The following is a 1,153,433-nucleotide window of genomic DNA, read 5'->3' on the forward strand; positions in this document are numbered from 1 at the left end:
GATTTTAAAAATTATATCACATCTTAATCATTTTAATCTCATCTACTTTTTTAGATGGGGAAACTGAGAGCCAAAGATTTTTCAGAAATATGGCAGAATTATTTTTGAAGAAATTCTTATTCATATTTAATCCAAATGATCCATTCCCCTTTCACTGAGAAGTCATTAGGCGTTGTCTTCTCTGAGATAGTTTTGAAGGAAAAAGTAGGACCATTAGGTTAGGCATCTCTAAATTCATATAAAATTACATAATACAACTAGGGGCATGTTTATTTCCACATTTGTCCAAACTTTTGCATGAATGATAAAATGCTTAGGGCAGGTTTTTAATATGTAAGTCACTTGCAAGAAACATGTGATCTTTTATTTGTTTCTCTTCAATTTAAAGTAGATATAAATAAGTTGACTAACTAGTAAAAGCAATGCTGACTCAGAGACTGTCTACTCTGTAGACTAAGTAATCATAATTTAGAGTTTTAATGGATCTTGCCTTTGTTTGTTTCCTTTCAATTTGATATGTTTTCCCTTTAATTTAAAATAGATTTAAATAAGATGACTAACTGGTAAAAGCTATGCTGACTGAGAAGGAGACTGCCTACTCTGTAGATTGAGTAATCATAATTTAGAGTTTTAATGGATAATGAAAATTAAGAGAAATCTGGGCTGGTTTCAGGACAAACCAATTAAAATATGGCTACTGACAAGTTTTTAATTTGCAAACTGAATGTTTCTTCATGATTTATGGCTTCCCAAATATAAATATCTTTATCTATTTTTACATATAAAATGACTATTATTATTTACATAATGAAGAATTTTTTTTGTGTGTGACAGTTAACCATTTGCATACACTATTGCAAAAATGAGAACTGGTATTTTATTATTCCGCAGACCTGTGTGAATTCTTGAGGTTGAGAAATTCTGGACTAGGTACTTAGACCAACCTTTAGGCCGAAGTAGAATATATATGTGTACACATACACATACACACACACACGTATATGTACACACATACATGCACATACACATATATGTATACATACATATATATGAAATTATGTGTTTCATTACTTATTAACTTGCCAAGGCACAGAAGTACTTTGTATTTGTAAAGTAATGCATATTTATAGGAGATTGGTGGATTACTTTGTTTAAAATGAATTCCTACTCACTTTCCATAAGAAATCAGAAAGGCAAATGATAATGTTTCTCAGATTCCTTGCTGCTCATGTTCTTGATGACGGGTACACCAATCAAATGCACCCTTGTAAGGCTTGGATTGGAACTGAGCTGGGCAAGGAGAGAGGCAAGAGGCAGAGTATCTATTTTGCTGGAGCAGATAATGGAGCTGTCAGCTATTGTAAGAGCATCCAGATTTACCAGGTTACTCCCTGATTGTCGATGTTCTTTCTGGAAGCTCGGCCTAGAGGTTGTTTCTTCATTTTTCCTACGATTTGGCAAAACACTTAATCTTTAGTAAATTCTTATATATACTGGTTAGAGATGTTTCTCTTTTTGGAAACTATTGTCCAATGATTTTTACAGGTAATTCTGAAAAAAAAAAAAAAGCAATATATAGGTAGATGACTTTCAAATGGAACCCAAATAAAGTAATTAAATATTAAGTATCAATTATGTGAATATGAAGTCAGCGCAGCCTGTGTCTCATTTACAGCTTTAGAGAAGAGAATAATTTAATTCTGGAGGCACAGAACTCTGTTCAGACATTAAACTGAAATTCTACAACAGTTACAGTGTTTTTCTTTATTAGTTTTAGGTTTTTTGCTTGTTGATTTTGTGGTTATGGTACCGTTTTGTCCACTGCTGAGTCACACAATGCAGCTCAAATACTTGGCTTAGTCTGTGTAATGTTATTTCCTCATCAAAATGCATTATAACTTTAGGTCTCTGGACCTGAAGGCAAATAACACATGCCATTAATTCTTACCTGGGCTTTCTTTTCTTCAATGAAATTACTCAGTTAGTGGTGCTTTTTAGTATGATCTTGTCTAGACCTTAGCAGCCTGCTGATATGATCAGCTTCCCAGATTATCTTGTGGTTTATAGCGAAGATCCAAGGGACTGGTCTGTCATTGCTCTGCTTCCACTCGTTGTAGGAATGAGGGTTCGGTGAGGAGTCAGGTTACGCTCATCCTCTCTCACTGGGGCTGGTGTCTATAGGTCCCTGATGCCGCTCAGAGCTGACGTCCATCCTCGTTATTGTGGGCTCTTAATACTGTTTCCTTCAGAGCGCCCATATTTCTGAAAAGCCAGTCTTGGGTTTATTGCAATCCCTTTTCGTTCCCCTACACTCTTGTCACATTAGAACTCTTTCTTAGGGAGACTAACTTCTTTAATTTGGTTCCGAGATGGATGGCACGGTCACGTTTGTCATTTTTGGTTTGTTTGTTTCCTGGCAGGCACCACATAGTGTCAGTGAGTGAATTCAAACGATTCTTTTCCTCTCAACAAGCCAAAGCCTCATCCTCGCTAGTCTCCCTCCTGCTGGGAACTTGTGGCCCCGTTCTCTGCTTTGCCATTCGCTTACAGCCGAATTAGGTCAGAGTCACCAAAAATGTTGTGATTCCCTTTCCCCTGGGCTTGCTCCATGTCTACTGATGTCTTCCCATTGTAGAAAGGGCCATAACGTGCTTATGAGACTTTACATTTCAAAAAATTAACAATATAGATTTAGCGAAGCTGTCCTGACATCTTAATGATATCATAAAATAATTTATATTTTAGGTAGCGTGCTACCTTTGGAATATTTTCTTATTCTGCCTGTCATTTATAGATGTAGCAATAATCAATCAACTGTTTATGATGCTTAGAAGCGTGGATGAAAACTGCTTTCAATTATCAATGACTTGGCATCATGTGGCTTATTGGACCATTAATGGGTTTATCATTGGACTAAACTGATTACATTTAGTAATACACATATACTTATTTCCCAACCTGCAGGCACATTGAAAATTGGTGAGCACCAGTGTGTGCTGTATCTTTATTGATTCAGATTTTGAATCTATGGTCTTTCAACAGATGCTTTGCCAGATGACTGAAGCTAGTTTAAGCTCTGCCGACGAGTAGCTGATTTTCTTTTGAAGCGAGGGATCTAAAGAAACGACAACAACCAAGGGAAAGAAGGCTGCTGTACTTTCATGAGGCAAGTTGGCAGAATGGCTGTCGAGCTATATATTTTCTTTATACACATAGTAAAAATCGCTGCCTTATCTTTTCATTTATTTTTCATGTAAATAAATACATACGAGGTTGGCTGTCCATACAATAAATTCAATGCAAAGAGGAAGGCTGAAGAGTAGTTATCTGATTCGATTTAAGCATCACTGGAAAGAATTCAGTATAGTGTCACAGAGAGTATGAGTTTTCGTGTTATAGCATTCTTTGTTTAAATGCCGGATATATCGCTTAGTAGCGTTGTGTTCTAGAAGCAAATTACTTAAATCTCGAGGCAGAGTTTTCTCACCTGTAAAATGAGAGATAAGCCCCTGATATTATGTTATTAGGTTATATGGGGTTTAATTGGTTAATACCCTATAAATGTAGCGCTTTGTACAGTTTGTGATAAGTACTCAATTCGGATGAGCTGGTGGTGTTTATTTTTATAATCCAGACTGAAGGTTTTAATATAACAGGACATTTTACTTTTTGAATAAATACACATCATAAAATTGAGACTAATAGTACTTCTAAGGACTTAAGTGACAGCTGAGAACTGAGATTCAGAATGATTCAATGACATGCTCAAAAATATATAGCTAATTAGAGACCATACTGAGACTCAGTCAAGTTTCTCAGCTGCTTGGAGAATATATCCTCCTAAAAACCTTGCTGGTTTATCCTAAATGTTCTCTTTTCATCTTATATTGGCTAGATTTAGCAAATAAATACACAGTGAGCTCAGTTAAATTTGAATTTAATATTGACATCAAGTATTTTTTTTTTTTTTTGGTTTAAGTATGCTCCATGCAGTATACAGAACGTACTTAAATACTAAAATATGCAATACTAGTACTATGCAATACAATACAATAATAAAATGTGATACTAAACAAACTAAAAATTGCAATATTTGCAAACTACTTGTACTAAAAATTATTTATTTAAATTGAATCGCGTATCCTGTATTTTATCTGGCAATCTAATTTCATCATTAGTGTTTTGTAAACAGTTTTAACTTTTATATTAATTTCTTCTATTCCTGGCAATCCTAGTTTACTTTTCAACCATCTGAATTGTCTACAAAACAGGTTTATAGAAGGCATAATCAATTGATATGATAGGTCCTCATATACTCCTCGTGAAAACCAATATTATTAATTAATTTTCAGTGGCTCTCAATTTCAATGCAGAAAAAGTTGTTACTTCTTAACATGGTTTTCTTGGTCATTTATTTGTAATATTAGGCTGAACAAGGTTATCTTGTAATTATAGGTATATTTGATTCTCATGGTCTAAGTGGCTATAAATGAAAAACCCAGGTTAGGAAAACACTATTGGTTAACTTATAAGACATAAGTCCAAATGATCCCTTTTATTTTGGACATGACTGTTTTCCTGAAACTTGCTTCAATTTACCATTTTTACTGCCAAACTCAAGTATAAAAAGCCTGAAATGGATTCCGCCAATTCATCAGTAACCGGACAATGGGGGTACAGTTTGCTGCCAAATCGCTTGCCCCCATATTTCTCTAGGATGCTTATAACTCTAGTGTGTCATCAGTCCTTTAACTCTGGATTCTGCTTGCCATCAGAGGTCACCAGAGAAGAGAGCCCTTGGGAATTTATTGCCACATCAATTGATGTAGACCTGAGAGTTTGGCTTGCATTGCTTCTACGACTCATCTAATAGTGTCTGAACTTCCTTTTATTCTCATGGTTTAATTCAAGGACTCTTAGGACAAATTGCTTTCTTGTATTAAATGAGAATTTTTACCCTCTCAGGGAAAAGAGCTGGGTAGGGAGCCATTAGTACGGAAATTCACATAGCTGTGTTAATAGAGTTGTTTGTCTCAGTTTTTCCACAGCATTTTTCATTTGTTTCACATGGTCATGGAGCTTATATAAAAAGTGAGGGGGAAAACTGAATGCATTTTCACTCATGATTGTTCTTTTTATTCGAGAAAGGATTAGTTCATTCACACTTTATCATAGCTCATCCCTCGGCCTTAGCATTTGAGCAAATGCATTATGAGTTGTGAAATTGCATCCTATCAGAACTGTGAACGCTTTGATAACTCACACTATCTCATGCAAAAACAGTAAACTATAGAAGGCAGCTGTTACTCAGTTGAATTCCAGAAATTCTAAGAGGTAATGCAGCTATAAAGAAAAGAAACAGACTGGGAGCCATTCCCACCACTCCTTCCAGAAAGAATGCCAACCTGATGACCCCCTCATTTAGAAACCGGAAATTCCCCAGGGTTGAGAGATATCCCAGGTAGTTTATTACCAAGGGTCAGAGAGGAAAAAGGATAAAGATGAAAGGTAGGTACCAAGATGGTGATCTGTTTTGGTATTGGATTTATCTTTTAACTCCTTAATATACTTTACTACTATGTAAACTCAGTTCTTATTATAACGTAAGAAAATTAAGAAGAAATGCTTATTCTTACTGGATAATATTGTTACCTATACTTTTAAACAATCGAGCAGCCCTATAATAGGTATTAATGGAGGATTAAAATTTAAATATGAAAGCAAAGTTACTTAAATAAAAAATAAAATGTACTGAAATGAGAAGTTAAAAAAATGAGCCTATAGTCTTGGCCTTGACATTAATTAGATGTGGCTTTAGACCTGTAGTCTATGGCGTTAATATCATTTTCTGTTTGATTATGGTATCAGGAAGCTGGTCTAGATCAGTGGATTTCAGAGTTTTATTAAATCTGTTCTGGAGAAGATTTCAATTGAGCACAAATTTCAGCAACTAAGAAAGCAACAGACTAGTCGATCTCAAGTATCACTTTCTAAAATTCTAAAAGAAACATTTTCAACTTTTAAAGTGGAAGAGATCACTGAATCCCAAGGGATATTCTTTTTATTCAGGATGGAATTCAGGTAACTATTAGTTTAAAATGTCTAAGTGTGCTTTTATTTTCTGTGTGGTCTGTTTAACCTCTATCATGTGTGTATATATTTCTATGACTTCTTCTATACTTGCAATAAAATGCAAGAAGTAATTTTTCAATATCAGCTCTATGTAGAAACCTTTATAGACCTTCCTTAAATATTGTTTCGGAATCCCGAGAAACATTCTGACAGTTTGCTCTACGAAAATATGAAGTAAACCTCTTTTTAGTGTAACAATGACATCTAAATAAATTATTTGACAAATTATACTTCATAGTTTACTTAATAATGTCACTTTATAGTAGGAAATTTATGTCTTATGTTTTTTCTTATTTGATTTCCCAATTTTATAGCAGTAGTTACATTTACACTTAAAAGTAAGAATGTACCTAATTATGTGAGAAAAATATAGAACTGCAGGAGGTATCTTCTAACTTGGAAGGAATGAAATGAGAGCCAGGAAGTAGTAGAAAATGAAGTTGACACTAACAACAAAATAAAAGTGGAGGATTGCGTTTGATAGGGCTTATACATCTTCATTGAAAACGAACGAAACTTGCATATAAACCAGAGCTTCTGAAAACATATTAAAATGTATTTATCTTTTTCAAATTATCTAAAAGTGGGTCAGTCTATTTATCATTTATCTATCTATCTATCTGTCTGTCTATCTATCTATCTGTCTATCATCTATCTATCATCTATCATCAATCTGTATCTATCTGTCTATCTACCTACCTACCTGTCTAATCTATCATCTATCTCACATACAAAGACATCTATACACATATGCACTTCAGCAGGCACTCCTATACAAAGGCACTTAGCTATCTACTGAAGGATGAAAAGAAAGAGAAGAAACACATTGTGCTCTAGCAAGAAAGCAGTGATTATGACTGTATGTTAGAGAGCGGATTCAGAGGCACAGTCTGCAGGTATTTGTATACGGAAGGAACAGCGCAACCTTTAGTCCTATCAGGAGTATCAAAAGCTAGAAAAGAGAGACTCGAGTTGTCCTTTTAAAAAATGAATGCTTTTTGCTCCCTGTCACATTGACCTAATAGCATCTTAGTGTCGCCAAGCTCCACTGTGAAGTTTAGCTGCTTGAAGTCAGAATAATGTGTGCTGGGCAGGGTAAGTTGGGCTTCAAAACAGACCTGGGTATGACTTACTCCAAGTTCTCCTAGAACATAGATGCTTTATAGTTCTTTAATGACACCCAAAGTGACCTTTTTATATTTCTTATATTTACCATGCCTTTTGAACATTTTCTTATTGAAAATGTTTTCATTATTATTATTGTGGAACATTTTGGTACAGGCTTCCCATCAGACATGGGAGAAAAATTCAGAAAAAATCTAATTAAGTTCTCCTTAAATTTCTATTTCCTCCCAAATGTCTATTAAAAAGTGTTTATTGAAATCAAATATCTCGAAGTCACTCTTCTTTGTAAAGAACTGACTCTCTAACCCAGAGCTGCTATTCAAATCATTGTAGCCAGGTGAGTTTTTCATTAGTATTTGTATGTATTTAAATGTATATATATATTTAGGTAATTGGCACTACCCCAAAATAAGAGGAAGTTGTTTTTTCTTCCAAATATGTTAGGAAACAATATTTTAATGTGATATATGCAAAGGAACAAAATGAAACATAATAAAATGGTCGACTTATCAACTAAATTTGTAAATTAAATCATTTTAAGTAAAACTAAACACGGAAGTTAGAAAAAAGCACGATCATCAATAATACATTGACAGATACATGGAATATGATTGAGGAAATTAGAAGAAACCAATTTTAATTGTACACACTCCATAAGCTGTGTCTGGTGCCCATCAGTCTGTCGGTGAAGTCTGTCTGGGTGCTAAGGACATAATGCTGCCGCCCCACAGTAGGTTCTTCATTATCTCTTGTTGATTCCCCTGACCAAAGTTCTCAAACAGTTAATGAGACCAAATTTGATTTCATTTTCCTGAAATTAACCTTGATTTTTTTTTTTTTAAGATTGTCCAAGACTTTCTCGGCAGGTTCTAATAAAAGCAAATTTGAAATCATCCTCAAAAATATCTTTTTGGACATTTTAGTACTCATTCTTACTTGAGATTTTTAACACCTGTCTTTTTTTACTACGATTTTTTTTGTAAAGTGATGAGCAGTTAAAGGTAATTATCAGAAAACGTTTTTGTTTTTAATCTCAGTTAATTAACTGAGAAATCTTTACAGAATAGTTCCTTGAAAATCTGCTTCACCCAGATGGAGAAATACTTGCTCTATGGAGAAACACAAAGCGATGATTAAATGATATCTGGGCTAGACTTTATTTAATGTATTTTCAAAAACCATATTTATTTATTCATGATTTCTTCAGTATAAATTGTGTAGCTACTTCATGACTGTAGAAACTTCATAAGAATCCTTCATTGTTCTTCGACTTCTAAATATCGAGAAGTTTGCAAAAGCAATAGAGCAATGCTTTAGAAAAATACTTTAAATCATAAGCATGCTTGCTATTATGGTTTATGCACTAGTGAAACCTATCAACTGTATTATATAGAACACTATTTGAGAGGCAGCCTGGCATGATAAAAAACAGTGTAGACTTTGGAAATGAGTCATTCATAGTTACATCCTGGATCTTCCCCTGAGGGGTTGAAGGATCTCTGGCAAGTCACTTAATCTCTCTGAGCTTGGCATCTTCACTGAAAGATTGGGATTTGAAATAATGCATCATTAGTACTCAGAGATACTGGGAAGATACCAGAAGGAAACAGATGATACACTCAAGAAGTTAACTAAAGATGGTTTGATAAAGGGACTATTTGCAGAACTTTAGTTAGGGGAATCAGGTAAAGATAATGAAGCACCCAGAGTGTAGCAACGGCATTTACGTCATTAACACCCTTTGCCTAAAGGGTCACTGTCTGTGGCAGGGCCACTCAGCGGACCTGTGGGCTTTGGTAGAGGAATGTAGCTTCTGCCAGACTATGGCGAGGTAGAGAGGGAGCCGGGGGGTAAATAACCTGCCCCGTTACTACTGGGCTCTGATCTCTGGCTCGTGTCTTCTGTTGGCTGAAGAACACAGAGAGCAAGTGGACCAAAGAACCCGTGTGAGGCAGTTCGTAGTGCCCCGGGGCTCAGAACACACCAGAGAGAAGCAGAGAGTGGACCTCAGGATGATACCCAATGAAAACTGGGACCGCACTCGCTGGCGTGTATTAAATATCCGCTCTGTAACAGGAATTAAAACAACAATCTCATAAACTGTATGTCTTCACAATGGCATAGACTGTCTTTAAATCTTTGATACATCTCATATATGTGCATTGGTCTCATGGTATTTTTTCCCCTCTCAGTAAAAATCAAGATAAGGGTTGAGTTTCATCTTTGAGTTAATGCCAGGACAGAGATAAACAAACAACTGCAAGGCTCGGAGCAGAAAACATGACTTCAGTGGAGTTAGGAAGTCAGAGCAGAGAAAGCCTTCAGTTCACAAGACCCTTGGGGATGTAGAGAAAAGTTTTAGAACATAATTTGGATTTTGATTATAAATAAATGATAGCTATCATAAGTGTCTATTTTTGGGCACTGAATTATTCTAAAGGTTGGTGAAAGCATGAAAAAGTGTTTGCTATTTCAGCTCCTGTGCTGAGACACAAGTCTCTGCCATCTGTCATTGCCATGAAGAGTCAGCGAAAAGAACACAATTGATTAAAGACCTATAGTATGGCTGATGGATAGAGAGCATCACAGCTGAGCTTACAAAGCCAGTAGCAGAATCCCGAGTCAGACAAATGCAGAGGGGAAACCGAACCAACAGCAAAGCAGAGTAACTCGAGAAGATTAACCAAGTCAGATCAGAACTCGCAGGGTGGTTGAAACATGGCAGAGAGGTGTGCAAGCACATGTCCCAGGGCAGGTGCATGCAACTGGCCAGCATCCTGCTGCAGGCATAGGCCTGTCAAGAACTGTGAAGTGTCTGATGTTTTACCTTACCGGAAAGCTAAAAAGTAGACGGCCACAGTTCATGGATGCTGACAGAAGACACATGACTTTTGGGTCAGGCACAAAGGACCTTATTACTCATGTCACAGCCAGCAGCAGCATGAGCGGCAGCATATTTGTGACAGTTTTCTTTGGCCAGAGTCTCAGAGGGGCGATGTGATTGGATCCAGTGGCCGTCTGCATTATACTGTGTCGAACTCAGGAAACACAAATCTCTCATAAGGGGCAAAAGCATGCTTGGCTTTTCTTTCAGAGGGAGCTACCGTCTCTACCTTCCAAGATATTTCACTAGATCAATATCCATGGAACAATCAAAGCCACGCTAATAAGACATGCAGAGATCCATGGAGAAATGTGTCCCAACAGGTTACATGGTCTGTGATCGAGCATAGATCTGTGAGACCGGCAGTGACATGGCATTTGACATAAGTGTGTGTCACAAATCATAATTTCCATCATGATTCTGGTATATGTTGACATTATTATCAACACAAGATATGGGAAAGACAGTTGGTTGTAATAATTGTCCATTGGTCTTATAAGATTTGGTTATTATATATTATAGATGCAAAATGAAAGACTGAAACTGGCAATCAGGAAGGAATCATTGATTCATTACCAGCTGACTACTTTTTCTTCAGTGAAGGGAGGAAGAAATGCCCAGGAGGCATTCTGGGAAGAATGATGGTGTTTCTAACTGTAAAGCTTTCAGCCTGAGTGCCAATACAGTTTTCCGAAGCGCTGTGTTGGATTCAGTTGAAGACCCTTACTTTAACCATGCTTGCTGTTCCTAAGGCCAGTGGTCTCTAAACTGGTGGCAGCCCAAGTCCTGCTTTATCACACCGGGTTGTGAGAGCCAGGTGCTCAGAAATTAAAGGAATCCAAGAGAAATCACAGAATAAACTCTAAATGAATAGGACCCCGAGGAGATCATGACTTGGGAGCGCAACTACCTTTCTTCCAAGAATTACTAATTGTGAGCTTGCTCATTGGGATTTGACATCTTCTTTGGTTCTCACATTGATTTTAAAAATCATGTTAGTTGCCAACTCTTAAACTTTTAATGATCTAACCAAGTAAAATCATATCTCTTTGAAGAGAAAAATGAGTTAATAAGGTTGATATGCTCATATCTTCACTTTAAAAATAAATCACCTTGATAGTTTATATCTTAAAAAATCAGAATTTACTCGAAGAATCAAATTATTGACTTTGTTGAAAAAAAAAAAACCTTTAGTATACTTGGCCTACATTTTTAGATGGCAAAATTTAGTTTTGCCGACTTAGGTAAATTTAGTGATTTTTTTTCACCTGGTAACAGTTACCACCACTATATTGTCCCTTAAACACTGAGGCATAAGATCAGTTACCACTTTTTTGTACACTTAGGCTTTTTCCTTATAGCTAAACTGTGCAGTAGAAATTGCTTTTCTGATTTAGCTGACCAGCCAAGTCCTTCCATGCATCTGAGTTTATAAATCCAACTTTAACCTGTTTGCTCTTGACTCTGAAAGGCAGTCACTGGTGCGACAAGCTGTGGTGACCTTTACTCTGATATAGGTAGTTAGGATTGGCCTCCTGCAAGAGGAAATGAATCCCTACTGACTTCCACCTTCTAGAACGTAGGCCCTGCAGGACTTATTGAGAAGGCCCAATTGGATCTGCAGTTCTGTCGAAGAAACTAAGATTCATAATAACAGTATTCTTGGAGTTTTTGCAAGAGATATGTATTTTTCACACAAAGAAGAAATAGTCTCTCTGGCTCAGATTCACTGTTTAAATATTGAATGAAATCTTAAAAATTCTTCTGACATTATTGATGTTTTTTTCATCCTATTTTTTCATGTTTTTCCACACTTTTGAGTTAATAACAGCCATGGTTCTATTAGTAATGTTCTACTGTGTCCATAAACTAAGTGGGAAGCTTGGGATGGAGCCTAGACTAGCTTTGCTAGCCATCCACCCACGTCACATCTGTCCTTGGCCTTGAGCCTGTGAGCCAATTTGAGGCACATTAAACCAATGCTGTTACCCTTAGCTCACGAAGTGCTTGTACACATCAAAGTGTCTTGTTATAACTCCCCACTGGCACGTCAGTGCTATTCAGCTGATTATAAGTTTTTGATACAGAATTTAAATTTAAACTAGAAAGTAGGTACAGTAATTTAGAAATGAACTCAGCAGTTCGCTTCTATCAGAAGATGTCTCATCTATCCAGATGAGACAAGGAAGAACGCTGTGTTGTAGTGAACACATTATGCCAGTATAGTGAAGCTTAAAATTATCCTATAATAATATATCAAGATAATAGGGGTGTGTGACCCTGTAAAAGATTCAAGTTCTAATTTCAAGGTCAAATGAATATCTATCAAATGAATAGCCCATGTGGACGGGGAGTGGGCGTCCGAACTAACGCTCAGACCAGAAGGTGGCAGCAGTGAGCTGAGATCCGGGAGCTGATTGGCACCTCTGGTTCAGAAAGGGCAGTTATTTATCAGGAAGGGAGTGATTTGGCCAGAATAAAGTCTAGGTCTCCAATATGATCTGGAAATCATCAAAGCCTTGATAATCAGGGAGCATTGTACAATAGATTAAAATTATGAGGACTTACGCAGAGGTCATGATAGTAAATTTTAAATGGTGGGTCCCAGGGCTAGAGGTCAGATAAAGTAGAACACAGTAAATAATCCTGTGAATGTGGCAAATGATTGCAGCCAAATTTTTAAGCTCCAAATCTGGGCTGTTGGCTTTTAAATGCTTGGAGGTCTTTCTATCTTGGATCTTTGGAAGACAGGGCTATGACTGATAGTTAATAAACAATTTTAAATTATCTTTTCTTAAAATTCATGGCCCCTAGGTAACAGTTGAAAAGTCTAAATATGTAAAAATGTCCGAGGGAAAAATTTGTTAACATCTTACTGATTTGTTCAGAAAAAACGCTATCAATAATGATGTGTTACATTTAAGGGAAGAAAAATAAATAACTATCAGTGATATTTTTCTAAAGAGTACACTCATAGGAAAACTAAGCTTATGTAATATTGCGGAACAAAAAAAATTCAGTTTACTGTGTTCTAACATCACAAGCATTATTTGTCTTAAAAAGTAAATATATCTCTTGTTACTTGAAAAGTGTTTTTGAAGTCAAAATTAAAATAGAAGTAATTCGTGTATCATTGAGCTTGCAGAAAACATAAGAGCTTAATTGTACACCAAGAAATAAGTCAAGAGCTTCCTCAAAATACAAGTTTTCTGAAGAAAAATAATCGAACAGGAAGGAGTTCAACTATTCAGAAATCTTGGTTTACTAGCAAAGATTTACCTTAGAAAATAAATCATTTAAATTATTCGATTACCGATTTCTCTGTGTTTACCTATATTATTTAGTGCAAGTCTTTACCTATAGCAGGTGGCAAATATATGATTGATAGTACAGTTTCAGTTGTTGAAATTGTGACTATTTAATTATTAGACCTATCCCAGCATTCCCTGGGTTGCCTTCCTCTTATGAGAAAGTCAAGATACTGGATTCAGTTAACTTTAATTGGGTTCAGTTATATAGTAAAAATTCTACCAGGCACTTTTACAGACATAATGTCATTGAAGCTTACTTCTGAAATAGTTATTTTTGTTTTGGTTTTACAGATGATGATAGTGAGGTTAAGCAATTGATCCTGATCACATAATACATGGGAGAGACATAATTAATTAATAGTATTTTTTTTAATAATGAATAAACTTTTAATCAATTAAGAATATTTTTCAGTTTCAAAGCACATCCTCCTTCGAGCTCATTTTGATTAGGAAGGGCAAAATCGCTGACTTATGGGAATTTTCATTTCTGCAAACCTGATAGACACCACTAATAGATCTTGACACGTTTTGCCACTAATCCACACGTGTTCTAAGAATACTACTCGACACACTGATTTAGGCCAGACTCCCAATTAATTAGCTCTATCATTCCTGTTGAAAACACCTGGTCAATTCTGCATGACTATATTGTCTCTCTTTTTAAAACACATTGTATAAAAAATAGCTCTTATCACTAACAATCACACGAAGGTAAAGAATTTAAAAAATATAATATTTATCTCCTAGAATTTTCATAGAAAAGGAAAGAAATAAATATATGCCTGAAAAATGGAAACACATTCTACCTTAAGAGTCTTATATCTGAACATATTTAAATAAATTATCTCAACAAGTGCCACCAATTGTTTTTCTTTACAAAAACACATTTTTTTAACAGTAAGGCATATATATATGTGTGTGTGTATATATATATATATACACACACACACACACACACATGTATGTATATTTACACTGTGTGTTCACCTCCCATAGTTAGATTCTTTCTGTCACCACGTATTTGACCCCCTTTACCCTGTCCACCTCCCCATTTGCCCATTCTCCCCACCCTCTGGTAACCACTAGTCTGTTGTCCATGTCCATGAGTCTCTGTTTGTTTGTCTTATTCATTTGTCACTTTTAGGTTTATATCCCACATATAAGTGATATCATGTGGTTTAAAACTATTTCTGTCCGGCTTATTTAGCTTAATAATTATCTCGAGGTCCATCCGTGTTGTCGCAAATGGCAGTATGTCATCTCTTCTTATGGCTGAGTAATTTTCCATTGTATATATGTACCACTGCTTTGTCTATTGTAGGACACTTCGGTGACTTTCATGGCCACCGTGGATAATGCTGCTATGAACGTTGGTGTGCAAATATTTTTTCAGATATATGTTTTCAAGTCTTTGGGGGCAATTATGTAGTAGAGGGATTGCTGGATCTCCTGGTAGATTAATTCCTAGTATTTTGAGGAACCTCCATACTGTTTTCCATAGTGGCTGTACCAATTGGCAGTCCCACCGGCAATGTATGAGGGTTAGGAAAACCCATTTATAAGCTGCCTGAGCTAGGTGAGAATGGGTGTAGAATTTACAGAAGATAAAAAAATCAAAAAGAATTAAATCGCTCAGGTTATGAGAATTGGCTTTATTTTGTTTGTTCATTTGTTTTAGATTCCATATATTGATGCAATCATCTGGTATTTGTCTTTCTCCTTCCGACTCATTTCACCTAGCATTATGGCCCATCCTTGTTGCTGCAAATGGTAAGGTTTTCTTTCTTTTTCTTTTTTTCTTTTTTTGTTTTACGGCTGAATAATATTCTGCCATGTGTATATTGTGTGAGTGTATCACAATTTATTTATCCATTCATCCATTGATGGGCACTTAAGTTGTTTCCATATCTTAGCTATTGTAAATGTTGTAATGAATACAGCAATGTAGAATAACAACAGTAATAATATAGACAGTTGTCAAATTCTTAGTAAAAATATAAATAGCAGCAGCAGTATTTATATCATTGGGAAATAATGCTTAGTTTTGGACAAAGAAATGATTGTAAGGTTAATGGGGAACGAATGATTCTGGAGATATGAAGAAACGATAAAAAGAATTGGACAGAAAAGTAGCTTATATAATGTAGAATCTTCGGATGACAGCATCAATTTTGAAAGCTAATAAAAAAGTAATAATTCAGCCACAAATATTTATCAACTTACTTTGATGTGCCAGGCACTCAGATGAATTCTGAGGCTGCACAAGTCAGGAAACAGGAGGGCCTGCCTCATTTTTTAAAACTACTTTCATTCACGATACTGTGAATACCTTGTGAATAGGAATATTATGATTATTATTTCATCTATTCCTGGTTATTTGATAAAATCAGTTTAAATGCCAGTGCTGCCAGTCAGATAAGCCCCCTTTTCCAGTCTCTATTAAGTCATGTAGGAAGCATTTTGCATTGCTCTGGGCATATCTATTAAAGACAGATGAAGAAAGGAAAAAAAGATGTTGCTACTTATCAAGGTAAGAAAGGAAAGTATGGAAAGATCAAAACTAGGGTGCAAGAAAAAATAACATGTTTTCGTTTCCTAAAGCTCATATTCTCCCACAGTTCTGAACTTACTGTATAATTATAAACCAGGCTCATAGTAGTTGGAATTAAAGTGTCCATTACTTTGGAATTGATCAAGTTTATTCCATTTATTCTCCTTGTGGAAACACCCAAATTCTTTTTCTTTTGTTGCCTTAAATATTAGCCCCTCAAATAATTGTTATTTATAGATTGGAAAGATAATGTTTAATAAATGCAATTAATTAGTTTTTAATTTGTAAGATTTTCTGTTTTTTTATTCTGATGATGAAAGTACAGCATCAGTTTCATCAATTTGAACAGGTTTTCATATTTCTTATAAAATAGTATTATGGGAGGAAATGAGTTAAAAATAGAGCTTGACCACAAGAGACTTTCTTTTTCATTCCCTCTGCTAACTAAAGGAATAAGATAATTGTAAATTTACAACAAAAGGAATAAAGAGGAAGCTATTAGAAAATGTGTCCCATCAAAATTAAGAAGTAAATTCAGGATGGAAAAACACAAATAATTAGGAAATAGTTTATCCAACACCAGAGAGAAATGGAGAGAATTCACGGAATGACAGCTGTATGGCAGGCAAGAGAGAAACAGTCTAGATTAGCAGAAGAGAATTGAGACCTTATGAAGGAAGATCTCTAGGAAGGAAAAAGTACAGCTATTGCGTATGTAAGGCAGTTTTCACATTGGATTTTTGTTTCTGGAGTAATCACATTTCTATAGGAATAGTGATGAAATTAGCCAATGAACTCACCGAAATGTAGATTTTATTTGTAATATGTGTTAATAAGTTAGGTAAGAGTTTATTTTTCGGGGTGGGAAAGGGTGCAAATTTTAAAACAATTTTTGAAAAATAGAAAAAAGCGTTATAATTGTTTATATGGCAGAAACAGAACATTGATGGTGAAAAGACCTAAAGCCAAACAAATGTTTAATTTAAAAAAATGCATAAATAAACCTCATTATTTCTCTACATCTTTTTATTATGTATGTATGTATGTATGTATGTACGTATGTATTTATTTTAGGTGAGGCAACCCTTAGGATGACCTCACAGATTGCAAGGACCTTGTCAGCTTACAATCCCTTCTGTTGTATTTTTTTATGCCTACAGCACCTGGTCTTCCTAGGTGGTCTCCCATCCAAGTACTAACCAGGCCTGACCCTGCTTAGCCCTGCTTAGCTTCCGAGATCAGATGGGATTGAGCTTGTTTAGGGTAGCATGGCTGTAGACTATTCATCTATATCTTAACTAAAGATCTGCATGAAGACACACTTTCCTCAAGGAAAAGTCTGTTCTCATAATGGTCTATTCCAAATGACAAAGTAGAACATATCTAGAGACAGTTTTTTCCCCCCCAATTTTCTTGGGGCTGGTGACAATTCTAGTAATCAGAATATTACAGAAAAAGAATGCAAAAAAAAAAAAAAAAGATTTAAAAAAGAAACAACAGGAACAGGAACAACAGTAGAACCCCAAGGCAGATAATTGAGGGTTCCCCCAACAAGTCCTACTATTTAGAAGATAAAAACTTCTATAGTAATAATTATAGAAGTTGTGCGAAAGTCATGCCTTATTTTTATCACAGTGACCATGGAAAACCAGATCCCTACCCTGCCTGAGTCAGCCACTAACTGTGGCATGAAAGAGGTTGTACTGAAGCTCCAAAGTCCAGAAAAGATGACAACATTGACCTTTGCCTAAGCCCCCTACTTCTGCAAAGCAGCAGTGGTATGGAAACCCGCCCCACCTCTGTTACTGGAAAGGGCTTCCTGCAGAGAACCACGCTGCTCCCACATGACCCGGATGAGACCTGGGGATGGCCCACACACGCTTGCTCCAAATTTCTTTTGTTTCAGCAATGACTAGCTGAACTGTTTGGGTCTACTGGTAGAAAATTCTGCTTAACTAGGTCCTGAACTTTGACCCACCCTAGCATTTAAGCAAGCAGTGGGAGCTTGACCATGTCATAGAATGTGAAACCACCCTCCCTGCTCTCCAAGTTTCCTCCTGAGCATTTGCTGACAGCCAAGAAAGACATTTCCTGCTCAACTATCCAGTCACAGTACCTGCTCACCTCACTCCTCCACACCTGGTCTTCTCTATCCTTGTTTGTTTTTCCTTATAAAAGAAAACCATTTTCTGTCTGATTTTGAGACAGTTCTTTTGGTTGGAATATTTTTCCTATTGGAGCAGTCACTCTTTCACTATTTCAATAGTCTTTCCCAGTAAAGTCTGTCCTTTAGGTCAGAATTTGTTTTTTGTTTGACAGAAACCTCCAAGTCTAGAGCCAATGAAACAGAGCCTTTCCTGTAACCTCTTTTTCATTTTCAACATGTCATCAAAATTCAATTTTGTTAATTTCAGGGCATAGCTAATACAAAAAATTATTCCAAGTGCTTCATAAAATTGTGGATTAAAATGTTTAGCAGCTTGTCTTTTAAATTTTTTTTTTGAAAATGTATTAAATACCAGAGTGTTAAGTACTTATGCTATGTGATTCCCACCATAACACAGTAGGATGGGTACTATTACTTAGATCCAGTTTACAAATGAGGGGATTTAAAATGAACGGGGGTTGACTACCTTGTCCCAGCTATTCAACTGCTAATGGCAGACCTATAATTTCAACTCAAGTTTGTCTAATACCAGATTGCTCTTAAATTTATGTATTTTGCGTGCATGTGCACACACATACACATATATATCACACTCACTTTTTACTAGTCCTAGAAGTTAGGAGTGACAGAATAATCAGAAGCATTCTGTACATTAATTGGTGATACTTTAGTATTTTAGCAATCTCTAAATATTGAGCACTGGTTAGCATAGCATTCACCCTTATCGTTTCTTAAGTAATGGGTTACACCTTAGATAAAATGATGGATGTGAATATAGTCGCCTATGGAGAAGATACATGAACACATACACGTTTGAGAGTGTTTAAGAGGCAGTCAGGGAAAGAGGAGGTTAAGAAAGTGTTTTTGAAAGAGTAGCTGGAAAACCCAAAAGAAAACGCAATTACTGAAGCTACAGAAAAGTGGAATTTTAAGGAAAAAATGATGGGTAAAAATTTAAACACAGAAAAGTACCATAGAAAAAGGACTATACAGTTTTCTCATTTGGCAATTAAACCTCATTAATAACACTGACAAGGGAAGTTTAAATAAAAGACTAAAAGCAAACCTTTGTGGTGTAAAAGGGTGAGGCAAAGAAGTGCGAATATAGAACATAAACTATATAAACTATTCCATGAAGAAACATGACTATAAAGGAAGAGTATATGGATATATAGAACTGGATATAAAGAGATACAGGTATAAGAAGTTTATTTTTTGATACCCATATTAAAATGTGAGGGCATTTATATGCTGAGCTTAAGAAACAAATCTAGAGGAAGATGGTGAAGATGATGATACAGGAAAGAGAAGTAATTTATGGAGTAAGTTCACTGCACAGGTAGGAGATTATGAAATCAAGTGAACACATAGAATGACTGCCCATTGAGATGAAAAATCAGAGGAAAAGAGAAAATGATGAAGTCAAATGAGAGTGGTGTTAAGAGAAGGATGTGTGATTTCATACCTGATGAGCTATACTTTCTCACAGATATCAGAAAAATGGTCGTGTGCTAAGAGACAGGGATTATCCATTGTTGTATTGGTGAGATTTGCAAATGTCATTGGGGAGAATTGGAGAGAATCTGCTAAGGTCTTATGGATCTCGGTTGGGCATCAAATTTTAGCTCAGACTGAGAATCAGGAATTGTCAGTTACACTTTTCCATTGCTGCATGAAGTTTCTGTAAGTATATTTCTTACTTCATGTGGAACTATTTTTTCCATCCGTTTCAATAGCAGTGACTATTTAATTTCAATATAAATTCTCAGCTCATCTCACTTTATTTTAAAAACTAGAACTCAAGTCTATTTGAAGTGTTAAAGTTATTTAAATGCATAAAATTTTGCACCCACATTTATGTAATAATAAAACTTCGTGTCCCTAGATTTGATAGAAATGTTAGCTGAATGAAACTGTTTTCATTTTGATGTTTGTTGTGAGCCAGAAATCTAGCTGTGCATTTTGACATGATGATTGAAAATCCAATTTGACATGTACTAAAAAAATTCTGGTCAATAAATCTCCTTGGGCTTATTTTATTTTATTTTTCCTGAGCCAAAAGTATATGAATGTTGCTCTTGTCTATAAGGCTGTCATCATAAAAGGCTTCGAAGTCCTTTTTATTCCTCTGCCCTATGAATAAAAATCAAGTGGAACAAGCTGATGCAATTGCTTGTACTACACTGTCGAGATGTTATCTGGTGGTTTTTCTCTACAGGGATCAAGTAATTATTTACACTGCTCCATTTTATATAGTTCATCTTACTCTAATCAAGTTTACTTCAAATGGGCTGTCACTGCCCTAAAGGTATACAAGTTCCTTTTGAAATTCAAATGCTTAATTTTCATAAAGATTGTTTAATTCAGATTGCTTTAGCAAATTATTTGATTTTACATGCAATCTTTAGGGATATTAAAATGTAACATTATTAGTTAATTGTTGAGTTCATGTAGTTTACACTACCTAATGTAATTTCAGAGTGTGCTGTGCCATTTCTAAGATTAAATTTTTAAGATACATGTAATCTAAAGTAATTGACTTTAGGAATTACACAGCTGAAAAATATGGATATGTTGCTGGCATGTTTAAGAGATTTGTATTGAAATTTCTAAAATATGAGGTTTTGATTTAATTAGTTTGATATGTTTAAAACTAAAATATCTTCTGTTCAATCCTATGTGCATGCTAAATCTCAAGATAAAGTTAAACTCTTACTCGTTTTGTCTTTAGTTTCATTTAGCGTTAGGTAAGATAGGAATAATATAATAAGCAGATAAATGATAGAGAGGTAGTCATAATATAAACTGTTGGGGGGGGTTATCTTCTCAATAATGGCTTTGCTGGTATTGAAATTTGATAACTGGACTATATAAGGATATAAGGTGTTTTGCACACTGGTCAGTATTGGCAAAATAATAATTATGCAAGTGTTTTGCTTGTGCTTTAGAGCGTCTTGTGCCAGCTGATGGTGTACAGGAAGGAAAAGCATGCCAAACGTCTGTGTCAAGCAGCACAAATTGAATATATCCACATAGTTCTTTGTGGGAAAACATGAAGGACAAAGAAGTATCCAAGTCGGTGCTTCCTCACAATGACTGGCAGAAGTGTAAGACTTCGGCCATTTGAAGCGCTGAGCTAGCCATTTGCTGGTGTTGCGGGGCGGGGTGGGGAGTGGGGCTTAGTGAATAGGGAAGTTCAGAACCCATAACCTTATGATGTTATTTTGTCTAGTCACTGTAATCTTGATAAATACCTTACCTTTAAGACCCTGTTGGTCAAATTTGAGCAATTTGAATATCTCATCAGTTGGTTAACAGGGATGAGATGAGCTCTTTGTACTTTTGTCTGTTTTATTTCCTCCGGAGTTTGATAAGGACTTCTGATAAGATATTCCAGAGAGACTAAAACATTGAAACCTAAAGCCAGCTCAAAATTAAGGGCCACGAAAGAAGCCCAAAGTCTCCAGAATCAGTAGTCTTAGTACATAGGAATTTTCACATAACATGCTGCTTGATCTTAGACATTTAGTACCCAGAAAGACTTCTAGTTACATGTGGATTGCCCACATTATTCCAGAGATTCAGCTTTACAAGGAACCAAAATATGTACCTTCCAATTAAAGGGTTCCTTAACTTCCAGTTTTACCCACCTTAATGGGGGAATGATTTCAAAATAGAGATTTTTAAGTCAAGTAATTTATTTATGACAAGTAAGACTATGACTCTTTAATATGATAAAATTTTGAAAGGTACAGATCAATATATATAAAGTAGGCTTTTGTCAATTTCCATATCACTAAGCGTGTGCAACTTCATTGATAATTTTATATTAACATAACCTCTAAAAAAATATATGTTCTCTTTCTGAGAAAAATCAGTCTTTGGCTTTAAACTTCAGAGAGTTTCATTACCCACTGTGACTGCTGACATCCCCAGGAGTTTCCAGAGGTGGCACTATGGCCACATCAGAAATAGTAAAAACAAACACAAACCTCTGACGCCTCTACTTTGAATCAATGATGCAGATGATGTATCCACTCTATAAATGTATGATTCATTCAGATTATTAATTTATTAATACTTTTAAAAAATGATAGCCTTAGATGCTCAGTGGAAAGGATTATTCTTGACCTTTGGGAACAATTTCAAATAATACAGTTGATTTCATCTCTTTCATCACAGCTCTTTCAGATAAGCACAGGTGACCCGCTAAATAACCATGACCATCGAATTTCACACAGGAGAACCTGCAAACAGATTACTTTTTTTCTTTTTGGATTTATAACTGGATCATTGACGTGCCTGAAGAACAAAGCAAACTAAACTAAACTAAATTAGATTGTATAGTTACATTCATGGAGAAATAAATACTAAAACATAGATTTTCATTCCTAATTGAGAATTTTGTTTTGTCCCCCAAAAGCTTTAATCTACAGAATAGAAAAATCAAATCATATAGCTCAGCATGCCTTTTGGAATAATAGCAAAGTGTGATGATGTGGCTTCCATTGTGGGAACAAATCAATGGTCCACAATCACTTTTACATGTCTTATAAATTCAAATCTGCTTTTGACGTTACATCCGGTTCCAGTTTCTTGAGTAGTTTCATTACCAGCAAATCTAAACCATAATTTGTATTCGGCTCTAAGTGGTATGCCTGTTTTTGTAACCACGAAGTCATGGCGAATGTGATTATATTTCAGATGCAGTAAACCTTGAAATTGTCCACAGGACATACGTAGAAAACAAAAGAAAGCAAATTTTAGGAGCTGGGTATTATAGGGTGAATTGACTTACGTGAAAAAAGGGTGTGCACTAAGATTTACAGTTGATAGTTGCAGAGAGCAACGCCACAGTAGATAGTATGTCCACAGAGCCAAGGATAGATTCAGTATTTATAAAGGAGTATGCCATAAAGCAGTCTACAGAGCTTTCAGAGTAAATATTAAAAGGAAGAAAATGCTTTTATTTTGAATATGTGATTGCAACCACATGTAAGTGTGTTTACATAAATATATACAGTAGTGTGAGTATTTATATATAAAACATTTATGTGTGTATATACAAATGCATATATAGAGAGCATAACTATATTAAATAAGATGAAATAATCCTTTCTACTGACATAATTCTTCGGAGATTTTATCCTAAATAATTGTACTTTATAAAATGTACCTTATAAGTTTATACTAACTCTAACTAGCTTTCAGCATGTTTCTATTTTCATTAAAAAAACAAGTCAGCTGTTGAATCATTTAGTTAGTAAAAATGAGAGGAAAGATTTCGACAGGAAATATTATATGACTCATTGGACAGTCAGAGAAAATGAGTAAGACAGCCAGTTCACCATAGTGTCGTTTTAGATAATACGAGGAGCAGTGCATTTTTAAACAATGGTGACAATGCTGACAGATCTTAAATTAAAAGTCTGCAAGCTTAATAAATATAATAATAGATGACGTTTATATGATATATACAGCTAGCTCAAAAAGTAGCGTTAGAGGATGTTGTCTAGTCATACTACAGATACATAAAGAGATGTATCACTAAATCTGATTAATACATTTATTGATAGTTAACTCACTTTTTTTTCTCTGATGAGGATAACATACCATATCAAGGGACATCTAGATAATGGAAAGCCATAGTATCATAGTTATTCTTTAAAGAAAATTTTGTGTCTACTGTTTTATGAGTTAGACTAACATACATAAATACAAATAAATGTCACTAAAAAAATGAGACTCGAATGTTAGTTCTTGGTAAGATGCTGTCTTATTAACTTATAGCCATACCAGCTCATCATCTATATAACATCAATAATGAGATTGTTTTCTATTCTTCTTTAGATTTCACATACATTTTATATTGTCTCTTTTATTTTCTCAGTGTGTTTCATAAACTATAAAAAGTCGTTTCTATTGTGGTGCCATTCTCATTATATATACAACATTCTATTAACTAGTTTTAGTGAGGTCTGCTTCCATGGGCTACCACATTTTTATTTTTAAGTTCAAATTTCTATGAAAATATGTTTCTGCAAAATGTTAGATAAACATTTTTTTTTCCTCCATGTATGTGTGAGCTAAAGGCTAGATATGGGCAAATATTGGGAAGATGTTGAAGGCCTGTCAATGAATCTGTTAAGCTGATCTATGTGTATAATTTTTTTCTTATTCAGAATATCTATTAGTTTAAACTGGCATTTCCCTAATTCTGCCTGCCTCAAATTAATAAAGATGATTGTATTTCAAGACTTCTTACATTTAATATGGTGGCAAACTTTGGATGTCTTTTTGGAGAACAATAAGGAGCCAGTGAATGCATTTTCTTTTTTATAATTGAAATATTAAACATGAATTGAATTAAATATCTAACAACATTCCTCTTAAGTTTATTAGCTTATTTACAGAGTGACTTCCAGTTCTACTGGTCATCGGAAGCATTTATAAGGGTTTTATCATGTTCAAATTTTCTGAGTCTAATGCTGGAGTTCTGATTCAGCCTGAATAGAACGAACCCCAAGATTCTGCATTTTAAAACATTTTGGAAGTGATTCTGATTGTTAGCCAGAGTTCTGGCTCTTGGACTAATATTGGACATAAAGTTTGACCATATAATGCTAGTGATATTTTTCACAAGAATACAAAAGAGAAAGGAAGAAAGAAATGCTAGAATAGTTACTATGAATAATTACCACATAAGTCTTTCCGTAGTTTTGGTGAAGGAGTTAAGACTTTCTATATCTAATTATCCCTGTGAACAAAAGTACTGGAAATTTAGTTTCTAGTTACACAATATTAACTTTTTTCGCATTTACATAATAATAACTTTTCCAATGCCTTCACTTCTAGTTGAGAAACAGTGAAAGATTATATAAGCTCAAGTGTCAAACTTTTAAATATAGCTTACATCCTTTATACTGAGTTAAATTACTTTAATACTGTTTTTTTCCCTAAGAATTCCACAATATTGGCATATTCTAGGAGCTACTCACTCAATAAGTACATGATTTATTTTAGAAATGTGAAAATTTCAGAAAACATATCTGTTAGTAATGGTAAGAGTAGCATAGCACGTTCGGCAGCATATTCCTTCTGGGGGCTTTTTAACTGTGGAGTTTTTGAGGACTCTTACATTCTGTACCAAGTTCAGCTACAGTGGTGAGAGAATATTCTCTGAGAGAGTAGTAATCCCCAGGAGGGGATTACTGCCATCGAGTACTAAAATAATAACTTTCAATCTGTAAACGCCTTTCATAATTCATGATTATATCTAATTGTCCTCCAGTTAAGTGTAGTGCGTGTTGATATGGCAGGAGAAATTTTATTCCGGGACTATGGAGAGAAGCCTTGGTGCTTGTCAGTTCTATCGGGTGATTGTCAATATCAACAAGGGATATGAGGACAGACTTACTGCATTTCCTAATATGAACACAGAAACGCAAACCCATACGAGGCTGCTGCGGCATTAGAAGTAGACCCAAAACGTGGTGTTTATGCGATATGATTTCTGGAGAAGCCAGAAAACTTTGTTTTCTTTTTTTCTTCCTCTTGCCTTTCCAGAGTCAGTGTATGATAGCATTGAGCATACGGATGCTGAAGAAAGTGGGTTCACATTCTAGCTCAGCTGTGAAAAGAATCTTCAACAAATTAACCTCACTCTAGCTTTGTTTCCTCTTATGTTAATGACATCTTCTTGAAAATGTGAATATCAATAATACAGGCCTCATGAGCGTTGCGAGGATGCCAGGAGTTAACACAGATCGTATAAGTAAAGCATTTAGAGGTCCTTTGAAAAGCCCAGTAAGAAAGAGTCAGTTGATATTTTTCTCCCCTAAACCTTTGCGATGTTTGTACAGGACCAGTGGGCACACTTTATTAACAGAAGTAACATAGATCCCTGGCCGCTTCGCCTGTGTGTTGGCAAGGGGCAGTGCGGGCTTCTGCAGTCTCCTGAGCACTGGGTAGCTTTTTCCAAAGTGGTAAGTTCTAGGCCTGGTTCTTACAAGTTCATGTAAGAACTTAGAGAAAACTTAGTTACAGCCGCACTGGAAAGAGAGACCCACACACCCACTATTGCATTCTCTCTTGATGAACTAGACGCTTACAGGCAAAAATATGCGGTTTTAGGGATCTCATGTTTTCCTGTTGACTCTCACTGAAAAAAAAGGGGTCTCAGAATAAAAGAGAATTGGTAGATTCACCCGATTTAATTAATAGGTTTTTTTTTTAATAGAATTTTCCCTGGCACAAATGTTCTTATATTTTCACAAATTAAGTGGTAATCCGTAAAGGTTTAGTCAAAATCTAAGACTTTGCAACTGATTTATAGGAGTATTTTATTTCTTGATAAAGTTGTCATTTATTTACTTATTTGAGGAAGTCCACATTTTTAGAAAGCTGATGTTTAGGATTTGGTTGTTTTCTTACGCAAGCTATATTTTTAATAACCATAGAAGATTCAGCAGTTGGCTTATTTGAAAATCTACAACACTTACTAGTTACTTGAATATGCAGACTTACCCATTTTTTTTTTCATCTGATTTGAACAGTAATATTATTTTGTAGAGTTTGGAAGCAAGATAATAACCCCTTTTCCTTTTTTTAATTTTCCATACAGTTGAGGGATAAATAGGTATCATGCAGATGAATGTTAAATATTATCATTATAATTTAAAAAAGAAAAAAAACTAATCGAGAGAACATGACTTTTATTCGTGGTCCAGTTTTTCCAAAACAAACTTCCTGTCCTTTGTTGAGAGACAGTTCTATCTTTGCACTGTTATTGCTAATTAAAAACTATACATAGCATTAGAGAAAATAAGAACAGCTTAAACGAAGGATGATATAATAGGATTGCTAGACCCTGCACACTCTTAGAAAATGACATTGTCATCAAAGTCACACTTAGCTTCAGAACTGTACTGAATTAATGGAGACTAAAGAGACTAACTTCAGGCAATGCGTGCTTATTGTTGGATCCTAGATTTTAGAAAATGAAGCTATAAAGAATATTATGGGAGCAATTAGAGACATCTTATTTTAGACCGTGTGTTAGATATTAGTATTTTATTAGTGTGAAATTTCCTGATGTGAATACATGTAATTTGGTTACGCAGGAGAACACCTCTATTCTTAGGTGATGCATCCTGAAATATTTAGCGTTAAAGTGTTATGAGGGCCGCAAGTACAAACGTTCACAATGGCTTGATAAGGATTTTATTGTTTAACTCTGAAGTATAAGAATCATGGAGTTCAGAGGGAAAAAAAAACAAACAATAACACTCACTTCTATTCAAATTCTGCATCTAGCATTTTGGTCTCTCAAAGGTATCACAAACTTTCTGAAATAATATTCTCTTAATCGGGAAGTAAAAATAATGCTCACCTCTCAAGTTGTTTTGAGGTTAAGTGAACACTATGTGAAATTACTTTGTAAAAAGCAAAGTATTACGTGATGTAGGTTCTTCATTCTCCTTTTCTTCCTTTGCATTCATATCTTCATCATTGTCATTATTCACAATTCTCTCCCAGAAAGCTTAGGTAAGACAAAGTCAGCCAAAGATCTAGGGTACAAGGAAAGGTATGAGTAAATATGAGAAGTGTTTGTGTGCCCTTCTGACTGTGTTAGAATGTGTAGATAATATTTAAATTAATCATACTGCATTATGTGAATCACACCAGTCACTTGTTATATCTCAGTTTTTGGTCTAATACTGATTAATAACTCCGTATGTGTGTAGTGAATGATCATTAAGACCATAACTAAAGCATGATGTTTTTTTCCTAAAATTTAATGGGATTGTGAAACTTTGGCAATTGTTTCCAGCCACAAAACGAGATTATTTTATGATACATAAACCAATTCATACTTTACAGATAAAAGGCAAAGAATTGAAAAGAAATAACTTTCTAAGATTACTTCCAAAATCTTTTCACAACTTTATAAAAGATCAACATAGTATTTATTTAAAAAAAAAAAAAGCAAAAATCAAGCACTGGCTGCATAAATTTAGACTGCAATCCGATGAGGGTCCACACTACATTTTCAAAGGAAACCAGAGAATAATATTTCATCATTGGTTAGGATGGACCGTGAACTGAGTAATGGTAACTGCAAGTCCAATGTGGCCCTAAATGTGTCTGTAGATTTGCCATTTTTATAACTTTCACAAATGACCCGATTGACAAAGTGAGGGATACTTCAAACTCTCAGAGAATGAAACCTTATGAGGGATCATGCAGCCCAGAGAGAAAATTATTAAAATTATCTGTGAATAAATGGAAAACTAGGGGGCAAGGCCCTCTGCCATCTGATTCCCTCTCCCTTCCTGAGGCTTCGAGGGGGTAGAAGGAGCGGGAAACAATCAGGCAAAAGCACATGCTTTAAGAGAGCTATTACGGCATTACCTACCTCTCATTAATTTGAAAAGGATTATTTTCTATCCATTGTTAAAGAAATAAATATTTTCTTCTGACATACTTTGTTTTAGTTCACCTACATTTATGCCAGACAATAAACAGGGCAATATATATAAAATTAAATAAAACACAATTAATATTATATTAAGGTAAGAAGGATTAATGTGTAACAAATAAATGCAAGACAAAACATACATACGATATGGTTACGGAAAGCATTTAGATATTAGAGGGTAAGAAATTAATTGTTTTATCAGGTAGAGCCAGAAGTAAGAGAAGGAATCATGGATTAGGAGGTATTTGAATATTTTTGGAAGAATAAAATAAGTTTATCTACTTGACTATGTGAAGGTGATGGTACTTTCTAGGCAAGAAACTACATGCACGCAAATGAAGACTTGCCTACAGTGTGTGCAAATCAAGCACACAGAGTGTCTCCTATTTACTGTTTATAAAGGAAAGAGGCAAGAAATGAAACTGCATAAGAATTCTATAGGAAGAATACAGGAATAAATCATGAAGGCGGGAAAAAACATAATTAACGTATAAGTAAATAATACCATACTTGATATTGAAAACAAAAACGCACAAAGTTGTGAAAGTTGATTACTGTCATATAAAATGAGATTATCTAAACACCAGACAAGATTTTTCTCACATTTTTTCATAGACTAATCTAATGCTGCCTCCCCCCGCCTCACTCCTCTTTATCTTTCCACAGTATATTTGGTCCTTCTATTCTTTTTGATAATCTCCAAAACAGTTACTACATTACGAATACTCCAGAAATAAAACGAAGGGGAGAATCGGTAACTATTGACGTATTTGGCCAAATGATTTTTGTATGTAATTTACACCCAGATAATATGTTGGACTTTCAAAAGAGAAGTGTAAAGTGCTGAATTTATCACACAATGATATTTATTGAATAGCATTATAATCTCTTAAGGGTGATTTAGAAGTCTGTATAATTATAGTTTTCTGAAGAACTTATTTTTATGTTCACGCAGGGGCTAATATACCAGCAAATTCTAATTTAATAAGGACTCACAGTAATTAAGCACTTTTTATCTCAAACTAGACTGACTCTGTAGGGAATTAGAAGCTTTTTTTTTTTCTGGGAGAAGTCATAGCATAGAATTAATAAGTCTCTGTTATCTGCTTCTCATGGAAAAAAATAAGACAAAGTTTTATTATGTGTACTGATTAAATGCTTGACAGTAGCCTGAGAGATGTTTTCTTATGGCAAAGAATTTTGAGATTAAACATAGTCCAAAAATATTTGTTTCGAAAATATGATACTTCCATTGAAGTTGCTTTTGTAAAATTCCTATTTTTTTGCAATAGACTGGTAATCTTAAGAGAACTGTGCATGCAAAGGAAAATGATCATGAAGAATACTTTCTAAAAGCAAATTTTTCAAGTGGCAATAGATGAAAACTTCATACATTTAGATTATATTAATACTGAGATTATATTTTATACCAAAAAAATTTAATTTAAATTCGTGTATATAAATATGCATCATCAAATATAATCTGTACCTTTATATAATTCTTGTATACATCCCTTCGATGTTGATTGGTGGCTGAAGTTATGTATAAACACATAAAACCAAAAATAGATAATAAAATTAAATTATAAAAAATCTCAGATTGATTGTAGCTCTGATTACTCAAGGTTAACTTCAAAAAAAATTCCTGCTTTAGACTCCATCCAAATAATTTAACAAAAATATTATAAACATAAACATGATAGCAGAGGGTATGGTATTTCCATGTAATACCATCTCTTTAACTCTGTTTGCCTTCAGTTCTACTAAGATTATGTTTTTTAAACAGACTTTGTATAGTTAGGGAGAAGTAATCTTCTCTGAGTTATAACTGCAGGAAAAATGTGAAGTACTGTGAAATCATTAAGAACTTTTAATACTATGAACTATTTAAAAAACAGCATTAATGCAAAATTTCAATTTATTTTGCTTCCAATTACAAAATTGAAATCAAATAATTTGCCTGGCTTCCTTCTTAGTACTTATAGTCAAGTGGCATTGATTGCCCAATACAGCAATTAATCCTCTTGACCTTGACACCTTTGTACCTTACTTCAAACTTGCCTAATTCATAGTGCTCATAAATGGCAATTGAGGAAATATATATTATTTATAATAATAGACTATAAAAGGGCTTTTTTTTTTTTTGCTGTATTTCTCCAAATTAAGAAAAGCTCATTTGAATAATATATTTTTAATGCTTACTAAGAATTTATAACAGGAATAATTAACTAAATTTACATTGACTTCTCTTAATCTTCTAAAGAAGGATCAACAATGAGCTCTGAGTTTCAATAGAAAAAATATAAATTTGATAGGATTGACTAGAATTTATGAATTATTTAAGATAAATAAATTGAATCATAAAAGTCACCATTAGTCACATTAAGCCGTCAGTCTTCATGAAAATACATTTAGTGTATCTGATATCTAGATGATAGTCTTCTCACCTACTATGATAAATCATTTGGGATCAAGTGCACAGACAGCAGTGAAATGTGAAAGTAAATGCAGATTTTAACAGTTTTCTAGCTTATTTCAAAGTTCCTGATCATTTTAGTAAAGGGATTTTTATTATAAGACATTCACTGTCCTCTTCTGACTCCTGAAAAGTTAAAGTTCATAAAAATGTAAGTCGTACTAGGAAAACGGGAAATAAATCAATAAATATAAAATGCTTTTTAAAATAGTGGACAACTTGATTTTTAAAATTTAAAATCTGATTATTTGAAGAAAATTGATAATATAAACCTCGATATCGCTATTTGAGGAAGGAAATAGAAAACCAGAGAGATGCATTCATATTTGTAATTTTTTAAAAAGTTTATATTGATTTTAAAAAGGCACGGGGGTCGACTATTTCATATACACTAGAGGAATAAAGCATATTAACGAGTTACTGATGACCATGCGTTTGCCAGTCTGGAGCTGACTTGCTGTTGCCTTTGAAAGAACGGTGTGAGTGGAGCCGGGCGGTAGATTGCAGTTGGAGGAGATGAACGAGACGGCAGTAGCTTCCTCCACATTAATGGAATAGCAGGACAGAAAGGTGAACTTTTCTCAGATTGACTTCCTGTTGGCTGGCTTCCCATCAACTAGCTGACCCTCTGATAAACCTTTAAAGCAACTAGCACAGGCCAGAGGTTGAGAAAACCGGTTTTAGTTAACAGCATTGTTTGGATCTGAGCTCTGTCTGGTGCTCCCCCAAACGTAACCACTGATGTGGAAAGTGTTCTCGCTGCTCCACCGTGTCACTAAGCTGCGACTAAGCCTCGGACACCGGCTTGTGACAAGTTTATAAAGTGCGGCTGTTGTCCCCACCAAGCAAGGAACCTGAGAACGATAGTGCTCGATCAGAACTTCTTTCTTTGTCATAGTGCTGTTGCGCACTGTCCTCGGTTTCACTAGGGAAAGAGCTGGTGTTTCCATAGGACTGAGCTTTAAAAGTCCAAACGCCCATATGACCCAGCAACCTCACTCCTGGGTATATTTCCTAAGGCAATGAAAATAGAATCTCGAAGAGGTATCTGTACTCACGTTCATCGCATCATTACTCACAACGGCCAGGAAATGACAACCACCTGAGTAAACTAAGTTTACGAGTAAACGGAGTAAACTGTCAGCAGATGGATGGAGAAAGATATGGGAGACGTAGGTGGTTACCGGTGGGTGAGGGAAATGAGGAGATGTTGGTTAAACAGTACAAACTCCCAGCTCTAAGGTGAGTGAATTCCGGGGACCTCAGTATAGTTTAGTGATTCTAGTTAATAATACTATATCATACACTTGAAAGTTTCTAAGAAAGTAGATCTTAAATATTCTCACCACAAAAAAGAAATGATAACTCTATAATGAGACAGAGATGTTAGCTAACATCATGGTGGTGATCGTTTTGCAATATACATGTATCAAATCAACACATTATGAACCTTAAATTTACACAGTGTTCTATGTCAAATATATCTCAATAAAACTGGGGAGGGGAGAAAATGCAACTGGTAAACAGATTATGGTGCATCTGTTTATATAGCATATATAGTATATAGCAAAATCCTAATGCAGGCCTCAAGAATAACAATGACATGTTTCTTGAAAAAGAAGTGTTAGCAAAATGTTATTGAATTAAAAAGCAAGTTAAAATCAGGGTAGAATAGCATACCTACTACAATATTATCTTGTGTGTGTTTATCTGGATGGCATGTAATAAATAAAAGAGTAAAGGTTAAAAACACAAAACAAAACAAAAACCCAGTAGCCAGGGTCAGGGTTTCTTCCCAGAGACAGATATCTACTCCTACTTGCTGTATCTCTGTGCCCTTACTATTGAATGCTCTATCCATCCTATTGTTTGTCTGATTTTTTTTTCCAGTTAATGCTGGACATGTACTCTTAACTTTTTAGTTAATATTCAATGATATATACTATAACCTCATTTTGTTTAATAATTCCTTAATCTCAAAAAAAATATTTTAAATATCTGGCAAAGAAATGTAACTAGATTTTACGTCTTCCTTATAAAGGGTAAAACTAGTAATAGCGGTATTTATTTGAAGACCAGAAGCAAGAGCTTATAGTACTTTATTATAATTAAAGATGAAAAAGGAATCAGTACTTAAAATTACATTTAATCATTTGCAATTTAGTCATCTAATTTTCTCTTTTGCTTCTTAAATCGATATAAAAGATCTTCAGTTTCATATTTTAAAAAATCATTTAACTTCGTAACTAGACAAAGTCTCAAGTACCATACCATTCCTTTTGGGATGGGGTCGGCAACATTTTTATAGGCAAGAAAAGGAGATTAAGGAAAAGAGGTAAAGGAATGAGTAGTAGGATAACATAGAGCATATTAAACTGGCATAAAACAAGTTCAGGACTGGGATAAAAGAGGTAGTTGGGGAAAAAATAAGGCACTGATGAGAAAAGCTGTGATTCCACGTGTAAAGTGATACCGCTTATGGAGCAAGCAGAAAGAGGCTGATAGGAAATGATCAAATTTAACCTAGCTTCATGTAAGTAATTTAGCATTTAAGAAAGGTTTATAAAGGCTTGAGTAAAGGCAATGAATTTAAGGGAGCTGTTAACTTCGAGTGTGGACAGGTCAGAAACAAATGTTAAATATCAAAAAGCTGATTTTTAAAAGGTGATAGGACCAGAATAAATTGGTAAAAACACATTGTGGAGTTTTTAACATATCGTAGACATGGAGGCTCAGAGCTGGAGGAAACATTGGGAGGAAAGTAAACGATCATGCATTTCTTTAATTAGATGTCTGTGTATGATTGCCTACGAACCAGATTAATTTCATTTTTTAAAATTATTTCCTTAAGATTGGTTCTCAAGAAATCGATGATTGTCATTTGGGAGGCAATTTATAAATAACTAGTTTCCGGCAGTGTGTGATCTAATCAAAGGGTATATAAGAAACACAGAGGGTCTAGCTTAGAAAGGGGGGTGAACACATAGTAGGAGGTTACTAAAGTAAATATCTTAACATTATTTATTAGTTGTTAAAAGCCAGTAGAATGTGAGAAGACAGGGGTTAAATGTGCTTACTCTGAAGATAAATTGCCCACATCTGAATCCTGCTAATTTCCATTTATTAGCTCCCTGACTTTGGGCAAATGTCAACTCTGTGCCTCAGTTTCCTCAAATAGCATATTCTTTTGAGGAATAAATAGGGTTCCTAAAGGTATAGTAATATAATTTTACTGAACATAGTATTAGATAATAGTTAATGCTTAGTAGTAGTAGTAGTAGAAGTAGTAGTAGTAGTAGTAGTAGTAGTATTTTAGCTACAAAAACACACATGCACACTATTATAATCTATAGTTGCTAGATCTGTCTAAATTAAAACTAGCTTTAGCTTCTTTGGAGGTTTGAAAGAATTAGTCATAATAATTTTATTGACATGAAACTTTCAAAGATTAAGAGGTTTGTTTTGGCTTCTAAGCTTACTGCATTATCATCTCAATCAAATACAGGCAGACCTAAGACATGCATTAATTACCTTTCTGTAATAATATGTTATTCTCATACTCTTGTAGTTAATTATACGAATTATATACCAAGCCATGAACTCTTCAACCTCGTATTCCAACAAACCAATGCAAATTTAAAGTTTCAGAAATTTTATAATCCATTTATTCCACTCTTTCATTCAATTCTCTGAAATTCAGTTCAAGGTTTTCTCTTAATATGTCATTTCAACACTATATGAGTCAAAAATAGGCTTGGTGGTATGACTGAAAACTTGAATAACACTATTTTAAATAATAAAGGTTCATTTTGTTTCCTCTTTTAATGGAAGTCCAGAAATAGGTCGCCAAGGAATAGCACGGCAGTTCCGGGCTATCAAGACCCCAGGCTCTTTCTCTTTTTCATACCAGTCCCGCTCGGCATATTTTTCCCATTCCCAGCTTGAACCTCATTAGGACAAACCATTATCCGAGCACTCATCATGCCCAAGTTCAGAAGGAGGCAAGAAAAAGGGCAAAAGGGTGTACTTATCAGCTGAGTTAGCTCCCTTAAAGAGTTTCTCTGGAAACCTCATCAAACTATCTCTGTTCATATTTCATCAGCCATCTCTTTCTTGTAAGGCATGCTAGGAAATGCAGTTTTTGCTGGGATCTTTAACAGCTTTAATGTCGAAGTCGTGTGTCTAAGGGAGAGGGGTAAATGATTATTTTTATGCAACCGGGCAGCATCAACAAAGGTTTGCTATAGTGATTGACTTTTCAAATAGCGATATGGATTTGATTTAAAGAATATTATTTAAATTAAGAAGTGACAGATAAAATATTGATTTAACTAGAGATAAAAGGGAGAATAGTTATGTAAATCAACATAGTTAATGGCAAGTCAATAAGCAAACTATTGATAATAGTCAATTTTGAAAATTGATAGTTTTAAATGTTTAAAACTTCATGTGATATGAAGGAAGCCAAAAGAAGAATTAAAAGCGTATACAATTAAATGAGGACAGCATGGTTGACTCGGGAGTAAGTCTAGATTTGGGGAAACATTGTAGGAAACTGTTGCTTTTCTTTCTAACCCCAGTTTTATAGGTACTATGTTTAGTGTTTTATAGCGTATTATTTCTATTTGTTGTTGTTTTCAGATATTACTTTGCTGAAATTCATTTTGTAAATCTACACAATCTTGTCTCGAAGCTGATGTACTTCATACTTCTCAGACATTCATTTAATGTACTATTTTAGAACATGCAAGGTAAGATAAAAATCATTAAGTATTTGCTTCTGTCCTTAAAAAGATTGGAATTTAGTGTAGAAACTAAGACATGCATACGAATAAATATACTACAGTGTAGAAGTGGAAAAGTACTATAAAAATTGCAATAGGAATTTAGGAGAGGAAGAATTTATTACTGACTATATCCTAGACAGCAGATGGTTTTATTTGCTGTAATTAAAAATTATGCAACATCTGTTTTTTGTTGTTGTTGTTTTTACATGTTTCCTTAGATTATAATAAAAAATTTTTACAAACTGAAGATCCAAGTTAGAGTAAAAGTTTGGGAAGCAATAGAAAAAAGCCTACCCAGAGACAAGATCTTTGGCCATCAAGAACCCAGCTACAAAGAAAGAGCCAGCTGAAGCACTAACTAGAACATCAAAGGAGGCACTCTGGAGAAACAGCAGAAGCCCCATCGGACCATCAGAGCAAGCTGTGTGAATTACGAGGATGCCAGGTTTGCCAACATCAAAGTCCCACAGAAGTATCGATATATTCTCATATAATAAAATAACTGATGTTCATGGTAAAAGTTTTAACATACACATACAAGAAAAACAAAAAAAAAGCACAAAAACAGAAAAAGACTTTTTTAGTCAGCTTTGTTTACTAAACCCAGAAATATATATTTCTTTTCTTTAAAACTCTTGTTTACTGTTGATAAAAGAGAAACTGAGGCAAATTAATTTTAAGAGTTTATTCAAGCAAAAATTGATTCTTTGGGGCAATGTCAACTGGAAAGTAGTTAGGAATGAATGCTCCACCAACAGCATCTCTGGGAGAGACTTTTCTGGAGAAAAGATGGAAGCAAAGCAAGGAAATGATTGATTAACTACGGCCTTAAAGCCTATTTGGCTGGTTGTGATTGGCTGCCCTTGGGTATCGACTTTATAAGCTTCAGGTGCCTTGGTTTGCTTCCACAGGCTGCCAGGGCATCGAGCCTCCTCATCCTCACGGCTTCCTGTTTAACTAATTTAATACTTTTCAGTGTGTTCAAATGACATGTATATAATTTCTTTTATTTAGAAATAAGACTGAATGAAAAATATGCCAATGAAATGGTGCGTTATGTCGAAAGACACCACCTGGCAGATGAGAGTGGCTAGAAACAATTTCTTCTCACCACATCATGTTATTTATGGCTTTATTGTTTTATTTCATAATCAGAAGAAAACTAGAGATAATGGATCTTCTCAAGTGTCATCATGAAGTACCAAGCTATTTGGAATACCTTCGTCTAGATCCACCAGCAAAAGTGAGTGGAATGTTTCCTTACCTTTTCTTTTTCCTTCTATTGTTTGTCTTTTTAAGTAGGCTGGGATAAACTTGTATCATAAACACATATCACTTTCATGTGTAATTGAAGTAAAGGATATGGCGTTTTAAAAAGCTAGCCGTTGGCTGCAATGATGTTTCTTTGAAAGTTTCTTTAAAAATGCCTGTGGTGATTAATTCAGCAGTTACTTGGTGTGCTGTGAAATGCCAGGAAGTGAGGCTTTAAATTGGAAGAGATTTGATTGTGTTCTTTGAGGAAACTAGAGTAAGTATGCTCTATAAAGCAACATATATTCTCTGTGAGCCTGAGTGTGAAAATAGAAACTAGTTTTTCATTTCATTCATTATTTCCATGCTTGGCTTCGATTTCAACAACCCCAATTAATGTACTTATCATTTCTTGTGTGACTGATGGTTTTAACTCCAAGATTACTCTATAAAAGAAGAGAAATGCATGTTCTTAAAGTAATGCTTACACTACTTCTTCCAACCATACGTACCTCTATGTATGGTATAGTGTAAATTAAAATGGATATAGGGTAAAGAGATGAGGTTATTATCTTCATTCAGATTTTTGGCCCTAAGGACAAGAGCTCTTTGCTTTTGATAGGGCAAGTCTGAAAATGTACCTCTCCTGAAGTTGGTCAGAAAGAGATCCCCCCTTTAGGAATCTAGGTAGAAGTTGGATGTGAAACTATTCTCTTTTATTTTGATTTTCTCAAGATATTTTTCTCAAATTGAAATAAGCCTGATGTATGATCTGATAAATAGGTACCTACTTTATTAACTCCAGCTGTTGGGTCCTCTCCCAATGAGTCTCACTTTCCTCAGTAATTTTTGGGTTATTCCCAGTTAACTTTTATGTTCTCTGGGTTCCTGATAAGACAGATAAAGTATTCTCTGGCCACTGTCTTAGCTTCTAAGCTATACACAATATTTAGCTAATACTATTCCTTATTATTACTTTACACAGCGTACAGAACATACGTTAGAAATATGTAAATAATGTTTATATGTAACATTATTTCCTTATATCTTTCGATACAGATATGGTATAAAAACAGAGTTTTGAATTGAATGGGGAAAGGGGGAAGGAAGAGGGAATTTTCCTATGTGCCAAATAGCTTATTCCTTGGAATTAGCCTGGACAGGTTTGTTTGTTTGTGTGTATAAATAGAATTCCTAGTAGTTTACTTCATTAAAGGCTATAGAATCTAGGAATATTTTTCAGATTGACATTGCCTTTTAGATATATATATTTTTTTCCTCTGGGTTTCAGATATATCCTACTGACTCTTCTCATAAAAAAAGTATTTAGATGGATATTAAAAACACAGTAACTTCTTCCAGAGCTTTTGGGTCCGGTGGAATTAAATATTACAAGAGTAATCAAAGCTATTTGATAAATCTAAGGTGGTCTTTTAAACTAATCTTTCTTTGGCATATAACATCTTACGTTGAGATAACAAAACTCAACAACGAGTAGCCTATATTGGCCACGTAAAAGTGATGTAAAACTGAGAGATGATAAAATACATAAAGTCTAAGTCATCTTGGGAAAATGCAATTAAAGTTTTAAAACAATTTTCTCTGAATCATGTTGTATTTATGATAAAGAGATATATGCGTCACTTTTCCTCTCCTGAAAACATATTGTATTAAGTAATATTAAAACCTCTGTAAGGATAGAGTATCACAGACAATTTATTCATTGGCTGATGATTGTTTTTAAAGGTGTTATGAAAAATTCTTAGTCAGATTTGCAAATGGCTACCCTTAAATAACCCTATTGAGGAGTGAGAATGAAAAAGCAAATTCAGAGGCCTTTCTCACAGGTGTCTGAAGGGTTAGTGAAAGGTCTTTGTAGGGCACTTACCGATCAGCTGAAAACCTAACAGCAGCTAAAAATTAGCATATTCACGGGAGGATGTGGTAGATCCATAATTTACAGATGTTCTTGCCTAGATAGTTTATGGTTGAAATTACGTATATAATATATATTATATATAGGTAAAATATCATGATTATATAAGCTTTTATATAATGATAATAAAGACACATAACAAAAAGATGTATGCATTCAGAAGAAAGAAGTCACATGTAGTGAACATCATCATGAAAGGCGTACAGAGCATTTTGATTTGGGCCTTGGAGAATTTGCTTGGAAACAGAGGGCAGAATGAGGAAGATAAAGAAATGCAAGGATTTTTATGAAGTAAAGCAGTAAAATGTTTTCCAGAATAATATATTCATCTAAGGTGTGAAGAAGCCTATAAAGCTTGAAAAGAAATTAAGTCTACATGCTACAAGTCCATATGTTCCAAATTTCATAATTTTTACATATATATTTATTAAAATAGAGCTGCATAGGTTAATTACTTTGTATTAGAAATGGCAAAATGGTTTCATTAACTTGGAAACAGGTAAAATATTATTCTTTTTACTCCAGTCATTCAATAATTCTATGTTCTTACACGGCAACACTGTTTATACATACTATTTGATATTTAATTATATCTTTTTAATTAATGCTTCTATATTCTTATACGATAACATAGTCTATACATAATATTTAATATTTAGCTTTCTTTTTTTAGTCAAACGTGACTGCTTCTGATGAGAAATGTTGAGGTATTCATTGCTGTCTGTCTTGAAAATTTAGGTCTGTCAGTCTTTTGAGAGCGTTTTTTACCTGTAGGTAACAGAATTCTCTATGTCTCTTTACACGGCTTTCTTATGAAGATACCAGTCGTTGGAGTTAGGGCCCACCTTAACTTTTACAGACTTCTAGAGAAATCTTGGTATTTTGTTAACTTCTTTTAGTTTAAAAGCTGAATTTTAAGTTTCTATTTCTTTTCTTTCCAGTTTATATTAGCAAACTAAAGTTCCACATTGTTAAAAGAAACACCAAAGTACATTAAAATTTTGACTAGTTTATTTGAACAAACATTGATTTCAGTTGGGCCGCACCAAACTAAAAAATGGTTAGGAGCTCTCTCCAACAGCAAGAGATTAGGGAAAGGCTTTTGTAGAGAAGAGGAACATATTATATTAGTTTAGCAAAGAAATTATTTGGTTGGCTGTAGCGTAAGCGGTTGCCTCATTTGGGAAGCCTAGCCAACTATGACTGGTTGTTCTCAAGTTTTGATTTTATAATCGGCATTTACAGGAATTGACTATGGCTTAGGTGTCAGTTTACTTATTCAAGCTGATAAAGCATTACAGCCACCTCAGGCTAATAGCTTCCTGTTTAATTAATTTATCAACACCTACCCGCAACCCTGGGAAAAGCAAATAACCCTCCTTTCTTAATAATAAATTTCCATTTTCTTATGTTTACAGTAAATACTTCACTTCTTAGAGCCAGCTGCAGCTGAAAGTAGCCATGCGACTAATATCTTACCACATGTTTAATATATCAATTATGAGATTAAAAAAAAGCCAACTAGTTGAGTGGGAAAGGCAAAAATTCCTCCCTTACCGAGGATTTCACCCTGATATAAAGCAGAGATCTGCTATAGCTGGGAGAGGAAAAATAATTATGAGAAAACCCCAAAACCCCCCAAAAAACAACAACAAAAAAAAATCTGTTGTCAAGAGAAGAAACAATCAACAGAACCAGACTCAGATTTGATTCAGATGTTGGAACTACCTGGCTTTAACATAACATGGTTTAATTTTATAAAAAGGAACTATTTCTTTTTTAAATTAATTAATTTTTTATGGTGGCATTGGTTAACGAAATCTAATAAGTTTCAGCTGCACACCTTAACAGTAAGGTGTATATCTATTTACACTGTGTGTTCACCTCCCTTAGTTAGATTTCTTTCTGTCACCACATATTTGACCCCCTTTACCCCATCTACTTCCCCCTTCCTCCCCGTCCCTCTATCTTCTGGTACCCACTAGTCTATAGTCCATGTCCACGAGTCTGTTTGTCCTGTTCATTTGTTGCTTTTAGGCTTATATCCCCCATATAAGTGATATCATGCCTTTAAAACACAACAGTATATTCAATACACACAGTAGAATAAACCTTAATGTTAAAAAATGCATGTGTACCTTAAGCTGTTTTCAATAATGTTAGTAGTAATATATGAGTTGTTTTCAGATTTAACATTATTTATAATATATACATACATAGAAAATGTAGTCTTTAAGAATAATATGATGTGCTGCATTAAAATACACATATAAAATTGTGTGTGAATAAAACAAGTGAGACTTTATGTTAGTTATTGGGACTCACAAATATAGGTGTAAGAGAAACATAACCAAAGAACTTAGTAAAAACACTGTTATCTTCATTTTGAATTGTCAATACTAATAAGCTCACAAGTATTTTCTCTAAATAAGCTAGGGAAAGTGACCATTCAATAATAATGAGCACCTTAAGTGCTCAGATTGTGTACTATAAAATGAAATTTTTCACGAAAGAGAAACAGACAGCAGAAATATAACATTTAGGTCTGGGGTAGGAAATATTCAAGATGAGCTCGGAATATTTTGTTGAATTTGTAGGGGTGAAAAGCAAAGACTGTGGTCATTAAAGGGATACTTGAGCTATATTGATACTCTATCAAAATATGGGAAAATTTAAACATTAAAAAGAATAAAAACTACAATAGAACCAAGGTAACAGATATGTTAAAATCTACGAATTCTTAATAATAGTAAATGTAAAACTTATATGAAATGCTATACACATTTGGGTTTGCCTGCAAACCAGTTTATCATAGGAAAGGTTAAATAAATGGTTGATGCTTTCTTTCCCTTTGTTTAGTAGTTTTCAGATTAATGTTATTCTTTAGAGATGAATTTCAGAAAATAGAGGCAGAGGAACTAATAAAATTAGATTACCATCAATTTGGAACCTCTATCAAAATAATTAATTGAGGCAATGATCTCCAGTGGCTGCCAATACCTTTACGTGAAAGACTGCTGGGAAAAGTTAGATTGAAAGAAAAAGGCTGACAACCGCCAGATCAATAATGAATCTTAACATCAATGAGTGAGAGAGATAATACGAATCACATGTGATAGTCTAAGATCTATATGGTACCACCTTTGACCATGTAGTATTCTTTAAAAAAAAAATGAACCTGAATTTGACCTATCCAAAAGTTTACATGAAAACTGACATCTCAAAAGTACAATTTGCAAAATTCATAATATGGAAATTTTATAAAACAAAATAACCCATTTCTTCAACAAACAGTATTTTTTTTAAGAAAGACCTATAGATTAAATAGATTTAATAAGCATGTTAATCATATGGAAAGTGTGAACCTTGTTTTTATCCTAAAATAACAAATCAATTCTAAAAATATAATACAATCAGGGAAATTTGAACAGTGACTCACTATTTGATAATGTTAGGTGAGTATTGCTAACTTCGATTTTACTTGTGATACTGCATTTTATGTCTAAAGGAAAATATCCTTGTCTTTTAGAGATATGTACTGAAGCATTTACATATTAGAAAGAATGATGCATGCTTTTGCTTTAAAATAACATGTGGGTTATGGGGGGGAAGTGGTTGTCATATGAAGAATAAAATATTGGGCATGAATTATTAGTTGTTTAAGCTCAGTAATGGGGTTCTTATTTCTCTTTGTACTATATATTTAAATGTTTTCTTAGTAAAAATTAAAACAAAATAAAAAAGAAGTTAAAGTCCATCTGTTTAAATTTTTTTGGAACCTATTTTAAAATAATTCATGAGTCAAATAGATGTAACTACATAAAAAGGAAAATATGGAAAAAATAAGACACGTGGGCTGTTATTACATTATGGAAATTTAATAGCCATTAGTGTTTACAATACATATATAGAAATGCCAAAATTTAATGAACTAAAATTATAACTGAATTATTTAGAAAAAAAGAATAAACTCAAGCAATATGGAGATAACGAAGCTAAATACAAAACCATAAATCAAGGAAACAGAAAACAATGAATCAATGGATATGAACAGCATGTAAATATAAGCTTCTCAGTCGGTGATTATAATTTCTTGACAAATTAGGAGCAGGACATCATTTCTTTAATTTGATAAAGTGAATGTGCCTTAAACCTACAGCAAGCATTAATCTTAATAAGAAACATCATAAGTGGTCCCTTTAAAATCAAGAACTAGGTGGGCTTAGTTAAAATCACTATCTCCAGACATTACAGAGCTGGATCTTCATAACTATGCCCGTAATAAAGACAAATATGTAAATGGAAATATTAACTATTTGAAAGAAAGAAATGATACTCATTATTTGCAGATAACATGCCTATGTACAAATAACCCCCAAATTATATATAGAAAATTATTTGAATTAATAATAAAATTTAGCAATATATCTAGATATGAGATCCATCCAGGGGAATTGTGTTTACTGAAATTCATTTACTGCTAACTGTAGCATTTACATGTTTGTGCAATGATCCAGAAATGAAAGTGAAGTTGGCTAGCTTTTCTTGATCTGCGTGAGGTCAGAAATTGAAGCCGAACTTCATTCACACTGAATGCAACTCTCATCTATTAGTCTATAAGACAAGAATTGTAGACCTGGCTGCACATTACATTGTGTGGGAGCCTTCAAAATGTCAGATACCTGGATACCACCTCCACAATTTCTGATTTCCTTGGTCTGTTTAACAGGATTTTGAAAGTTCTCAGTTAATTCTATCGAACAGTTAAATTGAGAAATACTTAAAGAAAAGAGTTGAAATTGGTACAAACTTCCAGTTATAAAGTAAATAAAATAAGTCGTAGGGATGTGATTTACAGCACAGGGAATATGTTCAGTAATATCATAGTAACTGTGTCCGGTGACATATTGCTACTAGACTTATGGTGATTGCATCATAAGGTTTATAAATGTCGAATCACTATGTTGTTCACCTGAAACTAATATAATATTTTGTGTCAACTATACTTTAATTAAAAAAAAAATCATGCTATTTTCCTCAGGGGGGAAAAAAAGTGGGAAAGTAAATAATTTCAGTACCTCTCATCCCAGGACGTCTGCCTATAGTACATGGCTTGTAAGACTTACCTTTACACTATGCTCCATGGACTTCATGTATAATGACTCAGTTTACCCACATCATATCAGGGCTTCTGCTTAGTTTTTGATATCTTTTAACTAAGATGTTGAAACTTATGTGCCCCTTAAGGAAGCGTTTTCTTCTCAAACCTCTGATGATTAAGACTACCTTGGGGTACTTATTAAAAATACAAATTTCTAGACCCTTTCCCAGACTCTGAAGGATGGAGGAGTTTGGGAAGATGCATGTTAAACAGAGCCCAAGATTATTCTCATAATCAAGTAAATTAAAGACATGCTGCATAAATGAAGCAAGCAATTAACTATTAAATTTTATTTTATATTTTATCATCTAATCTATTTTGTTGATGAAAGACCAAAATAAAGCTTTCATTTTCTATGATCAGGAAACATATATTTATTTACTTCAGAAGGTACATAAAATCATAGAGGAATTTTGTCCTATGACATCCTGCAAGGAGAGGACAGGCTTGAATTCATTCCAAACTGCTTCACCCTGACAAAAAAAAAAAGATGACATCACCATTATGGCCTTAGATAAACAATGTCTTTAAATCATGAGTTTTATAAAGATTCTTATATTCAAATAAAATGCCAGGAAATAGTTTATTTAAGTGGCTTCTTCTATGAACAATATTCCAGTATGAATTTTAATTTTAGCAACATGAATTATCAGACAACTGTGACCTACTTTAAACATTTTACTTTAAAAGAAACTGAAGTTGGCAGTCTGTAACTACAGAAGAAAACAGCCAACTGATGTTAGAGCAATTATTTCGACACTCCTGATAGAGATTTAAATTACACTGAACTATTTTCAGTTTGCACAATTGATAGGGAGTCATTAGAACAATATTATGAATCTCATTAATAGCAGGTGTATTTGAGTTCTCATTTCAAAGTATTGGATTTGAAAATGCTTTATTTTAATTGGATTTTGTGATACCTTGTATATTAAAGATATCACGATGAATGTTCTAGCTAACATCTAAATCTCATATTGTGTAGAAACACCTGATGACATTTTTCAGAGCTCCGAATATACTTGAACTCAAAAGCCTTAGTAAGTTTCTGTTATACGAAATTAGTATTTGACAGTAGTTTGGGTATAATAGGACTTGAACAATGCAATATCTCTGGTATCTTTGAAATAGCTTATATATCACAAAAAAGAGGCTTTATTTATTTATTTATTTATTTATTTATATTACTTATTAGTGTTTATGTTTTAATTTTAAAATTAAATTTACTGGGTGACATTGGTTAATAAAACCATATAGGTTTCAGGTGTACAATTCAGAAATATGTCATATATATATTGTATTGTGTGTTCACCACAAAGTCAAATTTCCTTCTATTACCATATATTTGACCCCCCCACCCCCTTTACCCTTATCTGCTTCCCCCCTGCCCCACAGGGCGAAAATATCATCTAGGCTGTTCAAGATTCATATCGTTTTTTCAGAACTAAATACCTATTTATTAGGTAATATGAGGACCATTCATTTTGGTAAAATGGTTCCTTAGGGTACGATTTGAGAGAAGTCTAATTCTTTAAATTTTGAAACTCTTAAATGCATTGGGAAAGAGGGAATTAATCAGAGCCAAAGATCTTTTGCCAAACTTTTAAGCAGATGGTTTTAATATTGCAAAAGAAGTTGATACACTAAAACAAACAAGCAAAAAGTCAGGAGAAACAGAGAGCCCGGTTTAATTTTCGCATTTGATAGCAATGCTTTTAAATTTGAGTTTTAATTTTTCAGTAAAATTGACCTTAATGATTTTTCTGAGTCGAATGAAGTATAAATATTTACAACTTGATGAGTTAGGAAATTTTCCAATTATCTTTTGTATGAAATTTACAATTTTGTGTATGTGTGTGTGTGCGTGTGCATGTATAATATGTATGGGAATATATATATATGGAAATATATATATATATATATATATAAATGTGTGTGTATGTCAGGGGGAAGGTTGCACCTAAAGTTTACAAAATATATATAATTTGAAAAACAAGAGCAAGAAGCTTCTCAATGTCTATTTGCTCCTAAATTTATGTTGGTTCGCTTTATGTAGAATGTTCCATTTATTCACATTATAAACTTGCTGTACTAATTTAAAAGAACAATATATATTAATTTATTTGAATACACATATGTCAGTACAACTTTTAGGGAAACTGGCAGTATTTTTACAACAATAATAACATGTTTCAAAGTCTCTTTTATTAGCAAAATTTATCTTTAAATTACGCTGTTTGAAGGTACATTTATTTACTTTTTAGAGTAAGTAGGGATAATTTATTATAATGTCAGAGTAATGCCTTACTGGCTGATATTTCACTTTTTATCTCGCATTACAGTTCCAAATGCACAAGAGGCAATTTAATTTCTGAAATAGGAATGTAGGAGGAGAGAATGACTGCAAAATATTCAGCTTCATGTAGTAGTTCTTGGTTGTTTGTCATGAGAACGAAATAACAATTTGGCAAAACACAAAATAAGTAGCCCAATAAAGTCTAATTGCATTGGTCTAATTCACAATCCCTGACTTTTTACTTAGCCAAATATGTTTGTCACAAGAGAAACTCTGTGCAACTCTGCAGTTAGATCCATTTAAACCCCTTGGTACAAGTAAAAAGATACAAACAAACAAACATTGTGCTACTGGTATCTTAGCATTCATTGTTTCTGGACTAAGAATGGCATTTGTTCCTGGAAAAAGGAGATGAATTGATGGGGAAAACAACAGATACTAAGAATACTATTGAGTTAACAAGAACAGAAAAACTGTCAGAGTAAACATGGGGAGTGCTCAAATGGAGAAAAAAAAGTGATGAAGAAATTGCAAAAAAAAAAAAAAATGAAGTAATGACAGTATATTTGATATAATAGATACCCAATAGAGATTAGTTAAGACAAAACGCGCTCATTTATTTACAAAGAAGATAAAACACAAACAGCTTACACATTTTTTTTTTCAAAGAATAGAAACTTATTTTGACCTTAAAGGAACAAATTCAGAAAATCTCTGGATGTATCCACTTGAAACTATTTTAATGAGATCAGTATGAATTACTAAAAGAATTTTGATACCGTAGGCTGATTACTTTAGTTGGATGACAAATATTACAGTTGAGAATGAATTTGCTCTACTCATTAGGTGTTTTGCTATTCATATGGTAGTCAGTGATAATTAATCCTTCTAAAATTCAGGCAAGGGACAAGATAACAGAAGAGCTCCAAGTGTTTGTCACAAGAAGGGTAGGGCCTCAGTGCCTTGATATTACAATATGATCAGTGATCGTTAGAGAAATTGCTTCTGTAATCTTTGTATCAGGAGTAGTTTGACAGTAAGAATTTAAGACAGTTTTCTCTGTATTTATCTAGCAAAATAAATATTCACATGTGTCCTGAACTAGTGCATAGAATCCTTTTATTGATTGTCAAGTTATCTGATTTCAATCATCAAATTCTATTGCCCAGCAGAGACTGTTCCTTCCTTCAGATGCATTCATTGATGTGTTTTTGGCAATCGTTTTTATTCCTAAATTTCAGAAACTTTTTATTCTAACAATCATACTAAAATTTTTCTCATTATTCTTTTAAATAAAAATTTAAATTGTTTCATTTAAGAAATTATGATACAATATTCAGACCATTAAAAGAACAGTAATGAATGAAAGAGCAGTATAAACCTACAAATTATTTCACAATAATCTCCTTAAATGAGAAAATGAATCGAAGCTCAAGGGAAAGTACTTTTTTCAATTAAAAACATATCTTTAATGTAATAACCGCTGTTAAAATAAACAACTAGGAACGTGCTGACCCACTGATTTGAAACAAGGTTGAACGTGAAAAGGGTGATTTCTAGTTAGTTTCTGTCTTCTAAATACAAGAGAATTGGCTTTCCGACCTGGAAATAGACTACAAAGAATTCAAAGAGAGAACTGTTCTCTGGAAGGTAGTCATTATGAAAGAGCAGAGTTGCTTTTAATAATTAATTCACCTTCTAAGCTTGTTCAATTTATATTACAGGATACTAGAAAAATGTACAGATACAACTCAGTCACTGTTGAACACCCTGGAGAAATCATGAAAGGGAAAAGAAGTTCTAAAACATGGAGGATTCCATTATCTTTAGTTTTAGATTGTATAATGGATTGGATTTTTGAAAGTATAGACAAGCGAATTTGATGTAAACTTTAATTTGTTATTGTAAGAGTCTTCTAGTTTGGATTGTGTAGTATGTTCTGTTTATGCATTCTCTTTGGAATATTTTTTCTATATTCCAGGTATACCACAAAACTTTCATTTCATAAAACCAAACAGATATATGTTCACTTACATTTCCATGCTTGTTTTGTGAAGGAAGAACTTCTATATAAAAACATAAAAATAAATTGTATAGCTTGATCAATTCTTAAAACTCAGCCATACAATCACAACTAGAATAATAAACAGCGTTCTCTTCTCTCTGGAAGCACCTCATCCCAGTTTCTTTTTTCCCCAAAGAGCCACCACTGTGACAACTTCTAAAACCAGAGTAGGTTTAGCTATTTTGGAACTTTATATAAATGCAATATGTTCTCTTTTATGCCTGGCATTTATTATTCAACATCTCAAGAGGTTCATCCATATTGATGTAGGAAGTTGTAGTTTTAAATTCTTTCTTACTGAATCACATTCCAATATGTAAATATATCACCATTTATATATCCATTCACTGTTGGACATTTGGCAAGTTTAAAATTTGGCACTGTTATGCGTAGTTCTGCTAAATGTTCTAATCTAGCACTGTGTATCTACTGAATGTGTATAGGTATTTCAGTTGGCTCTACACCTCGCTTTAGAATTCCTGGGCAATAAAGTAAACATGTTAGACTTTATTAGACATTGCCAAACAAATGACCAAAGCAGTTGTCCTCTCAGTAGTGGTATAAGAACATTTAAATAGGTCCAGTCCTTGCTGAACTCATTTATCAGCTCTAGCAATTTTTTTTGTGCATATGATTTTCTATGTATATCATGACCTCTGCAAACAGAGATCATTTTACTTCTTCCTATCTAATATGCATGTCCTTTATTTTTCTTGCCTAATTGCCCAACCTCTATACAATGTCAACTAAAAGTGGCAGAGTAGACATTCTTGACTCATTTCTAATCTTAGAGGAAAAACTTTTATTCTTTCACCATTAAGATATTAGCCGTGGGTTTTCTATAGCTGCCCTTTTTCAGGATGAGGATGTTCTTTTCTTTTCGTAGTTTATTTTCTTATTTTGTTCATATTATTACTGATGGTTGTAGGATTTTGTCAAATGCTTTTTCTACATCTTTCGAAATGATCATGTGTATCTTTAATCTAATAATATGGTGTATTATACTAATTGATTTTTTGTATATTGAACTAGCACTGCATTCTTGGGGGTAAATTCCACTTGATGATGTGTAATCCTTATGTGCTTCTCGGTTCAATTCACTAGTATTTTTTCAGGGTTAGTGCATCTATACTTATAAGAGATATTGATCTCTTGTTTTCTTGTGATGTTTCTGTCTCACTTTGATATTAGGGTAAAATTGACCTTGTAGAATGAATGGGGAAATATTTCTTCCTCTTACATTTATTGGGAGTGGTTGAGAAGAATTGGTGTTAAATCTTCACTTATTATGATATATTTAGGATTCCCCCCCAAAGGATAATTTAGGATTTACTTTTACTCTCAAATCCCTTAAACTTAATCAAACTTTTCGGTATATAAAGTAATACTCTTTTGCTATAGTTACCATTTAAAAATATTTGTCAGTTATTAATTCTTCTTCCTTCTACCTTTAAAATGTATATTAGCTGTCCCATTCAAAGCCCAACCATCAGGCAGCTTTTGAAAAGTGAAAATAGACTCCCTGCAGGAAAAGGCTGGGAGACCAGCCTTTCTGCCTGCTCTATCCGTGATGAATCCCGTGAGGCTATCCACACTGAGTGCTGCTTTGCTTGCTGTAGAATTGTGGGTCTTGTGGGTAAACAGAAGACATGCTGGCCCATTCCTCAGGTGGGAGTCTTAAAAGTTGAGGTGCTAGATGTAGAGTCCAAGCCTTTCACTTCTCAAAGAGACTCTGGGAGTTGGAGGTTTCCTCCCAATTGTGTGGCACTGTGTCGGGCGTGGGGTTCATGGCAGAGTGTGTCTCAGCCTCTCTTACCTGTTTCTCTATGGTTATTTTCTCATTTGCCCAATGTGTGGAAGTGGCTTAGCTAGTTTCTGGATTTCTTTCAGTGAAGTGTTCCGTGTGTAACTGTATCTTTAGTGTATCTTTAAGAGGAGGGGAGTTCGGGAGTCTTCTACGTCACCATCTTTGCAGCCACTCCTGGTTCGATGTTTTGATGTTGATACTGTAATTTTTATGATTTTGGGGTTTGGATTTTGTTTTGTTCCTTTAATTTTGGATGTTGTTTCCGAAGGCATTTTGTTTAATCAATATTTTTAAAGCCTTTTAAAAGAAGCATTTAGGGTTGGTTTAGATTTTATATTGATTCTGAATCTAATTTAGCCCTACTAATAAGGGATAACCCTTTTATGACCTCTGCTGGATGCCTGCAGGTGTTTATCGAAGACTCTCATGCAGTTCTTAGAACCTAAAAGAGCCCAGCCTGTGTTACTTCTAAGGATTATTCACTTTACATCTTCTCCAATGTCCTTTCTCAGGCTCATGGGTTTTCACGATATGTATATGCAGCAAAATACTCATGGACCTTCTATGAACTTCTATAGTTCTTTCTCTCTGAGTTTCTTTCTTTTCAGATTTGTGCCATGAACATTTCATCCTTCCGAGTCTTCCTAAACTCTAATCTCTGTCTTCTCATCTCAGCTCGAACCCCCATGTTGTACTTGGAATCCCTTCCTTGTTTCTTTAGCCAGTTTTGTTAGAGGAGACTTCTCTGAGGAGTTGACATTTGAACTGGGGTTGAAGAAAATAGCCCAGTGAAGATAAGAGAAAGAACATTCGAATAAAGAAGGCAACTGTAAATGCCCGGAGACAGAACCAGATTGATATATTTCTGAGTTCAAAGATTAGAAATAAGACCATCCAAGCTGATGTAGACTGTTGGAAGGGAAAGCGATTAAAGGTGAAGGTAAAGCACCCAGCAGAAACAGGTAGATGTCTGCAACTATTATAAACAAATAATGAATAACCTGAAAGTAAATACTATAAAAAATTTGTTTCTCTTATAATAGCGCTCAAATCACTGTATTGAGAATTTTTAAGTTGATTCAAGGCTTTCCAGAGAAGAATGCAATGGTCACTTAGAAATATTTGCACATGCTTATATAATTGATTATGTATAAAGATTTATATATAGATTTATATGTAGAATCAATCATATATATAAATATAATATTTTACATATCCTGTTTATCTACATATATACCTCAGGCATATAATAAATTTCACTGAGCTATTTTGTAGTTGTGTTGGCCGCAGTGAAGTATAAATTTACATGTCTAGTCAATTGTATCATATGCTATTCTGGGTGGCTTTATTATGGTGAGTCTAGAATTCAGACTTTGGAATCAGACATACCCGAGTTTGAAACTGGGCTCTATTAATTAAAAGTTGAATGTTGGAACTAGTATATTCTGTGCTTTGAGTCTTTGAATCTTTATCTATAAAAGAGAGGTAATAATAGCTTATTTGCAGATTTATTTTGAAAATGTTAAGTAACACTTTTAGACACACTCAGTGCTGAGGTTCAAAAATGGTCACTACTGTTATTTTAAAGCTGTTCTGGATAACTCAAAATGTCCTTTTTCATCATTGATGTGATATGAGTTTGTGCTGTGTAATGAAAATTTGAGAACAGAGTACATAAACAACCTTTATTCTTCTAAATCATCTACTCACTGTGAATGTCTTAAAATGCAACACAGATAATGACTCTGATGACATATATTAGGTAGCAGAAGAGCAAAGTCATACAATTTATGTTATACTCAAGGGGCAAAGTTTTTTAAAGCTAGTCTTTAAATAATTGATTATGTTTTTGTTTTTTCAACTTTCCACCTTGGGAAGACATTAAATAACATTAAATTTGAAAAAAGACTTTTAAACTTTGTAAGAAATATATAAAATTTTTTTTGCAATCTATTTAGTGATTTTAATGAAATGCCAGACATCTTTTTAGAAGAGCTATATGGCATTTATAGACTTAATTTTTTTTTTTTTTAACTCTGGAGAAGTACTATAATTGACATAAAGGGTTCATAGATCTCATTTAAAAATAAATGAATAAGAAAGCATAACAATTATCCAAATTGATTGTTTTAAGTAAATCATTTGTTTGTTAATTTTTATATTTGAGGTATTTGATATTTTGTAGATGGAAATTGCAGGTTTCTTTTTCTCCCTAGTTGCTCTAATAAGCAAGTTGTCTCTATCTTTTTTCTTCTAGAGTCAGATTGGCAAGGTTCATTAAGTGTAGGAGTTTTCAGAGATTGCTGTGTGGGTGTGTTAAGACTGGATGCAATTTCAAACTTTAGAAAGTTTTTCTCTATCTGCTAAATGATGTACTTTTTCATAACATAAATTTCATTCAAGAGCAGTTAAAGGCAAATAACTGCTCTTGAAGTAAGCCTGTAAAGATGCATAAACCTAAGAATTATCAATTTCTAAGAACTCAAAAGAAGCATTGAAGTATGCTTAACTTAGTTATATCTCTAGAGAACAAGGAATCCAAGGCAAGAAATAGAGGTTGATATATGTTGATTTTTAATTGTCCAGGACACAGGGTGCCCTATTGTACTGCTTCATCCTCTTAGATCTTTCCAAGACATCTTTACATCTTTATGTATTTGCATGGCATCGTAGATTCCCAAGGATATGTTGAAGCTTTTTAACGTCCTTGTGGGCATCTTATTCCTCAGCTTTTGCTATTAAGCGGTTCCGTTTAGATTACTGTTGGTCCCAACTAATATCCATCGCTTCAAGCAGCCATGCCATTAACACAATTGTCAGTAAATATATTCAACAAATGCCAGTTTAGGAGGAGCTTTAAGCACTGGACAGGCTCTGAGTCAGACCTGGTAAAGGGAAACCTTTTGAGCATCTCTGCCACGGAGCCATGAGACTTGTTACATAATAATTTGTTGGGAATTAGATCCCTTTTCTCTCCAATACTGGGAATCCATACTGTTATTTTCAATACTACCCCTGAGTTAGGAAGGAGAGAATGGGCCTATAGTGAATTCTCATGCCACAAAAGTCACTGTTCTGATAGTCAGCCATTGTTCTCGCATAAATTCTCTGTAGTTTGCTAGGGGCTTTTGGTTAATTTCTTGGGTTTTGAAAAAATTTCCTCTGATGATTTTTGTAAGCTTTTTTTCACTGCTTTCAGGGAGACACACATTTTAAGAGGTTCTTACTACCTTATTGGTGCTGATGTCCCATAGTCATGACATCTTAATGCAGCCATGATAAAGGGAGAAAAGACAAAGAAAGGCCATGAGAGACTCTGAGATATTTCCAGTATATTGGACATCATGTTTTTCCTTCTATGTTATTGGTCAAAATTGGCCACATGCCACATCCAGCTGCAATGCAGACTGGCAAACACACATATATTTTTTTGTTGGCCATAAATTCTTCTAAAAGTCAGGGTCCTATTGTTAATCAATCAGAAGAGAATGGTTATTAGGTCAGAAAAAGGCAACTGCCACATTGTCTGACATACAACACACTCCTTAGTCCACCAAGAGAACCTCATAATCCTATTCTCATACCAACCTTGTAATTCTATTCAGCTGCTTCATCTAGCCCAATGTTGAAGATCTGTGGATGCTGAATTGTCTTGTCCATTCCGCTCAAATGTGACTTCCTACAGTATAGAAATGTAGTAAATACATACATACATATGTAAATAAATACATAAAATAAAGCAGAAAATGAGGCTAAAAAGAGGAATTCATCAATGATTTTTTTTTTTTTTTTTTTTTTTTTGGTGGCTAGAATCAAACACTACTTGGCAGGAATTGCACAGAGCCCCTTACTCCCCAGGGAGTAAGTTCCTCATTTAGGCTAACTAGAAGTCCCTGGATGCAGTAAAGATTGTTATGAGGATTAAAATGTCATTAAGTGATTGAATTTTTAATATATGCCCCAAATCCTAAAGCAGTGACCTCAAGACACACACAAAAAAGATTATTAATATTGTGTTTACTGACAGTAATAGCTGTAGTAGAAATTGTGTCGGCAGGGTAAGGCAGAGAAGTACCTTGCTTTGGGACAGAATTAGAGGAGTGAAAATATAGAGTATTATTCTATGTAATTAGTCCAAATTATCGATGCTAATAAGAAAAAGTCATTTTATTCTTTCTTTTCTCTCTTTTTCTCTCTCTCTCCCTTCTCCTTCCTTTTCTATATATTTATTTATTTTTCTCATTTTATTCTCTCTTTTCTTTATTCCAATTGGTTATTCTTTTTCTTAAAAAATAATACTAGTACTAGACCCTCTATACTTACCACATAAATTTCACATTTTTGTATAAAGCTTCAAATTGCCTCATTTAAGAAATCACATGCAAGCAAGATAAATCATTTTCAGGTATTCAGTGAGTGATAATAAACCAATTGTGGGCCTCCATCTTATAACTTAATCAATTTATTTGCTTGTTTATTTCCTTTTGATGTTTTACATGACACTGAGCTGTTTATGGCCTCTGTAGATAACGGTTACCCATTGGCAGGCACCTCATGAAACACTGGTTTACTAGCTCTCTCTTGAAAGTTTTTAACATCCACTTCTATATATCTCTGTCTGTCTCTCTGTCTCTTTTTTCCCCTTCATTTTGCAGAAATTCTGAAAATTAGAAAAGTGAAAACAATTTTTTTTTTTTAATATTCTAAAACACACCTGAGAAAGTCATCCAACTACTGAAAGAAATTATCATAGTATTTATTTTAGTAAATGTCCTCTGGTACTAAGTCAATTTGGCTTCTTCTGAACAATCAAATATATGTCAAGCATTTCTTAGCTACCAGAACACTTAAGAAAATTAAACTTCATGAAATGAAAACTAATTACATACTTTGATTTTAATAAGTATTTTTAACAGATACAGCCTAGCATTCATTATTAACTTTCATTTAAAGCATATTTTTGACCTTTTGTCCTAAATGTATTATCTTCTCAGGCAAATGTCTTAGAGACGTGTCACTTGGCAAACATAAAGTTAACACTGAAAAAGTTCCTTATTTTATGAATTTGTTTTCCTTTCAAGTTCTGTTCTTACTTTTTGTTTTCTGACACAAAAGACTGAGCAATGACCTAAAATAATATATTACTCCCGGGAGAATTACTCATTATTTGTTAGACATTCATCAAGTGCTATTAAGCATTTAAAAATGCAAAAAGCATAGTAAGTTAGTGATAAAAGCCTTCATATAATTAGTAGAATAAATATAATGACTTGAAAAAAACTGTCTCCACGAAGTGGAAAAGGAAAGTCTTTGGGAAAATATAAAAGACTGAAAGAAGAGTACGTAATTTATTTTCCCAACTATTTTGTTCCGAGCAGAGGATCAGTTAAAATAAATTCCACTTGGGTCATACAGGGATATTGATATATTGAAGGGTCATCTTCTAGACACTGACAGCTTTACTAGTAGAGAAAGCTTGAGCTGAGAAAATATTGGTATTTAAAGTGAATATTCTTTAGCTGCAATCTCAAATTATAATAAGAATAATACCAGTAAGTTTGTGTTTTAGGCCAGAATGAGAAAACAGACAATAAAAGATAAATAAAAGTTGAAGGTGTTTTTAAAAAATAGGATTAGATATTTATTTTTCTTTTTTTTTTTCAGGGTAGTCTTTGAACTATTTTATGTCTGTTCTTCTATTGGTATTGTGACATTTTGCAATAATGTGCCTCGGTTAGGTTTATCTATGGATATATTTTCCTTCAGGTGCTCAAAATTGCATGAAGATATTCTATTTTCTTTTGATTTCTTCTTTATAAATGATAATTCCAATCAAAGAGAGAAACAAATGATTTATATAGTTTTAAATAGGAACAATGCTGCATTTATTCTATATAAACACAATCTAGGGGAGTCCGGATAGAGGTAAAATATTAGGTTTAAGATCTTAAATGTTAAGAGCAAAGAAAGAAAGTTTTACCATGTTAACATTGTTCAAGGAAAAAAAAAGCTGGAATAGCTATATTAATTTCAGATAAAGCAGACTTTAGAAGAATAAAAAGTTATCAGATAGAGAGAAACACTGTATAATAATAAAGAAGTCAGTACTCCAAACAGACATGATAAATTGAAATGTATATGTACCTAACGACAGAGTATCAAATACTTTAGGCAAAAACTGATAAAACTGAAAGAAGAAATAAATGAATCCACTATTACGGTTCTCCTATCAGCAAATGATAGGTCAACAGGCAGAAAATCGATACCTCTCTAGTTAAATGAAATTGCACTATTAACCAACTTGATCTAACTGAAATTTATTGTCTTCTCCATCCAATAGTAGCAGAATATACATTTTTTTTTAAACTTGCATGGGATGTTCACCAAGATAGAATATAGTCTACACTATAGAATAACACTAACAAAACAATATAAACCATTGAAATATGTTCTTAGACTATGACGAAATAAAATTAGAGATTAATAACATAAATATAGATAAAAACTATTAAATATTTGGAAATCTAAAAACAGACTTCTAAATAATTCAAAGGTCAATAAAGTCTAAAGATTAAAAAAAAATAAATTGGACTAAAAGAAAATGAAAATACAACATCGGAATTTGTGGAATACAGTGAGAGCAGTGCTTTGAGAGGAATTGGAACATTAAATTCATATATGAGAAAAAAGAAGTGTGTTAGATCAATAACCTAAATTTCTACCTTAGTGAACCGGAGAAAGGTTAAATTAATCAGAAAACAGGCACAAGAAAGAAATAATTAAACTTAGAACAGAAATTTATAAACTGAAAACAGGAAAACAGCAGGCTTCCAGTGCATCAGGCTCACCTTTTGTCCTCTCGCATTGTGTTCAGTCACACAGACATCTAAGAAAATAGATGTAAATATGTGAATACATCTGGTCTACATGAGTAAATATGTGTAGTTATTTGGAGTCAATCCATTCTGCGTTAATTGTAAACTTTCCTTTCGATAATGGAACTTCAGGTTACTCTAATCTAACCCTTCGGATTAACTTGCTATATGTTCTCCAGTGGGGAGGAAAATGTGAGGGAAGAGACTGTTAGAGGTGGCAATCTAATGGGTGCCTCATTATAGAGACCTCTGCTTGAGGTCCCAATCTGGCGAGTATGCCCCGTGAAGATGAAAAAGCATTACCATCTCATTCCAGCAGAGGGCGGTATCAGTGACCGAGAGGATCAGGTCAGTGTCAGGGCCGGGAAGAGGAATGAGTGTGAGAGCCAGAATGAAAGAGTGTCACACAGAATTGAATTAATTTACGATAATGCTCTGAAAGCATGTTAGTATTTTACTTCTGAGTGATCAGGAAAATTAATTGAGCTTTTGACTTTACTTTTATTTTTTAATTATAAATCTCAGTTTGTTGTAAAATATTGTAAAATCTTGTAAAATATTGCCATTTCCAGACACTCACACATATTTACACATACACGCTCACCAACAAGACTGTATGCGTCCTGGTGTGTGATGCATACATGCTAAAAACACAATATTTTTAATAAATAAATTTAAAATCTGCTTGGGAACTACAAAACTGTTTCTTAAAGAATTCTCACAATTGTTATGGATGAAGTAGTCTAATTTTTAAAGAGTATCTGTCAGGAGACAATCAAGTGCCTTCAAACTTAGAGATTAGTCTTTTCTCTACTCCTGGAGAATTATAGAAAATACACCTCTAATGATGTAGGAAATAGTTTGGTGAGATTCACTGCTAATCCAGTTTTAAGAAGATTCATTGAATAAATGTAATTTATTGCTACATACATTATTGAGAAATTCAGCAGTAGTGCTATTATGTAAATTCTGAGTGAAAATGTGTAGATCATACATTTATCCTTTATGACCTGATTCTGCTAATAATAACCATAACTAGTATTTGAGTGGTTTTAATAGGTTATAAAACACGGCTACTTTATGTTTTAATCTATTTCGTTCTCATTTTGCCAGAAATTTTTCATCCTTAGATGTTGCTAAGACTAAAATACTATCTACTGATAGTCATCTCTGGAAACAGTTTTTAAAAATATCAATAGCTAATGGTAGATATACGCTCCATTATATTGTTTTCTTACAATGGCAAGATAAGTACAGTATATTGGACAAGTAAAATCATTATTATACTTCCACTATACTAAAATGGAATAACACAGAAAGGCAATATTTGTGAAAGTAATAAAATAATATTTCCAGGTAATATAACTATGATCATCATTCATAATCATAATAAGCATAAACATCTACAAAAAAAAAAGAATATTGTCGTAAAATGGCCATTTTACAAAATTGGTCATTGGAATTGATTAATTCCGATAATATATCCATTTAACTATTTTCTATCCAGGATTTTATTGTTAATTAAAATAAATGTTTCTCCTACTAAATTAAGTCATATTCTTATTGTTACTATAATAAATTGTATACAAAGTACTGCAAAGAACAGAAGGATAATTATATATGTATATGTCAGAGAAAGAATGAACATAAACAGTAAGAATCACTTGAAGACACTTACACTATATATCACCTTTTTTGTTGTTCAAGTGTACTGTGCAATTATATTAACCTAGAATTATGTACATTTTAAGGATCTGTAAGTTATTGTAATTAAATGAGGACGTATTTAACATATAAAGACTATGTTTTACCTAACAAGGACCAATACAAAATCATGATTTTGATTTGTATTGTAAAGTCATGATTTCCATTTCTGTTTAAATAGTATTCTCGGAACTAAGACCTTTAGCTGTAATTACTGCAATTAATGTATGGATGGATCCATTACATCTGAAAGAATAAGAGAAAATCTCACAGGAATCAGTTGTTAACGTGTATTGATAACATAGTACAAGCTAGCACCATGCTCAATTTGTGTACATTACCACTTTAATTCACTCCAATACTCCAATAAGGCATGAATGATTAGCCACATAATACAGTTAAGAAAATTAAGACTCCGTCAATGTCACACAAGTAGTAAAAGAGAGTCATATTTATCTTCTCCAGGAACAGTGTTCAATAAATCAAAATAGGATGAGGGCCACAATTACAAAAATCCTACATAGAAAATAAGACAAAGCAAAAGCATACATACCTTTCTAATTACATAACTGTATGCTAATCATACACAGTCAAAAATACAAGGCAAAAAAGGTTTTGATAGTTGCTTTAATTTGAAATAAGAAAATAATGTTAGAGAAAAATGTTACCCATCACGAAAGTTCAATCACAGGAGATGAACTTTGGCATGTCAGGTCAAGTTTCTTGCCTTCTTCCACTTAGTTTTCTAGCATAGGTAACCCTAGTATTATTTAAAGATATTTCCTTTAAATAATTAAATAACACATCACTTAATTCAGCCATTACTTTTTTGAATAGATTACGTACACAACATGCACCTTTTAAAATTATAAAAAATCTATATAGGGAAAATAAGTTATTTATAAACCCTTCCCCTAGCTACCCAGTTTCCCTCCACATAGGCTCCCATTTTTGGTTAGTATTTCTTCAAAATATTTTATACATATGTAGACATTTAAATCTACTGGATATATGTATTTGTCCTTCATTTTATTCAACCACTGTAGGCCTAACTGCATAGCACACATCAGCAAAAATGTAACATTTTTTTTCTGGAATCTTTTGATCCATGTTTGGTTGACTTCGTGGATATGAAGGCAGGATGACTGTACATGTGCAGTCATTAGAAAAATGAAATGAAAATGATCTGTATTTATTTGTATAGGGGAGAAAAAATATATGATTTTCTGTCTACCCACCTAGGATCTCCAAATAGCGCCCTATGAATGAGACAGACAAAGATGAAAACATACGAATTGTATTAGCATGTTCCTTGTGTGTACACATATGAGAAATTCAGTGAATAGTAACTCAAAGAGATGGTTAGAATTTAGGGTCTTTGTATCTAAAAGTAGTTGAAAAGGAAGTGGAAAAAGGGCACTTTTGAAAAAGCAAATGACTTTGTAAAGAAATTGACCCTTAGAAGAATAGATGGGGATATGATTCTTTGTGACAATGTCTCTCTGGATGTGGCACTGATTTATCTTTGAGAGGAGAAGATTAGAATTGCTTCAGGGAAAAAATTTATGAAAATTTAGGATTTTTTTTTTTTGAGAGGCTCTACTTTTAGGCAGATAAGGAACTTTAGGAACTCAAATGACTTCAGCTTAAAATAACCCTTACACCGAAGTATATTTGGCATATTTCGGGGTGGCATATCCTAATCTTTCTCAGTATGTTATTATTTTCACCCTAAATATCCAAAAAATTTTAAAATATTAGAAATATTAGATATAATAATAGAATCCAGAAAGGTAGTACAGTTAAATGTTATATGTGAAGTTACCGGCTTCCATAGCAACAATAAAACAACTAGTTTCATGATGATTTGGATGAATAGACCCTGTTTACGTTAGTAATACAAAGTAAAAGGTAAGCAAAATGTATAAAATAAAAAAAGTATATTGAATTTCTAACAGGTATTTAAGTGACTTAAATGTGAAGGTATATTAGATTTTTGGATAGAAAAAAAATGTCATTAATTTGTTAGTCTCCCCATTTGTGATCTATACATTTAACATTTTTACCAATTGTGGTTTTGTTTCCATTCTTGCTCTCTAATATTTATTCTCCGAACAGTAATCAAATAATTTTCAAAGATAGGAAATATCACTATGCTTTAAAAAATAGTTTCAAAGACTTTCTAGCTTCTTTATTTCCAAAATCCTGATCCATATCAACAATCAGGTGATTTAGCCTCTCTGCTCCCTGTGATAGATTACTCCACTGAAACTTCTCATCAACAGAACCTTCGTTTGCCAGGTCTCTTCTATCACACGTTCTTATTTTATTTTCATCATAATACTATCACTAATTAACTTTATCTTGTTTATATTTGGTCACTTGTTTATTTTTGAATAAGATAAAATGGAAGATCCGAAAGATCTGGGACATAGTTCTATTTCTTCTTCTTTTTCTTTTTCTTTTAATTTGAAACTATTTTAAATACCTACTAGGACTTAATACCTGTTGAATAGGTAGATACATTTGCGGTTTGATAATATATAGAAAAAATTTCAAGCGAGTTATTAAAACGCGTTGGTTTAGAATTTTTATTTTAATGGAACTCAGTGTGCTGAAAATGAGTGTGAAACTTTGCAGAACACATTACTGTATCCTGAAAGCCTTTTCTATAGAAGCTGGAAGATGCGCTATTAATAAATGACTGATTTTGTTAAGCGTGTTGCTTCACAATGCAAATGTAAAACCACTTGTGTCATTGGTAAGCAGAGTGAAGGAAATAGTGAAATTAGCATTACTTCAAGCATTTATCTTTAGTTGTTTATAGGTATAATAAGAACCACTTTCTACAAATGTATGCTTTATTTGCTTTTTGAAAGTATAACCTCAAAATCTTCTATAAATTACTTAAAAAATAACATACATAATCAGAAATTATCAGTAATTGATTAAATTATTTAGTTTTATATAGAGATATATAATTGATTAAATAGAAACATCCTTTTATCCTCTATTTGTTGTTTTTCCTATTGAAAGATACTTTAATTGGTTGGTGGATGTACTTTTAAATTTTTTTTGTGTGTGCATATGCAAATCATATATCTTTACATTTTTTACTATCACTATATATTTCTTAACATGTATCAGGTTATATTTTCCGTAATGTATTGCAACTTGTTTTATAAATCTAGTGTGTCGTGGGCACTTTCTCTATCATACAAGACTTTCTTTTTAATGACTGTATACCATTTAATGACTGTATATCATACAAGACTTTCTTTTTAATGACTGTATACCATTCCTGGAGTAGTTTTGCCTAAATTGACATCTCAGTTAGATGGGCACATTTCATGTGTTCTAAACTTAATGACAGGCTGAGACAGAATAGGACATTCCAAAATTAAGTGAAGTCGGATGTGGTCATAACAATGCAGAGACAAAAGGATGTAGGAAAGGAAGGCAGGAGTGGATAAGAAGAATAAGAAGCCATGTACTTGTGACAAATGATGAAGGCAAAATTAAAGAGTTCCTAAGTGGATGAGAGGGAAAATAATAGTAAAAAAAATGAGGAAATTATGGTAATTAGAGTCTTTAAAGGACCATAAATGTCTAATGTATTTATGAAAACACATTTTAAAAGGGGAAGATAAGACAAATATGTGGGCTTTAAATATTTATAGAAGTTATAAATGATCTATATTCAGAAAGCAGAAGAATGTTAAGGAAAACAAATTTTGAGAGGTTGATAAGTTTATATATGCATTTATTTTACCTGAATAAAGATAAAATGTAATTTTATAGTTAGTGTTTAAAAATATGAAATGATGTATTACTCAGGAAGATATTGGTCAGGAACACAACGTAACGTTTGAATTAATTTATTAGTACCAGTATTTATTCTACCCATTTTCAACATTCATACCCTGCCAATGTAATCAGTATTTTTTCCTATCTTTTCTCAGCTCAAATAGGGAACAAAGATAAATTTTCTTTTAGGACCTAATGTTGTCCAAAAAAGATTAATTTCTTATGAAATCATCTTCTTAAGATGGAACAAAAAGATTGATTGTTTTTTCCTTCTCCTCCTATCTCTTGAACTTAAGTTTGATCTAAGAAATAGTTAGGTGAATAGGAGAGTATGATTCACTATTCTTGTAGATACATGAAGACAAGGGCATGTGGAATTTAATAGCGATTCTAATCTTATTTTGCCAGAGAAAATAATTATTTTCTGGGATAGAAAATAATAAAACCTAATTCAGAGAAGGTTGGTGTTGGTTGGCCCTGACAGCTGAAAAATCACCTGTGGAGGAGAATTATTTCTGGGGTCACAATTACTTTCACTGATATTCAGGAAAAGTTGGCTGAGGTTTGGCAGGATTTGTTCTTTGTGGTTAATGTAGTATATTAATTATTATTATTATTATTATTTTGTATTTTATGATGCTTTGACTTCTTGCGGCCTTGCTGGCCAGCCTGTGAAAGACTGGCCAGATCCTCCCATGCTTAGCTAATATCCAGAGATAGTAAACAACTTGCCTGGTAGCATTCCTTTCAGATATAAACCAAACAGTTCAAAGCTGTGTACCCAACAGCCTCTTTTTCAAACTCTCACACACCAAGCCAATATTTCCTCTGCCCTAATTCACACCAGGGCCAGATACTGGACAACTAGACACTACCCTAGAGCCCAGAGCAAAGCAAAAGTTTTTAAACTACCCAGTTCTACATTGCTCAAACTTGCCTACTCGGCCTCACTGTATTCTTTGTGCAAAAACCATAATCAATACTCTGAGCTGTGTTTTCTCATTCATTCCTCTGCCACCCGAAGAACCCTGGTACTTGCCCATGTGCCCTGGGCTTTGCGGCATACCTCTTTCTCCGGGAATTTTAAGTAATAAGCTCTCCTTTCAAAGGCAATTGTATTCATGATTAAAACAAATCTGAAGTACATCTCAATACGTGTATCAACTTATTGTTTTCTAGAAATGACATCTGTTTTGTATAAGAAGATATGAATGAAAACATATACTTGGACTCTTTTGACTACTATTCTTGACAGTTGCACTGGGACCGGAGTGTCTTAGCTATTCATTGACAATAAAAGTAGCAAGAAATTGATTTAAAAAATGAGAGCTTCTTTAATCTTCGCACGTAGAAATATGTCTTGAAAAAGGCTGCATCTTGGTAATATAATTTCTCTACATTTTGGAGTCATATATTTATTTCATATTATTTTTTGATAGTTAAAATTTGGAGGACTATCTGGCAAACATTAAAGCAATAAAATTCAGGGCAATTTCGTTTTGCCAGGAACATAGATTCTGCCAATTAGAGACTGTATTATTATTGAAATTTCACAAACACAGTTGATTGCTAGGAAATAATCCTTGCCAATTCATATAACATCCCTGAAATTTACCCTTTTCTATTTTTCTAATCTGTGAGTCAATGCAAGTTGATTTTACCAAGCAATCAACATTCTTCAAGATGTTGTGGAAATAAAAATCATAGGAATTACATATTGTTAAGTGAAAAAAGCCAGGTTTGCAGGGCTACACGCTATATGATTCCAACTATATGAATTCTGAAAAAAAGTCAAAACTATGAAATCAGTAAAAAAGATTAGTGATCGCTAGGGGTTGGGTGGGAGAGAAGGATAAATAGATAGAGCACAGAAGATTTTAGCGCAGTGAAAATATTCTGTATGATGCTATAATGGTGGCTAAACATCATTATCCATTCATTTGAACCCATAGAATGTACAGCGCCAAGAGGGAACACTAATGTAAACTGCAGACTTGGGTGATTATGACGTGTCATTGTAGGTTGTAACAAATGTACCACTCTGGTGGAGGATGTTGATAATGGGGAGGCTGAGTGTAGAAGGCAGGGAGTAGCATATGGAAAATCTCTGTACCCTTCTCTCGATTTTGCTGTGAATCTAAAATCATTCTTAGAAAAAAAGTCTAAAAAAAAAAAATCTCCAGTAACTATTTAGCCTAAGACACTAAGGTAATTAAGGGTGTGTGTGTGTGTGTTTGTGTGTGTGTGTTTCTTTGTGCTTAGCATTTCTTACAACAAAGGAATAATCGGATAATCCAAGTAGTTGTGGCTAATGTAGGAAACCAAACTACTCTAAAGATCTCAACAACAGTTGATGGATATCACTTCTAGATCCTTGATGTTCCTAGTGTGGCCTGAGGACTAGTAGCAGCCAAAACACTTGAATGCTAGTTAAGTACGCAGAATCTCAAGTCCCATCTCAGATTCACTGAATCTAAATCTGTATTTTAACAAGATCCTTTGGTGGTTTGCATGGACATTACCGTTTGAGGAGTGCTGCCCTAGATCACAGCCTTTAATGTGATTCAATTAACACATTTTTTCAGCTTTTTATTTTTTAATTGAATTCTGTGGAGAATAAATATAACATACCCAACATGAGTTCTGTCTCTTTCCCCTTTTCTGTACTTTCCCACAAGATATATACACGAATTTGCTTTAGATGATAAATAAATAAAATGTTAAGATTCATTTCTTTAGGGTAGGGCCTGGCAAAATAACAAGCTATATCTACCAAAGATGTTTGGATTAATAGCTCATTAACGTGGTTGTTTTTTTGGTAAAATGGTTTGCTTTTGTTCATCACTATTATGTTGCTGTATAGAGATAATATACAGGCTGAAGTCCCTAGGAAAGAGATAGAGACACAAAAATAAAATTTATTGCAACTGTGAATATGGATATTGCTATGCATAGTCTTGCCTGTGTCTTAATAGTTTGGGGACAATCATATAAATTAATTAATTAAATTTATTTTTCATCGAGTTATAAATAAAACTCGATGCTTCTGGTGCTCAGCATTGTAGGTGTGATAATGTTTTCATGTTCCGATTCTTTTGGGATGATTGTGAATGAAGCTTAGGTTCTTAAAAATCAAAGACTTATATTGGTAGTAAATAAGGTAGATGGGCAGGACACAGATATGGACAGTATTTCTTCAGAAGATTCAGGGGATGGTAGGAATAAAACTCTAACCAAAAGAGAACTTCAGAGCAGTATAACATTTTCTTAATGTCTCAGTAGAGGAAAAAGATATTAAATGCTGGTGAACATGTTCTAGTATTTGTATACCTTTAGGTTATTAAATTTCAAGGTGGCATTCTAACTTACAGCATCTTATCCACCCTGCCCCTACCTAATTATAGGTGCTTTGCTAGAGAGGCGATTCTGAGAGGCTTTGAGATACAATTATTCTTTTTTGGCAGTTTCAGGATGGGTAGTTTTTTATTTTCAGAAAGATAGTTGCTTTGTATTATCCAACAATCTATAAGCCGTAGTGATATTATTTTAGAATATTTGAATGTTAAGAAAACACTTTTTTCATAGTTAGCTATGTCATTACATTCCCTATGCTTTTCATTCTTTTGTGCAGATCTTTACATTCATCTGGTATCATTTTTCTTCTGCCTGAAAGATTTCTCTTGATGTATCTTGTAGCGTAGGTATGCTGTTGATGAATTCCTTCAGCTTTTGCATGTCTGAAAAAGTCTTTCACCTTTATTTTTGAAAGGATTTTTCTGGGTAATAAATTCTAAGTGAACAGTTAATTTTTTTTTCTTTCAGTACTTTAAAGATATCACTTCATTCAGATTTGCTCTCATCTTTAGCTTTATTCCTTTTACATATTTTTTTTTAAAAAAAGATATTTATTTTATCACTGTTTCAATTTGATTAAATTATGCCTTTGTGTAACTTTCTTCAAATTTCTTGTGCTTGGGAGTATTGACCATCTCAGATTTGTGTGTTTATAGTTTCCAGATGTTTAAGACAAATTTTGGGCATTATTTGTCCAAATAATTTGTCTTCGCTTGCCTCCTCCTAGGCTTTAAATTAATATATATTCGGCTACTGAAATTCATCTCACAGCTCACAGATACTCTTCTTGGATTTATTTCTGCATATTTTTTTCTCCGTGTGTTTCATTTTGGATAGTATCGATTACCTTCAAGATCACTAAACTTTTTCTTCGACAGGCTCTAGTCTACTTATTATTCTATTCAGTGTATTTTCATCTCAGACATTGTGATTTTTTATAGCTAAAAGATTTATTTAGATGTTTTGGTATCTTCTGTGTCTCTTTCATATGTTAAATCTATCTTCTTGAAAATATAGGTATTTCAATCTTTCATTTACTGATTTTATCATTTATGTCATTTCTGGGTAAACTTTTGTTTGACTAAATTTTTCATTATGAGTGATATTTCCTTGCTTCTTCAAATACTTAGTAATTTTTGATTGGATGCCCAACATAGTAAATGTTACCTTGTCGGGTGCTGGGTATTTTTATAATTTTAAAAACATACTAAGACTTTGTTCTGGGAGATGCTTAAGTTACTTTAAAACAGTTGGATCTTTCTGTGTCTCATTTTTATTCCGTTAAGCAGGACCTGAGCAGCATTTAGTCTACGATTAATTTTCTTCACGTTTGAAGCAAAAGCCTTCTAATAGTTTAACTGATGTCCCTCAATTATGTGGTTTCTCAATCTGGCCTATAGTGAACTTTGGCCACTATGAGCTTAATTCTGTGATGTGGTTCTTTCTCTGGCTTCAGGTCGTTTTCTCACACGCATAGGCTGATAAGTTCTCAACTGCATGCCCAGGGGAGACCTTCTGCATATTTCTGGAGTTGACTAAAATATGTTGCAATCTGTTCTTCAGTATGGTGCCCTGCAAATTCTAGCCTGTTTTGCATCTCTGGATCTCCAAATCGATCCTCTTTGACACCAGGAGACCATCTGGCTCTGGGTTGGTTCCCTTTTCTTGTACTGCAGATTGGAAGCCTTCTCCAGGCAGAAACCTGTGCTCGTTATAGTGATCATCTTGTTTGTGGCACAATTCTCAGAGATTGCTGTCTTCACTTGCCTAATATCCAGTATCTTGAGAACTGTTATTTTATATATTAGGTCTTTTTTGTTTGTTTCAAATAAAAGGGTAAATCTAGTCCCTGTTAATTTATTTTAGACCAAAGAAGAAATTCTTGGGCCACTTTAAACCAGTATTCTTTATTCTTAGTGACTGTTACAGAAACATACGACCTGCATTTCATGATGTTTCTGGTTCTGAGAAGCCACTGAGCTTATATTTCATTAAAGGGCTATTTTTATGAAAGATGTCTATGGACCCATCTATCGATCATAGCTTTTTGTCACTTTTTTCTCAAACTCAAATATATTTATGTTCCTCTCCTTAGATCCTCTGTCCTGAACATGTTAAGATCACTTTCATGTCTTTTTCATTGAATTTCCTTATCTGTCATTCTCCCTTTGTGTGTACTTCACTTACATATGCATATACCTACTTTTAACTTAAGATTCCAGTATCCTAATTCACAATAAGAAAAATAATAGGGCAAAGGATTGCATTAGAGCTAGCTACACATTACTAATTTTCCTTCTTCTGAAAAATAAAGAGATTTTGTAAGTAAATAGACAAATAGTTGGCTAGCTCATTAGCTAATAGATATAGCACAGCCGTCGAAATTTCTCAACACATCGAACACAAAGTCAAGCTATAAAACTAAATGATTCATAGGATCTGACATTCTTTACACTCTTTCATTATTTTATTTAAATCTTTGGTTAAATCCTGCTGCTTACTCATTCTTTCTCTCTGGTATCAAACCAGCTTTTAGGGTCTTTATTATTTACCGATGCTGTTTTGGGAAAGAATTTTACATATTCTATCAAAAAACATAAATCCCTCTACTTTAAACCCACATCACCTAATTAACTAGAAGATAATAATAATGGAAACTGGTAATTAATTATACCATAAAAGGGTCCTACAATTCATCATGGAAAAAGAAAAAGATAAATATAAAATAAATCACTTTGGCGAAAGTTCTTTTTCATCTACGTCCTGGAGTATGGCCCTCAGACCTCACATAGTCCTAAAGTGGGAGTTAAGGTGCTCGATAGGTACAATTGTTTTTTAAAACTGGCAAAATTAAGCAACTGGATTCTTTTCTAATATTTTCTGGGGACCGTCTTCCCCAAATCCAGTTAAGATGCCTTAAAATGTTCTGAGAAGTAGTCTCACATGGAATATTACTCTAAAACAATATTTTAATAAAAAATTGGTATATAAAATAAAAATACCAATATCGTACATATTTTGTTAACCATTTGAAACAGTTTAGAGAAGTAACTTTAAAGATACTTTTATTCTTGCTAGATGGGAACAATTAAGGGTTTATGTGATCTTTAATGAAATAAATATGTTTTACTGTGGCAAGTAATACTACCTAAGGTATTTTTTTTTTTAAGGAATATTGTATGTGTGCATGTTAAAGAACTAAATATTTTTGATAATGAATTTAGATCATGGAACTATTTGGAATATGTAATACTGTAAAGAATTTTTAAAATAATATTATTGAATATATTCTGGAAAACATGAACTAATTAAAATGCATTTTATTCAGATTTTCAAAAATTATTTTTATAGGTTTCCAGTTTGTGTATCAATATATCAGAAATTATATAAATTACTAGATGAGAGACATCAGTTACCTTCAAGTTAAAATGCAAACATATGTTTCTTTTCCAAATAGCATTTTCCCCGAAAATCGAAACCATTTGTTTTGTTAGCTAACTTACTCTCGTTGAACACATTAAATTATTTATTAGATATAGATAAATAAAAAGTAATTTGGAACTGTTCAAATATCAGACTGTCTCAGAGTAACATATTATTAGAGAGCACAGCTGTTCACAAAATTGTACCAGATTGTTAGCTACTGCATCAGTCCAGACGAAGGTGCCAAGTTATAAAATTGGACCTGTTAGTTAATAATGTGAAAGATCTCAGATGAAGTCTGTGGAAAGTTTTATTTAAAAGTGATCACTTGGGAAAGAGATATAGTTTATAGAAAGTTCTTAACATTAACTTAAATTTCTGGCAAATTAACTGCAGGGATACATTTCATAATAGCATTCTCTGTTTTCCGTTTGATTGCATACAAGGCCCCTCTTGATTGTGCACCTGGCCATTGGTAAAATCTCATTCCCTGCCTCTCAATACACTTCCCACTCTGATCCAGTCATATGGGCCTCCTTACTGACATCAAACATTCCAAGGACACTCTCAATGTCTTTATAATTGGGGTTCCCTCAACTTGGAGCCCTCTTCTCCCAAATATTCCCATGACTCCTTGCTTTGGCTTTTTTTTTGGGGTCTCTGCTCAAATGTCATCATTTTAACTGTGCCTTTCCTGCCTACTCAAGTTATTCTTGAGCCCTTACATTATTTTTCTTCGTAGCATTTAACATACAACCCGTTTCACGTTCATTTGTTTATTCATTTATTAACTATTTTCTCTCACTGGAATGTGAGCTCAGTAGATTTATTCGTTGCTGACACCTCAGCTTCTACTATGGTCCCTAACTCTTCTCGGACAATTATTCCATATTTGTTAAATGCATACATAAATGAATGAATGATGAAAGAAATAACTGTTATCCAGTAAATGCCAAGTCCTCAACTAAGAAGAAGGTGTACAAAAGTTGATTAATATTCATAAGTGTGGAACTAAACACATTCATAATTTATGATACAATTTACCTAGAAGATTTGAAATATTAACCATATAACAGTATCCTTTTTTTTGTGGAAGGAAACACTAGATTTTACAGTACTTCCTCTATCCTTCACCTGTTACTTGGTTCTTACCAGGCTAGCGGTGTCTCTCTCTTTGAACCTTGCTTCTAGGTTCCAATCTTTCTCTTTCCCAGAAAAACAAACAAACAAGAGCAACAATAACATATAATAACAACATTTAAAAAGAAAAAAACTTCTTATAGCATTTGCCTTTTAATAACCGACTCCCACAAATCAAAAAAACCTTAACTCAGGTTAATATTTGTGGAATTGTAGATATAAGTGATTGAGGAGAAAAGCCTAAGTAAAGGCCAGTCCTGCTATTCATGTTGGTTGTACCTAGCCTAAAGATACTCTTATCAGCATCATTTCATAAACGTAGGCGCATCCGCCTTCAGAAGCCCACTTCTACCCACCTTTCTTCAGTCGAATTCTGGGTTAGTCCAATCTCTGAGAGCAGATACCAAGATGCCATTAATATGAAGATTGTGTTAAAATGTCCACATGAGAGCAACTTGGGTGGGAGTGGATCAAGGCCGAGAAAGCATTCAGAATGCGATGCAAAACTTAAACTCAAGTCAAAGAGAAGAAGTTGGGTAGAAGTGTTCTGGCTGCCTTTGGAAAGAAAGATTCTCAGAGTCTTTGAGGAGTCTGCAAGCCAAAACCAACAGAAGTTTTAGTGTTTTGAATGTGCTTACCTGATAACTAGACACAGGCTGTGGATAGCATGGCCTCGGGAAACACACTGATGGATTTCAAAGCCTAGCATCTGGGGTTTCTATGGTTATGTTCCGTGTAATTAGAGGTCTACATAATGTGCGTGCATGGTCACAAGTGCTCTTCTGCAAAATTATCCATTTGTTTCTGTCTTTTCTTTTGGACTCTACACTTCTATAGCCCTGAGTCAAGTCTTGCTCATCTTTGTATCCAGAGAAACTAGCCCATGGTAGATCAGATGTTTTCTAAGTGAATAACTGATAGCCATAATCACCAAGACTCTCTCATCCTCTGTTTTTCATTGTGTCCTAAGGAACATTGACATGAATATGAGAATTAGTATGAATGGAATTCACACAAGGGCAGCGTAGTGTGGCCGTTGAGAACAAAACTGCCAAAGTCAGAGGTGTGGGTTCCTCTTGCTCTTGATAAGTGACCTTGAGCGAATCTCATAACCCAAATAATCTTTCATTTCTTATCTTCAAAACTGGGTGAAGGGTGCTTTCTTAATTAAATGCTGTCTGTGGCAACTAAAAAAGTTAGTTTATTATCACATCAACAACAAAATACATCTCTCATCATCTAGTTTAATATCTTAGAGAAGCACAAAAGGAGGAAAATGAACATACAACTATAATGACGACTGTGCATCTCAATGAGAAACCATCAAGAAAATTATGGTGGCTGAATTGACGTGGCTATGTACTTTTCATATGTCTGGTTTTAGTTGGAGACATTATTTAAGCATCATGAACCTATCATACACATTAGTAAACTAATATTTGTAAGAACTAATCCCCCATCTTGCTTTAAAATACGAGGCCACCAGATCTATGTCATTTTTTTTTTTTTTCTATCAAGTCTTGTAGGAAGTTGATTCTCTCTTTGCTGGGTCACTTTTTGAACCTTCTACCCATCTCCACTGCTTTCTAGAACTGGCTTAAAGTTAGTATTGACTCATGTTTTAAGTTCATGTGGCCTTGCAACCTAAATAATCCCAAAACACAGACACAAACCAGCTGACATCTCTTCTTTCATGATGCTGACTTACAAATTTCAATTTTACTGCTCACCTACCAAGTACCATTTTATAGTCACATTTTACTGCTCCGCATTTCATATTAACTATAACTTTGTGGAGCCAATTTTACTATCCTATTTTTATTCACTGATGGCCATTAATATTCTTGTGGTTTTATGAGCTTACATGGTTTTTAAATAAAACAAATAAGCTAGTATAAAGAATTATAAACAAAAACACTAAGAAAATTTTCTATAGGTCCTTGTAACCAAATTTCTTGTCTAATATATAGAGCATCAAAGTAATTCCTTTCCCCAAGTGAATACGTTTAGTCTATATGCTTTATTAAAGCAATGTGCTACATCATGTTAATTAAGCAAACATTCTTTTAATTTTTATCATGATAGAAAATGTAACAAGGATGGTAGGACAGTGGTACCATGACATTTAAAGATGAAATACAGTATAAATACAACTAACTGGGTAGCCTGAAGATTCTTAGGATGTTTTGACTTCCCGTTTTAACTTTGCAAAGAAAAATTAATGAAATATGCTCCATTTTCTCTTCTTGTGAAATGTAAAGTCAGTGTTCTTTCTTCTTCACAAATTATTAATATGTTTTCAGGGCCTTATTATGTCTAAGCCCAAGAAACAAATGGAGCCAAGTAGATTTTTACTTTTCGGTGCCACAGATGGCTTTATTCTTACTTGTATTTAAAGTATCATATTATATCATATCACTGTGTTAGACAAAATGACCTGGACAACATCCAACCTCATAAATCTTCATATCTAATATCCATGTATCCTATAAAAACTCAGTTTAGTCTGTTTTAATTACATTTAATTAGACATTTAATATTTTTCAGTAGACAGAAATCTAGATTAAAAGGCACTAATAGTATTTTTACCTATAAAGTAATAGAAACAATAAATATGTATTCAGTGTGATTTATTTTCAAGCAAGAAAGAGTCGAATCAGCTATACTAGTTTTGAAATAGCCCAGCAAAAGACTGGTAAAGAAAATCGAGAGTTTCAGATACAGGAAATATATATAAGCTGAAGATCAAAAATGAGCATCAAAGAACAAGGGGGGGCGGTTATGTACAAGAAGCTGAGGGACATTTCAGAACAAAAAAGTAAAAATCAGTTAATCAGTAAGAAGAAAAGAAAACAAATAGTGCTTTTAAGGACGGAAATTTAAGTTGAAAGCAAGACAAAATTGGAGGGCCTTTTTTGAACTCTCTATTAGCTGATTGCCTTTTCTCAAAATATTTTGATCAAAGCAACTTATTCCAGTTTAAACAAAAACTCTTAGTTTATTACAGATCATACAGGAAGTTATTTTGATGTTGATGATTTATATTCTTAGATAAATACGAAAGTTTAAAATGACTCTGATATTTTATTGTAGATAAGTTTGCTGATGTTCAAGGAAAGACTCACATTAAATTATTAGTCACGGGCAAAGGAACAAAGCAAAATCTCAGGACTGAGATACAGTCGATGAAGATAGGTATTTTTCTTCTAAGAAGCTCAGGACATAAAATATCCTCAATAATATTTAAAAGGTGCTATTTACTTTGAGAGGATGTATTTTATTTTCTTTAGTTTTGATAGGTAATATAATCTTAAATTACAAAATAATAAATGAATCGAAACATAAACATTTTGAAAAAGTCTCTACAACACTTGCACTCCAATTTCCCAGTTCTAGCCTTCAAAAGCAATTAACATCAGCTTGCTGTATACCATGTCTATATACTGTGCATATGTGAAGATAAATACTGTCCTTTGTACAAATTTATATCTTTCTCTCCTTTGAAAGCTTCTTGCATCAAAAGGATCTGGACAAGATATTGCTTCAAAAACAGGCCTCAGCCTTCAGTGTAACCGTATTTATTTTCTCCTCATTCAGACTCAGTTAGACATCATGATAATGTGGCTCTCATCAATAAAAGCAGTGATAAAAGTTGGAGCCTTATATAGAACAAGATGTTCGGCTGAAAATACAGAGCCTCGTCTTGTTCTGCATTACAAATGTTTAATTTTTCTCTATCATGTGTAGAGATCACAATTGACATAAAACAGTTATTAGTTTCAGGTGTACAACAGAGTAATCAGACATTTATGTAACTTATGAAGTGATTATTCTGATAAATGTAGTACCCATCTGAAACCATACATAGTTATTATAATATTGTTGTATATATGTCCTATGCTATACTTTACATCCTCATGACTCTTCTCGTTCTGATACCCCTGTGATGGGAATGTTGGTATGCTTGATGTTTTCCCAGAGGCACCTTAAACTCTTCTCATTTTTTGAATTATATTTTTCTCGTTGCTATTCTGATTGGCTGTTTTCTGCTACCTTATCTTTCAAATCGCTGAAATTGCAGTCCTCTGCTTCATTCAATCTACTATTGATTCCCTCTACTATATTCTTCATTTTTGATTTTTTGTTTTGTTTTGTTTTCTGTCTCCATTTTTATGTTTTCCATCTCTTTGTCAAAGTGCTCACTGAGATCACTGAGCATCCTTATAACTAGCGTTTTGAACTCTGCATCTGATGGTCTTCATTTTTTTTTTAGTTCTTTTTAAAAAGTTCTGTTCCATTCTTTCATTTGGGAGATATTTCTTTGTCTCCTCATTTTGGCTGCCTCCACGTGTTTGTTTCTGTGTATTAGGTAGAGCGCTGTGTCTCTCTGTATTGGTAGACTGGCCTTATGTAGTAGGCGTCCCATGAGGCCCTGTGGCACAGTCCCCCTGGTCATCTGAGCTGGATGCTTCAGGCATGTCCCTGGGGTGGTTTGCATGTGCCCTCCTGTTGTGGCTGAGCCTTCACTGCTGTCGGCACATCAATGGGCAATATTGACCCTTGGGCTGATGGGTTGTGAGGACCGGCTATGACGACAGTGGAGGAGCTGTTGTATGGGGACAGACCCTACGGATCAAGATTCTCTTTAGCAGGGGCCTGGTGCCTGCCATGTCTGCCTTCCGGGTGTGCCATTTGTATATCTTTACTTAGGGAACTTTTGTTCATCTAGACTTCAGGTGAGTCTCAGTGATGGTTGCTCTGTAGTTTAGTCGTAATTCTGATGTGGTCATGGGAGGAGGTGAGCACAGTGTTTACCTCCTTTCCCATCTTGACTGGAAGCCTTGGGGAGTAAATAACTTGCTAGTGTTCTTTCACTCTAGTTTCAGAAGGATTAGCAGTTCACTATATATATAAAGAGTTTAAACGTGCTAGAGTGTTAACTCATAACAAAAGATAAATAATAGAGGACACATTGAAAAGAGCATGTTGGGAGAGGTGGGGGCAAAGGATTGTTAGAAGAAAAAGCTAAGATCTACAGAAGATGACAGATTATTGATACCTTGTTGTCATTCCCATTTCAGAGGAGGATAAGTGCCTGTTTCTTCAATGATTATATGCAGAAAATATGATTTATTCTTTCTTATAAGAAACCTCAATAAATCTAGTGCAATTAAGATGTAAAGAAATACTACAAATCTACTCTTCTACAGCACATTTGTCATTGTGGATAGATATCCATGAACACTTAATTGGCTATTAATTAATACGCCTTTATTATCAGCTGGCTCTTTCTGTACTCATTGTACATCTTCTGCAGTTGAACTTGGAGGGCAGTCCAGAAAGAATTCCTTTCTGCTTGAACTATATTTCAAGTAATAATAACAATTACATTTCATGAATTGTGCTACATGGCTTGGTTAATTATTTCATTTAAAACTCACCACAGCTATTTGAAATAGGTACTCCAAAAATCTCCACTTTAGGAGGTTGTATAAGTTGTTCAAATTCACACACTTAGTAAACGGCAGAGCTCGGGTTTGAATCCAGACAGTCTGATTCCTTCCTTAACACATACTTGCCACTGAGGTGGAACTTGATTTTAAACTCATTTCTTATGCTAAAACCAAAGAAGGAGGAAAATTTATTATTGAATGTTAATTTCTGTTTTGGAAAACAATCAGCTTGGAATCAATTATTTTAATCTATAAATAGTTATTGAGTACGGCAGGTAGCAGATACTATTGGTCCAGCATGTAAGCTATTCAATTGGACTGCTTTCTCACTTAATAGATGAATGGTGTTGGATTACTTTTTCCAGTCTTTTTATGTGGGGATTAAATTGTTTAATATGTATAAAATACTTAGGACCGTATGTGGTGCATAATTAATGGTAATGTGTCTGTTATTATTATGGAATGTTGCTTAGAATATTACTTTTAAGAATGTGAGAACAGCCACAAAACTTCCCAAGCAAACAAATACACTAGACTTCACAGTTGAAAGAGATTCTCAGGTTGTGAAAGACTCACATTTCTCATTTAAGCTTGGCACAATTTGAAACCTATAAAGAGGAAATACTTAAAAATGCAGCGCCTTTATTAGAAAAAAAAAAAAAATAGACACTGGCCATCTGTCGTACGTGCAAGAGGAAGTACTTCAAGGTGGTAAAACTGTCATCTAGTGAGAGCTGTAGGTGGGAAAATTTCCTAAACTAAATCAGCATGCCTAAATAGTTCTATTTATAGGATTCGAATTTTTCAAATTTAAAAAAGCTATTATCGCTTAAGTGATATATAAATGAGAATGGATGTTTTAAACCAGTTTAGCATAATGAACAAAAATCACACTTAGAAAGTCAAGATAGACCTTACTTGATACCATACATGGAATATTGGGTAGTCCTCATCACAATTTTGAAAATTCTATATTTAAAGGTTTATTCCTTTATATTTTGGAAGTGTGGAAGTGGTGGGTTTATTATTATTATGTTTTAGTCCTTTGTTTTATCTTTGATTTCCCCCTGAGGATACAGACAATTCCTGAGAAAGCTAAATAACGAATCTGCTGTAGTTTCGGTTCACTTGGTCAAGTGTTGATTGGCAGCCATTTGACAAAATGCTGTTGGAAAGTTATAAAATACAGGGATCTGATTGAGGGCAGAAACAGCATCATCTGGAAGTGTTGGCAGGTTTGACTGTGGGATGCTGAGAGTATAAAAGGGACGATCAGAGCTTGACTTTCCCTGTTCATATATATCCTTAGTAACTGAGGTTGCTTCTGTCTTCAGGTTAAGCATTTCTGCCTTTTAGAAACAACTTGATTTTTGACAGTATTCCCAGAGATTTCCCTCATCTTTATGATTGTCAATACTTCCACAGAATACTTTGAAACAAAATAATGAAACAAAATTCCTTGGAATTTTGGAAACTATTTCTAAACACAGTGTGAAAATTCTATCCTAAATAGTTTCCAAAATTCCAAGGAATTTTGGAAACTATTTAGGATAGAATTTTCACACTGTGTTTAGAAATCTGCTAGTAGTGAACTAGTAATAGGCGAGCAGGCAAAGAACAGGCAAAGGGCTCGTCGCTGGCACTCAGTATAGTGGTGACATTGAAGAAACAAGTAGCTTCTTTTTTGTCAGAATTGCATTTCTATCATATGCTAACAATTAGATGAAATTCCAGAAAGAATTCCACATGGAACACAGTCTTTGAGATATGAGCATTTTCAGTTATTATTGCTAAGTTGTCTTTTTTATGAGGTGACTCAGTTCACATTACGAACCCTCTTCTTAGTCTAGACTAGAATCTCAAACATTCATTAAATATCAGGGCATTATTATAACTGAATAAAATAAGCCCAAACATTTAAAAATCTTTGATTCTAAAAATAAATAAAAATTATCACTGAAGCTTGAAATACCACATAAGTTAATGAATAATTCAATTGAATTTATTAATGAAGTCGCCGAATAGCATGTTACTTAGACTTGATACAATTAGATTTTTAATGAGTTTAAGAATTGCATATTAAAGATTTATTAAGGTTATTGGCCTTCTAATCTGGAACTTTAGATAAAATTGAATGTGGTAAATTTCAATTTTTAGAAATCTTAACGTGGTTGTGATTTTTCAATTTAGAGTTAATTAACAGCATTTAGTTATTCATGAACATTTGTATATAGTTTATAATTTTAATGCAATTAAAATTTCCCCCAACACTGACAAATTTTCTCATTCTACATAATAACAATTTAATTTTTACGTGATTACAGCATCAATTTGAAAAATAAACCCCATAGGGGAGCATTAACAACATAATCTGCTTAAGGGATTCCCACGATGCCTTTTACCCCTATTTATCGAGGTCACCACAATAAGCCCGAGACTCCCAGGCCCTCAGGACGCTAATCATCTTCCAGTTCTGTGTCCCAACCCAGTCCCCTATTATACATCTGACTGATGCTTTCGCTATAGACTCTGTCTCTGAAGCCCTTCATTAACACACTGCTTTTATCACTCACATCTTCCCTGAAAGTTCTGCTCACTCTCTTGTTAGAAGTAGTCTGTCTGGAGTGTAGTGCTTTCTTTGAAGCTCACTCACATGGCTCTGTCACCCCACACCCCATCAGGGCTGGAAGTGTGGTAGGTCTCTGCTGGCTTCGCTTGGTAATTCCAGGCTTTTTAAATTCTCTTCTCGAAAATATCTCAGGCTTTGAAGCTTTGGCCTCAGATCTTTGCTGTCATAATTCTTGAGGGATTTAATGTCCACAAAATGATCTAATATATTGGTTGTTCAGTTCTCTTACTTTAATGGTATCTTCCCACTACCTCGGCCGTGGTCATACCTGAATATCATCATTACCAATAACGACACGTCCTCCGTAATGCAGTTAAGTTAATTACTCTCTGTCTACTAACCTCTTCCTGTTTCTCCAGATCATAACTTCTATTAACCAAACTCCAACAATGATTAACTCAATGAGAAGCTATAATTTATTGATCCTACCACTATCCCGCCACATTTCCACTGCCTTATTTCCTCGGCGTCCTTTATTATTGAGATTAGATACTATTGGCCATACACCATTCCATGAACCCTTCCGTAAACCCACAGTACTTGCTGACTTTTTCTCTCTTCGTCATGGTAACCTGGCAGAATCCCAAACATGTTTTCATCCAGATCCACCCAGGTTATGCCTGCCAAACAATCTTACCAATTTTGTAGTTAATCTTCTCATATATGACTATCATCATCTTTCTATTTTTTCAGCATTCACTATTTGATCCTACTTCAACGGTTAATATTGCTGCTTTTTTTCACTCATAAAATAAAATAAATCAAAATAAAAAAAATTCAAGCAGAGAAAAGATTGGTGGTTGTCAGAGGTTGAGGGTGGGAGATGGGAAAATTGGATGAAATTGCTCAAAAAGTACAATCTTCCAGTTATTAGATAAGTTCTGGGATGTAATGTACAGCATGGTGACTGTAGTTAACAATATTGTATTGCATATTTGAAAGTTGCTAAGAGAGTAAATTTTAAAAATTCTCATCACAAGGAAAAAATTGTAATTGTATGAAGTGATGAATGTTAATTAAACTTATTGTAGTGAGATATACATATATATCACCATGATATATACATATATCAAATCATTATGTTGTATATCTTAAACTAATGCAATGTTATATGCCAATTATATCTCAATAAAGCTGGAAAAATTTAAATAAATCAGTAGAGGACATCTACAGGCTCTTAGCACCATATTTGAGCCCATTTCCTTCCTTCCTGCTGCGTAAGCCAGACTTCTCAATATTCTAACGAAGTCCTGTTCCTTCTCGCCAAGCTTATCACTCCAACGATTTTCTACTAGATCATTCTCTTCAGCATGACATTATGTAGTAGATCTCAAAAAAAGAAAGAAACTCTGCCTTTCTGTTCAGCTATCTTGTTTCTTTGGTCTTCCAGAAAATTTTTACAAAAAACTGTCTATCTTCACTATCAATTTCTATGATCCAATTTTCTCTTATTTCAGTCTCTTTAGATTTATATCCCCATCACTTTGCTTAAATCACTCCAGTGCAAGTATCCATTAATGTTTTCATCCTTCCCGATCGATCAGCCTCAGGATACACTTGATCACTTCCTTCATTTTCTTTGCTCGACTTTCAGAATCCAACAGTGTTTTTCTCCTGGTAAAAGGGATTATCTTTCTCTACTTCAGTGGTTCCTTTTCATATTCGTGACCTTTAAACTATATAGTTTCCAGTCCATGGTCCATTTTATTGTTTTTATTCACTCTGTAGATCATCTGATTTGTTCTTAGAGTCTTTAGGTACTGGTGATCTCCAAAACTATATCATGATTCCAGCTCTCTTCCCTGACTCCATCTGCCAATCTGACTTTTCCATTTGGACATCTCACAGCCACTTCGACTTTAAAGTGACTAAAACCTGTCTCCTAGTCCCTAATCTATCTTTCCAGATCAATTATACATCAGTTATATATCGATTATGCATCTATTATACATTATTTTTCCTGTTGCTTAGGCCCTAAACCTTAGATTTGTCTTTGAGCCTTGTAATTCACATGAATCATTTAACAAATATTTGATTCTCACTCGTTCTATAATGAATTCACCCAATTCTTACCCCTCGCTCTGCTGATTTACTAATCCACCTTGCCATCCACTTCGAATTGGTTTTCTATCACTGCTTTAATAAATACTATAAACCTAATCAACTTGAAACAACAAAATTTGCTGTCTTACAGTTCAAAAGACCTAAAATCAGAGTTCCAGGAAGGCTCCAAGGGAGAATCCCCATCGTTGCCCTTTCCAGCTTCTAGAAGCTCCCTATGTTCCTTGGCTTACGGACCCACCTTCCGTCTTCAAAGTCAGCATCACGGCAACTTCACTCTTTCTCTCTGACCTCTGCTTTCATTGTTACTTCCTCGTGTCTCATTCTGATACTCCTGCCTTCCTCTTATAAAGACATTTGTAATTACATTGAGCCTACCTGGATATACCATGTCAGAATATACCCAGGGCAGGGTTCTTAGGTTAACCTCTTTTGCAAAGTCCCTTTGCCTTGTAAGGTAACACACACAGGTGTTAGGGATTAGGACATTGATATCTTGGGAGAGGGACATTATTCTATCATCAAACACTTTAATCTGTAATACTCTAAGAGTTCTAAATTGGTCTCCTTAACTCCATTCTTTTCTCTGTTCACTACACCAGAAACTTGATTGATTCCTTTAGAACTTGTCAAAACTTCAAATTTTCATGGATAGCAGGACAACATCAAAATATATGAGCTCTCTTCAAATTAATCCATAGACTCAGTACAATTCCATTTGAATCCCAGATTTTTTTTCTCATAAAATTTGAAGAGCTGATTATACATTCATATAGAAGTGTAAGGATCAATGAATAAATAATGTTTTTCATGAAAAAGAACAGGAATGAGTAATACTACCTTAATGGACTTCAAGTTGTATTATAAAAGAGTAGTAATTAAGATATTATGGTCCAGTCTGTAAAATAGATAAGTAAATTAATTGAGGACATAGAAAGTTAATAGGGAGACCCACAAATATATAGAAATCTAATGTGCTATTGTACATCAAAAGAAAAATGGTGAACTTATTATGTGTTCCTTGGATACTGGTTATGCGTAATAAATGATGAAACTCTTCTAAATCATACATAGAAATTTCCATCAATTTAGAAGAAAATATGAAAGAAATGTCTAATGAGCTTGAATAGAGAAGTTCTCATAAACATGGCACACACACAAACCTGCAAATTATAATGGAAAAGAGTGATAAATTAAGCCACATTAATATTAAATAATTGTGTTTATTAAGGAGTCCATAAAGAATGGAAATAAGCCAGAAACATGAAGGCAAAATTAGCAACAGATTTAATCAATACGGAACTAGTATCTTAACTATATAAACCTATGCATCAATAAGAAAAAGATAAGGACTCCTAAGAAAAATATTCAAATGACTAGTCGATGAATAGACTTTCTATAGAAGAGGAATTATAAATAGCAAATCAACCTAGAAAAACATGCCTAACCTAACTAATAATCAGAAATACACATATAAAGCCCCAATGCATACCAATTTAAACCTACTTGATTGAAAAATTCAATTTTATCTTCTATAAAATAAAATTTAATAAATAAAAAACAATTTTTTATTTATTAAAAAATAAAGTATTGCTGACAATATGAAACAATGAAATCTTATACTGCTGTTGGGATTATAAATTGGTGAAATAATTTGGAAAAAAGGCTGTCATTAAACAGTAAAGTGCCGATACTCATAAACTCTGAATCACCAATTCCAATCCATCTCTTTAAAATGTCCCCTTTGGAAGGCATGCAGCCTATCTCCCCCTGAAAAGGACTTTCTTTTCTTGGTACACTTTCTTTCTTATTCATTTCCTAGTATGTAACACGATGTTCTTGAATTTCTCAATAATTTCCTTGAAAAATTCTTCCTTCGATATCCAACAGGAAGTGACTGTCAGTATTTCTGTTCCTGTCCTCTGTTTTTACCTGGATCTCTGGAGACTAACTTTGGGGCAATGGGTGATCAGATGGTCCTAAATCTTCTGGGATTAAAATCCCTCTGCATATTTTCATTTTTATTCCATCCACCAATAACTTTCTTCAAAGGATGAACCTGAGAGTTTCTTTCCTTCTGCAACAAGAAGAGAAAGAGATGGAGAAGACAACTAATGATCAGTTTAATTCTTAAATAAAACCAGAAAGAAACTAGAGGAGAGATTTGCATTTTTCAACATAGTATGCCTTGGAGTCATTACATTCAACTGTCTCATTTTATAACATAGCTGCTTAGAATTTTAATTTTTCTTCTCTTAACTAGATGGAAAATTTGCATTTTGAGGGTTTCGGTTTCCCAAAGTTACTCTGCCTAATTTTGCAGGTCAGTAATTCATCTCTCTTGATTTCATTCTAGAACTCAGTTCATCTCTAGATTTTTTTTAAATCTCAACTATTACTTTTCATGAATAACACCCTTTGTTTGTTTGTTTTTATCACTTCATGTGCTTTCTTCCTGCTCTGATATCTTCCCTTACCTCTTCGTAGATATTGAATACGCTTATTTTACATTATTATCTACCGTTTATGTTAATTCTGTCTCATCTGCACTACCTTCTCTTTCTCTTTCATCTACAGCGCACCAGATATTTGTTTTATTTTCCTGTGAGTTCTCATTCTCTTGGAGCTCTATTCATGGCAGTTAATGATGTATACCACAGAGGAGCAGCTAAAGCCAGATGCTAGCTGTGCCTTGCATAATAATTTTGAGGTAGGGATAAATTGTGTACTAGAAGAAAGCCTATAGGGTTACATTCTGTACCTCTGCTATTATCCTTATTTAAAATTACCTAGATCCAGGGGTCCTGATGCTGCTGGGTTGGCCACTAATTTTCTATCTTTCTGTGGCTACTGGGTATCCAGGGGAATATGAAAGAGAGAAAATGACACATTTAAAAAAGTACTCTTGTTTTCATGCTGAGACTGTTTAACTTTAGGCTAATGTTTTCCTTTCCATCTGTACCCCAAAACCAACTTACAGAGTTTTCTCATAGTTTTTATGCCGATGGGATCGGTTCTTGAACCTATTTTTAGTTACTTCAGTATCTCCAAGGCTGAGTTGAGAAGAGGGAGCCAGCACCCCAGGGCGACTGTCATCTTTATGGGATCATGAAGTACTCCAGAGCAGTAATCTCACACAGATACCTAAGAATGGAAATGCCCATTATTAACTAATATCTTTTTGTAATTCTTATTTTCATTTTGTAAGTCTAAACGATTACATTCTGTAATTTTGCATTTCATCTTATTTATAAGATCCTATCTTTTTCATTTTTATTTCCTTTCTTCTTTAATTTTTTTAATGGTTAGGACTTGTGATGGTTACTTTTATTCAAACACTAGTCTAAATGTTGCTGTAAATGTATTTTGTAGATGCGGTTGACATCTATAATCAGTTGATTTTAAGTACAGGAGTTTATCCTTGAGGGTATGGATGAACCTTATCCAACTAGTTGATAGGCTTAGGAGCAAAAATAGGCTCTCTGGAGAAGGAATTCTGCCTCAAATCTGTGTCCTAGAAGTCTCGACTGGATTTCCAGGCTGCCAGCCTTCCCTACAGATTTAAAACTTAACAGCTTGCACATATGTGTGAGCTAATTCCTTAAAATACATCTCTTCATACACATGCATTTGCACATGCACATCCATTATAAATTTATATACATATATATATATGCGCGCGCATGTGTGTATACATATATATTTTATATATAAATCAATACGTTTACATAAATATATAAATTGGTTCCATTTCTCTGGAGAAGCCTGACTAATACAGGGATCTATACTATGGTAAAGGACTGGATTGTTTATTTAATGACTTAAATCTATAGTCGTAAAAATTTCTCCTTTTTATTTCTCGACTTTCCATTTAATATTTGTTGTGACTGGCTGAGAATTGCATGATACAGAAATTAGAGTGGAATTCATTAGAGGATCACAAAGCTTTTCCTTTTAGTTATTTATAAAACAGAAAAATAAACATTAAAATATTCATTTATTTTACATAAGAATAGACTTAATTGGGAAGAGACTAACTTTGAGATAATAGGTTAAACATTTGTCCAGTGTCTATACAATTTGACTTCCTTGTCTACCATTTTGCAGAAAATACGTTTTTTTTCTTTTTAGATGCAATGGAAGGGGCTTTTTTATTCTGTCAGTGTTACGCCTTCTTTTCTGCGTTTCTCAACCCTTCCCCTCCCTTGGCTTTAATCACCCAACATAAGGTTATCATTATATTCTCTTCCATCTACCGCCTCATTCTTTCCATTCCTCTCCTTTCTCTTTCTATCACTTAAGTGTGAGTCCTTTCTCACCTCTGGATCCTTGGTCTCTTATCTTCCTGCTCAATGTTTCTTTCAGAGGTTTAATGTTTCTAAGAATTCAGATAATTTTTCTGTGTCGTGGTGATTTCGGAATCATCTATTTTTACTTCTGGAAATATGAAAAGCCATCGTATTTTATGAGAGGGAACATATTGTTATACTTTTTAAAAAGTAACAGAATACTAATTAGGAAGGGGGCTAGCAGCTACCACAAAAGGGTAGTTTATGGGAGACTAAAAGTAGGTCCACTATGCAAAAGGATAATAGCAGAATTACAAATTTAAAGAAGAACGGGATTTTTTTTTTACGAAAAACTATTCATTATTTGTACAAATGACATTAAAACATCATGCCTCTCTATCCAGGAAGGAAGGGCAATTGATGTTTAAACAAACATGAAACTATTGTATTTTAGAATTGGCAAATATGGAACTGCCTTTAGAGATTGAACAATCATTCGTATGTATCTAAAATACAAATGTTGTTATATTTTGCATCCAGCATACTTTTATTTTAAAATGCTTATGAGACTTAAAGCTCATAGTAGGTGGAAAAGTAAGTTTTATGAATATTTTAAAGTAGAAATTATACGTATTTTAGATCAAAGTGATAAATTAAAATGAAATTCAGCAAAGTGCGTGCACAGAAAAGAGATTCAATTAAAAATAATCTAAACTGAGGTGTTTTATGTAGAGGAGAAAAAATATATACAGTTTTCTAAGGTTTCAAGAAATCCAGAGATATTAATGATAAAATATATGATAATTAAATTTTGGGGATAAATTCAGATGAATTTGGAAAATTGGGGTATCAGACCATGTTAAAGTACATGTGTGTGTATTTGGGGGGGGGTACTAGTGATTTCAGAAAATATTGCAGACTTTAGTTGAATAATTTATATTTAAGAAGACATTTCTTTCTGGTAATACTTCATATACATCAAAATCAGCATGTTACCACTGAATTGTCCTTAGTACAAAATGTGCCATTTTAATAACATGATACAATAAGATAGCTATTTAATATCAGGGATTTATGCATCTTATTTGATAGTACATTCTAAATTAAATAGATAACAAAGTATTTCTTCCATGCTTCCAATATAAAAAGAAGCCAAAACATTTGCATATGAAATATATTAACTGTCATGAAATGCTTATCTTCACAGCCAGTTTCAGCAGACAATATTTATTCAGTCATGCAGCCAGAATTCAAAAAGAAATTTAGTGACAATTTTATTTAAGGACATTGTTATCTTAGTTCTGGAAAAAAAAAAAAAAACAATTGGGACATTATTTCTGCCAAGGAGATTTAGGAAGCTCAAAGCTGCCCGTTATGCAAATTCATTCAACCCAACAACTCAGACGTCATTCAAGGACGGTATGTTCGTCATGGTTTTTTTCTACTGTGACCGTCTTTGTAATTATGCAGTTAAAAAGAAAAGTTATATTTTCAACCCATTTCAAATCTGGATGAAAATAATGAAACTCAGGGGTATTTTGATGATAACATTAAAATTGTTATAGATTTCGATGGAGAAATGTCATTTTCCCCATGATGCATTTTATTTTTCTGGTTGCTTCATTTTTCGTCCTATCGTTTTGGCCAGCAATAACGATGTATACTATTGGTGATACATTATTATAGTATGACAAGTGAAAGTACTGTAGATTTTTGGGCTTGTAAACATCTAATAAAGAATGTGTATTTCTTTTCACCAAATTAATTTAGAACCGTATGAGAGAGCTATTCAGGATTTAATTAAGATACAAACTTTATTATTAATCAAACTGACTGAGGAGCATGATTTTATGTATTGTGAGAAGAGAATTTGCTACTACTTATCTCTGATTGCAGCTTAGTAAACGACCTACTTAGGGGCACAACCGGAAAAGTCACAGGATTTCCATTCAAGGATAGTCCCGTGCACCTTGTGGTCAGGCAGCTAGCTCCCAGAGACTAAATGACTGAATAATGCTTTCTCACTGTCTTCCAAATTTAGATTTGGAAGATTTGTATTGCTATGTAAAATCACCACATATTTAGCAGTTTAAAACAATACTTATGTATTATCGCAAATGTAGGTCTGAAGTCTAGGCTAATACGGGTCTTATCCTCAGGGTTTCACGTCTATAATGGAGATGTTGGCCAGGTCTGAGGCTCAGGTTTCCCATCCCAGCTCATATAACCGTTGGCAGAGTTCATTTTCTTGCCACTGTGGAATGCATGGCAGCTTTCCTATTCAAGACCAGGTGGATAATCTCTGTGATAGCAACAAAAGCCTAAACAGTCTTTTAAGGACTCTCCTGATAAAGTCACGCCCACCCAGAATAATCTTCCTTTTGATTGACTCGAAGTCAAACTGATTAGAACTTTACATACATTCACAAAATGCTTTCACCTTTACCATGTAAAGTGATGTCATCATGAGTGAATTCCATCATATTCATATTCATAGATTCTTCCTACAAACAAGGGGAAGAGATTATAAAGTGTGTTAATACTAAGGGGTGGAAATCTTTGGGGTCATCTAAGAATTCTTCCTACCACTTTACCAAACATAAAATTCACTCTTTCCTTTAAACAGTTAATATGGGACAGAGAGAAAGGTTGAGTTTACCCTAATTTTTTTTTTCCATAAAAAACTATAGACTAAGAGAAAGATAGTATCCAGTGAGGATCTTTGTTTGATTTTAAACATTTATCAAGTCAAATTTCCCTAGTAAAAACATATTGCAACAGTATTCAATACATATTCCAAATTTCTCTAATTAGTACTTGAATTCAAGAAAGAGATGACTCATTATGTTTTAAAACTATCATACGCCTATATTGTAGGTTGAATATGGTTTGAGCTAATGATACATAAGAGTTTAAAATTTTGGAAGAAACTACACTAAAGCATCGCGCTTCACCTTTGGTGTTTCAGATTCCAGTTCTCTGGTGTTATTCTCTATCTCTTCATTTGTTTTGTGGTGTTTTTTTGTTTGGTTTGGTTTTTGTTTGGTTTTTGTTTGTTTGTGTTTTTTTTTGTTGTTTTTTGTTTTTTACATCTCTCTCTCTACTTCATTAAAAATATTAAACATAAATATTGTAAAATTCTTGTCTGAAAATTCCAATATTTAGATTACCTAAGGTTTTACTTCTAATGCCTATGTTTTCTCTTGTATTGTGTTTATTTGGTCCTGTCGGTTGGCAAATCTCGTAATTTTATTGAGTGTCAGATATTGTTTGAAAAATAGAGGTTTTAAATTGCCATGTTCCATCAAAGAGGATTTGCCCTTTCCTCTGTCAGAACGACAGAACAGGTGACTGATGAGCTTAATCTAATCATAAACTTGCTGAGGTTCAGACGGGCTAGCGCCGCAGTGATAATGCGTCTATAACTGGTGTACACCCACTTCTCAGCACGTTTCTCCGTGATCCCACTGAAAATGATGGATATTCATTGCGGTTGGTCCGCCAGTGGATTCTGAACTTTATAATCTTTGTCTACTCGGTGCAGTGAGACTACAGAAAGTATTGGCTTATCTTCATCTCTTCTTCATCTCTTATCACATAGTTTGTAATTTTGAAAATATCCTGAGAGGAAAAAAAATCTATATTTATAACATGATTTCTATGACCTTTATTTTTATTAAAACCTTGGTTGCTCTCATCTATGAATTTCATTTCTTCTGTCAAACGATACCAAAATATTTGCTCCTTTCTCTGACTGTCAACTGCAACACTCTCCTCTAACCCTTTTTTTCTGCAAACTCACCCTCTTTCCCTATCCTTAGAAATATCCTAAAAGAAAAAAAAAATGGCTGCAAAATATCAGCTCACCCTCAACAGTCACCCACCATCTGTGGATGTAGGCCTTTCATCATCAAATAAGAAACAAACAAAAAAGCCCACACGACTAAATGAGTAAATAAATTTGCAGTAGAATTGTTTGGCCACACACTTCCAGAAGCAGTTTTCTACTGACCTAATTTGAAAAGGATCTGATTCCTTGCCTTAAATTAACAAACGAGATAATGGAAATATTGAGTTTAAAGGTATAAGTTTAATTCTAGAAGTAAAATAAAGTGAATGAATTGGATAAACTTGCTGCTGCCTGGATGTCTTGCTTCCTATCATCAAAGTCAAAGGTCATGTAATAAATCATTTGTATAACTAAATCTCTAAATCCTATTTTAAAAATCACATCAAGTCTGATCATCATGCCGCCAAAAAATTCCTTCTTCAGTGGTATGTGAGGAATTTAGAAAAGATGCGCAAATTTGTTGGATTATCACTATCATAATAAGCATTGTTTCTGTAGTTCTAAAAGTTATATTTTACTAATTACATATTCTAGAGTATAAGGAAAAACTAAAATGAAGATCAGCAGTTTTTCTATACTACTTGAGTATCATAAGTACAATTTATATATGAATTTTGGGGAGAGCTCAACCACGGAGCCTTATTTTATATGAAAAAAGCGTACAGAAGAAAGTTTCATTTACATGGAAATTTCTTTCAGAGATCACCAAGAGTTATAGGCAATCTCTTTCATTAGAAGGACAATTAGCATCTATCTAGTTGGCGGTAAAATTTACCCTTCTCAGAGCTTTTTCTGGCCCTGTTATTTTCTGTTAAATCTAAGAGTGACCACATTTTAAACAGAATATCTATTTGCCCATATATATATATAGAAATAAAACATTGAAATATGAGGTGATGAAAATTACATCACATTTTAACCATCCCACATAAAATTGTATGTGTATGTATTTGTCTTACTATACATATACTACTTTTTTTATATGCTGACATTATGATTTCATTTTCTTGAGGCATATAAAATCAGTTGTGGCTGGGCGTAAAAGTGTCCTAATGCCACTTTAGGATTAAGAGCTGTAACAGCTTCCATTTTTTCATTGATTATTCTTAAACGAGTATGTTTTAATGACTAAATGATAATAATGCTCCTTTTAGTTTCTTCATGGAAACAAAGAGCAATGAGAAATTTTGTCATGAATAAATTTATGTCATGACTGCTAGTCCCCAGACAAATTAATTTGTAGAGGTTATGGAAGAAAAGGGAGTAGAAAAATAAAGTATGAAGTATAAAGCTTGTCAGATGGGCTTTGTTCTATCTTGCATACTACAGGCCTTAATTAAGTCTCAGTTGAGATCTCATGCTAATATAGCCATCAAGAATCACATTACATTTTAAGAATATTACTCATTTAAAAAATTGTGAATAGATATGAAGACGCTGGAATATAGTATTACATTTTTTTTTACTGATATGCAGTGAATGTAGTGACCATGCTAAATGAACACGTTATTTTAAAGTAACCTATTTTTGGCCAATGCTTAATAAATGTTGAATCTAACTTATATAACATAATAATTATATGCTTACCCTACATGTTTCATCGAATCACACATTTGGTTAGTGAATTTTTAAAATGATTATGAAAAATATTTTTGCTATTCACAATTAAACAATTTCTTTTCTCAATGGGTTTCTGAAAATACAGAAGATTAATGGATAGTAGCTCATGGACCATCATTACTACACAGGAGACACCAATTCCATATGCTATTGCATAGATATTTGTGTATTTTATAACCTATGAATAAGTCAGCCACTTAAAAACATGTTAACTTCTCCTTGCCTTTCTAACAAATATCATGTGTTCTCAGAAATGTACCTTTCTTCCATCATCAAGAAGTTTGGGATACCTTGTCACATCTTCTCAATGATATTGACCATGATATTGTCTTAAAAGTTTACTGATATAACTTATAACTAAATACCAAATGAAATCTAAATATATCACTATAGGAAATTACATAAAGCTTAACTTAAAGCAAAGGGATTTGATTTATATATTTAGATAAGTAGTTTAAGAGCAAAACAGATCCCCTTAAAGACAGAAGATTTCATCTAACACACGTGCAGATCATGAAAACCAGATGCAACAGACATGAACATAAAATATTGTTGCTCTAAGAAGCCAAGAGTCTTAGGTTTGGGTGGGAATTATGTAGAAAACTTATATACTTATAAAAACTAGCTTTGATGCAAAATGGAAGGTCCCAACCAGTCCTGAGGGTTTATAGGGTGAAGTGTATTTCTGCTGTGTTAGAGAGTGTTCTTAGGGAAACCTTTTCAGTAGACCTAGTATTTCATGTAGTCCTGGAAGAAAGGGTGAGCTTTCATTTTTGTAGGGAAGCAAGAGCACTTCAGACATAGAAAATGGATGGGCAGAAGCAGAGATGTGAGAGCGAATCCTAAGTGCGTGACAGAAAGCACGATGGGAAGACGAGTTGTGGTCAGGTTACGAAGGACCTTGAATACGGAAAAAAGGTTTTAACATCCTGCAAGCCAAGAGGAATCATTGAAAAGATTATTTGGAGTCATGTTTTAAGAATAATATTCCATTATAGCAGTCCTTGAGAGGTCAAAGATGGAGAAAACATAATATTGAGGCACCATTGTGAACACTGCAGTTGGAAGGTTATTTTAACAGTCCAGGCGGAAAAAGAACGATGCTTGAACTAAAGTAATAGCACTAGAAATGAAAAGGCTAAAGGTCATAATCGATTAGTTAATAACTTACTTTTGCACGGTCCCTATGTTTCCCCAGGTTTTCTTAGAAATTTAAATTTACTCATGCTAGAAAAACAAGAACAAAAAATACTAAGTATCTACTATGTGACAGTTAACCTCAACTATGTTTATAATCCTAAAATAATTTTATTTAATGAGACACATTTTGCTAATGAGCAAATCAAGACTCAGAGATGGTAAATAATTTTCACAAGGTCAGGAACAGAGCTACTTGGCAGTATTTACAGTTCTATCTCCCTTCAAACTTTTTACATAACATTTTTGAATAATGTCCTCAATAATTACTTGTATATTTTCTTAAAAACAAAACCAAACCAATGATTTTTAAAATGTGTTAAAAAACCTGGTCTTAAAAACAAGCAGATTATTATTTTTTTCCCCATCATCTATTTAGCAACCTAAAGGCTCACTGCTAAGATCAGTTAGATGACATAAACGAGTGCAAATTGCTAGCAGGTGGCACTTCTTAGGGAGGTCTGGCTGAGAATGTCACGACATCTGCCACAGCACTTCTGAAATAATAACACCTCGATTCCAAACATTTCAAATGGGTTAGTACAAATGGGCAATAAAAATTAAAAACGTGAAATCAAAAATCTGACTGCAGCGGAAAAAAATGAGCACAAGTAAAGTTAAAAGGAAAAGTATGGTACCAAGGAAGCGCAGCCCTCTGCAGAGCTATGCTGCTGCCCTGAAGGTGAATAATTGTCCAGCTCCACAATCTTTTCTCTCACTAATAGGCACACATATCAGTGTGCTCTAGTTTTCAAAACATTTTAAAGAAAAGGATGCTTAAATAACATGATGTTTTTCCTAGCTGTAGTAATTTTTCTATCAAAAAAAAAAAAAAAAAGAAAGAAAGAAAGAAAAAGAAAATGAAATATGGGTAGATGACCAGAGTACGGTCCTACAGAGATTTTCCTGGAGTGGGCTCTCTTCTACCTGCTTACGTTGTATCAGACAGGAAGACAAACAAACAAACCTTTTTGTTCAAAATTTAATTTTTCTCTCAATGTTTGGAATTGTTGGTCTAACATGATAATATATGTGAGGAAAAAAAAGATGACTATTAGTGGCACATGTACTTAACCTGTTCGGCGAACGATAGGTTAAGTTAGGAAAGATGAAATATTTCCTGTAAGGAATGTAACTTGATGATTGATAATAAAGGCAAGTACAGAAAGCTCATGATGTGCTAGCTAGCCACTATTCTAAGAAGTACTTTCTGTATGTTAACTCACTGCACACTAATAATAACTCCATGAGGTGTGACCACTATTAATTTTAAGGAAACCGAGAAATAGAAAAGTTAAGTAGCTTGCCTTAATTTACATTGTGTGTAAATGACAGAATTGGGATTCAAATCTAGGATTTATAAAAAGTACACACTAAGTGTGTGCTAGAGAATAAATAAGACACACTGGGACTTGAATTAGTAATTCTAGTGCTACTCCTTGACATGCCAAGATATAGAGACATTGTGAAATTCACTGACCAGTTAGTTTCATCGTTTATAAAATGAAACAGACACACTAAATGATGACCTTTAAAGTCACCAGAAGCTATAATCTCACTTTCAATGATTTTGTAGAAAATTACTGACATTTAAGAGTAAAGGTATTCCGTACAACCTTCCTATTCAAAGAATGGAATAAAAACAATTCTCCATAACCCGATAGTTTCAGTAATACCATTCTTATAATTTTAAGGTAATTACTAAGATGGTCTATCCCAGTAATATATTCAGAATTTTGAATAGCACAAACCTGTCATTTTAGAACTAACATGAACGCTTTTTAATACTAGGGAAAAGATGATGAACTTTAAAAATAAAAATATACAGACACATGGTACTAACGCCATAGTCCCTGAGAGCTTGGATACCTAGGACTTGATAGTTTTCTTCACTTGGAAAAAGAAGTCATACTGGGCTTATTTAACAATTGCATTGAGAATTTAAATAAATAAATGAAGTCAAAGGATAGATTAGAAATTGTGAATTTTTAGTTCCAAACTGATGGTTTCATATACAATAATGATATTTTATATATTACTCTATCAGTTTTTGTAAATCTTTCTGTTATTTGTTGCTATACATATTCCGTCAGCCGTGAATGTTATTCTTTATGTATTACATATATTAATAATTATTATGGAAATATATTAACACAGTAAACTTGTCACTGATGTTATATCTAGTAGAGATTTGTTTTTATAATATAAACTTGTGATTAAAGAGGGATATGAAAGTTTGCTAGGTGTATTTTTCTATATACTTAAATCATATATTTTATTCTCTTTTGTTTAGTATTTAATTTGCTAATGGGATTAATTATATTGATAAATATTTGTGAAGATGAGTATCCTTGCAGTTTGGAGACTAAACTATAAGAGGTCCAACTGATTTTTTCTCAATGTACTTCTGGACTAGGATGGTGATGATTTTAGTATTATTCAGAAACCATATCGATATATAGTTTCCTAACTGATTGAACCTGTTTAATTTTGCAGACAAGAGTTTGCATAATATGGTTTAGCCTTCTTTTCCTCGATTACTAATACAACTGGTCCTTGAACAATATATGAACTAGGGCCTCTGACCTTGCACATTTGAAAATCATATAATTTTTGACTCTGTAGTAGAACCTTCACATCTGAGGATTCAACCAACTGTGGATTGAACACAGTATCTTTTCCCCCCCAGGGCTAATGCCTTTTATTTATTTATTTTTATTAAATGTATTGGGGTGACTTTGGTTAATAAAATTACATTGGTTTCAAATGTACAATTGAATAATACATCATATGTATTTCGCATTGTGTGATCACCCAAAGTTAAATCTCCTTCCTTCACCATGCATTTGAACCCCTTTACCCTTATCTGCCTCCCCTCTCTCTTTTTCCCTCTGGTAAACCACTGAACTCTTATCTGGCTCCATGAGTCTCTGTTTGTCTTGCTTGTTTGTTACGCTCAGTTTTATATCCCACATACGAGCGAGATCACGTGGTTCTTGACTTTTTATGTCTGACTTATTTCGCTTAGCAAGATAATCTCAAGATCCATCCATGTTTTTGCAAGTGATAATATTTCATCTTTTCTTATGATGGAGTAGTAATAGTACCAACCTATAGTTGCTGTTGCAGAGTAAAAATATGGAAAAAATGGGTTTCTTTTACATTTTAAATTCCAAGAATTTTTTCATAAAAAATAATTAATATTTATCTTTCTATTAAAATTAAATCACTAGCTCAATCAATATAATTTAATAGTTGTTTTTTGGTTTTATATTTTTATCAAACTTTTACCTAAAAAGTTAGTTTACTATAGACAAATAATAGTAAATTTCTATTAATATTTGATTTAAATTCCAAAATTCATAAGGATTTGTTTAGAATATTTGTGGATCATAACAGTTTAAGACAATCTTCAAAATAAGATAAAGCACTGGAAGTTAATTTTTGAGGTCTTTACATAGATGTCCTCTAATGTCATTTTCTGTTCTTTGAGCACATTTGCAATATATTAGGTTTATAACATTTCAATAGACAAAAATATATTGTTGAAATATCTTCACATTTAAAATTCTGGGTCTGTTTTGTTTTACTTTAAAATTCTCAGAAGATATTTACTGAACTGGCATATCAACTACTCTAGTTTTCCATCTTGCAGTTTTATTACTTTGCTGTAGTTTGGTTTATTATTTTTATTATGTGGCATAAATTCAATGTTATACCAATAATTATGTCATTTTCAAGCACTTGTATGACATACACATTCTTTAGGAGAAAGTAAAGTATGGATTTATAATTCATGCCATGAAAATTACATACAGCTATTGTGAATTCATACGTCTGTGTTGAAATGGAAATTATCTCAAAGTATTTTCAGGACTGTACAAAGATTTCTACATATAACACGTAGAAGTGGTGTTGACAGCTTTTGTACTTTGTTATATTTTTCTCCAACACAAAAATAAGATCAGGAGACATATCACCAATCACAAAGTGTTAAAGCGAACAGCACACTGACATTCATGTTGTCCAAATACCTCTCTCCCATGTACGTTGCAACCTGCGCACCAGTATTCATTCCAACATTGCTTTTCCAGTCTCTCTCGCAGAATGCAGAATAATCAACAGTCAAAAGTCTATTCCTTTGGCTGGACTTTCTGTGAGAAGCAGTGCAATCAGTTGCACAAGGGTCCCCTTTTATGTATATATTGCACATATACCGAGAGTCATGCTAAGGACAGTCTCAGTTCTGATCTCTCCTTCCCACTTTATCAGCTTTTCCTTCCATACTATATAAGAAATGATGCACAATATGAAAGTAGCCTCTATTTCTCCCACGTAAAAAAAAAAATAAGTAATGCAAAATTTTCCTTTTGATTTGACATTCATTTCCATTCCCATCCCGTTTCTCTGCTATCCTTTGTCATAAAATGCTGAAAAAGAATTCTTTGTTTGCCCTGTTTCACATTGTTTTCCTTTCATTCTCTCTTCAACATAGTCCAACAGGCGTTTACCCTCACAATTCCAGCCAACCCGCACTTATCAATGTGATTCAGGATTTCTGTATCACTGAATACAATAGTCTGTCTTCTGGCTGCACCTCATTTTACTTCTTAACGACTTCTGCATCTTCTTACTCATGACATACCCTCTTAACGTAGCTTTGAGAACATCGCACTATGGTTTTCTTTATGTGAGTTCAGGGGGACGCTTGTCCAGTCTTCCCCGCCACTTCCAGTTACCTCCCCGTTTCACCTCTTCCTGCCTTTATAATCTTATCCAGGTAAATACCATCTATAAGGCCATGATAGCATCTTTGGTCAGGATTCTCTGTTGACCTGAAGACTTATATACAATATTCAGGTGCTGGAAGTTTAAAGAGAGAGAAATAGATGACCTTATTCTTTAAAATACCAGGCCTAGTAAGAGAAAAAAGTACTTTTGTCAGATGGCAATTTTTTAAAAAAGTTTGAGTTATATAAAAATCTTAAAATAGTACCATATCATATATGTAATATGAAAAGATAGGTCAGGATATTTCCAGAAAGAGAGATGACTTTAGCATATAAGAACTGCCGAACATTTCTGTTAAAGTTCTCCATTGAATATTATTTTAAATAATTACTAGATTGATGGTACGATTGTTGATTTGAAATGTAGATAGTATAAGTTATCATTGTAGAGAGATATACTTTCTGATTGTCATAGAGGGCTGGTAAAATATCCATGTAGTGATGTATTCTATAATTCCTATTTTTTTCCTATGGCCTCTTTCTCTCTTTTTGATCTTTTTATTATGTCATAGAAGAAAAGAAAACATGTATACATTCACATATATGTATTATATAAGGCGTTTTACAAACATAAGCATGCGTGCATCCTATGCACACAGTTATTAAGGAAAACTATAAATGATGGGAAAACAGCAATGAAATTCATCATTTTGTATCATTATTGTTTTCTGTTTCCCCTATTTCAATAAATTTATCATCTGCATGTTAAAAACAGTCTTTGATCATAGGAATTACTTTATGAAACAAACATCTCAATTTTATAGACAAACCAGGGAAACAGCTGTCACATAATCTTACTCCAGAATTTTTAGTACAGCCTAGCAATTATAAAGCAGGACACTCTGTCTAATGTAGCTGACATGTAATGAACTTCCACTGTTGCTTTGGCCAAAATGATGTGCATAAAATTTTGTAAGGAAAAAACACATCTCTATTGAGCAGGAAATTATTTCTAAATGGTTTTGCATTAGGCGAAACAATATTCTTTTATAATTATAATGCTATTTTTGAAAAAGTACTACAAATAAATTTACTTGGTGAAAATTATCTATCTACGATCTATCAAAATTATTTCAGAAGTCAATATAAGCCAAAGGTCTCTACTTACAAAAACAAATTACTGGCTATTTCAAAATTCAATCTTCTATAAATCTTTGGGAATCCATTAATAGGACAAAAAAAAATCAAATGAGGTCTGCATAAATACTGAAAAGTTACAGTCTAAAGATCAGCAGATTGCCATTTTTGCATATTTGTGTTAAACATCTATTAAAATGATGTCTTAATTGCTAATGGAACCAGCTATCTGCAGCTAATGAGGTTGGAAGTAGACTATGTTTGTCACTATTAGCATTGTTCATATTTTGATTAAAACAAATTAGATAATCTAGAAGAAGAACCCTTAAGATTGTTTTACTTGTCTCCCTTAGGTCTAGAACAATTTCCTAAGCATTTAGCCTCTGTTTTTTTGTACCATTTTCCACCATCTTGTCTATCTGTTCAGAATGAAAAGGACAGATAGACAAGGTGTGACCATCTTAGACAGCTAGACAAGCTAGCTAGATAGTCTTGTTGTTGATCCAAAACAGCAAGTTAGAAAGTATGATAGGTTTAAATATGAAGTAAAAAAAAAAAAAAGTTCACACACATAGCACACACACATAGCACACACACCAAACAGAAAAAACAATGTGAGTAAAGGAAACGGATCAAAATCTTATAAATAACCACCAAATGCAGTCCCATCACTAAGACAACCCTTCCAAAACCATGCGTTCTTTTGCATGGGTTTTATGTAAATAGATGTTTATGTCTTTTATTCAATATTTTGTTTGTTGCTATTATTTAAAAATCTCATTCTGCTAAGTGGAAATTTTTGTGTATTGTTGATTAAAATAATACTTGTTCCTGATGCTAAAGGAAACGCCGTTTCTCCATTAGTAATGGCAGTCACTAAATACAAGTTCTGCTTCTGATAGATTGAGTATGATCAAGACCGTAAGCTGATCATTACATTTAATAAACGTCGGTGGCGTTTTTGACAAAAACCTCTTGATGGGAGTACTTGGGACAAAAGCCCCATGGTAATGGCTTTAAGAGGAAGTTGGAATGGGAGAATTAAGGAAGGCTGGTGAATCCATTTTCTGTTGCTACTATCGGTCATAAATTTAATGTCTTAAAATGACACTACGGTTTAATTCTCTTGCAATTTTGAAGATCTTTGTAGTTCCTCTCTTATTATAGCTTAATAATCCTTTATAGTAAGCATCCCTGTTTAAATTAAGTTGTGGTTTCTGTTGCCTCAGTTGACATAAACTGATATATACTATATACTCTATCTGAAAATGGAGGCTTATATGACTCAAACCTGGATACATTAAATTGGAAGTCAGCCTATTCCATTACTAATATTCCATTTTTATATTCCTTAATATAAAAAATAGCACTAGTGTCCAGAAACCTAAGAGCCATTCTAAAAGTTTATAGCTACCTCAGACTTTGTATCAAATTGTCATTAATATCTGTTTTGAATACTAAGAAACTTCAGTGCTCCTATATACTCTGTCACAACTGTCAGAAAATATAATTCTCATAATTCTCATCGTTTCCGTGCCTGTAAATAAAATAATAAATAATTCTAAGATTGTATGGTTTTATAGAACTTATATGTCAGTTATTTAGTAGATTATTCTGTAATACTAGGATTCAAGGAATCTCACACTGATTCTGTTCTCGAAACGATTTCCCGAGCACCTGCCATTTCATCTTGGTAATATATTTAATCTCATCATTACGGGGCCCCTCGAACCGGCATCCTCGTCGTTTGTTCTTTAAATGGCTTTAGACATTTGAAGTCATCAGTGTGTTTAAGAAAAGGCTCTGTCATCCTCAGCTTACATCGGACACTATAGATATGTTCGTTTTGTCGGCCAACAAGATCCCTTAAAGTCTGACGGCTGTTTGATTTCAATGTCAAATACAGGAATGATCTCTTTTCCTGCACCTTCTGAGATCAGTGTTCAGTGTAAGATGCCCACCTGCATCCGACAACCATCTTTTATTATTGATGCTATATGCAAATCTTGTTGTAGTCTCTGATCCGTAGAGAATTATTTCCTTTTTCCTTTGTAATCTATTCTGAGGATTTCGTTCCTTCTTATTTTGGTAATCTTTCTTTGGTCATAAACGAAAGAAATCAATTTTATCTTAATTCAGAAAAATATTCTTTTATGTAATCCAGTACTGACAGAAGTAAGCATCCTATTTCACAGTGTCTATGTTCTTCATAATATTCAAATTATTTTACAGTAGCAGATAGAATTCCTCTCAGTTATCTCAGGTTCCGTAGCTCGTAGATTAATTAACAACTTTACAACTGCATATCATGGGGAGTTACCGTCTCTTCTCAGTCTTTAAATAGCAAGCTCACTGCCGTTTCCCCATCTTAGTGTGGGTAAAATTTCCAAATACTACACATTTTTCAGAGGATCTATTGTTTGATCGCACTCCTGGAAACTGTTTTGTGATCACTTGGTATTCTTCGATTGAAAACTAGACACACAAACTCTGACCACATGAAGAAAAAAAATGAGTTTTAATAGGGATCTACGTATTTTATAATAGTAACTGGAACAAAAAAGGCTCATAAAATAGAGAAGTTATAGCAGCTCTAACGATCTAGGTAAGGGGTCAACCAGCTTTTTCTTACAGAGTCAGAAGTAAATATTTTAGATGTGTAGGCTGTTTGATATCTGTCATAATTTCTCACCTCTGCCAGCCACATAGTGTGAAATAAGCCTCACACATCATGTAAACAATAACTATCTTACAGAAAAATTATACAAATTGGAGGCTGATCCCTGTGTCATGCTTTTCTGACCTTTGACCTGCATGGTAGCAAGGAACAAATGAACTGTTTTGATTTTCTTCTGCCATTTGTCCAAGATTTTAAAATGCAGGAGACTATTTTTATTTTTTTGTAGCACTGATTTATTGAAGGAAAACGTCTGGGTTGTATGGAGGAGAGGCACTCTTATTGCACTTAGTAGCTTGCCATTTTTCTGGGGCTAAATAGATACTTTAATTGACTGTTCCATTAGTAGTTCAAAGGTTGAGGCTGGAGTGGTAGAAAGATTTGGCTGATGCTTCCAGTAGAAGAAAGGAATACCGAGCAGATTATATTTTATTATATAGTCAGCTATAGAAAAATGCATGTCGTTTGCAATTCTTAATAAAATAGGTAATATAAAACCTGAACACTATGTTGGTAGACATTACGAATTTCTATCTTCGACCATTCATGAATGAATTTGAGGAGCTGTGACATGTTGTCATTTATTATGTGCCTGGAAATGAAATAGATGAGAGCTTGGAGTCATTTAGATGATAAAGAAATTTTACCAAAGACCCAACAATTAACTTCAATAAAAGTTTATCATTTTCTATCCATAACTAACACAGCAAGTTCTATTATCAATTTTAAAAAAGGTCACTTAAATATTTTATCTATACTTAATTGCATTTAGTTAGAGACTTTATGTGCCAGCGATATTTATACATTCATTAGAGGTTTTCAAGTCTTATGACACTGTTATGCCAGTGGATATGTATAAAACACCTTATATTACTTTTAAGCAAGCAAGAATAAAAAACTTTAAAAATGTAATGTCTTGTATCAGAAAAGGTTCCGTGGTATCACATTTCTCATTTGAAATCAATCAGGGTCTTGCATTATCCAAAAAATCTGTATCCTATTTAAAGAGTTTTTAATTACAAGGTTTGAACTGGTTTGAAAATAGATGCATGAACATTAAGGGACATGACTATCTATAGCTGACAATTGGTGCAGATGTCAGATGCACCAATAGTTTTATATACAAAAATGATTTTAGTTTAAGAGATTGATTTAACTATTTCAAGTGATAGAGACACAAATAGTATTTTCAGATGGCGTAGAGATGGATCATGTCAAATTGCTTAAATTTTGAATGATATGAAATGTGTCTTTACAGAGATACAAGTACAATGCCAGATTTCTCTACATTAATTATCACTGGCGAAAAAGCTAATATATAGATATTTTGCATTTCATGCTTGAAGTCTACATGTAGAGAACTAGAGTTCTCATTTTACACGTTGGAAAATGATTTAAAAAAAACCATGTAATGTTACTAACTTTAAGAAACATAATGACTAATTATTTATAATATTATTAAATCATTATCTTCCTGCCATTCATTATGACTAAACAAAACTATTGAACTAGAAATAAATGTCTTTATTCTCATATACCTTGCTTAGTGTCTTTAGGATCTTATTAATTCTATATAAGTATATGGGTGTATGTGTGTGTGTGTGTGTGTGTGTGTGTGTTTATGTGTTAACAATTAACAGTTAACAATTCCTACAATCACTTTCTGACTTTCAGGAGTCTAAATGCCCAATCTTAATTCTAGAGATTATGGAGGAAATGCCATTATATCATTCAATCATTGTTTTAATGATTAATGATTAATTCACTTATTTAGTCATTTATTATTAACATCAAGAAGCTATACAAAAATTTAAATAATCGTAATTCTCAAGGAAATTTTAGTCTCATGGGAGTCCAAAATTCAGCTCTTTGTTTCTTATAGCTATAAGTCCATATATATTAGTCTTTTAATTCCTTATTATTTTAAAGAAGTAAAACATTGATCATCTTTAAAAAATTATGTGGTTAAACTAATATTGAACTATTTCATCTCAATATTATTGCTATCAATTAATTTTATATATTTCATCTACTCTTCACGATTCTTACTTTTTTGGTTGTTTACTGCTGTGTAAAAATTACAATTGTATGAGATTTGACTTCATTGCCTTTCTGTTGCTCGTTTGTATGCAAGATTATTTTTCCTAAACTTTTTTAGAGAGGAGACATAAGGTTTTTTTTTTCTCATTTCATCTCTAGAGTTTCCTCTTCTGTAAAGATCTTAATATATGTGACTTAGTTTTTCAGACTTCCTGGCTCTGTTCCCCCACCCATTTGATCTGGATCTTCTTTTTTCTTTGTCTTTGTCGTCTTTTTTGCATTACATTGGGATCTCTTTTTAACAATTTTTCCTCAGAGTGGATCTTTGTCCTGAAAGTAAGCTGTGGCTAGTTTGTTTTGAGCATTTAGGAGGCACAAACTACTTTATCTCCTTCAGACCTCATCATAGCCCTTTGCACTCACCTGCTCTTGGAGTTTGTTAATCCCTTACAGTGTTCAGCTCACAGATTTTGAGTAAATAACTAGTGGTTATCCCCAAAATTGTAAGCCTCTCAAATATTCCCTTATTTTCTGCTATTTTCTCATTTCCAAACACTGACTCCACGTAGATTTGGTAGTTGACAGTGCTTTATCTCCTTCCACTCATACTTCAGGATATGTGAGAATATTTTTCTACCTAATATGATTATACGTATTTTCTGTGACTTTTGGTTTTGTTTTCCTCCTGGTTTGGTCATCCTGGTTGTTCTGTTTGATTTTCTTGAAGAACTTAAACTATTTTAAAAATGTTGTCGCCACTTCTACTTTCTCGCCAGAATCTCATTGCCAAGAAGTTTTGGATAAAAGTGCCCTCATCTTTATCTCTCGATGTTTTCGTAATCCAGCTCTTGGCTCAGAGCAACTCTTTTGTCTTCTTCATGTTTACACAGTACTTAGCAATAATTTGTTGAGTGACATCTAAAATCTAGGTACTTTTCGAAGAGCTAGCAGAAAAAAAAGCAAATAAGTTATTATAACTATACTTGTCCTCAGATTAAGGACTTTTTGGGTAGATAGCTTAAAAATATTTTAATACAATATAATGAATGTACATAGGTTCTATCCACTTTGCCTCCTTAGTAACTTCTTTTTTCGGGGCTTGTTTAAGACACTATCTCTTCTCTGAAAATCTCTTTGCAACCCTTTCTTCCCACACCTCATCACACCATTCCCAAAGTCACACAATTAGACTTCTATTCACTCCTTTTTTTTTTTTTTTTTTTTTTTTTTTTAGAGAGAGAAAGAGAGAGAGAATCATTTCCGAATGCTATATATCTATCTTTTCTCATCCTTAGAATTTGGGTTTCTTGAAGGCAGTTTGTTTTATTTTTTATTTTAAATCTCTAACACAATAAAATGTATACCACATAGCTGTTGATAAATATCTGTTGAACGACTTTAATATAAAAGTAAGTTAAAAATCAGAAGAAGGATAAATAATTCCACCCTGAAAATAAAAGAAGGTTTTATAGAGAAGGTGCATTTGGTCTGGATCTTGAAATCTTGAGTAATCAATAGGCATTGGCAAAGAGGGATATATTCTTTATAATCATTATCTTTCTTCAAAAGTAGGTATTTTAGGTTTTAATTAGAATTTAAATTTCTTATAAACAAATCTTCTCTCTTGACTAGCTCCCAGTAAATTAAATAAATATCCTAAAGCAATTTTTTAAAGTAATATGTCCATGCTACTTTTAAAGTTCAATAATCAGTGAAGCTATGATATAGAATTAAGATAAACTGATTCTTGCTAAGAATCATTTTTGGGAATCTGCAGTTGATTCAGTTATCGGAATAATGTCACTATGAGCAGCCATAGTCATTTCATAAAAAAAAAAAATCCTTTTAAGTTCTCAATTTCCTGAGTTCTTTTTGGTTTTCAAAGGCTAAGTTCATTTTCTCCCCAAATGACTCAAAGCCATTATACTTTTCCTTCACAATGTCTCTAAATGACTGTTCTTCCCTTTAGACTTTTCTCTCCATTGACCAGTGCCTCCTTATTCTTCCTCTCAAAATTAAACAAGAAAAATCATTTGACAGTCTTGTGCTTTGCACTTTCATACGCTGAATCATTTTCTGAATCATCTATATGAACCTTATTTTTTCTCAAAACCCTGCCTGAAAAGCTGTTTTCCCTTATAATATATTATAGATTTCATATAAATTTAATTGTGATTTATAGAAAGATGAGTCATAACTTTTGAGAATTTAAAAGCCTGTAATGATTAATTTAGGAGAAATTTATAAACTCTTAGTTCTATAAAACTATAACCTTTCAATATAATTGGACAGCTTATCAGAATCAAATATTGTCTTTTTAAACTATATTCATATCATCACCACTTAATTTTCCTCTCCTAACCCATGTACATATTGATTCAAATATGTACTCTTCTATGTAGAATCAGAAACCAGAAATATTGGTGAGAATTTGTATATCCTTCATCAAACTTGGGCATAAACAGACTGAGAATCATGGTTTAGGGTTCTGGAGTTTTCCACTCTGATTTATACATAATTGCTAAAAAACAGAATAATTTTTTATGTGTAGTATATGCACATTCTGCCGCTTGCACAATAATTCCTGGATTCCTTTTGTCCCGTGAAAGTTAGACTTATCACAAAGTATAACAAGAGAGAAAAGGTCATATTTGTTCCAGAAATATATTTTTATATGTTTATCTGAATATGTTTAAATCTTGTTAATCTAAACAGTCACGAACTTCAAAGTAAAGTAAATAATAGCTATGATGATAATTTTTTAATTTATAGTTTATCAAAAAGTTCTTCTTGGTCATTGCATGCATTGCCTCGTTTAAAAATTATATAAACTACATCAGGTAGATATCAGTTGTTGTTGTTGTTTGTTGTTATTATCATTATTATTTTAATCAATGAGATACTAAAATTCATAAATTCATAAAGTTTAGCTACATAGTTCAAGGTGATATATCTAGTGAGTGGCAATAAAAGATATAAATTCATGTCTAGTTCATTACACAGTTCTTTTTATGATAACATGCTATTTGTGTGTATAATACTCTGTGCCTTCCAATCATGAAGCTACCTAAAACCAAAAATCCAGGCCCCAGATTCCTAAAATGAAGTAAGACTTGCTTAATTTTGGCTGAATCATTCGAAATTAGTCACATGAAATGCTATATAAAAACAAGCAAAGGAAACTATTATTTATATTAAGAAAATATTTTATAGCTTATCACTTGGCACTTCCCAAAGTGATGTGATCAGAAAGCATGTATGAGGGTGTATATATCACTTACTAGTATCTTGAATAGCTGGGGATCCTCGGAAAATGCTGTGTAAGGCCAGTCACCTACACCCTCTACTGCATGACCCTCATCTTAAGTTCCTGTCCATCAATGCTGCTTCTGGAATGTTCACCAACACATTCCTCTCTTAAGAGCTGTAAGTGAGAACAATACTTTAATGATTTCCTTGAAAACTTGGTATGTTTTTAATTTAGATAATATGTTTTGCTTTCCGTAATGACTATACTGCTAGGCGCCCTCAAGCCCTTAATATAATTTGCCACTTCATATTTTTTAAGCATTAGAACTTCTTTTGTAAGTCAGTTAAGTCACATTGTCACATTTGGGGCTGGTCATTAGTAAAGAGAAACCAAGCTACTTAGAGAGAGAGGGAGGGAGGAAGGGAGGGAGAAAGAGCGAGAGAGAGCGAGAGAGAGCAAGAATGAATGCTTCAGGAGGCATTGACAGATGAAAATTGCTTCTGAAAGTAAAACTGGAGATCACTTTTAAGCTGCTTTTGACTGCCAACCTGAATTTGAAATAGCTTTAGAAGGTGGAATATATTACCTAAAGAAAGAAAACACACCGACTTCAGAAATAATAACGTATGTCTTTATCCTAATGTTGCAGCCTGGAATGCTTAAAATAAAACAAAACAAAACAAAAAACCATGAACATTAGCTGTTTGTGAGGCACTATGCTATTTTCAATAGAATAAGAAGCCTTACAAGATTAATAAGGCAATTACATGATCAGATTGTTTAACTGCTTTCTTTGAATTCCCCAAATCATTTACATTATAAACATGGAACTAATGTCTTTTTGGAATTATCTGGCTTCCTAGAGATTTAATTGAGCATCAGCTTGAGGCCAGACGAGTTACTCAGCATCACATATTCATTAAGCAGGTAATATATGCAACACCTGCATCAAATCTCATGGTGGTAGGTAAAAGACATCCTAACTACTGAGGAGGCTGAAATATAATACGGAATTAAATATGAACTTTTTAATACTGTCAAATCTATCGAGGTACTCATCAAATGCGCTAGAGAAGATAACATTTAAAACAGAGCATTTAGAATTTATTCCCTAAACAAGCTTACAGTTTATAGAATAACTACTGTAAGATTTTGATCATAGGATCTGTGTATGGTTTATGCAGGACGTTCGATTTCAGGTGTTTTATTTCCTATACACAAGTTTTCTTCACCACATTCTTCAGCTGTCATCTGGTTTGTACCCAAATATCAACAATAAGACGTGAAAAAAGTAGCCACTTCCACATGTGGGCAACTCTGACTGCCTGAAAGTTCCTTCTCTTTCTTCCTTTTATAGAACTTTCCCAAATTATACATTTACTTTTCTTTTTCTTTTTTTTCGGTAAAATTACATTATTAAAATATCAACCCTTAAACAAACAGAAAATTTTAGGGAAAAAGGACCATTTTATTTTAACTCACACTGTAACCTTGATACCTAGCACTGTGGCTGATACACAGTAGAAATGTAGTTAAACACTCTATGAAATTATATTTGTTTACTTGTTAATTCACCAGTTGGAAACTTTCAAAACAGGTCTATCTATGGTAGTAGCGATTTGAATGAAGTTACTATGTAAGAGACAGGTGATTTTTTCTTTGTATTATTTAGGATTAAGTTTTTTTTTTTTTCTCCCTTTGGAAAAGAACTTAAAATACCGGTAGCATTAAAGAGACTGAAGTTAATTTCTCTCTCATGAAGAAATCTGGATGTAGACTGTCGTGGACGGACTCTGGTGTCTCATAGTTCTATCCTCGTGTCTTACAGAAGCTTCCATTCTTAAATTCTTCTTGTGGAAAAATGTATTTGTTATAAACTTCAGCCATCCTTATGATGCTCTAGCCACCAGAAAAGAGAAAAAAGAAAATATATATACCATTTCCCCACCAGAAGTCCCATATATCACATTTTCATACATTTCATTGTCCAGAACTTAGTCATAGGGGCAGAACTAGCTCAGAAATATCACACCATCAATGGTCATTCTGCACAACTTCAGTATTATTATACTCCCCAAACTTTAGGTGACATCATGTGGATGACAAGAATAAAGATTATATTTCCTAATGTTCTTTGGAGTTAGCTGTGTCCACACAACTAGGTTTTCGCCAATGAGATGGCCATGGAGGTGGGTGGTATAGTCAAATTCTGGGGATTTTCCTAAACAGAAAATCACATTCTTCTTATTTCCTTTCCTTCTCCTTGCTGGCTGCAGTGATGAGTTGAAGGCTGGAGTTGAATCAGCTTTTTACAGCTTTTGTGGTCATTGACTAAAGATACCAGAGGGACTAATCAGCAAGAAACTAATGGGCTGGTTCCAAAGAACGTGCTTGTACTGGAACCACCATCTTCAGAATTTCCCATGAGAGAAAAATTTCTATATTGTTTACAGCACAATTTGAGGTTTCTTTCTCTTGCAGCCAAATCTAAATCAAACTAATAATTTACCGTGTTCCTAGATCTCTCATTTCTCCCAGTTAAACACTCACTATTTGTTTAAAGGCCTTTTTCCTTTGAAAACATGTTTATACAAAAACCTGCAGACAAATGTTATTGCAAGCTTTATTCATAGTCAGTAAAAACTACAAGTAACTTTGGAAAATGGTGGTTTGGCTGGAAATGTTAAAGCTAACGACAGAAGGAATTGTACGTAAACACTGGACTCAAGTTGGAAATTTGTTTCTCGCGGTGGAAACGGGTTAATAATTCAGACATTGCTTTATGTGTACTTGGGAGTTGAACAAGTAAGTAGGTTGATAGTGGGTGGTAGGAACCACGTTTCTCATGGTTAGAGAGAAAAGTTACAGATGGGTAAGCAGCGGAGATTAGAATAAACCCTGTTTTTCCCTTTACATGGCACGTGATACATCCCCATATGGCTGGTAAAATGATGTGTTTGAATCTGATATTGTTATCCTTGAGAGTTTAATCCATTTTCCATGACTCACAAAAGATAATTTTTTATTGTTAGCCTTGATTAAATGAGAGAAGGGATTAGTTCTAATTGCATTTTAAGAAACTTTAATTTTTGATGGATTTCCTGAGCATATTACTGCAAGCCAAGGATATTTACCAGAAGTGTTAGTCTAGACATCTTATAGTTAATTTCTAATTTTCTTTCTGCCTTAGAAAATTATCCAAAGAAAAACTCTCATCACAAAATCTCTGATCAGATTCCTCCTTTGTTCAAACGATCTCACCGCTTTCAAGATCTTTACCCTCTTATTCAGAACTGTTCAGAACTGTAGCCGTTTCAGATCTAACTTTTATGGCTTGTCGTATTTCTGTATGAACTCTACACGCTATTCCGATTTCCCAAATATACCTCCTCCCTTCTCTGTTTTTCTTCTCCTTACAGCCTCTGCTTTAATAATACTTTTCAGAGACCGCTCATTTATTTTCCTATCATCACTCACTTTCATTGTCTAAGGTTAAAGGCCACGAATTTCATGAAGATGCATCTATTCTGATCTTTTCCGCAAGAACTTATCATTTCAGTCTCTAAACTTATAAAGCAATATAACTACTTAGAAAACGTATCTCATTTTTATACTTGTCAACATACATGGGTGGCTATGTATGTGTGTGTATATATGTATTTTTCTTCCATTTTAATTTTAGAAGTTGTTCTTCACAACTCTAGCAGAGTGTTTTGTACAAAGTATGCACTCAAATATTTTTGGACAAAACAGGTCTAATCTTACATTAGTCTGACTGATACCCTATCCTGTGGTGCGTTCCCTTAAAACATGAATTCTGTGCTCTATGGGTGTGTTCAGCTGCCTTTTATCTTGGTAAGGAACCTTACTGTGCCTTCTCCTGTGAACTCATAAAAGGTATTTGTAGAAAGACTACATGGTCAGAGTAAATATCATGCTTTTATGATGACATTATTGTACTGGAAATACCAATTTTAGTGGTGTTCTACGACCTCCTAGGGGAGACTTCCTTGAGCCTGGTGAGAAGGCAAACTGAGGTAGCAAATTGTTTTTTTTATTACATCACTAAAAACACTTTAAAATTTGTACACAAATGTGTGCATATTAGAATTACTTATTCTATAAGCATATCTGTCTAATTCCCTTGCTTACCAAAGTTTATTATTTTATTTCTTGAGCCATATACTGGTGATCGAAGTGTGAGCAACAGAGTTGTGGTCCTTGGCCTCATATAGTTTGTTGTCTTTGTGGGTAGAAACACTCTACTGAGTGAACAATTAAAATATGATAGGTGCTTAGTTGAGGAAGTCTTAAATGCTGATTCTATGAGAGCAGCGAGGGAAGACATACAATCCAATCTGTTAAGGTTCAAGAAAGTCTTCCTGAAGAATCCATTTAGGGTAAGATCCCAGAACATTTCCATTTAATGATGGAAGTAAGAATGTGTAAATAGAACTTAATTTATAATGAAGATGATAGAAATAAATAAGATGGGAAAAGCGACCAGGAATCAGTGAATGGGCTCCGGAAGATTAATACAAAGTTTAAGAGAATCAATAAATTATTGTGTGCATTTCGTTGTTTGCTTTTACAGAGGTAATGTTGGTGAATATATTGTTTCAACATTTACTTAGACAAGATTATTTTCATAAATGTATTACTAAACATTTGAGGGGATAATATTTGCTCCTTTGAAAATTTTACAGATACTTCAAGGGAGTAATAATTATCTCAGTGATATAAATAAAAAATTATATCAGCTCTACTTTACTGAGTAGAGATTGATTCATAATAATATTTTTTATTAAATTCGTTTGGTGATGTTGATTAATAAAATCATTATAGGTTTCAAGTGTACAATTCTATAACATTCTGCAGTGTGTGTTCACCACCCAAAGTCATGTCTCCTTCTGTCCCCATGTAATTGAGTCCCTTGACCCTTATCTACTTTCTCGCTTCCGTACTTTTCATCCTGTAATCACCATATTGTTTGTTGTCTGTGTCTATGAATTTTTGTTTGTTCGTCCTGTTTGTTTGTTGCTTTCAGTTTTATATCCCACATATGAGTGAAATAATATGGTTCTCAATTTTGATAATCTCAAGATCCATCCATGTTGTCGCAAATGGCACTATTTCATCTTTTTTCTGGTTGAATGATATTCCATTGTAGATATGTGTTATAAAGTAGCAATATTATAAAAATAATTATGATAATGTTTAAATAGTCTATAATAATTTTGATTCATAATCATTTGCACGATGATTCCCAGAACTGGTTTTTAAAATTTAATATGTCTAAGAACAGTATCCCCATATGCTTTAATATCAAAAGGCAACTGTCAACACATAGAATGATTGAATTCTTGAGTCATAGAATATAAATATTTTAATATACTTTAGAATACAGATAACTCAGTGACATTCTGATCCCATTCTTCCGTTCATGGTTTTAATTCATATATGTAAATTTACCTTCTTCCTTTCCTTTTATTTTTCATCATCCTTTAAAAAAAAAATTATGTATTAGCAGTTTCAAGTATATAGTACATTGGTTAGACATTTATATAGTTTATGAAATGATCCCCCCTAATTGGGTTTCCACCTAGCCATTACATTACTGCTGACTTGCATTCCCTATGCTGTACTCCCCATCCACGTGACCATCTATTAACTACTAATTTGTGCTTCTTTAACCCTTCACCTGTTTCTCCCAGTCCCCCAAACTCTCTCCCCTCTGGTCATCACCAGATTGTTCTCTATATTTGTGAGTCTGTTTTTGATTCATTTATTTTTTTTTGTTCCTTAGATTCTACATATAAGTGAAACCACATGGTATTTATCTTTCTCCGTCTGACTTTTTTCATTCAGCATAATAACCTCTAGGTCCATCCATGTCGTTGCAAGTGGTAGGATTTCATTTTTTTTAATGACTGAGTAATGTTCCATTGTATATATGAACGATAACTTTTTTATCCAGTTGTCCGTTGATGGGCATTTAGGTTGCTTTCATATCTTGGCTATTGTGAATAGTGCTGCCGTGAACATAGGGGTGCATAGATCTTTACATATTATTGTTTTGGTATTCTTTGGATAAATACCTAGAAGTGCAATTGCTGTGTCAAAGGTATATCCATTTTTAATTTTTTGAGAAAACTACAGATTGGTTTCCATAGTGACTGAACCAATTTGCAATCCCACCAACAGTGTATGAAGATGCCCTATTCTCCACATCCTTGCCAACACTTGTTATTCTTTGATTTATTGAAGATAGCCATTCTGACAGATATGAGGTGATATCTCATTGTGATTTTAATTTCCATTTCTCTGATAATTAGTGACCTTGAACATCTTTTCATATGTCTATTAGCCAACTGTATTTCCTCTTTTGAGATATATCTTTTAGGTCTTCTGCCCATTTTTTAATTCGATTTTTTGTTGTTATTGATTTCTATGATTTCTTTATATATTTTTACTATTAACCCCTCATCCGATGTATCATAAACAAATATTTTCTCCTATTCAGCTGGTTGTCTTTTTTGTTTGGTCGATGGCTTCCTTTGCTGTGCAAAAACTTTTTAGTTCGATGTGTTCCCATTTATTTATTATTTTTGTTTGTGTCCCTTGCCTGAGGAGATTTGTCTGAAAAGAAATATCTAGTAGCAATATAAAGAGATTACTGCCTATGTTTTCTTGTAGAAGTTTTATGGTTTCAGGTCTACATTTAAGTCTTTAAACCATTTTGAGCCTATTCTTATATACGATGTAAAAAGGTGGCCCAGTTTCTTGTTTTTTTTGCATGTATCTGTCCAATTTTCCCAACACCATTTATTGAAGGGACGGCCTTTACCTCATTGTATATTCTTACTTCTTTTGTCATATATTAAATGAATGTATAGGCGTGGATTTATTTTCGGGCTCTCTACTCTGTTCAATTGATCAACATATCATCATCCATTTTTTTCCTTTACCATCATCCTTGCTTTTGAGCTGCTTCTTCCTGTTCCTCCTCATGTTTATCACCCTTAGTAACTTTACTCATTAAACTAATATGCTGTTACTTAAGAGGTAACAGTCTTTGAGAAACAACAGTGTTCTAACACTTTAACACATTATTTCACATAATTAGCACAATATTCCTATGAAATGTTATAACTAGGACTTAGCAGAGAAGAAAAACAAACCGTGGTTTGCTTAAAATCCTCTCAGCTAGTAAGTAGAGGAATCAGGTACTACATTCATGTCTGAATTATTCAAAAATGTCTTCTCTTCACCCTTTGATACACAAATCCCTAAAGGACTTCACTATCAATATTGAGTGTTAATCTAATATCTCAGCTGTCAAGGAAAAATAAAAATAAAAGCTCAGAGAATCTGGGATGCCATGCTAGAGAAAGTGTAATGGAGTGCCAAAATTTATTCTAAGCAGAACCATTACATTTTCATCTTTTTTCTCTGTCCCAAACTACCTACCATTCCGGTGAAAGCCATTGTCAAATATATGGACAACACGACAGAACATATAATATTGAGAAGAAACCTTACAATTGATAGTTATTGTCTACAGGCAAGGGAATTATCTACCAGTGGAGGCTGATGGAGAGACATGGTTTTGAAAACAAAACAAAACAAAACAAAAACAGAATGACATAAATTTAGAAAAGAACTAAATCACATTATAACCCTTTTATTGCAGCCTAAAAATCTTCATTTGCTTAAGTAGTCTTCAGCAAGTTTTAGAGGGCTGTATGTTGAAACTGAATTTTTCATTGCAGTGAACTGGAATGCCAAAACTTAGGAGAGAGTATGGCCGAAGGAGACATTGAAATCGGAGTGACATACTTAAAACAGAAATATTTTAATTGGAAAGCTATTGAAGAACCAGCTAGCACCCTGTCTATTAAGACTGAAGAAGTGGCTTTATCTCATAAGCGCAACATACTTAGAGTAGGCTGACATTAAATAAATACGATCATTTATTTATCCAAGTAGCATTTCATGAGAAGTCACTACGTACATGCCAGGCACACTATTCTAGGTGTTGTAGGTATGTGGTGGAGAAAACAGAATGTAACTCTCATGAAGCTTATATTCTAGAGACACAAACATGCAAGAGGAAATTAATACATAATATACTGTATTGACAAGGGCTTTGAAGAAGAGGAAGTCAAACCAGGAGATCTGAAATGAGAGATAATGCTACTTGATGTGGCAGTATTTGAGGATAGACTAAGGTCACATGGGGGAAATGACGATGAAGATAGACGCCATTCTAGGCAGAGAGAGCTGAGTGAACACATCAGAAGGCAAAAGTGTGCTTGGCGCATTCAAGAGCTGCAAGAAAGCCAGTGTTGTTCAAGGGAGAGGCGAGTGGCAAAGGAAGTCAGAGGAATAAGCGGGGACTGAGTAAGGAGAGAATTGGCCACAGTAATGTAATAGCGCTTTAACGAAAGAGAAAATTCCCTCAAAAGAATTTAGACACCTACATATCTGTTACTACCTGGTCTCAATTTTCCGCTCCTTGAACCCCTAAAATACCCCCAGGAGGATGCATCGCCATCCTCTGCATCAGCACTTTTCAAATGTAAAGCTTAGGACAGGTGTATTATATACATTTGTGAGTGTGCTGCTGTTTTTTATTTTAAAGCGTCAAACATGGGTCTTTGTTTTAAGATTTTATTTTATTTTAGGATGAAGATTTTTGGTTAGCACTTCTGCTTCTAAAAGAGCAGGTAACTTAAATCTACATCCTCTGGAATTAATAATCTTTTGAACCATATTTTGACCCTGGTTGATGTCCCCTGGAATGATGGGAAAATGCAGCTGATAATAGCTCCCTTTTATGTTTATTCTACTGAATTTCAACTGAGTGTAGCATTATTTCACTATAAGATGTTCATTTTAATCAGTGCTCAATTTGAAACAAAAATAATAAATCCCCCCAATCGGTACTTTTACTTTTCTGTCCTTATCACCCCATGAAAGTGTCTGGGCTGTGTTGTATCTCAGTGAGATATCCTCAGTATACTTACTCCTCCCCAGATCAGTTATCAGCATCCTGAACAGCAATGCTGTCCTTGCTCTGACGATGCTGGCAAGCTGGATGTAGCTCCTTATACTCTCTCATTCATGTCCATATATTTGTGCCACGTCCTTGATACTTAGTGTGTGTACACTTAGTGCCTGAGGAAGGCACAATTAATGCACTTAATATTTGTGCGTTTTAACATTTGTTATGAGGTTAAATTTCCCTCTCAGTGACTCTAACTTGAACAGTAATCAGAAAAAAAAAAACAACACATATTTATTCTTAAAACATATATTTTATGTTCCATGGGAAGATTGATTTTCTGCTTAGTAATAAAAATTGGTTGTTGGGTTTTAAGTTTGGAAATTACCTTCCCTAACTGCAGCAATTTTTTCCAAAAGGGCAATAATAAAAACTGAACAATTTCTATTAAATTCAATTCAATCACGTATTTCTTGAATGTCTCCTCTGTGCTATGCAATGTCCTATGCCCTTGGGATTGTGCAGTGTACAAAAGAGACAGAAATACCTGCCCTTTGGGGGTTCATTTCCCAGCAGTGTAATTTCACTTGATAAGACGACGGCATGAGCTTTTTAGAACGATACACTGAAAAGCGGCTTCCCAAAATGATCGAGGTGTTTGCTTTATAAAAATTGGTGAAGCAGATTTTTCTCAGTTTTTCCCTAGTCTGACAAACACTGTCACACAAACGCTCATCAACAGAGATGTCGCACCAGGTCACCCTGACCATGTGCTATAAATCGATATAGCGAGTACAATCTAATCAGCCAGAAGTAGTTTAGAAAATCGCTGATAGAAGGTAGCAGTTGTCATTAGCAAGTGTTAAAGAGCTTCCTAACTTGGTGAATAATATGTATTAAATACCTGACATAAAGCCTTTGCACTGTATTGTGAGGGTGAGGGAGTACCCATAATCACCTAAATTAAGGGTGTATAGTACATTTTATATGTGAATTTATTGCTTAAGTGTCTGTAGCCCAGGTTACAATTCTAGAAAACAACTCTCAGACAGAAGATTAATTAGAATTCAGGAGGACGGTAGACCTTTGCAAGTTATTGTTATTGTTATTATTATTATTATTAATTATTATTATTATTATTATTATTATTATTATTTTTGGTTTGCATTGGCTGGGATTTGTATTTGACTGCCTATAATAGAGAACTCAAACAGTAGTGGCTTAATCAGGTGAGGGACTGTTATTCACACAACAAGGGAGCCTGGAAAAAGGAAATCCAGTGCCAACGCCATCAGCGACTTAAGCCCGATCCATCTTTCTGTTTAACCATTCTTAGAATGTGGCTTTGTCCTCATACTTATTACTCATGTCTACAAGTCATTTTTTTTCCATTTCTGGCATTGAATATTCATTCCAGGCAAGACGAAGTAAAAAAATAAAAGGCAAAATTGATCTTGCTTTGTTTTAAAGAGAGTTTATGAGAGTTCTATCTGACTGTTATATCTGTTGGTCAGGTCTTGATCTCATGAGCATCCCTATCCACAGGCTATTTGATTGAAGTGCATGATAATATCTGCAATAATATTCTGCTATTAAGGAGAACAATTTGTATTTTTATACCCTATGGAATGTTTTTAGGTGGCCTGTGTTTTTAAGGGAAGAATAGAAAATTGGTTATTTCCAATGGAGCAAAATATAGTTTACTACAATTTGATAGTTTTGTTTCTTATGAATCATCTATCATTATAAATTATAATTATATACATTTTAACATATGCATGTTATAAAATACATTTTTTAGAGAGAAAACAGGAATAATGGACAAAATTATAACGTATAACAACATGTTATTTCCTTTGTAGGAATTTGAGTTATAAATTTGTGGCATAAATATTTTTGAGAGTACAATTGGTTTACAGAATCCTAAAAGGTATAATAGATACAAAATAGAGAAATTAGCATTATCATAGTAAAACACTTTCTAAGTAAAACAGTAGTCTTTAAAATGATTTTTTAAATTTTTATTAAGTTTATTTGGATAACATTGCTTAATACAATTATATAATTTCAGGTGTACATTATTATTTGACATCTGTATATTCTATTGTGTGTTTACCACTAAACATCCAGTTTCCTTCAGCTACCATATATTTGATCCCCTTTACCCACTTTACCCTCCTCCATCCCCCTATATTTGACCCCCTTTACCATGTCTACTTTCCCCTACCTCCCCAACTTTACTAGTAACCACTACTCTATAGTCCTCTGGTAACCACTAGTCTATAGTCCATGTCCATGAGTCTCTGTCTGTTTGTCCTGCTCATTTGTTGCCTTTAGGTTTATATTCCACATATAAGTGATATCATGTGATTTTCAACTTTTTATGTCTGACGTCTTTCGCTTAGCATGATCATCTTGAGGTCCATCCTTGTTGTTGCAAATGGCAGTATTTCATCTCTTCTTATGGCTGAGTAATATTCCATTGTATATATGTACCACAGCTTCTTTAGCCAAACATCTATCACAGGACATTTTGGTTGCTTCCATGTCCTGGCCACTGTGAATAATGCTGCTATGAACATTGGTGTGCAAATATCTTTTCAGATATGGGTTTTCAAGTCTTTGAGCTAAATACCCAGTAGAGATTGCTGGATCTTATGGTAGATCAATTCTTAGATTTTGAGAAACCTCCATACTGTCTTCCATAGTGGCTGTACCAATTTGCAGCCCCACTAGCAGTGTATGAGGGTTCCTTTTTCTCTACATCCTCTCCAGCATTTGTTATCACTTGTCCTGTTGATTATAACTATTCTAACAGGTGTGAGATGCTATCTCATTGCGGTTTTGATGTGCATTTCCCTAAAAGCTAGTGATGTTGAGCATCGTTTCATATAGTTGTTGGCCATTTGTATGTCCTGTAGGGAGAAGTGTCTGTTCAGGTCCTCTGTCCATTTTTTGATTAGCTTGTTTTTTTGTTGTTGTTGTTATTGAGTTTTATGAGTTCTTTGTATATTTTGGATATTAGGACCTTATCAGATACGTTGCTTGCAAATATATTTTCCCATTTGAATGGTTCTCTCTTCACCTTTTTGACAATTTCTTTTGCTGAGCAGAAGCTTTTTACTTTGATGTAGTCCCATTCATTTATTTTAGCTTTTACTTCCCTTGCTTTTGAGGTCAAATTCATAAAATCCTCTTTAAGTCCAAGGTCCTTGGAGACAGGGTCTTAAGTGCCTTTCAACGTCCATCAGTGAGTCTTTATTCATCTACATTATCACTCATGCCACAGGCCTAAAAAGGCCTAAAATCAGGTGATTTTATGCACACGTTGGTAGAGTTCACATTTACCTGAAACATAGCCAACTACTGGAATTTCAGCTTTAGTAAGAAAAATAGAACTTATTTTCCAGGTTTAAATTCTTCAAAAAGTTGAGATAATTGGAAGACTCCCAAGACAATTTAGAAATTAAAGGCTACAACTTAATCTGTCTATTAAAATGGAAATGACTGTCTAAAAGTTGACTTAAAAGAATTCTGTTTCAAAGAAGTCATTTGTAGTTATGAGTAAGACTGATGCCCAGGGAGAAAAAATTGTACCAAAAAGGAAAAAGTAAACTGGCATGGAATATTTTTTCTTACTATTTATACTTAAGAATAGATTCTATTCAGGGATTTGCAGCCAGACACACAGGAAATAACACTAATTCTTCTGTCAGTTAAAAGCCTTGAGCATAATTAACAAACTCATTGAAGATATACAGAAATGCTGACATTATGAATAAGGGCATGAGAGACAAAATTTATATAATTTTATCAAAAATGTGTGCAAGTATTTTAAACTTGCCTCTTTATGAAGAAATCCATAAATTCTAATAGTTATGTACATCACTCTTGAGCAGAACTGAATAATATCATTAACTTCTAAATACTCTCTCACACACACACACACACACACACACACACACACACACACACACACACATGAAAGTATGGCCATGAATGGTTAGATATGATCTATGCCTTTCATACTGCTATAATTCTAATAAAACTATATTCTGTATTATACATAAACACATGCAGAAACTAGAGTGTAAATGCTATTTATCAGACTATCATTTTCTAACATTATAGGAGTATAAAAGTAATAAAAGAGTGAAAAAATTTCTTTCCAATTCTTATCCAAGGGCTTTTGAAACTTGCACCAAAGTCTTCAATTCAAAGATATGGAGCCTTTGATATGTTCCATTTCCCACTGCATTCCTGCATGGCCTCTGGGCTACAAGTGATGGCCGTGATGGTACCCCTTTTTCTCCTTGCAGGTCCGCATGCCCTTCAGAGGGATCAAAGTACAGCTATTGTTGTCAGTTCTGTTCACCACAGGGGAAAAAAACTGCCCTTTCTTCTTCGGTGTGTTCCTTGCTGAGATCCGTAATGAAAACTCACTCCTGCATTTGCTTTATTAACTGTGCCTCACACAGAAATTCCAGCTTTGATTTCATTTTTGTTTTTGTTTTGTTTTGTCTTTAATCATGATTTTTCTCAGTAAGATTTTAGCACATTCCTAGAAGGAATGAATTCAGACACTTATCTGGGTTTTTCTAAATAGTCCTCGGTATTCTCATTTCCATTCTATGTACCCTCACCTGATGCATCTCTTTCCCTATACATCTGTGTAGCCTGTCTTCTTTCCTTTAGGGTTAAGAACTATCTCAATCTCCAAAGAAATTAAAATATCACTCCGTTATCAAAAAGTACAGACTTCGCGGTTATAAGGTATATAAGTACTGAGGATGCGACGTACAGTGTGGTGACTGTATTAAACGTTGCTATAGGTCGTATTTGAAAATTGCTAAGAGTAAATTCTATAAGTTCTCATCAGAAGAAAAAAAAACTTAAAACTTTTTTTTCTCTCTATGTCAGATGATGGATATTAACTACTACAATTGTGTTAACCATTTTGCAATATATGTAAGTCAAGTCATTATGCTGTGTGTCTAAAACTGACACAGTGCTGTATGTCAATTAAATCTCGATAAACTGAAAGAAAAAATCAGTAAGTCCTCCTTTATCTCAGCAGCTGAGGGCTTTACTCTGGGAGCTGGCCTTTACAAATCTGAAATTGCTTAAAATAACAACATGAGTTTTGCAAATTATAATGACCAAAAGGAGCCAAGCGAGGGCTTCTGAAATTCAATCTTGGCCAACTAGTCTGTTCTGGGCCTCCTAGCCTACATCTACTTTTAGAAGAAACCTTTTTAGTATTTTTCTCAAAGTCACTATATGGATGACTTTGGGTTATGTTGGGCTCTGGTTGACCTCAAGACATCATAAATTTTAATTTTTCAGGAATCACTGCCCCCATTTTACATTTAAAAATGACTCTAGGTAGACCAGACAAACCCTCAAACAGATTTTATATACCTGGGCTTTCAAACATGAGTCAGAGTATAGGGATTAGAGTACATCAGAGAAATTAAAAATTGCCTCCAAGAAGGGGAAGCCAACTTCATGCCATTTTGAAGAAGTACACCTGTGACAGAGCCTCTATTCTATGGAATTGGGCACTTACTTAAATATAAGAACTTTATGCTCAAATATTACTGATGCATTCTTAGCTAGTCTATATTTTAACCAATCAGAGACTCTTAATTTTAGAGCCAATAGTAAAGGTTTGGGAAAATTATGGAATGGTGATTGTCTTACCAGCACCCAAAATTCCCACCTAAACTGAAATTTAAACTTTTTCATATAGCTTCTCTTTCTTTTCAGTTTGAATCTTAGACAAGTGTTATTTATCTAGATTACTTTTGCTTGAGCTGAAGTCATCTAAACCAACTTGCGGCAATTTGACCATCGACATCAAATAGCCTATTTCTTGGAATAACCTGGATTTCTAAGGGAAAACTCTGTTGTTGCTCTTATTCAAATTTTGTAGTTACAATAGCCTAACTGACAAAAAAACTTTATTATGTATGCAGTGCATGGCAAGATAACCACCAGAAATGTCAAAATACTGACAAAAATAGAAGACTTGTAATTATACTTGTAGTACAAATTTGCAAAGTGTCTCAAATTTGCAGTGTCCTGTTCTCAGAAAATTGCAGGACTTTTGCACTTGAATAGATAATAGATGTACCACTAAAACAGGTTCTAAGAATCTGTATTTGATGCAAAGGAATATGTAGTATAGGTCAGTTAGATTTTTTTAATTAATTAATTTTTTTTTTATGATGATATTGGTTAACGGAATCCAACAAGTTTCAGCTGTACATTTTAACTGTAAGGCATATCTATATTTACACTGTGTGTTCACCTCGTATAGTTAGATTTCTTTCTGTCAGCATACATTTGACCCCCTTTACCCTGTCTACCTTCTCCCTGCCCCCACTCCTACCTTTTGGTAACTACTAGTCTATAGTCCATATTCATGAGTCTCTGTCCGTTTGTCCAGTTAGATTTTTTAAGACCAAATTAAATATGTGAAAGAGTCAACACATTTTATATAGAGAGTGAATGATATTTTGGTGCTAAAGCACCAACCAATTTCCATGGAAAATTAGTGTTCTAGGTATTTTCTTGAGAGTTTTCTTGAAAATGTATAATCATGTAAAAAGTTTTAGGGAATGATAGTACATCTAGATATCACTATAACATAAAAATAGGTCACATATTATACAAAGCAATACAAATGCTTCTACAAGCCTATAAGATAATTATATAATGAGACTTTGAAAATAATGTGAAAGTAGCATAGGCCAAGTTATGTAAAATATGCATGTTGTAGTTTTTTGATGTTTTATTTATAAAGTATTGCTCTGAAGGTTTAAATGTAGACTTTGAAATTTTGAGAAACCTTGAAAGAAATCGATATGTTTGATAGCTGCTTTCCACTGTTCTTAAATCATGGGATTGATTAATCAAGTGAAGTAAACTCCATTGAAATCAAATAAAAAGAATCAGCTTTCCTCAGATAGACTGGTTGTTCTATGCAAGGCTGTTTTCCTAAACTCAGAAAGTAGTTGATTAACAACACTGTTTGGGTTTGTTTCTTTAATTACTATCAGGAAATTCTGGACAATGTATGTGAAATAAAGAAGGAGACATTTCAGAATTACTTCTTCCTTTGCTCTTGAATAGCCCTCTAGTACAGGCCTGAAGGACTCTGGAGGATATAATTGGCCTGGCAAAGGACAGTTTACTCATCCATTCCTTTGTTCACTGAACAAATGCTCATGCTGTTCTTTGGAAAGCTCTTTGGTCACATTCCTCACATATCCTTTTTTTAAATGCTTCCTCTCTTACTAAAAAATGCTATTAATATGCATAAAGAATAAAATAAAACATCACTTCAAATATTAGTCCACAAAGTGCACTCATCCATCATTTTAGCGATATCTTAGAGCTGTCAAGAGAAGTTCAAGGCCGCTTCTTGCCACTTCGCTCTTCCGAAAAGAAGAGCCTTGATATAACATACAAAGACATAACAGACATCGACTCATCAGTGGTCATTGTGGTTCGAATTCTGAAAGAAAGGATTAAAATTAAATGTGCTTAGGAAAACTTTCTCTCCTCTCTGATCGTGCTCTTTCTATTTTATTAATGGGATGAGATTCAACCTAAGAGTGTGTCTCTGCCTTGGGAGGGCAAATGGGAACGAGAAAGGAGATCAGGTGTAACAGAACGTGTATTTCTGCTTGTGTCTGACTTGACTCAAATATTATCTGTTTTCTAAAAAGTCATGTGGCCTTATACGTGAGTCTAGCTCCATAGGGTCAGAAGACCTTGACAGATTTGAAGCCAAAGTATAGAATAGATACACAGATAGAATATATACGTATTTGTGAAAATGTCCTTTGTGTAAATGCACAAAGCGTGTGCATATAGTGTGTTTCATAGTGGACACAGGGAACTGAGCAACAATGTCAGTGGTGACTTAAAATTCTCATCTTGAAACTGTTGTGAATTCAAACACTTCTTTTATTTTTAATACACTAATGTTTTCTCTTGTGTAGGTATAATATCATTGCATATATTCTAGGAACTAGAAACATATAGAAAGCTTTTGATAGTTACTTAAGAATCATCATGAATAAATACATCTGAAAGTAAATAAATCATTGACAATGTTGAACACAAAACTGAAACGTATTATGTTATAATTTGGACAAAGACTTTCCATTATTGTTAAAGCATTTCTTTAAATTAGATTTAGGTGGACATTGACTAATCCATTTCCTTTCTGGAGTCAGTTTGAAAATTTTTTTAGATTCTGCTATTTAAATTAAGGCTGTCAGGAAATGTTGCCATAGTTACCTGCATCACGTTAGCATGAAATAAAAGAATTTTTGAAAATGTTTCTTTCTTTGCTATTATCACTGCATTTTGTACAAGGCAATTATATCTCTTGGGGGTAATATGCATTTTACTACATCTATATGGAGCTCGTTTATAGCCCACTGGGCTCCGTCAAGTGTAATCTCTCACTTAATAGTGGCATTCCCTGTTCATTTCATCACCATGGGGGCAGGGCAGGAAATCCAGAGGATGATTTGATTTAGCCTTTCTTACAAGACAGATATGCAGAGCTCATTATTCCTCTCCTCTGTTGTTTTTAACTACCTTTGTTTTACTTATATTTTCTGTTATTCTATCTCTATTAAGCAAAGACAGCCATCACAGACTGTTAAACTTAAATGTATTTATTGATCGGAAAATTTAATACAGAGAATTTGTTCCTTGAGCTATCCCTAAGTCTTTCTTCAGTATCCTGCTAAGCTCAACCTCAAGGATACATAATACTCATAAGTATTTTAAGATTCCTGGATATGGTGAATGGGTATGGCTATTTTATGGCTAAATTCACAGTTAAAGATGACTAGTCGATTATGTTTTGACAATCTTCAGTCTAAATTCTGATCATTTGTGTATTTTGAATACCTTTTTAAACTTCTCTGAAATAATTGAATTTCTACTTTATCACATGTCTCCATACTCCCATATGGAGAGTTATAATGAATACATTGTGCTTGATACAAACCGAAAACATGGTACTTTCCGCAGGAGACTAATATTAAAGATTTTGCATGTCTTCTCTTTTGCAAACTTACTTTTAATCTCACATTTTCTGTCTTGCCCTCATCAGATGGAATATCCTCGAAGGCTTGGACTACGAGTTCGGGCTTCCTTTTCTCACTTATAGCACAGCGAATTGCCTCTTATAATCAGAATTGCCATCAGGGACAATTCAAATGCAATGTCAACCGGTAAAGGGTGCTTTGTATTCTCTTCACTTCCTCTTTCACAGACTGATAATATGGTTTAATAATATTATTCAGAAATTTTTGTGGTATCAGTATTTGTGGAGAATGAGAGAATATCATCTAATTCCAGAACTAATGCAATGATAGCATGATGATTATTTGTATGGCAATGTCTAAAAAATTCTCACATGCATTAACGAATTTTACCACATTTATAGAGTATACCCACTTTTTACACATTTTACCATGGGATTCATTTAGAACAGGTATTTTAATTATCTCCATCTTATGTGTATGAGAAACAAAGAATTAGAGGCAGGAAGTCATCTACCTGAGAATATACAGTTGATAAGTATCTGACCCCAAGTTAATTAGCAATAAAGCCCTAGCTCTTTCTCTTATACATTATGATTCCTCCTCTTTAATATCCACACCCAAATCTATAAAAATACATATTCGTGTGTAGGATCCAAACTGCAACACAATGAAAAAAGTCAGGTCTGTTTTTTTTTTTTTTTCCAATTTTGTTTTAGTTTTTTTTTTTTCCATTTAAAAAGCATTATACTTTTATCAATTATTTTTCTGGGTGAATATTAAGATGCAAAATGTGCATTTCTTCCAGTTTTCTAGTTTTTATGTTTTTATACACAGTGTCTATAATCAGAGATTAATCTGACTCATCTCCTTTATTTTAGAAAAAAAAAAGGTTGATATTTTATTTAAAATATCATTGTCTTTTTCTTTAAGGCAGAATCTTTTTGCTGAATTCACTCAATATAGAAAAAAGACAGATTGCCCCCAGAATAGTAGATGTTCAGAAATCCGACAGGCAATTTCCTGGAACAGTCTAACTCTGAGAGGGTAAGCAAGCACACACGACATGCCAGATAAAAACAACCGAATGGTGGCAGAAAACAACTCGACATAGCATTAGAGTAAGTGGCTGGCTGGATTAGTTATAGTCAACGGAAATGTCCAGAAAATAGGTCTAGGCTTTTAGTGAGTGTCTGTGATCTAATTCTACTCAATACAAATAATTCATTTTTCCAGAAACTAATTTGAAGTTTCTCTACCCAAAACTCATCAACAGAAATAGTTACTGTAGGCATTTTAGTGACTTTTGAAATCAGTCTATGAACTGAATTGCCTCATCAGACATTATACTGAAAGTACATATTTTCTGAGCATGCATTGTGCATTATCACTAAAGTATGCCATTAAAACAGTGCTTCTTTTCCTTTTATATATATGTTCACATATATTATAATGTTTACACACGTAAACTCTCTCTACATAAATTTATTTATTCCCCTGTAATATATAACAGAATTACACTTTTATTAACGTTCATATTAGTACCAGATTTGCTTAATGATGTACATGTGTTTATATGCTTTTTTTGCTTAATGATATATCAAAGCCACACTTGGACTCATACATGCTTTAGTTAACAATGTATAAGAACTCAAAATTCTCCCATTTCCTTGCTAAAATAGGACATCGTGACACTTTAAATTGTTTGCGATGTGGAACATGGACTTTATTATTTAATTTGCATTTCTTGACTGTAGAGATGGGGAGATTGGGATTGTAATAGTTCAGAAGATCAAGGAAGGCTTTTCCAAGCAAATGCTGACTGATCTGACATCTGAAGGCGTCAAGGAAGCTGATTCTTAAGCGGTAAAGATACTAGGCCAGTGGGCATGAAGCAAAGCCAGGAAGGGGCACTCGGTTAAGGAAAGACTGGGTAATACAGGAATTTGTAAGCCATATTTGGAATTGTGCTCTTTATCTGAGATCGATGAGAGGCATTGAAGAGTTGTGAGCCGAGGGTGTGGGCATGTTCTGGTTTACGTGCTAAAGACTGCATTCTCCATGCAATAATTAATTAGAATTAATCTTGGAGGAAAAGCACACCTCTCTCCTTGCTCCACTCACTAGGTCCACAGAGAGAAGCCACTATAGCTGTGTACTCCATGTTCATATCCCAGAACTTGACATGACCTTATATCTTGATCCCAAATCTTACAATTGGGCATCATTTCTTTTTTCTACTTTACTGATGCTTTGATCCCAATCCAGAATTCTTTGATCTCATTAAGACCCCCAATTCATTGAACTCACCATTTTTCTACTATTTTTTCATAATCTGTTATTTCCCTATGACTTCATATCCCTCACCTAACTGAGATTCCATGGTCCATCACTCTAACAATTCCACAGCAAATTCCCTTAATTCTCTTCTTTCTCTTTCCCTCCATCATTCACACCTGGCAAAACTAAACTTTGTTAAACCTAGCTGTCTATCTACATTATAACTGAGCCGAAGCAGCCGAGCATTGACACAAACATGTCACAAAACTTGCAAGACTCACTTAAACTTTATAAACATAAGTTAAAAAAGGATGTTTAACAAATATTCTGTTTTATTCTCCTGATGAATTCATTTTTCTATTCCCTAAATTCTTTCTCACCATGTCTTAGTCTGTTTGGGCTACTATCATAAAACATAGATTGGGTAGCTTATAAACAACAGCAATGTGTTTCTCACAATTTGCAGGCCCAAAGTATGATATTGGAATGTCGGTGTGGTCAGGTGAGAGCTATCTTCCTGGTTGTAGACTTCTTGTATCCTTGCATGGTGGAATGGGCTACATAGCTCTGTGTGCAGTCTCATTTTCTATAAGAGCTCTTGTCCCATTTATGAGAGTTCCACTGTCATAACCTAATCACCTCCAAAAGGCCCCACTTTCTAAGACCATCAAATTGGTATTAAGATGTCAACATATGAATTTAGGGGGATACAAACATTCAGACTATAACATTCCATAACTTCTTTCTTCCAGTTCCCTAAAAATCTCTACATTCCTCAATTTGAACTGTTGAATTTTTCTTATTTCACTAAAAAAAAAATAACTAAAATCAGTAAAAAACAAAACCAATCTCATCTTTCTCACCAACTACAGCTACCTACCTGCACCTGTAGAAAATATTCTTTGTTTGAGATTGACATAACAATAAAAGATTACTTCCTTCTCCCCAAAGTCAATGGAGTTGAGAATTAGATCCTACTTATTTTCAAATTCTCTAAAATTTCAATCTTATGTTTTCTCTTTCATATCAAAAATTTTCCATCTCTATTGTATTATTCTAATTGACACGCAGACATGCTTTAATACAAATATATTTAACACAGTCTCCTCTGAGCTCTCATTTTCTTCAGCTATTACCCCAATATTTTTCTCCTTTTTATAAGACTAAAGATCCTAGAAAAAGTTGTCTATTTCTGCCTCTCAATCTTCACTTCCAGATTTTTCTTCAAACAATTCCGATTTGGCTTTCATCCCTACTGGGAGTTCAAATTGGGGTTAGCATTGATGTATATTATGTCAAAGCCAATGGTAATAATTCGTCTTAATTTAATAAACTTCAATTGCATTACACATAGGCTACCATAACTTGCTTGAATGCAATTTTCTTCTCTGTGCCTCCATGACTTCTAATGTACTTGGTTTTATTTGCAAATCACTGGCCTTTCTTTCTTGTCTCCTTTGCTGACCTATAAGAACTCTAAATATTGGAGAGACTTAGGGTTCTAGCCTCAACCTCTTCTACTTAACGTTCAACCTCAGGTCTCCTAAAATGACCACATCTTTGCTATTGGAGTAAAATATTACCACCACATCGGTTATGATCTAATACTAATATGTTACGTTATCTCAATCTAAACATCTTTCTTAAACTTCAGGTGCACATATCACATTGCCTACATTAAATATCCATGTAGATGTATTATATCCCTCATGATACAACATGGAAAAAATAATCGTGGGTCCCCCACCTCTCATTACACTTCCTCCAAACTGTTTCATCTTACTAAGTAGCAAAAAAAGTCCTCTTATTTTTTGAAGGAAAGAATATAGAAGACATTTTTGATTTCCTTCTTTTTCTGAGAACTCATATGCAATATCGAATACAACAACAACAAAACCCCTCTAAACTCTTTGGATATTATATATTATGTAATCACATATGTAATGGAAAAATGGCTGTTTCTCATCATAATCTCTTTACATCTTTTGCTTATTCCACCATCACTGCTTTACCTGGATTCTGCATCACCTTGTCAACTGTCCTTACTGCATTTCCTCCTGAGCCCATTAACCTGTTCCACATAGCAGCAAGGTTGATTCTTTAAAGCCTGAGGCAGTCCTTACCTCTCTCTCGTTTAAAGTTCTCCTTAATGTCCTCGTATCGCACTTCAAAACCCTTTGTGTATCTTTCAAAACCCATCATGCTGTAGTCTCTGCTAATCCTTCTCATCCCAGAACCCTTCACGATAACTTCGCCATCACTACTCTTTCTGCTTAGAGCACTCTTCTCACAGACTTCACTTAACCACGGCCTTTTTCATGACTTTGATTTCAACTAAAACGACAGCCTCTTAGAGAGTCCTTCTCCACAGTTCTGTCCCTACTTCTCATTCTTTAACTTATTACCCAATTTATCTTCCTTAGATTCGTTTCGATTGTGGACTAGACATATATATTTGAGATTCTTTTTAGAGAATTATAGTCAATCCTATCGGAAGAGTACATAGAGGATTAAAAAAGAAATCTTTGCCTCGAGTCATCAATAAAACCAACATGTAATAGTCAATGTGGAGAACTTCGCTATTGAGCAGACAAAGGAGATAAAAGATGTAGTAGAAAAATCAGAAGACTAGAGACATGGGAAGAAATTTAAAAAGGTGAATGTAGCTAATTGGTGTTGAGTGCTTCTGAGTAGTAAAGTAAGCAATTTAAAATGCCAGTTGGATTTGAAGATATATAAACTTTTTGGAACTTTATCAATAAATGTTTTAGTGGAGTTATATTGGTGGTAATTATGTTGGAATGTGTTGAATAGAGGGAAGGAAGCAGAAAAAAGGCAACAGTATATATGAACAGCACTTTTGAGGAATTTGTATATAAAGAGAGAGGCACATTGGACTAAGAGCTGGGAAGATTATGGTACCGGAGATGAGATATTTTAAAAAATGAGAACAGAAATTTTTGCAAGAAGGTGGAGAAATACCAGTCTTGAAGTGACAAGGGTTATGTTGATATACTTTCCAATACATCAGAAAAAAGAAGGAGGAGAAACAGTTGAGATGATGGAAAACTGGCGCCTTCACCGAGTAAGCAGTCTGACTTACTTAAAGTAAGAAGCGGGAGGGACTCCTTCAGAGCAGATGAGGATATAAGGGGTTTATCAAGAGAATGGGAAATAAAGAGAGATACAGGTACGTTCAAGAAAGTTCCTATGTTATGGGGATGGTGGTATGACGGAAGATCAGCAGGGATGAGAGCTTATGGGAGAAGAGACCTACATTATTTTGAAAGTCTTTTACAGAAATGTGGGCATATTGCCTAATATCCAAAGAAAAATTTGGCTGGAAGGGAGGTTGACTCAGAAGCTGCAGAATCTACAGCCTACAGGAGCCTCCTACTCTGGCCATGTAGAAATATCCAGATCTATAATCTTGTACTATTTTTAGTGCACCAGCTTTAAATTAAGTGAACAATGAGAAGATCACATTTAATTTGGTGCTATCGTATACTTTTAAAAAATCTTCATTTTAAGTAAAACAATCTGCAAAACAAAACTTCTCAAAATAATTTTCCAATAGTAGTTATATCTAGCTAGCCACTTGTTCCGATACACTTAATGATTTTTTTTTATTGAAATAAAATGTTTTTGAAGGCATGCAATTTGATGAGAAGGGGAGGGAAAATAAGAGACTGAGTCCCAGGAAAAAAAGGCACAAGAGAAGTTCTTTGAAATCAGACAAATATATTAAAATAGACTCGAAATGATCTAGTAAGCCAGTTATTATGATCTCTATTATATGGTTGCAGCAATTGAGGCTTACAGCAGTTCAGGATGAATCAAACTCATAATTACTAAGTGATGGAGACTAATTTTGAGCTTTTTTTTTTTTTTTAATAAGTTTTTGCCCAATATATTTTTCTTCCGTACTATGCTGCTTCTTCATTGAGGCTTATGTTATGAACCTGATTATAACCTTTGCTGAGGACAAAATTGCAGCCATCTGAACATCTGGTGCTTTTCTCTTGCACTAAGGTCTGTTTAAAGAGTTGGAAGCTGGAATACTAATGCCAACTCTGACAGTAATTAACCATCAGCAGAGAGTTTCATAGTTCCATCGTATAAGATGTTACTACAGAACTAGAGACATTTTTTTTTAATTTAATTGTAATCAGAGCAGCCATTCCACTGTGATTTTCAAAAAAATAAAATATGTTTTGATGGGAATGAGAATGTTATATTCTATTTGTCTTTTTTCATATGCCCGAGATCACGTTGACATGGATTTGATTTTTTTTTTGAGGTACTTTATATCAGGATAAGAAATGTTATATATTGCATATTTATTATAGAAACTTTAGATAGCATAAAAATGTAAAAGAAACATTTTAAAGATATTATCTATCACCTATAATTTCACTACCCAAACTCAACCTTAGCGTACATGGCATTTTCATATATTTCCTTGAGTCTTAATGTATTAATCTTTGCATTTATACATTCTTGACACAAATAGTTATTGGGCATCTACTTTGTACCAGATGTTGATTGAGGCCTAGGCAGTGAGCCTGCAGAATGTAGGATAGGCAAGACCCCTGTCTTCAAAAAAACCACTCTTTCTCGCATTCTCTCTCTCTTCAGCACAAATAAACACGAATGAGAATATAGTAATATACAGAAGAGGGTCTTTTTATTTCTTATAAATTATACTTTGAGCATTTTTCTATCTTTAAATAATTCTTATGCTATGGTCTTGAACTTGGAATATTCAAACCATAATATTAAACCATTTCCCTTTCATTCAAGATTCGGATGCCAGTTTGTAGTATTTTATTACCAATGTAATGACTAAAATTTTTGCATCTTTTATTAATCCCTTTTCACATCATTATAATATGCCACATTATAAAATCTGAAAATTTTAGAAAATAGTCACTCGTCCTATCATCTGTTAATGATCATTGTTCGTGACTTGATGAAATTACATGTTAGTTGTTAGCTTGTCATAATGCCTTGTTCTGTTGGAGTCTCACTGCTTTAATTAAAATTATATCTAACACTTTTGATATTTATTTTTAAACTAAATTCTTAAAAAAGAAAAAAGCCAATGCTTTTGAATACCCATCTACATAATACCTGAACTTGTGAGTTAAATTTTACTATTCATTCAACTTTTTTTTTTTTTTTTTTTGCATTTAAAACATTTTTCAGTTCTTTGACTATTGTGAGGGTGAAAAATAATTTTATTAGTCAAGGTCAGTTCATTTTCACTGTATGTGTATATATATATACAAATGCATACATATATTCTTTTAGAGTTTTTTAAAATCAATTTGTAATGACTCTGTATATGTCAGACTGTAACCTGATAGTAAATATCTTTCCTTATTGGTGGCTTATTTCTAAGTGTTTAAATAATATATTGTGGTTGTGAACTCAAACATCCAAATGAGCATAGTTACTGTTGTGTAATTCTATTGTCAACATAAAATATAATTAAGATTTCCTTTTAAATATTTTTGGGATATAACATTACAACTATGTGTGCAAAATTATGTGAATTTGTGTTTAACTTATTCACATAGACCATGAACAATATCTATCTACTATACCACAACTCTTAACTATATACTCTGCCTGCCCTGCTGTTCTGTGAATTTCTGTTTGTGTTCCCTTCGTTGCAAGTTACCTGTAATCATGCAGCTGCTTCGAGTCTCAATTTTTCAAAGATGTTCCTTTATAAATGTTTCTTTTCTCTTGCATCATCAAATCACTAGATTGCTTCTGTCAATATACACAAGGTTAAGTATCTTCCTTCTTTAGAAATAATCCATTTACCTCATATTTTTCTACTCTTTACAGAAAAATTTTCTTAAAGAGTTGTTAGTGAAAATTGTATTCGCTTTGTTTCATTTAATTTATTTCTTGGACCTTCTTCAACCAGGCGTATTTTTGCCCCCCGTTGCTCCAGTAAAATAGCTCTTGTTAAGGCCACTGATGACATCCACATTGCCAATCCGATGGCCATTTCTTAGAGACTAAAAGACTTGCATTATCAGTTGTACCACTTTTTATTGAAACACTATCTTCACTTGTTTTTAAGGGTCATATTCTTTTGGTTCTGCATTTACATATTTGGAAACCCATTCTCAGTCGCCCCGCTGATTTCTTCTCACCTTCCTGACCTGTAAATTTTGACATGTTCTGGGCCTCAGACCATGGGCATGTTATTTTCTTTATAACTACCTTCATTATCAAAGTTTTTAATTTGAATCTTATAGTCTAAAATATATGCACATGATAATTAATACCAAGTCTTAGGTCCCCAAACCAGATTTCTTCTGTGAACTCAAAATTCGTGTAGTCAGCTGGCTACTTGACACTTCCACTTGCATGAATAACTGATTTCTTAAGACTGGATTTCCAAAATCAGACTCCCTACCTCTCCCCTTCTGACTCTCTTTTCCAGCATGATAATCACCAATCACATTTACCCAAGTCAAATTCTTTGACGCTTCTTTGTCTTAAAATAACTAATCCATTGACAAATCATGTAATCTCTATCTTCAACCTATGCACAGAGAACTAATAAGAAACTATATTAAGCTTACAAGACACAGGATTACTAGACAAAAATTAATTACTTTCCTATATACTCATAGTAAATAGTTAATATTTGAAATTAAAAAAATATGACAATAGCACAAAAATATGAAATACTTAAACATACATCCAACAAAATACAAGCAGGATCTCTAAGTGCAAAACTATAAAAATGCAATGAAATAAAGATCTAAATAAATAGAGAGATACTGTGTGGTCATAAATTGAAAGAATCAATGTTGTTAAGGTGTCAGTTTGTCCAAATTAATTCATAGATTAAACATAATCCCAATCAAAATCCCGGGAACCTATTTTGTAGATATTGACAAACTGTTTCTAAAGTTTACATAGAAAGACAAAAGACTTAAAACAACAAACACAATTGTGAAGAAGAACAAAGTTGGAGGACTTACAACACCTGACATCAAGATTTACTATAGAGCTACAGTAATTAAGACAATGTGGTATTAGTGAAAGAACAGACAGATCAGTGGAACATAATAGACCATAAAGAGACCCACACACTTACAGTCCAGTGATCTTTGATGAAGGAGTAAAAAAAGGAAATCGATGGAGGAAGAATGGAATTTGCAACAAGCAATACGCAGAACAAGAAATCTTACAGCTTTCACAAAATTTAACTCAAAACGGATCATCGAACTAAATGTAAATACAAAATGATAAAGCTTACAGAAGAAAATATAGGAAAAAAATCTACATAACTTTAGGTTTGCCAGTGAGATTTTCAAACTGCGTCAAAAACAAGATCCATGAAAGAAAAAAAATGATAAATTAGAATTTATTTAAAATGCATGCACGTGCGCGCGCGCGCGCGCACACACACACACACACACACACACACACACAACTTTTGCTCTGTGAAAGAAACTGTTAAGAGAATGAAAAGAGAAGCCGTGATCTGGGAAAAAAAGTTTTTATAAAACATCTGATACTAGACTTGCATCCAAAATATACAAAGAATTCAAAACTCAGCAATAAGAAGGAAAACAATACAATTTAAAGAAAAATGGGCAAAGCTCTGAATAGATACTTTGCCAAAAAATATGTACAGATGACAAATAAGTACATGAAAATATGATCAACATCATTTGCTACCAGAGGGCTGAAAATTAAAACAGCGGTGAGATATCACTACGTACCTATTAGAATGATCAAAACCAAAAAGCTCACAATACCCTACTCTAAAAGCTAACATTACCAAATGCTGACGAAAATGCAGAATAACAGAAATAGAGCTGATGGAAATGCAAAGTCAAATAGACTCAATGGAAAACAATTTGGCAATTCTTCTAATGTTAATGATAGCCTTACCCTAGGATCCAGCAATAGTGCCCCTTATATATTTACCTAGCTCATTTTAACACTTATGTCCTCCCAAATCACACATGGATGATTATAGTGGCTTTATTTTTAATCATCAAAAACTGAATATGACCATGATGGTGTACTAGATTTATGCACTGTATGAAATTTGCATTCACAAAAGACTTCAGCCTGAGAGGTTAAGCTTAGTAAGGATATTAACTTACAAGTCAGGATTTTGGTTGACTCTTACTAGTTTAGAGTTGTCCTTTCAGAGTTTTGTCTGTAATCACTTACCCCTGTAGCTAAGACGTTGGTACTGGTTGCCAAGCTAATTCATAGCCGAGCACTGCCCAAGTGCTGGTTTGTATGCTAGCTTTCTATTTAGACTTTTGAGTATTATATTATTCACTTCCTGAGCCAAGTGCTTTAGCTCATGTTTGGATTCTAAGTCATCTGTCTGATGTTAGCGTGTCTATATAAATTTAATCTCAACATGTTCCCAGACATGTTTATGATATTGCTTGTCGAGCTTCAGTTCTGTGAGCGATGGCATTTTCTCCAACAGTTCTCATAGAAATGTGCACTCTAGACTTGACATTGTTAGTGTAATGGTTCAAGGAGTTTCATGAACTATCCAGTGAAATTTATGATTACTTATGGTAGTGTTCCAATGGAAAAAAAATTCTAATTTTCCAAGAATTGATATGCAAACAATTTTGTAAAATAACAGTATAATTTGGAAAGTGCTTATTTGGATTATAGTTCTCTTTATATAATTTTAAAAAACACTTTTCTGGGCTATATTTATAAGAATACATAGCATTATTTTTTATTAATTTCTTTATTTCTGATCATTATGGTTTTTTAAATACAATTTAATCTTTCATTATGGGATATATGTTATAGTGTATAATAAATTACTTTTTCCCAAAATAAAAAGCATAGTTTAATCATCTACAGTGTAGTTCTTATTTCTTTAGGAAATAATGAAATTAATAATGAAAGTAATGTATTTATAAAATTCTGGTAATTTAGTGATTAATGTTAGTTTACATGATAATACAGAATTTGTTTTGTGATCTAAACTATATTATTATTGCTAGAACTGTTAGGAATAGTTCTTAAAGCATCGTTTTTCATTTAACAAATGAAGAGTACAATAAAACCCCAAACTGTATTCTTCAAAAGATTTGTTGAGAAGCACAAAGTAGGAAACAAAAATGCAACCAAATGATTTGTTCCATTTAATTTTTAATATTTGTTCATTCCTCGCTCCAAGTAAATATTTTTAGAGTTGATGAGTGAATTAATAACTTCAGGTAAGGCATTAATGGCTGTTGCATTAAACTGAAAGAGGAGACTTCATTATAATTGTCATCGTCATCACCATCATCTTTATCTTAATATTCCTAAACGTTGCTGAAATAGTAGGTCTTACACACTCATTTTTGAGAGTTGATTTTGCAAGTAAATCACACGGTTTTCGAAAGCATCACCACGTCAATGTAGGTCACTGCAAAAGAGTACATGGTGAAGAACAAGAATGCAGTGAGACTGGTCTGGGTAATTCAGTGAAAGCACTTTTGTGAGTGGATCTCTCGGCCCAATGAAAAATTCCCAGAGATTTCAGATGACTCTGTCTCTGATAATTCTGTCTGTACAACCCTATTCCATGGAACGAGACTCAGAAGCCATCCTAGATGTGTCTCGATGAGTCTAGCATAATGAGTTAAATATAGGATTATAAAAATAATATTTTCATAACACATTGAAAATAGTTTTAATATTTTAGTATGGAAAAACAGACATGCATGACATACTTTCCATCATCAAAAAAATAATTGTGTTGATTTGATTATCCTAGTATTTCTAATATATGCTATTCATAATGTCTCTGAGCCTGAAATTGTTCATAACAAAGCATTATAATATTAATTTAGATCAGATCTTTACAGTAGATTTTTCAATAGATTTGGAATACGTTTCACTGTATTTCTCTTTTATTTTTGTTTCCCTTTATATATCTAAGTTATCTTAAACATTATAGGAGTTCAAATATTATTATGAAAATATTTTTAAAAGTTGAACATATCCATTGCAACAAAAACAAATAATTGAATGTATTTATTGCAGAATGAGTTAGTAATTGTCTTGATTCATAAGAATCTGTAGAATTTGTAACAATTTAGTTTTAAGTAGCTTTCCAGACTGAGAAGAAATCTTATCTTTGAACTGCCTGAGGCAGGCCATCTCAGTGCACATAGAACAATTTTGAATCACAACAGAGTTAAAACAAACATGCTTTGGCAATTGTTAAGCAATTTCTGCCATTTGTTTATGATTGCTCTACAGCAAGTCTTGGAAATTATGACCAACTTTAATAACATGTGCACCTAGAGGGCACAGGGATTTCTATTCACGTCTTTTACACAGTGCCCGGCTTCTAGTAGTAAAGTGTTTCAGCTGACCAGTATGTATACTCCATGCTCTCTCTCTCAACACTCAACGTTTGTTTAGATCCCAGCCCCCGCGGTGGGTCTGAAAATCAAGGATCGGAATTAGAAATGCCTTTTCTCACTATAACACCTGATGATCTACTCACAAAATAATTGCTTATCACTCCCACTACTGTGGACACAGTGCAGGTTTAGAGGTTTTGATTCCAACGGAAAAAACATATATACCAGGGTATACAGCAACGATGTCTCAAAAATGCGCATTGAGACCATTGCATGCAGGTACAGAAGGGACTGCAGTATTTGCTAAGATAACTCATTATCAGGAGAAATCAGTGCTCTACTGCACAAAACAAGACAAAGTATGTGTGGTGCCCAGGGGATCATCTGGACTGCTTCCGAGTACTTCCGTGCGAGTGATCAAATTTAATGAATATTTATGATACACAGACAGAGCTACTCTTGCCTTCAAAATTGAAAGTTTAGGTCACTCCCCAGAGAACCTCAGCTGGCCAGGAATCAGGCTGAGGACAAAGGGACTGTATAATGGGTTATGGAAAAGAATGTTCTAATTATATATACATATCTATATATCTATAAACATATAGATATATAGATATGTATATATAATTGACTATTATCCTTTATTTTTCCCTTGATCTTTTCCATATCATTTTTCTATATTGTTTTTATAAGGTGTGTTGCTGGTTGGTATCAAGAAATTTTCTACATGGAATAGATATCCACAAGAGGTTGATACAATGACTAACGGAGTTGGGTCTTAAGTTTTTAAGGAGAAAGTGAGAACAGTGGCTTCTGAGGAAAGATAGCAGCATGATTTGAAATGAGAACACGTTTTTCTTGCTGATGTTGCTGACAACGAGGGAATCATAGATTTCAGTATTAGTGAAAAAGTGTGTAAGATATTAAGAAGCCAGAAGGGAATGGTAGACTCTTGTAATCACAAGGGCACCAATTACTGTGGAATTCTGTGTTTTGTAGAAACTTGGAATGCTAAAATTACATACCCATGCCTCCCTTACCTTTATGGTCTGGATGAACTTAAATTCTACTGTGGAAATAAGTGAGAACCAGCCAAATGGGAAAAGCGAAGGCTATTTACTCTGAGCTGTCTACACCAACGGAGTCAGTCACTGTCACTTACTTGTTGGAGAGTCTCGAAAGAGAAGTGGGAATGCTTTATAGTAAAGAAAAGGGAACACTTCAGGTGTGCTTTAATTGGAGGCTGTTGGCACAGGAAGCCAAGGTGAGGTAACTAGAAACAGGGCACCCTATGTGATTGGTTAGAGGTACATATTTGGCTTTCTCTGGGTGGTCTTAAGTTGGGAATGGAGACAAAAACTAGGGAGCTGTCAGTTATTAATCAAGTACAGGACATTTGATCCAATTGTTACAGAAGTTATGGTTTAGCTTCCTGGATTGTTACTAGAGATAGCAGTCTGACTTCTTACGAATTCGATTTATAGGAGAATGGCTTCCAGGGCTGTTACGGTAGTAACATGTTGAATACCTGGGCAGGTCACTGCAGGTTATGGATCATAGTTCTATTATTATATATGATCTGGCCTTTTTATATTTAGTCTTGCACTACCAATTAAGTACATTCCTACAAGATTTTATGGGCAGAAAGCAGTTAGAAGCCATTTTCCCCAGTCGTCGAAGGGTGGACTTCCTCAGATATAAATTTTTGCAGTGGTCAGGGACCAGCCTCACTACCCTGTTACCAACTTCACGGCATATGGCAGTTGCAATACCCAGCAGGGACCACAACCTCCTGACCTCTGTATGACACCCACAGAGTCTAGCATCTAAATCACAAACGTGAGCATAAGCGGTACGGAAAGAAATAAGATGTATTTTAAAAGCAATAATTGAAGGCAGTACTAAAAGAAAGATAAACTTTATAAGATGTATATACTCTACATGTATGTATATAGTATAGAGATGTATATAGTGTATAAATATCTCCAGATATATATAATATATGGAGTGAGAGAGACAGTCTATGTTCATTTATGACTACAATAATAATAAAGGGAGGGCAAAACATTTATTGGTAGAGAAAAGTTGAAAATGATGAGATGAGCGGCTAAGAATGTGGAAACTTCTTTTAAATTACAAGTCCACATGTATGGCTAAGGTGAGTTATAGGGTCAGCACGCTAGCTAACCACCGATGGCTACATTATTGACTCATTAGAATGACAAATAGGAAGATGTTTGAATTTTGATAGCGTTAGCATTTTGAAAAACCTATAGAATATATGTGCGTTTAATGCTATATGATCGTTCTGTCGTTGTGTATTTGTTCTGTAGCAGTGTTTAGAGGTTTCTGTATTTTCCTCTATTGTGCATTGGTTCTGTGCACCTGTTTTTATCCTTTGCTGCCACTGTGTGGTTATAGAAAGGAATAATATAAACAGTTTTTCTTCCCTTGTTTTTTATTTAGGGTACCCATCAAAAAGAATTTAGAGAAATTGAATATTAGGCCACAATCTTAAGAAATAATTTTTAGTGCAAATAAAATAACGAGTCACAGATAAGTTTTCTCATGTTAAAATATACATATACACACAAATATATATATATATACTTGTATTATACATAATGTGTATATATACAGATAATATACCTCTGTATATGTAATATATATTATTTATATAAATATAAATATACACAATGTATGTCTATAACACGTGTATATTATATAAAATAGACATATAGATATTGATATATGTATCACACATATATCTGTGTGTATCTATACAGATATTGGTGTATGTATTATCTGTGTGTACAGAGAGCTATGTTATTTGTTATTCCTCATTTGCCAACCATTTCGCCTTCTCTTGGTCTATGAGAAAACACTGACAGCAGGAAAATGAAGGGAGCATAATGTTCTTTACAGTGGAATCACTGATACTCTTTTTCCCATCCACTCGAGCGAGCTATGGCTGTAACCAAAGAGATGGCCTTCTCCCTTTCGACCCCATCCCCTCCTTTCCAGCTATCTGTCCTATAGATCAGATTCATTAAGAGAAACGTCGCGTTTTCTTATTCTATGTAAGGAGCCTAATGCTACGAGTTATCAATGTCAGTATGAGTCATAGAAAAACTTATAAACCATTTATTTTTTCAAGGGTGTTCCAGCCTTAATGTTCTTACTTATAATCAGAGTGACTGTGGGATTCGAGTCTAAGTGAGACAATTTTAAGAGGGGAGATGTATTACTAACAATCACACCAAGACGATCAGTTTAAAATGGACTGCTCAGGCAATTGAAAACATACAGGTATGCTACCTAACAGTATGCTAACTTAAGCTGTTACAGGCAAGGCTGGCTTCATGGACTTGTAACCTCGGCAGTCTCATGGGTAACCACAATCAGAGGATGCTTTTTAAATACTCTGTTGTTGCTATCATGCAATCCTTAATAATTTTTGAACATGGGGCCTCACGTTTTATTTTGTACTGTATCTTGACAACTATATAGACAATTCTAGGTACAGAACTTTTGAGTTCTCATTCTGTATTTCATAAGCAAACTCAGCTATCTACTTCCTATTTTCTCTATCAGCAAAAAGTCACACCTCTCCAAAACAAAACGTTCATAGACACTGTGTCTTACTCATGCATTCACCCTAAAAACAGGCTGTAGATTCCTGAGTAAGTTAGTTATATAAAATACTTATTTTTTCTTCTATGTACTAATCACTTATTTTCTTATAATTCTCCAATTTATTTTTAATTACTCCATATTATTTAAAAATATTCTTTTTAAACAAAAATCATATACTAGTTTGATTGCATTGTACCTTTCCAGTATGCAAAGATTTTGGTTCCCATAGTTTAGTTAAATAATACCAGTTCTCCAATAGTCTTGCTCAAATTTTAGCTATCATGATCTGTTCAATGTGAAAAGTTGCATAATGCGCAGACCTCACTGTTAGCATTGCAGTCTACAAATCCTTACACAAATAGCTGATACGCTAATTGCATCACTCCTCTTGAAGTCTGTCAGCGATCGGATGCTGCGCATTGTAATTCGGTTCACACTCTGAGAGCAACACATATATTGTGTTTTCTCCTTGTCTTTGAGTGAGAAACCCATGGACTGTTTTACTAAAATGGATAACTAAAAGATAGACTTGGCCAACAAAGATAAAAGTGCAGAAAAAAAAAAAAAGAAAGAAAGAAAAGCAACTAATTCAAATAAACATAATGAAGTTATAGAAGAAATAACTGACCTTGGGAATGTTAGCATTGCCACCATTGGAGAAATTTTAAACATACAACCAAAGAATGTAGTGAAGATGAACTTATTGACGTAAGTTTTCCCATTGATTATTAAGATCACCTCGTGTGGTTTCAACTTGCTTAATTATTTCTATGATTCTTCAGTGCCATGCAGTGTGAGAACTGCCTATATATATATGTATATATATATATACACGCAGTATATTTGCATTACATCTTTCAAACTAATTTTTAATGAGTAGTACTGATTATAAATACACTACATGGACCATCAATGCTACTAAGCCAAATGTACATTGCAGTACTTGAGAACATTTACAATAGTATGAGCGCTAAGCACTCCCATTTACTTCTCTCTAATATCTTATCAAACTGCCAGTACGAAAACAGCCAAAAGTCACAAAGGTCAGTGAGATGATCAAGACAGTTGCTCATCAATGTGAGGACATTCCAAATGAATTTTGGTAACGGACAGTAGTTAGGAGTTTGTGGACAAAGGAATCAACGCCGACTATGCCGGAGTCCTTACAGGAGGAGAAGAGCTTTGAGGGCAGATGTCCCAGGAGACACTCCAACCATAGAGCCAAGGAGGACAGATAAGAGTGGAGAATGGGACTGGGAAGAGGGTGAGTAGTGAAGGAGACATTCATAGGAAAATGCGTCTAACTTCTTTCCTCCTCTAAAGTTGCAGTGCAACATGCAGGCGAGGATTTTCTTCATATGTTCTGTCTTAAAAAATGGAGCCACTTGCTTGGAAGGAAATTGCAGATTTTAATGCAGGTTCTGGTGAGTCAGAGTAAAGCCCTCCATATTTGGTGTTACAGAAGATGTGAGCCTACTCTCTAATTTCCTGTGCACGTTAAATTTAAGCCCATCAGGTACCATGTGCTGTTCGCGTGCATGGAGATCTTATTCTATATTCCCTTTTAACAGTGAGACATCCTGGGGGAAAGGAATGTGCTTAACACCTAGGCAATTAATTACTTTTTCATCTAAAATATGAACAAAAGCCCAATGTTTATTTGAAATTTGAATTACAAACAGTATACAAGAGTAGAACAAAGATGAACAAATCAAAAAATCGAACCCAGAGGTAGCGCATATCATTTAGAGATTTAGATTGTAACTTTCATGAAGAGAAAGACCATGTCAAATTTTATTAACCTACTCTGAAGTTCTAGAACAGTTTCTGACAAATTATGGTCACTAAATAAATATTTACTTAATGAATAAAGGAAGACTGTAGAGTAGGAAATAAATTATGCATTTTATCAGAGAGATTTAAATAACTTAGCACAAAAATAAAATAAAACAGTTGGGGAATAAAAAAGAAATTGTGACTATTTTTAGAAAGTATAGATGATGAGAACATCAATAGAAAAATATGTATGAGACATTGCAGGAAATCTACAAAATGTAAAGAGAATAAGGAAGAGAATATGTGGTAAAATGGAAGGTTTTTCCAAAAAGGTTAATGATTTCCTACTAAAAGTCCCCATAAATGGCAATAGAAAAAATGAAAAATTATCGAAGAAACAATCATGTAAAATTTCTTGGTGCTAAGGAAAAATATAAACTGTCATTGAAGGGCTCAACCAGTGACAAATTAGACTGATACTTTCCTCCCCTTCAAAACCCTTTCACAAGTACAGATACATTCGTGAGGATTCAAGTCACCATTCTAAGCCTTGGAAAGCTTCTAGAAGGGAAAGGAAAACAAACAGGCCAACAGACAGCAACTGTCACTTAAGAGGTATCAGACTTTTTATCACCAGCACAACATAGTGGAAGACAACAAACCTCTGTTTTCACGCCTCTAAAGAAGTTTCTTTGAAATTAGATTTGTTTATCTGGTTAAATTATTAATCAATTGAAAAAACAAAATGATTTTTTTTTTTGCTCAGAAGAGCAAAAAGTCAGAAAAATCGATACATATATCTTCTTTTGAATAAGAAAACCTTTGAAGAGGAACTCCAGCAAAAACTGAAAAATTAGAGAGGGACATCGGAGCATATGCAAAACGTTAGACTTTACCCCAAAGTGCAAAGAAAAATCAATCTTAGTATAGTAGCTACTCGATGGATCAGAGAAAACAGTGAAGAGGGAATGTTGAAAACAGAATGTTTAGGAGGGATATAGAGTTAAAAAGGCGATTTACGCAATGAGTGGTAAGATTAAAAGTGTGTTTCTGCAGTGAAATATATATATACACACTCACATAAAAAAACATATGACATTTAAAACCTGAAAATTGTATTGAGGATTCACTCTAATTCTGCTAAACAGTGATTAACATTTGTGATTAGTTATTCCAGTTTTATTAATGAAGGTTTTAGATTTCAGTTGAATTCAACTATTGTATCATGTTTTGAAATAATATGACTAATATTTGATTTTTAACTTTAAAATTTTTGAGGTCCTCTGTTGACATTCAATCGATGTCCATCTGGTTTCATTTTGGGGGAGCATGTCCTTCATTTTCTTCCTGAGAAAGGCAGTGGATTCAATCTTTTTGAAACGTTATAAACGAAACTTGAATTTGATAATAATGCACTAGAGTTTTAGTTTAGAAGTTTTTCCCTCACAGTTTAGAACATTGTTTCATTTTCTGCTAGATTCTAATGTGACTTTTAAGAAATTCAGTTTAATTTTAACTGGCTAATCCTCGATATGAGGACTTGTCCCCCTCTTCCCATGTGAAAGCTTGAGTGAGCTCATTGTCCTTTATTTTTCCAAAATTCATGAATACATATCTTAACATCTTTTTGCATATCTTTGTGTATATGAATGTTTATTTTTTTATTTTTAAACATCATACAAGAATGTGTATTCTTCAACTTGCTGTTTTTACTCGAGTATGTGAATGTAGCAGTAGTTTTTTTAAAGATATTTTTAGTTAAGTAATTTTTTCTGTAAAACAACTCTAAGAATTGCATTAAATGAATATACTCAATGTTTTTAATCCATTCTCATACCAAAAGATACTTAGGGTATTTATTTTTTATGTATTTGAAATTCTTTAACCTTTTTTTTAGCTAATTAATTATTACCTTTTCAATAATAAAATGGGTTCTAATATAATTTGCTTTATATTAACTTAAAACCTCTTTAACTCTAATTTTCCTTAATACATCTTATCTGTTCCTCCCTGAGCGAGTTAGCGATTTATTATCTCAGCTCCAAATTTTCTCTTGACTCTAAGCATTTCCTCTACACGTTATCAGTAGAGGGCAGTAAAGGGCCGTTGCTGGTGACACAGGCCTTCTGGCTTCAATTCCTGTCGTCGTTTTTTCTTGGTTCTGTGGCACAGTCTCTGTGGGACATCCAGTGCTGTTCTCTGTGCAGTCTCTTGGTGACCTTTAGATCTGCCAACTTACAATGACCATCTGGCCAATCCCACAGCCAGTTAAAGTCGCTTGCCAATTACAGTGCCAACTTCCAACACAGACATCTTGCACTCCAGACGCTTGGTACTCAACGTGTGCCTACTACCGATCTCGGCTCACCCATACCCCGGGCCGTGGTTTTCTTCTGGTGTGGTGACTTTGGATCAGCTCTGACCCCAGGACTCCAGAAATCTTATCAGCCACCTCGTGGGCTGCATCTATATTTTCTCCATCAAGCTCTGAACTCCATCCTGGTGCGGATCAAGCTTTCTATATTTGTGCTTTCTGGGGTGCACTGATTCAGCCTTAAGGTCTTTAAGAGGCATCTGTCTATCTTTATACTTACTCCCCTATTCTACAGATTAGTCATTATTTATATGAAGCTTCTGTTTAAATTATTATGTAGCTCTATATCCTCACTGAATCCAGACTGATAAATCTCATTTTACTTTGGAGAATGGGGTTTGCATAATTTTGTGCAATAATGTAAAACCTACCAACTTTAAATAATTAATCTGTCAACAAGTAGTAAGCAGATGCTTTTAGCGGCTGTTCGTGGTATTTCTGTTGTAGTAGGTAATCTCTCAAAGATCAAGCCTTTTAACATCTTACGCTGTTTCTATAAATTAACAGAAAGTTACACGAACATTACGAATAATGACGTTCAGACATAAATAAAGAAAGATGCAATGATTTTTTTCATGCCAACACCCAAATATTATGTACCTAGAGCTGCACTAAAGATGGTTATATCTCCTTTACATTTCCTGTGATTTCTTTTTGATACAGAAACCAGGGTTTACAATTACAACCCAGACCATGGCTAATTATTTTGTGTGGCTAATAGACTGTTCCAAGTAAATGACTTTCTAATACCCTAAGTACATGATGTCTCACTTACAAGGATCTGAATGACTATTGCCTTCTCAGGGGTAAAAATAACAATGAGTGGAACAAACCTCTAAGGATATTAATTCAATTAATAAGAGTTGAAGGATTCAAACGCTTTTGTTACTTTGGCTGACATAATGAATAATACGGCCCAAATTCTAGGGCAGCATAAACCAATTTTAATTTGTTAAGATAACTAATTTTGAACAATAGATTAGTTTTGGATTTTCTTTTTATTATCCAAAGAGAGTTTGTATCATTGATATAAGCTTGGAGAAATGAAAATTTGGCTGTGTAAGACAGGAGATCTTTGGGACTTGCTTTCTCTGTCAGGCATGGACTATATAAAGTCATTGTTCCAGGATGTTTTTTATTCTTACAGTTGTAGGTATGTTTGTTTTTGCCTTGGAGTTCTTTGATATTTATTGTCTAAAATCTTAGATGTTTCTGAAATAGCCATTTTCTCAACAGGTGACTCACAAAGTGATTCAAAGGCAAAACCATGTTGAAATCATGCTGATTGGTGCTAAAACAATCCTTGCTGGTCTTTTCTGCAGCATTGGCTGTTTGAAAGCCAAAGTAGAAAACAATAAAAAATTTCCACAGTCCTAAAAAAAAAAAAAAGAGAGAGACTAATTATTCTATAACTATTTATCAAATAGTAACACGAATTAAATTTTAATCTACTTAATTGATTGTTCACAGTTTTTTTTTTTTTTTTTACAAGCAAACCAATCAGTAACAGCTTTTTACTTTGAAAGGTCAAACAATTAGAAATGGACTCACTTTCCTAAGTAAACCTCTGAGTGCCAACCGATTGACGATTTTAGCAGAGTTAACTGTAGTTTGAACAACGTCAGCCTCCTTAAGCCTGTGCTATTCCATCAATTCCTAAGCGCCGTGATTCCAAAACTTCCTTCATAGATTGGCAGCTTGCTCTTCTTAGAGAGGCTATGCCTGACCGCTTAGTCCTCTTGGTGGTGGCTTTATCATCCGTTGGTGACAATATCATTGAATGAGTGAGTAGTTATATACCTCATGGGGTTCTTTTTTCAATGTTAGGGCAATCTTGCACCCAAACCGAAAAGACTTTTAAAAATCCCAATCTCAGAGTAGGTGGAAATCAAACTCAGAAACGTTTCAGTCGAGTTCATTTTGCTGTTGTTCCTTTCCTAAACTTATCATTGTTGCTTGAATATAATTGAGATATTTTATTTTATACACAATACCATATAACAACTTCCCATAACATTAATCAGCTCAGGGCTTTTTTCACGCAGAAAAAGTATTTAGAGAGCAGAATTAAAAAGTGACTTGACATTACCTGTTATTTTTCTTCTCAACATTTAAAAGTGTGTAAATTTTCTTATTTTTTTTTAAACACAAAATACATATGATTCTGTTTGTCTTCATCCATGCATAAATATAGTGACTGTATATTGTGCATTACAGAAAATGTGCTCATGGAAAATCAGGCTTCGAGGAAGACTGGCTAGGTCTTGCTTTTCAAGGAATAGTTGAACCTTAAAAATGTTTTTCTGTGATAGAAAAATATTATTCAATTAAAATGAAAGGAAACTTCGATATCAGTGATGACTATAAAAGAAATATTATACAATAAGGAATACATTGCCAGTTCAGATTATTTGTGGCCCTATTCCATTCTTGCTGCATTAGTTTTTATAGCATGCATTATAAAGTTCACGGCCATTTTCTGCCTATAAATGAGAATATATGTGAAAACACAGCGTGTAAGATATCAGGCATACGTATATTAAAATCTGTCAGTTGCTGAAAAATAATAATTTTCTTACTGCGGAAAATTGCCTTTAGATTTGACTGTGTTCAGCTCTGGGACAAAAATGTTATGCTCTAACTTAATAAATAAGTAAATATGGTTATTTTGAAAACTACTAAAATTAGATTAAAGTCAATGTTTATCAAACATTATATAAGACCTCATGGCATTATCTTTTTATTAAATTGGTGGCCGTGTATTCAAAATCTTGGTTTAAAAAATATACTTATACCTATATAAGCACACTCAGATTTATTCAGTATCTCCTCTGCGTTTGGAATATATTTAGAGTTTAAGGTACACATAAGAGAGACCTGCAATTCAACCTTGAGATTCAGAGAAGATTTTTTTCTTATACAGTGGATTACTGATATGTTGTCTCTAAAGCTATTTTAAATTGTAGAGAAAAAACAAATGTTGTCAGATGTGGCAACAGCTTAGTTAAATTAGAGATTCAGATAAATAAAATTTTTTTTTTTTTTTAAAGAATATATCCAAAATGTTGCATGGGCATCATTATGCCAAATTATATTTATTTGAAATTAAAATTTAACCGAGTGTCCTATATTTTATCTGGAAACTTTAGAAAAGAGGAGATTAGGACAGGTTGCTTCAGACAGAGGGAACAGTATAAATTAAGGCAAGAAGATAAGAGAGATTGGGGCACATTTGCAGAACAAAAAGTAATTTACTGGTTCTTGAAGACTGGGCGCATGGATGGGGTGAAAATTGGGATTAGCACTAGAGAATACCTCCATTTTCCTATAGAATATAGGAGTATGTACACGTATTGTATTCTTACAGTTCCAGGATTACACCAGTGATAAACATTGACTTTTAATATAGTTAAATTATGAATATTGGCTTTATAACATCCTCAGTGTATTTTAATATATGAATTTAATACACATTTAATATGTATTTTAATACATCTGTTTAATACATATTTAATAATCTCAGAGCTTTAAAAATAAGATAAGGGGAATTCAGGAAAAATTTTCTGTGTTCTTAAATTTTTCCAAACTCTTCACAAAAGCTGACAGAGTTACTAGGGTAGTAAAACTAAAACTCCATGGATATCTATAATGAAGATTAGTGATGAGGTTTTTCCAGAACTTCCCAAAGTGAAAATAAGATCAACATAATATGAGACTTCATTTGGAAGTAAGCTGAGGTAAAGAACAGGAATTTCTAAAAACTGAAGAAAACTGAAAAATAATCAATAAGCACTCACTGAAATTTGTGGCAAGGCAATTTATCAAAAGCAGCTGAACGTGTGAAGAGTTCTCACACATAAATTCACAGGAAAGTCTGAGATTTTAATTATGTTCTGAAGAGTCTTGAGAAGAGATCCTCATATGACCTTTTGTAACAAACCAACAACACTCCTTTTCTGGACAAAGCTGCTACTGAGTAGAAACAGTGAAGAATAGAATTCACATTTACCAGTACAGAGATAAGAGGAGTTCAGAAAAGAGAAGATTCATACAGAATTTGATCAGGGAGACAGAGCCAGGAGATGGCAGATAATGGCGGCCATGATTTCTTGCAGTTCTTATAAATAACAAAAGAGGAATCTCTATAGCTATGAATTTCAAAAAGTTGTTCCAGCAAGTCTGCCTTTTAAAATAAGATAAGCTTATTTTGTGTAAAAGTGTATAATAGAAATAATTGCTCTTAAGTCCCAAATGAGGTCATCAAGTACTCTACTTCTAGTTATTGAGTTACCTATTTTTCTTTCTGTTTCCTGGTCAGTGATGGAAAACTTTTGTGAAGTAATATATTTCAAGTTCTTTTTCTATATTATATAAAGATAACATTTTTGTAACTTATTTTTTATCCTACAGGTTTTATTCAAAACTATTTATCCTGACTTTAATTTTTCATACTTTCTTTATTCATTCTGATTGATATTTTTGTTTCATAAACTACTCAGAAACACAATCACAAGCATTCTTTGGAAACTTTCCAAAATAACAAATTTTATTTATTATGTACTGTTTCTTTTTTTTTTTCTTCCAAGGATTGCCATTATTTCCAAACTCTGTAGATACATTTATTAAATTTTATAATAAATGTATCTACAGAGTTTGGAAATAACGGAAAATTTGAATAGCAACATCAGTTATACCATACTTAATCATGGACCAAAAAAGATACATATGCAGAAAATGACTATTGTTTACTAGTTAGCATTTAATTTAATTTTTTGAAGTCTTGTCACTAATCATGCATTAAAAGTATACACAAATATGTCCATTAATGTAATTTATGGAGCTCTCTAAAACCTGTCAGTCAAATTCTACTATTGTGACCTGAGCTACTAGGAGAAATTCACCAGATTTTATAGTTCAGGACAATACTGAAGCTTTCAATTCTTTTATCTGTTTTTTTTTTGTTTTGTTTTGTTTTTTTGTAGTCTTGTGAAGAATATTACAAAGAGTGAGGGATTTGCAATTTACTGGGAAGGCTCTCAGCCAAGTGACACAAGGCAAAATCATTCTCTTGTGATTAGAAAGAACAAAGCCTATTTTATTCACTCGTCCTTTTCCCCCATGTATTGACATTACGGGATTATAGTATTCAAAATCGAGTTGGTAGAATTGTAAAGTATTTTGATAAACCATTTCTTGCAATTTTAGTCCCTGAGAAAGAATTTATATTTTGCCATGTTTTCTAAGTATGTTCTTTAAAATATAAGGCAAATATAAGTCTGAATTCAAAAGCCGTTGTAACCAAAATATCAATCCGTTATTGCACTGAGAAATATCTTGCTGGAGATCTCAGGGCTAAGATCTGTGCTTTAATGGGGATTAGCAAAAATAGGCCTACTGAGCATTGCATGATTTATCTTATTATTATTCTTTAAGACTTGCTTTATTGGTAACACCGTTATTTTCCTCTTTAATTCTCAACCAGATTTTTAATGATCTCAGTTCCTCATTTTTGCTAATGAAGGGCAACAAGCAAGGAAAATAAATTTCCCCATAATCCTTCACTCTAGCCTCTGGTGAATTGACTTTCTCTGTACTCATCGAAATGTGTTATCTCATTTATCTAGAAATGTCAATGGCTCGTAGAAGAGACTGCATCTGAATGTGACTTGGATAAACATGAGAGCCAATAACTCAAAGTAAATGTCTTTCCCTTTGCCCTATGGATATAATTTATTAATATTAAATGACCTTTTATATTTTGAGAACATTAAAGTCAAAGAGAACAGACAGATGCTGCATGGGACATTTGAAAACATAGATAAAGCGAGTAAAACTAATGACAGCAAAGATATTATTTTGCTATCAAAAGTAAAGTCAGGGATAGGAATGAATGAGAGAGAGAGGGAGAGAGAGAGGAACTATGTCCTAGACACTATTCTAGTATAGAATGGACTAGCATTTTATCTTTTAACCCTCACTACCACCCCTTGAAGAAGTGTGGTTATAAAAAGCAGATCCTTAAAGGAGATGTAGACTTAGAACGTGTGGGATGGGAAACAATTAGTTCTTTGAAGGCAAGAAACACCTAAAACCTTTCCTGTTATCTCTCAGATACTGGGACAGGTTAACACAAAGTAAAGGAGGGTGATTTGTGGAAACTTGATGACAATCGAATATAAAAATATTACAGTGTGGCGTTCACTTCTTTTTGCCTCGATGATAATACAACCAAGGCAGAGCGATTCTGGTTTCAGGTCACTAAGCTCGGTACTATTAGGAAAAATTATGTGATTTTATATTTCTGTTGCTAGAATTATTTTCTGCACTGAGTCTTAGGTTGCTGAAGGCTAGATAAATAATTCATGAAATTTGCAGAAATGAAGAGACAGTTCTCTGTGGTCAGTTTTCCCTCTAGATAGCGCCACCAAATGGGATTCAGTTCTACATTGACAAACACCAGTGGTAGCTGTGCGTTGAAGTAGAATTCAGGCACAGATAAGGGTTCTTTAAACAAAGTTTATTTGAAGGATGTAGAAGGAAATTAGTACCATCAGAATACTCAACAGAGAGATTAATAACATGCTAAAGGGAACATAGTTATGGGTGATAAAATTTAAGTAGAAGAGGTATATTTGTCCTTCTCCAATCATTAGGTGTAGCCATAGACGTATAGTATTGCCTACATGCAAACTCCTGATCACCTCATTGGATCAGGTATACCTCATCACTCCTGGAATTTCACAAAGAAAATATGATTATTGGTGTACAGTGCCTTTAGCACTAAACAATTATCTTAACTAACATCCAGAGATTGTAGAGGTTAATAGAGTTTGATCCAAGGGTATCTTCAAAGATAAAAATCAAACAAGGGTGGTTTTGCCTTAGGCTTTAGAGGGAGGGGCAGAGAGGTCCAGGCAGTGTGCTGTAGAGTCGTCCTTGCTTCACAGCCAGAGGAAGTCCCAGTCAGCTATACAGGGAATGCTGATCTCTGTGTCCAGTTAGTTTCAGGGGACAAACAGTTTTAACCACCCTAAGTCCATTTCTCCAACAAAGAATGAGGAATTTGGAGATCTATGTCTGACCTTGTCAGCAGGTTCATGCAAAAGGAAAAAAAAAATGTCTGTGTTTGGCTTTGTTGCTGGCCAACAAGGGACTCATTGTGGGTCTTATGGAAGTTAAAAGAAAGAGTGACAAGTGAGTCTGATGTAAGCCGTATGGTGAAAGGTGGTATGGCTCTTTGCAGTAAGCCATTTCCCAGAACACAGAATGGCGGTGGTGGAAAGGGTCAGAAAACAAGAAGTTGGATATATTTATTAACTATCACTGTTTTTTTACGGGGGGGGGGGGGGTAGCATAGAGCTCTGGTAAAGTTGAATAGGATCAATATTCCTAAATTTAGGGCTAAGAAACAAGGGCAAGTTTGGAGGCCAACCTCCAAGTGCCCGTCGGAAGTGGGTTGTGATAATGATGCTGTGGTATCTCCCCTCACGCCCCTTTTAGGGTAAACGTCACACTTGACAAGTGGAGCTCTTGTAGCAGGAAGCAAAACCAGACCGAAATTTCAACTCAGCACAGGCAGATGTTATCTGTTTTGTTCACAGTGGAGCAGTCAATCCCTAGAGCAGCGTCTAGAATGTGCGAAGTGCTGAACACACAATTAGTGGATAAAGAAATGAAAAATTGAAGAGTTAGTAGGTTCCAAGAAGTCAGTCCCTCTTCAAAGAACGTGGTCCATATTCTGATTCCAGTGATATTGTTCAGTCCTTTCACTCACCTAAGAAATCTTTATCCTATCAGATTTACGAAGTGTGATAGGGATGCATCAGTGTAGTTTGGGAGCATCCTTCTTTCGTTTTCAGTTCCTCAAGGCGAACGTTTTGTAGTTACCATAACTTTTTCTTCCATCTCACATAGCTGTTTGCTGTCATTTTATGATCAAAGGCAGGCTTCCATGCCTCTGCGTTTGCTAATGTAGCCCCAAAGACTCTCTTGACTCCACTTTGCTAATTTAGTCTATTTCTATAGAATGCCAGTTTCCATTTTCTGGAGGAATATATTAATTCAGTAGGTTCACCACGTACTAAGCAACTATTGGGCTATGTGTTCAATATACTAATGCGTTCACTATGTAGATGTGAGTCTCTGGCAACATCTGACCTATTAGCCATAAATGCCACTTAAATTAGAGCTGTGGCTTCCATAATCTACAACAATTGTTACTATTTTTTTTTTAAATACACACTGGTTAATAGAATATAATAAAATTAACAATTGGAATCAACTAAAAGACTATATGTCAACATTAAGCAATATGTATTGCAGGTATCAAGGTAGTTGGTGGATTTGAGTCACTAAATATGATGACTGATGGGCATATAGACATAATTACTTTTGATTTCTGTTTCTATAAATTTGCACTCATTTGTATAATTTGTAGTCAAATGCGTACTATAGCAAACTATCTTTACATCTAATATTCACATAAGAAATTCTAGAAAAACATTATGATGTCAATTATGAGTATATATTTGTGTCATTTGGCTCCTGATGAGTATAAAATAAACCCTTGTTAAAATATTTCCTTCATGGTTTTCAAGCACAAATATGTAAGGTCAGAGCTGCAAGAAAATATTTCACCCAACTCTTGTAAAAGGGCCATGGAAGAAAACTGCTCGTTAATTGTACATTAAGAAATTATCCCTGAATCTTTGCTAATTTCTTTTTGACAGATTCTGACACGATTCCCATAGATGTCAGAAAATGAGAGTCAAAAAGGAGATAATGTCACTTGGGTTCTCATAAATTTCTTCTCAATCAACATTTCCTTACATACTTCACTAGCTCTGTTTCATCTTCAGCATTAAAGAGGAACAGTAGGAAAATAAATGCATTGTGTTGCACTCTATGTTTGGCTTATAAAAATAAATTCTCACTTATGAGAGAGTGTTTTTCTGTCATCTACACAGAAGGGGGTAAGTGATCAAAATATTGAGCAGGAAATACGTGGAAAAAAGTACTAATGAATACCAGGTGTTTTATGAGTCATTTTTCTTAAATTATGCATGTCAATATAGTATCTATAAAAAGTGCTTTTAGTAACATAACTATTCTACTCAGCACAGAAATAACACACTAACCAATTATCTATAATGACTAGACTACCAGGACAGAAAGATTTATAACCAGATAAACACATTAATAAAAGCAAAGTTATTTTTAACATAGTTGAAAGAACAAATTAAGACACTTGCACAACAGAAAGATAATAAGTAGACAGATGATAGATGGGTTAGTGGGTGGGTGTATGGATGGATGGAAGGATGGACGGATGGATAGACATGCTAGTGAGAGAGAGAGAGAGAGAGAGAGAGAGAGAGAGAGACTACTTGCAAGATTAGAATAAAGACACTTAAATGCAGTACTAAGTCCAACTCGGGCAGATCAAATTCATTCTTTTTTTAGACTTGCTTCTCCTTGAACTTGAAATAGAAATTGTATAGCAAAATATGACACTTTTAAACTTTTGACATTATAATAATGTGTACTTTCCTTAAGTTATATAAATAGCTATTGTGAATAAACATTATGCTCACATTAAACAGATGATATTCAAGAACTTATAATATATTCGTGTATATTTCAAATATAGCTCATTCTAAAAAGAATAAAGCAGCACTAAAAAAAACAAAAGGAAGTTATTCAAATCACCAGTAGATGGCAGTAGAAGTTTATATTTTAACCTACTTTTGAGGACTTGGCCTTCTATTCCAATACTGCACTGAAATAAATGTTATATTTATCTTTAATCAGCAACATTCATCAAAGTTTAAAGTGAATATATATGTGTATATATCTGAATACATATATTTACATATACATACACATATACATATATATGTATTAGTGTATCTATACATTTATTTATTGTGTTAGAGATCATTTGCCGTGTAACAAATTATCTTAAAATTTAGGGGAAATATTTATTATTTCACACAGTTTCTTAGGGTCAGAACCCGAAGCATGGCTCAGTGGGGTGGTTCTGACCCAGTGTCTGTCATGAGTTGCACTTAAGTTGTCAATCAGGGGCCGAGCAGTCTGTCTCCACACCCTTTCAGAGGTCTGATTGCAAGAGGCTTCAGGTCCTTGCTATGTGGGCCTCTCCATAGGACTGCTCATGTGACATGGGTGCTGGCCACCCATGACTGAGTGAAGAACAGAAGAGAGAAAATGGGAGAGCAAGCAAGCAAGGATTCCGCCCCCCCCCCCACCCCCCGCCCAGATACCTCCGATCTTTAAAACTTGACCTCAGAGTGACATGCTATCACTTCTACTTACCTATTGGTCGATGGACCTATCCTGGTAGAAGTTGGGAGATGATTATATCAGGATAATGTGAATACTAGGTAGGAATGGAGAGCGATGTCTTGGGGGATTGGTTATACATTTATATTATAGCCTCTTCATACTCAGTGCTTTTTATTGTGTTGAGTTTAATATTTCTATTTCTGTAATTGAAAATATTCTTTTCCTATATCAATATATTTTCTATAATGTCCTCCCTCTCTCCCTCCCTTTTTCCTTCCTTCTTTCCTTCCTTCCTTCCTTCCTTCCTTCCTTCCTTCCTTCCTTCCTTCCTTCCTTCCTCCTTTTCTTCCTTCCTTCTACTCTGCCAACATCTATTATGACCTAAAAAGTAAAAGGTGTATATAAGCATAGTTATGTTTGAAAAATCTGATTTTTGATTGGTATATTATTAATACATTTGGAAACAGACTGTCAAAGAAAAAAGTGTTTATTAATTATTGATACAATAATATTTTGTCTTTGCAGAGGGTGGTATCTAGAATAAAAGCCCTCTTAAATTTCTAGTTCACTTTAGTTTACCCATCACAACTTTCATTTGCTGGGGAATGTATACCAAAGTCTCTTTAGAGTCTAAATAAGCTTGTTTATTAAGGAAAAAAAGCAGCTTTTATGGATAAAGTGAGCATGTTAAGGTTAGGAGTGTCAGAATGGAGATATAAAATTTTCAGTGTCAGTTCTATAAAAAACAGCTTAAATTCTTTTTTTAAACAATACCGCGATAATGGCATAGTGATCGGATAAAGTCATAAACAGAAAGAGCGTAGAAAAGAGAGAAAGAAAGTCCTTAATCATTAAGAAAAAAAAATCAAATTTTAAAAGTGCTTTCTGGTTTACGAGTTGTCTGCATCAGGGTTCCGTGCAGGAAACCAAACCCTTCTAGATATTTTAACCAGAAAAATATTTAACCCCTGAAAGTTGGTGCTTATAAATTGATCGTGACTTGTCAAGGAGTGTTCTGTCTGGATCTGCCTGGAAGGACTCTCAGAACCTTTAAAACTCACCAGCAGAGGAGCCTCTACCTGAGACACATCTAAAAAAAGGGGATCAGAAAACTACCACAGAAAATTCGGGGTTTAAAAGTTCACCACAGAATTTGTAATTTATTAATACGAAAGATGGAATTACTGCACCTGTCGATTCAATTGCTTCTAAACGCCTGTGAAGCTATGGATTAGACCCTTCAGGGATACCACAGAACGTTCCCACACCTGCACAAACTTACAAAAAGGAAGTATTCAAAAATAAATACAAGAAACCTGTTCTGTTTTATTTGCGCATTTTACATCTCGTGTGAATCCATTGCAAACACCAGTTTCTGATACACACTGAAAACACCCTCCCCTAAGAGCATCTGGGAAATACAGGGTTCATTTTCCAGATTCTGGAGACTCTAGGAGGTGTCGAGCAAGGATGCTAAATGGCAGGTGACCGTGTGCAGCATGCGCAGTGCGTCTGCTTCCAGTGCAGAAGTGATGTTTTCCCTGCAGACTCTATTCCATCATCTCACTTCCCTGCATTGCTCCAGAGGTAGGTGTAGCATACTCCAGGTGTTAGTTACCACGCTTTCGTAGTGAGCACACTCAATAAAAGTACTTTTTTTTTTCCTGTTGAAAAAATTATAATTTCTCTCCTTGAAGAATTATCAGCTTACTAAAAGGGATAAACCAAGCCTGTGAGCCTGGAGGTTTTCTAGAAAATAGTCTCTTTTTAACAATATCTATCCCTGAAAAACACAAAAAATTAACATATACAGGTTACGTAGCATTCATTATGAAATTATGATCATTAGTCATTATAATAACCCCATAAAATAAATATTGTTGTTACCATTATACAGAGGAGGGCATAGAAACTTAGAAACTTTGAACAATTTGCCTAAGATTATACTATAACCAAACTAAACATCCACTATTACAATCCAGTTTTCCTTCTATTGTGTAGGGATCATTAGCATATGCCCTATCTAAAGACTTTGTGTCATACTGACAAATTTAAATTATTTAATATGTATTAAGTATAGTTTGAATTTCTTAGGGATCTAAAACTTTTTCTAAACGGAAACTACCTATTATTGTGATTTAACTTTCCTTGACTGAAAGAGATGAGAATGAAAAGGAGAATGCGGATATAGAGGGGTAAAAAGCACAGGATTATGTTTACTTTTAATCCAAAGAATTTACTTTTAAGATATATTACTGTTTCAGTAGATGGGTTATTTTATCCCCAACTACACAGAATAGTAAGACGGTCCATGCTTTTGACCTCATGTAACAGATATGCAGCATCTTAATTAATTTAATGAGATCTGTTTTTCCTACTATAATATAGCAAGTGCCAGGAAAACTAGTTCAGGGATGGCGTCTCCATCCTTTTCCACCATTTTCGCATGCAATTATTTCCCCTCACAGTTGTCATCATCGGGCTGCTCCCCTCTGGTCATCCCATCTGTCCTCCAGGCAGGTGACCAGGAAAAGGGCAAAGGATGGAGGGCAGAGTATAGGAGGTAAAGACAGGAGTCAGACGAATCCGTCCTTTTAAAATAATGTGTCCAAAAGTCCTACTCAGCCACTTCGGCTCTTATTTCATTCACCAGAGCTATATGTTGTGGCTACGTGTTACATGTAAAAAATATCATCCCCGAGGAAACACTTAAGGAATTTAGAAATGACTGTTATTTGATTTGGAACGGAGGGGAGAATTTTAGTAAATTAATAACAGAAATAATTATCCTAAGTGTTAAGTAGCTAGCTTTCTAGAATCTTGAAAAACCAAATTTTAATTGAGTATGTTTCTGTAATAGTCAAGATTCTTATAATACGGGAAAAAGAGAATAGATTTTTTTGGAAGGCTAATAACACTGTCTGTAAAACTCTGCAAGTATTATGATGACCCCAAGAGATGCTTGTTAATCCACTATTATTGATTAGTAATTGTTAGAGCAAAAAAAGAAAAAAAAGAAAAAATCAACCACTTAAAAGCCCCCAAAGCTATTTCCTAATTTTCATTCTGATAAAAATTTTTAATAAAAAATGTCCATATTATACTATGCTAAATTTCCCTCTATAGTTTTCAGATAAAGAGGAATATATCTATTTTTTAACATAAAGGAAATAACTCTTTCCAAAGAAAAACAGTTCCCTCTTAGTGCTCGTTCAGGGCTCCATCTCTGTCCCCATTTCTGTGTGCCCTGTTATTGGAGGACAGGATCACGCGGCCGAATGTACTGGCCATTCGAGCTTTTACCCAGAAATCAGACCCTCCACTGCTACCACACATTCTGTTGTCCAAAGCAAGTCACATAGTCACGCTGAACATCAAAGAGGATACAAATGTAGACATGGAACCACCATAATAACTAAGTTACGTGCCTGACTTTTTAAAGCCGCTATGCTAGAACTTCCGTGAGTATATATAAACTACCTTTATTACAAGGTTGAAAAATGACGAGTGCTCTGAAGGAGGTACAGAAGGAGAGCTTATTGAGCAATTAGAAATTGCCTACTTAATTATCACGTAATACACGCTTGATGTATAAAATAATATTTATAAATTCAGCAATGCAGTCTGAGTACGTTTGTGCCAATAGAAGTAAAATTCTTAGTACAAGAATGAAATAAGAGGCTCCATGAACAGTATTTTATTCATTTATTTACCAATATTATTGAAAATGTTTATTTTTAAAGAACCGCACATTTGACATTGGATTGACATTGGGGGCATAGTTGAACATGGGTTCGTGGGAATAATTGTTGTGGGGAGAGCGTAGAATGTGGTAATATAATGCCATAGGAGATGAAAATAGTGATCGTTTAGAAATTTACAGCAGAAACGAAAGAAAAATCTAAATTACATCTGAACAGGAATAGCATTCCCTAGTGAAAAGAATCTAAAAGTTTACATTATGACTGTCTATGTATCATTTATATTTTAATATACTAAGATATAGACTATTATCTATATAATTCTTATTTCTTAGGGCTCTGAAGAGAAGCCTCACTTTGTTTTTACATGAAGATTGGAATTAAAAGACCCTTCTAAGTGTTATTTATAATGTCCTAATATATCTTTCATGGTTATTATAACCAAATTAGCAGAATTATGGAAGAAAAAACACCAAATGCTGATTTTACATTTTTATATGGGGATGTGTGTTATACATTTCATGTACACATGTCTGCAGGATTGCAAGGAAATTGGGGCTAGTGAGTGAGGAAATATTTAAGCAATTTATAAAGGCATTTTAATTTGGAAAAAGAAGTGGTTTTGAATCATTCAATAGCAAATTATCATCTTAAAGTTTTAAGGAACTACCTTTCCTTCATTTATATTTAAGAAAGCAAAATGAAATGGCCTTAACATGTAACGATAGAGATTTAAGTACACATTGTAATTAGCAATGATAAGACTATGCCAAAAAAAAAATCTAATAAACAGGTATTATTATGGTATACTATGTCCAGAATATGCATATATAAAAGTAATACACTTAACAAAGGAAAGCCAGTGGAAAACATTTGGGTTAAGATTGAAATAAGAAAAAAAGAAAACAAGAGAGAAACAAACAGAAAGATGTTGCTGTTTAAATGTAATAGGCACTAACAAGAAACACAGTCCTCTTATAATTATACTATCACTCAAATTGTTTCACAGGATATTAGTGGTGAAACAATTTTAGACCTGTAGATACGGTCTAAAATGTTAAGTATATAAGAAGTAGATGAATCAAATAGGTATTGGTTGTATAACATTTTATCAATAGAAGGATTAAAGTGAAGCAAAAAATAAGTGGGAAGAGGAGAAGTGACAGAATAGTTAGAAATTTAGAATATCATTTTAGCTTATATTAACAAAAGAAAAGAAAACAGAACATTGCTCAACTATATGCTCAAGGTTTAAGAAATTTTATTAACATGAACAGAATATTACTCATCTGTAATTTCTTAAGGCAGATTTCATTTTATTAGAAATCTGATTTTTTTCAGGCTGCTGCTATTTCTGAGATTTAAAGTTTCCTGAAAAGAGATGGGCTAGATGTGTTTTTAACAAAGTCGAATGCAAATTAGAGTTATGCAGACAGAAATTATCATTAGAAATGGGAATTGAACTAGATGATCCTAAGAATAATTTTATATCCGTAAATCGTTAAGAAACTATGTCATGTGTTTTTTAACAATTAAATATATGTTTATGGAGGACAGTAAAATGAAATAATCGCTGGAAAAGTTTTTTCAAGTATGTTATGAGCTACTATTGATTTTAGATAAAAAATAGCATGTTAATATTTAAACAGAGTGGTTTCAGATTTTTTCCAAACATACATTTTAAGTTCGATAATTTCTTTTCTACTATTACTACCAGGTCTCCCTAATCTTTCATTATCAATTGCACTTGTCATAATCCATTCATCTTCTATATGTTAGCCAGAGGATATGACTTTATATGCAGTAAATTGCACATCGCTACCTAGATTAAAAACTCATTAGCATCTCATTGTATTTGGCATACAAGTATATATTCACAAGCAGTCGTCTGAAACCCTTAGAGGTGTGTCTCTGCCTAACTTCTGTCATTTCTCTCTTTTGGTCACTGTAGTCAAGTCACACTGGCAAGCTTTTTACTTTCTATGTGAAATAAGCTCTTTCCTAGTGCATACGCCCTCCCTTCTACCTTTAAACATTATTCTCCAGGAGCTCGGCATAGGGAACCCAGTCAGCATTAAGGTAATGGCTAGGTGGAGAGCCAGAGGAGAGAAGGAGCAATTAGGGGGATCTTTTTATAAACTATATAAATGTCTAACCAATGTACTATATATACACTTGAAACTAATAATATAAAATTAAAAAAAACAGGAATAAAAAAAATACTATTCTTCATCCCTTATTATTTGACAAATCTTTATCCTGCGAATGTCCCAAGTAGGTCCTTCATGAAATTTAATCTAAATTATCTGCTTCTTGTATTATCTTATAAGTTTGTGTTTCTTTTGGAAACATTTTACATTTTCAAGTAAATACATTTATATATTATTATTTATTTCCTCACAGAATCGATATGATAGGGACTTTGGTACAAGAAGTATGAGTACAGTACTTCTATTTAATAAATCTTTCAAATAATGACAAAACAGGAGTCTGAGCTCTGATGTGCAGAAGAGTTTTTATAGAAATAATTATGAGCTATGGATACGAAGTTTAAAAGAACTATTTGAAGATACGACAGGGTGAACAAAAGCCTCCATGAACTGGAGTGGACTTACCCTCTAACAAAGGGCTTCATATTGTGGAGATCATGCAGGTGTGTAGAACTCCCCCTCAAGGGCGCCCTGCCCAAAGGTGGGTGAAAAAAACTTAAGCAGAAAGGGTCAGGCACACTGGTAACAGGGTCAGAAAAATTGGGAGTGCCAATGTATATGGAAAATGAGAGAGATCTGAAAAAGAGGAAGAAACAATGCGGGAACCCCAAATATGAGTATAAACTCACCTCAGGTCTTAGTCGTGCATTGAACTATGCATGCGAAGATGAGATTTCGAGGGGTCTAGGGCCAGACATCAGACAGAATGCTGAAACCCAAAAGTCAGTAACTCAGCTAGGAGACGCTTTAGAATGTGGATCTCACTGAGTTGGTGAGGAGGAGGATGCTTGAAAAGTCAAAGACTAAGGATCCCCCTTAGGAAATGGACTCATCAAAACAAAGTCCACGAGTTCGAGGTTATCCATTAATAATTTATTTACTAGAATAAAACTCAATACTAATATGAAGCAGATAACAGAAATCCTTATAATGCATCTTCCACAATGTCCAGAATTTATAAGTTCTGGAATTGGTTAAATGAAGCTACAGTGATAGAGATTAGAATGTGGTTTCTAGCATTAGGGGAATTATTAACTAGAAAAGGATGTAAGGGAACTTCTGGTAATGGCCATAATGCTCTTTACATTAATTTGGGTATTGATTACATGGGTGTATTTGTCAAAATTCGTTGAACATTGCAGTTGAAATCTATGAATTCAATTTATGTAAATTATACCTAAAATTAATAAATTAATGAAAGTATCATTTCCCGTGGTATATAAATAATATTTGGAAATAACTTTCCACATGTGTTGTACATAAATTATAGAAATAGTTAAAATCATAATTTATGTAACAGTTACCAAGATTTCTCTGGTTTTTGCTTTTTCTCCCCTAATGTTTTATGTACATGGTTCTCCAAAGAATTACTAATTTAGTAATTCTTTGCTTTAATATTACTGTATTCTAGTTTAGAGCAATACCACCATCTTCTCCCTTCGAGATTTGGGTATGAATAGCATGAAGATATGTCAATAAATACATTACGGATCAGCAATTCAGTGATTCTTACTCATGCTACAGTTCTGGATCACTGAACTACTAAACATCAATTTTATAATAAACCGCCTTCTGCTCTCTGCTCATTTTTCATTCTTCAGAGAACGCCTCATATAACACAATAATGGAAATTAAACCTATTTCAGCCTGGCACATACATTAAATATACACAGTCTATAAAACACACCATTATCAAAGGGGACCCATCCAGAGTTAAAATCCTCCAGTTTAAAAAGGAGAGACAAGAACTTCACAATTCTTTCCTCATAAAAGGAGCAGCAGCATTGTCGTTCAGATCCAGTCTTCAAAATAAATCGTGCACTTTTGATTTACATATTTGCTTTGACTGAGAGAATTTAAGGCTTGTCTTCTATAAACAGAAATGCTGGGTGTGTTGTCTAAAGAAAAATTCGAGAAGTATGTCACATAATAGAATCTGTCTTTTTAATAGTATTTGAGAATTTCATATACATAGTCTATTTGTGATCATTTTAGTTTTAATACAAAAAGCTATAAAGAATAACAAATTGGTTCATCATTCCATCTGTTTCACAAATAAATAACATTATGATACTTCTGGTAAAAGTACACTGGTGAGCGTGTATTTATTAATCTTTTTATTTTGACTCAAATCTACTGGGGGATAAAACTCCAGGATAAACATGAATGATTTTAATTTCTTGACATCCTTCTCCCTTAGAATCGAAATGCATTTAGAAGTTCTTGGGTGTCACAGTTTTGTCTTTTTATAGAATAATGAACTTTAGAGATTAAAGACGATTTATACCAAAGCCTTATTTTTTATAAGAAAGTGAAAACAGTATCCCAGCTCACAGCTAGTTAAGCAGAGTAAAATTGAGCTCCAACCACACATTCCAATAACATACGTCTTGGGCTCTGGACATTTAAGCATTTTCTTCTGTAATTTTCTATGCTTGAGGTTTTGCCTTTCTTGTGATATGCTCTGAGCGGATTCAGGCCTTAGCATAAATCTAGAACTAATTTACTTATGTGAGTTAACATTCTGACCTGAAACACATCTTCCCAGATGAAAGAGGGGAACAATTAGACATGGTTTATGCTGCATGAAATTTAAATAGAGATGCATCTAGAAATGTTTCCTTAGAGTTAGAAATCTGTATAATTTGTTCAAAGATTCATTTCTGCTAAGAAAACATTTTTATTTTAATTTTCTGTCTGCCGACCTGACTCTATTGCCAGCAACACAGAGCTTTCAAATGATAGACTAGTATTTTTAAGTAGGTACATTGAGCATGAGCTTTCTAAAGTGTTATTCAAATCACCTTCAGTTCACCCACTCTAATACTTTCTCTGAATTTTTATTTTTTGTGTGTGATCAGGTGATTCTCCTATATGAAGAATATATTTAAATAACATACGTACAATGATTTGTATTTGAAGCAAAATTGTAACTCATCCTTTTCCATATCTTTACCAGTAGAATGGAGTTGTTTGGAGACAATATTCCTGTGTCCCTTTTAAGATTATGTTTCTTGAGATACTCTGAATGCATTTAGCCATTGTGAGTTAGGAATCAGGTCTTAGTCTACACCCCCGGTGGTTCTTCATGATTCGGTCATAATCATTGATGTTTTTCCTAAGCTATCTAGCATGACAAATATTTCTTATCATTAGATATGACACTATTTTATTCAATAGTCATCAATCGGAGACTCAGTTTACTCTGTATTTCGTTTTTGCAACCCTAGTTCTTAGAATATTCTTTGTTGTTATTTTCCTGAGACTGTGCCCTACATGACACATCATTTTCTTTTTTCTGCTGTCTCTAGATATTTAATTGTTGTTTCTTCCTTTCTACATTCTCTTTCCTTGGCTATGATGAAATTATTACAAAAATAAGGGAGGTGTCTGCAAGTGCAAAGATGCAGTATCTGAACCATCTCAGATTTTCCTTCAGAGAAAATAAAAGGAAAAGGATTGAAAAAGCTGGTTCTCTTTTTTTAATGTGAATTTTTTTTTTTGAGTTAGGAGATTCCTGAGTTTTGTCTCCATCTTGTTCTCTAAAGTGGTAGATCAATTACTCACAAATGTAGCTACTGCCATACATATATTTTATTCATATTTGTGGCTCATTTCTTATTTTATGAAAAAAAAAAAACATTTGCTAATAGCCATAAACACTTTAAAGAAACACGATGGTTAATTGTTTTATGTATCAACTTCTCTGGACAACGGTATTGAGATATTTGGTCAAACATTATTCTGCGAAGGTAGTTTTTGGATACGATTAACATTTTAACTGCTGGACTTTGGGTAAAAGCAACCCTCCACACGCGCTGGTCCCACCGTGTCATTTTAAAAGCTTTGCTAGAACAAAGACTGACCTTCCCAGAGTAAGAAGGAATTCTGCCAATAGACTGCTCGGTCTCTGCAATTCTTTCCTAGGCCTCTAGCCTGCCGGCCTAACATGCAGATTTCGGATTTATAAAGCCTCCACAATGATATGACCCAGTTCCTTAAAATCTCTCTGTCTCTTTCTCTCTATGTGCGTGTGTATGTAAGTACTCACACACAAAACCCGGGAATGATAATGTCGAATGAGACCTTATGGAGATATGTGCCTTAGTAGCTAGAAATGTAAAAAAATTCAAATATAAACAATTTTTAAAAATTATATATTTTATGTATTCTATACTATATACTATATGTGTTATATGACATTTGTTTGATGTACACTCTATGTAGTATATATAGTACTATAAATTTATGTTATATATTTATATTATATATTATATATGCTATATATTTATATTATATATACTATGTATACTGTATATATTTGATATATAGTAACTATCAAAATTTGTTGGTTTTCCTTCTCTGGATAACCCTCACTAACACAAAATATTGTCAATTTCACAGTCATTGAAGAAAAGGATTTACTCTAATAATACTTTCCTTAAAGCCAACTTTCCCAATCTTTATATTTTTATAAAACGAGTATTATCTCACACACAAATAAGTATTAAATTATTTTTATTTGTGTTGCAAAAGTGACCTACAACTTTTTTTAAACCGAAAGCTTAAGTTTGAAACTGAGGTGTTTTTGTAGAATCCTCTTTTTTCTTAAATGGCTTTGCTCCCTTCTTTTGATTTATTTTTCTCAGCCTCTGATGATAAAGGAGCTTTGCATTTCACCCAGGGACTCAAGAGAAAGTGTTATTAGCAGGAGTTTTCTATGAGAAAATTGCATCGAGTCCTATGAGTTTTCCAGATTTTGCTGGATTACAAATGGGGATTTCAGAAGAGTCGAGGGAAATAAACTACTCACACCCACAGTGGAGAATATTTGAGACATCTAAGAAGGAGGATCAAGACAATATTAATGTCACTGCTTTCCCTTTCAGAGATGCCTTTAGATTTTGCACTGAAGATAAGTGAGGAAAACGTGAAAATTGTTACATATTGGACTGTTTTGAAGAAATCTCATTATACACGAATGCAATTTTTGAAATATTTGATGTAGCGGTAGGATGAAAAATTACCCAATTTTGATAAGATAAAAAATACAATATCAACTACAATTAAGAGGACATGTACACAGCTAATAGACTATTTAGCCTCTGGCATTTGCTCAAGTAATTGCTTGCTTTGCCCACGCCATCATGTCCTGCGTTACCATTACTATTAGAATCATTAATTGCCTTTTTACCTGTTTTAATTTGTATAGATGTCATAGCAGTAATTAGATATCCTGCCCATTTTCCTACATAGCTGTCTCATTTTATTTCTTTAATTCTAATTTGAGAATTTACTATTATCCCATTTCGCCCAAGTCATATTCCTCTGTTTAGTTAATCATAATTCATTGCAAACACACAGATTAATTTTTTCCATATTTCTTACTACCAAATCCCATATCCCCGTAAGATCTCATTCAACCTTATTTTTCAAAGATTGGTTCTTACTTCCAATTCTCAGAGTAAGCAAGCACATAGAATCAAAGGAATTCAGTATCAGAAAAGTCTTTGAGTCTACTATCCATTTTATTCATCTGATACTCAGCCTGGACTATATAATTTGTGGAGTTCAGCACTAAGTTCAGCTTCTTATCCAAGAAATTAAGAATTTCAAGACAGTGACTGCAGAACATTAAACTAATCATAGAGTGCTTCCGAGCATAGACCCTCTACAACTGGTGAGTTCACATAGGAAGCCATCTTGAACTCCTTCCATACCCTTACCAAGTGATTATTTGGCCTCAGTTTACATACTTCAGAAACAGAAAGTTCACCAGTTCTCAAAGCCATTCATTCCTGAGTTTACCAGTTATGTTTGTTAGAGAGTTTGTCCTTATCCTTTTAAAATAAGGATGGGGGTGGATGATGGTCCATGAGGTATTTCTGATATTTATTATTATTATTGTTTAATACTTGCTTTCTCACATTTTTTCATGCTTCTAGTGTTTCTAAAGCAAACATGACAAAGAAACTAAAATTATCTGACCATCTCTTCGCCTTTCCTCCCTTTATTCTTTCCATCTTCTTTACCAAGTAGTTCTCTCTTCTAAAATGAGAGGCAACAACATCCCAGCAAATACCTCCAGTATGAGTTTTTAAAAGACAATGAATAGAGTAAGAGATGAGAGAGAAAGTGATAAGATACTTCGACTTAATTGTTGCTGGGTACAAATTACTTCGAGAATACATAGTGACCAAAATCTAGGCATTCATAGAAATTTCAAATGAAAGGACTTCATTGCCAAAATACAGTAGTATGAATGGATTTCTTATTCGCTGCTGTGTGAGCAATAAAATAAAACTAAGATATTCTTTTTGATGTATCCTTGATGAAATAACTAAGTGAATTATGTATTTTATGTATTTTGCTTTGCTAATATTTTCACATTCATCTCGTAGGCCACTATGTGGATGAACTGCATTTTAGCCAATTAGAAAAGGCGCAGACTCACAGATACAGAGGACAATGTGACAGTTGCCAGAGGGGAGGGGCTTGGGAGTTGGATAAAAAAGGCAAAGGGATGAAGTACCAAAGAGTAGTTACAAAGTAGTCCTGGAGACAGAGGACAGCATAGCGAATATAGTTAATAGTATTGTAATGGCTGTGTGGAGAGCCAAATGGGGGACAGTAATCAGGAGGATCACCTCAAATACCACATAAATGACTAACTAATCTACTGTATACCTGAAACGAACATAAAAATAAAATTAAAATAAAAAGAAATTTTTATTCCATGTTTTTGTTAATCCTGTTATATATACTTATCCATTAAAAAAAACTGATTTAAACATAAACAGATAAATAAGAATTTTTGCTAGTGCTATTGAAGACAGCTTACTGAAATGATATGTTCTGTCTGAGAAAGTGGAAGGAGAATGCAGAAGTGATATTTAAACCGAGCTTTTAAAATGACTTGGGTTCGAAAAAGACATGAAAGGGTGTATATACCAAGCGAGAGCAACAGTATGTCAATTTATTCATTCATTCAATCAAGGAATAGCCACTGAGTACCTACCTTATGCCAGGTGCCTAGGAGGCAAGTGTTGCAACACGACCTAGAGATATGCTGAAAATTCAAAGAAGATGACTGTGGTAGGAGCAATCAGGTTGGCGCTTGGGTCTGAAAGGTGTTGGTGTGAAATGAAAATGAGCAAATAGGTTGAGAACCGATTGTGCCAAGGTACGGAAATTGGATTTTACATTATATATAATAAAGTTCTTCAGCTGCTAGGTGGCAGGAACCGTTTTACTTTTAGAAAGATAACCCTGACAGTTCTATGGAGAGCGAGCTAGAGGGAGGGAGAAATGGGGTGTCAGTTAAGTGAGTTATGAGGCTGTTATTATAATCGTCCAGGTGAGAGATGATGAAGACCCAGGCCTAAGTGGTGATAGTTCGATGAAGAAGATAGATTGAATGTGAGAGACATGTATGGGGGAAAATTGACAGTATTTGGTGACAGAGCATTTTACTGTCAATCATAGCAAAACTGCTTTATTATAAGAAATACATAATATAAAAACATATGTATTATAACCAGATATTGGTATTCTTGATATAATAATTATTTTGATGAATTTGATCACTTTTGTATACCTCAAGTTTAAGGAAAATTTAGATTGACAATATTGATAATAAGACTAGAAAGCATTAATTCTTGCACAACGTAGGAATTTTGGAATTTGTGCTAGAGTCAAAGTTTCTATTTTTAGGGAGGATTCTGAGGTCCACATAATAAATCTAGTTAATGGTAGAACCCAGGTCTCCTGGCTCTGTTGATACGAGGCATCAAAATGCCTTAAGTCATTTCATTCTGTGAATGAATATGTTCATGTATGTTTGGAATAATCTTTGTTCCTAATTTGTTAATACCTAGACTCCCTCCCCCTCCACTTTCAACTTTGCACATAATCGTCCTGTAGTGTATGAGTGAACGCATGCTTCAGGGAGAACAAAATCATTTCACTGTATTTTAATTTATTATTTTTGAGAGACTGTAGTCATTTGATTAGCAGCTATCTTAGTACATTATGAAGGAAATAGAATTTGGCCATTCTTAGATATTTTGAACAAAAATTTAAGAAGATGGTACACACACACACACACACACACACACACACTGAAATATTACTCAGCCATAGGCGAGAATGAGATCTTGCCATCTGCAACAACATGGATGGACTTAGAAGGTATATGCCAAGTGAGATACCTCAGAGAAAGACAAATGTCACATGATTTCACTTATATGTGCCATCTAAAAAAACAATAAATGAACAAATAAAACAGAAACAAACTCATAAATATAGCAAACAAATTAATGGTTACCAGATGGATAAGGGGTTGGGAGGATGGATGAAAGGGATTAAGAAGTACAAATTGCCAGTTATAAAAAAAAGTCACAGTGATATAAAGTATGGCATAGGGAATTATAGTCAATAATACTGTGATAATTATGTATAGTGTCAGATGAGTAATAGACTTTTTGGGGTGATCACTTTGTAAGGTATAGAAATGTCTAATCACTATATTGTACACCTGAAACTAATATTGCATTAACTGTAATTGAAAAATAAATTTAAAAAAACTAGAAAATGATGTAACAAATTAAGCCAGCATCTAATATAGAAATATATAGTAAACAAAATGGATTTTGAATGTTTTATGAAAAAAAGAAAAGTACAAAAAATTTGGAACATACCCACGCACACAAAAAGAGATCAAAACAGTTTGTTTGCAGTGATATATAATGAAATAAAATTGGAATATATCCATCTATTTTGATTTTGTTTTTAAGTAATACTAGAAATAATTACAATTCTATCAAGATTATTAGTTTTGATTGTAAAAGGAGGATGAAGAAAACAATCAATAGATGAATAAATATAGAGCATTTCAAATGGAGATAACCTCAGGTGAAGAAAATAATTTTCCAAGTTTCCAGATAGACGTTTCCAGAGTTCTGACAGAGGCAAAACAAAGTAAAATAGGTATCTAGATGGGAGAAAATACATTCAGACAAAATGTGTCAACATTAGAGAAGAAGCAGAGAAAGTCTATTGCCGTCCATATGCTAACAGTATTTTGGTAGCTACAGTATATGCAATATAGCAGTTAATACGAGTTCATTCAGAAGCAGGACTTTCTGGCTCTGAGCCTATTTCAGTGGACAGCGCAGATCTGGGCTTCACACCTTTGTGCTCAGGACAGAGTGAGGAATGATTCAGTGTGACCAGACTTCAGAGATGGCCCTCCCACAACCTGGAGTTTCAGGAAATAGATATTTCTGCTCAGTGACTGGGCTGCGTTGATACGAGAATTAATTTGGCCTCTAGAGGAGGTATGTTCTCTCTGGAAAAGTGTTTCATAGATGTGATTATCCCTCCAGTCCTTCATTAATCAACAAAATATCAATAAAGAGGGAAAATAAAAGTTGCTAAATTACTTACAATTCCTGAGTGAGGTATTTGAGACACTTGGAGGATTAATTTTTTTTAAAACTAATGAATTTCATGAAAGGAGTCTGTTCATTAACAAAGAATTATAAAATTACCTCAGATTTAGAAGTTTGCTAATAATAGGAAAGCAAATGAAATTAAGAGGGTCTAGATAAAGTCATGTTTGTTTAATGTATATTTTATTTTATTCTTTTTTAAAACAATTTTTGACAGCACAGTTACATTTATTTATCGAGTACTCTTTTTGAGTTCACAAAAAAAAAAAAAGAAAATGTCTCTGGGAGGGAACAAACACCCTGATATTGCACATTATATTATTTGCTACACAGATTCATGAAAGATGGAGAAAGAATTTTAAAGTTAAAAAAAATACATAGCGTACATGTTTAAAGAATCGACAAAACTCACTGAAGGCAAAGTGAGTCATGTGTGACTTTCCATTATGTGCACATTTATCTCTTTGTTCATGTGGATAGACTTTGGAAGTCTACTTTTGATGTCATACTTGGTGGCAGTTTCAGGCTTTATAGACTTTTAACAGATGGAATCATGAATTTATTGATTCAGTATTCTCAAACCTAACATACTCCAGATGCAGAAGTAACATAATAAGGGTTTATGACATGCTTAGAATTAGTTATGATATATTTGAGTATTTTAATCCTAAGTACATTTTGGATCTCAAAATATCGTCATGGTCTGTTATAAAAGGATCTAAATTAATTAGATGAAAGCATCATCTGCCTATATGCAAATTTGGGGAGGGTGTTTCTAATTGACATGCCAAATTCCACACAGTGTAACTAAATTGCCACAGGAGATTTAAAGCAATTATCTGAGCAATCTGGTCAAGATGAATTTATAATTATCAACAAATATTTATAGAGTGTCCACTGAGTAGCTAGTTTAATATTAGTTGCTGTAAATCTGTTAAAATTTCTGGAAGAAAATCTGATGATAAGGATTGAGATGGGAGAGAGGTAAAGGCAGCGGGTAAAATTTTCATCAAAGAACGATATTCTAAGTCTACAAGAAAAGATAAAGTAGGATTTCAAAAAGAAAAAATCTTATTTATGTTTTTATTCATCATATCTTATGGCAATTCTAAAATAGAACATATACTTATATTAGGTTTTTAATGAGTCAATTAAGATATTTAAAAATTATTCTTTATTTTAAAAAAGATTGCAGTATTATGCAGGCTCTTAGTCATATTTTGAGTTAACAAGTTAATTTTGGGGTGAGATACTCTCACGAAAGAAAAAAAAAAGGTGATGTTTTGATTTAGAAGGCTGAATGTCATTTTCACTTATGATGAAGTGGGGAGTGGGTGGAGAGAGAAAGCCTCTGACAGCAAAAATTATTTTCTTTTTAAATTATTTGCCTTCTACACATGGATTTATAAAATAAAATCTTACATTTCCACCATTTTTTTCTTTGTAAACTGTTTTAATGATCCATTTATTGCAATGAGTCTTGAATGAAGTTCTTGCTAAGAAACCATGTGATGTGATTATTTCTATTCTATTTCATTCTATTTATATAATTTAAAGATGCAACATACTACACTTATTTCATTACACACAAATCTCCAATGGCTAGTAACATGCAGTTTGTAAATGATTTTTCTAAAATTTGGAAGAAAGAAGCACAAGAGATAAAAAGAAAAATCCGTACTTAATAGAAATTAAGTAGTAGACACATAGGTCTACATGCTAAATACACAGGTATTTTGTTCTTGTAATTTTTAGTATTGAGTTTAATTTCAGATTATTTTTTAAAGGTCTGGATGTTAACTAACCAATCATCGCATGTACTTTAATTAACGAGTAAACACAGCGACTCTGTTGTGGTAATCTGCATTTTTAGTTATCTCCCTGAAGCTGAGGCTCATGAGTTGATAGGGTAACAATCTTCTCTATATGTTAATATTGGCTATACTGTGAGAGAAAGAGTATGCACGTGAACTCTTCTATGTTGATCAGCAAAAGAACAGCTTAATGGATCAAGTTGGCATTTCACCAGCGATCATCCACTATTTAATAGCAGCTCAATCCTTAGTCCAGAAAGATGGATACGAGATTGTATTATCAAAATATTGCCAACAAAATCATTTGGATGTATTTAGCACTACCAATTCACATGTATGTACAGCACATACATTATATAATTTTGTTTTATATAGGTTACATATTATATTTTTATATAAATTAAAATGACTAAGAACCAATGATAAAGTGTAATTAACTGCAACTCTTTGGAAGTTGAGTCCAAAAATCGATGTGGTGGGAGCTATAACAACCAACCTAGACTAACTAAACCTATTGAACTCAAATTTATTGTGATTAATATTGAAGGGGGAGAGTAAGTCCAGAATTTTCAGAGCTCCTTATTTTCCAAGAGAACTCATAAATTTTGATGTGACATGTCCCTGCTGAAAAACAGAAAGAAAATGGTGCAGTCCAAATCCACACTTCTGTGGAAAAGATGAAAATAATTTTCAAGCCTCCAGGTTGTACTTTAGAATGATGTGAAACACAGTGCCACTTGAATTAGTTATAACCTGTGGTAGAAGTTATAACTTGACACACACACACACACACACACACACACACACACACATTAATTTTAATTTAACCAAAATGAAAATTGGTTTTTATTCTAAAACATTTTTTGTTCTTTTTTATGCTTATTTCTGAACAGTATCTTAAATTGATGTTGGACCACATAGATCCATATTAAATAATTGTAAAACACATAGTAATAGACATATAATTATAATAAGTATTCCTATCTTTTAAGTCATCTAAAATGGCAACATTTTTAAAGCATGATAGAGAGGAAGGATGCAAAGTATGATGTACGTGGCTAAAGAAATGTTTAAAGAGTTATGGCTCTTCAAAAAGCAGATTAATAAAAAAAATTTGTAATTTTTTTCTAGAGAAATCACTAAAATTATGATACGTGTAAAAGTTATTTTTGGTTTATTTTTGTTTGTATTGTTTTTATTTCTTGCTTTGTTATGCCATTTTAATAAACACAATGAGAGAATGAGAGAATGTATCAGGAGAATAAAGATTTCCGGAAAGAGAAGAGAAGGTAGTGTATGTGTAGGGAAGGTAAAGAATTTACAAAAGTAAACTGGATGGAGCGGGTAAAAGGAAGACATGACCTAGAGTATATGGAAAAGGCCACCTGTGAAAAGGCATCTAGTCCCTACTGAGCCATGGAGAGGCTCAGGAATTAAATGCTGGATACATGGAAGAAGGAAATGAGAAATAGGGTAGGATTAGACTTTTCTTGAGGGTATTATTTGACACTGACCAAGTCCCTTGTCCTCTTCCTCCTGGGTAACATATGTGGCAGACAGACTCTGTACTCAGTAGTAGCACAAGCTCTGTCCATTGAGGTAGCTAATAATAAAATTGATATAAATATATAGAATGGAAGAGAGAAGACGAAGAAAAGAATAGTGTGAAATGCTCAATCCACAAAAGAGCTGCATAAACATTTTAGCGATATCAGAATGAACAGGGAGGTTAAGAAAGATTGTACCAGGAGCATGAGATTAAGGGGCAGTGTGAAAAAAAAAAAAAAAGGGTCTGTTGCTTTTCACTATACATACCGCGCTGGTCTTTATTTGACCTTTTAAATATAACCATGCATAATTTTGTTTAAAATATTTAGAGACCAGTTCAGTAGGTAAAAGTTAAAAAAATGTGGGAACCACTGATGAGAGTCAATTTGGTTAAAGTGGGAAGCTGAATAAGAATATTCAGAAAAAAAGCAATGGAGTCGGCAAGATATGCTGGAGATTGCATTTTGTTATCTACCTATTTTTAAGTATTTTCAAGCATTTTAGTTTATAGTGTATGATATTGTGAGCTATATATATATGTATGTATGTATATACATTTAAATATATGTGTCTATTAACATATGTGGCTGGATATTATTATTATTTTCTTTATCTCTCTTTTTTTAACCACTGTTCAGTAGAACATGTAGGGATGCCAACCGTACATGTTAGCTTCTGGTGAGATTGTGATACACTGGGCAGAGACAGCAGAAGTAATGTACATATTTTTTCTGGATTTTGATCTCACAGGCGATTGGGCATCCTCAGGAATAAGTACAGTGGTTTTGGAAAAAAACAACTTCCCCATAATATCAATAGATTCTCTTAGGTTAGAGAATGAGAACCATGGGATGGATGGAGAAAATGAAAACAAGATAGGCAAATAGGCAAGCACTGTTTCCTTCACAGCACCACTCCTGAGAGACAGAAAGACTCTTGTGACAAATAATTGTGTTGTATCCAAGCATATAAGGCCATATGCGCAATTACAAAAATGAAGATTCTGTGACTGAAGTATGAGACAGAGGTATCAGAGCACAATTGGATCAGAAAAAAATACATATACAATTAAAAATGAAGGCCATCAAAGCTGCTACCATTAAGACTACCTAAGAGTTAAAATTGCAGAGGACTCGCAATGGTGGCAAAATCCAGGAGCAAATATGTTGAAGTCTAGTAAAAGTTGCCTTTTAATTCTTTTTGTCAGCTTTGACAAATGTAGACTCTTAGTCAGAAATCGAGTTGAGTTAATATGTAAATATATTAACATTGCATATCTTATCTAAGTGAGATTTCTGACCTGGATTCATGTTCGATACACTTGCCTAAATCTAAATAGAAAGTTGAGCACGATGGATGTAGAAAGGGCAAGAAGGGTTACAGCATGTTCTAAGACTTAGTCTAATTCTTCCTGTCTTCTGGGCTTTGTTTCTTTTTTGAAAGAAAAATGTTTTTACAACTCTTTTCTGAATTTGTTTTAGAGCCCATTTAGGTAACCCCTGAAAGTTCTTTTATGCAGTTTTCTCATATGAGAAACTGATTTGTATTCAAGGACCCTGGGAATATTGTAGTTAGCGTATGCATAAATTCTAGACCTTGAGAATGTGACACTTTCAAGTTTCTCTATTTAAATATTTACATCACTGCTGAATTTTTGGAAAGTGTCAGAGAGATATGTATAGAAGTAAGCTAAGTGAATTAAGCTAAGTATATTGATTATAATTTACTTATACTTAAGTAAATTATTAGGTTTTATTTTATTGCATCCACACCTAACCTTTAAACAACTTGTAGAATAATGTTACCTTTATAAAATTTATATTTCAAATATATTAATATATATTCAGATATACTTATGTTTCAGCTATTTTGAGATATTTAATAAGCAGTAGCATGGTCATAGACAGGTTTTAGTTAGTATTGTTTTTAGCTATCTAGTTAAACGTTTTCCTTTCTTCCTTTAAAAGTATTTAAGATTGTGTTAGCAATGAGGAAATTTACTCTTCTTCATAAATGAAACACTGAATGACCAAAGGGAGAAGCGTAGATACAAGAGACTCAAGATGAACAGAAAAAAAGTTTGAAGCAATACAGTGGGTCATTTTCTGATACCTAAAGTAAATTGACTGCCATACTAGATTATTTATTGGTTGTTTTCAGACAATAATAAAACCTGAAGACTTAATGTTAGGCACAAGGTTACATTTAGAATATAAAAATGGCATTAATTAATATACAATTTTACTCTCAAAGTAGCATTGCCTACTATACAAAATATATATTATTTCTAGCAAGTTTGGAAAATATAGACAATACATTAGAATTAGTATTTATATTTATTTCAACCCAAGAGAATGAAGTGATTACCTCCGGAGATAGTAAACAATTCTGAACAGAAGATTTTCCAAATGAAACTAAGAATTGACCATCAAATATATTAGGAAAGTAATGAGTGGTTTTTTTTTCTTTCTATTTTTGTTGTCGTTTTCCACAAAAGCCACGATAAAAGAGAGTTACATTTAAGAAGTGGGAGAGATTTTTAAGTCTAAATATTTATTTGACAAAATGTAGGTCACTAATGGTTACAAAAAGTACCAAAATGTCACTTTTCCAGTGATTGAGATGAATCTAGATTAAAACAGGTTACGAAGGATATGGAGACTTTAATTTGGGTAATATAGAAGATTACATATAAAAACTCTATGGCTACAAAATGCTTCGAAAAGCTCAAAAATTAACATTTTAAAATAAATATCCAAATGTGCAGAAAAAGTAGAGACATCATTAGAATTCAAAAATAAGAGCAAAGTTGAAATACAGACTTATTTTCTCTTGTGAGAATCTAGAGGCTAGACTGTATAACCAGACAATTTGGATTTAAGAACAGTAATACATCATTACCTTGATGTATTGAGAAGGCTTGGACCAAAAATCCCTGCAGAACTAGAATACTGAATATAAAGAAAGAATAGAAACAATTCATTATTAAAAAACAAAAACAAAAACTCACATAGAAAATTGTCAGCTTTGGCTTATTTTCTAGGTGGATAAACAGTTTCTCCAAAGATGTGTAAGATCTGATATGTCCTCACACACGATTGTGTTCAAATTTATACTAATGAATTAACAGTGGAAATATAGTGGTCAATTAGTTCTAAGTTACCTTTCTCTACCTGGAAACAATTCAATACTATAAAGAAAATATATGTTGTTTTTTTTAGAAAAATTGGGAATTTGAGGAAACTTCGTATTATAATTTATATGTATGAAATCTCAAAAGAAATTCAGATAATCAGAGTATTCAGCATGTCCCACAAGAAGTTGCAATAATATAGCAAAAAAGCATGGCCTGTACGAAGGGATCTAATGATACTAGAGGTTTGAAATGGTTTTCTACAACAAGAAACAATTCTGAATGGAAATTACTACTATTAAGGCTAATAGTGCATAAAAACTGTGGAATCTGAAGAGAGCAAGTACAAAAGTGCTTGGGGGAGCTCAAAGGAGAACAGAGAAAGCATGAATGCATGAATGAATGAATGAAATAAACTCCTTAAAGAAGCTGTATTACTCAGAAGGCAAAGGCTTTGTCACCCGGGGGCCCCACCTTTGAGCGACCTGAAGGAGGTCATAGCTGGCAATACAACACTCCCTAAAACTGGTAAATTCTTAGAGGCATGGCCTCTCATGTATGTCAAATATTAATGGAAGGGTATGTCATTGTGACTACAGAAGAGACAGTTCTCGATGTGGAAAAGATAGAGCTTGGCATGAAGACTTAACTGGCCCAATCCCATCTCAACAGGAAACTTTCGTGAATAGCTTGTGTAGAAAAATCCAGTTCTTTCAAATATGTGTAGCAGAAAGAATTGGCATAACGTTTATACAAAGACATTGAGAGAGCGAAAAGGGAGCTTGTGGGAGAGAATGAGAAAGCTAGAGAGAGAGCTACATTCTTTCCCAGCTGTTCTTTAGAGAGAGCTAAAATTTCCCCATGAAGAAAAATTCATGTCACATGGGAAGGGCACAATTTCTATCTAGGAAAGGTAATTCTAGAGTGAAAATCAAGGCATGTTCTAGTAATAACATTAGGTATAGGAGGAGACATCTCTTTTTTGTATTTAGAGGTGCACAATAATAAAGCATTTTTCTATGCTAAAATTGTCTTTAAGAGCATGAGATTTTTGATAAAAGGTCAAGAAAGGATAACGGAAGTGTAAATTCTTGATAATGTGAGAGAGAATGCCACTCACATGTGGAAAGAGACTGATCATTGAAAAGATAAGGGATGGCTCTTATGCAGAAATAGTAAAGAAGAAAGAAAACAAGTAGATATTGATATGTTCATAGACTCAGTCTTGAGAAGATTGAAATGTTCCTGACAGTTTCTATTTTCACAGTGAAATATAAGGTAATTATCAGCTCAAATTGTGTATTTGATCACGATAAGAGATGACGGATGTTTGAAGAATGAGGAAAAGGTAAAAATATTGTACAGAAAAGAGATGTGAACTTAATAATGCATCATTTTTTTTTAAAAAATGATGTCTAATAGCATGAGAAAGGGTATGAAAAAAGCTCAAGAATACAATGTTTCTTATAGATGTTATAATACTCATAAAAATCATAAGTAGTACATAAATTAAAATTGGTACTATCTTATACTCCCAAGGACACTTCCTCTTGTATTCAGATAATTTCCTATTGTATCTAGGTGGCAAATGTTAACAGTTGGAAGGTGTAGTCTTGGAAACATTTTTCTATAAATGCATTGAGATACATGTATATATATATGTGTGTGTGTGTGTGTGCATATATATATATATATACATATTACTTGTCTATCTCCCTATCTATCATCTCTCTCTCTCTCTTCAATCTATCTATCATCTATCAGCTAATTTATGTTCTTTTACAAAAATGGTGTCTACTTTCCTTTGTATCCTCTTTTTTTTCAGTATATAAGATCTATTTTATTCTTATAATGGCTCTATGGTACTTATAAAACAAATATATTATGCTTCATTTGTGTACTTTCCTGGTTTTTTAAATTCAAATGATTGCCAGAGTTACTACTTTAAAAAAATTATAATATATAATATGAGCAGTGTGCATGTACATTTATACGCACTGGTAGAAATAGGATCAGACTAATGTCACCTTCTAAAATCCATTACATTTGTTTTTATGTAGTGTTTGTTTATTAATGTTTGCTTGTATATATTCCTTTATTATACTTTTCTAGTATTTCCTGTGAAAATAATAGATATTTTCCTTAATTAAGTTGGTTTGTGCATGATGTCTTATTTTTGTCTTAGCACATTTGTTATTTACTGACTAATATTTGCTAATACTGCTTAAAATTAGTTTATCAAAGTCTTCTCGAAAATGTTCATATGTAAGCCTTAATAGAATCTAAGACTATATCCTGACCCCTGAGCCACCTTCTGGTAGTATGTTAGAAAGGTATGACTATAGGACTATTCAGAAATATTTGTACCTATATTTCAAAAAGCAGAGCGGTAAAATATATTAATGTACATGACACATGCTATCAAATATATCAAGATATATAACACACTTATGTATTATGTATGTAATTGTGTACATGAGACCTAAAAGTGAATATAAATATGCGTGCACACACGGAATACCTCTGGTGGAATGCGGAAGAAACTGCCAAGGGTTATTGCCCTCATGAAGGATACTGAGATAGAAATACAGCTTATTTTATCTTTTCATCAACTGCTCTTTTGAACATTTGAATTTTTAAGTATTACATGTTTGTATTTTTTCAATAGTAATTAAATAATTGTAAATCATTTAAAACATAAAAGCAAAATTACGTGGGTAATTTTATACCCAATTCTGCCTTTCGAGAATGTTAAGTTCTTTAGTCTCCTTTGCTAAGACTTTATTTAAGCATAAAACGACTGTTAAAATATTACCAGTGAAAGAGAACTAATATTTTTAAAGTTTTGAATAATGCTACATGATGTGCTGAGCATTTATAGATGTTAAAATATTTAATCATCACATCCTGTCATCGATTTGTGAAAGTGATGTTATTATCTTATGTTTTAAGAGAGCACAGTTAAGAAGACAAATAATTTATTAAAGACTGAGTAGTTTCATTTATAGAGGCAGGATTTCAATTCCGTTCTCACTGATAGTAAAATAATACAGGTAGTATGATTAGATAACACTGAAAATATAGAAATAACATTAGATAGATGTGTAAAGAAAAAGAGAACATATTTCAGAATAATCCTTTGTAAACAATAAATGAAGCTTATTCAGCAGGAGAGAAATCAGGGGGAGGAGAAAAATAACAAAGAACAAAAATAGAAGTTGATTGCTGGAACTACTGAGTTTAAAAAGGCAAAAGAAACAGAAAATCATCTGGAAGCTGTCGTAGCTCTGTCTGTAATTCAAAAAAGAAAAAAGTGACAGCAAAGAAGACTACGGCAGGGAGACTTCTAGGTAGGGAGGATGCGAAATGACAGATGAAAATACATGAGGCAGAAGTAAAAGACAAAGTCACTAGAGATGCCTTTATTAAAATATAAACTTGCCGAGAACAACAAACATTATCAGTCAATGTCGGAATCGAATGGCCCACATGACAAATAGGTCAGAGGTGAATTATTATTTGAATAATGATACCAATTCAAAAATATAGGTGATAATTTACAGTATAAAAATAATGACTAAGCTATGGGTATAAAAATACAACAATTTGAACATGAGAGGCAATATTGAAAAAATACACAAATCCTATTGGTTTGTGTGTGTGTGTGTGCGCGCGTGTGTGTGTATATTTGTGTGACGGCTGACATTGAGTAAATAATGAAGGATTTCTATGAAGACATGAAAGTAAACACAATAAACTTTATCAAGAAGTATGTCCGTATAAGTAAAACAAAAGGCAAGTTCACATATTGCTAAACCTATAAAAATAACCTAAGATGGCTAGGATGATTTCATATTTTGCAGTGCGAAAATTTAATATTTTAGAATTCACGAGAAAGAAAATAATAACCAGTAGGCTTGTAGGCTCTACTAACTCAAAATGGAATATTGTGATAATTTCTAGAAGTGAAATGAAAATGGCCATATTACCAGCACAGCTTGATGAGAGTGTTGTGTGTGACAGGAGACTTTCACGCATAATTGGAAGTCCTAGGAAAACAGCCTCTTTTAGATGTACCAGACCTTACCATGCATAAGGAAGTTAGAACTGTTAGAAATAAAATTATGCATAATGGAAGATTAGTTGGCAGATAAATCAGAACCCAATAAAGAGAAAGTGAATTTTGAGACTGTAAATGGAGGATGAGAGAGGTAGAGGAACTAAATTAGAAATGTTAATGTTGGTACTAAAGTAAGAATAATAGATTTAAGAAGACAGAGACCTTCGTATATGAAAGGAAAAAAGTATAGTACAGTACTTTCAAAGAAAGATAGTCCCGAAGGAAGGGAAAGTGGAAAGCAGAGAGAGAAATAAATTTGAGACAGAAAATTTTATGCATAGGAAGAGGAAAAAAATAAACACGTGGATGAAATATACATGAGTTTTTCAAAAGGAGCATAAAGAAGAGAGAGAAACCAGGAAAGATCTAAAAGCTCAAATGAACCCTTCTTTGTGAACAATCTATATAGCTTATATCATCTTCTAAGAATTCTTCACATAGGCAATATCCAGTCATATTTCTGGAAAGGAAAGAAATCCCAACTATTAAAAACCTGTGCACAATGATTTTCTGAGGTTTAAGGATTTTAATTGTGAAGGAAAATGAAGCCCTGTGTGAGCCCACACATGAGTTTAGGGGAGGTGAGTAGAGACAGATCTGACCGGCAGCCAGTAATGCTGTTCTCTCAGATGGCTGTACCAGTGTCCATGATGGGCTGAGTTTTTTGTCAATACTTATCATTTTCTTTTTTAAAACAAATATTCATATTGGGGTAGAACACAAGTAAAGGTCTACAGGTAGCAATGGTCTTCAAATGATAGTATTATTTCAAATCGTCTGAATGTTAATATTATGTTTTAAGAACTGTGTTAAGAACCGTAAATAGATGAACTCATTTAGGTTCCCAAGGTGAACCAATTATTAAGTGTAAGTATTTGGATTTTAACCTCAGGAGACAAAAGGAGAAGCTATGCATGCAGTCACTACATCACACTATTTGGATAACCTTTAGTGGGAAGCCCGAAGTATATTCGAGAAACCTGGGGAAAAAAAAAAAAAGACCATATTTGCAGAGTAGAGGCGGTCTTCAGTTAACGAATGAAAGTAGAGGGAGTATTTCCTGACATAATAAGTTGGCAAATGATGGAGACACATAGCTGTGGAGAGCAGAGTTGGTAGAAAGGGTGATAGACTGAGCTTAAGAACATGCGAAGCCACTTGGGACGTGCAGAATGGGATACCAGGGGGCCTAGGCTTTGAGAGCTGACTATTGAAAACAGAGATAAATGATATATTGGCTTAGACATGAGCAGTTTCTTTAAGGAGAGTGAGCTTTGGATTTAATGGCCAGAAGTGTCTCACTCAGGTTGAGTCATAATTAGGTACAAGCCAAAGGCTGAATTCCTTGTTCACCTTGACCATGATGGGTCCAATCCTAGGATCTCCAGTCTCCAAGCCCAGGCCACCCTGGCTGGTAAAGTTATCTATGAGAGATACTGAAACGAATATTTCATACATTTCTTAGACTATAACAACAATAAAGTAGTGAATGTAAAGACTGTTTTACCTGAATGTAAACCATGTTATTTGAATGTAAGAGAACATTTCCCCTAAATATAAACCCAAGTTAAAAAATAAAGACTTCAATTAGTTCCTATATATTTATCATTTTTTGTTAAAGCTTTCTGTCTTTTGTCAAACATCTACTGAATGCCCAGTATGTGTCCAGTACTATGATCAAAGAAGATGATAAAATGGTGAACGAAAATAGACCATCACAGATCTTAGGACCTTAGGGGACTTCTAATTTAGTATGCAGACAGGAGAGAGATATTAATCAAATACTCATACGGATAGATGTATAATTACAAACAGATATATGCACACTCAGTGAAGAGGAACATGAATCTGCAAGCACACGTCAACAATAGCAAAAACAAGAAGAAATGGATTAGCTTGGGAAAATAACAAAAACATCCTTGAGAAAATGATGTTTCTAGTGAGATACGAAGAATTGAGAATTGAGAATTGTTAATTATGTATAAGTGGCTGGGAGGAAGTCATGGCAGACTCTCGAATTGGACGGGACATGACTTTCCAGACATTTGAAGAAGGCAATTTTAGCTTGGGTCTGGATAGGGTAGGTGTGTTTGGGATGAGAGTGGGGAGATAGAAATAGGCAGGCTTACGAGCCTGATGAGCTAGGTTGAGAATTTTGATCTCTGTTCCCCAAAGCAGTTGGAAACTAACACAGGGTTTTAGGAAAAAAACGAAACAAAACAAAGCTGATGTGATTACATTTTTCTAAAAGGATAACTCTGATTTCAGTACAGATTGAAGGAGGGCAGAGCAAGATGCCAGGAGACTAATTAGAAGGCTATTATGCCAGCCCGGGCTGAAGATAGAAACTTGGACCTCTGAGTTGGCAGAGTGATGGGGATAATTGGACAATTTGAGATATGTCAATAAGAACTGGCATTCTGAATTCCCCTAAAACTCTTCCAAATAGTTTTGATAACACATTGGTATTTTAAAATATTAATAATTTGAACTTTTTACAAAAGTACATTTTTCCTCGCTTATTTGGATAAAAGCTCTAACAACCACAATGCTAAGATTAATTGTAGTTGTCTTTTCATTGAATCAAAATAAAAGTTGTAGTACTTATATATGTTTCACAAATATTTCTTGATCATTAATTTCTCTTATCCTATCTTGATGAACATCCAGTTTTCCCATTATTCATCATATGACATCCTCTGGATTATGATTGACACAACAGCTACTTCATATTTGAAATTAAATTTTTCATTTACATAACATTTATTCAACTTAATGAAACATTCCTATACCCCCGAAACTGGCCTTCTACAAATAATAAATGTGCTGCTGAAAAATTTTGTCACCCTATTCTTGTCATCACTTTCTTTTTCGTTTTACTGCAACATTTACCACTTCATAGCCCGTGCAATTTCGCTCTTCTGCGAAGGAGACAGAGTGTACGTTGCTCTGCACTCGATGGCTACTGCCTCATTTAGCTAGCTGCAGACAATTGGCTCATTTAGAAAACATTTTTACCACCCAGGCAGAAATAGGTAACAAAGGCACTAAAGGCCTTTGGAGATTTTTTTATTTAAAAACTCCTAAGATATTTCTAGGAAACTTTGTAAAATTAGATCCAGATAATTTTCTTACAGAAAGAAATGGTTATTAATAAAATAATCTTGTCCACGTCAGACAGAGGGTATTCATGAAAGAGCAAAAGATGCATAGTTGTAGTATTTGTGTTCAGGTTCTGACCCAACCACTTTCTAGCATGTGAAATTTAGAAAATCACAATATTTTGCCTCCATGTCTTCATTGGTTGATGAGTACAAGACCGTGCTCCTCCCCCTCAGGGTTAATGAGATGGATAAAGAAAATCATAGCCTTGTAAAATACTCCTTAAAAATTGGATTCCTTACATCATGTGCATTTGAAGGTGTCAAGTTGTTCGTGATATTTCGTGCAAAATTGTAAATTTTGTGCATTTCCCTGTACGGAGGATTTATTAAATTCTCAAATTAATCTCTGGACATCCCCCATCAAATATCAACTACTCGAGGTCATGTTAGATGTTATCATCACTCATCATTACTTTCATCATTGAGAGGGGTCAGCCCAGCAGAAGGAGCACAAACTTTGGAGCTGTGCCCACCTGGAGCTGACCCTGGCAGGTTACAGATGTACTCGCCAGAAATAGTTTTGCCCCTCTGAGGTCCAGCTCCTTCATTCTTAAAATGAAACTTGTAATTTTTAAATAAATGAGGATTTACAGAGTAGGATTCAATTAGCATAGTTCTTTTATTTCTCTCCTAGTTATTATTTAGATAAGTGTTGAGCGGCTTGTAATAGTAACAATTTAGAAGTAAGATTTTTCTATATTAGGTGTTTTTCTTAATTAAGAACTCTGTCTTGTATAATTTAGTGATTAACAAGAGAACTTTATGGGACTTTTGATAAAATTATTTTAAAACTTGAATTGTCATTAGATTTCAAAATCAATCCCTTACGTTAATATAAATTTACTTGGGAGTGTGTGTGTGTGTGTCCTATATTTTGAGAACTCTGTCTCTAAACTGATTTTTTTGTGTGTGAAATACCAACATATTCTTCTCTTTTTATATAATGTAGTCAGTTTTTTCCCTAATGTCTAAAGAATGTTGGCCATATTCATATACAGAATCCTTTTCTAGAATAAAAACTCTTGTATTTTTCTCTGTAAATTTGTCAGTATAGTTAATTTACAAATTCAATGTGACCCTTTGACTGCCGTGTTATCCAGTAAATAATTTTCCGTCTTGAATAATCAAAGAACACCTTTTGAAAAAAAAATTCATAGTAAACATAACAGTACATTGGACTTGTGGAATTTTGTGTCTAGGAGGAAGATAATAGTCACAGAAAAATTGAGTAGATGTTTATTTACCTCGTATGTGTTAACATTAGTAGGACCATGTACTTGTAGAGTTGGAACGACACTTAAAACTTGTACTCTAGCTTTTTCATTAATCACGGAGAAGGCAATAATGGATTGCTAAGTATTCACAGGAGGCTGAGCCACATCTATCACATGCATAGCATTTATGCATTGCTTAGTGTATGCTAAGCCCTGCACTGAGCCATCGAATCATCTTATTTCATTTTTGCCGCCACACTATGATAGTTTTATCCCCATTTTATAAGGAAATATGAGTTTCTAAAATCTTGTTAAGGAAAGTGGTATAAGATTACAAAATTACTATTGGGTAGAATCTGGATTCGAAGCCAGGTCTTTTTATTTTAAACTTGTGCTATTAAGTACTATACAGTATTCTGAAATCATGGTTATATTATTTCCCTTCACTCCAGCTTCTATCTACGGGATTTGTATTATAAACCAACTATATTTAGTTACATATTTCATTCTGCTTTATAGGCATGGATGGCGGCTTAAAGCTAAATAAAGCATTAATGACGGTGACGTGGGTAACTGAAGGGCTCTTTAGTGTTGCATTTTACTGTCTTCTGGTATTAAAAGGCATGTGGCCAAAGTAATGGCTATATTTTCTTTCAAGTAGATCAAAGGGCCAAATAGAAAATAGCTTGAGTTCAGTAGTATTTATATGTATTACTTTTTAACCTAATATACAAAATCTTTTATTTTATTTACAAAGATTCTCTCACATGAAGAAAATTACTTTATTTTCATTTTTTTTGGTTAAACATATAATAGCCTAACTGTTCAAATCCTGCCAGATTTGTTTTTATTGATTAATCTTTTTATGTTTTATCTTCCAATATCAAATGTGTCTCTATCACTCATATATTTAAATTTATCCCTTCGAAATATTTTTATCAAATAAATTAAATTATGAAATTTATTTATGCCGTATCTATTAAATTATGATTTGTAAGCTCTTGTAAAGGAAGTCTTTATATTCTAACATTTAATGTAAATGGTTACATATTCCTTAAATTAAAAGCATACTGATGAATAAATCCGACCATCTCTGAGCCAAGTGCATTTCCTTTCCTGGCTCTCTGCAACACATCTCCTCCTGTCTTTCAAGTATACAAGGACTCTTACCCTCTCCCAATCTCTCCCTGTTTTTTTCTCTTTCTCTTCTTCACGTATTCTCATTTTTCTATTCTATCAGTGTACAAACATCCTGTTATATGTCATTTGAAAATACTCAATACTCTCTATTGGCCTTAAATCCACTTTCGTTTATTTTTAAATGCAAAAATGTATTTTCAGTACTTGCTACTTCCACTTTTCTTCTTGATTCTCTCTTGAAACCCATCCCAACCATGTTTACAGCACAGCCACTCCACTGAAACACCTGTCAAGTCGCTAATGGACTCCACCTGACACATTCGCCGAACAAATCCTCACTTTCCTCCCGGTTGACACATAAGCAGTAGTTAGAAAGGATGAACGGATGATCTTTTCTTTTCCAAACATTTTTTTGACATTGTTGTTTCGATTCTTTCCTTTTTTACTTCTCTTCTGCCAATTTTTTTTACCTCCCTGAGCTGAACATATTGAAGAGTCCCTGGTCACTTTTTTTCTATAGTCACATCCCTGGTACTAGCATTTAGTCTAAGCATTATATATTAACCACATATCTATGTCTTTAAAATCTCTCTCTCTCTCTGATTATTTGTGTGAACCACAAATTTGTTTACAAGCTACCTACTTCTCCATAGAAATGTTTAATAGTCATCATAAACGTAACATATTCCCCAAATGACTTTGATCTCTTAGCTGTTCAGGCCGCACTTGGAGTTATTTTTGATTCCTCTTTTTCTCTTATAACCCACATCTAAATCTAAGAGCAAATTCTGTTTCTTCTATCATCAATCTGCATAACGCATCACTTTATTTAAAGCTCTCACGGTTCACATCTTGTCCAAACTATCTTTATCTTTCACCTGCATTACTTACATAGTTTTCTTTATCCTTGCTCTCTCTCTCTCTCTCTTTTTTTCTTCCTTGCCTGATAGTATATCATTTTCAACCCATCTGGAAAAGTAATTCTTTTAAACATAGATCACATTGCTTCTCTGTTCAAATTATTCGACTGTTCTGCATCCCACCCAAAAGAGTCTTTATCGTGGCCTGGCTGCCTTACCTGTTTGACATTGTCTTCTGTTCCTCTCTCAGTATACCGTCTCCTCCTACACAGCATGGCCTTGCTGATGCATGAACGTGTTTGGCGAACTCCCTCTGCAGTGCTTTTATATGTGACGTCCTCTCTGCCTTGGGTGCTTTCTTTATATTTTTGGTCAAATATCTTTTTCTTAGTAAGGCCATCCTCAATCATCCCATGTAAAATGTGACAAGCCATGCTTTCTGACAGGCACTTCTTATTTTCCTGACTTATTTTGTGCTTTATTTCCACTCGAATGTATGTGCCAAAGGCAGGGAGATTTTATTTTTCTTCTTCACAGTACTATCACTAGAGTCTGGCACATAGTGGAACTCAAAAAATATTGGCTGCATGAATGAGTGAAGAATGAAGCCATTTGCTCCCACGCATACTGTTTTCCTGACCTGTTATGTCAAATGGTGTGTCCTCAGTGAAATTTTGAGTAATCGGGGTTTATACCCTTTGACTCACTCCTATATTGTTTCCTATTAAATCGATTATGATGCAATATCTTATTCTTGGCTGCATCTCTTAATTGTGATCCTCTTTTCATTTTTAGACTAATTTTTTCATCATTTCTTTGGCCTCAGACTTTATACTACTCCACAAATACTGCGACATGAATCATACCTATTATCTGTGATGGCCTTTATGGTTGTTTACTGACAAGATGTCACTACTGTCCCATTGTTTAGCAGTCACTTACTTTACGCCCAACCACAGGAGTAGGTCTGAACTGATCTAAAATAAACATGGTCAGTTTATTTATATTTTCATAGTGATTGCTTCAGTTAATGCAGGGCTAAGCCAATCAGCCCATGGCATTTACTTGGCAACTGTGATTATTTTAGAATGAAGTTCAGAACACTGGCTGGAAACTCTGGCACACAGACAATCTCCTTCTGGGTAATGGGTTGGTGCTTATGAAGTCTGGTATTCCTGCTGCCTTTTAGTATAAGCCCAGGAATTACAACCAAATGATGTAATTAAGAAATGGAGAAAAACTGAAGAAATGAGCCATGCCCTGATTAAACTGAACTTGAACTTTTAGTTCCTCGAGGAAATGAGTTTCCTGAATGCCTAAGCCAATATCAGATGGTCGTTTTTTTATTTGGTACTAAAAATTCCTACTGAAATATACCGTCTTGTTTCACTCTATTTCAAAGCCAAGACCTAAATAACATCTATATTTACTTTACAAATATAAGTTTTGTTGATGTTTGTTTTCAGAAAGGGAAATAGGAATTTTAATTCACAAACAAATTTGGTCTGTTTTTCCAACAATAATCATGTTTAGTAACTTAATTGTTTTCCCTCTCTGAAAGAAAAAATAATGTTTGAAATTTTTAATATATTGGAGCTATCGAGAGGCACGTACCTGAGATTCTTTTGAAGCATAGTACGGTCTCTTTTTAGTTAAAGCCAGGTACTATAGTGCTGTGTGAGCAAGCCCAGGCTATTGGCTACTTCTGAGTTGAAATGTCTAGACTCATTCTCTTTTTTGTTTGTTTTTAATCATGGTAAAATATACACAACATTAACCTTGTCATCTTAACCATTTGTAAGTGTATAGTTCAGCGGCGTTAAATACAGTCGCATTGTTTTGCAACTATTACCAACATCCTTCTGCAGACCCCTTTTCATCTTGCAAAACTAAAACCGTACCTATTGAACAGCAACTCTCCATTTCCTCCTTCTTCCAGGTCCTGACTAGAGAAAATATGTACATATATATCTATATTCACCAATGCTAGAATAATTAAGTAAATATGACCAATTCATTTAATAAGCGTTATTGGATAAACATTATTTCATACTGTTTATGTAAAAATCTAAACATAAAGAGATAGAAAGAGGAAAGAGAGACAAAGTGAGAGAGAGGGAGAGACCACTGGGACTAGAAAGTGTTTACTGAAATGTTCACATTGGTTTTGAAAGTGGGTTTCAAGTGATTTTTCCTTTCTTTTTTTGTAAGCATCTCCACTGAGATTTTTTTCAAAATAAGGTATAATTTTTACAGCTGGAATAAAGTTATTTCTAAAAGAAAAACAAATTTGTTGTGCATTTCCCATTGTTTAGATATTGAGACAGTATTAAATAAAAGAAAAAAATATTGAAATAGCTAAATGTCTCCAGCAGAGTGGAGAGTTAAGTATTGTTGGAGAGTGAAAGTTACATCCATGTAAGTGAAATTAATTTGTGCTCAGTTATATGATTAATGATTAGAAATTTAAACGGAATTTAGATAAGAGAAAAATCAGTGTGGAGCAGAGTGTTGGAACAAAATTTCATGCAGAAAGTGAAGTTTTATCTTGTGACTTTCGATCTTGTGACCAGCATTAGCAAATACAGGTGAAAAGACTAAGAATTAGAGTGTCTCAGAGGGACTAAGATTTGTGAAAGATTTAATTTTAGGTCAAGTTTTAAGGACATGATAAATTGTAATTGACACAACAAATGACAATGTTTTTTGAGTCTATAAATTCCAAGAGCGAATATGTAGACAGAAACTTGAATAATTGCATGTCTGAAGAAGTTATCAAAACACGTATCATTTCTTTCCTACGCTTGTTACATGTTGATATTTAGGGAAAAAAAATGCCAAACATTTAATTATTGTCATCTGATTAAATTAAATTAAATAACAACCTTTATTTTTCCAGACGTCAATCCCGCGACATGTATGTGATCTCAATCAGGGTATTAAATTTCCTTGAGACACCTATCATTGATGTTTGCTCTCTATTAGTTTTCCTTTTATTTGTTTTCCTTCTGTCTTCTCTGTATTGTAAAGGAGATAAAGTAAAAAAGATTTATGTCTGACTAAATTTTAGCATCTGCTCTATCCTCTCATTATATTCCTCTTCTAAATGTAGTGCTGTTGTTGAAAAATTGCCCTTGTCAGCAAGAAAAATTGCTTAGCAATATGATCTAATATACTTCTCTTGTTCTTAAGGCAGAGATCTTTCTAGTAACCATATTACATGGATGTGTTTCTTGTAATCTAATGAACATCTTATGAAACTACCAGTAATTAGCAGAATATTTAATACTGGCCCAGTAATGGAGAATCTGCTTTTCTATTCTACAGATTCTAAGGAATATTGTCTCCTACATCACATGTAACTGACAGTCAATGAGTGCATAGAAAGGAAAGTTTGCATTAAACTCTGTGTTATTCATGTTCTAACTGGTAAAATCAGGTCCTAATGCAAAGGCTGATGAACCACATCCCTTACAAACAGACCGTCTACAGAAAACAAGAGTCCCAGCCATTCTTCTTTGGGCACGAACAGTGAGTTTATTAAGAAGACCTGAAGTCCTTGGGTGTAGGCAGAGAAGGAAAGCGATAGTTTGTTTTTCTTTGATGGCACAAGTAATACCATTGAATCATTGAAGGTGGGTACCTACATAGAATATGGGGTCTCCATAGCCCTGAGAGCTGATACTGATGATGCTCCCCCCAGAGGGCCAAGTGGCTCTGGGGTTCAGGTGTATTGTTTTCCTGACTGTGGATAGTATATGATGTGCCCAGACACTGTTGTGTCGTTCTACAGATTCCTCTATGACATCTGTACCTTTGTGTGTGTGTGTGTGTGTGTGTGTGTGTGTGTGTGTGTGTGTGTGAAGGGGGTGGGGAGTTGTCGGCCAGCCCCTTTGCCTTTGTAATACTGCTCCGCTCACAGTCTGAAAGAGCTGAATTAAGTACCACACACCCATCAGTGTGATCTCAGCATTAAGCATTCCTTTTTCTTTGTTTAAACCTGCTAGTAAATTAGATAAGTCAGCAACATTTGAACAGGAGGTATGCAAATGTTGGAGGGCTGTCAAGTGAACCCAACAAAAGTAACCTAACTAAAGAAGTGGGCAAATAATGAGCTTTTTCCCTTCTAGGTAAGTGTAATCTAAGACAGTACGTAGGAAGCCAGGGGAATCTCAAGTCCACGATATAGTAAATGAAATGACAAATGAATGGATACTATTAGTTTTACGCCTTAGAGCATAAAGAGCAAATAATTTTCTATCTTTCCAGTCCAAAATGTTTTCTTTCTTTGTTTCAAGCGTAAGGTAATGGTGCTCAGCCAGGGGCCATACTTATTAAGAGCACATAGAATGATTTTGGCAAATTGCACATCTCTGCCGTGAGTGAGGGTGGAAAGAATTAGAACCTGTGAAGCAGTCAGTTGTTTGTAGAATGGCAAATTTACTAGATTTTGTGTCACCCGCCTTCTGCTCATGTGTCCTCCCCCGTGAGAATCCTGGTTCGAGATGGCCAGCTTAAGACACAATTATATCTATAGCGCTAGTTTAGACTTGTAAAACAAACGAACAAGTAACAGCAACTTTTCTATTGACTGGCTTTGGCGTACCTGATTGTTCCTTTATAGCGCCAGATTTATTATAGCACTAAAAACCGATTTTATACTTTTGATTATAAATCTGTGTCTTAGATGGCCAGACCAGCCCACGTATAGAAAGTAGGGCGCATTAACTTCTGATGGTGAAAAGTTGACAGACATTGTAGCCTAATGTGAAACTGCCTACCTATTACGAGTTAAGAGATGAGGAGAAAAGCTTATACGTGAGAATTTTTATTAGTGAATTTATCCTTCTCGATATGCTCTTTGGTTATTATAGTAAATTGTTTTTTAAAACTTAGTTGTTATGTATGCATTAAACTTCTTGGGGCTGACATTGGTTTATGAAATTACATAGGTTTCAAGTGTATAATTCAGTAATACATTGTCTGTGTACAGCTTCACGCGCTCACCACCCAAAGTCAAATCTCCTTTGATGACCATGTGCTTGACTCCTGGTACCCTTTTCTACCTACCTCTCCCCTCCAGCCTTTTCATTTTGTAACCAATAAACTGTTGTCTGAGTCTATAAGTTTTGGTCTGTTTGTCTTGTTCACTTTCAGTTTTCTATCTCACACATGAGTGAGATCATATGGTTCTCAAATTTTGCAGCTGACTTGTTTTGCTTAGCATGATAATGTCGAGTTTCATCTCTGTTGTTGCTAATGACAGTATTTCGTCTTTTCTTATGGCTGAGTAATATTTCATTTTATATATGTACCATATCTTTATCCGTTCATCTTTCATGTCTTGGCCACTGCAAATAATGCTGCAATGAACACTGGGGTGCATATATCTTTAGAGATGAATGTTTTCAATTTTGGGGGAGGTCAGTACCCAGAAGAGGGGTTTCTGGTAGTGCATATGGTAATTCTAGTCTTAATTTTTTGAAAATCCTTTATACTGTTTTCCATAGTGGCTGTGCTAATTTACATTCCCACCAGCAATTTATAAGAGTTCCTTTTTCACCCACAACCTCTCCAACACTTATTACTTGTTTTGTTAATAATAGTTAATAATAGTCATTCTTATAGATGTAAGGTGGTATCTCATTGTGGTTTTGATTTGCATTTCCCTGATAGCTAGTGCTGTTGAGTATCATATGTCGATTGGCCATTTGTGTGTCTTCTTGGGAGAAATGAATGGGACTATATCAAACTAAAATAATATATGCTAATGTTCGACAATGGTTAATTTCTAACTTCCCATACATTTTCTACTCAAGTTACATACACATAAATGTGACTTTAAGAATGGTGGCTCCCCTCTCAAGGAGGACTAATTACATCAATTTTGATGGTTATCCCAAAAACTATCTCAAAAAGACATAATCTATTATTTTTTCAGCCTCACTGGACTCAAACTAGACATCAAATCAAGTTGTATATACAACTTATCAGCTATATATAATACATAATAATATCATGTATCTGTAAATTTAACTGTTCTTTCAAATTTCTCACTCAATTTTTTTTCTCAAATACATGATCTAATGCTACGAAGCATTATAACTTGACTTGGTCTAGATTGCAGTTTGGTAGATTTTATATCAGTAAATTTAATAAATGTGTTATTTTATTGTAATTTTTTAAATAAATGGGCAACTTTGTTTCTCCTAAGTATTCTTACTTGTGCCCCAAAGTAATAATTGATGGGATTACAAATACATAATTTTTTCCTCAATATCCTGGGAAAGCATTTGGCTAAAATAGAAGATGTTTCATCTAGTCTTTTGCAAGTTGAGGAGAGTCATTTGTCTGATTTGATGTCTAGTTTGCTATATACATGCACACATGTATCACAGTCTAATTGCTATTTTCACACATATATCTATAACTGTTTTCTTTACCATGCAAAAACAATCTTTAACATTAGCATTTAAAAACTCACAAAATCATAGTATGAAGAACTTGGCCCGCCATATAGACAGTTAATTAAATGCCAGCCTCTTATAGATGTTGAAAGGTGTGCAGAGATTTTTAAAAAGTTGGCCAAATGTGAAAATAAGTTATAACAGACACTAAATCATATTTCTTGAAACTCGAACAACGTGTAATATAAGTTGGAGCATATAGAAAAATCAGGGAGGGAATTGCAACTTAAACAAAGTCTGCTGTTTCCAATAACTTAGCATTCTTGTTCGTTTGCAATTATATATATTACCTGATGCATTTGTCACAGGCTTTACCTCCTCTCAGGCTTTCTGGTGGCTGTGTAATCATGTTTTCCTTTCTCTCACTTGTCCTTGAATATACAATGATGCCCTTGCTGGCAGTGGCTGTGACCTTTAATTTGAATATCTTCAGGCTGAGCAAAGCATATTCCAATCCGCTGCTCGAGATCACGTCCCAGGGTCTCTGGATATTTGCTGCTGACTGTGGTAGCTGCCAGTCACTGCCTTGAACCTTTCTGTCAGTAATTCTTCCAGTGCTTGGTGTACTTTACGTATCAGGAGTGTGTTTCCATTAGTTTCTGCCTGTTTAGAAACCAAAAATAAATAAAGGCTTTGGAATAAGGAAAGGTCAGTTGTGATTTGTGAACACATCTGTTAACATGATATGCGATATTTGGCAAATGGCAATTTTTCTGATCAACAGTATTTTTTTCACCTAAGTATTCGTCATGTAGCTTCTTTATGAGGAATGGAGAAAATGACTAGTCTACCATAAGGGCTCAAGAAATAACAGATTTCTATCTCCATTCCCTTTTCTTTCTCCTATATCTACCCTTTCTCCTTCTGTTCTGTCTTATGCTTTTTGAGTGAAGTGGATTATATACCAATTAGCAAAAGAATATCAGAGATCAGAAGTATGGAAGGCGGCTTGGAGATGAAAGGAAGTGAACGCAGTGGCATTTAGTGAGTATGTTAAGGGCGTGATGTAATATGGGCCTGGATAAAGCGAGAGCAATGAAAATTCAAAGTTGAAAGGAAAACTCTGAGACAAAATGCAGGGATAGAGAAATAACAAGACCCGTGCAAGACTGAAATTTTAACACGAGATATTTTATATTAGATCATAGTATAAATGATTTATACTATACGATTGAGAAATTAGAAGACGGGTTTGTTGGACCTGTTTTTTTTTTTTTTTTGAACAAGTGTTTTTAAAAGACAGACAAGCACAACGTCTCTGTTCAGTGTATTTTGTTGAGCTCTGCCCATGGCACTGATACAATGGTGCAGTATACAATGGTGAATAAGACAAAGAAATTATCACCCTTATCTTCAACTTCAGAGATTGCCGAACGTCTTCTACACGAGAACAGACAGCAATATTTAGGCTTTGCTGGACATGAGGTATTTTATAGCACTAAATCATACAAAGTCAACATCTAATCCTATCAACAATGTACATTTTCTAATAAGGCTATTATTTATGGTCACTAACATTTGGATTTTTATAATTTTCTTGGATGTGCCATATAAAATACTATTCTTCATTAAAAATGAAAAGAAACACGATTAGCTCACAGACCATACAAAGTAGGCAGTGAAATGGATTGAGCAGGCGGCCCTAGTTACCTAACCAGGTTCCGCATTTCACATGAGAAGTCTAATTTAGCTTTTGATGAGTTTGAGTGTTTGAAACACATTTGTGTAGTTATCTAAAAAAATATTTGGAAGAGCTGAAGATGAAAGGCACAGGGTTCAGAGTCAAATGTATAGATTTAGATGTCAAACACAAAAGGATTCAAACTGAGGAAGAGGAAATAAATGAATTTTCATTAGAATTTTGGAAACCGACTGATGTGCATTCAAATTAAATTCAAAATAGATTCCAGGAAATGGAGAAAATCAGGCTAATATTTTACAGAAGAAGAAAAAAAATACTTTGTAAATAAGACATATAATTTGACATAAAGCAATTCAGAGATCAATAATGTTTAAAACAATTTTAAATTTATATCATCTTTTGCCTTCACTGTCTTAGAGTACCACATGAAAAGATACCAAAAACATCAAAAGAGAAAAAAAATAGCATCACCATGGGCTTCTATACACTCTGATCTATATTTTAGTCCTCAGAATAGAATTGAGAAAATCTAAGATATCATAAAATATTCTTGAAAAAGAATCAATTAACTTTTTACTATGTTTTCGAGAGTGAAATTACATCTTAATCTTTCTAATCAGTTCATTATAGATTCCTGAGTGATTTTTAATGATTCTATTGCTTATTGAAACAGTTTCATATTTTTTTCATCATCATATAATTATTTTTATTCTATTTTCCCTCAAAGTAATATTATCCTTTCATAATGTTTATATATTTTTGTAACTATGTTAGATACTTTCTTCTCCCTCTTTCTTCACATACTAATGGTTTATAAATCTGTAAACTCTGTTCATAACTGACCATGTGGAGGGTGTAGCTTTTGTCTTTTGTTAAATACACTGAGTACTTTTGGATTATCAGTGGCATCTGTCATGTTGAGTTTAACTGAAGGTCAAAAAAAGGGATTTAAAAATCTTATTTTCCACCTATCTTTTCTTGACTGAGAGCTATCAGTGTCAGAGGTAAAAACAAAATATTCTATTCTCATTACATCATTTCTAATTTCAGTTGTCCCACCTGAGATGGTTTTGGGAAGCAATGAGGAGAATGAATAAAGACAGGAATATAATAGAAATCGGAATAAAACTAATGTAAACAGTTAACCTGAACAGTATTTTATAGAAGCCATTAATAACTGTGAGTTATTTAAGATGGACTTAGATTATAAAAAGGAGAAAATCATCTTCCGTTTGAAAAGTCAGAGACACCAAGTTTTAAAGCTACGTTTTACTTGAATCTACATAATAGGCTCTGCAGTTATCATGATAACTGAAGCCATGAGTGTGATTTGAGGCTTGAACCTCTTTGAGCCTAGCCTGGATGCACCTTTCTGTAAAGGGCACACCATCTGTAAAAAGCCCTGAGGCCATATTTCTAATCTTCCCTGACTTTTGCACTATTAGGACATTATATGTTCTAGAAAATTTAGTAGTTCTCTTGAAGACCTCAGTATAAATCCACACTGACACCAACACCTTTAGCTGAGAATCATGATTCTAGGTTTGCAGTCTGTGGACTTGAGCCAATGAAGTCTGATTTATGTCTAATTAGAGGTTTGTATTTCAGTTGCCAAAAAAAGCACAAATAACAATGAATATACATCTGAAGACTACTTGGGGAAAATAAAATTCCAAAAGATATTTTAAAAAGCATATTTAGTAGAAAAATAAATTTTTTTACGATTCAGTACATTTCTTTCTTTAAATATAAATTAATCATCATTTCACCTCACTTTTTGTATAAATCTTTAGATTACTGCTTAAAGTCTCTCGTATTTTTAAGCATAGAAAGAAAGGCTTAGATAATACTTTAAAATTTACTACAATAAATCTATTTTCAATACATTTTGATTAATTGATTGGCAATATGGATAAAGGATTTATTTGTGAAATAAAACACCTATATTTGCTTCCAAGAAAATAATCTATAGGTATTTACAGAAGGATTTATTATATTTCCTGATGACAATAACTAATATTTGTTATTGAAATGTACCTTCCTATTGTATTTTAAATTCCCTGAGAAATTAGGATCAGCAGTATTAAGCTTCAGTATACTGAGGGCACATTATTAGTTGTACAATGTTGAAACAAAAAAATAAGTACAGGAAGATTTCATTTGATCTATTAAAGTACTAATCATTTAGGAGGCAGACAAAATGATAATAGAACATTCACACTACCCTTGAGAGAGAAATATTTCATATCTTACAAGAAGCACAGTGCTTTTGCAGCTAGGCCAGATGATTTTATACTAGCAATTTTTTAATGTTAAATTTAAACTTACTTAATCTCTTGGTCTAAAAAATTCCCCAAGAAAAAAACGAATGTACTTAAGGGTAAAAGGGGTCAAATATATGGTGACAGAAGGAAATTTAACTTAGGGTGGTGAACACACACGGTAATATGCATATGATGTATTATCGAATTGTACTCTTGGAACTTATCTAATTTTATTAACCAATGTCACCCCAATAAATTTAATTAAAACACCAAAATATTATGTTTAATTTTTTTGTAAAGGATGTTGAACTTTATTTAGTTTAAAATATATGTGTCATATATGTGTTTTAGGTTGTATATTATGCGTGAAAACAAGAAATCTGAGTGAAAAGAGTTTTAGAGAAAGTAACAACATACCTTCAGTGATGGTTAATTTTCTCTGTTATCTTGGCTGAGCCTTCACAGACACAACCAGAAGGGAGGAAGGAAGGGAAAAAGGAGGAGAGAAGGAAGGAATTACCATGTAATATTTAAAACTCAGGAGACTGCATACCACAAATTAGGACTTCCAGACTTATCTTCATGAATCAAAACATCTGTCTAAATTGAACTCTTATTACTGCATGGTTACATTCGTCTAGAGGTAACTGATGGGTGTTCTTTTAAGAAGAAGTGAAGGAAATTAAAATAGAGGGAACAGTGGACATGAGGTAGCATGGTTCATTCAGCTCGGTCACATGTGTTAGGGTCAGAGGACAATGAGAGAGAGGAGATGACCATGGAGATATAGGTACGTAAGAAGGTTATGGTTAGCCATATAACTCATACCCAAGCCATTAAATTTTATTCTTCAGAAAATGATGAACCAGTAACAGAATTTTTAATGATTATTGCTAATATTTTATTTACTGTGCCAAATAAGCAAAAACAATGACTGCAACTGTGTTCTTCAAAATGAATGGAAATAAGTAAGAATCATTTAAAATTTGTTTACTTCTCCTCATTTATTATGAAAATGTCTATATTTCTGATACTTCTGTGATGGAAATAATGAGTTAAATTTAAGATCAAATTTATTAGCTTAAAAATAAATGCTATAGTGCACTTGGCATTACAGAGTTTTTTATTATTCTAAAATTTGAGTAAAATAGACATGTAAGTTTTAATCCTGTGCAACAATAAGACATATATCCTCTATCGAAGATAGTTTTTATTCCCATGGTCTTTGGGCCAATCTCTAAATTACACACTTGTGGTTTCTCTGTCATACAGAAATATTCAAAATATTTCTGAGATACTCTCTCTGGAGAGCACTAGATTCTTTATTAAATGATGATGGGTATTCCGGAAGTCTTAAAGTAAGTGTATAAGTCTAGAGTCTCCAGAAAAACAACCAATATGATTTCTCTATCTATCTATATAAATTTATTGTATATATGAAGAGATTTATTATAAGAAATTGGCTCACATGTTTATGAGGCTAAAAAAAATCTCAAGATCTGTAGTTGGCAAGCTAGGTACCCAGAAGCATCAATGGTCATATTTCAGTCTGAGTCTGAAAGCCTGAGAACCAGGGGAGTGAACAGTATAACCTAGTCCAAACTAGAATGTGAAGGCAGGAGGAACTTGACATTCCAGCCTGAAAACAACTAAAAAAAGTGAATTTTTTCTTACCCCATTTTTAATTCTATTCAGGCCTTCAACGAATTAAGTGAGGCCCACCCATTTTGGGGAGTGCAATCTGCTTTACTCAGGCTCCATTCAAATGTTAGTCTCATCAAAAATAGTTTCAAAACTACACTTGCCTAGAACTTTGTACTGTAGCTTTGGATAAAGAGCTTTACAAGGGCATAGTGTTTCATATGTTAGTTAATTGAGCCAAGCAATACATAAAAAAATTATTTCTATTCTGTATTGTAATTTTTCTTTCCCAGTTAAATATATTACGGCTTTATATAGGCCCTATTTCTGCAAATATCAGGACATGTACAAATGATATTAACACTTGAAATTAACTATCACAGAAGGTATATTATGATTTCCTCTAAAATTCCTCTCAATCGAACTTCTTGTTTACATACATAATATACAATCTAAAATATGTGTGGCACATTGTAGCAAACAGGTTAAGATTAGCAAAGGTCAACATCCTATTTAGATATATTAAAAGTAGTAAAAATATACAGGTATAACTAATGCCATATAAAAATTTATTTATAATCCCATCTGCAGAATCGCATAATTACTTCTCATAGTAGAACAGCACTTGGTAATGAATATTACTTGAAAGTAAGGATTGTGAGCTTTGAAAACAAAGCTAACCAAGGTTTCAAGGTTATGGAATTTCTGTTATTATGTGTGTAAACAGGGCTTAGTGGATGCAATCAGTATTAGAGGCAAGGATCTCTAGTTCCTCACCTTAGACCAATTCTCTAGTCAATATAAAACCTAAGCTAACTGAGAAGGTAATTTCATATTATGTGTTTCCATTGATTTGAAGTTTAAAACCATAAACAAATAATCCGTGGTGACAGAAGTCAAGATAATGGTTTCCTTTGTGGGATATTGACTGCGAAGGATATAAAGCATCTTTTGTGGCGCTGATAATACTATTTTTTGCCCTGTATGCTAGTTATTTGGTCACATAGATTTTGTTAGAATTTGTTGAACTATGCATTTAGCGTTTCTATAGTTGTCTTTATGTGTAGCGGCCATCAGTACAAGTAGAGGCAAATTGCTTTGATTGATAACTACGAACATATTATCTGGCTGGCTGCTTTCAGTTATTCACTCACGATTATTCTTATTTTAACATGGTCGTTTCCTTGTTGTGTAAGTATTTTAGAATAGAAAATTAAATTTAAATATCAAAATGATAGGCAAATCCATAGTAGTAATAACTGTGCTCAGAATAGAGTTCTTTTTATAAAAAGTATTTGCAATATTTAAAATAATTTACTTAAAATAGATTAATATTGGTATTCTAATTTAAAGTGCTTAAGAAAGTTATTTAGAATGTGATTTTAAACAGTAAATTTAAAAATTATATAATAATTGTATAAGCTGCATTTATAAACATTTAAGAAGCCTGAATAGTCACTATAGTTATAAATTGAATTTTTTAGTTTAACAAAAATATTTGTCTTTAAAAATACGTGCTAGTTAACACGAAATACTTATAAAGCTAGAATCCAGTAAATTAATAAATATGGTATTTAAGCATTTATGTCAAAGAGTTAAAGACAACCAAGGACTAAACCGGTAGTCCAACAAAGTGAGGTTTATTTGTTTTCTACAATAAGAAGGGAATTCCAAATTAACTGTGGAATTCTTCTCACTAAGGTGAAATAAAAAGGGATTTTTTTGTTTTTTGTTTTTTTGATAACCCAGACTTTCACTGAGTGATTCTGAGGAGGCCATGGGTAGTGGAGGTCAACACTGGATTGGTTGGTCTTTCTGAGGTGAGAGAAGGGAGCAGTTCTGCATTGATTGTTCCCACTAGATGGGAGATGCTAAGCAGTAGGATAATTGTGAGACGTGTTCAAGAGTCATAATTGGTGAATGAGGGCTGGAGGTATCATTGGGGAGGAAGCAGTAGTGCCTCAGAGGCGGGCTTATCATGACACTTTAGAACTGCAGCATGACTTTGGGAGAAATATAGTGTCCTGCTCGCTGTATCAAGCAGATTTTTTTTTTTTTTTTTTTTTTACTATTTAGTTTCAGATGACTTTTTACTCTCACAATACTCACCAATCTTTCCTAACTTTCTTTCCTCTCTTCCCTTCTTTCTTCCTTCCTCTTCTCTTCCCTCCTCCTTTCCTTCTGAAATTTATTTCTTTGGCAGTGAGAATGGTTGGAGATCCAGTAACTCTTCCTTCCTTCCTTCCTTCCTTCCTTCCTTCCTTCCTTCCTTCCTTCCTTCCTTCCTTCCTTCCTTCCTTCCTTCCTTCCTTCCTTCCTTCCTTCCCCCTTCCTTTCCTCCTTTCTTTTTGGGGATGGATGATGGAAATTACATGCACAAGCTTTCTTTCACCAACTTTACTGTCTTCTATAAAAGCAAAGCAGATGACACACCATGCTACTATTTGTCATCTTCCCCAAATTTTGATGGGGTTCTGGGGAATCCAGGACAATGGTACATGATGAGAGTGGAGCCAGAAGGTTAATTTTAATTCTGATAAGAAAAAATTTATTTTTGGACCCTGAAGAGCAAAAACAATTGTGGCTGAATGACTGGCATTCATAGCTAAGGTTTTCCCAAGCAGCAAAGAAGCCCTCCCTGCACTGAATTCTAATCGATTTGAAAGCAAATCATAGTAACATTCCAGGAGACTGATTCCTCAGGCTACCTTTGACCTGTGTCACTCAGAATTTTAATTTTTAAACTAAGATATAAGCAAAAGCGTGGACACACAGGGCTGTGAGTACAGAAACGGGGAGAGCACACTTCACTGGAAAGGCTTGACGCTTCTTGGAGTGCAAGCTGTGCGAGAGAGGGAATGAAACCCAGCGCCTGCTGTGCGTCTCTCACTGGGTCCTCAGCCTCCGTAAGTCAGAGGACAGCCCACTGCGAACAAGAGCTCAGAAGTCGTGTCATACTGCTCACATTACAAAATTTGCCATTCACTAAAAATTGACCAAATATAGCTACGAAACAGCATAAAGTTTCAACTCCTCTTATCAAGTTTAGATTCTATTTTTTTTAAATTTCCTGTGAATGATTTTTTTCAAATATTCCTAATACAAGATGCTCTAACTCTTGAGATTTTTAAGACTTTTCTAGTCTTCGATGCAGCTTCTTAGCTATATAGATGGCAATAGCTCTATTTAGCTATAACATATTGATTAATTTGTCCACCCATGACCAGTGAGTAATCTGTACAGAGATGGGTAACCCAAGTTGATACAGTTGGAACTAAACATTAGTCATAGTAACACAATTTGCTTGGTCTCTTTCTCCCTTTCTTTTTTCCTATCTTCTTAATCTCATCTCAATCTCCCTCATTTCCCACTACTGATAATTCTTAAGAAGTAAGAGCGTAAGGCTGGATCGGCTGGTGGCCATGTCCCCGATATGCGGGAGAATATGCCAAGGATCAGAAGAAAAATCAGAATCAATAAGAAAGTAAATTTATGAATGAAAAGTATGTGAATAGATCCTGGTGAGTTTATTTGAACTTCAGGATCTGACTGTACTTGATGACGACCATCTCTGGAATTTTCAGAACTATGGGCTAATCTATTTATGCTACACATTTTCGAGAACCATATAAAATTGGGTTTTCTTTATCTTACACCAGAAAGAATACTATTCACTGAAATGACTAAACAACACTAGATGACTCATGCTCTATGGTGACTATCTTTTTACGCACCCACAAAACAAACACTTTTAAGAGAAGACAAAAAGTACTTTGGTTTGCATCCACTTAAATACATTTAAATTTCCTATAGTCAATTTTTATGGGAAGCCAAACTGAAGGTATTTGTGAAGTGCTTGTTTTATGGAAACTACCATATTTGGCTCAAGAGAATTTAAATTTAAATAAGAAACGGACATTTTCCTCAGGAAGGTAGTGTGTTATTTGACTCTCCCAAGAAACAGATGGATCCTATTAGACCTGAAAGAGATTATTTGGAAGAAATGCCTCTGAAAGAAAGGGGAGAGGAGGAAAGAGTGGGTCTGACCCCTGTGAAGTTTTGGGATGGACAGGAAAGGGACTGAGTAGGAAAAGTTATGGCAACCCCAAGTGGCCCATTAAAATAGTCCCATGTCTTAGAGGAATGAGCCAGAGCCCTCAGTCATTGGTTGTGAGTGGCCTGGGAGAAGCATGGCTTTGGCTGGACCTCAGGTGGCTCTGGAGGGTCCCCAGCAACAGCTGCTAGTCAACTATGCTCCCTGTGTGGATTTGTTGGGCATGTTTTCATAGCTGCACATAAAACTAAAGGTAAGAATGAGCTAAAGGAAAGCATATGAATAAAGTTACAAAACCATGGTATGGACACATAACACATACACAGAGAAAACCGAAATTTAATTTAAAACAGTAATTTATTAAGGGTTTACAAAAAGCTTCAAAGGAAGGAAAAGCGATATTAAACTGAGGCTTGAAGGATGGACAGGATTTTCACAGCACGAGAAGTGGGAAAATGGTTTTCCAAGTAAGGGAGGAGATCAATTGAAACACAAGGCTGTGGGTGGACATTGGGAATTAGGTAAAGACAGTGGGTGTGAGGTCCAGGTGAAGATCCTCAGCGTCGGGAGAAACAAGAAGGAAAGAGAGCAATGAGTCAGATTATTCAGGCCCCTTGTCTTGATGGATTATATAGATGGAGAGTGCAGAAGAGATAGTTCACAGAGAAAAGAAGTTTAGATTTTTACTCATCGAGGTTAAGACATGGCATGCAGCATCTTGGATGGTCATTTTTTCATCCTAACCACCAGGATTTGAATCTAGGTTCCACCACTTATTGTCTATGAGATCATGGGCAGATGGCTCTCGTAAAGTCTGTGCCTCGGCTTCCTCATCTATGAGAAGAAAATTAGAATAGTATCTACCTTTTGGAATTGTTTTGAGTATTAAATCATTGAAATGGCTATAGTTATTATTACTGCTGTTATTATTTGATAAGAATGCTCCACAATCACTTATGTCATTGACAGTTTTTCCCAACACAACTCAAGGCAAAAGTAACGTTAGGCATTTGTCTTAATTTGTACAACTCTTTACATGGTTATAAATCAATCAAATGCTATAATTCTGTAGTATAATATATACATTTTTAATTTGAATGGAGTTACATTTTTCTGTGTGAATGATTCTGCTTTCTCAGTTCCTAAGCAGTTTCTTGATATGATATATTTCTGCCTTGCTCCGTAGCTGATACCCTCTGGAAACTCAGTTGGAATTGTTTAAAAATAAAGACAAATTCCTCAAATTAGAATATATAGCTGATTTCTTGAGAGAGAGAAAAAATACAGGCTGAACTCTTCTCTCCGTGTTCCTCCCATGCTAACATGGAATATTTATAGCTCATTCTCACACATTCACACATTTCATATTAAGGCGACACATTTTATCTCTTAGCTGGTTTTTTTCTTTTCTTTTTTTGGGGGGAGAGGGGGAAGATTTGTTTTTACTTCCCAATGAGAAATATAATTCTCATTTCTTGATTTTTAAATTTTAGAGCTTATTTGCTTTTATTTGAGACTAAGATATATTAGGGATACACACACACAAATATATATATATATATCTCACATATGCAGGAAATTAAAGAAAAGAGAAACTTATCTTTTTTCCGAGTGCCTCCTCATTGAGCATATTTTAAATTTACCTTTTACCTTGATTGACATGTTGGTTGAGCAGAACATGATGATTGTCCTCCATCATCTATCGATGCTTCTAAAATCTCTTATATCATTTTCATTTTCATCTTAAAGATGTGATCTCTTATATTGGTATAGATTGGTGTTGGCACTTTTCATTTGTAGTGTTGGGATAGTTTTTGGCTACTTTAAACTTGGAGAAGGATGCTCTTCAGTTCTGGATAATTTTGTATGAAAGTCTCTGTTGTCAAAGCAATGTCACAACCACTTTCTACTGCATGATAAAAGTGAGTGATCAAAATCTCCTTCTCCAGACAGGTGCTGGTTAAAGTCTGTCAGTGAGAGATACTCCAGGGTCAATTATACCCATTGGGCCAATTGTAAATTCTTGCTTCAGGATTGCAAACATTAAAAACAGTAGCAGTGATCTACCTGCCCCAAGAGTCCTGAGTTACAGTAGCTTCCAGGCAAAGCTAGACATCATCTACTTCGCCTGTTGAAACTGAGCAGTGGCTTCTCTTGAGGCTTTTAGATGCCAGATACTTTCTGAAAATCTACAGCTTCATTACTTGCGACCATGGATGATGAAAGTGATTGGTGCGTATGAGAATTCTGAGACTCATAGTGAGTACGTGGAGATTCTTGGAGATTTCATCTCTTTTTATCCAGTTTCCTTGGAGATTTCATCTCTTTTTATCCAGTTTCCTGTACCTTTGTGCTTCTAGCCTTTTTAAGAGCTTTTCTACTCGGAATACTATGAGCAGCTTCTCTTTTCTTGTGTATAGTTAGTGGAAGTAACTTCTTTTGCTATTTCCTGAATAATGTCCTCCTTTTGAAATTCTCTGCCTATACTCTTCTATTCCATTAATGGAATTCTTTTTTACTAATTTTATTTTACTATTAGTTTCAAGCATATTGTACATTAGTTAGACATTTACATAGTTTATAAAACAATCCCTCTGATGGCTCTTTCTCTCCTCTGGCTCTCCACCTAGCCATTACCTTAATGTTAACTATATTTCTGATACCGCGGAATTCTTGTATTCATGTTCTTTGTTATTTTATCTCCTATGTTATGTTCTTGTTTATTTATCTTTTTCTTGTATGCTTCGGAAGGTTTCTTGATTGTGTTCTTTTATCATTTCACTAGTTGCTTATTTTAGCTGTAATATATTTTTATTTCAAATAGATCTTGATCTCAGATTGGTTTCCTTTGTAGCTTCTCATTCTTTTGTAGGTACCAGGTCTTCTTCAGGAAATTAAATTGTTACAGATTTTACTTCTGTTTGTCTTTTGTTTCCTGCGTCGCATTGTGTCATTTCATCCTTACATCTTTTAATTTTTATTTTTATTAGTGTCTGTAGTATGGGAGGCGTTTCATACATGTTTGATGATCCTTAGATTCCCATCTGATAGTAAAAAAGCTCAGTGGAAAGTGCATTACTGGGGCAGGTGAATGGATAGATTTTGACAAAAGCTGCTTAGTTACCAAGCTATTTTTTAAAGGACCCTTAATTGTCAATACCCAGAGAGCTTTTTTGGCACTTCTCAGTTTTGCCGAAGAATAATTTTCCACTCTCCCCGAGGTGTCAGTACCAGGCTAGAAACATTCTGTGAGCAGGAAGGGAAAAGCCTCGGGTTCCATTGTTACATGTGCAAAACGTAATTAATCTCCTGTTTTCAATTCCATAACTCACTCCTTCCATCTGCGATACCTAATGTGCCTGAAAGAGAAACAGAGATTGTTCAATTTCTATAGAGAATAAACTACTAGCCTCATGTGTATGTGGGGGGAGGCACTTTAGCTCAAACTCCTACAATGCCTGGCATTTGCAGTTCATGAGTCCTATTTAGTATTTTCTTAAAAACTATAGTTTACCTCTTTTCTGTGATGCCTATCTTTTTACCAACCTCTGTCTCTTTCCATCTTCCAAAAGGGTAGTAATTATCTCCTAGTCACTGAAGTCACCTTTCGCGTTTTATTTAAACTTATAGGTTTATATTATTTAAATTCCGTTTTGTTATTTTACGAAATTCTGTTATGTTATTGTCCGTGTTTAGTTGGAAATCCCAGGGCCCATTATTTATTCACGATGATACACTGCCTTGCAGGGTTACTTCTGGGGATCGGTGAGAGTAGAGCAGAGCGAGGACTAAATACAACAGAAGTTAAGCTTAACAGGTAAATTCCTCTCCCATTTTTCCATTTCAGACGTACTTGGTATAAATACTCAGTTTTGCAGAATTTTTCTTTTTATCCTTAGTCCAGAGGACGACTGGGGGCAAGGCGTATGGGATTAGTGTCTATTCTGTGGTGCTGTATTGTCTGGGCCTAGTTCACTCTGTGGGGCTATCGCCCATTCTCACCGTGTATCCAAATGATGCCGAGATGGAAGCAGGTCCAATCACGTCTGTTCTCCATTCCCCTTCTGCATCAGCACCACTAGACCCACGGAGGCCTTACCTAACCCGCATCACCCTGCCATTTCTGGGTGGCTATCGATGCCCCTTGTTGGGAGGTGTGGACTCTGGGCAGCTACTGTTGTCTAGATTCACAAACAGGAAGTGAGAAGAGCTCTGCCTTTTTCAGGATTTCCCCTGGCGTGTTAGGATTTTGAACCTTCCCCTGGAATAAGGAACCTAAATCTCACCACCTTACAATACTCTTCCCTGATTGATTCATCGATAGTGGAAGAATAGAATTTTTACTTCTCCTTTCTTTTTCTTTTTTTACAACAGGATTATATCTTGTATTTTATATAGTTATGACTGAGAATAGTACCCTTTATTCTAAGCTGGCTAAGACTAGATTAACTAGGTAAAAGAGGCTGAGAAATGTGAAAGAATATAATAAAATAACATACAGTAATGTAAAATAAATTATTATACCCTTCTCATCATGTTATTAGACTTTCTCTAGCATATTTCTATGTCTGACATGAGAGTCAGGGCAATCCGTGAGCATGTATCACCTCCCCTAACAGCCCAATAATGTGTGGATGCTTGCTTCCAGATTTTTCTTCACATTTCAGTGTTCCATCAGGTCTTGTGGTTTATGAAAATTTGCCAATGATTTTGTGTTTTTGTTCTATTTAGATGGGGCATGGAAAGAGGTTAGAAGGCTAGGAGTCTGTGACAAAGCTTATTCTGTGGTTTTGCATTACATTTTAGTTATATATACAATATTGTTTTATTTTTAAGTTCGAAGCAAATTATTTGGCATTTTAGTTGTATGATTAATTTTGACAACTCCCCAAAGAATGCACCTAGACAGAAGAGACTCGAGGGAGAAGAGCAGAATTATCAATGTTCTCAAATCATTTCTCTACCACAATGAAAGTCTATAAATTTTCTATAGTCTGTAGTGCAACTCCATTACATTTCATTCCATTATACTCAGTTTTGGAACCTATTTTTATTCCACGTTGCTAATGTGCTACAGCTGAGTCACATGGAAGGTAAATATAAGAAAGTCAGAAGTTCTTATACCTTAACTTCCTACAATTAACTGATGTAAATAAATAAATAAAAATAGTTTCCCAGCTTGAAAACTTTTTATAAATCACTGTGGTATGCATTCGAAATATATATAATAGATTACACAGTGGTTAGTGTACAATTTTATACTGTTAGTATTTTAAATGTATAAACACCAGAACATGTTTTCATTTTCTACCTCTATCCAATTTTAGTCTCAGTAAATTACATTTCTTTCTGTATTTTTTCCTTAGCTATCTAGTGGGCAGAATGCCAATATCACAATTTACCTAAAAAAAAAAAAAAAAAAAAAAACTTCCCTCTTCTTTGCTTCTTTTTTATACTCGGAATGAAGAAAACTCAGCCAGTTATAGTAATAAAATATTAGGAAATGAGTTTGACTATCTTAAAAGTTCCTAAAGGTTGTATTCAAATTAAAAATATGTTGGCATATATTATAGTGGAAAATACTTTTTATTTTATAGTGGAAAAAAAGATGAACCTCAGAGCCTGTCAAATGAGTTGATATCTGGCATTCCTACTTTCCTAATTACTATATTTACGTGTGCACAATTATTAAGTCACAACCGAATATATATGAATATTTTACTTATATCACACACTGTCTGCAGCGAGCTTAAATAGTTATTCTTAAGATAGTATGCAAAGAGGACCTACATTATTTATTAAAACTTTGAAGTGTTATGTCTTTGACTATAACAAGGTACTATCATTTATTCACGGCTGTCAACTTTGGATTATTCCAAGGGTTAATTATCCGTTTTATGATTTGTCCACGTCTTTCTCCATTTTCCCCCTTCTTTTTGTCTGTCTATTGGCCATCTTCCTATTTAATGGCACCCGATGCATGTCATGGGAAAGGTAGTAGTGTCAGACAAAATGCACCATGCCCCTATTAAATACCTCTATAGAAAGGTTGAATAGTACTAGAATTATTTTTGTAAATTGCAGTTGACTTAACCTGTAGTAATTTATTCTACGTCATCCTAATAATGACAGTAAGTAAATTGAATTTGTTTTCAAAAATAGGGATACATCTTGATATACTAAAGCACTATGACTAAAGCAAACTGTTTGTCACTTAAGATTATACATCACAATTCAAAACGTGAGAAATTGGCTACAGTACCCATATCACCTTATCCACATGTAAGAGTCTTTTAACAATTTCAGAAATTATTTTATATATTACAAAAAATAGAAATATTCTTGCTATAGCACAGAGAAGGAAAATATAATTATTCTTTGCTGAATACAGATGCAGGAAATGAAGACAGATCATCTGGTCCTATAGCATTAAAAAGATGAAATGAGAGAAAATATTCTACTAATAAAACAAAGGAAGATATATTTTCTTTGTATAGTTAAAAACATCTTCCCATAAATACATGAAATGAACAAGGAACTCACTTACAAATTATTCTGAAACCCATTTAGGTATAGTTGCCTACAATAAACTGATAAAAAATGTGGGAGTATTAAGAAGTTCAATGTTATTTAAAATGTAGGAAGCACAGCCGTCTGTGGTGGTTATTTGTCATTCTTTTGGTGGCACAGCATCTAAGCCTGACATTTTGGGCATTCTCTGCTGTGTGAATTGTGCTGGAATGCAGAATGGCCCAGCTACTAGAGACCTGAAAAATGATAGAAACTCATTTCCCATCATCCCTTGCAGCAGAGACATACGCATTTGACCTGAACTGCACCAACAAAATGCATTCACCCCAGAATTAAAGTGGGAGTCTAGTGCACAAGTATGTGTGACCTAGGCACTCTCTCCAGGAAGTAGTTTCCTAGGTATAGTGACAGCCCTGGTGTCCAGAATGTAGAATTGGCCATGCCCGTTACAGCATTTACCATCTTATCTGTCGTGGCAATTATGTCCTCTGATGACTAATCACAGTGCAAATTTGGTATGTTTTTCCATTCTGTGCATCTTCAAACTTCATTTTCTAGTTATCCTTGCAGTTACATAAACTAACCAAATCCATTTTTAGAAACATTTATTCTAGAGTCAGAGAGAGATGGTTTTAGGTTGCTTATAATTTCGATTCTTGATTCAAAATGGAATTAATAGCTATATGATAATATTAACAACATTAAAATCAATTTAGCAAAATACTGATAAAATATTGTTTTTATACTCAGAATGAAGAATAATTAGCCAGTTATAGTAATAAAATATTAGGAACTAAGTTTGACTATCTTAGTAAGTTCTTAAAGAAAGATTGTATTCAAATAAAAAATATTTTAGTATATATTATAGTGGAAAATATTTTATATTTTACAGTGGAAAAAAGATGAACCTCCAAGCCAGTCAAATGAGTTGATGATATCAGGCATTTCTACTTTCCAAAATGTGGCTTTGGGTAAGTTTTTAAACTCTTTGACTCTTGATTTTCTCTCTCATATGGAGGCTATTTATATGATTGTTGGATTAGGGGTGAGATATTTCAAATGCTTATCACAGTGTCTAGAGTAGCAGTCTCCCTCCCACGTTTTTAGCACCAGGGACCGGTGCTCCTATGAGAATCTAGTGCCTGATGATCTGAGGTGGAGCTGAGGCAGTGATGCTAGTGCTGGGGAGCGGCTGCAAATACAGATGAAACTTCGCTCCCATGCCAGCCATTCACCTCCTGCTGCGCGGCCCATTTCCTAACAGGCCACAGACTGGTACCAGTCCACGGCCCAGGGGTTGGAGATTCCTGGTCTAGAGCATGACTGGTGTCCATGCAATTATATTATGTAATATATTACTGGATATTAATAAGTTATTTTCTCAAATTGTTCTGTTTTGATGTGAATTTCAGCTCAAAATAGTTCTTAAATATATGAGGTAGATCTCCTGCATGTGGTACCTCTCGGTAATTACAGTTGGTGTCCTTGCTGATGGTTTGGTATCTCTACTATATTGATAATTGTATATTTTAAATATCACTTTTGCTCATATAAAAAGAGGATATTGATTATAAATCTGTTTGGTTGTTTAAATTGTATAAAGCAAGAGAAATGCTTTTGTCAAGTATGACTCTTCATTCATGTTTGTATTTGTATCTTTCCTGACCTACTGTGACAGACACTACAGGCTGGCTAGCCTACCTTAATTCTTCATTTTACTTGATTGCTTAAGCTTAAGTTAAAAAATCTGATATAAAGATTTACGTTATCTATTCCTAACCCTCAGCATTGTCTCTCCACATTGATTTTACATACTTTTTGATACAACACTAGTCTTTGATAATATCCTTGTTAGGTGGGCTGACAAGATATTCTAGACTTAGCTTATATATTTTCTGCCCCATATACATCCATATCTCTTTATTCACACTAGAGAGTCTAGCTTTTAAGGACAGAGAGGATAACAGAATTAGAATTTCACATAATTATTCACTATACTCATTTAATAACACCAATACTACTATAATCATTGATTAAAAAAAGAACATATGTATTTGTTCATATATACTCATTTCACCCCATTTTCAAAGTCATATAACAATATCATCAGAACATATAGACTGTACATAATAGTTTTTGTCTTAAAACCCTCATTAATTTTGTTCCTAAAGGCAAATTTTTATTTACTGTTCACAATCAGCCTTTATGTCGCTGTCTGCCTAGTCACTTCATTTCTCTGAAATCCAAGCTCTACTAGATTTCTCTTCTCAATGTCTGTACCTTATATACTTGAAAACCAGTTTGGCTTAATAAAATCTTTGGTTTACATTTTCATCAATCCTAAATATATTTGTTGTAGCACAACACGCTGCTATTGAAAACACTGATAACAATTCCAATGATGTTTGTTCTGCGTTTTCATCTTACAAGGGTGATCTGATCTTTTTACGTGAATGTTTAAATGATGTCTCTCTTGCTCTCTCTCTTCCTCTCCCTTCCTCCCCTGCCTTCCATTATTTTTTCTCCTCCCTCCTGTCCTCCTCTTCCTCCTCCTCCCCTAGACTTTTTTTTTTTTCCTGAAGGTTTGTGTGTGTTGAGAAAGGAGGCATGGGTAGGAGTTGTCATTTTGGAAATTATGTAGTTTGATGGTTTTTAGTGAGTCTGTGAGCCACTTCTACAGCCGTCTTCTGAGGCCAGAACTCATGAGAAGAGTCGCTGCTCTAGAACTGGGCTTGGTAGTGTGAGTGGGGAAGATACCGTCCCGGAAGATCCGAGAACAATTGGTGGCATTAAATGCTCAAAAGCAAGATGGATTTAGCAACCTGCAGGGATCTGAGATGATGATCTATAGAACGACGGCCTTCCTAGGACATAGTAATTGGCAGCCCCTGGCAATATTACTTATTTATAAAACAAAAACAAGCAAGAGTCAGTGAGCAAAATACTGATGCCAAATTCTGGAATGGAAACACAGACGTTTTCAGATAGATTCCACATCTAACTGATTCTCAGACCTAGAACTCACTGATCGAAAGGGAGGTCGAACTCTGGAGGAAGAGCCCTTCAATGTCGTCACAAGTGTTTAAAATAAATATCAGCCCGAGTCTTCTCCAAAGGGACCTAAATTCTTTTTTTATTATCAAAGTTCCTACACTTGAGGAAAAGGGAAACAGGACTCTTCTGAAATCTGTGAGGTTCAGCTACCACAAAATACCATCATGGCCCCTCTCTATTTATTGTGGAGATGAAAAAAAAAAAAAGCCACAGGATAAATGGCATGTAGTTATAAGTCCATCTCCTGGGTGTCTTGTGGGTCTGCAGACCAAACTTGTGGTTATTTCTCTAGTCTATAAGTGTGCAGTTGAGATGAATATGGTAGCTTGCAGAACTATCACAACGGTTTTCTGATCCAGGAAATGAAAGCCACCATGGTAAGAAAAGCCAGATGGAAGTCTCTGAAACAGCCCCCTCTAGCTAGAGAAGACAGTGTATCGGAATCAGTGCCATGTCCCATGTGGAATGTCCGAGATTAGTTTCTTAAAGGATGCAGTGTGACTAGACTTCATCATGTTTTACTTAATTCACCAGTGTAATCACTGCAAAAAACAAATGGGTTTTAACAGAAGACAATGAACGACCTATATATAATGAAGTCGTAAAGTCGTAATTCCAAAAGTGGCTGCTGTGGTGGGTGTGATATCTTTATTAGAAAAGATTTAATCAGCTCTGGAAATTGCTATACAGCTAATGATCTGGGACACGCTATTTTCAATCTCCATTAAGAAAGCAGATCGGAACCAGTATGAATTTAGTGTCTTGCCCTGGAGGTATGATACCTTTTCTTTACATTTTAAAATAAATCTAAAGGAAATTTGGCCACCTCGATATTCCTTAGATCAGAATAGTTCACTCTGTAGATGACTCACATTAAGGGCACCTGACAGATAGGAAGTAGCAAGTGCTTTCACTTCCCTGGGAAGATTCATATGCAACAAACTGTAGAAAGTAAATTTTGTGGTGACTCAGAAACCCGCCACATTGTGGAATCCTTAAAGGCCTGAATTATCTGAATGTGCCAGAACATTCCTTCAATGGAAGCATATGTTGTTACATTTAATCTTTCCCACCACTAATGGAAAGAAGAGCTCTCTTAGGCATTTTGGAGTAGAATATAGCTCTTTTTGGAATACAACTTGAACATATTTATTAGATGATTCAAGGCTGACAATTTTTAGCGGACCCAGAGTAAGCCAGTGCTCTGTAGGACATCCAGGCTCTAGGACAAGCAAATTCTTTGGCTCACTCATTTTATGTGATAAAACCAAAAGTGCTAGAGGTAAATCAGGATGTTGGATGGAGTTTCTGGAAAAAATAATAGGGGAAGAGCAGTGAAGACTCCTCCATTTCTGGAGAAAGTTTGTGATTTATGTAGCAGAAAACCAGCAGAAAGCAGCAGTTTTTGACATGATCTAAGGCCCAGGAGAGATTACGCACCTGACCACAGGACGGTGGGTGACTATGGGATCATAGTGGACCCTGGTGAACCTGGTGTGTCAGACATGACAGATCCCATCTTGGGCAGTGTAGTAGCAATCTATTTTATTATGGAAATGGGAGTCTAACCGAATGCAGAGCGTACAAGTGATAGATATAATCATGCGCTTTTGTAGAATAAATAAGTTGCCTGCTAAGGTTCTCATCAGAATGTCAGATATTCACACTCCCAAGTCCACAATTTATTCCAGCTCTGAGAGCAAGTCTGAGGGATTTCTTTTCATTTCTTTGTTCTACTCTTAGGAGAAATTAAGAAAGTAGGTTTCTAGAATAACTTTCCTTAGAACCTGAAAGCCTGGGGTTGGGAAGGTGTGAGGTTGGAATAGCAATGTTAAAACTGGTGAATAAAGGAATATGATTGAGCTATAAGGGGTAATCAGTACGGTGTTCCATGGAGTTCATGAAGGAAAGTAGGGTGGTTGTCATTATTCCTATTTTTTTTTCCCCTTAATCTTGCCACTGTTCTGTTACCACCAATTAGTCATTGACTCCTCTCAGGGGTTGTGAATATTGGGTCGAAGGGTTTTTTTGCATTGAGGGCATAAGTACTTTTTAAAGCACTGATTATATGGGAACATTCATTTCTGTGCTCAAATTGAATCAATCGAGTGAATAAGAACTCTTGGTATACAACTTATTCACAACCTGTGGACTGCATATATCAAAGGTAAGTTCTTCGAGAATATTTTTCAGTATTATGTCTCAAAAACAACTGCGTTTCATGAAAAAGCAAAGAAATATATTCTCTTTGAAGAAGATACTTTCATAAAATAGTGCTTTATCTACATCACAGAAAACTGTTGGATTTACTCCAGACAAATCATTCATCCTTTTTCTTGGGCAATGCTAAGATTTTAAAGAATGGCTAAATTTTGTTTCACCTGTGTAATGTAACTTTTAAAATATTTCAAGTTATTAAGTGTACTTTAAAATTTCCGAGTATTTTAAAATTTAAAAATGTATTTCAGCATTTATGAATCAACAATAATAGCACCTCAAGAAAGTTATTGAACTATTTAAATATATTTTGTTTCACAAAATGTCCATTCTTTTGCAAATACGAGTTTACTATCTAGTAGCAAAATGTAATTTAAAAGGTGTTACCTACACATAACTGGAACTCAAGCATCTGTGGATTGCATTAGTAATATCAACATGATGAAACCCATGGGCATTTGCCTACACCTGTCATGGAGGTTGTTTGTAGCCTTTACGTCTCCCCACAAATGTCTTTATTCTTCTTGCTCAAGGAATTTTTGGAGCCTCAAGAGGTGTCTTACGAATACACTTATTTTGCTAGGTGTTATGCTACTGCTCCCTACTAGTTTTGCATTCTTCAGCAGTATTCCACCTGGCAGAAATGGGGCCACGCTGAGGACCTCTGTCCTTATCGACATCGGCGCTCAGACACTATCGATGCTACATTAGAAAGCGCAGACTTTGACAAGTGCTGCCACTGCTCTGAGTACTGGGGTGTCTCTGCTGCTGCTGCTGCAGCTGTTCTCCCTAGTAAACCCCAAAAATGAGTTGAGGTAGTAGGGGTTCCCATGCTGGTTCACTCTACCACTGGTTCAGTACAGGCGAATGCCTCTCTCTCTTTGGTGAAACATTCTCGTAGACTTTGAGAATTTCATAAGAAGTACTTATTGTATCTTGCCTTAGATAGGTTTAAGCAATCTCTCCTATACTTATTTTGTTTTATTTTACTTTATCATTGACCTATTTTCTATAATTCCCAAGCATAAATCCATTAGGAGTTAGCCGTGATACAAATCTCAGCTTTTCTGACAAGTAATCCTTCCTCTGATCATTCTCTTAATGGAAAAAGCTTTGGGTTCAAGCAGATCATAACATATTTTTAAATTTGACTTTCAATCATTCAGTGAATGCTTAAAACCCCCATCGCAATTGTAATCAGTTTGCAGAAAGCATAACATTTTAGGAAGTTCTCTTTAAGTTCTTGTGATAACAGTACTGAATTGAAATGCCCTATTCCAAAAATGACAATATTGATTAAGAAAAAAAATGGCATTAGATAATAAAAATGGAAGACACCATACAAAAATAAATCAAAGGCTTTTATATCTTATACTGCAATTTATTTCACACAAACAGATTTTGAAAATCAAACGAAGACTGCTTTGTCTATTAGCCATTTACCACCACTGAAAACCTTAACTTAATTGAAATAGCAGCTTACATAAATTATGAAATATATTGTAACGATTATAACAATTTATGCATTGATTGTTGTACTCACAATTACCATTTATAAAGCATATGAATTCCCTTGAAACAGAAAATAAAAAGTACCATGCTATAAGGCAAAATGAACAAAAAAAAAATAATTGCTAAGAAATCTTTCTTGATCTGTAGATGGAATATGAAAAAAACCTAACGTTAACATTTCTCTGAATGGCATTGACAAAAATAGAATCAACCAAAGCACTTTTAAATACTCAATTACTTAGGTCACTACCTGGAGTCAGGCCAAACTTTACAAGTTAAGGAGACATTCCTCCTTAAGATTTCCCTCACATAAGACAGCAGATGGAAGTTTGGAGATTCCCAGGCACCCGTCTTCTAACCAGTTGGCTACATATTTGAGAGTTCCTTCTACACTCTCAGATTCAACAATTCACTAGAATGATTCACAGAATTTACTGAGAGCACTATACTTACAAATGCAGTTTTATTAGAGCAAAAAGAACACAAATTATAGCCAAAAGGAGAGGTGGATAGGGCAAGGTCCCATACATGTTCCATGTTCTCAAACACCTGTCCCTCTCCTCTCATTTAAATATGTACCAATACAGAGTATTGTTTATCAATGAAGCTCATCTGAGCTTTGGTATCTAGATATTTTTATTGGGGTTTGACTATGTAGACGTGATTGATTCCATCATTGGCCCCATGATTAAACTCAGTCTGTATCCCTCTTTACTCCCTTGAGGTAGGACTGATGTCAAATGGCTCAAAGCCCATTCTAATCACATGATCGTTCTTTCTGGCCTGACCCTATCTTGAGTCATTTCATTAACATAAATCATCGAGGATCCACCATGAGTCACCTGATTAATAGAAACAATTAGAGGACACTGTGAATAACAGTTGCTTTTAACATTTGAGAAATCCCAAAGGTTTAGAGGCTTTCTTTCCAGAACCAGAAACAAAAGCCAGAGAAATTATTTATTATGCAATAAAAAATCCATGCCATCTGTTTAACACAGAATTTAATATTGGAGAGAGTAAAAGGACCTAAATGAAACCTAGCTTTCCATACTTCACTCAGAGCAGTGAGATGGTGGTACTGTAGACTGTTATAAGACACATATGTATAGTATAATACAATAAGTGAGATGGAAAAAATACTTTGTGAGTTTTATTGGAGAAGTGATGTATTATGGCTTACATGAAAACAAAACAAGCATTCAGGATGCTGGCTGAAGATTAATTCCATGGCAACAAGGGAGACTAGCTAGGAGGTTATTAATTTATGTGAAAGATAGCTTGGCATAGAGCAGGGGTGTTGAAGGTGATGAGACATGGTAGATTCTGGGTATACCTTGAAGGTAGAACTATCAGTATTTGGTGATGTAATAAATGTGAGTTTGAGGTTATTAAAAGCGTAAAGGATGATCCAAAGATTTGTAATTGGAGCCAAAATATGTAATTGCTATTTATTTGAATAGAAGATTTGTGATAAAAATCAAGACTTGGGTTTTGGACATTTTACTAATTACTGTTAGATGATAATTAGATGTAGAGTTGTGTAGAATTTTTTAAAATATATGAGTACAGACTATAAAATAAATTCAATTCTATACAATAAACAGGAATAAGGAAAAGGCTTTACATTCGAGTCTCCATGTTCCCTCCATCTAAGTAAAATGCTATAAGCAAGCTACAAACAGAAAATGTATCGGAAGCCATAAAATTCTGTTTCTCTCTCTCTCTCTCTCTCTCTCTCTCTCACACACACACACACACACACACACACACACACACACACACATCTATCTTTTCTCCCTGACAGAGATCCAGATACTGTGACGATACAAAGATTCCATTTCCATTGCAGTAAACTTGGCAGTCCTTGATAAATGACGATTGGTTAATGAGAATTGTATACACCAAACTGTAGATTTAAGAAGTGAATTAAAAAAAACATCACTCAAGAAGACGGTTAATGAGATCAAGGATATGTGAGTTCCCACTGTCGAAAAACTAATTCTGGGTAGATTGCTTTCAAGTGTGGGGTTTGTGGGAAAAATGTTGCAAAAGCCGGATCAGCATGTCATCCTGAAAACACAATGGTATGTGTTGATTGAAAAACATAACTGTGGAAGTGACCTACAAAAGAAACCTAAATAAATAAATAAATAAATAAATAGCCGAATAATTAAATAAGTGACTGTGAATAAACACTTTTAATTTAAAAAAGGCAAGTAGTAATAATAAAATGAAAGCTCAAGTTGATATGTTGAGCTAAAAAAGGTGATAGGCTTATAACAGGATGAATTGTATGAACAATAAAACTGTAAAAAAATATATATACTGATAGTGCTAAAAAACAGGATCTTGTTACAGAAGCCCAAGCTAAGACAGATTTTGGTACTCAAAGAGGGGTGCTGTTTTAACAAATACCTAAAAAATGTGAAAGCAGCTTTCAAACTGAGTAACAAGTGGAGGTGAAAAAGTTTTGAGGCGCACGCTAGAAATATGGATGTTAAGAGCAATTCTTAACATCCATAACAAAATTAAGAAACATGTTATCGGAAACTGAAGGAAAGGTATATAGTAATAATGGGACAAAGAGCCTACCTGAACTGTGTTCTAGTGTTTTATAGAAGGTACGTGAGAGTAATAATGTTGTATATTTAGCTGAGGATATTTTTAAGAAAAGTGTCGGAGTGCCTTGGTTCCTCCTGACTGCTTATAAATGAAATTTGAAGATAAAATTGTTAAAGAAAAAGGAACCGGAATGAAAAGACTGGCAAATTTTGTAGTTTATTTATATTGCAGAAAAATGAGAAAGCATATTCTGAAAGGAACATCAAGGGTGTAGCTGCATTATCTATCATCATTCGGTAAAGAATTTATGGGATTATATGAGCAGAAGCGCTGCCCGTTTGGACTGAAGGGAGCAAGGATAGGACAAAGTGAAGAAAGGCTGTTGACTTCTTGGGTTTGACAGGATGAGGTAGAACTATTTAACTGTGGACATACGCTAGTCTTCAGCAAGAGGGAAAACTTATCCTGAAGGCGATTTAGAGATCATCAGGGTCACTGCCTCAGTTTAAATAGAGATGGGCATATGAGAATCGCATCAAGTATATCCTGAAGAAACAAATAAGTTGCATATCTAAGGGACACAGAGAGGATTCAACAGGTAGGAAATATATCCCAGATAATCGAATCTACGATACCTGCTAATGCATTTGACCACATGACGGTATCTCCACATGTGATGTATATATTGGACTCTACTAGCAATCATCTGGAAAAAAATTATATATATGTAATTATATAATTACTTTTATATTATTTACAAGAATGTGCAAATATCATCTATGACAATAGAAATAAGAGCAGTGGTTTTGTTAGATTATTGACTGAAATGTGACACCCCCAAACTATTTATGAATCTATAGTTCAGAGTGAGATCAATGGAATTACTCCCTATAGAGAATGAAGAAAAATGCTTGGGAAATTGCCTATTATTACATACAAATATATAGAATTGAATAATTTCTTCACCTATAAATAAAATTCATTCCAGGTATATTTAACACTTAGATATAAAACATAAGATAAGACAAATTTTTTACCATTTAGAATAACATAGCCTGGTAAGTAGATCAACCTCAGTAAGAGCCTAATGAATTTGATTAGATTAAAAGTAAAAACTTTGTCCCAAGTAATGCATTATTTCCACAGAAAACTAAAATCATGGTCTCTGGAAATATACTTGTAACATACATAACTAACAATGGATGAATGTGCAAATTGTATTTTTAAAAAGCTCAGCAAATGAATAACTAAATGGAAAATGGTTTGTAAAGGTTATTAACAATTCACAAAATGACTAAATAACATAAGAAAAGATGTCCAGCCTATGAATAATCACTAAAGTGAACATTAAACAAGAATAAGACATAATTAAACATATAACAGATGGGAGAATATGTAAAATATGCCAGCATTAAGTGTTGGTGAGAAAGTAACTAAAGAAATTATTCACTCTTGGTCACAGTAAAAATTGGTGCAACTACCTTTGAGAGCATTTTAAAAATATGTAATAAAAATAAAATAATCATATGTTCAACTACACTTGCTCAACAAGTATACATTTACATGGAAGATTTTTCTGATGTTTATTGCAAAATTGTTTATGACTGTGAAAATTGGAAGCAACTATAAAAATGATACAACCTAATCGGCATCCAGTGATTTTTTTCAACCCTCAGTTTTCAATCACAGATAGTGAGAAATTCAGGAATGACATGTGCACTCAGATCGAGGACACCCTAACATGAAATAGATGAACAGGTACTACGAATAGTAAAAAACACGCAGTCAGTCTACACAGGCTCACATGCATTTTTGGATAGGTAATTTTAGAGGCTGGGCAAAATAAAACTTCTTAGTAAAACAGAGAATGCTTTTTCATTGTTAGAAACAGATTTTGGTTCTTTAAATTTATCACTCAAGAATTAAGAAATTAAGGCATTATAAATTTCAGAATAACAGTTTTAAAATTATGGCAGAAATTTTTACAGGTATATATAATAATACTTTTTATAAATAATATCACATCCTACCTCATTAGGTTCTTGAACTTAACTTTGTGCTTTAGATCAACTGCTTCCTTTACTTTTGACATTTTAAACAAATGGAAATTAATAAAACAGTAGCCAATTGACACACACAATATTTCTTTTCTACTCCATACAAATGTGGTTTGATATGACTTTCAATATAGAAGTCATTACGCTAAGTTTAAATCACATGCTCTTTATTTGAAAATACAACTTTCAATCTATTTAAATAAAGGCCACAAATGTCAATAATTCAGAAAGAAAGAGTAATAGATTAAATGGTGGTGAAGCAAGAAGTCTAGCGACCACAAGTTAGAAATGATAATTAGATGTCACTTTCCCTAGCAGTTTTACTTTTAATACCACTATAAAATGAACAAAATACTGTTTCCGTATTTAACATCGTAAGTATAAAGTATTTACACTAATAGGACAGTATACCAGCAGTGCCCATAGATGCCCGTGTGACCTATAGAAGAAATTTTTCTCATAGAAATTTAAATGTTTTACCAAATTTTTATGTGGTAATGAGTCTGAAATGACCAACGACAAAGGGATCTTTGAGTATTTTTATTCTTTATCCCATATTTAAGAAGTGTTCTCTTATTAAAAGTGAAATTAAAAGACAACAATTTAAGAAGACAGTGTTAAATAGCACTGGACCTCCGTCACCTCTTTTTGAGCATCTTTTGGCATCTGGAACTTGCATCAGGAGGGGACAGAGTGAAGTGAGATTAGTGACAGGGCAATGTGGTGAGATGAAAAAAGAAACGGGACTTACGCACAGAAAACGTGATCCCAGTTGCTGTTTGATACTTCCTTGCTATGTGATTTTGCGTATCGTTCATCTTCTCTAAACTTATTTAATTGATAAATGCAGTGAAGTATTTTTTTTTGTCTTATCTCACAGGTTTTTCCAGATGATTGCCATTAGGGTTCAATGAAAATTTATATGAAAATGTCAGCATATTTTGTACAAATAGAAATTAATATTATAATTTCAATCTCGCCTATTTCTGGTGACATGACAAGTACACAAAAGTAAATTATACGCTCAGGAACAAAGCTATTGAAGTTACCGGATTCATTTTGCAATCCAATTAGATACGGGAGGAATTTATTTTAAATCATGTCAAGATGATTTTATTAAAGGGCAAACATATCATTAGAGTGATGCATATATTTCTATCAGGACACTAAAGACCTGAGAAACAAGAATGTTTTAGGATGCTATTCTTTTGGACTTGACAGTCAATAGTTGGCAGATTCGGTTTGGTAGATTCTATTCAATAGAGCAAGAAACAATTTGTTTTGAAATTCTTACTTAGCCATTTGTTATCTGTATCTTTGGGGGAAATCAGTAGATTTTTGAGTTCGACGTTTTGAAATCTCTAAAATGGAGATGAAACGAGAACAATAGCGCTCACAGTATGAGATGCTAACGATGAGTACTAATTACAGCAGGTAATGTATCCAGTGCATCCTGTAGGGAATAATCATCAACAAAGTTGTTGTGAAGAGTGAAGGATGTTTTACATGTAACAGATTTACTATAGTCTGATACTTGTATGTGGATTAAAGACAGTCACATTTACTTTTGTCAATTTGAAAAAAGAGAAGTATAGAGTAGGAGCTATTCCATTCTATTTGACTTTGGAGTAAGTTGATAGGACTTGAATCTTACTCTGAAACAAACGAGGCTGCTTTAAGATAACCTCTGTAAGCCTCATTTTCCCCACTTCCAAACGATAAATAATAACAGCAGCTAGTTAATGTTGCATGATCTTTATAATATTGGTTTTTGTTAATATTGTCGAAATGACTCAAAATAAATATTTTGGTTTTATGTAAATTCGTGTCTTTTCTCAGGTTCTAGATTGCAAAACACTGGAAAGGTCAAAGATTGATCAGTATTGTACTAAGTTTTGAGTTTGTATCTAGCTTTATTTCGGAAAGTTCTAAAATATAATGTTTTTAATGTGATAAATTCCTTAAAATGGGCAAAACACTATTTAAAATCGATAGTACTTTGTTTTCGGTTTATTTTTGTACATTTGACTTTAAAAATAGACTTTTTACTTGTCAATTCATTCTTTAGTGATTTATTAAACTCATGTGAACAGCCAGTTTAAAAAATTTTATAAATAATTAGAGAAACTGGAGGTAGAAATTAAGGTAATTTTCAGCTTAGTATTGGTTCTTCCCTGTTTCAACTAAGATATTATTTTCAACAATTTATATCAAATTATTAAAAACAGAACACATGATACGTATCAAGGTGTATTTAGGCAACACTCAGTCATTTGAATATCTCAGCAGCCCAGGATTAAGTGTCGTCAAGAGATAAACCCAACCAGACTTCTGGTTGCAGGTTTCACAATCGGGGAGCCATCTGGAGATTGAGCAATGACTCTTGGTCCGTGTGCATTAGGTGCACAGCACAGAGAGAGGCAGATTGACTCATTTGGCTAGTAAGGAAAAACTGACTGAGAAGTAGAATCATGTTTATTTAACTTTCTAAATTAAAAAAAAAAAATTAGATCCGAATGCATACGAGGTGCAGAATACTCTGCTGCGTGCTATAAAAAACCTATTGAGAAGTAAATCAAATACGGACCTGGTGTTTACCCTTGAGAATTTTACTTTAGCATTTGTGCGGATATGGAAAAAAAATATATATTTAAAGGATGAGGACATGTAGGCAGTCAGGCAATCCTGGAAATAATTTCAGAGATGTTTCCTCTGGTCTGAAATGTGCACCAGAGTTTAGTGATTTGTCACTATTGATGCAGTAGGCTATTAGTCAAAGTGAATTGACTGAAGCATGGATCAACAGAAAGATAGTTTCCAGGTTGGGAAACGCACTTCCAAGCATCGTCCTTTCTTACATTTTTTTTTTTTTTTTTTTAGTGTTGAAATAGGAAATGTTCCAAAGCCTCATTTCTATGTTTTTCTCAGTCTCTGTGTATCCTGAAATGTATTTCCTATTTTGTATAATTGACTCCCTAGATTTAAAATGTCAGGAGATTTTTTTTTTTTTTTGCCAATGTGTCATTCATTCATAAAACAAGGATTTATTACTTCTTCTTATTTGTGAGATTCTGAGCCAGAAATGTAACATTAAATAAGATACAGCCTTTATCCTATCAAACTCAGAGTCTTATTATTTTTTACTGGAGAGTAGAGAAAACAGGAAGTAAATTTGCTTTGGTTTGATTTCTGGCCCCACTACCTGGTTTCATGCAATTGATGCTCATTAAATCTTTCTGAGGCTTATTTTCTTCATCTGGAAATGAAGGATAATGATATTAATAGCTGAGACAAGTAAGTAAAATAATGTTTGTAAAATTGCCTAGCAGTACAGCACTTTTAGAATAGACTACGACATTCTCGCTAGGACAAATATCTACTAGACACCTTTCAGAAAACTTATATTTACTGGTAAAATACTGAAATTTTTCTCATTAAAGACAAAAGTGAGAAAACAGTGTCTACCATGCAGTGTATTTCACATATCAAAATGCTACTCTAAGCCAGTGAAATAGGCAAAGTAGAAAATGTCAAGTAATTAAACTGCGATTCCAAACTAATTCTTATATCAAGGGACTAATAAAAGCTAATCTTCTCATAGATCCCAGTGGAAGTTTACAGAGAACAGAAGGCATCCTAACCTAGTCACAATTCACAGTTAGCCCAGTTATTTCTCAAACTCATCTTCCAATTATTTCCCCACTTGCCGAGTAAGTTAATTTGTGTCTCAAAAACAATGCATCCCTGCAAGCATTTTCTCTACATAATTCCTACAACAACACACAGCCTACTTTGATCACTTTTCTTAAGAGCTGGGCATTACAGAATAACAGCTGTTTCCTCCAAGTCCTGCAAAGCGTTGTGTATGCTCTGCTAGACTATCACACAGATGGTGGCTGAGAAGAGAAGAATATCCTTGAGGTTATCTGCTCTGGGATATTGTTTATCAACGGTTATTGGTGAACATGATTCTCTAACTCCCCCACCTTCCCTCCTACTGAAACTACACAGCCATCTTCCTACCCTCAAAAACAGACTTGGCAAAGAGATATCTATTAGATGAAAACCACTTTTGTGTGTATATATATAATGGGTACAATCAGAGATCTACAAAACAGTAAAGATCTCAGTGAAGAGGATGTTCAGTGGATGAAGGTGAGCCTTTGTGAAAAATCATGCTCCACATGATGATATTTTAGTAATTGGGACACAGTCTTGAGGATCGTGAAATGTGTAGTAAGTCTATTATCTAATTTTCCTTGTTTTGATTCATTTGCCCGATCAGGCCAAACTTTGTCATTTTACAAAATTTGATTAGTAAATAACAAAAGTCTACTTACTACCTTAGAACTATTATATATACAAAATTTAACAAAACATCAATGATTTTAATTATCATGAATAACAGCATATTTTTAACTAAGCATGCTCATAAGTGGTAAAAGGGCTTTCAATGTTAGCTTTTGTAGCATATTTCATAATTGAAGAGAGTTCTTCTCTACTCCCCCTTAGACAAGGCAAATGGAATTCTAGCCTAGTCACGATTCACAGTGAGCCCAGTTCGTCCTCAAACCCATTCTCCAATTATTTATATCTGTTTCAGGATTCTCAGGTAGCATGCTGATTTAACTTACTAAATTTTTAAAAGATAATGTAGCTTTTTTTTTAATCCCATTCTATGAAATATAAGGGAAAACCAACCAGAGTTCTAATACTTATTGACTTCTGCCTGAAGTTATTAATATCCATTCTCTTATTTAATCCCCACAGTAACCCCTTGAGGTATGGGCTATAATTTTTCCTACAATACAGAAGAGGAGATTAAGGCTGATTGGATAAATGACTTGCCTGGGCTAGTGAAGCTAGTTAGTAGCGAAGGTGAGCATTCCTATTCTATCTCCAATGCTTGCTCACCTAACGACCATATTCTACTGTCTTCTCTCAGAGATTTCCTTTGTGCTTTGTTTAAATTGAGGTTATGCCTTGGCCAACTGTAGAACTTGACTATGAGGCTATTGATATTCCTGTCAGTGACTGAAACCTATGTTTAGTTCTGTAGCTTATTGCATATCATGAGTGTAAGAGTAGAGTTATGTGAACGGAATAAAACAATTGTTCACTTAGAGCACGAATAGATTGCCTTCCTTCCGGGCCCTATGTAAACATATGAAAGGATTTCCCTTCATAAGTTTAAAAGTATCTGGCCTCTTACATGTGATTTATGAAAATAGGCCGAATGAATTCTGAAAAACAAGTGATTTAAAAGCTTTTTATTTGCTTCTATGGGAACATAACAGAGAAGCCAGAAGCAAACAAAATAAGTTTATCCTGTTGCTTGTATATCACAGATGCTCCCCAAGGTGCCTTATAATAATGTTCTATGAATAATTCCGTCTTAACAACAGAAGCTTAATAAGAACAAATATTTCTCTTTTTAACATTGAGAATTGAAAGAATGTTCCTTGGTATAATATTCTAAAAAAATTCAATATTGAACAAGAGTGAATGATATTAAAGCTGAGTAAGAAATGAATGTATTTTTCTATGTTGGATTACCGGCTTCAGAATAATTGTCCTCTGCTAATCTTTTAACTTGCAGTATTTTTTAATTAGGTGAAATTATGTATTTGTAAGTCTCATTACTGGCTTTATTTATTCTGTACTTCACACTGTAAGTAATATTAAATATTAAAAAACAGTCGAGATATAAATAATATTTAATATGTTCCAATGTTCCTTTAATAGTATAGGTAAAGGCAACTTTTTAAATGGAATTCTACTCAAACATATCCTAAATAAAATTGTTAAAATTAAACATAGTTTGATGTTTTCAGTAAATACCAAGATTAAAATAGCCACAAAAATAATAAAAAAGTATGTACAGCCAAATCTTCATTATCAGTGTAGCATTGTCTCTAATCTACTTTATAGCATTAATTTAATACATAAATTAAACATATTTACTATTTCTTCAGTCTTTACTTTTTGAAAATGAGATGACCACATTAATATATTTAGGAAAATCCCCAGTAGGAGTGGAGCTTAGTATCTAAAATACTTCAGGTGCTCAACTTTCCAGTAAAGGTAGACGATGACATGCATCTAAATTCCCTGCCGTAATTTACCTTCTCCACTTTCCTTCAAGACGCACTGATGAGGGCTGGGATACTCCAGCAGTTCTTTCTGGCTGCTGCCAACAAACTTTCCACTTGTGACTATTGTTTTTATTCATCCTTAGTCAACAGCTCATAAGTAACTTTTTCACACGACTCTAGAAATGAAATGAAGGAAGTATATTGGTAAAGTGAGAAGAGGCATACAGGATGGAGGTGATCCTTTAGGGCCTGTGTGAAGATCATCCATATCTCTACCACTTCTATCTTAGGATTGTGAATGACACTGTGCATCTCGAGCCACATTACGGTGTGTCCCCTATGTAGTGAAACACTGAAGTCTTGTGGATAGATGAGAATAAGAAACTGCTCATACTGAATTATGGTACACATACAGAGAACTGATATATCTTTGAGGCAAGATAGAGAATATGCATCACTATTCTCTCTAGGAGAAAGCAAAGGTGTTTCTATTATTTGCTGCTTATTGATTTCTGACAGTTTTATATCAGGTGCTAAGGAATATACACTCTGCTCTAGTAAAAAGAGCGCATCTGACAAACAAGACTTGAAACCCTCCTTATTAAGTTTATAATAATCCGCTTTTATTTTATTTTTAAATATTTAAAAAAATTTTTCAATTATAGAGGCATACAATATTATATTAGTTTCAGGTGTACAACATGGTGATTAGCCATGTATATAGCTTACAAAGTGATCATCCCAATAAATCTAGTTCCCGTCTGGCATTATACAAAGCTATTATAATATTCTTGACTGTATTTCCTATGTGATAATTTACATGCTGATGACTGTTGACTGTTTTGTAACTACCAATTTGTACTTCTTAATCCCTTCCCATTTTTTACTTACCCCCTGAAGTTGATCCAGTTTTATTTTTAAGAGCTATCTACATTTTTCAGTATTCAAATAGGCAGATTAAATGGTGTTATTACAAGTATAATTACCTCTAAAAATTTTTAAATTTTAATGTGGTTCTAACACTATGATTACCCTGGAATATGCAACTGTTTTTTTTTTTTTCTTAATCCTTTGAAATGGAAGATAATTTCTGAGCATATCTTCTTGGCCCTTTAAATTAGAAAAAAATCTTTATGCCGATGACCATGGAAACAACGAACAAATTCTACATTTTCTCCAAATATTTATTCCAATCGCATGCCCAGAAGTTGAAGGGTAACCATTCTACAGACTTAGGGTCCCGCCGTACTGACCTGAAATCCATTTATTAACATGCCACAATGTCTGCCTGAGATTTGATAGCAGGGTCTCTTCCTCAAGAGTGTGCAGACTCCGCCTCCCTTATAGAGCACACTGTTTTTAGTTCGCATGTAGAAAAAGAGAAGGGTTCTAACTGTCTATCATAGCAGCCTAGTCAGCCCTGTAATTCCTGGACCTATAGTTTCCTTGGTTAACTGTCCTACAGGTGCCATTAACACTCTCTATGATTAGATCATTTTTGCCATATTCTGTTCTTTGTTGCCTCAGCCATCTGAGAATCTTATTATTTCCATTGAAAGTAAGAAACACTTTTTCAATGGCATAATCTCCCATCTATATCCTCTGACTACAAAGAGCAATTACTGAAAGTATGTTTTCTTATATTGCTATTTACCTCACCAATTCAATTTTCAAAAAAGTATCCTAAGCAGATTCTCAGGGGACATGGTAGGCTGTGACTGAATGCGATTCAATGATACACCTCCTCTAACATTTCTAGCTCCTTTGATGATCCCATTACATTATACAAATTAATTTTTAGCATCCAAATTCAATTTTACCACAGGTCAACATGAAGTCTAAGTGCTACTGAATCAAACAGGTGAGTATCAGACTGCTTAAGAATCTAAGGTTCCTTTTATTAGACACTTTATCTACAAACGTGGCCTCATCCAATATACTCAGAATAGTTACCCAATATGGTCTTCACGTAGACTTGTGACTCTTTCTGTGTTTGGAGTATTTTGAGAAGTGCCAAGTAAATAGTATGAAACTGTTGGCTCCCATCATTAGTCAAACACGCAACCCGTTTCCCCCACATTTAAGAGCCTTGCCTTGAGAAGCTAATGAAGTCTTTCTTTGTGAAAGTACCACTCCCAAAAAAAAGTTTATGAGAAGCTGATCTGAGCACATAATCTTTATTTTTCCCTAATGTATTAATCAGCAAATTTACTTTATTACTCTTGAGACAGAGTTTTTAATTTTAGGAAACTTATAGGAATGGACTATTTAAAATTTGGCTATATCAGCTATATTGGTTTAGCTTGTTCAGGCTAATATAACAAAATACCATAGACTAGGTGGCTTAAACGACAGACATTTATTTTTCACCATTCTGGAGGTTACTAAGTCCAAAAGCAAGGTGTCTGGTGAGACACAATTTTAATGGAAGAAATGGTTTTGTCTCCTTTTTGATTAAAGATTTGTCTCCCTGCTGATTAAAACTTTTCTTGTTGACTATGGCAAAAAACTCAAACTGAAAATCTTCGTTACTCAGCTCTCCACATTTCCAGCCTACCACTCGGTCCTCACCACCCACACGATTTTAGAGAAATTTGATTTTTCCTTTAAGGTAGGCTGTGTGGTCATCTTGCCAATATTGTAGAACCTAATTTTACATGAGGTTTACACAAGGCACGCTAATGTTAACTGCTTCATTAGCCATAATGTGCTTTATTCAGATATGATGGTACTCTGAATGTTGATCTAACATAATTTCATAACTGGTGCCTTATTTCTATTTCATTTCCCCCTGGTCATTTAAGTCCCACTTATGTTTGCTAAAGAAACCTACAATAAACAGTCGATTTGAGCAGAAACTACAAACGTTTGCTTCAGTCCAGGAAACTCGTTGTTGATATTTAAACTTTGCTATAGTAAGTACATTACTTCCTGCCTGTTATATCATCACAGCGTGGATCCCAAAGATGTCAATGCTACCATGAAGACTAAGAATATCATCCAGGTTTTGAATGGTTGCCTTACTGCTTTCAAAGCTGGCGTTCATGACAAGTCTCCATCTGTGGTTCTTAGTAGAGAACTGGTCATATAACAGTAACCTTCATACAGACTGAGCAGCACAAAGACTATAGTTATGCCCAGTTCCACCAGTACCGCACGATTGACTTGATGAATGTCAAGCATGCCTGTGCTTCCTGGTACATAGGTGAACAAATGGAGACGGAGATGAGAGTTTTCAGGGGCATTCCAGGATATCATTATCCTGGATAAGGATTATAAAAAGGTATTGCAGAGGGAAAGAATCAAAGAGAAGACTATTACGGTGTGTGCTGCATTGTTTACAGCATAATGAAGGTTCCTCTTCCTCCTGTTCCCATTAAGATTTTCTTTTATACAGCCTCTACTTGCTGCCTTCTCAAAGTTTATAAAAGTTTAGTTCCTTCAAGGCTCTCAGTGCTTTCCTCAAGCATCTTTTAGCTTTCCAATCCATTCCAACATCTTAGGTTTTGTTATGGTGCTATAACACCCACTCCCAGCATCAAAATAGGTCTTAGTTATTGTAGCTGTGAAAACAAAGATCTCAAAACATAGTGACTTAAAACAGAAAACATTGATTAAGATTTCTATAGGTCAGAAATTCAGAAGCAGCTTAACCGAGTGATTTTGTGAGAAGGTCTCACATCTGGTTGTAATTAGAATGTTGATCAGGGCTGTAGTCATCGGAAAGATTGACTGGGACTTGAGTAGATGCTCTTACAAGATCACTCACATGGCCCTTGGCAGGAAACACCAGTTCTCTGCTAGCCTTCTTCAGTCGGGCCCCTTGGTATGGCTTATTGATTGACCTCATGCCGTGATGATTGGCTTTCTACAGAGTGAGTTATCTGAGAGAGAGAAAGGAGAATGCTGCAATGACTTTCATGACTTAGTCTTCAAAATGCGCATAATTATTTACACCATATTTTATTCATTAGAAGCTAATCACTGAGTCAGTATCTACATGAAAAGGAGGGAAATTAAGCTCTAGCTATTGATAGAAAGTGTCAAAGAATTTATGGACATATTTTAAAACAACCAGAAGGCAGAAGGTAGAGTTTTTCATATATTCTGGAAAAACCGAGTGTTATGGCAGGAAGGTCAGAGGTGCCCCTGGATATAATAATGTGACCAAACTGACAAAGTGTTACTTTGGTTGGGAGGCGCCATATTGAAATGTGAGGCCTTGGAAACTAGAGAGGAGAGTTTCATGCCAGGCAATTATAATGGGCATTGAAAGATAAACACTATTTCTCTAAATTCAAGTCCTTACAAAGATTGCAAGTCCCTGAGATTGTTTCAACTTGCTTATTTTAGGGAATATTCAGCTCATGGTAAAGAACATATATAAGCTTTCTCTTTTTCATCTTAGATTTCTCTTAAGCTCAGATGCATCACTGAATAAAAGATAAACACACAGAAAAAAAGAATAAAAATAAGGCACACAAAAAATGATATTAAGAATCAAAATCTGTTGGAATAAATAATGTATATATTGATACAATCTATCTTACATGGTTCATTTCTCCCACAAGTTTCATATGAACAGTGAAATAGCCAAGATTATATGGTTTAAGCAAAAATAGTACAGTGACTACCAATACACATGGATAATAATCTGATGATAATACAAAAGCTAATCTAATGTACTGAGCTGAATATTTATGTGCTAGGTACTGTGATAAGCAATTTATATGCATTGCCTCATCTAATTATCCCCCAAATCACATGAGATTGAGCAACAAGGAAGTAATTATTTTCCTCAGGAGAATTACTTTCTAGACTAAGTTAATATACACTGATACGAATCCAACTCCTTTGAAGTTTGTGTGAGCGCTGGGTTTTCTGATTTATTTTCTATTTACTCATTAATGTTTTAATTGATTTAAGGTCTTCTAATTATGTTGAGTATTATTAAGCATTATCTGCTTTTATGTTTACCAATCTACTTAAAAAATCTGATTTTCACCATTTCAGGCAATTAAAAATAAAACAATAATGTAAAACTTTTACACAGTGAGAATAGGAATATTTTACTTTTCTGGTGTTTAAACTGTGTACTATCATAGTACTGTCTCTTAATTCAGATCCAGTTTTCCTTATGTAGACTAAATTAATTTTTCTTACTATTTTCAATTCATTAACTAAGGCTTACGAGTTTACCTAAAGCAATGTCAGTGCCGTTTGTAAAAAGATTAATCTTTCTCTAACTCTAGAATATATAACACATATAAAAGCCTTTATAAACTTTAAAATATTATTCAAATGTAAATCACTGTCAAGTTATTAATCCAGCCATGCCATGATGCAACTGAGAAATTATTGTTTTAATATCATTTTTTCTTATGATTGAAAACATATGCTAATTATAGACCTCAGAAAACATAAAAAAGAGACTCAGTGAAAAAAATCTAGAAATTACCAAGGTTAATGATCTCCTTTGTGTTATTGGTTTTATTCATAAGCGAGTACAAATATATATACATATATAGAGGTATAGGTTTTTATCAAAAATATTTTCCTGTACCATTAGACAGTTCTTTAAAACATAGTTAAAAAAACTGTACAGTATTCTCAAAAACATATATGTTATGTTTAATTTAATTATTTTTCTGTCCTCAAAATTATAATTGAAAACATTTTGAATATAGTGAAGAATTAAAGGTGTTGATATATGAGTGCAGTGGGATGTCTTCTTAACATATTCCTCCAGAGAATCCATCAGCCTTCGTTAAGATTGGTCCTCTAGTTCCCCAAAGTTCTGTTTTTCACTGGGAAATGTTTTAATGTCTAGCAATTATAATAGTGCTATAATTGTACCTGAGGCATTTAATCATACACGAGTCTACCCTCTTTGCCCAACTATATCTGAATTATCTTGTTTAGAAAAAATATATATTTGTTCTCAGCATGGCTGAAGTAAAACTAGTGAAAAAAGGTAAAATAAAAGAACAAGTGTAAAGGTCCTGGGAAGGGAAACAGAAATTGCACCTGGATTTAGGGTTCTGGTTACTGCTACTCCATGTCGAGCACTTAAATTAGTATTGTGCCCTAGGGAAAGTTACTTAAATTTCCTAGAGCTTTGGCTCCTCATCTAATAATTTACCTCAAAGAGTAATTTTCACTCTGAAAATTTTAATTAATCCGTAGAGGGAATAAATGACTTAGTATTAATATAATCTTGTTTCCAAGTGATATATCTGAAGTCAGGTAAAAATTATACAGATGATTTTCACACTTGGCTAGCTTTACCACTGAGGTTTTTATAATTAGAGTCTGAGTTACTTGAGATGATTTACTGTCATATGTGGTTAGAGTTTATAGAATTTTTCTAAATGTAGTTTTTCTACAATTAAGTTTTTCTGCCTGTGCACTAAACTCAACACATTTTTTTAAATGTGTACAATAAATACTTATAACTTGTTTTTCATGTGAACATTAGAATTATGTTTTTATCTCTAAAATAGTCCATTTACATTTATTAGAAGTGTGTTAGAAATTGTTTAGAAATTAATTTGGGAAGAATTTATGTTTTTATAATGTCAAGTCCCACATGGGTAGAATTTTTAAATTGCTCTGGTAAACAGAATCTCTTAGAATCTTATATTTTCACTTCTTAGATATGCTAAGCAAGAGGAGGCTCTTTCTGCCCGTGTGCTTTGGAAAAATAAATGGATAGGACTAGTCCAGTTTATGGTTTTATAGGTAGTGAAATGATACAGAACTTGTCCTAGCAGATATTAAAATATATTCCTACAACATTAAACCAATTGATAAAGGCCCTTGAATAAAAACTGAGATCAAATAAACAGAAATAAGAATTTATAAACCACAAGAAAAAGAATTAGATATCTAGAAATGAAACTGGGGCAATTTTTAAATACTTGGATCTAAAGCAAAGTTATATACTTTTACCCCAACTTTACACAGAATGAATTCAATATGAGTCAAAAATAAAATAAGAATATTTATAAAATGTAAATTAAAATACTCGAATCACCAGGAAAGTTGTTTTTGATGTATTTTTGTAGTTATTACTATGCTATAAGATTATTTTCTTAGCAAAAAAAAATAAAAACACATAAATAATAAAAGTGGTTTTGACAACAAAAAGCTACTATAATTAAAATGCAAGTGGGAAATCAAAGATAGAATAATAAAAACTAAAGAAAAGTGTATCACAGCTAGTACCACAGGTGAAAGATCAATTTAATATTTTTAACAAATAAGGAGATTTTATGTATCAATATGAAAAGTTTGTGATAAGAGAAAAATAACAGAAATTAAATAGATTAGAAAAGAAAACATAGAAAGCAAATACACATATAATGTATTTGACCACACTTGTAAACAAAAGATGAATAAAAAAATGAGATACAATTTTTACCTGCTAAATTTCCATTATAAATGATGTGTAACGCTATCACAGACTATAGTGAGAAACAAACTGTCTTTTATTGTCAAAAGCCTTCAAAGTTCACAGCCTTTGTTTTAGCAATCCACTTCCTGAAATTTATCTTCATCTAGTAATGGACAATTGTGTAAAGCTGCGGTCATAAGCATGTATTGGAGAAGCTTATACCAGTGAAAAGTTGGAAGCAGCTTAAATGTTTTTCAGTGGGAGACTGGTTAAATTAATCATTTAAATTAGTGTGCTGACAGAAAGACATCTAACTATGGAAGGTGAACATATAATCCAACACACAATGAAGTGACCATTGATATAACCATAAAATGTAAATTAATTATTCAAAAGTGAGGCTATATTGGTCAAAACGATGACAATGAACTTATATATTCATTAACAAGCAGAAATGTATATAATATATACTTGTCTTATTTCAATTTTTAAACTTAATTTATTAATTGTCCTTATAAAGAGCCCACAACCCGATCCACTTGTTTTCCCCTAAACGACATTGCTGTGAATGCCACTTTGGGAAATGCTCAATCAGTGACTTTACACACACACACACACACACACGCACACACACACACAAATACACTTATGAAAATATACAGATTTTCTGTCATTTTTTACAGTATAAATAGCTGACAAAATTTTTCTATAAACATGTTTAAATTAATGTGATCAGATAAAATGGTTATAACAGGTTATTTTTGAAAAGAACTATTGTTATAAAGTCATTTATGTAAATTAATAAAATATATTTATAATTTAGATCTATTGTAATAAAATTAGACTAAATACTTTATTAAATGTTGATTGATAGATGTATATATATATATAAATATAAACTTTCAAACACTACAGCCTGTTAATAAGTTGTCCTGGAACTTGAATAAAGATAAGCTTTTTACTAATGCTTCTAGAACTAAGTATCTCTTAGATGTTCAAAGTGAGAGTTAGCCTTATAGGAAATTTCACAGTGAATTGAGCATTGTAAATGAGTTAAGTAATTGTATATCCATTTGTATGCCTTCTGACATTTTTTAAAACCTGCGTGGTAGTGTACAGTTTATATCTTTAAAAAAAAAAAAGTGTTTCTGGAGTGTACTTGAAATTCATTGCTTGTGGTCATATCGGATAACTGAGCAGACTTAATAAGAGCACTTGCAAGTCCAAAAAGGATGAGTATAAAATCAGGGCCATCCAAGGTCTATTTTTTTTCAAGACGGAAGAAGAAGCAAGATGAAGAAAAAGCCCAGAAAAAACGATAGGCTTTATTTTATTATTATAATTGTTTAAAAAGATGTCAACTATTTGTTATCTAAATCTGCTTTAATTTATACCGTAAAGAGACCACAACTACCATGTCTCTGATCTTTCGGTATAGTCCTTGTAGGTAAAATAGGCCTAAACTTCAGTGGCGCTACCTCCAAAGCCATGTTGCTGACTGTTTATATAAAACATCATATAAGCTTTCTACTCCAAAGTGAGGCAGGGTGGTTACCTTAGGGATGACCCCCCTTCCCCATCCAGGATGCGGCTCTGGAATTTCTGCTTTGTGTCTCACTCAGCCTGTTTCCTTGTTTTGATTTCAAGTGTGAGACCCCAGCATGAGAAACAAGCCCAGGCCAGGAGACAAAATAGATGGCCTGGGGCTGTCTCCTTCCCTCCAGGTGGTGTAGGAAACAAGCCAAAGCCCAGGAGACAGGCTGGATCGCAGTGGGGCACCCCCACCAGCAAGAAAACAGAAGCCCCCTCTTGGGGCAGACTCTCTCACTGAGCTGCCTGCGCCTTTTTCTTAAGTGTGTATTTGCGCCTTCCTGCTTGCTGTTTGTCTGTGCTTGAATTCCCTCTTGTGGCATAAGACAAAAACCTGGTCACTAGAGCTCTGGGGTGGGGGTCTGTTTCTGGACTCCTTCTCTGTTGAGCTCTCCGGCATCAAAAGGAGGTATTCTGCACTTTAAGTCTTTCTTTGTCCCCTGGATAAATAGGTTTTCTCAGTTAGATGCTCAGGAAGTTTCAGGCAAACTCACATATTTTCAGTTCATCCATGTATCCAGGTAAACCTAACTTTTGTCTCTGGCTGCCAGATGCAGCTTATTGGTCAGGTGACCTGTGCCGTCCTTTAGAAAGGCTCCACATCTGGTTGGAAGCCTGGCTGTTGCTGTCTTGAAATTCTTAATGGTTTGGAACAAGAGGCCCCACATTTTCACTTTACACTGGGCCCTTCAAATTACATAGTCTGTCCTACTCGGTCCTTTAAGGTGCCGCCTCTGATGATGAAGACAATTGAAACTGAGTTTGTGGAATTGGAAACTTCCTTGGAGTCTAAATATTTTTAAGTTTTTTATTCTGAAATCATTATAGGCTCATAAAAGATTTCAAAATTGGTACAGAGAAGTCATGTGGAGCCTTTACCCAGCATGCTCCAATGGTGACATCCCACATAACTATGGAATAGTATCAAAACCCAGAAGCTGACATAGGTACAATCTACAGACCTCATTCAGATTTCACCAGTTTTTGCATGCACTCAATTGTGTGCATGTGTGTGTGTGTGCGTGCGTGCGTGCGTGTGTGTGTGTGTGTGTGTGTGGTGGTCTATGCAATTTTATCACTCAAGATTCATGGAAGCACCACCACACGCAAAATACAGATGGTTCCAGTGTCAAAAGAAACTCCTTTTGTGTTCTTCTTTTTCAAAAGACGGCCTTATTTTAAAGACAAAACAATTTACCTAAACAGAACACCCAGTGCATCATATCTGGCCTGAACTTAAGTATTTGCTATTTGCTAGAGAACATTTAGTGCTTTTTCAGTTATTAAATCTTTTAATCCATTTAAGAACCCCATGAAACAATCAGACTATTATCCACATTTCATATATGAGGTACTGATAGATGAATTGTCAGAATATGATAGGACCTGAATTCCTTATCCTATGGAGGCTATGCTGACTTTCCAAATAATGAACACACATTTTCAAAGAAAAAAGTCTATTTATTTGCTATTTATGCATCTATAAATTTGTCCAGATGTTTTATTAATTCAAAATTTAAAAAAATTATTTGTAAGATATTTCCTTAATTTGGACCTTTGCTCCCCATCTCAAATCACATACTATTTTTAAAAAATATTGTCTTTTATATAAGCAGTTATTTATAAAAATGTTAATATAAATGATTATTGATTTTATCAATCATAAAGTCTTTAGTTATTCTATTTTAAACTTGTAAATCAACTTGTGAAATACAAATTTTGAATTCTGCAGTAAAAGTTCAACCATCTTCCAAGAAGTCAAGATTCATGGAAATAATTATAAATTGGGCAATTAAAATAAAATTTTCAAGTCAAGTAAGTTAATTATAGAAATTATTACCTTTCCTTATAAATACATTGTTTTCTTTTTTATCTAATGTAAGATGATTAAAATATGTAATTTTAAATTTATCAGTGTCATATATTGGAAAAAGCCTACCTAAGCCAATTTCCATTCTAAAGGAAATATGAAATGAGTTGTTTTTTAAAGACTAGGTTCTAAATTTGAGCCTTAGATATTGTGTATGCTATATCTGAATATGTTCAACTGATATGCTGTGTTACATATTTAGATTTAAGTATTTCATAGGAATTTTGAAATTAGATTTGTTGTGTGTGCCCAGGAGTGATTTTTGGTTTTCCTGTTTTTCTTAGGGACTTCTATATGACAGAATGATCTAAGTGAGTCATAATAGATAATATTCTTTGCAGTAAAAGAAGCCTGTATTATTTGAAGTCTTATTATTACATATCTTATTTCTAACAAATACTAAGTCTTGTGATAAATCTGATGTGCTACAAAAAATACCTTCAGTGTTAGTTTGCACATATCCAGGTAGTAGAAAACTTTAATTTAATAGCACATTCCATATGCTCTCTTTTTCTATGTACATGAAAATCAGAGATAGTAAAAGTATCATCTTAAAACATAACATGAAGGCATAAGGCTAAAGACAGATAAATGGCCAGAGGAAATATAAAATTGATTCTGAATTTGGTTATGTACTCTGGGGATCTATGAAACATCGCATTTTTAGTACACAAACATTTGGAAGAAAAAAATAATTAACTCTCTTGAAGACCAAGAGCTCCTCATCCTTTAATAATGAACGGGAAAATGAACTTATGACTCTTCAGTATAGATATGAGACATCTTGCTCAAATCTTACTACTGACAATCAATATATCTCAAAATAGAGCTTCCACTTTTTGCTCAGTTCACTCATTTACATTTCGACAACTCACAATAATTTTTAATAATTTGATATAAATTGTTGAAAATAATATCTTACTTGAAACAGGGAAGAACCAATACTAAGCTGAAAATCACCTTAATTTCTACCTCCAGTTTCTCTAATCGTTTATAAAATTTTTTTTTAAATGGCTGTTCACATGAGTTTAATAAATCACTAAAAAATGAATTGACAAATAAAAAGTCTATTTTGTTGTTTTAATCTGCAAATATCCTGTGACATCCAGTATGAAGAATATATTTTGGCAATCTAGATGAAAGCAGATAATTTGGGAATTAATTGGTATAATACCACATTTTGATGCTAGTTTTCTAGCTTTTTATTTGAGTGATCACACAGATGGTATAATTTGAAACCCTAAACCCATGTGGATAGGCCTGTAAATTTGAATTTTTAGGGGAAACGTTTTTTTTTCTTCTCATCTATCTCAGGCAAGATAGACCTGTTTTAATCTCACTTCTCTTTTCCTTTAAGCAAGTTAATTTTTAATCCATCTTAAGTGATCACAAAGCATGGTTGTTCATACCTCCATGGCCATTAAATTATCAGCAAAATTTTTTACTTTCATTTCACCTCAACTACATATTCCAAAGATTCCACTCTGGACCTTATTGTTGTCGTTGTTGTTATTTTATTGTTATTGTACCTTCCTCTGGAATCTTAACCTCTAAACATACTCTGCTGTTGTTTCGGCTTTTTCAATATATTATTTATGACAAACCAGTCTTTTGAAAGATATTTCTACATGGAGAGGTCTAATAACCTCTCTGTGTCTCGCTTTCCTCATCTGTAAAGTAACACTCTTTCTTCAAATATTTTATAACCTAACAAAGATAGTGTGTGTAAAGCTGTAAGTCCTAGAGAATGGTTCTGATTAAAAGTCTAAAATGTCCACCTTATTAAATGGTAATATGTCTCTGAGCAGATTTCAGCTGTGTCTTAATCTTTTCTTCACTCACTAACCAATTCTGTTTTCTTCTAGGACTTACTATTCTTTGTTATTACATAGTTTGTATAATTTACTTGCTTATTGTCTAACACTGCTGGTAGAAAATCATCAACGTTACTGCATAAAAAGCAATTGTTTGTTAATTGTATCCAAATGCTTAATGAGCAGAAAATGCTTATTTTTTTTAAGTGTTTTGCATCCTAACATGACAGATGTTTTGTATGGATGTTTGCTGTGCTTTACTCAGGTTTTAGTAAATTGAGGGTTTGGGTTTGACATGTAACATAATCCCTTCCACTGAAATAATAGCAAATAGCTATGGTTAGTATAGTAGTCTAGTTTTCAGGAGCATATTATTGACATTAATGCATCCATTTATACTTGAAAAAATGCCAAAGTAATAAAGCAAATTCTAGGTTAATGAAGGAAATTTCTGTGCCTAATTTTTTTTTTTTTGTATATCAGAGGACAATTTTTTTTTTATAATATCAAAGGACAATTTCTTTTTATAATAAAAACATTTGACAATTTGACAAGTGTAAATTATTTGCCTGTCGTGGAAATTATTTTTTCTTGTAATCAAGTCAAATATTTATAGCAAATATATCTTAATATTTTAAGCACAGTTTTAAATTCTTTACATTTGTAACCTAGATATAACTTAATTTCTGAAGTTTATACAATTGAGAGAAATATTTAAATTGCAATTTTAACTTTATTTTTTATGATATATCACGGACCTATTTAAAAATTTTGACATAGATAATCTGCTAATTTATTTTGAATTTTAAAATTACCGATTAAATTTGATACCTATTAATTTACTTATGGTGGAAATAATGGGAGTCTTTTGGTAAAGACAATGAATATCAAGAGAATTTAGTGCCCAATTATTGATTTACTCATATACCATAGAATTTTAGTCATCTTTTATGAAGGATATTATCCGTTTTTAAACAAAAAAAGGAAAATAAAGTAATGAACTGACAGAAAGTTTAAACAAAATGGAAATACCATTTTCACCAATTACCGGCATAAGCGTTTGAATCTGTAAGCACTCATACTGTAGTTTAACCACCTATTGAATATAAAAAATCATAACAGGAACTCAGTCCTGCAATTTCAGTGTTTCTGAAGCTACTCTGGAAATGCTAGGAACATCAGCATTTTATCTCTCTATCCATTATGTATATACTTGTGCCTATGGGGAGATTTGATCCCTTACTTTCAAGGTGGGTTTGTTTTGTGGTGTGAAATATAAAACGACTGTCTGAGCTGCATATTTTATTCCTCCCGGAGGACAAAGCTAAACTGATAAAAATCATATATCCCGTATTTTCAAGAATGTCATTTTTTGTTTGTTCTTCGTACAGAGTTGTGCATATATCTAAAAAAAAACCTTGGCTATTGATTTTATTTTTATAAAGTGTGGCTTTTTAAAAATGATTTATAGTCTACAATTCAATTTCCAGTTTGTTTTTGTTGTGACTTAAAAAATCAGTCAGCTAATGATATCCCATTACTGCTCATGTTGGTAGCAACAATGAAGATAGACCCTAAATATTTTTTCCTTTTCATTGTTAATTTATAAATTAAATAAAAATTCCAGAGAAGTGTAGAAAAAACTGCATTCAAATAAGAGATATATAATATTATTAAGATCGAGTCTACATATACCTTTAGACTTTATCTAGTTCCCTCATGTTAGAATAATTTTAGACTTAAATTGATTTTCTGATGTTCTGATAAAGCACTAATCAGTTTAATCAGGTCTGTGGTCAGGCAGAAACCCATGTCTATAATTAGACTTTCCTGTTTTTGCCTTACATTTTGTGACACATCTAGTTTGAAGCTGAATGCAATCGCATTCACTTAAAACATGAATTTTGGATTGTTTTAGAAACCCACATAGTGGTCTGGCAATATAGTTATTTCTGGCAGCAGATAAACTAACCTACAATTCCTGTCATAATGCTGGTCAGGGGAAAAATAACAAATGCCATGCGTAACCCAACGTGTTTATATCTGCCTTGACATCTCTTCCTGTGAACCTGAGCCTTCATAGAAATGACACTGCTCCCTCCACTCTTAGCTGTTTCTTGGATTATTTTGGACAATATTGTCGCTATAGTTCCTTTGGAAATTTGTCATTGCTTGCAAAATTTGGTTAAACCATACAATTTATACCTAAATCTCCATTAAGAATATTTGTAAGCAATCTTTTAAATTTGTTATAAACAACTCTAAGAATATCCAGTTGTATATACCTGTTCTTTGTAAAATAGCTCAGAATTAAATGTTTAAAACTCAAAAGTTTTTAAACATGGTCAAAATTTTGGAAGCAAATATCTAATAAAACTTTAAAAAATACTTTATGGAAAAGTGTATATGTGTGTGTGTGTGTGTGTGTGTGTGTGTGTATAAACATATAAAACACTAGACTATAATGTTTTGAGGGAAATAATTTTTATTGATTTTTTTATATCTCTAGTTTCAGGTTCTTCAGGTTCCTAGACAAAGTTGCAAGAAAATAAAAGTATTTATTATATATTACAGGATTTGTTTCTCTTTACTGGTTTCTTTGAATTCCTTTTAAGGTCTGGTTTATTTTCGTGTTTGAGATAGGATGTTGAAGATTTCATTTATATTCATGAATTCATTTACCACCTACACATAAAGGTCTCTCAAACTTTTATCTGTACTTCAGATTTATTTTTGAGTTCCACACCTATATAGCAAATGGATCCCTCCATCTTATCTCTAGATTATTTCTTCCACTCTAGCCAAAACTCTACCCATTAATAAGGGAAACTAAGACAGCGTTTCTCCTCTGAGTGAAAATATCTCTAACCAACTGTTGTTCACATCAGAAACCTTATAATCTTCATTACAATCTTCCTACAGAATGAGTAGTCTATCATCAAGTTCACTGTTTAATTTACTAAATATCTCTCAAATAATAACTTCTTTCTATTTATAGGTACCTCTACACTAATTCAATGTTTCATCAAGGCAGATCTCCTAAAGCAAATGGTCTTCTAATTAGTTCCTCCATACCTATATGTCTCATTCGACAGGGTCACTAAACTCATACCACAGAGATCACATCACAAACGCAAAAGCGAGCATGTCAAAGCTCTTCTTTTACCTTTTCTCATTGCCCATAAAATAAAATACAAACCAAAATATGGTTTCCAAGTCTGTATCATTTGGCCAATTTGAGTTTGTTTTCCATGCGCTGTCTTTGTTTTAGTTACATCGTGCAGTTTCTCAAAAGTGCCGTGACTGATGCCTCTTAAAGGCTGTTTTCTCTAGCTAGATGGCAACTTCTGCCCTTTTCTCTTGATTAATTCCTACTTGACTCAACATTACTTCCTCAAAGAAGCCCTCGTTAAGCCTAGATCCCCAGCTTATGTGGCCACGTTATTTCCCTGTGCTTTTCTTTCATAGTTCTTAGCATGGTTTACAATTTATAATTTGGCATTATTTAATTACTCTCTGCTCACCACACATGCCCGTAAGCTTCGTATGGCCTGGAATCATATCTGTTTTTTTCCACCATTGAATTTTTAGCCATAATTAATTGTCTGTAAATCAATAGATATATTTTGACTGATAAAGATTTTTCCTCAAAAATAATCTTGAGATTTTACTGATATGAATAACACTTACATGTCATGGTATTCATAACATTTATGACAATGGTTCTGGCACTGAGTGTGTAGACATCCACATAACCTACAGAATTACCAATATTAAGTTGCTTACCTCTGGTTGCACCAGGCCTGAATATAATCAAATGGCTTTCTCTTTTTCTTTTACATCATCTCTTCCTAAAATCCCTGCTTTACGCCTTTTATGTCAGCATAGAACCATGCGTCCCTGTAAAAGTTATTCTGCACTTGATTCGTACCATCCATTTAATTTCAAATTGAAATTTTTTTTCTAAAGAAGAAAAAAAGCTGAGTAAAAAAGGCAAGTTGCAAATCGTGCATGCTATTTCTTGATTAATATTCTTGTGAGATATCCTCCTAAATAATCAGATGTCGAACCAATTTTCTACATGAACTACACAGTCAGGTCGCAGGAAGTGTCTTTAAAAGTCTACTTCTGTCTCACAGTAGTGGGAAGAGGGCAGTGCATAGTGATACAGATTTGCTGCACTGTTCAGCCGAGCTCTCTGGCAGGCAGTTTCCCATGAATATTATTAGCCTGCCTGTAAAAAGATGCATACCAAGTAATGAGCAAAACACTACCCACGGTAAGATGAAAAGCCCTCATAGCTAGTGAACCTGACCATCTGACATTTGAATGTCTGGGAATTACCAACGGACCGCAGGAAAGCAGGACAATAAGGATGTTATGCTACAGCTAAAGGAATTAGAGAGTTTAGTATTACCGTCGAGAGATGTTGAACTGAGCTTGGTGTTTGGCGAAAGTTATATATTTGAGAGTTACAATGAAATATGAAGTCTATGGAAATTAGTGTACTATTTAGAAGCAGTATCAAGAACAAGTCTTAAAAGCCTTTCTCTGGAAAAAAAAAAAGGTACCATATACTAAATGAGGCAGATTTATATAATTATGATCTTTCAAAATAGTCTTAAAGTGAAAATGTATGTTCTTTATAGCATTCAATATATATTGTATAAAAACGTTATTTTAATGATAAGTTAGGATTCTCAAAACAAAGGTAGTTGCACATTTAATTTACAACTGAATTGCTTTCAAAACAATTTATTTGTACAATCTAATGTGAACTATATCTTAAAATATAAGGACTATTAAATAACTTTTGTCATGACAAGAAAAATAAGATTTAGACTTAAAAATTTAGGAATTCTGGATGAATAATAAACATGCGAGATCAGACTTAGATTAAGTTTATGTGTGATTTTAATACAAATATGCTAAGATGGGCTTTCTATATCTAGTATTTTGTCACTGTGAACAGTTCCTAGGTCACTAATATTAAGCAGGATATTAATTTTGAAGTAAATTTTTTTTATTGGTTGTGAAGAAATCACTCATCATTTGTTGCTTATTTTAAACTTAAACTGTATTGCTGTCTAAAATGATTGTGTATAATTCTAACATTTAAAATGTCATGATTATTTTAGACAACTAAAGAAAAATTATAAACTCTGGGCAAAATATAAAACTACCTGAGGGTTCTGATGAGTGGATAAAAATGCAGGGAAAATTCAGAAAGAAGTTCAGCCTTCAAGGAAGTGACCACAGGATTACATTTCCTGTTTTAGGGCATGGGTCACTAATATAAGAACAGAATGTACAGCTGTATTCCTAGATGGAAGAACCAAGGAAAGGTGCCTGGGGGAATCAAGGTCAATAGCAAGTGACCTGGAAGCCCTGGGAAGGAGAGACCCAGAGAAACAAACTCCAAATTCTGTGTGTGAGCTTGTCAATTTTGTGGCCACGTGCAGGAGAAAAAGTAAAATCTGATTCGATATCTGAGCCCCTTTTAGTCCTATCTAGATTTTAGTAGGCAAAAACATCAATTCCCTTCAGAACAATACAAAGTAATGGAAAATATCCACAACACAATGTTCACAATATCCAGGATACCATCCCAAATTACTTAACATGTAAAAAGCCAGGTAAATGACCGTGTTTTCTTGATGAAACAAAAAGCAAGCAGACACTAGTGTGACTCAGATGTTGGTATTATCAGACAAAAAGTTTAAGCAGTTCTTAATATTTGTCATTGATATAAATGAATTAAATACAGACAACTGCATCAAAGAAATAGAACATATTTTTAGAATGGAAACATGCCATCTCTGAAATAAAATATTTGTAGGCAGTGCTTAATGGCAGAAAAAAGCTATCAGAGGAAGGGTTCTGTAAGTTTGAAGACAGATTAACCGTGCAGTAGCGTCCCTTTGGAAAAAGAGAAAAAGAATTAATGAATAAAATTGTCGGAGCCTCTGGGATGTGTGGATATTTTTTTCCCTATAGGTTTTGACCATTTTACTCTTTCATTTATTTGCATGTGGGTAATTTAAATGCCAAAAGAAGAAAAGTGAGACTTGAACAACAACAACAAAAAGATTCGTACAAATAATTGCTGAATATCCCCAAATTTGGAGAACACCACAGATTTACAAATTCAAGAAGCTCGGTAAATCTTCTTAGGATAAAGTAGAACTACACACACACACACACACACACACGTCCCAAGTACATCAAAGTTAAACAACTAAAAACCAACATTAAGAGAAATTTTTGAAATCAATTCGAAAAAAATTACAGCTTAAATGTAGAGGCACAGTAATTCTAATATGCTGTAACTTCTATGCAGAAATCATGGAGGCCAAAAGACAGTGCAAAACATTTGTAACGTTAAAAGAACAACAGTGAAATGAATTTAGATAAAGTAAATCTGAGAGAAAGTGTTGCTGCCACATCCATTCTATGACAGAGAAATGTTAAATAAGACTGAATTAATTATTCAAGAGCAAAATTCTAATATTCAAGAATGAGTAATGAGCAATAAATGGCAAATATCTATGTAAATATAAATATAAACACATATATAAAACATACATACAAAGCCATACATGAGAAATAAACAAACAAAAATATATGCGAAACTACCCCAGTCAAAATAAATACTGACTTTTTAAAAATGTAATAGGTCAATTCTAAAGGTGATATGGAAGCAAACATAAACAACTTAACCAAGTAAATATAAAGTAGAACAAAGCCGGAGGTAAAACATTACCTGACTTCAAGATATAAAGTTACAGAATAAAGATTCTGGATTCACAGAGTTTCTCTGAACGGGAACAGAGAGTAAATATCTTAGAATTTGTAGGTCATGTATATGGTCTCTTCACAATTACTCAACTCTGCCACTGTATCATGAAAGCCGTATAGACAGTACATAAACAAATGAGCTCGTTATGTTCTAATAAGCTTTTATTAAAAAAAAAAAGCCAATTTAATCACCCCACATTTAAAAAGGAGGATATTGATGTAAAACTGAAAGCAAGAAAGGAACAAGATAAACAGAGACTCATGGGCATGGAGAATAGTTTAGTGGTTACCGGAGGTAAAGAGGGGTAAAGGGAGGAATGTCAGAGTAAAGGGGGTCAAATATATGGTGAGAGAAGGAAATTTAACTTTGAGCGTTAAACACACAATGCAATATGCATATGAGATACTAGTGAATTGTACACTTGAAACCTATGCAGTTTTATTAACCAGTGTCGCTCCAATAAATTTAATTAAGTAAATAAATAAAAATTAATTATTATAGTTTACTTCTTCATTGAAGAGCAAGAACATTTGATCTAGTTTTAATTATCACTATAGAAAGTAATATAATATGACGACTTTATTTTTTCTGTTGAGTTATCAATGATGGGGTACTACTATTTATCTCCGCCTTGTGACAGAGAAGGTTAAAATTACTGTGAAAGCCGATTTATAGTTATAAAGGACTATAGTTAACATGAAGCTCAGCCTTGGAGATTCTAGGGTAAGGCAAGATTCACTTTGTCCTTCAGATCGTTGCTTTTATACAAACATGACATTTTGGTTGGAATTTGTGTTTGACAGCTCTATAATGTAATTTTCCAGAATGTGTTGAAGTGGAACCAAATGTCATTGACTTCATTCAGTAGATTTTCTGCCTGATAGAACATGGCATTACTATTCTATTTTTATAACCAGTGGGGGGAAAATGATTATTTTGATTTGTGACGTTCTTTTACACATAATTTTCCAGAAGATAAACATCACATATTAGCCCCTCCATATGTCCATGATTGAGCTTTGATCCATAAGAAATTGCTACGTTTATTTCCATTGTGGCATTTGTACTAAGAGTTAACAGGTAGTATTAGCTTAAGGAATGTATGTGTGTGGTGGGAGAATTCTGTGGAATAATTTAAAGGATGTTCATGTAAAAGTCATCCATAAGTATAGGGAATGAGAAAGGGATTTTATAATATGAACCCAATTCATAATTTGAGAGGAGAAATAAAATTGAGTTAAATATAAGTGCCAAGTTATAAAAACACACACACGCTTGGGTCTTGGGACCCAGTTCTGTCGAGGGAAGGCAAACAGCGAGCCGTAAGGCTGAGGGTGTCAGAGCTCAGAAGTCTGACATAGCTCAAGGCGTATATCCAAATGGCACATGGGTGTTTCTGAAGCTAACCTGGAAAAGAAAAAGTTTGTAGGTTTTGGGTCTTGTAATAAAGCAGCTTGCCCAACATAATTTGTTTAAATACTAGTTAACTAGAAATTAGGATTTTAATGTAAAATGGTACTTAACTTTCAATCAGATCAACCAAAATTGTCCTTGTAATTCGAGGGAAGCTGTGACTACTTGGAAAAGAGACTATTACTGGAATTATTATAATTGTTAAACCTTTTTCTAAGTACATTTTCCATCTTATCTCTATTCCATCAATAAAAGGAGGAAATTCTATCTCAACATACAAATTGCAGTTTTAATCAATCTATTTGGCACACTGAACATGGGAATAAAATAAATGAAATACATTATTAGGATAATAGAAACCTAAACCACAGTGAGTTTGTGGTTTCAAATGCATAAACTCAATTTTGTATGTGCTAGTCTTCTACCAATACTTTTCTGCACTATGATATCCTATATAGTTAAAAAAAAAAATCAGGATGCCAAAATGGTAGTTGGGTTATGTAAGAAAATGGAAACTTTAGAACTTTAGCAGAAAAAGCCATGTTATGATATGATTGATTATTTTACTTACTAAGAACACAGATAGGGTGTTAGAACAAAGAGTGTTGTGAATAAGGTACCAGACTATAACCTTTGGCCCCAGACTGTACACAGTCAAGTTACCATTTTTAAGAAAAAAAAAAAAATCGTTAATTTTCCTGTTGGTCTCCAGGAAGCTTAGACAAATGTGGTAAGAACCCCTTGGTACTTTTAAAGCCTCTCTTAATCAGCAGCTAGCTAGTCATTGGAGGTTATTTGAGATGGAGTAAACATAAACTTCTGGCCTCTGGGTCTTTTAAAGAGAATATAAAACATTCACTTTGCTTGAGTCAGAGCTCACTTTGCCGCCTTCTTCTCACTAATGTATTATATAAAAATCTCTACTCCAAATGCCCAGACCTCTGAAAATTGCCTGAATTGCCTTCTCATGGTACATCCTCTCCCTTATTTTCAGCATGTGTACTATTTCTCCATCCTAAAACTGAGTCTCTCTGATTGCCATCTGTAGACTATATTTTTAAATTTGATTTTTCATTACATTTATTGGAGCAATATTGGTTAATATAGGTATATAAGGTTCAAGTGTGCATTTCAATAATATGCTCTATGTGTATTGCATTGTATGTTCACCATACAAAGTAAAATTTCCTCCATCACCATATATTTGACCTCCTTTACCCTTATCTATCTCACACCTTTCCCTCTGGTAACCACTCACCTGTTGTCCATGGCCATGAGTCTCTGTTTGTTTGTCTTGCATGTTTCTTGCTTTCAATTTTTGACAAAGGAAACAAAATTAATTCAAAACAGATCAAGTTTATTTTTAACTTGCTATAGTACACTCAAATGTGTTCAGTTTCTCCTTTTTAGTTCTCTTGGTGTGATCCTAGGACTCAAGTCTTTCTCGATTGGTTACATCCCCTTCTTTTGCTGGGATAGTACTAAAGAACTCGGCTGATGACTTTTATTAACCAACAGTCTACTGCATGAGGTTTGCGTGGGAGTTAAATGAGGTAATGCACATAAGAACTTAACATATTACCTGGTACGAAGATTCCCACAATGGTTTTATGCTCTTTTTATACCATAATGTTTAGAAGACATCAGTTTTTCATACCAACCAACAATCTCACGTTTAGATATCTGCTTAAAGGAAATGAAAATGTATGTCTGCATAACCACATGCATGCAAATCTTCAGAGCAGCATTATACATAATAACCACATGCTAAAAATACCCTCATGTCCATCAACTGGTGAATGCATAAACAAAATGTGTATATCGGTTGCATAATGTCTCCCCCCAAAATCTATGTCCATTTGAAACCTTAGAATGTGATCTTATTTGGAAATAAGGTCTTTGCTGATGTAATTAGTTCAATGAGGTTATAAATGAGGCTAGATTAAGGTGGGCCCTCATCCAATGACTGGTATCTTTCTTTATACTAAGAGAAAACAGGAGACACAGAGACAAACAAGAAGAATGTCATGTGGTGACAGAGACAGAGATTGGAGTGGTGCTTTTCTAAGCCAATGAGCACCAGGGATTGCTGGCAACCATCAGAAGTTAGGAAGAGGCAGGAAAGGATCTTCCCCTAGAACCTTCAGAGAGAGCATGGCTTTGGCTTTACCTTGATTTTAAGCTTCTAGCCTCAAGAACTGTTAAGAGTATAAATATTTGTTGTTTTAAGCCACCTAGTGGGTGGTACTTTGTTATTGCAGCCCTGGGAAACCAATACAATTTGGTATAGTGGAACATCATTCAGGCATAAAATACATATACTACTGACATATAGTAAAATATAAACAAAAGCTTTTCTATAAGAGAAGTTTTATTGATGCAAATGACAGCCAGGAGAGGACCTAGTCCTGGACCATGAACTCTAAACCAGGGCTAGAGAAGGCAGCATGTCCACCATCTGGAGTTGATGGGCTTTTTCTACATGTCGACAAGGGAGAAGAAAGATGTAAGTTCTGTTGAAAGAATTTATATTGGCTGTAGATAAAAGGGATTGCAGAACGTGAAACTGGGTTAGTTCTGGGACAGGTGCAAGGCTATAAGGAAGAACCACTCTCTTAAATTGGTCATGGTCAACAACCAGAAAGTTTATACATAAGCAAGAAGCGGAGGTGGCCAGCGGCCGGTGGCATGTGGCTATTTAGATAATTGTGGAAACAGCCATCTAGAAGTCTATTCAAAGTTTCAATATACATTCAGAAACATAAGCAGTTATTTGTTGGTTTTGCCCTGTAGTGCTTAGCTGATTCTCTATTGTCTCTTTCTTTCTTTCCCTCTGGCCTTTCATAATCTAATTTAGGACATCTCAGAATTTTCTCCTTGCAAAGTGTGGATGAATTGCAAAATATATGTTTATAGAAAGCAGACTCTAATGATCACATAATGCATGTTTCCACTTGTATGAAAAGTCTGCCTACAGAGGCAGAAAGCAGATTATTGGTTTCTTGGGTAGGTGGTCTGTGAGAAGCAGGGTTGTGTGCAAATGAACAGAAAAGATCTCTTTGAAGAGAGAGGAATATTTTCAAATGTAATTGTTTTGATGATTGCACAGTTCTATGAAATTACTAATAATCATTGAATCATATACTTGCATAGGTAAATTTTATAGTATGTATATTATACCTCAATAATGTTCTATTTAATTAAAAAAAAAGATGCAGTGAAAGAAAATGATGGAAGAGATTAAAATGAAACAGTGGTGGCCCTTGAGAGTATAAACAAGAATGATTGATGGGTAGGGAAAACAAAGAATCCGTATGTGTAGAATCTCTCTTTTTATCCTGGACATGCCTCTGGTTTTCTTTTTTAATTCTTAAAAACACATGTTTTGTTTCTATGTGCATGTTGTAATTGGTGCTATGGGGTGGAGAATTTTTAAAGCAGCAGGGAATTAATAACAGAGTTTAAACGTTTGAATCTGATGATACAAGCAGATGACTCTTATCTCAGTGGTTTCCAGCCTGGAGCCTTCAGGTTTTTATAGTTTGTTTAAAGGAGTAATAAGTACTATATTCTTAGACAAATTTTGATATGTAATAAGCATAATATAAATCACAATATTGTTTTAAAGGCTAACTTTTACAGTTTTATTTACTTATAAATGCAACATTAACTTTATGTTATGACAGAATTTCTCTAGTGATCAGAATTTCTAAATGATATGTTTTGATTAACAGAAAAGTTATAATAAATTTATTATTTGACACATGCTGTTGTTTAATCAGGAACTAGTGTTTTATATGAAAATAATGAAATGAGATTATGGCCCTAAATAATTTAGGGACTATTGATTTAATTTGTATGCATGTATCTTTTTTTCCAAATTTTTTCTTTCTTAAAAGAGTAATTTGTTATGGCTCTTAAGAAATCTGAGGAGTTACGTGTCTTCTTAGACCGATCGAATACACATTGTATGATTTTTTCTTTAGTAGAGTTAAGATCTTTGTTTACTGCTTTTTGTTTCTTGCATTTGATTTATTTTTAATTTAACCAGTCTTCTCTATTCTTCAGTGTATTGGTTAATAATTCCAAGAGGAATAATGGTTTTCTGTACAAAGCTTGCTTATTCATGCCAATACTCAAACTGACCAACAGTGCCGAGTTGATGATGCTTATCCGCACAGCACTCATTGGTGGATGTGTCAGGTGAGCCAAACATATACGGAAGGAAAAGAGAACTGATGATTAACGAGTACAGTGTTGGCAGCATACTTGTACCAAAAAGATTACAGAAACCATTTATTAATATAATTTTACAACATTAAATATGAGCATAACTAACAACATATAAATTTACTATATATTTTCAAGTATGTGAATGCAAGTATAGACCCGATTCATCTGCCTAAATAAAATGATTTATGAACAATCTAAGCAATGTTTATATAACACAATTTGTGTGAAAACTTTCAGAATGCAAAATAAAGATAATGCATTTTCCACGGTTGGTGTTTTTCCCTTTAAAATGGGAAAATGTCATTTTTAGATACTGCAATATTGCTGTTATGTACAGTTTTGTATTATAGTAGGATTTACATAAAATATGCAAATAAATAAAAATATACAAATCAAAGGCAGTAATTTAAACAATATTAAATATTTTTATGAAGAAAATTTGAAATGAGTGTTAGAGCACTCAATACAAAGAGAAATCAAGAGAGTAATTTACCAATTTATCATATATCTTTTATTATTTTGGACATAGGCCTTCCATTTTTTATCTGCCAATTTTCTGTAAAATCTGGAGCTTAGTAAAATCTCTTATATGCGAGGAGATTGTCCCTAGCGATACTTAAAAGTGAAAAGTGATCATACAGTAAGTCAAGTAGATAAACAGATGGGCATTCTTCCTGGGTTATCAATGTTAACTGTAAAGCTTGATTTACATAAATCCACAATATTCTTTACTTTTCAGGCTTGTTTATACCGTACATTTATGTCCTTAAAAATAGCTCCTTGATTCTTGTTTATTTATTACTGCCATCTTCCTCCAAATACAGTCTGTATGTTGGACCCAAATACACACTATGTTCTATCATGTCCTTTTCAACTCTCTATTTTACATATATGAATATACAATAAATATGTTTATGTTAGGCCAGTTCAACAAAAAATTTAGTTTTATAAATATATATATATTGGCCAAATAATATTAAATGTGTATTAACACAATATATTATTATTTTAAGAAATTCGATTATCAGACATTATCTAAAAATTTTAATGAAAATTTATAGTTTAATAAAATAGAAAAGCTGATATCATTAAAAATGTGTTTCCTCAAAACAGTAATCACAGAATTACTATATGATCTAGCAATTTCACTTCTGGACATTTACACACAAAAATGGAAAACATGAATTGAAACAAATATCTGTGTACCAATGTTCATAGCAGCATATTCATAATAGCTAAAAAGTGGAAACAAATAAAAAATCAAGTGTCTATTTGTGAATGAATGAATAAACAAAAGGTGCTATGTATAAAATATGTATATGTTATTCAGCCTTAAAGGGAAATGAAAAAGGAAATAGTGAAATATTACAACATGTTTGAAACATGAATGAAACTTGCGGATATTAAGCTGAATGAAACGAGCCAGACACAAAAGGACAGATACTGCGTGATTCCACTTATGTAAGATACCTGGAATAGTCCAGTTCACAGGGGTAGAAAGTGGAAGAGTGGGTACCAGAGGCTGGTGAGCAGAGAGAGTGAAGGGGAGTTATTGTTTTCTGGGTAGAGAGTTTCAGAGTGGGATGATGAAAGAGTTCTAGAGAGGGATGGTGGTGATGTTTGCACCATGTGAATATATTATCCCTGAACTGAACACTTAAAATAGTTAAATGGTAAATTTTGTTATGTATATTTTACCAGAATGAAAAGTTAAGTTTATTCATCATCATGGGTTTTTCTTTCTTTTCACCTCCTGCTTCTTAAATCTTCCTCAGACTAAGATAAATATAATAAGTACAGTAAGTATAGTATAGTGAGTATAGTGGATAAAATGGAGTTAGATGTAGGGAAGCTTTAACTGGAGATCAGAAAGTTTTTAGATACTCTTCGCCGAAGCTAGGGCTTTCTTGCTTCACTTCCTCCATATTTCTTGTACGAACTAGTCTAAGTAGAACAGAAAATGACAGATATGATGTTAGAGGCATTAGAAAAATCAGAGTCTTAAAATAGAACCTATTTTTGCCAAGAAATTTTCATGAGAAAGGCCAGCCACTCGGCACTAGATTACCATGTAATTTCTTTAATAACATTAACAACGTAATCATTTTAAAGATTTGCAAATTACATGCTATAATATTTAATGCTAAGTAAAGCTTAAAAAAATACATGTTGCTGGGTGCCTTTTGGAAAAATTTAATTGATTTTTTTTATTTTAGGAATAATTGATTACAATACAATTCATCTCTGATTACTAGACTGGCAGGGCAGTCTGTACATATGAACAATATATTTAGAATAAATTAGATACAACAGTTGCTATAAATATAGGAAGGCAATCCCATAGAATCATCGTGTGAATAAAGTAGAAATCACAGGTCATTATAGGTCATATCTTACATAGCATTGAGAAATCTAAGGATATTAGTATTCATAGTGAAAGAAAAGTTAATAAAACCATATGGCAATGTGATTATAGTCTATACATTGCTCATCTGATGGACAGAGAGCAGCTGCATTACCATTGGGGTGGTCCAGGACCTACACCAGCTTTGTTCTCTGTGGAAAAGAGGACAAATGGCCAGTTAATCAACTGGCACTGGACAATTTTATAAACAATCTGCCTCTGTGTGTGCATGAATGAACAAGTCTGTAATTTTGGCTAGTTCCATTAAAATACAGCATTTTGCAAAACAATATGACTTAGAAAGTATTTCCAGAAAAGGACATAATAAGATTTAAAAATTATTACATGATCTCTAAGAAGTTCGCTTCTGGTGCAAAAATTCCATAACTTTCTATCTTTTAGCTCAACAAGCTTTCGTGTTCTGTACTTATTCATATACATACAAATATGCTTCATATATATAAAAATACAAATTATAATAAACCGCCTAGTTTGAGAATGTTTATATATGATATTCTAGTTCACTGTCAATATTTATGTAAAATTATACTCCTTCCTCAAACATACCCATTGTAATTGAGAAATTTCTCTACAATAATAAAACAGACAAAATAAAAACATAATATAATATAGTTTAAAATAGGACATTTCATTGGAAACTATCAGGCAGACAATGAACCGAGAAAACTATAAAAGAAATTAGATAAATGTAAATTATAGTTCATTCAGAGTAGTAATTTGCTTACTACTTTAAGTTGATTTCAATAAGAAATACTTCAGTTCTTCACAGTATCAATGAGAACACTCTTTGTCACTAACTTTACTAATATATGCCTTTATATGTTTATTTCAAATTTTGGAGGTTGTGTCTTAGAAAACTGTTAAGAAGCAGTAAATCAAGATCTAAGTAAATTAATTCTAAAGACTGAATTAGTTCTGTTTGAAGGTTCTTATCATTCATTATTCACTGTGTTCTATACCTTATATTTGCTGTATTTAATTTTCTTTTTTTTTTCTTTCACATTTATTTTTGTCTTTGCTGGAATAGATAAGTAGAGATTTTAAAAATAAAACCAATACTACTATCGCTCCATCTTGATCATTATTCTCCTCTTCCCAATCTTTAGCAATTACAATACAGCAGGCTGTTTACATTTTGAAATAAACCAGTAATAATCATCATATATGTTAGTTTCATTGTTAAGAACGTGAACGTCAAATGGCAAGAGTAGCCACAGCATCTATTCATTCTGCAAGTGTAGTGTGCAAACTCTTTTTCATATACTTTCCTTTTACACTTTCAAGTTGGATAAAGGCAACCATAGGTGTTTTGACAACTAATTAAATGTGAATATGTGCAATTATATGCCAATGTATTACTATTTGTGGAAAATAAGTTAGGATTCGTGTAATTTGTACTGAAATCATTTAAATGCTGTCACTTATATGCACCTGATTTTATGACATATACTGAAACATTTAAATCGAAATTTCCATTATGTGTGTGTTTGTGCATGCATGTATGTTTCTATGAATTTATCACATATTTGAAAGCATATTTTTATATATTTCATATAATGTGAAATTGTCAGAAGCAAATTGTGGTAGTTTGGAATTAAATTTGGAAGCCCTTGCTTTTTAAAAATTATTTTAGTCTCTGTCTTTTATAAAATTGTTCCAGAAAGAACATACTATAGGGCTATTAGAATACTTACATCCATGAGAAAACATATTATTCTTACTAAATTGGTTTTGCATTATCTTGAGTTAGTCACAGAGACCATAATAATCTAGCTTTTTGAGTTATAATGGAAGATGTGACCCAGGGTGATATATACATATCAAAATATACCTTAAAATGAGCCCGAATTCAATATAATATCTTAGATTTCAAACAGCCTCTACTTTAACTGTATTCTTACATCCTGCATTTCCATATACAGTTGATCATAAAATATATGGAACCTGTAGGTATCATAAGGTAATCATAAAAAGAAAAACAGGATTTAAAATGGAGTAGAATTAGGACAACAAAAATGGTGTAATAAAACTAAGTACAAACAAAGGATGGACCATAGATCTGGTGCTAAGTTTTGGAAATTACAGTGAATGAGAAATCGAGCAGATTGAGAATGTATGTTAACAATAAAATATATATATAAAAAATCGCTTACCTTAAGGAGGGAAATTTTTTTCTAGAAGTTACCAGTAATAAGGATACTAGTGTAATTAACAATGCCTTTAACTATAGGATTATAATTAACATTAATGTTTTTCTTCTAACTTCCCTCAATAAAATGTTAATGAGACACATGATATTCAACAAAAACACTTCTAAAATATTATGGCCAAATCTAAGCTCTCTGCCAGCTCAGTTAAATTATGATGTAAATGTTTACTGAATGTTTTTCAAACATTTCTTCATAAATACCATAGTTTTTAGCCTATATAAATTTATTATCAGTAATTGTTATTTTCTGACCTAATTTTGGTTAAATAGTTTCCCGAATTGCTTTTGGAAAACCACCCATTTGATTCGGATGGTGTTTGCCATCCTTCCATTCCCTGGGGAGACAGTGATTGGTTCTAACCAATCAGCACATCACATTTCTTATGCTAAAAGTAGAGATTTACTAAAGGCAAACTTCCAAAGCAAAACTGTGAGATATTAGAGGATGTCTGCTGAGCATTTTAAGACAGAGTTATATTCTTCCCTTTTCAAGATAAATTTAGATATATATCTTTTTGATATATTGCCACCAATTTTTATTACCACCATATGGCACCTGAAAATACATTGATCAATCTATATATCATCACCATGATCATCTGTCTTATTTTTGTTCTTTGGAAAATCCCTCGAATAGGCCATTTTCCATTTTTATTGCCTGAAAATGTAGGCTAATGTGGTATCCCTCTGTTTACATTTATAATTTTAGTTGTTCCTGTAATAAGTAATGATTAGGTCAATAAGAAAAAGGTTTGAGCAGTTGGAGAATGGGACAAGAAAAATTATTTTCCCTTAAACCACAAGTACTTTGTAGTATTTGACAACTTTGAGAATAATATATCAACTCTAGAATGAGATGCCAGAGAAGAACTAGAGATTTTCGTAGATATCACCTTGATGCATTTTGTATTTTAGAAAAATTGTACTGTAGGGGGAACTTGTTCTACATTATTTTTCTATTCCAACAGATTGCAGGAGTTTTCACTTTAGGCAATAATGATTGAAATTAAATATTTCTACATGTCTTATGAGCATGTTTTGCTTTACAGTTCTTCTGATAATGACTAAAATTTTTCTTGTAGAAAATTGGAAAACTACAACATAGCCCTTTAAATAATATTGATTTAAAACCCTGGAAGATATAGGCAGCATTGTATAACATTTACCATTGTTTAGAATATATTTCTATAAATTACATATTAATTATATATATATATAATATTTTCCATTGAATCGAATACTCCAGATAACATTTGAAAAGTGGGGTTTCATAAATGATCCCTTTGTTTATTAAGAATCTAATTGTTACATTTTGCTAAGTTTTAAAAATGTTTAAAGGAAAAATGTTTCGTGTAGCTTGACAATTATCTTCTTAGCTAAAATATATATCTAATGTAAGAATAGAACATTAAATCACATCTGTACCTCAATTTTCATTGTCGTTGATAACTCAACTTTCTAAACATTTCTTGTTCATAGGCTGTTAGAGTAATCTCCATTTTTGTAACAGGAAAGCTATAGCTTCCATAAAAAAATACTGCTTTGACGTAATTTGTTGTTGGTAGTTAGATAATTATTACTCTGTGTAATGGACATTGGCTGTTTTCTAATTAAAATATGATTATTAATTATCATCTCACTCTGAAACTGCTGGATTCTTTAAAAATCTGTTCGGATGACTATGAAGTAACTGTGGGACATGAAATTCCTACAGAAATGACCCCTAAAGCAAAAGAGATGATCGCTCTCTTAGCTAGTTTTATAGGATGATTATAGACATGGGCAATTGGGGAACGAACTACTTACATTTTCTATGTTTTAGTTGACTCGGAAAAAAGAAAAATAAGTAAAACCCCAATTTGTGGAGTTATTATATTAAATTAATGATACATTTAAACCTCTGATGTATTTAAATGCCTGGTGTGGAATGAGCAGAAATTCTATGTGTAGATTTTTTTATTGTGTATATAATTTTATATTATATATATAATTTCATATTTTAGATATATATAAACACAATAGAAATATGTGTTTAACAATTTCTTTCTCTCCAATTTAAATGATAGCATCTTTGATCCCCAAACCAGTGTTATTTATTTTTAACTGTCTTCTTTTTAAATGTATTAAAAGTCATGTGAAAAGCCTAACATAGACCCTGGCACATAATAATAGCTCGATAAATGTTAGATTTAATGACATTGCCTTCACTTGCTTTGTTTCTTGTGACTCCGATTGTCAAGTCAACATAAAATGCATTTTACACTTAGTCCTGCCTAAATACACAAGCTCCACATGTTTCTCCAAGGTTTGCAAGAGGAAGGGTAATTCTCATTCATTTTCTCTGGGGTCAGGATCATCTTTCTTCCTCCTTCTCACTCACCATAATGCTTCTTTCTGCCATGTGGTATTATTTCCAACATCTTCTAAATTTATTATTTCCTTTAACCAATATGCTGACTGACCTCTTTCCCCAGGAAATCTTTCATAATTCATGGGGTGTTTATGCTTAACCACAGCATTACAAATTGGGTAATAAAACAATTATGAATGTTAATAATTGGAGCAATTTTTTGTGTGTATTTCTAAAAGAGTGGCAAGATCATTCAGTAATTCTGTTTTATACACTTATAGAAAGCATTCAAAGTCATTTGTTCAGATTTTTTTCTGAATGCTTTCTAGTCATTCTTAATTAATTTTAACTGTGACCAGAACGAGACATCTTTTCCGTTTAAAGAATGTTATTTACCACAAAAGTAGAGCACAAAACAACTGGTTGAAAAAAAATGTAAAAATAAAGAATTATAGCATCATGCACAGAGAAATTAATTTTTTTGTTATTGTTTGGGTTTTGAGGACTAGCCTGCATGTCTTCTAAAAGTTGCTAGGCTTGAGAGAAGGATATAAGCTATGTTAAGGGTGTCTGTATACTGGAATCAGTTAGATCTATTTGGGATTCTGCCTCTGTCTTTCCTAACTGGCTGACCTTGTTCAAACTATTCAATTTTCCTGGACTTCAGTTTCTCATATGTAGAATAAATATAATATAGCTGCACCCACTTTGGGGGATTTTATGTTTTTTAAATTAAATTATGTTTATAAAAGACAACACAATGCCCTGGCATATGGTAAGCACTTGTAACTCTGGAGCGATTACATCAGCCAGGGGAAAACGTTGCTTGTTTCTCAATCTATCAATAACTTTCCGGAGACTCTTTGGCCTGACATTCTCCATAACTTTGAATTCACTGGAGCCAAAAATACCTGTTATGTGAAGTAAATATTTGTATCATGTGTTACATGATATTATATGATTAAATCAGATACAAATCTGATTGTATTAAATATGATTTGAGGAAATGAATGGTTTGAATGCAATAATATTTCCGATTTAATAATCGCTCAACCTATACATGAACTTAAGTTTTCTATCTAGTTTTATAGACCCTTATCCTGAAAACTATTTACCTAACTTCAGATTGCTTGTTAAAGAAAAAAAATCACCGCACTTTTTAAAGCACTCTACAAACCAAAAGCTGATATTGATTTCAAGTACGAAGTAAAATAAATGGAAGAGAAAATATTTTCTTTGTGTTTCACAAAAGTAGACATCAAAAATCTTGAAACGTCCCTGAGTGTCAAAAAATGTGTGTGGTGTGTGTGTGTGTGCGCGCGCACACGCTCGCATGTGAGTGCACACATGCATATATGTCTTTTTAAGTCTAGGAAATCTTTGTTTAAATTAAATATTACAGAAAAGTGAAACATAAAATTAGATAAAATTGGGACTGCAGAGCTTTAAGGTAGGGGTGGTGTGGTGAGCAGACAAGTCTCCCTCTCTCTCCATTCGCCCCCCAGCCAGACGCATCTGCAAACTCAGAGCATGGAGCTTAGCTGGCATGGAGCTGAGTTAAGGAAGCAGAATGATTCCAAATTCCTGTGAAAGTCAGAGTGAAAACAGAGCATTATACTTATTTACTTTGTTCTCAAGTTCTCTTTGACATATTTTTTATTGTGTCCACAGGGTTTCCTAGTTTATTATTGTATGTCTTAGATGGCTATTTAAGTCTTTTCAGTTTTTTAGAAACACACACACACACACACACACACGCACGCACGCACGCACGCACACGCAGACACAGTAACACAACCAGGAACACATCATTTTGGGCTTAATTGCTCTCCAATTTCTGTCTTGGATTTCTGAGGTTGTGCTGGGTTAACTGAGTTGAGAATATTGGCTAATTGGGAAATTTTCCAGGCCATTATTCTGTCTTAAAGGATAAGGCAATAGATCTTATCTTGAATTCCTGAAAATCCTACTTACTCTTTCTCCATACATTGTAAATCTCTGAGCAAGGGTGTATTTTTCTTATTTCATTTGGATGTCTCTGTAGTTCCTTGTTTAGTTTTTAATTACTTGACCAAATTCCTTCTGAGTCTTTGGAGTCAGGTTTACTTTGTGCAGTTTAAAGGACTAAACTTGTCTTAGAATGAATGACACAATTGGACTAGATGGTCTCTAAAGTCTATTTTAATACTAACATTTTATGCTTCTAAGTTTTTTATACTAAATTCTTATTTATTGAGAAACAAAACAATATGGTAAATGATACCATATATTCTTAACAAATAAATCAATATTTTTCTATAAACCAATGTTGGTCATAAACTTTTTTCTGTGTGTGTGGAGAGATGATCCCTTTATCCAAGTTCTTAAAGAACAAACATATTTTGCTTTATAAGAATGTTGTGAACTATGCATAAATACCTTCCTGTGTAATCTGATGTCCCTAATATGAGACTGCCATCCAACACAGGGTGAAAGAAGAGAAATCTTTCTGCTCACCTATATTTACATCTTCATTACCTCAGCTACAGTCATAGTCTAATGAAGAAAATATTTTGGAAATCTATATTCTATGGTCTACTTTTCAGAGTTTAATGTACATTTTCATTTGTTCATAAGGGAGTTAAACCCAACCCATGAAAACCAGACCTCCATAAACTAAGAGCAAACAAAAAGGTAAACACTCAATTCCAGCTGTTAATATTCAAAATCTAGCTTTGCTGTTTAATAGCCGTTTCTTACCAAGCTACTTATTTTCTTCTCGCTTCAGTTGTTCTATCCATAAACAGTTGTAATGACAAGATATATTTTAAAGGCCCCCCTCCCTCCAGAGGGAGAAAATAAGTTAATTAATATAATGTACTTAGGCTGTTTCCAGAACATAGTAAGCATTAAGTAAATACATAGCATTATTATCAACCCTTTGCCCATAGTGGATTAAAGATGTATGTTCTATGTGATAGACATGGAAAGAAATTATAGCTTGTTTTCTGCAACTAATCTTTCTCATGTTACCCTTCCAATCCTTCATCCAAGTAATTATAGAAAAAATAAATAAATATGTAAATGTTTGTTGCTTTTTATTTAACTTTAAATGTTATTTAATACTTTCTTTTTTTTTTTTTTTTTTTTTTTTTGGTTTTAAATAGACTTGTGGAAGTAGCTCACTGTCTTTTAGATGTCAGAGTTTGCTTTTCCCTTTCTGCCCTCTCTCCTATTCCCAGAATGGCAGGTGTTCCTAGTATGTGATGTATTTATCCTGATGACAAAGAAGAGGAGGAAAGATCCATGTTGATCATACAGGATATTGTGCTATCGGCTTTAAGAAATGTGTTGTCTGGGATCATCTTTGAACTGCTAGCTTCTAAGGTCCAACGGGTCCCATCTGTTTTTTGGGGTGCTATGCTGCATGCATGGGAGAGGATGTAATCTTTCCCTTAGTCATAGCGCCCCACTCATTGAAGCTTCTTCCTCCATCTCAGCCATTTAGCAGTCTATAGACTTTCACACTATCTTTACAACACAGAAAGTCAGTTCGAATCTTCTAAATGTCCTGCACGTACTACATGGAAAACCTTAACTGCTATTATGCTTAGGTTTTTCTGACATAGGATTTTTAGCACAGACAACATCAGTACTCCCCTAGAGGCTTTGTGGTCCCTTCTAGCTATGGGTGGAGAAGCAGACCTGTAGTCCTAGTATATTTTTTCTCCATTTCTATAATCACCATTTCCAAGTTTGGACCCTAGAGGAGAAACCAAGAGAGGTAGGTTGTTGGTGGGGGAGAAACTGTTATCTTTCATTTTTTGTAAGACTTTTATTTCTTTTTCAGTCTCTGGCACCATATTTACTTTCCCTTTTTGGAAGGTATTTCCCTATTTTATTTTCCAGGGTCATTAAGACTTATAGCATATATTTAATGGTGGAATGTCTAATTTACGTGTAAGAACATGTGTAAAAGTAGCATTAACCTAACCACAGTTATAATTAATGCTGTAAATACCCATGAAACAGCCTTCACTAAGCAATCTTTCTTTTCCCGTCAGACATGGCATTTTATTTATTCTATTTTACATATATTTCTGGGATCCATTTGTTCTATTCTCACTCCTTGCCTTCTCACCTGAAATAGGTCTTGCCTAAATTATTGCACTAACAATATTGTCATGACACAAATGGCAATAAATGCTCAGCTAGTAACATAAATGAGTAATAAGATCCATGTAATGGAGGGAGAGGAATGCACACTTTACCTTAAAGAGTGAGTATTATTCATATCCTAATACAAAACAGGGGGAAAATAGTTTTAGATCTTCTGAAGTTTCCACATGAGACTAGTGTTTTGATTTTTATGAGATAGTTCCCAACGTCCAAATATTTGCAACTAATCCCAGAAATTGTTAAATACATTTTATAAGACAATAAAATATCTGTAGTTAAAATTCAGTCCAAGGATAACCACTTGTCAAAATCTAATTTTCAGGAAAAAAGAGTCATTACTCCCCCAACTTAGCTTCAATCTACATTTACAAAGCCCCTTGTACCATATCCTAATATATATGTTTAACACTATAATTAAACTGAATTATCCTCTGTTCTCATACATTTGTGTATGTATATTTTTACGCATGACGATCTCTTTGTCTGTAATGTATTCTCACCTCCAGAATTCGCTCTATGTGTTAAGATTGAAGTCATTGATTGTCTCCAACCAGCTGTGTTAACCAGCTCTTTATCTGTCCTCTGAAGATAATTTTATATAAAGCTTTATGACATACAACATTTATTTGAAGTGTAATCTAATGCTAACTTCACTGACTATTAATATTTCAAGACAGGGACAAGTTATAGTCACCTTCATTTCCCAACTTTTAAACAACATCCAATAGAGAAAAGATAGGCATCATGAGAAGCAACAGATTCCCTTGATGCTTGAACATGCCGTAAAGCTTTAGAAGTGGTACAGTCCTTGACAGTCTTAGAGTAAGCCATAACTTGTACCAGTTACTCATGCTGACCCAAAGTATTTACAGCTTATTATAAATTTTAGGTGTTTTTATTTTGTTATAAGTTTTAGAATCATCTCGTTAACTTTTACCAAAAGAAGAGAAAAGAAAGAAACAACCTGTCGGGATACAGTTGGGATTGTGTTGAATCTATAGATCAATTTGGGAGAGCTAACACTTTAACTAGACTTCATAGTTCTACTCATAAACATGGTTTGTTTGTTTGTTTTTTTTTTTGATCTTTTTTGATTTCCTCAGTCATGTCAGTAATCTGTAGTTTTTGATGTAGAGGCCTGTAACATATTTTGATACATTTGTTCATAGTTATGTTATGGTTTTGAAAGCTATAGTAAGTAGTATTTTAAATAAAATTTTTAATTATTTATAGGTGTAGTATATAGTTATTGTTATCATTGTCGTATTTCATCTTTGTTGATATCTGTGTCTTGATCTTTTGTGGTTCACCTAGGTAAATTAATTTTTTAGTTTTGAGAAATTTTTGTTAATATTTGAGAATTTTCTATATAATTTTATTAACTGAATAAACACAGCTAAAATTTTCTTTTCTGTGCATTTTAAATATGTTTATTTTTGCCATTCGTGTTGACTGGATTTCAGTACAATGAGGAATAGAAGTTATGATAACAAGTACTTTTGCCTTTTTTCTCTTAAAAGGGAGAAAAAAATTCTGCATTGTACCATTAAGTACAATGTTAACCTTAGCTTTTTTAAAAACAGATGTCAGTATATCAGATTGAGGATATACTCTGTTTCTAGTTTGCTGACGGTTTCATATTGATCGGGTGGTAAATTTTTGCATTTTTTGCAGCTATTGGAGGAAAAATAATTTTTCTGTTTTAGTTATTAATCTGGTAAATTATATTGTTTTTAAATGCTAAAATGCATTTTCATTCTCGAAATAAATCCCACTTGTAACTCTTTATTTATTGCTGGATTTTGTTTGCTAAAACGTTATTAGGATTTTGACCTCTTTGTTTGTAAGGGATATTGATGTGTAAACATTTTTCTTCTGGTGTCCTGGTCAAGTTCATGTTGGTGTTATATCAGCCTCTTGAGATAAGCTGGTAATTGTTCTCTTCTCTATTATTCAAAGATTTTACATAAACTTAGTATTAGTTTTTCATAAATACTTAAAAGACAACCAGTGAAGCCATCTAGGCTTGAAATTTTCTTAAAGAGAAGTCTTTCCTTCTCTTTGGTTTGATTTTAATTGTTTGTTTGCTTTTAATTTACAAATTAATTTTTTTTTTGCTAGAAGTCTTGCTGTTTCAATTTTTTCATTTGTTAATTTTGATTTTTTTTAACAAAATGCCTATTTCATCTAGTTTGTTAACTATATTGACATAAAATTGTTAAGATTCTTTTTTATCTTGTCTCCTTGAATACAATATCTTTTGTAAAAGTTTTTTCAATCCTGATAATAGAAGATAATTTGCTCTTTTTTTATATAGTGGCTTAAGATGATGGATTATATCATTCATATTAGTCTTTTTTAAATATAAAAATTACATTTACAACTAAAATTTTTTCTTTAAACACTGCACCCTATAAATTTTAATTTTTTGTATTTAATTTCTGTTTAGTTTGAAATAACTTGTTTTTTCCTATGATTTTCTTTTTTGACTTTGATTTATATAGAATTATATATTTAATTTTTTTGGATTTTTCTAGATACCCTACTGTTATTGAGTTCTAATTTAATTCTCTTGTGCTCAGAGAATATGCTCTGTAAGATTTCCGTCTTCTAAAATTTATTCAGGCTTATTTAATAGCCTAGCATCTGGTCTATCTTAGAAAATGATCAATATGCACTTGTAAAAATGTTATTCTGTAATTACCGCATGTTGTAGTCTATAAATATAAACTAGATATTTGCTATTGTTGTGCAAAATGTCTATATTGCTACTGAAATTTTTCCTACTTGTTCTGTCAGTTAACAGGAGAACAGCGTTTAAAATCTCAAATTGTAATTGTATTTTAATTCTTTCAGATTTTTTCCTCATTAATTAGATTTTCTATTATAGACCTTTCACACTGAGGATTAGCTCTCCCTGATGACTTTACATTTTAGCATTATGAGGCATTCCTCTTTCGCCTTGATATTTTTTTTATTTTAAATTGCACTTTGTGCGATATTAATATAATCATGCCAGCTTTCTTGTGCTTATTGTTAAAGGACATATTAGTTTATAATTGCATAGTACTTACAGAAGTGACTGGCATGTCGTCGGGAATGCATAAGTAGGAAAATAAACAAATCCACACTAACCTGCATATTACCCACTTCGCGTGCTGTTTTGTTTCACAAAAGCCATTCCCCTTGTACGAAGTGCCCTCTCTTACTTCTATTTTTTACCCTGTCTTATTCATTTTTGCTATAGTTTTTTTCCTCTGCAGGACATTTCCTCAAATAAGGACTTTTTTTCTTCTCTAAGCTGTTACACCCCCTGACAGCCTTCCTTCACTCATGCTTGATGTAATTTAGGTTTTATTTTTCTTTTTGGTCATCATTAGGCTGCATGCTCTTTTCGTGTTAGGATACACACTTATTTTGCTAGTGTCCTTCTTTCCCCATAAAAGCTTAGGTAAAATACGTTTTTGGTTTTTGGCTCACTTACACTTAGAGCTTCTCCTCAGAATTGTCTTTCAGATATGGAGAGGAACAGAGATCAGCAATAGGGCAATAAAATGGCAGCGGGTAACCAGAATCAAAGAGGCAGCGTGGAAGAAAATTGCTCTGATGAGCCGAGTTGAGTGGTAAAGAAGTTATCTTAATCGGCTTCATAGCGGAACAGTGCTAAAGGAATAAGATGTAAACAGAATTAGGACAATGAAAAGTATGGGGCAGCTAGTGTCACATCCATTGTTACAGTCGCTGGTAATAATAATAGTAACAATAATGCCCTATACATCACATAGCATGTGCCAAGCACTCTCTAAATGTTTCACATACAAACTAATTATTTAGTTATTCTCGTTAACATTTTACACAGGAGGAAATTGAGAGTTGGTAGTAGGAAGTCACATGAATCAGAACTCTTAGCTATTACTAGTTTTGGAACAAACATGCATGTGTAGGACTCACCTTTCTTTGATTTGTTACAAATACGGCAGCAAGATCTCTAAACCTCTAAATCTTCAAAAGTGAGACAGAGAGGCTGGCCTGAGAGTTCTGATCTGTCCCGTTAACCTGCCTATATCTTCACTGTGTCTGTGTAAGGTGATGAAAGCGTTCGTTCTTGCTTAGTAATACAGGCATACTTTCCTGAAATAAAAGAGGAGATAAATAACCGACGTAAATGCCATTTATTCATTAAAATTCTACCCAGCAAAATATCTAGTCATTATCTCAATGACGAATATACTCCAATGTCTTCATGTATACCATAAAACATAATAAAGCAGATAATGGATATATTCTCCTTAATAATATTGCTGCAATTTAAATTCCCATTTAATGACATGAATAGGAGCATATTTCTGTGCATAAAATAGGAAAATGTCAGATTGTAGTTCAACAAAGATCCGCATTATTATTTAAACGAAAATTAATGAATCATCCAAAATAGCATATGATTTTTTTCACGTTTATTTTCTATTTGAATCATTTCTTTCTACTCCAAGAATGAAACCAGTGCATTTTATATCTCTCAGCATAGTTTTCCACCAGAATGGTTATAAAATGTATTTTAACAAATTGCTATTTAGAGATAATTTTCACGATTCCGATGTGATAAAACTCTTCCATTGCATTTTAAAATTAGCTATTAATAAGCCGAAAGTATAACATAAAAGCAGAAGTTTCCCATTCTTTAACAACAAAAATCTGACAGGTATATAATATCGAAATCTTCCACAAAAAAAGGGCCCTAAAATGACAACCTAGTATAATACAATTTAGAGTGACTGCATTTCAAAAAATAACATCAAATGTAATGCTCACAAATTCCAAGTATTCTATCCCAAGGCATACTTCCTTCTGTTTACGTCTTAAATGGAACATTAAATACATATCTGTAAAAAATATCCATAGTATTTAGTCTAAATAAAGATATTTTTTGAGAAGCATTATAAAATTGAGTGAAATCTATTGCTGTTAAGACACCTAGAGTGAAATAGAGATTGAAAAATTTTTATGAAGTTTTCTTCATGTGAAGTTTATTCATGTAAAGCTTGACTAAAGTTCTGTGGGAACATTTCATTAGTAGCTTCCTTTCTTTTTTTATGTTCTTCCTTTCTTTAGAAGACCTCATGAATTCAGGAATAATATAGTTCACTAAATCAGTGACATATTTCATTTCTAAATTTAAGAATTGCTATATATTTGTAAGTGCATTGGTATCTATGGAAATATAGGTTGTCTAAGTGTATATTTCTGTTTTTAATTTAATTCTGATCATGAATATTTTCTTAGCAATATTTGTTAAACAAGATATGTGGATATCAGCAATAGAATATATGTACTTCTAATTATGTTGAGCATAATCGCTTGTGATTTGGAGGAAAAAAAAGATTTAATAATTCCTCAGTTATGTTTGAAACCTGATGCATATGTGCATTAATAGAAAAGTACTTAAGATTTAATTAACTGTCAACTATGTTTTCTTTATCTCATATTAATACATATTTGTCAGCCTCAAGCATTCAGAAGTAATTTTTAAAGACTTTGTGAAAGTAACCTTTACTTTTTATTTTAACAGAGTCATATAATGCATACCATTTAATGAGTCTTTCTCTGGGCTGTTTTATTTTGTGAATCTGGATTGCATTTTCTATATCAAAGATCAAATGAATAAAGATAAAAATGGAGAGGGGATATTTTCTTCCCCAAACTAAAAAGAATCAAACTGTTAGAACAGCAAATATAGTTTTCAAACTTCAAGCTTAGTCAATATGTCTGATAGCTAGGGAAGTGGGTTCTGTAATATTTCTGAAATAGTAGTTAAGGAGACACAGTAGTGCATGCAATAAAAACTGTAATACTTAATTCAAAAGATATTGTTTTTTTTTTTTTCATGTTCAACAATATCATATGTAATTGCTTTCGCCTTCTTTACCAAAGTGGTAAACGTGTTTGGAAGCTATTAGGAAAGACACAGCTTTATTTGTGAGTTGAGGCTGACAAACATGGTATGATACTAAGTACCTAACATTAAATTGAGGTGATTACTTTACTGTTAGGCCCCTTGAATCATATACCTCTTAAATAAGTAGTTGTCAATATAAGAATGATTAACCATCATATATTATTGTGAATCCAATAACTCGTGAACTGAGATAATAACCAAAATCAAAATCAATGACAATCCTTACTAATGCAATAACGTAAGAAAGGGGGGGGGGGGAAGATATATCAGTTGGAAAGGGAGACATAAAACTATTTTTGTTTGCAGATGACATGTCATATATTTCATCTGCAAATCTGAAAAAAAATTGCAGTTATACCAAGGTTTCAAGATACAATATTAATATACAAAAGTTAATTGTTTTCCTATAGACTAACAATGAACAAGTGGAATTTGAAATTTAAAGCATAGTACCATTCACATTAGCACTCAGAAATAGTAAATACTTAAATATAAACCTAACAAAATAAGTACAAGATCTATATGAAACACCTATGAAACTCTGATGAGTAAAATCAAAGAACTAAATACATGGAGAATTATTTCAGGTTCATGTATAGAAAGCCTCAATATTGCCAAAACGTCAATTTCTCCCAGTTTGGTGTATAGTTTTGAAGCAATACCAGTCAAAATCTCAGCAACTTATGTTATGGATATTGTCAACTGCTTCTAAAGTTTATGTTGAGAGACAAAATACCCAGAAAATCAAATACAATATTGAAGGAGAATTACAAAGCTGGAGGACTAATGTTACTTGACTTCAAGTTTTACTATAAAGCTGTAGCAATCAAGGCAATGTGGGACTGATGAAAGTATAGACAAATGGATCAATGGAACATAACAATAAACCCATAAGTAGACCCTTAGAAGCATAGTCAACTGAGTTTTGACAAAGGATCAAAGACAATGAACAAAGCATAGTTTCATTCCTAAAAATTTGTAAGTTTTCTAGTTTTATTTCTATGATTAATTTCTAACTTTATCCCAATGTGTTTGGAGAAGATACTTTTTATATCTATGTGTTAAACCTATTGAGACTTAATGTGTCGCTTAACAAACATATGGTCCACTCTGGAAAATGTTCCATTTGCATTAGAGAAGAATATGTATGCTGTCATTGTTGGGTAGAGTTCTGTATATGTCTATTAGATTCAGCTGATTTATTGTATTGTTCAAGTCCTCAGTTAACTTCTCTATCTTGTCTGGTTGTTCTAGCCATTAATGAAAATGGAATATTAAAGTCTCCATCGATTGTAGTAATTTTTCTTCTTTCAATTGTCAATTTTTCTTTATATATTTTGAATATCTGTTATTAGATGCATAAACGTTTGTAGTTGTTATATCTTTTTGCTAGATTGAACATTTATCAATATAGAATAACCTTTTTTGTCTTGTAAACTTTTTTGATTTAAAGTCAGTTTTGTCTGGTATTAGTATAGCTATTCTTATTCTCTTTTGGTTACTATTTGTGTAAAATATATATTTTTATCCTTTTGTTTCTTGACTCTTTGTTTGCTTGTATCTAACTTGAGTTTCGTGTAGACAGCATGTATTTGGAGCATGGTACTTTATTTATTCTGTCTTTTGATTGGGGAGTTTAATTCATTTATATTTAAAGTCATCAATAGGAAGGGAGTTGCTTCTGTCATTTCGTGATTTGTTCTCCACATGTGTTTAGCAATTTTTTGTGCCTCAGTGCCTGCATTACTCTCTTATTTTGTGCTTAGTTGATTTTTTTTTGTATTAAAATATTTAATTTTCTCATTTCCTCTGTGTATATTCTATAGCTATTTTTTGTTGTGGTTACCATGGAGATTACATTATCATTCTCAAGTTATAGCACTCTAATTTGAATTTATACCAGCTTACTTTTAATAATGTAAAATAGCTCTGCCCCATCTTTTTTAGTTGCTGAAGTCACAGAATTCCACGTTTATATGTTGTGTGCCCCAAAACATAAACTAATAATTATTTTAAATGTTATTAGTTTCTTAACTCATGCAGAAAAAATGTAGTTATGAACTAAAGTTCCAATGATACCAGGTTTTAGATATAATTATTTTTGATTTTTTAATGTATTAGTTTCTTCCATGATGTAGAGAACAAAAAATAGAGTGACATGCTTCTATTACAATAATACTAGCTTTTATAATAGCCCATGAATGTACTTTTCCTGAGATCTTTATTTCTTCATACTGTTTCACGGTACTGTCTAATGTCTTTTATTTCAATGGAAAAGAATCTCTTTGGCATTTCTTTATCTGGGAATGTCTTAATTTCTCTCTCACTGTAGGACAGTTTTTCCAGATATAAGGTTCTTGGTTGACAATTTTATTCTTTTAGCACTTTTCATCTATCAGCATCTATCAGTTTCTTTTGCAAAATCTGTTGACAATCTCATTGAGGAACTCTTGTATGCGATGAATCACTTCTGTCTTGCTGCTATTAGGATTCCTTTTTGCTTTGGCTTTTGAAAGTTTGATTATAATGTGTTTTGGTGTGAGTCTCTTTTAACTTCATCTTTCTTTGAGTGTCGAGTTTCCTGAATGTTTATATTCATGTCTTTCATCAGAGTGGAAATGTTTTCAGCCATGATTTATTCAAATATTTTCTTGGTACCTTTCTCTTCTTACATGGATCACCTTGATCGTGTTCCACGTGTACTCTAGGCTATTTTCACTAATATTTTCCCTTGCCGTTTCCAAACTCAATAATTTCCCTTTTCTTGTCTTGAAGATTCCTTTTCTGTCCGCTAAAATCTGCCTTTGAATCCCGGTAGTGAATTTTTCATTTTGGTTACTGTAATTTTCAGCTTCAGAATTTCTTTTTGGTTCTACTTTAGGTTTTCTATCCTTTTTGTTGCTATTTCCATTTTGTTCATTCATCATTCTCGTGAATTTCTCCACATCATTTTTTAGTTCTTGGAGCACCTTTTAAGACTGTCTTCAGTTTTAAGGTGTTTGTCATGTAGACCTGCCATCGGGTCTTTTTCAGGCAGGTTCTTTTGATATTTTATCCCTTGAGTCATATGTTCCTGTTTCTTTTTGTGCCTTATGATAATTTCTTTAAAAAATGGTTTTTTGAATTTAATAATATGGTGTATCAGGAGATCAAATTCTTTCCCTTCCCTAGAGTTTGCTGTATTTTCTTATTGTTTTTTTGATATTTTTTTACCCTTCAAAGGCTATTTTGAGCTCAGGATTATCTTGAGGTGTAATCTTTAGGTCTTCTGAGGTCTTTTCCAAGCCTACCCCTTTTCCTGGGCATTTGTGGTGACTTTCTAATCTGTTCCATATAAGTAGTTGCTTTTGAATACCCTCATCTTTAATGTGTAGCTCTCAAAAGGGGAAAAACAAAAGAAGTAAAAGAATTAGAGAAAAGAATGCTAACCCTTTAAGTCCCTTTGAAGTTACTTCAGCCAGAGGCAGAGGAGACGGCAACACTGAGAGGGAGATTTGACAATAATGGCTGTCTGGCCTTCTGTACCTCTGTGATCAGAAGCAGTAATCAACAATTAAAGCATAAATCTCAAATTTTAAAGACAGGATCCTTTGCCCAATGCAATTTCTGCTTGCTGATTGCAGGGTGCTCCAGAAATATGTGCAGGGGTGCCTGTTAGGGGCCTAAAGGGTGGAGTTGGGTAGCTGCTACTGTGCTAAGACCTGGATTGACCGAAGTTAACTGTAATTTTCTATCCAAGCTTTCCCATGGAATTCGTACACCATCAGTACACTACAGACAGATTCTATCTGTGCAATGGTTGTCTAGGTGTTGTATAGATTCCTACTACCTCCTACTATTCCATCTTTCCGGGATCCTCCCTTTTTAATGATCTAGACTGGTATTTGACCAAACATCTGGGCACCATGACCTAGCTAAATTGGCATTTAACCAGCGCAGATTCCAAGAAAGAAAATTGCAACATCAAAATCTGCTAACTATTCTCTCAATAGTTTTGAAAGAGATCGGCATGTATGGTCAGCTCGCATTCCCTTAATTTATTCATAAAATGAATGCAGAGGAAATGGGTATTTTCTAGACACGAGATGATCTCCTATCAGATTTCAAATAGAATTATTTAAAATTATACCTAAGAGGATCGCCAGAATCTTAACATAGTATCTAGGTGGAGTAGATCAGCGGTCCTCTACCTTTTTGGCACCAGGGACCAGGGCTCCTATGAGAGTCTAATGCCTGATTTTCTGAGGTAAGCTGAGGCAGCAATGCCACTGGGTGTGGCTGCAGATACAGATGAAGATTTGCTTGCTGGGATGCCACTCACCTCCTGCTGAGGGGCCCAGTTCCTAAGAGGCCATGGACCAGTCCACAATCCAGGGGTTGGAGACCCCTGGAGTAGATTATTAAAGAAAAAAGTAATTGAAATGGGGACAGGAAGCCAAAGAAAAAGACATTACTGACTTGATCTATAAACAAGCACCTTGGAAAAAAGTGTTATCTTTACTTTTCTGTCAGATTCAAAGAATAAGCAATAAATCTATAAAAGTACTGATTAAGAACTTCTCTGTTCCCTTTATCTTTCCTTTCTCTCTTGGTCCATCCAGAAAGGTCAGAGATTATGAGAAGCCAAAAGAGGGAGGAGAGTTGGAAGAAAACTAGACAGAACAAAGAGGACTTCTAGAATTTTCTTGCCTCATACAAACTCCCATTTCAGGCACAGAAGTAGCTATAGTCTAATATCATTTTGTAATCTTGAATAGTAAGTGATTAGATCTTAGGTACTAAATCAGCTCCAAATATATGTCTTAAAATGATCATAAACCACTTTGTATTAATCATGAGGGACCAGAGAAGGCTTTTGAGTCTTTTTTCAAGAGAAAAGAAAGAACTTGCACTGCTTTGTGCATTTGGAAGTTACAGTAGGAAAGAGAAAAAGCTTTCCGATTACATACTATGAGTCTCTTATTCAACAAAAGATCCAAATTTAGATGAGAATATTTAAAAATCAGAGTTTATGTTGCCATATTATATGATTTACAAATGCACAAAATAACTGATACCAATAAAAAACAAGAAAGACATTGGAAAATAAAGCCATCAAATCAAAAGTTGAAAATAGGGAAAAGGGCTGTATTTATAAATCCTCACCCCTAAATCTTGATAATTTTTGAAACTGAGTGAAACAGATCAAATATTTAAATCTTTTAAATGTTATTTTATGTGTTGAATTAGTTATATGCTAGTTCCAAATGTTTACCTATTCCTACATTTAGTTGCCCTTCAAACCATAAAAAAAAATTAATTTGGTATTTTTAAATGGGATAATCATATGTTTCTGTATCTTTAAATGAGGCTAAATACTCTGTGAGGAAGTTCCAAAAGAATTTTATGTTGGAAATAGCATGGTAAATTATATATAAAATTTTACTGATACTTAATCACAGTGTACATTCACTTGTAACATGAGTTATAATTCTCTGTAGGACAAAGTAGGAAAAAAATATAAAAGAAAATGAAAAGAAAAATTGCATGGAATTTTGACGTACAATACTTATGTAAATGGAAATATGTAGAGCTCCTATACCATATAATGCTTACTTGAAAGAGCATTATCGTATATAATCTCTAATACTTTATGATATTGTTAATTAACTTCTGTGTAATACTTCATACATTATTGGGCACAAAGGATTGTAATTTAAAAAACAAACAAACTATTTGAAGAAACATTTACAAGTTAGAAGAGATCTTCACGTTTGGAAATTTTTAGTTTTTCCAGAATTTTGTCCTTAAAGTCATCTTATAGAATCTCCTACGCTCTATCAGGATGTGATTATACTATCATGCTGTTAAGATAAATTATTCCTATCAGCTTCAGCGAACTCTTACTTTCCATTTATCGTCTCGAGTTCCACCTTCAATGTGTGAAGTATCCAACAAGCTTAAAATTGATCAAGGTTACTAAATAAATAGTCTTTGGAGATGAAAGCTGCCGCGGACATCGGATTCTGACAGCGGGGAAATAAAGTACCTCAGATATTTGACAAGTGAACAGTCTCCAAATAAAATTCACAGATCTGAAACTGTTGGAAGACTACATCAACTGAAGATATCATTTTGATCCTAAGGTTGTTATTATTACCTGCAGCTGACACAACCCTTGAAGTATTACTATGCAGCCACATCACAGGAAACACAATGGTATTAAACTGAAAAGGAAAACCCTGCACTGTTTCCTTATCATTTCTACTACGGCACTCACTGTAATGAGCCTTACTGTGTAATTAGATATCTATCTGTTTTTCTCAGTAGACTGAAAGGCTTAGTATATCTATTTTACTTAGCTAACAAATATTGGGTGCTGAATAATTGCATCCAAGGAAAAAAGATCTTATATGTCTCTTGCTGTATCACTTGTACATCCACAAAGAAGAGGGGTTATTACGAATCGATTAGTTTAAAGGATATTCTAATGGGCTAAATATTTGAGTGTTAAAACTTTTAACATGGCTAGACTGTCAGTGATCATGAGATTGGACTCTTTCTTTTGCTTTTAATGGTCAAAATAGTAAAGACCAGCATTGCTTATTTAGTAGCCCGGGGTGATTTCTCTATGAAGTTTTTTATTCTCGCTTTTAGCACCAAGACAAAGGATTCGTGCTATAATCCGAGAGGTCTAGAGCATGTTTCAGCCTGCTTTGTGGTAGACATCAGGAGCAAAGTTTGCTGTATTTGTTGCTTGATTATTTTATTTTTATTTTTATTTTTTTGGTGCTGGCCTTTAATGACATGGCTTTCATGCCACTGAAGTGGTAATTTCTATTATTTGAATTTATATAGTGGTGGTAATAGTTGGTATGGATGTAAGAAGAAGAACTCACTCAACTATATCTGTGACTCAATTATTTTTGTATTCTGTTACTAAAATTTGGTGCTAGATCCTCAGCTAATAAGCCACTGCTTAGTTTGCTTTCCCATTGTTTTCTTCCACTCATTTAAAGTCTCTACTGGGGGAGAAGGTGGTTGGACTAATTTAGGTTTAGGCATTTCTGCATTTTCTGGCTCACTAATACTTCATAATATGTTGTTAATATGACATTTCGACTGCATCCTAGCATTACTTGTATAAAACCTTTTTACACATTGGTACCTCTTTCTCCAGAGTAAGTGAGAGTTCTTTAATTTTCCTGGCTTCACCTTAAAGTATATATAATTTTAGGATTTTATATATATATTAGAAAGTAACCTTATTCAATTGTACTCTTTTACAAACCTTGAAAGAATTCAGTCTGTTTTCATCTCCATAACAACCACGAATCTAATCAGGGAGAAAGTTTACCATCTGTAAAACTTTGCCCAGGCTTGGAGATATTTGTTCCAGAAGGCATTCTCTCTCATTTTACTTTTTTTCACTTTGTGAGAAACTCATAAACTCAGCTCAACAGCTTCTTTTCCTCCTCTAGGTCCAATTGCTCAGACAAATTCTCACAAATACAGTTTTTTATCACTTAAGGAAAAGTGAAAATATTCAGAGATAATAAGGCTACAGATTTCATTGAACAAGTCTGTTTCACTTTCAATTAATTAACTTAACTTATTTTTAAGGTTATTTTATTACATATGTGAATTCAATTTATAATAATTTAAAAATATATGTGAAAAATGCAGTCAAATATTTAATATTAGAAAAGCTTGGGAAGATTTATTTTTTTACAATAGGTTGGTAAAAAAGTATTTTATCAATCCATACACATAAAACTTATTTAAACTGTCCATTCAGCTGTAAGTTCTTTCCTGAACTATGATTTCCTTTAGAACAGGTTTTATGTCAAAATAATCTCTACACCTCCGCTAGCACATTCTTCAAAGCTTGTACTAAGAAATTCACTGTGATATCGTGAATGAGTAAATAAATAAAATGTTTCATCTTTCCAAATATCAGAAATCACAAGACAACCACTATGGGACGTTAAATGGCTATATATATGTGTGTGTATGTATATACATACGTGTGTGTGTGTGTGTGTGTGTATATATATATATAAAGCATATATAATGCAACATATATGCGACTTTTGCAAAATTATAATTATCTGGCAGTACATATTTTTAAACAGATTAGGAAAATTAGATTTAAAACTATACTCAGGTCACTTCAATTAAATTTAATTTTCAAAAAGCATGAATATTTTTAAAGCAAATATTTAAGTTGAAATGATATGCCCGGAAAATTTATTCTCAATTACCTGAATGATATAGAACTATGTACAAATCAACCAGGTATTTTATTTTAAACTCGAAGGTGGGACAGCATGTATAATTCAAAAACAAGGTATTTTGTAGGAAACTACTGTTGAGTGAATCATTTTTACAAGAAAAAATTATAATAAGCTAAGTATGATACAGAATCCATCTCTTTTAACAAGGCTAGAAGATAGTATTAAATTACACCCTCCTCATTACAATCCCAAGTCGGTCACTTTACGTTCCTTTTTGCTCAGGTTGATATGTGAATTCACAGTCATTGCCAGACTTCCATTACTACCTTCCCCTGTCTTTCATTATTAGTGTCAGACAGAAAGCTAAAAAGAAAGCTAACGTGATAAGGAATATATAAAAGAAATATAGCGAGTAAAATGAAGTGTTGAAAGTAATATTCTTTGCATATTCTCCTATATCATAAATTAGAGAAAGCATATTATTTTTGCCTCTGTTCCCTCTGATAGTGTTATAACGCAACCCACATGGGAAATAGGCTAATGAGATATTCTTAAGCAATGTATAATCATGTAGAACTTTATCAAATTATAAAGTAAATTCAGAATAAGCTCCTTATCCCAGCTCCTTCCTCAGGATTCATGGAGGTGGTAGAAAGCACAGAACTGTGATCAACGGCTGAGGTGAGGTTACACTGTGGGAAATCTGGGCCTGAGCCTGTGTCATTTTCCATTTGCCATGGCCATTATTCCCCCAGAGCTGTCGCCTTTAGCTCATTAAGCTCAACAGCTAGAACAAAACTAATCCTTGAAAGGCTGGGATGGAGATTTTCTAAAATATCTGGAAAAGTCCTAGAGTCCAGTGTAGGCTCTTGGGAGATAATAATCTATATTATTATGAAGCATAATGGGCTAATCTGTCTTCCAAAAGAGGTATACAGCAAGTCCTTGAGGAATTTCATTTTGTTCAACGTCGCTTTCTTGTAACATTGATGAGATGCCATAGGAACTTAACTCTTGTTTATATCAATTAGCCTGTGGTAGAATTGATTTCATTATATCTCGTTTTACTTCACTTCCAAACGCTTATTGACAATGCTAAGTGAGAACTTACTGTACTCCGTCTTCCCACATCTTTAGCTCTCAAATCCATGGAGTCATTCTAATAATTGCTGCTAAACCAACAAAATAGATTTTAAGAAAAAAAAAAGTAAAGTAAAACAATGAATCACTTAGCCCTTCACTTTTGGTGTTCATGAAAATACCCATTGTATTTTTATTTTAAAAATCAAAAGTCAATTTTACCATGAAAAACAGGGACATGTAGTCAGGCTAGAAATAAGATAAAATTGTCTCAACTAATTTAAACTCAGTCTCATTGTTTTTGTTTGTTTGTTTTTGTTTGTTTATTTGTATGAAGATTGTAACAGTACTGTGTATAAATCAAAACACAAAATTAATCGCAAGCCTCTGTCTTGAGTAGAGCACATCATCAATGATACCACAACCAGGATGTAAGAAGCATGTACCTGGCAATTAGACCAAAGTCTAATATGTATCTACGGCAAGATTTTGGTCAATGTCCTTACTATTACTGGAGAACAAAATAGAGATATTATCACCTTCAGTATGCTTTTTTCCTCCAAAACGGAAAAAATAACGAACACTTTTGAAATGAGAGTATCCCCCATTAAAATTAAGACACTTTGATCATTTTAGATATATTTGCTTGATTCTTCATCCATTTGCTCTGTTGCAGAAATGGCAATGGTAAAAACTGCATGTCTAAGAATCTCTTGTTAGGTGTTCTAGTTGCAAATTAGGTTTTATTAACTTTCTGAACTTAAAGATTTATGAGGCAGAAAGAAAGTTGATGCCATCTTCCTGCTGTTTTGCTCCTTTATCTAGCAAGAAAAGCCTATGAGGACATAGGTATCGCCCCATTTCAATTGGCACTTGCATGGATGTGTGAGAAAAATGCAGATTCAATGACAGCTTCCTGATTCTGGCTTTCTTAATCCTAGATCAATAGCTTCAGCAATGGCTCCCTGATTTTCAATCATCCAGCCTTTCCAATAATTTTGCAAAATTCCTGGATTAAATGTCTTTCTGTTTAAAGCCCTTAGAATAGATTTGATTCTTAGAACAAAGCCTAAGTGATAGAAGAAATAAAAAGTATGAAATGTGGAATACAAGTTAGTTTCTTATGCTAAAACAATTATAATTATTCTGCATATAAGCTACTTTTACCTGTTAAACCGTCAGTTACCAGGTATGTAAACACAAAGGACAGTCGTTCTTTTTTATTATTCTGGTTTCATCATTTTCCAGAGTTACAGCTCTGGAAATTTATTCACAAATCATTAAGTGAACAATTTGAACATGTCTTCAACATTACCTTCCATAAGATCCATTCTCTTAGGATCAGCAAAATAAAATAAAGAGATGATTAAAAGTTGCAAAGAAAATAGTATTAAGGATATACCCCTGAAACCTTTTTTATATTTAAAAAACACAGAAGAAAAACCATCAAATCACTGATTATAGTAGTTAAAGGAAACCTAAAACCAGAAACCGCTAACATTCCTTAGTTGAAACTTTTGATTAACTTAGAAAAAAATCAGCAGGTTTTAGAGAGAAACAGGGTTGTCAAAGCTTTTCAACTACAATATCATGGGAAGCTATACTCAGCAAAATCATTTAGACACAAGCTGATTAAGAAGACACCATCTCCATTTTTTCCCCAATATCCACATATTACAATGAGAAAACTGTGTCACAGAGAAGATAGTTAACACACCCAAGAATAGAAAGTTCTTAAGTGACAGAGATATTGCTCAAATACAGAATCTTTCTGCCTTCACTCTCTGTGGCCTTAACCACACTGATTGCTGGCTTGCCCACCTAACTTTTTATTTCTTTCCTCAGTCTTCATGGCAAATATATATGACTCTTATTAAATGACATCTTCTTTCTAAGTAGAGATAATTGAAACAAACTTTATCCAGGTCAATTGTAGAGAAATTAGAGAAAGTTGAATTGATAAGATGAGCTATGTCTCTGAAGCCATTACAAGTCAAACCCCATGATTTTATGATATCCATACAATACCCAAGTGAAACTTGCTTCTTTCAGACCTGGTTTCTTAAAAACTAGCCTTAAAGATTATGGTCTGGACTTTTGGTATCCTTCTTCCTTTAAATATATAGATTTGTACCCCTTTTTATCTACTAGATTATGTAATAAGCTTTGAATATAACAATATGTACCAAGTAAGTTTTAAACATCTTCTCAATATTAAAGCATCTTTTGCCTACAGGATGGCCCTGTGTACCCTCATGGTGTAGGTGCAGCCAGTAAAGGGATCTAATAGTTTTTGAGTGCTGCCCATAAGTGAGGCATAATACTCTCCTTTACAAATATTTTGTCAGTTAAGCTAATGCACGTGTGAAGCAAAGTTTTAGCTTTCTTGTTTTATAAATAAAGACAATAAGTTTCACAAAGTTAGAAGAATTGACTAGGGCCATAGCCAGTTAATAATGAAATTAGTGTTCAACGCCTGGTCTAATCCAAATACTTTTTTTGCTACCGTTCTATATCATACATGGAGGAAATGTGTATAGAGGCGTTAAAATCACTTGTAGAGTTAAAAAATGCTCCTCAGTTTCTCTAATATTATTAACATTGTTGAGAGGAACGGCTTTTCCCAAGTGTGTGCAGGATGCCATTGTGGTGGTGGCGTTTGCAAACTCAGGCTGCCTCACTCGGCCACCAGAACTTTCCCAACACTTCGGATTGCTCTCCACCATGGGTTTAGTCAGAGCATTGCTAGGAACTTTCTGTCTTTAATGCACCAAGAGAATCGCCTCCTGGCGTACATCCCTAATATTTTTATCTGTTGTTTACACAAATGAAAGGAACAGCCATGAAGGAGAATGCCAATTAAATTTTCTTATCGGTCTTTCCTTCACGCATCTAACTTTCAGGCTAAAGGGAAAACAAGTGGATCTGAAAACATCGGAACTCACATCAGAGTTCTGCATTTTCTTCCAATTACTGTTTACTTTCCTAAAATTCGGGTGATTCATATCCCTATTATGCACTGTTTACCAGAGTCTCTCTCCTCATTCTAATTTAATCTCTACCCATCATCCACGGTTATCATTTTATTTACCTACTCCAAGTGCTGGGGATAGTTCCCCGTTTTGCTTTATAGAATGGACATTGAATGAAATAACAAGCGTAAAGATATTTTCAAATTTACAGCTCCTTCCTCCGTGTGAGAGACAGAGCCTTGTAGATGTCTAAATACAGGAAAATCTAATTTGTATTCCTCTTATGCTGAGCAATTCCCTGCAGAATCCCGAACAATCAATTGTACATCACAGCAGTGAGACTAGCAATGCTCCTTCTATATCTGACATTTGGTTGATTATCTCAAAAATGTCCTTGCATCAATGTCTTTACATTCTTGTTGATGAAACATTTGACAAAGTTTGTTCTGGTTCTATTTTTTTTTCTTTTTCTCATTATTATTTAGATTAGGAACAAGAGATAACAAAAATTTTATGTAATTTACTTCTCTTATTTTCTCCCTTAATATCAGTAGTACATAATATTTCCCTTTTGTGTGTGATTTTTCTGAAATATATTTAAACTCGTGATGACTGTTTAATGTGATATGAAGTAAAGCATATTCTAGGTAATTTAAACTAGACATTTGCACTAATCATTAATACTTTGGTTAATGCCCTCATGAGATCATTTATTTCCTCCTTTAATTAGAGCAGAAAAGATTGTTAAATTGGTAAAAAGCGCAAGTTTCTTTCTGTGGCTTCTCTTAACATCTGTTTATAGTTCTATGTTAATGTTTCTTATTAGATTTGCTTTTTACTTCCGTTGACAATTCCAATAAGTTCAGTATTATTCATGCAAACATATGTCATTTCATGTTTAAACAGAAAAATAGGCCTTTACAATACAAAATCCATTAATCGTAATGAGATGGATATAGCTAATGCTCTAAATATTAACTTGAATATTAAGTATTAAATTAAATATTAAGTAGTACTTAGCAAATATTCAATTATAGATGATTATACTATTTTATACAATTAATGTGTAATCTTTTAAAATATATAAAATTGATGTTTCACAAATTATACATGCGCATTTGTTGTAAAATGCTCATCGTCTGTATATGTGGTTGGCTCATATTATGCATGTGAAAATGCAAGGGAAATGGAATTCATTCAGTTATTAAATGCAGTTTATTAGATAGCTTTTATGTTCCAGATACTCAGCTAGAGCTAGGAGTGAAATATTTTCTTGAGAAGGTGATAGTTTAACAGAGAAATGTGTAAACAAATAAATATTTTCTATTGTTTTAGTAAATGATTATAAATGCTTTCAAAGAAACACAGATACAAGCAAATATTCCACCTAAAAGAGCCATGGAAGATTGTGCAGGATTAATAACTGAGTGATGCTACAGAGAATGCAAAGAGGGACATTTCTATAAGGGACCAGAATCTAAGATACATAAAGCACGTAGTATAACTTCGGAAGAAGAATACATCTGTTTTAGCTTCCTAGGGCTGCTTTAGCAAAGTGCAACAAGATGAGGAGCTTAGAACAATAGCAATTCGCTCTCTTACATTTGTGGAGGCATGAGGTCTGAAATCATGGCAGGACCATGTGTCCTTTGAAGCCTCGAAGGAACCCTTTCTTGCTTCTCCTAGCTTCCCCAGGTTGCCAGCAATCCTCGGTGTTCCTTGTCCTGTACGGCTTTGTCTTAATTTGTAAAGACATCTGTAAAGACTCTAATAACATCACATTCACAGGTCCTGGGATTAGGATTTGGGAGATACAATTTAACCCATAACAGAACCCACCAAGGATTTTTTGGAAACAAATTTAAAGCAACTGATAAGACATGGTAAAAAGTTTGGATTTGAGCCATTAAGGAAATATCAAGGGTTTTAAACCAGGTGTGTGCTAAGGTGCTAATTTTTATTTAAGCAAGCTAAAATTTGGATTTGGGCAAGATAAATTGGAAGGTGGAAAAGTACAGAATTGAGCTAAGAAAGGGCTTCCAAAACCAGGCAAGAGGACAAAAAGAAAATGGAGAAGATAGTTCTTAGTGACGGCCATGAATTTGTCAAATTAACACTTATTAAGTGGGGCACAGGGTGCCAGATGCTAAATCCCAGTTTAACCACAGACTACAAGTGGAATTGAACTAGAGAGCTTTGTTACTAACAAGTCCTGGAAGAAACACCTGTCATAATTCAAGGGGTCACATAGGGAGGACAAAGTAGACTACAGACACAAAAGGAGACCTGGGACACATGCCTTTAATAGGGTTCATGGGTGAAACACTTTGATGCTCCCTAACTAAGGCCAGATCGGTCAATTCAAACCGAAAGAGTGGGATTTTGGCAGGCCACACAGGTCTTCTCTAAGACGGGCATAATGGGGAGGTTACAGTGGGAAGTTACATTTGCTTGTGACTCCATGACTACGATTCAGGACATGGGTTTACAGGAAGGGTCAGGGTTGGTTTAAAGTCCCTGCAGGTAGATTGGCCAAACAAAATGGGTGGCGTAGTTTCGCTAAATTCTGGACAGTAATGAAATGGGTGTGGGCTATGTGAAGAGGAACGAAGCAAGTAATGCAAAAGTTTGTGGCTTGGGTGATTAGATGGAAGGGAATTTCATTCACAGTGAGAGACTACGAGAACAGTAGGTTTAGAGCAGGAAATATGGAAGAAGAATATCAGTTTTAGTTTTCTATAATGAAATCTTGAGATTTAGAGATATATTAATAAAAAATAGTTCCACAGGCGGTTGTAAATAGCAACCTGGAGTTCAGGGTAGGGTTAGATGCTGAATGATGTCATCGGATGTAAATGATTAAATCCTTGGGGATTCGATGATATCGCTAGTTTTACTGTAGAAGAAGAAGAGTAAAATAAAGGCACAAGTCTTGGGGAAAACTCAACATTATGTCAAGTAACACATCCTGACTGTCATATGTAAAACTTTATTTAAACTTTATTTTACAGAATTAAACAAAGTGAAATAAAACATTTAAATCTCTTAGAACCGTGGCTGATATAAAAATGTTTCAGCAAACATATGCCAACAATATAATCATAATAATTACTATCGCTTAAATGAAATATACTCATTTTCTCTAAATCGGACAGGATTTTAGGAACTCGATCATCACATTTTTAATAAATAGAATCCTGCATGAGACATTTGTCTTTTATCTCCCATTTACTTACTTATCTAATCATTATTATGTTAGTACGGACTCAACAATGCCTTTGCTTCCTGGAAGTACAAGATGCTCCAGGCTCTTCCTATTTCTTCCCTCGTCCTAAAAACTCATTTCTCAGGTATCCGTGCTTCCTTTTATTGTAGAATCATATTGGAAACCAATTCTTAGTGCTGCCTGTGCTTACTGCTATAGGGGTTTTCTAGCTCCTACACCATCACACACATGACAGCAACAAATTTTGTGTGAATGCTATTGTGCATATACCATACCATAGAAATATTTCTATATGGAATTATTTAAATCTATATTAAGCAAAACATGAGTTTATGTTTATATCTCCCACTCTGATCCATTACCACATAGATTATTTTAGTCTCCTGTCCTAGTTTTTCTGTAATCTCTAAATCCAACAATGAGAAATCTGAACCCCACTATTTACCATACATTTACATCGTTGTTCAACTCCAGCATAAATGTATAATGGTATCAGATTTATTAATCTGAAACCTGTGGAAAACCACTATATCAAATAGGATAATGTGCATATGAACAATTCCTTTTGCCTTTAGTCTTACGTATTTTAACCACATCCAAAATTATTTGATATAGCACATTTTCTCACATCCCTTTCAGTGAGGTCATTTTATATACTTGTATAGACTTTAAAATTTTAACAAAAATGATTTAAAAAGAATTCTGAAATCCACATACAAAGGTTAGTATTTTTTTTAAAAAGAAAAATATTTATTAATAATCATTAATTTGAATGCCGGTAATTGTAAAATGATCTTTCAAAGGCAAAAAAAGATATATTTTAATTATCCCTAAACTTCGTTCATTTAGTATTACTTTGAAATTGTCTTTGGTAGGGTAAAAATAATTGTGTAAATTATCTGTCAAGTAGGATTTATTCAAATTATATTAAAAAAAATTAAAGATGGCTAGCGGGACTTGGTTGTTTGTTAAAATGTCTAGACAACTGCATTTTTAGAGTTTACTACAAGTAAAAATAAAATGTCAACTATCTGGAGAAAAACAAAGCAATTTGTGATGTCTCTAGGCAAATTTTGTATATCCCATTTGTTTAGATTAGCAGTCAACATTTTGGACAAACTAAACAAACTGAATCTTCTGAGATCGCACTACCAAATTAATCAAATAACAGCCCTATATGTAGAAAGATTTTTCTTAGTGAACCACTTAGTCTTGTAATAGAAGGGAGAAAAAATTCATACTTTATCATTTCATAATATCTTTCAAGCTTCCTAACAAGAATATTTCAAAACTAAATATAAGATGATTCTAGGCATTTGAGCACACTGCGAGATTTGTTTCTCTCAGTAGCATAAAATTACTCCTCACAGTACCCATTTTTGACATATGAGTCTGTTGAAATCTTACTGATTTCCTGAAAAGCAACATCCAGGATAAGAGACTCAAGAATTAAACTAAGGCATGGCAGGGTGGGGTGGGAAATAAATCTGTAAAGCTGAGAAGATCTATGTCCCAAACCTGATTATTTAACTAAATTGTTTATGACCTTGAGCTCTCTCCTTAACTCTTTGTGTCTCCAATTCTTCATGTGAAAGACGTTTGGCTTAGATGTTCTCTAATAAATGCTCTAATATTAGTGCGATGTGATTTTCTATTACAAAATCACATGTGATGTTCTCTGTTCCTCTAATCACACTATAAATACATGTAACATATAACATTGCTGCTCAGAACAAAGTAGTATCAGAAAGCAGCTGAAAAAACAACAATATTCCTTTTGTTTTAAAAATGTTTTCCCTGAAAACCTTCCCTGAGATGAGCTGATTTTGTGAAATAATCATTGTAATTTGGATGTGGATTTGATTATTAATCAAAATCTTAATTATATCCAAGGCATCCCAATGACCCAAATACACTTATTGGAATAACTTTTCTTTTCCCGGTACAAACATTGTTCCATAAAGGTGTTTCAAAATAGCAGGCAGGTGTTGCTGAACAATTTAAAATCATTGACACACAAGATTTGCTTTTGAGTCAGCGTTTTATGACCCCGCAGTTCTAAATATCACATATTCTTATTTTTCAAAGCTCAATTACATAGAAAATATAAGCATATATTTATAGCCTCTTGCTTAGGACTCAAGCTCTTAATCATCCGGCCCATGTCTATATCTCAAGTCTCACAGCCTGCTTTTCTTCAGAGTTATACATGCGACAGCCCTTTCGAACCACTCATGGCTGCTCAAACGAGACCTTCCATCAAACGCTTCTATGTCTTCACACGTTATTCCTTTTGAATGCAATAACTTTGTATTTTTTTCCTTTATCTAGATGACTTCTAAATATTTATTTAACAGACTCACTTACTTTTTGAATGCCCCTACTACTTTAGAGTTTAACTTAATTATCCTTTTTCTGATTCCAGGGTAGAATTTTATGCATACCTCTATGCACAAAATGCATTGTGCGTTGTTGAGCTGCAGAGTCTCTCTCCTCTGGCTTGTGTTTTCTTAGGGACGATGTTTTATTTTACTGGATATTACCAGCACCTAACCAATGGGGATAGTCACTCAGTAAACACCCTCTCATTGAATCAGTGAATAGCTAGCTTTTTAAAGGATGTGCACAAAAATATCCATCCTAGGTTATAAATACAGCCATTCACAATACACTTGGTTTTTACAAGTTGAAACAGGCCCTTTCGTGAAAGATAGAGGGAATTAACTGATCAGCCTGATTCTGATTTAAATCTTTGTTATGACTCTCCTTAGTAGGTTCACCTTGAACAAATTGCTTATATTTTATAACATTCAGTTTCCTTATTTTACATAATTGAATGAAATTAACTATATCTAAATTGTTGAGAGGTTTGGGTGAAAAAACAATGATCCTCACTATATTCAAGGTACAGAGTGAATACTGTCTATTCTTCATGTGCTCAACTTAAAGCTCAAATTATACCCTAAAAGATTTTAATAATGGGTGAGATTTATTCATAAGCCTATAATCGTGTAAAACCATCAGGCAATCAAGTCTTTAGATACTAATTTGCTTAATTTTATCTTAAAAGCGTGAACATCAGTAATTTTGCAAGTTAAAGGAATGACATTTTAAAGAAATTTTATTTGGTCTTAAATTAGAATATAACCACAAGAGTAAATGGATAAAACCAACAGACATAATGGCCATATCAGAGTATCCAGAAGACAATAAAGATAATTACTACCCTGGTGTCCGGGGAAAACTATTGACATTCAACTTTCCACTGTGTTCCGATTCACATTTATCAAATTTACATAGTAGATAAGAGTTAAAGTGGAACCCTGATTCTATTAAAACCTAAATAACTGATTACCTAAAAAATGATTAAAAAGTAAAAAAGCAGATTTCTTGACAGTATTGATATATTCTGAGAGATTATCTGCAGTTTGTAGTGATTAAAATGCATATTATCAAGTCATACAATAACAAATTGAAGAAAGCAGTTGACTATTTTGTTAACTGAAACATTCAATCAAAATACCAGATTGTGAAACGGAATTAAATTTTCTCCCGTTCTAGACCTTTTCAATGATAGCTCTAATAATACGTGGTTGACTAGTTAGTGTTAGAATAATGTATGCAGTTAGATGTTAATATAAAAGTAAAAAAAATTCTGAAATTGGGTTTTATGTTTTTGACTTTAAAAACTTTTAAACTAATACTCTGGACATTTAAAAGTAATTTCATGATATTAGTAAATATTAGAAAAATGAAAACTCAAGATTTCTTACAGAGCACAACATTTATAGCATGCAAAGCCAAATCTGACCAAATTGATAAAAATGCAGCAAGTCAATTTGGAAAATATGAATAGAAGAAAAATGCAGTCACTCCTTTGTTGATCTTCTTATCTCATGGTTTTAAATACCCTCTCTACTGGGAGGACTCAAAAATTTACATCTTCAACCCAACTCTCCTCTAAACTGCAGGCTCGTACATTCATTCAACTGCTTACCCAATGTCTTTGCCCGGATGATATGTCACATTTACCATGTCCAAAGCAGAATTTACCTCCAAATTTGCTGATCCTCCAGTCTTCTCAATTTGAGTAGCAATATCTTCCTACCGGAAGTTTAGGCTCAATCTCCCTCTGGGGTCATCTTAGACTCTTCTCTGTGTATCTTAATATGCTATCAGTCAAAAAACGCAGTCAGCTCTGCCTTCAAATACATCCACGATCCAACCACTTCCCAACCCCTCTTTGCTAACACTATAGTCAAAGCCACACGACCTCTCCTTTGAATTCTTACGTTAGCCTTCTAATCAGTTTCCTGTCTTCTGCCTTGTAGCACTGTAGTCTACTCTTAACAAAACGGGTGGGATGATCTGTAGTATATCAATTACATTATCAAATCCTACCAGTAATATAATCACTGTAAGATTTATTTAGCTCGCCGCATTAAGAGAAAATGTACATCAGAGGAAGCCTGGGGAATCTCAGTAAGACAGGATTTATAGGGAAGAATTTATTATGAGATTCTAAGGGAAGATTAGGAAAGCAAAGGTCTGTTTTTGATTAGATACTATTAATACACAGGACACTTCAAGACATATGAATAATTTACTTACTCGCCTTCAGATCTTCACGCAAACATCACATTTTTAGTGTTGCTTTTATGGCTACACTATTTTAACATTGCAAATCCCAACCTACAAATATCCTCTATCCCCCGTTCTTCCCATATTTTTGTTCTCAATAACACATTGCACCATCTAACTTGTCATATAGACTTTACATATTCTTTTTTTTTATATTGTTTCTTTACTTGTACTAAGTTCTATGAAGGCAGGTATTTTTGTCTGCTTTGTTTATTGATGAGCCTAATGCTGAGAAAAATGCTGAGCACAAAGTAGATGTCCAATAAAGGCATGTTCTAAGAAAACTGTGAGTAGCATATTGTTTCTTTTGAAACTTAATCCCAATTGTGAATTTCAACAGGTTAAGATAACTCATTTTTCTACTTTAATGCCACTGTCTATAATCATTTAAACAATGACTGACTTTTGTCAACATTATATTAATCTTGAAATTAGAATTTTAAAAAAAGCCCAAACAAGACAAAACCCAACCAAAAATTCTTAAGGAGTTTAATATGAATTCCACGAAAGGGAATTTTAGGAGATGAAGTATGTAGTAAGATTCAGAAAATATTTTGATTGATTTTGGGTTTTGATAGATATAACAAAGATAGCATTTGGAGGTCTTAAGTTCAGTGATATTGTCCGATATGTACATTAAAAATAAAAATTGACAATTATGAAAAAATATTAAAAAGAATGAGATTGGAAGGCAGAGAAGACAATTTTTAGGAGATTATTATAAGTTATAATGATTCAAGATGATAAAAAGTTGAGAGATAATGTAGATTGTTTCAGAGATTTTGGGGGCAGAATCTATTTGGGTTGGTTTATTAAAAATTAAATATGAACAATGAGAAAGAAGGTACTACAGATGAATAGATCAGAGCTCTTAATCTAATTCTATATAAGGGGCATATAGAGGCACTCTGGTACTTTGGTTTAGGAGTGCGTGCGTGCGTGCGTGTGTGTGTGTGTGTGTGTGTGTGTGTGTGTGCAGGCGCATGCATACATGACAGCATAAATTTTATTTCTGGAGAAATTTCCATAAATGTCTATTTTTAAATGTAACGATGACTCAATAAAGGCAAAGAACCATGTATAATATGTGAGAAATATTACATGAGGGAATAAATAAACAAACAATATGTTGTTCAGCATAGAAAAGATAGAAATACAGGTATTCAGATGATGACTGCTAGTGGATATAAGTATTTGAGTTTCCTATAGGACAAATGTCTTGAGAGACATGTCTACTAGCCAAAGGTAAATGCTAATATTAATCACATGAAGTATATAATGAAGACTAAAATTTGACAATCATTGATGTACATGAAATTTAAAACTTCTCTATAGGACATCTCAATTTATGGATATTTATTATGTTATATGTTAATCATAGAGTAGGTTCTAAAATTTAAGATTTCTGTTTTGAATTGAGGAAAATACCCTCTTTCAAGAATGGCATCAATATATCACAATGTATTACATTTTTAAAATACTTAAATATAAAAGTTTCACCACAAAAACTGAAATGATTGTTCTTATACACTGTACTGACTTTATTTTCTCAGAATGATTATATATCTGTGTTTTTAAAATGAACGAACTTTTTTATCTTTAATAAATACTAACTAATCTCAAAATTCGTAGCCTAGTAAAAGTACAGGTATACATGTAAGTCACTAATAAGCATAATTCACATTATATAAGACAAAGAAAAGGAGAAAAAAATTGATTCATAAGAGATGCCTGGGCTTTCAAGCATGCATTACAACTACCCCGGGATCACGAAGACTTCAATAAGGCCTTTAATATGTCAAATAAAATATCATCCCAGAAAAATCAATATGAGCAAAATACTCATTAGCAGTGACAGAATCCTAGCGTAAACATCTTTAAATAAAACAGAAAAGGGCATCAAAAAACAAGGAAAGAGGAGTTTCATTATTGTCTTATATAGATCGCTTACTACATAGGTCAATTTCAAATTTTCTTCTGATCAAAATAAGGAAATTCATCTCAACTTTATTTTTCTACTCTTTGAAAAACTTATTCACATAAATAGTTAAAATGCTTCATTTTTCAAATCCACTTTATTTCCTAGAGTCAGAAGTTCTTTGACTACAGTTCTTTTTTTCGCTAAGAGCTTTGAAATGAAATTTACATATGACAAAACTCACCTTCTAAAGTGTACAATTTGGTGGTTTTGGGTATATTCGCAGAGCTATGCTACCATTATAACTATCTAATTTTATAACATTTCATCCCCCCAGAGGAAACCTTGTGTGTAAGAAAAAACTGTCCCTGTCCCCATCTCAGTCCCTAATAACCACTCATCTACTTTCTGTCTTTATGATTCCTTATTCTAGATATATCATACAAATCTAATTGTACAATATTTATTTTTGTTGTGATTTGTTTCTTTCATCTAATATATTTTCAAATTCTTTGTAGAATGTCTCTATCCTTAATTCAGTTTATTGTCAAATAATGTTTTATTATATGGATGTACCATATTTTTAATCCATTCATCAATTATGACTGTTTGGCTTGATTCCATTTTTAGGTTATTATGAATAATGATGATCTGAACTTTGTATGAAAATTTTTCCTAGGCGTATATATTTTTGATTCTCTTGGTTTTATACTGAGCAGTAGAACTGGTGAGTCCTATGGTAACACTATATGTAACTTTTAGGGGAACTACTAAGCAATTTTCTAAAATGTTTGGTCAGTTTACATTTCCATCAGCAGTGTGTGAGGGTTCTAATTTCTCTACATCCTTACCAACATATGTTTCCTTAGTTTTTAAAAATTAATTCTAGAGTGTTAAGTAGTATTTCATTGAGTTTTTCTGTTTGTTTGTTTTTTTGTATTTTGTTTGTTTTGTTTATAACTGAGGTATAATTAATATATAACATTATATTAGTTTCAGATGTACAACATAATGATTCAGTATTTTTATATATTGTGAAATGATCACCATAGCAAGTCCAATTAATATCTACTACCATACATAGTTACAAACTATTCTTCTTGTGATGAGAACTTTTCAGATTTATTTTCTTAGCAACTTTCAAATATGTAATACACTATTATTAACTGTAGTCACAATATTGTACATTAATTATATCCTCATAACATATTCATAGCTGGAAGTTTGTACCTTTTAACTCCCTATCCCTACCCCCAGTTCTGACAATTCTCTATATCTCTGGGCTTGGTTTTTTGTTTGTTTTAGATTCCAAGTATAAATGAGATCATGTTTTACTTGTTTTTTTGCCTGTATAATCTTATCTCATTCATCATAATCCCCTCAAGTTTCATCTATGTTGTTGAAAATGGTAAGATTTCATTCTTTTTATGGTTGAATAATAGTCCATTGTGTATTATAGCACAATTTCTTTGCTTATTCACCCATCAATGGACACTTAGGTTGTTTCCATATTTTGGATATTGTAAACAATGATATGATGAACATGCTATGCATATCTTTTTGAATTAGTGTTTTCATTTTCATCAAATAAATACTCAGAATTGGAATTATTGGATCATATATAATGGTTCTATTTTTGATTTTTGATTTACAAAAAATGTAAACATTTTTATTTCCATGTCCCTAATGATTATTTATGTTGAGCATCTTTTCATATTTTGATAGGTTATTTGTTTACCTTCTTTGGAGGAATATCTGTTTAAAACTTTTGCCCATATTTGAGTTGACTTATCTTTTTATTGATCTGAAGTAGGTCTCTTGTAGACATTATATGTATAGGTTTTGTTTTCTTATCCATTTAGCTACCTTATTATCTTTTGATTGGAGCATTTAATCCAGTTATATTTAAAGTGATTATTGATAGATACATAGTTGTTAACATTTTATTTTTCATATTTATGTTTTCTTCCCCTTATTCTTAAACAAGTCCTTTTAATATTTCTTGTAGCACTGGCTTGGTGGTGATTAATTCCTTTAGCTTTTTCCTGTCTGGGAAGCTCTTTAACTCACCTTCAATTTTAATTGATAGCTTTGATGAGTAGAGTAGTCTTGGTTGTAGGTCATTACTTTTTTTTTTTTTTTTTAATCATTTTGAATATTTCCTACCAATCCCTTCTGGCCTGCAAAGTTTCTGTTGAGAAATCAGCTGACAGTCTTATGGGAGCTTCCTTGTAAGTAACTAGCTGCCTTATCTCTTGCTGCTTTTAGGAGTTTCTCTTTTGGAAGAAAAAAGAGGGAAGAAAGAGAAAAAGAGAGGGAGAAGACGAGGGAGAGGGAAAAGAAGGGAGAAAATAAAGGCAGAGAAGAGGAAGAGAAGGAAATTAGTAAAAGAACACAGAAGCCAAAATGAATAAGGTGCAACAGTTTGACGTCCCTAAAATAATTAAATAAATACTGATGGTTTGGGATTATAATCCGTAGAATAAAATAAATATCCATGAGTTCATATTGATATAAGTAAATAATCAACTAAATTAATAGATGAGAAACTTATAGTAGAATTCCAGTTAACAAATGTAAAAGAGAGAAATAGAAATTCACCATTAGGCAAACATCTTAGTAACTATGCAGACAAAATCCAGTTATAGATACTAATATCCGACAAAATAAGTTTGAGGAAAAACAATAAGTTTTTAATCTCAAAGGTTCTTCCTTAAGATATTTGTTAAATAAGCAGAGAAAATAGTAATTTTAGAGTTGAGAAATGTACCAAAACTACCTTATTATAGAGGTCAATTTAATGTCAGTGAAAGGCATATCTTTTTAATCTCATGATAGGATGCACAGAGGTGCTACCACCTCATTTTCAAAGTATTTGTTTCAAAATCTGAAAAAATTTGCAGATACTATGCCATTTGATTCAGTCTTTGTGGCATTTTCAGGTTTCATGCATAATTTTGATAGTGAAAAATAGGGAATTAATGCATTCTAGCAAAGGGAAGTTCATTTTATTATTTTAAATTTCCTTTTAAAGTATAGTTGATATACAAACTTATACTGGTTATGTTAGTTTCAGATGTACAATATAGCAATTTAACATTTTTATACTTTACAATGTGATTCTCACTAATTACAGTAATCATCTGTCACTGTGTATATTTCATATAGTGAGATAACTAGAGGTCTAGCAGGTGCTATGGATGGAATCTGAATGAAAAATAGATATTAAATTATTATTTCTTTACTACACTTTCATTTGAAACATTAGAAACACTTAGAATGAAAGTATTATAGTCCTTTGTAAAAATCTTATCAAGAGTAGCATCAGAAGTCTTTAACCTCTTTTCGTTGTATGACAGACACATCATGAAGCAAACACCTTTCTAAGTTTATATAAGCTTCTGACATTTTATCCTTTGTGTTTTCAATGTCGTGAAACATTTTCAATTTTTCTAATATGAAGCTTTTGCCAGTATCACTTCCTCTGTGGCATCTTTATCCGTTTCATCACAATCGCTTTTTTTCATTTATTTCCATTTTTCATTTGAGTTTATTTTGTCAATCTGGCTGCATATCTAGGGTCCTCTAAAGAGTGGCATTGTCAACATTCCTAGTCAACATTTCTACACTCTTATAATTTCATTTATGTTTGATTTTAATTTCACTTTCAGCATTATCACTTTTCACTTTTTTTTGCTGCACTTTCATGTTAGTTGGCCAGTTCCCTTCTTTATTATCTATGTTAGGAAAATGTCACATGAATTTATCACTAGGAGAGAAGGAGGCAACATAACTACATGCTTTGCTGACTGTGTGTAAACTGAATAACACGCACATCGATCAATCCCTGTTAGAATTTGAAAAAAGTGACATAATTGGTCACAGATCATTATGTGTATTTATTACTTACTTTGTGATTCATGGACTACATAGATAACAGTAAAATTTGTACTTCACATGGTTATTCAATTAATAGGCCTTGATAACTGAAAATTGAACCATATTGTTGGAAGATTGGTATTATTTAATTAAACCATGGACACTAAAATTCATGCACATCATAATGATTTAAAGCAAGCTAATTTCTACAACAGAAAAGTATGGAAATACAATAAAAAGATTATTTTGATTAACTTTTCAATAGGTATTAATAAACAAGATATCCATAAGATCTCAGTATGATCGGTACTTTTGGGCCTTTAGAGCGCAGAATGGATTTCAGAAGTAAAACATAATTAATATTTCGTCTTCCAATTACCTGACTCTTTATGTTAACAAGATTATAATAGCATTAAATATTACTAAAAATAGCACATATTCAACCCCAAAAATTAAAACGATAAGCATTTTTTAACTTAAAAAATTATGACTTAGACTAGAGTTGTCTACCACTGATTAACTGGAAAATGCTGATAACATTGATGATAACTTTCTTACATTCTAATTCCATGAGTGAGAATACATAGACACTAAAATCTTAACTCATCTTTCAATTCGATATACACTATTAAATAAATCATATTGCTCATACTCAAAAATTTAACTTAAGGCATTAACCATACAGATTATTTTAGGTATACAACCACAGGTATGCATTTCTAATTAAATTTTTTATTTTCTCTTCTCAGCAATCTACTTAGCCATGAAAAACCCTGACATAATGGTAAAGTCTTCACTTAATACATGTCTTTAGTATTGAAAATCCTTGTATTTTACATATCAGCTATCAAACTATATATATATATATATATATATATATATAAATGTTGTTTAATAAAAAGAGTTGTTTCACTTTAAATGTAGTATGATCAGACATGTGAAAGACATTGGGGCTTGGGTTAAAGGCAATCTGATATACAGTCACAGAAAATACTTATTGGAAAAATTAACAAGCCAAAGCTCGAGAAGAGAGTGCAAAGTTTCTTTGGCCTTCCCATTCACCCACAGAGGGATGTGCTATAGTCAGGAATTGCAACTGGACACTCAAAGGATTTGCAATTGTAGGAATTTTACATTTTCACTCTATCTTCTACTTATAACCTTTTCAACAGGTTATATGTAGACTACTGAGCCCAAGAAGGCAGAGTTTAGACTCTATCTCTTTAGATCATTTTTCTTGACAACACAGCTTCTTAGCGCCTTTGGTACCTGAGAGAAATGATAGCCTCTGTACTCTGTGGGAGCGAGCCACTCTTTTTATGAGAGGAGTTGGCGGAAGTCTCATCCACTCTAACAGCAGGTAGATGGGACAGGATAGATCTAGCTATATATATATATTTTTAATAAATTGAGGCAAAAGGGATATTAGAGAGCAGGAGAAATGCAAAAGCAGTTTCCTTTCTTTTAATCTTTTTCTGTTCTGAGCATCACTTTGGCATTACCGTTTATCCCCAGCATTCAGGTTAATTTGACATGCCAAGAACTTGGCTCCCGTAACCTTTCAAAATTTCCAGCCTCGTGTGATTCGTGCTCATTCATTAGGAATATGAACCCAAGACCTGAGGGGATTAGTCTCTGAAATCTTGATGTGCCTAAAGTATTTTAGTTACTGAATTTTGAACTTTGATCTCATAATTATTATACATTAAAATATATTGGGGGAATGGAAAGTGTGTGTGTGTGTGTGTGTGTGTGTGTGTGTGTGTGTCTGTGTGTCTGTGTATCTCTATGTGTATGTGTGTGTTGGGTGTTGGGTGAGAGTAAACTAAATCAACTTCCAAAATTAAAAGTAAAACTCAAAACCAAAACAAAAAAATATAAAATGAATAAATAGCAACATTAGCATATTTAGAGAGTGGAAATTAGCACCATAGCATCAGATAAAAAGGTAAAAATTATAAATGGAAGAGGAATTGTGGACATTTTATTTTTAACAAACTTTACCGAATTATTTAATACTTTAAAGTAAATGCATGTTATACTTTGACACCCTTATAAAAATAAAAACTAAACTGAACTCAAGAAACTAATTCCACACAATAATGTTTAATTACCCAATAACAGGAAATATGATATTAAATATTCTAACCTTGAAGACATTGCCATTAAATTCAAGAATACAATACTGATGTCAGCTTTTAGTAATATTTTTAGCATAATTTTGGAGGTTTTAGCTAATATTACAAGGCAAGAAAATTTTTAAATTTGTACATTGTAAAAAAGGCGATAGAAATTAGATTGTGAATTAGAATCAAGGGACTCTTAAATTCACCATCGACTAAACACAAAACAATTGCAAATGCTCATGCATGTAATATCTTGGCCAGAGCTACTGATAATAACTTTACTTCAATTGAGTTATGTATTTTTTGGAACTATCTTCAAGAAAAAGACTATGCTATGTTTTGGCATTGAAAGAAAGTTATTTTGTTAAAAAAAAAAAACTTGAGAAAGATAGTGGGGGTTTACATTTGATATAGTAAAACTGATATTTGTTATTTGAGAAATGTCAACAATTTTATGTTTCCTAGCAAGAAAACACACACACACACACACACACACACACACACACACACACACACACACACTAGTTTATAGGACCAGAAAAAAAAGAGAATCCATGTTATAGTTTGTCAATTATATGTGAGTGAAAGGATTTGCCATTACAAGCTGTGTGGTATAACTGAAGACAAGAGACATTGCCAGCCCTTGGGAATAGATTTGGAAAAAAGCAAAACAATGAGAGATTGATTTGACCAATTTATTATTTGTACATCATGCTCATCAAAGAAACAAACATTATCTTGTTAGAAAAGTCCTACTAATTTTAAACAGAGACTACTTAACTTACAGCAAAATATGATTTATGTAAGAAAAAAATGAATTACAATTATTCAAAAGTGAAATGCTGATAAAGTCCTAGCATATTTCAACATGCCTGGAAAGTAAACTGCTGAGCCTAAAAATACTAAAGATGTCAATACATCAGCATGAGTGCAAAAATCATTTCGACAGAAGAATAAGGCCATCTCCAATAATTTTATCATGAGGGGAAAAACCGTTTGTGTAAAAGCTGAAAAGGAAGAGTGGGTAAATGTCATTACGAATAGCCATAGTAAATATAATTAGAACTACATCTATTTAATTGAATTTGTATTCAAATATTTTCCACAATGTAGTCATAGTAAATATAATTAGAACTATAATAATTTAATTTGTATTTAAGTATCTCCCATAATGAAACTTTAGACTGAGATGATTTAAATGTCTATTTCTGTCTTATATTTAAGGATGACAAAACAATATCCTTGGACAAACTCATCAAATAGAGAGGAAGAGAACACTGCTGAATTTACCCATCTTGCAAAGCCGGTCTCACCTCTTTTATTTTTATTAAATTTATTGGGGTGACATTGCTTAATAAAATCGCATAGGTTTCAAGTGTGCAATTCAATAATACATCAGATGTACATTGCATTGTGTATTCACCACCCAAAGTTAAATCTCCTCCCATCGCCATAAAAGAACACCAGAGCTTATAAAGGCATAAACCACAACTTGTAACAAAAGAAACTTTTCCTATTGGCTGTCTAACATGGTGTAATGACTAGTTTAAAAAAAAAAATTGGTTAGATCTGAGGTAAGCAAGTTCCAGGATGTGCTTCCATGGCAAGCATAAAAGCTTAAGTGATCAAACGTCATTAGATCCTCTATGCAAATGAAGGGTGCTGGCTGTTGAAGGGAATTGGCTTGTTTCAAGGTGAAGAGTGTAGATTGTCTGGTTGCCATGGTGAGGAGGAAGTAAAGTTCAGGATGTGGTTTCACTGCTGGTTCAGAATTCCAAAAGTTCATAGGTGAAATGAGCATAAGGCAAACTTCACTATGGCCTCTTGGCTTCATTTTAGTTTATGTCACATAAATGGCACTATTATGACAATTTCCACTCACAGTGTGCATGATTTTTTTATACTGAAAACTAGAAAGCTTTGCTCTAAGAAACTGAAGAATACATCAGTAAATAAAGAGATAACCAAAATTAGATATCACTTCATCCTTGCTAGAACAGATATGTGAAATTGGAACTCATTCATTTTTCACGACGTGAGAGGGAGTGTAAAGTATAATAACTTCGCTGTCCTTGTATAGTTACCCCCCAACCCCTCCCCCAACACACACACTCATTTCTACTCCATGAGCCAGCAATTCTACTCTTTATGGTTTTTCATGGGTTGAATTGTTTACCTCAAAAAATTAGTTATGTTGAGATTCTGACTCCCAGTACCTCAGAATTTGACTTTATTACGAATGTAGGTGTTGTAGGTATAATGAAGTCATACTGAGGTCAGACTGGAGGACAGTGTGTTCCTAAGCCATTATGAGTGACATTGGAGGCAGAGATTGTAGTAACTGCAAACCAAGTTATGCCAAAACTTGTCAGGAAACAACTCAGAAGCTGGAAGAGACAAGCAAGTTTTCCCCTGTGGCTTTCAGGAAAAGTGTGGTATTGCCAATGATACCTTGATTTTGGACTTCTGGTTATAGACCTGTGAGACAATAAATTTCTGCTGTTTTAAGCCACCTAGGATATGGTACTATGTTACAACAGCCCTAGAAAACAAATACAGTTTGTATCTAAAAAAAACTAATATATGTCAACAAACAGACATGAACAAGAATGTTTATGTCAGCTTTGTTCATGACAGACCTCAGAAAGAAAGTAATAAACAAAAGTTATGATCAGAAAAATTATCTTCTACAATATAATACTACCCATAAATAAGAAATAATGCATTATAGATACACTAATCAACAAGGGCTGATCTCTAAAACTATATGTTAGCTATTTCATGATCCTGTTGGTATGAGCTTCAAGATCAGGCCTGAGGAAATTTTTGAAGGTGGTAAAAAAAACGTTCCCTTTTGTCCTCCACCTACCACTTCCTAGTTTTCTTGCACATTTCAGATTTTGTCTCCTTCGCTGTCTTTTCTCCCACCACCTTAGTCACAGTGGTCTCTTCCGTTTCTAAAACTTCCTGAGCAGACTCATCTCAGAACCTCTGCTCCTACGAACCTGTCTGCCTGGATCCTATGAGATCATATGGCTTTCTCACTTGCCACTTTCATCTCTACTGAAATCCTCCACTTTCAAGAGGTCTTCCCTCATCACTCTGCCTGAAATAATCATTTTCGTCATTTTCTCCCTGCTTTATTTTTAGTCATAGAATTCATCAACACCTATAATTTTGCGTGTGTGTGTGTGTGTGTGTGTGTGTGTGTGTGTGTGTGAAGGATCTCTGTTTTTCTTTTCTGTCACACAATGAGTACTCAATAATTGCTTAAATGACTAAACAAATGAATAAGCTCAGTTGTTTATTAACTTCTAGAGAAGCCGAGGGAGTATTTTTAGCTTTTACATTCACTGGTTGTAAGGTAATCAGCATTTATAACTAACTCCATGGGCTATGATGTTTATTTAGAACCCAGGAGGACTCAAGTAAAAATGGAACAAATTATTTCATGTTTTGTCTTTTTTTAAACGGTAAGTGGCACCTTTTTTGAAAGTAGTTACATAACTAAACACATTTAAAAACTCCCACAGCACATAAGCCACCTAACACAAAAATTAAGTAAGATTGAAATTCATTAAATGGAGGCCGGAAAAAAAATTAATTTGATATTCTGTACTAAAAGAAAGAAAACGATTTTTTCCTATCACAAATAAGAACAGGCAGGAGACATACTCATTTTGAATTAATATGCTAATTTCTGTTAATGTAAGACATTCTTTAAAAAGAAAGGTATTCATGGATTAAAAATAGTAAAGGACAAACCAGTTAAAACATTATAATGTAATATGCCTTTCATAACTTTAAAAATCATTGCATTAAACATGCTATATATCACATAATATTAATAAATTATTGTTTTCAAGGAGATAACAATATTAATAGTATTTTGTTTATTAGTGTAATAATAATACTTGTAAAACATACTGAATAAAACATGAAATATAATAATACCACAGCACAAAAGGCACAGAAAAAAGGATAATTTATTATTTAAAGCATGTGCTGCTTGACAGATTTTTACCAGTAAATTTTAACCTTATCTGAAAATAAAAGAAGAAAAGACTATGACTATTAGACACACAGAGATGAGTGATTAAATTTAAAATATATACACATCTTTTCGCCATTAAAACTTTTATTGTTCCAATTTCTGGAGAGAGAAAACCTAGATGCTTCTCACTTACAAGTTATATAGAGAAAACAGGAAAAGAATTTATAAATATATATGCCACTAATTTGGAAAAATTAAAAATTAACAATTTTTTTACTACCATTATAGCTCAAAAGATATTGTAGTTAGTATTACTTGTGTTTAAATTTATTGAGGTTAAATTTATCACTATACAAAAGTGAGATGCTTTATTTATGGATTTGTATCCTATCAGTCATAATAATGTGATCTATGAACCCATGATTCTCTTTGCCATTTGTTAAAGTATAAGTAGGTAGTGCATAGTATATGAACACACATCTCAGCTTCGTATTGTGTGAACGTGAACAAATGAAACGGATCTCAGCTTCCTTATCTGTATAGATAAGCACCCATAGGAAAAGCATAACATACTTAGTTCTTTTTAGGTTTAAACGCATACATCAATTATTTTATAAAAAATATATAAAAATATTATTATTGTTCTTTTTCTTTTCTTTTATCTGATAGGGAAAATATTATCTTCTTAGCTTAGCACAATGCTTAGAAAAGAAAACGCATTTGTTAAATGTTTGTTTAATAAATGATTTATCAATGCTTCTGGTTGTATTTGCTCTCACCACACAGAAAATGTCAAAAGTTAGTTTCAGAATATTATATATTAAAATGATCACACCATCCCTCCAGAAATTTTGAATTAACATAAAGCTAATGTTTGAATGCAAGGTATGACCTTTCTACCAAGTATAAGTCCCAAGCATCAAGTTCATGGGTGTGATTCTCTGTACACCCCAATACACATCTAACCTAACACAATTCCTCTCTAAGTGAGCATGAAGTCAGAAGAAGAATATCTTCAAAATGCAGACAAATGTCTTATTATTCACAGTTCAAAAGTTTAAACATGACAAAGATTTGTAAATGTTTTAATGATTAACCCAGAAATCGTCGAATAAACAAAATAATCATATAATAAACATAGAAATAAGTTGAAATACCAGGTTTTTTTTAAAAAAAAAAATTTGAGCTATAAGCTATAATAATTTAAATATTTTAATATATTTTTTATATTTGAGCAAAAAAAGAGCAAGCTATAATATTAATATCATTAATGAAACACATTTACACAGTATAAAATCACTACTTATTCTTAACTTGTATTGGCCTACTTAAAGACCTTAATTCCTTTTCAGGTAATCAATATGTTCATGAGTGACCAATATCCTGAACTCTGATTCCGTAGTCTGTGTTTTGTGTAATGGATGCTATTTAATGTTTAAACATTGAGAACGAAATAAACAAAAAGTTAAGTGAACAATTTTTATTACTTTGTAAGTGAAATCAGCTCATGGTAATTTAAAAAATAACCTCAATAGCATATTTCATTTTCTTTTGTTCTTTTCAAAATGGAAGTTTTTGACCTATTCATTCATGTGAATAATATATCGATATAGGAAAATTTTATAACCAATATGATATACTTAATGAATACATTTCTCTTTATTTATTAAGAGCAAAAAATGTCTAATGTTGTTACTAGATGTTCGTATCAATTTAGTAAATACAGTAGTAATACCTTTAATTACTAAAAAAACTTTATAGTAGATGAAATAGTAGTAATAGGAAACTAGTAATATCAAATAAAATAATTAAACCCACCAGCGTCTGTAAATAGTTTTCCTACAGGTTATTGGTTTTCTTTTTTATTTCACTCCCTACATAAAATAACATCGCATTTATTTTTCTGAAGATAAAATGGTGAAAATTTGTAATATTATCTGTCTACATTAGACATTTTTAGAAAATATTTTCCTAGAAAGTATTACCCGCTATAATTTGGAAAGTTATTAACAAATGAAATATTATTTACAGAATTCCTAGAGGATCTTTTTGATGCTCTTTATATGAGAAAGCCAGGTGAGGTGAGCCTGGCTAGCCCAGTTTCCTTTACAATGCTGTATTGTTTCTTATCAAATTCTAGGCTTTGTGGAGAAGGGCATCAAATGCCAAAACTATTTATTAAGTCATATTTGTGGTTGAACATCATGGTAAATCCAAAAGGTGATCAGAGATGTAACGGAGGTAGCAGAGCCAAAAATGGAGTGAGGACCTAAACAAAAGAAAAACATTCCGAATGAGACAGTTTCTTTACATGTACTGGAGAGATAATAACATCTTGCAGCTGTTATACATATTCTTGTGAAATGCTCGATTGGGATGAGAATGCAGGGTTGGTCTGTTTAAGTGACCAGAATGAGACAGAGACCACAGTACATACCACACACTCTCTCTCTAAGGACATATGGCTGTACCGTTTCAATTCCCAAGCAAGTCAGTCCAGGTGACTTGAGCTCCAAGTCAATTGTATTACTTTTTATAGTTACTTCATCAGTGAGATTAAAAATTTTCCCAAACGAAACTATCCAATGGGACTTTGCTCCTTAGCTATTTAAACAGAAGGTAGATGACCATACTATAAAGGTGCAGTATGAAGTTTTCTTCTACGAAGGATCTCCAAGATACCTATCTCAGCTAGAATTCTACAGTTCCATAAAATTAAAAAGTATTAGGAAAAACTTTCATATTTATATTTTGGCCAGAAAGTATGTTATTTTGTATGGACTTATCATCATAATTATAAACTGGTTCAGAAAGTATATTATAAACTTCAGCAATTCCTAGCCTGAAAATATACAAGTGGAGAATTTCCTTAGAGAATTTTGACTAATACATTTTCAGGTAGTGGGTCTTTTTATTATACTCATTTGTTTCTGTGCTAAATTTAACCCTTAGTGAAGGTAGAGTTTCAAGAATACAATTTGAACCAAGGGATTTTTAGACCTTTTTTCATAAGATTACAAAGAAACAATATTTTAAGCATCATTGATTTAAAACTTGGGATAATAAAGAGAAGAGTGAGTTAAAGTTTCTTTGTCTTAAGAGAAGTTTCTAAACAAACAAATGATGTTTAAAACTAACTGGATCGAGTATTAGCTGTGCACCGTTAAAAGTATTTCAGTATTTTAAAACATCAGTCTCAGAAAGTGTAGATTTGACTAGGATTTATAATAGATTATACTTTTCTTTAATGAAGCAAAACACATTTTTGAGTGGACTCTAAAGGTTGACTTAGTTTAAATAATGCATGTGAAATATAACTGTTTATAATTTTGTATGAATATTTGAGGTAAAATATCCACTGTGAAATGAATAGTGGTAAATCTTACTATATTACAATTGTATTTACAATTTACTAACTATAAATGTAAAATATAATTAAAATAATAAACATAACAAAATACCTAAAAATCTAATTTCTATAGAAATATAGAATTGTGTTATCATTGTGAATTAATGTTTTACTAATATGTACATAGATAAAAATTAAAAAGAGAAAAATAAACTACTAGAAGTAAATTTTATTCTACTATATCAAACGTCTGAGGAAACAGGACAAGATTTTTAAAAATGCCATTATTACCAGATATAACTTGATAAATTAAATTTTAGAAACAGACTCTTAGTGAATTGATTTTAATCTGTACAGAATGAAGTCTGAAATGGGCCAGATTCATAACATACTGATAATGTAATTCAAATTAGATCAAAGTTATTTCATTGAAGACTTTCAATAAATCTATTTATAAAATAATAAATTGATTGTAAGATAAGTAGCAGCATATCTTTCTGAGATATGCCAGAGATATTCATATAGGCAAGGGTTTGTTTTTTTCTTTCCTTATCAAGATATAATTTAACATGTCTATAATCGCTTGATGAAGGAGACATCAAATGTCATACCTAATTACAAGGTAAGTCTTAAAGAAAGCCAAATTCTAAATTCTTAAGAAAAACATGATGGTATAACTTAATTTAAATAAAAATTTGCATTTTACCTTATTCATACAAAACTGTTAAAAATATTATGTGTCTGCATGTTCCAGAGTTTAAGAACAACATAAAATACCTCAGTGAATTAGAATGGGATTACTTGTGCACCTGTACAAAATTACCATTTCCTTGATCTAATTTAGTCTTATCGTAGTTAAAAGGTGAAAGTTAATAATGAAAAGTTCTATAGAGACTTATCTAAACAATTTTAAACATGCTAATTAATTATAGTTTAATAGTGTCAATAATTGTAAAACTACCTACCTGGCATTGATTGCCAGTGTTTTATGTCGAAGATAGGTATTTTGTATTTTTTCATGACCCGTATTGGTTAAGACAAACAGGAGCATTATTTGAGGGCTTGATATGCTTCATGTATTTGTATACGCTTTCATTTTATTGTCTCGAAAACTAAGAGCTAAAAATCCACAATCTACTCATGTAAAAACTGAGGTGAAGAGTCAGGATATGAAATAATTCAGTTTGTTTTAAAAGGATGTGGGAATTTTGAAAAGAACAGTAGATTGGGGAGGATCATGGTGTTTTGTGGCAATGAGTAGAATGACCAGACTTCTCCATCCAGCTAGGATAATCCTGGTTTACACCTGCTAACTGGAGGCGATTATTAATCTTGCCTCTTTCGCTCTCAAATGTCTTCCAGTTTGGGTGACAAATTTTATGATCACTGGAGCAATGCGGAACCATGACAGGCTTTTTAGTGGGATAATGACATGATGTGAGCAATGTTTTAGAAAGATTAATTTGAAAGAAATGTATAGAAAGGAATAAAGATAAGAAAGACCTGAAGCACAGAAACCAATTAGGTGCCTATTTCAATCATCTCAGGAAATGCACTGAAAATCTGTACGAGGACAATGACAATCGAAAGAAAAATATATATTACAAGCCGAATAAAGCAATATTAGAGATGTAAAATAAACAGGACTTGGATGCTAAGTACCTAGGATGACAGAGACTGAGGTATTAACAGTAATTACTGTTTGGATCCTGAATGACTGGAAATATGCCACTAACATGTGGAAGACAACATGTTCTTGGTCTGGAAGCATGTTTATTTACTTATTTTTTGAGAAACTGCTTCAATTATTATGAATTCTTATACTTAATTCTTTCCTGCAAATTATTCCACTTTAAGTACTATGATGCCAATTTATATTTGTCCGCAGGATTTCTAGCTGTAGAGGTCACTCTTAAGGGTACAGCCAACTTTAAAAACCCATATTAACATGAAAACCCATATGCCCTGATATTTTCACAATTGATTTTTCTCCCGTCTTTGTTTATATTATACTTCATAGCAAGGCATCTTTGGAGTGAAATGGATTGTCTACTTCTCTTTATGCTTCTATCAGCTTCTTTATAGTTCTTATAATTATAAAATAATACATCGTATTATAATCATATTTTTAAATCATTTTTCTCTCCTAGTATAAAAATAAGTCCCCTAAAATGAGTACTGTCTTTCTCCTTTCGTTACTACCACATCCCCAGTGCCTGTTACAGTACCTGGCCCGAAGAGTTGCTCAAAAAATCTTTCTATAATGATTAAAATGATAAATCAAATAATAAAATCCCTCCTTTACATTTCATATCAAGCTCTTCCTCTAAAGTCTATAATTTGCTTATTTTAGCTTCATTTATTTGATAATATTAGTCAGTCTAATTCATGGGTATATTTCAGACAGATATAACTGTAAGTGTAGTTTAGAAGCTAATTCTATGATTTGTAAGATAGTTTCTTTCATATTTGGGAATGGACTTAAATCATGAGTAAAGTCGAATTACTATCCAGCCATACATCTTTGTCAAAGTATTTTATGAAAATGTTAAGGTTGGAACAAATGCAATGAACATTTGTAGGAAAAAATATGAACTTCCATAATAGATGAGGTGGAGAATGTTGAGAATCCTCAGTCCTGGTTTAATTAGGATTGATTAAATGTTAAAATTATAATGAAACAAGGGAACTGAAACTATTAATTGAACACAAAGATAGATAATAAAGCAAGTTGTCTGAATTTAAACTGAGGAAGCCTCTCTGTGAAGTCACTTAAGATTGTTCTGGGCATATATTGTATAACTAAGACAACCTTATCACTTGCCTAGAGTAAATGTAAAAAACAGTGTGCCCATAAAAAGGCCTGATTTGATGTAAAAATAAACAAATAACCAAACAAAACCGCATTATATGTGCACTGAGTTGTTGCTTAAGTCTAAGGCATCTGATTACTTTAATGCTTTTTCATAAATTTTCTTTACTAGTTTGTCTTAATATTTTATGCTCAACAGTAAACATAGCAAATAGACATTAATCTTTAACACTCATTTTAAAATGTGTTATTTCTCTTTGTTTATAACTTTTAATTTCTTCCTTATATTTCACTGGCTAATGAAACACTTTTATTTATTCAATGCAAAATGTCCTCATAGAACTATTTTCAGTAATTTAAGCAGCACTATGTAAAAGAAATATTTTGGCTAAGGTTTTATAAAACAGTTTGGTAACAGTGTATTGTTATTCATAATTGATATGCTCCATTGAGGATAATTTAGGTATAATTGTTTTAATCTATAATACCTAAATTGTATTTGTTCTAAATTTTTATTTCTATGATAATTACATTAGTTTAATCTCCATTATTAGGTAAAACAATTGTACATAAGGTTTAAATTCTATAATACAGAAATATTTACCACAAGTTTTCTCTTATTAATAGATTATAGCTTCCTTACATATCTCAAATAGTGTCTGTTGATTGCTGCCTTCATAAAGCAAGATATAGGTCTTAACTCTTTTTTAATCTAACAGAAGGGAATATCACATTGGTAGAAAATGAAGTTTTTCAGTTACTCTACTTCTCTTAAGCAAAACCACTCAACAAATACATTAAATTCAGTTAATAATTGCTAATAATTATATCGTGGCAAACCACTCAACCTAAATATTACTATTTAGTTATTTTAAATGAGCATATAAACAGCCTCTATGAAATAGTCAAATTTTGCACATCTATATGAAAAATTAGGCATATGTTTTCTTAATTTTTTGAAATCTTACAAAGTGCGTTTGTGTCATGAACAACACAGTGGTAAAGGGGAACTGAGTATATATCCATGGAAGACTAACAAGTATTGTTTTGTCAGCGTTTTTCATGTAAATTTAGTTTAAAATTTCTACGCTTCAGTCTAAATTTGAGGTATACTTACTTAAGTTATCCTGATTTACATCACTCTCTCCTACGTTTATGATGGATAAGTATAAACTAAGAACCAATAAAATGCTCTATAGCACAAGGTAAGACATCGAAGTCAATGGCAGGAAGCTGAAACGTACAAATCAAAGGGTATATTGCTTACTCCCAGATACTAAATTTTTTGTCCACACTATTTTTAGATACATCGATTTTACTCCTAAACTATTAATAAAATATTAAATTAACCATCTGTGAGATAAATAATTAGGCATAATTAAAATTCTAGTAATCTTAAGATACTTCTTGATAAAATAAGCATTTTAAATGACTGGAATGAAATATAACAGGCTTGAAATAAATTTACCAGATGAAGATGCTAATATTCTCACGGAAACAGTAAAAAAATATTTTACAAAATGTTGAATTCAGTGGGAAAGTGTTCAGACCTTCATTTTTATTGAGCTTCTACTTGCTAGTTCCTCTTTTGGAGATGAGGATGTAGTGGTGAGCATTGAAATAAAAAAGGCTGGACTATTATTTAGGGGTAAACAAATGTATAAATATATAAATACGCATGTTTCTAGATTGTATATTTACTATGAACCAGAAATTTGCATTACATTATGGTCATCAAACTTAGAAATTCTAGTTATCTTCTCTGAGGTGATTATGAGCAAGTGATTATAGAGAGAAATTAATAAAAAAAAAAACTTTGAATAAAATCAGAATGAGGATCATGATAGAATTGTACAGTGGTTCAAAAGAAGGAAGAGTCACAACAGTTTGCAAATTAAGTAGTTTCATGAAAAATATAGCTTTCATTATGCTCTTGAAGAGTAAGTAGATTTTGAAAAAGTTAAAAGATGGTGAATGACTATATTGTCAAATATATTAATGCTTCATTTAGTAAATATATATTGAGTATACTTACAGGCAGCTCTCTAAACACATAGGATGCAGGTATGAGTAAATTGGGTCTTATCCTTAACGAGCTAGCATTCAAGTGGGAGAAGACGTAATATGAATGAATGAATGAATGAATGAGCAAATAAGATATTTTAGTAAGTCTATTAATGTAGCCCGTGAAGAAAAAATAGCAGTATAATGGTTAAGCATTGGTAGTATAGAGGATTAGCAGACAGAAAAAAGCCACCCCGTAGAGCTAAAGATTAAGATCTCACCCATAGGGAAATCTGGAAGAACAGAATTTGGGAAGAAGCAGCATCAGTTATGAAGGCACTAAAATGGGTATGAATTTCATGTGCTCAATGAACAGCAAGAATGCTACAATGATTAAAATGATGCAGAGAAAGGAAGGAGTAGAATCTGACATTGAAGATGTGAGTGCCTAATGGTGGAAGAACCTTTGAACAATGTTAAGTAATTTAAAATAAATAAATAAATATATATATGCGTATATATGTGTGTTTGTATATATATATGTGTGTATATATATGTGTATATATATGTGTGTATATACATATATACACACAATTTTAGCAAAGAAGGGACGTGATGTGACATTTGCTTTTTAGAAGTAACTAGCTGATGTATAGAAAATGCATTTTAATGGAAGAGATTACGTAAAGGCGTCAGTTAGGCAATTAGATAATAAATGATATATAATGTCTAACATAGGTGGCAGTAAGGCCATAGATGATGTTAGATTGATCTAAGGTATGTAGCGGTGACAAAATGAACTGACAAACTTTAGTGAAACTTGTGCCGTCCAATTCTAATTGTGTGAGGGTTTAGAGAAGAATTAAGACAAAGTCAGGAGTTTTAACTTAATTTACTAGATAATAGTAACTCCTTAAAAGTTTTTTTTTTTTTTTTTTTGGTAATAGTGATAGCATTTTATTGTTTCTTCTTCAATACAATAACTTGATTTTTCTAAGCAAGTTGTCATGTGAGGTTTTATTGAAATTAAATTCCATGAAGTTTGTCCATTTTTTCGAAAGTCCCGTGGATGATTGCTATATTCCCTGACTTGTTCTTGGTCAATACATGATATCATTTTATCAACTCTCTGACTATCTTTATGGTAACTATTATCTTTTTGATCTAAATGCTTATTATTTTATCCTGCCCCTCGAGCCCACCCTCAACGAGGATGTTGTCAGTTCCCTATTAAAGACAACCTTTAGGATGCAGAATCTCTGAAATTCTTGAATTTATGAAATTTAGTATCTTGAATTCAACTTTCATTAAGAATTGGTTCTATACTGTGAGCCAGATATGGGCTAAGATTAGAGATCCTTTAATGAAATTTCTCATGGAGCTTCTAGCATAAGAAACCAGATACATACTCAAGTCTGTAATTATACATATGGTAATAAAAAGTAATAATTTTAAGAAATTAAAGATGCAATTGACCATAATGTTGGGATGCCTAATTAGAACTGCAGCGCAAATTAGTAGTTGAAAGATGGTCGGGGGCTTGGGAGCATGGCGCAGGGAATGTAGTCGGCGGTAATGTCATGGTTATGTGCAGAGCCAGAGGAGAGAAAGAGCAATCAGAGGGATTGTTTTATAAACTGTATAAATGTCTAACCAATGTCCTGTATACTTGAAACTAATAATAAAATAATTTTTTTTAAAAAAAGACTACAAAGAATGGAATCAGAAATTCTTTCTAAAGAAAGTGACATCTAAGTCTGGATACAAAGAACTAAAAAGTTAACAACGAGGTTTTGAGTTTTGATAGATGGAGGTGTCGTTCAATGAGAAAAGGAATGTGAAAGGAGATGATTTCAGCACAATAGATGGATTTAATTTAGGACATGTGTTTTAGATGCCTGTGAATTATTTAACAGCGGTTGTTTAGCGAGGCCTGTGACTCTGAGCTCCGAATAGAGTCAACAAAATATAGAGGGCTGTGGAAGCAGTAGAGGAGAATTCCAAGACAATATGGAGAATAAAGGGGGGAAAAGAGTGGCGATTCAATCCCTAAGAAACAACTCAGAAAGGAAGAGGAGGAGTAAAAAGAACAAAGGAGGAAGGAAGGGAGGAAGGAAGGAAGAAAGGAAGGAAGGGAGGGAGGTGGGGAGGAAGGGCAGAGAGAGAAAGGAAAGGACAAGAGAAGGAAAGCAAAGAAAAAAGAAAATAGAAGAAGCAAAGCTGAAAATGATCAGGCAGTTTGTTTAAAACGGGAGGGTGTAATGTCACAGAAGCCAAACGAAGAATGTGTTTCAATGTCAGGAGTGGTCAACAGGGTTAAATGATTCTGAGAGTGCAGGGAAGAAAATGTGTCCTTGAGATTTATTGACCCTAACCAGAGCAGTTTCCAAAGAATGCTTAGAGCAGACACTTTAAAGGTGGCAGTATTTGGAGAATTAGAAGCCGAGAAAGTAGAGATTATCACTGGATTAACTTTAAAAAAGAAACTCTTCCTCTCTCATTCTATTGCCTTCCATGAACCTTATGCACATTATGCTTTCTATACTGGATTACTTTATAAACCATAAAACAACCAGCTCTTTCATGCTCTGTTTTTTTTGTTGTTGTTGCACTTTTTTCCTCTGACCGAAATACTTTTTTTTTCTCTTCTGTGAAGCAATCCTTTGTTTCTCCAAAAAAGAAGTGATTGCACCCTAACTCCTTTTATCATACCTCAACAAAATAATTTTGAAATGCTAAGGGTTCTGGAAACTGTGGTGGTAAAGTGAAGGATTTTCTGAGTTAGGCTTGGATTAATTCTGGTGTATTTCACTTATTTGATCTTTGACAATGGACAAATAAATTTATTTCTCTGCATTCCCTCAACCATAAATCTGTGACAGTAATAATAAACTCAAAGTGTCATAGTGGATTATAAGAGAAATACATTTCAAGGACCTAACAGTGTTGGATGCAAAATATGTTCTCATTTAATGCTTGTCCCCTCCCCCGTAACTTTTTCTAAGCACTCTAGATGAAATTCCTTAGATATTTATTAAATCATTCATTTCATCACAACAATTTAGGACTAGCATGAATCTGGAAAGAAAGCAGGAGGACTTTGCAAAACTAGACTGGCTCACCAGCTTAAAAAAGCAAGAAGGCTAATTACTGAAATGTAGCCATCTAGGCAAGTCATAATATTCAAAGGAGCAAGTAATTCACCATCATTTTTAGGTAGATAGTATAGGATAACATGCATTTAACTAGCTGTTGCTTAATCAAGTGGATCAAGTATAGAAATAGAGACTATAGGCAGGCAATACTTTGAAATCCATAGATCAGATATTTTACATCTGCAATCAGTGTCCACTAAAGGTACCAACCAGCGCTTCAGAATGAGTGTTAAAAGCAGAAATTCAGTTCCTAGTATGAACAACCATAAGGCTCGTACTCAACTGGGGTGATTCAAGGCAATTACCCTATTTTAGTACATATTATATTGTATTGTAATGGCTCAGATGGGTCTTATTTATGGTATTACATACTTTTTTATTTTTTAATACATATATTCCAACATATCTGTTTCAGAGAAAGAAACGGATCTCTATTGCTTGAATGGATAATTGAAGGTATACTTGGAAAGAACCACCAAGGAAAAGGCTTGGTTCTGATTCTGGGTAAAGCGAGTAGGTAAAAATGAAATCTTTAACTGAAGAATAGTGACCCATTACAGATGTCTAGAATGGAAGCCAAATTATTAACTCCAGTGTAATGCATCTGGGTCAGAATGAGAAAAAAAGTTAACCTGGCTGAGGTCAATACAGGGGAACCTTATTTTGCCAGTCTCACTTAGGTATATTTTAGAATGGACTCTAAGAGGATGAACTTCATTTTACTGAATTCTGGATAAATATGAAACCTAGGAAACAAAAAGCCTATTACAAGGATATCAATGGCATCTTTCAGATAGGAAGCTAGAGAAGTCAGCCAGTGTGTAACAGAGGTGTTGTGAGGGATTGATATACGTGTAAATGAAAAAACATCAACTCAGTCGCTGATATTTATCAATTAAGTTTAAGCTATTGATGCTGTTGTAACAGACTAGCAAACCTCAAATCTCAGTGGCCTAAAACAAATTTCAAATTATAGTGACCTAAAACATCCAAGGTTTATTTCTTGTTTCTACTCCATGTCCATCATGGGCAAGTGTATAGGGTTCCAGAGAAACAGAACCAAAGGATCTAGATAGATTGATGATAATAGATGATAGATAGATAGATGATAGATACATAGATAGATAAATAGATGAGAGATAGATAGATAGATACATACATACAAACATACACATACATACATAGATAAGATAGAAGATAGATAGATAACTGAATGAGGGGTGTAGAGAGGAGGGGAGGGAAATACTGTAAGTTCTAGTCTGAACTCAAAGGCCCAAGAACCAGGAGCACTGATGTCTGAATGTAGGAGAAGATGAATGTCCCAGCTCAAGCAGAGAAAGTGAATTTTTCTTCCTTCAACTTTTAGTTTTGCTGAAGCCGTCAATGAGTTAATGATGCCTATGCACATTGGTGAGGGAGACCTTTGCTAAGAAACACCCTCATGGAGACACCTAGAAATAATATTTTATCAGTTATCCGGGCATTCCTTTGCCAGGTCAGGGTGACACATATAATAAACTATCACAATCAGCAAAGGCCTCTCAGTTCACCATTGTCCCCGAGGAATCCAGGCAAACTGATCAGCCACTATCTCAAATGTTGCCTTTTTTTTTTTTTTGATAGAAGATCTGTAGGGTCTTGCTTAATTCTCAGCCCAGTTCTACTCATAATTCTTTGCACCGAAGTGGGTACACGAATCTACTCACACAGATCCACTTAAGACCACAAAGTGATTCAGACACATTCACATGAGGAAAGTTGAGATTTTGCTGTCAGTGGCATTAATGAATACAAAAGTATGTTGGAAAATCCTAACCTGTTATACAGAATTGTTTTCTTTATTTGCTTTTTTAAGTTTAAATATTTTCAGTATAACATTAATAAACAGAAATAGGCATTAATGATGTGATACTGCAAGAAAAATAACATTTAGTCCCTAGTGCTAGCTAATACCATTCTTGGGAACAAACCGGGACAGCTGCTCTGGCCCGTATGTTCTAGAAAGATCTTATGTACAGGGAAGGCTAAAATGAACAAGGAAAAAGTCAGTAGTAATTGCTCACTTCACCAAACTCTGCTTCTCTTTTGGGATTTATCACTTTCTAACTTTGACATTTTACTAAATTTTACCTGTGATCTTCCATATAGGCTTCTAATATTTTTATCTATGGTAATTATATCTTTTATAATTTTAGTTAGAATTATTACTTGATACATTTTAATACATAAGATATTTATTAATATGTTTTACACACACACAGAGGCTGGATCTTAATATGCAGCGTCTTTTCTCATTGCTGGGCCTTGAAGTCTAGCAAGTAGCTATGATAATTTGGGCAAAATTACCTCTCCATCTTGCCACATATACGAATTGTTCCCACTTATAACATTGTATATCTTTATGCATTATACTCTTTCTGAACTAGAGATTTATAGCCATATTTTCAATATTCTTTTAAATTCTGTGCTCAAAAAGTATACTACAAAATGTTACTATGTATGCTTGTTTTCAAAAAGGCTGTTATTTTGGTATTCCTAAAAAATGTAGAATTTTAAATAAAATACTGAAACCAGCGAATTCAAACAGTGATTTACAGATTCTAAGGGAGAATATGTTTTTAAAACGTTGAAATGCAAATATTATATTTCAAAAGTTTTATAAGATTAACTCCAAACTATATTTGTTTTCATGTATTTGCTTAATACTTTAAATCCAACAATAAACATTAAAAATTTCCATTATAATATTTTTAATTTTAGTATTTATGTCATTGTTTTGAAACACAAAACTCTGGGTTTACACTGCTGTGCTCTGTATTCTAATATGCAATACTAACTTTGGCCAATAGATGCCGTAAGAGATCTCTTAAACACAAGAACTCCAAGTATTAAAATCATGTTTGAGCATCAGTATGTTCTCATACTTTATTTTCATAGTTCAGGTATACTTGTGAAAGAGCACATTTTTAGATTCCAAAGACTCTTAAGATTAGTAAGTATGAAATTACTTCTCTCAAACACTATTAAAATAATAGAAAAAAGAAAAGACAAACTTTCCAGAATTGCTTTTAAAAACAACAGAGTAGGCAGGGGTACATCTAATCCACTTAAATTGACTTATTTCTAATTTCAATAAATCCAGCAAAAACTATATTATAGAAATATTTCTCTAAAGTTAATTTAATCATAGAATATAAGGTTGAGTTGTAAAGCATTTGCTTGAATTAGCTGGTACTTTTAGATTTTTCTGAGTTTACTACAATTTCTATAACAAAACTATCAGCAGTGCACATTGAGCTCAATTAATGAAAGTTATTTTAACTATTGTTTTCAACTATATTTTTAACATTAAAGTTTATATATAGAAAAAGGATTACTCAGATATATGTGTTATATAAATCTGAAAAGATCAAATTATGTTGTTTTCTCTTTACATTTAGTTTACAAAAACTTATTCCCGGATTTTTTTTCCTATTAAGCCAAGGACTAAGTGATTTTTTTTTATATGCTCTGTCCATTGCCGTCATCTTCCTAATGAGGCTATCCCAAATGGAATAGACACATGGCCATATAAAAACAATTTTAATTTATTCACTTACACTTATTATACAAATAATTTCTTAATTCTTCAGTTCATTTGATACTCTCCTTGTTAGAACAACACATTCTGACACCATTGCTATGAGCCTGAGAATTTTGTTTATGGATGTATTGATAGAAGACAGTTTTATTGAAAGCGTATTCTCATTGTTTTCAGACTAAGAAAAAAAGTAAATATTTTTACTAAGCCAAAAAAGAAAGACAAAATATAGCTCTGGGTAAAACTTATAGTTTTATTGCTTGGGAGTCAGAGGATGTATGTGTATAAAGGAGCTTTCAAACGTGGCATATAAAAGTGCATAAAATACCGAAAACTAAATTAGATAACACAAACTTGAGTTTGGTAAATCTGTCTGTGAATGTTCATTTCACTCAATATGCTTAGATAAAAACCAGTTTTATTTTTCCATTCAATTTAGAAGACAAAACTTATAAAGTCCAAAATCCATGTTTTATATTAGAAAAAAATATTTGATTTACGGGTCTTTTCACACTCAGCATCATGGTACATCCTTTCATTATGGTCTACAGTGGTCTTTTGAATGGCCCATCAGAGTGAAATTCTAAATCCAAATTCAAATTTGAATTTTACCACAAATTATTGATGACGATTATCGACAATAATAAACACTAGATTATTGACAATAATAAACAGATCTATTCCTTAAAACTCGATCTAGAGTGTTCTGTTTAAAGGTGTAGGTTTTAGCTTTCCAATTAAGCAGCATTTACTGAAACACGTTCTGTCTGTTTTTCTATTTAATGTTACCTCGGTACAGACAGACGTCAACCAATTTCTTGAACTTACAACTTTTATCATATTATAAACTTGTCCAGGTTCTTGTGGAATTTGAAAAGCCCATTTACACAGTGGGAATTAAAGAATTTATATGTCCATTGATCTGAGAATTTGAAGGATAGAATAAAAAGTTACATCCAAATTTTAGCATGGTATTTCTGAAAAAGACCGCTACTCATTTATAAAATTTATCATTGTGATGGTACATTCGTGATTAAAATTATAAAGTCTTTCTTAGTGTATCTCCCTGAGTGTGAACATACTAGTATGAAAAAAACCTGACTTTCATATTACTCATGATAGATATAACTATTTCTTATCCAAAACTAACACAATGCCTGCACTATGATAGACAGTGAAAGGAAAAAATAAACATAATCTCATCTTTCAACATATATTGAGAGTTTTAAAAGTTAAGCTAATTTAATTAATCTCATGAAAACTGTGCAGTTGATTGCAAATCCCACTTAGGTCAATAATGTGTATGTGTGTGTGATTCAATAGCATTCTTCATTCTGTGGCTTTATGTATTAGCATTTAGGTTTTGACTCATAAACCTACCGTCCACATTTTAAAGGAAGCATATTTGAAAATCCTCTTCAGCTCATGCTTCCCCCAGCCAACCTCACTAATACGCAAATTGCATTTAAGATCACAATTTTGGGTTAGCTAAAAAATTTAGACATAAGTGCATTATATAAAATTTCATTCAATAATGCAATACTGTGTTTTGATATCCCATAACATGACGGCTATATCTCCAATAAATGTTCTATTAAAATAAAATAAAAGGTAGGTAATGAGAGAGAGAGAGAGAAAGACCCAGAGGGAGCAATAAGTGGAAAGAAGGAAGAAAAAAAGTTAAGGAACATAAGGAAGAAAAACAAAGGAGAAAGTTAAAGAGAGGGAAATATGTTTTTAAGTGTTAAATATTCAAATAATTTTGTAAAACAATGTACATTTAACATTTGGTATTGCTATTGAAAGGCTATAAAGCAAGAGGATAGAATTTTAGAAATTCTTTTTTCATCAGAACTAATTGTTACATGCAACATCCACTCTAAAAATATGATGTACATATATATATGTATCAGAAGAAAGCGCAATCACGTATAAGCCCGTTTTACTGGAAAGTTGAGCTCTCTAACATAGACACATTTTGTGCTTATGTTGTAATCTTACTGCTTTCTTTAATTAAGAAAGGCTTAGTCATTTATGGCTGTGACTTTTTCCTGGCCCTGCTTTATTTTAATCCCCTAAAATTAAAAGCGAAAATTACCTAGAAAAAAAAAGCAATGAATATATTTGCTTTTCAAAACAAGCATGTTCTTAATTCGTAGCAAACCTTCTCATAACTGATTCAAAAAGAAATATTAACAAAGTACACATTGTTATTATCTTTAGAGTATTTACAATTCTAATGTACTACAAATACATTAGAATAATTATTATTTGAAAAGAGCATATGAAATTTGATGACAGTACAAGAGTCCAAAGATAGAGAACCAGAAGGCAATGTGATTAAAAAGTAAATCTTTCATACAAGTATAAATATACATACACAAGACAACAACACAATGAGCTTCATAATTTCTGTGTATTACATTCTGGTATGTTCAGGTAAATTACCTAAATTGAAATCCTTAAGTAGATGTTGCTCATTCAGCTTTAAAAATATTTTCCTTGAGTATAATTACTTAATATTTTTGTTATCTTTCCAATGGCAGTTTACAACTAAAAATCCATTCGATCACATTCTGCATGCCTTACATTTTATTGTTGCCTTACCATTACTGTAAATAACCTGACAGTAATTACATGTGTGATTATATGGGAGAATATTGTAAATTGCTTAGTTAAAAATGAGTGACGACTTTAATAGACCCATTCAGTCCTCTCTTAGTTTCATGGGTAAAACATTTTTTTGACCTCATTAACCTCATCCTTGGTAATAGTCACTTGTCCCCTTTCTGCACTGCCCAAACTACTTGCCCTATGGTACCATTTTATAGTTTTAGTAACCATATATGAATATATTACACATAGGGGGATAGTTCTTAAGATATTGCATTCTAATATAGAAATTTCCAAAGTTTTTAATTCTAGCACAGAATTACAGAATCACAGATATGTATGGAACTTTAAAAAGAATTTAGTGCAATCCCCAAATTTTACAAATGATAATTGTGATGGAAGAGTTTAAGTCACTTGGTCTTGGTCACATAGTCATTTAGGACAGAACAAAATCTGGAATTTCCTAGGAGGGGACAGTCCTCCCAAAACTTCGCAACACGTCTGCATCTTCACATATACATGATAAAATTGCACTATTTCTTTTCTTTTGCTTTTATTCTTTACATATTTTTAAGACAATGAGAAATGGCCTATTTTTTTCTTTCCATATGTGAAACATAGGTTTGTTTTCCAGTTTCACCCATTAGGCTTGACTAGTGGTTACCAGGGGGAAGAAGGAGAGGAAGGAGGTAGAAAAGGTAAAAGAGTCAAATATTTGGTGACGGAAGGAAATCTAACTATGAGTGGTGAACACGTAGTGCGATATATACATATGTCATACTGTCGAATAGTACACTTGAAACTTATTGGATGTTGTTGATCAATATCGCTCTAATAATTTTTTAAAAATATTATGTCTGCCTTAATTGAGTGTATAGCCCAAAATAATCTAATCGCTAGAGTAAACTGAAAAATAGTGTCCGTTAAACAACTTATGATATAGCTTTGGTGGAATTTCAAAGTGCACTCTATATTTTTTTCCACAGTGAACTTACAAGTCTTCGATGACATTTAGGCATGTTGGCATGAAGTAGAACAAAAGATCTCATGTGTCATTTCAAAAAGAAGCATAACATGTGTACTTTGATCACCCTATGTACATGTTATTCAACTGGCACCATTTTAATTTTAATTGTAGAAGGCCCATCTGCCTCCAGATGTCAACGTTCATCCCCACCATGGTGTCTGAAACCATGATTAAGGTCACTTAGGGAATCGAGGCTCTTTTAAAATACATGCGTGTGTGTGTGTGTGAGTATGTCTGTGTAATAAGCAGTTCCAAAAGGCATGGATGGCACTTATTATTTATATACTTACATAAAATCAATAGTTGTCAGAGGAAAATAGAACATTGTAGGTACTTGGATGTAAGATGGTCTAGATGTGTTGGATAGATGTTCCCAGGGAACTTAATATTTGGAGGAAAAACCTGATTAATTCTGGAAGAAAGCTGAAAAGAAAGGCGATGTAGATATAAAGCAGAAAAAATTTGTCAGAAGCAAAGATACCATGTCCTTTTCTCAATTTTACTCCTGTTTAAATGACTCTTAAGAAGGAATCTGGGTATATATGCCCCAAAAGTAAATATGTTTCCTCAAATAATTTCTTAAAACACTACAGAAAATCAAATTTATTATTTTTTTCTGATAGGAAAATAAACAAGTATATTCATTTCAATAGAGCTCCTAAAGACTCTCATGAATAGAACTCATGCAAAATTATATTAATCTCCAGGAATACAATGACACATAGCATTATGTATGCATTTTGATGGAAAAAAAAAAAACGTGTTGAGTGCTACAAAACTTCTTGAGAAAACTTTATGACAAATGTTTTAGCCAACTTAAGAAAATTTAAGCTTAATTTTATTTGCCTATTTCTTCTAACAAGTAAGCCCTATGACTGTCGGTGGGACATGTAGATAGTATGTGAATAATGACCCTTTAGGATGATTGATAGGTTCAGTTCACTGTTTGTTTACAAGTTTAAGCTGTCAGGAATCTGGCCTGACAGTCCCTCTTTCTCTTGCTGTCAAGGCCCTTAGAGCCTCCCTGGGACAAGAAACATCACATATACTGAGAGAAATGCTAAAGGCTATGAAACGCTTGCAGCATACCCTATCTTTCATAGAATAACTGATATATTAGGCATAATAAATATTGCATAACCTCCAGGGTTCTGGCAGTGGGAGTTGAAACTGAGAACTTTTACTTTTTCTCGTTACTAAATGATTTTTTTTTTAGCCTTGGAATCTCCAAATCCACTCACGATGATGAAATATTTAAACCGTAAGAACGAAAAGGGAGGGTTCTGTAGATTTTGCCATAACACACATGAAGCCTGATACCTACACAGCACTCATATGACAAATTAAGAGAATATTATTTGCGAATGATGACAAGCATTTCAAGCGTTCACATTTTCTCTCCGTGCGCAAAGCTTTTTTCTTTTTTTCTCTCTCCAGAACAAGTTTCTGCTGCAGTGACTCCCTCTAGCAGTTCCGTGAACCGAGCAAAGGGAATGCACACACCACTCACATCCTTTCCAATAAACAAATGGCAGGAGAGGGAAAGTTTGCTTAGAAAGATTAAAAGGATCGAGGATTTTCATTTATTTACTTATTTATTTATTTTGAGTGGTTGAATAGATTTATTCTATTTCCCCATCCATCCTCTCCTTCTGCCTGCCCAGTTTCTCCTCTCTGCCCCCTCCCGCGCCCATCTTTCTGCCAGAGCTGTGGCGGCAGCGATCTTTGGGGGTGCAGAGAAACGGCAGTCCCAGCGAAGGCACAGGCTCAGGCGACAACGAAAGCATTTCAGTTTCTTCAAGGCTGGTGGTGGATGGATTGTAAAGTCCAATGATGATGCCCACGTTGATCATAAGCCTGGATTCCGTCTCGATTGTCTCAGCTGACCCTAACAAAAGCCCAGTCAAGGGGGCGGCCCCACACCTCTCGGGGAGTTGATATGCAAAACAGTTACGTCAGCGCTGGGGGGTGGGGCGCCCCTGCTTGAGTGGCAGCAGCTCCTGCTTAGGGAGGAGGCGCGAGAATCAGCCTGGTTCAGTGACTGAGACAAACTGTAGGTGAGCGGAGCTGGTGCTGTCCACGGTGCTGAACCTGGGACGCTAGCGGACAGGTTGCTCCAGCACCTCGAGGCAACGCCCTCTTGCACCCTCTGTGCCCCGCGGGACCGCTTCACCAGCAGGACTATATCAACTTGACAAAGGAGTGAGGTATCGGACGTGGGAGAGAGTCCTCTGCTTGCCACCTGGGCGCCCATTCAGGCGTGACTTTGGAGATTTCTATAGTTGTAAACCAAACTATTTACATCTTTTCTCAGCTAAGAAGATCTTTTTAGTTTTTATTTTTCTTTTTTTTTTTTTAATGACTGTTACTATTGTGATTTATATATCCACACCATTTAGGGATCTTTCTGGGAGACTTTTTTGACTGTTAAAATAAGGTAAGAAAAATCATATTGTTATAAATGATTACAAATGGGGGAGTAATGCAGACAAAATTTAAAAGCAAGTTGTGATTATTTTTAAAATTTGAAATGGGACTTTTGGCAATGATTGGAATAATTATTTTAATAATTGCTATTACTGTTATTATTACAAGAGCATCTATTGGTGATTATGCACTAAATTCTAGAGGGAAGTTGAGGGCTTTGTGGGTTTTTTGTGTGTGAAGTTAATGTCATCATGTTACATCTTGTTTTATAAATATACATATTTGTAGAGCAACATTTCCAGCATGGCTCAAAAAACCAGGACCCATTCAATGCAAACCCCCAAACATGTTAGTAAATTATATTAAATAAATTGACCAACAAGTTGTTTAAAACAAATGCAATCTTAAAAAAAAAAACATTTGAGTGGGCTAATCTCTGATTAGTTAATATTACCTCTGGTATCTAAAGCATAGACTACAAAGTGCAGAGCTTTCTTAACAGTTTTGGAGGGGAGGTGATAGAGATAGAAGCATTTATACCACGCAGGGTTCATGTAGATATGTCATTAAGCAGTAGATCCAAATAAAACTTATGAAACTCAGTCTCAGAATTCTATGCCCCAAGGTCATGTGTATTTCTAAGTTGTGGGCTATTTGTTCTTCTATTGACTAGTAAATGTCACCCCTCCCATCCCCTTAGGTTATAGGTGGGTGCTAATGGGAAGCTCTGATTTAATAATACCATTTCAGCTTGTATTATAGTTGCTACTGCTGTTTGTAATTGAATGGAAGTGGGAAGCGTGGGCTGAGAAAATATCTCGCTATTTCGGCAATGTTTAACCTCTTGCATGCTTAACAGAGAGCTTTTCTCTACTTAGGAGGTTTTCTTTTGAAGCTGTATTCCTTTTGTCAATTGGCAGTCTGTTCTGAGTGTATATGGAGAAATAATTTCATGTAGGAAACCACCAAACACCACTTCTCATAGTGAACGATTATTAAATGATAGAAGTTAGCTGGTGCTCTGTATTTCCTATTACTTCTCAGACTTTTCTTGATAGGCATGATGGTTTGTCTGATAAATAGAATTATGACCTTTCATTTATGTCATTCAGTAACATTAGATTAAATGTAAATCATGGCTGGAAACATTGGGATGAGGTTTCCTTTACATTCCTGGGAGAGAGTTCAGGTTGTGACAAGATGTCCTATGTTAAGAGGAATGGGTAAAACATAAGCTGTTTCAGAGTTCATAGGTATCACTCGACTGACTCGGGCTCTGTTTTTCAGCAATTAAAGAGTACACTAAGTTTCAATATTTTGTATTTTTAATTATCACGAAAAATTTTACTCTAGTTGCATTACATTTACAAAGATAAACTTTAGCTTTAAAGTTTATGATTTAAAATAATTCTTCTGGGTAGAGTTTTTTTTCATTTTATTCACAGCATAGTCCTACATGAGAGTGAGTGATTGTTGTGAGAAATGGATATTACTGCAAACACTAGAGGTCAAATCTAAATCCTCTTAAGTTGTTCCCATGTTTTACCCTAAGCAGATATTCTTTGTAGGATTTCTGTCTGTCATGTGATCTTACGTTAAATATTGTTACAAATTTTTAAAGACTATGCAAGTAGAGGACCCAAAAGGGATAGTGAAAAACTGGGCTATGAATCTTATACAAAAAGCTTCCTTTGAAGATATAAGAATCATTTTTTCCTTCTATATATTTTGAAATTTTCTCTTTAAAACTAATTGTATTGGTATAAATACTCATACTGTTGATTTTCAAACACAATATGGCTTCTTTTAAGTTCAATTTTATTTTTTCTTTATTATATTGACACATCAACGTATATATTAATTTTATAACTTACTTGAAAGGCAGTAACATGTATTAACACTATATTCTCCCAAATGTATGAATATCTCATTGACTTCTTTTTGCATAAAGTTTTCCAAAATGTCTTTGTTCAAGTACAGACATTGAGACTGAACTACCAGTGTCTGAAATTCTTTTAGATGAAGTTAATATTGTCACAGTGAGATTGTTAAATGCTAAAATCAAAATATGCTATTGGTAATAATGAAATCAGTCAAAGATAGGTTCAATTGCAAATTTAAAATATTCAAAGCATTTTCCCTGATTTTTTTTCGTACCTAGCTTTTATATGTTACTTCTGAAGAGGTAAAATTAGGTGATTATAATTACCCCAGAGTTAGCATCTGGGGAACACTAGTTAGATATAGAATATTGCTCCTACTGTAAACAAATAAAATTGCCAACTTTGAAGACATCTATGAAAGATATTCAGATGTGGTGGCCCTTCATTACTTCTTTAACCACAAAGAAATGACCATGTTTTGGAGTCATAACTTGCCTATTAAAGGTAAAATTTAAAGGAATACTCAATACCACAACAATGGATAGCCTGCTAAAGCATTAATTCACTTTATTACATAAGCAGCACAAGAGTATGTCATACTTTTTTTTTTACTTCAAGGTGATGAACTTTTACAAAGCACATGGAAAAATTACTGAAATAATTTATGTCACATGACACACTTAAGTTTTTTTTCTTAATTGTTTTGCAATTTCTTAAGGCACATTGATCTAGATAAGAAATGAAACTAAAAAAAATGTTCCTGAACAGATGTCTGTTTTTTCCTTACAATAAGATGAAAACTACATGTGTTTGTTGGAATTTAAGATAAAGGTGAACAATTTGGGTTTTATTTAACCAAGATTACATAGTTGTTTTCTATTTACTAACATGTACAGTAGAGAAATACAGAAAGTATTAATAAGCCTGAACTGTGCTAAATAGTTTGAGTGAATTACTATTTTTATAGTAGCTTCTAAAATTACATTTAAGAAATTAGGCAAGTAATAGTTTGTTGAGTTGTTTTGAATAATAACCATTTTCATATGTAATACTCATGTGTCAATGAGGCCAAAAGACCCTGAATAATGTGTTCCTATGAGTCTTTTATACTTATCCCAAATCGCCATACTAACTTTAATATTTTTTTATTACTGACTATATTAGAAAATTCAAAAGACCCTCATGAACTAATAAGCTGGAAAAAAAGTACTTCCTATTGCTAAGGTTGTAATGGCTGCGTGACCAATTATCCTTTACCAAACAGACTTAATCACCTTCTGCTTCAGTACCTCCAAGTCCTTTGGGCATAGTTTGCTTAAGGTGAGCTCTAAGGTCCCCTGTGGAATATCCTAATTTTCCCATCCAATTGGTCACCACACAACAAAACAATTGGTCCCTTTGTGCTTTCTCCTTGGGATTGAGAAAGTTAATATGATTATAATGGATAAGATAGTGTGTTTAATAAGTTCAGGATTCCAGGAATCCAATGAGTTTTCCAATGAGTTTTCTCAAAGAGGAAGAATTATACAATAGATAAACATTTGATATAACAAATGTGTGTGTGTGTATGTGTGTGCACGCGCACGTGTGTGTGCACACATGTATAATTTTTGGCAGCTTTTACTCTACCAAAAACATGCAATGAGAATAATCTGGAACATTTGACAAATGCTACTTAATGTAACAATATTGTACAAAATAAGCTATAATACAGTAAATAATTTTAAGGGAAAATGTGTCTTCTAGTTATCTTTTTTTTTTTTTTTAATTTAGGCTAGTATGCTTGAGCACACACCAGTTTCTTGGCATGAAAATGTCATTCAGGAATTCTCATGCTGATTGGCAAAGGAAGAGACAATTGGAAGTGAAAATTTGCCAGGAATAAGAAACAAAGTGGATGTGTGCATAATGAAAAGTTACCTACATTGATTCTGAGAAAATATGAGTTCTGATAAAGAATTTGAAAGTTATTATCTCTAAAAGAGACACTTCAGGTTTAGTCTCTAAACATCTTTGGGTAATAAGTCATGCATTTCTAAGAAATAAATCCTGGATATCCATATACCTAAAACATTTTTAATCCTCGTTAATCATTGTTTTCATGTGTGGATGTGGTAAAATGTGGGAAGAGCAGCTTAACTCTGAACTTTCTTGCTTTAAAACCAAGTAATTAATATTAATTTAATGTGACTTTTGGTATCAAATTATGTAAATCTCTAAAGCAAAGTGGTTGCTTAGTGAGTTCATTTGCATGTCAATACAGAGAATATTTTTCCCACTCATAACTGGTTCATAGCACTGCCAGCAGTTCTCAAGTACAATGGAAAAGATTTGACAGTACTTTTTTTTATTGAGATTTATTTAAATAGATTCATTGCAATTGACAGTTAAGAGAAAATTACTTTAGTGATATTTTTTCTCTGTGCGAGTATCACCGCCGAAGTAACAATTAAAACATACATACAGTAGCAATTCAAACATACAAACTTGAACTATGTTCCCCAAAGATGATGAGAAAATGAAAATAATTTACCTTTCATGGTTGGACCATTTTCACCAAACATATTAGGTAGTGTTTTAATGACCACCAGGGACTTATTTTTTCTAATTTCTAAAACTCTAAACGTAAAGGTTCTTAATCTCATTAAGGGATAGATGTTCTCATGCACTCTATGGTTATATGCCCTTTTATCTCAAAGCCACAGTAATTGCTGTGACCTGGGTGTCCATTAGGTTCTGAACTTGCCTCATTTAGGATCACGGAGGTGGTCCCATTCATCTTTCCAAAAAAAGAGAACTAGTGAGTTGCTATTAGTAAACACATTTGCTGTCTCGTGATAGATTATCTGTTGATATTTGAACATATAGTCTTTGAGTCTTGATTTGCTTATACATCTAGGAAGAGGAAGAAGACAGAAAAAACACCATTCAAAGTACTAGTATATATATATATATATATATATATATATATATATATATATATATATATATTTCATCTATATCAAATCATTTAACATTTAAATAACCACATAAAAGTTCATGCTATCTTTATTTTAGATAAGGGAAAGAAGAAACTCAGATCAAAGCTCTCCACCTCTTCAGCCCATGGTCACGCAACTAGAAACAGGTGGATTAATCAATTAAACCAAATTTATTCCTGTTTCACCTATACCGCACTTTATAGCACCTCTATTGGGGTCAGATATTCAACTGGGTGTGTCTTATTTATAACTCTTTTCTATAATACCCTCTTTACTACATGTGAATACCTCTCATTATGTTCCCAAAGTTTTTCCTTAATTATTGTCATATTCAAATCATTTCATAGCATATGTTTTTTTAGTATAGCCACATTAGAGTATACAATAACTGTCTTAAGGAGTTTATTCTTTGTATTTAATGTTGAAAGGTGCTATCTATCCCATTTCATAGATTATTCAAAATATTAGCAGCAGGCAATGTTTTCCTTTGTATCTCTAACAGGATAAGAAACAATACAATAAAGAGATTAACGCTTCCTAAGAGTTTGAGGGATTTTTTTTTCTCAAAAAAGTCCTACTGTACACCAAATTCAGATAGAAATACGTGTTGGAATTTATCCCACTTCAGTTAATCAGCATCTGTGTTATCAACTGCTACTCATATTTAAACCTTCAGGTTACTTAGTTGCCAATATTTCGAATAGTCTAGGAGAACAAATGAGGTAACCAAAATAAAATTCGTAGTTTTGAAACAGTACAGAAAGAGGTAGTCTAGTGTGGGCTCTCGAATGCTTAGGAAAAGCTAAATACTTTATTGTTTCTTGTTCTGTTTGAGCTACGAAGGGAAATATTGACCACCAGTTGATTCTTGTTTTCATAGAGCTTTTAGGCTGACTGTGTAGGAGGTGAGTGCTGGTGGCAGTAATTATAACACAGATCCCCAGTGGGCCACGGACTTGCATCAGATTCCCCAGAGAATCCTCATTATCCAAGTTTTCAGTGTCCTTATTAAGCAGATCCCAATGGATAGATAAAAGTTTGGTTTGTGGAGGAAGTTTAACTTAAAAGTGGAAAGGTTTATAGGGCTTTTATTAACTAACTATGTTACGTTTGGATTAGCAATACCCCAGCGTTTGACTTTTGAAATGAAGCTTGGTATAAACATTTTTATTATTGAAATTTCTGTACTACTTTGTATACAATTTATTTACTTCACTGTTTCTCATTCTCTGTGGATCCCCATAGGAAGTTCATTCACTCTAATAGCTATAATCATTCTGTCTTCACAGATATCTTTGGCCCAGATTTAAACTCTATTAATATATTTACAAAGGTCTGCTAGACATTTCAACTCTGATTTCATGGTGGCAGCACAGACCTCATGAACTCATCATCTTCCCCTTGACATGGTTTTCTATACTAATTTTTCTTCTAGCCAGTTAATGACATGCTCTTTATTTTATTCACCTAGGTCTAAAAATTCATAGGTGTTTTAAATTTATATCATTCTTACTGTACTATATGTAGTGAGTCCCCAAGTTTAATATTCTTTCCTTTGTAATGGAGCTTAATCGATTTCTCTATTTTCTGTTCATGCTTCTTATCAAGTTTACCCTGACCCAGACTGCCCCACCTCAGCTAGAATTATTTGGACATTCTCTGCATTGATCTCTCTAGTTCTTGTTTCTTTGACTGTAACAAAAATTAATGATTACAGCTACTAAAATTTTTAATGATTCACAATATGCCATGCAAGGTGTTAAGTATTTATAAACATCATTTCGTTTTATATGCACAACATCTTATGAGGTAGATATCAAGAGACCAAAGCTTCAAGAGTTATGGTGCCCACGGAGCCGGGAGTCAGACCAAGCTGTCTGAAGCCAGCTGCCTGATCATAATCAATGTGCTCTGCTGGTACAGACTTCAAACTTCTTCTAAATTCCTCTTGATTAAAGTGAGCTTTCGAATGTCACTGTGTTCGGAAATCATCAGTGAATCTCTAATTTTTACTGTATTAAGTCGAAATTCTCTGTTTGTTTTTTGAAATCATTTTAATTGGTTCTACACCGTACAAGTAATTAATCTGATTTTCAATTTTCTCATATATGCAATGTACATAAATAAAACAGAGAAGGGTCAAAATATAAAACATGATTCTTTCCCTCTATGTCAACACAATGACCTGTGTTGTATTTTCAAGAACCCCAACCTACACCCGCTCCTCCGTTTCCAACCAAGTTTTCTGACAATACAAGTTTATACTGTGCTCACATGTCCTTTTCAGTCTGTATTTTTTTGTCGCGACAAGTGGCATGTCAATGTCACTGCGAATATCACCAAAGTGTTCATTTTTTATATGTATGTATTTATTTTCTATTGTTGCATAAAAATCATCATTACTTTAGTGGTTTAAACATTTATTATCTCATAGTGTCCATGGGTCACAAGTCTGGGGACTAGTTGGGTCCTTTGCTCAGGATCTCACACCAGGGTTTTAGCCAGGGCTGGGCTTTTATTTGAGGCTCAAGGTTCTCCAAGATCACTGGCTCTTGACAGAATGTTTTTCATTGTAGCTCAGAATTCATGGAAGATTGTTTCTTCAAGGCCATATAATAATGTTGCTGCTGACTTGTTCAGTCTCTGACCTCCATATCTTCTTTTAAAGTACTCACCTCATTAGGTCAGATCCAGGTTGCATAATCTGCTTTTTGATGTACATAAAGTCAATTGATTTGGAACCTTAACTACATCTTAAAATCTTTCCTCTTTGCCATATAAAATACCACAAAAGCAATATGGCATCACCTACGTAATATTCTGTTGGTCAAAAGCAAGTTACAAGTTCTGTCAACGCACAAGGTAAGGTGATTATGCAAGAGCGTGGGTCATGGGGATTCATGTTAGAATTCTGCCTCCGTACCAGGTTCAAGTTCTACTTGAACCTCAGAGTCTTTCTTCTCCGTTGTAGCTCCACTGAACTCACCCCTCTCCTCATTAGCATTAATGATCTGAACAGTGTGACATTGCTTTTGGATTTTTTGATGTGTCTCAGGCTGTTTTTCCTAATGAATTTTAAATTCATTTTAAAAGAAAAGGCCTAGGAATTCTTTCCATATGTATAAAACTTTGTGGTTTAGAGTTATTTTATATACATATTATTTAATTTAATTCTCATTAAAATGTACTCTTTTTTATGTTTGCTTCTATTATACAGTGTTTTAAACATATAAGATCATATAATAAATTTGTACAGTGTTTTGTATATGTAAGAATATAATAGATTTCTGCTCATAGACTGATTAATGTTTCTAGATAATCTCTGTTTTCAAGCTTTTGCTTTTGGTCTCGGCCTAAGTAAAAACCACACAAAGTGATTTTATTATCTTATTTTATGCAACATGGAATCTATTCATGCAAATCAGAAATTTATATTTAATATTATGCTTTATAAATAGCATATAAATTATCTAGATGATGAAAATGTTCTTAACATTTGCTATTTGGAAAGTGTAGGACCTTTGCTTTATATTTACTTTGAAAGAAAAACACTTTTAAAAAAAAGTCATCTTCAAAAAAATATCTCACATATAATACTAATAATTTTGTTCCTGTTTATTTGGTCTAAAATTGGTAACTAATTGAACAATTCCTTTACTAAAGAAAAACTTCATTGCACTTATATATTTAAAGTTCAAATATAATTAAAACTTCATTGTACTTATATATTTAGAAAAACTTCATTGTACTTATATATTTAAAGTTCAAATATAATTAAAATAAATTTATCTTGACAAAAGCTAAAGAAACTTAACTAGTACATAAATTCAAATTTTAATTTTAATAAACAATATTTTAAAATTATTAAGATCATATTTATCATAAAATTAATAACTAATACAATAAATATTGATTAAGTACCTACTATGTTTCAGATGCCCTTTTGGGTGCTGGGGGTTGAGCAGGAATGACAAAGACAAAGTTCCCTCTTTACTCTTTCTGTGAAAAGGCAGAAAATAAACAAGCCAATAAAGATGAAGGATAATGTCTGGCACTGATAAGCGTCATGATGAAGAGTAGAACAGGCAAAAGACTGAGAAGGGATGGGAATGCTACTTACGATAGAGGTTATCTCAGGTGCCAACCTAGTCATTCTGCATGTGCAGTTTCTGTTAAGTTAACATTACTAATCCCTGCTGTGAATAATGCCGTGATAAACATGGGAGTGCAGATGACTCTTCGAGATCTTACTTCAGTTCTTTGGGATAAATACCCAGCAGGGAGAGTGATGGGTCATATGGTATTTCCATTTATTATTATTATTATTATTATTATTATTTTCAATTTATTATAGTTTTGGTGACATTGGTTAAAAAATGCAGTAAGTTTCAGGTGTACAATTTAACAGTAAGTCATATATATTGCGTTTTGTGTTCCCTTCCCATAGTTTCTGTCACCACATATTTGACCCCTTTAACCCTTCTACCTCCCTCCTCCTCGCTCCCTCCCCCTACCCTCTGGTAACCATAGTCTGTTGTCCATGTCCATGAGTCTCTGTTTGTCATATTTTTTTGTCGCTTTTAGGTTTATATCTCACATATAAGTGATAACAAGTGGTTTTCAATTTTTTCTGTCGGGTTTATTTAGCTTAGCATGATTTTTCTCAAGGCTCATTTGTTTGCGACAACATGGATGGACATTTTTAATTTTTGAAGGAAATTTACATACTGTTTTTCATAGGAGCTGTATCAATTTACATTATTACCAACAGAGTACAAGGGTTCTAATTTTTCTGCATTCTCACCAACACATTATTATTATTATTATTAATTATTATTATTATTCGATGCTAGCCATCCTAACAGATGCGAAGCACTATCTCATTGTGGTTTTGCTTTGCATTTCTCTAATTAGTAATGTTGAGCAACGTTTCATGTGTCCGTTAGCTATTCACATATATTGTTTGGAATATTTCTTATTCTTGAATGTCAAATTATTGGCAAAACCCAGAAGGCTCCATCATAAAAAAGTGGATTATTTGTGATTTTCACGTTAATAAAAATTAGCTTCTCTCTTTGTTTGACAGTATAATACATTTAACATACGTTATTTAGATTAATTTTTATTTTCATTTTCAAGTATACTTTCCAGAGCCTGTTACCTCTAAATTCTGGGACTCGAAGCGAATTTCTGAAAATTAGTTTGTCCTCTTTGTGCACTGCAGTTTATTTGTTCAGAACTTCACAGTACTTCATAGAATACTTAAGAGCTGTAAAATCTATGGTCCTTTGATGCCGTGATCCAGTGAGCTGGTATTTATATCAAACGTTCCATTATCCCAGACACTGTGGCATTATTAGGGAACGAGAAATGCTTAGAATGCCTTTTGGTTTTGTGCACATGCTTGAGAAACCACAGCGTTTATTAGTTATTTTGGAATTACATTCTTTTTTACAAAAACTGTTACATCATGGGGCTATGTAAGGAAGAATCAAAAGAAAATGAATGTAATAAAAATACATACACAACTTTAAAAAGTACATGCAACATTTAGATGCACAATATCTCAATCCTTTGGCTGAATCTCAAAAGTTAGTGCACAAAAAGTAAGGCTTGAAAGAGCTTGCACAAGTAGTGCCAATGCTTTGTCTGAATTATTTCTTTTGGTGACATTTCTCATGAAGCCATAATTAATTCAGCTAAAAATATTAAAAGTTGAAGAGGAAAATTTCTAGAAAATGTTCTGCATGTTAGGTCTACATATTTACAATTGATGACAATAAAGATTTCCAATCAATATCCTCTACAACTATTTATTTTCTTTTGGCAAGTCTCCTATTTCCCTCCATATCCTGAGACCTGAGCAAGGTGAAAGCCTTGCCTTGAGTTTGTTTCCCTTTCTTTGTACAAATAGAACAACTTAATTGATAAAGTCTGGAGTAGAACCATGTGCCCAGCTGTGAAAACTGTTCTCGACGCTAGCATTCAACTGGGCTTCTTGTTAATTATATATGTTTTGTTGAGCATCTCGGTTAGTTAACAACTGTCTAAAAATCAGTAAAGGGAGCTCAAAAAAGCATTAAGGATATTTTGATCCTAGCTTTCTAATGTCACCCTGCTCATCTTCAAAAATAGTCTTGTTTATGTATAGGAAATAAAGATATGTTTACTTGCAAAATAACCTTTTTGAAATTGTGGAATTCATGACTGTTTAAATAGAGGTATCACAATTTCTCTCTGAATTTCTTTGTCTTATTCATTACAGAAGCACATGGGTTTGATTTATAAATTGCTGAAGCACTATGAAGACCCCACTCTGTGATAATGAAGTTTTTACTGCCCCAGTTTTTAGATCTTAGCACAGGGTTCTTGATGCAGAAAAGAGAACGTGAAAAGCAGATGCGTAGTGTTCAAGAGACATATACAAAATATCATTAGGCTTAAATTAAATCTGTGACAGTCATAATATATCAGGCCATATCCTAAAATTTTACTGGTTTGCTCAAATACTCTGAACTTAAACATAGTTTTTTGCTCTTACCCAAGCAGCTGTAGGAGCATCCTCCCAAACTTTCAAAAATCAGCAGAAAACTAAGAACATCAGTCCTCAGAAACCTAATATTTTTAGCTAGCAACTTCATGCTAAGGGCCATGTCCCATATTTATATATCCTATACATTCGAAAGTATCAGCTATCTCAGGTTGTTTTTTTTATTGATAGCGTTATTCAGTCCTGATTTAAACTGAATTAATAGATTCTTCCCTTGCATTATGACATTTTGGGAATAATTGCCTTTACATAGGACACTGAAATTCAATAGTGGCACATGTGACTTATTGAGATCATAGTAAATTTGCAATTTAGTAATATATATTCTTTACTGTTGATTGACATGCATATTTATGTGAACACCAAGCAATCTATGAACTTTTGAAATGTGTATTTGAAATTCAAAGTTTTTATCATTATAAAATTTCCCCAAAAGTTGAAGCACTTAGTAAAATCTCCGGATCGTTCTTAAAGTTAGAAATAACTATTATTATATTATTTTCTATAATGATTATATCAGTTCATTCAAGTTAGTAATGTTTGAGATATTTTACCATAGTGTTGAGTATTATGATGTTGTTAATTTAACAATGAAAATCACAATTTCCAGATTTTTATTTACATTTGCTCATTAACGAATGTGACTTTTTAATATGTTTCTTAGAAATAACTCCATTGTAAATTTTCTTTAATGTCCCTTGACCATTAATCTAAGAGAACCTTAACTTGATTTTACAGAATTAATAAAAATTAAATTCAATAAAATAATAATAATGTTCATAGTCATTTATCGAGCAATTATTAGGCTCTCAGGCACTGCTCTAGATACCATGTAATTTATTTCACTAAAACTTTAGAACAGTGTTTGAGGTAGAATCGAGGCTGAGCCCAGGCTTTCTCGGGAGACTGAAGGCCACACTGTCACTGACAGGAAGTGCACGTGGGCCTCGCAAGCTCAAAAGGCCCCAATGTTGCAAGGCTATGTAGTCAAACCCTGCCATTTTAGTTCATATTTTCCATACCAGCTTTCATTTTTTTTTGCCCATTCTAAAGTCACCAATAAAAATACATTATACTCAGTATGTTTTTCTAGAAAGCACTTGGGTTTCTTAAGTCCTTAAGTATTTCTTCAAAGTGACTCATCTCTTGAGTATGTAAGATTCGGAAAAAAGATATATTATTCCAAAGCAATTCTTATTATTTGTTATTTTTTAATTAAGAAATTCTAAATTGTAGCAGAAAGCAAAAGCACCATAAATTAAAACTTCCCTTAATTTACAGGGGAAATAAAACTAACTTTATTAATGCAATTTTATCTTTATTTTCCTTTCAAGTCTGATCACTAAATGGTGAAATATCATCAGCTCTTCTATTTCTGGCATTTTTCGAATATTTATCTTAGAAACACATGTTAAACTGAGCATAATATTAAAACTGACAAATTAAGTAAAATAATAAGGTAACATTTATACTGGGAACAAAATATTTTTAAAAATCATCTTATTTTCTTAAAAAAATTAGATTTACATGTACCTATATCAATGTAAATAAAATATATAGACAAATTGAATGAATCTGCATTAACTTTTCAGTGACAGGAATCTTTATTATCATCTAATTCAATAATGAGAAGCTAAGATTAAGCCATTTCATTTTAATTGGAATTAGACTTAACCATGTATGGGCCTCATTTCATTTACTCCATACCTTCAGATTTTCGTGTATAATCCTGAACAGATAGATTTAGCACTTCATTTTGGGGGGTGGTTATTTTAATAACTTGAACACAAAACTTCATTTATGAGACTCATAACTATGATCTCAAGGGGAATGATACAAACGAAAGGTTTTGATTTTGACTTTGCAGAATTTTTCCTCACACAAGCTTGGGGAGAATACCATCAAACATTGTTTTTGTTCATTTGTTTGTTTATATATGTTCTTTTAAGGCTGAGTACTAAATATGATACTTCTAAAAGTTTACTCCTTGTAATCATGAAAGCTCTTAAAATTCATTTTAAATTATATAAGCTGTATGTATTTATAAAATGGTTCGGTAGATTATTCCTGTTTGAAATTCAAGTGAATAATGTTTGATTCAGGAAACAAAAGTATGGTAATAAATCACGTGAACTTCGAGAATGTTTATATTATTTTTTTTGAGCTACATTGTAGAATCTTTTTACATGTTTGAGATGAACACAATTACCTTTTTGGAGGTGAGCTACATATACAGCATTTTATTTGTGATAGTATATAATTTTAATCATGTTTACCTTGAAATATTTAATTTTACTAATGTACAATATATATCCTCTAAAACCTTTAAAATCATTTAGAAATTTCATACCTACTAACATTCAGATATGTACATTTTCAATAGAGTATTATATTGATGTGTTTAAAGTTGAAGATCCACCAGAATCATATATATACTACATATAATGGTTGAAAATGCAATAAAGCTCCAAATTCAAGACTTAAAAATTTTAGGGTGACATAATTTTTAAATTAAAAAATATGAATAGTACATTTTATTTACTTTATTTTGGATTAGGTTCAAAGATTTTTTAATGATAAATTTTTCAGTGATAATTGTGGACATTGAGAGAAGGTTTAGTCACCCACAGTGGAATAGTCTAATTTGTTCACAAACTTACCTAATATGAAAGATTCTGACAGCCTCGATATTAAAATATTTATTTATTATTTTTTAATATCAAATCTCACTAAATATTGGTCAGTAATCTGCTATTTCTAGGTAACACAGATTGTGGTGTAAATAATGAAGGTGGGTCAGTCAGCCACATAGGAATGTCTGTTATTTACCTAAATGATCTATATAGTTAGAATATTATTTTTATAAATAAAGACAAATAAGATTTAGATGGGTTAAGGAAACAATACAAACAACAAGAAATGCCTCTAGACTACCTCTTCATTGAGAGGAGGATAGTGAATTGATCTCAAGTAGAATTTTAAATTAAATTGCGCACATAAATGTGAATCCAATTTGGAATTTTTCACTCTATTTTGTATTTTCTCACAGCAAGAGAGTGAGTGTATAATTTTTTTGCTACAAATAAATCTTACAGCTTTTATTACAAAACATGCTTAGAAAAACCAAGCATCCAAGAACTGTTATAGATTTAAAATCCATTATTCGCCTGTTGTGAAAACAGCTTCTTGTGAAATGTTTCTTAATGTTAGACTTGATGGGCATTATTTGAAAAGCAATGTTTCTGTGTTAATCTAGTGAGTGTTACCTAAAAAGAAATAGATAAATTTAGAAACAAATTATTAGATAAGAGTATTTACAACATTTTGAAACAGTAAAAATTGGAGAACAAGTGAGACCACATTTAGGAAGAACCTAGGGAAAAGTGGTGATTAAATGTAATGTGATGTCCTCCTTGGATCCCAGCAAAGAAAACAGTCACTAGGTGAAACTAAGGAGCTCACAGTACTAAGTATAGACTTCACTTAGCAATGATGTGTTGCTATTGGTTTATTAATTTTTATAAACATGTCATATTCATATAAAATGTTTACAAAGACGATATCAGGTATTGGGTAAATGGTTACTATGTAGCATATGGTATAAGAACTATCTTTGCAATGTTTCTATAAATCTAAAACTTATAAAAATATCACAATATTTTTAAATGAGTGAGAAAGAAAATGAGATAACAAGGCTACCTTAGCTATAGATGAGCTACTGATTTTTTCTGTAATCTAATTTTATGGTATACAGAAAATCACAGATTTGAATGTTTTTAATTTTCTTTATAAGTAGCATAAAAATTATGACAAAGAAATAATATTAAGAAATTTACCCTAGAAAGGAAATTCTATATTCGATCCTGAGAATAGGTTCACTTCAAAGCTTCACAAGTATTTCAGTTAACGAACAGTTATCTAGTGTGAAATTTGTCTATATAGACAGATCAAAAATAGATATGTACATACATGCATGCATACATACATGTAGATATTGGTAGAGATGACAAGATCTATAAATACCTGCATTCAAGTGTTAGAAAGGAAATAACATTGGGTACTTAATGGTTAAGGTCTGGGTTTCAAAAATCATTATTATATTCTTCATTATTATTCTATATAAATAAAAAACTGTCATAACTAGATATCTTTTAGTAATAAAAGAACACCAAAATCTTAAATACTGTGGTGCAGTTATACATTTTTTTAGTCTGTTTATCTGTTCCTAAAATACAGCGTAAATGATTATTTGAAGGTACGTTCATAGAGATTTCATGTGAAAATAGTACACACTATTTCGAAAGTTTAGGAAATTCAAGGTGGTTTTACCACCAGCCTTGGAGAATCATAATACACATTAGGCTATCATAAGCTTTACAAGCCCGCAGGTCCTGAACTGTGTTAGAAATTATTATTTTGTACCATTTTCTAATTCCCTTTACCGTCTGTGCATACAAAAAGATTATGCTGACTTATCCTCTTGCAGCTAGCATGGTCATGTGAATTGTCTGGCCAGTGAAGGGAGAGAAGGCATAATAAGGGTGTGTTCTATCCGGAATATTTAAGAGCTAATGTGTCTGATCTTTATGTTTCTTCTCTTACCGTGGCATGTTCTGATGTCAGGTTGAGACGAAGGTGTCATAGGTAGGGTAGTCTTCATTAGTTCTTTTATTTATTTATTCATCTATTTATTTACTCCACAAAGAGACTCTCTTGACAATTCTAAGTGGATACAGAGCACAGGCAAAAAATACTTTTTAAAAAAAAATAATCATTATACTTTTTACAAATACAGGTTCCTGAGATTTGGAATTGATTGTTGTGTTACCTAGACCCTCTTGATTATAAATACTGTATAAAAACCTCTATAAACATATTTTTATAGATCTTTTGAAAATAAAGTTTTATTTTTATCGTACCTACTGGTAATATGCTATAGTCATTTTTCCTAAATCTTTCTAAATAAGTATTTTGATGTTTATTTCTAAAATCCATTAAAAAGTTGTGATAATTACATTTTCCTTTCATTATTTTTTAAAGAATAAATTCTTATGTTTTATATGTTTATAATTATCCTTATGTGTGAAATGCATGCTTGTATGGATTTGCATTTGTGTTTTTTGTTTTTGTTTCTTTTCATGTGTATGTACTGGTACTGGGTATGTGCTTATTCAAAATGTTATTGTATAATATAGAAACTTAGATTTCTTTTTCAATTTTTGAGGATTATCACTTCTTAATTTACAATCTATAGTGATAATTGTGTGTGAATAGCTTAACATTCTAAAATAAGTACTTTTATGAGCATTTTTATAAGATGATTACCAAACCAAAAAAAAAAATAGATATTTTATAATAACAATTTAGCAAACCAGATTACTATAATATCTGTATATGAGATTTTACTTACTTCTTTTGCTTTTCTGTATTAGTTCCTTGGTATAAAATGCATACACTGTTTTCTTATTCATCATTATATTTGTCAAATCATATTTTCAAAATGTCCATGATGTTATTGATGTTTACAACCTTATCACGAGGAAGCACAACTTTGGATTTGATGTCATCCTCTGGATCTGACAAGGTTGTTTAAAAAATTAAGTTGAATTTAATTCCATACTAATCACACACACTGAGTGATTATATGCAACATAGCATACTCTGACACATTTGATTGTAATGAATGGAATACAGCTTAAATAGTAACCTAGAAATAAATTTTCACTTGGAATAGCCTTGTGGGAGAAAAGTTCAAATTAAATCCTCTTAGTGCATTAAAATGCAAATATAAGAAGGCAATCCAATTGAGTTACATTGATAATGGAACATATAACACAAATGGAAATTCCTCCCAAATAATTAAGTTATAGCTACATAAATCACTGATGTGTGCATTTGAATTTTGTTCCTTTCGTGCATGCTTGAAAGTTCATTAACTTTGGATCACATTAGAATTCGTTTTGTTTATCTCGCACAGACCAATCACTCAATGAGTCCCTTTTCCCACTGAGACCAGTGAAGGTCCTTCACCACTCTTCACTGCATTCACGATACTATAACAAAAACTGTCCTCTCTGCCAGCTGGTTTTGTTTTAGACATAACTATGGAAGCGCTGAACTTGGGGCATCACCCCAAGAGTTTCTTCCTTTTTATTTTATTAAAATTATTGGGGTGACATTGGTTAATACAGTTATTTCAAGTGTAACTAATTTTGACCCTAAACTATACGATATTGTCAGAACAGTAATCTTCATACTCCAATTATGTAATCTTAAGAGGATACAAAAAATCTTTAGGGAAGATTCTGCTTACAATCTATGTAAAAGCACGCTTCTCCTGGTGTGTGTATATGTGTGTGTGTGTGTGTGTGTGTGTGTGTGTAGTGACAGAAATAAAATATAGTGACCTTAGCTGTTGAGATTTAAGATTCTAAGCTTTGGTCTTTTGAATCAGTGTGATGACTTAAAGATTCAGGTACTCAAGAAAATACAATTTATAACAATTATGGGGGCCAAGGGACTATTTCAGTTAAGTGAAAAAATGGAAAGAAAATAATATGCTTTGGACACTTAAGTTCATAATGATGTCAATTATATATGTAATTAGAAAGGAGCACTAACAAGTATATTCACCACTAAATATATGTAAGGTTGTCTTTGGTACAATTTCCCATCTTGAGAAAAAGTCACCTGCTTTCAAATTTAAATTATATAGAGAACACTGGTAATATAAATTCATAAAAAATTTTAAAAAATGAAACATTTGAAATAAATCAAATTTAATTTAAATTTAGAAAGCATATGTAAATGTCTCAATAAAAATCAAGCTAGTCAATAACTTAAAAGTTATATTTTTTAATCATTGTAATTTAATATTTTAGAAACAAAATGACTGAATTAAATATATCTTTCAGGTTATTACTTATGAAAAGTAAGTGTTGTTGAATTTTTCTAGTTGTTAAATAACTCTAGATATTATATTTGAGATATTACATGACGATAACAATTAGATAAATATTTTAAGGATAAAGTGGTTGATTTTCTCATAAAAAAAATCAGCTCACTAAGAGTTGTCATGATTTAAGAGTCTAACGTGTGTTAAAGCAAATTGTTAGGTATTATAAATACACTATTTTATTTAATTCATACAATGTCCTCATAAGAAGAAATGAGAGAAGAAAGGAGAGAGTTTAAATTATATGATTAAAGTCACAGTGCTAATAATTGACAAAAGTCAAAATAAAGTTAATGCAGGTATTTATGCATATGACTAAAATGGTTGTTCTTTTATCTTCTACTTTGGAAAAAATTTGGAATATATGAATTACCGTATCACGTTTTCTCTTAGCTTCTGAAGGACGTTGCTCCAAGGAGAATCCCTTTTCTTTGAGCCTCATCGGTTTGTTTTTCTCTGCTAGATTATTCATCAGCATAGAAGAATGTTGCAATCTTCCCGTCTTTAAACCCAACAAACAAGCAAAACTCTTCAGGCTACGATCCTTCAGCTATCATTTCATTGCTCTCCTATGTTTTACAGCAAAATTCCTTGAAAAGCAATTTCAACTCACTCTCTGAAATTTCTCTCTTCAAATATGTCATGTCTTGATCCAACCCTACTAATCCAGGAAATCTAGTCCTTTTGAGGTCACATTGTCCTGTCCTAGTCTCTCTTCAGACATCTCTCAAATATCTTGGCTCTTTTTTCTTCCATATGCAATTTAAAATCAGCTTATCAAATTCTATAAAAACCCTACTGGAATTTTGAGTAGAATTACATTGATTCTATAGCTCAGTTTGAGGATCATTGATATATTTATGATAGAATTCTCCTCTCCAAAATATAGTCAATGTCATCATTTATTTATTATTGTTTAGTGTTTTCAATAAAATACTTTAATTTATTCTATAAAGGGCTTTTGTGCGTTTTGATAGACTCTTTAAATGTTAATTAAAAAATACATTTTCTAACTGAATTTTGTGCCCTAAATTGTATGTTGCATGTTAATTTTTCTTTTGATTTAGCAAACTTTATTTATTTTAAGAACAAAAATGCATTTGGAACTTTCTGTATAAACAATCACATCATGAAATACAAGTGAAGTTTTGCCCAAACTTTCCAATCATAGATTTTAAAAAAAATTCTTAACTGCATTAACTCGGACTCTAATACAATCCAAGATATGATAATAGTAAATACTTTTTTTCTGCTGATTTTATTAAGGATTATTTCAATAAATATAATATTCTTAATATTTTTATGTTAAGTTTTTTTAGATAGATATCCTTTTTAAGGGTAAGTAGTTTGTTTCTATTCTTAGTTTGCTAAGAGTTTTTTTTTTTAATCATGCATTATCTTAAGTTTAATCAAGGGAATTATACCTGCATGTGCTAAGGTGAGCTCCAATATCACTACCAGCATCATTTAATCTGTGAATGTTTTTAGTTACAATATATACTAATCAATTTAATTAATACGGTTAATTACTTAATTGAAGTTCTGTAACTCTGAAGTGTTCTTTTCATTATACTACTTCAGATTCAGAGTAGAAGCTGGATTGTTGGACTACATATGTTACTTAGTACATTTAAAAAGAGAGAAGGTTTATGTTATATTTAGTTATATTTATATCTTCTATGTGTGTCTGTGTGTGTGAATATGTATAAAGCGTATATATACTTTTTATCATTTCTGCCCTGGTAATGCTGTTCCTTGGCTATCAGAGACTTAAGTAAAATTTTGAGTTTGCATCTGGTCTTGTTTTCTGCTTTTCTTTTCGTACCCCACTTTTCCCATCGCCTTCTGAGTGCTCACTGGAACAGAGAATTACCCTCTTTCTAGGCTTCTACGGTCACTGACACATATTTTGAACATCCATGATTCCTAAATGGGGTTTTTGTCCTTTTTGAAAATTTCTGTTGATCGATTTTACATGTTAACAAATATATTAACTTATGATGTTAGCCATTAGATTACTTTTCTACCATAATATACTAATTTTATCTAATTAAAATTAGCAACACCTCCAGAGAACAAAAGCAAAATTTTGTTCTTTAAATTGTGAAGCCATTGGTATACATGTTGAACCTCCCCCAGATGGTATTCGTTCAAGCTGGTTTTCTTAAAAACATAAATAATCCAAATGTCTACTGCCACGGAAAGACAACTACTTCAATTCATTGGTTAATAAACGTTTATCGTTACAAACTCTAAACTAGTAATTGAAGCAAAAAAACATAAAAAACACAGTTCTGTTTAGAGTTTCTAATGTAGTGAGGAGACATTCGATTTCAGATGTGGTTACAGATGTTATGAAATGCTTAGATATATGTGTCTATGATGTATGGCTAATAGCTATTGTATTCACCAATGTCTAGCTGATATTCTGTGCCCCTAAAACAGAAGCCATAGCCTCACTATGATTTCTGTGAACAATTACCCAGACCCTGTAGCATGTTGGATGAATAGACAGTCTTTAGGCTTTAAATGTGGACTTCACTAGGCTGTAATTTAGACAACGCCTGTGAGAGATTTGGCATTTGTGAACAACTAAATATGCATATTGAAAATTTGAGGCACATATTATAACTATTCATTATGCAGAAAATATCCACCATCTTTTGTGTACTTTTTTGCTCGAGTTATTGTGATAACTATTGATCTGTAGCCAACACGGAGCCGAGAAAGTTGAAGTATATTTTAAATGTGTTTTTCCCATTGTTTAATATATATTTTAAAAGTCTTATTTTACTTAGTACCTGCTATATGCAACTAGGTTGCCCATATTTATTTATAGCAGTCTATTTTAAAGTTGAAGCACAAGTCTATTTATTCCTTAATATGTTCTTTTAAAAACTAGAAATCGCTGTTAAATATATTTAAGAAATCCTGCATACCACAGCTTCCTCGTGGTGTTTTCAATATGCGTTATCACATTGAAGTCTCTGAAAAGTCTTTTATATAATTATTTTTATCCTAGCTTTCCTAAATTTTATTTGACCATCTAGATCTGTTTCCTTCCTTTATAAATCCAACTAATACATCACTAGTGTTTTGTGGAGCGCACTTTGGAAAATATAGCTTTACACAGATGTATGTGTGTGTGTGTGTGTGTGTGTGTGTGTGTGTGTAAATGGTTACATTCACAAGCTGGATTGTCTGGTACAGAGTTACAGCCTTTTTCTAATTGATTTGTCTCATTGATTTAGTCTACTGAGATAGAATCTTGTCTAGGTTCATATGGTTAGTACTCTAACCAAGTCTCCCTCTTAATCCCAGCCCATTTGCCAGAAATCTTCATATCCACAACTCCTCCGAATCAGTAGATATAAATCTTAAATTTGACACGCTCTTAGTAAATAATTGCGTTTGCTGATGTATTTACCTCAAAAGTAATCATCATAGACATGTTATTTCTCCAGATTATCTTCCATTCTTCTCTTCTTGCACTTACAATTGGGATCTCATCATCACTCAGAACCAAGCCCATTTAAGTTACAACTATTACTAAACACTTCATAGAAAGAAGTAGTTATCTGAGGGGAGGTGCGAGGGTAAGTTTCTGGCTTAGGATGTATTCTTTCTGAGATATGCATGTGTTTGTTAGAGTGGAAAACTATAATAGGCAATCACATTTATTAATCTGGGAAGAGAAGATCTGTGATGGATTTTGATTTAGAAAAGATAGCCCTCTAATTGAAATCACGAGAGTGCATGGAAAGCCAGGTAGAGAGTGAAAGATGAAGACCTACCAGAGAAAGTGTCTACCATTACAAGAGGATATAAAAGAGATTTTGAACACCCTTTCAGGTTAAATAGTAGAAAATCCATGACGTTTATTGCCATACAGTAGAATGGAGATAACGTTTGAAGATGAAAGCCATGACCATTTATTTAACAAAATATCCAAGGACTCATACTATGTGCCAGGCACTGGACGAGCACTGGACTAGAATCTTAATTAAACAAGGTAGATGTGATCCCTGACGTCACAGAGCTTGAAATATATAATGATACCCAAGTACCTAGGGAAAGCCAAGGTAGAAGATAAAGTATGTAAACGTTTTCATTACATTTAACAACGAGTTCGTAAAAAACACAGTGAGATGACTTTTTGTGAAACAGTAGTGGAAGAACCCAGACTGAAATGGGTTGAACTCTAAGCCATTTATTTCAGATCATATGCATAAGTAAAAATTGAAATACACCAAAATATTGAACATCATTGACTCTGGGCTGTGGAATTGCAAGTCATTTTTATCGCATTTTTTTACTCAGGTTTTTTAATAAATGCCCACAATGAAGAGACATCCTTTTTATAATAAGAAAAAAACATTATGTAAAAAAGAAAAAAATAAACTATTCTGTTCTAATAATTATTAATTACATTTTAAATATAAATGAAATGAAAGTATACTATTTCTTTGAATAATAATATGATAAACATAAAGAGCTTAATGAAATGATTCAAACAAATAATAACATTAACAAAATTTCGATAAATCCATTTTGAGGTCTTCATTAGTCTGATTGGCTTCATAATGATCTAATTAAGTACATAATTCCTAACACCGAACTTGTACTATGCTGACAACACACATCCATTAAAAAACTAGAGCTTCTGGAAGTTTTTAAAAAGTGGAGCATAAGGCATTAATTTATGTAGCTTTTAAGTTGGTGCATGCTAATGCTTGCCTTCAAAATGTATAATAGCTTCAATTCCCACCAGGTTAGCAGCTGACATGATTATGTACATGAATCCTCCAGGAAATGGAAGGAACAGTAATAACAGGCCCAGTTAACAAGAGAAGAAAAGGGCGGCCAGGCTGGCTGTCTAAGTTTCCCATGTTAACACTGATGATAAACATCAGTGGTGGTAAACACAGCCATTCCATGAGATTGAGCTGTGACCATTTATGGGAAATGAGATCAGCAGTCATGATTCCATTCTATTAAAACAACTCCTCTGAGGCCTTTGCAGGATAATACCTTTGCTGTTTTCTCTTCCTACAAGCATTTGAAAGGCAGGATGGAATTAACAATCTCCAGATGCTAAGTGAGAATGGGTTAAATTATTAACTTCTCCTAATGTTATTGCATTGTTTAAAAAATACGCCGTAGAAACCAATGGGCTACTAAATTCTTTTTTTCTTGCAGATATATTTCAAAAAAGAAATCACAACATTTTTGAAATAGTCTCAGGTGGCCCCCCATGTCACTTCACAGAAAAGTGTGCGTAATTGCTAGCCTCAAGGCCATTAACCAATTGCAGATTAAAATACACCTTGCAAGATGAGAAACTTCAGGGGCACTGTAATCATATATTTTAATACTGGATACTTTTCATTCCTGGGTAAACCTCTAGGTCCTTCAACTAAAATTATTCTCCTCAAGCACACTTTCACCAAGCCTCCATGGTCTGAGATGTCGTCACGCTTAAGTGTTCCAGGATTTTTCTTCTTCCTCAACATTTTATGATGCAGGGGCCCTAAGATAGACCTGAGAGAAAATAAACTGTACAGGAAAAAGAGAGAATAATGGGAACTGTGGATTAGAAATCATAATTTCGAGCTTTGAAAACCATGAAGATCATCTATTCTAGGTCCCCTGGTTGGCACAAAAGCATGAAACCAATTTCAGCAATTTATCCAACGAAGCACAAAGTTGGGGCCAGATCACAGTCCCCCAGCTCTCAGGATTAGGTGTGCTTCTAGTGCAGCACCATGAATCCAGTTCCTTAGGGAGGTAAAGCAGTCAGAGAACCTCAGAGAACTAATGATGGCGCGAGAACCCCGACAGAGAAGCAGGATGTAAATGCACATTGCAATCTTTGTCCATTATATTCTGGAACTGCTTACTTAATGTTCCTTTATAGTAGAAACAGAAGAGATGAACCATCTCTTTATGGCACCAATTATCACAAATTTAGGAAGGTTCGTAATTTCAAAGGAACTACTCATGACAGAGCTTTGTGCTTTTACTTTTCAAATAATTATCGAGTCTACCAGATGTCTAGCACCTGCTGAAACTCTAACCTAGCCTGAGAGAAGGGCTATATTTTAACGTGTTTAAATATTATCAATATTTACATTCAAATAGGATGTTACATAGAATGCTTTAAAAAAGAGATAGATGTGAGAAGGAGGAAGAAAAAGAAGGAAATGAAGCACAGAGAGTTGAAGAAAAAAGCCAACACAGCACATGTCTACCTCTCCTGCTTTGTGTCCCATAGAAAACATGAGTAGGAACCCCAGAGCTGAGATTTATTTAGGGTGACCTTTTAACTTACTATCTGTGTGACCTTGGGAAAGGAACTTACCTGCCGTGCCTCAGTTGCTCAGTTGTGTATTGCAGAGCAGACAAACTTTCATTATTCCCTTCCTTTCAGTGTTTTTGAGAACCGCAAGTATTTTTAAAAGCTCAAATGCATATGAAAAGCCTTATAAGTTCAACACTCTCAGCTTCTGAACAAATATTGGCATTATAAGGCTACCACTTCTCTGCTACACGTTGAAATGGTTTCGATCTATTTCTAATAATTAAACAAAAGTCAGACTTTTTCAAAAGTGATTACAGTCACTTAAAGAGCATATGAGAGTTCACAGGTTGACAATCTTTGGCAGCCAAACAACTTCCTTTTCTGGAAGATAAGATGGAATCATCTCCTCCTGGAGAGCAGACGGCAAAATCCGAAAGAGAAATATAAATACCTACAATTTTCTTGATTGCAACTTCTCCTTCATGTTTCTGAAGATTATTTTATATGTCACCTATAGCAAAGGTGTCTTATTGCCAAACTCTGAAAAGCAATTTGCAGGGTAGGTATTTTTGATGCCACTAAATTTTATCTCGGGTTGGAAAGATTAGATTTTAAAAATTCTAAAGTGTGCAATATTTTGCTTCTGATGGAGCGCTGCAGTCTCCATATTTTTTTTATGGCCCTTAGCCCTGTAAATGAGAGTACTTAAATGGATAGAACTCTTCCTGTCACTGCTTAGATCAAGAACAAAACCAATACTCGAGTCCCATGCACAGTTTCATCAAAGAAGCAAAATAATCACCCGCAAATATTTTTGTTGGCCTTGTTATGCAAGTTTAATTCATATGCTTTGAGGTTAATCTATTTCTTACCCATGTATAGCAAACAGCATAACGCTGTTTTTCAAAAGTATAAGGATTATTCCACCAGTATTGGAATTCCCCACAATGCTTGTTTAAAATGCAGATTTATGCATCTCATCTAAGAATCCTGGAATCGGGAGATCTCTTTGGTTGGGCCTGGGAACCTCCAACAAACATCCTCTATCCTAAAATCTCTTGCCCATTCAAATCTGATAATTGTGGTCGTAGCGTAAGGTCTATTGGTCAGAGTGCAGAGAACGGAAGGCAAAGGCTCGGAGAGTCAGTGAGGTGGAAATAGCGTAGAGTGGGTCAGTATAGATACTTCTAGGCCCTCTCGTTGTGCCTGAAATTTTGACTTTCATTCACATTCCGCTTGTGTCCTTCCAGCTGAGGGAATCTTCTCTCAGTAAGAAGCCCCTGCTGCTGTAGGCACTCTCCAATTCTGTGGAATAATTTTATATCATTGTGACATTTGATTACTATAATCTCAGTAAAGAGAGTTGAATGGCTTAGCCTCATCCTCCAGGGAACCAGAGTGCATTTTTGGGAACGTGACATCAATATAAAATGATGCCAGCAGATGGCCAGTTTTAGAGAAGTCAGTGAACTTGTCCCTAAGTGGCCAAAGGGTCCCCACATTCTAAAATCGAGTTGTTTTTTGATATTGAACAATTGTGATTTTGTTATAGCCATAATCCATATGTTTTCACTATGCGAGTTCAATCAAATACTGTAGTGGATTCATTCATTAAATATAAAATACTAACAAAGTTTCATTAGCCCAAAAAACACAGAACATCCCACTCTTCCTAATGAGATTATGTCCCATGATCACTGAAATTACCAGATGAGAGGTAAGATGATAATTATTTAATTTAAGGGGTGACTGTGTAATTTGTGTTCCTGCTTGTTTATCTACATTCTTACTTCTTCTAATGGGGTTATATTTTGGTTAACTCAGCAGTCAATAGTATGAAAACCCATTGGACTATCACACTTACAGTGAGTTTAATGCAACTTATTTTTAAGTCGAATAACATGTTTTCATATGCTATAAATCGTTGGGCTAGAAAATAACACTCTCTAAAATAATAGCTGTGTACAAGTAATTTTCTTTTTCATTTAATATTATTCACATATCTAATAAGCAATGTGGCTTAAAGGTGCCGCCATTAGGATTTACATGCATATATTAACATGGAATAATATGTACGTGTAAGGAAATAATCATGTAGATAAGCATAGAATTAGATTTTTCCATAATCATAGACCGTATGTAATACTTCATATCATATCTGTATTATGAAAATGTTGATAAGGTAAACTGATAAGGAGAGCATTTAAAAGGTATATAGCCAGTGCCTATTTCATAGTGAATTGATAACTAGTTAGAATTTCTTGATTTTTGGTCACTGTAACAAGGATCAAAATCATTTATCGGTGTGATCATATTAACCAAATAACTACACATCAGTCTAAGTTGATTGTTATTGTTATTTTTATAACATTAAATTATTCATAAAATCTAACATAAAACCTGCAATAATGCAATTAATAAACAAATGATTGCTATTGTTATTATATTGTTTTAACTCTGTAGGCCTTGACATATCTGGAAGGGCTTTTTCTGTAGTTCTCTTTGAGCTAATGCACCTTATATGAATGTAAAAATCTAGGAAGAAAAAACCGCATTTACTTGCAGCTTTTTATATTTTTGTGTAGACTATCAGTCATTTCAAAAATATGATTGTAACGATAATAAGCTTCTGTTTACATAGGTCATAGATATTTAGTTCACACAGTTTTCCTAATCAGTTGCATAGAAAGTGCTTACAATGTTCAAGCTTGATTGAGCTTCTTTTAAAAGACTGTAATTTTCAAACACATGAACCTATGTATTATGCACTTGATGAGGGTAAATTTATAGTTATGATGAAACATTTTATACAGGTAGTACTAAACTTATGAATATAGGAATATTCTACCTTCTTAAGAATGAACTCATATAGACAGTGAAAAAATAAAATAAAGTGAAACTTTTTCAAAGACCGAACACAGATGATTTTTTTCTAAACTCTTTGTCAAGTGTTCAGAGATAGCAGAATACAATCATTTTACAAGACCTTCGGCATGTTGCTTAAAATGGCAGGGTGATTTCAGAAAATGAAAAATGTTCAATACCTGTGTGGACTTTATTCCTCTAGGTTCTTAGAATTCTATTGCTTCATATTTGTAATCTTACTGTATTGTCTTCATAAAATATATTTATAGTGCTAGCATGTTGCCCCTCACAAAGGATACATTTTAAATCTTGTGATGAGTAAATTGGAAGGAATTGATAGTTTCGTTTGATCGAGCTCTTCTCTCCCTTCATAGCAAATGCATCTCTGAGTATTATCTCTAAGGCTATAAAATTTGGAAAATTGTGTTTTATTGGTTGTTTAAATTTATCATTTGCATAAGATATCTATACAAAATGGGTTAAATAATTTACATGAAATTGTTATTTGATTTCTATGTAACAGCATTTTTTCTTTTTGTTTTTATTTCATTTAGTTTTCAACATGGAGCCGAGCGATACATTCTCTTAATACTGTCATGATACAGGTCAAGGCCAATTTTGAAAAGTCTCACAATGACACAGCATTGTTTTAAGACTTTCTCTGGGGCAGACTGTAAATAATATTCTCTTGATAGCTTTGATTATTATGTGTTTATTGATTGCCATGCTTCAATTAAGACTTTGCTATGTTACATCAAGGGTATCATCAAGATTGTTTTTTTCCCCACTTATTTTTATAAACAATATGAAAACTTGCTGAGATTTATTTGGAAATATCAAACTTAAGCTGAGTTCTCTGGGAGACATTTTCTCAAAACTTAAAATACACATATCTTGCAATCACTTGTGATAATAAGTTACCACTACAATATCCAAAGCATGATACTCCATGTGAGATGTGGATTTGAACAAATGAATTAAACATGAAAACAGATAAAATAAGCAATGAAGTATTGAAGCTATATTTAACTCGAAGATGACGTACTGCCAAAATGTAACCAATCTCTTGTATATAAAGTCATTTGCGCAATGAGAAAAAAGATATATTTTACAAATACCTTTACAGAAATATGCATTCTGAATAACCACATTGTTAGATTAGAATAAAAGAAATATCAGCAGGTCTATCCTCTCTTCTTAATCTACATTTTTTAGGTATTTTACAATATTTGGATAATTATATGGAGTTATTTGATTATAATCTTCTAGATCTTGAAAAGAACTCTAAGTATTAGGAAAGTTTTTTGTCTAGACATATTCCTATACATATGGTTAGAAATAATCTAGACATATTACTAGAAGTAATTAGTGAAGTACCGTCAGAATTCAGCTCACCATACTGACTCTTTTTCTCATCTGTAAAAAATGACTTCAGATTATATAAATTCCAAGTATCTTTCACATTTAAAATTCTAGTTTTTTTTTTACAGTTAATGAGATTAGATTAATGTTGGCATCGTTAAATTAAGCATGTTAATTATTTGCTCTGTAGTTTTTGAAAATCAGTACAACTAGAAGGATATGTTTTAAAAATTAATTTTATAAAAATATCCTTAGTGCATGATTTAATTATCAGGGTTGTAGAGCCAATAAATTCATTATTTTCAAATGTTACTATTAATTTTCTATAACTAAACAATTTCTGTTAGCATATGAATTTGAAAATATATTCTTTAAAGATATAACTATATATAGACATTATATATATAACAATATATTACTATATATAACTATATATAGATAACTATATATAACTATAAAACTATATAAATATATAGTTATCTATATATAAGTATATATAGTTATATCCATAAATAGATATAGTTATATCCATATAAATTAGATATATATAGTTTAACTTTGTAGTATATATATGCATTTTTTTCACATTTCTATTTTTAAAAGCTTATGAAAGCAAAAAGTCATTGTCCACTTTTATCATGAAAATATATAGTGAAAATTCTATGATCTAAGTAAATTTAAAAAACAAATGGTTGCTAGATATGTGTGCTCATTAAATTCCTTGCAAATGTTATTTCCGTAAGCATCATTTATTTTCATTATTATTTTATTTCCCTGCAATATGTTTATGCTCTGACTTGGGTTTTACTTAAATGTCCCCGCCTGACCCCAGGGCAAAGTCAGCAGTGATGATTTAATGAGCCCTGCTGTGAGTGATGCCCAAGTTGGACCAGGGATCCCATACACACAGCAGCATAGACAAGGATAGAACTTATTTTCCAGAGGCAGAGAAAGATAGTGCCACCCACTGGTCATTATAATTGTGCTATAAGAATAATTTGTTTTTTAATTCTTAAAGACTCATATTTCTTTTTTAGATATAAGCAATAAATAGTTAACGATTGGTCTATTCTTCCAAGTCTAATAGCTACAGCTAGTTATCTTTTGAAGCTATTCCTAAGCATAAAACATATAACAGTAACAATAGATATTATAGAAAAAGGAAACTCAAAGAGGCATAAGTTTGTGGGGAAGCAAGAAGGGTTCCAAAAGCCAAGGATACACAGAGAAGCAGGTAAGGCCACCTGCAGAATTTGCTCTGCTCAGTTAATGTGAAAGAAATCTTTCTATGAAAATTTGTGGAAAGTGCCAGACTGAAGTGTTTGAATCCAGGGACTGGGGTAGCATTGATTTGAGATGGAAAATAAATGTCGGTCAGTGCTGTAACTCAAAGTACTATGTTGAGAGAGGTGCCTGCTTAAAACCCCTGTGACCAGGCAAGCAGACAGCAGACTTGATGACTGACTACAATGCTCTCTCCATAGTGACATGGCAGAAGTCCCAAACTGCCACTGCGACTCAGGAGATAAGGTGAAATGCAGACAAACACCCGGCCCCTCTTAGGCACTCATGCACGCGCACAGCTACCAGTACCACAAATAAGTAAGTAAATACATTATTGAAGATCATGTTCCAGAAGAAATACAATTAAAGAAAAAGCCTAGATTTTAAAAATAAATACATTTATAGTCATCAAATAAGTGAAAGAATATACAATGCCTAAAAATAGCAAGACATTATGAAATAAAATCAAAATAAATTAAATAAAGATAGCTCGGATATTTTCTAAAGACAAACCAATTTGGAATGCTGACAAAAATAATTAAAGACATTTAAATAAAAGTTCAGTGGAGAGGTTACCCATTAGATTAAATATAAAAAGAAAAAATGATGAATTGAGAAACACTACTAAGAAATTCATCAAGAAGTAAGTGTTAGGGGGGGAAAAAAAAGAAATTTAACAAGGAGGTTATTAACTACCATGAGAAAAGAACACACAGCTCGCAAAGGAATCACATTAGAGTAGCAGCAGATTTCTCATCAAATCGGTACATGCCACAAGACATTTGAAAATGTTAGAGACGGGAACCACCGACTCGGTAATACTTAACCTATCAGAAACATTGCTTAATATTAAGAGCCAGATGAGGTCTTAAGACACCAAGAAGAAGCAAATTTACTTCGTATTGACCCATATTGAAAAACTATAGAAAAGCTAACCTCAATGTAAAACTAAACCATTAGAAATATATAGTGTATAAGAAAAATGGCAAATACAGAAGTTAACTTTTGACTTAAAATAGAACTGAGTTTCTCTTTAAAGATAGCAATTATTCTCATAATTTCAAGTAAGATCTTATGCTTTCAAAACGTGTTTAAAGCTTAAGATTTTTGTTTTGTTCAGAGTGAAGATACATTGAATATTTTAGAAAATAGAAGCCCATCCTTAGCTTCTAAATAAAGTGAGAAAAAGAGAATATATTGAAATGTATCAATCCAATAGAAAGTATGAATTGAAACAAAAAGATCAAAGGTATACAGTGGCTAAACTACAATAGCAACATACACAACTAATTGTAAAAATATGATAACTATATATCAGCAATCTTAATGAATGTAAAAGGTTACATTCACTTATTAAACACATTTTCATGATGGTTAGAAAAACCTTCATATGCTGCTCAGATAGGAAATACCTAAAGTAAATCACACCAAAGGATTAAAGATAAATGCAAATCAAATATGAATCACAAGCTCTGATGAAGAACTTTGGTTGCTCATTCAAAATGGATATGGAAGAGAAACCATCAAAGGTTCACTTACTGAATATTAAGAATTGTTATCAAACTCTAGTAATTACAATTTATAGTATCTGCATAGGAATATAGGTTAATGGAATCAAATAGGGAATTTAAAAACATGACCACACATTCAGGAAAACCCAACATTTAACCAAGATAGACTTATATATCAGGTAAACTGTAACTAGAATAAAACTAAAAATAGATAAAAATATAAGTAAAATTAAATTTTTTTTCAAAATCTTTTTAAATCAATGAAAGAAACTGAAGTGAAAAACTTTAGATGAAAATATAAGAATATTTTCGTAAAGGAGAGGTGTTTTTCTTAAACATTAGTTTCATCACAAACCATTATACAACTCAATGAATCATATGGATAATTAATAATTATATATTATAATTAAAATTAAAAGTAAAAATAGAGAATGTAATTAAAATTTTATTTTAACAAAGTAAGAATTTCAGAAGCCAAAGTTGAAGGGAAGCCATGTTCCCTGAGCTAGTTTCCATCCATGCTTTGTGAGCAATTCTGCTCCTTAAGGGTTAATGGTCTCAGCTATTTTGTGTTTACTGTAGGACAATCTGGGCTTAGTTAAGTTTGCAGCTTACTTTTTCAAGGAAAGTAATGAAATAAAAGAAGCACATAAGTATGCTTGAGGGATTTTCCAGTTAGTACTCAATATTTTCTTGGCTATTCTCTGGGTGTTCAAGAACCCATTTTGTAGTGAATCCCCTTATTAAAGAAATTTGAGAGGCACTAATTACTCTTAGCCTCCAGCTGCAAGGAATCATTATGGTCATTTCTGATTCTAATTCCACAAGAGGAGAACAGGAGATAATTTTTACTAGCAAACTTGAACCCAGTCAGTTCTGTTGGGAGTTTATATTCATTACTCAGAGAAGAAGAATAGAGAACCAAAGCTGAGAGAGAGAGAGAGAGAGAGAGAGAGAGAGAGAGAGAGAGAGAGAGAGAGAGAGAGAGAGAGAGAGAGAGAGAGAGAGAAGGAAGAAAGGATGGAAGGAAAGGAGGAAAGAAAGACAAAAAAGAAAAAGAAAAAAGATGGTTGTTAGGGTGACTGGATTTTACAGAATGACAAGGGTCTTGAAGCAGGCCATCTGTGTGCTGGATAATGCTACTAAATTTTTGTTACCTGCCTTCTGTCTAGAGACAGTGTCTTGATGGAGTTGCAGTTAGCTCCAACTATATGTCATTAAATTTCATGTTATCTTTGCCCTACATTTAATTGCAAAGGGTTATTCCGAAGGACCTCATATACGAGAGTCTCAGAGATCAAACTTGTACCTGTACCTTGTCTTCATTTTCTTGTAGAAGCATTTGTTTCAAAAGCTTTATAATCTCCAAAAGTGTTGCCTTCACTAACATATCTAGTCTACATAAATTATTGTATTTTTTTTTTTGTCGATAGATTGTTACTAAGAATGAGAAAACACATAGTATACTTGTGCCCGGAGCATGGTAAATATTCAATAACTACTTTTTAGTGTCATAAGACATCGTTAATACCTTTTGTTTTTCATCTCTCTTTACTTTTCTTTCTTTCTAAATATGATAACATTTGTTTTTTAAAAAATTAACCTTTTACCTGTAGTTTATTTTTCAAATTTGAAACACTGGTATAAAAAAAATAGAAATTGTCTTATGCCACTTGCTAAAAGCTAATTCATATTTTGCTGTGTTTTGTGTTTTGATCATTGGCCGTCATTGGCCACGGAACTAGATGGGACAATTCACTTTAATTGCTGTTAGAAACTTTTTGGAATATTTAACTACTCGTGTATATTTTGGTTCAAATTAGTAGGAATGCACTTGTCTTTAGTTGATTTATCTGAAGTTTATCTATATACCTGGTTACTCACCACTTTCCGTATTTTGCATGAAAACATGGAGATTTCAATTCTGAGAAACTTTGTGAGAATCCTCAGAGAGGAACTAGGTAACATTAATCTATTTTCCCTCTTTTCCCGTTACACCAAGGCGGCCCAGATATCTCCTTTGGGAGAGGCATGGGGTTGTTCTGGAAAATATCCTGGGTCCCAATACTTTTACTTTCACCCATGCACGCCACCCTAAGAGTATCCCCACACGTTTCTAAATATGAACTAGACTACCTCTGAGATTCATTGACCTGAGGGAACAGACAATTTTCCCCATGACTATTCAGTTTTAAATACAGAGAAAAATTAAGTTGTTCTCTGTGCAGTACTTACTTGTTAAACTGTGGCAGATTTTTTTTTTTCTAGTAAAATAAACGTAGTCTCAGATTTGAAGAACACAGGCTACTAGAAACCTTGGTATGGAATAGGTCGAATTTAAAATCCGTCTTACACTGACAACGTTGCAATGATTTTTTTAAATAGCAAATAAAATCTGTAACATAGTACCTTTGGGATTTTAGGCAGAGTCAATCCTAAGAGCTGCATTCTTCTTTAATTTACATTTTAAGTGCTCATCATGGTAGATGGCAATGAATTCAGAAGACAGAACCTATAATGATTTTCTCTTCTCTTGAACCAGGGCAATATCTTCAAGGTCATACAATGTATTATTATTTGTGAGCTTTAAAGAATAATTTTTTCCATATTATATCAGACAAATTTATCACTATTCAGATAAAATTAGAGTTATAGATCTTTCACACCAACCATATAGGAAATAGCTACTCTCTCGCTAACATTTTGCAGCGTTCAATAAGTTATATCCATAGTTTTCAGAAGAAAAGATAAACAAAGATCAGTGTGATTGGTTAGTTTTAGTTTGCATAATTATTTTCAGTTGGCATTTACTTTGAAATAACTAAGTATTTTTATAACTTTCAGTTGATATTACCATGACATACAGATCATGTTCCTTAAATTTTTCTTGAATAGATGATTGAAAAATTATATATAAAGAAAAAAATGAACTTTATCATTCTGATTAAGGCTTTCTTCTATGAATTTAACATGCTAAACCTGTGGTATATCAGCTTTAAGAGTTCAGGTGAGTGAAAGAAAATAGGAAGAGAGACTGGAATAGGATGACTAGAAAGATGGAAATAATCATGAGAATATTGCATGATTGAAACTAACGGGAGAAAAGGTCAAGCAAACAGGTCATTTCCATGAGTGCAGTTTCTGTGAATTAGTTGGTAGAAGCTGGATTATACTGGGCTGAGAAATGCAATGCAAGTGTGAAGAAAATGAGTTTATGAACACAGCCACAAGTAAAATCTGTGGCTTTTGGCTTTTACACTATTGTTCTTTCTACTAAAGCATGCTACTACTGCTCAACGTTAAAAATGCTCTTGGTACAGATTTTAGAAGTATATATTTTTCAGTTCATCAACCACAAGTAGAAAAAGTACCTGTTTCGATGTCAGATTTCTGTAAAAATAAGCTCAAACTCGGAAATTTAACATGTGAAATAAGCTGCATTCAAAAATATAGGAAGGATATTGAAGTCACTTCACTTTTTTTTTTTTGGCCTGGTAGACATATGGTAGAGAAAATTAAGTGCAGCATCCTGAGATATATCACGTTATCTTGGCCATAGTAGAACATGATTTTAACTAGTCATTTTACACCATTTTATAAATCACAGCTTTCAGGAAGGTGGGAGACTGGTGGTCAATTTCGCGTACATAACAAATAATAATAAAGAATATTAAGATCAAATTTATTTCAAAATAATTCATATTATTCATATTATTCACTGTAAAAAAGAAACTGACAGCAGATAACTTAATAAATTGTCTACAAATAATTAAATGAAGTTTATTTTTTAATATTGTCCATTGAAGATCACCATTAAAATGGACATTTGGATTTAATTTAATTTCAGGCTACACATAACGCGCCTTTTGACTATTGAATCATGAATGTATTATAAAGTAAACTCTGGAGATCTTTTTTGAGAGACTGACTTTGAGTCTCTATTTTCTGCCTACATTTGAGGCACTAGTGTAAACAATTTGAAGTTCAACCTATCGTAAGTTTACAAAATTTAATGAAATTCTTTGGTTAAGTCAGCAAGGCTCAAGTTTCATTCTGTTTCACAGTTGTCAAAAGTGCTTGTACATATTTATATATGTATGTGTGCATCTATATATTATGTATATTGTATTATACATACATATGTATATAACTATAAATGTCTATATGGTTATATAAGTATCTTTCACAAGTCATATATATATTACATATGTTTATGTATAGTTATATAAATATATATAAAACTTCTGTATAACTAGATATATAAGCACAATATTAACCATCTATACATAACTTTAATGTAACTATATATAACGATCTTCCCAGCGAAGATCATTGTGATGAAAAAAAAATGTTTAAGCAAAAAATTTTCCAAACATTCTACTTAAGTAACATGGTTCTATAAATATGGTGACCCTGATGTCCTCTCAATGGACGTTTGGAAACTAATGAGTAGTAAATACGAGGTCATTGGAGTTCACAGAGGTATCGCTTCTACACAACGTCTTAGACACTAAAGCATTTGTACATGTGCCCTTTTATTTTCCCATTGTGAATGAATTCTAGTCAGACACGTTGCAGAATTTTAAAAAATACTCAGAATCAAGATAGCTGTATTCTGGGCCCACTTCTATTTTAATCATAGGTATACCTTTTATTCCCACTGAATCTCATTTTCCTCACCTATAAATAGAGTGGGTTGCACTAGGGCTCTAATAGAATGTCAGTTCTGTTATTTGTGTTCTATATTGTACTTAAGTATTTAAAAAATATTTTTAATGGACTAGAGTAGTTAATATAACTGCGCCATAAATAGTTGTGTATGCAAAGATGGTTTTGGAAAACCTAACATGCTTTTCATAATGTGGGATCTTCATTTGTTTAAAGCGGAGTATATGCATTATTTTAAAAAAATTAAATAAAATTCAGCATAATACTTTCTTCCAATGCAAGCTCAAAATATGCTTTTTATGCTGTAGTCCCTCTAAAATGGCAATGAATATATTTTATCTATATTGAGCTGTTTCTTTCAGCTTCAGATTAAGCTGACTCTCGAAAGGTATAATTGATGACCATCTAGACAATTTTGTTCATCCAAATTAATGACTCAGATGTCATTGAAATTAAAGTTCCTCCTTCTTTGAAAGAGTGAAAATAATTTAATGATCATAATTCTCATTATTTGGCACTTTTAATTTTCTTCTTATCCCTGATGTCGAGGGGAAAAAAAAAAGTGTACTGCCTATTTTATAGTCTTTCAACAGCATTCCATTGACAAGTCATGGACGCTTTCACAATATGAACCAATAAGTCATATAATTAAGAACTGAAGAAACTTTTATGTTTGATAGTGGCTCCATATAGATTTGAAAGACCCTTATCCATGCAGCCTGGACATAACAGTCACAGAGTCATCGCTCTCCACCATTTCTCCTGTATCCTCATTTATCTTGATCTAAAGCAAATGTAAACAAAAGATTCTCTCCTTCAGTGGTACTCAGTCTGAAAAATTAGATGTTTTTTCTCTATGCCTACTTCTCGTAAAGGCTATCTCTTTATGTCTGCATCATTATGTGTGCTTTAAAAGTACAACAACGTAACAGGACGATGGACTATATTTGGATTAAGTCTTGAGTTTAGATGCCAGTTGTGACAATAACCGGCTTTCTAAACTTGGACACTTTATCTTGATGTTTCTCTTTCTCCGTATATCAGTTTATTGCAAACAATGATACCAACCAGAAGATATTTTTGGATAATTAAATACCACACGGTATCATCCCAGTATGTATAATGGGATTTATGCGACCTCATTTTCCTTCGCTGTTCTCTCTTGTGGTTATATGACATGAAGGCAGCGACTCTTAGGTTTTGTTTGGTTCTGTTCTTAAATTAGAAGAGAATATGAAGATAGTACATTGATTGGGAGAATCCACTGCCCGCAATGAAGCTGGACTCTTTGGGGAATAGTTTTTCTGTGGGAAGTATTACATTCAAACTCATCCACAGAGTTCAAAGTAGTGAGTGTAAAGTTAGAGCAGGTCAAAAGATAAAAATAGTTGCTACAATTAAGTTGCCTGATGGATTTAAGAGAAGTCTCTCCCGCCTTTCCCATTTCAGATAAGCTAAAGAATAAAAAAAAAAAAAAAATCTGTCTGTCCTTGACAAAAGAGGCCTTTCCAAATCAAATTCCCATAGAAAGCCCAATTTTGATTCAGGTGTTAAAAAAAACCCAAAAAACAAAAAAGCTCTCTGTGACAACTGCAACTTAATGCCTAGCTTGATTTCAGTCAGTTTTAATGACTTCTTTTCAATTACATGTAGAAAAGTAAGAATCTCAATGTGTACCTACTATTTCAAATTAATTACTTAGCACCTTTAATTAATTTATTCATTTATTTATCTAAAAAACATTTATTGAGCTCACGCTGTGTGTCAGATACTGCTCTAATTCACACAAGTGTTTAACAAAACCCTTTCTCTATGGATCAACATTCTAGTTGGACACAGAGAATAAGCAAATAAACCAGTAAAAATATAGCAGGCCAGGTGATAATGAGCTGTGGCTTCCCGTCATTTCACTCCAAGAAAAATGTCCATCTACCAATTTTCTACAATTACCATTTCACTATTTTTATTTTCTCTACCTCGTAGTAGCAGCATTTAATCTTCTATTTTGACTAAACCTGCCTGAGAGCTTAGTCTTTGGATCCCTTCTTTCTAACTTCTTTTCATTTCATATATAGATTGGGTGATGTACAAGAACCCTGAACAGGTATCTCTACTCTACATCTCTTCGTTAAATGCGTTTCCTATATCCCAATACCTATTTAATATTTGCAGTTGGACTACCAAAAGACATCTCAAAAAACAAATTCTATTTTTTCTCTCAAACTTATTCTTCCCCATATTGCCCAGTAAGTCTACTTAGAGGAAATAAGGTGTTACAGGTGCTAGACCACATAGGGTCATAAATCCTACTTGCAAATGGGATCCAAGTAATACTCTCAGGTTTTGCTTAGGTTATATGGCATGACACGGGCGATCTAGAAGTTAGTTGCTCTGTCTCACAGAATTACAGGATATCGATTAGAAAAAGGCAGTAGTGATCATTCAGGCCACCTCCCTGTTACAGAACAGAGTAAAGAGAGGACTGTGGAAGTTAAGAAACTTGCTAGATGGTGACAGAACCAATTCAGTGTACTTCCTTCTTTATCTGTATAAAGATAGTAGCATTTCTTTAATCAACAAACACAGTGCAAGTTAAAAAGTCACATGCGGGAGATATGTAAAATTTGCAGCAGTGAACAGCAAAGTCTGTGTAAGATTGACAGAGAAGGTTTCACAAAGGAAGTAACTGGAACTATCTCTTGAAAAGCCTGTAATAGTTTTTCAGGACTGAGTGAGAGCTGGTGAGGGTGCTCCAGATGAAATCCTCAGGGTACTTGACTTCTCTGCAAAGCTTGATAATGTTGATAATGTTGGGGATTTGCTTCGCCTTGATATTCTTTGCATTTATAGGCACAATATTACAGCTTCCCTCCCTGTCTCGAAGGCTACGTTCTGTTCCTGAAGCAACACCTTAACACTGTTAGTTTGTTTTCCCAAGTGATTAAAAGTAAGATTCTAGAGAATGTGTAAACAAATCAAAATCCCTCAAATTTGATTCTACTAAACAAAGTAACTACTCTAAACCTTATCACCATAAGCTGCAAGATATAGGGTATACATGTGCATTTTGTTTTCTCAAAGTTAATAATGAGATTGTTTTTTGATGCTTCCACGTAAATGCTGAGGTTACAAGGAAAAGTCATAGGATTATTATTACACCATCTGTTCTAGCTGGTTTGTTTTAGTCATATGCTTTTCAGTGTTTTACTGAGTTGTCAACAAACTGCCAATTAATTATGATAACCTAACAGAGTGTCAGAGGTTACCATATTGAAAAAGTGAGCTCATCAGCCAGTATATTATAGGATTGATTGCTGCTGATTTATAAATAATTTCCAGAGCACCTTCTGTAAATGGATGAACTTTTAAAGACCTAATAATGACATTTTTGCATGCTATGGCTGACGAGAACTAGGAGGATGATAATTATATCCATCCAACCTTTTTGTTTAGGTTGCTCTTTGACAAATATGTAATTGGATTTAATTATTTTTCTTAACATTTCAATAGAGACACTTTTACAAGGTAAGCATTCACATAAGATAAGCACGAAAACTAGTCTTTGTTCTTTGCCTGTCTAACACTACACTGCTGAACTCAAATGTCTATCTGTAATAGAAATCAGAGTTCTTGAAAAAAAAAAGTTATCCAACTTCTAACATTAGTTCTGTTTCCCTTTATCTGTGATACCAAGTAAATCACTTCAGTTGCATGATAGCTTTTGCTGAGGTAAAGCATTTATATTGTATTTTTATTTTTGTATAACTTTGAAGAAATTTTAGACTTGAAAATGATAAGATTATCAATAAAAAACTTAATCATAGTTAACAACATAAAAGAAGTTGATTAAAATAGTACAAATAAGTTGAACATACTGCACAGAAGATTTTTACACTGTTATTTTGATCAACTTTTAGTGAAATTTCTTAAAGCAGATATTCCTAGCCCATTGCCTTTTGTCAGAGAAAATATTTCGGTAGATAATTAATCTAATTGTCAATGTGCGAAAGTTTACTCATCTAAAATTTATGAAATTTTTTGTCATGTATTAAAAATTAATTGCTCATTTGCTCTGTATCTTATTGTAGATTCAATGTTTGCATATTTATGCATTTGGCTACAAAATATATGTATATATACATGCATGCCTCCTTTGTGTGTGTGCACGTGTGTATGTGTGTGTGTGTGTGTGTACAAAGCAAGTGAAAGAGAGGAAGAGAGAAGGAGGGAAAAAGAGAGAGCACAAAGAAATCCTTATATGAGTATTTTTGGGAACTTCTCAACCTCGCATTTACCAGAGTCATAATGGGACAGACTTGTCACACCTTTCCCTTTCTTTTACTTATTCACAACAGAAGCATAATTGAACTCAAGGAATAGGTTTGCTTGGGAAAGGACTGGCATTTATATGGTAATAAATTTATGCCATTTTACAATTTGAATGGTATATCCAAAACTGTAGAACAGTGTTAACAGTCATAGGAATTTTAGTTTAAAGCACTTATGAAGCAGTTTTCTTGGAGGAGCCCTTTTAGATACTTTTGGGAAAATGCATGCATAACTCAGTGTAACCCATCTGCATAGTTTCTGTTAAGTACCTCTCATAGAAGACTCTCTTATTAACCTCTCACCAATCTTTACCAGTGAATTATAGCTATAGTTTTATTAAGTTTTGTTTATTACACATACTCAAAGAGGAATTCAATATTTTTAAATATGTCGATAATCGTATTCTGTATTGATGCTTAGAAAATTAGCTATGGTCTAATATATATTTTAAAAATTTTCATTCAATCTGCTTTTATTTATTTTTTCCTCAACACATTTTTTTTTATTGTCTCCTATGTTTCTACTTATTTAATGCTGAAATAAGTGAAAAAACAATTGGGAATTGTTATGATCGAGGGGATCATAATTTATATTTGGAGATGCATTCTTACTATGAAGGCAGTTGGCAATTGCTGGTAGTTTTGATTAGATCCATGGAGATTTCTTTGTGCTTTTTAATACTTCTTGATACGTTTCTTTAATGTAGAATGCATTTCCTGATTACTTGCGATGTTAATTTTCACAGGTGAAAAGCAATAAGGATGTTTAAATGCTGGTCAACTGTTTTGGTTCTTGGATTCATTTTTTTGGAGTCAGAAGGAAGGCCAACCAAAGAAGCAGGATACGTCCTTAAATCCTATCAACCTCAAATAAGATTGCGACACAAGGTATAGTCACCATTATAAATTCACTCATGTGACTAGCAATTAGTAACCAAATTATTAGTTGTCTGGTTTATTATTTACTTTGGAGCACTTATTTCAGACAACGCTTTCAGAATATGATTTTTGTATGATAAATGTACATTTGAAAACCTAAAATGGTAACAATTTTGGAAATTTACAATTTTGAGAATGAAATACTGCTTGACAAAATATAGATCTGGCTCATTAATAAATATATTAATAAAGTTAAAAAGCAATAGTAATAGATTTATAAAAACGTAAATATGTTAAGACTTAATCAACTAGATAGTTTCTATGATTTCCATATTAGTTTTAAGTTTGGAACTTTTTAAACTAAAACAAAAGTGTTATGATCTTAAATTTGCCGTAAAGATAAACAAAAAGGATGTCTATACAATGTGGAATTATAATGTTGGCAAAGGGTTGGTTTTTATAGAAATCATTAGATATTTTAATTTTAACAAAAGTTATAATTTAGGGTTTTCTAATGTTGAGGAATAATTCGCATTAAATATTCTCAAGTATAAAATAAATTTACATTTATATATTCTTTAAATTACAGAGATTATATGCTTACAATAAATTAAGCTAGTGCTTTTATTTCAATAGAAGATCATGGTACTGAAATAACATACTCAAATAAATCTTTATCTGAATGAAACAAGTTTATAATACACTTTGGTTTTCATAGAAAGTAGAGAAAAGACAAAAATGACATGATAAATATGGGAGAAAATATATATTTTTAATTTCTTACACTAGTCTTAACACTTTTGAAATAAACAAATATAGTTATGTTAATTTTTTCTCACATTCAATACATACCATTGGCATCTATATTGTGTACGTTTTTGCTGAAATTCCTTCATAGGATGTTTGTACTTTGATAAAACGGCTAACTTTTACTGGGATTTTTATGTGGCAGACACTGGCTAAGATCTTAAGCGAATTATTCTATCTTCAAAACAATCTTATGAAGATGTACCTATTTTCCTTTTATAAATGAGAAATTAAAATTCTTAGAAACTTTAAGGGGTTTTTAAAATGCATACATTTATTAAATATATGAATTGTCTCAGGATAACATGCAGGGTATGCTTAATAGCCAGAAGAAAGAAAATAAGTAAAATGTAAAAGTATGTTTTAATGTCAAATACCATTGTAGAAATTCAGTCACATATAAAAGTAAATAAACTTTTAAACTCTCTAGTCTGGGTAAATACAATTGGAAAATTGGCCTTGTTCTACTTCTTTTGATTGTCAGCCATATCTCCTACCTCGTGTGCTAACAATAAGTTTTATCCCAGCCCAAAGTTTAGAAATAATAACTCCTTTGCGAATGCTCTCAAAACATATTATTACTATAGCATATTGGCTCATACTTCTACACACCCAGTGAATATTTATTCTGTGCTGTGTGTCTGCCCTAAGTTATACATCTCAAGGTCAGAAACTGCCTTTCTAATCCTTTCGTTTCTTTGCCATGAACACGGTAGATACTGTTTAATTAAATCTCTGTGAGTCTTTACTTCTAGTTAGAAGTAATACGTGATTGCTTGTATTTAAAAGCAGGAAGGCAGAGAACCTCAAGGTGGTACATAACTTTCCAACAACTTGGGGCAGAGTTAAAATAAAGCTGTAAAAGGCATATTTTAAGTGAGTGTGCATGCGTGTATGCTTGTGCATGTGAAGATGCATATTTAACAGGAATAAAGAAACACCCCGAGCTGTGCAAAGCCCCCAGGAAAACCCCACTGGACACTTCGCACTCATACTCAGCCCCTACCTTCCCTTCCACAAGACCTTGAAGCTTAATCTCATTATAGCCTCCGTATGTGTTTGTATCAGTCACTCTTTGGATTCCAGAAATACCTGGTCATCCTTTTCCACTGATACTCATTCCCGTTAAGCTCTATGCCACTTTATGGGAGAAGGTTCCCCAAACCATAATTGAAAGTGGAACAGCCATAAATGGGTTCTATCTCCCCTTTTTGATTTGTTTGAATCATAACCATCTTGTAACCATTCTCAAGATATATATTTCAGTTATGTATTTGTTTGTTGGATGTTTTCTTCTATTATAATGCAAACTACTGTTCATCTGGTTGTGTATCAGCACCTAGAACAGTGTTTGGCACACAGTAAATACTCAACAAATATATATGGAATAAATGACTCCAACTGCTGACTAAAATATGTCTGAAATCAATATGATGTATATATTTGTATCACATAGTTAATTACGTATTATTGCATTATATAGTTATAGTTAATTGATATATAATTATTATATAGTCAATTGTAATTTATAAATTAGGCATGATTTTATTTTCTATAATTTTATCAAAGTAAAATAAACAGCAATGCTTAAAACAATTTTATCTAAATTAGTTTAATAACATTACATAAATTATTTCCTTTTATTTGTTATTTTAAAAGCTACACAGCTTTGTTTAAATTGCAAAAAGTATAGCTGTCTATATGTTCGTAAGATTGAGGGAATGCATAAGGTGATTTCCATGTGGATTAGGTTTCACTATTATGAAATATTAGTTATCGACTAGAAAACTACAAAATAAAAAGTATCTTGATCTTGAGTTCCGAATAGCCATTTTTCCATATTTTCCCCAGAGAACTGTTAGCACTTTGAATCTGAACGAATATATGTATAAAAGTTATTTTTACCAAATATTTGTGTGCCAACTGTATAACGAATCTTTTGGGAGCAAAAAAGTGAAATGTGAGACTTACTTGTGAAATAGACATATTATAGATTTAAATATAAATGTCTATGTACATATTCATGAGGTTTGCAAATATATGTACACATAGATGTGATTGAAAATATATTTGTGTCTCAACATAAACACTAATGACATATAAATGTATTATGCTAATTGTAGATATCTTAATTATAGTCCACAGTATGTGTCAGAGGGAGCTGATCATGTGTTTCATAAATGTGTTTATTCAACAAGCATTTATGGAATATCAAATGTAGGAATTTATTAACACTGTAATATTATAATATACAATTACCAAATTCAAATTCCCAAAGTAGTTCTCTTATTTATTTTTATTTTAAAATAAACGGTGCGTGCTTAGATGGTGCTAAGTGCTTTCACATACATTAATTGTTGTAACTTAATTCTCCAGTAATTCTGGGATGCAGAGAATCGTATTTCTGCTTACCCAAATGATACTGTTAAAACCCAGAGAGGTAAAGTGACTTTCCCAAGCACGAGAGGGAACAGATACCATCAGCGAGATCAGGAAGAAGCAGATAAAAGCAAAGGTAGGCCAGAGATGGGGGAAAAGGATCAGGAAAAAATATAAAGATGAAGATGAAGGTAAAGCAACATCCCACTGACCTCAAGGAGAAACCTCTAATGTTCTTCCAGGTTGTTCCTTCGGCCCTTCCGTAAGCACGGACACAGTATTGCCACATCCCTCTCTTGGCTGGGCTGAAATGAAGGTCTCCTGAAGGCTGCTGCAGTCAGGTTTAGGCCAACTTCCCAGCGAGGATTCATTAGGAAGCGATAGTTACCACTCTAACTGCTGATCTCTAGCTAGGAATTTGGCTGTGAGCGTCGTGTTGTAACTATCCATCGCCGTGTGCCTGTATGATAAAGTCCCCAGAAGTCTCCCAAATTTAGAGCCATCGGCGGAATTGGTATACTCAAAACAGCCTGTACAGTACTTAACAGCGTCACCATGCTTTTAGTATCTATTAGATTTATTCTATACATTAGGTCATTAATTATATGAGTATTCCCACGTGGTGAGTGGTTTTATTGCTATTTTATTGATGGGGAAACCAGGGTTCACAAAGGTCTAGTACTTGTTTAATATCACGAACTGAGAATGTTAGGAAGCAGGATTTAGGATTTAGTAAACAGAATATAAAACTTAATACAAGTTACACAATGAGTACTTTTTATGGTAACTTCACCTGCGTCCCGTACATTTCCTAGTCTCTCATTCCAATCACATGATAATAAGGCAGAATTTTATAGCTTGGTTCCTTTGTGGTCAGATGGACTTTGTGTCCAGTTCTGGCTAATGAGTTGCAAGAAACACCATGGAATGTGACTAAGGTGAACAATTGTTTACAATGGTAAAATCTGAACTCTCTTTCTCCTCTAGCATGGCAAACAGCATCTGTCCAAAGTAGTGGCTACTTAATCATCCTAAGTGTCTAAATAACTAGGATGAGTAAAACATCTGAGCAATTAGTGATTGTCTAAAAATGTAAAAGGAAGGAAAAATACCTAAGTTTTAAATCACTGACATTTGGAATTTGTTAGTTATCTCGACATAGTCAATCCTCACCACTGAAGACAGAAATAGAACTTAAACTCATATCATATCACCTAACCACAAACCCTGGGTTTCTTTTTCTGTATTGTCTTGGCTTTCTGCTTAACTTCTGCTCTTTGGGCTTTTCTTACTCTTTTTTTAGCCATTATTCCCTTTTCTTCCCTCCGGGTCATAATTTCTCATTATAATTTAACCTCCGGCTATATTTATAACCTTATAATATGTATGTACTAATATTTCAGCTTATTACCATATTCCCTAAAGGGTTGACTATCAATCCTGTTAGGGTTTATACCTTATCGTACATCCTTTTTTCTTACCTATAGCATGATTACACTGTTTCATTGTTTGCTAAGGATGATAAAGTCAGGCTTGGGGGGAAAATCTTAGGACAGTAGGAGTGTCCTTTAAGTATATCTAGTGGGACCACTGATGGACCTTAAAATGTTGACATCTTTATGTGGAGAGAGAATGCTATGTCCAGCTTTATAATGCAGAGATATGCCTGCAAACCGAAATTGCCTCATGATTTCTTTACTTCCTAAATCAAATTGTTTGTCTGTGAGAGAGTAGTTACTGTGCAAATAAGCTAAAGATTTCGCATGATTTAGTAAGTCCAGAGAGTGTTACTATGCACCGTAGTGCAGTATAATTCAAAAAAAGTCATTTGTGGGAGGCGACTTTTACTTTTAGTATTAAAAAAAAAATGATAGATGTGGATTGGTGAAAAGTAGCAAGAGAAAACTCTATGGAAGGAGACAAAAACTTAAACTACACATTAAAACCATTGCCACTTAGAGGCTGGGAACCTTCAGGCATACCCAGGAGCATTATTTCCTGACTGAGGAAAAGTTGTGCCATTCTATCTAAAATATCTGACTGCTTGCAGCATTTCAAGGGAAGTCCCTTTAAAATGTTATTATATTTTGTAGCATTCGGAAGCCACCTGGACCACCGATTGAGAGCAAACACTGTGGCAATGATAACAGTGAAAGGAATAACAGTCAAAAAAATAATTAATTAAACCTTAAGGAATATACTAATTATTATATTGCTGTATTGCTCCAATTATGTCATAATGGCTGAATATTATTAATTAATCGCAAATGTTTTTCTAACCAAGTAAATTATGTTTGAAAGATAAGGACATTTTTGAAATTTTTTTTCCGAAAAATGAAATCCCAGTATTAACTGACCTATTCCCATCCTCATTTTGAGATTGTGCAAGAACTATTGAAAAATAATTTAATAAAATTAAAGTGCACAAAATAGTTTCAAAATTTTTTATGACTAGGAGGAATGAATCTGAGAAATTTCATGAGATTTAGTAAAAATTTTAAGACGTCTGAGCAAAAATCAAAACAAAGATATTTGTTAAACTCTTTTCATTAGAAATGTTCTGAACTTGCATTACCGATGGTGTAGATGTGTTCTTAGTGTTATAATTCTCATTCTAAATGCCGGAAAGGGACTCTCTTCATATAATGATGAGTCCGTTGACAAGAGATTATTCTTCTAAGCTCCGCTGTCCCATCTCCCAAAATCCAATAGGATAGGAAAATTTGTAAGTAAGCTTCGCTTCAGTGAGTGACAGTATTGTAAAGAATCATGAATGGTTCGAGATATTTTTCTCTTTTCAAGCTAATATGTTATCCTGCCTCACATAGTTTCATGAAAAGTGACAAATGACACAAGACTCCTGGGTCAGAGATAAAGAATGATTTACTGTTTATAGCAATAGTAGTAGCCACAGTGTCAGCATCTAAGCTAGTTCCTAGAGCCCAGTTTCCACAGGGCAATGTAGAGAGGGCCAGATTACAACAGCACACACCATAGGCTAATTTACACAAGATTACAACTTGAAGGATGCCAGCTACATTGTATGGACCGCAGCATTTTTGTTCTTTGCACCAGAGGAAGACACTTTCTTTTATCATACCGAACAGTAAGTAGTCCTGCTCTTTGCTCTGAATGGAGATAAAATCTCTGTCTTCTAAGGCTGTAAACACACTTGCCCTTGGGTCCAGAAGGAGTCATTATTTTTATGTTCCAAGGTTATTTGCTATTTGAATATCCTTGAACAAATTGTCCAAAGTAAATGACAGTCAGTGTTTCTGCTCATGAGAAGAGAAGAAACACAAGGGACCCATGGAGGATTATCTCTCAATACGTGTTGAAAGTACCATCGTTAACAGGTCAGAATTGACATTAAGTAGGTCTGTCTAATGCCAAAACTAAATGTTGTGCATGTTTAAAATTGATTTGAAAACCAAGTACAGGATTAGAGCTTCATCTTACTTTTTACTTAGTTAACTTTGTCCTTTCAAAACTTTACAAAAAACAAAAAAGTTTTGTTGCCTTTGTGCATGTTGCTTGCATGTTAATTCTTCGGGAAAATTAGCATGCAGTAGACTGAATCACTTTGCTTAATAAAAAATAAGTCAATAAAGGGATATGGTTGAGTTCTAAAATCCTCAAGATAGGGACCTCTTATAGGAAATTGTTGTTTGATCCTTTTGAGAATGAATTTTCAAAGCAGTACTACAGATGTGTAAGGTGGTATGCAAAAAGCATGCTCCTTTATAACTTTTGACCCTAAATTAAAGTATTTTGATTAAAGCTTTGAGTAGTTATAACTTGAAAAATATAGAGCTGCTTTCCATTGAAGATTTGAAATTTTGAAATGTTAAAAATGTAATGCATTAGCATTCTATTTACATCTACTTAACAAAATATGACAAAGCGGTCAAAGAAAATCAAATTTATTAAATACATTAGAGCCAAACTTGTCAGGATTCTACAAAACTTTTTTACTGCTCCAGCCTTGGGCAAACCTTATGTGTCTGCTATCCAATTATGAATTTTTAAGTGACTTCAGTCACAGAGCTTCCCCATACCCAACTCAATAATTGAAAACAAAAAAATGATCTCCATACTTGAAAATAAAAAAAATGGCTTTATTTCTGTTTTTCCCTGAGAAGTCATTGATCCTTTTACTTATAAAGATGCACCAGAGAGACTATTAAGACCTAGGTGCAGTTAAACAGTTTTTTCTTTACTGTTCATTTTCTTTTGATTGACTTTCCAAAGCCTTCTTGTTTTTAAACATAGTTGTATTTTCTCACCATTTCTGTGGAAAAGATAGTGCTAGATCATATCAGTTTGCTGAAGAAAAGCAGACTATTAACTCACTCATATCTATATTAATTAAGAACATTACGCTAACTTCTATTCAAAATATAAAAGTATGGTTTTTTAACAGGTGAATTAAATAAAAATACATTTATCTAATCATTAATTATTAATATGTTGGAAAATTATCATTTGCTTTCATTACTTCAATGTGTAAATTGATTATAAGTTGTCCTGTACATTTTCCATTATTAAAATTCTATTGCGAATTCAATTAGCAAATCTTTATATTATAAATGAAAGAAAATATCCTGATCTATGAGCTTGACATTTATCATGAAGATATATATATCTTCTGTTAGATTTATATTTAAGTATTTCATTTTGGGGAGGTGCTAATAAAAATGGTATTGTGTTTGTTATTTCAAATTCGACTTGTGCATTACTAGGGTAAAGGAAATTGATTTACTTTTATATATTAAGCTTGTGTCTTAAAAACTTGCTCTAAATCACTTACTTGTTTCAATAGTTATTTTGTCAAATCTCTCAAATTTTCTACATAGTTAATTATGTCATCTGTGAACAGGACAGTTTTATTCATTTATTCCCAATCTATATACCTTTTATTTTATTTTCTTGTATTATTGCATTAGTTCGGCCTTCAAACATGGTATTGAACAGGAATGGTGAGAGAGGATATCTTTGCCTTGTTCCCGATCTTTGCTTGAAAGCTTCTAGTTCTTTACAATTAAATATAATGTTAGGTCTTTTGCTTTGTTTTAGATATTCTTTATCAAATTGAGAAAGTTCTCCTTTATTTCCAATTTACAGAGTGTTTTTATCATGAATGTATGTTGAATTTTGTCAAATGTTTTTTCTCTATCTATTAATATGATTATGTGATTTTTTTCTTCTTTACCATGATGATATAATGTATTACATTCATTGATTTTTTTTCATGGTGAATCAATTCGTACACCCAGGATAAATCTCACTCGTTCATGATGTATAATTCTTTTTATACATTGTCAAATTCAATTTTCTAATATGTTTGTGAGGATTTTTGTATCCACGTTCATGAGAGATATTGTTCTGTAGTTTTCTTGTAATGTCTTTGGATGGTTATTATATTAGGGCCTCTTAGAATGAGTTAAGAAATATTCCTTTTGATACTATCTGCTAGAAGAGATAGCATAGAATTGGTAAAATTTCTTTTGTTAATATTTGGTAGAATTTATCAGTGAACCAATCTGGGCCTGGCACTTTCTGTTTTAATTATTGATTCAATTTTATTAACACATGCAGATCTATTCAGATCATTTATTTCTTTTTTGTGAATTTTGGCAGACTGTGTTTTTCAAGGTATTTATATATATATCTACATTATTTAAAGTGTAGGCATAGAGTTGTTCATGAGGACTCTCAGTCATTTTTAAAAATTCTTATTATGATGAATGTTTTAATGACTTCAATTATTGAAAATTTCCTATGGTTTAGAGTAATTAAATGAAGGTCAGTCATTAAAAGGTTCAAATAATATATTTTTTTTTAAAAATTAAGTTTTTTTAACTGCCAAGTTTACATAGCTTTTAGGATATTTTGCCTTAAAATTAAATTTATATAAATTTTATATAAAGGGCTCATAAAAACTAGTGTTCTGACAATAACACAAATATAAAATAACAAATTTTTAAAATATTTGTTTTGAGTATTATAAACATTTTTTTCTAAATCATATGAAGGTTTAGGAAACTCTTGAAGGAAATTATGTATTTCTTATATTTTATTTTTCCAAAATTTTAGAATAAAATTTTACATACATAGCAAATTTGAATGAATTTTAAACACCCATATATCCAAGATCTACACATTTTACTAGCCTTGTTTTTAACATAAACATGTGTATATATTTGTGTGTATATATACACATCCCTCTTTCCATTTATTGACCTACTTATTTTTTTACATCAACTTATATTATAGACATTAACTCTTCTTTACTAAAGATTTTGATATAGATCAATAATTAGAGTTTAATATTTATTTAGTACTCTTTTCTTTTGATATACATTTTACATACAACAGAAAAGCCAGGTCTGTGTTTTTATTCTTTGAATTTTGGCAAAAGTGTACACTTGTATAGCAGTCATCAAACTATAGCTGTATCAATTTACAGAATGCCATCGTCCCCTGAGAAATTTCCCTCATGTTTATTCGCTATCGATTTCTGCCCCTGTTCCATCTGAGGCCACCAATGTTCTGATATTTTTCACCATAATATGAAGAAAATAAAAGGAGTCCACATTTGGGCAGAAGTTTTAAATGATAAATAATAATTAAAATCTATAACTCTAACGCGAACTAGATATGACTGAAATAATGCTATATTTTATTACAATATACCTGAAGTTATAGATGTATTTATATCATGTATGTATATTCAGAATTACATATATTATTCTAACACATATTTACTTCACTTACATTTCATTGCTAAAAAAATAGAAATTCATCTACTGCAGTTAGTTTATGAGCCACTAAAGTTAATCAGTCACACCCAATTTAAGATCTAAAGCAGTATTTCCCTAGTTTATCATCTCTGTAACTCACTTCTCTGAGAAGATTAATGATATGCAAACCAGAAATGGCAGAAATAACATTGAAAAGAAGATATTAAAACTCCAATCAGGAAAGGAAAGAGTAAAAAAACATATAACTATTGTAATGAATAAAACGTTCTCTTGTTTTATCACATTATATAACAGTTTTAACATCTTAAAAATAAACTAATATTTTACCTTTGAAGAATAAGAAAGTAAAAGATATTCAATTCTACCGAGTTCTACATTCCTGTCGGTACTATAAGCTATGATGAGTGTTAATATAACTTCAACAATATGTCACTCATTGTATCAATTCCATTTCATCAGATGAATAGTGTTTGCTTTTTATATTTTTGTATTTATATTTTATTTTGGATTTATTGCTATTTAAGAGACATGTGTGAATATTTTTTCAACTCATACTAAGCTTGTTCATATTTAAACAATATTATATTGAAAAGAATCTCAGGCTACATTGTTTGTCCACAGAACTATTTCTTTCTTATGAATGAAGAAATACACTAATCAAGTATTAGAGATTTGAGGGCAAGAGTATGAGTGGCTCCACCAGATTGCTAATTTTCATCCCATTTGATGCTTAGCTTTAAGGTTCCATGGATGTGAAGAAGATATAATACAGAAAAATTAAAGGAAAGAAGAAAGATGAACAGAAAGCCCTCTTGATTTTACTCCCATTTCACCTAGAGAATTTCTGATTTTTATATATAGTTTGATTCATAAAATTTTGTATAAAATATTTCCGTTGCTTAATAAAATTTAAAATATTGGAATGGATGATCTTAATTACTTAGTGATTTTGTGAATTATGGTTTAGCTAGTTCCAAAAATCAAATTTACCCCCAAAAGATTAAGACTAGCTACAACTGGATATAGATTTTTCTTTTTTTAATTGAGAACAATGCTAAAATTTTTGTATAAGATAAATTAAACATTTTGGAAGCATAATTGCATTTATTTAGACATTTTTTACAAAAGTGTCAATCAAGGTAAAAGTTGAAATGCATCTTATCTGTCTACAAGTCTAATATCTTCAATTTGCTAATGAAAAACTTAGGTCCTAATCTTTATGTGCCCAAGTTGCTAAAATCAAATGGTGATAGATTTGGGAATAAAACTCCGGTTTTCTAACAAAGTGTAGGTAGGGACCAACACATTAAGAATATCTTTTCTGACATGTTTGTTTAAACATTCTAGCAAAGGCATTACATACATGTACAAATATTTCCTTCGCTCGCCTGTTTCTACCAATTTTACTGGGTTTAGAGATCCTTTTTAGAAACTTTCTTACACCGGATATTTCAAGTAACTATGTATTCTCAAAAAACAAAAGGAATACCTTTAATTCTCACTGCAAAATCACAGCCATTATTTAAGTTCTTCATTATAATAAAACTCATCCCCTTTGAACATAAATAGCATTGGGTTTCTTGCTATAGTTCCAAACCTTATTTTCTATCCAGAGTCCCTCTCTTTGGTAAACTGTTCCTCAAGATCTTATAATTTTTCCTTATGATTGATATAATAAAGTCTCATTGACTCCTGAGAAGTCTATATTCATTGTCCCTGAACACATTATTTCTGTGAAATGTTCTGCTGAAAATGGAATGTAACGACCAAGTCATTTAAAGAAAACTGCATATTATGCTCCTGTGGAAATCCATAATGCACAAGCGCATATTAAAGTCTGAGAAATATCCTAAACTTTGCTTAACCTAGAATTTCCCAACTAAATGGACTAGAGAAAAATTTGAGCACCTTCTGATCTGGGAAATACAATTTGGGAAACTCTGCTCCAATTGCTTTTAAAATCAATCCTGCTGTACACATCAACCGACTTTGACTTCTCTTGAAACTAACAATCTTAAAGATCTGACATAATGTCATTATATAGCGATAAGTAATAAAGTATTATAAATCAATTTGGTGCTTTTTAGTCAATCTCTATTTCTCTATTTTAGGGTACTTTTTTTTTTAGAAAAAGAATGTTGATGTTAGATTTTAAGAATTGCAATACAGGATTTAAGTTACTTGCTGACCATTTTAAAACACCATTCCTCAAAGTTTGCTATCAGTAACTAACGTTAATACATCATCAAAGAAAAATGCTGAGATGCATCAATTTTTCAATTTTTATTGGGGTAATTTAGATATGGTAAAGTACATGGATCATCATTGTACATTTAAATACATGTTTCCATATGTATATGATCACAGCTTTACTACTCAGACTATTGTATTCAAAAAGTGCCTTACCACTTCTAAACAATACTATCTCCTGAAGGTAATCATTAATGTATATTTTTCACCATAAATTGGTTTTGCTTTAAACTTCATATAAATGAGATCCTATTGTCGGTCTTCTTTTATGTATGATTTGCTTGCTAAATACTGTGCCTATGGTACTGTTGAAGGTAGTGGAAATATTGTTTTTATTATAATGTCCTATTACATGAATTCACAATTGGTTATGCATTCTCTTTTTGATGGATATTTGAATTTTTTCCATTTTGGACTATTAAGACATTTTTGTATATGCATTTTTGTTGGACATACACATTTACATCTCTTGGAGTGTAATCGTAAGGTCATAAGGTTGGTATATGTTTAGCTTTAATAGATAATCCCAAAGAGTTTTCCAAAGTGTTTGTGCCAGCATATTTGGTTTTGTAAATTATTCAGAATGGCTGTTAGAATTATTTTAATTCTAGATTCCTTTTGTCTACCAAGATGGAAAGAAATGAGATGTAGGCAGATGTTATTGCTGCTGTTGACAAATGTTGTGCAAAACAGTTACAGAAGATTAAGTGAAGGAATATTCATCTTTTGAAAGAAAAAAATACTAAAATTAAAGCTTTAAAATTTCTTAATAAGTCCCTTTTTGAAAGTTTAATACAATGTGGATTTATATGCAATATCTGATTCAGAAAAAGGATCCTTCTTCAATTATGAATTTACTCTACTGATAAACAAATCATAGAAGTTTATAATTTAAGTTCTTCTCTAATATATTTTCTTCTTTTGACGTGTAAGGAAACTTAGCGATTATCTTATAGCTTTTTATACATAACATAAGTGACAAAGCTCCCAATAAGTTATTTAAAACAAAATAGCTTCTCAAGTATGGTATTTCATTTTTACAGTCTTTAAAATAAGGTACTTGAAGAAGCTTCCTTCTCTCCTCAGTCCCTACTAGGACTGAATTCAACATTTTATTTTTGTAATGTTTGCTGATAATTAGGAAAACAAGATTTTGCTCTAGAAAACTTAATTTCTCTGGAAGAGAGCTTTCCACTGGAAAGTATAACACTTCATATCAGAGAATTTGGGGATTTCTCAGCTGACATTTGACTCATTATTTGTAGTCTTCAGGATGGTCCAGATTTTTCAGAAATGAAAAATTAGCTAAGAATCTAAGAATAGTAAAACAATGACAAAATCAACAAAGCAAAATAAACAAAAAAGCACTGCCAGACTTCAGTGGTTTTTATTTGTATTAATTGTTTTGTCATGTTTTCCCACCTGGACTTTTAGTACATTACAATGTTAAGTGATTAACCAATCACTTTATGAATATCTTATTTTTCTCATAATCTTATTACTATTAATTATAGAGACTTGCTCAACTTAGCAGTTTATTGAAATTACCTAAGCTTATCAGGCACAAGCCCTGATGGCGCTGGAAGACACAGGCTCAGTTATCTTTAGAATTATGTGCCAACTGCTGGAATTACCAAGTTTCTAAATGAAGCTCATGTAGTTTTTTCGTTTGTCTGTTTGTTTGTTTGTTTGTTTGTTTTAACTTATCAAACTGTAGAAAATGACTGTCTTATTTGGCTTTGGCTGCTGTAACAAAAATACCATAGATGGGGTGGCGTAAGCGACAGACAGCTATTTGTCACAATTCCGAAGGCTGGGAGGTCAAATATCAAGGTGCCAATAGGTGTGTTGTCTGGTTAAAGCATTCTGACTGGTTCGCAGATGGCAGCCTTCTTGTTATGTCATCGCATGGCCAAGGGAGGGCTAGAGGAAGCAGACTGTCCTCTTACAGGAGCACCAGTCCCATTGATGAGGGCTCCATCCTCAGCACTTAGCTACCTCTCAAAGGCTGCACCTCCAAGCACCATCACGTTTGGGATTAGGCAGCAACAGATGAATATTGGGAAACATAAACATTCAGTCCACAGCAATGATCTCAGATTGACCCATTTCCACATTGTGTTATTACTGGTATCAGGAAAGTAAGCCACGTGGAGTGATTGCTGGCCACAAAATGACCATCTGCTGGGAATTTTATCTCTTACTGGTTATAAATGATAACAGATACTACTGACTTTCAACAGAAAGCATATATTTAGTGTCTTCATGATAAAACACTACATAAATGTGCAAAAAAAGATTTTGTATTTCTGTTAAACTTATTTCTTTTTAACGATTTAAGAATATGGCCAGAAGAATTGCAGGTATAAACTGACTCTAAGGGCCTCTAAAGCAGTGCATGTTAGAATCTGCATGTTAGAATCTAGAAGCAAATATAAATGTAGATTTCTGGTCCATTCCCTTAGAAAATTAAAACAGAGCTTCTGGGATTGAGCTCTGAACATTCCATATTTATTTCCAAGAATATTTATTTCAAGGAATATTTGTTTCAAAAACAATATTAAATATTTTTAATTTAGAAATTATTAATAATAAGTCTTATATAATAAGACTATATGAAGAAGGAATATAGAATTCTAGAATATATAGATTTTTCAATATTTCTAAATTTTTAAAATATCTACACCTCATATATACATATATCTGTGTAAAATATACATGTATGTATAAAATATACATGTATATATACAAAATATACATATATGTAGGACATATATATAATTTAAATATAACTAATAAAGAAAAATGGTTTCATATAAAAGGAAACTCACTTTGGTGAAAACTTTATGCTGGTTGTAAATGATTTTTTTTACTGCTGCAGTTGTTGGAAGATCAAAAGTAATAATAATAATAATGCAACAACATTAAGCAGATAGAATATAAATGTGTGACGTATGAAGTGTTGACTATAATATATATCTATATCTATATATCTATATCTATCTATCTATCTATCTATCTATCTATCTATCTATCTGTCTATCTATCTATCAATCATCTATCCACACACACACAAACATAATATTAGCAGTGGAAAATCACACCTATACTCTGTTCAGCCATAAGCAAGTTCTTAAAGAATGAACCCCAAACAAATAATAAAAACAACTTTCAGAGGGAATGTTTGAATCATCCCTTTAATTGCCAGGTTGTCTGGGGAAAGATGATTACAAACTTTTAATGACATCTTATGGTGAAAGAAATCCCAGAAGGAGCCAACACCTTTGTTCAGGCCAGGTAGGATCTGTTTATAGTTAAGAAAATATATTTGGTTTAAGCCACAACTGATAGAAGTTGAAGATTATAAAGCAAGATTTGTATTTAAGACTTAACTATTAGAAATCTCCAGTATCAATATACTTTTATTTAGATATGTATTAATGCAGAGGTTTCAACAGTATATAGTACTTACACATTCAAGGTGATAGATACTGTATCAAGCAAAAAACTTGAGGTAAATTCTGGGTACAGTGGAAGTGCATAGGATAGTCATTCAGTCTGGTCTCAGGGAGTGGGGTAAGTGAAGAAAAAACTTAGCTGAAACTAGAAATAAAAAATGTTGCTGTTAATTAGTAAAAACAAAGGGCAAAGGTGTTCTAAGTAGGAGTGTTCTAAGACTCAGAGAATGAGTTTAATATTTTCAAGGATTCAATGTTTTCAACATCTAGGAAAATAAAAAGAGGCAGTTACTCAGCTTAAAGAGATGAGAAGCAAAGAGATAAAGGAGGGTACCATCGAAGATAGTAAAACTTTTGGATATCATTCTAGGAAATCCAGGGAGCCAATGAAAAGGGTTTAAAGGAAGAAATAATACGAAGTCTGGAATTTTATAAATCTTATATGTTAATAAAATATTTTGGTAAATTTTAATGAAACATTATTTGGTAAAGAAGCAAACTTTTACCATTCTTCAGTTAATCATACTTTAGAAAGACTAGCTATTCTGCACAATAATCTGAAGTACAAATTGCACTGTAATCTAGGTAGAAGCTAAACCTTCTTGAAAATTAACAATAATACTACAAACCCACTCCCTTAAGGCAGTGGTTCAGAAACTGTAGTCCTAAGATAAACCTTGTCAGCATTCCATGGAAATGTGCTAGAAATGTGAATTCCCAGATCCCACTCAGATCTACTAAATCAACCTTCTTGATAATTCTGACTCTTGATAAAATTTGAGAACTACTGCCTTAAGGGAAAAGCATGAGTTAAAATGTTCTTTATTTGAAGATCTAAACATAAAAATAGATCCCTTTTTACCCCCCAAATTAAATGAAAATTTCTAATAATAGGTATCTACAAATTTTAATTATCAGTGTTCCTTCTTTTAACATAAGGTAGTTGGCTTCCTAATATATTATGTCTTTGGGTATGTTAAAAATGACCTAGTTTGCCAGATGATTGTGTTTTTTGATGGAATACTTTCAAATATGACTGTTGAAGTCATTCACTTTATAGTAAGTTACTCTGAGTAACTCGCAAGCACCTATAAGTAGATAAAACTCTTCATTGAAGATTTGAACACACACTATTTTTGTACTAAAATGTATGTCCTTATAGCTTTCAATTACTGGTGCTAATTCAGCACTGTGGAATATTCATAAAATCATTAATATCCTTTCCTCAGAGAAGCCTTTGAAATAGTTGAACATGGCTGTCATTCCTTAAAATGCTCCATTTCTCAAGCTGAAAATCTCCAGTTCTATTAGCCATTATTCATATGATTTGACATCAAGTCTCTGTGCCTTCTTAATTACTCTATTAATGCAGCCTATTGTGTTCCTTCTCTGTGAAGGGTGATGCCTGGAACACACTCTGTTCTCACGGGTGATCTCCCCGCAACTAAGCTCAAACTTCCTTCTGGATATGACATTTGTATCAAAGTACTTAAGTTATCAATGACAAATTAGTTGTTTCCTTTCCCCTTTTTTCCCATCTTATTAAAGATGATTCACATTGGGCACTCCAGAATCTATAAACTAAAATCTTTAACAAAATGTTTTTGTTTTTCAGTTTCTTTCTTTCTTTCTTTCTTTCTTTCTTTCTTTCTTTCTTTCTTTCTTTCTTTCTTTCTTTCTTTCTTTCTTTCTTTCTTTCTTTCTTTCTTTATGAAGAGGGGAAAGAGATGTTTTTTTTTTCCTACCGTGTTGTTAAGTCAGGCAATTTTATTGTGAATTCAGTGGACTCTGTGTATTGAGAGTTAAACCAGTATCTTACCTTTATTTTTTTATTAAAGATCAAAAATCCCTGTTTTATTCATTTTTCCCACTGCGATTCATGTTATTCTCAAATCTATATGTCATTTTATATATATTTATCTAAGATGATGACCACAATTTAGAAAATGTTGATATAATTGTAGATATTGACAGTGTGAATGATTATGAAATAGATTCAAGGACACTTCATTGTTCTAGAATCAACCCATGTCATTCGGCATTTCATAATGACCTTATAAAAAGAAAGTGTTCAATACTTTTCTGAAGTGAAGATCTACTCTCTCTCTCCTTGTGATAACTTTCAAAAGGGGAAATAAAAAAAATTATTATATGTCAATTTCCACTTAATCAATCCATTCTACTTTCTATAGACTCAGCTCCTGTGTGTGTAAGGCCTATTATTCAGGCCTTTTGAAAATTTGTTTGAAAATAATTTAAAGTCTTCCTTCTCTGATTGATAAATTTGGGCTTTTTTTTTTTTTTTTTGGAGGAGGGGGTGTGGGGAGGATGAAATTCATTTAAACCATGAAATCTGAACTATATCGAAACAGGGATATTCAGTCTTTATAATCCCTTTAGTCTTCCTGGGCTTTTACCTGTTACCAATATTTTTCTAAGGCTTTATTGTCTTTGTGGAACCCAAACAAAGCAAAAGCAAACTAAAGATTTTTTTTTTCCTTTCTGCATGGCAGTCGTAAAGGTAACAGACTTATTTGCTTTTTCCCCCCAAATGCAAGTTAAAGTATAATCCAATAAATAGCCAGAGATTTACGTTCAACTTAACTTTCATTAATTGGAATAATCTTACATAAGCCACTGTAAGAAATTATTATTGCAGTGTTTCAGTTAGGCAGAATTGGAATTACTTTTTTTTTCATTCAGAGATAAAGTAGTCATAATGGTGAAAAGCATGGAGATCTGCAGAGTTCTGAAATCTCTGAATTGCTGTTTTATATACTCACAATGCTGCATTTCTTCACAGATTTCCTTAGATTTGGTTATCAGTAAATTAAATCCTCGTAGATACAAATAAAAACATTTTCTATCAGACGTGAATTATCACTTTAAAATATTCAAAAAATAGTCTTCTTGGTAATTCACAAGATAATATGGTATTATTTATACACTCGAATTTAACCAAATATTTAGAGACTTTATTTCATTTAACCATAGAACATTGCTAAAATACTCACTTCATCTTTTAAAGTCTAAAATTATGTTATTATTTTCCTAAAGGGAAGTGTTTGTTGAATACACAGGAATGAAGTTTTGAGCTCCTTGAAAAAAGATAAAAATCTATAACTCTTAGATCAATACACATTTTGAAAGACATAGGAAAACCAGAAGAGGAAAATAACCACCCCCCCAGGCAAAATACATTTGGATTAAACCACAAAGATTGCCATACATTCAGCATTTAAAAAAAAAGTAATAAAAAGAGATTTACATTTCAGAGAGTATCAATTTTCAAAAGGATCCCATAGAGAGATAATGCTTTAAAAAAATAATAGCATGCTACATATTTATTATGGTAGAACTGAAACTTTTATAAATACCTTATATATTGTTAATGTTACCAGTGGAATACTAGGTCAGGACATAAATGAATAAACAAATTCCATGATCGAAACTGAAGTTACAGAAACAACAGCATAAGTAAGTGGAGAAGGGGTGGTTATCGGAGGAAATGAGGGGAAAAGGAGAGAGAGTGGTGGAGATAATGAAGAAAGAACAGAAAAATTTTGAGGATTTTTTCCCTTTCATGTATGTTACAAAAATTTTGGATTTAGCCTGGTGCTTTGAGAAATTAGATACATAAAGCATGTATTTTGGTAATGATTGAGCAAAGAACACATTAAGTTTATTAAACTTTAAGGGAGAGAAGGAAAAGAATATGAAATATTACATCTAGCGTCTACATTGACAGTGCCCTGAGGCTAATACCCGTTCAGTTTCAGAGACCACCTGCTTAACATGCTGTAATTTTTTGAAAATCAGCGATTACATTTACTTTTCTTTTTCTTTTACCTTGCTTCGAGAGTCCCTACTTAATGTAACTATGACAGTTTGCGATGTAAATTAAATTGTGAAATTTTGTAGAACAAAATCACATAGCATGAGTTGAATATTTCAAAGGTATGCAATCCAAGGCTGTGTATTTTAGTATTCAGGAGACCGAATCCTTGGAAGGAGAATGAAACATCATCCAAGTGACAGAACTATTCATTGGCAAGGGACCATGACAGGGCAGGAGTTGTGGATGCCACACTCCATACCACACAAATACTATCATCTTTCTTTTCTTCACCCTCCCCTGATAACATTTCCAGTTAATGAATCTCATGCTTTAGTGCCTGGCAAATGATCATATACAGATACATTGAAGAGATATGGATATATAGATATAGATATACAGATAGATAGAGATACAGTTTTATAGATACGGTTAGCTATAGATATAGATGTAGATATATGAAAGAGTATACTGGCTAACATAATTGTAAGAAACTAAAATGGATGTATTTGATTTTTGTTCAAAACTGTTAAAATCAATATCTTTTGCAAGTTTCCTAATATTAAAGCTAAAATTAACCTTGTTATTAGTATTTTATTTCCTTTAATAATATTAAGAATTTTTTCTATCTATTGGATACATGAGTTTTCTTTGTATTTTTCACTGTAGATATTTTAACATTTATTGCTATATTGGAATAATTGATATATTAAAGACATTAAAATTATGGACACACTTATTACAGAAATTTTCCCAGTCTGTTAAAATAGCTACAAAGGTTTTTAGTAAAGAGTATTTTCAGTGTTGAAAATTAAAAATTTTTATTGGTCACATTAAATTTCATTGTTTTTTGAGTATTTTATTTTATATAGAAATAATTTTTAATATTTTAGTCATGATGACAAATATTATTTGAGTTTTTTCTATGCTGGCACTGTAATACAGAAAAATATTATCCTATATTATATAATCAATATGATTTCACAGTTTACATTAGCATTTAAAAGTGTAAATATACTTTCCGAAAGTTTGGAATACATTTTATTGTTTCTATGTGGAATTTTGGATCAGGAATCTTCATTGCTTTTTTCCAAATTATTAAACAGCTTTTCAAATATTACATAAAAATTATTCATATTTTCCAACCTCTTTAAATGCTATTCAGTGATAAATTAAATTGCTAGGTAAACATAAATCCACGAGATGATATCCTAAATGCTTAACAGTAAGGCTGGTATGGACGTTGGCCAATTAGAAGACCTGTTGTAGGTATTTATCACCTAACAATCAGCCCTGCAAAGTTTATATCAGTAATATATAAATTATATCACTGATGAATGTGCTCATTTTGACATGAGTGCAAGTTTTACTTACTATGACTTTATGATAGACTTTAATCTTTTAGTGGACATACATCTTCCTTGTTATAAGTTATTTGTCCAAATTCTTTCTTCCTATTAGCACTTTCTTTCATGTATACCTTAAAATAATTCGGTTAAATTACAGAATGATTTGTTAACATATTGCTTAAAAGTTATTAACTTTTTTTACATCAAATCGTTGTTGACATGTCAGTCAGTTTTACCTTGAGAATAATAATGAATTTAATTTTCCCATAAGATAGAATCTCTCGATTAACTTTTCTTTCTGTATCTCTTAGTAATGTTTAATAATTCTCCTGATACTGGTGCCACAAGTTTTGTAAACTTGATTTCTAAGAGGTTTATATATTTGTTATTTTAAATAAGTTTGTTTGATAACATTTTAAATTTAGGAATTTTAGCATTTTATTTTATTTTATTATCAGTTTCAAGTGTGCAGTAATTGGTTAAACATTAATATAGTTTATGAAACAATCCTCCTGATTTCTCTATCTTCCCTCTGGCTCTATACATAGCCATTACATTACTGCTGACTGCCTTCCCTATGCCGTGCTCCCCATCCTAGTGACCATTTATCAACTGCTAATCTGTGCTTCTTTAACTTTCACCCCTTTCTCTCAGCCCCCACCCCGCTCCCCTCTGTGTTTGTGAATCTGTTCTCGATTAGTGTGTACTTTTTCTTCCTTAGATTCCTCATGTAAGTGAAATCATACGGTATTTATCTTTCTCTGTTTGACTTATTTCACTTAGCATAATAACCTCTAGGTCCATCCATGTCATTGTGAATGGCGGGATTTCATTTTTTTTTATGTCTGTGTAAAATCCCATTATATATATGAACTATAACTTCTTCATCCAATCATCTGTTGATGGGCGTTTATGTTGCTTTCATATCGTGGCTATTGGAAATACTGCTACCATGAACACAGGGGTGCATACATCTTTACAAATTATTGTTTTGGTTTTCTTTGGATAAAAACCCAGAATTGCAAATTACTGGGTCAAAATATATTAAAATATTACTTGAAAGTGTATGAAGTTTATCTAGATAATTGTAATTAATTTTGTAATTAATTTTTTTCATGGATTCTCCTATTGGTTCATCTATATTTTTAGTTGACGCTCTTGTCGACTAAAATGAAATCTCTTTCATAAAGTTGTGATTTTTTTGAATTAGCTCATTAATTACTTTCGGTAAAGCTCTGCTGTCTTACACAAGCTAATTAAATGAAACCACGTGTCTATCTGACACAAAACTTTGTTCACTTAAAGGGAGGCAATATTTTATATCCTAAAGCTAAATTATCTCAGTTTTTATTGTGCTTTGATGAAGTGACGTATATAACATTCATGCCTGAGAGAGTTAGAATGTGTCACGTAGTCGTGACTGCTCATTGGTTTTTATGATTTCAACATTTTAAAGACTTTCATTACACTTGCTTAGCCATTAAAATCAAGATAGTCATCAAGTAAATGTTAGTAGCCATATGTTCTCTGCATGTTTTCAATAGAACTACATTAATTCAATATTGCAAAAGATCATGTCCACACATTCTGTTCAGAGCGTAAGAAAGGATAAAATGGCATATTCTCTCTGACGTGAATATCTTTATAACAAGCTTTTTTTTTCCAAACAAATGTCTCACAAAACACTTGCCTTTGAGTAAGCACTAAAAACTGTCAGCAGCTTTTACTGATATCACTCATTTAGCAAGCTTATAAAAATCTCACTGTAGGGTGTCTTCAAAATTATCATTATATCTGTATTTGATATCGATTTACTTTGCAGTATGTACTGAAGCATTGCTTCTGTGGTTAGTTTCTGAGTGTGTTGTTTGGATGTCGCATGAAGTTGAACAAGTGTAAGTACATTTCACTTTGCCTGAAAAAAAGGAAAAAAGAAAAGAAAAAAAAACGTATTATGTATCCTGGGCTTGAGTAGGTATGAATTAAATTTAATAAAATATGCAGATTTGTGTGGTGTTTAATATGCTGTGAACCCTGAGCTCCCACAGTTCATGTGTTGATGTCCCGGGTTTGCAAATTCAAAAGATTCTGGGAACTAAATAAGTGACGTAAGTGGATGATTGGACGTGATGAGTAATATAAGAAACTATATTGCTTAGAGGAAAAAGATATAGCGTTAAACACCTTCTTTATTATTGAAATTGAAAATATAAAAAAACTTAATTGTTTATCCTGAAATTTGGACAAAGAATAAATCAAATAAAATAAAAAATAAGGAATTTATAAAGTACAAGCAGAAATTAATATAGTAGAGAGAAATTATTGGAATAAGAAAATATTCTGAAAATCTTTTTCCTTATTAATAACATATATATAATCCCTTTTTAAGCCTGACCAATGAAATACGTCAATAATTATAGGAAATATCAGGAGAAACCCAAAGAATCATAAGCAATTCTTAACTGCGATTCGATCGTGGCAATTTGAAACGTTAGACCAAATTCATGATATCTTAGAATAATGCAGATTTTTCAAATCAACTCAAATGAAAGTAGAAAACCTTCTCCAACTATGATAAAAGGGATCGGAAAGGGGTTGAGAGAGCCATGCCGATGGAGGGACCAGGACCAAATGGCCCCACAGCTGAGCCCTCTATTTGACTCCTTAACTATTTAACTATTAAAAACCAGAAAATGCCAATGGTATTAAAATAATTCATTTTTTAAAATTTTGGTGTGAAGTATTTTAATTTGTTGATGTTGACATTAATTCACATTTTTAAAAATCTTCTAGGCTCAAAATATTTTGCAAATATGTTGGTCATTTGTTAGAAATGTATCATTAAGCAGGCTGCTTATTGGTTACTGAACTCCTTTTAGAAATCTTTGAAGCGCGTATTCTGATAAATCCTTCTGCTTGAGAAACTGTGTGAGTGTGTGTGTGGTATGGAGAGAGAGATTGAGAGAGAGAGAGAGAGAGAGAGAGAGAGAGAGAGAGAGAGAGAGAGAGAGAGAGAAATAGAAGAGGCTTAAGTAATTACCTTTCTAGTTCTATTGTCATATTATCTACATGTTTTTTTAGTTCATAGTGTCTATGGACAACATAATTCCATACTATAAATAAATTCTTTTTTACCAAATTGATATGTTAGCTCTATGGCATTGTTACATAATAAAGAGAATTTTTGTTTTGCAGTGCCCTCCTTAGAAATAAAGGAAGAATCTAACAACTTTTATATTACCTGATGCCCTTGAGAAAAGTGTGAGATTTGTTTCCCACCTTTACATATATATATATATATATATATTTTGCCTTTGGGCAGCCAAAGATAAAAAAATTGGCTGTGTTTTATTTGCCAGATATTGTTTGATTTATCTTTTGGGTCCTGCTCACTGACAGAGAGAATCACTTTACAAATTGGCCCTTGACTAAGCAAATGCCAGGCCAGGAATAAATGAGAATTAAATTGCTCTGACTGGATACGTGCCCCTGATCTGCTTCGTTGGCGCAGGGCCTTCCCCCAGTGGCCCTGTGAACTCCTAGTTTCACTGTGATCCATGACACTGTGTCAGTCGTGATCTGCTCTACTGGAGACTTTGCTCGTTAAGAGCACTTTGGTGCCACTGACCCAGAAAACTCTGGTTTTGTGTAAACTCCAACATGGCTAGTCCTTGAGATGTTGATGTTGGCATAAGATGAGGAGTGATTCAATATTCATCTTTAAAAGAATTAGAATGCCTTGGAAGGTGGAGATTATTTAGAGGGTGGGGAAAAAAAGACACTCTAAAATTAACTTCTCAGCTTAATCCACCTAATGTTACGTTTCAATCTTGGAATCTTAATTAAAAAGAAAAAATCCCATGGATGTAATTCACACAGATTAATTTGGTATAAAACAACAAGGCTGCTTTGTGCTTAGTTCACAACGTTTTTAAATTTTGACAATTTAAATACCTTAAGACCCTTTTAGGCCATTTATTTAGAACTTTCAGTTAAACAAGTTGTGCTAGAAACTCCTACATTTAGTCTACTGCACAAATTTGTCAAATTCATACTAAAAACTTCAATGAAGGATGATGTGAAAATTTGGAAGCATGGACAATTTTAATTTGAATTTTAAAATATTTATACTCAAAGTAAAAAAGTAATAATTTAGATACAAGATAATGAAATGTATCACACACAAAAAAACCGTTAAACTTTGAAAAATGGATTGTTTTATAATTAATTTTAGGGGAAATATCAATTTATGGTATGTAGAATGAACCACTGGAATGAACCTCTCCCACAGAATTTTCTAGATTGGTGCCTTACTTCAGTACTCATAGAGCAATGAATAACAGATTCTCAAACCTCCCCTCTCTTTTAATTTGTGATTACGTAATTTTGTGCACAGAGGGGAAATACCTCTTTAAAACCCTTTAGCAATTAGCCTATGCCCTGCAGCATGAGATTTATTTGTTCGTGCCAATATTAGGACACACATTAAATACATTCAGAATAAATTCTTCCACCATCTGCCATAAAAGTGAATATAATAAAAAATGTGAGTAAAATTATCTCTAAAGATGATTGAAATAAATTATATCTGAAAGGGTGTGGGAAAATGACACATAAATAATCTCAATATTATGTTGTTTAAAGAGATGTTACTTACTGAACGATGAATGAGATATTTAAAGGTTCATGTCAAGCAGCACAAATAAATATTATTTTGGGGAAGAGTGGTATAGTTTTCCATGATTGCAATTTGTGTCATTTTACTTTTAGAAAAAAGTTATGATACTTCAGGAGTGTATACATTGCCTTTTCCATCAATTAATGTCATCTTCGGTCTTCTATAATCTTTAATTATTATTTTCTTCAGATGTACACGATAATCTATCTCTTCACCCAATCTGTTGTGTTTCTAAAACCAACAACAGTTTCTTGCTTCCCATACCACACACTAGCATTACATCAAATCAAAGTATCCTTTATTGTCCTACAAGTTCTTCTCAATTTGATGGCATTGCATGTTCTTATTAGGTAATTTTTCTTCTATTCTTTCATTTTTCTCAAATAAATTAAGCTTTTATAACTTCTGCTCCCATTCTCATTTCTATAATTTTTCTCTTTGGAAATTAAAGTACTTTGAAGTTGCCCAACTCTTATGCTGAAGAATGTATAATAATTCACCAATTAAATGGTAATTGTACCATATCTAGATATTTACACATGTAATTTTAGGGGCAATTAAATATGAATAGCTTTATTCTATTTTTATTTGTATTGGATTTTTAAAAATTTATAAATATGTGTAATAGTACAAAATATATAAAGAGATTCTGTGCTCTTAACCACTTAAAGAGACATTAACATTTTCCCAGATTGGTTTCACATTTCTTTTTTTCAAAATAGGGAAGGAAACCCCAAAACCCTCTCTTCATTTCTATATTCTTCTCCGCCTCATTTCCAGAAGTCATATTCCCTATATTGTAATGCAACTACCTCTCTTAGAACACAAGTCTATATACCCAGAAGGAGATATGCTGAGTTCTGTTAGTCATGGAACGCATCTTGGGATGACGTTTATTATATTAATTCAGTCATAATCTCAACTTGTTCTACCTGAAAGCTAAATTAGAAAGTTAACCACCACCTATAATACCTTGTGTAAAACTGTATGAGAAAGGTAGATTAGTTAATATGAAAGAAAATTGGTTGATATTTATAATAGGAACAGAATAGAGAAAGGCAGAAAACACAGACATTTTCTATAGTTTGTAATTGATCACATTATCAATTTTTATGTCTTCTGGAACCTTCAATAATACCTCAGCCATCAGAATTCTGTTATTGTTATATTCCCCAGTAGGGTGACCTCAAATTTCTTTTCTGAAGTTCTTGAGTTCTTCGTGATTTTTTTTTTTCTGTATCAGGTTGCTATAACTTTCCATCATTATTTATTAATGCATGTGAAAAAATTATGTTCGTCTAAAGGATCTTCCAAGTTCCAAACAGATGCCTTATGCCCATAATCCTGTTCTTTCGATAATCGTAATCATTCTCCCAGTTTTCATCTTGTTTCTGTTGCATGAAGATATATAGTTGTCAAGTGAAAGGTTAGACATCCAATTCAGTGGAAGAATTTTTTGTGCCTCAGTGGGAACATTCTTCCCTTGAATTCTGAAGTATCATAACTTGAAGTTGGAGAACGAGTGAGCAAAAATTTGAGAGTCTCTTATTAAGTGAAATAGTGAGAAATACCTCTCCCACTTTTATCTCCCTGGTATTCTGGGTTATGGCAGAATAGCATCATGCATTGCTTACCAGTTTATAACATCTATCTCATCTCGTACCATCAATTCACAAGCCACTGTTTCTACTAGCTGGCCACATCACTCAGTACTCAATGAAATACACTATTACACCGAGCCGTAAAGGGATTTGCTTCTGTGCATTGGTATTTGTGATGAGACCAGTGAATTCCATAGTCGTGTTGAGCACTTATCTTACACGAAAATTAGTTCTCTGGTTCAGAAGTAATATTGTCTGTTATATATAGCAGTAAATAAAGCATTTGGTGAAATCGAAGAAGATGACAATTTCAGAAACACTGCTGACAAGAAAGGTAAATCCATACCAGATTACTGCCTATTCTAGTGTGGAAAATAATGCTAGCTCCATGAAACAATGTGACCAATGGGATCAACTTGCCACAGGCTGGTCCCTGTAGATATAGGTACCATAATAGAGAGTTAGTGTTGATCTCTGCTGTTGGCATAGCTGTAGTACTTTTTAAGGGCGCCAGTGATGAACTCACTAGTGCCTTTATAAAGATAATTTGGTCTTTCAGGGGACAGCATTAAAGAACCTAAATATGTAGTTAAAGATAAGTCTATTCTAACTATTCTATTGTAATTTAATCTTTTTCACTATATCAAGGAAGTTTAGAACTCTCAACATTATTTAATGTAAAGGACTGCTGAGTTTTCTGGTTTTGGTCAGTAAATCAAGCAAAAGGATCAACTATCATATTCTGAAACTAGCCTAATAATCCAGAATACTCATAGTCTCACCTACGTTGAAAAATATGATCTAATCTAAAGGCATTTTCATTTTTATCTAGTTCATCACTCTAACAATTCATCCCCACACATGTTCTCCACATTTTTGCTGGTATAAATTGTCAATCTCTTACAATTATTTTGGTTTGTTAGTTACTTCCCCCTCAGTCAGATTTCATACTTGTTGTCTCTAGGGCATGCTGGTTCTGATGCTAAAGGGTAGGAATGGGACAAACATATTGGAAGAGACATTGAGGAGTTAAAAATTCAACTTGTGTTGTAATTCTGCAATCTATAAAATTAGATTCTGAAACTAATTTTTGGCTACATTAGCCCTGTGTCTACACAATATAAGGTATTATTTTAGGGTAGTTCTATAACCTCTTTGGTTATCTCATCTGAGTACATGGAGCTTTTACATTATAATTTTCTCCATTTATTCCAGGACAGCCACTGCTCCAAACTCGCTTTTATATTTCTTTTCCCCATCATAATGTTGTAGCTGAGCAGCTACTTTATCCACTGAAGACTTGCCTTCAACTGGCACCTTATTCCACATGATATCGGGTGATAATTTAAGTATCCATTTGCCCCTGAATACCTTTGGGATTGCCTCATAGCTGAGAAACCAAGAGCTTAGAGATCTTGTATGTTTTATAACGGGCCTTAGCAAACCTATTGAAGCTTTACCTAAAGATAATAAACATCATCTTTCTTGTGTTGAAAAGCAAATAATCCTTCCCTCTACTCTGGAAAGAAACGTTATCTCTAAATTCCAAAACTGTGCACTAGATGAACATCTTTGATAAGCTAATTCAGAAAAAGAAGGCAGTTGGTGCCTTATTCATAAATTGTTCAGAAACATTAGAAACCTATAGAGAACTGTGTCTCAGCCATAGCTTTTGAGATTTGAGCTACACTAAAGTATTCTTGGATTTAACATTCCAGTTGTGGCTTCCGGCTTTTACTCCTCCAGACTTCCCAATTATTTTGCAAGTTTCTAATACATATATTCAAGTATTCGTACTTAAAATACCAAAGAGTTTCTGTCCCTTGCCTGCTATAGTAAATGTCTTAAGTTGGTTTCCTGGAAAGAGAAGTTGGGGTAAGATTTTGGTTCAGGTGTCCAATTATTCCATTCTCTTGGGAAAGCCATCTTGAAGTAATGAGGAAGCAGGATCCAACAGGGTAAGGCATTAAACTACAATGAAATTGCAAAAAGAGATCTCAGCTAATCCCACAGGGAGCTCTGGAGCTGGGAGGTCTTCCAGGCGTGACTCAATTTGAGACAAATATGGCGGCCTTTGTAACCCCATTATTAACAAGTCTCCACATGTGGCTCTTTCTATGGAGAGAGTGCAGGATGCACATGGGTGTCTCCTCATCGCCCTAGTGGGAAATGAGCAGGCATAGGAATGAGAATGAATGAAATGTCCACGCTTTCAGCTGTGCCATTAGTTATAATTTATCTATGACTCAGGAAACTGGTGTCTTCTGCCAGCCTCCATAAAACGGTGGCAGACAAACTCGTTAGCTTGCAAGTCCTGTAAATTCTCACGTACTTCATAATTCTTGACATCAGAAACCTATTGGTTCTGCTACTACAGCTGACTCTCACACCCATGAACCTGATGACCAAACCCTGGAACACGGCATCTGTCTGTTTTTTCTGCCCCAGATCATCATGGGGATGATAGCCGGATACTAGAACGCTAATTCTGGCCAAACACTCAGTGTCACCACATTGCTTTCTGGCAGCAATAGCATCAGGAAGGTGGCCTCTCCCTCAACAATCACGTTCCAAATTTCATGCAAGTGAATCCAATTGAGAAAACTCAATTCGCGCTCAAACCATCATGGAAGAGGAAGTTTGAGAAATATAAATGTTACCTTTTCAGTCCATACAATAAAGAATATGGATGAGAGTTTGCCAGGAATACAATATATAGGCTACATCCTATGCATACCTGGAAAGGTTTTGCTTTTGATTCTACCTGGGACATTAACAATATCTTTGGCCAGAGCCAAATTTTATGTTAATATCTTGCCCAGAATTTTTCTAAGTACAGATAGTGCATATTTAAAACCTACACTGGTGGGCTAGTGGTTAATATTATATGTTTTCGGAGATTTCCCCAATCCCCCCCAGAAAGAAATCAGAGACAGTTGCCTTCTTTTCTTCTTGTTCCAATGTCTCTGGTCAGATTTTCACTAAGGGTAAAGCCCACTGAAAGTGCAGAGATTTTTGCAGTCATCACAGATAGAAACCAATTTTTAGAAGCTCAAGGTTTCACCTCCTGCTCCATGTGGGCAATATATCTCAGGCTCCAAAACTGCTGTAGCAAGCAGCTTGTAAGATGTGCAGTATTAGTTTTGATGCTCACAACTTGATTTTCACTTTTCTTTTTTTCTAGTACCTTTTGTTTCTTTCTTGAAAGCTCAGGTATGCGTTTCAATAAAAACGTATTACTTTTTTTCTCAAATTTCTGTATTCTTGGAGGAAATGTGTGTGTGTGTGTGTGTGTGTGTGTGTGTGTGTGTGTGTTTCTAATAGATCAGAGCCTAGGAGCCACATTATTCTTATTTTAATCATTTCACCCCACTTAGCATTACATGGCATATTTCTTTCTTCTTATTAGTTTATGGATGCTAATTTCTGTCTGATAGGAAATTGGTAATTTACCCTTAGTTTTCTCTTTAAATTTTTTTTTTTAATTTCATTATTAGATTATTTGATGTCAGACTTCAGTAATAACTCTCTTGATCAGCTTTGGAGCATTTTCACTCAGATATGGGACAGATGGAGGAAGGCTGTGATGTAATCTCCGAAAAGTTTCATTTGGAACATGAATTCCTTGGCAATGTTCTGCTGAGACAATTTCCCATAACCCTAAAAATGAAAATAATGGTTTCATTTTATTAAAGTAGTATTTTTGTTAATTTCTGATGCTGGTCATTTAGCCATAATAAAAGACAGAAAAAGAAAATGTATATGACTTGCTTACAAGAAGGTCATAATGGTAAGGTAGACACTAATTGCAATAATTAAGCAATGAATGCATACCAGGAAGAACAATTAAGTCTGTTTTACTTTGTGGAATGTAATATTAATAATTAAGGTTATGTATATATGTTAATATGTATATGTTAATTCAACAGACATTTATTAAGCCCTTGATGCACAGTGTCATTGATAGTCCATATTGAAATTTATAGTCTTTACTGAAAAAATTCTTTGGTCACAGCTATAAAACTTATATGGATAAATTTAAGAATGGACAGAAAACTCACATTAAAAAGAAATGAAATTTAGCAATTATTACAAAGAATACCAACACTTGAACAATAATAAATATCCAAAGAAAACTACAAAACCATGGTTATAAAAAAACAATAAATGCTACTGGCAGAAAAAGAACTTAAAAAATCTCCTTAGGAAAGGAGAAATGATAAATCTATAAATTGCTAAGTAGTGAGCAATATGCTTGTGCCTGGGGAATTACTTGAAGTCACTAAAGGCATAATTTAGAATCACCTAAAATTGGAAAGTAGCTATGTGTAATCCAGCTGACTTTGTGAAAGGCTAATTGTGCTGAACTGATTTAATTTCCTTTTATAGTGGAATAAAAGTTTTCATAAGCAGGGAACAACTGAGATAGAAATATAAGTAAAAAGTTAGATTTTTCATATAAGACCTTCCCATTGACAAGCTGAAAAATATAAAAGGCATTTTAGTTTATTTTAAAATTCCTTCGCTCAAGGTCTCAAAATCATCTAGTGATAGCATCTGCATTCCTTTGGCAAAATCTTGGAAATATTACAACTATTTCCTGATTAATCCTATCTTATTTCTCTAAAAGAAAAGTAGAGCAAAAATATTCAATATTACATGCCGGTATACCAAAATAAATAGACTTTTTATTTAGACCCATTAATTTTTCCATAATTTTATCCATTACCTATTATCTTGACACTATTAATTCACTAATATAAACTAATTAATTGCTGTCAATAAGTATTTATTTTTTATATTTGCTACTTTGGCCAAATATTTTCTACATGTTTTTAAATCAGAAGGATATTTTCCAAGTACAGCTGCTTTGGCTCTATGTTTTTCTGCTTCCGAGATACTTCTTGATGTAAATTTTTTCTATTTTTTCAAGGATTAAAGATATATCACAGAATGTAGTTGCCTTTACATAAACAGCTTTACTGTGATGTTTGCAATTTAATCGATTAGATAATTTATTTAAACAAAGAATCAAGGAATCAAGGAATAGATGAGTTTCCTAAGCTTGTCAATGTAAAATACATTTTTTAATCAAAATAATATAATTATATTGAGTTTATATTCATACGAACACACACACAGAGTGTTATAATGATTAACACCAATTTATTAATAGCATGTTAGTCATGGTTTTATACATATATATGTGTATATATTTAAATATATACATATATTTAAAGAAACTTATTACATGAAATTGGCTCACCCAGTTGCAGAGGCTGGTAAGTCCCAAGATCTGCAGAGTATGTCAGCAAGCTAGAGATCTGGGAGAGCCAATGATGTAGCACCAGTCAGAAGCCGAAGGCCTGAGTATCAGAACTAATGATGTAATAATTAGAGTCCAAATGCCAGAAGGCTTGAGAACAGGAAGAACCAGTGTTTCAGTTGGAGTCTAAAAGGAAGAGAAAACCATGTCTTAGATCTAAGAAAGTCAGGCAGGAGAAATCATGCCTTCTTCAGAGAAAGTCATCCTTTTTGTTATCCTCAGACCTTGACCTGATTGGGAGAGGCCCACCCACACCGGGGAGGCAATCTACTTTACTGGGTCTACTGATTCAACTGTTAATCTCATCCAGAAACACCTTGACAGACACACCCTGAATAATGTTTGAACAAATGTCTGGGCACCCTGTGGCCCAGCCAAGTTGACATATAAAATGAACCATCATATGTACCAGATGTTGATAAAAGTATACCCTTTCCAGCAACAAGCCCCAGATGCAATCAGAAAAACGTCATCCAAAGGTTAGCTTTCACCGAGAATTCTTCATCGGTATATTACGTCTCTATTCTAAGAAGAAAACAAATGGGCCGAGGTTGAGTAGAAAGGCATATGAGATAATAAAAATTGTTTGAAGAAATTTCAGTAGGGAGGCCAAAGGAAAGAGGATGAAAATGCTAATGGGGAAATAGCTGAACAATTTAAAAAATTAAGGAAAAAAGATAGAAAAATGTAAGTAAGATAATATCAGGCAAGAGAAAGGGAAATGTATTCCTTAGTCTATTTTTAAAATAGATTTATGTAATAAAACATGGATTTAGAAAGTTTACACAAGCCTCCCTGAGAGGAAGAATACTTTCATGAAAACTAGATAGAATTCAGACAAGAAAACATTTTGGTGATGGAGGAACGTAATTTGAGGGCCCTTGGCAACATCTGTAAGAAGAGAATCATAAGTAAGCTCTTACGGTTGTTATTATGGCGTGTCTTTAGATAACATGAAAAAATTTTAAAATATTGCTGTAAGTGGGCAAAAAAAAAAAATCTCAGTTTTCTAACTAAAGTCTGTAAGTGAAAACATATACAGGAGTTTCTTGAAAAATACCCATCTTATTCAATGTCCTTTGGTTACTAAGTTGATAAGAAAAAAAAAGAAAAAGCTTCCTGTCCAGGGCCATGATCTGTGTGGAGTTTTCATGTTCTTTTTATGTATCAGTGTTTTTTCCCAGGTACTCTGATTTCCCCCCACATCCCAGAGATGTGCATGTGAGTCGAATTGGTGTGTTTAAATTATCCCAGTCTGAGTGATTGTGGGTGTGTGGGGTGCACCCTGAGATGGAAGGACATTCTGTCCAGGGTAGTTCCCACCTTGCGCCCTGAGCTGGTGGGATCTGCTCTGGCCACTGAGCAGTCCTGAACTGGAATAAACGAGTTGGAAAAGATTATCTTACTTGGTCTTATAATCTTTTTTAAATGTAGGTATAGTTTACATTTATTGCCGTGTTTAATATTCAAAGGGCTTCAGGTCTTTATACAGAAGTTTGGTGATATTTTTGTGACCAGAAATATGCCACTGGAACTTAACTTTTGTTTATGCCAATTAGTCTATTATAAATTGATTTAGTTACATGTCATTTGGCATAAAGTCACAGTTTCCAAGAACCTACCGGTGATGCTAAGTGAAGACTTACTCTGTTTTTAACTTTATTTTACCTTACTCATTAATTGCAAAAGGGTCTAAAAGGATGACAACAAAAATAATCTTTTATATTTACTTATAATAATTCATAATCAATTTCAAAATAATTTCTTATTTAGAAGATATATATAAAAATGGATATGAAATTATGGGAAATGTCAGATGTGTGAATGTAAATTGTTCCAAGAATATAAAAGAGAAAAAATGTAGAGTGTTTATTATATGCACTCGAAGGCAGGAAAAGTAGATACTCTGTTGGATAGGAAAGAAGAGAAGATTCAAACTTCTTTCAGGAAATTTTAATAGAAATTGAACTAAGCGAAATGCAACATAAATATCCTGAATGTCTGAAAAAGTAGACACTTAAGAATTCCTATTTCTGTATATATAGACTGCCTGGCTAGTGTATATTTACATTTGAAACAAAGACTGCTCAGCTACTATTTAGAAATTCAAGTCATGGAGAACAGTACATTCATGATAAGATAAAATAATAATTTCTATTTGCTTAATCTATAGTGAAAATATCACCAACTTTATATCAGTGTTGCTAATCAGAAATAACATGCCATATATAAATTAGAAAGATATTTAGATTTCATACATATAATTCAGATAGTTCAGAAAACATTTCTTAAGTAAGCATTATAAAAAAAAAAAAAACTACCAAATAAGCTTTCACAATAGTGAGTCATTTATTGGTTTGTTAATTAAAATATGTTATTAAGAGAGATGCTCTCATTACCTTCACTATTTCAGCTTTTTAAGGCAATTAAAATACAGAAAATTAAAATGTTAAACTTGCAAATAGGTATACTTACTCAACTGAGGAATTATTCCTATAATTGATGACATATTTAACCATGATCTCATTTTGTTAATATTACTATATCATATCAGTTTCTCGCCCCTATCTGCTTGCTCATGAGTGATATCCAGGTTAGGCACACTATATACAAATGTGACTTATCCAATTGAGGGATACCCAGGCTCAGCCGGGCTGCATGGCTTTAAACTGTATCATTACTATCTTGAGACTTACTTTTTGAACAAGGGGCCTTGCATTTTTATGTTGCACTAAATCCTGCTGTCAGTATAGCTGATGTTGTCTGCAGGCCACAAAACATAATTTATTTTGGGGAGTCCTGGGGTGACTGTGCCTCCTGTGTGCTCTCTCTGCTGCTTCTGTCTTTCCGTAAAAAGCTCAAATGGTGGGACAAAGGATTTTGTCCCTCGCTGCTGCTAATACCAGCTCTCGACACTCTGGGTGCCTGAAACATCTTGTCCGTTGACCTGGAAAGGAGAATAATGACTCCTTGCACACGTCGCCTGTATTCCGCAGCAGAGCTTCGGAAAAATTGCCCATGTAAACAAGCGTCTTTAAATTCATGACTTCCTCCTTTTCTCTTCGACAACGATGAGGCCTTGGTCGCATTCCCTCCATTATCACAGTGACTGCTCTTTTGCCGTTCATCATTTCTTATATTCCTCATCTTTATCCTTTCTTTATCCTCTTCTCCTATTTTTTTCTTTTTTCTTCTTCTTCCCTTTTTTATTGTGGCATCTTTTTTGCCTTTTATTTTTAATCAGAGCCCTTCATTTTACTTCCAGCAAATAAACAAGCAAGCAAAATAACTCAAAACCACCAAAGATACATATATTATATATATCATATATATTATATATGATATATATGATATATATATATCATATTATATATATGATATATATGATATATATATGATATATATATTATATCATATTATATATATAATATGATATATCATATATATCATATATATTATATATGATAATATATCATATATATTATATATGATATATATAATATATATCATATTATATATATATAATATTATATATTATATATGATATATATATTATATATCATATTATATATGATATTGCATATCATATATAATATATATGATATATAATATATATCTCATATATCCTATATATATCTTATATATATATCTCATATATATCTTATATATATCTTATATATCATATATATCTTATATATCTCATATATATATCTTATATATATATATATTAAACTCATGTGAAATAATAAATGGTTAGAAATGGAAGAACATTGCTTATCTTCATTCTTCAGAAATACTCAAGGCCCAATTCGGACATTGATAAATTACTTTGTTAAAGAGGCAGAAATTGAATTTTAAGTGATTCCCTAAATAAATATAAACCAATAGTTAGCTTATGAGAATTTAAAAGGAGAGTATGTCAGCTCTCTGGAGTGTTTATGACAGAAACAGCATTTAAGTTTGTTTTCTTTCTTTTCTTTTTTTATGTAACAATGTGTTGGTACCAAGCAACAAATATCACTCAAGTCGACTCATTCCACTTGATAAAAATGGGCGCGCGCTCGCTTACTCTGATAGAAGTGCTATAACAAAATGCCACAAACCGGGTGATTTAAAACAACAGAAATATATTGTCTAGCAGAACTAGAGGCTAAATGGCTGAGATCAAGGTGTCAGCAGACTTGGTTCCTCCTGAGTTCTGTGAAGGAAAATTTGTTCCAGACCTTGCTCCTTTCTCTGGAGGTTTGCTGGCAGTCTTCAGTGTTCTTCGTTATTGGTATTCTCTCTCTGTAGCTTTATATCATATTCCTTCTATACATGTGTGTATCCAAATTTCCCCCTTTTCTAAGCACACTAGTCATATTGGTTTAGGGCCCACCCGACGCCCTCATTTAAATGAATTACCTCTGTAAAGGTTACATTCTAAGGTATTAGAGCTTAGGATTCTAATATATCTCTTTTTGAGGGACACGTTTCAGTCTATAATACATGTCGACATAAATAAGAGGGGAAGGAATGTTGGAAGCAAAAAGTGAAAGATTTTTTAATACCTTATTGTGATGTGGATTGGTGCTTATTTTTTTAAAAAATATTAATGGAAAATAGTATAGTTTTACAGATATGAAGTGAAATATTTCATCCTTTCTGTTATCCGATTTATAATTTTGATTCTGAGAAACTGGATAGGTCTATATTGAGGCAAGAATATCTCTTTCAGAAATTTCATTACATTTAGATAATTATCCATAGAAGACCACTTATCTTTCATAATGTTTAAATATGATCAAATCCATTGAAAAGTGGTCTTAAATAAATCCTCTTTTTCATGACAAAGGTGTTGAACAAGATTCATTGACATATCTCATGATGAAGTATTTTATAAACTGTAGAAATAGGCGATAAGTTTTCAAAAGTGAAAAATGGTAAAAATTAAATATCAATTTGGAATTCAACAGTATATTAGGAGGAAGTCCTATAGACCTAACCAGAACAAAAGCAAGGACAAAGCTGGTTTAAGAAATAAAACACGACTGTTACAATCAGCGCCAACTGAGAAACTCCGGATCAAGGAGAAATTCTTTTCAAAAGCAAAATTAGTCCAGATGGAATGGAGTAGAATTGCAAACTTGCATAGCCTATGGCTACACATTGTATTTTTACTTTGTTTGCCAGGTTGGAAACCAATGGTTTAAAACAGTTACTTTACAGCCATCGGTTTAAAATGAAGTAATTTCACATCAAAAAAGAAGAAAAATTATAATTAATTATCACATTTTTCAATATTGATATGTAAAAGGATGTTTTGAATTCTAAATATTTTGGAAAAAGCAGCCAGAGGGGGTATTTCTATCACACTATAGTATTTTTTTTTAGGGTTTAGTGTCTCAATGTAGCCAAACATAGGATATTAGCCACCTGACAATTTCTTTTATGACTGAAGACTCTACATTATGGCTCTAGAATCTTTTGCTTTACAGTCATTTTTTTCACTAAGAATGTCATAGTGTTACAGAGCTCTGCTAAATAGCCTATCCCATCCTGTCTTTTTTGGTGAGAGGACAGCTCATAGGAACAAGGCTTATTAAAATCTGACATGATGGCAGATATAACTCAGATCTGAAAATGACCAATATCAGAATGCAAAAATTGAAGTAAATAGATGTTACCCTAAAAAAAAATATGTGACAATGTGGATGGACATAGATGATATTATGGTAAGTGAAATAAGTCAGACAGAGCGGAACTAATATGATATGATTTCACTTGTATGTGGAATTAAAGAAAAAAAAAAAACAGACAACAAAACAAATAAGAAACAAATCTATATAATAGAAAAAATAATCTATTCTTTGCCAGATAAAAAGAAGATGATGAGCAAGAAAGGTGAAGGGGATTAAAAAGTACAAATTGCCAGTTATAAAAGTAGTCATCGTCATGTAAGGTACAGCATAGGGAATATAGTCAATAATTTAGTAATAAACATGAATGGTGACGCTGTGTGTGTTTCTTCTGTATATTAGGTAGATCACCCACAACTCCCAGCTCTGAAAAAGTGGCCTATGAGGAATGTGTTCTGTGTGACGTATTGGCAGAATCTCCCTCATCACCAAAGCCAGGGGCTCTGGGGGTGATGACTGTGTGGGTCGCGTGCACCCTTCTGTCGTAGTTGGGTTGTGACTTCTGTAGATACTCTAATGGGCGGGGCCAGTCTTGGCTTGGCTGTCTGTGTGGCCCAGCCATGGATGTTTCAGGTATGCTAGTGCTGTTCCCCTGGAGCAGGGACTGTTTTTTGGGGTGGGGGTGGGGATAGGGGAGGTACTGGTCTTCAACAAGGCTACCCACCAGATGAGATGGTGGGATTGATTTCTCTTGACAGGAGTGCCTGTGCCTGCTTCGGCTGCCCATCACATGTGACACAGTGGTCAGGGCAGGAGCCACTTGGTAGGGAATCCAGTGCCAGCTGAGGTCACTTGCCAGAAGTGGTGGGGTGGGCACCCCTTGAGATGGGCTCCCGCCGGGGCAGGGCAAGTAGCGTTGAAATAGACAATGTCAAAAATGGTGCCTGCCAGTTCCAGGCCAGCTAGCTGAAAGGAAAATAAAACACACACACACACACACACACACACACACACACACACACACACAAATTGGTGGCCACCAGCACTTCCATCCTCATAGAAAGTTCTAACAGATCCCTGCTCCTCTGGCACTCGCCCTAAAATTAGTCAATACAGCTTTTTCATGCATGACCCGGACACTTTCTACACTGCTACCTCCAGGCTGGAACTCAGAGTGAGTAAGTTTATGTGCAAGCCCTTTAAGAGCTGTATCTTGGTTTCCTACAGCCCTTTGACTTTTCTGGACACAAACACCATTAGTTTTCAAAGCCAGATAGTATGGAGTCTCTTCTTCCTGGCGCAGGTCTAACAAACAGGCTGATGAGCCTGATATGAGGCTTGGACCCTTCGTTGCACAGGAGGGACCTCTTCAATTGTGATACCACTCCTGATTGCATATTGCATCAGGGGTGTGGGTCCTGAGTAAACCGTGTCTCTGCTCCTCCTCTCCATCTCTATGTGGCTTTTCTTAATATCTTTAGTTGTAGGAAATTTGCTCTGCTCCTCTTCATAACATTCTCAGAGATAGTTGTTCTATATGTAGTTGTGGTTTGGATATGTTCATGGAAAGAAGTGATATTCAGGGTCTTCCTTCTCTGTTGTCTTGACCCTTCCTTGTGACTACAATTTTTAAGGATGTTATGAGATGAAAGACATTTAGAGGCAAGAAAAACTAGCAGAACTGAAAATAATTAACTGAATTCCACATAAACACAAGCTAAGTGATTGTAATCTTCAATCTCGATGTATTTTTATTCCCTATTTTCAATACAATTTTGAGAGAAATTGTAATAAATGGCTCTTACGAAGAATTTATTTAAAGCTGTTTTAGATGAAACACATCGAATGAATTTGCTCCTCTTAAAGTGGAGTCCAAGGAAACCTGTAGTTTAACAAGTCCCAAGTGACTCTTATGCACACTAAAATTTGAGAAATTTGAAAATTTTTCCAGACCTATGACCTTTAAGCAATAGTCAGACATCTGTGTATAAGTGTCATATCTCTTAACCTTGATCTTTGCAGGTCATCACTCTCCATAGACCACTTAAATTTGGAGCATAATCTTGCCTTGTCTTCCTTATGCTTATAGACATAACCCACTCTTGTTTGAGTTATAAATTATGTTTTTTATAGACTACTATTAGCATTCCTGTTTCACTGTGACTTTTCCTGAACTTTGTAATTGTGCGTTGACTTGGTGGACTAATGTGATATTATGGTAATCTGAACCAGAATGTGGTTTTCACACAGTACTTGAAAATGGTGATATTTAATAGACATAAAAAATAAACAATAATTGAAATTATTTTTATTCCAATTTTCTTCTCAATATCCAATATAAGGCTATATTTTAGAGCTTTAGATTTAACAAGATTATTCTATCTCGATTCGATTTTTATTTGACTCTGAAATAAGTTTAAACTGTAAATGCTTTAACACAACAATAGCACTAATATGTAAGAATATGTAAGATCTACTATGTGTGATATTCTGTCGCTAATATTTCAGTAATGAGAACTGAAAAAATTGACTATTAATAAGTATCAGAAATTTATACACGTCTCCCAGGTTTTTCTCTTTTCTTTCTTCACTTCTGTTGTATTACAACTATTAGCCACTCAAATCGTTGGGATTTAAATATCAAATAGTTTTAGATTATCTGACTTCTGATACTTTCTCAGACTTTTAGAAATGTTGACTATTATTTAAAAGATATGGATGTAGCTTTCCAACTATTTAATAAGTTTAAATGTGATAGGATTTCTAACTATGTTTTGAAAGATTTCCTTAATTATTTTGAAGTGTTATTTGTTTTCTTAAATTAGAAATTGATTGAATTACACCTGTTCAAAGAACAAAGAATTAGTGAACTTGCTTTCTAATACAATTATGCTGTTGTTTTTGATGTTATTATAAATTATATTATTAAAAGCCTATAGGTGGATCGATTTGTTTTTTTTCCCTCCTAACTGAGTGAATATATCACAGCTTCTTTTAACCATTTGTTGACTCCAAGGAAATAGTGTATCTTCCTTGATTACTTTAGAAATCTAACTCAATTTAAATTGTATGTCAATATAAAAAAAAATCTAATTGAATAGATAGCAGTTGAAAATCTAAAGTTGATCAAATTGATCTTACTTTCGGAAAACTAGCATATAGGTCTGATCTATTTCTCTGTCATTTGATATCTTTGCTTTTTTTAGGGCCAATGATTCAGACACAACTTCTATATTTCCCAGCCTAGCCTTGCTCCTAACCCTTGGAAATGGACTTGTTTCCTTATCACTTACGTCAAAGAATAGATAGTATAGATTCCTCGTCTATCACTATCCGCATATACCTCATTACCTACACTAATTCTCAGTCATTATGTGTGTGTATACACCTTATCTAACCTAGAACTATAAATGGAATTAAGTAACGTTACACAAACATATGTAAATTGTTAAATACTAAAATTTTCTCATAATCACACCATTTCAGAGGACACCTGCGGCATACTACCTAGTCATTGCCAATATCATGACATTATATCTTTCAAATATAAAAGTGTATTGAATATAAAATATATTACATATAAAAAATGTATTGAATATAAAGCTAACTTTTAAAGAGCAATTATCGGAATATTTAATAAACTTATGGGTGCTTTTTTATCGTCTCTTGAAGCAGAATTATCCAATTAGTTGTAAATATATTTAAGTTTGCATAATGGTCTATGCAAATGAAAAAGACATTAAAATAATAGAAAATTATTAATACTTAATTTAAAAAAATTAGTTTTTGACAATATGAAAAATTGGTAAATTATTCCTAGATACCTTTTTTACTTTAATTTTAGCTCGGGAGAGGTTTTTGTTTGTTTTTTTCCAATCATTTAATGGCAGAGGATATGGAGAGCTTATCAGGATAGCAACCATCTATAAGTGGAGCTCTTGAGGGAAATCTAGATTAAAAATAAATAAGCAGAGGGAAAGCTTTTAAAATCCTACTAGAAAGCTATGATTTAGTGAAATGAGGTTCCTGGAATTTGAAGATTAGATAAAAATAGAAACTGCCTGTCAGGAGCTTTTAGCCTTAGTGCTAATTGGGCAGGTGGGCCACATGCTCCAGCTGGCTCATTCCACCCCCTCAGGACCTATTTGCAACCTGCTGCACATAGGTCTTTGTATATTATGCAGCCGTTTAAATTCTATGCTGCTGCAGACACACAGTATCAAATGTCTCCATGTATCAATATGTTTTTCTCTATGATAATAAAATTAATAGCAGATGTTTTAAGTTAAGGCCTTTTATTAGTTTGTTGAAATCTGGCATTTAGATAAATTTCCTTTTCCTTTAATTTATTAGAAAATATTTCCGATAGACAATAGCGTAGAAGAATAAACCCCTCTGAATCCAACACTGAAGTAAGAAGATATTAAAAGTTTTGTTTACGCCCTCTTGGACCTCTCCCCAATCACATCCTTTTCCTGACCACCTCTTCAAAAGTAAATGTTTTCTTAAATTTTGTGTTAATCACTCTCAATATATTTTAATAAGTTGAATATATATGAATAGGTTAATAAACAAAAATAGCGATTTTATATGTCATAAAATGTTCTATATTTATAACATATTTTATTTATAGTGACTCCAATAACTTTAATCTATTTATTTCTTCTATAATTAATGTTCCACTTACAAATTTCCACATTCACCATATGAAGGCTATTTTCTTTTTTTTTTTTTTCTTATTGCAAACAGTACTTCTGGCATCATTCTTGTACATTTTTCCAACTGTCTATATGCAGAAATTATTCTAGGACACATTATCAAAAGTGAGCTTACTCCTCATGAATATCTGTACATCCAAATGGAGCTGATATTTACAAAGGAGTCTAGAAAAGTGTTACTGATTTTCTCAAATAATTTTCTGATCATTTGGTGAAAACCATCTACATCGATTCCAGTTTCTTTGGTGGACCCATTCAGATTTGTCTTCCAATTCTTTAATTCTCTTCAGTTTGGTACTGTTCAACTTGTTAACTGGTTAGGTTATTTTAAATTATCCTGGTCATTGTATTTTAAAATGTACCATATTCATAGTTCTCTGCATTTTCTTAAATACTTTTCATCTTAATTTATATTCTATATCCAGTAATCCTGATGTTTGAAATTTGAGGCAGCATATTTAATCTATTTTTGCTTCCACTGATGTTCACATGTGTTTTTTATTTGGATTAAGATTATGTTCTGTTTATTTCTGTTTTGGGAACCTTGTAGAACATGAATCGAGGGCACAAATGACCAGAGATGAAAACTTCTCATCTGGAAAGGATCTTAAGGCACTACCAAAATAGAAATGCTCTGAGTTTATTTCTTGAGTTTTTATGGCCATATCAACAGTATGAATTTGTACTCTAAATTACCGTTGATGAAGAGAATACATTTCTACCACTAGAGCTCAGGCTAGAAATGACATACCCCAAATGCCACCATTTGCCCCAAGTGTTATTTTTTTTAAAATTTTATGGACATGTATGTATGTATCTCTCTTGTTTGAATTCTATATAAGACAGTTAATTAAAGCATATTCTTTAAATACCTGTTATCATCATCTGGCGAAATAAATTATCTATTTTATTTTTATCTATACATATATCTATTTATACATGTATGTATCTACATGTCATCTGTCTATCTCATATCTATCAACGATTTGTTATTTATCTGTCTACCTATCATCCATCTAAATTTCACCCATCTCACTATTATGTTTTATTCTCATTCTACACTTAAGTCTTTTCTTTGTTGTCAACCATTTTATTTTGATCAATAATTTTATTTGTATGTATTCCTATAAAAACGTATTTTGCTCTACTTCTGAGTTTCGTGTTCACATAAAGAGTAACATTGCTTTTGTTCTTGTGTCGATTTTTTCCGCTTACTACTTTGTTTCTAGGATCTTTTCATGCTATTTTATTATAACTTCTAATCGTCGAATCCCTAATATTTACAAATCGATTTTTCTTGGAATGACTGCATCAGTTGTTACCCATACAGACCTTTTACTGGAAAGATTTCTGCAAAGGTCATCCTTCCACCCTATGCCTTAAGGAACCCGTCATCATTTCTAAGCTTTATAATGTATGGTTTGCAGGGAATTGTTTCTACTTGATTTTAATTTTACATTTTTTAAAAAACTTTTTTCTAATATGCAAAATATTTATTTTCTGAACATGTAGTAGAAATCATGTGCAAAGGCATTTAGATTTGGGCATTTGGAAGTAGAGATTTTGATGGCCGTTTCAAGCATTTTTGTTTCGTTTTTGTGATTTTTAAAATAAATTTGTTTCTCAATGCACACTTTCATTCCCTTGATTATTTCATTTTGCCCTTTTTCTTTTTCAGAAATGTATCATTTACATCTAAGATAATTATGTAAATCTTATTAGAATATAATGTTTAAATACCACTTACATTTAATCTCAGTTGTCTGTATTTCTAATTTTTTATACCACATTCTGTTTACTCTTAACATTTTACCTTTTATTTTTTAATTCAGTCTTGAAAAAAGTTTGCCTCAGAGATCTAATTAATCTTAATAAAAAGAAAATCCCAGTTTAAATTTTGTACATATCCTTCATTTCTTTTTTTTTCTATTTCCTCGATGTCAACCCTTCATTAGTTTTCTTTATGCTGTTTTTACCTTTTAACCTCTTAAGTTTAATACATGGTTCATATTTTATAACCTTTCTCGTTTTCTGATAATTAAAGATATAAATTTCCCGCAAATGTTATCTTTCCATAACTCTGTGAGTTTTGTCATGCAGGACCTTCATTTGCTTCAATCTAAATGTTTCAGAATTATTTTAAGATTTCCTGTTTAATCAAAGATTGTATGGTAATCTGTTATTTAGATTCTGGTTATCGGATTCTAGTTTCAGCATCCTTTTGATATAGTTCTGATACTACTGAATATTATCTTAATAAAATTGTATGTATAATTTGCCCATCTTTTTGAAACTTTCCTTATAGCCTAATACGTATTTAATTTTTGTAAGTGTTACAAATGCGCTTTAAATCAAGTCTTTTTCTTTAGTAAGCATAGTTCTTTATCTTGAGCTAATCGATTTTAGAACTCATAGCTCAGATTATTCTTTGCTTGAGTTTTCAGTTTCTAGAAAGTTGAAAACACTGTTGATTTGTGTATTTATTTGTGTGTATTTAGATTTGTCTATATATTTGTGTGTATATATACCCATATATATGTCTCTATCTATTAAATCATTACTTAATATAATTAATTTACATATTAATTCAGTGTTGTCTGTTATTAAGTGAATATACGTTAATGATCATTGTATCTTCTTATTCTATAGTTTCTATTAAGACTATGTTTTTTCTAATTCTTTTATCAAATTTTTTACCTGCTGTGTTTTCTAATGCAATAAATGTATATATAGATATACATTTTTGTCCTTTAAGTGCTTATTGAAGATAGCATATTTTTATACCCATCAGAGTTTTCAATGGTGAATTTAAATAATTTATAATTATGATTATTACTATTATATTTGGTTTAGTTTTCACCATGTGCCATATATATTTCTTTTATGTTTTTACTGTACTTTTATGTTCTATTCTTATTTTCTACTTCATTTTATAGATATGATTTCCTTTAATTTGTCTAAGTGTTAAAGTTTGTGTTTATCATTATCATGGATGAATTAAGATAAAAATTAGATTTTATTCTCTTCATTGATCTATTAACTTCCTTAACATTTATATTTTTCTACAGAAAGACAAATATTTTAGATTAAACTCACTTTATTTTGTTTCCTACAGCCCCTTCTCACAAAACACACCAAGTTATTATTGTCTATATCTTTCTCTTTACTTTAACTTGGAGCTAGTTTTTCTTATTATTTTCTATTTTTATTCTGTTATTTAGGCAACAATATACTTGGTCTTATGAAGTTATTTTTATGTCATATTCTCCTGTACTTTTTTTCTCTTCTTAATAACATATTTTCTCTATGAGTGTTCTTCAAAGTGAAAAAGGAAAGTTTTACTGAAACAGTGAAGAACTCTGCTGAATTATTGACAACCCAAAATATCAAAACCATTTTTATTCTTTTCATGCCTAAGGATATTTTGTTATGAAGTTACAAATAAATGTTGAAAGTACTTTTATTTAATAATATAAAATATACCATTGTCTTATTACAAGCATATTGCTTGAGATGTCCGATGTCAATAATTTTTTTTTCCTTTACTTGTGTCCACTCTTTCTTTTTGGAATTAAAAAAATATATATATTTTTGTCATTGATCTCTCTAAATTTAAATCTGTGCAAATAGTTGTTTTTTTTAATGTCCTTATCAATATTTTATAACTTTTATTTATAGATTATTTATATGGTGTGGATAATTTCATTATTTTTTAAAATCTTTCCTATTTCTATTTTTAGGTTTCTATATTTTTGGAATTTCTATTAAGTTGATGGCACTACTACTTAGAGGCTCTGTATCACTTTAGCTTCAGTGATGTGTTTTTTAGATGTCTTTTCAGGATTCTTTGCCTTAATTCATTCTTATACTTTATTAATCAATCTATGTCATTCATTCTTTTAACTTATTTCTCATATTCATTATTATTTCTACTGTTATATTTTTCATGTTTGATATTTCCACTTAGTTTTTCTTTATGACATTTCATTTGCTAAAATATTTTAAGTATACTCATCTTACTTATATAAAAATTATAATTATTTCAAATGGTTTATGTTGCCTGTTTTGTTTTTGATTTCTCTTCTGTAGTAATTGTATTTTTGAGGTGCCCAGTTGTTTTGATCTGCAAGATCGTGTCGTGTTCCAGTCGGAAGATCAGCTTTTCAGGTTGGAAAGGGCAGGTAGTCAGGCACTGCTCCCATTCGATTCAAGGGAGACTAAGAGAAGTGGCCACTGGGTTAGCATCCTTAGGCACCAAAGAACCATCTCTGATCTTCCAGTTGCTACAAATGTCCCACAAGCTTCTCTGTACTGAGTTTACCTTTTAACTCTCTGAAAGAAACATGCATCTTTGAAACAAACGATGCCCTTAGACTGTAATTCATAAATCCTTGTTATTTTGAAATAGAGTAGGTAGAGAGATACATAGGCAAGACTGTACAACCAGCCAGCACATTCCAGCTGGGGGTTCGGGCTTCACTGAACATATCCTGTTGACAGCGGGCTTTGAGGTTTTTGCTACATAGTGTGTTACAGTGTCAATGGAAAAGGCATTTATAAGGCATTTGGAGTTGGGTAGGCGGAGAGGTAAATGTGAATCTCCAAAGGTTTCTTTTAATCTGATCTCCAACCACTTTTCCTCAGTCTCCTACACTAGTTATGATGACAATCTTTGATCTTCAATAGTTTTTCATATTTTTTATTATAGCTCCTCACTTACATGTTTGAATCTTGCTTTTATAGATTTCCCCCCCCCCAAAAGAATTAGCAGGTAATATAAGTTTAAACTTTTTCCCTAATCTACTTCATGGGTTTTAGTGTTATGCCAACATCTCAATTCCAACACTTCAGTTTGCACTGTCCCAAAATCTTTTGTCTGCCCTCCCCAGATAGGACACACTGAGCAAGACCAAAGTCCTCTGTCTCAGCATTAGCTGACAGTTGACATTTCCAGCTACCTCTTGATTTTGGATCCCATAACTCTGAAGGGATGGCTTTTTTAGCATATCTAGTTCATAATATTACCATGACTCAATAGCTTGAACACTTTTTCACTACTCATTTTTGTTTTCTTATTTACATTTCTGTCTTTATTTTCTTGGTGACTTTCATCCCTTGATGACTTGAAATCTATAAAAACTGGAAAGAGAATGATATGCTTATAGATTGAATAAGGTTTTAATGATCAAATTTAAATGTTTGCACATGTATGTGTGTGTAGTACTATATGTATTTATAAAGTCTTTGGATTTTCCTAAAGGGACAAAAAATACTGACAATATGGGGAAATTAGAGGTATTACTGACCGTCCAAACTGTATGTTTGTCTGTAATATTCTACTGAGTGTTGCTCATGTAAACTATTCAGAGATTTTATTTTTTCTGTATCTTGCATATGTTTTAATCGAGAATATAAGTTTGTTGAAGGAAGAGGCTTTGGCATCCACCATTATAAACAGGAAGTGATATCAGCAAGATGGAGGGCTGAAAGGTGCCAATGCTTACCTCCCCACAAACGACAAAAACAATAAGAAACTACAAACTGATGAAAATAGCTCTGGGCAAGCTCTGGACTGTAATGTAGAAGAAGCAAACAGACATTGTATGGAGTTCAAAACCTGGCTAAGCCCTCATAGAAACCCACAGGAAGCATTTTACCTACACCACCCCGCCCCCCAGTCCAGAGCAGCCTGACACCAAGGGGTATGCCTCAGAAGATTATTACCCCACGGGGAAGAGCAGAGCAGGAGAACCTGAGCAAGCCTCACTGCTAAGGGCGTTTGCAGCTTTTGCTACTAAAGACCTCCCCGGTCTTCACCAACACTGAACCCAGCTGATGAAGCAGCCCACAGTCTCTACCACTGCATCTCTTCTCTGCAGCTGGTGCTGTGTCTGCGGTGAGACCTCCTCTCACAGTTCCCACTCACTGCTCTGCCCTGCTGTCCGGGATGGAGTGCCACAGTGCCTAGCTATCTGTGAGATGGGAGCTGGTGCTGCTCTGCACCCTGCCCTGGGGTTCTACGTCAAGGCTTTGATTTGCTGTTTACTGGGGCTGCACCCCTGCAGCTCTGCATTCTGCCTTCTGGGCCGCAAGGCTGGGCTGTGACGCACCATCACCGTGTTTGTGCTACTACAACTCCACGATGCACCCCTGGGGTCCTAAGTTACCACTTTGTTCCGCCATCACTAGGGAGGAGCTGCTGCTGTTCTTCCAATATCCCAGGGCCTAAGCTGTGCCTTTGACCTGCGATCACCAGGCTGTGGTGCTGCAATTCTGTGCCCTGTCCCCAGGTTTTTAAGCTGTCACTGGCTTGCCATCACTGGGCCTGAGCTGCTACTGTTCTCTAACTGCCCTTTGGAACTACAGCCAGGTTGACCGAGCATCCCGAGAGCATGCTGCTACTGCACACCGTCCCCTGAGAAAAGCAAATTAAAACCACAATGAGATATCATTATTTTTCACGCTCCAAAAAACGCACTGCCAAAATTTTACAATAATTGGCATGTTTATTTAATTTACATGCCTCTTCACCAAATAGTTTGAGCTATAATATTTAAGTGAGTGTAAATTTTCTTCTGGAAATAGAAAAGAACTTTCTTGAATATAGATTTATATAACCTTATGTCTAAAAATTATATAGCCGAGCTATGCTTAACTATTCAGTTTCAACCAAAGGATTAAATATTTTAAAATCTGGTGACTTGCACAACCTAATACTCTTTTTCCCAGCAAATTGTTTTGCCATTCCTCAATTCTTAGCTCAGGCAACACCTTCACTATGAATTCTCCCTTTGCTCCACACTCAGCATTGACAATTGCTTCTTCCATTTTTGTTTCTATGTCATCCTATAAATTCTATATCATTGTTTGTAATTGATAGCTGTCAGTCTCCCAGATAGAATTTGAACTCCTGAGATCAGATGGTTATATTATGCATAGTTAATCCCTGTCTTGTAGCACAGTGCTGGCTATGTATATATTTCAAACAAACCTGTATATTCTAAACTAAACTACTCATGGCGTGACTAGTTCAGTATGTCAATACCTTATTAAAGTAGTAATATGGTCATGAGAAGATTAATACCTTCCAATATATTTTGAATTTCTTCACACAAAAATGAGGTAAATGGGTAAAGGATCTAAACCCAGTTAGGCTGTGTACTATCAATATTAAAAATACAACTACCCCTAAATTCTTTTAGAAAAAAATATAAATAGTATTTCAAAAATTAAATAGATATTTCCTTTCCTTTAAATGTATCCAAAGTTATGCTGGACATCTTTCACAATGAAATATTATCTACACTGCACGGTTAAAATTATTTTTAAAATATTTGTCATCTTATTTTATTTTATTTATTGCCTTTGTTAATCTCTATCATATTGTCTGCAAGGATCTATTTGTTCATTTTTACCAGTAAGCTAGATTTCAATATATTGCCAGGTGAATAATGCAACGTTTTAGTCACAGTCATATGAGCAAATTTAAAATGTTACTTTCAAAATCCTAAATTATATATATGTCTCCACCGACAGGGTTCTAATATGAGTTTGACAGTAAATGGAATAGTTTATTCTTGCTCTCTTCTTACTTCTCACGTTCATTTCCATTCTTTCCAGTCCATTAAATTAGTTGCTATTTTATTGTCTTTAAGTACATTCTTCTTAAACATTTCTACTTTGTAGAATATTTAAGGATATTTTCGTTGGTGATTTATAAGTACATACAATTGTGTAAACAGAGAATTCGATTTTAAGAAACAAATAAATAGGATATCAGTGAGTGTTAAGCCTACTTGACCATAGTTACAATTGCTGACATCAGTATTACTACAGATTTATAATGGCAAAACTTAATTAGGATTTCAACGATATCAAGCCGTTCTACTCACCTACACTCACCAAAAGCGGTCCATTTAAAATCTACTCTGTCTCTTCAGATTTCTGACAAACCAATCTCCTCTACCACTCAACCCGCATTTTCTATTCCATAAAGAAAATAAATCACAGATTGAACATGTTTAATTCATCACATCATCCTGCGAACCTCCTGCATCACTGACCACCCCTTCCTGTGCCCATCTGTCATATTAGAGGAACTGGTTTTCCTTCTATCTAAATTTTGCTCCGATTCGTGTTCTGTATCATGTGTACTATTTCAATATCTTTATAAAATCAGTCACATTATTTCCTCCTTTTATTTACTCCTCTCCATTTGTACTATCTCTTATCATTTATACATTCTCAATTCTCAGTAATATAAATATTATAAAACTAAACACAATAAAACAAACAGACATACGAAAAGACCAACAAACAAACACAACACCTCTATGAACTTTACTCTCCAGATGTACACCATCCTAGGTCTTTCTTTCCTGGTCATGTTTTTCCCATTCCATTTTTACTACTTTATACATTTATCAGTAGCTTTGTTCTTGCTTGAATAACTTCAATTTTATTTATAATTTTACTTCAATTTACTTCCACTTTTTACTTCCACAATACCACCAAAAATGTGTTTCCTTTGAAGTCGATGATTCTATTTCAATGTATCTAATGGGTATTGTCTTAGACATAATTATGCTTGATCTGCCAGAAAAACTCTGTGCTGTTGAAAATTTCCTTCCTACATAATATATCTTCTGGGATTTCACAATTCCATTTATTCTTAGTTTTCTCCCATAACATGTCCTTCCATTCTCTTTGGTCGATTAATTCGACTCTATATTTTTCTTATATTATTTTCAATACCCAGTTCTAGATTACTAAACTCTCTTATATGTTCTCCAGATGCAGTACTGATGATTTACACCTAAGCGAGTTGATTCCTAAATTGATGTGTCTTACTGAGCTATCTCCCATGAGTTTCAGACATTTTAAACATCTGTCCACGTTGCATCCTCAGAGTGATGCTCAAAGCAAAGTCAAAATCGGATATTAAACCCATCAAAATTTCAGACTCTTTAGCTCTGAAGAGACACAGTAGACAAAGCTTATTGTAAACGATCAACTAGAATGATAGAGGTATCAGGACGATGAGAAAGATGCCTAAAGAAGTAAGAGAAGATCAGAAGTTCAGTTTGGTCATGCCAGGCTGTTATTAGATTTCCAAGTAAAAATCTCAAAAATACAGTTGAATATTTGAGTCTGGAGTTCAGAAGTAAAGATTAGCTGGAGATATAAATTTTAGGGTCCTCGGGGAAAGGTAACACTAATGTGCGGGAGAATGGTGAAGATCACAGTAGGAGTGAGATGTATTAAAGAGAAATGAGGGTTCGATGTCTAGGAAACTAATACATAGAAATTGAGGATATGAGGGGGAACTAGCAAAGGAGCTGGAACAGGGGTAGCCAAACAGCAAGAGAAGAATTTAGAGGAGGACAATACTAGAAGGCAAGTGAAGAAGTGATACAATTGTTTTATTTATTTGCTTGTTTGTGGTTTGTTTTTTTTTTTTTTTTTTTGGTCCATTTTCCTCATCATAGAGGTAACTCCATCCTTCTAATGGCTCAGACCTTTGAAATCACTCTTGTCTGTTCTCTCCCACGCGATATTTATTCTATCAGAAAGTATTGCCAGCTTTAACTGACATTTCAGCTCTACAGCCACCACGCCATTCTATGTCATTATCGCCTCTCACTTAGATGGCTGTCTTACGCACTTTACTGGTCCCTCTAATTTTGTCCTTGCCCTGTTCATCCTATTCTCAATAGCCAGAATGGTTCTATTTAAGTGTAATTCAGGTAAGATTATTCCTCTAAGAAGAAATTTTCAATATTTTTTCCAGCCCTCTCAGTGCTAAACACAGAGATCTAACAAATGCTTCAAGTGCTAATTTACCTACTTCTATTGCTTCCTGATTGCATTTCCTGCTAAACTGCCCTGACTCAGTCCTGTCCAGTCACAGGTCTCTTTGGTATTTTCGACGATGCCAAGAACTCTTGTACCTCAGGAAAACTACAGTTGTTTTACTCATCCTCTCATCTCATTCAGAATTTTAATCAAACATAACTTTATCATTGCAAACCTCTGTTTACAATGAAAATAAGTCCTAGCTTCTAAATAGGACTCATTATCCTCATGTAGGACATTCCATATCTACATGGTTTTTTTTTTTTTCTGTCTTGTCTATCCCTTATAACCTATTGCCTGGAGCCATACCTGGCACAGAAAAGTAATATATACATATCTGTTGAAAGAATGAATGACTAAATGAATAAGTAAATGGCGAAGAGAGATTTTTTTCATTAACAGATACCTCCAAAAAATTTAAGCCTGTTTGTCCTCTAATTATGAAATGATAACATATTTTTAAAACATGTAATTTATATTTAAATTTTAGTTTAAGTTAACAACAGATACTTTAAATTAAAAATAAATCAGGACTGGAAAAATCAATTAACAAAGGGTAGTACAGAATTCAAACACAAGGGCTAGGTGAATTAAGATAAGAGAATTAGAACACAAAGTGTTAATGTCTAATGGAATTATACATGGCACTAGCTGGTTCAATGAATATACATTTGTCAATATGCATTTTTGTCCTCAAGATCTGACTCTGGGATTAATGCTCATGGCAAAAGAAATTATTCATATTTTTTACTATGTTATTAATGTTATCAAAATTTATTGGCATTAATACAATTCTGCAGTTCGGTATTCACATATAATGGTCACTTTTTATTAGAAGCATATTTCAAAATTATTTTTAGTGTGAAACCCTAAAACTTTTAGACAAAGTAAACTGTGCTTGAATATTAATCGAGAAGTCATAGAGTGCACAATTTCTACTTAAAAACTTGAAAGCAAGCTAATTCTTTTGTGTTGCCTGGTAACTAATAAGGAGTATGTCAAATTGAAAGACGGGTCTGACTGAAGCAGCCTTTCAGTAAATAATAGAATTGTTGTCAACTTTCACCTTCGAGAAGTGAGATAGAGACCAATTCTAAGTGAAAATGAAGGAAAGACAGTTTAAATATCTTTTGTGTATTTTGGTGAATTCTCCACTGTTCCCCCTAAACTTTTTCCCTCGCCAACAACTTATGATTAATGTAGAAATTTTGAAAGCAAATTCCAAAGACATCATTCATAATCAGTTTGAAGTAAATGGAATGGCCTAAGGCATTCAAAAGACATGAAAATTTATTATTCATCAACCATTTGTTCATTTATTTATAAATTCATATTCATATACTGGTTTCTTAGAGAAATTTCTTTCCACTAAGAATGATTACTACTCTAATAAAAGATTTGACATAAGTATTTGTTAAGGTGAGAATTGTGTTACAATGACTCCTGGGTATATGTACAACAAAACATTTAGACAAGTCTTTAGTTATAGTGATATTTATATCAGGCTGTTAATCACTTACAGATTTTGACCTATTTTTGTTTTAATTCCAGCAGGAAAGAAGTCAAGAAAGTTCAAGAATCAAAGGTAAGGAATGATTGCTTTAAGATTATAGTCTCATAATTATCTGTTCAGTATAGGATAAATTTAAAAGGCTTGATGCAACTTTGAAAATAAAGTTAAAAATGAGAAAACAGTGAGAATTCAAAATCTTCAATGTGATCAAAGCCGTTGTGAGCCCTTTGGGAATTCTCTGTTGAAATTTCCTTTCTTCTTATAGTGCTTTTGGAACCTTCAACACATTTTTTTTTTTTTTTTTTGCTGTTGTTTAATTTCTTTAATTGTTCCTCCATCAAGCATTTTTCATAAGAATTGGTGTTCTGGCATCTCTATGACTCAGCAGATGAGCTTTTTCAAAATATATCTCATGAAGAACCAGTTATTTATTCATTATTATCTCATTTTCATTTCTATGAAAAAGCAAGAAAATATTTATTTAGATATTAAAAATCGTTGACAACTTTTAGTGTGTCATAGTCAACTCTAGTCATAGAGACACATTTTTCCCCATGAAGACATTCTTAAGTTTTGAAATTTACTCACTGAAATAACAAATTACCCTAAATAGATTGTAATCTTTCAACGAAAAGTTTCCATCCACTGGGCTCCTTCTCATCGTAAGCGTGCAACTACACGGATTTTTCTGGGGTTACTCCCTCTGGCTTCTCGGTTTGGGTGGAGATCCCCTGCCCATCTACACCTTCTTGAAGGTGTTTTAGTCTCAGGCCTAACTATGGAGGAAGCACTAGTGTTCTGTCTCTATTTTCTTTTTTAATTTTGCATAGGAAGAAATGTTTGTTAGTTTTTTTTAGAGTTTTACAAAAGTGAAAAAAAAATAACTTTGTAGAAGTTACATGTAAACTTAAGATGAAAGCACGGTTAAACTTCTGAGGGTCTTTAGAGTGACAAAACCAATCTTGTGTACTAATAACAAATTTAAATATAATCCTTTATGCACATTTCTCTACAATTCATGTTTGGACATCTGTATGTACCTATATTAGTGGAGAATTTGAAAAGACCTACTTTTTTTTTATTTTGCTAGGTTTATTTCATTCAAATGAATTATGTAAGACTACCCTTTCTGGGATTCTCAAATTATTGGTGTTCTTTTTCAGCAAACTAAAGTATGCCTTGTTATTTTATACAAAAAATCATTTCACTTATTTATCTTCATAACACTCATATTAACTCAAAGTTTTATGCTTTTGTGTTACAAAAGGGAATTTCTGCTCCAACATGTGTTAGATGATGTTCCCTTAAATGATATGAGCATCGTCAGCAAACTGAGTGCACATCTTCCTTCGCACAAAGGGCCCTGGTGTTTCAGGTTAATCTTAAATCATTTTTATAATCTTGTTAGAGTAGCGATAAGTTTAGTGTCGCTTTCTTCTTGATGCTTTATTACCTTGGGATGCATAAACCATACCTTCTGAAGTGGTAGGAATTATTTTCCAACTGTCATCTAGGAACATGTGTTTTTTTAGAATATGATACAGTTGTTAAGATGATGCTCATCACTGCTTTCACTGTTATTGGCTGGCACTTGGTTCAGAAGTCTCACATTGTGGGTTGTAGACGACCGAATTGTAAGGAAATCTGAGGTGCATGGTTACATCAGGACTTGTTGCCTAGCTCTGCTTAGAAGAACTCTACATTTTTCTTGACTGTTTATAGGAATCATCTTGAAATATTATCTTACTGAAAATTAAGAATGACTATTTAAAAATGTTTTTATATGTCAGTATTAAGAGAAAAAAATGAGCCATAAAAGCAATAGTTTTCCCATTGGCAGATGATAAAAAAAATCTGAGAAGTATATAGTGTACAATTCTTGGTAACTAACTGTTGAAACGTGAGCTGTGTATTCACTTGATGTTACCAATTCCCAACCAGGAATTCTCTGGACTTTCTGATTAATTGGTAACCTCATTTGCCAGATCATGTTTATTCCGTTACGAGGAATGTATGCAGAGGAAGTCTTTAATCTTCTAATTTCCTGCCTTCTGTGCCTCTTTCTGTTTATAAGAACAGTCCTGACCTCATGACACCAGTGACCTGAAATTACATTAATGTACAAAGCACTCCAATGAAAATTGATCCCTCTTTCCTCTGTGCACATAGATATATGGATTGAAATGTTTAAAAACTTCCAGTTCAATCTCATTGATTATTTGACATTCACACATGCTCTTATTCTAATATCATTTTGAAATACCATAAAAATCCATATTTTTATATATTCTAAAATTATATTTATATGGAATTCAACTGACAAAATGAATTTCGGTTCAGTAATTAATATACTGTTGGATTCTCAATTGATTTTTGTGTTTAGATTGTCTACTGTTAAATGAGTTAGAACCTAATCTATTTAGTACACAATTCTGAGGATTACAATTGTGTAAGATAGCCTTTCCTTAAAGTTGCATTGATGATTATAGCAGGGAAATGAAGGAAGTCCCACAATTTTGAAAGGATTATCAAATAACTATTCAGGACACCATATTTCACACTGTCCTCTGTGATGTTACGGATATGTTAAAATAGAGTACATTTTGTTTTTAAAATCCATTGAGGATTTTATGAGTATTATTAGGAAATAATTTCCTTTGAAGAATATTATTATGGCAAGTTTGCACATGGTTATGCTGTAGCATGCACTTGAATATCGGCTTCATCCTCACTCTCATTTTAATACTCAAAAATGCATTATTAGGTAGGATTTATAATTCAAACATGCCAGCATTTTTAAAAATCACATGCAAAGTAAATAAGTCAAATCACTATGATCATTTTCTTATATTTCAAATCGGGTCATATTTAATTTAACCAATTACAGATTTACATAGGTAAATTTAATATACTGTTATTAGCAATGCTTCACTTGATTTATCTTGATTTTATATAAATATGAATATTTAACACTTATGAGTATTTCTTTATCACCCATTCTTCTGCTAAGTGCTTTTCGTGTGTTATCTTATATGACCCTTTGAAGAATTTTATTTATCAAAGAATGAGTAAATTTTACTGTGAATCTATCTAAAAATGGCTATCTAACATTTTGGTGTATGCAATTTTAAAAATGTTTACATATATTTGTATTTCTGCAAAAAACAAAAACCCTTTAGTATTCTTTTCTTAGAAGTGTTAATGAATATTCTTTTTGTCTCAAATATTTGCAAACACTTTGTGGTAGATGTTGTGAATTGGTTCACTCAACAGCCATTTCAAACAACAATTAGCATGCCTTTTTTCTTTTTTTCTTTTTTTTTTTTTAACAGACTTTTTACCGAGCCTGGTCAATTAAAAGCTACATTTCCCAGGTTGCCTTGCAGTGAGACTTCTAGATGCGTTTTAGACTTCTCCTATCAGATTCAATCGAACATGTCTTTTTATAAAACTCTTATTGGAAAACAAGTACAGTTTCGAGCTAACTTTTCGTTCACGGATAATAGCAAAAGGGGTGTAGATTTGAACCCAGTGGCCTCGGTGACAGCTTCCTTATCTAGTGACTCCTGGTAATGGCAGAGGCAGTAAACTCTTCGATGTTCCACTTGTGTGGGAGGGTTTTAGAAGCTACTTCTAAGAGTTCAGTAGACAGCCTTTTCCTTCAATCCCAGGAGCTCCTTTCTATGTCCTTTAAAAAATCTCCTTTACTAAATAGTGCAGATTCTACTGTTTGTAACAAAGAGCCTTCCTTGATCAATGCATTAGTCCATTCTAGGACTACCGGTATGGAAAAAGTAAGCAGTTAAGGGATTATCAGAGATATATGCAGCAGATTTTTGAGAAAGAATTCAGGGAGCAAATCTACCTGCAAGGTTGATGCAGGCCATGACAGCCAGTAGGTACAAGGTGTTAAGCTCCAGTTATATAACAAACACATGCTTGTTCAGCTACATGTTAAAATCACGTGGTCCCATCTAGCTTGCAAGAAAACTGGGAGGAGATTCTTAAGTCAGATGAAATGATGGTTCATATAGTCACTTATTTAGAAATTTATGTTGAGCATCAGCTATGTGCCAAACACAGTTATGGGCACTGGACCCAACCGGAAAAAATATTCTGCCTTCCTGAGTCTTAGATTGCAGTCTTAGGAAATCTGTCCATGCCACAGGAAAGTAGCTATTTTCCCAAAACACAGCTAAAATCCAATAAACGCACAGGCAGCTTTTCTTCTCTGCTCCTCCTCGGATCATCCCCTTTCTCTGACCCCATCTGATACTTAGAGACATGGGTGCTAGAGGATGGTAGAGGCAGAAGAGTTAACAGAAACTGATAAATTAGAATCAGCATGAGAAAAGGATAAAGGCCCCTCCTGAGAGGTTAAACTGTTGCTACCTTTAAATTATTCCCCAGGCCTTTCAAGCCTTCCAGGAGAAATAATTTCTGATTCTGCAAAATGTGTCTCTTATTCTCACTCCTAAACCACTTCCCTGTGGTTCAGAATCATGGAAATTAGATAGCAATTTTCATGATGTAATTCTCATAACTCCTCAGTGGGAAAGGGCTCCATGTCATATATTGGTCTTCATCAACAGTTTTTCCTCTCAGGGAAATGAAGCAGCAACGCTTTAATGGGATGGCTAAGAATACGGCAGTGGAGTTTATGGTTTACCTCTAAAGGTATCATTACTTGTCTTGGTTTTCTATGTGGCAATCTTTTATTATGTAAATTGCTCTCCCCTTGTAGAACATTATTATTCTATTATAATGTTTTAGTAAATAATTTTCTTATTAAGAAAAATCTCAGCACAAAAAATATTATGTAAATTACATCTAATGTTAAAATGTTACAGAATATTATCAACTGCATGCTATATATGTTATATCATATGATATAGCATATGTTATGTAAATGTAATTTGCATAATAACTATATTAAGTGATTACATGCATGACTTACTTTCTGTTGGTGTGTGTGTTTGGTTTTTTGTTGTTGTTAGTGCTATGTTTGCTATAAAGAATTCAAAGGAAAGCTAATATTTATTAGTCTTTTGCCATGTACCATACATCTATTTATTTACTTTTTCAGCTTAATTACCTATTAAATATTATATGCGACTCACAATTTTTGTAAACATATATAAGTAAAATATACTTAGAATAAATTTACATATTCATATATACACTTAGATATGTTAAGATATAAAATTACTTTCCATTTTTAGAAAGCTATCGTATATATTACACACACACAAAAAAAACATGTTTCTTTATCATTAAAATCAGGACTTATCCAGTTTTTATGTCTTTTAAGAGCTTGGCAGGTGCATTAATTATAAAAGTTATTTAGAAAATATTTGTGAATAAATGAAAGAAAGAATATATGTTCACTTATAGCATAGTTTCCTATTAAAGCATTTAATACAACTTATAAAGAATTATTTAGACTATTTCTAAGTAGAAATGTGAGACATTATTTTTTTCTCAAAAGTAATTACTTTTATCAGAGTTATATATTTAAACAGTAACAAAGATATTCCCTTTCAGTCATCCTTTTGAATGTATAATCTAGAAGAACAATGTGGTGTAGTCTATTATTAACTTTTTACTTTTATTAAAATACATAAAATTTTAATTTAATCATAAGAGTTAAGGTTTGCAAATGTGGAAGCACACATTTTCATTATGAATTAAAAAAAATGAATTGGTATCTGGATCATATGTTATGCTTAGATATATTTTTAATGAGTAATATACATAAAGTGATCAGTGAAAACTGATTTTATTTTTTAAGAAGCTTTAAGTAGTGCCAAAATTCCATTTTTCCCAATTGAGAAAAAATGTGTGCCATATCATTAAAAATATCAAATTTTAGATGCGGAGAGAAAAAGCTTTCTTCATGGCTGACTGACAAAGTCAAATTTACAGGCCAAAAAAATAATTTGAATAGTCATAATCGAAGGGTTACGGAACCAACAATAGAAGTTGTTTAAATTTTGGTTAAGTGAAAGTTATTTAGATACCAATGGATTAATTATAGCCATCCGATAAATAATATGTGGACAATTTAGACTTTTAACTGATTATGTACTTGTTTCTATGTTTTATAATTAATTTTATTCAGTATAGAATCGATGGAGATTGTTAGTGAAGAAGACAGATATATCTAGATTGAAATGAAAGAACAGAAAAATGTCACACCCTCAATATAAAGTATTAACTGTGGATCTTTAGGAGAACAGAACCTGGATCTGAACTTATTTAGAATGTTTTCTGAAACTTGAGAAGAATTATCGAGTTAGTTTTATATTTATTTTTTAAAATTAAATAAATATAAAACTACTAGACCCAAAACACTACACAAGGAAATAAGCAGGTGGACAAAAAAAGGTATAGTAAACAGGCTTCAGTATCAATCATGGTGAAGGGAGAAATAAACTGTCTTTATGATTTCTGTGATTTACTAAAATATATCAGCAAGGGCAACTTATAATTATTCAATAATTTATTTTACCCAGTATGTTGCAAGATAAGAAAACAATTATTCACAAATAAAGCAATTATTTAATTACTGTCACCAATTAATTATACTAATTGTTAATAAGATTTTTAGAAATTGAGTGGAAAAAAAATATTCTAACAACTTTGGTTCAACCTACACTAACTCGTGTAGTCTTGCTTAATGCATGTTCTAAACAGGCCCCCTTCTAAAATTTGTGGGTCCTGGACTAAGACAACAAATAAAACACACCACCCACCCACACACTTTGGTTTGATATATACATATGTGTATATATGTGTGTGTACACACACACACACACACACACATACACACATACACACGTATATATATATATAAATATATATTTAAGAAACTTTTTCTGAATAATGATTCCAAATGCGATATATATATATAAAGAGATTTATATATGTGTGTATGTACATACATATATAATATTAATATGTTTAATATTAAATGTATGTATATATTTTATATTATATATATATTTATACACACACACACACACACACACACACACATATATTTGCGAAGTGGCCTATGCAGGTCTTAGAAGTAAGCCTATGGCCACTGTTAAGTAATTCTGGGGTCTAATCACCTTGAGCAAAGTCCAGAAGAGAGCAAGGCTCAAACTTGGACTTCACCCTATGAGCTGTTCGCCTTGCCAAGAGGCGGGTAGTAACAGGAGGGCCACTGGGGGTGGCTGAAGCAAGGGCTCAAATCAGGAACCCAATTGCCTGGTTGCAGTCAATACCTGGTCCCAAGTATAATGAGTTGGAAAATACCACAAGAAAGGTATAAGGCAGAAAAATGTGCATTAGGGGGAAGCTTAGAAAAAGGGGCTATATTTGGAAAACAATAGCTTACATGGGATAACACCACATTTTGGAAAACTTGAGTATTTCATGCACTTGTTATCAAATTTATATGTATTAAGGAAAAGTGCTATCCACTATTGCCTCATTCTCTAATGTATTGTACATGTTGACCTCATCCTCTTCTGATCCTGTTATGCTGACTTAGTTAGAGGTCTGCTGGACACATGAAAATAAATAGCTAAAAAGTGTATAAAATCATGTGACTTTTGATACACCAATGGTGTTGATGTTCTAAGATTAGCCTGCTTTAAACTGCTTTTCAAAACGGCAGTGAAAACCATACGTTGAGTCACAGGGCCTGCTTAGCTATCTAACACAACTTCCCCTTTACATGGTCATCTCTTAGGCAAGAGACATCTTTTATAATAGCTCGAGTGCGATATAATAGAATTCAAAGATATCAGAAGACACCGGCAGAGAAAAATGCTTTTACTCTTATTTTAGAGCTCTCAGTTTTCAGTGAATATATCTGGGAGAAAAAAAAAGCGAGGTCAGGTAGAGATGTTACAGAGAGTTTAGCTATTGTCTGGTCATTCTGCAAAGATCATGCTGGCAGGTAATCTATGGGATGACAGCATACAGCCCATCTGGCATGTGGTCTGCATGCCACAGGCCCTATGATCTCAATCACGGCAGGGAGAAAATGCACCAGTAACCAGACAGGCACTCGCAAGGACTGACTTGAAAGGAAAATTACTAGAGAAAAAAAAGAAAGAGAACTTTCACCCTCTTCATCCAGATTTCTTAAAACTTTATTTTTCAACCATTTAACTAAATTATTAAGCCTGTGTTCAATCTGCTGTGTAAGCTTCTTCCTTGAAATTTATCAGGATGGTTATAGGACTTTATAAACTCACAAAACCAGTATCAGCCAGGGATACTGATATACTGATGATTAGATGTAGATTATTTTTCCCCCGGAAGATGCTGAAATGGGTCAGAAAAAATAGCTTTAACTCTAAGACTACTTCCGAATTGGAAAATCCATTCCGATTTTCTTTCACCTCCCAAATTATGCCCAGCCATGTTTTGTGAACTGTATTTTATCTGAAGTTCTGTATTGACATTATATAACATTATAAACATATCCAAAAATAGGCCAAACCATATAATTATAAATCTCATTCTTATTTGAAGCCTGGGGAAGCCATTAGAGAAATTTAATCTAAAGCCACATGTGAGTTAAAATCCAAAGATAATAAAGTCTGAATGAATAAAAACTCAAAAAAAAATCCATTATCTAGCCCCTTTAAATCCAAAGAAAATAGACTTTTCTTCATTTGTTATCCTGGTCAGCCTGAGCCCTATGGGACGTCAGTCCCCAGTTGTAATGCGGCTCCTTTCGGCATCTGCAGCCTGGGCATCTGTTTTCCATTGAGTTGGTATCGTTCTCACAAACTCAGAATCTCAATTAGATCATTACCGAGCCTAATGTGCCTGTCTTTTAGAGAGTCCAAAGATGATCACGGTCCATATTCTTATCCAAGACATTTTGTAAAGAAGTTCATTTCTAGAATGCAGATGAAGTTGTTTCCCTCAGAATTATGTTTTTAGAATCTAGGATTTAGGTTTGGCAAAGACCAAAAGAGAACCTCAAAGCTATCTGAAAAATGAGGCGAGAGCATGAAAATATGCCCTATTTCAGTCACTCTGGGATGCTAGTTAGTCTATGCCAGTTGCTCATCTACATTCACTTTGAAAGTAATTTCAACCAGAACGCTCTCATCAGGAAGTTAATTATGGCAGAGGATTTGCTGTATCTGGGAGAAAAGATATCTCTTATGAACCCTCTTACCTTTCTCAGATACTGGCTTTGGAGACATGATCATATCCTTTTGAAGTTTGGAAATATACAATAAAAACAATTTTAGCAAGTCTTAATTTACATAGTTTTCTTTTTTTTCTCCAGCATATTCAAATCTTTTAATTCTTTGTCTTAACTGAATTTCTCTTAAAAGCAGAGCCTTTGGAAAGATTTATGTGCTAATACCTTACGGCGAGTACATTCCTAGGAGAAATAAAGAACAAATACAAGGAAAAGGAATGTTGGAGAGTCACAAATGCAGTTCTCTACAAAGCCACTCAACACACTTTGTGATAAGCTGTTGATTTCTTCTCACAGGACATCCTCAATGCAACCATACAAAGCTACTCTACCTTCAAATAGTCCATCCATGTGAAAGAAGGGAGAAAGTCTTATCTGAATTTATTCATTGAGCTCCACATCCGTTGGACAAAGCCTGTCAGATAGGCGCTAACTGTCGCCCGTTCTTGGTTTTTGTATGTGCACGTGATGAGCTGGATTGGGCACCTCAGAGTGTGATGTGTGGTGTAGCGTGACACATTACTGGAGCCTGTGCATGGGGAACAGAGAACAAGGGAAGTTGCTAAGGGCTAGATTGAGGGCAGTGGCAACTGGTTCCATACCTGAAGAAGTATGTAAGTTGTTTCAGTCATTAAATTGGGAAATAAATCAGATAGGCAGAGATCAAGAGTCATAAACAAAACTGAATCCAGTATCTTTCCCCTTTCCTTGAGCCCCGTGTTTCTGGCTCACCAATGCTGTATGAATGTGGACATTTTAGGGACCAAGCCTCCATCATCTTTTGTGGACCAGGATTTATAGTGCCTTGCCAGAAGAGGCTCATTATAGTGCCTGGTCACTGTGGAACTGTTCAGACCTATGAATCCTAGGAAGTTTTACTTCTATTTCAGTTCTAGCATCGCTCTCAGAAGATTCCTAACTTTAACCTGTCATTAATATTTCAGAGAGTTTGCACCAAGAGCACATTGAGGGCAATAGGCCACGGGTTCTGCAAGTTGCTTTCGTGAATGTTTTGAGTGGTGTTTTTAGCTGACGTTTTTCAAGCAATAATGGAAGATGACTTCTACTGTTTTATTTTCCTTCTATTTGTCTTCTCTTTTTAGAAAAGCCATTGGTAACCTGTTTATAAAGTTGATCTTTTTCCTTTTCTACCAGGTAAAAAATAATTATTTCCTGGATTTAAATGCCTTGCTCCTTTTACCATCCTTTTGTTTCTGGTCAGACCTTTTTTTTTTTCTTTTCTTCTTTTTTCTTTAAGATTTATATTCACCACATTCTGAGTTTGCCAAATGCATCCATTGTTCAAACAAATCTTGTGTACCTTCATTTCTTGGCTCAGATAATCCCACCCAAGAGCTATTGCCATCTAACCACAGCATGAATAGAATTTATCATCTTTATCTGCCTTTTTACCATATGTCTCTTTTTTTTTTTGCTGCTTTCTTTTATTGTCACAATTCCACAAATTTATCAAACATGTTCTCTCAAGACACAGCAAATTTCTGGATAACTAACTAAATATAACTCCATCATCTAAAATTATTTTGTTACTTTTCAAATCTCAGGCATGTGGATTAACTATGAATTCAAGCCTAGTTCTTCCACTGTCTTCTCGTTAGCTCTGAATGCAAAATGAAATTTGAAGCATCAAACCTAAGCCTGGCAATAATAATTTAAAACTAGAACCTCTTTAGTATTATGTAACATGCTTAGAAGTATGAGTCATTCCCTGTAGAAAAAGTTGAAAATTACAATGCAAACAACAAATGAAATACGAAGACTCCCTTTTCCATACAATTGGATTCTTGCTTCAGTTAAATCTGGGGCTTTTGACTGTGCTATGGAATGTCCTGCCCCCAAATAGTGCCTTTTGGTTCCGTGTGGACTCTACTTTGCTTAAATCCAGAATGCCTACTACCATTGCCAAGGTCAGTGCATTTTTGCTTAACCTGGTGTTTGCAGAGATTTATTTATATGTCTTTTTAAAGAAATGCTCATGAATAAGTTCTTCATAAGCTTTAATGATCAGTCAAGGAAGAAAAATAAATCACAAGTGTTTAATTTAAGACTGTTAACAACCTAAAACTTATTTCCATGACCTAATTCAAGCCTGTATGGAACTAAACAAATAAAAAGACTCTTGTTTCCTAATGTCTAAAGTAAGGCCATGTGACTTGATCCCAACATGTAAAACCTAAATCATGAAGAGTAGCAAATAATCTTAAGAAGGAAAGAAAGAAAATGAACTAAGGAAGGAAGGAAGGAAGGAAGGAAGGAAGGAAGGAAGGAAGGAAAGAAGGAAAGAAGGAAGGAAGGAAGGAAGGAAGGAAGGAAGGAAGGAAGGAAGGAAGGAAGGAAAGAAGGAAGGAAGGAAGGAAGATGAAAGAGAGAGAGAGAGACAGAAAGAGGAAGCAAGCAACTCACGAAATATTTTACCTGTGATCTATTTTAGCTTGTGATCTACTAGAAAAGTAAACAAAACAAAATGACATGGGATGAGAAATATTACAACAGAATAAATAAAACTCTAGAGAGGAATAGCAAATAGCAGATTTCAGGAAGGCTTTTGGAAGACTGAGATTTGATACGGTGCTTGAAAATTGGGCAAGCCTTGAGAAATACTTATAAAAGGGACACATGTTCCAAGTAAATGACACAACTTAAACTAAGTATAGGAGTTAAAGGAGTAAAATGATAAGTACAGGTTCATTGAGAGGGCTGAACAGAGATAAGACTGGAAACACAGGAAGAATTATATCTCCAAATTTTTAGGAAAATATAATTTTAAATATTCTATCCTGCTGTTGACCCATATGTCAAGCCGTATGTTTTGGTTTTACCTTGGAAAAATCTGGTCTCTGGACTAGGGGCCAATTTAGGTATTTCCTATTCCAGAAAGTCAAGTCAGATATTTTGGTATATGACCCAGGGCGAGCCTGCAGATGGAAATCTTCTTGGTTCGGTGATAAAAAGAATGATAGCTCAGCACAAGTCAAGTCTGGCATAAGAGTTTTCTTACTTTTGAACCTTCAGTCTTAGAGCCATCATTGTACCCCAGTTTTCACTGTTACACATATTTCCCATAACACTATAGTCAAGTACCAGACAATGAAACAGATGTGTTGTTCCTTCTTGGGGACTTCTATAAACTGTTATAGTGTTCCTGGCTTTTATTGTGCTATATAGCATTCCTCGAAATCTAATTAGCTTAAACACAGAGTTAACATACGGGCCAGCAACACAACTCCTAGGTATATATCCAAGATAAATAAAAACATATGTCCAGACAAAACTTGTACACAAGTGTTCACAGCAGCATTACTCGTAATATCGAAAAATTTGAAACGATCCAAACGTTCATCATTTGATAAATGAATGAACAAATTTGGTATAATACAATGGAATACTGTTCTATAATAAAAAAGAGATGAAGTGATGATCTACACCACAACATGGATGGATGAAACTGGAAAACATTATGCTAAGTGAAAGAAGTCAGACGGAAAAGTCATATATGATATGGTTGCAACTTATATATGAAATGTCCAGAATTAGCAAATCTATCAATAGAGAAGGTATGCTAGCAGAGAGAATAAAGGAGAGCTGTGATAATTAACAATGTTCATGGTGGCCAGGTGAACGAGTGAAGGCTGACAGTCTTGACCTGGGTTTTCATCTTTGACTCATTCACTGTCTCTGTGCCCATGTGGCAGAGCTGGTGTGACCAGGCAGGCGTCTCAGCTCTTGGAATGCCTGTTGTTAGCACCTCTTTCATGAATAAGGCCTTTAATCTTTTTTTTTTTTTTTAAGTAAACTATGTTAGTGTTTCCCAGGACAGGAAGGGTTAGAGGAACTATGGAGAGTGACCACTAGTGGGTATGGAGTTTTTTTTTGGAATGATGAAAATGTTCTAAAATTAGATTGTAGTGATCGACGGTTGTAAAACTATGTGAATGCACTAGAAGTCATTACATTCTACACTTTAAATTGGTATGTTGTATGGTATACGAATCGTTTCTCATATGTTTCCCTGTCATTTTTTCTCCTTAGTGTAACAATCATATTATCATGTAAGACGATACAGCCTATTTAACTTCTCTATGATCATTAGCAATAATGCATCACCACATCAGGGCGCTTTGACAAATGTATAGCTTTATGGGTGTACAAATACATTAGGAAAGGGAGAAAAGAGGTTGACATGTACTGTATGATACAGCCCTGTTATATTGAAATGGTGTTGTCTCCTAAACTTCTAAGTTCAGTATGCTGAACTCTATAAAAAGCGAATTAACCTATGGGTAGAAACAAAGCACCAGGAAATGGTCCAGAATCACCACTTATGTTTATATCCTGTACTAGTAAATAGATAAGAAAACTGTCAAAAGATATAATAGGTTCTGTTTCTTAAAATGAAACGAAATAAAAGCAAACAAAAAATACAAAGAAAATTTGCTTAAAATTGCACATCAGAAACTGAACTCCAACAATGGCAAGCTACTATTTATCTTTATATCTTGCCATTACTTCACCTAATTTGTAGAAAACTAGTCAGAAGTAAATCAAGCTGAAAAATTACTTATGTAAACTACATAGGAAGAAAAGCAAAGTACTAAATGATATTGAAATCTTTATGCATGCACGGAATAATTTAGGAATAAAAAATTATTTTTGTGTGTAGTAGTTTTATTATTTTTATATTTTTGCCACCTATTAGCTTCAAGTCTATGAGTTAATGCTTTTAAATATTATTAATTATATATTAAGATGTATTATTTTCTCTTACATTATCTACTGGTAATTTAAAGGGCAATCAGAGTTCATCTAACCTTGAAATATGAATCCGAGGAGTGATTTTTGGTGTGGCATATTTTATAATTGTAGCCTTTTGTGTTACGCATGTTTCTACTGAAACAATTATTGTATTTTTTCTGTGCTTTTGCCTTTTCATGGCACCGCTGCATTTCATTATCAATTAAGGTCATGTTTTGGTTCACTCCAAGTACACTCCTTTGCCCCTACCCCAGATCCTAGTACGCCATTAATAGTGCCAACTCTGGTTAACATTTACATCAGCCTTGAGAGGAGATGTTTCAGTGAAGTGCAAATTAAAGCCTGCTAAGATGCTACTGCCAACAATTATACTGGGGCACAAGTACATTTTTCATTTATTTCAATGGGTCAGATTAACAAGACTACATGCCACATTATCATAAAAGGTGAACCAGGCTGTCAGTTCTGATTATTGTTAAAGAAATGGCATTTCTAAGAAGGCTGCACTAAAACAGAACACGTCTATTCCTATACCAGTTTAAATGTATATAATTATTGGACCCTTTTTGTAGGCTCTTAGAAGCCTCTATCAATCAAAATTCAATTTTTTATTTCCTCTTTTTATTTACTTTTTGTCTTTTCAATTTAATTTCTCTATCAAATCCCTTTATGTAAGCTAAAAAGATAGAAGAGAAAAATTCTTTCATTTCAATAGCTTCTTGAGTAACTAAGCTTGTATGTTTAATTTGAAATACCACAATGCAAATTGCTATCCTAGAGGAGGATGTATAAATCAGGCCCGTGTTTAGGCAATTCATCCTCCATATTAAATATTAAGAAAAAGAATGACCTAAAGATGCTAAAAGAGATCAGAGCCTAGCATTTTTTTCTATCTTGTTCATTGTCTTCGGACAATGATGTCTATCTTTTGGAATGCAGATGAAAACTGTATTTAATAACTCATTGTTTATTCCTATCTGATATGAATAAACAGTGATTTTGTTGTTGTTTCTATAGAACAAAAACATCAAATAAGATTTTTTCTGTCCCCGTTAGGAGACTAATACCTGTGTTATAAACCATCTCTACAGTAAAAAAAAAAAGTTAAGAATAAATTTCCTATCGAATCTTCTTTATGTAAGAAAATAACCAAATCGCAAGTTTATAATTTGATGTATACCATATCATTAGATATTACCAATCCCCTTAAATTCCTCTCATTAGCAACTTCAAAGTTTAACTACAATTATGCCTTCCAAAAACAAGTTTAATTTTATATTTTAACTGTACATAAATAAGATAATTTAATTCATTTGTGCTCATCATTTGTGCTAAGATATTTATGCACATGATACTTGAGGCTAGTTCGTTCACTCTTCTTGCTACAGAGTATGCCACTGTACTAATATACCACAATGTGCTTCCCCACTATGCTGTTAACCAGAATTTGGATAATACAAGCAGGGATTCATATCCAATTTTGCCTGTCTTTTGAGCCCGTACTATTTCTACTATACTTTTGAAAATAAGCTTAATATGGAAATACAGTATTCCAGTCATTATCAGGTTAACATAAGGAGATATATACAACCACAAGACAATATTTACCAAACCACATAAAATATTTTAGTCCTAACATTTTTCTTAAAAGTCTGAGTATTAAAAAAGTAGTGTTCTTATCTATTTTATTGTACATTTATCTATGTTGTAATTTTCATTTGAAAAATTTACTTTCTTGATTTTGTTGTATATAATACTTACATATACTATCATAATTTATATCCCCTCCATATAAGTAAGTTCAGAATGTTTAGAGAGGTAAAATGATCTTCTTTAATTTTCTTTATAATGATTAATATGTTATCAACAACTGATGAACTCCTCTTGGTTAATTGTGGGCCTGACAAGTTACAGATAAATCTCTCCGAGTCTAACCACCTGAAAATAAGATTTTGAGTATAAAAAAGTCAAAATATTCCAGGACTGAAATGGGATATTATCAGATGTCTTATGCATCTATTTTTTAAATTAAAAATATTTACTTATCCAATAATTAAAAGACTCAGGCAATTCCTTTATGGATCCATGTTTTTGCCACTGTGCGGTATTTGAAAAAAAATCCACAGTAAAAATAGAAAATTGTGATAGTGAAAAGGATCCATAGGAATTAAATAATTGTCAAAGCAGGAAATCCTATTTGGAAAACCAAGAGCAACATAAAAGAAATTGTATTGACTTTTTATTGAAACATTTAGAACGATGAATAACACTGGGACTTAGGAAATATAATTTCTTTCTTGTTACCAAAACAATAATAGTTCTAATTCTTGAATAATTATTCCATTGTAGAAACATAAGACAGTTGACATTTCACCATAATTTTTTACTTGTATAGTAACAACATATAAAATTTTCTTACAAGAAGCACAGAGGACATGCATTGTCTAATTTTTATATAATTTACTCATTTATCTGGTTCCCCTTTTTTAAGCATCATAATGCCAAGGTATTTACCAGTTAATTTTAAAACTGAAATCAAAAGTTTATTTTAATTCAACTATTACTCCAATTACTTTCATTTTTCTCTGTATTTACAGGGGATCTAGGTCTTTCATTATATTTAAAATAAATAAAACAGAAAAAAACGTTTTCTGCATTCATTAATATATAAATATTATCAGCAATAAAATTAAATGTGACATAATGAAAGTTGCAGGAATCTCTTCAGATATATAAATTATAAGTAAATGTAACCTTTATATTAGGACATTATAGAATCTCACTATGTTTTATGGTCCTTCTTTACATTATTCAAAAATAAAACCCTGTTAAATTTGATGAACATTGGTAATGCTTAAGATGTATATGTAGCGTCCACTAGTTAATTCTGTGTATGTGTGTGGAGGGTGGGGTGGGGGGCGTTGCCCACTTCCTAGAAGTTTTCCTTAGAATGGTTACTGAGCCTCTCTCTGCCTTAGTAGAGAGAGGTAAGTAGATAGGTAAACGGTACCAATCCCATAGTGTCGTACCGAGGAACAAATGCGATGATGTACATAGAAAGGAAGAACTGATATTTGTAGTAGAATCCTCCCCCAGCCCCTTCATTTTTCTCTTCTTCTCCCCTCATTTCTTCACCAGCTTTTTATTCCTCTTAAACTCTGAAGTTTGGGGGATCCCACTTGTATCTCACGGGTCTTCTCATTTAACTCAGTCTCTCTGGCAATCTTATTAATCACATGTTTTTATCTAACATTTATCTATTTAATAAAGCTTTAAATAAGGAAATAATAGAGAGAGAAGGTGACTACCAAAGATAATAGTAATCAAACATGACTCATTAAAGTTATGGTTTAAACTAAAGTCGGAAAATAAATCTATAAGCAGAGGTTGTTATGGGAGCATTAAACATGAACATAAGAGCCTTACCTATTCAGTGAATGGAATGTTTCTGTGTGAAGTTTCTATTTAAAGCTGTATAAAGAATATAGAGGGAATGTACTTAATGTAATAAAGGCCATATATGACAAATCCACAGCTAATATTCTATTTAATGGTAAAAAGCTGACAGCTTTTTCTCTAAGAATAGGAACAGCACAAGGATGTCCACAGTCAGCATTTTCATTCAGCATAGTACTGGAAATCCTAGCCAGAAAAATTTGGCAAGAAAAAAGGAATAAATACATCCAAATCAGAAAAGAAGAAGCAAAATTATCAGTATTTACAGATAATGTGGTATCTATATATTCTAGACTCTGCTTTGTAATATTTCATTCTCCTTAGAGGGATTTGAATTCCTTCCTCTGCATTAAACCAAGGCATGTCTGGCATTTCTGATTCACTTACAGTGGGCCATTGTTTGGTCCATGTTTCAGCCAAATAACCAACCAAACTGTTAGAGCCCTTTCTAACTCTAATGGTTAGAGCTGCAACATTAAATACATCCTTGGCGAGCTCATGCCAATAATTCACCCTGATTCAACTTTATATTTCTTCCACCATGATCTTATACCCTTAGTATCCATTCCCATACATGTTCTCCTCATTTCTGTCTATATAAATTAGAAAACTCAAGTTGTTCTTTTGGACTGTAGTACATGTCCTGTGTGTCACACTTTGTACCTTGCATTTAAGTATCTGCTGGAACAGGAGTCTAGTTATGTTCTAGAAGCAAAGAGTGGTGTTGGAGGTGGGTATGAGGAGCTAGAGAGAGCTTTTCCACTAGCAAGGAAGATGGCTGAATTTGATGTATGTCTCTTCCTCTAAAATTATTTTAAAACACTACTTTTGTGTTAGTAGGCTAGTTAAAGCTATGCAATAGAGTAGATATTCTCATTAGTTTAAAGTTGTATGTAAAATTGTAAAATATCCATCTTTTTTAGATTATACTAGAAGTGGTCTAAATGTGGAATTTTTGCATATCATCAATATAGGTACAGTATTTCTATATAAAATATTAAATTTCTAACTCAGTCGATCAAACGAAATAATGATATATTTTGTACAAAAATAGTAAGTGGTTCTTACTATTGGTTCTTTCTAGTACTTGGTTTCTTCTCTCTTGCAATATGATAAAGCTAGGATTACCTTTATAATCTAAAAAATGTGCTCGGTGGTTAGGCAGTTTCTCCTTATATTTCTCTGAACCACCACAATATCTGAAATGATCCCTCCTATTAAGTGCAGAATTTTAAATAAAAAATAGAGGACAAAGGAGTTTAGTTCATTTGTCTTACTCTGCATCAAAGCAGCGAAAATGAGAATATTCTGGCAATGACATGAATGCAGTAAGAACACTGGTTTGGGTGTAAAAATAACCCTGGGGTTGATTCTTGACGCAAAACTTAACAATAAGTAACTATCAGTTCTTGAAGTACTGAACGTGTGTACCCACCACTTATTGAATGTTATACATGCACAAATACTGTACTCAGGTACATACTCACAAGCAGCCACAGGCAGTGTACCCTTATCCAAAGGAGTCTCATGTCTATGTTTTGCAATTGACAGCTCACAGCATATATATATTCTAAGAACTAAAACTCGTAGAAATGATGCAATGCGTCTTAGATCTAATGGCCAGTATGTGACTAAGTTGTGATACAAATTCATGACTGCTTTGCTCTTAACTACTATTCAACATTGCTTCCTTTTCATAATCTTTACTGGTGGCTAAATGTCTCTGCAGTTTTACTTCAGATGTATGATGTTCTTTATACAAGAGGGAGTAATACCAATTGCCTATGAGCATGTCATCAGAAATGAATGCGATAAACAAACACACACACTTATAAAATACTGATTTTTTCCTCCTTAAATGGAAAAGAACACTTTAAATATTTTTAAATGGATTTCAATCTTGCATTGTAGTTCAGATATAAAGAATTTACTAAGGAGTTTTCCTTTTTTAAAAAACAAGTGAATGTGATAGAGATATAAAATGCAGTAATCAGTTCCTGGCTTATAGTATGTAGATAATAACTGGTAATTGCTATTCTTATTTCTTTGTTATGATGAAACTAAATCAAAATTGCAAAGTCTCGAGACGTCTTGTCATTATTGTTGTTTGGATTTTTTTGGAAATCAAATTAAAAACCACACTTGCCCATCCACTTAGTTTAAAATACATTGTTCTAATAGATCTGAATCAATGAGATATCAAATATCATTGTTTTTACATAATTGTGTGCTACTTTTAGTAATCTATTTCCAACACTTACAGTTTTAATACTTTGACAGCATTCCCAGGCAAACTCTCTCTCTCTCTCTCTCTCTCTCTCTCTCTCTCTCTCTTTCTCCCTCTCCCTCTCTTTCTTAGTGTTTCCTTATTTTATACCAAGGTTTGTGATTCCTGTGATTCCTATTTTGTATATTTCCACAACCCCTGTAAAATAGTTTAAAATTATGATTATCTCTCTATAAAAGAATAGCAGTTATTTTAATAATATGAATTCTCAATCTCATTAGATTAGAAAGGTCAATGTACAGCGGTAATTTTGCAGTCACCCATGAATACCACCTTAGCTTTACTATTTTATTTCACCGAAGTTGAGTTTATATAGAAATATAAATATATATAAATATAAATAAATATATATATATAAATTTTCAGTTCTTTTAAGATCTTAAGTGGTACAATAAATGAGAAAATATTAACTCTTCAGTTTTAAAGCAGAAACTATTCAACCTTTAGATACTTGCGTCTTTGTGCCTGATGGGCATGAGTATAAGTAAGCACAGAGATTTTGGCTATTGCTGCCAGAAGTTAAACCTCTTGACATCTGTTCTCCTGATAGACCCTAAGCAAAAGAACTTCAGATCCGGTGTATCAGATCAGCTCATCACAGTTTTCATCTTCAATTGTCTGGTTCAGGCTGACCTTACGATGCCTGAAAAATCCAGCAAAAACTATTACTTGTGTTTTAACATCTACTCGTGTTTTACCGGGAAAATCAGAGCTGAATTTGACCTCTGAAACTTTTCTGACTTTTGACTAGATTAGAGATGATTTTGATGGTTTCCACATTGATTTCCTAAGAAAGAATGATGAGGAATGTGCTCTGTACATCATTATTTCACGTAGGCAATTAAATTTATAAAAATTATGGATTATACATAAATTTTAATTTCTAAAATTAAGATATAATTGAGGCATAAATGAAATTTTTTGATGATCATGATGATAATTCAGCTACATTACAGTGTCTTAATCAAATGATCATTTGTGCAAACATAATACATTGTGATTTTCCCAGAAGAGAGTGATTCTCTTCTTATTAACTTTTTTAGACAATCTCTTTGCTGATGAGTCAAATATCTTAGCGGTACCGTGAAGTGTTTACTATCCATAGTTAATTAGAAAGAGATTTACTGTAACAAAAGGAGATAATTTCAAAGTGAATCTATTTTCTCATCAATATCAATATATATTACCAGATTAAAGTTAATATTCTTATTTTTAATGTTTAATTTTATGTTCAGGCAGTTGTTTATTTTCTTTCACTATTTAAATAGATCAGGTATTTTATAACTTTTGGTCCACATGACATAACATTTATCCACCTAGTCAGATAATATATTCTTTATTATAGCATATAATTTTTTATTGTTTTTCCTTTTTTTCTAAAATTATGGAGGGCAGAAGAAATAGAATATTTAAAAAAAATTTTCATGTAGGTGATTATTTTTTAATGTCTATCTTGGATTATATAGCCTATTGGAAGATTCATCTAGTTATATAACATTGTGGTAGAAAATTTAGTGATAAGAAGTCACAAACTCTATGATTTGTGGAATACTGCATTTTAAAAATAGTATAATTCACATAAAAATTGCAAACATTTTACCTAAAAAAAAAGCCAGGATTAAGATTGAAAAAGCCACAGATCATCCACGAACTTATCTAAATATTATTTAAAAGAATATGTTTGAGACTTGGGGTTGGAATTGTTTTCAGGTACATTATGCTAGAGAGTAAATTTTCTACAAAATAAGTCAATATAATATTTATTTTTACATACATCTGTGAAGAAGAAGCAATATAAATATAAATTTAGAGTATAATATTTATTATAGTTATTTCCATTTAACGATTAGATCATTATAATTTTTTAATTTAATAACATACTGAAAAGTACTTATTTCACTTATATTGGTAAAATTTGAATTTACAGAATTATTTTCTAGCATGACATTCCTTTTTGTAGTTAAGCTTATTTATCAACATTTGCCTTCTTTGCTGAAGACCAATTTGTTAATTTTTAAAAAATAAGTCTTAAGCTTTGAAAGCAATGGAATATTGCCCTATAGCACTTTCTTTAGAAGGTTTAATCATTTGAAAATTTAACTACCATTTTTAAATATATATAATTTATTTTAAAGACAATCATTTTTTTGTTTAATAAATATAATAGTACATATTTCTTTTTCCCAGAATAAAAAATGCATTTATATCACTCAGCTTGTTAACCCTTCAAAAGCAAATTTAGTTTTACATCTCTCTGAGCAATTTATTTTGTGTGGGAGAAGCCAATGACCTAACTATTTAGCCCCATTTGCATCAATGAGTAAATTGACTGAATTGACTGGTTACTGATCCAAAAGCAATTCAAAAAAATATTCTTCCAGTTACATATATTGAATTTGACTGTGAAGGAAAATTGTCCTGGACACTTGTGTAAAATGACAAGACTTTATTGGAGACTAGTGCAATAGAGATGAAGACTACTGTAAGAGGATAGAGAGATTGAACTCGACTCCACTCAAACAAAAGGTGGGAGAATTTTAACTGGTGGAGTAGGGTAACTGAAAAGCATGGGAGGTCCTCCTTTAATAGAGAAGTTGGCCAGTGCGATTAAGCCACCTGCTTTAGCTAATTGTTGCTTATCAAAGTTAGGCTCCTACCATCCCACTGGGAGATAGGGATACTCTCTTGATGACTGCATTTCAAATAAATGGCTCTCAGGTCCTTAAGAAAGACATCTAGGGTTGTAGAAGATTTATGTCTCAAAAGAAAGGAGAAAAAAAATTATAATTGAAAGTTCCTAAAGTAAATGCTGCAAGAGAATGGAGGTCAGAGACCTATAGTTAGGAAAAAAACCTGGCTAAAATTTAGCAAAGCTGAGGGGAGTGTTAAGGCCATCTTGGTCACCAAGATGGGTGGTGGAAATTTTTAGGCAAAGAGTGGACAGCCTCTTCCTCTGAGTAGCTTTAGATAAAGAATCAACACAGGCATCCGACTCTGTTTTTTTTCATGGTTCTAACTGGAGTTCTCTGAGGCCACTGTTGCTTATTCTTAACTCTTTGGGATGGTGCAGACCCTGTGATCTACACTCACATTCACACACTTACATGTACACGCATATGCGCACGCACACACCTGTTAAATGAAGAGACTTAAACAACTTTCTCCTTTATAGTAAGGTATATTTAACTTGCCTTCAACCGAAAGAAATATTTATTGTAAGTAGCATATATACAATAATTATTATATATAGTACTGCAATATATGCAGAAGACATTTAGGGATTTCACATAGGTTACTCAAGTTCTTTAGGACTGATATCGGATATGTATTCATCCCGCATTCCCTACCTAATACCTTACGTAAGTTAATCTTTTGTCAGTTGTATCTATTTATGCTACATATCTTTATAAGTACATTCTGAAAACAATAAGAAAATAGCTATTAAAATATAAACATTTTATATGAAAAGTGAATTGTGTTTAATTCATTAAATAAGTTATGTGATGAAAATTGTTTCTAAATATATTTGCTTTTCTAATCTCTGAAGACCTTATTTATTACAAATAATTCTAGAAATTTAATTTACACTATTTGCTTCTCAACAAGGTAATGGCAAAAAGTTAAATAAAATATTGTAAAACTATAAAATAAAAACAATATACATCTGTCTGACTTATCCTATGAAAAATCTAATTAGCATCTGTTTTGACTGTACTCATAAATTTTATTGGAGTGGTGATTTCACACTTTAAATATAATTGCCTACTGAAATGTGGTACATATTTTTAACTATAAAAATAAAATTCCCCTGTCATAACATCTATCCCGAGAGAATAATTTTTGCGATGTTAAAAACATTTTCTAATTAGCAATAGATATTCTCCTGAAAGTACAGATGGATTTCTTATTTATAATCAAACCTTCAGGCATGCAAAAATATAGCCATATAGTGTAATAATTGTAGGAAGCAAATAAAGTCAGCAGATTTATCAAACAGTAACCTGGCCCACTGGATCCAAAGAGGAGAGAACATATACCAAGAGGTACATAATAGGATGCATTTGGAGGTAAGGAAAAAAAATACAATGCTCCAGGCAAAGTCTATTGAATGATTTTAAATATGATCAGTTTTAAATATTAGAAAGAATATTTTGGCATCTATGTAGAGCATAGATTAAACAAAGGGGACAGAAAAGGCAGATGGGGGGTCTTGTGAGAAATATGAATGCATAAATTATAGCAATAGCAATGATGTTTCAGCAGAGCGGGGAGGTTTAAGATAATGTGAAAGAGTTAGAGTCAGTGGTGAAAATTTGGATGCGAGAGGAAAAGAAGAGATGCAATAGATGACTAGCAAGTGTCTGGATATTTGCCACGCATTGTGAAGGTGAAGTCTGAATGAAAAGCAAGTTCTGGAGAGTAAAACGATTTTACTGGTAGGCAGCCTTAGTTAAGGCATCTGTAGGCTGCCTAGTGAATGGAGGAAGGTAATGGAAGATAGTTCCTTCTTAAAATGTGGTTTGGCCATGTGCAGGGTGTATATATATATGTATTACCTTGTTCAACTTATTTAATATATTTGAGTCTCATTTCCTTGACATACAATGGAGATTGTAATTGCCATTTCATACAATTATTCTCGAAATCGAATTTATTAGCAAAAGTTACCTTTTCTTAGTGCCAACCTTTACCTGTCCAGCATTTTGAGATCTCGGTTAACCAATAATTCTGTTACTGCATTAATTCCAGTATCCTTCTGTCTTACTGATATCCATGTGGGATGACTGCAGTTTAAAAATACCAGGCATTTTTGTTCTGTTCTGTTTTGTTTTTTTAGAAGAGCAGCAGACCTTAAAATTCTGATAGGTGACCTGATGAGCGGTGTGGGTCCCCAGAGAGTTATTTAGCCTAACTCAGAGAAGTTATGTGTTTTCATTAGATATTAAGGGAATATAAATCCAGTCACCAAAAAAAAAAAAAAAAAAGCTCATTGAATGTTAATAAATACCTTGGGTAACTGTCAACATGTTTAGGGATATAGAGAATATAAATTTTTAATTCACTAACAACTTAGTGGTCTGTATCCTAATTTATATTGTTGATGTGATGTAGTTAGTATATTTTGTACAGAAGTATTGAAGCTAAGTGCTAATTATTGCATTTGTAGGTGCTGAGAAATGAATAAATCTGATCCATCTGCTTAAGGTTGATACGAACAGTCTTCTCTTTACATACATTCATTCAGAAAAGATCTGCCACCCAAAGGAGACAGGTGATACATAAACATTTAACATATTAATAGCAAATCAAGTACAGGCTCTAGTGTCAGACTGTCTGACTTAGAATCCTGATTCTGTTGCTTCCTCACTGTGTGAAGTTGGGCAAATCATTTTCTTTCTCAATTCTGTTATGTGTAAGAGAAAATAATTCTAGATATATCTGAAAGAGTGACTATGAGAAACCAAATGCTGTACATGTTATAGTATATACAACCTTAGGCACTTTACCTGGCATAAAACGTTACTATTCCATCGTCATCATTTTAAACTTAAGAGTAAAAATTTTCCTTCTTACACAAAAAAGATATTCCATTAAAGGAATTCTTAATTCAAAAGCCATTTCCTTAAAAAAATCTTTCTGGGATGAACCTGTGACAAAGTTCTATAATCGCACTGTTTTAAATCCTGTTCTCAATATGCACTAAAAGCAAAAAAAGTATTGTTGTCCCATTTACTTTGGATTAACTTAACTTATGATTAAAAATTATATAAAGGTAAAATTAGTTTCCTGCTTTTTAGGACATGTATTTTCAGTTACATACGATCTAATTTTTCAAAGATTATGCACTACTCATTTCATGTCTCGTAAATAGCTGTCGATATTTATCTTTGTCCTTTTTTAGTTGATCTTATTGCCATTCAGTAATAAACTCATAAGGCTTTTAATTTTTTAACTGAATCACAGTCTATTAAGAGCCTATGGAAAGTTTAACAAAAATATCATGATCCTTTCAATGTGTATATCACCACATCACTGAATTATTTAAAACGAATGCTGAAAAGTGCATTTAAAAAAAATTCTTCATTTACATTTGACATTTAATGACCGCTTGACAAATAAGGCATTATGTCTTTATAAAACAAAAGACAACAAACACACACAACACTTATTGAAACAAAGGCTTCTCAAACTTTCCTTTCCAAAACAGAATTCTTCCTCTTCCTGCTGCTGCCTCCTCCTAAATTAATGGCTTCTCTCTCCTTCCATAAGCTCAGTCAAATCTCTCAATCAAACTCTGACTCTTTCCTTTCACTCAACCGCTCCCTCAGAAAACCTCAGTCTTTATATTCAAAATATACTCAAAGCTCCAGGTGGCCACACAGCCTCTGCTTCATCCAGGCCAATATTACCTCTACTGAGAAGATTATCCCAATTGGTCTCCTTGTGCTTGTACTCTGCTTCCTTCAGACTCAATCCAGCAACCAGAACGATTCAGCTAAAATCGCTCCTCTGTTCTGCTCAAGCCACTCTCTGGCCCTCTACGTCACCTCACACAAAAGCCAGATAACTTGAAATTACGCACAGGGCCCTGCAGGACATGTTCCTGCCTCTTACCTCTCTGACCTGCACCTCGCTTTCTTTTCCTTCGGGTTGCTTCTGCCACGCCATGCCCCTTGCTGCTCTCCTTCTGGAGTGTGGGTGCTTCATCCTCCCTCTTTCTGAGGCCTTCTTTCCCCGGGTGTCTATACAGTTCCTTCCTTATATCCTTCACGTCCATGCTTATAGGTCATCTATTTGAGGCAGACCTTGACTCTCCCACTGGACACTGAAACTTCCCATTCTCCAAGCACTTACTCTCTTCTACTCCTGCTTTTTCTTTCTTGATGGCCTCGTCACCATATATACCCTGTTTACTGTCTGACTTTCTCACTAAAATGTGAGGTTCCCAAGGATAGGGATTCTCTCAGTTCGAACCATGCTGTTTATAGAATATTAGTGTATAATAGATCTTTGATAAATATTTTTAATATGGAGGCTTGCCTTGCAATAATATCTTAAAATATTTGATAGAATACAGGAAGAGTTTCCTCCAAATAATTACCTTCCAGCTGTAGGTACTGAAGTGATTTCACAACTTTCACATTCCTGCTTCTCTAGGACCTCAGTCCTTTCTGCTTTCCCAAAGTTCTGTTACTCCAGGGATACAAATTGAATATGGATTATGAATAACATTGGTTATTCAATAGGTGTCAGAAAAACCAATACCATATGTGAACTAATTTGCAATGAAACAAAATGCAAAATTATCTGAAATTAAAACATGGTATTTCCAGTTTGAGTATCTTACTAACCTTCTCATTTTTATGTCTTTATGGTATTTCCACATCAAGAACAAAATAATAAGTTTTTCCAGGAAACCCGTGTTGGTGATTTGGTCCACATCTGGAGAATCATTTTTACCACAAAGTCTATTTCCATTTACACACTTCTGGGACCTCTTTGTTGATATCCTGCTAGTAGCTGCAGATTTTGATCTCTAGGTGGTGGAGACAGCAAGTTCGGGCCTGAACATCTAACGCCTAACTAGAGAGGGTAATTATTTGGTGGCCATGACTCATCTTAAAACAGTGTTTTATCTCACATATTTCATTCACTGGAAGGAGTTCAGGGGTGAGTGGTTAATTCAGTCCATTTCTAACAAAAGTTCTAATGCTTCATAGAATTAAGCTAAAAATATTTACACAGGAAAACAACAAGATTATGCTTTAGGAGAAAAGCTAAATAGCCTTTCAGTGTAGTATCTATGTTCTTATCATCTTATCATCATATCTAATTATATTTATTTCCCATTTTCCTAATGAATTGTAATGGAAACAAATTTATGCAGTGGTAGTAATTTCTATGTATATAAGTTATGTTAAATTTATAAAAGAAGAATTGATATATTTTATTATATTTTTACTTATATAACCATATTTTTTATTATATATCCCTTTTAAAAGGTAGTACTATTTAATAGTTGTTCATATTTAAAAATGTTTAAAATTGAACTAACTTTATCGATCATGCTTCATAATGCCATTTGCTTTGACAATACATCAAAGAACCTAAAAATAAAATTGAGTGGCTTTTATTTCAGGAGTATTAAGTTTAAAAAAAAAAAGTGCATTTTGTATATAGTTTAATATATCTTTGTCCCCCCAAAACAGCATAATTTATAATCTTGTTATGATATGAGGATCACTTAGAAATTGCTTAAAGATTGTTTGTATAGTCTAATTTCCTACAATAGAGTCAACTGAACAAGAGATCAGCATCAGGAATTTGAATAGAAACCACTAGACCGTGTAGTATCTGAATTTTATCTTTTTTATTTTGAGCCTTTAAATTTTAATTAAAGTTATGGGAATAGCTTCTCCAAAGTTATTTTCTGTATATCTGTTTATTTAATGTAACTTTAAAAACGACTTTATTGAGGTCTAATTATATTATAGGTGTTGTACGAATGTCTTTTTAATGACGTGTATCCACCACTATAAAATCTTACAGAGTAGTTTCACTGCTCTGAAATTTCTTTGTGTTCCGCCTAGTCATTCCTCTTCTCTAATACTTGACAACCTTTTTACTGTCTCCATACTTTTGCCTTTACTGGAATGTCATATAGTTAGAACACAGTATACAGCCTTTTTAAGCTGGTTTCTTTTACTTAGTAATATGCATTTAAGTTTTCTCCATGTTCTTCTATGGCTTGAAAACTCATTTCTTTGTAGCACAGAATAATATTTTACTGTCTGGAAGTGCTTCATTTTATTTATCCACACACCTAATGAGGGACATATTTGTTTGGCAATTACGAGTAAAGCTCCTATAAACATTTATGTGCAAGTTTTGTTCTATGAGTTTTATAACATATTCACACATACGAGCACCACCAACATAATCAAGAAATATATGACTATATATCTATTGTTATCCATATCTATATAAATATATATATTTTATCCGTATACATATATATGAAAGTTATTATTATTTCCTATTTTAATGCACACATCTGTGTGTTTTAAGTCCTGTTTAGCACCTTGTAATCACCACCAAAATCATGATACTGAATAAATCCATTACCCCATAATACTCCATAATGCCTGTCCTCTATAGTCAAATCTTCTCCACTCAGTCTCTGCAAACCACTGATCTGTTTCTGTTTCTATATTTTTGCCTTTTCCAGAGTAACACATAAATGGATTCATGCAGTATGTGATCTTTTGAGATTGGACGAGCATCTTTATCTGATGCATTTGATACCAATTAAGTAACATTTGTTTTTGTTAGAGCATGTATATAAAAGTTCATTTATAGTCAGCCATATTTTTTTAAGCTTTGATTCTATGGCTATGTTTTGACCAGTATTTGAAACATGATAAGCTACATTCATGAAATGTAAAACTGGCTGTAATATTTTTAACAATATCTTGATTGAAAAGACTGAGATATTTTCCTCAAGACACTAAATACTTAAATCTCATTTGAATATTATATTTCCATGGTGTGTGGATTATTCGGTTTATAGTTGGCTGACCTTTTCTATTCCCCCCTCAGTTTATTCAGAGGGAAGAAGCTTTCCATGTGCTAGTTTATCTTTTTGAGAAGTCAATTGCAACCTTAGGCTTTCTTGCCTTGGATCTCCTGAGAAACATTATGAGACATGAGGTCTGTTTATTTCTTCTAAGCCTTAATTGTAAGGCTTAAATGTGGCAGAGAGTGCCCTTTTCCAGATGTCTGTTTTATTTCTCAAGTTGTGAAAACTGTTTAAAGGTTAGCAGAATCAGCGATTCAAGTGGAATACGCCCTTGACATAGGGGCGTGAAGGTCATTGCCACATTCCACAAAATGATTATAGTTTCCCATCAGACACTTTTCAATCTGATCCACTTGCTATCAGAAAAGTCAATATTTGCATTCTGTTGAATATGCATGACCACTAGTGTTTGAAGAAAGGGCTACTTGATATATGCACTTCTATGATTATCTTGTTTGCATTCACAAGAAATTATCTGAAAATCCTCTAATGATTCAAAGACTTGCTGTAAGGGGTTATTTCATTATTAGAATTTGTTCTGCTGCAACTTTATATTTAACTGACTAAGTATTTTATATTGCTTAATTTAAAATAAATCACCGGAACAGAGGAAAAATTAAAATATCTGAGAAATAATTTCTTTTTTCATAAAGTGTTGGATGTATCTGTAGAAAGGTGTTTTCAAAATTTTCATCATATTACTGATTTTTTTTTTCGAATCTCAAAAGTACATGCATTGAAGGAGTTGGTTTTTCCTGAGGGTTTCTCATATTTTCATAAACCCAATTAGCTTTCATTGAAAATTACAGTGTGGCAGTTTTTCATTGATAAATAATTTCCCGAGCTATATTTTCTATTGACTTTTCTTCTTTTCGTGATTGTTGTGTGTCTTTGAGCAGTATTAGCTCTTACTAAAATTTATTTACACGTATTCTGGATTTGTTTTTGTTTCGCTCTGTATTACCTTTTTGTTTGTAAATGATCTGTTTTTAATGATCCTGTCAACTTAAATGTAATGGGGATGCCATTGTCTGCTTGGCTATCTGTGACTTGCCCATTTTAACTCTCATGTTTTGTGGTTTGTAGACTATGAAAACAAACAAACAAAAACTCTTGCTAATTACCTCATGAGACTGAACTTCATCCTTGAGATCCTATTTACCTAGTTACCATTTCCATCTTGTGAAATCAAAGAAAATGCTGTAGATACTGAGGGCATCTTTCAACTCTCACGAGTTTCCTCTGTTGCTCCTTTAGTGGTTTTTGAGTTTAATCGTTTATTCTCTCACAATAAAATTTGCAGTGCCCTCTTTGTATCTTCAGTTTGACATGTCAAACTGAAATAACTTAGAGTAAGTTTCTTTCTTCTCTGAGACTCACTCTCCAAATGTAAAACGATGAGGTTGGACTAGGGATATCTTTAATTTGATAATGATTCAGTAGTCTGAGTCTTATCTCTCAAAGTCAAGCCAAAGGGAGCAAATTTCTTGCTTGGGGGCATTTTAATTAAAGGTATCCTCAGATACGAAGTCCTTCACTGATAAATTTCAGCCTGCAAGTTAGAATTTGTTAAAACCACTGAGTAGGAATATTCCTCCTGATTCTGTCTTTCTCTGTTAGCTTTGGTAAACTCAGTGGATTCTTTTTTTTTACATAGTACTTAAGTTGTTACTTAGGAATTACAAGCCTACTGTTGTATTTAGAAAGTTTCTTTTCCCTTCCCTAGCATTCCAAAATATCTTTCTCACTCCTTTGTTAACTGCTTCTAAAAACCTACTAGACGAGATGCATTTATTTGGATTACAGAAGTGCTTTGTGAAGATAGACGAATAACAACCTTTTCCACAACAAAACCTCAGTGAGCCATGTTAACCTAAAAATAAAAGTACCAAAGTGAGAGGCAACAAGTGTTTATTTGAGATCCCAAAGAATACTTACTGGGGAATCACCGATTCAAGCAGAAACCAGAAAGCGTTTTGATTAGGAGGTGAAGGCAAGGGATTTTTTTAGGATAAAAGGAAGGGGAAAATTGCATGAATACAAGGAAGGAAATTTTATTGGCATTATGAGGAAGGAATTTCTATAGGTGCAAATATGGTGATACGTTTTCTTCTAATGGGTTGGATTCTCTAAAGTCTTTTTAGGCCGTCAAAGTTTAGATAACGAGCTCTTATTGAGTCTTTTGAAGTCTTGATTATATTTAGCTCAAAATAGTTTACATACCAAATAGCACATTCTGGGGGAGATTTGTTTTGAACCCCTTCGAGTGGGAGATTCAAAAATGTGTGTCACCGTTGGAATTACTACAGGTCTAGACTCCTCCTTCCGTAGTGCATCAAAGTCATCTTGAAACCAGAGGGCAACCAAATGTCTGGCCCCTGCTGCCTCTGTCACTCAGCCAGCGGACAGACACAGGAGTTGGTATAAGCGTTTATTGTCAGAGCACCAGTGATCTGAGAAGGCAGCAGATTAACACCTTCGAAAACTACCTCGCCTTCTCAGTTGGGCTTAGGGTATTTAAGGGGGAAATCTGGGCATCATTCTAGGGTCTCAGTGATGGTTCTGGGGGGCTCTGTTATGCTCCACGGGGCCATTCTTCTGGCATTGTGGTGCTCCGGTGACGTTAGCAACCCAGGAAGAAAGATGGGACAGTCTGGAAAGAATGCTAGACCAGAAGGATTGTGATCAGTAAGTGTAGAGGCATTCATCATAAGTTTCAGGGCAACTTCCTATGGCAGGGGACATTCCAAGCTCTGGGTCAAGCCACTGGGGACAAGCTATTGTTCAGCTATAGGCCAAGGACTAGTGAAGCCGGCAACGTGGTGATGAGGTTTCTACCACCAGGGTCCCAACTGGGCCCTTCTTCGACTTCACAACTTTTAGTGTTCAAATATCATAGTTCTAGGATTTATATTTCAAGGCTTATCGATCTGTGGCAGTTTCCCCAAACTTCAAGTTTTAATTAAATCTCATCCTTGTTTTCAGCAGCTATTTGAGAAAGAATAGCTAAAGGCTGGTTGGAGCCATAAATGTCAGTAATGGTGCCTGAAGCCGCCCTTCTTCCCAGCTTCCTTGTCTCCATCACTTCATGCCTTCTACTTTTCAGATGGCTGTTGTGAAAAAATTTGACCTGCACTCTCAATTTAGCCCTCTCCTTCTAGAAAATAAAATTTAAATAAAGGTGTCCCTACATTTGAAAATATTTTCAAATTCCTCAATTATCAATTTTCAAAACATTGAATCTGTACATTTATTTTGCTAATTCCTTTTATTATTTATTCTTTAAACACATATTTATTGTTTAGTGCATATTATCATCTCTAGTGAACACAGGTTACGATCGTCGGGGATCTCATTCTCTACTCTCAAAGACCTTGTATTCTAAGACAAAGAAGTTTGCAAAAGAACAGCATAACTTAATTATTTTAGGTGCAAAAGTCTGTGTGAGGATAGATGGAGTATAGTCACGTTTGCCAGGGAAAAAAGCATAAAAAGCTTTTTATAAAGAGGTGACAAATAAATTGTAACAGTTACACGGGATAATACTAGGTGGTCAGGGGAAGTAGTTTCATGGAGGACATTGCATCTCAGTGAATGTGTATTAAAATAATGTCTATTTTATATGATTAAGTCCATTATATTTAAATTATTAGGTATACATGGAATCCAGATATGTGGATAATAAGAAATATTTTGTATGCAAATATTCATAAACTTATTTTTTCCTCCAATAACTTTAATGTCATTTAATTTATGAAAAGAACGTATAATGTACCATCAAAAACTGAGTACCGTAGTGTTAAGTGCTTATATAGTAGTATATAAATATTCAAATATATAGGTATGCTCAAAGTTAAATTTACCTGTAGAACTGAGATGTTAACTAGTCTTTATTTCGAAGTTTTGAGTCAATTATATTTTTAAGAAAGTTATTTTATTCAGAAACAGATTCATTTCTGTCAACAATGGAAATATGTGTGGAACCACACAATTTTAATAGAGTAATTGAGTAAAGCAAAAATTTATCTTATGAGTAATATAAAATTTTCAAAAAAAATGTACCCTATTTCTTAAAGTGAGTCATAACTAACATTATTTTTTCATGAAGATTTTAGAATGCTAACATTCTTGCCAATGAGATGGAAGGATCTTAAACTATACTTTCTTATTTTATAATGACATCTAAAAAAAAAACAATAAATCTAATCAATTCTGAGGGCATTTTTGACTTTTGACTAAAGTAATATTGGGTAAACATAAAAATCACTTGGAAACATGTAAAAAAGAAAGAGAAAGAGAGAAGAGAGAGACTTAACTCCAATACTTGAGATTTAATTTAATTGTTCTGAGTGGAACCAAGAGATCTGAATTTTAAAAGCTATCTTGTATTTCTGATACACAGTCAAATTTGCAGAACCATTGTTGTAATAGTAAACACACACAAATATTTTTACCATAGTCTTAGATAGTAGAAGAAGTACATATTGATTACTGTTAGGATTAATTGTGATCACTTAGAAATGACCGAAGATCTAGAAACTAAAGTCAATTAAAAATAATAAATAGCATTGTATAAACCTGATTCTAAAGTAAATAAGATTATTTCTAGTGTACTTTTTAAAATTCCTCCTTATCAAGTTTTACCTGCAAACTGTTGAAAGAATAAAATAAATAAATGTGTAACATTCATGCTGAGGTGCTGACTATTGATATAATATCTGTAATGTAAATGAAATTAAGCATGTATGAAAAGTCAAAAAAAAGTAAAGTGAAACCTATAGCAGAAAAAGAAAAAAAGCAAAGATCTACAGTAGATGAGCGTGAAAGCATAGAATCCTAATTAATTATTAATTGATTTTCTTTACATATTATATTACTTGGTTAAAAAAAATCTTAGTAATTTTTACTCCAGAAATTTTTTTTTAAATGTATGGAAAACCACAAATTTAAAATAGCATGATATGGAACATAGAACAAAAGTTAAAGTTTCTTTGCAATATTATAGAATATTACAATATTTACTATAATTCTTTTAAACTTTATGGTAAAAGTGTTATAGGATAACACTTTTTTTCTTATCAGATAAGAAATTAAAACGATTTCAACTTTATATATTGTCTTGAAAGAAAGTAAAAGATAATAGCAACAATTTTATATGAGAGTTGACTACAAACTCATTTTGCAAGGTTTTCTGCAGATATGTGCCAATTACATGACGTAAATATTTTTTAAGCCATAACACAATTTCGTACTCTTTGATTTCAAGACACTTGTTTTGCATCCCCCAAGGTTATCTTTGTGAAAGACGTAATGCTGAAAACCAAATTGATATACTCTATCTCACATTTTTTGATGTATAAATGAGTGTCCTAGATTCTAATTTTAATCATCTCTCTACCATTTTCATGAAATATATAGATATTTAAAACTCTCCAAAAGAAGACACATATTTCACATTAATGCTAAAATAGCAAGTACATATCTTCAACCACAGACATAAGTACTAAAAAATATGCCACTTATAATTGATATGTGGTACATTTTGATGCATGATTTCCATAATAATTCATTCTTCCCATGCTGTAAAAACCTTCTTGAAAGTGTTTTTTCTCTCGTTTAATTCTGATTTGTTGGTGCGTTAATGGCAAAAAGCTAATGTTTCTTAATTCCTTTAATTAACTTATTACCTGTTCTAATAATTTCCTCTCTTTTTTAAGATTAAAATACCAAAGCATAGTATTTGAGTAAAATTTGAATAATATAACATTGTAGAAGCTTCTAAAACCTGGGGAATGCACTACATATTTTTATAGTAATTTAATGCACAACGAAGTATCTTTTTGCTCATAATGTAGTATCTTATTCAGTGTTATAGTATAGTTAATGTATTGTAAGCAAAATCAAATTGTTAAGAAGGTCAAAAGAATACTACACAAACCTAACAAATAGTTCATGAATATTTTTTAATGAAGTAACGAGTGAAGAAACTGGCAGTTTCTTTTGTAACTTAATTTATTGTCACAATGGACCACAGTAAAATAAAAAAGACCATAATTACTTATGCATATAAATGAACACTATATTTCCATGTCACATGCTAACTCAAATATTATTTAAATATTATTCATGTATTCAAAGAGGTGGTCATTTACAGGTATATGAATATTTTTTCCTAAACAAAATAATGTGTAATACAAATATGGCCATGAGTACACAAAAAAAGAGTGAGTAGAATTCAGGAAAATGACAGAAGTGAGAGAACATTGTTTTTTCTAAGTACAACTTTGTTCCCTCGTTAGTAACTCTATGGCAGAAAAATGTCAATTATGTAGAGAGAACCATTCTGTTTCTAATTGCTAAGTGCTTCTTTATTCTTACAATAGATGTTTTTTTACAGTTTGGATTTCAACTTCTTGTAAATAATATTTGTAGGAGGAGTATCCAGAGCAGTGCTTAGTCTTCATCCCAAACAAGCAATCCATTAGGCAGATCCTTTCTGTGCAAATCGTTCTCACAAAGTGAACTCCTCACCTGGCTTCCTTCTTAAGCCAGGCCGGGTCCCACGAAGTCCGTTGCTTCTGTTGCTATCATGAAGACATGGGTAATACTTGAAAATCATGACCTAACTTTCAACAGAATTTCCACAGCTCAAATTTGATCTCGAATACTTACTAAAGTCATACACATCATAAAACAGGCTATAAAATTCCATGAATCAAGAAGAAAGTCAGAATAAACTTTTTTGTTGTTGAAGATTTTATAAAAGTTAAACATAGTTCAAAATTTATCTATTTTTAACTGAAGAAAACTATAGGACAAACTTTAACCAATCCATAGATTTTTTTATAAACCATGTTCACAATTAGTATACAAATATGCAATTTTAACATATAAGAACATATTAAGTTTTAAGAAAACACTTAATGTCAATACTTACAATATATATGCAAAAATAAGAATTAAAAAGGTAAAGATTATATTTGTGCACCAAAATATCCAGTCAAAGACCATTTCCTAGAACCTGAGAAGCAAAATTCAAACCTGTATTTGTTACAAAGTGTCATCAAGCTAAATTCGTCAGATCCTCTGAGGTGAGACTGTAATTACATATCATTCTTGAAAGAAAAAGAAGTGTAAGGGCATATTACTAGGGTAAAAGATAAATAGATGGTAGATAGATAGATGATAGATGATAGATAGATAGATAGATAGATAGATAGATAGATAGATAGATAGATAGATAAAGTTTAGTAGTATAAGTGTTATCTGATATGTTACCTACACCTCCAGAATTAAATAAGTAATTTTAAATAATGTCATGAGAATATGAAAGTTTTACATTTTTGGTTGTAGCACATCAAAAGGCAAAAAGCTTTGCTAGATAATTTCTGAAAGTTTTTTCACTATGCTGATTTCTTATAGGAAAGTTACTATAAAATACAACATTATTATTACAACAGTAAAGCATTTCATTATCTTTTTAATGGATCTCATTTCTAGTTTAGAATGTGTGCTGTGCATAACAGTCAATTTCAATGGCAGAAACTTGGATTTTATATCTGTATTTTAGTAAGGAGATAACACATATGATTTAGTTAATGGTTTCATCAAATTTTTTCTATACTGACTTTTTAGAAAATATGTATCTTGGAACTATAAAGTGCTTTTTTGTTTTTTTGTTTTTGGCAAAAAAAGAGCAAAAATTTTATACATGCTAAGTTTCTCAACCACATTATGCTTATCATTAGATTCCTTTTTGTTCCATTTTTTTTACAAAGAAAGGAATTGTGTCTTGAATAAATTTATAGAACAAGCTATAGTGTAAAAATATCATTTGCTTTCCTACAATTTCCACATGATATAGATGATGATGAGAGACAAAAGATTTAAAAGATTACAAGAAAACAAAAGAGATGATGAAAATGTAGGTGGGAATTATAATGAGCAATGAAAGAGACGAATGGGAGAGAAAAAAAAACTGCTATGTTTAGGAATAAAAGAAACAAAAAAGAGGTGCTGTGGATGTAACTTCTCATTTGTTCTTTGGTCTTAGGCAGCTGCTACTTCTTTCCCAATATTTCTTTTTAACCGGTAGCGGAGAATGGATCATTGTTTAAAGGTCGGCGGAGGGAGGAGGAGGCTGGGGGCGCGGAGCGGAGGCGGAGGGGAGCGGGCGGACGGGGCGGCAGCGGAGGGGCGGAGGGAAGAGCAGCAGGGAAGGAAACACAGACAGAAGCACGAAGAGAGGCACGAAGAAGCCGATACTCCTCCTCCTCCTCCTCCTCCTCCTCCTCCTCCTCCTCCTCCTCCTCCTCCTCCTCCTCCTCCTCCTCCTTTTCCTCCTTCTCCTCTTTCTTTTTTGAATTTTTTTTTGGTGGCAAATAATTCAAGTTTAGATAATGTTTTGAGCTTTAGATTAAAAAAAGCATGCTGTTATATTTATATTGAAGCCATCTGTATGAAATCATTTATTAAGAAAACAATTCCTTAGCTCTGTCCTCCAATAGGACTAGGAACAATCACTTGTATAGTAAGATTGAAAATACAAACAGCTCATATGTTTTTAAGTACCATTCCTCACTAATATGGGTCAGAGATCTTTTTAAAATTATTATTACATTTATTGAGGTGACATTGGTTAATAAAATTTATAGGTTTCAAGTGTACGATACAATAATACGCCATATGTATATTATACTGTGTTCACCACTCAAAGTTAAATTTCTTTCTGGAGAAATTGGTGATTCAAGGTCTGAACAGTAGTGAAAACACAATTATTACAGAAAGCAGAGAAACACTCAGATACCACAGGGTAATGTCTAAAGAACATAATAGTGTTAATTGTATCCCCCTGTACAATTTCACATAATTTAAGTTTCAAAAGAATAATTATTTGAATACAAAATGATTAATAAAGAATAAGGAGATTTTTTTAAGGCAAGTTAATAAAAAAAGAAAAAAGGAAAAATTAGAGAATCATTTCTCAAGCCCCAAAGTAATTACTAAATTGAGTAAAGGTCATTAGTGTGTTCTATATTTCAGTCTTATCTTGTCTTATCTTGTAGCATATATAAAGGATATTTAGTTCTCTCTCATGTATATTTATCCCAGTCTGCAGATTCAGTTCAGATCTATCTCATGTGTTTCACATTCTTCTCATGGCGAAAGGCAGGAGTTAAAAAATATAAGCACAGTTGGGCGAGGACATTTCAAGCATCCATTTTCATCACATCCACTGACATGTTATGGAATAAAGCGAGCTACATAGTCATGTTCAGATCCAACAAGAAGGAATGAGTAATTCACCCATTTTTAAAATTTACCCCTGATCAGGTCAATATAATTTATAATCTGAATATTTGTTGGACATCGGGATATTCATATACAATATTACACTATGGATTACCTTATTTATTGCAAAAGAAAAATAATATACCTATTCAATGAAAAGATCTTTCGGTCACTATTTAAATGATAAAATGGAATCCTCAGTAATGAAACAACTTAATGTTTTGAATCTTCTATTATGAGGCAATAAATACACAATATTACCTGCATATAAATCTTGTCCAAAAAAGTAATTAACTGAAATTTAATTATTATAAAACAATAGACAAATCTAGAATGTAAGATATTCTAGATGACATGTGTCATATATTCATCAAAACACTCACTAAAAGATAGGAGTGCTAGTCATGAGGAAAAGAAACTAAGGAACCATACAGCCAAATGCAAGGTATGAAGCTTGGTTAGATCTTAGACCAAAAACAAAATCAGAGAGAAAATGAAATCATAAGATAACAACTTAAGTATAGTCCATGTAGCACATAATATCAATTGCATTTAGTGTTAGAAGAATGCCATGTTATATAGAAGATCATCCTTTTTCTTAGGAGCTATTTAGGGGTGATGTTCGTAACATCTGTAGATTACTTTAAATGCAAAGAAAGAGACCGAGAGGAAAGGGAAGGGAAGGGAGAAAGGAAGAGGCAAATGTGAAATTTAAAACTGTTCTTAGATTGTGAATAATAAATAAAACATTATAAGTGATGCATAATCTTTCATGAAAATAATGCGTATCGAGCAACTTATTGTGATTATTTAGACAAAAGAATAATGTCTCAAAATAGCCACAAATGTTCAGTAAAAAAATTTTTTTACTGAGGGTTTTTTTTTATTAAGTTTATTGGGGTAACATTGGTTAATACGATTATATAATTTTCAGGTGTACATTATCATTTGACACATGTGTACTCTATTGTGTTTACCACCCAAAGTCCAGTTTCCTTCAACTACCATATATTTGATCCCCTTTGCCCACTTCACCCTCCTCCTACCCCCCTATATTTGACCCCTTTTACTCGTCTACTTACCCCCTTCTCCACCACCTCTACCCTCTGGTAACCACTGGTCTAGATGTCCATGAGTCTGTTTGTTTGTCCTGATCATTTGTTGCTTTTGGGTTTATAGCCCACATATAAGTGATATCATATGATTTTCAGCTTTTTTTTTTGCCTGGCTTATTTCACTCAGCATGATTATCTCAAGGTCCATCCATATTGTTGCAAATGACAGTATTTCATCTCTTATGGCTGAGTAATATTCCATTGTATATATGTACCACAGCTTCTTTAGCCAGTCATCTATTGTAGGACACTTCAGTTGCTTCCATGTCCTGGCAACTGTGAATAATGCTGCTATGAACATCAGTGTGCAAATATCTTTTTGGATATGGGTTTGCAAGTCTTTGGGGTAAATTCCCAGTAAAGGGTTTGCCGGATCAATTCTTAGTCTTTTGAGGAACATCCATACTGTTTTCCATGGTGGCTATACCAACTTACAGTCCACCAGCAGTATAAAGATATTTATTGAGGGTTATTTTAACACTTAATAAAATATTAGCATTTTATAATAACCAATATAAAGTATATGTATATACATTTGAATATTTTATACTCTAATGTTCTTAAATGAAACATATAATATGCCTAGAAAGTTTGTCATGATTCATATATATTGTTAATAAGAACTCTTAATTATTTTCAATAGCTGTCATATACAAACTACACTAAACAGGCTCAATAGCTTGACTTTGGCTATCTACATTTTAAATAAAAGTGGAAAGACCAATACTATTAGTTTTGTTTTATACCGACAGGATAATAACATGAGCAATAAACGGATTCTGCATTGTTATGATAACATCAAAATAACTTACAAATTTTATATGGTAGTTCCTATGGTGATATAAATGGATATGTAAACATTACAGATTCTTGGTCCCTAACTAGGATATTAAAGAATTTTATATTAGTGGAACTTTCTGGCCAGTCTAATTCCTGTTTAGTAAGTTGTGGCCCATGATAAAGAAATGATGGGTTCATTTATGATTGGGACTTTGATAACTTTAGGAGTTTTTGAATGCCCTTCTCTGAATGAATAAAATGAAATAGCCATAATAGTCACCATGGAAAATAAGAAAAGATTGTGTCCATTTCCAGAGAAAATTAGTTATTTGGATAGCAGTAAAGGCTGAATCACAGAAACTTAGTCTTGGATGAATTTATAATTCTCAGATACAGAAGACATTCTTCTTTTGTTTCGTAGGCCCCTTGGGCTTAACTAGACTCATACAAATTTCTCAAACCTATCTGCATTATTAAATTATCTGATAAATATTAAAAAACTATTTATCCCTGGGTTCTGCACCAAGAAGTTTTGATAACCAAAAAGTTATTCCACTTTTCCTTTATCAGCCTTTATGCATATTTTGAATTAATCATCTCTGAATACAAAGACCATCAAATAGAAGCTTTTATAATTGGATGCAGTGAACAAAGCAAGATATAGCAATGTCTCTTTTCCCCATAATCTTCCATCTTTACTCCAAAGGAGAATATCTGAGGTTTTCCAGTGGAGTTGAATATGGGTAAAGATGAAATGCATAGAAGTAATCGGGTGACTTCAATATGGCCACTGCCTTTATCTGATTGTTCAGTGGCAGAAATTAGGTCTGAATACAAATTACATAGTTAAGATCCCCAGCCCCAATCTTGTTTTCAAAAGCAAAGGCTCCCCCTTCAGTAGTATAACTCCTCTAACACTACTACAAATCGAGTACTTTGCATATTACTGAATTATTTTGGAACACTCTTTTTGAACATTTTTAATAATTGCTCCGTAATAGTCATAAAACTAAGGCATAAAACTAATGAGCTTTCCACATAAACTCATTTAATCTTCAGTATAACCTTATGGATTACATATAAATATAATATACAGTATTACTTATATTGCTAATGAAGAATTCATCATTGCTAGTGAAAAATCTGAAGCACAATTTTGTTGATTTCAATATCCAATATTTTGAAATACTTTCTTTTTCCATGTATTAACTAACCCTCTTAATTTTGTATTATTTCTAAGTTAAATGTATATTACTTTCAGTTTCTCTTGCACATGTTGTCAAAATATTTAACAGAATAAGGTCTATCACAGAGCCCAGAAATATCTTTACAGACATCATTTGACACTATTTAAATATGCCGAAATCAGCTTTCTTTGTCATGGTTACATCTGGGCCACTAAAACTTTCACGAAACATAACTTTCCCTAAGTAATAATGAGACAATTTAGTAAATGGTTCCCTGACTTTGACTGTATGGCTCACAATAGAATTTGAAAAATACTACCTAGAGAATGAAATAGGTAAGGACCATACAAGAAAGATATATTTTTAGGACATATTAAGGAAATATCAATTTCTTATGATCAACGAGAAGCCATTAAAGGCAAAATTTTAAGCAGTATATTTAGTTGGCAAAAGAGAGAAGGAATTGTGATTAGGTTTGCATTTTGCACAAACAACCATTGCTGAGTGTTGGGGAATATTTTGGATGGTGGTAACAGAGAAGCTATTAAAATATTAGAAGTACATGTGAGAGTGAGAGTAACTGTATTAACTATTTCTGATGATGGAAGTACCTCAAACATAGAAGTTTAAAATGAAACACATTTGTATCTATTTCTGTGAGTCAGAAGACTGGGCAGAGCTTAACTGCATTCTCTACTTGTGGATCTCTGGCCTGCAAAATGTCAACCAAGGCTGGAATTTCATCTCAAACCTCAACTGGGGAAAGATCCACTTACAAACTCACTTGATTGTCATCAACACTTAGTTTCCTGAGGGGTCAGAGTCCTGTTCAACTAAGGACCTAGTTTCCTTGCTGGCTGTTGACCAAAAGCCGCCATCATTAATTCCTTGCCACATGGTTCCCTCCAGAGAGCAGCTCACATGGGAACTTGCTTCGGCAAAACCAGTGAGACAAAGAGTCTCCTAGTGAGACAGATATCAGAATCATATGGCATAGCAATGCATTTCTCATGTACGAATGTTAATAAGTAAGTTTTCTCCCACAAACAAGCAAAGAGCAGGGGTGGGGAGGGGGGCAGATAGGAGGAATTAGACAAGTGAGTGAATACCAGCAGGCAGGGATCATTGAGGACCATCTTCGAATCTACACTACAGTAACTTGGACTTGATATAGTTACTAGTGATGGAAAGAAGGATAGAAAGATTTTTGAGATAATTGAAAAGCATCAACTTGGTAATAAATTGTATAGGTAAAGGTAGGAGAATGATTTCAAAAATAACAATTAGTGGAGGAAAGGTGTTAGTATTCACTGATATTAAATTAGTGTTCATTTATATTATTGGTTATTTGGACTTGCACAGTCTATAACTAGAGGTTGTTTTTTTTCCTACTGTTTGTGTAAAAATAATGACTTGCTGATTTTTTTATGTTCTGATATTTAAACTAAGAAAATTTATAGTTTTCAAAGAGGAAATCTAATATTATTGATTTAAATATTTTCCGCAGGAATGTTGAGGTAATCACAATTCTTATTCTATGTTTCAGACCACATCATAACAGTGTATTCATGTATGAGGATGGTTCTCTTGGTTCATTAGAAAGAGTAGTAACGGATATAGTTAATCGGTACATCTTAAATCATCCAGGATTATATTAAATATGTTACAGTCTGTAAAAATAGCTTAGGAGTATGGGATTTGTAAAATCAATTTCTAATATCTTAAAGTAGAACTATATGAAGTTTCTGATATTTCACAGTTTGTGACCCTTTAAAAAGGACATTTTTATATGGCTCAGGTGACATTACACTCAGAGATGATGACAACCTGTTATCGAATCAATTATCTGATTTGAGAACTTTATTTATCTTATGAAATCTCTAGTCTGAATCATTTTACATGAATAAAATATAAAAAAATAAATATTTAATATTTACCATTGCTGTTATGATATTATGGTAGTAATTGATATCTGCCTTAATAGGAAATTATCATTTCCTAGTAAAATAATTCATAGGCCCCGATGGAATAGTCATTTCTTAATGATGAGCCAGATCTCTTTTTATGTAATTACATTGCTTACAGAGAGCACACAAATGAAATAAAATCCATACCGGGTATTAACTTTAATGTCTACATGATTCACTTGAATTCTATTGTTCAAATATAACTGATACAGCCAGATTTGCTTAGAATATCATTACTATACAATCGTCTATTGAAATTATATTATTATTTCTTCATTTCAGAAGCTGTAGCCTAAATACTTCATGCTTTGCCATGGGGATTTTATTTCTAATATTGTTTTTAACGACATTTTTTCCTTAAACTAAGATTAAAATGTTGCACTTTTTAGAAAACTTCTGCTTAGTGGTCCAGCCTGAGAGAGTTTTGTGTGGGATAGAAAAAATCTGTTTTTCACTGCTCGAATGCCTTCTCCATAAGGCAACATTTTGCTTTTTTTTCTTCTAGTCCAATCTTGACACCAGACCCCTGAAAATGTAAATAATATCATTTTATGAGAATTAAATCTTTTATAAAAATGTATATCTTGAAGGAAATGCAATAAGCTCTAATAAAACTTTAGTTGTCACTTCAGTATCATATTTCAAACCACTGTAGTTCATAAAATCTGTATTATTTTCATTGCTCTATTCTTCCTAAATCTAAACTCAGTGCTATTCAGAATCCATTAAGATTTTTCCATCTTGCAAATCTAGAAAATCTTACAATCCTGGAAAATATTGTTACTGATATAGTAAAGATAAACTTGCTAAATATATAGAATAAGTTCTGTGGTTATAAATCCTCAGAGTTTTAAAAATCTATTCTTATTTTTATAATTCTTACTACCAGGCTTCAGACCCTCATTATCTCCATCTGGACTATTTTGATAGTGAAAAACAGTCTTTTGTTTCACTTTTTCTCCATCAAAAACATCCTCTTCATTAATGCAAATGCTCTTAATTTTTTAAAATCACATAATTTCTCTGAATTCTCATCAAATCCAGTTCAAATTATACAGCTCAGAACACGAGTGTGCTTCTGCCAGTCCCTTTAGCTCATAAACTCATGCTCTGCGTTGAAACCTAACTACAGGAATAGTAAACTGATTGCATTTTTCAAATACATGCCATACCCTTTATCTCCTCTGGTCCTCCCTTTTTTCCTTTCTGTATTATCATCACCTGCTATTCCTTACTTTTTCTATATATATATATATTTTTTTTAAGTTTGGGCTCATGAATCAATTTCTCTGCAAAAAGCCCTTACTCATCCTGACACTAATTTCTCCTGTTTCTCTACAGCATACTGTAAGACATCTGTATTAGCAGGTGTTATCATTCTTAGTTGTACTGGAAATAAGGCTGTGTCAATTCATTGTATTTTACCTTCGATGGCATAGAGGAAAGGGTTACTTTAGATTTTGAGAAATATGTCATACCACTACACTTTTCACCCTTGAGCCTAACTTCCTACTCAGTGGAAAGTCTAATAACTTGATTCCCTCCAAAACAAAATACCTAAATTGATATTTTGATCTCTATATGCTCCCTAACGAATTCTGCTGTTAGTATCTAATTCTTTTACATGATTCTGTAGACTGATTTCTGTCTCCACTTAAAAGTCTTTCATTTTTACCTTTCCCCAAATGCTGAAAATTGCAACCAAGTAGTGTTGGTTATTTCTTTATCGTTTATCTGTTTGTTTCTTTTGGAATGGTGAGTTATCATTTTGGTCCTAAGCTATACTGCCCTACAGATACTAAATATAATCTTTATTATTATCATTTCACTCTACTTTCCAAATGGTTGACTCACCACTGCTCTGAGGTAAGATTTTGATATTAGAGAGATGATTTTCATATAATGTATTGATCATTTTCTCAAACTTTCACTGCTTGCTCCACCTCATCAACATCTTGTTTCTTTTCATATCTCCAACTATTTGTTATTTTGCTGTTTTAAAATATATCCTCTTTGTATGTTACTTTTTCATCTATTAGAGGCTGAATTTCTTGAAAGAAGTGTGATATTTAATTATATTTTTTCCTATATCTATGGTTTTAGCCCACCTCTTTCATTAATAAATACAGCCCAAACACATTAATATATTTTCTTTTAAATGCATTTATTTCTAAGTAAAATCCAAATGAGGTATATCTATACATTTGTAACTGTGTTATTATTGTATCTTTTTAGGTTACAGAGAAAATACTCCTGACATTTCTGTATAGCATAAAAATTCTAACAGAAAATGAACTAGAGAAATATTTGGGAAGCTGAAACATCAACAATTCAGCAAAGTAGTATTAGTGTAACCAGATAAATAAAGTAGTATTAGTGTAACCAGATAAATTGTTTTGTCTGCCCAATGCTAGGGCAGACAAAACAATTTGAAAAATATAGGAACACAAAACAGTAAAGGAGCAGAAAATATATGATTTAAACTTACTTGTCCATACATAGTAAATTACATGACAGAGCAGATGAACTGAGAGTTGCATTCTCTACTAATACTCAGTATGGAGTACTTTTTTCACATGTAGTTGGACCTATACTTTCAAAAAACGAAGCCCCTTTTCCCTTGGAACTCATACAGAAGATGCCAATCAATATGGCAAAAAGCTTCATAGCCAACACATAATTTTCTAGTCCTTAGACATTTCTCTTGAAGAAAATTGTGTGTGTGTGTGTGTGTGTGTGTTTACATTGTGTGTGTTGTGGTTTTTGGTGGGAGGCATAATAATAGTCTTCGCTTATTCGAAGTCTGTTATTAAAAAAAAAAGTGACTTTTCCTCTCTTATAATATCCAAAGGGTTAATAACTAGAGGCTAAAATGATTATATTTGACTCTACGTGACCCAAATATTAGTATTAAATTTGAATAACCGGTATGCTAGAAACGGATTAGCAGGCAATACACAGTGTCGCTTGTCACAACAGGTGTTGTGAACATCTATGCAAACATAGATGGCATGATTGCTTGGCTAAAACGTCTTTGAGGAGATTAAAATATTTATTTGTAGAGATATATGCATCCCGATGTTCATTGCAGCATTATTCATGGTGGCCAAGACATGGAAACAACTGAAGTGTCCTGTGATGGATGGTTGAATAAAGAAACTAGACCATCACTCAGTCATAAGAAAAGATGAAATATTGCTGTTCGTGATAACGTGGATGGATCTTGAGATAATCATTCTAAACAAAACGAGTCAGACAGAAAAGATTGAGAAACATACAATTTCACTCATGTGCAGGCATAAAACTTCAAGCAACAAATGAGCAAGACAAACAAATGAAAAGCCATAGACACGGACAGTAGTTTAGTGGTTACCGTAGGGAAATGAAAGGTAGAAGGCAGGTGGATACCGCTATAGGTGATCAAAGATATGGTGGCAAAAGGAAATTTGACTTTGAGTGATGAACACACAATGCAGTTTACAGGTGATATATTATTGAATGGTACACTTGAAACTTAAATATTTGTATTAACCAATGCCACCCCAATAAATTTAATAATTAAAAAGTCAACTTACAAGCTTACTTTATGTAATTGAATATTTATCTCCCCTTCAGATCTAGGGCCGTCTTGCTTTTTATCTTTCCTCTTCTTAAGAACTCTTTTTTTTTTTTGTATCTTTAATTCATTTTTTAACTTTTTTCTTTCCTTCCCTTCTCTCTCTTTTTCTATTTGGTTTACTTTTTATTGTTAATTTTTTGTTGTTGTTGAGGAAAGTATTGATTTTGTTGAGGGTATATGGAGCCAGGCTACTTGTTTTGTATCTAGTTCAATAAACCTTCAATATGATTCAAAATTTTATAACTTGGAGCTTCTCAGCAGCATGTAACAGGTGTGTGTCAAACCCTCTCTAATATCTGTGACTCCAGCCCAGAAAATTTTAAGGTGAATGTTAATTACATGACTATCTAAGCTAAACTAGATTAAAGCTAAATACTTTACTTCAAATTCCTATATTTGAGTAATGCTATAACATTGTATAAGAATTTTTGTGTGAAATATAAATCACAAATTATTAAATTAGTCAATTTTATGTAAAATTGTTATTTATAAAAATAAAATTGTGAAGTGATTAAGCAACAGCTTAAGTTTTAAAATAGCTTTTCTGTGTCACTTGCAGAAGAGTTTAGAAACTTGAACATTGAAATACAAATGTGTGTGTATAAGATAATATATTTCTTTGAAATTAATCCAATAATTATATTAAATCATTTAGATGAAAGCCAAAAGACAGACTACTAGAACATACTGTTTTATTATGTTTTAATGATGTAATCATGATATTCAGAGAACAGTTTTTAGTATATAGAGGAAAAAGCAGGAGAAGAATAGAAAATGAGTCAGTCATATTTATTTTTATGTAGAGAGGTTTGTTGTAACCAAGGTAGTTGTGACTAAGTCCATCTTGCATTAAAAATTTCCACTGAATGATATGGATTCTTTTGCATGTCAACAACAAGTTCATCATTATTTTGCATTAGCTGAAGCATTATTTTATAAAGATGGAATAGATGTATCCAAAAAGAAGATACCTCAAGATAAGAAAGAGGTTCTATATTAGTTTGCTAGACCAGCTGTAGCAAAGTATTGTAGGCTAAGTGGTTTAAACAACTGATGTTTATTTTTCCACAGTCCTGGAAGCATGAAGTTCAAGATCTGGCTTATGGGTAGCCATCTTCTTATGTCTTCACATTGTTTTCTCATTATCCATTCTTGTATCCACATTTCCTTTTCTTATGAGAGCACCAGTCATATTGGAATAGGGTCCACCTAATGACCTCATTTTGACATAATCACCTCTGCAAAGACATTATGTCCAAATAAGGTCACATTCCATATATTGGGGGTTAGGACTTCAATATTAATTTTTGGGAGGAACACAATTCAGCTAATAACTAGTTCTTTTTATATATTTCTTTAAGTGATTATAAAAATATCTTTAAAGATTTCCAGAGTAATTTATTTAGTGTTTCTTTTATACTTATTTGTACAAAGTGAGGATTTAGTGAAGCCTGAAATGGACAGCTGGAGGTTAACAAAATCAAGATGGATATTCGTAAATTGAGAGCTATAAGGCAAATATCTCTATTAACTAAAATGTAGGCTTTCTCAATCCCATTTATCTGATCAATATGAATTAGAGAAAATACATATGATTTTTTGTTATAGCTCCATAGTTCCTACCTGAAGATTTTAGTGTAGTTCAGTTATCTCTTTGGTGATAAGAAAATTATACACACACACACACACACACAATAAAAAATTTACACATACACTTACACTAAAATATATTAAGTCCCAGGTGTTTTGCATAGCACCTACTTAATCTAAAACCCTGCCTTAATTTAATAAACTAGTATATGGAAACTTTATAAACTATGATAGATTTTCTACAGTCTACTGATAATTGGTGAAAAGAGAAACATTATTTTCAAGGCATCTAAGGTGAAATTCTAAATGTACTTACCAGTAGAAAACTACAGTCCTCATCATTTTTCACCCCAGAATGCCTCAGCTCAGTGCTTCATGAACAATTGCCTGAAACTGCTCTGTTCAGTATTAAACGAGTTGTGAATTATCACTTTCTGAGTCATTTAAATATCTTCTCTGAGGAGAACAAGAAGCAAAAAAAAAAAAAAAAAAACCAGAAAAAAGGCATCTACAGAGGATATGTAGGTCACATTCCTTCCAGATTTATTTATACTGGGTATAGCAAATTCATGTCTCAAGACAAATCCCATCTACTCTTCCTAGAGATTCTGAGCTACCTTGTAGTTTGTTTAAAAAATAAGAATTAAATGAAAATTACATCAAAAGTAAAATATGAGACACCAATTAATATTCACTCTCTCTCTAGTCTAGACAAAAATTCCATTTACAGTCCAAGCTGAAGTTACCAAAACTCTTTGAGCCTCCCTTGGGATAAAATGTGTTTGCTAGATGATCTAAATCCCTAAAATATGTAAAGGTAGACCTCTTCTCTGGTCCTGTGAATTTGGAGCACTTAAAAAAGTATCTATCAGGTAGTAATATACCTGAGATTCTGAATATAATTTTAAAAGGGATCATGAATGTTCAGCAGAAATTAAGGCAGAGTGGGCCCATTAGAGATATGCAAGATTAAGGTATAGTAAAAATTTCAGCATTCACATCGATAAAAGTGTTTTAGAAAAAATATTCAAAACGATTTTTGTATGCTTGCTGATAAGTTCTCCTTTACATATAACAATGCTTTAGGGACTATCCTAAGAATTTTACATCAACTCTGAAGGCTTCCTTATTAATTAGATAAGCATTATCTTGCTATAGAAAAAATGAAGCAATGTAATGCTTCATTGATGAACCAGCAATTAAAGAGGCTCTTATTTGTTAAAAAAGAAAGTATTATATTTTTTCAGGAACTCAGAAAAAAATGCCTTCTGAGGAATTTCGACCATATGGGTATAAAATTGGGAAATATTTTATTCCAAAATGTAACTTTTTAACTAGAAGCCAAAAATCATGTTTCAGAAATTTCTATTATTATCATGCTGCTTCCTCGAAGGCAAACACAGGAAGTTATTAATATTTATAGACTAAGAATGAAGCAAACATTATAAATTAAATATTACCTGTTTTTCACAGAAGAGCACAATAAACTGACCAAAAATCCCATAGATGATTCTTTATGGTAACAGAAAAAGAAAAACCACAGGAGGTCTTTAAAATAGTTAACCTTTGATACTACTGAGTCTCCTGCTTTACTACATACTAGAGCCTGTGATTTATTGAAGTAAATTATAAATAACTAATCTCTAGAATTTTAGCTAGAACTGTATTCTCTATTTCAATGTATGTAGCTTCACTGTATTATGTGATTTTGAGAGAAAAGCCATAACAATCTACGTGTCATTTGTAAACCATGTTTAAGGAGTTGCTGCAAATCTCTGTAGAATCTAATAGAGAATTTGATAAATTGCTTGTTAATTAAATAATCAAAAACCAATATCACTGAGCTGAAGTGTGAAGATATGATTTTCTGCGAGAGGTGAAATCTGACTTGAAATTTTCCACCTCGGTCAGAAGGCTGCTAAACAGGAACTTACTCTCAGACATATTCTTCAAATCGCAGTAAAATTTACCTTCAATGTAGTGGCTTTATTTAATATTCATTATATTTCAGGGTCGCATTTCAATGCAATAGAGGCCTAAATCATTGCAAGTGTGAGTAGTTATTATTTAACATTTATAAAGTTTAAATAAAACTAGAGAAAAAAAAGGATATTACTTAAAAATTATTCTTTATTATCTTTCCTGAAATTCTTTGTTCCAGTAATACAAATCTATGTATAATTCAGAATTCATGGAGATATATTATTAAATGCAAGTGCTTTCATAAGATCACTATTACAACCAATTTCCAAAGTCTTTTAATAGGTTCAGAAATTATTTAAATCCCAGCTCAGTATATTTTACAGTTAGACATGAGTCAAGCATGAGCAGGAAAAAATGCCTTTTGTATTTGCTAAACTTAGCAGTATTGTACTAATACTTAGGCAAGGCGATTCGTTGATGCTAATGATAATAATAAGTGTGCACATTATGTTGAAAACAATAATAGCTGGGTAAACTTTTGTGAAAAAAGTGAATTTTAAGAACTCTTTCTACTAAATTGCATCGATTTCTCACAAAAGTTCAGATGGTAGAAACGAAAAGCATACGATTTACAGAAATCCCATATTTTATGTTGTGATTTTCTTTACATGAGTGTTTTGTTTCTTTAATATAACATTTCAGTTTTTTTTAAACTGGAGATTTGTTAAAAGGCAATTAAATTATCTAAGGAGGAACCAAGGTGACTTTAGTATTTTAGTTTCAGCAAGCATTGTATCTGATAAATAACGGCAAATGAGACTAGTTGTGCATGCTTTATTTTATCTTCTTTCGGTTCAAAATCAACTTCTTAAAAATACTCTTCTTGTAATCATATATAATACATGAAGTATTTAAAAGTATGTCATTTTAATGAACATTTTTGTATCTTTAGGGTGACTGTATGAACTTGCTAGAACAAAGGGAGATTTTCTATTTTACAGTTATTTGATCTTCATTTACAAGAATGTACAAGGAAACAAAAACAATCATTATCTTGGTCTTCAGGTGTTCTGCATAACATTTTACTTAATTTCATTTACACTACAGCAAATTTGTGAGGTAGTTATTGTATTCCCTCTCTGCTAGTAGTAAATTGGAGCTAAAGGTAATGCAGCTAGCAAGTAGCATAGCGAAAATTTAAACATAATTCTAATCCCAAGGACTGTGCTACCTCTGTGGTAATACCTATCACTAGAAATATTGTGAACACACACACACACACACACACACACACACACACACACACACACACACCATTTCCTCCCTTGAAGTTTCTTTGTTAATTAAAATGTTCTTTCACTGGATTCTAAATGTTTTTGATAGCAAAATTTACATATCTTCAAATAGTATTTCAAATAATTATTTGTCGACAATACTCAACCAATGCTTATTAATTACATATATACTTATAAAAATACAAATTACTATTATTGGTGTGATTCAGTTTCTAAAGGAATGTCTACTTTACCCATAATTATAATAATAGGGACCTATATGAAAGGGAAAATGGATTCTGATATCAGAATTACAAATCCAACATATAAAAATTTTCCAACAATTTTCCTCAACTGGAAAATGAATGTGCTCAAGTGCCTTGAGAAATAAAAGCTCTATGGACATGCCTGAAATTGAACTTGTGATTATTTAAATAATAGTCGTTTAAATAGTATTAAGGGCTAAGTTAATAATCTGTCTCAGTGACAAAATCAGACTTAATTTATGATGCCTGACTTAGAAGAACTAAAAAGACAGGGCATCAAGTTATGAAAATTAAATGACACATTTGACAGTAAAGGTAATAATAAAAGATGCTATTCTACAATGCCTATAATTCCATTTTCAAATAGACAGTATGGGTAATTATTCCTAAATTCATAAGAAAGTACAAATTGAATTGTTTCTTCTATGGAAGGTTACTGTAGAAGAAAAGAGATTTATTAGCTCTCAAGAAGGAAACAGGCTTGGCTAAAGTAGCAAGTAGAAAAAATGTCTAATTTATTTTAAAAAATCATTATACATTGAGGACAATGCTAGGTTCTTTTAAAAATATTTTGAAAAACAAGTGGGGTTCTATTCTCATGGAGCTTACTGTATATTTAGAAATGTTTATATAAATCATCAAATTTTATTCTGTAACTTTTTTTTACATAGTATTATAAAAGTTTTTAAATTCAGAAGTAGGGGACACAAATAATTTATTAGATTTTACTCATATTAACTTTTTCTGTGAATTTTTGGAATTCAGTTTTTATAAAAAAATCTATTGCAGTAAATATACAATATGTAACATTAAATATTATATCAATAGTCAACACATATTACTGTATTTAGTGTAAGTAAAATGCTAAACTTTGACCTAGTTGTTCGAAAATTAATTTGCTTAAAACTACATAAGTTCACCCAATTTGGGCAACTTAGAAAATTACATAATTGCAGTGTCTGTTTTATGAATTTTAACAATTATTATGGTGGAATTAGGTCGTGTAATAAAGATAATAATGATACAATTGTTAATTGAAGTTGGTAGTAAAGACATCTTTTTCATTAAAATTCAGGTACTATTTGGTTTTTACAATTTTAATAAAGTGAAATTGCCACCACATTTCAACTTCAGAGATGATATTGTTCTGTTCTATGGAGAAATCTTTTGCTAATGGTTAGTTTGGGGAATGAAAAGAGAGATTCCAAAGTTAAGAGAATTTCAATTTAATATGAGATGATGTCTATTCAATAAAGAGAGGACGATCATCAGAATTCAATATATATGTATTTTAAAATACATTTTATTTCCTTTCAGAATAAAGTGAAGTATTTAACACATTATTTATTTGCTTATTACCTCTTTGAGGTCATGATTACCAGTTAAGTTAGTAAGTATGCGATATTATCATTTTAAATTTTAAGATCTATTTTAATCAAAGTTATCTCTTAAATTCACTTTCCTGTTCAAAATAAAGAACAAAATAAAACAAATTAAAAGCATACATAGATAGTCAAGAGTATACATGAGGAAACTTCAACAAGTGATTACATTTAATGATAATTTAAATTTAAAAGTTTTCATATTCACTTATAAAAGATCTCACGGTATTCCCTGATTTATTTTCGCTGTGGCTCATGACTCTTTCCAGTCTTGGACTGATAATTTAGCTTTTCCATTTGTAATTGAACCTTATAAAATATATTTGCTTTAAATTGTCTTCTCAGGGTCTCTTCTTACTATTTTAAAGCCATATCAGGCTTGTATTTGTTTGAAAGCAGATATTTTAGCAAAAGGTTCACTTCTACCTTTTTTTTTTCATGTCTGTCTTGAAAGAAATAACAAACATTGACATACATGAGGAGTATTATAGTTAAGAAATTTGAAAGAGATTGGTATATATATACACACACACACACACACATACACACACATACATATATAAATACATTTATTTATATATATTTCATTGCTTAAAATATATTAAAATTCTGTCTACTTCTGTTTTAGCATAGGAATAAATGCTGAAAAAGCAAATAAACTAACTGAACACTCAAGCGTTGAAACATTTTTATTTAATTACATTGCAGATAATAAATATATATCTGCCTAACTTCGCTTGATTTGGTGTTTTAATGTATTTTTAGTTTGGAGTCTGGGGATATTTTGAAATGCTAGCTTTGTAATGCTGAATATACAAGAAGCCAGAATTGGTCTTCTGTGTAAACTGCTTCCTTGATGTAAATTTAAAGCATAGTTCATTCTTCTAGGCAACCAGGACACCACTTAGTGAATTACTGTTTGTGTTAAAGGCTAATTCAATAGCACACCTCTGAATTAGCTTTCTCAGACAGCCAATTCTCACCCAATAAATTGTAGGGCACAGAACTCTGGAGGGTAGAATCATTATTTTAACAAAAATATCCAACATCATTTATATACCAAGAAAATCTTCAATCTAAATATGCGATATTTCTCACAAATATGTTACTTTTTGTTAATAGATATCATTGACATTATTAAGATATATTAATTTAAAAGCTTGACTGAATTTCTTCCCATCATTACCATTATATTAATCAATTATTGTTACAACTTCTGTTATGTACAGATCTAGATAACATTAAGTAAAGAATTATTTACCTAGAGTGTGTTATAACCATCTGAGGAAACTGATGTAGAATACCATTAGTTGTCAAACTTTATTTTGGTACTACAAAAACATAAAATATAAATTCCTGTAAATTAAATTATTACATCTGTGTTGAAATGTGGTAAAATGTGCATCTTAGAATCAGTGAGATGAATATATTTTTTGAAAGTTATGTCTTTGCCAACAATAATACAATAAACATTCTGGTCACCTTGCATAAAATAATAGATTTGAGTAAATATCCAGTAGAGGGATTGAATTGTACACTTGAAACTTCTTGGATTTTGCTAATCAATGTCAGCATAATAAATAAAATAATTATTAAAAAATAAGAAAATAAGATATAATAGTTTAATGAGTAAAATGTGCTTCCAGCCAAGATGAAGAATCAAGGAAAGAATTCGACTTTCTATTTGGAAAAAAAAAATCATGCAAAATATATGAAACACTTTCTTAGGCATTGGAAATCAGAGAACAAAGCACAATGATCTCTGAGAGACAGACAGTCGACCGTGTGAGAACTGTGCTTGCCCCAGACCAAGGCACATGGAAAGGGATCTTAGAGAGTCTAACAGTCCCTTGGAATGGACAAGACAGAGCTGGAGTCTGGGACAGTCAGTATAACTAGAGTTCAAAGAGCAAGGAGAGAACTAGACAAGAGAGAACTGCACAGAGAAAAATCTGTCCATCCGGACATATGCAGAAATGTGTTCTTGAGGCTTCAGCTGAGATCTGAACAACAGAAGCGTACGAGAAAATCATCTGTGGTGAGAAAAAGAAGAACCTGAAGGAATTAAAGGGAACAATTCCTGAAACTTGCATAGGACTAGGAATAGTTCCTTTGCCCACCATCCAAAGTAGAATATTTCACAATTCAAGAAGTGAAGCATTGGATAGAGTTTTCAAATGTGTCTTGCCTGAATAGTAAGCCAAATTTAGCAATGAATTTAACAAAGCTTAAAAGCAAGTTGCAAAAGGATTAAATTGTTTTCCAAGTAACTTAATTCTCTCTCATAAGAAAAAAAAATCATTAATATTTATAGAAACACAATAATATCAAGCACTCAAGATGATAAAATTTACAATGCTTTCTATGCAATTTACTATTAGAATTCACCCAGATATGCGAAGAATCAGGGAAGTATAACACTCAGTGAAAAGAAATATCAATAAATTAAAACCAATTCATGACAGAGATGATAGAATTAGTAGACAAGGACATTACGAGAGATTATAACTGTATTCCATAAACTCGGGAATTGAGAGGAAAGCTTTAATGCATTCATTGAAATGTGGAAGATATAACTAAAACACAGATTGAATTTCTAAAGTTGAAAGCTGCAGTGTCTGATGTGAAAAACACAATGGTGGGATTAAAAGCAAACCAGACACTGCAGAAGAAAAGATTGCTAACATCGAAAGCATACTGATAAAACTATTCGAAACATAGCAACGAAAGAAATAAGAGTAAAACAAAATTAAAAGAGCCTAAGCGAGCTCTAGGGCAACTTCAGGCAGCCTGATATGGTACATGTAATTGAAGTCCTGGAAATATGTGTAATTAGATCTCTGAAAATTATTTTTCAAGTTTGATAAAAAACATAAACTAACATATCCATGAAGTTCAACAATTCCTAAAGGCTGAAAAACTAAAGATAAGTGTGTAGGTATGTCAAAAATCATGCTTTAATGTATAATTTTTAATTTAAAAATTTTACAGGACAATTTAAATTGTATACTTTAAATATGTGTAATTAAATGTACATCAGTTATGTCTCACCAAAGCTATTCAAATTTTTTAAATGATGAGAATCGCATATAATGATTATCTTAAATCTGTTATTTCATATTGCAAGACTCATTCTATTTTGCTGGCCTTAGCTCTCTCCACATGTCTCTCTTAGCCCTTTAGTAGCTATCAGAGGCACATTTTCATTCATTAAGAAGCAAGGGAAACAAGAAAACAAGACTTTTTGCAGTCCGGCTTGCATTCTTATTCGTACTATTCTGTTAGCTAAAGAAACTCACTTGGGTGGGAGGAGCAAAGAAAAGAATATGCCAAAGCACATTTCTTGTTCTGAGGCTGATATTAGAGTATAAGTGTTACAATGACGATATAAAATGGAAAAAACAATATAAGTTTGTGCAAAAATCTAATATTTAATTTGCATTAATTCAAAAGTATGACGGCATAGAATAAATATTTATGCACAGTTTACAAATTATATTTATTCGCAGAACTGAAAATGGAAAAAATAAATTGCTAACCACTCATTCAAACCCAACCATGTATTTCCAGAGTTTTTTAAATATAATGTTGTTCTTTTATATTCAAAGGTATCATTATATCTTTATGCATCAGTTTATAAAAATCTAATTTAATTTTGTTAAATTTGTTATACATTTTATGTAACCAGTTCTTTTCTCATGGATGTTTTTCACTTTAAAACCAATACTGTGACAACTACCCTTCTGCCTATGTTAATGCGGCTCACCTTTTTTCCCTAAATATAGATTAAAAGAAAATATTGCTTAGTTTTAGTCTTCATGTATATAATTTTTGCTGTCATACCACATTGGTCTAATAAACAATACCAACCTAAACAAACATCAGTATTTGAGACATGCTATTTTAAATACATTTTCTTCAAAACGTAATGCTAAGACCTTTGAACATTTTAGCCAACCAGATGGGTGAAAAATCATCCATTTTGCATTATTTTGCATGCTTTTATTAGAGTCCCAGCTTTTTTCATGTTGATTTGTGTTTATTCTTCTATGAAGTGTTTAGTCAGTACATTTCATCTTTTTCCACTAAATTATGTTATCATTTGTCTACAGTAATGATTTGTATATTATAGATGCTAATTATTTCTGTTATATAATGTGGTACATATTTTTCCTTTTTTTATATTTTTTGAAATACAGAAATATCTAAATTTTATTTGATAAAATTTATCAAAATCCTTTTTTTTTTTCTTGTTTTTAAATTAAACTTATTGGGGTTACATTGGTTAATAAAATTACATAGGTTTCGAATGTACAATTTTATATACATCATATGTATATTGAATTGTGTATTCACCACCCAAATTCAAATCTTCTATCACCATATATTTGGCCTCATGTACCTTTTTTTACCTCCCTCTTTCCTCTTTTCTTCCAGCAACCACTAAACTGTTTTCTGTGTCTGTGAGTTTTTTTTATTTGTCTTGTTCATTTGTTGCTTTCAGTTTTACATCAGCATTCTTATTTTTAAAATGAGGTGATTGGATAAGACTTTCATACATTTCTAAATATTTTTATTTAATTTCTAATATATATTTTATATTTTCTTTTAGAAGGCGTAGTCATTTTCTGTGTCTACATACATCAATTTTTACATATTTTATTTGTCTATCTTTCTTCTTCCATTCTTATTTTTTAGTAGACCACCTACATGTTTACATCTATTTACTTTTGAAGTTCATTTATTTCTATTTTGCTATCATTCTTTAGCTCTACTTTAATCAGTTGGCCATTAGCAACCTAAATCAAATACAAATTTCGGTGAATAGGAGATTTTATTTTTATTTCTTTATCATAACAAAGTAGGTGACTGGTAATGATAACTTCGCTATGACATCAGTCCCTTATGCTCTCTTTCTTTCTTTCTCTGCCATCTTTAGAACACGATTCTCATTTTCACAGTTTCAATGCTCATGTACTTCCAGTCATCTCTCTGTTTTTCAAGAATGAGGAAGAGTAAGGAACGAGAGTCTATTTTGTAGGTCAAAACTTTTAATTTTTTTACATGTCTCTTATTATTCATCAGAATCATGTCACATGAGCCCCCACCCTCACCCCCTAGATTTAAGGGTTATAGATACCGAATATCCTAAGCTGAACTCTTTTGTGCACTCCAAATGCAGAATGTGTTTGCAGAACAGGTCAATCCTTTGGAGCCAAGTTGCTAGTGTATCCTCCGCTCATTGTATATCTTATGGACATTCCCTTTTAATGCATTTTCTTTTTCAGTTTTTATTTGTTACTTTAAATACTTAAATTAATTTCAAGATTTTTGCTAATATTAAATTATATAAATTTTTGTGTATGTGAAGATTCTAAGTCCTCTAAGTATTCCTATATAGTGTTATTGTTTCGCATTGATTTCTCGAAATTCTAATTTTGGTTTTTACTTTAATTTAGTACAAAAATTTATTTTAAACAGATTTTTTTTTAATTTACATTATTTACTTGGTGTTATTCTTTTATTATTATTTAACCTTTTACTGCCTTGAGGTCAAATAATGTGGTATGGAGGAGTCTACTTACTGAAATTGGCTAGAATTTCTTTTGTATTTAGATACATAATTAATTTTTGGAATTGTTTCTTAAATATAAAAGAAGCATTTGCCTTCTCTACATGACAAAAACCAACCTTAAATTTAAATGTAGTTTTAGAAACTGTTTCCAGTACCAAGTTTTATATCTTACAATTATATAGAAAACATTTGAAAGTCATTGGAAACAAAACAAAACAAAATCTCTCTGTGGGATAATTACAGTGTTTGAGTTACACAAAGTGAAGCAATTTTGTTGTTGTTCCCTTTGGATTTAAAATATTTCTACCCAATTTTTGAAAAGATGTGTTTGATATTTCTGTGGTGGCTGAAAATTGTTCAATTTTATTAAAATAACACAAAATGATTGTTAATTGATTCTTTCAAAGCCAAATTAACCTATCTACTTAAAAAAAGTATTTCAGTTCTGTCAAATATATGACTAATTTGTGAATTAAATTCAGACAGACACATATAGCTTACAAGTTAGCAAGTCTATATTATAAAATTTTATTTTATAATTATCTAATCTTAACAAGATTTAGATGATGTCATTGTAAAGTTAACAGAAAGATTTACAGTCCTATCCTTGATGTTGTGCACTAGAATTGAATCCACAGACTCACACATTATACAGTAGAGTACAAATCTTCTAAATATAGAGAACAAATGGCCATATTTTTTCAGTATACTTTAAAGGACTTACTTAGATTTCCTGTGATAATACATTCTTAAGGAGAGAGAAGGAATTAAAATAATCCTTTGATCAGCCATCTATCTTCAGGGCCTTCAGGCAGAAAACCTAAATCATTTCTGAGTGTCTTATATTATTGAAGATAAGGAACCTTGCCTCAAGCCAATAGTAAATGGTCATACAATTTAATGTATGCTTAATTCTCTATAAAGCCATCATATTTTTGTACATGGTTCTGTTTTTAATAAAAAGATAGTTCTTAAAGTTATGATCATAATGGCTAAACTTGAGTGCACCATGGCATTTTCAAAACCAGTTAACAGAGATATTCCACTTACCTGGCCTGATAGAAACTAAAACATATCAATTAACGCTGATCATTTTATTACTGAGCTTAGTACCATGCCTAAGCATTTTTTACAAATTTATTTAAAAAAATGAATTTAATCAATTTGTTGATTTTTAAAATGAACCTAAGATCTTAACTATGTTTATTTTCAAAGCCAGGTGGCATCCCTTCCCTGCTTAAGACTATCTGAATCCAAAGAAGAGATGATTTCTTACACTTTCTAAGTAGCTATCTGACATCCAAAACGAAACTAGAAGTTTGAGATATTCCTCATGGCTTTGATTAAAAACACTAGGCAGGATTTTTTTCTAATTATTATATGATGAGTTAAACTATTTTTAATGACCTCAAACTGGTCGGTAATGATCACTTGAAAATTATTGCATCACGTTTTACCTTCTTTTCCTTATCGAGATTTTTATCTTCTCTCTCACTTTACAATAAGGTCAAAAGAGAACTATTGATTGTGTCTGACAAATGTCAAAAGTCTTTTCCATCAAAAAGAAGAGATGAGAACAATACCTAAAAGTCTGATCAAAGCCAGTAACATGAATGATGTCACATTAAAAGGGAAGACGCATTGTTTCACCACTTTCGACTCTTAAACACCCTTAGTTATTCGTCAAGTTTTATTATAGTTCTGTAAAGCTTTCTTTTTTCAGAGATTATTTTAAATTTAATGTTCTTTCAAGGGGCTCATATTTGTTTTACTTTCAATGAGTAAACATATAATAGCCTGAAGTCTATGTAGTTCAACTAAATAAAGAATCTGAATTTGATCGTAGATACATTTAAATCTTCTATCCATATTAGTTGAGAATTATGTTAAGACATTTCCAGGAAAGTCATTATTTTCCCACTACTATTATTCTAAAAAAATACATAATTCTATTTTAAAAATGAAACTACTTTACCATGTAAGAACATAATAATATATGAAAACTCACAGATACAAACTAAATTTAAAATATATTTAAATAATATTACAGAATAATGTACTGTAAGATTCTTTAGCCAAAAGCTATGCATCTTAATATGTTTTGGTATGTGACTCTTAAACCTTATTTATACTATTATTTCTAAAGTATCTAATAGATATATTGACTTAAATATTAATAATTAAGTTTATTTTGAAGATATGCCTTCAGCTCAGGATTACTCAGTAGATATTTAGTGTCTTTAGTGTCTAACATTGCAGACTTCTGCTTCTGAGGTGAAAAATAATGCAAAAGAATATTACTGTTATTCAAAATAGTTAAGAAAATCAGTTTTAAAAACTAATCAGGGCTATGAGGATGCATTCAGAAATCTTAGTAAACTAAACCCCATGAAGAGATTAGCCCCTCCTGGGGCCGAAGAGAATTAGGTTTGCTTTCTTCCCTAGTGGAGCGGATGAGGAAGGAGGATTCATCAGAGAACAGAGTAAGCAGAACCAAGTCAAAACTAAAATACAGTAATAGTGGCAGTAGTAGTAGTAGTAGTAGTAGTAGTAGTAATTAATGATGATAATAATAATATTGGCCCAGTGTTGTCTGGCTTGATGGTTTAGAATCCTGAAGGGCCCCAGCCTCCAGGCAAGTTTTCATCAACCTGACAACTCTTTCCAAAGTCTCCACTTTGAGCCAAAGTTGTAATCAAAAAGTGAAAGACAGAGCAGAAGAATGGACAGAGAGAACGTTCCTGAGACATTTGGAGCCGACTGAAAGCTGAAGGCAGGAGAAGTGAGGGAAACCAAGCTGAGGCCTTCTGGGCCTCTAGTAATTAGGACACTGTGGCTGTTAAACACTGGGGGAGAGCAGAATAAGTCAGATAAACTTTGTACAAGTAAACATTTTGATCTTTGGGAAATATTAGGTGTGACCATTACAAGGTAATGAAGCAGATGAATTAAAAACGATGCCTTGGAAGCGCATTCTGTCTTCTCAGAGCCTGAAACACTGCGGCCTAGGGATGGTGGCAGGTGAGGAGAGTCGAGAGGAATTTTTCCAAGGCTTTCCAGGCTTTCACGAAATGTTGGACCCACAGCACTTCAAAGGTGGGCTCCGGGCATCAGGAATAGAGGAGAAAGCGAGAGAGAGAAAACCTGAATATCAGAAAGCCAGAAGAAGCAAGTGTAGACGGCAAATAGAATTCTTCAGTAAACCGAATAGCCGAGAGCTAAATCTCCCAGAGTTTAGAGTGTTGGCCCTGTGCTGTAAATCAAAAAGAGGCTTTGACGATGTTCTGGGTACTAAGATCCCAAGCTCTGGCGAAGGGAATGCGCCTTATTCATCCTGAACTCAGTCTAACCAGAGCAGTAGCCTCTCCCAGAACTTCTCAATGACAGATTTATTGACACAGAGCCTCACATTATCACCCTGACAGAGAAGCCGTGTGCCATTGTCTCACTCTTGCCTTAATTTTTCAAAATAATGAGAGATGAAAAGGAGCCATAAAATGTAATAGCCTCAAATAGATGAAACCATTAATAGAAGCAAATGTACAGATTGCCTCGATGTTAGAATTATCACAGAATTTTAAAAACCTGTGACAAATATATTAAAAGATATAGCAGAAAAGAAAACATGAGTGAGCAGATGAAGAATTGAAGCAAAGAATGGTAACTATTAAACAAAAATCCAAATGGAATGTTAGAAAAACACTTCCGGAAAAAAAAAAGGACACAGGGGAGGAATCAGAGAACTTGAATACTGATTTTAAAAATAGTCTAAACTGAAATACGCGTAGAGAATACAGAATAATAGTAACTATAGACAGAACATTTGACATCTGTGAGACAATAATAGTCTACATAAGTAGACTGGACTCTGAGAAGGAAAAAGAAAGATTGGAACAGGAAAAATAATCGAAGACATCATTGCTAAGATTGTCAAAATTTGGTAAAATACGTGACTCATAGAATCAAGAGTATAAATAAAAATCATGCAGGAGAAAAAAAAAAGTAGCCATACCCAGGTATATCAAAGTCAAATTGAAGAATATCAGTACGAAGAAAAAATTTGTAAAAACCGTGTGTAGACTGAGTCATAGCTCCCTAAAGATCTCTACATCCTGACCCCCAGAACCAGTGAGTATATTACCTTGCATGGCAAAAGAGACTTTGCAGATGTGATTAAGTACAGGTTATAAATATGGGAAAATAATCCTGGATTATCCAGGTGAGCTCAATATAACCAAAAAGTTCTCCTTATAAAGGAAAGAGAAAGACAAAAGAGTGAGAGTCAGAAAAGGAGAACAGAGAGCAGAGAAGAAGCTGAGGTTTGAAAGCCCTATGTTGCTGATGAAGGTGAAGGAAGAAACACAAGCCAAGGAATGAATATAGGAAGCCGAAAAAGTCAGATTCTTCCTTAGAACCTCTGGAAGAAACGCAGTACTGCTGATGCTTGATTTTAGACCAATAAGACCATTTCAGACTTCTTACTTTCAGAACTGTGAATAAATTTGTGTCATTAAGCCACCTAATTTGTGGTAATATGCTTTAGCATCAATAGGGAAGTATTATAAGCAGATAGAGGAAAAAGCTACAGATCACACTAAAAAACCAATAAGAAAAATGGCTAACTTCTCAACAAAAAGGAGGGTTATCAGAATATGATAGGTTAAAAGGTTAAATAAAAGGTTAAATAACCCTTTAAAAGGTTAAATAAAAAAATAAGTGAATGAAAATTCAATAATTAATTAAATTGTCTACCTAAAATTTAATTTCTAGCAAAGATATCCCTCAAAAATTGAAGATTAAAAAAAAAGCCTTTCAGAAAGAAACTTAAACAAATTCTTCAGCAGATCCGCACTATAAAGATTACTAAAACAATATTTTCACCTTAATAATTTTCTGTCTTTTTTTTGCAAGAACTACTTGAAATATATTCTTGTTTGCAGCCATAATCATCATTAGCTATTTATAATAAATTCAATGTGAAAGCAAGAAAAACACATATTATATATTAATAATTAATTTTGAGTAGAATAAATGCAAAAGTATTGGTATGAGAATTTATGTCTATTTATGTATTTTCTATATATTTATGCATATTTATATGGTTATATGACATCTATGCTAAAATGTTTTAACAGATTTGTTATCTATAGTTTAAAAAATAAAGTTAGCTTTTCGTTGGATGAAAACAAGTGAATTTTATCTTTCAGTGGAGCCTAAATTACTACGATGTGTTTAATGAACTTTTACAGGTAAATTTTTAAAGCAATACAAAGTAAGGCTCAGCAATCACATAAGTGTATCAGCAGAAATTAGTGTATGATTTTGTGATATGTATTGGAGAAAAATTTCTTAGACAGAAAGGCTAAAAGGTAATCCATTGGTCCTTGAGCATCCTTATGTATGCTCTATAATTCCGCATCCATTATGCATATTAAGTAGTAAGACATGAACCATTTTTCCTCACTTATATCCTATGTTCCTGGTGGTATGCGGAACTCAAGAAAGGTTACACGTATCTAAAGTAGAATATCAAAAATTATTTTCTCCATAGTTACATTAATATAATTTTTATTTATTTATTTTTATTTATGTCTTTGTAAGAACAGAAATCAACTCAAATTGTTTAAGTAGTAACAAGAACAAAAAGAATTGAGAATGGAGCTTGTCTCAGGAAACCATCCAAGGACATGATGTAGAAAGATACTTAACTGAAAAATGGGGATGGGAAACAGGATCCATAGAGTCATTATATGTCCAGATAGTATTTTCTTTTTCACTGTCTACTGCCTCAGCAGAAAGCTGTCCACATACAGCACGGATAAGTCCACATTCTCCAGGTCTGCGTGTTAGAATTCCTTGATCACAGATGGAAACTTACTTTTACTCCCAAATTAGAGCCAGAGAAAAGTCTAAACAAAAGAGTTTGGCTTGGGTATCCTTCCCTTCAGTAAATTAATTGTAGTCAAGGAGTGCACATCCTTTTTTGAGGCCTTTGTGAAATGTCACATTGTGTAGACCATATCATGTTATATATATACTAAAAACAAAACAAATCAACAACAAAATAAGTGATTTTCTACTTTATCTAGGCTTGGAACATTGATTCTTCTTTAAGAGTTCCAGCAAATGTAGAGCTCAAAATTCAAAGATTAGTTACAACTGTACATAAAAAATACAATTAGAAAACTTACTCCTCTTTCCAGAGGTATATACTAAAACACTAGCAGGCAAAGAAATGAAATGACATTACTTTCTACTTTGGGGATCCCGCCAAAGCTAATTCTAACATGATTAATAACCAGTGATGAGGATGTTTTTACTCACTGTTGTGAATTGGCAATTAAAAGTATTTTAAGTTTAAAATGAAAATAAAATCAAAGATTAAAGAATGGATCCTAGTCATTTAAACTGCTTGATTTTCTCAGGTCCTCTTCAAAATGATGGAGATTCAGTTACAATTAATATTTCAAAAACGCGCAACTAATTTAAACTCGCTCTCTGATTTCATCAAAATATCTGCCATTCAATAAATATTCCGTATTAGATAATTCAGTTTTCAAAGCACACCCACTTTAAGAGAGTAGCATAACATCGTAGTAGTAGTGCTTTGAGGCGGAGGACAGGAAAATGACCTTTCCTCTGCCCTATCTTCAGTATCCAGTGGCCTGCTAACTAACTGACAAAGACAGATTAAGAGGAGTAAAGGTTTATACATATGCATACTGTGCACAGTGGAGCTGACAAAAGTAGCTAGCTGGTTAAATGATTAAAGTTAGAAATTTATACACCTGGTATAAAAGGGAAAAGGAGAAGTGAAGAAAATGTTCTTTTAGGAAGATGGATGGGTTTTCAGGAGAACGAAATGGGGTTAAGAAAGTTTCTGTAATATTTGTCTATACAGGTGAATAGTCTTTCCATCTTCTTCAAGACTTTGTGGTAGGTTTATTTTTTATTTTTTTTCTTGGAAGTAAACCTGCCTTGAGGAACGAATTTATGGCATCCTCATTTCCCAAGAGTTACTGATTTGGGTCAGATAAAGGATGTTCAGAGAAGGCTTCTTCCACATCTGTTGAATCTCACATGTCTTCAGCTTAAAATAATTTTCATACCAACTCTGGGGTTCCCAGGAAGCCCCCACTGAAACTAACAAAAAACATAGTTAAAATATAAACTGAGGCATATTAATTTTTTAAAATTTATTTTAGTAAAAAATTAAATCTAATAGGGCAGTTCTAAAACAGAAGAGGAACACTCTACCACCAGGGTCCAAGGGGGAAAATTATATAAAGAGTGTGGAAGCAAAAGAAGAAAATTATTTGATTGCCTATAAAGACTGGTTGGCTGTTTGTGATTGGTTGTGTTTAGTGCGGTGATTTTTTAAATTTAACATTCGCAGGGCTTAGATTTTGAATCGTTCATGTAGTCTGCCACGCCATTAGAGCCACATTGGTATAATGGCCTCTTTATTTAATTAATTTTACAACATAAGTGATATAGATTCACTCACTAAAGTTCTATATCATTTAATAATTTTGTTAAAACTTTATATCTTCAGAAGCCATATTAATAGAAAGAAGTGGGTAAAGGACAGCAATTAATGGATTCGAAATTAATCACTTATGACAGAAAGTTCATAAGTCACCAGACAAAATTGGAGCATAAAATTTATAGATGTCCTTTTAAAAATAGGTTAATTCATTAATAAATTATACTGGTTTATAACTAGTTCTAACAAAAGAATCTGAAGTATGGTAAATAGTGTACAAAAATAAATATATAATAAATCTATAAAGAAACTATCATTCTATCCATATGTAATATTGGCAGCATTGATCAGAACAGGAAAAGATGATAAGCAAATTTTTTAAATTAAAATTATAATGTAAAAGTGGTATGAAATATTCTAAAAAATGTCTGTATCTCTCTTTGTCTCTGTTTATGGAATTGGGAAAGGAGAAATTGATGGGGATGAAATTCTCCCTCATATTAAGGCGGTCTAAAAATGACCGATTTCATTATTTGACTTAGGGTAGATTCTACAAAGGAAATATTCTAGATCTACACAGTATAGTGTAGACTCTGGAAAATAGTGTTAAGAGTTTCCACTCTTTGACTAATCAGAAAGCCTTCAGTCTTTTCTAGATTATTTAACAGCAAAGATAATTTTCACGAAATAGAGAATAAAGTTCGAAGAACAAAGAAAAACATTACCTGAAATAAATGCTGTGGAAATACAGGACTAGGCTAGTTTCCACAACTCTACCACAGAGTGTTTGAGCATTTTCTACCTTATTTTCCAGGTGTTAGCATCGTATCTAGGTTGCAGAGACACTTTTGTTACCTTATCTGTTTGATCCCAACATGGTTAAGCTCAGGAACAAACAGAGAAATAAGCAAGTGTATAGGAGGGAAAAAAAAAATTTCTCCCTTTAACTTTCTGTATTCTTGACTGAGACACTCCCCACCCTTGCACACACTCTGTAATAAGAGACATATCAATAGGAGAAAAACAAACAGAGTTTAATAATATGTGTACATCCTATACACATGGGAGAGACCTAGAAAAACTCAGCAATTCACTGAATGGCCCAAATCATTACCTTAAATACTATGTCCAGCTAAAAACAAAAAACGTTGGGCCAGTTATAAAACATATAACACATTTTCACAAAACACCTTTAGAAGTTAAGATCCATGTAGAGCTTAATTCACAAATAATTAATCTGATCTGTAGTGTAAATGGTCTGGACCCTAGAAGGACCAGGCAGGTTATAAAGAATTTTTTCCCCTTTTATTTGGCCAATGGCCCATACAAATAAAACTAAAATGATACAAATCAGTTACACAACAGTTAAAGATGTAGAGGTTATGATGGGGAAAATGCAACAGAAAACTTATAAGACTTCTGGAAATTGATGGAAGTAATATTCTTAACACATTGATAATTTGCTGTAATGTTTTTAAAAAGTGCCATTCGCTTTAATAAAAAAATCTTTAAAAAAACTTGAGCAGAATAAATGAGTACAAATTTATATTTAACCAAATCATGTTAAAATTACAAAAACAACGAGAACAACTTAAAAATAACAACTGTAATACTCTAAGCATGTTTCTCATCAGCATCAAAAGAAGTTAAAGTAAAATACTACTGATAGCTAGCCATAATAAAACTTCAGATGATATTTTGATCTCAACAATATTTAGTCTTCAAATCCATGAGCATTGAATATCTTTCTGTTTATACAGGTCATTAGAAATTTCTTTAAGCTATATGTTGCATTCTCCAATGTATAAAAGGTTTGTACCTTCTCAGTTAATTTTATCCATAGATACTTTATTTGGCATGCTATTGTGAATGGAATGGTCTTCATAATTTTTGTTTTTATTTTGGATTATTTACAGCTCGTTTATAAAAACACCACTGATTTTTCTTTTTATCGAATTTGTTGAATTTGTATATTAACTCGAAGTTTTTTCATAGGGTCTTTAGCATACTTATATATAAGATCATGTCATACGTAAATGAAAGATAGTTTTACTTTTTCATTAATTTAAGTATCTTTTATTCCCTTCCCAATGAGTCCCCCCACAATAGTTCTGTCTAGAACTTCAGTACAATTTTGAAGACTGGTGAATTTGGGCATCCATGGCTTGATTCTGATGTTGGGGGATACCTTTTGGTCATCAGCATTAGTTAGCAGTGTGTTTTCATAAATGGCCTTTATCAAGTTGAGGAAATTTTCTTCTATCTTAGTTTATAAAGTGTTTTTATCATGATAACATATTAGATTTTATCGATTTTTTTTTACATCAATTGAGATGATCTTTTCCCTTACCTTATTCTATTAATATGGTGAATTTTATTGATTGATTTTCATGTTGAAAAATCCATGAATTCCTGGAGCAAATTCCACTTGGTCATGGTGTATAATCCTCTCAATATTAGATTTGCTTTATTTTGTTAAAGACTTTTACATCTAGTCATAAGGGATATGGGTCTATAATTTCCTGTTCTTGTGATGACTTTTTCTGGATTTCATGTTAAAGTAATGCTGGTTTCCTAAAATGAGTTAGGATGTATTTTTTTCCTCTTCTACTTTGACAAGTTCAAGAAAAGTTGGGGATTTTTTTCTTAAATAATTTGCATATATAACCAGCAAATTCACTTGGCCTTGGGCATTTTTTTTGTGAGAGGACTTTGATTATTGATTCAATCTCTTGTTAGTTCAGTAATCTTTTTAATTTTAGTAAGATGGTAGTAATGACACAACCAGTAACTGATGGAGCTGCAAATGAGATTTTTTTTTTAAAGTTACTAGCTCTTTTATGACTAAGATTCCCTTGAAAATTTTTCCCAAATAAATATATTTCCAACCCTAAATATATATATATAAATATATATTTCTAACCTTCTAAATATACTTTTTTTCCCTCTTACAACACATTTACTCACATCTTCACCTATCATTTTATGTAGATGGCTGTTACCTTCAGATTCCTAGGCTTTCTACTAAGCTCAAGTTAAATTTCCAATTGTCTATAATACATGTCTACTATAGATTCCACTAGAATTATAAAACTCAGTATAAACAAAATCCGGGCAGAAAAATGTCATGGTTAATAGCTCAAACAGACATGGATTTGAAACCTGGCACCATCCCTTAGCAATTATGTGACCTAGGACATAAATAACCATTTGGAGCTAGCTCCTTTTTTGTTTGTAAAACAGGAAACAAATAGCATTTATTTCCAAGGACTGTTATAAATATTTAAGAAAAAATTTCTCAGTTAAATGCTTTAGTCAGTATATACACATGGTAGTAATTATTAGAGGGGAAAGTTGGTTTAAAGACGTTTTCTTATTCTTCTCCACGTAAGAGCTACCACACAAAGAACAAGCTACATAGAAAAAAAAATAGCTATATTGCTGCTGCATTTTATATAATTAAAAAATATATATGGTAAACAGTTATTTAAAACTAAACTGTTTGAGACGAGATACAGCAGGTCCCGCTAGCTCTCTTTTATTGTAACAGTAATAAGGATGGATTGCCTTACTCAATTAAGAAACTAACACTCTGAAACCACTTGTAAGGTTAATATAAAAAAAATAGTCAAGTTTTATGTTACGTGGAATATTGCTCTTCTGTCTTCCATGCTTTTCCTTTTACAACTAATTTTCATCTGTCAAAATCCTAACCATTTTTTTTAAATCTCTGATCAAACTTGACTTCTGTTAGGAAGCTTTTGTTAATTTTCTTCATAACAAATGTATTTTTCCTCTAAAATTCTTTGTAATTTTGTATCTCCTATATGATGTTTTTGTTATAAAATGTTTTGTTTTAATTATCTCATATCCCTAATAAAATATTAGGCAGTTTTCCTATTAAATTTTTAACTTAAATCTATTGGGATGACATTGATTAATAAAAGCATATAGGTTTCAAGTGTACAATTTAATAATACATCACCTGAATATAAGGCCTGTCTGAGCCTAAGCATGTGACATGTATCTTAGTATATTTTTCAGTATTTAGGTGATTACCTTTATATGGGAAGTTCTATAACATAATCTCTACATTTAAGAAGGAGATGATAGAGGAAAGAAACAAGAACAGTCACCAAGTTGTAAACACCATGAAATATCTGTTCAGTGAGATCCTGGGGCCCTGCAGCCTGAAAGACGTAATGAGAGACACCCCTGGAAATGAACTCCGATCTAAGTAAACTATGTTAGGATGTGGCGTGAGGTACCAGGCCATGAAATAACTTCTAAATTCACACCAAACTCATATTTGTCTTCCAACAATGTAAGGTAGAAAATGATATTATCATTTAAGCAAATTATACATGATCTAAAGCTCTGTGGAGAGAAGGTTATCATATAAAATAAAAACATTTCTAAAAATATAAAGTATCTCTTTACATATTGCAGTGTATTTTTTCCTTTGTTTTATTTCATTTTATAACTTGTAGAGAGTTTATCAATGATTTAAAACTAATCAAAAGCCAGGGATGAGAACACCAGAATCAAAACCTTGAGAAGGCTGAGAAAACTACTCATTTAAGCAATAACCTTAATAAAATAATATTTTTAAATAACTGAAAAAAAAACTTTCATTTGGTTAAGCAATGAATTAAGAATATTGATTTTATTTTGTGGAAAAATGAAAATTCCAAACATGCAGAAATCATAAACATGGAATAACTTAAAAATAAATTGGATTTTAAAAAGTGGAAAATGAACAGAGTGGTATAGGTCAAAAATGAAATATTTATAGAGCTACGGAATAGAGATAAGCTAATAAGAGCAAAGACCATGGTAAACAACTGATACTCTGCAGTGAACGTACCACATTGCCATATTTTTTTTTGGATATCGTGTTTTGTGTTTTTACATCCCATTACATCTACAAAACACTCATCTGTGTCCACTGCTTTGGTGGGAAGAAGAAAAGGAAGGCAAGTATTCTTGGGATGAAACTCATTCTATTTTCCATTTTATGCCTGTATAGTTTTGACTTCTCTAGGAAGCTCACGTAAGTGGTACATACTGTGTTTGTCCTTTCGTGACTGGCTTATGGAACTCTGCACTTTCTGCTTAGCTTTACTATGATGATGCTAAAAAACAGTTTTTCAATTAAAAACATTATAAAGAAGGCATTAAAAACATGTTCATAAAGAAAAACGATTTTCAAAAAAATGAAGCATATTAAAATAATTTATCGAAGTAGATTTTAAAATGAAAACTTTTATATTCTAAAAGCAATATTTTTCTTCTAACCGTCATTTATTCCCATGGTTGTAATGTCTCTCCCTCAATTCTCTGTTAGCCACATGATGGTCTGACTTGAACAATCAGCATTGTATTGAATCCCAAATTTGCGCTTCTGATACGATGTCTGACTTCCACTTAAACATTTTTATTTAAGTTTTAATATGTTTTATCATTGTGTGAAAATATCTACATTACTTGAGAATAATCTATCTACTGCTTTAGATTCTTCTTCAAAAATAAGATATTTTTTAAGTTTTGGATTTACTCCAAAGCCTGAAATATTTTAAACCTCACAGATGATTTAGCATATGTCTTTTATCTCATTGAATAGAAAGTGTAATTTTTTTTCTGTCTGCTAATTGATTTATTTTCTTATTTATTCTATGAATCAAGATCATTCATAGGAGAGAGTGACAGCTAACTATTAAGTGGCAGCTAAGCTACTAACAACTAACTAAAAAAGAAGAAGATGCATTTTTTCTCTAAATATTACTCAAAGCATTTGCAGAACTAAAAGATTTTAGAACAAATATTTTACTTTTAATAATCAAAGTAATCTAAAAAAAGAGTTAAATATGATATATTCACCTATGATCCATCACATTGTCTATCAATCAATCCACTAACGTGTCCATAATGTCAAAACATTTCCAGTTACTAATGGAAACTATTAGCAACTGAGATTTCTTTGGCTCCCATCCCATTTTTATGAAATAAATAAATCACACAGATGATGAAAGTATTTTTATCTGTTAATGTCTGTAACCATAAGTACTACTTCAAGTCCTCATTGGGCTTGAGATATTAAGTTAAAAGAGAAACCTTGGATCCTAGACGGGACATAGAAAGCATAAAATAAATGATTAGGAAAAAATCTTTCTGTACTTTCCTATCAGGGTCACAGGCTGGCGTTGGAAAGAGTTTTGAGAGTGTATCTTAAGCTCATTCTATGTTCTGTTGTCATCGTTAAGATGATCATACTGCAGTCGAAAACATCAAATAAGAAGTAACCATTGACATATTAATTAATGATCTCAAATCATCCCGCTTTTTGAAATGACATCAAAAGTCATCTGCACTGGGAAAAATTTATTTGCATTAAAAAGAAAATATCATGTCGAATAAAATTTGTTACACCTTTTTCATATTTACTTTTTAAAATAAATCTGATAGAGTTACATGAATGTGCTTGCCAAAGTCTAATGAATTGCTTGAAATAATGGGGAAGAAAGCTCCAAATTCACTGAACTACAGATGTGTGACGGTTCTACTTTCTTTCACACCAGACATACTTTCAGTAAAGCAGCCTTGTTTTGACCGACTTCACAAGGTAGTAGCAAGACATACATACTCCAGTCATTAAAGGCCATACTGTGTTCATACTGTGTTCCATCTTCTGCGGACATTGGAGACTGTACTTGAACTTCCACTTACCATGAAGTTCATGATGACCCAATGTGTTTTGTTAGAGTTTATAGTGTGCAACAAGAAGTTATATTTTGGATTTACTATAGTTTTACAGTTTTTCCATATGTGGGTAGCGAAATGCCGCAAAATTATTACACTTACTTCTAAATCAAAATATGTAACCATATAAATGTGAGGCTTATTTTTTGCAGATGAGGGAAATGCTTATACAGTAAATACTCTTGGAAATTTTGGATATCTTATATGGAAACACCCTTTTTAATACTCCTATAAATACATTCCTGTGGATTAAAACTAGAGTTGCCCAACATTGTTCTTTAGTACAGTTGGGGCTATTTCCAGAGTATGAAAATACTTAAATTAGATAATCATTAGAATATGATTGTTGAATGCAGGTGAAATTTAAATATTAAGCATTCTAGAGAAAGCTTACTAAATGTATGTCTCAGATATTAGCTCTTATTAGAAACTATGTTTTGCCAAATTTTCTTAACTAGAAAGATTGTTCGAAGGAGAGTAAATATAAAGATGAATAATTAGTTCCCCCTTATTTTGCCATTTGAATATCAGGCCTAAAACAATTGCAACCTGGTTGAGGCCAGACAAATCTGGAATAGAAAAGCAAAGACTATAATCTTGTTCTCTGACCAGAAATATGTTGTTCTTAACAAATCAAAGTTAAATAATACTCACATTTTGCTCTTTACTACTGTATATTGTTATGGGACATCTCAGATAGCTTTGTACTCTAAATCAACTACGTTTATTGCCACTCTAACCATTAGAGGTAATTAGCTCATCAAAATCTGGTTCTTCTCTCCCTCTGCTGTTAGTGTTTTAAATCCAGTCTCAGTCTGTTTCATACCCTGTCAATCCCTATATCAGCCTTCTGAACTACTAATCCATTCCTCGAACATAATCTTAGTTGTGATGTGATACATTGTCCATGAGGTCTTCCCCGATATTATTCATCTCCTTTGTGCCCCTAAACAAGCTCCCAAATCTTTGCCTCTCTACTTGGGCCCCCTCAAATCCTGTCTCATGCTCTTCGTGAGCCACTGGAAAAAGTGTCAATGACCACTCCTTTTGTCCATCCTGTAGCAATTAATATAGCACCTAGAACATAAAAATAATTACATTTTATTAATGTTTATTTCTATCTAGATCCACTTTATTTTAAGTACCTGTTTGATAAAGTGCATATAATATGAATCATTTGAAGAGAATTTCATCATGATTGAGAATCTGAAAAGAACATCTTTTAAAATTACATAAAATTACTTTTGCTTTATGATGGTGTCTTTAAATTTTTAATGTTTCAATGCTTTGTTTTCTATCTTTTCTTAGAGGAATTTTTATCAAGCTCTGATGTGCTTCTTCAATATATAGCCCTCCTGTGGGAACAAATGTTATTTTATCAAAGTAGAAGATATAAGGATATAAGTTCTTGATTAAAATTCATTTAATGTGTTATCAGACTGAATATACATAAAAGAAATATTTGACATGTAGATCAGATTAAATCGATTTAATCTCAGCTGAAACTTAAGCATTAGTCATGGATAATTACTATCGGAAAAGATATGTTCTAACTATTCATTTACATAATATGAGCTTTCTGGATTGTATATGAATTAATTAATTTTTTTAAAATTGTGGCAGCTACACACAACACACAGCTTCTAGTTAATGTAAAATAGTTCATTGACTTATACAAAATAGCCAATATCCTAAGACAAATCTCCAACTGGAGTATAGGAGTTAGGAGGAAAAATTTAAGAGAGAATCTGGGAAAGATACTCACCAACCTAGATATACTAGAAATGACCTCATTTTATGACAGAGCATTCCTCCCTGAAAAGAAAATTGTACTGATTTTATTAGCCAGATTAATTTGTGACTAAATGTAAAATGATCAGACTTTCTGGATAAACATTAAACTCATTCTTTGATAATAAAAAATAAATTAAAATTTTTCTCGCTAAATCTTAAACTTTTTATTTTATAGTAAGAAAATATTTGCTAGTAAGATAGTAAAAAAATAAAGGAACTGAGATATAAAATTACACAAGATAGAACTATGTGAGTCAAATTTCACTGTTAAAATAACAGCCTCGTTTTGTACTTTGTAAACATTAGATCAACAATGGCATGCGTAATAGTATAAGGATGAAAAGATTTTTCAAATGAAAATCAGTCAGGTATAACTGACATAATTTTGGACCTTCTTTTTAAATGTATAGCATTGAACATTAAAAAGCAATAATGATTTACAACCATGCCACCCTGAGCATGCCCGATCTCGACTGATCTCGGAAGCTAAGCAGGGTTGGGCTTGGTTAGTACGTGGATAGGATACTGCACAAGAATACCAGGTGCTGTAGGTGTAAATAATAATAATAATAATAAAAAGCAGTAATGTAAAAATAGGAAAACTTGCCCAGTGTCATATCCACCTCGCTAATCGTGTTAATTTTCCTATTTCTTTTTCTTATTTCTTCCTAATTCTTAACACTTACATTATTTTTATGGTTTTAATCATATCATGAACTTCTTTCCCACTTAAGAGCTTTAATATTTGTTTACCTACTATTTTTCTTTGTGTTATAGTTATTTTAATTATAAATTAGAATTTCATTAAGTTAAAGGCTCTAAAATGTGTTCCAGGAAGTAATGATATCATCATCACCTGTAAACAGCAATAACGATTCAGGGTTATACTTCAGATTTATAGAATTAGAAACTCTAGAGTAAATGGAGACAAAATTTATGCTTTAACAATTTCTCTAGGCCATCCTATTTCGTGCTAAACTTCAAGAACTACTTCATTAAATATATCTTCCAACTATTGAAAAGCTTTATTCAATAAATTATATTATGCTAAACTTTCTTTTAAATTTTATAGAATGTTTTATCAACAATTGAAATGTGGTATCAAAGATTACGACTATTTTAACATTGTTTTCAGCAAGATTTCTTCCAATTTATATTGCTAGTAAACATATAAATTAGCTTTTAAATTATACTGTTCATAGTGTTGGTCTTTTTTTGGTAATTTTAATTTTGCTAACTTTCATTTGGAAAACGTGCATATGTATGAAAAAAGTGCTGCATGGGTTTCCTTTAAAAAACAAATAAGATTGATTGTTTAAATACTTTTTCATTTGTGTATATCTGCAAATTAGTTTCTAAAAAGTAATACTGATAATCATAACTAATACTTGAATAGAGTTTTATATGTGCCAAGCCCTTTCATCTTGATAACCCTCTGAGGAGACACTTGTATTATTCCTGCTTCACAGATCAAGAAACTGAGTTACAGATGTGTTAGGGACCTATACAAGGTCCTGACGCTTGCAGCTGGTGGAGCTGTAATTTAAGCTCTGGATCAGAATCCACGTTCTTAATAGCTATAATGCAATTATGTACAGAGATGAGTTTATACTACCTAAAATCATTCCTGTAATTTAAGTTTTTAACTTCTCAAATCTTTTCTTCCTTTTTTGCAATATATAGGCATCATTGATGATAAATGTATATACACACATGATTCATCTATATATGTGTATATACATATTATATCTGTGTATATGAATATATATGTATAGCTCTCTATATATACTTATATACATATATAGTTTTTAGATATATGTGTGTGTATATATATAGTTTACTGACATATTTTATTTCCTAGTAAGATAAAGTTCTCAAAGGAGAAAAGCCAGTGCTACCTACAAAAAGCATAGGGATTAAAATTGTTTGATTTTAGTACAAAACTGCTGGATCGATCTAACTTTTCTTATGCCAGTGGATGAATAAGTAACAAGAAAATCAAACCATCTATGATTTATTAATTCAGTCGTGAAATTCATAAGTGATTGTCAAGTCGAAGAGGACAAACCAAGGAAGGATCAGCTATTGAGAAATTTTAAGACGCTATTTTTCACTCATATCTCCTCTTATTTCCTGTCTTATATACATACATTTCCTTTCTCCCATCCAGAATTCTGTTATTGTAAAAGCTGACATTTATTAAACATTGACTACATGCCAGGGATGTGCTTTCTGTGGATTATTAAAGGTAGTAATTTTTACAAATCTAGGAAATGGTCTATATACTATTATCTTCACATTATAGATGGGACAACTTGGCCCAGAGAAATGACATCAAAGGATATAAAGCTAGTAAATGATAGAACCAGAATTTGAGCTCGGGCATTTCGACTTTAGAGACCGACCTTGTCCGTAAAGACCACACCACTCACTGGGGAGGGAGAAGAGAGCTCAAGAAGAGGAGGGAGGGTAGGGAAGAATATTGAGGGTATATACGAAAAAGTTCATCTGCCGAGTTCCTTTTCCACTGAGCACAACAGCTGTACCCTGATCATACTATATTTCTCTTATGTTCTTTTGTTTGAAACTTTGACATGAAGGTATTATTTGGGCATATGAATCCAAACGATATTCTATTCTTTATCCTCAGGATTCCACATCCAGGATGGGCCTTTGGGATCTTGTGAAAATAAGTACTGTGGTTTGGGAAGGCACTGTGTTATCAGCAGAGAGACGGGTCAGGCAGAGTGTGCCTGCATGAACCTTTGCAAACGGCACTACAAACCTGTGTGTGGCTCTGATGGAGAATTCTACGAGAACCACTGTGAAGTGCACAGAGCTGCTTGCCTGAAGAAACAAAAGATTACCATTGTTCATAATGAAGACTGCTTCTTTAAAGGTAAGTGCAGGGTGAACCTAAAATGTCACCCTCCTCTGTTTTCTTATCAACTAGCGCCTTTAAGTTTAACCTCTGACACCATTTTTTATCAGCAAATGTTTGAAAGGAAGAGGGGGACAAAAATGAGCTTAATTATACCAATCAGCAGCAAAATGTATAGACGTTTACATGGAGACAATTCTGCATCTCAGTTATGAGAACGGAGCTGGCCAAAATATGACTCAAAATTTAATATAGCTTACAGCATTGTACCATATGGCTTCCCAATCATGCGGGTATCTTAGGGACAAAGGGTGGCTGGCCAAGGCAGTCGGCAGGCCAAATCCACCCAGTGACAATCACCCGGGGTGGGACTAGGAAACAGTGAGTGCCAAGCCCTGCTGTGATAACATCTCATTTCCTCCTGATTAAAAAGGATGCCCTTAGTTTGCACCACATAATTCAAATTATACGGAATCCATAAATGCCCGTCGAAATAACTATAAAGAACTCCTACTAAACTCAATTAGTCAATCTGAGATGACCATTATTTAAAATTTTAAGTATTGGTATTTACTTTCATAGGACTCAAAATCATTGGTCTTTGTTTATGAAAAAGTATTGCTGAATTAAATAATTTGACGAATTTTTTAATATGCTATATAAATAAATCATTGGACAGCTTTAAAGTCATTTATTGACTTAGAAACATACTTATTATTTGTTTACTTATTTATGCTAGAGAGACTATTTGCTCCTTAATAGTCATAACCAAACTAAAATTCTAAAGCATTAAATATATGGGACTTTCATTATGCTAATAGGTCCGTGATTGATCTACCTGATTTCTAATCTTTGGTCCCATGTCCCAATTTTTCAGAATATTCTTTTTCAAGTACACTTTCAAAACTTGTTTGATGTTTTAATTTTTAGCTTAAATTTATGCCTCAAATATGTTATTACATTTAAATTTGCTCACCAGTTAGGGTAAAATGACTGTTTAAAAAAATTGTCCTTTTTTAAACTTGATAGTATAAAGTATCATTTCCAAGGTGATAAAAAAAATGATACACAGAGATTTTCAATGACATGAATGCAATGCTGTGTAGTTATTTTGGCTACTAGAAGCTGTTTGATATAAGTAAAGTCAAATTATAAAAGTAGTTTCCTTATCAGAGAGAACTTCGTGTACCTCAAGTACATGCACAGAGAATTTTATATTAGATTCTCTTCCTTTATAGAGAGAATAGCAGCTACTTTGGTTTTAAGTTCAGTTCATTCCTCTCTCCTATCAAATCTTTTTATAAATAAGTAAAATTGATTCTATTAAAGCTCATAAAAGAGTATTTTTTCTGTCGTTTTGACCTACAATGGTATGGTGGAAGATTTTTGTTCTCCTAATGCATGTTATCATAAAATTTCGTAAATAATATAATAAGTCTTGCCCAGCAACACCAGGGAATTGTTTATGTGGAAATGCATGATATAAAATATCATGTGGGGAAGAAATCTGGTGTATTTAATGTTTTACTTTATTGCTGGATACTTAGGCATAAAGCGACTCAATATGTAAGTCAGCATGAGGACAGATGTACTGGCTAAGAATGTGACCTACCTTATGAGTTCCTAAACAATCGTTTTAAAACCTTTGTCCTTTAGGCTTATACTAAACATATTTATTGGGCTATGTTTGCTTCAAAATACTTTCTCATCATATATATATAGTTAAAATTCCATTTATAAATCATAGCGCATTTTCCAGAGTTGAAGGCCTGCATCGTTGTGATGATTAAATTAATTTTTGTGTTTGTGAATTATATTTTCTGTGGAATGTCAGTGATTTATATTGTTTCCGATAATGGCACACAGGAAGAGCCAAATCAAAATTTTAGATCCGAGAACTGCTAAAAACTTATGCTTAATAGTTTCAGGAAAAAATCAAAACAAACCAAATAAGAAGAATGTTTCCTTCTTAGAAAAAAAACATTTGCTACTTTTAGATTTAACAAGAGGCAATCATGAAAACCTTTGACTAGGAGTCAACAAAGGAGAAACTAACTACAGGCCAAGTTCAGGTTGCAGCTGGTCCTTGTAATTTTGTTGAAACAGCCACACCCACTTGTCTAGGGATTGTCCCTGGGGTCTGCATTACCAAAGGAGAGCGACAGTAAGAGTGGAACCTGCAAAGCCTAAGAAATGCTTTATCTAGAATTTTCCAAAAAATTGTTAACTTCTGCTTTAAAAGATTCCTAGTGCCTTAAAATTTTAAAAATATTTGCAGATCTTTACTATTCTGTATCTTCTTGGCTATGACGGTGAATGCCAGGACCAACGCATGAGGTAAAATTAAGCAAAACGCACGCACCCATGCACAAATTGGTACAAGTAAAATAGGAAATCTGAGTAAGATCACTGGACAGTATCAAAGCTCATATCCTGGTTATGATATTGTGCTATAGTTTCACAAAATGTTACCAATACTAGAAACTAGGTAAAAGGTACGTGGAGTCGCTCTGTGTCCTTTCTTATAACTGCACGTGACTCTAATTATCTCAAAATAAAATAGTATAATAAAAAAAAGTCTTGGAAAAATATTATCAAATACTTAAAATGTTTGTAAAGAAAGTAGGATTTGTATTATTCATTGGTTATTTGAACTTTAAGGTAAGTCTATGCGTTTCACATATTGAATTTATCGGATTTATTTTTGGCATTTATATTTGAACATTAAAATAGATTATATTTGTATAATCATGTATATTGATTGTTTTAAAAATAAGATTAGAGCCCAGGTTGAAAACATATATATCTATAATTATATTTATATCTCTACATATCTATATTTTAAGCATCTATAATTATCTGTCTTCCTATTATCTGTGTTAAATATTTAAATCCTTCTGTAGTATGCTCAGAATTTACTAGTACTTACTCTTAAATATAGACATAAATTCACTAAGAATTATCTTTATGATTTATGATTTGTGGAACTGGAGATAAAACACATAACATATCTATGAGTATAATATGTTTCTATTTCTATCTACATTTATCTGATTACAAAGAAACAAATATTGTAGTATTTGTTTAGTGGCATCGAATACTTTATGAGGATGCCTAACGTAGCATAAAAGTTTCTATTTCTATGTGATGCCTAGCTCTTTATTGTGATGACGGTTTTGCCTCCAAGTCATTTCTCATCCCTACTCTCACCCTCGAAGGGCTTGCTAACTGCTGCAGTCCATATCATTTATAACAGGTATAATTTCCTCTCGCCCAGACATCAGGTCTGTCTGTCATACAAAGCAGAATTTAGTTACTCAGGAGTATAGATGTTGGCTGGAGTAAGAAACTCAAGATATAACCTATGCCAAAATGAACAGGGAATTAAACCTTTTATGAGCAAGTCAATTGAATACGAACCCTTTTGCCATTTACTGTGCTGAGAATAAAACTGCCATTAAGGCAAATGTTCTGTACATTTAAATGTGTATCACAAACAATAACGACTTGGGAAATATGGTTTTTATGGCTATGTGTGTACTATTTGAATGAGATTTGACATTGTGTTCCTTTTCTTTGGTATAATCTAGAGAGACATTTATATTCCATTTTTTAATTGGTTCTTTCATCCAAACATTTTTCTTTCTTTCTTTTCTTTTTTTTTCTTTTTTTCTTTTTTCTTTTTTTTCCCCCTTTTTTACTTTTTTCTTTTTTTGCTGAAGTTGGGGCTTGTAGAACTTAGGCTAGAAAACTAGGCTGCCAATGATATTTTTATTTGTTTGTTCATTTGTTTGTTCATTCATGTTTTGTTTATGGGAAATGTTCAATTTTAAAAATGTATTTATTTTTATGATGATAACACTGGTTAATGAAATTCAGTAAGTTTTGAGTGTACGATTCAACAGTAAGGCATTGTGTGTTTGCCGCCCATAGATATTTTATAATACATCAGTAAATGCCATGTGCTAATCCACATGTGCTTTTAGATTGCTATGTTTTATTTTTTTGGAAAAGAACACCTTTGTAAAGTTTCTGTTTTGTGTGTAAACAGTCTTTTATGCCAATTCATGAAAAATAGTATATAAATTTGGTAAATGATCCCCAGATGTTTGTTTGTCTATTTTTTTGTTTTGTTGTTTTTTAGTCAGTATTAGCCAAACGGAACACTAAGGAGGTGGTGACATTAATAATTTGAACAACTATAATGTATTGTAACTATTTTAAGGCCAGAATCCTGACACTCAGAAGCTCTAATTCTTCTAAATGCATTCAGGACCCACAACTTCAGAACCTATTTGATTAATTCCTTTAATTTAGGTATATCTATATTAAATTTTTCGGAATTTGTTGATGTGAAATTACCTGAGTTGTGTTTTATTTTTACAACTCACTTCCCACTTAGCATTTTTCATTTTTTCAATTACAGTTGATATTTAATGTTAATTTATATTAGTAACAGGTATACAACATAGTGGTTAGACACATTTGTACAATTTGCTAAGTGATCCCCCCAATTAGTCTAGTACCTACCTAGCATCATACATAATTATTCAATACTGACTATATTCCCTATACTGTACATTACATCTTGTGACTATTTTGTAGCTACCAATTGTACCTCTTGATTCCTTTACCTTTTCACCCAGTTCTCCAGTATCCCTCTCATCTGGGAGCCATCGGTTTGTTCTTTTTATCTATGAATCCTTTTTTGTTTTGTGTGTTTATTTTGTTCTTTAGATTCCACATGTAAGTGAAATCCTGTGGTGTTTGTCTTTCTCTATCTGACTTATTTCACTTAACACATTTACTATTTAATCTAAGTTAATCGTATAGTTTTGTTGCTATTTTATTTTCTAATAAAAATGTGAAATACAGAATCCCATGTATTTCCCATTATGTAACATGTTTTAGGATTCATTGTAATGTGTACCCTCATAAATCCGTTTGTTGTTAAAATCATACCAAATATTTGTTTCTCCTAATTTTTGAAAACTCTGTAAAAAATTCTGTAAACATTACATATTTATGTGTTTGCCTTCCATTTATTTGTAGATAGTAGATAAATGATAGATAGATTTTACATATAACACAAAAAAATGTCCACAAGAGGAAAATTTAGATATTAAGACTCTTCAACAAATATATTCAAAAATATAACTAGAAAGTGAGAGAAAGAGAAAGCGAATACCAGTAAATAATAATAATAATAAATTAGTTATTAATTTGAAATATTATTTATTTCACAAATATTATATCGTCATTTCATCACACTAAAAGCCAATGTAATATGGAAACGGCAACAAGCCTAAGGTATTAAAAATGACCTGCCAACATTCCTACAGCAAATTAATGTATTAGGGCAGGAGCAAGGGATTCTTTCTTCTCTTTTAGTGCATGTGTGCTCCAAATAGTTCTGCTTAAGTCTATAATACCATAATATTTTACTTGCCTGTGATTTTTAAAATTTACTTTTAATAGTAATTTCCATGTGAATATTAAACAATCTTGTTCACTATGACATTTGTAAGAATTAACTACTAATGCATTTCGTACAGTTCTTGGCCAATAGAACTCACTAACACAATTACTGGCTTCAAGACTGGAACCGTAATAACTGTCAACAACCAATTACAATAAATTTTCAAACTTGAGTCTGTGAAGCCATACATACTTTCTTTTAGATTTAGAGTAGGTTATAATGGTGTGTTAAAAAAACTCTGATTAAATTATCACAGAACTAAATTTCCCAGACTATAATAAGCTACATTTATGATACTAAGTTTTCCGATTGTGTATAAGACTACTTAAAAAGTAACTAATTCAAGTTTAAAAATATATTTATTATTAGTTTCTTATTACACATTTGAGAAACTATCTTATAGTTACCTTTCTCACAGATTTATTGTAGGGCACTTTTGCTTATTCTATTCTGTTTACTCTATATTTACTTAGTAGAATGAATTCTATTTAAAAATATTTCTATTTATTCTATTTAATTAATAGAATGATAAAATCTTATACTATTTAGTTTATGAATAGAATAGCTATTAGACCTATACCAATATTATTTTACTCCCCTAACCTTCCACCCAAAAAAAGAACTTTAGAGACTAAGTTGATGTCATTTCATTTAACTTTTGTCAAATTTTCCCCTTTTGGGACATATATGAACTAAATTTAACTTTCAAATACATGAACAGTCTTATCTTGTTTTTGTACATTTGCATGTTACATCTGTTTTCTTCAGTTTCAAGTTATAAAATAAATATTTTAGTCTAATATTTATTTCATATTTTCTATGGCTATATGAATATTTCATTAATAGTTATAAGTACAATATTCAATAGTGACAGGAAAAAAACGAGAACATTGATTTAAATAATTTGTCTTTTATCTCGAGACTGTTTAAATATTGTATCAGTCATTACTTCTCACTGACACCTTCTCTTGTCATGTTTATTTTCTTAGTATCTTATTTTCAAATGCTGAATGTAATATTTCTGTAACTTACTAAATGAAGAACATATTTTACAACTACAATTTTTTTTAACGTAGTTGATTTCTCCTCTTTAATATTTGTTAGCAAAAACAAGATGATAAAAAGTTTTCCATTGATTACTCTCAGCTTATGTAATCAGGGATCAAATGTTCTATCGAATGCAGTTGAAAATGATTCTCTATTAATGTGATTTACATTTCACTTTTAAATTATTTTCTGAGGGGTGCCTACAGATATTTTAGAGATCATTTGAAAATCTACTAATGGCAAAAATTTAAAACCAATTGGGAAAAGTGAGGACCTTTCCATGTGGTTATTATCCAGATAGTCATTGAGGAAAAAAAAAAAAATGGAGAGAATTGTATTAGGTAAAGGAGATTTGGCACTTGCTAGCACAATAAAGTACATAGGCACTTAATGATGTGGTTCTTTTAATACAGTTAAGCAAAGCATAAAGAACTTCTTCAATTCAACTCGAAATTTTTCAGTTAATGTATAATATGCAATAAGTTTGTTTTTAGTCCAAGAAACCACATCATCAACTTTGTGGTTCCAACAGGGCTTCGATTTATTGGTTGATGTGTGCTCAGGCAGATGTGATACATTTCATGTGTTCCCTTATATGATAATCACTTTAAGTACTTATTTCTATGTGTTCCTCTGATTAATATACAAATTTCCAGTGATTTGTATATTGTCCTTCTGAAGCCCTTCCCCTCAAATTCTGGATATGAGTTATGCTTACATTTAGTCAGTATTTTCCCCTCTTCACCATATCTAAAAAGCTTACAAGTGACCGCCAAAGTTCTTAAATACATTTGCCTGTCAGACCAGGTTGCGCTAAAGTCCATGATATGTTGAAACAGTATTGAACCACAATTTGATTTCAGTTTTAACATGTATCCTAGCTAATATATTTATTTCCAAATTTCCTCAGAAATATAATATACAAAATAACTTATAAGGAAAAGACAGTAACAGATTGACCTAGTATAACACTTTGTAGTAATAATGGAGATTTCTAAATGGAAATGATCACTTTGTTCATTTCTACCACAAATCAATAATGACTTTCAAAAATCCATAATAACTTAACATAGAGATATAATTTTAAAAGTAGTAACAGTAAATTGAAACAACTGATACTGTTTGAAAAGTTACTTCCCAGAGATTCAGAATAAATTAGATCCCAGATAGGTCTTCCTTAATGATTATTCTTCATTTAAATCATAACTATGACTCAAAAATATATAGATGAAAGTGTGAAAATATATCTGGGTAGTACTTAAGGATAGGGACAACAATTTGATTACCATAAGGTGACAGAACCAGGAAGATTAAAATATGGCAGGCAGCCAAATCATACTTTAGAGTTGATGCCAGAATAATAAATTAAGGTTCTTGGTGGAGTCATAGAAAAATAACTAAAATTGTTTTACTTATAGAGCAGTTAAATAGAAAAAAATTGCCAAGGCTCTGTGTGTGTATGTTTATTTATATTTGACTAGAATTCATTAGTGCAAAAAAAACAAGGCGGAAGTTGTAAGGTCAGTTAGAACCTTATTACAGTTGCCCATAAAATAGACAGAGATAGTGGCGATTTGAACTAAGATGACAGAAGTGTCATGGTGGCACATAGTTGCCTGTCTATCTTAAGTAATTTGCTGTGGGTTGGATATGGAGTTTATGGAATTTAAATATAAGTAAGCCAAAACAATAATCTGAGGAGACATTTACTGAAATGTGAAACATTGCAGGACTCATACCTTTGGAAGTGTATGTGAAAAGAATGTTTATACATGCACATGTGCATTTAAGGTTAGTTAAATTTGAATCTTTTTTAGACAAGCAAGAGAAGATGTTGTATATGCTATTGGACATGAGTCAGAAAATCAAAGGACAGTTTGGAGCAGGATACACACCTTTAGAAGTTGTAAGTATATTAACGAAGAGACAAGGCAAGAGACTCTAGTGGAGATAAACGAGAGAAAACGAGTTCACATTGGGAAGCAGAGAGCTGAGATAGAATTTCGTTGTACTTCAACCTTCTGCGGTCAGGAGATGGACAGAGAGCGAGCAAAGGAAACAAATACATAGTGGTATAGGAGGAAAACTGAGTGTAGATACGCAGAAGCTAAGAGACAAAGTTTTTCATGAAGGACAAAATAATGAGTCGAATTATATATCGCCGAAATTAAGTATGACGACGATTGGGAAATGACTATTGATTTGGAAAGATTAAGGCCAAAGTTGACTTTGGTAAGGGAATGTAAGAGTGAGAATAGAAGCTGAAGAAATGAGGTAGCAAACACAAGTAGTTTATTGAAAGAGTATTTTTCTAAAGATGAGAAGTTAAATGTGAGATATATAGTGCAGGTAGATCTATCTAGCTATCATCTATCATCTGTCATTTATCTATCTGTCATCTATCTCTATATTTGGACTATATGTCCTCACATACATAGATATGTATAGATATATAGATGATATAGATGATATAAATATGGATATAGATATATGTATCATGGTCAAGAGGGAGTCCTATGGATGGAAATAATGAAACAGAGAGAGGAAATTTTATAAGGCAAGAAGAAGAGAAGTCAATCGCCAGAGCAGCGCATGGATTGGCTAGAGAGAATACAATCCGATGAACAAACAGCAGCAGACTTGGATTTAGAAGAGAGCATGGATTCTTCATCTATTAAACAGAAGGGAACAAAAATAAGCACTTTCATGTGCCAGTAGATGGACACATTTTCTGATATAAAAGTTTGTTGTTCTCATCTGGTTGCTAATATTTTTGAAATAAAAGAAGTAAAGCATCAGTTGAAAATGACAGAGAAGGTTATGGAGATTTAAGGAGAAGCAAAAAAAAAAAAAAAGAAGTTGTGTAATAATAAACAAGGAGGAAGAGAAACAGCTATCAGAGTGTAGTAGAATTTCAAATTGTTTTTGAAAAGCTCTGTGGCATCTCTGCTTATAAATTTAAACCGAGAGTAGTCTTTTGTGGTCGTGTACTTTTTTTATAAATATAGTCAGCTGCTTAGATTAAGGCATTGAGATGAAGAATTGGGTTGAACCAGGATTTTTATTTTCCCAGAAAGGAATTATAGATAAAGAAGGAATTCAAAGCCATATTTTCCATATCTCTCAGAGGCAGTATGATTATGTTATCTCTCCTTAATTATGTATACCTACCCTGCTATCCATAGATCTCCCGGTGGGTATCTTTTGCCTTGGCTTGCATATAGACCGAAATAGATTCCCCAAACATCTCTACATCTTGAAAATTATATTACATATTTTGGCTTAACTTCCTAATGCTAACATTCAGTTTACAACTGTGCCTCTTGGTTAAAATGTTCAATAATGAAATCTGTTTAAAGGAGTTAGCCAGGCCCCATCCTTCCAAATTATTTGGAAAGCATAGAGGCCTATATTAGCCGTTTTATTTCAATGGCTCTCCAACTCTCTGATCAAGTAGCAGTCACAATGATGGGTATGGGGAGATGCTAGATAGATAGATAGATAGATAGATAGATAGATAGATAGATAGATAGATAGATGATGGATGATGGACAGATGGATGGATGGATGGATGGATACATAGACAGACAGATAGACAAACAGACAGACAGACAGACAGATGATGGATGGATGGATGATGAATGTGGATGGATGGATAGATGGATAGATTGATAGATAGAGATAGATACACACAAACATTTTAAGAAAAAAAGGACTATTGGCAGATAAATCTCAAAAAAGAGTGTTGATGGGCAATTAACTTGAAATTTATCTAACATAATATTGCTTAATTATTAACTCTATAGGCAATTAATTCCATAAGTCAGTGTTATAGAGAATAGCCATCGCATTGAGGTTGCATTTTACAAATGAAACTCCTTCATTTGATTAAGCAAATTATATGAAAGTTTGAGGCAGCTGTAACATTTTCTATCTAACAGTTCTACATTTAAACATACTTTATTTATTTTATATGTTTTAATTAATCTGGCTCCCAATAATGTTAGAATATAGATAGACTTCATGTGAATGCTTCCAGGGTTGTTAGCATTTAATTCATTTTTTAAAACATTTTTCCCTAAAAAGAAAAAGAAAATGCTATTAACAATTGAGAAAGATACATGAACATTGATTAATCTAATTGAGCATTGATATAACTAATTGAAAGGAACAATATTATGTATGGTAATTAATTTTATAAATGCTCAAAATTTTATTATTAACCTGTCAAAAGTCTTCGGGTAATAATTCATGTAAAGCATCTAAAGAAATAAAATATATGCATTTGCGTACCACAGATAAGTATGCATGAGCAAGTATGCTCTCTTTTAACTGTTCACTGATGATTATTTATTGAAAATAATCCTGTGGCAGATCCATCTTATGTCTTAGAGATGATGACATTGTTCTTACTTTTGCCAGCTGGGTAGAAATGAATGGCTAAACTAGTCATATAATGACCAATGCTATTTTGTTCCCATTGCCAGAAAAATCTCATATTAGGTTAGATTGGTGAATGTACCTGATACTTACGTATATTTAACTCATTCTATGTCAAAACAAACTTATCTACCCTTTGTTTAGTGAAACGTTATTTGTCCATTGTATAAGTGCCGCGTTACATCCAGTTGTTATTTATGGACATTTAGTTTTTTCTCTTGGCAGTTTATTATTACTAAGTATGAGGTCCAAATTAACTGAGGAAGGCAGAGATTCCTGAGAACCATATTCAGCAAGAAATTAGAAAAATTAAGAAAACAACAACAGGGAAGTTGAAACTGAAAACAAATGTATGAAGAACTAATTTCACCTTGTCATGCGTGTTAACACCTCGTGATGTGTGTTGACTCCTGCAGCTTTGACAGGCACTTCATATTGTTTTATTTATTTTTATTTTTATTTATTTTTTATTATGGTGACATTGGTTGATGAAATGCAGTGAGTTTCAGATGTGCTATTTAACAGTAAGGCATATATATTGTACTCCGTGTTCACTGGCCACAGCTAGATTTCTTTCTGTCACTACATATTTGACCCCTAAAAGGAGTTTTCATACATTGCTGGTGGGCCTGCGGATTGGTGCATATTGTTTTAATAACAGACGGTGATTATAGGAATTCATATCTTCGACCTTACTAGGTTTGTTCTAATAACCTAGGCAATGCTGCTTATTCACTCTATTTTCAGATAAGTGATGGTATCAGGTAAGCTGTAGTGATGTGATGTCTGCTGAAGGTCAAGAGTACACATAAAAGCCCAGAGAACCCGCTGGCATGCATGGCGCATGAAACTACTCATTTGCATTGTCCCTATCTGGTCACTGGACATTCATTCCGCTCTCGAACAATCACAGGATATTATCATTAGAGCTCTAGCTTTGAGATGGAGTTGCTGTTCCTTATCTAAACCCATAAGTTATTTTGAGTATCCCAACATTAACTTATATTCAAAACAGATACATGTGCGTAAGTTAATTATATAAGAGAATGAAACTAATTATTGTTGACTTTTCGCTCGAAAATTACTAATAGGCCTACAGCAACTGTACTTTTAGTGAAATTTAAAAGAACACGTGGGTTGGTATGGGGTGTTGTTTTCCAGCATTCAGAATAATAACTATGGCATTTAGCTGCAATGACAGTCTATAAAACATAAGAGTGCGATTTGGGGGTTTAATTAAATTTATGTCAAAATTACGTTCAGATCCCGGGGAAAATATGCTTGAGGAATATAGCACATGTTTTGTCCTTTAAAATTTTTAACAAGTGGAAACGTTTACATGACACATTGGCACAATCTCCATAGCTTGGAAGAAACAGCTAGTATACAACATAGCAACAGCTTTGTTCATTAATTCCACAATAAATATGCACATCGACTCTTGTGCAAATTTGTCAATGCTGCGTTGACATGTTCTGGAAGCAGCAGGGGTAGAAGCGGGTTTCATTTAAACAGATTTATAAATCTATGAAGGAAAGATCATGCAGGCCCTTTCTATGTAATGCCAATTATTTCAACATCATATTACTACGCTAAGTAAATAAATAAGTAAAAACCGTATCTAGACATCCACACTTTATCTTATAAGCAATAGGGAGCGTAAGGTGGCTGTATTTGACTCCAGTTCATCCTAAATATTTAAAAAATCTACTCGTAAATACAGAAGATGGTTTGTGACTTAGAGGCAAGCCTCTTCTCGCTCCTCCCCCTCCCCCAGTCCTCCCATGCCGGCCCCAACAGGAGTCATTATGTTGCTCTCTAAGACTTGAAAGCAGTGGCTTTGACAGAATTAAGTCATTACACTGTGGCTTCCGGGCAAGGCCAAGGCATTAACCCCATTTACAACTTGATCTTCTGACCCTGCTCTTTAAAAGAAGCTCAGGAGGACCAAACTGTTAAGTGCATAAAAAGCAACCTCTATTCCAACCTTATTTTCAATCAAATTAGAGTAAACGGATTACTTTGAGCTATTGCCTTGAGCTATTTAAAACATTTATCTTCTTTTTCCAAGGTACTTAACCTGAATCTCTTTGTCTTTGCCATTCTACTGCTGTCATTTTTTCCCTAACTCCTAGATATTGGCTTACTTCGTCTCAACACCAGTGGCTAGGGATGAAAAAAAAGCAATGGTTATTATTAATAATGTCAGTGACCGTTCGTAGGATTTGACTATAGCTGGTTTCTTGTTGTTTTCTTGGGGCAGTTAGAAAGGTTTTTTCCTCAGGATACTCGAGTCCCTTTTCCATTTTTCTGTCTCAAAATTTGCCTTTTATAGTGACTCAGTTTGGAAGTTTTGACTCTGAGCTTATCACAGGTTTGCACATGTTGGGTTCTAATTGCAGTATTTATATGCCAAAATCATAGGTTAAAACATTGTCCAAATCAGGTTTCTCAGAAGCTCCCGGGCTCAGCCACAGTCCAGGATGGAAAAAAGCTTCTCTCACAAGCCTGTTCGTTCCTCCTTCTCTTGTGCTTGGTTGTACTTTGAACACTCATTGTCCTCAATAATCATATTCCCTGGTTTAGAATATCAGTGGCAAACATGATAGTCTTCATTCGTACTTGTCTGTGCACCTCAAGTCTTTACATCAACAGAACAAATGATGTTTTGTTGGATTTTCTCTTTACCGTAGCTGTAGATATATAGTCGTAATCTTTCAAAATAAACATGAATCATGTGTTTTCACTCATGTAGAGTAGTGACCTTTTATCCGCAGCTTTGCTTTCTAGTTTCAGTTGCCCTGAGGTCAACAATTGTCCGAAAATATTAAATGGAAACTTCTAGAAATAAACAACGCATGAGTTTTAAATTGCCAGCCGTTCTGAGTAATGTGATGGAATCTCTCGACATCCACTCCATCCCACCCATGACATGAATCGTACCTTTGTCCGGTGTTTTCGCGCTATAGATGTTCCTGTCCCATTAGCTACTTTGTGGCTGTCTTGATTATTAGTTAGGCTGTGACAGTATTGTAGTGTTCAAATGACCCTTATTTTACTTAATAATGACCCCAAAATACAAGAGTAGTGAGGCTGGCGATACGAATATGCCAAAGAGAAGCTATAAAGTGCTTCCTTTAAGTGAAAAGATAAAAATTCTCACCTTAGTAAAGACAGGAAAAAACTCATGTGCTGAGGTTGCAAAGATTTAAGATAAGAACCAATTTTCTATCTGTGAAATTATAAAAAAGGAAAAGAAATTTGTGCTAGTTTGCTGAGACTGAGAGAAACCAGAAAGAATCACATAACTCTTATTATTAGCACACTGCTCTATAGTATTATTAGCTATTGTTAATCTCTTACTGTGCCTAATTTATAAATTGAACTTTATCATAGGTATGAATAATACAAAAAAAAGTAGTAAAAATAGGTTTGAGTACAATCTGCAGTTTCAGGCATCCACTGGGGGTCTAGGCACATACCCCACAGATAAAAGGGATGACTATAATAACAAGAGCCCATTAAGGGACTCTTTCCTGAACACAGAATGTCCGTGATGTAGTAGTAACATCTCAAGGTAAACATAAAATGCTGTTATTTCTGACCAGGCATCACGTATTATACATGAATTAAATTATTTTAAAAATTAAAAGCAGCTGTACTGTGAAAGAACATCTATGATTTATTATTTGACAAAAGGATTGTTCTTCCTAGTTTATGATAAAGTGAATTTTTATATATCAGGTTTGTTGAAGCATAATCTCACCTCATTGCTCATTACTGTGATAGGCATATAATAAATGCATAATAGTAGGCCAGAATCAAGTAATTCATAAATATAAACTTAAAGATAGTAATACATATGTACATATGTACATACATTTATATGAAACTTCAATATTTACAGTAATGTTAGTAATCTTTATTTTCCCAGATAGTTTAACAATAAAGACTTATGCTGACATGCCTCAATTCTTGACTGGCTGAGGATCCAGTGATTTTACCATAAAATAACATATTATATAAACAGGAATAGTAATGTTGGTATTAATAGTCAAATCATTACAACTTTTAACATTTTTTTCTTTATTAAGTGAAAACGTATGTGTATTTTTTAGAGTTTTATTTTGTTGTTTATTTTTCTAAGAATAGCATAAAAGCATCCTTATCGAATGTGTCCTTACACCTTAAAAAAATAATTTTATATAAATTAAACACTATCGATATTGCTTTGCATAAATTATTTAGAATAAAGTAAAGTTTGAACGATAAATTTTTCTTTTCTAAGAAAAAGATGAATGTGATTTTTTAAATAATTAGGTCTCAGCACTAATTAATAATGGGTAAAATTTTGAAGTAATAAACTTCGTATTTGTAATTATCAAATCCTAAAGCACTTGAATAAATTAAGTTGTGAGCCACTTCAAGAAATGATACTCTCGAATCCTTAACTGTCTTTTAGGACAGAAAATCATCATGCTTAGGTTATACTCCTGCAGTTTCATACTAATATTGATATTTATATGCCAACACCTATGAATTTGACAGAATTCATCAGATTTTTTTTTTAACTTGGGAATCTTTATGTTATCAAATGTGGAAATTCTAGTGAAAATTGAAAAAAGTTATTTTTGAAAGTTTTGGAATTTTAGTTTGTAGAAAAAAAAATGAGCGTTTAGTCCCATACAGAATTATTCTAATGCATTTTAAGATGTTCAAGGAGATTTTTCTTTTTCCTGGTTTTTCTCTGCTAGTTAGGCTCTTGAATTTTTCTAGTAATACTGATTCTGTCACTGTCATAACTTTGTGTTTTGCCTTTTACTACCTTCACATGATTGAAGCAAAGACTGAAGACTTGGAAGATAAGTTAGGGGCCCAGAGTAGCACAGGAGGAGATTGCAGGGCTGAGGACGTGCAATGTCTGAATTTTGGTTAATTAGTGATTGATCTCTGCAACTTATACTTTTGGAGAAAAAAGACTAAATACACTTTAGGAAAATTCACATCTCTCTTGCCAGGAGAGACTTATTTCCTATACCCAAACATTGAAAAATTTTCCATGGACTTTAGTAAAACCCTGTTGTCAATTTGGGGGAAAATCCAATGCGACTTCTGTAATTGAGCTATCTGCCTTTAGATAAGAATTTTAAAAATATGTCTTTAGGTAAGAGTCATGTTGGATAATTGCAATCATTTTTTAAAAACACATTTTACTAAAATTGTTACAATAGAGTGTTTTAATAAGCTATACTTAAAATGAAGGGGTAAAAAAATGAAAGAATGATTTCATGTATAATACTTGAAGAAATGAGTGAAAAACAGTATTTCTCATTTTTCATCTTTTTAAAGGACAAAGGTGTAATGGTTTTTGAGAAGTCTAGAAAAGGAAGCTTTGGTAAAATTATCTTTTTATGTCAGAAGGAAATGAAAATTATATTTGAATAGGACACTTGGGGCCAGTCACATCAATAGTGTCTTTTAAAATTTGTTAAAAGTGATAGCATGTAAAATGAGGAGAGAAATTTATAGAAGACTTAATAATCTGATCAAAAGAAGAAAAAGAAATGAATGAACTACATGAAAAAAGAAACTTGTCGATATCCTGTAGGAATAACATGTCTTAAAACACATCACAAAAAAATCCTGAAAAGGTGTTTCATATAGTCTACTGTCAACTCTCACTAGAATAGCCTAACTTTGCTGATTAATTAGAGCTCATCATTCAGATATAAAAGTTTAGTATTGTTGGGCAAGCTATCAAGACTGAAGATACCAAATATGAGAGTAGCAAGGAATAAGTACACCCACAAAACTTATTCTTTTGAAAATTATTTTTAAAAAGAAAATCTTTATATTTTAATCCTTTCATCTTTAACCGATGACCCAAATTCATTTAAAGAAAAAGAAAAAAAACACAGAGAAAATCACTGCTATATTCAAATTTTGTCCTGTTGTATTCTTCTGTCTTTTAAATATGTTTATGTTTCCTTGCCTGACCTTTCAAAAATATCATGTATTAAAAAACTAAAATACTTCTTTCTCCTATTGTAGCAAAACAGAGAAGGATGAGTTGGCTAAGACTTATTGGTACATTGAAGCCATCCATACCTGTGGGAACAATCTTCGCTTAGTAAACTTAGATGAATAAAATGCTTCTTTATTAGATTAGATAGTATACGATTTTATATATTAAACTGATTTTATAGTGTCTCTTAGGTAGGTATAATTTTTATGACGCTCATTAAAAACTAAGCAAACCCCTCTCATTACTCTCCCTACCCCCTCCCTCATTGCGACATTTATGTCCGTTTTCATCGGCAGTGAACCACAGTGAGTGTGTTGCTACGTAACGGCTCAGACATTCCCTGTTTGTGCACTGATGTCTCCGCTCCTCCCCCATCTGCACTTCGTTCAGCTCTCATATGTCACCTTGTGTCACAGGACACACTTTATGAAACGCTTTCATACATTTTTCTTCAAAATAGTTATTACCATACATATTATTAACAATGTATGTCTTCCGTTTTTTTTCGCGGGTTTCCTATTAAAATGTAAACTCAAGGAAGGACGTTGTCAATTTTGTAGACCATCTATGCTCAGTCTAGAATTGAGGTAGCAGTTCAGTAAATACGTGATAAGTAAAGGGAAGAGTGAATATTCAAAAATGTCTCTTAGATGTCTTAAAAGATGACTATACAAGAGGTTTAGAAAAACAGCTACAGATTATGAGTAAATGGCTGATTTCTAAAGAGTTAACTTAAACAACACAGAGAGTCTGAAATATGATTAACTGTTTAATATCTTTACAAATGACAATTAGTGTCAGCTAACAAAATATGCCCATACAGTTACCATGGTTTTACTGTTTTGATATGTTTACATCGTCTCATGCTTTTAGGCATCCACGACACCTTCTGTAATGGCTTAGTATCTACACATTGCTATCCTTATAAAGGGTTTTCTGTTCTTCCTGAGAATCCCATTTATTATCTACTTCTTTTGTTATTTCTTTTGCTCTTTGTGCTTTGTTTCTTACGTGCATTTCTGCTATAATTCTCCATAAGTGTCGTTAACATGATCTGCTTGTTCATCTACTGTTTAAAGCTGAGGTTTCCTAAGGCCTCGCTTTTGCAATCCTGGGTTCAGAACTTTGATGCTGCTGCTGGGAACATGTTCTTTAAAGACACATTCTGTTTTGTGCAGTTTGCTTAGGGGTTTTCACCACAAACATCTGGCCACATCAGCAAAAGGGCTTTACTTGTCCTCGGCTTATTTCCTTGTAAACATATATAGTCCTGCACTTCATAATGATGTTTTGGTCAACAATGAGCAGCATGTGCAACGATGGTCCCTTAATATTATAATGGAGCTGAAATATTTTTATCACCACTGATGTGGTAGCCATTGTAGTGCAATCTGTTGCTCACGTTTGTGGCGATGCTGGTGTTAACAAACCTGCTTTCCTGTCAGCTGTATAAGAGTATAGCACGCATATCATATACAGTACATAAGACTTGATAATGATAATAAATGACTCCGTCGCTGATTTATGTATTTAGCATGCTGCGCTTTTTATTGTTCTTTTGGAATGTACTCTTAGTCTTTACAAAGAAAAAAGTTTTCTGTAAAATAGTTTGCTGTGTGACGCCAGCAGCCACCTCATGCATCTCCTGTTTACCAAGTGCCTTGATGTATCCCTTTCTCCCGAGCTTGATTTAATCTTGCTTTGTTTTATGCAGTAACATGCTATACAGGCTTGTAGCAATAATAGGCTATGCCGTACAGCCTAGGTGCACTATACCACTCAGGTTTGCATAAGTGCACTCCGTGCTGTTTGCACGAGGAAATTGCCTAATGATTCCTTTCTCAGAAGGCATCACTATGCATGTCGTAAGAGGTTTTACTGTTGTTAATCTAATAGCTCATATCTATTATCTGTGTTTCCCTGTTTCTCCCTATAGAGTAACGTAGTTCCATGAAGTCAGGGGCATTATTTGATCTTTTATCACTGTATCCTCAAATCTTAGAACAATATCTGACACATAGCAGATGGTTAGTAAATAAGTACTAGCTTAAACAACTGCATGAATAGGAGGAGATCAGTTTCCTGGAAGTTCTGTGACTGACAGAGGACGTCAAGCCTTTTAATAATATTTCTGTGTGTAGGTAGCTGACAGCAGCTTTGAGATCATAAGTGACAAAAAAATCCAGTTAATTGGATTAAGCAGGAAGTGGCGCATACAATTAAAATTTCAAGGGTAAAGTGCAACTGGATATAGGGGCTCAAATACTAGCAAATGAATCTTCCACGTCCACGTCCTGCCTCTGTTCAGCTCTGCATCAGCTCTCCTCTCTGGAAGACATTTTCTCATGAGTTCACAGCACCTTGTGGCTTACTTTTTCCCAGTATCCTTTTCACTAAGAATAGTTTCTTTTAAAATCCTGCGATTTACACAGATGGGTCACACGCCCATCCCTAATCCTTTGCCCGCCACTTCTACTCTCTATGCCAGACACTGCTTCAAACACTGAAGATGGATTACTCCATCCAAGAGAATGGAGAGAAAAGGAAGAGTATCTTTAAAAGAAAACTATAGTGCTGCTATTCAAAAGCAGACTGGAAGCATGGATAGAGACTGAGCAGTGATGGCTCCATCACTTAGGAAGATACAGAGATGGCAAATATGCCTGCAGAAACATGCTCGATGTCATGTTTTATTTGGACATTACAAATATTAACAACAATTAGGTCCTAATACACATCTCTTAGAACAGCTAAAGAAAATCCCCCAAAACTGACAATACCAAATGGTTGTAAAAATGTGACAGCTGAACGTAATCTTACCAAATCATTCAGCGACTGTATTCCTAGGTATTTGTCCGGTTGAGTTGAAAACTTAAATCTACAACAAACGAATAATCAAACAAACAAAAAAACCTATATGCAAATTTTTATAGCAGTTTTATTCATATTTACCCCAAACTGGAAGGTACTAAGAAGTCCTTCAGTAGGTGAATGAATGAACAGGGGCACATTCCTATAATAAATACATATGTACATAATAAAATATAAATATAACATGTAAATAAAAATCTCTTACTTTATTTATAATAGTAGATTTAATTTACGTATTATAGCATGTAATATAATGTATCTGTAATTTATTAAATATATTCATATATCATGATACATGGTATATGTTTATACATTTATTTATATATTTAAATGTATTATTTAGTTATACATCTATGTGTTTATTTACAAATATTTATTCATTTACAATGTTAATATAATATTGATCTATATGAAAATATGTAACATGGTATATGCATATAAATAAATACAATAAAAATGAGCCATAAAAATGCAAATGGAATGAAGCAAACTTAAATGTATAATGTTAAGTGAAAAAAATGGTCTGAAAAGGCTACATAGCATGTTATTTTAACCCTATGGCACTCTGGAAAAGGCAAAACTACTGAGAGTAAAAAAGAAGGAAGTTTGTTAAAGGTTTGATGACAAGAAGAGGGAAGAATGGGTTGATACGTCAAGGAATTTTAGAACCCTGGAAATATTTTGTATGAGACCATTATGATGAACACATGACATTATGTATTTATCAAAACCCTAGACCTACCCAACACAAAAAGCGATCCTTAATATAAACTATACTTTAGTCAATAATGTATCACTATCAGTTCATTAAGTGTACCCAATGCACCAAGATTTTGATAACGAAGAAAACTGTGAGATTGCTGGGTAGATGGGCCTCTCTGCACTATCTACGCAATTTTTTTATAAACGTAAACTTTTGTAAATATTAGTCCATTCATTAAAAGTAAAAACAGCTTTTCACTATAAAAAGTTTCAGGAATCTTGCCACAAAGAATTTAGGTATTTTAGTGACCTGATATAAAAAAAATCTGTTAATTACTTTAAAATATATATACCATTAGGATGTATAAATTACTTACTATTTCCCTAATTACCTATTACAAATAAATTAAATTGAATTAAATATATAATTTATTCTTTCAATAATATTTTTATTTCATAAACAATATGATCCAGTTGAATTTTAAGCATTTAGTGTCTTCTTTATTTTAAAGATACTTAATATTAATATATAACTACTACTGTGAAAAGATTTGTATATCACATATGTCAATGGGATCCTTAAACACCTAAGAAAAAAAATAATACATTTCACAGTGTATTATTTATTGTTTTGCTTATACTTTCACACTGGAATTAAGAATGTAGATTATAAATACACAAAATGAAATTCTCTATAATCCAAAAGTTCTTAAGGGTTTAAAAATACAATTTTTTTGCTTTTTTTAATAAAAAATTATTTCTATGAAATTGTATACATGCATAACTAGCTAATTAGAAAAGTGTAATAGTTCTTTCAGGTTTTAAATATTAAAATTTTCTTGTATTATTAGCTTTCGTAGCTGCAGCATTATTATATGAAAACTACTTTTATATATTGTAATTATTATTATTTATCGAGAAGTGAAAACTAATTCCTAATAGCAAATAAAACAAAACTGAAAATATGAACTTTTCGAGTTGCATTAATCTGCTTTAATAGTGATAATTTGGGAGTGTGTGTGGCACAACAGGAAATACCATTCTAGCATTTAAATTAAAAATTCCATATAAAGCATTAATATATTAATGAAGGACAATTAAGACAAGTAACCTCTGATAACAGAGGTTAACATACACATTTTAGGAAATAAGATAATAATATTAGTTTGAAGCCTAAGGAATTGCTAATATTCTACCATTTTCACCTATAAAGCATTATTCTGTATGTTTCAATCCAGCATCTAATCTGTCACTTTTATCATTAATCAAAGAATGGACTAGTTCAGGCAGTAAAAGAATGAAGATTCAAAAAAAGATACCTATGGAATTGTTGGCACTATTTTTGAGAGTTTGACATATTATGGAATTCAGAGGTCATGTCTAAAATATTAAGGCTAACCTGATATGTGATACATTAATTATCTAGTCAAGTACTGATTCTATGTATCGACTGTATATTTTCATCACCATATAGATGGAGGAAGAAACTATTGCTTTTGTAATTTAGATGGCGATCTTGTGTCTGATAAAACCCAATACTGTCATCTATCTAAAGGGAAATAATATAGGAAGGAAAACAGCAGATTGCTCCTCTATATTTTTATTTGTGGTGCACCAGAAAGTATAAGCTTTGGAGTCCAGAATACTAGTTATGAATCCCACCACAGCCACTTAGAAGCCAGTGGTCCTCTGGTCAATGATCAGAACGTGAGAAAATACGCATGACATGTAAAAACAATTCTAATACTCTTTAGTGAGAGTTTATCGCCAGAACATATAAGCATCTTTATCACATGGTACAGAGTTGTTAGTACAGTGGTTGGTACAGAGTTAAGTACACTGTAAAGTAACCTAAAATAATTAACTTTATTATTTTATTTTCTGCTTCTAGCTATATTTCTGTTCCCACATATTATATAGTATCACAGTTACAACTACTGTGGATTGGGTCTGAAGCAACTCCAGAAAAAAAGTCTATGTAAATTTAGCTTCATATTTCTCTAGATGAAATAGCTCTGGACTTAAAATCAGAAGGTTGAGCTCAAATTTTGCCCCTGCTACTTACTAACGTGCCACGAGTCTTGCAACTTAATTGAACTCCTCAGTTAAATGTGAATCATAAATGCCACTTTAAAGCTGGTTCCAAATAAAGAGACATGACACATAATAGCTTTTTAAAAATTAATACTTCTTTGAAAGCTAGAAGGAACTGTAACAATAGATTTTTTTTTCTTATTCATTTAGAAGAAAGGTCATTTTTTTTCTTATTCATTTAGAAGAAAGGTCATTTCTAATATAATTTCTAATATAATTACAGTGTGTAATAGAACACACTGTAGTTAAGTGGTTAAGAGAATGAGTACTGGGGTTGGTTGGTGTGCTTCTGTTATGTGTTAGCTATGAGAACTTGGGCAAGATAGCCAAAAGTTCGAGCCTGAATTTTCTTATCTGCAAAACAGAGAAAAAAAAAAACTGTAGCTCACAAAGCATAGTGCTTGTCACGTGGTAAGTACCCTGTACATGCCAGCTATCATTATGATTGATCTCTCTAAGCACTGATTTACTTTTGACAAGTACTGATATGGCCATAAGACATTCACTAAATGATATGCACATTCCTGAAGGAAATAATTTCCTGTCTTATAACAGCTTCGTGTACAATGTGGGATATAGTATATAAATATGCACCATTTGTGAGGTGCATGTACGTCTACATAAATACGTTGTGAAGAAGCATATATATCTTTGTCCACAGGCAGACACGTAGAGATGACTAAGGACAGTGATTTTTATTCAAGTTGTTCAAATACTGCATTAAAATGGACATCGAGGGTAGTTTAGTAGTTATGTGAGTGCGAAGAAGAATTCTGATTTTTTTAAAGCCAGGACTAATAGCTTTATAGTGTGGTGGAGACGAAATGGTACCCTGGAGTCAGGGAGGCCTGACATAAGTCTATCCTCTACCTCTTGTTGCGTTTCTTTATCCAGAAACTCATTTCAGACTTAACTTTCCTTATCTATGAATATAACATTGAGTTAGATAAATGGTAATATCTTTTTCATGTAAAATTCTAAAACTTATAACTATATACTTCTAACTTTAATAATTTTATAATATAGGCTATAGAAATAGAATGAAAAAGAAAAACATACTTTTGCTTGTTTGTTTGTTTCATGGATAGAATTTAAGGTCTACGGGTATTCCCTAGGAAAGTCTAACATTAAGTTTGCAGAAGAAAAAGTTAGTTTTACCCTCCAGTTTGGAACACGACCCTTTAGAGGATGGGAATAAAAATAAGTAATAAAAATTACCGATATCCATTTAGAGCACTGGAAATTTGTAAGGGTGATTTCTAAGAGATTACTGCTGATATTGCAATCAGCAGTGTGCTGTGCACATTTTTTTTCTGTTTTAATTGACTTTATATAGCTACTTAGAAATTACCCTATTAACAGAGAATGCAATAAATAGCCAATGTTAACAAATAGTTTTGAATTACCTGATAACCAAACAAAAGTTTATACCTGCTTACTTTTTACTAAGCAAAAGACATTTAGTGATTTTTTTTTTTTAAATTGTGCTATTTAATTGGAAATAATGTGGGAGCGTTCTCATGATTCCAGTGGCTTAGATGTTAAGAATTATGTGATGGTTTTCGCTTACATTGATGACATTAGAAAAATGAAGCAAAACCCAATTCAAAGAATTATGGTAAGCTGACGAGTTTAAATTATTAGAATGGAATGCAAAACTTGAAAACAATCTTTCCAGTGTTAAAAGCTAATTATGACTTAGAAGTTCCATTATCTGTCTTACATTTAAAACAACTGCTAAATGGATCATTTCTTTGTTATTTCGCCGTTCAAGCTTCTCTTTGATAAAGGTCCTTGCCATCCAAACGGAACATAAAGATTTTATTGGTCCCTAATGATGCCAACTACAGCTGTACAATCATCATTTTAGCGTCCAAGCTCTGTCTGCTCTTAGATCTGCCGCCACTTGATCACAATTGCAGAAGTATCTTTAAGTGTATTTGCTTAACCAGATGGTAAATAGCTCTACAGGGAATACATTCATCTTTTTCTTACTGTATAAGTGTTAAAAAAAAAAAAGAAATTTTATCTATGGTGGGAAAACACAGACTTTTATCATACTAAAACTAGTTTTTCTTGGTTTTTTTTTTTTTTTTTTTTTTTTTGCAAAAAACAGATATGAATATCTGCACTATAAGAATACAACATTATGGCAAACATTTTTTTTTCTGTTTTTAATTTTAATTTTTTTTTTATTAGTAGTTTCAAGTATACAGTACATTGGTTAGGCATTTGTATAGTTTATGAAACTATCCCTCTGATTAATCTATCTTCTCTCTGGCTTTACACCTAGCCATTGTATTACTGCTGACTGCATTCCCTATGCCGTGCTCCCCATCCCCATAACTATCTGTTACCTACTAATTTGCACTTCTTTAACCCTTCAGCTCTTTCTCCCAGCTCTCCAAACCCTTCCCCTCAGGCCATCCCCAGATTGTCCTCTGTATCCTGTTTTCGATTAGTTCTTTTTGTTCCTTAGATTTCATATATAAGTGAAATCATATGGTATTTATCTATCTCTGTCTGACTTGTTTCTCTTAGCATAATGACCTTTAGGTCCATCCATGTCATTGCGAATGAGAGGATTTCATTTTTTTTATATGGTTAAGTAATATCCCATTGTATATATGAATCATACTTCTTCATCCAGTTGTCTGTGGATGGGCATTTAGGTGGCTTCCATATCTTGGTTATTGTAAATAGTGCTGTCATGAACATAGGGATGCATGGATCTTTACAAATTATTATTTTGGTTTTCTTTGGATAAATACCCAGAAATGCAATTGCTGGGTCAAAAGGTATATCCATTTTTAATTTTTTGAGGAACTTCCAGACTATTTTCCATAGTGCCTGTACCAATTTGTAATCCCACCAACAACGTATGAGGGTTCTCTTTCCTCCGCATCCCCCACTAACATTTGTTCTTTGACTTATTGATGATGGCCATTCTGACAGGTGTGAGGTGATATCTCATTGTGATTTTCATTTGCATTTCTCTGCTGATTCGTGACCTTGGGCATCTTTTCATATGTCTATTGGCCATCTATCTGTATTTCCTCTTTGGAGAAATATCTATTCAGGTCTTCTGCCCATTTTTTAACTGGATTGCTTGTTTTTGTTGTTGTTGAGTTGTATGAATTTTTTATATATTTTGGATATTAACCCCTTATCAAATTTAGTATAAGTGAATATCTTCTCCCATTCAGTAGGTTGTCTTTTTGTTTTGCTGATGGTTTCTTTTGTCATGGAGAAACTTTTTAGTTTGATGTAGTCCCATTTCCTTTTTTTGTTTGTTGGTTTCCCTTGCCTGAGGAGATATGTCCAAAAAGAAATTACTAGTAGCAATATCAGAGAGATTACAGTATGACAAATATTTTTACAATTTGCACATAAATACTTGAATAATTCTTTTAATTAAAAGTTAAGTAAAACATAAAGTATTGGTACAAAATGTTGTGCAATTCCTAACACTATTTAAAAGAAAACCTGAAGAATTTTCACTTGTACTCTCCTTTTGCTGTGAATTTAAATTATCAGAATATCGGATCTAAAAGTCATAATATTCAGAAGTATTTCAATTTGATGTATATAATTAATAATATTTCACATGTGTAATAGTTAATAAATGAATTTATAGTGTGAGACAAGAATTATTAATAGTTTATATTAAATACTTGGAATTAATTTGGGGTTAATTCTTCCACTTTGAAAAGCTGCGAGAATATGTGGATAGATATATTTAATACATATTTGAATGTATAGACTTCTACAAGGTATAAATTTAGAGATCAGCTAGGATTACAATTTCGGTCTCAAAGATAAAAACAATGGTGTTGTCCGAGAGTAACGAGTGTAAACTGAGAAGACATGCAAAATATTAAATAAACTTACGAATTTTTGTCCTTGTTTTCCAAAACCGGGACTAATAAAAGTATAGTGGAATGGTAAGAGAGAATGCATCTTAAATTGTGTTAATGACTAAAATAATGTGACCATTGATTTGTGTCTCTGCTTGTATGGCACTGTCACTAGAAAGGTAAACAAATGAAAGCAGGCTTAAGTCAAAAACTTGGTAGAAAATTAGAAAGTTTATTAAAGCTACACTGTCAGTTACAGTTGGTCATTCAAGTGGCCTCCTTGATGGTGGAAAGTTGTGTTGGAGAGAAAGATTAATATCATTAGCCTCAAGAATTGTGAAGGATGTGAGTAGGGGATCAGGAGAAGAAGAAAGAGCTCTATCTCTTTTATCTTCTTTATGTTGTAAAAATATCTGTAATCATTAGAACACATTCAAATTTCTGTAACACTACCCGAAGTAATCCTTTAAAAGTTGGGCATAATGAAATCCAAGATGGGATAAGTTGTGCAACATTAGTATTCTTCTAATTTAATTATAATTATGAGTAGTAGAAAGATAAAATAATTTTTCAAAATTTTTCCCAAAGTACAGATAAAACACCTATAATTTATTGATTTCTAACTATATTTTTGATGAATCTCATTTTGCTTACAATTCAAAATACCATTATAACGTAGGTGGTATTATCCACATTTTAATTTTGAGAGGTTATTTTATTTCTAGGGATAATACCTACTTAGACAAGCTCTAATTACTCTGATAACTAGAGTATTAGAGAACTGGAGATTTGAAATCAAATGTGTAAACCATCTTTTATTATTATTATTTCTTCTTATTATTACTATACTGTAATAGTATATTATAATACTATACTGGTAGTTATTACTATCACATTACTTCTCTTATCAAGTAAATTTTTTTTGACATTGTTCTGATATGCCGGCAAATAGAATAACATTTTGTCTTTAAAGAAGAGAACAGAGCTTTCTGAATTTTCTAAATCCTATTATGGGTATAAAAAAGGTCAATAGCTAAACTTAAAAAAGTGAAATTCTAAACTAAGGAGTAAATTCATCTGGAATGACATAAAAAGAACAAAGAATGAGTTGAAAAGGGATTTTTTTTTTTTTACCAAATAAAACAAATTAGGGTCAAAATAGTATAAAGAGTGAATAAATTAATTCAGAAGCAACAAGGACCAAAATCGACACCTGAAAACCCAAATGCTAACAGTGTCATAGTTAATGAAGATGAAAAACCAAATTGCTTAAAGTAATTAGGAAACTATAACATTTTAGACTCTAACTAGAATATCAGTTTCCAGGGGAGGAAGATTAGCAGCGTTAGCCATTTTGCCCATGAATCAGCAATGTCAGGGTTCCTACTTGATACTAATTGCTTTGCAGTTAAAGACATAGCGTCCATTTGAATGTTCAACCAAAAGAGAAAGATAAATAGAAAAAGAGAGAACAGAAGATGAATATTAATATTTATGTAATAATTAATTAATGTTTCTTCAAACAGATGCCTGCCTATGCTTTTTAACTGAATTTTGTAACTCATTTTACCAGTTCCAAAGTATTTCCATATGTTTTTTCTCATTTTATGGAAAATGAAAGAAATAATAGAATAGATACATCATTCTTGAGATGATTTGTTTCACGTTGCTAATTTATGGAAAATGAAAGAAATAATAGAATAGATACATCATTCTTGAGATGATTTGTTTCACATTGCTAATTAATAGAGAAATAAAGACATCTACTATTGTCCATTCAAACTTGAATTTGTAATAATCGACATCATCTTATGTCTAAAATTCAGTATGACATCTATGCATAACTTACTAAAGTACACCACTAGGTACCAATCAGGCAAATTGTAGCATGTGAATTTCCTTAGCTTTACACCTTAGTGCAGTTCCTTGAAACTGATTTTTTAAATTTCCATTCACTGACACAAAGAGCAAAGATGAATAAAAATGGAGATGTATCAATTTTGTAAACATTACATAATTTAATACCATATCAGACAGCCGGAATCTTTTCTCAATATCTGTGTTATTGGCATTGACTTTCTGATCTGCTATGTTTTTTTTTTTTATTATTATGAAATCAGATTATAAAACATGGATTTTCATTATAATGGAAATAAACAACTAAAGTTTTTAATTTCCTATTATTAAAAAAATTATGGATATTAGAGAGAGAGAAGTACGAAAGATGAAAAATATTAAAGAGAAAAGCTCTGTGAAAATGTGAGCAAAGATGGCTGGTATTTGTGAACCATTTAACTCCCAAGTATTTTTCAACTACCTGGATTACAATTATGTACATCAGAAACAGGAACAGAAACAATTTATTTACATGTAAGTGAATTTACTTACATTTCCAATGAAGTTATCATACTCTTATTAGAACATATTCTTTTTATGCTTCTCTAGAGTGTTCAAGGATAAATATAAATGATCATTGCTTTAGATTTCTGTAACCAAATCATATTCAAATGATTCCAGTGCATTATAATAGGATAGAACTTTCCATTTTTCAACATAACCAAGTATTATTTAAAAAGAACATTTAGACCTCCTCTAGCTGATAAATGATCATAAATTTCTATTTAAAGCTTTGGTAAAACTAGGCTTCGTAGACTGCTAATTGACACAAACATTTAAAAATATGTTCATTCCTCTTAGTTATAAACATAAAAACTCACTTATATATTTTACATGCACATCTATAAGTAAATTCCTAAGTACTAATACAATATCAGAAATCCAAATAACAATATCTATTGTAAAAAGGCATGATATTCTTCATTTTGTGAAAATATGTATTTAAAAATGATGATATGCTGTATACAAAGATGATTCATAAAGAAATCCTGAGTTAATAATTCTATAAAGAAAATATAAATCACCAATTATTTAATTTAGTGTTATAAAATTATTATTTCCCAGTATTTATGGCTTACAAACCTTTTTCTGTCTTATTATGACCCTTCAGTAAAGGGTACAATAGTTTAAATATATAGAACATAAAACAAAATGCATGGAGAAATACATATATATTTAGTACTCTTTTTGAGTCATTTTTTGTCCATATAGCCAAAACAAAGTGATAAAGTGAGTAAATATATGAAGCCAAAAACATTTAATAGACTTACCTAGATTTTGTGAATAATTATTTGTCTAGAGTCATAAAATGAGGCAGAGAAAGCATCAAATCATAACTTAATTTTAATCACATCATAGTTCTTGATTGTATCTGCCTAATGCATAAAAATTACTAAACTCCAAATATGTATTAAATATAATTTCACATTTATGTCACCCATTATCATTAGAATATGTATTATATTTGAATAAATATAGCATTTAATTTAATAAAAACTTTGGTTATATTTCTGACAAAACCTACTCCTAAATATCACCCAGGGTAAAAATGCAAAATAACTACACATAATATCAATACAGATTCATTAACCAAGTATGCTACTTTCTGTAACAAATATCTAAATCAGTTGCGATATAACACAGTAAAATGTTATGTATTACACCAGGTGTAGACCACGATGTTTATCAAATTTAAATGGTCTCTGCTCCATGTTGTAACCCAATGAGTTAATGGGAAAGAAAAGAGAAGAAAACACAAACTTCAGTGGATTTAGTACATAGGGACTAGATGAGTCTTGATACCTTGATAAGGTATATTATACTTTCTAAACTTAAGTGTTTTTACCTATTGAATGAATGAATTATTATAGGTATGATCCCTACTAAAAATTTTTCTGCAAGATGTTAATTGTAGATGTCTTATCAAAACTAGTCTTAGGAAGAAAGTAAATTAAATTGGAAGGTTAACGGTTGAATACTTGACCAGTAAATGCAATTGCTCAATTTTAATCCTATATCCATTAATGTAGAAAAAGACTGGACTAAATCCTAGAAAATATTAAGAGACATGTATCTTAAAAATATCTTAAAGCTGCTATAGTTATCATTAAGGATACAATAGCAAAGGATGAAAAAGTCTGAGAAGCATTCGAAATTGGGGAAGTAAGGAGACCAATAGTATAAACAGAATAGACAGATGACAACTGATAAAAATATAGATGATAGATAGATAGATAGATAGATAGATAGATAGATAGATAGATAGATATAACACAGAGTCCCAGAAATAGAAGAAACCACTAAGTTATGAAACAAATCATAATTGGTCCAAAAATGTGCCTGAATTTTGATTAGATGAGTGTGGCAATAAGGTGCAAAGTAGCATTAATTTTTCGGTGTTGTTTATGTTGTTGCTATTTTCTTTTTTCTTTTTTTTTTCCTTTTTTTTTTTGTGGTCAGAAGTCAGAATGCTTAATTTAATTTATTTGTGCTTAAGTAACAGTCTGATACCCTAAAAAACATGCAACATTAATTTAGGTTAAATGATTCTCAGCCTTACTTGCTAATGCTATTATGGGATTTGGGATTTGAGAATTTGCTACACAGACTTTCTTCAGAATCACTAAGTATTGTATTACCTGTAAATTACCAAACCAATAAAATGTTAGCAGTCATAAATTTACTTATTTTAAAGCTTAAGTTGACCAAACTTGAGAAATATGTTTAAACACTGAAGTTTTAAGCAATGCTATAATCTTTGCAGGTATAGCTTATATCAGGATTATTGCATTGACAACCAATCCAGAGATTTCTGAATTGCTATATAAATATTTGTAATGTATTTCAATATAAGATATAGCGTGCATATAATCTAAAACTGAGTGTACTCTTTTTCTTCTGCATTAGAAATATAACTATATAATACACTACAAACGTTGTGGACCTTTCAGAATATACTGAGCTTTATGATAAGTGAATTATTAAAGCTGATGTTCAGTTGAGGATATGGAGATGGACTCATTTGTTGTCTATTTCACAATCTATTCATATCTCTTAAAGTATTGGCCCCTTTGTATTCAAATATGACTGGACTGTAGATTTTATCTTAATGTCCTTTATTTATTGAAATAAACAATTTTCTCCTAATATAAAGCAATTTTGATCAGCTACCCTCCAAAATCAGAATTAGAGGACCTCTTTTACTTGTCTCTTTCCCAAAATTAGATAATAGTTTCCTTAAAAAGAGAAATTTTTTTATTATTACCATTTGCTTCATGCCCACTCCAAGAGCTGGTATGTAATACATTTTTTAGAAATAATTGTTGATTAAAGAAAAAACAAAAATGAGAACTGCTTAAGACTTCTAGCTAATTAGTTGTTATTTATAAGTTATTTTGATAACTCTCCATATCATTCCTTTGATGCTTTTTGTATTGCTATGACAGAAGAATTATGTGACAGCAGTTGTGACTCTGTAACTAATCCGAACTAAGGGTTCTTGCCAAAAGGACACACACACACACACACACACACACACACACACACACAGAGCACAGCACAGAAACAAAACAAAAAAAGAAGCAAACAAAAGTATTAGCAATGCAATGATTTTTTACTTTTTCACTATTATTTTGTTTTTGCCATTATATATACTTTCGGGGTGCTTAATTCGTTTTTAGTTTACAAAATGCAGTTATTGAGAAAATAAATGGCTCAGGGTCTTTTCTGCTTATTTTTACTTATTCTCCAATTAACATAAATCTGAATCAAATATGATTTTATCCCCATTTCATTTTTTATTTCCAGTTAATAACAATTTAAATGACAGATTTTATTTTAGTGTGTGTCTAAATGTATTATTTTTAGACAACTTTATACCTTTAAAGTTGTAATAGTAAATAACTTTGTTGATAATATCTGCCATTTTAATTTGAACATTTTGGGGATTAGCTATCAATCAAAATGGCCCACCAGTGGTAATTTATATCATTTACACTTATCATTCTCCTTCAATCATAGAAAGTATTCAAATATTTCAAATTGAGATGAGCAACAAAGACTATCCAGAATAATTTATCTAAAACTTTCTCCTGAATTTGCAGAAATTGAAATTGGGCAATGTTGCTGAGACCTCAAAACATGACAGAGATAGGTTTTCGATTTAAAAAAAAAAAACAGGTAGTCTTCTCATTTTACTGAGCTAGACTTTTCTGTCTCATTACTATCGTGGAAGACCGACTACCTTAATATTAAATTGATCTATTAATTGTAAATTAAAATCTGTAGTTTCCACTTATAATGGCTTCTCTTAAGCACTGAAATTAATTTAAAATCAAAAGGAAATATAACCCAAATTTTAGTCTCATATTCTACCTGAGTTTGTAAACAACTAGATATACAAAGTCAGAATATGTATCTTTTCATTGTAGTTGTTTTATAAAATTATTATTTAGTGAGTGGTTTTCATAATATACTATTTCTCTCTCATTAAAAAGGTGCTTAGTAACCTGCAGAGGCAGGAAGACCTTTGTTAATATTCTAATATTTTCAGAATGTTTTTGTCATAGATATAATAATTTCTTACATTCGTGTAGTATAGGATGTAAAGTTGGTAAGAACCTAAGATAATAGAGGCATAATAAGCACTCTAGAGAGTTTTAGTTGAAATGGAAATAAGGGAGTTTGAGGAAATGTAGTATTATCTAAATATCTTTTAAAAAGATCCTTTATTAAAAACATTTTCATTTATAAATTTATCTCATTCCTGAAAAAGTAGATTTTACATAAGAGATATATCAAATGAAAGACCAGTTCAATTTCATGGCATAAGTTTAAGTAAAGCAAATATTTGGATTATATCGTTTAAACTATGTTTTTCTGCTCTTATACTTTCAACAGAAGGTGAGCTCTAATGCTATATTTCACCCTTTTGTGCAACCAATTTTTTTTCTTAAGAACCAGAGCAGAGGATGGCAAAAGAAAAAGAGGCTCAGCTCTAAAACCGATAGTGGGCCCATGGTATGGATCTCTCGCCTCAGCCTTTCACATCTGCTCTCTCATCTAATCTTTGCTTGCATGTTTTTTGAGAAGATATTGGATGTAGTTCCTATCTTTCTTCCTCTCTAGGCAAGATGTTTTTTAACTCTGTCTTCACTCAGAGTTGTTTTTTTCTCTGTCTTTGATTTTATCTAGTTTGAAAATTATTTGCCTGGGTTTAGCTTTGTTTTGTTTTGTTTTGTTTTGTTTTGCATTTATTCTGCTTGGCATCTCTGAGGTTTCCAGATCTGATGTCTGATATTATTTTGGGGGACATTCTCAGTCATTATTATTTTTAATATTTATCTGTTCCCTTCTTCTCCATCTGGCATTCCCATTATGTGAATGTTATTCCTTTTGTAGTTGTTCCACAATCTTTGGCTATGCTGTTATTTTCTTTTCTTTTTTTTTTTTTCTCCCCCACCCCCCCCCCCCACTCTGCCTCCATCTTCGGTTTTTGAGAATTCTACTGGTGGATCTTTTATCTCAAAGATTCTTTCCTCAGCCACGTCCAGTCTACTAATAAGCCCATCAAAAGCATTCTTCATTTCTGTTACAGTGTTTTTCATCTCTAGAATTTCTTTGGTTCTATTTAAAACTTTTCATCTCTGCTTACATTACTCATCAGTTCTTGCATGTTGTCTACTTTAGCCATTAGAGCCCTTAGCATATTAATCATAGATGTTTTTAATTCCCAGTCTGATAATTCCAACATCCCTGTCATGTGTGGTTATGATACTTGCTCCATCTCTTCAAATTGTGTGTTGTTTTTTTTTTTGCCTTTTAGTATGCTATGTAAATTTTCATGATAACCAGGAGTGATATACTTGATAAAAGAAACTACTGCACTTAGGCCTGTAGTACTATGGTGGTAAGGCCTGGGGTGAGGGAGAATGAGGGTGGGGAAGCATTTTGTAGTCTTACAATTAGGTCTCTTTCTTCATTTGAGCTGATACCATTGGGCTGTAAACTTCCTTTGTGCTTCTTAGTTCTCCCCTCTTACTTAGGTGAGACAGGGTGGCTAGAATAGGCTGGAGTTGGGTATTTTCCTTCCCTAGTTAAGTTAGGCTCTGATAAAACCCCATGTGGTTAGGCTCTTTTTAGGTAGTTTCCCCTGAGTTCAGGCCATGCTAAAAAGCGAGCACTCTCTCTTAATGCAAAATGATTCCCTACTCTCCAACCAGGAGAGGCAGGAGGGGATTTTGCTCTATTTACTTTGAGAATCTGGTCAAGCTCCTGGAGGTGAAGCTCATGAAATTGTAGGAGCCCCACTATGGCTGCATACCCCTGGAATTTTTACCTCTTAGACTTGTCCACACTGAGAGTCAGCAGTTTGTCACTTACAGTTCGGATTTTCCTTTCTGGCCGGGTTCCCAAGGCGGTTTCCCCTGGTGAGTCCCCGCTCTGGTAAGCTCTGATTCTGTATTCCTCTTTCTGTCTCTCCACGATGGAGGCGGCAATTTTCCCTCTGGCCTTCCTTCTCTTACAGATCCAAGAAGGGTTAATTTTTCAGTCTGTTCAGATTTTTACTTGTAAAGACAGCTTGGTGACTTACGGGCTCCTTACACGAGGAAGTAGAACCTCCCAGTTCATCTATAATGTTTCAAAGTTTATCTTTCACTTCTTGTTTTCAGACGGTGATATTGTGGTCTAAGTAGAAAAAAAAAATCACACACCCCTGAATATTAATGCTTTTCAAACATCCAAAACATATGTTTAACAGACTTTACCCACAAATAGAGGAGATGTATATTTTTCAGCAATTATTCACTAAAATACAATAATGATCTATGACCCGAATGAGATAATACATGGGAATGTTGGAGAGGTGTCTTTTGGAAACAAAATGAAACCAAAGTATACATTTCAATGAACAGTTTAGCACTAAGCTTGGTACACAGATGACCAGAAAATACTACTGGTAATGCTGCTTGTTCTACATGCGAAAAGAATGGAAAGATAACTCGAGTTCTCTAAAATGATTATTCCACTGGAAATGGAAATGGAAATGTGTAGAAGGAAAAAATAAAGATAAAACCTGTTTAAAAATAATTTTATTTTTAGTTTTTCAATCTATCTAAATAAAAAATATCTTAGATATACTTTTCTTGTTTATCATTATTAAAAGTTATTTTTTAAAATAAAAATTGCCATGATTACCTTGGATTTATGGATAATATGACTGGGTTGAAATATTTATTATGAATTTTTAAAAATAGTACCATTGGGATAAATGAGTGTAAAATAGCAAAGAGATAAGGGAAAAAATCTCTTAATTAAGAGAGATGTCAAAATCTGTACGAATATTTTCAATTTTCCAAGTATTATGTTTTGCTTTGGTACAACAGATGAAGTTTCAAAATAATATTATGTCAAGAATTAGGTGAATATTTGTGGTTTTCAAGTAGTAGGTCACTAGCGATTTGAGAAAATCTTAAAAAGGAACAAGATAAGACAGATGATTAGCTTAAAGTCCATTGTGTTGGCTAGTTCTTATAAGAGGAAAAAAAATATCACTGACATTCATAGAGTATGGAAAAGGGTTGAACAGAGGACGAGGTAAAGGGAAGATAAAGAGATACTGAAAAAGAAGGACTTCAACGTATTCGAATACTATTAATTCAAACGTAACAAACATTAAAACATTATTTTGATCATTTGTAAGGCTGTTATACATTGCCATATGGAAACTGCCTGATCAAACAGGAATTTTAAGCGATCAGACAGAAATGGGTCTGGATCTCCTTAAGGACTAACATCAAATATTATTTGAGGTCATTTTATACAATCCCCTGGATGCCTGCTGACATGGTTAATAAATTATCTTTGAGAGAAAAAGCAGACTAACCTTTAAGAAACCGCTGTATTTAGAATCAAGGAATCACACAGGAGAAACCACTCAAAGAAGAAACTCTCTTCTGACCCTAACTATAACAACTGATCACAGAGTATTATATTGCATATGAAACCCCTATCGTGACTGTAATGGAACTAGATGGCCCCAGATAAAGTGGTGTTAGTGAAATTAGTTTTCTTTCATAAAAGCAAAATAACAACCTCCTCCCCCAACCACCACCAAAAAAAAAAAAAGAAAAAAAAATAGAGTGACCTAAGTCCTTTCCTGCTGTTAGTAGAATGCTAGGGCATGTGCTTTTTTTCATTAGGGTGTTTAAACATCAGGACCCTGCTGAATTCAGAAATTAAAAATAATAATAATAATCAACAAGAAATGTGCTGGAGTTCAAATGTCAAGATCAGAGAAATCAGCATTAGTTTAAACAATGATTTCTAAAATTTAAATTTAAATGAGAGGTAGTTGTTTGTATACCTGTTTGCTTTTTATGTTATTTTTCAAATGGTGTCCCAGTTAATTAACATAGTGTGTTCTTAAAAATACAAAGAAAAATATTTACCAAATACTGTTGAATTTCCATGTCCATAAGTTTACCGATAAAACCAGTATATAATTAAAACCTACTTCAAAAAAATTATTAAATGTGTATGTATTTCTGTGTGTGCATGCATGCACACATGTGTGGTGAATAGAGAACAAAATATCGAATTCGAACACAGTTATTAAACTGTTGGCTGAAATTATTAAATAACTAAGTCATATGATTTTGCCAATTAGAGCTATCAGAGTTGTTTTCGCCCTCAGTAATATCATAAATTACTGTATCATGGAATACCATGGAACACCTTAAGATTGATATTTTTACAATTTACACACAGTAAAATTAAATTTCCCCACTTTTGTGTATAGTTTTATGAGTTTTAGGACATGTCTAAATTTGTATAAACAGCTTCATAATCAAGATACAGAGCAGTTTCCTTTGCTTCGAAAAATTCCCTTTGATGACTTGATAGTCACCCCATCTCCTTATCTCTACTCGATGGTAACCACTGATCTAAACTTTTTCCTTTTAGTTTTGTGTTTTCCAGAATATCATATGAATAAAAACATACAATATGGGTCCATTTAAAACTGACTTCTCTGAGAATTCTTTATGTCATTGTGCATATCAATAGTTTTTTTTTTTTTTTTATCTATTCGGCCATTAAAGGACATGAAAATAATATTAAATAAAATATTTTAAAATAATGGAGATTATAAAATGTAATTGTTTAAGGAAGATAGAATTATTTTTTAACTTACTGAGTGAAAATATATTTATCTAATACATTAACAATGTAGTTATTACTAAATATAAATAAATATATACACACTACTACATATATTTCTTATTTAAATAGTATTTTGCATTTTTTGGAGTAATGTATAGGTGGAAGCAATGATATTTAAATAAAATAAATACCATAGATTTTGAAGTACTCAGATCATTATAAAATAAATGTTTCGATGACTAAACACTTTTAAAAACAACACGCTTAAACACTACACTGTAACAACCATTATTTTTATGTAGAACTTATTTTAAGATATAAATAGTTTACCTGCCCTAGAGTGCTAGTCAAATAGAGATAATTATTGGCCCAATTTAAATGAATATGATACAAAGGAAAACAAGGCTACCATAATCATCACTTAAAATTTTCTTCTCTTTTAAATGTTCCTTTATTGATCAAACATACATATTTCCTTCTGATGATAATGTAGAAAATGTGTTAGAAATTATTTAAATCATGTAGACATATTTTATATAATATCCAAAATACAGCCATAAAATTTTCCTAAGATAATATTATTTAGAATATTTTGACCATTTATTTAATAGTTCAAGGACTACTTTTTACAATTTATATTTTATTCAAGGAATAGGACAGTTATTCTTGCTTTAATTTTTTTCTAAAATAAGTATTTTTTTGTTAAAACACTTAATTTATAATAAATTTATAACAAATCTAATATCATTACAATTTTATGAGTAGTATACTAGAAATGAAAAAAGAAGATGTGCATACATTAAACATTTTCTAAAAATAGTAAAAAATGACTTCTGGTAGTAGCTATATAACAGTAAACAGTATAAACAGTCATCCACATGAAAATATAATGCCACAAATGTCACACAAAACCCAACCAACTTTTATAAAGCAATCAGTTAAATGTGAAAAAAAAAAAAGAGGATAATCTTTATAGGTCAAAAGCAAAGAAACTGTGAGAATCTAAAATTGTAAACAGTCTCTGAAATCACTAGCTGATCAATAAGCATTGGCCAAAACTAATGATGTTAAGCTTCATGTTTTCAGTTATTTTAGGCACAAAGTCTATGGTAAACAAGTGTCTAAAAACTCTTAACTAATACTGAGACTTCCAGAAGCCATAACCACAATGAACTAGAAATACATGTACTTTTCAGAGGAAGCCAGAAGTAAACTGTTTATCCCAATCTTGGCAGTAAGTATGGTAAGAAGAAAATACTCTTAAAGATAATAATTGCCAACTCTCTCCCCACAGAGATTTTGGCTCTAATTTACGTGATAGCCACACTATAAAAGAAAAAAAGAAAAAAGAAAAAAAAAAGAAAACGATGATTTTATTTTAAATGAGACTTGGGATGATAGCAACCCCCAGGCACCCATAAAAAGCAAGTGCTACAAAGCTTTTCTTTACAAACTTTAACTTAGAGCTCTAAACAGTTGCACAGAAAGAAAAGTGTCATCAAATATAACTCCAAATAAAAAAATCGTTTTTCATATAATATAACAAGAGAACTTGGGAACCAAGAGAACAAGAAATGGAGTAATCATATCTGAAAATAAACAATATCTAATAAATACTATATATATAGAGTATTTATATATAAAGAAATATAGTATATATATACTATATATATATACTATATATATATAAAGAAAAATGTTATTAAACATGTGCCAGACAAAAGGGCTATAAAAAAATAAAACAAGCAGCTTTTAAAATTAAATAGAAATTATGGAATTTATATAGAGTATGTATATGTGTATGTCTGTATCCTAGTGGAATAGTACATATACATAAACCGTTTAGCCAGGAAATTGATAGTGTAGGTATAGCCTTGCCCAGTATTTGTGAATCAAATCCTTTCAGAAAGGAGACTATGAATGTGAAATTTTATAAAGGTCTTGAGTGGATTCTCAAGCATTCTTAAAGCCACCTCCTTAGGCTTTGACAGGTCCTTCTGGAATTTAATAAACTTTGTTTTTCTACTAAGCAATATATTTTGGTGTGAATAAAATACGTAGTTGTAAAATGGACAAATAATATCAGTTTAGTGGTTAAAAAGTTAATTTTATTATGTTCATGAAATAATAATAATTGCACTAATAATAGCTTCCATGCTTATGCATTTATGGTGTGCCTGAGGCTTTTTTGTGCTCTTTCCAAGAATTAAATGACTGGTTTCATGCAAACACCTTGTCAGACAGACACTATCATTATCCCCATTTTACAGACCAGAGAACTTAGCACACTGCTGTTTGTAACCTGCTCAGAGTCACACAGTTAATAGAAGCCAAGGTCATGATTCAAACCTGTTGCTTAGTCATAACTTTAACTTTTTAACAATAAATCGGTCTGGAAAATGAATAATCTGACTGCATATGGTCAAATGAGCCTTTAACAAGCATTTGTTAAACATCCGATAGCTGGGTCCTTTCCCTGAAAATGAAGACTATTAATTCCTAATGTATTGTAAAATGTCACTACTATCATATGTGGAAATATATGTAGGGATTATATTATACATGACATGATAATTCAGTAACCATTTATTGTCTTACTGTGTTGCTTTTTGATAATTATGGCAAATTTGCAATCATGATTGCAGTGATTCTTCTAATAAATTAAAAATGTCACAAGTAAAGATTTTAAGTACTTAATTTTTCACACATTAAGAATTCATTTGTCTATCAAATAAACTCAGAAACTGTTCTTGATTTTGAAAATTGAAAGTAGTTAAATAAGTCTGGGAAATGTTAAGTGCTAAGAATTCAAAGATGTACAACTAGTTAGGTAGTATTGTTATGTTTTACATTCATTATGTAAGGTACAACTATATAACGTCTGTAGTATATGCAAGTGAATGTCATTATAAAAATTCTTTATAAGACTGAACAACTAATGCATTCATAAAGTATTTGCTTTTATGAATTGGATAGTCGTGCATAATTTGTTTAAAAGAGTGAGCAGATATTCATATAACAGTCAATTTTTCTTAACTTGAACAAAGTAGGGTGAGACAATGTTTGTTTACTAAGCCTATAGTTTTAAAATGAGTGGCTACATATTTTTAAAAGATAAATTAAATTAAAATTTATTTTTAAATAAAATTACTTACCTAAAACATGCCTACATCTTATTAAGGCATCTTTATGTATTAGAGAGTTTTAATCTCTTTTAGATTTTTCATTCCTTCTGGGCTTGTTATCATTATATGAAGAATTTGACGCATTTAGTGTGCTTGAGTAGTATCCAGCTCTCTGAGATGTTTCTAAAGCAGAAAACTGTTTGGAAAAATAGAGACACGGAAGGAATTAATATGTATTCAGCACCTGTAATGTGTCCAACACTCAGCTTATTTTATTTAATTGAATCTTAATAAAATCTTAATAAAGCCACAGAAACAATTGTGGCTCAGAAAGGGTAAGTCATATTTATTTAATCATTAAGAATTTATTGAGAGCCAAGTATATGCCAGACATTCCTTATTTCAGACACTTGGAATACACTAGTTAACAGAAAAAATAAATTCTACCTGCTTCAACACTATGATGCAATATAAAATAGACAGGGCCAAGATTAGAAGATTACACACACACACACACACACACACACACACACAATGGAACAAATATTTTATCTTCTTGATGACAAAAGAAATATCTTAAGTCACCCTTTTGCGAAAAGACAGACAAAAAAAACAATTACCAATTATGTATTTACCTAGTATGTGTCATATACTGGGGTACTGGTTGGTGAATACATTATATGAGGCATCTCTTAGGGAGTTTATAGTCTAGGAGGGGAAATAGCTCATGAAGAACTCAGCATGGTCATCAAAAATTTCATACTCATTCCATCACTTTTCTGCATTGTCTCTACTATAAGAGATACCCCTTACAGTCTAAAGATGACTGTTGGTATAAACCAGAGCTACAGGGTTTTTCGTGCACTTTCTGTGAGAGGGTAGAACATGGAGAAGGAAAGATGTGAAGAGAAAGAAGAGAGGAAGAGGGAGATTGGAGGTGGATAGAGCAGGGTGAAGAGGGTGAGAGGGAGACTCTACTCTTAAATATGATTTCCGCATTTAACTCTAATTATGTCAACTTAAACCTCACAAACACTGGATAAATACCTCTCTTTAGGATAATGCCACATGTTAACGTTTTATGACTGTCACAGTTCCTGGGATGTTCATAATTGGTTATCAGATCAGAGTTTCTCAATCTTGGCACTGTTGCTATTTTGAGTCAGATAATTCTTTGTTAAGGGAGGGTTGTTATGGAGTGCATTGTAGGATGTTTATCAACATCCCTAACCTCTGCCTGTCATATGCCAGTAATGCTCCCAAGTTGTGACAATGAAAAAGGTCTTCGGACATTATCAAAAATTCCGTAGAGGGTAAAATTACCCTTGGTCAAGGACCATTACTATTGGAATAATCAAAACTTAGAGCTGGGGAAGACAAAGCAGGTGGTAAGAGTCAGCCATGAGGTCAATAATAGAGGTATTATTCCTATTTTGCTGAATAAGAACCTGGGATTCAAATAGGTTAAGAAGCTTGTTGTGGTTACACAACCAGTGATCTGATCTGCTCAAATATGAAACTAATATTCAATTAACTTACATATATTTTACCTTCTTAATGGTTATTATCACTCTCTGAGTTATATATCATGTTTGAAGACATTTACACACATTACCACATTCTCCTTCACGGCTTCCCACAGAAATAAGCATTACTCATTGTCTTTTCATGGTGAGGTTATTGCCGCATGAGATAATTTAGGATACCAGGGTAACACTGTCAAAATCTGTCCAGGAGACGCAAAAAGGCTGCTAAAGAAGATGATAGTTTCCGAGACTAGAAGAATATATAAGCATGACCTAGAGACATCCAAAGAGGGCATGCCAAAAAGGGGATCTGGCATTAACAAATGGACACAATTGCGAATAAGTGTTTGATTAAGGAATGATAATAATTTTAGCTTTATCGTAGTTAAGGTGTCTGGAAGAGTCAGAATGTAAAACGACTAACATCATTATAATGGATTTAGATACTATCCAGTTAATGGTAAGGAGTCATTGAAAGAATATAACCAAAAATTTAGTAACAGTACTAAGTTAGAAAATCACTTCGACAATATGGTAGAAATTAGATTTGTAACGAATGTGGGGATTATTTGAGACAGAGAAAAATAAGGGAGTTCAGACAACATTGGGTGAAAAATGCTGAGCACCTAAACTAAAACAACATCCATGGTTTTGAAGAAAAAGTCAAGTTCTAGATAGATTTAGAAATAAGATCTAAAAGAGATGTTAATTGATTTAAAATAGTAAAAGGTAAAAAAAAAGTGACATAAGTTTTTGACTAGCCACTTCATTGGTACAATGCACTCATAATGGAACAATTGGAGGAAAAAAAGAGAAAAAAAACAAGGTAGATAGAAGAAGGGTGGTTCAAGAAGGCACAAAAAATATAGATAACAAATGGATTATCTAATCTCAAGATATTTGTCTTGTTTCATTTCAAACACTGTCTTTTAACTGTCTCGCTAATTTTTGGGGAAAAAATCTATTTTAGTTAAAATTTATGCTGTTCTATAAATACATACATATATATTTGATTAAGTATATGTAATTATAAAATAATATATAATTACCTGCCTAGGCTTTTGCTCAAATGTCTACATGTCTGTCACATAGAAAGTTCTCATTAGTTAATTAGAATTGAATGATTTAAAACATTGGCAAATTAAATATATTAATACCTGTATTTTTAGGGCATTAACTTTTAAAAAAGCATATGATCTATTTAGGAAGACAGATTATAATTAAAAGATAATTTTAAGATAGCAAGTTAGCATGCGAATATACTGATATTGTATAATACTCAGTGTATACGAATATAAATATAAAATGTCAATGTATGGAACTGAGACCACTGAATAAATGCCCTAATATCATAAAGCAAACGGTTGGGATTTGAAGTGAAGCCCAGAATACCTCATTCTATTTTTGTCTCTCTCCTCCTGAATTAACAATAAACAAATATTTTTAGAGGCAAGTCAGAAAGGGAAAGAAATTATTTCATTAGTCAAGTATAAATCACATTCGATGCTTACTTTTATGGTCTTCTCTTCCTGAAAAAGTTTAAAGATAGAGTGAAAATGCATAACACAAATTAATAAATGTGAGATTCACTATTTTCCCAGCCTTCTTTTCTTCTTTTATTTCTCCGATTGCAATATACTGCAAAATGGTTTAATCTTTCATCAGCCCTATATAGCAGAAAATGGCAACTTGATTTTAGAAAGTTGCACACAAAAAAAGCTTTAATGTATAAGAAAAAATGCATATATATCTAAATATACTTTATATTTTAATTTGATCACTGCATTTTATCAGCATACACTATATCATTAAATTGCAATGGATATTAAGGCTGCACTGAATAATGCACTCATTTTTTAGCTAATCTCTGCTTAGGGCTAAAATATTGCACAGACCCAGTATCTTAAGAATTTGATACTATAGGAAGAACCCGAAAAACAAAAACAACACACACAACTCACACACCACCACCACCACCACCAACAACAACAATGTAGCCTAAATGAAGTAAGCTAAGAAGTTTGCATTAAAGTTGCAAGGGCAAAATCATAAAGAGCCCATTAGGTTAGGCAAATAATTTAAGATAATATTCTTAGTTCAATCAGCAAAAACTAAAATATTTCCAATGAGAGAATTAAAGTAATTTTTAAAAATTGCCATTAGGTTGCAGAGAGATTGGAAGAATATGAGAGAAAATAGGAAAACTGCTTAGAAACACATCGAAGACTTAATTAAGAGACTATGGGGATTTGAAACAGGTAGTTAGCACTGTAGATAGAGTGAAGTATACAGATTAAAGATACACGTGCTCAGTAAAATTGACAGAACTCTGATTCTATATAAGAATAAGAAAGAGAGAAAAATAGTGAAAACTCAAGAATTTCTCTTACATGCACATAAGCATTGGGTACTCTTTACTGCAACTAGGAAACATTAAGTGTTTAATTTTGAACACTATGACACATCCTAAGAAAGATTCAAATGGGCACACCAGTTATAGGAATCGTAGTCGAGAGAGAGAGAGAGAGAGAGAGAGAGAGAGAGAGAGAGAGAGAGAGAGAAGAAAAACCAGGAAAGGAATATATCACAGGAGCTGAGAGAATGAATTTTAAGGAGAAGCCAAACTAGTTGCATGTTTAATTTTTTTAAAAATGAATAATACTGGTAAAGTTCTAGAAAGAAATTCCACAAAAACTACCTAACAACTTGGAAAAAAATAGTGTTGGGATGTTAGAGTAGTATTATGTAAAGCCTTGGAAAGATCTGGGATATAATTTTTAAAGGGGAACCATCACTCTAATAAACTAATAAACTAATCCAGACTCCCGTAACTTCCTCCAGGTACTTTACAAACTACAAGTAAACCCTTATTCCAGTAGTGAGGAAGACTTTCTGGAAGTCCTTAAAAATACTTTTAAAAATTTTGTCAGTGAGCAGCTCTACTTCCCCTTCTCTATCTAAACTATTTTCTCTGAATTATGCACTGTGGCGGGGGGTGGGGGGGGTATTTCTTTCTCATTGTGGTTCAAGAAAGAGACAAGCAATAGTTAGAAATAAGTTTAACTAACCGTTCTTTTGAAATATTTCCTGTTCCTATATTCAATGTGTTTCACGAAACAGCAGCAAAGGAACTTGAGATTTTTTACCGTTGTTTTAAGATGGTAAATTTCAATTTAGTACAGTGACCTAAAGAGAAAGTGCATTCCCGTTGGTGAATCCAGCCTAGTTTTTTCACTTGTGATTCGAGTTAGAGCAGAGTGTGCTCACGACTTTTGAAAGACTCTAGAAATATCTTGTAAAGAAAACAAGTTAGGATATTGTAACCTTACGATAACGAGGCGATATTTCATTGGCTGCGTGTCTTATCATGATTTCTGGCACCCTGATGTATTATGATAAAGATGTTTTGAAATTATTTGGTACATAGTTTGAACAGTGAATAAGGAAAAATTATATGTGCTTTCATACACATCATTGAATGCAAGGTTCTATTTCTCATTATATGTAATTTATAGTGTTGTTATGCTTTATCCTGTGATTTGCACCAAATGGTTTTGTAGCTGGTTTACGAACTGTCTAATAATCTTTAGAATGATAAATTTTAAAGTACGTTAAGGATATATAAACTTCTCCCATAGTGCTTGCTATGATGGCTCTTGCGTATTTAAAGACTCTTGATCACCTTTTCTTATCTTGACACTCTCTTATCTTGTTTTCTATGAATATGTCCTTCTGGGATTCTCTTCTGAAGTGTTTTTTGTTAGCTTGTCGTTTTCACTTTTCACTTGCTAGAAGTAAATGTCCTCCAGGGAAAAATCTGGATTCTCCTCTCATATTATGCTCATTTCCTTGGTCCATTTATGTCAATCCGTGTTTTATTCTTATCACTATAAATCTCTGTATTTCTGTGTACCAGTGGTTCTGGTAACATTCTACATTTTACACTATATTTCGTTGCTGGATGTCTATTCTAAGTTATTTCACCAATATTACAATCATAGTCAAAGAGAAATTGAACTCATTATTCGCCCTCACTACTACTTTTAAAAATAAGTGTACTCTGATTTATTGTACTAGCTACCTACCTTCCCCCTACGTCCAGCTTGGATCCTTCCATTTATTATTAAGTACCTTAATTTAATCTATATGTCTAGCTCTGGACTAAGTGCTACACCTTCTTCATTTAATTCTCACAACAACCTGTGAAATAAATCATACTATCGCTATTATACAGATGGATAAACTGAGTTTCATATGCCTTAGATGGCATGTCTATAGCCACAAGGCTAGTAAGAGTCAGGGGCAGGATTTGAAGTCTAGTCCACATGACTCCTAAGCTGATGAATAACTCCAAACCTTGGCCACAAACATATATTTCTACCATCTTTTGGTGACTCCCTGAGTGCCCTCAGGATTCTGTGTAACTCCTTGGACTAAAAGGTAATTCAGGATTAAGTTTGAAATAGTCTGTTTCTAGAAGATAAATATGAAATGCTTTGATATTAAGCACTGCTCTTGGAGAATTGAAGGGGTCCAGCTAAGTAGGACCCCTATTCCTCACTTGAGCTGTAACTAATTTTAACAACAACAAACAGAGGCTTTTCTTTTTTTTCCCCTCTGATCAGAGCAAGGTTGGAAGACGCGGTTTTAGCTTTGTGAGCCTGATGGTCTTAAAAATCCTGACCACAAAATTAGCCCAGTGCAGCCCAGCAGTGCCGAAGTTCTTCTCCAACAGAATCAGGGGCACCGTTGGCAGATGGGCAAATCTCCAGGGAAAATGAGCGGAGCTGTGATAAGGTTGCTGGATTAGACTTTATACATTTAGCAACAAGATAAAGAACTCCGCTTCTCAAGAGTGGAGCAGGTACAATTGAGAGAGGGCGAGGTGAATCACTTCTCGTGGAAATGAAGGACTGGAAAAGACTAACACTCTCATCCCACTTTTCCCCAGCTGAATTTCCGACGCCCTCATTTTGGGGCTTCATCATACCCCATCTGTCAATTCGGCTGCCGGCCTGCCTCTCACAACTCATAGGGCCTCTCAATGTTCCCTGTTTCCGTTGTCGAAACTGCTGCAACAACCTCTAACTGATTCTCCTGCTTCTTTACTTTCTTTTTCTGTGTTGACTTCCTCCGTGACCTGAATACAAAGATTCATCCTCCTGCACAGTTTCGATGATGAAATCCCTTGATAAAACAAACCCATTCTGTTATCACATGTAGTAAAAATCAGTCTGCGATCCAAAGTCTCCTATCCTCTGACAGAAACCTACCTTTTCCCTCATTATTATTCACTTTTTGCGTCTAACAAGTTCATTTATTTATCCCTAAGCACAACCATCCATTTTCTAATACTGTGCCCTTTTATTTTTTTTCCCCTGTATACCTGCAACAATACAAAAATATACAGAATTTATATTTCCATTGAAATATGAATGTTTAATTAAGTGCCATAACTAGTAGAAAAATGAGAGCCTGCTTTGTTACATACAGACAAGGAGTATGGATTTCCTCGAAATGGGTTTTTATGTGTATTTAGGGATTATTAAATATGAGAGCCAATATAATCAAATTAAATTGCAGTGATATTACGGATATTTGGTACAGAGAATATTTTACTTTGTACTCAAAGGAGAATTGATTACACACATTTCTTCACTTACTCATAGCCTTATCACTTTTGTTTTTCAGATAGTTTAAATTACAATAAAATTGAACTTGTAAGTTCTCTATTTGCTTTCAGAAAAGAAAGGGCATTTTTTTTTTACACTGACTTTTTGTAGATCATTCCTGCATACTTAATTATGATATCTTCTCTGATATTAACACATTACCTGCTTGATTTCGGTAGTGATATTACTTCTTTAAAATTGAAACTGTAATAGAAAATACTGAACTCTTTTTTTTTTTACTATAACAAAACTATTAGTTGGCCAATAATTATAGATTCAAGTGTATAATATTGATTCATAAGTGAAGTAAATATCTATTTTTTCTTTTTGTTATATTTAACTAATGAAAGCAAAGGTGAGATAGCACTTGTTTTTTTTTTTAAAGAATATATTTTATAAGATTATCAAAGACATTTTATCTATACTCCATTAAATACGTTATTTTAATTTTTTTTACAGTATTTATCAGGGAAGTATTTACATAAAGAATTCATTCCCATTGAGAGTTAATTTGATCTCTGTATAGCATTCTGTCCTAAAAGAATAATTGAATTCTCTTGCATACGCTGTGTCAATTTTACCAGGTGGGCAAAGACTAATGATATTAGATTACTTTTCGGTGGGACAGCATGAACGAAATTTGCATCAAAGGAGAAATAATTTCTTAGCCACAGACGCATGCATTGATCAGATTGTCTGTGAGTAGTTTATTCTATGTATTTATATATTTTCTTTCCATCTTGCTGTCAACTATTATTATACCACATTTATCATCCAAATTTAAGTGAGAAAGTGACTTCCAAAGAGTGCTTGAAATGAGTTAAAGTGTGCCCACTAAATTCTTCAGCTGCTTCTGTAGCAAGCGTCCAGAAGGAAGAGTCAACCTCTTCTCATGAAAAAATATAACACTATCTGAATTTATTCCCAAAACCCTGCTGAGTTTTTGGTACTATATTTGAATGAGGATCAATGTCAGAATAATTTTTTTTCTTTGTTTCTAATTTGAGTGATGCCACCCAACTACTATTTAGAATTCCTGACAAGAGAACATAACATACTTCAGCAGAACCAGCATAAGGTACGATATCAACACAAATATTTACTAATCTAACACAATATACTGAACAAACAAATGATATTTTAGCATAGTCGGTTGCGATATTCACTCAGATGTAGTATTTTTGAGAAATAAAATATGCTGGTTTTGTTGTAGGTAGTGATAAGTGTATATACTATACATCCACAGTCTCTTGGGCTGCGAAGATGGTACTCATATCGTTGTGGATGTGCACCTAAGCATTTATTCATCGCTAAACAACAGTCTATTAGCATCTCTTGAAGTCGAGGTTGCATAAATATAATGTTACGAGATGTTCTGTGGGGGGGAAAAATGAAGGGAAATACATATAAGAGATGTTATATACTTTATTTCCTTCTTAGAGATTCACCAGACAAAATATAGATGCACAGAACGAGAGGAATGGTTCAAGTAATTTTTATACATCCACGGGGGAGAGTATTTTAGAGCCCCAGCGCCTCCACCGTGATTTTGATTTATGCTACCGTTACCTTTCACATGGATTCCTCTTAATTCAGCTCCTTGCCTCCATTTTTAAGCCTCTGAAAACTTCCTCTACCCTGGATCCATACTGACTGACAAAAGAAGTCAAATCTGACTCTAATATTTCTTCAAAGCCTCCCCACGCTTTTGTTATAACATCCAAGTTCCTTAACACGATATACATTAACATTATTACTTACTCAACTTCATCTCTCTTTCGTCTTCGCCTTTAACTCTGCATTTCAACCAAATTTGGTTTTAAATCCCAAACACTCTTTAACAACTCAGAAAAGTATTATACACGTTGTTTCGTCAATGCCATCTATCTTTTATTTAAAACAGACTTCTTGCCTTGTAGCCCTTAATTTTATTGGTATTTAATCTTCAAAGCCTTCTTTGACACTCCATCTTAACACGTCACTCTGGGTTTTATTTCCTTTCAACATGTTCTATAGCCCTCTGCACCCATTTATAATAGCTTTGAATTGACTGTATATAACCATTTGCCTCTTCACGTGGGCTCTGTACCTAGTAATAGTAAGGAACAGACCTACCTAATTCACTATTTTATCTCAACACTTAGTGGTGTGCCTTTTATATTACCAGCTTATAGACTTAAATATATTTCCCATTTTTCTGAAATTGAAAAAGTATAATTTTTAAAATAGCAAATACAGAATTTTTTTTTGTAGGAGAGAACAAAGGATCTATGAATCAAGAGTTCATATGTGACAGTAATAATTGCAGAAAACAATTTTAGATAGTTGCCACTAAGTTCAGTTGCAGAGAGTTTTAAGTAACCAGATGAAAAAAAGAAATTGGAAAATATACGAAAGACTTAAAGAAAGTTTTAGAAGTTTTTGTACATGGATGCAACCCAATAAAAAATGTTTTACTAAGGTTAATATAATGGTGAAATGTGTGATCAAAGAGAAAAGTTTAAGAGCTTAGAAAGCACTTACGAGGCTTGTAAATTAGCATTCATGTAAACCATAATAATGATGATATAAGGTGAGAGAGGGGAGAGATACCCATCTATTCCATTGTGATGGAACCGAAGGTAGTGGAGAAGTTTGTGACGACTGATCAGTATGCAGACACCAAGAACAATAAGTTGAAGGTTTCACTTTTGATGGATCAGATGTTCCCCCAAATGAAAGCAGTATTATCTGCAAAGAGACTAGGAAAGAATGTTGAGAAAGATTCCTGTAGAGAGTGGAAAATGAGAGGGATCTGCCAAAGAACACGTTAAACTTCTACTGAACAATACTGGCCCCAGTGGAGATGGGAGCCACGGATCTGCAAAGCCACTAATTAAAACTTTTACGAGATTGTCTCCAGCAATGTTCAACTACACCCGGAGACATGAATGAAAGGTGATGTAGATGTATTATAGATGCGAATTCACTAAGAATTAGTGACTGAAAGAATTGAAAGAGATAAAGCTTAATGCAAGAGGCAAGATCCATGGGGTATCAAGAGAAGAGACAACAGGAAGTAAAGACAAGAATTAAACACTTATCTGGGAGTAAAAGTCAAGGTGATGTACTAGATAACTCCGTGTATTCACATAATTGAATCAGTAGACCAAAAATGGTGGAGAGGTAGGATTTGTGGTCTAGGAATGAGATTTAGACTTATACTTTCACGGGTTGAGCAGTTCAAGGCATTGTCTCTGGAAGAGGTTAGCTAAATGTGGACCTGAGGTCAGGGTATTTTATGGGATCCTCTGATTAATATCTGGAAATTGTTTTTGCGTAATGGCCAGGCTCATGTCTGCTTTCGCTCAACATATTATCCTCAGTGCCTATCATAGTGTCCAGAAATAGCAAGAGATCCCTAAATACAACTTTTATGAAAGTGAATTATGCAAGTAAGTCGGGGACTTTCAGAGTAGGGTATGAATGGTTGCCCAGATGGACTTTGAATTTGATAGTTGGATAAAAGGTAGGAAGTTAGGCTAAAGCCCCTTCCCCTCGACACTTAAATAACTGGTAACTGACAGCAATAAGAAGAGACCAAAGCTGATTGAAGCAGACAGCAGGAGCTGTCACATAAAAGACTGGGGGGGGGGGGTGCGGAAATAAGAGGAAAGACAAGAGAGAATAACTTATAGACTCAACAAACATTTATTTTCCACTGTGTACAAGATCTTAGTTTGAGAATCATCTGTGCATATAACAGACATGGTCCCTGACCTTCTCAAGTTTTCATATTGGGGATGCAAACTTTAAGTTATTAAATTAAAGAATAAGTAATTAAAATGGAGCTAAAGGTGTTAAAAATACGTAGGTTTTCAGAGGAATAATCTGTATACAAATATGTTTATGTTGCGTCATGAAAAACAAGTGGCAGTTAGATTGATGGAAGGGATTGGATGGGGGTAGCGTTCCTGGCAGGTAAGTATATGTTGCAGTTAAGAATGTTATAAATAATTGCTCCTCAAGGATTGTCTTTTGGAAATGTTAGAAAAAAAAAAAACAATTCTAAATGGATTGAAATGTATTTTTACTGAGAGGCTCAGATCAAAACATAAAAACTACTGTCCACCCCACTCTTTCATTCTCATCTCACGTGCAATCTGTCAGCAGTTTCTATAGCCTGCATCTTCAAAATACATATTCCATTTCTTCAGTTCTCACCACCTCATCCACTACCGCTTAACCTAAGCCATTTTCATCTCTCATCTGTACTGTGGCAGGATTTTATACGCCACTTCTCTGCTTCCAGCTTTGCAACAAGAATTGATGCAGGGTGAATCCCCGTCCCCCCAAGTAGGGACTCACGTCCTCTGCCAAGACAGAGTCAGCGAGGGTTCTTGACTGAGCGCAGGAAAGAATTCAGGCGCACATGAGTTAGAGTCAAAAGGACAGTCTATTAGAGAAGGCGTGCACTCCATAGACAGAGCATGGTTTCCTCTCATAGACGGGGAGTGAGAGAGACAGACGGAGGGCGAGAGGGACTGAGAGGAACCCCGGGTGTTCAGGGAGCTCAGTTCATGTCATTCTTAGTTCCTACGAATTATATTGTAAAGACTTTGTTTATCTGTTTTCCTTTGATGACGTGGGCACGCGTGGAAGGCGTGCTGACAGTCTCAGCTTCTGTTCTGTAAGTTCCCCGCAGTTTGGCCATAGGGAATGAATGGCTGGATTTCTTTTGTGTACGGTATGACTTAAAGTCTCTGAATATAGCCTGATTTAGCATATGGTTCTAATGTCTCTAACCCTGCATCAGAATAATCTTGTAAAAAGGCAAGTCGGACCATCCGCTGCCACTTTTGAACATCCCAATCAGTGAATTTCTAAATAATCTTAGAGTAAATTCTAAACTTCACATGATAATCTACCAAGATGGTACATTTGGCTTCTACCTCAGTCTTGGCCCTGGTCCCATCATTTCCTCCCCAGATTTACTCACTTTAGTCCACCTGTTTTCCCACTCCTTTGGCATACAAAGCTCATTCTGGCCTCACGGCTTTGAATATTCTCGCTAATCCTTCTTCCCTCAGGTGTTTACAACCCTTGTTATTGAGGATTCTGGACTCATTCATGCCTTTGAACTTTCCCACCCACCCAAACTTGACATCCCCCTCCTGGGTTTCATTTCTATGATACTTCTTAATATTTTCATTTATGTTACTTATTGACTTATTATGTACCTGTGTGAGTATATACGCGTACGATGCATACGTATCCAAAAATGCAAATAAATAAAAAAATAGAGGCATAGATGTAAATAGAAATACTATTACTTCTCCATTAGAATATAATTTTCATAAAGAGAGACAGATATTGGCTGACTTGTTCGGTCTTGTTTCTCCAGATTGAGAAGAGTATCTAGCTCAGTATATGCTCAATACATTTTTGATGATTGTATAAAATAAACCATAGGGTGTTTTGAAATAGCTTTTTAAATAACTATACTTTGATGCTATGTATACCTTCATAAAATCATTATTTTAGTAATTTTATAATTAAATATATTCTTGCTATTTCCCTTGAAATATGTCTGAAAGCTACAAACTATTTGGTTGCGATCTCCTCTGTCCTCTTAGGCACATACATTTGGTCACTACTGTTTCTTTCCTATGTTGTTCCTCTACTTTCCATATCAGGAAATTAGCCTTGAATTATCTTTTATGGAAAATTCCTTTTGCTTGTGATACCAGAGAATATCCCCATCCTCCGAATGGAAGTAGCTCATTGTTCCTTCAGCATCAAAATATTTGCTTATGTAATACTAATAATTAGTATTCTACATTATAGATATGTGATTTATGGTATGTCCCTGTAAAACTATAAGCTTTAGTGGCATGATGTGTATGAGCATTTAAAAACAAAATGAGCAAGCAAATTAACAAACAGACAGACAGCAAGATTTTAAATATCTTTTCATTCTTCTGTTGAGCTTTATTTCTTGTTCAAACCTGAGTGCTGTTTCATAGTACCTTCTCTTCCTCTCTGTGAATCATCCTTCTCAATCCAACCAAAATTATGCACACATTAAAATGTACAAGTTGGAAAAAAAATCCATTGAAATAAGATTGCATTTAATTTCGAGGTATCTCATTTAGCAATTTAAGTGAGAAATTAAATGTTATTGAATTAATGTCAGTGTAACATGATTGGTATCTCTTATAGTAAATAATCAAGTTGCTGTTTGATTAGAAAAAAGAGCAAACGATTAAACAATATTCAGAGTAGGTAGGTGTTTTAACCTTTTCTATAAATTTCAAATATAGTTCTAGAATCAAATATTGTTCCTCTTCATCTTTTTCCTACACTTTCTATATGTTTTGGCATTGATGTAATAAATAATTAGGAGCAGATTTATGTGAGTTGCTGTGAATTTCCAATCTAACTATAAATTCTAAAAAAAAAAATGTGACTCAATACTCTGATTGCAAACAAGCACACTGACATTATATTGAAATAAATGAGTTCGTTTATGCTCAAAGGAGAGGTTTGTTTTGTTTCTATGTATTCCTTATGGACCTGGCTATATAATTTTCTTCTACTGTGAAATTTCAAGGGAATACAAAGTAGCTCTGAAAATACCATTTAGAAAGCTCTCCAAAGACACCTTATGACAATGTTATTTTATGTTTACATAGCCCAGGGCATAAAATATTGCTAATCTTAATCTTTATATTTATTGCAATGTAATTAATTTACCCCAAATAGCTCAATTAGGGCTTAATCATGCTCTCTTCTCTTTAATATTACCATCTTGAGTCAGATTTCTGTGAATATTCTCAATATTTGCTTCAACTAGAGCTTAGTGATAACAGGACTAGAAGGAAAAAAACAAAACTCACAATTGTATTCCTTATAAAACATGAAGAATGATTTAGCTATACCATTATATACATGTTAATTATTATCAGGTTTAGATTTAGGGAAATGATTTGGCTTTTTTGTTTGTTTATTTTGAATTTTTTTAAAACAACCTGAGTTTCAGTAACATATTTGAATGTATATCTATATGGTAAATATATGTCTATTTTTTAAATTATTTTTTAAGATACAGATATACTGTGTAACACATAATAAATTTTACATATCATAGTTTAACAGCTATGATATATAACAGTAGCTTAACATAACCCATTTATTCCTAGAATTTCTCATTTGAGTCACACTCTGATTCGTGAAGTTCATGCTTGTCTATAAAATTCGTGTTTTTGTTGGAATCACATCAGTAATCCCCACGGAGAATTAAAACCCCCCATCGCCCACTATGAAATCAAACGTCTTTTGTTCTCTTAGGCCACCGAAGAGGCATGTAATCATTCTCAATGAATGTGAACACTTATAATCAAAACCCCTGCCTAAAGGAATTATCGTGAAGGGACTCCCCAGTAATCCACGACATTCATCCAAAGAACTAACACAGTTATTTCCTGTGTGAGCAGCCTCTATGCTATGTGCTGAGGCTGTCTTCTGAAAGACTCATTCCATTCTAGAAGCCCCTTCTAAGGACTGAAGGTAGTCTTTCAAGCAAGGATTCTTCTCTATTGGGAAGTGAGTGTTAGCCATATTTTTCTTCTTCATAATGCAAAGTATACCTGCCCAACTCATTCGGAGTTACTCCCACTGACACCAATCCTTCCTAGGGTTCCAGTAAAGGGCTGTTTCTTCTCCTCCCAGCCAGCCCCACCTCTACCCACCTCAGTTCCATAGTAAATTTCTATTTGAAGTTACTACTACAAAGCACTGTATACAAACTGTGATTACATTTATAAATATGTCTTCTTTTGATAGTTCTGTAATTAACTTTCTTCTTAGATGGACTGTTTTTTTTTCAACTCCCATCTTGAGCCTGTAAAATAGAGATTACTACCTTCATTGCATTCCTGAGGAAAGTGAGTCTCAAAAGTCGCAGCTTGTCTAATGTAACCTAGCAAGTGGGCGGTAGAAACTAGATAGCCTTATATACTCCAGAATCCTAATATTCCCCAGTCTGTTTTCTGTCAGAATTTGGATAAACCATTTTTAAAATGCATAGAACATTTGAAATCAGTTTTTGTGTATTTTTCTGACCAAAATGAAGAAGAGTAAATACCTACTCAAGAACTAATTTTGCCCTCTTGACCATGTCAATAATATTAAACTAATAAAAGTGTAAAAATGCTAGTGAAAGATCGCATATACCCAAGAAAAAGCAATAAGAAAGTGATTACATTTTCGGAAAGGTTAACGCTTTCCCTTTTAAAAAAGAAGAGAGACTTTTTTTAAAACCAATCAGTCACTTAACACTTATTCATCTATGTGAGTAAGTTGTGTGATTCTCATTACAACTTCCCTCGAGGTGAATATTATTTTGGTATAATAGTTAGAAAATGGATGGGCTAGACAAATGAAATGCAAGTAATTTGATATAATTTTTCAGGAGTGCTTTTAGGAAACCAGTTTTTTCTCTCATTTCAATGATAGAAATTACACATAAATGATGTAAAATATGAGAAAATAACAAGACAAGAAATTCTTAATTTCACTTTGGTTTATTCTAAAGGGTAGGATGCATGGTGGGGTTTTGTTGTTGTTGTTGTTGATATTTATTTTTATTTATTTATTTTTGGTTTTGAATTATATTCCATTATCTTCAAATAAGTTATTTTAGTCCCTTTCCTATTTGGCATATTTTTTCTTTAGAAATTGTATGTATAATTTCTAATACATGTATATATTTTATATTTGCCTTTGTTGGAAGAGTGTATTCAATGAACACTTTCAAAGGCTGAGGGTCATGTTACTAACCTCATTTAACAAAATGAAAAATTATACTAATTCTTAAACAAACATATTTCTTAGGTAAGTCTGAAAGATGGCAAAAATTACAATTCGCAGTGCATTTTCTGATAGTTATAGCTTAAGAAAGTGACCAAACTGTCATAAAGAGAAAATACTAATGAAACTAAACTACAGTTAAAGTAAATGAAATGCTTTTAAAAATCATGTTTTTGGTGTGTGTGCACGTGCATGTCAGTGTGTGCATGTGCTAAACAGGATTTCTCTTTATATTAATTTTCTAATCATTTAAGATGGTTGGAAAATAACTGAGTATCCTTAAAAGAGGTAACTTTGAGAGAAGCCAAAGTTATAAATTATATGACATGCAAAGTGAAATGTACTCAGTACAGGAGTATATATGACTCTAACATTTAATTTGTTTTCTGAGTTACTATAAAATATTTTGTAAGCATTTAAATGTTCTAATAGTGCTCTATACCAGCATCTAGAGTTAACTTATTTCAGATGTGGGGAAAATCATAAAAAAATAAAATAAAAGTGTTTTAAAGTATATATACAAACATTATATTTGTATATATACGTATATGTATATACACACAAATCTTTCGTTTTGTTTTCACAATTTGTCATTAAGAAAGACACATTAAACCAGTTCTCAATTTTTTTGTGATTATATGCATCTGTGTTTGTGTGACCACGTACTTACCTCGATACTACTGAGATAAGTTTATCTGTCCTTCAAAGATATATTTCATAGCAGGACTATAATATCAGCAGTGATTATATTAAAAATTCACATCTATTTTATGCTGTAAACATTTTATAAGAAGGTAGGTTCTACATTTTTATATATTCCATGGAAAAAGGAACTATGGAGTCTCGATAACCAACTTCTAAATTCTAGCTCACTCGGTTATTAGCTAAATTATTGGGAGCAAGAAATTTAAGTTTCCTAAGCTTCAACTTTGTCATGTGTAACTAATAGGAATAATAATTTCTACAGCAGACCAGATTTTTACTTGAATCATTCTTGCCCTTGGAGATATGGGCAATTTAACTCAAACCTCCAAACTCTTTATCCTTACTTTCTCCAAATTTAAACAAATGTCTGACTTTATTGGCTTATAATCATCTTTGTCTCCTCTCACATTAATACATGAGTCATAGCTTTTCTTTTTCTGGTTAACCCTTGAAGATCCGTGCGTTAATGGAGCGAGGTCTCTTTAATTGATGTATTAACGGCCCCTCTTCAGAGTTAGACACCGTTTTCTCTTTGTCATTTGGCAATCATTGCTTCACGCTCCACAGCCTTCTAAGGGTCTTTGAGCCTCACCCATGGCACCTCTCCACTGGGAAGAATATTGCAGACACCTCTCTGACTTAATTCAACACACATGCACAGACGTGGTCACGTGTGCACACATATGCCTTGCATGAGACAATTCAATGCGTTTAAATAAAAAACCACTTCTATCTTTTTCTATCACATTGAATGGTCACTCTAGTACTTAAAGGGACTAATATTTCAAAAATCCATAGCAGTACACAGTGCTACAATCATTGCATTTTAGTTTTATTTCCCTTCGAACACTGCAATCTTCATTCAGTGGTATGGATTCTAAAACATGTATTTTCAATCTGTATAAATAGCAACTGCTACTATTTTCTTGCTAAAATCCTTCCCCCAAAAATACATCGGCCCTTTCCCTAAAGTTATAAACTACTTTTTGGTGAAATATATGTTGCATTATGGAACTAAGAATTTACATGCTGAAAGGTCCTATAATTAAAACCTTAATTTTCTTCAATATAGTTTGAGCAGGCATCATAGGCGGTAAATAGTATACTAATTTTCATGTAAAATTAACCTTTCCTTTGTGATCTTGGTGATATAAAATAATTCAATTGTAATGAAACAAAAAAGAACATATATTTGACACAGAAATTGATTTTCTTGATTTTGTCATATTAAGACCTACAAGTACCGCCTTTGCATAGTGGTAGCCTATGACATTGGTATTGATATTGAAAAAATAGAATAACAAATTTATTATAATTAAAAGAAAAATGTCCTAGTCACAGGTAATATAGATTAAATGTAAGTAGCCTGACAATGTCACTAAAGACATTGTCTATTAATATTTCACATTATTAAAAGTTTTTGCTTTTCCCTTATTCATTCTCCATTTGTAGCATTTTATTTCTTTAATTTACATGAAAAAGGTTAGCTAATTTTTATTATTATTTTGTAGCATTTAGTAGTGTCATTCTCACTTAGCAAAGAAGGAAATAAATAGACAATAGAGAGAAAATATACAGTAAAATTTGAGAATGTTGTGTTTGTGTGTGACAACTTTGAAGGCATGAATGAGACTCTGAAGTACTTTTGATAGCCATGCTATCATGTGCATCAACCCGGGCACTGCTAACCTAGAAGACATACCAAAATTTTAGAGACTACTTTTTTTGCACAATTTTAACCAATGCGATAGTTTCAACACTATTGTTGTAGTGAGCTACAAAATAATATCCTGTGTATAGCTTAGGGAGTCAGATAGCTGAGACCATGATCAAGCTGATACCCTATTGTTGTTCTAGGATGTTCTAGGATGCAGAGATCTTAGAAACATGATTGTGCCGCTGGTGGTTATTGCGGCTCCTTTCTGAGCAAATAATCTACTTTCTCTAGTACCTCAGATTTAAGGTGAATGGATACTTTTTCTAAATATCTGCTCGATAAGATGTCTTTAATATGTAAATAATTTTACTTCAGCATTTATTCAAAAATATTTATTTAGCAACTACTCGGTTCAGTGAGGTACAGGTTTGTTGCTAATCCTTCTTTAGAAGTCATGGTGGATTGTAGTACTATTTGTATTTTTCTTATTGCTTCACCACTAACAACAGTTTTCATCAGGTGGTTTGTAACACCTCTCAAGTGTAAGTGGTTATACTTCCCCACCCTGATGGACTCAGAATGACTATGTAGCTTACTTTGGTCAATTTAATTAAAGCACAAGTGATATATGTGTCGTTTTTCAGTAGATGAAGAGCTGATTCATGTTTGTTAAGACTGTTTCTTCTGTCAATGAGGACTAGAAAATTTCTAGTAGAGGCAGCGCCACAAGATTGAACCCCAAAATGATAAGAATATTGAATAGCACTTCAGGCAACACACTCTGAACATGTAGCAAGATCTTTTCTGATCGCTTTGCACTGTAGAAAAACATATCCTTTCCAGGTTCATGAAGAAATAATGCCATGTATAATATACAACACATTCGAGCATATGAAATACTAAGAATTTATTAAACATTGTTTCTCTTATATATTTTTTTACTAGAATATAAAGCTAAAATAATCGAGAAGTCAAAATCCTGAAAATTACAATGCTGATGTAGCTGTAATATTTATGAAAAGCCTGCTTATGCCTGAGATAATTTTTTATGGGTTTTTCTTGGAAAATGATAGACTTCTAATATATAGTAAGTCATTTTAATATCCTAAATTCCTGTAATTTTGCAGTAGTACAAACAACTGTTTTTTTCTTAAAACAAAACATCAAGAACAAGTAAAATGGTATGAAATTTGGATTTCCGAAGTAGAAATTATTTTAATATTGTGCCGACATTAAAATGTTAATGTGATAGCTACAAAAACTAAAGAAAACATAGAAGATATTTTGTTCTTTAATTGCACTTAAATAGAGAAGGAAAGAAAACAAAACTTAAAAAAAAAAAAAAAGAAAGAAAACTCTGTTCTCTGAAAAGCAACTAGCAGTGATCCTGATATTAGAAATGTCTTGGCTCTGAAGAAACGGTAAACTTTGGTGCTTAGTAAAGCCAGCTTGGGGCCACGTTAACTGACATGTGGTCTCAGCTCCGGCACTTTAATGTCTGTGTGACATTGAGCAAGGTACTTACCCCTTTCTGGGCTTCCTAATTTGCAAAATGAGGATAGTAATAGTAGCTGCCTCATGAGTGAGATGTGTTAATTGAGCTAATCCATGAAAAATGCTTGGGCGACAGCTCATACGTTGGAAGCACTCGATGAGTTATTTTTAACAGTCATAAGAAGGATTGCCATTTCATCATTCTCTCTGTAAGACTTTGAATAGAAAAATTTTTTTTACCTTGATATGGATGTTTTCTAAACATTCTTTTCATACAGATATTATGTGAAGTGAATATCAATAAAAGTAATATAACTATTTGTACATTAAATATTCATTTATTTTTTTCAGTTTTAAATATTACATGATTTTAAAGGGATCATTGTATTATACCATCAAATATTTCCTACTAGTCACTTAAAAGTACTACCAAAGTTTAACATAGGTTATTAGAACAATGAAACACCTAGGTTTAGGGGTTAAATATATGTTTCAAATGATGCTCGAATAACACAGATGCACACATTTAACTTATTTTTATTAAAAATACATTTATATTTTTCTTAATCAGTTATGAAAAATATCAGGGTGCACTCCTAACTCAATAATACTTGATTTCTTGGTTGTATGGTGAAGCGGTATTGGTAGTAGAGGAGAAGAATGTTGACTGGCCTGATTGACCTGTGTAAATACTCAAATTTTCGATGTCCCATTTTCTTATCTGTACAATATCAATAATATAAAACCTACTCGATATTGTGGTTTTAAGAAGAAAATGAAATAATGAAACTAAAGAATCAGCAGGATAGATTGTGACTGGTTAACCATAGTGAATTATCTTCATAGACATCTGTGAAGTAAGATAATATCCATAAAGTGTTTTCTAAGATAACCCATAGTATTTGAAATCATTGTTACCAGTGTTTTAGAACTACTGAAAACTTACAAATAATTTACACCTTAACTAATAGCCTGAGTAAATTTACATCCAAGAGTTATGAATTTATTTGACTATTTTAGTGATATAATCAATGACAGGAATTTATCCCACAAACTTAAATACTAAATTGTTGCTTATGTGATTACAGAATTTTAACATGTGATAGATATATTATAAAATCTCACATAGTTGAATAAAGAAGGCATTTTGGAAATACAGATTGATTTAAAATGTATTTTTTTCTTTGATTACTGAAAGTGTTTTAAAAATCACTCCAACAATAATAATATTACAGACTAGAAATCATTGTTCTTTGTCTCAGTACACACACACACACACACACACACACACACACACACGCAATTAATTGTTTTTAACATCAGATAAAACACTTAAAGATACTTGCAAAGAATAACATTACAAACTTGTAAAGTAACAGAATAGTATGCCATATTAGAAACTGATACACTTCAACTATTGAATGAAAATCTAAACATATTGGCATTTCTGAAAACATGTCTTGCGTTTCTCTCTTGCAATTGCATTCAAATCCTAAAGCAAAAGTTTCCAATATATTCAGAGGTGGTAAATCTATTTTCTCTAAAGTAGAATTCTTTCATAGCTGGTGAATAAGATGAGTAACCAACCTTGATAATATCATTTGCAGTCACAAATGCAAGTGTCTATTAAAGAATGAGATGGATTTTCCAGTGTGACTTGTCAACTGGTCTGGAAAACAGCTCTTAAGTACTCTGAAGCCTGAAAAGACACATGATATTCACGCTTGTTTTCAGAGCATGTTACCTTGCTGCAGTAGGAAAGAGAGCAAAGTAAAAAGAAGCAACAACCTCGGTTAAAACAAAACTCAAAAGGAAAAAAAAAATGCTTTTAATTAGCTTTAAAGATATAGGAATCAATTATTATAATTAAAAAGAGTACATTTCATAGCTTATAGTACTGAAATATATTACATAGTTTTTTAGACATGCAATTTGAAGATCTGGGTATTAAACTCAGGAAAGAAATAAATAGTATAGCATGATTGAATTCCTAAGAACGGTGTTTGTTGTTGTTTTATCCTCTGTTTTTTTTTTTTTAATTAGACTCTGTAATACAGAATTAAGCAACAAGTTTCTAGAAATATTATTGTTATCTGGCTCTTAATAAAACATGGCAAGGAGAATACATAGCACAAGAGAGTTTACCTAAATAATAAGAGTTATTTAGCCCAGCCCTTTAACCGGGTATCCAAAAAATGTGTAAAAGTTTCTAGAAAATGGTACTGCTCAGCAAACATCAAAAATCAGGTTTATCAATCCTAACAAAGTTACGAAGCTGGAGGGATCACACTTCCTGATTTCAAACTTTATTACAAAGCTATTCCAATCAAAACAGTATGGCACAAGAATAAAACAGACTCATAAACAAATGGAACAGAATTGAGAACTCAGAAATAAACTCACACAATTACAGGCAACAAATATTTGACAAGAGAGCCAAGAATACTCAATGGGAAAAGGATAGCCTCTTCAGTAAACAGTGCTGGGAAGGTTAGACACACACGCACACACTAAAAAATAAAACAGAACAAAACAAAAACTCCTGCAATTGGCAAAATGAAAAGACAATCTACAAAATGAGAAAATATTTGCAAACCTTCTATTTGATAAGGTATCTAAAATACATAAAAAATTCATATAACTCAACAGCAAAAAAAAAATAATAAAACAATCCGATTTTTAAAAAATGGGTGATTTAAATAGACATTTTTACAAAAAGGTATAAAAATGGTCAACAGGTACAGGAAAAATACTTATCGCTAATCATCAGGGAAATGCAAATCAAAACCACAATGAGATACCACCTTATACCTGTTAGAATGGTTATTATTGAAAAGAAAAAAGGTAACAAATGCTGACAAGGATGTGGAGAAAAGGAACCCTGGTGTATTGTTGGTGGGAATATAAACTGGTAAAGTCATTATGAAAAACGGTATGGAGGTCTACAAAAATTAAAAATAGAACTACCATATGGTTCAGCCACAAATCTAGGTATATATCTGAAGTAAATGAAGTCACTATCTGAAATAGATCTTTGCATCCCGTGTTTATTGCAATATTATTCACAAAGACATGGGAACAGTCTAAGTGGAAATGTGGAAGATGAGATCTATATCCATACCTATTTATATATGATAAATATACACATATATACACAATTGAATATTATTCAGCCATAAACAGAGAAGGGAAGCATGCTCTTTGTAACAACATGCACGGACCCTGAGGGAATTATATGCTAGGTGAAAAAAGTCATACGGAGAAACACAATACTTAATGTTCTCACATAAGTAATCTAGAAAGGCTGAACTTATAGAATAGAGAGTGGAATGATGGTTGCCAGTGGCTGGGAGATGGGGGGATATGGCGAAATTGTGATCAGAGGTGGAAACTTCCGGCTGTAACATGATTTCGTTCTGGGGACCTAGTGTACATCATGGTGTCTGTAATTAATAATACTGTATTATATACTTTAAAATTATTGAGAGTAGATCTTAGATGTTATCACCACCAAAAAAAATGATAGGTGAGTGGATAGAAGTGTTAACTAATATTCTTGTAGTATCTATTTTTCAATACGTACATGTATGAAATTATTACATTGTGAACCTTAAAGTTAGTTATATGTTAATAATATCTCAAAATGATGGAAAAATATTGAACTTATTTTGCAACATCTTAATGATTTGAGAAAGAAATACTAAATCACATGAATTGATTAAAAATGTTAAAAACATATAATAGAACAAAGATAATCAAGTTAATAAATATGTACTTGAGTCATTCTGATCTCCATAAGTATAATAGAGAAAATATTGAGAACAGTAGTGATTCTGTTGGAGAACTCATGATAGATTCAAGTGACTTAAAAGTCTCAAAAGATTGTCATGTTTTATGTGTGTCAATGTTTTATGATGATGACATGAACTTCAGAGCAGGACATCTTATTAGAAGAATAAATAAAATAGCTACGTGTAATTACTTAGTGGAAAAAATAATATCAAATAAATCACTTGGATTTGTCAAATATCAGTAATACTGATTTTTAGTTGTTCCTCTTTGAAAGGGTAGCATTTTATTAGAGAAGAGAAATATAAATTTTTAAAGATTTTTTTAGATCTAGGACATTATTAAAGGAATATATAATCATTTAACAGTGACATTCATTAAGAGTAAGTATAGAATTAGACTTAAAACAAATGATAGACTTGAAATAAATAGATGGTACTTATAAGTACCATGTTCTTAGTAGCCTGTGTGTCAAATATAAAGAAATACAAATTTTATTTTAGGTGTGACTATTGTGTTATATTTTGGATTATTTGTAATTTGAGAAATAACCTGAAAGAATGATTATGCTGGTGTTAATTTTTAGAAGAGCACTTTTCTCCATAACTGTGCAAATGAACTGTACAAATAAACAGAGGTTTGAGAGTGTGTAAGCCGGTGTGGACGCTGACTTAGTGAAGTAAGACATAGACCTAGGTCGGACTGAGCCCCTGCATTTATGATGCAAACAGCCATCCCGATTACACACGGGAAGATTCAGACTGTACCTTCAAAATGCAATAATCACCATCACATTTCAGTTCTCATTGAGCCACCTGTTTTTGATTACTCGGTACTAGCTGTCAATTTACAGCTATTTATATTGATGTCGCAGGTGTCTTAGCTCTGCTGGAGTCCTTCAGTTGTCACTATGCAAGAGCCCCTTAGTGTTTTCCCTGAAGCTCACTCTAAAGGCAGTCTCAAATCCTTCAGTGCTGATGGATACTCATATCTGAACAGACATGCAGCCCAGCTGGGAGCAGATCTTAAGGCCCATTATCAGCATCAAAAATAGTCATTAAAGAGCCAACTAGAACAAATACTAAAATATTAAAAACATGTTCTTACTCACTGCTTCTGCTGCACTGGTCACTTTTTTATCCTTAAAGTAACTCCCTTAAAGAATTAGGAACAGCAGTTAACATTACCTTAGATTTTTCTGATGTAATTATTTGTTTATTTATCCTCAGCTAAATATGAGAGCAGTTACGTTATCTCTTCTTTTTAACAATGTATCTCCATCTTCTAAAAGACTGCTCAATAATTATTGAGTAAATAAACATCATCTCCCATGTTTATCTATGAGATTTGGGTCTCAAATATTACATATGAATGTTTTAGCATATGTTTTGTACATATGAAATTTAACATATAAATTTAATTTTAAAGAACAATTTTAATAACATCAGATGACTATGTATGCATTCTACTGTATTTCCTGTTTTGTTTTAGAATAATTAGGAGAGTGTTCACTAAATAAAATTTAGAAAATTTTTATTTATAATAGACTTGGATACATATTTAGATAACATTTCTTGTTTTCACAATTTATATGGGCGATGCTGGAAATCTATTTAGGCTCACTTCAAGTAAATGGGCTGCTTTGGCCTTACAAATATATAATGCCAGTATATTTTGTACAATACTTTGTTATAAGACATTACTAATAAACTCTGACAATAGGGCTAGCATTTTCCTTTCTCTTTCCCTTTCATTTGTATTTTTATCAATAAAAAAGGTAAAAAAAATATTCAAGTCAAGTGGTTAACATTCTGTGAATTCCATGATGATATATCAGCATTGATTTTATTGACCTTGAAAGTCAAACATATATGCATTTTATAGATGAAGAGGTATTCATGATTTCAAGTGAGTCAGCATCGTTCCTATGAGTAGATAAAAAGGTCCTAAATGCATAATGGAGAAGATGCATCAAGTGCATAGGCCATAGAATATGTTTTTAACCTTATTCAAAGCGGCAGTAAAAATTAACCTTTATAGTGTTTTTGTTTTTCTTTATGGTATTTCAAATATTAAAGTTTGTTGTGTAATTGAACTCTCTTCTTCATGAATCCTAGATATACAAAGATAGATAGGGCCTCACAAATGAAATGATATGAATCTTTCACTTATGATGTCGAAGTGCTTTCGCTGGTTTAAAATACCTTGTCTAATTTTATTATTTCAATTCTTTGCTGTTTCTCCACCTCAAACTAATGCAATGCCATCTCTCCCCCCAAATCCACTGAAACTTCTTTCACTAATTTCAAGGCATCCTACTTAGCATATAAAATGGCAGTTTTCAGGATTGATTTGACATTTCATAATATTTGAGATTATGGAGCATTTAATACATCTAGGAATTCTCAATAATATTATTTTCAATTCTCCCTCAATATTTCCTTTCTATTGTTTTTTTATTAAATTTATTGGAGTGACATTGGTTAATAAAATTTTATAGGTTTCAAGTGTACAATTCAATAATACTTCATATGTATATTGCATTGTGTGTTCACCACCCAAAGTTAAATTTCCTTCCGTAATCATGTATTAGAACCCCTTTAACATCAATATTTCTTTGATAATATTTCAGTCCTTTCGTGGGCTTCCATTTCTCCTCCTTTGTTCTTTAGAAAGGGTCTTTCTCAGATTCCTTATTTAGTGTTCTTCCTTTACATTGTCTACTCTCTCTTTGGATAACCTTAGCATCACCTCTGTTGAGTTCCAAAGAATTTTCTTTTCAATTTACAACCTATTTTTAAATAAATAATACTCTTCCCATAGTTTCAAGTACCGCTTATATTTTAATTAACTCTTAATTTGAAAATATGTCCTGAGCTTCCCGATCCATAGGTCCAAATACAAGTTGGCACCTGCAAATGACGATCACACAGTTCTGTCACAGGCTCAAGAGATCCAGAACTGACTCATGACTGATTCACAAAAACTGTCCTTCCTTCTTCCTTTCTATCTCAAAAAAAATGAAAACAACATCTACTTGATTATTCAAGTCAGAAAATAAGGACATATTCTAGATTTGTTTTTAAAATATTATTTCTGCCTTATTAAATATATTTTCATTATGTCTCCTTATGTCTACGCTCACTCTTTATGTTATTTCTTGAAAAACAATTTTTGAAAATCTACAATTTCACAGGATCTCAAATTGTTCCTCAACGGCGTATTTTCAACACTGCTTTCAGAGTACTCTTCCTAATATTTGAATGGTTATGTAATAGCCTTGCTTAAAATAACCATCCTATTATAGCCCAAACTTTTAAAAGAGCATAGAAGAGTCTCCATAAACAACTCGTTTCCCATCAGACCCCTTCAGAAGCTGTTACCCCAAGGATGACGTACTATGTACAGGTGTAGGAATAGATCTAACTAATTACCATCTCCACTCATTTCTGCTTTTATTCTGTCTCTCTGGAATGATCAATTCTCTTCACAAAATATACCACCACCCACGCCTGTTGTATAGCTCATCTTTTATTTCAGTTTTTACATTGTCTATGAATTATTCCCTTGTCCTTGCCCTGAGACTAAAATCAGTTATCCCTTCCTCTGAAGTGTCCTCTAGCCTTGCAAATGTGTACCATGCCTATGATTATCGTAACACCACATTGTATCATAGTGGCTTTTGTATACGTCATAATTTTCTACTACCTCTACTATAAGGCATCTTTAGTCTCTGCATTACCGGCCCTTGATGCATGCTAAGCTTGAAACAACGAGAATCTGTTGAATGAATTAATGGTCTTAATTGGACAATGTCCCTTACTATTATTCAAATCACTTAATAGGTTAATAATGTTGAAAGTCATTAGTTTTTCTGGTTTTCTAAAATATAATTTTTGGCAAATGTCTTTAAAACCAGAAGAATATATGTGTGTGTGTATGTGTGTATACACATATATATATATATATATTTTATTTTTATTAATGGTATAACATACATATACTATATTACATGATGCAATAGTATGCTATTCATCATTATATAAGTATAATAGAAATTACTTAATGAATGATATTACTTTTAAAAGTATTCCAAAGAGCTCTTAGGTTTTAAAACTAAAATCTTATGGAAATACACAATAAAATAAAATACTAGATTGATTTTGAATGTATAAGAAAGAAATTTAACTTCATTTGATTATTTTAATCTCAAATATATTATAATGCAACTCTTTGGAATTGGGAATTAAAATAAACAAAATGATAGCATTTTAAAATGTTTTAATATGATTCATATGTACTTCATAAGAGAACAAAGAGTAACCTTGAAAATTTGAAACTTTCCATTTTATTTTCAAATTTTGTATTATCTCCCCGAAATGACACACGCAAAAAAATGCATTCGAGTGGTGAAAAATGTCAATTTAAGAAGCAAGCAGATGGTGCTTGCATGTCTTATCAGATACACAATATGAGATATGTTTCAAAGGGGGAAAAATTGACTTAAATGTTCAAACAAGAATTTACAATATGTCCATTGACTAGATATTTGGAAATGTCAAAAAGAACCAAAATATTTTTTAATTCTAAGTCACGAAAATCTCATTTCAACTTCTGGAGAACACATAAGAATTATGATTTTCAAATATACTAAACATCGTAGCAATTTATTTCTGATAGGGGCCCATATGTTGTCCTATCCACCTTGTACCTCAAAATGACAATGCAGCATCCTAGTGGAAGAGAAATGAAATGCATATTGATTGATTTTTTTTCTTCTTCAAGATTTCTTTTAGTCTTTCATATTCTGAGTTCTGAGGTTCATGGTAGAGAGATTGAGAATGACTATTTCCAAAATATGTTATCAAGAGACACTGCTCATTTAATTTTATGTTATCGAAAGACAAGAGCATCTTGAGTTTAATGCTACTAATATTAATGCCTTCATTTTGTAGACAGAGAATCTCAAGACCCGAGACTTTAAGTCCCTTCTCTAGGCCACAAAAGAAATGAACAGAGAAGCTAGGATCCTCTTCACTCATAATCAAATACTCTGCCCACTGAAAGAGTATGCCTGCAAACACAATTTCATTTTTAATTAAAATCTTTAAGCAGAGCATGGTAAGTTTTGTCAAACTAAATGTTATGAACAAAAACAATAAACATTCAAATTTTTAAAAATCCAATTTAGATATCTTTACTACTAATTCTTCCACTTATCTTGTAAAGCGCATCATAACAGGCAACAAAATCTCTGGAATGAGTTGGCATCGTGTTCATTTATTTTTAATTACACAGTTCAGAACTATACTAGCTGTTCCATAAGGTCAAAAAAATGTTTCTGAAAACAACTGGAACTAGTTTACTATACAATAATCAAAGACTTTTAGTAATCACAAAAGCAATTCTGCTTCTGCGGTATCAAATATTTCCCCCTAAATTAAATCACTATGTATGTTAATACATCAACCATAAAGTTCATAGATATTTAGTCGTTCTTTAGTCAATTACGTATATGTGCATGTATGTATGTGTATATATATATGCATGTATATGTACATGTACATACGTATGTGTGTATATATATATACACACGTCTTTGTAAAACTAACATCATAATTCTGGAATTCTACGAGATTTTTTCTTTCTAGTCACCATTCATCTCAGGAATGCTTCTGATTCTAGCCTTTCCCTGTCATAAACTTAATTACTGCTCTTTCCTTGTGAACAAAATTGCAAAATGTACTTGTTCCTTGTCATTGATGCATAGAATCATTTAAGGGAAATTGGCAGGAAGTGTCTCAAATTTTGGCTCCGTGGTTTGAAGGAGCTGCATACGCTTGTGTAAAGGCAGGTGGCAAAGAATGAATCCCAAACTATATCCATTATGTTCATTTACTTTACCATTTAAAAAGCACAGATGTGAACTATATAGCAACAAGGTGGTTTTATTGCAGTCACCTACTGTTAAGGTCTCTCCTGGCGCAGTAGCCGAACAGATTCTTGTTTCCTTCTCATTTACAAGCTGTTTGTCATTTGATGGTTCCAAACAAAACTGGAAATTATTTTTCATTCATAAGAAATGCTCAAAACAAGATAATTATGAGGAAAAATCAGTATAAAATTGAATTGCATACTATCATAGTTAATTGTATACATTCGTCATAATGTGATTTGTGTTGATTTTCGGCTTAAAAATCTAGTTCTCTCTTGGTTTATCTTTTGATTTGCTATTGTCTCGGCAGAATTTCTTCTACTCAATGACAGTTCTGAAAAAGATTACTTGAGTCTTTTTTCTTTTAGTTTTCACTCTCAAAATTGAAAATAATAATTCCTATGTTAGCTAATTAAAAGTAATATTTTAAAAAGCTTTAGCTCTTAACTATCAGAATGTGTGTATATATATATATATATACACATTAGTAAGTATTTATATATAATATATATTATGTAATACACATATATGTATACTGCATATATATATATATATATATATATATATATATAATAAGGCTTTTTTTCATTAATCTAGTAGCCAGAAGTTTATCATTAGAGAAAAAAAAAATGATTCTAAAATGCACCAAGACTCATTTCTAGAGGTAGAGTCCATTTGCCTCCTCCCTCTTATCATCTCTAGTGTGAATGAAGCTTTTTCAACTCTGATTTTTCCTCTTTGGAGTTTCCTTCTCAAGTATCCTAAATCCGCCACCCTACAGAAGTGCAGAGTTCTAAAAGTTCATTCCCTTCGTAATTTTGCTCTGCACTGGAGACCTGTTGGAGGACAAGGCTTATATTTTGCCTCTACTACCACAGACTTTGACATAAAGCTGAGTTTACTAGAACTGACTTCTGTCAATCGCTAGCCCTAATCAAAATATTTGTCTCTATCTCTCTGTTGATCTTCTTTTCTGTTTGTGTGCATATCACATTTATGAAACACTGTAAAAGCTAATAAACCTGTTGTGTTGTACTAATCATATATAATAAATATCATGACTACTAAGATAAACTTAGATAAAAAATATGTACATTTATTGAATCGTTCAATAAAATGTATTGAATATCTGCCATTTGCTAAATGTAAGTAAACTCTGGCCTAGGAAGATTAATGATATGGGACTCTACCCGCAGAGAAAGTATAGTCTAGTGGAAGAAATCACAGATTCTAAAATTGTCAAATAAGTTTTCTAAAAAGCCAATGCCTTTTTTTTTAAGTTAAAAAATACCTGCCTCCCAAATAAAACAACTTTTTAAAAATTACGAATCTTAATATGATCCCAAAGAACCTTTCAAATCTTCATCGAACTCTTCACTGTCTTATATAAACCTATTTTAAATCAAATGCCATTATTCTAAAATAGTTACAAATAAATATTTTTCCATTTGTAAAACATTTTTTGTAAATTACTCTTTGAATTCTGATAACTAAGAATCTTTGAAATATTATTGTATTAATCGAAGAATGTTGGGGTATTATAACAAATAAACAAAAACATTGTGATGGCTCAAATATAATAGACATTTTTTGTTCATATATATATAAAATTATATATATACATATATATAAAAAACATGTTTCTGAAGGAGTGATAATTCTCCAAGTGGTAATTCAGGGACTCGGGTTTCTTCTAGCTTATGGCTTCATTATCTTTAGTACATGACTTATAAGCCCCCTCTTTTCATCTGCATGAGGTACATGTGGAAAATGAGCATCGGGGGTCACAGGCAGCTCTTATAATCATCACCTAGAATTATCGCATATCACTCCTGTTCATTTTCCATTGCCTAAATCTCTGTCATTCAATCGCATCCCACTATAGGACACATTTAAAAATGCACATCCTTGTAAATCAGGGGAGAAAAAGGACGGGTTGCTAAATAGATATTCATTATGTCTCGATGACCTGTTTTTTCAATTAAAATTAATGTACATGTATGTGTGTGTGTGTGTGCGCGCATAAATATGTAGTATTAGTATGCCTGCATATTAGAATTAATCCTTAAAACATATGTATCCGTATCCTTAGAATCACAGGAAGTTCTTAATGGTGATTTTGAATTCTTTTTTTCCCTTCTCGTTGGTTCCATTAGTGTTCTACCTTGAATGCAGAGAGAAAATAGGTAACAGATTGCTTCCTGGAATCTTTGTCTTGCTGAAATGCTTTCTAAACTTATTTGGAAGTTAAAAATTATTTCTATCAATTGGTACTGCTTAAAACAGTAGGCATTGTAAGAGGAAAATTTTGGCAAATTTTTATAAATAGTTTTCTCCTCTCTGTTATTGAGAACCAGTTTCAGTAAACACCAGAAGATAGTATTTTCCACTTTAAAAATATTTCCTCATAGACTCAAAGATTAAAGATTTCAACACTTTAATGAAACTAAAGTCTTCAATGTCCTTTAGAGAAAATTACTGTATAATTTAAGACAACACTTAAATGACTCTCTATTTTTTTTCATTATATTATGACAAAAATCTAAAATATCAGTTTTTTGGATATAAATATTTAAAAAATGATTGACTCAGAAGATGCAAACTAAACTTTTCTCTGAATTATTATTGAAGAATATGACTTACTCATATTTCTCATGATAACTTTATTAGAATGTTATTTATACTTAAATTTCAAAGGGATTCTACAGTTAAATATATTTTTAAATGATCAAACTTATTTTAGATTTTCTTTTCTAGTTTAAAATTTCTTCTGATGCAATACTTGAAAATAAATTACAGTATAACTGATTGATGTACTTTTGCTAAAAAATAGTCACTATATATATCAAAAGGCAAATACTATTGTATTTTGGAATGTTTGAAATTCACATAGGCAGATGAAGAAAACAGAACTAAAGATTAATTTTGAAAAATTGTAGTTCCTCTTTAATTATGTCAGTTATACAAAAGAAAATTTCAGGGAAATATTTCGACTTCTACTGCCTAAAATAAAAAGAACCAACTCAGTGAACAAATTGCCTATTGTTTGCTAAGTAAGTTATTTGACAAAGAAAGCTATTGCTTATTTCCAGTAGACAATTTTTTTAGCTCTGTATGAATAGTAAAAAACTCTAGTCTTTCAGTTCTAAATGAAATACAAAGAAATACAGTTCATGAAAACATCATCAATTTTCTTATTAGATAAATACATTAATTCATATATTAAGATATAGAAAAGTAAGGATAGTAGTATATTTTATTGCAGCAGGCAAAGAATGCAGATATGCTATATGCATTAATATTTAAAATGGTAAATTATACAATAATTTTTAGCATAAACATTTTTTTTTATTTTTCACCACAAAGTAAAGCTTATATTAAGCCTCAAGAGTGTGAAGAATAAAGTCATTACTCAAAGTGATTCCCCCCATAAAAATAAAAATACCAGCATTTAAGGGAGTTAGTATTTTCTTGGGAAATATATCCAACAAAAATTATAGGTGAACAGAGTAAAAAAAAAGGACAGAGTTTCTTTAATTTTGGAGTAAATCCCATGAACTTAAAATACAATGAAATTTTAGAAGACCTTCGCAGGGCTTTCTTCCATGATTAATAAAATGATATGTTACTCTGTGATTGACAATGTGCACTAAAATTCAATTCGAGTTAATTGAAATAACTTAAAAATAATTATGATCCAATATTTTTTTCCTCTACAAATAAACACACAAACACACACACAAGTACAGAGTACTGGATGTTTACTTTTCAGATGTGGCCATCAACATTTAATTCTATAAAGCTTGAAAATTATGCTGTACAAATAGTATTAAACACTTAAAAAATAAAACTGCTAACAAGTATTGAGAACAGTTTGCAAAAAATGAGAATGCAAATAATCTTCCTGTTTAGAAATCCCAGTCAATTACCTCATTTTTTCATTGTAGAACCCACTTGATGCTCCATCCCAGGCCATTATTAAAATGGCACAGCTCCCTATCTATTATTTTATGTTGGCCTCCCCTTGCTGCTAAGTTGTTTTGTTATGCTTTATTTTCTTCTCCAATCCTTCCTTTTTAAAAAAGTATTTTTTAAACTTTTTTTTTTTTGTAATCAGTATTTCTGCACAATTATATTTTAATCTCACCTCTAATTATTGGGTAGGGTTTTCATTAATTCTGAAGAACTATTCATTTTTTTCCTATAGTTTACATCACGTTGTAACATTTATGTTTTCACCAGTTTTGTTAAGAGCATTTTGAAGTATAGCTCAAGAAATGCCTTCTCGAATTAGTTCATTGACTCCAAATTTGTTCCTGCCTTTCAACTTAATCTTCCATATTTTTTTTCTACTTCAACTTTGGCCTTGAGCATACTGTGTCTTCTTTGTTGTGATCTGTGCCTTTGATATAATTATTCAACTTGTAGTATTTGTCTGGCTTTTGAAGCCAGTGATAACACTGGACACACCTTTATTTTGCTCTAATTACTCCACTGATGAGACATCATTCTAATTTTGGTGTATCTCTTTACACGATTATTGAAATTTGGATATCAGCATAGTTAGAGCCTCATTCTGAGTAAGCTAGAGTCTTTAAAATTAAGCATGGCTGACATGTAATATGTCAAATTCCTTATTTGATATTGCAATATATTTGATATAAAAAATTATTTATTTCAGTGTTTTCCTAACAAAAGCCAATCGGTCAAAATGTATTTACAGTGCTCAATTTATAAAAGGCATTATTAGTGGGATAAAGGAAGAGGACAAATGGATAGACACAGATTAATTATATGAAATATGAAAAAAATCACACTATTAAACCCAATAGCTGTTCCTAGCAATGCTCTCTCTTCATTAGCTTATACATAATAATATCTTCAAAAAAAAATTTAGAGGCCATCAACATCTGAAGCCTAGTGTAACTTTTGTCTCATGATTCATCTCTTTATTCTCTTCGAGTTGGAAGATTCATTTTTACTTGGATTATCTATTTAATTTCTGTCTTTTGGTCTGAACTAAAGTTTTTTGATGTCCCATCCTCACTTAATTGCTCAGATACTGCTCATAGAGTGTTTGTTCTCGTGTGAAAAAAGGAACCAGGTAAGCAGAATGATACCATCTTTAGGTTGAAGTGGCAAAATTTTAAAACAAAAAATAAATTTGAAAGAAGCCTCTATATGATTATGGGAAGATGTTACTGCATATGAGAGGGAATAACAATTGCTACTTGAATTTTTATAACATAAAGTTATAAAACTACGAAAATTAAGCTTAAAACATTCATTCCCATAACACTTAAACTCATATTTGTACTCCCAAAATAAATGTATAGCCTTGTGTTAAAATTAAATATTCTATAAGGCTCAAACATGAAAAAAATTCATATAGATACCTGTCACAACCTGCATGTTAACAAATATCTGTTTCAGTATAGAGGTGAGTGATAGGCTCACTGGAAGCCATTGGGTTTGTTTATTTGTCAAGGGTTCAGAGTCGGAGCCTATCCTGAGAGTTCATTTGTCAGATTTAGCACTACATCCTAGTGGATTCATCTATTAGGAAATGATTCACATTAATCTAGCCCACAGGCCTGATGCCAGTTTTCCGATGTTTTATATATTAATGTTTTTGATAGAAGCTGCTGTTTCAGCAAAAGCATCTGCTTCCAAGACACCATTTCTCCCGCTTATTTCTAAGTTCTTGGTGAAGGTGGAGAAAAGTTGATTTGACTTATTTTCTGTTACTTAAATTGAAACATATAACAAACTACCATTCAATAAATATATGAAATAATTGTAGCAAAACCAACAATAATAAAATTCAGTGACCTGCTAAAATTATATATAAAGATAATGGATTACTGAGGATTATACTAAATTATTTGCTGCATATTTCAACTTTTCAGCAATGGTGAAACCATTCAGATATGAAGCAATCGTGTACTATAAAATGACTCCTATTTAGAGAATTATTTAATTCTTTAATAGTCTTAAATAGATAACTATATTGACTTAATTTATTTAGGCAACTGAATAAACAGCCTCTTGGATTAAGATAGAAATAGATGACATATAGATGTTGTTTGGGGACAAATTGCCAGAGTAACAAAATTATAGGAGTGAAATAAAAAGCCACCTGCATTCATCGAGTTAAAATTTTAGACAAATATTTGCTATATATAGAACGATATATGATAAGATGGCTACTTTTATACTTAAGGTGTAAATATTTACATAATAAAATATTATATGATACACCTCTCAGTTGATATGCCAACAATGAAAAAAGCAACACGCTGTTTTCCAGACATATATAAATATCAGCAGAAATTATTCGCACCTATCACATATTAACATTATTCTGTTTATACCATTCTATTTAAATGTTCTAATATTTATAATATCATAATGGTTTGATAATTTAAGAATAAATAAACATATATAATGATACATTTTGAAGTTAAAATTTTAAATACATTCAAGGGCTTAGGAATACAGATGTATTTGTTGACCCTGCAGGTTAATATGGAGAATTTGAAAAAAAACAAATCATAGCATATAATATATAATTGCTTCAGACAGATAATTTTTAAATGCTATCTGAATTTATTCATTGCATGATAGCCGTGATTATGTTGCACAGTAGGCCTTAAATATCACAAAATAAAATTTAACATTACTGCTTTATTCTATGATTGTATAGTTGGCATCTATACTGGAATGGATACTAGTTACATGGAAAGTAAATATAAACACACAAAGGTCTGGGCTATGTCTTCTGTTTTTCTTCAAGACATTCCATAGTATAAGAAAAGTACTATTGTACCTTAGAATTAATAAAATTCTGTCTTATAAAGTGGATAAAATATGAAATATGTAATTGACTCACCTACATTTTTTTGTCAACAGAGTATGAACAATTGCACTAAATATAATATACAAAGGCTTTTGGGGTGGGAAATATTTCAACGTTTCAAACCAGAAGTTGGAAACATTTTTGCTTTAAAATCAAATTCATGTGAAGCACAAAATTCCTTTACATAAAGAAAATCTTTCTCTCACACTTCCATGCGTCCACTGCAATCTGAAGTGAATGGCCAGGAATTGCCTTCTGTTTCCAAGTTATTTTCTACAAGTGGCACCTGGAGTTTATACATTTAAAGTATTTTATGAAGTCAGAATAATCAGTCCACATATTTAAAAAGTAATAAAAGCAACAATGTGTCAAGAAATGAGCTAAACAGCCTCCTTTTCAGGTTGATTGTGCTTTTCCCTGGACTTGATCTATGAATTGTAGCCGTATATTCTTAGCAAGAGCTTCATTGAAGAACTTTATATGGTAACTTGATTGGAGACTCTGGATTTCATATTAATTATTTAATCAAGACTTTCATAGAGAAATCTAATCATGGGAGGTGAACATATATTGTAAAAATATATATATATTTATATATAAATAAATAACACTTTACTGTTAAAGTGTACAGCTGAAACTTATTAGATTTTGTTAACCAATGTCACCAAAACAGACATATAAATAATTACATAAATAAAAGTGCTAACAGCGGTGACCTTGGAGAATGGGCCTAGAACCAGGCATGGGAGGCAGGGAGGACTCTTGAATTTTATAAGAAAAAACATTTTCCATGTGTCACTTGCGTAATTAAAAATAAATTGTAAGAATAGCAAAACTTTCATAGGGCAGCAAATACACTGATACCTTATGTACATGCTAATTCTTTTTCTAATTTCATGGTTTTTATCCTTTTCTATCCCCTCTCTCTCTCTCCTTTCTTCTTTCTACTCATCTTTGTACCAATTTGTGTCTTCACGCATTTGACTTTCTCTTCTCCAAAGTTTTCATTTCTTTCCTTCTCTCACTTTTTCCTCTTTCTGTCTCATTTGCTTGCTTTCTGTTCCTCTCCTATTTTCCTTATTCGTATGCTGATTTGTTTTTCTTACTTTGTACTTTTTCATTAAATCTTCATTACGCAGAGGCAAATGTCTTTGTTGAATAGGTTTTTTAGATAAAATTTGAATTTTCTATGTAACTAAAATGTTAAAAGAGGCAGAGCTAAAGAATGGTATGCCTTGTACTTGAACTTTTTTTTTCCATTTCCAGTTTGTGAAAGTCAGAGACCTTGCCAAAAACATTTTCTTTAATTACCAATTTCTGATTTGAATAATAAAATAACCATAATTAAAATGATGTATAATTAAAATTCACTACCTTCTCTGCACTCTGCTAAAAGTGATTTTTAAGTAGGTCAGTTGGATAAAATACTATAGCCCAAAATTTTAGTTTTTAGAGATGTCTTAATTTTTCAATATTAAGCTTGTACACTTTACAATGTACCAGTACATAACCCACAAAGTGTTGAAAGTTCACAGAAGAGAAACACCAACTAGCCATTCACTCAACAGCCTCAAAATTAAAGATTTTAAAAAATTAAGAGACTCTCCTGCAATCACTTCCTAAGTCAGTGGCTGATTCTGAGTTCTACATTCTCTTCACACAAAAACAGGCTGCCTCTAATAACATCTGATTAAATGTAAATTTGTTCAGTGTTCGCAGTCCAGCATATTTACCAAATGTGGCTTTAGAGTGGCCTCGTGCAATTCTACAGAATCTTCTAGAGTCTCATATTCCCATTCTTCTAATCCTGTCAAAAGACCTGTAGGATCAAGATGCCAACAAGTTTGGTATTTGGTGAGGGGCCTCTTTCTGATTTGCAGATAGCCACCTTCTTGCTGTAGCCTCCAAGAGGGTATGGGGTGAGCGGGAGGGAGGGAGGGAAGGAGAGAGAGAGAGAGAGAGAGAGAGAGAGAGGTCTTGTGTGTTTATCTCTCTCTTTTTTTTAATAAGGAGACTAATCTGATTTATGAGGGCTCCACTCTCATGACCTAATCCCCTTCAAAAGGTCACACCTCTAAACACCATCAAATTGGAAATTAGAGCTATGACATGAATTTAGGGGAAGGACGACACATTCAGTTCATAGCACATTGTAATGACAACCAACTATTCATGGGGGCTTCCCATGTACCAGCTCCTACTTTAGATCCTCAAAATATTAATTTTTCATCTTTGTTAGAATCTCAGGCAATACTTGTGTGTGTGTCTGCATGTCTGTCTGTTTTCTTAAGTTTAGATGAGAAAATCGAGACACAAAGATGTTAAGAAATTTGCATAGTCACAATGGTAATGGTAGAGTTGGGTTATGTTCCATCAATGTGGTCCCAGAGTTCAGCTCTTAGCCACTTGTTCATAGATAGGACTTCTTTACTGACTCTGTGATCAAAGAAATTGGAGAAAGCTGAATCTATGCAATCCCTTCTTGAAAATTCGGAGTGCTTTTTAAAGGGTCTAAAAATATCTCTTTAAGGATATTTGCTTCAATATTTTCCATATATTTGTCTTACCAACTATTTTTCTTTTAAATGAAATATTTATTAATATTCTATGGAACTAATGTTGCCTAAAACACAGTCTGGGAACAAATCTCTATAACATCTATTGAATTTTCAGCTACATTGCCATTTTATATAGTTTAATATATAAACAGATTCTAGATTCTGGGAGAGAAATATTTCTTATTGATATTTATATTTTATTCAAACATTTCCCAAGGATCATTGTCAAGTATTACTTCATCATTTAAGTCATCAGTTAGAAATACTCATAGGTAGTAAGTAGTAGAAGTAGTTTTAGGAATAGTGATTTCTCAAAGCATTTAACTTCAGTCAGTGATACAGACCCGAGAGCTCATTTAAAATGTATGTTATTTTAGACAAATTCTAAGTTTATATTTAATTCCTAAGATAAATATTTGATGCTATGGCACATTGTATTTAACATTAAATATTCAAGTGAACTGTGTATGAATTTTTTTTATAGTAGAACTATAACATCTCTGTATAGTATCATGTTTTCAGTGGTTTTATAGGTTAGCCATGATTAATGACATTTTTATTCTTTCAAGCACTGTCTTGATTTGAACATCAAATAGGATTTTGGGCCAACGTCTCTTTTGTGATTTTATCTTTATGCTTTTAGACTTCTTGTACACTATGCAAAATTCACTCCCTTCTCAAAAGAGTCATTTTAAGATTAACACTGTAGCTTGTTTTGGTGAAAGCTGAGTGAGGGAAATTTAGATTCAATTGTGGTGTATGTACAAAGTCCATTGAAATGCTGTCACAATGTGCAAGTCACTCAATAATTCAAGTGTTTTGCATCTATATATATATACATATATATATAAATTTTTAAAATCTCATTGTAAAATAATGTGATAATTTGATTATCTCAAAAAAATAATAATTATATGTTTTCTATATTTTTAACTCTTTCCGGCTTTGACTCCAGTGGAATTGTACTTATTCAGTCCTGCTTTGGGGACAGTACTTGTTCTTTCTTTGACTCCTCTTACTCCACTCACCGTTCCTTTCTGTCAGCAAAATAGTTGTTCTCTCAGACGGTGCCCACATGTCTCATTTCCTCTCTATTTAGTCACTTGGTATTACCTATCTACAAAAATGGTGAAGGAAAGTAAACATATGTCCCAGAGATTTTTGAAGGTTAGAGAAGAAAATTTGTGCAAAACGCTTAGGACAGGGCTGACGGTCTCATGGTGAGGACTCCACGACCTTGGTGTTGGGACTTTTTGTTGTTGTTGCTGTTGCTACTTTTGTTATATTATTGGGTGCTTAGGTACATGATCTCTATGTTACTTGATCTCAATAATTGCAATTTTTTTTTGTTAAAACTACAATGTCTAACTACCTTTTATTTATTAAGGAGTTTGTGTAAGTCATCATTCCTGACCAGAAACATGAATTCAATAGTTTTCATGGTAAAATGCTTCCATTCCTACAAAGCTAGACTGTATAGATAGACAGACATCGAGTACGATTTCTAATCCTACTACCAAAGTGACCTTGGGTATGTCACTTACAGTCTCAGTGAGAAAGGCAACACTTGGTTTACAAATTGGTTCTAAAATTTCTCCCTGTATATTAGCATCTTGATTTAACTTTCTCTCGTTTTCAGCATAGTCTATCCAACATAGGTCAACACAGTAAGCGCCCTTTGCTTATCTCCCCAACCTCCAGGTCTTATTTCTTATTCTGTCTGCTGATTGGCAATCTCTACTCAGGGGGCGGTACAAGCTTCTGCGTCTTCATCCTCAACCAAATAGACACACACTCCTACAGAAGAAATCTACAAATTATAGCTTATGGGCTAAATCCAGCCCACTATCTATTTTTGCAAAAGAATTTTCATTAGAACATAGCTAGGCCCACTTATTTACACATTTTCTATGGTTACTTTTAGGTGATAACAATATCCTAATTGTTGCTACAGAGACCAATGACCCACAATCCTAATTTACATCCAACATTTATAGAAAATGTTCACTGACCCCTGCCTGGACAGTATTTTGCAAAATAACACCATTGCGAATTCAGCCATAACTGGAATATAAATTCTGCCTAGCCTCGTTTCTACGTTTCTGAGTCATCTCTATCTCTATACTCCACAGTAACTATTTCAAGTAGTCTCCTTGCTCTTCAGATGCTCTTAGTAACTGACCCTGATGCATCATTCAACGTGAAAATCACTGCCATCAATTTTACGCTTTTAAACTAACTGATTATCCTATATCCAGACACATTGCTACTGATTACCTCCTATTATATGATAGAATATACTCGTCTAACCAAAGCACTATGTGTCTTCCTACGTTCAAGCTTAAATCCTTTTCTGTTTTTTCACATACCTTACTCACCACTCTATCCCTTCTTAACTTTAACTTCTTTTATTCTTTTTATTAGCAATCATATCTATCTATCTAACATCTATATAGATGTATACATATATATATATATATATGTAGAATGTAAAATATATGTAAGACCTCCCTTGAACCCACCTCTCTTGACTACCTAACTTTCTTTTCCTCTTTATAGCCACACTCAGCTGCTGCTTCTGCCTGTAATCAACTAAGGTGCTAACCAATTTCAATTTGGCCTTTTCCCCACCACTCCAAGGCACTTTTATGGTCATCCGTGATTTGCTTTTTGCTATGTCTCACAAACATTATTAGTCTTTTCTTTATTTAGACACGTGATAACTGCCTTTCACGATTAGACTCTTCTTTTTAAGCTTTGCTCATGCAAATCGACACATTCTATTTTCTCCTCCGAACTCTCTTTGAATTCTTGATAGACTATATGCCCATGAATAGTACACCAGTGGGAGAAGTGGGCACATGCGTATACAGATTTCATCAGAACATGTTACATAACTTAAAGTGATGAGTGTTTATTCAAGCGCTACCATTACTATCCTATAACTTGAGTAATTCTTATCTTCTCTTTGGCTTAGTTTCTTATCTATAAAGTATGTTTTAATAATTACGCTCACCTCGTAAGTATGTTTTTAGAATTAAACGAGTTAATATGCATAAAGTGCCACAACAATGTTGTGCATATAGTTCCATCTGTCTAGTATAAGGGATGGGGATGGACTCTAAAATCTTCATTTGAGCACCTCAGGAGCGATGACTCTTAGGAGTTTCATATTTAGATAATGTCCAATTTTTAAAAAATGTCTTGAGTCCCTTCATAATTGACCACAGTTCCCTTTCCTGTCACATCTGATATTTAACCAAGTGAACAATTGACCTTTATCTCTATTAAGAAACTAAATTGAATTTTTGAAATTTATATTAGGCACATCTCCTCAAAACTCTCTAGTTATCTGCAGCAGTCAAATTCTTGTTAAATATTTATTAATTTTTATTTAAAATATGATTTAAAAATCCACTCATATTTTTAAGAATTATAAATAAGGAAAGTATAATAGTTTTTCACTTTGAAGAAAAACGATGATTATACAGAACATATTTGAGGAATTGCTCAAAATGCTTTGGGGCATATAATTTTTTCAGTGATCACCAATGAGTAATTATAGTGTGCAAATAAAGTGTAATTAAAATAATTTTTAATAGTGGAAAAATAATAAAAATAAAATAACTTAAAAAATCTGTAGTAGACAAACTATCTTTCACCCCCAAAGATAGTCACATCCCAATCCTTGAAATCTATTGTTATATTTCATAGCAAAAGGAACATTGCAGATATAGTTATGGTGAGAGACCTAGAGGCAAAGAGATTAACATGCATTATCTGGTTTAACTACAAGAGTCCTAAAAACTAGAGAGCTTACCCTTGCTGAAGTCCGAAAGACGCAGCATCAGAGAGAAGAAAGAGACGTCACAGAGATCTGAGGGATAAGCATTTAACTTGCCATTACTGGTACTGAGGTGTAGGGGGCGCCATGCACATACCACAGAGATGCCCATAGTTGCTAAGGATAACGGTAAGGAAACTTCAGTCCTACAACATTAAAGACATAATTTGGCCAACAACCTGCAGGATCTTAGAAGCCAGTTTATCCCAAGAGAGTCTAGTAAGGAAGGCAATCCAGCTGACAACCTGATTTAAGCCTTGGGAAGCTCAAAGCGAAGAATCCAAGGTGAACGACACTATATGCCAGTTGTTCAACTGAGAGAACCTGAAATGATAAATTAGAGTTGCTTTAAACTGACAAATTAATAATATTTTCAGTGTAACAATTGGGACTTAATAAATCTTATCACTCTAAGTTTTATATATTATTAATCAATATCTGCACATAAAAAGCATCTGTTCATGAAAACTTATTTGCTATAATAAAAGTGATTCTCACCACCGTTAGTATTTTTTAATATTTTGAAATTTGAAACTTTGAAATTTGACTATTATGAAGAGTCAGTAACAGGATATTTGATCATCAATGTTTTACAAGCTCATAGAAATTAAAAGACCACACAGATTGCATATTATCTCTCATTGAGAAGTTATAACCTGTTAAATTCCAATGCTTTTTTTAAATATATATATATATATCTGAGCTCTTTTTAGATGGATTTCAAGCATGACTCTGAAGCTTATTATGCTAGAAGATTAATTTTACCAAGTTAATCAATCATGAAGCCAGTGATAAACACTGAGCACTACCGTGCACAGAAATAGAATAAAGGTTTAAGTAATTTTTGGAATGCCTAATGCAGAATTCATGTAGCATTCTTTTCAAAACAGCAGCAAATTAATTCACTATTGAATTCGTAAACCGAATATAATATATACTGGGTACTAGGATACCGGGAAAGCTCTGAGCTCAATATATGTCTTACACTTTAATTGTCTCTGTGGATTCTTTCCATAATAATAGGAGAGAAATAACTTTTCACAGATAGTGAATTATTAAGTTTCGAAATTATTTTCAAGCTATTACTGCAAAATGAATTCAACTCTACTTTCTTCAAGTGTGAATTTCGGAAGGCATCCTTCTGTTCTCTGGTACCGTGAATATCATTAGTGATGAAACAGAATGATTTTTCAAAACCCTTCCATACACATATGAATGGAGTTTTTCCGATAACAGCGCTTGTATTCTTAGTTTTCTATGTTCTAGCAACAGGAATACGTAAACCGAATATGCTCTTTGAGACATAACACCTGTCAGCCTTTAAATTTTGCTAAAATATACCAAGCATTCTAGATATTGCTCTAATAACAAAGATAATTAATGCTTGGGATTTGGAAAGATGAAACATACATGCTTAATAAAGTTGCTCATGTAGTAAAGTTTACTTTAAATTATAAATGTGCTCACTGTGTTAGAGTCAGAAAATATTATCGATATGTACACACACACACACACACACACGCGCACACACACGCACAGTGCCTTTACATTGACTGTTTACAGAAATGCTTAGACTATCATTAATGTCCCAGAACTAACTCTTGTGGGGAACAATTATTAACCTTTTATTTTATGACCAAAGGCTGCACTTATTTTAAACACATAACAGAAGCAGTATAAGTATGATGTGATTCTATCTTCCAGCAAATATGAAGGGAGAATTCAAAGAATGCATTATTTTCCTAAAAAGGAAAACATAAAGGTTGACCAAAATAGTCTTTGCATCTAAAGCATAACACACTAAATATTTTTTTAAAGTACACACAGACATGAGACCTTTCAATAACTGCACGATTTTATTCCGGTCATCGACTGACTGTCATTATAAAGTAAGATTCCATCCTTGAATACTGTGCGAACAAGGAGAAAGACATCTTCAAAGAATGTCATATCCTGCAGTTTATTTGCTGGGGAGAAGGAAGCACATTAGTACTAGAGGCACAACAGGAATCTCTCTTTAATCTGTCCTTCATGCATTTCAATCACAGCTCATCGGGTGTTCAAGAAACTTGATGGAATTCACGCTATGGAGAGACATTTTTCTCAAAAAGCTTTTTTTTTGTATTGTTATTATCCATATTGTATTTGCTAGGTAAGTTACTTATAAATATTTATGTATAACACAGTAGTAAAACGATATATTCAACTACAGTTTCACGAGAATGTATCAGTCATATTGAACATTCTGATCATAGTATGTTTAAAACTGAATGCTGTGCTGGATGACAGATTTTAAATTTGAGACCTAGAAGTTCTGGAAGGAGGAGAGGAATTTGCTTTCCAATTAGGAACACAGAGTGATAAAACGGAAGGATCTCTCGATATTGTAGAAATGATTCTTTCTTATATTTCTCTGAAGAGATTTTAAAGAAAATCTCAAAAGAAAATCCCAGACCCCTGGAAACCATAAGACTGAGAAAGACTCTCTGGTCCTATCCATTTCTCCACAAAATAAATGAGCATCAAGTGAATACATAAACCCAAATGGAACCCTACTGTTTTCCAATTATGCTGTATACTAGGCATGAAAAGATTAGGAAGAAGTAATAATATAGGTCATATAAGAAATATATAGTTTGATCATTATTCTTGTCTTCCCAGAAACACTCCTCCCCCTACAAAAAAATGCATGAACAACAAAAATCTAAACATTAAGAAATTTACAGCGGTCAAAAAAAAGAAAAATACTGTGACTGCAAAAATGCTGCTTTATTTATTTTTCATCTCCATAATGTGACAAGTGTAACACATTTCATCACCTAATACCAATCCCTGCAGCTGCTTAATGAAACATGGCCCCTGTCATTTATCATTATTTTCTAATGGTTCTCAGTATTTCCAAACTTCTGTCTTAAGAACTTAAAATTAATGTAGTCACATAGTCTATGATGAACTTACTAACTACTTACAAAATATAAACAAAATACATTTCATAATAGTCACTAACTCTGTTATTTTATCAGGGATTATAAAATATTTGTTTATATTGAAGATATTTATACTACCTGAAAAACAACTTATCATTGTCATGTTGATGTGGTTTACTGCTCACATTTTTTAAACTAATAAGTTTTTGTGACACTTTCTGAGTGAAAACATGACCGAACCTTAATAGAAATGAACTTAAATTTCCAATTCCTATTTCAGTCACTTAGAAGTGCTAATTTATCAAAGTTGTATTCGACAAAATCTAAATTAAAAGTTAGCATTACTTAAAAGGTAAAGAAATCAGTGCAATTCTGTCTCAACTCAAAGAAAAGTATGGTCTTTGTATATTCATTTCCATCTGTCAGCTTGCAAAAGATTTTTTTAAAAGATTCTTTTAAAATTTAAATTTAGTCTACATGAAGGCTCTGAAATGTCCTTTGACATAAATATTGAAAGGTGAAAATTGGCCAGGCCGTGTAGAGAAAGTTGCTGATGACGGCAGTTGACTACCTCTTATATTCTAAAGAAAGAAATAAGTTTCGTGTGGAAATGTTCCTCTCAGCATCTTTTTTAAGAGGTGCTTCTCTCTGGCTTGGGTTGGTTTTGTGTATTGTTTACTATATTTATTCCATTAAATGTAAATGTAATTAAACATTGGAGACAATGTTTATAGCATAAGATTCACCTCTTAAACAATTTACTTAAAAAGGATAGGTAATCTTTTTTCTTTCTTTCTTTCTTTTTTTTTTTTTTTTTGAGATCCTCAGCAATTGGAAACACATATTAAGGATGAAGATGGGAAAGGAGTATTAACTCAGTGATAAAAATAAAGTGTATAATTAGTGCCTCAAGACGAGACATCGTTTTTTCAAAAATCATTTAGCCAAGTCTAATCTTAGCCTGTTTGTAGCATTCTGTACAACATCTGTATTATATGGTAATCTAAATTTGAACAGATGTCCTGAATGTTATGTCAATATTTGAATTGCTATTATGGCTATGACTCAATATTACTTTGTAAACATCCTTATTTCAAGTGGCTCGAATCACAGCACAGTAGTTAAATACGCAGACTCTGGAGTTTAACTGCCTGATTTTATAACTCAGCTCCAATCTTCACTGACTATACCTCTTTTGGAGACTTACTCAATTCTTTGACATAATTAATCCATCCATGAAAAGAGGTAATAATTATCTCATAATATATTTGCAAGAATTAAATGTGTTAATACTTGGCTTTTTATCTGTCACATGGTGAACGTTCACTTACAACTGGTTGTTGTTATTTATGTATTGATTAGGTTTTCTTCCTTATTTCATTTTTGGATTCAGACAAGTCATTCATTGTACTAAAATGTAGAACATGTAAACAAGATTTCTAGTGGAGAATAGGGGAAAATGGCAAAGCGATTTGAGTCAAACATCTTTGCTTCTACTCAAAACAGTTCAGGAAAAAAATACTTTTCACTAATTTTACCTTTGCAAATATCACAACATCATAAAGGAATGTCTTTAAAATGAATTAATATCACTAACATCTAACCCAAAACATTCGTAAGTAGAGTATCAATAGTTTTATTTGATCTTTCATACATTCCTCACCACTGTGGTGATGTATTCTGTTTACATTGAAAGGAGAATCTAATATTTGGGCTGGAGAGGTTAGCTATGTGCCATAAATTATAATGAACTCTTTACATATAATATAATTTAATCATTTCAAAAATGCATGAATTAGATTTTGATATCACTATATTAAATAAGAACATTAAGGCATTGAAAGATAAATGATTCATTCACACTTTTACAACTGGTATATGTTGGAGTTAGGTTCTTAACCTATATACCGTGGCTTTTGGTAATAGAGAAGTCATTTAATAATATATGATTTTAATATCCAACCTAATCCAGGTTTACCTTTAGATGTTTTATTAGAGTTTTACCGTAAAGACTTCACAGCCCATCATAATTTCCCTCAGGTCCCTGAATCCCACCCCCCTCCCCATTTCCACAATTTTCACTTTTCTTCCATTTCATGAAGTTTAGAAGTTCAAATCTTTTTGATGTTTCTTTCTTTATTAACTTAGATTATTCAGGCAAAATACTTTTGCATCTAGCATGCCAGGTCATGCTAAAAATTAGGCTTTGCTCACCTCTAAAAGCACAAAAACTTTGTGTTTTTTTATATTTCCAAATGACCCCATCATTGGATTATATCACTGTGAGCTAAAACCGATGTTTGTAAAACTTCAGTGTTCATCATATAAATTACCTGAAGAACCTATTAAAACGCAGATTGTTAGGCCATACATCTAGAGTTTCTGATTCATTAAGTATTGATTGGGGCCCTGAATTTGCATTTGGAGTACAATGTAAGACCACTGGTATAGACTAATACAGTACATTTTAAAAATTCTATCAATAACTACATTCTCATAAATGTTAAGTACCATCTTTATTATCAATAATATGAACATTGTTATTTATAACCCTTGACGAAATCTAACTAGCAAAATAACTATATTATAAAGAGATTGATTAACATTTGATTCTAAGACTATTTTTTTCCTTCTCTATTTATTGGATATGCTTCTATATTTCATAGACTAGTAAGGAAAATTTCCAGTAGAGTAGGAGGCTATAATCCAATTTTTTAGTTACCATTGTCTCATGTCAATCATCAATACTTGGCCGGCTATAAAGTAGCACAGACTGTTAGCCAAACTATCATAAGCTTAAATTCCAGCTCTAGGATTTCTTAAATCTGTCCCCTGATTAAATTATGTAACCTCTATGTGCCACAGTCTCCTGGTCTAAATATGAAGCAATAACAATATTTATCTCATTAGATAGTTTATATATATATATGTGTGTATATATATATATACACACACACATATATAATCACTTAGAAATACACACGATGAGAAATATACATGTTTTCACTTTTACTTTGATGATGACATTATTCTTTATGTAATATAAAATATTTTTCTTCAAGAAAACCATATTCCTGACAGCTTTCTAATAGAAATATTTCTGATAGAAAATCCTTCAAAAGTACCATTTAATGAAGCAACAAATGTTTTGCTACTTATGAGGAAAGCAATTTCTTCTTCTTGAGAGCATTACATTCATTAAAAAATCTATTTGAAATTCTCTAATAAACACAGTACTTTCAAAACAGAACCCACCTTTTGTTTTAAAATCCATATTTTTCATAGTGTCCCATGTACTTTATAATTGGAATTTAATCATCAGAATGGATCAGTTGTTTGGCCAATTATTTATTTCAATTTCTAATTTTGAAGAGTTGTCATTTTCATGCAAGAATAGCTAATAGTGCCAGTATAGTAAAAAATAGTGTTTTACCTGATTAAAACCAAATTAACATAAACAGACGACTTTAGGAAAATTAAGTTCTGTACTGAATATCATTAAACAGTTCCCAGAATGCTACCATGCCCAACTTATAATGATTTTATTATGTATATGGACGTTTAAACAATTTGAGTGAAACATAATGCTTAGTGTGCACCTTCAATATACTTTTTCTGACATAACCCTACTAAATAGTATGAAATCTTTTCTGAAAGAAATAGAGCAACCAGTAAGCAGAGACCACTCGGAAATTTTAAAGTGTCCAACATAACTACACTAGACATGGAGAGTTAGTGAGTTGATGAAAGCAAGACTGTATAACATGTTTCTATTTGGACTTAATACAGAAAGGAATAGCGAGCTATTGAAAAATGTAGAGGAGAAAAGACACCTGAAATATTAAATTGCAGATTACTTTAGCAATAATTAGATTGAAGTTGGCAGGGTTAAAAGCAAAGAGAGTTCAAAGTTAGGCAGTTAGGAAATCAATGTCGAAATTAGATAAATGATAAAGTACTGAGTTAACTTACCTACTAATAGTATGAATGGAGAATTATGATAGATATTAAGAAGGAAGGATGGAAGAAAGCCAGCTGGGATTGAGCATTTATCTCATCATCTCCTTAAGACTGTACTAAAGGGAGAAAAAAAGAATCCCTTGAAAAAGCTGGGCCACCAATGAAAGGAATTTTAAATAAATTTCTCAAGACACAGACAACAATAAAGTTATTTCTAGAATAAACATGTATGATAAAATGCCCAAGGGAAGCACCAAAATAAGAAAAAGAAATAAAAAGCCTATAAATTTCAAATCAGTAACCAGAAAGTGATGAAATAAAAATAAAACAATTAAACAATTTATCATATATATATATATACACACACACACATACACACACACACACACACACACACACATACACACACACACACACACAAAGAAGACAATAGTGAGCACCAAGAAACGTTATCGAAACAAGTCCGAAGATATCAATCGTTATAATTATCTTAACCCATTCAGGCTGCTATAAGAAAATACCATAGGCTTATGGTATTTGTGGGTGGCTTATAAACAACCGACATTTATTTCTTACAGTTCTAGAAGCTGTAAGTTCAAGATCATATTACCTGCAGAGTCAGGGTGTGGTGAGGGCTTCCTGGTTTATAGACAGTTGTCTTTTCACTTTATCCTCACACAGCAGAAGGGCTTAGGGATATCTGCAGGTCCTCTTTTATAAGCACGCTAATCCAGTTAAAAAGGGCTCCACCCTCATGACCTAAACATCTCCCAAAGGCCCTATCTCCTAATACCGTCACATCGGGCATTAGAATTTTAACTCATGAATTTTGGGGGAACACGAACATTCAGATCATAGCAATTATAAATATCAATGAACAAGTCTATCAATTAAAAACAGAAGATGTGAGATTTCTAAAATACATTAAGAGTAAAATAACATAATTTATATGATAACAATATTTTTATCATCTCTTCTCGCCTTACACCGTACATCCTTCCTTACTATTTGTCCTCAAGCTACAGTCAAGTACTGAAATGACTTCATAAGGTATATTAAGATTAATTATCAATAAAATAAGTTCACACTTCTGTTTTAAGAAGTCAAATTTGTGCTGACCAAGTACTGCAGATGAGAAGTATATAGAGTTTCATCTCATACTGTACTTAGAGTCAAATGCAAAGGGTTTTCTTGTTTCTACTTTTTCAAATTTCAAAAGTACATGCTTCTTGGAGATATCTTGCCTTTGTTTTACAATATAGACTCGAACAAAAGTAATGCCCAGTATAGCACCTAAGCAAAGTCATTCAGTCTTGTGAATAGAAAAACTAAATATCCCTTGGGCATCAACTCTTAACTCAGTCTTCAAAAGAATGTATAGGAACCTGAAATGAAAATTAAAACAAATTACTTATTAGATATTTCATTCTGAAGTTTTCAATCTCAAACAAAAACCTTGAAAATGTATCCCTTATTTGAATACAACCATCAATACCAAAATTATTATGTTCATATTTAAATAAAAATATGTCATTGCTGTATTACTTCTCTCTCCTACCATCTCATAGAAAGAGATCTACAATAAAAATGTAATAGGCTGATAAATTATTCATTTTTTCTGTGAAATAATATTTTGGTTAAGATAAATCTTATTCAAGATTGAATTAAGTTGGCATTAAAATGACGAGATATTACTTTTTCAAAACTATCAGCTCTCTTCAAGATTAGCAATAATGCACTGCCTCATAAAGTAATTTTAATCATAAAATGATTAAAGAAGTTAGAAGAATTCAAACTTTCTAAATATATTTATATTGGTATCACTCAAAATTAGTTTAATATGATAATATGTTACTGCTGTACCTTTGAAACTCCAAATGTGATCATTTGTGAATTCTTGTATGAAAATGAAAACTTTTGTTTTAAATATTGTAATATTATTCAGAGTTTTGCCTTCACAATTATTTCAAAGTTAAAGCACAGTTTTGTCAACAGCAAAGAAGGAAAGTTGAAGAAATATAAACAAAATATAACCTTGATTTCAGTGCTAAAAGAAGATAGAAAGCTACACATTTTTAACTATGTACTCAAAAAAAAAATGAACTACGAGACAAAATTTGTTTTCTGATTAAAACACACACACACACACACACACACATTTACTGACTTGGTAGTTTTTACTATGCATGTGTATATTTTTAGAGAGAAATTATATCTCAAAGAAGAGACTTGGTCCCTCACTAGAAGAGAGAATCCCATGTCATCAAGCCTGCCGTAGAGAGAATGGGAGGGTTCTTCCTGCCCCTGATCTCAGGAGGTGCTCACCCTGATGGTGCCTGTCTACTTCCTTGGTGTGCCTTTCTGGATTTCCAATCGATAACCCCTTTTACATTCAGAAAATTTAATTATCACTTTAAAGATAATTACACAAATTTGAGGAGAGTTACTAAGGTTATCAGGTAAAATTTAATAAAATTTTTGGAAACACTTTTGTTCCCAGAGTTTTGACCACTCAGGTTAGTGCCTTTCTTAATTTACAAGAAGGTACAGTAAAGTCTAAGAAAGAACCCTGTTAGATGTGCATAGTAATAGGAAAATTATTTTGATTCCAACCAATTCAAATGTTGAGTCTTCAGGAAACAATAGATCTTGATATTTTTGTTTACTGTAATGGTCTTGTAAAAAAAAAAATCCCTGTTTTTTTTAAATTTTATAATACCATAATAAGGAAGTGATATTATTTTCTCCATGAAAGAATTTTACAATGATTAAAATAACTACTTAAAGTAAACTACTGGTATAAGTATAGGACATATGCTTTAGAAAGGTGAAGAGTTAATTCAGTAAGTTCTGTCTTTTTAAACCTTATTTTGTTAGAAATAAAGAATGGGAAGATTAAAAGTTGTTCTATAAGTTTGCCATATACAATATATTTTCTTTTTTACATTCTTTGTTCAATTTGCTGAAGGTAAATTCAGACTCACTATGTATATTCACTTATATAATTTAAATGATATGTGATCACTTGTATCTAAAAAATCATAAGCACAGTGGGTCAATGTTAGGCCTTTTTTGCTTCTAAGAAAATAATTATATATTTTGAATGTTAATTTTTTAAAAGTTAAATCATGATTCTCATACAGATATAAAGTAAATGTTAAATTTTAATGAACTCATTATTTATAAGGAAACTATGCAGATATTAAAATCAGTTCAAAATGTCAAACAGCCACACATTTATACAGAGTAAACAATTATAGAAGTAAACCTATAGACAGACATGAACCTGGCTTTTTCCATGAAGTGGGGAGAGAAATTGGTTAATTCTCTTCCAGTCAGAATTCATTTGCAAGTCCATAGACAGGATTTATTTTTCATTAGTATCAGTTATCTGCAATTTACAGGATAGTAAAATACCTCAAAGGCAATGAAGGGCTAAAGTCAGATAACCCAGAAATTCATGTTATAAATAATGAAAAATTTCCACTACAGAGACCTAATAATTTCTTTGCTTATTCCAGACTTTTTAACCAAACTATACTAGAAATCAATATGTGGCCTAAACAATACACAAATTATACAAAGTGACAATCTTTATATAGAGATTATATAAGCTACTGTCATTTTAATTATAGAACCAAGAAGAAATTAATTTAATTGAATAAAAAATTAAGATTTTTATATCTGTTGTCTTTAGAAATGTTACATACTTTAATAACTTTTTTCTTGTGTAAACATATTCAAAACCCACATGATTTTAGATTGTAACAAAATTAACGAGAAAAGCCAAATTAATGCAAAAGCAACTTCTCATCATAGAAAGTGATCTTGAATTTGTCTTTGACAAAGCAACCCATAGGCTTTTTCTGAACATAAATGAGTACCATATCAAAGGAATATATCTCTACATGTACTGTTATTACTTATATTGATATAACCACAGATTTTGTTTTATGTCGATACACACATCCTGGCATATGATAAAAATTAAAATGTCAGCTGGATTTCACAGAAAATTTTGCATTTCAAAGTAAGGCAACATCCCTTTTTTCTCATAATCTTCTATCTAATTTGCAGCAGTTAGTCAACACTTTTCCATTTTTGCGAAATGAATTTTGAGTGCAGAAAGTCATGTGATGAAAGCATCTTCACGCCTTCCACTGAGCTAATCAATGCTTTAGCAATCCCTTTTTAAAGAAATCTTAATACTCCTTAAAAATGTTCACGGTCATGCTTTGACCATGGTTATCTTAATTTCACTCTTTACGAATCCCCCTCTGTTATCAATCATACCTTCAATTGTCATCATAGTCCAATGACTCGCAAGTCCAATTCATCAAATCTCTCCTTCCTTCTAAATTATAGAATTTCTGTACTGTTTCCTTTCCCCTCATTAAGGTCTCTACCAGAGCATTCCACAATTACCTCAAACTCACCTTATTTAAAAACTAATTTGTCATTTTCTCTATATTTATTTGTTCACTGTTTCATAAGCCCAGTTCCTACCTATGGCATACATAGTCTACACTTAAGGTAGGTACTTTCTAGTATGAATTAGTCTGTCTCCTCCTAGTCTCATCCCTTATATAGTTTGTCCTCTGCCTTTTCGATTTCATAAATATATTTGTTCCAGGTCATGTGAGCTATTGTTAAAACATTATGCATACTCATAAGAAAGTACATGGTTTAACAGATATTTGGTCCTTGTCTTGTGTGACTATGTGCGAATTAAAAAATTGAATAGTGTAGTATTTTTAAGGTACTACATAATGCTAAGGAATTGAACAGTTAGTATTCGTAATCTTCCAGAAAACAAAACAATAGACATTGCATATAGGTTATACGTAATTAAATGTTCTTACTATATAGTATTTTCTGTATGTTACTGAAATTTTAGAGAACAGTAAGAGTCCATTTTGGAAATATTCCAGAAAGTCATTATATAGTAGAGAATGGCAGCGTCACATCCAGCTGAAGAAGTATCCATTTGACCATTGAACTATTTAACTACTAGAACCACGTCTTACTAGAGAATGTTGAGTAATCCTCTTCTCCAGAGGGACACAGAATGGTAAAACTTTTTATATTTATTTAGTTGATTTGGAGATAGTGGGAAGGTAATTAATACTAACATCCATGCTATGACCAATGAAAACACTAAATATCATATGACACTCATAAGACAATGTCTCCGGAAGGTCAGCTGTGCTTAGAAGAAGTAATGACGATTAACTCATAGTTGTGAATACCACAGGGATATGGCTTTTTTTTCAGGTTACAACTATTCAGATAAATTATTTATTCATGATCATTGGATTGAGATAAGAAAATTTGATACATAAAAGACATATAAAATTCATTCTGAAATCCAACAAGTTATAAATCGTTATATATATTAATCCATTTCAAGATTAAGGCTGTATGAAAGTATCACTGTTGTGATGTTTAGAATGTAGTAGTATTTGAATATTTAGAGTTGATTGAAATTAGATTTATTTTGGAAAGAATATTTCTTGATGTTAAATTTGATGGGATAAAGAAATGGCCAGAGGTTGATGCCCAATCATGACTATCATCCCTTTGCTTGGCAAAAAAGAATGAATAAACTAGATTGTGTGTGTGTGTGTGTGTGTGTGTGTGACAGAAGTTCTATTTTTCACTATCACTTTTGTATTTTTCTGTGATAAATGAAACAAAAAGTAGCCGAGATATTAGAAAGCAAGAAGCATAGGAACTCTCGACTGCATAAGATGTTCAATGACCAGAAAAAAAAAAAACAACACAATTATGCTTATAACTAGGAACTTTTAATACCAAATTAGTCAAAAGACCCAGGGCTCCTGAATAAACTTCAGGAAGAAATTAACTCAACCTTTACCTCTACCATATATACATTTAGCATTAAACTTAATGCTTAAGCAAGAGTACTATATTCCTTCCTGTAACAGTACTTTTCTGGGTTTTTTTCCAGACCAAGTCACTACGCTTAACGGCTGCTTAATCTGTATTTCTCATGTAGCAGCATTACAGTTTTTCTGTAATTGTTGTTTATTAAGTTTGCCTGGTAATTGTATCATTATTTGATTTACATTTTTTGAAATTGCTTTGTTATGTATGTACATAATCATGGTGTTCAGGCAAACTTGGTGAGTCATTCATGTCATTATTATATAATGTCCCTAATGATTGTCAGGAAAATTAAAAATCTTATCAACCAAAACAGCTCTTCATCTGAACAGAAAAAAAAGGCTTTAGTACTAAGGATGCATATTGGATTTGATGCATGCAGGGAAAGAATATTTCTTTCCCTCAGCATATTAAAGTTTTTAACAAGATTTTACACAAATGTTTAGAATAACATGCAAGAGAGAACAGTTAAAGCTTCTTTATCTTCTCAAGAGACAAGTAGATGCACCTTCTGAGTTCTGTAATAGAGTCATAAGTTTCCCAACTTTTTATGTAAAGTCAAATGCCAAGCCTATTATTGGGCTTACTATGTTTCTAAGAATATGGTATGGTAATTGTATTAACTTCATAGGTGTATTATAAAGATTGAACAAATTGTCTGTAAAACTTAGCCCCGTGTCAGTACACAATAATTGCTGTGTAAATATTGGATTAAAATTATTACGTGCCTATGGCTTCACAGATATAAATAGTATGCTCTGCAGCATCAATACAAACACTAAAATTTTCAATGAAAACCACATTTTTGAGTGATGTGATAAAATTAATGAACAAGATTATTTCGTATTCGAGAGATCTTCTCTTAATAAAGTTACACAAGGCTGAGTTTCCGCTACATTTGATGCAATAACAGACTTACATTTTTTGTAAACTGGTTAATTTTTCACAATTTGCATCAAATTATTTAAAAATCAAAGAATGTCTTTTATATATTTTTGCTGCTAGAATTAACATAAATTCAGGCAATATAAATCAAAATTCATAATCTCTATAAAACACCATCTACCACAAAAAGAACAATAGGACCTGTGTCATATATTATTTCAAGCAGTATGCACTCATATTTTAAGAACACTCATGGGATTATAAGAAGATGGACAGTCTTACATATTATGTACAAAATATTTGTTGTTTGCCAGAAAAAAATTATTTATTAGAAAAAAATTTAATTCACAAAGTTTTTAATAATATTAGCTTTCATATATTGTATAGGAGGTAAGCCTTTTCACATGAAGCATATATTTTCTGGGTTCTTACTCAAAAGATAATAACTTAAAAATTGTTAAATTTACTAAGCATCGAAATAACACATTTAATTAGTTATGATAGCTAATACTCTAAGTTGTATTTACATCTGGTAAAATAAATTTGTATTTTTTATTTAGGTCTCTGAGAATTCTAGATTATCGATTTCAACATTACATTGAATTCTATTTTATTTTGTTGTGTTTTCTATCAGCATTCTCTATATCTTTACTTTATGTGACTGTGTTTTGGAGGATGATGAGCTAAGGTAGTACTAGTAATAGCTAAGCTGTGTCATCTTTAAAGAATATAGTTAAAAAACAGGACAGAGTGCCTAACCTTGCCCTAAAACATTTTAATTAATGTCGTGTCAGAGTTAAGAGAGCGAAATGACGTGGTAACTAGAGCACCTTTCTTTAAATTTAAATACATAGTCACATTTGCCAAACTAAAAAATCAAATCCTTTATTGCTACTGCTTATATAGATTTATAGGCAGTTGTCAATGTGAGTATGCCATTTAATTCACCAAAATTATATCACAAGTAGCAAATATTTAGAGAAGGGATGTTTAACTCATAATGCTTTCTTTTATTTCCAGTAAGATTAATTCTCAAAGCTGATAAGTAAGCACGTCAATTAAATTGTGTTTTTTAATCATTGTCCTTTAACTATTCAGCAATGCTTAAAGAGATAATTAAACGAAGCCAAACCAAATTTCACGTGTGGAGAGAAAGGGGGAAGGATCAAGGAACCAATATCTCGTATAAAATATAGTCATCTATTAACTTAAAAATTTTCCTGTAAAACAGAAATAAGATACCAGTAAACCCTGATTAGAATGGTGAAAATTTACCATTTGAGCGCACCTGATACTGGTGAGGATACGGAGCAACAGAAACTCTCACTCATTGCTGACAGAACACGAAAATGGTACAGCCACTTTGGAAGACAGTTTGGTGGTTTCAGACAAAACTAAACACCATCTTACTACCATTCGATAGTTAGACTCTTTGGTGTTTACCCAGAGAAGTTGAAAAGCGATATGTGAATATGTGTTTACACTAGAGAATTCCTAGAATTAGAATAATATCTGAAACAGGGTAGATTTGCATTAATTTTATGTATAACTGTAATATACTTTTTAATAAGAACATTTAAGTCATGTTTATGTAACACAGGCCAATTTAAACCTTATCATTTTGACATTTAAATCGATATTTTAGTTAAAGATTTGTTTGTTTTAATTCTATGCAGACTACTTTTTAACCAAGATAATTTTAACTCCTTTATACACAGTTTAACAACTTATAAATTAACATAAATATAGTAGTTTTCTCTGTTAACTTCATTCTTATAAGCATACTAAAATTTTGACATATTCTTCATGCTATAAATATAAAATCTTTTCTAAAAATATGTAAAAGTTTTCTATTAGCAATTTTTGAAGTTTGAGGAAAAATACTTTTAATCTACATTCTAGTAAATGCATAGAGTTGATACTAAAATAAAAACACAACTCTTTGATTTTTTAAGATTTCAGCTTATACTGGAATCAAAATCATCAAATTTTAACTGTAAGTGTTCAAAATAGAAAAATGGTATTCTTATATACTTAGATTTGAATATTTTTGTGTTAAAAAAATGGTACTTTTTATTGGTGGATAAGAGGGATGGATAGCAGTGTGAATTCAAAGAGATAAATTACAACCTTTGGAAAACATGTAATACTAAGCATAATTGACATGATCTATAATTTTTAGCACTTATGTACTCAAAACTGATGGCTGTACTATCAGATACATAAAATGTAATTATCTTCAGTTTCATAGTGACTTGAAGAGGCAATTCCAGCTACACAGGTGGGGCCATTTGAATGTCAGAGATTCTGTCTGCATCCTTCTAGGCCCCACAAGGGCTGATAGATTTTACCTGTCATTATCAAATGACTCTGAATCAAAATTCAGCATAGCACTTGTGTCACTGTATTTACGGAAAGAAAAAGGGTACAGCTACTATGACATAGCGACCTCCTTTGTCTTGTTCTCAATGTCTAGGACAAGGACTGCAGAGAAGATTTCCTACTGGTCACCCAAAGCAGGAAGTGAATTCATGAAAGAATTCCATTCCTTTACCCATACCAATCTAGCACTGCCTGCTGATTAAGTTTTAAAGAATCCTACCTAAGCGAGCAGTTAAACAAACAAAAATATCTTACCTTTCTGCCTGATGTTATTCTTGGATGAGGCCATGATTTCTAAATATCTCTCGATGTTTATTAACAAATATCTATTCTTCATTAATAATTCTGGTTCTTCTTTCACTTTGAAACTTATTTACAAATCCTCACTTTGTTTTTATTCTTTAACCCATTGTAATATGAATTCTGCTCCATTTACTCACTAAAATTTTTCTTTAAATCACCAATTACCTCCAATTTAAAAAATCCAGTGGGTATGTTTTATTGTTTTTCTTACTTTCATTCTGAGACATTTGATATTTTATCTTACCCTCTTTCTTGAAAAATTATTTTCTCTTTACCTTCCTCCTCTTTAATATTTTTAAAATAATTTTCCTGCTACTTCTCAGATACTACATTTTTTTCCCCTTTTCAAGATCTACTTTCTCTACCTGCAATTTAAGCAGTGATATTACCTGGAGTTTAGTATTATATTTATCTTTCATTTTACAAATAATCCTTGGACAAATTTACCAAATCCATGCATAAGTTGATTTTAAAATTAAGTTCCAAAAATGAGAGAAGTAGAGAATAAAGGATAAAAGAGATATCACTTGTATGCAAAAATAATTCTGCTTCTTTCTAGCTCTGTAACTTTGATCAAGTTATTTAATCTATCTGCGCCTTGGTTCATCATCGGTACGATGGTGATCATTATATTGTCTATCTTTTTTGGATTGTTGTGAGGGTTAAGTGATTTAACATGTACAAAGTTCTTGGCACATAGAAAGCTTGCATCACATGTAATCTATTATTAATAACAGATGCATCTATTTATTACTTAAAAAATCTGTAACATTGATTTTTTATTAAATCTATAAATCCTACGGTTTTATATAATTTTATGTTTATTGTACATTTCTATAGGATATGGATAACTTAACTTCAATGCTTTTATTTTTATTTTATTTGGATTGCCATCAAAGCTCATTCTTGGACCTAGGAAATTTATAATTGGAAACAAAAATATTAATAGCATTCTGACAATCATACTTCTTGATTACATCAGAACTCTAGTGTAACATTCCAAACCGTATCCCTTTACCCATTTTTTAAACATAGTTAAAAGGTTTCCAGTGTTTAAATTCTATTTTCTTTTTTCTTACTTTTTAAAATATATTGTTTAATTTTTAAATTATAGTTGATATACAATATTGTATTAGTTGCAGATGTACAACATAGTGATTAGAAGTGATCACCTCAATAAATCCAGCATCCATCTGACGCCATACATAGTTATTACAATATTATTGACTATATTCCCTATGCTATATTTTATATCCCCATGGCTGTTTGCCGACTACCAATTTGTACTTCTTAATCTCTTTCTTTTTTTCACCTACCCCCCAACCTCCTCTAATCTGACAACCACCATGATGTTCTCTATATCTATGATTCTGTTTCTATTTTGTTTGTTCGTTTTTTTTTTAGATTCCACATGTAAATGAAATTATATAGTATTTTCATTCTCTGCTTAACTTATTGCATCTGCCTCTCACTATTTCCGACTCCTTGTTGCCAAGGGCCACAGATCTGCTCCTCCAAACTCCACCGATCCACACTTCCCTTGTCAGTCTAATAAAAGGAGCTATAGATCCAAGGTCAAATACAGAAATTCCAGGTAGTGCTATTGGAAAGGCCTACTTATTACCCTTTTACCCATTATTTTCATTACACTTTTCTCTGTCTTCTTGAAACACACCCACATGCACACACACACTTACACGCATGCATACACACATTCATAAACCTACACTCACACACACACACACACACACACAAACATCTGAATGCTGCTTTTGTGCAGCTTACAAGGACACCAAAATTGCTACCTATCCCTCTAGATTTAATTACATCTCTCTTTCAGTGATTTTTTGCTATTATAAAAACATTCTTGTTAGTATTTTTTACTCAGTCAATACAAAATTAAGTCAATACAAAATTGACTTAATCTATGGCACAAAGTTTATTCTGTTATAAAATAAGAAGTTCTTGACAGAATTGCTAAACAATGAAATTGATGAACAACAGTAGTCATTTCACTGGCTTTGAAAAGCAAGGTGAGCTCTCATCTCTCCAGCAGAGAGTGTTTTCCATTTTGCCTTAAAAGAGAACGAGGCTTCAAATATTGTTTTTCAACCCATGCTTCTTAAACATACATTAAAATTCTTTAGAAATCTCCTTTTAAAATGCTAGATTCTGTCAATTCCTAATTGTCAAAATGGACTACAAATATAAAGTTAATTTTTTCCCTTAAAAAGTATGTTGTAAAGAATTCTTAGATAGTATAATGTCTACTCTTTCATTTATAAATTACATTATGCGCTGTATTTTCTGTCATATAGTTTATATAGCATTTGCTATCAGTAGTGTGCATTTCATGTCAATGCCTCATCTAAATACACTATTATAGGACTATTGTGAGTAAAATCCTTTGTAAAATAATTGTGCGAAGATTTTAAAACAATTGCAGTTATTCCTGAAGACATTAAGCCATGTTTTCACTACTGTGATGGTTCTTATACGAGAGACACAGAAAATCTGCAATGTGTTGTTACATCAGGAAGCTTATACTTTAGTTGTGGAGATGAAATTTGGAAAGTTAAAACTTCAAGATACAAAATGCAAATATATATATCATATTATACACTGAGTGCTCTAAAAGAAGAGATAAACGAATATCAGAAAAACAAGTAAAGACTTTTGAGAGAATATGACTATGAGCTTAGTGTCATTAGAAATAGAATTAAGAGAAAATGTAACTCCTTATATACACAAATACACATACAGAGGAACTTCTTAAAAAAATTCAGATATATAAATATACTTCCAATTAAAAAATGTGCTGTAGTATTTTGGAGCCAAATATATATGCATTTAAGTGCAAAATTCAGCACAATCTAACCCTTTGCCACTGGTAAGTCATTCTATCTCTCTGTGCCTCATGTTCAAAACCTGTGAAACGATCAATATAGGAACTTATAATGAAGATTAATACTGAGATACCATTTAAGTACTAAAGCCAATTGGAGCTATTATGTGTTTCTTTGTTCCTCATAGAACCAATGACTTTGATATAGAAAAAAACACAGTAAATATATTTACTAGATTTGATAAAAATTAAAATCTTCTATCCTGCCATGGAAGAAGCCCATTTTTTCTTGCAAAGTTTGTAAAGTATGCAAAGTAGAAACACAAAAATTATGTAAAAGTATTATATATAAAAAACAGCTTCTAAACATTGATAAAATAAATTATTCGTTTTTGAATAATGCTTGGAAAATAACTTAGTTCTCTTGTTACAGGGGATAACTGCAAGGCTACTGAATACAGCAAGATGAAAAGCATGCTTTTAGATTTACAAAATCAAAAATATATTACACAAGAAAATGAAAACCCTAATGGTGATGACATATCCCGGAAGAAGTTATTGGTGGATCAAATGTTTAAATATTTTGATGCCGACAGTAACGGACTTATAGATATTAATGAACTAACTCAGGTACGATTAACGATTGAATTAACAAATTTATTTAAATATGGCATATGCAATATATTTACATCTGTGTGAACTTATTCTATGTTAATGAAATATATATTTAATCTATATTATTTGAGAGTGTGGGCATAAATATTTTTAAGAGTAAAATTTGACTAATAGTAATGTTAATTTCGAGTAACTTTATATGCTTTTTCAGTTTAAAAAAGAGATTTATTTTTGAGAGGTTTCTGTACCTTAAATATCTAAAGGAGTTACCAGTTATTTCACAGAATTTATAAGATGATATCTCCAGATATACTCTGGAACCTCTGTAATGTTTAATTTTGTATCAATCAGTAAAAGCTTATTTATCCAGTACTCAAGAGAACTATTGATCAGCAATTGAGCACATTTACATAATGTAAATAAATGATTTAAGATGGTGTTAAGTTACTGACATATTCTAGTACTTTTTCAATAATCAAGGATCAATTATAATATATTTAATTTCCATTTAATATTAAGTCACATTATTAAATTTTATTTCTGGAAAATTGTCATCTAAATAATACTTGTTATGAAAGAGTATATATTAATAAAGGAAAAGTTCTTATGTGAACCATTTAGAAAAATAGAAATATTTTTATGTGTGTGTCACTGAGACAAACTAGTTTGAAGAAAATTGTAATACCCAGATTAATATATCTAAACTAGTTGTGAATAGTACTGGAAATATAAAATAAGAAACATAAGATTTCTCCAAAAATATATACAGGTTTCAAGAAGTAAAGGAGAGAAAAAGCCATTTTAAGGTATCTAGAAATTGATAGTAGCACTGAGGAATAATGCTGACCTATTCCTAGAGTATATCTTGAGGTAGATAATACGTCTGTGCTTAGCATTTAATACAGTTTAAAAACATCAATAGTATATTTCCATAACCTCATATTATGTAACTTTTATGGTTAATTTTGCGGCTTATTTTAAAAATCTGACATTATAGAATATTGATCTTATCATGCAAGTATTTCTAACCTTTGAAATAGTGTAACTTAGTTTAGAGATTTCATATCAGTGTGATCTTGTGAGCAAATTGACTGTAGTTCTTATCATTCTAGTTAAAACTTTAAGAGTTTATTTGGGCGAGGGTCATTTTGAAATGGGTAGCCAAACCGGAAGAGGTTAGAAGCACTTCACAGAGGAGAACTGGGGAAAAACTTTTATACAGAAAAAGTGAAAGCGAACTAAGGGAATTATTGATTGGCTATAGCTTAAAGCCAAGTGGCTGTGATGGGTTGTCCTTAGGTTTCAATTCAGTAACCTTGAGACACTTATAGGCTTAGATTCTTGTTTGCTTATGTAGGCACCACTGCATTTGAGGTACCACAGTCTAATGGCCTCCTTGTTTAATTAATTTACAGGCATAGGATACAGGATTCTTGAGGTAAAACGGTATTAGCAGCTTGGAAATTCTGTTCCTTAGGTCTCTCCCATTTCATTAAATAACCACTGGTGGAATTTAAGTAAGCAAATCATTCTCTTGCGATTCTGAGTTTCAATGAGCAGCTGTATTGAGTATATTGATTTAGCTTTTTCTTCATTTAGATTTTTGTCATCTTAATAAGCGGATTCACATTAGGAATGCATATGAGAATGAAATATTTCCCTAATGGGCACACATGCCAACTCTTTATTAAAATAATAAAAAGAACTACTTGTTCACAGGATTTAGATTATTATGTTATACATATTTGACTTAAAAAGCCATTTGCTCAATGACTACCATATGTGAATACATTTACGAAATTAAATAAAAAGCAGGAATAAATAAGACTTGATATTTTTAAGCTTACAGTCTGGTCATGGCTTTGGCATTTTTACAACCTCTGTACATAACATTTTTAGTAAAAATTATTAGAAATGTTACATAGTAAACAAATCCTTAATAATTTTGAGTCGATAAAGCCTATAACAATTTTAATGATTTTAAAAAGGTTCTGAAGTCTAGTAAGCATTTTGGTTTAGTATGAGATCGCTAAAAATTGTTTTGTCTCATAGATAAAAAGCAATTTCAGTGAAGACAAATTGAATACAAAAAAAAGTAAGCACTTGATGGATTGAGAAAAATGGTTAGTGAGGACTACCAGGAAAAGCCACGTTCATTAATCCTGTTTAACACTTTAAAAGCTTATAAACCTGTTAAGTTTTCAAAAAAGGCAGCAGAAACCAAGTGTTTGACTATTGGGAATTTCCTTTCAAGTGCTAAAGGTTTCAGAATAATAACAACAACAATTAGCACTTAGAGAAAGGTAGAGCTTGTAAATGTTGGTTTAAGTGTGACTAGGGACTCAAAAAAAGGTACCTGCAATTTTATCTGGAAACATCAGTAACTAGTTTCAGATTTTCTTAAAAAAAATTCTACTATATACACAAGACAACTGGAAAATTAAAATTTAGTTTTTAAAAATGTTAAACATATTATTTGTAGCATCTTTCCTTGAAAGTGGCAAGGTACACCTGAAAATTTGGCATGCATGTTCGTTCAGAGAACCTCGGTGAGCCACACGGAATGCTTTACAAATAAAATACTTTTCTTCCCACCAGAAGTTAATGTGTTATCTCTTCAGCTGGTCTTCCAAAAGAGTTAAATGTTGGCCTTATTTTATATTATTTCATCTTTTTAATATACCTCTTGCAGGATAGCATCACTTATATATGATCAAATAATTATAGCTAAAATATTAATCATATACTCTGTACTTTCACCTTATTTATTTTTAGAGCACTGCTGACAATCTGTAATCATCTTGTTTATTTAATTTTTTATTACACCTTCCCACTGATCCTCTCTAGAATATTAACTCCATGGAGGCAGAGGAAGGCAGAGGAGGAGAAAGGAGGAAAGTAGATGAGGAAAAGTGTAGAATATTAATTCCATGGAGGCCGAGGAAGACAGAGGAGGAGAAAGGAGAAAAGAAAATGAGGAAAAATGTTCAAAGTTGTAGAAGAGCCAATCCATAATGAGTATGCGGGGAATCTTAAAGCTAACGTCTGGATATGGGCATTCCTACCAAGGGAGTGGTTTTTTTTTCTTTTTTTTTTTTCCTGACTCTTAAGCTTCGTTGTAATCTACATATTTACCAAGTAGAGAAGTGAATATATCTGACAACCTCAACTTCACAAACATGATTGACTTTCTTTAAAATAAGGAAATACCGAGCTTTTGTTCCACTAAAACTATTGTGACATGGACATGGTCATAATTAGCTTGAGAAAAACAGTTTGAAAAAGAGGATAAAGAGATCAGATAACTTGAATATGAGTGGTTATCTGTCCACAAATTCACAGTTGCCATTTTCTCCTGTCTCCACCGAGGAGAGCAAAGAATAAAACATACGACAGGCATATTCCACTCCTCTGTTCTCCTAACCCAGCAGAGCCATAGTCTCATCGATAAGACCTGCCTTGAGACCTTCAAAATCAATGCAATGTATGTTACACATTTTATGAGTCAGTATAATAATCTTGGATTTCCAAGTCATGCCATATCTCCAGAAATCTAGTACCCATACATTTCTATATCAGGGAGACAATCTTCTACGCTGACCTCTGATACCCTTTTCCCTTGTCAGTTTTATTTATTTTGAGATAACTTATTACCTGACATACTCTTTGCTTACCTTGCATACTTCTATGCTTCCCTTTCACTAGAATGTAAATTCCACATGGATTTTAGTTTGTCTTCCTATTGGTTGTTTTCTGAACCTAATCTGACGTACACTTTGTTTAACTTGTATTTTTCTTTGCTTCCCTTTCACTAGAATGTAAATTCCACATGGGAGGGATTTTTGTATGCCTTTCTGTTGGCCATTTTCTGAGCCTAGGACAGTGCCTGACACATAGTAGACAGCCAAAAATAATTTGTCAAATGGAATTTAGTTGAGAGAGATTGATAAATAAAATAAATACTTTACTTTGGCGGCGGTGGGGGCACTTTTTGCTTGTTTGTTTTCTTTTTAATTTTCAATTTGGGAACAAAAAAGAATATACTATCAAATATTGAATCATCTCTGAGTTATTACAATTTCATGTGCAACTGTGACCATTCTTATTATATTTACATTAAGTGTACCCTCTCTTAGCTGCTGTGTGTCTGAGGTCTCTTGATGACATACATTCTCCCCATCTTTGCACCTTGTCACACTGACTCTAAGCTCCTTGGAGCCTAAGATTCATGTTACTTGATCTCTAATCAAGAAAAAAAAAGAAGTATGAAAACTTTTATTTTTTTGTAGTCTTAGCAAGTTCACCAAAACACAGGGAAGTTTGGGATGTATCCTCAATACCCTATGATAGAAAACATGAGAATATAGGTAGCACCCTCAACTAAAGCTTCATCAGATACACTGAAATGATAGTATATTCAGTGACTCGTCTTATCATGGATCACTAGTTCAGAAGTAACATGTGCATTTCGAGGAGCCTAAGGGGGAAGTTTTTGAAACCGGTGCCAGACAGAAAATAAAAGAAGGTCAGTTAACTGTTATCAAAGCCCTACAGGTTTGAATCCCCTGGACCAAAAAAAAAAAAAAAAAATGCTTAATGTAGCACAATATAGTGGGAAGGAAAATCTACTTATATTTTCTGGCATACTTTTTCTCAAAGTCAAACACTTATCACTTTAAGGCTATCAAAACTCTAGTAATCTAAAGAAATTATTCAATAGTGTTGAAAGTACTTCCATGATTTGGAACACCCGGACTATGCCAGATTCCCATCAGGAAACTTACAGAAGGAAAAAAGTTACGAGGAAGGATGTTTTAAGTAGCCTATTTCATTGATCAAAAATAGAATAAATGAGGAAAACATGTATTTAGCATATTAATGAATGAGAGTGAATCGCTTCTCTTCTGTACATGTGCATGGCCCACTGCAGGTGAACAGGGTTTTCTTTAGAAAGGTCGCTAACCAGACCATGAGCTTTTCTAGGGCACTCTCATTAAAACTGCATGCCCAGCTTAATTTCTGTCATCAAGATCCAGCTCTCTTATGCCACAGTCAACATTTAGAAAAAAGGCAGAAGCTTGTTTCTTGGTCTAATGCATGATTTAATTTGAGTTAAATATGAGAACAGAAATAAGTATGAGAAATAGATGAAAACTTTCTCCCCGACTTTCTCTTTTATCTTCATCTCATTGTAAAAAGGTATAAGAATAAATGCCACTAAAAGTATTGTTAAAATAACCAATGAAACTCTGACGTCACTACATCCCAAAATTACCATAATGATCTTTGGGAAGAGCAGAGCGAGGTAAGATCAAATACATCGTCTCCCCTCTGACCCAGGAAAAGTCATTTTGCGTGATCCAACACGTAACAGATGGAGGACAATCGAGAGCTCTGTTGCTTTCTAAGCAGAAATGCAATACTTGCTTTCCCATTAGGCTTATAGGAGAGATGGCTTCAGCCATGGGGTGGCTTTGTTAATCCCTCCAGCCGGACTGTCCTCAAGTGTATCTCTTAATACTCACTATCAGCAATATCTTTTTGTATGGACAAGTTCAAGCAGATAAATATTTCTGACATTTTTCTCCTCTAAGGCAGAAAATATCACCTTAACGAAGGAAATTTGAATACAATATAAAAGAATAGAGAACCCACTGCATCGTACAAGTTGTATTTATCAGTGCATATGCCGCCATTGCATGTCACCACCCAGGAGGCCAGTGTGGGGTCGGAGGTCTTAGTGACCTACGTACTAACCTCCATCCTCAGAGTTGTCTCTAAGGTCATCCACACTCAGTTGTAGATTTAACATAGAAGGATTCCAAAAAGGGTTAGAAAGCTCAAAAGCATCTGAGAATCTTTAGAAATTAGAATCGCTAATTTGCCATTGACATAACAAAGAAAGTCTCAAACATATCTTTCGACCAAAACAAACAGTAACACGTGTGAATGTACCACCATAACGAGCACAGCTGGTGTGGAAATTTGCAGTGACTTATTTGAATAAGAAGCATCTTATATTTAAAAAAAGGCATTATTTTTAACTTTAAATTATTATTTTTGAGTGTTTTATGTTGTCTTGTACCTGTCTATATGTGTATGTATGTATGTATATGTGTGCATGTTTGTGTATGTGTGTGTGTGTTTGTATAACATCTTCAAAACAACTGTGAGAAATAATTGCTATCTTCAATTTCTGATGGAGAAAAGGTTAAGTGATTTGCCAGAGATCATAGAGCTATTAAGTGGCATTGGCGGGACCTGAATCCAGAGCTGGTTGACTTTACAGCCTGTTTTCTGATTCCACTGCACAACCTCTTAAACAATACACTGTGAAACACAGCTCCAAGCAGCACAAACTACTGAGACTGTATGTGGGAGAACATGAAAGACCATGGAGCGGCTATACAGCTCCCCAGACTGGATAGGAGTGTTTGAAAAATCTTGGGGAGCTCTTTTATATGACAGGCAACAGTCAAACGCAGTAGAGTATATTAAAAACCTACAGCCTCTGTCCATAGGATGGAGCACAGAGTAGAAAAGCACTCTGATGCTTTTCCTCACCCACGCTCGGATAGATTTTCATCATCAATCGGTGCATTAATTCTATCTGGCTCCTGGAAACAGTCATTTGCTTAATAGCTCCTTTGTGACCAAGGGAGTTAATACATAATCCCAAATGGCTTTGCTTCCAGCTGGGGAGGAGTTTAGACAGAGGAGAAAAAAAGACTAACTTCATTTTTCACAAATAATACAAGGACAAAAGTTGGAGCAAAATACTTCACTAGTTTTGTTGGAAAAGAGCCCTGTTTTATGTTGACATAGGTCACTGAGACAAAAGAGGCAATTTTCATGTGGAGGTATTTCCTTGAGTCCGTGTAAATGTAGCAAAGAAAATGAATGAAATACAAAATAAAAGGTTGATATTTACATTTTCTGTGTCATGTAAGATTTCTGTATTCGAACGTTTGGACTAAACTCTAAGTAGCCATCTTTATAACTTTATATCTTCGAAACTGTTAAAAATAATTATCCAGTAACTGAAAATCAAGTTTTTCACAAGATTCAATTCTTTTCTGACCTGCACACTTAAAATGATCTATTAAATGATTATTACATATAATTAATTATAAGATAGAAATGTTAAGACACAGATGTAATTGTATGGTTATAATTTTCTCATCAGGTGATAAAACAGGAAGAACTCCTTGGCAAGGATCTTTCAGATTGTACTTTGTATGATCTACTGAAATATGATGACTTTAACTCTGACAAGCACCTGGCTCTTGAAGAATTTTATAGAACATTTCGTGAGTATGATTCATTCTCTAATTCCTGTTGTTGTTGTTTTTTTTTCCTATTATCTTTACACAATATAGTATGTTTGCTTGATCTCAGAATACAAGCTGTTTTTTTTTTTTTTTTAAGAGATGTCTTATAATTGAGATAATTTAAGTGTCTGGGTATATTGAAACTAGACTAAGAATAATGATAGAGAGAGGCCAAATGTTAAAATGACTGATTCTACATGAAGATTTTACTGAAACTTATAATAATATTTATATAGCTTTTTTGTGTGTGTTTTAATATTCTCAAAATAAACAAACATTCAATGGAAAAATTTTAAAAATGAAGAAACTAGGGGATTTACTGGTTCTAAATGAAGAGCTGGCAATATTTGGTAACCTAGATTCTAGTTTAAGATATTAATTCTAAAATGCCACTTTCAAGGTTCCTTAGAGCAGGAATAGCACTTGACCAATTGTCACCAAGTATCAAAAACACTTTGATTATTTACATAGTGACTTTATTTTTACTTTATTGGGAAAACACAGTACAATAATAGGAGTTTGCATATATTTTAATAAGAATTGGCATAATAATAGAAAATTATACTTATGTTAATTTGGAATAACATGTTTAAATTGCTTAAATGTTTCTTAAAATAGACTATTTGTGCTTTATAAAACAGAAGTATAAGGATGATTTAGTTAAAAATATCCTGCCATTATTCTTTTATTCTTTTTAAAAAAATTTAGACATAAGACTAAGAGACAAAAACTAGAAAAGAAAGATTTAAGAGCTGTTTGCCAGAAAGAGGAAAAAATTAATTTAATTGGTTGATATTTGAAAATAACCGAAGAATCAAAGTTAAACAAGGTTTATTCTAGCAAATGAATCCAAAACTTTATATATATACACATATATTATGTATTTTATATGTATACATATATCCAACATGTTCTATATATACACATGCATTACATATTGCCTTCCAAATATGTATATTTATCACATGTGTGTGTGTGTATATACATATACATATATTTATCTTTCTCAAAGAGCAGACTATAGGATTTGTATTTGTTATAAAAAGATTTTTTTTTTTGAACTATGCCTTGGCCATCTATTAGCAGTCTGATATTGGAGACATTATTGAAATCTCTGAAAACTTCACTATGTAGTAAATATTGTTTTCTGTGCTCAGGATGACAGAGAGAAGACATTATGGTTTATGAGGGAAGAAATTATTTATATTATATTATATTTAATACGATCATACAAAATAGAAGGGAAAAATGTCATAGAGAGGCCTACATAAGATATTAAGTGAATTGAGAAGATAATCTCCAACTTTGAGAATAAAGGAGACTTTATGAAGATGGTAGCAATTGAATTCGTCTTCAGGCTGAGTAGATTTGGACTTAGGAGATGAGAAATGGGTGATGGACAAAAAGAATAGCATAAATAAAAACTGAAGTGCATGGCATATCGGTGTATTCAGAGAAACTAGTTTACCTGCAAGGTCTGTCCCAGGTCTGAAATTCTATAAAAATATTTCAATTATTATTACCATTTCATCAACTCTTTAAAAAATCAGTCTATCTACCAACTCTTGTTCCCCAGGCCCATGCTGTGAGAATGCATGGATTTGGCTAAATACTAGTAGTTGCCATATGTAGCAATAGCAGAAAATATTTTTAATGATATCTCATTGATCGAACATCAATAAGATAATTAAATGAATAAGATTTTTTATTCAAAATATAATTATTGTTTGTGGTATAATAATGAAGCTAGAAACTAAAAAAAATGAAAATAAGTAAATAATATGTTATTTTTATGAAAACGCAGCAAAGTCTGAATAATGATCTCTGGTAACATCAAGAAATAAGAATATTGCATAAAATACTGCTACACGCACCTATCACGAGGAAAACACTATTTTGGGTGATATTTTTGATGTTGCTAAAAAAGCAAGGTAGTCAATATATTGTTCTGATAAATAAAATTCTGCCATTTAGAAATCTGAATCATCAATAAAAATGTTCAATAAATAATAAAACATTGTCTATAAAGAAACTAGATTGTATTAGGACCTATTGAATTTGGATAAAAGACAATATGTAGGGTTTTGTTAACTATTGGAAGATAATTTGGTAACAATTTTATGGAAATTACTTATAGTAAATGCAATGAATTTAATGAATAGAATATTGTAATGATTCTGCCATTAGGGCAAAATTATATATAACATGAAAAGTCTACTTTGTTAATATTCTGAGTCATAAAGATATTAGGTAATGAAAGCTCTTGCAATCAGCAATTATAAGCTGCTTTTTTTTTTTGATAATCGCAAAACTATCTCTTTAACAATGAAAAATAATGTTCACCTAATCATTTAGAGAAGATAATGTTTTCATAAGTAATGCTGGAAATATGTAGCATATTTTAATATTCCTGCGGTCTCAACCAAGGAGTTTTCTGGAAGGTGTTATATTTTCAGTGTTACAACCTTGTGCAAACGGGTCATCAAGCTCTATATATTGACCCTTCAGAGATAGCAATACTGACTTGTATGGATTGTGTCTGCATTAGCAAGAAGATATTTTTACTTAAATGTGAATAGAAAGCATACTATTTCTTTCTCTCTGTCTATTATAATACTTTACAACTAAACCTGGATTTTGTGAAGTTTAGTGACAGGCTTTGTATAATGACGTGATTTTAGAAAGTCACTCTATCATAAAATACTAAGGGAGTATCATGAATAAAAATATATAACAATAATGAGTAAGCAATCTTTTCAAAAATTATGTATTAAGTACCTATGTGTATGGAGTGTTGTGATAGTTAAAATGACTTGAAAAGATGAGATTTCTTTCCCTTAAGAGTATATAATCTCAGACAGACAGTGATAAAAATGACAGATATAGTAAGGGTAAAAAGTAATCATTTTTTACATCCAGAATACATTCCCTCTGATAGTTCACAAAAAGAAAGCTCAGAAAACTAGAAAGTCCCTAAATGAATGTCTGGAAGAATACACTAAGGCTAGAGAAGTTGAGAAACTTATCTTGATCCATTATTTACTGGTACATACAATGACAGACAGATTTCCTGACTTCCAGTTTGTTATTTTTTCTGCCATGGTATACAATGGAAGAAAGTAAAGCTTAATTTGCAAACAGGAAAAAATTAATAGCAAAAACAGTGCACCATCAACTGTTAATTATATTATTACGGTGTTATTACAGTAGTTATAATGTTTTCTACAAAATAGAAAATGCCTTTTTTTCTAATAGGTTAAGAGGGTATTCTTAATTTTTCTTCAGAATTTTTGTTATTATTAAAAATTTCTTTGATTTTACTAAGATATTTAAAATAAATTCTTAGTCTGAGCATCAAGTATTCTTTATCATTCATTGTTTGATGAAAAAAATGGAAATCTATTTAATGGGATTTAATAAATTTAAATTGAAATTGAAGTCATAGTTATTAACACTTAGAGGAAATTGTAAATCTTCTGGTAAGTTTGTGGATACTCTTCACCCTAGCATTTTGTTGTCTTAAATATTTTTAGTGAAGTATACAGATTTTTCAGTGCAAAGGTTTCTTTTATATAATTAAAGAAGGTTAATAGTTTCATTATTAACTTACGAGGATTCATTGTTTTATTTTCTTCTGACTCAAAATTAAATTAAAATTTTGATTCAGTTTTATTTGCATGGAACACTATGCATTTGCTTTAAATCTGTTGGTAAATGCAAGTGATTTGCAGCAGACAAAATGTCAATATGTGAATTGAGGCACTTGATTTCAGAAGTGATGTTCAAACAGATGTTTATATTTATTTATTTGTTTGCAGTCAAGCTCTATTAATATGACAATATGCTATTATATGATTACTGATTTTAGAAACTCTTTTTCATTTGGAATTTCTAGATAACCAAATTAACTATCCAAAGAAAGTGTATTTGTTTTGAAAATGCTTTCTATGTACCTTATTTCCGTAGTTAAATTATAAAGTGCTTTTACTTTGATACTAAACTTTAACGTTATATGAAATGAGGAGTTTGTGTCATTTTAATAGATTTTCAAAAGCAGAATAAACTGATATGAATTGCAGTCCAAAGTTCTAATGTCACACTTAAATAAATTTTTATCAATTCAAAATGATCTTTATGTGTAAAAAGATCCGAAGAAAGACGTGTTTCTACTAAGCATAAAAATAATTAGGTTTGTGCAAGAATAATGTAACAACTGTGAACATTTATATTGAAACTAATTATTTTTTAAAAAAAAAAATAGGTAATAAGATTCTAAAATTTGAAAATATTAAAATCCTTGAAACAGCTATTTTAAATCACCTAAGTATTCATGATTATATTCAAATTCCATCTCCCTTTATGTTAAACATATCTTAATGGAATATAGATTTGATAATGACAGTATAAGAAAAAAGAAAATTAATTTTTCTAGGAAATCACAGTTGCTGTAATAAAGTATTACTTATTGGAACCATCTAAAAACCAGAGCAATAAAATATAAATATTATGTTATCATTCATAGATATTAGATTATCATTATATGAAAGACCTTTATTTGAGAAAAATAGCAGACTTTAGTGACAAGATTTAAGACTTACAGTAATATAGGTTAAAGGAGATGGGGCCAGAACTAGAGGGTCAGTAGTAATAATTCAGGAAGGTGGTCATATTTGGAAAATAACTTAGTAGCAAAATCATCTCGATCACAAAATGCATAAGAGGAAATGGGTAAGGTCAAGGATAATATTCAGTTATTTAGCCTGCATGCGAAGATAAACAATGATGCTGTTTATTAAAGCAGGGAGCACAGAAAGTCGTGCAAAATTTGAGACATATAAATTTCAGATATATTGGCATATTGTTACCTCTAAGAACCCTAAGGGAATTAATGTACTACACTGAACATAACCTAATAAATAAGTCTTTAATGCTCAGGAATTACTGAAATATTATGTTGTGCTTCAGGGTCATCACAATGAAAAGAAATGCATGTACATATATATGTATTTATATTAACAAAATATGTGTAAAATAGCTTATTAACATGCCTTATAGTAATTCAGTGCATGACATTTTCTATGGTGATCCCTTTTATATATATTCCAAAACCATTAACAAATGAGTTTTTAGCAAACATTTTAAGAATTAGCAGAATGAATTGTTAATACACATTTATCTTTGTACTTTTATACAAATAATTAATTTGATGATTATTAACTAGTTAATAATGCTCAATCTTTTGATTGTTTATTCAATTTTATCTAATAACAAAGTTTCATTTTTTAAGGAAATTCTCTTACAACCCTCTTCATTCTTTTATAATAGACCTATACCTCTACATTGTTATTTGGTGAATGAATGTTTTAGCATAATCTGCCATTGCTATTATCCTTAGTAAATTATGGAATGATCGTTTTCTATAATATAAAAAAATATATTTATCTTAAATTTCTGACAAATATTTGTCCTTAGGCGACAATTTAAAAATAGATTTAAGGTAAATTTTTTAACAAAAATGGACAGGAGGCATCTACAAGTGCTGCTTAGCTGTCTGATTGAGAATTTTGCGAGGCACAGAATACTGAACATCATCTGCAATGTACTCACTGTGAAATGTGTTTCTCCTAATGGAAATTGTTCCTACAAAAAAAAGGAAGTTTCAGTAAACTTTTTACCAGTTATTCAAACAACATAATCAAACCCTTGTTGTTTTGACAACCAGAGAGGACTAAAGAGAAGCATTTATGATGTTTAAAGCATTATAGATGTTACAGATTACAAGTCATCTGGAGAGGTAATGCATATTTATAGTGGCTGCCTGAAGGACATTAAATGATCACTGTCTTTCTTCTGATGTTGCTATAATTGGTCATTAATGACAATAATACTTTACTAAATTAATAAGTAAATTAGACATCTTAGTATATGGTATTTGTCTATTCTAAAGGGATAAATATTTTTACCTAAAATAAAAATTAGAAAGAGAAGATAAGATAGAAAAAGAAGAAAGACAGAGAGACAGAGAGAAGAGAGATTGAAGAGAGAAAGAAGAAAGCCAGGCAAAGAAGATTAAGTGTAGTATATTTTACATATATTATAGTTTAAAATTTATCAGCTGTGCAGTGATCAATTACACACTTTTACATATTTAAATAAATATTTCAAGTTTCAGTTATTAACTCTATACAAAACAACCAACATTTGTAATTTTCTTATGTGACATTATCAAGGCTAGTCACTACAAATATAAAGATAGCTAAGAAATGGTTTATCTTCTCAACTCTGGGAAATTAAACAGAAAAAAAGCGATTACAAAATAATATTGTATGAGATCAAAGTGACTTGTCTAAACTACCAGTGACTTGTATAAACAACAAAAAAGGGACCATCTCAGAGATGGATTCTGAACAGAAATAACTTCTGAATTAAGTATATTGCTGAATGGAAGTTCTTAAATCAAGGAGACAAAGGCTTTTCTAAAAAAAAAAAAAATGCATCAGCAAAGACAGAGGCGTACACATTTGTAAGCAGTTTGGTAGTTGAGGAAGATGGAAGTGCGAAATGAAGTTAATGAAAAAAGAACCTTAGGAGGGAAGTAGCAGCTAGATCTTGAAACGGTGAAAACCGTATTAAGCATTTGAGATAATCTACATAGTGATAAGCAAGATATTGACAGCAATATGAAATTGTCAGTTCTAACTCTAGGAAGATTATTTATGAAGCTGAGTATAAGATGCAGTTTAGAAGCACGATCAGAAGAAGGAAGGACAATAGATTAGGACAATCAGCGATGTGTTTAAATCAATGGTTACATGTTCAGGAGTTTTGCTGTCCCAATGATGTTACATTAGAAACTGAAAATTGGCCCATGGTGGGAACCTTTACACCACAGATATTGGTAATTGCTGCAAGTCACCTTGTCCCATCTCAGAGAACTTGTTTGTAAACATTTACCAGACCACTACTAACTACAGGTTGCAATCCTCTAGGTAATAAATTTGGGGAGACTGAACAGGTATAACTGGGTCAATAAGATGGTGTGGATTTAAGGAATATTTAAGAGAAAAGACCTAAGACACTTGATGAAGAATAAGACCAGTAATTTATAGGAAAGATTTTTAGAATACAATACATTTCATAATCCAAATTTAGAATTAATAGTAATCTTATTGATGTTTGCTGTGATTTTACAAAAAAGACATCTAAGTAAGTTAACTGATAAAAATTCTTGCTTTTTCAAACTTCAAATTAAAAAAAAACACTCTCATTATCTCTAGAAACATTGATATACCATTTTATTATAGTAGAAATAATTTATATATGTGATACAATAATCTTTCACTAAGGAAAATAAGTCTGAGGAATTCGTTGCAAAATTTTTGAGTGACTCAAGTAGGAAAAGGTTAACCTTTCTTCCTTACTGAAGAAAAATGTAGATTAAAATGAAAACTAAATTCATTGAGCAAAGTAAAGATCCGAACCCACAATTTTGTTTAATTGTATATGTACAATTCATATTTCCTTGGACACAATTTATTTTATTAGAATCATCTTTTATAACTGTCTATATGAACATTCTGAAAAAGAACACAGGTAACAACTCAACATTTTTTCTAATGATTACATCTTTGGTAGAATATATAAATTAGTAACATTTTCTTTTGAGATCAGTTTATCTTACTGATATGTTGAGTGTGATTTTTTTTTTATTTAAGAGTTGACACATTTCTTAAAAAATTATTTTTGTGAAGTCTCATTAAAGGTGTATATTATTATCATGCCCTTTGCAGACATTTTGACACTCCACTAAAAGTGTATAATTAAATATTTAACACTTTTTAACTATGTTTAAACAACAGATGAAATTGCTGCATGCACCATTGCCTAAAAATATTCTCTAGTTATCACCTCATGTTGTAATTAAACAACTTTATTTAAATATCATGTCTGGAAAAGGTTTTATATTAGCACTGCACTCCTAGTTTATATAATTTTGAAAAGTAGCACATTTTCACACAAATAGTTATAGATATACGAAATAAGCAATGCCAGGAAAAAAAAATTCATGTGAGACTACACTGCCTCTTTAGTTTGTGTTTTTCAATCTTTTAAGATTTATGAACAGTTTTCTTATTTTGATTTTAAACATGATTTGTCAAGTTATCACCTGCTGAAATATAAGATTTTTGAGACATTATGATAGTTTACAGAGATAGTAGGATTTATCAACTCTAACTGAGATTATTTCTCAAAATCCAGGCTACACGGTGACCTTTATTGCCCTTTTAGCAAAGAATCGCATGCTTTTTTTTTCTCGTAAACTACTCACTCTTGGCTGCTGCTGAATCCAATAAAACAAAATACATTGCATCTAATATTTTCTATCCCTATAACTCATTTTATAATTTGTTACTTGACCTTTTACCATTTCTTCATGCTTAGATAGCTTACAAAAATTACTAATATTTTTTAGTGTGAAAATACTAACGTATGAACATTTGACTGTAATGGTATATAACTGTCTCCATATAAACAGTATTAGTTGAAAGACTATTTGTACATTTAGATAACATATAGCTCTAAATGTGTTAGTAGATTCAAACTGAAAGTATTTTATGAACAATTTCATCAGTTTTCTTTGAGACATGATTTCAGTGTTAAGAACCAAACTATGCCAATTTGATCATTAAGAGCTATTGTTTCTTGTATCATCTATCAGAGACCTCAAATATTTAGAGAAAGATGAATATCCATCATCTCCCTATACAGACATTGCTTTCTTGGCTGCTAGGTGTTATTACATGAATGTTGATGTGTATGGTGGAATTTGGTGTATGACTGGCTTTCACTTTTATCACACTTTCGTATAGAAAGAGATAATCAATCGTGGGGTGTTATTATCGTTGTCGATAACCTATTTATAATATTGTACAAAATATAATCTAACATGGGAATAGCTGAAGGAAAGTATGTGTTGTGTCAGCTTTGAGTCTACTGGTTCAATGAAATCTATCTATAGGAATTGAATGCATAATTATATCGTAGTCAGAAATTTGTGGTGCAAATTTCTTAAATTAGTTGGATAGGATTCTTAGAGAGTGGTACTGTCTAAAAAAATCTGCACAGGATATACTCATTTCTTATACATCCCTGACTGTATGCTTTTACTACTCTTGTTTGTAATATAAACAAATCATCTATTAGTGAAAGAATAGAATGATTATTAATAATAATAACTTGTATTTTTCATGTTCTTATAATAGTGGTAGAATTTACACCTGGTTGAGCATAACAGATTAAATGGTTGTGAACTTGTCAGAAATCTAAGCAAGTAAAATTTTAAAAATTGGATTCCACTAGAAGGAGAAAAGAAGTATATTTGATACTAAAAGTCTTTTTAAAAACTAGGTTCCAGCTAAAACACTATCCCAGATAGAAATGTATAATTTTTTATCTTGAAAAAGTTGTGAGTGTAATTATATTCATATATCAATTTATAAAACGATCTGTAAATTTACCATTTTAAAAGCAAACTGTGTTTATATTAAATTTTTATTTGTAAACATGTTTGACATTAGGGAGAAAGAGGTTGCAAAAGTGATAGATTTACAGTATATCTGCAAAAATAAGTAAATAAAATATGTCTGCAAGACATTTCATGTTTATGGATTAGAAGAATTAACATAGGTAAGATTCCAATACAACCCAAAGTGACCTAGAGATGCAATACAATCCCTACCAACATCCAACTGATGTTTTATGCAAAAATAGAAAAATCTATCCCAAAATGTACGTAAAATTTCGAGGGACTCTAAATAGACAAAATAATCCTGATAATGAAGGACAAATTTGAAGGTCTCACAGTTCTTGATTTTAAAACTTGCTCTAAAGCCACAGGCAAAACAGCATGGTACTAGTGTAAAGACTGATTTATGGAATAGAATGGAGAGTCCAGAAATAAACCCTCACGTACATGGTCAAATGACTTTCAACAAGCATGCCAAGACTATTCAATGGGCAAAGGACAGTCTTTTGAACAAACGATATTGGGAAAACTGGATACCAACATACAAAAAAAAAAAAAAAATGAAGCTAGATCTTTACCTCATGCTGTGTACAAAAATTAACTCAAAGTGGACCTATGACCTAAAATAAGAGCTAAACCTATAAAAACTATTTGAAGAAAACGGAAGAAAAGCTTGAGACATTGGATTTGGCTGGCAATAATTTCTTGACTAAGGAGCCAAAAGTACAGGAAATGACAACAACAAAAATAGATAAATTGGATTTTATCAAATTAACAACTTTGTGTATCTAAAAAGCTCTGTCGACAGAGTGAAATGGCAATTCAAAGAATGGTAGAAAATGTTTGGAAATCATCAATCTGATGAGAGATATTCAGAATTTATGAAGAACTCTTATAACTCAACAACAACAACAACCCAATTAAAAAATGGACAAAAAACTTAAACAGACATTTCTCCAAAGAAGATATGCATATGGCCATTAGGCAAACAAAATGATACTCAACGTCACTGATCATTAAGGAAATGCAAATCGAATTCATAATGAAATATTTTTTCACATCCATTATGATAACTATTATCCTCCCCCCCCGTAAAAGAAAAACAGGATATAATAAGTGTTGGTGAGAAATCAGAACCCTGTGCATTGCTGGTGAGAATATAAAATGGCGCAGCTGCTGTGGAAAATTGTAGGTAAATTATCAGAAAATTAAACAAAATTATCATGTGACCAGCAATTCCACTTCTGGGCATATACTCAAACGGGTTGAAAACAAGGCCTACAGAGATACTTGTACACTCATGTTCACTGCAGCATTATTTGCAATAGAAAACTGTGGAAGCAACCCAAGTGTCCACTGATGGATGAATGGATGAACAAAACGTGGTATATATTTATAATGAGATTTTATGCAACCTTAAAAAGAAAGGAAATTCTGACACATCCTTCAAAATGGGTGAATCTTGAGGATATTGTGAAATGAACCATTTGCCAGAGGACAGATATTGTATGATCCCACTTACATGAAATAGTCAATCAAATTCAAGAAGACAGAAAATAGAATGATGGTTATCAGGAGTTAGAAGGAGGGGAAAATAGGTAATTTGTGTTTAATGGGTATGAAGTTTCAGCTGGGGAAAATAAAAGGTTCTAGAAATGGATGATGGTGGTAGATTCGTAACAGTGTGAATGTACTTAATACCAAAGAACTGTACACTTAAAATGCTTAAAATGATAAATTTTACATTAAGTATATATAATTGCAATTGAAAAATATCAAATTAAATGTATCTGCAAATACTTTATCAAGTATATGCAAATAATTAAAGGGTACATTGACTTTTATTACCAAAATTTTTATGTACTGTGCAGAATGGAGAACTTTCTACTATTGCTGTAGGTGCCCAAGAATCAATTAGCTATACATTATGAGTCAGTTTTATCTATTTAGTTTATTGACATCACATGCACATCCTGAGGAGTAAAGAGAGACAGGTCATACTTTCCAGACAAATCTATCCATTATCTGAATCCACACACTGCCTGTGGGAATGTAAAATAGAACAATCACTTTGGAAACAAATAGTTTCACAAAAGTTAAACATGCTACACAACCATCCTTGGTTTTTACACAATAAAAATGAAGGAATATGCCACTCAAAAATTTATACATGAGTGTTTATAGCAACTTTATTTGTTCTAGTCAAAACCTGGAAGCAACTCAAGAGTCTAATGACTGGTAAATGAATAAATAAATCGTGGTACATTCATACAATAGAATGGCTTTTGGCAATAAAAATGAATCGAGTATTTTTTAGTTTATTTTTAATTATAGTTGACATAGAATATTATATTAGTTTCAGGTGTATGACATAGTATATACCATTTGTAAAGTATATACCATTTATATACCTTACAAATATACCATTTATATACCTTACAAATTGATCATCACAATAAATCTAGTAACTATCCGTTGAATCAACTATTGATACACACAACAAAATGGGTGGATCAAAATAATTATGCTGAGTAAAAGAGACCAGAGGGAAAAATAGTATGTACTAGATTCCATTTAAAAATATTTTAGAAAATGCAAACTAATTTATAGTAACAGAAAAAGTCAGTGTTTGCCCGGGGATGATGTGAGATTGGGATTGGGCAGAATGTAGGGAATGGGTTTACAACAGGATACAAAAAACTTTTTGAGCGACAAATATGTTTATTATCTGCGGTAACGTTCTCGTGGTGTGTCTACATATAAATTCTCATCAAATTATGCGTTTAAATATATGTAATTTAGTTTGTATATATTTTATCTCAATCAAGAAGTAAAAAATGATATATTGATTAAAATAATAGTAATAAACAAGAAATTTCATCTTGTTTATTTCAGATATATCAGTCACCTGATGGTGATTGAAAACTATAAAAAATAAACATAGTAAAAATAAATGATCTCAAACTCATAGAATGTACAACCCTGCAAGTGAACCCTAATGTCAACTATGGATTTTAGGTGATTGTGATGTGTTGAGGCAGGTTCATGAATTCTAACAAATGTATCACTCCAATGAAGAAGGTTGAAAGTAGGGAAATGAGCATATGTAGGGCAAAGGATTATGGGAAATCTCTACCTTCCTCTTAATTTTGCTGTAAAGCTAAAACTGCCTAAAAATAGTCTTATAAAACAATAACAGATTATCATAAAAATTAATATACATATATTTTTCTCCTTTGAATGGATACTGGCAGACTACTATTTTTTGTTAATTTATTTTGGGATAGATGCTTATGTCCCCCCAAATTCTTGGTTCCTTCTATTTTGACATGAGTATATTAGTGTCTTCATTAATAACTTATATTACTTGCCATAAGAGTCCTAGTAATTCAGTGTTCAGCTGCAGATCCAAAGTCCTTCAAATCTCTGTGTCTTCTATGTTCAAGAACAAGCAAGAAAACATAAATTGGTGTTAAATCAAAATTTACAAACAATTGACCAGTATTCTAGCCAATGAGGCAATTTATGTTTTTTTTTTAGAAAAAGGGTTAGATTTGTGGGAATATGGCTAAAAGTGGAAGTAGAAGGTCAACAGTCGAAGATAAATTCTGACAGCTGCAAACTTTCTATAGTAGCTTTTCATGTGAAAGGTAGAGGCCATTTATTAAAGATTCCATTTTAGGAAAATCTTGAGTTGTTCAATGCTTTCTTTGTGAAAGTTTACTTTAAATATATTTAAATAAGTAAAAATTAAATAACAAATAAATTATTTTATATAAATAAAATAAACAAAATACAAATAAATGGAAAATATCTCCAATAAGAAAGTGTTTTAAATTTAGATAATACTTCTTTTTCACATTTGTTATAAAAGGGTTCGGAAAGTACTACGTATCTGAAAAATGTCTCAAAACAGCACACTTAACAATTCTTCTGGCATTGTATTCTACAACCAAAGTTTCCAATATAATATGGAGCCTTACAATCCTCAAAGGAATATTGCTTTTGTACAAGGCTCTTCTGTCGTAGAATTCAATTATGTACAAACAGAGGGGTGGCGGGGAAAGGGCAGGAGAAGAAGAGCTGCCAAAGAACATAGGAACTGAGTCAGATTGGCATAAATCGTATCCACGTCCATGAGTACGATTGACGTAGAATAATAAAAGCATTCATGTTCTAAATGCTGGACAGAACACACAAATGCATACACACAATTTCAACATTTGCTTGTTTAGAACATTCCGGACCAAAATTACTCCTAATTTCTCATAAAAAAAAATAAACATATACAGGGAAAAAAATACCACAGCATCAAAACCACACATCGGTAGAAGTAGTGATCAGCATTGCCTAGCATGTCATATACTCTAGGAGTCCATCACCAGTATGTCTCCGAATCCTTTGCTTCTCCTCCATCATGGCCGTCTTCCTGTACCTGAAATGCTTAGGAATTCGGTTATCATCATTGACCAAATTCTGCCACCACATTTCAACATAAATGCCTATGGAAATAAATGAACAGTTGTACACAGAAGAGGAAGACTCTGTTAGCTTTTATTTCACATCTGAAAGAAACAGTTACTTCTATATATTTTTCAACAGATTTTCACAATTCAGAATTGCCTTTGCTTAAAATACTAATTTTCGTTCTTCTAAATCTTTAATTCTCTGAAAAGAATAAAAAGGAGACAAAGAACATATCACTGAATGTGATGAAGTGGTAATTGCCATCTTTTTTAAGACAGCTGGACTAGTAAGATCCGGTATGAGGGCAGAGTTATTCAAAAGTGTGTGTTTAAAATCCATGAAGCTTAAAATGTGACATGCTCAGCATCATAAAATAGTCTCAACTGCTTGTACCTCTTGGCCCCGCACGTTTCCAAATTTTCACTTCCAGGAAAGTGATGGGTAGAGGACAGTAAAACATTCATTTTATGAGAGTTCTTCGGGGTTATAAAAATGAAGGAGGTGCGCTAGTATAGACACTAAAACTTTCTTAAACCTCAATTTTATAAACATCTATTGGCACTTGGGCCACAATCCTTGACAGGGTATCTTGACTCAAAGAGAGGCAGCAGGGATTCAGTCTTATTTAAACCGCAGAAAAGCACAGGTGAATACACATGCCGCTCTCTGAATTGAGACCTGAGATGTAGAGGCAGGCTCTGCTGTCCCTCCCAACACGTCGGCTTCTGTGGGGATGTTTTCAAAAAGTGATCATAGGTTCGCCAGACTTTTGTGGCAGGTTTCTACAATTTTTGAGGTCAAAAATCTCAGATTGATGATTTGATCACTACCTAGGGCAGCTAGCTATGAATGAGTCGAAGCACCAGCAGTGTTAACTGAAGATAGAGACATAGTTAATCTCATAATCCTAGAAAGACTTCTGAAATCGTGTCTATTAGTTTAAAGTGTTATTAAGAGATCTGAAAAGACATCTACCATCATATAATTATATTCTACTACTTACAGTGAAATTCTATAAGTCTGTGTCACATTTCACATTTTTTTACACCTGCAATTTTTATTTTATTGTATAGTTGTCATAAGGAATAGCTTACCTGGTATATATTACCGGATCGCATGTAAAAGGAGGTTTAAAGTTGGTTAACTTCTTTGTCATCTGAAATTGTTCATCATTTTGTTCAATGCCTTTTTTAGAGTTGGGTATTCAAAATGAAACAAAATATGTCTCAGATTGTTTGTCTTTTGTGAGCTCTTGAGAATTTTCTATTGTCCTATCTTTACATCGTAATTTTATGTATGCAGTCCAAGTTTTCAGCAATATCATGCATTAATTTCTATATATTAGTTTTCTCTTTTGGCCGTAACAAATTAGTGTAAATTTAACAGTTTAAAACAACCACCTTTTATCTCACAATTCTCTGGGTAAGAAGACTCAGTACCGTGTTCAGTTGAATATTTGGCTGCTACTTTAATGCCAAATAATGCTGAGCTGGGCAGTGGAAGGGGCCTAAGGAGATGAAGGCATATGTTTTCAACACACAGTAGACAATATTAGATTAGAAAGAACTTACACCCATTTCCATGTAAAGAAGTAAGGTCAGGGTCAAGGACGAAACTGGTCACAGAACAAATAAAATTTCAAGTCAAGTCATCAGCAATTTAGTAGATTGATCACTTTTTTTTTTTTTGCATGTAACTTTTTTATTTAGTAGGTTGACTAAGCTAAATGGGTATTTGGCAAATAGGCTAGCCTCACTTTATTCAAGAATTTACCTCCCTTCCTAAACGACTGAGTCAGAATACCACGTGTCTACCAGGGCTGGAACAATGTCTGATTCCCGTCGAATCTAAATTAGGAGTATGTATATTAATACATAATCTACCTCTAAATTTAATTTTGGCTCTCTTCTTGTGAAGGACTAACAATTCAAATCATTTAAAAATATATTGAGACAACGAATAACTGAAGGCAACAGTTATCTCAAAATATAGAGTCTTTTGATATAAATAAAGAAGTCAAGTTGTCAAAAACTGTTAAGAAGGTCAGGTAACAGCGGGATCTCTCACCCACTGCAATTTTCACATTCGTTTTAGTCCAGAGGTATTATATTTGCTTCCTAGAATGATCAGGCAATGCCTCTGATGATCAGAATATAGCCTTAAAATATCTCATTTTCTGAAATTTTAAACTAAAAAGTTCTATATGCAAAAAAGTCATATTTTTATTATACTTTAATTCTTTTTTTTCCTCCAGACACACACACAATAAAAATCATATGAAATGTTTTTTTTTTTTTCTGTGTTGGTTCTTGCCAGAGCATTAATTGACTTCTGATAGGTTAGAATTTCTTAATTTAAAAAAACTTTCTGAATCTACGGCATTTTGAGAATATCAACTCCCAGGTTTACCTATATAGTTAGTAAATTAGTTAGCTAAGTATTTATGTTTAAATAATGTATTTTTAACATTTATGTGGCCAAAAGAATGACTGTACATTTTAGTCTTTGTTTTAAATAATAATCATAGGTGATGCCAGTATACTCAAAACCTTTGTTAACGTTTTCTCTCAGCTTTTATGTGCATAGAACATTTAAATGTTCTTTTTATTTCTCCAGATCTAGGTTCAGATTATTTGTTAGAGTTACAGCCTACTTCTTTTCAATTATCATCGCATCGACGTTTTCCACATCACTAAGTAGTCCTTTTAGTTTGAAATCAACTGTAAAAGCAGAATATCTTAGTGCACCACAGAGCCAGCTAACCCATGTTTACACGCTGGCTTTGCAGCTCGCTGGCTTTTTTGCCCTGATTGAATTAGTTACCCAGTGTGTGCTCGCCTTTCCACAGCTATGAAATAGGGATTCTAATACTACCTACCTCATAGAATTCTAAGGAGAATTAAATGAGTTAATATGTATAAAGTGCTTAGAATATTGCCCAGTGTGTTCGATGACTAGTATTAATCTTATGATTTAGGTAATCTTTCTCCTTAAATATCGAGATGACTCCAAGGACTGAAGTATTGCCTCTTTTAATTTATTTTTATTCAAATTATAAAGTCTATATTTTCATAAATGCACTGAATTACATTACCAAAAATGCTATAGTTTTCAAAAACATGTTTATATATTATGTATTTTTGTATATTTTATATGTTTTATTTTCTCTGTCAAGTAAGTTTTTATATAGTAACTTTTTTTTTTTTTTAACGCCTACAGCACCTGGTCTTCCTAGGTGGTCTCCCATCCAAGTAATAACCAGGCCCAATTCTGCTTAGCTTCTGAGATCAGATGGGATTGGGCTAGTTAAGGATGGCATGGCCGTAGACTATAGTAACTATTTTTAATTCCAGATTTAGATTTAACTATTTTAAACTTGTATAGTGCTTAAAGATAGTTAAGCTATTATGATTATATATTATACATATCATAAAGATATATATAGTGTATTCACATACATGCATATATGTGTGAATGTTTTGTCTACATATGGATATCTTTTCACTAACTTTTAAAATTATTTTGTCTGGAATAGGATGAATTTTTTTGATCTATGTACATAGATGTTTTTTCAGTTCCCAAAAGAAAGATTTTTTTACCTATTAAAAATTGCATTACTTATTAACAATGCTTATTTGGTTGTTCTGACATTTTCTCAGGAACATGAACAATATTTAAGTTTTGTCTGCTCTCTGTCATTCTTATCTGTCACCACTCTTCATGTGTATTTTATTTTGTTTTTTTTCTAAATACTTAGATTTCTCAACTCTCTTCTCGACATCACTCATTCGATAGCAGGTTTGGTCTTCTGTTAATGTAAGGGTGACACTTATTAAAAAAAAATACACATACAGCTCTTACTGAGTATTTTTAATACACATATGTTTTAACGGTAGCTATTCAGGACCCAGAAGCCTCAATGGCATTCTAGTGACCCCAAAGGGTTAACATGCCTCCATGATTTCCTTCTAGTGATAGTTAGTATACTTAGCTTTAAAAGATTATCAGTCGTGCCTTATGAGGTATGACATTAAAAAAAAATAGTTTAACTAACAGTATAATTCAATATATTTTAGTGAATAAAAGCTGCACGAATGATTAAAATGGAAATTGCCTAGATGAAGGAAATTGTTAGTTAAGTTCCATGAGGTTAGTTCTGCATACAGATAGACCAGCGGTGTCATTGTAAGAAAATAAATCATTGCAATTTACATACATCAGAATATCTCAGGTATTGGAAACACCGGAAGGGAAGATCACCTAAAATAAGTGAACTAAAAAAGGAGATGTGTGAAATGTGAGCTGAACATCAAATGAGACTCATCTATAGCGTAGCAGAAAAAAATATTTAAAATCCAATAATTTTATAGCCAAGAAGAGCCTATAAAGCAACATTAAAAAAAAAATTAGATGACATGACTATCAACTTTGAATCAAATCCAGGTTGTGAATTAATTAAAACTTGGTAACAAATGTTGAATAGAATTCTTACTTAAAACAAATAGATACAAGAAATTTTTTACAAGAGTAGAAAGAATTTTGTTAAGAAAAATGTTTTCATTTGCATTTAATTTCCCAGCTGTGTTTTCATATCAGTAAGAGGATGAAAATAATATAATATTAACATATCTGGGAACTAATCCTAGACACCCACATAATCCTTAAAGCAAGGAAGTAGAAGCTAGACATGTTATTTCAGAGAGAAATAAAAGAAAAAGGCATCTTAAAAGTATTTTTTTTCATTTATATTTGCATCAATATAATGTATAAGAAGATATCACTCTCCAATCATAATTTAATTCACCAGATATCCTTTGTGCCTTTTTACAAATTCAATTACTTTGACCTCTGGCTCACCGGTATAATGATACCTGATTATGCTACTTTAGATGATCCCTTTGCAAACAATCTTAAAATTCAGTCATTATTTTTTTGTTGTTTAATCTTTACCAAAGGAGGAGTTAGAAAATTTTCTATTAAGCAGGCTTATTCCAATGAAAAGCTTGTTTACGTGTGATTTTTTTGTTTGTTTTACTTTTTTTCTGACACAGTATATCTTCTGTCTTAGTTTATGAGGTCATGGTCTTTAACGTGTGATTCCTGGAGACCTTGCATTGCAAGAAAACTCAGAGGTTGTTCACAGGGAAGGAAGAAAAACCTGGCACATGGGTCTTGGACCCCCACTTCCTGACTCAACATAAGCAGCTCAGCTTTTAACTGTTTAAAGTTTCAGAGTTTCTTTCTGATGTCACCAGAGAAAAATCTATATGTGGATTGTTGGTATCAATGATTTCAAAATGCAATCAATGAATTTTTCTGACTTCCAAAGGAATTTTAGAGTTTTAACTTAATCATTTTATCCTTTTAAAGCAAAAATTTAGTACGTAATCTCAAAATCAAGTAAACATATGTTCGTAGAAATAAAATAAGCATAAGTGATATAGATCTCTCTTAAAATTTTTGCTTGGTAGAGTATAGCTGCTGTGATTTCAATGCTTTAGTGTGTTCTTATGCATATTGTATAAGTTACACTTTAGACTACCATAATTTAGAGATGGAGAATAAAAAAATTACCAAGTTTGAGAACAAACAATTTAATGAGGAGCATAAAAATGATAATAATTCTGTCAAATTGTTCCAAGATGCTGTTCATGGATTAGTGAAAGACATTTATCTGAATGAATTCCTTACATAGTATATAAAGAAATTTCTAAGACTTCAAACATTATTGATAATAAACTGAAAACATGGTAAAGATCATTTCCAATTTCTCTTATCAATCATAGAATTATAGATCAGTCAAATCTACTATATTTAAAGAGAATTTTTTAAAACCAGAATTTTCCAAGTTTTATATCATTATTTATAAATAAGATATACCAATTATTATACAAGTATGCCAGTTGATTTTTAAAGGCACAAAAGCAATCATTTCAAATATCAGGTAATAAATGTAGATTTTTTTCTCTTAGACATGATAATGTATAATAAAAGTTTATAACATTTTACAATGAATACTTCTCAGATCAAATTGATATAATACATTTCTATTACATTAATAAAATACTTTATTTTTAAAATGATTTGATTAACTACATAACCTATTAAATGGGAAAAGTAGATGTTTTACATATGTAAATATATAATTGATAAAAACTTTTAGCTATATAGAAATATAATGAACTTATTTTTCTTATAATTATATCCTTATCAAAAAATGAATTAAAATTCTCAAAATGGTAAATTTAAAAAGATTTGTTGGTTTACAATGAAAACATTTTTAACTTCATGTTAAATTAATATTTTAAAAAACAAAGGATTATATTGTTCTATATTAAAATCATGTTTAACAACCCAAATATAATGGATCACAAGAAATGCATTTTTTTCTCTCAAGTGGACACCTTTTACACACAAGTTTAAGATTCTAAGGTCCCAATTCTCTAAAAAAGTCAGTCCTGTGTATTTGACCTTACTGGGGTTTTGAGGTGAAGATCATGGAGAATGTATTTATTTACACATTGACATAGAGGTATGTTTTTGTTTTTGTTTTTAATCTTTTAACTACAGTCAACATTCAATAGTATAATAGTTTCAGGTGTCCAGCATGGTGCTTAGGCATTATATAATTTATGAAGTGATTCCCCTGATATGTCTAGTAACCAACTTACACCATACCTTGTTGTTGCAATATTATTGACTATATTTGTTTTTGATGTTATGTCAATCGACTCTGAGAAGCTATCTACTGGAGCATAAACTGTTGCTGAAACCAGTTAAAGTTTCTTATAATGAAGAGTAAATATATATTCAGCCGTAGGAGTTCCACAATCTAAGTCCTCACCACAGTCTAAATATGTGTTTAAGAAACAAAATATCTAAAGAAAATATAATCTGCATACAAGTAGATCTGCCAATTTCCATTAATAAAAAAAAAAAACATTTAACTTCTCAGTTTGAATTGTGGACATTGAGGTCATATTACTACATTCATGTCTTAACCAAGAATGAAAAGGTCTATTAAAGGCAATTTTCCAAAACAAAGGAAGAGACTTTCCAAAAAAGTGAATTTCAATCTCAGATAAATCAATATGTGTAGTTTTAACATAGTAGTTTTTCTCCCCTGTAACTGTAAAACTTTTCAAACCATAATGAAGTCAATATTGGGACTACTACAAAGATATTTTTATCGAACACTTCTATCCTTGATGCCCTAATCTGAAAAAATTAGAATAATCTCTTTTCTAGATTTAAGCAATAATCTCATTCATTCACTCAGTTATTGTACATCATTCATTTGCCAGATTTGTACTTCACTGAGGATAAGAGTGAATAAAATACATAAGGTTTCATAGAGCTTTCATTTTACTAGGTAAGGAGAGAGAGAGAGTGAGAGGGAACTGTATAAAATATCATTTGAAAAATTATGTAAAGAAAACTAAGGATTAGAGAAAATTACAGAGTGTCATTTTATGTAAGGTAATTGGGTAAGGGCTGTTGGATATGGAGACAAATGGGAGAGACCTGAATGCAGTGAAAGAACGAGCCATGTACGTGTCTGTTCTGTGATGGGGAGGAGACAGCGTTATGAAGTAAACGAAATAGTGAGTGTGAAAACCCTCAGCCACGAGTGTGCTCCCTGTAGCCAGGGACCAGCAAGGAGACCAGTCCCCATAAGAAGGTAGGTATAGGAAATTAAGTCAGAGAGGGAGTCATTCTGTTTTGTAAAACCCCGGTAAGAATTTGAGATTTGATTCTAAGTCAATTATTTACTTTTTAGTGGAATTTCTCTGATGATTATGTACAGAATAGACTATAGAACAAAGGGAGAGCAAGAATGGAAATGATACCTTGGAATGGTTGTTTTGTCCCTAGTCCAGGCTAGAGATTATTCAGATATATACTTCAAAGTTAGAACATATCTTTTGATTGAATGTAGAATCGATGAGAAAGGAAAATCAAAGATGACGGTCAGAATTTTTGCTCTGAAAACGAGTGAATGGGTCTGTTGCTTCCCTAGATGGGGAAAACAGAGGAAGGAGCAAGTTTGGCGTTTATTATTTTGAGATGCCTATAGACAACCAAATGGAGATTTTAAATTGGCACTCAGAAGAGAGATTGGCACTGAAAGTATAAATTGGAAACCAGCCATTTATAGGTGGTGTTTTAACTCATGGGGCGAGAGCTAGTGACGATGAGGAGCTCTTATGAGTATCCTGAGTTGTGAGTGTTGCTGTATTCCACTGTCTAAAAGTCAGGAAGATGGAAAGCATCCAGTTAAAAAAGATGATCACAGGTAGGCAGTGAAATCTGAACTATAAAGTATGTCATTTAGAAAAATCAAAAGAAGAGAGTAATTCATTAAGCAGAGAAGGATTGACTGTTATCAAGTACTTGGGCATTAAATGAAACTGTTTTGATTTCTAAACTATATGAAGTTGCCTTTTTTTTTTTTTTTTTGTGGCATCAGTTACAGATGGTTCACCCTGATGCCCTTTCTGCACTCACTTCACTTTGCATTTTTGGTGGACGGAAAACCCACATATATGTTTGACGCCTTACAATTAGTCAGTTCTTGGGGCATTATTTCTCCTTCCCCATTACCACTCTTCTCCTAAAAATATTTGTTTCAAATTTTAGCAATTTGGGTTATATTCATAATATATCTACATTAATTAGTTTAAAAAAAATAGTGGTTCAAACATTTTATCTATTCTGTTTTACTATAAAATACTATCACTTTAAAATTAGTAAACCCATTAAATTTACTCTGTTAAATTGGCTTCAAACTGGAATGCACAAGATATTTTAAATTGATACTGAAAATAACTCGTCTTTATACCTAAGACATATTGAATAGAGAAAATCTCGGGCTTTCTTTTGGTGGGAGGAAAAATAAAAGCTCAATTCATCTATACCTTTTTCAAAATCGAGCTGCACCTGTTTGCCTCTATCATCAACAAAGCACAAAACAAACTGCATTTATTCCCGGGCAGAAAGCATGGCTCGTATCTAAAACAAACATTTTTAATGAGAGCTGATAGTTTTCTGATTCCTTGTTTCTAGAAGAAACTATTTTGTATGTTAAGGTGACATTAGAGAAACCACAAAATTAAACAGATGGCAATGTCAGACTTTAGGCAGGAGCAAGAATCCAGTCAGTAAGCAGCACAGCAAATCCTGCTCATATAGTGAGTGTTTATTACACCAAACAGGCTAGTGGATTAGAAGATTTGTTAAAGGATTAGCAGATACGAATCCCATTTTCTTTATTTTCCTTTTTAATTCCTCACAATAGCCCTCATTGTGTATATTGTTTATGCCTGAACATTAATAGACAATGAATGTAGAATTAAGTAAGATGGAGTTCATTCTGTACTGAAACGAGAAAAAAAAAAAAAACCCAGAGGACTCGGAGTATAATGTTCTTATGTGCATTGTGGTTCTGAGTAAATTGAATAAGAATTTCAAGTTTTCATTTACATTCTCTTTGTGTGAGAAAGAGTGTCATGAGGTGACCTCAGACCATTTCACACACTTTAATGAGTTCTGCAATCACTCTGCATCCTCTCTTTGGATGGGAAGCTCTTGAATCAGCATTTTCCAAAGAATGTTTTGGGAAAATAGGTAATTCAAAAAAGTAGGAATGCCAGTGGCCAACAAATAGGAAAACTCTTCTACTCGCTAGTGAGTAAAGAAAGAAAATTTTAAATGATGAGTCTGTTTTAAATGTTTCAAATATGCTAAGTCGAAAAAAAAAATGGCAACATATTTCAATTTCCACAATCTTATCTTGAGAATATCATGCTAAGCAAAATAAGTCAGAAACAGTTGAGGAACCGTATGATTTCACTCATGTATGGGATATAAAACTAAAAGGTACAAACGAACAAGACAAATAGACAAAAAAATTGATAAATGTAGACAACATTTTAGTAGTTACTAGAGGAAATGGGGCAGGGGAATTGTAGCTAAGGGTAAAGGGAGTCAAATGTATGTTGACAGAAGATTTGACTTTGGCTGGTGAACACATAATGCAATATACAGATGAGGCATTATTGAATTATACGCTTGAAACCTACAGAATTTTTTTAACTTTACCTTTATAAATTTCATAAAATTAAAAAAAAAAGAGGTTATGGACTAAAGTTATTCTCTGGGAGGGTAAAAGGTTATATTTCTGGGAAGCAATCTGACATTCAATGTCAAAAAGTTAAAATGAATACATAGACTTTAATTACAATTCCAAGTCTAAGTAGAGAAAACATAAAATAATCTAAACCCCATCAATAGTGGACCAGTTAAATAAAATATATTATTGGGGAAAAAAGGCTACCAAAAATAAAAATCTATTTATATTTAAAAATGCCTATTTTAATGTTAAGAGAAAACGTAAATTATAAAATACCATGTAGCGAATAATATAATTAATGAAAAACTTTAAATATCTGTGGAGATAGATAGAGGGCTGTGTGTGTGTGTGTGTGTGTGTGTGTGTGTGTGTGTGTGTTGTGATTTTAAATGGCTAATCTATAAGTTTTGTTACTGTTTTTGTTGAATTTAAGATTATATTTACTTTTTCATTCTTTTTATAAGGCATGTATTATTTTTACACTCCAAAAATCATTTAAGGGTGTTCTGTGAAAGTAAATTTTGAAAGCTATTAGCTTTTCAAAGTAAAGTTACAGAGCAAAGAAACACATTTGACCTTGTATTATCCATTTTTTTCCCTAAATTACTTATTTAAGGAATCTGTTTAACTTAGATGGTTATAACGAACATGGTCTGAGAAACACTCCCTTTGAAACTCTGACACCTCGGTTGTTTGCGGATTGCAACCTCGTGCATTTCCAGAGGAACTAGTAATAACATGCATATGAGTAAAATGCATTTTGGTATTTTGGTTTTTTTCCCTCACGTTATTAACTATTATTATTCATAATTTTCTGTATAATTATTTTGTATTTTTTGGAAATGGTTCAGAAAAGAAGTATTTCTTTAAATCACAAATATTTTTATGAGAAGTTCAAACGTTTTCTGGATTAAACTGTGTTTGACTAGTAAACACTTACTTCAATCGGACATGGCAACTGTGTATGATTTGAAAACAACAGCATTTTCTGAATGTTTTCGTATCAGGCAACCACTGGCATTGGTTCTCTGGTTTCAGTTTTTAAAGCCCCTCAGTCTTGATTTAATTCTATGATAAGACTTTCATTGTCTTTGTGAAATCTAGAATGGTTCTTGCACAGACAGACACTGCTAGGAAGGTAACCTAGTGACCAAATGTTTTAACCTAGCTGAATGTGCAAATGTCTACCACTATTATTTTATTTATTTATTTATTTTTGCATAACAACAGGTCTTGAACCTACATTTACCACTTTTTAAAAATGCCTTAACTGAGAGTAACTCATCTCACCTATCTCAAATGAGCAATTCTGTGTTATTTTGGTATGTTCACAGTTATATAACTAACACCACAATTAATTTTGGAATGTTTCCAATCCCCAAAAGAAATCCCTTTTCCATTGGTAGTTACTCCACATCTACCTCAAACTTTTCCGCAATATGAAAAAGAACTTTTGAAAAATGTTGTTTCTTCTTTCTGATCTTAGGAAGAAAGCATTAAATCTTTCAAATTAAGCATGACATTAGCTTTGGAATTTTCATAGATATTCTTTATAAGGTTTAGGAAGTTCCCCTGTACTTCTAGTTATTTAATGTTTTTATCACAAAGGGTTTGCGTTATGTCAAAAATATTTTCTGCATGTATTCAAATGATCATATATTTTTGTTTTTTTTATTCTATTTATACAATGTATTATATTAATTAATTTTTCAGATGTTGAGCCATTCTTCGATTCATAAAATAAATCCCACTTGGTCATAATGGTTAGTCCTATTTATATATTAATGGATTAGATTGACATGTATTCTATTTAAAAATTTTGCATCTATATTCACAAGAGATAATGCTATGTAATTTTCTTTTCTTGCATTACAATTGTCTGATTTTGGTATTAGGATAATACTGACTTTATAGATTTATAGACTAAGTTGGGAAGAAAACAGGTTGCTTGGACAGTATGTTAATAACTCTGAATACTGATCCCCAACTCTAGAGCTTTTTGTCAGTTGCTTTTTTGCTTATTTGTTTAGTAATTTTGTCATAATATTTCAGTGAAGACTATTTTCCCTACAGGAAAATGTTGTCTATGATTTTACAGCTCAGAGAACTTAAATTCTTGAGTATTCACACGTACACCCTGGAACCCCTCATCCACGCATGTTAGCGATTATAGTAGGGCTCTCTCTGACCGTCTCTTTCTCTCTTCTTCCTGTTCAACTTCTAACTGGTCTGCATCTAGTCTGAAATAAATGTGTTACTATGGGCTCTATGCCCTGAGGACAATTTCCAGAATCTTTCAATATTTTAAAAATGTTTTTTTGGCAGTTGTGGTTATTTAGTTAGGTAAGGGACAATAGACTTCTCCACTGCCATTCCTGAAGTATTTCCTTGCAGCATTTAAAAAAATTAACTAGGAAACAAAGACAGCAAGGAGGTGAAGGTCTCATAATTTTTATATAATTGTACTATGTGAATTTAATTTATCTTAAATAAAGTTATAATAATATAGAAATAGAGCTCAATAGTTCTATGCAGATGACTTACATAAGTAAAAACAAGATCCAATTATTGGTCAGATAACTCAATAAACAGTTTAATAATAAAACTACACACATATGCATATATCACAAATATTTTATTGAATAAATTATAATGGTATCTGTTTATTCTTGCCATCCATCATTTATATATGCTTCTAGTTCCAAAATCCATATTTTGTGTTTGAGCAATGGTTCTCTAACTTGAGCAGGCATGAGAATAACCTGGATAGCTTGTTAAAAATCGGATTAATAGATCTCACCACTAGAGTTCTTGATTGAGTAGGTGTGACCAAGAATTTGCATTTCTAAGATTAACTTTGAGATCCACTATTCCAGGGAACTGCTCTTTCTCTCACTCTTGGTCTCTGAGGCATATAATGACTCAGATCTGGCCAATATGAGCATCACGTTCTTGCTCCACAGTAATGGAAACATAACTCAATAAGATGTTTATTTTTTTTTTTTTTTCGCTCTACTAGGAGAAAAGCAAGTGTTCTTTCTCTGATGACTCCTCTAACACTAAGAATAATATTAGCCTAGAGCTGCTGAGGCTGCTTGATAATGCACATAATACAACAAAAGGGAGAGCCATAAAATGAATAAACCTGGTTTGATAACATTGTTTGGGACCTTTGAATAACCAACATCTAAGCCAATCCAGATCTAGACTTGAAGAGCCTTGTACAAAAGCACTGATTCCTATTTTTGTCCAAGCTATTTTAAGCTAGATTTGCTTTTAACCATAATTTATATGCTGATGTTCTTAAACTAACCTAATAATTATCATTTTTAAATATATTTTTACTGTCAGTACTGCTACTGTTCTCATTAAAATGTTCACATTGTTTTCCATTTTCTCTTCCATTCTAGAGGTTCAAATATAAATCAAATAAACAATCAAGTTTTTTATTTTTCTAGTTCATTCTCATCATTTATATCATATGTACTTGAGAATTTACTCTATCCTTTACTGATTTCTTACCTTTCCTTAACACACATTCCATGGGGAGACTTTTAAATAAATAGAAGCTAATATAGTTAAAATAACTCATTTGATAATGCAATCAGATCATATTAAAAACATGATGCATTTTTCCAATTCATATTTATTCATCTGCCTTTGAAATTGTCGATCAAATCAGATTTTTAAAAATTCCTCTGAAATATGTTGAAAATTAAATTAGTATATGCAAAATAATAAAAGTAGAATAAGTTTTTATTTATAAAATAAGAGTTGCCTCAGGCGCACTGAAATTATTCAAGCTATGTTATGAAAAATAGCAACAGACATACATATTGGAGGTAGAACAGTGGCTCATTTTTGTGTTGCTTTAGATTGTAAATAACCAATGCATACTAGATATTTTGTATAAATAAGTGATGTTACAACAGGATAAATAGCACTAAGAAAAAGCAAATCAGCAAATTATTAGCATCGTCTTACCTTTAACATCTCACAAATATTCTGTATAATATTGTACACAGTTTTGTGTAAATTTGACATGAGAAAAAAATCTTTTTTAGAAACAAATACTAATGTGTATTTCTGTAGATTGAGAATTGGCATCATGTTTGTGCCTAGTAAACAAATAATAAGATACGCTATTTTTTATTTCTGTTATACAATTCATCTTCCTCTTCTGATTACTAAAACAATACATAATCATTAGAACTGGGCATAGAGAGTTAAAGAACAAATTTATAGCCACAGAAAAGAAACAAACATAAGATGATGGTATTTATTTATTTGGAAAACTTTAAAAATAATTTATATAAATGACTTCCTTTGGTATAAGCAAAGAATGAAAAGGTTAGACTCTAAATAGTACATATAGTATGAAACAGCTTTAAGAGAAACATCCAACAATAGAATTGTTTCCCTCTGGCTCAGGGCTCACTCTTGTTCAAGTTTGTATGGGTTTCTCATTTCGATTGTTTTGTCGTTGATAATGTCTTGGATATATTGAAGTCTGAATATACATTAGTATGAAATATATTCTATTTTAGAAAATATTGAGTGTGAACAAACCGTAAAACAAATACTTTCTACTTCGGTAAATTCTAAGTGATGCGGTACATAGGATTAATTCATTTTATGTAAGCTTGGGCTTTGAGCTATCTGTAGTTTTCTCAAGTAGACAAAAAAGAAAAAAGGTAATAGAGGTGAGATCTAGACATGTTATCAGGAGAGAAGATTCACAATCTTTTCTTTGCTTCTGAGTTTGGATAGGACTTTGGGTATGTTCTATACCTAAGTTTTAATGAAGGAGATAAGAAACAACTGACATTTCTTCCAGCTATACAATTTCACTTGAACTTTCTACAGCTTGTAAATTGTGGGCAGACGTTCAATTTCTGATAAACTATATCTTTACACAAATGGTAAAGTGTTTTTGTGGGAGAAATGAATATCTATTAGTTTCTAATGTTTTATTTCTCTTTTTATCTTTTTCTCTGTTTCAATGTTATCAGGATTAAAGCCTATGTATCAATGAAACAAAGGCACTATCTAGAGACCAAATTCTATCAAAGACTTTCTATCTTTTTCTCCATTTGTACAATGGAATATATTCTCTTATTCTATATTGCCATTAAAAAATGATTATGCTTGTTTCCATTAATATTAAATTTATAAAATTAGGACAACAAAATATATTAGTAAATTAAATATTTTCATATATCACTATTTTGGCAGAATGATATTGAAAAAGCATGGCTTTGTGAGGAAAATTTAAAGATATTGCAATGGGCATGTTAAGTGGTTTCATTTTTATTGATAAGCTTTGGTATTTTATTAGAAATATATGGAATATACACTTTATCCTTTAAAATGTTTTATGCTTTTGAGACATTTTTAGCATAATAAATGATGTACGATTTGAAAGTTTGATCATATTTCTTCCTTTTCAATTCATGCATCCTCCAATAAATGTATCATTGTAATCTTTAAGTGTATTAATAACAAAATAACCTAGTCATTAACAGCAAAAACATAATTCCTTAATAATGCATGTCTTGCTTCTATAATAGGAATGTGGTCAGGAAACAAGATTTAAACTTCATTTCAATACAATGTTCTCCTGACATATGCAAATTAAATTTCTTGCTTGAGAAGTGAAAAGTATCGCATTAACTATTAGAAATTATAATCAACTTGCATTTTTAGAAAGGTATTTGCCTCTGAGCAAATTAATTTATAGATGATAACAAATTAACTTCTTGCTGAGATGATTTTTTGGTTAAATAAATGCATTAGAACAGTAACATAATTAGTATTGTAGCACTAACTACAATCTGTATAAAAGTAGTGTTAATTTAGATATTGATGACTAATAACTGTGTGTGCAAATATTCTATTATTATTTCACATCCCCTTTCTGTGACAGATTGTCCTACTATCTGGTCAATGTGCTAATAAGATGATTTTAATCGGCAAAAAATAATTTTGAGAACCTAATTCCAAACCTAGAATTTGATCTGTTGTAGATGATGCTTCTTAATTTAAACAAGCTAGTTCATTCAGATTTCTCTCTTTTAGGTAGTGATAACTGTGATCTCCCAAAAATTCGTTAAATGTACATTTTCTTGTTAAAAAAGGGAAAATACTTATAAACCACATTTATTCAACAAAAATATCATTTTAAATAATACATACATTTAGAGGATGAATAAAAGCAGAAGTGACACTTCACTATTAGCAAATATCCTGCACTATTTCTTATTAACTTTTTTCTCTTACTTATGGCAAGAATTATCCTAATGGAAAAAGCATCAGATTGACAATTGGGATTTAGTTTCCACATTTTTTTCAGGTACAAATCACATCTACAAGCTTGGATAAGTCAGTAACATTTTTAAACATCGACTCCATTCTTAATAAAATTTTTTTGTAAATAGTAATAAGTTGTTTCTGCTCCTGAATTTAAATAATGTATTAAATAATAAATGATAAGAAATAATAAAGATCACATTTTTCTACATCAAATTAAAACATTATCACCTATTTTCACACAGTTGCTTATTCTGAGTTCCTTGTATTACTATTAGCTACTAGATGTTCAGTTCTTAAACTGTCTACACCTCACGTTTTCATAGATGTTAGCAACTAAGTCTCAGCAGGTGCCAGTACAGTAAGCCTTATTTTTTTTGTCCATTCTCGTTTGATACTAAATTAGACTCAATTCAATGATATATAAAGCCAGTGATACATACTAGATAGCCTTATAAATCTCATAAATCAAAAAAAGTAGTAACGTTACCTTTATTCAAATAGAATTATCATCATGACCATCATTACACTAATATTTCAAAATATTTTATACTAATGAAGTCTATTACATACCTTTCATCTTTCGGTATTCACAAGAGCTCCTTCAAGAAGATTGTCAAGGCAGGTGTTATCTTTAGTATTTCATAGGTGAGCAAACTGAAATTTAAAAGAATTTGACCAAATCCCGGAGAACAAAGCATTCTAGGTACAGACCTGAAATTCAGACCAAGGTCTTTTAATTTTAAGTCAGAAAATGTATTCCCTTTGTGGTTTCCTAATATTGTGTTTATTGTCCTTTCCAACTTGAGCTTAGGTCAATTTAAAATATCGATATTTCTTATAATATAGTAAAGAATTTTTTCTTATGGCTTCCTAATGAGTCCTCTCTTTTCTTTCTAAATCAGTACTTCATTAGCTTTTTTGGTAACAGTACATGCTAATAATAAATACAAATATATACATATTTTTGAGAAAAAATATCCATATCCCACACCTCAAAAAAAATATTTTTATCTCCCCTAATTGGTTGTCATGAGCAGGTTTAGCTTATGTCAACATTTATTTAATGTGTATCTACTTCGTGCTTGATGTAGAGCTACAAATATAAATACATACATGTAAACTTAAATATATATGTAAATTAATTTATATATAAATGTAAAATTACAAACATATATAAGATGTTAAACCTGTAATTGGGGAGTGCATAAGAACTTTTGAAAAATTAAGGGGTTTATTTGCTATAAAAACTTGTTGTGCTTTTTATATATTAAGACAATAGTAATACTTTCACCAGTTCAAAGGAAGGGAAGACTTTATAACTGAAATAAAGATAGAGCTAAGTCATTGCGTGCATTTTAAGTCTTAATACTTTAGAAGGTAATTGAGAAATTAACTTATGTTTTATGATGGTCCATCCTGTGGATTCCTCATGAAGTGTTAGAAGGTGCATACTACTTCTATCAGTTGTTAGGCAACATTGGGTCTGAGATTTTCAGAACCTATTTCATGTCCGGAAAATAGAATAACTGTGAAATCAGTCAGCGTCCCATAAGGGAACATAAAAAGGCTATTATTATAAAGGTATACGCAGGTGGGGAGAATAAAGCTTTATCAGTTGAAAGAGAGAAAGGTTATAGGCTTTTGTTTGGATGGTTTCGAACCTCAAGAATTGGATGATAAAGTCCATTCCATAAATACCACCAGGAACAAAACTGGAATCAAACAAATTTAAGTTTACTAACTTACTGAGACAAGGAAGAACAGAGGCAGCTAGGGCTATCATAATAAAGTACCATACACTGGGTAGCTTAAACAGAAATTTATTTGCTCACAGTTTCAGGGGTTAGGAGTCTAAAAGCAAGATGGCGGCAGATTTGGTTTCTCTGGGTTCTTTTTCTTAGTTTGCTGTTAGCTTCCTCTTACTGTGTCCTCACACAGTTGTCATTCTGTGTACCAGCATCCCTGAAGTGTCTTTTTTTTTTTTTTTTTAATGACACCGGTCATACTGGTTTAAGGCCTCTCCGTATGGCTTCATTTCAATGTATTCACCCCTTTAAAAGTCCTGTCTCCCAATATACTTACATTGTAAAGTACTAGGGGTTAGAGCTTCAACATAAACTTGAGGATACAATTCAGTCAGTAACAACTTATGTATCAGTTGTTTTTCTGAGGAAGGACTTGGGGAAGCAGGTTTTAGTTTTGTATTAATTTTTATCATAAGGCAAGAGAGGCTTAGCAATCAGTTAAGTCGATAATCTTTTGAACAGAAGCCAGAACAGCAAAACAAATCTGAAGACATTAGTGTAAGACAGGAGAAATCGCTCAATAAACGGTGTTTCTTTTAGCATTTTACAGCAGGGGTGACCTATAGAAAATGTTTGTTAACTTTGGAGCTAGTCATATCTATGGTTGTTGTCAGTCTGGTAATTAGCAGGTTTGATTTTATTCTGTCATCTAGGATATCACAAGAAATGAAATGCAGAGGGTAGAAAATCCCCGGTTGTCTCTAAAACAATACCCTGGGATGGTAATCCTTTTGTTGAGGATGACCGTATGGCTGCCCATGGATACATGGCCATTAATAAATCGCTATATCTATGAGAGCCTTCTAAAACATTCCATGACCAAGTAAAGGGGCAGAGGAATTAGAAATATTAGGAGAGTTAACTTCAGATAGACTTCATATAACTAGACTGACTTGGTAATAACAAATTAATGACTATCACCATGTAACGTTGCTATTGCCCTTCCCATCAACGTCAGGCAGACTTGAACTTCCTTTTGATTCAAAAGGAGTTTTAAAGTTCAGTGTGGTTTTGCTTATATCCTGAGTGTCATGAAACAATTAGATCCAATCACAGCTTATATTAAGCAGCTTATGTTTTATTTTGTAAATCAAGGGAAACCATTGATAGTGTTAACCGGGAGAATACCATGGTCAATTTTTTAACACTCTGCTAATTCCACCAGTTTCAGAATATATTTTTGCCTACTTTCAACTATATTTAAACATGTAATAAGGAAGTATATAATTCACCATGATAGAAATAGCCCACATAAATCTCATAAAAAGTATCTTTGCAATTAATATGTTAACATTTCTATGTTAGTAATACATGTATAGTTCAATCTCATCATTGAAAACAGGCATTTTCTTATATCAAGCATGAAGACATAAAACTATTTCCAACTGTTTTATAACACTTCGTTATTCCATACATAGAGTATTCAAATATAGTTTAAATATCGTGTCTGAATGAGTCACTTAACTATTTAAGTCAAAACAGTTGTCCTCTAACCCAATGTACTTACAATAAAATTTTTAACTTATATTTTAAATAAGGAAGGCAATATAGAGAATTTGCTTAGAACATTTTTATTTATGAGAAAAAAATGGACATTCTGAAAATACAGACAGTGACATTGCCTGTAAAAGTCACACCTCGTTTTACATAAAACTTGTTCTGACTTTATAGTAGATTTACTGGTTTCTTCTCAGTTCTTAGATATAAGGAATATGCCTAATCCAGACATAAAGAATATGCCTTTGTAAGGTTTGTTAGTTTAGAATTTTAGCATTATTTTTGAGAAAACAATGTACTAGAACTTGAAAGAGAAATAAGAAGCCCCAAATTACATCATTGTTAATAAAATATGTAATTGATATGTAATCGAAACATATGTTTTAAGTAGAAATCTTTCTGTCCTAATCTTTGTATAATTAGTAACATGTTATATGCATTATAAAAATATAGACATATGAATGTACAAATTAACATACATTTATGTAATTGTATTCTATAGAAATTTAGTGTTTCATGCATCACAAAAGATATAGCCAAAGTTACATTCTTTTTGCATACCTTAAATGCGAGTTCATTAATATGTTCCTGTAGATTATCTTTCTATTATATTCTTACCTCATGTCTTAGGGGACATTTAATGTGAAATGGTTCAAAAAGATAAAGGTAAAAGAAATGAATGTCATAAAAAATATTCATTTTATTCACAAGTTGGAAAGGCTTTGAGTAAGAAGAGCACCAATGGAATAAATACGGAAGCATGTTTGTTAAATCGAACTGCAATTATTAAATATGACTCTATAGCACAAACTACCAGAAAAGTTCTTTGGGACACATATAGGCAGGAAATAAATGTTAAACATTGTATGAAATCATCATGGATGTAATATAAATCATGTAACCATTATCGTGTCTGTGCATTCATTTAGTTTGCTTCATCTTTCATTACTATAATAATAATGAAAAGGCATATCATTATATTATTATAATATAAATGATGATAAAAATGCAAATTAGAGCATTGAGGTACAATTGATCACTTCTTCAGCTGTCAATGTGTGTATGTGCATATGTATGTGTGTGTGTTATTTAATAATAATGCATAATGTTGGCAGGAACCAGAGCAGTCACCTGCCTTGTCCTATTCATTAGATTGACAATTGGTATTCATTTTGCAGGTCAGATTTCAAATATGAATGAAAATTTTAAACTTGTCACGAATTTGCTTCACATATTCTACTTCTAAATATTTATCCTAAAGATAGTTTGTTTTAAAAAAAGAGTGTCTATTGTATACAAATCATGATTTATTTAGAATAAATTATAAGAGAGATGGAAATGACCAAGATACTAACGTTATAATATTGATTAAATTATAAATATTTTATATCTATAGAATGTAATAGTGCAATTATTACAAAGAAGACGAAGATAAATGGATAATGACATAAAATTATGTCTGTTACATTATATTGTTGAGGAAAAGGTTACTAACCTTCAGATACATTATCTTTGTTTTATTTTACTATATTTATGCATATGCTTAAATTATTTTATATACATACATATATATACACATACACATACTTATCATACTTTACATCTCTTCATACAATTATTTGATATACGTATAAATTATTTCAGTGTAGGAGGATTACGAGTAGTCCTTAAATGTAGTTTTTTTCTGTTCTTTAAGTATTACAACACATATATAATCAGTATGTTTAATATATAAAATTATTAGAAGGTAGAAGCTAATAACATGTTATTGGTGTAAGCCAATATATATAACATGTTATATATATATATAACCTTTGTATGGTTCATTTTTTTGTAAAGAGATTTGACAATACATACCAAGAATCTTAACAAACATTCTTAATTTTGACCTTTTATACCTCTTTTGAAATTAGAGTGAGGAAATAAAAAATAAGAGAAAATCTAGTTATAAACTTGCACATTATTGTATTTATTACACTAAAAAAGAATAAACTGGTTACCTGGCTGGAAAATAAACTTAAACATGTTTGAAACCCACATTCATTCATTCACTGAAAAATAGCTCAAAAGAAATGTATCAGAATGCTTCTGATGTGGGCTAGTTTGTTTCCTAATTAGATTTTACAATTCTCAGATTTTCTGTGATGGTTTTTGTTGTGGATTTTCCTTTTATAAAATAAGAAACAAACAAAAGATGGTGCCCTAAAGTGTTGCAGTCCAACTATTTAAACATCTTTTAGTGAAACCATTTCTGTTTTATGAAGTCATTTCCTAATGAGAGAGAGAGAGGCCATTTTTACTTGACTCAACTGACCCAGGGCTGGATTTAGCTGCTTCATTAATTGATTTCCAGTTTCTCTCTCATGGTATAAAACATCTGTCTTGACTCTCTAATTCAGTTTGATTTCTGGACTGCATCTATACATTATCACTATTTGCAGCGTTACACTTCACCAAACTGAATGATCTAATGTGTTTTTCTTTAGTGCCAAAGAAGGCCTTACAAACAGGAGGGAGTAGAAAACTTGGAATTCCTTTGAATCTTGCTATTTTCAGCCCTCCGTGCCTCATACTTTTCAAGCCTTCATAATGTCACAGTTAGTGAGTAACCCAAAAGTTTTGCTTAATTATTTGGAAATTTCCTGATGAACAAAATACTTGTTTTATTCAGATATTTTCTCCCAGAAGAAACTTAGTAATTTAGAAATGCATATTTTATGATACTTTTTGCCTACCATTTTTTCTCTTATATGATAGAACGAAAAATAAAACATTTAAATAAAAACAATTTTTAATAACCAAGAAGGTGGCAAAATTAATTCGTATCACTTTGGGAAATGAATGTCTGCAACACATCTTGCCCTCCCAAATGAAGATGGCAGATTAAGACAGAAACAAAACGAAAAAACAAAGCAGAAACGTTAACGCTGTTGCTGTTTCGCTTCAACTGGTTTAGGGTAGCCCTTCATTAAGCCAATTAAATAATGAGTCTTGGCATGAACCTTAGTGGACCTAGAGCTAAATGGACAATAGAAGGATTGAAGGAGGAAATGTGTAGCGGAAGGGACAAAGATTTGGGATAATACACACACACAAGATGGCCAGGCGGTCCAAATACTGATCTAATCAAGTGGATTCAGAGCTCAGAATGTGATGCGGTGACAAGCATAATGTATGACATTGAATCTAGCATCCTGTTCAAGTCTAATTCACTTGAATCTTAAAGCTCTAGGTACTTCAACTCAAATCTGGATTATATTTATTTTAACATATCATTTTTTTCATAAACAGATATTTATATTAAAAAGTTTTTAAGTGAAACTGACATCTTTTTATTATCCTTGATATAATAGATTTTATTTAATATCGTGTAATTATGTTCTCATTCAAAACCAACTGGAAGAATACAATTAGGAATAAAAGTGTAAATATTTGAAACTTGGTATAATATTATGTTTTACTTTCTGAAATATAAGATTTGTGAGGGCAGGATTGCTTCTGTTTGTTTTTTTTTTTTTTAAAAAAAATGCATTACGCTGGAAGCATCCCCAGGACGTAGTACGTGCTCAATAAATATTGTCAGTGAAGGGAAGAAGAGATCATATTGGTTTATTATTTTATTTTTCTCAATGAGCTAATGTTTATTCCAAAATTTTCCTAATTCACTTAGCTTATTTTCTATTATTTCATAAATATTTATAAATAACCACATTAAACCAGGCACAATACTATTTCAATAATCACCATATTTTTGCATTCATTATTTTTACACTTGTATTCTATTTGTATTTGCCTGCTTTCCGAATGCTAGAACCAGTACAGCACAATGGGAAAACATTCCTGGAGCTAGCGGGTGGGGAGTGGTAGATTCAAACCCCGGTTCCCTTGCTTAATAGCTATATGACCCTCAGCAAGTTATACAACCTTCCCCTTCTTTAGTGCCCCTAACTTCAAAATGAAATAATGATTTTAACTCATACAGTTTGTGGCGATTAAATAAAAACTAGTAAAGCATGAGAAACAGTATGTACCGCAAGGTTAATATTCAATGTATGTTAGCGATTATTGCCACTTGTGAAAATCATGTTTTACTGAAACACTTTATTCCTATATATTAATATCCAGTGGTTTTTCATGCTTCCTTTTATTTCCCCTTCTCTATGTTTTCAAATTTTGTACTATCCTTGCTCTAGTACTTATAAATGTCCAACCTTGAAAAATTACTTAACCTTAGATTTAATATCTCATCACTAAAATGAGGTTAATAACAGTACTTGCTTCAATATTTACTTCAGTGTGTTCAATAGTAAGATACCAAAATTGAATACATCTGGTTTGTAATTCACGTTCAATAATTTTTAGCTTTAAAATTATGATCCTTGTTTTTAAAGTTGTTGTATGCTAAAAATGAACTCTAGGTGTAAGGATAAAAAGGTGATAATACCCTTAATATACTACAATTCATATTTTATTTAGTTTTTACTTCACTGTCATGTAGCAAAATCTCTCCCAAAATAATCCACACTTAATCTCCAAATAGTGTTTTCTCACTAGTACTCTTCAATTTGTTTCTTTCTCTTGGCACTCCTTCAGTGTATTACGTTACATTTATCTAAATTAAATCTTGTCTTGTATTGCTGTTTTCCCATTTCTCACTTTTCATCGCTGTGAAACTGTTCTCCACCTTCCACTGAGTTTGCAGGTTATTTTGAAAATATAGCTGTAGCTCTGATAAATGCAAACTATTCCTTCTGATGATCAAATACAGTGATAGAACATGCTCTGAATTCAACTTGACTCATTTAATTATAACATTCTCTTTCTATATTTTCAATGATTTATTTGTGTAATTTATATTATCAGTAATAGTAGTGGTAATGATAAAAACAAAACCTGAAAGAATGTGGGCCTTAGAAACTATAAAGATTGGTTAACTGTTCTTTTCTTGCATTTCTCTGAGCCCAATGTCTGAAAAAAAAAAAAAAATGGGGCCAAATATTGTTGTGAACATTCTGTGAATATTCTATTTTTCGTGATGAAGGAAAACCAAGAGAGCATATTTACAATTATTTTCTTTAATCCTCCCCAACATTCATACCTTTAATTAATTTCATGGATTTCTATGAGGGCAGTTTGTGCAAATTTGTCACTGGGATTATATCTTAGTGTAGGATATATATATATATATATATATATATATATGTTTTCAGTTCGGGGTTTTTAAAAGACACATTTATATAAGTATTTCTTAGCAATGTATTAAAATCTAATTATACAATATGCCTTCAGGGGAAAAATTATGATTTTTTTTAGTTGTCTCACTAGAATTTTAATATCGTACCTTGGGGAGATTACTACATCCAAGTTTATGCTTTCGTGATAATACATTAAATCCTTGCTTTTTAAAACTACCAAATGAGAATTTTGATAAATAAAAAAATATGGATATATAAAAATACTTTCCATTTAACTGTGCTAATTACAGAGCTTTGTCTTTATGAGCTTAAGAGGAATTAGTTGAGGATTGCAGAGTTCCTGGGTTGCCATTTTGACAAAATCGCGAGTTATATAATTATCTAAGAAACCTGAATTATCTAATATTAACTTGATAATTAAGTAGTTCTGGAGAAATATTGTATTCTGTGTGTTTAATTATATTACTATTTCCAACATAAATACTAAGAAATATGCATTTAGAGAATATGATGTGATACTCTTTAGGGAACATATTTAAAAATAAAATAAAACCTATTTTGGTTTATCAAATTTCCATCAAGGGAATAATACTAGTTTTAAAAAATATATGCAATTACTTTATTGGTAGTAAGCAATTAAGTAATCATTTAGTAATTATCATATTTTTAACTTTTTATTAAAGTGATTAGAAGTATATTTATTGAGAATTATATCTACTTAGTAAATTAAAATATTTATGAAGTATCCTGTATTAGTTAAAGTCATTTCTTTTACCTTTAAATCTATTTGTATGTTATTAATCTTTAACAAATAGCGAGGTCAAACAGAAATTATAAAGCTTAACTCACATACTGAAGCCTGAGACCTCTGAACGGGGCAGAAGGATTCTACCTCTTATGGACATTGAGCTAAAGTTTAGAAGTGTCTCCCCGGGACAAGATTTCTGTGCATTCCTCTGTTAAAGGGAATGAGACGTGTCTTGACTGAAATGTTTCCCTGTCAAAGTTAATTGTCCTCCTTTGTGTCTTCTGCATATTGAGTACCCTTGTAATATATGTTGATATTTTTCCTGATAAACTATTAAGTTGAAGACCTGAGCTCCTAACTTGGTCACTAGCTACCTCTTTAATATATGACACCCCAATCAAGCAAGCCTACAAGGGAGTCCCTTTGCACAGTGACATACCCATCTGACAGCAGCACTGTGTGATCAGTGTGCAGCTTGAAACATCAAAAATATGTCACTGGACCACGCAGCTCTGACTGTTGAGTCTTGGAGCAATTTTAATTTTTTTCTAAGAAGGATGCAGATATGAAAGGGATATAGAACATTTCTTATTTCTAATATTATATCACGAATTAATAATACAAAACTCAGAGGTAAATATAAAAATAGTGACATTTGAAAATTGATCTATATGCCATTAACATTTATTTATTACAAAGAAATGAATATAGTGTCAGAGGCTAAAATTCATTATTATATGGAATGACCCGCTTTTCATCTGCTTAAGGAAAAATAACTGTTTTATTTTTTTTAATGATGCTCTAAATAGTTTAGGCTTTTATTTTTAAAAATTGCTATAAATAAATCTTTTTGGATATACCTCAGTAGCTTTAAAAAAACAGTTCATTCTTGTTGTCAGTGCTGTTTACAAAATTTCGTTGAAAGAGCAGAAAAATCTCCACAAAATTGAAAACTTTACTACAAATACTGAATTGATGTAAAAGACTGAATTCTATAAATGTAAAAAAAAGTCACAAAATGTAGATTCTGGCATTTATTGTCCTGGCCCCTTTTTTCAAATAATCAAATGTGCTTGAGCAAATCTAAGATCTATACATATAGAATTTAAAGCCATGCAAGTTCTCATTTAAATAAGTGCATATTCAATATGTATAATTTTAACCTAGTACATTAATTTTAGCAATCAATGTATAGAGCATCTATTCACACTTACTGAGTTAAGTGTATAATTGTTCACATGTTTTTGTATGTTTTTTTTTGGATGATAAAGATAAATGACCCTAAATCCCCAAATCTGAGCTCTTAAGCATTTAGATAATATTTGATTTGCTGGAGACTTTCAATAGCACTGTATTTACATGGGATTTGTAAAGATGTATAGTTTTAAGGTAGTGATAGTGCTTAAAATTATGCCTAGAAGATACTAAGAGAAGTACAGATTTAAAGTCATTAAAATTACATTCATATGCAGAGAAGATGCTTTCCTAGCTTTATAAAACCCTCATTGTATGGAACAATCAAAGATTTGTAAAATTTCTTAACTATATGGATTTGTGGGGGGTGGGGAGTGGCGGAGGCGGGGTACAGGTGAAAATAAACCAGGATAATCTTTTTTTCTTCAATTCTATACCTTTCCAGAATTAGAGATCATATATAAATATTACCCATCCTTTCATTTATGCTTTGTAAACTTCCCTTCTCTTAAGCATAAATGAGAAGGAATGAAGGTCAGCAAACACTGGTGAGTTTTCAGAAAAGGAAATCCGATTTCTCATTGTCAATGAAATACTATACCAGATAAGTTAAAAAAGACAAGACTTTATCCAATACTTTTACAGTAGGAATCAAGACTTTTATTATAGGGGGAGAGACTGAATTCACTCTACCAAAATGAAAGGCAGTGGAGTGAGTTATTAATTGGTGTCACGTGAGCAAGAAAACACTGAATGAAGAACAATCACTTGGGGATGAGGTCCCTCAACTAGATTAGGCCCTGTGTGTCCGCTGTTTGGCGCTTCTTGGATTTAGGCTCCTACCTTCTCACAGAGACTGGGCTAGGGACGCTGTGTGTCTGCCTTAATAGTTATATTTCAAACGGATGGTCCTTGAGAAAGACATTCCTGGGTGGTAAAAGTAGCAAGAGGCTGGGAGAAGATTTACATCTCAAAGGGGCAGAGAACGTTTGTACAATTGCAAATGTTCCAAAGTAAATACTCTAAGGAGAAGGAGATCAGAGGTTTATAATCTGAATTGATTTCATCTAAAATGTAGTCAAACTAAATGAGAAACAGTAAGGTTGCTTGGTTAGATGTAGGTCCTTCTGCTTTCTGAGAGAGAATGTTGTAGCAGAGTTCGCAAGCCTTCTTTGGAATATTTTCCTTCTCAAAAGCGCTTCTACTAAGCATTTTAGTGGTTAAAGACACATTTGAATTAAAATGTTCTCCATTAAAATGTAAATACCGTAGTGGAAATCAAGCTTGCTCACAGATTGGTACTGTGAAAGATTTACATGGGATAATCAGATTGCTTTCCTTTGGGCTGAGAAACGTGCCCTGGGAATTAGTATTTTGATTGGATGTTAAGAAGTGAGAAGGCTTGATAATTGTTCTAGGAGCTAAACTTGGAGAAGATAGACCCAGTAGGATGTTACTACCAGGGACTAAGAAATTATATTTGGACAGGACAATCTTAACTCCCTTTTATATTTTGCGCTGACCTGTAGAACTAACAGCTGTCATAGTTATTACACAAACTCATCCTTCTATTACTTACGTACCTTTCAAAGAAGATTTTAAAAATGGGTTTGTAGTTTACAAACTCATCCACATAAAAGCGGGAGCAATTTTTATATATTCTGCATGTAATTATCTCATGCTTAGTGTTCTGAACATAGACAAGAGCAGAATCCAATGGATCACATTTAAATAACGAAAGCATGTGAAAGGAATGTAAAGCCAGCAAAGTAGTTTCAGTGACTAGACAACTTTCTGTAAAGGGCCAGAGAGCAAATATTTCAGGCTTTGCAAACCATAAGTTTTCTGTATCAACGCCTCAGCTCTACCTATATATACAGTTATATGTGGCCTGATGGAGTAGTTCTGAGATATGAGTCATTAGGTGATTTCATTGTTGTGTGACCATCGAAACAGACAATGCTGCGCCAGATTCGGTCCACGGGTGTAGTTTGCCAAGCCTAGAACTATAGGAATATTTGCTGATGTCAATAAGCCTCTCATACACTCAACTACTTTATAGCCTACCTGAGTTAATGCTCTACTTGCAAACGTGGTGATGTGCTTAGTGTAAAAAAAAAAAAACGGGAGGCCGAGAACTAAGAATTTGTCAATAAACTTGAAAGTGACAAGAAAAAGAAAGGCTCTCTAGACAGAAATGTCTTTAGAGTTGAAAAGGCCAATTCATTAGCTGATTAGAGCTTGACACGCTTGAGTATAGCTGACTCTCTTTTTTGTAATTTTCTGTTCATCAATCTTGAGAAGCTTTTGACCTATGCATTAGAAAGGAGATTCCCAGGCTCACAGCTGACACAACTCACTAAATGTGACGCTGTCTCCATTGTAAATGAATAAGTTGGCATTCCAGCATAAACAAAGATATCCTGTGATTTTGATTAGTTCAGTAAATCCCCAGTAGCCTAATTAATTCTGGATGAATTGTTAAATTTGTTTCTGAATTTCCATAGCTGAGGCCCAGTCTTCAGACACCGCAAAGAGCTGCCAAAATGAACAGCCAGTTGTTCAATTCCTCATCTTTCACATCTCTTTGCTGTAACGTAGGAGAGAGAGACTAACCCTGTAAAACTTCATCGCGAAGGTAAACGCTCTTAGATCCCAGATTCGGTTTTTATCAGTAAGAGCAGTGTGTTCCGGCAAGTAGCAATCTCCTTTATCAGGATTGTTTTAATTAGGCAAACGATACTAAAGTCTTTTTCAGTCTGAAATGTTTCAGTTCTATTACGCTGCACGGAGGGAACAGTTCATTCATTTGGCTCTGTGTGACTGATGGTAATCGTAAAAACAGTGAAAATTTTTCAACTTATTAAAAACAGAGCAAATAAGGTGTCATTCGATTGACTCCTACATTAACATCCTGGGTTTCCTTGCAATAAGTTGAAGGAATGAACACAGGTTAACATTTTTTCCTTATAGCTGTAATAGCTTTTTAACACACCACTGAACACGCTGTTAACATACAGGAAATGGGTATTGATTAGCTGATTGCTTTCCCCTGACTGACAAATGAGGATTCACAGCAAACTCTGTGTTAGACTCTTTCCTTCATACGTCTATGTAATTTCTCTTCCCAATTTACTATATTGAATTCCATTTATAAGTGATGATACTAAAAATTTTTTAAAATTATTAAATATAGTAATTTAATTCAGTATTTCACGTATTCAGTAATTCAGGCATTTAGAGTATATATCATTTTTTCCCCATTATATGTGGTATTTATATTAACAATTCATACAGGAAAAAGATCCTCGATTACTCAACATTTCATTGATGTTTTTCATGATATTTTGTAAGTAGAAGAGTGATTATTACTATGTTCCATAGGCTTTTTTTAACAGCACACATGTAAGTAAGTACAACCTCGAGGACACTTAGTTTATGCGTAAGAGTAGAACCAAAGTAGAGCATATCACCCATATGAGTCGCGAGCCTAGTAATACCTGCAAAAATTAAACCAATATGATTTTACGTAAACAGTGCCTTTCTCAAAGTGTTCATAATGTTACATTCCTAACTACGGGAAATGGTATCTCTCTTAACCCACAAATACTTCAGTAGCTCAGCACTATTAATAAAAACTACAGAATAATCAAAATTTACTAAAGGCTAGCACAGTAATAAATATTTCAAAGCATCATATCTTATCTTCCCAATAGTGTTTAAAGTTAGGCACCAATTTTATTTTAAAAATGAAAAAATTAAGAATCATAAAGTATAAATAACTTGTCAAAAGTTTTCCAAATAGCGTGCACTAGTCATCCAGTTATTAAACTATCAGATGAAGGAGGCATCAAAGTCATATCTCAGATCTGGGTTTTGTTGATAATATACTTCGTGCTTTTCATCTTTTATGCTATTCAGACTTCATCGTCAGTAGCACATGTCTTTATTTTTTTAGGTGATCGCTTTATAAGATTTTCAAAAATAAGATGACTTTTCTCCTCTGAGCAATTGTGGTCAAGGACCTGAACTGCCTTTGCATTAGCCATCCTCAGTATGTTGTTGAAGGTTCCTGTCCGATGACAAGATAGATGGCTGATGATGCTCCAGTTAATCTCCTTCCCGGAACGGCATCGGAAATAGAAAAAAAAAAATTCCGAATCTTAGGGTAGTTCTTAAGATTAAATGAATTAAATACTTAGAACAATGCCTAAAAATCAGTAAGTGCTGAGAAATTCTGACAACTATTCTCTTTTACTCTAGTCTTACAAGGAACAACTCATTTGAAAAGAGATTTTAAGCTTGGTATAATATACTTTGAAATATCAATGCCTTATTATTCCAACCTGTACACCCAGAATGTTAAAATTACCCAGTTGTAAGCATCTTTGAAATTTTCTAAATCACAAAGTTAAAATTAACTTGACAACCTAGAGTGGCCACTCAATTCTCTCTGTTGGATGCAATTTTCACAAGGTCTGATGTCAAATGGAAACTATTCTTTATAATAATTCTTTATAAAAAAGAATTATTTTTCAGTTAATAGTGTCATACATATCACTGAGTGAATAGGCTCATTCTTCACATATTTCAGTTTACAATTCAAATGTGTATAAATTATTTGAAAGAAAGAAATTAAATAAAATTGAACAGAAAGGTGAATGTTAATTGTATTAATTTTATAAGACCACAGAAGGAATGTCAAAGTCATGAAAAGAAAGAAAATGAGACTACTATTGTTAACATATTAAATTACTTGAAGTAGTCTCAAAATATAGCTCTGTCTATAACATTGTATTGTCATTATTACAGTTATAAAGAGAAAAAATGAAACTCTAATTTTTCACAAGAACCTTTGCTTCATTGTTTTACAGAAAATCTTTTATTGAATTTTTTTAGTCTTTTTAAATTAAATTTATTGAGATAACAATGATTAACAAAATTATATGGGTTTTAAGTGTATAATTCTATAATATATCATCCATATATTGCACTGCATGTAAGATGCGGTACATATATAAATGAAAAGATGAAATATTGCTATTTGCAACAGCATAAAGTTTTTAAAAAATATTTTTCCATAACTTTTAAATTTAATCAGTGACATAGGAAAAAAATTAGCTTTTTGTTTTAACTGCTAAATATTTTTATTTATACTTGTATTATAATTTCTTCTCATTTCTTTTAGAACTTGTGACAGAAATAAATCCATTGTCACTTTTATTTTCAGAATTTTCCTTTCTACCAGCTTCTTTCCTTCAGAATAAACTCAGGATTCCTTTATTCTTTATCAGATCTTTCTCTCCTCATTTAGATTTCTCCTTTTTAAAAATTCTCTACCCAATATATTAAATTTATGCTTTGCTACATCACTATTTCTTTATAACACCTAAACACTCTGCTTTCTCTACATCATCTCCTAGACTTCTGCAAAGCATAAGGATAACTTGGTCCTTGGAAACATGAGCTGGCAGGGCATTAGTCTAGAGAAGGCTTAATTTACCAATGAAGAAAAGTTTACACATGAATTTATACTCTTGTTTGAGGTATATGAGGATGTATGTTGCTTCATATTCTTCTGGATACTTGCTATCAACAGATTTGGTACTTTATGCCAGTCTGAAAGATTTGGCTTAAATTTGCATCTTCTTGATGATGCATATGGTTGAGCACTTTTTCTGATTTTTCTTAGCCATATGGATTAACTAATTCATGGGCATTCGTTCAAGTCTTCTGTTGATGGTTCTTTGAAGTTGTTTCTCTTTTCCTTATTGATTTTTAGGAGATCGTCATCAATTCTCCATATGAGGTCTTTGTTAGTTTTGTAAATGGCAAGTATATTTTCCTGCTTGGTGGCTTGCATTTAGGTTTCTTTAATAGTATGTTTTGTAGAGGAGACAATCTATATTATAATGTAATCAAACTTATAAATCATTTCCCTTATGGTGAATTGCTTTGTGCTTTGCTTAAGAAATCTTTCTATACCACAGGATTATAATGATACTCTCTTATCTCATCAGGTGCTTCGGGAGTATCAAAGCTTAATGTTAACCTTTAACATCATATTTCAACAACTTAGCTCATCTTTCTTCCTTCTCGCATCTTTGAACTTTCCTCTAGGATCTGACTGAAGAACATTCTTTATAATTTACCTTAAGACAAGTTTATTACAGGTGAAGTTTCTGTTTCTTTTTAATGTCTTTACTTTAATTTTTATGTATGTATATTAAATTCTAAGATTGATTTATTTTTCCATCACTTCCTCCAGCTTCCTGTTTCTGTTTTTCGCTGATGGTATCAATTACCTGTCTTAGCGTCCCTAATGTGAAGGCTATCTGAATATTTTTATTGACATAGTTTTAAGATTTATCTTTGTCTTTGATTTTTTCAATTTCACTGTTAAGTGTCTAAGCGTGGATTATTCTAGTTCTTCCATTGCTTTGCTTGAAATTTAATGAGCTTCTTCAATCTATTGACTGGTTTCTTTCAACATTTATGGAAAATTCTTAGCTACTGTTTCTGTATGTATAGCCTCTGCCCATTTTCTTTATTCTTAACTTCTGAGATTGCAAATAAACCTATTTTTGTGTTTTCAAAACTTTGCCTTTCTGCTTTTCATTCCGTAAAGTTTCTTTTAATCTCTTTTCCAGTTTTTCTAATCTCCTTTTCTGCTGTTTTATTTGCCCTTAAGTACGTCAATTGAATTCTTATTTTCAGTTATTACATGTTTTACTTGTATAATTTTTACCTAGCTCTTTTATAAACTTTAAGTGTTTATAGATTTAAGTTCTTTATCAAAATTTCTAAACTGGATTTTGTTTTCATAAGCATAATGAATTTTATAATCCTAGTGGGAGCGTTACTGTTACATTTCTGTTTGTTCTCATCATATTGTTTTCTTTCTTAGTGTTCCATGTTATTCTTGATTCTTTGCTTGATATTTTATTTAAAAATTGCTTATAACAATGATCAGATGACTCAAATAAGATGATACTGTCCTGGTATGGAATGGAAAGCTTTATGTTTTATTAGACACCCAGATAAAAGTGTACTGCAGTCCTAGTACAGAGATGGAGGAAGTCTATTATTTTACCTATCCTCTACACCTGGAGGAACACGTAAGGGCACTTAGACCTCTTAGTCATCTTGCCAAAATGGAAATTTGCAAAGCAATGTGTAAGTCCAGGTGCAATCTCATCTCTCTAAGTTACAGCCTTTTTTAGCACATATGCTGAGCAATTCATGCTTTTAAAATACATTATTTGTTCACTCACTTTGGCAACACATATACTAAAATATGTTATTTGTTATATAATCCAGGTTTTTTTGTTTTTTTTTTGATATTGTTTTGTTTCTTCAGTGGAAGAATTAAGCTAAATTATCTATTCCATTACTACCCAAGGAAAGATGCATTCAGATCTTTTACTAAATAACCAAAATTTACTTTTTATTTTTATAATACAAGCATACAATAGTTTACAAATAAGCAATTAGTACCAAACATTCTAGATATTTATCATAATATATTAGTATATATCTTGGTATCTCTAAATTAGGTAAGCATTAATATTTATTTTGAAATCAACTGTTTCTTGATAAAAGATATCGTAGAATATACCAATTAGTTAATGAGCTTGTCACTGAGTAATTGTGGTTTTCTTATTATAAGAATAATTAATTTATTCCATCTAAGATTCCTAAGTGTCTTTTTAATGATGTATTTCTGATTTATTTTATTATTATCTACTTTTAATTTGTAATTTATCTTAGTGATAAAGAAGGAAAAGATAGATGTCATTGGAAAACATTGCTGATAAAATTTCTTCTGGGCATTATTATTATAATAAGAATCATAAATATGATCAGAACAATAAGATTATGAGGCTAGTATTTAAATATATTAAATGAAATATTCAACATAAGTCTTGGCCGAGAGACTTGTAAATAAATAGTTATTTAGAAGAACACAATTCTCTGTCTGATAGATTCTGTTCTTATGATTTTTAAAGAATTGATTTTCAATCAAAATTATTAAAATCATCTTCTTTAAAACTGGTGTTTCATGAGTATCAATAATATTCATTCCCATTCTGTTCTATTTTAAATTTACATATTATTTTCACCCAAGTTTCTATTGCTATATGTATTACTTAGTTGCTTTCAGGGGAAAAAAATGCTTTGTAAATACTTACCTGCCTGTGGTTAAAATTGTTCTAAACTATACTTGTCTCTTTGGCTTCAGATTTTGCTAGAGGAGACTTACAATTTTTATTCCTTTTAAAATTAAGCTCTTAATATTCCTCTAAGCCAAGTTGTGAAAATGAGAAAGTGCAGAAAGAGATCCACAGGGAGAAACTATTTTACTTGCCTCTTAGCTTTTCTAAGTAATCAAAAGAAAAAAGCTGGTCTGGAAACGCCATTAATAGTCTTCATTTATAACATGAGATCAGAGGAAACACCAGGGCTTGAGTTATTTCCTTGAATACTTGAGAGGGCTTCCAATAGGAGGTGAAGTTTACATATAAAAAGAAAAACTTAAGTATTTAAAGGAAAACTCAGGACCAAGTATTCCTAGCTATACGTTTTTACCTTTAGTCAAGACATCAGATAACTCACGATATTATGCAATAAAAGATTTTAATTAAAGACCTATCTTCAGAGCCGAAGGGGTGGGGAGGGGTACTAAAATGATTGAGATTATTTGCTGCAAAGTAGTTGTCTATACATAACCAGTGTAAGATGTTTGTGGGTAGAATATGATAGAATGAAATATGACATAATTAATATATGTCTTTAAAAATGTAAATTAACTGTAATTGATAAAAAATTGTTTTCAGTATTTTTCTTTGAAACTCATATTTCTAAACTAACTACTATGATCACCCAAATATACACAAACACTCAGAAACAACCAGTAGCTCTTAAAATCAGTTTTAAATTCATTTATACATTGATTCATAGTTATGTTTCAGGTTGTAATGTATTTCTAGGTGTAATCACCATTTAGCTATAAAACTCATAAGTTTTATGTGCTTTATAAGGTTGTTATTCATCATTAAAGTATTCTCGATAAAATTTTAAATAAAAATGTTTAACATTTGTGATTTTGTGAGATGCGATCTTTGCTTGTTAACAACTATCAGAAAAACTAGTAAAGGTGAACACAACAGTTTTGTAAGTAAAATAAATCTTAGCACTACATTATTTAAAGACAGGACCACTTGATTTTGAGAAGTAACAAGTGAACATAATTGAATTGTATATGTAGTTCTACATAATATATTGGGGAAGAGATTTAATGTGTAGCATGAAATATGCAGGAAAGAAATTCTAAAGAGTTTTCAAAATTCATATCATTATTTAATAATACATATTACTGAGATAGTCTTAAAAATCATTTTAAAATGTAATCTCCAAATTAAAGAAAAAGCTTTTCTGTGCGTGTTAATATTCCCTGGGTGGATAGTAATGCTCATTTTTAATTATGCATCCTCTCAAAAAAAAATTACATTTTAGATGTCCCACATAACATTATGCCAAATCTCAGCATTTATTCTAAGATGTTCACATTATCTAATTAACATTGCAATGTGTAACTACCAAAAGCACAACTAATTCGAATGGCTTGGGACCTCATACCAGATGCGGGAAGTTAGTGAAGAGATTCCAAGGTGACTTAGTAACAATTGTATTTCTAAATGTCAGAACAGCCAATGCTAACCCACTGTTTTTGGAACCAGATGTCCCATTATCTCTTACATGATTTTATGAGAAACCAGAAGCTGGAATTTAGAAATGTTAATGAAAAATTATTAATAATTCTTATTTGATACTCTACATGATGTTATTACTTTTATAATGCCCCCTCTTCTTGTAAGTTTGTATATTAAAATTAAAAAAAAATGTAAAGAAACACTGTTTCTTTTCAAACTTTTTCTATGCCTAATTGGTCAAATTTTTTAAGTGATTTTATATAACTATAAATAGATATAGCAGAATGACTATTCAAGGTAAGCAGATTGAAAATATTCCTTATGTTGTTATTACTCGGAAGAGATTGAAATAAACTGTGCATATAGATAAATGTAAGTAGGGAACATTAAACTATCAATACAAATGACTGAGCAAGATGTTCATTATCTACTTCTATCATTTCTTTTTAGTGATGTAATGACCAAAATCATAAACTTGGGCTGAGTCGCTCTTATAAGATTTTCAGTTTCAAAAGCACATCTACCTCCTTCTTGACGACACAAAACGATGATGACCTTAAATAACCTCAGTTTTTAGATTTGAAAACTAGATTTTACATAACATATATAAGGATCAGTCTATTTCTGTTTATTTTCATCAGATAATGATGTGACGGCCACTGATCCATGACAACGGAGATCACTTAATATTAATGTAACATGTGTATGTAGGAGATTATATGGTCAATGCTGGCCTTCTGATACAAACGTGCGCCATTTTTAACATTACGATTTGTGATAGTACCAAAAACTTAGAGAACTGTTTATTAAATATTTTATAAAATTTATTTCATTAGTGTTTCTCATCCTTCTTAAGAGGAAGACAGAAATCAGAAACAGAGAAGAAGAAGGTAGAATGGTGAAAAAGAACGGGAGGATGGTTTATGGAGGAGACAACAATGATTGCACCTGACCATATTTATGACAAATCATAAACCACCACTTTCTCCACTCAACCCCACGTAAAAAATGTTATCAAACATAACAAAGAAACAGGGATAACTATTGTTAGCCCGACCATCATGGAAATTTCAATTAGAATAGTGATTTGTGATATTTCTAACCTGGCTAAGATTGAGCGAATGGAAAATATGAGACCCAATCATAGTGCTGAAAAGTTAGAGTGTCTGTGAATGTCAGCTGAAAACTAAAAGTCACTTTTCACCTGGATGAAGACTGGTAAGATTATCAGTGTCATCTCCCACGATAGAGAGCAATGACAGTTGTTAACTCTTGCGGTTGGTACAGAGCGTCTGAAAACATAAAAGAAAAGCCATATCCAGATTACAAGCAATATTTTCTGGTTTGGCACATGTCTTCCGTGGTTAGTTAAAAATATGATAAATAACTTTAAAGTTTAAGGGTCAGGAAGTGACTATATGTACCAATACAGTATGATAAAGGCAGCTGATAGAATTTTCCTTAATCACCGTTTAGTAAGTGAACTTTAGTTTGTTCGTTTTCAACTTCACAAATGAATCATAATCCTTTAGAATCAATTTACATTTCCCGGCATAATGATGCATTTTATCTGTTCGGCTGTGCTAGTATTCTCTCAAGCTAGCCAGCAATGAGCTCACCTCACCTACGGTATAAATCTACCGGTGCATAAGCATCATTTTTATTTCAATGCCGATGATGACATGTCGATTTGGCAATTAAATAATTTCTCTCTCTTTTGGGTGCAATCTGCCAGACTTATTATAACTAGACTTCTAATATTCATTTCATGTTTAATAGTTCTTTGCTCATGAGGCAAAGAACTATTGTCAATTAATTAAATTGAAATGTCATTCTGACCTCTTATTGGAAATCATTTACTCTTTTTTTCATTTCATCGCGTTTTTGCCTTTATATTTAAATTAAGAGCCATAATTATTAGTATTTAAAAACTTTATACTAATTAATCTTACAAAACTATGTGCTCATCAACATTACTGACATTTTATCTTTACAGAGGTTATCCAGTTGAGTCTACCTGAAGATCAGAAACTAAGCATTACAACGGCAACTGTGGGACAAAGTGCTGTTTTGAGCTGTGCTATTCAAGGAGCGCTGAGACCCCCCATCATCTGGAAAAGGAACAATATTATTCTAAATAATTTAGATTTGGAAGACATCAATGTGAGTACATAAACAGACATTGTTTTATAATTTGTGTATTTCATGTGACATACTTAGCCTTTGTGAAGTCTGAGGAATTTAATGAATATTGGATATAGAGTAGAAGATAATTATTTGAACATTGCCATATCCATTTAACTGCCTGGGAGGTGAACTATAGATCATTTGATATTGTCTAAATTATGCAAATCAGTTGTATAGATGTGGTAAGCATGTTATGTAGCACTGCAATGAGTATGAATCACACCAACTTAAACCACAAGGGTCTATCAGCATTTCTCTAATTACCAATAATTAACCTAGTATTTGCTATTATAGTTGAGCAACACCCTATAACTGGTGAAATATTAAAGTAAGTAAAGCCAGTTTTTGCTTCAAATATTTCATATTGTGTCAGAAACAATAAATATTAATCAAACAAAAGGGTTATTTTTCTAGAATGAAGAAACATGCGTCTCCAACCCCATTGAATCCTAGAAATTTAGACTCTCAACTCAATTAAATAGGGTACAGCTCCAAAGATGAGACAAAAACAGAACAAATTTCAGGGTATTTTTCTGTTTCTGTTGTGCTCTGTGCTGAAAATGAGCATCCAAAAGTGAACATCATCCTAGATTTTGATAAGTAAAATTTTTATGTTAGTTATGCAATGTCTATGGAGATGAGATGGTACAATCCCTTTGCCTTAGTGATTTTGGGTTTTTTTGATGTTTTACATATACATTTTAGTTATTTTTTTTCTTACTACTCAAGAAAGCCATCGCTTATCCACTTATTCTTTGCTGCTTTATAAAGAACTGCTAAATTGTGTGTATCTTATTTATAATACTTGTAGTCTTTTGTCATGCATTAAGTTATATCGCAATTTGGTCTTTATTCAACATTGAAATCAAATGATGTCATACAATTTTATTCTAGTGTTACCGCTTATTAGCTTTAAAATCACAATAAATTGATCGAAGGAATTTAGGTTTCAGTCTCTTCATCTATAAAGAATTGATTATTATAAAATTCAATGACACATACCAAGTGCTCAATAAATATATTATTTCTTTTGTCACAATAAGTAACAATTCAATATGGTATTGTTGATCATGTTTAATAACAATTTAAAACCCCATGAAAATATTATTTATTTGAAAATAACCTGATGTAATACGTATTATCATGACTTTCAACAACTTGCCAGATGGAATATAGAACTCTCAGTTAATTTTGAATTCAGATACAGAATAAATAATTTTTTACTCTAAGTGTGTACCAAATGTTGTATGGGATGTACTTATACAAAAATTATTTTTGTCTATCTGATATTCAACTTTAATTAGGTCTCTTATTTTTTTCCCTGGCACTTAATTTATATGAAGCTCAAACTGGTTTGAGTACTGCATTAAGCAAGCCACTTTCCTACAAATGATACTATGGCTTGTATCACTGAAATGAAAAGTTTGATCTGTTTATGTGAATTTAATCCATTGGCTTTCTGGATTCCTGTTGTTTTCTCATTCTTAGTATTTGTCCTGTGATTTTTGTTTTCTGCATCTCTAACTTGTGTGAGTCATTGTGTCCAGCACTGAATAGAAGAGACAGGGGGAAAAAAATAGTGAATTAAATGCACAGAAGTTTATTTTTTCATAAAATTCACTATCCATAGCTAATATGATTGCTTCATGAAGCATCTGGAACTCAATCTCTTTTCTTCTTTCTGGCATTCCAAGAGCATAACTTTCATCTTCAAGGTCATCTCAGGGTTCAAAAAAAGATGTTGGAACTCCAGCCACCGATCTATATTCCATCAATCTATAATCCAGGGCCACAGCAGTTCAAAGCAGGTGAAAGATAAATAGCGCTTATTCTTGGAAGTCCTACAACTATTTATGGGTCATTGATGTACAATAACTGCAATAACTATAGTAGGGAAGCTGGTAAATACAATCGTTTAGGTAAGCATACAACTTAGCCTTATTTTACAAAGGAGGAACTAGAGAATAATCTCTACCTCTCTATTCAAGGCCATCCAATAGGATATATAATGTTCTACTCTCTATTTTTTTTTGTTTGTTTTTCTGCATTGATCCAATGTGATTGTTTATCTGAATTCAAATCTAGGCAACTCTGCACACTGTTTTTGTTCCTTTGGTGGTTATATCAGCCTTCAATTTATTTCTTTGTTTTGTTTTGCTTTTATAAGCTTTTTCTTAAATATTCCTTTTTTTTTTCTTTTTGCATTCAGTCTGATGAGTTTTCCTTCTGATCATTCTGAAGCTAGTAACATCCCTGCGATTTTTTAAAATAATTCTCACCATGTACAGTTGAACTCCACTTAAAGCAAAAAGCATTCTGTTGGTTTAAAGAAAATACAGACAATGAAACAATTGAAATGATCATTTTAATTCAAATCAGAATCCTATTACAGGTGTGGCAGCTTAACATATTACTATGTATTTTAAAATGCTGGAGCTTCTGGTATATAGCTGGCAAAACTAGCATTGGGCGATAACATTTAAAGTATAATCAAATTTTCCTTATTTCTAGATTTTTAAAGCCATTAAATGCTTAATAGAAAACATTGTATCTTATTCTGATAAAATTGTTTCAGAATATGGACTGTACTTCAAATTTAGAAGTAAAATCCCCAAGTCATGTTTGTTCCTAGAGACTGAAAGGAGTGACCTCAGGAGTAGAGAATTCTGAGTCTATTACTCAATTTTATCATATGAAGCAATGAGGATGCATAAAATTTTCAGTTAAAAATAGGAACTTTAAAGTTTTAATATATATATATGAAAAGGGCATTTTTACACTTTAAGCTTTCAGTGGTAGCTGAGCCCACGTCATTTGTCACCAATAAAAATAATTTCATTAGCAAAGTTTCATTTTAATTTTCTATAACCTACAGTGTTATCTTTTAATATGAAACATATTAGAGCATACCATGAAAATTCGTTCTTTAAAAAAAAGCTGTTGACTTTGCTTCTCAAGAAAATAAAAAATCCATTTTTCCCCCCGAACTGAAAATGTAGACATTTAATGTTTATAATACAATACATCATTTGCCATGTAACTTTTTCACTAATTCATTTTTAATATAAGCCTGAGGCCATTGTAGCTCTTAAAATCTAAGTAGAATCAGAGAATATTTATGATGCAGATCTTCCAAGCCATATAAATCAGGGAGCATTGTCATGACCGAAGAAGATGAATTTTTTCCACACATTTAAAGCACATGACAAGCATTCATTTTCTACATAAATTTATATTAGACAGTTCTAATGCTAATTATTAAATTGGTGAAATTGCATGTGATCATAAATATTGCCTAAAATTATGCTGTTTTAAAATGAATTATTATTAAATTACTTTTTTCTGATGCTATAATAGAGCATTGAATTTTATAATTTACTTCTCAAAAAAGTCTTAAAATCGGTAATTTAAAAATATTTTTTAAATGTCTTTGACCATATTCTTTTGGAACTTATTTTTATAAATAACAATACATAAAAATAAAATGTTCATATGTGAATGAATGGAAGAAATATTCATGTATCAGTTTGTTGTGTGCCTATTTATTTTTTATTTTTTAAAATTAGGTTTAGTTTTCAAAACTATGAAAGATCATGTCATTTAAATAAGCTAATGAAGAAAATTAATATAGAAACATGACTTCACTATGATATTCTTTTTTTTTTCTTTTAGTAAGAACCTTGGCTAAATAACTATATATTTTTTTTTAATTTCTAATACATGTCTTTTTTTCCCATTTCTGTCCCCATTATTATGTCTCTGAGCCATTGGCTTCAATTACTGTTTAAACTGGTACATTCCAAGTTATACTTCTTGAAATTTCTCTTCTGAGTACCCTTTGTTTTTCAATTGCATGTGCAAAATTCAAAGCAATATCTATCCCCAAAACCAACATTTGCGATGTTTCTTGTTCCATATAAACATAGCCAGAAAACTCAGTTCTGCTAGAGTTCCCTCTCATTTTTTTTCCCTTTAATCTGTCACATCCTTGTGAATATAACTTGTTTATTTATCTTAAATCCACTCTGTCATTTCATTTCCACTATGGCTGCCTTAGTTTAAGCTGTTATCACTTCTCACCTTCAAACTCTATCCTTGCCTCCTGAGACAGACAGCCCCTTCACTTTAAACTTGTACGTCTTATTACAGCCCGACAAATCTTCATAAATTCACATCTGGCCATTTCACTTTTTGCTTTAAAACCCTTTAATGGCTTCTTGTAGCTTTCAGAAAAAAAAAAAAAGATTAAAATTACTTAGCTTGTTCCAGAAAGTCTGTGTCTATGAAATCTTCCTACGATTCATATATATTCACTTTTTACTACAGCCTCTCCAAAGCACTCGCTATTCTTTGACTATGTTGTATTATTACTAGCATTCTTGAACTCCAGTTTCTGCAGGAAAACCTCCCTTTGTCCCCTTCATCTACTTAAATCCAGTACATCCTTTAAGAACAGACGAGCGCTTCTCATACCTAACTTAACATTTTTCTTAAAATTCTTTGTTCAGTAACTACAGTACTTGTGGCATCATAATAAAACTCTTAATGCATCTGGCCTTTCTTCTATGGACCAGTAACTTTGAGCACAAGGACTTTACGTGTACATTTTTGCTTTATGATGTTAGCACTGTACTGAAATATGGGGAAAACGCGATAATTTTAAAATGCACAAATAAAAAAGGGCAGTGATATTTCTTATAGTCACAATTACACATTACTGTAGTCCCTCCTTAACTGCAGGGGATATGTTCCACGGCCCCAGTGGATCACCGAAACATGGATAGTATCAAACCCTGTATGCACTATGTATTTTCCTATATGTACATACGTATGGTAAAGTTTAATTTATCAAGTAGGCACACAGTAAAGATTAACAGCAATAACTAAATAGAACAATTATAATAATATACTGTAATAAAAGTTATGTAAAGTGGTCTCTCTTCCCAAAATATTGTGTTCTGTATACACCTTTTCACTTAAAGGAAGCACTGTATGGCTTCTCTCTGGCGTCTCTGAATACATCTAAATTGTCAGAATCACTACTTTAGTGTTCTGAGGCCATTATTAAGTACAATAAGTGTTACTTGAACACTAGCAATATTGTGACAGTCAGTTAACCTAATAATCAAGACAGCCGCTAAATGGCTAATTGGCGAGTAGCATATACGGTGTAGACATGTGGAACGTAGGGATGATTCACATCCTGGGCAGTATGGAGTTGGGAAGGCAGGAGGTATCACCTTGCCGCTCAAGGCATGCAATTTAAAACTTATGAATTCTTTATTTCTTGAATTTTTTATTTCATATTTTTGGGTTACTCTTGGCCGTGGGTAATTGAAACTACAGAAAAATGGAACCGCGGATAAAGGGCAGACTACTATACTGGGTTTATTTGTGGAGTTTTTAAGTTTAAAACCTTGCTAGGGATTTTATTTACTTACCGTAGCCACATGCAGTATTATAAATCAGCTGATGTTTATTGGCAATCAATTATTTAAGCCTAGTACAGCTCAACAATTTCTAGATGCAATTTCTTCAATAACATTTCTCATTAAGCACATCGATTTTGTACTACGGCTTCAATTTAATCTCCTATTATATGCAATAAGGGGGTGCAAGAAAAAGATGAGAAGAAACACATATTTGGTCATTGTTTAATCTTCATGCATTCAACGAATATCGATTTAACTGCTACACTTTTCTCAGGCACTCAGCTAAATGCTGAGGATATAGTTATAAGAGGCATCATTCCAGTCTTCAGAATTTCACAGATTGAAGGACTCAAGAAAGCAACTGCATTACACTTAATTCAACATGAAACTGTTTCATAAGGGCATGTATTTGTATACTTTATATACAAATGTATGAAAAATAGAAAAAGGAAGCTAATTTTAAGTTTTCAGAATTATAGAAGATTTCTAAGAATACACAAGTCTGGCAGTTCAGATGATAGCTAGATGGAGTGATAAACAGATTTTCTTGGGAAAGACATTGAGATAACAAGGTACATTCAGTATAGTGAAAAATCCCCTGATATGTCTAAGAGTCAGCAAAGACAGTAGATTCATTAAAGGCTTGAATATATTATATAAAACCTATATTTTGCACTTGCTTATAGAGCGATACATTTACATTTATAGCATATAACACAGTGATAGCATTGATGAATACTGTTTACCATTCATTGTAATCAGTCATTTTAAAAAAGCACATTAACTCGTTTCTCAACACAAGACACGTATAATCCAACATAACTATACCCATACACATAATGATGCTTAAATTGATTTTTAACTGCATAATTTCAATACAAATGTTGATTCTCTATGGAGTTTAACTTTCACCAGTCACTTTGGTCTATATATGCAAATAGAACTATACTTTAAACAAATAGTACATCTATAAAATTTTAAGCAACTTTTCAGTTCCATAGTAAAGGAGAATAGCAAGCACCATTAGAAGGATATATAGCTTATGCCAATTGTTCTTACAAACCCCCTAAAATACATACTATCCCTCTCACAGCAGCATTTCTATTGCTAAATATAGTTGTTTCTTCCTAAGCTTTTAAATAATGCCCAGCTTGTGAGCAATACATCCTCTACAAAATTTATTTTTTACAAAACTAAAGAAAAATTATAGGGAGATTATTGCTTCCAAATACCAATAATCACAGGGCATAAAATCAAAATCTTCCATAATTAAAGGTATAATAGATGAATACTTTTTAATAAAGAGAACGTATCACTTAACACTAATTGTTAATCCTTATTTACCTTATCTTTCTCATTTTGTACAAGAAGCAGATGTTACAGTTGATCTAAAATAAAGAAACAATATCATGGATATTTTTTGTCCTGTAACAATATCCATATAAGCTACCACCATTATACTTCTGAGTACTCAGGATTTTAGAGAGAGACATTTAAGAAAGGTGTTAGAGTTGATTAGCAAAAGAGAAAAACTGTACAATATCAATTTTGTTGTTTCAAGGTTTTATTTTAGTTCTGTTCAATTAGCAGGGTTTTGGCAAATATTGGAGACTTATGACATATTTTCTTTCTAACAGTGTACACTATTAAAGACAGACATATCTTTCAAAGTCATATTGGAATGTGGTCTAACACTCCACTCATTAAGGCACAGACTCCGTGGACATGCGTGCTAACCTGTATAAATGTTGTCCAAAAAAGATGCAAATGATTTCTGCTCTGTAGAAATATGACTCCAAAATAATTGTTTTGTTGCCCTGTAAGGTATTAACCACTTTCACATTTAACTTAACAAACTGATTTCAGCATGCCTTTCCTAAATTATATAAATCTCTGCATCTTACATAAACTTTGAGGTAGCTTTACCTTCTTGCTGGTTTCCTTATTAATGTTCATTTTATATTTATATGGAAACTGTTTTAACTTTTAAAATTACACTTAAACAATGTTTTAAGCTCCACACTTCTATGGTTCCCATGTTCTGTAGCGTAATACTTTGGTAAGATGTGTTTTTTACTTCCCACAATTTAACTGAATAAAAGAAACAGCTGTTAGTTATATAGTTTAGTGATAAAATTTGACATCAGGAACAGTTTTTTTGTTTGTTTGTTTTTTGTTTTTCTGTGTGAGGTGGTGGTGGAAGGACTTAAATGCTTCTGCTGTTTTAAGACATTTAGAGACCTGAACAGAATTCCTGTTCTGACAGACACACACCCATGAAACACCTCCGTCCCTGCTCCATCATTTCCTAGGTAATTGGCCCCTGGAAAGCCATGAAATCCCTCGCAATGCAATCTTCTTATTTGTCAGGGAGATAAAAGACATCCTAGCAACTTGCCATACAGATTTGTGAAAAAAAATTATATTAAATGAAACATACATCTTTAATCTAACACCACATAAATTGTAAAACTTTAATAAGATTTAGTTTTCCTTCCCTGACAGAGACATTTACTCTATTGCTTTTGTACTCACTTAAATTCCCTTGTTCATTTGCTTTAAAGATTTTTTCTTATTATATCTGAATATTATATTTATCAAAGGATTTAAAATTCAACTTTTAAATAAATTAGAAAAAGTGTATAAAACTCTAAAGAATCCTTCATAAGAATATGTAATAGTCACCTTCTAACTGGAAAATACAAAAATAATTGATAAGAAAATATTCTTTATTTCTTGGACTCTTAATATTACATAACATGTGTTTACTCATATATGAATTTACAAAGTAGAATATTCCAGCTATAATTGGTAGAACAATTGTCAAAAGAATACAATTGCGTTAATAGAAAATTATGCATGGTTGTGTAATTTACTTAGAAAAAGTGTTATTAGGCTTTAAATAATATAAAGTTTTAGGACTTTGAAAAAGTACACACCAAGTCTAAATATTATCATTGCTACTATATTTACTTAAATCTATTTCCCTCTAAAAAATAAAGTTACCCCTGTGCAGTACAATGTCAGTTAAAAGTGTTTTGTTAAAGTCAGTATTGACCTTGCCACACACTAAAATTAATCTTATATGAACCAAATGTAACTTCAAGGTATTTCTAAATTGGAGGTAACTTTAAAGGAGAAGCTCTAGGACAGAATAAGTCAAGACTTAAAGGTAATTGCTCACCTAAGTTTCCACTTAAACAAAATGCTTAAATTTCTTAATTTGCTTTACTTACAGGCTTATTTAGGCACAGGTTCAAATTTGAAACTGTGCTTGTTAAATCAATAATTAAGATATACTTTAAAGTTTTAATTGGTTATTAGAGTTGTCTAGTTGAAATGGTGTGATAATTGTGTGTGCCAAAGGAGATTATGTGGCACATTAAATAATAGTTATATTCTTAAATAAATATAATAACAGCATCAGGTGTCAAATGAGTGTTATGGGTCATGAATTATTGATAGAAGAAAAGATTATGAATTAGAAGACTCAAAAATTAATGGAGGAGTTCAGACTTTGGCCTTCAAGAATAAGAAGGAACAAAATATTTCTAAAGAAATATGTAGAAACTTTAATTGAAGAGACATTTTTATGAAGACAGAAATAGATAAATAATATTCAAGAGACATAGAACCAACCAATTCCATTGCCATAGTGACTCTAAGTACAAGACTAGTGGGGAACAGAATTTTCTTGAATCTAAATCAACACTGAAAAATGCCTACGTGCAACTGATCAATGATTAACTCGGTCTATAAAGAATTCATTTCCTTTAGTTTTGCTCGTTTGTTTGTTATTGAGCAAAAATGTGTTAGACAAATGTTAAGAAGAGGCAAGGTGACATTTTGTGTGAGAGTCCTACTAAGGGAACAGGCATAGATAGCAAGCAAGGGTTAGTTTCTTTCACAAGTGAATCTATAACAACGTTCTGTCAACATATGATGGAGAAAAGCAGGAACAAAAGCAGATTAAAAAAACTTGGGTCCTAGTGACTCAAAGAATCGCAGTACTTTTGGTAAAAATGGAAGAATCATCAGAATACAGTTTATATGTAAATATGTTGACGAAGTTTTTGAAAGACATCCTATAGAAAATATGTGTAGTTCGAAGACACAAGATTTATTATCCATCTTTATGAAAACTTACTGACCAAAGTGTAAAGTGATTTTCATGCTCAATTACTGTTATTGATTGTTTTGAATATCATTCATGTTCTAGTTATGATTATGGTTTTGAGATTGCCATTATTGAATATCAGGTTTACATAAGAAATCCACTTATATCACCTTTTATGATGAAAAAAGTATTACTGTCCCAGTTTTGCCAGCAAGAAGGGCACAAAGAAGGTAAATGACTTCAAGAGCTAAGCTGAGGTGGACAGAGATGATGTGCCAGATGTGAGCAGCCGATTGACACTACGAGCTAAAGTGAAAGTAACATGCAAACTTTTAGTTGCTTAGTGCAAAAATATGAGGCTAAATTAGAGGAAGTGCCTACTGTCTCAGTGTTCCGTTTTTCTCTATGAAATCTTCACCGTCAAGGGTCAAGTAGATCAGCAGAGACATAGTGAATCTTAAGCCTTCTCCTTGCCAAGAGTGGCTGGATATAAATGACCCTGCAGTTTCCTAGACCTGGGGGTAGAATGGAAGGAGGTGTAAGGGATAGGGAAGTACAGCACTAAATAGCAAGTCAGAGATGAAAAAGCATCTTCGTTTCCCACTACTCCTTTTCCCCATAAAGAGGTCTCCGGAAAGGCTCAGCTGTAGACTCCTGATGGAGATACCTCCTAAAAAGGTACCAAGGCCAGTAATACAGAGAGGATAAGAGCATGGTTCACTAAAGGACTCTGAGTCCTTGCCTTCTAGTCCTTCAGAGATGGCAATGTGATGGCCGGGCACTGAGTCTGGTGTTGAGAGGGCAGCTTTTGCCTGTGAGTCCTCCCGAGTTAAGCCTTTGCAACTAACCAACTACCTGTGGTCAGGCCTGAAAGATCACATGCAGATTTTTGACCAAGAGCCTCAATAATTTGGGCACAAACTGACCCAACTCAAAACTTATACGTGTATGGCTTGGAAAAAAATCATATATTTTTCTATTCGAGATGCTGCTCTCATTAAAATCATTTTTTAGCAAGTTGCCTATAACTTTATTGATTTTCCTATGATCTCTTATAATTTTACTCTTCTTCACTAATAAAGTATATGTTTGGAAATTTTTTTGTGACCTGGAATAGAAAACAGATATGGAGGTAAAGGTGTAGTCCCATAGACCCAAAGGCTACCTAAAAAGTAGCACAGGCAGAAACCAGATGTGCTGGGATTTATGTTAGGTGGTCATAGGGTTTAGCTGTCTAGACATATCATGAAAGTCACTGATCTCCAGAAATAAAATAAACTTAGATTTAACTAATATTTCATTGATACCCGTTCTTTCTACTTTGTCTAACACATATCTGTATATATGTTGCCTTCGCTCCTTCATTAAATCCCAAACACTAGTAGTAGTCACTGGCAGTATTTTTTAATTCATATTTGGTAACCATGTAATTAAATTATTTCTGCATAGGAAGTTCCCAATGAATGTTTCTCAGTTGAATATGCTAAGCAATTAATAAAATAGAGAGCTTTGTTTTTTTCCTGGAGATCAGTGACTCTCTGGTACATCCAGGCAGCAGAATAATGTGGCTGCCCATTAGGAGTTCTGATCTTGGCACTAGAAATGACAAATTGTGATCAGGAACTTAATATTGGCAAGGCCAACCTAACAGGAAGTCAAAAAGAATAAATTACTAATTAGAAATGGAGGTTTCCGATTAAGATGCATTATAAAATTCAAACTTAAATTTCATTCAGATTTAATGTTACACTAAACGGACTAAAGTGATTTCAGATGTCCTTTTTTGGCACCTCTCTACACGTATAAAGTGACATGCCTGGCATTCATCTTTGGTTAATCTGAGGAAGTAAAATAATTATACTCTGATATTATGTTTCATATATTCATTTTTCTTTAGGCATAATTTTAAACATAGGGCTTCCACTTGTGTGTTACCTTTAAGCAGTTTGTATCACTATGGCCATGTTTCTGCTTAGAGTGGAGCATTCGTACCTCAGGAAGATTTGTAGACTCATCAGGATACATTGATATTTTTAATTCAGTTTTTTTTTGCTATTTTGTTATAATTTTTCTTAACTAAAATATTATCCATAACTCTAAACATAGAAATTATTGATTTTAAAATAGAATCTGTGAAGTAAAAATATATATATTAGGGGAATTAACATTTGTAGGGCACCTGTCACGTGACAGACACAATGCAAATGCATTATATTAAATTGGCTTCTTATGTTTGAGAAACCAAGACTGAGACTGATTTAATTAAAATCATCCAAAGGGAGTTAGAAGTAAAAGCCAGAATTAAAAGCCAGGTTTGTTGGCTTCAAACTCACCTCATTGAGTCTGTGTAGGAATATTTCCATTGGTGTCTAATTCTTCCTTGTGTATTAGCCTTGAATTAAGAATGAGTGATGTAGGTCTATGGCCAGGCCACCTGGAACATGCCTGATCTCGTCTGATCTCAGAAGCTAAGCAGGGTTGGGCCTAGTTAGTACTTGGATGGGAGACCACCTAGGAAGACCAGGTGCTTGTAGGCTTTAAAAAAAGAAAAAGAAGAAAAAAGTTTAAAAATGAGTGATTTGGGCATATGTTGCCATCATAAAACCATTTCAAAGTCTATATCTGGACGATAGCATCCATATAAATGTAAAATTTTCTTAACAATAATTTTTAATTCAGATTTGGAATTTTCTGCTTTTTAATATGTGTAATGAAATGCTGTGATTTTAGTCAATTCCACTTTAATACTCCAGAAAAATATTTGGTACTATTCAAAGTTATCACATGAAAAAACACCTGGTTGTACAATACTCATGCCTTGAGCAATATAATAATATATATTAAAATATGGTGAATTAACAAAAATTAATTCCATGTAATTAACCATTAAAGTTTTGAGCTAATGTATTTTGCGTAAAGGCAACTGACAAAAATACATTTCCTAAAATCGTTGTGAAATACTGGTATTAAAAACTAGTGAACATAGAAAATGGTCGATTTATTAAGACTTCGTAATTAATTTACATGTAATTAAAAAGAAATTTCTGAAGGCTATTACTTCTGTATGACGAACACCTGCTCCTCTGCTTTTTCCAATGGCAACTGCATCCTATTTTTGCACAGGATTGAAAGTAAAGTTTTGTATACAGCAAATGGTCTAGACTCGGCACTACCTATGGAAGAGAAACTGATGTGAAGCAGATAAAAAAACATATAGAAAGGTGGAAAAGCAGGTTAGAAGAGAGAATATTTATTTCGATCTTGCCATATCATCACTTTTTCTTGTTCTAGATGCTTAACTAATTCCAGAGTGGCAGATGACATTTCATTTTCTCAAGCAGTGCAAGGTCTTCTATTTTTGAATGGAGGTTTATAAGCACTTTAATATAATGAGCATGCAACAAATAATTTACATAGAAGGATGAAAGTCTTTAAGGTGTTCATGGTTTAAAAAAACCATAGACACCTATTGTTGTAAATGTATAGCTCTATTTATGATATAAAGCAATTTTTAATAAGTATTTATATATTAGAATGAAAAAGTACATTATGTAATTATCACATTTGAAGTACAATAATTTTGCATTTTTAATTCTCTAAATTATAATATCATAAAATATCCTAAATTTCAGTTTTTTAAAAAAAATTGCAGTGGTCTATCTATGGACATGGACAAATACGCGCAGAGAAAAATTAAAATATCAAATATCTCTAGATTTTGGAATTGAAAGTGATTTAGGCTTTCAAAAATCAGCATACATGTAGTCCTATTAATATACTAAAGAAAAAATAAAGCAAATTTAGTACAGTAAATTATGGAGTAAAGGTCCACATTTTATTTTCCAGGAAAGAGTAATTAAAAATACAAATACGGTGATCGCTCTTATTCTTTAGTAATTCCTTAAAATGTATTTTTTTAATTGCTAATAGCTATCTTATCTCTTATGAGGAAGCATTTATTCCCAAACATTTATTTGTCTTATATAAAATACTACATAACCAGTATTGGAAATTTTCATTTTTGCATATTCATTCCTGTAATTCTTTTCATCACCTACAAATTTAATTGTGTCATGCTTTGTCTACTCTCAAAATCTAATGAGTAGCTGGGCTGGAAGAAGTAATCTGTATTTTAAACAAGCACTTATTGGGATTTTGATGAAAGTTATGTGCAGATTACATTTTTTTAAAGTATATTTAAAATAAGAAAGGAGAGGATTTGCAAGAGTTCATATATTTTCTCTATACAGTAGATAATATGGTTCTGATAATATAGTTTTGTGAATGAGACTTGAGGCTTGAGAAAATTAAAAAGTTTTGTGGTTACTGTGTTAGAAAATTCCCAAGATGAATATACAAGTTTTGGTTATATTGTTCGGTCCCTGTTTCTCTAACAGGACCCTGCGGTCTGGTGTCTACCACAACAACAAAAAGCAAAGTAAATCAGCCGGAGGGTGTTTTCAGACTAGAATAATGCAAACTTTATTTCTTAAATATCAGGTGACCTATCTTGAAGAAATGTAAAACAACTAAGATGATTTGCAGCTTTAAAACTTAAACTTGTTCCTGTATATTCCTAATGTATACTTTGCTTTGCAAACTATGTCAATTGTAAATAGTAATAAAGATGTAATGATCTATAGTGAATTTCACAAATACAACCTTAAGTTTTACCCTATGAGAGTTAGAGAAAAAAAATTGAAAGAAGTAAATTATAAGAAATACTGGGGAACACAAATCATTATTTATAATATTTATGATATTTATAAAATATTAAATGAAAATAGTAAAATTTTGATAAAGTAGTCTTTTATTTTAGAAAGATAATTCATTTTTTGTTTTGTTTTGTTTTATTTTTTTGAAAATCAGATTACCAGAAGAAATAAGAAAATGTAATTGCTGAACAGCAGCCAGAATCCACATCATTTAAAAAGTTGTGGCATAATAAAATAACTTTGACAGACAGAGAGCTTAGCGTGTTACATTTTTAAATGTATTGTTATGATAGCCTGTTAAAAAGTTTATATACATGCAATTATGGAAAATGTTTATGATACCAGAAGTATAATGATAGTGTAAATATAGAAGCGCTGGAAGAAATGGAGAATACTTGTACCATTTGGTTTTAAAGTTTATTTGATCTAATGAGGATAATTCAATCCCATTGTAACTTACTTTAACATTTCTTAGTGAGCTACAAGAAGTGATATGCTTTCAATGAAACAATTGATAATGCTTTTATGTGATGACAAAAGTATTGTATAAATTTTTAAATGTTTTTCATTTTTAAAGAACAGTATTGAAAGAGGCAAAAAATAAATCAGAATTCTTTAATCCTCGGTAGTTGCAACATTTGTTAAATGTACTTTTTGGCGGGGCGTGTGTAGCCTTTGTATACATATCTTAAGGGAGTGAGTACATAAATTTTGAATTATTCAGGAGGCCTTTTTCCTTTATTTTACCTAATAACTTTATATTTGTTGATTGATTACAGTTTCTGTCATCTCAATGACTCTCCCTAATTGAGACCCCATAATAGTAATGGACACCTGATTACAGTCCTATATTTAAACTGAGATTCTCCTTTACTTTAGTATTTTTAGGATTGTCAACTGTCAAATGACAAAGAGGTGCTGATGAACCTTTAATAATTGTGAATACTTAGAATAAAATTGTTTTCAATATAGTGCATTGTATGATGAATGGAATACAAGAATGATTTACTATCAGAGTATAGGTAGATTTATTAATGAGAATATATAGTAGGAATCTAATTACAAGTGACAATGATAGTGATTACTTGCTGTTTACCGGGGACTTCGTGTATATGCATCATGCAACATAAGCATTTTTATTCTTAGTAATCAATGAAGCCAGTTAACTTGTGAAACATACACAGCAAGTAAAGAATGGAATTCAAATCCTTTCCCAGATTCTAATTTCAAAATCCTTGCTTTTGCCACTCTGCTAAATTATATATTATTATTCTGATTTAATGACTACCTATTTTGTGATGGGTAGTATATGAGAAGATATACTGCCTAAACTATTTAATCAAATGAAGTAAGTTTTAATAACCTTATTTTTAAAAAGAGAAAGCTGAAATTCAAGAAGCTCAACTCACTTTCTCAGAATCACGTAATTGTTAAACGTGAGATTGGTTGGTTTGTACAAGACTGAGAAATTTATCAGAATCTATATAAAATATTTAAGATTTAATAATCATATTAATTTTATTAATTTGCTTTTTTAAATTCTGAGATATGGTAATACTAAATAAGAGTGATAGAAGAGATTAGGGCTCTCTAGCATAAAAAATCCTCTATGAAACTCTCATTTTAGGGTATTTAAATACATCAAAAGCAAAAACATTTTAAATAACAACAATCTATTATAAGCTCATATCATTTAAAAAATTTTACCCTCAGATTTTTTTAACATAAAAAAGAATTTGGTATTGTGTTTTATATACATATGGATGGTGCTATAAGAATTAAAAAGTAAAATAAACATAAAAATGATTGAATTAGTCAATAATACATGAAAAATTGTTGAGCTACATTAGGAATTCATGTTTTGCACACTTTATCATGTTCTATAATAAAATAGTAGTTTTGTTATTAGAGCACATGTAGCTCTTATACATCTAACAGAGCACTTTGCAAATGTGTAGCATGATTGGCGTTGGAAATGCAATACAAAAGAAGGGAAGCCGATATTCAATATTTCTGAAACTTTATATTAGTATCCATGTTGTATTAGGAGGAAGAGTTTGGTATGAATATTTTTAAAAGATATATAGTACTAATTATTTATTATTGAGGGATTATAATATATCCATTCTGGAGACCTATTATATTACTATTTTAAGAATCATAGTTATGAATTTTTATCATTTTTTGGAGTTTTAAAAATGTGTAGAAAATTTCCAAATTATGAAAAAAGGCTTATTTCCACTTCCTCTTTTCTTTTTTTTCTCTAAATGGGAAACTATTATCTGAACAATGAAGCCATCCAAGCCTGAGAAAAGGGACCACTAGAGTAGTAGTTCTTCCAGGAGAAAGCAAGAATCTCCAAGTTCACTTTTAAAAGAACTTCAGAACATCTTAATTTTACAAATGACATGAAAAATATACTGATTGTGGATGTCGAGATGAACTATCAGAAGTAGTTATAAAATTTTAGTCCTTATTACATTGTTTACTCCCATTTTGAAACCTCCAATACATGCCAAATTATATGTGCCAATATACAAACTATTAACTCCTTATCATTAAGGAAATAATGTCTCACATTTTATTGTAATTTACAAAATGCTTTTCAAAACATCGTTTATTTTCTCCTTACATCTGCTTGTGAGATAAATTGAGCAAATGCTTTAATTCCCATTCTGTACACATTTGGAAATTAAAACTTATAAAGAGGAAAGAATTTTCCCCAGTTTCTTAAAACCAGTCAGTGGCAAAGTAGGGTTTCAAATCCCAGTCTTTATTTTTCAAACACTTGATGCCCTAAATGAATAATTGGCTTTGAAGTGTTGTAAAGTTAACGAAAGCAACAACAAGACTCTCTAAGAAGCACAGACTTGGTGGAAAAATTATCATGCATGTGAGGATACATAATATCTTCTAACACAGCTGAAGGAAGCAGAAAAAATAAGTAGAAAGAAAAATAAATATTTATGGATAATAAATAATCAGCATCCTGTGAATACTATAAATATCTTTTATTCTACATAAACGTACATTGAAATCGAAAGTTGAAAATTGTTTAAGATTAAGAGAAAAATGAGAATCTATTGGCTTTATTCAGGTCCTCAACACCAAATGTATATTTTCCTTTGTGATTAGTTCAAAGGAAATTACCCCTTCCCCTAGGCCTTCTGAAAAGACAACTATGTAGTCTTTGCCTGTGAGTCACAGTGACTGGCGAAAAAGAGGTACCCAATAAACATTTTCCAAAAAAATAAATTGCCTTAGAGAAGGTTTTTAATGGTCTTTATTTTTAAAAGTCTTATTTATCTTTATTTCAGAAACAGACAGACAGCCTAAATATAAAAAAAAAGAGTCATTATTTTGGGACACAATATATATTCTAGCTATGGTGTATGCAATTAGCAGAACAATATTCCCAATTCTCTCTTGACATTAAAAAAAATCAGCTGAGCCAACAAGAGCAGTATCGTACAGCAGCACACAAAAGGAAAATTCATAAAATTTAGTAATAAATTTCTCATATAAACTATATGACTTGACTAATCTTCAAGTCGCAGCTTCTTTCTCCACGTTTTTAGAATGATTCAGAACATAGGACTGTTGAGTTTTGTGCATCCATTAATCTCTATTGCTTAATTGACAGAGTCATCAAACTTGTTATATTACCTTCTAACAACTTTTGGGTTAGTGCACACTTAGCAAAACAGAAAGTCTAAATTTATTAAATTATCACCTTTTTATTATAAAAAAATTTAAAATGATTTTCAAAACATTTTATTTAACTCTTGCAACATCTCTTAAGGAGGAAATCAGATCACTGATTGACTACTTTATGTTTAATTATTATTTTTTAATCGGTTATACCATTTGGTGGACTCAACATTTATAGATTTTATATCTAAGCTTTTAACTCTTCTAGAGCAACCATAGAATTTCATGATATACAACATTATGTATTTTGCTTATGATACAATTTAGATTCACAATCTCTTATTGCCCGTAGGAAGAAAAATGGTGTCTGGCTATTAAGAAATCCATGTGACCACCTCATATAAGAATCTCAGTGTGGTGTTTTTGTTCTCAATTCAAGTTGTCTGTACAATAACCCCAGTAAAGTCCTATGAACATTATTTCTTAAGAAAAGAAAACAAAACAAAATTTTAACAATTAAAAAAATTCAAGTGAGGGAAAAGTTGTCAGCCAGAATTAAAACATTATAATATTTAGATAGATAGATGATAGATATAGATAGATAGATAGATAGATAGATAGATAGATAGATAGATAGATAGATATTGCTACATAACACATTACTACAAGTTTCCATGTGTTAAAATCACTACAGTTCATTATTTCTTGCCATGTTTTATGTCAGTGTGGAGGTCTTGCCAATGTGGCTTGACTTTGACTCTTCTTGGTTGAGCTTTCTCATAGGTAAGCTATTGACAGACTTGCCTTTGATAATCTCAGCTAGGATAACAGCTCAGCTCCGTGTGGCCTCTCACCTTCTAGGCTAGTCTCATATTGATGGCAAGGATCCAAGAGAAAGCTGGCCCTGTGCAGAAATGCACTTTTCTCTCTTCAAGTGCCTGCGTGCGTCACATTTGCTAATATTACTTTGGCCAGAGCAAGTAACAAGAACATCCACAGTCAGAGGGAAGACGACCAGAAAGTTATGTACCAAATGGCATGGTTTAGCAAAGCATTTGGTGATGATAATTGAGATCATCAGTGAAATTAGTCTAACATAAAAGGTGATTCATTTGTTAACAACGCTTTGTTAAAAGATCTGTCTGCTAAGATATGGAATAATTCTCCATCGAAGGTTGAAGACATTTAAATTTTCCGTTGTGTGGGGAAAAGCTCAGTCTCCAACTAGTGAATTTCAATGCAGGGCAAGAACTCAGTGAATAAAATGGGACTCATTTGTTTTTTACCATAAAATTATTAGTAACGTTTTAAGTGGCTTCCAGATAGCATTTATAATGGCAATTACCTTCATTTAGAGGCAAACTGAGAACCTCTAAGAAATCACAGAAGATATTTTGAATGATTGACAAGTCTTTACTTCCAAAACAAACTCATTCTTCAATTTTTTAAACCTTTATTTAGAGCCTATAAATAAAATTATTTTCAATTCAGAGTCATTGCAATTAAAAAGGCAATTAAAATGCAGAGTAATAAGTGTATCCATAAGACTAAGTACATGAATTCTATGATGAGCTATGTATAGGCTAACTATAATCAGAAATTAAACTTTGCAACATGGGTGTTTTATTTAAAAAGTTTTTATTAAACTATAAAAATGATACAGACAAGTACATAAACTGTAAGTTTACAGCTTAATGAATTTTTACAAATTCAAAACACCTATGTAATACGAGCTCTGAAACACTTTTGAATTTATACTCTTTATGTTTTTATTGGTGAATGATAAGGATAGACAGTGTGTGTAGTTCAAAGCACGTGGCCTTCAGTTGACTTAGAGAGCTGACCGTTGTTTTCCTAATCCGACATTTTTCTTGAGAAATATTGAAGTTTGATATACGTTATCGACCCATTGCCTCGACTCCAAATCACCCTTGCGTGACTGTTCTGCAATAATTTATCTGGATCTTATCATTATTTTTCCTGCAGCAGATGACGTGCTTTGTTAGCAGAGAGTAGTTGAGGGACGTTAGAGTAGGAGAGGGGTTTCTCTTTCAAGTTCTGGTGTGTTTTTCCGGGCAGCCTCCTACATCATGTGCAACTTCCTTAGTGCCTAGGGAGCATGCAGCTTCTACAGACCTTTGCTCCTGATTGACAGCAGCTCATGGCAGTCCCCATAGGCAGACTTCTCCAGTAATAGCACAAGTGGCTTCTCAGTGGGAGGTTTCCAGCAGGGTACCTCTTATTAAAAATTTCTTCTTGAACCCTCTTGAGAGGCTCTCCAGCCTCAGTGAATTCCTCTATTCTCTACTCTTCAGTGAGCCATGGACGTACCCACCTTTTACAAAGAGGTCTGGGTGTCAACCCTGCAGGGAAGGCATCTCTTCTTTGGCTTCACTGTCTCTTCTCTAGGGGTAATGGTTGCTCCTGTATCTATTATTCCTATATTCTTTAAAGCAGAGGTCTGTTAGGAACCAAGCTGCACAGCAAAAGGTGAGCAGGCAAAGCTTCATCTGTATGTGCAGCGGCTCCCCAGCGCCAGCATCACCGCCTCAGCTCCGCCTCAGATCATCAGGTGTTAGATTCTCATAGGACCACCCGTTTCTGCTCCCACAAAGGTTGGGGACCGCTGCTTTAGAGTATTCTTTTTTCTTGTAGTAAACGATTATCTATTTCTCCAAATCCTTGTTATAGTTAATATTTTTAATTAAAATTTCCATGTTCAAACTACTGTGTGGTTTCTACCTCTTAATTAGTTCCTGAATGATGTGTGCATTCTCTTCAGGGTCCCAGAGTTCTTCCGATTCAAGACCAATGATTCGTGAAAATGATGCCAAATGGATTTTTGCATATTGTTCTTTGCTGATTGAATTCATGATATTTAAAATATATTGTCAATGAATAGAAACTCAACTTAATGTTGAAATCAACCAAAAAAATATTAGAAAATAAATATCAAAATTGCACCGAAAGTAAGAAGCAAGTGCTATTGAAAAGAAAATGATCAGAAATGAATATTTTTTGAGTCAAAAAAAAACCAAGTGACGATTACTTTTATCATTTAAATATGTAATAGCATCAAATTCTGATTATTTCCTTTTAAAATTATATTTGTTGTATATATGTTCATACAATTAATTGATTGATTGATTGATTGATTTTTACAATGAGGTTATAGATAACTAAGTGATCCCACTTCTCTTAGTCACACAAAGCATATTCATGCTGGAGGACTGGCTGACATTGTTAACTCATTTCTCTGATTTTTCTTAACCTCTTTATTATATCTTTTACTCTATATTACATATAATTTTTTTCAAGTATGTTGGTACCTTTACTCTGGTTATACTTGGTCTCAAAAACCTGGGAGACTTTCCATTTTTTGAAGATGATTATGTGCTTTTCTCTGACAGCCTATAACATTTCCTGTTATCTTTTGCCTTCAGTAGTATGAATATATTTCTAGGTTATTTTTTAACTTGTTACTTTTAGTAAATTATTGACCATTTCTTTGCGAATATTTTTCTCTCTCCATTCTCCCACTTTTTTTCTTTCTAGAATGCTAATTGCATATTTTAGACTGATTTCAGCCTATATCTCTTGGATATTCTGTACTTTTCTTTCTTTTTTATTTTTGTTCTCACAAATTTTCTATTGTATTTCCATTTATGTGATGTCCAATGACCTATGTTCAAGTTCTCTGACTCTGTCTCTGGATGTATCAGGTGTGCTGATGAGCCTGTCAAAGGCAGTCTTCATCACCGTCACAGTGTGGGTTTGAATTTATTTCTAGATTATCCTTTGACATTTTCCTATTGTTTCCATTTCTTTGCTAAAATTACCCATCTATTCATGAATGTCATCAAGTTTTCCACTACAGCCTAAGACATAGTAATCATAGTTATTTTAAATCACCTATATGATTTCTCCAATAACAGAATTATATTTGAGATTAGTTCTATTGATTGTTTTGTCTCCCAACGGCAGAATTATTTCTTTCCATTTTGTGTGTCTCATAACTTTTAGTTGAAATCTGCATATTCTGCATGGGATAGTAGAAATGTAAATAGTATTTATACCTGAAAACAGGTATGTCTCTTTTCCTGCCTGGCCTTTATTGAGAAGTTGAGCTGTTTCACTTTTGTTGGTTGCTATGATTTCTTTCAGTGACCCACCAACTTCAAATCCCTCTAGTGGCCCTTTGTAGTTAGGGCAGGGGCTGGATTGATTAGTTGAGCAAATTCTTTTTATTTTATTTTATTATTTTATTTTATTTTATTATTTTATTTTATTATTTTATTGTTTTATTTTATTTTAATTAGTTTCAAGTATACAGTACATTGGTTAGACATTTACGTAGTTTACAAAACAACCCCTCAAATTGCTATTTCTCTATTCTTGATTATGTTTGGGCCACCCTCAGTTTTAGCCTTTCCCTGGGAGCCTGTACCTCACAGAGGTTGTCTCCCAATGCTCTTGTCTGTCCACTAGTGGCAGTCTGGGGCTGCCTAGGTGGTTCAGAGCAAGGAAGCATTCTACATTTTTCTCATTCAGCCTCAGCCTTAAGCAGTCCATGCGTCTGAGTCTTTGAAAAGAGTTTTCTCTGTGATCCTGCCTGCCCGCAGTGCAAACAGATCTGTAATTCTCTGAAACTAGGAGGATTTCTTGCCTCTCTCTTTTTCTCAAACTCAGTGGATTTTTACCCACTCAAAGTGAGATCTCCTGCCTTTCTTAAGCAGCTTGAGACTTTATTCCATTGGGAGAAGGATCCAGGTAAGAATGATTTCATTCCTCAGCAGCAGCTGGTACCCAGCAGCGGAACCACACTACGAGAGATGCTTCCTCTGATTCCTCTTTCTCCCAGCCTGCCTCATGAGCAAATAATGAGGTCCGTGGAGGAGAGGCTGCAAGTGTTTGTCCACTCAGGGCTCTATACTCACATAACTGTGCATGTTCAGCTTTCAACAGTTCATTAAAAATGTAGCTGATTTTTTTTTTGGGGGGGGGGTCCCGTTTTTATGGCAGCCTTGTTTTCTTCCAGCGCTCTAGTATAGATGACTGATTGCCTATACTAGATAGTGATTACCTCTACTATTGTCTTGTCTCTTCCTGGAGGCTCACTCCAACTTTCCTCAGATTTTACTCTAATCAGCTGCCCCTAGAAGTCAGCACTCTGATGAGTTCAAGAACGGTAGTGTTTTGCAGGTTGCTCAGTTTCTTCTTGTTTTTTGGATAGGTGTGACACTCTTTCCATCTATCTATCTTAAGGTGGAGCCAGAACTCTGCAGAACACATTATTAATTCACTGATTATATAAAAGTTACAAGGAATCCAGGCACCTTTGCGTATTATGTTATTAATATTTTTGATGAAACCAAGATAAGGATTAATTCTCTTTCAAAATATGCTAAATATAGTCAAATATCTAAATGGTATTTTTTCCATTAAATTTTCAAGAAGTGCAATTTTAGTCTAGAGTAACAGGAGAGAGACTTGGGACTTTCTATATATACTTAGGGGAAGCTCCGTACTTTTAGATACATGATTTAAGGTCTAGTATAAATTTTTAATTAGTATTTTATATTTCAATGTTACACATACCTAGAGGTATGTGTAAGATTTAAATTGTAAGATATTTACCATTTAAAGTGAAATGATACACTGGTAACTATAGATTCAATAACCATTTTAAAAAAAATATAACATTGACAACAAATTTGAAGACCTTTATAGGGTCCTCTTCATTATATCCTGGACATAATCCTACCGGAAGTTACATGTTAACCCATTCTTTGTTATTCTTTTAGTTTTTATCATAAATGTATATAATGTATATATACCTGCTTAGAACTTTATATAAATTGAGTCATGTTATATATATTTTATATAAACACATATATACACATCGTTTGGAGATTCACCCATGTTGATCCATATCGATGTCAGTGTCTATAGAGTATAAACTTTCAGGACCTGGACTCTAGAGGCAGACGCCCTAGTTTTGAATGGTGGATCATTAACTGAATCACATTGATAGATAAGTTAATTAACTTTTCTGACTTCTGTTTGTTTGTAAAACATGGAATTGTCAAAATATAAAGAATTAATATACTTAAGGTGATGTAAATTGTGGAGTTAAAGCACCTATATTTTGAAGATGATTTATTTAAAAAATAGATCACGAATTATAAATAACAATTAGATTTGGAAATTGAATATTTTTTACAATAAGAAATCACAGAAAATTATAAATATATTTGTAAATTTTACACAAACATGACTGTATATACACATTACACAGCTAATTTCAGATCCTTGGAAAGGGCTCATATGAATGAGAGGCTGGCACTAAAATTTTACCATCTTCATGGCAAATCTGACTCAGTGTGTATGCAAAACACTTTGAATAATGGTTCTATAAAAACAATAGATTTTTATTTATTTTTCTTACTCCTTATTATATTGTTGAAAACTTTTTGCAATATTATGTTCCTAAGTGAAATAACATGATTAATCTAATAATGACTTACATATACCATCAAATGTTATTGTTACATGTAATTTTATAATTTTTGTTCTGGTTTTCCTACCAAAGAATGCATTCGCTCGAGTTCTGGCTTGCTTATAAATTTGAAATAACAATTTCAGTCCACATTAGTTTACTTTTTTATTGTGCTGTTTAAAATATATGAAATGGTTTACTTTAGGAAAAAATTTTTTTAAAATAATTTATTTACCAAATCGAACTTAATTAATTTTATATTTCACTGTGCTATTATTGTTCATGATTGATTGAATATCTAGGTAAATAGACTAGTGAGAAATTTCCATAGTCTTTAGAAAATCACGTAAATCATGAGAAAGTACTTTAGTCAATTTCAATATGTAAATGTTTGCTTAAATTACTTTCATTGATATTTTATGAAAATATATTTTATACACATAAAAGCTAGGAAAATAGCTTTCACAATATTCCAAAGTAAAAGCACAGTAGCATAATCAAAACTGGAAAGGAAATTACTTTAATGGCAGTGCATATCAAAACAATGTATATTACACAGAAAACCCCATTTAAAGTGTTGTAAGACTGGTACTATACAATTTGGAACTATAAAGAAAAACATATATAAAATAGTAAAGTAAACTTAAATTTAAAAGTCACTATTTCTAATGGGCAAGATTTATCTTTCAGATTGGGACAAATGCTGTGTTTAACATAGGCCTGAATTCATCTGTTGTATTCTAGCATAATCATGTCTGATGTTTACTGCCTTTTATATTTTGATTGATCAGCGCTCATCATTTATAGGTTGTTAAATATTTTGATTATTACTCTTTTACAATTAATTATAGTCAATAGTAGCCATAACATTTTCAAAATTTTAGACACGTGCTATAGATTTTTTCCCCACAGTTCTCTTTTGTATTGCCTCGAAAAGAACATAAACAATCAACTCAACAAAATAAATTATTTTAAGTTTTTCTATCAACTTTCCAGACATCAGTGCCTTGAGGCGACTTTTTAATGGTATAAAGGCTCATAAAGGTTTAATTACAGAAGAAATATTTATGGACCGTTTTTTGGTGGCAAGATTATAAAGGTATAATGGGTGTTCTGAATAAGTGCAAAATTTTATCCCTGAATGTCTGTTCTAAGATCATAATTCTCAACCATGGCTGAGTATCAACATTGAGCTTTTGATTTAGAAAAATGCTGAGAAAATGAAAGATTAAAAGATTAGAAATACTAAATCAGAACGGAGGTAAAGAGTAGGACTGATGTATCTGTATTAGAAAAAAAGAGGATAAGTTTGAAGTTTGGTTACAATAATGGAGGATCTAGAAAGAGGAAGCTGTGTTAAGAATTACATAATAAGAAGAGTACTTCAATTCTGCAATCTGATCCTTTGGATACTAATCTTAAAACCTCACTTTGTTTTGTGTCTTATAATGCTGGGCTGCTATAACAAAATACTACAGACTTGGTAGCATAAACAGCAAAAATGTATTTCTCACAACTCAGAGGCTGAGAAGTTCAAGGTCAAGATGCCAGCCCATTAAACATTCTGGTGAGAGCCGTCTTCCTGGTTCATAGTGGTGCCCTCTCCCTGTATCTTCAAATGGCAGAAAGTAGAGTCTCTTTTAAAAGAGCGCTTATCCCATTTATGAGGGTTTCACACTCATGACCTAATCACCTCCAAGGGCCACACTCCTAATACTCTCACACTGAGCATTGGAATTTCAAGGGATGAACTGGGGAGGAGACACATTCAGGCCATAGCAGTTGGTAATTTCAAACTTATTAGCATATTTTAATTTCTTACATATAAAATGGGACTAATAGTGGTGCATTTAAAAAAAGGTTGTTTAAAGGATGAAATTTTGATGATTTATTTAAATGATTTGGCACAGTGCCTGGCATATTTAAGTCTTCAATAAATATTTATTAGAGTTTATTTTAAGTGTAGGGAAAAGATTCATGCCTCATTCAAAGTAGACTCTGGTGTTTCTGTTTAAAATGTCCATTCTCAGCTTGAGCGTTCAGCTCTAGAAGCAGTGTTTTCAATGGTAGCGTGTGGTAATGCAGGAAGTTTTATCACACACTTTGTATCACACGGCAACTTCCTTGTCGCAGTTCAAGCTCCAAATCCTCTCCTGTTATACATGCAATGAGATTTTCCCTGGAACTCCATGAAAGTTCCCCCTGGGAGGTGTAGAAATGTGATTAATTGATTAATTGTATACTGTATGATGTTGAGAATTTGTATTCTATTTGATAGTTATTAAGGAAATATTCTTCTTCAGCTAAATATGATGGCCAGAACACACAATATGTTTCTCCTTCCTCCCTAACTTTCTCTTCTTTAACACCTCCTCTTAAACTCTCCTTTCTCCTCCTTCTCCTCCTCCCCTTCCATACTTTATTCTTATTGTCTCTCCACCCCTCCCTCCCTCCCTCTTTCTTTCTCTCCTTCTCTCTGTCTCATTCTCTACTCACCGATAGAACATTTTCATTATTTTCAGGCCCGGATTTAATAGCCCCATAGTAATTTTCTTGATTGCAATCAATCTATAGTGAGTATCAGTTAGAGGGAAGCTATTTTTAACAGGAATGCACATGGTATGAATATGTTAGTTAAAAACATATAAGGCATATTTTTGGAATGCTGTTTGTTATGTGAATTTTGGTAAGTCACTGGGTACTATCATATTTTAAAGATACAAGGATAAAAAATCGCAGATGGGAGGAAAAGTTTTCTTGACCAAATGATGAAGATACAATTAATTACAGTTTACGAAAAGAAGAAAAGATATATGTTTACTTCATAAAAGATGTGTATATTAATATTAAAGGATAATGCTGCAAAACATTTATACTAAATCAGAATGAAAAAAATGGCTTTCTAAACATAAAGCTGATATAAGGAAAAAAAAAATTCTCCAAACCAAAAATACCTATCCCTTGATAAATGGATAATTTAAAAATTTGGGAATCAACATGAAAAACAGTAAACTCAGAATGTTAAAGTTGGGAGAGACAAAATTCTTAGAGGGTAAATCTTAATAGTTACCAAAAATGTGAAAACAGCCCTTTTAATAATACTCGTAATCAAAGATATTTAAAATTTGGTAATTACAACTCAAGAAGAGTGGGTGTAAAATCAGCCTCATGTTCATCTTTATTCTCTGCTGCTGAGAAAGGGGTTATGTTGTAAAATGCTATTGTTTTTTGATCTTAAGAGACCGATCCAGCTTTCCTTCTTCCTTTCCACATGTAGTCTCGCTCTGTCTCTAGCCTCTTTTCTTCAGACTTATGGGTGTATCTGACCTCCTTTGTCTTGGGTATTTTGTCTTGATATTCTTCTTCGTTCTCTTTTCCCATCTTTATCTCTAGTTCCATCCCTGATTGAGAAGGAAGGCAGCTGTCATGCAGGGGTTTAAAACATAGACTCTGGATTCAGCCTACCTGGCTTCAAATCTCAGCTCTATTAATTAGAGGCCAATTGTGACTAAGGAGATTATTTTATTATCTCCTGCTATAATGTAGGAGGATTTAGCAGATTCTCTTCTCATAGGTCAGATATACACCTTAAATATGTCAATATTTATGAATTACTTACAGCAGAATCTGAAATATAGCCACTATATAAATAAGGATTCAAATGCATTGATTTTTAAAATATTTTGCATGGGTAATTTACCATCTTCCTTTTAAAGCTTACAGTGTTTTGTAATGCAGAAGTTTTTTTTTTTATATAAACATTGATCATTTTTTCTTCATCTTCTTAATTTTTTATACTCAATAAAGATTGCATTAGCCAAAACGATATACAGTCTTATTTCAGCATATTTAACTCCTTATATTTAAATATTTCATACATAATTTATTTTAATAATGGTTTTATTGAAATATAATCTTCATACCATAAAATTAACTTCTTTAAAACGTACAATTCAGTGGTTTCGGTATATTCACAAAATTGTGCAGCCATCAGGGCTATCAAAGTTCAGACCATTTTCATCATTCAAAAAAGTACTCCATACCTATTAATAGTCATTGTCCATCAACCCATCTTCTCCATTCTTGGTGACCGCTAATCTAATTCCTATCTCTATGGGATTTCGCTATTCTGGACATTTCATATAAATAAACTTATACAATTTGTGGCTTTTTTTCTTTTAGCATGTTTTCAAGATTCATTTGGGGCATAGTATGCATCAGTACTTTATGCCTTTTAATTGCCCACATTATAATTCTATCGTTATATAATTTTATTGCATATAAATATACTACTTTGTGTTTATCCATTTATCAGTTAATGGATATTGAGCTGTTTTCTTTTTTTGGTTATTTTAAGGAATGCGACTGTGAACATTCGTTGCTATATAGAAATATGTTTTCTATTCTTTGGATATATACCTAAGAATTAAATTGTTAGACTTGTGATGACCCATTGTTTAACTTTTTGAGAAACTGCCAAACTGTTATTCAAAACAGGTATATCATTTACTATTCCCACCAGTAACATTTAAAAGTTCAGTTTTGCCACATCCTCCCTTATAGTTAGTTGTATTGCCCGTCTTTTTTATTTTAGCTCGTCTAGAAGATATAAAATGGTATATTGTAAGTGGTTTTTATTTTCATTTCCCTAATGACTAAGGAAGGTGCTTATCCTTTTATGTACTTATTGCCTATTGTAAATCTTTTTTGAGAGATAGCTTTCCAACTCCTTTACCCATTGTTTTAATGGGATTATTGTGTTCTTGTTACTCAATTGTGTGATACTTCATATACTCTGGATACAAGAACCATATGAAGCAAATGGTTTGCAAATATTTTCTCGCATTCTGTGGGGTGTGCTTTCACTTTCTTGATAGTGTCCTTTGGGGAGAAAAATTTTCTAATTTTGATGAAGTGCATTTTATTTATTTTTCTTTAGTTTGCTGTGTGGGGTCACTCACATCTTTGTTCACTTATCTTTTATGGTGAGCTAATGATTGGACAGAGATTTAATTAATACCTTGAATCAATAAGTCTTCCAGACTTTGCTGAGGTGTTCTATTTCTGTTTATTGTCATGCATTGAATATTCCTACAAGCATTTATAAGTCTGCTTTAGCCTTCACTCGCTGCTGCCAACGCAGGGCCTCAAGGTCAGCCAGAGATGAGAGATTAGGGATTCTCTCCCTAATCCTAAAAATAAAGAAAAATACATCTTTCTGGTCAGGCACATCATCCTGCACAATTGTATGGCCTTATAGATTTCTAGGAATACACAGGTCTTTTCAAATCCTGCTGTGGGCATCTCATTCTATTTTTCCTCCTAAGTTTGTTTTGTTTTGTTTTGCTTTGTTTTGTTTTGTCCCTATTGTTATGCACAACTATTATCCCTATCAAAAGAAACATAATGTTAAAAATTGCTGTTTCTTTCTCCCCACCTCCCAAAAAGAAAGCCTTAGGAGTAGGACCATTTACACAGCCTGAGATCTAAGTCTTGCTCAAATCAAAAAGAAGTCTCAAAAATGGAAGTTTTCAGGAAGCTGCAAGATCGGTTAAATAGCGACAATCATCTGGGTATGAGGCCAGGAGCTCCATACCTGTTCTCCCTCAAGTGTCTGCTAGGATGATGGTTTACCAGCTAGCCAAGTTACGAAGCTGGTGGGTCAAAGCTTCCACATAGCTGTACAGAGAGAGATGCCACAGATCCCACTGTTTTGTAGAGATTTAGCTACTCTCCTCCCCCTACCCAGTTTTATTAAGAAGTGATTGACATACTTACATGATGATTTGATTTACATATATTGTGAAATGGTTACCACAACTGGTGCTCTGTGAACTGGTGCAAGCTTTTGCTTATTTCCAGAGTTCTGAAAAAGTTGACTTTGATAATTTTTGCTAGTATATTCATTGCCTTTCTAAAAGAGATTTTTCTAGTCTTTGCTGTTCCAAAGGTGTTTCATGAATTTGATTTTGACAAAGTGTGAGTTTTCTTTTCTTTTTTTTCCATGATGGTTATACATTTGTCCCCATAGCTTTGAAATGTTATGGTTATTTTTTGTAATGTATTGATTATTTCTAGGTTTTTAAAAAACCCTATTCTGTCCATATGGCTATAAATTTTATCTCTGAGATCACACTGCTTTAATAATTTTTTTTCTGGGTAAATATGTATTTAAATTTAAGGATATAAAAATTAATGGACAATTACAAGTGTAAAGAATACAATTAAGATCTATTTGTTTTAGCTATAAATAAGAAAAAATATAGCTTTATTAATTAAAGATGTAAACTGGATTAGAAAAAAATGTGGAAGTTGAGTTACTTTACATATAAACTCATATATTTCAAATAAATACTAAAAAGTTATGTTTATGAGCTTATGCTTTTTAAACAAAGTATATTATGGGAAAATAATAATAACATCTTTTGACTTTATAAGACTAATACTGATCATTTTGATAATTTAAAACAATATTTTATTCTATTTAGTTTGCTCCTGCATGCACTTTTTAAAAAAGTGAATTGTCAAAAATATATTAAACTCAAACAGCTCACTTTTTAAATTTTACTGTTTTTCTCTAGGACTTTGGAGATGATGGGTCCTTGTATATTACTAAGGTTACCACAACTCACATGGGCAATTACACCTGCTATGCAAATGGCTATGAAGAGGTTTATCAGACTCACATCTTCCAAGTGAACGGTAAGAAATATGGTGTTGCTATAATTATTTTGTGCTTCAATAGATATTTGAAGAATATCACAGTTGACTAGGAAGGCAAGGCTTCAATTTTTTTTTTTTTTTTCAGTTTTTGGAACTTAATAGGAAATGTTTTTCAATTTAAAAAAAGTATTTGGGTGAATAAAAATTGTAAATTTGTACCATTATATTTCAAATTCTCAGAAAATGTTGCAAAATAACTTGTAATTAGAAAATTAAAGCGTAGGAAATTTGAATTACTTTTTTAGCATAAGGATATCAATAAAAAGGCAACAATATAAATTTTAGACACTGAAAAAAATTAAGTATTTAAAATTTTAGATCATCTATTTATCTGATCTTATTAATGATAGAGGACACTGTTATTTATGTACAACTAATTTTATACTCATAATGATTAATTAAATGGCTTTGGACATTGGCTAAGTAGGCTGACCTCATTCTTACAATCAGAGCTCTGTTTTATTTATGATTTACTTCAAATTTTTGTTATTTAGTTGAATTGATTACATAAAATTGCATGTATCATTAACATACACTGATTTGCTTTCATACTGGTATATGTTCATTTTCTCTATGATTTATAAAAAGGAGGCAGAAACTTACTTGGCTTTCTGTAGAAATAGCAAGGTGGCTAGTGTTGTTGGTATAAATATGAGGAGAGTGGCAGATATGAATTTGGACAGGTGACTTGAGGTCACATCACTTGGAGCCCTGTGGACCTAAATACTTGGATGCCCATTGTGAGCATAATGGGAAGCTGTCAAAGTGTTTAGTGTATGAAGTGGCACATTCTGATTTGTTTTAGAATGACTGGAAGCACTAAGATCTGTTAAAAAAAACAAAAAAACAAAAAACAAAAAACAAAAAAACCCAACCAAACAAAAAACAGCCTGGAAAGAGATGATGGTGGCTTAAGATACAGTTGAATGGTGAAGAGGTAAAGAAATGGTCAAATGTGAAATGTATTTTAAAAGTAACTCTATGATATCCGAGGACCAGCATGTGAGTATGAGAGAAAGGAAAGTAAATAAATAAATAACCCAAGAAATTTGAAGGAAGCCTTTAAACATATGGTCATGATATTAACTGTAATGGAGAAGAAGCACAATTGAAGATTGAGTGAGATGAAATTTTTTTTTTGACTAGTTAATGTCAATACAATTATCCAGATAGAAGTCAAATATGTAACTTACTGTATAAGTCTAGAGATCAGAGGGAAATGACAGGCCAGTTATATATTTAATAATATCAAAGTTCAAAGACTATATCTATAAAGCCATAAATCTGAGCTTGATGAGGTCACCTATGAATAAATATAGATGGATATGAAGTCAGAACCTTGGAGCTGAGATTAACAAGAAGAAAAAAGATGACCTAGAATGAGCACCCTGTAATGGGAAATTTGCATCCTGGAAATCAATTAAGAAAATATTGGAATAAAGGTTAAAAAAGATTGGGGAGTTTATGGTTTGACACTCAACTCATTGTCAGTACTCCGGGCCTTATTTCTGGCCCAAACTCACTTGGCAACTAGACATGGGTGAAGGCTTGTCAGTTGGGTTCTTGGACCCAATCAGCAGGTGCCAGCATCACTACTCCGGCACTGTGGGGGCATTATTAAGTAAACTAAGGGTTACGTGACACAAGCACTGTGATACCAGGACAGTCGATCTGAGAACTGAGGTGGCTACTAATCCAAAGGGATGAGAGCACATTCAGCATGGAGCCACTGGACAAAAAAATGATTTATGTCCTGGGCAGTGTCTTGGGACTGCGAAAGATTTCATCACACTACTCGGGACCATGTGCAATTTAACACTTACGAGTTGTTTATTTTTGGAATTTTCCTTTTCATATTTTTGGACATCGGTTGACTGCAGGCAACAAACTGTGTAAAGCAAAACTGTGGCTATGTGGGGGACCGCTGTCTTAGCAGTGAGTACCTAGGGTGAGCTCTCATGCTTACCCTTTTCTGGGAGCAAAAATACCTGTATGGAAAGTGTCTGGTATGTCAAAACATTTTGCAAAACTAATAGAATAATAACTGTTGAATGACGAAACGAGTATATTTGGAGATCTCGTAGGCTTCATTAAGCGATTCATGAATCAGGCAGCCTCCCATCTAGCAACTAGAGGGAGATCCGACGGGTTGCACAAAATGGAAGATTTTTATAGAAAGAAAGATGGGGCAAGGGAACTATTAATAAAAGAAAGGATTATTTGGGGGTCAGGATGTCTTTTATTTGGAGGAAGAGAACACAGAGTGTTTTAATCGGGCAGATTCCTGTGGGTGATGATGAGGGTCTACCCGACAGATGACCTTACTGGTGTTTAACCAAAAAATTTAAGACTGATGAATTAAAATAACATTTCTCGAAGAGGTCGAAACTGAAATTTGATCAGGTATTAAAACTGGCTTTGCTTTCATGGCTTTTAGCATGAGTGATGTCATTTTGGGCCTATTGTTTTCTCTTTAACATGACACTTTACAATAAAATGTTTCGAAGTGGTAGGATTAGCTATAAAACAGCAGCCCCGCAAATGATTTGCTACACAAGCCATTTCTCCCTTTTTTTAGTGTTTCCTTTTCCTTTGGTTTTATGGTGTTTTATATTTGGCATAAAAACTTTAAACATATGTTTTGTGCATAAATAAGTATAGTAAACTTGAGATCACTCCGAAAATTGTTATAGTTCAATCACAAAAGAATAGTTAGGAATGTGCTTTGACAGTGAAAAAACGCAAAGAAAGTGCAAGAAAAATGTAAATTAGATAGCCAAGCAGCACATTTATGAACCCAATAAATCTCTAAAACTAGTTTAACTCATTTTTCATTCTCCATCCACTTTTCAGAAAAGGTTAAAAAGACCTTTAGAAAATTAGATTTTCATAGGGAATTTAACATATTTATCTGAACAATTTGTCAATTAGTAATAAAAATAAAATATATCATTGATTACCATAAAAAGCTCTGAAAATACCACCAGTTAATGGAATTTGTGAAAGAGTGTTTTTGAAGTGCAAAGTCTATTTAAATATCCCAGGGTGCATGCCAAATAAAAGTCTATCAATATCCCTGTTTCTTTTCAAACAATGCGAAATTAGATTATTGAAATACGAGCGCTTCTCTGTCCTTCTGAGAAGAAACATGATGTATAAATCAAAGAAGCTTAATTCTGCCAGTGGAATACATTTCATGCTTTTCTTTTCCTTTTTACATAAAGTAAATCGTCTTTAGATCTTCAGCTTATGATACAGAATGTTTGAAATTTTAAAAGTTATTCCGTGTTTACACTAGCCTCTGGGCAGAAAGCTTGTCCATATTCACAGTAGACCATTAGGATGCTGCTGTTTCTCTCTCGTGTTCGTATTGTTTAAGACAAAGTTGCTGGTTTTAGAGGATGTCTGTATAGAACATCCCCATTTTTTTCATTCAAAGCTAGAAAGTGGCTTAAGTCTAAGGCAATAATGTGCTGCTTCGTTGGCATTCATAGAGTTCAACTTCCTTGTCCATTCCCAGGGCAGCCTTCCCTGTTAACACTGCTATACTTTCTATAGGGCCAAAATGCAAACGGGAATAAAAACGTTTGGCTGGAAAGATCCAGAAAGCAGGAAATGAGAGGCCTACTCTCTCCTCTCTCCTCCTTCTATTGTGAATTATTGAAGGAGGAAAGAGAGAGAAGCCTTGAGGGTTATTCTGGCTCAGTGATTTCTCTAACTGTGGTTCTTGGGCAACCAACCTTGCAGACTTGTTTTAAATGCAAATTCTTGGGACAGGGCGCGCCATGCCCACCGAATCAGAGGCTCTGAGCCTGAGGTAGAACAATCTGTGTTTTAACAAACCCTCTTGATGTTTTGGACAATTATGTTTGAGAACTGCTCTGGCAATCGATTTCTCTAGCAACCTGAGAAGTGGGAGTATGCATTCCTTCCTCATTCTCCAGCTTTCTTCTCTTAATTTTAACTTAAAACCAAGTTTATCGTGATCCGAGTGAGTGACTATCCTTTAGTGGAGGTGAGATCAGGCATGTATCAAATCAGTCTTCCCCCTCATGAGGACTTGCAGCTGACAATCTGGACGTCTTCCTCCAAACCCCACACTGACGACATCAGCTGTGGACAAGGTCCTCTGACAGCTTGTTCCTGCAGGAACCAGTCTCTCTGCCACCCTTCTTAAGAAGTTTATTTGATGCAGGAAGCTCAATCAGATGCTCTCGAGGTAGCCCAGATGTGTCAGGGATTTAACGCCCCCAAAGACAGCCCTTAACGAATGAGAGACAAAAGTCAATTGGTAAGAAGCACAGTTTCCCATTCAATCCTTAGGAAGGTTCTGAGCTGCATGCTACATGATTCTTCAGAGGGTCCACTTTGAAACCGAGCTCTTTTCGCTTATAGTAATAACAAGCTCATGAATCTCATGAACGCACCTTACCCATTTTTTTTTTTTTTTGCTATTTTTTTTTCTTCTATCTTATTTTTTCTACTCTCTAATTTGTGCTTCCTGGGATTTCTTCTCAATCAACTAACTGACTTGAAGTTCTTTTCTCAGAGCTTTTCCTGCAGACGCTCCTGCTTGGAAAAGTCCCCGCCTTAATAACTATGGCTGTCCTTTTGTACTCTCCCTCAGAAGTGCCTGTGGACACCGCATGTTTGCTTCCAGAAGGCTTTGAAATATGACAGAACAGTACATTAATTCATTAACTCCAAAGCCTAAAAATTATCTCTCTCTGTGATTTCTCATGCTAAATTATGTCCGGTTACACTGTTCAATAGAGCACTTCTGAGCTTCTGCAATTAGATTAAATCATGACATCGAGATACTCCAATTATGCAATAGGAAGGGCAGAGAGATGCTCAAAATTTAATATATAATCTAATTATTAAATTCCCAGAGAGAGATAAAACTTTAAAGATTAAAGTTTCAATAAATTAGTCCGAAGTAATTAATATCCAAAATTAAATTCTGCTCTTGCAACATAAAGTTTAAAGAAGTCTAAAAGTTTTAACTATAAGTAAAGTCTAAAGAATCAAATTGTTCCTTAATTTTTTATTTTGTTCCCTTTCAGTGAAAGAGGTCCTTGAAAAGTTTATGGCTTTGGGATAACTTCGACATGTGTATGTTGGGGTAATTTTCACTGGATTTAAGTGTACCATCATGCTATTTATTTTCAAGTTCCTTATTCATGATTTTCTTTGTATTCTGTCTTCTGTTGGGCTGCATAACTTTTAAAATTCCATTTTATCTCTACTATTGGCTTGTTAGCTATACTTTTTTTTTTATTTTTTTTTTTAGGTGTAGCTATAAGCTGTACTTACAATGTACAGTTTTAACTTATTATCATCTATCTTCAAATATTTCACCTCTCACATATCAAATAAAAACCCTAAAATCGCATACTTAGATCTCTCCCCATATTTTGTTGATAATATTAGCAAACATTTTACTCCTACATACGTTATAAATCCCGCATGCATTATTTTATTTTTGTGTTTCCCCAACTTAAAAATTATTCTTATTTTGTGTTTTCCTAACTTCAGGTCACATCCTTCCTCTTCTTAAAATCCTGTAGTGGCTCCCAATGTCACTCGGATTAAAAGCCAGTCTTTTGAGTGTCCTTCCAGACCGTAAATATTCTGATTTTGCGGTAACTTCCTATTCTGTGATTCTCCTTCTTCCAGACTCCACTCCGGCTGCACTCAACGCTCACTGCTTTTTTTTGTCCTTAAATATTTGCAGTTGGTTATTCCTTCTGCCTGAATAACTTTCCAGACTTTCACAAAGCTCAGTTTCAACTTCTTTCAACTCTTTTCATTAAATGTCCCTTTCTCGATGAAGCCTATCCAGACTACATAATTTAAAATTTTAACTAGTTCTCACTGTTCTATGCTTGATGTCTCTCAACTTTATTTATCCATAACACTATTACTTTCTATCAAGTTCCATTTACTATGTACAGTTTTTTCCCCCTCATATTTTATCTTTGAAATAGGGATACGTTCTACAATGTATGCTTATAAAAAGCAACGTGTCTACTAAACTGGCAGCCTCTTTTTCTTCTTTAGTGGTATATAAATAACTTCTTAGTTTAATTAACTAAGGTAAATTACTTATTTAATATGTTTACGGTTTACTTTCGATCTCTCTCATCAGAGAAGATCCCGTCTCGTTTTCTCTCTTCCTCCCTCTCTCTACCTCTCTCCCTCTCTCCCCCTCTCTCTCTCTGTTCTTAGGTGCCTAGAACAGAGCCTTGCACATGGACAGATGAATAAATGTTTCTCATGAGTTCCTGGTTCAGAATCCCTTTGAAAAATCACTCCAGTCTGCTCTCTGAGATTTTTCCACTCTCCTCTGCTGTCATATCAACTATCTATGGTTTTATTAAATAGACAACTAAAATATTTCCTTATTTTTTAATAATACATTTTTTAAGAGCCACCTTTCCGTGAATGTGTGTGTGTGTGTGTGTGTGTGTGTGTGTGTGTGTGTGTGTTGGGCTTCTGGCTGCTCTGTCCTCTAAAATGTTCCCCTAAGTGAATCTCTTTCTGCAGTTTAATCAGTCTTTCATCCTTTATTTTATTCTTATTATCCAGTACTCATATCCTGATAGAAAAATTAAAGAATATATTTTAAACCACTCCAGTTTTTCCTTGACATCCTAAGCAAACCTAATTCTTAGAGACATTAGAGCTTTGGGACATTTAATTGCTGTCTTAGGCTTTAAGTTTCTTTTCTCTATCTAGACTTTGAGATTTATTTCTCTGAAATAAGAGACTTTTTGCATTGTATTTGTTAATAAATGAAATGTCATTTTTCTTTGGGTGAAGACATGTTGTAAATCTTTGCGATCTAAAGCTGTGGTCAGAGTTTATATAAATAGAGAAACCAGAGTCCTGGTTTCCTCCACTATCCAAAAGTAGAGTGTTCCTCTTAAACTTTTCATGAACTAAAATGGTGTATAATGTAGAAGCAATGACCTTGGGACAGAGCCTGCTAATGGGTGCACAAAATAAATGCAGATAAAGCCCAGAGGCTCACAGACACAGTTCAAAGCTATCTATGGGGCCTGAGGCTGCGATGTGGCGTGCAGCCCCCAGGGAAGGAGTGTGGAGGGGCCACTCTGGCTGTCCTAGGCTGTGCGCAGACCCTGTGACAGTCTCCAGCAGCGCGTACTGATGGATGCTACTTTCATGGTTCCATTTTTTTTTTTATAAAAGCAAATATTCTCTGCAGATTTTTTTTATTTTCAGTTAGGGAAAACAGGTAGTGACTGATACAGATCCTTCGTAAAAGCCAAGTGGTGTAATGTGAACTTTCAAAAGGGAGGGATACCTGTACTTGTTTCCTCCTAACAGTGGGATGTTGACCAGGAGCCTCTCTTTATAGAGAGTTAGTTCTGCAAGGTGCCTCCTCGGAACAAATGATAGTTAATGGAATTTGGGTAATCAGTTCAGTACTGCCTACCTAGGGCTGCTCCTAATACTTTAAAGCAATAATCTATACTTAGTGCTTTGTAACATTAATGGAAATTAGCTGCCTGTGCATTAGGAAAAAAAAAAAAAAAGTGCCGCCCACAGACCTGATTGAAAAACAGCAAAAGCCACTTACTAGTACTGAACAAAGGACCTATCCCTGTTTTAGCCTTGATTGAAATACCAGACCAAATTGTACGTGTGTGATTCGAAGTTGAACTATGTCAGTTTATACACAGGATGACCTGCTTCCTAAGGCCCTTATTTGTTAGATACAGCTCTGCCTACATAAACAGAAGTATTCACTTAAGGAAAAAAACAGCCAATGAGATAAAATTTCATTAGCCCATATATATTAAAGCTTAAAGCCTAAAGCCATATGTTGAGACTGCAGCATATAGAAGCCAACTTTTCTTCTATTAAAAAAAAAAAAATCAGCTCTCAGACACATGCCATGAGGACTAAGCGACCCACTGGTGCCACTTGAAAAGCTGTGATTCTTCCAGTATTAATGTGCAAGCACACTTTTTGCAAATTTCTCAAGGTTTCCTAAAGCACTGGGCATGGAGGGGATCCATCAGTAAATAACACCACTCTCTTGTGATCTTGCCTTCTGAACCAATTGAGAGAAAGATGCAAGAGTGAGTCATCTAAAGTCACAAAATATCATCTGCCTTACAGAAAAGCTGCCTAGAGAACGTGGCTGAAATATAAGGCAATTATTTAATTGCTGTAATTTAATTTGCCCACCACGTCCTGAGCATCGCTGTAGACCTCGGCACATAGAAACAGCGCCAATGCCACGAATTTGCCAAGAGCGATGAAAAGAATGCATCCTCGTTTGTAGACAGATCCCAAATGTAAGAAGGGATGAGCAGAATATGCTCAGTCTTTCTCAAAACACATAAAACTGACATTTCATCCATCCTCTTACTTCTGGACTTAGTAATGGCTGGGGAGAGACACAGTCCTGGACATGAATCAAAGAGGCGTGTGGATCTTTTTGTTAACACAGGCACATCTCTCAGGTAGATGACTCATTCTTAGATACTCCTGTTTTGTACTCATCTACGATTGACTCATTCAGCCAGAATTCTTTTATGGTATGAATGATTATACTTATATACTTTTATGGGTAAGTGAATGTACCGAATCTTGTTTTTTTTTAATATTGCAAAATTATTTTCCTTCATAAAATTATAATCTGATTATATCTATACTCATTTTTAAATTAGCATGACCTGGTTTGCTGGACTAGTTTACACAGGTCAACAGGAGTGATATTTCACAGACTACTTCTGTGTATAAAAGTACTGGATAATGTTACAAAACACACCTGAGGTGGTCAGCACTTCAAGAACAGTATAATGGCTAATTAATGTAATGACACTTGTATAACAAGAGAGTCGAAAGAAGGTTAATATGATAATGAGGCTTATTTGATCTTAAAGATTTAGCATGAGGGCACTCTCAGGATAGCTTAATTAGATTTTAAGCACCTTTTACAATTTGCATGTGTACTTGTTAATCCATATGTTCTAAAAATAATTTTACTTTATTTAAATGAATGAATTTACTTAACCTTTTTCTGTGTTGTTTTGTTGTTACCGATGATGGCATATTTTTAAAAATTTTTCATTTTATGTGTATTATTTATTTTATTTCTTCCATATTATGCTTAAATTATAGTTCAATTCAAAAGTGTAAGACATTTGAAAATTGCAAAATCATAGCTTAGTATAATTCAAGTGTTTGTGGCATGACCAGACTCATTAACTAATCTTTATATCATTTGGTATACTTTATTGTACCATACAATATATCAGTAAATTTGATTTCATTCTTTGATAATTGTGACATTTTTAAACTTGACCAAATGGAAAGAACACTTACAATTAATTTAACAATAAAACAGAACATCATTTGTAGCACTAATTCAGTCAATAGAATACCATTTTCTGGAGACCTGAGAAAATATAAGATTGCATTTTCACATTCTGCATACAGACTTTAAGAGTTCTCCAGATTAATACCTTTTTTATGCTTTTCTTATACTTGAGTGACTATTATGATTTATTTACATTACTTTTATTATTCATTTCTCATTCTTTTTCAATGCAGTTTACTCTTGCACAACATTAATTCTTAACGTCATCGAGGCGTGAGTACTGCCTTGTATGAGTTGCTCATTGTCTCTGGCCTATTTAAGTCAGATTCATTTTCTTTCATTTTCTGAAGGCTCAATTTATGTTCCATGTTTTCCATGAAGGTTTCAATGAACACTGCATTTCACAGTAATCTCTTCCACCTCATACGCCCTGCATTACTACGTTGTTTTTGTTTTTTGTTTTTTGTTTTTTTTTTTCATTAGAAGTAATTAATTTGATTTTCATGCCACTTTTCTTTTAGGTTTTTAATGTATAGAGAGCTTCGTAATTAGATAGCCAAAGAACAAAGGTCATATTTCAAAAATCCATTGGTTTCTCTATAGGCTTAATTTTGTATTTTGCAAATAGCAAGTAATAATCAAATCTTAATCTATTTTGTTTATTGAACTACTAAAGACTTTTTCACATTTTAATATTTAACAGAATAAAAGTAATCAATGGTGTGAGCACTGGGGAAAGTTGGTCACTCTATATGTACTCATGATATTTGTGTCTCAAGATATAGTACCCTCACCCTATGAGGAAATCAGTGCTTAGATTAATCTCACAGCAGCTTAGGTCATTAATTAAATGTCCTGGTGGCATAAACAAGGACAGAGTTCCAACCCATACAGCCTTTTGGAAATTTGAGAAGGCAGCTAAATCCAAAAAGTTGTGCATGAAGTGCAAAAGAAACTATTTCAAAATGGGATAAGGAGACATTCTTGGCTTGCTTAAAGTTTCTCTTAATAGCAAGCTTGCCATTCATTTAGATAAATATAGTTGAGAGTCAGGGAGAAAGGTGTGGTCAGGCAAAGAACATTTTTTTCCTCAAATAATATGCATATTGATTTATTTCAATATATTTATTGAGAATACATTACGTACAAATGGGTTTCAATTTAGTTGTGATCATTAGGCAAGCAGACTTCTAAAAGTTTGATGTCAATAAATACCCCGTATTGATACAGCATTAAGAGATGTTGTAATTATTGCTAATTATGATGAATACGATGATCATGACAGACGAAAGAAAATGAGAAATCAGTATGGATTGGCAGTCTCTGATCATTTAATTGTTAATAAGGTGGACTGAGAAGCTCTGTTTTGCTTCAAGCTCCACATTCCGGCTAACTCAAATTAGTTTAAATGAGCTTCGCCAGAGGGCGAGTAGGAGGTTTTGCTATACACTGGCATTTGTAATAGTGACTTAGGAGTATGCTTCATGACAAAATATGGATGATTTTGTGTCTCACATGTTCCATAAGGAATTAACAATAGAAAATACATCATTTGTGACTATCGGTAATGCTCTGTCACTATTAATAGATAATTTATGCTATTAAATTTAGAGTTTCCTCCAATTTGGTTTTTTGATTTAAGGCCACTATTTTAAAATAAAAGCAAGTCATATCCAAGCAGACCACTCAATGAGAACAACACCCTCAGAACTAAACAGTTTATCTTCCTCATAAACTCTACTCAGAATGTCTTAAAAAATAATAATAATAAAAGATTTCTTCGAAAGTATCTGGGAAATTTGTCGATAACAGTGTATTATACAGCAATTATCATATTGAAATTGATAGTATCACTTTTGAAAGCAAATCTTTTAAAGTAACATCACTATGTCAAGGAAATAAAAAATTATTTATGGAAAGTAAGTTTTGTAGAAGAAAAGGTATATTATTAAATCAACTGATATATTTTGGCAAATATTTTAAGTGATAGTGTAGCAAAAAAAAAAAATGGTAATTAGTAGTGCCATCTATTGATAAAACTGAAAACTACAGTTTCTTCTAAAATAAGGAAAACCAAGACTTTAGTATTTAAAGGACTATATTTCCAAAACTGATGATTCCTTATTTTGTGATTATTGTAAATTATTATTATGTCACAGTAAATACTGAAACTATATAAAGATAATGTGTGTGTATATATATGTATGTGTATATATGTTTCTGTGTATGTATGTGTAATTAATAATGTGATACCTCTAATAATAAATGTTGCTTGTCGATTTAAGTTTAGCTAGGTTGATTTCATTCACTTTAATAATAATAAATTTAATCATTAAAGAAAATTAGATTTAATATTAAATACTTTCTGCTAAAAAATTGAACGATGACTAGCCATGTGGTAGATGAATCATATCTCTTTTTATTTAGTCTAATTTAATATGCAGAAAATATTTCAACAGGTAAAATTTACATATTTATGTTTTAGCACTCTACTATGATTATTTTAATAATTTTATTGTCTTTTTAATTTTGGTTCAATTACATATAATAATAGATTATTATTTAGAAAACTCTAATTAGATTGACTCTTTTCAATAATTTAAAATTATATCTTTAATTTTTCCAAATTTGCTACAGTACACTGGGCTAGAATAATCTCTATGCTATCTTGTCTGGTCTGGTCAAATTGTCAGAGTGATACTGAATAATTTAGGAGATTTAGATTCTTAAAGATGTATACTAATTAAGGGACAAGACTACAGAGAAGAAAGGAGCAGAAAGCAGTGGTGATATCTATTGACCTTTAGGATATGATCAGATTGTGTGTTGTAGGTGACAGGTGCCAGAGCATCAGCAGGTGCAGCAGAGGGTTTAGAACGATGTGACTGACAAGAACAGCAACTATAAACACAAGCAGCACCTTAGCAGGGAGAAACTAAAATGAAGCCTGAGGCAGGGAACGACGGTGACTATTCGAACATGAAGCTGATATTATGCTCTCATTCATTCGTTTCCTCATACATATATGTAGTTGACCTACTGGTATAGGATAGCTGTGTAAATCAGCAGAACAGAATTGAGAGAATTGGAGAAGGGAAAATGAATGTTAAGTTGGGAAGAGCAAAGGAAAATACAAACCTGTCACCATGAACTGGAACCCACGAGACTGGCTTGGTATCCATGTCAATTCTCACTGCCGCCACTGTGAGGTTAATGTCCTGAGATTCTGGCTTTCTTTTGTTCAGAACTAACGGCACACCATGCCCAAGATCTGACAACGCTGGCGGAAACTTGGAGCAGTTGTAGGCTTGGCCGCTGCCCCACCCCAGTCGACCACAAGAGCCCCAGATCAGCAACCATATTTGTGAGCTAGGAGATCACACAAGGACCTTGCCCCAACATTCAAAAATGGCTTTACTTCTGCCCATCAAACCTTGGACAAAATTAAAATTATAGTAACTCTTATGACCCACCTCAACTGGAAACATTCAAGAGAGGGAATTCTTGGAAATGTAATTCAGCCTAGCCAAATGGTAACACACTACACTCAATTTTCTACCCTTTTTATTTTTTATTTTTCCTTTGCATTTTTCGAGCTATAATTCTTGTACCATAATAATTACCCTTTTACGGCATACAATTCCTTGTTGTTTTGTTGTATTCCCAGAATTGTACAAGTTTCACCACCAATTCCACAATATTTTTTACCACCTCAAAAAAGTAACCAGGTACCAATTAGTGGTTCACTTGGCATTTAGCCTCAACCCTCCAGCTCCTGGAAACCACTAATCTAGTTTCTCTTTCTGTGGATTTGCCTATTTTCGTAATTTCCATTAATCTTCCTCTTGGGTTGTCTGCCCTGTGTGCTTCAAATTCCAGAATCAGACAACAAGACAACAGCTTCACGGAGGCTGTTTATCCAGTTGTGTAAGGTCAAATTCCTATAATAAATACAGATAGATAGACAGAATATGATAGATGATAGATAGATAGATGTTAGATGATAGAATCTACATATAATTTGTATAATTATAATTATATCTATATCTATATATGTAGATAGCTATATATATGTAGATTGTGACGTCGAGTGAAGATTTTGAAACTAAAACATGAATATAAAAATTTGGAGCCGGATGAAAAAAAGAAAAGAAGGATAATAAAAAAAGAGGAGGAAAATAAAAGAGAAGAGAAAAAGGAGGAAGAAGAGTTGGCAGTGATGGAGCAAGCAGGAGGGAAGGGTGAAGGGGAAGAAGAAGAGAAAGAATAAAATAGGGGAAAGAGGAATCAAAGTAACAGAAGAAAGAACATGATAATTTGGAAACATTCACGAAGGTGCTTAAGGAAGGGTCGGTAAAGCATAAATTTTGAGAGGCAAGTGAAGACCAGATTTTTAAAAAGGATATTTTATATTAGGTAGTTTGGATATTATTCTGAAAAAAAAATTTTAAAAAGAAGTGATATAAAAAAAGACCTTCAGCAGATTACAAGTAATGCCCTACTTTCAATGGAAAAATAATTTTTGTAGTGATGCGGATAATAGATTTCTTCAGGATTGTGGTAAGAAGGCCAGTTAACAGAATTTACATTATCGAAGACTACTAATAGTGAACTTTCTAAGTTTAGAGTATCTTTAAGGTTAGTAAACCCCTAAACTGGGATAAAATTGAGGGAACATTAAGAATAAATAGGTTGCGGTAAATAATTATCTTGTGGATTAGTTGGGAATGTTGCTAATGAATTAGAGGGACAAGTCACTGATGACTCCCAGTTTTCTAATTTGGCTGGACATTATGATTAATGTTGCTGGCAACATAATTTGCAAATAAACTTATAGCCGTATGACATTTTTTAGTAGACGATGGCATTAGCTTGAGAGATAATTTACATTAGTGGTTGGTGGCAGCATCCATTAGGTATGTGAAAAATAAATAAGCACTCTTGCCTAGTCGGGGCACACATTAGCAACGAGACATGTGAAGAGAGGCGCAAGGGAACCGGAACTATAAGGATGCAGAGTGTATGGAAGGACCAGGAACAAGGGAGCAAGGGATTGCCTGAGAGCGTTAGAAGGGCATTTTGATGGTTCCAATCAAATGATTCATTTTCTTTGAGCTATTCAGGATGGACTTCTCTCCACTACTGCAATAAACCATGTTTTATTAAAGATGGGCCAATAATATTTTCATTAAATTTTTTATTTGAAATAACTTTGGATTCTTTTTTATTATTACTATAGTGACATTGGTTAATGAAATCTAATAAGTTTCAAGAGTACAATTCAACAGTAAGTCATATATATATATATATATATATATATATATATATATATATACATACATATATATATATATATATATACTGCATTGTGTGTTCACCGCCCATAGTTAGATTTCTTTCACATTTTTGGCCCCTTTTACCCTTCCCCTCTCCCTCCTACCCAGTAATCCAGACAGAAGAAGTTGAAAACCACCATGACATCACTTATATGTGGGATATAAATCTAAAAAACAAACAAACATGAAATAATTGTGGATTCTTATGCAGTTTTAAGAAACGATGCACAAAGATCCTTTGAATCCTCTACGCATTTTCTCTCACTGCTGGCATCTTGCAAAACTATAGTACAACATAAGAACCAGAATATTGGAACTGACAGGGGCAAGAATCAGAGAAGTTCCATCACTACAAGGATCCCGCACTCACTTCTCTCCTATCCCTAACCCCTCATTCGCCCTTGGCAACCAGTAATATTCTCCATTTCTGTAATTTATTTCAAGAATGTTATATTCATGGAAAAATACTATATATATTCTTGACTTTTTTCCCCCCACTCAGTATAATTATCTGGAGATTCATTTATCTTATCGTGTGTATCATATAGTTTGTTCCCTTTTACTGCTGAATAGTATTTCGTGGTATGAAAATACCAAGGTTTGTTTAACCATTTGCCTGTCGAATGACATCTAGGCTGATTCCAGTTGTTGTCTATTATAAATAAGGCTGCAAAAAAAATTCATGTTGCGATTTTTATGTGAACTTAAATTTTCATTTGAGATATATGCTCGGGAGTTGAATTGTATTGTAGTTGTGTGTTTAGTTGTTCTTTTTTATCTGACAGAGTGCCCGTATCACCATACATTATTACTAGCAATGTATGAGTAATTTAGTTAATTTGCATCCTTGCCAACATTCAGCATTGTCACTATTTTTATTTTAGCCATTTTGATAGGTGTGTAGTGACAATTGTGTTAAAAATAAATTAAATATTAGGACTTTATTAGTTATTAAAATATCCAACTACGCATGGCAGTGTGAATGTATTTCTTTAATGAGACAAGAAATCTAGTAGTACTATAAGAGATGTTTGACAGGTTATGTTAAATAAAAATATTCCATATTGTAATTATTTAAAATAAATAGACTAGATAAACTATTTACAGCACAAATAAGGGATAAAGGCTCAGTATACATTTTTCTAGTGGAATAAGTATTTGTACTTATTAACAAGAAAAAAATGGGTAAAGACTATAAACAGGTCATTCATTGAAATAATCAGAATGGATAATGAGTATACATTGGTTTGAGTATGCAAACCATATTCACCCATGTAGCAATCAATGAAATTCAATTTACATAAAATGAGGAATTATTTGCCAAAATAAAATGATTAGTAACATATTTCACATGAATTTGTGGAAAAATAGACACTCTCATATATTGGTAAGTTTTGGGAAAAGGAATTCCTACGAAATGTTAGCATAGTAATCTATCATTATTTATCCTACTTTAAATGCATGTATTTTTAATGTACCAATTCATTTAATTAAATCTCGTTGTCCCCAAAACATAGATTTAGAAAAACAGTATCCTATGTGTTATTCCTTAAATGCTTTTGTTGTGTTCTTTTGTGTTCCAGAGTTTTTCTGAAAACGATGACTTTTGAGACATCAAAATTGGGGATTAAAAGCCACTTATTTAAGGATCAGCAGAATAGATCTGTTAAATTAGAATAAACTGCTATTCCTTTCAAAAAAAAACACCTTAAAAGGTTGTGATTTTTGTTTACACTACCGTAAGATAAATAGAAAGAAAAATCACAAAAGTTTATGACCATAAGGATGTTGCTGTTAATTTATATTTTACCTGCAACATTTGTTGCAGCCTCTTCGCTTTCATGAAGCCTGGCAAAATATGATCAGAGAGTTTTGTAATATTGACAAAAAGCAGTGGGAAAGTCATGAATATAAAAAGGCTGCTTTGGGACAAAGTTAAAGAGATATTGATGGCTTTAATAATGTCAGAGACAAAAGGCATTGGACAAGCTCAGTAGCATTTAAAATATTTATTAAACCCAGTCTGTAATTTTTCATAGGAAAGTTGCTTTAATGACAAAGGAAGTCATAATACAAACAAAACAATCCAGATGCCACTGTGAGTCAGCACTGCTTAGACACATTTATATTCTTATCCTCAAGCTTTCTTAGAACCTTTTCTAACAGTTACAGCTGTGTGAATAATTTGTGATAGAATCCTTCAAGAGTACAAGGTAATGGCATCAAGAAAGAGAAAAAAAAATTCTCAGTGTTTTGTTGTTTACATACCTGTGACCCGATGATGCACTTTAAATTCATTTTCGTTTCAGTTAGAGTGAGGTCACTGTATTGGGTCAGTGATCTCTGCTTCCTGACTCTAAAATCAGGCTTTTAAAGCACCCAGATTGTGCTGTTTCCGTACTTTCTGGCAATAGTGAGGAAACTTCTAAAGAAAGATCATAGAATGAAAGTTGAAGGAGGAAAAAAAGCATGAGGTCTGTTTTTTTTCCATTAGATTCTAATATCTTATTAGAAGGATTATTAGACTAGCATAATTCTATTAGATCTTTGAAATACTGAGAAAAGCACTGATTTATTCAAACACAATGAAATTATTATGGACCTTTGAGAAATATATCCATCAGCTTTCACCCAGTTTTATACCTATTAATATTATTAAATACTTCATGGTTTTGAACTGATAAATATTTACAACTTATTTCACATAAACCCCAAATATTTTAGAAAGAAAGATCTAAGAAAACATAATTATACTAATTATACTTTATTATCTTTAGCTTATCTATTTTTTGATTTCTAAATTCAATAATTTTAGTATTAGAGTCTCATTTCCATTTTTAATATATACAGTTTTCAATGATATATAATTTATGCTCTAAGAACTGTTAGATAAATTAAATACAATTTTATTATATTAGCTCAATTTAGTCACATGGTGGTACTGTGTAATTTAACTGGGTGATAAAAAATATGATATTTCAGCTTCCTTGAGAAATCGAATCTATTTGAGTTGCATTATTACTACCACTCCAAAATACTATACGTGCACTTATAATTTATTTGAACTTTACATTTAAAAAAAATAATTTTTCAAGACCTCAAATATACCTTCCATATTACTGCTAAAAACCTAATTCAGAATTTATATTAGATTGCAAGTAGTCAAATTTCCGTATATACTTCCATGAAAACATTTATTTTATGATTAGTATCAGCTAAGATAATTTAGGCCAAGAATGCATTTGTTTTTAGTGTTCTTTTCGGCTAATTTCAAAACCTGAACTCAACACTCGCGGAATCAGGTCGAACATGTGAGAAACAGAGACGGTCACTGAGCACAATGTGCCACACTCGCAAATTGCTCAGTTCATGTTTGTAAACTGTTATCTTATAACTCAAAATTTTAAAAATCAGGTATTATACTTAAATTTTATTCAGGAATAAAGTCTATATATTTACATCTTCTCGAATATTCTCCATTTTAAGGAGCAGCAACTTATTTGGTTATATTTTACAGAACAAAATGGAATTATATCAATCTTAACTATTTAAATGTTTGTAGATACACATGCATGATATTATATTCTTTAATATTAATATTAATATTATTTCACCTTATTTGATGATATTATACCATATAAAGCTAACCAGTGCAGTCAGTGACATTGAACATCCTTAGGAAATTTAAAAATTTAAATATCATCACCTTTTGCTTAAAATATTAGGAATCTCATTTAAAGATTTTCAAGAAACTGCGCACAAATTTGATCCTGAATCCAATGTGCAAACCCTTTGGTGTTCTTCATCAGTTTCTTTTTTTTTTATGCACTGCCAAAAGAAAGGAAAGACAAGTTCATAGAGTGCACTTCCTAACTAAAAATGTCTGTAACAAATGGCTTGAAAGGTTCTCTGGAGGATTATTGACTTTTTAATTCAGACTTCCATCAATCCTCATTTATATTTCATAATATGTATCCTGGGAAAAATAACCTACTTTTAAATGTGTAGCTTGTCACTGAGGTTAAATAGTTGTTATGCAATCACTTATTCTTCATTTCTATGTGAGTTAAGAGAGATTTTTAAGACAATTGCTTGATAAAATTATACTAGATGAGAAACATATTATATGAGATTATTATTATTTTTAATACATATATTAGTTATTTGGGTATAAATGTTCAATATGACAAAAATTATTGCTCACTGTTTTTCTTTCGGTTCATGTACAAGTATATCAATAAAATAGAAACTGCTAGGAATGCTGGGGAAGAATTCAACATCTTATTTGAAAAGTTGTCCTTTGGAGAGTATCAGCAACAGCATAAGTGCCTAATATAATATCTATACTTTCTAATATGAAAAATGTAGAATCCACTGTTATCACTGAGGTGATTAATGTACTTCCTTTCAAATTAATTTTCAAATATATTTACATCATCTCAATTATTTACTGTTCCAAAGAATGTTGCAAGAAGAATTGATCCTTGCCTTGGCTTTAAATTCTGTGGCAAGATACACTGGCTTTTATTAAATATTCATTAAGAGTAGTTATCCATTTTGGCTCTCTATATAAGTCATTCTAAAAAGCTCATCTCCTAACTCCCAGGTTGTTAAGAGAGTAGATATTAGGTCTGAGTATTTGAGTCTGTTTACACTAGATCTTATGGCGAATGTGGTTTTGCTGAAAATGTGTTAACATACCTCTTTAAAAAGTTATTTATTTGAACTTTCAATATAATGAAATACTACAAACACTACTCTGTGCTAGATATATCAAAAGAGGCTAAATCCATGCTCTATGTCACTAGCAAGTCTGATATAGAATATTATTAGAACTATTGCCTGAAAATGTATTTGTTATTTTAAAACAAAGTAGTCATCAAGGGAAAAAAAACACATCATAGCTTGGTTTCATTTCCCATTGTGGTTGTGGATGTTTATTAGTATATGCTGTTTTTATTTTGAATTATATTTAGGAGAGGGGGAAGGGTATAGCAGAATTCTAATGCTCAGAGCTTCAGAAGTGTGTTATTTTTCTGTCCCTGGAATTATTAAAAGCAATACACAAGATAAAGTCCCAGCTGCATCAAAGGATTATCGGGCCTCTCTGAGAACCCCTCCACTCCCCTTTGTCTCTGTGTTATAAGTTGGCAGGAGTCTAGTTTAAGATTCCTAGAGTATTAGGCCCTTATTGGAGATGTTGCTTGCAAATATATTTTCCCATTCAGATGGTTGTCTCTACCTTATTGACAGTTTCTTTTGCTGAGCAGAAGCTTTTTAATTTGACGTAGTACCATTCATTTATTTTTGCTTTTACTTCCCTTCCCTTTGAGCTCAAATTCATAAAATCCTCTTTAAGTCCAAGGTCCTTGAGTTTAGTTCCTATGTTTTCTTCTATATGTTTTATTGCCTCAGGTCTTATATTCAGGTCCTTAATCCATTTTGACACCTCCGATAAGGGCCTAATATCCAAAATATGCAAAGAACTCATATGACTCAATAACAACAACAACAACAACAACAACAAACCAAATGATCCAATCAAAAAAGGGGTAGAGGACCTGAACAGACACTTCTTCCCAGAGGACATACAAATGACCAAAAAAATATATGATAAGATGCTCAACATCGCTAGCTGTTAGGGAAATGCAAATCAAAACCACAATGAGATACCATCTCACACCTGTTAGAATGGCTATAATCAATAGGACAAGTAATACCAAATGTTAGGAGAGGATGTGGAGAAAAAAGAACCTTCAGACACTGCTGGTGGGACTCCGAATTGGTACAGCCACTATGGAAAACAGTATGGAGGTTCCTCAAAAAACTAAGAATTGATCTACCATATGATCCATCAATCCCTCTACTGGGTATTTACTCCAAAGTCTTAAAAACTCATATCTATACAGATATTCGCACACTAATGTTCATAGCAGCATTATTCACAGTGGCCAGGACATGGAAGCAACCGAAGGGCCCTGCAATAGATGACTGACTAAAGAAACTGTGGTATAGATATACACTGGACTATTTTACTCAGCCATAAGAAGAGATGAAATACTGCCATTTGCGACAACATGGATGGAACTTGAGATAATCATGCTAAGTGAAATAAGCCAGACAGAAAAAGTTGAAAATCACATGAAAGCACTTATACATGGGATATAAACCTAAAAGCAACAAATGAGCAGGACAAACAAACAGAGACTCATGGACATGGACTATGGACTAGTGGTTACCAGAGGGGAGGGGATGGGAGGAGGGGGGAAGTAACCAGGGTAAAGGGGGTCAAATATAGGGGGATGGGGGAGGGTAAAGTGGGCAAAGGGGATCAAATATATGCTAGCTGAAGGAAAGTGGACTTTAGGTGGTGAACACACAATAGAATACACAGATGTTAAATGATAATGTACACCTGGAAATTATATGATTACATTAACCATGTAACCCCAATAAACTTAATTTAAAAAAAAATCCCTAGGATACAGGCAAAAAAGGGGACTAAGAGGCCAATAGGCTAAGAGGCATGTCTATAGTCCTGACCTGGTGGCTTCAACTAGTATAATGATTTGCATTGCTTTTATAATTTCAGTAAATCTGGAAGGCTGACACATTCATTAGTCAATCAAATTTATATAGAGGGTGGCTCCTCCAATCAACTGAAAGGAGAGTGATAAAATTAACTTTGGCTGGATTTAAGGCTCTAAAAAGAGTCTTATAGTGGTTACTGACCTTACATCTTTGGCTGGCATTCTGATGGGTGAAATGAAAAGAAATCAGGTAGTTCAAAGTCTATACACTAACCGAAGTGCGAGTTCAGTTGAACAAAACTTCTATCCGCTGTCTTATGATAAGATAGCTCCTGCAGAAAATTCTTCAGCGGAAAACTACTGTTTTCTTTATCAAATCGTATTCTTATTAAGGCAAATGCAGGGTATGTATGCTCTCATGGTCATGCTAAACATCAGATGCAAAGGTGGGTGTGAAGAAGAGATAAGTGTGATAACTCCGTAATGTACATCCTGTGGACCACTTCTGGATACTCTATAAAGTACTGTAGTCACGCAGCTATGTATAGAGATATGATAATTGAATAAGGCAGAATCCTTCTATCAAGAAGGTTATTATACATATTCTAAAATGTAGTGGCTTAAAACAGCAAACATTTATCATCTTATGAGATAGTAATGGTAAAATAGATATATGAACTATGAATAAAGACATGAAATAATAAAAACTTTGAGAACAGCTAGGCTCAGTGATTTTGGTTTGTTCTGGTATGAGGTCCTTTCTATGATGTCTATAAATATGTTACAGTTTTCACTTTTAAAGTACTGCTGCTAATATTATTTTTTATCGCCATAATAATTGACACATATCAGCGTAAAAAGAGACATAAATCAAATTTTTACTGAAGAGAATATTGAGGCTAAAGTTCGGGAGGAATCCGTTAGTTCTACTTTTAATTTCTTGAGGAACTTCCATACCGTTTTCCATAGTGGCCGTACCAATTTACACTCCTACCAACAGTGTCCAAGTGTTCCCTATTCTCATCACCCTTGACAGCATTTATCTGTTGTCTTTTTGATAACCGACAACCTAACAGATACGAAGTGATATGTCACTGTGGTTTTGATTTGCATTTTCCTGATGATCAAGGATGTCGAACACCTTGTCATGTACCTGTTGGACATTGTATTTTTTTTTCTTTTGAAAATGTCTATTTAGGTTCATTGCCCATTTTTCAATTAAATTATTTCTTTCTATTAAGTTATATGAGTTCTTGGTATATCTTGGAATTAACTTTTTATAGAAAAGGTGGTTTACCAATTTTTCTCTCCCATTCCGTAGGTAGCCTTTTCATTTTGTTGATGGTTTCCTTTGCTAGGCAGAAGAAGCTGTCTGTTAGCTGCTGAGTTGTAACAGTTTATTACATACTCTGGATACTGGTCTCTTATCATATAATTTGCAATTGTTTCATACTATGTCAATTGTATTTATACCTTTTTAATAGTGTCCTTTGATGCACCAAATATTTTCATTTTGAAGAAGTCCAATTATATGTTTTTCTTTGTTGGTTGTGTTTTGGGGTCATATCTAAGAAATTACAGTCAAATGCAAAGTCAAGAAGATTTGCCCTTATGTTTTCTTCTGAGTTTTATTGTTTTATCTGCTACATTAGGTTTTTGATTCATTCTGAGCTAATTTTTATATATGGTGCAAGGTAGAGGTCCATTGTTTTGCACGCAGATGTCCAATTGCTCCAGCATCAGTTCTTGATATGACTTTCTTGGCATTCTTCCTGAAAATCAATCGACTATAGATATATGTTTATTCTGCACTGTCAACTCTGTACGACAGATTCATATTTTTATCCTTGCCACTACGACATTGTTTTAGTAACCGTGGCTTCATTGTGTGCGTGAAAGTTGAGAGTTAAGAAACTTCTAGTTTTGTTCTTCCTTTTTAAGATTGCTGAGGCCCCTTGTAAATTCATAGGAACCTGAGAATTATCTCTTCCAATTCTAGAAAAGTGCGGTTGAATTTTTGATAGGGATTACACTGTATCTGCACATCAGTCGTGGAGTGTTGTCACTTGACCAGGAATAATTTTTACCAATTACTACTCTCTTACCAATAAGTTCTTTCAATCTCTGTATACATGATGTCTTTTTAAAAATATGTTTTTTATCACTTTTTTGAGAATTTCTTTAATGACCGAAGCAAGATATCCCAGGCTCAGCTTGTATTTTTCCTTAGCACAGTCTCAAGATAGTTTTTATCCAAGGAACTCATTATCTTTTAGTAGATAATGATATTTGGAAACTAAAAACTGTTGGAATACACGTCATTAGAATATATCATTTGTATTTTTCTTATATTGCAATTCTTCTTTGTTTTAGAAAATGAAATGATGAGTATGGAGTACTAATTCATTTCCTTTTCCATTTCTTCTTTCAGTTCCTCCAGTAATTCGGGTGTATCCAGAGAGTCAGGCTAGGGAACCCGGGGTCACTGCAAGTCTGAGGTGCCATGCAGAAGGCATTCCAAACCCTCAGCTGGGCTGGCTAAAGAATGGAATCGACATTACGCCGAAGCTGTCTAAACAACTCACACTTCAAGGTGCTTTTTACTTGCATTTTTTCTCTTAAATGATCATAAAGAAAACTTATACTAAAATTTATATCACATTTTATATCACTTGGAAAAAAAGAGAAAATGAGGTTTGGTGGCAACAGAACTCATTAATGGGAAAAAGTATATAGATTGCACCTAAGACATTATCTTTGAAATAGAGTCCTTTATGTTTTTAATGTTTTAAATAATAGTGTTGTCATGATGATTAGTTATGTCATTATTTTGGTGATAAGTAAAATATAAAGTTATCTGTCTTTTAAATACTTGTCCACTGAATTATAAAAGATACGCTCACCAAAATAATTGGGTCTTTTCACAGAACATATTTCTGAACGATTTAAATGTTTAAACCATATATTAAAATATGTATTAAAAAGGGTGTTCATAATATAGAAAGTTTTGAGTGAATATTTTGCTGCATACTTTACATATGCAAAAAGAAAAATATCAAGATGTTACCAAAAGTTTCATGTTCACATTGTTTTAAAGTTATGAAGTTATTGCATTGTAATACATAAACTATTCTATGTGGAGTATTCTACTGTGTATATATAATCAATCAATTATTATAAAGAGTATAATAATTACAAGTATATGGTCAATGAAAAACAAAACCAAACAATCTTTGTAACATCAAATAATCTAAATAACACAGAGACGGTTGCATAGATGTTTATTATACTAGTAAGTAAAGAAATGTACAAATCGTATTTCCATTGTCAAGAATAGTACACACTCATTTTACTGGAGAATCTGTTGCATGGCATTTTATTCCTTATCCCATGCCTTTAAATTCCTTCATACTTTTGGAAATGAATATATTTTTATTTTAAAATCATTTTTAAAGCATAGACATATTATTCTACTTTAACAGCAAATATGTTTTAACAGTATATATTTCTGAACAAATCTTTTTAAAGAATTTACTTATTTTTAAAAGACAAAAATGACATTTAATATATTTCTGACCTTTAAAACCCAAATTCTAGAAATCTCTACATTGATATAAGTAGGCCCAACAAATTTACGTGTTTATATCTATTGATTATATCTCAATGTCTATAATCTCAGAAGAGGATAGATCTGATTGACAGAAATTAAAGTGAAAAAAAGGTCTAATTAGATTCTGATTTTGTCATTTCTTGCCCATTTAATAGCAGTAGACCATGTTATATGAACTTATATCTTTGCTTCCAGGAATATATAGGAAACAGATTTAGGGAGGGGGTTACACTCTAGACTCAACATTGAAAGGACAGGGACGCTTGTAAATAGCTATTTTCATTTTTAAAAACAAGAGAAAATTGGTAAAGTTTTGAGAGAGAGATCCGGAGGCATAAGAGTGTGAAATTCCATGAGGCTTTATATATGGTTACATATTACCAAATACTATAGTTATTTCATTCTTCAATTATCAATCGAAACCTTATTTAGCATTTCTATGTGAGGTCCAAGTCCAGGCACTAATTGAATAATTACGGCAATGGAAGAAATACTCTGATAATGAAAGGAAGCAAATTCCTGGAATAACAGAAACATTTTTTGGCAGGCAAATCAAGATAAATAATACAATGAGAGTAAAAATCAGAATAAAAGGCAAGAGAACAAGGTAATACTATGTTAAAAAAAAAAAAAGAGAGAGCTACAGATGGAAAAAGATCAATAATGTCAGATGCATAGAAAGGTCAACGAAGGTCTTTAAAATGTGTGCATGGGTTATGTGATTAGTTTATCCTTGTGACATTTGGAAAAAGCAGTATTGTTAATAATCAATCTTTAGTGGATTTAGAAATGAAAATAAGGTAAGAAGTATAAAAATCTCTTCATATTTTGAAAGAAAGAAAAAGAAAGCACATGCTGTTGTAAGGGACTAATGAAGATATTTATTTGCTGGGCAATTTATCAGTTTGAAGGAATATAGTTAAAGAGATATGTAGGTAGTGGAGGAGGAGAAGAATGAACAGTTGTAGAAATCAGCAAGATAAGAGAGGAGATTTTTCTTAGAAAGAAACAGAGAAAATTTCCATTGAGAAGTAAATAAAGGTGAAGATGTAGATGAAAACAGGAAGTTGGGGTTATCATTTTTTTTTTCTAGCTTTTACTAAAATATAATTGACATGTAATATTGTATAAGTTTAAGGTACGTAAAATGATCATTTCATGCATGTTTATATGGTGAACTGATTTGGGTTTACTTTCTACTCACGTCTATGTCGTTCATAATTTACAGTTAGTGTTATAATGGGAAACATCATAAAAAGAGTAAAGATTCAAAGTGAAAGTAGAGTAGGTTAGGAAAGGCATCCAATTGTAAAACTCAAATAAAGATATCAAGTAGCATTGATATTTTTGACATCCTGCAAATCGAAAACGATAAATGTGAAAATTTATAAATTCACTAATACAATAGTCTCATAATTTACTCAAAAAAATAGGTGTCGGGGATACGAGGGGCTGACATATGTCGGCTTGTTCTAGTTTGGGAGGTTAGTAGGCGTACGGGCCAGGACGATGAATGGATGAGGCGATGGGTAGCTCGGGCGCTGGAAAACATCTGGAAATGGTATCTTACGTAGGAAAGGAGGAAAAGAGAGAGGGGCATCTAGGTTAGGAGAAATATAAGAACAATAAGAAGAGAGAATTTGAAAAGGGAATAAGTTGATGGATGTTTCAAAAAATCTGGGGAATTTAGGTCAAGTGTGTGAGTCTTGAAAGAAAAGTGTGTTCTCCGGAGGGTGCCACATTTCACATAAAGCAAGAAGCCGATGCAGACTTAAATACGTGGTTCGCTCTCTCTCTTTTAGAGAAAGGGGGCTGCATGCTAAGGCCCACAGACCGAATCTTGAAAGCTGCTTGTTTTTGTGAATACAGCAATTTTTTACTTTTTTTTTTTTGTTTTTAGAACACAGCTGCATTTATTTTTAAAAATACTGTCTATAGCGGCTTTCTTGCTGCTATAGCAGAGGTGAGTAGTTGCCACAGAGACTGTGCGGGTCACAAAGCCTAAAATATTTACTGTCTGGCCTTTTACAGCTGAAACAAAACAAAAGCAAAAAGAAACTTTGCCAACCTCGGTTTTGGAGTCGTAATTCTCAAAAAAAGAATTGGGGAGGAACAGAGGCGCACAGTAATCTTTATAAATTGAGAAAGACATTCAAGTGATTTGAATGATTATCTCTCCTCAAAGACGCAATGCCTCCCCACATCCCGTTCATATCCCTTGAGAGCCATTGGCTTCTAGGGGTGACATTTCAGATCTTTTCTCAATGATTTTTACCTTCTTTCCCCCCAACAGCCATACCGATTAATTGTCCCCTATCACAAATAGTCATTTCCCTTGCTACTGCACTTGGTGCTTGGTGTTCTCATGACACATATGGAAAGGAAAGGAGGAATGGAGAGAAGAGGGTGTGGGAGGAGAGGGAGCAGAGGGAAGGTGAGGGGGAGGAAAAGAAGGGAAGAGAGGAGACCACAGGACAGGACAGGACAGGACAGGACAGGACAGGACAGGACAGGAGAGAAAGAAACCTAACTACATGAGCCCAACAAAAAATGAACTTTACAGTTTCAGAGAGCAGGAGTCCAGCTCTTGCCCTTTGAGCTGAGTGATTTGCATAAGGTCATTCTATGAGTGTCGAATACTTGATCAAACAAACAAACAAAAATACCGTGGTGACGATTATATTTGTATGCTAATATGCTCAAAGCCATTGAATTGTACACTTCAACAAGGTGCAGTGCATAGTATGTGGGTTATATTTCCATAAAGGTGGTTCATATAAATAAAAAAAGTAAACATTAAATATTATTTGGGATAATTTAGGAATAATGCATGGGAAAGCACCTCGAATATTGTCAGCATGTGGTAAATGGCTCCTTTTATCCTGGTTTTCACATTGGGGAATGCAACTCATTATTCAGCAATTAGTTTAAAATATTATTTTACCAAGATTTAAAAGTTTGCATTAATCATTTTCTTAACCTATTGGTTACACATTGACTTTCCATATTATAATATTGTTCACTTTGGGTATATTTATGGCACAAGACTAAAAATCTTGCAGGCAAATCATGTATTATCTTTCTGTTCTCCTTAGCTAATAATTCCAGATGTATTAAATAGATTAAATAACATACTTGATAGTGGCAATCATATAAACTTACATGACACAGCTCACTTAATTTCTTTATAAAAATGCCTTTTTATTTGTATTTTTCTGTAGTTAGCCATATTGGTATCATTTAAAACTTTTGTGAAAGCTTAAGACAAAGTGAAATCTGAATATTAAAATAAAATATAAATGAAATTATAGTTATTAATATGAACTTCTTATGCAATGTAGGAAATGGGAAATGAATATAAAATATACAGTGTGTGCATTTGATATAGAGTCTTGGGCTCTCTGTGATAGAATGACAGCACAGTTTATGAAACACTTGAATGCTCTGGGAATAATTTGGCATGCCCCCAAAGCATGGAGGCGGGAAGGAAAATAGTTTAATTAGGACAAGCTAAGAGAACTGTTTGACTGTGTAATCAGAAAGCACTGTACCAAAACTGAAACTGGAGTTTACAAGTTGCCTTTGCCTTCTGTTTTCAGCAAATGGCAGCGAGGTCCATATAAGCAATGTACGTTATGAAGATACGGGAGCCTACACCTGTATTGCAAAGAACGAGGCAGGAGTGGATGAGGACATCTCTTCTCTTTTTGTGGAAGATTCTGCTAGAAAGACACGTATGTATTCAACATACACACGCACACACATACATGCAACTTTGCACTCAACCTCACGTTTAAGCCTTTATGCATTAAAAAAGTTTCATATCTAGTAAAGATAGAAATCTTGAATGATTAAAAGTAGACTTCAGTGTTAAAAAACAAGCTTGTGAAGTTTTTGATAACACTTAAATGACTGTTTCTTTTGCAAAGGTACATATGATGTTTCAGGCCTCATTTGCTCATACAGGAATTCAAATCCCTTGCAGAATCCCTCTCCCAAATGACCTGGGAAATTTAAACTCCAAAATACAGGCAAGGGACATCCTGTAGGTTTAATAGGTTAATGTATTTCTGTTTCTGTTCATTGTACTGTAGTCAATGGTGCAATAGCTTTGGAGCGTTGTTTCTCTGCAGCAGGCACTGTGGTTACTGCCACCGTGAGACACTCACTCCTGTGGCACCAATACCACTCCATGGGCTGTTCTTTGTTTAGTGCTAGAAATTCTTTATCATTACTGTACATGTCTGCTGATTGGATCATGAAGGAATACAAAAATGTGCTGTCCTATGTTTAGGAAAATTACTGGATGCAAGAGACTTGGACAGGGTGAGACGCTAAAGATGGTTTTTTGGTTACAGTTGAATTGCTTGTTTTGGAATTGGATTTAGATGTACACTTGACCCCTGAACAATATGGGGATTAGTGGTGGGACCCTCCAGACATTTGAAAATCTAACTTGTGATTCCCCAAAAAGTGAACTACTAATAACCTACTCCTGAAGCCTTACTGATAACATAAAATCGATTTATACATATTTTGTATATTATATGTGTATATACTGTATTATTTTAATAAAGTAAGCCAGAGAAAAGAAAATATTTTCAGGAAAATCAAAAGGAAGAGACAGTATATTTGCAGTACTTATTGAAAAAAAATCCATATGTAAGTGGATCTGTTCAGTTCAAACCTGTGTTGTTCGAGTCAGCTATACTCCTTGCTTCGCAGCTTGATTTGTTATACCCATTCACACCTCCTGTTAACCTAAGTTTTTGCAGGGCCCTGACATTTTGAAATTCCTCTCCTTTGGTGTGACCATTTCTCTGAACTCAGTTTTTAAAGAAGGATAAAGCATTGTCCCAAGAATCTTATTTCTCTTTCAATCAATGAGCACATATAGATATGACTGGATTCAATGAGAAAAGAGGATCTTATCCAGGTCCTAACTATCAATTTTTTTTTCTTCTATATTTGATCTGGCTAAGACAACTGTCATTACAAGCAAATATTTAAAAAGAAAATTCTAAAGGTGAAAAAAAGAGGGAAAAAAGCTAGATTTAATAACCTAGATAAGTTCCAAAATGATTTCTTTACCCTTATGTATTTCTGCTTAATGCCAATTTGCATTCCGCTCCCTGTTAAAAAATTAACTTTAGGTGACAAGTAATTGAAGACTTCAGTGTTCTTTGTCTTTTACGATGACGTTTGTGAGACAGATTTTAATTTCGACTCTGTTTTCTGATTTTCTTTTAATGTCAGTCATGCATTTTTTATATATTTCCCTGTTTACAACATTAAAACACTTAGCCATATTTCCTTTAATCAATAAATCACTATCTACCAGCATGCAAATTTGAAGACAATTTTAAAGGAAGATTTAATATAATTTTATTCATAAATTTAATCATGAGAATGTGTTTAATTATAAACAGTTTCTGAAATCATGTCTTCACTTTTACTTTTCACTTTAAACCCATAGAGATTAAAATAACACACTTGAAATAAGTTTTTGAGGTTATATATTAGTAGCATGCTGTTAAAATCAGAAGTAGTGTTTTTACATGGTATAACACTACAGTCCTTACTACATCTACATAGAACTTTCAAAGTCATCTTATAAGAAACAATACAAGTAGAGGACTTAGAAAGCATTTTCCCTAAATCTGAACATTATATATATATATATGTATGTATGTATTATTTAGGTATTTAAGTTATGAGACATTTTCAAGGATGAAGAGCGAAAACCAATGGATTTTAATCAATCAGTCAATTAATTAATTTTGGTAGGTATACAACATGAGTTCTACCTTCTTAATAAATTTTAAGCACACAAAACAATATTGCTAACTATTGCGACTAAGTTGTTCAGCAGATCACCAGAATTTGTTCATCTTGTACGACTAACTTTATATCCATTGAACAACTATTTATTTCTTCCTCCTCCCCATTTTTTGACAACAACCATTCTATTTTCAGCTTCTATGATTTCGAGTCTTTTAGATACCTCATGTAAGTTCAATTATACAGTATTTGTCCTTCTGTGACTGGATTGTTTCAATTAGTACAAAATCTGCCAGGTCTGTTCATGCTATCACAAATGGTTAGAATTGCCTTCTTTTTAAGGCTGAATAATATTCCATTGTATGTATACCTAACATTACTTTATCCATTTATTTGTTGACATATAATTGGGTTGTTTCTACCTCTTAGTTATTGCGAATGATGCAATAAATGTGTGAGTGTAGATATCACTTTAATCCTGATTTCAGTTTCTTTGGATAAATACCCAGAGGTGGGATTTTGGAACATGTGATAGTTCTATTTTCAATTTTTTTGAGGAACCTCCATAATGTTGTCTATAGTGGCCGCACCATTTTACCTTCCCACCAACAGTGCGCAAAGAAAGGTTCCAACTTCTCTGTGTCCTAGTCAAGACTTTTATCTTTTGTTGTTTTGATAATAATCATCCTAATATGTATGATAAGGTATCTTACTGTGGTTTTGATTTGCATCCCTGACAATTAGTGATGTAGAACACCTTTTGATATATCTATTGGCCATTTGCATGTCTTTTTTGGAGACGTATCTATTCAAGTTTTGCCCGTTTTTTAATTGGGTTATTTCATTTTTTTCTGAGTTATAGGAGTTCCTTATACATTTTGGAAATTAAATGCTTATCAGATATATTGGTCGAAAATACTTTCTACCCTTCTGTAGTTGTTTTTTTCACTTGGTTGATTGCTTCCTTTGCTGTACAGAGTTTTTAGTTTAATATAGTCCAACTTGTCTACTTTTGTTTTTGTTACCTGTGCTTTTGGAAACTTATAGATAATATCCTTGATGAACATAGATGCAAAATTCTTCAACCAAATATTAGCAAACTGAATGTAACGGTAGCATGATTAAAATAATCACACACCATGATGTGAAATTTATCCTTGAGATGTAAAGAAAGCTCAACATATGCAGATCAATAAATGTGATTTGCATAGCAAAAGACCGAAAGATAAAAATCACTTGATCAAATAGTAGACACAGATAAAACATATGACACAGCTTTCATGGTAAATCGTTTTGACAACATTCTTTCATGATAAAAACACACAACAAACTAGGTGTGGAAAGAATGTACCTCAAAAAGCAAAAGCACCATAAAACTCTGTGAAATGAACAATATATTAAAAACGTTTCATATCTAGGAAAGATAAGAATATTGACATAGTAAAAATAGATTTAAGAATTAAAACACAAGCTTGTGAAATTTAGGCCATATATGATAAGTCCATATATAAAAAGGTTATATATAACAAGCCCACAGCTAACACCATACTTGATGGTAAAAAAAAAAAAAAAAAAAAAAAAAAAAACCTGAAATATTTTCCTCTCAGATGAGGAACAAGAGAAGGATGCTCACTCTCACCATTTCTATTAAAAATAGTACTGGAAGTTCTCGCCACAGTACTTAGACAAGGGAAAGAAATAAATGGCATCAAATCAGGAAAGAAGTGAAATTGTCTCTGCTGATGAAATGATCTTACGTATAGAAAACTTTAAACTATACACACACATGCACACACACATTTAGAACTAATAAACATATTCAGTAAAGTTGCAACATACAAATTCAACATATAAACATTAGTTTTATTTCTATTCACTAATAATGAAATGTCTGAGGGGCAATTACAAAAGCAATCCCATTTACGAGAGCATCAGATAGAGTAAAATACTTGGAAATAGACTTAAGCAAGAAGGTGAAAGACTTGTACACTGAAAGCTATAATAAACTAGGAAAGAAACTGAAGACATAAATAAATGTAAAGACTTTCCATATTAATGGATTAGAAGACTCTTTTATTTTTATGATTTTTAAATGCCCTTTCTGGCTACAGTAATCTATGCATTAAAGCCATGCCCACCAAAAATCCCAAAGGCATTTTTTTATATAGAAATAGAATAATAGTCCTAAACTTCATATGAAACAACAAAAAGATCCAAAGTGATCTTGGAAAGAAGAACAAAGCTAGAGACAACACATTTCCTGTTTTCAAAATATATTATAAAGATAGAGCAATTAAGACGGAATGGAACTGACGTATGGACCAAGGAAGCAGAATAGAAAGCCCGGCAGTAAATTCACAAATATGCAGGCAATGGCACTTTGACAAGGGTACCGGAATATACACTGAAAAAAGAGAGTCTCTTCAAGAAACGATGCTTGGAAACTGAATTTCCGTATGTAAAAAACATGAAATTGGACCCCTGCCTTACGTCATACGTAAAAATCAACTCAAAACAGATGAAAGCCTTTAACATAAGACCTATAACTTTAAAATTCCTATAAGAAAACGTAAAGGAAAAGTTTCGTGACATTGGTCTTGACAATGAAGCTAACGGATTTTAATTGTAGCCCAGAATCCTCAAGCATTATAAATTCATATTTATATCCTACCTTTTTCTAGGCATGCAAATGCAGTTTCTTTCTTTTGAGCTACAAACTTACCTCTCATTTAAATAAATGCCCTTAATTTTTAAGCTTGTTTTGCTTTTTTTTTTTTAATTTGCGATACTGGTTATTAAGATATATCCTATATATTGTTGCTGATATGAAAGTGCTCATTTTAAAAAATTTATGCAAATAATTAAAATCAGAATAATATTAAATAACTAAATCAACCGAGTAGAATACTAGCTATAGAAGAGAATAAACTGAAAATATAAGAATGTCTATGTGGCAGAAAACAGTTTCCCTAGGGATGCCCCCTGCAGAATTGTCAGAGTTCTGTGTAACGACAATAACAACAACAAACAACAATAACAACAACAACAATAACAATAACAACAACAACAATCAGGTGGAGACCACATTAGGGAAAATTACGCCCTTTTGTAGTCCATATCTTAAGGACTACTCTGGATTCTCTTCTAGTAACTCCATGGACAGAAAAACAATATTAATTATACAAGGCACATTTTTATTTTGATAATTATTTTCAAAAAAGACAAAGAAAACAGTCACAGAAAATAGTCACGCCATCAACAATGATGACTTTACTCTTATTTATACATACTAAAAAAATTATTGACTTGTCTACATGCACTACAAATAATTTTAAAGGTCTGTATTTCTTTTAATAACAACAGGATACAATGCATATCTAAAAAAACAAATTGGTACAATAGAAGAGTATAAACTTTAGGGTAAGACTTGAGTTAGAATTATTGCTCTACCACATAATAGTCCTGTGATTTGGGGCTATTTCATAATCTCTCTGGGCTTTAATTTCCTTATCTGTAATAAGTATTAACTCACTAAGGGATATTTGTGCTGATATTACAAAACATTCACCATAGTGTTAGATATAAAGTAGTTCTTCTATTCATGCTTATTTTCTGAAAATAATTCCTTATTTTTTGCTAGAAATATTGAATAAAATATTTTTTTAAACTCCTGGATAATCAAGTAACTGTTAGAAATCAGAGAACTTCCAAAATGAATGATACCATATATTTAGATATAGAGATTGATATAGAGGTAGATACAGAGATAGATGATAGATAGGTAGATAGATAGATAGATAGATAGATAGATGATAGATAGAAAGATAGAGATAGATGATAGATGATAGATACAGATATGAGTGTATATAGGCATCTATGTTATATATCTAAATATAAAATATCATTTATCTTCAAATTTGAGAAAAATGACTCAGCTGATTAGAATACGTACACATTTTTAAAGTGTAGTTATTAAGATATTTTAAATGAAGGACGAAATTTTTTGCCAGAGTCCACTTTTGTCACGGAGTCACAGCAAAAGTGACACTTTATTTCCCCTTTACATTGAGAATTTATACGTTCCTTTTATATTTTTAATATTCTTGTGTAATGTGCTTGTCTGCTGATTCCTTTTTGAAAGATTCAGAGAAGAGAGGTATTGAATTCCATGGAGATAGAAATTAAAATGAGAAAAGATTTACAACTTTTGGGCTAAATGACACAACACAGACTAACTTTGCTTGGCTACAGCTTTGGGGCAATCTTGCAACTACTTTTTCCAAAATATTTTTTCACAGTCATGGTAGTATAATCACATTTTTTTCTTACACTACATTTCCCAGCGTTATAATACTGTTGAGTGAATGATTCATGCAAAGCATCAAATGGCTAAGGAGTATCTGAATCTTTGAATTGGAAAACCTTGAATTACAGTGCCAACCCTGTCAACAAACCTCACTGAAAGTTTTCTCATGTGACAAATTGAACAAAAAAGTACTTGAATATAACATATTCCTAGACTTACATTAGAATAGGGTTTGATAACTAGGATTTAATGGAGTGATATACAGGGAGAATTTAAATGTAAAGAAGAGTAGAAGTGGGCCGTAAGGGATTGTGTTATGCTTATATCAGGGAGTAGGAGAAAACAATATGAAATATGTGAGGGGTTTTAGGTAGCGGTAAATGTTATTTTTTTTGAAAATGTTTTGCACGTAGCATAAGCACGCAATACATTTTCTTTCGCAAGGGGAGTTGATTCCCAGGTGATAATAATTCCTATTCAGTATTAAGGTAGATGAAAGGTGGTGTGTATATAGACTGCTAGATAAAGATTTTAAGCTACTGGCTGCTTTAAGCACTGAGCACAGATTATATCACACCTTGCTAGAATTTTAGTAAAGAATATGATTAATCTAGATTTTTGCAGATGTTGGAATATAATGTTTAATACATTATAATAGTATATACAGCTTTTTATCATTGCCACAGGCAGTATTACGTTTACATATTGGGTTATTATACAATCCTTACTGGAGGATTAATTTCAATAAATAAATAAATGCTGTCTGACTTATGAAATATGATTAGTTATAAGATCATTTAAAAAGAGTACTTAAAATATGTTAAACTCTACAAGATTACTTGAATGAACAAATTATATAATACTCATATAAATTAATAATTGTTATAAAAATGCGGTGAATGTAATTCACAATAAACGGATTTAGAAATATGCTAAAACGTAACCACTTATACCTTAATATTTAAAATTATATAAATGTATAAGAAGTATTTGCCTATTATAGAAGTAGAGAAAAGGGTCTTAAAATAGGTTAAAACATACCTTTTTACATCTAAAAGCAGTTTGAATATATTATCACAAACTTTGGAAATAGAACATATTTTGGTAATAGAGACAAACTAATTAACCTCTCTAATCCTCATTTACTTCCCATTTTTAAAAGAATTGAGAAAATATCTACTTTAAAACGGCAGTCATACAGATTTAATAATGTCATCTACATAGGATTGTATTAATGTTTACAGAGACTAGGGAGATAATATAAATAGATGAATAGCATAGTCTATAAACAGGTATAGATGAAGCCAAATACAGCAGTCATTGATTAATAATAATTTTTACACTCAACCAATGTGAGATAGGTAAAATAATTAGAAATTAGAAAAATCCCTAGGTAAAGACAAGGTGTAAACATCAGAGCCAGGGTGAAATTTTAATCCTGATAGTTATGAACTAAGTGCTAGAATCCAAAAGAACCAAAGACAGAAATTTAACTTTGGGTGGTGAACACAAAATGCAATGTACAAATGATGTATTATGGAATTGTACACTCGAAACATATAAATTAACCAATGTTGACCCAATAAATTTAATTAAAAAAACCCAAAACTAAAAAAGAAGAAGAAGAAGAAAAGGAACAAATAAAGCTAGATATCACAATAGAAGTCAGAAAAATAATTGCCTCTTGTAAGAGAGTCTCATTAATTAGAAAGAAACCAGAAGAAACTTTTAGGGTAATGGAATTGTTCTTTTACTTGTCTAGATCTGATTGGTGGTTACACTTAAGATTTGAGTGTTTTACTGCATGTAAAATGCCTTAACTTTTAAAATGCAAAAATAAAAGAGGATGGACCAAAAAAAAAAAAAACCCAGTAATAACAAATATTTGAGGAAAATGAAATAAATCATAAATAAGAAATAAGATTAATTTTTATTTAACGTTCATCGAATATTATTCAATAGAGGGACTATATGAAAAACATTTTAGAGTGAACAATTCATATTTCTTTTGAAAAGACAAGAACATTTATTTAATATTTGTCATAGACATTTACATATTAGTAAGCTTGTTATGGAATAAAATGCACTTAGGATAATCAGACTTGTGTCAAGGTTAACCATGCTTGATAAGCATTTATTATTTTATGAGCTTTCATTATTTATCCATGTTCTCAATTTGGCCAATGACATTGTCACATCCTGTGAAGTAACTTGTTCCATAAATCTTTTAATCTCTTGACCCAGAACACACTGAGATGATCTGCCTTGTGATTTCTATATCTGAATGCTATATTTTTAAATAAAACTCTTTTCAATGTCATTAAATAGATTTGTTTTTAATACATTGCCATTTTTGCACAATAGCAGAGCCTTGTTATCTAACAAGATGCTGCATGATTTGAATGTCATCGAATTTACTGGTTTGCAACAGGCAATTGAGAATCTTTACTGCGCACAAAACAAAATAAGACTCAAATGTTTCTTCTTTTGATTTGTTGCCTACATTTTTTCTGCAAGGCACCATTTACCTCCAAGGGAATATTAATATCTTATCTCATATTACACAATGCCAATTTGCCTAATTTATTTTATGATACAATTAGGCAAGTGATGATGACATTTTATTTATATTACTTCAGGCATGCAGACTGCATAAGCTTATAGACAGTGCTGGTATAAAATCTCTATGGAGCTTTTGTAAAGTCTACATACTAATATTTTGTCGTTGGTGTTCAAGAGAAAATGTTAGAATTCACTTTGAGATTCCATCATTCCAGAGTCCTTAACCTCGGAGAATACTTTGCAAAATAACTGTATACTTAGATTCGAAAAGAAGTTAGAACTATCATCAATCCATGATTTTCTTAGAGTCTTCTAATATAGAAATTCAGTTAAAAAAATAGTGTTAATGTATGAAGAGTTAATAAAACAAATATGTCCTTCAAATGCTCAGACTCTGGGGTGAAGAGCTGAAGTGAGGCACCTTCTTAAAAGTCTGTGAAATCTAATTTATGTTGCACATTCTTATCATAGTGTTCAAAGAACACAGATTATACATCTGTGTGTCCTATTGTCTGTTTATCCAGATATCTGAATTCTGATAAAGCTGATTGTGAGATGAATATGCCAGAAAGAGTGTCACACAGCTTTATTATTATTCTACCTCCTTATTGATTTTATTTTCCAACTTTTTTCACACTTCCATGTTTGTGTTACATGTGAATGTAACATTACATATGAAATGCTATTAAACAGGAATTTCTTAAATGGTACTTTTCTGTTTCATGCAGTAACATTGTGTGCTAGTTTTGATATCTTTCTCCTAAATTTAGCTAGCATTTTTCTAATAGATATCTTTATATTAGTATCTGGAATAAAATTTTTGAAAACATTTTGCCAATATTAATATTTTAATAGTAAGTAAATTATTAGTGAATAAGATATTCCTCAAACATGCTAAAGAAAGTCAAAATGTGTTTCTAGATACAGTTTAGATTCAGAAAATTGAGATTATACTATATACTAAAGAAAAAAGGTGTTCTTTTCTAATTTAATTTTGATAATATTCAAGTAAAGACTATATATATTACAATCAATATTGTACTAATAATGACTATTCTAGTGTTAATATCACAATGTAATTTTAGAGTTATGTTTCAAAGGCATAACAAATATCAAACAGTATGATCACATTAAAATTAAGAAGTTATAATTGTAAATATTTGCCCTCAAGATATTGTCATCACAAAATACTGACAAGAATTTAGTATCATAGATATCAGATAGATAGGTAGATAGATTGGTGATTGATAGATGATAGATGACAGATAGATAGATAGATGATAGATAGATAGATAGATAGATAGATAGATAGATAGATAGATAGATAGATAGATAGAAGGATAATAGACAGACAGACAGATAGATGTGAGACAGTACAAAAATAAAGCTAGCTCGTAGTCTAAAAAAGACCTTTCAGAGACAGGAAAAATGAAGTGGAAAAATAAAGTGCCAATATGCATTAGGAAAAGATGTTAATTCTTATTATCATTCAATACGAGGTTGACTTATCATTAGTTTTCAGGGAAACACACCTTATAAGCACAGAGAAATGTCATTTCATATCCACTAGAATACCAAAATTTAAAAAGCTGCATAATACCAAGACTTGATGAGATCTGAAAAAATAGAATCATTACACATTGCTAGTCACAGTGTCGGTTTACCACCTTTGGAAAAGCACTTTGGCATTACCAATTAGAACTGATTTTTTATATGCCTCGAAAGTCAGCAATCACATGTATTAGAGAAACATCAAATTGCCTTACATTCAGAAATTATTTAGGAAGAACCTGCCATGTACTTAATTCTTTGCTATAATTTATAATTACTCTTTAATTTGCCTTTTAATTGCTTTCATATTTTCATGGCAACCAAACTAACTTAATTTAAATACTTTTTACAATGGCTGTAATTTGATTTAAATATGTGTGAAGCTAGTTACCTTCCCAAGTGCCTGAATACCATTTCAGTAATACTCCAAACTTATCTACTTGTTTCTTAATTGTCTGTTAGAAAAAGTACTTTACGAAATTTATGAAGTGAATAAGAATTTTCATTGTAAGAACAAAAAATCTACAGAGAACAATAGGTTTGTTCATTTGCGCTTTCACCTATTAAATATTTATTGAAAAATAAACACAAACCGTGTTGCTAGCACATGGCTAGCACTGAATAAGACAATGCTGTCCTTTCAGGAAAGCTACAGTTTCGTTCACACAGGACAACCATAACACATGGTAGAATAAAATAGTTGCTGTAATAGACATACAAGCTAAGTGTAATATAATCACAGGCACAAAAACAACAAATTCCAACTGCATTGCATAGTCTTTATTGAGGCGATGACATTCGAGATGCTATTTGGTACATGCAGTGATACTTCCATAGCTAGAAATTTAAATGTATGTCAAACTCAGGGATGACTTACAAAGTCTATGATGGGTTTCATTAACTTTGTGCACTATGTGATCACAACAATATTTGCTGGGAATTTGCAATACTCAATGAGAATAATTTATTGGGTAGAATCAGATTAAGAAACGTCTTGAACTTCGTGAATAGAAAAAGTCAAATTAGGAGTGATTTACATACTCTATTTCTGCATACATATTCCTTATTTAGTATTTATTCTAGAAATAGTACAATAAGCCTGTTTTGGAGGAATTTTATTGTTAAGATATAGTAGATGTTGAGTTTTTTTTTTTTTAATCGCCTGGGTGAAATTAACCAAATTCAAATGCCTAACACAGTATGTGAGACAGTATGTATGTTTAGCATTTAATCTCAGGATAGACCGAGTATTGTGGAAAATTATTACAATGTGCTGCTAGAACACAAGTAGTGTGAGCATTAAATATGAAGTTTTATTATCTTCTACTCTCCCACTTTCAAAGAGTTGTTTGGCATAATGTCATTCCTAGAAAGATAGTGTTAGTTGGTTCATTAGCCTATTTGAATTTCTATGAAGAAAACTATACCTTCTATCTATAATAATAAATATAATAATAGATAGGAAGTAATCTATTGTCAACTTTATTCTTTTGTGGCTTCTGAACAACCTTTACCTCAAGCAAGTATACACAGAATTGGTACACTTTGGGCCAGATACACAATTCGGGCTACTGAGCTTAATCTAAAAACATTCCGTGTGATATTTAAACGTAAGTGGATGCTCCACTCATCGATTTGTTTTTAAAACATTATTATTTTTCTCTAGATTATTTAATTAGCCACTGATATTTTTAACACATGCTTGTTTTATTTTGCTTTTCTTTTTTATTAAGATTAAGCTGTTATAGATATTAACGCAATTAGAGACATTTGTAGAAATGAAATTTTAATGGATCTAATGACTTAAAATACTTGGCACAGTGTCTAGCACATAATGAGGGCTCAGTGAGTGTTTATTCTGATTACCATTATTATTATTCTGGGTCAATAATTATTAGTGTTAAGTTTTTAAAAAACTGTATATTGGATAATGGATAAAAATGATGTAAATGGGCGAAAATGAGCAAAAGTGATCGTATCACATGCTAGATATAGGACTAGTAAAGGAAGAGTTACGAATTGGATGTTTTATATTTATACTTAATAGCAACCTATTTTGAGGTTCAGATTTTTGTTTCCAAGAGTGAGCAATCATTAAAGGTCATACCTTCGCGGAGTCACTGTGGTATCAGAAGGCTTCAGCTGGAAACTCTCGCAGCATTCACTCTTCCCGGAGCCACGGCTGAATACACTGCTGCTACTTGGCCTAGTTTCTTTGCTCTCCCTGTCTCTTCTCTGCTGAGCATCTCTGACCCCGATCACTTTTCCTCTGTGCCAATAACCGCAGCTGCTGGAGGATCACTGCAGTCTGCTACTTGTTCTGGCCCTTTTTTTTTCAGTTTTGACAATGGAGGGAGGAAGAACAGCCGGCATTGTTCTCTCTTATTAATGCAGAATCTGTATTGTGCGAGGGCAAGGACAGAAAGTAGAGGAGAGAGGACAGATAGGAGTAGAGGAGACTAGAGAAGTCGATTCCTTTTCTGACGTCCCGGCATTTGTTTCTCCATTATAATCACCCGAAGTAGTGATTCGGCTCCCAGTAATAGCAATAATGTTTCAAATAAAGAAGGCAATATGTATTAAAATAATATGGGCAGTGACTCTATATTCCTAGCGTTAATAATTTTTGGTGGTGGGATGCCTTTCGTTTTCTTGACCTAGTCTTGGACATCAATGTCACATCTCTCTGCTTTTGCCTTCCCTTCTAATATAATGAGAAAGAATCGTGGTTCCCAAATTCATTTACAGGCATTTAAAAGCGGTAATGACAGTGTCTCAACGGAGAAGTCCTTAGGCTCCTAAAATATTAGATACTTCAAACCAGGTAGTATTATGACCAGCATTTTTAATGAAACAATATAAGAACCATGCTATTTATAGGAAAAAAAAGAAAAAGAAACTGTGAATGACTTGAGACACATTTCTGGTTTCATTATATATATTTTTTCTCTTTAAATATGCTATTGAACTGATTCTTAATGTATGATATTAAAAACACCATGACTTTCACTAACTTTACCTAAATAATATTTTTAAAAGAAGTAGGTTAATTCTAAAAACTAGAGGCATATCAATAAAGAATTTTAGGAAAATGTAGATGAGTAATATCACAAAGAGTTGGGAACAAAACATCTAGCATTTATGATGTCATTCCAGACAGAACCTTTGTCCCTTCTCCACTAATGAAATCAAAACAAAGAGAATATCCTTTGAGTAAATAGTACTTTCAGAATTAAGTCAGGGAGAAGGAAAAATAACACAGGAAAAAATGGTAAAAGAGACCTCAGGCGGAAGTTGAATTGGCCAGTACAAAAGAAAATTCAATTCAATAAGATGACTCAGTGAACAATTTGGACATGCCATGTACAGTTAACTCATTTTCTAGGGACTATAAGGATACTTTCTAATTTAAGATTATAAGTTATTTCATGATTAAACTAAATTTTTTAATGAAAGTTATTATTAGTTTGACATCAAAATTCTTACTACATAATGCACATGCCTGGGTTCTCTATCATGAAATTGTACAGGAGCTAAGATAAATTCAAAGCACTTTGGGGAAGAAAATTTCAGTTCTAATTTCAGTCATCCCTTTACTCCAACTATATGTGATTTTGTTGTTATAGAATAGGGATGACTGAGAATGTCAGGTTTTACAATTTTGAAACAGAGTGCCGAGTCTGGCGCTTACTAAAAGCAAATCAAAAGCAATATGAGATTTACTTTAATTACCACATTAGAAACATTTGAAGCATTATAAGAGACACAATTTGAATTTACTACAGAAGTTGTGATTGGCCTGCTGAGGCTTCTAACACTTCTATAGGTGCGAAGATATCTATATCTATCTGTCTGTCCGTCTGTCTGTCTATCTATCTATCTATCTATCTATCTATCTATCTATCTATCACCTATCTAATTTTAGAGATATATGTATATCTCCAAGGTCTATTGAGCAATTCATTATGTGCCAGGTGCTACCTAAAATATGTTATAATTATTTTATTTCTTAATTATTTAATTAACCCTGTGGTATATTTTCTAGATGAGGAAGCTAAAGCACAACGGGAAGTAATCTTGCCTGCCCTCTGCTTACAACACTAGTGTACATGAGTGAGTTAGAAAACAAAGTTTTCCTCCCGTGTATCTGCAGCTAATTAACCATAATTATTTTAATAATGTCCTGTTTATTTATTGTTTATCATGTAAAAACCACAATCAATCATTTGAGTGAAGAATTATCGAAATCAAAATCGTCACTTCCTAATCATTGTGGGCTTAAGATTTCTATATTAAGAGAAACTTAGGTGTTGGCAGTCTTGTTAGGAGGACATTAGGAAAATTTTCTTGAATTTATGTTTGCTTAGTAAATACACCGTTGCACAAGACAGTCCTAACGATCCTCTTCTCCTGTTACCCATTCCCTTATGTGATGTCTTCCCACACTGAAATAGGTCAAGTTTCAACCACACATCAAGTAGGGTGGAGGTAAGGGTGTAAGACTTCTGAAGCTAGGTCATAAAAGCCATTATGATTCTGCTTTGCTCTCTTGGATTGTTCATTTTGGGGGAAGCCAACACTTAGTAGGTGAGGACAATTAAACAGCCTTGGGGAGGGTTCCATGAGTAAAGAACTCAGGCTTCCTGCTAAGAGCCAGCACCAAGTTGGCAGCCGTACAAAAGGACCATGTTGGAAGCGGCTCTTGCAGCCCACGTCAAGCCTTCAGATGACGAGCCCCAGGAGATATCCCATATCAGAGTCCTCCCAGCCAAGCCATCCGACAAAGACCACAAATATATTTTGTTGTTTTTGAGCCACTAAATTTTGAGATAATTATTTACACATCATATGATAACCCTTGCAGATAGAATGTTTACTTGGTTTGGCATTAGAGCAAAAGATGGATATAGTTTTTATTTATTTCGTGTGGTGGCTTTAATCTTTGGACATGGCAATGGTGCTTACATTGTCTTAGTTTCGATCAGATGCATTTGGTTACCAGGAGTAGACTCTTTTTTATATAGATGAGTGTAGGTTATTTTTAAATTGCTGTGAATGTCAAACTGGCAATGTGAAGCCATCAGGGCTACATCTGCTCAGAACCCAGAACCTGACATTACACAGTCAGATAACTGCGGACACTCTCGCTTCTCCCGTGGGTTACACAGTCTCTCCCTGCCTCAGTTGACTTCTGGGTTCCTTCTATGTGCTCCCAGAAATGGTCATAGCTCTGACTACATTACGGGGCCTCTAGCTGCGCATTCTTACAACTCCAGTTCTCTGCACTTTTTGTTTTCTAACGAAGATCATTCCATTTCATCACTTCATGGAAATTAAAACCATAGATTCCTGGCCAGTGTCTGGGTTATATGCCCTAATGCAAGGTGGGCACGACAGCCTAATCAGCTAATGTTAGACACTAGGCTGGGACTCTGCATAGTCACAAGGAAGAATTATCTTCAATCAGTGCCAAAAAAGTGACGATTTCACTTAAAAGTGGTTTTGAATTTGGCATATGGTAGGCAATGTACTCAACATATATTATATAGATTTCCATCCTAAAAATAGTATGTTTTAAATGTCTCATTTCATTTTCCATACGTATACTCGAAGACATTTCAACTACCATAACACTAAACATTCACTTTTTTCAGATACATTGATTTTACCTAAATTTTTTAAATGTTGCCCTTTTTCTTTCGCCTTCTAAAGTTAATTTCGTAAACCCAAAAGGAGAAGGGGTCAGTAAGACATCTAGTTAAAATGTTATCCTTACATAAACGTACTTACAAAACAAAATGTTTTGCACTGCTGAAAATCTTACACTTTCAGACAAAGAAAAGGGCAAGCAAAAAGCTTATTTAGTTGAAAAGCCAAGCAGTTTACACATGAATAGCCAAGTAAAATAGCTGTTCAGTACTATAGAATGCTGCTGTATAGTTAACTGTCTTATTGCTGTTGCTAACATAATATTCATCTCTCTACATGTATTTGCACATAAAGATAGCATATTTAATAAAAGATACATCGCTTTGAATATAATTGCAAGTCTATAATATACAAAATAAGACAATTTTAAAAAAGACATTAAGAAAGATTCTGTTACTACCGTCCAGGCATCTGTTTCAGTGAAGCATATTTTCATTATAAGGCATATGTTAACTTCAGAAAGAATTTTACGTTTCGGTTCTCATGAATAAGTATTGAATTACAGGGAGTCTGTAACTTTGAGGTTTATTGTCTAATTATAACTAAAAGATTTTAGGACAGAAAGGTCATTTATGGTATAATAAGGAATGTTAATAGGTTTTTCACAGGATTCCATATGTACGGAAAAGAAAAATCATTTAGCCTAAACTCTTGGTTCCACAAAGGCTAACTGTAGATAAAAAACTAAGCTAGTTGCCGGGAAAACTAGGGGCAAATTAGATAAGGAATCTGGTGAGAGTATTACTGTCAGATTTAACATATGAGTAAGGATGAAGAGATTCGAAATGGCTTGGTGTCTAGAATATGAGTTTAATGTGACATGGGCATATCATGGAAGACCATATGTGCTGTGCTAAGGACTTTGAGTTTACCCATGTACACACACACACACACAAACACATACACATTCATGCATTTTATGTTTTCAAGCATATGAGTAGCATTATCAAGACTGAATTTATCATATAGGTAGCTGTTTATATTGTATGAAGGGTGAATTAGCATGACAAAACATTAAAAATATAAAAATAACATCTCATTAGAAATAATGGATTAAAGACATGAATAAAAGTTTTCTTTAAATGTTTGCAAACATATTTAATATAATTTATAATCAATTATATTGATATATAGAATACTAATTTATAGTACATATATATGAATATATTATATTATATGCTGTAATATATATTTTCATATTGGTAAATTTATGCACATGTGCGTGCATGCACACATACAGTAATAGTCTTCCTTGAGTGTGGCGGGATGAATACTTTCGAAGGCTGCTGGTGGTGCTATAACAATCTTTTGAAAATCAACCTGGCGATATGTGTTGATGGTTTTACATATTTCTGTATCTCTTGTAGGTATGAATACTAATGGAAATGACCACATAGAAAGATGACCATCACAGTGAACACACATACGCACAAATGTGCATATATGTACACACACATACATCTATGACTGATAAGTCAACAATATTTGTTGAGTTGCTATAACTCATACCAGCCTCTGATATAGGTACTAAGTTTGGATTGATAAATGATGAACAAGAATGTTTTTAAAAGAGAGAAATTCATATAATGAAGTAGTACATAATGATTAAAACCATATATTTAAAAACTAGATTAGCTATGATAAATGAATAAATAGGATTTAAAATTATTTTCATCTGTTCACTGTTTACATATTGTATCAGAAACATACTCATATATGCATACATTTACATAAAATTTAGAAAAATAATGAAAAGACATAAGAAAAAGAGACTTGGTTATTATACCCGCATAATTTAACTAAAACTACTTTTTCTACACATTCTAACTTTATACAATAAAATTGAATCTTTTCTAGACAATGACAATACATAATTTATAAATGCAATTTATACATTAAGTAATTTCAAAATAAATTTTATCTTTATAATATTAATTCTCTTGATCTAGGAATAATCTAACATTCCATCTAGCATACTTTTAATGTTACACTTGATTTGCTATATTTTAGTAAATCATTGATATATTATGCTTTGGGCTATTGGAAATGAAATCTATTCTTACATAAGAATGTTGACTTTTGGGTATTTATCTGTCTTGTCACCTAACTGAATTATCTTACTAACTTTATGTATCCTTTTTATTAAACTTTTTGTGACTCGTCTTCAAATTTTGATTATTGTATTTTCAGATTTATACTACTTATACAATTTATATTTGTTTCTCGGCTTAATTGTCTAGTTTATAAAAAATTAATTTCTGAGGACAACCACAATCCACTATTTGGACTCTCGATTTATTATTCTGTTGTTTGTTAATTTTTTTATTAATATGAAATGTACCTCTACTCAGTTTGCTAGTTCACTGAGAGGGTTTATATTACACATAATGATATGTAAAGTACTTTATCAGATTACATTTATGCAAATTATATTCATTTTTTTACTTAATATAATAAAGTATTATATTAATTAATTGATTTCTTAACTAAACTCCTACCAAATCATTCTTTCATTGCAAGAAGATTCTTGTCTATGATGAAACTTTTAATATCTTGATAAATTTTGCCTGCATTTTATTTACATTTTTGTCATTAGTGAAATTGTCCTATAATTCCCTTTGCTTGAACACTGTTATCAGTTAATGGCATCACTTTTGCTGACTTCATAAAATGAAGGAGAATTTTTTCATCTTAATCAATATTCTAACAATATTTAATACAGCTGGATTATATGAATCTTGAGAGTTAGTAAATACTCAGCATAAAAACCTCAAACGCTGAGTATTTTGAAAAGAAACATTTTTTTAAATGTTTCAGCCATGATTATTTTATTTAATTTTCTTATGTTCAGTCTGAATATTGATATTTCCTTGAATATTTTAATAAAATAGATTATCAAATTTATTAGCAAAAATTCTATATTAATCTAAAATCATCATAGATACAATCATTCCTTCTTCCTTTTTTCTTCCCTCCCTCCCTTCTTTCCTTTTTATCCTCCCTGTCCAACCCTCCTCTTCTTTCTTCTTTATCTGTTTATATCTATCTATCTATCTATCTATCTATCTATCTATCTATCTATTATCTATCTATCTATCTATCTATCTATCTATCTATCTATGTCTATCATCTGTGCATCTAACTATCATCTTGCTCAGCAATGCAACAATTAAGTCTATCATTATCTTTTAGCCAAAACTCTTTGGATCCACATGTTAAATTCTCATTTTTATTGTTATATATATATATATATATATATATATAGTGATTTTATATATATATATAAACTCCTAATTTAGTCCTTTAAAAATAGCAGTGCTTTTATATACTGTTAGGATTTGGGCATGCTTTTTTTCATTATCTAGAAATCGTATCACTATATCCCTCACTTGGTTAACTCATATTCATTTTTTAGACTTCGCCTTCAATATTATCATCAGGGAATTTTCCTCCAGTTTCACTGACTACATCTAATCCACCTGTTAAAAGCACTCACAATACTGTTCCCCTCTTTCATAATACATTAAATTTGTAGTTTTGAAATTTTTCTCAAAAAGTTTATTACTCGAATACTGTTCTTTTGGTTTCCTTAACTAGAATATAAGCTCTATTAGCATAGAGTCAGGTCTGTTCTAGTCTCTGTATTGTAGCACTGAATACAATGTCTGGCACGTGCTAGGTACTCACTCAATATTCACTAAGTGAATAGTGAAGATATGAAGAAATATATGTCTAGTTACTTTTTGTATAAGCCAAACACATAACGATAAGTCAAATCATGACTCAAGTTTCCTGAGCTGCAGAAGAAAAATTTTATCTCCTTTGCATTGTATACAGAAGAATTTCTTATATATATGTGTGTATGTGTGTGTGTGTATATATATATATACACACACACGCACACACACGCACACACACACACACACACACACACACATCCCTTAGTCTAGATTTCAGTGGAAAATGGAGGGAAGAATATAAAAAAGAGTGATTTCATTATCTCCTTGAATAGAAAGTGGGAGTCATATATGTCTTTTTTCTGATTTATACACCCAAAACATAGGTGGGTAGAACCATGTTTTATTTTTGGAAATGTGTGTATATATATATATATATATACACACACACACACATACACACTTTATAAATATATACACTTTATATATATATACACTTTATATGTATAATTTTTAATTAAATTTATTAGGGTGATCTTGGTTAATAAAATTGCATATTTTTAAGCACAATGCAATATATATATTGCATTGTGCATTCACCATCCAAAGTTAAATTTCCTTCCATTGCCAAATATCGAATCCCCTTTACATTTACCTACCTCTCCCTTTTTTGATTTTATCACGGACACATTCTCTGGCCTAATCTTCTATTGTTTTGTCCACCAACTACACTCAATTTCTTAAATTTCTCTGAATGTGCTATGATGTGGCCTGTTGGAATACTTCAAATGTCCCTACCACCCCCATTCCTCTTCCCTCTTATATAAGCTTGGGTGACATTATCTCTTTTGAACATCATCAGCTCTGTGAAACTGTCCTTCCACTGCCCAATTTCTGCCCCTCAGAGGTGATCATTCTGTCCTGTCCCTAGTCAATGAGCCTGCAATTTGTTTCCTTGATTACACTTATCATGATTGTAATTATGTGTTAGCATGCTTCTCTCTTCCCAGGTCTTTGTCCTCTTGTGAATAGGATCTACCCTTTTCACATTCACCCCAAGCATATTGTAAGCAATGAGAACACCACCACAAAATACCCTAAAGGGATGCATGTGTTATGCACGCATATTTGAATAAATATTCTTAAGGAATTAAAAACAGTGAGAATCACACACACACACACACACACACACACACACACACACAACACACACACAAAAACACTCTACAAAATTTTATTTTTAAAAAATGTAGCAGACGTCAAAAACTGCACGACTTGGGCCTTCAACCTCCAGTTAGGAGTTTTAGATTCCAGTCTTGGCTCTGGTACATTCACTGTGGGTATTCAGTTAAAAGGAAAAAAAAAAAAAAAGATTATGCTTTAATGTGGTTAAAATGTTCAGGAAGTAATTAGATGTATATGAAATTTTCTATTAGTTGCTCTTTCTTTTCACTCATTTATTTTCCTTTGAAAACATAGAAATTGTGTAACTTTGAATTAGTAAGGGTGGTAGACATTTCCTTGAGACTATTTCTATTGGTATTTTAACTTTATTTTTTATCTCTTTTAACTCTCTACCAATTTAGTCTCTATACAACATTTAATAAACCCATTGTCAAGAAACACTTTAATGTAAACCATTATTTTGCACTGAAATAAGCAAGGCACATTTGGATGTATTTTATTCTGTCTGGTTTAAAAAGTGAAAATCTATACTACTTTAAAATAGGCTACTTCTGTGTTCACAATCTTTTATTTACGAGAACGCTTTTTGCTCAAGATATTTAATATTATGTAGGGAAATTACATATGTGATTACTGAGAGTTTAAAAAATATAACTTTCAATTAGTAACTTTTAACTATACTGTCAAATAAATAAACTACCGATGCTCGTTCTAAATATGTATTTCAATATAATTATCTTAAAGATCCCATTCTTTTCAGTGATGCATAAAATGTTCTTTGTTTATTAACAAAATCTTTATTCCAAAGAAGAATAGGCTGTTTCAAGAAATGAACAAAGCATTATTAACTAGTTCCAGCATTTTACTGTTTTGTTAATTTAAAGTAGTTTGTTGAATTCACTTCGATACTTTTATGTACATGTTCTATCTCAGAGATTGTGACCTCTTTAATAGTTATTTATATTATTATGTGACTGAAGTTCTCCTTACTTATTTTTCTTTCTCTTCTTTTTCTTTTTAACATGCCACAGTAGCTAACATATTATGGAGAGAAGAAGGTACTAAATTCCTTATTTCTTATATTATTGTGATTATTTAGCTTAATTTTTAGCAGATTTGCTACATCTTAATAACTACTTTATTTGTTTTTACATTGATTCAGTATTTTTAATTGACTGTATTTCAATTTTTTTTGTGTAAATCTCTATCATTAGAAATAATATCAGCTTGAATCATAATTGATATATAGTCAGAAAATTAAATTGCAATACATTGAATGGTTTTGAGTATAAAACTAAGTCAAAGAATTAAAAGAAAACTTAGTATGTGATTTACATAATAAGCCTTCATTAGATTAGGAAAAATTTTATGAAAACCATTGCCTTATCTAGGGAATGTAATTAATTATTTAAGAAAATGGGTTATAAACTTGAAGGATCTGGATTCAAATCCGGTCTCCACCACTATTTAACCTAGCATCTTTTTAATGTCATAATTTTCTTATCTTAAAAATAAGGACATTTGTTAATACTCTTAGGGTTGTTATCAATTCCTTAAATATAGTCCACATTCAATAAATGGTATCTACTGTCATTTTTATTATTGTTGCTTTTGCTATTGTTTTGTTTTTGTTTGTTTATTTTTTTTTAATTTTTGTTTTTCACTTACAAAGGCCAGGAATAAAGTGTTTGGCCAGGTACCCCAATAGCTCATCAATTGTGCTTTCATTAAAATCTTAGGATAAAAATGTGTGTGTCAACATTATGTTCCCATTAAACAATGGCTAAAATTCTCATCTTTATAATCCATCCTAGACAAATTTCTCTTTCCCAGTTGTAGCTTTCAAATGAAATGGAGTCACTACTGCCTTTGAGGACCATGTGTCACAAGCTCCAAGTAATTTCAAAATTTAGCTATCTCAATTTCATTCTTAACGATTAAGCATTCATCCTCCCGTTATTTCCCTTGGTATTTGTTGCTCCATAAATCTTTTGTATAAAGTCCTTTAAAATCTGGTTTACTAAAGAGATTCTGGTGTAATTATACCCTCTCAATTCATTCCACTTGGATATTTCACATTTGAATATAGAAATTTTATTATTGAAATAAGCATTGATATATCTATTAGATAAAATTTCTTTATACTGTCTTCTTGAAATCACCAAAAATTTCTCTGGGAATTTTTAAAATTGATTTTATCAATATAATGAAAAGAATATTACTTAAGGAGTCAGATACAGGTACTATAGATTTGGCCTTTCTAGTTAATCACTGGGAAAAATTGAATGAGTTATTTTATTTCTGTGAGCCAGATTTTCCTAACACACAATCTTTAAAATACGGTCAAAATTCTTCTTGCAAATCTAGGATACATAAATCTTAAAATATGTGAAACAACTCTTTTTTATCATTTGACTTAGTTTAATAACAACTATGAACATTATTTGTAATAATTATTGATAGGTAACAATAACAATATAATAATATTCTTTAAGATATATTCAAAAGTATCAGAGACCTCCATATAAAGTAAGATTATGTTAACACTCATTATTTGAAACTATTTTTACCTATTAAAAGTTTATTATGATAATTTTGAAAAATGTATACTCACAACAATTATTCTCCATCAATTAGTGATATTCTTACTTTTTTTGACTTTGATACAGAATATGTTTAAGAAATAATAGCTATTTAGTATATTTTGCAGATAATTTTAAGATGCATACAAGAAATGTTTTCGGGTAAAATTTTAAAAATCTTTTCTTTCATGTACAATTATCATCAAAACCCTCTCTGATTTTTAGAATAAACAAGACTTAAAATAGCATATTTGAGAAAATAATATGCTTGCTTTAGATTTGCAGGCCTCTAAATTATTTTTTTTATAATGCCATAGTTATTGGCAAGACATTATAATCAAAAAATTATTGTATGTAATAATTATAATGGTAGCCAGAGGTAACTGACTAGTTTGAAGGATCACTGAACCCCCAACTGTGTGTACAAATATTTCATAAAAAATAGTTAAAATATTAGCTAAATAAAACTTCCAAAATCAATTTCTACTTCTATTTTTAAGAGAGAGAATAACAAATGTAAAGTACATATTTCTAAGATCTATTTTTTATTTCCATTTTAACAGTGTTTTCTGTTTGTATTCTTGCCTCTTTACCATGGCTAAGAGAAATTTATCCCAGCGAGAACCAACCTTAGAATTTTAGGCACTTTAAGATCAATAATGGAAAGAATTGAAAATGATTATACCTCTCGTAATGTCATCTTAGTTATCTGCAAATGTTACAGTATTAAGTTTCGTTTAACTGAAAAGTTATATTTTTAAAGATGAACATCTGAATCGAGCTAAGCCAATATTTGATAATATACATCAATTTTACTAAATTTAATAAGTATATATTATCTTACAAATCACATGGATATTCAAGCTTGAGACACTGTCCTACTTCTTCAGTTTCTCCTTTCAGTTCTTCTCTAAGTCATCATTATAGTTTACATGAGTGTAGAAAGACAATATTAACAGAGGGAATGCCTCACTCATTCATTGACAAATATTTTAAAGAACCTATTAAATATAAAGTACCTTGAAATCACTGAAAACACAAAGATAAATAAAATCTGCCCCCCAAAAGCTGCCAATCTGGTAGGTTAAAGGCCAAATTATTCTTAACGACAATAATTTCTATTACATGATTTTAAAATACACATTAAAATATTCAGATTTGTTTTCTTCTACAATATTTTTATAATCTTGTAATCAAATACAATTTAAGAAAGTATTTCCTAATGTTTATTTACTGAACAACTATTTGAGTTTGGTCTATATGATATGGTCCATTTAATAAATGTTTTGGATCATATAAGCACTAAATTAAAGGAATTTAAATTATTGTATTTACTTCAAGATTAATTTGAACTTCAAATATGCTCATTTAAATCTCTAAGGAAAGATGTAAGGTGGTTCATTATATAACATGGCATTTTCTAAATTTATTAGAACATAGCAGTATTTTGATGAATGTCTATAGGATCGACATTAAATAGAAACTATTTTGGGAAATACTGACTTGATATAACATCTAATTATTTGAAAGAAAAAAATTATAGAATTATAATCGATTGTCTCTTCTGTGCTCTGTAAATATTTATGAATCTATTCAACTGAAAATACGTTATAGAAACAGTTGAATCAAACCACTATATTAGTCAGGCTAATTAACACAAACCAACATAAGATACAAGTAGAAACAACAGCGAAATTTTACAACGACGTTTACATGTTAAATCATAATCTGGTTAACTTTATGATTTATAATGTCATCACAGTGTGGGAAAAAGGAGGAATACAGGAAGCAGGTTAGCTATTAACTACTTCAGCCTAAAATTGTTCACAATTCACTGGCCAGACTACTACACACTGCGAGGGAGGTTGGGTTATATAGAATTCATGCCTATTTTGTGAGTTCCATAAACTTCTGGTATAATTATTTTTAGAGAAAAAAAAATGCTAACATTCTCCGGACAAGATAACACCTCAAAACAATTTTGAAGTCATGCTTAAAATGAAAAAGAATTTTCAGATAAAAACTTCTAAATACAAGAGACTTAGAAAGTTATAGTACTGAGGGAAGATGGAGACCCTTCCTTCTGATAGTGCATGATACCAATGACATTGTACTCAAGCTGTCAGTATTTTCATTGCCAGTCATTACCTTATCTGTTAGAAACTAACGTCGATATAAGCTTTTAGTGTTCAAAATTATCCTATCAAAAGTTTTTCAAGAAAAAAAAGTTATCTAACAAAAAATATACATTTGCAGATATATTTGTATATACATATGCATGTAATATATGTATAATATATATATACATGTAATATATACATATACATGTAATATATATAAATATACATTTGCAGATATATTTGTATATACATATACATGTAATATATATATAAGTATATATACATATACACACAAGTGCTTATATATATGAAATTATATGTATGATACCAATTAATAGCCATTATATAGCAAAAATACTGTATTATAGCCTTTGCTATGGTCATCATTAAATATGAACATAATTATGAAGATCTGCATTCGATTTTCCAGTATAACTTTGGAAATTCAGGGAATTATATACTGACTCGAAAGGGCTGATTGAGATAATATCACTCTCACCAATATATATAGTGGACAGATAGACCCATTTCCTGTATTGATGAGCTTGACAAAATCACTCCAAAAAACTTTCTATCAACAATAAGAGTAAGTCTTATTTTTACTGAACTTAATATAAAAATCTTATTGAGGTGCAATCGTATGATGTTACTCTGTGTATGAACAGATTTTAGCTCCAGAGGCAAAGATACAAAAAACGGGAACATTCATGGTCCAAAAATCTACCCGTGCTAAGTTATTCAAGGTGGGAAATGCAATGTGTACCATCTATTCTTACCTAAATTTTTCTATAACTTAAAAAAAAATTTCTTCCATGTTTCAAAAAAATAAGTAAGGTTTAAGATCATTTGAAAGTAAATAGAATAATATCAACCAATGAAGGACTTTATTTAATACCAAAACTTGTTGAGTCATCTTTGATTACCAAATTGCTGCATTGTAGAATTATAACTTGCTATTAATTATAACTTAATTGCTAAAGTAATGGCCATTTAAGTCAGAGGAAGGCAAATATCACAACAAAATCTGTTATTGACTTAAATATTCATCCAATAATCAGAAATCAACCACATTTTATGGTTGATATAAATTACCTAAACTATTTGCTATATATTTATCGACACTACTATTGCATTATCATTTTACACTATATTAAGCAGCTATTCTCAAAGGATTGGGACAGGAATATGCATTACAACCATTTTGTTTCTCAGTCTATTTCATGTATTTAAAGGTATATTATTGATTAAAAATCCTCAGGGAAATGCCTCCTTCTTATAAGACTGCAAGTAATTCTTGCTTATGTCCTCTCTCTGTATAGAAAGAAAAACAAAGCAAAGAGAAAGCTCACAAGGAGCAAACAAATTATGGATTACATTCTAGAGCCACTATACTCTATTAGATTAACAATCGACCTGGAAAAGACAAAGTACGTGTGTCTGACTTCACCAGGGGATGGGAATCAAACGAACAAAAAAGCAGCCCGCACATATTCCCAGGCTTTACTGTGAATACAGTGGTGAAGTTTTACTTGAAGTCAAGGATTTCTGTAATACACAAAATGTTAATAAGGAGAGGATTGTAACTGAAACCTATGTGGTTATCAAACTTTTTGGGACTCTGGACCCTGTTACACTCTTCAATATTATTGGGAATTCGAAAGCTTTTGTTTATGTGGGTTATTCTCACCCACTTATATTTATCCTATTAGAAATCAAAACAAATTTTTAAAGGTGTATTTATTATCTTTTTTAAAGTAACCATAATAAATCCATTATATATAGCCATAAATAACACATTATTTTTAAAGCTATATTTCTTAAAAAAACAATGAAGAGACCCATGTCATTTTACATTTCGCAAATCTTTTTAATGTCTGGCCGAATAGAAAATTCTGGATTCGTATATCTGCTTCCGCACCGAGTTGTTGTGGCATCATTCATGGCATCATGTCATGTAGCCTGCCAAAAATCGTACTCCACTTTCATGAGAATCTGATTTGTGAAACTGTGAGCAAAAACCACAACTGACATCTTAGTATTATTATGAGATACCTTTGACTTGAAGATCCGCAAAAGGATCAAGTCTGAGAACTGCTCTACTGGAAAATCTAATCTATCTTTAAGCAGGCTCATGAATTCAGAAAATTTGATATCACAGGAAACTGAAATTTAGCAATACATCTCACAGTATAGATCTGGGGAAAGCATGAGGACTGTAATTAAACTCTGGTTACATATCTTTCACTACTTTTTTTCTCACTGATGCTTCAAAGAAGAGATAATGTCAGTTATAAAAATAGTGACAATTATTGTTTCTTGAAATCTTATTATATGTCAGTCACTCTGCTAAATGTTTTACCTTTGCTATCTTAGTTCATTCTTACAAGAGCTGTATAATTATTATCTCCAAATTTAAGATGGGTAAATTTGACATAGACTGAATAACTTTACACTAGAACACCAATATGTTCTATATCCATGTTTCGCCTCTGAGCTGTCTGAATATAGAGAATGAGTTGATGTCTTCTTGTTACATTCCCACATTGAAGAAAAATGATGTTAGACATATAAACTTAATAATTATAAAGAATATACACAAATATGTTATTGCTTCTGTACAAAGAAAGCTAATGAATGCTCCAAATGAAAATCTCCACTTGTCAATTACCAGCATCATCAGCAGGTAATTTATGTTGTTCTGTGCTCAGTTGTTCATAATAAATGTGTATATGTATAATATTATAGAAGCATTTTAAAAAGAAACACATCTGCATCATATATTCAGACCATAAATTCTGCTAAAACCTAAATAACACTTTTTATGAACGATGCAACAATACAGTGAAATCCCACTGACTGTATCATCTACAGGATATGGTAAAGTGACAAGTAAGGGCAGGAAATTTTTCAAGAAATTTTGCAAACCATCTGGACTTAGGGTAGTGTTGGGTTCAAATAGATTTAAATTCCTGATTATAGAATACAATTTTGCAGCGGCTGAAGGAGGGTGGTCATATTCATTCAAATATGTATGGGCTTTGTAGTAATTACTGAACACGGTATGTAACTGACAACTGAAAATCAGACAACACATTACTACTTGGTTATGTTCATAAGTTGCAACAAAAATTAACATTAAGTGGATAGTCATTGATATATAGCACATATCAATCTTTGGTTGATGTTTACTAGAAGCTTACTGATACAAGTTATTATTTTGCATAAAAACTTGTGACTTGTTTTTTAAAGTTCTGTCCTTTGGGCATGGACTTTTAGTCTTTTATGTGTAGCTGTAATCATAAAGAATAGTTAATAACTACAAAATTTTATTTTATAAATAATATGACTTGAATTTAGTTCTTGCCACTCCTGCTACTACTCGACATATCTCATTGTAATGTGCTTTCTGGACTTAAATACTTAATTAACTGATAAAGATTGCATATATTAAAATATTTTTAAAATAATAAGATATGTCAGAACAATCTGGAGTCACATATATATATATATATATACACATATATATATACATACACACATATACATATTAGATAGAAATAATCACGTGTGCTATAAAAATTAAAATCTATATGTGAACACAAAGTCATAATTACGTTTGAATACGTTTTCCTTTAAATTATAAGAATAGATGGACACATGGCTCGATGGGCAAATTGGCAACTTTTTTTTTCTAAGAACATATTTAATAAGGAAACATATGTCTTAAATAGAACAAATATTTTTACAAAGCAGTTCACTTTTACTGTGATTCTCCGGCTTGGCTTATTAGTCCTCGCAGGTATTCTCGATCGAAATAAAAATAACGCTTTGGGAATTTTTAGTATTTAAATAAATTATCTCCTTCTCATAGATGTTTTTAGGATTTAAATATTTTAAGCAAAAATGGTTTGGCTTTCCAAACTAGCAAGATTGCAATATCATTACTTACCTTTTTAGAAACATGTGCTTTCACTGAATCATGTAAGGTATAATTAGACTGAATAAAGGTAATTGTAGAAACCAGTAGGACTGTGCAAGGGAGCTACACAGAAGTTTAGGAGAAAAAAAGACTATATGCTGTTAGGTGTGGGTATGTTGGAACAAGGCGAGCAGAGAAACAAAAATAGTAGGTGTGCAAGAATATGCAGAAGCCCTCAGGTGCAGGCTCAGTTAACCCCAACTGCATTCCAGGTATCTGGTTTGTAGCGTCCTGTGGATTTATAAAGTAATGTGGATTTTCTCAGAAGCCACACACTCATCACTAGTATGAAAGAAAATTGGAAGTATGATTTAAATTATTACGCTGAGAATTTTCTAAGACCCTAAATTTATTCAAATTTAGAAGTATAGAAATAAACCCCAGATACTGCCAGTATAAAAATAATGGTATGTAAGACCTTTATGTAGGGTTATATTTACAAAAATTAGTTTAGGAAAACATATATTCTCTGAAACCTGAGGAACTTGGTCTTTTTGTTTCGAAAGTCTTTATATAAACTAAATTCCTACAAAGAACAAAGTTTTGTTTTCCCTAGGAACTCTAATAAAATTACTAGAATAAATACAATTCTTCAAAAACTACTTTTATTTCTTAATCAATATCTGAATTAAGTGGAGACAGTATCAGACATAATTTACACATCAAAAAGTTCATAATTTCCATTTATAATTACAAAAATATAATTATAATTCCATACATGAGAAACATTTATTAAACTACATTAAAGAAATCACTGAATTATAGATAAGGGAGACTGTCCAAGTTGTTTGGGCGTACAGTAAGTGTCACATATGGTTTGCTTTATTAACATGACACGCATGGATTATGAGGGGCACTGAGTTTGTTGTTTTCTGATGCTTTCATTTTGAACTTTTGAATGTATTTTCATTTCTAAGGTCTGGGAATAGGAAACATGTTCTATGTTTTTTATGAAGATGGAATCAAGGTGATACAACCCGTAGAATGTGAATTTCAGAGGCACATCAAACCCAGTGAAAAGCTCCTTGGATTTCAGGCAAGTAATTTAATAATTTCTTTGCATTTGTATGCAATTTTGTTGAGTAGAATTATATTTTAGAAATATAATTATATATATACATACATATATATCACTTTATATATGACTTTTGGAAGGAAAATATTAAAACTATGATATTGACTTGCTCTATGCAGGTGTTATATTTAAGGTAGAAAATAATATACTGTGTATTTCTAAATACCTGCTTGTAATTAAAATAAAAGAAATAAAAGTGAAATACCAAAAATGAACACAATATAGAATATATCCTATATTAGTAGGCAGTGTTTACTTTAATAAAAGAAAATACTATGTAAATAATCTGATGAGAAATTGGGGTATATTTGATGCTTTATAAATGTTGGTTCCCTTTTATTCTTCATCTCATTTTTATAAGGTTTCAATGGAATAAATAATTTAGATTTATATAGCAATATATAAATTTATTTATTTACATACGCTTTACCTTTGTTTTTTTTTTCCGTATAAAATATTCAGAAAAAAAATTCAGAAAATAAAAGAATATATGATGAACTGAGTATTGATTATACATATTAGGAACTACTTTTTTGCAAGATGATAAGAAATTTAATATATTTATTTTATATTGCCATGGATGTGTGTGTGTATGTAGCTATTTTTTACTTCCATGGATATATATATATATATATATACACACACACACACACATTTATGTCCACATAAATATATGTACACAAAAATATGTAATACTAAAGGTATCTATGTTACTTATGTGTTCCTACACTAGTCCAAATATATACCAAACACCCAAAGTAAGGTACGTTATTGGCAGACCTCATCATGTAACCCTCTCTTGATATCCACTCTTAAGGTTGACGTGACCATGAGATATGAATAAAATAAATATTAATGCCATATTTTAGATTCTTTACTTTCAACTCTCATTTCCAGTTTACCAATAGTCAATATTGTTGTCATATACTGATATGTAGAGATAACAATTAAAGCCGTGCCCTTGAATGGGCAGTAGAAAAAAACTAAAAGCAAGAGAGAAAATAGTTCAACTTCCCTCCAGATATTCTGTAGGATAAAGTACTCTAATGACCTTTTATTTAAAATAAAGAGAATTTAATTTTATGTGTTTATGATTGTTTAATATAAATGAAACGATTTTTAATTGAATCGCTCCGATAAATTTAATTTAAAAAAATTTAGTTGTAGGGTAAATAACTAAACAGAATTGTTACCATTTTTGTTAAGCTATAGTTTAATTACAAGCACAAAACTATTTTGTTGTACATGCAATTTTGTTTTGTTTTAAAATTATATAATATCAATACTAACTGAATCTATTTTGAGTAAGATGTTAATAAATAAACACATATATTAAAATATAAATATTTGCTTCTGACAAAGCAAATCATTCAATTTCATGTCACATTCATATTTTTATAAAAATATTATGGTTGAGAAATCTAGACTAATGCACAAGTATAAAAAATGTGGCATCAAAATGATTATTTAAATAAAAGCAAAATAATTTTATAGGAGAGTTTATGATTTCCACTAGACCATAGATTTTGTAGCTAACTGACACAGACGTGTTGGTTACATCACGGAATCTGAAATTTCAGTTACTAATACTTTTGCAAATTTAGAAAAAAATAATTTTCTTTTTACATTACATGTGTACTATTACAGAGTATCAATAAATGGTTCAATGCAGTTTGACTCAAGTCTTTAAAATGTGCTTTTCCATAACATTTTTTTATGGCACTAGATGAATTAATTTAACTATTTGGAATCTAAAGCTAAATAAACAAAGACTTTATGTGGCAGTTTGTGACATAAGTGGACAAAAGGAATGTAAAGTTTACCTCCCTTTCTTTAAAGCCTCTAAATACTTACGCTTCCTCCTAAAACAATTACAACAGAAAAAGTATAGATTATGTATATTTGTTTCTATATGAGTATATATAGACAGAAATTATACACATATAAATACATGTATTATAATTTACAATTTTCTGTAAAAAATTATAGAGGAAGTAGAAACCAAACATCAATGGTGACAACTTTAACTCATTTCTTTCCATCCGAGAACCACAATAATACAACAATAATACAATAATACAACAATAACACAACAGTGACAAACCAGGGATAATTAGTTATTAAGAACTAATTAATTGCATCAGATTTTCCAAGCCATACATCCTGGAAATCTTATGGCCATCTTACATAAGGGGTTATATAAAAATGCATATTGCAAAATATAAAGAAATATAAGAATAAAAAGATAACTGTAAATCATAAAATAAAAATAAAGTAAAATAAAAAGAGTAAACAAAAAGTAAGAAAAATCAAATTCATTTTTAAGAAGAGAGTGACTTTTAAGAGTGTGTGTGTGTGCATATGTGTGTATATTTGAATTTATGACATTTCTACTGCTTTGGATGTTGAAATTAGTATGCAAGGGTATTTCAACTGACCAATATATTTTTTAAAACACTAAGAATAATATAGAGAATGATGAATTGTCTGAAACTATGTCCCAATTATACTTGTTAAATGCAGAATCGAGAAGAGACATTTGTTTATACCCCAAAAGAAAGACATGTTTCCTATGTAATTTATTATGACCCATACATATGAAATAAAGGTTAGGATAGATGAACTTTTATTTCGTATTTCTCTATTTTTTATTTCGTAATGTAAGGTAAGCTTAAATAATTAAACTATATATAAACATCCACTTTCATGATATACAAGTATACAGTAGTGGAAAGAAGGAAATTGATCATGTTATGCCTTGAGAATAAATGTAGAGCAAAATACTTATTTTTATATGAAATTGTTTTATATCCTATGTTTAAACAAGAGAGGTGTCACTTTCAGAATGTGTAAGCTATTTGATGCTACACTGCATTAGATTTAAGTATCTAATCATATAATAATTTAATGAGAAAATTGTGGAGTATTATGTGAGGAGAAAATTGTTCTCCAGAAAAACAACTGATAGGATTATCTGTATCTGTATGTCTATGTGTATCAGTGTTACCTCGATGGCTTTATTTTAAGGAGGTGGCTCAGGTGATGGTGGGTGGAATGGCAAGTCTGAAATGTGTAGGGCAGGCTAGCTACTCAGGTAAGAGTTGATACTGTAGTCTTGAGTTCCAAATCCACAGCTTGGGTCAGCCACCTGGAAACTCAGACATAGATTGCTGTTACAGTCTTGAGTCTGATATCTGTAGGCAGACTGGAAACAAGCAGAATGTCTACTTTGAAGTCTGAGGCAGAGTTTCTCCTTCTTTGGAAAACCTCATTCTTAAATTTTAAGGCCTTCAACTTATTGAATCAGGCCCACTCACATTACGGAGGGTGATCTGTTTTATTTAAAGCCAACTAAATGTAAATATTAATCACCTCTAAAAACACCTTCAAAAACCATCTAGCTAGTGTTCGACCAAACAACTGGGTACCATAGCCTAGTAGATACATAAAAATAACTATTACATCTTATTATCTCATTTAGTCAAGGACCTTGTTTAATTAGTGTTTGTATTCCCGAGATGTTTAGTACAGCTCCTTATACCTGGCAGGTAATCCAGTAACATTTGTTAAATAACTTTAGTGAAAATTTTCTTGCTTAGAGTCTGAGACTCTGCATTCTTTTATGCCTTCTCTAAGTTTAAAGATGTATATATCTAATTTCCTCCTCCCTGTAATACTTCTTATTTTACAATTCTCACAAAACAGTGTTCTTCTTTTAATGGGTTTGTGAAAAATGTTTCATGGAATACTTTATCACTGAATTGTTTCATTGTAAATATAATCTCACGGGCCTATTAATTCAGGATCACATAGTCAAAATGTACTGTGCGATACTCTGTATAAGATAGTTTGGAGTCCTATTGTAGAAAAAATGGCTAGTTCATCTGGATTTTAGAAGATAAATCTCCCTAGTGCAAGCAGTGGAAATGATTTTTTTGCAATCATTTTTTTTTCTCACGCAAAAAGGATTAAACATGGATATAATATTTTTCAAATTCACTGTTGATGTTAAGAGAGCAGCAGTACAATTCCCAATATAACTCACTGGACAGTTAAGTTTAGATAAAAACCGAAATATTTAGAATATGGAACGTTCCATCAAACCTCTCAGAAGATGCTATTTGCTTGCTCTAAATAAAAATTCAATTTTGGTGCTATGTCAGATTACATCAGGTTTTGGCTTCTGATAGTGACTTAGTGAGAATTCGCACAACATGCTTTCAGTTATACTTTCATCTCTTTTTTTTTTTCCTTTTTTGTTATGTAGCCTTACTCGATAGGATTCCTGCTATATTTATCCTAGTCATACACATGATTTCATCTTGCCACCTAGCGTATGAACTTCAAGCAAATAGAATTCCGTTCCAGACTTATAAACTCAGAACTAAAACTGAAATAGGTTTGGCAAAATGTTTAAATTCCAGGCTCAAGGTTGACAGGCTTTTCGAAGTTTACCAGCTTTTTCTGGTTTTAACTACTGTGTCATCCTTACCTTTTAATCTTTAATATTTTTTAACTCAGTTACCTCTGTTTGCTTATTATAGATCTAGCTGCTGTTCTTTGCACACATGCCATCGTGTTACACATTTTTTTCATGGGCACTAGAAGAGATTTAAGAAAATCACGTATCTTATCACGCATGGGTCTTATATTTGGGGACATACCAATTCCTGGTATTAATGCTAAATAACACTGAACCGCAGAGTAACTTGTTTGCGACAGGAAAGCTGATGTAAATCACCTCTAAAGTGTCTGTTTTCTAGGTTTGGAATTTTGCCGTATAAAGATTACTTTACCTTTATAAATAAAAGCTATGAGCACTCTATTAAAATAAAGTGTATACATAGGGAAGGGTGTCCATAGTGCGAAGAATACTCAGGTATCAAGAAATTGAAACAAATTAGAAATGGGGAAAACAGCGGGTCCCATTTCCTTCTCTGCTGGCGTCCGCGTCACCTCAGGCAGAGTGGCCTTCAAGGCATTCATCGGTCCCTTTACTAACACTTTCAAATTTCCCTTTTCAGCACTTCATTCTGTTTCTAATCTAATTACTACTTCTCCAAACTCTGCCTACAAAAATACTTATTAAAACACCAGCCCCTTTATATAATGTAGATAATTCATTTCCCCGTGAAGCCATTGAATTCAATACCACTGTATATTTCAGAAAGGTAATTGAAATGTTTCCCTACTTATTCTTTTCTCAGTGGGTCTCTATTCAAACATGGCTTAACTTACAAAGACTTATAGAATGATAAAATTTTAAGCTTTCATCCCTTTGTGGTTACAAGGATATCCTGCAAAGAGCTTCCTAAAGATAGAAACGTAAACTACCTCTAACTATTTCTTAGAAGAGTACTCTGTCAATTTTAAAAGAAATAAATTTATGAAACTGGTCTTTGAACACCTAGACCTAAGGAGAACTTCTAGTCTTTTATTAAAAATCATGTAGTTTTAAAATTCTTACCTTGTACTTCTATTAGACTTTAAGTGCATAAGCCTAACATTTGGAAAACAATAGTGAGAACCACGTAAATTGTGCAACGGCATTTAAAAAAATGTTATTATTAGTTTCAAGTGTACAGTACATTGGTTAGACATTTTAATGGAGTTGTACAGCATCTTAATTGAGTCAAATAATTTTAGCTAAGACAGCATGTTAAGTCTTCTTTAAGAGATTATTAATAAGAACTAGCTAAGTTGTTCAAATAAATGCTACCAGAATGATGTGTGCGTCAGACAATCTATTGCTCTCATTTCAAAACATTTTTATATGAATAATAAAGACTCACTATATACCTTTAAGAGTACATTCCAAGCCCGTTAGAAAGAAATGTGTTTACATTAATTTAATGTTATTTGGATTTTTCAACAGAAATCTCTAAAGGGTAAAGTTGAAAAGTTTAACTTACTTATTAAAAAAAATTATTTCTACAAATGTCTTTAAACATGCAAACTTTTTACTTAAAATTTACAGAATCACATAAATCTATCTTATGTGGATCTTAAATTGCAGTTTCTGTCCTAACATTTAGTTTTATTCATAAAAGGTACCTATTTCTTTTTTCAAAGTAATAGATTTTCATAGTAAAAAGAACACAAAAGGGCTTAGGCAAAAGTGGTAGTTTCTTACTTCATGTCTACCTATGCCTTGTCTCACTTTATGTGAACGATCACCTTTAAGCACTTTAAATAATGTGCTCAGTGGTAGTATTTCTTGAATGAACAATATTAGATATTTTCTATTGGGGTTCTTTTGCGAAGAGATAGTTTTGCTCACACAATTGCTAGTTTTTCTTTTAAATATATTGAAAATTATGTAATTATTTTAAGACTTTTATGGATTTGATTTATAATATTAATAATTTATTTTTTATTTTTTATTCTTTATTTTTCTTGAAATTTCTAAAAATTTCTATTTAACTTTCATTTTCTGGACTGTTGATCGATTTCTCATTGCTTGCATATTTCACTGTAATTGTCAAAAATGAAATTCAACACCAAAATCTTGTCATTTCTTTCATATTATCTCATATTTCAAAAAAGTCATAAATGTCAGTTTGAGGAATTCAAGGTGTGGTTCAGAAAGGAAATTAATACAGTAAATTAATGTCTTTTATTTTATTTAACGTTTAAATTGATAAAAACTTTTAAATTACCAAAAGTTTAAAATGACATTTATATTTTTCCAAATCTTTTATCATGTAATGATTGCATGTTCTCTTATATTGAAATTTAAGATACAATCGTATAATAAAAATTACAAAGGAAACAAAAACTTAATTCTCAAAACTACTATTCATTGCTTAACTCCTTAAGCTGCTTATGTATTGCCCCTTAAATTTCTTTTTTTCTATTTTAGCGATTTATTTTCAAAACTTTATGAAAATATTTTTAGAGGACATATAATGGATTGTTTTGCAAATTAACGGCAGAACATAAAGTTCATCTAGGTCCTGCCAAACGACAAGGCAATTATTCCATCCCTCTGTAAATGTCATCTGTACAGCGTTAGAGAAATGTAATATGAGAACAACTACTGGCGGTCTAACCAAATGGCCTAAAATCACCACTGAAGTTTCTGCTTTCAGGGACTGGAACCATACGCTGACTCTCTCTTAAGTGTTCTCTTTTTTCATCCTAAAAAAAAAACCAGCAACAATCATTCCTATGTCATTTCTATTTTAAGAAGAAAAATGTATTCCCTATGATAAAAGCGAAAGAAAATGGTTTATCATATTTAAAAATCTATATGCTAATATAATTTTAATTAAAATACAATAACTGTTATGTAAGTTTCAACATACAGTCATTTACTACTATGATTTCACAAAAATATAATGTCTGATAGCTCATTTTTGAAATTATTAGGAAAACTTAAAGATGGAATAAATTCATAACCTATCAGGTTATATAGTTTGCATGTATCTTAAGAGATTTGCATTCAGCCAAACCACAGAGATAGTTTTGGTGAATTCTCGCTCAGTGTTGTTTTTATGTTATTACTCAAGAAATTTTCTGAACTGAATAGTGTAACAGAATCCGTATTTTATGTCAGTAAAACAAAAACAAGAAAAATGTAATTCTATGTGCAATACAGTAAGTAAAGATTTATTTTTAAAGAGAAAGGAATGATGAAAATGTAGGTGCAGAGTTAAATTGTTCATTTAATGTAATATTTATTTCTAAAGATTTGAAAAATATGATTTAAAATGGGCCTATTTTTATAGTTTATATTTAATACAAACATAGCAAAATACATATATGTACAAATTATTTGGCTAGCATCCTTTCACTATATATCTGTGAGAAAGATTATAAGGCCATTTGCAATAATAATTAACCAGAAAATAATATAACCATGTAAAAAAAACTTTTAAAGAAAGTTGACCTAACAGTAACAGTGTAGTGTTACTCACTGTAAGCATTCCTATGTGAAGCAAATCGTGTATGAATTATAATAAATATTAAAAATATAAATGTAAATAAATAGCCTTATTATTTCTGTTTTGTAGAAATTTGACTTTTAACAGTCTACAAATTAATTTCTTTAATTGGCTATTTTAACCTGGTACAAGCATTTTCTGTTTAGGTAGAGTAACTATAACTCATATAGGTTTTACTATTTTTTTCATCTATTAAAACAATTGATGATATTCAAATTTAATTTCTTTATATTCCGGATGAGGAAATGAGACAAGTCAAGTAATTTGCTCAATGTCACAGAATTACTAAATGATAAAAAAGAAAATAATAATAATTCTCCTAACTGCATATGCAACAATCATTCCACACTTAAAGTAACTCCCCAAAACTCAAATATCCACAGTAAACTTCTCTTCAAAATATTTTTGAAGGCCAAAAAAAAAATTGTATGAAAAATGTGTAGATTACTATAATATAGACTACAAGTTTTAAAACTTAAATACTTATATTTACATACTTATCAAAACATCAAACCTTCTTTCTCCTCTTTTGACTTAATATACATTTCTAGTGGGTTAGTACTTATCTATGAGTGTCGTTTAGCACTCTTAGGTGAATACACAATGCCCAAATTGGGTGTATACGTCTTAGGTCACCTTATTAGTTAAATATTTTTTTTCTACTTTTATAATACTAGTACCAGTTGGTTTTTATGCACAGCTAAATATATTACATAATCCATTTATATTCCAAACTATGCAGAAGATCAGATATTTACTTTTCTTTATTTCTTGGAGGACCCTAACCTATTAACGTTTGATTAGGTTGCTTTTTCAGTTCTTTTGGTTCCCTATGCACCTAGGCCTGGTGGCATTTCTTGTATTATTAAGTCTTCTTTTAGACTTTTTGCTAAAACGAGAGGATAGTTTACATGTCAACTATATTTATGTTTTATATATAGGCTTACAAATGATTATTATTGGCAATTTTACTCTGTTATTTTACTGCCTAATAGTCCTGTTATTTTATAGTACTGGTTAGCATTTTAAACTTCTCTTATATAAATCAAAACTTATTATTTATCTCTAGATAGATAATATCTATCTATATCATCTGTATGTCTATCTCTTATCTCTCTAATCTATCATCTGTCTATCTATATATGGTCATGTGTACAAGTGCACGTATTTTACCTTTTCTTGATTTTCTATTTAATTTCAAACTATCTTTAACACTTCCTTTAATATAGCATACTTTTTAACCCTCTTTTGTGTCTCCATTTCGAATTGTCCATTCAACAGTTTTTCTGTAAAGGGACCAAAGGAGGAAGGCCTGGGTGTCTTCTGACCATGATACTCATGAAGAGAATAGGAATGAATGACCTCTAAGTAGAATTTAATGTAAAGGAAATAGAGCAGAAACCAAAGTTTGAGCTTTAGCTTTCCTGAAGTCACAATTAGGGAACAGAAGATAAATAAGTTACTATCGACAGAATTTTAACTAATAGGATAAAAATGTTAACTAGGGTAGGGATATAACCTATGACAGGAATCAGTGACATTTTGTTCTGAAAAAGGTGCAGGTAGTAAATATCTTAAGCTTCTCAGTCTGCCATTCTTTGTCTGCCATTAAAGTATGAAAGTAATCAAACAATGTTTAAATGAATGGGTGTAGCTGTGTTCTAATAAATCCCATATAATATTTATATGTCACAAAATTATATTCTCTTTTTTTCTTACCCATTAAAAAAATGCAAAATGTACACACACAACATTTTTAGTTTCTGGGCCACATACCAGCAAAGAGCAGTGGGCTGAATTTAGCCTGGGACCATTGCTGACTCTTGCCTTATGAGAATAAAAGAGCATATTAGGAAGAATCGTGTCTGAAACAGCCAAATACAGCAGAAATTATAAGCAACTTGAAGCAGATGTTTTCCTAAATTCGTGTTTTTATTTCCAAACATAGCTTTGCATGATATCTTTCACATAGTAAACACTCAATAAATGCTTCTCAACGAGAATTGAAAACTAATGATTGTAAATTCCGAGGCCACTGGTAACTTTATAAGACAACTCTTTTGGAAGAGACAGGATCATGAAAGCCAGTTTGAAGTATAAACAATGTACAGTAAAAGTTGAGGAAATGGAAGTAAAATTCTAGACAGCTTATTCAAAATCTGAAGGGAATTAGATAGATGATCGAAAGGGAAAGCAGATGGATACAATTAATGTTGCTTTATTGTTTGTTTCTTAAATTACAGGGGAATGTGCATGTCTGAGTACTTAGAGACAACAAAAGTTATAAGTTAAATGTAAGGCAGATCTTTCTGAAGGCAAAGGACAGCAGACGAATCTACGATTAGAGAGAAGGATGAGAGGTGGGGAATGATGACAGAAACATGTCGAGTTGGGTGCAAGGAAAATGGAAGTGCTTGTAACGAATGATGTTTGTCCCTGCCATTAATGACGCCAGATGTTCCAAAGAAGGAGAGGGAAGAGGAGAGTGGGGCTCGATGAGAATTTGGAGATTTGAGGGCAAAGTATTTTTAATAGGTAATCTATAATCAGCACAATAAATTAAAATGGCAAAGTCCTATAGAAGGTGAGTACCCATATTTCTCTATCTGACCTACTTATGTTTAACAAATAAGTATCATCAACACCATTTTAATTGCTAAATCAAAACTTCAATCATCACTGGCAATATATCTTGTATTCCTTTAAAACTTTGGAAGAGCATAATACATACACAGGAACTATGTAATTAATGCGGAAACAACCCAAAGGGAAATAGATAAATTCTAATTATGTACTAGAATTGTCTTTTTCTTATTGACTCTCATCCTCATTACTTCTAATATCTTATTAATTTTTTTCACTTGAATTGGTAGTATACATTTCTGTAGAAAGTGATTTAATGATACTCTGATATAATTCCTGACAATGTTCCTCATCAGTATGTATTATCTTAATCTTATTTAGCATCTCTGGTATTTTTTAGCTTCTCTTTTATCTCATTAAATGCCTAATGCATGTGAAAAACATCCCTCTACGTTTTTTATCCAAAGAAATAAATATTAATCTATGTAATCCGAAAAAAATAAGAGTGCTATTGTAAAATGGGACCTAATAGACTATAATCAGAAATAATAGCATAAAGTGAAGCAAAGAAAATTCAAGCTGGCTGTCAGGAAACTTTTAATAGCTTTGTAAAAATGATTGTGAGTCTGGTCAGGGACATCTTATGGGGACAGCATACAAATAGAAAATAATTCCCTGCAGAGCCATTTATTTTACTGTTGAATAGTTTTGTAGCAAACAAAGGGGTGGAAATTGCTCCTGGTTCAGCAATTGTTTGGCTGACAGTTATGTGTCAGGTCACTCACACTTTCTGTTATTACGGCCGGTTTCATTGGTGGTTTTTACACAACAGCATAGAATTTGTAAACAATTTCCCCCTATTCAGAGCATTTCATCAACCTTAGGTCTCACTTTTTTTTCTCACCTCTCCATGCCTCTCAAGTACATATTTTATATAGTGTTTGAGTCTCACAAGATAGGTTCTTGTCAAAGATATTTAATATACTTCTGAGGGAAAATGGTAGACATAGAAAATAATGTTTCAGTAAATTGATGGATGAAAATACAATTCTGTCCTCTATTTCCGGACATGGGCTCAGGACAGATTTCTGCCATCAGGTTTGTGCTTCCTGCATAGGTTGCCAGAGGCCTTATTCAGGATGATGACCCCACAGGTAGACATCTTAGAATGACTATGGTACATCCCGCGAAAGGGAGTTAATTTCATACTACTGGAAGCAGACATTATATGTTTCGTTTTCAGGGTTTGTTTTTTTGTTTTTGTTTTTTTTTTGTTTTTTTTTTTTTGCTTATGTCCTGGAAGCCTGGAACAGTATGTGCTGTTTAGACTTCAACACTGCTGTTCTATGCTCCCGGTGTTTTGGCTGGACCCGACAACTTCTGGATAGTAAACATTAGTGGACACACCAGGTCTTCCTTTAATCAGATCTAAAATTTGGAGAACAAAAGCAGCAGACCACATACTGAGTTTCTCGTTCCGCAGTGCTCTGGTTTTTATATTATTTTCCTGATTTTATGCAAACGGTACAATTACTTATTGTGGTGGTGCTGTCTGAGAAGAGTTACATTATTGTGGTATTTATTTTAATCACTAATCGTCAGATGTGATTTATCTGCTGTCAGTATTATCTTTAAATTAAAAGAAATGCTTAGTGGTGTTGATGATGAAAACTTTGTTGATTTTCTTTTATGATTATTAAATACAAATGGTGAATGAAATCTCTGATTAAAAAATGATGTTTATTCGAGTTAGAAAAGAAAAAGAGTGTTCTAATTTAGCTCAAGAGTTACTAACTGGAGTATACCAATCAGTAAATTAGGCATTAATAATCAATGATCAGATCTATGTCATAAGACAAGTGAAAGACATAAGTCAGTGTTTATCATTATATCATTATCATATATTTATTATTCCACATATATAATGTACCAATTTCTTAGTAGTTTCTCTAAGTAAATTGAGAGAATTATAAAATCAACAGACCAGTGAATAAAAGAAAAATCCGAAACAAAAGTAATGAGCTAAATGACGTTTCTTCTACTTGTGATGTGTCTGCCTGCACGAATCACTAAGGCTCATATAGTTCTTCAACATTCATTTAATTAACAAAGTTCAGGAAAGGGGGAAATGGAAGGCATTTTTGCCTCATTGATGGCCGGCCAGCACAAACCACGCAATAATCAACCATAAGGCAGTTCTAGGGTAAAGGAGCAGAATAAAAGGGATTTGGAAGTTTAAAGGATTTTGTAAAATGTGCCCTCGATGCCACATTGAAAAATTAAGTAACCATTCTGAGTAACGACCTTATTTTAATTTTCCTAAGCTTCTGATTCTCCACAAATTAGAAGACTCCTTTAATCATTTCCAGTGGATTTGGCAGTTTTTTAAAAGACCAGGGACGTGCCACGCCAGCATCCCCGATGTTCCAAGAAGTTCTAAATATACTTTAGTGTGACCTTTATGTCCCGTAAAAAAGCTTGAGGTTGGGAGATTTGGGAGAAAACATTAACTTTATTATGTAATTCTGAAGTTACTGGGTTATGAATAGATAATGACAAATGAAAGGACTCTGTCTTATCAGAAATAAGGAATTAAGGAGTTGATATCAAGAAATTTATTTTAAAGAGTTATCATTCACATCAATTTCTATATATATTTAATGAGCTTAAATATGGACTATATACTGTTTTGATTGATGTTACTGTCTATATTTATACTTATCAATTATCGTATTTAACTTTTGATCCTGAATGTAGTGAAGCAGCAATTAATTTTATCCAGAATATGGCCATACCCATGTTATAATTTAAGATATTCATTTTATTTTCTATTTTCTAAATTTTAGGATGAAGTCTGTCCAAAAGCTGAGGGAGATGAAGTTCAGAGGTGCGTGTGGGCCTCAGCTGTTAATGTCAAGGACAAGTTCGTTTATGTTGCACAGCCGACCTTGGACAGAGTCCTAATTGTAGATGTGCAGTCCCAAAAAGTTGTTCAGGTATGAGTGATTCCTACTTTTGAAAGTGATTTTAAAATATGTTTACTTTGATATAATAGTCTTTACCAGGCGACTTGTGCATTGACATGTGACTGTCATTTATAACTTGCTTAGTTGCTTGGATAACTGGAAAGTAAATAGATTTTCTGCAAACCTTCCTCTTATTCTAATCTTTGAGCCTAATGAATTAAATAATTTAAATATCTTTTCTTTTCAAAAATTAGATTTCATGAATACATAATAATACTAAAATGACCGGTTGCACAAAAATCATCCTCAGAGTTGCTGATTCTAGTTATCCTTCCAGAAAGAGTATTGTATCTTCTTGTTTGACTCTTAACAAAGGCTGAAACATCAGTAAGTTTTGCTAGATAATAGTAACTTAACAGTTTCTACTATGAGAGTAAAACAAGTACTAATATGTACATAGGTGAATGACAGAGAAAAACATTTCTAACGCACATTGCCACGGTCGTGGTTATGAAAAACCGTTTGGGTTTGGGCCACCAAATATTTCATTCCCTACTCTTTCCAAGAATATTTAATCTGGGCAATTTGCTTGAACTCAATTGCACAACAACCAAGAGAGAGTATAGGATTTGCATCCAGGCAGTTTGGCTCTGCTATATGGGCCCTCGACTATCATGATCTATGGCTTCTCAGCTCAGAGGAGACAAACTTAAAAATAACATCGTGAGATATGTATAACCTGCTAAACAGAAGTAATTACTATGCATATCTCATAAAGTTATACAGTAAGATCTTATTTAACAGCATCGATAGGCTCTGTGGCTTTAAACAAAACAACGTATAATGAAACCAATTTTACCATAGCCTTATTGAAATAAGTAAGAGTTAAATTCCTCACCAATGTTATAATGAAACAATGTTGAATGAATTGACTCTTTTGGAGGGCCTGCTGTATTAAGGATTAGATCAATTAATGCATAGAAGGCATTTACAACAGAGTTTGTCATGGAGAAGAGCGATATACCTGTTTGCTATCAAAATTTCTGAGTAACAGTAGATACTAAACATTCCTTATATTCATGGAGATTTTTTTGCACTAATATTTGTTTGAAATTGAATATTGAAATAGATAATAGTTATTTTTATGTTGACTCCTCACTAGAACCACAAAATGTGCTAAGATGTACAAGGTTAGGACTTCTCATCTTAACAGCTTCACAGGAATTTGTGCAATTGTCCATCCATCCATCCATCCATCCATCCATCCATCCATCCATCCATCCATTTATCTGTCCATGCCATATGCAATTATCGATTGCCTATTATGAGACACATTTTGCAACACAAATAAAAGAATGAAAAGTGTTTCTATTAGAAAGGTCTGAATTTCCAGATTATGCATTTACAGTGGACAATTAGTCTAATGGTTCAATTTCTAATATGAGAATGAACAATATAGTCATGAGTTAAAGGATGAATAACTGTTCTACTAAAACGCTGTAAGGTAAGGCCTCAAGAGTTACGTAATTCTAATGTATAATGGTTTAATATCTAATATAAGAATATGTTTTTCTATGTATTTTACGTCTTACATTTCTGTCTTTAAGAATGTTGCATTTTTGACAAGGTTGATTTTATTTAGATATTGGCTGCAAGATAGGGCAACAAACTGCAGGCATTCTGTTTGGGATTATCAAGGCTGTGTAGATTAACATTAAAAGTATCTTTAAGGAATAATCAAGCTGGTCTTTAAATTGTTTTCAAAATAGAAAACTACACTGAATGAATATGTATTACCCATTAGATATTTAAAAGTGAGAAAAGCAAACATCACTTACTATTCATATAACTTCCATTTCCAGGCAATGGTGTAAAATTTAAAATTAATAGAAAGTATCAATAATGAAATGTTCATGCAATGGAAAAAAATCACATAAATTATATTATTCTTTATAGTGCCTATAATTACTATGAAATACTAGGAGAATGGAAAAGGTATTATATGATGCTCGAATATTTTTAAAAAAAAATCATACCATGATATAATCACAGTTGTGAAAATTTTTCAGATAAAAATTTCCCATGTTTTTTAGGTTAGAAAACTGGGCCTTAATGTAAACAGGCACTCCTTATGATAATCATTACATAGATTTCAGTCACCATAAATAAGTATTGCCTGACTTTAAATATTACATAAATAAAAATATATTGTATTCACTATCTGTATCTGGCTACTTTGGCTCTCCATTACAATTGAAAGAATATTTTATTTAAACATAGCTTTTGTTAGTGTTATTCTTTTTATTTGTTATGGAGAAATCAATTGAGTTAATTCTCATTGTTGATTTTGTATTTGAAAATTCACCTACTCCCTGGAATTTATTTAGAACCATAAAATCAATACTCATAGCTTTTATGTCATTCACAGAAAGCTGAAAAATTTGTTACCGAACATGAACCTTTCCAGCTGGGGAGACACTCTGCCTTCTTGTTTCAGCTCTGATACTATAAACCAGTGTTCTGTTCATGGTCTACTTAGTGCCATGTTTTTTGCATTTTTGTGTTTTTGCTGGAAATTTTGCTGTTTAAAATGTCCCCCCAAAATGTTAAAATGCTTGTGCAAGAAGGCCTTGATGTGCTTAATAGTAAAGCTTCATTTAAGCGAGTTGTAGTGCTGTTTTGTGGCGAATTAAATGTTAATTAATAAACAATGTATATTAAATATAATATCTTTGAACAGAAACACACATAAAATAAGGTTCTATGTTGATTGCTTGATGAAAATGATGAAAATATTGTGACCAAAGATGCATAGGAACCTAATTGTATATTTCCTCCTAGAAGTAATGGTTTAATATTGAGAAATTCGGTGTTTCTGGTGATTTTATAGAAAATCGACCACTAGTAATGAGAGTATTTGAATATTAGATATAATTGATCCATTAACAGTAGAAAGGAGATCTCCTTTACCCTGTCTACCTCTCCCTTTCTCTTCCACCCCCTCCCCTCTGGTAACTACTAGTCCGTTATCCATCTCCCTGAGTCTCTGTCCTGTTCATTTGTTGCTTTTGCGTTTATATCCCACATATAAGTGATATCATTTGATTTTCAACTTTTTCAGTCTGGCTTATTTTGCTCTGCATGATCATCTCAAGGTCTGTCCATGTCGTCGCAAATGGCAGTATTTCATCTCTTCTTATGGCTGAGTAATATTCCAGAGTACATAAATTTTAGTTCTCAAAGGTGAATTAAAAATATCTTAAATACTCTAATTTTACGTTTGAAAATACTTCATCTTTTAGAATTTTTAATTTCCCCAAGATTTTTCCTAATTTAAAAACAACATGTAAAAGAGAGATTTTGCAGAATTTATAAATTATAATTCAAAAAATTAAAGATTTAACACTAAAGAAATAAGGTTTCTAGCTACTAAAAAACCAAATCTACAAAAAAAAAAATTATTTGTGACTTAGAGCTTTATCTATATCCAGGGTCAGAGCACACTTTTAAAGTCAACTGCAAAGTATAAAGCCAATTTTGTAAAAAATAGAGCACCCTTTTCAATCTGACCACTTTTCTCAGCTGAGTCTAGATTGAAAGTCAGCCTTTTTTGTATCCAAATTAAGTTATACTTCCTGATTGTATGCTGTGTTTCTGTTTATTTGTTTTTAATTTGAGTATATAACATAGAGATAACTAAGAATATCAATTATAATCTTCTAAACATCATAGAAAATACTATAGAATTTTCTATAGTGTGAATATAGAAATGAAACAGTGAAGTCCAAAATCAAAAATAAGGTTATTTGTGGGAAAAAAAGTAAAAAAATAGATAAAAGATTTATTTAAATTTAATCTTTCAAGTTTTCTTTTTCAAGCCAATTAAAGTAGATCCCTAGTCTTTATACTGGCCTCATCTAAGCAATCATATATCTGACATTTTCTTTTGTATATATTGACTATGCGGATTTGTATTAAATATGCATTTTAGGGCTAAACACTTAAAGATGTGAACAGCATTGTTACATTTTACTATTAAAAAAATTCTTGACAACATAGGAATTCACAAACGTCTTGATACATTATTACCATTAGAATATATTTGTTTTCAGTGGAAACATCAAAATCATTTCTATCTGTACCTTTAAAAGTAAAAGATCACAATTTTCAAATGGAATCCATAACCTTGGTGTTGCTTTAAATATCAAATGATTATTGCTTTTCTTTCTATTAAAATTTTGTAAGAATGGCGTACAACCGATGTGTTGCTCTATAAAAGATTAGCTAGTAAACAAGTGACCTCATTTTGTCTTTTGTGGAGCAAAATCAAGTTCTGCTTGGATGCAGAAGTGGCTTATTGTTCCACCTCGGGAGTATTCTTAAGTGTCATCAGGAGTCTCCTCCAGCCATTAGCACATTATCTTGAGAATCTACATCATTAGTTTAAATTAGGTTCACTTAATTAGCCAGCTGGTCCTCTCCTTGTCAGACTGATAAACAAGCTGCGCTTCACTGTTCTTTCACGTCAACACCAAACCCCAAGTTCTGTGTATCTTTGTGGCTATTAGCAGTATTTTGCCCTTGCAATATAAGCCATCTTTATAGAAGTCGATACAGAAAAATATTCATGAATATTCATCAAGAAATAATGATGAATTCGTATAGCACTAGGTATGTTGGAATTTTGAAGGAGTTAAGGTTTACAGAACAGATAAACAGAGAAAAAAAAAACCCTCATAGTACAAGTAAATTGTATCCTTAAACAGTGTTTTAAAATATCAAAGGGTTTTCTGTGAAAAATATATTTTATCACTATCTTTATAGAACTACAACAAATCAAACCTTTTTATTATTACAGTTGAGAGTATACTATAAACATATTTTTAGGAAAGACTATGATAAGAAAATAATTTATCACAATAATTTAGCATTTTGACAATAGTACTTAAATGAGAAATTAAGAAGTATGGAACTTAGGGCCTAAATTTGTAGTCACTACCATTAATTAATTACAAAAACTAAATATTAGGTTAATTGAAAGATACTCAAAAATGTTTAAGAAATCAATAAATCTTTGAAAAAAGAATTATGACTTAATTATCTGAATATATATCACCAGGCATTCTACGTAGGTTAATTTTGAGATGAAAGATGAGCTAATAGGATTCTTTTATTCCAATGACATATTCTAGAATACTGTCTTTCAACTTATATATATTTTTTCCTAATAAATGGTTAGCAGAAACAACAACAAAACCAAACAGCAACGACGACAAAAGTATATATACCAGTGGTCTCCACAGTGACGTGTCACGTCTCATCTTTTCACAAGGGATGTGAAAAATGACTGCTTGTGGGAAGGGAATCCTAGGATGCCATTTATAATTATTTTTTATGTTAAAAAAGGAAACATCTTTTATATACAGACCGATCAATATTAGAGACCTGAATTCTTCTGTTTATCAGATGCTGTTGTAACACACAGTGGACATGAAGGTATCTTGAGAGGAGAAGGAGAGTTTTACAATAGATGGAGATCAATGTTCGTCTTTTGTTCACTTTTATCTACACAAAGAGAACTGTTGTGTATATCTCAACAAAAAGACTGTTGTAAAGAGTAAATAAAAACAATTCGTAGTTGTAAAATACTTAGAAAAAATTATTCATAGTAAGCTTGGTGCAGAATATAATTGTTTTGTTAAATGATAGTGATCTTGATAATAATTAGTTTTCGCTCATTGTTCAATTTTGCAATTTGCTTTTCCCAATTATGTTCTAAGGGCATGGATTATGTGTTGACCTAAACAAACACAGAAAGTTTACCTTCTTAGGACCTAGAACCAATTGGATAGAGACAGATGACAAAAAGTATGAATCCTAAAAATGTAAACTATATAATAGATAAGTTGGTAAGTGCTATTGGAAGAGATAAAATGGTAGAGCGAGGCCACGTGGGATCTGGGAAGTAAAGATGATGGGAAATGTGCAAAGGGGAGAATGGTCACAGCGTTAGATAAGGCGGTCAGACTGGCTCACTGAGAAGGTGATCCCTGCGCAAAGATGTCGAGGAGGCAGACATTGGGCTATCTAGGGAAAGAACGGTCCTGGGAAAAATCTTCCCAAAGGCAGACAAGTGGCTCCTTGGATGAATACCAAGGAGGCCAAGAGCATCTGGATTGGAGACATCAAGGGGAGAGTACCAGGTGAGGGGTAGGAGAAAGAAGACTGAGGAGTGACCAGTCAGGTAGTGCCCGGTAGTCATTATAAGGACTTTTAGCTTTTACCCTGAGAGAAATGATGAGACCTGCAGTGTTTTGAACAGTGTCATGATCTATTTCAATGCTAGCAACAACCAAAAAAGCTCTCTCTGACAAATCTGTTGAGAAAGTCGATGAGTGCAAAGTTAGAACCTGGAAACCATGTGATGAGGTTAGAGATAACGGAGGCTCTGTTCATGGTGGTAGCCGGGGAGGTACTGCTACAGAGAGGTCGGTATTGGAAGACTGATCCAATCGCGTTTCCCGAGGTGTGAGAGAAAGAGGTCAGCCACTGATAATAGAATCTTTGTACTTCTTTGCATAAAATGTGGAGAAACATTTTAGCTGTTTTATAGCACAGATGCTTACAGGTTTAATTGTGGCAAGAACATTTTTAGAAGTGTCAAAAAAAAGTGCCTTTCTCTTTTACAAAACTAATGGTCCACATTTACTGATCATATAAAATGATTTCTAGTGTATACTAGCAGAAGTTTTATAAAATCCAACACATATAATTTATCCCTTTCAAAAGTTGATGATTTAAGTAAGAAAATCTGTTTGTTTTTTTTTTTTGACTGAAAATTGGATTGTGGTGAAATGATCCTAAAGAAGGATTTTTGGAAATATTTTATTATTGTTACATGATTTTGTTGCCGAAAACCATGTAAATGTTCCCTCTAAAATGTGTTATATCTACACACTTGAAAACTTGTAAATGGATTTTTCCTAAAAGCTAAACATTTTCCAAATAAAATATGTCAGAGGTACTTTTCTTCATTTTGATCTTTTTCAGTTCTGGTGAGCTTTTACAACCGAACACCAAAATAAAATAAATTAAATACCGAAACTTCGAAATGCTGAAACATAAAGTGTTCAGAAAATTTGGAGATTGTTGAGCAGACATTTTTTTAAATTCTAAAGCTGTCTTGAAAATTAATATTTTCCTGTTTCAAAAATATATCTCACTTTATATGAAGGCAATTAATGATGGGCTGCCTTCTGAAACCTCTTGGAACCTATTCTCCTAAGTTAACTTAAAAAAATAGTATCTGTCTTCCCCTTTATAAAAATATTCATACTTTGAGGCTCAATTAAAATATCACCTCTTCCCCTTACACTTCATGCTGGATTGTATTTCTTCCTCTGAGCTCTCATGGCACTTGGTCCTTATTTTTATTTTGTGACATGCATCAAGTTATTTTAAGTTCTTCTTTCACCCTCTAGCCTATAAATTCCTCAAGGACGAAGCCTGTTAACTTCCTCTTCAAGGTCTCACTTTCATCATTTGCTAAATAAGGGTATTACATTTCTAACTCTCAAACACTATGATGCTAATGGTCATGAAAATATTTGTAGTTTAAATATTTTTTTATTATTAGGAATGTTATTTCCATAGGGCTTAATATTTGCCAGGCGCACCTTACCCATTTTATATTTACCATCTCACCAATTATTCGTGACCACCATTTGAAGTAGGTCTCATTACAGACTTCACTTTAACTTTAGGATAGAGGAAACTAAGCCACAGAAAAGTTTAGTAACTTGTCAAGGTATTATTATTATTATTATTATTATTTTTTTTAATATAAGTGAAGATGTTAATATTAGAAGTCAGCTTCAGAATACATGCTCATAAGCATTGTGTATACAGCCTCTCAGTAATTCTTCACTAAGACTGTGCTACCTCAGGAGATGTTACTCAATATATTTGAGCCTCATGGTTTCTTTCCATCTTCCAAAAGAGAAACAAAACAAAACAAAACAAAAGAATGTTTCTTATACATGAGGTATAAATAAGAGGGCAACATATTCACACATTATTGTCAGGATTTAAACTATGAACTAGGAAGGACAGCCTTTTATAAGCAGAGAGGTTTCCACATTGGGAAGAAACAGACTATCAAGTCCCAGCCCTGCTGATGAATAGGTAGATGACTACTCTTAAAACAGAGTTTCCGTTTCCTAATCTAGTTTTTGTATTGATAGTAACATAACCTGTGGGTTGTGATATGCCCATATAAAATAATATTTATAAAAAGACCGAGTAAAAGAAAAGGAACTTATGAGAGCTACCAACCTGAAAGGAACGTATGAGAGCTAGCAAACTAGAAATTTTCATTCAAATTGTCCCCTGATAAAGGTATTTGAAGATCTTTGCTCTTCTTTTAATTGTGTCCTGATCATTGAATAGCAATGAGATCTTTGTTATTATTGCTTTTGCTGTTGTATTGAACTATGTTATCTTTAACATTTTAAAGACCTAAAGATTATTACATTTTAAGTTACATGAAAAACAGTCTATTATAATCAGACGTAGATCAAGTTTAACAAGTAAAGGAGAAACTGAAAGATCAAAGGAATCTTATTGCTTTGTTATTAGTGTAATGATTAATGATGGCTCATTTTTCTTTTTTTGCTATATCAATCAGTAAAATTTACACAAAGCATTGGGCATACACTTGAGCAATTAACAAAATACCAGACTGACTACTCCTTAAGCAATGAAGCCATTTAATTATCTCAAATAACATCAAGTCTAGGGATGGTTATTCTAGGTTTGTGCAGCAACTCAAGGTTTTTATTGAGAATTGTTTAATTTTTTCTGGCTGAATCCTAAAAGTGTTGGTTGGCTTTTTCTCCTTAAGTTTAGTGTTTCATGGCTTCAAAATGGCTTTGGAAATTGAGGCTTACTAGTCTCACCTGACGAAATTCAAAGCAGAGGGAGAGAGAAAGTTTGGTATAAGAAAAGTTCTTCTTGTTACTGTCTCTTTGGATGAAAATGAAATATTATTCTTAGAATTTATTCATCATATTAAACTTTATAATGTATAAACTAGAATATGCCATGTGACCGTCACTAGCCTCTAGAGAGGTTGGGGGACTTAGTACTTGTCAAAGAAAAATGGAATTAGTCACTGGTGCTCGCCAAATGAGCTACCTTCCCCAAGAACATTGCTGCCCACCTGATACCAACACAAGATCATGGCTCTGTTAGCCAGGAAGAAAGGGATGACGACATCGACCGAGAAATGTTTAAATAGTTTGTTTTTTCCAGATAATACTACTTCGGTAATGCAAGAATATTAAGTATTTGAAATAGATAAAAAGCAGGGCAAGACTCTAGAAAAGAGATAATTTAATAAGACTAAATTGCTAGCATATTAGTTAAAATACGAATCTCCATACGTTCAGCCATGAGTGTAGTTTAACTAAACCCACTGAAAAGAGGATTGCATTATGAACTAGGACTTGAGAAATTCTTTAAGGATATTCAACAGAGCTTTGAAAAAAAAATGCTTTCAATACTGAATAAAGGCTGTTTTATTGCATACAATTTGTTTTATGTTATAAAATTTATATATGCAACTACTACAGGAAATTACTTTTAAAAAGTGTTAGCTTGTAATATAAACAGCTTAAAATTAAGGTGAGTGAAGTAACTGCCTGGAAGCAATTTGTTTTCTGGAAGTTTTATTTTAAATAAATGTTAAATATTATAAATATTAGCTGAAAAACACATTTACCAGATCACGTATTTTCAAAAAAATTGCTTTTCTTTCTTTCTGTGGTTTTAGATTTCTCATTAAGGAAGCTAAATTAGGTAATCTGTTACTAGAGTTACAACCATATATCAAATCATTGGCATCTTAGTATTATAAATAGTCAAATCCCATAACCAGCATTAGGATGGAAAAGCCCGGTGGTATAAACATAGTTCTTACCTGTATTCAACAACCGATTAAAATGCATACATTAATCACTTATATCTTGAGTTTCTAAATAGCTTCTGCATGAAACATCATTTTCATAGGTAATGACTGAGCGTAATAAGATTTTCTGAAATGGTACCAAAACATGTTTGAGTAAAATATCATATTTCCAAATTAATCAACTAAGAGTTTAGAAAACTAGATAATTAGCAACATAAAATTTTAATCTGACATCTAAACTCTTAGATTCTTCCATAATTTCTGGCCTAGTTTTAAACTGAAAACCTTTTTTTTTTTTTTTCAACTTCTGTTTATTACAGGCAGTAAGCACAGACCCCGTCCCAGTTAAATTGCACTACGACAAGTCGCATGATCAGGTATGGGTGCTAAGCTGGGGTACCATGGAAAAGGCCTCGCCAACACTACAAGTAAGTACATGTCAGAGTATGTGAGAAAATAGCAATCTTCATACCTTTTTGGATATTTATAGCCATTTAACTATGATATTCTTCCGTCTGAGGACCGTACCTTAATCACATCTAGGTCTGCACAGAAAAAGGAAAATGAAAAGTTGATTCTCAGTACTTTTTTGGATTGCAAAATATTGTAGGTCACATTCATCACAACTGAGATTTATATGCTAAAAGAATAACTTGTGATGGCACAGCTAATGCCATTAGAAAAAAAAAATTAGAGAGTCAAAACTTACCTTTTGACAGCTTCCTGCCTTCCTCCAATTTTCGTTAGAATTTTCTTATTTCTATTTCTCTCCCAAAATGGGGCCTGGAGGGTTGGACATGTGAGATAGAGACTAGGAGAGTTAGGCAAAGTCTCCAAGCAGTTCTTCATTTTTTTCTCCAAAGAGATAATGTATTGTTATCTGAGCATAAGCTCATTTTTAATTAGGACATATGTGGTATCCTGGTATCATTTTGGGGGAATTTGTTTATGTCTTGAAGTTGTTTTTTTGAGAACTTGACAGATACAGAGAAAAATATAGTATGCATTTTGACAATGACTCTTTGGTGCAATCTTTAGATTTTTGGACTTAGAAGTTTAAGAGGAAACGGAGAGGGAATGGGAAAAAATGTTTGGCCCTAAAAAATGTATTTTATCTATTTCTTAAAGTGCCTTGTGATTATAGCACTGCCTGAAATATGTCTCCTCTTACAAAGTCCTATCATTAACCATTGGCCATTTTTCAATAAATCTGTTGAATAGAATGTTATTTGTAATCAGTTCTCGCTACCGATATTTTTAATGTTTTTGTAGTATTTTCAGTATTCCGATATTTGACTACAAAGGAGAGGTCTATTGAAATGAAATCTCAACTATCAGAATGATGGTTCACTTTATATTTTACTAGAATTATGTGTCATTTGAAACATCTGAAATATGATACTGTATTTCAGTTATCTATTGTTGCAAATCAAATCACCCCAAAACTTGATGTCTTTGACAAACTTAAAGAATGACTTATCACTCACAAATTCTGTCACTTGGAAATCCAGGCAGTTCCTTTGCAGGTGTGATCAGGGAGCACACAAATGACGGCAGTTAACCGATAACGACATGAAAGGTCCACAATGGCCTCACTACCACGTCAGCCGTGCGGTGGTAGTGCTTAGCTGGGCACATTGTGTCTCCTGAGTGTGCCTGCCCATCCTCTAGACTGAAGTCTGCACAGCAAGATGTTTTCAGGTTACAGGACAGTAGAAGTTGCAAGGCCAGTTAAGATCTAGGCTCTCGGATTCACATAAAAAGTAATTTCCACCACAGCCTATTGATGAAAGCCAGTTATACCATCTGCCTACATTCAAAAATATGAAATAATAGGGCCAATCTTTTGAGGAAAAGAACACAGTCTTCTATACAGACAATTGGTAGAATGATCTACCACAATATGATAACAGGCTCTAGTTATTTGACATTTTGTACTTAAATTTAATCTTGACAAGATAAATAAAACAGGTCAATGTATACGATTAAAAAAAAACTTTAGGCAAACTTCTTTAATATCACACAGAAAGGGAAAAAGAGATATGTAGAGGTATTAAGTAACTTCTCACGCATTATCCAGCCATCTACAACTGGATTAATTTTCCTCTGAATGTCTAATAAAAAATTATACTAATAAGATTTAATGAATGAATTTTTAAAATATTTGCTGAGTGGGAGAAAAGGTAAGTCTCACATTTGAAAATAAAAAATAAAATGTAAGAATTGAGAAGTACTCTTTTTTTGTCTACACAAAAAAACCTATGTATATGTATATGATAGATAAATGAGAGAAAGATGATATATAGACGACAGACAAATAGACAGACAAAAACAGACAGCCAGGAAACACGAGGACAGACCATTTCTTGCTCGTGGTGAATATGTTTATTCTCCAGCCTCGATCCCTATGAGGCAGTGTGGCGAGATACTAATGTTACCCTGCATGTGTAGCACAATTACACTACAGAAGGACCCTGAAATTGTATGTCCCTAAGTCTTTTAGACTGCTGGAAAATTCACCCGTCTTCTCCTGTGTGAGATAGAGATTATTACTCTGGAATGTATACAAATCTTGTTCTTGGAGAGCAGGAGCAGGCCGGTCCCCTGGAATGTCAGAAATTGGCTCAACGACACTTAAGTCTCTCATTCTCTCAGGAGCAGAATACCATCCCTAGCTTCTAAGGCATTTTTGCTCTACCATTATCCTTTATCCAAGTTTGCCGACGTCCTTTTTTCAGAAAGACTTGACACTGCAGAAATGTCAAAATATTCATGGATAATTGTTTCCCAATAGGATTATCAAGAAACATCCCCAAAGAAAATGAGACAAGATTTGTTTGAAAGGAGGAATAGATTTTCCTTTGGAGAAATAGAATTCACCAAACAAAGAACATGAGCAAGTTCTCATTTTTGCTAGAGTGTCTCTGTGCAATAATGTTGAAAGATTGGACTGGAAAGAGAAATTGATGCTGCTAGGTCGTGAAGGTTATGGAATAACTTTTTTGCCCTCATGTAATACATCTTGTTATGGTACCCAGTGACCCCTAGAGGTACAAAAGCATTTTATCAGAGATCCGAAAGGCTACTTATACTCCTTCTTTGTGTTTTCGTTTTGACTGTAATTAAATCTATACATTTTTGCCAATTATGAAAGCAAAATGTATTATTTTCCATTATATTTACAATTAATTAATAAAAACCCATGAACTGTAATTTTAGGTATGTAAGACAGTGATTTTTTTCCAATCGGTGTTCTCAAATTCTCAAAGATTGATCATAGTTATTTTTGTTATTTTTTTTCTTTTTGAAAGACATCATGCCTGATAAAAATTTAAGAAATACTCTTCTAAAAATCACGAGTCTGTCATCTTCACAGTTTTTCAATTTGTGTGTATTCCCTTTTCAAATGCACAATTACAGAAGAAAATAACCCTACAAAGCAACTTGGAAAAAGGTCCTTACATTTTGCTATTGGTTAGGAAGTAGGTCCCAGCCAGAGGAGGTATCAGAGGGAGAGGTGGTGGCCCTGGCTTTGTGGAAGGCATCACATGTAGAGAGACCAATGGCAGGATGTCATTAGGAATGAGTCGAGCATTGTTGAAAGATTGGGCCTATTGATTAAGGTGCAAGATAGATCAATCTCTTTGTCCTTGCAATTAGTCAGCTCAGTCCTGGACCTGGCAATCCATCACTTCCTGTTCAATTCTAGCAGCGAGAAGGATCCAGACCTTCAAGGAGCAAAGTCCAAACAGAGGGTAACTAAGGAAGTGACCTCGTCTTTTTTACAACCTAGGACTATGCTAAGCACAAAGATGCTCAGTTAATATACTTTCAGTGGCATGGAACATTTTTGCATCAGGAAGGTTGAGATACAATACATATGTTACAGTTTTGTTTGAATATTAAAGTTTGTGATTCCCATAAACTATTTAGTACACATATTGGCACATAGCAAGCTCTCAGTAAATATTATTGCTGCTGTCAGGCTAAGTATTATTATTAATTTTGAATAGATGTACATGCATTTTGAGAGTTATACACTTCTATACGATCCAAAGGGACCAAAATTTGGAGACTTGTTTCTCTATTACTCTGTTGATCTTTATTCAAGTCTTGTAGACATTTTTATGAATGGCTAAAATCCAGTACCAACTTTCTCACTGATATTCATTAATAAAATAGATATAATATCTTTAAGACTTTTATCAAATACTTCAGTTTTCTCTTTCTCTGGATAGATGTTGAGCTCCTTTTGGTTAAGTGGAACCATATGATTAGTTTCGGCAAATGAGATGTATTGTGAATGGAAACATTCAAGGTACTCAGCTGCTCCTTCAGTGTTTAATACTGAGTGAAAACTGGGAAAACACAGTAGATATCCTGACCAATCGCTCAGGAAAACATGTGAGATGAAATCTTTATTTCTAAGCCACTAAGACATTAAGATTTATTTCTTATTTGTTTTTTTTAACTGTAATATAACTAAGTTTAATCTGACTTATAATAACCTATTTGCACTGAATATGGCAATTTCCAATAGAACTCAATGAAAATATACTCATTTGAATAATAAAGTGAAATTAAACTTTTGGAAAAAATAAACCTAAAAATTAAAACATCATTTATTTCTCTCATAAAATCCAAAGGAAGAGACTCGGTTTTGAAGGAGGAAAGTCTATGTAACTCATTTCTTTAATGGACTATAAAAGTTCTGAAAACTAATTAATGATGAATAGTTGGAAAAGAAACTTCTGATTAAAACTTATTTAAATCTGTTATTTTTAATTTATAAGAGGAAAAAGTTTTAAAATATAATTTTATCTATTCTAGAATTTCTAAAATCTAAAGTAGTTTATGTAATTTATTTTGGAATTTTTAGTGTTATGTTTCTATAGGAGGAGCAGTTTTTTTTTTTTATATCAATTATACCTCAATAAAGCTGTTAAAAAAAGAAAAAAGCTAATATCTCATTTACATACATATACTTGCTTTTATTTTTCTCATTGCAGTCAATTTTTTTTATAATACAGAAGTTGTTTATGTACTTATTTATTTTATATTTCAAGCAGAAATCATTCAAGACAAATCTTTCCCTAGTTTTTATCTTTTTATAGAGACAAATGTTTCTACGTTGACAATAAGCAATTACAGAATTCCGATTTGTTTAATAATATATTAATTTTAAGGATGGTAATAAAGAGTACATGCAAACAACTTCCAGAGATTTATTTCATCTCTAAATAAAGTGAAAGCCAATACTCTTAAGGGAGTCCTTGCCAAGATCTAAACCTGCTGCGTTCTGTGTAGGTGATAACTCTGGCCAGCGGGAATACACCACACCACACCATCCACACCCAACCTGTCGGAAAGCAATTTGACCGAGTAGATGATTTTTTCATTCCCACTACAACACTCCTCATCACCCACATGAGGTAAGTTCCAAAATGAGCGATCGGCTTTTAGATTTCTTTCTAATTCTGACAGAAAGCCACAGGAAATTGATTTTTAAAATGTTTCAACAAATACAGAAGTGCACATGATTTAACTTTGACTCATCCCCCTGATGAACTTTTTGTCAACAGCAGTGATGAATTTTCTGTCATATATTTCTTCTTAAGCCTGAGAAGTGAATTTATAAAGATAGAGTTGCATTTTTTCAGTCAACTTTATAGTTAATATTCTTGCCAATACATAATGACATTTGAACTTGTCATACTGAAAGAGCCATCATCATAGAAATCTATTCGATATATTGTAATAATATTCTTGCGTTATTTTGCCCATTTAGAAATTAATTTAAAATTGTATTAAGAAGTATAGTAAGTTGACATGAAATGTTTGCATTCTGCATTTTGAAAAGACATATCAGTGGCATGTTCTATATATTTACCGGAAGTGAAAAGGTAATAACTTTTAATGACATCACTCCAAAGTTTCATAGAAGCAGTTTAAATGCTTAAAAAGGAGAGATTTGGGGCATATCACAATTTCTAGTATGATGTATCTTGATAATTTATCAAAAAAATATTTCTAAACACCGCTTAACAATGTTAGTGAATCTGAACCAAACTATTATTTTGTTCTGTTTCTCAAGTGAATTCTGATGATGGAGAACTCCTCCAGATGTCATATGAGCCATTATTTGATTCTCGTATATATTTGTTTTCCTTGTATTCAATTGAAAATTATGTAAATGTTGGACTTAAAAGAATTCTGAAAGAGTGCAAAATTCAACTTGCAAAAATAAAAAGGGAGATTAATAAATCAGAATTGTGCCTCACAAAGGTATATATACATATATATATAAATATATATATATAAACAAACTGTTTTTTGTGCAGCCAAGTATATATTTTCAAGAGCTTAATACATTTGTCAAGCAATTCACTATTATTTTCAGAACACCTGTTATGTGCTCAGCAATAAAGTGATTAAAACACGTATTCTATCACAATCGTTACACGTTTTTATGGAAAATAAGTAGAAAATAAAAATGAAACATTTTGAAATATATTATTTGCATCAAAGAATAATTTTTAAGTCTGACTGCAAGCACTATAATAGTTTGGGAATTGAAGAAAACAGCATATGAAGTACAAATGGTATCATTTGAGAATGTCACCAAAAAATATATATAGCATTTTTATGTTTATTTGATGAAGATAAAATTTCAGTTAATTGGCATTAAGCATTATGACTAGTAAATATGCTTTTGCTCTTTTTGCATTGTTGATAAATTATCACTAGTCAATAATTTAATATCTAACACTTGCTTTTATTTATCCCACTCTATTACTGTATTTAATATACAATTGTCGACTTTGCTTAATTTTTTTAAATGCATCATGAATACAATTATTTATGGCAACATTTCCATGGTTATACTACCAATAGTGTTAATAGTGTGCAGTTTCGGGTATTTCTTTTACCCTACAATAAACAGATTGTATTATTATGATAACAAAGCTACCAGAGGCAGTAGTTTAAATTTGTCCGGATGCAGTAAGAGCTATGTGTAACACTGTGTTTTTATGTATAACCAATATACTTTCAAAACACAATATCTCTTTAGGGTCAAAATGATTGCTACATGGCTGGAATTGTAGCTAATAATAATTAGAACATTCACATAATGCAAACACATATAAAGCAAAATTTTATTTTGATTATTTCTGTATATTATGTGAAACACTAAAAAGTATGCTTGAGGATATTTTTAAATGTCTTTATTCCTTTTGCAGATGTATAGTGAAATGCATGAGTGTTTTGCCAATACTTGTTAAAAATACTAAATTAAATTATAGCAATCCTATTTGCATATAGATCCCATTTTAATGAACACGAATGATCATCAAGTTTCCTACTGCACTTCAAAGTAATTACTCCTATTACTAAAGTGAAGAATAAGTGTAAAAATTAGCATGCATTTACAAAAATAGATTGTTAAATATGTAAAGTATTTTCAACATGACGATTTATTCCACATCAGAAAATCCTGAGGGATAGATACGCTCTTTTCTCCTACTAATTTCATATACCATACTTTTCTAATCAAATTTTACATGTATTTAAATATGTGTTGCTAAGGTTGATGTTTTTATGAGTTGTGCTTTTCAGAATTTGAGACTATTTTCTGACTATTAGGATTGGTATGTATTTCCAGGCCAGACAGAAGGTCTGACACATAATATGTGTTTAATTAATATTAGTTTTCTTCCTCTGACCCCTCTTCACATTAATTCGCTTTTCTCCCAGATTGCTGTACTCTCGTTTCAAATAATTTTACCTCCAGTATCTAAAAAGCTCCTGGACAAGAGTCAGGATTTTTTATCCTTAGTGTCTAAAAACCGGTAGGCCCTTATTTCATGTTTCTCATAGGAACAGAAATAAAGAAGGAAGAAAGCGCTGTACTATTTCCTAAACCAGACTATATAGAACTGAGGGAAGAACTATATTTCTTATATAATGTACTGGATTTCTTAGCATCTAACACAATATCGGACATGTGGCAAGCACAGCATCAAGAACACATGAATTGTGTGGAAGCAGTGAACAGCAGTAATAAAAACTTAAATCTTCTGTCAGATAGATCTAAGCCCGAATATCCCAGCAACGTCATTGCCATTGGCTATTGTGACTTTAGCCAGCTTACTTTATTTCTTTCTAAGGATTGGAAGAAAATAGTATTTGAATGTTAGGTTGCCTGTCATAGTTGTCGTCCAGACTTCTCATATATCTACACCAGTGCAAGGGGTCCCCCTGAGATTAGTTACAATTTTGCTACAAGTCTTCATTTTTCCCTGTTTGGTTTCTTCTAATTTTTTTATCTATTTTTTTTTTCCTGTGTCTTTAATTCTCAGACGTGTTTAATTTAGTCTGTAGAATAAATCAAGACTTGAGGAATTTAAGGAAAACAAAATTATAAAACTTCATTAAAAGATAGACTGGTAGTTTTTTAAAAAAACTAATCACTCTTCACAAAATTTGGGAAGTTATTCACTGTTTAAGACAGTCTGAAATTCTCGGCACTTTAAAAATCCTTGAGAGCCTAATTTAGGTCCCTTTTTGAGTGCCTCGTGAATTTGAATTTCAGAAAATTAATTTCCATTTTTAAAATATCTGACTTATTTCGCTTAGCACGATTATCTCAAGGTCCATACATGTTGTCACAAATGGCAGTATTTCTTTTCTTCTCAAAAAAAGTTGAAAATCACATGATATCACTTATATGTGGGATATAAACCTAAAAGCAACAAATGAACAGGACAAACACACAGATTCATAGACATGGACAATAGACTAGTGGTTACCAGAAGGTAGGGAAAGGGGGAAGGAGGTCAAATATGTGGTGACAGAAAGAAATCTAACTATGGGAGGTGAACCCACAGTGTAAATATATATATGCCTTACTGTTAAAGTTACAGCTGAAACATTGGATTTTGTTAACCATTGTCACCATAATATATACATATATATATATACACACACACATATATACATACATACATATCATATTCATATATATATATGATCTATCTCTCTATACACACACACATACACGTGTGTGTGTGTGTGTGTGTGTGTGTGTGTGTGTGTGTATCTGAGCATGAGGGACTGATACCTTCCACTGAATTTCATCCCATTCCCTGAACCACATGGCCTGGGTCATATATAATTATTCCTATCTTATCCTACAGAATAAGAGTTTATTAGTAAAAATATCCCCTTTTGGTTTTATTTATCGCTTCCTTCTCCATAGAAATCCGATCACCTGAGCCCTAGTCTGGGGATAAACCACATATACCAATGGCACGTTATGTTTGATATAAATTAGAGTAGTTTTTAAACTCTTGAGTTCTGGTTATTGAACCAAACTTGTGTCTCGGCCTTCCTCTTTCTTGAAGATGAGTGTTTGTCCAGGAGATAACACAGAAAAACTCCAGAGCAGCATGCAGCCATATTTTAAGTCAGGCACATGTGAGCCCCAACTGTGAATACAGTTTAGTTTAATTAAACTTCTTGGCAGATGAGAGAAGCTATGTTATAGTCCTATCTTCCCAATAGTTCCAACTACTTGCTGAGCTTCTAAAGAGACTTTTTATTGACTAAAAATTTCTTTCGAAAGGTTATTAAAACTCTGTCGTGATATTTTTAATACACCTGAGTGTGAGTTAGTTAATTCCTCCCTCCCTTAATTATTTAGGAAAAATTTAAACTACTTGAAATTTAGCTAATAACATAGATAATTTTTGGATGCTTATTGAAATATATTGATTTAAATCACTCTATAATTATATACCTTTTTATTTTTAAGAATAAAAATTTTATATCTTATGTTTTGTTAATTTTCACAGAAATAGTTCTATTGACCAATAAACTATGTATCAATCACATTAATAATTTATTGTACATTTCAGTTAACTGGCAATGTATATTAACTAGACACTTATTTTTCAGACTCACGGTTAATAGACAATTTTCTTTAAAAATCTGAACTTCAGCAAGTAATTCATAAATCATGAATCATAATTCTAAAGATAAAGAGATTATGCAGTGCCAAAGTAGTGTGTTTGGTAATAACAAGAGAAATATAAATTTCTTATATGAAGAATTCCAATTTGGATTCTTTTTATCTATATACAAAACTATTCAAATAGGTAATAGCAAAAGAAACTGTTAAAAATAAAAATGCATGTATAATTCTCAAAAGTATCAATTATGTTTATTAACGTTATAAAAACTGAAGTGTCATTATCTTATTTAATCAAAAGTGCTTTACAAATGTAAAGCAAAATGTTTCATTATTCTACTTATAATTTGTATCCAAGAAACAAAGTTATTATAATATCATTAAATGTAAATAGACATGTTTAAATAATATTATAGTTCTACTCTTAATTTTTTTTATAATATGACTAAGAATTTGGAGAGGTTAGTGACTTTTAGCATGTTTTTAATTAGCTGGAAATTAAAAAGTAGTAGTTTTTACTATTGAGAAAATCTCCAATAATTGTCTAAAGAATTATTATTATTATTATTTTTGGGTTAGTGAGGGATAAAAATGAGAACTGCATGGGGGCCAATGTGGATCAGAGCAGAGAGATTTGATAAAGCTTCGAGCAAGATACAAAGAAGGCCAGAAAATATAAGCTACACCAAATGCAAGAATAAGCGGAAGACTTTGTTAGCGCTTTCGATTTGTCATGAATAAAAATAGTTGGAAGGTAAGGAAGAGGTTAACAGCAAGATATTTTCACCTGGATTACAAGAGCACAGCTAACATTTGTGCTATTTAGGGTTATACACAGAAATTCTTTAAAATTTTTGTTGACTAAATAATACCTTAGATACAATTTAAAAGAGGTGCCACTTGATGTACAAAGATGTATTTACAGACTCACTCTTGTAATATCTTCAAATTATGCTTTTTTTTTTGTCTCTTGTCCTCTCTAAAATTAGAGTGAGACTAAAGATAAATTTAACCCCATCTAGTTCAAACATGCTGAGGTCAAGTGACACAGAAGACACTTATAGTAAATACAAGAAGGAAATTACTCCTGATTTACTCCAAGACTAGTCTTATAAGTAGAAAAGGATGATACCAATTTAGATAATACTATTTAAGATGCTCTGAAAGGTTTGCCTACCCTTGAAATAATCCCCAACACTACCATTTGATCATATCGCTTAGAATTTCAAACTCCTCCTCTTGTTTTTTGGAATTCTATTTTTTCTAGAAATCTACTTGTAAAATATTCCTATTTCTTGAGAGAAAACAAAAGCAGTTAGAAAATTGATATCTTTATTATTTACATTTTTCCTTGTGCGTTGATTAGTTGATCATGTAGTGTCTTAAAATTAATGTTTGTACTTAGAAGGGTATGTGTGTGTCTATGTATTTTAATCAATAAATACATAAGCAATAATGTGAACAGGGCATATCCATACATCACAGTGACATGGAGACTTTGAAAGCAATGGGCACATATAAAAAAAATGTGAAAATGCCACTTCACACACATTTTTCTGCCTCTGCGCTTAACTTACTAAACAAAATTAACAAATGAATATACAAATAACGTTCCAAAGTTTCCTTGTAACACTCTGCCCTTTCCACCATAAACCTATCCCCAAATGATATTGATATTAAATGAATATCTCAGATTCGGTAATTCGGGAATTCGGTGGAAAGTGAACTCGGTGTTATTCTTCAATTTGTGTGAGCTGTAAAGGAGGAGGGTAGCTAGAGACACTCTTTTAGGACCCTCAAACGTCAAGTGAGTGCTCAGAGTGTAGTATAAGAGTGTGTGTGTTTTATCGAGTTGGCTCCAACTTCTGACGGCTCTGTGGATGAGTGACATTCACAATGTCCTATCCTCAGCAGCCCTGCTCAGTTGCAGTAGACCCACACCTGTGGCTTCTTTTATGGAGTCAATCCATCTCTTATTTGGTCTTCCTCTTTTCCTGCTGCCTTCTACTTTTCCCAGCATTATTGCCTTGTCATGATGTGGCAGAGTAGGACAGCTTTGGAATGTAAGAGTGCTTGCAGTCAAATGCAGCGGTTAAGAAGCTAAGGGTTTATCCTGTTTCAGACCCATCCTGATCGTGACAGCCAATGGCTATGGCCGCACTGCAAGAGATGAAGAAAACTAAACTATGCAGCGGGCACCATTCTGACAGTCTGGAGAGTAGGTCGATAACACTCCTTTTCCGTTATAAATTACAGCAATGGAATGATTAATATGGGATTGGGTTTGATATGTGTTACTTTAAAGCTTCTCCAAGGGAAAAATAAACATCTGTGAAAATGAAAGTGAAGCATCTCATTCTCCCTCATATTTTATCAAATCTGTTAAAGCAAAATTATATATATATGGCTAGCCATATATCAAGACAACTCTATACTTAAGACATGATTCATGGACAGGCCAGGTGTATGGAGAGACAATTTTAGCACTAAAATTGTCTGGTTACATTGAAATCTTAGCACATCAGAAATTGAAAATACTAATTGTTCAATTCGTTTTTAGGAAAAGTATAATCTCGAGATAATAAGCAGCAGTTGAAATTGTTTCAAAGATGGTTCTTAGATAAACATCTCGCAAAATCACAACTCAGCAAAGTTCATACTATATGCTAATTCTTCTCATAAAGAGAAATAAACTAAGAAACACAAAGGATTCCAAATATCCCAGAAACCAGAGCTATTTCTATCTATATTCTCTCAAATAGAATTTATTCAAAGCATTTATTAATTTCGAAACTATGACCTTTCTTTTCCCCAATTTCTTTGCTTTTTCAATCCCTCTACTCCACACAAGTACAAACTCTTAGTTTGCCAGGACCTATTATCTCTTGAGATTCTTCTATGTCCAGAGTGTAGGGTCTGCTCATCTGAAAAAGAGAAAATATTAATAAATAGCTTATTAAACAAAGTGCATACATATACTTTTACAAGTCTGTGCACATGCATACAAAATCACTACTGGTAAACCTTATGGCATTCTTATACAATGCAACACTACGTCTACATGAAGGCTTGATAACTTTCTTCATCTAATCTCTGAAGAAGTAAATGCAACATACCCTTCAAACTTCTACCTGTAATGCCATTTTTTTTTTTAATTTTGGTTACTGGTTTTGCCTTTTTTTAAAGCAATTCTTTCAAACTTTCTTAGCATATTAGTGCAGCCCACACATGGAGTATAAAATACTTAGACAATTTCTTCATCATTTCTTGAGTTGCTTCACTGCTTGGTCCTATATCAATAGGGCTGAGAGCCTTGTAAGAAAAGAGTCTAGTGCCCAAAGTGAATGAACCAACTAGGCCAGCACCTCTTTTGACAGAATATCACTTAGTCAGATTAGTAGCCTGCATTTGCCATGTAATATTTTGTATGGGGAAATGAGGTTGGATTTGAAGAGCAAGCTATATTTTAAATATGGGGATTTCATTATTTAAAAAAAAAAATTGTTTCCTATAGGTATGATTAGTAGACAACAAGCTCTAGGATTTAATAAGGCTTCCAAATAGATTGATGTTATGGCATTATTTATTGGCAAAATCGATGGAGCACTAATAAGATAATTTAGAAACCCTACAGTGCAGATCTGCCTCTTGAGTTTTATTATGCAAAATAAAATAGCTCTTGCGTCTTCTCTCAGAGGTCCTTATGCTAACTCAACAAAATGTTCAGTAAAACATAGGGCCATCCATTTAATAAGATCCAGTAATCTCTTTAGAAAACAGCTGTGGTATATATAGAGAGAAAATTTCTAAGTTCTTTTTTCTTTTGTCACATATGATTTTTGGTTTTGCTGGAAATAGTAATTCAAACGTATTTTACTCTACATGAGTAAATAATATAGTTGCATAGATTATTTGGCTCTCTTTGCTTAGTAATGTCAACCAACGGTCATTGGCACCAATTCGGGAATCCCCAATTTGGGGTGCCGTGAAGGAGGCTACTTTATTCAGTGCAAACAGTTCAGCTGTCATACAGCACAGCTGTGGAACAGCATGGCTGGGGGTTGGCCCTGGGCGTGAGGTGGCTCTCAGGTAAGGCCCATCTCTGGCGAGATAGTCCAGTTCTGCTCCTCTCATCTCTGGTTCGGTCTGCTGAGATGACTCCACAGCACTTGGCTCACTAAGACAGACCAGCTACTCTACTCTCTCGTCTGGTGAGACATCTTAGGTGTTTCAGCTCCAGCCAAACAGAGTCTTAGCTGGAAAGGAAGAGTGCAATCTCTGAACTAGGGCAGGTGACTTCTAGAGAGAGAAGTCCTCAGTTCTGGGCACTGACCGGCCATTCTCATGCAAATGAGGACTCCAAATCCCCCTCACAGTGTGGTCCAAAAAGCACTCCCCTGATTGGTCAGAATGGAACCGAAGTGAAGATGCTAATGAGGATATAGCTGCACAATTCCAATTGGACCAGGAAAGTCTCAGTCCTATTGGTTGCCATATGATTCCGGGAACTCCATTAGAACTGTCAGGAACACAGTGCAGGAAGACAGGTCAGCTCAGGTAGCAGGCAATCCCTGAAGGGCAGCTGTCGTGAGGGGCTCCTGTTTAATAATGCTAAGTTTTGTTTATAAATTTGAGCTCAATTAGCCACCAGGAGCCCTTCCCAACAAGTACATTCATTCCTGGGGTCAAAAGTAGTAAAAACAAACTCAGATAACAATTAAGATGAATAAAGGAAATATCAAGATACAATGCAATACATTGTAAGAAAGAGGCAGAGCTCATCCTGAAAAATTAAGCAGTTTCTTGTATGAATATAATGCGCTCATTGCATAGCCTATTTCATACATGTGTTTAATAGGTTAGACTATAATATTTTGAATCAAGCATATACAGCATTAACTAGTTCTCATAAAACACATACACAAAAGAAAAATGTATATTGAGGTTTCTATTTCTTTCTGTCTTAAAAGTGGATATATTATTTTTCTGTTGAAGGAAGAAAATACTTTTTACTATAGCATCTTATTTTATGAACTCTTGAATTTTTCTTGACGAAATGTTGTATTAAAATGCTAAAACTTTAAATACAAGTATCATAACAAAAGCGCTCTTTTGAGTGAAAGACTCCTACTGAAGCTTAACAGAGCAACACTACTAAATAAATAATTTTGTCTTTGAGAATGCATGCATAAATTGATGAAAACAGTCAACAGAATATTCTGGAAATATTCTGTGAGTGTGACTAAAAACTTATTTTATATATACATTGCTTTTCGATTTTGTTTGACACTTTTTGATTTTATTTGGCAAAGTTAATTTGAAATGTAAAATTAGTAGTGGTAGTAGGGGTGTCTTTAGTAGACAACATTGGCGGCACTTGTATTCTCTGTCTTTTCAATGATTTGTGACTCTTAAAACTATTCACTGTGAATCCTCCCGATAGTATTTTGCACTGTTTTTATTTAGTTGTACATCTGTCGGTATAACCTCAATATGGTATCCATGTAGGAAAATAAATCATTATTTATTATTATAAGTCAATCAGAATATTTAGATAAATGCATTTTTTTTCACGTAAATTACCAATGCCCACTGTTAACATTCACTTGTTATAACGTTCTATCTCTTGCTTCTCTTTTTAAAAAAGAAACCGTGAAGCTAAATGTCAAGTTTTATAGTTCTTTAGGATTTGGTTCAAGCAAAAGTGAAGAAAAGTGAAAAGGATGTCAGAGAGCCTTTAAAATGAAATGTAAAAGAGAAACTTACCAAATTAGTAGCTATATGGAGAAACTGTCATCAGTCGTGAGTAGAATATTTACATGAATGCACTAATATTAGGCAACAAACCTCAAACTGGCAGTTTTATCCTTTGGTGTATATACCAGCATGCCATAGGGTATATATACCTCACATAATGATTCAAAATAGACAGCTTCAGGGAGAATAAAAATGACGTTTTCCTTAAGCGACTCTTAAAACCACTACTTGAGTTAGTTATGCTTAGAATCTCCTCTGTATTTGTTTAGACTAAGATTAGGTGAATTTTGTTCTATATTATAGGAACTTTTACTTTATCTTTCCTTTTTGCTTTTATTATTTTTTGAGAGGGGGAAGGAAATTAGATATTTATAGTTGTTTTTTTCTATATTGACAACTGATGTTTAAGGAAAAGATAGTATAAGATTACAGCAATTTTTTGCCATAACACAGAAGCTTATTTTTATGCTTATGTAATTTTGGATCCAGAAATATAGCTTTTAGTTTCTTCGAAACAAAAGGGGCTTAGGGTTTGCTGTGATTCATATGCTATGAAGGTAGTGGCTGCTTTGAGTAAGTAGGCCAAAAATGTCTTAAAATAACCTATATTTTTATAATGTAAATCAAGATTATTCATCAATTATGAGTGATAGAAAACATTGCTTATGTTTCTTAACTGAATAAAGAGTTGTTTAAATTCTGTTTAAAAACATAATTGTATTAATATTAAATACATAGTATTTTGAACTCTGAATTTTTTATTTAAAAAACCGACAAAATTCATTTAACTGATAACAAAAATATTTTGAAAATAGATTATAGTATATATAGGAAGATGACATTCAGAAGTATTTTCAATAGATCATAGATACACTTTATATCGGCTAAACATGCCTTCCTGGCTTCTTGCATATAGCCTTAATTTGCTTGGCAGTTTTTGACATCGAAAACTTCTACTTCCACACTGGGAAATAACGAAATCTAATTCAAAGAGATTCTGTTGAACACGAACGACTTTATTAAGAGTAGTAGAGTGGGGTAGAAATCATTTGGCAACAGTCATTTGAGTTGTACATTATTATGATAACTTAATATTTTATATTTCATGATTTTTTTCAAAGATACACCATTTGGATATCATTATCAGAGTCCTTGTGAAAATGGAGGTTACATTAACCTATTTATTATATTTCTCATTTCCTGAGTCTCATCTATGACCTGCCAACATAAAATTAATATACCGATAATCCTTTTGATGCTACCACTTATCAAATTTTAAAGTGATCCCTTTTACCATCTTTTACAATTTTATTTTTTATTTTTTAATTAATTAATTATTTATTATGGTGACATTAGTTAACAAAATCTAGTAAGTTTCAGCCGTACCCTTTAACAGCAAGGCATATATATATTTACACTGTATGTGTTCACCTCCCGTAGTGAGATTTCTTTCTTTCACAACATATCTTTTACTATTTTAAAATACTCGAAGACACTTTTTGAACTCCCATAATTTTTGGATTTAAGGAAGTAGGATAAATTACATTTATTCTTCTGATTCACAAAGTCATTACTAAAATTTCAAATTCATCGAGGAAACATTTTTTTTCTTATTGTATTTATACAAGTAAAAAACAACAATATTTTTTCATTGTTAAGTCTATAATTCAAATAATTTTAACAGATTCATTATTATTGTTATCAACTCAGAATGATTACCCAAGTCATAACTGAAATAAATCAAGAATTTTAATTTTAGCAGGAAATAAAGGAATAAACGATGTTAAAAGTGGACCAGGTGTATGAGAAATTTAGTTCAAATGCAATACTCTACCATTTATTCATACTGTCTATCAAAATTTATCAGTAATTTTCTAATTTTCCTCTTGTACTGCATACAATAGTCATTTAAAGTGATTATAATTTTTTATTTTGATATACAAGATAAAGTCTGAGTTTATAAAGTCAAGTTGGAATTTACTATATCATTGACATTACACTAAGGTTATATTGCTTAGTTGTAATTTTTTTCTTATTACTTCCATTATTATATAACATGTTAATAGTAATTAAGAAACACTGAACATTTACTCTGTGGCAGTCACTGAACTAAGAATTTTTATGGACTGCTTCATTTAAAACCAGCAGCTACAGAAATTGTTATCCCTATCCTATATACGGTGAACGGTTTAACTAATAACTGTTGGAACCAGCTATGATCTCAGTTCTTAATTCGGCATCTTGGCACTTAATCCATTAAAGTATTTTGAAGTTTTTTTTTTTTTTCACTTTCAGAGTTCAAAACCAAATTATTGATGTGCTCTACAAATTAACCTAAATTCACTTTTGAAACATTCCCTTCTCTGGATTTTATGTGCTGCTACTAGAGCAAAAATTGACTCTTTGCAACAGATCTACACCATATTCTCTTGCCTATCTAAAATTGTTTGCAGAATGTCTTGCTTCTTCATTGTCTGCCTAATACACTCACCAAGGCTTATCTCAAAACCACCTTTCCTAAAATTTGCTATAATTTCTCTAATTGGAGTCCCTTTGGCATGTTCAGTTTTCTTTATTTCTCTTTATAGTTGAGATACACACAGACCTAGACTGGAAACTAGCTCCTCAGCTGTTCTGAGACCTTTAACACAGTATTTAATATCACTTAGATCAGTTTGGTTTTCCTCTTCCAGAGGTAAATGATTTCAGAAGGGACAGAGAAAAAATTTAATACAGAGAAAAAATATGATACAGGGACTGCAGTAATTTTTTGCTGTCTGCTCATGTCTAACTTCATAACATCCGCTTATTAATCCGTTTCTCTCCAGTCTTTCAGACACAGCCCTAGGCTGAGCTCCCTTACCTCACACCTTGCTAATGCAATTAACTCTACTGTTTCTCCATACTGTTCATTTGCTCCATACTTCAATTCACCAAGCAAAGAACTACGAACTACTGGATTCCTCTTTTTAAATTTATAGCTGTGGTGATACAACTGCATTGGAAAGACTATACATACATACATACATACATACATACATACATACATACATACATACATATTTGCTATTGCATATAAATTAAGTCCAAATTACATTTAGCCCACCTTCTTTAGCAACCTCAGCTCCTAAAACTAACCAGTAAATCTGAGTAGCCCCAATACTTTTCAGCTTCCACTTAACTATTTATTTTGTCTAAACTGCTCTTTCTGATTGATTTAGATATCTTTATTCATATCAATCATCTTGGCCACACTCAAATGCACTCTAATTCATGCAACTTTTTCTATTTCTGTGTCATTTATTATAGCACTGTCTTCAAAATTTATTTCTTATTAAGGGCATTTAACCTCACATCGATTGTTACTAAACATCACTTATTTATTTAATATGATTGTATTAAGCATCAACCATTCATATGCCAAACAACATTATAGCTTCCAGCAGGAACTGAAGACAGATTTTGCCTTACTTTCCTATAGTGCAATACAAATCTCACTATAGTTTAATAAACATCAAGAAACAATTTTTATAAAAGAGCTCATGGTACTGACATTAAATAGATACATTGACCAATGGAGCAGAATAGAGAGCCCATAAATGAAAGCCACTCCTACATGCTCACTTAATATATGACAAAAGAGGCAAGAATATACAATGGGGTAAAGACAGTCTCTTTAATAACTCATGTTGGGAAAATTAGACAGATACATGCAAAAAAAAAAAAAGGAAAGAAACTGGACCTTCTTCTTACATTGTATATAAGAATAGACTCAAAATGGATTAAAGACTTAAATTTAAGACCTGAAACTATAAAACTTCTGGAAGAAAACATAGGCAGTAATCTCTCTGATATTGCTACTAGTAATTTCTTTTTGAACATATTATATTTCCTCGGGAAAAGGAAATAAAAGAAAAAATAAATGAATGGGACTACATCAAACTTAAAAGGTTTTGCACAGCAAAAGAAACCATCAACAAAACAAAAAAAAACAACTGACTGAATGGGATAAGATATTCGCTTATGATACACCTCATAAGAGGTTAATATCCAAAATATATAGAGAACTCATACAACTCAACAACAACAACAAAAAAAACAATTCAATTAAAAAAAAATGAACAGAAGACCTGAACAGATACTTCTCCAAACACAAAATACAGATGGCCAAAAGACATATGAAAAGATGCTCAAGGTCACTAGTCATCAAAGAAACGCTAATTAAAACCCCAATGAGATATCACCTCAGACCTTTCAGAATGACTATCAATAATTAATCAAAGGACAAGTGTTGGCGAGGATGTAGAGAAAAGGGAAACCTCATATACTGCTGGTGAAATTGCAAATTGGTACAGCCGCTATGGAAAACAGTCTGAAGATTTCTCAAAAAATTTAAAATGGATATACCTTTTGACCCAGCAATTGCATTCTGGGTATTTATCCAAAGAAAACCTAAACAATAACTCGTAAAGATCTATGCACTCCAATATTCATGGCAGCACAATTTACAATAGCCAAGATATGGAAGCCACCTAAATGCCCATCAACAGTCGATTGGATAAAGAAGTTATGGTCCATATATACAATGAAGTATTACTCAGCCATTAAAAACATGAAATCTTACCATCCACAATGATATGGATGAAGCTAGAGGTTATTATGCTGAGCAAAATAAGTCATAGATAAATACCATATGATTTCACTTGTATGCAGAGTCTAAGGAACAAAAACAACAAAGTAATCAAAAACAGACTCACAAATAAAGAAGATAATCGTGATGGGAGATAGGGGTGAAGGGTTAAAGAAGTACCCATCAGTAATTGACAGATGGTCACAGGGATGGGGAGCATGGCAGAGGAAATGCAGTTAGCATTATTATGACGGCTAGGTAGAGAGTCAGGGGAGGGAGGGAGAAATTGGGAGGATCATTGTATGAACTACATAGATATCTAACCAATATACTGTATACTTGAAACTAATAATAAAAATTAAAAAAAAAAAAACTCGTGCTTTAGAACTCTAAGGATATAGATACAAATTCAGTGTCTACCACTTACTCCAGTGTGATTCTAAGTAAATTAAACTATGGAAAGGGCATTTAAAAACATGTCTATTGAGGATTCTCCCCACCACCTTCTAAGGTCCATATTTTTTGCATAACCTTTTTTTATTTAAGAATTGAGGAGGTAGCACACTTGGTAGAAACATAGAATAGTTCCCCAGAGTCTCTCTAGCCGTAATAAGTTCAGACATGGGCACGTCATCCACTCAGAACCCATGTATTGCAATGAGCCTTTTGCTGAGACTTTAGGAAAGAGACTGACATTTCATGGATGCTGGCCTAGATGATCTAGACCTACAGCAGTTATGTTCACAGCACGTGAAGCTCGATCCAAAAACAAGATAGATGATGGCAGAGCCTATAGTTTAAGAAAAAAAAAATAGTTATGGTTACATTTTGTAGACCAAATTTGAGGTATTAGTGGATCTGTTTCTAGTGTTTCTACCTGTAGGAGTCCCCAAATTCCTTTTGGTTTTAAGAAAAGATTGGAACTGATTATCCTATTATTTACAAGTGAAAGAATTTAAGATTAGGTTTTCTTTTGTCTAAAATACACATATATCCCACTACACACTCTTCTGAGTTGATTGCAGGATATTGCCCAGTTCCTAGCACAAAATAACAAATGCTATTTTCTTTTTCTCTTGGGATAATACATTCCCCTCCCCCCATATCTCCTATTGTGATTATACTAATTAGCACTCAGTACATATTTGTCTAAAAATAATGCAGTTCCTGGAGAACAGGGCTCTTCTCAAGGGCAGACTGGGCTGGCGATGCCGTGGCCCCTGCCCTTGGGGTCAGGGCCTGGCAGATGGCTGTGAAGACAGGAGCTTGGAACAGATTCATGGCCAGCTAAGTGAGTCCAGTGGCTGAGGTGACGTTCCACAAACGGGGACCTTATAACCCAATTCAGACTGCTCTTCCCCCACCCTCAAAACAAAACAAAACCCAGAAAGCACATTGTAATGTTCCTCTGAATGTCTGCCAGGCCTGATAATTCTGCACAAAAGAAAAAAATGCAGTGAGCCAAGTGTCAGTTGACAGCTTACTGACACCTTCTCCATGGCCATAGTGCCATGGAGACAAGGAGCTGCCACTTGTCAGCCACATGTGAAACATATGGGGACAGCTCAGTTTGGAGCTATTTGGATCACTGGAGTCAGCTCAAGAGTAACACCAAATGTGCAGGATTGCCGTCTGTAGAAGTTTTCTCAGAGTCTCTTAAATTATAACAGTTAATGATGGGGCCGCTTCGGTCAGAGCATCTATCTCTATGGCTTACACGAATACACATTTTCTCTAACTGCTGAGAAAACTTACTAGGTTTCGTCAAAGGAAAACTTTATAGTTTATTTAAGATTAGACTGAAACTTGTGATTGAACAAAACCTGGACCCTGGGAATATTATAATCCTTCTAAGGTTTAGAGAATCTACTTTTTTTCTCAGGTAGATTTCATTATAAATCTCCTGGATTGTTTGTTTGAGAATTATGTCTTTTATGTTACTTTGAAAAGGCTCTAGAGACCTTTACTTGGTGATTTTTTTTTTTTCTGGCTCAAAGCAATCTATATTGTAACGGATATTTCATTAGGTTTCTCAGTTTTAATTTGTATCAACCTAGTTTACTTCAATGTTGAATAATTGGCCAGCTAGTATTTCTCCAAAGAGTATATTTCTTTTTTAAAGTGGAATTAAATCAAATTTCAACACAATGAAGAACAATATCATCTGCCATTGACATTCAGTATATTTATTAAATAACTTATAAAGTTCAGGAGGTCTTATTTATTTGTTTGCTTTAATTTGCAATTTTAATATTGGTGCTGAAGAGAAAGCAAGTTATATTCCTCAGCAAACATGATATAGAAAGAGGTTCAAAACCAAGGATAGTTTTTGTGTGTGTTTTTTTTTGTTTTTTTGTCAATCACGAGTACTGATGACTCACACACTCCCATGGTGAGCTCTATCGAGTGCCTTATCTATAGCCAGAAATATTTAGAGGAAAAAAAATCCTGTAATAAAGATGACATGGAAGAATTCTAAATAAATACCTGTCAAATAGACTACTGGAAATCTTTTTTAATGTCAGTATCAAAGTTATCGAATGATAAACTTGCATGCTTGTTATCTAATAAGCATCAGGCAGGTAAATGTTTGAATACTCTCAAAATTTATTACTTGGTCTACTAGGAATATCAGTATGTATTCAAAACAAATTAATAAAATAAACTCTCCCAGTTATTTCTATTATGTTAGATGTATGCCACTGTGAATCTCAATCTATAGCGTAATTCCTCTCAGACCCTTTGAGGTAAAACATCATTAATGGTCAAAATCACAGCCATGATAAAGACCTTTATTACCTCAAGGCTGAAAGGAAAATGTGGTAAAAACAAAAACCTCTAAAAGAAGGAGTCACTGAGATGTGATGTCTGGCAGACCCAGAGGCAGGTCAGTGTTTTGAATGGAATGAGCAAATCACCGACATGGTAGATGTACGTTGGGAAGCTCAGAACATCACAAGGAAAACAAGACAGACCCCATTTAGTTGGAAAATGAGGTCATTGGATATTTTCTGTAGATGTAGGGGAAAATAAACACTTCATCAGCAGGTTACTCTCCTTGTGTTCTCTGCAAAAACAGAAAAAGAAAAACAAAGATCTGTATGTTGATGAATCCCTTATATGCTCAATGGTGACATGTTCATTTTTAGTGCTTCCTATGGAATATTGTGTGTATTCTCTTTTCTGCTTAAAAAGGAAAAATGAAATTGAAAGTTACCTTGTTGTTGTAAGCTGACCTTCCTCTTACTCTTCTCTAGGATTCCAATAATATTAGCAGATATTATGTTGTTTGGCATTGCCTGTTTCTGTCAGGACCTGCAGATTCTGATATTGGCAATAATCCATCTTTGGTGACTTATAGAAAATATGTCAGCCATGGCATGAGTGAATGCCTCCTTCAGAGCTAACTCACTTGGAGAACTTACCTAACATAATCCTGAGATGCACAAAAAGATATCTCTATAGTTGGTGCATATATAATAATTTTTGAGTAGCACAGATTTGGAAGTGTTGATCAATTTCACATCACCATGCATGCACATGTATTTTACATAGGCATATATATGTATGTGTGGTAAATAATCAGGGCTTATATTAAGCAGGTATCACATTATCATGCCTTCTAACTGGCTGGTGCCTATAACCTATCAGTTGGCAGATATTTTTAAGATCACTTTACAAATAACTGATCTTTATGAAATGTTTAATCTGTGCAATGTTTTATCTTTGGCATGTTTTAACTTATTATTAAACATAACGATCATACTGTTCCCATTTCATGAATTAGGAGACAAACTTACAGAGAAATGAAATGGTTTACTCAGTGTCATGCAGATAGTGAGTTGTGAAGCTGAGTTGTGAAACGGGCATTGTCTCGTTGCAGTGCTGTGGCTGATGCTCCTAAACACTTTGCTGTGTGGCCGCTCCACGCCCCCAGTTCACCCACACCCCCAACACACATACACATGCTCACCTCTGTTTAAAATTTGGCTTTACTTGGCTTCCTTAGTAACCTTGTGTTTGTGTTTTGTGGAGAGATGTCAAAACTATTATATTTCTGAAATTAGTTTTATAAACAGTCTTGTAAGAGATGTCCATTGTTGAGGTGCAGAAAATAGCATATCATTTATAGGACATTGAATCCATTAAAGCATATTGATTAGAATGTGTGCTTTATAATAATTGGATACTGCTATGTTCTGATATTTTCAATGCTTAAATTATTTCCAGTAGAATAAAAACCCATGCTCATTCCTTATTTTTATCATCATCTAAGAACCTCCTTCATAGCTACCCATGTGTTAAAATGGTTATCAAAAATATTTGTCCTCGCTATCAAAGAATATTAGCATAGGCTATAAAAAGCATGCAATATAGACTGTAAAATAGAATAGCTATAAATTAGACTTTGGTTTCTAATCTATTATATCAGAGTAGATTGCTAGTCTATTTCAAAATGTTATTTTTCATATTATAGTTAAATATTCTGTAAAACATTCAATCATCTGGATTACAGTAAATTCATTACATTAGATTCATTGATTAAATTTTATTTTGAATCCATGTTCAGTAATGATATACTTTAAGTCGATTTAATTTCCTTTTGTTCATTTAGATTTATGAATTAGAGTACCGAAAAATAATCTTTGGTGCCTTTTAGACTTTTATAAATAATTGTTTTTCCGTGGGACATTGTAAAATACCATTCTGTAGCCATAGAAGATGCTAATTAGGCAGCTTAATTTTTTTTATCAACAGCAAGCAATAAAAGGAGAAATTGAAATATAGCATATAAAAGATTTTAGATAAAATTCTTTTGTTGAATGGGATATTTTTACCATCAATGGCCCACTTAAGATAAATGTGAAAAACCTCAAATGGCCATATGGGCTCAGAGAATTACTTCAATTGCTTCAACATTATCTCACTGTTATAGACAGATATTTGAGTTAAATTTCCCTACATTCACAAATTTTTACTGGCATTTTCTCCTTGCCTTTAGTGAAACTCCATTCTTCTTATTTTTTTAATAATTTTTTTATCTTTAAATTATAGTTGACATATAATATTATACTAGTTTCAAGTGTACAACATAGTGATTAGAAGTTCATATAACTTACAAAGTGATCACCCCAATAAATCTAGTACCCATCTGACACAATACAGTTATTACAGTATTATAGACTATATTCCCTATGCTGTACTTTACATACTCATGTCTACTTTGTAACTACCAATTCATACTTCTTAATCTCTTCACCTTTTTCATGCTTACAAGATTCTGTCTTTTGTTAAAACCCACATCGAATCGTGTCAGTTAAGACTTTTTTAAGACTTTTTCCTCTAGCATCCTCTATATGTATCTGTAGCACTCTCTAGATATTAATCTTCTCATGGTAAAGTATTAAAATTTTCTTAAGCAGTTTGCTCAGGGAAGTACCTAATAGACAATGGTTGTTAAATAAATGTTTTTTGAATAGAATTATCATATATAGTTAATTTTAGCAAACTTTGATCTCATATAGTGAAAAATATATAGACTTAAAGAATGTTTATGAGTTATACAACATAAATAATATTAAGCAAGTAGTACAAAATGAGATACTACCTAGAAGATGGTACATTTTTTTCTTTAAGTATGTTTTGGGGGCACTTTTTGTTAGTTTAGAATTTTCAATCGGTTCTTAAATAGTTAATTTTTTTCTCTATATGTGCTAATTTAAATATGAAAAATAAAAAATATTCCTCACCATAATTTTAAGCTGTGCTAATGACCATCGCACTCTCTAGAGAACAGATTTTTAAGAACGAAAGTTCTAATCCAAGATCTTCAATAAGTGAGCTGTGTGACTTCAGGTATATCCTTTCATCTCACTATGTTTCAAGATTTTTATCTGTAAAAGTCCAAAGTCCCTCCAGTCCAAAGCAAACTCTAAAGTTTTAAGACAGCCTCACACTGGAGCTGGTGGCTCTGTGCTATTCTCATACCTTCTGATATGATGTCAGAACAACCACGTGTTAATCATCCTCTCAATAGAGGAAAATGTTTTTTGGAACAGGAATTTCTTGAGCAATGAATAGCTATTAAAGTATAACACATAATCACTCAAAGGTATATGATACCTATAATACAGCTCAATTTACCACGTTGCCAGGTATACCCTTAATTACAAATAACGTCTAGGCTCAACCTGTTTCTTCACATTCAATCAGTTTCAGACACAGCCCGGAGTCTTTGCATTTTTGTATTTGACATACCTTGATACAGTTAATATCTAAATATGGAAAATTTAAAAATTAAGTCAATATAGAAACACTTAATGCTACAGAAAAATTTTCTTTCTTAGTTATAGTTTCCCTCTAACTTTAGTGTGTGCCCCTAAAAATACCCCCCAAAATCAAATTTAGATAAACCTTCTAATGCCATATAACTTTTTTGCATTTTTAAATTTCTTTAAACTTAAACTCATTTGAAAAGCACGTATCCGCCAAGATCCAAAATAGTATTCTGCCACTTTTTAACTTCAAAATTTGATATACACTTACAAAATCTCATCAGCATACTGAGTCCTATCTATTTATTTATATATCTATCATCTATTTATTTACTACCAGTCAAGACATGATTCTGGAAATAACTTTCCATATGAGGGAAGTGGTGATTGCCCCATATGCCTTTGAAATCTGTTTCATTTAAATAAATGAAGTTTGAGCCTCATCAATTTTTAAACTCAAAGGAAGCACTTGATATACCACGGTGAGAAAAAGTTATAGTCATTATTAATTTACAGATCAGCTGTTCAAGCAAAATTGTTTCTGAATTTATAGCAAACTAAAAGGAACAGAAAAAAATTATTTTTCCTCGTGGTCTCCATAAACAGCTTTAAAAGGTATGAGGTAATAAATGCAATATACATGCTTTTCCAAAGAGATGAGTGAAGCTGTGGTCAGACTATAATACTCTATAATGTGTTTTCAGTCCATAGGTCCTTTCCAAGGCAACAGTGTGGCCTCTTTCATACGCTTAAAACAAAAAAAAACAAAAAACAAAACAAAAACAAAAACACAAATGTGTTGCATTATGGTATGTTTTATTTCAGGAAAAAAAAAAAAAAAAAAAACTCCCTAGGGCACTTTGAAAAGTAGCATTTAGGTATCATGAAGGGAATGCTCATATCACATTTTTCTGTTGTCGTCATAGTCAGCTGGAGGCATTCAAGGGCAAGCACTGTAGGCAGCCATAGTGCCTGCTCTTGATGCTCAGACTCCCTCAGTTAGTTCCTCGGCCCTTCGGTACCCCCACACTTCAGCGTTAGACCCCCTGGGATTCTGAGCTTCACTGTCTCTGGGGTCATTCCAAACCTATCTGGTTTCTGAAACAGCCTAAGCAATCTAAATAAGAAAATTGCTTCTGGACTCCTAATATGTGTCTCATTAGCTCAGAAGGGAAAACTAGTTTTCTTGTTCAGAAATCTCATGAATCCCATTAGAACAGCAATAATAGTAATAGATGTTCTTTATAATTTTGTGCCAGGTAGTCTACTGTGAATTTAATGTGTAACATTTACAGTGTTCTCAATAATCCTTCAAACAAAGAATTAATAGACATTGACAGAGAATGAAATATAAAAATTACATAATGCCTACCAGAGAAGAGCCTGCTGAGGCTGAGCAGAATCTTACTAAGTAGTTCTCAAATTAGAGAACAGAATTCAGGATTACGTCTCTAATTCCAAGCCAAGTGTTTTAGATAGAGGTAACTGTGGATGAAAAGTTATCGAATAGAAATCTTCTGGCACGTTTGAGGAACAGATTTAGTGGTAGGAGATCCAGTCTGAAAAGGAGGCGCAGTCGTCGCCTGTCATTGTGAGTGTGATAGAAGCCATTAAATGTTTTGATACGAGATGGGATTGGATCTGATCTGCCTTGGGAAGGTGTCTCTGTGGTGGTTGTAGATATTACATTCTAAGAGGACCGAGGTGGAGAAGAGTCAGGAAGCTAATGTCGAAGTCCAAGTCTCAGGACATGATTCATCAAGGACAAGGTACTAAGAACTAATCAGTATTCAGTGTCTTACCCTCTTCCCTTTAGGAGTATTTTCATTTTTGTTTTCGGGTGCTTTTCCTCCTTTTCCCACTGCATTTTCTTTCTTTCTTTCTTTTTTTAACTTCCAGATTTAAAGAATGCTATACAAAAATACTTGATAAAGTTAGAAAAACTATGTTTCACGTGCGTAGGCAAATATATCTGATTTAGATAGAAGAACAGAGGAGGCTGAGTAAAGAGCAAAGAGGCCATACGGTGTGAAAAAAATATGACCAGTGCTAGAACGAGAACGTGTCTTCAATGCCATTGGCAACAAGCAGCAATCTAGATCCCCTCCTTTTGAGGGATTCTGTGTGCACGTTATCCGAAGCTCTCCCTGAAGAAGATTGAAATGTGATTCAGAAGAGTGTTCGAAAGAAGTCGGGGAAGGTATCACAGAATTAATGTATGAGATGATGAGCGTCTCTTCTGTGTATACCTCTGCAACAGAGACTACAAGTACTGCAGATCTGTGGGCCCAAGGCTTGCCTCTCAAGGGGCCTAGAAAGAGAATGAAATAAATATCTCTGCTTTACACATTGCACTAGCGTAATATAAGGCAACTTGTACTTGCTGTTACAGACCATGTTGCTTATTTCGTTCTCTGTGTTTGAAATGTACTTTTTTTCCACCCTTCTTTAACTGATCGCCATTTCCCCACATTGACTTTAATTCCTACAGATAGGCTTTTATACTCTCCACCAGTCTGTGCAAACTGTTCATTTTCTAATGGAATTTCATGCCTAACACTCACTACATTGTATTAAAGTAACTCGTGTGTTCTTTAGTGTCATTTCTAAATGTTTATTTAGCAAACATATACGTCAGTGAGTGTTACTTTTGTTTGTGTTACAGGAATTAATTGAGTCCTCACAAAGCCCTTATGAACAGATATATCACTATTCCCATTTTACAGACGAGGAAACTAGATCAAGCGCTACGCAGTCAGTGTGTGGATTTGAAGCCAGAAAGCCTTGTGCCTAGGCGTGCATTATTAATCCTAGACTACAAACTCCTCAAGAAAGTGACCATTCCACATTCAGTGACATATTTCTAGTACCAGGGTCACTTTCTGAATAGGATACCATAAGAAGAGGAAATGAAAAAGTTGAGAAAGGGTGAAACACATTAGAGAAATAAGTAACTCTATAATCATAGCTGGGGTATAGGGTGGCATTATTGAAAAATAGTATGAAATAAGGCACGAGAATTATTTTATAGAAGGCTTCATTACATGATAGAGAAGTTCATTCAATTTGAATCACCACTAAGTATTGTTAGTTTTTGAGCAAAATTCGCTAGTGTTACAACAAACAGACCAGTTAAATGCATATTTAATAGATGTTCTGCTTCAGAACCAGACTACTACTGAACTTTAAAATAGTATTATTTATGCTTGTTAAATAAACAACATAAAAAGAGATGCTGTCCAATGTACAGACTTTAATATACTGAATATTAAAAGTAATTACTTTTTGAAAGTAGATCTGGAAAATACGCAATTTATACACACTAGAAAGGGCACTGCAGATAGGTATGGTTTCCTGAAGATTATCTTTAAAAGTCACAGAAATTAATTCAGAAGGAAAGTGTAAGCGAATCCACACTTTGTATATAACTAAAGGTACAACATGATGAGAGAATAGATAATGATTTCAATCCTGTTTGAAATAAAATGACCGGATAATAAAGGAATAAAAACTTCAGTAGAAAAAAAAAATCAAAAACCAGAAAAAGCTTGTGAGAAATATGACAATTTAAATTGTTAATAGCACAAAGCAATTTAAAGAGTTAAGTGACAAGTCATTGGCTCTGTCAATTTTCTAAATTGATGTTTATTCTAATTAGCCATGGCAGCTGGACAACACACTTAATCTTTCATAGTCATCAGAAAAAAAGGATCAACATTTAATGACCCTACGATCAGACGAACCTTTTAAAATTTTTCTCCTGGAAGAATATTAATACGATCATATATTGTACTAGATCATTAAACTTTAGAGAAAAACACTTGTTATTCCATAGATTGATGCTGACGGATTGGCATCAAAAAAAACTCATCAATAATAAAGATGTAAACTTAGGCTCAAAGTAAACATAGGCTCATACGCTTAAATGTGCTAAGCAAAACTATTTCACCATACAGCATTTCTAAATGTCTGGGTGCTAAGTTCTCTGCATAAAGAAATGATCTGTGTAGGCCATCCATCACTCAGCCACCCATGTAGACATAAATTAAAGAATAACCTCAAAACAAATTAGCAGCTGGTCCTCAGAAATGCTAGATATTTAGCCACCATAATGCAACCTGTATCTTTGAGTAGGTAAAAGATAGAAATGATTTTAAAGCCAAAACAGCTAAGTGAGTCTCAGAACAAAATGAACAGATAAGAAAACCCGCAGAGGGGAAAAACTGTAGCTCTTAAAGGTGTTGATCTTTTTTTTTTTTTTTTCAGGGAAATGATCTAAATTCTTAAAAATAATAAAATAGTGACAGATATTTGCATTATTTGTAATGTTAATATGTTGCTTGACATCTTGCAATTATCGTTAATGATAATAGCTGTACTTTCCTAAGCACCTACGATATATCAGACTTCGCACATGTATTTCTCTAATTTTCACTGGTTATCCATTATTAGAAAATATAACAAAGAAAAGAACCAAAACTCAGATAAGGTAACATTCAAAATGTCACAAACTAGTACATAGGAGACTAGTACTCAAATCTTCTGACTTCGAAAAATACTTTTTCACTATACAATCATCAGGAAACTGAATTGGAATATTCTTTTCTGACATTAGAATTCATACCAATATTTAAGGGAAGAAAATAAATCTGTTCAGTAGAAATAAATAAATTTTCAGTCAATATTCTTGCTTTCGTTGCTTCCCAACCTGTAACACTTTTGCCTTCCATTTTCGATGAGTTTAACCAATGAGTCTTAGACATATTAGATAATTATCTAGGTTGTCTTCATATATATAAGAGGTAAAAAGACTTAGAACATCTGGCTGATATTCCCAAGATAAATAAATGATCCTTTTGAACTATATATTGAAATTATACCAATGATTCTGGAAGCATACCTCTTAGATTATGATAGACTCAGAAAATCTCTAAAGGCACATTTTTTATATTATCAGGGTTATCTTAAGTTAGACATCAGCATTTTTTACCCTTTTTTGCTGTTATTTAGTGTTAGTTCAACCATTAATTAAAATTTTGATTTCGATTATTTAATTGAGGTACAATGGACATATAACATTATATTCATTTCAGGTGTACAACATAATGATGTTATCTGTATATATTGCAAATGATCACCACAATAACTCTAGTTAACATCCATTCCCGTACAGCTATAAATAGTTTTCTTGTGATGAGAACTTTTAAGATCTACTCTCTACTAATGTGAAATACTACTTTTATTATATCTTTAATTTTCACATATAAAATGAGTCCGAAACCTTTATTCTATTCCACTAATACTCCAATATCTCTCAATGTCAGTGCCATTGGGTAGTCCGCTCCCACGCTGACCCTAGGCTTGGCCATTTGACTTTTTCTATGTAAGACAGAAGCAAACATGAGACAAGAAGAGATTTGACTTTGTAGAGCTTTCTGTTTTGGAATTCTGCAGTCACCTCATGAGCAGGTTCCTGTAGCATCCCTGAGAATAGAAAACCACACTAAAAGAGAGGGGCCCATCCATCCCAGGCTTTCTTGCTGAGGTCAGCCACCAACCGACACCCATCAGCTGACTCAAGCCTCATGAATATACTCATTATTGAGGAAGCCATAAAGTAAAATATGGTGAATCATAAATATAGATTCCTATGAATAACTATAAAGCAATAAAGTAAATATACACAGAGCAACATGACTATATCTTTAAAATGCAGAGTTGAAAGAAAATGGTAAGATACAATATGAGCGATATACAATATTGTCATTTATATAAGTGAAAAATGTGAACAAAACAAAACAAACACTCCCTTTCCCTTACTCTTACATACCCAAGAACAGCATATAGAAAAATAACATTTATTAAATACCAAACCCAGATACATTTCTAAACATGTGTTATAAACCCTTATCCTGTTAAGCAATAGTTACATAGCTTTCACCTGTCTGGAAGAAAGAGTATAATAGTGATGATGATAATTAATAATAATAATAATAATAACAACAACAACAACAAATAGTATCAATCACGTGCATAACTTTAACTACATGATTTCTAACTTAGTTAGAAAGTTAGTTCCACTAATTTAACAAAATACCGTGGACTGGGTGGATTAAACACCAGACCTTTATTTCTCACAGTTATAGAGGCTGGGAAACCAATGATCGAGCTGTTAGCATTCTTGGATTCTGGTGAGGACCAGGTACTAGTTTGCAGATAGTTGTCTTCTTGTTTGTCCTCCTATGGCAGAGAGAGATCATCTCTCTCATGTCTTTTCTTATATTCACTTCTGTACTCAAAATTATTTCTCATTCTTCTAATTACTAACTCATGTATGCTATATCACTGCTGATTTTTGTCAATCTTATGTAAAACACATCCTAATCAGAAAACTAAGATCAGGGAGGCTGCTATTTTCAGATTTTCATCTTGTTTTTCCAAAACCAAGTTAAGAGCAAACCACCTTTTAAAATGCTATCATAGGGCAAAGTTCCCCCCTCCCCACAAGCTCTTAAGCTACTCAAAAGAAAGAAAGAAAGAAAGAAAGAAAGAAAGAAAGAAAGAAAGAAAGAAAGAAAGAAAGAAAGAAAGAAAGAAAGAAAGAAAAAGAAAATTTGATATTTATGATATGGTCTGTTGTATATATATAGTTTGTCTTTGACTTACAATGAGGTTAGGTCCCAATAAACCCATAGTAAGTTAAAAATATTGTTAAGTCAAAAGTATATTTAATATTTCACCGTAGAGTAGCGGTTATTTGCCCTTGCGGCTGAGTGGCTGTCTGGAAGCTGCAGTGTTTGCTGCTTCTGCCGGCATCGGGGGAGGGCATCGTACTGCTGTTGCTAACCTGAGAAAGATCAAAGTATGGTTTCTGTTAACTGCCATGGCTTTTGCACCACCGTAAAGTTGAAAAATCTTACACTGAACCGTTATAAGTTGGGGTGTATGTATACGGTGTGCACAGAATCCTTAATAAATCTATTTTCTTCTGTATGTCCTGATTATTCACTAGAAAGGATATATCTTAGGACACTGTAATAATTTTGTCAGACAGACTTAAATTACGCCTTCACGTCTCAATTTTCCTTAAAGGAATCAGATTTCCTACATATCAGAACAATAGAATACCAGCGCAGGAAGGAAATAGAATTTAGTGTAAAGAAACACATTCGACTTTTTTCTAAGAAAAAAAAAATCTAAAAATGAAAGTAGGGGAGAAGTAATGTGGCTAAAATCTTTAAAATAGATTTTCTATAATATACTTATAAAAGTCAGGTAGGAGGGCATCCTATGGTGCATTTTAACTTTTTCAACCTATGTTTGAAAACGGAAAACTTCAAAGTACTATCATTTCTCAAACACCTCTAAGAATATAGACGATTCAGAAACTGCCCTCACTCTAGTTATCAATCTTTACTAAATGCATCAATTCTATTTCTCTGTGCTTCCCCTCTACCGAATATGAATGTGACCACTATTTAGGAACAGGTGTGTTCTACTGAGCTTTTTATGTGAGGTTCAGATAAAAACGAAATCCTCTGGTAGCTGGGTAGAAACAGCATTCAATCTTTTCTTACAAGGGTCAGTCCAGGATAATAGAAAACAACTAAATATAAAAGAATTCATAAACTGGTGAATGATGGCTCATGTCAGATTTATGGTTTGTGTCTATGAAAACTCTGTCAGCTGTAATACAGCAGAAGAAGTCATTATAGCAGCCATTGTATGTAGGGGTTTATAAATTAATTATGAGGGGGGCATTTATAACTTTAGTTTCTTATCTGTTCGGCATTTCTTAGCTTCCAATTGGAAAAACGAGATAAGTATAATGCAATTAGAAAAACGAGATATTAATAATCCTGCCAGCTCTTATTTATGAAACACTAACTAGTTGATCACAAGTAAAATTTCCATTTTCGCAAGTAAAATCTCGAATATAACTAATTCCTAAGGCTGTTCCAATTCTTTCGATCTGAAATTTTATTTCAAAGAATATGGTTTCTGTAAAGGAGACATCGGAAGTCTTTGGGGAATGCTTTTGTTTTGGACGTGGATTGCAGCAATATTGCTTTCATAACAGGATAGAGTGGCTAGTGAATCCTACGTTTAAATACACCCACTTCCAATTTGCATCCATCGATATACATGGAAAGACTGGTTTTAAAAGCTGAGGAAGTGCAGATTATAGGATTTGAGAAAAGAGGTGACGTAGGATTGGATGAGGAGCATACGGCCACCTTTCCAGCTTTCGGTATGGGGATTCACCCTCATTGGTTAAATATTACAAGTCAGCAGTAAAGAAAACGGTTCAAGTGAGAATCTATGAAGACTCTGGCGACACAGAGTATTACCGTAAGACTCAGGAGATGAAATAATGGTTATTGCGCAAATATTACTGGGTTCTTTCAGTCCAGCTTTCGAGCTACCAATGGTGGTGGCACTGACCATGGCAAATTAGTAAAGGCCATTAATTGCAATTATGCAATTCCTTCACTGGCACCTCAGGTGATCGATTTGAGGGCAGAACAACAAGGAAGATGCTCTGGGGTGACAGTGCCTGGGAAACTGCTTTGTGAGACTCTCTGTAACCAGATCCATTCCGGAACTCTCTGAGTAAGAGACTTGGGGATATCAATAATAATGCAAATGCAAAAAGTGTAACCTGGCTTGTGGGAGGTGGAAGTCTTTGAGCAGTTACTCTTCATTAGACTTCACGGCATTTCAACCGTACTTCTATCTAAATATCTAAATATTCTAAATATTCTTTCCTCTCTCTGCCAAATAGCGTCCTTTGCAAGGCCTTGAATTACCATGGCGCAAACTCTGACTGCAACTATTCATGGTCTTTGATGTACAGGTCTTAACGTCAGCCACAAAATTCTCTGTTACTCTTACTGAAAAATTTTGAGTACGATAGGTACCTGTTTCAAATCCCGTCATCTACGCAGAGCTCAAGTTCATGTGGCCTAGCGATCCATGCCTTTGGTAAGAAATAAAGCAGCACCTGTAAAGAAGACAGAGCGAGCTGTCATTCCTCACTATGTGAGGTATTTGGTGACTGGATAGGTGTGGACTGGGCATAGATCCTATTGGTGCTAGCGAGAGCAAAATTGAAAAGGCGAATTCGTATTATGAATGGGATCTCTGTTGCATTCACGAATGGAAAAAAATCTAGCCACATTTGAATAACACTATGTTTATTTTTAACATTGAGAGAACACTAGGTATCCAGAAAAATTGATAATTTGTTTTTGTTTTTCTCATTCATAGATTATAGTGACCTATTGTGCCATAGGGAATATTTTATTTAATTCATAATGGGAAAATGATGCTAGTTAAGATGTAAATCACTGACAAGTTCTACTTATTAAGAATCTACTGTTTGGCTGGTGATAAACATACATTTACTCTCATCCTTGTAGCAAGGTAGTACTTTTACCCTCTTCCTGCTGATGAAGAAATTGAAACTCATGGAAGTCAAGGACTTTACATAAGGCTACATATCTATTATATTGAAAACCGAATCATGAAACTAAATCAGCCTAGACCGAAAATGCTTACTCCACCTAAAACGAGTTCTCTGTGTATAAATCATTTCAGGACCTTACCTTAAGCATGAAAGCACTAATCAAACTTGAACCTTTTTATAAATTTTATAATAATAAACTAGATTGACTAAACATTCAGAAAAAGAAAATAATTTGGAAAAGAAAAAAGATTGCTCTAACTCTCTTCACCAAATGTAACAACAAATCCACACAATGCCATGTGCATAGCTCACACTTTCCTAGTTGCATTAATTCCCTAGTTAAAACAACAAAAAGAAAGATTTCAAGGGTAAGTTTTAACTCTCTCATTTCTCACAGCCTGGAACTTCTTATACACATTCTGCAAATATTAGACGAACTATGTTAAACTTAGTACTATGCAGGATTTTATTATACTAAGTAGGCATGAAAGTGGAGAGACTCGTAAATATTAATCACAGACTAAAGAACAGTGGGAGATTTCTGAATTTCAATCTGTACTAGGGGCAATTTTGAATTACAGACACTATTTCCTACCCAATAAATCAGCAGTGAAAAATCGAAGGCGTTCTCTTGCATCTTCCATGTCACTAGACCACTAGAACTATGGAGGATGTTTTAGATGGAGTAAGCATTTTCAATCTAGGCTGATTTAGTTTCATGATTCGGTTTTCAATGTAATAGATATGTAGCCTTATGTAAAGTCCTTGGCTTCCATGAGTTGCAATTTCTTCATCAGCACACACAGCGCAGATGCCAAAATAGATGTAATTTTATCACCCCTCATGGAGCTTTTGCATTTTTAACCTATTTTTTAAAATTTTAATTACCTCTAAAAGAAGTTTGATTGTGTATCACAGGAAACTTGAGTGCATTCTTTAGTATCAGAGTTAAAACAGTTTGAGACAAGTTAAAGCTTGTCTCATTCTTTTTCATTAGCATTCAAAAGCCATTGCCCAAAGGGACAAGAAGACTCAAGGTTAAGGGGAGAACTGAAATATCAAAACTTGATTGGCTTGTTGCCTTTATTAAATGTGCATATTATTGCTTTTGCCTCTGAGCAAGTACACAATGTGAAACAGCAGAAGACTGTATTTTCGATTGTAATTCATAATTTCATAAATAACATCAGACACAATCACACATCTGCACACTTACGCATCATTAATGATTGTCCAGTAATGGAAAAAACATCAATTTATAATAGTCAGAGTTAATTATTTATTAAGATCAGTATAAGAGTGGATAATAAAATTTACAATTTTATATTTTTGATGCTGCCATACAAAAATGCGACTTAGTTTTCAGTTTGATTTTTTTTTTTTAATCTTTAATATTTAGGTAGCCTTTAAAACCTGTGGCAGGCATTAATACTTTAATGGGAACATTTAGAAGTGATTAAGATGAATGTTTCTTCATACCATTGAAATCAGGACAAAATTCCATCCTGGATAGGTATGGTATGAGCTGTATTTACTAAAAGGACGCAAACAGTAGATTAAGAACACAGGAACAGAGAAAGTTCCAGGATATCAGCCAGAAATGGTAAATGTCATTCCCAATTACACTAGAAATATTATTTTCAAAATGATTATTCCATTTAAGTAAAAATAGAAAAAGTAGCAGTTACTAAATTAAGTAATAGTATACCGTAATGCCATAATTAAGCATTAGTCACTAATGGTTTTTCAGTTTATCACTTAAAACTTCTAGACTCATTGAAAGCAGGGAAATTAATGTTGATCTCCAGTATATTCCCAATGCTTTGTGTTTAGTAGTTGTTTAATAAATATTTAAGAAATCTTTTTAAAAGAGTCTGTATACATTGTAATTTTTCTTTAGTATAAAAGAATTGGTACTCTCCAATGACAACAATTTCTTCATAAATGTTCAGATACAACTCAACTTATAATATGGTTTCCTAACTATATGTAATATAATAATACAGAAGCAGTTACAATTTTATGTCTATTTTAGCAAAATATTTGTTCTTATATAACTCCCTACTTTACAAAATTACAACATAAGACCGATTTTTGAGAACATTCACCTTTTTTCTATGACAGTAAAGGTACACATTTACTTATATTTTTGACTTTGTGAATGCCTATATTTGAAATTTTAAGGAGCTATTACCCTGAATGCACCATATTTCTGTATTATGTATGCAAGTGGTCATTTTCTTTACATGGAATCAACATACAGAAAATGAACTGCACAGGTGAGAATAACATATTTGGCTGTCTTTAGAAGTCGTGTTTATTTTGTTTTGCTTTGTCTTAATACAACAAAGTCATCTTTTTTTTTTCATTTATGAGCACTGTCAACATTTATTTTTATGGAGCTTTTTGAAATATTAGGAGGTGCTTTAATCATTATTATTAACAGAAGTCAAAAATGAAAGTTCTTCATATTTCTGTTGAACAATATCCATTTCGGGTATAATTTTGTATCTAAATTTTGGTTTCTATCTCATTTTATCTTATTTAACCTACGTATTTTTGCTAGAAGCCACCAATGATATAGGTCAGCGTTACAAAATATATTTATCCTTGTCACAGGGACTTCTGGTCATTTGCAGCTAGTATTCAGGGTAAATGTTTTGAAAAACAGTGAAGTAACTAAAGAGGTCACTAAACATGTTGAAAAATATTTCTTTTTCAATATATTGACTTTAATAGAAAAATACCATAATTCTCCAAAGCTCATCATTGTTTAGTATAAGATAACCAACACAATGTAGGTACATCATTAAAAACAATTAACAATATAAGCATGGTGAGGTTAGAAAATGTAAATTGCATTTAAAATGTATAATAAAATAAATGTTAAATATAGAGATAGCTAATCAAGGTGATCCTAAAATGTAATATACACAAGTCTAATAGTCCTATGCCATAAATAAATAAATAAATAAATAAATAAATAAATAAATAAAATATTGATCCGCATTTTTTGAGTTATTCCTTTAAGGCAGAATAAAATGAGAAAGAAATGGCTAATCACTAAAATAGTTTCGTGTCAGATTTATTTGATAATCATAACACAATACAGGAAGTAAATGAAGTGAATGAAATAGATATATATTCAAGTCTTTCATTCTTGCTGACTTCCACAGCTGTTAATCAAGCTTGTTCCATGTCAGAAGGTTTAGAAACATACGAAATAATGTTTACTTTTCTACCCTCTCTGGTAAAAGTAAAATTGGCTGTTCTAATTAACTAGATGTATTACTTTTAATTATTTTGCTTTCTACAGCATGATTTATAATTGTTTGGCTATAATGAAACTTTGACCTACAGAAAGAAAGAGACCAGCACGATTTAAAGTAATTCTAACCTGACTGTGACACAAATTACTGCATAGCCTGACCGATAACACCTGGACTTGAGATGGCGCTTTTTACCTGTCCACAGTGCATTTTTTTTTTTTTATGGTAACCCCTCTATAGTTTCCTGTCTCATTTCATTTCTTATCTTTTCAGGTTTGGATTTATTCTTCATAAAGATGAAGCTGCATTACAAAAAATTGATCTTGAGACCATGTCATACATCAAGACAATTAACTTGAAAGACTATAAGTGTATTCCTCAGTCATTGGCATATACGCACTTGGGAGGGTACTACTTTATCGGCTGCAAACCCAACAGCACTGGAACAATCCCTCCACAGCTCGTGGTGGACAGTGTAACGGACTCAGTCATTGGATTCAATAGTGACGTGACAGGCACTCCATTTGTCTCTCCCGATGGGCACTATCTCGTCAGCATTAATGACGTGAAAGGTCTCGTAAGGGTCCAGTACATTACCATCAGAGGAGAAATACAGGCGGCTTTCGATATCCACACGAATCTGCACTTATCCGATCTGGCATTTCAGACCTCCTTTACCGAAGCCCACCAGTACAACATCTACGGCAGCTCAAGCACACAAACTGATGTGCTCTTTGTGGAGCTCTCCTCCGGGAAGGTGAAGATGATGAAGAGCCTTAAGGAACCACTCAAGGCGGAAGAATGGCCTTGGAGCAGGAAGAACAGGCAAATCCAGGACAGTGGCTTGTTTGGACAATATCTGATGACACCTTCCAAGGACTCTCTGTTTATACTAGATGGACGACTCAACAAGTTAAACTGTGAGATCACTGAAGTTGAGAAAGGAAATACAGTCGTTTGGGTTGGTGATGCCTGAGAGCCCTATCAGATAATTATTGATGAAGAGTTTTCCAGTACATTGCACTTAATTCATTGTTTAAATTTACACCTTAACTTCTAAAGTTGATATCCTAGTGAAATATAAGTTACTTGGTTTGCCCAAGAAAATAGATTTTTTTTTCCAGCAAAGAAACATACGATTAGTAACATTGATTGATTGAAAATTTTAATGAGAAACTACATTAATCACAAGAATGAAATCTATATTTAAATCAAATCTATAATTAAGACAACAAAATAAGAATTCAAATACTTAAAAATAACTCAACAACAGAGAATTTCAGATGACTTTAAGCACCATTTAATTTTAAAGGTAGTTTATCTATATTTTTTTCTCTGTCTTTTGGTATGCTTCAACCAGAAATAAAAGGTATTGTGGAACCTTAAAATTCTTATTTCAAAATATTCTGTCTCATCCACTGTTTATAATCTTTTGTGCCTTGAAGGGAATGTCACAAGAAGGAAAGGAAGGCTAAAAGCTGCATACATAACACTCTCATGAAAATATAAATCTCTTACCATTAAAAGAGAAAAGTTTAACATCTCTTGCACTAAATCCTGCCTTCACTCATTTGTTTAACCCTCAGTGAAATATTGTTTGAAGGCATAAATTGGCCTTAGGTTGTATACAGGTGACAAACTCTATTTGACACTTACTGTATAATCTGCAGCATGCTATGGAAAAAGGGGAGGAAGGGAGGAAAAATAATTACGGTGAAAATGTTTGCAATCTATTCTCTACTCATTTTGCTTTCAATCATTAGAGTACATTATATTTTTAATGCAAGTTTGTGTGGGATGTCAACTGCTTACAAATGTTTATTATTAGTGGAATTGGTTATTTTCTTTTCATGTGGTCTAGTGTTACATCAGCAGGAACTCCCATTTCTAAAAAAGGAACATTATTTGTGTCTGCTTAGAGTAAACGACATATAGGGAAATTAACACCAGGAAGAAAAAAACTGGCTAGAGAACTGAGGAGTGTTAGTGTTTTAGGAGAATTAGCTATAGAAATTGGGAATTAGGGGATAACTCCACAGTGGTGAGTAAAGATGTAGTTCGGCATTGCCTGTGCTATTTAAGTATAACCCATCAAAAAACTTCATTTCTTAATAACTCTCCTAAATGACTTTCTGTTCAATCCCCGCATAATCCTTAAATGACCCACTCACTAACTGTGTGCTGTAGTTCAAAACCTAACTAATCTTCTTATTTGAGACACTGCATACAAGTAAAAATTTGTACTTTTTTTTTTTTTAAGGGCAAAGAAAAGGCCAGTGGAAGTGGATTAAAACTAGAGAGTTAGTTTATTGAAATAAGCAGATAATTATCCAGGCTTAAAGTAATAGCTTACATGTTTTGAGAATCTTTTTAGTTATTTTTATTTTATTGCTTCTAAAAATGCTAATGGGTTGTTGAAATGACCTCCATTTACTGAAGGTAATCCAATAAGGTCTTTTTTAAACACGAATTTTACTCAAGTTTAAATTGTGTAAAACTACTTAGAAACCCAAAATTTTATAGCGTGTAATATCTTATATGTATATAGCATCTTGAACTGTTTGACACAGTAGCTTTCCCCTTAGCTTAAGGAAACATTATGGGAGGTAGATTTAACAAAAAACAAAAACAAAAATCAGCTTATGTTTCTACTTATCCGCTTTCCTTTTGCGCAATTTTCTCCCTTGTGAACATGAACCATATAAGGTGTCTGTGACCTAATGATTTAATGTAAGTCTGTCTCATACATCCTTTTTTGGTAGCTTACACCATGTGGATGCTCTGTCTGTAGACATTGCTTGATAAAAGAATAAACCTCTTACATTTTAACCGTTGAGAGTTCAATGTTTTACTGTGCAAACCAATGTGTGTGTGTGTGTGTGTGTGTGTGTGTGTGTGTGTGTGTGTGTGTGTTTCCTCTCATTGCTTCAAACGTAGTCTGGAGTCTGGTGCTCTGCATTATTTTCAAAGTGATGGGATGAAGTAAAGGGCAAATGAAGTGAGATCAATCAAGAAAAAACAATTTAGTTTGTCTTTTTTACAAATAATTCTAATTTGCTCTATTCCTTCAAATTCAATGTTTAAAGCAAGGATTTTATCCTTTTTAAGGTGTTTATGTCATTAGAATTCCTTCCTGTGTATTAAAGAAATGAATATCAAAATGGAATATCAAAAGTAAACGCAAAGGAAAATTCTTTTCTTTCCACATTGTTGTACTATTAACCGAACAAATACCTAGCCATTCTTTTTTATCACAATGTAATAATTAGAATAATGACATTTGTGATTCTTTTAAAAAAAGCAGATACAATATTATAATGATCTCTGAAGTAGGTATCATTTCTTCAATGATAGGGAGGAAGGTAGAGTGAAAGCTAACATACGGGGCATTATTTTATGCGCATCCTGATAAAAGTGTATTGCAAGTAACAATCTCATCAATAATGTGTAAAAACTGAGAAAAGCTAGAATAAAGTGATGAGGTAACTGCTCTATAAAGAAGCTCTACCATCGGAGGATAGATTTTTAATAGGCAGGAGAAGAATGTAAAGTGATAGCCAAAAGAAAATAAGTGATTTTTTTTTTCTCTCAAATTATGGTGATGTTTTTGTGATAGCAATGAAGGACGTGAAGTGAGAAAAGGCATGAAACCAAGAATGGGAATTGGCCGTGGGATAGTCTTTGAGTAACACTGACAGGGACAAGTAAATATTTATGTAAAGAGAGGGTGGTATAGATAAGGTGAGGAAAGTAGGTTATGACCAGATTTTGAAGGGAGGGAGGTGAAGAATGAAACCAATTTAAAGACTTTGGACTTAATCAAGACTATAGAGACTCAACAATAATTTTTTAACGCGATGAAGATTCGACGCGAGAAAAGTGAAATGACGGGCTGAGGTATCAGTTGGGAGGTTACTGCACCGATTTACGTTTATGGTCTTTAGTATAAGACAATCACGTTGAAAGGACATGTTCTAAAACAGGGCATGTCAAGGAACCATACTTGAAATAGCAACTGAGTAAACATGGAGCATGAAAAGAGACACGATGGAGCTCAAATGTGACATCATTAATAGAAATAAGAAAATCATGAAGGAGAAACAGACAAAGGTGGAAGAAAGGGGATTTAAGTAAAAGACAAATTAAATGAAAATATTGGGCGATAGAATATATTTCCTGGGAAGCGTCATCACGTACAGCAAACCGACACAATTTTCAGGAGTCAATCCACCTTCTGCTTAATTATATCTATGTAAAGTTGAAGCACTTTTTTTAAAAAATGCAATTTTGAACCTTATTGCCTTTCAGACCCCACTCAAAAGTTCTCTATGGGTTTTTTTTTTTAAATAAGTGAGTTTTACTGAATTTTACATTCACTACAATCTTATAGGATGAAATGGTATGTTTAATCCTATCTCATAACTTATCATATGTAAATTTTTAAAGTGAGAAAAATTGTAAGAACAATATTGTCATCGTGGAAATCAATACGAATTTAAAGTAAGATGACAATGTACGGCCCAGTATTACAACCACAAGAACTCATAAGGGGTCACTTCTAATGTCGCTTGTCTATTTACCATTTAGCTGTTCCTGTATGGACGGGTAATGAGAACAAAAGCAGCCCGTTATGTAAAGTCTGTTTTCACTCTTTTTCCGAACACGTTCTAATGTCCTTTACCTCTCCCGGGAAACTTCATACACAGAAATATGGCCTGATAGTCATGTTATAGAAATTTTCAAGTAGTCGTAAGTCATGGTAACTTTTCTCATCTTCCTAGAAGACTACATCTTAATCAGAGCTTATTAGCGTGGTTATATTTGTTTGTCTGCATTTAATACATTACATAGTTCTATTAGTAAATGAAAAAGAACTTAGTTTTTCATTAATACTCATCAGAAAAACGTATTTGCCCTAATGGTATTTAATGGGTACTGCACAGCTATTTTGCAGTAATTTACAGCTACAGTTGGTGAATTAGGAAACTTTTAACCTTCATTCTTTTATATTAGAGTTCAGTAATGATAACATTCTCAATATGCTATTCACTTTTGCCGATATTCATTTTCATAATTTCATTGACATCTCACGTGCTGTAAGACTGAATAATCCCATCCAACACCTACACATTATGGAACCAAATGAGAGTAGGGGTTTTTGTCTGTTTTGTTTATATCACTTCTAGACGAGGGCTTGGTATAGAGTAAGCGCATATTAAGCAGTTAACAAACATGTGAGCTGATTGAAGTGCTATTTCAATAGGACTCAAACATTTTTTGGTCTCTATAGAACATGTTTAACATAAGGATTCTCAAATCATTGTGGCAAAAATGTATGCCTTGAATGTTATTAAACTCTGATAATTAAAAGTAGCATCATTCAGGCAGGTGTTTTCTATTTAATATTCTCCAATTCTCTGAAGTATTACAGCTAATAGACATATAATGAACATTTGGATAGATAATGTCTTTTTAAACATTTGCCACCTCAAATTAAATGTAATCGCTTATGTAAATATGATGTTTGTTATGTTAAAGATTAATCCCTTTTACACGTTATTACACTCTAAATTAATTATATATCGTCTTTTAGTTACTTATAGAGGCAGATTTTCCTTTATCAATTAGTCTGCAAATAAGAGGCATGCTTATATGAAATAAAGAATATTTGCCTATAGTATCCTACAGAAATATCAGTATATGTTGAGATGAAATTTTGTATTTCAGGTTTGAGATTAATTTATCAAATCAAAAGTATACCATTAATCTTTGAAAGTAACTACAAAACTTTTTAAACTTCTACTAATCTGATAGATTTATGTTTCCCCAATATCCAACATGCTATAACTTTTCTTTGATTTTTCTTACTCATGTATTGTGCTTAAAACTTTTACCATGTTATACAACCACATTTAATTTCTCTTTCCATTATTAGTTCACTTTCATTGTTTGCTAATATAATTAGTTATGGATAAATAAATAAATATACTTATTAACTTTGAAATGCTGAGGCATATTATTTAGAAATTGTATTTCTGAATTCTCAGAAAATGTCTAGACAATTTTTTTTCTCTTTAAACGAGTTTACGTTTTTATTTTATGTATTTTTTAAAATAATTTATTTTCCAATTATGATTGGTACACAATATGAATTTCAGGTGTACAACATAGTGATTTGACACTTACATATCTTCCAAAGCGACCACTCTGCAAAACCTAGTGTCCATCTGAGTCCATACATAGTAATTACAATGTTATTGACCATACTCCTGATGCTGTACTCTACGTCCCCATGACTATTTTGTAACCACCCATTTGTGTTTCTGAATCCCTTCCCCTTCTTTATCCACCTCTACAAACACCATCCCATTTAACAACCATCAAAATGTCCTCTGTATCTATGAGTTTCTTTCTGTTTCCTTTGTTATCCTCTTCTGATTCCACATCTAAGTGAAATCATGTGGTGTTTGCCTTTCTCTGACTTAATCAATGCAGTTTCACACCCTCTAGGTCCATGCGTGTTGGCACAGATGGCAAGATCTCATTCTTTTTTTAATGGCTGAGTTGTATCCATTATATATATGTATAACCTCTTCTTTGTCCATTCACCTCTTGATGAGCACACAGGTGGCCTCCATATCTTAGCAATTGCAAATAATGCTGCAATAAACATGTGGGTTCACATCCTCCTCCAAAGTAGTGCTTTGGGCTTGTTTGGGTAAATGCCCAGCAGTGGGGTGACTGCGTCCTTCTTTGTCTCTTGTTATAGTCTTTGTTTTAAAGTCTATTGTGTCTTATCAGTATTGCTATCCCAGCTTTTTCATTGTTGTTGTTTCTATTTTCATGAAATATCTTTTACCCTCCCTTTACTTTCAGTCTCTGCGTGTCTTTCAATCTGAAGTGAGCTTCTTTTAGGCAGCATATGTAAGGGTCTTATTTTCTTATCCATTCAGACACCCTTGCTTTTGATAGGGGTGTTTAATCCATTTACATTTAATTATCGATAGATTGGCCAGTGAGGAGCTGACCCTATAGAGAGAGCAGAGTTGGCTTTCCTAGGGCTTTAGTGCCTGTTCAGTCTGTCATTGGGTGTGTCATGCTTAGATGCAGCCCTAGGTGGCGCTCCATCCTGAGTCAAAGCCAGCCAGGAGGTGTGCCGGATCTGGGGCCTCCAGAGAGGGGCTCTGATGCAGGCCAAGTTCATCTGCAGACTGTGCCCTGCCCAGGGATACCTGACAAAAGTCACCAAGCAATCTTCAGGTGACGACCACCCCTCGCTGGGCTTGGAGGTGCCGTGGTAGGCCAAGCCATGAACCGAGGCCAGCTGTTGCTAGTGCCGGGCTTGAGGCTGCTCGGTAGGAGTTACAGGGCACACTGAGGCCAGACGCTGCTGGTTTGGGTATTTGCAAATCTTTTCGGAAAGTCTGCAGCATGAACCAAGACAGGATATCTGTATGGAAAAGCCACTGCAAGTGGCTTGGGTGAGCCCAAATGTTGGGCACGGCAGGGTCTCAGGAAAACACCCAGGTGGGATGATCAGTGTTAGCCAGGCTGATGGAGACTCAGCAGATATGGGAGCAGCCTAGATTTGCATGCTGGCTTGGGGGAGGGTCCACCGAAGGAACAGCTGCCTCCACCAGCACTTCCGCCTGGGAAAAAGCTGCCCCCCCCCCCAGCCCTTGCCCTGGAGCCAGATCATTCAGTTCCTCTCCATATACCCCTGGTACCTTCTGAGCGGCTGCCCCAGCGCTAAGAGCTCAGAGTGAGTAAATCCGTCAGTCAGTAAGTCCTCGTAGGCCCCTTAAGAGGAATGTCACCCTCTGCCTCACTCAGCCACAATCTTTGCTGGTTTTCACAGCTGAAAGTTGTGAGGAGTTCTCTTCCTGGTACTGGAATCCTGCGTTGGGAGCCTGGTGTGAGGCTGGGACCCCTCGCCCCTCTGGGAGGAACTTGGCAGCTGAGGGATCCTTCTCGATTCTCAACCGCCACATGGGGGTGTGGGTCCAGTCTGTCCTGTGCCACCTCCGCCCCTACCACCTTCTACCAGTCTTCTATAGTCTTGAAGTGGCCTCTTCTGGGTGTCCCCAGTTATGGGACTTCTATTCAAGTAGACTTCAGGTGACTCTCAACGATGGCTGTTCTATAGTGTAGTTGTAATTCTGATGTGATTGTGAGAAGAGACAAGTACAGTATTTACTACCCTGCCATCCTGACCAGAAGCTCCAAGAGTTTCCGTTTGTAAATCCTCCTAAGGTTCTTTTTCTATAAAACCCATTATGATTATGTATTCATTTAACTCGTAAAAACCAAGCCAATATATGTCTAATAGTCCACGTTTAGGAGAACTACACATAACACAGAGGGTTGTCGAAGAAGTAATATGGGAGGTGCATAAAATTCATCTGACATATGAGAAAAAGTCACCTACAGACCTTAGGTAAGCAAATTTAAGGTTCAGGGTTTAATAATATTATAAAAGTGTTTAAATGAGCAATATTGGTAATGGGATAAAATATTAATTTGATTCATAAAAGGTCTCCCTGACACTTGGTTTGTATTGTCTATAATCCTAGCAGTACCGGAAGAGCCTCAGAAGTCCTCCTTGGTTTTATAATATATCCATGTCAGCTTGTCACCCTGCGACAGGCCTGCAGGACCTGCCTGAAGGTCTCAGAGGCCTGGCTTAACATCCCCCCCACTCTAACTCTACCTACCTCTGAGAATGCAGAGGCCCAGGTTCAGTAGCTAAGAACGTGTCAAGAACAGCTGAAACCAATAGCAAAAACAAAGATGGCTGTCTAAATGGCCTCCACAAGATTTTAAAGCTCATTAAATAATCTCTCCTAATATAATCTCCGTGCTAAATAACACACCAACGAGGACCATACAGTAACGACGACTGGAAGAGATCATAAACAAACGAAAAGAGGATGGAACCCTGAATTCAAGAGAGAGCCGCCCCACCTTCCCCTAGAAAACCCATGAATACTTCTGCTATTTACTTAAAGCTCCCCTTCTACTATCCTGACTGCTAAGAAGTAGACCTGACAGCTGCGTTCACGGTTCTCCGTTCTCTGGCTGTAGAATAAAAGCTTGCACTGTTCACACTCACTTTTAGTCTCAGAATTGGCTATGAGACACCCAATGGGAAAATAACCCTGATTGGGGTCCTCAAAAAAGGAACTTTTTCCCATTGGTAACAATACTTTGCCAGAAAAAAATTCGTTAAATGAAAAGTAGTTCTTTATTTACTGCTGGCTGATAGCTCCACTTACAACTTACAAAATAAACTGTAGCCAAACTGGTTTACCAGAGAGAAACAGAATGAGACAGCTAAGAAGAGCCCTCTTAGAGTCAGAAGCACACACACACACACACACACACACACACACACAAAGATGAGCATCAAAAACTACCCCTGCAAAAGAACCTGAATTTAATTTGAGCAGACTGTGGAGCAAGTTTCCCCCAGAGCTTTGTTAAAACAACATCGAATTCAGCCACCAATCAGGGCAGCCTAATATCTCAGTGTGATCCCAATAGACACAGATGAATTAAAACAGAGATTAGGCAAAGAAATGGCAAAAAGAACCCCACTAAAGCTAATGTCAGTGCCGATGATTGTGAAATGCTAAATGCCACACCCTGTGTGTGGTGGTATCAAAGGCTTCGAATTTTATGGATGGATTATATTTCACTATAATAGTCCAGTTAAGTCACTAAAGCAAATGGACAGACAACTACAAGAAGCTCTGTTGGTGGGGGGTATATGGATTCGCTACAATATGCTATCTAAAATATGTTGTTTTTTTAAAGCAACAAAAAAATTGTACATATCAAGAGAAACAAAAATTTGATGCATCCAAGGGGAGAAAAAAACCTAAGAAACAAAAACTGGTTTCAATGGGCCCAACAGTTGCAATGAACAGGCAAAGATTTCAAAGCAGCCATTAAAAAGATGTCCAAAGAACTAGGGGAAACTACGCTTTCAAAAAAAAGCAAAAGAAAGTTTAATGGCAATGTTCTATCAAAGAGAGATTATTAGTGAAAAAAAAAACGTAGTTTAAAAAAATGAAATTTCTGGAGTCCAAAAGTATAGTAACTGAAAAGAAAAGTAAACTTGTGGAGTTCAAGGGTAGATCTGAATTGACAGACGGTAAAATCACATTTAATAAGGATTATGTAATACAGACTGACACAAAAGAAAATTCCCAGACTTTCAAGATATTAACCTACAGATCCAAGAAGATCAATAAACTCCAAAAAGTACAAATACAAAAATATCCACAAGTAGGCATGTCATCAGAAAACTGTTGAAAGCCAATGACGAAGAAAAATCTTCAAAACAAGAGGAAAATGTGTCATGTATAAAGCCACCAGTAGGTTTAACAGTGGATGCATCACAACGAATAATGAAGGCTAGGAGAGGAAGATAACAGGATGATATATTCAAAATTGTGAAAAAAAAAAGTCGAGCAATCATTTTATATTCAGCAAAATTATATTTCGAAACATAGAGTAAAATAAAACATTCTCGGATGAACAAAACCAAAAGAACATATTGCTTGGAGAACTAACTTAAAAGCAAATCTAAAGGAAGTTTTCAGAATTAAAGCATATGACCCCAGACAGTACTCGAATCTAAACTATATGAAAATTATCTTAACAAATTACCCAGGGATTGCACTCTTGGAGACAGAGTCAGGAGAACTGAAAGCCTTTTACTTATAGAAACTTGTACATGAATGTTTACAGCAGTTTTATTTATAACTGCCAAAAACAGGAATTGTTTTTAATGTTCTTCAGCGGGTGAATGATTTAATTAACTGCGGAACCTCCATACCATGGAATACTCTTGAGTAATTTTTAAAACATCAAGCTACTAATCAATACGACAACATGGATGACCCGCGAGAACATTAAGCTTAGTGAAAAAAGTCAATCACAAAAGGACACATATTGCATAATTTCACTTATATAATGTTTGCTAGAGAACATAATTATAGAGATGGGAATGACTGTTGGTGGGAAGTGGGGTGAAATGGATGTGGTTATAACATGAGGGAGTCTTATGATGATAGTACAGTTAGGAATTCTGATTGATGATGGTTATACTAAACTATATATATATATATAAAATCGCACAAAGCTACACACACACACACACACACACACACACAAAGTTCATGTATGACTGTTGAGATCCAAATAACCTTTACATTTTGAATCGAGGTAATTTCCTGGTTTTGATACTATACGATAGTATGCCAGATGATAAAATTGGTGAAGACCAGATGAAGAATGTGAAAGACCTTACTGTACATATTTTTGTAACTTCCTGTAAATCTACAATTATTTTTAAATAAAGTTTTTAAAATTCGTATTTATATCAAAACATAATACTACGTTTATGTGAATGTCAGTTTTTGTGATGTGGTGAATAAATTATATATTTGCCAGTTATGAAAACCTTGGTTTACGATCCGGTCCTGCAGATTCTTATTTCGTGATGTCATCCTGGGAATAAGTGTCACTGTAAAGTGTCACTATGTTCCTGGAGCAACAGAAACGGAGGCAAAAAGTTGCTATAGCATTTATATTATTTTTTAAAACTACGTATTATTTTGGAAAAATAAAATACTATGTGGAAGTCAAATATGTTAAGTGGGAGTAACCTGCAGAAACTATTTGATATGAGTATGCAGCTGCTGGCAAACAGAATCTTAGGGTTCTGATGTCCTACAGAACATTCTGCATTGATGAAGAAGTTCTATATTTTCACTGTCCAATATATAGGCACTAGCCACCTATGATTATTGGGCACTTGAAATGTGACTAGTAGGACGAGGGACATAACTTCGAATTAAATTAAATTAAATTAAATTAAAATTAAATTAATTACCATTTCAACTACCTGAAGCTAGTGGCTACCATCTTTGATAGGATGAATCTTTAGGTTCTAGAGTGAAAACCATTAACTTTGTGGAAACAATCCTTTTAATGTAGCACATATGATATACGGCTTCCAATTTACAGTCTTAATTTTATTACTTCTTATCTGTGTAATCCCGATTAGGTCATAATCTCTTTGGTGTTGTTTATCTATCTTTGAAATGAAAGTATTAGAACACTTTAAGTTCCCGTGTTTCTATATATCATCTCGCTTTCCACTGTTACGATTTTATTTAAAATATTTATGTCTGCCTGTACTCCCTGGTGTATCATTTCCCCTCATCTCATTCGGTTCATATAGATAATACTTTTCAACACATATCAGACTGCAGCCCGAGGGACTGGAGAACAAGGCTCTCTCATCTTGTGCTCTGTTAGAAGTGATGCTTTTCTAAACCAATTGCTTGAATGATGGAGGTGTAAATGTGCTTTCTCTCACTGAGCCACCATCTTCTAGGAGGCTGACAGGTAGTGGGTGGCGATGAATTGACAAGACAAGACAGGTTTGCTGTGCATAGCTCAAGTGATGGGATTATATAAAGGAAAACATTTAAAAAATCAAATTAGTGTCAGTGCTATGGCTCTTTCAAACTAGAGGAGCAATTGCTTAACCTTACCTGTTTTACCGGAGATTTAACAAAGTAACAACGCCGGCATTCTTTGCTGGCAGAGATGAAGACAGGTTTTATTCGATCTGGCAGGATGTCTGCTTTACTGAGAAAGTTTCTTGGGATTCAGTTCAATTAAATTAATAAATATGTGCTGATGTTGAATCAGAGGCTATGAACTACCAGGGAACGATGTGAATGAGGTACTATTTCTATCTGTAAGAAGTTTCCAGGCGAGTGAGGAACGAACGACCAAATAAAACAAATAGTTTTATTTGGCAACTTTTTAACTTTGTAAATTGATCCTTTGCTTTTGTGTATTACAGAACTACTAGCTTGGGCACTTGCTAATAAGGTGTTGTATGAGTGTGATCTTACTGTCTTTTAGATAGTGACACAGCTTCTTCCCCAAACTGGTAAATATTTACTTCAGGAACATATGGGCATTGCTATGTTAGTTAGCGACCTAACTTTGTCCACAGAAGAATTCTGTGTCCTTATCTACATTGATCTACTCTTCTTCAAATTCTGCTTTTCCTGTGCTACTTTTATTTTTTCGTCATCCATTTATAAAATATTAAGTACCAACTACAATGAGGCTCTACTTTAGGTGTTAGTTATACACATACAAAACAGGAAAAGACTTGTTAAAGGGGATTGCTTTTTAGTAGGGGAAGAGGCAGGAGCCAGGAGGACAAAAATATTTTTTCTCCAAACTCCTGAATTTCTTATCCTGTGCCTGCTGTTATTCTTGGTAGCTTCAGAAGCTATTCTTCGGCCAGTTCCCATTTCTATTTTCAGTACTTTGTTATTTATCCCTTTATGGGTGATTCTTTTATCTCTCCATTTTAATCACTGTAGTTCTTAATCATAGTGAGCAGGTCTCCCTAGGGGAAAGGGACGTAAGTCGAGAGAGGCACATGTACATACTGATGTTAATTTGAGTTAAAACATCGTTAGAGGAGGCATGAAGTTTCATAAAGCTAACCTGGGAACTTTTAGCCACAGTTACTGTGCCCTTTTATCAAGCTTGGCACGCTGCCCTCAGTGCAGCGAGGGCCACTGAGCATCTTCTAAGTGCAAATGTCATATCCCGTTCATTAAAATCGTTACACAATAATATGACTTTCCACCCTATACTTAATTTTCACAAATGGTGGTACAAATGAACCACTGCACATAATGTGCTCATGTGATAGGTTTAAACATTTTATGTTTAAGAAATTCATTTTCAAATGTCGACTGCTGAACAAAAGCCATGTGATTGTTTAAGAGACTGTTAGCGTGGTATTCGGAGACATTTGAGTTTGTGACTTTTATTCTAACTATAGCTCTGAGTTCAAGAATGTACTTGTGCCGGGGTTTTGTTTTTTAACGTGGGAGGCTACAGATGGCAAATGAGGAGTAAGTTCCTGTGTTCTGTGCCTTCCCCCACTCTGAAGCCACATGGAGCGGTGATGAGGTACACAGCGTACCTCGGATCTTGTATGTGCTAAAACGGATCTAGCCTTGTAGATTGAGTTTGGACGGCTTATTTGAGCATCCTGGAGATATGATATGACTCTATCTCATACCGTTATTTCCTAGAGCAGCTGAGAATTTTTTTTTTAAGTTTTAAGAACTTTGTACCACTATCTCTTATGAAGAATGATGCTTCTTTACGTCATGTATTCCGACTGCACGGACTTTCCCGTGAACAGCTTAGATGATTTGCTATGAAAACCATACACCATTTAGGGCAAATTTCAGTGGAAAGACACCAGCATGATAAGAAGAGTGAGGATGGAGAAGAAAAATATAATCCCTGATTAAACCGATCATCTCCTGGGATTCAAACATTAAAATATATGTCGGAGAGTAGAATTTCCAAGGAAGTATGAAAGCTTATCTCTTAGAAGTCAGGCACATTAAATCAGTTTAGATACAAAAAAAAAAGAGAGAGAATTATTGCATTCCCCCCGGTTACTGCTATCTGCTCTGGAGAAGGCTGAGACAACAGAGTTTGCGCAAATACCACAGAGGAGACTTATAGGTTCTGTGGATTATGCCATTAGTTCAAAACACCGAGACAAAAGGCTTTGCCGTAATATTGGAGAGCCGTGGGGCTGTAGTAGTGAAAAGCCAAAAACAAAGGAAACGTTAAAAACATTAAGCATGAGCTCTGTTCCGAGTCACACAGTGATATTATTAGACTATGTTGGCGGGAATTATAACCCAGTGCTAAAGTGATGTGAGAATTAGGACCAACACTGAAACCTTGATGATGTACGGAGTACCTGCCCTTCTCTCAGGTTTAAGAGGACGTGTGTAGTAGACACCTCTGAACTTACTACAACTGAAAGTAGCAGGAACCTTGAAGCAGTACTGGCTCTCAGGAAGACTTCGGAAGATATGATTTCTAATTAAAGAAATGATATATACAAAGGATTTGTGCATAAGAATAATAGCAAACACATATTTTTCTATATTTCCAGGTGTTATATTACATGCTTTCAATATTTTAACTGTTTTAATGCTTGAGACAACTCTATGAAGTAGGTACTATTAAAACTCACTTCACTTATTATGAAAGATAAAGCACAGAGAGATTAAGTAACCTGGCAAAAGTCACACAGCTAATCAGTGGTGGAGCTAGAATATAAACTCAGGATGCCTAGCCCCAGAGTTCATGCTTTTAATCACTAGAGGAGTGGAAAGTCAGCAAGCCAGAGGATAATGATATGCTATTATTGATCTTGTTCATACTCGCTTTTCCCACTCGATTAGAAATGACAGCTGGGAAGAGTCTGCATTTACTTCGGAAAAGATCGGTACTCTTTTAGTGTGCTGTTCTAGCAAAAGTTGAATTCCATTTTAATGATATTAATGTGGCATGAAAAATATAATCTGTCATGACGGATCATGACACTCACCACCTGTCCTTTGATGACATGTAACATAATGGATGAGTCAGTAGAGAAATGATTTCTCAATTTGAGAAGACACATGATATACTAAAGTGAGCTGATGAGGAAGAAAGAAGTTTAAAAACTACTTTTAAGTCTGTCCTAAAATGTAATATCAAGGAGAGAAGTTATTTGGACTTTGTTGAAAACGTATTCTTAAACTGGATATAATTTGGAGGCACACGTCAAATCACGTAAACAGGATATTTCTGAAGAGGTTAATAAAACTTCCTAATTACCTTTGATATTTAAGTATCAGCTACAAAGACACACACAGAGACTGAAACCTCTAGAAAAGACATCAAAAGTTACTCTGCAGTGTCCACAGCTTTTGGATACAACACTTATAAAAGTGGTTTTCTTTCTCCTTTCTTGCAAAACATTGATTGCAACTGTCACCAGGCAAGCAATCGAAAGTCCTTAAAGTTTCTCAGTACCTAAACTATGTCATGAGCTATGCTTGCTTACGGGAAAGGAAAAAGATTCTCGACCACAAAGACCATGGTGCCCAGTGCAAAACCAAGATGGCGATGGGGCATCGTGTGCGGAAAGAACTGGAAAGGGCTGAGTGCAACAGAAGAAGAACCATCCATTCCTGGAAGAGTTCAATCACTCCACGCCACAGTCTATAAAGACAAAAGGCTGTATTCCCAGTTGAGAGAGAGGTGCTTTCAGAGCATGAGCTCACCCTTCTCCATTCCTTGATGAAAGAATATAGTTTCTGCTTTGATTGACCTTTATGCATGAAAGGCATTGACATCCTAGACAGGGGGAATTTGGGGCAAGAAGTTGGTTTTTAGAAAGCCCTATCAGGCAATCCCAACTCCCGAACCTGCCTCTCTGGATTCAGCCCCAACGTCTACATGCTGTTTGGTGTGAATTCCAGGCTTCGCAGGTAGGGAACATTATTTGAGTTAGGTCATGTGGCATCTGCATGCCCGCAAATCATAAAAACGTCCTTGCAGGCAGCTAAAAGCAAATCCAGAACAAAAGATCTAAGGTATACAGAATAAGGCATCGACTACCATTCTGATAGAGAGGCCCCTGGGCCGCATCCTAAAACACTGGAAGTTATTCAGTTATCATCCATTAACTAAAAAAAAAAAAAAAACAATTTTTTTTTTCTGTTTCATAGCCTACCCTCAATATAAATTGGAAGACGGAAAAACATGGCTCATGAATGGCTCCCTAAATTATAATATAATCCTCCAGTTAGTTTTGCCGAAGAACAAGGAAATGGGACAAAATTCCTTGTGTGCTGATTTTATAGCTCTATATCAAAATAAGGACCTCTACTAGCAATGCAAATCAAAGTCCACTATTGTCATCCCTAAGAAAAGGAGTCTATCTTGCCAATATTAGACTCTCCAGCTGAAGATCCTTTAGATTTGCTTCTATTCGTTGGCTGAGAGCATCCCTGCCAATCCAGGTCCTCCCACTACCCCCTCGTCCACCAGTACCCTTCCCTCATCCTAGTCGGGAACCCTGAGTCTCGTCCTGTATTATGTCCAGCTTTATCTGAACTTTCCACCCCAGGGCCCACTGCCCCTCCCCGTGATGTGCCCCAATGCCCAGAACTGTCCTGACCCCGACCCACTCAGGCCAATAAGTACTACAAGTAGAACCAACCGTCAGCCCGAGCCGATGTTCCCACCAAGGAAGGTTTCCAGCGGGAAGGGGGCCTGGTTGAGACTCACATCCTTTTACCATATAATTGGAAGGGAAACACCAAGGGACTGAGGGAAAACTCAGAAGGATTCTTAAACTTTATTAGGAGTATTTTTCAAACCCACAATTTGACTCGGGATGGCATTCAGCCTTCCTAAACATTCTCCTCACCGGGGAAGAAAAGGCCACCATCTTTACAAAAGCTACGGGGGAACCAGACAAGGCAAATAGAGATGATGCAGGATGTCATATGAGGCAGCAGGGAATTTAGCAATCTCCAACACTGCATAGAGTTAGGATCCTGCTGCTAATGCTGGGGAAGAAAGACTATCGTACTGCCATAACTTGATTTCGAAAGGATTAAAAGCTGTAGGGAAGAGGCCTATATATTGGAATAAGATCAAAGACATTATTCAAGGTCCCCAAGAAAACCTGTTCACCTTCTTAGAAAAGTTTAGGGAATATTTAAGACAAAATACTACTTTGGATTTAGAGTCTCCCAAAGGTAATACAATCTTAAGGTCCTATTTCATCTCTCGAAGGGGCCCCTGACACCTGGCACAAACTACAAAAGCTTTAGATAGAACTTCCACATGTAGGTTGGTACATGTAGCCGATAAAGTGTTCAAAAACTGAGATTTAGGGGACGAGAAGAAAGAGGATAAAGTTCCAAAGACAAGCCACTCCACTGGTGGTTGCCCTCCAGTGCTAGTGGGGAAAACTAGAAAAATATGTCTCATCAGAGATTCATGCCACCTGTTGAAGGCCCCAGCCTCCAACCCAAGAAAACTTGGTCCGAGAAATTGGTGCCTAATCCGTGTGCCACGTGTGTGAAGGAAGGCCATTGGAAAGGGGACTGTCCTTCCCACCCCCACAATAGAGATGATGGGTTGGCCCCACAGGGCCCTCAATTAAAAAACTGCTGATGGCCCAGACAGATGAAGACTTATAGGGCCCAGGGGTTCTTCTTTTGGATCATGAAAAAAAAAAAAAAAATTCAAATAACCTCTGAGGAGCCCTGGGTGACACTGGACATATAGGGGGTAAAGCTGTCGACTTTAATCAACACAGGAGCCACACACTCAGTTTTGAACACCAGACCAGGCAAACATACCGACAGAAAATGTAACATGATAGGAGTATCGGGGAACTCAGAAAGCAAACAGTTTATTGAATCTATTTGTTGTAAATTGGATAGCAAGGAACTAACTCATTCATTTTTATACATCCCAGAATGTCCTCTGCCTCTATTAGGGAGGGGTTTGTTATATAAACTAGGAGTGACCATCTATCTGAATGAAAATATAATGAGAGTGAATGTCCCTTTTGAAAAAGGGTAAAATCGGTCATGCTCCTAGCTAATAGGGAACAAAAAGATACCTCAGTAAGTAAGACAGTTGAATTACTGGGGTTAAATCCTCATATATGGAATCAAGGGACAATAGGACAAGCCAAAGTGGCCAGCCTGATAATTGTCTGATTAAAGCCAGGTCACAGCTGTCCTCACAAAGAACAATATCCCCTGCACCAAGAGGCCTTACAAGGACTAGCCCTGAGAATACAAGAGCTCATCGATCAGGGGCCCATAAGACCTTGCCAATCAGCCTATAACACTCTCATCCTCCCGATAAAGAAATCTGATAGAGAATATTGGATAGTACAGGATTTAAGAGCAATAAACGAGGCCACTAGAGACATCTACCTGGTGGTCCCCAATCCTTACACCCTACTAGCTGCCCTACCACCATCCAACAGAACTTGGTACTTCGTCCTAAATCTGAACGACACCTTCTTTTGTATTGCGTTGCCCCCAGAATCCCAAGAGACCTTTGACTTTGAATGACAAGACCACAAAACTCAACAAAAACAGTTCTGCTGGATGGTCTTGCCCCGAGGGCTTAAAAACTCCTCTACCCTGAAGAAGCTCTGCCCAAATATTTAAGGGACGACCTACACTTGAAGGAAGGTATACTCCTTCAGCATGTAGATGACATATTGATGGCTAGCCCTTCTAAAGAATTATCAGACAGGAATACTACAACCATCCTAAACCACTTGGCTGATATGGGATACAGAGTTTCAAAGGAAAAGGTTCAGATATTCCTAGACGAAAGGCATTTACCTGGGATTTATCATAACTGAGGGACAGAGAAGCTCACCTTAGGAGAGGAAGGAAGCTATCTGCAGCCTCATTTCTGCACAAGAAGGGAACCCGGAGGGCTCTTGTGGATGGCCGGATTCTGTTGTATTTAATTTTGGATTACTAGCCAAGCCTCTCTATGAAGGACTAAAAAGGAAGGGTGATGAACCATTTGAATGGAATTCAGAATGTGAAAGGGCTTCTGAGAACTTGAGGGACAACCGCTTCAAGCCCCAGCCTGCAGGTCCCAGATTTAGCAAAGCCTTTTGATGGCTATAAACATGAAAGACAGGAAATAGCACTTGGGGCCTCAACTCAGAGCTCAGACCTCTGAGCCAGATAATTGCTTATTTTTGTAAACAATCACATCAGACGGCCAAAGGATGACCTCTTTGCCTTGGAGTGGTGCCATAGCCATTCTCTTAAAAGGCAGAAAAACTGACTTTTGAACATCCTGAAACCATCTGGACCCCACACAAGGTTCAAGCCCTGTTAAACTCCACAGGGACAGAATGGTTGTTGCCTGGGAGATTAACCCAGGCCATGCTCCTGGACAACCCGGTTGTCAACATAAAAACATGCCATACTTTAAACCCAGTCATTCTACACCCAGTTGAGGTGGGAAATCTGAACTATAACTGTGTAGAAACAGTAGATAACAACACACTCTAGCTAGCCAGACCTGGAAAATGAACCCTGTCCAAAAGAGGAGAAAGAAGTTTTATGAAAAAAGGTAAAAGATTAGCAATTGTCACCCTAAATAAAACCATAAAAAAAGAAGGCCCTACTCCCTCGTTCCTCCACTCAAAAGGCTGAGTTAATAGCCTGCACTAGGGCCATAGAATTGGGAGAAGGAAAGACTCTGAATATCTATACTGACTACCTGTACGCTTTCTCCATTCTACATGCCCACGGGGCCACCTGGAAGGAAAGAGGCATGTTAACTGCAGAAAACAAAAAGGTTAAATATGGCCCCACCATACTCAAGCTCTTGCAAGCTGTTCAGCTGCCCGAAAAGATTGCTGGCGTCCACTGTAAGGGATACCCAAAGCAAGATGCTGAAATAATAAAGGGAAATAATAAGGCAGCCAGAAGAGCTGCTCGAAACCAAGTTATCCAGCAATTGCCCTTTTTACCTGGAAAGCCTAACCCAGAAAATTACTCCCCATTATATACACAGGAGGAACTTGATAAGGTAGAAAGATGGGGCTTTAAACGAGATCCTATCGATTGTGAGTGGCTCACCAACCACAATGGGCAATATTTCTTTCCTAAAACCACAGCTCTACATGCCCTCAGGGAGGCCCATCAAAGAGCTCACTACGGAAGGGAAGCCTTATACAATGGGGTAAAAAAATACCATGGTGCCTCCAGGTGTAAGAGCTCTAATTAACCAGGTAATAGAAGTTTGCCTAAACTGCAATGCCAATGATCTCAACACTCTGCTTCTCCTGATCTCCCGAATGAGGCAATGAGGCAAATGAGAACATAGCTTGGGGAGGACTGGCAAGTGGACTTCACCATCATGCCTAGAGCACTAGGCAATTTTAGATACCTCTTAGCACCAGTTGGGTAGAAGCCTTCCCCACCAGGACCGAGACATCAACAGAGTGATAAAGGCCCTACTGAAGAAAATAATTTCTAGGTTCTGGCTTCCCAAACCTATACAGAGTTAACAATGGGTCAGCATTTCTTTCTCAGACTACAAAAGGTGTTACCAAAACTTTAAGAGTCCAGTGGGTGTTACACTGTGCTTGTAGACCTCAAGCATCAGGAAAAGACCCTTAGAGAACGGTATCCATATTATGCCAGGAAAACAAGAGAATTGGGTAAGGCTCCTTCTAGCAGCCATACGCCTAGCTCCAAAAGAAAAGCTAAAATGAAGCGCCTTCGAGTTAATGTATGACAGGCCAATGCCTCATGTCCAGAAACAGGGACCACACTCAACCCCCATGAACTAGAGCAAGTTAAATACGCCCTCCAAATAGGGGAAACCATGAGGCCTTTTTTGCCTACAGATACGGGTAAGTCTGGCTCCCACAGATTTAAGCCTCCATCCCTTCCAGCTGGGAGACTAGGTATATCTCGAGACATGGAAAAGTGGGAGTCCTCAGGACCAGCTTACATCAAAATGGGAGGGACCCTACCTAGTAGTTTTCATGCCTCATTCTGCTCTAAAGTTACAGGGGCTCATATCATGGATACATAACACCTGGATAAAACAAGCTACTGGACCAGAATTGATGGACAGTCCTCAAGCCCCTAAGCCCCCATAACACTCCTGTGAACCAGTAACTGAACTGTTTCGTAGGACATCACATATGGTAAGTAATGAATCATAAGTCTGCTCTGATCCTGGGCTTTTGCCTTCTAATAGGGGCTCTTGTAATTTGTATTCTTTCCCTCACGTGCTCTTCTGCGAACGCCTGTAGCTGCTTGTTTTAACTTCACTTATTCCTCCAACTAATTTTGAGCAAGTCCTCTATCAAGTTATGACTATGCTCCTAACGACACTCTCCCGTTTGGCAATTCCCCACCTGTACTCTCTGGCAAACCAATGTCCTTTATATCGTCCAGGATATTCAGAAAGGATGAAATTTTCCTGACTGTTGGGTCTGCCATCAACAACCCAAACTAAGCAGGGAAACTCTCACATACCTAATGGGGATCCTTTTACCAGAAGAGGAAATAACCAATTGCATCCCCACCGGGCAGATCCCCAAACCAATAACCTGCTTGTAGCCATACAAGAGGAACCTATTCAATAGAACTTGTTCAAAGCAACAGATTTGTCCTGGTATACCAATACAGACCCTGACTTTAATAACCTGGCCAGAGATTTCGCCTGCTAACCCTGTCATATAACAGACTGCATGGAATGCACTAACTGCTAACCACTAGCAGCCAGTAAAACAGGACTCGGCGATTACTACAAAGTAAGCATTTAAATGAGTTGTGATTTTGAGAAATGAGAAAAACTGGCTAAATAGGCAGCGTGGTACTGCAGGAAACACCACATTTGGAGTTGAAGAACAGCATCTTTTAATTATGAAAAGAGGAGAAGGGAAAGATATTCTTAGTTCTTTTCTTGTGTGTCTTAATGGTGTCTTCTTTAAGAATTTTAATGTAGACTTGCCAAATGAGAGTCAATGTATGACGAATTAAATATTTTGGAACTCCACTATTAATTTCACAAAAATTCTAAGCATCTCACATCTTTGTAAGTAGACTATGGTTTATAGTTTTTTCTCCTGTTATATACCATAATTTTGTCAGCATATGAATATTCCTATATTTCTGTCCTTTCTTTTATTAATATATAAAGTAATATTGACTTAAATACTTCTCTCAGATATGGTGAGAACAGAAGAGTTTATTCAATTATTTTAAGTGACACTTGGTTTTCTTGTATTTCTTTTAGTTACGCCAGAGTCTGGGTTATGGCTTTTACTGAATTCTCTGCCTCTAAATTACTAAATTACCAATGGTTCAAGCAATGTTTGGAAAAGACTTGACTAAAGCTTCAAAACAATGGATGAAGAGGGTTACAAAGCAGGGTAACACTTTATAACACTTTAAAACTAAACATCCCTTTTAAAACATCCTTTTTCTTTATGAGTCTTAAAAGTCTCCCACCACCGAAAAGTTAGAATATGACTCACCTAATATTTGAACCCTGGTGTCTATTACTCTCTAGAGTAAAAATACACTGGACTTTGGTACTATAAATAGACATAATCACAAATGATAATACGGACTTTATTTTTGGGGGGAATGCATTATCCCTTTCCAATAGTTTTAAAGCCTGATATTCTCTCCAAAACTTGTGTTGGCATTATTTTTGGTACAGATTTACCTTAAGTGAGTTTTATACCATTGAAATCTGGCAATACAGAGCTTGAACTATTCTCATTATGTCTTCATATTCTGTTTCCGACTTAGCATAGTAACATTAACACTGCAAATAATCTCTAAGGAAAACTACACATTTTATTTAGTCATTTATTTCACATTTATTTATTGACTATTATATCTATAGCACTGTATTTGTTTGCATTCAAGGTACATAACAATAAATTAAGGCCTCTGCTTTCTAGTGGCTGGCAACTTTGGTGTTGGGAAACAGAAGAGAAGCATTTACTACTAAGAAAGATGTCCGAAAGTGCTGTAATTGCTATGTAAACAAAATTCTGCCAGAGACAGAGATGGGAAAATGATTGCAAGTCTTATAATTGAATAGTACCCCGTAGATTGCTTGGCACTGTCACATGCATTGGTTTGTTTAATCCAAACAACAATCTGATGAGGTAGTAAATGCAAATATTATTTTTAACACTTAACAAGGATGGAAAGTGTTCAAAGTAGCAAGCTCCAGATTGACTCTGATGATTTCTAATAAAAGATTTGTTTTTGCTTTAATGTTACCTATAATAGTTTATAGTTGGTATCTAAATTTAAACAAGGAGAATGCTAATCTTATTTCAATTTAAAATAGTGAATAATAAAATACATTAACCTTTGCTAGGGGAATACTTACAAATAATAATTATATATATATAAAAAAAATAATCCAAAGCAAACCATTCAATCCAGGAAGTGTCAGACAGCACCATGTGCCGCAACAACTGCTTGGTCTAATTTTAAAGAGAAGAAAAAATTGAACACGGAATATCCAGAACAATAATTAGAAAACAATCTGTCCTCGATAGGTTCAACATGTACCCGCCTGCAAGCGAAGAGCTAGATCAGATAATCTCCCAGGATTCCACTATCCCTTCCTCTCTGGTACCAAAGTCAAGCTCTCTAAGTATATGAGGCACCAGGTATGTAACTTTTTTGAGCCCCCTGGGTGCCAGTGAAGCATTATACATACCCTGTAGGAGCTAATGGTCCTCCCTAAGCATCCAATTCACTCTTAGGCAGAAACTTGAGTCCACAGATGAATGAACTAGCGTGTATAAAACCTTTTACGTTTGTTCTCACTAATGAATTGACAATATGCAAAAGAAAAAAATTAAAAAGCAACTGTACAAAATAATGGAAATGGACTAAATTGTTTTAACAAAAAGTTTATAATTTTTTTATAGTCTAGAATTTTTAAAAGTGGCTATGAAAAATGAGTGTTTAGAATGAAAACTGGGAGATGAATATGAAAAACTTGCATTTACTTTCAAAGTTATTTTACATGTAATAACTCATTTGAGTGAAAAAAAAAACATCTTATAATCCAACGAAATAAAGGAAAAGGAGGTTTGAGGGCTGGGTCAAAAAGGTAAAGGGACAAAGAAGTACCAATTAGTAATTATGAAACAGTCACAGGGGTTTTGAGTGTGGCACAGGGTATGTGGTCAGTATTATTGTAACGACTGTGAGCAGCACCAGATGGGCGCTAGAATAATCGGAGGATGACTTTATGAATTGTATAAAAACAAAAAGAAAAAAAGAAAAAAAAGGGAAAGTTTTCGATGAACTGCATGTAGGTTTCAGAGAAACATCTTCAAAGATAAAAATTAAGGGTTAAAATTCATAAATTTGAGAAAACATTATAGGTAGCATGTGACTTTGAGAAAAAAGTGTAAATACAACCCTTGTGAAAAGAAATTGACTTTTAAATTGAAAGAGCGTCAAAGAAAATCATAGTGTTTGAAACTCAAACAGCTGGATTTGTCCTCACAGGATATATGAAATATGATCACTAGAATACAAGATCAAAACTAAGAATGTTTTTATCTTGATCACAGATACGTGTCAAGTGCCTTGAATTGTGATAATTCACAAAGGGATTTATGATGAGAACTCTAGATCTTCATAAGAAATATTTTGTTATAAGCGATGCACATTAGGAAGCATCAGATGCAGTTTCAAGTGAAAATAAACTAATGAGATTATGTTTTATCCATTTTATCTATTAACAAAAACTGTTAAGGAATAAAGAAGTTAATCCACACACAAAGGTTTTAATGTTAATGGTGAGGATTAAAAGTAGATAAAATAATTACTACAAATATTCTGGAAGGAAAGTACATTATAAAACTTGCTTAATTCCTCCATAAAATAAGAATAGTGTTCTAACTTCTCAAGAAATAATATCTTAGATGGTATAAAACATATTAAAGTGTAATCTCTAAGGAAAAAATATATATTATTCATACTTGGGCTTCATTAGAAAAAAAGCTGAAGAAAACAAATCTTTTTCTTTATGAAATTTATACTCTAGTAAGCAGAGAATGGCTTACTAAATTATTTTATTAATAAAAATAATTAGTAAATGATAGATGGTTTGTTCTATTAAAAAAAAAAAGTAGAGCAGAGTAAGAAGGGTGGAGAATCCTGGGGCAGGCATAGATGTGGTTGATAACTGTAGTATAAAACAGGGCAGGTAGGATGGACTCTGCTGAGAAAACAAGATTTAAAAAAGATTGACTTTGTTGAGAAAGTGTGATTTGAGCACTGACTTGAAAGAGATGAAATCTTTTGACAAGTAAATGCCTTCTTACTGATTTATAGTTAGAACTAAAATCTAACGTAGGGTCATGCCTGGTAGTTTTAGAAAGAAAAAATAAGGCTCTGGCTGGTGTAAAGGAGATAAAAGAGGAATAATTCAGAAAGTTAATAGAGGTCTGTTTTAGTCAATTTGGCCTGCCATAACAAAACACCATAGATTGGCTTAAATGACAGAAAGTAGTTTTCTCACAGTTTTGGAGGCTGAAAGGATGCTAGTGGAGCCGCGTTCTGGTAAGGGCTATCTTCCTGGCTTTCAAATGGTCGCCTTCTATTTATACACTCACATTCCAGATAGAAAAAGAGCAAGCTCTCTGATGTCTCTTCTTCTTAGGGCATTAATCCCACCATGAGGGCCCCAGCCTCTTGACCTCATCTAAACCTGATTATCTCCCAAAGGCTCTATTTCAAATAACATCATATTGAGGGGTACAGATTAAATATATGAATTGGGGAGGGAGGTACAATTCAATTCACGGCAGGTACTCTAGGTCATGGTAACGTATTGGCCTTTACTCTGAGTGGAATGGAGAATCATTGCTTAGTTTTGGCCAGAGAAGAGGTAAGAAATATTTCACATCTTGCAGGATCACTGAAGCTTCTATCTTAAGAACAAATTGTAGAGAGTACTAGAACTTGAGACCAACCAAGTGATTTTTGCAACAGCCCAAACTTGACCTGAGAATAGTTTAGACCACAGTTAAGAGATAAAGAAATCTAGATGATAATGAGATTTCCGGATAGATGTGGTAAGTAGGAAAAAAAACGACTTTAGGATTTTTCTAACTGAGCAACTGAAAGAATGAAGACTTGTAAAGCAGGCTTGGAAAACACATAGGAATTAAGTTTTGGAATCTTTAAGGTTTGAGATGCTTATTGAATACACATTTTTACGTTGTCAGCTTTTGCCATATTTAAAATCATTGGCCAGTGAAATCATCAAGAGGTTATTTTTAAATAGAGAAGAGGACCAAAAATTAACACTAAGCAATCTTGAGAAAAATAAAAGGAACCAGAAAAAAATGAGTCAGTTGAAAAATAATGTAATATAGTACTCTGAAAACTGCGAAGAATGGCTATAATGGTATTAAAAATGTCCAACTTGGCTAATGTGCTGCATAAGATATTTTATTGAGAACTGACAGAATATGTATCGGTGTGGACGGTATTGGTGATCTTGAGGACAGTTTTAGTGCAGAAGTGAATTTCAAAGCCCGCTGGTTTTACTTATAGAAATAATTCACTAAGCATAGAAAATGTTAATTTTATGTAAGATATCACGTTTATAAAAATAAAAAATAAAATTAATTTTTCTAATACATAGGCATTAATGCACTCAAAGAAAAAGCAAAACATAGAGGGTAAATTTGGCAATTGAAATATAGAGAGCAATGTTTGAATAATATTGTGTACTGAGTGTAATAAAAACATGCAGACTTGAGACTGGCTCCACCTTCCAACTAGGAGTCATTAGTTATGGGCTACATAAAGTAATTTTGGTTTTAATAACTTATACTCCATATTATTAATCATTAATATTATGACTACCAAATTAGGAATACAAATTTTAAATATTCTGTAGTCACCGAAATTGCCTGTATCTATATGCAGAACCCCAGGTGTTTTTAGAACTATGTCCATAGCATTGAAACAGGACAAGTACAAAGTCCGTACCTTGGCTCCTGGGTACCCCCCTCCATCTCTTCCTGTTGCACTTTTTGGGAGGCTGTCTGTCCTGGGAAATCACAAGTGTCCATATCTCTATTATACTTACTTTAAAAGATATTTCCTAAACCCTGATTTCTGAAAATTGAAGCTTCTGAAATGTTTTAACTCCATCCTTTCTCAAAAACTCAACATGGCTCATATTCCACAATAGTAGTGACATCTTATTGAGCATCCATTAATGCTCAGCCACGGCCTTTGGTATCTACTTCACATAGATGACTGAGTCCATCCTCTTAGCTCAACCCAACATTACAGCCCATGAAGTACAGTGACAGGGAGTACTGAGGGACCTCAGCATGCCCAAAGAGCGAGATGGAAACTAGATCGAGCAAAGGAGTAGACCGTGACATCTTTAGATAGAAAGGAAGTCTTTTTTTTTCCTACCCTACAAGAGGCCATAACTCTATTAATGAAAGAGAGTACAAATTAAAAAGTAAGCTGCAGTTACTCTTTTGAAACACTCCCCCTTCCAAAAAAAAAGTCCCCATTTTTAGGTGGTTATATTGTTAATTCCATAATACTATTTACAATATTGCTGTTGCATTTCAGGGCAAGGACGGCCTTTGCTCTCGACACAGTTTCTTGTGACATGACCAGTTTCATGTCCTTAACTTCCACACCTGTTTCATCAGCCTTTTCCTCTTTACTTTCCTCCTCTACGGTTGGAGTTTGTGTGTTTTTTCTTCAACATTTGAGACTGCTTCACCTTGAACTTTGAATTTCTCAGCAGCGGCTAGCTGTGCTTGCTGAGATCAATCATCTATCTTGGCTCCCCACAAAGCTGTGAGGGTATCTGAAGCCGGGCTCTTGTAGACACATCTGGTTTTTGATGACAAAGGATATTCTCACATTCCCAGATAATGACCCTAATGACCCCCAGAACCTGTCGAAGATCTATCTAGTATTCACACAGCTTTCCCTGCCTGCTTTTCACTCGGGCTCTGTTTTGCTTTACTGACTGGCTCTTCATGGATTTCACTCTTGCTGTCACCTGGGCTTGTTGTGTGGTTGCCCGTGTGAAATCTGGTTCCTCAAACTCCAGTACATCTCTTCCAGACCCTGTCTCAGCCTGGGGCTATCTATGGCCACTCCCACTCTGTAGCAGGGACCTTTTCTGTGGCTTCACTGGGCGTGCTGTGAAGGGAACAGAACCAAGGTAGCAGCAGAAGCCAGAGAGTGACCCACGCCTGTTGCAGAAGAGAAAGCAGCTCTTGAGAAGAGCTTTGAATTTAGCAATTAGGAGGAAAATGGAAAGAAATCCCAGGCAGAGAGAAGAGTACAGGTTGGTGAGAAAGGTCAGGTCATATTTTTAAAACTGCAAAAAATTGGAGCTGGGTCTAGTGCCTATGAGGATGGCAATGGAGAAGTGGAATAAAAGACGGCTAATGAGTTTGAATTTTATTCTAAGTGAAATGTGAGAATTGCTAGAGAAACGTATATCAGATAAGAATGAGTCTAATCTCTATTTTTCTCTGTGAACTAGAGACAGATGATTGCCATTCATTATTTAACATAGATCCACAGTAAGAGAGAGAGAGAGAGAGAAAACCTAACCTAACAAACGCTTATGAGCAATTTTGTATGTAAGAACTTTCTCAGCATCCATGAGATATTCTTTATTATCATTTCATCACTTTGAGCACAAAAACAGAAAGGTCAAAAGAAGGACAAAAAATGATGGGAGTTGAAAGCAAAGTGATCAAGGTTTAAATCTTAACCCCATTTTACAGCATTTAATGTTCTAGACATACGAAGGAAAATTGTGACTCTTCCTCATCAGGTTAAATAGTACCTGAAATAATTTAGGTTCCTAAAAATAAATAAATACAATTGTTTGCTTGCATATAAGAGTCATTTATGAAGAAATAGGTTTGATAAAGTGGTGTTCTAATTATAACATAAGAACCTGTTGTTAAATATTTTTAGCCAAACCCAATATTGTGTATATATATATCTGCTTGTATTCAAGAGAATACACTTGAGGATTCTCACTTGTATTATTTTCCACTGAAAATTGTAAGAGAGGAAACTCATCCCTCTCTTCACAGTAATTAGGATGGAATTGAATGTAGGATAATTAGGGAAAACATTTCAGTGGAAGTCTACTTTAAACACAAATGTCACATTCCAAAAACTTTCTTAAGGATAAAAATTGCAGGGTTAATGTAGATAGAATCACACTTGCTTTTATTAATCCATCACTTATCTTTAATATAATAAACATATTATTAACATATTTATTACTGGAAGAACTAGCCTAAGAAACATAGTATGTTCATTTGTCATTTAATCACACAGAATTGGTTTTGAGATTATAGCAGAGACATATTCTATTCAGGGCATTTTAAGAGATGTGAAGATGTAATATATCATAGGTTTCCTCAAGCAGCACATTTTCTAATTGAGGATGCAAAAGAAACAGGAGCTGACAATCTATAAGCAAACCTGTGCATAACTCGGTAACTGTTAAGAGCATAGTGGCCAGATGGCGGAAGAGGTGAGTGTCAAGCTGGACTTTAGTGACAGGTAATGCAGAGAAAGCTGAGCGCTTTAGGTTAAGAAAGTAGGTCACAGAGAATTGGACTGATTATTGACTGGAAAGAGCGGACCCATTAGGGACAGTGGAGTCACACAATACAGGACTGACTCTCAAAGACTGGCTGACAAGTTTAGACTAAATGTCACAAAAAAGGGAGTCAGATTACAGTGTACGAAGGAATGCCTTCAAAAATTCGGTGCGTTTTTCCTGGCAGTTCTCTGCAGCATGGATTGAAGCAAGGATCGGAGAGTCTAAATAAAAAGCTATCTCTATATATCCACGAGAAAAATATCTAAGCACACTATAACTGCTTATTTTGCAGCATGTAGTTTGAGAGATTGGCAGTTCTTAAATGAACACCATTTTTTTTTTCTCTACTTCCAAGTTCATGGTATATTGTTTTCCTTTTGACTGCCCTACCTCTAACGATGTTTACTTCACTTTGGTACAGCTTTCCTATTTTGACTCTGTCTCAAGTTTCTATTCTTAGATTCTAAATTTCAGGGCAAATACTATCGACTTTTTATTTTCTACAATGTTCGATGTCCTGTATCTAGCGACAAACAGAACGTAGCAACAGAAGAAGTAAATTAAATGAAAATTGAATTTCTGAATTTCACTTTCCTAGGCATCATGAATCACTACTTTTTACACATAGCAAAAAAAAAAAATGTTTATTTTAATTCATTCATTTAAAAATACTTATGCTTTATTTGGTGTTATCAATTAAATAAAATTATCATTATTGGAAAATCTAATGCAGATCCTCTGAAGAAAAGTAAAAATGCAGTGTGAAGACGCTCTCAAGAGGCAGATTTTCTAACTAAATTTGCAGAGTGTGTGTAACAAACATATGGATGAAAGGAAAAAAAAATAAAGAAAATAAAGATTTTCTTGCAAAATGACTAGATCTGTGTAGGTTTATAATCTGTCATCCTCTACTTCTTAATACATCGTGCATAACCATTAGCATCAAGTTTCGGGAGGACAGATTTAAACACAGTATGTTTTGCCACACAGAACATGTTGCTACTTTATGATTCCAAAATGTACTGTGCCCCCTGGAACTGCGACTGTTGTCATATTAAAGCACTTGTCATTTGGATTTGCTAAAACAATAGCTTTTGCCAGAATTCACTCTTTCTGGAAATGATTGCCTTTTAGGAGTTCTCACAAATAGATTTATTAGCTCTCACGCTGAATAAACCACCAAGAGCTTTCTATGCAGATTGGCCCCAGAAGCTGTTATAGAGGATATATTTCCAACTTATATGACAACATCCTTTACTTTTATGTTCTGCCCTTATGCGAATTGATGAATTGAGTTTTGCTTAAAACATACAAGAAAATACAACAGAATGTAACAGAGCGATTTCTTCTGTTTTGTATGTGTGGTTTTTTTTTTTTTTTTTGGTTGTTTTTTTTGTTTTGTTTTTTGTTTTGTTTTGTTTTGTTTTGTTTTTATAAACCTAACTCTTAGAGTTTCCTTGGTTTTAATGTATCCAAGCTTTTACTGAAGCAGAAGTTTTCATGGTAAGGTTGCTAGAAATGAAGATTCAATGGGGATGAAATGAGGCCAGTTTAAGAATTAGTAACAAACAAGAACATAAGAGTTATTTAGGAAATACAGTGTCTCTGCGTCTCCCTCTTCCTACCATGCTTTTGTTTATTTGTTTTTCTTTTGAGGGTGGCGGTTGCTGTTCTTGAGGATTAGGTGAGCATATAAAATTTTACGTCTTGAGAGAGCATACTGTTTTGACAATTAAAATATTAAATTTGGTGGAACAAAAATGCTTTAAATTACAGAAAAAACTTTTGATATGCAGAGAGAAGAGGGGGAGAGAGAGCAAGTGAAAGAGAGGAAAGAGAGAAAGAGAGGAAAAGAGAAAAATCAATACTGCCATTTGCAACAACATGAATGAATCTTGAGAACATCATACTAAGTAAAATAAGTCAAAGTTGAGAACCATATAATTTCACACCTATGTAGGATATAAAAATGAAAATAACGAATTAACAAGACCAAGACACAAAAACTCATAGACACGGACAACAGGATAGTTATTACCAGGTGGGGTAGAAAAGGGTAAAGGGAGTTCAATTTACCATGATGGAAGGAGATTTAATTTGGGGTGGTGAACACACATACAATATACAGATGGGGTATTATAGAACTGTACATTTGAAAGCTATATAATTTTATTAAACAATGTCACCCCAATAAATTAAATTTTTAAAAAAATGAGAGATTTCTAGAACCACACTGACTTTCAGTATGAAAAAAAGAAAGGCATATTAACTCCAGAGATAATTACATTTCACACTAGATAAAATGCACGGGTATCGCAATTATGAATTATCACATTGTGAGACTATTTATGTAAGTAGATTTCACCGTCTTTCAATTTACGTTTTTTGTAGATTAAGCAAGGACTCAGAGAACTCAGTGTGGGATGCTTTCTCTCAAATCCTGCCTACCATTTTGTATCTTAGCTGCCAGCGCCAAAGAGCTCTCTTCTGAAATATAAAATAGAGTCCAAGAGTCTCAAGGATGACATATGAACAGACCTAGTGCTGCATGATGTATATACTCTAAGAAAAAGGAAATGTATATTCAGATGATTATTTTCTGTATTTTTAGTAGAAAATATGTTTTAATTAAAAAAAAATAAGTGGTATCTTATGATTAGGACTCAATTGGCAAAGTTGAGGTTTTGCGACATATTTTGTTGAATCTCTGTCTCTCTATCACACTGAAAGATCATAAGAACATTTGTTCTGAACTAAACATTCAGTTCTTTGATACTCAGAGAAGTCTCTGGTGGGCAGGATCAGCACAGAAGATGGGAAATGAAAGCCCTCTTTAGTCTGAATCACTTGGATACTTCCTACCTACAGGTAAACAGAGGTAGCGCAATAGACTTGAAATGTGTTCACCACATCTACCAGTAACGGGCCCCATGCTTTTCACTGTTCCAAACTCAGCTTCTTATAATACTTAAAAATTATGATTACGACCAAGTTTTCATCAGATATCCACATGTGAATCTAATAAAACCTATGGACTCTTGTCCTAGGAAAGGACAAAAATATACAGGTCTCACCCACTTTTCTAAAGTTTGCTGTACACTACCACTTCGCTTTTACAAGAGACCTACATTAGTGCCTGTTTTTGTTAACCTAAGGAAACCCGGAGAGGATTTTTTCTTTTACAAAATAAAAAAAGTGAAAAATGAAAATAGTTTCTTTGCTTTATGCCAGTTGGCTTATGAGAGATTTCATAAGAACACTCTAACTTGGGTAGCTGGGGGAACCTGTCCTTCTAACACAGACATTAATGGAAAGATGCTAGCGCAAGGGGTCAAGAGACCTAGTTTAGCCTTAGTTCAAGAAATACATTGAGGCATTTAGCTTTATGAATTCAACTCTATTACTGATAAGGGAGAAGGAAACCAAGATAAATGCGAATGAAATATATAAAAATACCTTTGAAAGTAAAAAGCGAGCTGCATGTAAAAAATTTGAGTGTCAGAGAAATCTCAGAAAAAAAAACAGACCAATGGTATGTATGTTGGGGGTAGGAGCTAGAGGCAGTGCTCAATGTCCTACCAAAGAACTAGAAAAAGACTCTTTACAGGATCGAGAATATGTTCCTAAATGAAACAAACGATATAGCAGCCTTACTTAATCTGCAGTTGTTTTGCACAAGGAATATAAAAAATGCACACGCCATTGGCATCTGCCTTCACATTTCTTTCGAGAACATATGGTGAGAATGAAATGAAAGGTAGGGAAGTGAAAGAAGTGTTTCCTGGCTTCTTTTTACCTAAGTGACTCTTCTTCAGAGGTGCGAAATAGTAATACACAGGCTATTTCTACTCAATTAATAAATCAAGTATCAGGGAGAAATTATCTGAGAAGTTTGTACTTTCCATATGTTTGAACAAACGATTTCTAGTTTGTAGACATCTCCTATATATATGTTTTAGAATACATTATTTTTTTTCCAGTACATTTTTCTCCAAACTATGTCAGTCTAGGGTACAGTAGGAAAAATAGCGATAAAACTGGTTGACATTCATTTAACAATTGTCACGTGATGATGACATTCTAAGCATTGTATATTTATTAACACACTGAACTCGTAATACTTGAGTTGGATATTTTTTAAATGCCTATTATAGAGCTGTGGAAACTTTAGGGGGGGAGGGCATGGAATTTGAGTAATTTGTTCAAAATACCAGATCCAGTAAATGGCAAAGCCAATTCTGTGCAATGTGGTTAAGTTGGATGGTTCAGTTGAACTGGTTAAAATTAAGATTACTAGACATGTGGAATGACCATTGCTCTCCCAACCCACATACACACACACATACACACACACAGACACACACACACACACACATACAGTATGAATTAATATGCTTGTTAATGTCTAATTTTCTTTTAAATCTTGGATATGTGTCCAAATTTTTAAAAATTGGGATAGAGTGGAAAGGGAGGTTGCCATTTAGGGCAATGTACACATCAGTATGATTGTGATTTTGATTGACAGAGTTGAAATATATTGGCAGGTTCTGGGCCCACGTAGTGTTGCTTTGGAAACTGGGAGACCAAAAACCACACAGATATGGGTATAAGGGCATTTAGCCACCTAATTCTAGCTAGTCTGCTTTCAGCACTATCAGCTCTCAGAGGTGTCTTACTTAGTTGAGCATCATTCTCATCCAGAATGTGAGAAAAAAGTTGCATTTGTTTATTTATATATAATTATTCAAAAATATTATAAAATGTACAATTTCACCTTTACCCCACAAGGGATCTGAATTAAGAGATCCAACATTCAAAGAAATGAACAAAAAAGAGTCTATCAATCTGGGACTTGGCAGGAAAAACAGAAACCAAACTAGATGTTTGAAATGAGAGAACTGAGCAGGGAGTTGGTCATACAAGTGCCGAATACGCTGAAAGAATAAAATTAAGGTAAGATAGATAAGATGAGATGAGATGAGGTTAAGTAAGATAAAATAATAAAATAAAATAATAAAATAAAATAAATAAAATAACAAAATAAAATAAGATAAAAAGACTGAAAAACACTAAGGTAAATCAGAAAAAAAAACAATGCAAGAAGACTCTACCACTCTTATATCAGGGGAAATACAGGGAAAAGGTTGGGATTATTATAACACAGACTGTCAAAAGAGTAGCCCTGGACAAAAGGAAGTCAGACTTCTAAGGAAGGAGTGTAAGCCCGTTGCTGCTGGTACCAAGAAGGGAGAGAAAAGGGACTTGGGGGCTGGGACCAACTGCCGCTACTGGGTAGGGGGTAGGCAGTGCCATTGTTGAGGTGATGGTGGCAAGAACAGCAAGCGCACAGGAAAAAGAAAGACGCATCTTCCCTTTGTTTACTTTTCAATTTCCTTCCTGCACTGCCCCCTATTGCCAGAATGTAACAAGATGGCCTTCTTAGTGAGAAATGTAGCGTGTAGACTTTCAAACCCAGCGTTATAAAGTAAGGATTAGCAAGGTAGACCTGATGTAATGAGATAATAGCTTAATATCTAGGAAAACGGCTAGTAGATATTTAACCATTTTGTGATTCAGTTTTCTCATTTATGAATTTTGGCACATAGGAGTAGCCACCTCAAAGTGACGTTATAAATATTAAGCATATAATAGTATATAGTCTGTGCTCAATAACTCCAATTTTAACTCCAATTTTAAGGAGTTCTCTAAAACACATAAAAATGTGAGAAATAAACAAGGACAAGAAAAAAACTTTTTAAAGAAACTTATGCTACAGAGAATGACTAGATCAATATTAAAATTCTAAGCAAACTTATGAAGTAACTTCGAACCGACTATGTGTTAGTGCAGAAATCAGCCATCTTCCTTATGTGTGAGGAGTAAGCCAAGCCACCAGACAAATCAAATATATGAAATCTGTTGAGCAGACATTTCTAAGATATTACTCATTTCTGAAAATTCCGTTAAATTCGAGGGAGAACGCTCACATAACATTCCTATTTGAGCAATAATTCACTGATCTATGCCTCTGAATATTCTTTTTTACAGCAGTTTGAATGTGGGAAATGATGTTATGTTAAGAAAAAAATAGCATGGATAAAAATCTTATACTTAATACCAACATTGTTTTCATATGTCTCCAAGGTTCTTATTAGAAAAATAATATTTCTTAACATTGCTGGTATATTCTAGGATCATGTTAAAAAAAAAAAAGGGACAGCCTACTGTACTACCACGTATATTTGGAGTCAACATGTAGGCTGTAAACCACATTTATGAGCAGATTAGTCCAGTACTTTTATTAAACACATTAGTCCTTATTTATTTTAAAGTACTTCCTTGATGTCCCTAGAACAAGCAGGGATAGACCCACTATTCATTAAGCTTTAAGCTTTATATAAATTATTACATTCAATTAGCACACAACAACCTTATAAAAATAAGTATTATTCCATTTCATAGATGAGAAAAATATCTGAGAAACTTTCCCAGAGTAATTGCTTTTAAGTTAGAAAAACATTTATAACTAAAGTCAGTAATCTTTCTAGTTTGCCATGTTGGTTAGATCATATTTTAATATATTTTATATATCCCTAATCGATAAATATTAATTGAATGCATATTAACTTTCTATGAATTGACACGCTAAGAGACTAAAACATTTTAAGTTTTATTCCTTCTCTGGAAGACACATCTCTTTGTGGAAGATAGAACACATAACATAATTAGAAATAAAATACTTTTAATAAAACGGTATAATTATATCATTGTCATATTGTCAGATAATCTTAGATATTAGTTTGTACCCACATCTCTTAGTAAGTAATGTGTGCATGAAGAAGAATTTGACCTAAAGCACGGATAACATTTGACATAACACTAAAGAGAGGAGTTCTCACTGACTTCTTGCTAGTTGGTTTGTAACAGAATCTATTGAGGTATGATCAGGGATCCTTGCCTTTAGTTTGACACAATTTCATAGTGTTTGTCGTACATACTGCTGAGGCCTGAGCGGGCTAGTAAGTGAAAACCATGGGTCTTGCTTAAGTTCTGGACCAACTGAGATTAAAAAAAAAAAAAAAAAAGATTTCATCACACTGACCTCCAGAGCAGACATATTCATTCACTTAGCTACATTATTGCTGGGCACCAGGAAGGGCAGAGACTATCTTTTTAAAATTTAAGACAGAGAAGCAATGTCAGCGAAAATAGAAAAGTAAGAACAAACAAATTTTTTTTTTTCTCCAAATAGCCAGAACAATCTTGAGAAAGAAGAACACAGTTGGAGGTATGACAATACCTGATATCCAACTATACTACAAGGCTACAGTAATCAAAACAGCACGGTAATGGCATAAAAACAGATACATAGATCAATGGAACAGAATAGAGAGCCTAGAAATAAATCCATGCTATTGGCATGTGAAGTGAGGGAGGTCTTTCAGAACTGAACTTTTAACCTGTGGGATCTGACGCTAACTCCATAGATAGTGTCAGAATTGAATCAAATTGTACAACAGCTGGTATCAGAGAATTGCTTTAAGTGTGGGGAAATCCACGCACTGGGTTTCATAAGTGAAGTGTTGGGAGCAGAAGAGAAACAAAATTTCCCCTTACCCTGCGTTTTCGGATCAGGAGACTAACAACGGCCAGCAGCCTCTCCAGATCTTGTCATGGGTGACTGAGTAAAGAGGTCCACTCAACAGGAAGACAGCATAAAAACTGTCCTTTGTAAAAGCAAGTCTCAATTAAAGAAAAGGGGAATAAGGATACAGTTAAGGTTTCAAACCTAGAATGCGTTTGAATATTATTGACAGAATAAGCCACTGAGAGAGACAGGAACTTTAAGCAGAGAAAGGGCTTGAATTAGGGGTTTGGGAGCCTCTTAGGTTGCAGGATGGGCAAAGGAACACATGCTGGGTGTTGTAACGCCCTAATGGGACACAGCGATGTAGTCCAAGCCCATGGCAGTCCAGTGGAAAAATTAAATTAGAAGAGATTGAAACCTGTATATTCTCATCAAACTAAAACAAAGGAGAGCAATATAGAAGATACCAGAGAGATAAGGTAATATGTTTCATACCAAAAGCATTTTTAGTAAATTATTATTATAATTATAGTGATTTAAATCACATTAAATTGTGTATGACTTTATTCTTACCCAAATTTAATAATTCATATCTGATGGTTATTTTAAATTGAGTAAATCTCCTGGGATGTTAACGATAAGTTTTTAGTTTGCGTTTTAAGAGAAAGTTATTTATCTTTCTGGGAATGAAGTAGTAAACATCTGTGTTGGGGTGAATTCAATCAGTAAAGGAAATATTTGTGATAGAAAACATAGGAGACAATTACCCAACACAGCAAGAGCCTAAGGAGTTAAGGAAAAAGGCATGCTTTTACTAGGTCATGGGTTACAACCAACTAATAAAGAGTTAATGTTACTCGAATTTCCTTAGTTTTTCCTGAACTAGCAAAAATAAATATTTTTTAAATTCTGTGAAGAATTTTCTGGTGCCTCATCCTTAAAGTGAAATGTATTTCTCCTCTACAAACCAAATGACAACAAACACTAGATCAAATTTAGTTCTTGCTAGTTAAAAAATTAAAAAGGTAAAATACACATATACCCATACATCACACTCACATTCACATACACACTCTAACAAGCTATGATTCACAAACACATACTTAATAGTCAAATACACATAAACACAAATGCCTGTGCTTTTCTGATTATCTTGTAGAAATAATATAAAGAAGCAGAGCTGAAATATTATGAAAACTAGATTATTATTGAAAATATGTTCATTTACAGAATACTGATACTCATTTTTGCATGAAAAAACTATAGCATGAATGAAATTTCATAGACAGGATGAAGTTCAAAGGTTAATACAGATTTGTTTTCAATACATGTGTAGTGGTCTAAATTTTTGATTAACTAGCCTATTTAAATAGCATCAGGTCAAACATACAAAGCATGGTTCCTTTAAAAACAGAAGAAAAAGTATTTTGACAGGGAATTATAATACTTCTAACTAAACACATTTATTTTTCAGAGGCTCTTCAGCCTAATGCACATCTAAATAAGAAGTATAATAGGGCGCTTGATGGTATAATAATCTCTGATATAAATTAAAGCAAACTGTGCCAGTCAAATGTTACTACTTAAACATTTAAAGTCAATAAATATTGTATTAATCCTTGCAGGCACTTTATTCAGTCCCTTTCATGGGAATATATTTGTTTATAAGAGAATTTTTTTTCACAGCATACCTTTAAAAACTATGTAAACTATTCATAAAATATAAAAATTAGAAAGATATATAACTTGTTTAGATATTAAAAATAGCTCCACCTTATAGCTAGATCAGAAAGTATTGATTGGGATGAAAAATCGTTAACTCTGATTTAAAACAAGAACAGACGTGGCAGACCTGATTCTTCTGAAACAAATGTTACTGAATTCAAATGCTCTTGCAATTTTTAATGTATTGGGGGAAAAATACTGTATCTAAAGAAATATGACATAGAAATGATTAAAAGTCAAAAGTGAAAATGAGGCAAAACAAAGTAGAAGAAAATTTCAGACTTTTCCAAAACATTTAGAAGTCTAGTTCAATTTATATTAATAAAACTCAGTATTTATTGAATGTTTCCTAAGGGCCAAAAGAATGGAGACGTTTCTCACCATCGATATGATTCTGCCTTTCGGTAGCTTACTATTGGGAAAAAGTCGATGTGAGTATATAACAACCAGAACAACAACAACAAAATAGATTATATAATTAAGAGAGAAAATCCCAGAGGCCTTAAAGATCACATCTGGGAGGATCTGGAATGCATCTGAAGGTAGTTATTAAATCAAAAACTGTGAAGGGTCTGCGATTTTGTCTTATTTGCTAGTTAACATACGAGCCTGTCATAATGTTATATACATATACAATTGACCCTCGAACAATATAGGAGTTAGGGGTGCTGATCTCCATGTAGTCAAAAATCCATGTATAACTTTTGACAGCCTAAAACTTAACTATTAGTAACCTACTGTTAAGTGGAAGCCTTACGGATAACATAGAGTCAATTAACATATTTTGTATGTTATATGTATTGTACGCTGTATTCTTACAATAAATAAAATGCTACTAAGAAAATCATAAGACAAAGAAAATATAGCTACGGTATTGCCCTGTATTTATTGATACCATAAGTTTACATAATCTGTTTATAAGATGAATCATCTGTCAGTACCTACATCAATATCGTCTTATATGGAGATGTTATAAGTATTATTAATACTAGACATCAAAAATGAAAATATAATTGTTAAAAAGAAATTCATATTTATTTACGGGTATAAAAATTTATGTACTGATAACGAAGCAGCAGCACTATGATTGCTTTATGGTAGCCTAATGTAATTGATATGATTGTTTCACGGTAGTAAGAAAGGCTCCAAAAACTTTTCCAAAATATTGACTAAAACGTATGCATATAAGTGGACCTGCACGATTGAAACCTGTGTTGTCCAGGGTCAACTATACTGAGAAGATATGAGATCCCTGTGACAGTGACAAAGACCACTTATAACTCATTCATAAAAGTAGGAGCCAAAGTAATATATAATTAAGAGAGAAAATTATGTAGAATGCACATGGGAGGTTTTTAGTGGTTTCTTAAGCCCTGATTTCCAAACAGAAACACAGTGAGGGACGGATAGTTCCATGCGATTGTAGTGGAGTGCATTACAGAAGGATTCGGACATTAGGCAATGCCGACCTTACCTAGGGCTGTTGGTGACCCATCTGTTCTCATATATGATAAAGAGGCCTTATCGTCATGCTGGAAAGTAAACAAATCTCTGGGAAGGAGAAGGAGATATTACTTTCCTGGATGGTTCCTGAAAAAAATCAATAACATAAAGTTCTCTATCTTTAATTGTCAGCGAAAGAAATTTCCTTCCACTTTTTATAAAGGTATGCTGCGATGGGTGAGAAGGAGAATTAAGAGGCAATTAGACAGTCACACTCTCCGTGACAAATTTAGTCAATTGGGAGATATTTACGGGTATGATGTTTAATATATCATGAGTAAAATTTCACGATTTCTTCTAGAGAGCCTTTACCTCCATGTTGCTACTATATTTTAAAGAGTTAGTTTGTTAGAGAATTGGAGCTCGAAAGCAGCATGGAATTTTCAGAACATTGCATGGTGACCTCAAACCAGTTATGTTTACTGAAAAAAATATTAAAGGTGAGATGAATACAAATACAAAAATGAAGTGTCAAGGGCTTGGAGATTTCCTAATTAAGAAATAGAGTTTTCAGCTAGGTGATTTCACTGGTTCCTTACAATTCTAACAATTAATACTTCCACTTTCAAAACTACCTTTGCAGGTAAATTCATTTTATTTATTCACATAGAAAATTGTGGCAACTTTGTTCACGTACCTGTAGCTAGTCAGATCTTAATAAACATCCTCATACTTATCGACGTTTCAAGATTAGCAAAAATATTATCAAATTAGTCTCTAATAACTAATATATAAAGTCATTAGAGACTTTGCCCTTACGAGGTTTGTCATGATATTTTTGACACTGCAAGACCAACTGAAGGTTGAACACAGTTATTATATTTCATTAAAATACTATCCCAAAGAATCCTGCATGTCGGAAGTCAATCTATCAATATGTTGCAGCTGAAAAGTAACCTCTTCTGTAACATACTTTCAAAGGTTTCAGTCATAAGTGATCTTTCTAGGGTACTAATTCAATACTATTACTCTTCCGATTTTAACCTATAAATGGTGTCTTTCTGTCTTTAGAAAACATCACAACTCTTTAATATGACATATGTCATAATCTAATTTTCTGTTATATTTACAGATTTTTATATCCACTGTCTACTTCCTACTCCCAATTAACCTTGCTTGGATAACTCCTATTCATTCTTAATGCTTAGATTTAGCCATTTCTCTTTGAAGTTCTACCATTTAGCATTTATTCAGATGCCCTTTCTACTCACTTCATGGTAGCGTTTTCCACATTCTATTATTATGTTTTATTTATCTGAATTCAATGGTGTTCTAAGCCTCTTCAAGACAAGATTTCTGTCTTATTCACCGCTTTATCTCCAGTACTAGCTCAGTCTTAGCCATAAATAGCTATTTAGAATCATTCGTTTTATTGCATGGATTAATTTAAGATGCTCTATGGAATAAAAACCTAGATTGAATCTATAAATTTATCATGAGGTGGTTTTGACATAACTACAAGTTATATATTATATTTTAATGTTTCATATGTCTAGTAGTGACCAATATGAACTAGGTAAGGTAAAGACTGTAACTAGACCTATATAAGAAGACAGAACATAGAACTACATTTTATTATTTAGTATTCATTTATTTTATTTAATTATGTATTTATATTTATGTTATATCTATATTTTATTTGTATTTGTATTTTTACTTTATTTTTTATGATTTACTTTTACTCATGTAAATACCTTTTTAAGTGGATGTTTCTCAAAGTGATAATTCAAGGAGTAAGGAAGTTCTAATTTTTAGGTCCGCTATCTTCAACATGTGGTTTTCGACATTATCATCTCATCTGAATTAACCTGGCAGAAGAGAAAAATTATGTCAAATGCACATGAGAGGTTTTTAAAGGTCAGTCCTAAAAGTAGTTTACATCAATTCTGCTTGTATTCTATTGGCTATAATTCAACTACATTCAAATGCAAAGGAGTCTAGCAAATATTCTGTAACTGATTCTCCAAGAAGAGAACATATATCCTGTCCCCCACCAGATAACTGATCTGGTCACAAAATGTCAGATTCACTCTTGGCCCCAGAGAATAAAATTAATCCCTTTTTAAAGAAGATAAACAAAAACATCCAATTATTGCACCCAACTCGAAATTCAAGATCTCTGTGCTTTCTATTTGGCCTTGGTGAGTTTCTAAATGTCTAACAACCCGTAAAGCGAATGATTCTTATCTGATTTTTACTATATAACTTAGTTAGTTTATATAACTAAGGAGGCAGACTAGGTAAATGTAATAAAAATCCTCATCTGGAAAAGTAGAGAATGACAGACACATTGAAATCACTTTTCTGGAGCAATAATGAAATACTACAGTACAAGTATTGTTAAGAACTTCTGCTTTGACTGCTATAGAATCAGCTTAATGAGATCCTAATTTTCCTCTTTGTACATTGTTCTTTATGATTATTGGATCTCTTTATTTTTTACCTTCTTTCTGACAGATTCTTCCTTGTTTGTTACTTTCCAAAGCTACATCTGAAGTGGGTGTAATTTGGAGCAAATTACCTATTTGATAATGTAGAGTTTTTAAAGTGTTCTTATTTGCGCAACACTGAACATCAAGAATTGATTTGCAGTAAAAAAGTCAAAGTTTTTTTTATTCTGGATTTTGTTTCTTTGACAAATTTCCTCAAAATATAGTACATTTCTGATCTCTATGCTTGTAGGAATTTCAAATGTGCCAGTAGATTCATACAAAATTTTAGTGGTTCATAATTCTCAGGTCTGCCTTATTTATTTGCTCTATTAATTTTATGTTCCTCTTTCCACTTAATTTTGGCTAATTTGAGGTAAACTGAAGAAAAAGATACAGATGGGCCAGTATTATCTTGAATTATCTTTATCTCAGGACTCAGACATGTGGCCAACTGAGAAATCTTATTGAACATTTATTGCTAAGCCTTTTCCAAACCCATAATTTTCTTTATTTGTACTTTTTCTCTATTCACATGTATGCATTAAAAACCAACCCATTCTTGTTAGATCTCCTATCTCATAATGCCTTGCTAAAACTGCCAATCATAGCTAATACACAGTATATTTATTTTAACTACATTTTCCTCAAGTTAGCATCAGTAGACACATACTCTGTTATCAGAATTTCCAGTGGTTTTGTGGAAAATAGTGTTATGGAATACTCTGCATTATATAACATAGATATTAAGCTTTACGAATTGCAATATCTATTCTCTTACCACCATCATCTAACCACTAAGCCAATCTCACCTACTCCAGGTGCCTGTAAGGGCAGCAAGCCATTTCTAGTTACTAATTTTGATATAAGCTCATATAATACTGTTTTAATAAATAAATGCATAAAGACTCAAGTTTATTTTTCATTCAGGTAAATTCCAAAACTATTGTTCATGAATGGGTTGTGTCTTTCTTCCTAGTCTGATTTAAAATCAAAGGGTTTTCTTGTTTGTTACGTTATTTTTTTTTATCTTGAGTCTCTGCATTTTTTGATCCTTGGGCATCACGCATATTGGATCATGTCTAAAGAAAGGAAAAAGGCAAGAAGAATTGTGTACAGGAAGTTTCATGGCTCAAGCCTAGAAAAAGTCACCTAATACTTCCACTAAGATTCTGTTACTCAATCATAGTGCATGACCATGCCTAAAATCAATTTAATTTAGCTTTATATGCAGGAAGAATAAACGGCTTTGTATCCATTTTCATATCAGTGTATGATTTGGTGATATAGTTTCAATTTCCTTCAGAGAGGAATTTCTGCTTTTCTAACATACCATTTGGTGGAGGTGTAATCTGAAAGTTTGGAAGTATATTTTTAGGTCATGGAAGAATTGATGCCATCGTATATAGCTGGATCCTGAGGAGGAAACTGGTAATTGGGAAAATTTGAGAAAGTACTGATGAAAATATAAATTACACCCTTTAAGAACATATAAATTGGAGAGTGTGTCAGGAGAATCAACATACTGCTTTGAAAAATGAAAGTGAATGTTTAGGGAAAACATAAATAAAAATCCTTCCAGATATGTATGGCTTTTACATTAAAATAGGTCAATTAATCAAAATCTTTTATTTCAGAAAAAAATTTAAAGCATTAACTTGAAAATAAGAGACATATTTTCAGATAAAATGAGCTCAAAGCTGTTGATATTCACCACTGCTTTATGAATGCACGTGTTTTGTTCGATTAAAGATGAAATGAATGAGAGGTTCTGGACTTGAACTAAAACGAGTGAGTGATGCAAAGAGTTTGTGGATAATATGACATAAATCACACAAAACTTTAAATTTTATTCATCATGTATTTCCCGTGAATGTGAAGTGGAATAGTATAGGGGATATTATTTGCAGAATATTTTCCAGGCAGAAACATTTAATTAAATTTCTCTTGTCAAAATACATCCTTCCTCCAACTGTACATCTGGGTAATGTCATGGCTATGCACATTTAAAATTTACAGAAAAATTTTTATGCTCTGGGGCTTTTCATTTACTGTTATTATTACTCATTATTTTTTCCAATCATTTTATCTAACAAAGATTTTTAAATTAAAAAATGTAGTAGTAAGTAATTGTTTTTTCTGATTCTCAAAATAATATATAAAGGAGAGTTATTTTGACCATAATTAACTTCAGGTTGCCCAAGGGAGTAAGAGAAAATTAGTGTGCGTTGTGAATATTCCTTTTCATGTACACTATATTTAAAATTCTGTTTTATCTCAGTACTTCCATTAGAACAAATATGATTAGTATGCAGCCATTGTTTCTAAAGTTTAAATTTCCTTCAGATACATTTGAAATTAAGATACATTTTGAATTTAATTAGAAGGTAGAATAAATACCTTGCCCTAACTGTTTATCTTTCTTATTTTCATGGTCCGAAAATGAGCAATTACTGGTAACTTCTTTATTTTTATTTCAGATAGGCCAATTAAAATAACATAGTCAACTGCGTCCTGCTTTTGTGTTTTTAAAGTTAGTTTTTATTGGCATTTGAAAAGAACGTGATACTGAAAATTAAAGCCATAAAAGTAAGCCCTATAGAGTTGAGGGTATTTGAAAATAGCATGATAGATCAGAACTGACTCAGAACAGAGGAAGGAAAGTCTCCTTTAGAGGATCTTGAAATCAAAGGAAACAAATGTGTAAACAAGATAAAGATGCTGTGCTCAAAGTCACCAATGGGATTATAGCATTTTGTTTTTCTTCAAAACAATTTGAGGAACTATGATATTTTTAAATGAGTTTGTAATTTTGAAACCTGTAGACAAATAATTGTATAGTTGAATTTTATTCGGTAGCCATTTTCCTTAAAATTTATTCTTTGTCTTAAAAAAAAATAAGTAGAACAACCTTAAGGTTAGATTAGGTTACAATAATGGTCCCATTTTTGCCACTCTAGGCACTAAAGGCCTATTGACTTCAAACACGCTCTATTCTACCCTTTGCTGATTTCAGCATTCTTTTTCAAACCTGTAGTTTTTGCTATCTGCAGGCCTAAAGGCCTTTAAAAGCTCAGTATAACTGGTGTTTTGTGTTATTCTTTAGAATCCACAGCAATATGTCTTTGTCTCTCATATTGGAAGGTTACATGGTGACATTGTTAATTTTCTTTAGCAAAGTCCCTCTGGCAGCAGGATTTGTCCTTGAATTGTTTAGAATGCTCATGCCAATAAATAATTTTTAGTCAACTGTGTTTTCAGCATTTAAGAATTAAATGAAACTATAGATGCCATATTACATCTAATAGTTTGTATAAAATGTTACAAAATATCTGAATGAGAGTGGAAAAGGAGAATTTTAAACTATACAATTTCACCGTCAAGTGATTCCTGGAACTCAACAGTCTAATAATGATTGTAATAGTAATGGTTCTCTCCAATTTTCAACAACTTCTTCTTCCCCATAATACATTTTCAAAAAGATAATTAAGAGATTGAAAGAAATACAATTTATGTCCTAAATTGTTTTTGTTTTTTTTAATTCTTTACCAGTTGATGAACTGCAGATCACATCTCTAAAAAATAATTATATCATGCTTTTATATCTATGTACTAAAAACAAATTATAAAGTACTCCACCTCTTGCTCTGTAAAATAAGAGTTATATCTAACATTCAAGTGAGAAAACAAAAGCAATATGAAAACACAAACTTTGATAATAAAATTAAAAGAATAAAATATAATGTCTTGATAAATTTTATGTTTTCATTGATGTTTATATGGATTATTCTAAATGTCATAATTAGATAAAAATTTACCAATGGAATTTTACTTAGTTTCATTAAAAATCTTTTATTACAGTACTGTAGCATAGCTAGCATTAGAGTAAGTGGGCAAAAAAATAATTGATTAAAAATAAAACTTTTACAATGTTAAAGGCATAAAAAAGAATAGATGTGACCTGACTTTTTTTTTTTTATCCCAATTCAGCCAATTTAAAAACATATCTTTTGTGAGGAAGTTTTCTAAACAAGAAAAACACATAAATGTACATAAAAATATATATAATGCTACTTCTTGATTTTATTGTTGAAAATAAGATGTGCATATTTTTACACTGAAATAATCTCTTGCAGACAAACATGGACTTGCACACAAATGAAAAATAGCTCATATGAAGATATTCAGAGTTACCTAATGAGGACTTAAACACTAGCAAGTCAGAAAAACTATATTTTGACAAAACAAACACTGTGGCAATGTATACCTGCTTTTCACTATAACAGGTAGAATTGGAAGTATTATTTTATCCTTAGAAATTAATTTGAAGATTTGTGTTAGGCAGAATAGCGCCCCCTCTAAGGATATCTACATCCAATCTCCAGAACCTGTGAATATTCGATTACATGGCAAAGAGAAAGTAAGGTACAGATGGTATTAAGTTTGCTAATCAATTGACCTTAATATAGAAAAGTGACTCTGCATTATCTGGGCTATCTCAGTAGAATCACAGGTTCCTTACAGTAGAAAGGGAATGGGAAGAAAGAGTATGAGAGATGGCCACAGTGCTGGCTTCAAAGGTAGAAGGATGCGCCATGAGCCAAGGAATACAGGCAGCCTCTACAAGACGGAGTGGCAAGAATCACACTCTGCCCTACAGTTTCCACAAGTAACCCCACTCCAAGGAAACCTTAACTTTAAGTCTGGTGCCACCCATTTTGGGCTTCTGACCTAGCAATTGTAAGATCATAAATTTGTATTGTTTAAGCCGGTAAGTTTGTAATAATTTATTACAGCAACAATAGGAAATTAAAACAGATTTAAATGTCTTTCCATCCAGAATTTTCAAATTCCTAGTCTATCCTCATATTTGTGGTCATCCAAATTTACTCTCTCTATAACAATTTCAGGAAAATATTAAAAGGTTGAGTTACCCATTGAAAGTAATTCAATTAATTAACACTTACATCTGAGATTCAGAAACACACATATTTATTTATAATCTTGTTTTTTCTCTATAGTGTAGTGTTCTTTACAAGATTTCATTTTACTCATATAGGGAAGATTTTAAGATAAATACTTTAAAAAATACTAATTTTGAGGTTGTCCTCAGTCAAGTATTAAAGGACTATAAAAGCTAAATGCATTTTATTCAGTTGGACTCTCACAGCAGTCAGGGAGGGTTGACTAATCTTTTCATTATATAGTTTCAGTGGGACAGAAAAAAAGTATCCCGTATGTTTATGTTTCTTTCTAGTCTCCTAAATGAAAATAAAGAGGTGTTAAAAATATATTTATTTACATTCATATTCTTTATTTACCAAACTTTGCATATTTCTGTCTTTTTATGTTTGTTTTTTTAGATAACTTTTATCGTAAGTGCTGTTTTGAAAAATTATTTTTGGAGAGAACTTTACTGACACTAACAACCGAATTTTAGCTTAACCATTTAAAACTTACCTTTTTCTTATATGACATTTCTATTTATGAAACAAATGAAAGAATAAAAGTATGTACATGGAAATGTTTAGAGAACGTTTTTAGGTTATGTGTAAACAGAATTTAGTGTTATTTTTTATTTCTAATTTTATTTTAATACTTTATTTCTAATTTTATTTTAATTCTTGAAATGTCTAAATTAATTGACATTATAATTTTATAATAAAATATTTTTTAAAACTTAAGTAATCAAATCAGGTGGTAGCATTAAATAAATTTTTTATTTAATGTCCCAGCTTTGTTTAAGATGTATTTAGTTATTTAATAAGTTTTTTCCCTTTTTTCTTAAATTGTTAATCCTCACAGGAACCTATTTTTCCAACTCTGAATGTCTGTTTTATTATAGTGTTCAAGTATGACACTAACTAGAAGTAGGAAAATGTCTTTCAAACCACAGGTAACTAAGAAGCAGATATGGAAAGATGTAATTTTCAGTAAGAAATAAAAATTCAAGTGGAAGTTCAAATAATTTCTAGCATATACCTTTGTCTAACACATAATTAGAACAATATATTTCCATGAGAATACATTACAATAATTAATTTTATTTAACTATAGAAAATAAATACTTCCCTTCTCATGTTTTTCAGAGACAAATATGACAGCAACTAAATTAACTGAATGTTCACAATGTATGATTTGATTTCAATATTCATTTATATTATATATGATAGCCTGCCAAGCATGCAGACTTAGAAGACCCAGGAAAACATTGGGATATTCTTTTTGTTGTCATATTTCAAATTAAGCAATTTTATTTATCTCTCTCTTTAGGTTTGTTTCTCATAGGAAGAGTTATATTAAATTTGACTTATCATATATACAGAAAAAAAGTGTTTCAGACAGTTAGGCCCTGAGCAAAAACAAAGGCCCCTTAGGAAAATGCTAAGCATGACAGCTTGAGAGCTCTACTTCTTGTTTATTCTAAATACTACCTGTGAGATTTTCTTTCCTTTCTCATACTTAACTCTTATCAGTGTTATGATAGACACCCTTAAATACTCAATGGAGCAAGCTGCTTGACTTTATTTCATCTCAGTAATCCTGTTTGAGAGACAAAAATTGTGATAGGCAGAGCTCCTCTTGTTTTATATGAAAGCTCTTAGATATACCTTGTGTTGGCTGCTTCTATGTTTTGCGAAAACGAAATGTTACCAATTATAAATTGTGGTAAGAACACGAAGTGCTAGGGTGTGGTCAGATTGATTTTATGTACATATTATCTTTCCTGTATAACTTTGATGTTCATTCCATCATAGTACTGATGTTTGTAATAACAAACACATTGTGCATCTCGCAGGAATGAATGTGATGGTGACAACATTGGGGACAATGGAAAATATTATTTTAAATGGAGATAAATCCTAGAAAATCTAATAGTTATAATCATGGCAATAATATATAGACTATTATATTGTTTATTAATAAGATGAAGTTCCCCTAAATAAGATCAAAATTCCAAAAGTCCAAAATAATGCAAAAATATTTAGTTTATGTATATACACTTATTTGCGCTGGATTCTTTAATTTAAAAGTAGTCTTATTTATTTACTTATTCTTTGGTATGGCAATTTAAGTTAATTTTTATTTATATACTTCGCCTATTTACATTTTTCTTATTAAATAGTGTTTACATTTTGTGTAAGATATAAATAATTGAAGATGCTTCATTCTCTTGAAATTCAAATAGTTTAGACTGGGTGAAAGTGTATTTTTGTTGATGGGTGAAAATACAGTTATAGCTTCCCTGAGATGAGGGGAAGGAAGACAGGAAAATAGAGAAAACAGAATCTGTAAGTAATACTAAATTTGCATCAATTTATAAGTTCTTCTCACTCCCCACTCTAATTTCAAGGCAATTCTGACCACTTTAAGTGGCTTTAAACTTCCAATTTAAAAATAAGAACAAATATTCACAACTTTCTTTTAAGTACATTAACTGTTTCAAAATCACTAACCATGTTAGATTATCATATAAAAGTAGTTTAGAAGTGTAAATTTAGTGTTTAATAACTGTTGCTCAAAAGGTTTACTCTGCTAGTTTTCTCTTCGTAGATGTCTTTAATTTGACTTTTGCAAAAAGTTTTAATATTGCTTATATCAAGTGACCTTCCCACATAAACAATTTTTTTTTTAAATGGTGGAGGGCACCACTTATCAAACTATACTGTATTTATTATTCTTATTTGTCTGAAGCATTCTTCATAGACTAAAGAAAAAATGATTACACATTTTAATGCTTTATAAAGCAGACCAATATGGACTTTTAGGGCCATTCTACTGAAACCTTCTGTTAACAAAGTCAGTTGTATTTGGCAATATATTTGTCAAATAACAATTCTTTACTCTTCAAAAAAAAAAATCATGACTTACATGAAGTTAGATAATTAAAGAAAAAAATAATCAAAAAATTTAATTAAATTACAAAGCAGTTAAATATCCAACAATATTTAAGGGCAGAGTTTTTAATTTACTTTCTTGTTCTTTCATATATTCATCTATTTATTTAATGAATACTTACTGAGCATATACTCTGTACTAGATGCGTTGAGGCTACAATGGTGAACAAAACTGAATAGCTCCTGACTCCATAAAACTCAGATAACTGTGTGTTGGGAGGAAGGAGACAATGAATAAGTAATCCTACGATTTTCTGTGAAAAATACTATGAAAAGAATATCATCAAACTCATACAGATTGCCATGTTGGTAAGAGAAGTTGTGCAGGGCCACCTTACAAAGGGACATTTAATCCAGAATTAACCCACTAGGGTGAACAAAAGATGTAAAGAGCTAAGTGAAGAGAATTCTGTATAAATGAAATAGCACATATAGTGGAAAAGAAATTGTCTCTGAAGAACCAACAGAAGGAGTCATACTCAATTTTGAAGAATTTGGAAACCTAAGTGGCAGCCAAAGTATTTTTGGGGTGTGTGTGTGTGTGTGTGTAGTTTTTTTTTTTTTGTAATAGTATTTTTAAAAATAAATTTATTACTTTTAGTGTTTCTATTATGTTCAAGTTATTGTTTGTCTACATAAATAATATAAAATATATAGGTAAGATTTTCTTTCATAATTAAAAATAAGAACTTACATACTAGCTGCTAGCCACTGTTCTAAAATGGTTTACTATTTTAATTCATTTCTTTCTCATGACAACTCTTTGAGATAGCTGTTGTCACCCATTTAATATATAAGAAAAATACCCGGAAGAACTTAGTAATTTGCCCAGGGTTGCCATTACCAGTTACAAAAGCAAAAGTTAAATCCAGCCCAGCTGGCTCTAAAGTTTTTGCTCCTTATTTTCCTTTTCTCTTTCTCCCTCTCTTATTCTTTTTCATGAGTATACATTTAAAAGATGTAAAAATGCATATATTTCAAGACAATAATAAAATAAATACCTATAGCCACTACCAATATTAAATGCAATAATATTACCATTGTAATCAAATTCTTCATTGGCTCAGTTCTAGAGAGATTGTCCTTCCAGGCCCAGAAAATCATTATAAAAATTTTTGTTATTTATCATTATAAAAATTTTTGTTATTTATCCTTATAAAAATTTTTGTTATTTATCATTATAAAAATTTTTATTTATCCTTTTATGTTTCACAGTGTTCCAGTATATGTATGTAGCTTTACTTGATTTAAAATTTTGCACAGATGATCTTAATTTCAATGTAATTATGCGTATATACTCTTCTGTGACTTTAATATTTTTAATTAAATATGTTTTTAAGGTTCATATATGTTGATAAATATGAAGGCAGTTCATTAATTTTCACTGTTGAACAGCATTTCATTATATGACTCTATAAAATTCTTATCCATTCAAGTGCTAAGAGGCACTTGGGTCCTTTCTAGTGTTTTGTTTTTAGAAATAATGCTGGTATGTGCATTGTTGTACACAGTTACACAAACATGTTTCTAAGACTAAAAGTGCATATTTGTAACTTTACTTGGTAATCTCAAATTGTTTTTGAGAATGTTTCAGTTTATAGTCTGGCTTATACCGTCAATTGCTCTATCCTTTATTAACCCCTGATATTTCTCCAAAAATATTTTTGGGTGCTCATTATTTTGTTTTTCAATCTGGTAAAAATGAAATGGTATTCATTTAATGGTATATAATTTGTACTTTCCAGATTAACAAAAGTTGATTTTTTAAAATCTTTATCATCTAGTCACATATTTCTATTGTGAAATATTTGAACACGACTTTAGCCTAATATACTGTTGTGAGGCTTATGTTTCTCTCACCAAATAGACAGGAACACTATATATTGCGAACTAAAACTTTTTTCATTGTATATGAAGAAAACATTTTCTTCCAGTTTATAGCTTATCTTTTTATCCCTTATGTTTTTTTTTCATAATAAAAAGATACTTTTGATTTGATGTAGTCCAATTCATCAGTCTTTATTTTTATGACATATATATTAAGTCTAAGAAATTCTTCCCTAGACCTATTTCTGGGAAATTAAAACATTTTGCTTTTCATATGTAAGTTGTTAATCCACTTGAAATTTATTAATTTTTTAAGTCATGTGTAAGAGGAAAGATATTAATATAATAAAAAGTCATGGGAAAGGAAAGAATATATTCAGAAACAGTGGATAGATTATATGGACTAAGTTATTTTTGAAGAACTCAAAAATGCACCAGAAAGAAAACTAGAAACATGTAGTAGTGATCTTTAATATAGATGAAGAGATAGCAATTTTTACAGTACAAAATATACTGTGTTTGAAAATTTCGAATAGGCTATATTATAATTAACACAGTCCTCTAAGAAGGATAATTCACTAAAGTTCTATAAGTTTAACTTGAATAAAACTAAATTGAATTAGAGAAAAATCAAGAGACTGTTTTCAATTCAGAAAAAAAAGTTAGCAGAAAAATTGGAAAGCAAAAAAAAAATGAATAAGAAAAATTTTAAAGAAAGATAGATATAAGGTGATTGTGACTGTATATTTGAGATAAGGTGGGAGGAGTAATAATTTTTTTTTTATTTGTTTTATAGGCCATGTGAACAGGAGAAAAGAAGCTCAATTAAAGTAAGAGTCAAAGATAATTGTCTGGTGTAATAGAAAGAGAAACAAAGGAGGGTGGAGAAAGCATGGTAGGAGTTCACTAGAGATAAATACCATGAGTACTGAACAGCATTTAGGGCCTAGTGTAGCTAAGTTTGATGAAACTTTTAAATATCGGTATGGTGATTATGTTTTTTTTTCCTTGAAAAATTAAGAAACAGAAATCTCAACTGTTTAAAAATAGTTTAAAAGCTATCATTGTTAAGGTAAAAATATTCTGTGGTTAATATAGCAAAATTCAAGAAGATGTTTCTAGTATAGTGTAGCATCTAATAAACATACTTAAGACAAGGTTATAGAATGCAGCATTCCTCGAATCTATGCAGACCATTTGCCATAGAATAATTAATAAGAAATTTGAAAATATTAATTCTAGGAGCATAGTTTGATTGCATATATAATGTCTAAGAGCGAGAATAAAAGAAGAATTAGTAAAGACTTCTGGTTTCCAGTCCTGCACATACGGAGCTTAATTGTTGCCGCTCTGATCTGATAAATGAAAAGCTGAACGGGGCAAACTTCAGCCTCCAGGAGAATGCGGGCAGTCTCAGCGATCAGACCAGAGGTTCACAAGTCAAAAACTGCAGAACCACTGCTGGGATGGGAAAATCTGAACAATAATTGATGAATTATCGGAGATTGAGAGAGGGCAAGTGCGAGCATTAAAAACTCCAGCAGGACCCAGTTATAGGCGGGCCCACTCACTTTTGTGAATTTTCCTTCCAAAAGTTTGACCAAGTTCTCATGATAAATATTGGAGGCAGGGTGGGGAATCCTCTCATATTTCCAACAGTGGGAGGAAAAGGGGACCATTTTGACATATTCCAGAGCACTGAGCTCTCCTTAAAAGGGTGTGCCCTCAGTAAAAAATAGTTACCCAGAGCCTAACCTGCAGGAGTTTTACCAGAGCCTGACTCCAATGCACCTCAGCAATCCTGTCTCACCTAGTGGGTGGGAGGAGGAATGAAAAGCTCTGTGAAGTTCACAGCCCGGAGGCATAGGCTCATTAAAAGACAGAGACCTCATCACTGGACTATATAAGGCTTCCCTTCCCCAATACCTCACTATCACAGTACTAAAGACCTAATTCTGGCAGTTGCTTTTAACCCAGTATATAATGTCCAGCTATCAAGATAAAAAACTACAAGGTGTATAAAAAGCAAACAAACACAATTTAAAGAGACAGAGTGATCTTAAGAAGCAGACGCGGCAGGGATGTTGGAATTATCAGACTGGGGATTTAAAAAAAAACAAACAAAAAAACTATGATCAATATGCCACAGGCTCTAATCAATAAAGTAGGCAGCATGCAATTAAAAAAAAAAAAAAGGGCAGTGTAAGCAGAGAGAGGGAAATCCTAAGAAAAAAAACTTAAAAAAAAACACAAAAAAACATTCAACGGATAAAAAACACTGCAACAGAAGTGAGAATGCCTTTGATGGGCTTAAGAGCAGACTGAACACAGCTGAGGTAAAGAATCTCTGAGCTTTCAGATTTGTCATGAGTTAGTCCTCCAAAACTGAAAAGCAAAGAGAACAAATTCTAAAAACAGAAACAAAAACAAAATATAAGAAAAAAACCAGACTTTATTTTTCTAGAGCAGTCTCGGGTTTCCGTCAACATTGAGAGGAGGGTACAGAGGTATCCCACGCACCACCTGCACCCACATTGCTGTAGGCAATGAACCTGCATCATCATCATAATCACTCAGAGACGATTGTTTACACAAGGGTTCACTCTCGGAGTTGTATTTTCTGTTCATTTGGACAATTATATAATTACATGTCTCCACCATTAGTGTATCATACAGAATGATACAGAACGTTTGCATTGCTTTAAAAATCGTTTGTACATACTGAACTAAAATGCAGTATATTACTTCACTGTGATATCTGCACTTCAATTTTCCTTCTCTGTTCATCCTCTTCTATTTCATTTACATTCAAAATGGAGTGAAGATGTATGTTATAATAACCTTCAATTCAGTCGAAACTCAATTCAAACTGGAACCTCTGTGTTTGTTCAATGAATGTGCATTGACCTTACCTCCATATTAATGTGCTATTTTAATATTATTAATGTCCTGTAATACACAGTTTGTAATTTACACATCCGTGAAGGCTTTGCAAAATCATATATTCGGTTGACCCAAGAAATCTCAGTTCAGATGAATACAGATAGACAAACAAGGTAAAGAAATGTTATAAAGGGTCAAGTTCTCTCAAAGGAAAAAAAATTAAAGATGATCTAACTGACAAAATAAATGATCATGTTTATTTCAAGAAAAATTATCTTTTTATGGGAATACTTCATCTAAGATGCATAAAATAGAATTTGGCAGTGTATCATTTTCACTAATAGTTTAATGAAAAGGAATTACAACATACAACTCTAAATTAATAACCTTTCTTCTGAAATGAGAGTAAGTTATTAGATTGAAATAGAAAAGAGTATTTCTGTTGGAGTAAAGTGGCGTCTAAAGAAATTCAAGTAAAATAATATAAAACCACCCTGGAAATAATAAATATTTTTTTAAAAAATCTGAGCCTATGGTATGAGTTATAGAACAAAGAGAATTTGGAAAGGGCCTATATTGTGAATTGCCATGATTATTTTATTCTCAACTCAAAGTAGTAGTGTTTTTGTTGGGGGTGGATAGATGTTGACTTTTTTCATAGGATGGGTATACAAATAGTTACATTTTGGTGATGATTCTTTTCATTAAAAGGTACTGGTGTGGTTTACAGGCCTGAAGATATAAAGTCAGTCTAGAAACATAGTAAAGAACTGACCTTTGGCATGTAAATTAGGGATTAAAGTGGTGGTGTAGAGAAAAACATAAAAAGATAACAAAGAGAGTAAGTGATATTTATTGAGCAACTATCATACATTTACTGCTTTGCTAATAACCTTACATAGCTTATCATATCCCATTTTTATAATAATTCATCTTGGAAAGTATTATTATGACCATTTGAAAGATTAGGAAGTTGAAGTCCATTGAGGTTAAATGGTTAGCTAGTAAGTCCTAACACAGGTTTTCACACATGGGTCTGATTCCTAAATTCAGGTACTTTCTACTCCCTAAAACAGTACGATTGGTACAATTACAAGATGAAGGTAAATAAGGCTTTTCCAATAATAAAGACTAAGTGTTCTAGAAGTGGTGCATGAGTTGGTTTTGAATAAATTGAGGATTAAGAAAAACCGTTTATTTAATTAATTGACAATTTGAATATACATGTATAGCAGTTTCAGAGTTCTCAACCTGTACCCATAGGGGAACCACCTTTAGCGACATATTATGCAGTGTTTGCATGAAGATTTCTCACTGTCGGTTCATGAATTTACAGATAAGTAATCAGGGAGTTTGCAAAAATCCATTTGGATAACAATAGAGTTGAAGATAGTATGAACTCACATTCAGCTTGGTATAGGTCCAGTAGTTACACATAGCTATGTTTATAGATACATGCATATTCATGGGTTAGTATACACACATGTATTTCCTTTCCTGTTCAGTTGAGAGGGCATAAAAGAACTGGCATCCTAACAGCATTGAGCACAACTGGTACCCAGATCCTGGTTTCTAATACCATTTATCCGAATAATGACCACAGCTCCTTAAAGAAATGTTGATTCTAGAACGGGGTCAGGAAATATACAAGATGAGCCTGGAGCGTCTTGTAGTGTCAGGAAATAAGGGAATAAAACAAAAGCCCACACTGGTGGGCATGTGTCAAAGGGACACAGGAGCCAATTGAAATAGCTCCTAAAGGCCAGAGCAGGAACAATCTGAGCGACAAAATAAATAAATTAGTTTTGGATTATAACTGAAAGTGTAATAAATATCCATAAATCTACACCAAGCAAATGGTTGAAAAATTAAAATATGGAGGAAAGAAACAAATCTTCCTTGGAAAATAAGTCTAAATAAATTATGTCGATACAACGCTCTCTGGGAGGTGAAGCATAAATCCTCACTCCCTAAGTGTGAGTTGTGCCGAGTGATATCCTTCCACAGAGTACAACAGAAAACTAGGGAGAAAATAGGAACTTTACAGTAGAAAATTCTCAAGAACATTTTCCTAGCCAGGTAATCAAGGTCAATACCAACAGCGATAAATCATGTTGATAGTATGTACCTATGAAATGCCATAATAAAAATAGCGTCTTTGCTTTGTGTTCTCCTCCCAGAAATTATAACTACAGACTGAACACAGGAAAGTATCAGCCAAATTCCATCCGAGGTAAGCTATACTTTTTAAATGCCAATATGTTAGAAAGAAGAATGATCTCAAATTAATAATCTAACCTTCTATCTTAAGACACTGGAAAAAGAACAAACAACCTCAGACAAGCAGAAAGAAGACAATAATAAAGATCAGGGCAAAAACCAATGAAATAAAAATAGGAAAACCACAGACAGAATTAATGAAATCAAAAGTTTTCTTTGAAAATATGAACACAATTGACATTCATTTAGCCAGAGTGACCAAGAGAGTCTCTTATTTTAATAGCTGCTTGATTAAAATATCTTGTATAATAATCAATTCTGTCCAAATATTAGACATATGAGAAAATAGAATGCTATTTATTTTAGAACTCACTCTGGTTCCTTTCATAGAAGGAAAATCCCTTGAGGTTAGAAATTTTGAGGATTATAATTTAGAATTTTTTTGTTAATAAATTATTAATCAGTCATGACTAAGTGTAGGAATATGACAAATATATTTTCTCTGTAGTAGAATTTTTGGTTTATCTGCTGAACAAATTTGACTAATCTGTCATTTACAGCGTCTCCCCTTAGAAACATTAATTTCCTTATATTTTTGGTCCATGCGCTTCAGAGGCCAAGATATTAATCATAGTTTTATTATGTGTATATTTTATTCATCCATTCCACAAATATTCAGCAAGTGAAAATTTATGCTGTTTGGTAAGTGATTTATCTGGTTAATTTTGACAACAAATGAGACTTTTTAATGCTAACTGGTTGTGTGGCCCTTGAATTCTGAAATAAATTTCTTCTGATTACTAACGAAGGTTGCTTCCTTTCTCCCCTACACTCTTAACATAGCCACCTCTACTCATTCTTTTAAAAGATATTTTAAATTGTCATCCATATTATTGAAAACTACCTTTCAATGTATAGATATATCTATAAAGTATCATTGAACTGAAATGACATTTTTCGAGGACCTGCTTTATATAGCATCTACTTTTATGATAGATATATTTTTGAAAAGGTGATATTTGTGAAAATGGGAAGAGTTATGTAAGACCAGCAGGTTCTTTGGAAAAAATGGAGCGGCACGTTACATTTTCAACCATTGGTACTCTCATTTACCCTCGCTGGACGGTTAGTTACATCATATTCCTACCATACTACAACAGCAATAATTATCAGACGGGAGAAGGTGGAAGACTTCAACGTGTCATACACACTTACCAGATAGGTTAAGAAGGGTACTCGTAGTCTGCAAAGAGCCCCACAGGTTATGAGGATATGCACCTAAATAGAAAGTGATTTTGCTGAAGATTGCTTTTCAGGGTTGAGCACAAGAGGTTTCATGAGTACATTTTGCTAAGGTGACGTGGCCATCTTTCCTGTAAGCCAAATCAAATGCATGTTACTTAGGATGCCACTCTGTGAAGCGATCCTATCCTGCCCTCAGTGCAAGGTGGGCTTGAGCGGCAAATATATTTATACAGGCATGGACAACAAATAGGCAAAACTTAGATGTCAGCCGTGAAAATCGTCTTCAGTTACCACGTATTCATTTCTCTGACAATGCCTTCTCCCCTCCAGAATTACCCTGGCGCGCCCCTCTCCATCAAAATTTACTGTTAGAGAATCATTCTAGCCATATGTGTACAGATAGAGTGTAAAAATAAAAGGAAGCTAATATATGCTGAGTGCTCAGGATGCTCCGGGCGCTGTGCTGCCCTGTTTCCCTCGTATATCATTTTGGCATCTAGACCGTATCTCCTAAATTGCCTCGCGCAGATAAAAAGAACGCGGAATTTCATCATGAGATCGCACGCCCTGGTTTTGGGTTTAGAAAGCAATGTCTGTGAGTCAGTAAGACTTGGACTCATGGAAAAAATAGGGCTTCAGAGTTGTAAGGAACTATGCAGATTTTTTCAGGCTAGCTCACTCATATTTCAGAAGATTTGAGGCCACCCTTCTTAAAAGAATAATTGACTTCATGTGAACACTTAGGGGATTGTACCGACACCAGATTGTTTGGCTGTTTATTTCAACTGTCATACTTCTCCAACCACAAGTGGCCCTTCTTGAGCTAAATTTATTTTAAAAAATAATTTTATTGTAAAGGACTGCCTGCATTTTTTTCTAAAACTCTTTGTTACATTCCACTTGACATGTTGTATCATAAATAAATGCTTATGGTAAGGTGTGCAAATAGTACAGCATACTTCTCTTACATTAGCCTCCTTCGTTCGTAGAAAATACTTTCCAGGACACGCACTTGACACTTGAGATGGCAAATAGTAATGAACCTTGTATGTACTGTTGTTTCCTATACATACATACTGCTGATAAAATTTAATTTATAAATTAGGCAGAGTAAGAGATTAACAATGATAACATTATAAAATAATGATAACATTGTATATAATAAACATATGTAAATGTGATCCCTGTCTCTCTCTCCAGTAATATTTACAATTTTCAGTCCAAACCTGTTCTTAAATCTGTGTACACTTCTCTTATTCACATTAAATGGCTTTGCGTCTCTCATTTCAGGAGATCCCTTGCTGTCTGGCACAACACAGTACCGTCGATTAGAACACGTTTCCTGTTCATGCCTTCTACCTCAAAATGCAATGTTTTTTTTTTTTCCATCTTAACTAAATATTTGTCATGCATTATGGCTATAACACTTGCACTTTGAGGTGCGACAGCAAAACTAACATTTTTTTTTTCTCCATGATTTCATGGACAGAAGACTCACTTTTCCCATAGATTTTAGAAACCTTGACATACTTTTTTTTTTTTTTTTTTAAGTCAAGACCTTTCGCTTTTTAACTTAAAGAAAGCAGTCTTTACAATTTCTCTTTGGCGTATCCAAATTGCCGGCATCACTACTCCCGTGTTGTGGGCTGTTATTAAGTAAAATGAGGGTTACTTGAACATACGGACAGCAATATCTGGACAGTTGATCTGAGAATCTAGATGGCTACTAATGAGTGGGGAGGTATATACAGAATGCATAAGCTGGACAAAGAGATGATTTACATCTGTCCCAGTCTGGACAGGGCCAACCGGCGTGAAATTTCATCAGGCTACTCAGAATGGCATGCGATTTGAAACTTATGAGTTCTGCATATCTGGAATTTTTCATTGAACATTTACAGACCATAGTTTACCATAAGTAACTTGAACCTCAGCAACCAAAACCACAGATTAGGGGGTGAGGGGCAACTGTACTGCCCCCTTTTTTTTTTTATTGTGATATGATTGACATAACAGTGTTTAAGTTTAAGTGTACAATATAGTGAATCAAAATTTGTATATTTTGCAAAACGATCATCAAAATAAATCCACTTAACATCCATTGCTATAGATAGTTAGACAAATATTTTTCCTGTTATGAGAAATTTCAAGATGCATTCTCCTGGCTACTTTCAAATATGCAACACGGTATTATTAACTATAGTCACCAAGCATGTTGTTACATCTCCATGACTTATTCAACTTATAACTGGGAATGTGTACCTTTTGATCCTCTTCACCAATTTCATTCCCTTTACCCTTTAACTCATGCAATCCCTCCATCTGTTCTCTATATCCATGAACTCGATTATATTAGTTTGTTCTTTTACATCCCACATATAAGTAAGATGATAAAACAGTTGTCTTTCTCTGTCTGAATTATTTCACATAGCATAATGCCCTCAAGTAGTTCCATCTGTATTGTCACAAATGACAAGATCTTATTCTTTTTTATGGCTAAATAATATTCCATTCATATATATATATCTATATATAAATATATGAATCTCTCTCTCTCTCTCTCTCTCTCTCTCTCTCTCTCTCTCTCTATATATATATATATATATATATATATATATATATATATATATCCATTCATCCTAAGATAGACAGATAGATTGTTTCCATATTCTGGCTATTGTAAATGATGCTGTAATGACTATGGGATGTCTTTTTGAATTAGTGCTTGTGTTTTCTTTACATAAATACAAAGAAGTGGGTTGTTGGATTACACAGTAGTTCTATTTTTAGTTTTTTTGAGGAATCTTTATCTTGTTTTACATTGTAGCTGCACTAGTTTACATTCCTACCGATAGTGTATAAGAGTTCCCTTTTCACATTTACCAACATTTATTATTTCTTGTTTTTTTTTTTTTTTTTTGATAACACACATTCTGACAAGTGTAAGGTGATATCTCATTGTGGTTTTAACTTGCATTTCCCTGATGATCAGTAATTTGGAGCATCTTTATATACACCCTTTGGCCATCTTTATGTCTTCTTTGGAAAAATGTCTATCCAGATCCACTTTTTAATCAGGTTGTTTTGTTGTTGTTGTTCGTTTGTTCATTATTGGGCTCTCTAAGTTATTTATATATTTTGGATATTAAACCCTTATTGGCTATATGGTTTACAAATATCTTCTCCTATTCGGTAGGTTGGCTTTTTTACTTAGTTGATAGTTCCTTTTGGTGTGCAGAAGCTTTTTAGTTTGATATAGTCCCACTTATTTGTTTGTTTGTTTGTTTGCCTAAAACTTATTTTTAGATTGCTTTAAAGTTCAAGTTACAGATAATTGTATTATATTAATAATGAATTCTCTTATTTGACATTTAGATATTAATAAAGAGGAATAAAATACATGGATGACCTAGTTATAATGGTAATGAATAATAGATTAGGGAATAAATATGGTTTCTGAATTTTAACTTCAAGTTTAAACTAAGTAGAATTTAAATTTAAAGACTTACATTTCAGAGTTTCTATTTTTCATTCCACACCTCTATACAGATCAATTCTTTTTTGGAAAACTTCCATTAAAAAATACATTCATAGTGTCCTCAGTCTTTTGAAAGGATATTAATATTCAAGCAGGTTTAATTTCTTTAAAAAATAATTATATGTTTTATTTGGTTTAAAAATATTTGAGGGTTTTATATTATGCTGATTTTTAAGATAAAACTGTTTTATAATTGAATGAAATGAAGAGAGTAATTCAGCATTTCACAAGGCACTATCTTTGAGACATACTTACTGAACTAAGTGTATGAGTTCTGGGCTTATCGCAGAATCATGGAACTATATAGAATTTCATGGATTTATACAAAGATACAAACTATTTTTCTAATTTATTGAATTTTTGAAAATATGAGAGGAAGATCAAGAAAGTAGAATTTACACAGGATTATTTTTAAATTATGCAAAAATGTATTTGGTAATGAACATTTTGCATTTGATGATCATTTTGCAAAATATACAAATTTTGATTCACTATATCGTACACCTAAACTTAAACACTGTTATGTCAATCATATAACAATAAAAAAAAGGGCAGTACAGTTGCCCCCCACCCCCTGATCTGTGGTTTAAAATTTTGTATTTATATTTATGTGTCAGCATAATTAATTCCCAGCATGTAAAATATATCTCAAACATAAAAAGATTTTTATATGGTTGATAAATAAATAAATAGTCAATTCACTCAAATGTCACAATTTTGCATAATAAGAAAATTTCTCATAAGATTAGCCAACCTGGAAACTCCAATCACTTTCTCTGTGATTTCTTTCTTTTATTTATTTCCTTTTTAAAATTTTTTCTTAGTCTCCCCTTTAAATCTTTTCCCCTTTCCATACATTGAAGAATAAGAAACAATAACTACATACAAAAGAACCTAGATCCCGATTGACTGATATGTAGTCTTTCTTATTTCAGTTATGTACTTTTTTAAAATAAAATTTATTGGGGTGACATTGGTTAATAAAATTATATAGGTTTCAAATTTACAGTTCAATAATATATCTCCTGCATACTGCATTATGAGTTCCCCACCCAAAGTCAAAGTCAAATCTCCTTCCATGTTTTATTTTTCTTCTGAATATATGTAGCTTGACTTCCCATTACCGTTGACACTGTTTATTCTTACTCAACAAAAGCACTTAAGTCTTTTCATATATACTGCTAAAGATTTTCCACACAGATATGCTTAAGTGTACAATAAGAGATTATTATCCACATGTTTATTTTAACTTTATTGTAATAATGTCAAGATGCTATGTGCTCCATCAACTAGCTGAAATTAACAAAAAGTATTGTAAGAAAACATTTAAACCAGATATTATACTCTTTTCCAAGGGAGTAGAAGCAGTATAAATAGGATATGTTGTGTTCAAGTATAACATAGATATCTTTAAGTTTAGTAGTAAAGCATATAGCCAAGCTCATACTGGTGCTAAGTAAATATTAAACGACCAATCAAGGGACTGTGTTATATTCTTATAACAAACCACTCCAACCACCATAAACATGAAATGTCCAATGGTTGCTTACACTCGTTTATTGATCTACTGTAAACTTGTCTTACTTCATGTGCCTTGGCAAAGCCAGCGACAGAACATTAAAGAAGATATGTGTTCACCATCTACCTTTATCAGCATCTGAGACAGAGTGCTTTGGAAGATCCTTGATCAACAGAGCAGAGAGGTATATAACTTATCTTTTATATGCCACTTTCATAAAAGAGTACATTTACACGAAGACCAACATGTTCAAGAATAGTGATTATCTATTGAGGCCAAATTTCTTGCTTTTCTCCCTAAGCAGGAAGCAGTTCTTAGGAAGTGATGCCACGTGGAGGCACAGGAAGACCCTCAACTCACCTCCATCCAGGGATGCAACAGAGCTTTAGCTAGATACGGAGCAACTCCTTCTGATGAGAACCTGAGGACCAGCTGAACAGCTGTTCCACAACAAAAGATGAAAAGACAACATTGAGATGGGCCACTTCTTCAAGACTGGGAGAGAAAGCCATTTCATCCATACGTAGAAACAAATGCAGATGCCAGGCAATATGAAAAAAACAAAAACAAAAACAAACAAAACAAAAAAACCAAAGGAATATGTTCCAAATGAAAAGCAAGATAAATTTACAGAAAAAAAAAAATAACCTTAATGAAACGGAAATAATTTATCTGATAAAGAGTTCAAAGTATGGTTATAAAAATGCTTGCTGAACTCAAAAGAATGGACAAACACAGTGAAGCTGTTCCTTTTACACCAGTCAGAATGTCTATTATCTGAAAAACAAGAAATAACAAGTATTGGCAAGTCTGCAAAAAAAAAAAAAAAAGAAACCTTTGTACACTGTTGGAGGGAATATAAATTGTTGCGGCCACTGTGGAAAACATTATGGAGTTTCCTTAAAAAATTAAAAATAGAACTACCATATGACCCAATAATATTACTTTTGTGTATTTACCTGAAATAAAAACAAAAACACTAATTTGAAAAGATATATGCACCCCCATGTTTGTCGCAGCAATATTTACTATAGACAAGCTATAACAACAGCTTCAAGGTCCATCTATGAATGGAGAGATAAAGAAGATGCGGTGAAGACACACAATACAATGCTACTCAGCCAAAAAAAGAAGGAAATCTTGCCATTTGCGACAACACGGATGAATCTGGAGGCACTGAGGTAAGTAAAATGAGTCAGACAAAGACAGACCAAAACTACGTGAGTTCACTTACGCATGGAATCTAAACAAAACAAAACAAAACAAAACAAATGAACACAAAATAAAGTAACAGAAAATATAGATAAAAAGAACGGATTGATGGCTGCCACAGGGGAGAGGAGTTGGTGGGGTGGGTGAAAGCATGAGGGTGGTCGAGAGGTACAAACTTCCAGATATCAAATAAATAAGTCATGGGGATTTAACGTGCAGCACGGTGACTATAACCAATAGTAATGTATTGCAAATTTGAAAGCTGCTAAGAAAGTAAATCTTAAAAATTCTCAGCATGCAAAAAAAAAAATTGTAACTTTTTATGGGGAGGAATGCTAACTAGATTTATGGTGATAATTTTGCAATGTACACAAATGTTGAATAATTATGTCGTGCACCTAAAGCTAATATAATGTTATTGTATGCTATACACTTCAATGAAACAAACAAATGAAACAAAAATCTCCTAAACGAAAGTTATTCTTACCAAAATATATGAGATACCATGGCAGTCTCCATTTGGAAATATAGATAATGCTTAACAGGAGTGATAATTGGACAACTAAAGGCTTAAAAATCCTTATCTGACATAGAGATGATTTAACTAAGAACTGGGTGGGGAGAGGCAGTTTTTAAATAAACACTAATCAGGAAAGCTATCTTTTCTTATTTGTCAGCTGATGTTCCTGGATTTCCCCACTGAAATTTAATCCCTCTTATATTAGACGATAATTTGCATTTGTAAGAGACAATAACCCAAATTGATCTTGCTTACACAAACAGAATTCATAGTGACTTAGGTAACTTGAAAAGGCCCCAGAGTCTTCTAACTTCAAGTACAGCTGAATTTTGGTCAATATATTGTCTCAGGTCTAGATTCCTTTTTCTGTTCAAATTTTTATCAAAAAGAAAGAGCCTCTTTATAAAATTAATGAAGGAATAAAGAATTATTGTATGCTTTGACTTAATCTCATTCCTACCAGGAATACAGAAAGGTCCATTCTGGATGAGGTGCCTGCCTCTGGTGCAAGGGGCATATCAGCTCACCCGAATAACATTTCCGTTAAAGAATCTAGACTTAGACTAAACAATAAATTAGAGCATAATTTCTCTTAAAACACTTTGTATTTTACAAAGCTTAAATATAAATATTTCCATATTCGTGAGTAACATCATACTTAAAATATCTAAACTAGGAATGTTTCAAGGAGGACATAGACAATAAGGAATTACAGAAAAAGTAATCAAGATTATAATATAATAAAAATATGATTTACAGTTAGGATATCAAGTGGTTTCTGAGTCCTACTTACACAGATCAGAGTTATAAGTTTGAAAATGTGTTGCATTTTTCTTCCTCTGAATTATTTCACTTTATTTTTTTTATTAAAATTATTGGGCTCACATTGGTTAATAAAATCAAACAGGTTTCAAGTGTATAATTCAATAACACGTCAGATGTATATTGGATTGCGTGTTTACCACCCAAAGTTAGACTTCCTTTCATCACCAAATATTTGACCTCCTTTACTCTATCTACCTGACCTCGGTTCCCCTTCCCTTTGGTAACTCAAGCCACTTAAAAACAATGAATTTTTCTACTTCCTTGAAAAATTGCTTTGGAGACAATCTTTTCAGATGATTTTCAAATCTTCTTAAAATTATTTAAATGTCACTTGATCTCATTTATTTTGTTTCCTAAGAAATCTATACCTCTTAACTCTCCAATACTAAGCATCACTGATCTTCCTGTAACAATCATCATATTTCGAATAGACTAACAATGTTAATTCTTAGTTAGAATAGAAGTCTATTGTTTACCAGTTCTTTCAAAGCTTTGGATGAATGAGGTATTTCCATTCTGAGGAAAAAAATATTGGAACACTTATGGAATTGAAATTATCTACCTATAGTTTAAATATTTGTTTCCAGTTTGACTCTGTACTCCTAGTGTGAAAGAAAATAAGTTCCTGATTTGGCTGGGAAAAAAAAAAATGGGCTTATTATCTGAATGCTCATTAATTTTTCAGCAAGGGGTTAGAAGAAATCTTGCCCTTATCGCTATTCTGTGTTCGTGCAGTAAAATGAATTCTTGTATGTTAATCTTTCATACAGCTTCTGAGAGCATGAAGTTTGCTAGAAAGTGATTTACTGTCTACTGACTTCAGATTCTGAATCTTTGTATTTTGTTAATGGAATTGATAAGAAAAATGAGTCTCTCCTGGCTTTTTCTTCCTTTCCTATTTTCTTCCTACTTTACCTTGGCAGAGATTTATCTCTAGGCAAGAAGAGGAGTCAGGTGTATGAACTGCAGAGGTACTTATCTCCCTCTGAGGTCACTGTATTGTATGCTTTTCCTTCTGTAACAAGAAAAGAATAGATTGATCATAGATGCGTGATAGTGAATGAATGTCGTTGGGGAAGCTACTATTTTTTTTGCACTCTACAAGAAGTCTTTGGAGGGAGGTTGTTATCATTTCAGTTATATGCTACAAACCAAAATGGTTTAATTTTTAGTTGCAAAGATACATAATCTTAAAAAGTGAAAATTGTAAACATGCCCTGTTTACTAAAATATCCCAAACTATCTTTGAATTCATTGTTAAATAAAATAAAGTTTAAAAGAAAATGTGATCCTTAAATTAAATATACTAATAATTTATATTTTGCCTGAAAATATTCATTTTAATTTAAACTGAAGATACTTCCTTAATGAGCCAGTAGAATATAGGGGAAAAAAAAAGGGTTAAAGGTTCCAGAAGTTGCCTCAAATGGTCTCTTCTCAGTTTATACTTCCATTATCACTTTCTCAGTACATTTATTTACCTCTCATCAACCCTCCAGATCTAAAATTTGTGATCTCCCAATTTTTCAAAGTACAGTATATTTTGTTTCCCTTTTGCATTGTTAGAAAATATGTTATACTTTATATATAAATAGATTGGGACTCATTCTCACTAGTACCTTTAATCATTTAATCTCTCTTCTTTGGAGATAAAGAATAAGAACAGCTCTCAGGTGACAAGAGCAGCGTGGAAGTGATTGCCACGTATCAAGCATCTGGGTTTTTAGTTCGAGTATTGTATATTTAAAATACTATTGACACGTATATATTTAAATTGGAGACATAATATTCCTCATTTTTGGAATGCTTGATAATATTATAATATAACCATAGACTGAAATCACATGTATGATTATTACAGTAAATAATTTTAAATAACTTTGAACACATGTACTTTTAGTGTTATGTAAAAATATCAACGTGCAAGATAAATGATACAATATGTGAAAGACAGAGTTTAGAATAAAGCTTAAGAAGAAATGAAAAAAATAATAGAATTTGTGTCCAGGTTGTAAGATTAAATTACTTTTAGTTTTCCTTTTTATAAGTTTATTTTACAATTTCATTCCATAAACATTCTTGACTTTTTAAATTAAATATACCTTAATTTTTAAAGGTTCTTGCTACAAGTGTGTTAAAACAATAAAATCAATTAATTATGGAGTTATTTTATCACTTTTCTTCTGTTTCTATTCTTCATTATATTTATCAGTCATTGAAATGTAATGTGTTGAATTTGAAAGAGAAAATAAAGTTTATATTAGAAAATATATTAAATTATTTGTTTCAGATAAGATTCTACATATTAAATTTGGTGAAAATACATATTTTTAGTTTATAACTAATAACACTTCTTAATATTTCCCAAGTATGGTATTCTTTTATTTTATTTCTTAAAAGTAATATTTAGTCTCTATATAACATAAATTTGGGGAGATTGTTGTTTTTTAAAATACTAAATACATCTCAGAAATTGTTTTTTATCTATTTGCCATTCTGTACTCAATAAAGATATGGAGTCTGTTTTTAGACAATATTGAATTAAGTAATGGTGGTAATTATATTGCGATGTTCCCTTCTTCATGATTCATGAAGACAACTATAACTTCTTTAAAATTAAAAGTATAGCATCACTAAAATATTCCAAATTTTTCAATTGCACTTAAAAAGTTTAAATATTATAAAATATACTTTATACAATTTTAGTCACAATGTTTTTATATTAGATTTTTATATATTGTTCATAGTTAAAATAAGATTTGGTTATAAAGTAATAAAGTCATTTTTTGCTCTTCAAGAAAAGAGTATTTCTGTCAAGATTGAATATTTATAGTAAGTCTTTTCATATAACATCACAAAAAAGGATCTCGTGAATGATTCTACTCAAAAAAAATGAACATGTATATATTTATATCGAGGTATATGTGTGTGTGTGTACACACACACACACACACACACACACACACACACACGCTTCCTGGACATATATTATATAATATGTGTGTGTGTGGAATTGTGGTTCTTGGAATTAATATGGATTACTGCTAGCCACAAAATTCCGGTTACCATTTTTCAATTTGTATGCTAATACTTTGTAAGCACTACGGTACATATGAAAAAAGAAGGCATAATTGCAAGTCTTAATGACTTTAGACGGTGACTAGAAAAACTTTTAGCTAGTGACTCTATGCACAGATATCGCCTAAAACAAGGGTTATGACCACCACCATAAAGGCAGTTAGACCTCATGAAAGAGGTGGAATTCCATCTGGAAAAACATATTGAGTGGTGGATATACCATGTGAAATACACCGGAGATAGAAAAAAAGATATGATACTCGGATGTAGGAATACAGAAAAGTTGTTTAATTTACAACATGCTATGATTGTTTAAATTACAACAAGATGAAAATGTTGATGAAGGCTTTAATTTGTCCTAATGATTTACAGTATTAAGAATATTTTGATCCAAATCTTGTTTGATAAGAGTTACCTCTAAATAAGTTTATTAATCTGCCAAAAAGTCATATTGCTAGTTGTTTTCAAGACTGCTTGTGCAATGTTCTATGCATTATACTCAATTTAATGTGAATAATAGGCAAATTGCAACCTAGAGAATAATCTTCCATATTAGTGAGTTGCTGAAGCTGCTTCAATAACGGCAGATTTTCTGAAGATAAAGTATTTAATCATTTAATTCTGGAAATGATATTTTTATAATGGGAATGGAACACAGTGTAGTGGAAAGGTAATGTGTTTAAAGTCAGGCAAACTGTAACAGGAACCCTGATGATATTACCGAATATCAGTGTGACCTTGGGTGAGTTACGAAGACTCTCTAAACTTGAGTTTAATATGAAAATAAGCCTAGTAGTTCCTTTCGCACAAGATAGTTCTTAGTATTAAATGAAATACAAAGGTAGAATGTTTAATACATACTGGCAGACATTCCATAAATGTCAATTTCCTTCCCACTTGCCTTCTTATATATTTAGGAATTCATTCATATGGTTTTTCATTTATGAATGCCAGACATTTCTACAGATTTTATGAACACTAACACAAAAAACACAGCTTCTGTCTTCCTGGAAACTAAATTCTGTGTTTTGATTCTTATTATATGTTTTTGCTGATGAATCAGACTACATAGGGACTCTCTGGAGTTTTTTTTTTCTTTCTTTCTTTCCACTGTTGATAATGGAATACAAACAGAGCCTTTTGTATAACTTGAGGCAATTGTAGAACAGGCTGTGTAAATAAATGAATAAAACTGAATAAAAATTAAGCAGTTAAATGCCATGTGACCAACTTAAAAATATGTATTTTGTATTTCCTCTGATATTTAACATATTAAATATTATTTTATATAATTGTAAGTTTTAGAAGTGTAAAAAGGAATGAAGGAAAGCTGCAGTAGTGTTCACAATAATTGGAAATACTTTAGAAATAATTTGAATTAGAGAAATTTTATAATCAGTGATATCGTTTTTTTATAACGCAGTGACTTTAGTACGAGTCTCTACAAATGTAGTTCAGCTCATCATTTACAAAACCTCCCATTACATCCTTATTTTTCTCTGAATTTATTTCTTGGTAATTCTGTTTTTGTTTGTTTGTTTGTTTTCTGCTTTACTTTTTCTGAACCTAGATATCTCTTCATCTCATTCTAAGAGCCTCTCTGCTTGTCTATCTTTTCATCTATTTCTCTCAATTTCTGGTTCTCTTTGTATCTAAATCAATATACAACTGCATTTTTGTCTCCGATTACCTTTCTTACGATTCTTGTATTTTCCCGTCCTCTCCCTTTTCTTATTCTGCATTAGCAACAAGTATTGAAGACAGTGATAAATCATAAGTTAAATAATAAATTAATAAATTAAAGAAATAAATTAAATAAATTAAAACATAGTGATAAATCATAAATTAAAAAGTTACTAAGGGTAACATGACTAAGAATATACATAAAACAACTTTAATTGCGTATTATTTTTCTCATTTCAGAGTCCTGAAACTAAGGCCTGAAACGTAGAGAAGAAAATCAACCAATTAATTTTATAGTTAATATGCAAGAAAGTGATGATGTCATGGCTACTCCTATAGAATGGCCAACACCTCCCTTTTTCTGTATATTGAGCTAATAGGCAGAATTGCAATTTCATTTGCTATTTTTTTTTCTGTCCCCCATTCGTTTAAAGCCAGTATATGGTTATTGTACTTTCTTAGAAATAGTGACAAAATAACATTTTAAAAATAGGTACTCTTTTTGGCCATGTGCACTACAAAGGAATACTCGCTGTAACACAATTTTCATTGTTTTTCAGAGCTAGCTGTTACTAAAGGGACTATAAGGAGAAAGGGAGACAGAGATAGACTTAAGGTAGAAAATGGAATCTAAGAAGAAAGTCATGGCGACTGAGGAGACAGGAGTAAGCGAATACTAAAAAGGGTCACTATGAAGAAAAAAAAGTTGATATCAGTATTTCAATAGAGATGACAGTGGATAAGGCAGGCGATCAGAATCCGAAACCGTCAAACTAAGCCAGAGCACTTGGAAGGGGGACAGTATGGTCCTGGTTTAGGAGTGACCTTTGACTTTCAGGAGAAGCAAATGCAAATCCCATTTAAAAGACAGCATCTGAAAATTAGGGCCTAAATTTCTACTTATAAGACCTACTTACTAAAAGTTCATTATCAAAGATCATTGAAGTCAAGAACAAATCACCAGATGTGTGTGTGTGTGTGTGCGCGCGCATGTGTGTGTATGTGTGTATATATGTGTGTGTGTGTGTGTGTGTGTGTGTATCAAGCAATGTCTACAGGTTGAATTGATATTCTTGCATCTATACTGTAATATACATGATATTATTTTTATATACTTACTCTGTTTTATGTATTATTAAAAGAAAGCATTTGGTACTGGGATTAAAATAAAATTCACTTATATTTTTGAAAGTAACCACTCTCAGGTATGAGACTTTGATATTCTTTGATGTTAGAAAATATTCTTTTAAACCTGAATCTGGTTTTACACACAAGCTTAATTATACTGGCTCTTTCTACCTTAGCCTGAGTTATCAGAATGCAAAGCCTTTAGGCATAATTTGTGTCTGACTCAGATGTAAATTACTTCTAGGCTCCCCTCCTACTAACTCTGTGTGCAGATCTTACTTCTATTAGAGCCTATTAGGGCTCATTAAAGAAACAGACTTAATTTTCCTTTCAACCTTTGAATCAGTAGAAGCTCCAGGTGTTATTACTACTGAATCTCTTGTCTTCTTACAAAATAAGAGAAAAAATTAGTCTCATAAGCAACATCTTTAGATTTTAGTATATGATGTACTTGGGACCAAATTTTACCAATTGGAAGGTTACATGAATATCTTTGTTAAAAAGAAATGAAATACTCTTTCGTTTTCATTTCTTTTTTGTTAAGATTTTTAAAATGATAGAAATGGTTTATAAATTTGCTGTAGCTATGGAAATCTGTCTTTAGCACCAACTGATTGGAAAGAATTTGTAGCTTTTATCATGGATCATTACATTTTGAGCAACATTTTAAAACTGAAAAATAAAGGGACTTTTTAAGCAGTGATTTTAAATTGTTTTCATCACAGAAGCAAACTAAATCTGCTGCATGTAGATGAATGGTTTTATGATGATTCTGAATATCTTATTTCTTCTGCTATAGAATCAAGGTCACAGTAGTAAAATCAGGGTGAGGACATAGGAAATTGAACTTCCCTTCTGTTTCTACAGACCAAATCTGATCACTGAAATGCAGTTACAAGGTCATGTGCAAAGATACGATGACATTTCAACATTGACAAATAGGAGATTCTAAAATTCACTTATTAGGATAACAGACCAGTATCAAAATCTTCCAGAATATGATTTCATCCTGAACTTTAGTATTATTATATTATTATTTAATAAAGCTTGCATTGAATCTGTAGATTAATTTCAGGAATTTTGCCATAACAACAATATTTAGTCTTCTAATTCATAAACAAATGATAGTTTTCCATTATTTTGATATTTTATTATTATTTTTTTTTTAGGTAAGGCAACCCTTGGTTGACCTCACAGAGTGCAAGAACCTTGTCATCTTACAATCCACTATTTTTTTTTTTAAATTTTTTACGCCTATGGCAGCTGGTATTTTCATATTTTAAAAATCATTTTTAAAAATAATTAGGAATTCAAGATTTTCAATTAAGAATATTTGGTAATTTTCTGTGGACAATATTTTCACTTCTTTTGCTAAATTTATTGCCAAGTATTATAATATTTTTGATATTATAGTAAGCAGAATTGTTTTCTTTTTTGGACAAGTGATTTTTATATATTGAACTTGTGTTCTGTATACTCACTGACTTATTAGTTCTAACAGTGTTTTGGGGACTTCCTTAGGATTTTCTATATGCAAGATCATATGCATCACATTATAGGGAGATTTATATTTTTCTTCCTAATCTATGTCTTTGAGATCTTTTCCTGCCTAAATTCCCCATCCAGTATTTCTACCACAATGTTGAAAGGAAGAGGCGAGAGTGATCTTTTTGTCTTGCTACTTACAGGGAAAACATTCACTCTCTAACCATTAATATGATATTAGCCATGGGTTATCTATAGATGACTTTTGTTAAGTTGGGGAAGTTCCTTTTCTATTTATAGTTTGTTGAGTATTTATTAGTAAAAGGTACTGTATTTTTCAAAAACTTTTTTCTGCATCTATTAAGATAATCATGAGGATTTTATCCATTTTATACCACAATATATTACAGTGATTGATTTTAGGATGTCAACCTTTCATTTTTATGATAAATCTCACTTAATCAAGACATATGCTATTTTTGATATGTTGATGGATTTGCCTGCTAGAACTTTGTTGAGAATTTTCTGTCTATATTTTTAAAGTATGTCGCTCTGTAGTTTCCTTTTCTCTTGATATCTTAGTCTTGTTTTTATATCAGGGTGATACTGGCTCCATAGAATTAGTGAAAAAAAAAAAAGTTTACTGCTCTTATATTTTTGGAAAACTTTGTAAAGAATTGATATTAAATATATTGTGGAATTTTGGTAGTTTACCATTGAAGCCATCTTGGCCTGGAATAGGAAGTTAATACGTCAAAAACTAGCTGTTCTTACAAATATTTATCTATTACTATTGAATACCACTCTAGATTGGTTGAAAGACTGATCAAATCCAGAATTCTGAAAAGCTGATTTTGACACTTTTTGCCAATTTTGTCATAGATTTTTGGAGATGTAGAATTTTAGAAGAACTTTCTCTGCCATTCTAGAAGTCCTACCTTCCTCCTGATGCATGTAGCCTTATTAATTTATGTTTGTTGAAAAGTATACATTTAAATGCTTTAAGGCATTCTCTCCATCTTAAAATTTAGACAGATTTTTTCCCCTCCTCCAAGGAAATGAATACTTTAATTCTAAGACTAATTCCTCAGGTCTCCACTCAAATTGCTCTTCATCAAAAAGTATTTTTTTTTTATAAAGGCAAAATAATACAATTACCTGCAATATGAAATAATCTGTTACTTACTTCTACATGTATATATGTGTATATTTAAGAAGATATTTTTTTAGCAATCAAATTATTCTAGAAACTGGCAAAAACATAGGGAGTAAACTGTGTCGTCATTGCCCTAATGGATTTTTTAGTCTATATTTTTAAGTGGATTGGAAAACTTTCTCTTTAATTCTTTTTTCATTTCATAGAAAGGTACAAATATGCTTTCATTTTCGCTTTTGATATTAAAGAAGTTTAAGATATATATATCTCCTTGGAAACTAAATGTTCAGTGTATAGCAACTAGATATCATGTAATCCTTGCTGAGGCTGTTTTGTACATCAATGTCTCTAGAAGTTGAATAAAATATGACCTTTTTTAAAGAAAGTCATCAAATTATTGCAAATTCCTCATCTTAAATTGATTATTAAAATATTAAATGTAATAGTACATATAAACTCATGCTATAGGTCTCTAGGCAATTATAAAGTCAAAACATATTTACAAATTAAATACTAATATAACTCACAGAAATAAATTTCAACTAGTTAATTAATTTAAAGTTATGAGTGATATGCTGGAACAAAATTTCCAATAAAAGCTTGACTATACATTGATATCTACAGGACAGTATGTTTGTCAAGTTTGTCATATCTGGATTTGTGAGTGACATGTCATGCTTAAATTCTCCTTCTTTTAAAAAGTTTTTGAACTCTTGTGGAAGCTTCATTTGTACACCATAATAACATCACTGAGACTTCACTTGACATGAAAACATTATTTTTATGTCAAATTTTCACCAATCATTTCTCTTTCAACCTTTTAAGTTAAAGTAGGACTGCTTGTCATCAAACACAGACTCTAAAATTATGTGACAATGCTGTTTCAAGGTGAATAACCAGTTGATCCATAACTCTATAACAAATATTGAAGAGAAATCATGTCCTCCTCCATGGCATGTAATACTATAAAGTTTTTTAGAGAATAAGCTCTATTTTCATCCAGGGATATAGAATGAATCATAAGAAGCATTTCTAAGTGAAAATCTAATATTGAATAATGTTGTTTTATTGAATATATTACATAATAGACAAATATAATATACTAATTTTATATGCATAGATACTATATATAAACACACACACGCATACATATAAAATATCTGGAAGGATAAACTCCAAACTGTTAAGTGTTTTTATTTCACTGTTAGTGAATGGAAGTGAGGGAGCTGAAAAAAAACTATTACTGAATATTTTGTGTAATTTTTATGATAAGATTATCTGTGTGTAATAAAAATAACTATGTGATACAGAAAAAATATGTATTTTAATTCAATATTATTGGAAAGTTTAAGAGAAGTATTAGACACAATTTTTCTAAATATAAATTGATGAATAAAATTAACATTCTAGTGGTTGGTTAGGTAGTAGGTAATAGTAAGGAGATTTTTGTGTCAAATGAACCTGAAGTACCAAATATCTGAATCTTAATATATGATGAAAAACATTTTCTATTTTTTCAAAGTTAAGCTATAAATAAAAACAATTTAAGTTTTTATGTTTTGGTTTGTTTTGTATTTTTAGAATTCGAGTCTGGTACTATAAAAACTCACTGTGTATGAATCAGAAATTGGAGCATTTAATAAATTTCAGGTAAGATAAAATCATTTTATAGAAATAGATTTAAGAATCCTCAAGTTTTAACACCAGAGTAAACCAGTTCATATCTTATGTGATAGAATCAACTGTTTTATAAATAGCAGATAAACTAATTTTTCTATTTAATATTTTCTTCTTAAATGACCGATTCATTCCATTACTAGCTAGATCCTATTGTCACAGAGAGAGGCCATAACCTAAGCCAACAACTTTTTTTTCATAATGTACATAGAAGTGTCTTAGCATACTACAACATAACTATGGATAAACGTTCCTTGTGCCTTTTTACTCAGCAAAATTCATTCCTGAGTTTTGGTCCTGAAAAATTACCACACATTTTGTTTTGAAGTAATTTGCATTATATATAATTTTTGTTATAAAAATTTTAATAAATACAAAAAATTGAGGAAAAGTAGAATAAACACCACTCTACCATTTACCTAGTTTTACTTATATTTAATTATAATACATATTTTGAAAAATGGGTTTCATATCATGCATAAATACATGAGATGTATTTTACTATTACTGGATCACTTGAAAGTAAATTGGAACATCACAATATTCTACTACAATTTTCTCAACATGTGTTTCTTACAATTAAGTGTATTCTCCTAAACACTATACCATTCACAGAGGATTCCTAGTCTAAGACTTCAAAACCATGAACTGACTAAGAGATAGTGTTTCCAGGATACTTTAGCCCAGAAGCAGATATAATTAATGAAGGCGGACTGCACAACTCAAAATTAACAAAACAAAAATTAATTACCCAGTGGTAAGTGAACTAAAAAAATGCTTCTAAAATGCTCATTTACGTGTCACTTTCCAACTAACCATCAGAATTAAACAAAATTACCTTACTAAAATGATTATTGATGTTTATAAGCTGATAAATTTTCAGGGAAAAATACTTAAGAGATGATTAGGTACTGTAGGTAAAACATAGAATTAGACCGGTTCTTAGTTTCTTATCTTTTTAATATAACATGATGGCAAAAATATGCAAACACAATAATAATACTTGAGCATTATCATTTTCATGACACAAATTGTTATAGTATATCACTATGAAAAGTTATAATATTCAAATAGAATTCTACTATCTTAGCACAAAGTAATGTGTAGTTTTTAGTATCACATTTAAGCTATTACCCCTTCGGCGCAATATAAAAATACCGTTTTCATTAACCATTATCTTCTTTATTTATCAACGAGGAAGGATATTTTTGAGAATATGCACATGGCATAATTTTAAATGAAATTCCTTGAAGTCAGACAAAGGATAATCAACATAATTGGGAATAAAATAGCCTATTTGAGTGAGGCAAGGTGCTGAGTAGTAACTCAGTTCTCCTAGGATTTTGTAAAGTAATCTCGAATCAAATTTGCAGCTTTCTTTCAATGTTACATACATAAAAATCTTGCTGAGTGATGAATATCATGGCTCTTTAGGTTTTTGCACCTGCTTTGAAAGGATAGTAAAGGCTCAAATAAAATTATGGTAGGCACTTGAAATTTCTCACCTGTGAAAGACAAAAAGCTGCAGTAAGTAAGAGTCCTTGGAGACCACTATAAAAGATTCATTTGCAAATAAGCTCAAGTGCCTAAGAGAGAACTTTTAAAATACAGGGAAAATTTTGATATTTGAATTTTTTTTTATTACTATAGCAGTTGTGAGAACAAATGATCTTCCTTCTCAAGGTATGTCTTCAGAAAGTCACAATTCGGTGAAGATAATTAACATCTTAAACATTTTTCTCTCTCCGTAAAAATTATAGGTAACTTAAAATAAAGATTAAAGAAGAAATTAGAAACCATTAGGATAGAAAAAGGTTTATCGGTTGAGGTCATTATTTTGAGTGTTTTATGGAACTCTGAGCCTCCTGGTAATTTATGCTCTCTCCTAGTGTGGAACATCTCATTTTTAGTGCGCGTAATGTTTTTCATTGTTACCACCATCTTCACATATTTGTTATTTTTATCTTTCCAATCTGTTTTTATGTCCTCTTCCAGTCTAGTTTTCTGTGATTTTAATTCCCATGTGTATACTTTTAAGCAAACTTTATTTATTTGTAGGATTTATTAACATTAAATTAAATATTAAATACATAACTATCTTCTTATATTCTGTTACTACCTCAGGAATACAAGTTTGATGTTATGAATCTTTCTTTTCTACTGCTTCCTTCAAAGCGTCCATCATATTTATATAGAGTGTTCAGAAGAAATCTCATATCAAGGATATGTAGTTATATCATCACACATGGATTATCCCATTAAAAAAGATATTGAGCACAGTCATTAGGAATGAAAAAAAAAAAATGATACCCCTAAGACTCTGTCTTCTTTTATAGTGATGCTTGGGGATTAGACTTTTTCCACCTTGAGTAAAAATAAATGTCTTATTTGTCTTTTGTACTTTCAATACATTTCAAATATGTTTATGCATTGAACACAGGAAGTGCTTAATCAGTATTAATAAATTAATGAATAAATAGACTTATGTTTCTTATCTTCCTTAATACTCCATGAAGATGCCCATTATTCAGGGCAAGGTCAACCTCAAATTACTCATAGATTCTGATTAACTGATTTTGAGTGAAAAGAATAATAATCATAGAGTGAGCTCTGACTTTTTTACACTGGATTCTTTTAACTTAATAATGCACACTTATAAATGGGTACTTACTGAAATTTATATTTTTTATTAAACAGAAATTATACTCCTTATTAAAAAATACATTATTTATTTATTTTAAATTAGCACAATTACAGAAGCTGACTGGCTTGATTAAAACAGTAAGGTACCAACAATAAAGTACCTTTGTTATGGATAGTTAGGTTGTTATATTTACAGAAAAAAATTGGAAATAATGAATGATAAAAAAATTGTTCAAGAGTGATAAGAGTTCAAAAGAGATGGTACTAGTGGGACTTTTCTGTTTAATTGGTCTTTTGCACATTGACATAATTTGAGTTATATTTTAAGGTTTGATTATAAACTTTTTAAGTCTAGTCATTCTCTCTGGACTGTGCACTGCGAATTTATCAGACACAGAACTTTCAAGTAACACTAAGAAAACATTTAGGAAATTATATATAGAATATAATTATAAGAAATTTAAAGACTTTCAACTATTATTTCAGGAACTATTACTCTATAATAAAAATCTATGTAAGAATTTATATTATAATAAAGTTTACTTGATAAGCATAGACACAAGCAAAAAAATTAAATGACATTAACAAATGTCAGCAATGATAGATTGATAAGTTCTCCCTCCAAAAGAATGACTGGAATGTCTCAAGCAACTGACCATGGCATTCTGTCACCCAAAGAGTTCTAGACATACATTGACAGGTTATCCTTTCTTAGAAATTCAACCTTTTAGGACTTATGAATACTTTCTCATTCTTGGCAAACAGAAGTTTTTCTTTATAAAAGTCTGTTCTTCAGGAAAGTAACAACACTAATTTTGCAATCTGAAGAGAGTTATTAAAGAAACCTTTTTAAATGGTGCAGATGGGGAATAAAGAGAAACCAATAACAAATAACAGAGGAGCCTAGGCTTGCAGTAAGGAATTACATTCCTATGCCTGCCTGAAGTTATCAGAGCTTGGACATATGAGTTGTAGCTTTCATTTAAAAATTAAAACAAACAAACAAATACCCATAAAACACAAACGAAAAACTCTTAGCCAATCTGCAGCTACCTTGCAGGGATGGATTCAGGGATACATTCCAGGGCTAATGTCACTCCTACCTGCTGATTTCTTGCTGGTACCTCTTGTTAGTGCAATTGGATGCCGAAAGCAAGGCGTTCCTTTGCTACATTCCATAAAAATCAGTCTCTTGTCATAGAGCATGGGGGAGAAGTAGGGCGAGTGGATTTAGTGAGGCAGAGGAAATATATAGCCCATACAGACAAAACATATTTGACTTAGTCGTACCTATAAAAGTGATCATGTAAAACAGAACTTCCTTAGAATAAGGCTGTTCAAAATCCATTTTAGTCAGCAATTTATAGATTATCATTTAGTTTGAGTTACTTTACTAGAGGGCTACCCTCATTCATTCTGTCATTTTTTCCAAATTGTATTAGAAGGAAACCTTTATTTTAAGTTATAGGTTCTTTTATGTCATCCTCTGTGTACTGATTAAAATTTTCACAGCTTTAGGTTAGAAAGCATTAAACACATACAAACACTCAACACACACACACTACATAAACCTGCAGAGTCTACATGTTTTACCCTAACATTTTAACTGGAAAAATGCTCCTTTACTGTGTTTTATTCTTCTTTATGTGTGAGAATCTATTAATTTAATCTTTTAGTCATCAACTGCACACCTATTAATATATGCTATTAGTGTAGTGACTGCGTTTTGAACATTTCAACCATAACTGAATTTTGCTTTTCGCCATAATGCCTTTTCATTTTGCATTTATAATTGGCTCTGCAGTGATATTATTTTGGGGGTAATATTTTCACTTCCACTATTCCAAACAATGGAGGGAAATAATGTTGCTCTTAGAAGGATGTGAGGAAAACATTGCCTTATGTGTCATGTCCTGAAAGTGTTACCAGCTCACAAATGTCGTTGTTACTGTCATAGTAAGTATTACATACATTTAATGTTATCACATATTCAGTGATATTTTTCCAAGTGAGAATATGTCTCTAAAGTTAACATGCTCAGAATTAAATGTTTGAGCCAACAAAATCTAAATATTCCCCATTGAGCATTAAAACACTCACTTCTTAAATCTAAGCTCTAAGTTATCTCTCCTAATAAAAATACGCAAACTCAAACAAATGAGTAATCTATAAATTATTACATTTTGTTTTGAAATAGGGCAAGTGGTAAATAAAAATTACTTAGCAATCTAAAACAGGTTGAAATCAAGCATAATGAGTTAAACATTTTAATTTGGTCATGTGAATAAAGTAAGAGGCTTATTCAATTTTTCAATTCACCTAATAATTGCTTTTTAATAATTCCATTATAGTCTAAGATATGTAATTTTCCTAATTCCTGCCACATACAAATCTATGGTTTATTTTAAATGCATGTGGCTTTTTAATTTCGAAATCATATTTATTGACTAAACTTAGTGTCTATGATATTAACTAGACCTATGTTGGTATAATAACAATAATAATAGTAGTAGTAAGCATTTATTAGAAAGAGTACTAAGTATTTCCAATAATTATTTCATTTAATTTTTGCAAAATTAATAGGAGTAGAGCAATGGTGTCCAAAGTCAGAAGAACACCTTAATAATTTGCCGAAATACAGAGTGGCCATGCCACTAACTGCTGAAAACCAAATACGCAAAGATAAAAACTGCCTGATACAGACAATTTATAACAGGCCATTTACTCTTCCCTTATATCATTTCATGATACAAAAATTTATTAAATGAAGTTTCCAAGAATTAGAAAAAAATTTTTTTAGTTATCAGTGAAGTTATTTATGACACAGACATTTTTGTGAATTTGTGTTAGCTTTATTATTCTTTGCTTTCAGATATCTGCAGATATAGGGCTACTCATAATTCATTTTTTTTTAAATTATACTTAACTCAACGACACACAGCTTTCTCCAAATATGGCATATCAAAGGGATTTCCCATTCATCCTAACTTTTCCAGCTCTTTCTTCATGGTAAAGCTGTCTAGGAAAGCAAAGCCCCCTTTAGCCCTTGAACTATGCTCCCATTTCTCTAAACAAGGAATGGATATTTTTCTTCCCAGGTGTGCTGTCTCCTTTAGATAATTTTCTGCCAGGCATCTCTGAAATAAGAAGCTGTAGGAGTTCCCTCTAGCCTGCTTGCACCTCTTTCATCTTGTTCTATTAAAGATGGATTTTGTATATCACTCACATTGCTTGTGGTATCCGACGATTTATGAGACAAGGGGACATTCCATTTATACTCTACAATGTAACTACTATAAATAAGGTTTTCTGTTGTTATTTTGTACTGAGTCAGAAAAAACTAGGTCAGTGCATTGAGGCTAAATAAAAATAAAGGAAAAATAAATGTCTGTACATAGTGCAGAAATATTTATTATATAGTTTTTTTTTATAGCAAAATCATTTTCAAATATGTAAACTAGAGATATCTAATTAGAGAACTTGGAGAGGGAGGAGAAGACTCCCTGAACTGTAGCCAGAGGAGGCCCAGAGACAATGCCAAGTAGGTGCAAGTTATACGTAACTGTGTTATTTGCACGAATATACACAGTATAATTTCGGTTGTTTGTTGAACAAATAATTTTATCTAGATATTTTTGCATGGCACTAGCAAGGTAAAATAGAGAATATAAAAGTGAAAACATACAGTCTTTTATCTTTATGAGCTTGCAATTGGTAGAAGGGATGAACTAATTTTTGTGAAAAGCGTAAATTCCTTATCATTTAAAAAGAAAGATGATATATTGTGTTAGATGAATTTGAGGATGTAGGGAATGCTTTATTAAAGAGTGTGTTCTTGAGGGTAGGAATTACTATACTCCAGAGAGAAGAAAGAGCATGAATGATAAGAAAACACAGCGCACATGTGAAAAGAAGGTAAATAAATTTGGCTAAAGTTTAGAACATACAAAAGGCATTAGTTGAATAGAAGTTAGAATAGTTAGAACCTTAAAACACTAGACAAAGTCATTTTGTCCTTTTTCCTAAGCCAATGTAAAAAAAAAGTTATAAAAATACAAAGATAATACAAATATAATTTTAATTAATGAGATGAATGATTAAGTTTTTCTGAGAGCAATTTTGTTTCCAAAATATTTGTTTTCTTTTGAAAATGTTTGAAATAAAATAAGCCTGAAAATACCTGTAGTGTAAGGTTTTACTATTCATAGAATAATAAATTCCAGACAGGTATAATTTTAGGAATTATAATTTGTTCTGTTTTCTACAGATCAATGAGAAAAAATATATGTTTCAACCCTTTTTTCCAAGTTACTACTTGAAGATATACATGAAAATTCTTAAGGTTTTATTCTGTTGATGTTTTCATTAAGAATTTTAAATAATTATCAAAATTCTGTACTTGCTGCACAAAGGGTACAAAATGGCAAATTTTCAATGAAGCTAATAAAATTCACACTTTGGGCTTTTCCCTTGCATGAGCATCTTTCAAAGACCCAAGAAGGGCTCTGAATATTTGTACATACAGTAATAAATTTTTGCAAAGTTTACCAAAGTAGAGAAAAAGGAACCCTCATACACCACTAGTGGAACTGCGAATTGGTACAGCCACTATGGAAAACTGTATGGAAGTTCCTCAAAATCTAAAAATTGATCTACTTTATGATCCATCAATCCCTCTACTGGGTATTTACCCCAAAGACTTGAAAATCCATATCCAAAAATATATTTGCGCACTGATGTTCACAGCAGCATTATTCACAGTGGCCAGGACATGGAAGCAACCAAAGTGGCCTACGACAGATGACTGGCTCCAGAAGTTGTGGTACACATATACAATGGAATATTACTCAGCCATAAGAAGAGATGAAATGTTGCCATTTGCGACAACATGGTTGGACCCCGAGATAATCATGCTAAGTGAAATAAGCCAGACAGAAAAAGTCAAAAATCACATGATATCACTCATATGTGAGCTATAAACCTAAAAGCAACAAATGAACAGGACAGAGACTAACATTCTATATTCAGTGCTGCCTATAAGTCAACAAGAAATCCACTCGCTTCGATCATCTGAATTTTTGTTTCTAGAGTCCCAATATCTATTTTAAAGGTGCCAAAGTAGGAAGAAAATTGAATTAAATTTCTTTTAAGAAACTTAGTATGAGTCTTCAAGGAGTCAATTTTAGAATGGAAGTAAATAATAATTGTGGTGAATCTATTTTACATGTCATAAAGAGTAAAATGAGACCAAGGAAGGATATTGAAACAAATAAGTGAAGACGAAATTGTTTCAGATATGGGTGAATTGAAGCCAGCTTTATTAAACTTATAAACAGAACCTAGTTTCATTCAACAATATTACATGGTGTTTCATATATTTTTTCAAGATATTATAAAGCTGTGATGTATTTTTTATTATGCAGATGTTTAGACACAGATATGGGACCTCTTAAGTATTGAAAAAGGAATTAAAATATGCCCGAATACGTTTTTGTGATTTATTCATTCTTAAATAGTGAAAAGTCAAAAAAATAATAATTTTCTAAAAAATTTATCCTACAACATAAATTGCTCTATGGGGCATCCATAGAGAAACCATTATTTGCAAATGCCACTGATTCATTTTTTTATTCAACACAATGTCTTCTATTAATTTCTGTGTGCACTATGTACCCTGATTTAGTTACCGATTTAACAAAATGTTTTATTTTTAGCATAAAAAAATGTACATAATATATTAAAGGATCATTTCTCTCTACTCTTTCAAAAAATGTAGGCTTTTCAGTGAATATTTATTCATTTTTGTTGTTGCCAGTTCAGATAAGTTTATTTTCCTATTCAAATGTTAGCACACGGAATACACAGGCCTATAGTTGTAGGCTCAGTATTGAGGAAGAAAGAGAGTAGTATTCTCCTGAGCTATTATCAGAAAAAGGAGAATTATTTTCAGAGTACTCAGAATAATAAGCTACCACTATAATAAAGATAATTTTATTTTAGGGGAATTTATTTTTTGGCAGTGGTTTCCTAGAGCCGTGTGGATAGCTTTATTTTCTCTTTGGCTTCAACTATAGTTGTTTCCTTTTCCCCTTAAGGATTCCTTAGATGTCTTGTTTATTATAATATTTCCAGCAGTTTTGGGTCCTGTGTGCTCTTGCAACACTATGGCATTGACAATAACTAAAAGTTTTCTCACCTTGGAATGGCAGGTAAGTCTGAATATATATTCACGTTCTAATGAATCTACAATCATGTTTACGTTCCAGCTGTTTGCTTTTCCTCAGCTGCTATGATATATCTGGCTCGGCATTTTCTCTAGCTTTTTATTAACTCTCTCGGAAAAAGAAAAGAAATAAAAAATCCACAGGGTATGAAAAGAGCCTTTTGATAAATGCAAAGTCCTGACATAAATTTTCGAATACATATGCATCACGATGGAACTGAATATTCTATGTATACGAAATAAATCAACTACATTTATTTTAATATTCTAACTTACTTTAGATAGAGATTTTAGTAAATATGCAATATGTTGACTGCAAATAATAAAACCGATTAACATAAGGTACATTAAACATTTTTTTTTTTATCACATCTCACTATCAAAGCTTTCCTAGTTTAAACAGATTCTGTATTTTCCTTGTTCTATTTTCCACTGAGTATACTTTAATTTTCTGATTTTGACATAATACGGAGTTTCATAAAGTTGCTAATGTTCTTAGAGGAGCATGCAAAAAATAAATATACATACATTTAGTGTGTTTAGAATTTAAATTAAAAAAATAAAATGAATGTATTAATTTATTAGACTATTTTCTGAAGATGAGAAGAATGTCTGCCACCTTTAAACTAAAACAAGCCTGTGACCTCCGTGTCAGTCATTTGCAATGTGCAGCTGTGAGTGTAATTTGCTCAGATTCCCACCAAGCCCATGGGTTGTGGAAGTGTCAACAACATACCCCAGATTTCAGTAAGTTCTTGGAGTTGAATATTTTCGATGCTGCCTCAGCCTCTAAAATATTAATTACTGAAGAAACACAGCCAGACAAAGAATACTTTAGTGCACTAGATGTCCTTAATAATTTGGCAGCTGTGGTACAGTGTACATTGAATGACCGTCTTCTTAGTTCTCTGGTCAGTAAAACACTCTTTCCAGTGCAAAAGGAAAAATAAGAATTGATTCTGAGTTGTTGGCCTACCTAAGCCGCTTCTAGTGGCTTTTCCATACAAAAGGCCTGTCTTGGCTCACGCTGTGAACTTTCCTAAAATCTCTCAAGGGTTTACAAACTCGAAACAGGTATCATCTGGCCTCAGTGTACCCCGTGCTTCTTGCTAAGTGGTCCCAAACCCAACACTTGCGGCAGCCAGCATAAGGCTGCAGCTTAGCCAAACACCTGCACATCTCTTTGTAGCTCATACCAAGTGGCCCCAGGCAGAACACAGGCAGCAGCTGACCGTGGCCTGCGCGGGAGGCACCCCACACCCCTACCAAAGGGCCCCGGAACAAACATACCCCGTAGCCAGCTTCAGACTACACCAGAGCACTACTCAGCCACTTTCACAAGTGCCACATCTAATGGGCAGACTTCACAGGCACCAGAACCCCACTAAAGCAAATCCTGTTCCATAGGATCCCCCCTGAACAGCGGCTCCTCTGCAGTAGTCATGGCCAGTCCTCACCACCGATTGGCCTAAAGGTCAACCCCTCCCACTGAAAAGCCAACAGCAATTGAGGCTCAGCTACTACAGTGGGTCACACACATACACCCACAAAAGGGACATATCTGGAGTATCCGGTTCAAATGACCAAGGACACCGCAACACTGGACCCCACAGGACACCTACTACATACGGACAGTCTACGAAGACCAGTGGACGTAGCAGTCCTATCTAACACATAGAAACAAACAAGGAGGCAGCCAAAATGAGGAGACATAGAAACACATTACAAATGAAAGATCAGGACAAAACTCCAGAAAAAGAACTCAACAAAATGGAGGCAAGCAATTAAAAGACATAAGTTGGCTGAACGGATAAGAAAATAAGACCTTTACAAATGCTTCCTAGAAGAGACTCACTTCAGACTAAAAGATACACACAGACTGAAAATAAAGGGATGGGAAAAGCTATTTCATGAAAATGGAAACAAAGAAATAAAAAGCTAGGGATAGCGATAGTGATACCTGACAAAATAGACTTTAAAACAAAAGCCATAACTAGAGACAAAGGATAACCTAGTTATTCCTCTCTAAAGCCCAAAACACTCATTTGAGAAGACATATGCATCCATATGTTCATTGCAGTGTTATGTATAATAGCCAAGCTGTGTAGACAACTTAACTGTCCATCAACAGATAAATCGAAAAGGAAGTGGTACAGATATACAAAAAAAAAGAATGAAAATAAAAAAGAATGAAATCTTGCCATCTGCAACAACATGGATGAACCTAGAGGGTATTATACTGAGCAAAATAAGTCAAAGAAAGACAAATACTATATGATTTCACTCACATGTGAGATCTGAAGAACAAAATATACAAACAAAACAGAACATTTTGCCGATTCCCAGATGGTGAGGATGAAGGGGGGAAAGAGATGAAGAGGTACAAATTGGCAGTTATAAAATAGCCATAGGAAAGTAAACTATAGCATAAGGAAGGAATATAATAAATAATATTGTAATAACTATTATTAGTGTCGAGAGGTACTAAATTTATCTGGGTGGCCACTTCATAAGTTATATAAATGTCTAATCACTATGTTGTATACATGAAACTGATATAATATTGTATACCAACTGTAATTTAAAAATATTTTTAAAAATTCATCGATTTCAAAAGTGTTTAATGAACACCTGCTAAGGATAATATTTTACTATATCCCAAGAATTCAGCAGAGAGAATAGAATAGAATAATTAATTTTCTTTCCTCGTACAATTTTATTTTGTTACAAAGATTGTGAGGAGGCAAGAGCTGATATTACTTAATAAACTATTCATTGACTTGGCTTTCTGTTTAAAACAAATTTGTTATTATATTTCACTTTCCAAATGTGTAATAGGAATTCTTTGACATGGTGAATCTGAAGTATGTCCTGGAAGAATCTTATCTCCTTACATTCTCCATCACCTCATTCTCTCTTTGATAGAACGAGGCCCAGAGGTTTTGTTTTGGTGGACTATACCAACTTATCTTCCACCAATACAGCTATTCGAAGATATGTTTTCTCACCTAAAATCGAAGTTTCTAGATTTTTCATTTCTGAGTATCATTTAATATTCTTCTCCATTTCTGTATATCATAATATTAAGGTTTTGCTGCTTTAGGGTCTCTCTGCAGAGGCTACAAAGAATGCAGAGGTTACGGTGTTTACCACACTTACATTTGTACATATAAGCATAATACATATTGTTATATATGGATATAAACATCAATATATAATTCAATATATGTCACTAAAGAGAACACATTAATTCGAGAAATACGAATATTTGGCATCATTTCCAAATTTCAGTAGTAAAAATAAAAACTGCAAATAGAGTTGGATACCCTATATGTATCATGTGAAACAATAAACATATTCAAAACTATGAAATTATATCCAATTTCTCTGGTCATGTCATATCACATTAGATCCATTTACAATGGCAATATGTTTTTATTATTATTATTATTTCTTTTTTAAAATATACTGCACAAACTTGCCAGAGCAAATTTGTTTTGTGAGGAGAAAAAAGCAAGTTTCTTTGGATATATTTAGCTTTCTCATCTCTTCATGTCTCTTTTTGTTAGTACTTCCAACCCAAAAATGTTCTTCTTGTGATTTAGAATCTATATTATAGAAGGAAGGTAAGGGGCAAGCTGCCCATTACTGCTGTTGAGATGCTGCTATTAATAATTTCTATAATATTTCCCCTACTTTTTTCATTGGAATATTATCTCTTTTTTCTCTGTTGATGTTTTTAAGATTTTCTGTTAATCTTCAGCATCTTACATAGTTTTGTAATATGTATGGATATAATTTGGTTTTATACTCTGTTTGGAAAATGTTCTGCCTTTTTGGGTTCACATCTTTTATCGATTTCCAATAATTAACTCTTTAAAGATTGGCAGCTCACAATTTTTTGTTTTCAATTTATTTCTCTGGAAATTCTTCGACATTCCTCTTATCATAATCTTTACCAATGAACTGGGAAAAGTTTGATGAAGTTTAACAATAAGTAAAATGTCCAACTAAAATGAACGTTCTATACTTATGAGAATTTGACTACTTCAAAAGTCATAATATTTAGTTATTATTCCTTTTATATTAAGAAAATGTACACTTATCTTTAAGAAAGCCATGTGAGTCATGTCTACTGGTTCTTTCACTACTATATGATTAATACACAGTCTATAACATTCAGATATTTTTAAACCACTTTTATGGTTTTTATTTGTTTCTCTTACTGTGTGTAATTTTTTACTCTATCTAATATTGGAAGAAAAACTATATATTAATATTTATTCATGTTTTACTCTGACACATGATGATGTAGTTAACACTGATATTCCAGGTATATGCTGCTTGTAAAGAATTATTAGTCGGGGGAAAGAAATTATTTTTGTAAAACGTTATAATAATTGAGTGCTAAAGCTTTCTTTGCAATCATGTCAATGATGACTATTAACTTCTTTCTAGTGATTTGTGCACAAATGTTTCGAAGGATAAAAGATATATATTTTTAAATTCATTAAGCTCTGTGGTGAAAATGCAGAAAACTAAGACTTATTATCATGCACAATTTTTAGTCAATTTTTCTGTCAACTATAGAATTGGTCTTATAAACTCTATTATAGGTTCTTTGAAGAATTTTCTGAGACTATATAGATTATTTTTTAAAACCATATTCTTATTCCTTATTTAAGCATATAAATGTTTTATCTTTACCCGTTTAGAAATGTTCCAAAACTATAATCTGGCTGATTTATTAAGTGGTGCTGGTGGCTTAAATATATTCATTTATGTACAATTTTTCTTTCAGTAAAGATTTAGCATTATGTGTTCATAGTAAATATTCTCTAATTTCATTAATTTTTAAAATACACCATCACCACTGTTTTGATCAACAGATAAAAGAACAGATAAATTATTTTCTGAGATATTTTAGAAGATTTTGTAAAATTCAGCAGATTTATTTTTATCATTTGACTGCATGTGGGAACAGGAAATAATTTTACATAAAATATGAATCATATATAAGCTAGGAACTATAAAACATAGTTTAAATAAATAGAGCAAACCAAATTCTCTGTATGCCAACTTCAAAGGTAAGTCTAAACCTGTTTCAAGAGATTTAAGAAACACATGAACTGCTTTTTTGTTCTGTCAGCTTTGACTGATTAAAATTTTTACTGTCTGGTGAGAATACAAAACAACCTTGGTAGAGAGATTAAATGTGGAAAGGAGGAAGAGAAATGTGTTAAAACAATAAAGAGGAGCTTAATTTTCACTTTCTATGTAATGTTCAGTGAGTGGGTGGTAGGCGGTGGGTATGGGTAACCTCTAAAGTATGCAAACAGCACCAGAATATCCTTGACTATACACCCCAATCTCCTCCCACCTCTCAGCTTTATCAGTATATAGTAGACTTATAACACTGTGTAAGTTTAAGGCATATATATAATGATTTTGTACGTGTATATGCTGCAAAATGATCAGTGCAATAAAGGTAACTCATCTATTATCTCACATGTCATAATTTTGTGTGTTTGTGTGGTGAAAACTATTGAAATCTACTCTTCGGCATCTTTTGAATATACAATTCGATGATGTTAACTACAGTCACTAGGCGGTACATCACATCATCAGGACTTATTTTACAAATGGAAGTTTGTACCCTTTGACCACCTCAACCCGTAATTCCCACCCCATGTCCACTCTATTCCTGCCCTTGGCAACCACAGATCTGTTCTCCAGTCTTCTTTGCAGTTAGATGTGTCCATATTAACTTCAGGCATGACATTTCGATAGAATTTTGTGTGTGCTTTGCAGTTTAATTTAATATGATAGCGCTTATGTTCTCTCCTCTCACCTTTCCAAACACTGATGGGCAACGTCTAGGTTGAGTCTTACTCCCAGGAGCCGAGTGGGTGAGTTTGTTCTGCCATCCTAAATACATCATTGTTTGGCTTCTAGCTTTGGGCCTCAGCCTGTAATATACACATACCCACCTCCTCGATTCCACTGGTCTTGTGCTAGGCAGGATGGCACAGCTAATGGCCAAGAAATGTGCTCTCTGGTTTAGAGTCCACATTACCAACTACAACTCAGGGAATTTTATAAATAGAAAAAATAAAAATAAGATCAGATACTAGGATAAAGGTAAAAATCAGCCATCTAGTGGGCACAGTATTCTTGCATGCCAGTTTATCTCTACAGAGCTAGTGCACCATCCATTCAAATGCTGAAATCCTTGTATCCCATCTGCACTGAATTCAGTTCATTTTCTAAGATCTCTTAGTGATGTGCAGTAATACTCTTTATTTGGTCATGTTGCATCCTCTTTTTCACAGATAATCTTAAAAAAATAAACATATCTGCCGTTCAACGACCAGTATACGGCGATAAAGAAAAATGATAATAAATCTACTAAAATTTCCATTTGGAAAAAAGAAAAAATGCTGTCATAGTTATATGATATTAATTTGCTTTAATAAAAGTTCCCAAAATACATAAGGGCTAAGTTTACATTTTACCTTCATGAGTAGCATACTTCATCTGCTTCAGAGCAGAGGGTCTATGCTCTCACACGCTCAGGTGCTCTGCCGTCTTTAATATGTGGCCCTGCGAGGTTCATCTGAGATTAGCCATATCAGAAAGCCAAAAGGTAAAAAAGAGCTTGGAAGAATCTGTGGAAATTTTCATGTCCCAGTCTTAGGCATTGCACCTGCCATTTCTGCTTTCATCAGAGATAACTTAATCACCTGAGAACACCTAACAAAAAAAGAGGCTAGGAAATATGATCTAGCCGGGCATTCATATATTTAGCTTCTACAGATGAGAGAAGTTTGACTCTGGAAGAAATCAAGCTAAAGTTTATTTTTTTAATTTTTCAGCTTAACTGTTCCAGTTTTTCTTTCTTTTTTCTTTTTCTTCCAGTTTTGGGATTTATAAGAGAAATAAGACTATGATAAAACAAACAAAAAAGATAAATTATAAACATTGGTAATAATGTGAAAGAAATTAGATAATGACATCTGAGAAAGGTCATCAAGCACACCCTTCGACTCATACATGTGAGTTCTATCGACTTATCAAAAGAGAAGTGATTGCAAATATGACTGCATAGAATGTCCTTTATATAGTGGTAAGTCATTGCTGTGTGGTATGTCTATAACTAATAGTTATGTGAATATTATGCAATTTAAATGTCAGATTAAATGTGAAAATGCATATAAAATTAGCTAAAGAGTACATTTTAATAAATTTAAGGTTTTAAATTATAATCAATTCAACGCAACTCAATTGCAATAAAATAACAATCAAATTAAAAAGCGAACAGCCCTGAGTAGACATTTTTTCCAAAAAAGACATACGAATGGCTGACAGGTATATAAAATGGTGCTCAATGCCACGAACCATCAGGAAAATATAAATCAAGGTCAAAATGAGATATCATCTCATACCTGTTAGGGTGACTAGTATCAAAAAAATAATAATAGGATAAAGAAACTGTGCTACATATACACAGTGGAATATTACTCAGCCATAAGAAGAGAATGAAATACTGCCATTTGTGACAACATGGATGGACCTCGAGATAATCATGCTGAGCGAAATAAGCCAGACAGAAAAAGTTGAAAATCACATTACCTTTATATGGAATATAAGCCTAAAAGCAATAAACAGGAGAAACAAACAAAGACCCATGGACATGGACAATAGTCTATGGTCACCAGAAGGTGTGGGGGACGTGGGAGAAGGGAGGTGGATGGCATGAAAGGGGTCAAATATGTGGTGAAAGAAAGAAATCTAACTATGGGTTGTGAACACACAATGCATATGCGTATATGTATATATATATATATACATATATATATATATATAGGCCTTATTGTTGACTCGTACACCTGAAATTTACTGAATTTCATTAATCAATGTCACCATAATAAAAATAAATTAATTAAAAATAATAATAATAATGCAGGTTGATGAGGGTGTGGAGAAAAAGGATGCTGGTGATTGGAACATAAATTGGTACAGTCGTTATAGAAAATGGTATGGAAGTTCCTCAAAAAAACTAAAAATAGAACTGCCGTATGACCTAGCAATCTATCTTCTGGCTATATATCAAAAGGAAAAAAAAAATCAATACCTGGGAGAGATATCTGCATTCACATGTTCACTTCAAAATTATTCGCAATAGCCAAAATGTTGAAACAACCTACATGTCTGTTGACCATTGAATGAATAAAGAAATTGTGACTAATATGGAATATTTATTCAGTCTCAAAAAGGAAAGAGATGCCACCATTTGCATCAACATGAATGAACCTGGAGGGCATTAAAGTAAGTGAAATAAGCCACACACACACACACACACACACACACACACACACACGCGCATGATTTCACTCTAAAAATGGAATCTAAAAATGACATAAAAGCAGAGAATAGAATGATGGCTATCAGGAGAGGGAGAGTGGGAGAAATGGGGAAACGTTGGTCAAAGAGAACAAAACTTAGTTACATATGGTAAGTCTAGAGATCTAATGCACAGCAAAATGACTTGTTGATAATACTGTATTAATCACTGGAAATTTTCTAAGTTAGTAGAGTTCAGGTGCTTGCATCACAAAAAATATGGTAACTATGTGAGATAATATGTTAATTAGTTTGCCTATAGTAATTGTTTCACTATGTTTATGTTTATTAAACATTATGTTGAATGCCTTAAACAATTTTATTTTAAAATAAAATTTTAAAAAATCCATATCTCTGAATCAATCATCACCAATGAATATTTTTCTTGTATAGAATATTAAGGATAATAAAAAATAAGGAAGGAAATTGAGAACGCACAGAAATAAATTGATCTGATTTTTATTTTAAAAATGCAACAGAAAAGTTTTGTGATCTATTTCAGGAAAACCTGTTTGAATGATAATTTAGCGTAAATTAGATTGGATATGTGTTGAATATTCAAATCAGTATGATTAGCATGCACGATTCAGTACATGATCTCTTCAGACTTCCTTTCTGATCAAATGTCTGAAGTCCCATTTTCCTTCCCATTCTCGGTAATGTCTTTTTTCCATCACTCTCAAACGAAGTCCAGGTTTTCCCTTTATTCCTAATTTACCACATATGAGGTTTCTCTTGCTCTTTCAACAACAAATCAATCATATTTCTCTATAAATCTATGAAAATACTGGTTTTATTTATATTATTTACAGATGTAGCACCTGTAGCTCTCCATATACCATGTAATTTATGTTTCGAAAAATGTAAGACTTTGTATACTTGCAAAATATATTAAACAATAATAAACACTGTTAAAAATAAATTTACCACCATTGTTTATAAATTTCTATAGGTTTCTTTCTTTTATGTAACGTACTTTAAAATGCCTGCAATATAAACTAATTAATTTGAAAAGTATATAGATACCATTTAACTTTTAAATACTGACTTTGGTACAGAGTAGAGCAATACAAATATCTAATGTGTAATAGTGACTACTTGCATGACAGTAACACTTTAAAAAGATTCCATGCAGCTCAAACCATAAAGTATATATATTAATATACTAGAAATTCTCAAATAAATGGTCACTAGTATTTTCTCCTTTTAAATCAGTATTAATGATATTTGCAATTTCTATAGCATGAATAAAACCAATAAAATATAATGTGTTACCCTGAACAGACAAAATAATGGGAAAATAACATCTCAGGTACTAAATAGAAAATGCTAGCACGTATTTCTTCAGATAAATGTGACATTAAGTGTAAAGAAAAAGGTAATCACAACTACCTTTCTAAGGTTTTAAAATAAATTTTGATAATACAATAGATACTTATAAAGTACTTGAATATAAATTCATATAATTATATGACTGTATATTTTTTAATTTGCACAACGTCAGTTTATACTAAGAATACTTAAGAAAACTGTACAACAAAGCCACATTTAGCAAAATACAAACTAAATTAAAACTAACAAAAAGCAGTAATAAAAGCCTCTAAATTATCAGAAGCAATTCTGGTCCATATTCTATATATATGTAAGTTTTTTATTATTTTATCTGGCACAATTCAAGTATCCTTAGATCTTCATTGTTTTCTATTTACATTTTGTATCTAATCAAAATGGATTTTCAGAACAGTTTTCTCCTCTTTCCTCTCTTTTCCTGTTATCCCTTTATTCTAATGCATCTCAAGCACCCCTTTTTTTGGGTGACTCAGACATCACCCCAAAAAAGGACTAGACAACTGTGTTATATTAATGACAGAATTTGTTTCTGTACCTGGTGGAGCCAAGCATAAGAAACATATTGGGACAGAAACTCACAAATCCAGGATGAGACACATTAGCACTTCTAAGGCAATCAAAAGGTTTTTCTTCTCCCCCAAAGATATTAACGGTCTGTAGATAACAGTGGTTGCCGAATTAGAATTCGCTTGGGCATACCACAGGAGCCAATTAAATACTCATCATATCGTTCCTTGCTTTCCTAAGAAACAAGGTAGAGTTACATTTCCTGAATCAGAGGTTGCAACAAAATGTACTGTCAGAAAATATGACAAACAATAACGGATGTTTCGGAACTTTACAATGTAATGTTAATCCTAATTCTGATGATTTTACCTAATCATGCTTCCTAAAGTTTATCATGGGTATTGAATCATAGCTGGAAAAAAAAAAAAAAAAAAAACTCCTCGTTTTGCTTAATACTCTTTGATTTCTATAAAGATTATAATAAAATTGCAAAAAAAAAAAAAAATTAAACGAGATTGTTATCTTGTCCAAACATAAATAGACTTTGCCTGTTTGTCTGCATGTTTGACAGACAATGCACATGTAAACTTTGGCAAATTCTGTTTAGTCTATAAACTTCTTACCCAAAACAGTGACCCCTGAACAACACAAGCTTGAACAGTGTTGGTCCACCTATATACAAATATGTTTCAATAAATACTGTAAATATATTTTCCCTTAGAATTTTTTAAACATTTTCTTTTCTTTAGCTTACTACATTGTAAGAATACAGTATATAATACATATAGCATACATAATATGTGTTAATGAACTATTTATGTTATCAGTAAGGCTTCTGGTCAACAGTAGGCTATAATTAAGTTTTGGGCAAGTCAAGAGTTATATGCAGATTTTCAAATGCATGGGAAGTTAGCACCTCTAACTCCTGCACTGTTCAAGGCTTAACTGTAAAACAAAAAGATCCTACTTGCTAAACCATCCTGCATACTTTGTATACAATACTGTCAGAAAGGTGTGGGGTTTTCTAACTTGTCGATGTTGAGGTTTTCGTAATAAAGGTTTTCTTCAATTCTCACTCTTCAGTTTATTAAACCTTATAAATGCACTTAATGAGATGTCAACTTTATAGAAAAGGAAAGAGATAACCTTCTTAAATATGTGCCTACAAGATGGTTATCATTTTTTTTGGCCCTAAAGATTTTAAAATGGCCTGCCATCAAAATATATTTTCAAAGTGTGAGAATACAGGATGTCCCTCCTAAATTTAGAGACACATTGAGGATGAGAATGGGGGGAAATACTACAGTAAAACAGAAATCTATATGTATTTCACCAAAGCTGTGTGATAATCTTTGTAGAGGACACATGGGGCCTAAAATAAGATGCGAGGACTGAATTTGAGATGTTCACTGTTATATGTAGGTTGTGACAGACATCCTCACAGTGAAAAAATAACCAAGTGTTTGGAAATAAGATAGCTTCCGAACTCGGGGAAAAAAAAAAATCACCAGAAAAGGGCAGCCAAGTTAAAGAAGACTTTCTTATGTCTTTACTAAAATTAACTCATTTGAAATTTAACTTCAGTTTCACAAATCCAAATTACCTCTGTGCATTAAAACAATTTTTAAAATAAATGGACGTTTAATTTATGATGACATCCATGTGCTTCAGAGTGATTAAAAATCAAGGACATTTTAGACACGGATATCCTATATAATACATCAATAAGTACAGAGTCCCTGATTGACAAATGCCTAGTTTACCAGAACTAGTGGCAGTATAAATGGGTGGACCATTTTGGAGAACTGAGATGTAATCCTTAACTGTCTAAAAACTTGCTGTGGTCGCTAAGTACAATCCTAATTATTTTATGCTTGTTTTTGTTGTGAGGATATTAATTTTGTGCTACCTCATCGAACTGACACCAGCCACTGATGTAACGTCGGCTTCAGAAGAGCAGAGCTGCACGTCAGAGTAAATTTTACATTGGACTGTGTTTTACGTACGTAAAACTAAGATTTTCCAGTGCACGTCAGAGTAAATTTTACATTGGACTGTGTTTTACGTACGTAAAACTAAGATTTTCCAGAAAGAACTTCATGGAAGTAATATTAGAAAAGAAAACAGAGCGTAAAAATATTCTACTGTAAAAAATCATTTCATTGTTATTTTTAAATTAAATAGAGGTAGTATCGGTTTAATTAGTCCTAGTATATTTATCTCCTTTTAAAAAGTTCACATTTTGTATCAGATCGATACACAATAATATGGTCTATAGAATTGAAATATCTTATACCCTATATGTATTCCTCGCTTTAATTTTTAATAATTTTAATTTTTGAGGAATTTTATAATATATATTATTTTAATTATTATTTTGGCTGCATTTCTAATTTTAAAGTGCGTATTAAATCTCTGTTTGTGTGAAGGTCAGTATTTGGCAACATTCCTCGCCTTCCCTCATTATAAGACAAGGCTGTTATTGACATACAATTTCCTACATTCCACAGTCCCACGTCTACATCTCGCCTTTGTCAACTACACTTGTTTTTAGGCCCCACGGTATTTTTCTGTACTTTCTCCGTAAGTTGACTCTATATCTTAAAATAAATAACGGAAAAGTCACACTATTATGGTCGTATTTAAAACTTGTCACATGTGCCACTCATAGGTTGTTTTGAAGATAGTACTGATATAGTAATGGGGGAAAATGTTAATGTTTTTTGCTTATATTACAATTTTTTGGCCTATTTACTTTTATCACGCCTTCATTTTATTTTCCACTCCGCCAGTCAAACATTCTCATGTACTGAATTCATTTGTCATCCTTTTCAGAGACTTTCTGTCTCTGTTCTCATGGTAAAACTGTGCTCTCCAACCTATAGTTGGGGTGTCACTTTGAGAATTACTTGTAACAGCCACTGTTACCTAGAACCTAAGACTTTCCCCCCCATGATTTATAGTCTCAGCATGCCAGAATACATCTTCAACTAACTTTCCTCACACCCCGAGGTGCCAGGATAAGTTCTAGCCACCTGAGACCCTGCACTGAAATATCAGGTTAAAAAAAATCTTTATCATACTTGTTTTTATTAATCTTTCTTAAATGTGTATATATAGCTCACATTTATCTCAATGTTTAATATTAGAAGTGTTTTGGGTCTTTATTTAGACGTTCAGTGATGTTTTTGTGACCAGAAACATGCCAGAGGAGTTGGTTTCATTGTCCTTTAGCTTAAATTGGTTTCCTTGTATGTCCTTTAGCCTGAAGTCGAAGTTTCCAAGAACTTATTGATACCTTTAAATAAAGACTTTGCTGCACACAGTAGTACAAGAGCGAAAGCCAAATGGAAGAGGAAGAAAATGAGGAGCATATGTAGGTTCCAAGTAAACCGCATTTCAAATAGTTTGAATGAGAGATTAACTAGTCTCCAAAAGATACTTTCGATTACTCATTTACAAAATATTAAAATCTTGAGAATATGGAAAGCGATAAAGGAATACTTTACAAGAGCTTGAACGCATTAGAAATGAAGGGCATATTCATATGACTGATAGCTCAGAAGCGGTAAGGGATAATAGCCAGAGACGAGAATGATTTTAAGTGAATTTTACAAATGGTGCATGTGCGTTTATTGCTATAGTGAGGTGAGATCGGAATGTGTCAAAAACTCAGGTTTCCGTTAGCTATGAAGCAACATATTATTGGGCAGGGGGTGAGGTGGGCATGAGCCGAAGTTGGGAACTTAAAATGAACCCTTGTCAGATAACATCTGTAAGTTAGATACCATGAAGTCAATTGGAGATCTAGCTAAGCCTGAAAAGAATAAGTTTTGAATAACTATTTGACTTCAGGAACGATTATTATCAAGAAAATGTGCACATAGATTCAATGAGGTATTCACTGAAACTAGTTCAAATAACTAAAAGTTTTATAATTATATATTTTTTTTCCAATGAGCTCTGATATGTAGATTTAAGTATTTAATTAATTATAACTATAAATTTCTCTGTCCCTTCTTTGATTAGTATCACTTCCACCCCAGGGAAATTGGAATAATCTATAATAAAGAATTGAGCTACAAAATTCTAAAGCAAATTAACCTTTGGGGAAAAGTATCATGGCTTCTGTAATTAAAATAATGAGAATTCTAAGAATAATAGTATTTAGGCCTTTTTTCTATAAAAACAAATTTATTTGTAGCCAAACAGCTAAACAAAAGGCAAACTGTAATTGTATACTCAGAGGTTTCATTCCGTGTGTCTATGCTAAAATGCTTTTCTTATAATGATTAGCTTCTGACAAGGGAGAATTTGTCATTTGCCAAAAATCACTGCCTCTGTAGAATGTCAGTATTTAACTTAATTGACTTTGATTCCTATATAAGTGCAGGAAGGTTTTTAATTGTTTGCAATCTGAGAATTTAATTTTTATATCTACTAAAAATCTTTAAACCTCTTATGACCAAAATTTAAATAATTTTAGAATGTTCATACTGTTATTTTTAGACATAAAGCATCATCAAACTCTTTAGTGACTGGTATGTTAATGGCAACTTTACAATCAGATGATATATGCATTTAAAACTAGTTATTTCAGTGAGCGTGACCTGGATAAATATGACAGCATACCATGATGAAAAAGATCTTTCTAAACTGGTTTCAATGAATGTTGACAAAGAAAACACAGGGAAGAGTTAAGAAAAACACATAATAACACTTCTGCTTTTACCTGTCACAAATTGTTTTTGTAAGATAAGTAAAGACACTATATAAATGATATGAAAGTTTAAAGCAATCATAAGCAAATTGACAATTATAATGATGACTATGACATAAAGTAAGAAAAGATTATTTTTTTGAGGTTTCATAAAGTACTAAAATTTTTGTGTTGGTAACTACTTTACAATTTTTTAGAATCCTTTTTAGCAGACATGAAATATATGTGTGTGATCAAGTCTTATTTCTAAGGAACGGAGTTAGTAACAACTAACACTATGAATTCTAAATTTCCTGGAGAGTTTCAAAAAAAGATGATTGTCAGATCACCCAAAAGGTAAATGCAAACAGACCCAATATGGTATTGAGAATGAATCCCCAATTTCCCTGTGTATTCTAGTGGTCCCAACCAATTCACTTAGCATTATCATTATTTAAATACACATTTTAAAACCCAATATCCTTCATGGATACCAGTGGACACCATGTTTGTGCCTTTCTTGAACCAAAATATGCCATTAAACCCAAAATAAGAGCAGATGATGGACAGAATCGCATTTCCAGGCAGCTATACCTACGACCTTGACAAATAGTGTGGAAATGCTTTCTCACCAAACATCTTAAACCCATTTTATTTTAATAAACAAAAGACCGGCTTTAAAATGTGAACATTTGTCTATAATATCTTGCATTTTTCACTTTATGGAGTATATGTAAGGAGAAAAGATGTTTCTTACTTTTCAAGGCAAAACTTTAAGAGAAACTGTAGTGTGGATAATAAAAACAATAAAACTATCTGAGTTCCATTAATGGAAGGAGAATAAATGTCTCTTTAAGAACAGTCGCGGACGTTCATGTAATGCATAGTGAAAAGAGGAAAATGCAGACGTGAAGAGGTTATTCTTGTACTGTTTTTCCACTTGATCCTTATCTTCTTAGGCTTTTATTGTCTCAACTTCAATCCTTAAAATTAGAGATTTATCAGGTAACAAATATATGTGGAGACTGAAGAAAAGTTTATGTGGACATTGAGAGTTGTACCTCTTATGCCTGACTTCTAAAATCACTATATCTGTCTATTTGTTTTCATCACTGCTTGGTATTCTGAATTTAAAATATATATATAGTCTTAATTAAGAAGCTAGGTTGCTCACCTTAAGAAAAGTTTCAAGAAAAGGGAAAGAAGCAGAAAAGAGGAAGAACCACTCCAGAGAGGAGACAGAGATTATTGAACTTGGATTTAGATATATGAGAAGCTTCAGAAAAGATGTGTAAATAAAATTGGTTAAAAAAAAGGAAAATTGTGTAAAACATTGATGTGAATTTTAAATGAAATACTTTTTAGTAATCTGTTATAGATAGAGGTAAAGAATGTAATGGTATTGTTTATTTTCTGCAAGCTGCTTTAGAAATAATTCAGTAAAGCAATTAAGATATTGTCTCCCTCAAATTTATTATTTTTTTCTTTAGGCATACATCTTAGCTTTTGAAACTGAGGTGTAATATCAACCAATTGATTAAACCTATGCATTTCAATAATTCAGAAATCTAAAGTAGCTCTCTTAGAAATAGCAAATTGATTGTTTTTCCCACACAATTTCAAAAACAAATTTCCATAAGAATTTAGACTTCTCTTTGGGTGAAGAAAAGGTCAATATTTAGGACTATTTAGTATTTCTGCTTGGCTCCGCTAGCCAAGACCAAAACTCTAGGATTTGGGGAGCTGCTCTGGAAATCGTAACAAAGTTGCAAATAGAATGGGAAAATTGCTATTTGAAACTTGAGTAATTTTTATTAAACGATGTTCTATGAATTTTGTGAATTGGTATATACATATACCACGATGCTCAGGAAATTGTCTTGATGTTGTTTAAATATGAGTTAGTTTAAAGCATTAAAATTCAATGACTGTGAGAATTTATAAGGCACATATAAGTGAACACACTGGTCTAACCAAAAAAAGTTGTGCGTGTGTGTGTGTGTAGTGTCACTTAGCTAAGGTCATAGTACACGCCAAAAGCACGCGGTGGTATATCACACTGGAACAGCTCAGAAAAACTCACCAAGGATCATATTTGGCAACTAGAGTTATAAGAAGAAAAATTACCCACCGAATGAAGAAAAAAAAAAGATCCTCTGCTCTATTGGCATCCTTTGGAGAGGAATGTTTCAGCCAGACCCAGCTGGAAATCACACTGTTCTCTAGGATAGAAATTTTCCCAAAATATGCTCTATACTTTTTACATGGAGAGTGTTTGAGTCTCCCTAAAAAATGATAGAATAACAGTGTGAGCTTGGGTACCAGCTGCTCAGTGGTTGCTCTGATATCATTGTAAACTTTGAAGGAAGCTGAAACCCTTCACAGATTTCCCTCCTGCCTAGTATTAGAAAAGGCTGATTCATTATCCAGTAGCACAAGAGAACTGTCAAGGTCATTAATCTTTAGAAAATCTTGTTGGTTTTTTTCCAGTCAAGCCTTAGTCTTAAGAAATGATCACGTATATTTCTCTTTTTCTCAGGAGATATAATTAATTTAATCAAGAATAGAAAGAGAATGATACTATACTCTTTCATTCACTTCCTAGGGTCAGCAGTGTTCATGATTGATCAACTGAATTTTATATCTCATTAACTATGAATCTTCTTTCATCCCAGCAGAAAACATTCTGTTGCCATATGTGATCTCTAGCAACACAAGAGAATATCTGAGGAACCATCTGAAATGTAATCCATGTCCAAGTTGTTTTCATCCTTCTGCCCTTCATCCAATCAATGGAAACCATCCATCTGACCCATAAGTTCAAAGCAGTTAGGGAAACAGAAAGGGACAGATCACTATTCATCAACTGTTCACCCTCCCAAACTCACAGTTTTCTGGTTTTCTCGAGGCAGAGAATCTGGATATTGATTGCCTTTCTTTAGTGGACTTTTCTGCCAGCATTTTTGTTCACAATGATTACTCTTTTAAAGCCATCAGCAAAGGTCACAATAATCAATTCTAACTTCCATTTTGGCACATTCACACTGAGTCAATAGAACAGCAGTCACCATCCAGTCTAAGGAACTTTGCAAGACAGATATCCAGACTAAGGAGTAACAGCTGTGATCTTTAGCAGGTAATCCTCTCTTGGTGAGCACTTTTTCCAATCTCCTCCCTCCTTACTTCTAAGAACTACTCTGCTACATTATCCAACATGTCCCATCCTTATGAAATTTCTACCACTATTTTTTGTTCTAGCTTCAGTTTTCTAGTTTTCTGGCATCTCTGTTCCACAGAATTAGCCATTGGCAAGCTCCCAGGGATATCATCTCACATTAGAGATCATTCTGGAAACTTTACTTAGTCCTATCCAGCTACCTTATGTATGTATCCTTCCAAGCCTACTGGCTTCCATGTGTTTCCCCAGAGGCAAGTCCCTGCGGAGAAACGCTGTGAAGAAATAGGACCATCAAATGGAAGCATTCTACCAAAGATGCAGTGCTCAACACCCTCAGCTTCGTGAAACTTAGCTTTCATGTAATTGCAAACCTGAAGTATTTAGCCGGACTTGGATAACTAAAATAAAATATCAGATATCCCCCACTCTCATCTATTTAATTCCAAATAGACAAGGACTAGTAGGTGGAAGGAAACATTTTCCATATTCTTGATCTAAAATTTTAGAGTTCCATTGAAGAGTTGAGGTTTGGGAATATGACTACTAACTTTCTCTGTACAAAAGGAATATGATATCACAGTGGGACTGCTTTATCTACTTGGCCCACTGACTCCAAGTTATTTTGACACCAATATTGCTTCCTCATCTTATAAATTCTTTAGAGGCTAGAGATGGTTTTGCTCTTGCTCTGGTTGAGGTAAGAAGCGTATCAATGGCCACTGCTACATGAACCAACTACCGCCTTATGCCTGCTTCTATAAGAAACATGTACACAGTTGACCCTTTAACAACATAAGTTTGAACCACATGTGTCCCCTTATACATGGAGTTTTTTTTCATAGAATATCTGTATTGTTTTCAATTCCCAGACGAGAGTTCGTGGATGAGGAGGCCTGGCTGTATGCATTGATCTACACCATTTTATAAAGGGTGCTTGAGCATCAATGGATTTTGGTATCCACAGGGGTTCCTAGAACCTATTCTCCATGGGTACCAAGGGATGACCTAAGTTTTCTTGAGAGTTCAAGGGTCCGCTGGATATATAAATTGCATAGTCTTCTTGTTCATTCCTCAGAAAGTCTATTTCTAGTCATCAGTTTCCAAGTTTTATCTAAGTGATTCTGATGAACAGGTCAAATTCCTTCTGACTTATTAAAGGTGCTCCAGAGAAACCACACACACTCGCAGTAGGAAGAGAAAAGAAAGAGTGAGCTGAGAGTAAACAGAATAGACTTTTGATGATGCATTTAAATATAAAGTATCTCTATGTTTGCAGACTGGCTAATGAAAGAATGTACTGATAGGAAAATTAATATGATATTCAAATATTTAACAACTGATAGAAAGTGGACGTCAAAGTGCCGACGCTGGTTCCAGGGGTCTCATTCTGTACTAACCATCAACTCTTTCTGAATATGGCAAATATAAAACCCTTATTTAAAGTCTTACTACTGAAGGATATGCATGTTTTCCTTTTATCACACACTAAAGTAAAAATAACCAACAGGAATAAAACAGTAATGTGGATAGCTTATACCTATGTTGAAGTACTGAGAGTGTTTTCTTGTCCATAAATTGAGTCATGAATGCGGTCTTTCAATAATTTTAAGCAAGAATGCAAACAGAGAACCCCATACACTTATCCACAAAACCAAAAAACTATTTAGACTCTATTGGTATCGGACCTCTTCATAATTTGCTTACTCTAACCAGGGAATCTCACCTGACTAAGAAAGGGGTTGGTGTGTTGCAAAGGATTCAACCAGTGAAAAATAATTTAGGGGATATAGATCGAGAATATTTATGACTAAACTATACAATTTTGTCTGGATTTATTGCAAGAAATTGGCATGTATAATTGTGATGTCTGGCTAAGCAAATCCAAAATTCATATGGACTGGAATCCTTGCACTATTTTTTATATGTGATCATATTCCAAAATTTAAGCACAATGACGTGGGCAAAACAACTGTTGCCTAACAGAGGCCAGAAAGCGGAAAGCAGGCAAGAGCATAGCCCAAAAGCCAATCGGCTTTAAAGATTCAGGTTTACATTACTTTAACTAGCTGCATAATTTTGGCCAAATCATTTTAATTTTCTAGACTTCGCTTTTCTTAATTCAATAAGGTAACATATATGTCTCAGAACTGCTGTGATGGTTAAAGCAAATAATAATAAAGTAACGATAGGAAGCACTTTACTGAACACGTTTTAGACACTTAAGGCTTTGTACGTTATAAAATTCTTAAAGAAATCGCTACAGGTGTCTGACGGCATTATTTCTATTTTAACCTTGAGGAAATGGTTCTTATAGAAAAGAAATTTGCCTAAGGTGACCATACAAGCTAGCTCAAATTTAAATTACGTCTGACTCCAAAGCCTGTTGATTTAAGCCCTCCACTAACATGTCTGGCACTATGCTTAATATTTGATAAGCAGCTGGCATTTTTATTATGATTTTTTATTATTTTTATGAGCTTTTCCCTTTCTATAATTAACTTCATGGCCAGAAAAAAGGAACGAAGTCTCCTGTGCTTTTTGGAATAAAATCGATCTCTCATTCTGAGAAAAGAACAACATAACACTATTTTTCTGTGGCTGAATAAATACTCTTTTAATCATTAGCTATGTATACAAAGATGCATGAATTAAATGAGTGAATTCAAGTGTCAGCTATGTCCTCTGCATGGAGACAAACACTTGCTTTAGGCTTACTTTCCATCTTTAACTGGTCATAAGATAGTTACTGTCTGAATATAGAGAACTCTTCTCTCACTGGTACTTTGGATGGAGCAATGCAAGAGCTTCCGTGGGGGAAGAAACAGTAATTGCTCAACAGTGGTGGAAGTTATTTTTTCTATCATAAGTAATGTCATATATTTTACAGTTCATCAGAGTACACCTTCTTATTTTCAATACATGTCGAGAGACCAAAATAAAGCAGGATACGAAGGGAGATAGAATGCATTTAAAATTCACTCACAGATAAATACATTTTTTTTACTTTGTTAATATATTTCTGGAAGCCAATGTAAACAAATTTTCACATTCTTTACTAAAACATGCATCTTTTTAGAATAATATAGTGAAACGGATTCGTTTTTACATATTTAGTGGCATATTCCCAAACACAGCAAATGAACAGAAGGTATTAAAACAGGCAATTAGGAAATATTTGACTCCCGCCCTTCATTTAGAGTTTACAGCTGTTCTGTGTCTGACCAGAGCATGTCTTTGGATGGATGTAACTTTGAAAAATAAGGTGCTGATTTTTTTTTTCTCAGTGTTTTATTTTTGTTTTGTTTTAACACCAGAACTGGCTCCCTCAAGTGAAAAGTGTAAAATTGCTGGACTCTCTTAGATTCCAAAGGAAATTACCTGCAGCATGAAGTGTGGTAGTAAAGCATCCTTTCTTTTTATCAAGATGCAACTCAAGAAGTCAGTTGGGATGTGCGAGCTCTTGCTATTGCTATTAAAACATAAAACAAATATCACAGTGACCAACTATTTATATGCAACTCTATAAAGAGACCAAAGAGAATGGTCTTTCCTGAAGTCTCTAGGTTTCCAAAGTGCTCTAGAAATATAATCATATTCCACAGTGGAATGAAAAAGACTCCTTTGATACCCCAGTCTTTTAAAACCCTGATAATAACTCGCATTTAGCCAATTTTAGCTAAAATATAACTTGACATTTATGAGACACTATATTTGAACGCTGTAATTTTGATTGAAATCAAATTTCTCCTGTAACAACATGAGCAATTATCTATTTTACATCTGTAGTTTCATAGCTGTTATATAGCACACTGCAGTTTTGTCTATATATAGCTTAATAATGCTTCCAAAACTGACATGTTTAAGGGCATATTGAATAAAGGTCTATTTAGTATGACTGCTCCTCAGAAACATGGTTTTCTAGGGAATTTATGGATATAGTTTCTGGCTATTAGTAGAAAGATGAGCACAAAAAATAACCCAAATACTAATTGACCATAATATTGTGGAATTCGGTTTTACATTAATCAAACATTTAGGTAGTGACAGACATATTTAAATATTCCTTATATTACCTTGTTTTTCCAACTAGAAGATAGTATTATAATCCACATTTTGAAAATAATAAAATTGAAGCACTGAGATTTTAGGTGAATTTCTAAAATTACACAGCAAATAAATGGCAAAACTTGCTGCCATGCCCAGCTTCTAGTCTTCATGGTTTCTGCCTTCCGTACTACACTACCTCACTGTGGAATGGTGGATACGGTGGTTGTTTTGGCGTAATCATCATTTTCCTGGTGTTAGAAGGCTATTCCATGGGATTTATGTGAAGATAGTTCCATCGACTATCTACACCATATGGCTAGGCAGCAAGGATCTGCCTAGTTTTTGACAGATATTTTCTCACACACACACACACACACACACACACACACACACACACACACAGAGAGAGAGAGAGAAAATAAAGGCTCTTCCTTTAAGCTAAATACTTATGAGTGTCAGGAAGTGCATCCCATACATTTTTTTCTGGCCTTATGAAGGAATCAGAAAAAAACAATATGCAAAGAAAACCAGAGTTGTAGAGGAAAATATGAGCCAAAATATCACATTTTTAGTCTCTAGATCCAGATGTACCCAAAGGCAGACTAGTACTATGGTTTTCTCTAATGATCAATTAATTTTCCTACTTAGGTTAAGCCTGCAGAGCTCTTGTGAGCATCGAATTCTCCTTTTACAAGATGAGGTAAACTAAGAAATACCATCATTTACTTCACTTTCAATTCCTTGAAGACAGAGGTTATGTCCTGTTTGACCTTGATGTATCTGGACATAAAGACAGGCAAAAATATTTGTGGAGCCAAAGAAAAAAGAACTGGCTCAAAGCTAGTGATTGCCAATATCACAAGAGGCAAAAGAGGGCCTCAAACGATGGCCTCCAAGACAGGTGACCATGGATTATAATGATACATCTACTCTATTCTTGACTGAATTTGTATTTAAAATATTTTTAAATCACCATCATCATCATCATCTCATTGTTATTTTTTAAAATATTAATGTATTATTTATATATAATGAAATTAGGAGATATTAAAGGCAAACTTTGATGACTTCTGACAAATGTATATAGCCATCTAACTCGTTTTTCTATCATGATATAGATCATTCCTTTGCCACAACAATTTCTTACTGTCTTTTCCCAATAAATCTCTGTCAACTAGAATTATCTCTTCTGATTTCTATCACAGGCTAGTTTGGCTTGCTCTAAACTTTTATATAAATAAAATAATTCAATAAAAATTCTTTTGTATCTGTTTTGTTGTTGTTGTTGTTCTATCTAGATGCTATTACTATCTCTCTTTCAGAGAAGAAAAGCAAGATAAAGAAAATGATTAGTGGTTAGTTATTACAGCCAAAGGTCATTCAGGGGATGTTAAAACTCAGGTTCAAATTTAGCAACTAGATTGCAGAGTCCACATTCTCTGCAGTATATCCAATGACCATTTACTTGAATTTCCATGCATTTACATTTAATAACTAAATATATTACCAAAGGCTTAGGGTTTGAATATATTATAGAATATTTATTATTTTAAAAAGTACCTAGCAGATAATAAATCATGGTTATTCTTTTATGTTACTTGAGCATATTTGATGCAGACAAAAGAAATACAGAACCAAGGCAATCGTCTAGAAATTTACAACAAAAATTACTATTGATAGAATTATCTTATTGATTTAGGAATTATTTTTATCAAAGTGTTTAAAATTAGTCTCTAAGTATTCTATTCCCCCCTGCATATGTAGACCAGGTTTCATGGCATAATATTATAATTAAAAGAGAGTTAAATTATACGTTAAAAAGATTAATGTATATCAATATAATTTACAGTGACATTAATAGGCTCATTAGTTTAATTTGTTCTGACTGAAGCATTAATATAATAAAATTATTAAAAGTAACATTGTGAATTCAATAACATTTTATTGTGGCAATGTCTTTTTTAAAAGACCGGTGTTAATTAATCAATGCTACGAGGATCAAGAAAACTGTTTACAAAGGTATTTTCTTATTGAATTATTTGAGTGAAATTAGTGAAAATTTTGGCAAAATGATGCCATCCAATATTGTCTAAGAACGAATTGCTGCAAAACTCTTCATGAGTTCCCAAATGGAAGAACATTCTTTATTGAAATTTAAAGCCTCTCATTAAGAACTCAGAAGAAAATTATTGACATACTGTGGGACTTTCCAGGGTGAATAGAAAATTATCTGTTTTTCTTCAACATCGTATAAAAAGACATATATAATGAAGCAGATGTGAGCGAGGATAATAATGAATACACAAAGCTGCTTTTTAAGGGATTAATTATTCCTCTCAATATTTCTTCAAGCCCTTTAACTGCTTTTATTATGGTCATTGACAGTTATATATAGGCTCATTTTGATGATCGTTTCTAGGAATAAACATACAAAATTATGTCTTACTCAAGGATGGTCTGGAATTCTGTCACCTCTCTCAAACCTGTCCTCCCACTTCCTCCTGCCTGACCCTAGTAAACTAAGATGACATTCTAAATTGGTGAAAGCAATGAGGTTTACATAATACACATACAAATTAATTGGCGAAGATAGATTTTGTTTTTATATTAGCAGTATTATAGAAATAATGTCATGTATACCTTGTCAAAAATTATTTAAACCACGTGTTCTTAAAAGGAGCTATATCGCCTTCAAGGAGACAAAAATTGGTTCTTTGAGGCCAACATTTAGATATTACAATAGTTTGTGGCCTTCCAAAGGACCACAGTACATAAACAGATATATAGCATATAAATGAAATTGCAGAATGTTGTTTATATTGTGAATAATGATTAAAACATGTTAAGATGCTCTCGCCCTGATGTTGAGTGTTCTTAGACGGTTTCATAGCATTTAATATACTATTGTGACTCACAGAAGTTTGTAAATTATTTCGAAGATAGCTATATTTAACTTAGTCCTTCAAAATTGACAAGACTTTTAAGGATATCCAGAAGGCTCTTGTTAAAATTGACACTAGAGAAATAAATCTTCTTACTGTATATATCCCTGAACCTCCTAGAGTTCTGTCTTCTTAATTTCATTTCCTAACATGCAGAATTTCCCTATTTTTTCCTGAATTTACAATTGTTCTTTAGAAATTTGAATATTAGGAAGATTATTTATTTATTAATAACCTTGGGTGTGCCCACAAATTTTAGATGTAAAAAAATTACAGACTATAGCCATTAGTAGATGATGATATATACATAACATGAGTCCCGAGTAGGTTGCGAAATCTTTCTTTAAATATCCCTCTGAGTAAGCCGTCAACCCTAATACCTAGCACAGCCAGGCATCAGGCGACCCTCCATCCTTTTCTCCTGTCTAAATTCTTCTGGTGGTTTTACATTGCTGGTCCCCCTTTTCTACCTGGTCCTGGTCCAATCACAGTGGAACAGGTAATAGGAATGATGGAAATGTTTCCTCAATAAAGTAGCAATAAATATTTCTACATGGTCAATCAGCGTTTTTCTTGTTGGTTTTCAACATCTCTCTCATCTGAACTCTAAATATCGCTTCAGTAACGGTGCTTGTCTCTTTTCCTCTCCTTACCAAAGACTACAAAGATATTTATTTCCTGTCTTGATATGGTGTGAGGACGCTGAGGTTGGAAGGAATTGAGGAACGTGGATTAAGTTCCCAGAAGGGAAGTAGGGGAAATTCTGGCTTCTACAAGACTCTCCCTAGAGGAATAGATTCAAAGTGAGGATACTCTCCCCTCCCAGCTTAGTGAGTAGAGAGGACTGGAGAGTGCTTCTCCAGGTAGCTTCTAGCTACGTGTGGTAGTGGTGGCAGCGGAGTGGTCTCTTCCTAAGATTATCACCACGTTTCAGTTCAGAAAATCCACCTGTGAATTTCCTAGTAGTTTCCACGGGGAGCTGTTGCTTGCTCCTTAGCTTAGGATGCCAAGGATCACATGCGCCCATCTCGCCAACCTCTTTCACGTACTCACATCACATTGTACAATGCACGTTCCCACACCTTCGCCCTAGAAATCTATAACATATTTCGTTGATTAGTAATAATTCCGCTGGTCCCTTCGGCATCTGTCCTGGGCTCTTGTATTTATGAGATGAGGAATGTTGGCACATTTCAGATTGTACCTTTCAAACTCCCTGCCAGGTACTGTCCCACCCTATGCATTCTTCCGTCACGTTCTTCAGTTCTATTTTTCCCCTTTGACCATGGTACCAAACCTTAATTCCAATCTTGGGAAAGCTTCGTTTCCACGTATAATGCCTTAGGGCTCTATAATTTATATCTGTTGTGGCCATAGCCACTAAGTAAAACTACATTTGTAAGACTAGATTCTTTGAATATTTGGCTTGATTTTTCTCATGCTCAGCCCGCACCTCAATCAGGGAGTGGAAAAGGATATTTTTCCTTGTGGTACCATATTCAATTATTTGAAAGACAAAAATGACTACGTTGAAAGTATTTCAATAGGACTATGATGGGGTATTGACTCCCTAACTGTTGATATACTAGGAGATCATCAAATTATGAGTTAGTGATAGATGAGCTTTAATAATTTTGCTGGGCTGCAGTTCAATGTGCACGGATTAGAATTAGTAGGGGAGCTTAATCCTACCGCTGTGTGGGGCTCACTGCCTCCAGCTGACATACTAAGGCATTTACCAGCCAATCCCGCATCTTCGCCAGCAGCAAGGTGTGGTTCCTTAAGTGGGTGTCCCAGTGGCGTTCCAGGACTGAGGTGGTGGGACATAGTTTCCCCAGGGGCAGACAACAGGGTGTCTATCACACACTTTATAGAGAATTTGTGAACAAAAATAAAACTGACTGAACATTGGTTCACTTTATAGTATCAACATATACTGGGAATCGTAAATGAAGTCAGTGATAAAAAAAAAATGTGTTGTTTAAAATGGACACGCATGCCTTAATGAACATTGCATTTTACATACACTCTTCAAGGAAGTTAATTCGAAATATCCTCAGCTGTATAGTTAGTCCTTGAATCATACAGATTCTAGTTTTTAAGAGTACACATGTTTCTTAAAGCGTGAACTCATCAACATTTGAATTTGCTTTGGCTCACTTAAAGCTCAGTTTTGTCTCCAACTCCTGCGGTGCGACATTTTCCTGCAGTTAGCCAGCGAATTTGAAATAAGCAATGACAGCATAGGGCTAATAAATACAGAGAAGCAGAACTTGAGTTATTTCAATTCTGTCTTTCTACATGATCACATAAAAATTGAAAATCGTAAATCAGATTGTAAATTATGAGGTATCATTTTTGTATGGTAAGTATGCATTTCAAATTATATGTTTAATCTATTTGTTTAATGTTATCCGTGAATAGGAAGCATGTCTTTCATGTTCACTGCTTTATCCTCAGAACGTCACACAGTGCTTGCTATATAGTATATTCTCAACAGTGATTGAATGAATTAATAAGTAACTGAATGAATGAGCGCCTCTTAGTTCTCCCAAGTCTCTACCCTGCTCGAGTAAGATAGAAATAACTACAGTGTACTGCTGAAGCCACGTGGCTATTTAAGCTCATACTTCTTAGTGTCTGTCTCATAGTTCGTTAGTGAATGAGGACATCTTACTTTGGAATCTTACGGGATATATTGTGTAGTCTTCTACGTCAGTAAATATGTGGGGAAAAGAACAAACACCTATTTAAAGCTTGTTACTTTTAAGGGATTGTTGAGGAAATTTAAAATTCATTCTTTTAATTTTAATTTTTACTATAACCTTAGGAAATAGCCAGTATTATCCCCTTACTAAAAATATGAAATTGAGACTGAGTATTTAAATAATAAATGTCCATGCTTTTTCTTTAGCAATTTTGAAACAGGTTTCTGGGGCCTACTAAGTACAGGCTATGCTCAGGGAATATTGATAAAGTTCAAGAGGTAGAGAAAGCCCATCCGAGTTTCAGCCAAAGAAGCTGATATAAGCTTCGAACTCACAAATAACTCATGTGAAGAAAGGAATAGCCAGGCGTCAAACGTTTGCATGATTGTACCATGCATTTCATCTCCCCACAGCAATGTTCACACTGCAGACGCAACAACTCGATTATTCCTGGATAAATTATTTGTCTCGCGATTAATTCCATCCATGCACAGAGAGATCTTGAAACAGAAAAAGAGGAGGGAGCGAGAAGTTCTGAGAATGTTACAGCCCCAGAAGCTCCAAGTAATTCCCCATGGACTTCAAAATGCTCGCTAGGAAATATTAATTCCCCTTGAATACGGGTTTGAGTATTTACTTATCTTCTATATTCATAACAAAACAAACAAAGAAACCAGGACTCAACATTCTGATTAAGGAAGATTTCTGGATTTATGAGCATCAGAAGCTTCCTAAGTGATGAATGTTGCTGCTGCGCATTTCTCAAATAAAGCAAGAGCAGCACATCTGTGTCCTTTGTTTCCATACGATTTGTAAAATTATTACCTACTTAGAATATTACCCCCTTTTCTTCATGTACAACATAAAAATTTATGATGGATATCCTTTAAATATCTAAAAGTATGCACACAATAAAGTATGATTTATAATGGGAATACACATTGTATCTTCATTTTTAATTGCATTTCTCTTGTAGATGAACTCAGGAAAACATCAAAATAAAATGTGTCGCATCACAGAAGAATACATCAGGATGACTTGCACCCTATAGTAATAGTCCACATATTAATAATTAGAGTTATTCCTCTACTAAATAACTATACAGGTTGAAGTTCAGTTTTTTTTTTAATGGAGACAATTATTAAGTGACACAATCTACATTCTTTTGCTCATTATCCCATGGTATAATATTTCCCAGAACACAAATATTTGTAGGGTTCAAAATATGCCCCATGAGTTCTGGGAGATTCTTTCATGTATTTTCTATTGTCTTGTTTGACAATTACATTCATTTATCCTAAGACACTAAAAAATGCATAACCGTGTCATCCTTAGATATTTTATTGTGTGTCATCAAATATGGAGAGGTGCGAAATAAAACTAAGCAGCTTAGTCATCTTATAAAAATGAACCTTTTCACTTAAGTTTGGGAGCTACAACTTTATGAATAATGTGCATTGTCAACAATTTTGCAAAGTCATAAAGTTCAGAACTATGTAGAAAACACGATATACAGAAAAGAGCAGAATGTTAAGTATAAGTGTTTGCTTATTCTGTAGTATGTTTACAACCTATAGTATAAGTCTGATGGATTGTGTAAAGATAACCGTACTGTGTAGTCACACAGTTACTGCCAAACCACAACACTCTGAAGAATGACTCAACTTATCATTTTCCAAATGGTATCAGAAGTCCTCCTCTCACACAGTGTGCTCTTTATCCTTCCTTTTTGAGATGCAGAAAATCTCCCCAAAGAAATGATGGCTTATGGTATCCTCAGGAGAATACTGAAATCCCGCACCAATTCATGACGGTAAAGAAGACGGAAACCCAAAGCACACCAGTTTCTTAATTTCTTAGATGCAATGGCCAGCCACCAGAGGTCCCAAATACAACATGCCCCCAGAGTCAAGTAGTTTTAAAGGCTCAGGCTCGCTAGCTCCGGAGACAGGTTGCTTTTCATTCTGAGGAAGACATTTCATTTCGCTTGCAGCACATAGAATTTCAATCTTTGGCAAAAGCAGACGACATCATCAGAAAACATTTGGCTGGAGCAACGGGGGATTAGTTTGATGCCCTTGGATATTTTAAGGACAGTGACTTAGCAGTGCCTTTGGGTTACTGAGGAATATTGGGACTGTCCAATATTCTTTAATAATATTAATTTCTAAAAATTAATATGTAACATTTATCATAGTTACTTCCATAGTTCTACTTCTTGATTTATCAATATTACATGGGAACTACTGACTTATTATAATAAAAGATGATCATTTATCCTATTAAAATCACTCTGTCCACCCTACTTTTGTTCTATCCGATATGGATAAATATCATCAAAAATACATTATTCTCAAGACAAAATAATAATTTAAAAAGTAGATATGTGAATAAACCAGACTATGTGAGTAGTTGATAAAACAAGCAGTCAGTAGGAATCAAACCAATGATATCTTAGATGTTCTATTTATCAGACCATAAGTTGAAAGCAGGTATCATTTAGTTCAAAGCAGTAAGGGAGGTTTTATAAATATTTTCAAAGAATTAAACAAAAGAAAAATAAATAAGGTGATAATATATTTATATATTTGCAATCTCATCAGAAAAAAATGGAATCTATAAAATAAGTGAGAATCCTAAAACTGAAAATTATAATATATAAGTTGAAAAAATTTCCTGTGCTTCACATCAGATTGGGAATAAAGGAAGAGTCAATCAGTGAACATGATTACTGACCAACAGAAAATACAGTGCATGAAAAACACAGAGAGATATGATTGAGAGAAACATGCGCAGAATAGCCAGCAATTGTAGGACTAATGAAGTTTAACATACATTCAATAATAGCTCCTGGAAGAGGCATGCATGGGGTAGAGCATTTTTGAAATAACAATGTAGAATAATTACTCAAAAGCGATAGAAATAAATCAGGTTGCAGAAGCAAATACATTCATTAGAAAATCAAAGATGATTGAAAAACATTTAGAAGAAAAAGAAATATTACATACAGGAAAAGAATATAAATTTCTACCTATTACTCATCAGAAATTATAGGGGTCCAAAGAAAATGGAATGATATTTTTAAAGGCTAAAAGAAAGAAAGAAAAAACCTGTTTTTTTTTTTCCACCCAGGGTTCTATACAGCAAAAATATTCTTGAAAACAAGGGTAAAATAAAAATCTCTTCAGAAAAATGAAAACAGAGAAATTTGGTTGCCCAAAGAACTCCATGACAAGAAATGTTAAAGGATATTTTTAAAGCTGAAGGATAATAAAACAAAACAGAAATGTGATCTACTGAAAGAAGAAAAGAATGCCAGAAAAGTAAATATATGAATAAGTATAAAGGACTGTGCTTTTTTTTCTTTTCATAATATTCGTAGAGCACTGGGAAAAAATTAATAAAATATAAAATGTTATTTATAATGTACATAGAAATATAAAATATGATGACAACACTGAGAATTACATTTCCATATAAACATGAGGATGGATATAGGGAATTATACTCTCAAGACATTATTTCATTTGAGAAGTTGGAAATGGGAGGTTGGAAGTAAAAATTAGCAAGTATGAAGTATGAAATAGGAAGTATGTAAAAGGCAAAGTATGAAATCTAAAGTTTAAATAATGCAATAGTGACTCTAAATGTCTTTTCATAAATTAATAAGCCATATTTTGAACTCTAAAACCAGCACTAAAATTTTTAAAAGGAGGTAGTCTACAAATTTATAAAGAAAAGATATACCACACTAAAAATTATTATTAGAATGTGTTCTCCCATGCATGTTGAAGTAATTAGTATTCAATATTCTCCACTGGCCCCCAAATCTAAGAAACTGAATAAAATTAAAAAATTAAAAATTGATGTTTAAACTGGGGCCTTTTTTGGGGGGAGGGATACCACTTTTTTATACATAAAATGAAAAATATTTTTGAACAACAATTATACCAACTTGCTATGTCAGAGTTTTCTGAAGTTTGTTTTATCATGTTTTGAAATACAGGTTTTTTGCCTCCAAAATATTCTCACTGAATAACTAGGTCTAGGAACTAACATATTCTAACGCTAAGCCAGGTATGAAAACTACAAAACTAAATGAACTTCTGTCTTTTGCAGCTCTTAACAGTCAAATTCACTGAATAAAGTAACTAAAAACAATTTTAAACATATATTTGCTGTTTTACTTCTAGTAGTAATCCATCTTTAAGAATTTTTCTAGTACTTATGAAAATGGCATTATAGCAATGCTTTAATAAATAGGCTTGCTCATGATTTAGATGTTTAATGACCTGTTCGATGGAATGTTTCATGTTAATACCCTTACACTATAAATGTCTCATTAAAGAAAGAATACTCCCAGGAGCATATAGAAGTCTTGAATTTAGAGGGTCAAATTACAAATGATAAATAGTACCATTTGGATAGATAATTCAAAATAAATTTTCAGAAACCTAATAATTAGTAGCACAATTTTTAAAAGCAAATAATATGTTTGCCTTCATAAACTCAAATAATTATAGGTGTAGGAATTGTGAAATTATGGACTGTTGCATAATAAATGATCACCAAGAATGCTGTGTATTTATTATTTCTTTTCATTTATTTTCCAAAGCATTTAAGCTTACCTGCCAATAGGATATTACCTAAGAGCCCATTATCTATTCCAAAAATTGATTTTCAATTAATCTGCATCTCCACGTCCAACTTTAGCCAATATACACCTCCAGGAAACACTGTTCACTGGGAACATTAAGTCATGAAATTTGATTAGATGAACTTAATGGGCTCAAACGACACTTCACCTCCTTGAGACATGTTAATTACACATTTGGTCCCTATAAAGAAATATAACTGAATATAACTTTTAAGACTGTCTCACACACAATTAGAAACCAGGTCAAGACTGTTGATGGCAGCGTAAAGAGAAATGAAATCCCTAACTGTATTTGGACATGATCTGAATTAAGACTAGTTAGTTCTTCCCTCCCTCTAGGGATCTTTGAAAATGTTTCCTTCCTAGTGTTATGTTTTCTGATATAAATTTTGCGACCTGCAAATGAATGTAAACAGTAAATGTGCAAATAAAACAAACACAAAGGGAGGAGAAAAATGAACGTAGTTTGTGTGTCAAACTACTCTGCGTTCACCTTTCTATCCCCATCGCAATGCCTTTCCTTGTCTATATAACACAAAATGGCATGAACACACAAACATCAGAAATTCATTACTGAAACTCAAAATGAATTCAGCACCATGTAAAGAAAAGTGATATAGGGTTCATATTTTCACTGTTACACAATGCGACGAAACAGCATGTCTCCATGACAAATCCATGGCAGTCTCTATATAAACTGCCTCCTTCCACATCTACTTTTTATAAAGGGAGCTGGATTCCACAGGTCTGGAACCTCTTTTTAGTCCTAATCTTTTCTCTACAGGCTTTCATGCTAGTTTTGGAGAAAAGAGGTTCCAATTAAAACTTATACTATGATCTTTCTCTTATATATTCTCCTGTATATGCCAAACTACTACAAAATTAAACACATTTTCTCTTTTTACTGTAATCGTTCTGTTTCAGATAGGCACAACTTAAGTTTAAATTATCTATTTCAAAACTGTAAACTGAATGATCAAATAATTTAATTTTTAAGAGCTAATATTAGTGATAAATGACATTGTTATGATTTTGGAGCCACAAATTTGTAGTCTATAGCTTCTAAATCTACTGAGCAGGTGGGACCTTTTGGAAAACGTGTGTAAATTTTCTTGTACAATTTCCTTTGACATTAGTTTTAAACTCCATAAAAATAATTATTTTTGCTTTAAAAATCAATTATTGTTATTTTTTAGTATTTTGCATTTGGCCCACATTTTCCATTTTCATAGCTCTTTTCGCGATCATTTTTTCCACATGACGATTTTCTTTCAATATGTGTTTTCGTACAGCCTCTCAGCCATTAGTCTTTTTTTCTAGATTTTATTATCCGAAAGTCTACATACACTTTCCTTTGGAATGATATTTTTAATGGGTACAGATTTCTAAGATGACAGAGATTTATTTTAACACTTTAAGTATGCTATTCCATTATGTCCACCTTTCTCATGAATAATCTGGAGTTATCCTTTGCTTTGTGTGTATTGCATTTCCTCTTTTCTAGGTCATTTTGATATTTCTCTGAATCAATGGCTTGTAGGAATTTCGTTCTAACATGCCTTGGTGTGTTTTCCTCCTTTTAGATACTACTTGAAGTTTGTCGAGATTCTTAAATGTGTGATTTCATAATTTCCATTAAATTTCATATTTAAAGACTAAATTTAAGATTATTAAACTCTCGGCTATAAGTTCACCTCTCCCCCTAATGCCGCTCTTCAGTTATATCTCAGTTACTCTCCAACTCATTTTTTTTTTTTCCATGTCAGTCTCTCCTAGTCTCAGTAACAACTCCTCTGCCTCTGAAATCACTCCAGTCCAGCATGTTGATTTTGAGACTTCCGTGGATGCTGAGGGAGTAACTGGACAAGAGGCTGCAGCTCTCCCCTTTACATACCTCTCCATTCATTTTCCCACGCCATCGATGGCGATACTAAAATATCTTTTCATGAGTTCACTCAAGATATAAGGATAGGAGGTGTAAAAGATTCGTATAGATTTCTACTAGGTATGACTAATTTTTGTCCTTACAGATGCAAACTGAACTCCAAGATTTTCCTTAAAGTTTCTGGAGAAATATAGTTCTTAAAATTTTGCTAATATTTTCTTCTATCAGAATTTTGAAAATATGCATCCTGAAAAACAATGTTGCTTATTTCAAATTAATGTTTCATATATATCCAGCCCAATTTTAAGCTAGAAGGAAACATATATTTGCTCTGGAAAATGGACTATATGTTGAAGTGATGTTTTTTATATACGTATACTCATTTTTCCTGACAATGACCAAAGAAGGCTATTTGATCTCACTATATGGAGAAGATTCCTTCCAATGACCCTCAATTTAGTAATATTTTTCCTATTAGTATTTGTTACATTTGTAATGACTATATTTGTTCTTTTAAGTTTATTTCTGAATCCTAAGTAGAAAGCAAACTACCCCAGAGAAAGCATCGTGTTTTCTCAATTTATTAATGAAATCCAAAGGCTAGCTAGCTTTGGGAGATCTTGGGTGATTATTTTGAAGTAGTATAGAGAATGGAGTGTTCAGGAGTGTTGCATAAAAGAAAAATGCAAGAGGCAGGGTTGGGGAGGCCCAAAAGGAGGCTGTTGCACAGGAGAAATGAATGAATGTTCCGCACAGTCACAAATAAATATGACTAAACAAAATAAATTAAATAATCTCTATACTAGCCTAAATCAAATAGGAATCAATGCAATGGGTGGGCACCATCACAGAGGGAAAAAAAAAGTCAGCATCTAATAATTGGAAAACAAGAGAAATATGTTACTTTTCTTTTTTCCTCTACTGCATTGGCCCCCCTGTGGCAGAAATAGTTTATTTTATCAATGCTATTTGTTACAAATAGAATCCTGAAGCTACCCAGCAAGCCAGGATGTAGTTTTTGCTATTGCTCCCTGAAGTAGAAGTAAAGTGGTCAGAGTAGGAAAATTGTGTGCCTAGATTAAGAAAGCGATTTACAGCAGCAGCTTTATGAGCAGCAAAATTAGCATGGAGTGTTTAAGTGCAAGAGATATTTGCCTGCTTAGGGAAGATCACTTCCGAGCAGTAGAAATAGCAGGGCAGCCCAGGCAGGAAATCACAAAACAGAAGGATACGAGCAGGAAAATACGGGAGGCGCATAAAACTAATGAGATCAGTAAAGAAGGCCATCCGCCAGTGATTGCATAAAACAAAATCGCATTTGTAATAAATTTGCAAAGCGCGCCTTAACATGATACTATTTAGATTCTAAATTAGTATAAAATGTGTTTCTATACCTCTTACAACATTAAGGAAGATGAATAACACTATGATCACCGTTGCAATTATAGGCATGCATCAGGTCATATTTGTTTTATTTTATTTCATTTACATTTTTAAAATTAATGGCTCAACTTATTCCTTGATTAATTTAACAGGAAAATTAATGTCCCCCCCCACCCTATTTTTTTGAGGTTTCCTTTTCTCTAATTTCTCTTTAAACATTTTAAAGGGATTTATTTATTCCAAACACGTTAAGTATATTTTCAACAACCAGACCAGAGAAAGCCCTGGAGCAAGAAGTCAATATATTTACTAGTAAAACTCTGTGTAACTCGCTGCCACTTCCATAACGTCCATCTCGTGTCATTTATGTGGTTTCCTATAGACTGGAACATTCGTTCTATCACTGCGGTATACAATTGCTCTTCCAGATCCTTCCATAAATCAGAAAAATGGCCACGCTTGGTTTTCCAAGTTAACGACTCATTATACTTAAATGAATAGTAACAGTTCCTAAATTCTAACAAGTTAAAAGAATCCCACGCATAGGGTAAGTGAATCTGGAGGTAGTAGTGGAAAGAGTGACAGGTTTCCGGTCTCTGGCTCAGTCTCAAACAGAGACTTGGCCAGCATTGGCAGTGTAGAAGCAAATCTGTTTTAATGAAGTTTGATGTCTAATTTTAAATAGAGATGTTTAGCAATAAGGTCACATAACCTGAGGAAGTTAATTTTGTTACGGAGTGAACATAAAGAGAAAACTGTAATTTAAAATAAAGAAACAAAGAAAAAATAGAGAATCATTTGTTAATTTAGCATTTAGAAAAACAGTTCTAGTAATTATCAGACTAGACAACACTTTCTATATAAGAAAATACGAATTACATTATTTACTTTTTTTTTTTTGGTGGTATTGTCGTTGTCGAGTATCTTTGTTTTTGATAAGCATTACTATTAAAGAAGCTTAATCAATGAAGACTTACATGAAAAATATTTATTATCTGGCAGTTGCTATTACACATGATCACTTGAGCTCATGCTAAATCGAGTGAATGCCAGACCAGATTGGGAATATTTGTCTTAAGAAATAAAAGAAAATTCAATGATTTTCTAATGTTGTTTTGAATATCAGATATTACTATTCATCAGTATCAATAAAGAAAAGCTACATAGAAAGGATTTTTTAAATTAACCATAAACTTAGATTTATCAGATTAGTTTGCATCAGCATCAGTCAAAATCAAATAATAGTTCTGAGAACCACCCATGAGGAAGTAACTTGAATGGGATTGGCCATTCCACTCTAATCAAATAGAAAACTGGAAAAAATATGAAATAGCTATTTTGAGATATTGAACAACAGGTTGAACAGCATATTCTACCTGAGAGAAAGGGATAGGTATCAAAGAAAAGAAACTGTATAATGTCTGGCTTTCTACTTGAATATATTTAGCTGATGTGAAAAGGAGAGGCAAGACTCAAGCTAAGCACTGGTGAACTGGGTTAAAGGGACAAGGATCAGAATTTAGGAAGTCTGAGTTAATTGAATATTGCTTGTCAGATCAGAGTACCAAAGCAGAAAGAGGTACGCAGAGAAGAGGTCCAGAAGGGACCTCGGGCCATGCTTGAGTCTTTGGTTAAATTATTATCTGCAAATGTGAAGGATAAAACTCCAAACGGTGGCGGGGCGGGGGTGGGAGGAACAAAACTGAGGAGCTACGTGGTAAACAATTCACTAAATTGAAATAAAGCGGAGAGATGTTCAAATTCTTACCAGAGTGGATAGACCTTGATGAAACAAAGAGCTTTTGATTGAGGTGCCATATAATAACAACTTAGCAACAGAGCTAAATCAGCAGAAGAATGAAAAATAAACTAAATCCATCTAACAAATCTTAAAAACAAGAATGAATAGAATCAAGCTGATCTGTAAATAATGTGAATGACTGCCAAAACACACTTAACATTTTTTCAATCGAGATGACAAATTCCAAACTCAAACATTTGACAACTTGCTATTTATTAATACTGATATCTAATAAAATGTTACCAGACATTCTAATAAGCAGGAAAATTTGACTCATAACCTGAAGAATAAAAGTAAATATAAATAGACTCATAAATGATATAAATAATTTAATTAGCAGACAAAGACTATTATAAATATGTTCAAGAATATAAAATAAAACATCCTAAGAAAATAAAGATATTTTAAAAAACCAACTGAAATTGTAGAAATAAAACACAATGTCTAACTTTTAAAAAATTAATCGTTGGATGTACTTGCCAGAAAATATAGCCGCTGAAGAAGAAAGTATTACTGGACTTAACGATATAGAAATGCTCCAAACTGAAGCACATAGAATGAAAAGATAGGGGGGAAAAACTGGTGTTTAAATATACATAATTGGAATTTGAGAAGAAATAGAAGGATAGAAAATATTTGAAAAAATAGTCAGTGAAAATTTTCCAAATTTTATAAAAATTGTAAACCTACAAATCCTAGAAGTGCAAGATAAATACAAGGAGAATCACACCAAATTACATTTTAACCCAACTTCTAACCAAAATGAAAGCAAGAAAACTTTCAAAGCAGCCAGAAAAAAAATAAATAAAAAAGACAGTGTAACAAAGATAAAAATGTCAGGACTTCAGAAAAATAAATATGTCAGGCTATAAATAGAATAATATCTTTAAGGAACTGACAGAAAAAATGTCTTATGTGAGAATTCTAAGTTCAGAAAAAAATTATCTTTCAAATAGGTAGGCAAATTAAAAACTTCAAAAAATAAAATAGGAGTAAATTCATTTTAAAGAACTAGATATTTAAGATATGTCAAAGTTATTCAGGTTAAAAAAATACTACTAATTGGAAATCTATATTTACACAAAGAAATTAAGAGCACGAGAAACAGTAAATATGTAAGAATAAAATACGGTTCCTATTCTTTTTTTTAACTTTTAGAAAATAAAAATCACTTTGGAGTTTTAAATGCTTTATAAGTTTTATAAAATGTGTAGATCTAAGATATGCTAAAAATAAATGATGGGTGGAAAAAAATGGAAGCATACAATTTATAAAGTTCTTACATGTTGTAAACCCTAGATCAATTAATAAAAATGAACCGAAAGGTATAAATATCAATTCAATAATTTAAATTAAATATAAGATATTCAAATAATGGCAGTGAGAGAAAAATAACAAATAAAACATATAACAAGGTTATATGCTTAAAATCAATCATTTTGAACACTATATTTAATACCAGCAGAGCATACATTTTAAAAAATGTTCATGGAACTTTCACCAAGATAGACTGCATGCTGGTCATAAAATGGGTATCACTAAAGTTAAGAGTGTTGAAATCATACACATATGTTCTTCTCTGAATACAAAAGAATTAAGTCATAAATTAATAACATATTTGGAAAATCCCCAAATGTTGGAAATTAAACAATATACTTCTAATAACACATTTAAATAAAAATCTGTAAGTAAAGTTATAAAATATTTAAATTAATTAAAATGAAAACTGACATATAAAAAATACATAGAATAGAATGAAATTCTCGACACTGATCTAAACTTATCGTTTTGTGCAGCTAAAAAAAAATAAAGTGCAAATTAAAATTTTATATATATATAGAGAGAGTAAAGTGTAAGGAGAAATTAATGAAATAATAAATGAAAATAGGAAAACAATGAAATAGATAAAACTGATAATCATTTACGTAAACAGAGTGTATACTCAACCCATTTAGAGGCAATTCTAGTTATATGAAGGGCAACACTGCTTTGTTTGAATTAAGAAATGACTGCAGAGGAGGAGGGGGAAATTTTCTGGGGTAATGAACATGTTCTGTAACTTGACTGTGTAGTGGTTACACGGGTGTATAATTTGTCGGTAAGTGAGAGTGAGCTTTTTGATATGTAATTTACACCTAAAAATGTTTATTTATTGAAATGAAAAAATAACACAGACATATTTGAGATTCATTTATGTATGAAGGATGATTGGTACTTGGAAATACTATGTCCTTATTCAGGAAGGAATGATGGCATATTGGAACACATTATATCTATGATCTTGTCCAAATTTAAATTCTATACATCTATTACTTTTCCAATACAGGACTTTTATGTTTTATTTTATCCATAATAGTATTCATATTAGTGATAAACAAGGTCATTATTATTTGAATGATTAGATTGCGAAAAATATTACGTGGCCATATGTTATTGGCTGAAATTTCCTTTTTTAGTCTTTGTATCAAAATCCACACAGTAAAACACTTCTCTACGTCTACTAGAAAACACTTATTCTATACAAAGAAGATGATAAATCATTCTTTTTCTAAGTTTATCTACATATGCTTGTCTGCTTCTACATTCATTCCCAAACTTTCCTTTGCATCCCAACATTTTCTTCATGTAATACCACAGAATCTGTAAGGCTATGTATTTAAGGGGTCAGAAAATCTTCCGTATTTTCTTCATATTTTAAACTTGTTTTGTAATTCTTGCTCTGCAGTAATTTGGTAAGTCTTACATTACAAGAAGTCTGAACGTTCCGCCCACTGTATCTTGGTATCAGAGCCATCAGGGAAAACACAACACATTCGAGCACTGGGTGAAACAATGCTTTACTCCCATAGAGAAGAAGAAAGAGCAAGATCAGCTTCAGTAGTGGGCATCAGTATCTACAGCCAGTGGGCCCCTTCCAATGGCAGCCAACGATAGAGACACACCCCTCTTCTGCTGCAGAATTAAGGAACCCATGACCTTGCCGCAGGGGACAGATAGAACAGTCGAGTTCTCCAGGTAGACGATACATATACCACACTCCTAAGCAGAATAAAAGAGTACACACATCGAGTCTGAAACAGAGAACGACAGTCCCACGCAAGGTGATAAGACTATCACGTGTTATGAGACCTCTTTATCTCTTGGTAAAGAAGTGTTTCAGGCCCAAGCCCATTCCTAAATGGCCCAGTGGGAGTGAAAACGCTATACGCACTGAGGTGCTAGCTAAGACTAAGGTAGTAATCATATCGTAATATGTAAATACATCAAATCAATATGTTGTATACCTTAAACTTACACAATGTCATATGTCAATTACATCTCGATACAAATTTATTTTAAAGATTTGAAAAGAAGATGGTATGAACAAAAGACTATCTTTCCCAACAGTGTCACTATATGCTTGATTCAGTAGGAATTCAGATTCTAATACATATTTATTAAATCAAATAAAACAAAATATGAAAAGTTATTTCAAGTTAAAAATGAGATTTACATTTAAAATGTGTTTATATGTTTTCATTATGTATTCTGGATACCAATGCTTTGTCAGAATATTTTCTCCCAGTGTATGGCTTGCCTTTTTACTTTATTAATAGTCTCCTCCTATCAATCTTCAGTTATTCGATAATGCAGCACAATTTTCCTTATTTTTCTCACAACTGCATTTCTCTTTAATTCCCAAATGACCTTTCCATCTAGAAATATTTACCCATTTTAAATTCTTCCAAGTCATCACAATAAAGTTCTTTAATAAAAAAGACAGTCAGACCTATGAAGCCCAAGTACAATTACATTTTCTGGATAGAATTTTATTTAACTGTTATTAAACTGTTCTACTTTCTCATGAAATATTTCTACATTAGTGTTTCCAAAAGTAAAAGCAGTCATTTTCTTTCCACTTTTTCATTGGTATTTAGCCTGCATGATAATCATGTATGTTATACTTTTTAAAAAACATTTTCTTAGTTACTAAACTTTCTACATCTTAGATTCAGACTTATTTAAAGTCTCAAATTGTCAAAATTTCAGCAACATGATTTTTACTCCATGGTATCATTCTCCTTATTAAGATTGTTTCAAGACACGTATAATCCAAATTCTTCGAACCGTCCAATTTGAAGATAAAAATAAAATTATCCTACCAATTACAAATCTAAATAAATAGTAATCTTCTACAGCAATCTTTGTCTCCGAAACTGATAAAATTTTAACTCATACTAAAAAGTATGTTCCCAACTTTATGAGTTCAGGGTGAGGAGGTACAAGTTTTGAAAAACTTTCGATTTATTATTTAGAATCGATTTGTGTTCTGCTCCAAACTTCCCTCCCTTTTAAGCTCTCCGTTGGAGAGAGAGCCATTGAGATTAAATCTGGTGAATCCACCTCCATTATTAAATATGCTTTTTACTGTGTTCAAGGTCATAGACTTAAGACCATGGACACTACCTCTTATTGCTTCCTAAACCCTAGTGCCATTTCCTCATTTTTGCTGTCACTTAATGCTGAAGAGGCTGCTGGTACTGAAAGTCAGAATGACCAAATATTCTCTTTTGCTTTATAGACAATTTTATTTCACTACATTGTCGCTCTTAGGTCTCATTTTTTGTTTTTGGATTATCCGTTTGTTTATATCAGTATTTTAAAACTTCATACACAGACCCCTGTCTATAGCAGTCACATTACCAACAATGAGCAAAGCTTACACTTAATCCAGATATCCTGCTTAAGTTATCTTAAATAATAGACTAGGTTTGTTGTGAAATCTTTCCAATCTATTTGTGGGACATTTTCTAAAAGTTATGTCCAAATCTTAGTACTAAAATAATTTCCTTTCCTTTCATCAAACGGGCTTTCATTTCTTCCCACAGATTTAATTACAAAGGTACCAATCCCAATCGGAATGTCTTTTAAGAGGAAATTTCTTACTAAGCCAACTAGAAACTTGTTTTAGAAGAAACAATTTATATGTCAACAGACACAGAAACGATTTATATGTCAACAGATACAGGGACAGGGTGGTCTCTAATGCCAATACATCTATCTGCCAAGCACAGGACTGTGAGTTAATGTGCATCCGATAAATGAGCCTAGCAAAAGGATGTGCAGAGTCTTTACTCTAATGATGTGATAGGTCTGATTCCAATAACTCAAGAGTCTATAGAACTGAAAGTTTGTCACTCAGAAAGAAAACCTCACATACAATAACTGATATATCTAAGCATTTAGCACAGTTTCTCTTTTAATTAAAATTAAACAGCTAGGTGAGGAGAGTGATAAAGTCAGCTACACTCTGGCTTAACACTAAGCGAAATGTGTAAAACAGGCTTAGGAGACAATTAGCTAATATTTTAAATATTAACATTTTAAGGAACCACATGTTCTTTCTTTTTTAGGTTTTCTGACTGTTTCTCCAATCTTTCTTTGTAGTGAAGAGCAAAGGGCTACTTCACTCCTCAATGACAATGATGTGATATCCCGTGGTATCTTAAACTTAGATGCTAAACTTTTGAGTTTTGATATACGTATGAGTCAAACAATTTTTTGAATGGCTCAAGCTCCTTACAGCATCATAAATGGTTTGGTAGCAAGCTGGCTCAGAGACCACCTCTGAGAAGCACTGTTCCACACAAGAGTCTGAATATCTCTAAAAACCGAGAGACAAAAGGGTAAATAGCTCCTTTGAGCAGTTTAGAAGTGTTCAGTGTAGTTGCAGATACAGATACTGTGTGTGTAAACATGTTTATATGTGTATATATATTTAATATATATTATATGTTTGTATACACACACACACACACACACACACACACACACACACACACACACACCCAAACACACATACAGACGCACTCACATATCAGAGACTCTCTCAGTGAAGGAAATATTGAATTATTGCATTGATTTATATTACAAGTGCCCTATCTCCTTTCCTTCTGTTTGACCCAGAATGCTTCACCACAATTTTCACCTGAACAACCCCTATTTAAATTGAGAGCTTAAAGTTGACAGCTTCCAAATTTGATATGTATGTCCTGTTTATTGGTAGAGTATCTGCATAGGGACTCTTCTTTCTTTTTTTTTTTTTTTAACTCCCATTTTATGCCTATTACCCCAGTATAAACATTAACAATCTACTTTTCCTTCCCAAAATGTTTTGGTCCTGATCTGAACAAAATTGCACAACATATTATGAATAAGACTCTATTAAAGAAATGAGATCTAAAGGTTCTTATAAGACATTGAGCAGCAAAAGGACAGTCACTACATCTTATTTGTGTGGCTTTTTAGCATCTGATGCTTGACATACAATAATATCTTTAAAATATTGAATCAATATAGGTTGAATGGATCTATACTTGGATTAATTATTTCATTTGAGAAAAAGTTCTTCCATAAGTGAATTAGGAATGTTTAAGAATTATAACAAAATCATTTACCAGGTAATGTTATACTAAAAGTAAATGCGAGTAAACCAACTCTCCAGAGAAAAACTCTAAATTTTCTAGTGTTTGCAATTTTTTATAGTGTAAATATTTCCACTATGATCCATTTAAAGCTAATAATGTGATGTCACTGAACTTAGACTCGAGAAGGGACGCAAATATTTGATTATCATGAACTAGTATTAACCAGTTCCACCTCACTAGTGTTTTGTGTTCTATATCATCGTTTGTTAAAAGATAACTCTTATAACATATATATATATGTACGTTGATAAAGATAAGCAAATTTCGCAAAGTTGATTAAATCTATTTTTAATACTAACAGTTTTTCTTCAGTTTACTCTTAAGATTGATTCTTCTTTCTATTTGAAATACATTTTGCTGTATAAACTTATTTCACAAATTATACCAGAAAACGTATGAAGTCATTAAATACCTTGTCATGAATAAATTTAGTCTATCGCTATACTAAAGTTGATTTGCTTCCCACAGATTTTCTCGTATTTGAATTAAAGCACCTGTAATGAATGGGCTAAAAAATATCAGATGTTTTCAACAGATTATAAACATTTTGAGTATAAAACTTTGTTCTTCGCTCAGATGAATTGGATAGTGGTATTGAAAGAAGAAAAGTTACAAAGAAATCTACACACACACACACACACACACACACACACACACACACAAAATACACACACACCAGACTCTTGCTCTGTTTCCACACCTACTGAGAAAAAAGAATACGCATTTAGCAATCACACACGTCCTGGTAACTTCCTTATCATAATGAATTGTCAGCTCTGTGTCTTTCCACCTTGGCTGTTTCAGAAGCAAAGGACCGAAATCTAACTCCAGGCAGCTTAAAGAGGAAAATTATTGGTTTAGGAGAGGCCTTGTTCTATTTTTAAATTTTGGTAGGTTAATTCTGGAGGCCCCTAGGTAGAGAGAAGTATAACCATCATTTATCTGTTTCAAGATTAGGAACTCTTTCTGGCATATTATAGTCCCCCTTTAATTCCATCTCTCATTTCACTTTTTCTCTGTTCCATTAATTTATATATCTCATTATTTATTTATTTAATGATATCCATATCATCTATGTATATATGCTTTCTCATGTATAAAAATAAATTTATCTACTTGGCATTTATAGCAATCTCTACTTAAAAGTTATTTGAAAGCAAGTATAGAATTTAGTTTTTTAAAATAAGTCCTTTCTAATAGTTTGTGGCATATTTTAAGTAAATGTTTTAAGTAGATAAATTTATTTTTAAATTTATTATATGAGATATAGTTGGTTTATTAATTTTAACTGATTTAATTACCAATCTGATAAAACATTGCTTTTTTAAAAAAATTCAATATCTCACTTCCATATTTTACCAAAAAGTCTCCTATGATTCTAGCTAGGCTCCAAAATAATTTTTTGATTAAAATGAGGCTTTCTCAATGGGTCTCAATGTTAAGTTCAGTATCACACTAGCTGGGACAATAGACTAACCAGTTCCTGTCTGTGTGCACTAAGCAATCATTTAACATATCTGAACCTCAGTTTCCTCATTTGTGAAATAGGAAAATAAGGATGTACCTCAGAAAGTTGATGTAAAAATGAAATGAAATTCTGTTTGTAAATGACTTAGAATGGAATGACACATACTGTGGGCTTAATAAATGATAGCAGTCATTAGTTTCATGGAGACTTTCAAAAAGAGTAATCTATACCTATTAAAGAAAAGCCTGCAGATCCTAAGCCAAGTAAACAGGCAAGGTTTTACACTGTAAAGTGCTAAATGTCTGAAGAGTAGCTTCCTCCAATGCAAACAAATGGACTATTATTAGGGAGAGATGCATAAGCGACTTCTCCCATGCTGGTGGTATTCTGTTTTTCTGGGTACTCGATTTATAATTATTTGTTATGATGCACACATAAGTGGCATTATCCTTCCTATAGGAATATTTCACAGTAAAATATACATGTACACACATATGTGTGTATGTTACATTATATATACATTATATTATATATAATGCATATTATTATATAACATATAATGTTATTTTTTGTCACATAGCAATAATATGCATATATTCCTCTTCGTGATTGAAGTTTGTATAATAATATATAAGCTAGTTATAGAAATAAGATTGATATCATTATTTTAAAGTACATTTTATTAAAAAGTTTTGATGTTTAAAAATCAAGAAAGAAAAAATATGTATTCAAAGAAAATTCATGAACCGATTTGTAGAAATTTCAGGCATTTATAATAAGCAGTCTCAATCATTCTCACATTAGGCAGATTACATGTGCATCGTGTTAAGATTTTCAATGGGACAATAAAGGCAAGTTTTGCCAATACAAATAAAAGAATAAGTAGTGTATTAAAATAAAATAAAGTCAATGTGGAATTTAAAAAATAAAAATGATCAGTATGCAGCAGCCAGATAATAAAAGAGAAAAAGGAGTTATATTTTTTAAATCATATGTAACAATTCCCAGTGATATTTAATAGTTGAAAAAACTATTGCTTAGCCTTTTAAGCTTCAGAGATCTAAAACTGTTCCGTGAAGCTCAAATAGTTCTTTAATTGTCTAACCTAGTTAGCAACTTTTTTCTGCTATGGTTCTGTATTTGCCAAAATAACTTGTGTAATTTTCAGCTCATATGCTGTAATTCGTTGTTTTGTTCTGGTTAGGTAATTAAACTCAATTTTAGATGGCATTAGAGTTAAATTATGTTAGTAATTATAGTACAATAATAAAACCCCAGGCTATTGATCCTAGGGTATTTGTACCTTCTTTTATTCAGTGTACTGTTTGAAACATGATTTATTACTGCCTTAGGCCAGCGCTGGTAAAATGAAAGATTTGAACTTAGGGTATCTCTATGAGACCCTTGGGGACATGAAAAGCTGTCTTCGATTCTTGTCCTAAGATCATAATTAAACACACTAATAAAGGAAATGGATTCTCTTTTCACATTAATTCAAATATGAGTGTTTGTTTGTTTGTTTTCAAATAAATAATTACAGGTGAAGAAGAGAGGAAGAAAGAAAATAAGATAATGAAGAGAGGAAAGAGAAAGAAAAACAATGAAGAAAAAGAAGAAAGAAAACAAAGGAGGAGGTTAAGACAGGAAGAGGAGCACACATAGATGAAGCAGATGCAGTAAGATCAAAAGCAGCAGCAGGGGCCTGAGAGAGAAGGAAGGGGAGAGGGAGGAGGGTGGGGAAGAGAGGAGAAGGAGGAGCAGAGAAAGGAAAAGGAGAAACCTACACCATTTTCTTCTCTTATGAAAACACTCGATTTAGAAGCATTTTGGAATTGCCTAAATCTAGTCGAGGTACCAATTTATTGGACACTGCGATTTTTCTAGCTAAATTAATGCATATAAATGACCACTTAATTATAGTAGTTCAAAATACCTATTTTCAAGTGCATGCACATTTGCAAATAAAGATGGAATCTCAAAAATTCTATTCTGATAAAGGACCAATTTATTCACATAATAGCCAAATTCATCTCTTTATTTTATGTTTGTTTTTATTCATTTATTCTTATTGCCTTATTGCAATAAACTTTACAGCTCAAAATGTATCAAAACCTGTATGTCTGTAAAAATATTCACAAATCGCTAAATTACTGTTTTAGTTCTATAACCTTCCACTGGGCACCAAATGCAAGAGTGCAAGTTTATCCTACAACATGAGCTTATGAGGACCAGGACTTTAAATACCCATTTGAACAATGACTGGGGCATAATAGCCACTCAAATATGTGTTTTATGAATAAGTAAATGAATAACACATCCTAGCATTCAAGAGTAGAAAGAAAATGAGGAGGAAATATTAGTTCTATGTACTGTTACCTGTGGAGAATAATATATTTAGCATGCATTATTTTGAAGATACATCGTTAACTATATGATGTCACTGTTACTTTTATGCATATTGATTTTAGTAGCTTTAAAAGATAAGCTTCAACATCTCAAAAATGAAGGCAGAAAAAATTAGAATTATCAAAAATGAATGCCATGTAACTCAAATATTTTCCTAATGTGAAATGACTTAGAATCTATGATCTCACAGTTCTCATCATTGTTAGTTAATTACAAGAGGTGATTAAGAAGAAAGAATGTGGATATCAATATGTTCTGTTGATAAATCGAAATGCTGGACATTCTGTACAAACGCGCAAAATCAGTGGGCTATTAAAAGAACCTGAATCATTATGTAAATTGTTGCCACTGACACAAATGTTTTTGTAGCATGTTTCGTTTCTGCCCTACTTGTAAGTGTAAAATTATGTCTTAGATCATCAGTATTTTTTAAGAAAGAAGAACATTTTTATATATTGTTTTTTTCCCTATGACAGATGCCAGTATATGATATGTCATTCAGCTTCCTGTCCTTGCAAACCAATAAGTGGAACCCCAGTAGCTTTTCTTCTCATTGGAAAGTTATGAGTTCATTAAATTTCATATTTAATCAATGACCTTCCTAATCAATGATATTCATAGATATAGTATCTAACACAGAGCCTACTACTACAATTATCAATTTTGAATTCCTCTCATTATCTTCACCAATCGTCTCCTGAAGTGAATATGGTGATGGCGTTTCTGGTTATGCATGAGTTCAAAAACATGTTAATCTACTCACTGACTCTAACTTGGTTATAAACCCTGTTAAGTTACCAATTTACCAGTAGCAACCAGCAACTCTTAGACAATAATAGCAGTATGAAACCTTAAGTAAGAAAGCTAGGCTTTTTTTTTTTTTTTTACTGTTTTTGCTACCAATTGTTAAAACAAAAAAGAAAATTGATTTAATCCGAATTTGGCCTTTTTTTTTTTTTTTTTTTTTTTTTTTTGCTCATGCAGGATATCATTTCCTTTTGTAAGGGATTGCATTTCTTGGAGGTCTGAGATGAAGTGTGAGAGAGGTCATCACTCTCCATTTTATGTTACTTTATGTTCCTGGGACCCAAATCATTTCTGCTTGACCTACACAATTTTATAGATTTTTGTTTGCTTGGTTGAGCTATAGGAAAAAGGCCATTGCAGCTGTTAATTACAGTCTTCTCTCCTCCTAAGAACTACTTATGTGTCCATAAGGGTTGGATAAAGAAAGATTAGAATTATAGCTGGCAGGTAATATTTTAAAAACTGTAGATCACATCTCGATTCATTGCATTGTTCAGACTAATACATCCTTTAGGAAAATTTTCTACCTATAGTCCCCACTTTTGTATGCAAACAGAGTTGTTAAATATTGTTAGATCTCTTCAATCTACCCTAACCGTTAACAAATTTCTCAAATGTGTGGAACTTTGGTATTGGCTGTCTTATTTCTAGCTAAAGTTAACAATAGATGATGTTTCCATGGAATAGTACGTCCTAATTTTAACACTCATGACAAAATTCTAGAATGTCAGTCGTCAGGTTATAACACTTGACCCATAAGATGTTTTAATTCCTAATGTGAGGCAAGGTTGAGGGTTTGCACTGTGCCTGAACTGTCAGGACAATATGTTGACCTTTAGTAGTTCATAATATTCCTGGAGGCATAGTAAGTAGGCGGACAACTAGAAGGTTGCCTGGTCAATAGAATCAAAATAAAATTAAGAGTCAGTGAGAAGGTCAATATGTCAGCTACCACAACAGAAAATAATAATTCTTCACCCAGTTTCTACAAGTAATATAGTTCACAAAACCAGAACAAAATAATTGAAGAGGAGGCAAATCATCTTGAGGAAAGACTGCAATACTACCATAAATATTTATAGAAAATATTCCTCTGACCTTTCCATAAAAAAAAAAAATCTGTGTCAATTTGCCAGATAACCATGCCCTTGAGAAAAAGGAGTACACAGAATTACAAAAATGGGAAAATATGTGGCATCCGTGCTAACACTGATACCGGGTAAGCCACAAGAGTTACAAGTAAAAATTCCTAACTATGCAAATGAAATATATAGCCAGGGAACATAGGAGCGATCGAGCAATGAATCCACATCCACACTCAAAGTATTTACCCTAATATGGGGGCTTGGGATTTAGGAATCACATGGGGCACAAAAGGGAAGGCTTTGGGGCTCATGCACAGGGAGGAGTCATAGACGAATAGGGAATGAGAACCCCCTTCTATTCCTGAATAAGGCCAAGACCTTCGATAAAAACACAGCCTCGGTGAAAAAATACTCATATGGGTGTAAAAAAAGCTACATTTCTAGCAAAGGGAGACATATACATAAACGTGTTACCTTTGGCTAGGTTCTAGATGGAGTTTTTTGTTTTGTTTTGTTTTGTTTTTACATAAGAATTTGTAAATAGAGGCTTGTACTTAAAATGAGGTGGAGTTTGAGGTTATCTGTTGGTGTAGTCAGTCCATCAAAGCCAAAATAGGAACACTTGTTTAAAATGATTCCAGTAGGAGCTTATTCTAAATGCTTAGCAGAGGCAAAAAACAATCTCCATGAAGTGAAAAACCCTCAACCTAGACTCACAGAAACCACCAGCTCAGTCAATCATCAATTTGTACATAAAACGTAAAAACTCAGAAGGCAAGCCAAGAAACAAGAGAAACAATTTGGGACTAAATTTAAAGCTACTTGTGACCATAGGTAAAAACAGACACAAAGTAGAAAGGTCTATCAATGTAACACATTGAATTAACTGATTAAAAGATTAAAAAAAAAAAAAAAACTAATTATCTCAAAAAGTAAAAAAAAAAAAAAAAAAAAATCCCTCATAATTTTCTGAGTCATAAGAATTTCTCTATGTCCTTCACCTATGAAAGAGCAGTTAGCAATACTCTACAGCAAACATCATTCTTAAGACTGAAATATTAGAACCATTTTTTTTAAAGTGAAACTAGACACATTCTTGATACTTAAAGATAAGAAGTTATTTTTAAAATAGGCTGTTAGTCAGTAGTAAAGGAAAATAATTTATACTGACAAAAAATGTTAAGGCGATATTATTTATTCACCCATGTAAACATATTTACTACTTAGTATACCTTTTAATGACCCAAAATTCAGCTTTTACAATTTCTTCCCTACAGAAAATATTTCGAACGCACCTTGGGATTTTCTTCAATTGCTAATAATCACTTTATTTTTTTGTTTTGCCTTCAACTTAAATAATTACTAGTAATTATAATCCTGTTATATACATCTGTGATTTACATAATCACTTCTAGTACCATTCCTCAGATACTTTTGTGATATTTATATTAGTGCATAACTGTCCATTTTTCCAATGGTCATTCAGAAAAATGTGTGGGCAGAGGAATAATACAAAATATTTATGTCTAAGTACAGAAATCATAGTCCGTTACACAGTTCCTTATAGCCTGGTTTAGCTTTTGTAGGCAATGCATATTACATTATTTTCATCTTTCTTTCTAATGGAAATCCTATAAATTAGTTGTGTGAGCTTAATTTATTTCCATTTTATTTTAGTCAGTGGGCTATAAGATCCTTAATATAGCAACATACACATTTTAGACAGAAACTTTCTCTTCTTTCTGGTTTAATACTACATTTTTCTCTGCCATTACAAATAAAATTTGAAGCTTTAATATATGAGTTTCTAGGTTCAATATAGCTTATGAAGAAGGAGGAAGAGAAAGATCTGTAAATCCGATTCAGACATGGCTTTAATACACTCATTTTTAAGTTGGTTGGTTCAGAAAGATTTTCTCTTAAACTATGCTTGAAATAAAACTATAATCCATAAAATCAATATACCGTATAATAGGGTCTGTATACTCTACCTCTTCAGTAGACTCAAAGAAAAATACCGTTAATAATTTTAAAATGCAGGTAGTTTAATGAAACAGAAATGTTTGCATCGATTATTAAAATATTTTATTTTATTTCGAATATTGTTTTCTTGAGAAAAAGTAGATCAGAATAAATAGGTGGAAGTTAATTGATAATTGTCATAAAAATACTTGGATCATTCAAGAGTTTTAGAGACTGATGATTCCTATTTGATGTCATACCTAATTTTATTTAATAATTTTCATTTAATTGAAAAAGATTTCATTGTTTCCATTATAGCTTATGATTTAATATTTGCTGGGTTACTAGGGAAATAAAGGTGTAATTAAAACATTTTTTTCTTAGGTAATTGGAAAACTAGGAAGAGTTTGGGTGATGAAGTAAAAAAAAAAAGAAATCAAATATTTGTACACATGAAAAAAATAATGTGAAATCAATTAGCCAACTCGAGGCTAACAATCAAAAGAGGAAACCTCTTTCTCATTTACCTATGACTCTCATTAAATCCTGCTTTATTTATGAGTGATAACAATGAGAACCTCTTGGGGGCAGGACGAAGTACAGGGGACCCTGGTAATGGAGGCTGGGCAGCCCAGGGACAAGGACGACCGAAGACCAGAGGGCACTGGGCAGGACAGGTCAATGTTCCCATCTCAAGCCCACAGGCTTTCAGCTACATTTCAAAAGCTGCAGAAAAAAGTGCTTCCAGTCTCGAAAGACCCACAGAAGGCCGCTAGAAAGCCCAGTGAATCAACTTTTGGCTAAAATTACACGTGTGTGTGGTAACATTAGCTTGAATGCAGGTACCAGTCTTTTATTTTACCAAGAAAAAAAAAAAAGCATTAACACCTTGCTACAGCACTGCGAGACATGAGGCCAGCAGTCAGACAGTAAGAGAGTTCTCAGTGGAAAGGTGGGGTACGGGGGCGGGGAATGGAGGGGCTTGGGGTGGAGTGACCGTCAGCGATGCCCCTGAGTCAGGCTGCCGTGGAGATGTGAGCGCAGAGCTTCAGGAGAGGGTGGTCTAGAGGGACCTGGTGCCCACTCAGCATCCCCAGTGAGTCCTGCACCTGTCCCCAGGTACAGTGGACACTTGGAAGGGCTGCCTCAGGGGTAACTATATCCTTGCACACTCAGAAAGTGCGGGACAAATGCCAGCTCCATGGCCTCCTTTCTCTTCCTTCCCCGGCTCCCTGGAGGTCCTTGGGTCTATGGGTCCCTGGGTCCTGGACGCCGACCCAGGTTAGGAAGGGTCCCGTCTCAGCTTTGGGAAGAGCTTGGGGGATGCCAGTGGGTAGGGGACGGAGGGTCACAAGAGCAAGGCCGAGACGGGAGGTGGGTGCAGCCCAGGATGACTTGGGGCCCTGGGCGTTGAGTGGGCCCCCCTTCAGCAGTCCAGGGAGAGAGGGAGGGCTGTCTGAGGACAAAGGGACTTTTCCTAGGAACCGAAGCATTTCCCAGCAGTGCATGGGTGGCACCCTTCCCCACGGCCACAGTCCCTCCTGCAGCCCTTGGAGAGGCCAGAGCTGTGTCCCTACCGGGGAGAGACCAAAGGGGGAACTTTAGAGTTGGGTGACCTAGGGGTTTGGGCAATGTAACCCTCCCGTGTGAGGCAAAAATAAGGCCTTTCGGGTTCCCTGGGGCAGCAATTTCGCCCTTTCTACTCTGGTGGCCTTGTCCCTGAGTGACTAGCCTGAGGCTACATGGCCAGTTGAAATAGAAGCCGTGACCTAACCTTCTCAAACAGCCCAAGAGACAGCCCTGCTGAGCGCTGAGCCACGTGGGGGTCCTTCTTCCTTTTCCTTGAAGGATAACCTGAGTTTCCAGCAGACTAGAGGCGATGTGCCATCCTGCGGACTCCCAGAAGTCTGAGGGTCTCCGCTCTTGTCCGCCTTCCCTTCCTTTTCCTCCAGGCTGCAATGTCTCCACCCGTCCAATCCCATCTCTTTCTCTGGTGCTCGCCCTTCGGCGTTCTCTCCAGAACACTCTCATTTTTTTTGTAATAGGGATGGGCTGAGAAGTTCCCAAATCCTCACGTTCTGGTTTCTTTTTGCTTAACCATTCCAATTCTTCGATCCACCTCTCTCCGCGTGCACTTTCCTGAAAGCACGGAGGAGAAACCAGGCCACGTTCCATCGCTTTGGGTAGAAATCTCAACTAAGTACCCAGTTTCGTCACTGCACGTTCTACCCTCCACTTAACGCTAGAGCTCAGTTCACTTAAGTTCTTTGCCTTGTATCGAGGATTTCCTTTTCTCCAGTTTCCAATGACGTCTTCCTCATTTCCTTCTCATTCCTCATCAAAATGGCTTTTAATGTCCACATTTCTACCAACATTCTGTTCCGGATTATCTGTGTATTTTCTAAGAAGATGGAGGATTTCTCTACAGCTTTCCTCTTCTTTCTGATACCAGAAGTACCTTTTACGCCCACATTTCTCCCAATAGTCCCTTTGCAGCAGTCTAGGCTTTTTTCCTCATGTACATCAAAACTCTGCCAGCCTCTATCCATCGCCCAGTTCCAAACCTGCTTCCAGATTTTCAGGAATTTGTTACAGCGCAGTCCCTCTTCTCTGTATCAAAGGCTGTGTTAGTCTACTCAGGCTGCAATAACAAATCCCACAGACCGGGTGGCTTAAACTACAAACGTGTATTTTTCACAGTTCTGGAGGCTTCAAGTCCAAGATCGAGGTGCCATCAGGGTTGATTTCTAGCTGACAGACGCCCACCAGCTCCCCATGTCCCCGCGCGGTGTTTCCTCTGTCTGAAATTGTTCTTTTATCATTGCTTTGAACGTGTTGATTTACCCTTTCGATATTCTAGTGCTGTTGATGCAAATGGTGATGTTAGTCTAATTCTCTTTACTTTCTGGTTCAGGTGTTTTTGGCACCTAGTATCTGTGAAGATTCCTTTTTCATTTTTGGGTCTCTGTTATTTTACCACAATCTGTCTAATTGTGTGTCTTTTTTTTTTTTCCCATTGGTTTTATTCGGCATTCGGTGGATCCCATTAACGTAAATATCGGTGCCCTTCCGGTTTTTAGAAACTCTTATTAAAGTGCTTCATCAAGTCTCAGGTGCTCTTGATTATAAGTCACAGCGTATTTTCTGTACTATTAAGAAAAACTGCTAAATAAACTAATACATACCAGTGATTGTGAAATGCATGCTAACCACAGAGATGATAAAATATAAAAACGAATGCGAGTCCTAAAATCAATAAAAATTGTGTTACTTCACCACCGTTCTCTCTGTTCTCCCTCTCTGAGTCTTCAGTTACGTGGACAGCCAGGCTTTACTCTTTCTCGCGCTTCCTAATTTTTCCCTGCCCACCCTCTTTTCTTACGCTTATTGCTGTGAGAACTTTGCATTATACTATTAACAATATAGATTGCTGTGCTTTTTCTGCATTGATCCTTTATTAGTGCTTTTTATACCTTATACTCACAACATTCCCATTGTACCCCATGTGCAGTGTACATCGTAGATGTACTTAAATTTAATTATGGAGGAACAAAACTTAAAAAATATTAGAAAAAGCATCTAAAAGACTCTACTGATTCATCCTAGGTAAAAGTCTTTAAAAGGTACTAAGCAGCAGAAATAATAAAGAAAAGGTGACGAGAGACATACAAATGCCTAACAAATATATGAAAAGATGCTCGGCATCACTAATCACCAGGGAAATGCAAATCTAAACTACAACGAGATATCACCTTGCATATGTTAGAATAGTTATAATCAAAAAAGAAAAAGAGATTGAATATTGGTAAGGAAATGAAGAATTTGGAAAACTTGTACACTATTGATAGGAATGTAAAATGGTTCAACTGGTATGGAAAACAGTATGGAGGTTCTTCAAAAAATTAAAAATGAAACTACCATATGACCCAACAATCCCTCTTCTGGGCATATATTCAGAAGAACTGAAATCTGGATCTCAAAGAAATTTCCTCACTACCATGTTCATTGCAGCATTATTCACAATAACCAACGAACAACCCGAACGTCCACCAGTGGATGGCAAATACACACTATGAAATATTATTTGGACTTAAACAAAGAAAGAAATGTTACCATATGGATAAAGTTGGAAGACATTATGCTAAATGAAATAAGCCAGACACAGAAGGACAAATACAGCATGATTCTACTTTTAGGAGGTATCTAAAATGGTCAAACTCATTGACACAGAGAGGGGAATGTTGCTCAGCCTGGGGTTGGGGGCAGGGAGAAATGGGCAGTGGCTTTTCAACAAGTATAACATTTAAGTTTTGCAAATGAGAAAATTTTAGAAATCTGCCGTACCCCATTGCGACTAAAGTTAACAATTCTGTATTGTGCACTTAAAAATTTGTCAGGAGGGCAGAGGTCATGTTAAGTGTTTGTACTACAACAACAATAATAATAAATGAGAGTTGATTAGTAAGGTGGAGTCGCGGGGAAGCCAGCCTCTTGTTTAATCTCTGAGCAGCTGGGAAAAGTTCTTTAACGTGCAAGCCATTTGGGAAAATGAGTGAGACGGGGGTGTCTCAGACAGTACTGTCACTCAGCAAAATGTCCACAGCTATTAAAAAGTGCATTTTGTTTACATCCTCAACGTCACAAATTTTTATACGATTAAAAAAAAAAAAAAAAAAACCTCTCAGAGCACCATTCTATAGTGTGTAAAATTTGTGTTCTTGACCATTTATCCCTGTGATGCATCTTATTGATCTGTAGGATTTCTTTTCTTACTTGTCTGTAAGACAAGAAAGAGAAAGAAAGAAGGAAGAGAAAGGAAGGAAAGAAGGAAGGAAGGAAGGAAGGAAGGAAGGAAGGAAGGAAGGAAGGAAGGAAGGAAGGAAGGAAAGAAAAAGAAAGAGAAAGGAAAGAAGGAAAGAGAGAGAGAAAGGTGACAAATGAGTTTTTCTTAAAATTAAATAAACAAGCAACAAACAAAATATGCATGGCCAAAAGTATGAAAAAAAGTTAAAATGCAAAATCCATTATAAAAATGATATGTTTAGACCTGGCAAATACAACAAAGAATTGGTATTCAAAATATAGAAAAAATATTTTTAAGTTAAGAATACCCACAAACCAGTAGAAAAGTAGTCAAATTATATGACTAAAAATTTCATATTTGTGAGCATTAAATATTTATAAACTTCTCATCTAATTTGGCATTCAAAGACATGAAAGTAAAAGCAACGCTATTTAATTTTCACGCCGTAATGAAGGCACCCACACTGAAAAAAAGTCTAACAATACCAAGCGTTGGACAGAATGTGGGAAAATGGAATCTCTTTTTTATCATTGGTGGTAGGGTTAACTGGTCAGAACGACTTGGAAAATAATTTCGAATATCCATAAAATTGAAAACTGAACTAATTTTTACCTGCTGTCAGTTCTACTTCTAGGGAAAGAAAACCTACACTTGCGCCAGGAGTATGCATATTATATCCATTCCGATATTCTGTTATCTACTAATTATTATTTTCCTGGTTTCTTTTTATTTTTGAGACTTGACGATATTTGCTGTTGATATCACTCATGCTTTCCTACATGATTGCCCATCAAATACTGCTATTTAAGATTATTTCATTTTCCCCACATTAATAAATCATTCACAAGCAAACTTAATGAGCTTTTAAAATATTTTTTATGCATCGCCAAATAAAAAGCAACCTCTGCATTCATTATTCAATTTTGATTCAGTATAGCATTCATTCTCAAATTATTATCCTAGATGACATGTACTATCTCTTCCTCACTGGGTTTAACAGACACACCACAGATTTCAAAATGCATTTGCACAGCTTTACGAAGCAAATCTGATATGGTTCACTTACGCTTACTCACTCTACTTGTTATAAATCAGACCATCAAACTTCACAGTTACCATTGGCCTCTGCTACAAAGTGACACTAATTAGAGAAGCTACAATTTTTAACAACCTGTAAATAAAAGAATAAAAAATTCCATAGCTAACTCATCTGTAAACAAATTGTTTTCCTTGCAAACCTTTTTTTTTTTCTTTTCCCAGCTTGGGAAAATAAGTTTGTAGCTCATAATATCTAACAGAATAGGCTGAAACTTGTCTCTAAGTCCTTTTGCACTTTTAGATTTAAACAAACTAAAATAAAGTCATGTCCAATTATGTACGAATGAATATTTTCACTTATGGGTGTGCCTAATAGCTCTTCAAGCTATTTCTGAAAGTGAGAATATAACTATGTCTGACAATTCTCTAATTCTTTAAATTACCATATTCTGATCATGACGATACCTCAAAAGTGGTTAAATTCATTAAGTATTTACCTTGTCTGGTTGGACCAATGTTCTTCTTCTTCTTTTTTTTAATATTGAGGAGCATTTTATATAACATTAAACTATCCATTTATGATACTTGGCAAATTACTTCTATTAAATGATCTGGACCTCAGATGTAAAATCCTAGATTTCCTTTTCAACTGTTTGTACAATCATTGCTTCGCTCAGGTTTCCTGCTTCTTGGTACAATTTTGATACCTTATAATTTCTTAGAAAATTTTTCATTTCACTTATAATGCTCATATAAGTGTACTATCATAAATTAAATAGAATTATGTGTTATAAATTTTATGTTTTCAGGCTGGTTATAATTTTATTGATGTAGCTGGTTATAATATCTTCTCATTTTTTTGAAATTTAATTTTTTTTGAACCTCAAAAAATGCTTTTTAATATTGAATACCTTATATATTTTAACATGTTTCTTAGGACTTTAGGGTAAATATTTAACGATCTTCAGAAAGTGAGAAAATACTCCACTTGAATCAACAAATAAAAAGAAGGCAAAGGAAACCAGCTCAATTCCAATGTGATTTCTACCATTTGATAATTTCTTGTCCCAACCATGGTAGTGGCTGTTTTCAGTCATTTCACATTTTGTTTTTACCCATCTTCTAATTTGATACTTCCCTTCAGATCTCTCGACATGTCTTTTGGGGCACTGGCTAGAAAGATAGTATATGTTTCTTTGTGTGTATTTTTTGCTTTTATTTTTTAAGGAGCACGACATTGGGTAATGGGGTTTACTGTGTGGGGTCCTTTGCTCTCTAGTCACTTGGGTGGGGGTGCTCCCTTTATCCTCCATATATAACAAGCTATACCCCAACTCACACAGTCGTTCCTCCTCTGTGCGATGCATGTACATAACTGCTGTCAGGATTGAGAAAGATGAGGATGGAGAATATGCAAGGTCCTGTTCTCCAGGAAGCATGCTGCATATGCTTTAGTATTCCTGATCTTGCAACCTCTTCTCTTTCTTGTATCCGCACCTACCTATGAAAAGGACTATTGATGCCTCTGGCACATTCTGCTACTTATCAATCCAATATCCATTTGAGCCTTCTTCATTACTAATAGAAACTATAAAAACTTCAATTTAGTTGGGGGAGGCAATGTGTAAAGCTAAGCAAAGAAAATGAAAACTATATTTCACAGACTTTCTTTTGAAAGAGATTGCCATAGGACAAACTTTTAGTCAAAGAACTGCACTAAAATGAGAATGCCTGTTCAAAACAGAGTTAGCAGGTGCAGGCTTCTCCCTTTTATTATTTACTTAACTTATTTGAACTACCTATGACATGCTCCCGATTCCTAAAGGCAGAGGTACCTCCTGAGCCTGTAAGGAAAAGACTCAATACTAATAACAGTCGAACAGAAAAATTTCAGAAGCCTACCACATTAACGAAATCATGAAATTATGAAATCTTTATCTTGGGAAAAAATCATTGAAAAGCCTCATTTGTTTAAGCTATCATTGGTTCAAGTTTTCCTGAGTCATAATCAAACTGAACTACAAATTTTATACTTTTATATACAATTTTTATTTTTTAAAAAATCGTTTTATTGAGGTCGAATTGACACAAATTAAACTGCACATGTTTAAAGTTGGCAATTTCATATTTAATGCATATTGAACCTTTCGTACAATTGAGATAATGAACGTACCTGTCATCCGCAGAAGTTTGCTAACATCCGTTATTTTCACCTGCCCATTCACAATCCCCACCCCACGATGACCACTGACCTTTACGCCACTTATTTTAGCGCAGAATTTTAGAGAAATGCTTTCCAAAGACATTGTACAATGTTACATTCTACTGTACAGTATATCAGAGGTTGAATTATTCCAAATCCTAGCCAAAACAAAAGCCTGAATTTTAGGTGAAAGGATTTTTCCAAAGCTTTATGATATTTGGGGAAAGGGATTCTTCCAATTCCAGCCCCATTTATCCTTCTTGTTACAATTAAAGAAAAAAAGAAATCGATAGGGAGTGGGGGGCTCCAAGGAAATGGATGGGAATATTGCAGCCAGGGAAAAGCTAGAGGTCAGTGAAAAAAACCAAAACTATGTCACCGAAGAAATACTTGTGAAAGTCGCGGCTTTGATTCATAGGGCCACATAAGGTGATATTTAATTAGGAAATTATAGAATGATTTCCTTCTACATATCTTTTGCTACACTAACAGGGTATCAGTATAGTCACAGCGGGATACAGTTGAAAAAGCTCTAAAACAGAGGCTCTTTCCAAGGAGTACTTAGAAAAGAACAAAGCCAAGAGAAAGGTCAAAGACAAGGACAGTAGAGGAAACTGAAGCCTCTGTGCCCAACTCCTACCCAGATTATCATAAAACTTCACAAGAAAGGCCTATTTAACTCACTTTCTAGTACCAGTGTCAAAGAAAAAACAGATCTAGGCAGTAGTTAAAAGGATAAAAACAGATTTTTATCAAGATTATTGTGATAGTGGGAAAGAGATGTGAATATAGACGTGAGCTCAATTTTGAACACAAAGGGGAAAAGTGGAAATGTATTAGCAGGGCTCTAGTTGGTGGATGGAAAACTACTAAAAGCAAATACGAAGAGTACGGGAGGGGGCAAGGTTCTGCCTAAGCCTAACAGGATTCCTGCTGAAGGCAGGCCCAGGTAACCATATATCACCTGAAGGATGGAGAAAAATGATGAAGAATATAGTCAAATATCGAAGGTGGAACATTCTAGCTAAACTAACTTAACAGGATTATTTGCGAAAATGGGGCAATGAAAGTCCAAAAGTGTAGGCCTCATTGGGAAGAGGATTAAGAGGAGCCTGACTAAAATTTGGTTAAGGAAAGACTCAATCACTAGATACATCATGCCCAGTATTCAACAAATAATTACACGACGTGTTAAAATACAAAACAAACAAATGAACATGGTTCGAGGTAACAAAAAAGGTATCAGAACCAGACTCAGAGACGGCAGAGATTTGGAATTACCAGACGGAATTTAAATTAACTAAGATTAATTTGATAAATGCTATAATGAAAGAAACATAGACAGTATACAACAACGAATGGGAATAAAAATAGGAACTCTAAGAAAGAATCAAAAGGAAATGCAATAAATAAATAAATAAACAAACAAACAAATAAATAAAATACACTGTCAAACGAATGTTTTTGATGGGCTAAGCAACAGATTTCATGTAGAGAAATAAATTTCTCACTGAAGGAAGAATCAGTGAGTTAAAAATAGGTCAATAGAAACTTTCAAACTGAAATTCAAAGCGAAAAACAAATAAAAAAAAGAACAGAATATCTAAAAACTGAGAAAATAGCAAAAGGTGTACCATATGTGGAATTAGAATGTCAGAAGGAGAAGAAATATTTGAAATAATGGCACACATCAAACCACAGATGCAGGAAGCTCAGAGAATGTTAAGCAGAATAAATATGAAAACAAAACAAAACAGTAAAAAAAAAAAAAGAAAGAAAGAAACATACCTAGGTATATACAAGCAACAGAAAAACAAATATAATGATCAAAAAAAAATCATCTTAAATACAGAAGAATGAGGATAAAAATTACAATAGACTCATCAAAAGAAATTACAAAAACAGGCTGAAATATTTAATATATTGAAGGAAGAAACCCATCAATCTATAATTTTCTATCCAGTAAAAATTATTCTACAACGTGAGGAGAAATAGTCTTTCTTAAACAGACAAAAACTGAGGTGATTCACCTCCAGCTGACCTGGCCCACAAGAAATGTTAATAGAAATTCTTCAGGCAGAAATAAAATGATGTAAGTCAGAAAGTTGGAGAAATAATAAGAAGAGCGTTGGAAAAGAAATAAAGGTTAAAATATTTTATTTTTCTTATTTTATCTAAAATATAACTCTTTGTTTAAAGCAATAATAGTACCACTATACTGAGTGATAGATACTATATAGATCAGTAAAACAAACAGCAGTAATGTCACATGAGATAAAAGGAAGGAACTGGGAACAATCTGGTAAAAAGTACTTGCACTACCCATGAGATATAGATGAAGATAAATGTAGATTAGTTTAAAATGTTATTGTTGACTCTGGAGCATCACTGAAACAATTCCAAAGAAGTACAACTGAGATGCTCAGAGAGGACATAAAATGAAATCATATAAAATATCAATTCAAACCAGAGCAGGGAGAAGAGACGGCAGCCCACAGAAAACACGAACGTGGCAGATGTCAGTCTATGTCAGTGACTGTTTTAAAATAAGTTTTCTCAATACACCAAATAAAAGAAGTTAAAGTGAATAAAAAACAAGATCCAGTTATATATTTTCTACAAGAAACATGCTTTAAACATAAAGGACTAAGTTAAGTGTAATGGTGAAATATACACCATGCTAACAATAAAATAAAGCCGAGTATCTCTACTAATTTCAGATGAATCATACTTCAGAAAACAAAAGATGATCAGGGATAAAAGGGGCATACATAATTATTAAGAGGTCAATTATCAAAACAAACAAACAAACAAACAAAAACCAAAGCAGCCCTAAACATCTATGTATCACAACATAGCTTCAAAACCTAGGAGGCAAACTTGATAAGAAAAATAGCAAATATACTGTCATAGCTGGGTACTTTCACATTTTGCTATCATTAACAGATAAGATAGGCAGAAAATCACTAAATATAAGCATGACCATAATCAGCATTATTTAATCTATACTTATAAAAAATGTCAATACAATTAATAAACCTTTAATCAGACTAACAAGGAAAATGAATGAGAAGATACGCATTTGTAAAATCAGAAATAACAGACAAGCCATTAATAGTGATCTCATGAACATTAAAGGGGTAATGAAGAAGACTATGAAAGTCTATGGTGAAAGACAGCACTTTTCAGCAAAAAGAGACATGGATGTCCTTTCTCATCATTCTTATTAAACATAGTACTGAAAGTTCTACCTAATATAATAAGACAAAAATAAGTAAATGAAAGGTATACAGTTTGTACAGAAAAAAAGGTAGAAATATATATTTTTTGCAGGTGCCATATTGTCTATGTGGGAAACCATAAGGAATCTATAAGGAAAGCCTGTCACTAATAAGTGGGTATAGCAAGGTTGCAAGATCTAAGATCAATATGTAAAAGTCAACTGCCTTCCTATATGCCACTGATAAAAAACTGGAATTTGAAATTACAAAACAATACTATTTACACGAAAAAATTAAGTATTTAGGTATAAACCTAACAAAACCTGTGTAGGGTCGATATGTGGAAAACTACAAAAATCTGCTAAGAAAAATAATATAAATAGATATCCCATAGTCATAAATTGGAACACTTAATCTTGCTAAGATGCCAGTTTTTCCCAGCTTGATTTCTAGATTAAACACAATTTCGACCACATCTTAGCAAGCTATTTTGCAGATATTAACAAAAGGATTAAAAATTGTACATGGAAAGGTAGAGATCTAGGATAGTCAACAAGATGCTGAAGGAGGACACATATCGCCAGATTTCCAGATTTAACCTAAAGCTACAGTAACCAATACAGCATGGCATTGGCAAAATAACAGAAACATAGATCAAAGAAACACGATAGAAAGGTGACCTCATTTGCCAATCACCTAGGACTGTCTTCGGGACCACCCCATCACTGCCCCCAAATATGTCTTCTGCTAACAAATGAAATGCCTTTTCCAACTTAGCATTTATCATGCAGTGTAGCCTTAATTTTTGCAGCTTGAAGTGTGACAATATTAGCACAAATTTCTTTTTCCTTCTTCCCAATTTCATGGACAGAAGGGTCATTCTTACCATAGGTCTTAGCGACATCAGCGTATATTACTTTTTCGTTTTCTTATTAAGGGGAGAACTTGCACCTTTTCACTTCGAAGGACTATACGGTGTCTCTTTGGCATATCTGAATTTTCAGCATCACTATTCCTGTCTTTGGGACCATTGTTATGTAAATAAGGATTGCTGGAACTCAAGGACTGCTAAATCAGGACAGTCAATGTGATGACCTCAAGGACTAGTAAGTGACTAAGGGGTGGGTAGTGCACACAGCGCGGATATGGTGGGCGATCCATGTCCCAAGTGGGTGGAGTGGGACAGAGCAAGAGTTTATTATACTACTCAGAACAGCACACGGTTAAAACGTACGAATGTTTTATTTCTGGAATTTCCCATTTAATATTTTCAATTACCCACAGTTGACTGGAAAAGTGTAGATAAGGAAGCAGGAAACCCATGATGTGACTTCAGGGGTTTCTTTATCAAGGGGAAACCATCTAGATCTGATAAAGAGATAACTGCATACCTCAGAGTTCCTGAACTTTAAATCTGATGCAATTACGCTGCTATTGTACTGACCTTTGGGCTTTTCCTTTAGAGAACTAAATAGTGATAAAAGGTAGATTTTCATTTTAACTAGTGCATTCATCCAATATTTTCAACTCTGTTTTCTGGATATATGGAAGTACTTCTTAGCTTCCTTAATTGTAAGTGGTGCCCAGGATATAACACGTGTATTAATATGTTCTGGGTCAGAATGTTATTTGCTGGTTTAAGATCCTTCGGAGGTCTCTGTTTCTCTGGCAGCGGCAACAAGCAATATTCGAAATGGAAGCTGCTTCATCACCCTAAAAGAATTCAGTGAGCAGGCTCCCTTTAAACTGTGGCAGACACACATTGTGTGCAAAAAGTTCTTTGTTGTTTTAAGCTACTCTTTGAGATTTTGATATTCCTTTATACCACGTCATAGCCTAGCCTATGCTGACTGATACAGGCAAGATATAGATATGTAGGTAGCTAGATAGATTTAATATATTTCTCTACATATGTGTATATTCACATATACATATATATCACATGCATAGCTACATATAGTTTGAAATAAATTGATTTATATGCCTATGCGTACATATGTGTATATATATTTAAGATGGAGAAATTCTAGTATATTTATAGTTGGTCAGTATATATTAGAGGGAAAAAATAGAATTCTGTAGGTGAACACCAAAAAACCAGTAGAATTATGCTTTGGAGAGATGAAAAGGAAAGTGTAGACATTATCTTTTATAGAATCTGGGCAGTTTGTAATTAGCAGTATAAAACGGAAAGGAAAGACAAAAGTGGCGTATTAACAAGCAGGCAGCAATTATAGAGAACACATATGCCTTGATGAGAACAGGAAATATAGAGTTAAAAAAAAGTTCAAAAACAAAATTGCTGGGCTAAAATTTCAGTTTGTAAAACTGATTCTATTTATAGATGTTGAAGTACTTGAAAGTGTCTCTGAATTTTTAGTATAGGTGACTGAAATTTGCAGCACTACTGATTTGGGTTAAAAACAAAGGGAAGGCGGGTCTGGAGTGGGTAAGATAAAGGATAAACAATGTGTATGTAAAACAATCAGAAGTATAAAGTATCGAGTCAAACAAAATAATCGAGTTTTTCTGAAGGTGAATTAAAATCATTAACACTATTTATTATCATCAAACAAGCACAAATAAATTTTATAATACTCTCAATGGAATAAATAGCTTTCTTTTTATGTTTTACATTTTTAAAATTTATAATCATTGTACAAATAAACAAATGAGTAGGGAAATCTAAATATGTTAACAACTCTTTCACAGTCTAATTTTAATTAATTCACCTTTTATTCTAATCCTCAGGAAAATCACATAAGAAAAGAATTATATTTCTCATTTTAATGCAAAATAAAGTAAGATAGAGTTAGATACTTCGCCCAGTTCACTCAGTTAATAGAAAGAAGTTAATTTCAAGCCCAAGTCAGAATAATTTTAGGTTTCATGGTTGTTAGCAGGAAGCTATGCTACCAAACATCTTACAATTTTTTATTAAGCAAAGTCTCCACCAGCATTTAAGCCTCTCTATCACCTTGATCATCAGTCACAGTATCAGCAAGATTCTGTACTGCTCTGAAAAGTGTCACATGCCTTACCGGTTAAGATACTTCTCATCCAACCAGTCCAAAAGTAATGCTTCAAATCATGTTGACAACACAGCTATTTTCTCCACAATATCTACAGTCTAAATCCAACCGTCCTTTTGGGAGCAGCTGCCTGTATTGATATTAAAGCCAATACTATGTTGCAGACAGATTTGATTATGTTCGTGAAGCTATCTTGCCAACTGTCATAATGAATAACAACTGTATTAACATTTGGATAATAGGTTTTTAAGACATAATAGGACTGACCATTTGTGGTCTAGATGTTTATGCCATCTTAACATATTCGTAATTGGTTGTTAAAAATAGGATTCTTACCTCATCATCATGACTAACGCACATGGCATTTTAAATTGTAAAGCGTGATGAAGCTTCTTACAATAAATCTCATTTGAGAATTTGAAACCTACAACAAACCTCTGAGATAATTTATATAGATAAGCTGTGTTCCTATTTCCAGAGGACCAAACTGTTCATCGTACCATGCAGAACATCTGTCTTTAAATCGCCACTGTATGTGAACTACTAGACATATTAATACTATACGAAGAGTTTCCTTTTTGAGCTTAAATTACAACAAATGTATTTGTTGAATTAAGTCAAATCAATAATAAATTTAAAAGGACACAAACAAACAAACAAACAAACAAACAAACAAACAAAGCAGCTATTTGAATGGGCAGGTTAACTATGGGAACTTTAAAACTGCATTTTGCCAGTTTTAAAAGTAATTATAATTATCTTCTTCACTCCTATATTAAACATGGCAAGAAAAATAGGTGAACATCCAAATCTCAATTTATATTAACACTTAAGCTGACAGAAGATCCATAGGAGAAAATGAGTAAACTATGTACAGTTATCTCAATATTAAATAAAAACATATATCTTTAAGCATAAATGACAGGTTGCCAAAGACTTATGTGATCCTACACTGTTAATCTCAAGTACAAACATTAAATTATAAAAAGATAAGATTATATTTGTTGGTAAGTAACTGGTAAGCCATGTTTCATTTGATGTTCACAAATTTAGAGAATAAGAAATGATTAGAATATTCTAGAGAATTTCTCTTGTACAGAAAAAGTCTTGAAATGTTTTCACAAAATGAAGCTATGTTATGATGCACAGCAAAAGACACCAGATCATACAACCTTATATTTATTTAATATTATAATATTAAATAATATTATAATTATTATTATTAAAATACTCTCCAGGTTGTTATTCACTAAAGCCCTCAAATCTAGAATTAGTTTAACTGGTTTTAAAAAGTGTGTCATTGTTGTTGTTGTGGGTTTTGGGTTTTGGGGTTTGGGTGTAATACTTACTTTGATATACATTTTGAAATATAAAGCACAACCAGCTAAGTACAAAGAAAAAAACACCATAAACATGCAGTTCAAGGAATTATCACAAAGGAAAAAGCTAGGTGAGCACCAACCAGATAAGAAAAAATATAGTACAGTCAACTAGAAGACTTCCACTTTGTCATTCTCTTACAATGTCTTCATCCTTTGCTAAATGTTAACACTACTTGATCTCTCAAAGTATGGTTTTGTTTTTCTTGGTTTTATATAAATCAGATTGTGAATTAATATGATTATATATATATTTAATCATACATAACTATATTCAGGTCTAGTTTCTTTGACATATAACTACACTTTGTGACCCGTCCGTGTTTATGCATGCAGCTATAGTGCATTCATTTTTGTGGCTGTATAATATACAATGTCATGAAATACTGCATTTGCTTAACAATTTTTCATTTGCTAGAAATGTGGGGTTTTTTAGTTTTATTTCTTAAAAATAATGCTTTCAATAGTCTTATTTATTTTTGATGTACATTTGAATATAATTATTTTGATATAATCTTAGAATTGGAATTGCTAAATCAAGGATACATGTTCCTTCAACTCTACTAGATACTGCCAACCAGAATTTAAAGATATGATACTATTTTATATTCCCAGGATCAGTGTAGAAAAGTTTACTTATTCCACCCGCTCTCCATGACTTGCTATTTTTAGAATGTTTAATCTTCACCCTTCTCATGGGTATAGAGTAGTAGTTCATGATAATTTTAAATGGAAATTTCTAGATTAGGAATAAAGTTGTTTAGCTTTTTATATTTTTAGTGAAGTTATATATTATTCATAGTGAAGTTCCTATTCAAATATTTTGCTCCATTTTCTAATGGCATGATTTTTGTTAAAAAATTGTAGAGGTTCTGTCAATAACCTGGATATTGGATTAGTTTGTCTGCTCTGTTATGTCTGTTGCAAATTTCTACTCCAGGTTGTAGCTTGTAGTTTGATTTTTCACTCTTAACTATTTCTCTTGATAAATCAAAGTTCCTATTTTTTAATCATTTCTCTATATCTTTTTAATTTTTTTGCCAAGTGAAGAACATTCCTTATCTCAAGATTATGTATATCTTCTCTTGTGTTATCTTCTAGAAGCCTATGATTTTGTTTTTTATACTTAGATCTACATTAACCTAGAATTTATATATATATATATATATACACATATATATATAATATGAGAGCGGTCAAGTGTAATTTTTAAAATATTGTTATGCAATTAGTGTTGGAAACATTTATTTAAGAAAATTATTTCCATGATGCTATCCAATGCCACCTTTATCACAAATCGATTTTCCATATGTGGGTAGGACAGTTTCTATCTTTTGTTCTATTAATCACTTTGTAAGTCAGGACACAGCTTTACAATGAGAAAGCACTGATTTAGTAAATCAATCTTTTGTAAGTCTTAATAAACAGTAGTGTAAATCTTTCTACATTATTTTTCTCTGCAAAAATGTCTTTGTTAGAGTTGGCCCTCTGTCCATTTATGTTTTAGATTTGGCTCGTAAAAACACAATTAAGAATAAATGAATAGAAATCGTTAAGATTTTAACTGTGATTACATTGCATTTGTAGGTCTGTTATACAAGTATTGATATCTTTACAACATTGAGTTTCCAATGTATAAGCATGGTATTTTCCCCTATTTATTTAGATGTATAAAAATTCCCTGAACTATTTTGTAGTTTTCAATAAACAGAGATTTCTTAAAAATATTTTCTTAGATTTCTAAGCATATTTTTAAATGTTATCTTTTAACAGATCATTTAATTTCTGAAGGTATACAAAAACATAATGGCAAACTCAATTCCTGATTATTCTAATTTATTCATATAAATTCTGAATTTTATATTTATATAGTTATAAATCTGATAACATAATTCTTTTCTTCCTTTCTAATCTTTGTATAATTTTTTTTTCTTTCTCTAAGGGAATGTCTAATACACTCAATAAAATTTTTGATAGTTGAACATCTTTGTTTTATTCATGATCTCTGAGAGAAAGCTTTCAAAACTTCACCATCAAGTTTGATGTTTGCTGAAGGATTTCTTTAAATAGAAACCTTTTATTAAGATTAAGAAAGATTAAGGAAGTTCCTATCTCTTTATTAAATGGATTTCTGCATATATTGAAAAGTTTGACTCTTGTTTGTTTTGTTAATGTGCTGGATTACATAAATACATTTTCAAATATTATAAGAACTGAGCAGTCCATGGATGAACCCAATTTGTGTATATGATATAAATTCATCCCTCTATTTAAAAGTAATTGCTTTCCTCATATTTTGTTCAAGGTTATTGCATCTTCATTCATGAAGAATTTGGTCTCAGATTGTATTTTCCTGTAATAATCTTGTCAGGGTTTAGTAGCAAGGATATAAGAACTGCTAAAACACCTTGGGAGAAATTGTTCTTTTTTCTATTCTTTGAAATATTTTCATAAGATTGGCATTAGTTTTCCCTTAAAAGTTCACATAGAACTGACCAGTGAACAAACTGAATCTGTAATCTTCTTAGTGAAAAGAAGATAATTAAGAATTAATTAAGATTTGTTTCATTTAGAAGTTATAGAACTATTTATATTTGTGTCTTGTTTTTAGTAGCTGTGTATACTAGAAACAACTTCATTCATATATTCTAATTTACTCACAATATTTTTTATAATATCTTCATCTTTGACACTTTTAGGATCTATTGTGAAGCCTCCTTTGCCATTACTGATATCAGATATTTACATCTTCTCTTTCTATTCTTAATCAATTACCTCGATTCTTTACTGAGTTTTATTTTCTTTTTAACAAAATTATTTTAATTTCTTTTATATATTGTGACTGTATATTTTAATTAACTTCAGCTTTTCAAATATATTTTCTTTCTACTCTCTATTTGTTCATGTTCTTTTTTTTTATCTCATTGAAAATTATGCTTAAAATATTCATTCAGTTAAATATTTAAAGTTCCCTAATCTCTAATATACAGATTGATGACTTCTTACAAATATATACATCTACATAAACATAACTCAGATCAAAATATACAGTGTTTCTAGAAGTTCCAAATGTTCCTTTGTACCACCTTCTAAGAAAAAGGGCTCTATTATTATTACAATCAATAATCTGATTTTTCTCTCTATACCTAAATTTTCTTGTGCAGGAACTTTAAATGAATAAAATACATTCTTTTGATTTTATCACAATATAATATCTATAACATTTATCCATGTTGTATGTATTAGTGTTTTCTTTGTTTTATTATTTTGTAATATTCTATTATGTAAACATAAGTCGTTAGTCTATTTCCCCATTGATATTTTGTTATTATGAATAAAATTGTGAGCATTGCTGTATATGTCCTTTTGGTATACATGGTACTTGTTTCCCTTGTTACTTGTTATGTAAAAGTAGAATTTTCTTTGGTGTAGGTGGAGTATATATTTATATTTAATAGATATTATGAAAGTTTGCACAGCTGTTGTACCAATTTGCACTCCAACCTGCAATAATGATTGCTATGAGTTATCAATATTTAAAATTTTAGCCATTCTAGTGAGTATGTAATGCACTGCCTTATGATTTTAATTGATATTTTCCTGATGAGTAATGATGTTGTACACCTTTTCATGTGCTGATTGGCGATGTGTATATTTCCCTGGTGAAACGAAAGTTCAAGTTCTCTAATTTTTAAACTAATTGTCTCTCATTGACATGTAGAAGTTTCTAAAAATCTCTAAATATGATTCATTATTTTGATATATGAGAATCTCCTTTCCATCTATTGTTTCCCTTTTTTATTCTCTCAATTCTCTCTTAAATAGAATTTTTTAAATATTAATAAAGTCAAATTTACCAACTTTTCCCTTTTATGTGCCTTTTAAAAATATGACGATCTGAATGTCATGAATTTGTTTTATTTTTTCCCAGAAGGCTTCATATATTTTATTTCACATTCATTTTGTTCATCACAAATTAATGTTGGTATTAATATGAGGTGAAGGTCAATATTTATTCATTTTCTCTATTGACTGACTTAACATAATGACTAAACAATCATTTCTCCTCTGACATCTATTTCTGGGTCTATTTTTGCACTTGCATTCTATAAAATTCTTTTGTTTCTTTATTCTTATACTAACGACATTCTGTTGTGATTATAGCAGCTTCATAGCAAATCTTGAATTAGAGTTATATAATACTTCAACTTAGTTGTTCTTCAAGATTGTCTTGGATAACCCAGGTCCTTTGTGTTTTCATATTATTTTTAAATAAGCTTATCACTTTTTGCAAAATCTCAAAGTATAAAACTTTCATCTACACTTATTATTGTACCCTCAGATAAATCTTTTTCCTACTAGAAAATAGATTATATATATTAAATAAAATAGACTGACATTTAAAGGAAATCTGAAATCATTCTGTAAATTTTCTATTTGAGCTATAAAATTTACATGGATATTGTGGCCATGTAACAAAGCTAATATTTCTTACCATCTTAACTCTTTTCAGCTACCAGATCCACAATACTGCTCAAAATGTGTTTAGAATCTCCCAAGAATATATTTTAACAAACATTATTTTTTAAATATCACAAAGAATAAAATCATCTAAAATTCCTTTAAGATTTTTAAGTTTCCTTTGAGGTTCTCTTCCTTCCTTCCTTCCTTCCTTCCTTCCTTCCTTCCTTCCTTCCTTCCTTCCTTCCTTCCTTCCTTCCTTCCCTCCTTTCCTTCAAAATGTATTTATATATTCATTTAGAGAAGGGATTTGAGATTTGTCAGGCATAAGAAGCACTTATTTGAAACACTATACAGAGCACACATAGCCTCATGTCAAATTCATGAAAACACTGAGAGATTCCTATTCAATTATAAGTCAGTTTTCTTAATCAAACATTAGTCAAATCACAATTCTTATATATTTTTATATTTGCTGGGTTATTTAAGTGTTAAGCAAAGTCTTACGTGGGAGCTACCTCCTCTATGTAACAGTGGATATTTTAGTAGTTACAACATTATCTCCTTGATAAGCTGTTAAATCTTCAAAGGCGAAAGTAAGCACCATCCCTTTAAAAACAGAACCATTATTTGGTGATGCTATTGTCAGGATGAAAACAAATCTGTCAAAATTGAAGAAACCATACTTGTCACAAACCAAATTGAGGGCCTTATTTGAAATAAGTTGTAAAATAGGCAGTGGGGAGGGGTTTGATTTCCCCATCTAGAAGGTAACACAGTTTAAATCACATTTCATTCTTAGACAAAAGTCAAAATGCCATTCTAACCAACACTAAAACCTTTTCTGCTATTTTGATGGAGAGCCTTATGTAGCTTATAAATCAGTTATAAACTTAGTGCACTAAGGCAGGCCGTATACTCTTCTCAAGTATCAATGTGCTGTACAGGAAGAAAAAAAGGCCATCAATCTTCAAAACCTATCGTACAGTAAGGTGAATTGCTAGTGCCTCATTCCCTCGCTCAGAGTTTTCAACTCAGACGCCGAGGCAGTAAAGTCCACTAAAAAGCCTTATTCAGAGTTTCATGTTTCTATTCTTCGTCAATTCTTGATAACTCTTATTCAGAACTCACGGCTCTTCTCCTTCCTACCTCTGCAACCGCATTCATTACCTCTGCTTCCAACTACTAAGTGAGGGACCAAAAATCTGTGGCTAAGGCAGGGCACTCAGTGCTCTCAGTCATGTATCTGACATAGGACGGCAGATCTATAAAGAGAGTGGCTCAGCATCCCGGTTTGCTGGAGACGGTTCTGGTTTACGCCTGTTGCTCCGTGTCCCACTTGTATATTCTTGGTCCTACCACGTTTAAGAAAGAAAAGTGTTGCGTTTGGATGGGGGATTTGTCTCCCTCGCTATGCATGACCTGAAATCTCTTCTCTTACCTAAGGAGTAGGTAGCATACGGTATGTGAGAATTTCTGAGCATGATATAAAATTTATTAATTAGTTTAATAAATCAAAATAGGGACAACAGATTTCATATAAAATATAGTTGAGAAATTTCCACTGAATCTCTTTTATTTTTAACAATTTCTGTTTCAGTTAAAAAAAAAAAAGAAAGGAAGGAAGTTTTTTCTTATGCTTCATTATAGATTAAAAAAAAGCCATATAAATTTCAGAAGGATTTATTCCTATTGTTTAGATTTTTTTTCAGATTTTTATGTCATTAGTCATGCTTTAAAAGAGATCGAAATCATAAAAAAAATTAAATAACAGTAAATTGGAATTTTAGTTTTGCAACATTGATATAGTCACAGAAAAAGGCCATTCTTTTTGTAAATTTATGATGATTCTTATTTCATATTCAAAAGTTCATTAGTAGTAGTATTATATTTCAAATGTATATAATGCAATGTACATAATTAATTTTATATATGGGAGAGTGTCAAATAAAAATTAAACTATAGCCAGCTATCTTTATATCAAAATACATTTTTTAAATAGCACAAAATTAAACACTATAATTTAAAAAATTGAATAGTTTTCCTGTAGATGTTTAATAAAATACGCTATTGCAACTCTTAAGAAAGCTAAGATTACTTTTAAACCATTTTAAATACAACTTTTTAAATAAAAAAACTATACTGTCAACATTTAACATATTATTGAGTTATTTCTAAAACACATTTTAAATTGTTTTAAGTCTTGTCGAGTAATAGAGATTCTGGTCCGCTACAAAGTTTTGTTTTGATTGCTTATATCCATTGCCCAAATCTGATAAACCCAGGCGGCCTGAAGGCATGAGAGCATGAAGGGAATGTATGCTACCATCACAGTCAGAGAGTTGGGACAGCCAAGCTGGGAGATAAACTTGGCCAAATCCACCCTTAATTCAAATCATTCCACAGTCATTAGGAGCTGCTTGTAACTTAGGTCAACATTAAATGCTGTGTATATTGATGCTTTCGTTAGGTAGTTAGTCAGGCATGAGTGACATGAGCCAAGGCCCAGCTCTGTAACCATAGAAACATCCCTTGAAGACCTTCCTTAAGCATCTCCTTTTTAGGGTTATAAATTACCCCAAATCCTAGAGCATATAAAAGGCCATAAAAGCTGCTGGCCTAAACCAGCTATAAACGCATGAGCAGAAAGTACTGTCCATAACTTCAGCCTCATTATACTATTATTATAATATCATGACTGTGCCTAGAAGTTGATGAATCTAATTATAACAGAGTGAATTCTAGATGAGCATATGCGCAGTAGGCAAAGAGTTATATATAGCAGCCAATTGTCAGTCAAGGTGACCTCACATAGGGATCATCTAGGACCTCCCCTCGTGGCCCAAATATTAACAGACCTTCCCATCTTGGCATGGCTACAGCCTTCCTGGCTGGAAACCCATCCCTCCCTTTGGGGCGCACTATCTTATCTCTTCACTTCCTAAATTCCACAGGGCTGCAGCCTTCCTTAGCGACCTATCTCTTTCTAAAATATACTTTCAATAAATCTTACTTTTTCTCCGTCTCGCCGACCTGTAATTCTTTGCTTTGTTGTCCCTCGGGCAAGAACTGAGGGACAACCACACACAACGCCACTGTCCACGAAACTCTGCCTCCTCCGCCCGATGTCACCTCCCTCCAGTGGGACACTATCTCTTCACTTACAGTCGCTCAAACTTCAGTTCCTGGAAATACACAGGAGCATTTGTCATCTGCTTCATACGTGCACTGAGCTAAGGTAACCAAAGCCATTCCGATGGACAAGCCAGGAGCATGAAAGAGCATTTGCTCTCTGAAGACATCAGCTATTCCAATTCCCAGAACATATTTTTCCCAGGGGGAAAAAAAAATATTATGCTCAATTTTCTATCTGTAGCTGTAGGTACAGTTCACCTGTATATGCGTGTGTGTGTGGATAGCATGGTCACTTTTTACTTATCACACACGCGATCATTTTTCACTAGCGTCCTTGAAGTTATGTCTCTCTTATATCCATTCCCTACTTCCTGTCACATTTCTTACGTTGTTGGTAGTGGCACCTTCAGCTTTAGGTTTTCGGTTCTCGTGGTGCTTCGGGGGTCTTTTTTGACATCCTTGCCCTCCTCTCGTTCCTTTCCCAGTAATTTTCTGCTCTCACATGTTACTTAATGTTTTTGATAGAGGGTGACAGAAGAGGGATTCTTTTTTTTTTTTTTTCTGAATGAACCAGACTTAGGCAGCTATTATGTCCCTAGTCTCAGGCAGGGCGGTCCGCTAAGTGTCCCCGCGCCTCCCAGGCTGCATTTCTGGCACGTTCCTGCCTCTCCCCTAAAGGTACATTGTTTTATAGTTTAGTTCTCTAGCCTCAGCCGCAGTGGTTTTACTCCAGTTCCTTAAGGACAAGGGTGTTTGTTGACCTTCTATTAACAACAATAAGGCTTTTGTCTAACAGGATAAATAAAAAAAAGAAAGGTTCTGGCTAACTTTCCTGAAACTAATTAGCTGTCCTTCTCTCCTCCTAGGTCTAAAATACAAAGAACACTTTCTTTAAAAAATGATCAATTGGGTTTAAAAATTGTAGAAATTAACATTAGCTTCGTATTCCAAATTAGAAACATTGTTGAACTTTGAAATGTAGGAATCACTTAGCTGCCCATCAAAGATAGTGATCACATAAAGAATAGCATGGATATCAGTGCTGCATAAAGACCAAAAAAAAAAAAATACTTAATTGAAATGAAATGGATTTATATTTCCAAATGACTCAATATTAAGTCATATATTTTTGAGGAATTAGCAAGTACGAATTATAGGCTACACCAGGCCGTGTGTTTTGATCATTGACATGCGAAAAGATAAAAGCGTGATAACCATGCTATGGCTTCTGTCCTTTACTGAAAACATAACAGTACGGAAAAATTTTCTTGTATTATTCCAACACAATGTAATCAGTAGTGTATCAGTTATGTGTTCCTATGTAACATGCCACTGTAAAAACTTGGTAGTTTAAAACAATAAACATTTATTTAGCTCACGAGTCCCTGGTCAGGATGGACCTGGCGGGTCCAGGGTAGCCTTGGTTATACATCTGCTACCATCAGCCGGGGGGTTTGTTGGAAGGCCTGTTGAGGTTTGGCTCTACTGTGTTTATATGAGCTCTGTCGCATGTTGCGGGCCTCAACTTAGATGAATCAGATGACTGACTCTGCTCCATTTGGCCTCTCATCTCCCAGGAAGCTAGTCTAGTCTTATTTACATGGTGCTTACAGGAGACAAGCGAGCAGAGACAAGCAAAGTCTCCTGAATCTGAAGCAAGAAAGAGATGTAACATCACTTTGCTTCTCTCTTGACCAAAGCAAGTTATCATACCAGCTCAAATTCAAAGAAGTAAGGAAAGAGTCTTCTTCTCTTAAAGACAGACCTGCAAAGTCACTCTGCAAAGAGATGAACATAAGAAACCATGAATAATTGTGTCCACTTTTCCAGTCTATCGTAGGTGGTCTTACCTATTTGTAGAGAAACTTATAAGCACCTTTCCTTAGAAAATTGCTGCTCTGAGATATTCCTTAAAGAATCATGGGGGGTTGTCTATATTACCATAATCTTAGAGGCAATTTATTACATGAAGTTTCCAGTTGCTTGCATATAATTTTACTCTTCTTTTGCTATCTTCATCAACTTGCATCCTCGGGCTTTTCCTCCTCTGGATATTACTAAGCTACAATAAAGTGTGTTCATTACTACCCTAACGCGGAAGGTAATTGAATTCCTGTAGTATTAGTCAACTTCAACCAAGGTCATCTAAGTCGGCTTCTATTTTGACAGGAATATATTAGTATCAGGAAATATCAAGCAAATAATGACTATAGTTCAAGTTTGGTTATTTTCATTTCTTCTCTCTTTACCTTTTAATAAATGGCAACACATATCAAACCTTACAGTTATGAATTAGAATGGCTCTCCTAGTAAATGACTTATTGATGCTACGGTGATTAACCTTTCATTAAAACTTGATATAAAATTCTTCCCTCCATATATCTATGTTGATTATTCAAGCCCCAAAGGAAAATATATCAAACATAGGACAGCTCAGTTTTTTAAAACACTTTTGCAATTCAGAGACTCATAAAATTTGGGATTTTCTCATTCCTCTACCACCGTTTATTCCACAATAAAAAGAAATAGGTTCCGTAAATGAATACATATTTTTTTGAAATATATTCTATTATCTACATTCAGAATCGATATATGGAATTAACTAATGTGATGTTTTGTGACATCTAAACAGAAAGGTGTAAATAAATACTTTATTTTGGTGGAATATTTTATGTTTGGAATCGACGTAGCCTATAACTTTATCTCTTCACAACTCGGCGACGGGGTGACGCATATTGCATAAGGGACCTAGTTTTTTTGGGAGCTGAGTGTAAATGTAGCGTTGCAATTTCTGTAACGAAGAGAAGTCATGCGCCTCTCCCCGAAGCGCCTTTCACAGCTCCTGCCCTACTTACTGCTTCAGATCCGTGGGGCTCATGGTTCTATGATCACGACACGGCTGTCAACGAGCACAGAGCCACCGCCTTTCACCTTGTCTTCTGCTTTGACTCTGCTTCTCTTTGATAAAATCCACCTTCCCAGGCCTTGAAAGGCCAGCAAACTCCCCAGCTAATATTTCAATGGGCTAAAGATGTCCAGAGCCACCTTTGGGGCCTGCTCTGCGCCAAATGTTCCTGGCGCCGGGGCAGGGCTGGTGACATCGGACAATGTCCGCTGACGTGCTGTCAGGTCAATGCCAGGCTTCTTTGAGCTTGTCTCACTGATATGAACAGAATCCCTTTCTCTGTGCTCTAATCTGTTACCTAAGCAAAACAAAACAGTCTTCTTTAACAGGCTTCAGAGGGTTTTCGTGGAATATTAATCCTTAACACACACACACACACACACCCACACACACGGGAGAAACAATCTCAACTCTGGTCATCTCTGCCCTTCCCCCCCTTTGCTCTACCTCCCCCGACCCCCCAACTAAGTACTTTATAGGAACGAGGCTGGGCCTGGGAACAATCTGAGTTTAGGAAACTGCTGTTTCTGAATCTGGTGACTGACAAGCACTGATGAATGAAGAAACTTACAGGTGTATATTTTTCTTTCTTGGATGATTTCTTAGACTTTGTCAGTTATAAAGCTAGATGACTTAAGATAATCCACATAAGCTTTGGGAATATATTAACCTTTTACTTAAGATTCTTGATGATGAAAATTTATTTAAAATTATACCAACTATTGAGATAGCATTCCATTAGTAATTTTTCCAGCTTTACTGAGATATAATTGGAATAAAACATTGTGTAAGTTTAAGGTATACAATGTGATGATTTGATACATATACATATTATGAAATGATTACCAAAATAAGGTTAGTTTGGTACATTCATCACTGTATATGGTTACTTTTTTTCCCCTGGTGAGAACATTTAAGGTTTACTCTCTTAACAACTTTTAAGTAGACAATACAATATTGTTACCTATAGTCACCAGGCTATCCATTAAAGCCCCAGAGTTTATTCATCTTATAACTGGAAGTTTGTACCCTTTGACCTTCATCACCAACTTTCCCATCTCCTAAACTCTGGCAACTACAAATCTACTCTATTTTTAGGACTCTTCCATCAGTAATTTTTTTAATATTCATTTCTCATTGCTGTGAAAAGAGCAGAAACAGTGGAGAAGCACGTGAGCGAAGCATTATTAGTCCAAGTTGCAAGTTCCAGCTATGGAATTTACTCAGCAATACATAAAAACACTCGAGATCTGAATTTTTTGTACGAAAAGAGGGAGAAAAGACACTTCATTCATTCTTAATAGTTGGAGACAAATTACTAGCCTGGCAATGGGGACACAGTAAGTAGCAAAATAGATAGTGCCTATCCTTTGCGTACATACACAGTAATAATAAAGACAGATATCAAGGAAAATATCATGACTATTCTCACTATAAATGGAAAGAGAGGCACGATAGAAATGTGTAATTGTGTAGCAAAGATTAAATATATTCATTAGAGTTGGAGAGGGTGTACTGGAAATCTATTAACATGTTTGTCCATTTTGCTCTCTCCTATGTGGTAACGTGTCTTACCCCTGAACTCAGCAAATGGTCAAATGTTTGGCCATGCGACTTGAAGGGGACTAGTGAGAAATTCTCCGAGATGCTTCAAATAGAATTACAATGCAATTAACATTTTTTTCTCTGATGGTGAATCTGTGAGTATATACACCCAGAAAGTCAGTATCTTGGTGCCTTGGAACACGAAGGATAATATATTCTAGAAGGGAATAAAATTGATATTGAGACATGAGACTGATCATGCAGATGTTGGAAAAACGGCAAGCTGAATTTAACTGCTGTCAATGAATGGAAGGCCAGTGCCGTGGTGAATGAGAGGCCGAATGCTGCTCCTGATGGAATAGAGAGCTACCCGGAGGCCCGTGGGGTGTCAAGGAGGCTTCAAGGCCCTCCTTTATCCCCCAGGCTTCCTCTAGTGCCCCCTCTTAGTGAGGACTCATAGACAGCACACTCTTGAAGCAAAAAATTTGGCTGTGCAATCTCAGCCCCAGCATTATAAATCTGAAAATATGAGGCAGAGAAACAAAACTTAACTAATTTAGCGCCATAACTATTTGTAGTAGTTGGGTAAGCATTCTGAAGTCAAACAGGTCAAGTGAGTTGCGTAAAAACAAAGTCAATATATAGCGGGGCCCAGATTTACACACACGCAGTCTGAATCAATAGTCCATGAGTATGACCGCTATTTTCCATAATAATCCGAAATATAAATCCATGTTATAGGGTCAAAATTTTCCAATTTATTATACCTCTACCTTTGAAATTTTGAATCAGTTGAGACATAAACATAGGAATTGAGTAGAAAACAAAATACTTATTTTGCTCTTAGAAAAACTGCATCGAAGCGTTTCAAGTTGATGCAAAATACAGATGGTCCATGTATTATTTTTATCTTTGAAATGAGCCAACCTGCCTAGTTACGAAAAACAGAAAGGTAACTAAATGCTTCCTGGACAGAGAGAGGGCTTAGGAAACCACTTGGTTTTGTTGCTATTGTTATTATATTATTGCTATTCTTTACTTCCGGAAGTTTTGTCAAATATTGTCTTTTTCTTCATTGTCATAAAATTCATAAAGATATTAACTCTGCTTCTCTTTCATTGACTATTCTGTGCAATCTGGGACTTTTTAATCTAAACACTGGTATTCTCTTTTCCTATCATTATCATTATATTATTATTATTATTATTACTATTACTATTATATTTGGGGTAACTTTTGACGTCTATTTTCTCAGGGACCCTTAATTACATATTTAAAATTTACAAGCTATCTCCTATGTCTATTATATTTTCTTCTCTATTTTTAATTCTGCTTTTCTCGAAATTATGCCCTGTAAAATTTCTTAGACGACATAATACATTTTTTTTCTTCTGATGTTTCTTCCCCTTTATTATGATTACTTTAATTTAAACAATATTGTTTTTAATCTTGGGTATTTAAAAACCTTCCTTGCTATACAAGCTTAGCATTTAGACTAACCAACATAAAAACTGGTTAAGAAGAGGATGGTATTTTCGTATCAGAAACCTAAAATATGTGGTACTGATTTAGTGGCCAGCAGCCCATGAGAGGTGAGGAAAACAATATTGAAATTAGGAATTCTTTTGCCCCTTGTTATTCTATAGTTTAGTTTTGGTAAATTGTCACGTATGATAACTGAATATCTTTATACCCATGAGGCCTGTACCTTACTACGAAGCAGTTGGAATGACCCAACTATTAATTTGTATTGGTTAGCCCCTAGATGCTTTTAACAAATATTACAATAAAAAGATCTCAACCAAAATTTGGAAATTTGCTGGGAATGAAAGACATAAAGACTAGGGACTGAACGATAAGTTATTTATTCCTACTACATCAAATATAAAATCATGGGCTCAGAAGAGGATAATAAAAATGAACAAGAAAAACGGCAAACGTTGTCATTGGAATCCCATGACAGAGTCCACAGCAATGATAAAACCAGCGGGCAGAGTCTGAGAGCCTCTTTGGTCAGGCAGCCAAGCAAGTGCTCAATATATTTGTTTCCTATTTCTGCTGTAACGAGTTTCCACAAATTTGGCTTAAAAATATAAAATGTATCCATTTACAGTTCTGAAGTAATTTATCAAACATTAATACTGACTTTGAGATTGAGTATAACACTGTTCCTCGTGGCATTCTCAAAGGCTTCATACCACGAGCTCTCATTTAAAATGAGTCCCGATCCTGCAGCCAAGGTCATATTAAATAAAGGTATTACCTTCTAACTTAAGCCTGTTATTTCAGAGAGTCTTGTTGTAGCTAGTAATAAAATACGGGAAACATTATAGATTTAAGGCAGTTATTAAGGTAGGCTTAAGAATTCTGCCCAAAAAAGAACACTGTGCTTGTTTACCAACCTATGCTGCCAGATGCCTATTATTTTTATTATTTTTTATTTCTTTATAAGTAATTTTATGGTCAGGGACCACAAGCTGGGCTTAAGTAAAAGGACTCGGGTTCTTAAGCATGCATCACAAGTAACAGGCTATGAAAAGCACATTGTAAAGGAGGGTTCTCCGACACTCACTATGGCCAAAGAAGGAAATGGCAAGAAACACCTCTAAGAGGTTGTGGGTGACATTGGGTAAAGGGCTCCTCCCGGTGAACAGAAAAGGAGTCTTAGTAAGAGAAGTAGGCTGAATATTGGCAAAGATGTCCACATCCTAAAAACTCCAAGACGCATGAGTTACTTAACGACATGGTAAAAAGGACTTTGCAGATGGATCATGAGAAGAGGAAAATTATCCTAGATTTAAAAGGACAATGTGGCTTTATAAGAGGCACGCAGGAGGATCAGGATCAACAGTAGAATATGTGATGATAGGACCAGAAGGAAAAAGCCTATGTGTTGCTGACTAGGAGCCAAAACTTTAGAAACCTCCGCAAGTCTCTGGAAGCTGGAAAAGTCAAGGAAACAAATTCTCCCCTAGCTCCTCCAGAAGGAACCAGACTTGTGGACACCTTGATCTTAGCCGCAAATAATTCTGGCATCCAAAACTGTAAGATAATTACATTTGTATTTTTTTTAAGCCACTGGATGTGTGGATTTGTTACAATAGCAATGGAAAACCAATACATCAAGGAACTCACCCCACTATGTAGTCAAGGAGGCTTTTCAAACCTTGCCCTTGCTGGATTCTATCATTGCTGCGAACCAGGCACTGCTGTGATTTCTGCAAATTTTTATTGGGTTGCCTTTGTTATCCTTTCTGACTCCACAATTATGTATTTTATATGGTCAGAGCAAATACCTGGTCTTTTAGTTTGTCGTCGAAAGTCAACAGGCAGCCAGCCAAATCTGGACCCGGTGTGAAGGGTAGCGCATCACACAGGGATCACAGACTTTCGCTAAATAAAGTAACTTGACAGAGCTCACAAAAGGGAAGAGCTGTGTTTGAAGTGTAAAAAAGATTATTCCCATGAAGTTCTTCATATTCAGCAGACCGTATACAGATGTCTCCCAAATCTATTATTTCCCGTTTCCAGGATGCATAAATTCTCAGCTGGGGACTATATCTCACCTCGCCACCTTTGAAGAAGCATGGGCATCTGATTAAATTTTCACCAGGAAAACATGGATCAAAAGCAAACTCTACTTTACTTCATAAAATAAAATTGCTGCCTGTGATGGTTAATTCTGTGCGTCAACTCCGAGGGTATTTTTGGATAAAATTAACATTTAAATCAGTAAACATTGTATAAGCAGTTGGGCCTCATCCAATAAGTTGAAGGCTTCAATAGAACAACGGGAACAACAAAAAAGTCCTCCCCAAGCAAGAGAGGATTCTCCAGCGGACTGCCTTCAGAATTCCTTTACACTATTGACTCTTCTGCGTCTCCAGGATGCCAGCCTTTTGATTAGAACTGCATCACCGGCTCTCCTGGGTCTCGAGCCTCTTGCCTACATTGCTGATGTAAATTTGCCAATAGCCATAATTGTGGGATCCAATTCCATATAATAAATATATCTCTCTGTCTCTCTACACATATATGTGTGTACACACACACACACACACATACACACACACCCTCTTGATCTATTTTTCTGGAAAACCCTAATACACTACTTTAAACTTTCCCTTCGTCTTTCTTCCAGTTGGACCACAGACATCTTCAGGATCCAGTACAGAACATGAAGTTAAGGATAAAGGTCGCGTTTTAAGTTCGGAAGAGACTCAGTATAGCACTATTTCCTGCAGAGATCTTTCAGGATAGAGCGATAACTTATTTCTTTTCCTTGCTGTTTGCATTTGGAATGAAAAGCATAGCACTGCCTTTTTAGTTTAATTTTATCTCCCTATGTGCCTGGATCGTGTGTACAAATAATTATTCAACAATGATATATGGGGAGTATTTTTTCCCGAGTCTCTTAATATATCAGTGTCTTTCTATTGCATTCACTTATAAGAAAAACAAAGACTGGCTGAAAATATTCTTAGGTCACAATTTCATTCCCCTGAAAAATTGAATTCTGTAAAATGGAAGAGCCGGCAATACATGCAAACTGTTCTTCCGTATTCAAAGTACATGAAAAATTGGCTGGTGAGAGGGGAGCCAAGGGCCAGTCAGTCCTTCGAGTGAACATAGATTTGTCGGTTCAGTAATTGCCATTCTTTACTCACGTCAACAATTTTCGAGTTGGCCGGCAATGTTCACATGTTAGTGGTGTTTCCAATTTCCTCCTTGGTATCTTTACAGGTATTTTTATGAGAATTGAGACCTATTTTAATTGGAAATCCGAACCACAAAAATAGGATCCCAGGAGACCCACAAGGCTCATTTGCTTTTCCTGGGCTACGGGGACTACTTTTTCACTAAAACGTAACATGTTTCTAAAATATTCTATGATGAGTAGAGTGCTCCCGAGGCACTGAAGTGCTACTTTCAAAGGGTGTCAGGATTTTAAAGGCATATAAAAGAGACATGGGTCTAACAGCAAACAGTTAACTCAGGTTCTGCACTGAATGAGCTGTTGTACATTGCACTAAGCAGTGTAAGAAATATGAGTTATATTTTTTGTCCGAGTATGTGCATAATTAAATTTATTTTGTTTTATGTAAGCATTTTTATAAGATACCTCAGGAACTATTTGGAATGAATAAAGGTAAAAATCATCTAATATATTAATTAGATATGAACATAATTTTAATTCTAGATCAGAGCCTGCCACATTGCGGACAAAATAAGAATTTGGTCCAATACTTATTTCCCAGTATAAACATTAAACAAACATTCGGAGAACCTGATTAAATATACTTCAGATATAGGAAATTTGTTAATAGAGATATTTTGCTTAAATTACATGAAATGAGGTCAGTATCAAATATTAAGAAGAACACAGTCCTTTATATTAGCAGAACTGAGGAAAATAATCATCAAACCCACAATATGAAAGTTCTAAGCATTTTATATGGTCCAAAACATCAAAATATAAGACTATGCAAAATTATCTAAATTATCTAAAGAGAAACAAATTATCTTTAAATAGAAAATACTGATACCACTACTTCACACATTTTTAAGAATGTATCAAAAGCATATCACATATTTTTAAAGTTCTTATTTATATTTAGATTCTTCATCTTATCGAGCACGATAATTTCTGAAGTAATATATTTTGAAATTGCATCCATATTTAAAAGTATAACATGATATAAATAGATAAACAATTGCACTGATTTCTAATTATCTACACCAACAACTATTTTTGAAAAAGAAAAAAAGATTGGCTAATAAAATATTTGTAATTTAAATGCATCCTAAAATCACCTGGTAAGTATGATATAGCATGTTATGGAATAGTGTTTAATAATTATTTAAAAGTCTAAATAAGAGCTTTTAAAGATACGATGTTGAAATATCTTAAAATTGCTTCTTAAAAATGTCAGAGGAGAATTTATATATATATAAATTATATATATATAAATATATAAATATGTTGTTGATATTAGAGGGAGTTAAAAGGAAAGAAAAATTTATGCACTTCCTTGGACTCTGTATTTTTTGGTATAAAAAGTATTCATGTTATGATAAAAAGGAAGAATTGTTGGTTTAATAATACCATGTAAAGGAAAAACAAAATTGCAGATTTTTAACTATTTAAAAAGCAATTGGAAATAGTGCAAGCCTTTTTGATTATAGATTTCATATAATCTATTCCTTTCAGATTTCTGATATCAGAAGTTGAAGATTTCAAACATTCAATGATGGCTGTAAAAATATTAGGCTTGGTTTTATTTATAATGAATATGAATCACAATCTAGACTAGAATTTGAAAGATACACAACTTTATTTTTTATTCCTGTTGTTGTTTCTGCTTTTTTGGCCACTCATTTAAGGATATAGTTTGATGAGTTCCAACAAAAAATATCGACTTATGTCACCACCACCACATCTTTATCACCCTGGAGAATTTGTGCTCCTTTGTAGCAACTCCACACCTAACTCTCCCAGTCCTCAGCAAACACTCACTTGATTTCTGTCTTTATAGTTGTGCCTTTCTGTAAAATCATGCACATGGAATCATATAGTATGTAGCTTTGATGACTGGCTTCTCTCACCTTGAATGATTCTTTTGAATTCATTAATGTTGTTATATGTATATATACACACACACACACACACATATATTCTCTTTTTAATCATTGAGTAGTTCTATTGTAAGAGTATATCTTATTTTTTATTTACTTTTAAGAGTCGATATACATTTGTGATGTTTTCATGTGGTAGTAATTATAGGTAAAGCTTCTATAAATATTTTCATTTAATTCTTTGTACAGATGGATATTTTCATTCTTTTTGGGAGAAATCTTGGTAATAGAATTCATGTGTTTTATTGTAAACACAAGTTCAAGTTTATGGGAAACTGAATGTTGTTTTCCAAAGTGGTTGTAATGTTTTGCATTTTCACAAACAATGGATGAGCATTCCAGTTGTTCTGTATCCTAACCTGTACTTGGTATTAAATTTTAATACCAAGTCTTAAATTTTAATATTCCAAAGTTGCTAAGAGACTAGATGTTAAATATTCTCACCACAAAAAAGCAATAACACACAGGCAAAACCAATGTTTTACTTTGGTAACCATATTGCAATATATAATCGTGTCAAATCTTTACATTGTGCCCCTTAAACTGACAGGATGTTTTATGTTAATTATATCAAAAAAATCCGGTAGTGTGAGTCTTGCAAATTTGTTTTTATTTTTATTTTTAAATTGATGTAGTTTCTCTTTAAAAAGCCATCGTAAACTCAGTTCTGAGCTTTGCGTTACCTTTTAGGGGTGATTTACCCTCCTCTCTAGCATGTCTCAGGAATTTTAAAAAGTATACATGTGGTTATCTAGTCATTGAATTATGTATCTACCTAATTTGCCACTGATATTTCAATCTTTTTCGTGGGTCAACATGGACGTTCTGCTCTAAGGCCTATCTCCTACTTTCCAGCTTTGCCTGGGTAAGGCAAGTACAGAGACCAATTAGTTCATCGTTCAACCTCTGACATGTTATAGACTGGCAAGGACACTGTTAGTACCTATGTCAGGACGACTGGGACAAATTTGGACTTATCAAAGGAAACAATGACTATGCTGGCCCAGCCAGTATGTGTCATCGGTATAGGCTGATGCGATTTTCTAGACTTGGAACCACCATGAAGTCCCTCTTGTATGTGGCCAGCTCCACTGGCTTGTTCCTAAGTAGTCAGGTCAACACGTCTTTCTCTTTCTGGGAAATATATATTGGCCTCTCTGTTTTCTTTTTTCTTCTTCCCAGGTAACTATTTTAAAACTTTATACTTCACCTTCTTCTATATCTTCTCTGCCAAATGCTATCAAAAAGAGCCCAACGACATTTCCACTTCTTTCATGATGACATCACTGATTTTTTTTTTGTTTAAAATATTTCTGCATCAGTGGGCACATCAATTTTTTTAAAACTTAATTATTCTTTAATATTTTCCTCTATACTTTGATTCGATGCTAGAAGAGTACAGAAAATTTGTCATATTACATTAGCAAACTTTGCAATATTAATCACAAATTAGTCACTTAATAAATGCTCATTTTTTTTCAATTCTAATTGGTACAGGAATAGTATGTACAGAAGTTATTTTTGTCACCAAAAATGTCTTTGGATACACAGCTGGAAAAGGAGTTTGACAAATGATCAATCTTGTAATATTGTTACCTACTTGTGGCAAAGGCCTTGCTATAAGTAGCAATTTGAGAAGAGAGGGAGTCTTTCCTGGTTATTTTACAGTTAGAAATTCTCTTGCTTCTTGGCTATTCTTCTACATTCCTGAGAATAAATATTGACACCTTGTAGAATTCAGATATTGAGCAAAGTTGTCTCCCAATTATACAAGAGAAAAGGAATGTAATCTTTTATAGTTAATAAAAGGGAAGTGGGTAGGTGTTTCTACTTGTCTCACGTGTGTTTATTGATTATTCCAGGCTAATTGTCACCTCTTTTGAATTGCAGTATCAATATGTCTTCCGGTAACTAGCGAGTCTTGATCTGTGAGAGAGTGTTTGTGATAAACCATTCATTCCCTATTCTGAAACACAAAAATAAAATCAGTCTTTCTGTCACCCATATATATCTTTATTAAGATGAAAATATGTACTCAGAGTCAAAGAACTACCTCATGCAGCTTCAGTATGGATCTATTTGATGGAAAAAAAAATGTTGTAGATCAATGAAGGAAAAAGAGCAGTAATGACTAAACTGCTTATAACTTTTGTCCAATTTTATTACTAGCTTTTCTCAAAAGTTATTATTCATTTGGTGCTAGAGAAACTTCAAAACTCAATTGTCTTGAATTATTCTCAATAGGTTATATTTCCACTTTTTTTCCTTCTAATATTTATTTTGAAAAAAAAATACAGCAAAGTTGAAAATATTTTACAGTACCCACCCTCATATCTAGAACACCACCCAGAAACTACTTTAGCATTTTTCTTTACTTTTTTCACACATCTGTCCATCTACCCAATCTTTTATAAATAAATATATTTTAGTTATGTTGTAGTTCAAAGCAAACTGTTGCTATAAGTCCAGTCCCCCTAAATTCAACATAGATAGTTTTTAAATAGAGTTAAATACTGCTTGCCAGGCTTTTAAGTAGACATTACATTAAATTAAATGCACAAATCTCGATTGCACATTACTTGGTTTTTGACAAGCACACATAGTGTGTAATCTCAATCCCCGTCATGATATAGAATATGAACTAACGCCCTTTCCAATTCAATCTTCACTCTTCGGCCCAACTCTTAACCCAGGAGCAACCACTGTCCTTACTTATTCTTAACAGATTTTATTTTTTAGAGAAGTTTTGGGTTCACAGCAATATCGAGCAGAGCAGAAGTACAGAGATTTCCATGTTCCCCAATATGCACAGCCTCCCCCATCATCGACATCCCCCACCGGAGCGGTACATTTGTTACAACTGATGAACCTACAGTGACTCACCATCTGTCATCTAAAACCTACAGTTTACACTAAGGTTCATCTTCGATGTTTTACTGTCCATGGGTTTGGACACACCTGTAATGAACTACATCCACCAGTGTGGTACTAGAGCACCCCCCACCACCACCCAATCCTTTATGCCATGCTTATTCTTCTCCCTCCCCCACCCCACGACCCCTGGCAACCACTGATTTTTTGGTCTCCATGGCTTTGCCTTTTCCAGAATGTCATAGAGTTGGAATCATATAGCATGTCGCCTTTTTTTAGATTGGCGTATTTCACTTAGTAATATGCATTTAAGTTTTCCTCATGTCTTTTTAATGACTTGATAGATCATTTCTTTAGTGCTGAATAATATCCCATTGTCTGGATGTATCACAGTGCATACAGCCACCCGCTGAGGGACACCATGGTAAAAATTTTGAGAAGCATCCAAAACATAACATAAATACTATTAATCTTACATAAGCACAGTTAGGAACTGGACAGAGGGACACTTTAGAAATAATTTCACCAGTCCGGTCCAGATAGCAAAGCCTGACAGAAATTGCAAGAAAAAAAAGTTTTAGAGTAACATTACTGATGAACTTAGATGTAAAAATTCTAGAAGGAAAATGTAAATACACAGAATTTCTGCAATAAATTATTAACAAATGGCAAAACGAGTTGTATCACAGGAATGGAATATTGGTTAACTTATTATTTAAAACATTTCATTAATACAACAAAGGGGACTATTCATATGATACTGTCGATACATGTAGAAAAATAAATTTGACTATATTAAAAACACTTTCATGATCAACATCTTCAGAAAATTTGAGATAGAAGCACTATCTCAAGTTCAAATAGAGCATCTATATAAAACCTCATCTAATAACATATATAGTGTTGAAATATTGAACTCTAAGGCCAGAACAAGCCAAAGATGTCCTCTCATACCACTTCTGTTTGATATTGTATTGGAACTACAAGTCTTTCTGATAAAACAACTAATAAAATTAATAACGATTGAAAAGAAAAATAAAAACTTTCTCTAATTGAATTCAATAGGAAAGGTATTGACATTGAAGTTGTTTGTAATCTAATGTAGCATATAATTAATGGTGTTTTCTCACATGATATAATAGTATCTATTTTCTCGTTTTTGTTTATTCGTATAAAATTTAGTTGGAAAGATATTTAAAAGGTATGCTCCTTTGATTGTCGATATGTTCAATCTTCTCACTTCATGTTATATGACAACTTGTTCATAATACCACTATGCACATAATGTAACTGTAAAGAACATATAATTCCCATAGCACAATTAAATGCAACGCATGATGATGGGGAGTAAATGGAGGGGCAGAGGATTCAATTAACGTCTTGTATGTTTCTGAGCTTTTCAGAGAACGTATCTTTCTCTTTGTGTATATCTAGCTTTAAAAATTGAATCAAAGGAACGTGATAAAACTTTTCTAATATTTGTATTCGACAAATGAGAGGGGGAAAAGAGACATATAAGCCTGTCATAATGAAAATTTGATTAGAAGAGATAATTCTGTAAGGATATAAACCCTTTATCTAGTCTTGTTCTTCATGGGTTTTAGGATAGAGTAACAAGTGAATTCACAATTGAGACGACGTGAGAACAAATGAGTCAGAGGTATGAGAATTGTTAAAATTTTACAATCGTGATTTACAATTGTAAAAACTTAAAATTTTGGTGACGTATGTGTTTGTTTTTGTGTGTATTTACCAAAATAAGACATAAAATTGTCATAAAAAGATAAAGAATACATGTACAACATTGTATACTTTCTGTATTAGCAACAAAAAGGAATCTTCAGGCATCTGTTTCCCGAGTTCATTTAAAATGTTTGGTGATCAACTTTGCTTTTTTTTTTTAGGAGGTTCTGTAAATCATAAACATTTTATATGTTGTCAATCCTCACTTGAAATATCCTTTTTAAAAATGACTTAAATATACAGATTACCTGTCACATTTGAAAATGTCTGCGGCTGCTGAAAGATGAGAAGTAAATCTGCATACAATTTAATTCTCATAAAAAATTGCTAAAGGTTGGAGAAGGATGCTGTGCTTCTCAATTTGCATGAATATGAAAATTGCATATTAGTGGTATTATTAAAAATGTGGCATATGGTTGATATCATGAAGATACTGAATTCTTTGTTGCCTGCTTTCACAAAAATAGGATCCTATTTCACGTGGCTCTTCTGAAATAAGTTTATGCCTATCTGAAATTACAAAGTGACCAAAGAGTTAAGGAGACTAGAGAAATAGGCTTGCGGATCAAAAGCACACAACACAGTAGTACTTAGGAACTGAAACAATGGGTTCAATTATCTTAGATCCAGAAGCAAAACAAGAAGTGAAGGGCTTTCACTCTAGTATATTAATGGATGCTAAAGGCTCCTCATTTTTTAGGTGACCAGAGTGGGGTTCAGTCAATGAATCTATTGTATGTAATGATATATTTTCACTGATCGGTTAATCCCTTCCCTTATATTTAAAAACTTGCATACTTTTAATGACACACACGAGCAAAATTAGGTGCTAGAGATAGAATGTGGACAGAGCCTCCCAACTGGCCACTGACTATTAGTACAGTAAGCTGCACAGCATCGAGAAGAAACTCAGAGATTCTTTTTAAAGATCTGGAAGGGATGAAAAATCAAACTTGCTAGAGATAGATAGTGAGTCCAGAAAGAAAGTGAAAAATATCTTTTAATAATGTACCTAAGAACTGAAGTACAAAGTATAGGAGAAAAATAATGCTGAGCATGACAGCCAAAAATATTCAACAATCAGGAGATAAATTTAAATTTGATGAAAGCAAGTTACGGAGCCATGTAAGAAGCAATTATTAATAGCAAAAATATGTTTGCAATAAGCTAATTTATCTTTGAAAATTTTCTGCAAGAATATGAAAGACTTTTTTGCAGGAACTTGGAAGTAAATATTGGAAGATCGTTAAATAGAAAGAAAGCAGAGAACAATACTTTGTTTTCAGCATTGGATATATATATATACACACAAACACATACACATATCATATATATTATAATATGCAATGTGTGTGTACATGTCAATAGATTAAGTGGTCCACATTCTTAAAGGCCTTTTATGATTCATAAATTCAATTGCACATATTTAGTCTATCATATTTACGTAGCATCGACTAGATTCCCATTACCATTAAATTAAGTTAAAGTAAATTGAGATATAATAGACATATAGCAGTGTATTAATTTCAGGTGTACCCCATAATGATTCGATATTTTCATACATTGTGAAATAATCACCACAATAAGGTTAGATACCTTGAAAGAAAAAAATACACTGAATTTACAGATATGGAGAAGAGATTGGTGGTTGCCAGAGGTGGGGTGGGGAGGTGGGCAAAATGTATGAAGGTGGCCAAAAGGTACAAACTTCCTGTGCTTTTTCAAGTGTATTCTTCTCACTTAATCTCCACATCCTTATGACCAACTCCGGAAACGTGCTATCTTATACTTGAGAAGTTGTCCTTGCATATTTTGCTAGAGAAGTCAAAACTTGCATTTAAGGATGGAGTAAAAAATAGATTTAAAGATATTTAAAATATTGATCAGAGAGATATATTGTGTAGAATTCAAGGAGAGAAGGGAATTGTAAGTTGAAATCTTCATTTTTTTCCCGTCTTTTTTTTTTTTAAGACTTAAATCAATCATCTAGGTTTTTCAGTTTCTTTGTTGCTGAGAAAAATAGAAACGAAAGAGCTCCTTTCAGTTTGACCCATAGAAAGCAAAAACCCTCTCCAGCCCAAAGAACGTCTGGAATAGCTTCAAGAAGGTGTACAAATCAAAACTGCTTTGAGGCCTTTGCTACTTACATAAAGGGGAGGCAAGTTTACCTTTAATAGAAATGGATTTTATGAAGACAGAAAGGGCAAGAGAGGACAGGAGATGAGCATCGCTTACCTATGTGGACTGCGGCACTCGTTTTGAGCTCTATTGTCCTTTTGATGGCTGCATCAAAACCCATGGAGTTTTCTGGAATCCCTCATAAAACATCAAATATTTGGAATCAAGGTTTTATAATTTGCCCAAAGGTTAGAAAATATTTCTGATATTTGGCTTGTGCTGTTAAAATTTTTGCAGCTTTACCCAGAAAAAAAAAAAAAAGGTTTCTCTCATTGTTTTAGAATCTTTTCCTCGTTTTTTGTTTGCTGTGGTTGATATATATGTTTCAGGTATGTGTTTGGATGTAAGGGAGTGATCACATCATTATGATGTATTGTAACAATGGCTCTTTCAGAGCTCGAGAATGGAAAAATAGAAGAACAGTCCACTGGGCGCAGGGGGACCGGAAGGGGACTCGCAAGTCAGAGACGGGACAGCAGTGTGTCCCGTCAGTTGTCAACAAGCCTCGTTTGCTCTGGTCTGTCATATCACAACATGTTGGGAAGAGGCGTACGTGAAAAGCCGAGGCTAAAATCAGTATAAACCGAGGCCATTTTTTTACCAAATAGAAATGTAATTGCCCAAAATATACCACTTTAAAACGCTGCTCTGTCGACCTCCTATGAGCCTTCTTTACTACTTGCAATGATAAAATCCCCTCGTTCATTGGCAGAGAGCTATGCTGCTGCATCTTTCTAGTTTATTTCAGGAACCTCGAAGACCAACGAATGGTGAAGAAGGAATATTAACATTGGAAAGACAAGATGACACACATTTTCATTGCTGTTGTTTCAATGTTTGTTTTCCATTAGACATTAAAATACTGCTCAGGGTGTAAACGAAAAGATGAGAAAACGGTTAATGAGATAACTTTTAAGATGCGACCTGTGGTTTGGGTGGAAAAACATCAGAAATGGCATAAAGGTGTTTTCTCTGGATATGAACAGAAGAGGAAGCTCTCCTGACACCTAGGACTGATATTCTGGGAGTGGCGTTTCTGTAGACCAGAGGTTCCCAAATATTCTCAGCTCACAGAGCACTTAGCGCATCCAGATTTTTTGCATGGTGCCCCTTTGTCTAAAGAAACAACAATCAATTTCATTGAAATAGTTAATCCAAACTCAGTATAGGCATATGAAAAATAACACACATAAATTAAAATGTAAAAAGAATACTTTTACTTCCTTCTTAAGTAAAACAAGTTCTCACGAGTGGACATGTGCGTCTTTTGTGCACTTCACACCTTTTCGAATCCTGAAGTTGGACTGGACACCACCACCCTCAATTTGTTCCATGATGATTTTCACATAGGACTTGGTTATCGTGGCTATTGCTAAAAGTCCAGATTCCCAAAGATGTGTAATGGAAAGAAATGTAGTGTGAATTATGTTTGACTGTGAATTGTCATGTGATAGCTAATGTTGAGTAATGCTCTTGAGGGTTACTTTATTTCCCTTGAAAATGTAAAATACTGTAAGGCAACTGGGCGAGTTTGCTGTCGTAACACAGATACTTCGGTATAATATTTAGGAACTGCATTATAGTCCCTGCTATGACCACGGTGGATAGAAACCATACCAACAACAATGAGGTGTCTAAGTAGCTTTAAAATTATGTTAGCTGTGGCCGGTAGGCTGGATGCTAGGAAAGGTAAGACTATATTAAATCCCAGCTCCGCCATTATCAACTCTGTTACCCTAAGCAATTTATCTTTCTGTATCCTATTCTCCTCCTACATAAATGAAAATAATAAAAGTAAATATTACCTATCTCATAATGTTGTTATGAGTATTAAATGGAATAAAGCATATAAGGATTCTCTTAAGTATATGGCAGACTATTCATTAAAGAAATTTCACTTACTGTAATTATTACTGCTGGATCTCTCTCCAGAAGTGTTATGTTGGCTATCATCATCACCAGTACCTTGCCAACTATAGATACATTATATATAAATAAAAAAATTGAAATAAGGAATTTACATTGGGTGTAAAGCAATGCATAAAACAAATATGGCATGGGACTAGCCCCATTTTTTAAAATGTGTGTTTATAAACATACACAAAATACATTAATGGCTTATGTCTATTTTTTCTTCATATTAAGTAGTATAATCATACTCGAAAATTTTTTGTACTTTAGTTTTCTTGCTAATATTTAGATAAAGATTTTGTAGATTATTAATTTATTCTACTTCTCAGTAGATAGGAGACAATATATTGAAACACTCATAGTACCTCAATTCTCTTATGTATACTAAGGCAAAAAGTCCTAACAGGCACCTGGATTACTCTTTGAAGTACAGATAAGAATATAATTGTCATTGAGTCCATATCAGTGCAAAGCACTTGTTTTTAATCTTTAAAAAACAGTAAACCCCAAAACAAAACGGTAAAATCGATTTTATTATTTTCCACCCCCCAATCTGCTTCTATGATGATGGCCCTAGTAATCATAATGACTTTTTCATGTTCACAAAACATAGATTTGAGAGTTGAGTTCGAGGTTGACTCATATTTTGTCTTCAAACATAGGATCTGCCTCTCTTGACTAGCTGGTTCAAGCGGAGAATTATGCCCCAATAGATAACTAGATAATCCAGGCGTTTGTTATCTGTTTTCCTTAGAGTGTGTGTGGTGAGGAGGGGAGAAGAAAGGGTTATGGAAAAGAAACGAGAGAACGAAACAGGTATTTATTTTCAAGTAATTTGAAATGTAATTTCTAAGTAATTTAAAACTTCAAATGCTATAATAGCTTGTAGAAAATATTGGGTAGATTTAGAGTGGAATTTAGAAACCATTCAAACTCAACCCATTATAAAAATGAGTAAACTAAGCCCCAGAAAGTTTATGTAACTTATTCGTATATTAATGGGTATTTCTCAAAAGTGCCAGAGAAAATATCAGAATATTTAACTTGTTTAATCATTTTAAAATATTTCATTTGCATACAAACAATGCGATAATTGCATGATTCATATTTATTTATTAGAGTGAGCCCATGATGAATTATAATAGGCAACATTTTGCCAAGCTAATTTCCAGGCTGACTTAAAAAAAAAAAAAAGCTTCTACTTCAATTATTTAAATTAATGAGGTTTTACTCTATGTTTACAACTAACCTTCAAAAGAAATTTATGAATTGCCTTGCTTTAAAAATGGCTTTAGGTGTTTATGTCCTTTAGATAAAATTATACGGAATTATTCAAAGACGAAGAACTAAACAGCAGATGACTAATATTTACCGATTCAGAATGCTGATTTCCTGGAAAGTGAATGAGCTCAAGGGTGACTAAAGTTAAACTGAACCAGAACTTCTGGGCCTTTTGGCTAAGGTCAAGTGTCCTGGTATAAACTAAACACGGTTCAGCTCCATTGGTACTTAGCTATTCTGTAGATACTTAGTAGCCACCTTCTGTTTCATCTTCTTCTTCATATCTTCAGAAGTGGTTGTACCATTTTGCATCCCCACCAGCCACAGATGTGAATTCCTGTAGCTCCACATCCTCTCCACCATTTGCTGTAGTCAGTGTTCCAGATTTTGGCACTTTTAACAGGCGTGTCGTAGGCATCTCATTGTTGTCTTCATCTGCATTTCCTTGACGACATATGATGTAGAGCATCTTTTTATGTATACTTGCCATTTGTGTATCTTCTTTGGTGAGAAGTCTGTTAAGACCTTTGGCCCATTTTTAAATCTGATCGTTTTCTTATTATTGAGTTTTAAGAGTTTTTTGCGTATTTTAAATAATAGTCCTTTATCATGCGTGTATTTGGCAAATATTTCCTTCCAGTCTGTGGCTCACAAGACTGGACATTGCCTTTGTAGAACAGAAGTTTTCCATTTTAATGAATTCCAGCAAGATCACATACTTTTCTCAATAGCAATAATAGTAATGTTGGTACAGATGACATAATTTGCCTTTTTATATTTTGAGGTCTCGTAGGAGGCATAAACTTTAATAAACTTTTTGGACAACGTTTATTCAACAAATACCAATGTTGTACTTATGATGTTCCAGCCACTGTTCTAAATGCTTTATAAGGCTAATTCATTTAACCATCAAAACACACACGCGCGCGCGCGCGCGCGCACACACACACACACACACACACACACACACTCTCTGAGTAGGTATTATCATAATCCCCATGTCACAAATGGAAGTACTATAGGGTGGAAAGTATGTAAGTGACTTGACCAAGTAGATATGAGATTGGGATTACTACCCAAACTGGGAACAGTCTCTGTATCTTACCTATTGTATTATACCATTTCTTCTATGCAAAACATGATCTTTAGAGGCACTGTTTTTCAAGCATCGCTTTGTAATCGGCTGGCATGTTCCTTTCTCCCCAATATTAGATTTATACTGAATGCCAGCTTCATAAGTGAGATGATTCATATACAATTCTAAGGGATTTTTTACACCTAACTTTTAGTACATTTTTTACTTTCTCAGAGATGAAAATATTTTTAACTTTAGTAAAGCAAATTTTAATAAAAGAACCTAAATTGGAAGAGATAGTATACATCTGACATTTCTTTTTATGATGAGCATCTTTTGAAATAATCTATTCTTATATAAATTAGCAATATTGAAGAAGCCTATGAACTCGCTTCCTCTATTTAGAGTATGGAGGATTCTAAAGTATTTCATTAGACATGTTTTAATATTCTCTAATTACAAAATTCTCTGGGAGATGACAAATTGCAGGGAGCTTTAAATTAAATCACAGAAATTCCTTAAGAAAGCATAATTGCTATTTTCTTCCTCTACTTTCTTTATCCACCAATACTCTATTGCCAGACGTTTCCATAAACTCTTTATAAGCAGCTTCTCTGAGATGATGGTTTTCCAATACTTTCCTATGTCATGAGAAAAAGTTATGTGTCACTGCCTTTGTTGGGTATTACCTGCCTAAGGTGAAGCCAGAGCTTTATGTTTGGTTTATGACTTTAATTTAGAAACTCACTAGTAATTAACTTGCTTAAAACCTTTCAGCTGTTTCCTAGTAGTGATTTTTAGGAATAAAACAAAGTGTATTTTTAAAAATTCTATTCTAGCTCCTCTGACTTTTTTATACCTTATTCTACAGACCAGAAACTTATTCAAATGAGTTACTTTAATGTTTCACCCAGATCTGTTCATTCTATTAAAGTAACTTGCAAATTCATGCTAGAAACAAACATACTGATTTGATTCTAGAAGGCTTTTATAATGGATTTCAAAGTATTCTTATATCCCTTTTATAATTAAGTCTGCTTTACCTCCAGGTTCACCACCTTTTTAACGACCCAGGTTCATATGTGAATAGAGTCACACTTTCAGCCATCATGACTTATGTATAGAATTTACAAGTCATTTTCATGATGAGTTTTTCTTTAGTCAACTCTGCTTGCCTCTGAGATGATTTTATTAAACAAGTAATAAGGAGATGCAGGTACAAAAGAGTATATGTATGGAAGCATGTAGAATACATCACATGCTGAATAGAAATGTGCTGTTGAGAATGCATAATATCATAAAATAATGAGATAATTTTGCTGGTAGCTATCCACAAACAAATATAATAGTCCAGGCTTGGGCAGAATCAATAAACTTCATATGTGACCAGACAGCAAACAATCTTTATAGACACAATGATCTTTCTTTTTATTTGTCTTGTGTTTTTTTTTAATTTTACATTATGTTTAATAGGAATAAATTTGTGTCCTTTGCATAAATAGGAACAGTTACAAAGTAGACAATTAAAGCAGTGGGAAAGGTAGTATGGGGTGAACATTTACCTCTGGAGTCCTCATCTTTGTGAACAGACTCGATATTTGCTTTCAGGTACAAAAACGAATAACTTGATGTTTCATACTAACATAAACTGACAGACTGTATTAACATAAACATGCTGTTAATCTGAAAATGCTATGCTATTTTTATTTCGAGAGATAAGAATAAAAAAATAAATACCCTCATTCTATATTTTTGCTAAGTAGTGTTGAACTGTCAAGAGAATATCTGGATTTACATGACTTTGAAGGAGAGAAATCCTGTGCACTTATTTAGCCAATTATAAGCCGGGACTTCTATGTTCCTTTCAAATAAAACCATAAGATGCTGGTGATGTTATATTGAGTGTATGTACTTGGTCTAGTGTGAATACAGCTACACACTGCTTCTCACAACTCAAAAGCAACAGTTGGCTCTAGGTCTCCTCTGAAGTCATTTGTAAGTCTGGTTGAAAAAAACAAAGGAATAAAATAGAGGTGTGTTCTCCTCTCATACACGCCTTTGGTGCATTTAGATGTTTTAGACAAAAACAGTAATTGAAGCTTTAGATCTCAGTCTGATTTTGAAAAACCAGAAAAGTGGAGGCCAAGTTTTAATTACATTCACACACGATAATTCTTCCCACATACATTTCTCCAGATCTAAGTCTTTTTTTTCTTTTCCTTTAAGTCTATAAAATTGCATAAATGAATGAATGAATAAATGAAGAAATAAATAAATCACTACAGGGTAAATGATTTCTAATTAGAAAAAAATGAGGGATTTATTTTGTTGAGATGATTTGAGAATAGTGAAAATGAAAAAGAATTCTCAGGAAGTAATCTCACGTAATACAATTACGGGATAAATGACACACAACAAAGAAAAGGCAATATTTTGAGTACTTCAGTATTTTAGAAAATCTTAGGTTCACCATTTAAGAATTTTGTCTCCAAGATCATGACTTTAAACTTGAGTAGTAGGGTCTTGCCATTCATTCGAAAAGCAACTGCTTGATTTATGACATTCTTGTCACTTGCTACATGAGAAGGTGCTCTCTCTGCCCACTCTTCTTTGGCCAGCAAAGGCATCTGTGATTATTGACAGACCCACCACATGTTCTGTGGACATTCTCGAATGGAAGACACTGAAACTGCATTTGGAGCTAACATTCGTATAAAACATCAGGATTAAAATGTCCTAATGTAGCGAAAGGCTGGTTAAAGGAATCTAAACTTGTTCCTCTATTTCAATTACCAAGTAGATAGAACAGTGGTATTATGTTACACGTGATACTCTTTGGAAGTTCATTCTTGAAAAGAAGATCTTTTGTTTAATAAGCACAGTAGCTAATTTGATTTTTTTTAAATTCATTAACCATCCACCTTTTAAGTTATAAAAGTCATTCAAAAACACAAAATACTTTCTGCTTATAGATATACCACAATTGATCACTGTTTAGTTTCAATAATCAGTGGTTAAGTCAATCATTGAAACATAACTTTATTAAAAAATGCATTTGACCAAGTAGTGATAATATAGTTTAAAATATGCTGTCAGTATTAGGAAAGAAATATTTCCATAGTAATAATAGTCTAAAGTTTGGCAATGATCAATGTTACCAAGAAAAAAATGTATACCTGTCCTGATTATATATTGGGCTATATTATTTTTACATTAAAATTTTCAAGCCTTATAATTTTTATAATCAGTTTACTTATGTAATGACTGATATATACCTATTTAAATTTTTAATGGTATATATGCTTTATAAATATTTCTATTTATAGACTTTATTATCTATTAAGAGTGCCTTATGTGAAACATTTAATGTCTCAGTCAAGAAATTAAAGGTGAGATGATCAAAGAAGATGAGAAGTTAAATATTTCAATATTCAATGTACTTCACCATCAAATTGATAAATAGACCCTTCTTCACAATGCAAATAACTTAGAAATTATAATTTTGAATTCTAAAACAAAATATGAGTCAGAACATACATTTTGAATTAAAAATAGCAAATCTCTGAATAAACTAATTTTAATGCCCTACATAATGCCAAAACAATTCTTTAAAATATGAAGACAGATTTTTTTTCTAAATGCTATTTATGACTGACTTTTTTTTTTTTTAACCTAGGATCACTTGACAGCTCAAGGCCAGATATTCTCTGAAGAGGCCTTGCACCATGTGTCTGTGTGTGGGACAAAAATCAGAATCATTTAAAGGAGCCTAAAAGTATATATGTCTCTTAGACGATTTACTTTAAAAAAAATTAATGGACTATTTTTAGAGTACATTTAGGTTTCCAGAAAAATTGAGTGGGAAGTACAGAAAGTTCCCATACACTCCTTTTCTTCACATCTACACCCCGCCCCAGTTTCTCCTATTATTAACACCCTGCATTACTGTGGTACATTCGTTACAACTGAAAAATCAATATTGATACATTATTCTTAACTAAAGTCCAGCATTTTCCTTAGTTCACATCTTGTCTTGTGCAGTTCTGTGGGTTTTGACAAATGTATAATAACATGTATTAAGCATTACAGTATCAGAGTAGTTTTCCTGGATTCCCAAATCCCCTAAAATTTCCCTGTACTTCTTCTATTTGTTCCTCCTTCCTCCCTACCAACATCTGAAACCATCGCTTTTAATTTTTTAATTATTATCTCTTAAGTTTCTCCTTTTCCAGTATGTCAGATAGTTGGAATGATACAGACATGTACTTTTATTTATTTATTTACTTTCGTTTAGTTGAAGACCCATTTTTAAATATTTTTTTAAAATTCTATTATTAGTTTCAAGTAAACTATATTGATTAAAAATCTATATAGTTTATAAAACAATCTTCCTAATTGCTCTTTCTCTCCTCTGGCTCTCTACCGAGCCATTACATTCCCTATGAGAACACGTGCGTGTAAAGAAACCCTAGAGATTCTGATGCACATGGTACCAATGGAGTAAAGATACCACACAGAAGAATCTTCAATTTCAAGAAGCCCACTGCCGTACTAACTAGTGGTGATGCTTCTGATAGACATTAGAGCTCGGAAGACCAAATGTTAATGGAATAAATAAAGTTAAAAGTCAATATGCACAATGAAATATTTGGTTAAAAATCTTCAGTAAACCTAAAGAGTTAATTTGCATTGGGCTACAAAATGAGAAAGCAGATGACCAATCATGGCGAATGAATGTAGAGTAAGTTTCTATAAAATGTAAACATAATAAATCTGCTAGCATATTTTTTTAAACATATCTCTGTGCTCACAGTTTAAGGCAGAAGGTGTGGGGAGGAGATTAGTATGTACAAATGGGATAATGAAATATTCTAATGTTCCTCTAGAAACGTACCTAATCCTGTAGGCTCTAATCTGAGGTCTCTTTACCATAGAATATTTTTAAGTGAGGTTTATTAATTGTTTTTGCCATAACAACAAAAAAAGCCTTAATATATACATTATATTTGCCTCCATAAATCTGCACAATTTAAATAGGTTTATATTTTCCTTTTAAATAAAATAGAAATAAATGTTAAATAGTATCTTGATTTATATTAATTCAATGTAATGAAAATTTAATCATTTGATACTCAGAAATTTTAGTTGACTATAACATTTATGGATTTACCTATATTCTCTCTTTTTGGTAATATGACTGTTAAGGCCAGACAAAGAATTTATCAATAATTTACGTTCTTAAAAACCAAAAATCAAAAATTATTGTTGTAATACCAATAATTAATAATTACATAAATGAGATGCTTCTCTGAGCACACATATAATATCCATCATTTAATGGCAAGAGTAATCATATTATAAATGAAAGCTTACTCTTATGACCTCTTGAAATGAGTTTTATGATTTAATGGAAGATATTAAACCCTCCCACTTTATTTCATTATTGTTCATATCACCTTTGTCTTTTCACTACTTTATATACTCCAGAATTATTTATGATGGTCCTTGTACCTTATCTTTCCAGCTGGTTGTCCTGAAAGAATTCTCCCACATTATCATCTTATATTATAGTATAATTACAATAAACATAAGAAAGTAAGTATACAATTTATCAAATTAAAACAAATATCTTCAATAGCATATAAATAAGGCATCGTAGGGTGTTAAGGAAACTTTTCTTTTTGGAGGAAGTGGTCAGAGAGGTCACAGGCTTAATGGTGAATGGCAGTTTGTTTAAAGTTTTCGAAAAAAGGACAACTGCTCCTTCTGGTATAGTGTGATACCAGTGAAAGCATTACCAAAGTTGAATTCTAAATGTGTATAGATAAAACGATGGTTGATACAAGATTATGGAAATTCTAAGCACCAGACAAACTAGATTTTATTTTATAATGTAAACAATGGAAACTTGATTAGTCAAAGTCTTCTTCTCTGGCCCGCCTCTCACCCTATCAGATAACGCTTATTAAAATCAAAATATCACTTTGACTTTCTTTATTGTTCATTGAAAACTAGAAAAGAGATGAAATAGAGATCTTCTCCCTGGAGGAAAGCAGCATGAGAAGCCACACTGTTAGAGGCTGACCTCTGCTCGAATCCCCCCTGACGAAAAAGCCAAACTACACACTTCTAGTATCTATCAAAACACTGCAAATGACTTAATTTTACTACATATCCAGACAAAACTGTAAGAAAGTAATATAATCATTAAAAGAGTAGGTTAGGTACAAAAACATGGCTGTGTAACAAATTTTCCAGTGTAAAAGAAGTTAGAACTCAGAGTGACTTTTTGTGAGGGTACAAAATGTCAATCAATTAAGCGCTACCCACAAAATTGACACTCTGTCCTATTGGATGACATTCATATAGTAAATAAATCTTTTTTTAATAGAATTAAACTAAGCAAATGACCCTATTTCAAAAAGTCATATTCATGAATATTTACAGAGCACTACATTTAAATAAGTTATCCATGTTCCACTAACTCCACATAAATATGTAACATTGTTCCTTAATAATTAACTCAACTTTATAATCAAGTCCCTGTCGCTCAGATTTTTACCATAAATTATTCAATTGCATTGATATATATATATATATATATATATATATATATATATATATATATATATAATCACTTAGACTACCTAGGGTAGAGTGGCCACATACGAGCTTCTATTCACTAATTTATCCATAAAATGTTTTAGAACTGCTACGTGCTACTGCTACTGCTAATAATAGATGATATATAAGACAGGCTAACTACCTATCTACATGGGTTTTTATTCTATAAGCTCATGCTTTTATTTTAGTCAGTTTGGGCTGCTTTAACAAAATGCTATAGCCTGTGTATCTTAAACAATAAATATTATAAACATTTATTTCTCTCAGTTCTGGAGACTGAGGAGTCCATGGTCAATGTGCTGGCATATTTGATGTCTGGTGAGGGCCCATTTTCTGATTTATGGATGGCCACCTACTTGCTATGTCCTCAAATGATAGAGGAAGCTCTGGTTCCTCTTCTTCCTCATAGAAGGGCATTAAGGCAACCATGAGACCTCCACCCTCATGACCTTCCCTAGACCTAACTGCCTCCCAAAGGGACGACAACCTCCTAATACTACCTGTGATATATAATAAGAAGTAAATATTTATCTTGGACATATTTTCTGTCACAGAGCTTCCTAAAATCCTTGGAGTCTCCTAATTGATGCGGAAATAAAGATGTCTTTTACAATATTAATAAAGTGACTTTGGGGAAGCTCCTAACGATGGGGGCTCGTTTCTAGGAAAACTAAACGTGTGACGAGAGCATGGAAACTTTCAGTACACTCCTCCTCAACATCACCTCCAGGGAGTGGAGGTTGAATCATCACCAATGGCCAGTGAGTTAATCGATCACGCCTATGTAACGAAGCCCCCAGAAACACCCGAAAGGGTAGCTTTCGGGACGCTTCCAGGGAGGTGAACACAGGTGAGTGTTACAAGAGTGGGGCTGGGGGAGGGTATGGGACTCTGCGTCCCTCCTCCACCCTCACCCTACTCGTCTCTGCCATCTGGATGTCCGTCTCTGTCCTGTGTCATATCTTTTTAACATTAAGTAAACTGTTTCTCCATACTCTGTGAACCTTTCAGACATTTAGCTTTACAGAAATCTCTTTTTAGCACTGACTAGTAACCAGAAGATTGAAAAGCGACGGCTAGACAGTCAATCCTTCCAAATCGATTTGTTTACTGGAGATTTTTACATAGTGTAGGCAGTTCATATACTCTCCTAGGGAGGAAGCCCATCCGTATTTGTGAAATGGCATTATGTTCATCTTGCATTTAAAGGAAAATTACTGTCTCCCGGTCCTGGCACATTGTTTTCATCCCTCTTTTGTTAGAGGCACAAGTGAACAAATAACTATTGCTTCTTTTTTTCCCCGAAGTATTTTTAAATTAAATTTATTGGGGTGACATTGGTGAATAAAATTATATGTTTTAAGTGTACAATTGAATAATACATCATGTGTATATCTCACTGTGTGTCCACCACTCAAAGTTAAATTTCTTCTATCACCATATATTTTGTTGTCTGTGTCTATGAGTTTTTGTTTGTCGCATTCATTTCTTGGTTTAAGTTTTATACTCCACATATGAGTGAAATCATATGGTTCTAAACTTTTTCTGTGTGACTTATATCACTTTGATTTGATTCGTTTGTTTGTTTTGTTTTGAATTTTCAGAATTGGAATGAGGAAGCTCTGTGACATGGCTGGAATAAATTGTGTGGCTAGCGAACTGAATAGGAGCTCATGAACTAGGCTAAATTCCATTATAAAACTATAAATAAGGTAAATCATTTTTGTGGACATTTGAGATTTGATTGGAGATTATATACTTGCCTATACTTTGTTTTTTCACAATTTTGTCTAGGATTAATTTTGTCCTTTAACTTCTCCTTCTGATTCCGTTTCATTTGAACATGGGAATTCATGGACCTTAAACATAATGATGTATTAGTTATAACACTCTAATTCTGCCAGTTCTTCTAAAAAAAAAATCATGTTCTAGACCTTTCTCACCCCTCATCATAACTGCATTCACTCCATCAAAATTTACATGCTCTGTGTGCCACTATTTCTGGTTTAGAAAAAAATCTAAACTGTCATCGATCAATTTAAAACCTCAATCAATTTAAAACCTGCCACAGAAAGAATTAAATGTATCAGGGTTACTTAGGGTCATGGTCATTACGTATTTAGATGAAAGTTATTTTGAAGAATTTGGTGAGGGTGACTACAATTGAAAATTATGACATTACGTACACACTTATTAAATTGTAAAGGAGTGTCATTAAATCCACTTTAGGGCTAAGCAGGGGACCTTCTGTCAGTGCGTTATTCACTACAGCTGCCATAGGCCACATGTAGTCATAAGCATTTGATTCATGGCTAATACAAATGAGGATCTGAAATTTTAATTTATTTAATATATATTAATTTTCACTTAAATTTAAAAACTAATAAGCTCATATCATTTGATAAATGCAAATTTATTGTTTCACTATATTTAACTTTAAGTGTTTCATTATGAATATTACGTGTGTATTGGTAGTATGAGTCTCCAGTATATGTGTCTTTATGGTGTTATACATAAATACATTGAGTCAGTATCAATGATTCATTCACTTCAAATATTTTTCTCTATACACTAATGTCTACATCATTACAAATAACATTATAATATGTTTATGGTGATATTTGATTGCAGACAACATGAGTTACAGTGGCATATATACATTAGAATTTTTAATTAAATTGTAATAGATATTATTACCTTAATTATAATTATTTTTAAATGAAAAACTACATTTGTTGACTAAAATAAATGTACAGACAATAAAGTTGATGAAATTGAGATATATTCATGATACATACTTAATTTTAAGAGAAAATCTTTCTAAAGTAAAAAGTAGACAAAATTAGTTTCTTGAAATCAGAATTAAAACTTTAACAAAATTTAAAAATTATATTTAACAAGATCTGAGTGTGTAACTTTGGTCAGTTATTAAATATCTTGTTTCTGTTAACCTAAAAATAAAAAGCCCAAATTAGAGGCAACAAGTATACAATTTGAGGTGCGTAGATTTAAGCAAAAACCCAAACAGCTAAACTTGCTGAACAAGTATTAGAATTTGCATTGAAATTGAACTTTCATAATACACATCAATGATAATGACTTTGTCCATTTTTCTAACATGAATCAATCTGCAGATGATATTAATTATAATCTATAGCAGTATGTACAATAGCTGTAAAACTATAAGAAACTTTAAATTACACAGTTAAGATCGATAAATTTATAGTTCCTTTTCAATGTATTCAACATTGTTTAAAAGTTTTGGCATAGTAGTTAATACATTTTCTTAATTTGGGTAGAAGTTTTGAAACTGATATGCTTTCATTTCAAAGACAAAGCAATTTTTGTAAAAAAAAAAAAAAAAAAAAAGAGGGACCAGTTTTTTGAACATGGATCATTAAAGAAAAATGATGTTTTGTTACTTGATTCAGTTATTAGAAAATGAGTATGTTTGGAATTACATGGGACTATGTATATTCTTTTTCAATTTAAATTTTGTAAAATCTAAATACAAATCAAGCATCTCTGGTGAATTTTTTTTTATTTTTATTGAAATAATATATAAAGGTAAAATGTACACTGAATTATAAATAAATAAATGTAAAGTATCAGTAATCTTACACTGATTTGAAATAATAGTTGGAACTTATGGAGTTCAATATACCCTATTAAACTTATTTAACCTTCTTTTTTCTTACTTTTTTTGTATGAGTCCTCATGAAAATTTAAATCTATATATGTGGTCTATATTATATTTTTCCTGGACAACACTGCATTGACATGTTACTTTTTATAGCAGTCACCTAATGATTATTGATGTTTTCTTATAAGTCACCATTTTATTATAGCAAGGCTTAGAAACTATGATCTGTGGCACGAACTTATTCCACAGCCTCTTTTGCAAATAAAATGTTATTAGATCACAGTTACCCTCACTTTTTATGTATTGTTGTTGGATGTTTTTATATATATTTTTTAATATGAATCATTGAGTCAATGATATATTGAGCCACACAGCCCACAAAGACTGAAGTGTTTACAGCCTGCATCTTGACTCCTACTCTAGATGATGTACAGTATTTGTCTTCTGGGCATTTGGCCAACTGATAATGGAACCTGGAGGTTGGATGTGAGCACCAAAATGTTAAAACAAGTATCACAAGATCCTGAAAAGCTCAACGAAATAGATGTTTGAGGGAGACCTCTTAATGAGCATTGGCCATTGTTAACATAGCAGTGACAAGAGGATAATACAACATTTTCTAAAATTCTACAGAATTAGAGAATGCTAAAATCGGGCAGAAACATAACTTCTGCAAAGAGAGGGCAATGCAATTTTACCCCTCTCTATAACAAAAGTTTTGTTCAGAATGTCTATTTCAGAAATAAGTTTATGCTAATAGTTGTCTTAGCCTCATAATTTATAGGCAAGTCTCATGATGATGTTTAATAATGTTTTCTACATTCTGAAAAAGTAAAATCTAAAATTAGGTTCCTAGGGCCCCAGAAGTCATGGCTACCAGAAAAGAGGCCTTGAAATGATTTATATAATTGATTTTCTGAAAGGCTCTAAAAGTCAGATAGAAGACAAATAGTTGAAAATGATATTCACTTATGGATCAAACATTATTAACCATTAAGAAAATGCATCTCAAAACCGCAGTGAGATATCACTTCATACCCACAAGCATGGCTATAATAATTTTTAAAAACGGAAAATGACAAACGTTGGCAAGGATGTAATGAAAGTGGAAAATTGGAACCCTCATCATTGCTGGTGAGGACAGTGCACAGCTACTGTGAAAAACAATTTGGAGGGTCCTCAAAAGTTAAACATAGAATCACCATATGAGAGTAGTTTCACTCCTAGGTATATATCTAAAAGGTTTGAACACAGGTGTTCAGATAAAAACTAGTACATGAATGTTTACAGCAGCAGTAATTACAAAAGTCAAAAAGTGAACACAATCAAATACCTGTCAACAGATAAATGGATAAATAAAACGTCGTCTCTCTCTAAAATGAAATACTATTCAGTCATAAAAAAAATGAAGTGCTGATACATGCTAAAACATAAATGAACCTTACGAGCATTATTTCACTGAGAAAAGTCAGACACAGAAAGCCACGTATTATATGATTTCATTTATATGAAACGTCCAGACTAGGCAAATCCAGAGAATGAGAGCGCAGATTAGTGACTGTCAGGGCTCTGGGAAGGAGAGGGCGGAGAATGATCACTTAACAGCTACAGTTTCCTTTGGAGGAAACGAAGAGCTCTGGAACTAGATTGTGGTAATACTTGGACAACTCTGCGAATGTGCTAAATGCCACTTACTGTGCATGTTAGAATGGTTAAAATGAGAAATTTTATGTTAATGTGTATTTTACTAAGATAAAACTTATAGCAATTTAGAAGATGAATCAATGTACCACTAAAAAGTTTCATGATTATCTTAAATGAAATAGGTTCTTTGAAGAATTAGTGAAGTCCTGGGAAACCGGTGGTCAGTTAGTTGTCAATGGTATCAAATAGTTCCCAATGGTTGGATTCAATGACTACTACTAAAAATCCATTAAAAATTAGGATTTTTAAAATAAAAAATCTGATCTATTGCTCTAAAACAGCACAAACATTTTTCATACATTTAAATTGCTCAACCAGATGATTACTGATTTTTTGAAAATTTTAAATGATAAATGCAGGGATGTATTTTTATTAAAATGGTCATTTCTACACAACACAAACCATACTTTATTTTTATGGGTTGGTACATGCCAAATTCTATTGCTTAGAAATGTCAGGTTATTTCAAGAAATCTATTGGCTTTGGAGCAAGTAAATAATGAGTTCATTTTCCCTGGGGGAAATCTCATGGTTTAATTTATTATATGGTTTGTGTTATATATGGAATTGGTACTTTTATTGTACAGTTTGTGATATAACTGAAATTGTTTTAAAACAACAATGACAATTACTTGCATTGGCTGCTATGAAGAAGGTGAGAATGGGAAGAGGGGAGAATACATAAGGATTTCAAGAGAAATTATTCCATTACCTATCGGTATTAGGAATTGAGAACTATGAGTTGTTTCCAGTATGAATTGCAAATACGGGGAAAAAAGCTGAATAAATATCCTAGTTAAGACTAAAATAGAATGCTTCTAGTTGTTCAAAAGCATGAATCCAGATCTCGATATTTTCTAATGCTGTTTTTACTATTATTATTTAACTTTTTAGAAAGTTATTTAAATAATTCCTCTACAGATGTTGTTGCATAAAAGTAGCCATGCTGAATGAATTCTATTTAAATACCATAGTTAAGATTATGTGTCCATCGAGACACATAATTCTCCATGAGCATCTTATGCTCACAGAGTGGATCTTCTCAGCAAAGGGCACTGGTAATTTTTGCAAGGATATTTGCTTATTTGCAAAAATATATCCCCTTTACTAGACTATGCTGTCTTGAGTAAAGATATTCAATTTATCTTTGAGACTCAGAACTTGCCGTGCATAGCAAATGGATAGAAAATGTTCTTGAAGATATAGACAGTAGTTCCCTTCGTGCCAGAGAGGGCAGCTTTTTTTATAGCACAGATAGAGAATATCTCTCTCCTCGAAACAAACAAAACAAAACAAAACAAAACAAAAGAACAGGATAATAAAATAGTAAAATACTATAATACTATTCTCCTCTGAGGAGAAAATATTCTTCTATTCCAGAGTAACCATTCTCTTTCTTTCCCTCTCTCTCCTCCCCTTTCCCCTCCTCCTCTCCCTCTCCCTCTCCCTCTCTCATAGACAGACCCCAAGCAGGCCTATATAAGACTGCTAATGCTATTGTTGGTGTTCTTTCTGTGAGAAGTAAATGGTCTTTGTCTCTAACTCAAATAATCTAGATCTTCTGTACACACACCTATACACACATATGTATATGTGACCTAAAGGTATCAGAGATAAATGGATACCAACATTAAACAGATCCTAATCACTGAGTATCCAAAATAATATGTGGGCTCCATTGATCTGAGTGAATGTTTATGAAGGCTAAGTGATAAGTAAAGCTTTGACCAAGTTCTGTAATACAAAGATTCTCACAGTGGGACTGTATAGTTTAAATAGACCTAATGTGAGAATTGCAGAGTATGTGCATTTGGCTCCCTGGTAACTAAAGTGTTACGATAGAAAGGGAAGAGTTAAGTAGAAGATATGATACCCAGTACCTCCCTTTCTTAATGAAATAGCAAATCATAAGCAATACCTTCTCTTGGAAGGAATTGGAGAAAGTAGTGGTAATACATTAGATTTGAAAGATATGGTGGTTCCTCTCACATTTCCATGTAACCGATGTGTTTGACAGGTGCAAAAGCCACATGGACTATTTGTTATTTAAAACTTAAGCAGATGGTACTCAATATCCAGCTGTTCTTTTACACGTTGTCCTTTGACTAGATCAACTCGCAACTCACTCCCTAGAAAGTGGTGGAAATTACATTTTTCTCTAAAGCAATTAACAGAGATGAGGAGAAGCAGTTTACTTTCATCAGGCAAGAATAACAGTACATCTTCCCTTGTTTTACTTCAAGGCTATCTCAGCTGCCGTGTTTTGTCTTTTAAAAAATTGGGAGAGAAATCGATTATCATGTTATGCCATTATTGTTAACTCAAAATGATAGGATCTGTTAGACGGAAAGTAGATACTAACCAGATACTATAGTAAAATATATACGTGCTAGTGGCGAGAGATAAACCAGTTGAAAATTCTGAGTCTGTCAGATGACTAAAGTTTCTAGAGGTTCGGCAGTTTTGAACATGGTGGGAAACCCCCTCTAAAGGGAGGGAGATCTTACATCTCCTAACGTTGAGAAAGTGAAAAAAGAACATCTTAGGGTCCTTCAGATTTTAGAAGCAACATCAACCATATAGCCACATTGCTGTGCCAACTCATTATCAATGGACTCATTGCACTGAAAATTGTTTAATGGGTTCAAGAGAAAAATATGGCTCTCTATCAGGTTCAAATCAAAGCCTCCTGAGGATGCGGCCTCATAAAACGGCAGATGCAATGAGGCTCGCACTGCCAATCACAAATAAGTGATGCCTCAGGGATGCTCTGGTTAGCACCGCTTAAATAATTACAGCGCAGATTCTGAGGATGTTGCAGCAGAATAATGCCCTCACCTACTGATAACTGTTCTCTTTTTGAAAGGCAGCTCTTGTCTTTCTACTGGTCCCTGATGGAAACTGAACATATCACTGTGTTATAACCTATGTCTGTGAGACTGAATTGACATCAGGAATTGAGTGAAATTTAACCCACTGAACCAAAAAATTGAATTACAGCCTTAGTTTTCTGCTACAGAATTAGAACAGGAAGGAATATATTTAGAACCTGTGATATTCACTGGGACGTCTCCTATTACTTCCATGACCACGTTTAATGGAGGTATACAGCAACACAATAAATCAAGGCCTGATGAGGACTTGAATCCTTCAAAATGAAGATGTGGGTCACCTCACCAGATAAAGAAACTTGACCAACTTAGGTGATGGCTTTGTACACAGTGGTGGATGAAAACCTATAAATGCCAACTAGAGCCTCGTGGCCAGCACAGATGTGAGGATTACGGCAGCTGGGTGCACTTTTATTACTTGTATGTTAACCAATGGTTCATTTTTGCCCTTTGTCCCCCTGAGGTGTGGTGCTGGACTAGATGTTTTAGACCTTTAGGGGAAAGTCTGCATATCACGTTGGTTTGGGAATGGTGTCAGAGTTTGGGTTTACCTTTCTTAGAGAAATGATGAGATCATCATTGTAAGGTAAGTATTTACCTAAGTTTAAGCATAAAAGTTTAAATAAAAATAATTTATATAATACAGTCACACAAGTTCTGAGTTTCATTTCATTTTTCAATGTCATACTAGGTAAGAGGTTATTTGTAAATAATTGTAATACTTGTTGATAATTATCAGTAAGGTTCCTGGGAACACAAACTGTCTCATTCCCTAGGGTAGGTACGCCCAAATGATTTTAGATTTCAAATCTTATTTCTCTTGTTGATATAGTACTGATGTATTGATCCTCTTGATAATTGTATTTACTATAAATATTTCTTAGACTTTTTTGGATTTCTACATCATACATATTCATAAAAATAATGAATATATGACATTGTCAAAACCTGTAGAATACAGTAAAACTAAGCTATCAAACATTTTATGTAGGACTAAGTAAATTTTTAATTACTAAGTCCAAGAAAAAAATAGTTTGAGCATAATAGATTCTAAAGATTGATTCTAATATTAGAATTTGAAAGAGCTAGGTAATATTAACAGTATTTTTCATTGAAAGAATTTTATTAAATTAAATTAAGATGATTTTGCTTTAACTGACAAGGAGATTTCTATAAGCTTTAAGTGACAATCTTTACCTGCTTTTAAACTTCATCATTAAAATCAGTAAAGGGATGTTTCTTTGCAAATGGACAGTGCTAAGTTGTTCTCATCATGCACGAGAATGCCAAGACTACAATGTATGAACAATCTGTGGCATATTCAGAAAATGTCTCTCTTCTGTCTCCATGATATTTTGGTTCAAAATACAATACTACTCATGAAATACTATTCGCAAACCACAGGATATATTTGGAAATAAATAATGGCTATGGTTCCTGATTCTGTAGATGATAGTTCACCTTTGGTTTTAATTATATTGCACAAACAACTCAACAAATAGAATGAGTGTGACATTGAAATTATCTGAAGATAATTCTGACAATGTTTGGTTGAAAGATTAAAATTCCCCATAACAGCCTAGTGGAGTTCTCAATTTTTTTTTTTTCCTAAAGAAATGAGAGGCTTCAGAGATCAAAGCTGCCGCAGCAAACATGGGAGCCAATCTATTACCAACAGGACTGTGATCACTCAGAATCACTTTATGCCCCATCGCTTCTTTGAAATTCTTGTTGAAGCTAACCATAGCAACTAGCTGCAGAGTTGACATTTTATGCTTCTGTTGTGATGAGTAGTCCTACTACAGTAAGCTGCCCAAAATACACACACACACACACACACACACACTAAAACATTTCATATTAATAAGATAATCTAATAAATAAAATCTAGTTACTGAAATACACTAAAAAATATCTGTAACTTTTAAGAATTGTGTAAGTGTACCTAACATGAGATTTATGCCACACTGATAGAAAGTCATAGAAATTAACGTTTTAAATGTTAAAATACTTTAAAGAATATTTTTGGTCCCCTTGTCACAAGATTTGATTTCATTTATTTTTGAAACTACTTAAACTGAAGTAAAATGTATTGTCTCCGAGGAAAATAGGTTATAGTTATTGAAGATTTTTCCTTCCTTTAAAATAAAAGTGGCATATATTTATGCATGTCTGCCAGTATTAAATATCTACCTACTTTGCGAATGTGTCAAAACATATATTTAATAAATGAATAAATGATAAAATGACATATGAAATTATAATAGCATCTGTGGTTCATTTATTGTATTTCTCTAAATTTCTGATTAGCTATATCATCTTTCTATGATTTCTTCTACACTCTTTTGAACACTTACTTATAAGAAATAACATTTTAGCAAATGCCTCCCAGGAAGAAAAGAGCTATATTAGGTAATTAACTGTAAGATCATTTATATGAAGTAGGAAAATATGAGATAATTACCTCGTTACAAATAATACTTCATATAAAATATATCTTCATGATTCAAAAGTACATTTTCAGAATGAGATCAAATTGCATATTATATTTTTGGGTCGTATTGTGGGAAAGTCTTTCCTGCTCACATGAGTCCTTCCTTTTATCAATATGGTAACCAAATTTTAACTTACTATATTATTCTTGTTAAAATATTTACATTTTATAATATAGGCAGATATTTATCAATCTAAAATCATTTACCTCTAAAGATGAAAATTTTGGTGGACATTATGTTTCCTAAATATAATTGGTATATTTGGTTCTGGCCTTTTTTTGAATAAACATCCAAGTCATCTTCTTACATACAGAAGGTTCAATGTTTGGAACAGGCCTAACCAGCTTTCTTATTTTCTGAAAGATTATATAAGACATTGTATAAAACAATTCTTTTGGTTAAGAGCAGAGTTTCTGTCATAAATATGGAGAAGTTATTGTTCCTTCTTCATGAGAAGTGTGGACAAGAGATAATTAAGAGGATTTTTTTTTAACATTACTCTCTGTTTAGAACAATTTCGTTTCACTATAGTTATCAAGGGCTTCAATACAAAATCAGTTGGATAAAAAGAACCTGCCAATTTATTAACAAAATTACTTTTAGAATTTTTTTTAAGTTTCTTAGTATTTTGCATTAACCTGAGATATGTATTTAAGCATTATATGTAATGACCGCAGTCATAATGGGTAATCTAACATACTGAAAATGTTGATCATGCATAATAGAAAAGAAACAATAAGCATAAGGCCATAATATGTGATGGCATTTTATACACATTATATCACCGTTTGTAAAGATCTCATTTGAATTGTGACATACTTTGTCTATATACTTAGAAAAAAGAGCTTAGAGAGATTTAGTAAATTAATAAAGCTTACAAAGGTAGGAAGGGATAATGCTGATGTTTGAGCCAGGATCCATCTGACTCCAACATTTTACATTGGTCATTTTTGTTAGGGTGATAATCATTTTCATGTACTAACATTAAACATCCTAGCATGCAGTTTAGACTCTACTTACTTTTTGGTGTAGATGATTTTAATACATACTTGTCTAATGTCAGAATTACATGCCTTAGTTGGACAGATAATAAACCAAATGATCTCCTTCAACCTCTATATCATTGGTTAAAAATGTCATAAGACATTACGCTAGCCAAATGTGAAGAGGGCACTTCTCATATTCAAATTTACAAGCATCCTTCCTCTATCTTTGTTGTATGGGTTTGATGTGTTCTACTTCCGTGCATCAAAAAGTGTCCAAAATGCGTCTATGAAATGACTTACCTGCAGAAATATGGCCTCCATGCATATTAGCTTTGAATAATGTGGACTATTAGAGTTGTTATTAAAGGGCTGATCATCATTACTATGTACCTGAAATGAAGTATTTTATCCCATTTAGATTCCTTAGAAAAATATATTTGAAAGTCATTCTCCTTTTGCTTAAAATTGTTTAAGACACACTGCTGATTATGACAGATTTTCACGCATAAGATCTCATAGAGAAATGTATTTTCCTCAAGTTTTATTTCTTAAGTGATCTACATTTCTTTTCCTATCTGTTAATAAGAAATCATGTATACCTTTTAAAATTTACGGTCAGAAATTTTGCATTTGAATTTAATGGCAATGCACTATAATTATTTCAGCTGTTACTCATTCATTTTTTTAAAAAAAAATATTTGAGGACTTATTATGTACCAGAAAGTAAACACTGAGAATTCAGCAGTAAATAAAATGATTGTACAAACTGCCTTCAAGAAGTTTACATTTCATTAGGGAAGACAGGTAAGAAAAATATAAAGATAAAAAGATAAAGGAGAAAAACAAATCAGCAGAGAAGGGTAAATAGGAAGTTTCAAGTTGTAGGCATTGAGAGAATGAAATATCAGATAAGGGATGATGACCTTTAACGAGAAGATGGCTTTTGAATAAATACATGAAGGACCTTAATATCATATTTATATATTCCAGTTATAACTTGATAATTTATAATTTATAACTAAATAATTTATAACTAAATAATTTATTAAATACACAGAATATGTTATTACATGTATTTTTAATCTATGAGTCTCATAATACTCTTACCAACCTTTATAAAATATCTCCTACTTCACTGTGTCTTACCCACCACACTCCAAAATCACTGGTACTACTCTTCCAGTTCCTCAAGGTCAAAAAAGATCTTTTTGTACTTAGAACAGTTACACATATTGCTCCTATAATATAGTACACTCTTTCCTCTTTTTTTTTTCTCATCATTAAGGTCACTTTGTCAAATAGTCATTCTATAATCACCCACATACATAAAGTCTCACTTTCAAATCTAATGCAAACACTCTTTTGTTTGCATAATGACACGTCAATATATTTAATCAATACATAGGGCTTTTCAGATTTCTACTTCTTATGCCAGTTTGGATGATTTTTGGATTAAGAAATTTGTCCACTTTATCTAAGCTATTAGTCACTTGTATAAATTTGTTTATAATATTTCCTTTTCATCCTTTCACTGTTTGGTGACATTTTAGTAAAACCTCTTTCATTTTTAATTTCAGTAATTTGCATCATTTCTAGTTGCTTTTCTTTATTTGCTCTTTTGCCTATTTTTGTCTTGTTTTTATTTCTTATTACTTTTTTAAATTTAGTTTTCTATGATTTTTCTAAATTTTTAAAGGTAGAATCAGATAATTTTATATTGTTTTCTTATTATAACATTTAAATATATGACTGTCTCTTAAATATTGCTTTATGTAAATCACAAAATATTAATATGTTGCATTTTACTTATCATTCAGTTCAAAATATTAATCTAATTTCATTTGTATTTTTTTCTTTGATTCACTGGCTATTTAAGAGTGTGTTATTTTATAAACTTTGGGTATTTTCTATGCACTTTTTTGTTACAGATTTTTAATAGAATCTCTTTTGTTCACAGAATAGTCATTAGAGTTTCATTTATTTTACATTTTATAAAAAAGCATCTGGTCCATCATGGGCAATTCACGTGTGCAGCTGAAAAGATGGTTTAGTTTGTTTTTGTTGAGTGGTGGTGTGTATATGTCAATTAGGTTAAATTGATGTCTTTTATAGCCCTTTTATTTTCTAAACACTTTGTCATTTTTTACAAAAGAACTGTTAAGATTTCTGAATATCTTTTATATTTTTCTACTTCTCTTTAGTTTTAGCTCCTATATTTTCAACTTTTTTATTAAAAGCATACACATTTAGCATTTTATAGTTTTTAATAACTTAATTGACTCCTTCATTATGAAATGGCCTTTTACATCCACTGCAACATTCTTTATTTTGAATTCTATTTTGAATTACATTAATACAGCCTCTCTTGATTTTGCATGACTTGCGTTTGCATGGTGTAACATTCTTAGTCTTTTAATTTAGCATATTGGTGAATATCACTCTTTTATACAGTCTTATAATCTCTGCATTCTAATTGGTATGATTCATCTATTTGTATTTAAATTAATTAGGTTTATAATCATCATACTGAATTTTTTGTCTCTCTTTAAAGAGTATTTACCTTTGTTTTTAGTCTATTTTAAAATTTATGGATCAGTATGAGCCTTTCATAATTTATTTATAAGTTTTTGTTGTTGTTGTTGTTACTACCAGATGATACTATATTTTACATGATGACTTAAATCTTACTCCCAAGACATGTACTTTTGGAAGTTTCTACTAAATGCCCCATATGTTTAATTAAGTCTCTCTACTCTGATGGAAACTTGAATGTTTCCAACCCGTAGATCTTTCTGGTAGCTATTTATTTCTCAGTTTTAACATGAATAAGTACAGCGTGCAAAGTTACCCTGGTTCCAACCTCATGATTCATGTTTTCCTATCATAGCACACCTTTATTCCATACATTTTAGACATTCTTTACTATAACTCTACCTAGCACTTAATGTTATGTTTTCTTCAGTCTTTCCAATGTTTTTCTTTTACGTTATTTCCTTCTGTCAACTTAATTCTGGAAATCATTCTCTCATTTTATGTTCTCAGGGAAATTTTACCAATCTCTCTAGAATCAACACATATTTCAAGCATAAAAGAGTGGCCAAATATTAGATAAATAGTTGAATGAAGGAATGAATCAATTTATGATTTCAAGAGGAAAAATGGGAAATGTAAAGATGAATAAGGTGAGAACTTTATCTTCTGAAGATTAATATGCTAGTTTGCTAGAGCTGCCATAACTAACTGGGTGTCTTCAACAACAGAAATTTACTTTCTCACAGTTCTAGGAGCTAAAAGTCTGGAATCAAGGTGCAGGCAAGATTGGTTCCTTCTAAGATCTGTGATATAGAATGTTCCATGTCTCTCCCCTTGCATCTTGTAGGTCACTGGCAATCTACATTTCTTAGCTTGTAGAAGCATTATCAATGCCTTCAACTTCATATGTTCTTTGTATGTGCTTTCTGTGTTTAAATTTCCTCTTTTTATAAGGACATTAGTTATACTGGGTTAGTGCTCAATCTAGTGACCTCGTTTTAACTTGATTACCTATGTATAGAGCTTACCTACAATAAATTCACATATTGAAGTTCTGGGGGTTAGGGATATATATATAAATTAATAAATGAGAGTTTATGTAAGGGGTGAATCCAGATGTTTCTGTCCTTAACAGGGCATCAAAGCAGATACTAATTTTCAAATTGAAATACTTATTCTATAGTATAGAAATTTTAAAAATATATATCTTAGCCCAAACATGAGAAAAATAATAAATTATTATCACAGGAAACAGAAGAATAATGAAAGTATACTCTAATCAGGTTTTAGCATAGTACATTGGTTTTGGGAAGTTCTACAAACTACTTTTTTAGAGAACAAGTAGGTTAAAAAAATTACAAGACCCAAATTCTGACTTTATAGAGTTTACATTATAGTACTTTATAGCAGTTATAGGCTATTCTTAAATACTTTATTAATAAAAATAAGAAAACTAAAAAGCATTCTATAATCATAGAGTCAAACCAAAGTAATTAACTCTCAGTCTGAATTTACTGGTGATCTGAAATTTTTTATGTTTGAAAATATTTACAGAGCATCTTACAATATTTTATCATGCCTTTGTTTTGAGATTGTAGTTCTACTTTTATAATACAAAAACATTATTTTACCCACTATATTTGAGAACATGATGAATAAAAAAAAAACTCCATAAAAAGTGTTACTTGTGTGCATACAGTATACTTAACAACTGAAGATAAGAATAATGTACTTATGTTACTTTACGTTGTTGTTACCTGAATATCTATATTTTATATTAAACTTATTCTATGTTTGACAATTTTAGGCATACTACAGAATAACACTATTCCTCTGCTGAAAAAAATTCTTTCTAACTTATTACTTGTACATACTTTAGACAGTGAGGATACCAGACCTCCTTAAATTTATTTTAAATGTTTGTTTAATATATGCAATTTCTGTTATTTAAAGAATTTTAAATTATCTACTTTTTCCATTAAACTCTTGTTACTTTCTTCCTGTTAGAAGAATAATGTGTTTTCAGTATTTAATACAAAACACACATACTTTACTTACTACAAAATCCATTTCCTGTCTGGAATTCTAAGATTTTACATTTAACTCTTTTAAACCATTCTGTGCTGTACATTTAAGTTTTTATGATATTTTTATGCTTGTTTCTAAAACATTTCTTTGGGAATACATTTTTAGCTTTTTAGAAATATCTTAAAAGGAGTTTTTAAAATATAATGTTTATGTATTCCAGTCTACATTGTGTTTTAAAAACTTTCTTTTAGAGTGGTGTATACACACACACACACACACACACACACACACACACACACACAAATTGTGTTCTGCAATGGCCAAATAAGGAAATTAAATGGAGGCATTATGGTAAAAATATTTTAGATTGTTAATTGTGGCACCACGCTTTGCCATTTACTTAGGGATTCAGTATTGTTTTTGGCTTAAACTTTGCTGTGGAGTCAGAACTCCCTGGCTGGCACTTGGACCATCCACCTAGCCTTTTTTTCCATAACAAATCTCACTCAAAGTTTTAGGTACCAAATTGGAGAATTCTAACAGTTTCTGATTATATCTGGTCTACTCGTGCATTCACTGCCTGGAGATATATACATAAGGTGGTTTTGTATACATTGGGATCACTTCAAGACATTCTTGGGATAAGTCACACTGTTACCTGATCACCCTGAGCCCTAAACTAACCAGCAGACACAAGTAGCACTCGGTATTTTAGGAAAAATCATTAGTTTAGAGCAATGTCCAAAAAATCTAAATTGGTTTTATTTCTCTTTCCCTCGATCCCTGGTACCCTGGTAAAGAGCCTCTGGTCCTTTTGAGGGGAAGTTAGAAAGAAATAGGATTTATAGTATGTGGAAATTTGTAGTGTGATTGAAATTTTTTTTCTTGAGACCATATGACTTTCCTTTGACAGGTGCTGAAACTGTAAACTTACTCATATTTGGAAATTGAAGAAGAAACCATTAATTTTCATGGCAACCCAAACTACATCTGTTTGAAAGACCTCTGGTTTCTGCTACATAAATCAAGTGGTCCCTTAGTGTGGTATTCAATTATTTTAGTTATTGACACTTCAGTATCACTTTACCACTGCCACAAATCTCTGTTGTTTAAACCCTAGACCTAATTTATGTCTGGAAGTTATTAACTACTATTCAGCTTCCCTCATCAACTTTCTCGATAGCATGGTTCAGGTCATTTGGGGGGATATATTTAAAGATATATGAGAGAATCATATGATAAATCCCCTCAACATTCCTACTGAAGTCATTTTATCCATTTCTCTACATTAAAATAGGTAATATTTGAGACCTCGACATTATTAGGGAATTCTATCAGAGTCCATAATTTTTATTTAGTCAACTGATAAAGTAAAACGCTAGACAGCTCACATAGCAATTCAGTATTTGTGGTGGTTGGACTCATGCTGATAAAGCTCCACATCTGAAATTACATCCCGCCCCTGTTCCTTCATCCTGCTTTCTGAAAACCAGTGATAATATTAGTACGTACATCACAAGGTTATTATAGAACTTAAATGAATTAATATTTGCAAAGCTGTGAGAAAAGTACCTATTGCTATGCAACTGTTTGCTAAACAAAAATTATAGAGTATATAAAAGCCCTCAGGCACTTGACTTTCCTTTTGTTCTTTGTTCTTTTGATCTCACATTTTTCCGAGATGCTTTTCTAACTTTTTTTTTTTTTTCAATTAAACACATTCGCAGTCAAGAAGAACAACCTCAAGCTCTCCCCGGTGTAAGGATTATAGAAGTGCCATTCCTTTATTTATTTAACATTTTCTTATAACTAACTACTATAAGCCTGTAAGAGTTATATGAAAACACAATATAGTGTCTTTTAGGAACTTACAGGAGAAAAGATAAATTAGAATGTGATATAATAAACACTAACAAGAACATACGTGATCAACCAAAAGAAATAATAGTTGTGTCTTTGGAAAAAAATATCAAGAACAAATTTATCCTGACTATGGTATTTACCTTAGATCTTAAATGATAAAGAAGATATTAAATGACAAGACTAAGATAATTCAATGGGACTCGTGCATATGCTGAATAGAAATGTCTAGAAATTTGAAGAGCTGGAGCCCAATTGAATATTCTTTGAATATGTAAATACTTCAAATGTGGTAGCACATCCCTCTTTTATTGTATACAAGAATGTAATTAGTTGCAAGTAATGGAAACTAAACATTTAGTGGACTAAATGGAAAAGGGGCTTATTTTATATTTTACATTATAATACAGGTATGTAGAGGCTGGAATTGGTTGCTGTCAAAAAATCCCTTTAATAAACCATTTTACTTGTCTCGCCACTCTGCCAGTCTTAGAATATTAGCTTCTTCCTCATTCGTGTTGTCTTGTAAAAGTACTAAGGTCTACTAAATTTATATATTCTAAATCCAAGACAGAAAAAAGAAGAAAAAAATCAGTACAGGATACAATTATAACCTTTTATAAAAATGTGATTACCAGTGAAATATTCTATTTTATTCTTCCCTCTCTTTGATATAGAATGATCAGTTTGTCCAAACCCCATGTTATCATACAATTTTTTTTTTCCCAAAATGACAGCTGCATTCCACTTACATCTTATTAGTTTAAACAGAATGGCCATCCTTAGCTGCAAGGAGCCTGGGTAAATCATTATTTAGCTGGGCACACTGCTGTCCCAACGAAGATAGAAAGAAAATGCAATAGACATTGGGTACGAATTGCCATAGAGCTTGCTAAAAATACCAAAAGTCTTTTTCTCTCAATAAAAACATTTCCTTGTCTTTTAATAAATGTTTTCTTGGTTATCATGGTCTGTTCTCAATTATAGATTATAGCAATTTGCTTAATATGAGAGACTCACTGGTCTGTAATTCGGAAGATTCAAGTTGGATCTCTTACTGCAGATAGAAACAATACTGAGAAATGGTCCATCCTTCAACAGTGCATTCTAAATGACAGCTTATAAATTTGGGACAATAGCCATTCAATTTAAATTAAGTTATTTAAAAATTCTTGACTGTGCCATAAAATCTTCATTATATATTGATGTATTTTTTGCTAATCATATCTATAATATTTGCAGTTATAATAGTTATTAGTTGCAAAGTGTCTCAACAATAAACAAGGCTGAACCTTCATCGACCTTTCATCTGTTGTCCGTGTTTCTCAAAAAAATGTATACATTTATCAATAATAAGGGTAACCATTTAACAAAATAATCCTGAAATTTTTATATCGCTCTATTAGTAAAATATTTTCGGCAATAGAAACACATGAAATACTTGTAGTGTAAATCATGTGCCTATACTACTGTGCTAAAATGATAATTACCTTACAAAACAAATAAGAATAAAAAATGTTGGAATTTCCATATTAAGCTAATATATCAACACAATCCAACTATAAAGAGTTAATCACTATTAAGAAGAATGCGAGTTTATAATAGTCTTCTTCTAATATTAAATTTTTATTGCATTATTGTCAAATATATAATTATTATTTTCCTCTTCCCATCATCATCATCTTCAAATATATAAATATATACACATATCTATATGAAGGAGAACTTTTCATTTGCCTGTTACTCATTATATTTTAATTCTTAATGTTCTTAGTGATTGTTTCTTGAAATATTCTTTTTAAATTTGTGTAAGAACAATATAATATAATCTATATATCTATGTGGTGATTTACAGACAAATTACTATTTTTCAGCAATCTCAGAAGGATGATACCGACAATTATTACTAATAAATAACTTGTTATTTTATATATAGATAATAGATGAATGAAATAGGTATCAAAATTGACATATACCTGTATAGAGAGGTAAAAATACATAGATGAATTAAGTATTGTGTTTTGCTAATAACTTAATTAGATGGACTTTGTTTTTTAATTTCTATATTGAAAAAAATGGAAATTCAAGTGAGTTTTTCCTACTTCTATAGTGGATCATCTTTTTTTCACCCTTGAGAGTATACAACCACAATTGGGGATGACTCCTGCAGCTGGAGCCATAACCAAAATTTAATATTATTTATCTTGTGTTCCCTTGGAAGATTTTATTTTCTAACCTACTTGATATATAATCCCTATATCAACACATTCATAGAAATGATTTGTATATTCACTTAGTTTCTCTATTGACACAGATCCCTCTAAGGTAAATTTGACCAACTCAAACCATTTCTAATTATCTTTGATTTGTTTAAATTCATATATTATTTAAACTCAATTAAATTCCACACATTTGATTGTTCTTTGTTCTTTTTTTCTTATGATATCCTGATTCCTCTCAAACAATGATTGAATCTTTACTGCCACTACGTTTTTTTTCTAATTATAAATAATAATAAAAAAAATGTTAAGGCTCAATCTATAGAAATTTCAAACATAGAGTCTCTCATTTGGAAACCTATTTTAAACGAACTGTTTTTTTTTTTTTAATAAAAGTTGTACATTTTTTACATACTCCTCTATTTAGATCCATATTCATGAATGACATTCTATTAGTCTTTTTTTTCCATTATGCCTGGAGACATGGACACAGCAGAGATAATTAAGAAATAAATGAGTGCACTGAGAAAATTAATTTCAATAATGTACTAAAGCAGAAACTAGGATGCAATGAGTTGGGAATTGGAAAGCGGTTGATGAATAGAAGAAAGAATGTGAAGAATGACATTCTAAGTGATTTTACAATGAACTAGGAGAGCCAGTTATTTTCAGAGCGTAGCAGAGAAGAAGAGGTGGTTTTGAATTCTGATAAGCAGTGATAATTGAAGCAGATATAGGTTTGGGGAAAGTGTGAGGTCACCAAGTGCTGGGGAGGTGGGAAGAAGAAGATCATTAAAAGCTGTAGTCAGAGACCAGAATGTCTAATTAGAAACCCTGGAAATGGAATAATTTAAAGGGTAAACAGTGTGTATAAAGGTTAACTTGGTGAAAGAAAGGCAAAGATTGTTTCTGTTAAGTGTGTGTACTAACTGGGAGGTTATTATTAATGGAAGGGTGTATAAAAGGAGATATTTTTCAAAACAGTGGCAGGGGATTCTTTAGAGAGAAAAACCAATGTATTAGTTTATATAGTACTCAAAAACACATTGCAGTTGTCGGGAAACCATTTTGGCCCATTTCTGATTTTTTATTTCAATCACATGATATTTCTACTAGTTTCTTTAAGACAGTGTATTATCTTTAAAGATATAGGAAATAAAATTGCTCTATCCTTATTTTCTTCCAATTTCTAACTCACTTCATTTCTTTATATAGAGCCACAATTCCACATATTATAATTTTCTTTCTGTCTGAATGAACCTTGTTTATAGTTTTTTCCACTTCAGGTGGAAGATATTTTAGATGAATATATAATCCTGGGTTCACGACCTTTAATTCAGTATGTTAAAGAACTCCTTCCATTGTCCTCTGGCTTCTGAAATTTCATGTAAATACTCTGCTGTATTCTTAGACCTGTTTCTCTTTATGTAAAGTTTTTTTCTCTTTTGACTCCTTTAATTTTTTCCCCTGTTATTTGGTTTTCAGTAGCTTGACAATGGTATATTTTTAAAAAAATATTCTTTGCTTGGGGTTCTCCAAGACTCTTCTATCTTTGTATCAGGGTCTTGTATCACATTTAGAAAATTTATGGGCATCATGTCTTCAAAGGGTTATCCTGCATTTTTTTTTTATTCCCTATTTAGCACAATACATGTAGTATTGTCCCACAATTCCTGGACTTTTTGCTCTCCTCTGTATGCTTTTTTTGTATCTTTGTTTTTAAGTTTGTGTCATCATTATTGACCTCCTTGATTATTTTATTTACTCTGAGGATTTTGATGAACTTTTAAACCTGTTGATAAACCTTTTAAAGTAATTCTTTCTATTTTATAAATATCTTTTATTGTATATTATATATATAGCTTAGAGTTTGTATTTACAATTTGTTATATTTTCAAATGTTTCCCTGAAATGCTCCATCTGTCCACACTTAGTCCTGACTTTTTCATGAGATCTGTTAACATCTCATTCATAACTCTATATGTTAGAATGTCTTCTTGATATATCAACCCCTGGATCATCTCTGCTGCTACTTTGTGATTTATGGTGGATATGAAGTGCCAGGAGTTTTTTTCTCTGTCCTCAAGCATTTGTCCCTTCTCCAGCAGCACATTTATTTCTTATATTTCCCTTTTTTTTTTAATTCACCTCTTTAGCTCAGTCTTAGGAAAGCCCTGTGTGCCTGGCATTGTGGTGGGGCTTTACCAATGCTCCTATACATCCTCAAGAATCCTGTGACATTAAATTTGCCTCATTTCTATGGAGGTCTTTTTGGGAGGAGTGTCCTGCTCTTCACCTAGTGATACAGACCTCTGGTTTATGTTTTGATTGCTTTCTCTACTTCTCTCACTGGCTCAAGTGGATTTTTCTTCTGATCATCCCGGTGAACTTTTGCCTTGCAATATGGTTTGTTGTCCCTCACACAGTGCCAAAGTGCCTTACTTGCTTGCTATTTGCTAAAAGACTATTATGTGGCAAGGGTCATTCCTATCCCTATTCCAGGGGCAGATGGATTTTGCTTTACCCCTTCCTCAATAGCAGTGAATGTTTGTCAGGGATCTAGAATAGGAACCTGAAGAGCAGACGGGGTTTTATTTCCGTGTACCTCTAAGGGATGGCTCTCTTAATTAAGGATGCCTTTTCCTTAACCTGATTTTTTGAGTTCATGCTCAAGGTCTGCGGAAACAGCTAATGAGTGAGTGTGGATTCTATGTGTGACTCTGAGCTACTCTATACTGTCATGTTAGCCCACACTTGGTCTTCAAGAACATGTTAAACTTCAAATATTTTCTCCATTGCTCTCATGGCAGATTTTGGTACCTCTCTGAAGAAGGTGAAACATTCCATTTGTCTCACATGTCCTTGGAGATACTTGTTAAATGTTGGAATTTAGTTCCAATGGTTTCCTGGAAATAACTCTTTTTTACCTGCAGTTGGCCAGTTTCCAACAACCCTCAAAGTTGGTATACACCACACTGAGCATCATTCTAGTGTTTAAGGCTATTCACTTTTCACACTTCCTAAAATGAAGCCTAATATTTCACCTAGTATTCAGAAAGGAGAACATTTTCTAATATTAAAACTGATTATGCTGGATTCCTGAGAGAAAGTACCTGTGTCTCTTTAGTGGCACCTTCCAGAGAGATTGTTCAAGGGTGATCTGTGATATTTGCACAACTCGACGTTATATTATGCCCTTTATATAAATGACAAATACACTATATAACCTTAGGGTTTATATTATAGTAACCTGTGTCTTTTGAAATTATAACCTAAACAAAGTCCGGAATTATACTCAATATGTTCACATCACGATAATGATTTTTTCTAAATAGAACATTGAGAATGAGAACAAAATTTCAAGTCTTACTTCAGTGATTAATGTTTCTCTCTGACCTTGAAGAGGTAATTTAATCCTGATTTACTTTGCATGTAAATATTAGGGTGCTTCATCTCTCTTTAAAAAATCATGTCAATTAAATAGGCAATGGTTTAGATCCTTCCAGGTGTATAAACTACTCCCTGAGTGTAAATTACATTGTACTAACTGTATTAAGCCACCAGTGCTTGAAATTCAGTGAATTACTGCTCTACTGCACTAAATGTTCCCCTAATGACTTGAAAGACTCAAAGTACTTTTTAAAAAATTTCCAGCTTCAATACTAGGTGCTTTGTAATGTTTTTTTTTTTTTTTTTTTTTTTACAAAACTTGAAGAGAGGCATGTTACCTATATGTAGCATGTTTTCTCACTACTACTAGAAAAACAAAACTGACGGGAAGCTTGAAACTAATTAGATTTTACAATACGCCACTGCTTTGAATTTATGAGATGTACTTTAAAGGGAATGAAAAATATGCAAGTTAAGGATACTATTTAAATTCATCACACTAAACAGAATATCTGAAGCATAAAGCAAAGGGTGTCCCAAAATACTTGGTAAGCATAATACCTGTCAAAATACTTGCTAATTAGTAAAATCCAAGAGCAATTCATAGTGAAATGGACGGTAGTTATCTATACTTTCAAACTGAGTACATTTTAAGGCCTTGAAACTTCACTCTACATTATTAACATTGAACAGCTTTTCTTTGAGACCATAATTATGTTCTGAAATGTGTTAGAGTTTTAGATAAGTATGCGTACATGATTAGTATTTTTTAAAATTTGATTGTAATAGTTTGTTGTTATATTAGTGTTTCCATGTTAATTTCCAAACCTGGTGATGTAATTAAGTATATTACTAACTTTAATAGAAATTAATATACTAGTATTTCTTCATCTGAGTTACAACAACATAGCAGCATTTTAAAAAAATATTCTTGCATTTTTTTCTTTAAGGACTATACTATTTGGCTTCATTTTCTCTTCCTTGATACACGAGCACCCAGAGATTGTATCTTAATTGGTTTTTCCCTCTCCTTTGTTCATGTTTTCCTACTTTTGTAACATAACTTTTGCCTCTGGATCGGTTGCTTCACAAGCCAAAATCTATTGTTTCTTCCATAGCCCCATAAATACACGCTCTATATTTTTCTATTTGTCTCGTAATCAAGTGCTAAACAAAAATAAATAAATCTTGACTGCTAAGTCAGTTCGCACTCTGAGCGCCTCTCCCAGATGTTCTGTGCTCCAGTCTTATTTGACTTTTTCACATTTTATTGGTTCTATAATTTAAGTAATATATTTTTTATGTTATTTGAGATTTCTTATTTCCAAGACTCAGCACGAGTTTCTAGCTCCCTTCAAAAAGATTAACTCTGGAAGATCTATGTAAGAAATGTCCCTTCCCGAGACATATGAGCAGGAGTGTTTCAGAGTATTTCTCTGAAGTCCTGAGGATGATGATGGCACAGAAGAAATAGCAGAGTAAACTATGGGGGAAAAGAACTTGAACGTATGGCGACTTGTTTTTATGTTATTGTTATGTTTTTATGTTATGCTTATGTATGAATGTTATGAAGAATGGACATTCGTGTTGTTTCAATTATAATAATAATAAATAAAAGTGCATTTTGCATCTCCGTTTATTAATCATTGTAATAGAATTTTCGATATGAATCTATTTATGATGATTGTCTTTCAGCCCCGAGTCTACGTTTTATACTCTGCGATATAAAAGTTGGACGTCAGCAAACTACATTACCTACACATCTTTGTCAGTTTGTTTCTTATTGAATTTTTCCGATAGGAGTCATTACAAGAAAACTGGAAGTTAGAAGAAAAGGAGAATGACATTTTTCCTTTTTCTTTTTCTTTTTTTTTTTTTTTTTTAATAGCCTTGACAGCATTACGCCACATTGGAAGTTCACCCCAGCACCAGCAATTTGACCTAGATTATTGTGGCAGTCCTTAAAATGGCTCCACTGAGACTCTTTAGAAATACTCCTTCCTGACACATCTGAGCAAGAGCGTTTCACAGTATTCCTCTGAAGTCCCGAGGTACAGGCATATTTATGTAACCCATTATTCAAACATCTAAGTAATAAATGAAAAAAAAAATCTCTTACTCGATCTCCTGGTTTTTGGGAACCCAACCTCTCCTCTTTTGTTTTCCCATTTTTTTAGGGTCATAATTCTTCTTGTGCTTACGTTCTCTGGCTGTCCATATTGTTTTTTGCTTTCACTTTTTAGCCTTCTTACCTCTATAAACATTTTGCTATATTAAATCTCTCTTTTTGAATAGCAGGTATGGTTCCTGTTTATTGGAAGATATTTTACTTCTTGGCTATGAATTGCAATTTAATTTCCAAAAACTTTTTGGCATTTATATGAATGGAATCAATTCATAAAGATGCGGTTTTCTTTATGTCTTTTTACCCATTTAGTTTAAAAATATTTATTAATATTCTAGGTTACAAAGGCGGTATATTTTAATTCATATCCATTGTATTAAAATGATATTCATAAACATTTTATTCACAAGTTTTAGTCATTTTTAGATGAATTTCAAGTCATTTAAATAGATATTTTGCTGAAAATATCCAGAGTCAATCTTATGAAATGCAATTTTCATTCACATTAAGTATTGCATTTTTCTAGATAGCTTCTGTTAAAGAGTGGTAGAAAGGGATGTACCCTAATTTTCTGTTTTACATTCTAAGAATTAAATTTTCAGGTTATTGTCATAATTCATTAAATTCTTCTACTTACAAATAGAAATAAATTGGGATAGAAAACTAGCTTCGAGAACTCTCAATATACCTACTGGTACCACTCATTTGAAAGTACAATAATTAGAACAAATGATACAAAAGAATAGAACAATTAGTGCATTTCCACTTGCCATACCAATTCCTGCCAACAAAGATATTAGGAATTCATCCATTTATAATTATCCTCTTTTATTTCAAGTGAAGGAACTATGTATCATCTGTGCCTTTCAGCCTTCAATGTTTATTCATCCTATTTCATCAATGCTTTAGTAATATTTCCCTCTAAAACATTTTAAATAGAAACAACTATAACCACATTCCTGGGATCACTGTATTTTTTTTTTCAATATATCTAATGATAATTTTTATTTTAAATAATCTTTTAATTTTAGAATAGTTTTAGAGCTACAGAGCATTTTAGAAAATGGTACTGACAATTCTTGTATACCCTGCAATCAGTTTCTTTTTTATTAATATCTTACATTAGAATGCTCAGAGGGTGATAGAGCTACCTTAATTGAAAGATATGTCAGATCATTACTGTGCAAGTAAAAAAAAAAAATGTGGGTATGTATGTATATGTCATTATTGCAAGCAACTGAAATTGACTGTCTAATGAAGCAATAGAAAATTTAATTAAATAACTTTGGGAGTTCAGATTAATAGAAATATTAGGGGGAAAAAAGGGGGGGGGTTGGCTACAATGGAGGTAGGAAAATATAGTTCATGTTGGAATAAAAAACGGATCCAGACCTTACTGGGAATGAATTCTAGGAAGATACAAATAATGGTATGAGTATTCTTTACACACTATCACTGGCATTCTGAGTCTGCTGCTGTTGTTGAAAACTAGAGACCTTGTGTTGCTAAGACCAGTAAAAAGTAGTTTTGGGGGGGGACACTAATTCTCAAATCAGGTGTAAAATGAGAGAATCTGTATTAGTGCCCTGTGGCTGCTCTAACAAATTACTAGAACAGCAATGAGTTATAACAAAATAAATTTATTTTCTAATTGTTCCGAAGGTCATGAGTCTGAAATCATTATCATTGGGCCAAAATCAAAATGTTAACAGGATTGCACTACCTCCAGAGGTTCTAGAGGATAGACTGTGTTTTGCCTCTTCTAGCTTCTTAGATGCTGGTATTCCTTGACCTGTGGCTACATCATTTCAGTCTCTGCCTCCATGTTCACCTTGCCTCTTCTGCCTGTGTAAAACCTCCTCTGGGACACTTTTGGACACATTTGTTGGCATTCAGAAAGCAAACAAGCAATCCAAGGTAATTCTGCCATCGCAAGATTTTTAACTTCATCTCATATGTAACATTTCCCATGTTAGCTAACACATTCGAGAGATCAGAAACTAAAAAAATTTTTAGGGGACCATTTTTAAGCTTCCTGCAGCATCTGACTATTTGAACCTACTTGGCAAAACCCATACCAGAGTACTCACATGCAGAAATGTGGTTCATCTTATGACTAACTAGAACGTAAACCATAGTCGCAATCTAATAACTACATTTAGAGCTCTCAGGAGGTCATCTCTACTTACCCAGGTATAACAATTTAAATGCTAAAAACAAGTACACAGTTTTAAAATGTAGACAGTAAAATATGGAATAACATGTCTTTGAAATTAAATTCATTTAAGATGAGAAAGTCCAAGCCAAAGAAATATGGATAGGTGCCCCTTGAGCATTTGCCCATATTTTAAGCTATGAGATGAATAAAAATTTCTTGGGTTATGTAGTTAAATTTCTGATTATCTGGATTGGACAGAAGACGTCAAACTTGGTGGAGACTACCGTAGGGTCAACTCTTAGAAGCAGAGCTACACTAGCCACAGAATCAGGCCTACTCTAGACCCACGCTAACACATTGTAAACTAAACCCTCACTGGATCAAGATAAAAAGCCAGTAAATTAACCGTCTTTTAAAGATATCACACCACTTTAAAGGAATCCAAGATAATCCAGAAGCTGAAAAACAGAATATACTCTCTCAACGAACTGGCACCAAAAATCAGCAAATAAACAAACAAACAAACAAACAAACAAACAACATTATTAGACATATAAAAAGTAGGAAAATGAGACTTATTGGAGGATAGACACAAGTTGATATAAACAGACCAAAATATGGCACATTTATTGCAATTAGTATGCAAAGACTTATAAATATGTTACAGTTTGGGGATTACTGTATGTTCTATAATTTGAATTAGTAAAAATGTGTCCAAGGACTTAAAGGAAAAGTGGCACTATGAGTAAGCAGATAAGAAATCTTATGAAAAATAACATTTTTAAAATATGAAATGTTTACCACCTCCTGCCATCTCATTTTCTGACTTTTCTGTTATTCGCGGTAGTGAGGAATTGACTTTTGCTATGTCTAGGTGTTTTTTTATTTGGCTTGATCCAACTTGGCTTTAATTGAGGTTCTGAATTTGTGGCGTTATATTTTTCTTTCAATTTAGAAATTGAAATTATTTAATTTGGAAATTACTCTGTAGTGTTCAGTCTGCTGAAAGCATGTCTGTGATTATTTTGATTCGGATATTCTATTATTTAGTTAAAATATAAAACGATAGTGAGTATATTTTCTGGTCACAGCAGAAATAAATTAGAAAGAACAATGGATTGTATGACCCTTACTAGGATTAATTGATGGGTTCAAGAAAGACAACAAAGGCAGACAGGGATTAATCACTGACATAAGGCTAAATTAGAATGCCAGGGATTTTTCTTAGCAACATATAAAGTAATTCTCAATTGCAGCAGAGGGCAGGAAAAATCTGTATAGTACAAGAGCAGGGACTTAATTTAATCAGGGGTAGATAACCTTTAAGTGAGGTTTAATTCCAATCTTATCAAGTCTGCCACATCAAGGCCAGGGATACGGGAAAGAGTAGAATCCTATAGTGAGGATCACGTCTGAATGAACAGACTCGAAAGCTTTGAAACATCAGACTTCTTGAAATAGCCCTTGGCCTGCAAAAATGCCCCCTCTTTCTGTTGAAGGTTAGTGCCCATATGCAGTATAAACAGCCTCGCTTCTTGAGCCGTTTTCCTCACAGTTCTAAAGGATAAATGGTATCTTAATGGCATGAAATATAATGAAAAGTTTATGCCAAGACCCGAAAGAGAAGCAAAAGGTAGCCTCACCGTAGAACTGGAGCAAAGCCTTCTTTTATCCAATAATTACTTACCATTGGACAAATAGCTCTGTTGGTACTATCAGGTCTTGGTAGAAATGAAACGTTTGACTTTAAGATATCAAGTAAACGTGCAGCTCAAATGATCCATCAAGTGTTAATTTCGGTCTGACTCACCAAGTCACATTGTCTGGCACGTCCAGCAGCAAGCTGTTGTAATTCGGAAGGGATGCTTCCAGGTTAACACACAGGCTCGTACAATGACCCTTGTGTCACTAGAATGGTCAGCTCTGTTATCACTTCTCCATCCACAGGGTGTCTCTTTTGACAAGCTAGGGAGTAAACAAAAAGGCAGAGACTAGCTCATGATGGGTTCTTGATATTTATGAGCACACCAAGATTATAAACTTGCTGATTCTGGGGATATCCTTAAAGGGCAGTGGGTAGGAGACTTTCTCACACTGAGCAGAGTTTTGGCCATCTAGTTATCCACCTTGTTTGGAAATAGAAGTACCTGAGTGAGAAAATATTCAGATTCAGAAGCAATGGGGACTAGCATTACTGGTTGGTCAGGGGTCTAGAGCGGTAAAAATTTGGAGATCAGTAGAATCAGTGTAGACATATAGTGCATTTCAGTGTATGAAATGCAATATATGAATTATGCCACAAATTGAAAAAAAAAATACCTATGCTCAAGAGCACTAAAATGTCAAGTGATAAATCAGTTGGAGATACTTCAGTGTTCTAGGTTGAAAAGAGGAACTTGTAGAATCAGTTTGAACTCAAAAGAGTAATAGGAATTAAACTTTTGAACTCAACATGTGGAAGCCAATCTCGTGACTGGAATCAGGGGTGGGTTCGAGGTTTCCCTAGCAAAGAAAGGAAATTAAAAAAAGAAAAAAAACAGCTAATAGTTCTGCCTGAAGGTATATTTTATAGAAACTGATAACTTAGTTGAAGAAAAAAATATATATATATACAATAATGATATGAAACTCAATCAAGACAATTGCTGACTATATGACTATATGACTAGATGTATGACTATTATTCCAAATATGTTCATAAAACTAAAGCTCCAAATTTCCTCCAATTCCTGGTCTAGAGTGAGTGCCTGATAAGTAAAATACACACACACACACACACACACACACACACACACACACGTAGTAAGTGTGTGTGTATTAAAAAATGTAATAAACCAAAAAAAGAAGTGCATACATAAATTTCCCAAACAGCTTACAGAAAATGAGTCTTCCAATCAAAATTCACATAGATAGATGTAATATTTAAAAATATGAATATCTAATATTCACAAAGATTACTATATTATAAAATCATTAAATGAAGCACAATTGTGAGATATTAAAGCAAACTATCTAAAATTTTAAAATATAGTAAATTTAATTTAAAAATACAGTAGATAAATACTAGTATCGAAAAGTGAATTAGTAAGAAATTTAACAGTTCACCTAGAAAATAAAAGTTAAGATTATTTTTTAAGATATTTATTTCCATTTCAGAACAAATTAAATATAATTACAGCACATCAATAATATGAGAACAAAGTAATTTAAAAGTTACCAGATTGGAAAGACAAGTAACCTTCAAAAGAAAGAAAATCCAATTATTATTAAATTGTTCATTAGTAACTACAGAGAAACAGAAGGGAATGTAAGAAGGACTTCAAACTAATGAGAAAAACATGACAATCAACATTCTGTTTTATGCACAGCAGAATACCAATTTAAGAATAATAAAAAAGTATTTTATTTCAGCTATGCCCACAATCAAATATTTTAGAATAAAAAAACCAATACTGGAAGATTGAAAGATACACTTCTTCAAACACACATGCACATACCCATATACACTTTGTAAGGAAAGGCAAGGTATACAATAAGCAATGATAAATACTTAAGTTTTAAAATGCTGAGAATTTCATTAAAAATTTGAGAACATTAAAAACAGTATGTTTTACTAAATCGGGCATTTGATGGCTAATTAAGATGCTTTAAGACATATAACATAACTAGCACCCTGGGAACCGAAATTGGCAGTCACTAAGCTCTTCTCCTGTCATGACTTTAATCATAAATTAGTTTTGTTTATTTTGAACTTTCTATGATAGAAATCATAGAGTAAAATTATTTTCTGCTAGGTCTTATTGCTCAGTATTTGTACCATTCATCCACGGCGTTACACATAATAGAGTCAGGCTTTATTTCATCATTGTATATCAAGAATTCCATTGTATGGACTTTCAGGTTTTGTTCTTCTGAGATAATAGTAATTCCCCCTAATTTTCAAAAGATATTAATAAAGTATAGAATTCTGTTTATTTATTTTTATTTTTTATTCTTTGTTCATATTTGCATGTGCTTCAATCAAGTGATTTCTACTGATCTATGTTTACATTCGCTGATTCATACTGCTGGACTTGGCCCCGCCTTGAATAAAAAGTTGCATCTACTCACTGTAGATGGAAGACAGAGAGCATTTCTTTCATGTCTCCAGATAACTGCAATATGCAGCAGTCTTCAGGACTACTCTTCTAGTAGTTTGTCAGAACCGAAGGACAACAGTGACATCTTAGATGGTTTTGTTGTTGTTTCTAAAAATATTCTAAAACAAATAAGCAAGTCTAGAGATAGTATTCCATTAGTAATACGACAGAACTGCAGTTGAGTCGTTAAGAGGAATCAAAGTGGTAAAGGAAACTAAGTGAGACTTAACAGACCAATTTATAGATTTCGCTTGGATTGTAATTCAAACAAATGAGCAGGTATAGAAATTAGGATAAATCAGGGAAATTTGAAAACTGACATATTGGATAATATTAAGTGATCACTACAGATTTTTATAGATTTAATAAAATCTATATAAGAATCATTGTTTTTTAGGGATATATATTAAATTATTTATAAATAAAAATATGACATCTGAGAAATGCTTCAAAGCAATCTAGGAGGAATGCGTAGGGATGAAGATGGAGTGTGATTATCTATTAGAAGCTTGGTGATGGGTACATGAGTTTCATAATACTATTATCTTTCCATCATTTATATTTAATTTTTTCGTAATAAACAGATACAACTGTGTTGAATGTGGCTATGACTTTAATTGAAAAAATCGAGATAATTTTTAAATTGACATTGATTGAAGTTCTGATTTTTATCGTATAAAATAAAAAAGTTAAGATGATTAAAATGAATCAACTTTATTTTGAAATTGTTTTAAAATTTATTTTCTCAAAAGTTTACAGTATTTTTTCATTTAAATATTATTTCAGGATTCGTAGTTTTTAAATCTCTTATCTCAGAGATAGGGACTATATTAAAATTCTGTTTTATACAGTACATTATGGTTTCCTAGAGATTTTAGCTAAAAGTGTGTGAAGAGGTTTGGAGTCTATATGACATCAAGAATTCGAATTCTCCTATAGTGAGGAAATTATATCATTTTCAAAGAGTTTCAAAATTAAAAAAAAATGAGTTTGGATGTGATCTAAAATATGTTCTTTCCCTCCAAAATAGTAAGATTTCTGAAAGTTATTAACAGGTTAAATAAACTGTAATTGATGAATGAAAAGAAATTAAGATTACTACCTTACTCTTCATTTGTCTTTACCTATTAATTTCATTTTCATTAATTTCGTTCTAATTATTTGGTGTATATAAGACTTTCCTCTCCATTAAGTAAATATTTGCGTTGAGAATCACATAGTCTTAGTATTATTCAGTCTGATTCCTTTAAAAGTATATAATTTCAATATATATTTTCACAATCAAATTGCTTTCCATGTGCCATTACTAAGCAAGCATTCTCTTATTCATCGGGTTTCATTTATAGAAGATATAAATCCCAAAAGACTTGTAAACATCTATATTTATCGTGCACTCAAGATTTGATCTCAAAGACAAAGCAGATGTGTCATAAGAAAATTAATGTATTCTTCTCACTGTAGCTTGGAAATCTGACTATGAGAAGAGTTAAATTCTATGCAAATAAAATAATTACATAAAGAAATGTAAAAGTGACAAAATGATACATGGATAGAAATTTGCTTTTAATCCAGTTTTCAATTCTTTAACTTAACATTGCTCAAAAAAAAAAAAAAAAAAAAGATTGAAGAGCACTGAAAAGCGTATGATTCTCTTCTCAGAAAGCGTGTTCCATTCTGTCACATTCCAAAAGAAGGGGAGGGCATTTATATGACAATCAAATTATGGTTTAACATTTGCTTTCATTTTATTTAAAGACACCTTTTTTTCTCTCTCTTAAGTCTCTGTATTAAAGTGATATTTATTGTCCAGCTGCAACTTAGATTCCTACTCTGTCTTGTCAGTAACACAGCAGAGAATGAATACACAGACAAGGACACATTTTTTTTTTTTTTGTGGTTAGAAATGTGTGATATTATAAAAATATCACTTAATATGCATGATATCATATGTGTTCCTTGTGGATTGAACTACTATATTTTTATTAATTATGATAATTAAAGTAATTTAATAGACTAAAGTTTAGGAAACAGTTGATTTGTATTATATTGTATTCTTTTAGATCTGTTATTAATTGCATTCGTAATTGTAAATTGAATATTCAGAAATGAAGTAAATTGAAATTTAAACAAACAGCAACAACACAAAAAACCCTCAGACCGTAACAGTTGCTAAATGAGATTTTCTTTTTTTTTGTCACGAGGTTATTACTAGGCCTAAAAACAAATCTAAAATAATCTTTTTAAAGACAAGTTTACTGGTACTTATTCTAGCTCCACTGGAAATTCTTCATCTTTAATTGTAATTGTTCTTAATTTTATTTTAATGGCATTTATTTTTGCTCCCTAAAAGTTTCTATGGTTATGTTTGTTCATTAATCCTTTTAATGTTCCTTGTTATATCAATGCTTCAGTTTTTATTATCTGGCTCACATCAGTTTCTCCCAGCTTGGAGTTTACCTTGAGTCATAAAAATTTGAGATTGTGACCTAAACTCTAATGATGTAGAACACTGCATGATTCTACAGGGCTCAGTGGGATTAATGGGGTTTTGTGTACTTTTAATCAAGTGCTATAATGAACATATACAGAATGTTGTAGAATGGCTACAAGATAAATAGGCGTATTAGAAGGGAAAAAGATGATGTGTCAAATCACATAAATAAAGTAATCAGAGGAGAGAAAGTGCTACAGATCTCTACTTAAATACGGAAATCCCACTGAGTGTTTGCAATGTGTTCTTAGCTAATGGCCATAAGCAAGCATATATTTTATGCAGAATAATTAACTTTTATACCTTTAAAGTAGAATGCAATAATAAAGACCTAAACCAATTCATGAATCACAAAGCATAGGGAAAAGGAATGTCTCTTCCAAGGTTAGGTATACCATTTTTTAAAATTAAAACTGACTAAAAAAATAATAAAAATAATAGATTAGAGACATAAAATTAAATTTGCCCTAATCTGTCTTTCAACACTCATGTCAGCTTGCTTCTGATAAACGGGGCAGTTGAGGTAGAGCTGCTTTAATCCAGAAGGGATGAGAAGAGTCAAACCTCTCGATTGTTAATCGTTACTTGGAGCCCCACATACAGAAGGATTCTGGGCTGCTTCCAAAATCAACACCAAGAGCATTGCAGTGAAGGAGAAATATCTACAATGAGCTGTGAAAGGATGGTACTGGTGGCTGGATTATCATGCATTTCCCATCTAAAACTTTGATTTTTGTCAAAATGAAACAGATTGATGTCAGCTTGCATGTGTATATATTTCTTAACGTCTAGTTTCACCTTGTCCGGTGACTTAAATCGTTATTACTTTTGTATAAAGATATATACATACATGGTTTTATAGATACGCATAATTGCAATTGTTTTCTTAGTCTTAAACAATTTTTTAAATGATTTATTACTTTCTTATTCCCTCACTCCTACTTTTCTCCGCTCTTGGCCCCTCTCCATCCTCATTAGCACTCACCATCTCGACATCTCACCTATTCTTACAACATAATGTATGTCTTTAGAACTGTACTTTTACATTCAGATATGCATACATCTGTAAATAGGTATACAGGTGTAAGTGTACATAAAAAGATTTTTTGTTATGGCTTGTTTCGAAAAATAACATATTATGCATACTTTCGTGCATCTTGAATTTTTTATCCTCACACAACAGAAGATGGAATACCTACATACTATGTATTAATGCTCTTAGTCATACGTTTTAAGGTCTACTAAATCCTAAATCCTACATGCTTTGTAAATACCAGAATTTTTGTCATTTTTCTATTTAAGTTCATGATGCCACATTTGCCTATTATAAGAGATCTTTCCCTATTAGAAACATGTTTTAATAACATCTGTCAAATAATATTTTATTAATATATATTTGTGTATGGCATCTTTGGTAGCTATTCATGTGTAAATGCCTTTTCCTTTAGAGTTCCTGAGTTTAAACTCTAGAGTAGGTATGTATCCTCTAATTCCAGAATGTAGGTGTATTTTTATTCATATTTTTTAAAGGTATGCAGATTGATGTTTTATGACTAATACTATCTAAATTTTACTTTTAAAAATACTATGAGTGTCTTTTAAAAAAAAACTCAGTACCAAGATATGCCAGCACCATTAATTAAATAATATATTTTACATCAAAATGCATTTTAATTATTCTATACAATGGAAGATACTGGATTATTAACTTCCTGTCTGTTCCTATTATAATACTACATTGATTTAATGATACTGAGTCAGTCCACAGTCTGTTTCTCTGTTGAGACATTCCACATTATTGTTATACTTTACTGTATTTTTCTTGACTACTATAAAAACATAGTTCTGTAAGATAAAATTAACATTATCTTAAAGAATTTAGAAAAATAAAAATAGCAATAACAACTTTTAGGGGATTCTCACTGTAGTTTAATGTAATAGAAGTTTTCTGAGAACTTATATTTTTATAATATGTCTTTCCATCCAGGGACAAAGCATTTAAGGGAGTTATCACATCACAGAGAACAATGCAATATTTGAAATCATATCCAATATACATTTAGTACATAATCGGGCAAATTTTTCACATAAAATAAAGTTAGTACATAAAAATAAATCACATCTATGAATATAAATGCAGAACACAATAGAGATATTTAAATCCAGTACAAATTTAATATCAAAATGATCTTAAATTTATATTGGATTTAAATATTGTAAAATACTCTGCATGTCTATTTGATCACCATCTTAAATGCTTTGTACAATTATTTTTCATTCTAATTTATTATTATTATCATTATTAGGTCATTGCATTCTTGAGAGAGAGATGAGACTTTCTACTTTAGATAAAATGTATATTTTATCAAGATATCCTAAATTTCTAATTATTATTGATTTAGGTGTTTATTTCACACCTTATCAAAGTCTATTATCATTACATTTTCATTATCCATTTTGTTATTATTATATATATAGCAATCCCTCCTTATTACCAGCTATACTTTTCACAGCTTTAGTTACCTGTGGTGAACTACAGCCTAAAAGATTAAATTGAAAGTTCCAGACATAAACAATTCATAAGTTTTAAATTGCTCGCCCTTCTGAGTAGCATGGTGAAATCTTACGTTGTCCTGCTCTGTCCTGCCCAGGTCGTGAATTATCCTTTTGTCCAGTCTGTCATTCTGGTATCAATATACCATATTCTCCTGCTAGTCACTTAGTAATCTCCCCATTTGTCACATCTACTGTCACAATACCACACCGCTTATGTTCGAGTAACCCCTATTTTACTTATGGCCCCCAAATGTAAGAGTAGTGATGCTGACAATTTGGATATGCCAAAGAGAAGCTGTAAAGTATAGGTACAGATAAGAAAATCACAGTATATGTAGGCTTCAGTACTATCCACGGGAGATCTTGGAATATATTCCCCGTGAATAAGAGGGAACTACTGCAAATATTTATATATTTTATTATTGTTTTTGATTTGGACTTCTCCTCACCTGACATTATGATTAATATCTCCATTCTTGCTTTCGTGCTTCTAATTTTCTAGGATGTTTTCCTCCATCTCCACAGCAATTTCATACCAAAAAATGGTATTTTTGTCGATTTTTACAAAGAATAAATTACTGTACTTAATCTTCTAAATAGGTAAGGTTAAGCTGAGGTAACTAACAACCCTGGTCTCTGAGTATCTCAGAACAATAAAGGTTAATTTTTCATTTATATTTTATAACTAGTTCCGATCGGGCCTAGAATGTACACCATCTTGACTTCACTCAAGGACATCGGTATGATTAGGGCAATTGGATTTGATAGTGATACTAATTTCAAATGATTATTATCTGTTGTTAGTACATATTGCATTTTTAGCCTATAGTCTTTACAGTAAGATAGCGTTTATACAAAACCCAGCAGAAACTTGAATAATTTAAGCATTATTGATAATGCTTTCGTGAGTAAAACTTTTTTATTTTTATAATTTGCTACTAAGCCCTACAAAATGAAGATTTTTATAAAAATTAAACATTTTATTTATATATTGGGCTCATCTATATAGAAATAAGCTCAAGGTCAGAGAAACATCAGAGCCAATATATACCTGTGTGTATAAGGAAACTAGATGATTATTTCATTTTGGATTATAGTTAATAAAAGCATTTGTGAGAACTGCGAATATAAACAGTTTTTTATCAATTACATATAACAAAAACACAGTGGCTTCTGATTTAAATCTGTACTTCCTAATCATTAAGGAAAATGAAACAGTATTTAACAAGTGGTCCAAGAGAATACACCTCACAGTGATGCCTTGGGCTTCTTTTAGTGTGGATGATACTTATTTGGTACCTCTTCAGCCCTTTTTAATAATTACTTGAAGTCACTGTATTTTATTATCTCAAGCAGAATCTTCATCTTTAATGTTTTCACATATTGACTTTTACAGGAAATTTTCCCCTTTTCTTCTTCTCTTTGAAATTCTGGCTGTCCATGTTGCTGGTTAATAACTATAGATTCGTGATGCTAAAAAGCCTTCTGGCTCTTTTTAGCCTACCTGTGCTGTGTCTATGTTCTGTATATTGAACAATGAGAAAGACATCAAAAAACTCAATAGGTGGGAATCACTTCCTGCTTGTAGTCATATTTGAAAAAGGAGTCTCCTATTGTGAAATATTATTAAACTCCAAGCTAACATGCTTCTGAGGCACTGCTCTTCAAAAGTATTCATCTTCCATATGTGACTAACATTTATTTAAAACAATATTTATGTAAGCTATATGAACATTCCTTCCATTTAAATAAAAGTGAATTTATGGTTTATTTTTCTATTTATAGTAATCAATTTCAATTGCTATGTGGGCACTTTCCTTTAAGAATGCAGAAATAAGTGAATTAATACTCAATATTCAATACTTTTATCGATAATTTAAAGAATGACACAAATTTATTTTTTCATGAGCAACTAAAAAGGAATTAAATTTGTTTAACTGTAAAGGTTATATTTTTTTGATTAGTAATAGTCTGAAGCATTAGAGTAGAATTAAAAGTATGCCTTTATAGATCTGTCACACAGTATCATATAAAGCAGGATTTTATAGATTGTAATGAAACATTTCATAGAATGTTTTTGAAAGTGTTTTTCTAATTGCCTATCAATATATAAATATTTTCAAATAAAATTATATTGTAACAGCTTTCAGAATTCCATTATTTCTCAAAAATAATATAATAACAAGCCAGAACCAAATGACATCTTTTAAAAAGTAATAGTATAAAGTGTCTTAAATTTCTATAACAATGAAAAATGAAAAGATAAACAGTTTGAATTCTAGTTTTGTAAAACCCTTATGAAAATAGTATGTTTTCCAAATATTTTGTCTCATGTTTGAACAGATATTTCCTATGTTTGGGAACTGAGGGACTCTATATCTATTCTTCTATTTAATACTATATATTATATGAAAATTAAGACTCTAGTAATCTTCACAGACTCCTGCCATTTGACAATGAGAAAGCATAATAATATAAATAGATATAGATCAACTGTCAATCATTTCAAATTGCTGTAAAGGCTATCCTATTCTACAAAAATAGACTCAAGTTATGTATTGTTTCTTAAATAGTCTTTAAGAATATTAAGTATTATATATGGTATATACTAACCATATATTCAACATTACTATGTTCAAGAGTACATAGGTATAAATCAAATATAGTTATTGAAAAAATATCTTTAAATTTATGTGAGTGGAATGGTCCAATTATTTTGTGATATGAAATGAAAACTGTATAAAATATAATTTTTCTCTCTCAATTTGACCCTAACTCCATCACCAATACTGAGGAAAAGAAACAAATAAACAAAATAAAACATTCCAACATGTATAATTCTAAATGCAGTATTAACTTTAATTTTAATATTTTACTGTGCTCTATCCATCTATCTATCTATCATCTATCTATCTATCTATTATCCATCTATCAAGAGGAGGGAGACACTTCAAAATAAAGATACTCAAATTTCTCAAAATTATTTATAAAAAATTAGATGTTTCTTTTATGCCAAAGATTGGTCGATAAAATAAAAAATATCATTTTAACTTCTAAAGATTATGAAAACAATGTAACTGCATTATTAGCAATATCATATTTTTGCATGGGTTTAAACCTCAAAGGTTGAAATGGCACACTTCTCTGACCCTTAATCATGTCTCACCAAGACTATTTAAGTAAGAATAGTTCAAAATAAAATCCAGCCTGATAGAACTGATATTTAACTTTCAAAGTAAGAAGTTTCTATTACAGGCACAATTTTTTAAAGAAATTCTTATAAAATTTTTGGCACATTATCTTTTTGAGAGCATGTAGAAATAGTTTTAATTCAAAGAATGTTTGGATACACAGTGTAAATATATATATATATATATATATATATATATATATATATGCCTTACTATTGAAGTGTACAGCTGAAACTTACTGGATTTCATTAACCAATGTCACCATAAAAAATTAATGAATTATTATTTTTTTTTAAAGAATGTTTGGATGTTGTGATACCTGATTGGGTCTTATGAATGAGCACTCTGAACATTACCTGTACTTTTAAAGAAGGAAGCATTTTAAACATACAACTTACAGAATATTTCCTTAACTCATTAAAGCATTTTGTATTTTACCTCCAGTCAAAAAATCTATCACAACACCCGGACAATCATGCATATGCATATGTGCACGCACACACACACACGCACATTATGATTCAACCATTTTTATATATAGGTCAATATTCAGTTCCAGAAAAACCGAACCTACTAAAAGTAGTATAAATTTACGGGAAATCATTTCAGAGTTTCACATAATTTACAAGTTCTTTTGGGACTTGTTAAAGAAAACAAATTTCCGGACATGATTACCAAAATCACATCATCTAGTTCAAATGCAAGAAGGAATTCTTCTCATAGTACCATAAAGGAAGCTTAAGAGCAGAGGGATGAATATGAGCTGAAGACAAATGAGTATCAATAATCTGAAAGGTAATATTAAATAGTCTAACAAACATGTATTTGGACTCCCAGAAAAAGAGTATAAGTAGACAATATTTTTGAACAAAGAAAAGGTCTTAGAAAGAAAAGTCTATATTTAATGAAAACTGCCAACATAGACAGGTAGCCCATCAAAATGCAAGCAGAATGAATAGGCACAAAATGGTCAATAATATTAATGTTGCTTCCCATGTTATACACGTTCAAGGAACTCTGTACCTCTCATTTGAAACATTCATTTCTATTGCAGTTTAAAAATTACATCAGCTTCCTCCACCAATCTGTTAATTATACGAGGGTAATTTCTCACGTTTATCAATGTAACTATGTCTGCTAAGGGCTTGGCACAGATTTATTGAGTAAACAATTATTGATTAGTGACCATGGCAGGGTACAAAAAATAACAGTGAGTAAACTGTTAATGAATCGTGGTCAACATAAGTTACAAGATAATATTTTTTGACTTAGGCGTAGATTATATAACTCTCCAATTTCAGGAATCATTTTTAATAGACATATGGAAAATGTTATGACCGGTGCAGTTACAAGACTAAATCATAAATAATAAATTGGATCTTATAAATGCAATGTATTTTCTGGATGATTCAGTGTAGAGCTCAGAATCATAAAGAGAATAGAAGAGATCAAAAAGCAAAACTACGGAGGCAGAAAACAGATCAGTGGCTTGGGTGAGGGATTGTGCTTGACTACAAAGAGGAAAAAAGGAGAAATTTTGGAGTACTGGGAATTTTCTGTATCTTGATTTTGGTGTGGTTCTATGACTGCATGCATTGCTCAAAACTAAGAACTGTATACTGTTCTACTGCTTGTAAGCATCTTAATAAACCTGACTTAGAAAAATAAAACAATGAGACAAAACTCTATTGTGCTCCCTCTAATTGCAACAAGGTTTGAAATGTGGTATTTTTATTTATCAAATTAAATATTTTAATCATTTTAACATATTAATAAAATATATTTCAATATACTTTTTTAAAGTTTTTGTTGTTGTTATTTATAGATTAATTTAAATTTATTTTGGACAATGGATGTGGTCTTTGGTTTATGCATGTTATATGGTCAGTCTGTATTAACATTTTATTTTTTCTTACAGATATTGTTAACTTTCCTATTGTTCATCTCCATAAACCTTATCTCTAATAAAATAGAGCTTGTTAATAAAGCTCTATTAATAAAGTTTGTAGATACTTTCTTGTTTGTTTTAATTACTAGGTCAATCAGTTACTAGAAAAATGTATTAAAGATCTAGGATGGAGAATCTTCTAGCTTCTCTTTCTAATTCTGTCAAATACACACACTTATATATTTTGAAGCTCCCTAATCATTTGTAAGCAAGTCTGAAATTTTTATAAGTGTATTAATTTTTTAAAAATAAAAAATGATACTGTGTTAGTCTGACAAATGTTCCCCACCTCCCTTAAAAATATCCATGTCCTAATCCCTGGAAACCATGAATGTTGCCTTATATGGAAAATAAAGCAAAATATAACAAAATCAAAATGATACCTTTGTAGATGCAGTTAAGAAAAATGATATGGAGAGATTATCTTAAAGTATTTGTAGGAACCATAAATGCAGTAATATGGATCCTTACATGAGGGAGGCACTGGATATTTGACCAGATGCTGAGGAAGTTGTGATATAAAGAAACAGCCAGGAGAGGCTTAAGGATGCTGGCCTTGAGCATTAGAGTGATGCAGCCACAAGCCAAGAAATGCTGACAGCCACCAGAATCTAGACTAGGCAAGGAGCCCAGGCTTCTTAGAGACTCCACAGGGCGTAGGCTCCTGCTGTCACCTTGATTTGGGCCCAAACTGATGTCACATTTGTATCCTTCAGAGCTGTGAGACAGCAAATTCCTAATATTTTAAGCTACTAAATGTATGGTAATATTTTAGAGAATCCCTCCTCCCCAGATACTCTCTTCAATAGTATTGATTTTTTTTAAACCACATTAGTCTAGTATCAGCTGTAATTTGGTTATTAACTGGGCTATTGTTTGACCCTTGACTTTCAGTCTATCTGTGTTCCTATGATTTTTGTGTGTCTTTTTCAACAATTTATTGTTTAGTTTTAATCTATCTTGGTATCGTTTGTCTTTTAGCTCCCTATCTAGTCTGATAATGTTGAACATGAATATGGATATTATTTGGACTGAATGTACTCTCACATTTTCTGCCATTAGTCTCGATTTTTAATTTTTTCCCTAATCTTCATAAGAATTAAGGTTTTTCTATTCTATTTCTATTTTTTATTTACTATTTAGAATGCCAAATATTTCAGTGATTGTTACAAGAATTTAAAAAGACATAAATTATAGAAACTAAATTTAAAGATATTTACTTTCTGTACAATAAGAATCTTAAAGCATTTTATTTACAATATTCTTTTGCTGATTCAGATGTTCTTTGGTCAGTGTTACTTTTGCTGATTACCAATCATTCAAATTTTAAATATGTATATATTTAAGGAATCGATTTAATTATTTTACACTTTTCTTGGTCTTTTTTTTCCCCCTTACTTGTCAAACTTACTTATATTTTATAATTTTTCTAGGATTTCAGACCTTCCAAAAATATATCTTTCACCACTTTCTTTACTAAGGGTTTATTTGTATTACGTTCTTTCATATTTATTTGGAAGTTGAAAAAAGGTCCTTACTCCTTGGATGGTAAAAACATGTATAGATGTGAGTTATAATTTATTTTCTCACAAACAGTTTCCCATGTGCAGTGAACTGGTGTGGACGTGCCTCATTTTAGTAACTGTCGACACTTGCGTTTTTTCTTATACATAAGAAAACGTAAGTGGCAAAATCGCACTTTCCAAATTTTCAAGTATGTAATGAATCTTTTTATTAGAGAATAAGTTTCAGACAGAGATTACCTGGGGTGTTAGCCTTTCCCTAGTTGACTACTGAAGGTCTAGTTACTTGGTAAAGCATTCAGAAAAACAGGAGACCTCTTTGCCATGTAGGTAACTTTCTAAAAGACATTTGAGTGAGCTTAGGTATGAACTAAGATCTCATTAATTAAACTTTAGCTAACAATTAGGTGACCATTTTGCCCACATCAATTTTTACTATAAAATGAAAGCATATGGATCCTGAGAAGTTATATTCATATATAAAACAACTAAATGCATGCAGGTTTAGGCGAGATTGTTCAATTTTTTTTTTAATAACAGACAATTATGCATACATAAATAGAAAAATAAATGTGGTAGATAGCATCTAAAATGGCCCTGTTTCCTAGTATTTATACCCGTGTGCAATCTCTACCTCTTGAGTGTGAGCTGGACCTCATTTCTCCCTTCAAAGAAACAAAATATGGCAAAGGTGATTAGGTTACAAAATGACTGGGACTTTTATCTCTCTCTCTCCTTCCCTTCCTTCCTATCTCTTGCTTAGTTCTTGTTTAGAGTGAATCAAGCAGCAATTTTTGGAGTAGACCCGTATGGCAAGGAACTGGTATCTCCTCCTAATTGCAAGTAAGAGCTAACATCCCTATGACTGAATTTGTAAGTGGTGCTTCCCAGTCAAGCCTTAAGATGACTGCACATCTGCTTCATGCTTTGACTCTAGCCTTGTAAGATATGGAGTTAGAAATATCCAGCTAAACTGGACTCAGTTTATTGACTCGCAGAATCTGCAAGATAATAAATGTTATTTTAAGCCATGAAATTTGGGGGTAATTTGTTAGGAGGCAATGGATAATTATCTGATAAAATATGCATTAAAATATAACTTGCTATAATTTTGTTCTTATCAATAATTTATAGTTATTCCTATATTTGTTAAATTTATATTTGATTCCCCTAAATCTTGAATGATATTTATTGTTTTACAACTATTTTTAATAGCATATCATGGTAGAATACATCCCAGCTTGGTTTTGGGGAACAATGCCAAAAGGGTCTACTATTAGAGAAGAATAAAATATCCCCTTCATTTTCAATTAATTTAATTAGTTCCTTGGCCAAGAGTTAAAGTAAATATGTTTTGGCTATGAATTTGCTTATTTTTATTATGGAGACACTATGGGGATTTCTGGAATTATACATTTCATTCACAGTCACAAATTGTTTTATACATGATTGGTTAATTTCTCTTCCTACAAGGTAATTATCTTAATTTTGTTTTTCAACAAGTCTGCTTTGATATCATTAATAGCTACTAGCCAATTATTACCATAAAGTTATTATAAGAATCTAAAATTTAAAAATATTGATTATATGATCAATATTGATATTCTATTGTTTGAAAACCAAATTCAATACAAACATAATTTAGTTTGATAATTGATGTTTGCACAAATGGTATTAAATGCATCACACAGTATAGTAACATAGTCTATTCTTCTAATCTTGCTTTGCATGAGAAACAAAGCAAAAATTCACTCTTGATACTGAAAGTAAACACACAAGCTTTCAAATTGTATAATGTTCTCATTTACTTTAAAGCTACTTGAACAATGTGCAAAAAATAGAAGATTTAAAAATGAAGATGAGCTTACATCCAGATCAAAATGAGTTAGAATAGATTAGGGAAATAAACAAGTAGGAAAGCCGAAGGTTTATTTTCAGAGCCTATAATATGACTTCATTGAGTACATTATGCTCTGGTGAATGATCGGTGTGCGTGGTTTAGGCTTATAATAAGGGTAGATAACCATGCACACATCTTTGCCCATTTTTAGCAGCAAAATCTCCTTTTTATCTGAAATATCCATAATTGAATTGATGGTTTATCGATTGGACAGGGAAAAGTTCCTGACTTCAGTTTTGACTGCTGGTCTAAGATCTGGTGAGCTCTTGATACTTCTGGCTGGGAAAAATGATAGGATTCATGTAATTTCTGCAATTGGTGACTCCGGAGAATCTTAGTACATAACAGTGGGGTGAGGAGGTCAGAGAGCACTGGCCACATAGATGGCTCAGATTAGATAATATGTCAACTATTTATTAAGATAAGTATTATATTTTGGTATAAATATTCAACATGCTATATGTAGCATTGTTAAAAGTGAAGAACTTGTCTACAGCCATGCCACCCTGAATAAGCCCAATCCCATCTAATCTTGGGAGCTAAGCAGGGTTGGACCTGTTTAGTACTTGGATGGGAGACCAACTAGGAAGCCCAGGTGCAGTAGGCAGAAAAAAATAAAAAATAAAGAATTGTAAGCTCACAAGGTCTTTGCGATCTGTGAGGTCAACCAAGGGTTGCCTCGCCTAAAAAAATAAATAAAATAAAATAAATTTTAAAAATGAAGAATTTATCAGGTATAAAATATTAGGTCAATTTCAGAAAAAAATATTGAAAATTAGTAGTGAAAACTATTAATTACTTACCTAGTATACACAGAATAGAATAAAATTACTTTAAAAAAAGGATTATAAAATGATATATTCTAGAGAAAAGAAAGCTTCTATTTATTTGAAAAATGGGAACACAGTATATTTATTTCAGGTCATACAGAATAGAGCTTAATAAATACTTGCTTTAAAAGTTGGAAGGAAACACATTTTTAGCTGGATTAATTCAACAAGTATTACAAATAAGATTTTTCATTAAATCTAGTTGGTAAATGTTTCATTGGATTTTTCTCTGTGTGTATTTATCCTATTTTCATATCCTTTACTGTCCTTCAGAAGACTTTGACTATGTCAAAGAAGTATTTATTTCTGTTGTATTTCTTCACTAATTTCCATGATGTCTGCATGAAAGACATAAAGAAGTGAAACTGAATAAAATAAAGAATATATCCAGCACAATGGAACTTGGCTCACAATTCAAGGAAAAAGCCTCCAAGAAAAGATGAAAGACAGCATGAAAATTCAGAACAAAAATGACAACAATTCTAACTGAAAATATTACCAGGGCCAATATTCACAACTCCTACTAAATAAATACATTCTTCTGTCAGGCTTAAATTCTACTAAGAATAAAGACTTTCTAAAGCTTTGCAATTATAGGTAGAAATGTGAATATATAAATCTTTCTGAAGATAAAGGAACACAATAGTATGTATTAATTACTGCAACATCCTAATCTATAATTTCTTTATATTACATTCTGCGTTTCTTCCATAACATCAGTACATAACCATCAGTACATAATATTAATTGATTTTTCTATTTTGTACAGACAGCCCACTGGTTACCTGAATAATACAAACTAAATGATCACACTTATAACAAGAAACAAATCTAATTATATAATTCCCCGCCTCAGAATTCCAGTGGTTGCCATAGAATAATTGAATTCCTTACTATGGAATTCATTTTTTCCCATTTCTGTGCCCATCTGTCCTCAAATGTTTACCTGTGTTTGTTTAATTTTGGTTAAATTTGAAACAAGCATCTTTCATAAGGCTTGTCTCATTTTTTTAAAATTTCTATATTGTTTCTCAATTTTCTATCTAGAATAATGCACCCTCTGCCAAAATTCTGCTACTTCGAATAGAAATATACATATATATATATAGACACACACATGTTTCAAAACTCATCTTAAATATCAATTCCTATATGACTTGCTTTTCCCAGCATCTTTAATAATCATGTAAATATCTAAAAATGGAGATGCATGAAAAATTATTGAATAGCGTTTCTTATGATGCTCAATCCAGAAGCCAATTCCTTTGGAAAATAATCTTTATCACTTAGACTTGATTAAAGTAAATTCATATCTTTTGGTTCTATGATGGCATATTTTTACTTTTCTCCTTTTCCTCCCCTCTATACAAAGCTAAATAAAATGGAAATAAGCCAAAACAATCATAAAAAGGACTGCAAATTGAAAGAAGAAAGTCAACTAGTTAGGGACATCAAGACTTAAAGAACGACATGTGGGTGATTCCCACATATGTAATAATGAAATAAGGGTTACTTACCCAAAGTCACATAAAATTTTTCACTTATTTCTTCCAGGTTTCCCTCCATCCAAATTCCTCAGACCTGAATAATTTAATTGTCTCATATCTGAACAACTACATCTAATATAATCTGTGTTCTTCAACTCCGTAACAGGTAGAATATAATCTTTTAATATAGATGCTGTATTTCTTGTGTTTCCTTTCTAAAGTATATGTCTTAAAACCCAAGAACATTATAAAAACAGAAGTTTGTGTAAAAGATGGATCAGGCATTTTAAAGCCGAACCTTTAAAAAGATGAATTTCAATTTTCTTAAAACATGTCTATGCTTTGATGACAATGATTAAAATAAGCCCCTTTTTATATTTTTGATGTCTAGCTTTCCTAGTAAATCTAAACAATGACATGTTAATTTTATTTTTTTTGTCTTCACAGGAAACATTACCAAGACAAGTTGTGACAGTGATATAGCGAAAAGTGTCATGAAGGCAAAAAGCTGTAAGTGCTAAACGTGGCTCTCTGTCACTTAATAGTTAAACCATAAAAAACCGACTACGTTGAAACCAAGTCAGAAATAGCAATTTCACATTAATCTAAGTATGCATAACTTTTTTGAACTCCATGTCTTAATTTTTGTTGTAAGGAGTAAAGCTAAGACAATATCAGCATGATATTTGGAATAACTAAAGGACTAAATAAATAAGAGCTATTTTATTAATTCTGGTATATCTCTATCCTTATTTTATTATGTTTTGCAAACTGCCATTTAATCTCTCTAGGATTAATTTAAATGCAAATGTTGCACTCAGATCTTAGCAGTTGCATATTGGAAAAAAAGGTTATGGCTTTGAAATAATGATAAATACTCTATTAACTTTAATTGTTATTTTCTAGGAAGCGTGCAAGAAAGTGTGACAAGAACATCACCATAGGCAAAGGTCTATTAGCCAACTAGACCAATAAAAATTATACTTCTTGTCAAAATTGGAAGGCCCAGTAATTATTAACAAGCCTAATAAAGAATTACAGTATCAATTTAAAAGTGTATTTTTTTTCTCTTGTGAACCTTGGGCTAATTCCAGAAGTCACATGAAGGAAATAGAAATACTGCCTGTCTAATCTCTTCGCCTGCTTTATGCGTAAGAAGAATAGGGTTAACTCTCCAGTCAAGAAATCAATTATTAGGCAGTGCAAACATTATTTTAATTTAGAAGGAATGTGTTGCTAAAAGTGAGTACTATTATTGTTAAATTGATCCTTTCTTTCTCGATAGTTCTACAGGCATAAATTCACCCTCTCTCTACCAGTAGCAAGATTTCTACTTAGGTAGGAGGATTTCAAAGTACAAGACACATGATATCACTTATATGTGGGATATAAACCTAAAAGCAACAAACAAACGTGACAAACAAGCAGCCTCGGGGACATGGACAATTGACTAGTGGTTGGCAGAGGTTATAGGGAGACGGGGGAGGGGAGAGGTAGATAGGGTCAAAGGGGTCAAATACGTGGTGAAAGAAAGAAATCTCACTATAGCTGGTGAACGCACAATGCAATGTGTGTGTGCGTGTGTGTGTGCACGTGTGTGTGCATGCGCGCCTTACTGCTAAATTGTACACTTGAAATTTACTAGATTTTGATAACCGATGTCACCATAAAAAAAAAAAAAGTATGTGACAATAAAACTAGCATTTCTATCCATAACTTTTTTTGTTACATGAGACTACATGTGTTCACTTTAGATTTAACTACTTTAATTTCAGATAACTAATTAGGGTGGGGGGAAAGAAAGCTAGAAACAAAAAACAGACAAATGTAAAACCTCAACAATATTGTATGTTATATAAAACTAAATCATTAATATAATAGTCTGCCATTTTGAGCCCCTGTAAAATGCTAAACAGAAAGGTAAGGCCTGAGAAATTAGTTTGCAGATATCACGCCTTTCAAAATATTTTATGGAAAGTAAAATCAGGGAGGAATAATAAAGATTAACTTGAAAAGAATCTGCCAATATTGTTCCAACTCCACATAATAAAGATAGATTTACTGCTGCTGGCCTGTTTTTAGGACAGTCTTTATTAAGAGCAGTCCCTTGAGTGAGCCTGCTGAAGCCCAACCTCCCCCTCTGGAGAAAGGACCACACTTAATCAGCTAAAGTATTCTTTTCCCTAATCTTCCAACTTTTTTCCCTTTCTTGTTTCAGATTTTGTCTTATCAGTATTGAAGTCTTATCAGTATTTTAAGTCTTTCATGATATAATTAATGATAAATAGTTTGGGATGACACTTGAAAGGGCAAGGTATTATTTCTATGTTATCTGAATTTCTATTATACAAAAGTGACTTACTCTGTATAAATCTCTATAGAAGGATACCTAATTATAGAATATCCTCAATAACACAGTGCTGGGATAAGATTATTTGATACCCAAAGTATACATGACATCGATAGTATAAATGTCTAACATTTATTGAGAGCTTACTATGTGCTAGTATTCAGCTACAAAGGGGCCCCTTAAAGCTACAGTTTCTGTGGAAGAAACTAAGAAATGCTAATAACGTAGTTTGTCATAGAGTCAAAGAGTGTTCGACTTTGGTTGGTTTCAGGCAGTCTACCTCAGTGCTATGCTCTGAATCTTCACCCATTGTTCTTTATCTTTTCACGTGGTGTGCGTATCTCTGTATTATACTGACCACGGCTAAAGCATCAGTGTACCCCACAAATTCAATCTGCTCTTCAAACAAAGAGTAATGATCATAATAATACAAGATTTCCTACGTATTTGCTTTTGAAATTTAGATATCTGTGCATGTACACAATGATAGGAGATAACTTAAGGAATAATTTTAACATTGTCACATAGCACAGAAAATATTTTGTCTAATTTATTTTTTTCAAATATAACATATTGTTGAGGGAAAAAAAAAACCCTAAAATTTAAGAGAGTAAAATATGACAATATCCTTTTAGTTTTACAGAAAATAACTTGCAAAATATTTTCCTTCAAAAACATTGGCTGTTTTAAGAGTCATTTTAAAAATGTTAAATTGTAAATTTTAAAAATATAAATTTAGCCTTTCGACACTCCGAGAGTGAAATAATCTTTATCACACTAATCCGGTGTTCTCTTTACTGGGACTGCTGGATGTCCAATGTAGGGCGGAGAGGCATCGCCCTCAATATAAACCATTAAAACCTCTTGCTCTGCCTCTGGCTTTGTCTATTGAGGAATAAGAATCCCCTGCCAATCCATTTTATCTCAGCACAAAGTTTTAAGGATGTCCTTTTCAACACAACAAATTATTGCAACACTGTATGTGTTCTCGAAATTACTGTCTTTAGCGTTAACAAACATGACTACAAGTTTATACATTATTGGGTTCTTTGAAGGTTGGCAGGAATTCACTAAGTTTCTTGTAAGGGAAGGATTTTATTTGGGCACATGTCCAAGCAAACAAGACATATTCTGCTTGCTATTTCAGTAATGCCACATAATAAAATCAGCTTTCATGATAGAATATAAAAAATGAATTATATGGTATAATTAAATGTATTTATTGTAATCAATACTGTATTTTTTGCAATTTTTTTGTTTGTTTGGTATATATAAAGCATTTTTAAAAGACTGTCTCAAAATAGAAATGGGAGGAGAAAACATGAGAAAATATTTTCTTTCCTTCTTCCTTTTTCTATTTGTTTAACTTATATTTTGTTACACTTGGACTCAGGAAGGGAAAAGGTCAGCATTTCCCTTGACCTGGTGTTACTGTGATTGATTAAAAAAAAGAAAAGAACTACATTATGTTTCTTCACATAGAGGAAACACTATTATAATTATACTTGAAGCACAAGAAAGGAGAAAAACAGCCATCTTTCTACTTGGCGCAGTAATTGAGAAACAGCTCTTTGTGATTGCAAAGGGACGCGCAACGTGGAAGCAAAGCAGGAAAGTGACAGCTGCATGGGCGCGAGACGCCAAGCTGATGACTGTGATACACTCGCCAGGACCAGTGGGCCTCTATCTTGCTGGGGGCAGCATTCTCGCGTAGAGCGCCAATAGGAAATTCAACCAGGTCCTTTTGCATGTAAGTCAAGGAGCGAGATGTGTTTCACAACTTATTTTATTCTTAAACATATCTGCATAGTATAGAGTCTCCCGTTCCAAGGATTTTAATATCTCTTTCCCATTACAAAACCAGATATTGCAGTCAATACTTTAAAAAAGACAACCCGATATGGCTGTGAATATGATTTGTTTCCTCTGGGTTGTTCAGCACCAAAGTCCTGTAAAATGGCCATATGCTTTTCTACAATTTAAATTTAGGGATTTTTATTTGTTTTATTATTTTGAATAAAAAGTGTTGTTAGGTGTTTTTTTTTTTTTTTGCCAGCTTCAAAATGACGCCAATAATTTGTAAATGTTGGGAAAATATGTATTTTAAATTATGAAGACAAAAGTAAAATGATTATGAAATCGAAATAATTTGGTTTAGAATCTTAGTTTCCTTTCAGACATAAATTTTTCCTTAAATATTTATATTTTTAAATGTTAGTTTATATAAGTAAAGAGGCCCCATCATTGACAACAAACTATTTGACTACATGTCTAAATACGTTTCTAAGATATGTGTAATAATGTATATAACAGCACAGACACTCTCTCTAAGTTCGAATTTGATTTTTAATTGAGGGTTGGCCATCACAAAGAAAATGAGCAATGTTGAGTGTTAGTACAGTTTAAATTTATAGAATTAATGACAAATTCCTAACTTTTAAATTATCTTGGCCATTTCTTGTTTTTTAAAGAGAAGACTAAACCATGACGAGGCTACTTTGTTCTAGGCTTTTTAGCTAAATCAAAAGTGAGATAAGCTATATTAGATGTTAAGTTGAAAATGATTAATTGATCTGCTCTGTTATATCTTACTACTTTGCCATACGTTACCATCTGAAATAGATGATCTTATTCTCACCTTCCCTGGGGCAACTTGAACTTTTTCTGATTATTAGTCAAAATAAGAAAACATCATTTGATACAAGAGAGAGATATAGAATCAACACATCTGAATCTCAGTAAATATGTTTCCTTAGACTTACTGGTAACTTGATAGAATTTAATCTACCAAATTCACTCCCATACTTCTAAGTTGGTTTCCCTATTCTCCACAGACCTATTTTTTTTTTTTTCTTGAGGATAATTAGACAAGGCTAATAAAGGCTCCTTAGCAGCAGCCACATCATCTCAGCAGGAAGGAAATGTCGTGACCTCCATGCATATTGATGAGTGAAGATCTTTTCTGATCAAGATTTGTGTTTGTGTGTGGAATGTGCAATATCATCAGCTGGGCTTCTGAGCAATATTAAATTTTAACACTCTGACATAAACACAAGGTGAAAACAGTGTAACTCTTCTAATACCCTCTTTTGGGTCCAGAAAGGACAGAAAAGTTCATTTTATTCTTTCTCATTATCCACTTTGAGTGTGCTCAGGTGTAAGTCCTTAGTCATACCACGCATCCTGTCTCTTGCATTTGTCTCTAGATATTACAGTTCCCGTGCAATCTACTTCAGTGTAAGCAAGTCTCTCCATCTGAAAGAATAGACATTACTGGTTCGAATTTTCCATATCAGCTGGCAGTAATGTAGCCTTTCTCAGTAACTCGGGCCCAAGATGATATACTGTAAACTCTCAGGTATATCATATTCAATTTCAACTGTTCTTAAACTTACTGTTAAGAGAGAAAAGTAGATTTATAAGACAAGGCATCAGCACAGGAGAGCCTACAGATGCCAATGTTACAAACCTGTGTGGCTCTCTTCAAAAGCCAAAAGTTGCTGGCATCAACTTAATACCATTTTAATAATAACAAAATAATCATAATAACAACGACAATAATTACATTCATTTAACAGGGTTTACTGTGTTCCAAGGATGGTTTTAAGTAAACTCTTTATACATTATGGTTTCCACTCATAAATATAGTATTCCTTTTGCACTGATTAATAAAAAAGAAAACTAATGTCAGTAAGATTAAACCATTTGCCAGATTGGTTCGTAATTGGTAGAAGTACAGATCAAATACACACCTGACAGTGTTAAAACACCATTTCAGTAACACACATTCAATGTTAACTGAATACATATACTCCACAGTTAGTTAATATATGTTGTAAATTGGTAGAAATACTATGCACAACAATTTGGAAATATCCACCACAATATAAAATGAACTAAATATTTTATGTATTGTGCATACTTGCAATACTTAAGCACATCATATGTTAGGAATATCCAGTGAAGCATTTTCTACAGAAAACAAACAAACAAACAAACAAACAAAAAACAACCATGATGTACTACAATGGAATGATTTAAAAGAATTATAGTGATATGTCTTTGCTGACATGGAGTTCTTCAAGGCACATTTTTTAAAAAAATGTTTTTTCCTAAAGGCTGAAGTAAAAGTACAATGATCTTTGAAAGACAGGAATCTAAGAAGATGAGCCCTACATTTATTTGAGTCAATTACTGGACAGAGTTTCCACGCCCTGGTGCAGGAAAGTTGAACCTTGAGTTGAAGAAAGGGAGATGGGCGTGCGAGGAGGCCAAGGTGCTCAGAATTCACAGGGCTGAGCACCACAGAAGAAACAGCCACCCAGAGGAAGGACGCTGGAAGTCTGCAGAGGGGCCCAATCAAGTCAGTTGTGCTGAGAAAACTAGTTTGAGCACCTGCCCTTGCAGGTATGAGGAAACTGGCTAAGACTGGGAGAAAAGAAAAATCCATCCAAAAAGATCAAAGTAATACCTAGAGTTCAAAAAATAGTTGAGTGGCACAGCTCAAGAACCATTGGATGTTTGACAGAGTATGTAGAAGTGTTTTATCACAGTAGTGAAGGAAATTCACCCCAAAGCACTGATCTTGTCTCAACTAACAAACTTAAAAGACCAAGAAGGATCAAACTCTTTGTAAATAATTTAACAAAATGCTAGACTGAAACTTGGAGATATTTATAGGAACACAGATATTCAGCATAGAGTAAAATTCAAAATGGTTAGCTTTTCATCATAAATTATCAGGCATTCAAAGAAACAAGAAAATATAACCCATATTAAGGAGAAAAACAAAAGAAACAAATCTAGAAATGATAGGAGAATCTAATTGGTAGACGAGAACATTAAAAGTTATTTAACTATATTCCATATGTTCAAGAACATGGAAGGAATGTCAAACATAAAAAGTACAGATATGGATGATATTTTTCAGGACCCAAGTTGTAGTATTAGAAATGAAAACTATAATATCTCAGATAAAATTTTTAATGGGTGGGACTGATATCAGATTAGATATTGCAGAAAAAAATAAACTTAAAGATATAGCAGTGGAACCAATCAATGAAAATGAACAGAGCATTATAAGTTGCAGGACAAATTCAAGTGGCCTCGGTTTTGTATACTTGCGATATTTAAGCAAACCATGTTAGGTGTCAACAAAGGAAAAGACAAAATTATGTTTTGTAATAAGTCAACTTAAATATAATTTCCCAGAAACTTTGTTAACACCATAGACTTATGTTAAATTGAGATAATTAATTGGATATTCATTAAAATTTACTTTATTTCTAAATAAAACATTGAAGCATTAGTGTTTTATTAGATAATAGTATAACATCAGTTATTACTTTAGTTGTTTTTTAAAAATATTATTTTAATTGTAGCTTTACATTTTTACTTTAAATTCAATATATTCTGAAGAGTAGTTTTCAATTACCAATTATTTATATATTCAGCATTTTAAACATAGTTTATTCTCCTCTGGCTTCTATTACCTCTGGTAAGTCAGCTATTTGTCTAAATTTTGCATTGAAATATAATCTCCTTTTTCTTTCTAGCTCATTTATTGCTTCTTTTAATGATTTCATTATAATGTATTTGGTTGTGATTTTCTTTGTAATTATCATGTTTGGGATCATTGGAGCATCTTGAAACTATAAAATAATGATATTTAACTGTTTTGAAAAATTATTAGCCATTAACTATTCATGTAATTCTTTTACCTAATTCCATCTTTGACTTCCTGCTAGATTTCCAATTAAATATATGTTAAACTGTATCTTCTATTTCTATGGGTCTGAATTTTTCATCATTTTCTCCTCTTTATTTCTCATTGTACATCTTATTTTGATATATGTTCCTGGCAATTAATTTTCTTTCTGGATGTGTTTAATCTGCTAAATCCATTCACTAAATCGTTAACTACAATTTCTGTATTTATCAGTGGCTACAATTTTTCTTGGCTTTTTTTATTTTTTTTGGTCCAAATCTAAACTCTCACTATTTTTTTTTTTAAATTTACAATTATCTTTTACATATTTCAAGCTTAGCTATAATCTCTTCAACATACTAATCATAGCTTTACTACAGAACATTTCTGATAATTTAAATGAAAGGATATTTTTTTTTTTCTTACAGGGTGACTATAATCATTGGTATCATTGTATCACTGTTTCTGATTCCAAAGCATAAAATTTTCTAGATGACCAGTATAAAGCCTGAAGAAAGACCATTTGGATGTTGATTTTCTTCTTATCTATATTTTGGCTTAGTATATAGCCCTTATGATCCCCCTAAAATCTTTATGGTAAGTAATCATAATGGACCCTGAATTGTCCACTAGCATGTGGGGTTCTTAAACGAGCTGCTCAGACCCTTGGCTGCCTCTACTTATAATCCCAGAGCAAAAGCAGACCCCAATTCCGAAGTTTCTTGGCTGTGCAATTTTTACCTCACTTTCAGCTTTTTCATTTTATGAATGTTAATTTTTAATTTTAGGCCGATTTCCCAGTTTACTAGAGCTATTAGATTGACCCAAAATACCTGTCCCATAATTAATGAAAGTCGAGATCTGTTGTTGTTGTTGTTGTTGTTGTTACAATTACTGAAACTGTTTCGATGTCTCTTTATTTGATCTTAATATTATTCATGCCTGCTTTTCTGATCCAGCACACCAGCTTACTGTACTTTGGGTTTATTCCAGTCTTTTTATAATTTCTTTGAACAAGTTCACAATCTCTTCATTTTTGCTCTTTCTTCTATTTTAATTTACATATTTATGGTTGCTGATTTCATTCAAATTATCACTTTTGCTGCAACCCACCTTTAAACAATTTTACTAATATTTTTATTCCCATTCAATTTCTAGTTTTTAAAAAATGTATCATGGTTTATGTTTTGACCTATGACTTTTACTAATTCTTTTTTCCTATTTTTATTATTAACAATAGTAATTTATTTTTTATTTATTATTTGTAATAATAAGAGCTAACGTTTACTCAGCACCTATACGATGAAAAGTATATTTACTTTTTATAGTTAATTCTGGAAATAATCATTTTGGGGGTAGATGAGTTTGTTATACATTTCTTTTCAAACAGTTTTATGGAAGATTAATTGATATACAGTATATTACACATATTTAAAATGTCATAGATTTGCCATAATATATGCCTATAAAATCGTCAGTTCATTCAAGATAATGAACATAATTATCATCATCAAAAGTGTTCTCCTGCTCTTATATAATTCGCACCTCTCACCCCTCCACACTTCCTACCTCTTCTCTAGGCAGACTTTGATCTGTTTCCTGCCACTGAAGATTAGTTTTCACTTTCTTTAATTTTATGTAAGCAGAGTTAGGAGCATATACTCTGTGTGACTTCTTCCATTCAGTATTACTTTGAGATTCACTCATATTGTTTGTATCAATAGTTGTTTTCTTTGTATTGTTATAGAGCAATTCGCTGTATGGATATCCAACAAATATTTTATCCATCGCCTGTTGTGAAATGTTTTGATAATTTCCAATTATTCCTTATTACAAATAAAACTTCTACAAACATTCATATTGAAGTCTTTTTCATTAGTCTATAGGTTTATTCAGACAAAGAATCCAGTTTTGCCTTCTGTATCCACAGGGCCTCAGTGTGCACTACTATCTGAGATAAATGAAGGATTTAATCCACATCGACCACATCAGATCAAGGGATACATTTTATAACAAAAAAAAAGAGAAAAGTATGGGATTTATTCCATGACCTTAGATTCTGCTGTCATACTACATACTGTAACAGCCTGAGACAGCTAGCTCATCGAGCATTTGAACAATCTACTGAAGGCATAGTTGATCACTCCCCTATCCCCAGTGAGAAAATAGTTTACAATGTCATACATCTTCCAGGATGCAGTATACACTATGAATTAGAGACTTCTGTATGTTATTGTATCCCCAACAGGAAGAATACATTGGTCTGACAAAAATGAAAGCTGGACTTACCCGCGTTTACCATCACTTTTGATAATTCACTGGGAGTTCTGGCTTTCTGCTCTCATAAATCAATACTCTGCAGGGTTACAGTTTCTATCCCCAAGGAGACCTCTTTTACCAGGGGTCACATGAGTCCCGTTGAACTATAAACTATGGCTGCTGTACAGGCACTTCAGGTTACTTGTGTTCAGGATCCAGTAGGCAAGAGTCTTGGCAGGGGTAATCGACTCTGATAATCTCAGAGGAGGTCGGGAGACTGTTATACAATGGGAGCAGGAAGTGTGTAGCTTTCCTCCAGATGAACTACTTTGTGTGCAATGCCCAGAAGATCCATTTTGATGCCTGTTAGTACATCCTTCCCCTACTGTGACTATAAATGAACAATACCTTCACCAAACTCAGCTTAAGAAGGACATGATGAACAGGGTCTCAGAATGCTTGGGGATGGGGGTCTAGGTCACAGGACCAGAGAAGCCACAGATACTGGCAAAGGTAGACGCTGATTTGAGTGCAGTGGATGAGAGAGATGATGAACTGTCCACAGGATGGACTTTTTGGGCTCAGGGATGTGTTAGCTAAATCCACCTTCTAGGGAGAAGTTCTCGCCCTAGCTGTCAGTACCATCTGCAGCTGTCATTTTCTTCAGAACCATCTTAGCTTTCTCTTTGGGCAGGCCATAGCTAATGACCGATTCTGGTGCAGGTTAAAAGGCTAGTCATCTATGATGAGCCATACTTACTTACTTTCAGGCTTATATTGCAGGTAGACTTCTACCTTTTCTCGAATCTATTTCTCCCTTCTTTCTTCCACAGGTATTAATGCCTGATGAATACCATGCATGCCAAATCCATTTCAACACCTGCATCTAGAGAACTCCATCTACAAAAGTGTTCGTAATGAAGTGAGGGCCTATTGATACCAGTTTCTGCTATTATACTAATATAATATGTAATGCAAACAGACACACAACATATCTCAGCTCTAATGCATACCTATTTTAACATAACTCAGTAATTGTTCAAGTACATTAGTGTTTCCATTGAAAACTAAATTTAATTTTAATTCATGTAATAACTCGCCCATCCCTAACCTATTCCTCTTCTCATTAAAGTGGAATTTCTCAAAGAAGTATGAGAAGGGTTTATATTTTTCTCTCAGAAGGAGAAAGCATAATCAAAAAGCATAAAGTAGCTCCTCAGAGGTTGAAAGTACATAAAATAGGAGTTTATTATTCATTAGTCCAGGGAACTATCATTGGTATGCAGGACAAAGACAAAGTAGTATTTGTTTGTACTTAATATGATGTGAGTACATAATATGTGCCTTAAATGTTAAAGAAAATGTTATCTTTCTTTTCTGAAAAGTAAACTATCATATGTGAGTCTAAAATTTCCTTATTGTCATCTGTGACCTTTGAAAAACAAAATATGTTATTTTATTTTATTTTATTTTTTGGTAATTTTAGCAAGTGGCATAGTGATTATCTGCTTTTTTACACCTTGGAAGGAGTATGATCGACTTAAAAACGCAGTCTTACAAAATAGCCTATGAATGTCTTTTGCCAAATAACTGCCTAAAAATTCTACCCAGAGTTAATTGTAAAAACTCATCCTAAAATTAATATTTGAAGATTAAATGGTGGAGATAATGACAAGAGATATCTGTGTGTATTTGTGTGATTTTAACATATTTTAGTCAAATTCTTCTTGCCAATATTTATATTTAAAAGAGATATTAGCAGATCCTGTTCAATTCTCAGTTTTTCACATTGCAACGAAATATAGGTACTATTCTGGAAATGATTTTATTTTATTTTTTTTGTAAAGTCATAAAAGAATGTGCCTAAGGGTAAAGGAACAGTTTGTATATCAAAACACCCTGGAGAGTTATCTAGGCAATGAAGATATAAGCTTCAAAATTTATACTTTAAGTCAGGAAATAAAAATGGCATTTACTTTGTAGTTGTCTAGCACAGCCAGGGCTGGCATAGAATAAAAGTCTAACTTCATTCTCCCACGGCTGACCACCTCACCTCCGCGACTCCCAGAGTCTCTGCCAGCTCCATGAAATTTAACTGTAGTTCAGTCAATAAGTAACGAGAATGCGAATTTACTCTAAACAACAGCGACCTTTCTCCTTCAGGAAAACAAATCTTTGTCACTTTTCCTAATTAATATGCATGTATCAGTTTTAAGAAATGAAGTACACTGTTCATGTTTAATGGTATATCTCACTAGATTTCCCATAGATTGTGTTATTCAGAGTATCAGGTATTATTTCAAAATGCATCTAAGAATTTTCGTTAGAACTTAAAAATATTAGTTGTTTTATATTTTTAAGTAGCAAAGTATCTCTTTTTTTTTGCTTATGGGTAATAGACCAATTTTATAATCCAAATAAGGTTACAGACTCTGTAGCCTCCTCACTCCCAAATGTGCATATTAATAAATGTCACTTTTTAAAAAGAAATTAAAAGAAACTTAACAGTTATAAGAATGTCAATTGAACACCTAAAATAGATTTAAAAGATAATCAGTTCGCCATCTGTTACACATTTATATGATATTCAATTAAAATTAAGTTACTGTAAATATGGAGTAATTCTAACTGGCATTCTGCATAAGAATAATAAATAGTGCAAATAACCATAGGTATTGAGTATTTATTACATCACGATACACTGTATTAAACATTTTGTACTCTCATCTTTATGTTCTCTAACAGGTAAAACTGACTTATATTATATATACTATATTAATATTCTCACTTATATATAAAAAAGAGAAACTTAGCAATATTATCAAATGTAAGGTCAAAAATTAAAGCAGTCAAACTCCATGTTTTAGAAAGCGCCAAAGCTCTTGGCCTTAATAACCTATTACGCACTATGAGAAAGTTGCATAATCCAGATTTAACATCATGAGGGGAAAAAAAGCTATTCTACACAAGCTAGTATGCCATGGTTTTTAAAAATTGACACTATATTCCCTTTTACATTGCATAGATTATTAGGGTTTTATTATCAATTTCATGAAAAAAATTATGTCTTATGACAATTGAAAATAATCTTTTATCTGGTAGTATTAGATTTTTAATAAAACAATATTGAATATGAAGCTCCTGGAAAATAGTATAATAAATTGTTCTACATATGTCATTTTTGCTTATTTTCATCACTCTTTCCAAGATACTACTTGATCTCCTATTTAAAAACAGTCCCCGAATTGTATAATAGGGCATACATAATAAGATATTAAGTCCCACAGATATGAGTAGGAATTTTAATGAACCCTGTAAAACCAGGAATTAAGCAAAAGCCTATACCTTACTAACTGCATTTGTGATGATTAGTATTAGCAAGTGGATACATACACAGGTTGGCTAATAACTCTTAAAGAATAGGATCTCTTCAGCGACTAGCAAGACCTCATCATTCTCCTAGGCTACTGATGAAAAGTTTTCCTCATTAGAAGAACAGAGTCTATTCCACATTAAACTGTTTATTATAGTATTGCAGTTTGAACTATAAAATAAGAAAATATTTTCCATGTGTGATATGATTAATAATTTTTAGAGCAAAGTGAAAGAGCCCAGTTTCTTACACGTATTATCACGCACTTATATAAACCCTATAAAATTAAAATATAATTTTGAAAGTGATAAACATTGACTTTCAAATTGAAAGTCAATTTTTTCCCTTTAAAAAGGAAAGGGTTTTTATTTGATTGGAGGTAAAAAGAGAAATTGATTACTTTTTAATATGTATTTATTGTTTCTAATTCAGAGTTTCTATACAATATTTTATTTCTCTATTTCAAAGAATCTAAAGATAGATTCTCTTTAGGAACATGAAAAAGCCCCAGCTGTTAGGATTTTCCCTTCTCACAGTTTGACTGATTTTAATGAATATGTATACCAAAATTGAATAAAATCATACATATAATATGACATAATATATTATGTCATTATCTTATTTTCAGGATCTCTAATTCCAATGGTTAAAGATACTTTGGATGAAGATAATGAAGATCATTTAATGGCAAGTCAATTGAGTGTATATTTACATTTGTTATTAAAGCAAGAACAGATAGATATTCCTTTGAAATAATTACACATATATAAAATATTAAAACTGCTTAACTTATACCAAAAATATCTATAATTATTATTTGACCCTTCTATTTTTATTGGATATCTATATATATCTATATAGATATATACATACATATATATATGTGTGTGTACCAATTTTGGAAAATGGAAATGATGTTCATATTTATATATTTTATATTATTTTCAGGTTTTAGTTAGCAAAATATAATTAACAGCTTGCTATATCATTAAATGTGATACAAAAATTACTGTAAGATGCCTGGCACCCATTTTCCCAGAGTACCAATTTATTCAGTTAACTACTTACTTATTGAACATCTATCTTATTAGCTCTCCAACACTTCAACACTTGAACAAGCATTCTTAGAACTAAATCTTAGAGCAAATACAAGGTAGCTTACTTATAATACACCAATACACAGTGTCTGTTCTAAAGAACATGAACAAGTAAGGAATTTTTTATGCTCATTGAAAATTGCTTTTCTATGAAGGTTATATAAGGAAAAAAAAAGTTTTCCTCATTTCTTGTAGGGTCCCTGGCTGGGTCTGAAAATTGACAATGACAGAGTAACAGGAGAAAAATCATACAAATTTATCTGATATAAGTTTTACGTGACACGAGACCCTTCGTAAGGAAATGTAAGCCTGAAGAAAAGTTAAACCTGATTGTTTTTATTATGACAGATTTGATAAAGAGTGAACAGTTGTAGAAAAATATGATAGGATGAAGGGTATGGAGGGAAACTTAGCAAGGCTTGTTTCTTGAGATTCTTGTTGTCTCTCATCTTGGAGATAAGAATACTCCTTTCTCTGGCTATAGGAAGGATATCTCACCCACGACAGCCTGAAGACTTATACATTGTCTAACCATATGTATCATGAAGACACACACAGATATATTTATATATCTCACGCATATGATATATAAATATATGATTATATAGATCTTTAGGGTTTTCTTTTCCCCAATAGCATGTTATCAAGCAATTACATGAAACAGAAAAATAACTGCTGTGTTCTCACAGGAATATAGTTGGTTTCATTTGTGAAAGTGGATTTGACAGATGGGAGAAACGGAGAGACAAAGGGAAAAAGAATTAAGTGCTCTATTTACAGAATTATAGAATCGTTGGAGGAAATTCAGCGGAATTTGGAGAAAGGTTAAAAATAATTAAAATGTTCAGGACAGCGGGGAGAATTAAGTGTAGATTTGCCAGGAGCATGGGGGCTGCACCAACATTTCAGAATGTACTCAGATTACAAAGCACCTTCAGTCTGCAGCTGAACATATTTGCACTTGATTCTGAAGTGAAATCCAAGTAAAATATTTGTGGAAAAGAGTATATTAGTCACTTTTATGCTTTCAAATTATATATGCAAAAGTGGAAATTTAGTATAAATGGGGGAAATGTGAGACTAGAAAACCATAGGGAGGCTATTTTCACAGCCCTTGTGAGAGATGACGAGGGTCTGACATATGGGACATTGTCTTTGAAATGAATATCCAGACAATTCCCAGAGAGAAAAGCAGAAATTAAACATGAGATGTGGCGATGAAAAGAATTTGGTTAACATTTGTTTCTATAAAAATATAAAAAGATCGACACATATCTCTTCATAAGAAATAATCATAAATTAAAGAAGTTATTTCCCTTAGAGAAGGTTAAGATTGCTATTAACCAACATTTTCATAGAGTACTTAAGTTTTTAAGTTATAATGAAAAGATGATAGAAGAGTAATTATTGTTTTGTTTTTATATACAAACAACTATGAAAACTACATATTATAAAATTCATCTCAGAAATTATAATTCCAAAAATTACTAGTCACTTTAACGTACTGTAATGAAGAAAAGTCAGATTTCTACACATAAGGTCCTTGTGCATTTACTCTTAAAAATATGCCCATGTTATGATGAATATAACACAGTCCCACAATTCTCTATAATGTCATTATACAGTTTAGTTTATTGCAATACTGTTGTCATGTACAAATGTATAAAACTTGAAGCAATGTAATACTTTCAGTAATAATTACCAATTTTTGTGTAACATTTTAAACATTTTTGATGCTGTTGATATTGCGTGTGATCATTGATATTTTTATCATTTGTTTGAACTAAGAATCCTGTGGTCACTAATAAATTAAGTCTTGGTTAACGTAAAACCATTCCGATTGAGCTGTGCAAAAAATAACAGCATCTTTGAAATTCCAGATTTCATTATAGTATACATGAAATGTAGTATTGTGTCTGGACATTATACCATGAAGCAACAACTGTCTAGAGTAGGTGGCTGTATTGCACAGAGCTGCATGGACCCATTAACCTGATGACTACCTCTGAAACTAGAAAAATATTGCTGAAAGTAGTCCCGTACCTTTGCACTCATTAAAGTTCAGAAAGACATTTTCATATAGGTTGCATTTTCTTGATATGTTTTTTCTCCTTTCAGCTGAGTCAACTAAGATAATTAAAATGAAAAAAAAAAAACAAAACAAAAGAAAACCCAAGTTTTTAGCAGTTTCTAAATGTGACCAATATTAGCTGAGGCATGTAATTTTGTCCTTTAGAAAATATTAGAATGTTATGAGAGCAATATTGTTGAGCATTTTATTCATTGCCATATGTTAGAACACTTTCTGAGGTATAATGGTAATTAAGTAAATATTTCTAATTGAATTAATACGTTTATCAGATATTCCTTGAAAGTCTTATTTAATAAATTGCACTGAGAAATCTGCCCAGAATACTTGCTAAATATCTATACAACCAGAGCTAGACTCCAATATAATTATCTCACACCTTGCAATTTGTTAGAAGAAGAGTAAAGATGTTTATCTATGCAACTGTAAACAGCAGTGTAAGAATTGTACTGTTACCTAATCAGATGATGCTATTTTACTACTTGAGAGGTGCTAAGCTCATTTTCAGTTAACAGTACCAGATACCTTTGTTTAAAAATGGATAATCGTGTACTTGTGTCTGTTAGAAACTTTAATTCCGAAGGGAAATCAGAAAAATTATTTCTCATTTATGCATTATTACACTTATTGTATACGTAACAGGAAGTAATTAGGTTGCAAAATGAATGAAGATAAAAAATTAAGTAGTAATGGAATTACAAAAAAAAAAAAGAGTTCCTCACCATATCGCATTTGAGTCACGCTGTATCTTCTTTGTTTACTCTTCATGTATAAAGATCTAGCATTTCGTGAATTGAAAAACAAAGAAACATATGTACAATGGAATATTACTCAGCCATTAAGAAAATGAAATCTTGTCATTGGCAATGACATGGATAGACCTAGAGGTTATCACGCTAAGTGAAAGAAGTCAGAGAAAAACAAATACCATATGATTTCATTTATCTGCAAAACTTAAGGAACAAAAAGAGCAAACTAATCAGAAACAGACCCACACATGTAGTGGACAATTTGGTGATGGACAGAGGGGCGGGGGGTTGGAGGGCTGAGAGAATGGGGTGAAGGGTTAAAGAAATACTAATTAGTATTTGATAGATGGTCACGGGGATGGGGAGCACGGCAGAGGGAATGCAGTGAGCATTAATGTATTGACTAGGTGGAGGGCCAGAGGAGAGAGGAGCAATTACGGGTATCATTTTATAAACTATATATATGTCTAACCAATGTACTGTATACTTGAAACTAATTAAAATAAAATTTTAAAGATAGAGAAACACTGTAAAAGACTACAATGCTGAGACTTACGTTTTTAGAATTCGGTAAATTGGCTCAAGCAGTTTTTTACTTTGTGCAGTACTTAGTACCGTGTGGACAGAGACACCTTCTTGAATTTGAACACACATCGTTTACCCTCCCGTTCTCTTCTATTCTGAGATGTTTCTGCTCCTGTACCCTACTGTTTACACTTGCTTTCTCTTCCCTCATATTCTCCTCCTCTTTTCTTAAAATGTTAAAGGTTTACAGATTTTTACAAAATCAAGGTTATAAACTACTGGTCTTCATACTTCGCATCCGTCAAACATATTCAGAGACCAATTACTCATTTTGATTAATGAATACTGAAGTCTGAAACTCATCGCTGCTCTGTTGACCAGAATTACACACAAACATTCTTCTATGACTAAAAGACTTATGAACCTAGACAGCCTTAATCTGTTAACCTGTTTTTCTAGAGAGTGAGTTTTTCCAACACGTGCAGTCTCTACTTTTATCTACTTTTAAATTCTGTGTATCCTCTCTATATAGCTGTAAAACTGTTGCATATTATGCAGTTCAATGATAATGTTCATGCTAGAAATGGCATTCTAAATTTAAGAATACAGCAATTAAAAAATCCTCCTAGAATTCTGAGAACCTTATTTTTATCATCTGTAAGATGGGAATAACAACAGCCACTTTTTGAGTTATTTTAAAGAATCAATTAGAAAATTCATGACAGTACAATAAATACTGTAATTTTTATTGATTACTTATTGCTATTATACTATGTTTAGGAATATGTAATATTTGCTTCATGAGTGAATGATATTTTGTTTGTTTTGTTCCCTGTTTTAATCTCATAACCTAGAACATATTAGTGCATAGCAGACATTAAATTAATTGTGATCAATTAAATAAAAATTAATGGATCAATAAAGTTAGTATATTTTAGATCCCCAGCACTAACACAGACTATTTAAGAGAAGGTGGTTCTGGATGTAGGTACACTGGATTAAAATTGCAACCCTTACCTTATTAGCTTGTCATCTTTGGTGATTTATAAACTAAATTCGTGTTCAATTGTTTTATCTATGACATGAGATAATATTATATTTCATATGGTCGCTTTGAAGATATTACATGATAACAATTAAAAATATCATAAGCATGCTATGAAGACATGATTTTGTTCTCAAATAAGTTAAATAAGTGATAAAAGTAGAAAACAGATTATAATTTGAAATAAGTTCATGTAATTGCTTTAAGAAGATTACACCTTCCTAGAAAAATTTCAAAGAATAAGCTGAAAAATTGAATAGTGGGAGAGAATGAGAATGGGCCTTATGAAGGTGATAGCATTTTAGATGAATTTTGAAGTAAAGTAGGAAGAAACAATAACGAGTATTTTAAAAAAAAAGTATAATAATGTGTTCAACAGCACATACTTTTGTTTGCATAAAGACTGAAACATTGGAATATTTATTATATCCTGGAAAGCAATTAACTATTTTTCCAAGTTAACTGTGTGTGAGTGTATATGTGTGTGTGATGTTTTGCACAGTTGTCGGTTGTGGAGAGGGGGATGTTGAAGAATTTTGTAAGCCTGTTGGGAATATACCTCAGCAACATTTCTAAAGTAAGAGTAGATTAAACAGAGTATGCAGGATATTTAGCCAAAAGTATAGATGACATTTTAAATTTTATTTCATGGTAACCTCATTCTAGTGATATGGATGGTAGAGGAAGTGTGTGTCCTAAAATAATTGGTTTCAATTTTTACTTTATATTTTAATTTAATTTCTGGAAGAAGTAGTGTCACTTGTCCAATGACACATTTTTTATCTGCCATCTAATTAACTGTCATTTTCTCCAATTGTTTTAAACTCATAAGATGATCAGTATATATTGCTTAAAACACTTGTTTAAATATACATGAATTCACTTGTATTTGTTAAAACATCATGCCTGGTTATTTTTTTAATTCACTCTTTACCTATTACATAATGTCCATTATTTTGTGTCTGTTGCAATTTTATTGAATAGTTTTTCTAAAGAGCTTGTAGTTTTGGAACCTACTTTAAAAGTATTTGTATTATAATTGCCCTTCTTTGAAAATCATTTAGCCTCATTTACTCTTACTCTCTTAATTTTTGATTGCATTAAAAGTGTATAATTAAACTGTTCTCTCATTTTCAATGTAATTAAAAAAAATGTATGTTGAAGTTTTTTGCATAGAGTTGGGGGAGCAAGGGATTAAGGAGCCAAACAAACATGCAAGCATTTTGAAGTATTTCTAATGTTAGAAAAAACAAAGTCGTTAATAATGTTAATTCACTAGTGGTGAATAAATACAGGTATGGTACTTAAGTTAAAAACTATGAAAAAAAAAGTAGAAAGTACAATTTTCAAATCAGAAGAACCCATTTACCCAAAGAAAATCTAAGAAGAATGCTATTACTCAAACATTAGATGTTGTAAATAAAAAGCAGAAAAAAATGATTAAAGTAAATGCTAGAAATATGGCAATTCCATTAATAGTTTAAATGTATGCATTAAAAGATAAGGTCATATATTTTACATAAGTTCTCACATTGACAGGTTAGCATTTGTAGTCAAAAGAGAATGCAGAAAGGGTTTTAAATGATTTTAAAAAGCAAATGTAAGCCAAAATAAAGCTGAAGTAGCAAATTTATAGTCTTAGAATTATAAGTTAAAACAGTCATAAAAAGTCTCATAAAAATAGAACTTCATATATTAATAAAAGAAAAGAAGAGCAAGACAACAGAATAAAAATGAGTATTCATAAAACATGATGAGAAGAAACACGATCATGACTAGTCTCAAATGAACCTGTAAGAGATGACTAATAAACTCAGTTTAACTTGAGACCTCAGCAGTAAGAATGCATTTCTTCTTTTCCAATGTCAAAGAAATGGATTTTTACAGATATAAATTACACATACACTTTTGGATAAAAAGTTATTTGAATAATTGCTTTTCTTGTAAATGGTTATATTTTGAAAATGCTTATTCATTAAATATATTAATATTTTGATTTCTACTTCATATGTTCTATAACATCCTGTTTTATTATTCACTATGGCGATTAATCTGGTGGTAAAGCCTGATTATTAGAATTAGAGCTGTGTCTGAATCTCCTATTTAATGCTTAATAATACATTTGCTCAATACATTTTGACCTCCCATTCTAGGTTGCCTCATTTGTAAAGAAGACAATCAAAATATGGCTATTATTTATTAGTCTAGAATATGTCTAAAAACTATACTTATTGTGAAGGCTATAGGCAAATTACTTAGCACCAGTTTGGGTACATGCTAAGAATTTAATAAATATTTTACTCCAAGATAATAAAGACTATCATTTAAGGAGCCTATACTGTAAAGAGTTTTAATTCAGATGAATTAATTGCTAACACTCCTTGATACTATGACAACTAAATGTCCAACTAATTTATGATGTGATAAATATAGCTTTCAACAAATTATGTGCGGCAATAATAAGATTATATGTCAGGATCACAAATAATAAAGATACTCTAGGTTATGACTATAATGCCTAATCAGAAGTATGTGTTTCTATATACTTGACATTTAAAGGAGATTAAATCTCATATTGAGTTTACAGCTATGTATGCACATTGATGGTCAACTTCTAATGGCACAGCTTCTAAGACATTGAAAACAATCATATTTTCAAAGATTCATACTGAAAACTTCATTTGACACATTATATAAAGAACCCTGCCTTTCACCAAATATGAACCACAAATCTACTGAAATTGTATTTCTCTTACTAGAATGTTTAAAGAACTGAAGATTTATCCTAAAGGAAGAAAGTTATTAAAAAAAAATACCACTTCTAGGAACAATTTATAATTCAGGAAACTGATAAGAATAGCCAAAGATTGCATTTGACATCTAAACAGTATTGCCTAATAACCTGATAAGAGTTGCTTAACCACCAAGACAAGCCTATTTTTGTCTGATATCTTTGTTGTATAACACAAAACGTCGATAATATATTTAAGACTGTATTGCTAAGGATTTTGAAAATGTACACATTTAGAAAGATTCTAAAACTAGACCCTTACTTAAAGTATATAAAATGCCCCATGAATATTTAGTGGTTACAGGAAAATTAGAAAGAGTATAGTTTTAAATCGTGCAATAATAAACGTTTAGATTGATGATGTATCTTGTACTATTTATGAACAACATCTTGATGGAAGAGAGATCTGAATTATTGCAATGTCTCTGGCCTTATTTTATACTTACACTTATCAACATTTATTTTGGAAGTGCAGGACAGCCTGTTGCTAAGGTAATGCTATAAGTAAAGCGCATTTAATGAACTAATAGTGACTCATTTTTCTTTATATTTAATTATATAGTTTTCCCAAGATCATAATAATTTCTTTTCCAGGAAATTTCAAATATTTTTTGCTAAAATTTAGTTATTAATAACAGTAATATTTTTTGCCCATTGATTCTTTAATTCTCTATTACAATCACATTTCTTTGTGAGCAGAATTGTAACTGGCGGATTTTGCCTTTATGCATACAATTCAAAAGTTATGTTTTGTCTATTATAAATGCAGAAATAACTCTAAGATCATTCTCACGATTGTTTCAGTTTCTATTTAGTTTCCTTTCTTTTACATACTTTTCTTTGAAAAGTCTGTAAATACAGACAGTTATGAGGAAAAAGGAAAAGTAAATGTGATCTTTTCCTTTTCTTTTTTTTTCCTTTCTGTATTTTGAGAATCATTTGTGGAGCATCCATTGGAAAGATAAAAGTTTTTCTCTGTACTATAACGTTAGTCTTGCGTCTCTGGTCAAAATTTTTCTTAAGCAAAAATATCCAGCTCTTATATTTGCATAGAATTTCTAGACCACATTGTAAAATAAATAAATAAATAAATAACTATGAGCTATTTTGTCTGTCTCTGAATAGTAAGAATAAAATCATGATGAGGATAGAAGTTCAGCCCAGAGGGAAATCACTGTTTTGCATACTACTTTGCATTCGTTATGTACTCACATTGTACTTTTTCACGGTCATAAAATAAAAAGTAACTTCTAAAGAAAAGACATAATCTAACAGGAAATCTTGGTGAGACCCTTGAGCATACATCAAAATGTAGACCTAGTACCTAAACACTAAATTAAATCCTTTATTACATGAAAGGAAATTGAGAACATATTCTCTCAACGCACATAAGATGCAAAATTCAAATTTGTGGGACTGTTCATATTCAAGAGAGAGAGAGCAGATAATGACTGCAAAAAGAAAATGAGTGTTATTCCAAAGACCATATCTTGACCTAATTTAGTAGTATTTCTCTTGTTGTTTTAAACAACCACTATTTTGCATCAACCTATTCAACCAAACTTTTACTCTACTTTGATCATAGCAAATGGGATAATTTCAAAACATAATATTACATGAATAGTATAACTAACCAAATTTTTACCCATTATAAAATCACTAATTATTTTACCAAAATCATAAGAGCTTTAAAGCCCTTAGTATGTTTATCATCACTAAGCTGAAAGTTTTCATTATAATTTAAACTATAATTAAAATTTCTGTTTCTAGATGTAATTTTAGAAGTGAAGAATAAATAAAACAAAATTATTAAACAAAATTTATTACATTTAGTTTATCTTATTTTAAAAGTTTGATAGAAACAAAGTGCAATTATTATTTAATGTTTTTTTTTTTCTGGTAACTTGATGATTTTTCTGTTAAGCTAACATCACACTTCAAATTAAATTTTACAATATGAATTCTTCTAATTAAAATACGATTTGTGGAGAGCCAGGCAGTAACCCTAGGAAACCAGCTCCTAAATTAGACTTTAAATAGTAAGAAAGGAAAACTATGTTTAATTGTACAAGCAGCTTAGTATTCTATACAAGTAGTTAACAACAAGGCAATTGGTAGCAGAAGTCTCATAGAATCACACCATTTAACTTGTTCCTTACCAATTCACTTTCTAACATACTCAAGATAGTTTTTAGCTTCTGAACTCTTGACTCTATTAATTGAAAACTGAATCTTCTAGACATTCAACCCAGGGTTTAACAGAGTGTGAGAACTTCCCAAATGTCTGTTAAAGTTAATTAAAATATGAAGTTAAGAGATATTTGACTTCTGCAACATTTTAAATCAGTTATGGGCCCATAAATTCAAGTTTAACCCAGAGAAGGCAGAAGAAGCCCTGTTCTGACTGCTTCCTTGGAAAACTGAATCCTACCACTTTCTTGGAAAAGTGAATTCTTAAATTGTCACTCAGCTCTTTCTCTTAATCCAACTTTGATTAAAGATAGTCAATGAAGCACCTCCTGAGAATTTAAGCCACTTATTAGTACACTAAAAAGTCTCATAAAAGACAAAAATAATCATTGCATATATGTAATACAAAAGTACCTTTTTGTTTCTTAACCAGGTATATTAGGCAGTTTGAGACTAGTATCCCAATAACATTTTGTACTCAAGTTTGAGTTACGAGGAAACACGAAAAGTAATTTATAAATGATGGAGATCACACAAATGATATTACACAAACTTTGTTGAAATGCTAGAATGTACATAACAGTAGGAATTATATAAATTTTAAAAATCTTCCTTTATATCCTATAATAGGTACTTTTATTCTTCTTTCTCAGAAATAGCCAAAACACTATCATAGATAGTTCGATCACATTATAAGTAACCAAAGATATAATTTATGGGCCCAATTGATTTGAAGATTGTTAAATGTTGAACACCTTCTTCCTTCTTCTGGTTAAATATACTACTTACATTTAAAAAAAAATCTACATTTTGAAAGCATTTTTAGATTCACAGAAAAATTGAGTGGAAGGCACAGAGATTTCCCATATGTCCTCTGTCCTCACACGCATAGCCACCGCCATTATCACCATCCCCCCGTTTGTTACAGTTGATGAACCTATATTGATGCAGCGTAATTACTTCAAGTCTGTAGTTTACATTACAGTTCAGTCGTGGTGATGTATATTCTATCGGTTTGGACAAATGTATAATGACATGAATTCATCACTGCAATATTATACAGAATATTTTCACTACCATAAAAGTCCTCTGGCCTCTGCTCATTCTTCTTTCTCACCCTCACTATTCTCAACCGCTGATCTTTTTACTGTCTCCATAGTTTTAGCTTTCCCAGAATGGCACGTAGTTGGAATCCTACAATATGCAGCCTTTTAAGATTGGCTTCCTTCAGTAATATGCATTTAAGATTCCTCCATGTCTTGCATTGCTGACAACTCATTTCTTTTTAGTGCTGAATGATAGTCATTTGTCTGGAAGGCCCACGGTCTATTTATCCATTCACCTACTTAAAGTCAATTGTTTGTCTCCAAGTTTTTGGTGATTTTTGAATAAAGCTTCTATAAATATCCATGTGCGAGTTTTTGTGTGAACATAAGTTTTCAACTCCTTTGGGTAAATATCAAGAAGCATGTTTTACTGGGTCACATGGTAAGAGTATGTTTAGTTTTGTAAGAAACAGCCCAACTGTCTTCCAAAGTGGTTGTGACATTTTGAGTTCCCGTCAGGGATGACTGAGAGTCTCTGTTGTTCCACATTCTCATGCCGATGCCATCCGTGTTTTCATTACCATTAAATTCTGAATATACGATTCTTTGTCTCGTGACTTTGTCTTTGAAACATGAATAAATTTCAATGTATATTATTTATTTTCTTATATTCAGTGATATTCCAGATATCTTTCTGATATTGACATTCAGCTCAATTCCAATCTAACTGCAGAACATATCTGGTGTGATCTCATTATTTTTGAAAAATATATGTTAATATTTATTTAATGCCCCTGGACATGTTTCATTTTAGTAAATGTTCCTTGTGCATTTAAAAAAATTGTTTCCTGCTGCTTGTTGGATGAAATGCTCTACAGATGTCAATTAGGTCAACTTGATTAATAACGTTGCTCACGTCTTGTATATTCTTGCTGAGTTTCTGACAGATTGTTCTACTGAGAAAGAAGTGTTGAAATATCCAACTATAATTTTATATTTCTTTGATACTCATTTCACTGTCACATGTTTTTTGCTTTATAAATATTGTAGCTCTATTATTAGATGTATATACATTTTAGGATTATTTTATATTAATGATGTATTTATTCCTTATAAAAAGTCTTTTTTTACCCATCACATTCTAATGTCTACTCCTGATTTATCTGTCTTTAATTAATAATCAGATGGTTCATCTTTTTTCCATTTTTTTAATCTCTATATAGGTGATTCATTGGAGACAGCGTATGGATGGGCCTTGCTTTTTAAATTAAATCTCACAGTTCTGTTTTTAAGTTTTGTAATCCATACCATGTAATTTAATGTAACTATTAATATACTTGATTTAAATTTATCTAACATTTTCTAGTTGTTTATTACTATTTGTTCCATTCCTTTATTTTATTTTTTACTCTTTCTATGCTCTTGAATTATGTTTTTCTTTTTTTATGTTACTATTTTGTCATATTTTATGTTACTATTGGCTGAGTAGTTATATCCTAGGACTTACAATTTATATCTTTTATCACAGTTTTATTCAAATAATATTATAACACTTCATGTAATGTAAGAACATTACAACTATTTTTACTTCCTCTATTTTTCATGCTACTGTCATGCATTTTACTTTTGCATATATTATAAACCCCATAATGTCACTTATTTTGCTTTATACTCTCAATTGACATTTATTACAAATAAAATTTTAAAAATTATCCAACCTTTTCATTTTTTTTCCTTTAGAAACAAGCTGCTGTCTTGTATTATAAAGCTTTCTGTCTAAATGCCTTTAATATATCTCGTGGGATAAGGTGATAGAAATGAAGTCTTTCAGGCTTTTTTTCTAGGAAAATGTATTTTGTCTTAATTTTTGAGAGAGATGTTTTCCATATATTAAATTCCATTTCCTTTTTTGAACCTTTAAGGTATTATTTCACTATCTTTTGAGCTTGCATTGTTTCTGGTACGAAGAATACTATAATTCTTATTTTTATTGTTTTCATTTTCATATAGTGTATCCTATTTTTCATGCAAGAACTGTAGTTTGTATTCATTGCTATGTTCTTTCTAAATTTTTGTACAGACTTTTTTCACTGGTGTAGTCTTCTAAACACAAGACTACTAAATAAGATTTATCTCTGCCTTTATCTACTTTCTCACTCCATGTCCTGAAATTCTGCTATGGGTTATTATTTAGCATTTAAGTGTATTTCTATTGCATGTTTAATATCTGGAAAATATCTCCAGAAGTATGCCTAATGTATATTTATTACAGTAACTCCTACTAGTTTAAATTTTACATAAAACACCATGAGAGTGTAGAAAATTTCACTCTTCCAGACCAGCCTCCTAAATCCCATGACTTCCCTACCCAGAACATAACAAATGCTCCACATAGTAATCTTGTCATGTGTTGAAGCATTTCTAGATTCTAATCTGTCACAAAAGCTTCTACTGTTTTTAAAATCTCTGCTGATATTTCTTTCCACTAGCATAGCTCCTTCTGCCTATGGTAATTCTCCATCTCAGGAAAAAAAAAAAAATAGCTTCTAATAGAAATTCTACTTATAGGTTCTTTCTCTGTAATTTTAGTTCATACTGTCTTTATTCTATAGCTCTGTTATCTTTAAAGGAGGTAAAATTTAATAAAACAAAAGAATGACACAGATGAAAATCTAAACAGGTATAGTAAGTTTAGAAAGCAACGGAAATAAACATATTTATCAGAGTTGAATTCAGAGTCAACAGTACAAAGCCAAAGAAAGGGTAGTTATAGGTTAGCTAAAAATCTAATCTAAATGAGAATTATAGGACAGAACTGTCTGATTTGGGGAGAGTACATACAGTTTTTTCAGATAAATGTAATTAGAAAAGACTCCTTTTTGAATTTATCTTCAAACTCTTAAGCTGAAGTCAACAACAACAACAAAAACAACAACAATAACAACAACAACAAAACAGCCCGAGTTTTAGAAGCCTGCCACCAGGAAATTTCTTAGGTTGACACAGGTAAATTGGACTTCACAGAGCTGTAGTTTTAACAGCATAGGTTTGGTTAGTAATTCTGCTATCACTTTTCATTTTATATGAGACTATAATGACTTTTCCATGAAATTTCAGATATAATTCTTGTGAAAAGAAAATGACATATGTTTACGAACTTAAAGTAGGCTCACTGGTTAATTAAGGAAACCATGAACAGTAGTAAAATTCCCCTTTAACAGTGGGGCAGTGAGATGGAAAATACTCTTAATATTAGTATGCGTGAGTCTATATATGAACTTTGGAGCCTGAAACAATATCAGTTTTCCACTTGGCACATATTGCCAGGGGTCCAGGTTCAAGCCTCTGAGAAGATGTCTAATTGAAAACCGATCAAAGTAATATGTTCGAGTTGTTTTTTGTCACCTATGACATCATCATTTTCTCTTATATTCTATGTGGACATTTAAAAATAAAGGATTTCCATTATAAAATGTAAAGTTTATCTTACATTTATTCATCTAACCATTTTATTTATTTAGTTGATATGTAATATGTAGTATAACCATATTTAAATATTTTAACTGTCATACACCTACAGATAGAGTAGCAATTTATATTATATTCACTATTTATAATATTAGACAGAATATTCTAATTACAGAAACTCAGTACAACTACACCATTTTATAGTCTGAGGTCACAGATTTCATAGTGTGAGATCTGCTGTAAAGACAATGTTCGTTATTCCTGGTTCCAAACCTTGACATGTTTAGATTACAACTACTGACTGATCCAACTAAACCAGACCAAATACAGGCAGCCAACCACTGCATTATTGAAGGTGATTGTCTTCTGAAGTGGCCCACCCATAGTCTCTCCTAAATTCATTCTTTTTCTATAAGTCAAACTCTCTACTTTTTCATCTTTCCAGGAACTATCATCAAAAAAAAAAAGTCAAAAGCAAACAGAAGATAGAACACTGTCTACTGAATATATGAAATCATTAGCTTTATCAGTTTTTAACTTAGTTTATGAGCCAAACTTTGAAGAATGGTGTCCTATTTATTATTCCTCATGTAAACATTTTGTATGACACTAGTAAAATGAAGTTAGAAATAAATATGTTCTTCAATCCATCCCTATAAATTAGATAGATTTTTTTGTTCCATTCTGATGTGTTTTTAACCATTTCTTCAATTGAAAGTTTTTCTCTTTTTAAAAATTTTTCTTTTTTTTTCTTTCATCACATTTGTTGGCTCGGTTTTATTATTGTTTTCATAAATATCTTTATTGGTATTTAGTTTAAGGCATTGTGATATAAACCTATTACCTTCTTATGCAATAATCAAAACATGACTTTTACTAGAGTTTTTATAATCATTCTCTCTAGTATCTTAAAATTTTCTTAAAATTTTACTTAGCTGCAAATAAAATTAATCCATTTTCTAGAAATATTTATCCAATGAATGATAAAAATGGGGGTATTTTTCTAGTTTTCTACATAAAACCCTTTAAATATGTCTACCATCAAAAAGAGAATTGCAAAGTGATGTGTTTTGTGTCATCCTGAGTATCTGAACCCTAGTCTATAATCTTCTTTCAAGAAAACAATGGCAAATTATCTAATTTAAGTTGTCTGTGGTGTTTCTAATTATCTCAAAAAAATTTTTAAAAAAAGACAAATATTCACTCAAGATGACAATGTGAGTTAATAAAATTCTTCAAAGTTCAATTCACTGCTTATTAAAATATTCATAAATTTAACTATATTATCAGGTTAATGTTAGCTGTGCTGATTTAAAAGGTGCTATTTTAAATGCTATTGTCAATATCCTCTTGAGGACTAATATGAATTTACTTGGGAATATAACTTGACAAGCTCATGGGAGTTGAAAAGTACTTCTGGACATGGGATCAGCAGGTTCAAGATATTTGAAGGAGAGAAAAATGCCCTTCCTTTATCATGTGAAATGATAAGAAGAGTCAAACCCAATTTTTTTTTTTTAAGTCTCAAGTTGTGTATTAGTCTGGATTCTCTGTGAAGCAGATAGTGAGTCAGTGTAGATCCTATCAAGAGAGGTAAGTCACACCGTATTTTTAATGTAGGAAGTTTAATATAAAAAATTTTTAGCTATGACAGGGAATTAGAGAGAGAAGGATTAGCTACTAAGTTGTATAGAGAAGTCTAAAAAACATAAAGATAGTAGTAAATATAAGTAACAGCCATTACCCTAGAGCTGAGGTAGAGCATCCAAGACGTGTCCCTCTGCTGGGGCTGAAATCCTGACTTTGTTGGAGAGACCAAAGTCATAGTTTTCTCAGTGATAAAGAAGTTGCTAAGGTGTAATACTAGGAGAACTAATCTGCCTTCCAGAATTTGTTAGAAATTTCTCCTTTAAGGTGGGAGCAGTCGATGGAAATGTGGGAACAAGCCCGGCCATGGATTTCAGAATAGAAATAGAGCTGGAAGCAGAAAGAGAAAAGAAACGGGGTGAAAGAGAGAAACAGAGAGTTGTTGAAAGTCATTTTTAGAATCATGTGAAGAAGAGAGACAAAGTTTATTAAAGAATCCAAGAGATAAAGAAATCCACAAGAATATTTGCAGAGTAAAAAATCTTTATATATAAATAATGTGTTAAGCACAGGGCACGGCTATGAAAGATTGTCCACTATGATGCTAATTAAAGAAATTAAATTAAAACTATTTTGAATTAATCAGATTGGCAACAACCAGGAAGATCTATAAACTATGTGTATGTTCATGAAGTTAGAGAAAGAAGTCCAGTTGTGTGTTAGACAGTATGAATTGACAAAACCTCAATGGAAGTTAACTGAAAATATCTTTCAAAATTATTAATTTTTACATATATGCAAAATGATGTATCTCATATTTAATAAACTACAGTTGTCATAAAAAACATCGAAAAACCCGGATGCCAAGTAACAGGTCGGATCAATAAATTAAATTATATACTTTGGAATTCTATAGAGCTATTTAAAAGTTTGGAGTAGCTCTTTAGAGACAGCTAGAAATGGTGATCTAGATACATCATGATGTCAGAAAATGGTAACTATATTAGTTTTATATTGCTACCATGCCAAGTCATCACAAACTTAGTGGCTTAAACTAACACAAATTGATTATATCTGCTCCCTTAAAAATGAATACATGGTTCTAACAGAAGGACTGATATGAGACGAAGAAAAGGCTTTCACAGGTATACTTTAAGAAGATAAAAAAATATTGGCAAAGTTATGGAAACCTCTAAGAATGGTTACACAAAATAAGAAATAATAGAATTGGCTCCCCAACACAGGCATGATATCTTTTGTCCCCGAAGACCTCATATATCCATAAAGAGATAAAGATTCAGTAACTTCAATTTGCCATTTTTGTGAGGGTTTTATGCTCTTCCAGAGCTTCTAAATTCTTCTGAGAATTTAGGCCCCACAGTGCGTGCATCTGGGAGCAAGGCCGTGATAGCCCTTTAGTTTTACTGTTACACGAGTAAAACCAAGGTCATTTTTCCTGTACTATCTTTCAACCAACCTTGATTTCAAACCCTTCTGAAAGGCTGATCCTCAGAAGGAAAGAAGGGAACTATGTTAATAATTGGGTACTTATCTTCGAAATACAAGAGCCTATTTAATCAGGTTCTGAGGTCGATTTTCTATTGTGTTAATTATATGTGACTGTCACTGAAGTGTGCAGTCTCATCAAAGAGGCCCTCTATTTTTATGTAAATGGAGGAAATAGTGTTAAAATGAGGAAAGCACTTTAGAGTAACACTTAATACTTGTAGGACTATGTTTTAAAAAGCGGAAAGTGAGCATAATTTGTGTGGGGGGTTATATTTTTTTTACTTTTTTGAACTTCTAGTGTGAAGAAAGCACTCAAGTAAAAACTAAAACAAAAAAAAATACACAATAGTTTTTAAAAGAACATAATATAAATTGCTACGCCTGAAACTGATGCCCGAAAATAAGTAAAAGACATTTTAAAGAATTCCAGAAATGTTTTAAAGGCATATACATCAAATGAGTTCTTTGGCTTAAAATAATGTTCATAAGGAGGAAAATAATAAAATTATTTTACTATGAATGATAAAGGATGAGAGAAAGAAAAAAAAAATGGAGGGAGGACAGAATGCAGGAAGCCAAGGAGGCTGACCCCGGCAGAGTTCATTCCAGATACCAGTGTCTGTAAGTCTCTAGGTCCATCTAATAAACCAGACGGTGCTTGCAGAATAGAGATGGGAGAGTTAGAGGCTTCCTGCTGTGGCTAACATCTGGTTCCCTCACTGTCCACGTCTGTCATGTCAACAACCAATTCCCTTCATTAATTTCCCATTCTGACAGGTGCACGACTGTGGCTTCCAGAGATCTCTGCCACATCTCTAGGCTTCTTTCAGAGAGCAAGGAGACAGTTCTTATTTAACATTTTCATTTGGATGATCGTATAAAACACATGACTCATCTGAGGTCGAAGATAAAATCTATCCGGAATTAAAACAGTGCAGAAGTCGTACTGACGTGATTTCAGCACAAATATATGTACTTATATTTGTGATATTTTGGGCGACAAATATGCTACGTTTTCCCTGGATAGCAAAGAAAGAACAAAAGCAGAAAATACATAAATGTTGTTTTCATATCAAGTGAAATCCAAATGATATAATGGCACATTAAATTCTCCAATAAAATGAGAATAGCAAAAGAAAAAGCAGCAACAAAAACATGCTGACTTTCTCTAAGGCAAAATAATAGAAATCACTGTTTTAATTCTCAAAAGTTGTGGCTTTCTTTAAATATTTTAAGAACTTATAATATTTTTTAATAATTTTCAAACTACGAAAAACTATTAAAAATGAATGAACCTGTTTATACTAAGTACTTCAATGTACTTTTTCTTTAATAGTTTCTCTTTTTTAAAAAAAAAAATAAAGTCATGTTCTACCTGCAATGATTTCATTATACTACTTCCTTTCTTTTATCCAGTATTTTCACAGCCGCGCAAGCAAATTGGAGATAGAGTCGCTAATATTAGAAAAATACAAGTAAATTGATTGTATGGGATTTATATATCAGCTCTGGAATTTAACTCAGCCTATCTCGTATAAAATGTTTATAAACAGCAATGCATGTTTTTAGTTAATTATGTTTTTAGTTACACTAAACAATTGAAGACACTATATATTGTATAAAACTAAGAAAATTTTATTTAATGTATAAGTGTATAGATAGATAAATTGTATGTAATCATTTAACCCATTTGTCATTTAGGGGAGAAAAAAACGTATAGCTCACTGTCAGCATTAATTTAATTTTACATAAACACTTTTTGGGGCTGAAGCAAATCTGACTGGTTTTCAATGTGAAAATTAAATACAAAAACTATTTTAGAGTTATTTGTAAACAGAACTTGTCTCTAATCCTAATGTAACAAATGTATAAGATGATCAGTATTTAATAATTTTTCTTCATGTGGTAAATTTCAAAGAGTAAGACAACACAACGCGGATCATTACATTCCGCACAAAAATATTGCATTTCTCTCGGGATCTTCTTGCCATCCTTGTTGTTGTGTGAGCAGACAACTCTGCAGAGACCATGTGGGTTCTGCTTCCTTGATGTTGGTGATATGCTCTTGGGGAAACATCTTCCAGACAGGTGAAGAGGTGTGACATTGCCGCCTGGCTTGGGAAAATTTCCCAGCCTCCTTTCCATCAACGTCAGTCTGAAGTTTATGTGGCTGATCGTGTGTTAGGACTGTCCTTCTTGAACAGGATGTAGGAGCTCAGCACTGTGATGTTTAGAAGGTGGCAAAAAAAAAAAAATGTTTTATACCAAAGTTTGTGCCTTTTGTACTCAGTTGGATAAGCGAGCATCTGATCGACTGAGTCCACTGCTCCCATAGTCTCATTATAATCCACAATGACACATGGAGTCTTAGTTTTCTTTCCATTTCTGTTATCTACTTCAATCGCTGGACCATGGCAGCATGTTGACAACTTTGCCACCTCCTTCTCGTCACACCATTTCGGTTCCATAGATTCCCCACAGCATCTGGCTACAGTCTTCTCATTTGCAATCCTTTTTCTTTTTTTCCAGATCATTTAGCATCTGTTTTCTGTTCAAATGAGCTGTCCCGACTGCACAAGTCCTGTTTTGATGTAATGCTCTGAAAAGCATGAGGGATGCATAGCAAACTTTCGGGGTAAGGTTAGGACTGGAATCCATGAGTAATCTCAGGGTAAATGGGAAAAGAGTTAAATTTTATTGAAAATTATAGAATATATCTATGGAAAAAGTACATACAAAGAAATTAGTACATTTTAGAGGTTAATTGTTGTTAAACAACCTATCCGCCTTCAAGGCCGAAAAGTGAAAGATTAGCATGACGTACAAGCCCTGTGCATGACCTTCCTGCTCCATCCTCTCTCAGTTACTCACTAAATAAGTCAGCACAGGCTCACCACTATACTCTAAATCCCCACACCTATGACGCAGAGTCATTCAGCAACCAGGGTTCCTTCTACATAGTCTGTCATCCCCTGAAGTCTTGGATTCCTTCAGTGAATTATCCTTCATTTGGCTGGGCGACAAGAAACTTGGAGTACTTAAAGCACAGTTCAATAGGTTTCACTAGTCAAAACATATTCCTTTGAACAGAAGTATAAAATGGTACCAAGGAATTACCCATGAACATTAGAATGTCTCACATTACTTAAGAGAAAAAGAAAAAAATATTTGGTGAAACCCTAGACTATCTGTCATTATTTTCTTGTCCTTACTTCCAATATGCTGAAATGAGTACTAATCATCTTTTTTATACTACCCACGTGTTTCACCGTGGTATAGAATTCCATTGTATGAGTATCACAGAACATGTTTACCTATTCTGCTGTTATTGAACATTTTGTTTGGTTCTATGTTTTGATTTTTTTTTTATTATCAGCAATGCTTGAATAAATATTTTATATAACTTCTGCTGCACATATGCAAGAGTTTCCCAAGAGTATAAGGCTAGTGGTAAAATTATTTGGTTATCGGTCCTGCACATGTTGATTTGTTGATATCAAAATATCTCCAAATGGGTGTGTCTCAGCAATAGGTGAGCCCTCACCAATGTCTTACATTGCTGGACTGTTATTTTTTTTTTCACTCTAGTGGGTATAAAATCATATTGACTCTATTCACTAGTCCAACAAATATTTGATGAATGTATACTATATACCAAGCACTAATGAGTTTGGAATATATCAATGAACAAAACAGACCAAGAACCATCCTGCATGACTCTAACATTCACAGAAGGAATAGATAAAATGAGCAGTTGCTATCGAAAAAAAAAAAACATAAATGATAGGCTAAGAAAAGAGACAAAAGAGCAAGGGTACTAGAGAGTGTGGATTTTGATTTTTAAGTGGTTCCATCACTAGGGGACTGTTGAGGTGTAAAATTAAGCCACAGGGTTATCTGGAGAACATCTTTCCTCGTGTATCCCTTAGTTTTTGTTTCTAAATGAAGATGATGGTTTTCAATATCTATTTAAAAATTTTTATTGCTCACATATTGTAACATAATAGATCTATATATTCGGTGTTTTTACTAAATCCACACATGAATTCCAATAGTCTGTATATTAATTAAATTATCAAAGTATATAAAATAATGTCATCTACGAATAATTTATTTTCTCCAACATTTACAATCCTTAAACTTTCGAACAATAACAAACTCCACAAAAGTGAACACTCTTATGCAGAAAGAGAGCATTTAATATTTTGCTTCGGTTTTTCTATCCTTTTTTCCTTCCTTTCCCTCTCCCTTCCTCCTTCCTTCCTTCCCTCCAACCCTACTTCCTTCATTCCTTCCTATTTTGTAGGTATGTTTCATTAGATTAAGAAAGTTTCCTTCTATTTGGAGTTGGAGGAGAGGTTTTATTTGTTTGTTTGTTTGTTTTCATAAATCACTATTGATTTTATGAAATGTTTTCTGCATTTATTAGATCATAATATAATGCATTTCTTTTGTAAATGTATTAAACAACATTGATTGATTTTCAAATCTTGAACTACTTTGCATTCTGGAATACGTCCAAGTCATAATGGATTTTTCTTTTTTGCAATGTTGCTTTTGATTTGTTAATATTTTATTTAGTGTATTTTCATTAGGCTCATGAGGGTTATTACCTAGTAATTTTCCTTGTAATGTCTTTGTCATATTTTGCTATTAGGCTTCAGCTGGCCTTACAAAACACACTGAAAAGTGTTTCTTCTTTTTTCCTTCACTGAAGAATTTGTTTAAAACATGCTTTTTCCTTCTTGTTTTTAGAAGAATGTATAAAGGAAGGCTTCTGTGTTTAGTTTTTTGTTAATAGAAAGTTTTAAAATAACATTATTTATTAAATAAAGAATGATTCAGATTTTCAATTTCCCTTCTGACAGTTTTGGAAAGTTGTGTTTTTCAAAGAATTTCTTACTTAAATAAATTTTCCAAATTTATGAACATGCATATTCTTATCTATTAAATATCTATAAATTCTGTTCTGTTATCATTTTTTCTATTTTTATTTGATAATTATTCTTTTTTTCTTTGATTCTTTTGAAAGTGTATCCATTTTATTAATTTTAACAAAATTTTAGCTTTGTTGCTTTCTCCAACTGAACTTGTGTTTTATATTTCATTGATTTCTCCTCCCTTACGTATATTGCCTTCATGTATCTATTTTGTTTTTTTCTAGCTTTTCAATCTATCTAAGTTTTGGTTATTAATGTTAAGCATTTCTTTTTTTATATAAGCATTTAGAGCAATAAGCACTGTTGTAGCTATATTTTAAGATTTAAAACTGCATATTTTCATTATTCAATGCGAAATATTACTAAAATGTTATTGCCTTTCTGACTTTTGATATTTTTAAGTATGTTATTTAATTTGCAAATGTTTGAGAATTTCCTACTTATCTCTTTGTTATTTATTCCTATGTTAATTCCACTATAAGAAGGGAACATAATTTTTTATATTTGTTGTTGTCAAATGTATTGTGATTTATGTCCCAATATCTGATCTCTTTTGTTAAACATTCCCTGCATATCTAAAAAGTATGTCTTTTGCAGCTGTTTATACAACATTCTATATGTATCTATATGCATACATATACGTATATGTGTACATGTATCAATTAGAGCAAATTGTGTTGTTCAATTTTTTTATATTGTTACTGATGATTTTTTTTGGCGGGGGGAGGGTCTGCTTCTTTTACCAGATACTAAGAAAGGTATACTAAAATGCCCACCATAATTGGGGAATTTTTTTCCCTTTTAGTTCTTACATTAACTTTAGTTTTATGTATTTTCACATCATGCTATCTGATACATACAAATTTAAAATGAACTTTTTAAATAATGAGTGAAGAAGAACAGTACATAGACTTGTGGGAGGGAGTTAGCAAATCATGGAAGATCGTGAAAGGACTGTGGCTTAACTAGGACTGAAACGGAGACTATTACAGGGTTCAAAACCAGAAGAGTGACAGGAAGGGACGAATCGATCTGGCCTCTGTGTGGAAAATGTCACAGAGCAAGGGGAGATCGGGGAGATCATTTAAAAATAAGTGTTTTAATCTAAGTGAGAGATGAGGAAGGCTCATTAAAGTGGGAGAAGTCATTAAATTATGTGTATACACAAATACACACACACACACATATGGAGAAGGCATAGGAGGAGGGAGAAGGGATGAGATTTTAAAAAAAAAAAGAGTAAAACGACTTCCAATAATTTTTGCTTCAGAACTTTAAAGAACGGCATGGCCATCAGATGTAAGGAGGAGCGATTCGCACGCAGTAATGGGCAAGCATGCAATCAAATGCATCACTTCAAAGCTGCTTAGTTATTCATCTAAAGAAGATATCAGACTTTAAAAGTTATTCTCTCACAAAAAAGACATTCCTCGTTCTTTGTGTTTTAAGTGACATTTTAAAAAAGGAAGTTGGAAGGAAGGAAGGAAGGAAGGAAGGAAGGAAGGAAGGAAGGAAGGAAGGAAGGAGAAAAAGAAGAAATGAGCTCACAGTATGGTTTTAATATATTACAGATTTTAACTATTTATTTTATAAACTAAATAAGGTAGATTTGTTTCAACAATGGGAAACGTAAAGAAATTAATTTGCAGGAATTCTGTATTTTAAACGCTTTTTAGTAATTAGTTTATGTAAGTATAAATGACAGATTATAATAGATTATATTTTGTTCTATTTGTCTTTTACAAACTTAAGTCCTCTATCACTTTAGATAATCATGATTTTATTTTTCTCAAGTCACACACTTGGTTAGTTTAAATTTAACCTCATATACTTAGCATAATACCATATGACTATAAATGACACCTTGCTCTAATTTGAAGAAGACACATTTTATTTCCTGCTGTGTTTTAACGGTAACATCTCTCCTTTTTAAAAAATACCTAGAATGTTATACAATGGCTTTAATAATTTTGATACACTTTCTGGGCTAAATTGTTCTATTTTCATCAAGACAATAGCCTCCTCTGGGTCACCAACTAATTATCCAATCTTTTGTGTCCAGTCCCAAATGAATCTTTAAATCCTCTACGAAGTATTAATATAATTTTCAAAGACACAAACAAAATGAAAGGCATTTTAGCACTGATAACAGAGAACTTCTATAATGAGAAAACCCTTCTATGCAATGATAGTATCAAAATTATAGTCCCTGTTGTTTGTTCATTGTCTACTAAAAGTGTCCTCTCTCAAGAAGAAAATAAATAAATAAATAAATAAATAAATAAATAAATAAATAAATAAAGCGAGCCATCTTTACAAATGACTGAGGTTCTGCTGTCATTTAAACTCTGCTGTTTCTATTCTATGCTTAGTTCTAATAAAATTGTCCTTATTGAGAAATGGAAAATTTCCGTCACCTAGATATATACATTAGAGTGAATAAGATTTTGCTTCTGCTTTCACAGGCTGACCCAAACTGTGTATTGGTGACATGTAAGTTCAAATACAAATGTTTCTTTTAAATTCATACAGTGCTGTATGCCAATTATTTCTCAATAGTATTAAATTTTTTTCTTAAATTGAAAGTACTTCTTACCTATAGTCCTAATACTCCCTTTTGTAACAAAATGGTAAAGGCAGGACTAAAAATGGAGAAAGAAATTAGGTTGTGGTTTAAAGCTTAAACTTAAACAAAAAGATAAATACTTGAATTATGCCAACAAAATAAACAACTGTACGGAACAACTCTATATGTTTTTAAATGATATTTTTACTAATATTTTAAAAACAATTATGTGATTTTCTATTTTGTTTAGAATTTAATTGTAATGTTTCTGTTAAATTAAAAAAGTAATACGACATCTGTCTACGATAACTCTTATTAAGAAAATAAAAAGAATGTAATAAATATTAATTACAGCTTGAACTAGCAGAAAGAGTTCCCTAAATTTTGTATATATGCGACTAATATAAAAAATAACACATAATAATATAAAAATAAAATATGGTGTGTTTTTCTACTGTGCTTTAAAAAGCCAAATCCCTACAAACCTGACAGAAAATAATGAGCCAAAATTTTAGCATGACATTTAATGCTGCAGTGACTTTTTGGCCAAATATCTTACTGTGCCTCCCCAACAGCTTATAAATAGACTTGAATATATTTTGTCTTTGTTCATACTACCGTATCTCTTCTGCATGGACATGAGGATCTTTTAGGCCTAATTTGAACTTATTCTCGTAGTGTTTTATTCTCCCCTCATTTCCAGATGTGAATGTTTGTTCTTTCTAGGACGTTTTAAGTTTATTAGTGATGCCATACTAATCTATAGCCTAAGGTCTGCACACATTTCTGGTTGATGCTGGCCCATTACCTGGGTTCCAGAAGATGTAACGTAGACGTACCCATAGAAAGAAAGGTTCAGCACTATCATGGGTTACACCTGTATGTGACCCGTGTTGGTAACATATCAATACACGCCACAAGGGAAAGAAGTAGCGCTCAGTGAAAAAGATGCTCCATAGAAATTCGGTTGGAAATTATTTCCAAATTGTGAGAGAAGTTGTTATCAGTGCTTTCAGGCACAGCGAGGAAAAGGGATAGTTATTTATTCACATTTATATATGAAAAGAATGACAGTGAATCATTGAGACTATAGTTCACTAACCTAGCAAACATGTATTCAATTTTACGCTTTGCCAGGTGCTGCTAAGGGGAAAGGGACATGGAGATGTGGGAGGTAGGCGAGAGACACATTTCTGTGATCGTGGAACCTATAACAAACATATTATGACTATTACCATGCTGTAATCTGAAGGCTTAGGCTAGTGTCATTTTAGTAACTGTCAGAAAAATCGTGATTTCTATTTAGTTATGATTGCTTCCTCATAGAGGTGGATATGAGGTGAACACCTGATATATTTATACTCTTTGAGGATCTCACACAGAATACTCCATATAGCAAGTAAGTCTTTACTATTATTTAAAAAACATGAAATCAAATGTGGGGATGATTTAATCTTTTAAAGATCATGTTAAGTCTTTATAAATGCTTCCTCTGTTCTCCAAGATAAGCTCTGTACTGAAACATTCCCCACTGGGAAGGACCCTGTCCATCTTCAACAAGCCATTGAAATCTACTGCGGAGCACTGGGATTGCTTTGCTCCCTAAAATTTTACCAGGTATGGTGTGACAATGCCACCTGCCTTTTTTGGCTGAGAGGTGGAACTCAGTCACTAAATCCCTGTCTTTCCAACTCAGACCTGGGCTAGTCCTTCAGCATTCTCTGTGCGTCTTAGTCCAATCACTAAGTTCTGCACGCGCCACGCAAATACCATGGGTAAATAAGTGACTTTGTTGGATAAGTTTAAAATCTATTCATAAATTTTGAAACAAACAAAATCCCTAGACATAGATTTAATTCTGGCTTCTCACTTACTAAATATATACATTAAATGAATCTTTTAACAATGCTATCTTTTCTGATTTGTACAGTGATAACATTAATTTTGCCTATCTTAAATAATGAGGTTAATTATGAAATGTACTGACCGCTTTCAATTCTTCTTTTTCATCTCTCAAGAATCTCACATTTTTTAGCCATTTCTTTATATGAAAAAAAAATTATAAATTTTTATTCGTATGATCCGTTAGATTCCATTTATTTCTTTAGCACTTCTTTCTCAAATCCTTTCATATGTTTATTCTTCCTATGTTTATTTATTTTTTTTGTCAACTTTTCCCTGGGTATGATTTTTAGTCTTTTTCCCCTACTTACATTTTCCCTTTTACAACCTCATCTTACTTCATGACTTCAGTGATTATGGATGACTGCAAGATCTATAATATTGATATATTTAAATGCCTACCAGAAATCTCCTGGATGCCCTCAGGCAGTTCAAACTCATCATGTCTCCAGTTCCACAAAATGTGATAATAATCATTTCAGCCATTTATACAACCATACACCCAGTTGCCTAGGTGACATTATTTATTCATATATTATTTATCACATGTATTTTTCCCTGACATTCAGTTCTCTAGGCACTATGCTGTAATGCTGAGTAAGAAAGAATAGTTCCCAACTTCCATGAGCTTAAATGCTAGACGGGAGAGGACTAGAAAATCAAGTGAAAAAATATACATACGTAAATATTTTATTTTGAACTAAGTATTATAAAGATAATAAAATAGACTACTCTGTTAGAGTAACTATTGTGGGCTACAAATAAACAGGGTCATCAGGGAAAGCCACACTCAGGCGGTGGCATTTGAGTTGGGTTCTGAATGAACCAAAGAAGCCAGCCATGGCAAGAAGCCAGAAATCTGAAGGGCATCCTCAACTGTCTCTCTGCGATATACCACATATCCAATCAGTTATCCAAAACTGGCAATTATGTTCACTCAGTAGCATCCCAAATCATCAGCTTCTCTCTTTCTCCTCTGCTGCTACGTTGATTCACACAACGTTAGCTCCCATTGGAGACTTGTTTCCTCCTACCAGTTCTCAATATTTTGCTAGTGATCTCCCTGTAATGTAGATCTTATCAAGTGACTTCCCTAACCACATCTATCATTGGGTTTTAATTTGGGGATCACCATTGTTCCAAAGCTAAAAATGTTTGAGACTCCCAAATATGTCCTGATTATATCTTCCACCCTCATACCATTATCCGTGTCCAGACTCCACTAAAGTACTTCAGTCCCCTTAATAGTCACTGTTTAATTTTATCTCTTTAACTTTTCTAATAGTCTTCTTTCTGTTTGGAGTCCTTGTTCTAGCTAGTTAATTATTGCTCACATCACTTAAATGGCAACTTAACCGTGATACCTTCTACATCGTAAAGAAAATGTCCATTGAAATTTTTGTGCTTTCATTGGTTTGTAAGTTCCTTGAGCTCTAGGAATGGTGTTTGCTGAACTTTGTAGACCCGATAATTGGCACAGAAAGCAACTTCTCAAGTAATGCTCCATAATTATTTATTTGATAAATCAAATAAGTTTTTTTAAAAGTTTCTGTCTTTTGAACTAAATTGCTTTACTCAAAATTTTATACTAATAATGAATGGAGGTCTTAATTTTCAACTTTGAACCCCTAATACATAGCATATAGTAGCTGCTCAACAAACACATATTTTTATCTTAGTATGTATTTGTATATATTGATATTTGTAAGAAAAATAAGAGAACGAATAAAATTATTTTCAGTTAAAAGTAAAACATAACCAAAAAGTTATTTAAGGCAGGAAGCTTAGTGTTCTCTAAAACAGTGCTATTTGAAGTGTGGTCAGAGGACCAGCCCCAACGAAATTACCTGGAGCTCGTTAGAAATGGAACTTTCAGGCTGATGTCAGACATGATGAATCAAAACGTGTGGGGTGGGACGTAGGAACCTGTATTTTCACAAGCTACTCATACGATGGGGGCTTATTACATCACAGGTTACTGGAACCCAGCCCAAAAAGCTGCTTTCGTAGGTGGTATGTAGGCTATGATAATTCGAATTTCTAAGAAATTCTCACAGGGTGCTGACCACACTTTAAGAAATACTGCTCTATAGCAGGAGTTGGCCAACTATGGCAGGTCAAATCTGTCTGGCTGCCTGTTGTGTAAATAAAATGTTTTTGGAACATAGCCACCCTTTCCTTAAAGTATTATTTATGCTGCTTTGGTACTACCGCAACAGAATGGAGTAGTTATGACAGAGACCATCTGGCACACGAAGTCTAAAATATTCACTCTCTGGCCCTTTACAGAAAGTTTGTCAAATCTACTTAAATAATATAGGTTTTTTTTTTCTTTTTCTTTTTGCAATGTTGTTCAAATTGAATTTAATAAATTGAAATAAGTTTTTTATTAAAAAAAGGAAAATCAGTTATAGTAATTACACTTTAACAAATAATTTTTAGGACATCTGTTTTGAATCTATCATCCATGAACTATCAGAAGATTTGCAGAACTCTATTCAATACTGAAATCCATCAAATCTCACTTTTTAAATGAATAAACACTATGTTAATTGCTGAAAATCCTATCTCCCAGTGAATCTTCAAAATATGTTTTTTTTCAAGTTTACTGAAAAAAGCTCTACATTAAAATTAAATTATATGAACACAACATAAAGTAATAGAGTATAAAACAATATTACAAAGGGTCTCATTTAAATGAGTAACTTTGGAAGAAACAAAACAATTTAAAAGATATATATTTTTGTTTTTACCCAGAAACAAATTTAACATATCAGCTCTTTCGTGGTTCACATTCTAAGTACTAAAATATAAAATATACTCGTTTAAACCATACAAGCGCATTTAAGGTGCTATTTCTCTTTAATCAAATAAAAACACATTTATTTCCAGCCTTTACAAATTATTCTATAGAGAGGATATTTCTTTAGGGAAAAAAAAACATAAATAGGTTTACCAAAGCGTGCTTAAATAAATAAATGTTTCAAGAAACTGTAAATAAATATTTAATTTTTCATTGTGTTAAATATTTAGCAGATTTTCTGGAAAGAGCTCTTGCTTATCATTGAAATTGGCTTATGTTTCTGATGAAATCACATTATTAAAACACGGTAGCAGTTTTAGTATAAAATAACTTAATTTTCATCTTTTTTTTTTATGATCAAAGGCATGAAGAGAACAGTTTGAATTATTTCTGGTTTGAACCAACATTTTTACAAATAGGTTCATGCTTATGTATAGTGAAGTTGTGTTTATATCCATCCATACATAGAATATAATTCACTGTTTTCCCAGAAAGAGTCACAGTGTCATCTCAATAACACAAAGAAAGAGGAGTTATACATACATGTGTATGTACATATAAGTGCATATGACCATAACTTTGTAATTATACTTGCAGCTCCATCATCAAAAGAAAAAAAATCTGTATGTAATATTTGACTGCATGTTATTTCCCACTTTAGCACAGAATGCTGGTTTGTTCCTAGGAATATCCACCACATCCTTTTAAGGTATCAGTACCAAGATGTAGAAGGAGGCAGGCAGGTCCAAAGCTTGGAAAGAGCTTCCTGTACCCCAATGTGTTGGATTTAAGTAAAGGACACCTTTCAAAAACTTAAAAAACATAAAAACCCCTGCACCAAACTGGTGTGTGTGTGTGTGTGTATGTGTGTGTGTGTGTGTGTGTGTGTACAATATTCTATTTAAAGTAAAAAATAAGAATGGCAAAGATCCAAATTAAATGTTGGTGCTATAAAATATATCAAGGATGTTTTAATTAAATAGATGGTAATAATACTTAATGATAGTTATTTTTTCTTAAATTTGGTCATATTTCTTCTTTAGTAATTGTCCAAAATTTGAGTATGTATTGCTCATAAAACAGAAATATTTAATTTTACTCTGTGTTAAATATTTAGACATTATTTAAATAACTTTTCTTTTAAAATTTGAAAAGATGTCTTAAAGATAGAATTGCTAGGATTTAAATGTTAACAGATGCTCATTTTTTGCACTTCAATGATATATCAATTTATATCCCTGCAATATAAGAAAGTATGCATTTTCACATGTTTTTTATAATACTGGTATTATCGGTGTTGTTAATATTTACAACTGAAGTAAAAATTGTGAGTTTTATGAGGTTATATTAAATTATCTGTGAATATAAAATATATTTTTTGCATTTCTTCTTTATATCTTCCTACTTTTATTTTTTAAAATTTTTATTTATTTATATCTATAAACTCATGTATTTAGCATATTAACTCATTATAAATGTCACAAAACTTCTCTAATTGCCAATATTTTAATTTTGATTATACTGACTTTAATCGCACAGAACTTCCAGTTTCTTTATGCCTTTCTTTGTAATTTCTAACAATTAACTAAAACTTTCTTTTATTTTTCTTTTCATGTAGAGTTGATCTTAGTTTGCCCTTCCACGATTACACAGAAATGCATTCCCAAGGAAAACTGCCTTTGCTAATTAATATAGTGCTCAAGCATTCTTGATAAATTATTCTGTAAGAAAGGTGTATTAATTATTTTAATGGCTATTTCCCCCCAAATCAATTTATCTGAAAATAAAAAAAAGAAAAATTGGCCTTTGGTGAAGAAACCTTAAAAATGTCCTAGATGCCACCCCTGAGAGTTTAATTCACAGTTGGTAGCTTAAGTGGCAAAATATTTTAGGTTTAAGTTTCCTCCCTACCATGGAATGTTGAGCACGGAGGTGAAAATCCTGGTCTTAAACCTTTCTCAAGATTTCCAATCTGGACATCAACTCTAAAATCTGAGAGTTTGAACCCCAGTATTGATTTGAAACCTCTTGTTAACTGAAGAGCACTTAGGAATGGCTATCTTGCATTAGCTGGGCCATTCACGCCCACCTCCCGCCCGCTCGAGTGTCTCTCTGGAACACTCAATCTGAAGTATCCCTATTGTGACGACTTTCTGGTTAAAATTTTGCAAAACTTCAAAGCCTATTCACTAAAGTAAAAACTGTGTAGATAGAAATTTAGATACTAAGTATGAATGTCTTCTCATAGGTTTATTATCCATCCCATTCAAATAATTTCTAGAATAGTTTGATTAACATCCCCAAATTTCAAATCCTTGTGTTTTAAGTTCTTAGTATGTTAATATGATCTACTGTCAGATGCTTGAGTTTGTGTTCTCTATTCAAATAGAAGACATTAGAATACAAAACAATCAGAAATTTATAAGATTTATAGAAATGTGATTCTCATTTGGACATAATACACTGTAAATGTGAGTACAAATAACAGAAACAACTATATATTTAAATAAGTCTGTTCCTTACTATACCTAAAGTACTCTCCTATTTTCTGTCTTATTCTTCTAGTCTAGTCTAGTCTAGTCTATCCTAACCCTCTTCCTATCTTATCCTATTCTTCAATATTGCTTGTTACAATCCACTAAATTGATTTTATAATGAAACAATGAGATAAATGTACCATTTAAGATGCTTTGGGCTACGAGTAACATTAAATATTATTAAATATTAGTAAATGGTATTATCACAAAGAAAAATGTAGGCAGATTTATCATTTTACATAACAAGCAATTCCAGAGCATATTAATTAATTCACTAGGTAAATAATGTCAACAAAACTGTAGGAGCATTTTTTGTGCTTGCTTTACCTTCCTCAGTGTGTGGGCTTTTGTCCACAGCCCTGTTTCCTAATAGCTGCAAATTGACTACCATAGCTCCAGGCATTCCGCCTTATGAGACTGTTTAAAGAAAGAGAAGAGGCTTACTTTTTCCTTAAATGCATAATTTTATCAGGGAAGGTATGTTTTCCCAACAATTCCCTTTCTGTATGTGCTTATAAAATCAAACTCGGTATATCTTTTTAAACAGATCTCAAAAACTTTATTTGTATTACAAAGTGTGAACCTCAGTGCTAAAATTTTCAATGTTAGCTTTCAAATATCTAGCTAGGGCCAAGAATTCATTTTAAGCAAACGGATTTCTAAGTCTACTTTGAGGAAATGGAAATAAATCTCTGAATTTAAGATACATCTACAATAAATGTGTATATATTAAATAGCTGAATAATTACTTACTCTGTCTTTATGTTAAACAAAAACAGGGATAGATGTGCCTTCATAAAATTTTAAGAGTGAATCGACAAATACATGGATACATTCGATGGTCTATATTTTTGGAATAGGCTTTACACAAGTTGGAATAGGGCAAGGGGATAGCCCAAGGCTTATATATCTAAGCCAGATACCCGTAGTAAATAACGAGAGGAAGGCCTGCAACTTAAGGCATTTCATCAAAAAGCGGATACTGAGCACTTGGTCTGTGATTATGTCCTGTCCAAGCCGAGCTCTAATTTGTCTCTTCAGATATGTGTCTGTTGCTAATGCCAAGTCCGTGTGCCCCGTACTCTCCTAGTGTTCACTCCAGTCCTCTTTGGCTAGATCGAGTAGATCTTTAAAAGTGTGAGAAGTAGGCGCAGTATATCTTTAATGATGTTCTACAACTCAATTGGATGTGCGTTACTCAGAGCTATAGGTAGACACGAGCAACTTATTCAGCTTGTTTTCCTTTGCTGGTCTCATTCCACACTGCGTGTAAAACTTAATTATATGGCTTGTACCACAAGAACTTTCTTTTACAGGATTCTTCCTATAAATATTAGTGTTTAGATATACTATCCTTCGTCCCAGATCTTAGCCTAGCAAGCTACTGTGTTCTAGTTCAAGAATCTAAGCAGGATTTCGTCAACTCTCTGCCTAATCTCCCTGCTCCTTTTTCAAAAATCTTTTTTTGAGTAGGCAAAAGGCTTCTTCATCCTTTATTAATCTCTCTTTTTATGATTTATAACTTATGAACTGACTTCCAGACAGGCATTTTTTCCCTTCCAATTTATTGATACATATAAATAGTAGCACAATTTAAGAAAATACAAGAAACAGTATCATGAACTGTGAAGCACTTAGGATTTTACCTGTTTAGGAAGCTAAGAATTCGGCACACTAACGTACTAACATACTATAGTTTGATGCATCCTGATATAAGGTACAGGTTTTAGGTCAGAGATAAAGGAAAGTTTACTGTTTGCAGGAATAATAGTAGCCAGAGTATCAGCATTGTCCCCAAGCTTCAGACCCAGAGGGCAACATAACGTGGATCAGGTAACAGCATCACATGCAGTAGGTTGTGTTTCAGGAAAGGAACTGTGAGCTTCGGAAAACCACGTATTTTATAATAGGAAATAAGCACATATACTCTTTACTCTATGGAACAGTAAGCACACTTGCCCTTTCTTCTAGAGGAAGGCACTATTTTATCTATTGAAGAGGAAAGCAAATGTGTCCTTTGCTCTAGATAGAAATCCTACTCTATCTTGCAAGGCTCTGAACTATACAAAAATCTTAAAAAATAATCCAGAACAAAATTAGTCATTGACTCTGCTCTTAAGACATGCAGAAATGGGAGACAACCCTGGAGACTCCCACCAAGAAGATCACCATTTATCTCTACAAGTCTTGGCTTCTGGCAACTTTCCCTGTGTGTGTATTCCATGAGCCACCTGATTAATCTGATAAACAGCCTGGAACCAAATCTGTTTAATTTATCTCTTTCACCATTTAGCTAAGGCTTTGACCAACAGGATTCTAAAAAAAGGATGAGGCCATCCTGTGGTATTGACCTCAGATGTGTCCCCCGGGGCTACAAAACCAATCAGCTAAACTAATCTCATAAACTCTGGAGAACTATCTCACAAAACCAGGTGGCTTTCTCCTTAAGGTTTCCATACTGACCTTTCTACGAGGGCCAAGGCATTGATCCAGGCCAATTACTATGCAGTAGTAACTGCACAGTCACTGGCTTAGCCCTTAAGGAGAACACCTAGGGCAACGCAAGCAGCTAACACAGCTCTCACCAAAAGCTGAGGCTGACCTGAAGGCTTTCCAGGGCCAAGTTCACTTTAGCTAAACTCAAGGACAAATTTCACAGCATCTTTTTCTAACTGGATGCTTGTCATTGTAGAGCTAACTGCCCGCTCGAATAAGGAATCCGACATCTCTCCAAGACACTTGCCCAGTTACGCAAGCCTCAGTTTGGAGAGTTATCCACGCGATTCATTAGTGAGACATGGTTTACTGACAGCGTTTTCTTAAACCATTGATGGTGTTAGCAGGTACCGTGGGAACGGCAATAAGTTATGCTCACTTTGCAGAGTGATCACATCCATTCTTGTTTCTCAATAGCTGTTGCTGAAGCGGGGAGAGTCACAGCAGCCTTGTGGGCACTGCTGGAAATAAGCTAAGCCGAACCAGTAGCGAATCACACCCAGGCATTTAGGGGAACCTCTGTGAATTCGAGGCCCCATCGAGCTAGCTGTTCTGCTTCTACTGACAGAATGAGAAATCATGTTTTCCCTCAAGGCAAAGTTGCCACTAAGACTGAGACGTCCCTGTAGTTGGGCCAGACTCATTCTTGAGTAGAGTTTCCATTCAGTGAGGAAGGCTTGTCAGTCTTTGAGTTTGAACTGACCACTCCAGCTCCCCACAGGAAATATCAGGTCAGAGAATCACAAACCCTTCAGCGATAAGGACTTATTTCAGAAAAGCCCAGTAGCAAACTGCTTTTCAAAAGCGTGCCTAGTAGCATGCCAGGGAGGTGATGTGTCTACCACAAGGGTACCTCTGGAGAGAGGCTGCCTCCTGTTCTCAGAGACTCCAATTGACGAAATTACCAGTCACGAAGACTTATAGCTCAAAGAAGTAGTTAGATTCATGGGGCCCCAAAGGTATAGCACTTCTTCTATAGATGCAGTTTTTCCTGAGAGAGTGAATGCCTTCGCTCATAGTGCAGGTATGGAAAATATCAGTATCAACCAATTCTACATTCAGCACATAAAGCCATGATGATATGATAATGAATTGGCCCAAATGGCCTCACCCACATAGTTGTGCTGACATCTGCACTCTACTATGAATTCTATTCTAACTCAATCAGCTAAATTCAACTGTTTCCTATCAGCAAGGCACAGGGTAGATGGTACTTAGGTGTCTGTATCCAAAAGCACCATGAAAGTTTAAGTCCCTCCCCTTCCTGAATTACTTTACAAGTGCATATGGCCTTTTGGAGACAGGGAGATCCCAGCCCCATCTGACCATTTTGCCCCTCAAATAAGTGGAGTTAGAGCTAGAAAAGAAGCAAAGGATTAGCTCTCATGGAAGGGGACAGCAGCTACAGCAAGCGAGGTGAACTGAGAAGCTGCTCCAGGCCCACCCAAACGCACTATTAGTGGCTGTGGTGTACCCACGGCCCCGCACCGGACAGCGAGGTCGGCTTTACTGACAGCATCTTTGTCAGTCTCCACATCCCTCGACTCTGCAGTAAAGGCCACATTGCTTTCTGATTGGTTTGTGCCCTTGACTGACTTAGTCTTGACTCACAGAGTGAAGGAATTATGTTAAGGAGTTCAATTTAATCTTGGGAAATTGCTGTATGATTGTCATGATAATAACTCTTAAATATTCTCCCTGGTTTAAAATAAAGACTGTGGGAGTTTTCAAGATGACAGGGCTCACCATTGCAAGAAAGAATTTTCCTAGAGTATTGTGTCACTTTCTCATTTTCTAGCGGCCTTTGTGATGTCCATGGAAGAGATGAATGAATGAATGAAAGGGTACGTCCGCACTACTCATCGATTAGAAGGATAAACATGTGATATACGCTACAAGCTGAATGGACCTTAAAATATTTATACTGAGCAAAAGATGGCAGACCAAAGGCTACACACTACATGATTATGTTTAAATAAACTTATTTACTTAAAATATTTAAATAAAATAAAATGTAAATTTTATTAAGCTATATTAACCTATAGTGACAGAAAGCTGTTGATGGTTGCCTGGCAACTGGGAGTAGGGCCAGTTGGGAGGGGTTATGAAGATGTACGAGGAAACATTTAGGGTTGGTAACATTTCCATCCTTGATTGTGGTGATTGTTTCAGGTGTATTAATGTGTCAAAACTTATCAATTGTATACTTTAAATATGTGCAATTTAACACATCAATTGTGTTAATAAAGCTGCTTCAAAAGAAAACTACGGTAAAGGTAATAAAAGGAAACAACAAGGGAAAGAGAATTTAGAAATAGCCCCATAAATAAATAAGAAAAATGATGTATTCACACATATAGTTTTAACTACAAATGGTCCGACAAATATAATAAAAAAATTGGCTTTTGCCATGGTGGATCTAGTCAGAGCTCTTGAAAAGTGCAATATCAACTCAAAGGATTATAAAAAGCAATAAACCGTATAGTGAGTAAATAAAGACATAGATCTTCTTTCCGCAGAAATTCAGATCATAAATGTATGTGTCTGAGGATAACATCAGACCTTCCGGAAGTTTGAATTTCTCTATTCATGATTATTTCGTATTATACATCTGTGTGTGTGTGTGTGTGTGTGTGTGTGTGTGTGTAGTGAGCGTATACATATCTATCATCATTCCTCCTGTATTTATGTCTGATAGGTTGGACTCTGCAGGAAACAGACCATGAAATGCAGCTTTGCACGTCTCTTTGAACAGAATGTTCCTGAAGAAGGAAGGATTCGGCCGGAGCTCTTAGCTATCACTTGGCAATTCTGAGGGATGAGGACTAAGTACTGGAATGGGAAGCCTGATGCCTGAAGCAACTGCTAAGTTTGTCACTTGGATGCATCGATTCGTGTAATAAGCCGCCTATCTGCGAAGAGCTCAAAGAGTTTGGATGGTCTGTTTTCCTGAGGATATTTATAAAACTTTTGGTGGAAGGAGTTACAGAGTCTGCTGAGGCATCTAATCTCAACATGCAGCTGAAACTCATCCTTTTCCTCTTTGAATATCCATTCCAGATTTCCCTCTCTGCTTGTCCAGGTAGCTATGACAGACATGAACTACTGAACTACGTCTGCCACAGAGGCTTTACTCCGTAATCTGTGCAAGAGCAACCCAGGACAAGTAAGGTAAGACAACTCCGAGCCACCACACCTTCGGCTCCAGGTCGCCATTCCCACTGAGGCCATGTGCTCTTCTTTGGCATGTGTTAGACCTTCACGATAATTGCGAAGGCTTCCCACGCTAACCTCTTTATTCTTTGCAGGATATCTCTCACCATCACCCTCCTTCAAAGCCTTTGGATATTGAATTATTTTTTGCCGTTTGCTTCTTAGAAAATTAAAATTAACACACAGTTGACCTAGTTTTCGGGTGACTCAGATACTCACCCGAAGTGGCTCTGAGCTTTTAGCTCTCATGTGCTTCTTAAAGTTGTTTACATGTCTATTGACTATTCAGTTTAGACTGAGGAATGACAAGAATATCCTAATGAACTACTTGGATGCCAAATATATTTTTTCTTGCTTCTATTGTATGACAGATGCCCTACTCTTAGGGATAATCAGAGAAAATTACTCCCGCCCAGAAATTGATTCCTTTCCATGCCTTCTCATCTTTTGGCATCACCCAATAGTGACCAGACAAGACATACTACTTAAAACACAGCAGTGTTTTAAGATTTATCTCCCATACTCAGGACTGCTTGTGTCTTACCAAGACCTTTAGTGTTCTGGTTATTTTATACTCAAACAGTCTAATTTACATGATTTCATCAATATAAGAAAATAATGTGATATGTACAGACTAAATAAATATTTTCAGTCTCTTTAAGCTACATTATCATAGTAAGCAGGGGAGTTAACATAACTCTAGATAAGAATAAAATATATTCTATTGTTTATCCTACATCAATGAAATCATCTTCTGATTCACTTCCTAACATACTGGAAAACAAACACATTCTCTAGATCAGTGGTAATATACCACATGCCTGGGATCATTTTAGCATGTGATACATATTTGACTATTTGACTATTACTTGATCGAGTTTTCAGTAACCCGCCATCATTGTTCTAGGGTCCATATGAGTATTGTAGTAGTCATATTTGTGAATTAAAGGGGGATACAGTGAGGATCAGCATCATTGCGCGCTCTAAACATTTAAGGATAGTACTGATTTCTACTATTTTCCTTGAGATACAACATTGCTTTTTCCTTACTACCTTGGCAGTTTTAACAGCTTCCATTTGGCTTTCCCAACTATAACTGTTATTACTTCACAGGCCAATCTGGTTATTATGAAAAATACCAATTGTCTTTAGTATGATCACCATTCGAAATATCAGGGAAATCTCTACTGAGTGCTCCATGAATACAGTAGACCTATTAAGAGCTAGATCTGGTCCACTACTCTAATTTTGCAAGGCCCCCACTAACAAGAGGGCATTAAAAATGCTTTGCATGTCCCAGTACTAATGCCAAATTGGATCTCTAAGGGTTTTTGGAATGTCTGGTATCCCGCTTTCTTCAATGTACAATTGTCAGAATAAGTGACCATATGCCTCATTGGGAAAGAATGTTGGTGACCATTGCCATATAAACTTGTCGAAGGTTCTTTCTTCATGGGAAACTGTCCTCATCTTTAGTAAATGTATTCTGGATCTTAGAACAGACACATATTTGGAAACTGTGTAGGAAATTACAATGTTTTATAGCAGCGGTCCCCAACCTTTTGGCACTGGGGACCAGAGCTCCTATGAGAATCTAATGCCTGCTGATCTGAGGCGGCGCTGAGGCGGTGATGCTAGTGCTGGGGAGCGGCTGCAGATGCAGATGAAGCTTGGCTAGCTTTCCCGCCACTCTCCTCCTGCTGTGTGGTCCTGTTCCTACCAGGCCAGGGACTGGGACTGGTCCATAGCTCAAGGTTTGGGGATCCCTGATTTATGGGATTGGTTGCCCTTCATATCCTAATCATTCATGCTTCAATTCTTTTGACTGCATAAATTAAGAAATATTCTGAAAAGCTGTCTGTCTACTTTGTTTGTAGGGATGCTGCATTCTATTAAAAATCTCCTTGGTTCTCTGACTGCCAGACTCCTGGTTCTCTCTCTCTATTTTTTTCGACTCATTTTAATAAATGAGCCCATCATTTTTTTCTAACAGATTAAGTGCCGTTACCTAGAATATCATTCTTCAATCCTATTATCCTTATTGCCATCAAGCAAATATCATCAGTCATGGCTTATATAGGGAGTTACCACAAGTCCAATGATTCTGGTGACCCTCGCTGTGCTTTTCTTCATAACAATTGGTAAGTGTAGACTTTTGGGAGAAAATAGTCAGCTGGTACAGTTTCCAGTCTTACATAGTACACATACTTTAGCTTGTTGACCTCACTGAGCCTTTCGGTTTCTTCATCCCTCACCCAACCTGGTATTTCTATAGCAATCTGCATGGGCCATGACTTTCCCTCATCTTTCAAAAGCCAACCAACAGGATGTTAGTCATATACTCCAGGGTCTTAATCAGGAAGGTTGCTTCCATACTAACAGATTATTTTCATCCATTTTATATTCAACCATTCTTGGTCTAGTCTCCTTAGGGCTCTGTCACATGATACGCTCTGGCTCCTGACGGTAAACATTGGCTAGGTCCTACGTTTTTGTTGAAGTATAACCCTTTTTATCTCTTAGTAGAAACACATTGGCAGCATCTTTATTGACGGAATATATTGGAGCTTATTCATACTTATTGGTCTAGTGGGCATGAGGAAGGTCTGGATACATCTTGAGAAGGCACAGGTCTCTCCATGATATTCAAACCAGGGATGAGCAGCAGCCTTTAATAAGAAGGACCATATTTGTAGGCCCTAAGGGTTAAAAAAATTCTGGAGATTTAGGATTTCTGACCCTAATTTCTCCATCCTATGTTTCATCATCCCTGTGTATCCCAGTCAGAGTCCTGCCCTTGGCATACCACTCTAAATTGAGAATTTAAGTTTTCTGTGTTTTAGTTATCCTTCTAATGAAATCCCAGACCTGATTTTAGCTTTTTTCTGGCCAGTAGATGTGAGAGATGATTCTGATTATATATTTATGTCCTCCATTGCCCTAAATTAGTAATTAATCACTCTAGGCCCTTCACTGTCCCTTTTCCTCCAATACTGCAATGGCCTCGGCAATAACTATCTCATTCCGTAGTACTCAGAATTATCATCTCTCCTGAATTTCTCAGTTGGCTGAGATCTGAGATATTTCATCAACAAATATCCCTTCCTGCAATAGAATCCTGTACTGGTTATTATCTTGGAAAATGTACTGATTACACCATTACTACATGTCGGGGGCTCTGAGTATCTCGCCTACCACCAACGACGGCGTTTTCATTGCCAGCTGACTAGCAGATGCTTTCGTTCTAAAAATTTCATCTCGGCATCTGCTTTTTTGGACCATAGTTTGCTACAACTGACATAGATATGGTTCCCTGGGAAACAGACTCTGAGATAGTTATTGGAATGAAGGCGGTTTACTGAGATGCATTCACTGAAACAACACCTGTCTGAAAGGGAGAGAAGTTAGACTGGGCAGAGGTCTCTGGCATGGCCTTTCGGATAGGGTTGCCAGATTTGACAAATCAAAATATAGGATGACCAATTAAATTTGAATTTCTGATAAACAAAGACCAATTTTTTTATTGTAAGTATATGCTTTAGTATACATCGGTATAAGTATGCCACGAACACTGGATGGGACACCCATACCAAATAATTTCTCATTGTCTGACATTCAAATTTAACTGAGTTTCTTGTATTTTCTTTTTCTAGAAATTCCACTTTCATAATTGTCATGAATTAAGTCAACAGACCTTGTCTTTTTTTTCCTCCTCAAATCGAAAAGTCTTTAGATGCAGTGTGCCCTATTGAAGGGGGCCAAACTTGTGTGAGGCAGCGTTATTTGGCCAAGGCAATTCTTGGAGGTGATGCTAACTATGAATTGTTAGCAACCATAACTCTCGAGGAAAGGAGTCTTTCCATTTCTGACAGAAGAACTGGGAAGTTTCTGCAGACATCATGATTAGGTGTGTGGGAGGAGAAGGAAGAGGGGAGAGGGAGGAGGAGAGGCAGAAGGATTGGGTCAGGAAGACAGGATAATGGGTAAGTGGCAGAAACTATTTTGCTGCTTCACCTAGAGAAGATACATATGATCAATCTCAGAACGGTATAGACTAGAGCAAAACTATAATATACACTACAGTGTAAACAAACGGGCTTCATTCAGAATGTTTGGCTTCACCAGACCAGTGCGTCTTCCTTGGGTTATCACAGCCCTGGACTTAATGCCGTGGAACTGGAACAGGATCCATACAAACAGACGCCCAGATCAGCCGTACAGCTGGAGCTTTGCTATCCAAAAACCGATTCTCATATTCAATTTTTTTTTTCCTGTCTAAAGCACCTGAAAGTCATTTGAGAAGTATGACTTTGAAGACCGTTGCCTAAACGATGACATGCAAATCTACTTGAGCAACTGAAATTAAACGTGATTATAATCTGCATTATTTCCATTACTACAAATGGAAAGGCACAGTTGCTGCCTAAATGAGGAGAGGAAGGGGAGAGGCAGAAATAACGACACGTTTCATAACAAAGCAAGGCTATCAGTTCGTCACTCATTAAATTCATTGCAACTTGTTACAAATGGAATTCATGTAGGATATTCTGTGGGATTGCTAAAATTAAAGTGTATAAAAAATTTAAAAAATTCAAAATATGCCAAATAGAGGAGGATTATGAAATATTGGCTTCTTTTTGCACAGACATACAGATTCATTAAATAATTATGAAGAAGCAGATCATAATCATCTTATTTAAATCTTCTGTCTAGGGATTAAACTCTTAGAAGAAATAAACGAATTAATTCCAGTTAATTTCTAATAAGCCTAAGAATAACATATGATTAGGAATCAATTCTGGAAGAATTTGAGACAATAAACAAAAGAAATTAGAAGCTTTTTCTCCTTAACTCCAGATTCTGTCATAATTATTATAAGAATTAATGAAGACTCATCTCATATCAGTGACGCTCAACTAGATGCAATTTTGCTCCCTAAGAGATATTTGACACTCTCTGAATATTTTTGATTGCTACAACTTGGAAAGGGCCAGAAATATTGCTAAACATCCTACAAACCACAGGCTAACTCCCACAGTAAAAAAATTATCTGTCCCCAAATGTTATTAATGCTAGGATCAGGAAACCTTACTTGAAATATTCATCTGATATCAAGCGCCTTGATAGCTTGCAATTGCACCAAAAATCCATTCCTTCAGTCAGCTACTCACTCAATAAATATTTATTGACGCTCTATTGCGTACTGAGTACAATATTAGTTGAGGAGTTAAGGAGAATGCAGAACATGGTGTCTACCATTTTATCATTATGTCTTCTTAGGTTTTATAGTGCTTCTGCTCTATTGCCTAACAATCTGGGATCGGTACACCAACTACTAAATATATAGAGGCCATTCTGGACTATTGGTGTCCTTAGAAAGCTTAGCATAGACCCTACAATAGGGAACATATTTTAAACACCATTATAACTAGAAATCTATATTTTATCTCTAAGTCAAATTCTAGAAAAAATAGGCAAATTTAAAATATTTTTAAGAAAGAAGAAATATTATCTGTTTTGAGCATTTATAATGATCACCAACAATAGAACAGAAGTCACCTAAGACCGTAATTTGGTTATGCCTCAGATATAAGTGCATAATAAATATGTGGTTAGTAAATAAAATATGTAAGATATATTATACATAAAAATCACAAAATATATAGTTCACATGTATCATATAATCAAAACTCTGTAAGATACATATAAATTTGCTTATAAAATTATAAATGGAAGAAATCTGATTCATGTCATAACTAAGAATGTATTTTAGAATTAAATTTATAAAATTAACGTAATTCGTATAAGATAAAGACACATTTTTCTCATTCATTTACTGCATTCTGAATGAAAAAGGAAAGCAAAGTTGATAGTCTACTCAGTGCTTACCAACTTTGCTTTGAAGGAAAGACGTACTGTGAAATGAGTATATATAGATACAATGCATGTAAGCCTATCACTGCTTAGGATTTCATTAGAACTATAAATATTGTGGTAAAAGTAGTATTTTCTGATCTCTTCCCCAAAGGAATCTTTTGTGGAGAGTGGCTGATTAAGCAACTCTCCCACGTGTCATTCAGATCATCTTTGAGAATATCAAAAACTAATTATTCAGTCTATATTTTAGAATGCATTTTCAAAGGTTTTTAAATGGCAGAGAAAAATAGTGAAATTTAATTGAAAAGGGTATTTTATGAAAGAACACAAAATTATAACTGCTCTACTAAGAGCAAATAGAAACAGACCTAGCTTCTGACTAGAACAAATTTAGTTGGATCTACCAAAGATAAAAAATAACAATTCAAAGAATTGTAAAAACAATGGAACTTAGAAACAACAATCAGAGGTACATATCTTTATTCAGAAAGAATTCAGATTCTACCAGGAAAGATAAATCAATAAAAACATGTTCCTTGTCACAGCATTATTCAAATAGCTCGGTCAATATATTTGAATGAGTTGAGAAAAAACATATTAAATGATTCATCTGAAAAAAAAAAATGCTTATCTAAATTCTACCTCAATAAAAGTTTGAGTTTCTCAGAATTATTCTGACTCTAAATCAGGAGAATGGGTCCATTCAAAATGCACAAGATTTTTTTTCTTTATAAAGTCATGTCTTTTTGTAGCCTCTTCGAAAGGGATCATGACCATAATAAATTATGACATAACCACTATAATATATTTGGATAGTAATAATATTAGAGTTTTGTCCCTAATACATGTCAAAATCTAGACACTTGAAATGAATGAATGTCTACCAGAAGTGAAGGGTGGAAGGCAGAAAGCAATATTACCTGAAAACAGAAACATAAATTGCTCTTTGTGTTTGATTTCAAACAGCTGATAATGAAACACTGAGAAAGATCAATGAAACCACAATGCATGAGAGTGTAACGACAGCTCGATTATAACAGGACAAATTCCTTTAAGGAAGCAAAATTTATGTAATGCATGAGATGCCACTGCTAAAATGTTATACAAATTCAAACAGTGAATGTGATTACTCTAAGAACTTGAATATTGACCTCTGTCTATAAAACATGTTATCAAAAGAGAGTGCTTTATATCCAAATTGGTATAAAAGAAAAAAAATTTTAAAACATTATTTTTATTATAAATGAAAAAGATTTTATATTTTGATTTGATTCCTATTTCTATTTGGTTAATTGAGAGAGATCTTTGATGAGTATTCTCCCTTCACCTTGAAAGTTGTGTCAGAACAAACTATGAGTTAGGACTGCATATAGCTGTGTTTCTCACTTGCAGCACTATTGCTATTATGAGCTGTATTAATCTCTCCTGGGGTGTGGGGATGGGGTGACCTCAGGAGCGTCCCTGAGCATCCTCTCTACCCACTAGATACTGGTAGCACTTCCACTCTAGCCGTGACAATGAAAAAAATCTCCAGGCCTTGTTAAATGACTCCAATTGGTAACATTGGTAAGTATTAAGGCTTGTTAAGTGTGAAGAATGCTGGAAAAATAAAAATATACAAACAAATTTAGATAAACACATATTATGGATAGATCAGAAAACTGAATAAAGATATTAATATTGGCTTACTAAATTCATCATTTATTTGCTTTGATATGTTTATTTAGAAAGAAGCAGAGTACCGTGGTGAAGTGGGATATGGAAATAAAATGGAAGAGACTGCAGAACCATAACGATGTTTAACGTTATAGAATTACTGCATTTACTAGTACTCAAAACAATTATAAATCCATAAGAGTGCTCAAATATGAAATAACATTTAATTTTGGAATTCTAGCAGTCTTCACATTGTGTCATATTTACAGGGTTCATTTCTTTTTTCAGGAAATAGGAAGAGCATTTCTCTATGAAAAACATGATTAAACAATTACGTTAAGGTTGTGCATTTAATAACCTAGACTGCTGAAATGCCCTGCAAAAAAGGGAAGAGGAGGAGACTCTCCTTCAAAAATTATATGGTGGGGTAGATGTAGCATATATTACTTTTTATATTTAAAAAATCACTGTAAACTTGCAATTGTAATTAGTGCGAGCAGTGTTATCAAGTATATGATTCAGGGAAATATAGATAGGTATATTTGGTGAGATCAATTCCACAATTGATCTATGATTGAAAACTTATCTGAGATTTAGTGGTCACTGGAAGGGGAAGAGGAAGTGTTCAAGGTGAGATAATAACAGGTATAAAGGCTCCGGAGCTGAAGAACACGGTCTTTTTGAAGCTATCAGAGAAGGTCACTATGCCCATTGGGAGTGTGTGAACAGCTTTGGAATGACACGAAAGAAAAAGTGTCTCATAAATGATACATCATCAAAGAACTTATAACCAATAAAAGGGCCTGGGGCTTGTTTAGAAGAACAATGGGAACTCCATAAGAGTTGTAAAGGGGCAAGCATTATGATCAATTGTATAACTTAAAATGAAGTGACTGTATATTGAAAGAGAAGAACAAAAAGGAAAGCTGATGCTACCTGACTTCAAGACTTATTATGAAGGAATAGTAGTCAAGGCAACGTGGTACCGGCATAAGAACAGACAAATAGATCAATGCAACAGAACAGAGTCCAGAAAAAAGATCTGTTTTTACATAGGGATGTCCGTTGTCCCAGCTCCGTTTGTGAAGAGACCATCTTTGCTCAACTGTATTTCACTGAATTCTTTGTCAAAGGTAAAAAAAAAAAAAAAAAAAAAAATGAATCTAGAAATAGACCCTATGCTCCTCACAAAAATTAACTCAAAATGAATTATAGACCTGAATATAAAACTCAGAAGTAAAAAACACCTAAAAAATAACATAGGACAAAACCTACATAACTTTGGGTATGGTGATTCTTTTTTAGATACAATGCCAAAGATACAATCCATGAAAGAACTGAACAACTGGACCATTAAAATTAAACACAATATCAAGAAAATGTGAAAGCCACAGACAGGGAGAAAATATTTGCAATATATATATATATATTCCTAAAATTCAACAACAAGAAATCAAACAACCTGATTAAAAATGGACCAAAGACCTTATAGCTACCTAACCAAAAGAGATCTATAGCTCATAAAGAAGCATAAAAAGATGCTCCATATCATATGCCATCATGGCAATGTAACTTAAAACAATGAGATACCACTGCATGCCTATTAAAATGGCCAAAATCCAGAACAATGTCATCAAATGCTGGTGAGGATGTGGAGCAGCAGGAACTCTCATACCTTGAGGATGGGAATGCAAAATGGGACAGCCATTTTGGGGGACAATTTGGCAGTTTCTTACAAAAGTAAACATACCTTTACAAGTATATCTCTAGTATTTACACCCCTTGATATTTTCCTAAAGAAATTTAAAACTTAGATTTCTGCATGTAACCTACACATGGATGTTGACAGCAACTTCATTCATAATTGCCAAAACATTCATAAAGGCCATCCACATTCTGCATGAAAAAAACAGACCTGGACAAATTTAGACAGAATTTACAAGGATGCATATATAGCACTTCAATGTATATTGTATTTTGCAAATGTTTATCTAGTTTCGGTAGGAAAAAATCCTCTAAAATCTACTTATTTCTGCTTACTTTTTATGACAGCAATATTTTTTGCCCACAGGGAAAACACGGCTCTTGTTAAAATACTATATAGGTTAAAAATGCATCATTTTCATTTGCTTGTTAAAAAAAACAGTTAAGTTCAGAGTTATGCCACCAAGGGAAGAATGAGATCAGTGAACCAAAACCAGGAAACATTGGTGTGTTAAGTAATTATTTAACTTTTTAAAAATATTTTGCTTTTGGAGAGAAATGTTTTGTGCTCAGCTGAAATATTGTAGTAGAGAGTTTTTGCAGTAGATAACATCTCAAAAAACAACTGAGAAGTACATTTATACTTAAAGAAGGTTAAAAAAAAAAGATGGAGATTAGAAGAAGTGTGTATAAGCTAAATGCTGATATGTTAAGAACTTAATATTATTGACACATACCCTCATATTCCTGAGCAAACATAAAAATATTTTGATAATTTTGCCTCAGCATGGCAATCATTTCTGAAAAGTGCTTTTATTAAGATATTAATGATATGGTCCTCTGGTCCAACATACAAAAATGTTGTATAAAAGATCTTTTTATGGTTTATAGAAATTTCTGCTTTGTAATATTAGTTAGTAACATTTATGCCAAGGTTTGTGTAACTTTTATATAAACTATATTTTAATATCATAAGTGAAAATAGACAATCATAAAAAATACCTAATCAGAAAAAAAAATGTTCAAGATTTTCAAAAAATACAAATAAATAATACACTGATGAAGTAAACTGTTTTATGCATACATAGTTGTTTAACTCATACATATGTTTTAAGTAGCCAGAATATTTGCTCCTCCAGTCGAAGGGGAGACAAAACTTGTTAAAATAATGGGAGAGGAGCAAGCAGGACTCTTAGAGTTGGTTATCCAAGAAACTTTCACAACGCCAAGGGTCAAATTATTTTATCGAAATGTACCCTGAGCTGAAATTCATGAGGAGACATATTCTAGAACTCTTTTGCTACTAATTCACTCACTGTATTTTTAAACACTTCATAGACTATATTTTCTCACTGAATTAAATAATATAAAGGTTTCAAAATGCTTTCATCACTTAGAAAGGAAGGTATTATATAATCTAAGAAGCTGCATGGTATGTTGTTACTGATGTTATCATCAATTTTATATAAAATTCTTGTATTCTCATAGCTTAAATGATATTAAAATTTTACCTTACATAAGAAGACCAAGCCCAAGATTCTCAGTGGTGTTGTACAAACTTCTCTACCTTTCTTAACATGCATCAAAAGCAAGGCCCATATGCTCAGTTACTTCCCAATACTTTTTACTTCTATCAACATGAGCCAGAATTGAACCTCAGATGTAGAAAATTTTTACCAGTAGAATAGCTATGATTTGGCGAAACTGTATTATGTAATCACAGTTGCTTAACTAGGACGTGGCAAAGGTGGATTGGAATTTCAGAGTCTTATTCTTAGGAATAAAGTTAACAAAATGTCTGCATGTGTCTTGGGACTATGAGCATGATTTCCCAGCATATAATACTTTAATTACTCATAATCGAAGATGCTATTTAATTACATATTCAAGGCAAAAAATATGGGTGATATTTGGTTTCCTATGTTTCTATATATTCTTTTCTTTCATTATAATGTTATAAACTACCAAAACGGTCCTTAAAACTTCAATAATTATCATTTGCTTTATTTGAAAATTATTATATTTAATGCAACTATACTAACAAAGTCATTTTTGCGATAGTTACTCTTAGGTGAAAGTAACAGTCAATTTTTTTAAAAATCAGTGGCATTATAAAACCTTGTTTTAAATTTATTTTGCTGTTTTGGAAACTTCACATTTTAATATTAAAATTTTTAAAAACACATTTATTTCATGAACTTTTGGACAGTATTCCAACACTAATATTTTAACCTAGTAATACAATTATCCTACATGTATAGTAAAATTAGTGGTATAAATAGTTTCATGACTTCATGATTTCAAAACTTAGACTTTTAAAATTTTACTTACATGCCTGCTCAAAAAAAATTCATATATTTTATTTTGCAAAGTAGGTCCAAAGGAAGCAAGAAGTCATAATTTGTATCAAAGGCAAGTAAATGTCTTTGAATGTATAAAACAGCTCTTTTAGTTGTATAGTTTATTACGCGTCGACTCTCAGACCACTTGGAACTTCAAGGCTGGCATGTCTTATGCACAAGTTCTGAGTTTATGAAGACTAAAACGTAAGAAATAGTCTTTTCCTTCAGGTTTTAAAAATGGCAGTCCAAAGATATCAGTGAGCGATCCCAGCGATGTGGAAGAAGTATGTGCTTACAGAGAATTTCTGGCATGTCCTACGAATGGTGAGCATGGGAGCCTCTCAACTTAGACCACTGTGTAGCTACAGCTTGGATGATTCAGTTTTAGGACTTCTGCCTTTTATGATATAGAGGAAGAAAAGTGTGATGTTGGCTTCCGTATACGCCCACAAACACAGTTTTTATTTGTTACCGATCGCTAGAGATAATAGTACCTTTATTTTTTTAATTCTGCTATATTTCATGTCATCCCTTTCATTGTACTTCAACAAAAAAATATAAAAATGTCCATGACAGATAATTATACTGGAGAAAATATCCAATATAGCTATTATGTATGTTCCACTAGGCAGTAAGACACACACAAAAACTTTAAATTTCAAGCTGTGACAATGTAATGTTAGCTTGCTGAGCACTATAGCCTCTCAGAATGCTCTAATTTTAAAATCCAAGTATAACCACAAATGTCTATGGAATTATTTTTTATTAAGATTCTTTAATTACATGCTAAGTAAACCAATTAGTTTATTAAGATTTCAGAGCATCGGCAAGAAACCAGGAGAAAATGTATAAAAGTGAGGAAAAGAAAGCTTTGGAAAGCTAGTGATAAAAACAATGGCTAACATTATGTGCCTTTGTATGTGAGCTATTCATTTAGGTGAACAGGTACTCACATGTATAGCTATCTGACATTCAAATAAGCCCTCTGAAGTAGTTAGTATACTATTTTGAACTCATATCCTCTACAATTGCCTTTTCTTTAGAAGATATGCAAATATTGCCAATCTATATCATTGCTAAGGCTACTAATTCTAACAATATACAACCAGGAACTGGGCATAAATACTAGATGGATTTGAGGTCAGGACAAACCTAACATAAAGTTTGCCATTATTGTATCTCAAACACCTGGAAGAAATATTTAATAGCACACTGGCCACCTTTTTTTTTTTTTTTTTTCTTTTTTTTTGTAGAGGGCCAGAGAGTAAATATTTTAGACTTTACAGGCCACAAATGATCTCTGTGACCAATCTGGAAGAAAGAAAGAAGGGCCTTCCATTGGTCAAATATGGGGAGTTGAACATAATAGATTAATCCCATTGAATACAATTGGTTAATGCAAAAATAAATAATAAATGCTAAATCTAGGTTAATAAAAGTGGACCACTTACATAATCTCAAAATATCTCCTATAAAATAATTATCAATTACAAAGAGAAAATAGGTAATGTTACAGTAGAGGAAACTGGCAGCCACCACCATAGTCTGGCTCACAATGTTTACATAACCAGTAACTGAACACAGAGAACTTGTATAGCACCTGACAAAATGTTGTTAAAATATAATAAGTAAACTAGGATCATGTCTGTGATATTTTTGCAAAAACAAAAACAAAAAACAAAGTAAAACGAAAAACAGATAACCTAGATTTATTTATGAGGAAGCATCAGACAAATTCAAACTGATAAACACTCTACAACTGTTCTTGCAGTTTCTGTTAGGTGGAAATCATATTAACATAAGTAAAAGTAAAACAAATTCCTGGGACCCAGGCCAGAATAAATAAATCAGAATCTCTGGAAATGGTATCCAGAAAGTTGTATTTTTACAATCTCCTCTAGCTGATGTTCATTTGCAGCCAGCTTTGAGAACTGCAGATCTACTTAAGGTAGAGGATAGCCATTGGCAGGATCAAGTGTTGTGTGGTGGGGTACATGACCGACACACATACACACACACACACACACACACACACACACACATCATTAAGTCTATCACACCTAGCTTCAGGACCTATTACATTAAATGCAGAGTCACATGAAGTATATCCGCTTGAGACCTCCTACACAACTAAAATCAGGCTTTCGTAGTCAAGTACCCCAAAACTCCAATACCAGAACTATCCTCTAGAAGTAGGATGACAGAAATGTTAAGAATTTTATCTTGTTCATGCTTCTTTGGGACATGCTAGGGTATGATTTTAGTTACCTAGCTTGTAAATGTGAAGGAAATAAGTTTTTGTGGCATGGAGAGTCAAAGGTGTCCAATCCACTGAAAAATAGCTTCTGAAGACAGAGGAAGGTCATTGAAGACCTTCCTTTGGGCATTAATGTTTGAGAAACTTCCAGATTCCTGCACATAATACTATCCCAATGATCAGGGACTTAGTCTTCCCTAAAGAATGCCCTAAGGTTCACATAAGTGAGCAAAGAGAGGTTATGAATTCAACTGACAGTCACAATCTGTAGAATCAAATTTTATTTTGTTTTCAGTACCCAAACATGAACCTACATGAATACGATGTAATCAGGACCCTCATAGATTACTTGAGAATTTCATTTGTGCACTCTGAAGCATCATCTAAATGTAATATTCAGGTAAAAGATTTTGTTATAGAAATATCACGGGCCTACAGTAGATGTAGAATATCAAGCAGGGTTAGATTTCAAGGGCACTGGCCCTGAGACTATTGTCCATGGACTTTCATTTCCTTTTGCTCTGTTTTTCTCGCCCTCTCCTTGAGACTGGCTTCTCAGCTCTATTACAGATTAGCATTCGTAGCTCTAGTAGTCCAAGATCTGACTACATTCTTTGTCCTTCATTCTAAATCTGACTACATTCTTTGTCCTTCATTCTAAATCTCATGGGAATCTGACTTGCTCCCAGTTATCCCATCTTAGGTCAAGAGGAACAACTAATTTGGCCCAATTATATAGCCCACACTTACAATTATATAGATCAAATTTATTTGAGATAAATTATTTGAGAGTGAATTTGTCACTCTCTTTAGACTACGGCATATAATCAAATGCAGCCACTTAATACGGTTACAGTATTTTATCCTGTTTACCTACTTTGCCACAAGATTTGTTCCCTGTTTTCATGTGTCCTCAGATGCAGATGCTAATTTAGTTATTTCCCCACAGCTTCCTGTAGGTCCCACCCTGCCATATGATTGCCTTCCTCCCCTTCTTAACTAAGTAACTCCAAACACTGTTTTCCCCTGAGCATTCATAGCCTTCAAGCCATTCTAAGTAGCATTTTTTTTTTTAAATCAGATAATAGTTTTGATTAAGAATTTGAAAAACAACCCTGGATATTGGTTAAGAAATATAAAATTTATTATAAGCATATTAGGAGCTTATATAAATAAGTTTGGAATTGGAGCAGAACAGAGGAGGTTCTGGAATGCTTCACAAGCTTAGCTCCCGGGACAGTTTCAATGAGAGCTGTAGAAGAGCATTTCTGCTGGGATAAATGAATATTAACCACTTCTCCTCGTCTTGCACTGCTTGTTTAAGATTCTGGGTCTGAGGAGAGGTCATTCACATGACCGGTAGAAGTCGGCATACGTTCCTACCCCAGGGCTGCTTTGGCAGGATCAGTAAACAGGGCCAAAGAGCTTCCAGAAAACCTGTAAGCTTCTGCAGAGGAATGTCCAGCCATCCATCCATCTATCTGTCCATCCATCTATACACACATATACACTATCCCCAACTGCATGGAAGAGATCAATATAAGTGAAAATATATATATATATATATATATATATATATATATATATATATATATATAAATAAAACTAACTTGTGAAGAATATTCATGAAGAATTTTAGAAGCATTTTTGAGGATAGATTTTGAACTATGTGTGAATTGAAGAGAAAACGAGGTAAGCCTTTGCTTAAACATTCAAACAAAATGTGTGCAATCTAGGTAAAGAGAGGAAGGGATTGGATATTTCCTAGTAGAATAAGGATGCATGAGCAAAGACATCCAAATGGTTAAATAAAATTGTATGCCAAGAAATAACATCAATGAAATCTGTTAAAATATAAAGAGAATGGATGAGTGGGCAACAGCTACACTCTGGATTATCTGGTTAAGGAGCTTAAACTTTGATCTTCATATCATGGAAAGCTAGTGAAGCTTTTAACGGGAATACTGACTTAATCAGAACTTCTTTTAAATAAAATGCGTAAAGGACATTAGAGGATGGATTTCGCTGGGCCAATCTATAGCCAGAGGAAGCCGTTTTTAAGTTAGGATAAGGATACTCAAGTGATAAGTGCCTGATACATAGCAGTGGAAAGTAATAGACATGAGAGTAGAAAGCAGAATCACGAATCAATGAAGAAATAAAAGCAAAAGGACTTTGTTATTCAGAATAGAGAGGAAGACGGAGGAGTTAAGTTGTGCTTGATGGCTGCAAGGTCAAATCACTGTCGCCGATAGAGAACTCGGGGCAATGGATTAACTAAAGATGATAGTTAATGTTGAATATGATGAGCTTGCCTTCCCTGTGAGAAAGCCAGGAAAATATTTCCAGTAAATATTTTGATATAATTTCGAGTTAAAGGAAGACGCAAGGGAAGATGTTATGAGTTTTCAGGAGAAAGCGGGCTCAATTATGAAGTTAATGAGAGTAGGTAAAGTAGAAAATGACAGTAGGTGTCCCTGCATATGTTTATACAAAATTATTTCTCTCCTCTAAAGTAGCACTCACCACAGCTCCAGATTTTCAGGAGGTTATTTGGGTGCCTGGTTTATATATTCCTGTTGGCATTCTGACAGGAAGTAATTTAACATCGTATTTACCATTATAATTTCAGTGCCTAGCATAACCTTAGAGTGCTTTAATAGCTTAATACTTTAAAATAAATCGATAAAGAAAGAAATGAATGAAAATATAATCTTGAGGCAAGCACAAATTTACAGAATATGAGAAGAAAGAGGGTCACAGAAAAAAAAAAAAAATGACCATGAAAGAATGGATGAGAAAATGAGAGGAAACATGTAAGTGTGAGATTAAGAAAGGTAATGGAAGAGGGAATTTAAAGAGGTAAGTGAAAGACTCTGCGGTTCAAATGGAACAGCAAGCCTTGGTAAATAAGGACTAAAATCAATTGGCTTTGGCAACAGGATGTTCGCAGATAGTTGTCAGAATTATTTCTACAGAGTAAGAGAAGCAATGTTAGAACGCAGTGGATTGAGATGAACGATAAATAGAAGAGAAAATCATGACAGAAATGGCAGTCTGCTATTTTAAGAATGTAAGTGGAAAAACTACAGAAACTACAGGACTGTTAGAGAGAGGTGGAATAAAATAATGTTGTATTTTGATTGCAATATTGAACCTGGGAAATCCGCACATGGTATTACGTTAGAAAGTGAAAGTAGAGAGAAAGAGAGAGAGAAAATACAACAGGGAGAAAACGGTAAAAGGAATAACGAGTGAGCACAATTCCTCGTTGGGAGTAGAGGTCTTTAGTAAAGAAAGTGAAAAACTATTGACAGGTCCTGGGGAAGAGATTTGGAGAGGGGCAGTAGAAGTGAAAAGAAATCACACCTGATCATCTTTATTATTTTAGAGGAGAGAAATACCCAGATATTTGGAGACTATACTAGAATTAGAAAATAAGACAAAACCAATTTTTCCCACGAATAAGGCATCTATGGAAGGTTTAGTTTGTTTGTTTGTTTGTTTGATGATGAGCACATCAAATTCTTCTATCTCCAGTGCTCTTATTACAATGTGATATTGATACTCCTCCCATTGAGAAAAGGAATCTATGTTTTCTGCTCTTGTATCTGTATGAAAATGTAACTACTCTTGAAGGGACTTCTGAGATTATATCATCAAAAGTGATATAGCTGCCACATGGTTCCCTGGGACACTCATCCTTGGAACCCAGGTACCACCCTGCTTAAAAAACAAACAAACAAACAAACAAAACACCCCAGGTTATTCAAAGAGGTCATGGATAGAGGTTCGGGCTCAAAGTTCTGGCTTCTCTCTCCCTACTCAACAACCAGCTCCAATTAGTGAGCCTATGAATGGGCCATTTTGGTAGTAGATGATGTCTGTCAAGTTTCCCCAATTATGCCTACATAAAGCAAAAATAAATCTTTCCTTGTAAGTCCTGCCTACATTGCAGATACGTGAGCTAAATAAATGGCTGTTACTGTTTTAAGCTATTACAGTGCAGACTGGTGTGGTATGCAGCAATAATTACTTAAAACAATAGCATTAAATATATTCTACTAAACAATACCATGCAGGAAAAGCCAAAAAAGCCCAAGGCCCATGAAAGAGCAGAAGCAGAACCTTGACCATTCTTCTTTTAAGAAATACTTAATTTACATTCTCTGACCTAAGACAGGTTACTAAAGGACATTATTTACTTAAAAAAAACAATCTATTTAAAAGTTATTAATTTATCTATAATTTTTCCCAAAATTGTACTTACTGAAAATATTTTAGCAAACATAAACTACTGTTCAGAAATGACTTAGACAAGTAGGCAAAGTTAAGATTTATACTTGAGAATCAATAAAATATCTAAATTATTTTTCTCTGTTATATATATTTCTATATAGATGACATGGCAGGTATCCTTTGAGATGTAATAATTAAATTATTTAAGCATATTATAATAAATTAAATAGTTCTTAAAAATATTTTGCTGTTAATACAACAACATATATCTAGAAGAATTCTCCTCTTTGATACCATCTTAATTACTTGACAATGAAGATTATATGCTTCACAGTGATTAAAGGGTCTGCGAAAGTTGCTTAGTACTATATTAAACATGAAGGTTCCCTTAGATTATATATTATATAAGCAGAGAACTTATTCCACTGTTAAAATCTAAAGAACAAAGAAAACATTCACATAAAATAATTCAAGGTCAAAAATAAAATAATAATAATAAGTTGGTGATACCATTTTTTAATAATAATGGCCTTTTGATCTTCAGAAAATTTTTCCCCTAACAATTATTATCTTACTAATACTACTTATGATTCATAAAATGTTGAACAAAAAGAGAATAAAAATATGTTTCAAAAATTAGTATAATTTTTAAAATGCAGTCCGTGATCTTAATGTTAATAGACTCAGAAATTGAAAGATAACATCAGTATGATAATTGAAGCTTTTATATTAGATGAGAACTAAGAAATTTTTAAAAGTAAAAAGAAATGGTGCCTTTTTTATCATGTATATGTAAAGGGATTTGAAAACTAAAAAGTATCATATAAGGTTTTTTCATGCTTATAGATATTAGAAAATCCAGACAAGAAAATCTCGTAGATCATAACGACAAAAACTTTTTATCTACGAAGGAACAAAAGAAAGATATGATTATGACTTAAGTTCACTGAACAGCAGATGGAGTTATTAGTGAAGGATGAAGATAAAAGTTAGGAAATAAAGAGACAAAGTTAGTGAGGTTAACAATCTGAGAAAACATCAAAGAATCAAAACTAAAAAGGAAGATGTGTCTATTCAAAAAGTGAATCTATTACTCAGGTATTGGTTAAGGCCAATACTGTGGGTGTTTTGAAATCAAAGTAGTTTCATTTAAACACCTAAAAATGGAGAAGAAAACCGTGTGGAAAAAATGTGAAGACCCAAGTGGAATGGAAATAGCAGAACTGATATATCGGCCTTTAGATATTTAAACAAAGACATAGAGTGTAGTTTTAACACACTCTAACAAGGTCTCATAAGCCATTTCAAAAAGGAATTATACCTTTGAAATGTGACCTTTTATTCTGATTCTCTTTAGTTAGTGGTTAATTTCTATAGAGAAATACCAAGAGAAAATGTCTGCTTCTTCTATATCATATATAGAAAGAATTTTAGAAATTACATATAGCACATGAGAGAAAAAGTAAGAGATGTTTTACCGTGTATTATATTATAAAAGTAAGATCAATTTAAATAATAAGTCTAGGAGCAAAATTAATTTATTATAGCAACATATCAAAACAAAATAAGTATTTTAAATGTGATCATATTAATCTATTAATTTAATGAAGAATCAGTAAACATATGAGAACGTCTGTCAGCTACTTTAAAATTTATCTAAAGTTACTATAATGTGTGTAAAGTAGATCTCTGGAACAAATTTAAAATAAGAAAATATTTCCTTAAAGTGGGAAAAAAACAGTTGTCTCAAACAGATTTCACAGGGGTTTGTTTTACATAGAATGTCATGTGTTTTCGATATATTATAACAGTGAATTGAAGCCTCAGTTACAAAATGAAGAGAGATTGAATGTAAATTTTCTAACTGGAATTGAGACTGACAATTGGTGCATTTTATAAAATAATTGCTTATTGAGAATTCGATGAAGAACAAAATTTGATATGTTGTGGCATTAAATTCAAATTGTTGGTAAGGATTCTAATGGAATAAGAAAGCTGCTTATTCTTACAGATATTCTTGTAATTATTCTTACATTATGATTATTCTGGCAAGTGTTGTACAGGAGTCCCCCATTATGCACAGCGGATATGGTCCAAGCCCCCCAGTGGAAACCTGAAACTGTAGATAGTACCAAGCTCTATATATACTGTTTCCCCACCTCCCATACCTACATAGTCATTTTCATGTAAAACAAGCATTTTACAGCTTCTCTTTAGCATATCTGAATTGCCAGCATCACTACTCTTGGGCTTTGGGGCCATTATTAAGTTAAATTAAGGTTACCTGAGCACAAGTGACTGTTGATAATACAGACAGTTACTAAGTAACTAACGAGTAAGGTGGGTAGCAGACACAGGGGAAATGCTAGAGAAAGGGGTAATTCAAGTCCCAGCTAGAGGAAGTGAGATGGACGTACTATAATTATGTTATGTAGAAAAGAGTCAAGTGCAAGAGTTTTTAAAGCAATGAGTTATTTCCCTTTATTTCTCATTAGCTATATGTGTGTGTGTGTGTGTGTGTGTGTGAATTAAGTAACAATAATCCTTTAAATACATGGTAGACCTCTTGACATTAAGCTCTATATAAATACTAGAGAATCTCTGTATCTCACAATCAAATGGAAAATTCTCCGAGACTATTTCTATATTTTCTTACGCAGGTATTATTTTTCCCCTTAGGTAAGAGAGAAACACTATAGGGGATTGACGTTGGCTAACTGCCCTATCGCCAGGTAGAGAAGTCTCTGTGATCTTGATATGTAAATGAATATGAACATGTTTAAGAAGCCAAATGAGAGCATACTTCTGTAAAAATGTATAAAGGTTTGTTCTGCAATTATATGATGCTTATTCTGCTTGAGAGCTGAAATGGAGGTTATTGTCAATGAGGCAGAACATAATTAATTGTAGGGCATTTAATATGTATTGACAGCTTAGCTCTCTGAAAGTGTTATGATTAATAGAAATTTTAAGCCTTTTTTTCTGTTCAAGATGTTTACTGTATTTTATGTGTCAGTCTCCAGAATCAGTGCTTATAGAAGTTATATTTTATTGGAGTAAAAACTTTTATAAATTAAGACCCTTCATAATTAAAAAGGCTGCATTACAACTCTTTTTTTTTTTTTTTACACGAAATAACGTATTACAATAACACTATCATCTATAGGCAAAAAGAAGGAGGAAACCATATTTCTTTTTCGGTCTGATAGAAGAAAGATGACTATTCTCTAACTAAAGGTATCCACACCGGTTTTTCTTTCAAAAAAAAAAAAAATGTCTTCATTTTGTTAAAATAAAGACTGAACATGACAATTAAAATACATTTCATTGTAGTAAAAGAATATCATCACTAGGGACTATAATTTAAGAAATAGCTATTATCTTATGGCATACTATCATAAACCACATACGATCTTTAGTAAGTTTTCTTACGAAAATTGATTTTCATAAGGTATTTAGTGGTTGTAGAAAAAAGAAATACAATGCCATTGATATCTTTATGAATTGCATTTTTGTGATTTATTATTTGGTCCATAATTTTAAAGGTAGCTGATTACTTTCTATAATCTATACTGACATTGCATTAAAATAATAATCTTTCATTTTTAAACTACCTACCAAATAATTTTTATCAACACTGGTTTTACTTTAAGTGACTCCTGAATTCAAAATCTGCCTAATTTTAATTCCTCAGTCTCTACTTCCTTGTTTCCCCTCAAATATTGACTTCAAGTGGAAAATTCAACTCCTAAAGATTATTTCTATGTCCAGACTAGAGGATTTCATAAAGCCCCTGAGTCTCCGTTCATCCTTGCTAGCTGTCCACACTTTATGTGCTTTCTAAAACTTGACTTTGCTTTGCTCTTGTGAACTCCCAATTCTTCCCATGATACATAGTAAACACTGTCTCTTGAACTAAAAACATTGCATGACATATCAAATTACTGGACTTCAATTCTGGTTGGCTTTCTGGAAATGTACTCATGAATGTCTCAAAATCACGAGACTTGTGCAAAATTTTTCTTTTTCTTTTTCTTTCTTTTGCTTTTTTATATTCTTTGTTTTTGTTTAGGTGATGGTAGGGGGGGGAGGGAGGGGGAGGGAGGGGGAAGGGGAGGGAGGGGGAGAAGGGAGGAGGGGGGAGGGAGGGAGGGGGGAGGGAGAGAGAGAGAGGGAAGGAGGGAGGGGAAAGAAAGAAAGAAAGGGGAGGGAGGGAGAGGGAGGGAGGGAGGGAGGGAGGAGGGAGGGAGGGAGGAGGGAGGGAGGGAGGGGAGGGAGGAGGGAGGTGAGGGGGAGGGAGGGAGGGAGGGAGGGAGGGAGGGAGCGAGTAGAGAGAGAGAGAGAGAGAGAGAGAGAGAGAGAAGAGAGAGTATGGATAGTATCTCTGAGCGCTGTACTCCTCTTCTTTTCTCTCTCTCTGTCTCTCTCTCTCTCCTCTCTCTGCTATCTCTCTCTCTCTCTCTTTCTCTCTCTCTCTCTCTCTCTCTCTCTCTCTCTCTCTCTCTCTCTCTCTTCATTTATTGAGGAGAAACTGTTTAATAGAATCACGTAGGCTGCAAATGCACACTTCGGTGATATGTCACATCTACATTGCATTGTCTGTTCGCCACCCAGAGCTTAGTTCCCCCTGCGAAGTCTCTTGTCCGGATCATCCCTGAGATTTTAATCTGGGACTTCAGTCCTAGCAAGGGAGTCCAGAAATCACCCTATCCCCCTGGGGTCTGTCCATTTCACGGCATTGAACCAACCCTTTTCAAATTAAGGTTTTGAAGTATGGCGTGTAAAAATAATCATGTGAATAGAGCTTCGGAGAACGTGACATGCTGTGGTGGTGACAGGTGATAACTGTACGGACAGACTTCAGCTCACCGTCGGAAACCCTCGGAAACGATGGGTTCTGCAGCCGCTGTATCTATCTCTGCTCTTCTTCCTTCATACAGTATTTGGATTTTGTTTTGCTTCATCTTATTTCCACAAGAATCAAATGACTCATTTTCCATCACTATCTATGTCTGTATCTACATCTAAAATGTACTGATTACGTTTTGGTCTTTGGGGGTGACAAATCCAGTAGAAAGCCTGGAAAATAAACCTGATTTCATATTTCTTATTGTCAGATCGATACTTATAGGTTTACTATTAAAAAAAGAAAGTATATTACGAAATCATATTTAAAGGACTTGCAAACTTCAGCTACTCATTAGCTCTACATATTCTCTAGTGCTCTACCAAAATAGCAACCACTTCCTGATTATTTCTACGTTGACACCCTACTGTGTCCCCGATTTCAACACACACAAAAAAAACTCAACTTATTATATTTCCATTAAATAATCTGCACAGTCTCTTTCCAACTCCAGTAATTTCACGTTCGGGTTAAAAAAGTAAAACTATTAATCTTTGTTTCTGCTACCAAATAAAATAAAAAATGATCAAAAAAGCTTTAGAGTAAAGTGCAATTTAATTTTCACATGTTATTCGTTTAACAATGTATTTTGAGTGTCTATGCAATAGTAGGTCTTTTTCCAAATCTGGGAATACATTATTAAATGAAATATATATGTTCCTGGCCTTGTGGTAAAGAGAGATAGTCAATAAACAAACAAATGTATATGTATAGCATGTCAGTTTTCAGTAAACGTCCTGGATCGAATTCTAGAATGACAAATAAATAATATTCATTTCGGTCAAAAAACATTCATCCTCAACGAATGGCTAATCCTAGCCTTTAGCCTGCATAAAAATATAAGAAAACGCAATAGTTTAAAATATCAATCAGAGGATAAAATAGTCTAGATTGAGGTTGCAAGGATCTCAGTCCGTGCCTTTCTATTTCTATTACAACATCAGATTTTTTAATGCATGCATGTACACTCTAAAGGATTCTCTACCCTAACTCACTATAAATTGAAGGAAAATAACAAACTGAAAAACAAAAGCAAAAACCAGAAAAACCTATACTTAATTTGTTAAGAATATGTATTGTCATATGAATGTATGATAACCGAAGATACATTCTAGAAGACACCTGCCCATAACAACATTTTACATTATTAAACAAAGAGAGCTTCTCTTGCCATGTTTTATCTCAAATGTCTATATTTTTTAAAATAATTTTAATGTATTTTTTTTGCATAAGCATGCATTGAATTTACATTCTTTTTCAAGAAAAATTACGTTTCTCCAAGTAAAACAAGTCCTTCATCTCCCCGAAGGCGAAGATAATATGGAACTTGAAATAGCCAGATTATATGTAATTTTTTGTTTCTGTAAAAAGGCAAAAATAAAAGCCAAACAAACAAAAAATCTCTAGATTCCAGGCTCACCCAAGGTAAACGTATTACATACGTGAGATTCCTATCACAGGGCTAAGTACATTGTGGATCTCAAGCAACGTCATTTCCGTTCCCTTACTCGTCTATTACATCAAGTCATCAGCTGCTTAACTGGTCTCCAATCAGTCACTAATCCATATTTTTTACATGTAAATAATAACTTGCAAAGTACTTTACTGTTTCAAATGAGGAGACATATTTGCCTTTTTGAAAATATCACATTTATCAATGTATATATTCAGGAGTCAAATGGTTCTGATTGAAAGGCACTTATGTATTTTTTTTTTCTGTAATCGTTCTGTACCATTTTAGTTTTAACTCTGTAAATACTTTATTTATTAGTCCAGGATCACTACTTATACAAATTAGGTACAAACTAAGTACTCAATAAAGTCTTATAAATACACTACCTGGTGAATTTGGACATCTTTCTAAAATAAACTATTATATTATGTATACCTCTACTAATGCATTCGATCTTTTTAAACTTTCGAATAAAAGCTTCTGTCAAAATGTATCATATTTACACAAAATGCATAGATTTGAATTTCAAATAATATATAAATGGAAAAGAGGAGTCCCTGAATTAATTTAGAGAGCGCTATGGTAAAATATGAATGACAGGAAAGAATGAGCATTTTTACAGTATAATTTGAAGAAGACAGAAAAGCCAAAGAAACGATCAGAATTCTGGGAATTGAGTGACAGAATATTTTGCAAATGACGGTGAATACACAAGTCAAAAAATAAACAAGAATACTCTCTTTGGGAAAGGAGTAGTTGAAGTATCTTATAAAAAATGGTAAGATAAAACTATGAGTGGTGAAGTGATAAAGCGTTGTCAAAATATAAAAATTAATATGCTGTATGTGAGAATTCTGAGGGTTTTTTTTTTAACAGTATGAATATTGGAATTAAAAAGGAGTTAAAGGCAAAGAGAAGTACCTTTTAGAACATCTAGCAATTATTGAATTGGTAATTTTGAAAATACTTAATGAAAAACTTCCATCTATATTTTTTCCTTTTTAATTGAGGTGAAATAAACATAGTTTATTACTAAACGTGTGTATAATTCAGCAGCATTTAGTACATTCAAAATAGTGTGCAGCCACGCCCTCTCCCCAGTTTCGAACCTTTCATCGCCCCAGACAAACGTTCCGTGCAATAAGTAATCACTTTCATTCCCGCGTCCCTCATCCCTTGGGAATCACTAATCTTTCTGTCTCTGTGAATTTGCCTATTACAGGTAGGCCGTACAAAAGGGATCATAAAATAATATGATCTATTGCACCTGGCTTGAGAAGAGAAAAATCATCTCTCTTCAACCAAAAGCACGTAAGCCAAAGTATTCAGAAAACTTGAAGAAAAATCTTCATGAAAGGTCTCAGACAAAAATAATCGCAATAGATTTTTTTTGTCAATTTCATTGCATGATTATTTTAACTATGTTTTTCTAAATAATCGATATGATTTATTAAGTACATTTGTCACAAACGTAATTTAAATAACCTATGTAGCAATCGTAAAGTGGGAAAGAATACGATGGCAGACCAGATCCAGTTTTTTATCTTTCTAGCAAGTATATAAAGTATTTTGGGATAATGTATTAAAAGCACCTATCAAACTATATTGTAAATAATGATAACAATAAACTAGGATCACTTTTAGTTAATTGATGCCTATTCACACAAAAGCACCAATTTTCCTCTCAGAAATCACTGAAAAAGTATCTGTTGCAAATAAATCTTATTGAGACACAATACTTCCATACAAATCATCATGAGCAAACACTAGAAAAGATATAATATTTTATTTTAAATTGCGACCAGTTGTAAGAATTTACTCGTAAAAGTAAGAGCAAATAATATCAGAGTTCTGATCCAAAATCCCCGAAACTGCAGTGACTTTCCTGTGGCCAAGTTCAAAGGAAATATGTTCAATTTGTAAGCTTGTTAGCAGTCAACACACAACAGCTTGGAAATAATCTTCCCAGCCACCACTCTGCACAGTGTTGAGAAAGACCAACTGGATTTGCTTGCCATGCTAATAGTTAAAACTCAGAATTATAGTAACACTTTTACCACATAAAAATGAGTATAAAATTTAAAAATTGGTTTGATACACTGATAAATTATAACAAATTTTCTCTCAAAGCCAAACCTCATTAAAGTATAAGCATACTAACATGTCTTTTGTGTATCAGTACTGAAAAAGAAATGAATGAATAAATAAATGAATAAATGGAAAAAAATGCATGTAGTGGGAATAGAGGCCAGTATAAGAAAAGTTTATTATTATTTCTATGGCTGGAGGTCCTTATGCATGAAGATCTTTTTTCCTAGAAAAGTTTTCTCTTTTTCCCAAAATAATTTGACTTGTATGAATATCAAGGTCTTATTTTTCAATGTACACTTAAAATTCCATTCAATCCTTAATTAATTTTTTTTTTTTTTTTAGATAGGACTGACACCTCCTACCTTTGGGCTTCTCTCCGTCCCTCTAATTTTCTCCCTTCGTAGACCTGTTATTACTAAATATTCCATTCATTGTTGAAATCTGTGCACACTTACGGCGGAATCTCTATCCTTTATGTGGTCAGAGAGTTGATTTTTCCAAAAATAAATATTTATTACCATCAGATGGCGTTTCCTCAAATAAAAACTTAATAGGACTTGATAATCTTCAACATAAAGGGTATTTTATCATGAAACAAGTTTCTAAGAATTTCCAAAACTATTTTTTTGAACTGGTATAACACAGACTAAGGTCACAGGTAACTGTTCTGTTCCATTTCTACTTCTATCTTTTTCTCTTTTATGTCCAAGTAGCTTATCTGAAGGAATGGGTTTTCTTCAGTGCAATTTTACTGAATGGGATTTTTAAAAACTTTTTCGAAGACAATAATCCTTATTACACAGTGTTTGAAAGTCTAACTTCTATAAGATTGAGGGAAAACATTATGCAAATAAAGACCAAAAGAATGTTTATGATGGTTGAACAGTTAATTTAAGACCTTTAGTAGTGCTGAGTTAACTCTAAAAATCTTTGAGAAGCACAGTTCCTCACATATTTAATGCCCCCTAATAATAGTAGGAGAGGTCAACTGAAATATAGTAGTTGTCCACATAACTACATTCAATTGGTATTTTGATTTCATAAGAAAACTTACCACCAAAGTCACACAGGAGGCTCAGGTGGAATATTTAAACTAAATACTTTTTTTGCATGTCCACCTAGACCAAGGGTTGTAAAACTACAGCCTGTGGCAAAATCCTGCCCAGCACCTGTTTCTGTAAACAGTTTTATTGGAAGAGGGTCACGCTCACTCTCTCGTCACTGTCTACCTCTGCTTTCACTTGACAATGACAGAGTTAAGTGATTACAACAAAAATCACATAACATGAAAAGTCTAACATATAACTTATCTGGTCCTTTATTAAAAAAAAAGTCTCCTAATCCAAATTAGACTGCTCATCATTTCAGTGTTGAAATTAAAAAGTATACGTATAATCAAAAACAAAAACCTAATCTTTCATAACATCTCACGATTCTAGTAAAAGAATTAAAGTCTTTTCAATGGTTTATTAATTTATTTTAAAATATTTTATAATTTTAAGACTGAGGACATTTCAAATTTTTTTCCTTTTTTGCACAATGGGTATTTAAATTTATTGTGATATTTTATCATTTTTACGTAAATTGTAAAGTACCTTTTACTTGAAAAGTGACCCCCATAAATATTTCATGTAAAACATGCATAAGCATAAATCTTTAAAAAATATATGTCATCTTATTCATCTCAGTTGAAATTTTATATATGAGAAAAATTAAACATTATAAGTCAGAAAGTAATAATCTTGAAATAACTAATTTGATGCACATTCTTTTTTTTTGAAAATTCACTTTTTTTTTTTCGGGAGATAATTCATTGGGGGTGGTTGGAAGTGGTCATGGGCCGATGTAGAGAAAAACACTTAAGAATTAAGAGGAATTTTCAGAGTTAGCATTATGCTATTTATAGTAATTTCTGTTACTTAATGATGCAAAAATTCCACACAAAATGTCTTCTTCCATTTCTAACAATGAATACTGAGTTAGAAATAATTTAATGCACTATTAATAATAAAAATTTTTCATGCCCAAAGGTTAGTTTTGTCAACCACATAATTTAAAACTACTACTTTGATAGAGTAATTCTTTTCAAAATATTACATATCAAATATCGTACTCCATTTACAATTTGGGGAATGTTTTTGTTTATGAATTTAAGAACATGGGATCATAATAATTAGAGAACAATGACTATCTCATAAACTATGAGAAACAGGACAGAAGTCAGAGGCACGTGGGTGGGAATGATCACATACTTTTTTGCGTTTAGTTCCTTTCAATAAACTAATATTGATAAAAAACCCAGTAATGTCAGGCACTGCCTTAAATGTTAGGGATACAGATAATAATAAATCATAATCTATGACTACCGAGAATTTTCACTGTGTTTTAAACATGAAAAATTCACCTGCATTATATTCATCTGTTGTACTATAACAAGTCCACAAAAAAAATATTGTATTCAGGAATATGTGACAGCTGAGACCTTGCCAACTCCACAAAAATTACTGACAACATTCAATATTCTTTTAATTTAATTTAATTCCTATAATATGCCAGGCGGTATGATAAGCAGTAGGGTTAAAATGATTAGTACAATAGACACAAGTGCTTTTCTTCATGGAAATTAGAGTTTACTAAGGAAAACAGGTTTGATCAAATATCAATGAAATGTTTATAATTAAACACTATACAAAATTCCATAATCCTGATTTCATTTAAACCCTCTCAACCATTTGAAATCTAAAAAAATTCAACTAGCTAATATTTCTTGAATTTAAAACTACCAATAATATTGTTGTCCTTTTTATATCTGGGCTCACATTTCAGCATATGATGAACAAAAGAAAAAGCTTTCTCCCTCAATATCTCCATTAAATATGGAGAAATAAAGAGGAGAAATAAACTCACAAAATTTAGAGCATCTGTGAATAAAGTGGCACTGAGTCAATATTTATGCATATATGGGGGAAGTTGTAGATCACATCCATGCAAATACTTTAGGCATTTTGATTCTTGAGAAACACTTTACATTCCTCAGCCCATGAATATCCATGGACCACTTCACCGACGTTTATTTTCTGAAACACAAATACTATTTTTGCCCTTTGCCCCATTTCATATACCTGTCAATTCCTTTTGTCTTTCTCCTGCCACAGAAAACATTTTATTCCAATATTTCCATGTTCAAAAAACAATAAATGATGAGCTGGACAGCTGACAACAATCTAAGCTCACAAAGTACTCCTACAGAGAATGTCCATTTCTAAAAGGAATTCTGTTGCCAGCTACGAAGTTCACAAACTTTCCACTCCTATAACTGTTAGATGTGGAAAGCACTGTTCTATGAGATATGTAATAGAGAAAGCTTACTATTCATGGAAGAAATATTTTAGTTGTTTCCTGAGGGGATGATTAGATTTCAATCAGATGCCATACACTTATTTAAACTAATTTGGACATGTGTACTCTCAGAAAACCTAGCTATTTATTATACAAACAATTGTTAGCAGAGAACAAATGTGTTTGCATAACCTCTTTTCTGACTTGATGATATCCCAGCTCTCTGGTCTTTCAAATGTCCTGACCACACCTGGAGCGCACGGTTCACTGGAGACATAAAACAACATGCCAGATGCAGGACTGTGGGATTTCTATCAGCGTCAGGCAATTAGAAACCCTTCCAAGCCAGTGGCTGGTCAGGCTAATTAAGAATCAGTTCTCTGTTATCATCCAGGAATGGAGCTGATCCTGGTGCAATTTTCTTAGAACCCTATGGCCCAGAGATGTCTCAGGATCATGGTAATTTTATATTGGAGTTCCTAAGACAAAATAAATATCTAATAGTACCATATATTATATGTTTATGCTTATACAACTTAATACGTATGTATGCCCTAACACCTTAGAATCTGTTTTGGAAACTTTGGAATTCAATTAGACACTGATGCCACATAGATTTTCATGTGACACTGCTTTTTATTACAGCAACTGCTGAAAACCTCGCTTTGTGACGATACGGTAGAGACATTCCACCTAAGACCTTAAATCATACTAGTGAAAAAACCAATTTGATAGGATGTATGGTCCTACTCGGGCTTATATCTTACTGGGTATGAGGCAGATAAAATAAAATGAAATAATTGTTTAAAGTAAATGTTAAGTTAGGAGGAGACAGTTTCCAGTAAGAAAGGTGAAGGAGGGGAGGGGATGAGTATAGAGTACAAATTTAAATTGTGCAGTCCAAAAAAGGACTCTGAAAATGGGGCATTTTGACTTGAAGAAAAATGAAAGACTCAATTTTTTCACTGGGTGTTCTGGACAGGAATAAAAATAAAACGAAGACCCTGAAAGTATATATAAATCTGCCTCGTGAATTCAAAACGCATCAAGAAAGGCGGTGTGACTGGGGGTGGGTGAGCAAGCACACAAAGAATGGACTGGGGACAAATGATAAAAGACATTAGAACTCAGAGTAAGGACTTGGGCTTCCACTCTGATGCCAAAGGAATCGCTGAAGTGTTTAGAGTAGAGAGGTAAGATTATGTAACCCACAGTTATCTTGGACCGCTTGACAGCTCAGCTGAGGCTAGAATTTACAAGAGAAAGAAGGAAGGCCAGTTAACAAAGGATTGCAATGCAAGCTAGAGTTGCTGGCATATTGTATCAGGATAATACTAGTGTAGGTAGACAGAAGTTGTTTTAGTCTTAATATACTTTTGACTGGAGCTAATATGACTTACTGATGAATTAAATTTGGAAGCCGAGAGAAAGAAAGTTGTCAAAAATGTCTCCATAATGAGCTATAAAAGGATTTAGGAGGAATGAGGATGAAAGATAATGAGTTTGGTAAAGAATGTTTTAAGATAGAGATTCTTGTTAAACACCTAAGTGTCTTCTAATATCTATATTATAGATGCAATAAAATTTATTAAACAAACGAGTCATTATTTTATGTCAAAATAAATACCAACGGTTATATGTAACTTAAACGGACCGAAGCCAGAGAAATACTTTAGTTTTACACTCCCAGTTTATGTAATTATATCCTGGTGGAAAGACAGATTATTCATATTGACCTATGCAAGTAGCTATACTACTATAAAACATGGTAACGATAATGTATCTCGTAACAATTCTGAGTAGTTTTGCCAACAAGGCCATCGATATATATGTATACCACATTTTCAACAAAATCATTATAAACTCTGGCAGTGGCATTGTCTGCAAATAATGGTTTGATCTTTCACAAGTGTTTGGCAGTTAAAATATGAAAAATGTAATCCAGTGCCCTTTACCAAAGTACAGCAGTGGTTTTTCTAAGCTTTGCCCATTATGAAAGTATAGAAGAAACCTACAAAGCCATGGATTACAGATTAAGAAAAAAATAAAGGCAAAGAGCCTTATTTGTATGTTTATCAGAAAATAAAATACTTAAAGCCATATCTTTTGATGTTTCTTCTAGAATATCTGGTCTGTGGCTTCTAATTCACGCAGGACATTCAGGCTAGTGTTAGAGATGAAGAAAAGTCATCAGATAATGACAGGATTGAACGGCCCAGTTAATTTATTGCAATAACGAACAATAACTAACAATGTTAACACAGGAACTGTGAGGCCCCCTATTGGGATTGTGTAGTAGATGATGTTGAGGCCTTGCCTATAAGTATTTCATAAACACTTCCAAGGTTTTATGGATAGCGTATGCAGAGGGGGCCAGACAAACCATCTGTAAGGTGAAATGAGCACAGAAATATTAGGAATGTTTGCTTCTTTTCAGATGTAGGAAAACACATTGTTGGGTTATTTTTTCTCACCTCTAAAATCATAACCTATTCATAAGTAGAGCAAAAAAAATGAGACGAAGGTAAATGAGCCTATGAAGGGAGTATGATATAACAGATAAGCAGAGGAAGCCTCCTGTCTGAAGTACCCAGCACATACAATGTTTGATATAAAATAAATGTATATATTATAATAAATCACTAAACTGGCATATATAATATATACATATGTTATACATAATACATATTATATATAACACATACGTGCATATATAACAACCATTTATCAAATGTAAACACACACACATACACACACACATACACACACACACACACACACACACACACATATATATATATATATATATATATATATATATATATATATATACACACACAAAACCATTCTTCAAAACAAGGAGTAACCCTCAGAGGTACACCAATATCAAAGTTAACTCTGGCATAAACAGGTTTTTTTGAAACCTGGAAGATATACTTTCATGGTATTGTGACATGCAGGGAAACAGATGATAAAGAATCAGGCCTAACCAAACAGAAATCTAATGTTAAAATTTTATATATATATTGATTCTCATGGGGCTCCCCCTTCCTTTTAAGACAGATGGGAGAAGAACCTCCCTGCATAGAATGCAACTTCAAAGAAACATTTTGATTCAAAAACTATCAACATATAAAGTAAATATCATGTGTTTACATGTGCTCTCCTGTGAAGCAAAAATTCTATGATTGACCCCATTGTAATATTATGATCGTTTTCTAAATTTTATGCGTAATTATTAACAGATTTTATATGTGTACTTATGTCTCAGGTACATAGATCATAAAGAAAGAGTTGCTTTCAACTAGGCAAGTTTGTCTTTACACCAGTTTTAACCATTTTGTAGTTACTCCTGTTTCTATTTTCAAACATTTAACATATACGCCAAGTGCCCACTCTATGTCCAAAATTATATATGTAATGGTCATTCACATCAGGCAAAATTACTAAAAAATAATTGGTCCTTATAGAACTCCTGCTCTGAGGCTAGAGAAGTACAATACTTAAACTGACTTATCAAAATTTAACATGACATTTGCATTTTTTGGAAACAAAATATATTTTGTTTTGCAGCAGCAATAAAAATGACTGAGCCTGCCCTTGTTACACACTGAGCCGAATCTGAAGCTCTTTTCAGGGGTTCACCTAGGACCCCAATGAGTGCCTATAGTGTGCATAAAGAGCACTCTTCTGCAGTTTTGTTGGACCAGGTGTTTTCCCGTTTTCCCAAGAGCATCATTAAAAAGCTATCCTTACTGTAGGACACAGTGCCTGGGACACAAGATACAGAACACTACATGATACTATGCTTCTCTTAAATAATGAGGAGGAATACTACAATCCTGGATAGGAAAATAAATATTGCAAAGAAATCAATTTTTCATAAATTTTTCTGTTCATTAATTCAATGGAATTCAAAGCACTGAATGCTATTGGTTTTTATAACACTTGATAAAATATGTCAAACATTTATATGAAAAAAGAATAGGACAAGAATCAAGACACATCTGAATAGTAAGGAGGGAGGGCTTACATTATAGAATATAAAGACAAACAACTACAGTAATTAATATAGTTTGTAATTATATTAATAAACAGTATTCAATGATTCTACCTAGAGAATAGAGAGCTAAATAGAGACAGTTTTCATAAGTCTTTGAGATTTAATGAGCTAGCTCTGAGATAAGTGAGGAAAAATGGGAAATTTTTAAAAATTAGAGCAGGTAAATAATCATCAATATAAATTAAATTTGATTACTTTCTCACGCCACTAATGAAAATCAAATCCATATGAATTAAGAAGTTAAATATCAAAAGCACTATTTTTTTTTTAATTTGACATAAAATTCAATTGGTTCTATTTCCGAGGTGGAATAGTGGAGCATTTCTTAAATAAAACAAAATTGCCATTTATAAAGCAAAAGACTGACAGATGGGATTACATTAAAATGCAAAAGTGTTTAAATCAAAAGCTATTTTAGAGAGATTGAAATTACGAGTTATAAACTACGGGAAAATATTTGCAATACACATTAGGAATAAAGAAATATGAAGAACTTCTGCAAATCAGTATGAAAATGACGACCTAATATAAAAAGTAAAAAATACAGGAGAAAGTACTTCACGGAAGAGGTAATACATATGGTTAGTGAAGACGTGAAGGGCATTCAATCACATTTCTGATCAGATAAATGTAAACTGAAACCAGAATGAGATTCAATTTTATACATTTTCAAGTAGCAAAAATCAAGAAGACAATACTATGTGCTTAAAAGTGTATGATTCATCATAATCTCTTATAAATTGCTGTTGGAACTTTACAGATAGTGTATATAGCCATTTTGTACAGACATTTTTAAAAAATGATTTGACATTATCTTATAAATTTTAACATTTATCCCCATCCCTACTATTCACGAATTTCACTTCTAAGTACATACGAAAGAAAAATAGTACAAATGTATCTTCAGATAACAGTCAAATATGTAAATAGCACACTGTTCAGGACAGCAAAAAGACACCCACCACAGCAGGAGGATGGGTAAATCCAGTACGGGGTGTTCACACAATGAAACAGTATACAGTGCTCGAGAGGAAATGAGCTACAGCTAGCTGTGATGAAACAGATTAACTTGAATCTATTAATTTAAAATTTGGTTTAAAATTTAAAGTATGATACTATGTTCATAAAGTCAAAATATCTGAGATCACATACGTAATAGAAACGCCTTAAAATGGGACCAAATTAAGTTTTTAATGATGATAAAAACAAGATTAAGAAAATGGCTATCTTGGGTGGTGAAAGGCAGGAGAATTGAGTAGGGTATTACAAAGGAGGAAACGAATTATTGCCATTATTTTATTTGTCGTGTTGAGTAGTGTATATTCTTAAAAACAATATAAACGTGCATGAAAGTGAACCACACATTGACAAACGATAAAATAATATCATAAAAATCAGGTAAAGAATGGTCCCGTTCTGTGCACCTGAGCCCTAGAAATTACACACACACACACACACACACACACACACACACACACTCACTCACATCACAAATTCTTTAAGATAACTTTGAAACCTGTCTCTGTATTCTCATAGCTCTCCATGCAGCCTCATTTTTCACTATTTGGTGGATAATATTGCATATTACTAGTATCAAGCCACTTATACTTAGCAATATAGATTCTGATTTCATCTCACATCTTCAGCGCCTATACATATTTCATTCACTCAACCTAGCCCATTTTGTTCATACTTTGTAGTTCAGTTTGGCTTCAGGTTTTTAACAAAGTAGTCTCTTTGATTCTTCCAATGTTAATGAAATGTATCTAACCCTGTGCTTCCATAATACCCGTAGTGATTATATAGGCAGAGTGCAGTTTCCTTCACGAGACCTGAGCAATTTAAAACCTGGAGTGCATCTGGTTAATCTGTATATTCTCAAACTCGGTATTATGCCAGGAATGTAAGCAGACATTCAGTAAATATCAAGTTAATTCGAGAGTAAGTATTACAAATGAACCTGTTAATTGAAATCTGTTGGACTCTATCCGTAATAATCACTGCTCATTATAATGTTACTATCTCTGCCCACCTCTAAGCTGTTCAACAATTTAGCGGACTAGAGTTCCCAGAATGATTACGCCACAAGCGTCACCCCACAACCACCCTTAGAGGTGAAGAGAAAAATTTAAGACTGGCATATCACTTCCCACCCCTCCCCAACAATCTTCTACCTTACGGTTTTAACATCTGTTGGTGATCTTTGTTTAAAAAAGTCATTACATTGAGATTTCTCCTTTTATTATTTCTTATACATTTATTAATTGGCAGTCTTCAATAAAGAAGTTTTCCTCCTTTCCTTTCCCTTTACTGAGTATAGGTATAGATTGATGGATTTTATTAAAACCATTGGTAAATGTTATAATAAAATTATTATTGTTAGTATGCTCATAGTACCCAAACTTAGGCCAGTAGGAACCCTTTCAAACTAGCTCTTTGTCTTTTTGACATGACCCCAAGAGTTGCTTTGCATTTCATATATATGTACATGAAATAAAATAGTTTCAGAATTGCAATATTGCAAGTTTGGTTCTCGACCACAATGATAAACTTAATGCCACAATAAAACAAATCACAGGAATTTTTAGATTTCCCAGTGCATATAAAAGTTATATTTATACAATACTGTCATCTACTAAATGTTCTATAGCATTATATCTAAAAAAAAAAAAAGTGTACATACCTTAATTAAAAAGTATTTTATTGCTAAAAATGCTAACCATTATCTGAGCCTTCAGTGAGTCGTAACCTTTTTGCTGATGGAGAGTCTTGCCTCGATGCTGATTAAAACAATATCTGAGAAGCACAGTAAGAAGAGGAACAATCAAACAAGGTATGCCTGTACCTTCTTTGGAAATAGTATGTGATGACCTCTTGATATGTGTACTTGACTAAGCTACAGTCCCCAGTGTTTGAATCGAACCCTAAGTAATGCGTTGCTCCAAAGATATGATGTAGATACGATTACAATACGTGATTTTAAGTGAAGAACATTAACCTAAATAATATGAGTGGGTCTGATTCAATCGGTTAAAAAGCTTTAAAGGCAAATCTTCCCGAATAAGAAAAATACTGCCTGTGTACAACAGCTTTCAGCTCATGGCCAAGAGTTCCAGCCTGCCCTTCCGGACGGCCTGCGCTATGGATTCTGTACAGCTCCATAAACGCGTAAGCCACGTTATTGCAATAAACCTCTTAAAATACACTGCCTACTGGTTCTGCTCTTCTGTTTGAACTCTGATTAATATAGATTTGGGTATTGAAACTGGTTTTATGTTTCTCTTTCCTTTTTATTAACAGCTAGTTTTAATTATCCATGTTATCACTCAAGTTTACTGTATTTGGTATTTTGGAATCATACATGCAGATGTTAAAAGTTTAATTTTGAATAGATCAACACCGCATCATCCCTCTCCTAGCTTGTGCTTCATATTACAGTGGATTAATATTTTCTTATCTAAGTAATAAATTTTACCTGGTTCTTCATGTCTATAGGATTTATATAACTCGAAGGCTTTCCCAGAGACAAGCTTGAAATTCCTTTGATTTCAAGATAAACTTTTCAGGGAGAATTCAAATAAGGATTTAAAAAATTACATTAGGAAAATTTCAGGATCACATTCATTTCTATATGCTGCGAAGTCTGTCTCAGACATCCCACAAACATCCTGAAGTTGAGTAAATTTCTAGAAGGATTCACGTGGGTGTAACTCTAGTTATATTCACAGCCAATGTTTAGTACAGCAAAGGATTCAGAAGAAAAGGAAAAAGAAATGGACATGTACTGACAAGGTCCAGAGAGATCGGTTACTCGCTTCTGGGTCTGTCTTTATCTGGGTCGCATACTTATATTCTCCCTGGAGCCAACTACAGAGACACGTGGAAAATGTGAGGGCCAGAAACGCCCACTCAAGTCTCGGGTTCCAAGGATTTCATGACAATGGTATTAAAATTGCCTTGCCATCCCGGAAAGACTCAGATTGCAATACCTTTTTGCTAATTTCTAGTTACACTGATTATCATGCCCTTGAATTCTTACCAGAGACTGTCACGTCCCTTTGGCTGTCTTGTGCTATTCAGCTAAGTCTTTACTCTCCACCTTGGGCTCCTCAGCCTCTGCTCCCACTCCCCTTAGCTGTCCCAATATCGGTCCTAAGTTTACCCACAAGTTCATTAGTTTTTTTTTTTTTTTCCCCATATATGGATTTCTGGTAACAACAACAAAAAAATAAACTTCAAATATATTTCTTCCAAGTTTATAATGTTCAACATGCCCTTTAAACAACCATTTTATTTCATCCCTGCGTATCTTATCTTTTAAAAGAGTAACTTCTGCCTATCTTATCAGTTCAAACACTTAAGGCATTATAAATTTTGTTTTCTGACTTTCCCTATCAACTTCGCGTATGCAGAACACTTTCAAAAGAGTTGCAGAACACTTTCAAAAGAGTTGCTCAAATTCTATTCTGTGTAATGATTATTTTTCTCCTCACTGCATCTACTGCACTAAAAACTGCATTCAGATTTCTTTAATAATTTAAGATTTGGTATGTGAGTGAATTAATTCCCATGATCAATAGCATCGAGGGCTACAATTACTATTTGGGCCATTACAGAAAAACTAACCCAGTTTATCAAGTATGTATGTTAAGATTGCAATGTTAATGACTAATCTAAAAACCAGAGAATAGAAAGATTGCATTTTGAAAGACATAAAATGTGTTTTCAAAATAATTTATAATCATTCATAAGAACTTAAAAAAATCAAATGGATTGAATTAATATGCTGAAAATAACGACAGATAAAAAAGAAACGTGATATCTGTTACTATAAAACCTCTGAGACAGCAGCAAATTCAAGTATAATTGCTAAACGATATATTTGAAGTGACATCATTAAGAGCATTCTGAACAAAGGATATTCAGAAGAATTAATGAACTTGATTTCTAAAATTTAATGTAATGATATAACAACTAGACTTCAATTGCCTGTGAGAGGCACAGACGGTTTATTCTTTCACTCAATTCATATTAAGATCTAGTCTCTTAGAAACTTTGACTGCAACACTGTTGACTATAATCACTACGCTGTGTATTAGATCTTCAGAACTACCTGCTAGTTGCAAGTTTATACCCATAAACAACATTGCCCCAATCTTTCCCTCTGCCCCAACCCCTCATAACCATCATTGTTCTCTGTTTTCACAAGTTCATCTTTTTTAAGTTCCAAATATAAGTGATATCATACATCTTTCTCTGTCTGACTTACTTCACTCAGAATACAGGCATACCTCATTTTATTGTTTCATACACAAACCTGTGCAGTGTGGAGGGAGGCGTAGTTTAGCATGATACTGACCTCACTCCTCTGTTTCATATTACTTACATTTATCTGTTTTTTTTTTTTTCCATGAAGAAATCCAGGCTAAGCGATAAAGAGGTCCATTCTCAAAATGTAGTATAATTTATTTAAAACTCGTTTCTTTCATTTGTCCTATTATCATAAATACCACAGCCACTGCTGTGTAACTCCCGGTACTTTTATAAGAATGTAAACTGTGGCTGACTCACCTTTCCTACAATCTCTGTCCCCATGGAAGTGTTACGTGCTATGACTAGATATGCAAGTTTCTTAGTTCCATTCCTTCTAATGGTAACTCGAAAACTATCTTATTATAAATGTAGAGTACGTGTAGCCTGACTTGTAATGATCATAAAATATAGAAGATGAGTGAATTATTACCATCTCACCAATATTTGTCTCTCTTCTGATGCCACAAAAATTTAGAGATGTACCTGTGTCATAATTTGGAGAAAGTGATGGTTGTGAGGGCAAAAAAAAAAAAAAAGTGGAAGAACTTTACGCTGAACCACCAAGTTTTTTCATGAGTGATGTGTATCTATTCTGCATGGTTTCATGCAAATGCAAGAAACTGACTCAATAATCGCAGTTAAAATTGTATAGAATTTGCTGTGTGTCTTGCTGAACTATTCTAATCATAAGGAGCCTGCAATTTTCCAAATCATATTTTAGCCAGTCGAGCTTAAAATATTTCTCTAGTCTGCCTTTATTCCTCTGAAACGACACCTGGAGAGTAATGCGTGTGTGTTATAGAAGATGGGACTAGAAGTAGATTCAATAAACTGTCTGTCCAATTTATACCACGCACATCATCTGGGGACGGCGTACAATAAGGCAAAGAGAAAAAAAAAGTACTAATTCTGGCATTTCGGAGAATGTGAGGTTTCGAAGCCACAGGGACTATATTCTGTTTGCTGTTTGTACCTCAACACCAAGAACTTGTCAGATTTTAAGTCTCTCCACCTCTTACAATTAGTGCTACATCACCGCATCATCTAGGAAATATTTGCTATCAAATATTAGCGTGTTTATTTTTCTCCCCAGTGGTTCAGAAGTGGGGTATTCTTTAAATATTCTATGAATTTAAAAACAACATACAGTTTTTTTTTTCTTTTTAACATAAGCACTGTCCTGTGAATCCCATTTGGGTTCTCTTCAACCCCCGAAATAATCACCCACTCCTTCCTCCCCTTTCAAGAATATGCCCTTGATTCTAAATCAAGGGAAGGAAAGAATCAGTTAAGAGTATTGAGCAAAGGTATATTATAATACATAAAGTGATAAAGAGCCAACGATGTATTCTTTTTTAATTCACGTGTAAAACCTTTTTGATAGCGCTTACAGATATCCTGTTTGCTCAATTAAGATGAAAATATGGTAAGGCCAGTGTGTTGTTCAAGTCTGTATGCTCACAATACCTACAATGCATTGTCTCTGTCAGGCACTCAGTAATTGTTTGTTATATTAAAGGGAAACTCCACTTTTATCTACAGAACAATATCTAAGTCAATTTCATAATATTTGGAAAAATAACTCAACACGATTCTGACATGTCACACATCCAAGGAGAATTTAAGGAGGTAATAAAACCAAGTGGTTTGATATTTTAGTTATTTGGAGACTTGAAAGTGATTAGTTATACCAACATACATGATAAAAATAATTAAGAAAATTGATTGATATACTAATTCATAAAATATAAAATATAAAAATGCTATTGATCATGTTTTTTTTTTTTTTTTTTACCAAAGTCAGAAGTTATATTTCAGAATACACATAACCTCATCAAATGCTTTTGATCACTTACCAGTCTTGTTTTTCTACCTAGGTTTAAAAGAAAAGGTCTGGATGCGAGGAATATATTTCTTGGTATTTCCAACTGATTGAGGATTTGCATTGGATCATAAATTTGAACTTTCCTTTGGAGATGAGAAATTCTTTATAGCTCTAATATTTACCTTCTGACACCTAATCTGTAGCCATAAACTGAAATAAAACTATTGCCCTCAGGTATACCTCATATTCCATGGCCATATTTTCAGAAAATTATAAAGATACTAGAGAGAAAAACTGCAGAAAGTTAAGGGATATGTTTATTTATAGAACCAGTTTAAGTAATGGTTTAATATATACTTTGTAATTGATGTAACTGAAGATAAACATACTCACTTAATATTTTAAGCACTGTAACTAATAATATTGGTCACGATATTTAGAAAGGAAAGTTTATTCTACACATGTTCTCAAAAGAAAAATCATTTAGAAATTGTTTCACAAAATGTGAATTGATGCTCACATTTATTTATTCCTTTAAGATCAGCAAGTGTTTGAACTTGTTTTAGTGGTTAAAAAAATCATGAATTTAACAGATGATAATATATTCCCCAACTTATTTCTTACAAACTACATGTTTAAAAGAAATATCGATTTCTAAATCTATCAAAAGTTGTTTTTAAGACTTTGTTATTTTAGAGAAATTTTAGGTTCACAGCAAAATGGAGGGGAAGGTGCAGAGATTTCCCACATCCACCCTGCTCCTGCACGTGCACAGGCATCCCCATCGTCAACACCCCACCAGGGGGGCACATTGGTCACAGCGGATAGACCTGCAGGGGCACATTGCTCTCTCTTAAATTTTATAGCTTATATAAGGGATTACTCTTGGTGTGGTATATTCTATCAGTTTAGACAAATATGCAATGGCATGTATACGCCATTATAACATCATACGGAGTATTTTCACCACCCGAAAAACCCTTTTAAAATCTCTTAAATTTTTTTTTTTTGAAAATCGGTATTAACCCATAAATAGAAAAATATTTTATATGGGGAAGAATAGAGTAAGTTGTTGATCAATAAATGTCATAACCTTAGTTTTGATTATTCTTCACCCTGGTGCAACTGAGCCAGCTTTCTCTGAATTTGCTAGAAACAGCCACTAAGAGCACAGCTACCCACTGAACAATGCGAGAGTCGGAGTGCCGACCCCCACACCCCATGCTGCTGAAAATCCACGAGTAACGTTTGACTCCCCCAGATTTAAGCCTTACTGGTAACATAAACAGTTGATTAACACATATTTTATATGTTACATGTAGTATATATTATATTCTTACAATAAAATAAGCCAGAGAAAACGTTATTAACAAAATCATAAGGAAGAGGAAATAAATTTACAGTGTGTATTGAAAAACGTTTGCCTGTAAGTAGGAGCCGCACGGTTCAAACCCATGCTGTCCAGGGGTCGGTTGTAACTGATTGCTACAGAAGCCAGAGGAAGAGCTTATGGAAAACTTGGCTCTTCATGGTTATTGCTTCTTTGTGTTCTAAAGATCTGTCTCCCCAACTTCTAACCAATAAAGCATTGTGACTGCTTTTGTCTATCTCCTAAATCTTGCTCAACTTTATTTTTAGTGATCTCTAACTCGGTACTACGTACAGAAGGGAATTCTGAGAAATACGGTTCCAGAATAAGCAGAGAGAAAAAGATCAATGTGGCTCAAACTCATTAAGATAAGAAACTCACTATTGAATATTCCCTTTGCCTCCACGTCCTATTTATGGGCAAGTTCCCTCTCCATGAGTCAGAGCAAATCTCCCTCCACAGAAACTTCAGACTCGGCGTCCAGGATTCCCGTGGAGGCAGACCCTGGGGCTATGAATCCCGGCACCAGCACTTTGAATCAGAAACCAGCGACTCGAAGAACTGAGGACGAGTAAATCACTTCTAGTTGAAGTTGGTAGGGAGGGGAGTGTTGGGTGAACCAGTGGCAACTGCACTGATCTTCCGGATGCAGTAACAGCAGTGATTGGGTCAGCAGCGTCCGTTGTCACAAGCTCCCTGTCTCTGGCAGTAGAAATACCATCTCCGGTGCCTGTATCCAGTGAATACTATACTTTCACTGAAGGATCAAAACCCCATTCTTTGGACCTTGCATAGATAACAAGGACTATACAATGTCTTTTTTTTTTTCTGTGATTATTTATAATTATTTTTAAATTATTTGAAATCCTAAACTCTACCATTGTCATTTTTGAAAATTTTTTTGTGAAGTACCAAGGGCTCCAATTTTTTCATCATTTGCAACCAGTACACAGATTAAGAAGATTAGTTGTACACCAAAGGCCTGCATGGTGCCCCATTTCACATCTCCTTTTAAAGGATGATAGCTGTCTAGACTCTCTACAATACAGGTTAGTTTTTTCAATTTTTAAAAATTTTTGTATCAGGATATGTGCTTTGTTATTTGGCTTCTTCCATTCGACATCATATTTGCAAGTTACGTAATCGTTGAGTGGTTGCAGGTAATTTATTTTCTTTGCTGAATAATAATTGGCTAAATATATATTACAATAATTCATCCATTCTTCATGAACATTGGGTAGTTTTTAGGTTTCTGCTATTATAAAATTATGAACATTCTAGTACATGTCTTCGGTAAAAGATTATATATACATATAGTGCATAGTAATTTCCTAGGAGTAGAATAGTGAGGTCATAGGATATGCATACACTGAGCTGTAATTATCACTGCCAAATCATTTTTAAAATTGACTTCTGGTGTATTCTGCTTAGGCAAATTAGATAAAGTTAGGTAACTATGCCCTTCAAATCCACTAGATCCTTACTGATGCTTTGTCTGATTGTTCTATTAGCTATTAAGAAAGGTATGTAGGCGGCACTCGCTATCTTTTAAGTTCTGTCGATTTTTGCTTTATGTAGATAATGCTTACAGATTTAGCATCGTGATTTCTTCCTAGAAGATTGGTTCTTTTATCATTATGACATTTTTCATTATCTCTAGAATAATTCTCTTTTTAACGTATACTATCGGAATCTCAACTAAGTTTAGGATACCTGAGCTATGAGGTGTTGGAGTATTTCATTAAGGCAATAAGCAAACGTGAAAGTAACAGTCAAGCTTTTAATTGCCTGCTGTGATAGCATGATGATATATAGTATAAACAAGAGTTTAAACCAGAGAAAGTACTGATTCTCCTTTCCAGCTTAATTTTCCACACAAAATGACACAGGTAGATCATCATAGACAGGCAGTCAACTCTGAACAAAAGGCTTCTACAGTTCTATGGACCTGTAGGCTGAGAGGAGGGTGAGGAGAAAGGTCTGGGGGAGAAAAACTACTGGGTATTGAGTCAGAGTAGAGAAGTATCTTTAAGCCCAGCCCTTCTTCCATAAAGAGATCCCAGCAGAGGCAACTGAGAAAGGCCTCAGCCAAAGGCCCCAAATAAAAAGCCCTGCAAATGAAGACCTTTGAGTTAGGAAGGCAGCTACGTGTAATAGCGTGGCCAGCCAGAGGGGTCCTGAGTCCTGACTGCGATTTGCTTCGGATACTGAGATGCACTCACAATTACAGTCCCCAGCGACAGTACTTTCAGTTAACTTTCAGACAATATAGTCTCTATCTTATTAACATTCCTAGTTATTGTTGACTAGAATACTTGAATGCCACAAACTGTTTAACCACACCTGGAAACTGAGGTTCTCATTTAGGGAACTTTTTAAGGTCAAATTTTGGACCCTGTCTTCCCTGCTTTGCCTCAACTACATCCACATTTGGGCAGCTGGTTCAGAGGAAAACTCAAATTTTCACATTAAAATAAAAACCCCTGTAGTTTTCATTACAGATGCAGTTGACTGATAGACTACATTCTAACTTACCACTAAAATATACCTGAATTTTGAAGTAGATCACATTAGACTTAGAGATCTTAAGAAAGTTTTGTAGCAGAGAAGAAACTCATGTAGAATATAATTTTAAATATCTTGTGACCAATCTTGCCTCCCAGAGCCACAATAAGTAAAACTTATGACTAGGAAGCCCAAAATTCAACTGAAATTGTTGCTTTTTGTAAGATAATTTTTCCTAGAAGATAAAGGAAGATAAAAGTTAATATTGTATTTTATTTTCAAGCAACAGCATTATAACTTTGAGAGTCTTAAATTCTAGGAAGATATCAGAATATAAAAGAATATTTTATTTCTCAATAATTTGACTATTAATATTTTATTTTATTATTTGTAATTTTTATGTATTTACAGCATTTATTTATATATTTATGGTTAAATAAAGTGCAAATTTAATGTTTCAGCTTGAAAATTAGGACTAAATTTACATTGGCTAGAATAACAGCAAAACTTTAGCGTTACCCATAACTATGGATACAACAAAAATGTATTTTTAGACTTCAAGCCTTGTCTAGGCTTTCTATGTCCATATTTATTGAAATATTCCTGATCAGAATATATACTGTAACTCTAGGTTCGGATCTATCAGTTAAGGATTTGCCCTTAATCTTCTTGTTTTAATTTCAAGATATGACATTTCTTAGAACATACAGTGTGTTTGCACTCATGAATAAAAGTATTACTTCAACCAACTTTATGGGGTCATAATGTGCCCTCCAATTATTCTCCGGTGCTAAAACCTGCCTGATTCTCAACTATATGGCATGAATATTAAAAGTATTCTGCCTTGCTTTACCAGATCCTCTGTCTCTCTTTCGTCTGTCTTTACATGACTTAGTTGTAGTTATTATACGATTATATTGAGGCTGGATAACTTGTACTGCAAGTCTTCCTTTTGAGAATAAGTCCAGTAGCAAAATTATATTTCTTGATTCCACCCCCATCCACGCCCTACAACTTTTTACAGAGTCTTCTTCTGACCCACTGGAAGGAAGCCATACCTACGTCATGCCCGATGGTACAACTTCTCAATGATAAAGCTGAGAGAACATAAAAAGCTACACAGGAGATATTAAAAATTTATATTTATAAGTCAGTATCTAAATATAATGATCCAACCTGGCACAGTTTTAACTTTACCTAAACATATAATCTGCAGAGCCTTGGGAAAAGAAATCCCAGATTAAAAGTGACTTTGGAACTTAAAATTGATGTTTTACCTCTGTCTTGAGATTATTACAAATAACCATCTAACTTAAAAGCATTCGCATTCTAAAGTACAATTTCCAGTTTCATACGTGTAAAATTCTCTAACTACTAAGATTTCTTTAACTATTCATGTTGTAAATTTACTTTTTAAGGTTGGTTTTTGGAAAGCTACAAAACAGATGATCTCAATCTTACTGAATATATGGATGTACATACTTGAAAATTGGTAAAGTCATTTGTAATTTTAGTTAACTCTATTTTTGTGATACTACAAAATTTCTGTTGAAATGTATAGCTTCATTCTATAATGACCATTTTAACAATTTTCAAAGTTTTAAAATATACTTGTCAGAAAACATGTCTACGTGCACCGAAAAGTGGTCATTTCTAATGTAATCAACCTGAAATTACCAAAAATTATGAAAATTTATTTAAGGCATCTCGCACCATTTGGGAGTTATGGAATTTTGTTCCAATGAAAGTAAAATGTGTTTACATTTTTCAGGGTAATGAAAAGCTCTTTTGATCCTATATTCCAGGAACAAAGAGACTAATCAATGCGAAATATATCCACAAGAAAAATAACAGCTGTTGTAGCGGAAATAACGTGCTGATTAGAAAAGAGCAGTACACAGAATTCAGCAGTGGTGTCAAGTGGCCACAGCCAACCTCTTGTGTCAATATTCCGGAAGAAATTAAAGTGCACTACAATAAGACTTAGAAGATAATATTTCTTTTGAAATGCTTACGCATATCGGACTCAACAATTCTGATTTTGTACAATAATCAAACACCAATGGCCAATGGAGAGTAAAGACTAAAAGGTAGAACAATAATTGTGTCCAGGCTAGACTGGACACGTCATGACGATAAACTGTGGTTATCTGGTGATGTATAATATGAGATTGACATAAAAACCTACTGCATATATTTCATAGGTAACTAGATGTGGGTAAATATTTATTTCAGTTGGTTCATTCAGTATAGATTACCAAACACTTTTGTCACCTTAGTAAAATTGTGTGTTTAAGAACATAATTAAAATGCGAGGTGCTGACCTGATCACTGTATTTGCCATTCTTCTGCTTACAGTAAAATTCAGTATTAAATTTTGTCTGCATTAGTATTACTTCTAACTAAATGTGCCATACATTGAGGAGGTAGTGGTGAGCACAAGTTAAACAAAAACTCACAATCTGTGGACTGTTACAGTCTGTTTATCAAATCTCTCCTATGTCACAAAATGGAATTTATATTGTGTTAAATTAAGGCATGATTAAAAGCGTTTTTTGGAAATTAAGCACTGTCTTTATGTTCAGTGTACTCACAAAAGATGTTTAGAAAGAAAGAAGTCTAATAAGAAGTATTCCAATTGTTTTATGATGAGAATTTAAAATTTGTACAAATTTTTATAATAAATTTAGTTATAGGATTCAAAATGTCAAAATATTTTTATGATTTGAGCCATGAATTACAGTGGTTTAAAGAAAATTATACAACTCGATTAAAAAAATGCTAGTGGTATCATTAATGGAAATACCAATGGCATCCTAATTGCCCTTCTTAAGAATAGGCTTATAGGATGAGTGATTTGGCCACCGGCGGGTAGGAAGAAAAAGAATTAAGAGAAAGTGACCAACCTCTCTCCCTCCCTCCCTCTCTTTCTCACCAACCTCACTCACCCCCCACCCCCAATTTCCTTGCACTTAGTCCTCTATAATATGCAAAAGTGGGTACTCGGAAAACATCTTTGCTCTTGCTAGAGTAAGAACTGTACCTTAGATACCTTAGAGTTTTTACTATCAAAAGCGATATAAATCAGGACAAAAGAAGGCCTGAGGTTTGCACAGGTTCAATACAACACATAAGGAAGGAAGATAAGAATGCATGCTGCAACCGTTGATATAAATTAAATCCACAAACCTTTAGAACCTGGAATTTAACAGGTTTTTGACACGCTGTAATTACTGGACATGGTCACTCCTCTGCTTAGAGGTATAACTCATGAAAAGGCTTTGAAAGAATCTAATCCAAGAAAATTATAAAAATAGAAGATGCATGCAGAATAGAATAAAGGATAGTATATAACTGAGACAACATTTATGCTAACTGTTTTAAATTGAATGAAATAGATATTTTCTGTTGAGAATAAAACAAAATTAACAAAATAAAATTTGAAAATCGATAGAGTATATAAATGGACTTATAATTATGAAAAAAGTGGATAATGAAAAGTGGAAAATGAAAAATACATACATATATAATAGAATTACCTTTAAGAATTAACCAAAGGCCTAATACCTTTATACATGTATTTCTAAATATGAATGAAACAGATAATTTTCTTTGTTATCTAAATTTGTTTGAGACACTTACATAAAGAGATTGATGTGGATGAATCTAGTTCATTTTGTAAAATTCTCATAATGATTCTAAAATTTATTAATAACTGCATAAAATAAATTTTGGACACACCTCTGTTATGAGCACGTATATTCTCTTAACTTCCTAAGATCTCTTTGATGTTTTATAGCTTTAGCAAGTGCTGATCCTTCTGCTTGAAACTCCCTTCCTGCTACCTTACCTGGCAGCCTCCTTAACAACCTTCATGCCTCAGCTTAAGTTTTACTCAGTGAGACCTTCTCAGATTCAATCAAATAAGATTAAGTTTTTCTTTCCTTATAAATATTATAGCTAAAATTATGTAGTGGGGGTTTTCTTACTATCCCCACCGCCACGCCCCAACTAAATTTAAACCCTGTGGTTCTTGCTTACAGTCTTACCTCAGGTACCTAAGAGAAGGGCTGGAATATATTTGGTAGTCACTCCTTGGCTGTCAAAGAAATTTTTGTATGAGGTAATTAATTAATGTGGAAATTAGTAGGAAATATTAGTAAATCATACTCAAGAATATATTGATCACAAAACTATCTACTCACACTCTTAGACCATCACTTTAATAATTATGTTATTACATAGATAAATGAAATGGTACATACATACATGGATAATATGAAAAGGGAAAGCAGAAAATAATTCCGACAAATTTTTCTGACTAGGTGATGGTAGTTTGATTCAGAGATAATTTATAAGTATGGAGGAAAAAAACTTAATGCATCTTACATTTAGAACCACATACTTATAAATTTAAAAAGCACTATTAGTCATAATATTGCAAGTGTTCTGTAGGCTCTGTGTAAAACTTTTTATTATGCTAATTTTTGAGTTCCTTCAGAACCACAAAGAAAATATGAAGATGGGAAATGGATGTTTGCTCCTGCCAGAAAATACTACTTCTTTGCATTTTAATGTCTGAGATACAGAGCTTGGCAAGCGTTTGATTTGATTTTGCTTTTACTTACACACTTCTGCCATTCAAATATCTCCTCACTCCAAACCAATGTTTCATTTAAATGTTGGCAGTTACACAAACCACAACTTTTACAGCATTCAGATACAGTCATCTTTTGTTTGAAGGACTAATATCTGTTAGTCATTGTGGTTGATGTTTAGAGTCCTGGGTGATGGTGTACTAGAATTAAGCACTTTATTCTAAGTGACAAAGTTTTCTTAGGCTTTTTCAAAATATCATGATTTTTTTCTAATGTTGAGTCTTCTGATATGTGGTTTAAAGATAGGAGCCCTTCTGCCTGGCTACAAGAGAGATACTCAGTGAAAAAACCTGCAAGGCTCAATGCATTATATCAATTATTTATTTCTGCCTCTTTATCCTGCTTTCTGTGGCCTCTTCATTCCAGGCTGCAGGAACAGGCTCTATCTCAGAAATTTTATTCTCACAGCAGTGGGGAAAAAGTAGAACCACACGTCTCATAAAACTTTAGTGACAAATGTCTCTTTCTCTCTCATTCCACACCCGAGCAATTGCCCATGCCTGAGGTCAGATAGGGAGGGAATGTAACACTATTCTCTTTTGAATAATCGACTATTTTAAATTTATTATTTAATTTCGTTGTTATATTAGCTATGACTCTGTTTTATTTTAGTTTTTGTTTTAGTGTTC

General features: G+C 32.9%; 1 protein-coding gene and 6 pseudogenes across 5 annotated transcripts; 4 read left to right on the forward strand and 3 right to left on the reverse strand.

Annotated features, from left to right (window-relative positions):
* The first annotated feature begins 15,139 nt into the window (after positions 1-15,139).
* Positions 15,140-813,941, forward strand: FSTL5 (follistatin like 5). 5 transcript variants are annotated; one of them, XM_036233987.1, is made up of 20 exons: positions 15,140-15,222; positions 35,768-35,877; positions 36,132-36,358; positions 37,069-37,156; positions 210,350-210,428; positions 363,621-363,762; positions 417,943-417,976; positions 495,879-496,127; positions 599,339-599,535; positions 606,707-606,830; positions 659,437-659,603; positions 690,623-690,743; positions 714,420-714,581; positions 719,198-719,332; positions 741,401-741,427; positions 749,968-750,086; positions 763,501-763,650; positions 773,908-774,015; positions 778,895-779,019; positions 813,231-813,941. In XM_036233987.1, the coding sequence occupies exons 6-20, from the start codon at positions 363,637-363,639 to the stop codon at positions 813,931-813,933; spliced, it is 2,547 nt and encodes an 848-aa protein (XP_036089880.1). In that variant the 5' UTR covers positions 15,140-15,222; positions 35,768-35,877; positions 36,132-36,358; positions 37,069-37,156; positions 210,350-210,428; positions 363,621-363,636; the 3' UTR covers positions 813,934-813,941. The 5 variants fall into 5 exon arrangements, with proteins under 5 accessions (XP_036089880.1, XP_036089883.1, XP_036089882.1 ...); XM_036233990.1 differs by having other exon boundaries at positions 417,946-417,976; XM_036233989.1 differs by lacking the exon at positions 210,350-210,428.
* On the reverse strand, positions 17,155-17,283 carry LOC118612579 (annotated as a pseudogene).
* Positions 493,664-493,782, forward strand: LOC118612649 (annotated as a pseudogene).
* Positions 624,055-624,173, reverse strand: LOC118612591 (annotated as a pseudogene).
* LOC118612578 lies at positions 671,594-671,713 on the forward strand (annotated as a pseudogene).
* Positions 813,942-840,997: 27,056 nt separating the features above from the next.
* Positions 840,998-868,666, reverse strand: LOC107510151 (annotated as a pseudogene).
* Positions 868,667-1,049,136: 180,470 nt separating this feature from the next.
* LOC118612577 lies at positions 1,049,137-1,049,255 on the forward strand (annotated as a pseudogene).
* The last annotated feature ends 104,178 nt before the right edge of the window (positions 1,049,256-1,153,433 follow it).

The sequence above is a fragment of the Rousettus aegyptiacus genome, unplaced genomic scaffold, assembly GCF_014176215.1.
Source record: "Rousettus aegyptiacus isolate mRouAeg1 unplaced genomic scaffold, mRouAeg1.p scaffold_m13_p_16, whole genome shotgun sequence".
NCBI classification, from domain to species: domain Eukaryota; kingdom Metazoa; phylum Chordata; class Mammalia; order Chiroptera; family Pteropodidae; genus Rousettus; species Rousettus aegyptiacus.

What these genes read in the sequence shown, in the direction of transcription:
- FSTL5 (XM_036233987.1), top strand. Translation starts at nt 363,637, where the DNA reads ATGTTTAAATGCTGGTCAACTGTTTTGGTTCTTGGATTCATTTTTTTG. An exon ending in CATATTATGGAGAGAAGAAG is followed by an intron (nt 741,428 to 749,967) that starts GTACTAAATTCC and finishes TTCATTTCTAAG; the next exon opens with GTCTGGGAATAGGAAACATG. An exon ending in CTCCTCATCACCCACATGAG is followed by an intron (nt 779,020 to 813,230) that starts GTAAGTTCCAAA and finishes TTATCTTTTCAG; the next exon opens with GTTTGGATTTATTCTTCATA.